Here is a 1,153,433-nt window from a genome sequence, read left to right as displayed (position 1 = left end):
AACTTCAAGCAGGAGAAAAATAGAAGGATTGATTTGTGATATTAGGTTAGACAAAAGAAAAATATTTGCAAATTAAATTTCATTAAAGTGAAAAATATTTGTTCTTCAAAGGACCCTCTTCAGAAAACAAAATTGGAAAAAAAAATTTGTAAAACACGTATCCAACAAAGGCCTTGTGTCCTGCATATACAAAAAGCTTACTAATAAGAAGACAAACAATTCAATCAAAAAATCGACAAAAGATTTAAACAGACACTTCACAAAAGAATATATGTAAATAGCCAATAAGTCATTTAAAAGATGCTCAACATCACTGTCAAAGAAACCAAAGAAATGCAAACCAAAACAACAAGGAGAGACCAGTATACAAGGAGAGACACGGGGATGGCAGAAATTTGAAAAGCCTGACAACACCAAGCATTGATTGGTATCCACACGAAGGTGCAACAATTGGAACACTCATAATTGCTAGTGGTTAGTTACACTGTTTTCCATATCCATTTTGAAAAAGAAGTTGCAAGTTTCTTATCACATGAAACACACACCACATGTGACTCAGCAATTCCACTTCTAGTTATATAACCAAGAATACATACATACATATATATATCTCCACGCAAAGACATTGGAGGCCAAAGTTAATAGCAACATTATTCTTCATGGCTCCAAACTGGAAATAACCCAAATATTTATAAACTAGTGAAAAGATCAACCAGTTGTTGTATATCCGGACAATGGAATACTGCTCAGCAAAAAGACAAAATGAACTGTTGATACCTGCAACATGGGTGAAACTAAAATATCACACAAAGTGAAAGAAGCCAGACATAGAAGACAACATATTATTCTATTTACACGCAATTCTGGAAAAGGCAAAATTATAGTGAAAAAAAGAAGATCAGTTGTCTTAGGCCTGAGTTGGAGAGAAAAGATTGGCTACAGGGGAGCACAGAGGAATTTTGATGTTGGTGGGGCCTTGCATATTTGTATGTATTTGCCAAACTTACTGTACTATACTCTTTTTCTTTTCCTTTTTTTTTTTGAGACGGAATCTTGCTCTGTTGCCCAGGCTGGAGTGCAGTGGCACAGTCTCGGCTCACTGCAAGCTCCGCCTCCCAGGTTCACGCCATTCTCCTGCCTCAGCCACCCAAGTAGCTGGGACTACAGGTGCCTGCCACCACACCTGGCTAATTTTTTGTATTTGTAGTAGAGACAGGGTTTCACCGTGTTAGCCAGGATGGTCTTGATCTCCTGACCTCGTGATCTGCCTGCCTCGGCCTCCCAAAGTGCTGGGATTACAGGCGTGAGCCACCGTGCCAGGCCAATTGTACTATACTATTAAAATCTGTGAATTTAATTGAATGCAAATTGTGCCTCAAAAATGCAAAAAAAAAAAAAAAAAAAAAACAGTAAAAATCAGTATCTTACGAATATAAAAAATAACGGCCAGTAGAAGTTTCAGTGGGAAAAAGGACACAGCATTCGGTATCCTCTGTTGGCCCTCCAGATTCACTCTCACCGTACTCCCTCCTGCTCTCCCCCCAGCAAGGCTTGACAGTGTTGGTTTTATCAACGGACCCTCTTGCCCTCTTGCCTCTGGTTGACTTTGGCCACTGGGAATTTCTAGCAGGAGATCTAAGGAATGGAGGAGAGTTGGGGAGCATACTTATTTCCTCTTTTACTCCTATTCTGTCTGGAGGGATCACAGTGGGCTAGGACAAGGTTATAGCTCCTGTCAGATGGCCTCTCCAATAAGAGTGCTGTCTCTGGATTTCAGCAACTACTCCTTCAAACCCTTCATGCCTATGTGTGAAAATGAGCGACCTAGGACTTCTATTAGTAGCCCAAAGGTACCACTCCATCCCTTTGGTTTTTCTGTACTTTGTTCACATTTTTGCTAATATCCCCTTTATCTCCTCTAGTTAACCAATTTAAATAGAGTCATTTGTTTCCTATTTTAACTCCTACTGATACAGAGCCCGCTTACCACAATAGTAGCAACAAAAAAATTCGTTGGAATTAATAAGCAAGAAATCACAGGAGCTATATAAAGAACATCAAAATCAACATAAAAAGACATAAACAAATGCAAAGACATTCATGTACTTGTATAGGAAGTTCCAACATCCAAAGATGGCAATTCTTCCTTAGCTCATTCACAGATCAAATACCAACAGATATTTTATTGTTTTGTTGCTGTTGTTGTTCTTGCATTATTAAACAAACTACTTTTAACATTCATGTTGAAAATGAAACAAACAAGAATAGTTAGAACAATTCTGAAAAAGAAGAGTAAATATTAAAACAAAATTGCAATAATTATGAATTGAAGGAAAGACATATTATCAAACAAAAAGCCTGGAAATATATCCAAATACTCACAAAAATTTACAACAAAAATTACATCTGAAATCAGCGAGGGAAAAGATAGACTAATAAATGGTTTAAGGACAACAGGTAGCATTCTGGAAATAAAAATACAATTGAATTTGTATCTTATTCAACAGGAAAACCTCAAAACAAATCAAAGATTTAAATGTCAAAAATGGAATCAAAAGTATTAGAAGTAAACACAAGATAATTTGTTGTAATTTTAGAGTGGTATCTTTGTTTTGTGCTGTTATAACAGAATGCCTGAGACTGAGTAATTTATAATAGACAGAAATGTGTTTGGCTCATGCTTCTGAAAGCTGAGAAGTCCAGGATCAGGGAGCTGCATCTGGCTAGGGCCTTCTTACTGTGTCATCCCATGGTGGAAGGACAGAAGGGCCCAAGAGCACACATGAGAGAGCAAGAGGAGAAGGAGGCTGAACTCATCTATTTATCAACAACTCAATCCCCAAAACAGCATTAATTCATTCATGAGGGCAGAGTCATCATGGCCTAATCACCTCTTAAAGGTCCCACCTCTCAACACTGTTGCATTGGGGATTAAGTTTCCAACACATAAACTTGGAGGGATACATTCAAACTATAGCAAGCGGTAAAAGCCTTTCTAATTACAGTTGTCCCTCTGTATACTTGGGGGATTTATTCCAAGACCTCCCTCAGATATCAAAGCCCATGAATCATGAATGCTCAAGTCTGTTATATAAAATGGTGTATTATTTGCATATAACCTATGCACATTCTCTTGTATACTTTAAATCATCTCTATGCTTATAAGGATTACTTATAACACCTAATACAATGTAAATACTATGTAAATGGTCATATTTTTTGAAATTTGCATTATATTTATTACTGTATTTTTATTTTTTATTCTTTTTTTCTTAACATTTTCAATCCATGGTTTAGTTGCAGAACTCACGATACTGATAGCCAACTGCATAACACAAAATCCAGAAGTTATTTAAAAAAATTTTTTTAAACCTGTATGACAAAAATAACATTATAAATAATGTTCATCAAAAGATGAACTGTGAATAAAATAATGTGCTCCTAGAAATCCATAGGAAAAAAACCAACAATCCAATAGAAAAATGACCAGAACAGACAATTAACAGAAAAGGAAATACAAAAGAATTTAAGCATAAGAAAAGATGCTCAACTTTTCTCATAATAAAAGAAAAGCAAATTAAAACAACACTGAGAAATTACTCCTCATTTCTCAAGCAGGAAAACTGAAAAATATGATAAAGTATTTCTGGCGAGGCTGTGGGAAACTAGGTTCTGTCATACACAGGTCTTAGAAGTGTAAATTAGTACCAGCTCTAAGGAGGGCTGTTGACAACACTTATTAGAATTTCAGATGTGTTTACTTTTTGATCTAGCTTTCTCTTCCTAGATATTTACTCTGCAGAAATATTTGCACAGTTGCAAAACTACGTCTATACAAGCTGTGAGAATTGCAGATACCAGGATGAAATCACTCTTGTCAGACCCTGACAAACTAGGGCTGGGAATGCAGAAAGGAGGGGGTCTTATCTCAGATAAGACATGCTAACATGTCTGAGATAAGAACTGTTTCAAAGGACTTTCTAAAAATCTGACAAGAAATCCTTTCACATCCTTTGCACATCTTCTGCCTTGCAAAGCTTGCACATTTCACCCGTATACATGTATTTCTATGATAAGGTGCATCACCAGATATTCTTTAGGCTGCAGCAATCCATATAAGATGCTCTGAAAAGAACACTTGCCCAGTAACAGCATCTCCACCAATAAACTGATGACAATTCTGACTTTGAGCCACTGGAACCAATGAATTCTGCTTCTACATAGCTTATGTTGAACCTCTCTTTTTGCCAGTAAAAGCTTTCCTTTACCCTTCTCTCACTTGTGGTTTGCCATTCCATGAATTCCAGATTATAATTCCCTTTTTCCATTCCCGAATAAATTCAATATATTTCAGGATAGTTTTCTCTAATGTCTTTTCTTTAGGTTGACATAATCTGGTGTTAGAAGTGGGATGAAACAATTACCTTTGGAAGGGATCAGCGACCTTTGGGACAAGGCGAGGTACACGCAATTGGGCCTTTTGTGCACTCCATTTCCACAGATTGCCTTTTTTTTCCCTACCCAGATACAGCTTCTCTCAGGTCAAGCTCCCTTCCTTTGGTAGCAGTTGTCTGTTGACCTTATTCAGGATCTGGTTTGGTTAAGGGACCTTAGTAAAGGCTCCTGCTTCTGGGAATATAAAAGACTTTTTGTCTTTTCTGCCAAATCTTTTCTGGTACAAAGACAGTTTGTTTTTCTGGTTCTAGTAATGTACTTTTGGTTTTTGAGTACTTGCATACATTTACAGTTTTGTTTGCTGCTTGATTTTTTCCTTCTGTTTCCAAACATCTTTTGAGAACAAAATTTACTTTCTAAAAAGGTGGGCACAGTTGACCCCTTAAAAGCCATTAGGGCATTTGCCACCATTCTGCCAGGGATATCAGTCTCCAAAGAGAAGTCTCTCCCGTCAGGATAAACCGGGACACAGACAGAGAAGATTACCACTAGGGGGCCTGCCAGTTTCAAGAAAAGATTTATGTATCTAGCGCAAACTTGGTCACAGGTGGGGTGATTAGTGCACAGGCTCCAGCCATGTCAAACAAAACCCTGGGCCAGGCACACTAAAACAAACCCCTAAAACTCCCTGACAAGGCTTATAGATTTTTTTTTTTTGTTTTCAAGAGATTAATAAGAAGCAAAATGGGATCCCAAAATTCCAAAGGAGGCAATAACGGTTCCCCTTCTGAGAACGCTGCAGGCTATATGACAAAAAATTATCCTCCTAATGGAAAGAGTACACCAAAACTAACTTGGAGCTTCAATAACCATGGTGAGGGTCTTCTGAGTTCCTCAAAACTTGTCTTTCTTAGGACAAAATTAGAAGACTCTAGTCCTAAAATTAAACAATCCAAATGGGAGGCCTACTTCAACTGGCACCTAAAATTTAGGCTCTAAGCACATTCAGGATTCTAACATTGTCTCCCTACAAGATACTGTCCCCAAATTAACTGAGACAAACAGGGAAAGATGACAAAGCCTTGGAGGCTCAGACTCTTTCATCCCTGAAGGGGACCTCCCTTCTCTCTCCTCCGTCCCCTCTCTCCAGCCTCCTTTGGCTGAAATGTCTTTCCCTCTACATTCCTCAGCTCTTACTACCCTGAACCTGATCCTGTTAAAACCTGTCCTTCTAAAGTTAAGCTCACTAATGATTCCTCTAACCCCCATGTTTCTCGTGTTCCTTGGTGCAAGGCTGAACTACAAGTTGCTGCAAGGAATTCCTAAAGTCGCTGAGGACCTTCACCAGCTTGCTCATGAATTCAACGTGGTAATTCAAGTGGATTAACCAGGGCTTCTCATCTATGCCAGTGGTTCACATGCCTTTTGGTGAAGGTCAGGCCCAATGCTGGATGGCCTAGGCTTGTTGACATGGCCCTGAGAAGGATTTAGATAAATATACATCCACAGACTGTGAAAAAGCCCAAGACATGGCAAAAAAAAGGAACCTTCACAAAGCTATTCTGGGGCCTTTTCCTAAAACCTTAGACTGAAATAAAATCCAGGACTGTACCCAAGATCACAATAAGCCAGTTTAAAATTACTATAGTCAGCCTCAGGTTGCATTTTTTAAAAATTCTGAATTACCTGTAGATGTAGATTCTACTCAAGGAGTCTTTCATTTTATGTTTGTGAAGGCCTTTTCTCAAGAACTTCCCCAGCTTGTTGAAAAAGCCCATGTAGGACTGGGCACAGTGGCTCATGCCTGTAATTCCAGCACTTTGAGAGGCTAAGATGAGAGGATTGCTTGAGGCCAGGAGTTTGAAACCAGCCTGGGCAACATAGTGAGACCCCATCTCTACAAAAAATTTTTAAAATTAGCTGGATATGGTGGTGCACACCTGTAGTCCCAGCAACTCAGGAGTCTGAAGTAAGAGGGTCACTTGAGTCTGGGAGTTGGAGGCTCCAGTAAGCTATGATCAGGCCACTGTAATCCAGCCTGAGCAACAGAGTGAGACCCTGACACACACACACACACACACACACATACACACACACACGAAAGGGGAGAGAGCCCACATAAAATAGAAAACTATACCCACTTCTGGTGGAGCTAATTTGACAAACCAGCTTGCCCACACACTTCAGGACATTAATAAAAAAATAACCACTAAAGTTCTTTTTTTTTTTTTAATTTGAGACGGAGTTTCGCTCTTTTTGCACAAGCTGGAGTGCAATGGTGCGATCTCAGCTCACCGCAACCCCCACCTCCCAGGTTCAAGCGATTCTCCAGCCTCAGCCTCCCGAGTAGCTGGGGTTACAGGCAAGTGCCACCACCACACCCAGCTAATTTTGTGTTTTTAGTAGAGACAGGGTTTCTCCATGTTGGTCAGGCTGGTTTCGAACTCCTGACCTCAGGTGATCCACTCGCCTTGGCCTCCAAAAGTGCTGGGATTACAGGCGTGAGCCACCAGGCCCGGCCCATTTCTTCTGTTATAAAACTTTTAATTTTAGGTTCAGGGGTACATGTGCAGGTTTGTCATATAGTAAACTCATGTCACAGGGATTGGTTGTACAGATTATTTTGTCACCAGGTACTAAGCCTAGTATCCAACAGTTATTTTTTCTGATCCTCTCCCTCTAGCACCCTCCACCCTCAAGGAGGCTCCAGTATCTGTCGTTCCCCTCTTGTGTTCATGTGTTCTCATCATTTATCTCCCACTTACAAGTGAGAATATGTGGTATTTGGTTTTTTGTTCCTGCATTAGTTTGCTAAGGATGATGGCACCCAGCTCCATCCATGTTCCTGCAAAAGATATGATCTTGTTCTTTTTTATGGTTACATGATATTTCATGGTGTATATGTGCTACATTTTCTTTATCCAATCGGCCACTGACAGACATTTAGCTTGATTCCATGCCTTTGCTATTGTGAATAGTGCTGCAGTGAACATATGCACGCATGTGTCTTTATGGTAGAACGACTTATATTCCTTTGGGTATATACCCAGTAGTGAGATTGCTGGGTTGAATGGTAGTTCTGTTTTTAGCTCTTTGAGGAATCTTCAAACTGCTTTCCACAATGCTTGAACTAATTTATACTCCCACCAACAGTGTATAAGCATTCCCTTTTCTCCACAACCTTGCCAGCACCTGTTATTTTTTTTTACGTTTTAGTAATAGCCATTCTGACTGGTGTGAGATGATATCTCACTGTGGTTTTGATTTGCATTTCTTTAATGATCAAAATGACTAAAATTCCTAATCTTCAATTACAACAGGTGGAGGCTCCCAGAGGTAACCCTAGGTGGAGACCCCTTGAGCTGGGCCATTTCTGTAAGAAGCCAGGCCACTGGAAAAAAGATTGGTGCAAAAGAAAAATGGAATCTCTTTCTCAACTCCTCCTCCTCCACCACCTACACTTAGAGACCACTCTCAATGAAGGGGCTTCAAGAACTCATAGGGACTTTTTCCAGTTCTTACTTCCTCATCTGGGTGAAATGACCCTTTAAGGTGGGAATGAGATACAGGACTAACACTATCAGTCCTTCACCCCACCAGCCTCAGTCAGCTCCTGCCTGGGAGTAATAGGAAGACAAACGGTGGGGCTTTCCCGGGAGGCTTTACCTGCTTTGTTTAGCAGCCCATTCCATCCTGCCTTGGCCCTCTCCAGGAAACCCATCCCTCTCCAGGACACCCATCCCATTTTGCTTGTTCATTCTGCCCCTGTCCACCTATTTCGATGTGATTTTCTGAAAAGATTACCACGCTATTTTTTTTTTTCCTGAAAGGGGAAAACTGTTTTAGAATTTGACACACCAAACTGTGCTGACTCAGCCTGGCAGTCTTCTGCCTCCCTGACTTCTCTCATGTGTTATATTGTTCAGAAAACAAAACTAATGTCACCCCTTCACTGCTGGACCAAATACCAGGCTCTTTATGGGCAAAATAACTGACGTTGGCATAATTCATAGCGCACTTCCTCTGAAAATCCAGATTGATCCATCCAAACCCCTGCCTAACATTAAACAATATCCACTCAACCAGATGGTTCCAAACCTATTATAGAAGAATACAAAAAAAGGGGCTCGTTTTTCTATGAACTGGTCCTGGTAATACCCCAGTTCTACCTAATAAAAAATCCTACCTAATAAAAAAACCAAACAACTGTGGGTAGAGGTTTGCTCAGGGCCTCTGAGGAACAAATCCATTGTTGTTCCAAGGCATACAGTGGTTTCAGCCACCACACTGTACTAAACCCAGCACTCACTGACAGCACAACTTTCACCATCGTTGATCCGTGAAGTGCATGTGCAGTATTATGCTGGATCCAGCCAGTTGAGAGCTTTTTCCCTTTACCTGGGAAGGCCAACAATTCACCAGGACAGGAAGGCCCCAGGATTTTACTGAAAGCCCTTCCTATTTTTCTCAAATATTAAAGGCGGACTTGGAGGATCTGGGTTTTCCCCAAGGCTCCACTTTACCACCATATGCAGACGACATCCTTCTTTGCTTGCCTTCAGAGGTAGCCTGTGAGAAAGACTGCACATCTGTCAAAGCATCTGGCTGCCAAAGGTCAAAAAGCCTCTCAAGAAACCTGAAGCTTGGCCAGGCGTGGTGGCTCATGCCTGCAACCCGAGCACTTTGGGAGGCCAAGGTGGGAGGACTGCTTGAGGCCAGAAGTTCAAAAACATAGCGAGAGCCTGTCTCTATAATTTAACAATTTAAAAATTAGCCAGGTGTGGTGGTGCACATGTAGTCCCAGCTACTTGAGAGGCTGAGGTGGGAGAATCACTTGAGCTCAGGGGGGCTGAGGCTGCAGTGAGCAGTGATTGCACCTCTGCCCTCCAGCCTGGGTGACAGAGGGAGATCCTTTTTTAAAACAAACAAAAACTTCAGTTAGTAAAAACTTGGGTGAAATATTTGGGCTGTTCAATTTCAGAGAATGGATTGCATTTAGATTCATTTAGATCCTGAGTTCAAGATGTTTTGCAATTTCCTCAGCAAAAGCCAAATGCCAACTCTGTGGTTTCTCAGACTTGCTGGTTACTGTCATAGCTGAGTCCCTGGCTTTTCTTTTCTGGTCCAATCGCTGTATGCTTTACGTAAGTTACCAAACCTGCCCCCATTACTGGGACAGGATCTGAACAGCAAGTTTCCAACAAACTAAAGGAAAAGTTGGCAAATCTTCCAGCTCTGGTTCATCCTAATTATAAATTCCCCTTTTCCCTCTTTGTGTATGAAAAGGAAGGCAGTGCTTTGGGGGCCTTAAGCCACAAGCATGGAGGCCAATGCCACTCTCTGGGACGCTGTAGTCAACACCTGGATCCCGTTGCTGGTGGAGTCCCTTCTGCCTGAGAGCAGTCCCCGCTGCAGCCCTGTTATTCAAGGCAACTGAGGGATAGCTATGGGACCCCCAAGTGTATGTGAGCCTCGAGCTGTGGATGCTCTCACACCTGCACCAGGCCTGGCAGCTTCCTGCCTACTCCTTCACTCCCGGCGGCCCCTGCGGCTCCTGCTCCTCCCACTCTCTCACTTGTAGTAACCTTGCTCCTGCAACTGTCCTGCCCTCTCCTTCAGGCCAAACTCCGCACACCTGCCTGACTCTGAGACCTCTTATCCCCTTGGTAGGGTCTGCAAGAGGCATCTCTGGACAATGCTGAGCTGTCCTGGTTTACAGATGGCTCGCATTTAAAGATCAGCTCTGGTCGGTATTACGCAGGCCATGCAATCACTACTGCCTTTGAAGTCGTGCAAGTGACTGGTTTGTCTGTAGCCACTTCAGCCCAGCAGGCAAAGCTCTTTGACCTCCCCAAGCCTGTCTCCTTGCTGAGGAAAGACTGCTAAGGCTTGTACAGACAGCAGGGATGCTCTTGGAGTTGCTTGTGATTTTAGAATGCTGTGGAAGCAAAGAGACTTCCTCACTTCCAACGGAGACAAAATAAAGAATGGGTCTTATGTACAAGAATTATTAAATACAAAACAGCTACCTGCTGCCCTAGCCATTATCAAATCTCAGGGCCGGGATTTGATAATTCAAAAGTAGACTCTGGGCCGGGCGCAGTGACTCATGCCTGTAATCCCAGCACTTCAGGAGGCCGAGGCTGGGTGGATCACCTGAGGTCAGGAGTTCGAGACCAGCCTGGCCAACATAGTGAAACCCTGTCTCTACTAAAAAATACAAAAATTAGCTGGGCATGGTGGTGGATGCCTGTAATCCCAGGTATTCAGGAGGCTGAGGCAGGAGAATCACTTGAACCTGGGAGGCAGAGGTTGCAGTGAGCTGAGATCGTGCCACTGTACTCCAGCTTGGGTGACTGAGTGAGATTTGGTCTCAAAACAAAACAAAACAATACAAAACTAGACTCTGTGGGAATAATGGACACTGGAGACTACAAAAGGTGGACGGGTGGGAGAGAGGTCAAGGTCGAAAAATTACCTATTGGGTACAATGTTCACCATTCTGGTGATGGGTATACTTAAAGGTCCAGACTTTACCACTACACAATACATGCATGTAAGAAACCTGCACTTGTACCTCCTGAATATGTTGAAATAAAAATTAATTTTTTAGAAAAGAAACTAGACTCCATGGAAGCTAGAGGAAATCACATTGCTGGTTATGCAGCAAAGGATGCTGCCCTTAAAGGTCCCATTGACAAATCTCTGTCATGGCCCAGCTAAAAAGGTTCCTGAAAGATAATCTTGAAACAATTACTAAAGATGCACAGAATCAGGCACCAGAGGTCAAAAAATAAAACTGAGAAAATAATGTCTGCTGGTTCAAAAATCAAGATGAACTCTGGTTTTGGACAAATGAAAACCCTGTCCCACACAACACTCAATGAGGTTTCCATTATTAACTACTGTACATGATTTAAGTCATTGGCTACAGAAAAGATGATGACCTTTATGAGACAGTACTGGTAGAGTAACATCAATGAAGTGGCCAAGGCCGAGTGCGGTGGCTCACACTTGTAATGCCAACACTTTGGGAGGCTGAGGCGGGCAGATCACCTGAGGGCAGGAGTTTGAGACCAGCCAGCCAACATGGCGAAACCCCGTCTCTGCTAAAAATACAAAAATTAGCTGGGCATGGTGGGTGCCTGTGATCCCAGCTACTCAGGAGGCTGAGGCAGGAGAATCGCTTGAACCCAGGAGGTGGAGGTTGCAGTGAGCTGAGATCATGCCATCGCACTTCAGCCTGGGCGACAGAGCGAAAAAAAAAAAAAAATGAAGTGGCCAAAAATGCTTAGTTGGCCTGCCCCACTCATCCTAAACTCAACCCTGGAAAGCCAGTGCACACAACCCCCGCCATTTTCACCACCCTCAGAGCTCCACAGAGCTCCACAGCCACCAAGAAACTGTAACTGTATCCCCTGTTCAAAGATTTAAAAACATAAAAATACATGAAAAACAAGAAAAAATACATGTTTGAAACAAAAACCCAGAGTGGTGAATATTAGTCCGTTACCTGAGAAATACTCCCTGTCTTAGAATGAATTCCTCACACCCGTTAACACCCATGTCATAAGGTGAACATTTGCTAGCCTCGTCCAGACAGAATGGACCAAGAGCAGGCGTGTGCCTTTGTTGGCCAGCTTGGTTAATGAGATTAGACACGCTCCTTCTTCAGCTCTTCACCAGACTCACAGACTCCGACCAATGAAAATGGTTTTAATTATGATTTTCTTTCTATTCGTTGTCTTTTGGGTTCCTGCCTATGCTGATTTTCATAGTCTTGAAAGTGTGTGCTTTTTTCCAAAACACTTTTTTTAATTTCCAACTTTTATTTTAAGTTCAGGGGTACATGTGCAGGATGTGCAGGCTTGTTACATAGGTAAATGTGTGTCATAGTAGTTTGCTGCAAAGATCATCCCATCACCCGGGTATTAAGCCAGCATCCATTAGCAGTTCTTCCTGATGCTCTCCCTCCTCCCCCTGCACCCTCCAGCAGAACCCAGTGTGCATTGTTCTCCCACTTTGTGTTCATGTGTTCTCGTCATTTAGCTCCCACTTACAAGAGAGAGCATATGGTATTTGGTTTTCTGTTCCTGCATTAGTTTGCTAAGGATAATGGTCTCCACCTTCATCCATGTCCCTGTAAAGAACATGATCTCGTTTCTTTCTATGGCTGTATAGTATTCCATGGTATATATGTATCACATTTTCTTTATCCAGTCTATCATTGATGGGAATTTATGTTGATTCCATGTCTTTGCTATTGTGAACAGTGCTGCAATGAACATACGCATGCATGTATCTTTTAATAGAATGGTTATATTCCTTTGGGTATATACCCAGTAATGGGATTGCTGGGTCAAATGGTATTTCTGCCTCTAGATCTTTGAGGAATCACCACACTGTCTTCCACAATGGTTGAACTAATTTACACTCCCACCAACAGTGTAAAAGTGTTCGTTTTGCTCCACAACCTCGCCAGCATCTGCTGTTTTTTGACTTTTTAGTAATAGTCATTCTGACTGGTGTGAGATGGTACCTCATTCTGGTTTTGATTTGCATTTCTGTAGTGACCAGTGATGTTGAGCTTTTTTTCATGTTCGTTGGTCACATGTATGTCTTCTTTTGAGAAGTGTCTATTCATGTTCTTTGCCCAAAAGTGTGTATTTTTGTACTTCTCTATTTGGACAAGTACACAAGTGTCATTTTGTATGTTTCTATTTGGACAATATGTGTAGGTGCAACATTTACAACCCCACTGTACAATCTGACACCATCATCCACAATAATATGTCAACAGGGTAGCCTGACAGCCCATATTTGAGGCTTTCCATTTTTAATTCTTTTTTAAACATAAGAACCGACTTTATTCTGCCTTATTTGTGCATAAGACTACCTTCAGTTTTATCTGACAACAAACCAAAGACTAGATGTTTTCTACAGACTACCAACTCTCCAGAAGAGAAGCAGTCAAACTTATAATTGCTAAAAATCATGAAATGAAAAGAAGCTCCACAAAAGGGAAGAGGGAAAGTGTAGGAATTAGACGTGGGGATTTCCATTCCCTGTTACTCTGGAAACCATGGTGACTAAGAGCTGTGATTAAACCATATAATATGCCGATATAAACTTAGAAGGATCTGGGAAAGAATAAATTTCTCTGGCCAGGTGTGGTGGCTCACGCCTGCAATCCCAGCACTTTGGGAGGCCGAGGTGGGCGGATTGCTTGAGCTCAGGAGTTGGAGAGCTCAGGAGTTCCAGACCAGCTTGGGCAATATGGCAAAACCCCATCTCTACAAAAAATACAAAAATTAGCTGGGTGTGGTGGCACGTGCCTCTAGTCCCAGCTACTTGGGAGGCTGAGGTGGGAGGATCTCTTAAGCCTGGGAAGTGGAGGCTGCAGTGAGCTGCGGCCACTGCACTCCAGCCTAGGCAACAGAGTGAGGCCCTGTCTTCAAAATAATAATAATAATAATAATAAATCCCTTCTATCTATTCAGTTCGTTTTCCTTCCAGACAAAAGTTTTCCACACAAATCAATTTGTTTGCTAACTGCATCAGGATTTTCTCTAAACCATAATACAATCGGCAGATTAGTTGTCCAGTGGAAATGACCTTCTCCTGTATGGTCTAGGTTTATTTTAAATGCTCTGCCATCACTGGGCTTGGGATTGCAATCTTCAAAACTTCTGGGAAATCTGAAAATGAAGTTACAAATTAAATCATAGGTCTCCAAGAAGCCTGGAATTTTGATACATTCATCCTGGTTTTCTTCCACCCAAGTGTATATTCTGTGGGCTGCATCTGTCAGGAATAAGAGCAAGTCCATTCTCACATCTTTGTGAATCTGCTTTCCTGCCCATAAACACACTGAAATGGTTCTGCAAAGCTGCCTTTCTCTGGAAGAGCATTTTGCTTTTGTTAATGAGGCAGAAAATCGATCTCATATTGTTGAGTAATCACACCCTTCCTAGCACTTGGTTTTTACAAGCCTACATTGTTGAAATGATGGATGTGCTCCTAAAAAACTGTGTATCAACTTAATTTTTAAACTTTTAATTGAATTTTATATTAGTGGCAACCACTATTTAAAGAAACGCTCTAGGCCAGGCGCGGTGGCTCACGCCTGTAATCCCAGAGCTTTGGGAGGCGGAGGTGGGCAGATCACCTAAGGTCAGGAATTCTAGACCAGCCTAGCCAACATGAGGAAACCCCGTTTCTACTAAAAACAATACAAAAATTAGCCGGGCATGGTAGTGTTTGCCTGTAATCCCAGCTATTCAGGAGGCTGAGGCGCAAGAATCCCTTGAACCTGGGAGGTGGAGGTTGCAGTGAGCCAAGATTGCACCACTGCACTACAGCCTGGGTGACAGAACGAGACTTTATCTAAAAAAAAAAAACAAAAAACCCTATAATAAATTATTTGTAACATGAACAAAATGAACAGATCCTCCCCCCAACTGATATTTTTTGTGGGACTGGACCTTTCTTAAAGGATTTTCTTAAATAGAATTATTTCAGATCATCAGTTACTTAGATATGTAGCTATATTAGGTCACAAGATTGTGTACTTATGATTATAAAACGTATACTTAACAGTGAATCCCAACCTGACCTCAAGAGACTATATCATATATAATACCATATTAACATTACATGTTTATTGGTCGGGCACGGTGGCTCACACCTGTAATCCCAGCACTTTGGGAGGCCGAGGTGGGTGGGTCACGAGGTCAGGAGTTCAAGATCAGCCTGGCCAAGATGGTGAAACCCTGTCTCTACTAAAAACACAAAAAATTAGCCAGGCTTGGTGGTGGGTGCCTGTAATCCCAGCTACTTGGGAGGCCGAGGCAGGAGAATCGCTTGAACCTGGGAGGTGGAGGTTGCAGTGAGCCGAGATTGCACCACTGCACTCCAGCCTGGGCAACAGAGTGAAACTCCGTCTCATAAATAAATAAAATTAAAATAAATAAATGAAAAATAAAATTACATATTATGTTTTATATTGTTATATAATATAAAAAGTCGGTTTCTCGTTTTTGTTTGTTTGTTTGTTTTGAGACAGAGTCTCGCTCTGTCACCCAGACTAGAGGGCAGTGGCACGATCTCTGCTTACTGCAACCTCCACCTCCCGGGTTCAAGCGATTCTCGCGCCTAGGCCTCCCGAGTAGCTGGGATTACAGGTGAGCACACCAGGCCCAGCTAATTTTTTGTATTTTTAGTAGAGACGAGGTAAAAAGTAGAAAATATTTTATAAAAATATATTTGTGTAAAGTAGAACATATATAAAAACATGCTAAAGGAGAAAGGAGAAAAAAATTCATTTTTTTTTCCTAGGCATTTTAAATTTGGATTATAAAAATCATCTTAGAAAAATCATGAATGCTCTTTTACAAAATAACCCGGTGAAGCAGTTGAGCCTGAGCCTCCCGCCAGCGGCCCCGCAGCAGCTCCAAGAAGGAACCAAGAGACCAAGGCCTTCCCGCTGCCCGGACCCCGCACCGCCACCCTGGCTCCCCGTCGGCAGCCGGCAGCAAGTGGCAGCGGATCGACCACGTTCTGTGGCGGTTGAGTACGTTTCGATTTCGGGTGATTTTTGTCCCTCTGCGCTTGCCCCCGCTCCCCTCTCCTCGGCTCCGGCCCCCGGCCCCGGCACTCGCTCTACTCCTCCAACGGAAAGGTCGCGGCCTGTGTCCCTGCGGGCAGCCGTGCCGAGAATGAACCCCAGCACCCCCAGCTACCCAACGGCCTCGCTCTACGTGGGGGACCTCCACCCCGACGTGACTGAGGCGATGCTCTACGAGAAGTTCAGCCGGGCGGGGCCCATCCTCTCCATCCGGGTTTGCAGGGACGTGATCACCCCCCACTCCTCCAACTACGCCTATGTGAACTTCCAGCACCCGAAGGACGCGGAGCATGCTCTGGACACCATGAATTTTGATGTTATAAAGGGCAAGCCATTACGCATCATGTGGTCTCAGCGTGATCCATCACTTCGCAAAAGTGGAGTGGGCAACATATTCGTTAAAAATCTGGATAAATCCATTAATAATAAAGCGCTGTATGATACAGTTTCTGCTTTTGGTAACGTCCTTTCATGTAAGGTGGTTTGTGATGAAAATGGTTCCAAGGGTTATGGATTTGTACACTTTGAGACACGTGAAGCAGCTGAAAGAGCTATTGAAAAAATGAATGGAATTCCCCTAAATGATCGCAAAGTATTTGTTGGACGATTTAAGTCTCGTAAAGAACGAGAAGCTGAACTTGGAGCTAGGGCAAAAGAGTTCCCCAATGTTTACATCAAGAATTTTGGAGAAGACATGGACGATGAGCGCCTTAAGGATCTGTTTGGCAAGTTCGGGCCCACCTTAAGTGTGAAAGTGATGACTGATCAAAGTGGAAAATCCAAAGGATTTGGATTTGTAAGCTTTGAAAAGCATGAAGATGCACAGAAAGCTGTAGATGAGATGAATGGAAAGGAGCTCAATGGAAAACAAATTTACGTTGGTCGAGCTCAGAAAAAAGTGGAACGGCAGACGGAACTTAAGTGCAAATTTGAACAGATGAAGCAAGATAGGATCACCAGATACCAGGTTGTTAATCTTTATGTGAAAAATCTTGATGATGCTATTGATGATGAACGTCTCCGGAAAGCGTTTTCTCCATTTGGTACAATCACTAGTGCAAAGGTTATGATGGAAGGTGGTCGCAGCAAAGGATTTGGTTTCGTATGTTTCTCCTCCCCAGAAGAAGCCACTAAAGCAGTTACAGAAATGAACGGTAGAATTGTGGCCACAAAGCCATTGTATGTAGCTTTAGCTCAGCGCAAAGAAGAGCGCCAGGCTTACCTCACTAACGAGTATATGCAGAGAAAGGCAAGTGTACCAGCTGTGCCCAACCCTGTAATCAACCCCTACCAGCCAGCACCTCCTTCAGGTTACTTCATGGCAGCTGTCCCACAGACTCAGAACCATGCTGCCTACTATCCTCCTAGCCAAACTGCTCAACTAAGACCAAGTCCTTGCTGGACTGCTCAGGGTGCCAGACCTCATCCATTCCAAAATAAGCCCGGTGCTATCCGCCCAGCTGCTCCTAGAGTACCATTTAATACTATGAGACCAGCTTCTTCACAGGTTCCACGAGTCATGTCACCGCAGCGTGTTGCTAACAAATCAACAAAGACAGTGGGTCCACGTCCTGCAGCTGCTGCTGCTGCAGCTACCCCTGCTGTGCACACGGTCCCACGGTATAAATATGCTGCGGGAGTTCGCAATCCTCAGCAACATCTTAATGCACAGCCACAAGTTAAAATGCAACAGCCTGCTGTTCATGTACAAGGTCAGGAAACTTTGACTGCCGCCATGTTGGCATCTGCCCCTCCTAAAGAGCAAAAGCAAATGTTGGGTGAACGGCTCTTTCCTCTTATACAAGCCATGCACCCTACTCTTGCTGGTAAAATCACTGGCATGTTGTTGGAGACGGATAATTCAGAACTTCTTCATATGCTCGAGTCTCCAGAGTCACTCTGTTCTAAGGTTGATGAAGCTGTAGTCGTACTACAGGCCCACCAAGCTAAAGAGGCTGCCCAGAAAGCAGTTAACAGTGCCACCGGTGTTCCAACTGTTTACAATTGATCAGAGACCACTAAAAGAAATTTGTGCTTCACCGAAGAAAAACATGTAAACATCGAGAAACTTAAATACTATGGGAAAAAAATTGCAAAATCTAAAATAAATAAAAAATGGAAAGGAAACTTTGAACCTTATGTACCGAGCAAATGCCAGGTCTAGCAAATATAATGCTAGTCCTAGATTACTTATTGATTTAAAAACAAAAAAAAAATTACTTAATTGATTTAAAAACAAAAAAATAGTAAAATATAAAAACATACATACCCTGGGGAAAAGAATTTTCAGCAAAGTACAAAAATTTAAAGCATTCCTTTCTTTAATTTTTTAATTCTTTATTGTGGAATAGCTCAAAATGTTACTTAAAACAATGGATAACTGAGCAAGGAAACATGGTTTGGATTATAAAATTCTTGCTTTAATAAAAATTTCTTAAACAGTAAAAAAAGAAAAAGCATTAATTTTACTAATAGTCTTTCTTTACATTTTCTATTATTGTATCTCCCACTATATTTCAAATATGAAAATCACTTTTTCACCAAAATTTTAGGTCTTTACATAATAGTGTTTTTTTAATATTCATAAATGAAAACATGCAATGACAAAATAGTGATTATCAATTCAGTGACATTTGTTCAAAATTGTAAGACAATTATTAATTTATACTGCATTATTTTAAAATAAAAAATACATAGTTTTAAAAATCTAATTGAACAGGAGGCTAAACTTGGTTCTGATCACAGAGATTATCGCTTTTAATCATTTGGTTTTAGTGTTTCTGGTAGTTGATTTTCTTCAATAATAATTGTACATAGTTATTTCTTGGTTTATCAATTTTGTAATTTAACTATTGACTTCCTGCTGTAACAAATAAGGATATGCTTCATCTACCCCTTCCCATCATCCCTCCTCCTCCTCCTCCCAATATAATTTATCACTACTTGTAGCTCCTTTATTGGTAATATTAATTAATATAAATATTTATAATTAATGTTACACCTAGTGAATTGTATAAAAGGACAGCCCATTTGAGCATTCTCCTTTAAGATGAGTAGAGGCTGTGACATTGCACTACATAGAAATATAATTATACCATATTACTTTGCAATAGACTATGTGTATATAGAGAGATGGTCACTATATAATGTGGGTATAGCTATGCACACACATACACAAAAACATATAAATAATATGTGTTCATATATATAATATATATTCACACATATACGTTATACACACACACATATATGTGTATAAAAAATACATGCTATTTATTCATCCCGATTTTGGGGGCCTGTAGGTAAATTATGGAGAAATCCATTATGGTTAAAGTTAAATGATTTTCATAACTCATAAAATTAGAATGTTCATATTTGAAAAAATATGAAGATGTTTTGGGGTATCTTATTTACTCACTGACAATGTCTGATGTATACGTGGTGCATACAGCAGGGCTTCAGTCCTCAGATGTTGCCTTTTTCCAGGTTGTTAAATACAAGTTTGCTGAAGGTCTTGTCATAAGTACCCCAATAGTTTAAACAGTTTCTTCTTCTTTTTTGTATTATTTATTTTACTTAGTGATAGGTCTCAGTCACCCACACTGGAGTGCAGAGGTGCGATCTTGGATCACTGCAATCTCTGCCTCCTGGGCTCAAGCAATTCTCCCACCTCAGCCTCACAAGTAGCTGGGACTACAGGCGTGCGTCACCACACCAGGCTAATTTTTTGTATTTTTTGTAGAGACAGGGTTTTGCCATGTTGCCCAGGCTGGTTTTGAACTCCTGAGCTCAAGGGATCCGCCCACCTTTGCCTTCCAAAGTGCTGGGATTACAGGTGTGAGCCACCATGCCCGGCCTTCTTTTTAAAAACGGGTTATTCTTGGTTTAGCAATCTTTTTTTTTTTTTTTTTTTTTTTGAGACAGAATTTCTCCCTGTCGCCCAGGCTGGAGTGCGGTGGTGCGATCTCGTCTCACTACAAGCTCCACCTCCTGGGCTCACGCCATTCTCCTGCCTCAGCCTCCCGAGTAGCTGGGACTACAGGCGCCTGCCACCACACCTGGCTAATTTTTTTTTTTTTTTTTTTTTGTATTTTTAGTAGAGATGGGGTTTCACCGTGTTAGCCAAGATGGTCTCGATCTCCTGACCTTGTGATCTGCCTGCCTCGGCCTCCCAAAGTGCTGGGATTACAGGCGTGAGCCACCGTGCCCAGCCAGCAATCTTACAATTTAGCCTTCTATTGACTTCCTGCCAAATTAGATTTTAAGCTTCCTAAATACAGAAACCGGGTTTGCATAGCAGACAATTAAATGCTTGTTGATTGGCCAACATCATATGTCCTGAGGAATTTCATATACTTAAAAATCAAGTGCTTAAATTCTCATAACACTTCTCAGAATAGCTGAGGGAATATTGGTGTGAGTGTGCAGTGCTATTCTAGATGATGTGGGACAAACAGAAAGAAATGCTCTCCAGTCCACACTCTTGAGAAGTGCCCCCTATCCTGGAGGACACACATGTCCACAAGTAGCTCCCAGCCATGTGGAGGGATGAGCAAAATATAGGGGGATGCACAATGTACCCCAGCAGAGAGATCTGGGAAGACCTTGTGCATAAGATGGCTTGTAAGTCGAGCTTTCAAAGATGAGTGGGATTATGATGGATAGTCAAGAAGAGAAGAGGAGTCTGAGGCCAAGGGAATTTGACTAAAGGCAGATGTTTCACCAGATTTGACAACGCATTCCATGGAGTAGTGTTGTCTCTGAGAAGCAGCTGCTTGTTTAGAGGCTGTGTGTCCCAGCTCCTTTCTGCATCAGGACAGGGCATGTCACTAGCCCTTACCCAGGGGATGTTAGTGGGAGTGATGTGTGTCTTTCAAGGCAAGGCAGTTAAGAAACTGATGGGCTCTCCAATGTCACTTTCCCCATCCACTGGGTGAAGAACATTGCAATTCCTTGAGAGAGGAGCCACAGGACAGAGGGAGTGTGTGTGTGTGTGTGTGTGTGTTTATACATATATATATATATATAAATACACACACATATATATATATAGAGAGAGAGAGAGAGAGACATAGGGTCTTGTTTTGTCTCCCATATTGGAGTACAGAGGTGGGATCATAGCTCACTATAGTCTTGAACTCCTAGGCTCAAGCAATCTTCCCACCTCAGCCTCCCAAGTAGCTAGGACTGAAAGCACACACCACCATGCTTGGCTAATTTATTTTATTTATTTAGTTTGTAGAGACAGGAGCCTTGCTATGTTGCCCAGGCTGTTCTTGAACTCCTGGCCTTAAGCAATCCTTCTGCCCCAAGCCTCCCAAAGCACTAGGATTATAGGTGTGAGTCACCACACCCAGCCTAGATATATTTTATTTTACATAAAATTACCATGTTTTATATAAAATATGTACATTACTGTATTTGACTTGAATATTATTACAGTCAATTATTCAAACTTGAATTAAGTCCAACTGCCTGATCAGTGATACATTAAAATATCATAATATTTACTTATCCAGCAATCTCAACTCTTTTAGTCCCTTCAGGCTGTTATAACAAAATACCATAAACTGGGTGGCTTGTAAACAACAGAAATTTATTTCTCACTGTTCTGGAGACCGGAAAGTCCAAGATCAAGGTGCCAGTGGATTTAGCATCTGGTGCCTGGTAAGGGTCTGCTTTCTGGTTCATAGAGTCTGTCTTTTCACTGTATCCCCACATAGGAGGAATCAGCTCTACTGGGCTTCTTCTATAAGGGTATGAATCTTTTCCCCGAGGGTTTCACTCTCATGACCTGATGACTACCCAAAGACCCCACCTCTTATCATCGTACTAGGGGTTAGGACTCAGCATAGGAGCTTCTAGGGAACATAAAGATTCAGTCCGCTGCATCGACTACCTAATACAGAATGGAAAACATATAAGCAAACAGGGCCTTTAGCCAGCCGCAATTGGTAATACAAAGAGCACACATTTTCTTCTTCCTGGGAACATCCAACATGCCCTCACTCACAAACAAGTTACCCTTATTTTATATATATAGATATAAATTTAAATGTGTATATATATATATGTTAATATATATAAATCTAACACGGATAGTTATTTCCTTCTTATCAGAAAATCGAACTGAGAGAGAACAGAAATAAATGCACTAAAAGCAGCAAGAAGTAATACTTGGTACTCAAATATCAAGAAACAGGAAAAAAGCAATGTAAGTACTCAACAATAATAGCATCAGCAGGCCAGGCGAGGTGGCTCACGCCAGTAATCCTAGCACTTTGAGAGGCTGAGGCGGGCAGATCCCTTGAGCCCAGGAGTTCAAGATCAACCTGGCCATCATGGCAAAACCTTGTCTCTACCAAAAAATATATATATACAAAAAAGGAACAAATGTCAGTGACAATGGCAACTCTGAGTCCACAGGAGAAAGCGAGATTGTCCTCAGTTTATTGTCACTAAAAAGGCATGCAAGCAGGCGAAACCATGTAGACATATCCTTCCCCAAAGAAAAGTTTTAAAGAAGAGTTTTCTCCTTAAGATGATAATAAACTTTCTTGGCCGGGCGCAGTGGCTCACGCCTGTAATCCCAGCACTCTGGAAGGCCAAGGCGGGCGGATCACCTGAGGTCAGAAGTTCAAGACCAGCCTGGCCATAGTGAAACCCTGTCTCTACTAAAAATACAAAAAATGACCCGGGCGTGGTGGTGCGTACTTGTAATCCCAGCTACTCAGGAAGCTGAGGCAGGAGAATCGCTTGAACCCGAGAGGCAGAGGTTGCAGTGAGCCGAGATCGCACCATTGCACTCCAGCCTGGGCAACAAGAGTGAAACTTCATCTCAAAGAAAAAAAAAAAAGATGATAATAAACTTTATGTGGAAACCTTCTTTTCCTAGGAATGCTGTCAACATGAAACATTACTGGGGTTTATTCCAGAAATGCAAAGTTAGTTAACATTTAAAAATCAATCAATGTAATTCATCATATTAATCGAATAAAAGAGAAAACCTATATGGTCATCTCAGTAATATTAAAAAACTATTTTATAAAATTTGAGGTCTAGTCATAAAATGCAGAAACTCAGTAAACTAGGAATAGATAAGTTCAGTAAACTAGGAATAAAGTATATTTACAAAACATCTAGAAAAACATCATGTTGTTCTAATGGTGAAATATGTTCCCTGTCAAGGAATAAGAAAAGAAAATCCATGATCAACATTTCTATTCAACATTGGACTAAAAAACCTAACCAGTACAATAGGCAAGAAAGACAAATTAAAGCATAAAGATAGGAAAGAAAAAGTAAGCTGTCATTATTCATAAATGACATGAGTGCATACATAGAAAAGCCCAAAGAATCTATTAATAAATTGAGAGGATGAGTAAACTTAGTAGGTCACTGGATTCAAGGTCAATATGCTAGAAATCAATTGTATTTCTACATACTCACACAAACCAATTTAAATATAAAATTTAAAAACCAATATCAATACAATCCCCTTGGAAAATAGTTTAGCACTTTCTTAAAAAGTTAAACCTATACCTACCAGAAGATCCAGCTATTTTGCTCTTGGTATTTTACCCAAGAGAAAAAAAACCATATGTTTTTATAAAGACTTGTACAAATGTTCATAGCAGCTTCATTTGTAATATCCCCAAACTGAAAACAACCCAAGGGCCCATTGAAAGGCTAAACAAATTGTGATATAGTCATACAATAGAACACTACCAGGCAATGAAAAGACTGAACTAGTGGTATATACAAAAACACAGAGAGATCTCAGAATAATTATGCTGAGTGGGAAAAAAAAACCAAGCCAAAGAAAAGAATACATAAAAATTCTAGAAAAGTTCAAACTAATCTATAATGTTAGAAAGGAGAATCAGTGGTTGCTGGAGAGTGGGAAGGTCAGGTCAGGCAGAGAGCAGCCACAAAGGAGGATTCCACAGGAGCAGGAGAAAACTTTTGAAAGTGATATGTTTGTTTGTTTATTTATTTATTTTGAGACAGAGTCTCGCTCTGTCGCCCAGGCTGGAATGCAGTGGCGTAATCTCAGCTCACTGCAACCTCCACCTCCCGGGTTCAAGAGATTCTCCTGCCTCAGCCTCCTGAGTGGCTGGGGCTACAGGTGCCTGCCACCATGGGTGGTTAATTTTTCTATTTTTAGTAGAGATGGGATTTCATCATGTTGGCCAAGCTGGTCTCGAACTGACCTCAGGTGATCTGCCCACCTCGGCCTCTCAAAGTGATATGTTTGTTATCTTAATTGTGGTGATGGTTTGATGGTGTATACATTTGTCAAAACCTATCAAATTTTACACTTAAACAAGTTCAGTATATAACATATCAATAAAGCTCTTTAATTTTTTTAAAATAAAGAAATGAATGGATTGTGAGAAAAAAAAATATAATTTCTGACAGCATAAACAACCTCCATTTCATCAAGTATCTAGGAATGCATCTAACAAGAGATGTGCAAAAATGCTACATTGAAAGCTACAAAACATTGTAGCAAGAAATCTTAACCTAAATTAATGGAGGGATACGCCATGTTCATGGACTGGAAAACTCACTATGACAAGATGGCAGTTCCTTTCAAATTTTTCTAAAGATTCAATGAAATCCCAAATAAAATCTCAGCAGGATTTTTAATGAACAAACCAAATCTAAAATTTATATGAAAATACAAAGAACTGGCTGGGCACAGTGGCTCATGCCTGTAATCCCAGCATTTTGGAAGGCTGAGGCGGGCAGATCACCTGAGGTCAGGAGTTTGAGACCAGCCTGGTCAACCTGGTGAAACCCAGTCTCTAGTAAAAATACAAAAATTAGCTGGGCATGGTGGTGGGTGCCTGTAGTCCCAGCTACACAGGAGGCTGAGGCAGGAGAATCGCTTGAACCCGGGAGGTGGAGGTTGCAGTGAGCAGAGATAGAGCCACTGTACTCCAGCCTGGGCAGCATAGCAAGAATCCATCTCAAAAAAATAAAATAAAAGAAAAGAAAAAAGAAAAAAAGAAAAGAAAAAAATACAAAGAACCTAAAATAGCCAAACAATCTTGAAAAAGAACAGAATTGGAGATTGACACTGCTAGATATCAAGACCTACTGTGAAGCTACAGCAATAATTAAGACTATGGTATTTGTGCAAGGATAAACAAATAGAATAATGAGCAAATTAGAGTATCCAGAACAGACACACACAGAGTCACTTGATTTACAATAAAGTAAGACACTGGCTCAATTGGACATCCAATGACCTTGACCTCCACCTCACAGCATACACAAAACATAATCTGAGATAGACCATTGACTCAGAAGTGTAAGATAAGACAATAAACTTCTAGAAAAAATATGGAATACTTTAAAGACCATGTGTAGGCACACATTTTTTAAACAGGACACAAAAGCAGTAGCCATAATAGAAAAGATTGATAAATCGGTCTTTATTAAAATTAAGAACTTTTGTTCAATAAAAGACAACATTGAAAGTAAAAAAGCAAGCCACGGACTGGGAGAAGACATTTGCCATCCCCATGTCTGGCAAAAGGGGGACTCATTCTGAATATTCAAAGAACTCCGACAAAACACCACCACCCAGTGCAACTTGGATTTATCTATTATTTTTTACTAAACGAGAAAAAGACTCAAATGGACAATGAACAAATGAAAATACCCAAGTAGCCAGTAAGTATTTAAAAAGATGTTCAGCAGGATTCACTACCTGTACAGTACAAGTTAAAACCACAATGAGGCCGGGCCCAGTCGGAGTTCAAGACCAGCCTGACCAATATGGCGAAACCCCGTCTCTACTAAAAATACAAAAATTAGCTGGGTGTGGTACTGGGTGCCTGTAATCCCAGCTACTCAGGACGCTGAGGCAGGAGAATCACTTGAACCTGGGAGGTGGAGGTTGCAATGAGCAGAGATCACACCACTGCACTCCAGCTTGAGTGACAGAGCGAGACTCCATCTCAAAAAAAAGAAAAAAAGAAAAGAAAAAAAAACCACAGTGAGCTATTACTACACCCCCACCAGGATGGCTAAAATTAAGACTAACAATATCAAGTGATGGAGAGGACATGAAACAACCGAAAGTTGCATATATTGCCCGTGGGATGTAAATGGTTCCTTTGGAAAACTGGCATTCTACAAAAACGGAATGTACATACATCCTAAGATTTTCACTCATAGGTATATATTCAACAGAAATGAGATCTTAACAGAAAAACATGTAGAAGAATGCTCACAGCACCTTTATTCATAATACCCCCAAACTAGAAAATCTAAGTGTCTATCAACTAAAGAACAGAAAAATAAATACATATGGAAATATTAAAGAACGGAATACTACACTGCAACAAGAAAGAGCAAACTACTGAAGAACGCGCTGCATGGATGACTCGCAGACATTATGATAAACAAAAGGAATTGGACCTGACAGGGCACATGCTGACTGACCCATTTTATATGAAGATCAAGGACAGACAACGCTAATCGTGAAGGTAGAAAAAGAACAGGTGCTCGACTTTGCTGGTGGTGGGGGCATTGACTGGAAAGAGGCAAGAAGGAACCATTTGGGGTGCTGATAACTTTCTATAATGTCACCTGGGTGGTTGGTAAATGAGTTTATTCACGTGTGAAAACTCACCAACCTGCACAGTTATAGATCAACTTTTAAAAATTAAAGAAGGTGGAAGAGAAGCTGAAGCAACACATTCCCCTGAGAGTTGCTAAACAAAGTTCCTGCCCTAGTGTCAGATTGGTATTGAGGTAAACACACGAAACTTTCTTAGTAAGGAGAAAGTCACACTCCGTAGACAGCATTCCTAATCAATTGCCTCCATGGGTGAGGACACACTGCTAATTAAGCTTTTGATTGAAATTTTCAGAAAATCCAACTCAAACTGGTTTAAAGAAATGTATGACTACGCTAAAGGGAAGTCTAGAGATTCGTGGTTGGTTGACCCAACTGCTCAGTCCCAGCTCTGACAGCTCTGCTGTCTGTCTCACTCCTCTACTGTACACAGTGTGGGATTCAGTGTCAGCTGGATCCCTTTGTTGGGGGACCAGGGAGACCATTGCAGTCCAGGCTACATCCTTCTTCATTTTCGCCTGGAGAATTACTACTAGATCTCCTCGGAGAGTGAGGAAGGATGTCCCCAGAACCTCTAGCAAACCACTTCTTATGTGTCATTGGCCCAAATTTAGTCACAGTTCTGTCTAAACCTATCACTGGCAGTGAGAACACAAAGATTGGTTTAGTCTAATGAGGGCGACCCTAGGGCTGATAATAGGGTGCATACTGGAACAAAATCAGGGTTCTGTTTAGAACGAGGAAGCAGGGGCTGGGAAATTGATGCTGGGTTGGCAACCAACGATATCCAATACAATTTCCTCAAGAAGATTGTAAGTACCTGGGTGGCAGGGACTGTGTTTTAGACCTCTCCCTTATCTTCACAACCTATTACTGTCTGGGAGCTATGAGAGTAGGGGGTCCTGCTAGGGACTGGGGAATGTGTAGGACCCCAGAGTCACATACATTAGAGGAATAGTGGCTGATGCCACTAAGTGGTTAACCACCCAAAAATGTGGCTAAGCTTCTCAAGGACCCTCAATGTTTAGAAAACTTTGGAAGAGATGAACTCCTACTTGGTAGAAACTTTTGTGGCCACTACCTGTCTATATTAAGCCTGTATAGACGATGAGCTAGAACAAAAGTCACGGCCAATCAAGGAGCACACGGCCACCTGCAAGGGACAGTCAAAGGAGAAGGCAGCAGTCTTTTTTTCCCTCTCTTCTCCCTCCCCTCACAGCAAAGAACATGGAACAGGGTAGAAGGAGAGAACATAAGTCTAGTGGGGGTATTGGAGTAGAGATAGGAATTGAACATGAAGTTGAAGCTTAGAAATGAACAAATCGATTGATTACATAGGTGTATACATTTTTATAACAGCTCTATTGAGATATAATCACATACTGTGCCATAAACTCACTCTTTTCAAAAAGTATGCAATTCAGTAATTTGTAATCGATTCCAAGAGTTGTGCAACCACCATCACAATCTAATTCCAGAACCCTTTTGTCACTGCAGAAAGAAACCCCATACTCATTAGCTGCCACTCCTCCCCCGCCCCTCAGGCCCTGGCAATCACTCATCTACTTTCTGTCTCTATAGATTTGCCTATTCTAGACCATTTGTAAATGGAATCAAAATATGAGGCCTTTGTTTGTTTGCTTGGGTTTTTAATTTTTTTATTTTTGTGGGTACATAGTAGGTGTATATATGTATGGGGTACATAAGGTATTTTGATACAGAAGTAAATGCATAATATTACATTGGAGTAAATGGGGTATCCATCACTTCAAGCATCTATCTGTTCTTTGTTTTACAAACAATCCCATTATACTTTTTTAGTTATTTTTAAATATACAATAAATTACTGCTGACTGTAGTCACCCTGTTATGCTATCAAATACTAGGTTTTATTCATTCTATCTTATTATATTTTTGTACTGATTAACAATCACCACTCTCCGCTCCACTACCCTTCCCAGCCTCTGCTATCCATCATTCTACTGTCTATGTCCATGAGTTCAATTGTTTTAATTTTTAGCTCCCGCAATAAATGAGAACATGTGAAGTTTGTCTTTCTGTGCCTGGCTTATTTCACTTAACATAATGACCTCCAGTTCCATCCATGTTTTTGCAAATGACAAAATCTCATTCTTTTTTATGGCGGAATAGCACTCCATTGTGTATATATACCACATTTTCTTTATCCATTTGTCTGTTGATGGACACTTAGGTTGCTTCCAAATCTTGGCTACTGTGTATAGTGCTGGGGTAAACATGGGAGTGCAGGTACTTCTTCAATATACTAATCTTTTGGGTATATACCCAGCAATGGGATTGCTGGATAAGGTGGCTCTACTTTTAGTTTTTTGAGAAACCTCCATATTGTTCTCCATAGTGGCTGTATTAATTTACATTCCCGCAAACAGTGTACGAAGATTCCCTTTACTCCACATACTTGCAAGCATTTGTTACTGCCTGTCTTTTGGATAAAAGCCATTTTAACTGGGGTGAGATGATATCTCATTGCAGTTTTCACCTGCATTTCTCTGATGATCAACGACGTTGTATAACTTTTTGTATACCTATTTGCCATTTGTATGTCTCTTTTGAGAAATGCTTACTCAGATCTTTTGCCCATTTAAAAAATCAGATTATGACTTTTTTCATATAGAGTTGTTTGAACTCCTTACATAGTCTGGTTATGAATCTCTTATCAGATGGATAGTTTGCAAATATTTTCTCCCATTATGTGGGTTTTCTCTTCACTTTGTTGAGGACTTTTGTGACTGGCCTCTTTCACCTAGCATGGTGTTTTCAAGATTTATGCAAGTTGTAGCATGAATCAGTACTTCAGTCCTCTTTAGGCTGAAGAATATTCCATTGTGTAGATATACCGCATTTTAAAAACCCATTCATCAGTTGATGAGCAATTGGGTTGTTTCCACTTTTTGACCATTTGGAACAATGCTGCTATGAATATTTATGTACAGGTTATTGTATAGATATATGTTTTCAACCCTCTAGGAGTAGAATGGCTGGGTTACATGGTAACTACATGTTTAGCTATTTGAGGAACTGACAAATGGCTGCACCATTTGAAAATACCACTAGCAATGTACAGGGACTGTAGTTTCTCCATATTCTCATCAACACTTGTTATTGTCTCTTTTTTATATTAATTACTCCAGTGTGTGAGAAGTGGTCCTTTGTTATGATTTTGATTTGGATTTCCTTAATGACTTAATGATGTTGAGTATCTTTTCATGTATTTATTGTTCATTTGTATTTTTTTAGAAATGTCTACTCAAATTTTATTGTTGAGTTGTAAAAGAGTCTATATATTTTGGCACAAGTCTCTTATCAGATATAATTTGCAAATATTTTTACCATTCTATGAATTATCTTTTCATTTTTTTGATGGTATTCTTTAAAGCACAAACATTTTTGCTTTTGATGAAACCCAATTCATCTATTTTTCTCTTTTGAAGTTTGTGCTTTTTTGTCATATCTAAGAAATCATTGCCTAATTCAATGTAGATATTATTTTATTTTGAATTAAGCAATGGTTGCTTAGATATGGCAAAAAAAAGCAAAAAAGTTTTCTTGTAAGAGTTTTCTTCTAAGACTTCTAGTTCTTATATGTAGGTCTGTGACCCATTTTGAGTTGATTTTTGTATATGGTGTGAGGTAAAGATCAAACTTTATTTTTTCATGTGTGTGGATATCCAATTGTCCCACTACCATTTGTTGAAAAGACTATTCTTTCCACATTGACTGGTGTTGGCAACCTTGTCAAAAGTCAGCTGAATGAATGTAAGGCTTCATTTCCAGACTCTGAATTCAATTCCATTAATCTATGTCTATTCTCATGTCAACCCTATAGTACCTTGATTTCTGGAGCTTTGACATACATTTTAAAATTGGGAGGTAAATGTCCTCCATCTTTATTCTTCTTTTTCAAGATTATTTGGCTATTCTTAGTTCTATAAATTTCCATATGAATTTTAGAACAGCTTGTCAAGTTCTGCAAAAGAAAGGCAGCTGGGATTTTAACAAAGGTCATGTTAAATCTGTAGATCGATTTGGGGAATATTACTATCTTAACAATATTAAACCTTCCAATCCATGAACATGAATGTATTTCCTTTTATTTATGTCTTTATATTCTTTCAACAAGGTTTTATAGTTTTGAATGTATACCTCAATTAAAAAAATGAATGTCTTTCTTTAAAAAAATGAACAGGAGTAGTTATTTTTAGAATGAGAATGTTCTAATAACTGAAAATACTAAGGTTTACATGATTGGACTGATAAGTCATTAAGCAAGATTCCTCTCTGAGAGAATGGAGTGGTGGTGTTTAACAGAGTGCAGCTAATTGTTGTTAATGGGAAAATAAAGCCCTTCAATGTTGATGCTCTGAAGAGTTAAGATGACTCACTAAAAGTAACTATGGTGATAGAGAATAGAATAGGCTGTAACTTGCATTACACTGACATTTACTTTGTCAGAGCAATCTTACAAATGAAAAGGCATTTGTTTTTCTTTAAAAAAAAATACTGTGCTTTTGTCAAATGTTTATTGAATTTGCATCTGTCATAATCAATGAGCACTCATCTTAGGATCCTGGTGCTCAGCACTGCTCCCTGTCTGGTTCACATCTGCAGGCACCTGAGAATGAATAGAGCTCCTCTGCTCTCTCGTTAGCCCCATCCCAAAGGCTGAGCCTCTACTGTTTGGGAACTATCAAGAGAAGACACAGCTATCAAGCCAGGAGATAAGGCTCTGTTTGTGCAGAGCTTCTTGTGAAACTGTAGCAACCACTAAAAAGTTTTCCCAACTACCAAGACAGGTGGGCCCATCCCTTGCAGGAGTAAAACACATTCTACTTCTTCTAGAGAGAAGAGATTTTGTACCTGAACTTAAGGGAAAACAGACCAAAAAGGATGCATTGGGCTACCTGAGCCAAGTTTATTTTCTTACTAACAGGATGATTCATCTTCAAAGGTATTAGGTCTCAGCAGACCCTAGTCTAAGAAAACCCTGAGTGAAACAAGCCAACAATCTGCTTATCATAATCTCTTCATATGAGCTGTTATCATGCAAATAATCTAGATGTTCCTGAGATGATTACAAATAATCACCCTTCAAGCACATGTTGTAAAAAATGGTATTAACATTCGATGAGTGACTGTGCCCCATGCATTGATCTGGTGCTTTTATATGTAATTCTCAGTTTAATGAAATTTGATAAATATGATTTAAAAATCACTACCTCCCAAATCAATTCAACAAACTTGTGTTCACTAAACAGACAAGTAAAACATCATCCGTGTGTATATATATACACGGATGATGCATATATATCCATGTGTGGATATATATATTCCACTATTGTTTTCTTAATATTGTTTTGATCATTCTCTTTCCAAAAATTTGATCTTTCGCTTTCCAAAATTACTATAAGACCAGCAAAAAAAAAAAAAAAAAACAAAGCGTCAGAGTTCTGTCTTTCTGATTTTCCCACTGAAGTGTGAGAGAAAAGAAAGGTCCTATCTATCACCTAAAATCTATTAGTAAGTACTTTAGCTAAGTCTGGAAACTAAGATGTCACATATCAATTATACAGGAATGAGCTGACATTTGCTTCCTGCCAGGAGCAATACACAGATTCAGAGAAATGCTACTCTGAACATAGTTAGAGAAAATAAAATATTTACCTTTGCAGGGATCTGGGACTTATGAAGCTAGTATTAAAAGCTGTATGTTAAAAATGAGGACTTAGATTTCAGGGAGTCTGTGGAAGTTCTAGGCTTCTTCAGTGTGGAGTCTCATTAGCCAGCCTGTGTGAATGTGCTGAAACAAAGAGAGGATGCTTTCCCTTACTTCTAGCAGAGTTAGAAGTAATGAAGCAGGTGGTGATAAATCATTAATTCTCTCCTAATACCTCCAGAATAAGACTGAAATGTTAATACTGAAAGGGCTTGTAGATGCCGTGTGTCTCCAGTTCTTATTTTACAAACAAGGAAACTGAGGAAAGGCAGACTGTGACTTTGGTGAGAGCTTCGAGACCCTTTGTCATCCCTCCTGTATGCCATTTGGAGATGCTGTCTGCCTAGAGAAGTTTTGCTGGTGGGGCTGTGATTTCGATTCTCTGCAGCTGAGTCAAAGCAAATGTAAAAACGACAGAGGATTACTGGGAGTAAGAGTGTTTCCCACTCTCAGAGAGCAGCTGATCCTTTCCACCATGGCCTCTAAGGAATTTCAGGTAATCCAGATGAACTGGCATTCATCCCAAGTGCAATTTCCATCACTCAGGATAATCTGCTAACATAAGGTGCCCTGTGCTTCAGAATTAGCTTCAGGCTTTGCCAGCTAGAAACAGCCAGCCATAGACTGGCTTGCTTTTAAAAATATCACTTGGCTACGATACAGACCTCTAATATAACAGTTGTCTACAGTCTTAATATAAAATGAAATTAAGTTGAAAGAACTTTCCTACTATGTGAGATCTGTGATCCATATTTATATATCAGATGTTTATAGTATATATATATATATAATTTATTCTTAAAGTATAAACAATATATTAAACTATAAATATATACATTTACATATGTAGACATTCTAACATAGGCATTTATTTAATAAGCTTTGCATTTTTGTATAGTAATTAGTAATTACTATACAAAATATACTTCTCATTAATATGAACAGACTTCAGTCTGTTCATATTAATGAGAAGAGCATATGCAATCCTACTGAATGACATCTTTCTAGGAATAAAATTAACTCTTAAATTATCACTAAAACAGCTGAGTTAAAGCTTCCCTCGTCTAAGAAAAAGACAAGTGTCAGCCAGGCGCAGGGTCTCACGCCTGTAATCCCAGCACTTTGGGAGGCCAAGGCAGGCAGATCACGAGGTCAGGAGTTTGAGACCATCCTGGGCAACATGGTGAAACCGTGTCTCTACTAAAAATACAAAAATTAGCCGGGCATGGTGTTGCGCACCTGTAATCCCAGCTACTTGGGAGGCTGAGGCAGGAGAATTGCTTGAACTTGGGAGGCCGAGGTTTCAGTGAGCTGAGATCATGCCACTGCACTCCAGCCTGGGTGACAGAGCGAGGCGCTGCAAAACAACAACAACAACAACAACAAACGAGTGTCCTTTCTGAGACAAAATATTACGAACTTTTCCTCCTTACTGAGAGTTTACAGTAGACATGAGAAAACCCAAATTGCAGTTTTGCAGCTCTTGTAGCAAAAGCAAGTTTTCAAGCAGCAGATCTTATTCATTATTGAAGCAAAGATTTCCAACAGCATATGCAAGATGCATTTTCTGGAAATTGGGACATAACACCCAGCACTTGAATTACAGACCACAGGAAAAGTGTTTTTTTCTGTTTCTCCGCCATACGATTCAATCATATTGAACAAAAGACTCATCCTGTTGTTACTGTTCTACATACAGTGAATATTTTTACTGGTAGTGCAAAGTAATACAGGCTCCAATAAGAGGAATTAGTCCCACCAAAGCCTGACTCCTGGGTGACAGTGTCCCACTGCTGCCATCTTCTGGAGAGTCCAGGCTCAGTGGCAGTGAGCAGATGGTTTTAAAATTCAGATCACCTCCAGCTGATTCACCTCACTGACTGACAAAGCCAGCCCTGCTGTATTTGCGGGTGTGGATGTGGTCACAGGAGGAAAAGGCTTCCTGAAATGGGCTGAAATAATGAAGGCTTGATCTAGGAGGCAAGGCATCCTTCCTGATCTGTATTACAAGTGACTACAATAGCTGAGTGGAACCCGTCTTAGATATGAAAACCCTGACTTGTCTCCCTCTTTCCTTCCGCCATTGAAAACAGAAATAGGTGCGGACCCCACAGTATCTTCTCCTGGGGCCCCAGGCCTGCCTCTGCGTGTTTTCAAGCACAGTGGCAGAAGCACGAGGCCACCTGCCACCCGCAGCTAGAGGGAGCCGGCTGGGGCCCCAGGACCCCAACCAGGATGGCGTCTGATCACCAGAGGGCTGGATGTCTTCCCTGTCCAGTCTCATGATGTCAGGGTGCTTGATAGGGTTGTTGTCCAAAAATAAATTAATAATAATCAGCGCTGCTTCCTCTTCCTCCCTCTGTGCAGTTTCAGAGCCCACTTCCTGAGAGCTCTCTGGGCAAAGGCTCCATGCCCTCTCCAAGGGTTGGCCCTGATCAGCCCTCTCTTCTGTTTGGGCTCTCTCAACTCTAACCCCATAGGAGATGGTGTCCTCAGAGGCCCAGGAAGTAGTCCCAACCCGCTTTGTAAACCCTGGGCAGTTGCTGAAGGCAGATCTTCCGCCACAGGTAAATACTGGGTGTAATTCCCAACACAGGAGGTCGCCCGGGTGCAAACTTGCCCTGGAAATACGTGGAAATGCTCCCTGATCTATCAAGTCACCCTTCTCAAGATTCAGAAAGCTTCAGTGACCCAGAGGAACACCAAGGGGGAAATGGTGAGATGGCGGGGCTGTTTGCTGTCCTCCTGCATCTCCTCACAGTGTAGTCTCATTTTCTCTCTAAGCACCCACCACAGGTACACGCATGCGCGCACACACACACGAACTCAGAGACACTCCCCCCCCCGCCCCACACACACACCGCCCTCTCTTCTGCCTTGCAGTCAAATACGTGAATCCCTGGATGACACAGAAAGGATTTATTTAACAGGAGACTGAACATTTTGAACATGGAAATCTGTGAGCATTGAATAGGCTAGATTAGTAAGAGCAGAGACTGGAAGAAAGGCCAGGTGGGTGTCTTCCCCTGTCTTTCCTTCTAATTAGCATTCAGTCAGCCTGTATAGAGGACCTGCTACATCCTGGGGATGATTCACACATTGTCCCTGCCTCCCAGTTACTCCTCCTCTGATGAGGGTTTGCAAACGAACTTTCTTCCATCATTTCTCCCCCAAAACGTGTATCAATTTACTTGCCAAACATGAAATAACCTAAGGACATGAATTTTAGAGGAATTTTGTTTTGAGAAATGAAAATATAGATTTCAGAAGCCACTGGGAAAGGAAGATTTACAGGATCAAATAACTGACAAAAATGTTAACTTGCCAGAGAAGAAAGACTCAAAAATGTTCTATTGGCATAAACCTAGATAACTAGGAGAATGAGGGTGCCTGTGTAGGGGAGTGAAAATAATTTTCTCCTCCACCCTTCAGAGGTTTCTAGCTGGGTGTCCCTGTTAGGGGCGTTCAAACCAGAGCGACTCCATCTTGAGTGAGGGCTAGGAAAAATGAGGCTGGGACCTGCTGGGCTGCATTCCCAGAAAGTTAGGTATTCTTAGCCTCTAGGTGTTTATGATAATGTTTACTAAACAGACCCAGACTTGGGAGTGTCCTGATATCCCAATATCTTGAGAACAGAAGCATTCTGAATTTTGCTTTAAAGATAACATCAATTCTTGCAAAATAAAGTAATTAAGAAAATCAACCCTTTATCATAAACCCTTATAGCAGAGTACATCTCCTCACGATCTTTTTTTTTTATCCTATATATAAACAGGATTTATCCTGTATATACCTAGGGAGGACGTGTTTCCCCTCTTACTTTCGAGAACGCCCTGCTCTGTCTATGAGTAGCTATTCTTTCACCACTTTACTTCCTTAATAAACTTACTTTTGCTTTGCACTGTGGACTTGCCCTGAATTCTTTCTTGCGTGAGATCCAAGAACCCTCTCTTGGTGTCTGGATCGGGACTCCTTTCTGGTAACATCGCTATGTCGCCCAGGCTGGTCTTGAACTCCTGGCCTCAAACCGTCCTATAGATTCGACCTCCGAAAGTGCTGGGGTTACAGGCATGAGCCACTGTGCCCAGCTGGAGCAATCTTTATGAAGGTGAATTAAAGCTGTGAGACATGAGACCAGAAAAGAGGCACCAGGATTAATGGATTTTGGTGGAGAATGTTAGCCACAGAAACGTGATCATGAGGCAAATGGTGGGGCCTAACCCTGCCTTCTCAGTCCTCGGGGTGGGAGACTGGGCTAGAGAAGAGAAGGCTGGTGTGAAAACGCCGGGAGGGTGAGTTTTTGCAAAAATGGGGGCATCTTCAGTTTCACTTGGCACCAAAAGGAAAATTCAATGCACATTCTTTCCTGGATGTCCAAAAGCCTAATGAGGTTTTGCTTTCTTTGTTTTTCTCTTTCCGGAGCCCTCATCCAGCCTCATTCTCAGCCACATCATAAGGATTTAGAGGCCCTAAGCACTAAGGACGCTGTGGTGCCACAAAAATAGACAAGCAGGGCATGTGCGCTGAAGCTGGAAGAGCCTTCTTCTATATTTTCATTGCAAAATCAGAACTTTGGTGAGTTTTTTAAAAATGTTTTTAAATGTTTGTGCCCCTGTTTTGCTGATGCCCCTGGGAATCCCAGCACGGCCTTTTCACCGAGCGCTGCTTCTCAGGCTTCATGAGAGCCCGGAGCTCTGTGCTCGGCTCTTTCCTGTCCTCCCGGGCTGGCCTTGTGCTCTCGTGACTGAGTCAGGCTCCTGGGCTCTGTGTCTGATGCAATCAGTGCCACCTGAATGCCTGAGCAGCCTCAGCATATGGGACTAGACACCGGGCCAGGCCCTCGCGTGTGACACCATGGCTGTTTCAAATCCGCCGCAAACCCCCGGCCCCAGTGCTGCCCCCGGTCCCCTCACACTCTGGAAAGATTTGCCGGAGCCACTCTGTCCTTTTCTTTAGTGCAGCTGCTGGCTGATAAGCCTGCTCCTGCTCTCTCTAAGGCAAGGCCAAGCACAGCTCTTGTCCCCCCAGGGCACGTGCCTTTGCACTGCCCGAGGCTGCTGCTTGGTCCCAAGTCCACAGTGCTTTGCTTCTCAGGACAATTTTCCATTCTCAGGTAAGCACTCAGAGGAGCTCTCCCAGTGGCACAGTTCCAGGTCCACCTGAATCCTTTCAGGAAGGACCTCGTCCCTCTGAATGCTGGTGATCACATTTCAACACAATTTATGAAGTGCACCTCACAGGAAAAACTTAGAAAGCTTTTCCAGAACCACCAGGCTTAGGCACCCTTCTTTCTTTGCTTCAAAGAAACAAAGATGGTATTTAAGCATGACGTTTAAACTCTGGGGTCTACTCTAGAGAATTCCTCATTGTTCTGCGTCATCACCCAGGTATCCAGGAGATACACAAATTGTTAAACTTCTGTTTGTTTTTCTCTTGTTAATTTGCCATTTGTTACAGAGAGACTCCCAGCTAGGAACCCATGAAGTTGGAGGTTTATGGGAATGTCTAGATATATTTAGAAATTATAAAATTGTTATTTTGCTACTCAACTTGTTCAAGAGAAGCAACAGTGTCACAGAAAGAGGCCCAGACTGGGGACAGCAATCCCAATTCTGCAACCAATGGGCTCTGTCACTGTGGGGCCTTTCCATGCCTCTGCTTCCTCATCTGAAAATGAGAGGGTTGAACTAGATTTTTCACTACAATTCCTTTAAGTTCTACCATGCGGAGGTTTTTTAATTGCTACCTTCTTACATGACATAGTTTTGCAATTAAGAACTCCCAAGTTCCTCTTTGCCGTTGGTATTTGAGATGTTAAGAATGGAAACGCTGATCCCCTCAGACCCGCTTTGCAGATAACCCTGCATTTTACAGAGATGTCAAAGCAGGAAGTGCTTGGCTGGAACATCTGCCGACAGCCTCATCTCTTTTTGCAAGATCATGATGTTCTGCACGCTCATGTGGCCCCTTATTTCACGTTGGTAAGAATTTTATGTTTATTTATTAACCTAAGGTAATGTGGTAAATTCCATGGCGGCTCACGTAACTTCTGAGTAAGCTTTATTTTATTTTATTTATTTTATTTTATTTTATTTTATTTTATTTTTTGAGACAGAGTCTCGCTCTGTCGCCCAGGCTAGAGTGCAGTGGCGCAATCTCGGCTCACTGCAAGCTCCGCCTCCCGGGTTCACGCCATTCTCCTGCCTCAGCCTCTCCGAGTAGCTGGGACTACAGGCGCCCGCCACCACGCCCGGCTAATTTTTTTTTTTTTTTTTTTTGTATTTTTAGTAGAGACGGGGTTTCACCGTGGTCTCGATCTCCTGACCTTGTGATCCGCCGGCCTTGGCCTCCCAAAGTGCTGGGATTACAAGCGTGAGCCACCGTGCCCGGCGTAAGCTTTATTTTAATTTTTTTTTCCATGTTTCCTCCTGGCAAGCTCTCCTTGCAAATTTTGAAACAACTTTAAAGATGAATAAAAAGCATCTCAGCAAGTGAATCCCAGACCCCGGTAAGAGAGTGTCTCCCCTAATTCACATAGTGAGGGGCCAGTAGTGCACATCGTCCCCAGAACCACCGTGAGAGTGAGCCTGGTAGTGGGTAGCACCCTGCCTGTGACGAAGCCAGCGCACTATGACGAGCAGCAGCTTCTAGACCCGTGGACCACGGGCACTGCCAACGCTCTCCCTCCGGAGACTCCTCCTGCCTCCCATGCAGGGCCAAACTCTGATGCCCACAAGCTCGCTCAGAATTGGCTCAGGCTGCAATCACTTCTCTTCTCCCATCTCCACACCATTCCCTGATGGTGGACAGCTTCCCCTCTGAGAACCACACCTGCCTTTTCAGACAAAAGGAGACACCACCCACCCTCCTACTGAAGGCTGCTCCCCTGGGGCCTTCTCAGCACACCTCTTTCTCTAGGTCAAAAAACAAACTTCACATGCTGAATTTTTACCTTTCTTAAAGTGACTCCGAATTTTGGCACCAGCAATTCAACACTTGAATAAGATTTGAAAACCTCACAACAAATCACAACTATATTATTGGTCCTGTTGAGGGTGGTATTGTGGTTAATGTATTTCTCTCTCACTCTCTCTCTCTCTCTCTCTCTCTGTGTGTGTGTGTGTGTGTGTGTGTGTGTGTCTGGCTGGCTGTCTCTTCTGAAACAGGATCTTGCTCTGTCACCCAGGCTGGAGAACAGTGGTGCAATCACAGCTCACTGTGCCCCTGAACTCCTGGGCTCAAGCAATCCTCCCACCTCTGCCTCCCAAAGTGCTGGAATTACGGGTGTGCACCACCTTTCCCAGGACCTTTCTATCTTTCTTTTCATATTCATTTATTCATCCAACAAGTATTTACTGAATCATTACTGTGTGTTACACACTGAGATTTCAAAGCCAGAGAAGAGTTGATTTTGGTGGGAGAAATAGGAATATAAATAAATTACACCACAAACAAAGTACTGGCTGTACCCCTGGCACTATCAGGCCAAAATACAAAAATTCTTACTGACAAGAAATAAGAGGCCATAGTCCCAGCGCACTGGCTTATTGTACTCCTCCCCATACTCTACAATTATAAAGGAATTACTGTCCCATTTTACAGAGGAGCAAGCTGAGGCTCAATGGGACTAATTCACTCAGTGAATTCTTCCTCCTGAAAGAAGAAAGTGGTAAAGTTGGTCTTGGCCTTTTGGCTGCAGCTAGCACCCTGTCTCTCCTGACTCTCTCCAAAATGGGAAAGGGTTGCTTGACCGTTGAAGCCTTGTCCCAAGGTTCCTTCTGGTATGCTCCTAATGACCTCATGACAGCTGAATCTCCTGATCCTGCCCAGGGTCAACACAGAGAAAGGAGAGAAACCTGGGGTGTCTAGGCTGGAACTCAGGGACCTGTGGCTCCTGCGCCAAGCATGTGAAGCACCCCTTGGGCAATGGTTTACTAAGAAAATCTGCCCTGTTCGTGCATTATTTAAAAAACAAAGGAAAGGAAACAAAGAAACCCCTTAAAGCTCTTGTAATAAATTCACCATTCCCTTATTCTGTGAACTTTCATTTATTGAACACAGGCTTTGGGAATAGAGGGATCAATATAACTCAGCTGAAATCCAAGGCAGAGCAAGATGTCTGAATAGAACCATGCAGTGATCATGCCCCCAGCCTCCCCTGCAGGATATTGAATTGAGTGCAAACACACATAAGAAAACACCTTCACAAGAGCTAAAATATCAGGTGAGAGATCACAGGACCCGGTTTTAGCATAGTAACAAGAGAAGAGGCATTGAAGAGAGTAGGAAGGACAATCCCGCATTGCACGCACTGTTCCTCCCGCAGGACCAGGCAGTTCAGTGTGGAGAGAGAATGTTTGTGCTTGGGAAAGGGAGAGGGAGGTGAGTGCAGCACTTTGCTTCAGAACTCACTGCCAGCCCCACCACAGTGGAACACAGCACTGGGAAGACTTCTATGCCCTTGATTCCAGGCCAGTGCTCACAAATGGAACATTTAGATTGGCCCCAGGCCAGAGAGGAATCCACCACCCCAGTGGGAGGAACCCAATTTCCAGCCTGCTTCATCACTGGCCGATTAAAGTGGCTGCTAGGCCTCAGTGACCGTGGTCCTTTGGTAAGCCCTAGTGCTGAACTAGTCTGAGAGGTCGTAGGCTTGGGGTGCAACCCAGCCTGACACCAGCTGCAGCAGCCATGGGAGTGCTCACATCACACCTCTCTCAACTCCAAGCAGAACAGTGTGGAAAGAGACTTCTGCTCAGAAGAAGGAGAGAGAAGGGTACAGAAGATTTTGCCTTGGAACTTACTACCAGCCCTGCCGCAATAAAAGACAGCATTGGGGAAAATCCTGAAGCCCCCAATTTTAAGCTGTTGCTCCTGGGCAATGTGTCTAAAGCCTCGTTGGGCCAGTAGGGAATCTGCTACAACAGTGAGACAGATCTCAGTCCTGGCCAACTTCATTCCTGGCTGACTAAAGTTCAAGTGTGATCCAGCATGGTGCCAGCTGCGGTGACCATGGGAGTGCTCTTGTCATCCCACCCCCAACTCCAGACTTACAGAATGGAGAGAGAATCCTTCTGCTTGGGAGAAAGAGAGGGAAGTGAATGAGGGACTTTGCCTGGAAACCCAGGGAATTCTCCCTAATCTTACCCAGGTACATCAGAGCTAGGTGTTTAGCAGTCTACAAGAAAAAGTAGAGCATACCTGAGCTTAGGGTGTCTTCTTGGATTAAATAAGGCACCAGTGACCAACCCTGGAGAGATGAAGATGTGTGACCTCTCAGGGAATTCAAAACAGTTTTTATGAGGAAGCTCAATGAATTTCAAATAACACAGAGAAGCAATCAAAAAATGTATGAGTATTTAACAAGGAGATTGAAATAATTTTAAAAAATCAAACAGAAGCCCTGGAGCTGAGAAATTCAATCGATGAGCTGAAAAGTGCAATAGCATCTTAACAGTAAAATTGATCAAAAAGAAGAAAAAATCCATGAGCTCAAAGATAGGCTATTTGAAAATACACAGTCAGAGGAGGGAAAAGGGAACTAATTTTTAAAAGAAACAGAACACTTATAAGATCTAGAGAACAATCTCAAAAGAGCAAATCTAAGAGTCATTGGCCCTTAAAGAGGGGTAGAAATTTGATTCAAAGAAAGAATAACAGAGAACTTTCCAAACCTAGACAAACATATGAATATCCAGGTACAAGAAGGTCAAAGGTCACCAAGCAGGATTAACCAAAATAAGACTACCCCAAAGCACATAATAATCAAACTCCCAACGGTCAAAGACAAAGAGAGGATCCTAAAAGCAACAAGGGAAAAGAAGCAAATAACATCTACAGGAGCTCCAGTACATCTGGCCACAGACTTCACAGTGAGAGCATTACAGGCCAGCAGGAAGTAAGATAACATATTCAAAGTGCTGAAGGAAAAAACTGCTAACCAAGAACTGTAACCAGCAAAGCTATCCTTCAAACATAAAGCAGAGTTAAAGACTTTCCTGGACAACAAAAGCTAATGGAATTCATCACCACCAGACATGTCTTACAAGAATGCTAAGGAAGTTCTTCAATCTGAAAGAAAAAGATACTAATTTGCAACAGGCAGACATGTATAAAACTCACTGGTAAAAGTAAGTACACAGACAAATTCAGAATACTCTAATACTGTGATTGTGATGTAGAAATTAATATCTTTAGTATAAAAACTAAAAAAATCCATTAAACATAATGGTAACTACCACAATGTGTTGAGAATTAGGCAAAATAAAAAGATGTAAATTAAGACAATAAAAGCTTAAATGTAGGAGGAAAGATGGAGTTAAAGTGCAGAGTTTTTCAGTTTTTCCTTACTTGTTTGTTTCTTTTCTCTTCTTTGCAGTCAAAGTTAAGTCGTCATCAGTTCAAAATAACTTGTTATAACTATAAGATGTTTTGAGTAAGCTTTATGGTAATCACAAAGCAAAACCTATAATAGTATGATAAAAATAAAAGGCAAAGAATTAAAACATACTACCAGAAAAAAAAATCACTCTCCACAAAGGAAGATATTAAGAATAGAAGGAAAAAGAGGCATTATAAAACAGTCAGAGAATAAATAATAAAAAGGCAGTAGTAAGTCTTTATCAATAATAACATTAAATGTAAATAAACTAAATTCTCCAACTAAAAGACATTGAGTGGCTGAATTTTTTTTAAACTCAACTATATGCTGCCTACAAGAAATGCACTTCACCTATAAAGACACACATAGACTGACAGTGAAGAGATGGGAAAAGATATGTCCTGCAAATGGAAACCACGAAAAAGAAGGAGTAGCTACGCTTTTATCAGATAAAATAGACTTCAAGTCAAAAACTGTAAAAAGAGACAAAAAAGGTAATTATGTAATAACAAAAGGGTTAATTCAGCAAGATGATATGACAATTATATCATATCACCCACCCAACGCTGGGTCACCAAAGTATGTAATGCAAGTATTAATAGATCTAAAAGAAAGACAGACCTCAATACAATAAGAGTTGGATACTTCAACATGCCACTTTAGATCATTCAGACAGAAAATCAAAAAAGAAATATTAGAATTAACTGACACTCTAAACCAATGGGCCTGACATTTACACAATATTTCACCCAACTTCTGCAAAATACACATTCTTTTCATCACACGGAATATTCTCCAGGATGGACCATATGTTAGGCCACAAAACAAATTCTCAACAAATTCAAAAAAATCAAAATCATATCAAGTATCTTTTTGATCACAATGGAATAAAACTAGAAATTAATAACAAGACAAACTTTGGAAATTTTACAAATACATGGAAATTGGCTGGGCACTAATCCTAGTTCTTTGTGAGGCTGAGGCAAAAGAGTTGCTTGAGCTAAGGAGTTTCAGACCAGCCTGAGCAACATGACAAAATCCCATCTCTACAAAAAATACAAAAATTAGCTGGGTGTGGTGGCACCTGCCTCTAGTCCCAGCTACACAGGAGGCTGAGGTTGGAGGGTTGCTTGAGCTCAGGAGGTCAAAGCTGCAGTGAGCCATGATCACACCATCACACTCTAGGCTGGGTGACAGAGTGAGGCCCTGTTTCAATAAATGAATAAATAAATAAATAAGTAAATGGAAATTAAACAATATGCTCCTGAATGACCATTAGGTCAATTAAGAAGTCAAGAAGAAAATGTTAAAATTTCTTAAAACAAATGAAAATGGAATTACAACATACCAAAACCTATGAGATACAGCAAAAGCAATATTAAAAGAGAAGTTTATAGCAATAAATGCCTACATCAAAAAAGTAGAAAGACTTCAAATACACCTAATGATGCACCTCAAGGAATTAGGAAAGCAAGAACAAAACAAACATAAAATTAGAAAGAAAGAAAAAATAAAGATTAGAGCATAAATAAATGAACTTGAGACTAAAAAATACAAAAGATCAAGAAAACAAAAACTTAGATTTTTGTAAAAACAAAAATCAATAAATGTTTAGCTATACTAAGAAAAAAAGAGAGAAAATCCAAATAAATAAAGTCGGAGACAAACAAGGAGTCATTACAACAGATACCAAAGAAATACAAATCCTCACAAGAGACTCGTATGAACAACTTTATACCAAAAAATTGAAAAACCTAGAAGAAATGGATAAATTTCTAGACACATACAGCCTACCAAGATTGAACCATGAAGAAATAGAAACCTGAACAGAACAATAATGAGTAATGAGAGTTGAAGCTGTAACAAATAGTCTCGCATCAAAGCCCAGGACCTGATGTCTTCATTGCTAAATTCTACCAAACATTCAAAGAAGAATTAATGCCAATTCTACTCAAACCATTCCTAAAATTGTAGAGGAGGGACTACCTCTGAACTCATTCAATGAAGCCAACATTACTAATACCAAAACCAGACAAGAATGCAAAAACAACAACAACAAAAAAACTACAGGCCAGTATCACTGATGAACATAGAAGCAAAAATCCTCAACAAAATACTAGCAAACAAAATTCAACAACACACTAAAAAGATTATTCACCATAATTAAGTGGGATTCATCTCAGGAATGCAAGGATGATTCAACATATACAAATCAATGAATGCGATACAATACAGTAACAGAATCAAGGACAAAACTATATGATTATTTTAATAGGTACTGGAAAATCATTTGATAAAATTCAACTTGCTTCATGATGAAAATCCTCAACAAACTGGATATAGAAGGAACATGTCTCAAAACAATAAAGGCCATATGTGACAAACACACAGCTAACATCATAGTAAACAGGGAATAATTAACACTTTTCCTCTAAGATCTAGAACAAGACAAGAATGCTTATTTTCACCATTTTCTTTCAACATAGTACTGAAATTCCTAGCCAGAACAATTAGGCAAGAGAAAGAAATAAAAGGCGTCCAAATTGGAAAGGAACAAGTCAAATTGTTCTTGTTTGCTGGTGACATGATTTTATATTTAGAAAACCCTAAAGACTCTACCAAAAAACTGTTAAAACTGACAAAGTCAATAAAGTTGCAGCATACAAAATCAACATGTAAAAACCAGTAGCATTTCTATATGCCAACAGCACAAAGACTGAAAAATAAATCAAGAAAGCAATCCCATTTATAATAGCTACAAAAATTAAAATACCTGAGAATAAATAGTGAAATTTCCAAAGAAATTTCAATTTTAATTCTAGAGATATTTCCCAAGAAGTATAATATCTCTACAATTAGAACTGTGAAACACTGGTGAAAGAAGTTGAAGAGGACACACATAAAAAGGAAAGATATTTCATGTTCATGGATTGGAAGAACCAATATTGTTAAAATGTCCATACTATCCAAAGCGATCTACAGATTCAATACAATGTCTATGAAAATAGCAATAATTGGCCAGGCGCAGTGGCTTATGCCTGTAATCCCAGCACTTTGGGAGGCCAAGGCAGGCAGATCACCTGAGGTCAGGAGTTCAAGACCAGCCTGGCCAACATGGTGAAACCGTGTCTCTACTAAAAATACAAAAAGTGGCCAGGTGTGGTGGCACATGCCTGTAGTCCCAGCTACTCAGGAGGCAGGAGAATCGCTTGAACCCAGGAGGCGGAGGTTGCAGTGAGCTGAGATGGTGCTGCTGCACTCCAGCCTAGGTGACAAAGTAAGACTCTGTCTCAAAAAAACAAAAAACAAAACAAAAAATCCAAGAACATTCTTTGCAGAAATAGAAAAAAGAATCCTAGAATTAATGTGGAACCACGAAAGACTCCAAACAGCCAAAGCAATCCTGAGCAAAAAGAACAAAGCTGGTGGCATCACAATATCTGACTTCAAATTGTACTACTAAGCTATAGTAACCAGAACAGCATGGTACTGGCATAAAACAGACACCTAGACTAATGGAGCAGGATAGAGAACCCAGAAATAAGTCCACGTATTTACAGCCCACTCATTTTTGACAAAGGTGCCAAGAATGTACATTAGGGAAAGGACAGTCTCAGTAATAAATAGTAATGGGAAAACTGGATATTGATATCCATATGCAGAAAAATGAAACTAGACCCCATCTCTTGCCATATACAAAAATCAAATCAAAATGAATTAAAGACTTAAATGTTAAGACTTAAAATTATGAAACTACTGCAGGAAAACATTGGGGAAACACTCCAGGACATTGGTCTGGGCAAAGATTTTTTGAGTAAGACCTCAAAAGCACAGGCAACAAAAGCAAAATAGACAAATGGAAGTAAGCTAAAAAGCTTCTGCACACCAAAGGAAACAATCAACAGAGTGAAAAGACAACCCACAGAGTGGGAGAAAATATTTCCAAACTATCCATCTGACAGAATCTATGAGGAAATCAGGCGACTCAACAGAAAATAAAAACCCAAATAATACAATGAAAAGAGGCAAATGATCTAAATAGACATTTCTCAAAAGAAAATATGCAAATGACCAACAGGTATATGAAAATATGCTCAACATCACTAGTCATAAGGGATATGTAAATCAAAACCACAATGAGATACCATCTCACCCCAGTAAAAATGGCTGTAATCAAAAAGACAAAAAATAACAGATACTGGCAAACAAGCCAAGGAAGGCGAACTCTCATGCAATGATGGGAATGTAAATTAGTACAGCCATTGTGGAAAACAGTACGGAGTCTTCTTTAAAAACTAAAAATAGAACTACCCTATAATCCAGCAATCCCACTACTGGATATGTATCCAAAAGAAAGGAAATCCACATATCGAAGAGATATGTGCCCTCCCATGTTTATGGCAGCACCATTCTCAATAGTCAAAATACGGACTCAACCCAATATTCACGAACAGGTGAATGGGTAAGGAAAATGTGGTATATATACACACAATGGAATATTATTCTGCCAAGAAAAGAATGAAATCCTGTCATTTGCAGCAACATGGATGGAACTGGAGGACATTATGTGAAGCGAAATAAGCCGGGCACAGAAAGACGAATATCATATGTTCTCACTTGTGGGAGCTAAAAAAACAGCTAATCTCATGGAGGTAGAGAATAGAATGACAGGTACCAGAAGCTGGGAAGGGGAGGGGAGTGGGGGGATGAAGAGAGGTTGGTGTATGGATACAAATATATAGTTAGATAAAAGAAATAAGTTTTAATGTTTGATAGCACAGTTAGGTGAATATAGTAAACAATAATTTATTGTATATTTTTAACTAGCTAGAAAATAATATTCGGAATGTTCCCAACAGAAAGCAATGATAAATGTTTGAGGTGAAGGCTATCTCAGTTTCCTTGATTTGATCATTATATACTGTATGAACATACATATTTTGATACATAGTGTATCAAGATATTACATATGCTCCATAAATATGTAAAATCATTATATATCAATAAGGAAAATAAATAAAATAATAATAAAAGTTAAGTCTGAACATGTTTCTTCAGAAAAACAAATTTAAAACTTGGCCACCATTAGATAGAAGACAGTTGCAATCACCTGTGAAGATACCTTCAAAGCCGAGTCAGACTCCTGGAACTCAGTTCACACGATAGATGTCTCTTGTTCTGCATCCGAAGGTGAGAGCCTGGCCTGCTCTCTAAGCCCTGAGGTGTTCTTCCAGGGAACTGTTTAGGATTGGAGTTCTCTGACAGCAACCCTGAATCCTCCATATCTTTCAAAGCCTTGGTCCCAGCATTCCTGGCTGACCAAGGAAACAGCCCCTTGAATCCTCCACGTCACCAGCACCCATCTGAGGCAGCACTCAGAGGATGTGTTCAGAAGGTGGGGAGGCGGCCGGGCATGGTGGCTCACGCCTGTAATCCCAGCACTTTGGGAGGCCGAGGTGGGCGGATCATGAGGTCAGGAGTTCGAAACCAGCCTGACCAACATGGCGAAACCCCATCTCTACTAAAAATACAAAAATTAGCCTGGCGTGGTGGTGTGCGCCTGTAATCTCAGCTACTTGGGAGGCTGAGGCAGGAGCATTGCTTGAACCAAGGAGGCGGAGGTTGTGGTGAGCTGAGATTGTGCCATTGCACTCCAGCCTGGGCAATAAGAGCAAAACTCCATCTCAAAAAAAAAAAAAAAAAAAAAAAAAGATGGGGAGGCAAGGGGCCAGGGGTCCTCTGAAGGTATCTGCCATCTAAAAGCACTGTCATCACGCCAGCCAATGCATATCAAGAATACTATCTCAGAGATAATATTCTTTTTTTTTTTTTTTTTTTTGAGACAGTCTCACTCTGTCTCCCAGGCTGGAGTGCAGTGGCTCACTCAGCTCACTGCAAGCTCCGCCATCCGGGTTCATGCCATTCTCCTGCCTCAGCCTCCCAAGTAGCTGGGACTACAGGTGCCCGCCACCACGCCAGACTAATTTTTTTTTTTTTAGTATCTTTTAGTAGAGATGGGGTTTCACTGTGTTAGCTAGGATGGTCTCGATCTCCTGACCTCATGATCTGCCCACCTCGGCCTCCCAAAGTGCTGGGATTATAGGCGTGAGCCACCATGCCTGACCAGAGATAATATTTTCAAGAATATCAAGAAGATAAGCAGGAGATAGAACAGGACCTATGTTCCCTGGGTCCTGGGTCAACTTTCCCCAATTCCCTGAGCTGAAAAATAAAGGTGATGGTCAGGCAGGGGTTGGCAAGGAAGAGAAAGAGGGAGAAAGACCAGCAGGATCAGAGAAGTGCACCTGGAATCCTGTTTCCACACCACTGTGGGTGACTGCAGACTATTCTGCATTTGTGGAGTTGAGGCAATGCCCGGTTTTATTAATATTTTCATGGAAGGGATTGTAATCAAAACACAGGCACTGCTTGCACACTGTAGATTCTGAATAAGTATCTGTGAATAAAAGATTAAATGAGCATGTATCACAGATTAAAAGCATTGGCAAATTAACCAAGTAGAATTTACATGCTCGGGGTCCAAGAGGTTGGAGAGATGATTTGCAATCTAGTTCAGGAAGGCTTCCTGGAAGAGAGATGGCAGCTGAATAACGGCAGGACAGGCATTTCCAGGTCACACAAATAGCATGTGCAGGGCTGTGAGGCGCTGTGAGGGCTAGTTTATACCTTGGTGAGAAGTTTGCTATAATGAGACATAAAATATGAGATGGGGAGAAGTGGAAAGTGATATTTAAAAGGTTAAGATTTTAGTGAGAAATGTGGACTTGTTCTATAAAAGCTAGACATCAACTACAGTTTTTAAAGAAAATGGCGCAATTAGGATTTATTTTTAGAAAAACTGTTTGGATAGCAATGTAAAGGAGCAGAAATTCGAGAAATTTCTAGAGCAGAAATTCTAGAAATTCTGGTGGTGGTGAGTCTAGCTAAAAGGCTACTGTCCTTGTGAGAGGTGGTCAAGTAATTACGTGGAATAAAAAGTTGGGGTTGGCCAGGTGGCATGGTGGCTCACATCTGTAATCCCAGAGCTTTGGGAGGCTGAAGTGGGGAGATCACAAGGTCAGGAGTTCGAGACCAGCCTGGCCAACTTGGTGAAACCCTGTCTCTACAAAAATACAAAAATTAGCCAGGCATGGTGGCACACACCTGTAATCCCAGCTACTCAGGAGACAGAGGCAGAAGAATCACTTGAACCAGGGAGGTGGAGGTTGCTGTGAGCCAAGATCGCACCACTGCACTCCAGCCTTGGCAACAGAGCGAGACTCTGTCTCAAAAAAAAAAAAAGTTGGGGTCAATTTGGGGAACAAATCTGAGGTACACAGGCACTACTGACATAATAATTTGGAACAAGTTGGATAAGGGGAGAGAGAAGGCTAGGCTGCTGCTTCCTAAGTCACCTATTAGGAATCCGGGGAGCTATGGGGCTTGCATTATGGTGCTTCTTCCACAAAAACATGGAACATCCCCAGTGAGACGGACCCTCCTCTCAACTTATAATAAATACACAGGTTTCATAAGGAAAACAAGAGTTTCACCACAAACTTATAGTTTAACATCTATGTTAGGCCAGGCCCTTTCACTCTGAGGTGAAAGACAACAGGTGAGCAGGTTCTGAGGCATCAAATGACAAAGACCACAAGGAGCATCCCGAATAAACAGATTTGTCTTAGGAGAAACTCACCTTTTACATATGAGTAAAAAAAATCATCTGAATCCTGCTCCCCAAAGAAAATGAGAGAATTTAGGCCAGGTGTGGTGTCTCACGCCTATAATCCCAACAATTTGGGAGGCTGAGGCTGGAGGATCACTTCAGATCAGGAGTTTCAGACCACCCTGGGCAACATGGCAAGATCCCATCTCTACAGAAAATACAAAAGTTAGCCAGGTGTAGTGGTGCACATCTGTGATCCCAGCTACTCAGGAGGCGGAGGCATTCGAGGTTGCAGGGAGCTATGATCTTGACACTGCACTCCAGTCTGGGTGAAAGCACAAGACCCTGTCTCAAGAAAGAAAGAAAGAAAAGAAGGACAGAAAGAGAGAAAGAGGCCGGGCGCGGTGGCTCACACTTGTAATGCCAGCACTTTGGGAAGCTGAAGCGGGCGGATCACGATGTCAGGAGATCGAGACCACGGTGAAACCCCGTCTCTACTAAAAGTACAAAAAAATTAGCCGGGCGTGGTGGCGGGCGCCTGTAGTCCCAGCTACTCGGAGAGGCTGAGGCAGGAGAATGGTGTGAACCCGGGAGGCGGAGCTTGCAGCGAGCCGAGATCGCGCCACTGCACTCCAGCCTGGGCGACAGAGCGAGACTCCGTCTCAAAAAAAAAAAAAACAAAGAGAGAGAGAGGGAGGGAAGGGAGGAAGGAAGGAAGGAAGAAGGAAGGAAAAAAAGAAAAGAAAATGGTAGAATTTGAGTTCCTGATAAGCATCTTAGAAACTCCGTGGTGCAGACTGGTTGGTGATGGGTAACCATGTCAGCCTAGTGGGACAGGGGTTTCGTGGGAAGGACACGAGACTAGAAGAGCGAATTCCAGTCTTAGCTCCACACGTGAGTGTGAGTAAGTGTGAGAGTGAGTGGGGGAGGGTGTGATTCTGGGCAATTTCCTTAATCTCTGGGGCCCACATTCTCAAACTTGAATGTCTTTATAAGTCTCCTGAGGAGTTCGTTAAAAATGCAAGTTTCTTTGTGGTGATTATTTCACCATGTAGATGTATATCAAAACATTACATTGTGCACCTTAAGATATACTTTTTGTTTGTTAATTATACCTCAGTAGAGATGAAAATAAAGAGTAAGATTTTTTAAAAAGCAAATTTCTGAGCTTAATCCTTGAAGTTCTTATTTCCTGTGCTGGGAGCAGAGATCAGAAACCCAATTTTTAAATAAATGCTCCTGATATGGATGATCTATGTATTATAATGTGAGAAAAACTTTGATGTCTCGTGAGTTAACTTAGAATAATTTTTTTCCTGTGTTTCTCCTGAGGTCTCAGTGAGCAGAAAAAAAGACAATCTATATAAAATAGTGTTGTAAACTTAAGATACTATACAACTGCAGAATGTTCTGTGAATAAAACTTCCATTATTCCCCATAAAACCTTTTGTATTCCCCACTAAAATAGTCCAGATTCTTTGCTGGGCATGTGGTATATTGGGCACAGAGTCTTTTATGATTTCTGTGTCACACTCTGCATTCTAACCTTCACCATCTTTATGTGTTTTTTTTTCCTCTCCATTTTCGCCCCAAAGTCCAAGGCCTCCTCGAGTTTTGGGTTTTATACGATCTTTGTCAGTCAGTCTTAATCCAGTTGCATTTCATTTGCACAGATTCTCTTCGAGCCCCTGCACTGTCAATCTTGTCATGAAAATCACCCGCAGATGCAGAGCTGTCAGTAGCATAGGTCTGTGACAGATTTGGGACGTCATAGCCATACTGAGTCCCGTGAGACTTTACCCAGGCCCTGGGACTTGGTCCAACTTTGGTTGGCGATGCTTTTATTCCTGGCTTCACTGCTCCTGCACTCCCTGTCCAAAGCTTTCTCTGACCCTTTGCTGATACCATCCGTTAACAGTCCCTCAATACATGACAAAGGGCTACACCTCCACACTGGTCTTTCAGAGGCACCGGCCCCAAGGGTTGGCTGGGGAGTGGGGTTTATACGGACCTCAGTTCTGTCCTTCCCAAACTCCCCGACACCCAACACACACACATCATCTGTGCTTTATCGAATTCTCATCCTTTCCTCTTGTTCTAACTCAAATAAGCTGTACTGTTCCTTCTGTTCTGGCCTGTCAGCCAGTGAGCAGGATGAAATGAATGTGAATCAATGAATAAATAAGTGATACAGATACAAGAGAGTCAGTGGTGTGACAGCTAACTCTTGGGGCTGTGTGGGCCAGGGTAAGGACAGAGCAAAACTCCACTGAGGGTGGCCTCTAAGGGTGGCCAAATACAAAGTATAAATGGCACCAGGGACTACTTACATGGCAACTTGGAAAGACTCTGTAACTCTATCATGCTTCCAGCTATTGTCCTTTCTCCAGCTTATGTTATTCTTTCTTTTAAGAATACTTTCTTCTGCTACTCTGCAGCTGGGTTGCTTATAAGCCGGTTAATTGGTGCCAACATAAAGAAAGCCCTTTGGTTCCATTTTACCAGGGTTTGGGGGACATCTGAGCCAAGAGAACTGTGCCATCCTCATACGTTAATGAGCTATCTGTGACTTGGGCATTTTGGAACAAAAGTGTGGTGTGGAATGTGGCCAAATCACTCACACAGTGTGTAAATGCATTCACTTCCTCCTCATATATTATAGACTACATGCAGGGGTCTAGCAGAGAGGGGTGGCGGGAGTCCAACAGTGAACAAGACATCCTGGCCTTTCCGAGATCATTTTCTCAAAAGAAAGACAGAGGAGTCAACAGGCAAGTAAAATAGGCTGCAACAGAATGTTCTGTTTGTTGTGTTTATTCTGGGGAAAAACTGCTCCCCTCACAGTGTATCTATGGTGTTGTGAAATTAGAAAACAATTTTGAAAACTCTGTTCATATTAGATGCTTACCAGAACACTCTCATGGGAGGAGGTGTGTTCCTGAGCCATAGAGAAGCTGAGCAGGCAGATGGAGCTGATATCATGAGCCAGAATATCTTGTAGGTGCAGGGTCCATCTTTCGTCACTGCCATGCGAGTGAGCTGTGAAGTGGGAGGGGACCGTATATGGACTGGACCTCAGGTGCTAAAGTAGAATGAAGACTCTAGAAAGAAATATTTGGTGTAAAACTTGCTTTGGAAGAAGACGTCGAGGCAGCCGGTTCTTTGGCTCCTGGTTCCTCAAAGTTGGCAAGAACTAGGTGCTTGTTAGAAGTGTTGAATCTCAGGTTACACCCCAGATTTCCAGAATTAGGATATGCATTCAGTAAAATCTCCAGATGGTTCCTAAGCACATAACAGTTTCAGAAGTGCTGATCTACAACTGGAAAGAAGGTACACCTTACAGCCTATCTCAGAAGTCTAGACCTGGAAAAAAGATACAGCTTAGGATGGAGACAAGATTTGGAGGAGACAGAGTAGGCACAATGCAAAGAAGCTCAAGAGGGTGCTGCTACAGAGGACTGCCCAGGGAATGAGCACATCTTGTACTGAATAAACTGCTCACTGCTTTTTCTGGGACCTCTCCTTACAACCTGAAATCATCTGCCTTAATAAAACCAATAGTAGCTAAGACTTTGATGGTGCCAGACACTCTTCCAAGCACTTTACCTGTATCAACTCATTCAATCTTCACAACCCATAAGGGGTTATGAATAATCTCTTCATTCCACAGATGAGAAAATTGAGGCACTGAGGTGAAGTGGCTTCCCCTAAAAGCCCACAGAGCTACCAAGTACCAGACCAAGATTCAAACCCAGGCAGTGCCATCCTTTACCACCATGCTCTTGTGCCTTGCAGGATCTTAAGCTGTTTGTATTTGCATTTTGTTCTTTTTGTTTTCCTTGGTGCTATGGTTTGAATATGTCCCCCAAGAAAGCATGTGTTAGAAGCTTAATCCCCAATGCAACAGTGTTGGGAGGTGGGGCCTAATGGGAGGTGTTTAGGGTGTAAGGGCTACACTCTCATGGATGGATTCATGCCAATTACAATGGGACTTGAGGCTACAAGTTCAGTCTCTCACTTGCTCTCTTGTCATGTGATTCCTTCTGCCATGTTATGAAAATGCAAAGAAGGCCCTCACCAGATGCTGAGCAGATGTCAGCACCATGCCCTTGGACTTCCCAGTCTCCAGAATTATAAGCCAAATGTCTTAGTCCATTTTGTGTTGCTATAACAAAATACCAGAGACTGGATACGTTCTAAACAAAAGAGGTTTATTTCTTATAGATCTGGAGGCTGGGAAGTCCAAGTTCAAGTGTCTCACATCTGGCAAAAGCCCTCATGCTATGTGTCAACCCATGGTGGAAGGTGAGAGGGTAAGTGAAGGCAAAAGACAGCGGAGAGGAGGTCAAACTTACCCTTTTTTCAGAAGCTCACTTCCACAATAACAACATTAATCCATTCATGAAGGTGGAGCCCTCATTACCTAATCACCTCTTAGAGGTCTCACCTCTCAACACTGTTGCATTGGCAATTAGGTTTCCAACACATCAACTTTAACGGATACATTAAAACCAAAGCACAAAATAAATTTCTCACTCCAGCCTGGGGGACAGAGCAAGACCCTGTCTTAAAAAATAATAATAATAATAATTTAAAAATTGACTAATTAATTTCTTTTTTATATAAATTACCCAGTCCATGCAGCACAAAGGAACTAAGATGCTTAGAGTGTCTGCTTGAGTTTGTTTATTTGATTTTATTTTCCTAACTCTACAGTCCTAAAGAGAAATAAGAGGCAGAGACAGGTGTGTCCTAGGCTGTCCCTTCCTCTGGTCTCCTGTCCTGTCACCTTTCACCAGAGCATGCAAACTGGCAGCCCAGGGGCTGAATTCAGCCTACGGTGTGTTTTGCTTCGCTGCAGGTGTTTTAAAAATCAGAAATTTTTACACAAAAATCTATATAATCACATTTGCTCTCTCTGGCTTGCCACAGTACCCACCACATTCTGAGGTCTTATTTCTGGCAGCTACGTTTGTTCACACTCTGCTTCCATCACAAAATGATGTCTTTCTCCCATTTGTCTCCTCCTATAAACTATCAGCTCCACAGGAATGCATGTCTTTGGCCAGGCATGGTGGCTCATGTCTGTAATTCCAGCACTTTGGGAGGCTAAGGCGAGCGGATCACCTGAGGTCAAGAGTTCGAGACCAGCCTGACCAACATGAAGAAACTCTGTCTCTACTAAAAACACAAAATTAGCCAGGCGTGATGGAGCATGTCTGTAATCCCAGCTACTCAGAAGGTGGAGGCAGGAGAATCGCTTGAACCCAGGAGGCGGAGGTTGTGGTGAGCCAAGATCAAACCGTTGGGCTCCAGCCTGGGAAACAAGAGTGAAACTCCATCTCAAAGGAAAAAAACACAAAAAAGAAAGAATGCATGCCTTCTAGTCATGAGTGTCCCCCTGAACCCAGCATTGTGCCTGGAATAATCAGCTGGATTGCTGATCCATGCTTATCACATTTTGTATTCTTGAGGAGGAGCAAAACGCAGAGCAGGTGGGAAGCAATGCCCCCGAGGAATGACTGTGGAAGTGAGAACGGGAGTTAGCCTGAGTATCCTAGACTTGATGAAGAAGGCTTTTGTACAATCATTGTGGTTCATGGTGATCCAAGGACAAATCTTTCCTTCAAAGCAAGCTGTCGGGAAATCCCATTTCTCATTGAAAATTGTAGTATTCCGTGGAAACTTGCCATGTTATATCAAGTAGCTGATTTCTTAATAAGTGAATTCATCTCCTTTTCTATAGTAGCATTCTCTCGCCTTCATCCACCATCTGTCCTTTTGAATTTATATTAATGGATCCCTTCCAAGACATTTGCAGGTTCTGATGTGGGATAAATGTGTGCAAAAATGCTCCATTGCCAGGAAGGCTGTTCTGTTCCCCACCCTCACTGGTGCCAATAAAGATGTTCTTCCCTGTGCTCTGCTCCTCAGAAGTGCAAGCATTTGTGACTCATCAACGCAACACTAAAATTCATTTTTTAAGAGCATATAGTTGTGCTCTCTTAAAGGACAGTATCAATAAGGCCGCTGACTGTGACTGACTGTTGAAAAAACCAAAGCCTCCATATTTTCCACTTGTCAATTCAACTCTGGAATACAGCTGTGACAATGAAAGATTTACCATTTTTGGCTACAAGTAACTAGGTTCAAAAAACAAATCTCCATTTAATGGAAGTGATTATTTTAGTCCACTTGAGAGAATCATGTAAGTATATTTTATATTCTTGTGATCCTTTTATCTACTGAGAAATATTCAAGGGGAAAATCAGACTCAGGTTATCATTTCTGGGAGGAGAAAAATGAATCTCTTTACTCAGCCCTCCTGGATATGAATGCTGGCCCCGAATTTACCACCTAGGTAGCCTTGGGCCAGTTACCTAACCTTTCTGGATCTTAGTTTTCTCATCTGTAAAATGGAAATAATAATAGCAACATCACAGAGTCATTATAAGAATAAGGTAAGTGAACACACGTGAAGTGTGTAAGCCTGCACAGAAAGCACCATACATTTGCCTTGTTGTGAGTGTCACAATGTTGTGAATGCCCTGATGACCTGTGACTGCCAGTCAGTGTTTGGCACAAAAGTCAGTGGCCACACCAGAAAGTCATACGATCTGGGGTCCATATCAAAACGACTAGGAAAAAAGAAAACTCAGCAGTGATTCTGGATATCAGTTTCCCCTCACTCTCTTTTAAATGCCACCCAGGCTGGAAGTAGCAGTGGTTTGGGATTCAAATGTTTAAAAAGCGGCGGAGGGTCTTCTGCCAATTGTTTGTGGAAATAGCGCACAGCTGGAAAGAGCATCCGTCACTGCAGGATCTTATCTCCTGCGAGGGTAAGGAGACCTCTGTCTCTCCTGGTCTCATCATTAGCAAGGGATAAAGGGCAGCAGTGCGTTACATTTCCACTTCAGCCTTCCCACACAAAAAAATTAAATCTGATAAGGCAAAATGCTAACATATTTCAAAGCTCCCATTACATAATTCAAAGAGAGTTTAGAAGCTTTCTTTATTTCTCTTAAATTATTCATACCATAAATCTTTAAAATATTGAAACTCCTTTCCCTAGCAGTCAAAGGAGAATGCTGATGGCAAGCTCTCTGTGCGTGACTGAAAGAGACAAGATCGATCCTGGGGGCATAGGAAAGGGACCGTGGCAGGCAGGGGAATGGCCTCCCCATAGAATCTTCAAAGGATTTCATTCAGCCTGCTCTGCTTTCTGGAACTAGGTATGTTTTTCTTTTGAGATCAAGATTTTACCAAATGGCATTTATTTTTTCAAATGTTGGTCTCAAGGAAGAGCCTTTAACAAGACACAAGCAAAGATGTGAAGAAGTAGAAATGTCCTCCTACAGCAAATGAAAAGTCGCTCATTAGCAAAACACCAGGGTGCTACTATCTAGACACTAGTGCAGCTGGCACCAATTCGGAGAAGAGAATGATTCATTACCATGGTTACTGATGCCAGAAATATTACCTTCTGCAATCAGCATACACAAAGATCCCTTAGAGTGTAAAAATTAGAGCACTGTAAACAATTTGTGAAAATTGCCAACAGCACAGGGGCTGAACTTAACACAATGCTGCTTTTTGGGCATAAAAACAGGGGATGCACCATTGCTGCACCAGCAAATTTTGCTGAGGGCAAAAAACAACACTCAAGCCCAGGGAGCTTGTGAAGCCCCCCCAGCAGACATTTCCATACAAGTTTATTACCTGTCCCACTGGCAATTTCAGAGCAAGATCTGGCTGATTGGCAATATCTGCACGATCAAGTTCTGGTTCATTAAACCCGTTAGTGAGATTTGCAAAGGGTCTTGAAAAATGCAGTATATTATAGGAATGGATTAATATAGCCCAGCGCTATTGCTTCTTGGAAACAAGATAGGAATAAAAGCCGGGCGTGGTGGCTCACGCCTGTAATCCCAACACTTTGAGAGGCCGAAGCTGGTGGATCACTTGAGGTCAGGAGTTAGAGACCAGTCCGGTCAACATGGTGAAACCCTGCCTCTACTAAAAATACAAAAATTAGCCAGGCGTGGTGGTGCATGCCTGTAACCTCAGCTACTTGGGAGGCTGAGGCAGGAGAATCGCTTGAATCTGGAAGGTGGAGGTTTCAGTGAGTCGAGATTGCGCCACTGCGTTGCAGCCTGGGTGACAGAGAGAGACTCCAAGTCAAAAACAACAACAACAACAACAAAAACCAAAATAGGAATAAAGAAGTTTTGCTGTCAAATGACACACAGTTTTTATTTTCAACTGCAGTGGATGATTTCTCAAGCCTTGAAATAGGAAAATAGATTAACACCCATGAGAAAGTTCTGCCTCAGTGGATGGGTCGTTTCCATACATATTTTATTCTGTTTAAAGACTGTCAATACCTTAAGGTAATCCATGGTACTTTCTTTGTTTTTATTTTTATTTTTGAGACAGGGTCTTGCCCTGTTGCCCTGGCTGTAGTGCAACAGCAAGATGTTGGTTCACTGCAACCTCTGCCTCCCAGGTTCAAGCAACTCTTTCACCTCAGCCTCCCAGGCAGCTGGGATTACAGGTGCCCACCACCACACCGGGCCAATCTCTGTGTTTTTAGTACAGATGGGGTTTCACTATGTCGGCCAAGCTAGTCTTGAACTCCTGACCTCAAGTGATCCACCTGCCTTGCCATGGTACTTTCAATAAACTCTAGTTCGAACTTGGAGAATTCTGCTGAAAATGACTATAGTAAAACTTTGTATTCAAAACTAATGTCTAAGTCATGAGCATTTGAGCAGATAATGAACTGACATTTACCTTCCCCAGCATAAGCTCTTCATAAAAAGGTTGTTAAATCAATTAGTGGTATAAACAAAATAATAGTAGGGAATATCTGATCTAATTACAAGAATAAAGTGTTTTTGTGTTTTGCGACACAACTTGCAAAGCTAATAAAAATGTTCTAGATTTCATGTTTGTCATCTATTCTTTAAAGAAATAATAGCAGTTTATTAATACTTTTTTAGCCACAGTGTGGGTTCAGGTAGACATGATTTGACAAATACATACATATGCATATTCATACACATACATATACTTGTAGATGTAACATAGATCTGTAGATGTAATGGAATCTCCATATGAGTAGGGTGTTTTCTTTACATTATTCATTGTTCTATCCAAGCACCTAGAAAAGTGATAGGCATATGTAAGATTATATACAGGTATAGCCTTCTTTTTTTTTTTTTTTGAGACAGAGTCTCACTCTTGTCACCCAGGCTGGAGTGCAATGGTGCGATCTCGGCTCACCGCAAACTCCACCTCCCGGGCCCAAGAAATTCTCCTGCCTCAGCCTCCTGAGTAGCTGGGACCACAGGTACTCACCACCATGCCCGGCTAATTTTTGTATTTTTAGTAGAGACGGGGTTTCACCATGTTTGCCAGGCTGGTCTCAACCTCCTGACCTCGGTGATCCGCCTGCCTTGGCCTCCCAAAGGGCTGGGATTACAGGCGTGAGCCACTGTGCCTGGCCTAGCTACCACAGCAGGCCTAGTCTTCCAATATCTATATAGTCTGCAGATACACACATACACACATACACACACACACACACACACACACACACACACACGGATGAATACGAAGACTCTCTCCCTCTTAGAATTCAAAAAGGTTTTCATTGATCTTCTTTGTGAGCTTTCTATGTTGGAGTTCACATGTCACCAGTGCTCCAGTTAGGTGGTGACCGTGGGTCACAGTTCTGTGGGCTCTGAGACTCCTGACATTCGACAAGTGCTCCCCAGCTTGCTGCACTTGGCTTCTCCAGTTTGACTCTGGTCTACTAGGTTCATGGCCCGGCCCTATGCGCTGCTTCTGTCCCTGATCCTGTGTCCCCAAGCTCAACTAGGAAAGAGCGCCTGATTCTTCTTTGCTTCACCTCAATATATTCCTTTCAGCCTCCAAATAGTAGCTGACAGGGACGTCACTGTCTTCTGGTTTCTTCCAAGCATGGCAGCATCCTTACTAGCTTTTCCTTGGTGCCAATGGTTGATATTCAACCATATGCCACCCACAGCTCTCAGAGAACAAAATCAGCTGCTGGAGAAGTCCCTTTGCACACCAAGGCATGGGCAGCAAAGGCAAGACTGGCCACAAGGCTGGGGATGGGCTAAAGTGATGGGCTTGCAGACGTGGTAGCTCCCAGACAGGTGCCCCCTGGAGGCAGTTATTAACCCTGCTTTTTTCTCTCTGTAAGAATTACATACCTCCCTGAGATTATCAGGCTGGAGCAGAATTATGTGTTTGCTGGGACCTTGGAGTAGAGAGGCTGAGAAGGCACTACAGAAATTGCAACAAGGCGCCTGTGATCCCAGCACTTTGGGAGGCCGAGGTGGGTGGATCACGAGGTCAGGAGATCAAGACCATCCTGGCTAACACGGTGAAACCACATCTCTACTGAAAATACAAAAAATTATCCGGGTGTGGTGGTGGGTGCCTGTAGTCCCAGCTACTCAGGAGGCTGAGGCCGGAGAATGGCATGAACCCGGGAGGCAGAGCTTGCAGTGAGCCGAGATCGCGCCACTGCACTCCAGCCTGGGCAACAGAGCGAGACTCCGTCTCAAAAAAAAAAAAAAAGAAATTGCAATAAGAAACTCCACAAGATGTGGGTGGATGGCGATGCCTGTCTCTCCCAAAACCTGCCCTATCTCCCACAAAGTGAGGCTGATAGGACCCGGCTGGTGTGGACCCCCTGTGAGGACCGTCGCTCCTCTACCTCAATAGAGTATTCACTTCTGTCCAGCAAAGAAACCTAAGAACGGAAATATTTGAGAGTCTGCTCTTTCTCAGTAGGCAGTTTGATGGAGTAGGTCAGAGCCCCAGCTTAGAGCCCATCACAGATGGACTTCAATCTCTGCTCTACTACTTACTACCTGCTTGATCTTGGGAAAGTTGCATAACTTCTCTAAGCTTCAATTCCCGTAACTGTAACATGGCAGAAGCAGTCAGCTACCTCATAAGTTGTGATGAGGACTGGTTGCCGGTGAGCATGGAGTGTCTGGTGCTTAGGAAGACCCTGGTGACTCTGTTCCCACTCTTGTGATCATCAAAACAACCTGGATGGACCAGCCCCACATGCGTAGCCTCTGTTTTCTCCTGTGCCCACCCTGAGCAGGCTTAGCATTTGGACCCAACTCCCATCTGTGGCTAACCAACTCCATGATGCAATGATGGGAAATCCATACTTTATTCAAGATTTCATGAGGATTCCATAGAGAGGACTCACAATACCTAACCCACAGTGGAAACAATATAATTCCCCATTAAAGACCCACTTCTCTCTTCCAACATGTTCCTTGCCTGTCAACCCCACGCCTTCTCCTTATCTCCCCACAAGACGGAATCTAAATATCTTGCTTGATGCTCTGAGCAGTGCAGTCCACACCTTCAGCTTCAAACCCCATACTGAAAAACACAGGGCTGGGGTCAGCAAATGCCTGCCTGGCCTGACAGCTGGTGTGGTTCTGAAGCTCCACAACTTTGGCCGAATCATCTCTCTCAGGGGTTCTCCTCTCCCCGGTCCTTGGGGAAGGAAACAAGACAAGTCAACCCCGGTGTGAATAACGTCAAGTTTCATTCCTTTACTGTTTCTCTGGGATGCTCCAGTTTGCACAGCCGGGAGGATTTAAGAACCTCTGACTCCAAGGCTTCATCCTTCTCCATCCTCCACATGTGTTTCTCCTGGGCCTTATGCAGATGAAAGGTGTTACTGTCTCATCCTACCTTGGTGCAGTTTAACAAGAATATCGGAGATGCCCACCTCCACTCCTTCACCAGCCATGAAATTAAGCGAACCAGAGTACAAAGTCCTTGACATCCTTTCAGGAATTGAACAAAAGGCACGGTTTCCTGGCACAACAGAAACCTTCTAGCCTTCTTCCTTCCCAGAAATGGGTGAGCAGCTTACTTCCGCAGGGCCCTACCCTGCTTCCACCCGGAGGCCTGGATCACACGTCACCCCTCTCTGTGTAGTGACAGGAGGTAGAATGTAAGCTTTACCATCCCACAGCTCGGAGTTTGAATCTTGGATTTCCCCCACTTAATGGTGCATAAGTCACTTACCCTCTCTGGGCCTCAGTTTCCCCATCTACAGAACACAGATAATATTATCTTCCTCGGAAGATTATGGTTAAGACCCAGAGCCTGGCATGACACATATTCCCAGCAGAGAGCTGTGATTTGTTTCTAACATTGGCAGAGCTGGGTCTGGCGTTTCTGTGCCCACGTGGCTGGCTTCATGGTAAGCATCGGCCCAAGGAGGCTGGGATGCTGACCTCAGGGGCCGGCTGCCTTGCCACTTGGACCCACATTCTGCCTTCTTGCCTAGACCATGGGATTTCATTCTCATCATTTATTTTCCTCAGATAAGAAAAAATAGACCAGTGGTCCTCAACTGGGGCAATTTTGCCACGTCTCCCACCCCCAGGAGACATTTGGCAACCTTTGTAGACGTTTTTGGCCATCATAACCGGAGTAAGGATGCTACTGGCATGGGTGGGCAAAGGCCAGGAGTGCCGCAGATCATCCTGCGATGAACAGGACAGCCCCACAGCAAAAACCATGCAGTCCCACAGGCTGACAGTGCTGAGGTGGAAAACCCTGAACTAGACCAAACAGGTCATTTGGTTTCATCTGTGTCCAGAATGTATATAATACGAGGACTTTTTTTTCTTAAGTAGGGGAATAAGTGGTTCTCAGATAAGATCTCAGATGATTTTTCTTGTATTTTAAATCTTCCTTTAATGTTATTCGGGCAACAAACAAAGAAAAAAAAATCATTCTAGGATGTGGCACAAGATTCAGCTGGTAATTTAAACAAGCAAACCAGCACTTAAAGACTCAACAACCTTCAAACCCTATTCACCCAATAAGCCAATTTGTCCACACCCAGTGCACATTGAAAACACCTAAGATAGAATCAAACTGAGCAAAATCAGCCTTGGGAGGGGTGAGAAAACCATCCACGTTAAAATAATTTAAGTAGGGCTTTTACATTCATTTAATTTTTACTTCACTCTTCATTAAACCAGAAAATGACAGCAATTGTCATGACTGGTTAGGTCAGTCGAGACAAAAAATTTCTGGTATGACTGGTTGTTTCTTTAAATTATTATTATTTTTTTGCCAGAAACTATTTTGACCTGCCAAGTCATTAACAACTTCCAAGCCAATCTGTGTGTACAAATAGAGCCAAAGCAGAACAGTGGGGCACAGAGAAAAAAGCAGGCACTTAAAATACCTTTTACATTATTACAGGATCTATAGCTTCCATCATAATGAAGGAAAAAATATGACATTTATAATGAAATGAAGTGGCCAAACATCAGAAGATGTAATTAAAATGAGGAGGAAAAAGACCCCAATACATAACCCTAAAGGTTCATCACGGCAAAATGCGTAAAGTCCTATTTATTTGAGGCCAGAGAGTGGCTTAGATCCCAAAATACTGTACTATTAAAGAATGAGTTACTCACCATACTTCTTGTGAGCCGAACATGTGAGATACAATAAATGCTTTTAGTCACTGTCAGCACAGTGGAGATAATTTGCATATGATTTACATCTAATCTTTTTGCAGGCAGATTACGGCGTTCACAAGTCTGATCTTTTTTTTTTTTTTTTTTAAAGAGAAGGAGCCATTGACTAATGGATTTCTTTTAGATAATGTTAGAGTTTTCCAGCTTTTGTTGTTCCTGCCTCTAACCACTGAATATTAGCAAGCTCATAAATTGTCCTTTTGATTTACATATTAACACTCTGATCAAGACAAGAAAGCATGACAATCTAACCATTGAAGTGGTTATATAGTATGGGGTTGGGCTTAGTTCCCTGGGAGAAATGCCAAAGTTATAAAATTATAAACTACATTATTTATGAAAGAGAAATGTGTCCTGACAGAAATTAGTTTAAAGGCAGAATTCTGTAATGGGTACAGCTTATTTGATCTGCCCGTTCTACCCTGTGTAGTCTTGCTGTACTAATCTGTTTATTTACTCACTGATACATTTATGCTGCACTCCACAAATGATTCTAGGAAGCACACACACATACATAAAATACACACACATAGAGAATAGTTGAGATGACAAAGAATTAAGCCAGGGAGAGACTATCACACAAAATTCAAGCCATGCAGAGCTACAGTTCCCAGACTGAGCTACAAATTTGGTGCCAAGCTTCTTAGCAGCGAAAGCAAAAAGTGCACCCCAATTATTGCAAGGTTCACAGAAAACAAAATTTTTCAGAAGTAGAGCATTTCTTGACTGTGAGACTTGGAAAATTTTCTATTGTGTCTCATGACAGCAAGTTCTCAAAGGATTTGTTAAATAACAGTAAATTTTGTTTTCTGTTTCATTACTTTCTGCGCTTATCTATATCATTTTTGAAATATGTTAATAGAACACAATTTTGAAAAAACACTACCCTAAAGAAACTCATATTACGGGCATAAGGAAACATGCATAAAGACATTTGTACAGCATTGTTTTATTACAGACTAAATTTTCATCAGTAGAAGAATGGCTCCCAGCATGCACAATATGACAAAACCCCATCTCTAATTTAAAAATATATAAAAATTAGCTGAGCATGGTGGTGCATCCCTATAGTCCCAGCTACTAGCGGGGCTGAGGCAGGAGCATCACCTGAGCCTTGGGAGGTCGAGGCTGCAGTGAGCCGTGATAATGCCACTGCACTCCAGCCTGGGCAGTAGAGCAAGATCCTGGCTCAAAAAAAAAAAATAGAGCAACAATAGCTCTATAAATTTTGATATATCCATACATTGGGATATAATACGGCAGGTTAAAATAAATAAGTTAGACCTGTATAGATAAATCTCAAAAACATTAAATAAAAAGTGAAACCACCTTTGCAAAAATTACAACAGTAAGAAAATAAGTCAGTGAAGGAGATTATATAGCAAAAATATATACATTTTACATATGTATACATCCACATATGATTAACAAATATATATAAACATGGATAAAAATGATACATAACTTCAGGATAGCGATTCTCTCCAGGGCAGCAAAGAGAGGCATCTGGTGGCAGCCACACTGTGAATGCCAGATGGGGATGCAGAGCCACAGAGACCCTCCACCAGATCTGTGATATTATGAAATATATACTTGGTCCCTATTTCCTGATAAAACCTCCTAAAACCCTTGGAATTTCCAGTGATAAGAGTGGCTTTTGGCCGGGCGTGGTGGCTCATACGGGTAATCCCAGCAGTTTGGGAGGCCAAGACAGGCTGATCACTTGAGGTCAGGAGTTCAAGACCAACCTGACCAACACGGAGAAACCCCGTCTCTACTAAAAATACAAAATTAGCTGGGTGTGGTGGCGCATGCCTGTAATCTCAGCTACTCGGGAGGCTGAGGTGGGAGAATCACTTGAACCTGGGAGGCGGAGGTTGCAGTGAGCTAAGATCGTGCCCTTGCACTCCAGCCTTGGCAACAAAAGTGATAACTCCGTCTCAAAAAAAAAAAAAAAAGAATGTCTTTTGTACACTAATGAGATGACTGGTAGCTGGGGGCCTGTAAAGCTTCGGGGTGGGGACTGGTCACTGGAAAGACCAAGGCATGATTAGAGGGTTGAGACTTTCAGCCCCATCCCCCAACCTCCAGGGAGGGGAGAGGGGCTAAAGGTTAAGTTGATCACCAATGGCCAATGATTGAATCAGTCATGTTCACATAATGACAGCTCCATAAAAACCCCTAAAGGACTGGGTTTGGACAGCTTCTGGGTTGCTGAACACATGGAGATTCCTGGAGGATGGTGCCCCAAGAAAGGGCATGGTAACTTCAGGGCCCTCCTCCCATACTTTACCCTATGCATCTCTCCATCTGGCTGTTCATGTATATCCTTTGTAATAGCCTTCATAATAAATAGGCAATGGTAAGTAAAGTATTTCCTAAGTTCTGTGAGCCACTTTACCAAATTAGTCAAATATGAGGAGGAGCCATGGGAACCCCAATTTATAGCTGCTTGTACAGAAGCACGGGTCACAGATGAGCCTTATGATTGGCATCTGAAATGGGGGCAGGGAGGGCGGGGGCAGTCTTGTGGAACTGAACCTTTAACCTGTGGCATCTGAGGCTATCTCCAAGGAGATAGTGTCAGAACTGAATTGAATTGAATTACAGGATACCCAGCTGGTGTCCACTCTAGAATTGTTTGGTGTGTGGGAAAAAAAACCCTACGCATCTTATATCAGGAGTATTGTGCTGAGTGGTGTGTGAGATTAGGAAAACTATCAAATATTTTAATATGAAACTCCACCAAACATCTTGGTTGGGATTTTCTCCCCATCTCTAAGATTATCTGTAAGACTTTCTTTAAACAAAAATAGGAAACAAATATGGCAAACCAATTAACAGTCTAATCTTGGTCGTGGGCACTTGGATGTCTCTTATTCTTTCTGTCAACTTTTCAGTGTATTGAAACATTTAATATTTAAACACAAAAATTAAAATAATAAAAGGGAAGTTTGAGGACAGATTTTAAAGGATCTAGAAGACCATAAAGATGCAACCTTTATTTTCAAAGCAATGAGGCTGTTTGATCAAAGCAAAGCCTTGTCAGAGCTGTTCTGGAGAAAGATGACTCTCCCAGCCTCGTAGAATAGATATACAGAAGAGTTGGAAGCAAAGAGGTGTATTAGGAAGTTGTTGTGAAATTTCTGTTATAAGAAATATGGTGCAACCTATATTACTTGGAAAATATACAAATATTTGCTTAAAATATATAAGCAAATCTCTTGCTTTTAAATTCCTGTAATACATAATTAACTCCATCTCTGTACTTGAAGGTCATAGTCTCAAAAGTTGTCCTATAGGGATTATTGGAGCCCTCGCTGTCCCATCTCACCATCAGGCTCAACGTTTTTTCTGACTCAACTGTAGATTTGTGGAAAATATTTTGATTACTATGAAGAGTGAATGAGAAAAACTGAGACTGGGGGTGGGGAGGGAATCAGGAATCAAAAAAGATTATTGCTTCTATTAAGAATACCCTAAGGGGAGCAACATAAAATTAAAACTGAAAGCAGATTTTGTGCAAATCACATGCTAATTCACTGGTGGCCCATCTATTTTAAGTACTGGCTTAGTTACATGTGATTAACATGAGCACATCAAATCCAAGAAGGCACACAACTCACAGTCCTCACAGCAATGCACCGTGTTTATCCCGCTGTGGGATCATTCCAAAGCATGTAGTTACATTTTTCCCAAGAGTAAATTCACCTATAGGAGAAGCCGAAGACCCACACTTGCTCCCTAGCCATAACTTGTCAACTTGTTGCATGATCTGTGCATGCTCCAGGAATTTCCCACAAACCGGTACATTGTGACTGATTTAGAGCACTTTCCATTCTAGTTATAACTCTGTCTACGTTGGGTATATGTCTATGGACATTTCTGCTTTCACACTGTGGGGTTGGCTACCAAGTGCTGCTTAAAAACAAAACAAAACAAAACACTCTCAGAATTGTGCTGAATGATTCATCTATGTATTTGTGCTATCTAACCTGGGGGTGGAGTGCTGCTTATAATCTTGTATTCATGTGTAAACTATCTCTTCTCAGTCCCCACGGTGCTGTTTCAGACTTTGGCAGTCACCTTAAGTCCCTCCCACTTTCTGGCTTCCCTTTCTACCTTAAGAACTTGAGCCCTCCTGGACCTGAAGCAATGCCTGTGGTTCATATTGATCACCCTTGCTTGTCCTATGTGGATTTCCTCATCTTCTTTCCACTTGGGGGAAATTTAGTTTGAGTGTGGCTCCTGCCCTGTGCTAAGGGATGGAACACGTGACCCACATGTGGCTCTTCAGCACCCAGCAATGATTGGATCAGAGGTGATCACATGTCCCAGGGGCTGACCAATCACAGTAAGACAAATCCCTGGCCACGATGATTGGTTTAAAGATGAGATTAAGACCCCAATCAGTGGAATCCAGGTCAATGCCAAAATTTGCACTTGACCTCCAGGAGAAAACCTCCTTTCTCTTTCCTTGTGCTGGATCCTAAGAGGATGAGCCTGGGACTAAGCAGTGGCCCCTGAGAATTGGAACCAATGAAACAGAGAGGAAAAGAAACCAAGATCTGATGGCACTTTTTGAACTCCTAGATACATACCTCCCTGAAACCAGCCGTGCCCTTGGCCTTTTCATGAACCAGTGACTGCCCTCTTTGTTTCAGTCAGTCTGAGCAGGGTTTTCTGTCACCTGCTATTGGGAAATCCTGACTAACCCAGTGCCCTGTTCCGTTCTCCAAAGCAGCCTCTGCATTCCTTCTCCAGGCTACAGGCAGACCTTGTCCTCACACCCTCCACTGATGGCCTGCCTCTTATGCCACTGAGAAAAGAGAAGCCATCAGGGACAGAGCCCCCAGCTTCTCTCTTCTGACTTCTCCTCTATCTGCACCTCCGCCACTGTTGCAATATCAGAAAAGGCGTCCTGTCCAAGGAAAGCCTGCCACCTCTGCTCCTGCCCCGCCTGCCTGCCCTCCTCTTCCACCTAGCTTTATCAGTTACTCCCTTTTCTTTGTGTAGCTTCAGTCTCTCCTGCCGCATGGCTCTTGATCTTCAGCACATGAACTTACATATGTCTCTCACTGTCAGAAGAAGAAAAAGGCCCAGCACGGTGGTTCACACCCATAATCTCAGCACTTTGGGAGGCCGAGGCAGGCAGATTCCTTTGAGCCCAGGAGTTCTAGACCAGGCTGGGAAACATAGTGAGACCATGCCTCTAAAAAATAAAAACAAAAATTTGCTGGGCATGATGGCACACGCCTGTAGTCCTAGCTATTCAGGAGGCTGAAGTGGGAGGGTCTCGAGCCCAGGAAGCTGAGGCTGCAGTGAGCTCTGTTTGTGCCACTACATTCCAGCCTGGATGACAGAGTGAGATCCTTTCTCTAAAATAAATAAAAATAAAATAGAAGAAAGAAAGGGAGGAAGGGAGGGCGGAAAAAACAACTTTTCTTCTTCCAGAAAATCAATCTCTCATTCTTTTATTTTCTTTGCTTCAGAACATGTTTTGTTCAAACATCTCCTGTCCTCGCTCTACTCTCCCATCATTCACGGCAATTAGGATGCTGCCCCTCCGCATCCTAATTGGAGAGCTCCGAATCTGCCAAGTGCAGTGGCCTACTTTCAGCATTTCACTCCTCTTTCACAATTGGTTCTGCTGATTTATCCTCCTCAGCATCCGTGAGGGCTCCCTCATGGATCTTATGCTCCTTTACAGTGGCCCTTCCACCCCTTTCCATCCCTGAACCCAACCAGTTTTTTTGGATGACAAAACTTGTTGAAAATGTGACAAAGTCCACAGTTTGTTTCCTTAGAAACATGTACTTTGCATATCACTGTTCAAGGCTCTTAGTAACAAACTGCACAATACAGTACAGCAGTTTAACCAGAAGGGGCTTTGCTCAGAGGACAGATCGCTCACACAACGGTGGGGAGCCTGCAGCCCTACAGTAGAACTGCTCTGCCTCTGCCCAGCGAGGAAGCTTCCAAATCAAAAGCCACCACCAGCCACTGGCACAGAAGCGATCCGCCTCCACCAGGATCTGTGCCAGCAAAATGGGAGCCCCACACCCCACTCTTCTCTCCTCCTGTGTAACTCCATCCCAGATCAAATCTCGCCTGAGGTTCACTGTCTCCAGGTGACCCTGTTTCTAATCAAGGTCTCGCACAAGCTCATCTTACTGGCAGAATCTAAACCTTGTCCAGAGTCCCAGCTTCAAAGGGGGGTGGGAATGTAGTTTCCAACTTTCCAACTTCTGCACTCTAGGAAGGGCTGGAATAGGAGCTACTAACCCATCTACTGTATCACCACCTACCCGCAAACACAGAATCCAGGGACTGAAGTTCAAGAATCACATTTTAAAGGTTAATGCTCCTAAGTGCTTTAGTGAGGATTTCTGTTGTTACAAGTGTTGGAAATTACACTTCAAATCACCTATAGTAGGAAAGGGAATTAATTGGCTCAGATAGTCAAAAAGTTCAAGAGCAGAGCTTGGTCACATTCATGTCAGGTGAGCGTGGGATCAGGATCTGCTTCCCACTCCCTGGCTCTCTTTCCATCTCTCCACTCTGTTTGCCACCACTTTTCTCTCAGGCGGGATCTCCCTGCAGGGACTGGGGGCCAAGAGCCACCAAAAGGCGGAGGCTGAATGCTGTGAAGGCAAATCAAGACTATCTGTTATAGGCCGGGTGCGGTGGCTCACACCGTCATCTCAGTACTTCGGGAGGCCGAGGCAGAAAGTTCACTTGAGGCCAGGAGTTCAAGAGCAGCCTGGGCAACACAGGGAGATCCTGTTTCTACCAAAAAGAAAAGAAAAGACCATCCATTATACCAGGATACTCTCAACAAGTAGTGTGATTTCAGCTACTGCCTTGACTTACCCCGTGACTTATTGGAGGTAAATCTTACTTTGATTATTTCCATTCAGTGAAACAGAAATGTAAGGTCACCTGAAGACATGATCCAGCTGAAAGGAAATTTCTAGAAGGAGAGGCACTCTCTTTTTATTCCTCATCCATTCCTTCAGAGTGGTAAACAATATTCTGAAGTGACTCACATTCCTTCTGTTTTTCCACTGAAAATGGAATTGTTTACTGTCGAATAATCCAGCTCACTTTGTCAGAATGATGGGCATAGACATTTCTGTCCACAGAAGATTTTTTAAAACATATATACATATTATTGCTTCCCCAGGAACAGAACTGTGAATCCTTGTGACCTCCAAATCAGATGATTCAATTACTCTTTCATCTCATGTAAGGAAGGCTCACAACCCAACACGCCCTAGTTAACTAATTTTCCTTCCAATATTTGCTTTTCATTCAAAATTTTTCCTGTTTCAATTAATCACCTTCTACCCTTTACCCAAATTAGAAACTTCAGAGTCATCTGCCATTTCTCTCTCTCTCTCCTTTCATACAAAGTTCTTCGTCAAGTACTGTTACCAGCTTCTAAATCTCTCTCAAATCTGTATCTTCCCCTCCTCCTCTCTACCTGCCTTAATTCACAAGGCCTGGAGGTACAGCAAAAGCTTGAGAACAGGTTTCTCCCCTCCAGTCTGGCCCTTCTGCATTCCACCCATTGCTGGAAAAGAGAAGCAGACACATATCTGACTTTAGAACCGCCCCTCACTCCCATGGAATCTTGAGAAAAGTCATTTCTCCTCTTTGGACTTGAGTTTCTTCATTTGTAAAATAAAAGCGTTAGGAGACATAATGTCTGAGGCCCTTTTCAGCTCAAAACTCCTGGAATTCTAGTTCCAACAATTCCGCCCTACCCATCTCACTGGGTTATTGTGAAAATCAAGAGGTAATATGCATGAGCCTGCTGGAAACCTCCGACTTATTAGGTTTTAAATCTCTAGGCGTGTGATTAATTACCCTTAATTCATCACTGTCATCTCCACCTGGTGCTAAAGGTATGATAATAGCTAACATGTATTGAGCACTTACTGTGTGCCTGGTGTTTTGTGAAGCCTTTTGCACTCATTATCTTATTCAATTAACTCACATAAAAAGGGAACTCTGTCATCACTTACCAGGTCTTAGAATGTGGTCTACCTGTTATCAGATAAGCTTTATTCACTGCACTAGATCCCTAGGTGAGCAGAGCTAGGAAGTCAGAGCAGATGAAACAAAAACTGCCAGGAGAATGTCCGTACAGCAGCAGGACCACAGACTGTCAGGGACAAGTGGAGCAGGCACCCTACCTGGTGTGCAGCCTTCAGAAACCAGGTCCCCAGGGGTTGAAACTAGTGCCCCACCCACAAATGACCAAGGACATAGCCACAAACGCCTCAGGCTCCATCAGAGGTCTTTCCGGCCACCTCCTTGGGCTCGGGAAACCACAGTTTCTTGGCAATTTTATTCCTCCCCGTAAGAGACACAGAATGTGTGCCTCTCCTAATTTCCTTTTTGCTCCCCTTTCTCAGCCCACATTGCTGCTTTCCAGCTACACTGCCTCTCTCACATTCACGTGTACTCATACTGCTTCCCTTGTCCTCACCACTCCCTCTCTCTGTGTCCTCCAATTCCAAATCTTACTCGGGAAATCTCAGCCTCAGGAAAAATCCATCTTCCCCCTCCATGTCAGGCTGGGTTCCCCAAAAGCATGGCCAGGTGGGACCCCTGGCCTGTGTTTTATTCCAGGAGGGCTCCTAGGAGCATCCTGAAAGGGTGGGGAAAGGCTAGAGGAAGGGCTAGCAAGGATGCGGTTTCTGGGGAGATCTACCCTCTGCCAGACCCCACGGGGGCCCAGAGCAGAGATTTCACCTGAGAGCCTGACCTGCTTTCAGTCCAGGGAGCAGGGCCTCTGTCTCCCCTTTCCAAGCACGAGGTGGGATGAGGGCGGCTTGCAGACACACCTGGAGGGGGAGTTACAGCCAAGAGAAGGTCGCAGAGATGAGTCTGTAGGGGCCAAAGGAAAGCTTCCCCTTCACCCTCTGAAGGTTCACTGAAAAATCAACTCACAAAGGAACACACATTTATTAAATACACACAGGGGAGAACCAGAGAGCCATTGCCCCATCTCCAATGGGGTTCAGAAGCTTATATACCATCTTGAGGTTACAGAAAGAATGGGGGCTTGAATTGTGGCAAAACAGGTTATGGGAGCAGGCAGAAGAGGAGGCCTGGCAGCAAAGGTGGTCTTGTTTATATAGGTGAAAGCAGCCTTCAGAGAGAACAAATGGTAAATGTTTTTTTTTAGACCTCTATTTTTATTTCTTTAGATTCACCTTTTATTTATTTCTTATTTTTTAAATTGACAACCAATAATTATATTCACGGGGCACACAGTGATGTATATATATATATACATATAATGTATGGCAATCAGAAAAGGGCAATTAGCACATCCATCATCTCAGACATTAATCGTTTCTTTGTGTTGGAAACATTCAGCATCATCCTTCTAGCTATTTGAAGCTATCTGATGTATTATTGTGAACTATAGTAACCCTACAGTGCTACAGAACACTGGAGCTATTCCTCCTGTTTGGCTATAATTTTGTATCCTTTAACAAATCTTTTCCTGTCCCCCCTTCCCCCTAGGCTGCCCAGCCTCTAGTGTCCTCTGTTCTACTTCTTACTTCTATGAGATGGACTTTTTTGGCTTCTACACATGAGTGAGAACATGCAGTGTTCAACTGTCAGCCTCTCAGTTCATTGTTCTTAGATGCCGACAAGGAAAGGCCTCAGAGAAACCAGGATGGCCTCAAGCCGGGTTTTCTCTACAGATGCAAATCTCCCTCACAAAAGGCAGATTTGCAAGGCTAGTTCTGTTCACCGGTCCTCTGAACGGCCACCTCAAAATATGCCAAAGGATATTTTGGGTGAAACGTTTTTGTTTACTTCAAGTTATTATTAGCACCAGCACCTGAGCCTCCCTGGAGACCTGGGCAGGGCTCCCCTATTGTCTGCAGCAGAATTCCTCCTTCCTTCCATTCCATTTGCCTTCACTGTTTTCTCTTTTATGTAATTACCTAGGTAGAAAGGGTGGAGAAATTATTTTTAAAGCTGGCATCAGACTTGCTACTAGGGAAACACCTGTTTAGGGAAACACTTGTATTGTCCTGTTATCTGGGCAGGTTGAGAGCAGAGGCTTTAGGGAGATGAGGAAACAAAGTGTAAACTATGAGCAGGTGGTGCTCCGAAAAAGAAACCCAAACGGCCAATAGTATAGAAAAAGATGCTCAGTCTAAAAGCTAAAAGCTGGCTGGCACAGAGAAGAAAAGGCCCACTCACTTGTGTCAAGGTGGTTCGGGGTTTGTTGTGAAATATATGCTCCAGAGCTCCTCTGAACCCACAGTTTTGCTCAACTGAATTGCCCACTCCTGTGGTTTGAATATTTGTCCCCTCCAAAACTCATGTTGAAACTTCATCCCCAATGTCGCAGCATTCAGAGGTGATTGGCAGAGCCCTCGTGATGGCTTAGTCCATTCATGGACTCATGGATTGATGGGTTAATGGATAGATGGGTTATCGTGGGAGTGGGACTGATGGCTTTATAAGAAGAGGAAGAGAGACCTGAGCTAGGACGTGGGCACAATCAGCCCCCTGGCCATGTGAGGCCCTGTGCCACCTCAGGACTCCGCAGAGAATCCCCACCAGCAAGGCCCTCACCAGATGTGTCCCCTTGACCTTTGACTTCTCAGCCTCCATAACTGTAGGAAATAAATTTCTTTTCTTTATAAATGACCCAGTTTCTGATATTCTGTTTTAAGCAACAGAAAATGGACACAGACATCCACCATTTGAAGGACTGCATTTAAATTCAAAGGACCAGGTTGTCATTTCTATTGCTTTCTGACTTTTTAAAATGAAAAATTTATTAAACCTGTGTACTTATGTTTGTAATTGAATTTCATACTAGAATCCACTGAGATTCATTATGTTATTCATTGGTGCTATTGCTGCTATTATTATTTTAACAGCTCTGGACTGGGGAGGCAATGAGAGCTCCCCCCCCCCCCCCCCCCCCCCCCCCCCCCCCCCCCCCCCCCCCCCCCCCCCCCCCCCCCCCCCCCCCCCCCCCCCCAGCATAGAGAGTCATTTTCTTCTGATGTAAAACGGGGAGAATAACTGAAATGACTGACTGCAGTCTGGAGTTTCCCTAAAAGGTGAGTGACTCTCACATGAGCTTGGAGACCTCACGACATTGAGAAGGGCAGGGTCCTCCCAAGCTTTTCCTGTCATGGTGCTCATAGAAAATGACAATATTTATACAGCACAGTGGGGATCTGGGGACAACCATATGGGACTTGGTAAACCGCATTACATTTTCTTCATATTATATCATAATTATGTCAAGAAAAATAAGTATCCAGGGAAATATTTAATATTAACTTTCTTAAAATTTTTCAATAAAATCTTTTTGAGAACTTTACTGAGAAATGTGGGCTTGCTGTCTTGGGCATAGCTTGTGCCTTGGGTTTTGAGCCAAAAGTGGCTCTGCATGTTTTTTCTAACTCTCCATAGCCGCCATCCAGGAGAAAACGCGTTCACGCGAACGGGTGATAAGTTGGGAACCATTTTGCAAATCTTCCAAACATTTACAGCACTTGAAATTAGATTTAAAGAATCTAACAACACTTTCTTTTCTTTCATGATGAAAGGTCTTACGATAGTGGCAAATAGATTTTGACTCCAATTTGACTTTTTGGCATCAAACATTTTGCAATGAAAAAGCTCTCCCTTTTTCATGTTTATCTTACTTGCTTTAGAGCAGTTATCTGAGGACAGGGACTCCACTTAAAGTGCCCATCAGCCAGAAACAGGCAAGCCTGGTGAATGGGAAGGCAGAGATTGGGGCCTGGCCCACCTGGCACTCCCACCCCTAAAAAGGCTACACACTGAGCCATGGAGATCTGCTCCTTGGACATTTCCAACATAAACTCCACCAGCAGCTCCACCTGCTTGTTCACTAAATAAGGGGCAGGCGGCTGAAGTCCATCTCCAGGTGCTGGGTCACCTTGGTTGCCCCTCCTAATGCTGCAGGGAGTCCCAGTGTTCCTCATCCATGCTCAGTCCTGGGGGTGCCATGGGACAGTGTTGGGTCCTCCATCTCCTTTCCAGCCAATCTCAGAGGAACACCAAGCCAGCATGCTGGCCAGCCCATCCAGGCCCCGCCAGGCTGCCCTGAAGGCTGAGATCAGTTCCTCAAAGCACGCCTCTGAGGAGTATCCAGTGAAAGCCATAAGCTGGGAGGGGAAAAGGATCTCTTCAGAAAGACAAAGTTTCATGAAATAGCTGGGAAACAAGTGTAGCTGGCAGAGCAATTGGACATACAAGCTATAAGAACATACTATCAATTTTTACTTCTTTATTTATAGAAAATATAATAAAAATGATTTTTTAAAATACTTTATGTGGACCTGATAAAGTTAAGCCTTTCTTTTCACTGTATTCTGCAATACTGCAATTCGTTTCTGATGTTGGCCACTCAGGTTAGCATAGATTCCATGAGGTGAAGGGAACAAGAATGTCCTCATTTCAGATGGCAGCCACATATTCAGGGGTCCCAGGTCACTTGCACAATTTGGGGGTTCCCATGACCCCCTTAGGTTTGATAATTCATTATAACCACGCGGAAAACTTAGGAAAGTGCTAAACTTACTGTTACAATTATTATAAAGGATACAACTCAGGGCCAGTCAAATGCAGAAACACATGGGGCAAGGTCTGGGAGGGTCCTGAACATAGAGCTTCATGCTCTCTGTCCTTGCAATTGGGACATGTCACCCTCTTGGCACATCAATGTGTTCACCAACCCAGAAGCTCATCCAAGAAGCCCCAGCGTCCAGAGATTCTATTAGGGTTTAATTCTATGAAATCACTGGCCATGTACTTGAACTCAATCTCCAGCCCTCTTCCCCATTCTGGAATCCAGGAGTCAGGAAGCCATGGCTCAGAGCCCCAACCCTTTAATCACAGGGTTGGTATTTCTGGTGTGACTAGCCCCAATCTTAAGTCATCTCATTAGCATAAACTCAGGTGTGGTCCAGGAGCCCCCCGTGAATAATGAAGACAAGTTTATCACTCAGGAATTTCCAAGGATTTAGAGGTTATCTCCCAGGAAGAGGAACAAAGGCCAGACAAATTACTTATTCTACAAAAATCCCAAAGAACACCAGTTCATCACAACATGATTCTCAGAACAAATTTCCCCCAAAAGCAAAAATTGTATGGATTTTCCCCCAAGGAAAAATAAGTGAATTATTGGGAAGATAATGTTGGACTAAAGGTCAGTATGAAGAAAGGCAGTTAAGAGAATAAAAAATAATGATGTTAATGAGAAGGAAAGATTACAACCAAAAGTCTGAAAAAAAATGATCAATTAAAAAATGCAAGTCCTTGGGCGGGTGGCACCATAGACCATCTGCAAGAGTGCAGCCAAGTACAGTGTCATCTTTTATTGCTATTTAAAGACCTACAGGTTGGGAAATCAATCTTGGTGGACCATCACTCCTTGAACCAAATGTTGGGCTTAGACTTACCAATGGATGGGGCACTCCACTTAGGAGAGAAGAAATCCACCTGACATCTACCAGGCAGCCACTATTATTGGTTGTAGGCAGGCATCAGACCTGGTGGTGCATTTCTGAAAGAACTGAGAAAACAAGATGTGATGCGAGTCTTCTGAAATGCAGTCCCATGGGCAGAAGAAAGAATTAGAAGCTTGTTAAGAAACACATTACCATCTGGAAAGAAGTACCAGACATATATCTGTGAGAAATTGGTGTCTTCTGGGAAACACTGAGGTGCCAGCAGCTGACAGGGAAAGATAAAATAATGATCACTGTATTCTTCCTGCCAACTTGGGAGATCTTCTTGATGAAGAAAGATAAGAGGTAAAAATGTCAGGCAGGCAGTCCTTCACTTTCTTCAAAGTGAGAAGTTTGTAAAATAACCCTGAGTACAAGTGAGTTTTTTCCGTGCTCATTTCACAAAAAGTATGTAAAATTCTATACAAAAAGCAATATACAATTTTCCTAAAGTCTGAGATCTTGATTGTGTCTGCCTCATACATTCTTCACTAAATATTAATTGCGTCCAAATGTCTGGACATTTGGTATCTGTAGATAACTGTCTTTTTCAAAAAGAAATAAAAAACAGAAAACCTTCCTTTCTCTAAGGGAAAAGGAAAAATATTATTGTTAAAACTTTTAACAAATACATCAATATTTCATCCATTCTAAGATGCACATTTTCACAATTTTACATCTCTGAAATTGGGTGCATCTTATAATTGGCAGACTTTTTCTGTGACACATGAAAGAAGAGCGCATCTATAGTACCTTAAATTGAATGAAATGTGAGCAATTGCTTAAAATAATGTTGCTAGACAAAGTGTTTAAAGTTTAAAGAAACCTACTGTCCTGAAGAACTTAAGTATCCTTCAGGAATATGACAGGAATTAGGTATCCAACTTCTGGAATTGTTAGAGGACACTAAGAACTGCTTCAGTCATGTGAATCTATCACTTTGAGATATCATATGTTTCTCCTTCAATCTCTTAAAGTAGTAAATAATATTTATAGGGGTTTCATTTTTTTTTTTTTTTTTGAGACAGTGTCTCACTCTGTTGCCCTGGCTAGAGTACAGTGGTGCGATCTCGGCTCACTGCAACCTCCGCCTCCCGGGTTAAAGCGATTCTCCTGCTTCAGCCTCCTGAGTAGCTGGGACTACAGGCACGCGCCACCACGCCTGGCTAATTTTTTTTTGTATTTATAGTAGAGATGGGGTTTCACCATATTGGCCAGGCTGGTCTTGAACCCCTGACCTCATGATCCACCCACCTCAGCCTCCCAAAGTGCTGGGATTACAGGCGTGAGCCACCGCGCCCGGCTTATAGGGATTTCATTTTAACAGGAAGCCATATTTGTATTCCTGGAATAAACCCAACTTAATCATGATGTATGGTTGATTTTACAGACTACTAGATTCAGTTTTTTCTAATAGTTTATATAGAAATGTTGAATTTCACAATAGAGATGTGTCTATAATTTTTAATAATTATATAAATTTCTATAAATTCTATTAATTTCTATAAATTTCTATAAATTTGGAATTGCCTGATCACTAGATTTTGCTGAAACATTGGTTCTGCTACCTGGTTTTACTGCTTTGCTTTGTTTTGTTTTGTCTGGAGGGGGAGAGAAAGAGTTTAACCACCAATTCACTGTCTCTCATAGTTCTAGGACTCTTTAGGTTATCTATTTCTTCTCAAGTCACTTTTGGTTATATATATATATATATAAAACATATATATTCTCGTATATATAATATATATATTCTCATACATAATATATAATATATATATTCTCATATATATAATATATAATATATTCTTATATATAATATATATTTTCTCGTATATAATATATATTCTCATATATAATATATATAACATGTATATTCTCATATATAATATATATAACATGTATATTCTCATATATAATATATATAACATGTATATTCTCATATATAATATATATATTCTCATATATAATATAATATATAATATATATTCTCATATATAATATATATATACTCATATATTCCTATGTTTTATACACACACACACACACACACACACACACGAATTTGTATATTCTACCTTAGTTTTAAAAATCTATTGTCATAATAAGCCAGACGTGGTGGTTCATACCTGTAATCCTAGCACTTTTGGGAGGCCGAGGCAGTAAATTGCTTGATCCCAGGAATTTGAGACCAGCCTGGACAACATGGTGAAAACCCATCTCTACAAAAAATAAAATAATTAGCTGGGCATGGTGGTGTGGGCCTGTAGTCCCAGCTAATTGGGAGGCTGAGGCAGGAGACTCGCTTAAGCCCAAGGTGTCCAGGCTGCAGTGAGCCATGATCATGCCACTGTGCTCCAGACTAGGCAACAGAGCTAGATCCTGTCTCAAAAAAAAATTATTGCCATAATATTTATAACATTCTTTCATTATACTTTTTATCTCTACTGCAACTGTAGTTATGCCCATCTAATTCTGAACGATACTTTTTATCTTTTCTTTTTTTCTTTAAAAATATTGTTAGATGGTTTTCAAAAAATTTTTATCTTTGTTGATCTACTTTAGGGTATCTTTGTTTTCTGTATTATTGCTTTCTGCTCTTATTAATATTAATTCTCTTTTCTTTTCTTTTTTTTTTTTTTGAGATGGAGTTTCACTCTTGTTGCCCAGGCTGGAGTGCAATGGCCCGATCTCAGCCCAATGCAACCTCCACCTCCTGGGTTCAAGCAAATCTCTTGCCTCAGCCTCCCAAGTAGCTGGGATTTACAGGCCTCAGCCACCATGCCCAGCTAATTTTGGATTTTTAGTAGAGATGGGGTTTCACCATGTGGGTCAGGTTGGTCTCGAAATCCTGACCTCAAGTGATCCACCCACCTCAGCCTCCCAAAATGATGGGATTACAGGCATGAGCCACCACACCTGGCCAGTTCTTAATTAAAATTCCTATGTGTTTATTCTTTTATTCTTTTCTTAACTTCTTACATTTAATTAAAATGGATTCTCAGCTTGTTAATCCTCAGTTCCTTATCTTTTATAACCTATTTGAAGCTATTTGAAGCTATAAAATTTCTCCCAAGTACAGATTTGGTAATATTTCATGTCTTAATATAGATCCTTTTCGTAATTATGCACATCTAATTGTTTTTTAATATCCTTACTCATTTATTCTCTGATCCATGAGCTATTGAAAGATGCATTTTTCAAATGTCCAAATGTATGGAGTGATTTTAATTATCTTTTTAATACTAATTTCTACCGCAGACGTGTTGTGGTAAGAGAACACGTTCTGTGAGGAACTAGTTTTTGAAATGTGTCATGACTTACTTCATGGTCTAGGATGTAATCAATATTCACAAATGTTTCATTTGCTTTTGAAAAGAACATGGATTCTCTAACTGTTTGGTCCAGGTTTATAATATGTGGCCAAAGGTGTTGCTCAAATCTCTTTATCCTGACTGATTTTCTGTGCTTGACTATCAGCTACCAAAAAAGGTCTAAGAAACAGTCCTCGCCACCCTACTGTGGATGCGTCCACCTCCCCTTATGGTTCTCAGCTCATTCTTGGACCACGGAATGGAAAGCTGTCGGCCTCCAGGGATCAGTAGCTACATCTTGTGGTTTCCGGCTTCCTTTCCTTGAGAGGCTTCCCTACCTGTTACACATAGAAAATGAAAACATACCACCAAAAACAAAATAAACAAAAACCAGAAAGCAACTCTTTAGAAAGACTCCAGTGGCCCGAATGTTGCCGCTACCTGACAGTCAGCGCGGATTAGCCAGCCTCATGAGAGATGATAAGGAATGGAGATTTTCTGAGTAAAAGGCTCAGAATTCAGATCAGGGTCAGAATAACAAATGAGCTTTTCAAAAAGCAGCTGCCCAAACCAAACAAGGAATTTTTCACTTCTTTACAAAGTGTGGAGAGAAATATGGGCCTCCCATTGGTCTTTCCGCGAGACAGTCACACACACATCACTTCCTCATCATCACCACCATTAGCATAATTTATAAAAGTTGAAAAGACTGGAAATAAAATTGATCCTGGAGAAATAGCAACCAACAGAATTCACTTTAAATGCGAAGGAGCAACAAAATTTATTGACTGAATTAAACACAACAGTTAAAATGGCAGTGTTGTAGTTTCATTTTCAGATGTTCGAATGGAACAAGAAAAGTGCTATTAGCCCAAGCTTCTTACATTCATTAAAAGAGTGACTATCAAAAACAGCAACATGCACAATGGTACATATGCACAAAATGGAATTATATCAACAAATATACAAAATACCCAAAATAAAATATTTACAGGTTTAAAAATATAAACATTGATTCCTCTATCCCATTAAACCATTGGAGTAAAGAAAGGAGAAAAGACCCTATTGCTATTTAGAATCCCTTTTTAAAACAAGTTTTTAAAACATAGAATTAGTTCTAGGAGACAATTTTTGATGTTTTTCAGGGGTTTAACATTCTATTATAAAAATAATATCTATAAACCTACTAACAATTTTCCTCCTGTGCACAAAAATAATACTGCCAAAAGCCTGTCCTCAAAGACATGCCTGACTTTCAGGAAAACTAATTATAGAAATGGAGTTTCTCGTTTGGGTTATCTTTGTTACTATTTTCAAATAACCTGCAATTCCCTATATTACACTGAGATACTTTATATAAATAACGTGGGCGAAACCTGAAGTTCACAATGAACCTGCTAGGTAGCTGGTGTCAAGTACAAATGATAGGAATTGACTTTGCCTTCATCAAAAGCATTTTCCCTGATATTCCTGATACACCTACCACTATCAGATCCTCCATATTCAGTAAGATTTATTCTGGAAGCAATGAAAATGTTAAATATTATTTTGCTAGAATTTCTCCTCCTTTATTTAGAAATAAATGTGTAGTGGGGACCAATGGTTGTAATGTAGATATTTGAGAAATTTCATTGATTCCTTCAGGCCACCTGGAGCCATTTCAAGGCAAGTGAACAAGCATTTTTTGCATGTCTACTCCGTGCCCCTATGCTATTGAACCAGATATTTTTAGTATTTCTGCTTTAGTTTATTAAATGATTCAGGTCTGAGAGTATCTTAGAAGGTATAGTATGTCTCAAGTAACCAGAAACCTAAGCCATATCTTATTTAAAACGTATCTTCTCACATAGAGCAGAAAGTTATTCTACTCAATTACTGAAGCATTTCCAAAATTACCCCATTTTACCAATACCTACCTTACATGGTTCTTGTGAATAGTAAAGATAACAACGTAAAAAAAGCACACAGCATCCTCTCTGGCACCATAGTAAACATACAGGATATGTTAGTAGAATTCAATATAAAATACTCATCTTCGTGGTGGCTGACTTACTGAAGGTGTTCAATAGCTATTAGTTGAATGAGTTAATGAATCAGAAAATGTAGGACAGGATTCAGTGGCTGTAGACACAACATAGGATGGACAGCTATTAAAGGAGCCAAGTGCTTATTTCTGAAGTTCAGAATTGTATCGAGGCAAGGGACAACTCATACAGCTGTCATTTAAACAAACAGACAACAAGTTGGCAAAGATGTGGAGAAATTGGAACCCTTGTGCACCATTGGTAAGTATGTAAACAGATGCAACCACTGCGGAAAGCAGCACAGAAGTTTCTCAAAAAATTAAAAATAATTCTATGTTTAATTAGAATTACCATATGAATGACCCAGTAATTCCACTTCTGGGTATTTACTCAAAAAAACTGAAATCAGGATCTTAAAGAGATATTTTCACTCCCTTGTTCATTGTAGCATTACTCACAATAGTTAAGTTGTGGAAATAATCTAAATGTCTGTCAGTGGATGAAAGGGTTTTTAAAAATGCAGCATATACATATAAGGAAATATTATTCAGCCTGAAAAAAGAAGGAAATCCTGCCATAAGCAACAACATGGCTAAACTTGGGGCACGTTATGCTCAACGAAATAAGCCAGTCACAGAAGGACAAATACTGCGCGTTTCCACTTCTATAAGGGATCTAAAATAGCCAGACTCATAGAAGCAGAGAGTAGAATGACGGTTGCCAGGGGCTGAGGGGGAGGAAATGAGGAGCTGCTGTTCAATGGGCACAGAGTTTCAATTACGCAGGATGCATAGGTTAGAGAGATTTGCTGTACAACACTGTGGCTATAGTTAACAATACTGTATTGTGTACTTAAAAATTAAAGAAGGTAACCAGGGCATGGTGGCTCATGCCTGTAATCCCAACACTTCAGAGGTGGAGGTGGGCAGATCACTTGAGGTCAGGAGTTTGAGACCAGCCTGGCCAACATGGTGAAACCCTGTCTCTACTAAAAATACAAAAACTAACGGGCATGGTGGTGCATGCCTATAGTCTCAGCTACTTGGGAGGCTGAGGCAGGAGAATCGCTTGAACCTGGGAGTTGGAGGTTATAGTGAGCTGAGATCATGCCACTGCACTCCAGCCTGGGTGACAGAGTAAGACTCTGTCTCAAAAAAAAAAAAAAAATTAAAGAGGGTAGATCTCATATTCAATATTCTTACTGCAATTAAAACACACACACATATGCATAGACCACCCAGAATCCACCAAAATGGCTTAAGGTAGGAATAAAAACAAATGAAACAAACATGCTTGGAATGAATGATACCCTATCAGGGAAGAAGTATCGCCATGACAACAGAAGAGATTTCTGCCTGTACTTCCCACGTTAATCCTAAGAGAAGAGGATCCCTCCAAGGGAAGGCCAATGTTTGCCTACTCAGCGTAGCACAGTGACAGGGTTCCCTCTATATGATTGTGGGCACCATCATCTCAGACACAAAACTAATTTTCAGCTGCATGGATATGGGTTAGCTCTTTCTATTACAAGTGAGCTGACAATGACACTAAACAGTACTTAGCTCTTCCATTACTGAAAATCACTAAAGAGTTTATATCCCTGTCCTAGAGACTAGGGGAAAAGAGAGAGAGAGATAGAGACAGAGATGGAGAGGGATAGAAACAAAAAGGATGAATTAAAGCTGTCATACTGGGGAGATAATATTACCTACCCCATATGGCTGTTAAGAGGACTAAGTAATTATTTCTAAATCTCCTTGCAGCGCCTGACACATAGTAAGTATTCAACGAATGTTAACCATTGTTATATTTACTATTTTTTTAGAGGCATTTGTGTGGCTTAATTCATAGTGCCCTTCCTCAACTTCACACCACTCTACTTCACCCCACAGACTATAAGCAACAAATGCAAATACCAAAAAAATGTAAAATAATATTGTTTTGTGTTTTTAATGAATATTAAGAAAATCCAATTACAGCACAGCTTAGGTGTGAGCTCCGAACTGAATGAGTTTTATTAAGTATTAGATACAGTCTATGCCCCATAAATATGTGTTGCATTGAATTAAAGTAAGTATCAGTCATAAAAGGTGCCCAATTTCAGTTCTGGAGCCTTCATGACTATTTTCATCTTTCCTTTTGCAGTTTGAGAATGAACTCCTTTCTGTAATCATGGAACTATCATTCTGAATCACCTCTTAAAAACATCATCTGCAGTGACATAATAACATTCCTTAGAAGTGGCTATTGCTGCAACAATCTGTCGCCTTCAAACCCTTATCACAGTGCAAGGCTTTTGAGAAGCAATGCATGACAGCCACCGGGAAATCTTCAGAGCAAGATGAGGTCTCACAATCAATGGCTGCCTGTGAGGAGCCCCACTTACACGCTGCACTGACAATGTCACAGCTCGCTTCTGCCTGTGAACTACACCCTTGCCTTTTGCTTCCCCACACAGGCTCTGTAAGACACTCGTCTACCATACTACCCCTTTGGTCCCAAACTGTTTCATAAATATTTTTGTGTGTAATGAATTGAAATTTTCTAAGGCTGAGTTTACACAAATTAGAACTGTTCTTTTCCTTGCTCTGCCTGGAGGAGGGGAAAGGGAAACTGGATTAGGTGAGGTATTTGGGGTTTTCCTCTTATTTCACTCAGATACTTTAAACTGGCTTTCCTCAGTGATGAGACGAGGCAATTGTGATGCTTTTTCCTTATGTTTAACAGCAAAAATTTCTTGAATTAATTTCTTAACAATGAAGGGAAGCAAAGCACATGTGAATGTACTGGAACAGATCTCAGTAGAAGCCCAGCATCAGGGGAGCCAAATCCATATATTTGTAATTCAGGAGAAAAATTCAGATAGCTAACAGCAGGGAATGCATTCCACCATGCGGGCGGAGCCAACATGCTAGCGTCATGTGAAGTGTCCCGTCACTGCTGTCTGAGGGCACTTAGGAGACATGAGCTGCCTGAGTGGATCTCTTCACACCAAGCTAACAGTCAAGAGTCACCTTTAAAATTAATCTGACAAAGGCATAAATAATGAAAACTCTTAGAAAATTCAAAGAAATCTCAACACCTGACATAGTCTTTTTACCCGGATAATTGTGTAAGCAAAGGGCTATTTGCATACTGTTTAACTGCGAATTCTTGAAGACTACCTCTGAGATGAAGAAATAAATCCTTTAAACACAGTGAGTTATTACCTTCATAGATATTAAACCCTTTGTATTTAAATAAGCAGATAATTTGTGGAACATGTATCTATCTAAAGGAAGTCCTTTGTATTCTATATTCCATTTTTGTTATTAGATAAAATAAAATGTATCTAGAGGAAGTCCTTTGTATTCTATATTCTATTGTTGTTATTAGATAAAATAATAAAAATCTATTTCCTCTTGTGATTATTTAAAATGCTGTAGTAAAATTTCTCCCAATTGGTGCTAATGGCAGGATAAACGCATCAACCACCATCTGTACTAAAGCAGAGTGTTTCAAATAACAGTGTATGTGTAATATAGACATTAAAGTCAGGCTGTCTTTGTGCAGAGCTATTAAACCAACTGATAAATTTTTGCCCAACAATTGATTTGACTTTTTCCTGTCTAATTTGGGCAGCTTTTCAACTAAAGGAAGTCAATCAACCCAGTATCTTAGAATATACATACATGGGAAAGATATAATTAGCTTCTATCCAATCCTTCCCTTAAAAAGTCAGCAAATATGGGCCTGAATAATCTTCACAAGGTCATTAGATATAATGTATTAATAAAAATTGGAATATAAATCTAGGAAACTTCTTGAAAAAACAATCTCCACGAACACAAATGAGAGAAAGTAGCCCTTGGCACAAGAAAGCAACTATGATCCCTTTTCTATGGTTGGAAAAAGTTGAGAATCGACTCTTCCTGCCACTCCAGGGATTTCCCATTAAGTGATTGAGGCTGTTTAATTCATTGCCCAAATCCTTTATTTGATTGGTGTGGGTGCAATTCTTAAAAATATAAGGTAAAAAAAGTGGAAAATATAAACTTAAAAAGAAAATATTTTATATCTTTTATAACTGGTTAATTGACAGGCCAGTGGAAATTAAGATAAACTTTGCTCACGTGCTCCTTTTCTTATAAAGAGGAGACACAGCATAACGGTGTAAATGGAGGAATAAGTCCTAAAATTATGAAAGCAAAAACTTTTCTTCTACTGCTTAAGAAATAGATTGCCTTTACTATTACAATATTCTCATAAGTTTTTCAGGTATTCTTAACTTTCCTGTACAACTGAACAAATGAACCAATAAAACTTTGCCATGGATTCATGCAAAGGAGAATATAACCCTTGCAGGAAAATGTACAACAAGGAAATCAAGATCCTTTGTTTTACAGCTAGGAAGAAAATTTATATTTTCTCCATTCACTAGGGGAAGATGAATGTATTTTGAGCCCAAATAGTACTACAGGCATGAAATCAAATGTAAATCTCTTGTTTAATACAGAAATAATTTCAAAAATAATTTCCAAATCTAGAGTAGATGTCTTTTGTCTGTTAGTCTGTACACAGTTGAGTGCATGAGCACGTGAGTATGAGATGCTTATATGAATTCTTGGTAGTGTGTTCGGAATGCTTAAGGCTATGACTGCATATAGGGCCTCATTTACACACATAAAGAAATTAAATATTAAAAGATTACTTTGAAATAACATTATGGATCTGAGACAATGCAATAAAAGCCAGTCATATGACTAATGAAGAAATTCAGCAAACCTCTCCTAATTGAATCACTGCAAATTTAAAATGGGGAATGGCCTACTTTCTGCTACTGGCTCAATTTGCTTTCCTTTGATGCCCATTTACTTTTTTACTTTCTTCGTATTATTAAAATAGGTTATCATATATTTAACTTGCCTTATTCGTTCATTTATGAAACAGAAAACAAACTTAAAAAGTATGTAATAACAGTTCATTACTAATGCAATCTCTCTGGAAATGAGACTTATACAGAAGTGTTCATGTCATTTACATATGTGTAGTTTCACTTGAATATGCATAATCTTCCTGGTATGATGAATCACCTCCTAGTAGAAGCTCTGGTCTTTTGATTAAATACACTGAAGTGTATTTCAAAAAGGATATTAATTTCATCATTAGACACTAATAGCATTCTAGGAACTGCTTCAGTTTATCATTCAAACTATCTAGGCATATAATAACCCTTTCTGAAATAAATGTTTCATCTGAAATATTAGAAAACATACATAGAAGCAAACCACTTTCCAAAAAAAATCTTGGCATAAAGTGTTTACAATACATAAGGTTGCCAGTGTCATATTCTGAACACACTTGTCTTCATCATAAGTCTTTAAAGCAAAAGGCAAATGATGTGAAAAACTGTATCTTTCTATTGTTTTTCTTTATGTGTTCCTCATTTTGCACTCACTATATTGAGGAATGGTTGGATCCAAAATTTTATAATCAAGGTAAAAAAAAATCTGAAAACAGGGTTTGGGGTGAAAAACAGACTGTTACCCAAAACAAGGCAGAGCCATTCCTCTGGGACACCAGCACAATAGATTTTTTTTTTTTTTTTTTTTTGAGAACCAGAGAACCCATATAAAACAAAACCAGAATCGCTTCCCATTACAGTACATAACAGAACATCAATGGTTTGGGGACCGTCATCATGTCTAGCTATAAGACCAGATTTTATATTCTAGATATACAATTATCTAGAATAAGTCTATTGAATTGACTGATTAAATGTTAACAGCTGGATAAACCGTAAAGTATGCATTATTTTCACATGAAAAGGTTTCAGCTTATAAATGCTTAAATACTGTATCTATGGGCATTTAGTAAAATCTTTCCCTGATCCTGATTTCTGCACTGGGTGGGGGAAGAAACAAACAAAAGCAAAAGCAAAAGCCTGCTCTCCTGAGCCTTTTATATCTCCCCAAACAAATGATTGAAACCAACCAAACCAAAACTCGCCTTTATTTTCCTAGTGTTAGATCCTTATCAATTTGCATATCTAACAACTGAACGTAGGGAAGTTTTCTGCCAATCAGTGGTCCCCTCTGCTCATCAGGTAAATACCTGGCTCTTTCAGCTTTGGAGGTATTTTCCACACAGTGATACAGCAAAGGGTCTTTTTTTTTTTTTTTTTTTTTTTTTTTTTAACTGGAAAGGAAAGAGGAAAGAAGGGAAGGAAGGAAATGTGTCTTGGAAGAGGAGATCTCCTCTGGTTCTTCAGCGGTTCCTTCAGGCCTCTGGACACTGGCTCATCCCAATATCCAGGCGTGACTCTTACTTAGGTTTGGCTAAGTTCTGTTTTCTGCAAAGGCAAGTAAAGGTGACTTCCAAGTGTTCAGTATATTAAAGAAAAAAGAATAAAAACTTAAAGGTAAAAAAGAAAAAAGTGCTTGAAAATAATTCTCAGGGACTTATTTTGAGAGGAGAATCCCCAGTGTAGCATCCCTCTTTCTGGTGTTATCCTGTCCCTGCTCAGGGCACAAAGACCTCCTCGGTCCACGCTCTGGAGCAGGGTGGGGGACGGGTGGTGTCCTAAAAGAGTTTCTTTAGGAAAAGCAAAACTTACTTTAGTGGTTTCCAGGGAAAAGTTGTATTCCTTGACATGTGGCCCATCTACCTTGGCCTGGAAGACCTCACAACTTTTTGGCACTGTCGTGGCAGGCCGTTGCCCTGATGGTGGTCCCAGCCAAGCCCCGGTTGCTGACTCTGCGGACCAGCACTTTGGAAACCGGGATTTTTGTTCTGGGCATCTCACTCCTGGAGGGTTGCTGGTGCACCACGGGATGGCTAGATGGAAGGTTGGTCAGGTGCTTGATGCTAATAGGGATCTTAGAGTCCTTCAGCAAGCTGCCTGGTGTTCGCAGTGGACAGGTGATGGTGCCTGGAGATACGGGCTTTAACCGGGACAGGCAGGACGTCTCCTCGTTGTCCTTCCCTCCAGGAAGGGTTGCTGGACTTCCGTCCGGGTCAGCATAGAGATCATAGAGCGCGTCCCCGCTGTAGCTATCCCGGGGGATGCCCGCCTTCTTCCCGCTGCTCGAGCTGTCTTCCTCTGGGCCTGGCGTGGTGGAGTCCCAGTAGCCCTCATCGCTGTTGGGGACGCCTTCCTGCTGCTCCTTCTCCGGGTGCTTGGGCTCCTCCTTCAGATGGGGCTCGATGGGAATCCGGTTGAGCCTCCTGCGCTTGACCGAGGACGCGTCCTTGGCCGCTTCCACACACCTGGTGTCTTTGGGGGTCTCGGGCACCACCTTGGTTTCCAGCGCAGCTGCCACCTTAGCCGCGCCCTCCTGGGGCTTGGGTCCCTGCTCCTCGGTCTGGGAGAGCATGTCCCAGAACTCCTGTAGATAGGTGTCGTCCACCTCGTCCGGGCTGGCCATCTCTTCCCCGCCTCCTTGGTAGGCCACCACGCCGGGGTTCTTTTTAGAGACAGCCGGCTTGCCTGGCCCGGGGACATGCTTGTCACAGCTGGGACCTGCCTCTTCCTCTTGGTCTGCAATAATATCTCCACAGCCTGTAAGAGAGTCAAAGCTTTTCAGTGAAGTCACGTCAGAAAACATCAAACAAATACGATCTGCCGACGGGTCTGAGGGTGGATCGACAGAGGCAGGGTCCGGGGCGGCGGGCGCCCGGCCGCTGCCGCCTTCGGAGTCGACAAGGGGGACCGTCTTTACGGGAACGGCCCCCGTCCTGGAAGCGTCCTCTGCCGTGCGGACCTCCCCGGGCCCCGGCTCGGGGGGTGCCCGGGGCTTCTCGGCGCGCCGATGCCCCGCGGCGTCCTCTCCCCGGGCGCCGGTGTCGCCGGGGTGCGCGGGGCCCTCGGCCTCTCGGCAGCTCCGCGCTGGGGCGCGGTCGGCGGGGGCGGGCACCTCCTCTCCCCCTGCGGGCTCACCTGCTGGGTCTCGCGGGGCGTCCTGGCTGGGCTCCTCCGGCTCGCGCGCGGCTCTGGGCGTCTCCTCCTTGACGCACTCCAGGCTGGCGGTGAGCGAGCCGGGCAGGATCAGGCCGCCCCCGGGCGCGCGCCCCTCCGCGGCCTCCGCCTTGGCCCGCTTGTCTTTCCTGTGCCAGCGCATGCCGCTGAACAGCCCCCGCAGCCCCCGCTTTTGTTTGCCGCCGGCCTTGCTCGCGTCCGCAGGCTCTCCCTTGCCGTTTTCCGAGCGCCCGTTCTTCTTCAGCAGCGAGAAGAAGCTGTGCGACTTGGCCACCGAGCTGCTGGCGAGGGAGCCCCCGCCGGGCCCTGCGGCTCTGGGGGGCCCCGGGTTCGGCCGCCCCCCGCCGCCCCCGCCGCTGTCGCCCCCGCCGCGCGGCTCCTCCTTCCTGCCGCTCTCCAGCACCAGCACCTCGGCAAGTCCGTCGTGGGTCCTGCTCCTCACCAGCCCCGTCGGACCCGAGCTTTTCCCGTCCCCTTTGTTTTTGACCCCAAAAATGCTGGGCATGGTGCCACCCGATTTCCTCTTCTTGAATAATTTGAAGGCAGCTTTATTAATCTTCCCCGACGGCGGCTCGGCGGCCGGCGTTTCGGCGGCACAGTCACAATGCAAGTCCATGTCTGCCGCGAGGGTCCCGGCCCCGGCCTCCGCCTTCCTCCTGCAGACCCCCACGGACGCGCCAGCTCTGCCGAGCTCGCTGACAGCCCCGCCGCCGCCGCGGCTCCGGCTCGTCTCCATGGAAACCGCGCGGGATAAGCCGCTTTCGTCAGCAGTGGGCTCGCGCCAGGCCACTGTCACCCGTATTCTAAATCAACCTGAGCCGCGCTCGCCGCCGCCGCTGCAAAAGAAACACACATAAAAGACCATCTTCCCTCCCGCAAGGGCTTATATAATACCCTAACCCACTTCCATCCGACTTGGCTCGGCGCTGCATGGCGTTTTTGTGGCAGGAGCAGGCAACACAGCCGCGAGCTGATTGCAGAAATTCGAGTCGTAATTATGGAATTCAAATTCCCTCAACTCTCACCCACCTTCCGATTCCTTCTCTAGACTCGCTCTTCACGGGAGCGCAACCATGGATCACGAAATGCCTCTAAAAACGACAACGCAATTCAACCCACCACAAAATGCTTGTTTTTCTTATCCTCTCTCCTAGACTCCATGTATCTTCATGCCTTTCTCAAGCCTTTCATGTCTGTCCTTAGCATTAGTGCACTAAGCCCAGCAGGCAGGAAGCATGTCTGCCTACATCCACGTCTTGTCCAGAGCTGAGCACACGCTAGGTCCATGCTGTGTGGCTGTCATTGTGGTTATGGTTCTTGTGACAAAAGTACACACCACCACTCAATCAGTCTATCAGCAGCCCAGCAATGCAAGCACAACAGCTCCCCGGGGTGGAGTTTGCCTGCACCTTTGGGACAACCATGACTTTTATCCCAGACTCCAGCCATCACGGGATGAAGTCACAGATGCCGCGGCCCAGCCCACATTTGATAACAATAGACAAGCTGACTGAGAACACAGGCTGGGAATCTCAGACCCACTCCACAGGTGGGCCTTCAAGTCCGGGTTCTGCCCTCTCCTTTCCCACTCAGCAGGACAGTGGCATTATTCCTGTCACTGCTGTACCACTCCCCTCCCCCATACCACCAGGGCTGACTTGTGGCCCCCTTCCCCAATCTACAGAGCAGGAAAAGCTTGCTGGGGTCCCTGTGTGTCCGGGGGTCTCTGCAGACATTCCTACCTGCCTGGTCTGGGGAGAGGGAAAACCTTTTTTCTGGGAACAGTTCAGTCTAGGGTTCTCTTCTGTGTTCTGATTTAAAAAGTGACTGCTCATATTCTAATCTTGACATCTGATTTCATAATCCCAGCTGAGTGCTTTTTAGCAAAAAGAAGAAATTTGAAGAAGCATATACATATATTAATATAACTTGTATATATACTATATATGATTTAATCAGTTGATTATTTATTAAAGATCATTTAAGAATATATGTAATAATTACATAGATACACAAATAGCAGTCTTTTCCCTACTCATTTTTTATGTGCTCTTTGCATTATGCCAAGAAATCCCAATCCCCAACCACATAAGTTGGCGTTTTATTAATGACGTATGTTGGCCATTGCAGCTTCTGTTGTTATGAGATACAGCTGGTTTAAATTTAGACCCTGGAGTTATTAGTTGTATTATTTCCTTTTTTTGTTTATTTTTCTCAAGAACACCGTTTTGTAAAACGAAGAAATCAATGAATTTGGGTTCAGGAGAGGTTGTCGCTTCCAGACTCTAATCCCATCAACTCTCTCACACTTTAATGAGCATCTCTCCTGGTACAGGAAGTAAGGTGAGGCCAGAAAGAGGCTTTCCCAGATTCTAATTGACCGCTTGACATGATGAATCAGAGTCCTCAGTGCTTTCTGGGGAGACCAGGTGTAAGGAACTGTAAAGAGAAACCCATTTGTTACATCTTTACAACCTTTTGAAGAACAATAGAAAGTCTCTCAATTTTACACACACACACACACACACACACAAATACACACACACCCATACAGTTGCTTAGATTTGTGGGTTACTATGTAGCTCTGTCAGTTTGGAAGAGTTTGTGACTGGGATCAAGGAAAAGTAAGTTGCCTATTAAAAAATCTCCCTTTCTCCATTGGGAGAAAGTGGTCTGCTTATTCACCCATCAGGACAGGTCAAATGTGACTCTAATTCACATGAGAATCTTTGGGCCTCCTGGGAGAAATCTGATAGAGGACTTTGGGATGGATATCATTCCTTTGGGACATCAACACTCAAACAAACAGAAAGAGACAAAACTGTCTTCAGCCTGGGGAAGGTGCCCAGGCCCTGTGAGTTACTGGCCCTGAGACAGAAGAAAGCAGGGATCCCTGGAACCATCTGAAGGCACTGGGCATGGAAGCTGTAGAGGCTGTGGTGTGAGTGAGGACCCTCCAACGTCCTACTCGATGTCCTTGTTACAGAGACAGTGGGAAAAAGGAGGGTGAGGCCAGTGAAAGGAACTTACCCCAAAAGCCAGACAGGTAAGGAGAGAGTCTGTAGAGGAGAGAGATGAGGCACAGGATGGTCCAATGGTTTGATGGTTAGAGCCAGGTTATGAACCATCACAAAGACTGAGCCATACCTTATATTGAACTTCACAGTCAAGAGTGGAGAAAGCAAAATGGTGATTTTTTTTCCCTGAGAGAACATGACAGTGAAGATAATTTTACCATAAGCACTTTCATTTTTGTTTATAGTTTCTTCTTTCATTCTTTTCCCCCATCCTGCCCCACCTTGGGAGTGAACAGAAAATTAGAGTAGAAAGGAATGCAGAACAGGACCGAGGGGAAACATTTCAGGGAAAGGCCATTCCAAAACAATAAGACGTGTCACAAATGCAAACAGCAAGTGGATTTTGCTGGAAGACATGTGTGGGCTTTTCTTTGTTGGCACCAGGAAGTATTTGTCGTTTTGTTGAGGCTTTTTTCTCTAGGTAGTGAGCTTCTCTGGAGGATGGTACTCAAAACGAGGAAAAAAAAAACAGAAGAGAAACACAAGAAGAACCATTTGAGAACTTAACATCATCACATCATCATCATCATCATCATCACATCATCATTTCCTTTTTTAGGGTGCCTTCAAAGCAGTCCAGCCCTTTGCCCAAAGCTTACTAGGTGGAATTTCTTTCTCTTTTCTTTTCTTTTCTTTCCTTTCCTTTCTCTCTCTCTCTCTCTCCCTCTCTCTCTTTCTTTCCTTCTTTCTTTCTTTCTTTTTTTTTTTTTTTGAGACGGAGTCTTTCTTTGTCACCCAGGCTGGAGTGCAGTGGCGCGATCTCTGCTCACTGCAGGCTCCGCCCCCGGGGTTCATGCCATTCTCCTGCCTCAGCCTCCTGAGTAGCTGGGACTACAGGCGCCCGCCACCTCGCCCGGCTAATTTTTTGTATTTTTAGTAGAGACGGGGTTTCACTGTGTTAGCCAGGATGGTCTCGATCTCCCGACCTCGTGATCCACCCGCCTCGGCCTCCCAAAGTGCTGGGATTACAGGCGTGAGCCACCGCGCCCGGCCTCTTTCTTTCTTTCTTTCTTTCTTTCTTTCTTTCTTTCTTTCTTTCTTTCTTTCTTTCTTTCTTCTTTCTTTCTTTCTTTTTTCTTTCTTTCTTTCTTTTTTCTTTCTTTCTTTCTTTCTTTCTTTCTTTCTTCTTTCTTCTTTCTTTCTTTCTTTCTTTCTTTCTTTCTTTCTTTCTTTTTTTCTTTCGTCTTCCTCTCCTCTCCTCTCCTTTCTTCTTTCCTTTCCTTCCTTTCCTTCCCTTCCCTTCTCCCTCCCTCCTTCCTTCCTTCTTTTTCTTTCTTTCTTTTTTTTTTTTTCTCAGAGTCTTGCTGTGTCACCCAGACTGGAGTGCAATGATGTGATCTCGGGGCTCACTGCAGCCTCCACCTGCCAGGCTTAAGCAATTCTCCTGCTTCTGCCTCAGCTGTAACTGGGATCACAGGTGTGCACCAACAAACCCAGCTAATTTTTTTTTTTTTTTGTAGAGACAGAGTTTCACCATGTTTGCCAGGCTGGTCTCAAATTCCTGACCTCAAGTGATCTGCCCATCTCGGCCTCCTGAAGTGCTGGGATTACAAGCATAAGCCACCACAACCAGCACTGAGTGGAATTTTTTATCCTAGGTGAGCCACCGAGGAGCTTCCCTTTGAGCCGCTGTGTGGCTGCTGCTAAGGGACTTCTCATGTGTCATAGCATTTCTGCTCAAGGAAGCTGCTAGCTTTACCTTAAACTTGCTGTGGATCTTTAAAGGGATAATGGTTCATCAATACGGTTTGGAAATAATACCTGAATTGAGACTACCACCTCCCATCTGCAGACCACTTGGCCGGCTCCTGACCTCACCCCAGGCTGCAATGTCTACCTCCCAACTCATGTCCATTTCCACCTGGGATTATCCTCCACAGTGGACTTGAGAAGCTGTGCTGCCAGTGAGAACCCCCAAATGTCCAACCCAAGTTCCTCTTTATGAGATGAACAGAAAGAAGCTCAGAGACAGTGGTCTTAAAGTCCCCTGCTGTCCACTCTCTTCCTGTATCTGAGGCCTGTCCTTGCCTTCCGTGGGCCTCATGGAAGCTGAGACCACAGTGTGAAGTGCACAGGTGCCAAGAGAGAAATGTGTGGATGTTCCTTGCAGAAAGCCTGGCCCCAGGTGCAATGCTGCTGGCATGTTCCCGTGCCCCCCTTGCCTGGGAAGATGAGGCTGGAGGCTAGGACGAGCAGCATGAGGGCTACAGGTCTGAGAACACTAGGCCCGGAGCTAAATTGAAGTTCTTGTGTTTTCTTTAGCATATTTTGATTTCTGATTTCCCCAAACATCAGCTTTCACTATGAGTTAATAGCTGTTCTGGATATGTGCTTATTAAGAGGATAAATTTATTTCTAATTAGTAATATGCGATCGAAAAGCCCACTGCAACTCATGATTTTCCACATTAACCCTGGTGCACAGTCAAGGCTGCTAGGGGAAACAGCCCATCCCAGGAGGAGCTACAACCCCATGTAGCCTGCAGAGTAAAGGAGCAGCTCAGAGGGGAGGTGTTCCGGGTTCATAGGACATTACCTTGGCCCACCTCCCATGGGTTTGTACCTGGATTCTAGGCAAGGGGAGTGCCACAGAAGACCAAAAAAGGCAAAATGAGCTTTTCCCTGTAATGGTGGTAGGCACCAAGGGGGCACAGGCCATGCGGCAGCTGACAGCACTGGTATTTGGGCAGTTTCCATGTCTCCCCCCAGGCTTCCGGTTGTTTCATCTTTGGAGTCCATTAGCTTCGAGACATATTTTTCCAATCTCTGCCTTGGTCTGAGGCAGAGATGTTATGTTCCCTCTGCGTGCCTGTCTGTGTCTCTTCCCCTCTTCTTAGAGTGACACTAGTCACATTGATTAAAGGCCCACCCTACTCCAGTACGACCTCATCTTAACTTACACCTTGGTTACATTTGCAAAGACCCCATTTCCAAATAAGGTCACATTCACAGGGACCCAGGGTTACGACTCCAGCAGATCTTTTGGCAGACACAATTCAACCCACAACAAACGACATCACCAGCAATGGTGACAGCATCCGCCTCACCTTCAGTCCCTCAACGCAGCCGCCAGGACGCTTAGCACAGACAAGACTGTCCTTGGGCTCAGTCATGAGTGGGTTCAAACTGGGCATGAGCTTCTTCAGCAGGTGTAGGCCTTCAGCAGAGTTCGGGGTCACTGATGGCACTTCTGGGGTTGCCAGCAGTGTGGGACAGTACCACTGCCAGCCAGAGGAAGCAAGAAGGAAAACAGTGTTGACCAAGAAGGGTAGATCTTGGCGTACACACGTGACACTCTGAGGTCTCTCAGGATTTTCTAGGAGGAAATTAAGACGGGTATCAAAGTTCCCATGTAGTGGATAGGGTAGAACAAGAGGACTACTGTTGCTCTTCCTGTTCTCTAGCCCCTGCATGGAAGCCAGAATGGCCTGAGAAACATGTCACACCATAACTGCTCCTCCCAATAATTCCCTTTTCTCTGGCTCTGCCATTTAGCTAGAGCTACTCTTAGAAAACATTGTATCTCAGATTGCACAGGGGGTGGGATTTCTTCAGCTTTTGGCACCAAGGTGGGTGCAGTGCAGCCAAAAACAGGGCAGAATGAGGTCAGATAGCAGAGGGTGCATGGACCGGATGCCAGGGCTTTGGGCATGGATAGATGCCCTGTTAGAGAGCAGCCAAATGAACAGTGGGAATCATCTAACCCCAGCAGGGATGCAAACCAGAACCAGAGCCCAAGATGAGGGCCCTCTGTTGTTAATGAGGAGGCCAGGCTCAGAGATTCGAGATTGGGAAGCTGCAGGGGGGCTGCAGAAATGATCTGCACCACAGTGGGACACCGATAGGAAGCCCAAGCCCCTGCCCCTTGGGTGTACTTTTGCTCATCTTAAAGAAACTCTACTCTGCATCTGCTTCTTGACACAAAGCTGGCCTCACACTCAGGCATTGGTCCAGCCCACCCAGCACGTACACACAGCATGAACCACCCTGTGTAGCTAAGGTAGGCCTTCTGCCTGGGTTTCTCATTGCCCCCAGTGTCCAGCCATATGAGCAAGCTGCTTTCTGCCGTGGCATCCCCACATCACAACCATGCGACCCTTCTGAATCATGGCCCCTTTTCCCAGCTACTTCCACTTCTATCAAAAAGACATGGGAACGTTCTCTTGCTTCCTCATGCCACTCCAGGTCTGCCCCTGTCCCTTGTATTAAGATCCCCTCCACTGGCCCTGCCGTGGCAGCACTGAGGACATACATAAGCGTTTCAGACAATAGCAGGGTCCTCTCTACTCTCAGGTCCCTAAGCTCATTAGGGGAGGGGTGTCTTATCCCCACTCCTTAGGAGCTAATCTGGATGGAGGGTGCAGGGAGCAGAGCCCCTTCCTAAAGACCCTCAGCAGGCTCTTGCATTCTTTCTGTGGAGCACTTTCACAGTTCACAGGTATCAATCCCAGGGGAGGACTCTAAACACTTCACCAATAACCATGCACCAGTAGCAATCCACTTGCACAAGTGCAGTGAGACAGAGAACTCACACAGCAAGTTAAGTGAAGCAATCCTCCAAGGCTCAGTAGTTCTGCCCAGGCCCCATGGAGTCCCATTTGCATGTGCCCTATGTTGCACCACAGCTGAGGGACCGTGAAAGCACACTCTGCCTTAGGTTTTATGGCCAGGGGACCCATGGATCGCTGGGATAAAGTATTGCAGGACATCCTGTTCTCAGGGTGATGGGAACAGAGCCCAGGCTATCCCAGCCAGTTCCTCCTTTTCTCAGGATGTTGTATTCCCAGCACATTCTGCAGTTATTCTGAGAACTACAGGGAAGTAATGGGGGAAGAGCTGGTTATCCAAGGCCATCTGGGGACTTGTCCTGCACTTTCCTGCTCTGCAACTTCTTTTCTTCCATTTCCTAACATCTTGGGATCTTAACTCGTCTAGATAGCAGACAAAACCACATTCAGAGCAATTACGTATTTCTTTAAACCTATCGCTTAGGTCAAGATCTCAGCTCCTGAAGTTCAAATGATCGTAGCTTTGGCAAACAAAAAAACCTTTTTTTCCCCAAAGATGTAATGGACTTCAAAAGTATATTTTGAACTCTGAAAGCTGAGTCTTACCATTTTTTCTGTATCTTTTTGCCTACCTATTCCAGTTTAATTGCCCAGCCCTGCCCCATCCCTAACCTCCTACAAACAATACACAAACATACTTGCTCTCACAGTCTATGCTCCAACAATTTTGAGCATATTTCCTGAACATGTTATTGTCCTCTTGCTTTTCTAAACATTGCAACTATCATCTGGGATGCTGTTACCCCCTCTGTGCAGCTAATGAATTCCTATGCATTTCTCATGTAATGGCTGGGACCCTAGATCCTCTGTTTCTGTCAGAGGCCCAGCATATTCCCATGATACATCACAGAAATGCTCAGGCCAATTTCTATACAGTGTCAATCATCATGGTGCTCCAGGGCTGACTTCCCATAAGTTGGCTCTGACTTTTACCAAAAGAGGGTTGTGATGAGAGTGAGAAGTATAGTTCTTCCCCTCTGTGACAGGCACATCAGCCAACCAGCAGAGCTGCACTTGAGTGGCTCAATCATCTCTATCAGAGGTGGATGACTCCTTTTCTTGGGCCATGACCTCCTTTCCCCCTTTGAGTCACATGGCAGGGTGGGTTACTTCCCTTGGTAGTCAAATATGTTACTTAAGATTGTGCTAGTTTGTGTAGCAAATAGATCCCAAAATAAAACAGGTCAACTCCATAGAGGTCTATTCTTACTCACTGTTTTGGTCCAATTTGGCATCCATAACAAAATACCATAGAATGAATGGCTTATAAAGAATAGAAATTTATTTCTTACTGTTCTGGAGGCTGAAAAGTCCAAGGTCAAGGGCACCAGCAGATTGGCTATCTGGCGAAGGCTTGCTTTATCGTTCACAGATGTTGCCTTCTACCTGTGTCTTCACATAGTAGAAGGGGGAATGAGCTCCCTTGGCCCTATTTTATAAAAGCACTAATCCCATTCATGAAGGCATCACCCTTGTGACTTAATCCTCTCCCCCAAAACCTCACCTCCTGATACCATCACCTGGGAGGTTAGGATTTCAACATATGAATTTGGGGAGGGCACAAACATTCAGATCATAGCACTCACCTATAAGTCAAACATTGAAACCAGAAGGGTGAGTCTCTTCCACGTGACCATTCAGGGTCCCAGGCTTCACTTCTCTGTGTCCCCATTGTGGTGTTGTTACTATCTGCATTTAGCTGGTGGAAGGAGAAAGAGATCCCGGAAGAAGCACATTCATTTCTAAGAAGCTTGACTCCGACATGGAACAAATCACTTCCTGTCACTTCTGTTGGTGACATCTAGTCACATGGCCACATCTGGCTACTAGAGAGTGGGAAATATGGTCTAACCACGTGCCTGGCCACATTCCTGTTACTACAGAAGGAGAGAACAGATTAGAGCAGGCAGCTGGCAGAATGTGCTACAAATCAACCTACTCGGTAGCTGTGCTGGGGAAAGGAAGCATTCCGTCTCCCTGGTGGGTTCACTTTCCTCCACGCTTCCCCCTCCCACAAGACTGTGCATTCCCTCTCAAGACCTTCCTGTACCAATCTCTATCACCTGCTCCCAGCTCTCTTCCTACCCTTCAGCCTTCCCTTAGGGGAATCTATTTTTTGGTTAAAGCAAACACGTCTAGTAAATGTTTGAAATACACTAGATTAAAAACCTGATTGTGGTTATTCCCACCTCCAGAGTAGCTTAGGAAGGACCTCCATGGTGTCCATTCCATTCCATGAGCATTTATAGAGTCTCTTCCGTGTGCTGGGTGCTACCATGAATAAACCATAATGCCTGCCCTGCACGGTGACCAGGAGGCTCATCAGTCTGAGACTTGGTTCAGTGTGAACTCTCCAGCTCATCAGGCCGACAGTACCATTGTTCCATCCCAGGTTGTAGGTCAGTGTGATCAGTCCTCAGCAGCTTGGGTGTTAGTTTTTTCTTCTCCTTCTTAAAAAAAAAAAAAAAAAAAAAAAAAAAAAAAATCTATGTTTTCCTCCATAATGGTTAATCCTCAAATAGTCAGACTTACTCTGTCCTGGATCCTAACCTCCTACCAGGTTTTCTTCGTGGGTTTTAGGTTAAGTCCCTGATCCGGTTTCATGCAGCTTTCATTGATGTTTCATTTGCTATCCACCACAGCAAGGTTACTTTTTTCAAAAGACAGAAATCTCAGCAGATGTATTCATTCTGGGATGTTTCCTGGACTCACACCAGTGAGCTCATTAGCCCAGGCTAACTATGGGCCTTTGGGGGCTTTTTCTTTTCTTTCCTTTTTTTTTTTCAGTTTGTAGCAAAAAGCGGGATCATGTGATTTGCACATAGCAGCTCTCCTTCCTGTATGTTCAGTGAGTAGTAACCGAAATTCCCCCCAAGAATGAGGGCTGTGCTTTCTAAACATGCATCCTTCTTAGCAGTGTCTGCTTTTGTTTAGTGGAAGACTGAAGCTGAAACAGGAAATTTCTAGGTCAGCTATACTTCACTCTAATAAAAGAAAAGTCTAGCCAAAAAGAACAGCAAAACTATGGCCTGGGCTTTTTGGAGTGTCTTGTCTGATTACCCAATTATTACAGCTCAGATTAGGAAGGGATTAACCCCTGAGGTTGGACAGATGGAGAACACTATTAAAATACCCCATGTGGGGTTTCGGAGTGAGTAGCAAAGTAACCACCTGTCCCTGTTTCTTGGGTCAGTCTGCCCTCGTTTAGAGTCTGAAGATCACTATCTTTGATGTCTGAGTGTGGAGAAACTGAATAGCACAGGCAGCAAAGCTGGGGCCCCACCCCTGTCTGGCCCAGAAGCACTGCTTTCCTGAGTCTCTGTCCCTATCTGGAGCCCTGCCCTAGACTGACCTGGTAAGAAATATTCAGCTGAATTCCAAGTGATTTTAGGGTTGTTATTGCCCAGGGCCCTTGGGAACAGTCTGGGGACACTTTATGAGACTGTCACAGACAGAAAGATTTCCATTTCAGACCTCCCTATTCCTTTGTTAACTATTGAAGAAATCGGTACCTCTCCTTTCTTGAACCTCTGCATTTCAGGGGCTACACTGGGGCTGTTTTCTTTTCAGTGTTCTCAGAAGCTGCAGAAGAGTGAAGTGAGATCTGTGTCTTTGTGCCTTTGTGCCTTTGTGCCTTTGTGCATTGGGGAGGTTGGGACAGTCCCTCTCTGGGCAGGGAGGCGGAGTGACTTTGCCTCATGTTCCAGCCTTGAATTCGCAGGCAGGAAGGTACTATAAGAAGTCCATTCAATAATTAATAAGCCACTTAGTTCTGCTTCAAGTCCTTTATCTTACAGATAAAGGATGTGTTCAGCAACATTAATGGTTGATGAGAAAACATTATGCCAAATAAAATATGTTGGGTAATCTTGAAATTGTCATGATTTAGCTGGGTGAGTACTTCTTTCTTGTATATCTAACTTAAGTCAATTCGAGAAAAGCCTATTGAGCACACTGAACACCTACCTCATCCGCAGCACCACGGAAACACAGAATCTCAAGGTCAGCAGGGTCCTCAATCCCAAAATTGTATAAGCAGCCAGCCATTCACAATTGGAATGCTTCCAGGGAAAGCACTTCACTGCATCCAGAGGCAGTTTACTCCATGTCTTGACAATCCCTCTAGAGATTTCTTTTTAGAGCTGATTTTTTTTTTGAATCTTCACAGCTTCTTCCCTTAGTTCTAGTTATACTCCTGTATTGAGCAACTTTTATGGGCCAGACGCAGTGTCAGGTGATTTTCATGCATTCAGTCATCTAACCCCACAGTCATCACATGAGGTGGGGGTCTCCCGTTTTACAGATCAGGCAACTGGCACAAAGAAATTAAATGATTTGCTCAAGATCAGTAACTAGTGAGTGGCAAAGCACTCTGGCTCCATTAGTATACCTTCTTCTTTTCTTTTCTTTTTTTTTTTTTTTTTTTTTGAGATGGTGTCTCACTCTGTTGCCCCGGCTGGAGTGCAGTGGTATGATCTCAGTTCACTGTAGCCTCTGCCTCCCAGGTTCAAGTGATTCTCACACCTCAGCCTCCTGAGTAGCTGGGATTACAGATGCATGTCACCACACCTGGCTAATTTTTTAATTTTTAGTAGAGATGGGGTTTCACCATATTGGCCAAGCTGGTCTTGAACCCCTGGCCTCAAGTGATCCACACTCCTCAGCCTCCCAAAGTGCTGAGATTACAGGTGTGAGCCATTGCACCCAGCCTCATAATATATCTTCTTAATCACTGTTTTGATTGTCTACTACTGAGTAACATACTACTCCAAAACTTAATGGCTTTAAATGGTAATCATTTTATTCGCTCACAGTTCTGTGGGTCAGATATTTTGGCAGGGCTAAGCTAGGTGAATCTTCTGCTCCACATGGCATCAACTGAGGTCTTTCATGGATTGCAGTATGATGGCCACTAGGACCAGGATGTCCAGGATGGTGTCATTCACACATCTGGCAAGGACAGTTGGGAGGTTCCATGTGGCTCACACCAAAGAACTAGCTTGGGCTTCTTTTCATGACAGCTGGACCCCAAAAGCAAGCATTTTAATCAGAAAAGGTGAATACTGCATATCTGTTCAGACCCAGCCTCAGAAGTTATACACATTACATTCACATATTCTGTCAGTCAAAATAAGTCACAGAGCCAGACCAGATTCAAGCAGAGGGTAATTAAGTCTGCCTCTTTATTGGAGAACGAAAAAGAGCATGTCAGATGGCATATATTATTGCATCCATGTGCAGAAACTCCAAGAACCAGAAAATTCAACACCATACTGCCCCTCTAGAAAACTAATTCATGCATACACAGAATGGCATCTCTCTAGGTATTTGAAAAGCTATCTATCAAGTATCTCCAAGTCTCCTGCTCTTCAAGCTTCTTCTTTCTTCAAGTGTTTCTTATAAAATGTGGAATGGTACTGTCCCTCTCTTCTGATGTGTTCCAGAACTAAATGTCATACTCCAAGGTATGCCCGGCCTGGTGAGAACAGAAGGCCCATCATCTCCTGTCTTTAAATATGGAGACTGAATCAACAGGAATTCTTGACCAACATACAGAAATTCTGTTACTTGAAGCTCTGATGCCCCCCCACTCTGTAATCGTGTGATTGCTTTGAAAGACCAAAGTTAAATTATATTTTATAAAATTTGGCCTAGCACTCTTATTCGTTGATTTTGTCTTTCACTGCAGTCATGGTCCACTCAGCTTTCAGTTAAACCTGCATTTGACTCATGACTTCCCTCCTCCTTCCACAACTTCTTCGAAGTCATCGATAGAACTATTGGCCTGTTCAGATACAAGAAGGAGCTCTGAGGAACATCATGGAAAACCTCCCTCCGTATTAAAATCCAGACACTGATCTACAACCTATGCAAACTGATAAGGCAGAGTTGTTCAGGCAATTCTGGATCCACCAACTTGTGTGGGCACACATTTTTACTTCTTGACTCAGGAGCCAAAAGAACCATCACCAGCACTGTGCTCACCCATGATCTTGGCAGTAAAAGAAATTAGGATGTCTGGATGTGTCTTGGTTTGTTTTAGAGACAGGGTCTCACTCTGTCACCCAGGCTGAAGTGCAATGGCAAGATCATCGTTCACTGCAGCCTTCAACTCCTGAAGTCAAGTGATCCTCCTGCCTCAGCTTCCCAGGTAGCAGTATAGGCATGCAATACCATGCCTAGCTAATTTTTTAATTTGTGTTTTTTACAGACAGTCTCGCTATGTTGCCCAGGCTGACCTCAAACTCCTGGGCTCAAGTCATCTTCCCACCTCAGCCTCCCAAAGTGTTGCGATTACAGACGTGAGCCACTGTGTCTGGCCAGGATGTTCTTACTGAGGCCCTGCTGACTCCTGGTAACCACAACTTCCCTTCTTAAACAATTTCTTTAACACTCCATGCTGGAATCTAACCCCACCTCATGCCCTTTCTGCCTCAACACTGCTCACCCATTTGCAGCTTTCTGTTCTCCAGAGTTCTCCAGAGATAACCTCAGTAATGCAGGCACCAAATCAGTTATAACAGCAGGATCTTAGAACCTGATCCTTTTATGAATCTGGGTCAGGAGACATGAAATCAGAGCAGCAAGGGCTGCCCACTCTTTAAGAAACATGCGCTTCTGCTCCCCTTCACTATTTATTTTACAATAAGCAAAAGAAGCCTCAAGAGTCTACCTTCAAGCTGCTTACAGCATAGCTCAAGGAGGAGGTATACATGTTAATAGTCAGAATATGAAACAAAATAGAATTACTGCCTGGGTGCAGGGAACATGAGACATTCTAGGGTTTATAAGACACATTATTTACACCTGGGCAGGTCACAAAAGGCTTCATGGAGGCAGTGGCGTATGGAGTAGATTCTAAATAGCAGGTAGGTGATGGCGAGGATGCAGAGAAATGGCTCTCATACCGCTCGCTGCCTGTAGATCTGGAAATTCGTAGACATTCTTCAAAATGACCAGGTATTAATTTAAAATGCTTGTGCCATTCAACCTTGTGATTTCAAAGTTCAAGTAAATAATCTGAACATAAACTTATTCAAAGTGTTAGTTAAACGATACTGCTGTTTAATGGAACACAGAGCAACCGCCAAGACTCTGTGAACATCAACCTGACGCCAGCTGAGGGACCAGAGGGGTCCTCCCTGTGGTCTCTCAGATGTCTGATAAATATGCCCTGAATCTCCCTTCCACAGTTTATGAAATGCAAATCTTTCCCATTAACTTTGTAGATTACCAAGAGCTTCTTTTCAAGTGCTTTTTTCTGGCTATGCCCTGCCCAGGGCTGCTTTAATTCAGCTCCTATTTCCCTCGAGTATTTCATGATTTGGGTGATTGGCTGTGGTTGTGCGGCTCCTGGACGGGGCTGAGATTGCGCGGTCCGGCTCTGTCTCTCACTCACTCTTGCTTCCTTTACTCCCTGGAGCAACTGACAAATGATTCCCCCAAGCTCCTCCTCAGAGCTTTTTTTCTTTAAAAAAGGCAAGTTTTCCCCTAAAAGGAATTCTCATATCAGTTGCTAATAATATACATTTCCCCTCGCATTATTGTATGAAGAATTTTTTCATGACATGGGAAAATGCTTATGATAACATTTCTCCCCACTCCCGTCTGAGCAAGGAAAAAGCAACACACAGTCTTGAAACTATACCCAGGATAGTGTCAACCACGTAAAACAATATGCGTCAAGGGAAATTTAATCAACAGTAGCAGTGGCCACCTCTGGAATAGGACGCTGGGTGATTTGTATTCTTCTACATGAATTTGCCGTCTTTACCAAGTCTTCAGAGATTACGCAAAGATAATGCATATTTGGAGCCCAGGTGCCTGGGAAAATGGAAATTTTACTATTCGGAAAAATAAAAAAAAAATCAAAAAGCAGGGAGCAGCCAGTGTGGGAAAGGCAGCTGCAGTTTCCTTTTCCCTCCAGGCACAGGTGGCGCACCTGCCAATGGGTGCTCCTGCCCTCCCTGCCCTGCGCTGGTAACTACCACCTCAAAGTGGAAGCTGGACGGTTCAAACATTTGTAAAAGGCAGATCTCGGTGTTCTGACTTCTCCTCGTCCTGTTGGTAGACTGCCTCTGTGACACGCGGGCAGGATTTCTATAAGGGCGCAGAAGGCACCAGGAGGATGGGTGAGGACCCTGTGGCCTGCGAGTGCGCGTGGGGCGCACATGCTGGTTTCTGGCACCCTACAGATCCCTAACTCACCTTCAGCAAGGACCTGCACTGGGAACTGCACTTTCCAACACAGATGGTTCCCCTTTTGGCAGACTAGCAAAACTCGGGGGGCTACCCACAGAAAGTGCTCATCTTGCCACCTCTGTTAAACATTTAGCTTCTGACTAATCAATCCGAAACCATCACCCCACTGCAGCCTTTCTGCAGCTGACACGTGAATTCATGAGGACTGGGAAGGGCTCCTAATATTTCCATCTGAAGCGGTATCTCTGAAATTTCATAGACATGCGGTCACGCACACATCTTTCCAAGGTCTCAGAAGCACAACAGCTATTCACAGCTCCTCTGAGAACAGACATGGAGCTTGAAGGTGGGTTGTACTTGAATAAGCTTCTTTCTTCCCTTCCTTCCTCCAGCAACCTGAAGCACCAGAATAACTCCCTGTTACTAATGTGCAAGAAGTTTCTTGTAGGTGGTCCACGCGACACTATTCTTTCATTGCAATTCCTTCCTTCCTTCCTTCCTTCCTTGCTCCCTCCCTCCCTCCCTCTTTTCTTTCTTTTTTTTTTTTTTGGACAGAGTCTTGCTCTGTCGCCCAGGCTGGAGTGCAGTGGCGTGATCTCGGCTCACTGCAAGCTCCACCTCCGGGGTTCACGCCATTCTCCTGCCTCAGCCTCCAGAGTAGCTGGGAATACAGGCGCCCACCGTCACACCCGGCTAATTCTTTTTTTTTTTTTTTTTTTTGTATTTTTAGTAGAGACGGGGTTTCATTGTGTTAGCCAGGATGGCCTTGATCTCCTGACCTCGTGATCCGCCCACCTCGGCCTCCCAAAGTGCTGGGATTACAGGCGTGAGCCACTGCACCCGGCCCCCTCTTTTCTATCTCTCTCTTTCTTTTCTTTTTTTTTTTTTTAACGGGGTCTTGCTCTGTTGCCCAGACTGGAGTGCAATGGTGCGATCTCATCTCACTGCAACCTCCACCTCCCTAGTTCAAGTGGTTCTCCTGCCTCAGCCTCCCGAGTAGCTGGGATTACAGGCACCTGCCACCACACCCAGTTAATTTTTGTATTTTTAGTAGAGATGGGGTTTTGCCATGTTGGCCATGCTGGTCTCAAACTCTTGAGCTCAGGTGATCGGCCTGCCTTGGCCTCCCAAAGCGCTGGGATTACAGGTGTGAGCCACGGCGCCCGGCCTGTATGCTGACAATTTCTTCTTACACGTGTGAAAATGGTGTTTGTCATTCTAACTAAACAGAATTTTTCTCATGCCCTTGTGAAGCATTGTATTCACATTGAGTACAAGCCTCTGGTCCTCTCACTTCATACACAGATGGCTGGAGACAACAGACACCCCAGTGCATGTTTCCGTGTCTCCCACTCTCTGCTCTCAGGCAGGAACGAAGCCCGAGGAAAGCAGGCAAGAATTCTCTTCCTTACAGAGACAGGAAAGTTCTCCTGGAAGGAGAGGGCCATGGCTCCATTTAGACCTGCAGCCTGCCCTGCGGGGAAGTGGGGAGATGGCAGGACCGGAGAGTGTGGAAGGGATTAGTGGCTAGGGTGGAAGAGGGTGTGAGAGAAAGAACTGGCTGTCTAGTAGATTCCAAACCAAGGCAGGCCCCAGACATGCAGGGATCCCCATCTCCTTTCTGATTCTTCCCACATGAACATGCTCCAGCCGGAACCCAGGTGCCAGCAGCTTAGGTGGTTTGGGAAATGCTTGAGCTTCTCCACCAGCATCCCAAAGCAGCCCTGACTTTTATGCCCTCTAAATGTATAATGACATTGTGCATTTGGTGTACAAACACAGCACCGAAACAATTCTAGTTATCTTTTCTTATGAGGTTAGGACTCTGAGCCTTTTCTCTACAGAAATTCTAGAAGGTTCTAAACATGGGCTGGTGAGAATCTCACCTGGCTGCCATGTGGAGTTTGGATCTAGGGGCAAGGTGGCATGGAGAGGCCAATTCGGAAGGTTCCTGGTGGTTTGGGCTAAGGTGGTAGCAACAGAGACAGCAAGAGGTGGTGATGGTGTTAACAGACCACATTCTCAGACCTCATTGTCAGTGACATTAAACATGATGTTAACATTCAACACGATGTTGATAGAGCCACTTATACAGCTGGATGTGACAGCTGTGATAACTACATCTGCATCTAGTCAATAATATTCAAAGCTATTTACTGAGCTCAGGAAAGCAACATAAGACACAAGCCCTATCCTAAAGTAGCTTACAGAATCTAGGACAGAAATTTTGCCTATGACCAGGTGGAACAAGTGCCATTTGAAAGGCACAATTCAGTGGGATTCAGACCCTCCTAATGAGGACAATGACTCCTGACAGGGGTAACCAGGAGTGCTTCCCTGGTGTGGGTGAGAAAATGTGGAGGGGAGGCCTTCCTAACACAGCAGAGGCCTATGGGGCAGGACAGGAATGGCTGGGGATAGGGAAGTGTGCAGTGTCCTCAAAAGGTGTGAATGCTGATTCGGGCTGGAGGGTACGATTCACAAAGGAGTAGTTATTGGGAGGGGAAGCTTGAAGGTAGATTAAAATTAGTTTAAGGAAGGCTGTAAGTGCTAAATTAAAGCGTTTATTCTGTGGGCAGAGGGAAATATTGAAGTTTTGGGGCAGGAGAGAGTTTATCATTATCTGTAGGAAGGCAGATTACTGGGGGCAAACCAGGACATGAGCATGGAGCTCAGTCGCCCATCTGCTGCTAGACAGGAAGAAAGAGTAGATTCTAGAAACGCTGTGGGCATAGAGCCACATTGTAATTACCTGGCTGAACGTGAAGGGTGAACAGAGGAGAGAAAAGAGAACTAAAGGATGCTGAAGTTTAATGACTAGGGGAGTTGGGGGTTGCTGTTCAGTTCTCTCCAGCTGAATTTCAGGTACATCTGGCATAGGAGGGTTGAGGTGGCCAGCAGGCACATGGAGACGCACAGCTAACACTGGGGAAAACCAACTGGAATAATTCTCTGAGCCTTCTTCTTAGCGGCAGCAGTCAAAGCAATGGGAGTGCATGCAATTGTCGAGAAAAAATAATGAAGAACCAGAGAGGAGGAAAGAAAAGGGGGTAAAGGAATCGTCTTGTAGAAAACCCACAGCTAAGGGTCAAGAAGGAGAAGGTTAAGCAGGGGAGTGATCAAGAGGTTGGTTGATAGCTCTGCTCTGTAGACCTTTAATTTGTTTGGAACTTGGTGCCACCCTGACATCGTAGCTGGCTTGCTAGTGTTCCAAATGACCTCCAGCTTGCTTGTCTCTACTTTTCTGGACATTATGATGCCCAAGTAACAGAATACTGTTGCTGAGAAAGATCTTTTACAAAATCTCTGTTGTACAATTAGAGCTTGTTCCTTTTCAGGTTTTTTTTTTTTAATCAGACCATAGTTCTGCATTGTGAGTCTTTCAGATCTCTATAAATAGTATTTGTCTTCCTGACTGAGGATCTCAGACATTCAACAATATTTGAATCTTAGGCTGGAGGACATTTTGGTATTCTTTAGTCAGGAATAGCACATTTCCTTTCATGAATAGCAGCTTTTAGGGATTATATCATGATGTACAAATAAAGAGGCCCTCACCTGGTAAATAATCCACCATGTATGCATTGTGTATAGAACACAATGACTCTTGACCTCAGCCTGGCTTCCTGTGTAGAAGAGTATGGTAGAACCTGAGAGGATAGAGGGATGGAGAGAAAGAACCCCAGCTCAGATCATATGCATGATTCAGACTGCAAAGCAGGGCGGCTTCATGGCATGTGGCATCAGTTGCACCAGGCCCATGCTGGGCTAATGCCCCGCTGGTGAGTTTTGAAATTCTTAATACTTTTTGAACAAGGAGCCCTGAATTTTTATTTTCACTGGGCACTGCATATGATCCTGCTGCAGAGCTTAACATATGTCTGAATAATAACAGAAGAGGTCAATGGGGTCTGTCTTGGAAATAATGTTTGAAGTAGCTCTATAGGTCCTGCAAGCTGAGACTGCAGGACATGGCCCCATGGGCTTCCCCGACGGTGGCTAACCGAGGCCAGCCTGGGAAGAGCAAGCGCTCTGCAGACCGTGGGGTTGGGAGCGCTACCTTTGAGGCTAGTGTCTGGGCAACAGCTGTTCACCCTGCATGGCCAAAGAATTTAGCTGCAAAAATCTAATTTGGAACTCCCTAATTAAACTAATGAAGTCAGAGCATTTTAATCTGTTCTTGGTGCAGCCCTATGTCTAATCCCAGAATAAATAGATAATTGTGACTTTGTGGCATATGTGTGCTGAGAAAAAATAATGTGTGCTGGTTGTTTTTTGTTTTTCGTTTTGTTTGTTTTTTTTTTTTTTTGGTGATATGTAAGCCAGGCAACATCTTTATATCCTTTTTTAAAAGCTTGGGAAAGGAACTGATTTTCCTTAGCCAAATGCAATGTTTAAAATGAAGCGAAATTGTAGTGCTTTTACAATCAATCACACTTCTATTTCACCATCCTTTACTGACTGCCATAAACAAGTCATGCCCAATAGTTCCTACCCTTGAAAGATCCTATTTGATCCTCCAATTTTTCTTGCTTTAAAGAACACTCATGAATAATAAATGTTAGCACACAGATGTCGCCTAGAGAGGCTAAGGTTGGGTAAGTGCAGAGCGAGTCTCGTCTCCCTCCTTTAGCCTCGCATTCTACAAACGAGGAAACTTCACTGGTTGGCCTTCAAACTATACCATGTTATTTCCGTGAGACACATACATCTTCATGATGTTGGAAAAGCCTATAAAATCCAGAAGCTAAAGGGTCATTCTGTTTAATCCATCCATTTTTCTTCCCATCAGGAGTGTTCTTTATTAAATATTTCTATCTCCTTTTCAAATAACTGAAATGAAGTCACTCTTACCCCCTTTGGAGTTTATTGATTTATTTACCAAATCTTTTACGTATTAATCCAACTATTAGGCTACTTTTTTTTTTTTGACGGAGTCTCACCCTGTCACCCAGCCTGGAGATTGTGCTCAATCTCTGCTCACTGCAACCTCTGTCCTCCAGGTTCAAACAATTCTCATGCCTCACCCTCCCGAGTAGCTGGGTTACAGGCATTCACCACCATACCCGGCAGTTTTTTGTGATTTTAGTAGAGACGGGGTTCCACCATGTTGGCCAGGCTGGTCTTGAACTCCTGACCTCAGGTGATCCGCTGCCCTTGGCCTCTCAAAGTGCTGGGATTACAGGTGTGAGCCACCGCACCTGGCCCTCAGATTCTTTTATGCAGGAGAAATCTCTGTCCTACAGCCTCTCACTTTACCTCTACCTCAGCTAAGTACTAAATGCAAGGTTTTCATTTCAGAGCGACCACCGAGAGTGCATGGACAGTCAGCACACTCCACCTCTACTAGCGGAGAGGAGTAACTTCTCAAGTGAATGGTGAACACCTATTTATCATGCCCAAGGCTGGCTGCTCCAGCCAGGGGACACAAAAATCAGCAAAATACAGACCCTACTTTAAGAGGACACATAGACATTTTACAAGTTTTCTTGATAGTAAATTTGTAATTTACACATTTCCTTAATAAGATGTGACCAACCATCTCAATTTGCTGAAACGGAGGGATTTCCCAAGATATGGGACTTTCAGCTTCAAAATCAGGAAAGTTCTTGGCAAACCGGGAAGAGTTGGTTATTCTACTAATTAAAAAGTAAATAGTATTACTGTGTATGTGGAAAAGAAGTTACAGTACACAGGGCCAGGCATGGTGGCTCACACCTGTAATATTGGTGCTTTGGGAGGCTGAGGCAGGAGGGTCACTTGAGTGAGACTCTGTCTCTAAACAAAGAAAGAAAGAAAATACAGCACACACAGTCCTGTTTGTGCGGCCTCTGTCTGAGCAAACACATGGCTTTTGTGGACCTTTCTGTGTGCACCCCACGAACACGGAGGCAGAATGAGTTACATGGTTCAGTAACATGCTCAAGATGCATACCTTGAGCTCTGGGTCCCTAAGACTCAGGTGAATAAGGACCAACTCAGGGAAAGGTAGGCTCTGCAGGAGACCTTCCAGAAGCCCTGTGGGTGGGGAGGAGAAGAGAGCTGCCCACATGAGAGGCAGTGCTTTGGGAGGAGCCCCCGGGAGCACCCTTTGACTCTTCTCCCTTCTCTCTCTTGCTGGACTCCCCACCACCATCCCGTAACACTTGATTCCCAAGCGTCACCCCACAACACTTGACTCCCCCAACAGCAGGCAGCAGGGGCCACAGCTCTGCTTGGACCCCACTCCAGCCTCCCCTGCCACTCTGGGCTCCTCCTGCTGGTGACCCCAGCAGCAATGTCCTCCCTATACGCTGCTGTCTCTTGCCCAGGCCATTGGATAAAGCTCAACAGGACAGACATGCTGGAGAAAGCAAATTTTATCCCAAGACAAACACTACAGTCGCTCTTCAGAGAAGCCTTTGAAGGTGGAAAACATTACAGTGGATGGAACTGGAGGTTTTCATGACCTGTGAAGAAATGCTGGGAAACTGGAAGAGGATGGAACTGGAGGTTTTCATGACCTGTGAAGAAATGCTGGGAAACTGGAAGAACAGAGAGACAAACAGCTCCTCTTTCCTTTTGTCTTTATTTTGATATTTGTTCTTGAACAGTCCCTTGTTTATTATCCTGTGGTGTGTATTCTGTCCCCATGATGATGTCTACCGCAGAGCCAAAATGTGAAATGAGACTCATTGTCCACCGCAGATGTGCTGCTAGAGGCTGGCGGGGCAGTGGTGAGGGAGGGAGACGCGTCAGCTGAGCCCGTGACAAAGAGATGCTCTGTGTGTTGTTTACCACAACCTTCACGAGAGTCCAGATGGGGAGCTGTACACTCAAGGTCTGAAATCCACAACAAGGGAGATTCTAGGCAGAGAAGAGGAGAACGCAATTGAGCTTGGAGAGATGAACTGGGTTGGAGTTCAAAGAGAGACATAGTACTTCACCGTGGGCAGAGTCATTTGCTGAGCTGAGAACAAGTGCTTGTTCTTGGGCAGTTAACACATAACAATGTCTTCTGGAGACAACAGATGCTTGAATCTTATTACTACTTAAGCTGATTTAAGATTTATATTAGCTTGGTTTAAGTGTGTCACTAGAATAACATTTTTTACTTCCATATTAATTTTGAGGTTGAACTGGGAACAATTGTGAAAACAAGCATGAAATTAATTTCTTTATAAGCTCTCAGTAGTAATATGACATCAACATCAGTAGAGCTCATATTGAAGAACTATCTGACTCAAAAACAATTGTCTGTCAGGCACTATGTTAATCTTAGAGAATTAACATAGAGATCTCCTAGTAAAATAAGCACTCTATTTAATTTTATTCCTTATTTAGTTGTCTGCATTCCTGACTGAGCTGAAAATTTCACAGGAATAGGGATCAAATCTATCTGTATCCTTTATGCCTTGCACAGTGCCCAGCAAAGTATATAGTAGTCACTCAATAAATACTTGTTCAATGTATGAATATATGAATGGACATAGTTCATATGAGGCATGATCTCTGCCTTTAAATTGTGCAATCTCATAAAGAAAACAAATATAATCTTTAAAAAATCCATACAAAACAGAGTGAATTAATTGACAAAGAGATAACCACATTCATTAATTTATTTGGTCAACAAATATTTATGGCCAGGTGAGTTGGCTCATGCCTGTAATCCCAGGACTTTGGGAGGCCAAGATGGGCAGAGCGCTTGAGCTCAGGATTTCAAGACCAGCCTGGGAAACATGGCAAAACCCCATCTCTACAAAAACATACAAAAATTGGCCAGGCATGATGATGCACGCCTGTAGTCCCAGCTACTCTAGAGGCATATGAAAAGATACTCCACATCGTATGTCATCAAGGAAATGCAAATTAAAACAATGGTGAGATGCCACTACCTATTTATTAGAATGGCTAAAATCCAGAATACTGACAACACTAAATGCTGACAAGGATGTGGAGCAATAGGAACTCTCATTCATTGCCGGTGGGAATGAAAAATGGTACAGCCAGGTTGGGAGACAATTGGACAGTTTATTACAAGACTAAACATATTCTTACCATACAATCCAGCAATTGTAGTTCTTAGTATTTATCCAATGAATTAAAAGCAATGCATTTTATTTATATATTTATATATTTATTTATTTATTTATTTAGAGATGGAGCGTTGCTCTGTTACCCAGGCTAAAGTGCAGTGGTGCAATCTCAGCTCACTGCAAGCTCTGCTTCCCGGGTTCACACCATTCTCCTTCCTCAGCCTCCCTAGTAGCTGGGACTACAGGCACCTGCCATGGTGCCTGGCTAATTTTTTGCATTTTAGTAGAGGCGGGGTTTCACTGTGTTAGCCAGGATGGTCTTGATCTCCTGACCTCTTGATCCACCCGCCTTGGCCTCCCAAAGTGCTGGGATTCAGGCATGAGCCACTGCGCCCAGCCAAAAGCAATACATTTATGTCCACACAAAAATTTGCACACAAATGTTTATGGCAGCTCTATTCATAACTGCTAAAACTTGGAAGCAACCAAAGTGTCCTTCAGTAAGTGAATGGACAAATAAATTGTGGTCCCTCCAGACAATGGAATATTATTCAGGATTAAAAAAAATGAACTAAACTATCAAGCCATGAAAAAACGTGGAGGAACCTTAAATGCATATTACTAAGTGAAAGAAGCCAATCTGAAAAAGCTGCATAATGTATGATTTCCAGCTATATGACACTCTGGAACAGTCACAACTATGAAACAATAAAAAAATGGGAGGAGGAAGGAATGAATAGGTAGAGCCCAGGATTGGTAGGACAGTGAAACTACTCTGTATGGTACTATTATGGTGGGTACATGTCACTGTACATTTGTCCAGCCCCATAGAATGTTCAATACCAAGGTTGAGCTAATGTCAACTATGGACTCTAGGGGATAATGATGTGTCCATGTAGGCTCATTGGTGGTAACAAATGTACCATTTTCTTGTGGGATATTGACAGTAAGGGGAGGTTTTGGGGGGGTAGGGCAGCAGGAGGTATATGGGAACTCTCTGTACCTTCAACTCAATTTTGCTGTCACCCTAAAGCTACTCTAAAAAAATAGTCTACTAAAAATGTATAGTGAGGAAAGGAAAAGATTAATAAGTCTGATTATATAAAAATTAATAATTTCTATTCAGTAAATATTACCATAAATAAAATGAAATGAAAAGTATAACACTTTAAAATACGTTTATGTTTTAAACATTTAAAAATGGAAACACATTAAAACATAATATGTTGAAATTATAATATTATAACATTTATTTTCACTGTTCCAAATGTAATCTCCCCAACCCCACAATATTTGCTTCAACACAAACAACTTTTCCCTGAAACCATCAACATCAACTGGTCTTCATGTCCCCATAGAGAGGGCAGCTAAGAAACTCAGCAGGATTCAGATCTCATTCATGTTGTTCTCTGGATCCTGAAGGAAGAGCACCTCTCCGCTGTCATAGTCCGAGCATCTGTTGGTTTTCCTGTCCTGGCTGGAAGGGCCTGCTACAAAGTGCTTCCTTTGGTTATGGCATTAGTGAGCTTTCTGGGCATTTTTTGTTTTTGATTCAGGGCAGGTATAGCTTCTCACTGTAGGCGGCTAATAACTTCACTTGTTTCCCATCTACCTTCATCGCTCTGAGTTTAACCTCTTACTGATGGGAAGAAAGTAGCTGGTCAGGAAGCCCAGGCTGCCCGTGAGGAGGGCACATCACTGGCTGTGGTTTCATGTGGCTCTGACAATAACCAGACCTGGGTTTACTTTCCTCCTATTTTTTTGTTTTTGTTGTTGTTTGTTTGTTTGTTTTTAAGATAGAATCTCGCTCTCTCTCCCAGGCTGGGGTGCAGTGGTGTGATCTCTGCAGATCACTGCAACTTCCGCCTCCCAGATTCAAGCGATTCTCCTAACTCAGCCTCCTGAGTAGCTGAGATTACAGGCGTGCACCACCACACCCAGCTAATTTTTGTATTTTTAGTAGAGATGGGGTTTTGCCATGTTGGCCAGGCTGGTCTTGAACTCCTGACCCCAGGTGATCCACCTCGGCCTCCCAAAGTGCTGGGATTACAGGCGTGAGCCACCACGCCTTGCTCTGAGTTCTTTATACCTGGGCTCCAGGTTGCTAAAGTCATCACACTAGGAGCATGAAGTTCAATCAGAACACCTTTGTTTTCATCCTTTCCTAGTTCATCAAAACTTCCTGCTGCCACTACTCGGAGGCCCACAAGGATCGAGGGGCTGGGCTCTCATTTCAGATGTTCTTCCAGGTTTCTACCAACACCATTCCTCCAGGTTTCCACCAACGCCATTCCTCCTGCATGTCCCCCACATGGCAAACTGTCCTCCATCAGAGCTCTGAGAGCCACACCTCCAGGGGTGCCTTCCAAGCCCCAAGTCAGAAAAGTTATAGCCCAAAGTCTGCAGCCAGCTATGACAAAGATGGGATTCTCTCCAGCACCCAGAAACTTTGTGTCACCAAATTGTTCTGTTTCTCTAATCATTAGACTCTTTTGCATTCTTTGCACAGTTCCCATCAAAGTAAGTCATGAGTTGGTCACTTCTTTGTATCAAATCTTGATTCTCCTTTGTCTCCTGAGAGCAGAATGTTTTCCTGGATAAATTGCTTTCATCTTGCCACTCTATGTGTATGTGTTTCAGTGACTTATTGCTGAATAACAAATCACCATGAAACAGTGACTCAAAATAACACTTCATGATTTCCCATGGTTCTGTGACCTGCATGGGTGGCTCTTCATGGGTGCCCCATGGATTGCTCACACCAATGTGTCTGTCTTGGGGCTGGGCTGGCCAGAAGGACCATGAAGGTGTCTCGCACATCTGAGGGCTGGGTGCTGGCTGTACACTGAAGATCATGGGTTCGCTCCCCACCCCAGGTCCCTCTGTCTCCGTGTAGTGTCTCATCCTCCAGGGTCCCCCATGTCGCTGCTGTCTCCAGGAGAAGAGTCTGGGCTTCCTTACACCATGGCGGCTGGGTTCCACAAGCACGAAGCTTCCAGGCTTTCCCAAGAACTGGCACAGCGATTCTACATTCTATCAGCCAAGCGAGTCACGAGGCCAGTGCAGATTCAAGGGGAGGGGAAGTCGCCTGTACCTCTCAGTGATAGAAGTGGCAAAGAATCCTTAATTCACCACAGTGTGCCACATTTCTGCCTTCAAACTCACTCACCCAAGGCGAAGAGTAAACAAACAATCGCCTTTGTGGTGTCATGTGCTTCTTCACCAGATGTTCCTTGTGTCTCCTCACATGCTTGTGTTCAGGCTGGGGGCAGTTTTCAGGAGCCCTGAGTGAAGTTCACCAAACAAACCTTTGCAGAGCCCAACACAGAAGCATGTTAGTTAGCAGTGAACAAACACCTCGACTTCTTCCTGCCTCCACTGCTTCTTCAGGTGACTGGCAAATCCACCTGACTTAGGCACCAGGTTTGTTTCCAGCTCAGAATGCCTTTGAGTCACAGAAGCACTGCTGCGGTGTTTGTCACCTGTGTTCCAGCTGCTTCAGTAGACCTGTGCGATGGAGATCAACTCTGGTGGCTGCCTCCTCTCATGCTGAGGAAGGCCTTGGGATGGTGCATTTTATGCGTCAATGTGGCCAGGACACCAGATATTTAGTCAAACACCAGTCTTGATGTTGCTATGAAGGCATTTTTAGATGTGATTTACAGTTAATCAGTAGACTTGAGTAAAGCAGATGCCCCTCCCTAATGGGGTTGGGCCTCATTCAATCTGTTAAAGGAGTAAAAAATGGAGGCCTCCTGAAGAAGAGGGAATGCTGCCTCCAGACTGCCCCTGGACTTGAGCTACATCAACTCTTGCCTGGGTCTCCTGCCCCACGAAATTTGGACTTCCCAACCCCCACAATCACATGAGCCAATTTCTTTTTGTGTGGGTGGGGATGGGGGTTGTGGAAAAGGGTCTTGCTCTGTCTCCCAAGCTGGAATGCAGTGGTGCGATCTCAGCTGGAGTGCATTGTCACAATCACAGCTCAGTGCAGCCTCGACCTCCCAGGTTCAAGCAATTCTCCCTCCTCAGCCTTCTGAGTAGCTGGGACTACAGACATGTGCCAACACACCCAGTGAATTTTTGTATTTTTTTCATAGAGATAGGGTTTTGTCATGTTTCCCAGGCTGGTCTCAAACTCCTGCACTCAAGCAATCCACCTGCCTCAGCCTCTTGAAATCCTAGAATTACAAGCATGAGCCACTGCACCCAGCCCAATTTCTTCAAATATATCCCTCTCTCTATTTACACCCATCCTGTCAGTGTAGGGTGTTTCAGATATGTGTGGCTCTGTTTCTCTGGAGAACCCTAATTAATGCGGACCTTGCAGTGCCCTCCAGGTGGGAGAACTGGGTGGGCGGGAGGCTCACGGAGCTGAAGTTGGAGACACGGCCCAAGTGGTCCTCCCTAAGCTCCACCAGAGGCAGGAGTGAAAACAGACCTGGCAAGAAACAGCACTGATCTAGACAAAGGTCCAATGCACATCCTGAGTGAGGGGCTGAGGGAGCTGGAGGGACAGAGGGCCTGGACCCCGCTGAGACTTCTGCATCCCAGGGCTCCTGCCCTGAGCATGCACCCTCCGCCTCCCCTCCAGTGTTCTCAGAGGATCTGTTCAGCAGAGAAAAATTGTGTGAGTAGAGAGAGCATAGTTTGTTTGGCATCTAGGCTCTTTTTTTATTAATAATATTTATTCACCACGAAGTGCCAGGCGTTCTGAAAGACTACCATGTATCAGTGAGCTTCTGCTGCAGTAGTGATTCATAACCAACAACCCCAAATCTCAGTGGGCAGGAACCAAAAACAGTTCTCCTCACAGACACACACCTTCCCTCATGGCCACGCTCCTTTCTATTTCATTCTCTACATGGAAATATTCCTGGCGCTCATAACTACTTTGCATACCAGATGTGCTCTCCTAGGCAAGGCTGGGAATTTGGCTTCATCTTGTCATCTGAAGCCCTGTGTCCCCTCAGTTGTAGGTCACTTGACCAGCTATGTTCAGCAGCACCACATGAAGAAGTGGGTAAAATCACCACCAAACCTCTGAGTGAGGCCAGACACGTGCCGTTTCTCCCTTTTCTTTCATTGCCGGGTGCAATCATGTGTTCAGTATTCCAAAGAGTTGGCTGCTAACTCACACATTTTCACGGCAATAGTAGCAGTTCCTATGCTGGGTTCATAGTGATTACTGCAATTACTATTAATAATAACCTACACATCATCAGAATGCCTGACATGCTCTCAGTATGACCCCCAGCCTGCAGTGAGGGGTATGCTGCTTCAGAGCGGTGTTTGTGCCCATGCATGTGTATCTACACATCCGCACATGTGCACAGTGAATCCTTGTTCAGCTGTGAGATGGCTTGTGCCAGTCCCCATCTGGCCATCCTTTTTGAACCCTCCATCCTCTGGGTAATTTCCGGTACCCAGGCATTCCCTGGTGTTCTGGCAGGGTGGGTCTCTGCTCTGGGCTTCAGAGATGACAACTATCATGACTACCACTGCTGGGTGAATATGTATTAGACGAAGATCCTTACACATGAACTCTCTTACTTCATTCTCATCATAGCCCACTGAGGTAGGTGTTGCTATTCCCATTTACAAATGAGAAAACCTGAGGCTAGAAATGGTAATTCACTTGCCCAGAGCTAGACGTGAGTTAGGGCAGGTCCCAAGACTCTCATCAGCCTCAGAAAATAGAAGTCTTTCCATCCACTTTAGTACAGTATCATTTCTGTAATTAAAAATGTCCAATTTCATGTAATAGTTGAATCTCCAACTTAATTTAAAGGGAGATGCTTCTCCAGACAGATTTGGTCTGTAAGTACCAATTTCCACTAAAAGGAACCAGGGCTCCTTGGAGAAATGATTGGTGTCAGAGTTGGAGCAGAAAATGTACAAGATGAGCCTAAGATTTCTTGATCCTGAAGGCAAGGACATAATCAGACCACGTCTACAAAATGACACAGGACCCAACCTGAAGGTGCACCAGCTCACCAAAGAGGAAAATCTGACCATCGTAGAAAGAAAGATGATGGCAATCAAATATAGGAAAAACTCGTGGGCTTATAGTAACACTAAATCAATCGAACAAACAAAAATACCAAACTTATCAGCTCCCTTTGGAGGCTGCTAGGACACATGACTCTGAAAATGGGTATATAACAGAGAAGAATCCAGCATTATTCTGATGTTTTGTTTGTTTGTTTGTTTTTGAGACAGTCTTGCTCTGTCGCCCAGGCTGGAGTGCAGTGGCACCATCTGGGCTCACTGCAACCTCCGCCTCCCGGGTTCAAGTGATTCTCCTGCCTCAGGCTCCCGAGCAGCTGGGACTACAGGCACGTGCCACCACACCTGGCTAATTTTTGTATTTTTAGTAAAGACGGGTTTTCAACATATTGGCCAGGCTGGTCTGGAACTCCTGACCTCAAGTGATCTGCCTGCCTCGGCCTCCCAAAGTGCTGGGATTACATGTATGAAACACCACGTCCGGCCCTATTCTGCTTTTCATATACAGACTGCATTTCAGAGTAACCAAACAGTCAATAGGGGAAAATTCTGCTTAATAGAAGAACCCACTTAATTGATAGCAAAGTAATTATATTGCTAGAAAATCACAATTTTGCAACCCCCGAAAGAAATAGTGGAGCTTCATGGCGATCATTAGTGGCTGCTAAAATCCATCGGGAGAAAAGCGATGTGCTAAGAGGCCTATCCCATGAATGAAAGGCAAGGGTCCTGTTTAGACCCTGATTGGAATAAACCTGCTGAAAAATTCATTTGAGTCCAGTGGGGAAATTGAACATGGACTGCCTATTAGATATTAGATACTACAGGAATAGTATTAGTTCAGTTGGGTGTGATAATGTTATTGTGGTTATGTTTTGTTTTTTTTCATATCCTTAACTGTTAGAGACATATACTGAAGTGCATACCAGTAAAGTGATGCAATGTCTGGGATTTGCTTTAAAATACTGTAGGAAAAACAGTGTCAGGGCAGAATAGATAAAACATAAAAGGCGGAATACTGATAATCGTTGAGAGCAGGGGATGAGTGAATGGGGGTTCATTCCTGTAGTCTTTTTGTATATATGTGAAAATTTTCATAATAATTTAAAAAACTTTTTATAATGTTAAAGCTTCTCCCAGCTTGCTTCTTCTTTGGGCTGGAAGGTGTAGAGGGAAAAGAGGGGTTCCCATTTCTCCATAAGTTTTCCATCTCTTCCTTGCCCAGTGTTCCAAAGGAAAAGTAAGGACAGATACTTCCTCACCCAACAGGTGCCTTTGTGATCAAAGGTTGGTGTTTTCTGGGCCTGGGAGAGGTCATAGCTCCTTTTCCTTCAGGGTTGGGTGGATTTTACTTTATTTTGTGGATACTCTCCTTTGTTGGGGCTCTCCCACCCACAGGTCTCTTAGCACGGGCATCAGCTCCTCTGGCTGGCCGCTGGTTATCTCCCCCTCCCACACCACAGCCCCATGCATTTGGGTTTCCAGCCTGGCCTTCTCAGACGATGGCCGTTTACGATGGCTTTGGGTGGGTTCCCTCTTCCATGGAGACCACACGTCATCCTAGCCCAATGGCTCAGCAACGGGATTGACTTCTGTGTCTCCTCATTTGTTTCCTTTCCAAATCAGCTCCTGAGAGACACAAATAGGGACACTTGACTGGGGTGGCATCTGGGGTCATGAGTGGGGACAACAGCAGATCCTGTCACCTTCTGGGGACTGGTGCCATTTCTTGGCTAAGGTTGTCAGTAGAGGAATCCATCCACCCTCCTATCCACCGTTCCTCTCAGTCTTGTGTGCAGCAGGCTTCCTCAGGCTAAATCCATCACTGTGGGCCTGTCCCAGGAGGTCCAGTGGTGTGTTGGTGTCTGCTACATCAGTCAGGGAGCTTTTGGCAGCAAGTAAAAGAACACATGACTAAGAGCGGCTAAAGCAAGGGGGGTTGTTATTACATATACTAAGCATAGAAGAAGACAGTTCCATATTGATCCAGTGATCTGATGGTATCGAGGCTCTGTGTCAGCTTCTCTGCTGTCTCTGTATTTTTCCCTCTTGGTCACAAGGTGGCTGCCACAGTTCCAAGCATCACATCCTCACATGACAATATGCCAAGGCAAGAAGGAAAGGGTGAATCCTCTTCATGGAACTCTATTTTCAACAGAATGGAAAACCTTTCACCAAATTCCCCAACAGACTTTACATCTCATTGGCCAAAATGGGGCCCCATATCCCCACTCCCCACTGCTCCAACCCAATCCCTCTGTAAGAGGACGGGGATTCTCATGGAGGGTTTAGACTCATCATGATTTTTCATGTGGAACTGCTTCCATCTTCCCTCAGTCAACCTATTCCTGGACAAAATCGGGAGTTTGTTGGGAAGGGAAAGCGAGGGACTGGCTGTTGGTGAGCCACCACACTGTCACCACAGGCACCAAAGACAAAACACCACCTACTTCCACTCGTAGCCCTGCCCAAGGCAAGTTCTAAGACTGCATTCACCAGTCCTTCTGAGCCGAAATCAGTCACGCACATGATTGAGGTGACAGGAACGAAGCGAGTTCTCCAGCGTGAGGAGGTTTATTCTTGCCTCCTGTGCCCTGATGTGTCGAACAAGCTGAATGAAGAGTGAGACACAGGCCTGGTGCTACCCAAGGACACGAGCTCTGGAGCTGCAGGGCGGGGCTCCAGCAGTGCCCCCTCACTGGGCAACACTGCCAGCCTGGCTTTGCTTGTGCCTCAACTTCCCCAGATCAAAGCCTGAATCTGCTGAGCCAGGGAGGTGGGAATGGATGGAGTCGGGGTAGGGGAAAGCATAGGGGGTTGTGGCACTCAGCTAAGGACCAACATGGCTGTGACACAACAACAAAATACAAACAGCCTTTAGCGTATGTACAGGGAGCAGTGGGGAGGTAAGGTGAAAATCCCCCAGAACAGTGCAAGCGAGGGGTGTAGGAGTCTACAGCCCCTGCAGATGCGGCTGCCAGGACGCCCTGAGGAGCAGACTCAGAGGGCAATGAGATGAGAGTTGAATCCAGAAGGAAGGGAGAGAAAACGGTGAGTGGAGGTAGAGAGGGTGGCGAGAGACGGCAGAATGGGGAGGGGAAAAGGGTCCTAAGGTTCAGTCTTAGAGGCTGGACTTCTCTTTGTTTTCTCCTGAAAGGAAGTTAGTTAGGGGGAGCTGATGACCACGTTAAGAGGCCTGTGGTAGGAGAGCCCCAATGAAGGAGCATCTCTAAACTAGTTAGTTTCTGATGATCACTGAAGCAGATTATAGTGTGGCTTGTTTTCCTTAGTTTGAATATCCATGCTCTGGGCTCGGGGGTGAATTTAACTTTCACCACTGTCATACACAGATCAGATCCTCCTCTTGGGGAGTTTGAATGTGAAATACACAGAGTTAGAAAATAGGGGCAGTAAAGTGGAAGGGAAGGCAGGCGCAGAGCCCTGGAGGCCCCGCAGCTTGGGAAAACATTGAGGTGAAGAAGCGGCGGCCACAGGATCCCTGGAGAAATAAGTCATGCCTGGGTGGAGAGGGAGTGCCAGCACGAGGGAGGGGAGCGGTGCTGAGACAGAGAAGGGACATCAGTGCTCCTGCTGCCCCGGGAGCCACACAGCCCCGTCCCTAGAGCTGCCGTGCACTCAGAATGAGAAAGCTTCCCCTCTATCCTCCTGACCCCTGCCAGGTGACACATTCCTCATTTCTTTATTTCCTCACATGTCCCTTTAATAAACCCTCCTTACTTAAAGTAACCAGATAAAGCACCTTTCTTTGGCTCTAAAAGAGCTTGTTAAGATCGTCATCCTGTACTTGCTTCTCCATTTTGATCCTGAATCAATAAGAACATTTTTCCCATGGTGAAATATATTCCAGCTTTCTATTCATGAATGTCGTAATTGCTGCGGCTTTAGTATGCATGGATAGTGTGTGTGTGTGTGGACAAAAAACAAATTCAGTACTTTATTCACTCGCCACGCATGTTTTTAACATGCACACCAGGTGCCAGGTGATGAGGCTCCGGAGGTGAAGAAGATGGTATTAAAGCATTATGATTCTATCTAGAATATTTTACACCTCAGAAAAGAGTGTAGAAAAACTGAAACCAAAGACAAAGGAATTATGGAGGAAGAAAGATTTAAAAGACATTCACTGGCTTAAGGAAGAAGAGAAGAGAAAGGACCACAAGCCCATCCGTCTCTGGGGGGGACAGGAAAGCAATGAAGGTCCATCCATATGTGCACAGCACATGTCCCTCAGTGCCACTTGGTCCTCTCCATGGTGGTGGCTGTCCTCGGGGGCAACGTGAAAAGTCTCCTGCCAGCACCCCTGATGCAGAGCCCCATCCACCCTGGTGCTTCCATCATCAGAGTCTCTGTCTACCTGGGGGTCTAAGGCAACAGCGGCAAGTGCAGTGCCGGCAACAGGGATGCTGCCTGCATGCTGGGCAACGGCAGCTAGATGTGTGGCTTTTAAGATTGAAAAGATAGGCCAGGCACGGTGGCTCACGCCTATAATTCCAGCACTTTGGGAGACTGAGGCAGGTGGATCACCTGAGGCCAGGAGTTCGAGACCAGCCTGGCCAACATGGTGAAACCCTGTCTCTACTAAAAATACAAAAATTAGCTGAGTATGGTGGCATGCAGCTGTAATCCTCAGGAGGATGAGGAAGGAGAATCACTTGAACCTGGGAGGTGGAGGTTGCAGTGAGCTGAGATTGCACCACTGCACTCCAGCCTGGACAATAAGAGTGAAACTCTGTTTCCAAAAAAAAAAAATTGAGAAACAATAAAGGTGTATGTGTCCAAGTGTGACTATTAACAGCGCTGTAAATGATGTGTCTGAAAGAACCACCTAGACATGTGTGCTTTTGCATGCCAGGGTTTCAAAGGCCATCCAAGGAAAGGAAAGGAATGAGACTTCTGTGTCAGACGCCAGGTCTGTGCTAGATGAGAGAGTGCGGAAGCACCTGCGGCTTACATTTAGAACAACAGAAGAGTTGGGCGGGGTCGGGGGGGGGCGGTGGGCGGCGGTGCAGCAGCTCATTGGCTGCCTGATTCAAGGCCAAAATCAAAGGCTGGATGCCTTTGCACTTCACTTACATGGTTTTCTTTTTAGAAAGTGGCATCACATGGAAATCCAGTGATTCGTGCACTCTCTCAGAATCCTTCCAACCTGCTGTGAGAAATGTGTGCTAAGTGCACTTTTAAAAAGGAGTCAAGAATGACTTTTCTTACTGCAGTAGTTTGACTTCACACTTGAATAATGATTTTATGCTCACCTTGACTGTTTTCATGTCATCACTGCCTGGACTCACACACCTCATGGGAACTGCTCAAAGACAGTGGCAGCCACTGAGTAGTTTGTGGAATGCTTCATTTCACATCGCCCTCAACGACCCTGCCCTTACTTAGTACAAGTGAGAACCATCACCGCCTGCTTGAACCCACCCATGAAGAAACACGGGCTCAGGAGGGGAAGCACCTGGTAAGAAACAGAGCCTTGACTTTCAACTGACAGGCCATGGGCCTTCAAAGAAATTAACCTAATAATCTGAATAAAATATAAAAAAGCAAAAAAGTAAAGTTTTTGGATAAAGACTGTGGATTTTTTTGACTCTTCATACTAACACAATTCTCATCCCTCTGGCTGAGTTCACTTGACCCAAGACTGCACAGCTTTGCTTCACTTGTTCCAGAAGCGTACAACACCTGTGAGGCTGAGTGTCTCGAGGAGTGACTAGGAAATTGGCCCAGTCCTGTTTGCTCATGTATGTTGTGTATTGACACCGAGGACACTTCTTTCTGTCAGATGGAAAGAGTCGTTCATCTGCAGGAACAAGAGCCCCCTTCTCCTCCCTGGTCATGCTACCTGATGCCCATGAGTACTCCACAGTCTCCAGCCAGAGGCACGTCTCAGTCGGGGGTTGTCCAATTATCTGGATAGCAAATGGAGAAAAAAAACCACCCATCACCCACTAAACAGATCTTCCAACTGCTGCTTTTAGAAAAGCTCTTTGGCCCCTTTTCACAAGATGGCGCTGAGGGTGAAGAAGGAAGCTCCTGTCCCTCCTAAAGCCAAAGCAAAGGCTGTGAAGGCCAAGAAGGCAGTGCAGAAAGGCATCCACAGCCAGAAGAGGAAGGAGAAGGAGTAGGAGAAGAACCACACACTGGTCCAAGACACTGTAACTCTGGAGGCAGCCAAAATATCCTTGGAAGAGCGCCCCCAGGAGAAACAAGCCTGACTACTATGCCATCACCAAGTTTCTGCTGACCACTGAGTCCACCATGAAGATAGAAGACAAGACACTGGTGTTCATTGTGGATGTTAAAGCCAACAAGCACCAGATCAAAGAGACTGTGAAGAAGCTCTATGACATTGATGTGGCCAAGGTCAACACCCTGATTCAGCCTGATGGAGAGAAGAAGACATATGTTCCATTGGCTCCTGAGGACCATGCTTTGGATGGTCAACAAAATTTGGATCATCTCAACTGAGTCCTGCTGGCTAACTACATATATATATATTATATATCTTTTCACCAGAAAAAAATTTTTTACATAAAAATTTAAAAAAATTTTAAAAAAAGCTCTTACAGGCCGGCCGTGGTGGCTCATGCAGTTTGGGAGGCCAAGGTGGGTGGATCACCTGAGGTCAGGAGTTTGAGACCAGCCTCACTAACATGGTGAAACCCCGTCTCTACTAAAAATACAAAGATTAGCCTGGTGTGGTGGTGTGTGCCTGTAATCCCAGCTACTCAGGAGGCTGAGGCAGGAGAATCACTTGAACCAGGGAGTTGGAGGTTGCAGTGAGCCAAGATGGCACCACTACACTCCAGCCTGGGTGACAGAGTGTGACTCCATCTCAATTAATCAATCAATCAATCAATTAGTAAATCAGCTCTTACATTTGCCTGCTTGAAGCTGTGGCTACATCACCACCTGCTATGCCTGGCACAGTGCTTTGCCCCCAGGAGGGACTCAGTAAGTATTTGTTGAGTGAGCAATTCACACTGCACAGCCTTTGTCCATCTGCACATGGTTGTCCCAGCTCACTTTACCTGCATTGCCCCTCTAAGTGAGACCCCTTGTGCAGGACCCATGGAGGATAGATGTCTCAGCACCTGGGGCCGGAACAGCAGGGAGCATGAAGGATGGGCCAAGCTTCCAGAGCTGATGTGGATAGCAGGGGCTCCATAGAGACCACATCAGCATCTTCGCTTCTATTTCTACTTTCCGAATAAATGAAGTCACTCTCCTGCTTAAAACCTTCCAGGAATTTCCCCTTTTTCTTAGGGTGATCAAGTCTGAACTCCTTAACCCAGTCTGCCTACCCCTGGTGACATGGCTCTTTTCGCTCTGTCCTAACCCACCTCCCGCCACTGTCCCCTTCGTCCACTGGGCTCTGGCCACCTGGCTCCCAAGTGCCACCGGCTCGCTTGCTGCCTCAGGCTCAGCCTACTCCAGCTCTGCTCCCACCTCACCTGTCCTTCACAGCACTCTCTCCATTAGAAACAGATGCTCACCGATGTAAGCCTCTCCCTTCAGACCATGAGCTCCACGAGGCAGAACCTCATCCATCTTGCTCATCAACATCCCCATGAGAGGCAAAGTAGCAAAAGCCAAGCCAAGCTTGCTGATTCCAGCAGAACTTCACAAAGCCCCTGACTCTGTGACGACATACAGCAGCTCTCCAAAAAGACGCTTTGAAGACAAAATAGGATGGAGAACGTGGCTCCCTATGTCTCTTGCCACAGTCACTATATTCCTTAAAAGATAAATGACCATAGTCCTTGCCTTTTCCTACACAAAATGTCTGATGGGGTTAGGGATTATTCCTCTGTAATCTATAACCAGATGCTCTCTTACACCCAAACCTTGAAGTGATTCTGTGTCAGTGTAACATCTGTGCAAGTTTGATGCGATTTTTGCACATGCAAAAGGTGAGCTGGGACCTGTATATAAGCTGTAGGCTGAAATATTGTGGTGGAGCAGTCTGACAGAACCTCTCTAAAGGGCTGCTTCTGGGCTCTAGACTCCAGTCAGTAAGATTTTTTGTGTATGTTTTATTTTTTAAAATATTTTGTAGAGGTGGGGTCTTGCTATGTTGTCCAGGCTAGTCTTGAGCTCCTGGGCTCAAGTGGTCCTCCTGCCTCAGCCTCCCAAAGTGCTGGGATTGCAGATGTAAGCCACCATGCTTGGCCTAAGACCTTTGTTTTTTGGTTTTGGGTTTTTTTGGGGGGTGGTTTTGACACAGGGTTTCACTCTGTCACCCAGGCTGGAATGCAGTGGCACAATCACAGCTCACTGCACCCTTGAACTCCTGGGCTCAAGCAATCCTCCCACCTCAGCCTCCTGAGTAGCTGGTACTACAGGCATGCACCACCATGCCCATATAATTTTTGTATTTTTTGTAGAATTGGGGTTTCAGCATATTGCCCAGGCTGGTTTCCATCTCCTGGCCTCAAAGGATCCATCTGCTTTGGCCTCCCAAAGTGTTGCAATTACAGGCTTGAGCCACCATGCCTGGCCTCAGCCTAAGATCTTTGAATAACACCAACTTTAATTCTTTAAAAGCTTGACTTTTTTTCATTAATTGGCCCCCAGTAACATTACCTGTCACAGCACAGATAAGCAATGAGTATTGGAAGGAAGGGAAGGAAGAAGGTGGCAGGGTGGGGGGCAAGGAAGTGGGGAAGAGGAAAAGGGATGGGAGGCGAAGACAGGGGGAGATGCTCCTTACTTTAAGAAGGCCCGTCCTTTCTACCCACGGACTTACAGGTATCACAGGGACATGCAGGGAGGAATTAATGAATAGCCTCCAACAGATGATTCATTTCATTACATCCCATGCTTTGCAAAGAAACAGTCATTTTAGGAACTTTTCTCGCGAAATTATATTGGTTTTACGGTATTAACTGCATTTTAATATTAGTCTGTTTCATTAAAGGTAAATGCTCTCAAAAGCTTCCCACGGGAAAAATGCCCTGGCCCAGATAGCATTGTGTTAAGCCTCTTAAATAAGCCATTTCTATAAAATCACCAATTCTCTCATTCTGAGCATAATGATGTAGGCTTTCTGACAGAAACTAAAAATCAGGCCTGTTGTCACTGGGTTTTTCTAGGCTTCATTAAGAGGCCACCCCTCACGTGGACTGGTAAGGGGCATTTTCCAGAACTCCTGGTTTCGTGGAGAAGGTGAGGTCTAACACCAGTGCTTAGTGCTCAAGGAGCCCTCGCCCTGTGCCAGCACTGGGAGAAGCAAGACATGACTGGGTGAAGCTCTGGTTTGATCCACGTTCTGTTGTCCAATGGGTGGCCTCTGTAAAGTGAGGATGATGATACTACCCATCTCGGGCAGTGACAAGGATCAAGGGTCAGGATGCATGCTGAGTGGCCCATGAAAAAGCCTCTGAAGGCCGGGCGCGGTGATTCACACCTGTAATCCCAGCACTCTGGGAGGCTGAGGTGGGCGGATCACTTGAGGTCAGGAGTTTGAGACCAGCCTGGCCAACAGGGTGAAACCCTGTCTCTAGTTAAAAAAAAAAATAAAAAAAAAAAAATACAAAAAATTAGCTGTGTGTGGTGGCGGGTGCCTGTAATCCCAGCTACTGGGGAGGCTGAGGCAGGAGAATCCCTTGAACCCGGGAGGCGGAGGTTGTAGTGAGCCAAGGTCATGCCACTGCACTTCAGCCTGGTTGACAGAGCGAGACTCTGTCCCAGAAAAAAAAAAAAAAGAAAGAAAAAAAAAAAGCCTTTGATACAAGTTGACTGTCATCGTTCAACAAACCACCCAAGTGCATCCTCACAAGATATGGACAATGGATGTGCAGGTGTGAGTGCCGCATGCATGTGTTTATTTGCTGCTGTACGATTCTCATTGTGCAGAGAAAGAGACTGAGGTTTAGGGGAGCAATGCTAAAAGACAACTGTGGGAAGTCACCCTGACAATGTCAGGTCCTGGGATAAAGGCAGGATTTTCACCCATGGGCCTGTCCTTCCAGCCCATGCTGTCCATCAGGTCTGGGTCTGGAAGGAGAAGAGAAGACAGCCACAGCTGTGTGTCCCTGCACCAGGATTATCTTAACCCATGCAGAGACAGGTGAGATGCCAGAAGCTGCCACCGGCCAGTCTCCCCCATGACCCAGCAGTGCTTTTCTCTCTCCAGAAACGGGCACCAGACAAGGCAGTGGGGTCCACATTTTTGCACTGGCTCGAGGGCTGTGCGACTTGGGGAATGTCACCTCATCTTTTTCATCTTCAGATTCCTTAACTGTGAAATGAGAAAAACACATCCTGCTACACATAATCCAAAGGCTTATGATGAAAATAGAATGGGATGATAAATGGTCCCATTCCTTATACATTTTGAAGGATTCCACACATTAAGTCTTTGGGCTTTGGGGTTTTTGGTCCAGCAGTCTCTCTGTGGTAACAGAAGCACAGGCAGCCCTGGCTCCTGTGTAGTGGCCCCAGGACTTTGGTCCAAGTCCTTGGATCCTCTCAGACTCTCCTTCCCCCTTTGTAACTGGACAGTAAGCATGACCCCTCCCTGGGGTATTGCAAGGGTTAAATGAGAAGGATTGCGAAGAGCTCTGTAAACTGTAAAACTCTACCCAAAGGTGAGATGTTATTACTCCCTCTTTAGGGGCAAGGTCTGTTTTTCTCCCCCGTATGGCACTGTCGTTGCCTTACTGTGTGACCCTAGGGCAGGAGGGAAAATTAGACCTATCCAAAGGTTTTTCATGTCATTTCCTTTCTTTTTTTTTTTTTTTTGTTTTTTGTTTTTTGTTTTTTGTTTTTAGGGACAGGATCTGACCCTGTCTTTCAAGCTGGAGTGCAATGGCATGATTATAGCTCACTGTAGCCTTGAACTCCTGGGCTCAAGCAATCCTCCCGCCTCAGCCTCCCAATGTGCTGGGATTACAGGCCTGAGCCACAGCACCCAGCCTCATGTCATTTTTAAATTCCATTTCAGACTCCTTCTCTTCTGTGCACACTACTGATGCCGATGAATGCAGAGTGGAAGCCAGTGTTCCTGACCACAGCCGCTCCCAATAGAGCCTGCCCAGCGCTGCTCTTAGGCTTTCCAAACGCACGGGCACCATGTGATCACAGTCACAGAGCTCTGACTTCCTGAGAGCAATTTCAGAAGGAAAATGTATGACTGATAAAATATTTCTGGAATACAGATTCTGCAAATCTCGATTAAAAATAATATTTAGGAAATATTCCAGGCTTTTGGTTGAAAGTGAAACATGAGGGTCATAAATATCTCATCAAGCTCATTAGGCAGGCGGCGGTCCTCGTGCCACATCAAGTAGGTCTCAAGCTCTGGGCTTCATTCATCACATGACTCTGTGATTATCCTGAAACCAGCAGTGAGTCCCTTTGTGGGAGTGCTGATTAAAGAGACATTTATAACTAGGAAGTTTAAAAGTCCATCTATGCTGCTGACATGTGAAGAAATGCTGGGTGTGTGCAAACTTAGAAAGCAGTGTTTGGACTCCGCCAGTAGCTGTGGCATGGGGTAAAAACTATATTTGGAAAATGGACGGTGTCGTAGCAGGGTGGGTCCCACACTTAGCCCTTCCCCCAAATAAGCAGAGAGACAGGCCTCCGCCTTCGCCACACCTGAGCTGCTGCTTCTCAAGAACCGTTCACACTGCAGGGAGAGAGGTGAGGGCAAAATTTAGCTGGACTCAGTGAATTCAGCCTGACAGAATCATGTTGGCGTCACCTTTAGGATATGCTCAGTCTTGTAAGGTAAAATGCTGGGTCTTTCAGAAATGTCTCCCCTCTTCCTGCTCTTCTCCGAGACAGAGGTTGATAGTGGCTGATGACACCCTGTGGCGTTGGGGGACTCATCTCTCCTGGTGTCTTCCGGAGAGCCCCTGGTGGTGACTGCAGAGTGGCTGATTGATCGGGGCCAATCCCAGATTTGCTGAGGAACGATGGGGACTGTCTGGATTGGGGGGGGAGAGAACGTGCTAGCACCCTCCACGGAGGCCTTGTTATGCCCCCGAACTAGGTTTCTGCCATCTGTGGGTTCTCCCCAGGTTATGAGTGCATGCTGGGTTCCCCGCACACCACCACCGAGGGACCAGCCCTGGCAAAGGAGCTGCCAGGCAGTGGCCTCACCCCACACCATAAGGGATCACATTGGGACTATGGATAACTACAAAGATACCTTCAAAGAAGATGCATCTGTTTCTCAGCAACCACCGTGGGGAGGCTGACATTAGAACAGGTGGCATCTATGGCAGTGCCACAGGGAGACAAGCAATGGGTGTGGGGTAGCCCCGGCCCTGACCCCTTTCACTCACAGAGGTAAGCAATGGATTTACTGTCAAAAGGACACACTAAAGTGAAGATCTCAGATCCCCGCTCCTATACTGTCAGCAGGCAGCGTAAAGACTCGTAACCTTCACTCAAGTCCTCACAGGGTCAGAGAGCCAGGGGCCAGCTCCTGCAGCAATTCTTGCATCAGGGACAGCAGCAGTCAAGGAAAGCTCATGCCTCCTCTGCCACACTTGCTGGCCACCTCCCTCCTAGCCTCTGGTCATCTATTGCTGCATAATGACAAGGACTCCTTCCTTGACCAAACTTCAATCAGCTCCTCTGAGCCCTCTTTCATCTAGCCCTCACCCTGGGTCCCCGTCTTTGGCCTGTGAGCCTAGTTGTAGCAAAGAATCCTACCATGTTCCTCTTCATAATTTTCTGTCTACCCTGCTGTTGGCTATAAATCCCCACTTGTCCCTGTTGGGTTTGGAGCCGAGTTCAATCTCCCTCCCCTATTGCAGTAGTCTTGACTCCTTGCTATAGTTTGGATGTTTGTCCCCCAGACTTCATGTTGCAATTTGATTCCCAATGTTGGAGATGGGGCCTAATGGGAGGAGTCGGGGTCATGGGGACAGATCCCTCCTGAACGTCTTGGTACCGTCCTCAAGGTGATGAGTGAGTTCTCATTCTATGAGCTCCCATGAGAGCTGTTATTTAAAAAAAGCCTGGCACCTCCCTCCCTCACCCCCTCCCTTGCCATGTGATCTCTGTACACACCACTGCCCTTCATCTTCCGCCATGAGTGGAAGCCACTGAAAGCACTCAACAGATGCCCAATCTTCCAGCCAGCAGGACCATGGGCCGAAAAAAAAAAACCTTTTTTTTTTTTTAAATAAATTACTCAGTCTCAGGTATTCCTTTATAGCAAGTTTGTCCAACCTGCAGCCTGCAGGCTGCATGAGGCCCAGGGCGGCTTTCAATGTGACCCAACACAAATTCGTAAACTTTCTTAAAACGTAATGAGATTTATGCACAGATTTTTTTTTTTTTTAGCTCATCAGCTATCGTTAGTGTTAGTGTATTTTATGTGTGGCCCAAGACAATTTTTCTTCTTCCACTATGGCCCAGGGAAAGCCAAAAGATTGGGCACCCCTGCTTTATAGCAACACAAAACAGACTAAGACACCCCTGTTCCAATAGTCTTGAATAAAATCTTCCTTACCATTTTCAACAAGTTCAGAATAATTCCTCTTTAACAGTTCTAATACTACCCCAAAACTTAGTTGCTAGAAACCACCATTTGGTTTTGCTCACAGTGTGGGAGGGGCATGGGAGAAGTCTGTCTGGGACCCATGAGGAGTCAGCTGGGAGCTGGGGCTGAGCAGCCACTTCCACGATGGCATTTTCACTCCCATGTCTGGCACCTTGGGCCTTCCTGGCCTCTCCCTCTCTTCCTGGCAGCTCATCCTCCAGGGCTTCACACTGTGGCCTCTCCAGCATGGTGAGTGCAGGCATTCCTGAGACATCTTGCATGGGGTGGCAGCTGACATTCCTGAATGAGTGTCCTAGCAGGGCCTGGAGAAGCTGCAGAGCTGGAAATCCCATATGTCATTTCTGCCACATGCTAGTGGCCAACCAAGTTTCTGAGGATGGCTCAGAGTCAGGGGGAGGGAGGAACAGACTCCGCTCTCAAAGGGGAGGTGGCTTGCATGTCCAGGGAGGGGAGGAATTGATGGTGGTATCTTAGAGACAAGCTACCCATCTACTGTCACCTGTTCTGGGTTTTGCTACTCTCAAAATAGGACACCCAGCTGGTCACGGTGGCTCACACCTGTAATCCCAGCACTTTGGGAGGCCAAGGCGGGTGAGTTCAGGAGTTCGACACCAGCCTGGCCAATATGGTGAAACCCCAACTCTACTAAAAATACAAAAATTAGCCAGGCGTGGTGGCATGCACCTATAGTCCCAGCTACTCAGGAGGTTGAGACAAGAGAATCACTTGAACCCAAGAGGTGGAGGTTGCAGTGAGCCACAGATCACGCCACTGCACTCCAGCCTGGGTGACAGAGTGAGACTCCTTCTCAAAATAAATAAATAAATAAAAATTAAAATAAAATTAAAACAAGACACCCCAAGGAACGAACCCTGGGGCCACTGGCTTCTCTCTGACATTCCAAACTTCACAGTCACTTTATATTTTTAATAGTAGATGAGTTTCCAACCTGAAATAGTTCCAGTGATCAAGGCTCAAACAATTTGAGCAACAAAGTAAATAACATTGTATTCATTTATAATCCAAACTATAAAATAAAAATCCGTGAGTAGGGAATTCAAAAGCAAAAGAACAGCAGGCACAGCCAGTTCTAGGCAAGATTAGTCAGCATCCGGGCCACATCCTCACTCCTGGGATAACAAGACAGAAATTTCCACTTCAGCTTCTGATTGACCGTGGGTCATCTCCACTTCAGCCTCTGATTGGTTGCAGGCCAATCCTCCACAGGGTGTAACCGATTGGAGGCCTCTAAAGGGCACCGAGGAGTGTTACCAAATTCTTTTAGCCTAATAAAAACCCTAAACATTGCAATTGGTGGGGGAGCTCTTGAGCTGCTTTCTCAAGCTCACTCCTACTCTGTAGAGTAAACTTTCCCTTCAATAAATCTGTGCTTTCACTACTCCGTTCTTTTGTTGCTTTGTTTGTGCTTTTTGTTCAATTCTTTGTTCAACACGCCAAGAACCTGGACGACTCACAGTCAAGACCTTCCATCTGGTAACACTGACAGATAAAATGAATGAACGAATAAGTGGAGGAGATGAGACAACCATCCCATATAAAAGAATTCCAAATAATGTATATGGATACTCCCCCATCAAGAAAGTAGACTTTAACTCCCCACCCCCTTAAGTGTGGGCTGCACTTACTTTTGCTTCCAAAGACTAGAGGATGGAAGGAGGGAATAAGTAACTCAACAATAGAAAAACCTGACAAACACTATTCAGCCGGGTGATCAAGTTCAACAACAGTGATATGTCATTTTGATACTATGTGCCCTTGATATGATGTGATGAGAACGGCACTTTACCTCTGTGGTCTTCCTGCCAAGAACACATAGCCCCAGTCCAGTTGTGGGAAAACCATTAGACACATCCCAAAAGAGGGACGGTCTACAAAATACCTGACCAGGACTCCCCAAAACTGTCAAGGTCATGAAAAGCAAGGAAAACCTGAGAAATTGTCACAGACCAAAGGAAGTTAAGGAAACATGATGCCTGGAGGGGATCCTGGAACAGAAAAAAATGGTAAGGAAAAACTGATGAAATCTGAATAAAGCATACAGTTCAGTCACTAAGAATGGACGAATATCTGGCCGGGCACGGTGGCTCACACCTGTAATCCCAGCACTTTGGGAGGCCGAGGTGGGCGGATCACGAGGTCGGGAGATTGAGACCATCCTGGCCAACACGGTGAAACCCCATCTCTACTAAAAATACAAAAAATTAGCCCGGCATGGTGGCAGGCGCCTGTAGTCCCAGCTACTCGGGAGGCTGAGGCAGGAGAATGGCGTGAACCTGGGAGGTGGAGCTTGCAGTGAGCAGAGATCGTGCCTCTGCACTCCAGCCTGGCCGACAGAGTGAGACTCTGTCTCAAAAAAAAAAAAAAAAAAAAAACGAATGGACAAATGTCAGTTCTTTAGTTGTGACAAATGTGCCATAGTAACAGCAGGGAAAACGGCATGGAGTACAGTCAGCCCTGTATATCTGCAGGTTCTGCATCCACAAGTTTAACCAGCTGCCAATTAAAACACTCTGAAAAAATTAAGAAGTAATGATATAACAACATAAAATAGTACAAAATTTTAAAAATACAGTAAAACAACTATTTACATAACACTTACATTGTATAAGATTTTATAAGTAATCCAGAGATGATTTAAAGTATATGGAAGGATGGCTCACGCCTGTAATCCTAGCACTTTGGGAGGCCAAGGCAAGTGGATCACCTGAGGACAAGAGTTTGAGACAAGCCTGACCAACATGGTGAAACCTCATTTCTACTAAAAATACAAAAATTAGCTGGGCATGGTGGCAGGCGCCTGTAATCCCAGCTACTCGGGAAGCTGAGGCAGGAGAAGCACTTGAACCCAGGACGCAGAGGTTGCAGTGAGCCAAGATGACGCCACTGCGCTCCAGCCAGGGCAACAGCAAAAAAACCTCTGTCTCAAAATAATAATAATAATAAAATAAAATAAAGTACACAGAAGGATGCGTGTAGATCATATGCAAGTTCTATGCCATTTTGTATCAGAGACTTGAGCATCCACAGATTTCGTATTGGTTGGGTGTCCTGGAACCAGTCCCCTGTGGATACTGAGGGGTGACTGTATGTGGAATTCTCTGAGCTTTTGAAACTCTTTTGTAAATGTAAGACTATTCTAAAACAAAAGAGCTCATCCTAAAGGTCAGATAAGTCTAAGTCAAAACAATCTTAAGTCATTAATATGAGACTAAGGAATAGAAAACCAGGGGAAAAAGGTTTAAGCCTCACAACACCTGGAGCCTTACCTAAAACAGCAGTTAAGATGACACAAATGAAATGAAAAGAGATAATGACTTCACTGAATTGTAATTACCTCAGATTTGGGATTTAGAATTTTGAAATTATCAGTGACGGTACATGGAGTCATTAATTATAAAAAATAAACTAGACTGTGATTCAATTTAAATTTGGAATTTCAAATTTTGCTCTCCTTTCTTCTGCGTCTTCCCGATTGGATACATCTCTGAACTGTAAATTGCATGTGCAATGACAGCAAAGACGTTTGAGTCAGAATGTCCTCCTCCTGCGTGATGACTATGTTCATGAAAGGGTGATGAAGCAACGCAGTCATCTCTGTGCATTCTAGCTGCCTGATGACGCTTAACCAACCACCAGAAGCAACTTCTCCTAGGTGAGGGGAGCCCGCAGGGATTTAAAGTTTTAGAGTGTTAACTCCAAAAGTGCTGGTACGGATGCCCGTGACACCAGGGCAGCAGCAGCATTCTCCCACAGCTGTTTCTCAGTGGAGATGCTACTTGGACACTCACTTGGCCATGGCAACGGGCTGTCAGCTTCCAATCAAACTGCCATTTGAGTGGCAGCTCAGTGGGAAACCCAGATGAGCACAATGAGGCCCCGCTCTTCAAGGCCGACTCCGTAATAAACGTAGCTCTTTTCCCAGGCTAAGGGTGCTGTGAAAATGCCCCTTATTTCCTGCATCCCACTGTGTCAGTTCCCATCGCTGTCTTTTTCAATGAGCCAGCATTCATACACGAGAAGTGGTAATAGCATGGTTTTGAGAGTGCATTTGATTTTGTCTTCCTAAGAAAGGACTCACGCTGAGGACAAAGTCTCCCTTCATCACATTCTAGTGCAGTGCTTGAGAGGGAGGCAGGCAGAGAGAAGGTTACATATGTGGTGAGGGGGTTTGCTTTTATTCCAAGTGCACTGGGAAGGCATTGCAAGGTGCAACCATTCAAGAAAAGTGTGTGCTGGGGAATTTAAGAGATCTGCCTGGAACTGGGGGCAAGTTTAGTGGCTCTGCCATGGCCCTCATTCATTTTAATGACATGGTAGAAAATTGGGATCGAAAGAAAGAATTCCCTGAAGTTTCTGTCTCTTGGAAGGATTTCCCCTACCAGCAGCTGTTTTCAGGGGATCCCACAATAAGATGGAATCAGGTTTTAATTTGAAAAGGAGCTCCTGGAACCCTAAGCCATCAGGTAGCATTTTTTAATTCATACACTAATGAATATTTCTTCACCACTAGCAATGTGCCAGGCACTGTGCTGGGTACCTGCGCTGGGTACCAGGATTCATAGTAAGCAAGACTTGGCCCCTGCCCTTAAGTCAGGTAACAGCCCAGGGATAGAGAGAGGCAGTAAAGGGGAACTGGCCTAGGAAAGACCAGCTATGGTTTCGTCAGGCTTTTGTAAGTTTGCCCAACTCATGCCAAGTTTAAACATCTGAAAGAATGATTCCCAGATTGTCTCTGGGATTGAGACCCAGCAGCTCTTTATGTTTGACACCTCCTTCAGTCATCTGTAACGTGTGCATGTGATTTAAGAACAACTTTTTCTGTTGACATTAATGAAATTACCAAGGTCAACAGCCATCCATTCAGATGCCTGAAAAGCTGGGACATTGACAAGGTTGAATTTAGGGGCCTCACGTTCATCTTTCCATATCCTTCCCACTCTCCTTAGAATTCTAAAATCTTTCATTCTCTCTCCTCATTCCATCCTCTCAGGAAAGAATCTAAAACTTACCCATATTGAGATTTAAGGAACTGATAAAGCTCAAAGCATGTTTTAGGGGGACAAAGTTGCTTTCTTTGCTCTTGGCGTAAGCTTCACTAAATTCCACTGTAGATGGTTACTATATATTGAACAAAAGAATAAATGAATACACTTAAGCAAAGAAATTAAAATAAAAAATAAAATAGGCTGGGCACAGTGGCTCATATCTGTAATCCCAGCACTTTCAGAGGCAAAGGCAGGAGCATCACTTGAGCCCAGGAGATCAGCCTGAGCAACACAGTCAGACCTCGTCTCTACAAGCAAATTAAAAAATTAGCCAGACTTGGTGGTGTACACCTACAGTCCTAGCTACCCAGGAAGCTGAGGAAGGAGGATCAGTTGGGTGCAGGAGGTCAAGGCTGTAGTGAGCTATAATTGTGCCACTGCACTCCAGCCCAGGCAACAGAACAAGACCCTGTCTCACAAAAAAGCAAAAGACAAACAACAAACAAACAAATAAGATATGTTGGCCAGAGCAAAAGGGGAAGTAGAGTTAGGCAGTAGCATTCCACTATGCCAAATGAATTCATTAAGCAATCAACAAACAAAAACAAAGAAAGGATACTATAACAGAAAAAAATGTAGAGATGATGTGCCCCCAGAAACAGGAATCATCTGCCCCAAATGAAGATAGTTAGCAACTGATCCCCACACACACATACTATACTGTCAACCCCTCACTCATTTTGCCAAGACTAGAAAGGTGTATCATGGCCTGAAACCAGTAGCAGCCCTCAGGCTATCTGATGTCTAAAGCTGCTGGGCCAGAAGCTGACCCCACTGACAGAAGCGCTCTCTTTTTAACTGGGAGGGATGGAAAGTGTGATGTGAAGCAACAGAATTTTGCATCCTATGTGTGTGTTGCTCTTTCCTGGGAAGCGGAGGCCTCTGATCTGTAAGGTCCACTACCGTAAAGGTAAGGACTATTAAACTCAGTCTCCCTGATAACTTTGCTCAGAGAGAGGGCGCCACCTCACTCCACTTTCTTCTTCCATTCCAATTCCACTGCCTCGTGTACGCATTTCCTTCCAGTAATCAATAAATTGTTGATTTCTTTTTCTAAAAGGAACACTTAAAGGTCTTAAATTATTCAACTTGTACCAATTGATATTGACTCTGTAGGTAATTCTTTTTTCAAGCCACCCTTTAAACAGTACAAAGACTCTGTGTTGTATGTTTGTTATTCCCCTACACACACACACACACACACACACCCCTACCTTATCTAAGCGACTCTTTTACCTTTAAGATGAATTTTAAGTGGAGTTGCTTCCTCAGCCCTCCCAACTTCTCTGTGGGTTGTATTGTGTGATAAACCTTCCAGAGGAAGGAAGAAGACAAAACCACAATCTTTTCTTAATGAAGGAGGCTGTGATTATACTTCTGAATTATGACAGACTGTTTTAAACCAAGGAAAGAATGCGGCAGGTTGCTGGGACAGAAGCAAGCTAACAATTTTTAGGTATTTATCTTGCATTCAGGCCAGACACAGTGTCTCACGCCTGTAATCCCAGCACTTTGGGAAGCCAAGGCGGGTGGATCACCTAAGGTCAGGAGTTCAAGACCAGCCTGGCCAACGCGGTGAAACTCCGTCTCTACTAAAAATTAGCCAAGTGTGGTGGTGCGCCTATAATCCCAGCTACTCTGGAGGCTGAGACAGGAGAATCTCTTGAACCCGGGAGGCAGAGGTTGCAGTGTGACAAGATTGCACCGCTGCACTCCAGCCTGGGCAACAAGAGCGAAACTTGGTCTCAAAAAAAAAAAAAAAAATCTTGCATTCAGCCACTTTACTGATTCTGTATCAGACGAAATGCTTTCCCAGTAGATTATCTGGTGCTTTTTAGGTAGACAACAATATTGCCTGTGACTTTTTTCTCCTTTTAAATAATTAGACCTCTTATTTCTGTTTGATATCTAATTGCATTGCCCAGAAAATCCCGGAAATGATAAGTACTAATAGTGATGGCAGATATTCTTGGGTTTTCTTTTCAATTTTATAGGAAATGTTTCTGAGTTTCACATTTATTACTTTAGCTATTGTTTCATAAAGTCACATATTTTATCCCAAAAGTGCATCCTCATCATTCCTCATCATCACACACTTTCCTACTTATACTGTCAAAAATGTGTAAATGTAGAATACACTTTAGATTTCTCTGCAGTACAGGAAGCCAGAAAACAGAGCAAATCAAGGCAAGAGAAATTTCCTAATCTTTCAGCATCTCTGTTAAATTGATAAACTATCCTACATGTTGTTCTGGATTTGAAAAGGTTTTCAAGTAAATTACTTCTTTTTCTTGGTCCCTTTAAGCCTCAATTCCAGTTTTCAAATGTGAAATGTCTTTCAAACATAAAAGGGCAAAAAGGGATAATATAAAATGATATATTCAAGGAATAGTTTTTTATTTTATTTTAATTTATTTGAGATAGGATCTCACTCTGTCACTCAGGCTGGAGTGCAGTGGCATGATCATAGCTCACTGTAGCCTCAAGTCCTGGATCCTCCTGCCACTGCCTCCGGAGTAACTAAAACCACAAGTGTGAGCCACCATGCCTGGCTTGTTTTTTTTCTTTGTAGAGATGGGGTCTCATTATGTTGCCCGGGCTGGTCTCAAATTCCTGCTTTAAGCGATCCTCCCATCTTGGCCTCCCAAAGTGCTGGGATTACAGGTGTGAGCCACCACACCTGGCCACAAGGAACAAGTTTTAAAGAATTAGATTGCTTTATCACCTCACAGCAGACAGTTTAAAATGACAATTGCTAGGACTTCCGGTGGTATTAGCAGAATAGTAACTATAACATATATGTCATTTTTATTCTAGACAGGAAGCATAGAGGTAGTTACTAGTGAATGACAGTAAATTATACCAGATGCAAAGTAAATTTTAACAGCCTTGTAGCTGCACATCTCATATTCACATATTCATCAATATGTTAATCTTTAGCTATATAACTCAAGGTTTGAATACAACGACACATAAAAAGAAAATTACAAAGGTATCTACAAAACAACATTCGGCTCTTGAGACAAAAATTCAGTTTGATCAATAAATTATTCTCTATCTACCCAAGAGAAATAAACCATATATCCACACAAATACTTCTATGTGAATGTTCGCTGCAGCATTATTCATAACCCAAAACTAGAAATGATCCAAATGCACTTGACCTGGTGAATGGCTAAAATGTGGTCCATTCAGACAATGGAATATTATTCAGCAACAGAAAGAAATGAACTACTGATAGACGTACAACAAGGAGGAATCTTAAAAATATGCTGAATAAGCCAGATGCGAAAGGTCACACTTCGCATTACCCTCCTTATATGAAATGTCCAGACAATAAAAATTTATATATAGAGAAAACAGATCGGTGATTACCTGGAGCTGGGGCTGGTAGGAGGGAGTGACTGCAAAAGAGCATGAGGGATCTTTTTGGGGTGATGGAAAGGCTCTGGGTGTGAATTTTGGTGATGGTTGCACGACTTGTGGATTTGCTAAAAAACATTGAACTGTACACTTAAGTGAATTTTTTTTTTTTTTTTTTTTTTTTTGAGACGGAGTCTCGCTCTGTCCCCCAGGCTGGAGTGCAGTGGCGCAATCTCGGCTCACTGCAAGCTCCGCCTCCCGGGTTCACGCCATTCTCCTGCCTCAGCCTTTCCGCGTAGCTGGGACTACAGGCGCCCGCCACCGCGCCCGGCTAATTTTTTGTATTTTTTTGTAGAGACGGGGTTTCACCGTGGTCTCGATCTCCTGACCTCGTGATCCGCCCGCCTCGGCCTCCCAAAGTGCTGGGATTACAAGCGTGAGCCACCGCGCCCGGCCCACTTAAGTGAATTTTATAATATGTAAACAATAACTCAGCCAAGTATGGTGGCTCATGCCTGTAATCTCAACACTTTGGGAAGCCAAGGTGGGAAGATCAGACCTTTGAGCCCAAGAATTCGAGACCAGCCTGGGCAACATAGCAAGACCCCATCTCTATAGGAAACTTTAAAAAATTAATTAGCTGGGCATGGTGGCACATGCCTGTGGTAATTTGCTACTGTTTTATGTAAGACTTCACATCTATGTTAAAAGGTGAGTCTGGTCTACAGTTTTCTGTTTTGGAATTTTGTGGAAATAAATCTTTATTGAAATTTTTAAGTTTATTTTTATGGGTCTATTCAAGTTCCTATTTTGTCCAGTTAATAAAGATTTTTCTATTTATAAGCACTTAAAAGCATTTTCTGTGAGATATAATCTTTTAAAACTGCATACTTATTGATCCCTTCCTTCATTCGACAAATATTGATTGCTTGCATTTGACTTTATAGATTTAATTCATAGTAAGGTGTCTGCCACATCACATTTTAAGGATTTAAGCATTGTGACTGGCACTGATTTTGCTGCTGGTAACACAGTTGTGAACACGACTGGAAAAATCCTGGAAACCATAGACGAAGTCAACAAATGGATTACAGATGGTGGAGGTGGGCGGGTGTGGCCGCCTAGCATGAGCTGGTCAGAGACAGGGTCTCCAGGAAGACGAGGAGCTGCGATTTCAAGGGCGGGAGGCTTGCCAAGCCCAGGGGCCGGCACACCTTGGCTGGGAGAGTAACAAGTACAAGGCTCTGAAGCCAGAACAAGCTTGGTAAGTTAAGGAACAGAAACAAGGGCAGAAAGAAAAGGTAGGCAGGCAATGATAAAGGAGGCCAGAGAGGTAGGCACAGGTGAAATCAGACGCCTCTAGGCCATCGTGAGGAGGTTACATGTACTCTAAGGGCAACGGCCATATACTGCAGGATTTTATGTGGACGGTGACATGATCCAGTGTATGCTATATGGTCAGTCGGGCTGTTACATGGAGTTGGGGCAGTGTCTTAATCTGTTTTTTTTTTTCACTGCTAAAAAATACCTTAGACTGGGTCATTGGCAAACAACAGAAATTTATTGTTTACAGTTCTGGAGGCTGAGAAATCAAAATCAAAGCACCAGGAGATTCAGGGTGTGGTGAGGGTTCATTCCTCCTAGATGGTGCCTTCTGGTCCTCACATGGGAAGGGGCAAGGGAGCTCCCCTGAACCCCGTGGTGTTATGAGACGTATATGCATAGGGTATATGTGTAGGCATTCCTCCACGGTTCCTTGCTTCTAACTCCCAGAGCCCTTATGTATTAGTCTGTTCTCCTGCTGCTAATAAAGACATACCTGAGAGTGTGTAATTTATAAAGGAAAGAGGTTTAATGGACTCACAGTTCCACATGGCTGGGGAGGCCTCACAATCATGGAGGAAGGCAAATGAGGAGCAAAGTCACATCTTCACATCTTACGTGGTGGCAGGCAAGAGAACGTGTGCAGGAGAACTCCCATTTATAAAACCATCAGATCCATAAAACCTATTCGCTATCACAAGACCAGCAGGGGAAAGACACTCGCTCCCACGATTCAATTATCTCTACCTGGCCCCACCCTTGACACGTGGGGATTATTACAATTCAAGGTGAGATTTGGGTGGGGACACAGCCAAACCATTATCATCTTGTTTATAGTCTTTTGTTATAATACTGGGTGTGTTGGGCCTCAGGACAGCCTCTGGTCTTATGGCCTCCTGTCACCCGACCCAAGAGGGAACACCAGTCTTTTCCTGCCTTTCTGATTGTGGGTTTTAAGACCTTCCCCTGAATGGGTCACATCTCATGTCCTCAGGGAAAGGAATGCTTTCATAAAAACCCAGTAGGTCTGGGCTCAGGGTGCTTCCAGATGACTGAAAATGTGGAGGTTCATGGAAGCTGAGCACCCCTTCCCCAATACCTCACCCTATGCATCTCTTCATCTGTATCCTGTGTACTATCCTTTATAATAAACCAACAAGTAAGTGTTTCCCTGAGTTGTGTGAGCTGCTGCAGCAAATTAATCAAACCCAAACAGGGGGTTGTAGGAACTCTAACTTGAAGATGTCCAGTCAGAAGTTCTGGAGGTCCTGGCCGGGCGCGGTGGCTCACGCTTGTAATCCCAGCACTTTGGGAGGCCGAGGCGGGCGGATCACGAGGTCAGGAAATCGAGACCACGGTGAAACCCCGTCTCTACTAAAAATACGAAAAAAATTAGCCGGGCGTGGTGGCGGGCGCCTGTAGTCCCAGCTACTCGGAGAGGCTGAGGCAGGAGAATGGCGTGAACCCGGGAGGCGGAGCTTGCAGTGAGCCGAGATTGCGCCACTGCACTCCAGCCTGGGCGACAGAGCGAGACTCCGTCTCAAAAAAAAAAAAAAAAAAAAAGACGTTCTGGAGGTCCAGACTTGCAGCTGGTGTCAGGGGATATGAGGGGAATCTTGGGGACTGAGCCCCCAATCTGCAGGATTGACACTGTTTCCAGGTAGCGTTGGAATTGAACTGGAGGACACCCAGCTGGTGTTTGCTGCTTGGTGTGTGGGGAAAAAAACCTACGCATCTGGTTACAGAAGTCTTCTGTGTTGACTGTTGTGGTGATGGGAGAGTAGAGGAAAAATGAGGTCGGAGAACTTTTTACCTAAACAAGCCTCTTTTATAAGTACCCTAATCCCACGCATTTGGATAGAGCCCTCATGACTTAATAACTTCCCAAAGGCCTCATCTCTTGGTACTACCATAACAGGTATTAGTTTCCAAGATATGAATTTGGGGGAACAGCAACATTCAGGCTGGGAAGAAGAGTAGTTAGCAGCTGGGAGACTAGTTGGGGGTTCTGTGGATGCCCAGTAGAGAGTTGAAGGTGTTGCCACATTATTTTTCTCTTTTGTTTCATTTGTCTTTTTCACCCTTAAGTAGATATTCTGAAAGTCTGCCTACTTGATTTCTTTTTGTCTAAGAAACCACTCTCGGGTTTCTTGACTTTTTTGATGGTCTCTTTTTAATAATTTATTAACAGTGTTTTATCTTTGCTTTTTATCTTCTTTCTTTTTGTTGTTTTTACTCATTTCTGCTTCTTAAGCTTAGTTCATCTATTTGTTGCTTTCTTTAAAAACAAAAACAGGCCGAGTGCGGCACCTGTAATCCCAGCACTTTGGGAGGCCGAGGTGGGTCAGGAGTTCGAGACCAGCCTGGCCAACATGGTGAAACCACACACAAAAAATTAGCTGGGCATCGTGGCACATGCCTGTAATCCCAGCTATTCAGGAGGCTGAGGCAGGAGAACTGTTTGAACCCCAGAATTGGAGGTTGCAGTGAGCCGAGATCGTGCCACTGCACTCCAGCCTAGGCGACAGAGTGAGACTCTGTCTAAAAAAAGAAAACACACACACACACACACATTTGTTGATTTCAATATATCCTATAAATCTGATAGGTAGCAAAACCTTGGTTTCACCAGACATTGCCAGTTTGGGCACTAATGGCCTTGCATCAATGACCAAGATTTCACTGGGTCAAGGTCCCATGTGGACAGTTGTCATCTTTTTTAACCCTCTTAAGTTTGAGGAACTCCCCACCATATAAAGCAGAACCTACCTACCATATTTGAAATGAATAGCCCCGATACTTTCCCAGATCCTTTTGTGCTAAGACATGGGTCCCAGACCCTAAATTAGAATCCAAGGACAAGAAGAGCTGGTGGCTGTGCAGAGCCCTCCTGGGATGCAGGTAGCTAGGGCCACAGCCACCCTATGATGGAGGAGCTTGTGGCATCTGGGAGCCAACAGCATAAAATGTTCCATGAAAGAAGGATGACCAAACACATCAAATGTCTTAAACGAACCAGAGAAAGGGAGCAATGAAAACTGGCCATTGGCTGTGGAGACCACGGGCAGTGGAATCAGGGGCCGCTCTTTCTGATGGTATCTGTGTTCTCTGTGAACAGGGAAGTAAGTGGCGCCAGGGGATGTTGGAGGCTGGAGGAGAGAAGGTGTGTGGGCATCCACAAAAGGGGATCAGTACTGAGAAAGGTTGGCACTTTTTTGAGATTTCTTGAACATATGCAAATTTCCAAACATTGAAAAATTTCTGTAGCAGCAAGTCCCCATAACGTGTGTATTTGTTTCAGAGGACGCAAGAGTAAAAGCCAGATCAACTGTATTCTACAGCCAATGCTAGGGGTAGAACCTCCAGGCAGCTGGAAAGATGTACCAGGTCCCCAGAGTCTGTGGAGGGAATTACAGGATTGCTCCTGAAGACCCTGAGTGGGCAACAAGGACCGAGTGGCTGGTGGCACAGCGGGAACCTTGTGCTCCTCACAGTCCTACGCCCTCTTGTATGTGGTCTTTCTTCCATGAGGAAAATTGGACTTAAAGTGTTTGGATTTCACTGATGTAGATCTCCAATAAATGTTCTTTTTTTCCACTTTAATAGATCCCGGTAATTGCAAAAATCTAGTGGAGGTTATTTCTTGCACTCACTTCTGCTTTGACTGAATAATGTCTCCTTCCCCAGATGAGGACACGTTTTAAATGTGCTCCATCAGAGGCCTCTACTTTCCGCTTGGTTTAAATGCTTATCTTTGTGCTCCTAGTCTATGAGTGAATTGGAAGAAGTATATAAATATTTGAAATAGCTAAAAGCAGACTTCCCCTGTCAAAACAACTGCAGTTTACCTCGAAAAGTGAATCCCAAAGAACTTAAGAGGCTTCCCTTTCAGGCTTATACCCCAGATAACACTTCCAGCCTAATCTTTGGGCTTTCTAATTACTGACTTTCACTTGTTTTTTAATTTTAATTTTATTTTTTATTTTTTTATTTTTTTGAGATGTAGTCTCGCTCTGTCACCCAGGCTGGAGTGCAGTGGCATGATCTCGTCTCACTGCAACCTCTGCCTCCCGTTCTCAAGCAATTCTTGTGCTTCAGCCTCCTGAGTAGCTGGGATTACAGGTACACACCATCACACCAACTAATTTTTTGTAGAAACGGGGTTTCACTGTGTTCGAGACCAGGCTGGTCTCGAACTCCCGAGCTCAAGCAATCTGCCCATCTTGGCCCAAAGTGCTGGGATTACAGGCACGATCCATGACTTTCAATTTTAAATGAGTAAGAGATTCTCCACACGTGTTCCCTACAATGTTAAGTCTCTGTGGCAGACAGGGAGTTGTAAATGGAACTTACAAAGATGCAATCAAAATTATAAATTGTAAATTTAATTATATGTATATAATCTTATAAAATTATAAAACTAAATTATGCATTAAATTATAAATTGAGTCCATATATTTAATGCTACAAAAATTATAAATTGAATGTCAAGTATTACAATCCTATATTAAAGGGTTTTTACCCTATTCCTATTTACAAAAGGATATTTGACTACCTGACTTTCACTTATTTTCATGCCAATGTTAAACATAAATCTTACACCTGTGAAGATATAGACACAAGCAGTCCATATTCTAAGAGTGAAATACTGATTTGATTGTAGATGTGATGCTACACCACCGAGCGAGGAGGTTTTCATTGGCTGCAGTTACACTCTGGAATAGGACCGTAAGAGAATCCTCTAAATAGCTCATTCCTATTTTCCAAGCACACTAGTAAAAGCACTGTGGAGAACAACCGAACATCCTATAGGTCAGCCTTTGACCATAAATAAATAGGAGGTGATAAAAACAGGTAAATAAATAAGAACAAAGTCCAAGGTTCTTTGGGTGCTTATTATCTTTCACTACGTGTTGCATTTCTCACGACACATCCGCTGCTTTCCAAACCCTTCCCCTCTTGACTTTCTGTATCCCTTCATTTGTTCAACAGATCTTCACTGAGCGTCCACTATGCCCTCGGGTGTTGAGTTACATCCCACACATGAAGGTCCCTGTCCTCGTGAAGCATACGCTTGACGTTTGCTGTTTAAAAGTCTCCTTCTGCAGTAGTGCTGAAATTGACGAGAACGGTGGGCAGGAGCGGGCACGCTGAAGCCAGCGTCTGCTCGGCCTGCCTGGTCCTCGCCTGCCTGGCAACACCTGCCCTAGAGCCTTCCATCTGATGGCTGACCCTCATCGTTCCATCTTTGCCTCCTTAGTGAGGCTCCCCATTGCTACCCCAGGCACCCACAGTCTTCCCCTCCTCCTAAGCCCTATTGCCCTTACTGTTTTTCACAGCACACATAGGTTTGCACTGTACAATAGAAATCACTTTGACTGAGGAGAGTTTATTGACTGTCTCTCCGTCGAAGCTTCCATGGAGACTCCTCAGTCTTCCTTGTCCTACCTCCACCTCATCTGTTCCCTTGGGTGTCATGCTCAGTTCTTTTCAGTAATGACTTAGGCCTGCTATTGGTCAGACGCTGAGGATACAATGATGAAATAAGCCTTGGTCCCCGTCCTCAGGGAGCTTATAATGTGTCAGAGGAGGCAGGCATGTAAGCATTTTCACAGCTCAGTCCTCTGCTATGAGCTATGTTCAAGAAGTACATGGATTTATTCGAATTCCTAGGAGATCACAGGCAGACCACTCAGCCCTGACTTCAGCCTACAGAAGACCTCTTGTTGACCACAAATTCAAGGATTCATTGGCCTAAGATGATATTGAAGGATGAGTAAGAGGTTAGCTAAAAAGAGGGACAAGGGGGATAGTAGAACATGGGTTACAATGGCAGAGCCAGTCAACCCTCCCCACTCCCAGGTAGGTGTCCTCTTGACCCAAGCATATATGGTCCTTGGTGGCTGCACCTCTTGATGACTACCCAGAGCCCCTGGAACAAAATCCGAGCCCCTGACCTGCACACCTGCCCCTCCTTCCTGTGTGTCCTGCTCTCCGGGGTGATGGAGACATTTCTGTCTTTACCATGAACCCTTTTCTCAGGAAGACAAAATTAAATCATAAAGCTATGATAATATGATTTGTAATGAGCAAATGCTCTAATGTTTAAACGGGAAGAAGATGGTGATAGGCAACTAAACAGTGAGGCAGGGAAAAGAGGGGTACTGCCATGGCGCTCTCATTGCACCTGACCCTTTCCCCAAAGGTCTGGGAAAAGAGCTCCATGCAACTGGCATGAGATAATATTTGTATTTTCATGAGTCACAAAACTGCCAGACACAGACCTGTTTTCTGAGCTACAGACTCCTGAACCCAGCTTCCTACTAACCATCTCACCCTGCCTTTCCACAGTGCCTTTAATCCTTCCCATGAAAAGCAGAACCCATAATCTCCCACACATATACCCGACCCCTGCAGCTTTATTTCTCAGCTTGGTTAATGACACTGTGGTCCCAGCTGGCAATCCAAGAGATATCAGAAATGCCTATTTCTGCTGCACCCTCACATTGAACTGTTCCTTAAGACCTTTTGATTCTCCCCACTACAACCGTCTCTACTCCTTCCCCTACTTGACATCCCAGCATGAAATGTTTGCTGTTTTATCACTGCCTGAGCAATTGCAAAAGCTTCGTCATTGGAACCTGCTGTCTCATGCTGGATCCTCGCTCTCCTCCTTTCCCTAAAGCAGAGCTTTGCTAGAACCTGTGAGCAGGTAGCCGACCTGGGAACAACTCAAAGCGGCAGGAATGAAGGAGCCCAATGAATAATGGGAGGAGCAAAACCAACATAAACATGAATTACTGAGATCACCTCTGTAGGCAACTGGGGCTCGGTGCCACCACTTGGGCACATGCAGATTGCCTCTCTGAATGGACCAGGAGAAGCGTGTGGCCACTGGCTCCATCCCTCCCTATGTGAGGGAATCCCCTGAAAGGGTTAAATCTCCTGCACTTTGGAGCTGGGTGGTTCTGAGCTGGGCACAACCAACCTGGAGTCAGCGGCTCTGGAGAATACCTAGAGCAGGGTGCAGAAGGTGTGAGGCGTACTCTTGGGAAAAAAGCTTTAGTGCCAGGTGCATCCAAGCCACAGGAAAGTGCTCACTGCCCTGAGTGAGGTGAGGGGGTGTGGCGCAAGGCTCCAGAGGCATCTGACACCCGATAACCCAAATCTGCCCTCATTCCAAAAGGTCTTTCTAAAGTATGTCTGATTATGTAACCTCCTGCTTAAAATCCTCCAGCTCCCGGAGGCTTACAGTGCAGCACCTGCTCCCAGTAGAATACAGTCTGCACCATCTGGCCACCACCACCTTCTTACAGTGCAGCACCTGCTCCCAGTAGAATACAGTCTGCACCATCTGGCCACCACCACCTTCTGACCTCGTCTCCCATCTACCTATCCCCACCAACACATCAGAGCGCCTGCAGCAACCTGGACTAGTCATGATTTTGTCATTCACTTGTTATTTTTTATTTTGAGATGGAGTCTTGCCCTTGTTGCCCAGGCTGGAGTGTCGTGGCGCGATCTCAGCTCACTGCAACCTCTGCCTCCTGGGTTTAAGTGATTCCCCTGCCTCAGCCTCCCAAGTAGCTGGGACTACAGGCACCCACCACCACACCCAGCTAATTTTTGTATTTTTAGTAGAGACCGGGGTTTCACCATATTGGCCAGGCTGGTCTCGAACTCCTGACCTCTGGTGATCCACCCACCTTGGCCTCCCAAAGTGCTGGGATTACAGGCATGAGCCACAGCCTGGCCTCATTCCTTTGCTTTTGTTAATCTCTTTATCTTGAATGTGCCTCCCCTTCCACCTGGTGAATTCTTACTTATCACCTAAAACTCAACCCAACTACCATTTCTCCTGTAGAGCCCTCCTGACTCCTACCACATGCCCCCATCTGGCCTACAGAAGGGGAGAGCAAAAGCACCCCTCTCTTGTTCCTAAACCCAGTCATCACAGGCCATGTCATGGGTGGAATGGTGTAGCCGGCCTGTCCATTTTCTTGTATTACATGCCGCCTCTCTCCCCACTATCTTATGAGACCCTTCAGGGCAGAAACTCTTCTGTCTTATTTTCGCATTTTCAGCACCTTAAACAATGTTTGACCCATAAGTCACTCACAAAATGTTTCTTGAAGAGCAACTTGAATTAGTCACGTATAATGATCTAGCCACTTTGCTAAGCATTTAATGCATGTGTCACTTAACGGCATGGAGGAACCAAAAATTTGTCCTAATAAAGTACACCTGAAACACTTACCAACACGTGGTTAGGCAAAGGGGTTAAACGAACAGGGTCAGATGTAAACAGCTGAGGGTTCCATTCCTTTACCACTTACTCATCTTCACCATACGGAGAAGCTTCCTCTCTTTTATTTTTATATTTATCCTTTAAAATATAGTCCTGGGGCTGGGCGCAGTGGCTCACACCTGTAATCCCAGCACTCTGGGAGGCCGAGGCGGGCAGATCACGAGGTCAGGAGATCGAGACCATCCTGGCTAACACGGTGAAACCCCGTCTCTACTAATAATACAAAAAATTAGCCGGGCGTGGTGGCGGGCGCCTGTGGTCCCAGCTACTTGGGAGGCTGAGGCAGGAGAATGGCGTGAACCCGGGAGGCAGAGCTTGCAGTGAGCCGAGACCGCACCACTGCACTGCAGCCTGGGCGACAGAGCGAGACGCCATCTCAAAAAAATAAAATAAAATAAAGTCCTGGAAGAGCAACTGCTATACATTTATTAGTTCAAGTAAAAATCCCCAGGGACTTGAAAATGGACACTAAATCAGAGGCTCTGGAGTGAAATGCCTTGAGAAAGCGTAAGTGGAGAAATGAATGGCCCTTGCGGAGTGAGGAACTGGGTTAAAGCAGTGGGAATGGTCAGAGAAAACAGCCACAAACACTACATCTCCCAAAGATGAAAGCACTTCCCTAGCAGCTGCACAGGAAGGAGGAGCATGAAACATTTATTACTATTGCACTTTTTCAGAAAGCATTTGGCAAAGAGCCACCTGGCCTGACTCCTGCAGGTGCGGCCCTAGTCCCCCCATCCCAGCCCACTGCCAGGAGGTGCTGCAGAGCACAGACGCCCTCTAAGTGGGGTCTCTCCAGTGGCAGAAGGCTCTTATCTGTATTGAATGCATCCCATTATGATCTTGCATTCTATCTAGTATTAACATTCAAATTGTAAAATCCTAACTCGCTTCTAACTCTGCAATGCACTCAGATATTTAGAATAAATATTTGCCTCAAATTAGGAGGAAGGAAAGAGAAAGCCTATTAAAAGAAAAAAAGGGCCAGGTGCAGTGGCTCACACCTGTAATCCCAGCACTTTGGGAGGCAGAGGCAGGCAGATCACCTGAGGTTGGGAGTTCGAGACCAGCCCGGCCAGCATCACAAAACCCCATCTCTACTAAAAATACAAAATTAGCCAGGCATGTAATCCCAGCTACTTGGGAGGCTGAGGCAGGAGAATCGCTTGAACCCGGGAGGTGGAGGTTGCAGTTAGCCGAGATCGCACTACTGCACTCCAGCCTGGGCAACAAGAGTGAAACTCTGTCTCAAAATAAAATAAAGAAAAAGAAAAAAAAAAAAGAAATTCTAGCAAATGGAAAAGTCACAGGCTATTTGAAATTTAAAAGTATAGTTCTTGGTATGTAGCAATATTTTAACATGGTTCCTTTAAATTTCCTCTCAACTCAATCTGAAATTTGAAAAAAATAACCCTCAAAAGTTTGGACCTGTATATCCATCCATCCACCCATCTATTCAATCAGTAAGGACTTCCTGAGCACCAGCGGGATGGCAAGCACTGTGCTTAAGTGTGAGGATAAAAAGAGGACAACTCTTTCCTGCCACTAAAAGAAAGCCGCATAGTCAAGAACAAGAAATGAGACATTTTTCCTTTTCCACGTCCAGTCCCTAGGGTATCTTTAAAATATTCTCTTTTTCCAATTCTTCTTTTTTTTTTTTTTGAGACAGGGTCTTGCTGTTTCACCCAGGCTGGAGTGCAGTGGAGAGATCATGGCTCACTGTAGCCTTGACCTCCTAGGCTCAAACGATCCTCCCAATTTAGCCTCCCGAGTAGCTGGAACTACAAATGCATGGCACTGCACCTAAATTTTTGTAGAGACGGAATCTCATTATGTTGCTGAGGCTGGTGTTGAACTCCTGGGCTCAAGCCATCCTCCCACCTGGGCTTCCCAAAGTGCTGGGATTACAGGCTTGAGCCACCATGCCCAGCCCTACTTCAGTTATTTTATTAGAAAAGTTATAAAGATAAAAATGGGGTCTGCATTCATGATCTCTACTTACTCATGTCCCCCATTAAACTATAAAGCCTCTACTGCCTAATGTCGGCCTCTACTCCCTACTGAAACTGCTCTTGCCAAATGAAAATGACAGGGACAATTTCTGCTCTTTAAATGACCTCTAGGTGACACTGGACATAGTTAATAATTTTCTCAATCAAACTTCCTCCCTGGATCCTGTCTCGCTTTGGTTTTCCAGTGCTCTCTCTTTTGCTGTTTTTTCTTAACGTCTGCCCAGTTTTGAGGGATTCCTTCTCCGATCTCTTATCTTATTCTAAGAACTGAAAAATTTTATGCATGCCCATGGCTTAATTCTGCACTGTAACCTGGTGGCTTCCAGATTTCCCTAATTGACATCTCTTCCCTAAACACCAGCCCCATATTCCAATTTGTATAAATAGCTCCACTTGGATGTCTCAGAGACATCTCCATGTAATACACCTAAAACCTAAGCCTCTTTCCCACATACCTGATCCTTCTCTTCCCTTCCTAGATGAATGGCAGCCCCATCCATCCCAGTCAGCCTGTGAAAAACCTGGAAGTCACCACTGCTTTATACCCACGCTCATACCTAGGCCCTCTAAATTCAATTTGACCTTATATCACTCTTGCTTAAAACCAACGCTCCAAACTGCCTCTCCGTCTTCCTCAATATGACATCCAATACAGCTCTTACTACTTACTCTCTAGTCACATTTTCATTATGATCATATTTTAAAATATGTTGCTCCCCACCAAAAGCCATGACGTCCCTTATTTGCCTCTGTATATATTCTAACTGGATAACTTTTCCCTCCCTACCTGGCTAAAGCCTACACATTCATCCAAAGCCTACTCCTATATGCAAACAGGTCAAAAGGAAGTCTTTGATGACCCCTCCCCAGGCTAGACTTCTCTATGCTATAAGATCAGTAATTTACAGCAGCAAAACTTGTAAACTTGCAGCAAAACTAAGTAAACTTGTTTACTAAGGGCTAACCTTTCACACTGGTTCTTAAATGTGCATAAGCATCCCCTGGGATCCTATGAAAATGCTGGTCTCCAGGGCCCAGTCTGATGCTCAGATCATCCGATCTGGGACTGAGCTCAAGAGTCTACATTTTTAACAAGGTACTCTAAGTGATGCTGACACAGTTGCTCAGGGAACCAGATTCTGAGAAACACTGAACTACTGGCTCTCCTCCAATCCACTCACTATATTGCTACCAAATTAATATTCATAAAATAGCTTTTGTATTAAAACATCAAGTACTTGGCACCAAGCCTGATTGTGTGCTTTACACATACCTGTCAACTAACTTCAGTTCAGTGAGGTTGATATTCTCTACAAAGAAACAGAAGATTATAGGGGTTAATGTTCTCAAACTCTCATTCCTAGTGATAGGATTTAAACTTGAGCCTCATTTCAGCCTACCATACCTTGGGTCATTCTCTGTTATAAAAAAGGAATGACCAAAAGTTTCACTGGTACCTCCCTGACAGTCGATAGACTCAAATCCTTGGGTTGGATTCGAAGGCCCTGAGTCTTCCCCTCCTTACTTAAGTCCCCATACTCCCCACATGAATGCCTCTGATAATTTTCTTAGCAACACTCCGTTTCCTCTTATATTTTAAATCTCTCTTCACCATTACATCCCTCTCTAACTGCCAGATACTTGGATCTTCCTTAAATTAAATCACAACATCTTAGAACTGTAAGGGAACATGGCAAACAATGCCTTCACGTAATGGGTGAGGGAATGAGACCCTGTGGGGAGGCGCCTTTCCTGGAGCCCAGTGCAGAGCTGGAACTAGGTCCTGGTTCTCCTGGTCCTTGGGCCAGCACTCCACAAAAACCACCACCACCCTCATTTATTCCAAAAACTACACCTTCCTTTTGTGTGAAAGAGCTTTATAGAGTGATGGAAATGTTCTAAAATGGGATTGAAGTGACAGTTGCAAAACTCTATATTTACTAAAAATCACTGAATTGTACACTTAAAATGGGTGAATATTAAAGTATGTAAATTATATCTCAATAAAGCTGTTAGAAAATAAAATCTTGCCCTTGGAGAATGAACTATACAATTAGTCAGAAGCAGGCTCCAGCACACAGCGGACAGTGGTGCATCACAGTTATCAGCCTACTGCTTGTCCTCAAGTAAAGGTCCCTGTCCTTCCTTAATATTTTTTTGAGATGGAGTTTCGCTCTTGTCGCCCAGGCTGGAATGCAATGGTGCAATCTTGGCTCACGGCAACCTCCGCCTCTGCCTCTCGGATTAAGCGATTCTCCTGCCTCAACCTCCCGAGTAGCTGGGACTATAAGCGCCCACCACCACACCCGGCCAATTTTTGTATTTTTAGTAGAGACGGGGTTTCACCATGTTGGCCAGGCTGGTCTTGAACTCGTGGCCCCAGGTGATCCACCTACCTCAGCCTCCCAAAGTGCTGGGATTACAGGTGTGAGCCACCGCACCCGGCCCCTGTCCTTCCTTTCATAGCAGCCATCTTACCTGCTAACACTGGAAGGTAAGCTTCCCAGGGACACGGGCTTTTGTATTTGGTCCTCTTCTATGTCCCCAGTTTCTATAATAATACCTGGCATGCGGTAGGCATATCAAATATTTGTCAAGTGAATGAATTTAAAAACATGCAAACCTCTTTTTCATCACTCGACCACATTGAACCTGGCTTGTTTTTCAAGGGAGGGGATGGCCAACCTGTCCAAAGTTGAAAGATGCTTGGGGCAGAGCAGGGACTGGCCAGGCTCCAGAGTCTGTGTTCTAACCACTGCCCTGTGCTGCCTCCCATGAGCATTGAACACACGTTAGCTGGGAGTGCCAGCAAATCTGCAAGTAGTGAGATTACCTAGGTCCTAAGAGATGGTCACGTTGGTCAGTATCACTTCTTCATTTAAGAGAGAGCTGGGTGAATTGTTTTTAATGAAGATTAAGAAGGGTTTTGGAATAGCAAGGCTAAGTGTGAATACCGATTGCTGGCTGTGTAATTGTGAGCACGTTACCTAACTGCTGAGTTGGCTTCTTCACAAAAATGAGAAAGACCACTGTCCTTGCAGGGTTACCATGAATCTTGAACCAAATAATGTCTGTAATGTACCCAGCACCCTGCTTGGCATGCACTAGGCACTCAATAAATGCCAAATGACTGAAAGAAATTGGGGGGAGTGGGGGGCAAAGTGGAAAAATAATCGTGGGAAAGGAGAGAAAGGAGATAATATGAATAAGACAAGGTGGTTCACGCCTGTAATCCCAGCACTTTGGGAGGCTGAGGCAGGCGGATCATGAGGTCAGGAGATTGAGACCATCCTGGCTAACACGATGAAATCCCATCTCTACTAAAAATACAAAAAATTAGCCAGGTGTGGTGACACACGTCTGTAGTCCCAGCTACTCAGGAGGCTGAGGCAGGAGAATCGCTTGAACCCGGAAGACGGAAGTTGCAGTGAGTAGAGATCGCGCCACTGCACTCCAGCCTGGGTGACACAGCGAGACTCCATCTCAAAAAATACCAAACAAAAACAAACAAACAAAAAACAGACGAGGCAGAAAGAGGCACTCAGTAATATCTATGTAAATTTCAAACACACACACACACACACACACACACACACACACACACACACACTTGCAGGACAAGCATCTCGAAGGGCATATATTCAATATGTTAAATAAATGTTCTGCGGAGAGAGGAATTCGAGTGAGCTGAAGGAGAATACAGAACGAAGCTGGGGCTTGTATGAGCAGGCGGGGCTGATGCTGAGCCCTGAGCCCTGAGACACCCAGTCCCACAGGCCTCTCTGCTTCTCTGTCACACACACACACCTCCCCCAGACTTACGCAAGGACAAGCAAAGAAGGAAAAGGCCACCCTCTCTGCCCACTCAACTTTTATTCCCAAACTTTCTGATGTTTTGTTTTGCTATCTACCAGCTGCTCAAAAAATCTACTTTCTGCTGGCTCCAGTGAGCCACAAATCGTCCACGATTCCCCTAGGCCCTCCCTTGCCACAACGCCTTTGCCGCCAGTCCTCCTTCCCCTCCTCAAATGCCAAGATTGCTTGTCAAGGCCTTATTTCTTCACAATCTGCCCAGTGTCTGCTATTTCTAGTGAATACATTATTAGATAAAGACTTCGGAATTTACATCTTCCTGGAGGAACTGTCTTGTATACAAGCATGCAGTTGGATCAGTTAAAAACAGAGGGCAGAGAAGCTGACAATTTCTTCTGTCAAGCTTTTGAAACTAAGTTGAGGAACAGCAACATCCTCTGATAATAATGTCTGGTGATCTGGTAATTTGGATAAGAGCTTCTCACTCACCCAGTTTCACACACATGTGTTCTATTCAACATCTCCAACTTCATTTCTTTTCTGATATTCTATGTTTACTTTCAGATAGCTTGGCTAGAGTGCACCTAAAATTTCTCATATATTGTATATGATCCTTGTGTGTTTAATTTTCATATTTTTGACAACCATATCAACAGAGCGATTTAAGATGAGCAAAAGGATGATGGTTCAGTTAATAAAGCTGAGAAATGTTTTTCTTCCTTCTTCCTTGCCGAAGTGGTCAGCTTTTCATGGTGGCCACCCTTCCTCTGGTTTACAAACCTATATTCTGCCAACGTTAAGGCATAGCTGAATGAAAGCCAGAAAAGACATTTCAAGAAAAGAAGGATACTGATGCAAAAATCCTCAACGGGGATACTAGCAAACTGAATTCAACAGCACATTAAAAGGATTATATACCATGACCAAGTGGCATTTATTCCTGAAACGCAAGAGTGGTTCACATACGAAAGTCAATCAGTGTAATACACCACATCAAAAGAAAGAAAGAAAAAGCCTCACATGATCATCTTGGTGCAGAAAAAGCACATGACCAAATTCACACATTTTCACAATAAAATAACACTCAACAAACTAGGAATAGAAGAAAAGTACCTCAACAGAACAGAGGCCATACGGCATGTGAAAACCCCGCAGCTAACACCACACTCAAGGGTGCGAGACTAAAACCTTTTCCTCTAAGATCAAGAAGAAGATAAGGATGCCAGCTTTCACCACTTTTATTCAATACAGTACTTGAAGTTCTAGTCAGAACAATTAGCCCAGGCACAATGGCTCACGCCTAGAATCCCAGTACTTTGGGAGGTCAAGGCGGGAGGGTTAGTTGAGTCCAGGAGTTTGAGACCAGCCTGGGCAACATAGTGAGACAAATTAAAAAAAAAAAATTAGCTGAGCATGGTGGCGCATGCCTATAGTCCCAGCTACTCAGGAGGCTGAGGTGGGAGAATCACCTGAGCCTTGGAGGTCAAGGCTGCAGTGAGCTGAGGTCACGCCACTGCACTCCAGCCTGGGCACTGGAGTGAGATTCTGTCTCAATAATAATAATAATTCCATTAAGATAGTATCAAAAAGAATACTTATAAATAAACAACCCATGTTCACAGACTGGAAGATAATATCGTTAATTTGTCAATACTACCCCAAGCAATTTACGGATTCCACGTAATAACTATCAAAATCCCATGGTATTTTTTGCAGAAATAGAAAAACCTATGGAAGAATACATATTCACCATCTCATAGGACCCTGAATAGCCAAAATGATCTTGAAAAAGAATAAAATTAGAAGACTTACACTTTGATTTCAAAACTTACTACAAATCTACAATAATCAAACAGTGTCGGCTGGCAAGGTAAATCATGCCTATAATCCCAGCACTTTGGGTAGCTGAGACTGGAGGATTGCTTGAAGCCAGGAGTTAGAGATCAGCCTTGGCAACATAGTGAGACCCTGTCTCTACTAAATAAATAAATAAGCTTATTTATTTATTTAAATACAGTGTAGTATTGGCATAAGGGTAGACATATAGACCAATGGAATAACATAAAGAGCTCAGAAATAAACCCTCACATATGTGGTCAACTGAGTTTCAACAAAGGTGCCAAGACCATTCAATGGAGGAAAGGATGGTCTTTTCAACAAATGTCACCAGGAAAACTGGCTCTCTATAAGCAAAAGAATAAAGTTTGACCCTTACCTAACACTATATACAAAAATTAACTCAAAGTGAATCAAAGACCTAAATGTAAGACATAAAAATATAAAATTCTTAGAATATAGGGCAAAAGCTCTGCAAAATTGGATTTGGTAGTGATTTCTTGAAATGACACCAAAAGCACATGCAACAAAAGAAAAAATAGGACTTTATCAAAAGTAAAAACTTCTGTGCATCAAATGATGCTGTAAATAGAGTGAAAAAACAACCCACAGACTGGGAGAAAATATTTGCAAGTCGTATATCTAAAGGGATTAATATCCAGAATATATAAAGTATTTCTATAACTCAACAAAAAGCCCAATTAAAAAATGAGCAAATGACTTGAGTAGACATTTCTCTAAAGAAGATATATACAGGCTGGGCATGGTGGCTCACGCCTGTAATCCCAGCATTTTGGGAGGCTGAGGCAGGTGGATCACCTGAGGTCAGGAGTTTGGGACGAGCCTGGCCAACATGATGAAACCCTGTCTCTACTAAAAATACAAACATTAGCCAGGCATGGTGGTGTACATCTGTAATCCCAGCTACTCAGGAGGCTGAGGCAGGAGAATCATCTGAACCCAGGACGTGGAGGTTGCAGTGATCCGAGATCGCATTGCTGCACTCCAGCCTGGGCAACAAGAGCAAGACTCCATCTCAAAAGAAAAAAAAAAAAGAAGATATATACAAATGGCCAATAAGCACATGAAAGGATGCTCAATGTCACTAATCATTACAGAAATGCAAATAACAGGCTGGGCGCGGTGGCTCACGCTTGTAATCCCAGCACTTTGGGAGGCTGAGGCGGGTGGATCACGAGGTCAGGAGATCGAGACCACGGTGAAACCCCGTCTCTACTAAAAATACAAAAAAATCAGCCGGGCGTGGTGGCGGGCACCTGTAGTCCCAGCTACTTGGAGAGGCTGAGGCAGGAGAATGGTGTGAACCCGGGACGCGGAGCTTAAAGTGAGCCGAGATCGCGCCACTGCACTCCAGCCTGGGCGACAGAGCGAGACTCCATCTCAAAAAAAAAAAAAAAAAAAAAAAAAAAGAAATGCAAATAATCACAATGAGATACCACTTTATACCCTAATAATCATTAGGATGGTTATCATAAAGTAGAAAATAACAAGTGTTGGCAAGGTTGTGAGAAACTGGAACCCTTTGGCATTGTTGGTAAGAATGTAAAACAGCCGCTATGGAAAAGTTTGTTCTTCAAAAAATTAAACATAGAATTATCATAGAATCTAGTAATTCACTTCTGAGTATATATAAAAAAGAATTAAAATTCTTATTCAGTTCTTGTTGAGACTTGAAGACTTATACACCAATGTCCACACCAGCATTATTCACAATGGCTAAAAAGTGGAAATAATCCAAGTGTCCATTAACTGATGACAGGATAAATGAAACATGGTCTATACATAGAGTGGAATATTATTCAGCCAGAAAAAAAGTACGAAATTTGGATACATGCTAATCCACGGATAAATCCTGAAAACATGCTAAGTGAAACACACCAGACAGAAATGGACATATACTGTATTCTACTTATATGAAGCAACTAGAATAGTCGAATTCATAGAGACAGACAGTAGAATGATGGTACCAGGGGCTGGATTAAGGGTGGGGTGATGAGGAATTACTGTTTCATGGGTACACAGTTTTTGTTTGGGATGATGAAAAGTGGATGAAGTAATAGTTGTACAACATTGTGAGTGTACTTAATGCCACTGAATTATACATTTAAAAATTGTTAAAATGTTAAGTTGGTGTTACGTATATTTTACCACAATAGTAATGAACAAAAGAATACTTGAGGGGATTGGGTTCCCACAGGATAAATGGCAGCTACCCAAATTAGAATTTCCACATCCACCAAAACAATCATACAGATCAACAGGGAGGACAAACAAGGTTGCCCCTGGCATACACTTGCAACATTGTTAAGGGTCAGAGAATTTTATAAATTTCAATTTAAATATGACTGAAGAAATAAAGGCCTGAGACCAGTAGATCCACCGTCTATACCAGAGTGGACAATCAGGTAAAGAATGCACAGAAGAGAGTACAGTGAGGTTTTGCTGGTGATGGATCAGTAAATGTCAACTAGAGCTCAGTCCCAGAAAGAAACGATCCCTCTCTCAGTAAAAACATTGACTGAAAACTGGGGAGTCAAAGGAAGGGGCAGTCTTGAGAAAACATTAGTTCTAAAAGGATACCTTTGAAAAGAATATATTGGAAGGGTAGAGGTAACAGAAGAGAAGAAAACAGCTAAAGATAAACATCCTCCTGAAACAAGATGATATAAACAAGCTGAGACAGACAACAAAGGCACCCTTTATTAAGGACACTGTACTTCACTGTAGCAACGAAAGAGGAAGCTCTTGAACTAAGAAAACTGTTAAGACATGCAAACTCTTCCATTCTTCTACATAGGATTGTCTGTTATCACTGGTCCAGGCAAATCCAACACAAATACTCATGAACAGAAAATGAAAAACAAACAACAAACAAGCATTCATGTGAAGTTATTAATTAAAAAAATTATACATAAAACTTTTCAATAGATGAAACCCAAAAGAGAAAGATTACAGGCACAGGCAAATGGTAACAAAACTAAAAGATGGATTAAAATATAAGTAAAAATGCAAGTACTGATATGATAAACCACCACTTATCATAAATACAAAAACTCAGAATAAAAATGGAGGGAAAAAGTGAAACAAGAACTACTGAACTTAAATAACCTAAAACAAAAGGAAAATATTTCAGAAATAAAAATTAAATTTTGTTTGCAAAGGGAAATATGAATAACTGAACATACAATAAGAAACATAAAGGAAAGAAATTAAAAGTGCCAAAAAATTTAATAGAAATTAACAAAAGATGGTAACAGGATCAGAAAGTAACACATATAGAAGATAAACAAGATCTAATACGCATACAATTTGAGTTCCTAAAAAGGGAAAGAAAAACAATGTTTAAAACTCATTCAAGAAAACTGCCTAAATACAAGCAGACTTGAATCTACATGATGGTATGCCTGGAAAACTGACTTAGAGGAGTCAAGACATAATCTTGCACAACTATTGACTTTAAAAAGAAAAAAAAAACCCACTGGACTTTCAGGCAAAAAACCAAGTCACTTACAAGGGAAAAAAATCAGATTGGCTTCAGACTTCTTGACAATATACAAAACAAGAAAATAATGGAACAACGTTTTCAAGAAAACCTAAGAAAGAAGTGTGAGCATGGTCATATGAAAATGGCTTTGTTCTTACAGGACACACACTTTAAATATTTAAGGAACATAGGGCATCATATCATAGCATCTTACTCTCAGAGGGATACAGGAAAAAATGTCCCTTCTGTACTTGCCAATTTTTCAGTGTGGCTGGATTGTTTCAAAATAAAAAGAATAGCAAAGAAAACCCTGAGAAAGAAGAGTGATGAGGCAGAGCTAGCTCTACTATGTAGCCTAGATAAATACAACTGGATGGGTTTGGCACATTAATACAGATACACATGCTACAGAACAGAATCAAGAACTACATAAAAGTGACATCTCAAATCACTGACAAGATGAACTTACTAATAAATGATTCAAACAACCAGGTAGGCATTTGGGAAACAGATAAATTTGGATCCATACATCTTTCTATATATCAGAATGAATTCCAAATGGATCAATCAAATGTAAAAACATAGAACCCTTTAAATATTGAGAACATGAGTGAATCCTTTATAACCTAGTATTAGAGCAGTCTAATTATGATTCAAAACAAGGTAATATAAGACTAATACAATTCTATCTCCTAAATGTCAAACTCTTCTACAAGGCAAAAAACATAAGCAGCAAATGACAAATTGGGAGAATATTATTTGCAGGTCTGTTTTCCGATATCTCAGGCTCACCTTGTACTTTCCCTTCAGTTGTGGAATCAACCATTTGTCCAAGAAAACTTTTGTTCCTTTGCACATTATATCACAAAATATAAAAAACTCCCTAAAATATAAAAAGCTCTTAATAGCTACCTTTTTTTTTTTTAGAAAAAATGGGCAAAAGACACGAACAGACAATTCACAGAAAAAGTGCAAATGAACTTAATGACATGAAAAAAATGAAAAAAAAATTGATGCCTTATCCATCAATGCTATCTTTACCATGCTCAAAACTTACAGACTATAATCTTATGTAGAAGAATGGAAGAGTCTGCATGTCTTAACAGTTTTCTTAGTTCAAGAGTTTCCTCTTTCGTTGCTATAATGAAATACAGTATCTTTAATAAAGGGTGCCTTTGTTGTCTGTCTCCCGGCTTGTTTATATCGACTTGTCTCAGGAGGGTGTTTACTTACATATGGTGGCTCATGCCTGTTATCCCAGCACTTTGGGAGGCTGAGGACAGATCACTTAAGGTCAGGAGTTCAAGACCAGCCTGGCCAACATGGTGAGACCTCATCTCTACAAAAAATACAAAAATCGCTGGGCATGGTGGCGTGTCCCTGTGGTCCCAGCTATTCAGGAGGCTGAGGCATGAATCGCTTGAACCCTGGAGGTGGGGATTGCAGTGAGCCGAGATTGTGCCACTGCACTCCAGCCTGGGCAACAGAGCGAGACTTTATCTCTAAGTAAATAAACAAATAAGAATTCCCCACTTTGGGAGGCCGAGGCAGGTGGATCACTTGAGATTAGGAGTTCAAGACCGGCCTAATCAACATGGTGAAACCCCGTCTTTACTAAAAATATAAAAAATTAGCCAGGCGTGGTGGCAGGTGCCTGTAATCCCAGCTACTTGGGAGGCTGAGGCAGGAGAATCGCTTGAACCAGGGAGGGGGAGGTTGCAGTGAGCCGAGATGGCACCACTGCACTCCAGCCTGGGTGATCCAGCGAGACTTGTCTCAAAAAATAAAAATTAAAAAAAAAAATCCCTTAATCTTTACTCCATTCCCTGAGCTACTTCTACTCTAGCTGACCTGTTTAAAACATCAACAAAAATACCCTCTTCTCAGCCAGTCACTTTCTTCCTCATATTTACAACCAGATCTGTCTTTGGAGAGACATTTCACCTTGTATGTTTGTACTCACTGGACCCTGCTGTTTCCAGAGGTTGTTCCTTCTGGTGGGTTCATGGTCTCACTGACTTCATGAAGGAAGCTGACGACCTTTGCAGTGAGTGTTACAGCTCTTAAAGGTGGCAGGAACACAAAGAGTGAGCAGCAGCAAGATTTATTGTGAAGAGCAGAAGAACAAAACTTCCACAGAGTTGAACGGAACCAGAGTGGGTTACTGCTACTGGCTGGGGGGGTTTGGGGTGGGGGGTGATCAGCTTTTAATCCCTAATTTGTCCGTGCCCATGTCCTGGTGACTGGCCCATTTTACAGAGTGCTGATTGGTCCATTTTACAGAGTTCTGATTGGTGCATTTTACAAACCTCTAGCTAGCCACAGAGTGCTGACTGGTGCATTTTTACACAGCACTGATAGGTGCATTTTACAAACCTTTAGCTAGCTACAGAGTGCTAATTGGTGCGTTTTACAATCCTCTTCAAGACAGAAAAGTTCTCCAAGTCCCCACTTGACCCAGAAGTCCAGCTGGCTTCACCTCTCACTGCCTTCCAGTGTATGTGTACTCACTGGACCCAGCACTTCTTTTAAAAATGCCAGCAAGGCCAGGCGTGGTGGCTCACACCTGTAATCCTGGCACGTTGGGAGGCTGAGGTGGGGGATCATGAGGTCAGGAGATCGAGACCATCCTGGCCAACATGATGGTGAAACCCCATCTCTACTAAAATACAAAAAATTAGCCAGGCATGGTGGCACGTGCCTGTAGTCCCAGCTACTCAGGAGGCTGAGACAGGGGAATTACTTGATCCCGGGAGGCGGAGGTTGCAGTGAGCCAAGATTGCGCCACTGCACTTCAGCCTGGCAACACAGCAAGACTCTGTCTCAAACAAACAAACAAATGCAGGCAAATAAGTGTAAAAAGTTAAAACAAAATTAGAGAATCAGCATTTTGTAACACCAAAGAAATAACTGATTTGGGCGAGTATAATTAATGGATAGGTTGTTAAGGGATATTCAATCTGATGCCAAAATATCACCCCATAGAGCATTTGCTGAGTTCAAAGGAAAAAAATGTATCTTTACAATGAAAGGATAACCAAGTGATTAAATTTAGCATCACTAACAGTGGAACCACCTGGCATTATATCCGCCTGCAGTAATTCAATATGAAGTACACAGCATCTTTCCTGAAATGCTAACTCTGAATTTCATCTAGTACCTACTTGACAGCAGGTACAGTAGACAGAGGAACAAGTTAAATTACACCACGAAGAAACAATCAGACAAAAGCAGAAAGTGAGAAAACTACAACTGGTCTGGTGCAAAAGGTCAATGCAGAGGGGAAGAGGTGACTGGCTGTTCAACACAGAGACTGATAAGCTATAACCAAATGCAATGCACAAACCTCAGCTGGATACTGACGCAAAATAGCAGGACAAAGGCCATTTGGGAACTAATGGAAAAACAGAACTTTGTACAAATGGTTTCATCCCTCAGGAGGGGCACGGTTACACCACAGTAACAAAGAGCCCCAAATCTCAGTGGCTTAAAACAAAGGTTTATTTCTCACTCCCACTTGTATCACAATGTTTCAGAAGTGTGATGCTCCCTAGCCTGTTGCTCTTTATACAAGAGTAATTCTGAGGCGGGGCGTGGTGGCTCACGCCTGTAATCCCAGCACTTTGGGAGGCCAAAGCGGGTGAATCACCTGAGGTCAGGAGTTTGAGACCACGCTAACATGGAGAAACCCCGTCTCTACTAAAACAACAAAATTAGCTGGGTGTGGTGGTGCATGCCTGTAATCCCAGCTACTCCGGAGGCTGAGGCAGGAGAATCACTTGAACCCACAGGCAGAAGTTGTGGTGAGACAAGATTGTGCCACTTTAACTCTATCCTGGGAAACAAGAGCGAAACTCCATCTCAAAAAAAAAAAAAAAAAAAAAAAAGGATAATCTGTATCCCTTTAAGAACAAACGAGATGTTTACTGACCATGATGGGTGGTTTACAGCAGTGTTTCTCAAAGTATGATTCCCCAACCATTTGCATCACAATATCCAAAATATTGCTAAGTGCAAACAATTTATTGGTATGCAAATGATTTTAACTCCAGAGTCCCAACCCCTAACTACTGAATCAGAAACTGAACACCAGGGCTATAGAGTCTACTACTAGCTTCTGAAAGTTCCTTTCAGTTATGCAGGCCACTATTTTATAAAAGTTGCCATTTAAATGGATATTTTACTTTCCTAGAAATAACTAGAGTAGCACAAATACTGTTTATTAAAATGTCAAGGTTTCATGTTTACATTTTCTTATATCAAGTACAATGGTATATATACTCTTTTTTGAGATAATTATTCTAGATTCCAGGCTTTCTTCTAGATGTAAGTTCCTAAAGCTTATAGTTTACATTGATATCTAGACATATATCTTAAACAGTCTCCAAATTTTCCTTAATTAAAGTATGTTAATGTCACTTGGAATTCTATATGGAAAGCCAACAAAATAACTAAAACTTGACCAATGAAGATCAGTGTCACTAATAAAAGTCTGCAACTGTAATATTAGGTTGGTGCAAAAGTAATTGCGGTTTTTGTCATCACTTTCAATGGCAAAAGCCCCAATTACTTTTGCAGCAACTATATAGTTTTATAAATGATCAGCATTTAATCCAACTTAGCATGTCAACTGGAAATTTTTCAATATTTTAAAGCTGACCTTCTGCAAAAAATGTTTCAAAACAGGCTTGACTGACACCACCTCCCTGCTCTGCTACCTGACCAAATAAATTGAATTTGCTTTAAAAGAGTTCCCTTCATCTTTACTCAAGATTCCCTGAGCTACTTCTAGCTAGCTAGACCTTTTCAAAACACCCTCGATAAAATTATCCTCTTCTCAGCCAGTCATTTTCTTCCTCATATTTACATCCAGATCTGCCTTTGGAGAGACATTTCACCTTGAATGTTTGTACTCACTGGACCCTGCCTTCCATCAAGTTGGCAAGGGCACAACAAAATAGTGATTGTAACATAAGCAAGTGACAGGAACAAAAGGAAAACTTAATGACATTATTACCTACATCTGATGGGCCTTTTAGCCCACTATACCTATTTTAAATATTCTGGAAATTATTTTTGTATGAAACAGGTATTATTTATCAACAAACTTTTGGAAAATAAACTCCTCAAACCTTATGCTGTTATGTTCATGTAATGGGCAAGTCTACTCGCCTAGGTGGGAAGAGAAAAACAACAACTACAACTTGATTCCATTTGTTTTATCCAGAAGAAAAACATTCAAAGTAAAATGTGAACATTTAATTACCTTTAAATAATATATTAAATAATTTACATGCTATACACTTCCAAACACACTGAACATAAATCCAACTTTGTAAGACATATACACAGTCTGCTTTTGCCAACATATACCCTGTAGGCCACTTAAGATGTAACTGATTTCTCAGTCCACCTGTGAGCATATAAACACACAAATATATGTCTAAAGTTGAAGATTAAGATAATAAACCAGAGTTGAATACAAGAAGTCAGCCACAGAAGATTCTAAAACCAAAATCAGTGACTGCAACACCAAGGCACAAAAACTTCCCTTTGTAGTCACAGAGATTAAGTTTCCATTCCCAGTGCTTAAATATGGAAGCAGGATTGGTTAATCACATACTATATTTTATAGTGCATTTCTGTTGCTGTTTAAAAAGGAATATTTTTAAAATTACATAATGTATTACAGAAAAGCATTGGAAAAATAAACAGGATAATATAAGCTCTCATACAATAAAGCTTTTTTTTTTGTCTGAAAAAGATGTTTATGTTCAAAACTAATATAATAGAGGTGTAACAGAAAGCAGCATGAGGGACCCTATGCAAATTGCCTAATACTCGAACTGTACTTCATGCCACCATGTTATTTAAATTTTCAATTTTAAAGCCAGTTGGGTGATATTGCTAATTCCAAGTGATAGTTTAGGGTTTTTATGTTTTGTTTCTTGTTTTTTGGTAATTTAAATATATGTACTAGTACACAGAATAAACAGTAAATATAACATGGCAAAATGAAATCTTTCCCAGAGTTTAAGTTGCTTTTGTTAAACAATAACTTTGTACTAGAATCTCTTTTTTTCTATATTTAACAAGAAGAAAAATAATGCTCCACATAGAAATGACTTCAAAATTCATGCAACCATGCACAACCTAAACTATCTGTACTTCCCTTTTTTATTTACCCAAAAGTTTTTGAGTAAACTGAAAGTTAGGTATTCCAGGAACAGCAACTCATTGAGCAATAAGGCAGTTTAAAAATATACATATACATGTACTATTCATTGTTTCTAAGAACAGTTTTAGAGCTTTAGCTCTTTAAACTTACACAGTTGTGAAAGAAATAAAGCCAACCACAAAATAAGAATCAATAGAATGCAGTAATCCATATATAAAAGACAGTCAAATGTGCTTATACGTATTCAACAAATCAATAATCTGTCTAAGCTGTAAATAATAATCAAATGTAGCACTAAACAAATTATTATCAGAATAAACCTTCAGTTTCATTAATTTTGAATACGAAAGTGGGGCAGGCTAAACGTGAACAGTGTACTTCTACAAGTGTTTATATAGAAGTATTGTAGCATGCAACCCCAGCAGTAATGAGAGCACAATTCTTTACAAACAAAACAAGGCTGACCAAAAGAAAAACAAAACAAAAAATCTTGTTGTATGCTGTAAAACTTAAGGGTAAAGAAACCACTGGGAATTTAAGGCTTTCTTAGAAATATTTTTCATGGCACTTTAACATTAAATATCACTAAAAGGCAAAATATGTAAATATTAATAGTTACAAAGCTACATAATTGAAAGTACATGCCATATCATTTATTAAGAAACTATGTTGTCAAATTTTGTTTTCTTGAAGTTAAATTGTACTTAAGGAAGGTTATTTATGTTTGGCTGAATTAACATAAATCATAAATGTCAATTCACTAGTGTACAGTCCAAATTGTGTTTTGTGAGTAAATACATCAAATACCACTCATTTCTTACAGAACTGAATGTCATTCCTTGCTGGAAATGCAATTAAAATGACTTATTTCTCTCACAAGGGCAGTTATTATCCTTCCTTCAACTATTAGCCTACTGTTAAACCCTAAAATTGTTATTAGACAAGTTCCTTTTGGTTATGCTTACAGACCATCCTCACAATAATCCTTTTCTTGTACTGCAATCATTGCAGAAAAAAACTCTATGAGTCTAACAAGTCATTCTTGCCACACCATACTCTAAGCTGACCACAGCAGGTTCTGATTTAGAAAACTCTTCTGCATATTCACTATAACGATTATCTGCCGGGCTGCTGCCCTCTATAGTTCGAAGAGCATCATTTACGGGTAGCAGAGTCTGCTCTTTAAAACACAGGGAAGTTTTGAGGGTAGGTGACTCAGGATGAACTGAATGCAACAATTCCTTGGTGAGGATGCCATCTGTTTGCTTATTTTTGCGTTGTTTAATTTTCTAGAACAAACACAAATTTGAAAAGAAAATTACTAATTGCATATACCACAATATGCTACACGAAAAAAGAAAACATGCTTTTGCAAAATATGTTCTCTGTATCTATAATGCAAAACTAAATCTCAAAAAATTAGAAACATTTAATGCATATGACATGGTTGAAAATCCTAATTGTGTACAATTTTTTGCTGTGGAAAATTGTTAGTTTTTATATTTATTAAACAAACAATCCAGCAAGACTTGACTGCAGGCAATCACTAGGCTTCCACACTTGAAATGGACATATATTACCTAGAAAGCATAACAGGTAAACATTTATAATAAAAGAAATATATATGAAACATTAACCCTGAGAACACAACAAACAAACTTGTGTAGCTAAAGGGCTGACTATAAAGAGTTTTTCTTACATGGCTTTCCTACAGTGGTTTGTTAGGTAAAAATAACAGACTTCAAACACAACAGAACTTTACTTTTTTAACAGAAGATTTTTAAAATGTCCTGTGGCAGAGTATCATGCTCTCCAAATTCTTGGACTGTCCCAATAATCTTGTATTACCTATTATCCTGGACTTGCCTCTCTTGACCATACCCTTCTACAATTTACTCAAGCAGTCATTACCTCCTTATCTAAAAGATGATTAAGGGAGACTCCTGCCTGAGAGGTAGATAAGACAGTCTTACTGTTATAACTGTCTAGGATTTAAAAAATATATATATACTTACTGATCCTTTTTGCTTATATAGGATGGCAGAAAAAAGATTATAGGAAAGTCTTAGGGTAGAGAGGGATTTGTTAAACAAGACACACACGGAAAGCATAAAACATTGACCAATTTGACATGAAAATTCAAAACATCTATATATAGCATACCATAAATAAAGTGGAAAAGACAATAGGCTGGACAAAGCCATTTGTAATATATATAACTAACAAAGAATTAGTGCCTGGCATATAAACAACTCTTACAAATCAGTAAGAAAAAGGCAAATATGCCAACAGAAAAATAAGCAAAGGTTTGAACAGTCCATTCACAGAAAAGGAAAACCAAATGGCCAACAAATATGGAAAGTCATTTAACTTCATTTGTAATCATGGAAATCCAAAACTGAAAACAATTTAAATATTCATCCATAGCTGAATGGATAGACTGTGATATATTCATACAATAGAAAGTTATACAGTAGTTACTAATAAAACAGATGAATAAAAGCTACATGTATCAACATGGATAAATGTCAAAACAATGTTGAGCAAAATGAAGCACATCAACAGTAGGGCAACTTTTACGTAGTTTTGAAACATCAGTTTCTTAAGCAGAGTGAAGGGCATATTGGCATATACATTGTCTGTTTCTCTTTACAACTCATACAAACATTATAGATAGTCTTTGGTATTTTTTCAATACACAATAAAAATATTTTAAGGCAAGAAAAACAGTATTATAAATTGTGATACATGGGTGAAAACTGGGAAAGAGTATAGAGGGTCTTCCAATAGATCTATGTTTTATTTCTTTTTTTGTTTGTTTGTTTTTGTTTTGAGATGGAGTCTTGCTCTGTCACCCAGGCTGGAGTGCAGTGGCATGATCTTGGCTCACTGCAACCTCCGCCTCCCAGGTTCAAGCAATTCTCCTGCTTCAGCCACCCAAGTAGCTGGGATTACAGGCATGCGCCACCAGGCCTGGCTACATTTTTGTTATTTTTTTAGTAGAGACGGGGTTTCACTGTGCTGGCCAGGCTGGTCTCGAACTCCTGACCTCATGATCCGCCCGCCTCGGCCTCCCAAAGTGCTGGGATTACAGGCGCGAGCCAACGCGCCTGGCCTATGTTTTATTTCTTAAAACAAGAACAAGAAAGATCTGAGGCATATATAATAAATGTTAAAATCCCACAAAAGCTAGCTAGTGGGTACACAGAGAGTTATTGTGTTTATCTATACATTATGCTATATACTTCCGGTATTTTAACGTATTTTAAAATACAAAGAAAGTGATTCGAACTAACATATTCAATCAAAGTAGGGTTGACCTGATTTTGAAGCAACTGCTTACTTCAGAAGTTTATGTGCTGATTTACACCAACAATACAAATATTAGTCTAATCGTAAACTAATTTCACATTCCAAATATATTAAATTAGATACTTCAGAATACTTACAGATTCTAGGTCTTTAATGTCTTTCTCTAATTGTTTATTTTGCTCATTCATATTCATAATTATATTAAATACAGACTGCCTAGGATGCAGTGTTCGATCAAATTGGTGGTACATGTTCCTCCAAAACCTTTATGACAAAAAAAAGTTTCAATAAATTGTGTTTGAGAAAATTCAAATATAAATACTTCAATGATGTCAACTTACTTAAAATGGAAAGATACTGTATTTGGCTCCAAAACTGTAAATCTGTGAGACTTGGAACTGTAGAGAGGATTTAAGTACTTCTTTTGGTCTTCCAAAAGAAATGGCCACAGGGAATAAGTCTTCTCCTTCAACCTTAATGTAATGAGAAAAACACAGAGGTCTTTCCTATAGATGCAAAGTAGTAATGGTAACATTCATTTTTATAAATCAGGCGATGGCTTCCAAAGCAGATTTAAATTTTAGTTTTTTCTTCTATTGACAGTCTAACCTTGTCTCAGAATTCCATATTCTCTCTATTCTCCTTTTTCATTCATAATTAGGTAATAAAGTCATGTTTCTTGAACACAACATAGGTATAACATTTTCTCTCATGACCATGTATTTTAAGGGATTCCTCTCAACTCACACTATTTCAAAAACATGGTCTCTGTTCCACCTACTTCAAATCACCACAAACATACACACAGAACAAGACACTAATGCATCTTTCTGTCTGGCCTTCTTCTCTTAACCCCACATCTGGGCTGTAGTGGCAAGTATCATAGGGCAGGAACACATGTAAGTGTGAGTGGGTACAAAAAGGGAAACAGGCAAAATAGGATGTTATGCAAGAATTTTAAAAGCCAATTATTTTGCAAATCTAAGAGTAGCTGGGCAAAGGTAAGAATGGTTTTAAATTGGACATTTACCAAGTAAACATAATGTAGGTATCCAGGGAGAAAGTGGAAAATCTCATTTTTCCATAACTCCTAAGATGACCCATAGGTGTGTCTTGGAGAAAAACTACTAGGAAATATCTACTCTTATTTCCATCTTTCCATTTTTGAGAATGTTTGGCACTAATTAAGAATAGTTTTTCATAAAATAGCTCTGTACTCCAGGAAAAGAGTCACCTCTGTGCTCCAAATTATAATAAACTATTTTGAATCACTGTAGCATAGAGCTAAAGTCTCAATGTTCTTTGATTGTTCATCTCCGCCATTTTCTATTCACTTTTTATTCCCTTTACACATTTTTAGAATTTTCCACATGCTCTCAGTTCTGCTGTTAACTCTGTTGGGAGTGTGAGCATGTGGCTATCTTCAAATACTACCAGATTTAGCTTCCTTAATATGTCCCTTGGATGTTCAAAAGTCTGTTAAGTGCTCTTTATTGCCTACTGTAAGAGACAATAAAGAAATCGAAACTCAGAAGCCCAACCTAAAACAATATACATAGGACCTCTAAGACTTATTCCAGAGATCTTCCTTGCAGCAAAATTTAGGCAAAAACCCCTATCCCAAAGACTGGTCAGGAAATAACATGAACTAGGGTCAAGTAGTGTCTCAGAGCTTTTCTGAGACCCTACTCAAGGACGGACACACTGCAGCCAACATAGCTAGATGTATTTTCCCCAAAGAACTGTCTGTTTAGAAATCTGGAGAGAGCTATAAGGCTCCATCTTATCTTAAAACAAACCGACAGTTTAAAATATTTTACACTTTAAAACTAGCAACTGATACATTCTGGGAAATTAAACAGCATAAGGATTTCTCTGTTCTAAAATATATAAATGCAGACTGAAAAGAAGCATGAGGGGACTTTCCAGGGTGTTGGCAACATTTCATATTCTGGGTGCTGGTTACATAGGTGTGTGAGTTTGGTAAGATTTACTGAGCTTCACACTTAACGCTCTACGTACTTTTCTGTATGTATGCTACACTTCAAAACACATTTTATAATGTGCTTTTACTATTACCTGAAAGGTGGGGGAATATTAGAAGGGTACTCAGCTTTAGAAATACAAAAAATAAAATCTTTACAATAAAATTTCAAATTGTCAAGATATTTTATTAAGTTTCAAACATGATTTTTGTTAGACCTCGGCTAAGCAGGGGGAAAAGGAGACCCTTTTAATTGAATCATCTTACTTGAGCTCTTCTCTTTCCTTTTGACAATTTCCAAGGAAGTTTCCAAACTGGCATGAATGAATATGTTCATGGATCTGAAGAAGAAATGCTTCACTGAATTCAAAGGCTTGTGGAAACTGTTCGGTCAAATGCCACACACATTCCAAGAACTGAGTGAACACTGGTGAGACTTCCTTTGGGTCACCATCCAATTGGCCACACCTAACCCCACAGAAAGTACAAGCTTTTAAAAACACCTCTGAAAGAGTTCATTGTTCAGGTATTGTTAATCTTAAACCTACAAAAATATTCCTAAAGCACTGTTACATTAGCACAAAAAACTAGAATTTTTATTGAAACCATTTATGAGTTTTTAAACCACAGCTTTAAAGAATCTGTTACCATCTCTAAATAAAATGCAGCCCAAAAGCAAGGTAATAAATAGTCATGAAAATTAATAAGGTACTAGAATTGAAAGAAATTACAGAAAAAAATTAAATGTCTTCATGTAAAATACAGTAAAAACCACAACACTCTTACCTCCCATCACGCATGTGAGTTCATAAGGAACAGAAACATTTTGGCATTCTAAACTTGGTTTACTAATTTTATAAAATATATGACTGTGTAACTGTGACTCACCTCTCTGAAAATTTATGTCCAAAAGAGATCCAATCCTTTTCTATTAAAACCTTAATGAGAAAAAGTAAAATTCACTTTCTGACTACTTTCAATTATTTTGTTTAGGCTGGATTAAATCTTATTAGTTTAAAAACAGTATTTACTGTACACTTTTAACTTATAAACAAAACAGCACAAAAAACCACAGGCAAAAGAATGCCAAAACCTTGATTCGAGGTGGGGTTAAAGAAGAATAAAAATGCATAAAAAGAAATAGAGTAGTTTTGTGACTTAAATTATTTCCGTTGAATTTATTACATTTTAAGTGAAAAGTACATGTTATAAAGCAGTACTACATTTAAGTTTTTGTATGTATGAAGATGATATATCATAGGAAAAAGGCTAGAAAAATGTAAACCAAAACTGCTAACAAAGGTTAACTCTAGGTGGTAGACTGAGGTACCACCTTTTGGCTTACTTGTATATTTTTAATATTATTTATATACTACTTTTTTGAAGAAAAAAACTAATTATAAAAAGACCAATTATTTTAATCAAATCATCTTACTTGAGTTCATGTTCAAATCCAAGTGTTAACATCTATCCTCTTGAATGGACTATGTTTTCCTTGCCATAGCTTCTCTACTTACCCACTCCACTGTAAAAACAGATTTCTAACTTTTTCGGTCTAATCTAAACACATATTTGTAGTATTTAGTATACTTTATCACTTCACTATATAGTCACCAAGCACGTTCTTTTCACAGTGTCAAAACTGCTGGTTTTAGCTTCTCTGATTTTGTCTCAAGCCTCTGCTTTCGGCAGAAGGCTATATACACTGATATGGCTGAGGATGTAGTCGCTGGAGCTCAGGCACAGGCTCCAATCCCAGCTTCACCACTTTGTGTGACCTTGGCCAAGTGATCTTTTGGCTGGAGCCACAGATTTTATCCTGGTCTCTCTGCCATTCTTCTACACAACCATGTTTAAAGCATAACTCAATATCTTTCTCACTAAATGTATTCTTTGGCTTATCTCAGTGAAAAGCCAGAGAGCAGCACCATCCATCCTGGCACCTAATTCAGAAACTTGGAAATCATCCCAGAGGAAGACTCCTCTCTTCTATCCCACATCCAATCCATGATCAATTCTTACTGACTCTACTTTCTTTTTTTTTGAGACAGAGTCTCACTCTGTTGCCCAGGCTGGAGTGCAGTGGTGCAATCTTGGCTCACTGTAACCTCCGCCTCCTGGGTTCAAGTGATTCTTCTGCCTCAGCCTCCTGAGTAGCTGGGACTACAGGTGCACACCACCATGCCCGGCTAATTTTTGTATTTTTAGCAGAGACAGGGTTTCACCACATTGGCCAGGCTGGTCTTGAACTCCTGACCTCATGATCCACCCGCCTTGGCCTCCCAAAGTGCTGGGATTACAGGCGTGAGCCACTGCACCCAGCCACTGACTCTACTCTAAACATCCCTGGAACCCATCACCTCCCCCTTCACTTGTGTGTTACTATTTTAGTTTGGTAAAATTGAAAACTTTTGTCTCATAAGTTATCATAACAGTGTCTACACTGGCCTCCTAGCCTCCATTCCCACTCCCTTTGGCCTTCAAGACACCAAGCCACCTTTTTAAAAAGCACATCTAATCAAGTTACTGTTTGCTTGTTTAAAACTCTTTAATAGCTCCCGTTATCCAAAGAGGGGAAAGCCCCATTCCAGCCTTCTCTTCCTCAGGCCCTGACCCCACTCTATTCCTCTGCCTCCATGCCCCCTATTCTAATACTCACTCTGAACTCCATCCATCACACATTACCTGCAGTCACCCAAAGAGGTTATGCTTTGGTTTACACTGTTCCTATTGCCTGGGAAGCTCTCACATCATCCCCACTTATTACATGATTTCATTTGGATGCCTAACAAATAATTAAAGCCAAACACGGCAAAGAAAATATTCCTTATCGGATACTCTCAAGGTAAGCTGAGCATTATTTTCTTATTAACAGCACTCCCGCTTGGCCTGTCCCAGAGTCAGTATGCTAGCAGCACAAAATAGTGGTGCTGAAAAGGGACTGGTGATTTTAAATCTTCCTTTGTTTTAAGATGGCACTGTAATAATTCTAAACTAATGAAAATTTTCTAATATCTCTTCATTTAATTTACCATGAGTTAAGAAGTAAATTTTGAAAACATAAGTTAATCTGCTCACACGTTTAAAAGCAAGCAAATAAAAATCTGATCATACCTTTAAAAGCAAAGAAACAAAAAACAGGAACTAAGGCTTTATCTTCCAAAGGAGAAAATCTATTCAACTAGAAATTTTATCTTCAGATATAAAAATGCATAACATGTTATTACACTTACGAATGCAGGTGTTTTAAATAGAAGGTTTCCTTCAGAATTTAATTTTAAGTACTCTGTGAATTGTTTTATTAGATTATTTACATTTGTTAGATAAAAATGAGGGAGAAAATACTGAATATTCCCATTGCAACATTTTAGGAAAAAAAATTATTTAAATCTAAGGTTTATTGTCAGTGTTAGCACAAATGGAAATAAGTCTAATTCAAGGTTTCTCAACCTAGACAGTACTGACATTACAGGCCAGATCACTCTTTGCTGTGAGGCTGACCCCCCAGCAAAAATTTTGTGCATTGTAAAATGTTTAGTTAGCAATATCCCTGGCCACTCCCATGGATGCCGGTCTCATCATTTCCTTTAGTGCAAAATTGTCTCCAACACTGCCAAATGTCCTCTGGAGGGACATAAAATTACTCCTACTTAAGGACCATTGGTCTAACCAAATAAATCCTTACCATGAATCCTCTGATTGTCCTGTAGTAGGAATCCAGTAAAAGAGAACCCAGGGAACAAACCTGGGAAGTCCTATCCCAGCCATCGGAACAATGCACCAACACACTTGCATTTTCAACTGTTATTGCCTGAAAAGAAAGATCACATACATTCTAGCGTACTTTACGGTAAACCAGTAAGTTCTACCTGAAAACCATACTAGCAGGTATTGTGTTACAAAGAAGTGCTATGCCTGCAATGATAATGTCACAGCATAATTTCCAAAATACACAACAAAATATGATAACAACAAAAACACAAACAAACAAGAAAAGAAAAAATGCCGCTTCAAAGTATTTAGGAGTATCTTTTTAAGTTTCTACATTAAGTGCTACGTGATATTTTTAAGGCTGAAAATAAAGTGAAGCTTATAACAGAGGTAAAAAATAATAAAAGTTATCTGATGAATAGATACCAGCCCCCAACAGAATAAATCTACTCCTTCCCAATCATTATAGACCCCAAGATCAAATATGAAAGATAAAGTGTTACTTTGGCCAAGAAGATTGCAGCATCCATAACAGCTTTGATATGGCGAAGCCATCCTGAGCTCTCCAAACCGGAGTAGAAATCATTGACAGAAAGCCCTTTAGTACCATTGACTAAAAGAGGTATAAAAATATTTCAATTAGAATATGGCTAGAGTTTCTGCGTTTCTTTTTTCAAGATCTCTCTACATAACTGAATTAAGAAGACAAAATAAATAGGCAAGACTCTATAAATGAAAAGATGCTATTAAAAGCTCAATAACTGATTCTTGGATATATTTTTCTATTATTCCTGTGCTTACAAAAATGCTCCAATCTCTTTAAAAACATGTAGCACAAGCACCTAACTAAAAATAATCTTATATTTTAATTTTTTAAATTCTATACTATGACTGGAATATTTAAATGAATATTACTATAAATTAGTATTCACTGTACTGACCACTCAAGAATATCTATCTAATAACAATTTTTTTGCAAAACCATTAGAATTGTACTAATACAGCAGCCACTAACCAAATATGGCTACTAAACATTTGAAATATGGCTTGTCCAAACTCAGAATATAGTAAGTGTAAAATACACGCCTGATTTCTAAGAGTTGATGAAAAGAAAAATATCTCATTACTGATTTTTTTATATTGACTACATGTTAAAATAATGTTTTTAATATATTAAGTAAGGATATTATTAAAATTAATTTCACTTGTTTCTTTTTACTTTTTAAAATGTGACCACTGGAAAATTCTAAATTACATGTGACTACCATTAGATTTCTTTTGGACAAGGGTGCCTAAAAAAGTAAGCAATAATATACCTTCCAATAATTTCTGAAGGCTGGACCTCATGACATGAATATTTTCAATTCCAACAAACTGAAATCTAATATTGGAATAGTTGTCTTCATTTTCATAACCTTTTCCAGCTGCTCTGTTGGCCATTGCATTCAGCTAAAATTAAAAGTTTTATAAATTTAGAGATAAATTACTTTTCTCTTTTAATTTACCAAAATGTCATGAAAATACTAAATAAGCAGTATTTTAGCTAGGAGACAGTTTAAAGGAACTCATCAAAACTGAATAAGCTACCATTCATCTTTTAATAAGTAAAAATGCCACATTATTAAATAGTAATGAAGGAGATAATAAAGTAATATGATTGCTATATAATGGAAAGGTCAAAGTTCCCATAAGTTCATGAAACCAATTCATTTATGTTTTTAATCAGTTTTCCATATGTTTGTAATATTTTAAAATTAAAAAGAAAGAAATGTCTCCTATCTAATTTCTAAATGATTCATTTGAGCAGAGCTGGCTGGGGGACTTGTCTTTTGCAGAATGAACCTATGAGTTTACTTCAGAACATGCCTAGAGCACTGATCATTCTGAGAGCCATAGGGACCTGAAAATCAGATCTGAAATATGCTTCAGATTACTTGAGGGAGATTATATGAGAGATTATTGGAGGCCCATACACCATATAATATGGCATATAATCAGCTATCCTGATACATCTCTGAGAATTGGGCCAAAAATAAACCGGTCTCCAGGAAAAAACAGATTGCTCATAGGCCCATAGTCTTTAGCTATTAGATCAAAACGTTGTCAGCGGTCCCCTTAGGATTTGTCATGCTTAATTCTTCCAGGCTAGGATTTCATATAGTATGTTAACACAATTTATTAAAAATTCTTATGAACGTGGATAAAACGGAGCCTAAATTAGAAGAAAAGGAGCTCTTCATTTTGTGGATTGGACCTCAGTTTGGTAACAAGTACAGTTAAATTGTATCCTACTGACTCACTAGTTATTCGGTACCTAAAGTAAAATCTACAGTTAGATGTCAAAAAATGCTTCCACATTATTACTACTTGATTTACATTTAACTAGTAAAACAATCAAAGAATGATATATTTTCTGTGAAGAAGGTAATTATACAAATAAGAGCTATGAGGTCCTGAAAAACAAATCACTGTATCAGACCTCATCTTCAAAAAGTCTCATATTACAATCGCCTTTTATATCTAATTTTATCGAAAAAGTGTTCTAGAATTTTTCTTATAAGAGATATCACCAACACTCTCAACTCCTAATAAAGTCTTTTATTTTTAATAAAAGGTTATCAAGTTATCAATTTCTATTTTTTTTTTTTTGTCGCCCAGTCTGGAGTGCAATGGCACAATCTCGGCTCACTGCAACCTCTGCCTCCCGGGTTCAAGCAATTCTCCTGCCTCAGCCTCCCAAGTAGCTGGGATTACAGGCGCCTGCCATCACGCCCAGCTAATTTGTTCTATTTTTAGTAGAGACGGGGTTTCGCCATGTTGGCCAGGCTGGTCTCAAACTCCTGACTTCAGGTGATCCACCCATCTTAGCCTTCCAAAGTGCAAGGTGTGAGCCACCGTGAACAGCCAAATAATTTTTTTTTTTTTTTTTTGAGACAGAGTTTCACTCTTGTTGCCCAGGCTGGAGTACCATGCCGTGATCTCGGCTCACCACAACCTCTGCCTCCCAGGTTCAAGCGATTCTCCTGCCTCAGCCTCCCAAGTAGCTGGGATTACAGGCATTCGCCACCACGCCCGGCTAATTGTGTATTTTTAGTACAGACAGAGTTTCTCCATGTTGGTCAGGCTGGTCTCAAACTCCTGACCTCAGGTGATCCACCTGCCGTGGCCTCCCAAAGTGTAATTTACTCAAATTAATCTCTTCTGTTTTCTAAATTATCTTTTGTGAAATTGCATAATGATGAGAATCACTTCTAAAACAGTGACCATTCCTTTCACAAAGCTGCCTAAAAAGCACTTGTGTTCTATATTGCTCACTCGCTTTTTCTCATTGCTTTCTCTTATTTTCTCATCATTCCGGATTTTTGAAGAAATCCTCACTATAATTCTGCCAATGTCCTTTTGGGCAGCCCACCAGCTCTGCATGCGACGCTATAACAAAAATTAAAAGTAATGTTAGCTATTACCACTGAGGATTTTAATTATTTTAGTTTCAGGATCCTATATGAATTGGTTGTTTAATTATGTTAATAAAAAGAAGAAGGGACTCTGACATTTGTCCCAATGATAAAAATTTGGCCCCATAGCACAGATGCCTAAGAGAACCCAAATTCCTGTTCACTATTTACAATTCTCTAGTTCAATGTTTCCTAAGTTAACTGTTTTCCTTACTTTCTTGAAAATTTCAAGCTAAAATCCATTATTTTAGCATAAAAATGTTTTGCCAATTGAAAATTCTGCAAAAAAGAATAATAAGAATTTAGGCTGGGAGCAGTGGTTCATGCTTATAATCCCAACACTTTGGGAGGCCGACTGAGGTGGGCGGATCACTTGAGGCCTGGAGTTCGAGACCAGCCTGGCCAACATGGTGAAACCCCGTCTCTACTAAAAATACAAAAAATTAGCCAGGCATGGTGGTGCATGCCTGTAATACCAGCTACTCAGGAGGCTGAAGCATAAGAATTGCTTGAACCGGGGAGGCAGAGGTTGCAGTGAGCCGAGATCACACCACTGCACTCCAGGGTGACAGAGTGCAACTGTCTTAAAAAAAAAAAAAAAAGAATAGTAACAATTTATTTTTCATAACACACATTTTATTATTTCTTCACAATAACATAAGACTTATATACTAGCAAGAGTTCTCAATATACAATTCAGCTTTCCTGAATTTATATCTATCAGAAGACATAAGAAATCACCACGAGTTACTCAGAAATTGATCTTCTAAATTGGTATCCTTTAAATAAAGGATTGATTTCCTTAGTATCATTAGCCTTAGTTAATTTAAAACTAGGAATCAGATATTTTAATTATGGGCAAGTTTATTAACTCTCATTAAGTAATAAAAATAATTAAACTAGCAGACTGTACTGTATTTAAAATACATACTTTTGGCCTGGTATCCATGACATACATATAGCGATTGACTGGATTGGCTTTACTAATGGCTTGAAGCAAATGTTCATCCTCCAGGCACCTGGCACTGAATCCAGAGAGTGGTTGACTACATCGACAAATGGCAGCCTATTTTTTAAAGGACAGAAAAGAGATTATGCAAACATCTCTAAAACGTGTCTTTAAAAATGCTTACAAGAAAAAAAGCCAAAAGTGTTAAAATCAAATATGACAATTAGGAGGCATTAACTTTAAGATCCTCTTTGAATTAAATACTATTTCAAAATTTTGACATTCCCTAAGTTTTCCCAATATTCTCTTCTCATAAGAAAACTAAATATCTCCTTATCTAGTTTGATGAAAAAAACCTAGGTCCTAAGAAATAACACCCAGTCAATTCTCTGTAGTAACCTACTGTTAAGATATCTGCATTCTGCACTCCATTTAGATTACAGGATACTTCCAAGTAAAAGATTAGTCAATAAAAATAGAACAAGAATTTTTAAGTAGCAACATTGGAACTTTTACTTTCTAAAGGCTTTAAGATCTCTAATTAGAAATCAGCAATCTTAATATAAAATGAGAAAAATGACCTTCAATTCAAATTTGGGTTAAAATACAGTCAATCGAATAGAGCAAGAATATCTATAAGCAGTGAATGGTTGGATTCATTATTTACTGTTTTTTGTTTGGTTGGTTGGTTTTTGAGACAAGGTCTTGCTCTGTCGCCCAGATTGGAATGCTATGGTGCGATCACAGCTCACTGCAGCCTTCATCTCCTGGGCTCAAGCAATCCTTCCAACTCAGCCTCCAGATTAGCTGGGACTAGAGGAACACACTACTGTGCTTGACTAATTTTTGTATTTTTTGTTAAGATGGGTTTTTGCCATGTTGCCCAGGCTGGTTGTCAACTCCTGGGCTCAAGCGATCTGCCCACCTCAGCCTCCCAGCATGCTCCCAGGGATTACAGGCATAAGCCATCATGCCCAGCCTACTATTATTTAAAGTCCTAAAAAAAAGATTTAAAAGACTTAGACCCATATACTTTTTCTCCAGTTGAAAACAAAAATACATACAAATTCACACAATTGCATATTTTAAACTCACAAAATAAAACCATGAAAATATGATAAAATAGTAGAAAATGGGCACTGCCTTATCAAATTCTTTTCAGACCTACTTTCGGATTTGTTAAGTTGTTCACTGAATAACTATTTTCGGCCCAACTTTCCAATAAACAATGTTTACACATATGGCTGTGTCAAGACAGGCCATAACCATTTAGCCTCTCGATGATGTAGTTGTGAAAAGTAGATTAGAAACTTCTGTCTAAACTCTTACCCCTTTGCCTCTGCTCCTTCCCAAAATCCAAGTCAGGTTCTAATAAAGAAAGTTAAAATGTATAAAACCACAGGGACAAAGAGAATGGGAAAAAAGACATAGAGATGTCAATAAAATTCGGGGAGATGATAGCTGACTAGCAAGTGATAACAAATTTTACAGGACAAAGAAAGCTGCTAACTCCCTTAAGTCAGTAAGAAGCAAGGTATTTTGTGCAGCAAAATCCCAAAAGGCTCAAAACCTCTGAAGGCTTGAGCAGGGATGTAACTGAAGAAAAGGAGAACTGGTTGAATGCCTGTACGAGAACTAGCTAAGACCACCAGATTCTCCCTTGCCTTGAAGACAAAGTTTATTCTATGATAAGGATGAACCTGAAGACTCTACAGACAATAGACACAGCTGTGGGCAGGGGTACAGCCCTATACTCACAAAAACTAGGAGCATTAAATAAAGTCTACATAACAAAATGTGAGATCCTGCCATCATTCTTCTCACCCTTGGATCATGGCCAGACTTACTATACACATTGGGACCAAAATTAGAGGTTTCTTCTTTAAGGAAACCAACTTATACAACAGAAAGAATCCCAAAGCCAGGCATGGTGGCTCACACCTGCAATCCCAGCACTTTGGGAGGCCGAGACCGGTGGATCACCTGAGGTCAGGAGTTCGAGACCATCCTGGCCAAATGGTGAAACCTAATCTCTACTAAAAATACAAAAATTAGCCAGGCGTGGTGGCACATGCCTGTAATCCCAGCTACTTGGGAGTCTGAGGCAGGAGAATCACTCGAACCCAGGAGATGGAGGTTGCAGTGAGCCGAGATTGTGCCACTGCACTCCAGCCTGGGAGACAAAGCAAGACCTTGTCTCAAAAAAAAAAAAAAAAGAAAGAAAGAATCCCAAGATACAAACCATTCCTGCAAACAAACTTCAAAACAGCTTGAATATGAGAACTCAGCCAAGAAACAGGTATTTGAAAGACATGAAAGACAAAAACACTAAATAAACAGAAAAAAATGGAACTCTGAGCAAAACAATAATAACTAATGTGGGAAGCATGAGAATTATTTTTTTAAATCTTTAACATCCTCAAAGAACTAAAACATCACATCCAAGAATAGAAAACTATCTTAAAAATTCAGAAAATAGGAAAAGCTCTCAGATATTAAAAACATCACAGCAAAAAAAGGGATCTAAGACACAGACTGGAGATAAGGTTGAGGAAATCTTCCAGAAAATACAAAAAAAAATGAAAAATAAAGGAGAAAGTTTTTTAAAAAAGTAGAAGTTTATTCTACAAAGCCCAGTTGTCAACTAATACATAAAAAGTACAAAGAAAATTGATAGAACAGAGGACAAAGCCCAGTTGTCAACTAATAAATAAAAAGTACAAAGAAAATTGATACAACAGAGGAAATTATCAAAGAAATAGAGAAGCAAATTCCCAAAATTGAGACCTGAGTTTCTGGATGAGATTTAAAAAGACATTACTGTGAAATTTCAGAACAGGCACGTGGTGGCTCACGCCTGTAATCTTAGCACTTTGGGAGGCTGTGGCGGGTGGATCACTTGACGTCAGGAGTTCAAGACCAGACTGGCCAACATGGTAAAACCCTGTCTCTACTAGAAATACAGAAATTGGCTGGGCATGGTGGCAGGCGCCTGTAGTCCCAGCTACTCAGGAGGCTGAGGCAGGAGAATCGCTTGAACCCGGGAGGTGGAGGTTGCAGTGAGCCGAGATCACACCACTGCACTCCAGCCTGGGCAACAAGCGAAACTCCATTTCAAAAAAAAAAAAAAAAAAAAAAAAAAATTTCAGCACACTGGGGAAAAAGAAGATTCTAAAAGTTCTCAGAGTAAACAAAATCAGGTCCCAAAGGATTGGGAGTCAGAAATGGCATAGAATTCCTCAACTTACTTGCTGTGAGACAAGGAAGTAATTTACTCTCTTTGAACTTCAGTTTCCCCACTTGAAAGTTACAGGTAATTAGTAAAGCCTACCTTACAAAGTTAGGAAGACATACATATAAAACATTTAACATACAGTACCTCCTGGCCTTCTATTAGTAGGCTACAAAGGTAAGTTTTACTAATATAAGCAACCCTTATTACAGCATCTCACTATAAAGATGCCTCCTCCACTGTTTCATGTTGCAAAATACTTTTGATTTGAGCTTACTATTAAAATGGGATCCTGAAATGCCCTTGGTTCTCTCCCTTGTCTCAGTGGTTGTCTTATCAAAACTATCTGGTTTTCCCAAATATGAGCAGAATCAAGAGAACCACAGGAAAGAAAGAGGATCCTATCTGTTAACTAATTCTATTATTTTCAAGTTACTGCTGGAAGGAAGGGAGGGTCAAGAAAAGATGACAAGGAGTATGAAAATTTCTGTATTTGAGTAGTATTGTTTTAAATTTGAAAAATGTAATTAAACAAAAAGCCAGTGCTTCTCCATTAGCAATCTTTTCATGTAAAAAATAGTGTTCTTGATCCAGGCACAGTGGCTCACACCTGTAATCCCAGTACTTTGGGAGGCTAAGGCAGGTGGATCACATGAGGTCAGGAGTTCAAGACCAGCCTGGTCAATGTGGCAAAATCTCATCTTTGCTAAAATTAGCCAGGCATGGTGGCACGCGCCTGTAGTCCCAGGTGCTCGGGAGGCTGAGGCACAAGAATTGCTTGAACCGAGAGGTGGAGGTTGCGGTGAGCCAAGATCGTGCCACTGCACTCCAGCCTTGGCAACGGAGTGAGACTCTGTCTCAAAAAAAAAAAAAAAAAAAAGTTATTTTAGATACTTAAACCTAAAGATGAGTTATACTTTATTTCTAAAATCAAAAGAAAAGCATCCTACCTCCTTATCTTGATGATAGTAGGAAAGAACTGGGAACCTTCCCTTGCTCCGGAACTTGGAACTACCAACAATTATTGGTTTGCTTGCTATCCGGGGAACATAAAGTTCTCTGGGGTAAGTTTCACAGATCTGTAAATATCAAACAAAACATAACCATTCTACTCTTAGTTCAAAACCCCTTTAAAAACCTTTAATATTAAATGCAAGAACAGCACATTTCAGTACATAGACAACTTGCTATGCTGACACTCCCTGACCCTCTGGTACTAACATTTTCTGAATTTCTCCAAAACATTGTTAAGGTACCTTGTAGTCCCGGTTGGCATCAGACAACTGCCAGTGTGAATTTGGCACTCCCATCCTCTTATATTCCTCAGCGAGATCAATGAGCTGCCAGCCTTGTAGTCGTTCTGAATCATTTTGTTTGGGATTATAAGAAAATGCATAGAGATCTTCATATTTTGCTATAGAATACAAAATTTTAAATGTTAAGTACAATTTATAAGACTTATACACTACCAATAAATGTAATTTTTCAGTTTTCTTCCTTCATTTTTCTCTTTACAATCTTCAAAGAGATGGCTAATACCTGAATATATTTGATGTTCAGTATGCAAATGATTATACCTAAAAAGCACACATATCAATCTGAGATTGGATTTGTCATCAGCAAAAGTAAAGCTAATAAATACAGTTAGACTTTCATGTTAAATCCTCTATTGCAATGTTTCTTTCTCTTAAAAGTAAAATTATAAAGACACTAATAGATATTTCCTACTAATCACTTTCCCAAATGAGATGTAAAATAGACTAATGTTATAATGAGAAGCTAGAGATAGCATACAGAACATGAAACTGCATTATACATCCCTATAGGGACACTGTTGACTAAAAATGGCAACTGTTGCACAGAGCTCTTGGGGCGCTTCAGAATCATCTTTACTATAAACTCTGGCTTAATTTGAGACAATAGGATGCTACAGGCTGATGTCCTCAGAGAGAAGAATGAACAAAGACCTGCTCTGAGACCACTCTTGCAGGCAGCAATCCAGATTGCTCAACCAAAATCCAGTCCGACATATAATTCAAGTCATGTTGGGGGAAGGAAATCACCAGATCCACAGGGCATAAGTAGTGATAAGATTCTTCTTTAGTGGCTCATGCCTGCAATCCCAACACTTTGGGAGGCCAAGGAGGGTGGATCACAAGGTCAGGAGTTCAAGACCAGCCTGGTCAAGATGGTGAAACCCCGTCTCTACTAAAAATACAAAAATTAGCTGGGCGTGGTGGTGGCTGCCTTGTAATCCCAGCTACTCAGGAAGCTGAGGCAGGGAACTGCTTGAACCTGGGAGGCAGAGGTTGCAGTGAGCTGAGATTGTGCCACTGCACTCCAGTCTGGGCGAGAGAGTGAGATTCCGCCTCAAAAAAAAAAAAAACAAGAAAAAGGTTCTTCTTTAGGACTGATATCCATCTCAACCTTATCTCAGCCTTACTTCTACTAAAATAGAATTCACCCTCTCTTGTTTCTCTGCTCATCTTCTGTATCTCCCACTCAAATCTATTAAATATTTTAGTCTCACTGCTACCAAAGGACCTTGACCTTCCTTAACTTTTCATTCCATAATATCAACTTCCAAGTCATTCTCTTTGATTGTGAAATACCCACTTAAAAAATATGTTTTGCTACTTGCCATCAATAGACTTAAAAGATTAATATAAACCTGTGGTTTTTTAAGTCTCTACTATAAATGCTTTACTTTTTCCTTACCATTACCCCTTCTGATTACACCATTCTTATATCAGATCAATAGTTTCTAATTACTTTCAGGCCAATTTGGGGGAGATAGAGTACACAAGAACCTGACTGTCAGAGTAAAAAAGGATAAAATAACAATAATAAAACATTAAATAAAGTATCTTAGATAACCCATCTCAAATTGAGCATGTAAGCTTTGGTCTCTAAGAACAATACCTTGTTTTGACAGTTGTAGCAAAGAGTTGTAAATATCATGGCAATCTCTTTCTCTGGGAACAATGAAATGCACAGTTCTGAAGTTCTTGCACTGAATCACAAGGGGGCATCCAGAAGTAGTCAAAGCAAGTTTCTCTACTGAGGCAATATGGTGGTGTAATATCTACAGCATGAAAAAACATTCAGGTCATCAACATGGAAAGCACTAAATATTCTCTTCTAGAATGCATAAATTTAAGACTGTCCTCCTCAAAAAAAGTTGCAAATGTTACATACTCACTCAAACTTCACGTTTTTAAATGACTGAATGCCCAAGTCAGAAATATGGGTGTCACTCTGATCCCTCCTCCATCACTCCACATACTCAATCCATTATCAGACCCTGGGAACGGCATCTCCTACATGTTTTTGTAACCCATCCACTTCTCTGTATCCCTACTGTCACATCCCTAGTTGTAATGTCCCCACTGTTTCTCACCTGAACTACTATAAACAGCCTCCTAAATGCTCTCTCCATGTCTACCCTTGACCCTCTGATCCGTTTTCTACAACACAGTAGTGAACATTGAAAAGCAGACTAAAAAAAGGAAGGCAATCTAGTCATTTCAAGTCCCTCTCCCCATCACTATGTTCTAGTGACAACAGCCTTCTTTTGGCTCCTCAAATGCACCAAGCTCCTTTACACATGGTCAGATGCTCCCACTAACTGGAATACTGTAACACTACCTCTTCATTTAAGAACTTCTAGACACATTTCTGGCCTTTGCTCAAAACTCATAATATCACCAAAAGTGTAGCCTGACATGCCCCACAACCCTTCCGAAGTAAGTTAGGCCCCCTCCCTTTTCTTTCTGCAGATCAAGCTATACTTTTCCTTCATAGTGATGGCAGCAGCGGCCTGTGTGGAGTGGCCACTGTGAGGATGCCAGCTGCAGTGGGGGAGGTGCAGCCAGGGTTGCACGCTCTGCAGAGCAGCCAAGACCTGGGAACAGTGATCCCAGCGGAAGCCCCATGCCCTACCGAGTTGGCAGGGCAGGAGCCACACTCCCGGGCACAGCTGCAGCTGCCCAGCCATGGCTCTGGACCCAGGTATCCCTGCGCTCTTGGGGGCCTAGGAAACCCCCTCCCCCTGTAGGTTCAGAAGTGCCTGCTCCCATTCCTTGGCCTCTCCGCACTCTCATTGCCTATCCTGTGGTAGAGCAAAGTTGTGGACATGTCCCAATAGCTGAGCCCAGGTACTGTCGTGATCTGGCTGGGTGTGCATGTGCTTGGGGTGGCACTGACACACCAGCCCCTGGCTGCCTTGGCCCCTCTAGAAACTGCTTCTGAGGCTAAAACTTTGGGTGCCCATGAGCACAGGAGGGAGGCCAAGGACCTGAGGGTGGCATGGTGAGGAGTTGATCAACATTACATCTCCAGCACTTAACACAGTACCTGGAACATTATAATAGCCCTCCTCAAATCAAAAAGCTTGCACATGTTATATATCACACACTTCAATTTTTTAAATGTGAATGCCCAAGCCAGAAATATGGATGTCATCCCTGATCCCTCCTTTATCACAATAAGAGTTTACTAAATGGATGAATAAAAAGTCCTACTATAAACTCAATACTTGATGGTATTTTAAACATATGCTTATCATTCTCACCTACTACCAATAATATTTTGTTTGCTACTAAAAATGCCTACTTTTTCTTAATACCACTCCTATTAAAATATTTATAGAAAACTTTTCTGGAGAACTAAAGATCATAGGCTCCTAATCATGCAAGAGACCCATTAATCCCAAATTAATCTAAAAATTCAACATAAATTTCAGTTTAAAAATTCCAATCTGCTTTGTTTTGTAGTGAAGGATGATTATTTATATAATACACATATATTATATAATTATTATATGTTAATATTAATTACACATATTAAATCTAAAGTTCACCTGCAAAATTAAATGCATATAAATAATCAAGAAAAGCTTGAAAAACAATGAGAGAAGCAGTTGTCAATGGAAATTAAAACTACATAGAGAACAAATAATTAACACACAGACACACACACACATACACATATAGCCCTTACTTATGGCTAAGATTTAGCACCATTATCACTTATATTAATGGGCCTGTGACAAGTTACTAAAAATGATCTAATAATAACATTTAAACAGAGAATAAGGAATAAAAGCCAACTGTAATATTACAAGTTGAGAACCCTTTATCCAAAATGTTTGGGACTAGAAGTATTTCAAATTTTGGATTTTTAAAGATTTTGGTATATTTGCATTATACTTATCAATTGACATCCCTAATCTGAAACTCTGATATCTGAAATGCTCCAATGAGCATTTCCTTTGAACATCATGTCAGTGCTGAATTTTTGGATTGGGGATATTCAACCTGTATATCACTGTTCTGATTTTAATTATAAAGACTCAAAAGTAATTGCAGGAAGAAAATGATGAAGAAACCTGGTCCTACTACTAACTAGTTATGTGATTTGAAAACATAATCAACTGTAAAGTGAGAAAAAGGATATAGGGTTGATAAGGCCCCTTCTGGATCTAAGATGTTCATTTCTATGGCTCTAGTATACTAAACAAACTTCATTTAGGGGAAACATAAGGGAAAATACTGGTAAGAAAGCACTGAAAAAACAACAATAGGAGAGTAGAGAATAACACAGATATCTTTTTGCTGCCCCTCAAACTACATTCCCAGCAGCTGAAGGAATAGCTATATGGGAAGCCTTCATTTATATCTCCACGAGATGGATAATAGAGAAAATACTGAAGCAAGTAGACAAAGGAGGGGTAGATGGAGTGGATGATAATATGACTAATTATTTCAGAAGGTACTGCTGGGTAAAATTCCTGGCAATTCTTGCACAAACACTGGATGGAGAAGGGATCCAGTGCCTCTAGGGAATACAACTTCTCCAAGATCAGTATCTCAAGTGAGTTTCCTTAACAGCTGATATAGAATCACATATCAATTGGTTAGCCTTCTTGGGGAAATCAGAAGAGTACAATCAAAGAGAGAAAGAGAAGAGTACAGCATGTGCCGTACAGGGGTGTACCACAGAGCAACATGAATCTCTGGACTGGGAGGCATAACTGACCTCTAATCTTTTTTTTTTTTTTTAATTTATTTTTTTATTATACTTTAGGTTTTAGGGTACATGTGCACAATGTGCAGGTTTGTTACATATGTATCCATGTGCCATGTTGATTTCCTGCACCCATTAACTCGTCATTTAGCATTAGGTATATCTCCTAATGCTGTCCCTCCCCCCTCCCCCCACCCCACAACAGTCCCCGGAGTGTGATGTTCCCCTTCCTGTGTCCATGAGTTCTCATTGTTCAATTCCCACCTATGAGTGAGAACATGGGGTGTTTGGTTTTTTGTCCTTGCGATAGTTTACTGAGAATGATGTTTTCCAGTTTCATCCATGTCCCTACAAAGGACATGAACTCATCATTTTTTATGGCTGCATAGTATTCCATGGTGTATATGTGCCACATTTTCTTAATCCAGTCTATTGTTGTTGGACATTTGGGTTGGTTCCAAGTCTTTGCTATTGTGAATAGTGCCGCAATAAACATACGTGTGCATGTGTCTTTATAGCAGCATGATTTATAGTCCTTTGGGTATATACCCAGTAATGGGATGGCTGGGTCAAATGGTATTTCTAGTTCTAGATCCCTGAGGAATCGCCACACTGACTTCCACAATGGTTGAACTAGTTTACAGTCCCACCAACAGTGTAAAAGTGTTCCTGTTTCTCCACATCCTCTCCAGCACCTGTTGCTTCCTGCTTTTTTAATGATGGCCATTCTAACTGGTGTGAGATGGTATCTCACTGTGGTTTTGATTTGCATTTCTCTGATGGCCAGTGATGATGAGCATTTCTTCATGTGTTTTTTGGCTGCATAAATGTCTTCTTTTGAGAAGTGTCTGTTCATGTCCTTTGCCCACTTTTTGATGGGGTTGTTTGTTTTTTTCTTGTAAATTTGTTTGAGTTCATTGTAGATTCTGGATATTAGCCCTTTGACCTCTAATCTTGATTCAACTGCTTAGAAAAATATGAGTGGCTATGATTTACTGCCACTACTATGTTTTAGGCACAGATGTTTTTCATATTTTCTCTCATCTAAGACTCACAAAAGCCCTACATGATGACTGATGCTATATACCCATTTTATGTGGGTGCTAAGCTCGAAAGTTACATACTTTTTGGCAGACACTGTTGGTCTGCCATTCCCCCCACCTTCCTTACTTGCAACATCCTTTTCCCTCAAGAGATCAAAAATACTAGGATCTGCATTCTCTGCCTCCTTTTCAGGTAGAAGTAGCCAAGTGTCCAGATTTTCAAACAATCAGATGTTAGGGAAAGTTGGCTGGGGGCCTTCTGAGAGAGCTTCTCCTTCCTGATAAAAGGAGAGGGGGCTACTGAGGAAAGCCTACCCACCTCTCCTGCTTTGCAAGGTTTGGCACCATGTTCAGTCAGGTATTCTTTTACTTACAGCCAAAAGCACCCTGACATAGTCACCCAAGCAGTGAACAGCAGAGCTGACATTTGAACCCAAAGCTACCTGACAACACAGTCTACATGAGCTCCTTTTACTACTCTGCACTGCCTGTTTAACAATGAATGAATTACTACTTCCCTGAGCTTCAGCTTCTTCATCTATAAAGTGGAGGTTCTAAAATCTGGCAGTTAGTGGCACAGAAATATGCCCAAGTCTCTTCCTCTCAGGCACAGAGACACAAGCCCCATATTCTAACCCCCTTTCCTACTTCTTTTTCTGCTTAGCACTTATCACTATGTATTTTACTTATTTACCTATTTATTGGTGATGTTATCCATATCTCTCAGCACTAGAATGTTGGCTCCATAAGGGTAGAATCTGTACCTGTTATTATTGGCAATAGTTTCCAAAATATCTAGAATAGTGATATGAAACACACCGTAGATGCTCAATAAATGTGTGCTAAATGAATGAGTGAATGAATTCTAAAACAGAAAAGGAAGAACAAAGAGTCCAAAATAGCCATGGCAATTTTGAATAACAAGTTGGGAGGGTATGCTCTACTTGATATCAAAATTTACTTAAAAGCTATAGTCAATAAAACAGTGTGGTACAGTGTAGTCAGTATACCAAACGAATAGAAGACTCAAAAGCAGAGCCTCACATACATGGAAGATGTTTTTATGACAGAGCTGGTACTAAAGACGAATGGAATGAAACAGTCAATAAATGGTGCCAGTCGTCTATATGAAAAAATAAAAATGAATCCCTATTCACATCATACACCAAAATATTTCCCAGATGTATTAACAACTTACAGGATCAAACTTAAGATTTTAGAAGAAAATACAGAAGAACCTTTATGACTTTGACATAGGAAAGGATTTCTTAAGTCACAACAGAGCACAAACAATAAAAGAAAAAAATGAAAAATCTATAACATTAAAAATATAAACTTTAATTGAGAGACATAAAATAAAAAACACAGAACACAAGCCACACACTGGGAAAAACTATCTATGACACACACATCTGACAAAGCATTATAACCTAGAACTCTTTATTTCTTTTCTTGAATAATACTTTTTTTTTAATTCAGTGGGTACACGTGCAGGTTTGTAATATGAATATAATGAATGATGCTGAGGTTTGAGCTTCGACTGAACCCACAGCCCCAGATAGTGAACACAGTACTCAAGAGGTAGTTTTTCAACCCTTGTTCCTCTACTTCCCTTCCTCCTACCTCTATTAGTCTATTAATGTCTATTGTTCCCATCTTTATGCTCATATGTACCCAATGTTAAGTTCCCACTTATAAGTGAGAACATGCAGTATATGGTTTTTTGTTTGTGCTAATTCACTTAGAATAATGGCTTCCACCTGCATCCATGTTGCTATAAAGGCCATGATTTTGTTCTCTTTTTATGGCTGCATAGTATTCTGTGGTGTGTATGCACCACATTTTCTTTAACCAGTCCATTGCTAATGGGCACCTAGGTTGATTCCGTGTCTTTGCTATTGTGAACAGTGCTGCAACAAACGTGCAAATGCCAGTGTCTTTTTGGTCGGATGATTTATTTTCCTTTGAGTATATATCCAGTAACAGGATTGCTGGGTTGAATGGTAATTCTATTTGTAGCTGAGAACTCATAAAATCAATAAAAGACAAATAACCCAATAAAAAAAGAAAAGGAAACTCTTTCCTTTTTTTTAATCTGAAAAGGGTAAATTCTTTGTAATCAGCTCACTAACATTACAATTGGACATCTACTAGATAGGCAAAAAATTTTAAATTGACAATATCAATGTTGTTGAGGATGTACAACATTGTGTAATACACTACTGAGAATAAATTGGAACAAACATTTTGAAGAGGTGACATACTTAGTAAGGTTATATATGTGCTTATTCAAGACCCAATAATTTTACTCCCAGGCAAATATCCCAAAGAAACTCTGGCAAATATACAGAAAGAAACATATACATATGTCTCATATAAATACACAAAATGTTGTTTACATGTATATGTATACTGCAACATTTACTAGCAAAAAAAAAAATACCCTAATTAAAATTTGTATAAAAACACTGTGGAATATACCAAACAATCCATTTGATCTGTTAACATGTACATATTTTTTAGATTTTTAAAAATTAAAAGGAACAATAGTTTTTTTTTTTTTTGAGACAGTCTCACACTGTTGTCCAGGCTGGAGTGCAATGGTGCGATCTTGGCTCACTGCAACCTCCACCTCTTGAGTTCAAGCAATTCTCCTGCCTCACCCTCCTGAGTAGCTGGGATTACAGGCACCCACCACCACGCTCCGCTAAATTTTTGTATTTTTAGTAGAGATGAGGTTTCACTATGTTGGCCAGGCTGGTCTTGAACTCCTGACCTCGTGTTCCACCCACCTCGGCCTCCCAACGTGCTGGGAATACAGGTGTGAGCCACCATGTCCGGCCTAGGAACAACAGGTATTTCATAATTATTTATGGAGACAACAGTGTGGTATTTTATAGAATTCCATGTTACATATTTTGTAACTGATTTATCAGAAGGGAGGGCAGGAGTGATCTGGAGACCAAAAAATATTTTGGTTGAGACAGGTAACCAATGATTAAAAATTCTGTTATACACATTCAAAATAAAACATGACAGACCAAGTCCATTATTATTATGATAAACAGTACAGCTGCGGTCCTCCTTACCCAGGTTTCTTTTTGATGAGAGTCTATAAATAATAGATGTGTAGCCGTAAGATAGAGTGTTCCTGTTAATGACTTGTTGCTGGTACTGAATCGGTCAAGTAATTTTACTTGTTCAACCTAAAAGAAAAAAAGATGTTATTTCTCATTTCAAAAGTAGTATAAATTATTTTTCTGTTAGCCCAGGACTTACACGCACCATTCTCAATTGTTTCTTCCTTCTGTCTAAAATCATAAGAGCTTATTTAATACTTACTGTTAAATTCCATATATCTTTTTGGGGATGTATAAGCCACAAACAACCTAGAGATTATTTACAGTTATAAATGTAACCAACAGAGAACCACACTGTAAAAAACAGTAACACTTATATTGAGGGTAGCAAGAAAGAGGGGTACAGTACAAATAAGCAAAAACATTTTTCATACCCAAGAGTCAACATTTTTATCTAAAGTTGGAAAATCAAAAAATAAATATATTATTATCTAGAGTTTTAGAGTAAACTACCAGAAAATTAAATCAGGAAACATTTAAATGGCTGCCAACTCCAACTTAAAGTCTCTATATTGTCCTCACTATCCCACACCAGGGCAATGATTGTTTTTTGTCCACCTCTGGGCTTTTACTCACACTGTTCTCTGTTTCTAAAATGGTCTCTTCTGCTTAGCTAAGTGGCAAGCATTCTTCAAGACTCACTAACATCCTGCCTCCTAACATTAATCCTTATTAGAAAATTAGTTCATTACTTATGTCTTGGCTTTGTATTCCTCTGTAGCTCTGAATTCCCTGGCATAGATTATGTCCTGTGCTGCTTTGGCCTCCTCTAGTGCCTGAGCTGATAAGGCACATAGTATGTCTTTATGAATACTAGTAGACACACACACACACACACACACACACGATGTTGTTGCTGGAGTGGAGAGTGGGACTAGGGCTAACCAGGAATGTGCAGGAGACTACTGCTGGGAATCTTTGTGTTATTCATCCTTATGAAAAAAAGTAAAATAATCACTGCCAACCTAAAAAAAATGTTAATTTGGGCCAGGCACGGTGGCTTACGCCTGTAATCCCAGCACTTTGGGAGGCCAACGTGGGTGGATCACCTAAGGTCAGGAGTTCAAGACCAGCCTGGCCAACATTGTGAAACCTCTACTAAAAATACAAAAATCAGCTGGGCATGGTGGCACACATCTGTAATCCCAGCTACTTGGGAGGCTGAGGCAGGAGAATTGCTTGAACTCGGAAGGTGGAGATTGCAATGAGCCAAGACTGTGCCACTGCACTCCGGCCTGGGCAACAGAGTGAGACTCCGTCTCAAACAAACAAACAAACAAACAAAAGTTAATTTATGTGTACCAGCCGGTTGTAGACAGTTTTTAAAATTGTTTATGTCTTCCAAATCATCTAGATAGCTAACCACTAGCTTATTAATTCTACAATTTTCTCCCATATATTAATATATTTCATTACTGCTGGGCGCAGTGGCTCACGCCTGTAATCCCAGCACTTTGGGAGCCAAGGCGGGCGAATCACGAGGTCAGGAGTTCAAGACCAGCCTGCCCAACATGGTGAAACCCCGTCTCTATTAAAAATACAAAAAATTAGCTGGGTGTAGTGGCAGGCGCCTATAATCCCAGCTACTCGGGAGACTGAGGCAGGAGAATCACTTGAACTTGGGAGGCAGAGGTTGTGGTGAGCCAAGATTGCACCACTGCAATCCTGCCTGGGCAACAAGAGCGAAACTCTGTCTCAAAAAAGAAAAGAAAACAAAAAAGAGAAGAGAAGAGGAAGCCTTTCTACTTATAAACCTGAATAAAGATTTCTCTTAGAGGTCAACATTTATTTCATTGTTTAGGACCATTTCTTCCTTAAATAAAAATCTAGCTTCATTTTACAACACATTGCAAATCCAAACTTAAACACCTTTTAAGACAAATGGGATCAACTACTGTTTACTCCTCTTCATGGTGCGTGACTTGGCTAGAAAGGGCACTGTGGTCAGCCAGCACTGAGCAATTATTGCAATATAGATCTCACCTATCTTTTTGGGTGGAGACACAGAGCCAAACCATATCATTTCCTAAGCTATTAAAACAAAGTTTTTAAGGCTCTAACAAGAAGACAATTGATGAATATATATGGAAATAAAGGTTACCATAAAGTATCAACACTACTCAAGCAAATAATTTGTATCCACATCATTCAGTAGAGTTTCACCTAGCTTCTCAGAAAAAATTAATAAGTCTATTGGCAAGTAGTCTAAAAGTGGGGAAGGGCTGATTTTATTACTATTTAATTAAATAGGAAGTTTGCTTTAAAAAGAAATCCATGTGAAATTTTAAATTTGTGGATTTTTTGAATATCATAAATATTCCTGGCTGTGCTCCAATTACAAACCTTAAATTGTAACTTCTCTATGAGGCACAAGTATCTACAAAGCTTCTATACATGGAAAACAATCACACCACTTTTCATTTGGATTTTATTCCTCTCTGTCCATCCCGTTTACTATTACTCTTCCTCAGGGGTCCATTCTCTATAGGAATCTTACCTACTATCATTATGTTAGCCTGTAAGTTAATGGCTCCCAAAATTGTATGTCCAGCTCTGCTCTCTCCTGAGTTCACACTGTTTGCTACACAGATAATATTTCCTGACATACTAGTGAGGTCTCATTATGTGCCTAGTGCTGTGATAAGTGCTACCATACATTATTTCTTTTAATTTTCACAACTCCTGTGTAGTATGTACTAGTACCATCCCCACAGAAACTGGGACTTGGTGAGGTTGGTTAGTCATCTCAAAGTCATACAGCTAGAAGCGGCTAGTGGTATAGCTTAGTCATAAACCTATGTGATCTGATTCCCAAGCCAAAACACTTTCCTTCCCACTATGCTATACTGCCTCCACTTAGATGTGTTTGAGCCATGTTATACATACTGAAAGCAAAACTGATTTCCCCTCTCACCCCTCACAAATATGTTTCTAATTCTGTATTTTGGATGTGAGTTAATGTTACTCCTCCATCCTTATCAAGTCACCCACACTGGAAATCCATGAATCATCCTATGACTTCTTCTCAACCCTCAGCATACAATCAATCACCAATTCCTACCATTTTTATCACCTAAATATTTTTAAATCTGCCCCTTCCACCACTATTAAAGTAATTCCTAAATTATAATGAAAGCCTCTGTTCATGTATCTGTCTTTTCCACTAAAGACTAACATAGCCCAGGGCAAAGAATTTCATTTATGCATGAATATCTCCTAACGGCTAGGAGAGTGTCTGACACAATAAATGTTTGTTGAACTAAGATGAACTGCCACAGAAAAATTATTCCCCCAGGTGAAAACCAGAAGGTGTGCCCAATTTACCAGTGATTCCTTTTGTTGAAATCATTTGATTTATTAAATAAGATTCTTCTTTATCCCATTACACTTTTCCTCATCTCTCTGCTATCTTTTCCCTACACAGTGGGTGAACAGTAGGTATTCATTCAGTAATTCTTGAATAAACCAGCAACAAACTAAAAGCAAACAGAAAACTACTAGTAGAATACATAGGTATAGTTCAGTTTTTGGTTTTGGGTTTTTTTCTGTGTGTAGTACATGTCTGGACTTTCAATCTTCTATCCCCACTCCATCATTCAATTAGAATAAAATCACTCCTCTAGAACTGTATAGTTCTTTCTGGCTGGGTCTCTTATCAAGGCGGGAAATTTGTGGTGAAAATGCTCTTTCCAACACTCTAAGCCTATTTCCTGACTCCCCCTAGTTTTATATGCAAAATAATCTGAAATTCTCTTTGTTAGATCTTTAATTTTGGTCAGCTATACACGATTCAAATCCTAGCTGTTCATATGAATCACCTCTAAAACTTTGCAAAAGTATAAATCCAAAGCCTCACCCCAACTTCACTCAGTTATCTGAGGAGATGGAGACTAAGAATCCATATTTTTCATAAGTTCACCTGCTCATTCTCATGCAACTGATATTTCTTCTAACTTTAACTCCAAATTAATTCCTCTGACTCTTAACACACATGAGGCTAGCTTCCTTCTCTACCTTTAGGCTCTTTTCCCAAATATTTACGGCCTCAGCTTACCTACTTCTCCCACTTTCTAAAGGAGCTTATTACAACTTTGATCCTTTAAAATGCACAACTGCTACTGGGTGTGGTGGCTCACACCTGTAATCTCAGCACTTTGGGAGGCAGAGGTAGGCAATCACTTGAGCCCAAGAGTTTGAGATCAGCCTGGCCAACATGGCGAAACCCTTCTTTACTAAAAATATAAAAATTAGCGGCCAGGCGCAGCCTGTAATCCCAGCACTTTGGGAGGCCAAGGTGGGTGGATCACCTGAGGTCAGGAGTTTGAAACCAGCCTGGCCAACATGGTGAAACCCTGTCTCTAACAAAAACACAAAAATTAGCTGGGCAGGCACCTGTAATCCCAGCTACTCAGGAGGCTGTGGCAGGAGAATCGCTTGAACCCAGGAGGCGGAGGTTGCAGTGAGCTGAAATTGCATCACTGCACTCCAGCCTGGGCACAAGAGCAAGACTCTGTCACAAACAAACAAACCAAACAAACAAACAAAAAAAATTAGCCGGGCATGGTGGCGCACACCTGTAATCCCAGCTACTCAGGGGGCTGAGGCATGAGAATCACTTGAACCCTGGAGGCAGAGGTTGCAGTGAGCAGAGGCCAAGTCATTGCACTCCAGCTTGAGTGACAAAGCAAGACTCTGTCATAAAATAAAATAAACAAGATGCACAACTCCATTACGTGCACGCACACACTCAAACACACATATATCTTTGAAGAACATGTAGATAAATATATACTATTAGGAAAGAGTTTACTAATTCACTCAACAAAAATGTACTGGCTATCAACTAAAGGCCAATCTATCTGTATCTCATTTCTTTATCTCTAAAATAAGGACAATAATCTCTCTTCAGAAAGCTACTGAAAGGTTGGATAACAAATGTCAGGTACTGATATGGGTTGGCTCTGTGTCCCCGTCCAAATTTCATCTTGGATTGTAATCCCCATGTGTGGAGGAAGTGACCTGGTGGGAGGTGATTGGATCAAGGGGGTGGTTTCCCCCATGCTGTTCTCGCTTCACAGTGAGTCCTCATGAGTTCTAACGGTTTTAAAGTGGGGCACTTTCCCCCTTTGCTCTCTCTCTCTCTCTCTCTCCTGCCACCATGAGAAGACGTGTCTTGCTTCCCTTCACCTTCCACCAAGATTGTAAGTTTCCTGAGGCCTCTCCAGCCATGTGGAACTTGAGTCAATTAAACCTCTTTCCTTTATAAATTACTCAGTCTTGAGTTGTTCTTTATAGCACTGTGAAAATGGACTAATACAGGTACTTTATTTGCCTAATAAATATAAGCAATAAAGTGCTCAATTAAATATTTGCAAAACTACTGTAGTTAGTAATCTGGTCAAGTAGGTAGAGCCCTGACAGTCCTCTATGTCAAGCTACTGTCCAGTTAAGTTCAAATGGAGAAAGGAAGAAGGACGCCTATGGAGTTTAAAAAGCAAATTCCACATTGTAAGGTGCTCCATAGTTGGAAAAAACTACTGTAAATGATGAAAGCAAAGATCAGCAAAATGTTCTTCACTAATGAGAATAGAGAAAATACGAAATTCTCAAGAGGAAACACAACATTTATGTCTCAATAGCAGAGGCATAACATTTTATCTGATGAAAAAAAAATATGTTAAGGTACAAAATCTGTGCTGTAGATTAAAAAAGATCCAGAGGTTTTTAAGCACAGTAGTCCATTAGGAAATACGGCTTCTAAGATCATTCCAGTGTCAATGTGGAGAAAATGCTGAGTTGATTAAGGGCAACCAGGTAAGAAGCTAATGAAGCCAGCTAAGTGACTGGTTGATATTAGGGCCTGGAGTAAGCTATGATAGAGAGGAAGTCCATCTTGAGATAATAACAAAACTGATAAGGGAAGGAAGAGAGGAGGAAAAACAGAGATTCCTTAAGGGTTTTAAGCTTGTCACACTGGTTGCCATTCACTAAGATAAAGTAGTACAGAGAAGAAAATGTCTGAAAGAAAGGAATGTCTTTAATATAATAAACTGAGAACTATCTTAGCATATACCAACTTATATTCAAATCTATATAACAGAAAATCATTACATACAACTGCTTCAATAGGGTAATCTCCATATGAATGTGACAGATAGTGAAATTAATCTGAAATTATTCCAAAACATTTATTTAGTATTTACACTAAAGTTGTCAAGAAAATAAGAGAATTTCTGAGAAAATACACTGATTATTTTGCTCTTTGTGGCAAATCCCACCCCTCACCCCTAAGGAGGGGAAATCAAATATTTTTCTTTGCTAAAATCATTGGCATACAAATTTCAAACCACAGACTTAGTCAACTTCTAAAAACCAACTGCTTCTTTGTATTTCTCCCTTTCAGCAAGGAACTAAAAGTATTTTACAGATGTTGCTACAGATTTTCCCCAGTCTGTTCTTGGAAATGTGTTAAGTCAGATGTTTAGGAAGCAACTACAGTTCTTTTAGCTCACTATCACTGAAGTACTACAGAAACTATTAGGATCCTTAAATTATAGGTATCATCACAGCCAAAAAGTACATGAAAAAAAAAAAGAAAAAAAGACTTTGGGAAAAGAAAGAACAAATGAAAAATGAAAATGTGGCAAGGAGAAAGGAATTGGAAGATGTCACTTTGGTGAGGAATGGTAAATGCCAACATATATTACTTTAAGGACTATTTAGTTGAATTGCTGCCAACTATGGGCCTGCACTAAAGGTACCCTAATGGTCTACGCAGAAAGTTCAAATTTCAGCCAATTATAAAGTTAGAATTGGAAAACACAGAGAACCCCACACATACAGGATCACATTCAGAAAATGTTGGGGCCACTACAGGTGTAGTAGCTTAAGCTTGTAATCCCAACACTTTGGGAGGCTGAGGCAGGAGGACTGCTTGAGACCAGGAGTCTGAGAACCAGTCTGGGCAACATAGTAACACCCTCATCTCTACAGAAAAAAAAAATTATTTTTTAATTAGCCAGGCATGGTGGCATGTGCCTGTAGACCCAGCTACTTGGGAGGTGGAGGCAGGAGGATCGTTTGAGCCCAGGAGGTAGAGGCTGCAATGAGTTATGATCATACCACTGCACTCCAGCCTAGGTGACAGAGCAAGATCTTATTGGAAAGGAACAGGAGAAAGGACAAAGAAGAAAGGAGAAAGGAAAGGGGAAAGAGAAAAGAGGAAAGGAAAAGAAAAGGAAAAGGAAGGAAAGGAAGAGAAAAGAAAAGAAGAAAAGGTTGGAAATGAAAAACACAGGGAGTCACACAAACTCACATTCAGAAAATTCAGACACTTCTTTATCCCTGAGGAAAAAGTGGCCTCTGGGACAGGAAGGGATCAATGGCCTTCTTAAGACTTCTGTGACCAACAGTTGTACTTTACTTATTCTACGACTACATAACAACAGACACTGTGGCTACTGAAGCAGAAAGTGCACCATCACTGCTCCTCTGGCTTGTCACACTCCTTCCCTATAGCCAGGCACTCATCTGGGACTCTCAGAATCATTCCACACTGACATCCTGCCAAGAATTAGCTTTCAAAAAGAAAGCACATCAAGTTGTGTGCAGGAAGTGGAGGGCAGAGATTATGTTTTCTGTTCATGTATCCCAATTTCTAGAACAGTGTCTGGCTGCATAAATTATCAAATGAAACAGTCATGGACCTCAAGAGGGGAGAGAGTAACCTCAGATCGTAAATCCAGTGGGCACTTTTCAGTTTTATCTTACTGTGCTTATTCCATCAGTGGCTTCCTATCTCACTCAAAAAAAAGCAAAGATTTTACAGTGGCCTTCAAGACTACAGTAACTTGCCCCTGTCCCCCAACTTTAATCTTCTACTATGCTCTCCTTCACTCACCCTGCTTTAGCTGTCTTGCTTGTTCTTAGCAACCAGGCATGCCCTCAAAGGGTTTTTGCCCCTGTTGTTCCCTTTGTTGGGACTCTCCCCCGCATCCCCCATGTGGGGATGGCTTACTCCCTCACCAGTTTCAGGTTTGTACTCAAGAGTCACCTTCTCTATAAGAGCTTCCCTAACCACTCAATTTATAGCAGTCCTCCCTTAAACTCCCTCTTCAACTCTCATACTCTCCAGAGCCCTGGCTTGATTTATTTTTATCCATAGCATTTACCACCATCTAACATACTATACATTGAACTTAATTTTGTTTATTGTTACCTCTTCTCCAACTAGGTAAGTTATAAGGGCAGGAGTTTTTGTCTGAACCTAGAACAGTGCCTGGCCCAAGGAGGAGGAAGCAGCCAGAGGATGGAGCAGAGAAAGAAATTAGAACAGGGAAGACTGTCCCCTTCCCATCTGTGTTTCACCTCTTCCAGATGCATCCAGCTTCTCCTCCTCTGCTTGCCCGCCCCCTTCTTTTCTTTTTTCTTTTTTTAGATAGAGTGTCGCTCTGTCACCCAGGCTGGAGTGCAGTGGCGCGATCTCAGCTCACTGCAATCACCATCTCCTGGGTTCAACTGATTCTCATGCCTCAGCCACCCAAGTAGCTGGGATTACAGGTGCCCGCCTCCATGCCCAGCTAATTTTTTGTATTTTTAGTAAGACAGGGTTTCACCATGTTGGCCAGGCTGGTCTCAAACTCCTGACCTCAAGTGATCCTCCTGCCTTGACCTCCCAAAGTGCTAGGATTACAGGCGTGAACCACCATGCCTGGCCTGCTTGCCCCTTTTTAAGTGTTTAGACTTTTCTCCACAGTCTCAATATACTCTCCTTGCATAAACTCATTTACAATAGAAATTTCAATGATCTACCTAAACACAAACAACTCCCTCCCAAATCTACTCAAGGCCAGACCTTTTCCCTCACACTAGATCCTCACAATCAGCTAGCTACTAGAAAAAATCTGACCACCTAAGCTTCTCCTATCCACCTCTCCTCTCTGTTCTTACTCACACTGCCCCAACTGACTAATCAAATCTCTTGATTAGATCATTATTCTGTGAGCAAGAGGGTGTGGTCAAGAGAATAGGCTTGCTATCAGAAAGACCTAAATTCAAGTTCCCTCCTCCACCTCTTCTTTGGTAGAGCTAACTGTGCGAGCCAGGACAAGTTATTTTATTTATTCTCTCAGGGTTTCAGTTTCCTCATCTGTAAAATGGGATAATATCTGTGAAAATCAAAACAGCACTTTACTTGGAAAAAGCATTCAGGTGCTCCTCAAAACCTATTGGCTCTTATTTCAAAGACAATTTAAATAATATCAGTTTCTCCTTATTCTTGATCCATTCTTATTTTTATATCTCCTTCCTTCTTTCAGAGGGAAGGTATATTTGTATACATACATGGATGATCTCACATTCTAATGACAAAAAGAGGGAGCAAGCTAAAGAACAAGTTAGGCATAATTTTTGGAATAACTCAATTTGGGCCTAAGTAGGATCAGATTTTTATGGGACATTCCATTTGATTACAAACTCTAGCAATCAGTCTTTCATTTATAGCTTCAAAAAAGTTCTTCCATTCCATTCAGTAAAGTTCCATTCACAGATAAGACAATATCATTTGACATCAATATATAATGTCAGCCAAAGTACTGGCAGGGAAAGGAGAAAGATTGCATAAAGAACTGTCTCTGCATATTTCTCACTGTTTCTTGGCAGGACGGTGTCATTATGGCAAAATTAGAGCTCAAAGAGATAAGCAGTAGCTACATGATTCATAAGTGTAGCTTGGAAATGCTCTTTCAGAAATCCAGATTTGGCATTTTTGATGCTATACAGTTAGTAAACCAAATGTGACCAAAACAGAATGATATACATGTTCATTAGTATTCAGCTAAAATACTTAATCTGATAAATCTCTGGTTAGCAAGCAATAATGATCCTAAATATTATTTAAAAACAATACCACATAAATATTATTTATTTATGACAAAAAGAGGTTTGGGGGGGAAGCTCTTAGAATTATTATCAGCATTTACTTCTGAATCAATACTAATGCACATTTAACAATTAGATTAAAACTAGAGAGGCACTGGAAAGAGCATACATAGTCTTTGGAGTTAAACACACCTTAAATACTAATTCTATCTCTCATGAGCTAATTGAGCAGGTTACTTAAGTTCTCTAAGCCTATTTCCTCCTCACCTATAAATGGAGATAACATTACCCAGCTGACAGGGTTATTTAAGAGATCAGTGACGATACTGTATAAGTTAACATATTTATACAATTGTACATATTATAAAGTAATAATATTATATAATTGGCTATATTTACATATAGTTGCTCAATAAATGGTAATTATTACTTTTCAAATAGAGCTGACTGAACAACAAAAATCACTTAATAGTCATAAAGGACACTCTACAGTCAATTTTGATCCTAATGACTAAACTACATAGAGGTCAAAACAGCTAATAAATCTAAAACAATCCACTTTTGGTTTTTAAATACTTACACTTATTTTTGCAGCAAACTAACTAAATCCAGGTGAAGGCTATGCATAATGGAAACAGAAGTTTAGCTATGTTCAATCTTTTAAGAATAAGTTATTTTCCCAATACATTAATAATTTAAGAAAATGTTACGGTCCCCACAACAATTAACAGAATGTACCGAGGTCCACCTCTATCTTGCTGTTATGTACCCAGTGTCAACACAGTGTCTGGCACATACTAGGTACCTAGCAAATATTTACTTGCGGTCTACATACACTCACTTAATGTTACTCCAGAGTAATGATCCAATACTAGAAAAACAACCCAAAGTAATAAAGGAGCATATTTGAAAAGTAGTTTTAATAGAAAATTCATCAGAAATTTCTTAGTCTCTAAAAAGACCTTATTGAACCACTAGCATGGGACTACTGTGTAAAGATAAGTCAAAATCAGAACATTACTTGAAGAAAAGTTCATCAGTTGGTAGATAAGGAGGAATATCAGACAAAATGAAGGTCACCAGTGACAACTTTCAAAGAGCTAATAAGAGGGGCTACAACTCTACAAATAAAAACAAAGATATATATTCATAATAAATTGAAGGAGGAAAGATTTAAAATAACCAAAGGATCCTAAATATTTTCCAAGTCTGTTCACTCTTATCATCCACCCAAGAACAGGATTTGCTCTAGTTGATGAGATTCAGTTTACTTTTACTGATTTTTTATTCTTTTCCGCCACCCCGCCCCCCATTTATGTCACCCAGACTGGAGTGCAATGACGCAATCTTGGCTCACTGCAATCCTCCAATTCGTGGGCTCAAGCCATCCTCCCATCTCAGCCTCCCGAATAGCTGGGACTACATGTACACACCACCCCACCCGGCTTTTTTTTTTTTTTTTTTTTGAGACTGAGTCTCGCTCTATTGCCCAGGCTGGAGTGCAGTGGCGCGCCATCTTGGCTCACTGCAACCTCCATCTCCCCGGTTGAAGCAATTCTCCTGCCTCAGCCTCTGAGTAGCTGGGATTACAGGCGCCTGCCACCACGCCTAGCTAATTTTTGTATTTTTAGTAGAGATGGGGTTTTGCCAGGTTGTCCAGGCTGGTCTCGAACTCCTGACCTCAAGTGATCCGCCCACCTCTGCCTCCCAAAGTGCTGGAATTACAGGCATGAGCCACCGTGCCCAGCCAATTATTTGTTTGTTTGTTTTTGTAGAAACTGGGTTTCACCATGTTGCCCAGGCTGGTCTCGAATTCCTAGGCTCAAGCCATCTGCCCGCCAGGGCCTCCCAAAGCGCTGGGATTACAGGCGTGAGTGAGCCACCGTGCCCAGCCTTTTACTGGTTTTCAATTGTGTGCTATGCACCGTAGAAAGCTTATGAAAAATAGAGGAGGTTCGAACTGATGCAGAAGGAAGTCACGTGCACTTAGCTACTACATAATACACATCTGGAACCAATGCAAGAACCTGATCCAATGTCCACTCTAGTCCTCTTTTCCATCTGTGCACCTTCTACTAGTCTGGTTATAGACTTAAGCACCCTTCCATTTTCAAAATTTAAGTACCCACAACTTGAATTCTCAAATTATTTTTTCTTGTCTTAAAAAAAAATTTTAAGGGGTTAGTTTTCAGCATCTTCAATTTTACTAGATACGGTATGCACAATGTTAAAGACAAGCTCCAATAAAAATTAATGTGCACTTTTAAAAGGTTTTTGAAACATTTAAAAAATTTTAAAAACACAAATTCTTCTTGGAACAATGAAGATAACGAACATCTGCTGGTTCCCTAAATGAGCCGTAACTTTAAGATGGGCAGCAACTAAAGGGCTTCAGCCCAAAACGTGGAGAGGCTGCCTTGCAGTGGGCTCGCAGTGATTTTAAAATGTTATTCTTCTCGTCTCGATTTATATTTTTCTCCCTCTCAAAGTTAAACTTAAATGTTGTTGGAAACGTAATTTGGTAATATTCTGATGTCATTTCCTTTCGTTTTTAAATTTGTAACGAAATAAAAATATTTATTCGTTCTCAAAGGTCTTCCACACACAAAAATTAAGCATGGAGTGTAATAAGGTCAATCGAATAAAGCTGCATCCGACCTTTTAAAATATGGAATAACATTTTTCCCTTCTCCAGAACTCCTGTTACACTGACTACTGACACAGGACAATGCCTTAAGTTTGAAGCACAGACACGGAAACACCGGATCCGAAAGACTGGAGACCGAGACAGCAAAGGGAGGTGGGAGCGGAGTGCTGATCTCGGCTCCTCCAAAACTCGTATTGTCAATCTGTGACACGGGACAATGAAATGCCAGCAAGGACAAGCTTACACAGCATCATAATGTTAATTTGAAGACGGTTTTCCGGTTGATGAGGCAACGAAAGGCTAAAAGACCCCAAAGTTAAAGGAGCCCCAATTTTGCCCGAGAAAACGTAGAGCGAGGAGGGCGGTGACCAGTTTTCCCAGACTTATCCCTACGCACTCCGAGATGCTGAAACTGGGACCCCTGCTCCTGTAGGTACAGGAGGCCTCTGCACCCCACTTGGCCCAAGCTGACCCTGCCCTCCAAGGCCAGGCCTGGCCAGACCCTCCCGCCCCGGGCCGGGTCTCCGCCGGGCCGGCCCCAAGCCCCGGTCAGGCCAGCCGAGCCTTCCTCTCCTCCTGCCTCAGCCAGGTCAGAGCAGGGCTCCTGAAGACTGGCGGTCCCGCGCCCGACTACCTTGGTCGTCCGGATATGCTCCATCGCAAGGAGACGTCAGCCGGCAGCCGGTGTCACAGGCGTACCATACGGCTAGAGAAACAGGGCGGTGACAGCGACAGAGAGCAAGCGGAAACTCCCTCCGCCAGCCACCGCCGCGGGTCCGTCTGCCGGCCCCGGTAGCGTTAACGGCGCAGGCGCAGCCGGTGAGCGCCGACTCCTAGAAACACTTCCCCAAACCCCGCGGCCTCCCGGGGGACTCGAGGAAGGCAGGCAGAGCGCCTGCGGACCGAGAGCGGCTTACTGGTTCGTCCCGGACAGCGGCGGATCCCACAGCGCCCCCTGCTGGAGGAGGCCGACACTGCTCACCACCCCACCCGAGGCAGTCTTTGTCATCCTGCCGAGCGGACGCGCGGGGCGGTCGGGGAGGAAGACTGCGTGAGAACGGATCCCGAGTAAAGGGCTCTTGTGGGGTGAGGGCAAGACTGGAGGATGTTCTGAAGTCCATCGCCATACCAATGGAGAGTACCAAATTTGGTTTGAGCTGCAGTTCTACTCATAAGAATGTATTCTAAGGAAATAATCAGATTTGGAGTTAATCTAAGGAAATAACCAAATAAGAAAACCAGCCTTATTTGAAACAATCAATTCTCCAATACTACGGATTCCTTATGTAAAGTATGATGATTAGCTAGTCCTCAATCTGGTCTGGTGTCAGAGTCCCACCCCCTACCTCAATTTCATACGATGTTAGCACCAGCATCCATTAAAACTCATCCTGTAGAGGGATATCACATAACGAAAATGTTAATGCTGCATTACCGAGTGAAGAAAAAACTGACTATGGAACAATAAGTTCAATGTAGCTGTGTTCTGTAATTTTTATTTATATAAACAAAAAGTTTACATTTCTAGGTGAGGGTTACAGGTAATTTTTGTTAGAACACGTCTAAGGTGGTACTTCTCAGCCTGAAGTGAGTTTCCTCCCCAGGGGACATTTGGTAACATCTGGAGATATTTTTGGTTGTCTCAAATGGTGGTGGTGGGGGGCTGGCGGCGGGGGGCAACTGGTGGGTGGAGGCCAAGTCGCATGTCGGCTGCTGAACACCCTACTAGGCACCAGACCAACCCCCCAATAACAAGGAATTATCCGGCCCAGAGATGACAACAGTGCAGAGGTTGAGAAACCCAGCTCTATGCCAGGCGCGGTGGTTCATGCCTGTAATCCCAGCACTTTGGGAGGCTGAGGCGGGCGGATCACTTGAGGTCAGGAGTTCGAGTCAGAGAAACTCTGCTCTACGTTTTGTAAGTATTCTGTACTAAGCGGATTAAGGTTTGTAATCTTCATCTTTCTTACTGTGATTGGTGTTAGAAAAGCCTAACCTCTAAATTTTCTCTTATAATTAAAAATTTTGTTTCACTTATTTGTTTCATTTTGTTCAGGTTGTCTTGGCTTGTTTTGTTTTGAGTGCCTACTATGTTTCAGACAGATTGCCAAAGCAATGGAGATGGTTATTAAACACAACAGCCTTTGCAGTGGAGTTGCTGACTCCTCTAAGGTAAATATGTAATAAGAGTTATATTAAACCACCTAGAAACCAACCTTAGTACAGTATCACATCCACCCCCTCCCCCCCAAAAAAAACCCACAAATCCTGCTCAGAAAAAAACATATATATATATATATCTATATATATATAGAAAGAGAGAGACAGAGAGAGAGAGAGAAAAGTAATGTAGGTCTTTACTGAGGATTGCTTTTTGAGAAAACAGAAAGAGGTGAATTGTATAGCATACAGCACGACTTTCTTAATAAAACCTCTTTTTATATCATTTTCCTCCCAATTTACATCTTCCTCCTTCCCCATTCCCCTACAGATTATCCTCCCTCTTCTCATCTCCTCACTTCTTGTGTCCTCTCTTTACCAATTCTCACAGAGAGGCAATCATAATGATGTCAGGTGAGGTTTTAAGGAAGAAGGAAGGAAAGAATAAATATTGGTGGCCAGAAGATAGCGTCCATCATTTATCTTATGTTGACATTGCTTAGTTTCTCTTCTCAGTCTTCCTTATCCACTAAAGTTGTCAAGTCATAAAAGCAACTTTTTCAGGTCCCATCTCTGCCAATAGGAAAGGTGTATTTCAAAGTAAATGACCATAGTTTGAATTAAATACATTTAGTTTTATGGATAACTCCTTACATTTATTTTTCTCATTTATTGGGTGATGAGTGAAAAAATTCATCAGGAAATAGACAATTACTGTTCTGACTTGTGATTGGGAACTTTTGTTTTAGCTTTAAGCTTTTCCCCCTTAACTTTTTAGTTTGAAAATTTCAAACCTACAGAAAAGTTATAAAATTATTACAATGAACACCCATATACCATGTTTTGACAGTCATCCTATAACTTGCATTATTGATTTATCTCTCTATATACATTTGGTGGTGGTTGTTGTTGAATCACTTGAGAACTTAATGAATTTTTAAAGTGGAAGGACACTACTTAAATACTTAAAACCCTGAAATATTTAAGACCTTTTCTGAGAATAATTTTCAAGATAAAGACTGTGATTGAAGGCAAATGGTTATATGTAATTTCTAAAAGATAATCTCTCTTCTGGATATTTCAGAGGACCAGAACTGGAGATATTACAGACTCCTTTCAATAGACTTCAGATTCCCACTTTCTTTCTGTCTTAGCACCTCTGCTGAAAGAGGTTCTCAAATGGTTATCCTGATCTGAACACCCCCACCAAAGCAAACCTATTTTAGATATATTAAGGCAAACACAAATTAGAAGTTTTAGCCTGGGCAACACGGCGAAAACCCATCTTTACAAATAAACAAATTAGCTGGGCATGGTGGTGGACACCTTTATGTAGTCCTAGCTACTTGGGTGGCTGAGGTGGGAGGATCGCTTGAGCCAGACAGGCAGAGGTTGCAGTGAGCCAAGATGGCGCCACTGCACTCCAGTCTGGGCACAGAGCCAGACCCTGTCTCAAAAAGGAAGAAAAAAAAATGAAAATTTTTTACAGTGCTATTTCTGTTTGGATAATTCAGTTTGATTATGACATTAACAATGTCATCATCCTGCTGGCAAATCAGCAAAAGATGGAGTTCTCTAAGAGAATGCTTACAATATAAGAAGCAAGGAAAGACAAAATGGCCTACTCTAGAATTTAGAATCTGAAGCACTTGCTTCATCCTCGGAAGCAGCAATTCACATAGAACTGACACATAGGTTCAAGTCCTCTAATGCTAAGAAGAGTAATATTTGGAAGATCATTTGGGATAGGATTTGTTACTCTACCTAGACTAGGTCAGGAAGGTTAAGCCAGATTCCGGGGCTCCATGGTTCTGCTCGGTTGCAGATAGGATTCAGGCTTATGTATGCATAATGCTCAGTTACTATTTTACTGTTTTCAATTCACTAACCAAACCATTGAGCTTACTGAAAACTGCTTTCTTTGGAGTTTCATTTCTGTAGAAGGTAAGGATGTAATTTCTTTCTTCACTAATAGGACAAGCGGCACAAGGTATGAGATGAGAAGAGGTCTCTGAGATCTAGTCTTATAGTTGGTGCATCTAGTGGTAGATTGCAATACTGCTCATCAAATATTCCAGATTTTGTCTCTGCAGTGCTCCTCCTTGAGTGATTTGGGGGTTTATTACTGTAGCATAACTTATTCTGCCAGATACAAGGCAAGAAATGCTACATTAAAATTTTGATAAAATAAAGTTGAAAGGATAGTTTGCTTGTTAATTGGAATGGCTTCCCCCAAAACCCAAACTTTAAGTCAGATTTCCTTTATTTCTTTTATAAACGTTTAGCTTTAAAACAGTTATAGATTTGGCTGGGCGCAGTGGCTCACGCTTGTAATCCCAGTACTTTGGGAGGCCGAGGCAGGCAGATCACAAGATCAGGAGATTGAGACCATCCTGGCCAACATGGTGAAACTCTGTCTCTACTAAAAATACAAAAATTAGCTGGGCATGGTGGCGCATGCCTGTAATCTCAGCTACTTAGGAGGCTGAGGCAGGAGACTCGCCTGAACCAGGGAGTGGGAGGTTGCAGTGAGCCAGGATCTAGCCAGTGCACTCCAGCCTGGTGACAGAGTGAGACTCCATGCAAAAAAAAAAAAAAAAAAAAAGTTATACATTTACAGAATTATTACAAAGTGTGCTCATATTCCTCACACCCAGTTTCCCCATTATTAGTCCCTATGATATTTTTACATGCTTTTTCCTTCCTGTGAATATTACAAGTCTTGTTCACTAATATATATTTCTTAAGTGCCAGCCATTTTGTTATTACTAATTGTAGGTTGGTATTCTTCAATAGTTTTGGAAAGAATACACGAGAAAATCAAAAGACATAGGGAGTGCCTTTCTGTCTTCCCATAAAATCATGTGGATCTTTTTTTTTTTTCAGTCAAAAGGAAGTCTCCTAGACTTTATGTGAACAATCCTCTTACTGACCACCCTATAGCCATCACTGAAAATAGCTTTCTCTATATCACCGAAGCTTTAAAACTCACAATAATCTTTTATTTTTGCCTCCTGTTCGATAACTATGAAGTTTTTATTTATATCTTAATCCAAATATATCCTTTTTTCTTTTTTATCATTCCCATTATGACCTCCATGACTTTTAAAATGTTATGGCCGGGCACGGTGGCTCACGCCTGTAATCCCAGCACTTTGGGAGGCCGAGGTGGGCAGATCGCTTGAGGCCAGGAGTTCGAGACCAGCCTGGCCAACATGGTGAAACCCCATCTCTACTAAAAAATACAGAAATTAACCGGGCGTGGTGGCATGCACCTGTGATCCCAGTTACTTGGGAGGCTGAGGCAGGAGAATCGCTTGAACTCAGGAGATGGAGGTTGCAGTGAGCCAAGATCGCGCCACTGTATTCCAGCCTGGGCAACAGAGAGAGACTCTGTCTCAAAATAAAGTAAAATATAAATTAAATTAAAAAAATAAAATAAAATGTACGTTTCTTTTTAATTATACAAACACAGAGGTTGTGTATTAATCTGCTTGGCTGATATAACAAAATAGCATAGACTGAGGTGGCTATAACAACAGACATTTACTTCTCTCAATTCTGGAGGCTAAATCCCAGATAAAGATGGGGCAGTTTGGGTTCTAGGTGAAAGCCCCTTCTTGCTCTGTCCTCACATGGCACACAGAGGAGAACAAACTCTTTGTTGTTTTTTTCTCATAAGGGCACTAATCTCGCCATGGGGGACCCACCCAGGTGACCTCATCTAAATTGAATTACCTCCCAAAGGCTCCATCTCCAAATACCAACATATTGGGGTGGGGTAGGGCTTTAACATGGATTGGGGGAGGAGGGAAATAGTTCAGTCCACAGCTGCTGGCAATGCCCAAGCTCAACACAAGATTAAAGTACTGAATTACGGAGAGCTGTGAGATAAGGTTAGAAAGACTAATCATACGGAGGTCATCAAATGCCAGACTAAAGAGCCACTGCGCTTTTTAGATCATAAATCCGGGGGTTGCTTATGGGATGGATTTTGTTAGAGATCACGAGTAGGAAAACCATTTGGAGGAGTAATATAACAATCTCTGAGGGAAAAATAAAAACTAACACTATGATGACAACCCTCGAATGCACCCCCACCAGGAAGCCTTTCCTGATGCTTCGCCAGAGAGGTTCTCTTTAAACGCGAATTTTTCTTGAGTTACCCTAGAAATGTAAGTTACACCTTACATTTCGCCTTCTGTCGTACATGTTCTTGTGCGTTTCCTAATCCTCCCTCTTTGCAGTTCCTCCAGCACAGGGTGTGTCCCAGCGCCCTTCTGGCGGAGCCACACGCGCTCGTCTCAAAGTCCCGCCCTCCCGCATCAGAATGCGCAGACAGTATTTGTGGACTTGACCGCATGCCAGGAAATCCAGCGGGCCTGGCCACTTCTGGGTGCCAGGACCACAGCCGGCCACCCCACGGACGCCTGGGACGCTCTTCTGGGCCCCCTTCGGGGCTGGGCGTCGGGCTCGCAACAACTGCGTCCAACTGGCTCCGCGCGGCCTGGGGCGCAGGGGTGGGGCTCACGTCGTGAGCCGGTTGCATGGATTATTTTCGATTGATTTCCGAACCTTCAGGAAGCAGACACGCTCCCCTTCCTTCTTAGGGATGGGGCGGCAGCCAACGAAAGCCCGAAGCCGCCTCCTTTTCTGTGTGGGGAGCTTGGAGATGCTCAGGAGGGACCTCCCCGATTCTGCGCATCATTTTTGGCAGGAGGCTAGATAGAAGCAGCAATTGACATTCATCACCCTAAAGTGCGGATTATGTCAGTACAGATGCTACGATAGAAGAACTAAAAAATGACAGAAATAGTGTTACTTTTTTAAACTCTGGGAGCCTACTCCTTTAAGAGATTAGGCTGTGCGCCGATTCCCGCCTGGTCCCAGGGTGCCTTCCGCGGCTGCCGATCGCCCACTCACGTCCCAGGTCTCCCTGCGCGGCGGTTTCACTTCCGGCGGGCTAAGTGCGCGCGGCGAGCGTCGGGCGTACTTTTACGTGGTTGCTCCACCCCCTCAGCCTTGCTTTCACCGCTGTTGGGGCTGGAAGTTCCCGCCAGGTCAGTGCCGGGTGAGAGAGATGCTGCCCGGCCCGCCTCGACTTTGAGGCGAGAGAAGTGTCCCAGACTCCTTTCGCCTTGCTGACCGCGTCGAGCCCCGGCCAGACATGTCCACAGGGTTCTCCTTCGGGTCCGGGACTCTGGGCTCCACCACCGTGGCCGCCGGCGGGACCGGCGCAGGCGGCGGTTTCTCCTTCGGAACGGGAGCGTCTAGGTAACCGCACTTTCTCGCCTTCCCGGGCCGGATTCTCCCCCACCCCTGCCCACGCAAAGCTCCCTTGGTGTCCCCATCCTCTCTCTTCCCGCTGGCTTCCTTCCCAGTGGGGCTGGAGAGAAGCACTTAATCTAGCCGCCCAGCGTCGTAGGCCTCTCGCCGCGGTACCCGGGCCCAGCGCGGCCTGGTGAAGTGGAGGGCGGGATGGGTTCTGTGCTGTGAGGTTTCCAGAATCCATGTATAGTTCAGGCATTGTTTGGACCTAGTGGGGTCTTGCCTGCATGGAAGGGCCTGGGGGTCTACCTCGGAGCTTTAGCGATGTGTCAGTCTTAGGTATAGAATGAACATTGAGTCAATGAATGAAATTATAGCATATTGTGGGGTTTTATGTTAGATAAGTCCGATTTCATTGCAGCATTTGCGGTTTTGGATATTACGGTGTTTTAATAACTGGTTTTTAACCAGCTTTTCAAGCTTTTGTGCCACATGGGACCTTATCTGTTTTTGTTAAAAAAACAAAAACAAAAACACTTTTTTACAGTGTTTATTAGTGGCAATTTTCTGCAGTATGTGCAGATTAGTATATCTGATGCAAGAATGTTGTGTTGTAATAACTCAGTATTGTCTTTTACTTAAATTACAAAACGTAGGTAGCATGTTCCTCGTTTTTGTGCAACCCATTAGTTCAGGTGGCGACAAAAACATAACTGTCCAGAAAGAGACTAAGTGGTGAGACATTTTAATGAGAGATTTAAGCTTTAGAACTCAATTTTTTTTTTTAAGATAAAGGTGGAAGGGTTCATAAAGTTAAGGAGTGTGCACACTGTCAACAAGATACTTCCTGAAGCTTAAAAGATGTGGCTGTAGATTTAAAAGGCAAATACTTAAGCATGACCTGCAGTTTAAAAAGGGAAGGAGGAGGAACCACGGACTACACAGTCAATTCAGAAATTTGAATTTTCATCCATACCTCCGTTATTCTTACTCTACTCGCTCAACAACAGGTCCTAATAATGTTACTTCTGCCATATCTGTTTGTCTTTATTTCCAGTTCCACAATCCTGCTCAGGCTGTTGTCATTCATGGAACAAATATTTATTGGACAGATTCCCATGTGCAAGGCTCTGTTTTAGGTATTAAGAGTCTTGCTCTCTTGATCCTTACATTCTTATGAAAATAATTCTGATTCTTGTCAGATTTTTAACCAGTTGTCTTTCTTGTTTTAGATGAAAAGTACTCCAATCAACTTCTTCAATCTGTTCTGCCACATTGTAGCCAGAGTAATTTTTTAAAAAAATTCCCATTGCTCCCCCTTTAATCATTACCCGCTATCATTAGAATGAAGTTTAAAAAAGAAAAAAAAACTTACCATAGTCTGCAAGGTCCACTTCTGCTGGAACCTCTGGGGACTCTTCTTGAGCCCGTCTTTTTATTTTAGCTATCCAGACCCACTGTTAAAAACAAACACACAACTACCACCCGGTACACCAGTACCTGCACACAAATAACTGAAATAAAGTTTCAGAGAAAGATACTCTTACTTCATGGGATGCACTTCGATATTTTCTATTTCTTTTTTTTTTAATGTTGCTTATGACTTGATGAATTAATTTTTATATTTCTCTCATGGTCCTGATCTTAGTGTGAGAAAGCCTGTCCTAGCAACATGGCCTTTTTCTCTTTTCAAGTGGGCTTTGCCAGCCCCTTCCTTGCAAATATCAAATGGTCTCTTCCCCAGAGAGGCCTTTTCTGACCTGTCAGTCTAGGGGAGATTTCCATTCTCCTAGTACTCTTAGAGTGCTGATCACAATTGTAATCAGTTTGTTATATTTATTGTTAACTTGTTTGTTGTTAGATCTCAGCACTAGAATAATTAATATCTGTGTCTCTCACTGACTAGAAACTGCCTGAGGGCAGGGTCTGAGTCTTAACTTACCACCTCATCGTCAGTCCCAAGGACAGTGCCTGGCATAGAAAAAGGGCTTTAATAACAATTTGAGCAAATGAGTTATTAGTAATAAGCTATAAAAAATTACCCAAGTTCTGGAGAGGCTTGGATAAATTAATGAAAGAGGAGACTGTCCGACATAAATTTGTTAGAGTGCTGGTTGGGAGGCCTGACAGCCCCTAGTGCTACCTGGTGATTTGATGTCTTGAGGTTGGTCATTTTAGGGGAGTTCTCACATCTGGAAAAGGAGTGTAATATATTACCTGAGTTGATGAGTGAGATGAAGTATTTAAATATTTAGCATCAAGTCTGGCACTTGCTAAGTGCTCAGTAAATGTTAACTATTATGTTAGCTACCAAGTCTGCATTAGGGCAAGCTGGGCAAGTTAAAATAACATTCCGGATGTGACTGAGTCAAGTTGGCTTTTCTACAGCACGTCCTATCAAGTCCTTGGCATATAACATTGGTTTGAGGCAATAATTGGTCAAGTCTAGGGTAGCCTTTGTTTTTCTTGAATTTAGTAAATTTTCACTGCCACCAAAATTTCTCTTTTGCTTTTGTGGTAGAGAAAAATTTCATTTTGATGTGTTTCTTTGGCAGTATTTTCAATTTTCATTATGTAATACTTCATAATGTCTTCAGTTATGTTGTCAAGACATTATATATATATATGTGTGTGTGTGTGTGTGTATTTTTTTTTTTTTTTTTTTTTTTTTTTTTTTTTTTGAGACAGAGTCTTGCTCTTGTTACCCAGCCTGGAGTGCAATGGCACGATCTCGGCTCATTGCAACCTCCCCCTTATGGGTTCAAGCGATTCTCCTGCCTCAGCCTCCTGAATAGCTGGGATTACAGGCACGCCACCACACCTGGCTAAATTTTTTTTTTTTTTTTTTTTGGTATTTTTAGTAGAGATGGGGTTTCACCATGTTGGCCAGGCTGGTCTCAAACTCCTGACTTCAGGTGATCCATCCACATCAGCATCCCAAGGTGCTGGAATTACAGGTGTGAGCCACCACACCTGGCCGCCAATAATGTTTTAGTATCCCCCAAATACTCATTTACTCTACTCCACATTATACACACAACAGTGTCAAAATAACAATATGATCAGACTACCACCAGCTAAGCTAAATGTTTTGGCATATATGTCCCTTTTATGGTTGTACTACCTATGTTGTCTGGATATAGCCGTTACATACTATATTCTTTTGCTTGTAGCGCTCACTTAGGTTTCTGTGTGTGTGATATCTCACTTAGTTTTGATTGTAGCAATATGTTATTAAAAATACCTTTTAAATTAAGACTAAATGTTTAAAGATCTGTGGGGGTTTGTTTTTGTTTTTGTTTTTGTTTTTTGGAGACAGGGCCTCACTCTGTCTCCCAGGCTGGAGTGCAGTGGCGCAATCTCAGCCCGCTACAACCTCCACCTCCTGGGCTAAAGTTATCTTTCCACCTCAGCTTCCTGAGTAGCTGGGATTACGTTCAGGTGTGCATCGGCACGCCTGACTAATTTTTGTTTTTTTGGAAGTTTTTTGTTGTTGTTTTTTTTGGTAGAGACAGTTTCACCATGTCGCCCAGGCTGGTCTCAAGCTGCTGGGCTCAAGCTTCTGGGCTCAAGCAGTCTGCCTACTTCAACCTCCCAAAGTGCTGGGATTACAGGCGTGAGCCACCCGGCCTGGTCAAGATCTGTGTTTTAATTGTTAGTGAGAGCTTACCCCCCTGCTTTGTCTCCTGCCTCGCCTTCATACGCCCAAGGTGCACACAAACACATTTTAAAAATCAGTAGTAAACTAAGTGCGTCCTCTCCTTTTACCTGCTCAGTATGGATGGCACATCTCAAGGTCTACCCCTTAATAAGCTCCTCCACCTCCGTTCCCCTCACAGTGATTAGCTCTTTGCCTCAAACTTCTGCAGTATCTCTTTGCCATCGTTTGGTACTTGATTATAATCTGCCGTATAGTAATTCTAAACTTACTGAAGGTGTGTACGTTTCTACTGCTTGCATTATCTACTGCTTGAGTATTTCTTTTCCTCCTTGTCCCCCAATGTTTGCAAAAATCTGAGTGGCTTCTTAAGCTGATTATGAAATTGAAGACACCCAGATCCAAGAAACTTGGAGAACTCTTCTGGCTTGGAGTACAGTTATTTGTGTTGTTTAACCCCCCTGGTAAATGGCATGTTCCTTGGCTAGGGGACATCTTTCTGCTCCCTTGCTATTCCTGGCATAACGCCTTGTACATAATATGTTTAGTTGAATTTATAAGTATCCCTAATGATAACAGTCGTAACAACATTTATTGAAGTTAATTCATCCTGTGCTCCGAACCCTTATATTTAAAAAAAAAAAATTCTGCTGGCCGGGCGCAGTGGCTCACACCTGTAATCCCAGCACTTTGGGAGGCCAAGGCAGGTGGATCACGAGGTCAGGAGATTGAGACCATCCTGGCTAACATGGTGAAACCCTGTCTGTACTAAAAATACAAAAAATTAGCTGGGCGTGGTGGCGGGTGCCTATAGTCTGAGCTGCTCGGGAGGCTGAGGCAGGAGAATGGTGTGAACCTGGGAGGCAGAGCTTGCAGAGTGCCATTGCACTCCAGCCTGGGCGACAGAGTGAGACTCCGTCTCAAAAAAAAAAAAAAAAATTCTGCCGAGTGGGTACTGTTAATTCCTATTTTGCAGGTGAGGAAATAGAGGCTCAGAAAGGTTAAGTGATGGCACACAAGTACCAGAACATGGGGGGATTGGTACTGGAACCGAGTCACACTACTGCTGCCAGGGCTTTTGAGACTTTAAAAATGACATTGGGTTCTCCCATGGTGATTATTCTTTATGGAAGGGCAGCAAGGGAAATAATAAAGATAAATATGTAGGATAAAGAGAATTCCCCATTATGCTGTATAGTCTCCCTTAACTCTCCTACATAATTTTTGAAGTGTCAACTTGTCAAAATTTGCTTATTTTCACAATTTGTCTTCCCACCTTTTCATAGCAAATCTGAACCTCTGAGTCTTGATAAGAGTAGTTGAAAAGTTGTGAACTTTGTTCACATTCACTTGTTTTTATCAGCTGTTCTTTTTTTTAAGCTTTCCAAGGTGCTCTGAAGAGTTTCTGTTAATGAATACATGATCCTGAGACAGGGTGATTTTGCTTTGCGTTTAACTTTTGCCAGGAAATGTCCCCACTAGTTTTTCTATCCTTTTTTTGGTGATAAAATACCTAACTCTGTGCTCTCCCCAACCCCACATTGCCCCATGAATGTGGTAATGTAGCAACGGAGAGCTAGTGAAGATAACTTAAAATAACTTTTCTATGGCCATTTAAAAATATGCTAGGTTGCAAAAATTGGTGAAAGCAGAATAATTGTGATCCCTACTTATGATTACCTTGAGATCTGGAATCCTTATTGCTGTAGACTGTTTTTCTTGAAATCTGGTATTGTATTTTTTTTTTTTTTTTTTTTTTGAGAGGAAGTTTCGCTCTGTCACTCAGACTGGAGTGCAGTGACACTGTCTCGGCTCACTGCAACCTGCCCCCTGGGTTCAAGCAATTCTCCTGCCTCAGCCTCCTGAGTAGCTGGAATTACAGGCACGCGCCACCACCACGCCTGGCTAATTTTTGTATTTTTAGTAGAGACGAGGTTTCACCCTGTTGGTCAGGCTGGTTTCGAACTCCTGACCTTGTGATCCACCCGCCTCAGCCTCCCAAAGTGCTGGGATTACAGGTGTGAGCCACCACACCCAGCCTGAAATCTGGTATTGTGTTTTTTAAGATTACTTTTACATGTGGATTTATTTTTAAGGAGGAACGGAAACATATTTGAACTTGGTGGGTTAAAGGTAAATTTATTTTTCTTTTTGGGTCCTATGACAATGTATTAGATATGTTACGTGAATGAAATTATCTTAAAGAGTTAATTTTTATTTTTCTTAAGTAAATATTGGCTCTAGTAGACTTCCTTTTGTGCATGTGATCTTTGTTTTGTTTTTGTTTCTTTAAATAAGCAACCCTTCTGTGGGGCTCAATTTTGGAAATCTTGGAAGTACTTCAACTCCAGCAACTACATCTGCTCCTTCAAGTGGTTTTGGAACCGGGCTCTTTGGATCTAAACCTGCCACTGGGTTCACTCTAGGAGGAACAAATACAGGTGAGGAGGATCTGATCACATTGTCAGAGAGTAGGCTTGGGATATTCTTTCCTAAATTCTGTCCTGTATCTCCCTTTACAAGGATCATCACTGGTAGTAGACCTTAAAAAATGGTAAATGCTAAGATGAAAAGAAATGCAAGGAATTGGAATTAAGTGCTAGTGATAGGCCCAATCATTGACTGTCATCTACTCTGATGTAAGGAAGGAAAACATACAAACATTAATTTAAATTTTTGGATTATATAATGTAGTGTTTTTCCTTAGTGGAGATTGTTGTTTAAGCCAGCTTTATCAATTTGGAACATGAACATACATGAGATGATCAGCACCCTTACTGTAACATAATTTCTATTTTTTTTCTTTTTATAGAGACACAGTCTTGCCCTGTTGTCTAGGCTGGTGTGCAGTGGCATGATCATGGCTCACTGTAGCCTTGCAACCTCTCGGGTCCAAGTGATCCTCCCACCTCAGCCTCCTGAGTAGATGGGACCACACGGGTGCACCACCATGCCTAGCTAATTTTTTTTTTTTTTTTTTACTTTTTTACTTTCTATAGAGAAGAGGTCTCCTCCTGGTCTTAAATTCCTGAGGTCAAGTGATCCTCCTGCCTTGGCCTCTCAGAGTGCTGGGATTATAGGCCTGAGTTACCATGCCTGGTCTATAATTTACATTCCTAAGAGATGTTTTACATTTTTGTATTATTAAAACAAGTGGGAAAAGGGCAATAGGTAAAGGACTTGAAGATTTCAAAACAATTGAAAGTTTTTGTTTTTAGTACAGCTGGAAAAATAATGTTTCACTGGAGCTGACCATTTAAAAAGTTGCTTCTTTATTTACCCTTCATTTTCTACCCTTAGAGCCTCTTGGTCATTCTTACTACTTTTTGCACTGATCTTCCAGCTTTGGGTGCAGCACATTTCACAGCCACATCTAGAAAATGGAAGAACTACAGAGATAGCTCAGTGTAGCATTTTGTTTGGAGTTGCTTTTTTTGGTCTTGCTTGATTTTGTTATAAGCAATAGTTATTTGCATTTTATAAATTTTATTCCTTAATCAAATTGTGTATGGCTTGTAATATGAAAACCAGTGCTATGGGAAAAATGCATGATTAGTGGTTATGGTGGCAGATACTATGATATGTATTTGTTCTAATTAGAAGTGTTGTCACTCCCTGAGGGTGATTTTAAGTCTTTCCCTTATGACAAGTAAACCAAAAGAATGTCATCTTCATTGATGATTAAATTTTATTTCTCTTTTTGTCCCCAGGAATAGCAACAACTATAACTACAGGATTAACTCTGGGTAAGAATTTTTGAGGAAAGATCCCAGCTCTGTGGTCTTCTAATAATTTTAATAAATTGAGTGATCTTTCTAGTCTTCTCTCTTATATCTCACAGAGCTGGGGTATAGAAAAAAGTGTATATCACAGATGGTGACTTATCGGAGAACCTTTCAGTATTTGAGTATGAAAAAAAGGAATGACTTCGTAGAGTACTTTTATAATTCAGAAAAGTATTTTAAATGCAGAAATTGTTTTTAATGTGGAAGTTTATTTCATATTACTTTTTTAGTCATTTGACTCCAGTTAGTGGAAAAAACACCAAACTTTAAGCCAGAAATTTTGGAATTAAGCCTCTAAAATACTTGTGAGGCCTTAGGTAATATTTGGGGGCTTTTAGTTATCTATAAAATTGAGGGTATTGAACTAATATCCAAACGCATAATACCTTCTGTAGTGTTACGCTAAAGGGAATGTGAATAACTACGGTTTCAGCCAGCTTTCATTCTGGATGGCAGCAAACAATGTGAAAGGAAAGGAAAAGGAAATGAAAGAACATTCAGAAGCTCTTATATTGAGTTTTAAGTTAAGGATTGGCAGACTTTCTTCATTTGGATGCTACACCTGTTATTAACAGAAAACAACACATCTGTTTATCACCAAAGTTTTGGACTGGATTAGCTACAAAGACAAGCAAGTGAATCTTCTTGTTTTCTTTTTTGCTTTTTTTTTTCCCCCATCAGACAGGTTCTTCCCCTGTTGCCCAGGCTGGAGTGCAGTGGCACCATCACAGCTCATGGCAACCTCAAACTCTTGGGCCCAAGCGATCTTCTCTGGGGTTCCGAAGTAGCTAGGACTGCAGGCACATACCACAACCCCTGGCTAATTTTTTTTTTTTTTTTAGAGATGGAATTTCGCTCTTGTTGCCCAGGCTGGAGTGCAATGGTGCAATCTCGGCTCACCACAACCTCTGCCTCCTGGGTTCAAGTGATTGTCCTGCCTCAGCCTCCCGAGTAGCTGGGATTACAGGCATGTGCCACCACGCCTGGCTAATTTTGTGTTTTTAGTAGAGATGGGGTTTCTCCATGTTGGTCAGGCTGGTCTCGAACTCCCAACCTCAGGTGATCCACCCGCCTTGGCCTCCCGAAGTGCTGGGATTACAGGCGTGAGCCACTGTGCCCGGCCTTTTTTTTTTTTTTTTTTTTGGTAGAGACAAAGTCTCACTGTGTTGCCTAGGCTGGTCATGGACTTCTAGCCTCAAGCCACGTGCCCTCTTTGGCCTCCCAAAGTGCTGGGATTACAGGCTTGAGCCACACCAAGCCTGAGTCTTGTTTTCTGAGGTTGTAACCCCATACATGATTTTAAAGCACTGCATTCTGGCAGGAACTTCTAGTTGTGATCAGGGCAATCCAGAAGCATAGTTTCTGGCTTCTTTTCTCTCAGTGATTTCAGGTTGAGTCATGCAGGTCATTCATACATTTCTTTATTTAATATTGTTTGAGCAGTTACTACTTCCTAACCACGCGGCCTTGTGTATACATAATGCCTTGAACGTTGAATATTATCTTGTGGCACTGGTGGTGAGGATGGTCCTTGATGATGACATTGGGAACTGCTAAGGGTTGGAGCAAGACAGTCAGTCTGTTGTGAGGTGAAAGGGATAGGCAGGTATATTAACATGTTCTTGTATAATCTGATAAATGTCCTAAAAGATGTAGGAGAGGCACCATGGAAGGCAGAGGAAGAAAACAGTATGGTTTACTTTATGGGCAGGAAGCATTTCGGACGGAGGAGTGGCAAGTGCAAAGGCCCAGTCATAAAAGCTTTCTGGGAAGTATGAAATATTTTGGTTTTGGAGCTTAGAAATCAGAGGTGGAAATAGTGGGCAGAGTTGAGATTTGAGGAGCAGGTTGGGACCAGATAGGAAAGGGAGGTATACGTCATGCCTTTAGACTCTATTTTAGAGCTAATAGGAACCTTAAATTGGGCAGAAACACCAGGATATTTGTGGGGGTTTTTGGTTTGTGTTTTGTTTTTGTTTTTGTTTTTTATGAGATGGAGTTTCGGTCTTGTTGCCCAGGCTGGAGTGCAATGGCGTGATCTCAGCTCACCACAACCTCTGCCTCCCAGGTTCAAACAATTCTCCTGTCTCAGCCTCCCGAGTAGCTAGGATTACAGGCATGTGCCACCACGCCCAGCTAATTTTGTATTTTTAGTAGAAACGGGGTTTCACCATGTCGGCCAGGCTGGTCTCAAACTCCTGACCTAAGGCGATCTGCCCACCTCAGCCTCCCAAAGTGCTGGGATTACAGACGTGAGCCATCGCACCTGGCTTTTTTTTTTTTTTTTTTTTAAGGTAACCGAGATAATTTTAGGAATAGATTAGAGGTTAGAAGAGGCTGATACCAGAGAAGTAAATGCCGTTGTAGTAGTTCTTAAGAGAGATACAGCCTAAGCTAAGGTTTTTAAGGATGCTTGTGGTACAGGATATTTCTGAAGTAGGATCGACAGGATTTGTAACTAATGGAGTACAGGAGAAGGAAAGGATGTCAAGGATGACTGGTTTCTGGCTTGAGCAATTCAACTGAGCAAGGTTGGAGATGTAGCAAAAACTGTTTGTGGTGAGATATGTAGGAGGCCAAAGGGACATCAAGATAGAACTAGACAATGAGGACTTAGGTGAATGTCGGTTTAGACGTAATCACCTGTAGTTGAAATGGTGAAAGTGGGTGAGTCATTGGAGAACTAAGGAAGTAGGAGTGGAACCGTAGGAAGTGTCAGTTGAGACATGAACAGAAGAAAGAGAGCTACAGAAAAAAAGGACTGAAAAGGAATAGGGAGACAGCTGGGGGCTGACAGAGACACAAGGGCCAGAAGAAAGGAATAGAGAATGGTTATTGATAGAGTATTAGAGAGGAGGGACCATTTTTCTGCTGAGAGGGAAAGGAGGAGGATAAATGCTACATTAGAGGTCAATCTAGGAGTAGAATTAAAATTGATGTATCACATCGATTGGATTTTCTCTTCTGTTTTTTCTTTTTTTTTTTGAGACAGAGTCTCACTTGTCTCCCAGGCTGGAGTGCAGTGGCGCGATTTCAGCTCACTGCAACCTCCCCCTCCCAGGTTCAAGTGACTCTCATACCTCAGCCTCCCGAGTAGCTGGGGTTGCAAGTGTGTGCCGCCACACTCAACTAGTTTTTGTATTTTAGCTAGAGGCAGGGTTTCACCATGTTGGCCAGGCTGGATTTGAACTCCTGACCTCAAGCGATCTGCCCATCTTGGCCTCCCAAAGTTTTGGGATCACAGGCGTGAACCACTGTACCTGGCCATTCTTTTGTTTTTCTTAAAGAGCCATCTTTTTTGTGTTCACCATGGTTTAGTCTCAACTTTTACATATTTTCTCTCACAGATACACCCTTCTTCTATTGGCAAAAGGTAGTATCACAAACTTTTAGGGATCCTTATTGAAACCAGTATAATAGAACACTTACAAGTAAAGTAGGATTTTGTTTGTTTATTTATTTATTTATTTATTTAAATAGGAATGCCAGCCACTACATCTGCAGCTACAACAGGCTTCAGTTTAGGATTCAATAAACCTGCAGCATCTGCCACACCATTTGCTCTTCCTATTACCTCTACCTCAGCTAGCGGTCTGACTCTTTCGTCTGCTCTGACATCAACTCCAGCAGGTGAGGCAGAATGAAAAACCGTTGCATTTAATGGTTAAATTTCAATTTTATCTGGTTAGAGAACATAGATAGTCACCTTACTACAGAAATTATTGATTTATAAGGAAGAAAATTCAGCTTTGAGCATTGAAGCAGGAGAGGCTGTCTTGGGAGATAGTCCTTATTTAGAGAGCAAAGCAGGGGAGAGGGCTAGAGAGGTAAAATGTAAAGCTGTTAATATTGACTTTGTTTTGAAGGAGCCATTTAGTGACAGGGAAAGACAAAGACTTGGCATAAACCTTGCCTGGCTAATGATTCATTTAATATGAAGGTGAAGTTGGTGGCCTGGGTTGAAGACAATATTGCTATCTAGAATCAGTTACCTGGTACCATTCTAATACTCCTCAAAACCCTTCTTTCTGTCACAGATTTTTGCTTTAAAGCTGCTATTTCTCTTTATTCTTAAGTATGTAATTTTTAGCAAGTAGTTCTTCCAAAGAGCCAATTTTATCATGGATGTCAGTTTTTAAAAACATTGTATTTGTATTTTTCTATGGTGCTGTTAAATAAGTTGCCTTTTGAAAGCTTACTATCTCTTTTTTTATAGCATCCACAGGATTTACTCTAAATAATTTGGGTGGAACAACAGCCACAACTACAACTGCATCAACAGGCCTCTCTTTAGGGGGAGCCTTAGCTGGTTTGGGAGGTTCACTTTTCCAGAGTACAAACACAGGAACATCAGGTAATATTGATGGTACTTATTCTCCAGAATAGTAAATATTTATATTTAAATGTACTTATTTTTATTTTAGTACTTTGAGCAGGTGACTTTTTCTCTTTAATCTGCATATTTTCCTTTAAATATGAAAACTAAATTATAAAATGATGGTTTTCATACATAATTGGATGTATTAGCCGTATTTTATTTATTTATTTATTTATTTTGAGATGGAGTCTTGGCTCTGTCATCTGGGCTGGAGTGCAGTGGCGTGATCTTGGTTCACTGTAACCTCCACCTCCAGGGTTCAAGAGAGATTCTCCTGCCTCAGCCTCCTGAGTAGCTGGGATTACAGGTGTGTGCCAGCACACCTGGCTAATTTTTGTATTTTTAGTAGAGATGAGGGGTTCACCATGTTGGCCAAGCTGATCTCAAACTCCTGACCTCAAGTGATCCGGCTGCCTCGGCCTCCCAAAGTGCTGAGATTACAGGCGTAAGCCACCGCACCCAGCCCATTAGCCATATTTTAGAAATACATTTTCCGCTTTCTCAATATTGACTAACCAGATAAGGAAACAAAGAAGAGCCTGTTTAAGGAGTCAGTAAACTGATCTAGAGATAACATTTCTTCTAAAAAGAACAAAAATTGTATCAGCTCAGGAATGCATGGTCTTATAGAAGTATAGATTTATTAGGCTAGGCATGGTGGCTCACACCTGTAATCCCAGCACTTTGGGAGGCCAAGGCAGGTGGATCATCTGAGGTCAGGAGTTCAAGACCAGCCTGACCAACATAGTGAAACCCCGTCTCTACTAAAAATACAAAATTAGCTGGGCATGGTGATGCATGCCTGTAATCCAAGCTGTTTGGGAGGCTGAGCCAGGAGAATCACTTGAACCTGGGAGGCGGAGGTTGCAGTGAGCCGAGATCATGCTGTTGCACTCCAGCCTGGGCAACAAGAGCGACACTCCATCTTAAAAACAATAATAACAATAAAAAAGAAGTACAGCTTTATCAACACAAGATTCTTGAAATTTTGCTACTTGACTCACAAGTATACATTAATGACTTATGATTAACCATAGTCTGGTCCTTTTTATTCCTTTTGTCAGTGAGGGAAGATTTAAATAAACAAATGAATTCTAATAGTTTTTTATAAGTTTTGTGAAAAGAACTTGGGAGTATGAAATTATATTCAATACATGTTATATTCAAATCTTATAAATTCACACTAGATTATCTTAAAAGTATGTAGTTCCAAAGTGTTTGGAAGACAAGATGTATTCACCTGAAAATACACCAACTGAAACTGCTTTTGTAGAGAGGGTTTAAAAGCCCTCTGTAACAAAACCCCTTTATAGCAAATAAAGATTGAGTGCCTACATACTGAATTGATATACGTTCTGGCCCTTGTAATAATGAAAAATCGCATCATCCAAACTACGTATGCCATTGAATTCAAGAAAGGTTATCAGTCTTTGGCCAAGACATGCTCCAGCCTTGTTTCTTGTTATTTGCCTAAATCAAATATGAAGAAAATCTAGGATCCAACTTTAAAAGCGTTAGAGCCCTTTGATCAGTAAGGGGAAATTGTTGTAGTCTTCCGATGGAATTTATAAGTTATGTTTTATTTATAGGACTTGGACAGAATGCTTTAGGGTTGACTTTGGGAACTACAGCAGCTACTTCAACTGCAGGCAATGAAGGCCTTGGTGGTATAGATTTCAGTAGCTCCTCAGATAAAAAGAGTAAGTAATGCTGTTGTAACTTTATGTTTTAACAGTACTGTTGAGGGAAAGTCTAGGTTGCTCAAAATTCCTTTGTGTGGAAGATTAGTAGTTGTATATTTAGTAGTAACAGTTTTTACTTTTAAATTTGTTTGTATTAATATTTCACAAATTTTGTGTGTGTTGTTCATTTAAGGTTTTATTTTTGTAGATAACAGATTTGTATGTGCATATGTCTTACGTAGCTATCTTAATGTGTATACGAATATGTATTTTTTAATAGGGATCATGATACATATGCAGTATTGTTTTGTAGTCTGTTCTTATCTAACATATCAGAAGCATTTGTTGGTAATTCTTTTTAAATATTTTAATGCTGCTTAATATCAGTTTTATGGATGGATAATTTAGTCAACCATTGTTCTCTTGTTAGATGTTTATTTCCAGATGTTTTACTCTGGGAAGTAAAACACTGGGCATCTTTATCTAAAAAGGCAACCTAATATAGTAAGTTTATGAATGTCTACTCTGGAGTGGAATTGCCTGGGTTCAGATCCTGGCTTAACTGCTTATAAGCTCTCTGACCTTATTGAAGTTACTTATATAATGTGCTTTAGTTTTTCCTTATCTGTTAAATGGTTTGAGGGTTACTATTTGTAAAACCTTAGCAGAGCCAGACATGTAGGTGTCTCCTTTTATTATCAATGTTTGTTTATATTTTTGGTTATTTCTTAGGGAAAATACCTGGAAATTGGATCATTGGCTTAAAGAGAGGGATATTTTGGAGACTTTTAGTGTATGGATTGTGAAATCGCTTTCCTAGAAAGATTTTACCAGTTTACCCCCTAACCAGTATGAAAATACCTTTCTTGCTGTGCCCTTGCCACATTGAATCTTGGTTTTAAAAATTTGCTAATCCAAATTCATTTTGAAAATGTTTTTATTGTTTTTTGTGTTACTTTGTTTTGCACCATCTCTTCTGCTTCTGATGAAAGCATGTTTCACTAGAATATATACCATATATACGAGGGTGTATACATACATATTGAACTTCTCTGAAGAAAGATAAATGGATGAAGGTGTGAAATAGTATCTGTGTATCTATATGACTTTTTTTTAAAAGACACAGGTTTTATTATAAGGAGATACTATTCTAGGGTGAATTACTATTTTAAAGTTGGTAAAACCTTTTTAAACTTTTACAAAGCTTAGATTTTTCTTTCAATGAAAATTGACTAATTTCTAAACAAAGTTTGTTTTTACTTAGTTTTCTCTGTAGCAACTCCATAATTAGGAAAGCAGCCTTAGTAGCTTATTTGTTTACTCAAATGGAATAGCTTGGTACCACTTTTGTTACTTTTATTTTAAGCATGAGAGTACTTCTCTATTATAATTGTTTTTAGGCTTGAAGAGCAGGCTAAGGCAGAAGAGTAAGGTAAATAAATGTATGAAATTAATCTCCCCTCCTCTGCCCCTCCCCACATCTTCCTGCTTTCATAGTGTACCTAAGATAGAGTTGGGCACGGAGAATACATAGAATAAATGCAATAAATATCTTAGATATGACATTAAATTTTATAAATATTTATGTATACACAAACATGTATATAAAAAACGTGGGTGTGTTTCTGCTGTGGATCTCTGATTACTACATCCCAGTTCCCTTTTATCTGTTGCTCATATCAAGGGATTGTTTTTTTAATCCAAATGATTTCTCTTTTTCTAGTAGCTGTATCAGTTAGCTTGGGCCCTGCAGTACCAATGTGGGATTTAACCAGATGGAGAGGAGCAATAAACAGCATTCAGTGAAGAGGGGACAGTGTAAAGTGAGACTAGAGATGAGAAGGACCTTGACCCTTTTGAAGAAATGATAGAAGGCCAGATTAGCTATAGAGCAGAAAGATGAGGTTCCAGAAGTCATGGAGTCCTTATTTGCCATGTCGAGTTTTGTCATTATATTAATACCTCAGGCAATTTGGGTCTATTAAAGGGATTTTATGAGATTTGCATTTTAAGATTAAGAGCATTCCGACAGCCATATGGAAAATAGCATTCAGGAAGGCAAGAATAGACGTGGAGAACTGTTAGGAAGCTTTTGTAGTGCTCCACGTGTATTACTGAGGCAAAGCTAGGTAGATTAATTGGAGGTCCATGATAATCAGGGATCCATGGTAGAAACAGGCTCAAGTTTTTTTATATACATGTTTGTGTGTACGTATTTACAAAATATAATAAAATGTCATATCAAAGAAATAATATGCCAGTCAATTTAAAAGTTGGTGAATTATTTGGAAAAACATTAAATCCCTATTTTTATTTCCATGTCTCATAAAATCTAGGACATCTGTAGAAGATAGGTGGCAATTTTAGAGATACTAAATATGAAAGAAAAAAATCTTTAATAAAATACAAAACACGGAAACATAAATTACAGTTGGATGAAAGAGGTAAAAAAGTAAAACCCCATGTGCAGAGGTAAAAGGTAAATGAGGAAAGTAAAATGCTTGATTTTTTTTTTTTTTTTTTTTTTTTTTGGATACAGAGTCTTGCTCTGTCACACAGGCTGGAATGCAGTGGTGTGATCGCACCTCACTGCAACCTCCACCTCCCTGGCTCCAAGTGATTCTTCTACCTTAGCCTCCTAAGTAGCTTGGACCACAAGTACACAGATGGTAAAACCCCGTCTCTACTAAAAATACGAAAACTAGCCAGGCACAGTGGCAGGCACCTGTAATCCCAGCTACTCGGGAAGCTGAGGCAGGAGAATCGCTTGAACCTGGGCAGCAGAGGTTGCAGTGAGCTGAGATCACGCCACTGCACTCCAGCCTGGGCACTAGAGTGAGACTCCGTCTCAGAAATTAAAAAAACATTTGTAGGCACAGGGTTTTGCCCTGTTGCCCAGGCTGGTCTCCAATTCCTGGGTTCAAGCAGTCTGCCCAAAATGCTTGATTTTTAGGTGCTTATTTTTTCACATCTTAACATCTCTGAAATTGAGATACATCTTACAAGAGTCTAATATTAGAAATACATATGAAATTATGTAAATGAGACAAATAATATACTTAATGTTGAAATAGCTCTTAGAAATATATAAGAAAAACACCTCAAGAAAAGTGTGCAAATCACAAGCAGTTCACGAAAGGAGAAATATACTTGTCTCATGAGCATTTGAAGAAAATGGTTTTCTTCACCAAATACAAACTAAGAATTATTGTGAAGTGGCATTTTTCACCTACATAACTGGCAAGGTTTTTTAAAAAATACGTCGATTGTTGTGAGGGTGTGATAAAGAAGGTATTCATGGCAGATGGGAAGATAAATTGTGATAATTGTTTTAAGGGATTGTCAGATTGGAGAAGTTCAGGTAATCTGACATAGTATTCTGTAATGATAGGGCCTTAAAAAGTGTCAGGTAAAGTTATCAGGAGTTAAACTGGTAGGCAAGAACATAAATTTTCCATACAGGATATTTTTCACGGAAGATGGTTGAGAAAGGAAGATTCTTGCCCTTGAAAGTAGATGTACATCTGCCATATATCTACTTATGTGTACTGATGTCTTTATAAAATGCTGTGCTTCTGAGTTCATGACGAGTCATGACGTCACATGATGTTCAAGAGGCAAGCAAAGAAATGCTTAACAGTTTATATTTATACTTTAATTTGTGTTAATTTAAAACTTGTATTTGGAGTATGTTGTTCAATTACCAATTTTTTTTACGTGAAGCTTCTTGAATTTTCTAGGTGATAAAACGGGAACAAGACCAGAGTAAGTTTACAAATTTACCCTTAAGACATTTTAATTGAAGAGTTTAACTTAATTAAATTGTAGGCAGATGGTATAATTGAAAGTAAATATCATATACATTTAGGAGAAAAAACTTTTTTGTAATGGTATTTGTTAAAAGTAAAATAATAGACATATGTTCTGGTAAGATAATGAAAGGTCAAATCTTTAGTTTTTAGTCATTAAGAAAATTTAAAACTATTTCTAGAAAGGTGTTTGGTATTTCTCTAAATAATATAAATAAATACAAATATGTGTGTTTTATTTCTTTAGTCTATGAACAACTCATGGAACTTTACTTTTGAAGCATTTAAAAAATATATGAATTATTGTGCCAGTCCCATTTTATGTCCTGGTGTTTTCAGTGAAAAGAATAGCCTCCATATACATCATCTGTATGTTTGAAGATGGTCATTCTTTTTATTACCAATTATATTTTCTCACATGATTTGTACTATATTAAATAAAGCATTCATAAATAAATGACAAATTCACTCCTTACAAACATCCTGTGTATATTTTAGCTTACTATTTAAATGAAGAAGATTAGAGAAACTTAAGATCTGCATAAGGGTTATGAAATCTAACTCATGATTCCATGCGGCATGCCAAATTTCACTTGTTCTTGTTCTCATTAAATATTTATTATTCCGGTAAGTTCTGCCTAGGTCTTATTTTTTCATTCTAATGCATGCTGAAGAACTAACTGAAGTTATTTTTCAAAAGTATTTTGAGCATCTCGTTGTGAGAAGTTTTGTAGACTTTCTTTAATGAATACGTTAATATTTTGGAACGGAATAAATTGTCAGTCAGAATCTTTAAGCCAGAGGGAACTTAGTTTAACATCTCACCCAATTTGCAGTATTCTCTGATTTTTTTGTTAAACATTTAGTCAAATGCTTTTAAGTATGTTTTTAATAGATGCCAGTCTTCTTAGATAAGAAATCTTCATGTCAGATGAATTGTTAAAATTATTTTATAGATCCTATTTACAATAAATTTATGTTTTTTATAAAGAACTTTGAAATCATCCAGAGAAGCCACACGTGCTTTTTTGCTATATTTTCTGGTGTCTTAATACTCTAATACACTATTAAAACTCAGCTGTCAACTATTTAAAATCTCAGTGATCTTAATACATGTTTTGCGTTTTTCTTAGGGATAGTAAAGCTCTGAAGGATGAAAATCTACCTCCTGTCATCTGCCAGGATGTTGAAAATCTCCAGTAAGTGTCAAATATAATTAGATAAATTAACACTTGAAGAATTCTAGAATACTTCTTAAGGGGGAGCATCTCTTCCTCCTAAAATCGCATCCTAGAGGAGCATCTCTTAACTAGGGTTAAAATGTTAATGCTTTTAGAAATCAGAAAAAAAGCAGAACAACAGGAATTAAAATTGTATAACTGCCATTCTGTAAAAAAGTGTGAACTATAGATGAATTTTTAGTTTTGTATTTTAAAACACTTGGACTGTTTTAAGTAGGAAACCAAAGATATATTTTTTAAAACTCAATTTTAAATATATATTTTTTAGGAAATTTGTGAAGGAGCAGAAACAAGTTCAAGAAGAAATCAGTAGAATGTCTTCAAAAGCAATGCTTAAGGTACAAGAAGATATTAAAGCTCTGAAGCAGCTCCTGTCATTGGCTGCCAATGGAATACAGAGAAACACTCTCAACATTGACAAATTGAAAATAGAAACTGCTCAGGTATACCAACTTATTGCCATTTTACCATAGGGTTTTTTTGTTTTGTTTTTCTTCCAAAATGGAAATAAGGTATTTTGTTTTGTTTTGTTTGTTTTTAATTATAAAATTTGATACAGACATACCGGTAGAAAACCAGATAACTCATATACTTTAATAATGAGTTTTTATTAAGCGTTTTCTGTATATAAGACAGTATCCTAAGCGATTTATATCTGTTAAAACAATTAAGTGTTTCTGAAAAGACCCAACGAGGTAGGAATTATTATCCCCATTGTATAAATAAGAAAAAAAGCACAGAGCTTTGTTAGTAAATTGAAGGGCCTGGATTCAGACCCTGGTAATCCAACTCCACAGCTTATGCTGTTAACTAACTAGGTTTCATAAGCATGGTTGCTGGCTAAATTGGCCTATTATATAGGAGGAAACATAGCTAGTCAGAAAATAATGTTTTTTAACTCTGTCAGTTATTAAATAAAAATTATATCATGCTGTGTGGATATTAAATTTGAGTGATGACTTGCAAGTTGTGGTTAAATCTTAGTTAATAAAAATAGTAGGCCAGCCCTGGTGGCTCACGCCTATAATCCCCAGCACTTTGGGAAGCCGGGGCAGGTAAATCACCTGATGTCAGGAATTCGAGACCAGCCTGACCAACATGGTGAAATCCCATCTCTACTAAAAATACAATAATGAGCCAGGTGTGGTGGCACATGCCTGTAATCCCAGCTATTCCGGAGGCTGAGGCAGGAGAATCGCTTGAACCCGGGAGGCGGAGGTTGCAGTGAGCCAAGATTGCACCGTTGTACTCCAGCCTGGGCAACAGGAGCAAAACTCCATCTTAAAAAAATACAAATAAAAATAAATAGTAATGTGGCTAATGTTGTCTGTCACTAATGTCTACTTGTTTTTCCTCCTTATGGTGTAATATACAATACATATTAAATATATGTAGTTCTTTTCTACCTCAGTGGGAAAGGATGACGATAGGTGATTTATTTGTGTTGTACTTACCGTAATTACGGAATATACTTGATCTCATCATAGCAGTCTAGAAATCTTTCCGTGAAGTTGTCCCTGATCTGTTAATGAACTTCATGTGAGATACGCCTTTTTGCTGTGGATTTATCAGAGGGCTGTAATCTTCACAAATGAAGTGGTAGTATTTTAAGTAAAATTTTTAAAGGTGCTTTTGGGTCTTTAAGTCTACTATTGGAGAATATCTTGTAATCTTTTTAATAATGATGTGTTACTAAAAGAGCTACTCTAAACTGTAATGGCTAAAGGGATTTCAAAGAGTTTATTGTCTGTCCTCAGATTTCCTGGTCTCTTAACACATTTATTTGGTTAAATATGAATGTAATACAGGTTGAGCATCCCTAATCCAAAATCTGAAATGTTGCAAAATCCAAAACTTTTTGAGTGCTAACATGATGCCACAGGTGGAAAATTCCACACCTGAACTCATGGGATAGGTTACAGTTAAAACTTCGTTTCATGTACAAAATTATTAAAATTGTATACAGTTACTTTCAGGCTATGTGTATAAGAAACACAAATGAATTTTGTGTTTAAATTTGGATTCTATCCCCAAGGTGCCTGATTTTATGTATGCAAATATTCCACAATCAGAAAAATTCTGAAATCCAAAACACTTCTGTTCCCAAGCTTTTTGAATATGGGATACTCAACCTGTATTGCCCCATGTTTCCTCTCCACTTATTCTTCTTAATCATCACGTATGTCCTTTCTAGGGAATAGAAAGAGTTAATTATGTTTTTATACTGGAGAATGTTTAGACTGTGATTAAACATCACATGAAATTATGTGAAATATTTGAAATTATATATATGTTATATAGAAAACATCATTAGAACAAAATAATGGAGGAGGCAAACTTGAAAGAAAGAAGTGAATGCTGTAATGGGACCCATTTTAACTCTAAAACTGAATGATTGCATTCACCGCTGTTTGTGGAGTAGTTGTCATATAGTGGGCACATTAATAGTCTTTTAGAGATAAAAAGACAACTCCAAAGGTACTAAAAGTCTAGTAGGGTGAATGAAATAATAAAAGATTGGGAAGAGCATAAAGGTGGCAAAGGAATAAGAGGTTGGGAGTCAAAGTATTCTTAAGGAAAAATCATCTGAGCTGAATTTCCAGAATTTTGTAGTTAATGCATGCTAGGCTTAATACCTAGGTGATGGGTTGATAGGCGCAGCAAACCACCATGGCACACATTTACCTATGTAACAAACCTGCACATCCTGCACATCTACCCTGGAATTAAAAAGTAAAATAAAAAAAAAAAAGATTTTTATTTCATGCTCACCAGGTCAAAGGGGAAGAAGAAAAAGAGAAAATAAAAAAAAATTTTTAAAGAAATTTGATCTGAGATTACTCTAATTTCTGGTAGCTAGAAACTAATACTCTACTAAGGGTCTAGTGAATTACCAATTGAAAAAAAATGTTCTGAATCCTCTATAAAGTATCAATCTTATTTAACCCTAAAACCTTTTCTTCAAAGAAAGCCTTTCTGGGAAATAAAAGCAGTTCTGCAGTTAGAACTGATGTAGACCAGATTCTTATGGAAGACAAAGTGTTTTATATACTTCATTTTTAGTAAGTAACTTGAGTTTAAATTAAAATAGGATGGTTCTTCTTTTGGAGTGAGTGGGGGCCGCATGGTTTATTGAAGTTAAATTACTGAGTTCATCTCTCCAGTCATTCAACTAACATTTTTAAAAGATCTGTTATGTGCCAGGTGCTTCAGCAGGCATTAGGGATCAAGACTTAGACTAGGGAGAGAGTTAAATCCATCAAGTGATATGATCCAGGTACAAGGGTTTTGTAGGGGCACAGAGGCCTCAAGTGGGCATTTTTATCATCTGTCCAGTGTAGAATACCTTTACATTGAGTCTTGAAAAAGAGGAAAGTATCATGAACGAGAGTATGGGCATGTCTGAAGATCTACAAGCAGTTTAGTGTTATAAGAGTCTGGGCCTGGCTAGAGTCAGTGCTTAGAGAGGTAGCAGGGGTTAGAGTCTTGAATCATCTACACATGTATTTGTACTGGAGTGGGGTGGGATGGAAGCCTCAGTTGAGTGAAAAGGATGTAGAAAAAACAGTCATCAACTTAGCAGCTTGGCAGTTTAATGAGGGAGAGATGCTGCTACAGGGAATATAAAGTTAAAGTAACTCTTTGTGAAATAAAGAATACTTAAATAGAGATCAAAATATAGTGAAATGATAGGAATGTGGAATGTAAGGGGGTAAACAGGATACTAATCTTGAAAAAACATTGGCTGGAATTGCAGAAAGCAGTATAAGAATGGATGAGTGTGTAAGCTTTAAAAGATCTAGTTCTCCGGTCTTCTAGCAACATGATATTGGGCAAGTTACTTAATGGCTTTGTAAATCAATTTCATCATCTATAAAAAGGGAAACATTCCCTACATTGTAATGTTGTCCTTGAGAAGTAACTTTTAGCATAGTGTTTGGTACATAGCAAGCACCCAAATGTTAATTGTGCCTGTCTGAGCCTCAACATTATTATTACTACCTGCCTTTAAAAAAAAGTATTTTCTGCATTTATATTAAAGATTTTAAGTAGTAATATAATCTTTACACTGTAAATGAATTCACTTCATGAATCCTACAGAAATCCATAGTTTTAAAAATAGATCTACAGCTCTTTATAAGTTTGTTAAAACTGTAATTTGTCTGCTCTTGAAAGGTTTTAGCAACTTGTGAAGCAGCTTCATCCATAATATGTTCTTATAGCATGAACCTCCAAGGAATTGTTTGAAGTTTCAGTCCAGAGACTGAATATTTTTTTTAGTATGGTATTTTTAACATAACTCTTAACTGGCTTTTTTTTTTTTTTTCTTTTTTTAATCTTCTGGTATATTAGGAGTTAAAGAATGCTGAAATAGCTTTAAGAACCCAGAAGACACCACCTGGACTTCAACATGAATATGCAGCTCCTGCTGAGTAAGTTGCTGGATTTTTAAAAACAAGTGTTTCTCACTTTCAGAAAGAACAGTAATAATAGCATACAAACTAAATATTTTTAGTATACTATGTGGAAAGGCTGAGCCAGTAAGCACTTTACATGGATTTTAAATTTCATAATAACCCTAAAAAGGTTTATCTCCATTAACACCATTTGACTGCAGGGTAAGTGAAGGCTAAGATCTGAGCTTTTCACCACTATTATGCATTTATACTTCATGTACATATTACAGAGTCTGCTCCATTTTATTAAATTTTGCTGGTAATGGAAAATTACCATTATTCATTTACATAGGTAATACATGTTCTGGAAGAAAAATTAGAAAATATAGCTGGGCGCGGTGGCTCACGCTTGTAATCCCAGCACTTTGGGAGGCCGAGGCGGGCGGATCACGAGGTCAGGAGATCGAGACCACGGTGAAACCCCGTCTCTACTAAAAAAATACAAAAAATTAGCCGGGCGTGGTGGCGGGCGCGGTGGCGGGCGCCTGTAGTCCCAGCTACTCGGAGAGGCTGAGGCAGGAGAATGGCGTGAACCCGGGAGGTGGAGCGTGCAGTAAGCCGAGATTGCGCCACTGCACTCCAGCCTGGGCGACAGAGCGAGACTCCGTCTCAAAAAAAAAAAAAAAATGCAAATTAAAAAAAATAAAGAAAAAATAGAAAATATAGATAAGTAGAAGAAAAAACCAACCTGTAATCACATCACTCAGCTTGTGTATACATTTGGTTTCCATACATGTAAATTATATCTTGTCTCTCTTTTTATGTCCTTCCATGTTGATGAAGATAATAATAACTGATGTTTACCAAATGCTTACTATTTCCCATGCAGTGTGCTTAGGACTACACATGCTTTACCTTCATATTTCACAAGATCTCTGTAGCTGTTGTTATTCCAGTTTTAGCGATAAAGAGACTGAGGTATGCAAAAGTGAGTTGAATGGTGGGGGTCTGTTTGATTCCTGGTCTTTCACAATTAATTAATTAACTTGTAGAGATGACATTTCACAGTGTTGCCTAGGCTGGTCCTAGGCTAAAGTGATTCTCCTGCTTCAGACTCCCGAAGTGCTGGGATTACAGATGTGAGCCACCATGCCTGGCCCCTTACTTATTTTATTCTTTTAGTTTTTTATTACAATTTTGGTCTACAGAAAAGTTTCAAGATGAGAACTAAAAATTCCTGTATGCCTTTCATTCCAATTTCCTACACTAACATTTTTACCATATTTTTGTTCCTCACATTCTATATGTATGTATACATTTCTCCCCCAAACAGTTTGGGTTATTTGCAGAGATAATGTTCACTATGCTAAAGTACTTCAGTGGGTATTTCTTAAAAATAAGGATATTCTCATACTTAACAGTTCTCAAATTCAGGAAATTCATAATGCCCATGATATTCGTCTTACTCAGATTGGCATTGGATGTGCTTCCTCACTGGACTTCCTCTACTATTTTATCCCTCTGTCTTGTACTTAATACTGCCATCAGAACTAATTTTGCAAAATGCATTCATGGTTGCCCATTTTTTACTGAAAAACATTCAGATTCATTTGTATACTATTCAAGATACTTTCTTTTTTTTAATCTATCTAGCACTCGCTGTGGGTAAATTTATTAGAAAAGTAGCAATAATTACATGTGCTTTCTGTAGTATACTATGGTGTTCTCAGATTATAAATTTTATTGATAACTATAAATTCTTAATTCTGAAATCTGGTTGATAGACGTTTCTACTTTATTTTAAATTTATTTTAACCTTACAGAAAACTTCCAAAATAGTAGTACAGAGAATTTATTTATATCACTTCCCTTACTTCCCCTTATGTTAATTTATAACTATAGTATAGTTACCAAGAACAGGTAACTAAAATTGTTACAATATTATTAACTAAACTACTAAACTTACTGCAATTCAACCAGTTTTTCCACTAATGTACTTCTGTTTCAGCATCCTATTTGGGATTCACAGTGCATTTGTAATTTCTCCTTAATCTCTTCTGGTCACAGTTATTCAGTCCTTCCTTTCCCTGGATAACCTTGATACTTTTGAAGACTATTAAATTATTGCAGAATGTTCCTTAATTTGGATTTGTCACTCCAAATTAAAAAAACATTTGATCTGACTTTTTAAATGTTTTTTAAAGCTACTTCAGAATCTTGGTTCAGCAATTTGAGGTACAGCTTCAGCAGTACAGGCAGCAGATTGAAGAACTAGAAAACCATCTTGCCACTCAAGCAAATAATTCACATATAACCCCTCAAGGTAACATGCTTACTGTGGTAATTTTTTTTGAACTTTTGTTTGTAGGAGATAGATGTGGTTATATAATAGGTATTCTGGATAACTACTGGTAGCCCCTTTAAGAAAATTTCCTTAAAAGTCATTTACTACTCCTTTATTCCCTATAAATATAATATGCTTTATTATATGAATTGTTACTGTGGTAACAAGGGCAGAAATCTTAGGGCCTTCCCCCCAGATTTCTTTTGTAGACCTTCTCTCAGTCTGCTACTCTGTATGTTCTCTAGCCATGAGAACGTTGATAGAGTTTTTTCTCCTACACGTTAACTATGCCAAAAATTGGACTCAAATAGAAAAATAAAATGGATTGTGCTATATATATGTATATATTTGGGTGATAATGTAATTTTCTTTTATAGATTTGTCAATGGCTATGCAGAAAATTTATCAAACATTTGTAGCTTTAGCGGCACAACTTCAGTCTATTCATGAAAACGTAAAGGTAAGTTTTCATTGCCCATTTATCTACCTGGATATGTAGACCCAAGTATTTGTTTATCTGGGGACAAATGTGTCCCTGCTTGATACAGAAATAGCTAAAATTACATATAAGTGAAAAGATGAAAACTACTCTAATCCATAACATACCCAGACATAACGATTGATACCTGTTCTTTTAAAAAAGATCCAAGTACCCTGTACAGTCTGTTGTTATAACTTTTTTTAAGCAGTGCATTGTGAATAACTTTCTATGTTAATACATGTTTCTTGAATATCATTTTTAATAGTTAACGCAGGAGTTTGTTGTATGTTTGTACATTGTTTAACCCATTTTCTGTTGGATATTTAGGTGGTTTCTATTTCTTTACCACTATAAATAGCACTGTAGAAAATAGGCATTCTTAGCCGGGCACGGTGGCTCACACCTGTAATCCCAGCACTTTGGGAGGCCGAGGTGGGCGAATCACAAGGTCAGGAGTTTGAGACTAGCCTGGCCAATATGGTGAAACCCCGTCTCTACTAAAAATACAAAAATTAGCCGGGTGTGGTGGCGGGCACTTGTAGTCCCAGCTACCTGGGAGGCTGAGGCAGGAGAATTGCTTGAACCCAGGAGGTGGAGGTTGCAGTGAGCCGAGATCACACCACTGCACTCCAGCCTGGGCAACAGAGCAAGATTCTGTCTCAAAAAAAAAAAAAAACAAAAACAAAAGTAAAAGGAAAAATAAGCATTCTTAGTAGCAAATGATTTTGAACTACCTTAATTTTATCTTGTGTTTTAAGTGTTTATTGGCCACTGCATTAAAAACCTGCTTACAACGTTTCTCCCTTCTAAACACAGGGAACTGTTTTGTGTTTATTAAATAATGTAAATAAAATGATATATCACTGAATATTTAGACTGACTCTCGCTTTTTTTTTTTTTTTTTTTTTTTTGACAGACTCTTGCTCTGTCGCCCAGGCTGGAGTTCAGTGGCATGATCTTGGTTCACTGCAACCTCCACCTCCTGGGTTCAAGTGATTCTCATGCTTCAGCCTCCTGAGTAGCTGGGACTACAGGCACGTGTCACTACGCCTGGCTAATTTTTTGTATTTTTGTAGAGACAGGGTTTTGCTATGTTGCACAGGCTGGTCTCAACCTACTAAATTCAGGCAATCCTCCCTCCTCGGCCTCCCAAAGTGCTAGGATTTACAGGCATGAGCCACTGCACCCAGCCTGAATATTTTGACTCTCATATAATAACGTTAGTTTTAAAAATGTATTTAAGTGAAATGTTCAAGGTAAGTACATCTTTTCTAACTGAGCAAATGTAACTAAACTCTTTAATCTTAGAGTGTATGTGGTCCAAAATACCTTTAAAATTCAAGCGGCAGAACCTGAGTCTAGATAAATTATCAACTGTGTAGAAGAGAGTTTAATTGGAATTATCAACATTTTCATTTTTATTTTGATCTCATGCATAGTAACAGAATTTTTTTAAGTTAACCATTTAAATTACACCATTTTTGAAATGGTAGTGCACTTTAGACCTTTTGCTTTAGTAGATTTAAAACTGTAACCCAAATCTTTAAATTTAGTTCCAAAAGAGGAATTTTATCAGATTAAAAAAAAATTTTATTAGTCTATAATAAATGTTACTTTAATTTTTTAATAAAATTAATATATGGCACTTGGAAGTCCGTTGCGCAGAATTTTTTTCCTTAATTTTTATTATGAAATCTTTCAAATATACACAAAAGTAGGCTATCATTATAATGAATGCCCAGGTATGACTACCTAACTTCAACCATTATCAAAACCCTGCTGAACTTGTTTTATCAATGCTCCACAGAAGATGCTTTTTCCCCCCCCGGCAGTATTTCAGAGCAAATGCCAGGTGTAAATGTACATTTTTTTTAATAGCACTTTCTCCTCTCTGGTTTGGAAAATATATCATTTTTGGTAATATGACCATAAAACAGTGAGACCAAGACCACATAAAACTGCCCTAGATCACTTCAGATAAACGTTGTAGACGTGAAATTTTGACCTACTCTTTAAGCAACCCAAGAACAAAAGGATATTCCCAAGAACCAAAGATTATTTTATAATCAAATTTGGTATGTTGCCATTACTTTTAGCTTATTTAGTGAGCAAACTAAGCTCTAGGTTTCTTTATTTCTTGTAGAAATCTCACGAGACATTTTTTTGTTCGTTTTGTTTTTCATTAGGTAATCTGTTGAAACAGGCGTTAGCTATCTTATCCAGCCAGGCCTCAGGAACATTAACATATTTGGAAGTTTTAGCAATTTGTTTTATAAATCATGGCTGATGCCAAGGTTTTTGTTTGTTTTATTATTTTCTTTTGTTTTGTTTTGTTTTGTTGAGACAGGGGCTTGCTCTGTTGACCATGCTAGAGTGCAGTGGCGTAATCATGACTCATTGCAGTCTCAATCTCCTGGGCCCAAGTGATCCTCCCGCCTCAGCCTCAGCCTCTTGAGTAGCTAGGACTACAGACATGCACCACCACACCTAGCTATTTTTTTAACTTTTTGTAGAGAGGGGGACTTGCTGTGTTGCCCAGGCTTATCTTAACTCCTGGCCTCAAGGAGTCCTCCTGCCTAGACCTCCCAAAGGGCTGGGATTATAGGTGGGAGCCACCGCAGCCAGCCTGTTTCTTTTAACTAATGGTCTTAAGTTTCTAAAGGGTATCATTATTTTCCATTATCTGAAGTAGAACTAAAATTTATGGGATACTGATGCTTGCCCAGGAAAAGGAAGGGTGTGGATTTGCAAGAGATCGGTAGTGCTTGTTTTTCTTACATCATATATCTTGATTCTGGCTTTGTATCTTCCCCAATATCCAGTTCTTGGCAGGCCCCCTTTTTTAATACATCATAAATGTAGCAAAGTTTGGAATTGGAACATCAAACACTGACATCCACACAAAAAGGGCGATGATAGCTTTTAAATACTGTAAACAACAGTAAGATTTTTAAGTGCTGTACTTGTTATGATCAGAACCTAATGTTTACTAATTTCCGCTAGAAATGTAAGAAATATGAAAAATCTGTGTCTCTTCAAAAAGTGGTTAAAAACCTATCTAAATTAGGCTAAATCTTCAATGAAAGCATTAAATAATTTTAAGTGAAACAGAATTGTTGCTGTTAATGGCCTTAATCAAGGCAGATGCTGCATTGGGTAAAAGCAGCTCACTTTATGAACTTGGGAATTTTTCTTACTCTGGAGTTATAAACTCACTTTTTTTTTTGAGGCGGGTGGTTGGGTTCATAACTTTAACATGAATCAAGTCTCATTGTACGATGGTCAAATAATAGCAATAAAGTAGAAGCCCTCATCATACCCTCCAAGCACTGCTGAGGTGCAACACCTTATTTTAGCATGTGTTACCCAGGCCTTCTAAAAAATGTATTTGAAAGTATATATATTTAGTGCTGACTTTTTTTTCTTTTTTTTTTTTAAACTGTTTTATTAATCAGAAGGCTGTGAAAAGGTTGGACATTTGAGGGGAAAGTTTCTTGAAAAACTGGAATATTTATTTTCAAATTCTTTTCATCCATCCATCTGCACATTGATGGAGTATTTAAATATTACTCTGTCTAAAAGCTTAGCTGATTTATTTTAAACAAGGCCTCACAAAGACAATATTTTAGGAAGCATATTGTAAAGATAGGGAGTAAACTATTCAAGGGAGCAGTAGAACTCTTGAACTCATCACTTCCTACACCAAAGTGCATTATTAGCACTCTAATTTGCAGTTTGGATTGAATGTATAATATTGGGAGTGTCTTTGGTAACTTATGGTTATATTAATCCACGTATTACCGTAGTCAATGTGGAACTTCATTTAGCCATTTTGTTTGTTTATTTTTTATTCTTTTAGGTTCTGAAAGAACAGTACCTTGGCTACAGGAAAATGTTCTTGGGAGATGCTGTTGATGTGTTTGAAACAAGGCGAGCAGAAGCCAAGAAGTGGCAGAACACACCCAGAGTTACTACTGGACCCACCCCTTTCAGCACCATGCCAAACGCAGCAGCCGTTGCCATGGCTGCAACACTTACACAGCAGCAACAGCCTGCTACAGGTCTGAACGCATTCAAGTTATAGCTTCTTACTGTTCCAATGCAGAACATTTATGTGCGTTTTTATAAGTCTTCCATTTGTGTGAGCACTGAAATTTCTATGAGTAGCTGTTCCAATACAATCTAAAATTGTGATGGACACAATTATAAACATACCTGATAAAAAAGGCAGGGTAGTCTTAGCAATAATTATACATCAATTAGATATTGAATATTGTGAATCTACTTAATGTTATTTGCTGTATTGCTATAAATGCCCTTTAGAACATGGTGTTTCACTAGTGAATTACATTTAAGAATAACATTAGATTCTGAAATCATGATTGTACCATTTATTGTTTTAAAGTCAGAGATCATCCATCCATTCGTTGAATTTTTCATATATGATACTGATAGATGGTGCATTCTCATTTTCCTCATACATAGTGATTACAAAGTACCCACATTCAGGATGAAGTATGCTTTTATTGACTGAAGGTATGTTGAAGATCAGTAGGCTCGTTTGTATGTATGTTGACTGTAAACAGAATACAAGCTCTCTAAACCAAATTTTGAAGAAGATACATGCTAGAATTATACCTCTTCAAGGTGAACAGAACAGCAAGAGCAGGAAAAAGGTGTTTTGAGATGTGGATTGCACATTAAGGAGCAACTGGGAAGTTGAACAGATGAAAATAATTGATGACATGGAAAGCATATTATTTTATTCCTTGGTTTAGTTACACTTCTAATTAGAGAAACATTTTCTGTGGTCATTCTACAGTGTTTTATTTGGTCCTGTGTCTTTCGGAGGTTAATAATTATCTTAATCCTGCATCCCTTTTGTCCTGTTTAAAGCTTGACATGGAAAAATAGTCTTAATTGATACTGATTTTTTTATTTTAATCATTCATAAATTTCTTAGTAATGCTTATTATTCGATAGCATGTGTCTTTCTGAGAGTTCCATATAGTCCAGTAGTACATTATAATGCAAAAAAAAATTAATACATATTTAGATTGCATTCAAGCTACCTAAACTAGGGAAGCATTCTCTGGTTTTCACTATTGGCAGTTTAAAAAATTGTTCTTCACATTTGGAGATGACAGAATTGACTTGCCATAAGTAAAGGGTTGATAATAGATTTATGCCAAATCCTCCATATCCCTTGGCTGGACCCATGTGAATAGTGGCTTGCATGAGCACTGTCTGGTAGCTCTCTAGCTGGCTGGAGTGTAGGATTGCATTTTCAAGTTATGGAGGGACAAAGTCATTATGGGATTGATTCCTTTGAGGATTGATATTTCTTCTTAAAAGGAATCAATCGCATAATTATGACCATCAGCTCTCGTGATTACTTAACCAGTTAATCAAACCAACCATAGTACTAGTTTACTTTTTAGAGCCAGTATTAATCCTAAAGTAGATAAGTGTAGATTTGGTTAAGTGTTCTTTAAACATAGTGAATTTCCATTCTATTAAATAAAACTTGAGAAATATCAGTTATATAAAAAGTTATGTTGTAAGTGAATATATTCTATGATAAATATCTAAACTTGAAGCAAAACCTCCTGTCAAGGGTTTGTGTGTGTGTGTGTGTGTGTGTGTGTAACTTTCTTATCTATAGACTATTATTTTGAGAAATTCATAGGTTTTCACTCATACATTTTGAGCTCGTGGACTTACGGAGATGTGTGTTCATTCTCTAAATGAGTGCCTACTATGTGCTGGGCTCGAGGAATACAAAGGTAGACAATATAAATTTGGTCTTTGCCCTCTGTGGTGGTTGAGAATATTAGCTTAATCTGGAGTATTCTTGAGGAGCCTTTTGCACATAGACTTTAATTTTGTCTGTGACTTTTCCCAGACTTTGGGGAAATTGACTGCCTTCACTCTTCCCTGAAACTTTGAAGTCCACATAAGGGCTTTCTAATCAGATGGCAGAAATTATAATTTATTAACCTAAACAACCTTACAGTGTTTTCACTTTGAATTGTATGAATTCTTAGAACTGAGAAGCTAAACAACAGTGATAACAATTTTACATTATCTTTTCTTTCTCCTTTTGTTTCTCTAAAGGTCTCCCAGGCCTTCCCAGTCAAGATTTTCGTTATTTTAGTCATGTCACCATGATGTGAGATTTATGAGCTCTGTTAGATACATTTAGAAATGTCCCTATTTATTGAATGGTGTTTTGTACCCCGTAAGTTATCCCTTATGCCCTGTGACTTCTGTGAAATCTTTGTTTTTAAGTGCCAGTAACAAATTTTAGACCATCTAGATGAAGGTAGAGAGAGCTTATGCATTGTTTTTATACATCACTGTTGATCTATACAAGATTTGAGTTATCAGAAGGGTTTTGCTTTTATTTGCATATAAAATTTTTATTAACATGAATATGGGCACAGAGCAAATAGTTTCTTAGACTGCTGCCTTCTGAAGGTGGCTTCTGTATCTTTCTCAGAGGAGGAGGAATAGACTTAAACGACTTCTTTGTCCTTCTTCAATTTTTTTTAATGAAAAAATATACTAGGGTTTAGGCATGTGTGATGTACAGTTATTTGTTCTGAAGGCTGCAGAGAACTGAAAATCCAGCAGGCTATTTGTGTATGAAATCATGAGCATCAATACGTGGATAACGTAGTTTCATGTTGGCAGAACTTGACACTTGTCTATAAGTGCTTCTCAAGCCTCCTGAAAAACTGAAGACATTTACATTAGGCTTTTCAGTATAATTTTAATTTAGGATAGGTTTTTTAGCAATGTACCTGGGATTGAGTTTTGCTATTGTGTTTTGACACTTTTAAGAGTTCTTGATGTTTACATAATAAGACTTTCTTATGTGACTTAGCTGCTGTTTTAAGGAGAGCCAAGACGTTTTGTTAGGAATTCCTACTTTTTAGCTTAGTGTAGGTTTGGACATTTAAGGTGTAGTGTTAAATAGGAAACATTAAGTATTTCATCTTAGTTTCTTGTGGTTTTGTGATTTTGTTGTATTTAATAACCAAAGGAACATTCCCCATTAAATCAGTAAGAGTAAAATTTTTCAAACTGGGGAAAACGCATTTTAGGTTTTTTAAAGAAAAATAATTTTAAAATGTGACTTAGAAATAACCATACTAATTACATTAGGCGTTTGGGGTGATCATGGAAAATTATAAAATATTTTTAGCACTTTAGTCCTTTTTCTGTTAATGCAGTTTTACTTTTAAGAAAGTAGAATTTATTCTGGAAAATATAAATTACAGTGCTAAACCTGGTTTTGTTGTGTGTGAATATATTCTATGGTAACTTTTGTAAAATGTTACTCTACATGAAGATTTCACTTTGGTCAGTCATTGGTATATATCACTACAAACTTAATTTTATTTATGGAAATAAGAACCTCTCATTGAATGACTATTCAAATTTCAAAGCAGACTTCTTGAATTGTTTACGTAACTTTTGCCTGAAAGATTTAGACTGCTTTCTAATAGTGAAACTAATATATATGGTGGCCAGAGTGTAATATATGCTAATACTTTGGCATGGGAGATATTTATCATGAGTTTTTACTATTAAAAAATGTTATACATTTGCCTACGAGTTTTATAAATGATGTTGCCTTCAGAATTTGTGTGAAGGTACAAAACTAAAAATATCATGTATCTGATGTGCAATGGAAAGTCTTGTCATCATTAGATATGAGTTCTTGATTATATTCTTGAATATTGATTATTAGAAAAACCTTATGTTCTGTTGCTCTTAACAACAGACCCACACACAACAAAAAGCATGCTATTTGAGTAACTCTTATGACTTACAAGGCTGAGGGCTGTGGTGTGCATTATTCTTTAGGGTCTTCCACCAGCAGTGCCTCCTGTTAACCTGTGACACACAAGTCTCTCGATGTTAAAGAAACTGGACATGTGTTTTTTATGTTTTTTGTTAGGAATCAGAAAGTATAATAATATGCTTGGTTTCTTTTTCCTATAGTAACATTTTACAAAAGAGCTGCTAGGCAGGTATTTTATTCTCAAATTGATCTCAAACTGGATGTAAAATTTTAAATTATTTTTTTAATAGTAGTATAAGAATTCTGGCTGCTATTAGTTATTGTTTATTTTCTGGGTAGAAGCTATTTGAAAAGTCCAGTTTCTGTCCCAGTGTAGCGAAATGTAGTTCCTCGGTTGTTTTTCTTTAAATGCTTTATAATTTTACACTACCTTTTCAATATACAAACCTCATTCTTCATTGGATAACTTGAAGGCTTTGATTTCTTTAAAAATTTAAATTTTAGTGTGTATATTACTTTGACAGTTCCCTCATCTTCGAGATGCACTGATCACTGTGCTTGAAAAAGACAATACTGAAGATTGTACTATGAAGTTTATTGAATAATTTTCATAAATTATTTATCCAAATGAGAGATTTTTAGATTTTTGTATTCTGCTTAGTTTAAAAAAAAAATAGTAGTTTAAAAGAGAGGCTAGTAAGTTTGATGCTATTCTTGCCAAACAAACTCAGCCAAAATCTTTAAAGTAACAAGTGGGAAAAGGATGACTAATCGTTCTGCTTCTGAGTACATTTTCCAAAACGTTGGAAAGAAACTTCTGAATTGAAATCTTGAATGTATTGAATCTGTCAAGGTACACAGCGGTGCCTTTGTAAATGTTCATTACTTTATTTAATCAGGTGATAAGTGGTGTAATGTAGCAGAGCTTAAGAATAGAACTCAATTATCACTTTTTGTGAACAAGTTGGAATTGTCATGTTACTGTGTAATTGATTTGCTTTACAATGAACAATAAATTTAATAAAATAAAACATTGTCTTGTTTTTTATCTACTTATTGTATATCATTTATATTTCATATGAGAAATCATGCCTAGTTTTTTGGGTACTTACTCTTATGAAATAACATGATAGTTTTGCCATGTTAGTGTCAGTCTCTCTTGATCAGTTGAGACTTGACTCTAACACTAAGGAGCTTGATTAAAAAAAGTAAAAACCGCTTACTGATTATGCCAACTAGTTTTACCAGAAAACAAGTGAGGAGATCTAAAATAATTCTAGAAGTAAATCTAAAGGAACGATAATTTATGATACATTAAAGATTTCAAATTATTTAGTAGATTAAACTAACATTTATCTTTCATTGCGGTAAGCCTCTTTTAATTGTCTAGTTCTGAACAGGTTAATTTTTTTAAAATCTTTTTTTAATTTTTAGATAGATAAATCAGTTTGGATAGATAAGTTAGACTGGAGAGACATCCTGAAAACTAAGTTTTAACAAATGGAATCAGTTAAAAGTAATCACTGTTCATTTAAAAAATAATTTCATAAAGAATCTTTAATCTTGAAAGAGTAAGGCAAATTTGTTTTTTTTTCCCCCCCATTTTTTTTTTTTTTTTTTATACCAGGGCCACAGCCATCTCTGGGAGTTAGTTTTGGAACGCCATTCGGCTCAGGTATTGGCACTGGCTTGCAATCAAGTGGCTTAGGTTCTTCAAACCTTGGAGGTACACTTTAACTTTTCTAATATTTCATTGAACTATTATATATTTGAATTGATACTAGCCTGTAAAAAAAAAATTTCTAAGAGAATCTGCTGCTATTTTGGAAGTTAAGGTTCCATCTGGCAAAAACGATTCTCAAACATAATTATTGCTTTCTAATATTAGATTTAGAACTTAAAGAATCCTTCCATCTTCTGTGAATAGCAAATATAAAGTATTAAAATTAAGTGGTAGGCATGTTCATGTTTTCAAAGCAATATGCTGACACATGAACTTGAGAATTCTTTAGTTTTAATCATCTTAATTAAAAATCTTAAAATTAATAGTCTTAGTTTGGAGTCTGAACTACTTCTGGATGATATACATTCTCTTAATCAGTATCTTCTTTTTTCTAAAAATGAGTACTTAGGGAAATTATTATGAATTGAACAGCTCAACTCATGTCCATTTCTAAGCACATTTGGCAAATTTGCCTATATACATACTTGTTTACATAAGCAATTAAGCTTATTTTAATACTTTCATAAGTTTAGTAAGGTAAGTCCTCTGCAAAAACATAATGCTAAATAAAAATGCATTCACAATTCTTTGATATGGATAACTGAAAGTTGGTTATGTTTTCATAGGCACATTATAATGTAATGAATAAGTTGCCCTTATTTCCACTAAAATATAAGATGGGAGACCTATAAGCTATTATGGTTGTTTAATATAGACTCTGTTCTAAATTAGGAATTATTAGAATCATGGCAGATAGCATAATTCCTATAATCTATAATTAATTTGCCATCACATTTCTTACTGTTACAGGCAATGATACTGTCACACTCAGTATTTTAGATAAGCTATTGCAAAGTAACCGAAAAAGAATTTGAACTTTATTTGTAGAGCACCTGTCTCTTAGGAGAGTGGAAACTAGTCTTCAAGTACTTAGAATGTCATGACCTTTGTGTGATAAAAAATACTTCTTTTTTTAAATGATGAAGATAGTATTGTTAAGAGAAAAACCATGATCTTCTCACCACCAATTTTTCACTGTTAAACTGGCTGGTAGTATGGCAGGAATCTACTGTTACTGAGTAGATTTAAAGTGCTTGATTATGTAGTTATGCAGAGTTTTTCAGCGGTTCAGATTCTTAGTTAAAAATGTTTTGGGAAAGAGCAGAGTAAAATAACCTTGTAGTATTTAGTGTTTACATTGTAGTGCATGTCATGCTTATTAATGTATTTAGTCCTTTTTTTGTGAAATGAAATACCCCTGAAGTGGAAATGTTTATAACTGACTAAAATTATACTTGAATGATGGGTAAAATTTTCTAGCACATTTAAAAGAGAAAATACTAATTTCTTTTTTATGGCCTTGTTCTTTAAAAATTGATGGGTCACAAACTTAGTCTAAATAGATACAAATGTTTTATTTCGGAATTAGTCTAGTTCTTCTAAAAGTCTCATGCAAAGGAGTAAGCAGATTTCCTTAATAAGGCCATGTTTTTCAGCACTGTATCTATTAGACCTCTGATGATTTTCGGTTGTACTTGTCCGTATCCTTTAACCTGTGTTTTATGTGCCATTGTATATTTTTCTATTACCCTTCCACTAGGATTTGGAACTAGCTCTGGTTTTGGATGCAGCACCACAGGGGCCTCCACATTTGGATTTGGAACAACAAATAAACCCTCAGGAAGTCTTAGTGCAGGTTTGTGTGTTTCTGCCTGGATTTCAGGCAAATTTAAAGGTGTAAATTATTTAATTTAAAAGTATGTGTTGTTATTTCCAGTAACCCAAAAAGTTCCCTCCCTGATTCAGTTTTTACTCCCTGATTGAAGTGTGCAAGCCTAACTAATCATTTTACTTTATCTCTTTCATAAACTAAAGGGCAGGTTTGTAAAATACTTCTAACAAGACTTCTTAGTTTGATTTAATAATTAATTACATCTTCTAACTCAGTAGAGATTCATTTGAACTCTCGTTACTAACTTCATGGTTAAATAATTTTCTTCATTATTGCAAAAGGAACCCATCATTGTGAAAGTTTAAGTTTTTTGTCATAATTCATCCTGGAGAATGATTTCTATTCCAGGGTCCCTCTGGTTTAAGAATACCACAGTCTTACAAATATTATTAATTTAGTTTCTTGTTCATTTTTGAAATAGGTATAATTTTTTGACTCTTACGAAAAATTCCAAATTTCATCTACTTTTGCATTTACTCTATATTGGTAAATATGGCTTGTTTTAATGTGCAGTGCTTAGGGACAAATACCATATCTAATATAATGACATAATACTGTGAAAGATGTGTTTAAATTTAGAGAATTTGAAGGAAGTTCCACTTAATATAAGTAGCATTTAAAATCAGTTCCAGTGGAGGAAGATAATAATAGGATTCCATGTTATCAGGATTGTAATTGAAATATTGTATTAGTTAACTAGGCAGTAGTAGTACTAGATCTTAATTTTGCAAAAGATCTTATAAAATCAAAACAGTAAGTACTGCTCTTCTGTTTGTTCATTGTCTTGAACATTGTGGGTTGAAGCTTTCATGGAGGACTTGGAATTGCAAGGGTAGGTCCAGATATGTGAATGTCCCTCTTCTACGTGTTGATAAAATGTTTTTGGTGGGTCTAAGGAGGAAGGCACCTTGACATATTTAATTAACAGGAAAGTTTCTGGCAACTTGAAGTTTCTATAGATTTTAGTAATTTGTGCTAAGGTTTCTCTTTTGGCCTGCATCACTAAACTCTCTTTCAGGGTGCCACTTAGTTGTTAGCTAAATTATTTTCCTGTTAAAATTTCATGTTAGAAATTTAGGGCTTTAATATATTTGCTATTCTTACAGATTATGTATTCTTTTAGATAGAAATTTACTGCTCTTCCCTGTCTTTATATTTGTTTTTGGAATTCAACTTCTGATATGAATATTTTTTTCCCTAAACATAAGGCTTTGGCAGCTCAAGTACATCTGGGTTTAACTTCAGCAATCCTGGCATCACGGCATCAGCTGGTTTGACTTTTGGGGTGTCCAATCCTGCCTCTGCAGGTTTTGGAACAGGAGGACAACTCCTTCAGTTGAAGAAACCTCCAGCTGGAAACAAAAGAGGAAAAAGATAAACATGGGTTGATGTGTTGAGAGAATCCTTAGCAGCACCGTTCATTCTATGAGTCTATTTTTCTAATGATGCAGTAATTAAATTGCATCCCAGGAGATTTATAAAGTTTTGATATTTTTCCCTACTCTGGAATTTGAACTTTCTTCGTGTTTGCCATACTGAACATCTTTTTTCTTGTGAATTTAAAGTCCAGTTGTGTTTTCTTTTTAATTTGATTCTCAGTGTAAGAAATGTTCTGATTACATCACTGATTGATAATGGTTAGAAGCCATTAACCTAAAACTTACTATTTAACCTAGCGTTTTTGTTGATGAGGTTTACATTATGCACATTTGTTTCTTATACAGATGGTGTGAACTCTAGGGCCTATACTAGAATCAATTTGTTCTTGATAAAGGCCTTTTGAATTATACTGCAGGGCATCTTGTGAATATGTATGTAAATATATACAGAATAATACACACAGTTGTGTGTGCATATAAAATACATATTTATGCCAGGCGTGGTGGCTCACGCCTGTAATCCCAGCACTTTGGGAGGCCGAGGCAGGCGGATCACCTGAGGTCAGGAGTTCAAGACCAGACTGACTAACATGGTGAAACCCCATCTCTACGAAAAATAAAAAAATTAGCTGGGTATAGTGACGGGTGCCTATAATCCCAGCTACTCGGGAGGCTGAGGCACAAGAATCGCTTGAAGCCAGGAGGTGGAGGTTGCACTGAGCTGAGATCGCACCACTGCACTCCAGCCTGGGCAACAAGAGCAAAACTCCGTCTCAAAAAAGATGAAAATAAAATAAAATATATATTTACAGGCCTACAACTTTTGCCTCAGACTGTTCCCCTTTTCTAAAGGTATTCAAGTTTTCACCTTTTAAGCTTCATATCATCAGTGCTTGTAGAATGATGAGCTAGAGGTACCAGGTCATTGCAGTTGTTTGCTTAAAGACTTATTGAAATGGTTACTGGCGTAAATACTTGGCCAACTCAACTTTATTGCCCCTGATCTTTTCCATTTTTGTTTCCACCTTAACCTATAGCAGCTCCTCCAAATGAGGAATGCTGTAAGACTCATCAAACAGATTTTAACCATTTTATTATCCTGTGTGTCCTTATATTGCTTCTGTGAGATGTTTTTTTCTTATCTGAGATGAACTTTCAGGAGCCTATTTGAACTCCAGACTGGTGTTCTGGGGCAAAGAGCTATTAGCCAAACTGATTCTATGCAGGTGAAGGATGCACTAAAGTTCTCACTTTAGTGAGAACTTTTCTAGCTATTCCAATACAGAGTTCTTTCTTATAGGGCTATTGATAATGACACCAAATGGAGTGGCTTCTCAGCCTCTTAATGTCTTAAGTAAGTGCTTAATTTGGAATAGAGAAACCAGTATATTTTAAAAAAGAAAAATATTCTTTGTAGCAACTGTAAATTCTCCCATTATAACAGTGAACAGAGCTCCAGGTAATAACGCATAGGCATGTCAGGTTGCATCTGTATATTTGACTACATTAGTATTAGTAACATCAGGTGGATATAAAAGAAAACCCTTGGAAAGAGAACTGCCTTAGCCATGATTTCATTAGTAGACCTATTTATGATTCAATTACAGTTTTCAGATAGGATGTGAACATGGAATTTCACTGAAAATAGTTTAATTTTTTATATAAAAGGTTTTGTATATAATGTGTGTCAGTGACTATTTTCAAAATCATTTTCATCAAGACACCTTTTTTCTAAAATAGGCATTGCATACACATGCACACGTACGTGCGCACGCACACATTTTTTGTATAATGTTGGGTTTGATTATAAAAATGTTGTCAAATCTGTTTTATTTATCTGCATATAGCAGTGGTTGGCTTTTTTGAATTGAAATTTTTGCGCATTGATGCATTGAAATAAGGAAAATTATTTATCTCTGAGCACTAAACTTATTTTTGCGTATTTCTGAAATACTGCAGTCCCCAGATCCAGATCATGGGAAGTTAGGGAAAATGTGTGATTTTGTGTTTTGAATTACTGTCAGAATTACATACACAATTACAACAAACTTTTTTTAGAAGACATTTCATTGTACTGCAAAAATCTGAATATATTTCTTGTTTTTTTCTTTATATATTTTGCATTTTAATATGTTGAGCCACTGGAAATTTGTAACAGATTAATTTGTTATAGGAGTTTAAATGTGTTGTCATTGTCTCCATTGTCTTTGTCCAGAGCCTATTATTATGGAAACAATAAAATTTATTGTGTCAGTTGCTTTGATTCTTTGTAGGTGTCAGTAGCTGTTCTTAATATGTAATTTTCTTATTATTGCTCTTTTAGTCTCTGGTTGGGTTTTAGTGTATTCCCTTCATTGCTCTTTTTTAAACAGAAGAGTGAACATAAGATAGTAAATTATTTCTCACTTGCTTTTGTCTTCTCAAAATGACAAAAACAGCATTTTTATTTATAAAGAAGAATATTGAGTAAAAAGGAAAAATCCCCTTGAACTTTTGGGCTCTAATTCCCTTCCATTTCCTACTGTGCACTCTAATGGTTTGATATGTATCCTTGTAGACCCTTTTAAATATGTCTTAAAAGAATATATAAATGTTACTTCTCTTTTCTTTTTCTTTTATATTCTCTCTGATTTTTTATCACATTTTATTCTCTTGGATCCCTCTTTTTACTTTTTTAACAAATAGGTTAAAAAGTCGGTATTCTGGACTTGTTCTTTTTCTCTTCTATTGGTCTATCATCAGCATCTTTCTGTGTCTATATAGATTTACTTTTTACATACTGTCCCATAGAATGGGTGTACAATGATCTGTTCCAACTATTCTGTTTTGTGTTTTTTTTAGGAAATGTAATTCTTTTAAAAAATTTTTTTATTTCCATAGGTTATTGGTGAACAGGTGGTATCTGGTTGCATGAGTAAGTTCTTTAGTGGTGATTTGTGAGATTTTGGTGCACCCATCACCTGAGCAGTATGCACTGAACCCAGTTTGTAACCTTTTATCCCTCACCCTCTTCCCACCCCTTCCTAAGTTCCCATAGTCCATTGTATCATTCTTAATGCCTTTGTATCCTCATAGCTTAGCTCCCACTTAGAGAACATAGGATGTTTGATTTTCCATTCCTGAGTTTCTTCTCTTAGAGTAATAGTCTCCAATCCCATCCACGCTGCAAATACCAATTAATTCATTCCTTTTTTTTTTTGAGATGGAGTTTCACTCTTGTCACCCAGGCTGATGCCATCTTGGCTCACTGCAGCCTCTGCCTCCTGGGTTCAAGCAGTTCTCCCTCAGCCTCCCGAGTAGCTGGGATTGCAGGCATGATTACGCCTGGCTAATTTTTGTATTTTTAGTAGAGATGGGGTTTTACCATGTTGGCTAGCCTGGTCTCGAACTCCTGACCTCAGGTGATCTGCTGCCTCAGCCTCCCAAAGTGCTGAGATTACAGGTGTGAGCTACCATGCCCAGCCAATTCATTCATTCCTTTTTAGTGGCTGTGTAGTATTTCATACACACACACACACACACACACACCCCACACACCAACTATTCTCTGTTATGGATGGTTAGGTTCATTTGACTATTTCAGTTTCTTTGGGGTTGATTCTGAAAATAAATTGCTGAAAAGTCATATAAATTGTGTGTTTTAATGTCACATTGCTTTCCCAAAATGCTGTACAAATATATACTCCTACCAGCATGTATATCCATTTCCTAGTATTCTTTGTGATCCTAGTTAATTGTAATCCTAAGTCTTTGTGAGGTCAAACTTTTTAATATGTATCAGTTATTTGTATATTAGTGTAATTGCTTATTATATCCTTTGACAATTTTTATACTAAATTAGGGTTTTTTCTTAATGATTTGTAGAACCTCTGTAGATAATAGGTATTAATATTTTTCCTGAGAGATATGTCTAGTCAGCTGTGTTCAGAATCCTGCCTTGACCATGTGTGATCTTAAGCAAGTTATGTAACTTTTCTAGACTTCAGCTTTATCCTCTAGAAAATGAGGATAATATACATGGGTGGTTATATTAATAATATAATCTAAAGCATTTGGATAGTGTAACCCCTGACACTTGAGAAGCATTAGGTTTTCCTGCACCAGTACCCCACTGCCTTAATCATTGTAGCCAGATGCTTTATTTGTATACCTGATATGAAGTTGCTTTATCTTAGCCTTTTTGTTTTTGTGTGGGGAGGCTATTCTAGGACACTTAGTCTTTAAGATGAACTTTAGTCTATTTTATTTTATTGAGTTTGATTTTTCTTTAAAAAATTCTGAGATTTTTATTGGATTTACACAAAATATGTCCTGGGGGAAATTGACAACAATAAGCACAGCATGATATATGCATCTGTTGGGTCTTTTGTTCTTTTAGCAAAGTTTTTGTTAGATTCTTGTTTGATTATTTTTACTAACCATCTTGATTTGAATTCTGAGTGCAAATTTTTATCCTGTAGTAGGTATGAGGTCATTTACATTATTACAACCAGTTAATTTACCTGTCCTTTCTGATGATAATATAGTAAATCTGAGTTAATGTCCTACCTTTTCTGTGAATAAGGCTGACTTTGCCACACTTTTTTGAAGCACACACCAAGACAGGCTTATTCAGTCACAGGATTCTGGGCTTTGCTAACATGAGCCAGTGTCCTGGGAAGTCTGAGTTGGCATACCTAACTTAAATCTCATGCACAAAGTCCTCTTTGCCTCTTACATCACATCCCCATTTATTGGGTGCATAGTCTGTCCTGGGTACCACTCGGCATTTTATGTACTTGACCATGTTTAGTCTGAATATTACCGTGTAAAGCAGAAATACCCAATTTATAGATGAAGGAACTGAGGCTAAGGTTAAGCAACTTACTTGAGGTCACATAGCTAAGTCATAGGGCTGGGTTTTAAACCCAGATCTGTTTAATTCCAAAGCACAATATTTTACTGCCTGTCTCTGATCCAGGAATAGCGTGCTGATTTTCATGACTAACTGAAAGGCACTGAAGGTAATGTGATTACACAGTTCATATGGGGGAAACTACAAGTATGTAATAGACTAGATCAGGGCAAAGTAAGGTGAGTACCTAGGTCTATGATTTAAAAGGAGAGGGAATAATATCTGTGGTGTAAAGAGCGTTATGAAGAAACAAGAGCTGGACTTGTGCAGTCCATCTTTGACCTTTTCCTGCTGGTTCCCTATGAAGAGGTTTGTGGAGAAAAGCATCATCCCAGCAACCGGGTGATGGGGGCGGTGGGGGGGGTCTGTCCACCTTGGAAAAGGTAAGCAGAGCAATTTTGACTATTTGAATTTTAGAAATTGTCAAAGAGAAGTTTAACAAGAAAACCTTTCCTGGGAGGCTTGTATGACTCCCCTGTGACTCAAAAGAGCACCACATGCTCAGACCAAGTGAGACTTGCTGGTACAGATAAACTTCAACTGGCCCTTTAAAAAGCTCAAGAGAACCAGGGAGACAGGCAAGAATGAGAGGCCGCAACATACATAGGAGAGAGTAGGGATTAATGGAAAAATTGATTGTGGCCCAGAATGGTTTTTGCCTTTTTCCCATTCATTCAGTAGAATGCATTTGTTTTTTCTACCTAGTCTATTTGTCAGCTAATAGAAACAAAAAACCTACCAGGCTCACAAAGGTTTCATTGCTGACAAGTGTGCTGCAGAATTAACTTGGGGAAAGCTCCTTTCTTGTCATCACCACCCCTCTTTTAATCCCCCGGGAGGCAAGTCAGTTTAATTCAGTAAACATTCCTTAATAATTTGTGTGATCCACTGCTGGAAATTTAGGAATATAAATAAATATGGGTAGGATATTGTCTGTACTCAATAGCTAACAGTGCTAAGCAGAGGCCAGGATCTACTCTCATGAGCTGCCATACGTTAACTCATTTAGTCCTCAATCGTGTGAGCTGGGTACTGTTGTTCCTTTTTTTCACAGGTGAGAAAACAGGCACAGTTGTTAAATAATAGTCACCACTGAACTAGCAAGTGAATGGGCCAGAATTCAAACCCAGGCAGTATATGTAGAGTCTGTGTAGGCTTTTAACTTTACGTAAATTAATGATATAAAGTGGGCTTTCTTAAGTTATAAGGATACAAGAAGGCCAGGCGCGGTGCTCACGCCTGTAATCCCAGCACTTTGGGAGGCTGAGGTGGGCAGATCACCTGAGGTCAGGAGTTCAAGACCAACCTGACCAACATGGAGAAACCCTGTCTCTACTAAAAATACAAAAATTAGCCGGGCGTGGTGGCACATGCCTATAATCTCAGCTATTTGGGAAGCTGAGGCAGGGGAATCGCTTGTACCCAGGAGGCGGAGGTTGCAATGAGCAGAGATCGCGCCATTGCACTCCAGCCTGGGCAATGAGAGCACAACTCCATCTCAAAAAAAAAAGATACAAGAAAAATTCTGGAGTATATGAGGAGATTAATTTGGCCTGAGGGAATCAAGAAAATAGGTGGCTTTGAGGAATAAATATGAATATGGTTTATATTTTATGAAGTATTTACAAGTTTAAAGAACCAGGTATTTAATTTAAAATGTTAAATTTGAACAACATAAAGGGGTTCAAAATAAAAAGCAACTAATACTTTACCCTCCAGAGGAGGTTTGTATCCCTTATCTCAAATGCTTGGGACAAGAAGTATTTCAGATTTTAGAATATTTTCATACACGTAATGACATCTTGGGGATGGGACCCAAGTTTAAACATGAAATTCATTTATGTTTTTTATACACATAGCTTGGGGGTAATATTATACAATATTTTAAATAATTTTTTGTATGAAATATAGTATTGACTGACCCTTCACATGAGGTCAGATGTGGAATTTTCCATTTGTGGCTTCATGTTGGCACTCAAGTTTCAGATTTTGGAGCATTTCAAGTTAGGGATTCTCAACCTATATTTGCATTCCAGCTCATGGGAAGAAGGAATGAGTGAAGAGAATACCTTTCCTTTCAGGAGTATGAGCCAGCAGTTGCATACTTCGCTCATACCACATTGGCCAGCACCTAGTCACATAGCTGCAAGTAGGTCTGGGGAATGTCTTTTGCTAGGTGTCCCGCACTCAGCTAAAACCAGCACTGGTAAGGAAGAAGGGGAGAATTTACCTAGGGTACAATAAGTAAATCTCCACAGGCTGCTGGGCCTCGGCTTGCCTCCTGAGCAGGGTTATAACCTCGATGTCTTTGTTAGCAACCACAAGTCTCAGTGCTCCATTGTTCTCACACTTTCACTTCATTTTTGGCTTCCAAGGATTTACTTTTTGGCTAATTCAGCTATGCATTTAAAAGATGTTTTTAAAAATTGCCCTCATTATTTTCAGGTGTTTTGTAGTGGGGCTGTGTTTTAGGAGTCTACTCCACATACAACTAACAGAAGGCCATAATGGAGCTTGTTTTTGTAGATGTTTTTATAGGTGCATTAATAAAAATTCTTTCAAATCATTGTTTACATCTTCTCTATTAGCCAAACAAGGATTGATCTAAAGAATAATACTCTTGTTTTAGTAACTTAGCCAAAAACAATAATGTGCTGAGCATTAACTCCTTCTGGTGTCAAGAATTTCTCCTTCTCTATACCGTGTTTTACTTGCAGTTGGTTTAGAACGAGAAATTCTTCCTTTTTAAATCCTGATAATAAACATATTTTGTGGACATCTATTACAGTCCAACAAGGGAGTGTCTGGCAGTTGTTCTCCCTTGGTTGAGAAGCAGTGCAGTCTGCACTGTCCACAGTGGTAACTACTGGCCATGTCTGGTGGGCGTGATTGAGGAACTGAACTTTTAACTTTAATTTTTATCAATTTAAATTTAAAAACTGACACACCATTCAAATATTGGGCAACATTTAAGTGTGTTTGGAAAAACTTGAGTATATGAGTCTACATTGTCAATTGTAAAATTTATAAAATCTAAATGCAAATTAAGTTTCAAAGGAAATTTAGCATTCAAATTGAAAATATTTAGGTATAAAATTCACACCGGATTTTGAAGACAGTATGAAAAATGCAAAATATTTTGGTAATGATTTTGTGTTGATGACATGTCGAAATATATTAAGTATATTTCAAAATGTTTCCTTGTTTTAATGTGGTTAGTATAAAATGTATTATTATTAGTATTTTGAGACAGGAGGGTCTTGTTACATTGCCCAGGCTGGTCTTGAACTCCTGGGATAAGTAATCTTTCCACCTTAGGCTCCCAAGTAGCTAGGGTTACAGGCACACACCATCACACCTGGCTAGTATAAAATTTAAAGTTATATATGTGGCTCGTATTATATTTCTGTTAGACTATGCTGCTTTAGACGGTGCAGACCATGGTTCTGGGACCAAATATGGCTTATATGTCTAAAAGAGAAATAAATTACAGATAATTTAATTTGCTTCTTTTTGCTTCTTATGTCGATTGTTAAAGCACTTTCCTACGTGGTATCCCTGCTTTCTTTGTCTACCCTTGTTCATCATCAGAGCTCCTACAGTTATCTTCACAAACAGGGTCATGTCAAGCCGATACTCATTGGTGCTCTTTATTTCAAACTCTTTTTCGTAACATACAAAGCCCCTCATAGTCCGGCCTCTACTTTTACCAGTCCCTTCTGACACTTTCCCACACCAAGACCATTCCCAAACACTATGCTCTTTCACACCAGGGGCTGTTTCTTTTGTCTGGAGTAACTTAGCCCTTCGGCATCATCTTTCCTCATCCTTCTCTAACTCCCCCCGACAAAGTTAGTTTGTATCTCTTCACTTTGGTTGGACTTTGGACCTTCCAATACAGGCTTACCAAGTTATATTTGTATTACTTGGTGGTATCTTTGTCTCCCATATTAGGCTCCTCCCAGGACAGGAGCCCTGTCTTCTTTTAGTTTGGGTTTATTTTTTGCTTACAGTCTAACTGGATTCTATTAATGTTTATTAATTAAATAATGCAGTGGAAAAAGGGTTACTTCAGTGACCCTCCCTGCTGATCTTTCCCTATATAGGCCTTAGAACCATGCTACTAGGGTTAGAATCTCAGCTTTATCACTTGGTAGCTCTAGTTAGGCAAGTTATTTAACAACTTTATGCCTCATTAGTAAAATGAAGATAAGAATCCATCTTATAGGTTGACTGTGAAGATTAAAATGGGTTAGCTTAGGTGAGGTGCTTAAATATGTTCCTGGTGTAAGCTAAGATGCAACAAATATTAACTATTGTCATAATACAGTCTAAACGATTTTTCTCTTTCTCTCAGGCAACAAATCACAGATTTTAACTGAATTTCGAAAACCCAGTGTTACAGAAACCAATGAAGTAGGAAGAAAAATCCAGTTCTGAGCAGTCCTTGAATCAACAAATATCTACCTTTAAGGAACTTCTAATTCTCATTTTGTAAATCCCATTATTCAAGAAAAGCACATTAAGCTTAGAGTAGGTTTGGTCAAGATGTTTAGAATTAAGGAAATAAAACTTGCCTTTGGTGTTTAAGGACAATCTAGTGGCTCATACACCAGATCCTCTGAGTATTTAGAGGAACTGGGAAGCAGACCACTAATTCAATGTATAGAAGGCACTGGTGGAAAACTCACGGAGTAGGAAAAGATGGTGCAAAATAAAATTTACCAAGTATAGTGAATTAAATACTTCTAAGTTCCAATTATGCAACTCACTCTTTAAAAAAAAAAAAAAGAAAACACATTTTATTGAGATATAATTCACATACCATTACAGTCCACCCATTTGAAGCAAAATTCAGTAGTTTTTAGTGTATTCACAAAGTTGTACAATATTATCACAGTCTAGTTTTAATTAAAAAATTTTTTTTTCCAGATTGCCTGAGCTCAGAAGTTCGAAACCAGCCTGGGCAACACGAGAACCCCGTCTCTACTAAAAATACAAAAATTCGCCGGGCGTGGTGGCAGGCGCCTGTAATCCCAGCTATGAGGGAGGCTGAGGCACAAGAATCGCTTGAACTTGGAGGCGGAGGTTGCAGTGAGTCGAGATTGCACCACTGCACTCGAGCTTAGGTGATAGAGTGAGACTCTGTCTCAAAAAAAAAAAAATTTTTTTTAGAGATAGTCTCTGTCACCCAGGCTGGAGTGCAGTAGGGTGATCATAGCTCACTGCAGCCTCCATCTCCTGGGCTCAAGCAGTCCTCCTGCATCTGCCTCCCAAGTAGCTGGAACTATAGGCACGTGCCACCATACCTGGTTAATTTTTTTTTTTTTTTTGAGATAGGGTCTCTCTATGTTGCCCAGGCTGGTCTCGAACTCCTGGCCTCTAATGATCCTCCCACTTTGGCCTCTCAAGGGGCTGGCATTACAGGCATGAGCCACCATGCCCGGCCACAGTCTAGTTTCAGAACTTTTTTTTCACCACCCACCCCACCCAAAAAAAAAAAAAAACCAGTAAGAACATTTTGTCACTGCTTATTCCACCCTAAGTCCTAGGTAATCATTACTCTCTGCCTCTCTAGCCTGTTCTGGATTAGTTTATATAAAATGTGACCATCTTCTTTCACTTCACATAATGTTTTCAAGGGCCATCCATGTTGTAGCACATATGAGTAGTACTTCATTCCTTTCTATTGTCAAATAATTTTGTTTTGTTTCGTTTTTTTTTTTTTTTTGAGATGGAGTCTCACTCTGTCACCCAGGCTGGAGTGCAACAGCATGATCTCGGCTCACTGCAATCTCCACCTCCCAGGCTTATGCCATTCTCCTGCCTCAGCCTGCCAAGTAGCTGGGACTACAGGCGCCCACCACCACGCTTGGCTAATTGTTCGTATTTTAGTAGAGACGGGGTTTCACCATGTTGCCCAGGCTGGTCTCAAACTCCTGAGCTCAGGCAATCCCCCCGCCTCAGCCTCCCAAAGTGCTAGGATTACAGGCATGAGTCACCGCGCCTGTCAAATAATATTTGATTGTGTGGGTATAACACATTTTATTTATCCATGCATCAGCTGATGAATATCTGTTTCCATTTTTTGGCTATTGAGTATTACTGCTGTGAATACGCATGGACAGATTTTTGTGTCAATGCATGATTCCAATTATCTTAGGGTATATACCTAGAAGCAGAGGTGCTAGGTCATATGGTAACTCTATATTTAATATTTTGAGGAACTGCCAAACTTTTCCAAAGTTGCTGCACCATTTTACATTCTTACCCGCAATGTATGAGGGTTCCATATCCTTTATTGTCTGTCTTTTTTACTAATAGCCATCCCAGTGAGCGTGAAGTATCTCATTGTGCTTTTGATTTTCATTTCCCTAATGATTAACGTTGAACATCTTTATTCACATACTTACTGTCCATTTGCATATTATGCAACTCATTCTTACGTATATACCATTCTATGTTCATCCAATTAGCCAACAAATATTTGTGAGCAACTATTATGTGTCAGACATTTTTTAAAGTGTTGGAATAGGTAAGTGCACACATCAAACAAAAATTCCAGGCCAGGTGCAGTGGCTCACGCCTGTAATCCCTGCACTTTGGGAGGCCCAGGCTGGTGGATCACTTGAACTCAGGAGTTAAAGACCAGCCTGGGCAACATGGTGAAAGCCTGTCTCTACAAAAAATACAAAAATAAGCCAGGAGTGTTGGTGTCCACCTGTAGTCCCAGCTACTCGGGAAGGTGATGTGGGAAGATCGCTTAAGTCTAGGAATTCGAGGCTGCAGTGAGTCAAGATCACACCCCTACACTTCAGCCTGGGTGACAAAGTGAGACCTTGACTAAAACAAAACACAACAAAACAAAAAAATCCAGCCCTCTAGTTGGGGGACATTCAACTAGAACATATATTCTAGTTGGGGGACATAGGCAATATGTAAGATAAATAAGTTAAATATGTAGGCTGTTAGGGGGTGATAGTACTATGGAAAGAAAAAAAGTAGAGGATAGAGACTGCTGGGGGTGAAGCTTGAAATTTTAAATAAAGCAGCTAGAGAAAGTCTTGCTGAGAAGATGGTGACTGAGTAAAGACAGATGGCCGTAAGGGAGGAAGCCATGCAGAGATAAGGAGAAAAGAGGCCCAGAAAATAGCAGATGAGAACAGAGAGATGAAATGTCATCAGATTGCATAGAGCCTTGTGGGCTTTGATAAGGACTTTGGCTTTCACTGTGAGATCCTGTTTTTGGAGGTTTTGTATGGAGAGGTAACATCTGGCCCCATCTTAACAGGATGTTGGAGATGAATGTATGTGCATGTGTGTGAGGGGTACTGGTTGCCACAATGACTGGGGACCAGGGATGCTAAACATTTTGCAGCAGAGAACGATCTTCCACCAACCGTGAATTTAGAAACCAAGCTGGAAACACCACAGCAAGAAAGAATGAGGACATGAGTTGAGAGGCTATTCCTGCAATTCAGGTGAGAAGTGAGGGTGATTTTGTTGCCAGAAAAGGGGTCTTGATCCAGACCCCAAGAAAGGATTCTTGGATCTCGTGTAGGAAAGAATTCAAGGTGAGTTGCAGAGTGCAGTGAGGAGATAGTTCATTGAAAGCTACTCAGATACAGAGTAGGGTATCCTCAGAAGGCAAGAGGAGTAACCTGCCATCTTTGTATTAAACTTTTCTTATATAAGGGTCTTATCTACGTAAAAGCTAAGCTAAGTTATGTCTGTGTGGGTGGACTGACAGCATGACAAAATTTAGTACTTTGTTGATTTAAAGAAAGTTATTTTTGGCATTTTAGTGCATGAGTACATCAACACATGGCTGTATCTTAAAAGCATATATTCTTATGCAATATTGGGACATCTTCTGCTGTCATGGTCGTTTGTCCTTGCAGGCATTCCTAGATTGCTTCCTTAGCTGTAAACATCTTTTTTTCTTTCTTTCTTTCTTTTTTTTTTTGAGACGGAGTTTCGCTCCGTCACCCAGGCTGGAGTGCAGTGGCATGATCTCAGCTCACTGCAACTTTCGCCTCCTGGGTTCAAGCAATTCTCCTGCCTCAGCCTCCTGAGCAGCTGGGATTACAGGTACTTGCCACCACACCCAGCTAATTTTTGTATTTTTAGTAGAGACAGGGTTTCACCATGTTGGCCAGGCTGGTCTCAAACTCCTGACCTCTGGTGATCGACCTGCCTGGGCCTTCCAAAGTGCTGGGATTACAGGCATGACCCACCGTGCCCAGCCTTTAGCTGTAAACATCTTATGATCATGGGTCGTCACTGGCAAAGGAGTGTGCCTTGCTGGCTTTAAGATGGAGTTGAGTTTAAAATGGTGTCATCCTGGCTCTCCTATGCTCCTGTTTCCCTAACGATTTGGAGCAGGCTGGGGCAGTGTGGAGGATGACTCTGGATATATTCTGAAGTTGGAGTTGAGAGTACTAGCTGACAGATGGAATGTAGGGTGAGAATAAGAATCAGAGAAGACTTTGAGGATTTTGGTCTGAGTGTTGGGAAAAGTGGAGTTGGCATTAACTGAAAAGGGTAAGACTGAAGGAGAAATAGGTGGGGAAAGGGCTGCAGAATTGCACGTGCAGTCTGAGACATTTGAAGTTTGAGATGTCTTTAGACATACAAGTGGGCATGAGGAGCAGACAGGAGAAAACACAAGTCCAGTTTGGAAGAGAGGCCTGAGGGGTGATATGAATGCGGGAATCTCATCAGGTCAGATGATCAACAGATGAGTGACTTAGAAAAGAGATAAGGTCTGGGGCTTCCCAACATGAAGAAGTTGGAGTAGTGAGCAGGAAGCAGCGAGGAGGCTCTGCATGTCCATGAGATAGGAGAAAGGTGTGAACTGTCAAGGATGGGAATCTCTGCTTGTCTTGAGAAGTGTGGGTGAGTGGAGCGCTAAGGAGGACAGCCTGACTGGAGTGGGGTCCTAGGAGCATGGGGAGAGTCCCGATCTGGCTATTATGGTCTATTCCTCCAGTAGCCAATCCCTTCTGCTGATTTCAGATATTTACTCTGGATAAAACACAAAAACAGCTACTTAAGGGTTTTGAATACTATGTAACAGAAGGCAGATTGTGGAAGGGAGTTAAAACTTAGAGAACTTCATGGGGCTGTTTCCCATTATCTTTTTTTGTTCTTTGGGTTGTTTTTTTTTTTTTTAAATATTTTGTGTTTTATTTTTTGTTTTTGCTTTTTTTTTCCCCCTCAATGCTTTGCCCCAGGGGCAGGCCTCAGTGGCTGATCAGTGCAATTCAGGTGGCTAAAACTCCAGTAGAAACTTCTCAGTCAGGGCCAGGCACGGTGGCTCATGGCTGTAATCCCAGCACTTGGTACTTTGGGAGGCTGAGGTGGGAGGATGGCTGGAGCCTAGGAGGCCAAGACCAGCCTGGGCAAAATGGCGAAACCCTGTCTCTATAAAAAAATTAAAAATTAACCGGGCGTGGTGGTACATGCCTGTAGTCCCAGCTACTTGCGAGGTTGGGATGAAAGGATTCCTTGAAACCAGGAGGTCGAGGCTGCAGTGAGCCATGATCGTGCCACTGCACACCAGCCTGGAAGACAGAGGGATACCTTGCCTCACACACACACACAAAATAAAATAAAATAAATTCAGTCTTTCTGACTACAGGAAGTCGGGCAAAAGAGCCCCTGTAGACTGGAGAGAGTGTACATGTAGTAGGGGAGACCTGAGACAGGAAAAAGCCAGAGAAGGGAATTCCATAATCTGTATAAGTCTCAGATTAACCCCAAACCACCCATGTGCAGGGCAGACCCAAACCAGGTTAGCAAATGCTTAAAGAATTGAACTGAGACTTGAATCACTGAAGGCAAAACAGAACTTATGATCTGAATTTAACCAGGGTGATTGTATAATAGAACAAAATATCAGCATTCTCTAAGGGATTAGAATCGAATCCAGAGTTTATATGACATAACATGGACAATGTTCCCAGGACATTGTACAAACTTTTACCACCTATAGAGAACCAAAAAAAGTGACCCATCCCCAAGAGAAAAGACAATCCTGAGATGCTCAATGAAGTGAGAACACACACACACACCACACACACACACACCACACACACACACACACACACACACACAAAACCAACTCAGGAAATCTCAGTGGAGAAATAAAAACTACAATAAAGAACCAAGTGAATATCTTAGAACTGAAAACTGTGGTGTCTGTAATAAAAATTTACTGTAGAGGCCAGGCACGGTGGCTCACACCTGTAATCCCAGCACTTTGGGAGACCGAGGCGGGTGGATCACCTGAGGTCAGGAGTTCAATACCAGCCTGGCCAACATGGTGAAACCCTGTCTCTACTAAAAATACAAACATTAGCTGGGTGTGGTAGCGGGCACCTGTAATCCCAGCTACTCAGGAGGCTGAGGCAGGACAATCGCTTGAACCAGGGAGGCAGAGGTTGCAGTGAGCCAAGATCAAGCCACTGCACTCAAGGCTGGGTGACAAGAGTGAGACTCCATCTGAAAATAAATAAATAAATAATAAATAAAAATTACTGTAGAAATTAATAAAAATGAAAATGATGGAAGAGTCAGTGAACTTGAAGATCGATAAAAATGATCAAATCTGAACTGAGAGAAAAATGATTGAAAGAATGAACATGAGCGCTCCTGCTGCAGAGCTAGCCGCGCCAAATAATGTCTCTATGATACTCGAGAACTTTCATTTTTTTCCAGGCTCGTTCGGATTTGGGGTGGATTTTGGTTTTGTTCCCCTCCCTCACTCTTCCCCTCGGCTTTTTTTTTTCTTTTAGATTTTTTTACTGGTGTTTTATCTTTGATTCTCCTTCAGCCCTCACTCCCCGTTCTCATTTTTCTTGATCAACATCTTTTCTTGCCTCTGTCCCCTTCTCTCACCATATCTCTTAGCTCCCCTCCAACCTGGTGGGCAGTGGTGTGGAGAAGCCGCAGGCATGAGATTCCATCTGCTCTCCTTCCTGGAGCCCAGAGGGGGGCAGGAGAAGGGGGTGGCATCTCCAGCCCCCCAGCCTGAGAAGAATGGGGCTCCTCATTTCACCCCTCCGTTTCTCCCCTGCCCCCAGGACTGGGCCACTTCTGGGTGGGGCAGTGGGTAGCAGATCGGTTCACACTGAGAATGTAAGAACTACAAACAAAATTTCTATTAAATCAAGTTTTGTGTCTCCAAAAAAAAAAAAAAATGAATGAATGAATATAGTTTTAGGGACCTGTGGTATAATATCAAAAAATCTAACATCTGTGTAATAAGAACACCAGTGTTAGAATTAAAGATTGGGCCAAAGACAACATTTAAAGACAAACTAGCCAGAAACTGTCTAAATTTGGTGAAAGGCATACATGTACAGATTCAAAAGGATCACCAAACTCCAAGCAGAACAAGTTTAAAGACATCATGCCCAGACATAATCAAACTGCGTAAGACCAAAGATAAAGAAAAATTCTAACTCACTGTAGAAAAAGGACCAATTGCACGTGAAGGAAAACTATTTGAATAATCATGGATTTCACATCAGAAACCATGAAAGACAGTGGATCAACATCTTTAAAGTGCTAAAAGAAAAAAACTGTCAATCCAGGATTCTATATCTAGTGAAAATACACTTTTAGGAATGAAAATGAATAGAAACATTGTCAGATAAAGGAAAACAAATCATTTGTCTCTAGGAGACCTCTATAAAAAATGCTAAAGGGATTTCTTGAGGTTGAAAGAAAATGATACAAGATGGAAATTTGGATCCTATTAAGTCCTTTAAAACACATATGACTATTTAAAACCTAAATTATGACATTGTTAGGCAGGGTTTTCAAGATACGTTGATATGATACTTATGATAACTCCTGACATAAAGAGTATTTGGCAGGGAGGAAAGGGACCTCCACGGTTGCACGGTTTTTTTGTTTGTTTTTTTGAGACGGAGTCTCGCTCTGTCACCCAGGCTGGAGTGCAGTGGCGAAAGCTCTGCTCACTGCAAGCTCCGCCTCCCAGGTTCATGCCATTCTCCTGCCTCAGCCTCCCGAGTAGCTGGGACTACAGGCGCCCGCCACCATGCCCGGCTAATTTTCTTTTTTGTATTTTTTTAGTAGAGATGGGGTTTCACTGTGTTAGCCAGGATGGTCTCGCTCTCCTGACCTCGTGATCTGCCCACTTCGGCCTCCCAAAGTGCTGGGATTATAGGCATAATCCACTATGCCCTGCCGGTTGCAAGGTTTGAATGGTTTATGAACCCCAAATAGATTTGAAAGTTTAGGTGTACATATTGTAATGCCTGGAGCAATTACCACCACCAATAAATATACAAAGAGAGACAGCCAAAAGGTCAATAGAGGCCGGGCATGGTGGCTCTCACCTGTAATCCCAACACTTTAGGAGGCCAAGGCAGGCGGATCACTTGAGGTCAGGAGTTTGAGATCAGCCCGGCCAACATCGTGAAACCCCGTCTCTACTAAAAATACAAAATTAGCTGCATCTGTGGCACACACCTGTAATCCCAGCTACTCAGGAGCCTGAGGCAGGAGAATCGCTTGAACCCAAGAGGCAGAGGTTGCAGTGAGCCAAGATTGTACCACTGCACTCCAGCCTGGGTGACAGATTGAGACTCTGTCTCAAAAAAAAAAAAAGGAGGGGGGGGGAGTGGGGACGAGTCTGAAGTAAGAGGAGAGACGTAATAACAAAAGAAGGTGCAGAGTTCATGGGCACAGATGCTGGAAGGTGGGAGATGGGCGGGTGGAAGCTTGTGAAAGCTAATAGTGGTGATGCAAGTGGAGATAGGGAAGTCTGAAGAGAGAGAAGATATAAAATAGTTACCCCGACACAGCAGTAGAGTGAAGAAGTTAGCTTGCCAAGCAATGCCCAGACATGTTCTTGAGGTTGGCAGTCATGAATTCAATGAGCTGGGCATTTTTTTTTTTTTCTTTTTGAGACGGAATCTCGCTCAGTCGCCCAGGCTGGAGTGCAGTGGCGCGATTTCGGCTCACTGCAAGCTCCGCCTCCCGGGTTCACGCCATTCTCCTGCCTCAGCCTCCCAATTAGCTGGGACTACAGGTGCCTGCCACTACGCCCGGCTAATTTTTTTATATTTTTAGTAGAGACGGGGTTTCACCGTGTTAGCCAGGATGGTCTCCATCTCCTGACCTCGTGATCCGCCCGTCTTGGCCTCCCAAAGTGCTGGGATTATAGGCATGAGCCACCGCGCCTGGCCGAGCTGGGCATTTTTCTTCTCCACATTGAGATGTGAAGATTTCAGCATGTAGATGAAAAAGACTCAGATTAAATCAGGTTTCAGTTTTTGCCAAACAGAAACAATGAAGCCGGAGAAGGACAAGTGTTTGGGAGATGATGGCATTCAAACTGGGCGAGGGGGGAAATGCAGAATTGAGGGACAATGAACTAGTTGTAGAATCAGTGGGTTTTAGGTCTCACAGGGTTGGAAGGATCAGTGGATTTGATATTAGAAAAAATATGCTGGAAAAATAGATGCTGTTAGTAGAATGTGACGATCAGTAGAGTGTGATGATTGAAAATGAGGTTGGGAGGGAGGCTTTCCAGTTACTGATCATGACAACGTCCAGAACTGTGTTTTCCAAAACAATAGCCACTGGCCTTGGGTGACTATCTGAATTTAGATTAATGAAAAGTAAATCAAATGAAAATTTCAGTTCCTCAGTCACACTAGTCACATTTTTTGTTTTTGTTGTTTTTTTAGACAGAGTTTTGCTCTTGTTGCCCAGGTTGGAGTGCAATGGAGTAATCTCGGTTCACCAAAACCTCCTCCTCCCGGGTTCAAGTGATTCTCCTGCCTCAGCCTCCTGAGTATCTGGGATTACAGGCATGCGCCACCAAGCCCAGCTAATTTTTATATTTTTGGTAGAGATAGGGCTTCGCCATGTTGGCCAGGCTGGTCTCAAACTCCTGACTTCAGGTGATCCACCTGCCTCAGCCTCCCAAAGTGCTGGGATTACAGGCATGAGCCACCATGCCTGGCAGAGCTGTTCCCTTTACTGCATGTGTAGGAATCTCCCCGAAAGTTGTAGACATGAAGGGAATGGGTACTATTCTAAGAGGAAGATCCCACAAATGTTACCATAACAAAACTGGAAAGAAATACCACGTGGCGGAAATTGTTGGATCAAAGAAGATATTTGTCAGGAGAATTAATGTGCAATTTAAGTATATTAAGTCCTGTAATTAACTGAGGTAACTTCCAGGAACGTGAAGAGAAACAATGGGAAAAAAAACGAAAGTGAAAAAAGAGAAACACCAGGGTTCATCCTACTTCACTCCAGAAAAATCTATTAATGAAGGCCCAAGGTGAGGAGTCTAAACTGCCAGAATTGACTCTATAAATTTATGTAGGACTGGTACAAAAGACATGAAAACTGTTATATGAAAAAATATAAAATATCAGAGCATACCACATATAGTAAGAGCAAGTATTGTTTCGCTAAACTGATTTTACTTGTAAGCATGTTCGCGCACTGGGTTGGGATATAAAATGTGTTTCTTATTATGGTGATGGTCAAAAGGTTTACAGCCACTCCTCCAGAATATGTGAGTATGCAAATGTTCAAAGTCTTTTACATTGTGAATTTACGCTCCCACCTGCAGTGTTTGAGAAGCCCCATTCTACATCTCTACTAGCCTTAGTGAAGAGAAATTCCTTAATTTTTGCTAGTCTAATTGGTATTAAATGGAATCTCCTGGTGGTTTAAATTTTTAGCTCCTAAAAAATAAGGTTTAAGGGAGGAGACCACCCCTTATATTGTCTTATGTCCAATTTCTGCCTCTAAAGAAAGAAGAAGTAAAAACTAAAAGGCAGAAGTGAAATCCACAAGCAGACAGCCTGGTGCCACACCCTGGGCCTAGTAGTTAAAGATCGACCCCTGATCTAATTGGTTATATTATCTATAGATGACAGACATTGTATAGAAAAGCACTGTGAAAATCCCTGTCCTGTTCTGTTCCAATCTAATTTCCAGTGCATGCAGCCCCCAGTCACGTACCCCCTGCTTGCTCAATCAATCACGACCCTCTCACGTGGACCCCCATAGAGTTGTGAGCCCTTAAAAGGGACAGGAATTGTTCACTCGGGGAGCTTGGTTGTTGGAAGCGTGAGTCTTGTGGAAGCTCCTGGATGAATAAAGCCCTTCCTTCTTTAACTTGGTGTCTGAGGGGTTTTGTCTGCGGCTTGTCCTGCTATGGCTTGAGAATATTTTCATATGCTTATGGACCCATTCACGTTTCTTTTCTGTTAACTACCTGTGATATCTTTTGCCCGTTTTTTTATTGCATTATCTGTTTCTTATTAACTCAAAAATGCCAACTGTTCAACTTCTGTTGGTTAACTATGTTACGCATATTTAATCCCAGTTTGTGGCTTGTTTTTTCTATCTTTCATGTTTTTTGATGAGCAGAAATTCTTAGTTTTAATGCTGTTGAACTTATTCATTTTTTTCTTTATGGCTTGTGTTATGTTTGTTTATTAAGAAAATATTTCTTTACTTAGAAGTTATAAAGGTATTATTCTCAAAAAAGAAAAAAGAAAGAAAATAAACAAGCCAATTCTTGGGAGATGAGGAGTGAAACAAAAGTTATTTTCCATATGACACTATGATAGTTTTACTCTTTCCAACTGAAATTGACTCAGTTGGAAACTGACTCGTGTGTATGATGTCAGAAATCCAGTTTTATTTTATTTTTATTTATTTATTTTTTGAGACAAAGTTTCACTCCTGTTGCCCAGGCTGGAGTGCAATGGCACGATCTCGGCTCACTGCAACCTCTGCCTCCTGGGTTCAAGCGATTCTCCTGCCTCAGCCTCCCAAGTAGCTGGGCATACAGGCATGGGCCACCATGCCTGGCTGATTTTGTATTTTTAGTAGAGATGGGGTTTTGCCATGTTAGTCAGGCTGGTCTTGAACTCCTGACCTCAAGTGACCCACCCACCACGGCCTCCCAAAGCGCTGGGATTACAGGTGCCAGCCACTGCGCCAGGACAATTTTATTTTTTTTCACATGGAAACTGAACACTATTTGTTGAAAAATCTGTTTTTTCCATACTGCTCTAAGTATGACCTGTGTTATAGACCAAGTTTCATGTATGTGTGCATCCTTTTCTGTCTATTCTGCTCTATTGGTCTGTTTCTCTCAGCACTGAAACCACACTTAATTACTATAGAGTCTTAATTACCAACTTCTCTAACTTTATAATGAATCTAGTAGGTTAAGTTCTTCTACTCTGTTCATTTTAAGAGTGTCTTGTCTATTCTTGGCCTTTGGCTTTGCTATACAAAGTTGAGAATTTGCTTTTTAAGTACATGGAAATTCCCATTAAAGTAGTTTTCAATTTCATTATGTAATCCAAAAAGTGACTGAGGCAGATCTCAATTGATTAGAGGTTTATTTAGCAAAGGGTGAGGCCATGCCTAGGAGAAAGAAACACAAGTTACAGTGGGATCTGAGTGACCTGTGCTTTTTCCAAAGAGCATTTTGGGAACTTATTCCAGTCAATAGAAAAAGAGGGAATCCTCTCTAACTCATTTTGTGAGGCAGCATCTTCCTGATACTAAAGCCTGGCAGAGATACAACAAAAAAAGAGAATTTTAGACCAATAACCCTGATGAACATCAATGCAAAAATCCTCAATAAAATACTGGCAAACCGAATCCAGCAACACATCAAAAAGCTTATCCACCACGATCAAGTGGGCTTCATCCCTGGAATGCAAGGCTGGTTCAACATACGCAAATCAATAAATGTAATCCAGCATATAAACAGAACCAATGACAAAAACTACATGATTATCTCAATAGATGCAGGAAAAGGCCTTTGACAAAATTCAACAGCCCTTCATGATAAAAACTTTCAATAAATTAGGTATTGATGGGACGTATCTCAAAATAGTAAGAGCTATTTATGACAAACCCACAGCCAATATCATACTGAATGGGCAAAAACTGGAAGCATTCCCTTTGAAAACTGGCACAAGACAGGGATGCCCTCTCTCACCACTCCTATTCAACATAGTGTTGGAAGTTCTGGCCAGGGCAACCAGGCAGGAGAAAGAAAGAAAGGGTATTCAATTAGGAAAAGAAGAAGTCAAATTGTCCCTGTTTGCAGATGACATGATTGTATATTTAGAAAACCCCATCGTCTCAGCCCAAAATCTCCTTAAGCTGATAAGCAACTTCAGCAAAGTCTCAGGATACAAAATCAATGTGCAAAAATCACAAGCATTCCTATACACCAATAACAGACAAACAGAGAGCCAAATCATGAGTGAACTCCCATTCACAATTGCTTCAAAGAGAATAAAATACCTAGGAATCCAACTTACAAGGATGTGAAGGACCTCTTCAAAGAGAACTACAAATATATATATATTTGTTGTTGTTGTTGTTGAGACACAGTCTCGCTCTCTTGCCAGGCTGGAGTGCAGTGGCGTCATCTCAACTCACTGCAACCTCCACCTCCCAGAAGTGATTCCCCCGTCTCAGCCTCTGGAGTAGCTGGGACTACAGGCGTGCGCCACCCCGCCTGGCTAATTTTATTTTTTTTTGTATTTTAGTAGAGACAGGGTTTCGCCATGTTGGCCAGGATGGTCTTGAACTCCTGACCTCGTGATCCACCTGCCTCACCCTCCTAAAGTGCTGGGATTACAGGTCTGAGCCACCACGCCTGGTCAGTAAGGGTTATATTTTTAAATATTCTCCTTATGTAGTTGAGGAAGTTTGCTTGTATTCCTAGTTTGCCAAATAGATTTTTCTAAACATGAAAATGTTGTGACTTTCTTGCTTCTCAAGCAACCATTGAGATAAGTTTCTCCTTTAATCCATTAACATGGTAAATTGCATGAATTTATTTTCTGTGAAACTACCCTTGCATTCTTAGGACAAGCCCAAATTGGTCATAATGTATTTCCTTTTTTATAAGCTACCTTCTTTCATTCTCTCTTTCTCCCCAAGTCCCACCAGTGTTTTATCTATTCTATTAAACTTTAGACCTTGTTGATTCTCTGTATTGTCTTTTCTTCCTATTTCATTGATTTCTGTTCTTATATTTAGTATCTTCTGTCTGCTTTGGGTTTAATCTATTGCCCTTTTTCTAATTTCTAAGAAGGCACATTTAGCTAATAATTGTGTTAAATTTCTTTTTTTCTAATATAAAGATGAGGTTTTAAAATTTACCTCCGTTTATCAATTGAGCATTATGCCACAAGTTTGATATCTTATTTTTATAAATGCTTACTTCTAAGTATTTCTTAATTTTTAGCCTGATTTTTTTGATTCGTGAGTTATTTAGAAGGGGTTATTTAGAGTTATTTCCCAACCATGTTCTTTAAAATACAAGTGTTAATTTTGTTATTGATTTCTTTCACCCCCAAGTCTCTTTTATTGGGGGGAATGGGCCTCTCGGGGGTCCTCACTGCACGGCTTGTTCATTGGCACAGCTTCCCGAGTCCTGGGGCTTCATCACGTCAGGCAGCTCGGGCGGGCTGGAAAACGGCTTGATGCACAGGGCCTCAAAGCTGTCGTCTGCCCGGAAGGCCAGCCCCACTGTGGCTGGGGCTTGTGGCTGTGTTATTTGGCTGGTGAAGCCACACTCGCCCAGTGTCTTGCCATCATCCAGGAGTTGGTCGTCCTAGCACAGCCACTGCTTGTCAGGCAGCCGCTTGAGGATGGCCTCAACGATGCGCTTCAGCTCGAACACCGCGCTGGACTCCTTGGTGTCCGTGAACATGGTGGTCTTGTGGCGCCGGATCGTGAGGAACACGTCCATCCCCGCGGCTGCCTCTCCACTTGATGAGCTCGTGCGGCCATGCTTGTTACTGATTTCTAACTTAAATTGTTCTAGAATGTTTCAAATATTACTTTAATGTTTTTGAGACTTATTTTATGATCTAGCACTTGTTCCTTTTTTTTTTTTCCTGAGACGGAGTCTTGCTCTGTCGCCCATGCTGGAGTGCAGTGGTGCCATCTTAGCTCACTGTAACCTCCGCCTCCTGGTTTCAAGTGATTCTCGTCTCAGCCTCCCAAGTAGCTGGGATTACAGATGCCTGCCACCACACCCGGCTAATTTTTGTATTTTTAGTAGAGACGGGGTTTTGCCGTGTTGGCCAGGCTGGTTTTGAACTTCTGACCTCAGGTGATCCAACTGCCTCAGCCTCTGAAAGTGCTGGGATTTCAGGCGTGAGCCACCTCGCCTGGCCTCCTTCTAGAAGCTTTAGGTGCTTAGCTTTTTACATTTAAGTTTATGATTGATTTTTAGTTAATTATTGTGTATGGTTAAGGGATCAAAGCTTATTTTTTTTCCTACATGGATATCAACTGTTATGGCACCATTTATTGAAAAGACTAGGGACTTTTCTCTATTGAATGGCCTTAGTGCCTTTGTCAAAATTAGTTAACCATACATGTGTGGATCTATTTTTGGACTCTATTCTGTTTCAATGATCTGTTTGTCCATTCATATGCCTACAACACAGTGTTCGATTGGTAATGGTATCATAGGAAGGCTAGAAACCAAGTAGCATTAAGTCCTTCAGTGTTGTTCTTTGAGAATCCAAATGCCTTGTTTTCAGTGTGGGGGTCTTATACCTCTTTCATTAATTTTTCCATAAATAGTATGTGATTATGGTAAATTATAAATAAATTTTATCAAAATTGAAATGCTCCTTGCCAGCTTTGATAACTCGTATTTCTAGAAATGGCTACAATGTTTCCAGCTCTCACATTCTTCTAGAATCTTGTCGTTGTCCCATCAAGAGATGGAGTCTATTTCCTTTCCCCTTGGCCTGACCAGGCCTTTGTGACAGCCTTAACAAACAGGTGATGGGGGTGATGCTGTGTGATTTCCAAGCTAGGTTAGACTATGTGATACAGCTTCCACCTGGCACTGTCTCTTGGGATGTCCATCCTTGGGATGTGAGGCAGCCCAGCCAGAAAGGCCACAGGTAGGTATACCAGCTGACCACCTGACAGGCCCAGCTAAGATTCCAGCTGCCAGTGAGCATCAAATGCCAGACATGATGTTAATGAATTAGTGAAATAATTTTGGGGGAGGGGGTCTGGGGCAACTGCCTCTTTTGTTATTAGGAAGACAGAGATTCAGAGTTCTAAATAGTTCTTCCAAGTCTCGTTTGGGACACTGCTCTCTAAAAACAATGTGTAAAATGAGAAGAATTATGAGAAGAGTTAAGAGTCATCAAAATGCATTTACAGAATGCCTAATAAGAACCTCATAAAAGAATAAAGATTTCTGGCCGGGCGCAGTGGCTCATGCCTGTAATCCCAGCACTTTGGGAGGCCGAGGTGGGTGGATCACGAGGTCAAGAGATTGAGACCATCCTGGCCAACATGGTGAAACCCTGTCTCTACTAAAAATACAAAAATTAGCTGGGCATGGTGGCGCATGCCTGTAGTCCCAGCTACTCAGGAGGCTGAGGCAGGAGAATTGCTTGAACGCAGGAGGCGGAGATTGCAGTGAGCCGAGATCGCGCCACTACACTCCAGCCTGGGTGACAGAGCGAGACTCCATCTCAAAAAAAAAAAGAAGATGAAGAAGAAAGATTTCCATTAAATCATCTCCCTTCCCGGATCCTTTGCCCAGTGCCGTCGGGGTGTCTCTTTTAGTTGTTAGTTGTTAAATAATAATCAAGAGAGAGGAAAGAGATCCTATGAAGATACTGATCTGCGGACAGAGGGAAAGGAAAGGGATTAGGGGTGAGTACACAAGTGGCTTTCAGCAGGCCTATATTGCTTTGTTTCCTAAACAGCAGAACAGGTACAGGAATGATTGGTACATGCTTATGTATATTTTTTAACATGCTACTTGTATGCCATTTTCTTTTTAAAGTGTTTATGTAGACAGATGCGGTAGCTTATGTCTGTAATCCCAGCACTTGGGGAAGGTGAGGCAGGAGGATGGTTTGAGTTCAGGAATTTGAGACCAGCCTGGGCAACATGGTGAAATCCTGTCTCTACAAAAAATACAAAAAGTAGCTGGGTGTGGTGGCACGTGCCTGTGGTCCCAGCTATTTGGGAGGCTAATGGAGGAGAATTGCTTGAGCCTAGGAGGTTGAGGCTTCAGTGAGCCGTGTTCACACCACTATACTCCATCCTGGGCAAAAGGGTGAGACTCTGTCTCAAATAAAAAAGAAGTGATAAAATGTTTACACATATATACATATATGTATACAGATATAAAAGATATAGACACACACATAAGCATTTTAAAAAGGAAATGGGGCTTTTTTAGTTTGAGGAAAAGAAGGGCTTAAGGGATGGCTTGAAGTCTTCTTTTGTATAAAAGAACTTCTTGAGAAGGATGCCAACTGACTGTTTTCTAGGACCATGACGAGTAAAAAGGAAGGATAGGCTTAAGTTAAAATAAGAGAAATTTAAGATGTTCAGAGGACAAACTACTTCAAAACACTAGTTCTTCAACACTGGAGTGGGCTGCCAAGAGAAGCGATCTGGCCTCCTTCCTTGGGAATCACCGGGAAAGGCAGAGGCAGCCTCTGTGCCGTCACAGCATTGGAGGGCTTGGGTCCTCTCCTGGGAGATCGGTCTGTCTTGGCTCAACTTACTGCATAAGGAGAGGGGCACACAGAATAGTGAGAGGATGACGACAGCTGCCTTTCAGGGAAAGAAAAAGAATTCTCCCTTTCCCTTCACTTCCTCCTCCAGGAGGAAAGGGTTGCTCTGGCTTAGTTAAGTTCAATGACACTCATCGACCCACAGTGCTAGGGACTTGGCTCCTACTGGGGGCTGCAGGCTGCCTTTCTACCTGTCTTGTGAACGTGTAGGGTCATGGCTCTAAGAATTGAGGCAAACTCTCTTTGTTGAGGAGTTCTTGCTTTCACAGACAGAGCACATTTCCCTGACTGTCCTGGTTGTGGTGCCTTTTGCATTTGCTCTTTCTCCTCACAGGCTTCTTTATCTCCTTTGGTTCTAACCTAGGCTGCCTCTGGCAAGGGTGAAAGAATGTCTCCAAGCCAAGCCTGGGTCACAGGGTGATCCACATCGGCACTGGATTCTAAGCATAATAATAAATACTGTCCATTTGCTAGCTTTTGTGCTTTGTGCATATATTTCCCTTGAAGACCTCAGAGATGGGATTTAGGTCTGGACTCTGGCCAATGCCAACCTACTAATCTCCCCAACATCCCAAGAGGCAGTCAGATCAGGGGAATTAACCAAGACATCAAGGAGACAACACAAGTTGCAGTGAAATATTCACCTACTGCTCCTTGCAGTCTAGGCTGTGATCTTCAAGGTGGCCAACCCAGCTATCTTTCACACACCTACAAAGTTGTCAGGGCAGTTTGGTTATTGGAAGATAAACATAGAAAGGGAAGCAACAACTCCATTTCATGATGGGGCTGCACAAAGTCAGGGTGGGACATTTGGTCACTTTTCAGTGATCAAGGCAAATATTCTATATGTAACATACTCTGCTTCTTAAAAATTAAAAATAACCTTTATCTACTCTTTCTATTCCCATCAAAGTTACAGAAAAAAAAAAAAAAAAGTTTTCTATTTATCCTGAAGTTTGGGGATTGAAAAAAAAACACATTTTCCTTTTAAGTTCCTTTCAATTCTGGTTAGATCATCAAGGTGTTACCACAGACAGAAAATTTACTGAATCATTAGTGACAAGTTTTTGACAAATCCAGTCCTAGGATTAACCCCAGCTTTAAGATTTATCTTCAGCAGCAGTGAAGAGCCACTGAGAAAACCTCTCCCACTCTGAAGCTTAGCTCAACAATTTAGAAAATTTTATTTTCCTTTATCTTCCTGATAAAGATTCATTTCTTATCAGAAAAATTTTTTGAGGGCCCAGAAGAGACAGGTAAATAATCCTACCTGAAGTTACATTTAATGTAGATTCTTGCCAGCCTGCAGTTTTCAATGTAAGTTGCCTGTCCCTTTTGGACGTTGTTTTTTGTTTTGTTTTGTTTTTGGCGGAGTCTTACTCTGTCACCCAGGCTGGAGTGCAGTGGCACGATTTCCGCTCACTGCAACCTCCACCTCCTGGGTTCAAGCGATTCTCCTGCCTCAGCCTCCTGAGTTGCTGGGACTACAGGTGCCCGCCACCACACCCGGTGAATTCTTTTTGTATTTTTAGTAGAGACGGGATTTCACCGCATTAGCCAGGATGGTCTCCATCTACTGACCTCATGGTCTGACCACCTTGGCCTCCCAAAGTGCTGGGATTACAGGTGTGAGCCACCGCTCGAGGCCTGGATGTTTGTTCTTAAGAAAATTAGAAGCAGAGGCCGGGCGTGGTGGCTCATGCCTGTAATCCCGGCACTTTGGGAGGCTGAGGCAGGTGGATCGCCTGAGATCTGGAGTTCGAGACCAGCCTGGCCAACATAGTGAAACCCTGTCTCTACTAAAAATACAAAAATTAGCTGGGCATGGTGGTGGCGCCTGTAATCCCAGCTACTCGGGAGGGTGAGGCAGGAGAATCACTTGAATCCAGGCGATGGAGGTTGCAGTGGGCCAAATCGCGCCATTGCACTCCAGCCTGGGCAACAAGAGCAAAACTCTGTTAAAAAAAAAAAAAAGTAAACAAGTAAAAGAAAATAAAATCAGAAGCAGAGGCCAGGCAGGAGGAGCTCAGGCCGCACTGCTGTCTTTGCTAGCACAGATTCTTTCTGCTGGACTCTGTACTCCTTCTTGTCAGTCCCTAATGTTAATTTAGGTTAAAAGAAATGTAATGATCGCATCAGTAAATGCAAGGTCAGACTTTCACCTGAACAGTTTTATTTTTGTTTTGTTCCGTTTTTACTCCGAGGTCAGAATGTCATCAGGCACAATAAAGATTTAGCTTTTTATCTTCATGGGATTGTGCCCAGAAAGACCAAGCACAGTCTAAACATTACGCGATAAGAAAAAACAAAAAATAGATCAAATGACCTTGGACAAGTCACCTTACCTCTCGATGGTTTTGTTTTATGCAAGAAGGTGTGAGTGTGTGTCGATGGGTCTGTGTGTGTGTGTGTGTGTGCGCGCGCGCGTGCAGGGGGGTTGCTGCTAAGGTTCCCTGGGGCTACCTGCAGCTTTAATATGCGTGGTTAGAATGCCAGGCAGGCTGTGGAGAGTGGGGGGCTGGAGACCCCCGACTTCTCTGAGTGCCAAGTCACACATCAGACACTTTGGAAATAACCCTTCCACGAAGAGCATACACAGATCCCACCAGGCTGGGCACGGAAGAACAGAAACTGCGAAAAGAAAGGGACAGGATGAGTCCTGGGGGATCACAGCGCCTCCACTTGCACAGGAAAAGTGACAGGCAGGTAAACAGGTAGCAGACAGGCAGAGACTCCGAGTCCCCCAGGTGCGCCGCTCTCCTGGAAGAGCCCCCGAAAGCACAGGCCCAATCTCCCACCCCACCAAGCCTTCCCCATCGCCTTCCCCGACACCTAAAAGCCCCCGGTCCTGCGTAATATTGCGGATCCCTCCCAGCCTCCAGTCCGCTCCTCCTCCCGCGGGGCTCCGCTCAGGGCCGGTCCCCCGCCCCCACGCCGCAGCCCGGGCCAGCGGGGCCCGCCGCGGTGGCGTTCGCGGGCGCTGCCGCATTGGCCGCTGCGGCACGGACGGCGCAGCCTCGGGCGCGGCCCGGCACAGGCGCCGGCGGTCCCCGCCAGCTAGCAGCCCGACGAGGCGCTGGCCCACCCATGGCCCTCGGGCCGCGGCCCCTGCGCCCAGCCCTGCGCGTAGCCTCAGTCGCTCGCCCAGGGCCGCCGAGCCCCCGACACGGGCGAGATGCTGAACGGCGCAGGCCTGGACAAGGCTCTTAAGATGTCTCTGCCGCGGAGGTCGAGGATCCGCTCGTCCGTAGGTGAGCTGGGAGGGGCGCGGCAGGGGAGGGTGGGCCCGGGGCGGGGGCGGCGCGGGGCGCGCCTGCGGTTATGCGACACTGCCCCGCCCGCGCCCCTCTCCCCTCCCTGGGCTCCCTGGGTTCCCTGGGCTCCCTGGGCTCTCTGGGCTGCAGGATCCGCCGACGCCGCGCGCTGGCCGCACGGGGGCTGGGCGTCGCTGCACCTGCGGGGCCAAAAGGCCCCAGGCCGGGGCGAGGGGAGCGGCGGGCGTCAGAGACCCCCGGCTCGTCCCTGTACAGATGTGTGTGTGTGCGGGCGCGCGTGTGTGTGCGCGCGCCCTGTGCGCGTGCCCGTTTGCCCCTACGCGCGGCTGCGGCTCAGGGATGCGACTTAGGCGGCAGTCCCCGCGGTGGTGGGCACGGTTTGGCGGCGCAGAGAAGATGCAGCCTTCCCCGCCTGCGGCCGGCACCGCGCTGCTGCAAAGCTCAAAGGCAGACGGGGAAAAAGGCATCCGAAGGGTCCCTCGAGTGATTCTCACCACTTGGAGCCCCAGGTCCTCGCGCGCTCACAGCGGCGACGTACTGGCTCATAACCATCCGTGCATACAGCCATCTGGAGACGAACACATATACGCACACGCTCGCGCGCACACACAGGTACACACACACACGTACACACGCACGCGTGCACACACACCCTGCCTGCAGGCGCCTGGGTGTTGGAACTGGAAACCTAAAGCCAAAAACGCACGTACCATACCCGACCACCCACGCTGTTAGAGGCCTGCATTCTATGATTATAGAACACATTTAGAAACTATGATGTCGTGGAGCCGGATGTTATGTGGCGATGACACTTGATAAGGTTACCTAGACCATTAGTTAATGCAGACGTAAAGAGGAGCCCCCAAAATGATTTCTTACCGTTTCAGGACTGCGCCAAGTTTGCAGGTAGATCTTTGACACGAGGAAGGTAGAGGGTGTACAGTTTGGAGCTGGGCTCACTTGTCTTCGTGCTTTTTTGTTTTGAGAAAATAGGCGCATAAAAATAAGCGACTTTTGTATTTCCGTAGTTGAGTAACGTGAGAGGGAAGCAAGCTTATCAGGTAATTTAAGCCAATGTTTGTTAAACTTGGGTAAAGTCAGGACACTTTCACATTCATTTTGAGGAGAATCCCCGCCTGAAGGGGTCACGGGGTGCAGGGTCAAGACTAAATAGCGGGGAAGAGCTGCGGCAGAGAGACAGTGGGAGGGCGCAGTCATACAGGCGTGAGAATTTATTTCCCAAGGTGGAGGCAGCCTGAGGAGACCTGGGGACACCCTCTGTACCTTTGCAGGTGGGGCCAAAGGCTTTTGCTTATGATTTGGATGTGGGGCTTCAGTATGAGAAAAGAATCAAAGATGGCCCCAAGGGTGTTGGTCTGAGACACGGGAAGAATGCACCCCTTGCTGAGATGGGGAAACTGCGGAGGACCAGGGTTCTCTTTTGCGGAGAGGGAGGGTGTGAAGAATTTGGTCTGAAATGCCTACCATAGAGCCAAGTGGAGATGATTAGTAGAGAGCTGGATTTATGAGTCTGGGGCTCCGGGGAGTGTGCAAGGCCAGACAGAGATTCAAGAGTCGTCGGCAGGACCGGCTCCAAGAGTGTATGCCCTGCAGCTGCTCAGAGTCTGGCTCTTACAAGAGTAAGCACTTGCTTGGATGTCTTAATTTTTGAACAAGAGGCTCACATTTTCATTTTACACCGGCCCCTAAGAATTATGTGATCAGCTGTCAATGTGTATAGATGTGACCTAGAAAAGAGGGGTCCTTGGATAGAGTCCTGGGCACTCTAATATTTTGAGGTTGGGGAGATGAAGGACAAAGAAGGCGCCTGAGAGGATGGCCAGGGAGGTCCCTGGAAACCCGGAGGGAGTGCTCTGAAACTCAGTGTGGAGATGTTCAGGAAGGGGTGGGGTGTACCTGTGCCCAGTGCTGCTGAGCTCAATAAAGATGAGGCTGGAGAACTGTTGTGTAAGTGGAGGGCACTGGTGATCTTGAAAAGAGCTGTTAGCATATCATTGTGGGGAAGAATGCCTAATAGAGCAGGTGTAAGAGAGCAACAGGACAGGAACTGGAAACAGCAAGTCCGGAAAACTCTTTTGAGTGAATATTGCAGAAAAGGGAGGGGGAGAAGCAGATCGAGTGGTAGCTGGAGGAAAATGTGAGTTCAAGAGAGGTCACTTTGTTTTGAGACTGTCCTACAGTCTGATGGCATGAACATCAACGCAGGGAGCTTTTAGGGAGCAGGGGGGAAGGCAGTGATCTGAGAGTAACCATGAGAAGCAGTTAAGGCAAGAAGTTTCAGGAATAGTCACAGGGGTCGGGTTGTGAGGGATCTTGCTGATGATAGGACGAGTTCCAGGAGACAGAGTGGAGGCTCTGAGATGGGGTCTGTTTAGAGTATTTGCATAATGTATGGAGAAGAAAGAGGATCTGCATAGTGTGGGCTCCTGGGGACACTGATGGAAACAGGGGCAAAGGGCCTGACAATCATGTACTCCCATAAAAATACTAAACAAAGATGTGTGATTTTTAATGAAGTCTGCTACTTCTCATTTTTTAAAAATAAACTAATGATGAAAGGATTGCAGATCACAGTCAGCTTCAAGATTATATGCTGAGCTATATACTATTTTAAAAAATAATTCTGGAATATTTTCTTGTCTGAGCCATCTTTGACTCTTATCTTATTCTGCACATTTAGTTGCACCTTGATCAGTTTTACCTTTCCCCAAGTATCTACTTGGTGCCAATGTGTCTCATTTTACCAAATGATGAAAATCCAAAGATTTGTGACCATGGGGATCCTCCTGCCCTTATAGTGCTTACAGTCTGCTCAGGGAGGAGCCCCTTGGAATGGAAACAAAGTCAGTGACAAATATGTATCAGTGCCTTCTATGTGCCAGGCATGGCTCTAGGTGCCAGAGACAGAGCAGTGAACACAGCAGTGTGGCTCACAGAGCTTATGGTCTAGGCAGTGACTACAATGCACGTGGGAAGAGCTCTCAACTCTCTTCTCTCACCTTGACCCAGATGAGTAAGGAAATTAAGGGTGTGCATGTGAATATGGGTGTCGGGGGTTGTGGGAGGGGAGGAGTGGGGACAGAAAGGAAGGAAGTTGTTTTCTATGGATGACAGCATCAGTGCTGTCTAGGGCAGAAGCTCTTCCCTATCTTACTTCATTTCTGGACTTAGTGAAAGAACAAGCAGGCAGGAAGTGCACAGACCAAATGCAGAACCCAGAAGACTACAAATATTCTTTTTTTTTTTTTTTTTTGAGGCTGTCGCCAGGCTGGAGTGCAGTGGTGTGATCTCGGCTCACTGCAACCTCCGCCTCCCGGGTTCAAGCAATTCTGCTGCCTCAGCCTCCCAAGTAGCTGGGATTACAGGCTCCTGCCACCACACCCAGCTCATTTTTGTATTTTTAGTAGAGACGGGGTTTCACCATGTTGGCCAGGATGGTCTCGATCTCTTGACCTCGTGATCCACCCACCTCGGCCTCCCAAAGTGCTGGGATTACGGGCGTGAACCACTGTTTGGACCAGGACTACAAACCTTCTAGAAACTGCCCCTGGAACCCTCCTCTAAATTTCACACCCAACTTACCCTGCCCTCTGCTGGTCATCAAAGGTGTTTTTTAATGTGTGTTTTCTGTTTTTGCCAGAACAACCTGCCCCAAGTTTCAAGGAGGAGAATCAGGGCAGCTGAAAATACAAGCTGTGCTAATGTGAGAATGTAATAGCTGGAGGATATCTCAGAGATGGTCTGATCCCTTCACTTTACAAATGAAAAAAAAAAATTCAGAGAAATTCCTTACTTGCTGCGCAATTTCTGTCAGGACAAGCTAATTAGCAAGTCCAGTGTGGTTCTTATCATTGCCCACCTGCCTAGTTCAATATCAGATCTAAATGAAACAGAATACGCTCATTGATTCTATATTGTTTTCTCTTCCTTGATAAGAAATAAAGATAATAATCTAATTTCTCCTGCTTCCATTTCCTATGCTACCCTGCGTGTGCTCAGTAATTACAGATTTTACTGAACTCTGTCTTAGGCAGCTTTTGGACTTGGTCTAATGGTCTAGATTCTGTTTGGAAGTTTCTTAAGGGCAGTATATCTAGGGGTTAAAACCCCAGAATTTAGGGTTAAAGAGAATTGAATTCAGGTTTTAACACTGTCATTTCTACCTATATGACATTCAAAAGATTCATTTACTTCTGTTACAGATAAAGATAAAAATAAGAGTTTGCACTTCATGGGTGGTTGGTAGTGGTCTGTGGGTATGTGCATATAAGTGCATGCATTAACTGACACATTATCAAGATGATATCGACAACATGTTAGATTTCTCCCATGCTGCCCATCGTCATCTAAGGCAAAGTCCTCCATCTAGGTATTTATCCTATATAATAGAAGAATTGGCAAAAATTTTTGTTATTATTTTCCCTTCTAAATCTAATGATGGAGGCCTAACTAGGAGAGGACCGCATAGTCATCACAGGAGAATTTAAATGTTTTTACTGTCATTATCCAGGTGTAAATGGTTGCAGAAATAAGCGCTTACTCACCAGGAGCTCTGAATCAGAGTGTTCATCCTCTAGTGGCTCTGAAGGTCATCACCTTCTGTTGAAACGAGTCCTGACTACAAGACCGTCTTCTACCCCACAGGTGGCCAATAAGCACCTCTGTGAACACCTTCCGTTGTCCAGTAATTGATTTTACATTTACAACGGATGTGTTATCTTAAACCCTCCTCAGAGGTGCCAGCTAGACAAATGGAATATTTTACAGCTATTTTCGAAAAAGTTTTTAAGCATTTATGAGAGGAAGTGTACACAGTGCCTCTAAAGAAGGGTCTCTATTCTTCCTCCTTGGATCTTTACATTTACTAAATATAACTTCTGGTCAATACCACACTGGATACAAGATGTTATTTACATCCACTTAGGCTGGGAAAAGTGCTCAGCACAAATGTTAACAACCATTAAGAAGGGCTAAAAATAAAAGTGATCTCACCTCCATGCCTTGGGAGTTTCTCCCCATCATCATCAAGGGCAAACACAGAAACAGGACCTACTCCAGGACAGGAGAGAGCCCTTCCAGGAATAGAGTAAGGAGTGGGGACTTGTCACACCCCAGTGGCTGCCTGGGTCTGCCTGCATAGATCTGTCGTAAAAGTACCTGGATGGGCTGGGCACAGTGGCTCATGTCTGCAATCCCAGTACTTTGGGAGGCCGAGACGGGTGGATCATTTGAGGTAAGGAGTTCAAGACCAACCTGGCCAACATGGTGAAACCCTAAAAGTACAAAAATTAGCCAAGTGGTAGTGGTGCACGCCTGTAATCCCTGTAACTCAGCAGGCTGAGGCAGGAGAATCACTTGAGTCTGTGACGGGGAGGTTGTGGTGAGCCAAGATTGCACCACTGCACTCCAGTCTGGGTGGCAGGGTGAGACCCTATCTCTAAGAAAACAAAACAAAGCAAAACAAAACAAAACAGTACTTGAATGGCCAAGCCTGGTGGCTCACGTGTGTAACCTCAGCACTTTGGGAGGCCCAGGTGGGAGGTTCACTTGAGGCCAGGAGTTTGAGACCAGCCTGTACAACATAGTGAGACCCCATCTCTACAAAAAAATTATAAATAGCCAGGCATTGTGGCACATGCCTGTAGTCCCAGCTACTTGAGAGGCTGAGGCAGAAGGATTGCTTGAGCCCAGGAATTTGAGGCTGCAATGAACTACTGCACCAGTGCATTCCAGCCTGGACAGCAGAGCGAGACCCTTCCTCTAAAGAAAAAAAAAAGAGCACATGAATGATGCTGGTCACTCCCCAGCTGTGATGGGACAGGGTTACTGGGCCCAGTATTACCATAGATACATGTGTGCTTGTTTATGTGAATAGGTCTCTTACTCTGACGGTTGATTTATTCCCTCCCTTACTGCCCCTGTAAAGCTTATCATATAATATTTCATGCTAAAAAGTGATCTAATCCTCATTAATTCTGTTTTTTTTCCAGAGTTTTGCATTTCTTTTTGTAATCATTAGTTTATAAATACTGCCCATTTTGCTTTCCATCACAATCATTCCCAGGTCAGTGTAGAAAAAGCTGCATTCAGGAATATGGTAAAATATTACAGGAAGATTTATGCCATTTTGATTGGTAAGTTTCAGGTTGCCTGAATTTTTAATACCCCTTTCTTGTCACAGAGAAGAGAACTTTGTTATTTTTGGCTTTCACTGGAGTTCTCACTTCAGAGTTGGTTAGTATGAGTTTCTGCTTTCCAAGCTGACAAGTTTTTTTCTTTTTAGCATCTGTTCCATATACAGGGTGAATAGCTACAGGGTTCCAAAATTGTGAGTGAAGCAGCTTCTCCACATATTCCTCACTAGCCCGCATAACTGACAGCACTTGGCTGTCTCCGTCCCTGCTGTCCTAGCTCCGTCCCTGCTGTCTTAGCTACTCTGTAGCTCTGCCCACCTGATATTGCGCCACTGATGGCAGGCAGTGCTGTTGGGAAGAGAGCAAAGGAAGTGAGTCTGGTGGTGTGAGAATAAAGATAATAAAGGTAATTACTAATACGCCTTTAGTGTTTTTTGCATATTTTTCTTACTGATCCTCACACCATCCCTCTGAGAAATATATTATTATTGCCTCCCATTTAAAAATTCTATATACATATTTGTATACTTTTCTTTTTAAATAAAGGCAGGAGAGAAGAAATACTCCAGATAGGAGAAGTATTTTTTTCTTTTCTCCTCTTTTGCAGAGAATGTTAAGGCAGGCTCATTAATTTTGATTCAGAGGTTTTGCATTCAAAAGTAAGTGTTCCTGTCTTGTGTAATCTTTTGCCAAATCATCAGCAATGTACATTTCACACATTGCAGGGAAGCATTTGGGTGCTCCTCCTCCCTTTTCTATCTCTAGAGATACTGTGTAAGCCAAATGCAGCACCGAGGATCCCAGGATTACTGTAAATATTTTAAGCACATTATGGAGACTGATTATATAGGAAACTAGGGTAAGCAAACTACTCCATGGAGTGAGTGAGTACTTCTCTATACTGACATTTGGAATCTCATTCCAGATATTTAGTTCAAAGACAGTTGCTTTTTTCACGGTCATGATATGTTAATATTGGGGAGCAGTTCATTCATATTCAAAGGAGAGAACCGTGGCCTGGCTGATAATATATTCAGTTACTGCACCATGGGATCAGGCCTCTTATCAGCTATTTTTAGTCACATAATGATTATCCTTGTTTAAGTCTCTTCCATTTTCTTTTTGTTGTCTTTATTCTAATGCATTGAGGAAACATAACATTGGTTTTAAAACTGAAGAATTTTTGTTTTTAACCCTCAGTAGTTACTGTATATGTAGCAAACTAAGTGGTCTTCTGGGACTCGGCGGAGCGGGCCCTGCTAAGCGTGTAAGATAGTGTGCCGTTTCTGCTGCGTCCCCTGCCCCAGCGTGCCGTGTCCCCAAGTTACTCTGCTGTCCATTTGTGCTGGAGAGAATAATAGAAATAAACAGTCTTCCTGGGTCCACTCTAAGTTCATTTTCCTGTTGCCCCTTCCTGAAGCTTGGAAATACATTTATTCAATTCGATTGAACTCTTCTACTGTCTGATTTTCTGGTGTTAGAATTTGGGCAAATTTTCTGGAAGGGAAGACACCAGTGTGGGCAGGCAACTGAGAAGGGTTCTCGGGTAAGAATAAACTGGGCTGGATGCAAACACAGGGATGAGTGAAGATTGTAAACGAAATGCACAGTTAGGGCCTGTTGTAATACTCCAGGTGTCAAATAATGAGGCCTGAACCCATGCAGCATCGGAGAGAAGTGCAAGTGATGAGGGAAAACAGCTGGGTTGCAATCAAGCCATACAAATGGAAACCAGGGAGATGAGAGATGAGGGAGGAGCTCTCCCTGGTCTTGGGCAAGTAGAATTGTTGAGCTTGTAGCTTGCTTGTCTAATATTTGTCCTTTAGAGAGCCCAAGATACTTTGTACAGAGCAGGCAATACTTTGTGGAGTCAGATTATTAAAGTTGAAGGTGACTTTACAGATCTTTGCTGTGCAGTAGAGTGGCCACTAGCTGCATGTGGCTGAAGAAATGGTGAGTCATGATTGAGCTGGGCTGCAACGGCAAAATATGCACTGGATTTCTGAGACTTAGTATGACAAAGGAAAATAAAACAGTTCATTCATAATGTTTTCTGTTTATTATATATCGAAATAATATTTTGGATATGTGAGATTAAATAAAATATATTATTAAAATTATATGTATTACTTTTTACTTTTTTAGTGCAGCTGCTAGAAAGTTTAAAATTGTATATGTGGTCTGCATCATACTTCTATTGGTGAACAAATTATAGATCATCTAGTCCAAATATTTTAATTGATTATTTATGGAATTGCAGACTTTCAGAAATAAAATTATCTGACAGTCAACACCCCCATTGCTACACAGGGAAACCAAGGTCATGAAAGGTGAAGTTCCAGGGACTTGTCTGGTCTTCCAAGGATAGTACCAGTGTGAAAGAACTAAAGCCACGTCTTTGGATTCCCCAGGTATTAAACAAAAATTGTTTTTCTTCCCTGCCCCCTCCCTCCAGCATTTTTTTTCAGGGTTATTTATCTTCCTCTTGAGTCAATATCTCCCCCGGGCACACTCTAAGATATCCACCTTAAGTTAATTCTGAAAATGAACTGGGTCATGGCACTAGGAAATACTATAATATTTCTTTGAACCTAATCTCTAATAGAATCTGGTTGCTTGCGTCTTTTAGTATGGTCTGATATTATCAGTCAGTATTTATGGAGAGGATCTTCAACACACTCACAATTTATGATTAATCTCACTTTTGACTGCATGACAAATCTTAGTGTCCTACACAACAACCTTCTTTAAGACCAGTGGGCATCTCAGCAGCAATGTTTTTCTTCTCAGAGACCAGTCATTGATGGGAGTTGAGCACCTTTTAAAGCAATACATTTAAAAATGTGTTCCTGCTAGTGCACGTTTTCTCCATAACATATTACTTTCTCAAATAAGTATGTCGGAAAAATGGAGGAAGTGAATACAAAAGAGAAAAAGTCTGAATAGATAATGTTCAAATACCATTAGGTTGTGAGTGGCTCTGAGTCCTGCTAGGAAGACAAAGGTAGGTTTTATTACCAGGGGATGCTGCCGGACTTTTAAAATTGTTCAAGACTTTGAGTTTTTAGGCATTTCTTTTAAACTACATTGATGAAATTATGGACTGTGATGATAAACACAGTGGTGGCAACCAAGATAATACTATGTGATGATTAGTTGTCTGATAACCAGTGTGTGGTTACTTTGATTTCACTCATAATTTGTGAGTCCATATGATGAGAGCTGTGTTGTCTGCAGTCTGTGGTATTTTTCAGTGGAGATCTCGGCCTTCTGAGCGTGGGTATACAGTGTGGCTGAAGAGCCCCAGGGTAGGAGAGCTAGTCCAGAGTTCTGAGACCACTCACCAGGCTCTTCTATGCAGGGTGATATGTTGACAAGATATTACAAGGCAATGTCGCAGTGTTGTGCAGAGGAAGTGGGGATGCTGCCTGTGTAAACACTGTGATGATGTCTGCGTTAACACTATGAATTCAGCACCATAGTGTCACACCATGATGTCACACTGTGTCACACCGTGACAATGTATAATGGCATGTATCCCCCATTGTGGTATCATACAGAGGAGTTTCACTGCCCTAAAAATCCCCTGTGCTCCAGCTGTTCATCCCAACCTTCCTCTCTAACCTCTGGCAACCACTAATCTTTTTACTGTCTCCATAGTTACAGTTTTGCTCTTTACACAGTGCCATGTAGTTAGTATTGTATAGCATGAAGCCTTTTCAGATTGGCTTCTTTTACTTAGCAATATGCATTTAACATTCCCCCATGTCATTTCATGGCTTGAGAGCTCATTTCTTTTTATCCTTGAATAATACTCCATTGCCTAGCTGTACCACAGTTTATCAATTCACCTACTGAAGAATATCTTGGGTGCTTCCACTTTTTTGAAATTACAAATAAAGCTCCTATAAATACTCCTGTGCAGGTTTTTGTGTGGACATAAGTTTTCATGTCTTCTGGGAAAATTCCAAGGAGTGTGATTGCTGGTTCTTATGCTAAGAGTATGTTTAGTTTTGGAAGAAACTGCCAGATTGTCTTCCAAAGTGGCTGTACCATTTTGCATCCCCACCAGCAATGAATGAGATTTCCTATTGCTCCACATCCTCACCAGCATTTGGTGCTTTCAGTGTTTTGAATTTTAGCCATTTGATAGATGTGTAATTGTGTCTCATTATTTAAATTTGTAATTTTCTCATGACATATGACATTGAGCATCTTTCCATATTTAATTGACATCTGCATATCTTCTTTGGTGAACATCTGTTTAGATCTTTTGTCCTTTTTTTTTTTTTTTTTTTTTTTGAGATGGAGTCTCGCTCTGTCACCCAGGCTGGAGTGCAGTGGTGCAATCTTGGCTCACTGCAAGCTCCGCCTCCCGGGTTCACGCTATTCTCCTGCCTCAGCCTCCTGAGTAGCTGGGACTACAGGCACCCGCCACCACGCCCGGCTAATTTTTTGTATTTTTAGTAGAGACAAGGTTTCATCGTGTTAGCTAGGATGGTCTCGATCTCCTGACTTCATGATCTGCCCACCTCAGCCTCCCAAAGTGCTGGGATTACAGGCATGAGCCACCGCGTCCGGCCTTTTCTTTTTGAGACAGAGTCTCGCTCTGTTGCCAGGCTGGAGCTCAGTGGCACGATCTCAGCTCACTACAACCTCCTCCTCCCGGGTTCAAGAGACTCTCCTGCCTCAGCCTCCCAAGTAGCTGGGACTACAGGCATGCACCACCATGTCCAGCTAATATTTGTATTTTTAGTAGAGACAGGGTTTCACCATGTTGGCCAGGATGGTCTCAATCTCCTGACCTTGTGATCCACCCACCTCGGCCTCCCAAAGTGCTGGGATTACAGGCGTGTGCCTTTTGTCCATTTTTTAAATTGGGTTGTTTGTTTTCCTAGTTTTCAGTTTGAAGAGTTCTTTGTGTATTTTGGATGCCAGTCCTTTATAAAAAAATCAGAAACATGTTTTCCAAATATCCTCTCCCAGTCCATGGCTTGTTTTTCATTCTCTTAACAGTGTCTTTTGTGGGGTGAAGTTTTAACTTTAGCGAAATCCAACTTATCAATATGTTCTTTCATGAATTATACTTCTGGAGTTTCAAGGTTTTTTGATAATATTTTTGCTTACCTTTTTGAAATTATACATTCAAATTTATTCTTTTAGAGGGTATACTTAAATTACAAATATAGTATTTACTTACTTTGTCCCTAACAATGGCTAGAGTTAATTAGTATATATATCCTTTTCCTCGCCATAGTGACCCTCTCTAAACAAAAAGAAGGCAAAAACTTTGGCACAGTTTTACTCCCTACCCCTGACTCTCCCCTACTTTCTTTCTTGTCACAGTCACCTGAGTTGGTTCCAGAGAGTAATTATTTTTCTCTGGGTAACAGGTATGTGTGACTTTCTTTACTCAGCTGCGCTTCCTTGGGTTTTATTCCCGTTGCTGGAGTAGATCCCCGGGGATCTTTTAGGGAGCATCTGTGAGTGGCCATCTGTCTTATTTTTTTCATGTCCCTAAAAATGCTTTCATGTCATCCTCACAAGTAAGTGACAGTTTTGCTGTCTAAGGAATTCTAGATTCAAAATTCTTTTCCTCTGGCACACTGCTTTATTATCTTACTCCTACCCGGATTTGCTGATGAGCATAGACATCAGTCTGGTTCTTGTTCCTTTGCAGCTTAGCTATTTTTTTGTTTTGATTAGTTTTTAATGATATATCTATCTTTGATGTTCTGAAATTTCAATATGATGATTTAAGTATTTCTTTTATTCCATTAGTTGTCTGGTCAACACTGGAAAGATCTTGCAATCTGACACTGAGTCTTTCTTTTTTGGGGAGAAGTCCTCTTGTCTCATGTCTTCAAGTGTGGCCTTCCGTGCATTCTCCCTTTTCTGTTGGCAACTCTAGAATTAGACTGCTCTTGCCACTTCTGTCTTTGCTCCCAGCTTTCTTAATTTTCCTTAAATCTCTTTGTGCCCCATTTTTGAAGAATTCTTGTCTTTGTCTTCTTGTTCGGTAATTCGCTCTTCAGCTTTGTTTTGCGTTGTTTTGTTTTTATCCTCTCCAGTTTGTAGTATCTATCAAGTTTTTATTTCAATAATTATATTTTTTCTTGGAAAGATCTCTGACTCTTTTTTCATAACAGCCTAGTATTGCTTCATGATTGAATATGCATCCATTTCCTGGAGTTTATGAATTACACTTATTTAAAAATCTTTTTCTGAGTGTTTTATTATTTAAATTCTGTTTGCCTCCTCTTTTTCTTGGTGTTCATGAATCTTAAATGCCTTATGATTCCAGAACCCCCACCCCCGTTTTTTGGCAGTCAGGAGCCCCAGGAGGAGGCAGTGAAAAGCTGCAGGGCTGTGTGACATTGCCTTGAGCAAGTGCAGGGATGGGTGGGACATGCCCTGGGTTGGGCTGCACCAGTGGCTGCTTTGCTGAGCTATGTTGCCCAATGTTTCTTCCACATAAGCAGCTCCAAGTTCCATAAACAGCGGGGAAGCCCTCTCCAAAGGGCTTTAGTTAGTCTTTTGATTTTCAGAGGGCCAGTATTTTAGTGGTTTAACCCTTAACCTGGTGTTGTTAGGGACCACATTAGCCATGCAAGGAGTTTATTTTGCTCTTCCCTTTCTTTTGCTGAAACGCCTGCATGCTGGTGGAGGAGGGAAGCCAACTGAGCTGTGCTATTTCATGTGACTTGTGCTGCAGTTTGTGCTGAATTCAGCCCTTTCTTTAGGCAAGGATATAGTCCAGATGACGCCAGTCAGACCTGCTTTTACGTTTTGATCCTGGCACTTACTAGTTGGGTATCTTTGGGGAAGTTACCTAATTCCCTCAGCCTCACTTTCCTCCTCTATAAAATATCAGTAGTAATACCTCCCTCACTGAATTACTGAGACTTAAACAAGATAACGTATATAAAGCACTTCACACTACCTGAAATAGTGTGAAGGATTACCTATTCATATAAAATTAATAATTAAAAAAGATCTTATTATTTCTAGAATAATATACCAGGGGCATAGAGAGCTGAACCTCTTCCATTTTATTTTGTCTATAACTGGATTGGTAAATTCTCTTCATATAATTCGAATTTCATGTGGATACAATGCCTTTGGAAAGTTTAATGATCCCCCTGGTGGGCTTAAGTTTTTTTGTTTTTATTTGAGATGAAGTCTTGCTCTGTTTCCAGGCTGGAGTGCAGTGGTGCAGTTATGGCTTGCTGCAGCCTTGACATCCCAGGCTCAAGCCATCCTCTCACCTTAGCCTCCTGAGTAGCTGGGTCTACAGGTACACACCACTATGCCCAGCTAATTTTTAACATTTTTGGTAGAGATGAGGTCGCCCTGTGTTGCCCAGGCTTGGGCTTAATTTTTTTTTTTTTTTTTTTTTTAGACAATTTTGCTCTGTTACCCAGGCTGGAGTGCAGTGGTTCGACCTCAGCGGTTCACTGCAACCTCTGCCTCCCGGGTTCTAGCGATTCTCCTGCCTCAGGCTCCCAAGTAGCTGCGATTACAGGCGTGAGCCATCACACCTGGCTAATTTTTGTATTTTTAGTAGAGACAGGGTTTCATCATGTTGGCCAAGCTGGTCTCGAACTCCTGGCCTCAAGTAATCCACCCACCTCGGCCTCCCAAAGTGCTGGGATTACAGGTGTGAGTCACCTCTCCTGGCTGGGCTTAATTTTCAAAGAGCATTATAAAGGTCTGCTCACATCAGTGAGTGCATGGGAGAATTCAGTTGTTCCTGAGAAACAAAACCAGTTTTCTTTGTGATAATGGTGCTTCGTTAAACTTAGAGGAACTCAGTCATTATATAGAGTCCTATTAACCAACCTCCCCACCCCTGCCCTGGTCACTGATGGGAATATCAAGGCAGGCTGAGGTGGCACCCATTCAAACTTGCACGTCAGCAAACTATGCTAAGCCATGTGGTAGTCTGAAGATTAATAGGGATGAATGGTTCTTCCCTTGGAATCCAAATAGCCATTTCCTCTTCTCTCTAAGAATGAAAGCTATGACCCCCACATTAATTCCAGATTCTGAAACAATTTATTGGTGGCGTTTTTTTCTCTGCCTTGATTTCCCTACAGAACACATTTTCTGGGGACCTCTTGTCAGTGGATCCTGTCAATACAGGATTCTTGGTGTTCAACTACTTATTAAAAAAACACAGGCCGGGCACGGAGGCTCATGCCTGTAATCCCAGCACCTCTGGGAGGCTGAGGCGGGTGGATCACAAGGTCAGGAGATCGAGACCAACCTGGCTTGTTAGAGAAACCCCTTCTCTACTAAAAATACAAAAAATTAGCCGGGCGTGGTGGCGGGTGCCTGTAGTCCCAGCTACTCGGGAGGCTGAGGCAGGAGAATGGCGTGAACCCGGGAGGTGGAGCTTGCAGTGAGCTGAGATCGTGCCACTGCACTCCAGCCTGGGCGACAGAGCGAGACTCCATCTCAAAAAGAAGAAGAAAAAAAAACAAAACAGGATTCAGTCACTTCTCTCTGGACTTTTCTGAAGATAATTTTCCCACTTCCTTAGCTTTGTTAATATAGAGAACTGGCTCATTCCGTGCTTGGGACTAAGACAGTGAATAACCGGAGAAACATTGCCAAGGTGGTTCTGCCTAGAAAGCAATCAAGGATTTCCAGGGCAGCGGTGAGCAGCCATGAGCCTCAAGCTGGATGCTTTAGCAGGAGTTTAAATAGCACAAATGGGTCTGCGCTGCAGGGTCTAAATGGACCCGTCTTTTCCAGACCTGAAACGTGTCTTTCTGCCTGTTTGTACACATTCGTCTCTAAGCACTTGCTTCTGCTTTTGTGGGTCACTTTGAGGTGGGCTCAGTCCTAGTCATGTCCTAGGTTATCGTAGCACATTCTAACTATTTCGGGTGTTGGGCTGAGCTCTTGGTGGGGTTCACCTGCTAGAGCCTCGGTTTAATGGTGGTCCACTTCGGTTGTTGGGACGTGCACAGCTTCACTGCCTTAGTGACCTCACCAGTCTCTGAAACGGGCATAAACGACAAACCCATTTATCAACTTACTTCGAGGTGCACCTAGAGAAATAGGAGAACAATTGGAGTGACTGAAACATTATTTAGAGCTGTAATTTTCTAAAACTTGAATAATTTTAGAATTTTCAGAGTTTTTGATAAGTCTTTAAACTTAAAAGTTTAAAGACAGGGGTTTCGTTCTTTAATCTATAAATGTTTCTATATATTGATTAAAATCTCTTTACTAGGCTGGACGTGGTGGCTCATGCCTGTAATCCCAGCACTTTGGGAGGGCAGGGTGGGTGGATCACCTGAGGTCAGGAGTTTGAGACCAGCCTGGACAACATGGTGAAACCCTGTCTCTACTAAAAATATAAAATTAGCCAGACATGGTGGCGCATGCCTGTAATCCCAGCTACTTAGGAGGCTGAGGCAGGAGATTCGCTTGAGCCCGGGAGGCAGAGGCTGTGGTGAGCCAAGATTGCGCCACTGCACTTCAGCCTGGGCAACAGAACGAGATGCCATCTCAAAAAAAAAAAAAAAATCTCTTTACTAGTGTTTTCAGTTATTTTTATGTTGAGGGCTGTTTTGGTTGAGATATTGTTGTGTTACCTTATTTAGTGTCAGAATTAAGAAAGGAAGGGAGGGAAGGAGAGAAAGAAGGAGGAAGGAAAGAAGGAAGGAAGGGATAAAGGAAGTGAAAAGAAGAAAGCTGGCTCCAGGGGGACAAGTCAAGGACACTTCAGCACAGTTCCCAGTTCCTGTGGTCAGGAGAGCTTGTCTCAGTGTAGCAGGACAAGCTGCAGACAAAACCCCTCAGACACCGAGTTAAAGAAGGAAGGGCTTTATTCAGCCAGGAGCTTCCGCAAGACTCACGTCTCCAACAGCCGAGCTCCCTGAGTGAGCAATTCCTGTCCCTTTTAAGGGCTCACAACTCTAAGGGGGTCCGTGTGAGAGGATCGTGATTGATTGAGCAAGCAGGGGGTTTGTGACTAGGGGCTGCATGCACTGGTAATTAGAATGGAACAGAAGAGGACAGGGATTGTCACAGTGCTTTTCTGTACAATGTCTGTAATCTATAGATAACATAACCGATTAGGTCAGGGGTTGATCTTTAACTACCAGGCCCAGGTGTGGTGCCGGGCTGTCTGCTTGTGGATTTCATTTCTGCCTTTTAGTTTTTACTTCTTTCTTTGGAGGCAGAAATTGGGCATAAGACAATATGAGGGGTGGTCTCCTCCCTTATCAGGAGGGAGCTGAACACAGGAGCAGTGACATGGCCAGCAATGGGTAGGAGGGGAAGTAGGGGTGAGGGCAGTTGTGTATAAAACACATGCTGAAGGAAATGATGTCTCCACCTGTTTGATGGAAAATAGATTCACCAGGGAAGAAAAAGCCAATGGGAATCCAATGAAAGGGTCTTGGGCAAAGCTCTGTGATGTGGAAGAAATGCAGCTCTGCAGCAGGGGGATTCAGTGAGCACAGGACCATCTGCCCGCACCCAATAGGAGACTCGTCACAATTAAATTACCTGTTATAAGGTTGTGATAAGACAAACAAGAACTTGGTCAAGATGGTGGCACTCAATGAAGTTTGGGGGAAGCCAAGGCTGGAAGTAGCCACTGTTTTACTTGCAGGAATTGAAAATAGGCAAGTTTGGAAATAGGAAACCCTAGCATTTTGGATGTAAGGAGAATCAAATAGAAATTGTTGGGTTTTTGTAATATTAAAGTAGAACATGACTTTGTTGAGTATAATAATTATTTCTGTCATATTTTCGCCCCTAAAATACTAAAACTCTGGGCTTAATGAGGCCAGTAATTGTCAGCCAAGGAAATAAGACAATAGGCTGAAAAAGGCGGCGTCAGCACTGGCACAGTCCAAGCACTTTCTGGGAGGTGTGCTAAACTGGTCTAGGGTTACTTGGAAATCTTCAGCCTCTTCTTTTAGTCAGGGACAAATGAACTAGAGCACCGAGGGTGAAATATACGAGTGATTGACTTAGACACCCTGAGAGGCGCTGAGAAAAGTTGTGCTTGGTAATTAATGGAGAAATGCATTTGTGAGCCTGTTTATCAAATTCAACTTTGGATTGAAGAAGTACACCGAGTAGCTTCACTTAGCTGCTTTTTACTCAAATCAACAAATATTTGTTGAACATCTTTTGTGTCTAATGTGTCAGTCAGTGACCTGGATTCATAGTTGTGGATGAAGGATGCATAATACTGCATAGTTCCCATTTCCAAGGCATTTACCATCTGGCTGGGGAGAGAAGACCTGGACATGTAAAAAGGAAACGGTAAAAAGTAAGCAATGTCCAAGGCAATACTAGAAGAGATGCTCACAAGGCGTAATTAACTGCTGAAGGAGTTGTGAGGATAAATGAACACTTGAAGCAAAGAGTGGTCATGGTCAACTTTTGAGAAGAGGACACAAGTTAGGTTTCAATTTTTTGCCTTTTGTTTTGTTTTGTTTTGAGACAGAGTCTTGCTTTGTCACCCAGGCTGGAGTGCAGTGGTGCAATCTCAGCTGACTGCAACATCCACCTCCCAGGTTCAAGCAATTCTCCTGCCTCAGCCCTCTGAGTAGCTGGGATTATAGGCATGTGCCGTAACGCCCAGCTAATTTTTGTATTTTTAGTACAGATGAGGTTTCACCATCTTGGCCAGGCTGGTCTTGAACTCCTGACCTCAAGTGATCCACCCACCTCGGCCTCCCAAAGTGCTGGGATTACAGGCGTGAGCTACCGTGCCCAGCCCATTTTTTGGCTTTTTAAAAGTCAAGGTTATTAAGATATAATTTACACACAGTGAAATGTGCCCTTTTGAGGTGTATAGTATGCATAGTGTATGGGTGTATAATGTGGCTTGATGACTTTGACAAATACACAGCTGTGTACAGTCAAGATAGGGATTTTCCATCACCCCTAAAGTTCTCCCCTGTCCCTTTGTACTCAGTTCTCTTCCCCTCTCCTAGCCCCTATTAACCACTGATCTGATTTCTGACTCTGTAGTTTTGTCTTTCCCAGAATGTCATACAAATGGAATTAAACAGTGTGCAGTCTTCTTTGTCTGGCTTCTTTCACTTACATACTGCTTTTAAGATTCATCCGGCCAGGTGCTCACCCCTGTAATCCCAGCATTTTGGGAGGCCAAGCCGGGTGGATCATTTGAGGTCAGGAGTTCGAGACCAGCCAGGCCATCATGGTGAAACCCTGTCTCTACTAAAAATACAAAACTTAGCTGGGTGTGGTGGCACACACCTGTAATCCCAGCTACTCAGGGAGGCAGGAGAATTGCTTGAACCCGGGAGGCAGAGGTTGCAGTGATCCGAGATCACGCCATTACACTCCAGCCTGGGCGACAGAGCGAGACTCCGTCTCAAAAAAAAAAAAAATTCATCTATGTTGCCACATGTTTCAGTGATTTCATTCCTTAGGATTACTGAGTCGTGTTCTATTATTATAGGGATGGACTACAGTTTGTTCATTAGTTCCACTGCTTCTTTGAGCTAAGTTTCAAAGGACAGTAGATTTAAATGGTCAGGAGAGAGGGGAAATGGTATAATTGGAGGTAAAATGGCATAAGGCAGAATAGAATGAGTCACTGAGATGTATCCTGCTTCTGGGAAGAACGAGTAAGTCAGAGAAGATGACTCCTGGATATGAGGCTTCATCTGCATTTTTATTATAAATGAATCCAGCTCAAGCCTTATCTCCTCCTTTATACTTCAACCTGCAGTAATTTCTCCCTACTCTGAATTTCTATTCATGTGTCCATTCTTCACCCATCTATTCATCTGTCCATCCATCCATCATTGATCCCCCCATTCTTTCATCATCTATTTTATTTGTCCTTCATTTAACGACCTTTGTTTCAGGTCACCAACATGCCAGGCACTGACTCACGAACAGGTTAAACAAGTTAAAAATCATAATCCCTTTCCCCAAGGAGTTCTTAGGAATCTACTGGGGGAAACAGCAAGAAAGGTGAAGCTAATAACAGTAACTGTATACTGCTTTACATCATTGTTTTACTCTCCATGTGTATCCTTGGGGGCAGGAAGCTCACCTTGCCATCTACTTCAGTGCCTTGAATATCATAAGAGTTCAACAAGTACAAAAAGTAGCTAAAGCTGCAGCACTGTAGCTTAGTTTTGGCCTTTGGAAAAGAAAGAAACTTACGTGTATGGATGCTGACGTTTTTGCCCTTACAGGAGGCCATACAGAGGCCGTACAGAAGGAAGGCCACAGTGGGAACTCTTGAACAGGCTGTCTTGAGTGGATGGAGGGTTCAGGGAAAATCATAGCATGCAACAGTTACATTTTCCTCATCAAGAATATGCGGTTGAGGCCGGGCGCAGTGGCTCAAGCTTGTAATCCCAGCACTTTGGGAGGCCGAGGTGGGCAGATCACGAGGTCAAGAGATCGAGACCACGGTGAAACCCCGTCTCTACTAAAAAATACAAAAAATTTAACCGGACGTGGTGGCGGGCGTCTGTAGTCCCAGCTACTCGGAGAGGCTGAGGCAGGAGAATGGCGTGAACCCGGGAGGCGGAGCTTGCAGTGAGCCGAGATTGCGCCACTGCACTCCAGCCTGGGCGACAGAGCGAGACTCCGTCTCAAAAAAAAAAAAAAAAAAAAAAGAATATGCGGTTGAAAAAAATGATTTGGAAAATGCCAACAGGCATCTATCACACTTTGATATGAATGCATGCATATAAAAGTCAAACTATGAGATTCCATGCACAGGTTGCAAAGGCAGCCAGTTTGTCGCTGAGTCTGCTCGTTTAGTGCTGTGCTGGTGCAATGTGACAGTGCAGTGAGCTCAGCCCTCCCTGGTCAACAGAAGCTCTCCGGGGCTGACGTCACACGCAGCAATAGATAGCGAGCACCACCCCTCAAGTGCCTGATACACTAGTCAGAAGAACGTTCTGTTTCTTTGGTGCATACTGTACCTTTCCTTTGCACATCAGCACCTGTCTGCGAAAATAATTTAAAATCTAAGCTGTTGAAACTTTAAATTATTTTGAGCCTTAAGGGAATGTGATTATGGGACCCGAGTCATGTGACAGGCAGTTGTAACCTAGGAGCTGTAACCTTAGTTTCTCTGATTATAGATTGGCCTTTTTCCTTACCTACATTGTTTTGTAAAATGTTGTAAATGACTAAACAGTCCCATGGAAGACCTCTTCCCTCTCCACTGTTGATCTTCATTGTGAAATTAACTTCCTTCTTTGCTCCCTCACACAGACTTCATGAGTGTCACACAGTCTAAGATGGAATGGTAAATATATTCTTTTAAATTAGAAAAGAAATAAAAAGGCTTTCAGAAAGGAAAACAAACTGTAACTAATTAAATTATTGCAACTCATAAACTAGCCTTTTATTAAAAAAAGTTGTAATCCCGTTAAATTTCTTTGTTTTCTTCTTACAAAAACAAGACTTTAACTTTGAACTTCAGAGCAGTGACCCCATTTCTCTGGAGCATGTGTTTCTAGGATGCCAATTTACAGCTTTTTGCTTGAATAAACTTTTAAAAACTGGATTCTAAGCTGGGCGTGGTGGCTCATACCTATAGTTCCAGTGACTTGGGAGGCTGACGCAGGAGGATTGTTTCAGGCCAGGAGTTTGAGACCAGACTGGGCAAAACAATGAAGCCTCATCTCTACAAAACAAGCAAAAAAAATGAACTGGATTCTGATCCTTTTGATTATTTCAGGTTGACATGTCCCTCCAAACCCAAATGTCCCCTTTTCCCTGGGACCCTTCATGGCTGATAAAGATTGATAAGTTTTTCTTTCCCTGAGCCATATTGACACTTTATCTGTACCACTTTTTAGTTCATGGATACTTTTTTTTAACCTTCTCAAATTTATTTACATACTTTTTTTTTTTTTTAAAGACAGAATCTTGCTCTGTCACCCAGGCTGTAGCACAGAGGCATGATCATAACTCACTGCAGCCTCAACTTCCTAAGCTCAAAAAATCCTCTTGCTTCAGCCTCCTGAGTATCTGGGGGTACAGGTGCATGCCACCATGCTTGGCTAATTATCTTTTTTTTTTGTAGAGATGGGATCTCACTATGTTGCCCAGGCTAATTTCAAACTCCTGGCTAAGTACTGGGATTACAGGTGTGAGCCACCTCACCCAACCTATTTACATACTTTTTTTGTTGTTGTTGTTTTAGACAGGGTCTCACTCTGTTGCCCAGGCTGGAGTGCAGTGATGCAATCTCAGCTCACTGCAACCTCTGCCTCCTGGGTTCAAGTGATTCTCCTGCCTCAGCCTCCTGAGTAGCTGGGATTACAGGCATGTACGACCATGCCCAGCTAACTTTTGTATTTTTAGTAGAGATGGGGTTTTACCATGTTGGCCAGGCTGGTCTTGAACTCCTGACCTCAGGTGATCTGCCTGCCTCGGCCTCCTAAAGTGCTGGGATTACAGGCATGAGCCACTGTGCCCAGCCCCTATTTACATACTTTTTGACTCCTCTATATAACTTTCAGCATCTTAAGAATCTGAGGTTCATTTTATGTTGTGCACGCCTTGACTATAACACATGCTCAGTACACATTTATTGACAATCTGACATAAGACAGTGGGGTTAGCTGGGAAGGGTCCAGAATTCTGCATCAGGTAGACTGAGGTTGAATCTTGAACACTGATCACGGGATCTTGGGAAAACTATGAAACTTATCCAAGACTCAGTGTAGTAACCTATAAAACAGGAATATTATCTTAGGATCAATGAGAGGAACTGCAAACTGCCTAGCTTTTGATAGTTATTCTATGAGTACTGTTTTATTGTCCTGGTTGTTTTAAAAAAATGAAGTGAATGATCACTGTAACTGTCATCACCTTGTAAGTGCATCTTTAAAACAGGTTGTAAAGATTCTGATGGATGGTTTCAGTATTTTAGGTGGCATTTACAGGCTGTAGATGAGCTTGGCTTGTTCTCTATAGTGTGATTAGACATGTCTGCCTGTTCTGGCCATTGGTAGGCTGAGAGTCTAGTGGAAGGAGAGCTCATTACTGGCTAGCGATGATGCAGGGAAGTTGGATTCAGGCAGGCATCAACAAAGATGTTGCTCAGGATAATTCATTAAGACATAAACTTGCTTTGTGTAATTTTTGGTATCTGTGTTTTACTTAACAATAGAAAACAAAATAAAAGAAGCAAACTGAAAACCAAGACAACATAAAACTCCAAGTCTAACTAGGATGTGGCAGGCTGAATCCAGGCTGTGCCCGGGAGCCTGAGAGGCAACCAATCAGAAGAGGAAGATAAAGACAAAGCAGGAGGTGGCAGAGACCAATTGCTGGCCAGGTTGATGACATAGGTCAGATCTAGGCTTGCCAGGCCTGTGAAGGGGACCATAATATGTTACCCTGAAATATGCCTTTTGGACTAAGGGTTATTTTGAGCTGAAGGCAATTAAGAAACATCAGATGCAGAAAGAAAAAAAAAAAAAAGGCTTACTGTCCTTCCCCTATCTGGCTAAAAACAGGACATAAATTTCCATTTGTAAAAGTGTCTCCCTCTCCCATACCAGAAAAAGCAAAATAACTCTTCGTCACCTGAGATGACTAGAGTCTTATCAGCCCAGAGCACTGAGTGGAGCCTGCATGACAAGCCTTACTAAAGCAGCCTTATCTTCCATTAATTTCCCCACATATTTACCCTCCCACAATTTACTGCCCTTAGAAGCCTTCCCTTTTCCTTTGTCTTGTCACAGCTTCACAATTTATCATTCTTTGTTGAAGTAGTATGTAAGCTCTCTAGCCTATGTACTTCTTTGGGTCTCTCTATATATACATACAAAGACTCTATGTCTTCCTAAAACTATGACCGTCAAATAAAATTTGCATGCCTTTTCTTCTCTTCATTTGTCTTTTGTCAGTTTGATTAGCAGGGCCCTCGCTGCTGAACCTAGGATGGTAGAGAGCAGGGTTTTTCACCCACTATTGGCATTCTTCTGGTCATCCCTCAGTAGGCTGCTGGTCCATCTGCAATGTGTCCACTTAGTTACCAAAGCCAGAGATCTTGTCTTGGGCCTGAGGGGGCTTCTGTCTTTTTTAAAAAGGCCTTGAGACTCTGCTTGTCATCCTCACCTTCAGTTCTGTGGCTTCTAGGGGTCAAGGGAAAGCTTTCCCTTCACCCTCTGAAAGTTTGCTGAAAAAATCTACTCAAAAAAGGCAGATTACTTAGAGAAAAGGCATACACATTTATTAACGTATACATGGGAGCCTTCAGAATAAAGACCAAAAGATAAAGGAAAATTGTCCATTTTTGTGCTTAGGTTTAACAAAGTATAGAGAGCCAGAAAGAGAGATGATTGGACAGAAAAGGTGCAATCATAGCTCACTGCAGCCTTGAACTCCTGGGCTCAAACGATCCTCCCAGCTCAGCCTATTGAGTAGCTAGAACTACAGGCATGTGCCACCATGCTTGGCTAATTTTTGAATTTTTTTGTAGAGATGGGGTCTTGCTATGTTGCTCAGGGGTGTCTCAAACCCCTGGCCTCAAGTGGTCGCCCTGCCTCAGTCTTCAAAAGTGCTAGAATTACAGGCACGAGCCACTGTGTCTGGCTGATCCAATTTTTCTTTCTTTTTTTTTTTGACGGAGTCTCACTCTGTCCCCAGGCTGGAGTGCAGTGGCGTAATCTCAGCTCACTGCTACCTCCGTCTCCTGGGTTCAAGAGATTTTCCTGCCTCAGCTTCCTGAGTAGCTGGGACTACAGGTGTGCATCACCATGCCCAGCTAATTTTTTTATTTTTAGTAGAGAGGGGGTTTCACCACTTTGGCCGGGATGGTCTTGATCTCCTGACCTCATGGTCCGCCCACCTTGGCCTCCCAAAGTGCTGAGATTACAGGCGTGAGCCACCGCGCCCAGCCCTGATCCAATGTTAATAGACTGAGTGGGGAAACCCAGCAAGGCCTGTCTGTCTGGATTCTTCTCTGCCTCGTGGAGCAGCCTATCTTCCTTCTTGGTGTGGACTGGGATCCTCTCTGCAATGAGGAACTTAGGGCCTACAGTCAAACAACGGAGGTCAGACAACTTTTTTATGGCCAGTTTTTACACAGAAAGAGGAAAAGTTAGAGTGCTTTTTTTAGGTTTTATGGCTGGCCTTGGGGAAAAGGGGTTCTGGTTTCTATGACTTGCCTTGAGGAAGAGGGATTCTAGTTTTTATGGCTAGCCTGGGGATAATGGGACTGACAGACAATAGGGCAAAAGAAGGTCAGAGAGAAACTTTTGCTTCTGAGGCCTTGATTTTAGGGTATTGTTTTCTCAGTCCCAGCCGGCTTCTGTTCTGGCTCTTGCCTCTAGGAACATGGCCTAATTTGCCCTTGACCCCGGGTAGCCTGCAATCATGAGGGTGCTCTTGGGTGCATTATTATCTTCGTGTTCCCAATCTTTGCTCTCACGAACTCTATTTTGGGGCTGGAAATTTCATGTTTTTAACACTGACTCTTAGTTGTGGGCGAGTGCCTGCCACTAGCAAGTATGCATTTCCTTTCCTTTCTACTTTCAGGCTTTTCAGACACATCTATCGCGGGGAGGACTCTAAAAACTTTGCCAATATATGCAATGTTATCAATCCACTGGCATGACTGTGGTGAGACAGAACACTCACACGGCAAGCTTTCAGCAAAGCGGCTTTATTACTCACAGATAGGCAGCAAGAGATGGTAGAAGCCTGGGCCCATGGTGGGCCAGTTCCTCACGGTTCACGAAAGCTGCCCAAGGCAGATGGAGTCTTGTCTTTGACACCAAAGGCGTGCCCCTTGGTGGGGGTGGGGGTGGCTGGTTTCACTGGGTTAAATAAAGCCTTGCTGGACATCCTGCTCTAGGAAGATGGGAACAGAGCCTAGGCTGTTCTGGTCAGTGCCTCCTTATCTCAGGTTGTCGCATTCCCAGCACATTCTCCAGTTGTCCTTAGGAACTACCAGTGAGAAGGAGGGGAAGAGCTGGGTCTCCAAGGCCATCCAGACAGTTGTCCTATAGCACCTTAGAAAAAGGCTTGTCTCCTTCTTATAGGACCTTGTGAAAGTCCACTTGAATTATCAAAACCATCAATATACTAATATTTTTCTATCAAGTCATAAAACACCAGCCTCTGTGAACAAGTGGTTGAAATCCTGTGATGCTCAGTTCCCTTTCAGCCTGCCTACTCTGCTGCTGCTGGCCCATGACCACAACTTCCTAATAAGGCGTGGAGGGGTCCTCTCTGCTCCTCACCCAACTTGACTCAGTGCACAGTCACACTCCAGGACGGGCCTCTTGCAATATGGGTCCATTTCTGGGGATCCATTTTTCTCTTCATTGGGAAACTCTGAGAATTTTCCTTTATTATTAGTCATTATTGAAAGGGTGACTCTGTAGGCTCAGACTCAGACCACGCCACACCGGTTGCAGTCAAGAGATCTTTATTGGAGGAGTCCGAGGGAGAGCCGAAGCGGGAGAAGAAAGAGAGCGAGGGCTCTGCAGCCTCCATCTTTTATGCCTAGGGACGTTACAGGGGAGGTCGCTGGTTGGCTGAGGGGCTGGGTCTAGGCTGAGGCGGGAAGGCGTGACCTCTGATTGGCTCCTTTTGGCGGATCTGTGTTGGGGAGGAAGAAGAACCCGGAACCAGCGCCATTAGGGTGCTCCTGTTACCTAACATTCCTCCCTTTTTTGTTTTTTAAGAAGTGGGGAGGTGGGCGTCGCTGTTTGTCTGGCTACTTCCTGCTGAATGGGGGCATCGTAGGGAAGGGATATTGGAGGACTGTAGGGGCAGAGCAACAGCAGGAGGCCAAAGAAGACGGCGCTGAAGGTGAACACTTCCCGGGGTGTGAAGTCTAAAAAGGTCCCTTGTAAGTAGAGGTCATCTATGGACGTGAGCCATCCATATGGCAGGGAAGGATCTGCTATGAGCCACCTATCTTCTTGGAGGGCCTGGAGGAAATCTAAGAAATTAAAGGTCCTGGAGGTGGAGGCCATGGGTACGGGAGTCCTGGTAGTCTTCCTCGGTTGCTAGGAGTTGGTAGTGCCTAATGAGAGGCTGGTTAAAAGTCTGGTTAGATAAGGAGGAGATTCGTTGTTGTATGAACTTTATTAGGCAAGGGAGGAGAATACACAAGGCCGCTATGCCTAAGAGGGGGCCGAGAAACGGCAAGACATAAGCTAAAAGAGGCATTTTTAGAGTGTCCCAGAAGAAGGAACGAGAATCTGAGATGCGTTGTCTGATCTCAGAAGCCTTGTCCTGTATACGCTGGGCAGCATCTCGCACTATCCCTGACTGATTAGTGTAAAAACAACACTCTTCCCCTAAGAAGATGCAGAGTCCTCCTTTTTCAGCAGTGAGGAGGTCTAGGGCTCTGCGGTTCTGGAGAGTCACTGCTGCTAAAGAATCTATTTGAGATTGTAAAGTAAGGATAGATTTTGTTATTTCCTGTAAACTGTCTGAGAAATCTTTTGAGAGGGTGTCGTAGTAGGACAATGACGTGGACAAGCCGGCTATTCCAGTCCCTGTGGCAGTGGCTATTTCTAATCCTATAAGTAGGGGTATTAGTTGCACGGCTCTTCGCTGACGGACTTGAGCTTTGAGGGGTACTGACAAGGTCTGATTCCCTGGGGCAATGTCAATGTGGGGGCTTAGAAAGACTAAGGTGCAGGTGCCTGTCCAGTTAGTGGAGAAGCAGATATAGGTTGACATTCCACATAAGAAGAATATGCCTTGGCTGGGTAGACAGAACTCGTTATGTATGTTAAAAAGGTGTGTGAGTTTGTTGTTTTCATTCTCCCATACTCCTAGAGTACTTGCTAAGGTGGCTCCAGTGAGCGGCTGGAAAGGGGTGTTGGGAGTAAACTGAGTGGCTCCTTGTGTTTTATTTTCCCATTGGAGAAAAAAACGTTTTGCATCTACTAGGAGCCATTTGAGAGAGCGATTGAAAGCATTCACTAGTGGTGGGGGCGCTGCTGCAGGGAGTCCAGGGGTGAATGGTCACGCGAGTATGTCTGCCATCACAGAACCTGGACTGTTTGTTGAGCAGGGAGGAGGTGAGGATTTTGGGGGGCCCAGAGAAGCGGACAAGCTGTTTGAATGGAGCTGTTTGGGTGACTTGAAAGTTACTATGATCAACTGGGGCTTGAAGTTGTAGGGTGTAATTACACTGATGCGGTGGTAGGTGCCCTAGAGGCAGGCCAGATGACAGGTTGCGTTGTATGCATAAAGGGGCTTGGAAAGTTAAAATAGTATTTGTGGTTACAGGGCCGTGTATGGGCTTTTCATTGCTTGTGTAATAGGTGAGGTTGGAAATGTAAGAACGTAAAAGTTGGGTTGCACGTCCTGTTATGGTATCTTTGGTCCTATCAGATATGGGGAAGTCGGCTAATGACTGCATGTTTAGAAGTTGGAAAGGGTCTTTTCCTTCATAACGAGGGCGGTAGGTCAAGTTGGTGAAGACCCAGTTTTTTGCGGGAATGGGAGTGGCAACATAGCCAGAGGTTGATAGAGAGATACACAGCCAACAGTCATTTGCCAGGGAAGGATTGGACTGGTTTAACAGAGTGTGAGTTAAGTTGAGAGTCTTGTAGAGGTAATTAGGAGCTAGTGGAAGAGGAGAGGTGGTTGTATAAGGTGTTGAAGGAAGTAGGAGGGACACATAGGCAAAGAGTAAAAAGGAAGGTAAAGAGGGTGTTCTGGAAAACGAGATCATTTAATCTAGTATGAGTTCTTTCACTTATCTTTTTAAGGAGGAAACGGTTGTTCCTCAGGATTAGTGGTAGGAGCCTTTTAGTCTGGGATGTTTCTTTCTGAAATAGGAGGTGCAAGTCCTCTAATTGTTCACGGGTGTCTTGGGATTCCTGAGCTGATGATCCCCGACTATGGGAGGGCCAGAGGTGGAGACAGCGCCCCAATACTCCTGCAGAACTGCGAAAGTAGCTCCGGTATTAAGGAGGAAAATGACGAGACGCCCATCCACTGTAAGAGGCACCCTGGGCTCCTGCGTGGTGATGGTGTGTGTCGGGGAAGAGGTCCCAGGGCCCCGTCAGTCATAGGCCGCTAACCTAATGAGATCGGCTTCAGGACAGGGGTCTGGCCCAGCTCCCCCGAGGGAGCTGGGGCAGTCGGTCGCCCAGTGGCCGGATTGTTGGCACTTGGGGCACGGTCTTTTGGTTGGCCTGGGATTAGGACACTCACGAGCCCAATGACCTTTGTTCCCACATTTAAAGCAGGGTCCAGGGGGTTGGTGGTGAGTGGTGGACATAGAGGCATGGCGTCTGATAGGCTGGGTTGAGGCCTTGAAGGCCTGAGCCAACATCTGGCACTCTTGCCTCCTTGCCTGCTCGTCACGGTTGTGGTAGACTTTGAATGTGGTGGCGAGGATCTCGCTCTGTGGGGTAAAGGGACCTCTGTCTAGCTAAAAAGCTAAAAATAGTTTGGCCCGAATGTCTGGGAAGCTTTGTGCGAAGAAATGGGACATGAGAAGTTACCTGCCGTCGGGGGCTTCGGGGTCTATGTTGGTGTATTGTTGGAGTGCCTGTGTAAGGCGGGCGAGGAAGGCAGACGGGTTTTCATGTTTTTCCTGAATGATTTCGTGAAGTTTTTCAAAATTGACTGCCTTTTGGGCTGCCTTGCGGAGACCTGTTATTAAATAGGTGGCGAAGTGGTCTCGGGCCAAGACACTGTTCTGGGAGTTATAGTCCCAGCCAGGGTCGTGTTCGGGGACTGCCTGCACCCCGATGGGTAGGGCTGGGGTTGTTTGGTGAACCTGATCTGCATAAGTACGGGCCTGCTCCTAGACCTGCCTGCACTTCTTGAGAAGGAACGTGTTAGAGAAAATTTGATATAAGAGGTGGAGTTAGAAGTGTAAGAGCCTAAGCGTTTATAAGTTAGCCATAGAGAAGGGAACATGGACACGAAGAATGCCTTCTGCCCCTGCAACTTCTGTAAGAGGGGCGAGGACGGAGAGGTGTGATCTGGAACGAGTGGTGGGAGGGCTGAGCGGCGGAGGTTGCGGAGGAAGGGGAAAGAAAAGAGAGGTTGGGGGGAAGTGGTAAGGGGCGGCGGCCGGAGGGTGGGGCTGAGGGTGGTGATACAGAGTTAAGATTGGGGGAAGGTGGGGGCAGCGATAAGATGTTGAGGGTTATGCGGGGGCTGTGGGCATAGGGGATCTCTTCCCATTCTCCTGTTCGCTCACGATATTTAGAGGCCTATAAATGGGCCTTTATTTTGGTTGTTTAAGGGGTTGTGAATTTGATTAAGTGTTTAGGTTTGAGGTCGGCGGCAAGGCCTAGGGTAGCCAGATTGTCTAGAAGGCATTTTAGGGGAGAGTCGGCCGGCAGGGATGCGGAGCCTCCCATAGTGGGAGAAGGGGCAGTGATGGCTAAGAGGGCGTCCCCTAATTAGCCGAACACTGTAACCAGGTTCAGAGCCTTCAGTTGGTCGTCACCAAGGCGAAGGGACTGAAGGGCCAACAGGATGGCCGAGGGACCGTGAGCCACCTGGTACCAGCATTTTGTATGTAGCCAACAGTATGGCGCGGGGCGGAGGCTCAGGCCGGAGGGGCAAGGAGGAGAGAATGAAAACTCCGTTCCCTGTGGGTCGAGGAGGGGAAGTGAATGATAGGGGCCTACCACTGCCGTAGGGGCGTCGGGCGAAATGTGTTTGTCACGGGAGTGGCTACGGTCTGGCAATTTGCCCAAGAGGTAGGCCCAGGAGGGGAAAACTTACCGAGATGAGGTCGGTGGTGGGCGAAGAGCATGGCGAACAGGAAAATGGGTGAAGACTGACTGGGGCCTGGTCTGAGCCTGAGAGGGATTGGGGTCCCACCAAAGGCGGGGAGTCCCAATCTGAGTCACGGCACCAATGAAAGGGTGACTCTGTAGGCTCAGACTCAGACCACACCACACCGGTTGCAGTCAAGAGATCTTTATTGGAGGAGTCCGAGGGAGAGCCGAAGCAAGAGAAGAAAGAGAGCGAGGGCTCTGCAGCCTCCGTCTTTTATGCCTAGGGACGTTACCGGGGCGGGGAGGTCACTGGTTGGCTGAGGGGCTGGGTCTAGGCTGAGGCGGGAAGGCGTGACCTCTGATTGGCTCCTTTTGGCGGGCCTGTGTTGGGGAGGAAGAAGAACCCGGAACCAGTGCCATTAGGGTGCTCCTGTTACCTAACAATTACGCTTTGTTGAGGAAAAAAGCCAGACTCTGTAAAATATTTGAAAAGCTTTATTCTGAGCCAATTGTGAGGATCATGACCTGTGACAGCCTCATCAGGTCTTGAGAACATGTGCCCAAGGTGGCTGGGTTACTGCTTGATTTTATGCATTTTAGGGAGCTAGAAGTTATAGGCAAAGGCATAAACTAATACATATAAGGTGTACATTGGTTTGGCCAAGAAAGCTGGGACATCTCAAAGTGGGGGCTTCCGAGTCATAGGTGGATTCAAAGATTTCCTGATTGGCAATTGGTTGAAAGAGTTAAGCTTTGCCTGAATTGTTGAAAGCAGCAGGAAGAAATGCATGGGTTAAGATAAGGGGGATTGTGGAAGCCAAGGTCCTGTTATGTAGATGAAGCCTCCAGGTAGCAGCCTTCAGGGAGAATAGATGGTAAATGCCTCTTATCAGAACTTAAAAGGTGTCAGACTCTTAGTTAATCTCTCCTGGATCAGGAAAAGACCTGGAAATGGAAGGAGATTCCTTATAGAATGTAAATTTTCCCCACGTGAGATGGCTTTGCAGGGCCTTTTCAAAATATGTCAAAGAAATATATTTTGGGGTAAATACTTTGATTTCCTTTAGAGCCTGTTATCTGTCATGTGATGCTACACCAGAGCAGACTGGAGTTGGGGTCTTATTGCTGCAAAGAGTCTATTTTCTCAGTCTTCAGATCTCTACTTTAATGTTAATGATGGTCAATTGCGCCTAAACATCAAAAGAGAGAATGTATAATGAGGTATGTCTGACCCCCCTCCTTCCTATCATGGCCTAAGCTAGTTTTTCAGGACTTCTTTGGAATCCCCTTGGCTGGAAGGGGATCCATTCAGTCGGTTGGGGAGCTTATAATTTTATTTTGGGGTTGCAGCTTTCATATGTACAATTACCCAGTTGTCGTCACTGTGGGCCGTCTGGTGCGTGGGGGCAGCCCTTGCCCCCTCTGGCTCACTGCTGTGTCCCTAGTGCTAGACATACAGTAGATGCTAATAAACATTGTTGACTACATGCCCTGTGCTAAAACTTCTGGAAACACAAATTTGAATGAGACTTAGTCCCTGTCCTTGAGGAACTCAGGAGAGGGGGAAGGTGTCTGCAGAATTATTTCCAATACAACATGATAAGCTCTGTTAAGAGCTATCAGTGAGGTCGAGAAGTGGCAGGAAAGAGAAGAGCATCCTTCTCACCAGGTACGACGGTGACCAAGAAAGACTTCATGAGAGAAAAGGGTGCTGTCTGCCATAAAATGTTCATCCATAACTGAAGTAATGCATATCAAAAAAATAAGACAGGTGGCAGACATTATAAATTTCAGGCTCTGTACATATGTATAATAAGATATTTTTACTACTATTACTCTTTTCCTCTACTTGAAAATTTGCTGCAGTTTATAACAGTGATCACCAAATGCCAATTTGTGGACTGGCAGAGGCACGATCCCAGAAGGCAGGACCTGGCTATCTAATCTGCATGTGTAACCAGCTCTCAGGAGGATGTTATATACCACCCAGTGTGGGGACTGCTGGGCATGGCAGTGGTTCTTACACTGAAGCATGCACTGGAGTCACTTGGAGGCTTATTAACATGCAGGTGGCTATTTCCCACCCTCAGAAGTTCTGATTCAGGAAGTCTGGGATGGGACCAAGAATTTGCATTTCTCACAAATTCTCAGGGGATGCTGCTGCTACTGTTGCTGGTCTGTGGCACACTTTGAGAATCACTGGTGTGTAGTAAGATCCTGATTTCTTAGTGGTTCTTCTTTTTCTTCTCCTTCCTCTTCCTCCTTCTCCTCTTCCTCCTCCTCCTCTTCCTCCTCCTCTTCCTCCTCCTCGTCTTTTTCTTCTCCTTTTCCTTCTTCTTCTTCTTCTTCCTCTTCCTCCCTCCTCCCCCTCCTCTTCCTCCCTCCTCTTCCTTCTTCTTTTCTCCTTCTCCTTCTTCTTCTTTCTTCTTCTTACTCTTCCTCTTCTTCTCTTTCTTCCCTTTCTTCTCCCTCCTCCTTCGTCTTCTTCTTCCTCCTCCTCCTCCTCTTATTCTTCTCCTCCTTCTTCTTCTCCTTTTTCTTCTTTCTTTTCTCCTTGTTCTCTTTCTCCTTTTTCCTTTTCTTCTTTCTTCTTCCTTTTTTGAGACAAGATCTTGCTCTATCAGCCAGGCTGGAGTGCAGTGGTGCCATCACAGCTCACTGCAGCCTTGAACTCTTGAGCTTAAGCCATCCTCCCACCTCAGCCTCCCAAGTAGCTGGGTCTACAGGCACACTGCCTACTGCCACACCCAGCTAATTTTTAATTTTTCTGTAGAGATAGGGTCTTCCTATGTTGCCCAGGATAGTGTGTGAACTTCTGGGCTCAAGAGATCCTCCCACATCAGCCTCCCAAAGTGGCTGGGATGAGAGGTGTGAGCCACCACATCTGGTTTCTTAGTGCTTCTGGGGAACACAGCATTCCACATAAATGACTTATCTGGATAACTAAAGTTTATCTCTCCAAATGCCAAATCTTTGTTTCTTCAGGTCATATTAAAAGAACACTTACTGAAATAAATTTTCCACTTCTTTGCTTTCTTTTTTTCTTTTATTGATACATAATATTTTACATATTTATGGGGTACATGGGAGTGTTTGTTACCTGCATAGAATGTGTGATGATCAAGTCAGGGCATTTGGGTTCTTCAACACCTTGAATGTTTGTCATTTCTATTTGTTAGTATCATTTCAAGTCCTCTCTAATTATTTTGAAATATACACAATATTGTTGTTAACACTTCTTTGCTTTCTTAACCAGAGGATTCTGAACACCACTGAATCCTTTCCCGATGACTCCGGATTATTCTAATGCACATCCATTATGGTTCTGCACAGTAATACATAGGGTGGGTATTTAAACCATTTAATACCAGACAGCATGAGGTCACACCAGTGAACACAGACTCTTGCTGTAATGGTGCAGAAAGGTTCTTGGGCCTCCTATGCTGTGGCAGTTACTGGCTTACAGGAAGGCTTTGAGGGTTGTGGGAAAGGGTCTGAGAAGGCCGGCATTGTGGGACCACAGAAGGCCTTGGGACAGTGGCTATTTATCACTATGTGGAAGCATTTTGATATTTCAACAACAGGAAGGATGTATTATGCATATCAGCCCTGAATACACATCGGTTCCGTGACTGCCCACTTAACAGGAAGTTTTCGTCTAGTGTTTCTTTATTACCAAGTCCTGGGGAATCATTTATAGTTAACTTCTTCTTTTCATTCATAGAATAACTGCCAGGCACTCTGGGTTTAGAGGAAAATGAACCAAATGTGCAGTGAGTGTGTGGCACAGCTTGGAAATGAGACACGGTCCTTAACTCCTCCGAGACGCAGCACTCTCAGTAAAATTTGAATACATTCTTGTCCTTCCAATATTGCAGAATAGTGAGGATAAAAGTGAAAGAGGATGCAAAAGCCCTCTAAAATGTGCCATTTAAAATGAGTATTGGGCAAATGAAAAGGATTGTTATGATTTTTACTGTAAGTGTTAAAAAGAAGTGGCATTTCTTAAATATTTTCAACCTGAAATAGTATACTGTAGCAAATGCTGATATCAATCAAGTTATAAATTGAATCTGAAAAAAGAGCTAGCAGCAAGATTACTAATAAATGTTTGTTCTTGGGCTGTGGTAAGAAGGCTCTAGTTTCCTTTAAGTGGCAGACAAAAGCTTTTCTTCCCTGAAAATAACCATTTTCATTATTATTGTCCTGCTTCAAGCTGTTCTTTTTTTAGCAATGAATACAATCAGCCTAGGTTGTGAGTGACAGAAATAGTGTTTGTCGGTTCAGGAGGGAAAAAGCAGTAGATGTGTCCAGTATTCATGGGGTGCACATTCCAAGACACCCAGTAGGTACCAGAAACCTCGGATGGTACTGAAATCTATATACACTATGCTTTTTCCTGTACATACATACCTATGATAAGGTTTAATTTATAAATTAGGCACAGTAAGAGATTAATAACAACAATAATAAAATAGAACAATGATAATAATATACCAACATACTACTGTTGTGCTTTGGGGCTATTATTATTATTTAGAGAAAAGGTTTCACTCTGCCGCCCAGGCTGGAGTGCAGTGGCATGATCTAGCTCTCTGTAGCCTTGAACTCCTGGGCCCAAATGATCCTCCCTCCTCAGCCTCCCAAAATACAGAATACAGACATGAGCCACTGTATTGCACCCAGCCTGGGGCCATTAGTAAGTCAAATAAGGGCTACTTGAATCTGAGCACTGTGATACCACGATAGTCGATCCACCAAGAAGACTCCTAAGTGACTAAATGGGCTGGCTGGGAGCATCCTTATCGTGAATTTGCTGGATAAAGGGATGATTCACACCCTAGGTGGGAAGGAGCAGGATGGTGCGAGATTTCATTATGCCACTCAGAACAGCATGCAGTTTAAAACTTATGAGTTGTTTATTTCTGGAATTCTTCATTTAATATTTTCAGACCACGGTTGACTGCAAGGAACTGAAACTGCAGAAAGCAAAACGGTGGGTCAAAGCGGCTCTTGTATATGAGAGCAAGGTGTCAGACACAAACAGGCTTCATGGACACCTGGCCCTGCGTGTGTCAGGGTGTGAGTGTCTTTCTGCATGGATAAAAGGACAGGATGATTTTAAAGGTCCTTTAAAAATAGCATCGTTTCTTTTCTTCTGTGCTGGTGTGCCCTGGCACTGGCTCCTGGGTCAGCACCGAATCAAGCATATGATTTATTGGTTCAATCTAATTCTTTCTTTGCCTGTTCAGCAGGGTATAGCTGAGTCAGGCAGTGGAAAAGACCCTCATGGAAATATGGTTGCTATAGTTTGAATGTTTGTGTCCCCAGTGCAACAGTATTAAGAGGTGGAGTATTTAGGAGATGATTTGGCCCTGAGGGCTCCACCTTTGAGAATGGGATTCGTGCCCTTATGAAATGGCTTGAGGGAGCAAGTTTGCCCTGTCTTAGTCTGGTTGGGCTGCTATAATGAAATACCTTAGACTAAGTAGATAATAAGTAATAGAAATTTATTTCCCACAGTTCTGGAAGCTAGGAAGTCCCAGATCAAGGCACAGCCAGATTCAGTTTCCAATGAGGTCCCTGTGTCTGCTTCAAAGATGGTGCCTCGTTGCCATGTCATCACATGCAAGAGATAGAAAGGAAAAGAGGATGGACTCATTCCCTGAATCCCTATGATAGGGGCACCAATCCTCTCCGTGAGAGCAGAGACCTCATGACCTAACCATCCCTACAGGTCCCACCTTTTAATACTGCTGCATTGGGGATTACATTTCAATATGAATTGTGGAGGGGACTCAAACATTCCAACCACAGCACCTCCTTTTGCCTTTCCACCATGAGGGGACGTGGCAAACAAGGCACCATCTTGGAAGAGCAGCCCTCACCAGACACTGAATCTGCAGGTACCTTGATCTTGATCTTCCCTGCCTCCATTACTGTGAGACATAGGTTTCTATTTATAAATTACCCAGCCTGTGGTATTTTGTTACAGCAGGAGGAAGACACTAAGACAAAGGTCCCAGATGGGTTTGCCTGGGAAAATGGTTGTTCCCAGGCCAGCCCAGCTTAGTTTATAATATTGAGTTAAATTAGGCTTGGAAAGTACAGCAATGTACTGTGCTAGAGAAAAGTACAGAAAATTCTTTAAAAAGAGAATTCAAGTTGAGTTGTGGATCCTATCTCCAGCTTCACTGGGACCTCACTGAATGACCTCGAATACGTTTTCAACTCCTCTGCATCCAGACTTTTCATTCTAGGCCAGCCTTCTAGATCAGGAGATTAGGTGATTGCCTCTATCTGTGTGGCAACCATACTTTTTCCAGAACACAATAGGAACATATGGTCTTGAAATATTTTTTCTAACATATATTTATTTTGAATGGAGTGTTGCCTGCCAACTCAATTCCTTGGTCCCTCGTTGCAGCTATGGCACTTGGAGATCAGTGGTTTCAAAGAGTAGATGACTTGAAGTTGGGACTGTCCATGAAAATCCAATGCAGATAGTTGCTATAATCAATACAAAAGTTATCAGTTTGCTTTATTTATCCCAGGTAAGATAAATCCTAGAAGTATGAAGGAGGGAGAGGGCTGCAGGAAAGGATCCATGCATTCATTTACCCATCCATCCATTTGAATGTTTATTGAATACCTGTTGTATGCCAGGCACCATGTTAAGTGCTGAGGATGTACCGGTGCATTAGGTATAATCCTTGCTCTCACGGAACTTATGGCTCAGTGGGAGACATAAGCTGATTGGTAAGTGCTTCAGCAGGGAAAGTAGAGGAAGCACATAGGAAAATCACCCAGACTCAGAGGCCAGAGCAGGCTTCCTGAGGGGAGTGGTCTTAAGACTGAAGCCTCAGTTAGGCAGATAAGGAAGCTGGGGGTGGCAAGCATGACCAAAGCCAAGGTGACCAGAAGCCTGGAGATGTGTGAGAGCTGGGGAGGAGAGCTGGAAGCATCCACCTGGCTGGCATTTGTGGAGCGGGGCAGAATTGACTGAAAAGCTCAGCCTGGTTAAAGGATTTGAACTTCATCTGCAGGGTGGTGGAGATCCTTTGGACGATGTGACCATGCCACAGTGAGATTCACACTTGAGGATTTTGGCCCTGGTTCACTGTGGAGAGTGGCTTGGAGAGTGGTCACAGTGAGGAAAGCATTCGAGGAGAGGAATAAGCAGGGGAACACCCAGGGGAGTGGCAGTGAGGATGGTGGGCAGTGGATGTGCATCTGAGAAACTTGATCCATGTGGAAAGGAGGGAGAAAGAGGAGGCGAGTGTGCTGCTCAGATTTCTGGTTTGCGCAACTGGGTGCGTGCAGAATGCGGGAGGAAGAGCAGGGTTGTGTAGGGATAATCATTTTTCTTTTTTGGCTGTGCTGATTGAGGTGTCTGTGTGGGGGAGGGCAGGTGTCCAGCAGGAAGCTGGATCTGAGGGTGTGGTGCTGGAAGGTGAGAGACTGGAGAGGCATCAATGGGCACTCATGGGAACTGATGTTCTAGTGATGGAGGAGTAGCCCTGGGAACAGGGGAGGTGAGGAAAAAGTGCCCTGACCAGAATTCGGAGAAACGTCAACATCTAAGGGACAAGCAGAGAGAGGAAGAGAAAGCTAGAAATTCCACTGAGAAGTGGCCAGAGCGCTGGGGGAAAGCAGAGGGTGGTCTCTCGGAAGCACAGGGATGGCTGAATTTCAACTTGAATGTGCTCAGCAGGGCCAAATGCTGCCGGGCTGGTCAGATGAAGGCTGGCAAAGGGTGTTTGGGTTCAGCAGCAAGAGGCTGTTGGAGACCTTGATGAGAGCAGCTCCATGGAAGGCTCAGGACAGAGGCCTGATTGCAGTGCAGAAGGAGAAGAGGAGGGAAGGCGCAGACGCGAAAGTGTAGACAGCACTTCCCAAAAGGTCAGCTTCAAGGGGAGGGGTGGGAAAAGGCTGCTGAAAAGTTGATCCGAGTCCAGCAAATGGAGTCCTGAAGAGAAATGGGATCTACCGCATATGATAAGTCATGGATGCCCTTATGTATCCGGTTAAATTAGAATGCACAGACATTTAGCATTAAAGCCCATCTGCCTTCATTCATTTTCTTCTGGGAGTCCCCCAGGTCTTCTTTCTGAGTATGGCCCACATATCTTAGCTTCCCAGCAGGTGTATCCTCCTTTGCTTCGGACCTCTCTCCTTGGGGCACTCCCAGAGTGCTCTCTTGAGACCCTAAAGAGCTTATGCAGGACCGGCTCCCTGGGCAGTGAGGTACTGCCCAAACTTGTAACCTGCCGCTCCAGGAGAGTTTGACAAACCAACAAATAAAGCTCATTCAGGGCCACACCTTCTGAATCATGAGTTTTGAAAAAATGGACAAAATCCTAGATATCATGTATTAGAAACGAAGCCTTAAGATACAGCATTATATACACTATTGTGCTATGTTTTTAGGCGAGACAGTGCCTTGCACTTCGAAGTGCACGTCCTAGGCAGGAACATTCTGGGGGAAATGGAAAAAGCGATTTATCCACAGGCACACAGACTTCTCTGCTTCCCCTTTCACTCTTTTTTTATTCTCCTGCCCCTGTCTTCTCTCAACCTAGCTTCTGGCATGTTGGGTCATTCGTCCATTCACTCATTCATTTATTCATTCATCAAAAATATTTTGAGGACCCACCTTCCAGGACACGATTGGCACTAAGAACTCAAAGATGGGTAAACCAAGAGTTTTGCCTGATAGGGGCGGTATGACCTGTTCCAGTGGTCAGGTCTATGCAAACCTACCCCCAAATTCTGAGGAAGCAGAGAGGCTGAAGAAAGAGGCTGATATATACAGTTTCTCAGAAAGAAACATTTAATAGGGACTTACGAACAGGAGCCATGCCTCTGTCTCAGGTGGCAGAGAGATGGTGGAATCCCGGTGCTATTAACCTTCAAATCCAGGGCTTACACACTATAGGGGGGTGGTGTTTCAGAAGGGAGGTGTAGACAATTAAAGTATGATAATATAAGGTTGCTTTGACCTAAGGGTAAGATTTATGGTAAGTACCTGCTCTTACAGAAGAAACAATAGGTAAACTGGAAATCTTAGACGCCTTCCCTGAACAGGAGTTAATCACAAGCCAACATGGTAGATTAGCTCTGAAGGTGGAGTTGGAGTTGCTTTTGCTTCCACATGGCCAATGCTCTCACAGGACTGTGCATACACGGCAGTGAGAGCCCAACAGAGGGCACTCATATATCTGCCTGGGAATGCAGAAAGGACAAGGAGGGCTCACAGAGGAGGTGGCATCTGAGTCTAGCCTGGAGTTGGCTCTCTCCAGGTGGCTGGCATTGAGACCATGTTTGGGGTTGGAATCTCCTGCCTCATCTCCCTCCTGGGGACCCACCTGACTTCTGGAAGGCCAGTTCTTGGGTAGGGATTGCTGAACCAGTTTTGTTATTCTTCCCAGAAAATATGTTATCTCTTCCAGGTCAGATGTTTTTATTTCACAAACCGTTGTATAGCTAATGCCTCACCCCAAGTGGTGGCTTTCATGTGGGCCACGTTCTTAGGCTGGCAGATGGCCATGTCTCTCAGATCATCAGGCCACCAAGATAGCGTCTCCTCTCTATTGGCTCCAGCCTGTTACTGCTGCTTCCAGATTCTGGACACAGCAACAGCATTGCTGAGAAAGGACACTTACCTGGCAGTGGTGATTTTAAGGGCCACTTAAAGATACCATGACTGGGTTGAATTAAGAACCGCCGAAGAGACTGCCTAGATCTCAGATGTTGTGATGATATTCTCAGTGTCCACCCAAGGTTTCATGAAAGAAAAGATTATATCATTAAATGTAATCAAACTAGGAAAACTGCTGGCTTCAGAAGAGAATGGATGTCCTATCATCCTGAATATATATTTTTCCTTACAGGGTAATTTAAAGAGAAAACAAAACTTAGGCATTCTTTCTGGATGGTATATTTCAGATAAAAGGAAGAATGTCTTTGAATTCTGATATAGGGGCTTGTTTCTAGACTATATTTTGCGTGTTTGTTTCAATGAGGAGAGAAATGGATTTTTGCAAAAGGTGATTTGTAAGCCGTGGCATTGCCCACACCTGTACAGATTTCAGGACTTAACAGGTGCGTGATAAATATTTGTTATACAAATACATGAGAGAAAGAATGAATAGAAGTTTCCCTCTGATTGCAGTGACCACATTACTGTGAAAGTTTAAGGTTACTGTAGCAGTCGCAGTTTTCTGCTTTTGAATTAAGGCTGGAGACTGTCTCTCCCAATTAGTACTTACAAAAGTACAATAAATAAACTGAGCAGCAGCTGCTGATGTCCCCTCTTCTTCAATTTTAACTATTCTTCTCATCTTAGGACTTAGTGAAATCTGTCTTTGTAGACAGGATTGATTATTTTCTCTACTCAGATTTCTGAGTAGAGAAATCTACTAGAAATCTAGAAATCGTACATCCTCAAGTAACCGAAGGAAACCCCCCAGTGAGAAATCTAGGCTCTTTTCCTGTCCATTTAGATGCAACTCTGGCTTCTTCTTTCAGGCCGTATTTGTCTGGTATGCACCCTGATAGTTAAGGAACTGGTCCCCATGAAGAGAGGAAACACCCTGTTTCACAAGAAGCTTTGGGGGACCCTGATATCCAGACAGGCCAATGTTCTAATCAAGCGTTGGTGTGGCCAGAGTACAGGCTGGGCTTCTTCTTGGCATTCTTTTAGATCCAGGGTTTCTTATGGAAATGCAAGCACTTCTGAGAGAATCAGTCCCACTTCAGCACAGATCAGTTGGTTGTAACTCAGAGGACTCTCTGGGAATGTGTCGTGCTGATAAGTATCAAGGCCTTCAAGCCAAGGAGGAAAGCTGTGCTGTTTGGGAAAGGCAAGACAGACGAATTCTTAAATCTTCATCATTTGGCTTCTTTCCCAGCCTGTACCCAGAATCTTGCAGAAGAAAAAGGCTAATTGAATTTTTGCTCCTTATGAAGACCCTTCCTCACTGGTAAGAGTTAAAACCCAGCAGACAAGGAAGCAATTTTAAAAAACCAAACTCTTCCAACTGTATGTATTTTGGAAAGTGCAATTTGCATCAGTTATGGTAATACTGAAATGTAATCTAAATGAGAAACTCATATCCCAAATATTCAGTGAAGTCAGTAAAGAGTAAGAAAAAACACTATCTTCCTACTGCCTAGAATTTCCCTCCATATTGAGGCCTAGGGAAGTGGTTATGAGCTTGACAAGTAGGGATTACTTGATTTTGAGGAGGATTATAAAAAAGCTTTATGAGGAAAATGATGAGCAGCTATTAAGAGACTGCACATGAGGAAACAATGGAAAGACCTAGAAGAAAGTGGGTTAAAACTGAAGAGGATATTTGAGGGGTTAAGAAAGACTTCCTCCCTGTATTTTGCTGGGGAGATCTATATGGGTTTCCAAAGGCGATTGCACTCTGTCCTCCTGTAAGTTGAATAAACTAGCAAACGTGCCTTCGATGGCATCACATCAGTTCTGTGGGAAATACCAGGGAGCATAAGGCATGAACTCCCACCTACAGGAGGCAAGGGGAGGGACAGCATTAGGATAAATGCATAATGCTTGCGGGGCTTAAAACCTAGATGATGGGTTGGTCAGTGCCGCAAACCACCACAGCACATGTATACCTATGTAACAAACCTGCACATTCTGCACATATATCCTGGAACTTAAAGTAAAAAAAAAAGTATATTTGACATTAAAAAAAAATGTGGCTGGGCGCAGTGGCTCATGCCTGTAATCCCAGCACTTTGGGAGGACAAGGCAGGCAGATGATGAGGTCAGGAGACCAAGACAATCCTGGCCAACGTGGTGAAACCCTGTCTCTACTAAAATACAAAAAATTAACTGGGCGTGGTGGCTTGCACCTGTAGTCCTAGCTACTTGGGAGGCTGAGGCAGGGGGTTCGCTTGAACCCAGGAGGCAGAGGTTGCAGTGAGCCGAGATCATGCCACTGCACTCCATCCTGGCAACAGAGCAAGACTCCATCTCAAAAAAAAAAGCTTGTGCAGGATCCCAGGTGAGTTGGCCCTGCCCTTCTGGGTTCCCACAGACAGGATGGTGAGCAGTGAAGACTCATACAGACAGGATGGTGAGCAGTGAAGACTCATACACAGTTCACTGTGGCAGGTTCATGCACACTGATGTGTTAATCTTGTTGAAAGATACTTTTCTTCTGTCTTCTGTCAGTGGGTTTTTATTCGGTAACTAGGTTTTAATATAATGAGGTAAAGATTTGCAAAGTATTGTAGTAATGTCTTATTAATGAGTTCTATTTATAGGTGATCTACACTAAGCCCTTACCTTAAACTCTTTACTTTCCCAAAATAATCTTGGCCTTATTTTAAAAGACTGTTTATAGTTAGAGACTCCTCAGATCTCTTACGCTTTGGGACCACTTTCTTGGTTCCTTGCTCAGCTAGTTCAAGGAAACTAATTTTACATCCAATAATTTTAATTTCTGATTGTAGATGCAGAACAATATTATGATCCTCTTGGAATGCTGCAAAAGGAGCAGCTTAAATATGGAAATAATGAGCTTTCTGCAAACATGCAAAGAATTACAATAATACTTAGAGAAATAAAGCATTGTTGTGATGCTTGATTTTAGTATCTTCAATTATAGTTTGCAAATTCATAGGTTATTTCATGGAATTGTTATTTGAGTATCTTTCTTCTTTATTTTTCTGTACTAGTGTATGCCCTTTTCTATTTTGATCTTTCTGTAAAGCCCTCTTTTTCTGCAAACAACAATTTCTGAAAATAACACTATTGGCAAGATCAGCAGGCCTGCTTTCATCTCTTCTCAGCCCTGGTACATGCTGTCTACTGAAGTATTGACTTAAAGTCTGCAGGCTCAGTAATAATGTCTATTGTGTCTATTTACGGAAAATGAATTTTCTGGACCTCATTTCCTTTCAGGGAGAAAGGGAATAATTATGGACATTTATATATCACCCTGAGCATAATTGTGTTGAAGCAGGAAAAATAAAAAACAAAAAGACAAGATCCTGGACACCCAGGGCTCAAGATCTAAGATGTAATATTCCAAATATCACAGCAAATAGCCAAGCCGAAATACGAAAGACATGGCAAAACAGGTAACTTGGAAGAGTACATGGAAAAAGTGATTCAAGAGAATGATAATACCTTCTTTCAGATTCTTGTATGGATTGTCATGAGCTTCAGACAGAGCAAAAACACTGTATCAGGCACCGTGAAGCTTAGTCAGGTGTGGTACCTCCCCAGAGAGGATAACTAGGGAAAATATTGAGAATTTTTAAAAAGTTGATCTACATCAATGAAACAGGAGATACCGCCTTGCAATCAGGAAGGATCACCTGCCTTTCAAGTTTTGCCAGTAGAGGTAATAGAATTTTTGAATTGCAATGACACCTAATTTTGTACTGCAATGACACCATAATTACTTTTATGGCAGGTAGTCATGGTTAGGGTATAGTCTGACTCCAGTCAGCCATTAGAGAAATGTAGATATCAGAAGTGAGATGAAATGATATTAACTCTCCAATCACATTGCACTCACAGTTATGTGTGCTGCCTTCCAGTATCGGCCACTTTTTAATGTGTGTGTATATATATATATATATATAAATATGTATGTGTATGTATATGTATGCACAAATATACATATTTGTGTATGTCATGTATTCAGAAAATCATTAGGAGAATGATTTTCTGAAAATCTCCCATTAGGAGAATGGTTTTCTGAATACATGACATACAACGTGAGCTCAGCCTTCTGCACGGCTCTTGCTGTAGTGGTTTGGTTTACCACATAAACCCCATCAGCTTCTCCCATCAGCCATGGCACTTACAAGTGTAAATGAATTTATGTAGATAGTCCTTAGTGGTTTTTTTTTTCCCTTATGGTAAAATGTTCTCCCTCCAGTTTCTGATTATTGAATTCATGTTTGTCTTCAAGACCTTCATCAAATGCTATTTGTTCTGGGAAGCTTTTCACCTTTTGTTCTGTCAGAATGAATTTAACATTTCCTCAAAGCCCCAGTGGCGTCTATTCCTACATAGAAGTTAATTCACTTTCTTCTGCTGTCATTACATACCTGCTTCTTCCACTGAATTTTAAGTTATTTGAGCTCAATAACCATATCTTATTCTTATTTGTAATCTCAGTGCACAACACTGTGCATGGTGCATGTCAATTCATTCTAAACAAAGTAAAAGGATTAGTACCTTGTACAGCAGATCTCATTAAATCAACACAGTTTTTCAGTACTCCTGTGAGCAAGGCCCTGCATAAGGGTCAGGTGTTCTGCTAAGCTTTGCAGTAAGGGCTGGAAGAATGTGCACAGAAAGCTTCCTCATCCATAAATGGGATGGTCTGAAGATCAAGTCCCTTGTATGTTCAGTGTCTAATGTGAGATAGGTGCTCAGTCTACAGTAACCATAGCTGTCACTTGGGAATTTCTCTGTTGGCTGTTGACTGAGCTAACATCACCCCTGGAATTTCACTTTGGGAGTTTCTCTGAACTGGTTCTACTCCCTTCTAGGCCTGCAGCCTGCTTCCAAGTTTTCACAACCACTCCTTTAACCATTTTCCTTTGTTCTTGATATCAAAGCCTTCATATAACCAATCCTGTTATGTTCATCCAGTTTTTCTGCTCTGTTTTTAACATCTCTGTTCTCTTACTGACTGTACTCCAGGAGTTCTGGGCTCTTAATCTCTCAGGTAGATCCTTCCCTTTTCCTTTCTCCTGGAAGCAATTCATTATGACAATATTAGCAAAAGATGAGGTTTATTAATGATGTTGTCAAACTTATAAAATTTTTACAATCTTCTTTTAAAACTAGCTCTATACTAGGGATATACCATACTATTCATAAGTTTTAAGGAGGGTAATCTCTTTTGCAAAGACTAAAGGTTTTTCCCCTGCTGCAGTTCATGCTTTGTCCTACTCAGCCAGAAGGAGAATATCAGGTGTGTTTCCACATGGTTGCTTGTTCCTGAGAGGTGGCTAGTACTGTGAGAGGAGACCTGGATGAAGAGGGAGAATCTGATGTTTGCTTCTTGGCTCCCCACTTATCAGATTACACGAGTTTTCACAAATCACTTAGCTTTCTCAGAGCCTTAATTTTCTGATAAATAAAGCAGGAATAATAGTCCCTGCCAATCTCAGAGAGTTGTCTATCTTGTCAGCAAAAATGTTTTATACTGTTATTAGGAGACTGAGAAGACTGGCTTAACAAATTAAGTGTAGCCGTATAATGAGGTGGCATAGCTCTGTAGTTCACTGCTCTGGGAAGATGCTCAGAATGTATTGTTTTAAAAAAATACTGCATAATTCCATTTTATGTTAAAAAGTGCATGTTTATTTGTGTATACACATACATACACATACATATTTATATATACATACATGCATTAAAAAGCGGCTGATACTGGAAGGCGGCACACACAACTGTGAGTGCAATGTGATTGGAGAGTTAATGTCATTTCATCTCATTTCTGATATCTACATTTCTCTAAGTGGTGGGATTCTGGGTGACTTTTACCTTTTCTTTTGCAGTATTGAAAACAAATTAATAAAAAGAACTTGAAATCTTCCTGCCCAAACTCTTCTCCTCCTAAAACTGTCTAAATAAAAATGCAGTTTTTGTCTGCCTGTAATTCTGTCTCTTCCTGCATCAGACCTGTACAGATTTCTTTTTAGCTGTAAAGATTTGTAGGGAATGTTGACAATAGTCTGGATGAAAATACAGACTACTTTGTAAACATAAAGTTCCTTTGGCAGGGGGTAGTGGGTGCCCCTCTCAGAGACAGGCAGGCATCCTCCAGGAGGGGGACAGGTATAGGCTGGGTTGAGCCATAGAGTTGGATCATGTAAATGAACAACTCTATATAGGGATGCTTCAGGGGCAGAAGTACCAGGGAGTTATTTAATGATGGGCAGCAGTTTATCTAATGATTCCTGCAGGACACCTAGGATGCCATAAAGCAGTATTCAAGAGTGAGAAATTGCTTATTTTATAAGGTCTATAGCTTAAGCCACCATATTTGGGGACTGGAGGCTAAAGGGATTTATCTTCCAAGCAATAACTTTGTTTCTGATGGAGGGCATGCGTCTGATTGTTTGGAGATCATCTGTTTTCTATAGCCACAGGCTGTGCTCAAACTATATTAGATGCTAAAATAATCCAGTTAAGGAAAGCAGAGCTCAAGACACCTACCATCCACAGAACCACTGGCCAGGTGGCTGCCAAGGACTTATAGGAAGGGCCTTCAGGCTTCTTGGAAGACTTCTTTGGGAGCAAAAGGTAGAGAACATCTCCCCTTAGGCCTCGTGCATCTAGTTATAATGATAAGAAGGAGGTAGGGGCCTAGGAAATGGGGGAATCATAGATTCATCACAGAGCAGCAAAGCCAACTGGTCACCCACCAGCCTGTTCCCTCTCTGACCCCACAGCGTCCAGGTAGGACCTACATGAGCATACCCCAGTAATACCAAATGGATCAATTTTTTTTTTTTTTTGAGATGGAGTCTTGCTCTGTTGCCCAGGCTAGAGTGCAGTGGCATGATCTTGGCTCACTGTAACCTCTGCCTCCCAGGTTCAAGCAATTCTGCCTCAGCCTCCTGAGTAGCTGGGAATACAGGTGTGTGCCACCATACCTGGATAATTTTTGTATTTTTAGTGGAGACGGGGTTTCACCATGTTGGCCAGGCTGGTCTTGAACTTATTACCTCAAGTGATCCACCCACCTTGATCTCCCAAAGTGCTGGGATTACAGGCATGAACCACCGTGCTGGCCCCAAACGGATCAGTTTGTAAACTCAGTAAAACAAAACAAAAATCTGGCTTTGTGCTTGATTTTTTGGTGCAGTACTGCAATAGAAGTAATTCTTCTAGTAGTTTTGGTTAGAATATCTTTTATACTTGTAGTCAGACTTCTTTTTCTTTTTCTTTCTCTTTGTTTTTTTTTGTTTTTTTTTTTGAGATGGGGTTTCACTCTTGTCGCCTTGGCTGGAGTGCATTGGCACGGTCTTGACTCACTGCAACCTCCACCTCCCAGGTTCAAGTGATTCTCCTGCCTCAGCCTCCTGGGTAGCTGGGATTACAGGTGCCCGCCCCCACACCTGGCTAATTTTTGTATTTCTAGTAGAGATGGGGTTTTGCCATGTTGGCCAGGCTGGTCTCGAACTCCTGACCTCAGGTGATCTGCCTGCCTCGGCCTCCCAAAGTGTTATTTTTCCAAAGACTTACAACCTTAATTGATAATATGATAATTTAAGTTAAAATCTAAGTGAGCCTAGTTGCTATTTCTAATTCTAATTTATCCTTAAGTGTAGTGTGGAGTTCAAGCCATTCTGTTTTTTTCCTTTTTAATGGGAATCTAGAGGCCAGAAGGATAAGTTACCAGCGATTTAGAGGCCAAGCAGGTGCGGGGCAAAGGTCTTCTCTGGAGTCTGTCTTCCATCGCTGGCCAAAGACCTTGTCATCATTTCAGGAGGGCTCTTTATTCCCTTAAAAGCTGCTCTACTTTATTCTTTAACAATCCCCTGTTTTAATTTTTATTTCTTTGATGACTAATGAGGTTTATCATTTTTCCATGGATTGACCGAAAATCTTTAATAGTTGGTGGCTCTTTTCTTGCCTTCATGAGGGCAGTGGAGTGAGCGTGAGGCATGGTCAGTATCTGCCATGTGGGGTGATGATGATCAGAGAGTAGAACCATGGAGGAACCTTGGTGATCACTAAGCCTGACTTTCACTCCCAGATTAGGAAACCGGGACCCATAGAGACCAGATGACTTGTCAATAACTAGAACCATGATTACAACCTGACACTTGACTCTGTGACTATCTTATCACAAGGGCTGTGGTTTTGTTTGTTTTTTGTTTGCTTTTTTTTTTTGAGGCAGAGTCTCACTCTGTCACCCAGGCTGGAGTGCAATGATGCAATCTCAGCTTACTGCAATCTCTGCCTCCCGGGTTCAAGTGATTTTCCTGCCCCAGCCTCCTGAGCAGCTGGGATTACAAGCATGTGCCACCACACCCGGCTAATTTTTTGTATTCTTAGTAGAGATAGGGTTTCACCATGTTGGCCAGGCTGGTCTTGAACTCCTGACCTCAGGTGATCCACCCACCTTGGCCTCCCAAAGTGCTGGGATTACAGGTCTGAGCCACTGTGCCCAGCCAGGCTGTTTCTTAAACAGAAGTACCCATCATAATAAACTATATAAGTAAATGTAATAAATTTTAGGAGATTAAGTTGGCTGTTCTCAACTACAGGACCTAGTCTGGAACATCATACTAACCAGTCCCCGCATGTACTTTATGTGTATGTCACTTTCCCACAAGTTGAGTGCCTTCATCTATTCAACTGAGGCTTCTTACATATTAATAATCCCACTCATAGTATTAATTCCAAGCTTCAAAGTCTCAGAAGCACACATGGTGCTGAATTTCATTGCCCAAGTTGTGGTTAATTACCTAATGTATACTTTGTTCTGAGAGAATTGCCCTTCATTGCTATTTGCTTGTTTTCCCTTCTTTTGTGCTCTCCCCATAACCCAGCTATCATTCATCTCTTCATTAGTTCCTGTCCCATGCTTGTGGCACAGGGTCATGCAGAGCAGATGCTGGGTAAATACTTTACCAGGGGAGCACACACATTGCCCATTTGCCAGAGAAGGAGCAAAAGAGCATGGTGCTTTTGCTCAGGGAGATGGTATAGAGAGATGGTTTCAGAGAAAAGTGGCGCTGAAAGCCAACTGAGACTGTGACAGCTATGAGAATTTCTAAGCTTTTGCATTAGAATAACATTTTCACCACTACAGATCCAATAGCACAGAATGTTATTCACTGTCATGTTTGCCTATGAACATGGTTGGATGTCTTGTGGGTATATTACAGTTAGCATATCCTCCTCCCCATGCCCTCTCCATGCATCCAGTATGTGGCCCCAAATCTTGGGGCAATGCTTGACTGCCCTTTCTCTCACCTAGTCCTTCAGCGAATCCTGCTGCCTCTGCCTTTGAAACAGGTTCCCAATAGAACCACTTCCCACCATCTGCACAGCTAAGGCCCTGGGCCAAGCCACTGTCATCACTCAACTGGAGTCTGCACTGATCCTCTACCCTGCTACATTCCTCAACCGTTTATTCTCTAGCCTACAGCAGATTGAGCCTTTGAAGATTTCATCCGATCAAATGACACTCCCACTTGAATTGCAAAGTGGCTTTTTTAGTTCTATGTAGACATAAACCGGAGCTCAACAGGGTAAATGCTCTATGTGGTCCAGCTCTCGAGCCCTGACATCCTGAGTCTCTTCCTCTTGACTTGCACGCACGCACACTGGCTTCCTGCTGTTCTTCAAAAGCAGTGGCACATCCCTGTCTCGGCCTGTGCTCTTCTGTCTGTCTTGAGTGCTCTTCTCTCATTGGGTTTGTTTCCTCATCTCAATCAATTATCTGATCAAATGTCACCTCTTCAGAAATGCCTACTTGGCCTCCACATCTAAAGGTGATCTTCTTAGTCACTTGGTCCCTCTCTACCCCCTATCCTCTTTTTTCTGAGACAGGATCTTGCTCTGCCACCCAGGCTGGATGTAGAGGCCCAATTGTAGCTCACTGCAGCCTCAAACTCCTGGGCTCAAGGGATCCTCCTGCTTCAGCCTCTCAAGTAGTTGAGACCACAGGTGTTCACCACCACTCTGGCTATTTTTAAAATTTCACTCTCACTATGTTGCCTGGGCTCGTCTCAAACTTCCAGCCTCAAGCAGTCCTCCTGCCTTGGACTCCCAAAGTGTTGGGATAGTAAGCATGAGCCACTACACCTGGCCTTTTTTTCTTTGTTGAATACATTATACATTCGTTCATTTATCATGTGCCCACCCCCACCCACCCCCGAGATTGCAGCCTCCATGAGACAAGCATTGGGTTTGGTTCACTGTTTCTACTATAGAAAATAAACATTTATTGAATGAATTACTGGGATTATCTGAGAACTGTATGTCAGTGATTAAAATTCCTGTTAAAACCCATAAAACTGAAAGGGCATTGGCAGCCTGCAGATGGTAAGACACTAGGGCTTGTCCTGTCATTGCCATTGGACTTGTTTGTGCTGCTGTTCCCATGCTCCCACCCCTACCCCCATTTAAAATAAAATGTTATCAATAGATTTCACTTGAAAGTCTCTTGGAAGACTCCAGGGTTAGTCCTGGCACCAGGGTTAGAAGATGAGGGCCCTAGATGATGTGTTTTCAGAGCAAGTGCAGACAGTGTGCATTGATTCTGGACAGCATTAATGTCTGCATATTTATCTCCTTTACAGAAATTCAAGAACCTGTATTACTCTCCCACCCAGTCCTCTCAAAATGGACAAATTCCAAAGCCCTCAGGAAACATTAGCTGTAATTTTTTGTATCACATGACTTACAAATTGCCCAGGAGAAGCATAAATTGTCAATACTACTTCCAGAAGAATTAATTTTATTAATATTTATGATTAGCCTCTGAATGGTATCGTTCAGCTTTTTGACTTTCTTTTATTCGTGGGAGATACACAAAACAACTTCTTTTCAGGTTGAAAATACTGAGGCATATACAAAGTAAAGATATTTGAATGGAGCAATAAGCCAAACCATATTTTGTGCTCGTGACTTGTGTTTCTTGATGAGTGATGTACAGTCTTGAGCACTTTTGCTGCTTGGAATTGCCATGTGGTTGAAAACTTGGGCTATCTTGGGGGGTGGTTTAGAGCACTGGATTCCAGATCAAGTAAAGCCATTTATCAGAACTTTAATTATGTATTATTGAGGTATTGAGTTTCTTTTCACTTGCTTGTCATCTTTGCATCTTGAGACCTTCTTTTGTCCCCAGTTTCCCATTAATTCTTGGCCATTTATGGAGACACGTGTGGTTTAGTTTCCCCCAGTTTTGGCTGAGCCAGGTGTTTCATTCATCTTCAGCCTGCTGGTGTAACTGAGTCCCCATCTTCTACAAAGCTGGGTCCTAACTACCCAGGAACGTTTGCTCTTATTTGACTTCATTTCTCCCATTTCCCCAAATGCCTGGCTTCTAAGTCCTGCCTTTTTGGTCTGGGCTTGACACTGGCCAGTTTCTTTACCATTTTGGCTTCCATCTTCTTCATCCATAGATGAGATAGTTGTATTGGACAACCTGTAAGTCTATTCATTTATGAGCTGATATTTATGGACTGTCGTCTCAGATGCTGGATAAGTTTTCATTGATTCATGGACCCATACTCTAATTTGTTTCAGAAAGAATTTAAGACAGCTGGACAATTTTTTACTTCGTTAGCTTACAAAGCACTTTAAGATGTATTATACCATTTGATTATCCTAATAGTCCTGTGAGGCAGATGAAAGTCTGATGTTATTAACTTCATGGTACAGATGGGATTAAAGCCTCTTTAACACTCCAAATTTGATAATTCTATAGCCCAATTGTTCAATTTAGACTTGTTAGGATAATTATTCTAGCTCAGTGATTCTGAAACTTCGGTGCGTAGGACTGGAAGTTTGTTTACAGTAGAGATTTCTGACTCACTATATTTGGGGTGGAGCCCAGGAATCTGCATTTCTCATAAGCAATAGCACGATTCTGATCAGGAGGCTGCTGTCTGCGCCTCTGTGCTTACACAGTGCCTGCCTCAGCAGGGATGTTCACCAAATGTTCATTGACTTAACTTATGCATAGCAAATCTCAGGTCAGTATTAAAACCTTTAAGCATAAACAGATATACAATGGACACAATATGCAGTCAGTTTTACTGTAGAATCAGTTGATTGGCACTCAAGTGTCTGAAAGTAAAATTAACTGGTGCTCTGTGTACCATGCTCCCAGGTCTCCTTGCTAATGCCATAGGCTTCAGATTTTACCTCTTACACTTCTCATACCCATATGTCCAATAAACTCCCATTTCCCCCTGTTAACAGACTCTCTCAACCCGCCTTTTCCTTCAGTGGCTTGCTTCAGGAAGCCCATTAATTCTCCCATTAGCAATTAGGCAGCCAAGGTCTCCCTGACCAGGACATAGCTCCCAATGAATACATACCCTCAGATGCGGAATAACGGGACCCTGTGTCAAAAGATCCCCACTGTCCTGTAATAATGCCCCTAACATTTGCATGGAACTAGGAAAGGCTCTGTGTTAAAGCGGCATCAGCTGACATTTTCTTGCAGTCTTTTAAAGTCTATGGATAAATGGCAGTACCTTATAGAAGGTAACAAATAGGGTTTTAAGCCTTGCAGTGGCAGACCTTCACTGAGAAACTGTGGTCTCCTTGGGGACAACGCTACTCTGCCTCCTCTAGATCTAGTACCGTACCATGTTAAAGGATTTTTTTTTCCAAAAAGTTAAATCATAACTCTGATAGACACAATGTTAAAGAGAGAACTGGGAAGATGTTACAATTGATTCCAGGCAGAATGCAAAGAGCAGATGCATTTGTAGATCAAAAAGAATGAAATGAATGTGCAAATAGAGGCCAAACTGGCGTCTTCCACAGTATGGTGGGAGCAATGAGCTGAGCTGTCACCTGACAGCATTTCCACGTCTACAGAAAAGGATGATTTTGTATCGTCTTCCGAGATCCACAATTCACAGAGCTCAGACAATGAAATGCTAGAATCAAATATCTCAGAAGGCTGTGAGTTCAACAGTTCATCATTTTCTATTGAAGCACCAATTTTCCTTGCCTTTACCATATGTACTTGTGTTTAACAGTCAGTTTGTAAGAGGGAATTCATCCTAAGTTGGGCTGCTCTGAGATTTCTCGTCTGGGTCTTTGTGTCAAAAACAGAACCACGTTCTCTAATGAAGGGATTCTTAAGGTAGTGGGCTGGAAGAGGGGGAAAAAAGGAAGAGAAGGGAGGGGGAAGAAGGATGTGTCAGTATCATCTTAGAACCAGGGCCATGTATGTGCTTGCATGTGTGTGTGTCTGTGTGCATGTGTGTGCACATGTGTGTTTAGGAAAAGCTCTACATCCCCTTGCTGAGATATATGACTGCTCTGAAGTTTTAGGTTCCCATCGTCATCATTCAGTGCAGTGACTCCAGCACTTGGCCCTGGAAACCTTAGTTCTAGTCTTGGTCAGTGACTTGCACCCTTCGGGCTTCGGTCCAATCACTTAACTCCAAATACCCTCATCTAAAACATGGAGAAATACTGATGTTGCTATTGTAGGGCAGTAGAATCTACTTTCTTTTCCTCCCCCATCACCAGGCTCATGGCTGAGGCCCCTATCTGTAGCAAAAGGCAGATTAATAAGAGAAAAGCATACACCTTTAATGTAAGTTTTCTGTGACCTGGGAACTTTCAGGAGTGAAGACCCAAAGAAACAAGGAAATATATTTTTATGCTGTTTTAGCATTTTTATGCTATTTTTAGGCCATTTTGACTAATGCCCAACACACTCACTCACTGGGCAGCTGGAGTTTCCAGGAACAAAAGAAGTGCCATGATGCAAACAGGGAAGAGCCCCTGAGAACCAGCAGTGAGCTTTTCATTTGTTCTCATCAACCGTTATGTTTTAGTACAAGTGTTGATTCTGTGCAGGCCTCTAAAGAATTGATATAATATCTTGCTTTAGGGAATTTATATTAAATTGAAATATAAGATTAATGATCAGGAAACAGCAAGTGTGAGAGTGAAATATGATCAAGGGCTATTAAGTGGTGCAATGTGAATAGATGATCATTGCTCTAGGTGGTCAGGAAACAGTGCTCTGCAAAGAACCCTGGCCCTTAATTTATATTTTCTGACAATGCACATGCAGGCAGTTGTGGCTCCGATTCTGCTGACAATTGAAAGGAACAGAGAATTGAGGCAGGTGGATGAATAGTTCTAGGAAGGAATACGATACGTAGGTCATGGAAAAATGTATATACTGATGGTGGGTACATTACCTTCCCAGAACTCTAGGCGCTTTTATTGAAGGGTTTCTGTGTAAAATCAGTCACAGACTCAGCGTTCAGACTTCAGATTGGGAGCATCTCAGATTTTGATTTCATTTGGAAAGATAGGGAGAGGGCCCAAAGGGAGTCCTCCTTGTCCTTTCAGGCTTATTTTTTTCTGTAATTTACAAATTCTTCATTTGTATTTTTTTAGAAAACCACTTGAAAAGAACCACTTTAGAATGAATTGGCCAGAAGAAGGTTAATACAGACAGGAAGGTGGCACAGCGGGGCTCTGTTGCCATCAAAGACAAGGATGAAGTGGGACCAGGTGGCTAGGAGTGGTTTTGGCTAGAGCAGACTCAAGGCTTTGGAAGAGGCTGTGCCTCCCTGGTTAGCATGTTAAAAACTGTTCTCTGGGAAATGTGACATCCTTGAGCTTATTACATTGAACGATAGATAGGCTTTTAGATGCAATTTGGTGACTACAAAATAAAATTTTTGGTGATAATTGAAATGAGCTTCACATTTGATTTGTAAAATTCAATGCTCTCAATAGCTAATGCATGCAGGGCTTAATACCTAGGTGATGGGTTGATCTGTGCAGCAAAACATCATGGCACATGTTTACCTGTGTAAGAAACCTGCACATCCTGCACATGTATCACAGAACTTAAAAAAGAAAAGAGTTCAATACTCTCATTCACATGGTCACAGATAGTTACCTATAAATATTTCCGGAATATTGATGGTAGGAATGGATATCCAAGCAGGCAACTTGAACACAAGAAGCTCAGTTTCATCTGAAGACTCTGTTCTGTTCTTAGTAAGCTCAAGCATTAAATGACAAATTTAAGGTTTAACTGGTGTAGCTATAAACAGCTCTGTACAAACCTCTACCTACTTTAAAAAATTACTTCCATGGGGTGTCTTTCTGAGGTTATTTTATTTCAACCATGCCTTCCCTTTATTTCTAAAGCTTTGATTGAGGTTCTAAGACTGCACATGAAATATTTAGGATTTTGTCTGTTGTGTAAAGTGTGATATAATTCTAGATCGACAGAGAGCTCACATTCTTTAGAAATATTGCTAATCACTTTGACATAGAGAGCACAGATTAAAAATCATTTCGCATAGAGTATTCCTGTAGTGGTCCTAGCATTGCAGTGGATAATCAGATACTTACTTAGGAGTACATTTTGTTTTCTAGGTCCTTCCAGAGCCCCATTCTTTACTATGTGTGAGACACAGAAACTGTCCTTTTCACATTTTTAAACATGTTTCTCTAAAACTTATAGTCTCTCCTCCTTTAATTTTTTTTTAGAGTCAGGGTCTTTCTCTGTTGCCCAGGCTCAAGTGCAGTGGCATGATCATAGCTCACTGTAGCCTCGAACTTCTGGACTCAAATCATCCTTCCACCTCAGCCCCCCGAGTAGCTAGGACTACAGGCCCATGCCACTGCACCTGGGTATTTTTAAAATTTTTTGTAGAGACAGGGTCTCGTTGTGTTGCCCAGGCTGGTCTTGAGCTCCAGGGCTCAAGTGATTCTCCTGCCTCAGCCTCCCAAGGACTGGGATTACAGGGGTGAACCACCGTGCCTGTCCCTTTTCTCCTTTTAAAAGAGAAGTAAACTATATGGAAACTTGAAAATTACACAAGCAACTATTAGTTTTTACTTGTACAGGACTGGAAGTAGACACTAGAGAAAAGAAAACAAACATGGAGTTTGATCTATATAGCCTGCAGCGGCTCTACGTGGCGCCATGCAAGCTGCTGCAGATGAAGCAACTGTGTGTATGTATTTGATGCCAAATTCTGCAGCTTGGCAGGACTGATAAAGGCAACATCTGATAAAAGTTCCCTTTGAGGATATTTCCATTTCTTTCTTTTTTTTGCTTCTCTTAAATTCATCAGCATTTTTCCATATCATGCAGTACCTAGAACAGATCTGCTCCCCACCTCAGTCCCACCAGTTATGAAATGATGATAAGAAACAACACTTGAAAGTGATGAAAAGAGGTGTAGGGCTCAAACCCTGAGCTCTGGTTTTCAGAAAAGACAAAGCGGTATCATTGCCCCCTCTCTTTTTTCTGGCTTGTTCCTATAGTATTGTTTAAACAGACAAAAACACTTACGAATCAAGAGTAATAATATAAATAATTTCTTAAGGACTTAGTAAATACATACAGAGGCATTTTTGAAAGCAAGTATGATTGATCTTAGTAATATATTTTGGCACAAGCATTTGCTTAATAGACTAAGACGTGTTTATTTTTAAAGCATTGACCTGTTTGTAAGGCTTCATGTCAGGCCAAAGGTCAGGTTTGAGAGCACACACTTGGAAGGCTCTACTGGCTCTATTTAGAAGATTTTTAAAAAGTCCCTATTAGACCAATGAGTTAAAATCCCCATTGTCATTGTAGTCTTCTGTCAATAAACATCCTTGCCTTCCCTGTTTTGCTTACAGCCTTTTAAAAAAATTACCAAAAGATACTTGCATATATTGTCATAAGAAACTCCCATTACTATTCATGATTTTAAGAAAACAATGAACTTGACCTTCGCACGCGTCAACCTACATAACACACACAGAGAGGCTCTTTACAAGGAAGAATGTTTATCTGGAAATAGGCATTGCAATGGGAATGTACATGCCATAGTGAAAACGGTGGTGTATTCAGAGAGGTAAAGGGAAACCAAAGCTTTTAAAGGAAAAAATGAGGAGGATTACGTAATGTTTGAAATAGTTATCCTTGGCTACAAAGATCAGTAACAAGAGTGCTACCAGTCTGAGGTTGCACAGGCTGTCGCTGGGGCAAATGTCCTTACAAAAGTATTTTTTTGTGTCAGGTTTTGATAGACTTTGTGCGTGGTTGTGGTTTTTGCAGTTTTTGGTAATCATTTTCGTTATCAGGCGTACATGAAGGACAGCCCTCTCTTCATGGCCTTCCTTGGCTCTATTTTTCAGGGTTATCTTAACATTAGTGACTCCATTTTGGTTCTGACAACTTTCACGTGTTTCCTTTCACTGCTCTACCCCCACCAAGGCATTGTGACAGAAGGCATCAACTTCCACCCTCTGACTCTTGGACAGATGGGCACTGGCATCACTTGAGCTTCACTTTCAGTGCTCTTTCCAGGCCTTTTTACCTACACATAGCCTTCCCTCTTCTTTAAAAAAAATTAATTAGATCAGATTATACATTATTAGCAACTTTCTTTTTCTCAATGTATCTTCGATAGCTTTCCTTATTTGTATATGTCTACCCTATCTTAAAGCAGTATAATATATCTCATAGTATGTGTGTACCAAGGTAATGAAATGAATCTGCATTAATAAACTTTTAGGATGTCTGGCTTTTACAAAGCTTGCTGAGTGATCCTTGGCCATGTGCATTTTTGTGTACATTTTCGAATATTTTTGTATGATAGAATCTAAGGGTGGAATCGGGTTTTGAATTTTGTAGTACACTTCCATGTGATTTTTTTCTAAAAGCTGTACCAGTCTATATTTATATGACAATCTACGAGAGTACCCATTTCCACTTAGACAGAGCAGCAATGAATATCATCAGTCTTTTTAGGTTGTGCAATCTAAAGGATGTCAAATGTGTTTTTAATTCTTATAATTTGTGTATTACTGACTACTATGAAGTTGTGCATCTTTTTATAAGTTCTTGGTCAATTTTATCAGTTGGAGATCAGATGTTTGGCATAGATCTTTCCTTACAACAATATAATTTAAGGTCTACTAGGGACTAGTAAGCACTTGGGATTTAGAGATTAAGGAGGTTAAATGTCTCCCTTTAAGGAATCTACAAGCTAGTGAGCGGCAGTGAGGTGTGCACAAATAATTCTAACAATGTGAGTTGTGTCCGTTGACAGAGTGGGCAAAGTTTAAAAAGGGATGTGAGGATGAGGATTTCAGAGGGTCAGGTTTGAGCCAGGTTTGAAGGTTTCTCCAGGTGGCAGATGGGGAGGGCCATCAATAATGTGAAATTGTCGGCACATGGTGTCTTAGAAAGGCAAGTTGTCACGCAGGGCTTGGTGTGGGAAATGGAGCTGGGAAGGGGATCGTGGACCTTCTGTGACATGCTCAGGAGAAGAAACCTCTTCCATGGGCCCAGCAGAGGGTCCGGGAATCCTGTTCTCACTGCATAAAATGCTTACTATTATCTGTTATAAATATGTGTTGACTGAAGGTGATGATTCCATGTTTTCACTCACCTGCTTGGTCCAATATCCATTCTTCCCATTCTTGTGTCCTTTCTTCTATAGCAGATCATTCTAACACATGGCAGTGTTGTTTCAGCCTTAGATTCTCTGTAATCACATCATCAACACAGGTAGGTTGGCGTTCCAGACACCTTCCAATATAGGAGGAAGTTAATTGGTTTTTGTTATCAGGCGTACATGAATGACAGCCTTCCCTTCTTCTCTCCTGTGAGTACTGCTCATGATCGCTGCAGGGACCTCTGAGCAGGATATCTCAGTCATAGGCATATATTTAAGTCTAACTGCTGTTACGCTTAATAGAAAGTGGCTTGTAAAACACATTAAAATATTTACAGGGTTCCTTTGAAACAGTGATAAAACACTCAGCCAAACTTCTTTTTGGAAACAAGTTCACTTAAGCCATTCAATAAAGATGGCTTGGCCAGGCGCGGTGGCTCATGCCTATAATCCCAGCATTTTGGGAAGCCCAGGTGGGCAGATCACCTGACGTCAGGAGTTCAAGACCAACCTGGCCAACGTGGTGAAACCCCGTCTCTACTAAAAATACAAAAATTAGCCAGGCGTGGTGGTGGGCGCCTGTAGTCCCACCTACTTGGGAGGCTGAGGCAGGAGAACTGCTTGAAACCGGGAGGCAGAGGTTGTAGTGAGCCAAGATTACACCATTACACTCCAGCCTGGGTGACAAGAGCAAAACTTGGTCTCAAATAAATAAAGATGGCTTGATTTATGTCATTAAAGATGTTTCCTGCAAGTTTTCCTGATAGATCATGTGCATTTCCGTGATGACAGTGGAGATTCATTTTGTTTTCTAGCTACTAGCGGTTTTTAAAGAGGTGACGACATGGCACATCACTTAAAAATGAAGAAATTGACTGAAGTACACACCCTGAAATATATACTCTGTGTGTAAGTCTCAGCACATAGGCTACCCTCTTTTCTTATACTATCATTAGAGCACTTGGGCTCCATTACTGCTGTGTTTTGTATATACATTTTGCTTTTTACAGTGCCTCCAACTGCTGCTCAAGATCAATTTGCTCCTATTTTTAATGCTAGAATCCCCCTAGCACCCCCCAAAGCCTGAAAAAAATTAACTAGGAAAAAACATCAGCTTCTAGTACTAGATCTCTAGTACTTGCAAGATGTCATAAATTTGAAATCATACAGTATGCAGCCCTTTCAGATTGGCTTCTTTCTTTTTTTTTGTTTTTGAGATGGAGTCTCGCTTTGTCGCCCAGACTGGAGTGCAGTGGTGCAATCTCGGCTCACTGCAACCTCCACCTCCCGGGTTCACGCCATTCTCCTGCCTCAGCCTCCCAAGTAGCTGGGACTACAGGCGCCCACCACCATGCCTGGCTAATTTTTTGTATTTTTTTAGTAGAGACGGGGTTTCACCGTGTTAGCCAGGATGGTCTCGATCTCCTGACCTTGTGATCCGCCCGCCTCGGCCTTCCAGAGTGTTGGGATTACAGGCGTGAGCCACCGCGCCCAGCCCAGATTGGCTTCTTTCACTTAGCACTATGCATTTAAGTTTCCCCTATGTCTTTTCATAGCTTGATAGCTCAGTCTTTTTATTGTGGACTAGTACTTCCTTGTCTGAATGGATGACAGTTTGTTTATCCATTCACCTATTGAAGGACATTTTGCAAGAAGCAACACCGTGAAGACTGTAGAAAGATCAGTGGTTGCCAGGGGTTGGGGGAGGGAGAGCTGACTGAGTGGAGCATTGTGTTAGGCTGTTCTGGTGTTGCTATAAAGAAACACCTGAGACTGGGTAATTTATAGATAAAAGAGGTTTAACTGGCTCACAGATCTGCACACAGTACTAGAAGCATGGTGCCAGCATCTGCTTCTGGTGAGGCCTCAGGGAGCTGTGACTCATGGCAGAAGGAGGAGCAGGAGCTTGCGCATCACATGACAAGAGTAGGAGCCAAGAGACAGAGTGGTGGGGGAGGTGCCACTCACTTTTAAACGACTAGTTTCACATGAACTCACTCATACGCATGAGGGCAGCACCAAGCTATGAGGGATCCGCACCCCCAGACCCAAAGACTTCCCACCAGGCCCCACCTCCAACACTGGGGATTGTATTTCAGCATGAGATTTGAGGGGACAAATATCCAAACTGTATCAAGCATGGAGGATTTTGAGAGCAGTAGAACTACTCTGTGTGATACCATTATGGTGGCTACATATCATTATACACTTGTCCAGACCATAGCCCGTACAACATAGAGTGAACCCTAATGCCAACTGTGGACTTTAGTTAATAATAATGTATCAGGGCCGGGCACGGTGGCTCATGCCTGTAATCCCAGTACTTTGGGAGGCTGACATGGGTGGATCACCTGAGGTCAGGAGTTTGAGACCAGCCTGGCCAACATGGTGAAGCCCTGTCTCTACCAAAAAACCTGCACGTTGTGCACATGTACCCTAAAACTTAAAGTACAATAAAAAAAAAATTAGCTGGGCACGATAGCACATGCCTGTAATCCCAGCTACTCAGGAGGCTGAGAGAGGAGAATCGGCAGAGGTTGCAATGAGCTGAGATCACTCCACCGCACTCCAGCCTGGGTGACACAGCCAGACTCCCTCTAGGAAAATAATAATAATAACAATAATAATATATCAGTATCAGTTCATTACTTGTAACAAATGTAAAACACCAGCGCAAGATGTTAATAAAGGGGGAAAGCCAGAGGGGGTGTGAGGGAGTATGTGGGAACTCTCTACACAAGGGGTTCCCCCAATATAGGAACCAGGCTGCAGAGCAGGAGGTGAGCAGTGGGTGAGCTAGCAAGTGAAGCTTTATCTGTATTTACAGCTGCTCCCCGTAGCTCCCCATTACTGCCTGAGCTCCGCCTCCTGTCAGATCAGCAGCAGCATTAGACTGTGCATGTGAGGGATCTAGGTCGTGTGCACCTTATGAAAATCTAATGCTTGATGATCTGTCACTGTCTCCTACCACCCCCAGATGGGACCATCTAGTTGCAGGAAAACAAGCTCAAGGCTCCCACTGATTCTACATTATGGTGATTTGTATAATTAATTCATTATATATCACAATGTAATAATAATAGTATAAGGTGCACAATAAATGTAATGTGCTTGAATCATCCTCAAACTATCCCTCCACCCCTGAGTCATGGGAAAATTGTCTTCCATGAAACCGGTCCCTGGTGCCAAAAAGGTTGGCAACCACGGCTCTACACTAACTGCTCATTTTCCTGGGAGCCTAAAACTTCTCTAAAAAAAAAAAAACCAAACAGCTGAGCGCAGTGGCTCACGCCTGTAATCCCAGCACTTTGGGAGGCCGGGGCAGGTGGAACATGAGGTCAAGAGATTGAGACTATGCTGGCCAACATGGTGAAACCCCATCTCTGCTAAAAATACGAAAATTAGTTGGGCGTGGTTGCGGGCACCTGTTGTCCCAGCTACTTGGGAGACTGAGGCAGGAGAATCGTTTGAACCTGAGAGACAGAGGTTGCAGTGAGCTGAGATCGAGCCACTGCACTCCAGCCTGGTGACAGAGTGAGGCTCTGTCTCAAAAAAAAAAAAAAAAGAGAAAGCAAGTTGGCTGGGTGCGGTGGCTCATGCCTGTAATCCCAGCACTTGAGGGGCGGAGGAGAGCAGATCACTTCAGCCTAGTCCTTGGCAGCATGGCAAAACCCCATCTCTACAAAAATTACAAAAATTAGCCAGGCATGATGATGTGCACCTGTAGTCCCAGCTACTCAGCAGGCTTAGGTGGAAGGATCGCCTGAACCTGGGAGGTTGAGCCTGCAGTCAGCTGTGATGGTACCACTGCACTTCAGCCTGGGTGACACAGTAAGACCCTGTCTCAAAAAAAAGTCTGTTAATTAACAAAATTAAAACTTAAAAGAAGTGGGCACATTTAACTGGTCCTGTGACAAAAATATTTATGAAGCATGCCTCAGTTTCCAATCTTTACTTCCTACAGAGTTCTGCACACTTGGTGCCACCATTACAACAACGACCACTACTTCTTGGTGTTAACTTGTTCTTTCAGTAAATGCAAATGGAGCACCGAATGCTAGATGTGCTGGGTTCGAGGATGAGCCATAGTGTCTATTCCTTGAGATCTTAGTCTATTGTGGGAAACAGACATATGAACAGATGAATGGCACCCCTGGGTGTGATATTTAAAGATATGAACAAAGTGCTGTAGGACCACAGGGAATACTGTCTCACCCTCCCTGCAGGAGTCAAGAGGAGCCTCTGAGAGGAGGGCATGTCTGACCAAGGTGTGTTTTAAGTGTGAGGAGGTGGCAAGTTGTGTGTTTGTTAGGGCAAAGCTCACAAGTACAACAAACCCCCAAATATATAATGGCTCAAACACGGCAGCCTTACGTGTTGCTCGTAGAATGGCTCAGCAGGCAGCCCACTCGCAAGCAGGATTTGGGGCCCCAGGGTCCTTCCAATGTTGCCTCATTTCTATGCATCAGCTGGAGAAAAAGGGGGAGAAGTGGAGGCAGCATGGAGGCTTGATGGCCTCTGTCCAGCCTGGATACGTGTCACTTCTGCTCAAGTCCCCTTAGCAAGAGCTCATAGCATGACACCAGAACAGGTCTGGGAAATGCCCCCCACCTAGGCAGCTGGTGACACTGCTCCAGGCCATGGAAAGGGAGGCTGAAGGTTCTTAAGAGATAGTGAGTGCTCCCTGCCATACCAGGGGAAGTAGAGAGTTAAGTCTAAAGAAATAATCTAGTGGCCGGGCACCATGGCTCATGCCTGTAATCCCAGCATTTTGGGAGGCCCAGGCGGTTGGATCACCTGAGGTCACGTGTTTGAGACCAGGCTGGCCAACATAGTGAAATCTCATCTCTACTAAAAATACAAAAAAATTAGCCAGGTGTGGTGGCGGGTATCTGTAATCTTAGCAACTCGGGAGGCTGAGGCAGGAGAATTACTGGAACCTAGGAGGCGGAGCTTGCAGTGAGCCGAGATTGAGCCATTGCACTCCAGCCTGAGCCCATAACAGTGTGACTCCCTCTTAAAAAAAAAAAAAAAAAGTAATCTTGCATGTTCACTCTTTGGAAGGACTCTCCCAAATCTGGGGGATTCACCCCATTCTCCCCAAGGAGGAAAATGGGCAGCTGCATGGCTCGGTGAGTGGAGTGGGATAGTTCTTTATGTTGCAGTCATTTGTACCCTTGAAAGTTTCCCTTTCAAGTGTATTAATTGTTAAAGAAATGAGTCACCTTAATAGACTGCCACATAACGTGTGGGAAACCTGGTGGTTCCACAGGTACTAGGTACCAGTGGGGAGGTACACATTCCTCACAAGCTTGGGTGAAATTGTTATTTCAGGAGGCAGGAGATGTCCCTTTGAGCCTGGCTGGGAAAGGCCTTGTCTGATGCGCTGAGGCATTTAGGCTTCCTCGTGTGGGCCAGGAGGAGGCCACAGCATTGGGCAGGGAGTGCTCTCCAGGGCTTAGAGCCAGGGGTAAGGCATTGGTGACAGGGAGGTGGCCTGGGCAGGAGTCAGCAGGGTGCAGTGGTCCAGGCTGGGAGGATGAGGCTCTGGAGGAGAGGGATGGCTGTGGGGATTTTGAGAAGGGTTTGGGCTTTTAGACAGTTTGGCAGTGAAACAAGGAAGGTTTAGGAGCCAGTTATCACAGAGGGAGAAAATTAGTCATGGCTCTGATGTTTGGGTTTTGAGCCCTTAGATAAATAGTAGATTTGCAGAAAGGTAAACAATTCCATTCCAGTTTTAGAGAGCTGGAGAAGCAGTCAGGACCTCCAGGTGGAGATACCTAGTAAACAGCTATAAATGTGGGCTCGGGTCCATGAGAGAGGTCCAGGCCCCAGCCTACCTCAGAAAAGGAGGCTGTGACCTTGGGCGAATGTGCATCCTGAGTGGGGGGCTGAAATGCAACTGTGGGGGGTCTCCGGTAAGGGATGGACATGGGGGAGCCTGTGTGGAGGGAAGGAGGAAGGAAACAACCACAGCGCGAATTCCTAGAAGCCCAAATAGGGATTGCTGCAAGAATGGGGGATGCCAGGTGCTGCAGGAGTTTTGTAGGAGCAAGAGTGGTTGCGAGTGGCTGGATTTGGCGAAGACTTTTCATTGACCTTGGCAGAGCAATTTCAGAAGATGGTAGCAGAACGCCAGTGTAGTCGACTGAGGAATGAATCATGATCAGACTAGAGGACAGTTTGAGATGTTTTGAGAGGCAAATGAGGGGATAGGTTTTTGTTGTTGTTGTTGTTTGTTTGTTTGTTTGTTTTTTGTTTTTTGAGACATAGTCTCGCTCTGTTGCCCAGACTGGAGTGAAGCGGTGAAATCTCGGCTCACTGTAGCCTCTGCCTCCCGGGTTCAAGCGATTCTCCTACCTCAGCCTCCTGAGTAGCTGGGATTACAGGTGCCCACCACCATGCCCAGCAAATTTTTGTATTTTTAGTAGAGACAGGGTTTCACCATGTTGGTAAGGCTGGTCTCGAACTCCTGACCTCAGATGATCCACCCGCCTCGGCCTCCCAAAGTGCTGGGATTACAGGCGTGAGCCACTACACCCTGCCAAGGTAGTTTGTAGTGGTCTCTTAAGCATGATTATAAGTCAAGGGAAGAAACTGCTTAATATTGTCACTCGTTGTTTAAGTGGCTATTCCTTCCTAACACACACACACACACACACACACATAATGAGTGTGTGGATATGGTCTGTCTTCTGGTGATTTTGATAACATAGCCTTTGAATGGATTAGAAAACCTCAACATTAAGTACATATGCTCTCTCTAAACAGATTTTATTTTATTTATTTATTTATTTTTTTGAGACTGAGTTTCACTCTTGTTGCCCCGGCTAGAGTGCAATGGCGCGATCTCGGCTCACCGCAACCTCCGCCTCCCAGGTTCAAGTGATTCTCCTGCCTCAGCCTCCCGAGTAGCTGGGATTAGAGGCATGTGCCACCACGCCTGGCTAATTTTATATTTTTTAGTAGAGACAGGGTTTCTTCATGTTGGTCAGGCTGGTCTCGAACTCCCAACCTCAAGTGATCCGCTCGCCTTGGCCTCCCAAAGTGCTGGGATTACAGGCGTGAGCCACCGCACCCAGCTTCTCTAAACAGATTTTAATTGATGAATTCTAACAGTAACTTTTACTTCGGGTGGGGGGGAAATCTCATACAATTATGATGGAACGGGGATTGATTTTCTTTCCCGTGAGCTCTCCAAACGATTTGAGATTATCCAGTTCCAGTACTAGCTTGATTTCTTCTAACTAAGCAAGCCTTTTTTTTAATGTGAAAAAATTAATATGAATTGCTTCTCTGTAAAGTGTGGGCTTATATTACTTTTTAAAGATTACCTCTTGATTAAAATATAAGCTACATACAGAAAATTACAGGAATTAATTTTTTTGTTTACTGAGATATAAATTACATACATTAAATTCATTTTAATATATTCACAAAGTCATGCAGCCATCACAATTATCTAATTCCAGAACATTTTCCTCATCCCTCAAAATAACCCCATACCTGTTCACAGTCACTCCCCTTCTCCCTGTCTCCCAGCTCCTGAAAATCACTAATCAACTGTCTGTCTCTAAGGACGTACCTATTCTGGGCATTTCCTTTAAATTCAGTCATATGGTGTGTGGCCTTTGTGTTTGGTTTCTTTTACTTAGTACAATATTTTCAGGGATCATCTGTGTAGTAGCTTGAATTAGAACCTTATTCTTTTATTTACTTCTGAATAATATTCCATTTTACAGATATCCCACATTTTGTTTATCCATGCATCAATTAATAACCATAATGGCTTTTTAATGTTTTCATTTTAAAGATCTGGGGCTTGATTTGTGCATGAAGAACACTATGGTAGCCAGTATGAGCCCACCTCACTCAGCACAGGAGCCAGGGCAGAGACGGCACTGGGGATTTTGCCAGTTTCCCTCGGAAGTCCTTGTGTGTCCGCGTGTTTGGGTGCTCATGGCCAGAAGACAACTTTTGTGCCTCATCTACAGTGCTCCCCTAGGGAATAGGATGTCTCTGGGGACCCTGGCATAGAACAGAAACCTCAGCCACTGCAGGTCAGGTGACATTCTGTCCTTGGGGATCTTTAGATTTGCATAAACACGGAGTGAGCGTTTTCTTCTGGTGTGAACCCTGACTTCTTTAGTTTGGGGGCTTTGATGGTTTCTACCAAAATCCTAGGGACGTGCTTGTGGGCTGGTGAGAGGGCTCAGAGCTCCTAGGCAGGGGCACCCCAGTTTTGTGATGTTCCATGAATTGCTGCAAGCATCTAGCCTGCTCATTTTCTTCCTGTCATTTTTTTTTCTACAGATGATACAACCATGTTTACACTTCTCAAAGGGAAGCAGTCCCAGAAAAAACTCCCTTAGGATGCATAACTAGATGAACTCCTGGATGTTTACATGTTCTTAAGTGGTAGATGTTCTTTCATGGAGCCTGGCTGTTTTTTTCAATGTATGCGTTTTATTTCTACTAGAACAGAGTTCATGAGAGGGTCAGTTTGTGACTCGTACTTTCCGGCACATGTGTTGTCTAAAGAGACACAGGCACACATGGGGTTTTCTTGTCTCTGTGTGGAATGGGGAGTAGTTAGCTTCAGTGAGGCTCCTTATGTACTTTTCCACAGTTTGGAGAAATCTGAGTTAGTCTGCAGAATGGCTTCTATTTCTTTTAAATCTGATCTGTGGGAGTTGAGTCGTTGCAAGGTCTGTCTGTGTTCCTAAGCCTTGGCACTCTGTCTTTCGACGATCACAGGTCAAAGGCATTTTCCCATAGGTTTCTTCCTGGGTGAGTAGGGGATGGGAAAGGAGAGAAGGAAGTGTTATGGACTATCTCTGAAAATCGCAGTTGTGTCCTGAAATTCATTTCAGGTCTGTTTTTCTTTTCCTTTTGTTTTGTTTTGTTTTTGAGACAGGCTCTCTTTCTGTCTCCTGGGCTGGAGTGCAGTGGTGTGATCATAGCTCACTGCAGCCTTGAATTCCCGGGCTCAACTGATCTTCTCACCTCAGCTTCCCAAGTAGCTGGGACTACAGGTGTGTGCCACCACTCCTGGCTAATTTTTGTATTTTCTGTAGAGATGGGGGTCTTGCTTTGTTGCTGAGGCTGATCTTGAACTTCTGGGCTCAAGCAGTCCTCCTGCCTCAGCCTCCCAAGGTGTTGGGATTACAGGTGTGAGCCATGGATCCTGACCTCAGGTCTGTTTTTCAAGTGTTGCTTGTATACACAGAAGTGAGGGCTCATACTTCATTCTTGTGTTTCAGATGAAATGCTTGGTTCCACACACAACTATCCTGCATTAGAAATTACATGCTTCTGTTCACAGTAGCAAAGTCGTAGAACTAACCTAAGTGCCCATCAACAGTTGACTGGAAAAGGAAATGTGGTATTTACACATCATGGAATACTACACAGCCATAAAACAGAATGAAATCATGTCTTTTGCAGCAACATGGATGGAGCTGGAAACCATTATCCTAAGCAAACTAACTCAGAAACAGAAAATATTGCGTGTTCTCACTGACAAGCGGGAGCTAAACAGTGGGTACACATGGACATAAAGATGGAAATTCTAGATTCTGGGGGCTCCAAAAGAGTGGGAGTGCTGAGGCTTGAGAGATTTTCTGTCAAGTACAATGTTTACTATTTGGGTAATGGGTATACTAGGAACCCAGTCCCCACCAGGATGCAATATACCCATGTAACAGACAAGCACATGTACCCCCGAATCTAAAAAAGAAGAAATCTCATGCTTGTTGGGAGCAGAAGGGGAATATTGGTCATCCCTTCTGTGGTGCAAGGAATTTTTCAGAGATGGTTAGCCCTGAGGCTCTTGGTGCCTGTAGGTTGCATTCAGGACACTGACCCACAGTTTGTCATTTATTCAGGACTCATACCTGGGCTCCCTGCCTAAGGTGTGATGAGAAGCATAAGCCTCTTTTTCTTATCCACTTTTTTCTTTTCTCTCTTTTTTTTTTTTTTTTTGAGACAGTGTCTCTCTGTGTTGCCCAGGTTGGAGTGCAAAGGCGTTATCTTGGCTCACTGCAACCTCTGCCTCCCGGGTTCAAGTGTTTCTCGTGCCTCAGCCATCCGAGTAGCTGGGATTACAGGCATGTGTCAACACACCTGGCTAATTTTTGTATTTTTAGTAGAGGTAGGGTTTTGCCATGTTGGCCAGTCTGGTCTCGAACTCCTGGCCTCAAGTGATCCACCTGCCTCAGCCTTCCAAAGTGCTGGGATTACAGGCATGAGCCACTGTGCCTGGCCCCACTTTCTTTTCAAGCACAGTAGCTGCCCCATCACAGAATTAAAATACGATTCTTTTTTATTTTCCCCTATGTTCCTCAGCACCCAGCCCCGTGCATTTTATTGATGACTTGTCTCTCACTCTTTTTTCATTTTTGCACCACATGCTATAAGAGGTATGAAGTGCAAATAGGCTTGCTGCATACTTGGTGTTTTCTCCAGCATGCACGTGTTCCACTGGTATGGACATATCACTGCATTGCTGACGCAAGTATGGCTTGTGTAGCATTTCACATCTCATCTTGTCTCATCCCTGGGTGATGATGGTGTTAATGAGAAAGAAACCACAGAAGTGCTTCTTGCCCTCTGCTCTTCTTGGGATCTATGCATCCGTTCTGTGCTGGGGCACCTTGAGTTCTTACGTGTTCCTTTGCTGAAGCCTGATAGAAAACAGCAGAAGCCTTCTGAACTCTAGGAGTTCCTGGGCATAGGAAACCTTTTTTTTTTTTTTTTTTTTTGAGATGGAGTTTTGCTCTTTTGCCCAGGCTGGAGTGCAGTGGTGTGATCTCGGCTCACTGCAACCTCCACCTCCTGGTTTCAAGTGATTCTGCTGCCTCAACCTCCCAAGTAGCTGGGATTACAGGCATCCGCCACCATACCTGGCTAATTTTTGTATTTTTAGTAGAGACGGGGTTTCACCATTTTGATCAGGCTGGTCTCGAACTCCTAACTTCGTGATCTGCCTGCCTTAGCCTCCCAAAGTCCTGAGATTACAGGCGTTAGCCACCACGCCCGGCTGGAAATCTTTAATTATACAATCAATTAAATGATGTGGGCTATATCTGCAGGGAGAGAAAGCCAGTAAAGCTTAAGTTTTGTTTTTATCAGCATAATCTTCGTAGGTTCTTTCTTCTGGAATCATCTAGCCTCAAGTGCAACGTAGTACTTCTCGGGTGTAAATGTCACTGGAATTGATGGCATAAGTTACTTCTTGTTTTTTGTTGGGTTTTACTTGCTGTTCTTTTTCTTTTCTTTTTTTTTGCCTTATTTGCACAGTTAATGGATCTTGTGGGTTTTTTTTCTCCACTGAGATGTACACTTATTGTATTATATTGATTTATGCCCCTGCTCTTCTTCAAGAGGCCTGCATAAGGAAAATATAATGTAGACTATTAATTTTAGAAGCAATCATGGAACAATCTTATTTATGCTTCCCCTAAATTTTATTTTAAACTGTAGACTAAAATGATCTTATGAAAAATGTTACATAGTTAAGAAAAAGCAGCGTGTGTGTGTGTGTGTGTGTGTGTGTGTCTTTTGGACTACATTTAAGCCACCGGCAATCTTTTTATTGGGTTATAGCCATAAAGCTTCATCTTTTTTTTTTTTGGCTTGTTAATAGATTTTACTTTTATTTTTTATTTTAAAAAATAATTTCAACTTTTATTTTAGACTCAGGGGGTACATGTGCAGGTCTGTCACATGGGAACACTGTGTGAAGCTGAGGTTTGGGGTATGGATGATCCTTTTACCCAGACAGTGAGCACAGAACCCAGTAGGCAGTCCCTCAGCCCCTACCCTATCCCCCATCCAGCAGTCCCAGTATCCATTGCTCCCATTTTTATGTCCACGTGTACTCAATGTTTAGCTCTCCCTTATGAATGAGAAGGTATGGTAATTGGTTTTCTGTTCCTGGTTAATTCACTTCAGATAAGAGCCACCAGCTGCATCCATGTTGCTGCAAAGGACATTATCTCATTCTTTTTTATGGCTACGTAGTATTCCATGGTGTATATGTATCACATTTTCTTTATCCAGGCCACCATTGATGGGCATTTAGGCTGATTCCATGTCTTTGCTGTTGTAAACAGTACTGTGATGAACATAAGCGTGTATGTGTCCGTTTGGTAGAATGATTTATTTTCCTTGTGGTATATACTCACTAATGGGATTGTTGGGTTGAATGGTAGTTCTGTTTGAAGCTCTTTGAGAAATCTCCAAACTGCTTTCCATAGTGGCTGAACTAATTTACATCCCCACCAGCAGTGTGTAAGCACCCCCCTTTTTCTGCAGCCTTGCCAACATCTGTTGTTTTATGACTTTTTTTTTTTCTTTTTTTTAAACAGAGTCTCATTCTGTCACCTACGTTGGAGTCCAGTGGCACAATCACAGTTCCACTGCAGCCTCGGCCTGCCAGGGTTAGGTGATCTTCCCACCTCAGCCTCCTGAGTAGCTGGGACTACAGGTGCCCACCACCACGCCCAGCTAATTTTTGTATTTTTTGTAGAGATGAGGTTTCACCAGGTTGCCCAGGCTGGTCTTTAATTCCTAAGCTCAAGTGACCCACCAGCCTCGGCTTCCCAAAGTGCTGGAATTATAGGAGTGAGCCACCGTGCCCAGCTGTTTTTTAACTCTTTAGTAATAGCCATTATGACTGGTGTGAGATGGTATCTTATTGTGGTTTTGATTTGCATTTCTCTGATGATTAGTGATAATGAGTATTTTTTCGTATGCTTGTTGGCTGCTTATATGTCTTCTTTTTAGAAGTTTCTGTTCATGTTCTTTGCCCATTTTTTAATGAGGTTATTTGGAATACTTCATCTTAGCACCAGAGCTTTCAAAGATGCCTTAAGTCAAATTCCAAGAAGACTTGGAAGGTGTGCCCATAACCTTCTCAATCAGATTCAGAATTAATCAATTGATGGATTCGGAACAAGGTTTCCATGGTCTTGACATTGCTACTTTAATAGAAACCCTAATGTTTACATATTTTGCTCCCTCCTCCTCCAGGGATATGTTCTTGCTAGGAAATCTGATGACTTTTCAACAGATCAAAGCTCTTATATAAAGTCAGTTTTCAAGCTTTTGAAGCTGCATTAGGTTCAGGAAATCAGTGTAATAAAATCAATACGACTACTTTAAAATAAAGTTTTTCCTTGTATTGCCGGAGATTGTATTTAGCATTTCTAAAAGATTCTTGATGGTAACACCTTACCATCAAACAGAATTAAAGAGTCATGTATCTTTTAGAGTCAGTATTACAAATGGATTTTAAAGAAAATATGTTAAGGGAAGCTCCTGCTTTATCTGAAGTCTAAAGAATAGGTAGGGAGAAAGGGTGAGAGCATGTATACGTTGCTTTGGAGAAGGAGTCAGACAAGTTTTAAACAAATTGATATCCTGGAATCTTTATAATACCCAAAAGGATTCTTTGCCACTGGACAACCTCCAATTTAGATATAATACTATATGTTGATGGTTAGATAAGGCAGCCTTATTTATTAAGGCTTTAGGAAACAACCTTTAGAAAACAACCCTTTCCCTTTTAGTCTTTTTCTAATTACGAACTATGTTCATAATTATTTTTATTGTGTTTGTATTGTTTTAAAGTCTTAAATCAGTGAATGTCCTTAGGGCATTCTGTGACCTTTAGTAGATTTTTAATTGTGAGATAGTTCAACTATGAGGGCAGATGAGAAATGAGGAAGGGTCTGGGTAGGAGGTTGACAAGCCAGAGATGTCCAGTGGATGTCAGAGAGGAGCCTACCTCTAAAAACTGCCTTCTCTTATTTTCAAAAAAGCTTTAAAATATATTATCAACCATTCATGATGATTTCCATAGAAAGATTTTCACTTTCTACAAATGATCAAAGACAGTAAGAGATGAATTAGAAAATGTAATCTTTGCTGGGCACCGTGGCTCACTCTTGCAATCCCAGCACTTTGAGATGCCAAGGAGGGAGGATTGCTTAAGGCCAGGAGTTTAGATGACCCTGAGCAACAGAGACCTGCATCTCTACAAAAATTACAAAAATTAGCTTGGCATGGTGGTGTGCACCTGTAGTCCTAGCTACTCTGGAGGCTGAGGTGGGCGGTTCACTTGAGCCCAGGATTTGGAGGCTACAACGAGCTATGGTTGCACCAGTGCACTCCAGCCTGGGTAACAGAGCAAGATCCTGTCTCTAAAAGAAAAGAAAAAAAACAAAAAAAGAAAGATAAAAAAAAAAAAAAAAAGAGAGAGATAAGGAAAAGAAAGAAAAGAAAAAAAAAAAAAAAAAAAAAAAAAAAAAAAAAAAAAAAAAAAAAAAAAAAAAAAAAAAAAAAAAAAAAAAAGAAAAGAGAAAGAAAAGAACATACAATCCCCATCTCCCAGCTTTGAACCAAGTTTGTTAGTAAATTCAGCCTAGTTGGCTGGGTTTTTATTTCTATGTTACTTGTTTTATTTTATTTCACTCGACCTTTTTATGGAAGAATTTTTTTACCCCATATACCTATGTGACACAGTATGTCATAAATGAAAATAAATGAGAAAACAAAGGATAAGAGAAAATAGGAGTAAAGGACAGGAAGACAAAATCAGAGGTCAGAGAGAATATATTTGGCTCAGACCCTTTAAGAATTCAAAGTGGAAAGGAGGCATGATCCCTCACGAGAATTAGTGTCCATTAGAGGAGATAAATTCTGCTCCAGAGACATCGAGCTATTTCTGATACTGAGCCCAGTATTGAACTTCTCCCTTAGGAATCCAAAAAGGTGCTGTGATACAGAACCACATCTCCCACAACATCCCTGAAGAAAACCTAGCGACAGCCTGCCTGGGGTGTGCCACAGGACCTGGCAAGGGCAGTTCGGGGCAATTCCTGCCAGTGTTTCAACTCAGGGGCTGTCAGCCAGGCTGGTGGCCTTGGTGCCTGCAGGGTCTCCCTAATAGGGAGGCGCCTGAAATCTTCCCGGGAGGCAGGAAATGCTTCAGGATGAAAAAAAGGACATCATGGAGCTTTGCTCACCCTCCTGTAGATCCCCATAAATGTCTTTGTATGGGGGCTCCAGACTCTATTAGGGCATTTTCAATGAAAAAACGTCTGTTATATTGCCATCACGTTCAAGGATAATGTGTGTCGTTGCCTTTGCACACCTGCTTGCTGCTTGTCAGACTTTTAAAGCTTTTTACCACTTGTTTTGTTCATTGTAACTAGACACATTTGCCACATATGGTTTTGTTAAACATACTGAGTTTGGGGACTTATATATGTTTTCTATGTAAATGTTAACCAAGGCCAGGCACAGCAGCTCATGCCTGTAATCCCAGTGCTCTGAGAGGCCAAGGGCAGGAGGATCGCTTGAGCCCAGAAGTTTGAGATCAGCCTGGGAAACACTGTGATACTTTGTCTAATTTTTTCAAAAATTAGCCAGTCATGATGGTGTGCACCTGTAGTCCCCAGCTACTTGGGAAGCTGAGGCAAGAGGATTGCTTGGGCCCAGGAGTTTGTGGTTATGGTAAGCTGTGATTGTGCCACTGTACTCCAGCCTGGGCAGTAGAGCAAAACCCTGTCTCTAAAAAAAAAAAAATTAAAAGTTAACCAAAAGTTATCATATTGAGAGGTCATTGCAGTCTGGAGTTTGAGTATTAAAATCCAAAGGTCATTTTGTGAGAGAAGGTTAACAAGGGAGAAGTTCTGTGGGGTGCACGTGCCACCCATCTGTCCTTCTTCTTATATGATCTGGAGGGGGTGCTAGTGTTGGCGTAACTTAATTCTGCATGAAGATGCAGGTCAGCAGAAAGAGCTCTACACAGATGCTGGGGAAGCCTGGCTCTCGGAGGTGGTTCTCCCCAGTAATTTTCTCACAGGCTCTAGGAATGAATCATCTGGTGTTACTGGGAAAGTAAGCAAGCCAAGGAGAGGTCCCATTAGTTTAGAAATTGTGCTGTCAGGATATACCACTGAGTGTTTCTTCCTTCCCCTTTTTCCTTTGCGAATTTGGTAGGTGAAAGTCCCTCCCTGCCATTAGACATTGCTCCCCCTTGTCCTGTATAACTCTCTACCATCCATCCTACGTTGCTTGTACTCAAGAACTATGCCAGGTGAACTAGAACAGGACAGTCGCAGGGCATAATATAATTCCCCCAGATTATTACAGGATCAGCCTTCAGATCTCCTAATACTTAGAAACGTCACTGCTGCTTTGTCTTCATGTAAAGGGTGTAAAGGACCGAACACCATGCCTCTCACCCGCGGCTGGAGAAGATATTGCTCCATAGGTAATAGACACGTCTACAAAGTTTTAAAAAATATATTGATGCAGTCTACACGAGGCATGGGTGAAAGAGGACAATGTGACAAGCAGTGATTTTTTTGAGCGGATGGTTACCTATAGCTAACAATTTTTCAATCCAATGCCTTCTAGATATGGATTATAGGTCATATAGCTTAGAATAAAGCAAAAACAGCCTAGATGATTATTTATGGAGTTCTTTTTCAGTTTGTAAATGTTAGCCAGATATATTTTCAATATGTTGAGACCCTTGACGTAGCTTTTTGCATTAAAATTATTTAGATGAATACCTAAAAGGATTAAATGATATGTAGACAGCAGGAAATCCAGCAATTACATGTGAAAATGGTCTAATAGTATTCTGTGGTCTTGGAATAGGTTCTGTGCCTCAGGAGTCCTCAAAAGGAAAACTATAAGCTCCTGATTGGGGATCAGGATGTTTCTGTTACTTTAAAATTATTTTTCTCTCCCCCAATTTGTTTGCAGGCTATTTATTTCAGTTTAAATACCACGCTTAATTTTTGTTAAGTATTTAATTTGCTCTTGTAGCTTAGAACAGTGATAAAATGGCTGCTAAAGTATAGAAATCGAAAGAACATAAATGGAATTCTGAATTTCTGGACAACTTCTTGTACTTGGTGAAAGTCATAACTGATGAAAATTCTAGTTAGGAGAAAAATCTAAAGCACTGTGCGTCAAGAGGTATTGCTTTTGGCAATTGAATGCTTTTGTCCCAACCTTACCGTTGGAACAACAATGTCACAGACTTGAGCACAGAACTGACAGTGATTTATATCAAATCCATGTCATGAGAGGAAGGCTTGAGGAAGTCAGTGCGGCGTGGACTGTGAAATACTTGACCGTTCTGGGCTTCTCCTGGCCTCTCAGTTCATTCATCAACCTACCTATAACTTGAGGCTCAGGTTTTTGCAATCTAGATACAAATTATGATTCTTTTAGATATACTTTTTATAAACATTGTTGTATTTCCAGGAAAATTGCCATAGTAAACAAACACCCAACCCTACAACATCCTTCTTTGCATATATACTTTAACAATTGGACTGTTTGCTTTTTCCTCAAATCTTATTGCAGTAAAATACACATAACATAGAATTTACTCTCTCATCATTTTTAGCTATACAGTTCAGTGGACTGAAGTACATTCCCATTGTTGTGTAACTATCACCACCATCCACCTCCAGGACATTTTTCATCTGTAAAACTAAAACTCTGTGCCCATTTAACACCAGCTCTCCATTCCTGTCTTCTCCCAGCCCTTGCCAGCCAGAATTCCACTTTCTGTCTCTAAGATTTTGACTACTCTAAGTACCTCTTATAAGTGGAATCACTTTTTGCTTATTTCACTTGGCACAATGTCCTCCAGCTTCATCCATGTGGAAGCATGTGTCAGAATTTCCTTTCCTTTAAGGCCGAATAATGTTTCATTGTATGTATAGACCACATTTTGCTTATCCATTTATCCATGGATAAGCAAACCAACTTGGATTGCTTCCACGTTGTAGCTGCTGTGAATAGTGCTGCTATAAACATGGGTGTACAAATATATCTTTGAATCCTGCTTTCAATTCTTTTGGGTACATATATACTCAGAAGTGAAATTGCTGGATCAGATGATAACTCTGCTTTTAATTTTTTAAGGAACTGCCATACTGTTTTCCACAGCAGCTGCACCATTTTATATTCCCACCAACAGTGCCCAAAGGTTCCACTCTCACCACATCCTACACAACACTTGTTATTTTCTGTTTGTTTTTTCTTTTTGACAGAGTCTTGCTCTATAACCCACGTTGAAGTGCAGCAGTGCAATTATAACTCGCTGCAGCCTCAAACTCCTGGGCTCATGTGATCTCCCTGCCTCAGCCTCCTGAGTAGCTGGGACTATGAGTGCACACCACCATACCTGCCTGATTAAAATAATTTTTTTGTAGAGATGGGAGGAGTCTTGCTATGTTGTCCAGGCTGTTCTTGAACTCCTAGGCTCAAGTGATCCTCCAGCCTCGGCGTCCCAAAGTGCTGCGGGTGTGAGGTGGTATCTCTTTGTAGTTTTGACTTCCATTTCCCTGATTATTAGTTCATGTTGGGCATCTTTTCATGTGCTTTTTGGCCATTTACTTGCATATCTTCTTTGGAAAAACATCTATGCAAGTCCTTTGCCCATTTTATTTTTATTTTATTTTATTTTATTTTATTTTATTTTTTTTTTTTTTGAGACGGAGCCTTGCTCTGTCGCCCAGGCTGGAGTGCAGTGGCGCAATCTCGGCTCACTGCAAGCTCCGCCTCCCGGGTTCACGCCATTCTCCTGCCTCAGCCTCTCCGAGTAGCTGGGACTACAGGCGCCTGCCACCACGCCCGGCGTTTTTTTTTTTTTTTTGTATTTTTAGTAGAGACAGGGTTTCACCGTGGTCTCGATCTCCTGACCTTGTGATCCGCCCACCTCGGCCTCCCAAAGTGCTGGGATTACAAGCGTGAGCCACCGCGCCCAGCCACCTTTGCCCATTTTAAAATCTACTGTGAAATATTTGACCATTCAAGTATTGTGACAGAGCAAGACTCTGTCAATTTGTTGTTGTTGTTGTTACTTTTTAGGAGTTCTCTGTATAGTCTAGATACTAATCCTTTATCAGACGTGGGATTTGCAAATATTTTCTCTCATTCTGTGGTTGCCTTTTTCCTCTGTTAATAGTATTAATAGATGCACAATTTTTTCAACTTTGATGAAGTCCAATTTGTCTATTTTTCTTTTGTTGACTGTGCCTTTTGTATCATATCTAAGAAATCATTGCCAAATTCAATAGACTGTTTTGTACGGTTTAATTTCATCCTTATAACTATGAGATGGATTACTTTTCTTGTCGTGCCATTATGTATAGCAAATGAAACCTACTGAATAAAAGTTGAGTTTGAAGTGATAGCAACCTATAGTGATTAATCTTAACTTCAGATGGAATTTTATATTTACTTTAACATGAAAATTTTCCTAGGAAGAAGTATTGCCATCTCCTTGAGATATGGTGAAGGGTAAACATGAGCTTTGTTGGATTTTTCCTCCCTTGAGTGCCTCATAAATAATAGAAACTCTGTCTTACAAAGTAAAAAAGAAAGGATAGTAAGTTAATTTTAGATAAAGGCAATATGGAAGGTGAGACAACTGCTGTTCTAAGTATGTAATGTGAGTGGATCATACTTCACAATGATCAAATAGAAATGCAATTTTAAAAAACAAACTACACATGGAATTTGTTGTACGCGCCTATCATGATTCAATTTAAACAGCCATTTATGTGGGCAATGCTGAGACTTTAGTCTACATTCCCTATCCCCATTCTCTTTTGGGATTTTTTGTTCTTTACTTTTCTCTTGATAAAATACTGCATAAATTATTTGTTTATTTTGTTTATTGTCTCTCTTTCCTCCCTAAAACATAAGCTACATGAGGGCAGGGAATTATATCTGTTTTGTTTCTTGCTGTAGCTCTCATGCCTAGAAGGGTGCCTGGCACCCAGTAGGTGATCAGCAAATATCCATTGAGTGATAGAATATTATAAGTAAAATAAGCCACTTAAATGACAAATGCATTTGGCATATTTTATTTTTAAATGTCTTTTATTTTTGAGATTTAGCATAAAATAAGGTATATAAATGTAAGGTACATACTTGAATGAATTTTCATATACCTGTGACTAACACCCAAATAAAAATATAGCCTAGTTCCATTTACCCCTTCTAGGTTAGATCTAGATCTCTCTTGCTCCTTCTCAGACAGTCCCCTTCCTGCCCAGTTCAGTCACTGTTCCGATTTTTCTCATCCAGAGATTAGTTTGCCTTTGAACGTCATATAAATGGAATTGTACAATATGCACTTTTTTGGTCTGACTTCTTTTGGTCAGCAGACTCAGTCTGTGAGATCTGTGGTGTGTGGTATTCTGCTGCGTGATTGATCCCCACCTGTTTATCCATTCCCCTGCTGATGGACATGTAGGTTGCTTCCTTTTTTTTCTTTCTTTGCTAATGTGAATAAAGTTCCTGTATGAATTTTTGTGGATATAACTTTTAATTTACCTTGGATAAAATACCTAGAAGTAGAATTAACTCAATCATAAGGTAGATGTTATACTTAACTCTTAGAAACTGCCAAAGAGTTTTCTAAAGTGGCTGAACTAATTTACATTCTCTCCAGCATCTGTTGCACATTCTGGAGAACGCGAGGAGTTGCTCTTCTTTTTAAGCCATACTTATGGGTATGCAGTGGTATCTCCTTATAGTTTCAATTTGCTTTTTTTTTGAAACAGAGTCTCGCTCTGTCACCCAGGCTGGAGTGCAATGGTGGGATCACAGCTCACTGCAACATCTGCCTCCTGGGTTCAAGCAATTCTCCTGTCTCAGCCTCCAGAGTAGCTTGGATTACAGGCACCCACCGCCACAACTGGCTAATTTTTGTGTTTTTAGTAAAGATGGGGTTTCACCATATTGGTCAGGCTGGTCTCAAACTCCTGACGTCAGATGATCCACTCGTCTCGGCCTCCCAAAGTGCTGGGATTATAGGTGTGAGCCACCACGCCCGGCCCCGAGCATCTTTTCATGTGTTTATTGGCCATTTGGGTATCTTCTTGTGAAGAACATGTTGAAGCCTTTTGCACATTTGCTTTTCACATTCTTTATTGTTTTACATGCATTCTTTATTGTGGATGCAAGCAACAGATACACGTATTGCAAGTATCTTTTTCCAGCCTGTGATTTCCCTATTCCTCTTCCTAATACTTTTCAACAAACGAAGTTTTTGATTTTAATGAAGTCAAACGTGTCAAATTTTCTTTCTTTATTGCTTTTGCGTTCTGTTTAAGAAAACTTTGCCTCCCTTGGAATGATTTTAAAGGCATTAATACAGTTAGCTCAATTCAAATAGGTTGAATTAGATGCTTTTATTTGAAAGAATAAAAGCATTAAGTTTAAACAACTTTGAAATCTAAACCCCTCCTGTGGTACCTAAGCTCCTGGTAGCACCTGGCGTTCTCTTTGGAAATTACTTGCAGCCTTGTCTCCTTTATCCCTGCCCTGGAGGATCGGTGAAGGACAGCAGCTGTCTCATTCATCTTTGTCTTCAGGCACTACACTATTCCTAGCACAAAGTAGCCAGTGGTTTTATTGACTGAATTCAGGAATGCTGACTTTACTCAAATATTGATTTTTAAAAAAATTTTTAGCCAAAATATACCTCTTTATGTCCTGATGTAAACTCTTACTATGCTTCTTAAATAGAGACTATGTGAGAAAAATACCATTTGAATTTTACAGAGGGGAACTCATTGGCGTCAAATAATGATTAAGATTTCTGTAGATGGTGGCTGGGTGTGGGGAGGAGACTTTGGGCAGAATAGGAGTAAGTGCATGCACGGGCTTGGTGGATTAGCGAAGACCAAGAAGTGCGATGGGGTGAGATTGATGCCTGCAGATGAGAATCCAGTGGTGGTCATCCAATGAGGGTACAAGACAGGCAGTGATGAGGAGCTTGAAGGCTGACCTCCTTCCCAGCGCTACTACTTATTGGGAACCTGGACCAGTTAATCAACTTACAAGATTCCTATCTATGAAATGAAGTTTATGTGTACACCATGGGATTGCTGTAAATGATAGCATGTGTGGAGTGTGCATGAGAGAAACAGAGAGACAGAGAGAGATATGGGATGTGAAATTATCCATAGAGTGCCGTAAGTGCTCTGAATGTCAGTGATGGTCTTCCTGAGACTTCAGTTTCACCCTTTGAGGCTGTCCTATCAGTCTCTGCTCCCCTGGCTCCGTCCAGGCCTGCCATCATTGTCTCCTGCCCACCCCCAGTTCAGAGAAAGACCAGCTGTGCTATTTCTGAATGCATGGCTCATAACTCTAATGGTGCTTGGAATGCCACAAAGAATGTATATTTATGTATACCACTTATCTTTCTTCTAGCCCCCTCTTCCCCAAATGAGTGCAGAATTTGTTTTAAATCTCTTTATGTAACTGCTCCTGAGACTGCTGCCTGCCCCTCCCTCACCCTCAAATGACAGGATTAGTTTACTGTCATAGGCATTCAAATATGCTGAGTAAGTTAATTTATAACTTGTGTAACTGATCAGGACAAATGCTTCTGCCTAGGGTTCCAAAGCCTGGAACCACGCCCACAGTACATTGAGTTTTTTGTTCATTCCATTATCTTTTTTGGAACTATATCACTTTGCCAACCCCAGATCTTCTTCTAATGAGACTGCGGTACTGAATCATTTGGTATTTTTATGAAGTTTCTCGTTGAATGAAATATTTATTGTGAGAAGAACATTACAAATCCAAAGTTTATCTAAAATAAATCTGGCTACAGCTGAACAAAATATTTTTTGCTAAGTAGAAAAGAATAATAAAAATTTCCCCTAAATGTCATACAGAAGTCTTAGAGGTTTATATAAGAGCACTTTGATTTTTATAAACCTAGAATTTTGTTTTGTTTTGTTTTGTTGAGGCAAGGTCTTGCTCTGTCACCCAGGCTGGAGTGCAATGGCACAATCATGGCTCACTGCACCCTTGACCTCCCATGCTCAAGCAATCCTCCCACCTCAGCCTCCCAAAGTGTTGGGATTACAGGTGTGAACCACCACACCTGGCCTTAAACCTAGTTCTAAAGAACAATAAAACAATTAGAACATTCCTAATTGTGTTAAATGTTAACTTCAAATTGCTTTTTAGACTAAGCAAACAAACTAACATTTTCATCTTTGTTCTAAATAATCTTTCCTTCTCAGTTAAATAGCAGAGATATTTAGCTTTTGACAAATAAATAATTTTTGGGGGGTTAACCTAGAGTTTGCACACTAGATCATCTCACCTTAATTGTTAAGTAAAAATTTTTTTTCTTTTTTTAATTGATACATAATTGTACATATTTATGGGGTACATGTTATTTTGATATATGCACACAATGGGTAATGAACAAATCAGGGTGATTAACATATCTATCACCTCAAACATTTATCATTTCTCTGTGTTGGTGAGATGGGAGAGTTCCCTTGACCCCCTCATGGGACTTGTGATGGGGGTGGCTCATTTACTTGGCTGCCATGCTGAAGCCCCTTGTGGAATGGGAAGCACACAGAGAGCAGGTGCAGGAGCTGGGGTGAATGCCTTTAGGCACCAGTAGGAACAAATCCAGTACCAGCCATGGCAGTGTCTAGGGGTTGCCTGCAACCTCTGGAGCACCAGAGGGCGTGTGTTCCAATCAGTGCTCTTTTAGCATTTGCTGTCCACAGATGGCTAAGTGTTAAATCAGCTCAGTGGAGGGTCAGGGTGACAGCCTTTTATACCCTGCCATTTCAGTACATGGGTTCTTGTCCAGTGTCCAGGAAGAATCAGGTCACATGGACTCAAAGGATGGTGAATGTGGAGATTTTACTGAGCAGTGGAAGTGGCTCTCAGTGGGATGGGGAGCTGGAGAGGGGATGGAGTGGGAAGATAATTTTCCCCTGAAGAAGGAAGAAGTCGGCTGGGCGCGGTGGCTCACGCCTGTAATCCCAGCACTTTGGGAGGCCAAGGCGGGCAGATCACGAGGTCAGGAGATTGAGACCACGGTGAAACCCCGTCTCTACTAAAAATGCAAAAAATTAGCTGGGCACAGTGGCGGGCGCCTGTAGTCCCAGCTACTCGGGAGGCTGAGGCAGGAGAATGGCGGGAACCTGGGAGGCGGAGCTTGCAGTGAGCTGAGATCGCGCCACTGCACTCCAGCCTGGGCGACAGAGCGAGACTCCGTCTCAAAAAAAAAAAAAAAAAAGAAGGAAGAAGTCCTCTCAGACTATCCCTAGCCAAACTCCTCTCCAACCGTAGTCTTTGGTGTCCAGCTGCCTCTCAACGTTCAGATGCTTCTTTTCTTGCCTTCTCTGCCATGCTGCTTTGTTCCTCTACCAGTGGATCTCGGGGACTTTATGGGCACAGGATGGGGTGTGGTGTGCCAAAAGGTGACATTTGGGCTGCAAAACGGGGATGTGAAGCCCTCATTTAGGGCCACGGGTCCAGGCTTGAGGGTGGAACCCTTGCCAGGGACTCTGTCCTTTTCTACCTAGTATTCCCCTGCTTCCTGTCCGTACTATTGGAAACCTTCAAAATCTGCTCTTCTAGCTATTTTGAAATATACAATAAATTATTGTTAACTATAGTCACCGTATTGTGCTGTCAAACACTACAGCTCATTTTAATGGAACATTTTAGAGGGAAACTTAAAGCTTAGTTTTTGTTTGAAGAGTTTTGACTAATATTTAGAGTAAAATTAATTTTGTAATTTAAAAATACACATAAAGTCAACAAAAAAACTGAGTTTTGACTAATATTTAGAGTAAAATTAATTTTGTAATTTAAAAATACACATAAAGTCAACAAAAAAACTGAGGGAGATACACATAAGGAAAATAAATCACTCTGAATAAGCCTAGATCATTCCGACATTTAAACTGCCCAAATAACCTTTTTGTAAAAGTGGGGGAAATGGTGTCATATTTTATAACCTGTTTTATTTGTCTACAGTCTCATGAATATTTTCCAAGTTTATTACATATTCTTTTGTAACATTTTAAATAGCTGCATAGTAGTCTCGTGAAGACAGAGGATAATTTAATAAAGTTCTTTTTATTTTATTTATTTTTTTGAGACAGAGTCTCACTCTGTTACTGAGGCGGGAGTGCGGCGGCATGATCTTGGCTCACTGCCACCTCTGCCTCCCAGGTTCAAGCGATTGTCCTTCCTCAGCCTCCTGAGTAGCTGGGAATACAGGCACCTGCCACCACCCCTGGCTAATTTTTGTATTTTTTTTTATTTTTATTTTTAGTAGAGAAGGGATTTCACCATGTTGATCAGGCTGGTCTCAGATTCCTGACCTCAGGTGATCCACCTGCTTTGGCCTCCCAAAGTGCTGGGATTACAGGCATGAGCCACTGTGCCCAGCCAATAAAGTTCTTAAAGTTCTTAGTAATTTCTGACTTTTTGCTGTTATAAACAATACTGCCAAAAAAAATCCTCATGATTCCCCTAAGATAAATCTGTTTAGAAAGATCTTTTCACAGAACCAATTCTGACTTTAATTTTCTTGTTTGCTCCTTTTCTTATTGGCTTCCCTTCTCATCTTTCTCTCTTTTTGCTCTACTTTGAGTTTATAATTTGTTCTTCTTTTTCTAGTTTGTAAAGAAAGCATCTTTATTTTAGACCTTTCTATTTTTCTAATGTAAGCAGTTAAGCTATAGATTTCTAAGTTATGTCACACAAATTTTGATATTTATTTTTGTTCAGTTTGAAATATTTCCTGATTTTTAAAAATCCTCTTTGTTTACACCACAGTTTAGAAATGTGTTGTTTAATTTTCAAAGTATGGAGATTCCCCAGAAAGCCTTCTACTATCGATTTGTAATTGTGGTTAGAGGCCATATGTTACTTCAGTTCCTTTAAATGTGCTGAGATTTGTTGTATGCTATAGATTGTGGTGTATCTTGTGGAGGGGTCCACGTGCATCTTCACTTGTGGGATGGAGTGTTCCCTAAGTGTCAGCTGTGTCCAGGGGCTTCAGAGTCTTGCTCACATCTTGTATATCACTATTTATTTTCTTTCTCCGTGTTGTATCAATTACTGAGAAAGAAGTATTAAAGTCTCCGAATATAATTGCGGGTTTTTCTATTTCAACTTGCAGATCTATTAGTTTTCCATTATATATCTGTTATTAAATGCATAAATGCTTAGGGTTATCAATTCCTGTTAGTGAGTTGACCCCTTTATCATTATGAAATGTGCTTTTTTACCCTTGTAATATTTCTGTTTTTTTAAACTTTTATTTTAAATTCAGGTTTGTTACATCGGTAAACTTGTGTCATGGGAGTTTGTTGTACAGATTATTTTATCACGCAGGTATTAAGCCTAGTACCCATTAGCTATTTTTCCTGATCCTGTCTCTCCTCCCACCCCCCACCCTCCTAAAGGCCCCAGTGTGTGTTGTTCCTGTCTGTGTCCATGTGTTCTCATCATTTAGCTCCCACGTATAAGTGAGAACACGTGGTATTTGGTTTTCTGTTCCTGTGTTAGTTTGCTAAGGATAATGGCCTCAAGCTCTGTCCATGTTCCTGCAAAAGACATGGTCTAATTTTTTTGTGGTGCGTGGTATTTCATGGTATATATGTACCACATTTTCTTTTTTTTTTTTTTTTTAGAAGGAGTCTTGCTGTGTCGCCCAGGCTGGAGTGCAGTGGCACAATCTTGGCTCACTGCAGGCTCCGCCCCCCGGGGTTCACGCCATTCTCCTGCCTCAGCCTCCCGCGTAGCTGGGACTACAGGCGCCAGCCACCTCGCCTGGCTAATTTTTTGTATTTTTAGTAGAGACAGGGTTTCACCGTGTTAGCCAGGATGGTCTCGATCTCCCGACCTCGTGATCCACCCGCCTCGGCCTCCCAAAGTGCTGGGATTACAGGCGTGAGCCACCACGCCCGGCCTGTACCACATTTTCTTTATCCATTCTACTATTGATGAGCATTTAGGTTGATTCCATATCTTTACTATTGTGAATAATGCTGCAATGAACATGCGTGCATGTGTCTTTATAATAAAATGATATAAATTCCTTTGGGTATATACCCAGTAATGGGATTTCTGGGTTGAATGATATTTCTGTCTTTAGATCTTTGAGGAATCACCACACTGGCTTCCACAATGGCTGAACTAATTCACACTTCAACCAAAAGTGTATACGTGTTCCTTTTTCTCCATAACTTCGCAAGGATCTGTTATTTTTTTACTTTTTACCAAGAGCCATTCTGACTGTTTTTTTTTCTGAGACAGAGTCTCGCTCTGTTGCCCAGGCTGGAGTGCAGTGGCATGATCTCAGCTCACTGCAAGCTCCTCCTCCCAGGTTCAAGTCATTCTTCTGCCTCAGCCTCCCGAGTAGCTGGGACTACAGGCGCCTGCCACCATGCCCGGCTAATTTTTTGTATTTTTAGTAGAGATGGGGTTTCACCGTGTTAGCCAGGATGGTCTTAATCTCCTGACCTCGTAATCCGCCCACCTCAGCCTCCCAAAGTGCTGGGATTACAGGCTTGAGCCACTGCGCCTGGCCCTGACTGGTCTTAAACCCCTGGGCTCAAGTGATCCTCCTGCCTCAACCTCCCAAAGTGCTGAGATTATAGGTTTGAGCCACTGTGCTGGGCCTTGATGTGTTTTTAAAAAATATTTTGTTTGGTGATCATTGAGCTTCTGGGCCTTTGGGTTTATGGTTTTCAGCAAATTTGGAAATATTTTTCCTCATTGCTTCCTCAGATATTTATGTCCTTTTCCTCTCTAACCCATTTTTCCCTTGGGACTCCAATTATATAATGCCTTAGACCCCCATGAGGTTGTCTCATAGGTCACCAATGCTCTGTTACTATTTTTCTTCTTATGCTTCTTTTTGGAGAGTTTCTATTGCTGTCTTCAAATTCGTGCATCCTTCCCTTTGCAGTGCCTAATCTGCTATTAATCCCACCTAGTGTCTTCATTTCAGGTATTCTCGTTTCCATTACAAATTCAATTCAGCAAGACTGCGAGGCTTTTGTTTGAGTTCTCTGCTGACTGTACTTTGGCTCAGAAATCATTTTCAGCTAGAAAGAGAGTGCGATCCTAGTGCTCATTTTGTTTCTCTTCTCTCGGGGATTGCTTTTCTATCGTGCCTATTGTTTGATATCAGAAAATAGTTGTTTCCTATCCCTTTTCCTGTTTTCTAGTTGTTAGAGTGGAGTGGCTAGTCTATATACCTCCTTACACCCTCATGGTCAGAAACAGAAATCCGATTAGTATTTACTTTGTCGATTTGTGTGGTAAGATCATGTCATTTTAATTTCTATTTCCTTCGTAATTGATGTGCAATTTTTTTTGTCTTTTAAGTTAGCTTAGACTTTGTAGGTTCACCACAGTACAGGTTGAGGGATTCAGTTGCTTGGATATCACCTAACATGGAGTTTTGTTTTGTTTTGTTTTGTTTTACAATAGTGAAAAGTCACCCCAGACCAAAACCACAGGTGTCCCACCGGGTTCAGTTTTCAGAATCTCAATGTAGAGTTTAAAAAGGGAAAAGGTATCCTTTCCTAAAAGCAAATATAACTTCATGAGGTTTTTTTTTTTTTTTTTTTTTTTTGAGACAGAGTCTCACTCTGTCACCGAGGCTGGAGTGCAGTGGCACGATCTCGGCTCACTGCAACCTCTGCCTCCTGGGTTCACGCCATTCTCCTGCCTCAGCCTCCCGAGTAGCTGGGATTACAGGTGCCCGCCACCATGCTAATTTTTGTGTTTTTAGTAGAGACAGGATTTCACCTTGTTAGCCAGGATGGTCTCGATCTCCTGACCTCGTGATCTGCCCGTCTTAGCCTCCCAAAGTGCTGGGATCACAGGCGTCAGCCACCACGCCCGGCCTAATCTTCATGAGTTTAAAAAAGTCCACAGGTTTGAGTGAGAGAACTTGGAGAGCAGGAAGGTCACAACCCAGCTCAGATGGTGGACGCAGGGAATGGAAAAGCGGGTGACCACCCACATTCCCCTCTGGCATCGTCCCACCACCACGGGCCGAGCGCACACCGATAGGAGGTCATGTTCTGTTCCTTAGGTGCAACAGGGTTGAAGGATTCTCAATCCCTTCTTCACCAAAATACTTCTTTTTCTATTTAGATGCTTTCCTCTCCTTGTAACATTATGACTAGTTTTTATTTCCACTTGGCTGTGATATTTTTGTGTAAGTCAAATATCAATATAGTGTTCTTGAGAAAAGTGCTGTTAAAGATTGACACCCTGTTTCAGGCTGTATTAAGTCTACATTAGTAATTCACTGGCTATAAAAGCACTTATAGACACAGATGTATTTAAGATACATCATTGTATGTTATATTAGACATTTTATATTTCTGGGAAGATCTCAAATATTTAAAACAGTAAATATATTTTTTAGCTTCATCAATAGGTACTGAATTAAGTAGGTAAGGTTGAGGCTTGAAAATGCAACTTTAAACTTTTGAAATTAAATGTTTAATTTTTAAAAACATAATAGGAAACTTTTGAATTAAAAATAACTTAGGGTAGGCTGGGAGGATCGCTCACATCTGTAATCCCAGCACTTTGGGAGGCTGAGGCAGGAGGATCACTTGAGGCCAGGGGTTTGAGACCAGCCTGGGCAACATGGGGAAACCTTGTCTCTACTAAAAATACAAAAATTAGCCGTGCATGGTGGTGGGTGCTGGTAATTCCAGCTACTCCGGAGGCTGAGGCAGGAGAATCGCTTGAACCCAGGAGGTGGAGGTTGCAGTAGCAGAGATCATGCCACTGTACTCCAGCCTGGGTGACAGAGTGAGACTCTGTCTTTAAAAAACAAAAAATAGTGTTATATGAACTTTTCTTTTCTTTTCTTTTTGAGACGGAGTTTTTGCTCTTGTTGCCCAGGCTGGAGTGCAATGGTGTGATATCAGCTCACTGCAACCTCCACCTCCTGGGTTCAAATGATTCTCCTGCCTCAGCCTCCCGAGTAGCTGGGATTACAGGCGCGTGCCACCACGCCCAGCTAATTTTCGTATTTTTAGTAGAGAGGGGTTTCCTTACGTTGGCCAGACTGGTCTCGAACTCCTGACCTCAAGCTATCCATCCGCCTCGGCCTCCCAAAGTACTGGGAGAACTTTTCTTAATGACTCAAGATGGTAAATGTGAATGCCAGGGATTACATTGTGTCTAAGCAGGGCTGTCTTCATGGCTGGGGTTTTAGGGCTTATGGCCCTGGGATTTGCTTGTGCGTTTTTATTCTTCTGTACTAGTTCTTGCCTGAGTTGTCATTTCTGACTAGTGACCTAGTGTGCCTGTCTGTAGCCATTTAATTTCCTCTATTCGTCCCTAATCTGAGGTGGGGTTGTATCTAGCCTATTAATCTTATTAGAAACAAATGTAAACTGAATATGTGCTTTGCTTCTAAAGAAAGACTAATGTTCTATAAGAAAAGTGTTTTGATTTTGTGAAGAACTTTCTGAAATGAACTAAATTTCTCAACAGGGTTTTTGATTCCTAAGTCCCAGGAGGTTGGGGAGAGTTTGCCAGAGGGCTAAGAAATAGGCAGATGAGGTGTTAATACTTAGCTTTAGGGTACAGTGAATTTGGGTACAGATCTGTGTTTTTTGATAGATTTTCCTGAAGCTGGTATTGAAATTCTGTTTCCTTGTTTAGATACAAGCTATGGGTTTCACTGATGAGTGGGGAGGGCTGTGGCGGGAGGAAAGGAACTGGTTTGGTAGTTGGCAGCAAAGAAAGAGATGAGCGGTAGGATGGTTAGTCATAATGAGGTTGCGACTGCTAAACTGGCACTGTGGAATGTGTCACTCAGGGGTGAACTGCATGGTCTCCTGGCACCGTGGAGCATGTCACTCAGGGGTGAACTGCATGGTCTCTTTGCGTCTGGCTCCCTGTGTTGTTTGTGGCTGGGCTCTCTCTTGGCAGATGTGATGTGTACTTTACTTGCTTTGCCATCAGCATGCCTGTCATCAACCCACCATGTAGCAGTTGCTCAAGTGCTGTTGTCATTATTCAAATCAAACTAGAAACTGTCTTTTCATGAGTGTGAACATATCAGCTGGAGCTAGAGGAGAAGCATCAACCCAGGTTCTCTGCTGAGCAGACAGAGTTGGAGTTAGGAGTAAGAGAGGTTTACTGGGGACAACCTCTCTGAACGATGAAGATGGGGAGGGGGTGGGATTGGGCCCAGAAAGCCTTCATGTGGCGATGTTGATCTGATGGCTGTGACAGAAACGAGAGAAGCAAGCAGAGCTGGGCAGGGCAGGTCTCAGACCACACTGCCCATCTGATGGGACCCTCTCATACTGGGTTGGCAACGTACAGCCAGTGGCCCAGTTGCCTTCTTAACAATGGCTTTGGCTGGTCACGGTGTCTCACGCCTGTAATCCCAGCACTTTGGGAGTCCGAGGTGGGCGAATCATGAGGTCACGAGATCGAGACCAGCCCGGCCAACATGGTGAAACCCTGTCTCTACTAAAAATACAAAAATTAGCTGGGTGTGGTGGCACCTACCTGTAATCCCAGCTACTCAGGAGGCTGAGGCAGGAGAATTGCTTGAACCCAGGAGGTGGAGGTTGCAGTGAGCCGAGATCACACCACTGTACTCCAGCCTGGCCGACAGAGTGAGACTCCATCTCAAAAAACAAAACAGCCGGGCACGGTGGCTCACGCCTGTAATCCCAGCACTTTGGGAGGCCGAGGCGGGTGGATCACGAGGTCAGGATATCGAGACCATCCTGGCTAACATGGTGAAACCCGGTCTCTACTAAAAATACAAAAAAAAATTAGCTGGGCGAGGTGGCGGGCGCCTGTAGTCCCAGCTACGTGGGAGGCTGAGGCAGGAGAATGGTGTGAACCCTGGGGGGCGGAGCCTGCAGTGAGCCGAGATCGCGCCACTGCACTCCAGCCTGGGCGACAGAGCGAGACTCCGTCTCAAAAAACAAAACAAAACAAAACAAAACAAAACAAAACAAAACACAATGGCTTTAACTACTTGTAGAATTTTAAGAGATACTCTGGTCTTAGGAGCATCATATTTACTGATGCTCTGTTAAGAGTGGCTGGTGTTTCGCATTTTATAAGTAAATCCATTTTGTCTGTGTTTGCATGGAGTTCAGTTTCAGAGGGTGTTCCTAAACTCTGGAGGAATATAATCCCTTGATTACTGCTTCTCCCCCTCACTGTACCCCGCAGTAATGTCTCCTGATACAGGGGTGTGGCCCAGCATCTGACTGTCAGCACGGAAAAAGGGAGCTCTGGACCTAATACGAGACTCCTTGATTGTGGCCCTCCTTGCTGCTAGTGCGTTGGCAGCATGTGTGGAGTCGAGTATGCCATAGACACTCAGCTATGATTCAAGATTGTATATCAGACATTACTGAGAGCTTGGCACAGTTCCATCAGGGTTCTGTAATACTTGGCTCATTGGTAAGTAGTGCCTTTGGCAGAATGGTGAGCTCTGCCCAGGAGCAGCACAGTGCTTTTATTACTTAGGCCTATAATTCCTTATCTTCATGGAATTATGGGTCATCAGGATATCATACTGTGCAGGCAGTATGTTTGGTTGTATTAGCTTATACATTTCATTTCATAGCTCATTGATATTAAAAGCCTTTCATTCAAGGGGGGAGCTAATAATTTATACAGCTAAAATTGAATAAATTCAGGAAGAGTGCCAAGAATGCCAGGCCTCTTGTCTTTCCTATCCCTGCCAAGCAGTTACTTGCCAGACTCCGTTCGTTCATTCCTTTGATCTGCTTCTGAGGTCAGTTGCTGCCCCCTTGGCATCCCAGACCCTCTGACTCATAATTAGAGACCCTTCCTTTGTGGGAACACCTTACCTGTATCTGTTATAACACATCTTATTCTACTTTCTTGTAATTTTGTACAAGTTTCCACTACTAGGTCATTTCGGCTTGTTATAGTTGGTCTATCAATATAGTTTTTCCGTTCTCCACTCTTTGCCCTCCTCTTCAGAGAAGTGTCATGCAGGGAAGCAGAGCTAGGAGGGTTTGTCTTTCTTGTGTGTCTATCTGGCTGTGGGGGGGAGGAGAGCACAAACTCAAAGGAGGGGGCACTCTGGGAAGTCCAGACCATAGCTGTTCATGTTGCAGCATACGTGCTCACAGCTTTGTCCCACTGCACGGGATGTTCTTCTCCATCGTTACCATTTGCTTTGGAAGCTTTTAGATGAATCCCAGCTGCTGACTTTACAGTGAAAGGCATCTTAAATCTCTCCAACCAATCACCTGTTTCCCCAGCTGGAAGTACTGGTCTTTCTCTTAGACTCTGAACATCCATAGCTCTCACTGTCTCTGCTTCTTCCACTCTCACAGGTGCTGAGAATGGTAATGGTAAGGCACAGTCCACACTTATACAAGTGGACATCTTGTTAACTGGGAAGGCAGACACATAAGCAGAATAATTCTAATGTGGAAAATGCACAGACTGGACCGCTGCACATGGTTATGTTGGTCGTGTGAGACTGAGAAATGTGCTTTCTGGAATTACTGTCTGCCCCACCTGTGCCTGGGGGCCCCATGCATAGAGGAGAGGGATCTAACCCAACCCGAGGGTGTGCGACGGGGGAAGACATCTCAGAGGAGAGAAAGCCTGGGCTGTGTCTTAAGGGGTGAGTAGTAGGCAGGCAGAGAACCGGAGGATAGGAAGGAAGTCCAGGTGAAAGGAAACACCCCACATACGAAGCCGTCTTAGTTATTTCCGCATGGGTCAGTTTCCTCTCCAGACTACAAGTGCTTTGAAGGCAGGGAGAGGGTTTTTTAACTTCTGCATTATGCACACAGAATGCCCAGAATTTATGGTGACGGAATGACTTATTGTCTGCTTTAGCCTTTTTGCCTGCCTCCTTGACTTACTGAATTCTTATACCTGTTCCTATCTTAAACAGGGGTGTCCAATCTTTTGGCTTCCCTGGGCCACATTGGAAGGAGAAGGACCGTCTTGGGCCACCCATAAAATACACTAATGCTAACGGTAGCTGATGAGCTAAAAAAAGAAAACAATCCCCCAAAAACTCATCATGTTTTAAGAAAGTTTACAAATTTGTGTTGGGCCACGTTCAAAGCCGTTCTGGGCTGCATGTGGCTTGTGGGCCACGAGTTGGACAAGCTTGCTCTAGAATACGTTAATCTTTAGTATTTGGGACTTGGCTTTTGCTGGCTGAAGCACCCAGTACCATCACTGCTACCACCACTAAAGCCTGTGAGTCTGGAATGGCTATTGGGATTTCTTTTTAATGCATAGACTCTAAGAGTATACTTTTATTTTTAACCACCCCACAAAACCTAATAAAAATAAAAGATTCAGTTAGTCAACAGATATTTTATTGTCTATTTCAGGAAACTCTTTGAAATGCCACCTTCATTTATATAAAGGTCAGATAGATGATTTATGTAGGTAAAAGGTCATATCGATGATCATATAGATAAGGGTCATATTAATGATTCTTATAGTAACAAACAAAAAAAAATGCACCTGTGGACATTGAGCTGGTTGCTTAATTACTCCTTGCCCCATTTTTATTATCTCTAAAAAATTATCTCTAAAAATAAGCATGCTCCTCATATGATTGTTATGAGGATTGGATGGATTTACACATACAGAATGCTTAGAACAGTGGTAGGCTCAACAATAGTTGTGCTTTTTATCACACTTGTCTATGGCACCTTAGTGACATGGCAAAGACAACAAATCGACCTGGCAACCCTGAGTCGGTTGTGGAGGCCTTGGATTCAGATGATTGCATATGCATCTCTTTGGCAGTGCTCTTGCTTTTTAAAGATTTTCTCACATTTTAAACTTTCTCACTTCTGTGTCTGAGAAGAAAACGTGATATACAAAATGTCAACTCAACAAGAGAGTCGGGAAAAGCCATCCTACTGGGGAAGTCTATTTTGTGTCAGTGGAGTTGGGACAAAGGTGAATGAGCTGGCCTCCGTAGAGACTTGCTCAAATCTGACTGCATGTATTTAGTGGGTTAAGACTGCTGATGGAAGTAGAGCATTGGGTTCATATGACCAGTGATTGTAAGCAAACAGGACAGGCTGATTGGCATGAGAAACTGGGGCGATAGTTGAAGCAAATGAATATGTTTTTCTCTTGTACTTGACTGCTGACTTCCATCTGCTTGGAGCCTCCACCTCCCCAAGAAAGATTAGAAGGAATGTCAAGAGAAACATCAAGACGTTTTCATCGTATGTCTTTCAAAAATAGCAGGATTAGGCAAGCCAGCCTTTTGTTTACGAGGAGACTTTGTAGACTAATTCTTCTTTGTAATACATACAAAACTTAATTGTATATATTAGTCTGCATTATATAGTTATATTATAAACATCTCATACTTACAAGAGTTGGATGGCTTGACTCTCAACATTTTCCACATTAAAGAAGAGATACCTGAGCAGGGTTTTTGTTTTTGAGATGAGGGTCTTGCTATGTTGCCCATGCTGGCCTTAAACTCTTGGGCTCAAGCAATCCTCCCGCCTCAGCCTCCTGAGTAGCTGGAATTTACAGGTGCACTCATCATGCCCTGCAGAAACCGCATGTGCTGGGGCGCACCTGCAATTCCAGCCACTGTACTTTTAAGGAGTGTTTGGAATCCAGAAGGATGGCGTGAGGGAAGTGCATTAAAACACTTGCCTGTTTTTGATTTTCACAAGGTGGAATGGAAGGTGGGAGGAGGAAAGAAGGCAATGTAATGAGATACACCTTGATGTTTCTCTCCCTGGGGAAAGTTTTCCCAGTCGGAGAGATGAGGTGTGTGGAATAAGTGAGGATAATACTGAGGAGCAACAGGGAGGTCCCGTTTTCTTGAACTGCCCACTTGTGCTTCCCATGTGGTCTGGGAGCTGATCTGAAAGCTCCTGGGGCCTCTCTGGGGCCTGGCTTCGCAGGGTTGTGGAATGAGGCTGACAGAAGGTGGCTGAGAGAGCACAGAAGATGCTGTAGTCTCTGCAGAGGGAGCCCAGGTGAGGCAGAGCCATCTAGGGAACACAGATGCCCTTTGACAAAGCCAAGCCAGACCAGTCACAGACATAACCCAAATGCCAGCAAGGAGACCAGGGATGTCATTCTTCAGACCAGAGGAGGCAGAAGGCATTTGTGTGTAAGGATCCCAACTATTCCCCATGGCCCCATTTCTACCCTCCATGGATCCAGCACCATTTTCAAGAGAGAAGCCAGAGGAGGATTAAGTGATTTGGGAGCTAAAGCGTCCTTATGCAAGGAAGAGTGAATACCACTTACTTAAACTTTTCACATTGGACTGAGCTACAAACAAAACTGGACATTTCCATTTTTTCCCAGCTATCTATACAGGATGATGCCTTAGGAGGTGGGTCAGATTAGTTGCAGACTAAATTTAAAGAATTGCATTTTTCTCTGTCCACTTAAGACAGAATGTGAAATTTTGTGTTCACTTGATTCACTCGTCAAACATGTTTACTGAATGCCTTCTGCATCCCATTTCCTGGGGATGCAGAGGTGATGAAGATGAGCATGGGCCCTGCCCTCCTGGAGCTCCTAGAGAATGTTGGAAGAAAGAAAATGAACACACACATTTTATGGAATGGTATGTGCCATGCAAGAAATATTGTGTGGTGTTAGGGAATAAGTGAGAAGGGGAATACTGTAGCTAGGGCGTGGTCACAAAGTGCTTCTGTGGGGAAGTGACATTTAAGCTGATGCCTGAGTGACGGGAAGAAGTTAGTTAGCAAAGACTAGGGAATGACATTCTAGGTGAAGGAAAAGCAAGTACCAGGTCTCTGGAGAAGGAACAGAGCTGATGTCTTGAGGAAAGAAGGTCATCATGGGTGGGGTTCAGGAGCAGCAGGAGAGGGGTCACTGATGTCGCTGGGGAGGTGGGCTGGCTATGGGGTTGGTTGCAGTGAAGCCATGTGCCTTTGGCCAAGCTGTGTGGGTCTTCAAAATGCTTAGGACAAGTCTGGATGCAGTGGCTCACGCCTGTAATCCTAGCACTTTGGGAGGCCGAGGTGGGCAGATCACCTGAGGTCAGGAGTTCAAGACCAGCCTGGCCAATATGGTGAAACTCCATCTCTACAAAAATACAAAAATTAGCCGGGCATGATGGTGGGTGCCTATAATCCCAGCTACTTGGGAGGCTGAGGTGGGAGAATTGCTTGAATCTGGGAGGCAGAGGTTGCAGTGAGCCAAGATTGCGCCATTGCACTCCAGCCTGGGCAACAGGGCGAGACTCCGTCTCAAACAAACAAAAACAAACAAAAAAACAAACAAAATATGCTTAGGACAGGCAAACCACAACTTCAAAGGAAGTCGCACCTCTCCTAGATTAGCTGTTCAAAGATGGTGTTCATGCATATTGAATCAGCAATGAGATTTTAAAGCTGGTGTCCCTAACTTGGGCCAGTGTTGGGGTCCTAGGAGCAGTGGAGAATGTCTATCCTAGCAACAGAGGAAGTTGCTAAGGAGAAGTAACTGGACTTGTATTTTTAAACCTTGGCCAGTCCAACCATATGAAAAATTACTCTGAGTTGAGTGTTTGAAACATGGCTTTTCTTTTTTTTGTTGTTCTTTTTGGTTTTAGATATGAAATACATTTCCTTAAAAGCACATTTGTCTTCATTTAATTTACAGGATAAATTTAATACATCTAAGGTATAAAATGGGTTTCGAGGAACAGAAGCCCAGTGTATATTGCTGTACTTATTGGAAACGAGTCTTCAAATTACAGTGGCTCAACTTTCACCCACTGTGCTGGAGCCAACTAGGTTGTAAATAAAGTATCACCAGCATGTGTCCCTGCTCACGTGCAATTACACCTGCAATGCTCTGCTCTTTCTCTGCACAGCCAAATCATAATCATTCTTATAAGCCTACTTCAAATGGCTTCCTGAATGAAATCGCCCTGTTTCTTTGGCCCCCCATTGAGACTGGCAGCCATCTTTGTGCTTTGAATTTCCACATTTCTTGCTCTCTGTTGCTGTAAAAATGGAAGCTTATGTCCCTCTCCCTACCCACTACTTCACAAAATGCCTTCTATCTAGGAGGTGCTCAATAACTGAATGCATTCCACACCCAACAATATTTTAAATCATAAAGAATCCATGGCCTGTTACTTCTCTTTTCATCTTCTCTGATCTGAAAAAAAGAAAGAAACCAACAAGTATTTGCAGTAATAAGAAATCCTGACCCATCAGTGTCGCTTTCCCTTCGTGTTTATTTCTTTTGAATTCTTGGGTAGAAGTGGATTGCAAATGCTATATTTGGAGAGGTGCGGTTTGTGCAAAGGAGGGTCTTGAAAAGGCCTTCGAAATGTGTCTGCCAAGGCTAAAATAATCACATTTTGCATTTGCACAGCATTTTCACTGTGTCTGTTTGATTAGGAGAAATAATCAGCCCAGTGCTTCCCCAGTGGCTGAACTGCATTTGATGTGCCTGTGTTCTGAAGGATTATAAAACATCTTTGTAAATATGGGGTAAAGGCCATAGTTGAACTTGAAACTCTTTTGAGGAGCGGAATGTATGTGTACATGCATGCACACCTGCCTCATGTTATGAAGGCTTTGCAATGACTGCACTCTTTTCCTAGAGATTTTTCTGGGGGCAAAGAGAAAACTACCTTTACATACTTTTCAAGTACCTAAAACATTAGAAAAAAGACATAACCAACTTCTTAACTCATGTAATAACAGTTTGAATACCTATGTTTACCAGGAAATTTCAGCTAATAGAAATTTAAGTGATTATTTCCTTGAGATGGGAGTTGGGATATAATCAGGCTGTGAACTGCAAAAGAACTTCGTTTACATAAGGACTCAGCAAACCATGGCCTGTAAAGTAAGACTGGGTTTTACGTTTTTAAAGATGTGTGAGGAAGAACAAGAAGGAGGAGGAGGAGGAGAAGAAGAAGAAGAAGAGGAAGAAGAAGAAGAAGAGGAGGAGGAGGAGGAGGAGGAGGGGAAGGAAGAAGGAGACTATGAGACAGAGACCATATGTGGCCCACAAAGCCTAAAATATTCACCAACTGACACTTTACAGAAAAATTTGCCAACCCTTGATTTATGGCCAACCCTTGATTTATGTAATCAATTTCTATTTTGCAGATGAAGAAACCAAGGCTCAGATGATAGCCTGCTTACCTAAGCTCACAAGAAGCAGCCTGTTCTATTAAAGGAGAATCGGATTCAAGTTTCTGCAGATCTGGCTTCTAATCATATCTTTCATTTGAGCTAATATGGTTTTGTGACTGATAATAAGGTTTCCCTTTTGGCTCTATCGTTCTAGAGTTCACAGAGAAATGTGTGCAATGCAGTTCTAACACCAACTACCTGGAGTGAGGTCAGACTTTACAGGTTAAGGGCATAGTCCTCTAGAAGATTGTCCATGCTTCAATGATCAGCTGCAGGCTGTGGGGTTCCCAGACCACCTGCACATCTGACCAACTGGCTACACATTCAAGGGTTCCTACTACTCCTCAAAGAACTCAGAAAAAATGCTACATTTATGGTTACAGTTTTATTGCAAAGGACACAAGTCAGGACCAGCCAATTGGAGACACAGAGGTTGAGATCTGGGAGAGTCCTGAACATGAAACTTCTGTGTCTTCAAGATGTGTCACTTCCTGGCATATTGATGTGAATCACCAACCTGGGAGCCTCCCCTGAGTTTCAGTGTCCACAAGTTTTTATTGGGGTTTCATTATGTAGGCATTATTAATTGGATTATTGGTCACATGAATTCAACCTCCATCCCCCTTTCCCCTCCCCAGAGGTTGGAAGATCAGGCTGAATCACCCAGCTGAAACCCCCAACCCTCTAACCACATGATTGGCCTTTCTGGGATGGCTGGACCCCGTTCTTAAACCATCTAGCAACCCACCATGAGTCATCATCTTAGCAGGAACTCAGGTGTGCACAGAGGGGCCCACCATGAATAGCAAAGATGCTCCTATCACTGCAAAATTCCAGGGATTTAGAGGCTCCCTTACAGGAACTGAAGACAAAGACCAGACATTATTGCACAACAGTGTCCAAGCAGGGTCTGACTCCACCTTGACTTTTCATTCTGTGCGTAAGGAGCACAGTTACAGACTGACTGATGTGGGACGGCCTGTGTGACTGGCATTGGGAGGAAGACGAGGGTGGCCTGTGTGACTGGCATTGGGAGGAAGACGAGGGTGGCCTGTGTGACTGGCATTGGGAGGATGATGAGGGTGGCCTGTGTGGCTGGTGTAGGAAGGAAGATGAAGGTATTTCTTTCCGAAGTTGTTTTTTTTTTTTAATTTTTTTATTTTTGGAGATAATGAAACCTCTTTGCCAGGGAAATGGACTAGATGTGTCTCAAGCATCTTTTGGATTTTTAAACATTTCGAATTAAGTTAGGGTGAAAATACTGCAGTTTGGAGTGAAGGATTTTGTTTCTGTGTTACTTAAGGCAATGAAACAGTAATAATTTGCCCTTATGTTAACTCTTCTTTTGTGTTTAATCCCTTATTTGAAGTTCTTAACTCCCTGACCTATTTAGTTTATGCTTTTATTTATGTATGTTACATAAACTAATACATACATATTATAATATTTAATATATTGGAACAAATTTCAAAAACCTGTCAGCATTTTTCATTTTCTTCCCCAAAACCATCTCCATGGAATTTGTTTATGTAATGGATAGAAATTAGGTGTTGTCCTCACTTTTACCTGCTCCCCTGACAATGTGAGGTCCATCATTGTCCTTGCTTCCTCAGCAGTGACTTCCACATTCTTATTGCCACACACACATTCCAAGTGAGTGAAACGATGAGGAATTTGAGTCATTCAGTAAAATGAAAAACATGACCAATCATGTGGTTAGAGGGTTGAAAATATGAAAATATACATTTTGTACAATGAAGTGAACAAAGTGCATGGAGGAGACATCAACCAGAGAGCTAGAGCTGGCAGAAGGTGAGCTGCTGAGTGAGTGTCCCTCCCCTTCCATCCCCTCATGCTTCTGTGGGTCACTGGTGTATCTACTGTAACTGATCTGCTCTCCTCTGCCCTTCCCTGTTCTTCACCTGTCCTCTTATTGCTGGTCTCTGGTGGGCATTCTCCACCATCTCTCTTGATTTCCTAACATTCTGTTCTTTCTCCAACCCCAGGCAGAAACTCTGAAGGCAGGAGGAGGAGGACAGGGGTGCTTATCTCATTAGTCTTGCACTTCCCACCCACTTTGGGGCTTCATCAAAACCTACTGGCCCAGATGTTGCTGTGAAGACTTTCCTCTGCCAGATTCAGCCTCCTGGGTCTGGGTTGTAGCATTTAACAGCATCTGTGCTAGATTATCTAAAATCCTGGACACCTGGTGGTGATCTACAGGTGAATAGGAATTTGTCCCTCCTCTTTAACCCTTCTTGCTTTTCCATCTTATAGGGAAAAACAGGTTCTCTGCATACTGCTTTACCATACTAGTTAAGATATGTGGTTATGAGAAGTTTATAGAATGATCCAGTGCTGGCTCATGGAACCCAAACCCCCTAATGCAGCTGGGATCTCGGAGAGGACTGGACCTAGGACCCAAAAAACTGCTGCTTCATCTCTATCTAAAAAAAAAAAAATCCTTTCTCTGCCTCCTGGTCCACTCAGAGGGTAGAAGATGGCCATCTAGAGACCTGGTGTGTATATGTTAATAGGTCAGCCACATGCAGAAATGGTTCCTACTAGTTCCCATGTCAAAGTTCCCAGAAGAGAGACCCTTGGTGGCCCAATTTAGACCAAGTAACCATCCCTGGTCCAAAGAGCTGTAACAAGTAGATGGGATTGCATGATATGACCCAGCTGATGGGCTCCCTGGCTTGTATGAGGAAAGAGGTCTGATTCAAGGAAGACAGAGAAGGGAGCAGCTGGTTCAGCGGCTGGGTAGGTACCTTTAAAAGGCACCTACTACATTAGCCTCTTATGTATTCATTTGACATATTCTTTCAGACTGTCTACTGTGTGCTAGGCATGATCCAGGGCACTCTATCCGCGGATAGAGCTGTGAAAAAGATGAAGTCTCTGTCCTCATGGCCTTGACCTTCCACTGTCTTGTCTGCATTTCCACTTTGCAGGGTGGGGACAAATTTAGTGCTTTTCTCTTTGCTTACTCTTGTTCTCTCAGTTCTTTCCCTTCCCTTTGGTTTCCTTCTCAACTAATAGATATTTATTGAACTCCCACTCTCTGCTGACACAGCACCTGTTTAAATGGTGGAGGTGTAAGCATATACTCATTTTATGTGGTAGTATTTGCAAAATGCATTAACTCAGAATTATCTCATGAAACCTTAGTCATAATGTGCTTTGCTGTAGATGGTATAATGTTTCCTTAGGCAATATGTTTTCCACATATTTTTTTTTTTGAAAATATTTTTTTTTCTAATACAGGGTTAGGTTGAGATGAGGCCACTGAGGTAGAAAAAATTTATCTGAATCTTAGGGACAAGTGCGGGGTGGTGTAACTGTTTCTACCTAGGAAAAAATCCCAAGGTTTTCCCTGTTGTGGTACAGAAAGCTGTGTTGGCCTGAAGCATGCTAGGTAGGTAATTAGAAGATATTATTCCACTTCATTCTGTCATCACTATTTACTCGTGTCAATAATTTTTTTCACTACAATATTTGTTATCCAACATCTACATTCTTGTTTGGAAAAGTTATTGTTCCTGTTATTATTTCTATCAGTGATTTTTTTTTGCCCCAGTCTTCTTCAAAGCTCAGTGGTCTCGTGTTTCTTCCTTTTCTGATGCACACATTTAAACCTTACCTCCCCAGAAATCTTGCAGAGTTTTCTTTCTTTCTTTTTTTTTTTTTTTGGTAGAGATGAGGTCTTGCTATGTTGCCTAGGCTGGACTCGAACTCCTGGGCTCAAGGCCTCCTCCCAACTTGGCCTCCCAAAGTGTTGGGATTACAGGCATAAGCCACCGTGCCCAGCTCAGGGTTTTCTTTTGAGATGTTTCTCATGTCCATCCTTTTATCCCAACCTCCATTTAATTCATGCTTTTATCATCTTGCTTCTAGATTGTAGAATTAATTTCCTACTTGGTCCCCTTATCTAAAAATTCTCCTCTCCTGCTGTTCCCCCTTTGCCATCACTGCCAGATGCTCTTCTCTCCTGCTCAGAAACTTCCTGTGGCCTCCTGTAACCTTCAGGATGAAGTTCAAGCTTCTTTGCTTGGCATTGAGTCATCCACAGTCTGGCCACAGGCTATTTTTTTGGTGAACTTTTTTTCTACTTTTTCCCAATTTGGACCCTCAGGGTTGATCTGTTTTTTTAGTTGGCCCCGATACAATTTTGTCTGCTTGGGCCTTTGCTTAGGCTCTTTTTGCCCTTGCCCACAATGCCCTTCCCTTCCCTACAATGCCCTTCCCTTTCCTAATCCACACCTCACCCACATTGCCAGGCTCTTCTGTCTGTACTCAGAATCTATTGACCACCTGCCCTCCCAGCACAAAGAGGCTGCTGACCTCTGAGTCTCCTTAGCACCTTTGGGCCCACTCTTAGTCACACACTGGTAAGTAACCATGGTTACACCTTCATGTCTTAATTGAGGGAACATTTTCAAGGGCAGGAACCTGATCTTTTGTTTTTGTGTTCTCAGCGGCATCTAACAAGTGATCCTGACAGGGTGCTCATCAGCATCACTTAGTGAGCTTTAGAAACAAAACACAGTGACCACAGAATCTGAGCGGGCAGGGCCCAGGAACTAATACATTGTGAAAGCTGCATTGGTAATACTAATGCACAGGGGAACTGAGAGCCGCTAGGTGAGCAATGAACCACTTTGACCACGCACTGTTCAGTGAACCCAGCCTGTCCCTACTGTCCTGGAGCTTGGGCTCCTGGGTGCAGTGAGACAGAGCATCCATAAATAAAATCAGGTAATGATGATATCTAGGACTGCGGAGGAAGATAAGGCAGAGTAAGTGGGCAGAGAGAAAAGCAGTACTTTCATATAGGCTAGCTTCAAAAATATTCTCCATTTGTCTTACATCAGCAAATGCTCCAACACCTGGCCTTCCCTGATTGAAGTCTGGGAGCCCCAGCTGGTGGGCCAGACAGTCTGGAAGAAGGGATTCTTGCTCTCTGCTGCCGCTTGTTGATGAGTAGAGGACCAAGCAGTGTCCCATGGAGCCAGAAAGACCCCAGAGAGTGGGAGGTTGGAGGGAAGGAGGTGAGGGATCGTGTCTGAGTGAGGAATAGCCAGGGCGCTGTGGGCACACGCGAAAAGCAAGAGGAAAACTGGAGTGTGCCTGGCCTGTGACCAGGGACCTGGCTTGAGTTCCGGAGCCTGCACCCACTAGGCGTCCCCATCTAGGTGAAGGGAGAAGCCTTAGCCCACTTCAGACTTAACTGTTACTTAATATTCAGAATAATATGTCAGCTTTCAGTAAACGAGTTTACATTTCACTTGTCCCTTTCTTAGGATAAGGATTATCATCCTTCTAATCACTTTAAAAAGATGATGTAGCCAAAAGTTTCTCTTTCAAAGTGTTTCTCTATGACAGTGAAAAGTATTCTTTGTAACAGGGAAGTGAAGGTTTACCTGCGTAAGATGTCAGGTTTTTTTTTTTTTTTTTTTTTTTTTTTTTTTTTTTTTTTGAGACGGAGTCTCGCTGTCGCCCAGGCTGGAGTGCAGTGGCGTGATCTCAGCTCACTGCAGGCTTCGCCCCCCAGGGTTCACGCCATTCTCCTGCCTCAGCCTCCCGCGTAGCTGGCCCTACAGGCGCCCTCCACCTTGCCCGGCTAATTTCTTGTATTTTTAGTAGAGACGGGATTTCACCGTGTTAGCCAGGATGGTGGATGGTCTCGATCTCCTGACCTCGTGATCCACCCGCCTCGGCCTCCCAAAGTGCTGGGATTACAGGCAGGAGCCACCTTGCCCGGCCAAGATGTCAGTTTTTTAATAATGTGCAACGTCCGTTTCTTTGATAGTCGGAAAGCGTGGCAGGTATTAGAGGGCGAATGTATATTTAAGAAAAACAAGATAAGGCTTCATCTGTAGAGTATTAATTTTTCTGTGATCCTTTACCTCAGACGCCTCTCCTCTGAAGGTCACTTCTCAAGCTGGGCAGCCCCTTCTAACAAGGGATGCTGCCTTGGAGTTGGAGATGAGGTTAAGATCTACATGCGTGTACCAGTTTCAGTAATAACTGGATCCTTCTCTAGGTCTAGGCTGGAAAGTCTCAAGTGAAGGTTATTGCGGGGCGGGGGTTTGGGTCCACCCAAAAAGGCTTGACCCATAGGACTGAAATCAAATCTTGAGATAGGCTGGCTTGCCACGTAACCACAGAAACAGTAATTTAAGCAATAAAATGAAAGCTCGCGCGCTGGCCCAGAGCTGGGATTGGGACAGCTATTGCACTCAGGTCTCCAGGTGCATGTAGGGAGAAGAGCAGCGGATTCCTTGCAGACAATGGTGGGAGCGAGCTCTTCACCCTGGGGTCTGGGAAGCCCATTTTTAGCGCCCAGAGTTGTGTTTTCACCATCTCCTTCTGCGGTGGCTGCTTGTAGGGCGCATTCCCGTTGCTGCTGTCTCTGTTCCTAAGGAAGATCAAAGGATCCCAGAAAACCCAGTTCCAGACCTCAGTCCCCGGGACTAGAGGGTACGCTCGGCCAGATGGCTGGGGATGCCGCTGGCCTTGGCGCCCCCGCCGTCCCCGCGCGGTCGCCCTCCCCGGCCCGGCAAGCAGCTTGGGCGTCCAGCCCGGCCCGGTCCCTGCAGGGAGGGAGCGCAGGAGCTGGGGGCGGCTCTCCCGGGGCGGCGCTCGCTCCACAAGCGCCGGGGGCCGCGCGGAGCGTGGGCGTGGGCGGGGCCGGGGGCGGGGCCGGCCGTGGCTGCGGCGGCGGCGGCGGCGTCTCCAGGGGGAGCCAAGGTACATAGGCGGCGCCCGCCTCACCCCAGCATCCTTCCCCGCCGGTGGCCGCCCGCCCGCGGCCCGCGCTCGCAGCCTCCCGCCTGGCGGTTGACTTCTTTGTGTCGTATTCTCTGCCTGCGCCCTGTCTCTGCAGGACCTGTTCGTTCTTCTTTGGGATATAAGAAGGCAGAGGATGAGATGTCCCGGGCCACGTCTGTTGGAGACCAGCTGGAGGCACCCGCCCGCACAATTTACCTCAACCAACCGCATCTCAACAAATTCCGCGACAACCAGATCAGGTAGGAGAAGGCGGCCGGCTCGCGCGGAAGGCGGTGGAGTCACAGCTAGGAAGGGGCTCGCCCTCCTGCGCGGGGCTTGGCCGCGCACCTGGCCGGCCCCCATCGGTCTCCCCCAGAGCCTTCCCCTGCCCCCTCCCCACCCCACTAGCCCGCGGTGCAGCCCCGCGCTTCCAATAGGGTCATGCGAATGCAGCCCTCACCGTCGTCTCCTGCGCATCCTTTCTGCGCCCAGCCTGCCTCTGAGCCCTGAGAAGTTTTCACTCCAATGTCACCGACAAAAATGAGATCTCTGCTCTTTTCATCCCTGGGCTTCCTTCCCGGAACCCCCTTCTAGCCTTGTTTTAAACCAGTTGATAGCCCTCTTTAGCAATTTTTAGACCATACTATGGGGGACGTGCTTCATAAGGGAATCCCACAAGTCACAAGGACTCACATTCAGTTCTCAGTGGTCCACGACAGTTGTTAAGAGGCCTTCATTTGCTGGGAAACTTTGCCCAGAGTTAGCAGAAGGATGGATAGAAGCTAGCGTTTAAATGTCCACTTTTGCTGGCCGCTATGTCACACACTCTGACTATAGCAGCTTAGTGAATCTTCATAACCTCTTGAAGCAGGCCAGGAGACTGGAATATAAAGATGCTAAATAATGTACCTATAGTCATACAGCACCTAAATGGCAGGGCTGGAAGTTGAACCCAGCCTATCTGACTACTAAGGATAAAATTTTTTTCTGCTGTGCAAAGCTAGTTCTTTAGCACGGGTGTTCGTACATTTTCAAATTTCATTAAACTTTCAGGCTTCAACAACTTTGCATCTGGGAGAGACTTCAGAGGATGTAGTTCTGTGAGCTGCTCAGAACACCATGCTTGGATGTAGAGAAGTTCAGTGATTTATCAGGTTGCACATAGATTATTGACAAACCTTAGTTCCAATCCAGTGTTCTTTTTTGCTAGACAAAAACTTTGTTGTTATATGTTTAAGTATTCCACTACTGCACTGACTTGTACAAACGACTTAGCCTGACATCTTTATTTAAAAAGGTCAGGCTGTTGGACATTATTGGGGTAGAATAATGGTGCATATTATATGGAGGTGGAATGTACACTTCTGAAAGGAGTGTTAGATTATGCAGCTTTATTTTGGGTTTTAAGAATGGAATGACAGTTGGGCATATTTTGTACTTAAAAGTGTAACTTAGAAGAATAGCTGAGTCCCCATTTCAGAATGTGTGGGCTTCGTTTAAGATACAGAGCATCAGCCACAGTGAGTTACCACTTCACAAACTCCAATCAAAAAGACAAATAACAAGTATTGGCAATGATTTAGAGAACTTGGTACCCTCACATTGCTGCTGGGGATGAAAAACGATGGAGCTGCTTTGGAAAACAGTAAAAATGATGGAGCTGCTTTGGAAAACAGTTTGGTAGTTCTTCAAAAGGTTCAATGTAAAGTTACCATATGACCTAGCCATTCTACTCCTGGGTATGTCTGCCCAAGAGAAATGAAAACCTATGTCCACACAAAAACTCGTACACATATATTTCACAGCAGCATTATTATGAATAGCCCAAAAGTGAAATAATCTAAATGTCCATCAGCTGATGAATGAATAAATAAGATGAAGTATATCCATACAGTGGAATATTATTGGGCCATAAAAAGGAATGAAATATTGACACATTCTACAACATGGATGAGGCTTGAAAGCATTATGCTGAGTGGAAGAAGCCAGTCACAAAAGGCCTCATAGTACATGATTCCATTTATATGAAGTATCCAGAAGAGGCAAATTTACAGAGTTATGAGGTAGATTAGTGGTTCCTGGGGCTGGGGAAGACAGAAAAGGTTGGGGGGAAATGGGGAATGACTGTGAATGTGGATGGGGTTTCATTTTGGGGTGATGGTTGCACAACTCTGTGAATTTACCTAAACCATTTGGAATCCTGCACTGCTCGTGTAGTTCCATTTCTTCACACCTTCTCATATGTGTTTCTATTGAATTGCTTTCAAAAAGATGATTTTCTAAAAGATATATACCATATAAGGATATGGGATTTGAAGAGCTACTTTTCTTTTTAAACTTTAGTGTGTTTTCAAGTTGTATTTTTGCTTAATTTCTATTAATTCCTTTAATTTTGTTATCCATTTGTGCATGCTTAAGGCTGGGAGAAAAAAATAGAGGCCTTTGTTTTTCTCTAAATTATTTTGTTTTAATGGAAGGTAAAGTTGTTTTTTCTGGAGATGGAGTCTTGCTCTGTCCCCCAGGCTGGAGTGCAGTGGTATGATCTTGGTTCACTGCAACCTCCGCCTCCTGGGTTCAAGTGATTCTCCTGCTTCAGCCTCCCAGGTAGCTGGGATTACAGGCGCCTGCCCAGCTAATTTTTGTATTTTTAGTAGAGACGGGGCTTCACCATGTTGGCCAGGCTGGTCTCAAACTACTGACCTCAGGCGATCCACCTGCCTCAGCCTCCCAAAGTGCTGGAATTACAGGCGTGAGCCACCATGCCCAGCTGGAAGGTAAAGATTTTTAAGAGCACTGATAATGGAGCTTCACTACCTGTTCTGTAATCAAGACTGAAAGCTGACCCAGACTGATTGTATTATTAGTCAGAGGGATTCCGAGTAGTTGCCTGCTGTGCAGTTTCATCTGTACTGTTTTGAGAGAGGCAGAGTAAGATGGGGATGTACAGTGGGTTGGTGAGGAATAAAGTAGGCAGTTACCAACTATTGTATTTAAAGCTTTATATAAGTATATAATTGAATTAGTTGAAGTATATTAAAATTCATATAATTTCTGAGTTCATGGCTTATACTGTGAGTGTAAGTTTCTGCATGCACTGGATAGGGTCTAAGAAATTAAAATGTGGTCCTTGATGTTCTTTAAAATGGCCTTTGAGTATTTGGTTCGCCTTGACTCTGTGTTTAAATAGGAATTGCTAATGGTTATCAGTGACTTGTAGTTCATTAAAAAATTGATTATAGGCCAGATACAGTGGCTAACACCTGTAATCCCAGCACTTTGGGAGGCCAAGGTGGGTGGATCACTTGAGGCCAGGAGTTTGAGACCAGCCTGGCCAACATGGCAAAACCCCATCTCTACCAAAAATACAAAAATTAGCCGGGCGTGGTGGTGCTTGCCTGCAGTCCCAGCTACTCGAGAGACTGAGGCACAAGAATCGCTTGAATCCAGGAGGCAGAGATTGCAATGAGCCCAAATCAAACCACTGCACTCTAGCCTGGGCGACAGAGCAAGACTCCGTCTCAAAAAAAAAAAAAAAAAAAATTGATTATAAAGCTTCTTAGTATTATGGTTTAAGGATTTTAGAAAACTTCAAGCCATGTTATTTTAGCACTTTAATGTTACTGAACTCAAGTTTTATGATAATATTGATTTTTAAAAATAAGACCTTTTATCTTGGCCATGAATGTTTGCTAAAAGTTAGTGAAGCTATTCAAAGGAATATTTTTATAAAAGGAAAAATAATTTGTTTTTTAATATAATTTTTCTGGAGAAAAGGTTAATGGTTTTTTTAGAGGCAGGGGCATGGAGCGTTTATCCCAGTTCCTTTGCCCCTAAATTGAGCTTTTTGAAAAGAAGGGACCACATGGGATAGATGAGGCTCAGGCTAGTCTGCTGACTCAGGGCTGTCTGACTTACCTTATTGTACTCCTTGACAGGCCTGTCCTCTCTGGAACAGAGTTGTCTCCCCTACTTTCCTCAACCCTAAGCCGGTTTTGGTTTGAAACCCTCTGGATCATAGCAGTTGCTCTGCACTTGCCTTTCTGGGCAGCTGGCGTTTGACTAGGAATGGGAGTTTGATGCAGAGGAAGGGAGGGCAGTGAGGGGCGGCATGCTATCATTCAGGACAGGAGTTCTATGGGCCAAGGTTACTGGAATGGAATTGACGTGACTGAAGAAAGAGGGTGGGTCTGGGGAAATGCCTAGAAAGCAGGAGTGAGGTCCCATCTGGGGTCCACTGTGGCCTTAGCAGCCCCAGGGGAATGCACTACATGAGAACTCCAAATTCTGGCCAATTCCTTGAATTTTTGGGAGGGACTGTGCTATGTATATAGATGTCTCACCAAACCTTGTTCTTGTTCTTGACACTGAAAATACCACCAGTGTTTGATCTGAAGTCTGTGGTAGGTTTATTTTCATTATTGAAGCCAATGAATTCAGATTATCATAATGATGGAGAATTATGAAGTAGTCTTTTTTTTACTAGGGATTGATTTTCTAGGACCTTAACTAGGAGAACAATAACTTTCTTCATCCTCTAGAAATGAATAGTAATTAATGGGATTCAATGTTTATATACATATGTAAGATTATGTATGTGTCCACCTAACAAGATCTCCTTTTCCCGAAGTGTACAATCATATCTCCTTTCAAATGTTTTAAAGGTTTTAGTGCATAATTCAGCCATCTAAAGTATACAATTCAGTGATTTTTAATATATTCATAGAGTTGTGCAATTATCATCACAGTCAATTTTGGAACATTTTCATCACCTCCAAAGGAAATATTATACTCTAGTTGTCATCTCCCATCCCTTCCTCTCCCCACCTCTAAGGAACCACAAATTTACTTTATATTTCTATAGATTTCCTTGTACTGGACATTTTGTATAAATAGCCTCATATCCTTTTAAGTTAAATATTAATGCTTACAAAAGCTCACTATTTAGAGGAAACTGGTGGTGAATTTTTAATTTTATATATCTAAATTTTCAAAACTGTTTAAAGTTAAAATGTTTTTTTACCCAGAAAAATCTTGAAATAATGTGCTGATCAAAGGTATGAGCAATACTTATGTCATCACTATCAGACATATGTAATCTTTCTATGTGATTATCAGCATGCCATTTGAAATAGTGAATTTCAAAGCCATAAGGCAGTTTTCTTCAATATTTGAAATGAGGTCTTCAAAGCTAGTTAGGAATGTTTACAGTTACTCAGTTTTGAATGACTCATTCATTTCAGGTGGGCGTTTTAGCTAGCAAAAACTTCATTACAGTGATAACTCGAGCTTTGTCAAGTTACTGCATTTCTTCAGGTTGTTTTGCCTTAAAGGAAAATTACCTCATATAAATTTTTGATAAATTTTTGTTGGCCTTGCCAAGGTAAATTTTAAATAGAATATTACCTTTACAGGGCTGGGCACGGTGGCTCACGCCTGTAATCCCAGCACTTTGGGAGGCCAAGGTGGGCAGATCACGAGGTCAGGAGATCGAGACCGTCCTGGCTAACATGGTGAAACCCCATGTCTACTAAAAATACAAAAAATTAGCTGGGCGTGGTGGTGGGCGCCTGTAGTCCCAGCTACTCGGGAGGCTGAGGCAGGAGAATGGCATGAACCCAGGAGGCAGAGCTTGCAGTGAGCAGAGATCACACCGCTGCACTCCAGCCTGGGTGACAGAGCGAGACTCTGTCTCAAAAAAAAAAGAGTATTACCTTTACAGAAAAAGGAATTGAGCACTGTATACTAGGTTGGTACAGTATCATTGTTTATAATATTAATGCTGAGATCCTAATTTTTTTTTTAACCTTGTTTTTTGATTGTTTTGTTTTAACTTATATTTTAGGTTCGGGGTATGTGTGCAGGTTTGTTATGTAGGTAAACTCATGTCATAGGGTTGTACAAATCTTGCTGTACAGATTATTTCATCACCCAGATACTAAGCCTAGTACTCAATAGTTATTATTATTATTATTATTATCTGAGACGGAGTCTCACTCTGTCACCCAGGCTGGAGTGCAGTGGTGCAGTCTCGGCTCACTGCAACCTCTGCCTCCTGGGTTCGAGCCTCAGCCTCCTGAGTAGCTAGGGTTACAGGCATGTGCCACCATGCCTGGCTAATTTTTGTATTTTTAGTAGAGATGGGGTTTCGCCATGTTCACCAGGGTGGTCTCAAACTCCTGACCTCAGGTGATCCACCCCCCTTGGCCTCCCAAAGTGCTGGGATTATAGGTGTGAGCCACTGTGCCCGGCCTCAATAATTATTTTTTCTGCACCTCTTCCTTCTCCCACCCTCCACCCTCTAGTAGGCCTCAGTGTCTGTTGTTTCCTTCTTTGTGTCCATGAGTTCTCATTATTTGGCTCCCTCTTGTAAATGAGAATGTGCGGTATTTGATTTTCCGTTCCTGTGTTAGTTTGCTAAGGATAATGGTCTCCCCCTCAATCCACGTTCCAGCAAAAGACATTATCTCATTCTTTTTTATGGCTGCATAGTATTCCATAGTGTATATGTACATTTTCTTTATCCAGTCTGTTGTTGATGGACATTTAGGTTGATTCCATGTCATTGCTATTGTGAATAGTGCTTCAGTGAGCATTTGAGTGCATGTGCCTTTATGGTAGTAGGACTTATGTTCCTCTTGGTATATACCCAGTAATGGGATTGCTGAGTTGAATGGTAGTTTGGTTATTAGCTCCTTGAAAAACTTCCAAACTGCTTTTCACAATAGTTGAACTAATTTACACTCTCACCAACAGTGTATAAGTGTTCCCTTTTCTCTGCAACCTCACCAGCATATGTTATATTTTGGCTTTTTAAATACCATTCTGGTGGTGTGAGATGGTATCTCATTGTGGTTTTGATTTGTGTTTCTCTAATGATTGGTGATAGTGAGCATTTTTTTCATATGTTTGTTGGCGGCATGTGTGTCTTCTCTAGAAAAGTCTGTGTTCATATCTTTTGTCCACTTTTTAATGCGGTTGTTAGTATTTTGTTCTTATAAATTTGTTTCAGTTCCTTATAGGTGCTGGATATTAGACCTTTGTCAGATGCATAGTTTGCATATATTTTCTCCCATTCTGCAGGTTGTCTGTTCACTCTGTTGATAGTTTATTTTGCTGTGCAGAAGCCCTTAAGTTTAATTAGATGGGATCATAATTCTAAAAGAATATTTTTGTCTTAAGGAACAAAAAGAACAAAATAATCTTCAATAACCGATTTGTCCATGAATAGTGGGGACAGATTATATATGTGGTACTAGATCCAATGTCATTGAGTACTGTGAGGATGAAGAATTCTCCTCTAAATGTTTTAATACTACAGAATTTATGTAGGATCTGGTCTTAATGCACAAGCTGCTTACAGTTTAGCAAAGAAGCAACACCAGCATCCTAGTTGGAATCATAACTTTTTTTTTTTTTTTTTTGAGATGGAGTCTCACTCTATTGGCCAGGCTAGAGTGCAGTGGCGTGAACTCCAGTCACTGCAAACCTCTGCCTCCTGGGTTCAAGCGATTCTCCTGCCCCTCAGACTCTCGAGTAGCTGGGATTATAGGCACCCGCCACCATGGCCAGCTAATTTTTGAATTTTTGGTAGAGAACGGGGTTTCACCACGTGGGCCAGGCTGGTCTTGAACTCCTGACCTCAAGTGATCCATCTGCTCTGGCCTCCCAAAGTGCTGGGATTACAGGCATGAGCCATGACGCCTGGCAGAATCATAACATTTTTTGGTTTATGTAAAGATCATTATCTTAAAAACCAAGGTTACATAATCTCTGATTTGAGACGGCTGTCTTTATCAAGTTTGGCAAAGGTAAAAGTATTCCTTATCAAGAGTAATTGCTGATGTTGAAAACAGTCTCAAGATTTTCCTTCTGGGTATGCTGCTTTTTGTTAGAAGCAGATATACTTGGTTAATTTCCAAGCCAGGCACTGTATTTTCTGAACGTGAATGGCACAACAATCCTGAGTTCTTATTTTCGATGTACCAGCAGCAATTAATGCCATAGAAGAGTCTTGTAATGAGAACTGTTATCAGCTTTACACCCCTGGACAAGTCTTTTGAGGAATCCTGCAGATGAAAATATTGGAATTGGGGGAGCTTTGGCATAGTACATTCCAGGTAACCATTCATTGAATGTGTGAGCTTTCTTGAAGAGTATTTTTAGAAACAGAAAAGCCTGTCAGCATTGGGCCAGTTTTATATTTGGTGTTTCTAAGGAAACAGCAAATGTCTAAGAGGACAGACTTTCATGGTGATTTCTTTATCAAGTTGACCCCTGTGTGGGTGGATAATGGAGCCCAGTTTGAATTTGACCAAAAAAACATCTGTGCCATTCCCACTGTTTAAAATAGGTAAAGGCATTTGGTTTGAGAATTTTGGTCAGTAATTTATTTCCCCTCGCTCCTCTTCCCAAATTCTGTTAACACTTATTGTCTGCTGTGAACTTGGAAGCATTTATGATTCTTTGATTAAAAAGAATTAAGCATCAGGATTTGTGAGACAAATTAAAATTCACCCAGAATTGGAAGAGACCCAAGACGTGACAAGTAAGTTCTGTGTGGGTCCCTGAATTGGATTCTGGAACAGAAAAGATACATTGGTGGAAAAACTGGTGAATTTTGAATAAAGTCTGTAATTGGATTAGCATTATGCCAGTGTTACTTTCTTAGTTTTGATAATTGTGCTATGGTGATGTAAGATGCTAACGTTGTGGGGAAACTGGGTGAAGGATAGATGTCAACTCTATTATTTTTGCAACTCTTCTATAAGTATACAATTTTTGGCCAGGTGTGGTGGCTCACACCTGTAATCCCAGCACTTTGGGAGGCTGAGGCAGGCAGATCACCTGAGGTCAGGAGTTCAAGACCAGCCTGGCGAACATGGTGAAACCCCATCTCTACTAAAAATACAAAAATTAGCCAGGCGCGGTGGTGGGTGCCTGTAATCCCAGCTATTCAGGGTTTAGAATCAGGCTGGAGAATCGCTTGAACCAGGAGGCGGAGGTTGCAGTCAGCAGAGATTGCACCATTGCACTCCAGCCTGGGTGACGAGAGTGAAACTCCATCTCAAAAAAGAAAAAAGTATACTATTTTCTCAAAATTAAACAAATCTTAAAATCAACTAGAAATGTCTGAGAGAATAGGAACGAAATGCCAAACTCTTGTTTTTCTGTTGAATACTTTAGTAAATGTTTGGGTCTTTAATTGGACACAGACATGATTTTGAAGGGAGGATGGTCAGAGGAAAAAAGGATCAGTATCTTCATGTGTTTGTTGTGATGAGTAGATGGGAAAACCCTTGCTCTCGGGGCATCAAAGAACATTCCCTATGCTCACAAACAGCACCAAGGGTTTGTTTGCGTAATGTCTGATCTAGTTGCTTAAGTTGAAAAAGTAGGTAGCAAAGTAGACTGCTGTTTCTGCTCAGTTTAGTCATGTGAGCTTCTGTGTCGTTATCTAGAAAGTTGCATCTAAGTGTTTGTTCTACTACTTATAGCTGAGTCACTCAACAGACAGCAAAAGCTTACTCAGAAATGCTAATCAGCAACCCTTTCAAGAGGGACAATGCTTAGAGAGAACAAAAGGAGAGGTCTGACCATTGTGGGGATGTAGGGATGTTTAACAAAGAAATTTCCTGAAATCCATGAGGTTGGGTTTGGTCATTCAAATGCTGACCCATTCTTTTCTCTTAAATGAAAGCCAGCTCTTCAAAACTGAAACCATAGGTTTTTAGCCTTTACTATTTTATATTAGATGTCATTAAAAATTATTTGGGGTTGAGTTTGGGATGGTGTTAGTCACTCTGACGGATTATTCTATGTATCTTCAGTCTACGTATAACATATACCATACGTAAGGCTTTTGGAGAGTGTTGGCAGATTTCAGCTTAGAAAAGACTTCAGCTTGAGAGTGGACTTAACTCTCATGTATGTTCTCTGTCTATATCCGTGGTCTCCAAAACTTTTTCATTGGATGTCCCATTTGTAACACTTTTTTTTTTTACTTTTTGGAGTCTTGCTCTGTTGCCAGGCTGGAGTGCAGTGGTGCGATCTTGGCTCACTGCAACCTCCGCCTCCTGGGTTCAAGTGATTCCCCTGCCTTCGCCTCCCAAGTAGCTGGCACTACAGGCACGCGCCACCATGCCCGGGTAATTTTTTGTATTTTAGTAGAGACGGGGTTTCACCATTTTGGCCAGGATGGTCTCGATCTCCTGACCCCATGATCTGCCCTCCTCGGCCTCCCAAAGTGCTGGGATTACAGGCATGAGCCACCGCGCCCGGCCGGTAAAATTTTTTAGCATGAACCTTTGATATGTATATTTAAAACATTCGTATACATGTGCTGTCCTTGTTAGTTATTATCTGAAGACCCAGTACGTATTTACCAAGATTCTCCTTTAAGAATTGTGGATGTAAGTACATATTGTTCACAGTCTTCTCTGTTATTTTGAGTGCTTTTGGCTGATTTGTCAGATTTGATTAAATTACCCTAATGTTTAACCTAGTAAAATGGTTTTAAAGAGCTTTTGCTAGGAATGTAAGTGTCAATTCTGCTGCTTTTTATTTTCTTGTAATTGCATTATTAATAAGTATAATTTCCAATTTGTGGTTTTGTTGTATGATTCTTAAGCCATTTGTTCTTTTGAGAGGGTTAATTTAGTTTAAATTAGATAAAGTGATCCATGACTCCAGCTAGCTGGGACATGGAAATTGAAATGTGTAGTAGTAAGGAGAGAGACAGACAGGGAGGGTACCACTGTTATCCCTGTATCAGCTCAGGCTGCCACAGCAAAATACGTAGACTGGGGGGCATAGGCAGGTGTTCGTCTTCTCATAGTTCTAGAGGCTGGAAGTCCAAGATCAGGGTGCCAGCATGACCCGGTTCTGGTGCGGGCTCTCCCCTGGCTTGCAGATAGCTGTCTTCTTGCTATGTCCTCCCAGAACAGAGAGAGTGAGTAAGAGCAAGAGCGAGAGTGAGGGAGTGACAGAGTGAGAGCTCTCTGTCTCTAATAAGGGCACTAATCCCATCTTGAGGGTCCCACCCTCATGATCTCATCTAATCCTAATTATCTCCAAAAGGGCCCAACAGTGGCATCCCATAACATTGGGGGTTAGGGCTTCAACATATGAATTTTAGGAAGGACACAGTTCAGTCCATAGCACCACCCACCCTTCCCATTTAAGGAGGTTCCTCTCCAGCCACATTGCGTAGAATTACGTTGGGACGCCAGTGTCAGTGCATTTAATAAATGTTCCTGAAGCTTATTTTTTGGAGATATGTATAAATATAAGCTCTGATAGCATCTTCCCAAACCCCACTTGGGAGCCACCTGCTTTAAATTCAGTTGATTAGAGCCCTACTTCCTTAGAGGAAAGCTATCTGGTCAGACCCAGTCTGACTTTTACTTTAGGCCCTAGGAACTCTGAGACTGATCATGAGTCTTGTTCCTTAAGTACCATTCGTAATCCTATATTTGGTATATGTGAGGTAAGCATTGCAGTCCCTCTCTGTCAAGAATTGGGGGTGCGTGGTTAGTGGCAACACTGCAGGGAAAGTAGAAGGATGGCGCAAAGCTGCTGGTAGAGACCAGTGAGCTGGGCCTGAAAGATGAGTAGGAGTCAGCCTGGAAACTCGGGTGGGGCTTGGTGGGGAGGGCAGGCCAGACATGGGGAACCCCATGTGCAGAGGTGCAGAAGAGTGTAACGGCCAGGTGTGTGTCTTTCCAGAAAAGATGTGGAAGAAGAAGGTGATGTGGTTTGGCTCTGGGTCCCTACCCAAATCTCATCTTGAATGGTAGCTCCCATAATTCCCATGTGTTGTGGGAGGGACCTGGTGGGAGATGATTGAATCATGGGGGCGGTTTCCCCCATACTGTTCTCGTGGTAGTGAATAAATCTTATGAGAGCTGATGGTTTTATCAGGGGTTCCAGTTTTGCATCTTCCTCATTCTCTCTTTGCCTGCTGCCATCCATGTAAGATGGGACTTGCTCCTCCTTGCCTTCCACCATGATTGTGAGGCTTCCTCAGCCATGTGGAACTGTAATTCCAATTAAACCTCTTTCTTTTGTAAATTGCCCAGTCTGGGGTATGTCTTTATCAGCAGCATGAAAACGGACTAATACAGAAGGGGGATGATGGACAAAGGGCTGTGAAAGGCCAGGCTACTGGAGACGGGCTGCTGTAGCCAGGAAAAGCTTTTATGTGCCAAGTGACAAAGTGATAGTACTTGGGTTTGATGTGCACAGCCACCTGCTCTGCATTTAGGGTAAGCACATGAGGCTGCCGTCATTGCCCAGGAAGAGGTGCAGGGCTGTACTGCTGCAAGAGAAGAGAAGCACTTGAGATGGTTAGCAGTGGGACTGTAAGTGGACAGAGCACTAGGCAAGTGTGATTCCCAGGTTCCAATGTTAGTGACGGAGAAGGTGTTGATGCTGTTTCTTGTGTTTCTGAGTTTTGTTTTGAACTATTTTGAACTGTGGATTGGGGCAAGGTGATTGACCTCAGAATAGCAGAAAGCCCCTTTCACCCCAGTATGAGACCACCCCAGGGGAGAAGAGATAAACATATAGGGGGCGACCTCCGTTGGCTGCGTCATGAAGGAGCTCCTTCCTCCAGCAAGGTGGGGGCAGCGCTGGCTCTCATGGAGAGACACCAAACTTTTGACAGATCTTTCCCTACCTCTAGATCTGTTTGGTTTCAAGATACTCCAATTAGTAAACTGGAAGTAGAATAATGTCATAGCTTGTAGCATGGTGAGAATTAGGTGAGAACGGCTGGGCATAGTGGCTCACCCTGTAATCCCAGCACTTTGGGAGGCCAAGGCAGGAAGATTGTTTGAGGCCAGGAGTTTGAAACCAGCTTGGGCAACATAGTGAGACCCTATCTCTACAAGAAAAAAATAATTAGATGAGAATGTACTTGTTTAAGGCCGCACTGTGTAAGAGCTCACAGACTCACACAGAGTTGCTCATTGACACCAGTTATCTGGTTATTATGGATGTTGTTCTTCTTTGCCACTCATTTTGCTCTCTGTCTAATTCTTTGATAACCAAAACAATCAATTATAAGCTGTAACTCAGGGAAAAGGGAAGTGGACTTACGTATTACTCTGCCCAAGAGTTACACGTTGCCAAGGGGAGAAATATGCAGGCTGAAGAATCACAAGGTAGGTTTTAGGCATTAGGGTCTTTTGTACATATATGTTTTCTAGCCTGTAACTGCTAAGAACAAGCAGGCTGGACTGCGAGCATAAGACGAGTCTAAAATGTGTTTGAGAGTGTGTATGTGTGGATTGGTGTTAAATCAAGAAACTGGCTTCTCCTTTTGGTGTCATGAAAGAACGCAGTTGCATATAAATTCACATTAAATTCACTGACACCTCCTCCTGCAAACAAACACCAGGATTCTTTATCATAGAATGGTTAAAACCTTAAACTTGGTCCACATGTGTGACTAGAGTTGTACTGAATTGTGACTATAAAGTCTGCATCTGTATCTTTCTACCCTCCCTCCTTTTTTCCCTTCCATCTTGTTTGGGACCATCAACTTTTTGGCTCTGTGGGGCTCTGCTTTGAATATCTCTGAGGAACTTGGCACTGTGCATAATACGAAAACTGAATACTTAATTGTAGATTCAGTGATATAAAGGAATATTATTTATTTATTTAGTTTTTAAAAATTTTTTCTTTTTTTGAGACAGAGTCTCGCCGTTGCCCAGGCTGGAGTGCAGTGGCGTAATCTTGGCTTACTGCAACCTCCCACTCCTGGTTCAGGTGATTCTCCTGCCTCAGCTTCCTGTGTAGCTGGGACTACAGGTGCCCACCAGCAGGCCCAGCTAATCTTTTTGTATTTTTGGTAGAGATGGGATTTCACTATGTTGGCCAGGCTAGTCTCGAACTCCTGACCTCAAGTGATCCGCCTGCCTCAGCCTCCCAAAGTGTTGGGATTACAGGCGTGAGCCACCGCAACCGGCAGGAATATTCTTTAAATTATTGAATAAAAAATATGACTCTTTTGTTTTTATGCCAGTGAAAGGTGGAAGTTTTGAAAGTATTGCTGTCTAGCATGTGAAACATGTTACCAAGCTCTGACAGTTTAAAAATAGAGCTCTTTATTTTAAAACAGTAAGGCCATTTGCTGAATAGTATCACAATTATTTCTCTAGTACTCAGCTTTGTTAAAACTGCCTCATAGTCATTTTTTAATGTTACCTTTACAAATTAGAATTCATTAACCATTCTAACATCGATGTACCAGAGTAAATTGAATAATTTCACATAATGACGATGCTGTGGTAAGGCAGAAACATGAACTTCTCTCAGTATCACTGTTTTGACTGTCAGCTGTCATGCAGTTTCAACACTACACCTATTTCAACAAAGTTTTGTTCACTGTATAAGATTAGACATAGCAGAGGAAGTAATTTTAAGTACAGGATAGTGCATGTGTGTGTGTATGTTGGGGAGGTACCACCATTATTCTCTGTACATGGGTCAGTCATATTTGTAAGCCAAACAATGTGGACAGTGGAAAGTCAAAAAACTCCAAGACAGAAAATAACATAAGGGAAGATTTCTTTTTATACTTTTACCAACCTCCTTCCACTGCTTTATCTAAATGTGTACACACATAGGCGCATGCCATATCTTTTAATGCTTGTAATTCACTGGGCCTACACGTGAACATCTGTCTTCCTGGGGGACACACCATTTCACCTGGAAAACCATTCTAGTCCACAGTGAGCTGGTGTTGAAAGTTCTTCCTCTGCATCAAAGCTTCCTGTGAGTCCCAGACAATGGTTCTAGACTGTGGCCGATGCATAAGTGGCAGTTGACCCATAACAACTGCAAACATGTTTAATTACTATAACAAAACGTTAATTCTCACATTATATTTGAGTTAGTATTGGACTGTCAGGAATTTAGTAGTTCTCTTAATGTTTAGTTTGATAGTCACAGACCCGTTTATAGAGATGACTCTTCAGGGCTGTCCCAGGGAGCATATGTGGCCTCTCCATGTGTTGTTGGGTGTTCTATCACATCGTTGGGAAAGAGTGAGTTTTCTTATTTCACCAATTGACAACATTGCTCCTATACGCAACAAAAATTTAAATCAAGGTTGGAAAAGCTTTCAATTTTTTGCCCCTAAAATTGTACCCCCAAACTCCAATACTCCATGTTAGTATGTACGAACTCTGAGGAAATGCTGAGAAAACTGGAGACTGTTACCTGCTGACAGTCTTTTCCTGTGTCTAGTTCACTTTCTGAGGTCCTTCTATGTCTAGTTTTATGGTCCCTTTGCTAGTATTTTGTATGGATGGTTGATGGGTGCAATGTGCAATGCAGTATTCCAAACATTTTTTTTTTTTATCATGTGTCATGCACTTAAGTAGACAAGAAGCTATTTTCAATTCAGTGCTGGTGTTTGCCATAGAGTTAAATACGTTTTTTATAGAAATCAACCTGTGATATTTATAAAGATTTTAGAAGAGTAGATTATAAGAAAGTTAACTGACTTGGATTTTAAACCATAGTACTTTTTATATAAATAGTTTAAAGATACTGATTTAGCATTCTTCACAGCCAAGTATGTTTTCTTGTATATCCTGAAGATAAATTTATTATGTGCCATTTTTTTGAACTATTGTGTTAAGGGACATGATGAATTTTGATATTTTGAGATACTACCATTAGAAAAAAATGAAGGCAGTCTGAATATGTAGCCCTTTAAAAGAAACTTACGTGCTGCTTACTGTTTGAAATACATTGAATATTTTAAAATTAGGACAGCATCAACATGGCTCCACATATACCCGTGGAATAATTGTTACAACAAATAGAGGCTGGGCGTGGTAGCTCACACCTGTAATCCCAGCACTTTGGGAGGCTGAGGCAGGTGGTTCGCCTGAGCTCAGGAGTTTGAGACCAGCGTGGGGCAACATGGTGAAACCCCATCTCTATCAAAAGTACAAAAAATTAGCTGAGCATGGTGATGCACGCCTGTGGTCCCAGCTACTTGGGAAGCTGAGGTGGAGGATCGCTTGAGCCTGGGAGGTGGAGGTTAAAGTGAGCTGAGATTGCACCACTGCACTCCAGCCTGTGTGATGGAGCAAAACCCTTTCTCAATTAAAAATATGAATAGTAATAATATAACGAATAGAGCTGTGGTTGAGTTCTGCAGAAGTGATGAGCTAAGATGTATTATCTGATTAGTAAGACTTGAAAGACAGTCTCTAACTAAAAAGGTCAATTGTTTTGTAAAACCTTTTTGCCAAGGTTTATGTTCTCCATAAAATTCTCAAATACAATTTTGCGGAGTCTTTGCAGAATGATGTCAGTGCTAGTATTTACTTTTGCTTTCCAGTTCTCGTTCTTGGCATGTTTGTATTCCACAGGCTGTCATGTATCTCTCATTTCCTGTTTTGTGCATATAAAGGTAACTTGGTTGGCAAATCCATGATATATAGATCGGTATTTTATTTTTAGCCTTACATTGCATAAGAAAAATCTAGGTTCATTTCGTCTGGGGCAGGCTCTGATTTCTGTTTGCAGCCAGCACTCCTAGTGATTTTGTTGAAGGTGGTCCTCATTTGTTGTCACCCTCATGTAACAAGATATAGTTCATAGGAATTTTTTGAAGATTAAGTGAGTTAATATGCTTGAGGCACTTTAAACAGCACCTCACTGAGTGCTTTATAAATTTTGCTATTGCTGGGCTGGGCGCGGTGGCTCACGCCTGTAATCCCAGCACTTTGGGAGGCCGAGGCAGGTGGATCATGAGGTCAGGAGATCGAGACCATCCTGGCTAACGTGGTGAAACCCCGTCTCTACTAAAAATACAAAAAATTAGCTGAGCGTGGTGGTGGGCGCCTGTAGTCCCAGCTACTAGAGAGGATGAGGCAGGAGAATGGCGTGAACCCGGGAGGCGGAGCTTGCAGTGAGCCGAGATTGTGCCACTGCACTCCAGCCTGGGCAACAGAGTGAGACTCCATCTCAAAACAAAAACAAAAACAAACAAACAAAAAACTGATAAATTTTGCTATTGCTGTCGTTGCATTTTAGACAGTGTGTTTGACATAACTCTCCCATCACTTTTGGAATGTACCACTTGAGTTTTACAAAAAAAAACAGGTTTTGACTTGCATTAGTAGAGATTAGAAGGTAAGGTGCATATCGAATAGGATGAATGTGTTTCAGGACCAAACTAGAAATGTTTTCTTTTTGCACTAACCTGATTTTGAAGATTAATTCTGGTTTGCCTGAGGTTATCATGGAGAACTTTAAATTATTAAACAGGTAATGGAAAAAACTTGCAGTGTAATCTTTCTCTCTTTCTTTTTTGTTTTTGTTTTTGTTTTTGTAATAGCCTGAGTGGGAGGGTAATTAGCTATAGTATAAGGAACAAAACATAACAAGTATGTGAGTCTTGGCTCTACCAGGGACCAACTGAATGACCTGAGGTCAAGTCCATGATTTCACTGAGCCTGACTTTCCTTGTTTGTTTGATGGAAACACACTTCCCTAGAAAGCATGTTGGGAAGCTAAATGAGATTTCAGATGCAAAAATGCCTAGGGCACAGTACAGTGGCCGTAGATATCATATATCCCGTCCTGTTTGACAGGTTGGGTAGGCTTGTTGCTCTTTTTTCTCTCTTTTTTCTCTTTATTGTGGTAAAATACACATAACATGAAATTTATCTTCTTTATTATATTTAAGTATATGATTCAGTAGTGTTAAGGATATTCACACTGGTGTGCAACCAATCTCCAGACAGCTTTTCATCTTGCAAAACTGAAACTCTGTCCCTGTTAAACAACTCCCTGTTCCTCCTCCTCCTGCCCCTGACAATCACCGTTCTACTTTCTGTCACTGTGTATTTGACTTCTCCAGGTCCCTCATGTAATAGTCTTATTGCTCGTTGATATAGTAATTACAACTTTACCATTACAAAGAGTCTTGGCTGGGCATGGTGGCTCATGCCTGTAATCCCAGCACTTTGGGAGGCTGAGGTGGGAGGATTGCTTGAGCTCAGAAGTTTGAGACTAGCCTGGGCAACATGGCAAAACTCCGTCTCTGTGAAGAGTGCAAAGATTAGCCAGGTGTGGTGGCATGTGCCTGTAGTCCCAGCTACTTGGGAGGTGGAGGTTGCAGTGAGCCAAAATCATGCCACTGCACTCCAGCCTGGGCATCAGCGTCAAACCTGTCTCAAGAAGAAAAAAACCAAAAGGAGTCTTAGTACTCTATCACATGGTCATTTTTGGTGGTGTTTTTGTCCTTTTTCTATGCTTTATCTCATGTCTTGCTGTGTATCACAGTAAGCACCACTTTTTAAAAATAGGTATAAACGTTTAAAGGAAATTCAATGACTCCCCCACCCCCCACCCCCCATTTTTGCTGTCTGGTTGACTTTACCATTTGCATCTTTCCCTGACGACCCTGGCTAGGTTGGGATACACCAGGACCAGGGTACAGAGTCATAGTGCCCAGGAGGACGCTTGGTGGGGTGGGTATAGATTTTAAACCAGATCTGCTTTTTTGTCGAGTGGATCATTTTCATGGCACTGGTGCTGGTTCAGTCTCTTGTGTCTCCGCCTGTGACAGTGTTTCCCTTTCACCTTCCCGATTGCTGGTGGTTATTGTTCTAAAACAGCCAAGGCACTGTGATTCTCCCTGTTGAGGGACCATCGCTACTTCTTTTTGGTCTCCAGTAAGATACACAAGACCACTCTCATTCTATTCCCGGCTTACCTCACCATCTTCCCAGGCTCCTCTTCCTGTGTGTGGCTGCAGCCTTTAATCACGGCACTTTCCCTGGAACACTGTCTCCTAACCTACTCAAGTTCGTCCTCCTGGAGGGCCCTGTTTTTCAGGCTCAGGTCACATCTCTGTAAGCAAGCATTTTCTTCCTCGTCCTGCATCTCCACTGTTTGCAGGCGGAGGCGGCCCCTCTGTGCCGCAGCATTTCTCAGACTCTTTTGCTCTAGAACTTAGCATGCTGCACCACATCTATTTTTATCCATCTCTGACTCTCCTGCTCTGCTGTGTCATCCTTGATGACAAAGTCTGTCTGTTTCCCCTCGCATCCTCCCCAGCACGGCGCACAGTTCCTGCCAATGGGAAGTGGAAAACCTTTGCTGAAGGACTGCGCTCTGCAAGCGAAGGTCAGAATTGAACAGAAAATGAGAATTGGCTTAATGTATTGTTCTCAGATATCCCTTCACACTTAATTGCTTATTGAACAAAGTAGAACCCCCATGGTGATGTGCAGTTACTTATCCCTTGGAAATTCATGTATTGCGTAGTGTTGATGTTGTACTTTCATATATAAACTACTCCTAAAAGGGGGCTGCCGAATTAAATGCTTTTAATGCCAGTTTCTTCAGACTTGGCAGATGGATGTCTACCCTCAAATGGAGGTACATTTGGGATTTAATGTGACAGCTGGCATCCTTAGTCATTTATGTCGGTCAAAGTTTAAAACTTGTGTGTTCAACAGATTTATTTGTAGTAGCTCGTGTATACTGTCTTGGTGCTTGGTGTTGCAGCGCAGTGGTGGAAAATCGAGGGCTCTGCCTGCAAGGTTACTCCTTAGCTTTTCGGGTATATTTGAGTAAGGGAAGTGTAGTAGAGAACACACATGTTGAATGATCCATTTCCATGGCTAAGTTTGTGGCCCCTTTTTCCTCCCTGCTCTCTGGCTCTTGCCCTCAGCCTCTTAAAGAAGAATTACGGGAGAGAAACTCCAAGCAGCCTCCTGGCCTGTTTTTCCTGAGCCGTAAGTTGGGTGCTTCACTCTTCACAGGGCTGGCCCCCGTATAGCTTTAATTCCCACAGCACTTTCCTTAGAAGCTCTCCTTGCGGAGCACAGCACGGACGGGCCAGAAGCCGCGGCTCCCACGCCTGAGGCTGCAGTCCTCCCGGAACCTCAGATGTGAGGCAGAGCCAGTCCTAGCTGGCATCTCCATGGCACAGAAGAGGAAACACACCAGAAAGAGTTACGTAACTTGCCTGAGTTCCTACAGTCGGTGAGCATCACAGGCTGTGTGGGATGCACTGGCGAGTGATCTGCCTGAGGTGCAGGCAATAAGAAGGTCCACACAATAAAACCCACTAAAAAAAAGTCCATCTGCTTTTAATCATCCCCATGTACCAGCAGTAACATTCTCCTCCCTGCAAAAGCCTTCATTTGGACTAAATTCTAAATAATTGCCGTGACTACTAATTAGTTTTTTTTTTTTTTTTTTGGAGAGGAGGTCTTACTCTGTGGGCCAGGCTGGAGTGCAGTGGTACAATCATAGTTCATTACAGCCTCAAATTCTCCCACCTCAGCCTCGCAAGTAGCTGGGAATATAGGCACACATCACCATGCGTGACTAATTAAAAAAAAATTTAGAGACAGGGTCTTGCTGTGTTGCTGTGTTGCCCAGGCTGATCTCAAACTCCTGCTCCTAAGTGATCCTCTCACCTCAGCCTCCCAAGTTGCTGGGATTACAGTCACAAGCCTGGCTACTTTTAAAGATTTCACATATGTATATAGCAGATATAGTGTGTATATATATAAAATATACACACATATATTCTTCAATGTAGCACATATTTATTTTATTTACTTTTTCTTTTTTCTAAAGTGCTGTTGGACTTGACTTATTTCTTTTAAGTGACCATTATGTTCTATATGGAAATTCATTAGGAGCACTCCCAGTTAACCCTCTGTCTCCAGTGCCCACAACCAACTAAACTGTACGTGTGCATTTTGAGGGCAAGGTCCTAAGAGTTAGGACAGGTCAGGAGTTCCCTTTGGACACAGTGCTCTCCAGGAGCCCCATGGAGCTACATATTCTGGAGTTAGTTTATGTACTTATTTATGATTATTTTGTAGAGATGGGGTCTCGCTATGTTGCCCAGGCTGGTCTTGAACTCCTGGCCTCAAGTGATCCTTCCAGCAGAGACTCTCAAAGTGCCAGGATTGCAAGTGTGAGCCACCATGCCCAGTGCCTGAGTTTAAATAGTAGCTATGAAATAGTGACAGTACAGCGTTTATAAACACTAAGAAAGTAGAACTTGAGTTACTTCGATTCCGTCATTTTATGTGACCACCTGGGGGTTTTTACATCTAACATTTAAGACAGCAAAACAGAATATGAACTGCAGGGTATGATATTTTGTTTGGTAAGCTCACGTTTTAGTTTGGTAAATTTTTCCTAGATTCTCACAATTGAAATTCATTCATAATTATTCATTGTTTTAAAATTGAAGACCAAGTCAAGAAAAGAAAACGTGACATTAGTGGTGTGATTTAGTAGGTGTTTATACCTTTGACAGAGCATTGGTTTTGTTAAATTTCACTTATTAGTTACTTGCCAATTAATGACATAGATATTGTATCAGTCTGTAGCCAAAGGATCAAAGTTCAAGTTGTTACATAGATAGATATAACAATCATTGAATAAATACTTGTGCTTTTTTCTCTTTTTTTTTTGGACTATAAAAATTTTTATTATTTTATTTACTGGCATGATTAGATGCAGTTTTATTTTTTTGTTTTTGAGACAGAGTCTCACTCTGTTGCCCAGGCTGGAGTGCCATGGTGCGATTTTGGCTCACTGCAACCTCTGCCTCCCGGGTTCAAGCGATTCTCCTGCCTCAGCCTCCCGAGTAACTGGGATTACAGGCACCTGCCACCATGCTCGGCTAATTTTTGTATTTTTGTAGAGATGGGGTTTCACCACGTTGGCCAGGCTGGTCTTGAACTCCTGACTTCGGGTGATCCACCCGCCTCAGCCTCCCAGAGTGCTGGGATTATAGGTATGAGCCACCGTGCCTGGCCTAGATGCAAGTTTAATAAGGACTATTTTTGCTGTTTGTTTCTTTGTTGGTCAATTTTATGTTCTTTATAGTTATCACTGAAAGAAATTTTGCCACATAGAGAAGGGGGCTGCTTACAAAAAAAATTATCTTGGTGTCAAACACACTGGCAATATCACCGCCCTCAGCTATCATCACAAGATGCCCAGCCTTGACCCAGTCTGGACCCTCCCACTGTTTCTAACTTTTGAGTGCAGCTCCTCCCACCCTAGGTAGTCGTGTTTCTGTAGATGTAGCACTGCGTCTTACAAGCTCTCAGTTTCCTACTGTGTGAAGGGAAGGGCTTGAATGAGAGTTTTCAAGGTCTCCCCCAATTCTGAAATCCTGTGGTTGAATGGACCCTAAGCTGTGCTCTGATCATGGTGGGGAAAGTGTTTCCATTACCTGTTGGCTCATTATTACAGTGACCGCAGCCCCTGCCGTTAGGAGTGTCTGAGGCAGGTAGGGCCCAGTTTCCTTTGGCAAAAGAAGAAACTGGCAAGACATGGAGGTGGTCCAAGGATGTGGGGTCCATTCCCTGTTGTTTCGGTGCCTGCACGAGGAGCGAGGGACTTATTCCGGTTTCCCTTTGTGCTTGGAAGGAAGATGTATTCTCCATAGGCTCCAAAATTCATTTGTTTAGACATTTTAATTACATTTTTTGAATCTGTATTTTTAGCCTGTCCAATTAGTCAGTTTGATAATAGCATCAATCTCCTGTTACAGCTTTCTCGGTCCATTGGCTTGTGAATTTTGTTTTACATGTTTTCATATAAAACATAATTTACATTTTGAGTAAAATTTAATTTTATGTAAAATAAAGTGTACCACACTGGTGGTAATGTGGCTGTAATTTTTACTCTGGCCTTATGCTCATTAATTATTTCTGTCTTAAACTTGGTGGTGATGTTACTATTTTAGCCTTTCCTTTCTTTTTGCTAAGTTTTTGTTATATGACTACTCATAACTTTGTTTTTAATTTTTTGAAGTTACATAAGAAAATCCCCACAGAGATCCTTTTTCATTTGATGGGGGCACATTTGTTGTTGTAACTTTTGATAAGGTATTTTTTATTTTATGCTTCTTATTTTTGCTTCCTTTGTGTTTTTTCAACTCTTTGGTCTGGTTGAGAAAGCTCATTGTGGGATTACTAAACATATGCAGGAACCGGAAGTGAAGACATCAGTTGTCATCACGTTGATCTTGCAGAGTCTGTGGACATTCAGGTAGGTGTATCCAGAGAAGTTAAATATGCTGGTCTAGACAGAGCTTGTGGTAGACATCCAAGCTGGGGGTGAATTTGATAACCATTTGATGAGTACACTGGTGCTAATTTCAGCCATACATGGAAAAGGTGGTTCAGTGCATTGAATAAAGACCAAAGGCAGAAAACCTCAGGGATGATCTCTGTTTCAGGGTCAGGAAAAGGAGTGTGGAGGGGAGGTTGCACAGGAGCCCTGGGAGGTGTAGGGGCTCACCAGGAAAGGAGGGCTGCCAGTAGGTGAGCTCAGGTGCAATGTTTATTGACTTGGGCAAGAAGAAGAGAGACTTCTTTATCAATAGGGTGGAAAGAGCTTAGGGAGTCGGTTTGTGTGTGTGGGTGTCAAGGTGAATCACGTCCACTGTAAAGCTTCAGTTTACCCCATGAAATGGGGAGGAGGCAGAGTGCTCAAAGTGAAGGGGCTGGGGTAGGGTGGAGAGTTTGAGGAGAGAGAAGGGTTGGAACAGCCAGGGTGGTGCATGGGAGAGGGAGCTGTCCAAGGTCTGTGGCACGGAGAACCTAGGTGACATCAGAAAACACATGTGGGTCAATGTCTGTTAAGGGACCCACTTAGAATTGCTGTGTTGAATAATGTACTTCCGTTTCTTAATCCTTTGGTGATTAAAAAAATTATAAGGAAAAGATCAGTCTGGGTCTGCTGCATTTAATTGTGTGTATAGTAGATGTAATCTCCAAGGCGGGCGGTGGGGGTAGTTGGAGGGATCACTTTGACCTTTCTGCCACTGCAGAGACTCCTGCTGCCAATATTGAAACGTTCATAAATATCTTATTAGGTTTCCTGGGAACAAAGCCATGCTGCAAAGGGTATGAAAGCCTGTTTGGCAGGGATGAATGTGGGAAGGATTATATGAAAAGAGAGGAGACTGTGGGGACACAGCCCGCTTTTCTGTTTGTTTGCCTGCTTGTTTGTTTTTATGAGGGGCAGGCTTTGTGGTATCTGCATCTATATTTTAGAAGCGCTTTGCTGTTGTTCTGATATTCACAGGGCCTTCATCTGTGTTTAAAAAACTGAAAACATAAGGATAAAAACTGATGTGAAGCTTCTGACATTTTTATAATTGTTTTCAAACACAGTTAACAGCATCTTCCCTTTTACTGTTTTGGACACCTTCTGTCCGAATCCTTCTAGCTGTGAGTGAATTCGACTTTGTAATGATTTCTTTTTTCACAGTGATGTCAGCAAAATCACACAGACCTAGGGGTCTAGCCTGGAGCTTTGCAATGTCTTTCTAGTTCCCTGGAGGCCCTCTGCTGGCTAGCAGCCCTTGGGTGACAGCTTGCTTTCTTTTCACATCTCTTGCCTCTCAAATCTGTTTAAGATTCTGTTTCTTAAACTGTCTGAATTAGGTGTCTCCGCAGATTTCCCTGTGGCCAACTACCTCCCAAACCAAACACCTATGTGAGCCCACCTTGGGTGGTGTTCCTGAGCACATTGAGGACATTTGGGCAAACACAACAAGAACAGGAAGTCAACAACGTTCCAGTTATAACCTCCTGCTGCTGCCCTTCCAGGGTGGGGCTGGGCTTCTTCCAACCCACTTTACCACCTGTCTTTGTTGAGGAAAGGCCAGAGTGTGCCATTGCCTTGGAAATGGCCTGTGTAAGAGGTTGGGAAGGGGTTTGAATGAGTCCAAGAAGCAGCAGGATTGGATCTGGAAGGGTTGATGAGAACTGGGTAAGGTGTTGTGGGGTTGTGAGTCTCATGTGGAGAAGAGCTGGAAAGCACAGATGGAGGTGGAAGGACCTTTCCTTACCTTTTCTCTGCTCTCTCTTCCCACCTATCTGGTTTTTTGGTTGTATTTTTGCTTTTTAAGAGACAGAGTCTTGCTCTGTTACCCAGGCTGGAGTGCAGTGGCACGATCATAGCTCATTGCAGGCTCCAACTCCAGACTTCAAGCCCTCCTCCTGCTTCAGCCTCTCAAGAAGCTGGGACCACAGGCATGCACCACCATGCATACCTTCCTTTTTTTTTTTTTTTTTAAGAGATGGGGGTCTCACTATGTTGCCCGGTCTGGTCTTGAACTCCTGACTTCAGGAGATCCTCTTGCCTTGGCCTCTGAAAATGCTGGGATTACAGACATGAGCCACTGCTCTAGACCCCTGTGTGTTTTTATAGCTTACAGTCACTTTTGTACTTCCCGTGGCTGTGTTCTGACAGTTTCATACTGTGTATACCTTGATCTGAGCTGTACACCTCAAGCTGCTTGGTTTGAATATATTTCACCTTTCTGGATTAAAACCCTTTGAACAAAGAGAACGGGATTCTTGTTCATCTTTATACAGGCAGCACTAACTGAGCAGTTTATCCACCAGAACTCTCATCACCCGGCTCATGCACATTCAGGCTGGATGCTCCAGCACTAGATGTTCCCCGTGAATCACCCGAAGGTAACCTGGCTGTATCGTCTGACTTCTTTGAAAGGTGCTGTCCTGTGGAAGGAGTGAGGGTGTGGGCTGTCTTTGCTTGACTATTTTATCAAGTTTAATTGTAGGAAGCCGTTCCTACAATTGATGACTTTATGTAACTATGTAATTAAAATGAATCATTGTTGAAGACGAGACTGGGTGGGAAAAAAAGGATTGGGAGCGTCTTGGCACATGGAAGCAGCTCTGGGGAAACTGAGAGTCTCACACCCCTGGCTCATGTGCCGCCTCCAGCTTGGATGTTAGACCACCTGATCATTTTCCAATTGCGTCTGGCTTATTTTGAACCCCTGCGTGAAATCTACGTTGAAGAGGAGAGAATACTTTTTTTCTTTTCACATTATAGTTAATTGCTGAAAGAAACAGTTTAGTTAGGAAATTTGAAAAAAATAAATAGTGACTTAATCTAAATGGGCCTCGATTTCCTCACTGGCAAAAAGGAGTGGATATTTGAAGGCTAAATAAATGATGCAAAAAAAAAAAATACATGTGAACAAACACACAATGAGTATAGTGCCCAGAACACTTTGGGTTTTCAGGAAATGTTGTCTTCCTTATCCTCAGTAAACTGGAAGGTAACAGGGCTTGATGATTATCAGGTGCTCTGATCTCTAATAGCCCAGGATTTTAAAAAAAGTCCTATTTACTTAGAGGAACAATTTGTTCTCTTAGAGAGGCACAGGTGGAGTTGACCTTTGTATGCAGGTCACATTTTGGATTAATGCATTGCTGTGCTTTTGTACTAGAGTATTTAATATTCTTATTCAAATATCAGGAGGAAATGAGAAATCTCAGTATTATAATCTGCTTGCATGGGTTGATGTGTTAATTCAGTCCTTTGGATCTAAAGCTGCTCCAGGCATGGCTTATGTTTGGCTGGCACAGTGCTGAAGTGTTGAGACCATGGTGCTAATGAGACCAAAGTGCAGGGTCTGAGTCCCTCGGCAGGCTGTGGGGCCCCCAGAGGACCAGTCACCTCCTGCAGGTGCGTGTTCTTCATGTGAGCAGGTGGTGGGGCATCCACAATATGTGATGTATCATGATCAACACAGGTTAATCACCTGATTTGAGAAATTCTTTGAAGTTTGAGGTGGGCCATTAGTAGTATCAAAAACAGAAGGAATATTATGTGTGATTAAAATTGTGAAACGAGCTATTATTTCTGTGAAATTTGTAGGCTTCATATTTTACTCGAACACATTTTAGACTGAGTTAAACACAGAGTACTTTTTAGGTTTAATTTAACCATTCAAAAGAATGGTTAGTTTTAGGACTCATTGCCTATTAAATTCCTGACTATTAAAGGAAATAAAAAGTTTAATAGCTGAATGAAAATTGAGTTTGCACTATCTAATTTGGTTTAGATAATACTTTTTCAGATTTCAGGGGAAAATAAAGGCTGTTTTAATGTATGAATGCGCATGAATGTTTATTTGATTCTGCAATGTTAGTTTATTTTTCCGTTAATGGGAGAATTTGAAGGTGTGTTAAGCCAACCTAAGCAAATATCTGTCATTTAGACCACTGCTTTTTCCTAGTCTATCTCCCCTCTTGAAGATAACTATTTAAAAATAAGATTTTCAGCCGGGTGCAGTGGCTCACGCCTGTAATACCAGCACTTTGGGAGGCCAAGGAGGGCGGATCACCAGGTCAGGAGATCGAGACCATCTGGCTAACATGGTGAAACCCTGTCTGTACTAAAAATACAAAAAAAAAAAAAAATTAGCCGGGTGTGGTGGTGGGCGCCTGTAGTCCCAGCTGCTTGGGAGGCTGAGGCAGGAGAATGGCATGAACACGGGAGGCGGAGGTTGCACTGAGCTGAGATCGTGCAACTGCACTCCAGCCTGGGCAACAGAGAAAGACTGTCTCAAAAAAAAAAAAAATAATAATAAAAGTAAGATTTTCATTGTCTAGCACTTGTTCACTATAATTGTTGCCCGTTTCACCTGATCTGTATGCTGTATACCCACACGTGGACACACGTGCTCTGAATATGAGTTGAAAATTTTGGGCACCCAATACAGGGCAGGTGTCATGCTCATTGTTAGGATTTAACGGTCAATAGGGTGAGACTTGCAGTGCCGGAGAGATAAACAGGTGCTTATACTATGAATGATGCATATTTGTGAGGAAAACATCAATATCAAGGCAGCAAATACAGCAGTAATATTTGTGTGCCTGCTTGGATTTTCAGATAGTGGATTCTCACTAATAGAATTTGATGTTTCACCTTTAAAATTTCTCATTATAGAAATAAATCAGTAAGCTCTGTGTTATAAAGGGACTCGAGTCCTTCCATGATCACCCATTCCACAGAATGCTTGTTGTACACGTGCACATCTATTTCTGGTTATCACAAATTCTCCAGTGATACTGCAGATTCAGTCTCTCAGACGTGGAGTCTACCTTTGACTTGTTACTGATGATGTGCTTAACAGGTAAGCTGGTCTTTTTGGTCATAGAATTGGCCAATGTGGATAATCCTGTTAATACCCTACCTCAGCCAAGCTCAAAAGATGATATTAGATAGCATGAATCTAGTCTGAAAAGTTTTTTTTAACACCCTGCAGATGTATTCAAGTAAAAATTGAAGGTAGGGGTTTAAATAATATTAGGAAGAGCTAACATTTGTTGAGAACATACTATGTCCCCGATGCCATTATAAACATTTTATTTCTATTAACTCAATGTTTGACTTCCGTTTTGCAGATGATGAAAGTGAGACATGGACTGATTAGATAACAAGCCTGGGGCTCATGGCAGACCCAGGAGTGCAGTGGCAGAGCTCATGCTTTTAGCCACTGTGCTTCATCTTCGGTGGCAGGATACTGAGTCCTGTACCCAGAAACTGTTTATACACAGAGTAGTGCTAATGTGTTGTTCTAATCAGTACATAGGAGGAAATGGACACTTTGGTTAAGGAAAGTAAAACTGAGATTCCTTGTATTTGACAATAAAATAGAATCTCCATGTGGCAGGGGATAACTGCCCCCAAGATCCGTTCTCTATCCTGCGCCAATTGTTGCCCTATATTCTGACCTAATTACCTGTTAGTACTCCCTCAGGCCAACGATGGGCCCAGACTCTAGTGTATAGTAACCCTCACTAAAATGAGTGCAGCATTTAAGGAAGACTTGGCAAAGGTGAATGTGTTACTCACAGAAACAAACCTAGAGGGAGGTGAGTCTTGAGTGTGACTTGCAGGTAGAGCTATATATAAGACCCTACTTCACAAATAATGCCTAGTTCTGAATCTGTATCCGGTGGAATGTTGCAGAACATGAGATTTGGAGCCAGACACACTTGGCCCTGATGACACAGACACCTTGGTGAACCATGTGTTGTCATGTTTGGGGGGTTGAATCTTGGTTTAGCTATTGCCTAGCTACGTGATCCTGGGCCAGTCAGCACCTTCTTCGAGAGCGTTCCCACCTCTGTAAGTTGGTGCTCATCTAGCAGATTTGTTTAAAGGTCAATTGCCTGACATATATTAATTACCAGGTTGGATGCCAATAATTTCTTGTTGGGGACATCATGTTCTATTCATTCAGGAGTGGTGTGGCTATTATCTCAAACCCTGCTAAGACACCTACCGGTTCTCCTCTCCAGTGTACTCTTTCATTTAATATTTGTGGAGTACTTACCTGAGCTGGTTCAGTTAGGAAAACAGACAGTAAACAAAAGAACTAGATAACTTCAGGTTATAATAAGGGCCGTTAAGAAAATAAACAGGAGACATAAGGAAAAGTTGGGATAGGGTGGGGTAAGACCAACGGGCAACACACTGTGGAAGCGATGATTGTGTTAAGGTGTGGGAAAGAGGAGGTAGAGCAGGGTGGGAGGAAGATACCAGGCAGGGAAGACAGCAAGGGCAGAGGACAGCTATGCTACCCCCTAGTCCTAGGATAGCACAGCTGAAACTCCCTGAACGTGACAACCCCACGGTTTACCAAGGCGTGTGTGTCATGGGGGAAGAGTAGATTATTTCCTCATAAATCTTTCATTTTATAGTTATCAAAGTGCCCTCCAAAAATGTATTGCCTGCTCCCTTCTTATCTTAAAGTATGGTACAGATCACTAAGATTCCTGTTTCCTTGGACTTGGAAGGAAGGCACAATAGGGTGAGCAAGGTGCCACACAAGTTATTAGAAACTGCCAGGGAGAGAGTGCTCTTGTTTGCCCTAGAGAATTCAAGTGAACTCAATTATGTTATTGTAGAGCTTTTCTGAAGGTGTAATTGAAATATTCAGGTGTAACATCATAGGATATGCTGGTAAGATTTGTCTCATTAAAATAACACCTTTAAACTTACCAAAGGTTTTAAATGTCTTAGTCAATTAAAACTGCATTAGTGTTACATTGCAGGCGTGGATTAGCTCATAATATTGTGTGGAGTGCTCATACAGTGTTAGAGAAATGAACTAAAGTGAAATGAAATTCAAGCAGAATATAAAGACCATGAGAGTAATAACAGTGGTAACTTGAGGCCCAATATATAATTTTTTTTTTGAGACAGGGTCTCACTCTGTTGCCCAGTCTGGAGTGCAGTGGTGTGATCTTGGTTCACCGCAACCTCTACGGCTCAGGTGATCCTCCCACCTCAGCCTCCCGAGTAGCTGGGACCACAGGCATGCATCGCCACACTCGACTAATTTTTTTGTCCTTTTTGTAGAGGTGGGGTTTTGCCACATTGCACCAGCCGGTCTCAAACTCCTGGACTCAAGCGATCCACCTGCCCCAGCCTCTCAAAGTGCTGGGATTACAGGCGTGAGCCACCTGGCACCAATATATATAATTTTAAGTTAAAACTTTTTTGTGTATTTTTACATTTTTGAGGCATGTAAATATATTCCCTGTGCATTTTTTTATTTGTACGCCTTATGTATTTTTTCACTTTTGAAAAACGAAACTTGAACGCCTATCTTATTCAACCCATGTCTGTATTTCTTTGACATAGTTGACTCCTACTCGATGATGTGATACTATTTTAGAAGTGTGGTTGGGCAGAAAGGGGGAGGCATGAAAGAGATGCAGAAGTCATGTGTTTAAAAATGTACCTGGGATTCGTTTTAATCAAGTATGGTAAGACCTGCAGACACAGAAAGGAGCATCATCAAAGAGTTTGTACTCACAGTTCCCTAGAAACAGGAGACTGGCACACCACGCAGGGCCACACATGGAAGCTCCGGTGCCTTAGGAAGTGTGGACAGTGGCCTTTCCTGTGGTTTTCATGAGAAGGGCAAGGCGGGATGAGCAGGTTTAGAATTGGCTGGTATGGATAATTTCAGTGAGCTCTGGACATAAGGGCTGCTCTGGTTGTCTGGCATCTGGCTCTGGAATGATCAGGGCAGGCTTGATGAGTGAGAGTTTCTTAAGGGAGGCAGCTGGGAGGCACAGCACAGACTGGATTGGTTGGTTTGCATGTGAAAGACATATTCCCTGGCAAGTTGTTTGCTATTTCTAGGAATTAGCCCTAGAAGGGGCAATCCCCTCCCAGGGTCAGTGAGGCCCCAGGGGCCAGAGCGTTAGGGTACAGAAAATAAGAAAACATAGTTATTACACTATAATATGTTATGGGAAGCCTTTTGTTATTTATAATCAAATGGAGACAAGGCACACATCCATGGTTAACTTGTAATGGAAGGTAGCATAAAGCTCAATGCTGAAGGGCGAGGTAATTTTCCTAGACTTCAGGGAAGGGAGCGTTTGTCCCCTGGAGCTCTGAGGAGATGTCTTAGTGGATGGTAGAACAGCCCAGGGTTTTCCAGAAAGGAGTAGGACTAGAAGAAAGAAGGGTGAATTCAGGACACAGAAAGACATGCGTGTCTGAAGCAGAGGTTTGCACTGGAGGGGGGCAACCATCGGAAAGACATGCGTGGAAGCAAATGTTGCACCCTTTAATTACAGGCTGGGGAGCTCAAGAGAAGCATTGTGAATTTATTAACAATGCAAGTTCAGATCCCATACTGTGGCTTCACTTCCTAACTCTGTTAGTTAGAAAGCAACCCTCTGAAGTAATGTCAAGTGCCTCAAAAATAAATTCTCAAATGCTGGCTATGATTTGGATCACGGGGTGGGTGTTTTTAAACATGCTGTCTGGCATGTCAGACAGCAGTCATGTGTCATTGTGGATAGATTTAGGCAATTAGGAGGTGTCATGTGGTGAGGATTTCCAATAGGCCATGATGGCACTGGCAATGAAAAAGGAGAAATAAACGGAAGCTATTTGGCTACATAGTTTAATTCAGATAAATCCTCATTGAGCCTCATTATAACCTCATCATCATGTCATTGGGAAAATGAATTTACTGTCAAATATTGAAGCTTAGAATGCTGCCAGTGGGCGTATGTTCATTTCTTCTGTGGAGGGTGTCCGTTATTGTCATCTGATTCCCACAGGGTGCTAGAACCCAATGGAAGTGATTCAGAGTCTGGGGTAGGGCAGACAGGAGTGTGAAGCATGCCTCTGTCACTTGCTTTTTGGGTGATACAGGGCATGTTAACTTTTTAAGCTGCTAATAGTAAGCTACAAATAGTAACTGCTATGATAATATTCGAAGAACAGTGGTAGCAGGTGGATCCTCTACCTAGAAGACTGACAAATTCACTCCTTCTTGTCCTTTGGACTCAGATGTGACTGTGTGCACGTGTCGTATCACCTGCTTGTTATGGCTGTTGTACTTGGCATTGCACGGTGTCATGGCCTGTGTGCCATGCTCTAGACTCACACACCTGGAGGCTGGCATTGTGTGGGTTCTGGTTTCTAGTACAATCGTGTGTAGGTATAGTGGGTGTTTCATGGATGTTGTTTTGCTATGCATTTTAAGAGGCATTGTCAAACCCGAGTGGTGGTTTTGTTTATTAGCTTGAGAAGAGACTACTTGGGGAAGACTTGAACGAGCTTTTGGGCATTGAGAGCTGTCCAGGGGAGAGTGCTGTCATGGAGGTGTCCAAGTGGGGGCAGAATGTCCAGGACTAGGCGGGTGGGATCAGTGTGATGCCTGGTTGGAAGCGTGTCTCTGATATTGGGTCTAGAAGAGACACGAGCTGCCACCTGGCTTCACTCCTCACCCCTCACTGTATAGTTCAAAAAGGGACTTACGCAAAGTTGTGTGATGAGTTGGTGACTGCTGGTTGCCCTGTGCAGCATCGAGACCGAGTCCGAGTCTCCTTCTGTGGAAATGGGTACTGGTTGAGAAGGAATCAATGACATACCCAAGCAGAGAGGCCTATTAGAGAGCTGAATGAAAAGGGAAGTAGCCCTACTGTTCGTGAGGCTGGAAAGGGTGGTCGGCATGCTGACAAGGAATGAAGCCATGAAGCAGCATTGATACAGAACTTTCCAGCTGCAGGAGTTGGGCTGAGATGGGAATTTGCGTCTGGGTGAGACGCTCGGCACTGGTGCTACCCTTGGGCATTTGGAGGATCCAAATCCACAAGAACTCAGCCTCCATTTGCACATGGGGCCAGGACAAGACCTCATGTGCTCAGTAGAAAGACATAACTCCCTCTTGGAAGGAGTAAGATGTTGGAAAAATAATTAAACACTCTGTATATTTTCTCTTGTGGATCTTTCAGAGTTTGATTAGGTGCCGTACACTCTGATGCTGAAAAGGATAGTCATACAGTCAATTGTGAAGAAAATTAAGGTCCTCGGGTTAAAAAAACAAGCCACAGGATAAAGCTTGAATCCTTAATGGCAAGTTTGGTGTGGCATGTGACTCTGAGCCTGTTGCCGGCATTCGGTAGGTAGAGGCATAAAGATGTGCATGCACACACATTGGGTGCAAGATGGCAGCTCAGAGCCAAACAAGGTATGTAGATCTTTAAACAAAACTTCTCCAGTGGGATTTGGGGATTGTCCTTTGCTAATGGTTATCCAAATGTTTACAAGCACTGTGAAGTAACATTCTACGTCTGAACTCCTCGAACTGCAAGAGATGATTCTGTCATGTACACGGGTATAAAATGCACTGGAGAGCATGTTGGAAGGAATCCAGTGGGGGTTTGCAGTCCACTTCCCTCTGCCTCATTCCAATGGAAAGTTGCTCATTGGTATTTTTGTACCCCACTACCCTGCTACCCCAGTCCAGTTTTGCATTAAATACCGTCAGTATTCAGTATTGTCTATATAAATGGTATGAGGATTAGATATTATATTGATACAATTATTTGTGGATTGGTAATTGGTATAGGATTTTGAAGAGATAGAACTGATTGGAACCCTATTATTTTAAAATCCTTTTTCATCTAACATCTATTTTGTATGTTTTTTTCAGAAGTTGTAGTTAGAAGATTATTTATTGAGAACAATTTTTAAAAATCTTTCCTTTCCTTTTTTTTTTTTTTTTTAAAAATATACAGTGCTCAGAGACAGTCACTTTATAGTATGATGGGAAAGGTCACATATAATGATCTATGGTCCTCTTGCTAGTAAGTGCATGACCCTAAACCAGGCTATTGTTCTCATTACTTCTAAATCTTTGCTTGGGTCTGTGGGCTTGAGGCCATCGGACACTATTAACTTTGGTTTGTATTCTCAGAATTGTATTTTTTTTAGTGAGAATTTACAGTTATTGTTTAGTTGTTGGGGAAATTACTGCCCTTACCCATCTTCCTCTTTCTTATGAGAGATATCTTGATAGTAGTCACTTTACCAAAAATAGTGTTGGTTTTAGAATTATTGGATTGAATGGGTCTGAAATTGCTTTGACTCCAGTCTCAAGTTTGCTGATGATAAACCTTCTATTAGATTTGTTAAGTAGGATTTGTTTTTTCTGGAGGGTGGTGGTGGTCACAGCTCATTGGAAATGCCTGTTAATCAGTCTCTGTCTCTCTCTCAAGAGATCTATTGACATATACCCTTTATTCTTCCAGTTTCTTTTCTCAAAACCACGTAAACCCCCCTTGATTTATTTTTCCTTTTATAAGACCATCATTTTCTTTCTTGCTTTTCATATAACCTTAATGTCTGATATTAGTTTTAAAGTCTGATTAGTAAAATCATTTTGTGTTTTATAACTGTTATATGTGTTAAAGTCACCTTCACACATATAATTTAACTTCAGAGACTTCTTAAAACACAACCTAATATAAGTGCCTTTACTTTTTATCACATCCTCAACCCTTTATATTTTTTGTCCTCAGTGTGTCTGACCTAGAGACTCTATCTCTCTAGAGATACTATAGCTCTGAATCTGTATCCAGAAAGATGTACACATCCCTGTTTCGCTCCGCAGGTCTGGTGGACATTACCAGGAGAGCCTGCTCACTTATTTCCCTTTCAAAACTGTTGCCAGCTGGCTACCATATTGATAGCTCTACATGACTTAACATTATTATTATATACAATATATGCTATATCATATTCTATGATAATATTAAATATCATTAACAAGGTATTATTAATATCCGACATATTCTTGCCTTCCTTTATATTCTCCTATACAGGCATTCTTTCTTGCTCTAGAATTATAAATTAACTGCAACTTCACAAGACCTGTGATAGAGAAAGGAAAATGATGGCCTTCACTGCTGAGTGTAGAGCTAGAGATGTGGAAAGGTCAAGCAGCTTCTCTAAGCTGATGCTGGGATTACAAACCAGCTTTCTGTGTCCCCGACCAGGCTTTCGTTTTTCTGAGGAAATTGGATCTAACAAGTGTTTGGTTACAGCTTCCTATAAAGGACAGTTACGTTTAGCTTTGTTGAAAATCCAATTTTATGTTTCTCCTAGATAATACCGAATGATGAGAGAGCTCTTCCGCTCTCCCTGCTGAAAGTTGCTGATTTTCTAGTTGAGCAGGGCTCATTTGAGGGGAGCTGACAGATTTTTAGCTCCTGATTCTAGGTCATTCATTTCTATGGATGCTATAATGGGTACATGCTTTTTTTGTCATGCCTCAAACACAAACCATTAATATTTCTGCTCTTTCCTATTTATGCAAGGTATAGAATAGTCCCAGTTTGACTCCCTTACAGGGGTGGATTGGGGCCAAATGTACCATCTGGCCGACCTCCCATATGGAAACCAGGAGTCCATGTCTTGGACATTTTTTTATTTCAGAAAAAGTCATCAAGGCAGATATTGCCCACCAATTTTGTTCCAGATGTGCCCAGTTGGAAACCCTTGAAACTAGAAACATTCATGAGACAGAGTTCTGGCCAATGAGACGGGAGCTGAGGGCATCTGAGGAAGCCCCACTTCCCGGATCGAGGTGCCCAGTTCTCTGTTTCTCCTCATGTGGAACACGGCTGTGGATCTGAAGGGGAGCAGCATCTGTGACATTGTGACCCTATAATCCCAAAGTGCTGGGATTGTAGGTGTGAGCCACCATGCCTGGCCTGGCCTGAAGGTTATTTTATGCAATATTTTAAATAATTTTGTACATGAAATAAAGTTTGTGTACATTGAACCATCAGAAAGCAGAGGTGTCATGTCAGTGCTCAAAAAGGTTTGGATTTTAGAGCATTTCAAATTTCAGATTTTCGGATTAGGGATATTTAACCTGTGTGTGTATATATACAGTACAGTACAGTATATATATATATATATATATATATATCTTATTTTATATATAAAACATATAAATAGGAAACTAAATATGTGTGTGTATATCTGTATATCTATATATCTCTATATAAATTTTGGTAAGGAATAATACTGTGTAGAGGGAGATATTACCTTACCAAGAGTCAGAACGTGTATAAAACTACTGTAAATCAATTGGTTGGGAATTGACATAGAACTAAATACATGCCAATATATTGAAGAGTGGTATCTCAGTTAAGTGGAGTGGATAATTGTGCTGGTGCCATTCTTTGTGTGTGTGTCTGTGTGTGTGTGTGTTTTGTTGTTTTTGTTGTTGTTGTTTTTTTTTTTTTTTTGAGACAGAGTCTCGCTCTGTTGCCCAGGCTGGAGTGCAGTGGCGTAATCTCGGCTCACTGCAAGCTCCGCCTCCCGGGTTCACGCCATTCTCCTGCCTCAGCCTCCCAAGTAGCTGGGACTACAGGCACCCATCACCACGCCCAGCTAATTTTTTGTATTTTTAGTAGAGACGGGGTTTCACTGTGTTAGCCAGGATGGTCTCGATCTCCTGACCTCGTGATCCGCCTGCCTCGGCCTCCCAAAGTGCTGGGATTACAGGCATGAGCCACCGCGCCCGGCCGTTGTTGTTTTTTTGAGAAGGAGTTTTGTTCTGTCACCCAGGTTGGAGTGTAGTGGTACGATCTCGGCTCACGGCAGCCTCCGCCTCCCAGGTTCCAGCGATTCTCCTGCTCCAGCCTCCTGGGTAGCTGGGATTACAGGCATGTGCCACCATGTCCGGCTAATTTTTGTATTTTTAGTACAGACAGGGTTTCACCATGTTGGCCAGGCTGGTCATGAACTCCTGACCTCAGGTGATCCTCCCTCCTTGGCCTCCCAAAGTGCTAGGATTACAGTGTCAGCCACTGCACCCGGCTGTGCTGGTACCATTTTTAAATAAGTGGCTGTGTGTCAGGATGAAGACAGAACTGAACTCTATCCTTTATCATATGTGAAAATAAATTCCGATTGCAGAAATTAAAGACTGACATAAAAAAGTCAGTAAAGACAGTCTTAGCCATTACATATATAATGAGGTTGGGGAAGAACTTCTTAATACTAAACCAAGGTGCTATAAATATTTTGGAACATTTCCAGTGTCCAGTACCTCTTTGTATGTCAAAGGTGCCATTAAAAACTTGATATACAAATGAGCAGTCTAGAAAACTACTAAATGTAAACTACATAATATAAAATAGAGTTAACAGACAATTCCAAGAGGCTTTGCAAGGGGACACTGGAAAGATCAACAAACCAGTAGGAAAATGGGCAAAGTATATGAGGAGATGATATGGCTCACAAATGTATGAAAATATATTTAACTTGATTAGCAGTCAAGGAAATGCAAATTAATGTGACAGTGATGTCTTACTGGACATAAGACTGAGTACTGTAAAAAAAAAAACTGTTAATATCTGTTGCTGGCAGGAATATGCATGCAAATAATACTCCAACACATTGCTGGTAGGAATGTGAAGTTTTAAAATCCTTTTAGCATGTTGTCTACTATGTATTAAAATTTATGCTCCTCTAGGTACAGAAACAAGACATTAGGTAGGAACTTAGGAAATCTGAATGCAGTGCGGACTGTAGTTTAATTTTTAACAACCATGTGACCCTTAGACTCATTAATTCCACTTCAGGCAATTGATCTCCTAGAATTAAACTCACCAGTATTCATGGACATATGAACATGGGTCTTTATTGTGACATATCTCATAGCATACAAAGCCTGAAAATAAAGTAAATGCTCATCATAGAAGAATGGCTGAATAAATTATGGAATATTATATCACCATTAAAAAGGATGAATTAGAATTATACAATTGGCTTGCAAGGATTTTGCAATATTGTTGAGAAAGAAAAAAATTTCAGAAAATGGCATAATGTCTCATACTTGTGGAACTTCGGCAACCCTCTGATTATGTGTGAATATGTGTGTTGAGACATCTATGTAAGATTGTATAAACTTGGAGAAAAGTATGGAAACGTATATAGGTTGTTATTAAAATAACCGTGTGTAAATCACTTACATATTTGTATTAGATGATGCATATATCCACAGAAGCAGATTTTCTGGGAGCTAATGGTATTTACACTTCAGAACGTCTGCCCCAGGGCCCCAGGGGGGACCCTACCAATGTAGACATGGCCAATTATTTTTGCATAATTTAATAGACTTGAGCCTTGCTTGGGGTAAGAACACAGTGTCTTTTCACCCAAACTTCCCCCCTCTCACCCTTCTTCTGTTAGGAGGCATGTTTTGGGGACCTGGGTAAGGGAAAGTTGAGTTGGAAATAACATTTCGTTGGGTTTAGAGATGTATTTACATGGTGTGCAGTCACTTTTGTGAACAGGTAAATTTTTAGCTCTCCCAGCATAGAAATAAGGACCAGAAATATTCTTCCTGGCCACCTCTGCACCTGAGGTTGTGATATGGTGTAGCATTTCTAGAAGTATCAAAATATCAGTGTGGTATATTATGCTTGAAGTATGTGAGTCATATTGGAGAGACAGTGTTTGAAATGTGTGGAGCCAGAAACTAGATTTTAAGTTTCACTTACGAAGGAAATTTCATAGCAATTCCTCTAAATTTGACAACGATCATAAAAATTTACCTGACATATATTGATAAGTTGTGGAGTTGCAAGAAGCTTTACCAAAAGATCAATTAAAAATAATTGATCAATTATAGCTAGAGGAAAGAATGAATTATCTGTTCTTTCTATACAAACTATTTACAAAATTTTCTAAGAAAGTATCCACACAAATAAAATTAAAAATATGGAGGGGGAAGTATTATAGACTATTAATATTAATATTATGGTATTTAATAAAATAGTATGTTTTCTGGATAATGTGATGTATTTTTCAGGCTTCATGAATTTGTAATATGTTGTGTTTTTTTCATTATAAGTAAACTTCACTTCTGTGCCCAATTTTGTTTTCATAATACTGTATTTTTCTTAAAGCAAGTTTCCCAAATTGTATACATGTTGTATACAAATTGCATCCAGTCCCCACAAAATTTAATATTCTCCTTCTCTGATTTCTGGGTAAACTAATGAGTAAATTAAATGAAAATATGAGTAAATATTTTAGAATTACTTAGGAATGAATTCTAGCACTTTGTGTTTTTATATTAAATGGCTATAAGTGAATATGCAAGAACCAAATGCAATAAGGCTATTACAGTTCTTCCTTAAACATCGCCTCTCTGAGAATTCTTTTTTTTTTTTTTTTTTCTGAGGCAGAGTCTCGCTCTGTCGTCCAGGCTGGAGTGCAGTGGCGCGATCTCGGCTCACTGCAAGCTCCGCCTCCCGGGTTCACGCCATTCTCCTGCCTCAGCCTCCCAAGTAGCTGGGACTATAGGCGCCCGCCACCACGCCCGGCTAATTTTTGGCATTTTTAGTAGAGACGGGGTTTCACCGTGTTAGCCAGGCTGGTCTCGATCTTCTGACCTCGTGATCCGCCCGCCTCGGCCTCCCAAAGTGCTGGGATTACAGGCGTGAGCCACTGCGCCTGGCCTGAGGATTCTTATTAGATAATTGATGAAGAACTTGAACTTCATCTGGCGCAGGCCCCAAATGTTGTTTACTTTGCAGAAAACACTATTATGCTGGCTGGCCAGTAGAGGGCACTGTGCTGTTGGTCTGAGTTGTACAGTGAGCGTTCAACCTGCAAGGCGTGGAGAGGTGGTTAAGATAATAAATATTTTATGTGACCAGCCTAGAGCTCACAGTACAAGACGAGAAATTTCTTTCTCTCTCTGACTCCCTGCCTTTGTCTGTCCCCACCTTTCTGTCTCTAACACTCTCTCTCTTACACACACACACACACACACACAGAATGTTGAAATAAATGGATGGATTACAGATTGTGCACTTTGGGTAGATATGAATAGAGAAAAGCTTGTTAGAGAAGATGACCCCTTGGGCTATTGGCTCAGAAAAGGAGAAGGATGTGGTTTGATGAAAAGAAGAAAGAAAGATGTTCTAGGAATTTGGCAGAGGATGAAAGGAAGCAAGATAACTTAATAAGAGCAAATACTTTTTAGAATAAAGTGATTTCCATTTAAAGGGGAAGAACTGGACTCTTCGATTTCCCTGTGAGGTGAGTTTTAGGGTAAAGACTCCTGGTGCTGAAAGCCAGCCTGCTCATCTCAAAGGAATACATACAAATGTTGCACTCTGAGTGCTGTACGCGTGTTTGTTTCTTGTTAGACTCTTCTGGGACAGATGACAGTTTCCCCTTCTTTTATCCATGATCTAGGTGTCAATTGCTGCTGGCAAAAGGAAGTGATTGTGGGGAGTGATATCAGATATGAGTAGTTACTAGCTCTTTTGTGGTGGAAGCAGTATAGAAACAAATTGGGTCTTTAGTCTGATTTCATGTTCTAAAAAAAAGCTTCTTATGTATGACCAGTCCTAAACTTAGCTAAAATAATCAGCTGTCACTTGACAGTTATATCTGGATACTACTTTTTTATATTAAAGTATTATTAAAATAACACATGTAGGTAGTTAAAAGTTCAAATAGTTTAGAAGTGCTTATCATGAAAATCAATAATCTCCTGCCCCTCTCTCCCATCCCAGTCCTGTTCCACCAAAGGCAACCACTTTGAACTCTTTGTGCTTTTAATTCTTTGGAGGTTTCTACCATATTTCAAAATTAAGTTTAGAAATGTGGTTTTCTCTACGTTGTAAAATACAATTTAGAAATGATCTCTCTGAACTCTCTTATAGATGCAGATTTCAGTTATTTACTTCAGGTCTAAGTAGTGAGGCAGTATATCATGTTTGCCTCTTTTCTAGTATAACTTGCTTTTCCTGCCTTGTTCTTCTCCTTTTTTTTTTTTTTTTTTTTGAGACAGAGTCTTGCTCTGTCGCCCAGGCTGGAGTGCAGTGGCGCGATCTCGGCTCACTGCAACCTCCACCTCCCAGGTTCATGCCATTCTCCTGCCTCAGCCTCCCGGGTAGCTGGGACTACAGGCGCCCGCCACCACGCCTGGCTAATTTTTTCTATTTTTAGTAGAGACGGGGTTTCACCATGTTAGCTAGGATGGTCTCGATCTCCTGACCTCGTGATCCACCCGCCTCGGCCTCCCAAAGTGCTGGGATTATAGGCGTGAGCCACCGCACCTGGCTGTTCTTCTTAAACAATTTTTTTTGCATATTAATTTTTATCTTTTCCATCAGATCAATACACATTTATATTATATAACCTGGCTATATATTTTAAAATAAATATCCCAGAATAATCTCTTGATTTTACCCCTTCCCCTCCACACCCCGCCATCTTCTTGCCAGATAAACTGGCTGCCCTGTAGATGTGTTGCTGTAAAGTGCTCATCCCAGAACTTTCTCACTGCTTTCTTGAGTTGTATTCCCTGATATTTAGACACTGTCGGGGAGTGGGGTGGGGAGTTGCTTTCTTGATTACTGTTTTGTATTGTTGAAGAATATCTTGCAGTAAGAGGCTTCCTAGAAAAGCTTATGTGAAAAGTTGATTTGAGTGTCTGATAGCTTGGCTGGGTATAGAAATCTAAAGTGTCACTTTAGCGGTCTGTGTTGCTATTAAGAGGCTCAATTTCATCTTGATTTTTTTTCTCTTTATAAATAGGCTCTTTTTAATATCTTTATGTTTTAGAAATAGTATTCTATAATGAAAAATATTTAGTATTCTATAATGAAAAATTTTGGTATGTGTCTCATTGTTTTGGGTACTTGGTGTACCCTTTCAATCAGAAATCTTTGTTCTTAGAGTTCCAGCAACTTTTTCTGTATAACTTGTTAATATTATCTTTCTCTGGTTTCTGTAGAACTCTTAATAGTTGGATATTGGTCTTGTATTTGTACTATTAAGTCTATTATTTTGCATCTTGTTTTTTTGGTTTTACTTTTTGGGAAATTTGTTTAGCTTTATTTTTCACTTCCTTCTTTTGCAATGTTTTAGTTAGGCTAGCATACTTCCAATTGCCAATAGCTATTTTATTCTGTTTCCTTTTTAGAAATACCATCTTACTCTTGCTTCATGTGAATGTGTTATCATCTTATGACTCTGAGGATATTAGCATTAGCATTACTCCAAACTCTAAAAGATTCTTTTAAAGTTTGCCGTACTGTTTCCTCAGGTCTCCCCTTTCTTCTGTATTCATTTAAAATCTCTTTTTCGTGGTGGAGGCTTTCTACACATATCTGGTAATTTTTCAAAGAGGAAGTGTAGCAGGATGATAGGGTGCTCTGTGAGTGCAGGCCAGATAGCAAGACTCACTTTTCGGTGAAGGACTCTTAGACATGAGTGTATGAGGTTTGTGTGGGTGCCCTCGGAATTCTCCTTGGCTGTGGGTGTAGCAGCCTGGCTGTGTAAGATTTTGGTGTAACCAGAAGAAGGGGGCTTGTGAGAGAGGAACCATATTTCTTTTATGAAGCCTTTTGCTTTGAACTCTTTATAGTGTATCTTGTGCGGTTCCTCCAGACTCCTAGCCCTGATTTCCTGTGTGAGCTCCTCTGTGTGTGGACTTCAAATACCTCCCTTTGCTTTCTATGCTTGCCGCAGACCCTTTTCCATCATTGGTGTCTCATGAGTCTCCTGAGCTCTGCAGGCTGAAACTGTTCCCCTCCTGTCCACAGGCTCCCCTGTCTCCAACCCACTGGGCTTGTGCCTGCCTCTGCCCTGCCTAATATATGATTGTGATAGTCAAGTTGATGTGTCAACTTGACAGGGCTATGGGGTGCCCAGGCATCTGGTTGAACATTATTCTGTGTGTCTGCGAGGGCATTTCTGGATGAGGTTAGCATCTGTATCAGTAGAGTGAGGAAAGCAGGTGGCCTCCCTAGTGTGGGCGGCCCCATCAAACAGTTGAAGGCCTGACCAGAACAACCCTCTGCCTAGTAAGAGGGAGCTCCTCCTGCTCAACAATCTTCAAACTGGCACATTAGCTTTTCCCACCTTCGGAGCTACTGAAACAATGGTTCTTCCTGAGTTTCCAACCTGCCGGCCTTTGGACTGGAACCATACCATTGGCCCCCTTGCCCATTCCCACTGCTGGTGTTGGGGTTTGCCAGACTCCATAGTTGTGTGAGCCAATTCCTTATCATAAATCTCTATATGTCACCTAGTGGCTCTGTTTCTTTGACGCAATGACACTCTTATTACAACTGCATTATTATTTTAAAAATGGATTGACATATCTTCTGAGATATGACTTGTGAAGGTAGAGCCCGTTCTTCCTGCCTCGCAGGCCAGGGCCCTTGCTTAGGTGGCAGCCCCTCTTGTGTGCTTCTCTCTCGCTGCAGCTCATACTCAGAAGGCGTCTTGGAGGCACGTTCAACTTGTCTGGCGAAAGCGGAAAGAAGTCTATTTTAGAAAAAAGACAACCCCACATCTTAGCTAATGATTCCATTCCTAGTCGTGTGTGTGTGTTTTAAACTGACTGCATATTTTTACATTCCTTTCTAGTATGGTAGTGCTGTCCCTGTAGGCAGAAGTGGTAAATGTGTTTCCATTTTACAATTGTCAGTCTGAAGCTAGGCAGCCTTTAGATCGGGTCTTTACTGCTGTTAGAATCCTGTTTAGGATAGACAGTTAAATAGACAGACCTATTTAACTCATGTCTCTATGTTGGATTTCAGTTAGACACCTACAGGGATGGGTCCACTTTATGAAAATGTGAGCTGTACACTTTGGTTTTGTGCACTTTGCAATACATGCGTGACAAACATAAAAATGTCAGTTAGAATTAAACACTTGAATAAAGTTTGATAATTATGTGAGAAATCCAGAATGATAGAATAATATAGCTCACCCCAGATTTTTAAGTCTACAGCATGAGGGACGGATAGATATGGCTTTCTACCCAGACCTAAATTAAACATTTGTGCTTTCCATACTAGAAATCTCTGTGTACCAATCATCTCAGCTCCCGATGTTCTCCCAGCTTGACCACTTTGGTTTAGCTTTCCCTCCAGATCTTGTTTGATGTTGTAGTTCCTGAACGCTCTCTCCTTGGGAAGTGTCTTTTCTGACAAGGTATGTCCTCCCCGAGAACCAGTGCCCCCTTGACTGAGGGCAGAGGCATTTGGGACCTGAACAGGATGGGTTTAGGCCCTTGCATTTGGATAACTTGATCTTAGAGTGGCTACTGCGCCTTACTTGGTTTGTAGCATGCCAACACTTAGGACAGCCTTAAACCTTTCCTTGTAGTAGGGATTATTTCCCTCTGTTTGGAAAGAATATACTGAATTCTGAATGAAAGGCCAAATGTGGTATACTTAAATGCAATAGGTTTTAGTGGTAGAGTTTCACACACTGACCTGTTGCGTTTCTTTTGGGGCAGTGACTGCATGGGGCCTGAATTGTAATGATTCCTGTACATGTTGAGGCCAGATATTTTTATAACAAATGTTGTTTCTTTTAATTGAAAATTGAGAAGGATCTCATTAAAAATGATCCTTCCCTTGCAGTGCAATATTAAATAAATCTCATAACTCATTTTTTTTTGTTTTTATACCATAAAGTTCACATTTTTTCTTTCTTTTTTTCTTTTCTTTTCTTTTTTTTTTTTTTGAGACGGAGTTTCACTCTCTTGCCCAGGCTGGAGTGCAGTGGAGCAATCTCAGCTCACTGCAACCTCCGATTTCTGGGTTCAAGCGATTTTCCTGCCTCAGCATTCCAGGTAGCTGGGATTACAGGTGCCTGCCACCATGCTCGGCTAATTTTTGTATTTTTAATAGAGACAGGGTTTCACCATGTTGGTCAGGCTGGCCTCGAACTCCTGACCTCAAGCAATCCACCCACCTCGCCCTCCCAAAGTGCTGGGATTACAGGCATGAGCCACCGTGCCTGGCCACATTTTTTTTTTTTTTTTTTTAATAAAGCACCTGGGCATGCTCACTTTGGCAGCACATAGACTACAATTGGAATGATACAGAGAAAATTAGGATGATCCCTGCACAAGGATGACACACACATTCATGAAGTGTTTTGTGTTTTTAAAGTTAAAAAAAAAAAAGAAAGAATAAATCACTTGGGTAAAACCTGCTTTTCAATAATGTCACATTTAATGATATTAGCCATAAATATCTGACGTCTTGCATTTGGAATTGGTTATCTAAGGGTTGTTCTCACTAGAAGATCTTCCTGGCAGCATGCTCAGTGGTCAAAATGTTATCTTCTTCTCAGCTCATGTTTCCATGCAGGTGTTGAGATAAAGTGTTTCATGTCCATAGTTATTTATTGAATAATGCATTGAGTAATAGAACAGATTTGGAAATCTGATAGGAGCAGGACAGTCACACTATTTAATAGGAATTACAGGTAGACTCTAATTTATGAACTTACCTTCAAAGGTGTATTGTAAGTTGATTGGTCAGCAGTTAACTTCCATTTCACTCCTTGGATGTGTTTTGTGACAGATAGTCTAAAAGAGCCTATGTGAGCCATAATAAAGGACTGTATAGAGTTATAGCACTAATACCTCTCCTGGTCCAATTACTGCATTCTGGGAACAGGCTATGAGATAAAGCAGTATCTGACACCCATTTTTCCTGCTGTAGACTAAGAATTAGGAACATGTTGAAAATATAAATGGCAGTGTTTTAAAATGAACTTATTGACCTTTTATTTGTAACTGGTGAGATTTCAGTAGTTTAGCATTAATAAAATGAAGTAAAAATTTCTTGTAAGGTGCTCATATGTTACTATTGACAGGCTCTATTTATCAGTGGGAATTCTTGTATTTAAGGTTATTTCTAGAATACAATTTGGGAGGGATAGTTGGCAAAGCCTAAGGAATTGATGCCAGATGTGGAAGGCCATGGGCTTTGCCATCCATTGGAATGTCCTCTGGGGTGGCTCCCGGGTATGCAATGATGTCCATCAAGAGAAATGGCAGAGGGCCACTGGGGAGGGCTTTTGCATTTGGTGGTGTTGCTCTTGTTCTTCCCCTTGATTGGTTGAATGCACTGCTAAGGAATCAGTGAATTAAACTGCTTAATGTTTAGTGTTATCATCTTGTCCTCAACTTCCAATCATCTAGAGCTCCTTGCTGAGTGATTATTTGGGAGGGGGAAGGTGAATGACATTCTATGAGGAGCCTGCTAGGATGGAAGGCTTCCAGAACATGGTCATGGAATGCTGGCCCTGTTCACAAAGTCAGCTTCCGGTGGGGAGGCTTAAAGTCTCCTTTATTCTTTCAGTTAATATTGAATGCTTACTGTATGTTGGGAAGATATAAGAAATTTGTTTTTCCATGGAATGCAGTAGAATAAGGCAATTGTTTTTGACTGTCTTTACACCTTAACATGGATTTACTGTTTCCATTTTGGTGAGGAGTGTTAAGCTTTAGCTTAATTTCTGTGTTTCTGGAGGCTTGCTTGAAGGGGAAGTTACACTTTGAGCAGCTACTGAACTTTGCCTCTTTTAGATCGGTCTCTGGAGAACAGCTGTCCACTTCAATTTTTCTCGTAGCTGGAAAATCAGACTCTTGCATTGTCTGTGGGTTCTTGCTTTCTGCCGCATTTCTGGAGGTCAGACTCCTGTGGTGCCTTGTGGTTTGTGAGGATCAGGTAGACCCAGACCCATATTTTGCCAGACCCTATTTTCTAATGGATTGTTTCCCGTATGCGCCTAATTATGAGTTATGGAGTGGAGTGTGTCCAACATACATGTAACAAGATCCACCCCATGAGTCAGATCTTCCCATCTCCCGAAAGGAAAAAGGCCAGTGTGTCAACATGAGTGACAAGGCCAATGCGCTGGCCCTTTGCCATGTTCCTTTCAGTTCTCTTCATACTTCTCCACCTCCGTTTGCCCGAATTGGGCTCTTTACTGTCCCTCCTACAGGTGGAGCAACGGGAGCTCTCCCACCTTGGCGTTTCTGCACTTGCTGTCCCCTCCCTCTGCAAAGCTCTTCCCCTGTGTGTCCATGAGACTTGCTCCTGCTCCTTCACCTCCTTTAGGGCCTAGTTCACAGGTCACCTTCTCAGTGAAACCTTCCCTCGCCACTCTGTTGAAAATAATCCTTCTCCCAGCCCCAGCCAGTGTACCCTTCTGTATCCTCCTTCCCTGATCTGTTTTTCTCTGCAGTATTCATCACCATTTATAGCTGGTATGTGTTCTATTTTTTTTTTTTTAATCTCGTTTCTCCTCTAGAGTGCAATTTCCTTGAGGGTGTGCGTTTTTGACCACCTGGTTCCCTTCAGTATCTCCAGGGCCTGGCACACTGCCCTAGTGCATAATTAGGGCTGAGGAAGTATCTATTGCACATGATGGATGGATGGATGGATGGATGGATTTTTGATAAATCCCGGTCATCTTCATGTCAACCAGTTTCAGGAAACACTGGCCTCATGTTTAGAGGGAGACTGAGTGAATCATAGATAAATGTTCCTGTTTGCTCCTGGTCACTTATCTCCAGCACCCAAGCTCTAAGATCTTGGGTTTCCATGCAGCTAAAGCCCCTCCTTGCTGTGACTAGCCAGGAGGACAGTGACGCTGGCACATGCATTTCATCCCACGAGTGGGAATGTCTTTAGGGGAGGGGTGGCTTATTTACTTGGGTGAATGAACTATCCTGTTGGGAAGTTCTGTCATTCACCCATTTACCCCTGGAGATGTTTTTACCCTGGCAGAGTGAATGGTAAAACATCTCCCATCTTATTACATTTTTAAAAAGTTGCTACATAATGGTTGTATTAACACATATTTTAAAGGTACATGTGATAATTTGATACATTCATATAATGTGTAAAGATCAAATCAAGGTAATTGGGATATCCAATGCCTTAAATCTCTTCTAGATATTTTGAAGTGTACAACAGATTATTGTAAACTATAGTCACCCTGCTGATCTTTCAAATGCCAGCTCTTATTTTCTCTACCTGACTGTGTATTTGTATCCATTAATCAACCTCTCTTCATCTCTTCCTCCGTGCTACCCCTCCTGGCCTCTGGTAACCACCAGTCTGCCCTCTCTCTTCATGAGATCCACTTTTCTGGCTCTCACATATGAGTGAGAACATGTGATATTTGTCTTTTTATGCCTGGCTTATTTCACTTAACATAGTGACCTCCAGTTCCATTTATGTTGCTGCAAATGACAGGATCTCATTCATTTTTTTGTGGCTGAGTAAGTACTCCATTGTGTATATATGCCACATTTTCTTTATCCATTCATTCACTGGTGGCCACTTAGGTTGATTCTATATTTTGGCTATTGTAAATATTCTGAATAGTGCTGCAATAAATATGACAGTGCAGACAGATATCTCTTTGACATATTGATTTTCTTTCTTTTGGATCTATAGCCAGCAGTGAAATTGCTGGATTATATGGCATTCCTATTTTTAGTTTTTTTTTTTTTTGAGACGGAGTCTTGCTCTGTCTCCCAGGCTGGAGTGCAGTGGCATGATCTCGGCTCACTGCAGGCTCCTCCTCTCAGGTTCACGCCATTCTCCTGCCTCAACCTCCCAAGTAGCTGGGACTACAGGCGCCCGCCACCATGCCTGGCTAATTTTTTGTATATATATATATATATTTTTTTTTTTTTTTTTTTAGTAGAGATGAGGTTTCACCATGTTAGCCAGGATGGTCTCGATCTCCTGACCTCGTGATCCACCCACCTCGGCCTCGCAAAGTGTTGGGATTACAGGCATGAGCCACCGTGCCGGCCCTATTTTTAATTTTTTGAGGAACCTCCATGCTGTTTTCTATACTGGCTGTACTAATTTACTTTCCCGCCATCAGTGTACAAGGGTTCTGCTTTTTGCATATCCTTGCCAGCATTCAATCTTCCCTGTCTTTTTTATAATAGCCATTTACACTGCAGTGAGATGATATCTCATTATGGTTTTGATTTGCATTTTTCTGATAATTAGTTATGTTGAGCATTTTCCTGTTGGCCATTTGTATGTCTCTTTTGAGAAATGTCTATTCAGATCTTTTATGCGTTTTTAAAACATATTATTTTATTTATTTATTTATTTTTGCTGTTGAGTTGTTTGAGCTCCTTATTATATTCTGGTTATATTCTCCTTGTATCCCTTGTCAGATGGATAGCTTGTAAGTATTTTCTCCCATTCTCCGGGTTGTCTCTGTTGATGTTTTCTTCATTCTGCAGAAGGTTTTTAGCTTGATGTAACCTTATTTGTCTATTCTTGCTTTGGTTGCCTATGCTTTTGAGGTCTTATACAAAAAAATCTTTGTCTAGACCAATGTCCTGGAGTATTTCCCTAATGTTTTATTTTAGTAATTCCCAGTTTCAGGTCTTAGATTTGAGCCTTTAATCTATTTTTATTTGATTTTTGTATAATGAGAGATAGGGGTCTAGATTTATTCTTTGATATGTAATTACCAGTTTTCCCAGCATCATTTATTGAAGAAACTGTCCTTTCCCCACTGTATGTTCTTAGCACCTTTGTTAAAACGAATTGACTATAAATGCATGGCTTTATATCTGGGTTCTCTCTATTTCTCTTTTTTTAAGAGATGGGGTCTCACAATGTTGCTGATCTCAAACTCCAGGCTTCAAGTGGTTCTCCCACCTTGGCCTCCCAATGGCTTCTCTATGCTGTTCCATTGGTCTGTGTGTCTATTTTTATGCCAGTACCATGCTGATTTGGTTACTACAGCTTTGTAGTATGTTTTGAAGTCAGGTAGTGTAATGCCTCCAGTTTTGTTCTTTTTGCTCAGGATTGTTTTGGCTATACAAAATTTGTGGTTCCATATAAACTTTAGAATTGTGTTTTTCTGTTTCTGTGAAGAATATCATTGGTATTTTTATAGGGATTATATTGAATCTGTAATTTGCTTTGGGTAGTGTTGTCACTTGAATAATATTAATTCTAATCCATGAGCATGGAATATCTTTCCATTCTTTGGTGTCCTCTTCAATTTATTTCATCAGTGTATTAATAGTTTTTCTTATATAGATCTTTCACTTCTCTGGTGAAATTGATTCCTAGGTATTTTATGTTCTTTGTAGCTATTGTAAATGAGATTGTTTTCTTGATTTCTTTTTTCAGATTGTTTGCTCTTGGCATATAGAAATGCTACTGATTTTTATATGTTGATTTTGTATCCTGCAACTTACAATCATGTCCTTTGTGAACAAGGCTAATTTGACTTTTTCCTTTCCGGTTTGGATGCCCTTTATTTATTTCTCTTGCCTAATTTCTCTGTCCAGGACTTCCAATACTATGTTTAATAACAGTGGTGAAAGTGGGCATCCTTATCATGTTCCAGATCTTAGAGGAAAGGCTTTCAGTTTTTCCCAATTGAGTATGATGTTGGTTGTGGGTTTGTCATGTATGGCCATTATTATTTTGAAGTATGTTCCTTCTATATCTAGTTTGTTGAGGATCTTTATCATAAAGAGATATTGAATTTTGTCAAATACTTTTTTCAGCATCTACTAAAATGATCACATGGTTTTTGTTCTTGGTTCTGTTAATGTCATATATCACATTTATAGATTCGTATACGTTGAACCATCTTTACATCCCTGAGAAGAATTCCATTTGATCATGGTGAATGATCTTTTTAATATGTTGGTAAATTCATTTTGCTAGTATTTGGTTAAGAATTTTTGCATCTACTGGCTGGGCATGGTGGCTCATGCCTGTAATCCCAGCACTTTGGGAGGCCAAGGTGGGTGAATCACTTGAGGTCAGGAGTTCAAGACCAGCTTGGCCAACATGGTAAAACCCCATCTCTACTAAAAATACAAAAAGATAGCCAGGCGTAGTGGCGTATGCCTGTAAACCCAGTTACTCTGGAGGCTGAGGCTACCTTGAACCCAGGAGGCACAGGTTGTGGTGAGCTGAGATCACACTACTGCCCTCCAGCCTGGGCAACAGGGCTAGACTCTGTCTCAAAAAAAAAAAGAATTTTTTTATCTATGTTCATCAGTGATATTGGCCTACAATTTTCTTGCCTGGTTTTATTATCAGGGTAATGCTGGCCTTATAGAATGAGTTTGGAAGTATTCCGTGGTCTTCAATTTTTTTTCAAGGCTTTAGGAGAACTTTTTTTTTTTTTTTTTTTTTGAGTCAGAGTTTCACTCTCATTGCCCAGGCTGGAGTGCAGTGCTGCAATCTTGGCTCACTGCAGCCTTGACTTCTGGGGCTTAGATCCTCCCACCTCAGTGACGTCCTGAGTAGCTAAGACTTCAGGCACGCACCACCTTGCCTGGCTAGGTATTAGTTTTTCTTTAAATGTTTCATAGAAATCAGCAGTGAAACCGTCTGGTCCTGGACTTTTCTTTAATGGGAGGCTTCTTATTATGGCTTTGATTTAGTTACTTGTTATTGATTGGTTGAGGTTTTCTGTCTCTTTATGGTTCAGTCTTGGTAGGTTTTATGTGCCTGAGAATTTATTCATTTCTTCTTGGTTTCCAATTTGTTGGTGCATAATTGTTCATAGTAATCTCTATTTTTTTTTTTTTTTGCATTTCTGTGGTCTCAGTTTTTATGTTGCATTTTTATTTCTGTTTTTATTTGAGTCTTCTCTTTTCTTCCTAGTCTAGCTAAGGGTTTGTCAATTTTGCTTATCTTTTCAAAAATTCAAGTTTTTGTTATATTGATCTTTTGTCCTTTTTTTGGTCTCAATTTTATTTATGCTCTTACCTTTATTATTTCTTTTCTTCTACTAAGTTGGGGTTTCATTTGTTCTTGTTTTTCTAATCTCTTAAGGTGCTTTATTAAATTGTTTATTTGAAGTCTTTCTACTTTTTTGATGTAGGTGTTTATTACTATAAACTTACCCTCTTACCATTGCTTTTGCTGTATCCCATAGATTTTGGTATGTTATATTTCCATATCCATTTGTTTCAAGAAATTTAAAATTTTCCTTCTTAATTTCTTCATTGACCTATCAGTTGTTGAGGAACATGTTATTTAATTTCCATGGGTTTGTGTAGTTTCCAGGGTTCTTATTGTTATTGATTTCTAGTTTATTTCATTGTGGTCAGAAAAAAATAGTTGATGTGATTTCTACCTTTTTGAATGTGCTAGGACTTGATTTATAGCCTAAGATATGGTCTGTTCTAAAGAATGTTCTGTATACCAATGAAAAGAAAATGCATTCTGCAGCATTTGGGTGAAATATTCTGTAAATGTGAGTTAGTCTTGTTTTGTCTAGTATACAGTTTAACTCTGGTGTTCCTTTGCTGATTTTCTGTCTAGATGATCTGTCCATTACTGACAATGGGAAGCTGAGGTCCCCTACTACTATTGTATTGCAGTCTATCTCTTGCTCTAGATATATTAATGTTTGCTTTACATTTTTGGGTGCTCTAGTGTTGAGTGCATAGATATTTATAATTGCCTTTATCATTATAAAATGACCTTCTTTATCTTTGACTTGTAGTCTGTTTTGTGTAGTATAAGAATAGGTAATCCTACTATTTTTTTTTGTTTTCACTTGCATGGAATATCTTTTTCCATCTCTTTCATTCTATGTGTGTCTGTATAGGTGATATCAGTTTGTTGTAGGCAGCATATAGCAGAGTCTTGTTTCTTTATCCATTCAGCTATATATATCTTTTAATTAGATAATTAAGTTCATTTACATGCAGTGTTATCATTGATAAGTAAGGACTTACTACTGCTATTTTTCTGCTTGTTTTCTCATTGTTTGGTAACTTCTTTCTTTCCTTCCTTCCTTCCTTCCTTCCTTCCTTCCTTCTTTCCTTCCTTCTTTCAGTCTTTCTATTCTTTTTTCCATCTTCCTTTGTGGTTAAGTGATTTTCTCAGGTAATAGGTTTTAATTTGTTGCTTTTTATTTTTAGTGTATCTATTACAGGTTTTTGCATTGTGGTCATCACAAGACTTGCAAAAACAACTTGTAGATATAACAAGTTATTTTAAAAGAGATGACAGCTTATCTTACATCACAGAAAGGAATAGAAACAATAAACTAAAAAAAACCTCTGTGTTTTAACTCCATCTCCCCTACATATTGATTTTTTTGTTACCTCAGTTTGGATATATTTATACTGCCTATTTCTTAGCAGATTGCTGTATGTGTTTTTGTTTTTGATAGATTTGTCTTTGGGGCTTCATACTAGAGTTATGAGTGGATTGCACACCACAATTACAGTATTAGAGTATTCTGGGTATGTCTATATGCTTAATTTTACTAGTGGGTTTTTTGCCTTCAAATGTTTTCTATTTGCATGTGAGTGTTTTTTTTTTCTTTCAAATTGAAGAACCTCCTTTAGTATTTCTTGTAAGATGGATCTGGTGATGGTAAATTCTCTCAGCTTTTGTTTTTCTGGGAAGGCCTTTATTTCTCCTTCATAGGTGAAGGACAGCTTTGCTGGATACAGTATTCTTGGATGGAAATTTTTTTTCTTTTAGCACTTTGAAAATTTTATTCCACTCCCTTCTGGCCTGTTTCGTTTCCATTGATAAGTCTATTCTATTTTGCTGAATTTGAGGTTCTTTATACATTATTTGCTTCTTTTCTTTTGCTGCTTTTAGGATCCTCTTTGTCCTTGATCTTTGAGAATGTGATTATTACATGCCTTGGGGAAGTCTTATTTGGGTCAGATCTGTTTGTTGTTCTCTGACATTCCTGTACCTGGATGTTTATCTCTTTCTCAAGTTTTGGAAAGTTTTCTGTTATTTTTTTGAGGAAGCTTTCTACTCCTTGCTCTTGTTTAACTCCCTCTTGAACACCAGTGATTCTTAGACTTTGTCTTTTGAGGTAATTTCCTTTATCTTGTTGACAATCTTTGTTCCTTTTTATTCTTTTTTCTTCTCTGTGTATTTTCAAATTGCTTGTCTTTGAGCTCATTTATTCTTACTTCTGCTTGATTCATTCTCCTACTGAAAGCCTCTAATGAGTTTTTCAGTTAACTCTAATGAGTTTTTCAGTTAATTAGTTTCTCAAACTGAGAAAAATACATTTCTCAGTTTGAAGATTTCTGTTTGTTTTTATTATTATTTCAATCTCTTCATGAAATTTCTCTGATACATTTTTGAGTTGCTTTTCTGTGTTATCTTGAAAATCACTGAGTTCCCTTAAAACTGCTATTTTGAATTCTTGTTCAGAGAGCTCACATATCACCATCTTGTTAGGGTTAGTCACTGGATCCTTGCTTCATTTGTTCAGGGAAGTCATGGTTCCCTGTTTGCTGCTGTCACTTATGAATGTATGTATATATGTTTGCATTGGAGAATTAGTTATTTCAGTCTTCTCTGTCTGGATTCTTTTGTTTTTTATTGGATATATTTGCTTAGAGATTCATTGTAATTTACCTGTTGAATTTCTTTCTTTTCCCATTAGGTCACTGCCTCCTTTTCAGCATTAGATGGTGCCTTAAGCTCAGGTTTGTCTCCGCTCTAATAAACAATTGGAGCACTGCCCATCCCAAATGGAAATGGTGCCAAAGGGGATAGCCTAGCAGTGTGGGAAGGTGAATTAAGGGTTTGTGCTCAGGGGACCTGTGGGATGAACCAACTACAGCATGGTGCTGCTAAGCAGACACTCCAATTTGGTATCTCTTTTGGCCAACTTATAGAGCAAAGTTTCCAGAGTTGGGGATAGTAGTCCTGCCTCCTCACTTTGTGTCTGGCTGTCCCCAGGGATATTTCTTCCTTCAGGCACTCCCCATGCTTCCTGTGAGTTGAGGTAGGAACAGGTATCCTGCCAGGGAACTCAAGATGATGGGGAAGCTGCCTGTCACCTTGATTTTCCGTTTTCCAGTGTTAAACTGAGAGTCGGGGGAGATTTTTCCACGTGCTTGGTGCCAGCAGATTGGGAAGAGAGGTGTCTTGGCTGTGGATGTCCCCTTGTCTTACCGTCTACTTGGAGCTTTTTTACTTCTCTGTGGCACTGAGAACTGTCTCATCCTCATATTTTAGTTTTGGGATATTTGTGGTGATAACCTTAGTGCTGTAAATTTGGTTTTTGTTTTCTGTGTGGGGAATGAAGCCAGCTTGCTTCCATGCCACCATTTTGGAACCAGAAACCTCATTGTATTACATCTTATAGTGCTCTGCTGAATTAAATTCACATAGGAAGTTTGAACAAATTTACCTCCTCAGCGATTATCCTAAATCCCTGCTACTCAAAGTGTGGTCACTGTACCAGTAGCATTGAACTCACCTGGGAACTTGTTAGAAATGTGGAATCTCAGGCCCACCCCAGACCTACTGAATCAGAATCTGCATTTTAATAAGCTCTCCAGGAGACTGGTGTGTTCAAGTAGTACTGTCCTGCAATATTCTGGTAGACTCATTTTGATAGGTGCTGCCTTTAGCTGTTTGTAGTGTTATATCTTTAATTCTGTAACATGACAGCTAATGGCTGTATATTTTGGCAATTATTTTAATGCCACACAATAACCTTTTCCTGGATGAGTGTTAATTTCTCTGAATTATTGATCATGCTTATTCTATCTCAGGATGCAAGCATTTGGGCTCATTTTTCTAGTTCTAGTAGAGTAAAAGTTAGTATGCATTTCCCTTTCCACTTCTACCCTCTTATATTTCATTTCTTGCCACAAGCAAGATTCCTTTCCTCCTCAACTCTCCATCTTCATGGTTCTCAGGGATATGTAGGTCCTTAAGCACAGTCAGCATTTTGCTCAAGTGGAAAATGTTCATATATAGCTGGGGTAATGTGCCAACTGTGTGCATGTGTATCTGGTTTATACAGATGGAATCTCAGGTTCAGATGTTATAATCAAGCTATCTTGCAGGATAGTTTCTACACTCTTATTTTACAGTATGTGAACTTTCTTTTTGTTTTTTGCTGACAAATGTTGATTGCTTTATTTCAGTTGTCAGGATTGCTGTAGAGGTATGCATGATATTCCATTTGATTTTGTCCTCTAAGCCATAGTTAAGAAGACTTTGTATTGTGAGCTATCACATACATGAGTTTTGTGTATTTTCCCTACTTTTTAATGAGCTTAATGTCAGCTGTTGATTCTGGCCAAATTTCACAGTGACATCCTGTTATGCCACAGGGCCACGTAAACAAGGAGGAGACCCATGTCAGCAAATTTCTAGCTAATTCAGGGATAGTCTTTCAAGTTGCATATTGTTTAAGTTTTGACTCTTTAAAAAGTGGTCTTCATATAACATCACATACATTTTTAGCACCTTAGGTAGAAGGTGCTAAAAATGATTTTGTCTTTAAGGATAACTCTGATCACTGTATTGTGAAATGCGAGGCCATTGTACCATGGGGCATGATTTTCTCTGAGGCAGTGGCAGATGGGACTATTGGCAGTGGGACTATTTCTTGTTCCATCAAATGACCTCCGGCTGCTATATTTTTGAGTAGTCCACTTTGGTTTTACTCTGTTGTTCCAGGCTTGGTTGCTGTCCAGTCTCACAGTAGTGTACCTTGCCTCTGGTGTATTCTGTCTCCTGAGCCCTTTGCCCTCCTATTGGGGTGCTTCTAATTTGTTGTAAATTAAAAACCTGCTAGATAATCTTTTTTTTATTTACTATACTTTAAGTTCTAGGGTACATGTGCACAACGTGCAGGTTTGTTACATATGTATACGTGTGCCATGTTGGTGTGCTGCACCCATTAACTCATCATTTCTATTAGGTATATCTCCTAATGCTATCCCTCCCCCACCGCCACCCCACAACAGGCCCCAGTGTGTGATGTTCCCCTTCCTGTGTCCATGTGTTCTCATTGTTCAATTCCCACCTATGAGTAAGAACATGTGGTGTTTGGTTTTCTGTCCTTGCGATAGTTTGCTCAGAATGATGAAAACCTGCTGGATAATCTTGCTAGAATATATTATAATTAAGAATAGGCTCAGAGTGATGTCTTCAGAGGGTGAGCTAGGAATCATATAGGTGCTTTTATGGTGCAAACTTGAATAAAATGTGTGAGCAGCCACAGCTGGTTTGGTTCATTTTGCCTTTGGGTTATTTCACTATTCACTCACTATCTGCTATGTGCTAGGAACATATGGAATTGAAGTAAACATTTTTGTCATTCCCATAATCTGCTCTGGGAATAGATAAAATACTAAGCAAAGCGTTATACCTATATGATATAGGTGTAAACACTATACTGTAGGCTTGCATGAGGAGTGTCATTATAAATTTGACCAGACTTACTGGAAGATGTAAGATTGGGTGGAAGGAAGGACACTTTAGTCATGGAGAGACAGGTAGAGTGTAAGAGAGAGGATGTCCTAGGTGGAAGCAAAAGTGTGAGCAAAGGTGGTCAAATAAAGGGTGTGTGGAAGGAATGGAATTTATTTGGGTGTGGTTGAAGCATGAAACATCTGTGGTGGGTACCCAGAGGGAACATCGAATTGTTATTCACACGCCTGCTGTTCATAGCATATAGCTCCTAGAAGGTGGGTGGATGTCTGTGCTTATGTTGTGTGAAAATTAAAGAAGCACATGTATATCTTCCAATGTGGAAAACAAAGGCCGCATTGGAAGATTTTCTCATCGGGGCGCCATTTTTCAAACTAAAGCTCTTAGGAGAAGATACACAGCAATTTCCTTGTCTTGAGTTTTGAAACATTTTTTTTTAAACCATTTGTAAAACTTTCGAAACTTCTTGTCTTGTTCTTGTATTTTAGAGTTTACGTCTATAACCGATAGTATTATTTTTCTTTGCACTTACAGTACGGCCAAGTACAGCGTGTTGACATTTCTACCTCGATTCTTGTATGAGCAGATTAGAAGAGCTGCTAATGCCTTCTTTCTCTTCATTGCCTTATTACAGGTAATGGTTTTTTAACAGTTCCTTGGAATTCACTTAATTACATGTAAAATGAGATTTTGCTAAAGGTTCCTTAACTGCTAAAGTGTTATAATCTTGGAATATCGTTTGTTTCCCTCCTCCAGTCATTGTTTGATAGAGTGAACAAGCCTGACTTTGTATATAGGGAGATTTCTTTTGGTATGGCCTTAAGGATGATTGCAGTGACTGAAAGAGGCATTGAAAAGTGGACTTAGGGCCATACTTTTAAGCCTTTTTCTGTTCCAAACACATAACCAATGTTGGACAAAATTTTAAAAAATATGTAAAATACATAGCTAGTTTTTAAAGTAAGGTAATTATTTTTGAGTAACAGAAATGGAACAGAACTGCAAAAGTGTGAACCGTGCATGACTGCCATAATTTTCTGTTCATGGAGAGGATTTTTAATGTGCCAACTTCCTACTTGTGGTCTCTTATCTTCCAGCAAATTCCAGATGTATCTCCAACCGGAAGATATACCACCCTGGTGCCATTGATCATTATTTTAACAATTGCAGGCATCAAAGAGATTGTAGAAGATTTTGTAAGTTTTTGCTTTTGGATAATAAAATCATTGTATGCAGTAGATAATAACTTATGTGTTGCCTCGGGTGATATATTTAAGGCAGGAAATTGGGCTATAGCTTAACCAGCCTCTTTAGATGCCTGATGGTATTTTTGGGGGAGGGAATGTATACTCAGAGTGTCCTAAATACCTGTACAGTGACACTAAACAGTTCAAACTTTGATTTCAAATATTAGGTCTCTGGAGCCCCATTGATTTTTATCACTGATGTTTCTTATAGCCTGCTTTAGAGCTTGCTAATTTGGGCAGCAAATGAAGGATTGCTGTGTTGTCTAGGATGGCAGCGTTGTCTCGCTCTGCCTGAGGCAACTTTACAAGAATCTTCTCCCCTCACAATCATCCTAGTGTATCTCCAAGTTCACGGGCTTCAACAACTATATTCCTTTTCCCTCTCTTTCTTGCTCTGTCTCCCCCTATATATTTGTGTGTGTGTGTGTGTATATATATATATGTTTGCATGTGCTGTCTATCTCTGGATCTTCCTCTCCTCCCTTACATACACACACACACCTTGCTTTCACAAACATATATGCATCTTTCTGGGAATAGGTATGTAAATAAATATAATACAGCTTAAGCATCCCTAAATCCAAAAACCCCAAATCTGAAATGCTTCAAAATCCAAAACTTTGTGCGTGCCGACATGATGCCACAAGTGGAAAACTCCACAGCTGACCTCATGTAATGGCTGCACAAAATTATTATAAACACTGTATGAAGTTACCTTCAGGTTATGTGCATAAAGTGAACATGAAACATAAATAAATTTCATGCTTAGACTTGGGTCCCATCCCGGAGATACCTCATTGGGTATACGCAAATACTCCAAGATCTGAAACAATCTGAAACATGAAACACTTCTGGTCCCGAGCATGTCAGATAAGGGATCTTCAACCTGTACACACCAAAGCAAAGTTACTTTATCAATAAAATGAAGTTGGCTGTTTGTTGCTGGGTTTATTACACTGAATAATCATTTCCGTCTGATCTAAAGCAAGGAGTGAAAAGTTTTGTACTTCCAAGTGCTAGAGCCAAAATAGAATACTTGAAACTAGAGGAGACCACTTCTAAACTTAGGGAGTGCTGATAGATCACAACACTGTCTAACTGAATTTTACAGCATGAGCATTATTGGCAGTTAGTTTCCTTGTCCCCTGTAATTTCCTGATTGTTTTGTTTGCTATTTCAATTATTCATGTGGAACTTTTGAATGTTAGAACTACTTTTTTTTCTTTCTGTAACAGAAGCGACACAAGGCAGACAATGCAGTTAACAAAAAGAAAACAATAGGTAAGATCCCAGGCTGAATCACTTTTTCCACTGGAAAACTTAAGAATAAGGCCTGCATTTAAGGAGTTTTAAATAAGTAGTGAATGGTATTGAGATAAATTGGGAAGATAACCTATAAAATACTTTAAAGAAATAGTAAAATAACAAATTGAACATAATTTTAGTCCTGATAATGAAGTTTGAGCAGCATTTGTTAACAGAATGTTAGAAAAGGTTGTAATTTTCAGGAACTAGACATTTTTTATGTCCATAAAAAGTCTAAGCATTCACATCCTTCATTTATAATCTCTCCTTACTTCCCTCTTCTACTTTTTATTGTTTTATTTCTACAACATCAATTTTTTGTTTGTTTGTTTAATTTTTTGAGACAGGGTCTCACTCCTGTTGCCCAGGCTGGAGTTCAGTGACATGATCATGGCTCACTGTAGCTTTGACCTCCCAGGCTCAGGTGATCCTCCCGCGTCAGCCTCTTGAGTAGCTGGGACTACAGTCACACACCACCACCCCTGACTAATTTTTGTATTTTTGGTAGAGATGGGTTTCACCATGCTGCCCAGGCTAGTCTCAAACTTCTGGGCTCAAGCAATCTGCTTGCCTTGGCTTCCCAAAGTGTAAGGATTACAGGTATGAGCCACTGCACCCAGCTGTTTAGTTTTTTTTAAATTGTGGAAGAGCAGGCTTTTTTTTCCTTCTGGGCTGAAAATAAGTAGATTTAACTTACATACATACATAAACATTTATGTATATGCATTAATGTATATATGTTACAGAGGTACATACCATACATTAGTGTTCCATTTTGAGGGGGCGGTGCTGATGTTATGCCATCATGGCTAAAGATAGGGTATGTCAGAATTAATAAATGGAATTCTAAAAGAAAGCTTTTGGATTTTAGGAAGCTGATTCAATTTATCACCAGTATTAACCAATATTTTATTTTTCTCTTTTTCAGTGTTAAGAAATGGTATGTGGCATACCATTATGTGGAAAGAGGTAAAAACTAATTTTAAAGATGTACCAGTACTATTGGTTTGAAGATGTGTAATGAATTGCTGGTCTTGATTGCAGTATAAAGTTTGTGTTCGACATAGTAGAGTTTTCCATGAGGTCTGCTGAGACCTGATGCATGTTTACTCTGTCCCTTGCCCCTTCTAGTAGAGTTTTCCATGAGGTCTGCTGAGACCTGATGCATGTTTACTCTGTCCCTTGCCCAATGTGTCACTTCAAGCTATGAACTTCATCGCTCCTGATTGACATTTCTGAAATCTCAAAGTATTTTCTAGTTTCTAAATCCAATTTGAGAAACATTTTCCCTGGTCCTCTGTTGTCTTAACCTAAGTTAAAGTTTATTTTTGTTTTTAGCATTTGTGATTCTCACTTCTAACATTTTTGGGTGGAAAGGTCATTAACTACAGAGTGGTGGAAAGGGGGTAAGAAACCACCCCGTTTCCATTCTAGCACAGCAGTTAGCTGCGCTTAATAATAGCAAGGAAAGCTTTGCCTCCACGTCCCTGGAAGTATGAGGTTTAGAAGTTTGAAGAATGGTGTGGTTTTTTGGTTGTTTATGGTGATGAGTAGAAAATTTAGAAGAAATCTGCCATACCATCTAGGTATTTTATATCTGATAAAATTAGCTTTTTAAATGAGAGTGTTTTACCTGGACCTTCTTAATGGACACAAGATGTGTTGGGGGATGACTCTCATTAGTCCAGCATTCAAAGCCGAGTAACATGATTTTAAAAGAAAACAGCTTTTTAGAAGGGTAACTTGAAATAGCTTTTCTTGCTAAACATTTAGTAAACAATGTTTTAAAATGCCTCTTACAGTCTTTTATACCTGAAAAATGCCTGTGATATGGTAACTGCAGCATTTGCTTTAGTTTTCATTTTACTTTACTTTGTTTTAGGAGAATCCGCCACCCTTTAAAGAAATTTCTCCTTTATAGTGTTTTACAGTAACGCCTTAACCTTTGCTGCAATCTTGAAGTCCTATGCTGCAAACGTTCATCATCCTCACGTTTGGAAATGTCGTGATTTTGGTCAGGAGGTTGGGAATTCTTGACTCAGTGGGAGAGATGCTCCCAATGCTGAAGGAATTCAGGGGTTCTCCCAGCACTGGGAAATTGCCCCTCTATTTCTCTAGGGTTCCTCTTGTTACTCCCTCCCCAGAAAGGTATCAGTATCAGCTAGAGTGAAGAATGATTTGGATTCAGAGGGCCTGACATTTCTTGAAACAGCAGAAAATGGAGTGATGGTCTCTGATTGATGGTCTTCTGTGGTTCAGGAGCTGACGGCTTTGCAGACTCCCAAAACTCATAACAGTTTCCATTGTTCATTTGGGAGAAAAACAACAATAACAAAGAAACACCGGTTATATACTGTGCCACATGCATTTTTATTTCCATTTAAAATGTATTTACTTGGTTTATTTCAGTGAAGCTCCTGGCGTGTGCCAGACATTGTACTAGGCATGGGAAGAATGAAGCACAGCGCTTCCCTTAAGGAGTTTCAAACTTCAGTGGGCATCCCAGTCACCGTCCACAGGGCTGCTAGAACCCAGATGGCTGGGCCCACTCGCAGGCTATCTGATTCACTGGGTCTCGGGTGGGGCCCTAGAATTTGCATGTAAGCAAATTATTAGTTGAGGCTGATGCTGATGGTGTAGGGAGCACACTCAAGAACGACTGGTGTCCTGGGAGAGAGAGGCAACTAACCTAACACAGTGCAGTTGCTGAGCTCTGGGAGAAAGCTTCCACTTTGGGAAGAGCTGGGAGGGGACACCTACCTAGACCCTGTGGTTCAGATCAGGAAAGTCTGCCCTCCAGAGATGCACTAGTGCTCTCTTGAAGGGTGAATCGGGGGTAACTAGCTGCGGAACTGTGAGTAGTTCAGTGTGAGGATGAGGATACAGAAGAGGGCAGAGATGTCAGGCAAGGGGAAGCTGGCTGTCCCTAAGGTCCCCAAAATGATAATAACCTAATCTGAAGTGCCGAAGCTCAGGTCTGCCGTCCTCTGGGCTGTAGCTGAGTCACTGGTGAGTGCTGAGAGGCAGCTCTCGGGTGGATCTCAGTGGCTTTGATTGACTTCGAGAGGATCTTTCAGCTACTTCCTCAAAATTAAGAGACTTGAGGAACTCTCCGAGGCTAGAGTGGATTCAGGGATCTGGAGGGTTTCTGTTCCCACTGTACTAATTCTTTGAGGGAGTATTACACACGCAAGGAACAATCATGTAAGAACATTAAAACCATTTCCAGGCCGGGCATGCTCACGCCTGCAATCCCAGCACTTTGGGAGGCTGAGGCTGCTGGATCACTTTAGCTCAGGAGCTCAAGATCAGCCTGGGCAACATGGCCAAACCCCATCTCTACAAAAAAAATACAAAAATCAGCTGGGCGTGGTGGTGCGTGTTTGTAATCCCAGCTACTCAGGAGGATGAGGTGGGAGGATCACTTGAGAGTGGCAGGTGGAGGTTGCAGTGAGCCTTGATCGTGCCACTGCACTCCAGCCTGAGTGACAGAGTGAGACCCTGTCTCAAAAACAGAAAACAAACAACCAAAAAAAAATATTTTTTTTTTCAAGCAAAATCCAAGTAAGTCATTTCTTATGTACACAAAACTTCTTAGTACTTGGTTACTGGGATATGAATGTTTCTTTATTTAGAGAGTAAAGATGAGAGAAAGCCATAATTTCTCTTGTCCTCCCACTTTGAATTTAAAAAAATCCACTGCCTTTTTTCATTTGAAAACATGACAAATTTTCTTGTCTAGTCGTTTTTTCTTTACTAATTACTTCTTCTGATTTTTATATGTAATTAAACTATTCATATGAAATAGTTTTAATTTTATTTTATTCTTTTTAGATGGAGCCTTGCTCTGTTGCCCAGGCTGGAGTTCAGTGGTGCCGTCTCGGCTCACTGCAACCTCTGCCTCCTGGGTTCAAGCGATTCTCCTGCCTCAGCTTCCCAAGTAGCTGGGACTACAGGTGCCCACCACCACGCCCGGTTAATTTTTTTTTTTTTTAGTGAGATGGGGGTTTCACCATGTTAGCCAGGTTGGTCTTGAACTCCTGACCTCAAGTGATCTGCCTGCTTCGGCCTCCCAAAGTGTTGGGATTATAGGTGTGAGCCACTGCGCCTGGCCAAAACACTTTCAATTCACATAACATCGATTGCTTTTGTACTGGTGGTTGTTAAAACAGCTTTGTGGCATTTTCCCCAGACACTTTAATAAACAACTTAAAGCACCAATAGGATACCTTTCAGTAAATCTGCCTTTTTCCCAACAGAAAATTAAACGTGGGCACCTGCTAGCTTATAAGATCTGGCAGTTTTTCACAAGTATCGTATCACTTGAAATTCCTGGTTTCTAAGAGAATAGTAACGTGGCTAGAATAGGAAATAGAAAGCATAAATGCCCATTTTGAGCTTTGCAAATATTACTGTGCTGGGAATGGTCTTCTGGTATCATCGGATAATTCTAATGTCCTTGACCTTCACACTCATGATGTCCTTTCAGTTATGCTCCCGCTGATGTAGACTGACATACATATGGACCTGTTTTATGCCAGGTGCCGTGTATACTTTCTTAGTCACTGCATTCACCTTACAAGGCCGGTGGCACTGTTTTCCTGTTTCAGACATGAGACGCGGGGGCGCTGAGAGGTGAAGCAGCTTGCTGAGGTCACAAAGCTAGCACACGGCTATAAAGCTAGGATTGGAGTTAGGCTTGCCTGATTTGAAAGCCCCCGTTCTCTCCATCCTAGTGCTTTCTGCGATGTTACTGAAAGGATTTGTAGACACTTGGCCATGGTGCCGTTTTGGAGACTACAACCTTTTTCCTTCGCTTGAGATCTTCTGTCTAGTGGAGTCTGTTCCCCAAGGTGGTCTCTGACTTTGGCCGTGATCCTTTTTCTGGGAATTTCTTGAGGCTGTACAAATCTTCTCCATTTTATGTGGTATATTTCCAGGGGGACTTTTAGGTGCACTTTTCATGGGTGTATTTACTGTTGCCTTTTAATCAGAGCATTGGCCTTCCATGAAGCTTGCCCAGTTTTGAATCCTGGTTCTAACACTCAGTGGCTATATTACTGTGATCAAGTTATTTTGTTTTCTGCACCTCAATTTGTAAAACAGAGAAAAATTTATAAAACAGAAAAATTTATGTGTGTTAACTTAGTTGATCCTTGTAGTCACTCTATGAAATATGTGCCTTTATCCTCATTATATAGATGAGGAAACTGAGGCACACAGAGTTTACATAACTTGTTCATCGTTACACAGCTCGTCAGGGGATGCAGTGGGGATTGAGCCCAGGCATTAGGCTGGCTCTGGTGGTGTGTGCGTGACCATTCTACCCTACTGTGTACAGCTATGGAAATGCTCAAGTGTTTGTGAATGGATGGATAATCGTAAGAAAATGAGATCTTTATAGCTGTTCTGAGTTAGCCCTTTTCTCCCTCTCCCTTTCCTTTTTTATTAAACATCATTGCAAAAAAAGGCAACATTACCAGTGTCTGCATGGAAGCATTTTCCTTTTGTTCTTGTCAAGAAAAATAATTTGGGCTTCTCCATCTTAAACTTCATGGTTTAGTTATATAATAATTTTTTCTTCAAATATTTAAGCACCTTTTTCACCATGTGTGTTTTGTTTCTTTTCTTTCATGCCTCTCTGTCCTCGTCCCTGTCTCTCTAGGTGGCAGTGGGAGACATTGTGAAGGTCGTCAATGGGCAGTATCTTCCAGCAGATGTGGTCCTGCTGTCCTCCAGGTTAGCTGTGCTAGTGGGCACCTTTTTTGCAATAAATGTTAAGAACAATAAAATATTAAGCAGCGACTGGGGCAATCTTGAGCCACCTGTTGCCTTCTACCATCCTCTCTCCGTCCCATTCTTCCATTTCTTGTCATTTGCCTTCTCCTGCCGTGACCCTTGGTTTCTTTCTCACATTCATTCCTTTGTGCTTTTTCTGAACTCTCTTATGTGTGCTGACTTCACTTACTCTCCTGGCTGTTTGGGGGGTTTTTCTTATTTATAGGGACACTGAGTCAAGAGCAGTGGAGTGGTCCATTCATTAATGTGAGGTTGCAGCGTATCTGAGATTTCAGAATCTGTTTCGTGATGGGTCCTGCCAACAGTCTGTCCTGCAGAACCCAGTGCTGCACGTTGATAGCTGTTCAAGAACCACGGGTGTTTGCTCAGCATAATCATGACCAGCAGATGGTGTTTGCTCTTCATCCGTCCATGTTTTGCCCCTTTTCTGTCCAAGTATCATTTTCACGTTCTCTAGGTAGTTTTATTCTAGGAAGGAATCATCACTCAGTGCAGTTCTTGACTTTTTTGGGGCTTGATGCATGAAAGTACATAGCTAGGAAAGAAAGCCAAAATTAGGGCAAGAATTGACATCTATTCTTGAATTCAAGATTAAATCGTGTGACGTTAGGACTATAACTTCCTATATTTATACACTGTTGGGAATCATAGATACGCATGCTGTTTGCATTTTCTTTGATTGCAGACAGCGTTTCTTGTATTGAAGTTAATCACTCATTGGATTTTAAGCCTAAGCATTAATTTTCTGCTTGAGATAATAGATTTAAAAATAGAGCTCCAGGCCTATGGAGGGGGAAAAAGAACCAATAACACAAGGCAGGATTTATGTTTGTCTATATTGACTGACAACCAAGAAACTCTTAGAAATATTAAAATATTGATCACTTGATAGTTCGGGCTTTAAGTCTTGGCTGTGACCCTAGAAAATTTAGTGTGTGTGTGTGTGTGTGTGTGTGTGTGTGTTTTGTTTTGGAGACAAGGTCTTACTCCGTCACCCAGGCTGGAGTGCAGTGGCTCAATCATAGCTCACTGTAAGTTCCAACTCCTGGGCTCAAGTGATCCTCCCATCTCAGCCTCCTGAGTAGCTGGGACCACAGGTGCATGCCACCACGCCTGGCTAATTTTTAAAATTTTTTATAGAGGCTAATTTTTAAAATTTTTTTGTAGATGTTGCCCAAGCTGGTTCTGGAACTCCTGACCTCAAGCAATCCTCCCGCCTCGGCGTCTCAAAGTGCTGGGGTTACAAGCGTGAGCCACAGTGCCCAGCCAGTTTTGTTTTTTTGTTTAAACTTGGTCTTAATACCGGATTGCTTTAGCTGACATCATGTTTCCAGCGTGCTCATTATTAGTGTCTGAGTGTGTGCTGTGTGCTGAACAACCTGTTGAGGAGGTTGTCCTACTTAATCTTCCCAATAACCCTGGATAGCCTTCCTTTGTACATGATAAGATTGAGATATGGAGAGACTAAACAATTTGCCAAGGCCACATAGCCCATAAAGGTAGAGCTAGGGGATTTTTGCCTTAACTAGTGTTTTTTTAGTTGGAAGAGTCAGGGGGCGGTTAATCACTAACTGTGTGAACTTAGCTAAACTCAAAGATTAGAAATAGGATTATAATATCTGTTATGGTTATTTTTATTCTTTGAGTTTTCTGTCTTTAATTAGGTGTTTTGATTAAAAAGTTGGCCTTGAGATTGTAAAAATGGCAGAGAATTAAAGCCTTGCCAAGCCTGTGCCTCGATCCTTCAACTCCTCTGGCTGTTGTTTTCTTCAAAAAATGTGTGTTTCTACTGGCCATGCCTTGGGCAGCCTTTTTGGTCAGGCCCAGCCCCAGACTTGAAGGATTGCCTGAACCCAGTGGTTGGGTCTGAGTGGGGACATCACATGTTTCCCCTTCTCTTTCATCTTCAGTTCATTCCTGTCTTCTTGAGGCTCAGCAGTCATTATGTGGGGCTTACAAAGGCAGATCATCTGGGCAAATGACTCTGTACTGGTGCTGAGTCCCAAAGATGAGTGTGTGTTTCCTTTTTCATCCATTACTCCTACTATAGTGGTTATTTATAACAATTTATTTTGAAGGGCCAATCAGCAGACACAGATTCCATAATAGAGATTTTCTAAGCTGTGAATTTGTGGAAGGGACCTTACGAAACTTGGCTCTTTTTTTCTCTCTCCTTAGTGAACCTCAGGCAATGTGTTATGTTGAAACAGCTAATCTGGATGGGGAGACGAACCTTAAAATACGTCAGGTAAAGTCACCTCTGATGACTTGTGTTGTTATGGTAGACACAACTGCAAATGTGGTCCCCACATATCTCTTTCTAGAGAAATAAAATATTCAGCCACAATGGAATCTATGGGAAGAATATGCCATTTATGATGAGGGAGAATGTGTTTGGAAAAAGCAGGCTGCATCAAACTCTAGGTCACGCAGGGTGCCAGGCCTTCATATAGTGTCTTATTGAGCTCTCTGCCTGTGATGCTGGAGAGAGGGGACATCTTGGTGTAGCTGAGTGGCTGGGAAGGACACAGCTTAGTGGACAAATGGAGCAGAAAAGCTCCAGGTACCCCAGTTTACATCATTGTTGTAATAAAGATTCTAATCTTAGAGGGTGATATAATTAGATACAAAACTTCCATGGCTTAAAGAAAAGTATTCTTACCATGTATTTTAATTCTAGGATGAAGAATAGTCTTTTTTTTTTTTTCTTTTTTTTTTTGAGTTGGAGCCTTGCTCTGTTGCCCAGGCTGGAGTGCAATGATGCGACCTCGGCTCTCTACAACCTCTGCCTCCCGGGTTCAAGCGATTCTCCCACCTTAGCCTCCCTAGTATCTGGGACTACAGGTGCATGCTACTACACCTGGCGTAATTTTTATATTTTTTTAGTAGAGATGGGGTTTCACCATGTTGGCCAGGCTGGTCTCGAACTCCTGAACTCAAGTAATCCACTTGCTTTGGCCTCCCAAAGTGCTGGGATTACAGGCGTGAGCCACTGCACCCGGCCAAGAACGAAGAATGGTCTTTAACATATACAAATTTTAAGCATTTTGACACTTAAAAAATTTTTGCTGCTTAAAGTTGAATTCAGCAATTCTGTCCATATATCTTTCTTTTCTACTGTAGGTATTTGCTTTAGACTTTTTTTTCCATTTAAAGAACAGTTACAGCCTGGGCAACATAGCAAGACCCTATCTCTACAAAAAACTTAAAAAATAGCTGGGCGTGATGGCACATACCTGTAGTCCCAGCTACTTAGGAGGCTGAGGTGGGAGGATCACTTGAGCTCAGGATTTTGAGGCTTTAGTGAACCATGATTGCACCACTGCACTCCAGCCTGGAGGACAGAGTGAGACCCTGTCTCTTGAAGAAAAAGTGAAGAGTGCTAGATAATGTAAAATATTGAAGGGCTACTCTATTCTATCTTTATGACCGGTGTTAGAATACAGCTAGTAGATTATGCTTGCTGTAAGGTGCTGGGGTATGTTAATTATTACTTATGCACGGATGTTTCCAGCACAGTGGTGGAATCTTAACTTTCACCTTCATTACGTTCTTTTGCCACTTTCACATTAGATCGTTGTGGCAAAAGCTACTGGAAAAGTCTGCCTTGAGGGGCTGACAGTTTGACTTGTTAGCCCCCCAAATTATTGCACTGGAGATGCCTTATTTTTCCTTTTGATTAACCATAGGGATGCCGAATGGTGTCCCTAAGCACAGAAGATTGTGTTTGACTTCCTCTTTTGGTTTAATCTTTTAGGGTTTGAGTCACACTGCTGACATGCAAACACGTGAAGTTCTGATGAAGTTATCTGGAACTATAGAGTGTGAAGGGCCCAACCGCCACCTCTATGACTTCACTGGAAACTTGAACTTAGATGGGAAAAGGTATTATATGCCTTTTCTTCGCTGTCTTTTAAACTATGTGACTAAGAATTACTGGAGCTTTGGAAAATATGTTTGTTTCCTAGTTTTGCAATATTTTAAAACAGTGAAATTTCATACCCTTTCAATTAATTTAAAGCCTTCCTTAGATTTAAGAAAAAAACCCTGAGCCCAAGGGCCTCTGATGAGGCTCAAAGCATGTGGCGTATTCTTTCTGTGCCTACTCTCTGCCAGGCGGGAGAAATGGTTTTAGCTGCATAAAATTGTCCAGCAAAGCAGAGGAGAATTATCTGAGGTGTATACAAGCTAATACACTTGTTACAGAAATGTGTGTGTGTGTGTGTGTGTATATGTTTTTCTTTTTTTTTTTTTTTTTTTGCTAACCTTCTTCTAGGGAGCATTTGTTTGTTTTTAGAAAGTTGAGTGAAATGAACACTTATTCTTCCTTTAGAATATTCAGTGCCCTCCTGTCTATATTCTGTTATCTTTGTTCTTCTGGCATTTGTTATGTTGTTCTGGAGTTGTCTTTTGTTCTGATGTTGGAGAGCAGTTTCTACCTTCTGGCCATGTTTGTCTTGAACCTCTTGCCAATGCCCCCTCCAACCCTGTAACCCAGCCTCTTGCAATGTCCTTTATATTTTGACGACCCAAGGCTTGGAAGGACCTGATCATAGGAATCAACCCAAATTATTATAAATATGACAAACTAAGTGTGACTGCTTCTTGGTTTCATTTAGCATACATAGCTACACTACGGGCTCCCCATTTTGAATTTCTAAATTGTCACTCAGGTCTTTATTTACTCATTAAGTCATCCTTAAAAAAATTGATATGATAGGTTGCTGCTTTTTAAAATTTTACTCCTTTCTAATAGTCCGTGAAATACACTAGGTTTATTTTACAAATAACAATAATAATAATACTTCCAATAATAATACTTACTACAAATGAGTAAGCTTCGGTTGTTATTTTAGCAACTTCCTTTCTGGGTATTGAGTTTCATAACAGGATCATGAGAGATATAATTCCCTGTAACATTTTATAGAGAAAGCATTTTTTTCTGTAGTGATGAATGTAAAATAAAGCTTTCTGTGGGTCCTTTTGGGGGTAGATTAAGACAATGGTAACCTTTGTTGTCTGTGTTTCTCAGTGAAGTAGTTCAAATTGGAGGAAAGGGAACATTTGATTTATTGTGGGTTCATGTTTAAGGGAAAAACTCATGCTTATTCTCCAGACTATCATTAAATATCATTTTTTTTTTTTATTTTTAGCCTTGTTGCCCTTGGGCCTGACCAGACCTTATTAAGAGGCACACAGCTTAGAAATACTCAGTGGGTCTTTGGCATAGTTGTTTATACTGGACACGACACCAAACTCATGCAGGTAAAACATTTCTATGCTGATTTGTCTTTTTTTTTTAATTTCTGCTTTTATTGACTAGAAGGTGGAAAATGCAGATGTTACATTTAGGAAGTTCAAGTTTGTCTATGAACCTAAATTTGGAACGAACTGCCTTTATTTTAGTTCCTCAGATAGCTTTTTCTAGATTTCTGTTCTCTTATCTGATATTTGTTACCGTATGCCTGAACTACAAATGGCCTTTGTTTTCTGGATTAGGGGAACAATAAATTCTAACTTATTTTATCTTCTGGACTTAAGCGAGAATTAGTTCTAACTTTTAAATTTCTCTTTCTACTTCTCCTCTTTATCCCATTAATTAGGATTTTATAGCAAATTGTCTTATTTAAAATCAGTTATTTTTGAACTTAGTTTTCATAGACCGAAGAAAAAAATGAAGTTAAAATGATTTTGCTCTTTTTCTCTGTTAATGTTTTTAAAAAAATTGTTTGTGAATTTATAGGTCATATTGCTATTATGATGTATTTTGCCAGACAGCTTTTGAAATTCTACAGAAATCAGTGTCCCTGTATGTCATTTCTTACATTTGTTTGGTATCACTTGGCATCTTATTTTTGCTAATGGTGGCTATTAATGAGAATTGGCTTTTCAGCTTGTCTGTCTATAACTTCTAAAATGCACATTTGGCTGTATTTCTTGATTTAAAAATATTTAGTGACCACGTACCAAGTCTAGTGCTAGACCATATGGGTGCAATAGTGAAAGGCCCAGGCTTATCCTTGGGGAGCCAGTCGGGCTAAGGAGTAATATAGAATGACAAAGTAGAGAGAGAGATACTGGAATGTGTGTCATTACTAAGTGCTGTCAGTGTGTATAGGAGGGTCATTCAACCTAGGCTGGAAACCAGTTGACTACATGCTAAGAATGATTCCCCTGGCAGAAGCACATTTTAGATATCGAGCTAGGGAAGGGAGACTATTGTGTTGTTCTCCTCTTTCAGGTCAAATGATAGGCAGATGAAAGAGGTAAGTATTAGAGAAGATGAAGCAGTAGACCTTGGTGGCCACCCCAGCTAGAAACACATTGGAGACGGGGAGGAGAGATGGGATTAGAAGGGTTGAGAGACTCCCTGAAGTTGAAGAGGATTGTTGGAGTTGCTGAGTGACAGGCTGATCAGTGGGTAGAATCTTGTCTGTGTATTTCTGGGGTAGAGAGTTTCTAGCATGGGAGACCTGGGAGTGGCCCGTGCAAGTAGGAAGACAAAGGCAGAGCTGTTGAAGGCCATTTGATGTTGACAAGTAAGGAACTGAGAGACTAAGGCATTTGATGGGCCAGCGCTGTGATTTTGAAGATGTGATAATGGTGAGGCTGGGCCGGAGAGGAATGCCATGAGCCAGTTGTCAAGTCTTCAGTGAGTGACAGGGAGCAACCGAGAGGTCGGTGGCCTGGCTACGGGGGAGGGGCAGAAGGTAGTGTAGCCAAATGGCGTGAATTTTATGAGTGAGTTTTTTTTTTTTTTAACATGGCATCCAAGGAATAAAGGTCCAGAAGTATTACCAGGTCTTGAATATACATCCAGTAATGCTACCTTCAGAGGCCAAAGGATGCAGATGTCTACTGGCGCACCCTCTGCTTGGGGGTACTCAAGGGAGGCATGTCCTTGACTGTGTGAGGCAAGGAGGAGAGAGCTCTTGAGGGAGTGGGAGTACAGAGGGAAGTTCAGGAGCTGGAAGGGTAGGGGCCCAGGTGCAGTGGCCTGTTGCAGAGCTTGTTTGTTGAAGCAAGGTGGGAGGGCTCCACGGCAGCTAGAAAAATGAAGAGTTGGTGAATGCTGAGAGGCAGCTCTTGGGTGGATCAGGATTATTTAGTGTATTTGAGGTTTGCCTGATCCATCCCCCCTGCTAGGTCCTTATCCATTCACAAGGGCTGACTGGAATGCTTTAAGTTTATTGTTTCTGAGCGGCCTGTATATGAAGACTTTATCTTGATGAATAGTTTAGTGCTCTAGCCATGCAAGAACTCAGGAGGCTGAGATGGGTGGATCATTTGGGACCAGGAGTTTGAGACCAGCCTGGTTGACATAGTGAGACCCCATTTCAAAAAAAAAAAATAGTTTAGTACCCTGCCACCTAGAAAGTATCCTTTAACTCCCTTAGTGCAGTGTCAGTAACCCTTGCTGAATGCTTTGGGAGCTCCACTAACCACAAATCACTACTTCTGGCATTTGTTTGTTTGTTTTTTGAGACAGGGTCTGGCTTTGTTGCCCAGGCTGGAGTGTGGTGGTGCGATCTTGGCTCACTGCAACCTCAGCCTCCCAGGCTCAAGCCATCCTCCCACCTCAGCCTCCTGAGTAGCTGGGACTGTAGGCACACGCCACTATGCCCGGCTAATTTTTGTATTTTTTGTAGAGACGAGGTTTCACCATGTTGCCCAGGCTAGTCTTGAACTTCTGAACTCAAGCAATCCACCCACCTTGGCTTCCCAAAGTGTTGGGATTACAGGCATGAGCCACAGTTCCCAGCCTACTTCTGTTTTTTATGATGAAGTGGCAGACACATCATGGGTAGCTAGCTCACATTTGGTCAAGCCCCCAAAACTAGTTTTAAGATTGTGCATATTATAAATTTAAGCACTTTCCAAAATTTCTTATACACTGGGTGTTTGTTTGTTTTTTTTTTACAGATTGTAATATTGTTTTTCTAGAGCATACATTGGTAATATAGCTTTTGCTCTAGAAAACCAATATTACGTGAGTTAATTAAACTATCCTTTAAAACACTCCAGTCTTCTCTTCAATGAGTAAGGCATGCACTGAGTTTGCATTCTGTGAGTGTGAGAGGCACTTTTCCTTGCCCCTAGGTGTGAGAAACCTCTTTGCAAGGCTTCTTGCATGTTGACTGCTCATGTATAGAATGATGGAAAAACCCAGAAACATCTGTGCTAGACCTGCTGTGCCTTTAGGGCTGAAACAACGGTAAAAATAATGAGCTTTCAAAAGGAATATAATATAACACACATAGCTGGAAGCCGTCCTGTTTGTGAAATAACATTGTTTGTCTGTGCTTGTGCTACTTGACCACAGAGAGGAAACTCAATTGCTGTCGGGTTCTTCTACCTTTTTTTTCATTAAAGTCTTTCACCTCAATGCCTTTTGCCCTTCAAGTTTCCTTCAGTTCATGTTTAGTTTACTTACATGTAGAAATATTTATGTCTATAATTTCTATTGGTTGATTTAATGGGAAAAAGAGCGATTATCACACTAATTACAGCAAACATAATTACAACAAATCATGCACTATTCTGAGTGATGTACATATATCAACTCATTTATTCCTCACAATGGCTAGGTAGTATTGTGCTCATTTTATAGATGAGGAGGCTTGAGGCATAGTGTGTCCTAGTAACCTAAGCTTACAAAACTAGTAGGATTCAAAACACAGGCAGTCCAGCCAGGTGCAGTGGCTCACGCCTGTAATCCCAGCACTTTGGGAGGCCGAGGCGGGTGGATAACTTGAGGTCAGGACTTCAAGACCAGCCTGGCCAACATGGTGAAACCCCATCTCTACTAAAAATACAAAAATTAGCTGGGCATGGTGGTGCATGCCTGTAATCCCAGCTACTCAGGAGGCTGAGGTAGGAGAATTGCCTGAACGCAGGAGGCAGAGGTTGCAGTGAGCCAAGATTGCACTGCTGCCCTCCAGCCTGGGCGACAGAGCCAGACTCAGTCTCAAAAATAAATAAATAAAGAAATAAAAAATAAAAAAAATCAATGAAAGAAAACACAGGCAGTCAAACTCCAAAGTCAGTGTAACCCAGGGGTCCCCAAGCCCCAAGCCACAGACTGGTACCAGGCCCCACAGCAAGAGGGGAGTGGCAAGCAAGCTAGTGAAGCTTCATCTGTTCATCTGTATTTACAGCAGCTCCCCATCTCTCACATTACTGCCTGAGCTCTGCCTCCTGTCAATCAGCAGTGGCATTAGATTCTCATAGGAGCGTGAACTCGGTTGTGAACTGCTCATACAAAGGATCTAGGTTGCTCATTCCTAATGAGAATCTAATGTCCAGTGATCTGTCACTGTCTCCCATCACCTGCAGATGGGACTGTCTAGTTGCAGGAAAACAAGCTCAGGGCTCCCACTGATTCTACATTATGGTGAGTTGTATAATTATTTCATTACACATTACAATGTAAGCGTAATGGAATTAAAGTGCACAATAAATGTAATGCACTTGAGTCACCCCAAAACCATCTCCACCCAAGTCTGCGGAAAAATTGTTTTCCACGAAACCAGTACCTGGTGCCAAAAAGGTTGGGGACAGCTGTTCTAACTAGAATTCAATGGCCTGTTTTCTCAGGAGGGAATAAAATATCTAAGATACAGGTCTGATTTCAGCTTTTTCAAAATCTGACATTTTGACCTGTTTCTATTTATAAGTCCGTTACACTGAAGTAGCTGGGTTTTGTAAGAATTTTATGGAAGAATTTATAATGCCTCTAGGAATTCAACATTAAAAGCTCATCATTGGGCCAGGTGCGGTGGCTCACACCCGTAATCCTAGCACATTGGGAGGCTGAGGTGGGTAGATTGCCTGACCTCAGGAGTTCAAGACCACCCTGGGCAACATGGTGAGACCCCTGTCTCTACTAAAAATACAAAAAATTAACTGGGCGTGGTGGTATGCACCTGTGGTTCCAGCTACTATGGAGGCTGAGGCACAAGAATCGCTTGAAGCTGGGAGACGGAGGTTGCAGTGAGCCAAGATCGCACCACTGCACTCCAGCCCAGATGACAGAGTGAGACTCTGTCTCCAAAAAACAAACAAACAAACAAAAAAACAAACAAAAAACCCTCATCATTGATCATTCCAAGTAAAAATGTTCAGGGGATGGGAGTCAGTAGGCCAAGGTTGGCTTTCCACAAAGTGCACTGTTGAAGCTGGAAGTTTTGGGATTGTTCCTCTTCTGTTAGATGAAAGATAAAGTTTTCTAATCCTCCTAATTGGCCAGAATTCAGCCACTGAAAAAGATCAGAAGTCAATAACAAATGGGGTATAGAAATGAGGTTTATGATAATTTTTTTCTGCCTGTACATTTAGTGAAAGTTTATTAAGAATGATGAGATCATGCTTAGTATTTAAGAGTTAGGATGACCAGTCCTGGACCTGGCCTGCTGGCCCTTACCATGAGGCCAGACCTGGATGTGTCATCTCAGTTGACCTTGATATAGTATTTGATTGATGATAAGTTGGCCTTTGCTAATGGATTTCCATTTAGACTCCCGAGGAATTTTTTTTAAAAGTCCGTAAAGGATGAATAATTTAGAGAAATAAAGTAAAAGGGGAAAAAATAGAAATAAAGGAAAAAGCTGCTGTGTTGTTTAGATATTGAAAGGACTTAGCTTTTCAGAATCACCAGTACAATCCCCCAACTCCTCTGCCCCCAAAGAAAACTATGGGGAAATAGTATTTTGGTTTGCCAATATAATTCAAATAACAATTTCAGTGATGTGGTATAAATTTTTCTTGGAGCTTAGGAGTGAATTGTCTCATGTTTTCATCTCAGTTTTATTTTCACATTGTGACTTTGTTTGTATTCTTATCTTTGGAGACATTTTCATCCTAGGTCTTTTAATGATCAGATCAATGGAGACTAGTGAAGGAGAATGCTGACTTAAGTTTGGCACAAGTTACCATTTTTATGGTTAGTGCCTTACAAACTCTCAGATTATCCAAACTTGGCAAATTGGTGTTGTCTCTTAAAAGTCCGGGCCTGGCTGGGTGCGGTGGCTCAACGCCTGTAATCCCAGCACTTCGGGAGGCCGAGGTGGGTGGATCACGAGGTCAGGAGATTGAGACCATCCTGGCTAACACGGTGAAACCCCATCTCTACTAAAAATACAGAAAAATTAGTCGGGCGTGGTGGCACTTGCCTGTAATCCCAGCTACTCGGGAGGCTGAGGCAGGAAAATCACTTGAACCCGGGAGGCAGAGGTTGCAGTGAGCCGAGATCGCACCACTGCACTCCAGCCTGGGCAACAGAGTGGGACTCATCTCAAAAAAAAAAAAAAAAAAAAGCCTGGGCCCATGATTCATGGAAAGAGACCTGCAGGCTGACGCTCCTGTGTGAGCCTCTCCCTGTCCAATTCCTGGCTTCTGATTTAAGTCAGGAATTATTTCACCTCCGGTAATGGATTATAAATAATTCCCCTGTGGCTTTCCTCTCTTCAGTGTCTCCTTCCCCAACCTGCTGTATTACTGTACTGGTTTCCTCTGGCTGCTGTGACACATTTCCATAGTTTTAGTGACTTAAAAACACACGAATTATTATGCTGCAGTTCTATAAGTCAGAAGTGTCCTATGAGTAGTAGACTCCCTATGCTAAAACTTGAGATGTTGGCTGCTCTTTTCTGCAGGCTTCAGAGGGGAATCTCTCTGATCATTTCTCTGTCACTGCCTCTCCCTCTGAGCACAATTCGGAAAGGTTCTCCCTTTTGATGACCCTTGTAGTTAGACTGGGTCCACTTGGATAATCCAGTATAATCTCTCCCTGTCTCACAGTTGTTAATTTAATTTAATCCCATCTGCAAAGTCCCTTTTGCTGTATAAAATAACATACTCAGGCCAGGCATGGTGGCTCACGCCTGTAATCCCAGCACTTTGGGAGGCCGAGGAGGGCGGATCACCTGAGGTCAGGATTTCAAGACCAGCCTTGCCAACATGGTGAAACCCTACTACAAATACATGGTGAAACCCTCTACTAAAAATACAAAGAATTAGCCAGGCATGATGGTGGGCGCCTGTAATCCCAGCTACTTGGGAGGCGAGGTGCAAGAATCGCTTGAACCCGGGAGGTGGAGGTTGCAGTGAGCCGAGATCACACCACTGGACTCCAGCCTGGGAGACAGAGTGAGACTCCATCTCAAAAAATAAAATAAAATAAAATAAAATAAAATAAAATAAAATAAAATAAAATAAAATAACATACTCGCAGTGCCCCACAAGTAGGATGTGGGCATCACTGGCAGGGGTGGGGGGGTCATTAGTTTGCCCTCCACAACTACCTTCAGATATTTTTTAATAAAATGACCTCAGGTGCATAACTGTCTTGTTCAAACAGTTCTATTGACTTTCCCATGGCTGAGAGGATCTAGTCCCAAATGTTCCACCTGAACTGGAGTGATTCTTGAATCCAGCTTTAATGAATCTTTCTATACTCTCCTGCCAACACTGGCCTCAGCTCCAGCTGGGCTAGTTTCCCCCCAACAGTGAGAAGGCAGGTGCTAAGCCTGTGATCAGGTTGCCATTCTCCTTCCATTTCTCCTTTGCTGTCTCCATCATTCAGGATGCCACTCAGCTTTCTCCTGCCCAGGCTGTTCCTGACTCTTCCTGCTCCTGCCTCTTGTTCACAGTTCTCCAAGTGAACTTTTTGTCCATCCACTTATTTTGAAACCCACTAATGTTCTGTTTTGCATTATTGATATGTATGTGTTTGTGTATGTCTTTTTTATTCCTCAAATTCTGAGCTCCAGGAGGGAAAATGTGTGCTTTAGAAATATCTCTGTATATTTATTGTAGAGCTTGTGCTATTACCGTGAAGGTCTTCTCTAGATTTTTATGGTATGGAATGTCTAAGTTTCTCTTGAATTACCGGTGTTCTGATTTCTTTGAATCTGAACTATATTTAGAACCTGTTGTGTTCTAAGATAAGGAGAGTGACAATTTTATGCTAAGATATAATCATAAGAAGTACAGAATGAATCATGTAATGTTAGAATGTGTTCTTTAAACTGGTAGAGTGTGTTGTCTTTCTTCATTACTTAAAACTAGCTATTGATTCAGGAGCATGGTACACCTTTGAATTACATTGAGTATTTGGCAAAAAAATAGTCTTTTATTTGTTGGTTGTTAAATATCATTGTTTTACCTCCTTTCCCCCAACCCCTTGCCCCAAATCTGTTCTGTGACCCTTACTGACTTTCAATACTGTTGTGTAGAATTCAACCAAAGCGCCTCTCAAGAGATCAAACGTTGAGAAGGTGACTAACGTGCAGATCCTGGTGTTGTTTGGCATCCTCTTGGTCATGGCCTTGGTGAGCTCGGCGGGGGCCTTGTACTGGAACAGGTCTCATGGCGAAAAGAACTGGTACATCAAGAAGATGGGTAAGTGTCGGGGTGGGTTGCTTGTTCCAGTGGAAGAAAACCATTCTTGAGACGTTCTTGCAGGCATGGTTGATGTGTGGTGTCCCTGCCGTCCTTCTGTACCCTTTGGTTACTGTACATAATGCCAGCCTTTCAAGGAGAATTGAGATTAGGATCATGTGATGAAGCAAAGATGGGCACATTTGGGAATTGTTTTAAACTCAAATAGTTATTTTTAAACTCTGTGTTTAAGTATTTTCTTAGTGGTTGCCCTAGGAATTACAATGTATTTCCTAATTTATCCAAATCTACTTTTGATTAATACTAACTTAATTCTAGTCAAACACAGAAATGTCACTCCAGTGTACCTCCATTTCCTCTCCTGCTTGGTGCTGTCATTGTTATATTCCATTTATCTGTGTTATCAACTCCAAAATACAGTGTTATAATAATCTGTGTCTCTTAAAGAAGCTAAAGGAAAAAAGAAAAAGAGTATATTGATAGTGCTTTTTTGTTGTTGTTGTTTTGAGATGGAATCTTGCTCTGTTGCCCAGGCTGGAGTGCAGTGGTGTGATCTCGGCTCACTGCACCCTCCGCCTCCTGGGTTCAAGCAGTTCTCCTGCCTCAGCCTCCTGAGTAGCTGGGACTACAGGTATGTGCTAACATGCCTGGATAATTTTTGTATTTTTAGTAGAGACGGGGTTTCACCATGTTGGACAGGCTAGTCTTGAACTCCTGACCTCAGGCAATCCACCCGCCTCGGCCTCCCGAAGTGCTGGGATTACAAGCATGAGTCACCATGCCCGGCCAGGGTTGTTTTATATTAACATATTTACTTACCATTTCCAGGTCTCTCTCTTCATTTCTTCCTTTGGATTTAACAGCTGGTGTCATTTCTCTGCTTCATGTATCTTCATTCTCTCCTCACTCCTTTGCACTGTCATATATATTACATCTGTATGTAAGTTCAACAATGCAATTTTATGATGCTTTTAGCAATTGCTTTTTTAAAATTGAGAATATATAATTATACTATCTTTTATAAATCCTATAGAATTATCATTACTAGTGTCCTTTGTTTATGTGGATTTTAATTACTGTCAGGTATCTCTTTCATCCTGGAGAACTTCTTTAGTATTTCTTGTATTTGTAATTGTCAGGTAGATATTTGTTTATACCTTAGAGATATTTGTAACTACTGGAACTTAGAGATCCTATTTAGAAACTCCTTAATTCTACAGGAGAACAGGAGAGCAAAGTAGTATGTCAGGAAGAAAAGGAACCAGCAGGAAAAGTGGAAGGCTTGGTAGTGAGTAGGGAGTGAAGGGATTGTGGAAAGGTAAAATTACTGGCCAGCTCCCCCTGTACCTTCCCAGCTCCTTGTCTTTCCATCACAGCCACCCTTCAGAACTCTAAATCGGAATCAGACTACCACCATTTGATGTAATTTCTTGGGAAAAAACCTAATAACTATGATTTGGAGCCATTAAAAATTCTCAATCTCCCTGCAATCCTAGCCTTCTGCCATCTTTATTCTCATTCTAGTTCCCTTCACAGACAGCTTTAATATCAGTTAAACCCTGTTGCAATCCTCTCCTTAAGCCTCTTGCTAAGTTAAGAAGATCTCACTACTTTACCGTTCAAGCAGAAGATGATGGCTGTCAAGGAAAGAACCTCCCCTTTGATACCCTCAGACCTTGTCCCCCTCTCCCTCCCCGATTCTCTGTTCCTCCTGCAGCTGATGCTGACTCTGCTGTGGACTCCATCCCCTAGGGTCCTGTTCCATCCTTAGGGATCTTGTTCCCTCCAGATATCCCTTCTCTTATCTTTAGTTGGGCTCAAGCCTTCTCTCTCTTTGTCTGCTTCTCTTGTTCACACTTTTGTCCATCTTTCCAGCTCTTTGAAGTATCCCCAATATACATTACCTTAGTGAGCTTGTAGGTATTCCTTACAACCATTTCAAAGGCCTGTCTTCTTTTCTACATTCTTTCAAGTTTGCTTCTTTTCTCTGTTCTTCAAAACTTGACACCAGCATTTCTTCTTCTGGATGGCCTTCAGTGACCACGCCTTCCCATTAGAAAGCCTTCTGTGTTGGTTCCCGCTATGTCCTGTGAGCCTCTCTTTAGTAGATGCATCCTGCTGTGCAGTCGCATTGTGGGGCCTGTGTGCCTCCTACAGAAAGCAGCCTTTGAACTCACAGTTCCTGACATACAGGAGGTGCTCAATAACTATTTTAACATGAATCTCTAAATGAGCCAATAGACTTTGGTTGTGAATACCTTTCAGATACTCTGGTTTCCTTCCACAGACACCACCTCAGATAATTTTGGATACAACCTGCTGACATTCATCATCTTATACAACAATCTTATTCCCATCAGTCTGTTGGTGACTCTTGAGGTTGTGAAGTATACTCAAGCCCTTTTCATCAACTGGGTGAGTATTAAAGCAGAGTTGAATCACTATTTTCCAATGCTATTTCAGAGCCTTTGGCGTTTAATTGAGCGCTCAAAAAAGAAGAACTATATTCATTTACCATTAGGTCCAGGGACTTAAACTGGCCATACAAAGAACTGCCCAGGGATCACCAGTGAGGGTGTTTTTGGGGAATGGAAGGGCAGTGGTACCTATTCAAGGGGTTGTTGTGAGGATTGGTCAGAGAATGGGTTGGAATGCTGAGCCTGTGCCTGTCATCTGGCTGCACCTGCTATTCATGCTTTTAACATCTAATTAGGGCTGAAGAAAAGGCCTCTTGGGTATGTTTACTATGGTGGTCACTTGCATATCAAAATTCATTGTGACAGTCAACTTGGATATGATTGTAAGGGTGGAGATAGGATTTTTAAAGGACTGCCATGGCTCTTAAGCAGTGGACTTCAGCAGCCAGTATTTGTAGACCAGGCACTTTGATGGGCATTTTTATTTGATCTTCACAGCAATCCCGTCAGCAAGGTCAGAATCATGAGTTAGTCTAGGTTGTGAAATGATTATCTTGAAATCAAATCATATATATATATATATATAAATATAAATCGTGTGTGTGTGTATATATATGTGTGTGTGTGTATATGTGTGTGTGTGTGTGTGTGTCTGTTTCTTTTTTGAGATGAAGTCTTGTGCTGTCACCCAGGCTAGAGTGAATTGGTGTGATCTCAGCTCACTGCAACCTCCATCTCTTGGGTTCAAGCGATTCTCATGCGCCAGCCTCCTGAGTAGCTGGGATTACAGACATGCACCACCATGCCTGGCTAATTTTTGTATTTTGAGTAAAGACAGGGTTTCACCAGGTTGGCCAGGCTGGTCTCGAACTCCTGACTTCAAGTGATCTGCCCACCTTGGCCTCCCAAAATGCTGGGATTACAGGTGTGAGCCACTGTGCCCGGCCAATTTTCTGTATATTAATTCTATGCTTCCTCTCAAATCACAGGGCTTCTCTATCCTAGTTGCCACTGTTTTTCACTCCAAAATTTAAAATTAGCATTTCTTTTCTTTTCCTTTTTCTTTTTTTTTTTCAAAATTGTAAACGTTTTATTGTTTTTTCTCATACTCATTTTTTGAAAGTCTATCTCCAAACTTTCTACAACATACTATACCAAAAAAGTTGTCTTTTATATTTTATAATGTGTTGACACAACCAGACAATTTTAAATTGGCATTATTCCCTTTATTTTCTTTCATACACATGCTCCCATAGTCAGGCATGACTTTTCAGATATGCCTTAAAGTGTTAAATATGAAAATGATACTAATGCATCCCAAATCCTACATATTCTTTTCCATGTATTAAATGATGGCCAGTTTATATTCTATGTAATAAAAGAAGTCCATGTATATATTAAACCTATACTTGATGACTGAGCATTTTGTCATATGTAGATATGGTATTTAAATGTTTTTCCAAGTAGTGTAAGTAGAATTATTAAATTTTCATCATAATCAGCATTATAAGAAGTAAATATGTTTATAAGAGAAAATACTTGTTAGAAGTAACCAGATATTATACTTTGCTTCAGTTGAGCTTTTAGTTGATATAATTATAAATTCCTGCTTATTATATCATTTTTGTGAAAGTGAGAACTTACTTATTATAAAATCTAGTAAAGGTAATTTAGGAAATTTAAATTGATTAGACTTTGTGTGAGAAAATAAACCTATGTAACAAACCTGCACATTGTGCACATGTACCCTAAAACCTAAAGTATAATAATAAAAAATAAAAAATAAAAATAAAACAATAAAAATAAAAATAAAAAAAAACAAAAAAATAATAATGTGAAAATAATAATTTCATTTATACAAGATTTAGGTTTATTTTCTTTTTTTTTTTTTGAGATGGAGTCTTGTTATGTTGCCCAGGCTGGGGTGCAGTGGAGCTATCTTGGCTCACTGCAAGTTCCGCCCCCCAGGTTCACGCCATTCTCTTGTCTCAGCCTCCCAAGTAGCTGGGACTACAGGTGCCCGCCACCATGCCTGGCTAATTTTTTTGTATTTTTTTAGTAGAGACGGGTTTCACCATGTTAGCCAATATGGTCTCGATCTCCCGACCTTGTGATCCACCCGCCTCGGCCTCCCAAAGTGGTGGGATTACAGGCGTGAGCCACTGCACCCAGCCAAAATTAGCATTTCTATTGTTTTAAATTACCCATTCTTAGCTTCTTTTCTGTGTTAATCTGAATGAAGGATTAATGGTATATATTTTCTGAAATCCTGTCTCTTGTTCTCTCTTTCTCAGGACACAGATATGTATTATATAGGAAATGACACTCCTGCCATGGCCAGGACATCAAACCTTAATGAAGAGCTTGGGCAGGTGAAAAAGCCTCTTTGGGAACTTTGGGAATGGTGACATGAGCATGAGGGGACATGAGTGTTAGCAGAAGAACCATGGAAAGATTTTGCAAAAATACTTCTCCATGAACATGGCTAGAACATCTGAAGACCTATATAATACTTTTGAATGTGCCAGTAAATATAAGTGTTACTCAGTTTTGTCTTGCTTTTTGAGACACGGCTATATCGTATCACCCAGAAGTAACCTGAAAAAAAGAAAAAAGAAGTAATATAAAAAATCATCATTTGGGACCCTTAAAAAAGTATTATCAGAAGCAAATGACAGGGAAAACGATCACTAAGATACTCAGATATTGAGTAACCCTACAAAACGTGTGGGGGCCAATTTAAAGGACATGCATTTCTCATATGTTCCGGATTTTGTCTCTGGAATATTCTAGGGAACCGTATCTTTTCCACCTTTACCCCTGAACTCCTCTTGCCTTTACTAAGTTGTGCTTTGCATTATGTCTGTGTCTGACATTGAAATTCCTGTAAGGAATAACTTCTTTTTAAATGTTTTATTGAATTTAATTTATTTTTTCAACTTTTACTTTAGATTCAGAGGGTACATGTGCAGGTCTGTTATGTGGGTATATTATGTGATGCTGAGGTTTGGAGTATGAATGATCCCATCACTCATGTACCTGAGCATAGTACCCAACAGTTTTTCAACGCTTTCCCCCAACCCCATCTAGTAGTCTCCAGTGTCTCTTGTTCCCATATTTATGTCCTTGAGTATGCAATGTTTAGCTTCCACTTAATAAGTGAGAACAAGCGGTATTTGGCTTTCTGTTCTTGCATTAATTCTCTTAAGATAATGGCCTCCAGCTCCATGCGTGTTGATGCAAAGAACATGATTTCATTTTTTTCCTGGCTGTGTATTCCATGGTGTATATGTACCACATTTTCTTTATCCAATCCACTGTTGATGGGCATCTAGGTTGAGTCCATGTCTTTGCTATTGTGAATAGTGCTGTGATAAACATGCTGCATGTGTCTTTTTGTTAGAACCATTTGTGTTCTTTGGGATATATACCCAGTAATGGGATTGCTAGGTCAAATGGTAGTCCTGTATTAAGTTCTTTGAGAAATCTTCACACTGCTTTCTACAGTGGCTGAACGAATGTACACTCCCATCAATAGTGGATAAATGTTCCCTTTTCTGTGCAGCATTGCCAGCATCTGTTGTTTTTTGACTTTTTAATGATAACCATTCTGACTGGTGTGAGATGGTATCTCATTGTGGTTTTGATTTGCACTCCTCTGATGATTAGTGATGTGGAGCATTGTTTCATATGTTTTTTGGCCACTTGTATGTTTCTTTGGAGAATGTCTGTTCATGTCTTTTGCTCGTTTTTTTAATGGGGTTGTTTGATTTTTGCTTGTTCAATTGTTTAAGTTGCTTATAGATTCTGGATATTAGACCTTTGTCGGATGTATAATTTGCAAATATTTTCTCCCATTCTGTAGTTTGTCTGTTTACTCTGTTGGTAGTTTCTTTTGTTGTCCAGGAGCTCTTTAGTTTAATTAGGTCCTACTTGTTGATTTTTGAGGGCTAACCTCTTTTAAATGCCTTTTGCCATTAAAGATTTTGATTTCATTTCATACACCCTATTCATACCCACCAGGAACCCTAAGGGGAGGGTGCTGTACCTTCATTTTATAGAGAAGGAAAGGAGTAACTTATCGAAGGACACCTGGTTATTCAGTGTCAGACTGGGGACTTCGGGTTGTCTGTCGAGATCTGGCCTTCCCAAGTTTCCCTGCCTGGTGAAGGCATGATACCATGTTGCATCTCCCCTGCTCCTCATTGTCCTTCTGTGAAAATGCAGGCGACATGGCTCATTGATCTGAGGGTTAGAAAAACTCCCTTATGGAGGTAGGCTTGCTTTCTTTGTTTTTCTTTCCTCGAGGATAGAGTGAATTCTGTGATGGTTTGTGTATCATTTTTGAGTTTATTGCCAGAAAACTGAGGCTCAAATTTGTAGACTAAAATAGACCTTTGTAGACAAAAAAAAAGCAAGTGATTGTGTTTCTTTGATATGATTTTCCAAACCTACTTAGAGTTATTTTTTGTCTTTATCTTTCCTTAAATTGTGTATATTCATATAAGTGCTCTAAATTCTTAGTATAACAGGATGGATTGTTATTACAGAGAATGTCCTTGGCACAGAGCACAAATCCTCCCACTGCCTTTGGGGCTCTGGTCACAAAGGGCTGGATACAGCACCCAGAACAGGCCTTGGACCTTGGGCTGTCAATCCTCATTTTTTTTTTTCACTTATGTTCTCTCATTCCAGAATGGCTTTGTCTTTTCCTTTATCTGTTGCTAAAATCCTTCTCCTGTAAGAATCAGTGAGTTCTTGGTGCATATCACGCTAAATTTGCCTCCTCTTTGAACTCTTCTTCAGTTTTCCGGGCTTGGTTAGTCTTGTCTTCTATGTTCCCATAACAGTCTTCCAAACATAAATACAGTAAAATAAGGGGTATAAGCGATGTAGTGTCCATTTCTCTCTGGAGACTTTGTGAGGGCGTGGGTGTGCCCTATACAGGTCTTTGGTTGCCTTTGTTAGTTTAGCACGGTGTGCAGTATATAACTGTTTGCAGGTGTCATTGAACTGGACCCGAATAATTCAAGGATTGAAAGTGTTCAAGAAGTACCCATGGATGCTTCAATAGTTCATCCTAATTGAGGATGTGGGAAAAGTTTGCATGGGGAAGAAATTTTGAGTTGGAGCTTTAAGGATAAGTTAAAATTTAGTAGGCAAAGTGATAGCAAATTTTAATAAGCCCTTATTATAAAATGTTCATTTAAAATTTTTTTTCGAGATGAAGTTTTGCTCTTGTCACCCAGGTTGGATTGCAATGGCGCGATCTCGGCTCATTGCAACCTCTCCCTCCTGGGTTCAAGCGATTCTTCTGCCTCAGTCTCCTGAGTAGCTGGGATTGCAGGCACCTGCCACCATGCCTGGCTAATTTCTTTTGTATTTTTAGTAGAGATGATGTTTTGCCATGTTGGCCAGGCTGGTCTCAAACTCCTGACCTCAGGTGATCCACCCACCTTGGCCTTCCAAAGTGCTGGGATTACAGGTATAAGCCACCGCACCTGGCCTTTGGTTTTTTTATACGATATTTTAATTTTCTTAAAAATGCAGAAAGAATCCTGCTTACTTAAAGGCAGATTCTACTAAATTTTCCATACCCCTAGACTTACTGCATGTAAAAACTTGTTTAAAGTATAAATTACCCCTAGGGTACTAATATTATATTTAGATGTAGTGTTTGACTTCTTTAGGAGCTTTAATAACTTGAAGTCGCTTTGATTGTTTTCAAAAAAACTTCCCAGTGTATGTTTATATTGTATCATTAAGAAAAATTACTGAGTAAGCAATTCATATAATCAGTCCTTCTTCTATACAACAGTAAAACACTGCTTCCCTAGACCAGTTCTCTGGGATCTCTGGAAGGTATCTAGCACTCAGCAAGTCCTGACGCCTCTTTGGAAGACCACTGAGAAACTGGAGTCTGCCCTCGAGGCAATTCTGTTAATTACTCTCCCTCGCTAATCCATGACATAATTTCTCAAATGTTAGGTGTAGAATGATGGTGCATATCATTCAGTAGCGCATCATTCAGTCAGAGCTCTTATTGCCGCTCCCTCTGCATATTTCACTACACTTTGACTATATAATTAGTTATGGAAGGTTTGTAAGTGGTCTAAACATTAAAGTATTAATATGTTTTTTGTTACTAATTTGCTCGCTTTAAGGAAATCTACCCGTTTCATACAGGTTTTGAAAAATATAGAAAGAAAGACTTCATTTGTTGATCTTTGTATCTCAATACTTCCTTATGTATATTTCTTTTATTCTTTGATTTAGGTGAAATATCTCTTTTCTGACAAGACTGGAACGCTTACATGCAATATCATGAACTTTAAGAAGTGCAGCATTGCCGGAGTAACCTATGGGTCAGTGTGTTTATCATTTACTGAAAATTTGCTTCTTTCTTTCAAGAAAAAAGTTTATTTTTAGCTACTTAGTCAAATATCTTGACTTTCTGATGTTTTGAAAGGATAAAGATCCTTTCAAAATAAAAAAAAAATCTAAATCCTTTACAATGGATTTAGATATGTAGTTACTATGGAATGTGTTTGTAACTGAATGGATCCCAAATTAAACTCTGAACAGTTAAAACATGGTTTATTTCAGATTGGGCACAGTGGCTCACATCTGTAATCCCAGCACTTTGGGAGGCTGAGGCAGGTGGAGTGCCTGAGGTTGGGAGTATGAGATCAGCCTGGCTAACATGATGAAACCCTGTCACTACTAAAAATACAAAATTAGCTGGGCATCGTGGCATGTGCCTGTAATCCCAGCTACTTGGGAGGCTGAGGCAGGAGAATTGCTTGAACTCGGGAGGCAGGAGTTGCACTGAGCTGGAATTGCGCCACTGCACTTCAGCCTGGGTGACAGAGTGAGACTTTGTCTCAAAAAAATAAAAAAAAATAAAAAACAGACAACAGCAACAAAAAAGGTGGTTTATTTCTGCAAATATTAACTTGGTAAGAAGTCCCTGAGAATCTGTAAGTTTGTATATCTAAGCTAAGAATTAGATCAGTTTTGATCAGAACGTCTGTCTTTTGATCACAGTTTTGTGACCACTCTGTTTTCCCTTTCTCTGGCAGTCACTTCCCAGAATTGGCAAGAGAGCCATCCTCAGATGACTTCTGGTAAGTAGATTCTAGCACTTCTTGACACTTTAATGGAAAAGCCTTTGGAATTATTTTTATTTATTTATTTACATTTTTAGAGACAGTCTCACTCTATTGCACAGGATGGAGTGCAGTGATACAGTCATAGCTCACCGTAGTCACAAACTCCTGGATTCAAGCGATCCTCCTGCCTCAGCCTCCTGAGTAACTAAAACTACAGGCATGCACCACCATGCCTGACTAATTTTGTAATTTTTTTGTAGAGATGAGGTCTCACTATGTTGCCCAGGCTGGTCTTAAACTCCTGGCCTCAAGCTATCCTCCCGCTGTGTCTTCCCAATGTGCTGGGATTACAGGTGTGAGAAACCAGGCTCGCCCTGGAATAATTTTATTAGCATTTCTCACCTGCCTATTTTTGTATGTAAATAAAAGTTTCATATATGTTGTTTTGAAAGAAAACCAGATAAAATTTAAGGATGAACATGGCTTTAAAAGTCCAGGGATACTATAGGACTTTTAACAAAAAAATTGACTGCCCTTGGTTCAGTATTTCCCACTCACTCCCTATTCTCCGGAGGCAGCCAACCTCAGTGCTTGTGCTTTTTTAAAAATTTTATTTTTATATTTCAAAATAATGTTTATAGTAATTTTTAAATTAAAAACATTTAGGCCGGGTGTGGTGGCTTACACTTGTAATCCCAGCACTTTGGGAGGCCAAGGCAGGCAGATCACTGGAGGTCAGGAGTTCAAGACCAGCCTGGCCAACATGGTGAAATCCTGTCTCTACTAAAAATACAAAAATTAGCTGGGTGTGGTGGCAGGCGCCTGTAATCCCAGCTACTCGGTAGGCTGAGGCAGGAGAATCAGTTGAACCTGGCGGGGGGGCAGAGGTTGCAGTGAGCCGAGATGGCATGACTGCATTCCAGCCTGAGTGACAGAGTGAGACTCTGTCTCAAAAAAAAAAAAAAAAAAAAAAAAAGACAATTAAAACAAAAAAAGAAATTAAAAACATTTAGACATTGTTTGACTTTTTACCATGGAAAGTGAGAGTTTATCTCCTACTCTTGCTCCACCCCCTTTGGAAGCATTTCAGATTTTCTGTACCTCCTTAGGCATATGCCATTTCAACCATGAAGCTTCGGGCAGGTTTTTAAATTTTTTCCTTTTTTTTTTTTTTTTTTTTGAGATGGAGTCTCGCTCTGTTGCCCAGGCTGGTGTGCAGTGGCATCATCTTGGCTCACTGCAAGCTCTGCCTCCCGGGTTCACGCCACTCTCCTGCCTCAGCCTCCCGAGTAGCTGGGACTACAGGCGCCCGCCACCACGCCCGGCTAATTTTTTGTATTTTTAGTAGAGACGGGGTTTCACCATGTTAGCCAGGATGGTCTTGATCTCCTGACCTTGTGATCTGCCCACCTCGGCCTACCAAAGTGAATTTTTTCCATTATTTTGGACATTCAGTGGACCACTAGTGGGCCATTTCTGTCTCTGAATTTCCTCTTCTTGATTCTCAGAAGTGTCTTTGTATTATTTCTATGATAATTTTCCTCCTCTCCAGCTTCCCTGTTCCCTGTGCATCTCTTGATAGTCAGATATTGAATGTCTTGGGTTGATCCTCCAATTTTGTTATCGCTCTGTCCATTTTCCATAGTTTTTTTGTTTTACTTCCTGGTATTTTTTTTTCACCTTGATCTTCTATCCTTCGTCATGAGTTTTCCGTATGATCTCACTTTCAGTTTTCGAAAGCGTTCCCCTAACCTTGCTTTTGCATTCCGTGTTTTCTCTGCTCTCCTCTCCCACCCTCCCTAACGCCCACCCCTGGTGTTTTGATTTATTTTCTATAGGCTTTCTTCAAAAACCTGGTGGTCATTAGCTGTGTGCTCATATATTTTTATTTCTTTTTGTGTAAAATACGTGTAACATATTTATCATTTGACTCTTTTAAATGTACAATTCAGTTGCACTAAATATATTCATAATGTTTTGCAGCCATCCGCACCATTCATTTCTAGAACTTTTTCATCTGAAACCCTTATCTATTAAACAAAAATTCTTTGTTGCTGCCTGCCTCCAGACCCTAGTAACCACCATTCTGTTTTCTGTCTCTATGATTTTGTCTGTTCTAGGTACCTCACGCAAGTGAAATTGTACAGTATTTGTGTTTTTGTGTTTGGCATATTTCCCTTAGCATGTCTTCAGGGTTCATCCATGTTGTAGAATGTGTCAGAATCTTCTCCCTTTGGAAGGCTGAGTAATATTCGATTGCATGTATATGCCACATTTTGTTTATCCCGTCATCTGTTCATGGGCATTTGTGTTGCTTCCACCTTTTGGCTACTGTGAATAACGCTGCTGTGAACATTGACATACAGGTATCTGTTTCAGTTCCCACTTTCCATTCTTGGGGGTATATTCCTAAATATGGAATTACTGGGTCATATGGTAATTCTGTGTTTGGCTTTTTGAGGAAAAACCATGCTATTTTCCATAGCAGAGCCACCATTTGACATTCCTGCCAGCAATGCACAAGGGTTTCACTTTCTCCACATCCTTGCCAACACTTGGGATTTTTCAGGTTTTGTTTGTTTTATAATAGGCATCCTAATGGGTATGAAGTGGTACCTTATCGTAGTTTTGATTTGTGTTTCTCTTATAAATGGTGATGCTGTCTGTCTGCACGTGTTTTAAAGCTTATACACAAGAAACCTGACTGCTAGGGCTGTGTGTGGAGTGGGGCCACTGTGGTTGATGACTGGTTGCCTGCCTGGAGAATGGTCAGCCAGGACCCACTATTGTATTAAGGGATCACTAGATGTCAGTGTCTGTGGGTCTTTCTTGTCAGCTGGTCAGCTTTCTTTTCATAAAAAGAACTTTCTAGTTTCCTGCCAAGGGCTATAAATTTGGTCCAACTGTTTTGGAAGCTGTGTGGAGGCAGTGGGCCAGTGATTGTACCTTTCAGCATATATAGAATTTTACTTAAAACTCTGTTTTGGGAGGATGCCCTAGCCTGTCCACATGTGTGCCTGTGTGCCCAGTGCGCCTGGGCTCAGGACTACTCTGGTTTAATTTCTGTAAAAGATAAGCATTTTTTTTTTTTTTCTGGCTGTGGAAGGTTCAGTTGTCTGGCTGCCTGGGATGTGAGGATTCTTGAAGGCTGAGTGTTCCTCAAGCAGATGTGGAAGCTGTGCTGTCTTCCTCCTTCCCTGTACCTCACAGGTGCCTTGTGCTGCCATTTGTTCCACCTTCCCAGCACTCTGTTGAGGGCATCAGCTTGCATTTTAGGTGCTCCCCCTTGCAAGCTGTTGGTTGCTGTTTTCTGTGCTGATACGTATTTCAAGTTAAGACTGACATATACTCTGCTGTCGTGTCTTCTTTCATTGTCTTTGTCTTGACAACGTTGAAGTTTCAGGAGGAGACCAGGTGCGGTGGCTCACGCCTGTAATCCCAGCACTTTGGGAGGCCGAGGCAGGTGGATCACCTGAGGTCAGGAGTTTGAGACCAGCCTGATCGACATGGCAAAAACCTGTCTCTACTAAAAATACAAAATTAGCCAGGTGTGATGGTGGCCATCTGTAATCCCAGCTACTTGGGAGGCTGAGGCAGGAGAATTGCTTGAACTTGTGAGGCAGAGGTTGCAGTGAGCCGAGATCACACCATCGCACTCCAGCCTGGGCAACAAGGGTGAAATTTCATTTCAAAAAAAAAAAATTTCAGGAGGGAGTGGAGATAAATGAATATATAGTTGATTCTTCACATTTTCTTCAGTGTGATAGCTCACAGTCATCATATTGTTTCCTTTCTTGTAATTATTTGTTGTCTTCCTTCTCCTACATATGAGCTCTGGCCATAAATGATTGCATGTATACAGTGCAATATTTACTCTTGTTTTATTTGCTGTGAGCAGACACTCTTGGAAGTTTTCTCTGGTAGAAATGACTCAGGGGCCAACTGAAATGACAGTCATAGTCTTGATCCCTGGCTTCTGTTTTTTCTCCTTGTAACTATTGTTCCTTGTAACTGTTGTTCTTGTAAAATATTTTGATTATAGTAAACTCCAGGATTAATTGTTTTGAGGTTTGAAATAATAATACAGAATTCCAAGTCTTTAATTTAATGTGAATCCCTGTAGGACTTTAGGTATGGTTCTTCTTGAAGGAAGATTCTTTCCAGGTTTGGGTTAACTTAACAGAAACTTTTGAATTGAATAAATTTTCTCTGTTCTCTCTTACAGTCGGATGCCTCCTCCCTGTAGTGATTCCTGTGACTTTGATGACCCCAGGCTGTTGAAGAACATTGAGGATCGCCATGTAAGTGCTCTGTTTTACTTTGAAGACAGCAAACAGCTTACGGTGCAACTTTCTTTTATATATGCGTGTAGTATTTTGCAAGTTGCAATTTTAGAGCCTGGGAAAAGTCTCGACTTGATGATGTGAGTCCTTCTGAGAAGTGATCTTAGACAAATGCTTTGTGGTGAACACTGTGCATAAATTAGTGTATTTAAATACTTGGTGATTTTGTAAAGTAGCACACCAAGATCAAGACGAGTTTTACCACATAATTCTGTAACAGTTCCAATTGCTGTTGCTTTGTAAGATTTCTGCAGTACTATTTTGTCACAGTTGTGAATCTAAGAGGCCAAGTGTAATTGCATATCCTTTGACTAGGATACTTTAGGAAACAAAAGTAAGATATATATGATAACAGGTAGCATTTATTGCATTCTACTGTGTGCCAGGCAACTAACATATATTTCTTTCAACACTCTAGTCAACATTTGAATCACATCTGGGAGGTGACAAGGCAGTTAAATAAAAGATTAAATTGGTGAATAGTTACCCAGCACATAAATGTAGAAATGAGCCTTAAACCTCAGTCTGCTAGATTTTTTTTTTTTTTTTTTTGAGACAGAGTCTTGCTCTGCTGCCCAGGCTGGAGTGCTGTGGCGTGATCTCGGCTAACTGCAAGCTCCACCTCCTGGGTTCATGCCATTCTCCTGCCTTAGCCTCCAGAGTAGCTGGGACTACAGGTGCCCACCACTACGCCCGGCTAATTTTTTGTATTGTTTTTTAGTAGAAATGGGGTTTCACTGTGTTAGCCAGGATGGTCTTGATCTTCTGACCTCGTGATCTTCCCACCTTGGCCTCCCAAAGTGCTGGGATTACAGGCGTGAGCCACCGCGCCCAGCCCTGTTAGATTTTTAACTATGACATCACACCACTTCAAATCAGTATTAACTGCAGAATCACATCAATTCACTTTTGTTATTTTGTTATTTATTTATTTTTAATTTTTCTATAAGGGAAAAATTGTATTGAGGAACAGGTGGTATTTGGTTACATGAGTAAGTTCTTTAGTGGTGATTTGTGAGATTTTGGTGCACCCATCACCTGAGCAGTATACACTGTACCATATTTGTAGTATTTTATCCCTTGCCTCCCTCCCACCCTTCCCCCAAAGTCCCCAAAGTCCATTGTATCATTCTTATGCCTTTGCGTCCTCATAGTTTAGCTCCCACATTTCAGTGAGAACATACGATGTTTGGTTTTCCATTCCTGAGTTACTTCACTTAGAATAATAGTCTCCAATCTCATCCAGGTCACTGCAAATGCTGTTCATTCATTTTTATGGCTAAGTGGTATTCCGTCATCTCTATATACGTATGTATATATCCACTCATTGATTGATGGGCATTTGGGTTGGTTCCACAATTCACAGTTGTGAATTGTACTGCTATAAACATGTGTGTGCAAGTATTTTTTCCTCTGGGTAGATACCTAGTAGTGGGATTACTGGATCAAATTGTAGTTCTACTTTTAGTTCTGTAAAGAATCTCTGCACTGTTTTCCATAGTGGCTGTTCTAGTTTACACTCCCACCAGCAGTGTAGAAGTGTTTCCTGATCACCGCATCCATGCCAACATCTACTGTTTTTGATTTTTTGATTATGGCCATTCTGCAGGAGTAAGGTGGTGTTGCATTGTGGTTTTGATTCGCATTTCCCTGGTCATCAGTGATGTTGAGCCTTTTGTCATATGTTTGTTGGCCATTTGTATATCTTCTTTTAAGAATTGTCTTTTCATTTTCTTAGCCCACTTTTTGATGAGATTGTTTGTTTTTTCTTACTGATTTGTTTGAGTTCGTTGTAGTTTCTGGATATTAGTCCTTTGTCAGATGTATAGATTGTGAAGCTTTTCTCCCACTCTGTGGGTTGTCTGTTTACTCTGCTGACTCTTCCTTTTGCTGTGCAAAAGCTCTTTAGTTTAATTAGGTCCCAGCTGTTTATCGTTGGTTTTTATTGCATTTGTTTTTGGGTTCTTGGTCATGAAATCCTTGCCTAAGCCAATGTCTAGAAGGGTAATTCACTGTTATTTTAAAGGCTACTCTGAAAAATGCCAACTTAGAAAATTACTCAATGATCAAAGCATTTCACAACTAGTTAACTCAGTATAAGTTAGATGTAATATGATTAATTTTTTTCTGAAAAAATTTCTAGATTTAAAATTAGGTAAACATGAGCAAAATTAAAACTTTATCTTTCCAAATTTCCAAAATTTTAAGAGACAGATATATTTAAAACTTTTTCTAAGTTTTCATGAGGAAATCCTACTTTCCTCTATTGCAGTTAGTGCCCATTTGTTGCTAGCACTTCTGAAATGTGAGTGTATAAGGCTCGCACACCCACGGGCTGTGATGCTGCTATTCCGACTCAGTTCTTGGTGAGGCTGGTGAAGTGGTCCAAGCCCACAGAGGATGCTGCTGGATTCTATGTTCTGTTTCAGTCACAGACAGCTACAGAATCCTTTCTTGGATTCTGATCTTAGAGGTAGATCCGGCTACTAGGCTAAAGGTTCTCCAAGCAGAAAAGTGGCGCCTCTGAAGAATCTCTCTGCAGGAAGGTGGTTTTAATCAAAGATGTCAAAGAAACAAGTGTACTTTGAGCACTTGAGAGGAAACAAGTGTTTTCAAATAGTATTCAGGTCGAGGGTAACCACAAAAGTGGACAACTGAATATGTCTGTTCAAGTTGGGATGGTGAATGGAAAAGGAGAAAGTGGCAGGGTGACATAGGAGCTCCGGAGACTGCTCTTGGTCCAGTTTCCCGAGTTTGCTTTCCTAGATCAACAAGGAGAAAGTAGCAAAGGAAATAAGATGAGCACCATGTATGGAACATCACAGAATTCCATTAATGGGTTAGGAATAGCAGCAAACTATTGGATCCCCATTTACATCAGAGACTCATTTATTTATTCACTCATTTTGTAAGCAGTTTAAGGACCTCATTTATATGAAATACCTTGCTGTTGGTACTAGGGGAAGAGATGAATAAAAAACACTCAAGGGATTCCTGTTCACAGGGGAAGCAGACGTGTGAAATTCTTAGAAGCCATTGTATGCTTCTGCAGGATACGTAAGGTGCAACTCCCTGAGGAGGTGATTTTGGTTTGTGTAGACAGAGAGGAATCCCATTCTCTTTGGTGACTGTCATGGCTACCATAACTGTTGACGTGCGAGCAGTGTATTTGCACTGACATAAAGGTGGGATGCCATAGAAACCCAGTGGCTTGGGGCAAATCCTTACTTGGAGAAGAGCTTCTCTGGGGACCCCTACATGCTACTGGGATCCTAGTGTTTGAAAGATTTCAAAGCTTGGTTCAGTTAATTTCTGACTCTCACAGGTGTTCTTTCCAAAGCTGGCCCGGGACTGGTGTTTTGGGTTCCTGTGAGGTTTTGGGGTTTTGACTGTTCATCCCACACTGTTCTTGAGCCTGTCCTCTGTTGACGTTTGAATGGAGATCTGAGCACAGCTAATACCTCTCCCATTGCCTTCCCCTACCCACTGCTTTTTTCTGACTCCTCCTTGGTGTCCATGGTGAGTGGAAAGAACTTTAGGAAGAAATCCCACTGTTTATATAAGTTAGTGATCTTTCTTCTTCTTTCCTTTCCTCCTCATCGTCTGCCCTCCTGCGCCAAATTTCTTTTTAGTTTAGTGGGAAAGGCATTGAGAGTAGGGACAGGTGCAACCCCTGTGAAAAGGAGGCCCTGCTGTGGGGACATTGTGATGACCATCCAAACACAGAGACTTCAAGGGCATTTTAATAATCTGGATACTCATAGTTTCAGTACAAGCATAATGAGGAATTGATCGATTGGTTTGGGTATTTATTTTCTAAATTTTATTAAAGCCTCCTAGCCTATGTGTACCCTTTTTAAGCTTTCTTAGATCCTTGAGGCCTTCTGAGGTACTCTTCATCTTAGCTACTATGTTAACTAAACTCTTTGACATTTAACAACTAGCTGCACTACAATAATGAAGACCATAGAATAGGCTCCAATATTTTTCTTTGGGGAGATGTGGGATTGAATTAAATGTACCCATTGGAGGTTTTTAAGCAGTTTAAACACAGGGCCTATTAGATTACTTGTTCGTTTTGCCAAAATATATTTGTGGAGAGGGAAGAAGTATTTGAGGATTTGCAGCTGCACATGCCCCACATTCTCATCTAAATTGTCTTGGGACTATTGACTAAAATTAAACCATTTAGTCCAAGAAAACCCTTACTTTCCTCCCAAGGGAATACTTCCATTTGCTACAGAATTTTCTTTTTTCCTATGTCATCATTTCAAATTTTCTGGGTCCTTTAGGACTGTGTTAAGCTTTGTATGGGCTGATAGCCAAGATGGAATTTGGCTCTTAGAGAACCAACCTATGAGAAATTTCGGAGGACAATTTATGCAACCCCCTGCTTACATTGCTAACCAGTGTGTGGAATAAATTTTCAAAGGTTCACCAAGGAAGAAGATATAACTTTCTTTTGAATCATTATGCCTAAGATTTCTGAGCTTGAGTCTTCAAGAAGAAATCACTTATATATGTATATGATTTGGATAATTTGTAGCTGCAATTTTGCTTGAAAAACAATTTTAGACATGTATCATTTTCTGCTGTTTTAAATTCACCGAATAAATAGAAAATATTCATTTCTAGATATATGGCATTTTGTACACATTACAAGCTGTTAACTGAAGGAAAAATATTGTATCATTCTGTTTCTATGAGGTACATATAATAGGCAAATTCATAGATACAGAAAACAAAATAGAGGTTACTGGGGGATAGAGAGAAGAGAGAATGGAGAGTTATTGTTTAATGGGTATAGAGTTTCTGCTGGGGAAGATGAAGTTTTGTGTATAGATAGTGGTGATGGCTGTGTAACATTGTTGAATGTATTTAAAATGCCACTGAATTTTATACTTACAAATGGTTAAATGATAAATATTACATGTATAGTTTACCACAATACAAATTTTTAACATCTAAGAAGATACACACACACACACACATACATATACACACATGAATATAAGCATCCATAGGCTTCAGATTAATTTTGTCTCTTCTCCCTAATTTATTATAGAATGCAATAGGAAGAAAACCAATGATAGGTTAATTTTATTTTAGGATTTAAAAAAAATCTTCATGGATTTTGTCTGGCTTACCATTTGAGGTAGAAGGCTCTATTTGTGTGTGCAATTCTTTATAACTCTTAGAAAATATCTCACTACTAGGTTTACTTATTTGTAAAATCTAAGACACTTTTTATGTTGTTTCATTATGGGACAAGGTTATGTTCAGGATTGGAAAGTTCTCAGGTACAGGGGAAGGCAATCTTGAATTGAAGCTAAATTCCCACTTAAAGTGCTTTTGGGGAAAATTTCTTACCATTTTTGCAATGCAGGCCTTGAGGAATGTGTAAATTCCTTAAGCTCATGACTTTACTGAACTATAATATAAGGTGCCTTTTCTTTTCATGATAAGAAGTAGCCATGTGAATACTTGTGATTGGCTTCCATAAAATTCTGCTTAAGTCACATTCACAAGACAGAGAAGAAACTAAAAATATTCTTGTGGAAGTTGTCATTCATTTATGACTAAAAAAACAGAAAACTCCATAAAAAGAGGAAACACATAGCTGCTTCCTTCATATGAAGATATAAATATATCTCAGTTTTATAGCCAGTTGCCTATTTAAAAGGGACACATTAGAACACTGACATTAAAATAACCCCAGGACAAGGAAGCTTGGTTATCACCCCTGCCTTGAATGTAATTCTGGAAGCGCTAGCTCATGCAGACAGGTGAACAGTGAAAGTTTATATATTGGGAGGAAAAGGGAAAACTTCTCATTTGTGGGTGATATAATTGTCTACATTGAAAACCTAGGATAGTCAACTGCAATTCAGAGAACCAGTAGGAGCTCAGTGACAATTGGATATTAACTTACAAAAATCAATGTTTCTACTTACATCCCAACAAGAAACTACTGTAAAATGTAATGGAAGTAAGATTCCATTCATAATATAAAAGGCAATAGATAAAATGCCTTACACAGTACTTCATGTACAGTGGTCACTGAAATAATTTTTGAGCAAATAAAATAATTAATAGACATATGCTAGGTCCTATATTTAGAATATTTAGAAGCTTTTAATACATAGGAAGACACTGTTTTCTTAGATGGGAAGACAGCATTATTTTCCCACTAGTTATAAATGTGCTCTAATCTCAATAAAAAATTATATGTTTTTTTCCCAGAGAGAATAAGAGAATTTTATTAAATACATATCCAGGGCAATTCTGGTTTTTGTTGCTGTTCAATATTAATGAGCGAGAGATGCACTGCGTTACAGGTGTTGAGAGATTATAAACTTAAAGAATAGACACTGTATAGAACAGATGTCGGGGCGGGGAATGGGAGCCTGGAGATGGGAGCATCTTTTGTTTATGGGGCCTGAGGTACAGCAGTGAGGGGGGCAGAACAAACGCTTCCGGAGGATCTTGCTAGAGTGAGGCAGCAGCACGTGGGTGAAGCAGAAGCACAGGGGAGGCGGAAGCAGAGGGCAAGTGGATGCACTCGGTGAAGTGCAAGCACGTGGGGAGGCGGAAGCACGTGGGCAAATGGAAGCACGTGGGCAAGGCCGAGGCTCCTGGAGAGGCAGGGTGTGCAGAGGTAAAGGAAGGCTCTTTCCTCTTTTCTCTCCCCATCTCTGGAACTAAAGCGCCGGAGCCGCCTTCCGAGAGAAACCCAGGGATTAGTGCGCCTCGGGAGAACCGGCTTGGGGACTCCAGACCAGAGCGGTAGGAGGGGGATTTGAGGTCCATATTAAGGACCTCTACCCTGTCCTACAGGGAGCAGTAGGATGACTGGATGTCAGTTGGGGATCTGCTTGTGTGAGCCCTGGTGCCTGTTGAAGGTGTTGTATCTGACACTAATCCCACCTCACGTTTGCAGCCCACAGCCGCTTGCATTCAGGAGTTCCTCACCCTTCTGGCCGTGTGCCACACGGTTGTTCCTGAGAAGGATGGAGATAACATCATCTACCAGGCCTCCTCCCCAGGTGAGGGCTCTGGCCGGATGCGCCCTGCTGGCCCCTTCTCAGGAGACCTGGGTGTTGCAGTTATTCTTGGAGATGCTGCCGTGTAGTCCGCCCCATAGACCCGGCTGTCTGCTGTTGGCCTCACCCTGTGGCCAGGCTGTGGCTACAGGTGCAAAGCCGTAGAGAGCCCGGGATGGGCTCTCCTGACTCTCATAACCCTTTTTTTAACAGCAAAGGGAGGACCCCGGTTATGTTGCATCTCCCAGCAGAGGTGATTGGGCTTGACAGAGCTCTGAAGAAAGAACAGAGCTGGCTTCTTCCTCATCCTCTCCACCTCATAGATTTTCCACCTGCTGGGGAAGCTGTGCATGGGTTACTCTTTACCCGCTTCCTGGGGCTTGGGAATCCCACAGCACAACTAAAATACTGCCTTGCTCAGAGGAGATGTTTGGTGGGAGTCATGGGACTATTACTTAGGTTTATTGGAGAGAATTTGCTCCCAAGTGAGAATAGCAGGAATAGAAATCATTCTTGTCCTGGTGAATTAGCATGGATCCAAGCCTCCCATCTAACAGGAGTGCTCATTTCAGAACCCTGGTGGTAGGAAAAGCAAGTGCTTCTTTATCCCGAGTCTTTACTACTGTGCAGATAACACCAGGCCTCCTTCAGTAGAGCGGATTTTGTTAATTTGAAAAGTGACACTAAACAGAATTCTGTCATTACCAGTGATATGTCAATGTTTCACCAACTCCCACTTGACAGATGAAGCTGCTTTGGTGAAAGGAGCTAAAAAGCTGGGCTTTGTCTTTACAGCCAGAACACCATTCTCAGTCATCATAGAAGCGGTGAGTAACACGCATGTGCACATTTCAGATCACTTGCTTTTGTGAAGATTGTGCGTGTGAAATGGCATGTCTATTGTAAATATGATAGCTAAATTTCTCTTTCGGTGAAAAATTAGACCTGTGAAAAACTGGAGTTAATATGATTATATTAGCTTGTTCGAGTTGTTTTGCATTGCAGTATTGTTTTGCCCTTAAAGATGCTTTTCCACGTCTTTCATACACTGATGTGAAATTATTTGTAGCAAAGAACTTCGCAAATCTACTCTTTGTTCTATAATAATTGGGAAAATAACTTAGCGGCCCACTTGTCTTTGAGGGCAGGTTCTACATCTCTTTGTAGCCTCAGAGCCTAAGAGTTCTTACTCAGTGAAGCCTCACAGTCCACTGGGCTTCAGTCTCTTCAGCTGGGAGAGGAGTCAGAGTTAAGATCTCTCTCTCTCCTTTTTTTTTTGAGACAGGTTCTCACTCTGTTGCCCAGGCTAGAGTGCAGTGGTGTAATCTCGGCTCACTGCAACCTCTGCCTTCCAGGTTCAAGCAATTCTCCTGCCTCAGCCTCCCGAGTAGCTGGGACTGACTACAGGCACGTGCCACCACGCCTGACTAATTTTTGTATTTTTAGTAGAGATGAGGTTTTGCCATGTTGGCCAGGCTGGTCTCAAATTCCTGACCTCAAGTGATCCACCCGCCTTGGCCTCCCAAAGTGCTGGGATTACAGGTGTGAACCACTGTGCCCAGCTTTGATCTCTTTTATCTATATGAGGGATACCCCCCTGTAACTGGAGTCAAGGGGTTTACACATTTTCTGATTTTTTTCTGAGTTTCCCTACCTACAGACCAAAGGGAGAAATTTGGTGATAGGAAAACAATTATATCAAATAGGAGATCAAATACAGACCCTTGGAATGGGCAACAGGGGAAAATCATGGTTACGACTGGTGAAGCAGTGGTGTTTTTCATGATGACCAGTTAGAAGGGCTGTCTTATTGTTGTCTGGATTGATGATAAGGGTCTGGGGCTAGTCCCTGCCATCCTTTGCCTTTCCCTACTCCTCCATTTGGGGAAGACTCAGGGATTATAGTTTTTGGCTTTATGGATGCATCCTTAAATCCATAGACCTTTAATGGATTTGAAATTCACTTCCAAATGGTATAATAACTTCATATTGTTCCTGACTTGGGAGTACTTTAGTACGTTTTTTCTTTTAGTTACATGCAAAACCTATAAAATATCATATCTTATACAAAGTTCCATTTATTGGCATTTTCAGTTTCTTATGAAGTACAGAGATGAGATCATGTGATCATGTTTACTTTTACTATGCTTATTTTAGTCAACAGAGGGAATTTAGCTTAGGGAAATGTACCATCATTAAAAGTGGAGTGAAGTACTGATTGAATATAGAATTTCCCGTACAGAAGCTTTTTTAAAAATGAGATCTTTTTCCCCTCTTCAGCTGGAGAAGAATTTTAATCTGAACTATAGGTTTTTCAGTTGTGTGGGTGCTGCCGCATGTCTCTGCATTGCAAAAATGGAGGTTGGGGGTTGGGGGGCTTGGATCATATGTGGGAGAGACAGAAGAGAACAGGTGCTTCCACTTCACTCACGATGCTAGATAAATATGGAACCTAGAGAGCCTATTGGTGTTGTCCTCCTGGTGTTATATGCTGCATTGACACCTCTTTGTTACCTCATTAAAGTTTTAAGGTCATATTTCTGGGGGTCACAAAAGACTGCCTGATTAGTTAGGACTCATAAATAACAATAATAAAAAGAATCCTCTTCAACCATTCATCAAACCACCAATTCTCAAATTATAGGTTTTGCATATAAGTAAAAGAAAAAACTTACTGCAGTACTACCAAGTCAGGAACAAATTCTCAAATTCCTACATATTTACATGAAGTGTCCTTGCCAATAGTCAGAACAGCCACATCCATGGGCTGCATGTGGACGTGGTTGATATAACTGTGAGAGAGGGGGTGGCTCCTGGGAGTGGCAGCGCTGGTGCTGGGTGGTGGCAGTAGCACTGGGTGTCTTCTGAATGGGGATATGATGGAAAGTTAGGACAGGCTGTGGAGAAAGGGAACTCAGAACTCGTGGATCCAGAGAGGTGAATAAAGATTGATGAAGACTGGATGAAGTGGATCATTAGTTGTTTTGTAGGATGCAAAGAGAAGGAGTGGAGAGTTGTGGGTGTGAATAAAGATAATGATTCTGTCATATACTTGGTAATTTGAATGTGTTACTTCATTGATTACTTCTCTGAGCCCTAAGAGATGAGTGCTTTTGCCATGCACAAGAAAGTCACACACTTAGAGGCAGAAACTGGATTCAAACTCACATGTATTGGATGCCAAAGGCCACGTTCTTTCCACTGTGAAGTGTTGGGGAAATGGAAAGATTAGATTAAAAATCTGAAAATAGCATGCGCACCATCTGGAATTTTTAGATGGAAAAAATTGTGAATATTGACATTCTAACTTGAAAGAACCCAAAGAAAAAGAGCGTTTGATTGATTGCTCTGAGACCAGGTACAGATTCACCATCTCTTATCTGCAAATTCGAAACCCAAATGCCTTTGAATTCCAAAAGATTTTTCCTAAATTTGGTGAATAGTTATTTGGCAGCAAAACCTAATCAGAACTGACATGAAGCTGTTTATGATCTTTATGAATCTCATTTCCTGATATGCATACATTTTGCTGTAGAAAGTGGATGTGTTGTGTACCAGCATGTTACCCCAGACCCTGCTGGGGACATTATGGTAGATGGTCTAGAATATGTGTATATAATTTGTAAAATCCTGAATTCAGAAACATAACTGGGCCAAAGGTTTCTGACGGACCTGTGCAGCTGGTGTCCTTTATCTCCATCTCTTGGAAGTGCCTACACCAGCCGTTAGCACTGAAGAAACATGAGAAGCTTCCACCAGAAGAGGGAGCTCCGACCCCACCAGACTTGTCGGAAAACAGTACATGTTGCAAAGGGTTAGAAGGTGGGAAGAGAGAGAGAGAGCATATGTCTGTTTATGCTTGGGAGACAATTGCTTTGAGATTTTAATACTTTGCACCTCGGGTAAGAACCTATTTTTCTTCCTTTAGATGGGACAGGAACAAACATTCGGAATCCTTAATGTCCTGGAATTTTCTAGGTATGTTTCTCTTTCATACATTTGAAATAAAATAATTATATTTATTTACCAACTTCATCAGAGTGTTTACATGATTATATGGTATGATTCAATATATTACTTAAGTATTAAATATAATAAATGTATCTCCATAAACTCTCCTCTCCTTGAAATTTGTGACTTTCATTAAAGAAAGTGAAGTAGGTTATTTTTCTTTGTTTTATTCAAGAGAAATGCTCTACTTCCATGTCCTCCTTTTTCTTTAGATTTCCAGAGCCTGATGTTCTTGCATCAGCAGCTGTAGACATGTCTGAATAGTTTGGAGCATGTGATGAGGGCATTATTTTCATTGGTGTTTCCCAAGTCCCATGAGGTCATTCCTCTTGCTCCATCTGAGCACTCCTCTGGAGATCTGAGAAACTGACAAATGATGACAGATGAGATCAGTTCATCCCATTAGAGGCTGGGTCCATGTAGGGAAGTTTTCCTGGACTTACTCGGAAGCATTCTTCCCCAGTACAATTTTAAAAAGTAAGACCCAGGAATATTCGTTGGACTTTTTTGTTCACATAGAACATTCATAGTTTGTTATAAGGAAACATATCTTAATTTTTTGTTTCTTTACCTCTTTTTAACATGGAATTGTCAGTACTAAAGCAAAGTTCTGTTGCTATCTCAAAGGCATCTTTTCCTATTATTAAAATTAGGTGGATTTTTTAATAACCTTTGTTAAACAGTTCACAAATTGTTTGCTCTGTCTGCTTTATAAACTATTTTTAATAAGAATTAGTTTTTTATCTTTGTGTAGGAAATACTTTCCAGCCCTAGTCTTTAGTTTTAGGATTGCAGGCTTTGACTTGGAACCATGGGGAGGGGAGGAGGGATGGCTGATGACGGTGGTGGCTCATGTAGGAAGTGGTGACAGTGTCCCTGCGTGTGGAGGTGAGCGACGTGCTAGGCATCTCTCCAAACTGTGTGCCTCATCTTTTATTGGAAACTGTGCAGTGCCCTGTGATTACATTAACTGGGACCAGCAGTTATTGGACAGGCAAGGAGGAGGAGAAAAGGGAGTTAGATAAAAACAGGTGAATATGGATAGAGACACAAGGATGTATTAAAATGTATATATGGGAGAATAAGAAGGAACAGAAAGATAATTTGTGGTTATAGTGGTGAGTCTATTTCTTTTTCATGGACTCATCTCGTTCCCAGTGACACTTAATCTTGATAATACTCCCTCGAAGTAGTTGCTTTACACATTGAGAAACTGAAACACGGATTTCAAGAACCGCTAGGAGTGCCCACCTCTAAGGCAGTTGAGAGAGAATGCAAATCCAGGTCAGCTAGAGCACTATGGGTTAGGATGTGGGAAATCAGCTCTCTCCCAGAGCTGAAGAGAGACTCTCCCCCACTCTTAGAGACTTACAATCCATTGGGAACCACCACACTGAAAGGCCACAGAGATGGGTGGTCTAGGGCCCTCTGTAGTTGGAGTAAGCTTCAGGAGGATGAAATGTTGGCAAAGGAGGATCAGAATGTGTAGAAGAGGAGAATGGTGAGTCCCGTGTGTGCTCGAAGCCTGGTGGTGGTGCATGGGAGGGTTGGTGGGAGATGAGGTGAGGCTGCACAGGTGGATGGACAGCAGTAAGAAGAATTCAGAGGTGGTGGAGACTCACTGAGAGCTCGGTGGGTGAGGATGGGCCATGAGGAAAGACGTGTGAGGAAGTGTAGATGCTGCGGTGAGGGGAGAGAGAGTTCCTTGGTGCTGAATTGGGAGTGTTCTGTGGATTTCTGATTTCTTTCTACTCCAGTTAAAAGATGACACAGGGAGGAGCTTCCGAGTTAAGTGGATCGATACGGAGTCTCCCACTTTCTTTTTTTTTTTTTTTGAGACGGATTCTCGCTCTGTCGCCCAGGCTGGAGTGCAGTGGTGCAATCTCGGCTCACCGCAAGCTCCGCCTCCCGGGTTCACGCCATTCTCCTGCCTCAGCCTCTCCGAGTAGCTGGGACTACAGGCGCCCGCCACCATGCCCGGCTAATTTTTTTGTATTTTTAGTAGAGACGGGGTTTCACCGTGGTCTCGATCTCCTGACCTCGTGATCCGCCCGCCTCGGCCTCCCACAGTGCTGGGATTACAAGCGTGAGCCACCGCGCCCGGCCCCCACCTTCTTACCTACTGGGCAAGTTACTTGATAGCTTAGAGGTGGAAAATAAAGAATATTTTTAGAGAGTAGAGTCAGAAGTCAATCAGATGTGGACTGTCAGTGCTGGAATTTTCCTTTTCTGTTTTTCCTACTGCAAATAGCGGTGCTAGTCCATTTTCATGGCAGGGAAAGAAATAGGCTTATGTTCATTAGATGTAAATAAAAAGAGTGGGAGATACACAGTTAGGTCCTACTTTGAAGAAAAAGGCAGGGAAAGATAGACCTTGGTCATTTTTAGGAGCCCAGACCACCTTTTGTTTTGACTGGTGTTCAGCTGTGGGACATGCATCCTGTAAACAGACCAATGATGACTTTTTTCTTTTCCGCTCTCCCAGTGACAGAAAAAGAATGTCTGTGATTGTTCGAACTCCTTCAGGGCGACTTCGGCTCTACTGTAAAGGGGCTGTAAGTACCAGAGAAGCGTTGTGCATAGCAGAGTTCTTGGCAGCTTTGTTAATCTGCTGCTTTTCCTAACTGCTTTCCTCATCATTCGCTGATTGTTTGTCCAGAGTTGAAAGACTCTTTCAGGTAGGCTGTGAAGTTGACTTAGTAGTAAAAGTCCACTGAAGATAATGGTGGTTCAGGGCAGTGTGGCAAAGATGGTCAGTGAAAACTTACTTTTAGCTGATCGTTGGTTTCAGAAACAGTGACTCCATGTGTCATGCAAAATCCTTGAATGTGAATTCTTATTCCAGTTTTACCAGCATTTTGTTTTGACTTTGGGAAGATAAAGTAATTTGTGTTGACCTATGATAATCTTAAGTACTCTGATATATATTTGTTCTCTAGCACCTCTTCTTCTCAATTGTTACTTTTTTTTCCCATGCATTATAGAGAGACATGTTGTAGGTACAAAGGCAATGTCCATGTGTAGCTGCATTATTACTGCCCCTTTTAGTCAGTTTCCTAGGTCAGGCTTTTTGTCATGTATACCTTCTAGTAACCAAATCTAAATGGTTTATCTCAAAGGAAAGATGTTATTGCTTATGAGTCTTACTTATAAAACTAGATCCTGTTAAATTGTAGTCTTATGTATTGAGGGAAATAATTATTAAACTTATTTTATTTGACTATGTCAAGAATACAGAGCTCTCCTAGGATTAATTAGTGGTTGACAATATTACTAATCTTTACCAGTTGTGGCAAGAAGGGTGGTTTTATTTGAGTACACGATGACTAGAGCTTTTTACAAATGAAGGAATGCATGGGAATTCTAAAGGCATTATATTTGGACCCGCTAAATAATTCTGTGTTTATGGTAAAATGACTTGAATTAAGCTCATCTAGGTTTTGTTCTCATGTGATATATTTTTAAAACTTTTTGTTTATTCATTTACCATTGTGTTCTAAGTACCACATCGAGTACAACAGGTGTCAGTGTGAGGCGGTAGAGAGAGGAGGGCTGTCAGTATAGAAGAGGTACATACGAAAATGCTGCAAAGGTGTATTGTATTTTTATAGGATTTAATTCTCTCCAAAACCAAACTCAGTTTAAAAAAATTTTTGTAGCAGCCTAAAACTATGCAATTTGTAAAATATTTCATGGATTATCTGTGGGATCTGGTCCCCCAACCCTTCTTGTCAGTCATGGAAATAGTCATAGGCAGATGAGCTGTGCACCTGTGTGTTTCTCGGCAGAACTGAGTTCAGCGCCCAGTGGGTTGTGCCCTCTGTGCTTAGGAGCTCCTCCCGTGTTGGGAAGCAGGGTTGTACTTGAGTAATTTGGGATGTGCATTTTACCCTTTCCCCTTCTGCGCAAATGCCTGATAAACTTTGGGATATGAGTTTTGCAAATTTTGGTGAATACAGGCCCCCATGTGTTCCAGTGATTCTCCTGTATTTCTGGTTCTCCCCAGCATATTTTTGTTTGGCTTTTAAGATACAGATTTTGGTTTTGTTGGACACATTCGTACCCAATTTGTTTTCCAAAGCTCATGCCTGAGCCCGGCCAAATGCTAAATTCCTACTTACCCACTTGGGTATTCTCATGCATGTTAGATAAACAGAAACAAAGCCGTGCTTAGCATGCTGGCTGGAAGGTTTACTGAAGGCTTTGCCAGTCACAATGTTTCCCTATTTTATAGGATAATGTGATTTTTGAGAGACTTTCAAAAGACTCAAAATATATGGAGGAAACATTATGCCATCTGGAATACTTTGCCACGGAAGGTAAGTGGAATTTGGAAATGCTGTTTTTGGCCATTGGAGCTGTACTTTCAAGCATGTTGTCTTGATTTCCAGGAGCACATTCTTCCAGTGCCTGCCCCATCCCCTCCTGTGCCCATGGCAGTGACAAGATGCATAGCCAAATCCAAACTCAGTTACCTGTAGATGCCTCTGTCACTCATCAGCAGTGGTGCAGAGGGAGAGGCAGGCCAACGCATAACGTGTAGAATCACCTTTAGTTACTAGTCCCCTTTTCAGAAAACTCATATGGTTATTTTCCTGTCCCTCTCTTGGTGTCCTTATGTCACTGGCTTATCCATGGCTTAAGGAAATAATCATTCATGGAACCCGTAGTGAGCAGGAAAGGAGTTCTCTGGAAGACTGTAAACAACACTGATGTCAGGTGTTCCTGCTAGCGAATGTCATGATAGCTGGAGCCACACTCAAGTGCTGACTGCTGCTTTCGGGCCCCTGGCTCTGCATGCATGCACATATGAGCACACGCTCACAACACGCATGGGTGTGGCTGCCTGAAAGCCTGGATCTTTCATGGGATAGCACATGGGGCCTTTCCTTGCTGTCTTGAAACACACTTCCCACCTCCTCTGCTTGCTGAAACCTGCCTTCTGCGCATGGATCATGCACAGCTCCTGAACCTCTCTGCCATGGAGAATTCACTCTTCTGACTTCTTGCGCACTCTCAGACTTACAGAAGAGGTAGTTTATGTTAGAATACAGGAGAGCAGTTTTTAAATGTCCCTTGGTAGATGTAGGAGTGTTGAATTAGAGTGACCTAAAGCACAGAGTCTCTTCATTTTATGGGGGCATCCTGATGGAAAAGGGAGCACAGGCTGTCCCCTAGGAGGTCACGCGTTCTGCCTGCCTCCATTCACCAGTGGCTGTCTTGCAGGCTTGCGGACTCTCTGTGTGGCTTATGCTGATCTCTCTGAGAATGAGTATGAGGAGTGGCTGAAAGTCTATCAGGAAGCCAGCACCATATTGAAGGACAGAGCTCAACGGTTGGAAGAGTGTTACGAGATCATTGAGAAGGTAACCGCACACAATACAATCTGTACAGCTCCATGAAGGACTTAACCACCTATTTCACAAAGTCTTTGAACAGGAATCCTTTTACTATGTAGGGATGTTCTCTTTTCTTGTGTCTTAATGAACCATTAGCTCTGAATCATTTTCTTTGCTTTAAGAAGCACTTAATTTTCATGGTCTTTCTGAAAGCTCTAGCCACCCTCAGCTAAGCATTGATGACAGCTTAAGAAATATCAGGTCAAAAACAGCATCAGCGACTTTCTGGGTTTGCTTAAGATTAGGCTTAATGAGATTAGCTCATGCTGTTGAGTTACAGGAGCAATGAGAATGCTGTGGAGGCTGGTTAGATGTTGTACATGCTAAGCTTTCTTGCACTAACTTATTCTAAAGATATTTAAGCTTTGCCATGGCTACTCCACATTGCCTACTTTGATGTTGTTGTTGCTGTTCTTTTCAGTTTATCCTAAGGCGTTAGCTCACTTTCAATTTATTGGTTTCCTTCAAGTGTGGGAGCTGGGTTTCAGCTTTTTCTGTCTCACGTTGGCAGCCATAGGGCCATCCAATTTCCAGTTTCTATAACTTTTTTTTTTTTTTAATACAGAGACAGGGTTTCCCTCTGTTACCCAGCACCCACGCTAGAATGTAATGGTGCAGTCTTAGCTCACTGCAGCCTCAAACGCCTGGGTTCAAGCTAACCTCCTACTTCAGCCTTCCGAGTAGCTGGGACTACAGGCTCATGCTACCATGACTGGCTAAGTTTCATATTTTTTGTAGAGATAGGGTCTTGCTATGTTGCCCAGGCTGGTCTCAAACTTCTGGGCTCAAGCAGTACTCATGCCTTGGCCTCCCAAATCCCAAAGTACTGGGATTACAGGTGTGAGCCACCATGTCTGGCCCAGTTTCCATAACTTTGAAACCATCACTTATTTACTTTTTTCATTCCTTTGTTGGTTTAAAAAAATTCTCCTCTGCTTTTTTATACTCAGTTTTTTTAAGTTTTATATTCAGTTATTTATATTCAGTCATTTTAATGTACTGAATTAAAATGAACTGAATAAAACTGAATTCAGGTGTTTATTTGCCCTGTTTTACTTGAAATAGCCAAAATTATTTTTAAAATTAGAAAAAGATGATTAAATAGGTGATGTGCCTGTGGTGGATGCTCAAGAGGTAGTTGGATCTTCCCATAGTCTGTGACCAAGTAGAGGTGCTATGTCCTGGAGAGACTTGGGATGTGAGTATATGGAGCAGGCCCTTTGTACGGTCTCTGGACTTTGCCAGACCAGCAGGCACAGCACGGGCAGCTGGAGGGAACCACACATCTATACCCATCCTCAGAGTGAGCTGATCTGCCCTGGGCCTTTAAGAGGACCAAAAGGGGCAACATTTTATAGCTACCCTCAATCTTAAGATACTTGGATGTTTTTTTTCTCCCACTGTTAAATCCTTGGCACCACAGGTCTCTTACTCCTATTTTGCCAGGTAAGCATATCATCTAGAATTAGTTTTCCTCCTTTGTTAAATGTGATATAATGTGCTACTCATTAGTGGACTGAGACGGAGGGCTAAGGTACTGTCAGTGTCCTCGGGATAACCTGCCCATCTGCTCTGCTGCCAGATGGCTTCTATTCTAACAAGCCCTCTGTATCAAGAAATCAGTGATGAGTACTGGGCTGCCTGTGTGTGTAGAGTGAGTCCACCATTGCAAGGCATTTGGAAATGCCACCCATCCAGATGCCATCTGCAGACACAGGTATAAAATAGAGGAAATAGAACAACTGTCTCAGAACAGTTTGATTGCCTTTCTTTGTCAGAATTTGTTAGTGCTGTTCTTAAGTATGTGCCAATCTTTAACTGAGGATATTTTTTCAATCTAGAATTTACTGCTACTTGGAGCCACAGCCATAGAAGATCGCCTTCAAGCAGGAGTTCCAGAAACCATTGCAACTCTGTTGAAGGCAGAAATTAAAATATGGGTGTTGACAGGAGACAAACAAGAAACTGCGATTAATATAGGTAATTATTTTTACAAATAATTTCCTGATGCTGGCTTTTGTATTTGTTTTTCAAGTATCTTGTATGTGTGTCTAAATGTTTCTCAAATTCATTGACAGATAGTGTTTTATAGGACTCTTCATTCACAAAGCTAAGAAAAATTGACCCAAATCAAATGAAGATGCCCTCATTCCTGTTACAAACATTAAAACTATCACAGTTCCTGGAAAATAATTAGACACACTTACGTAGGGCATAGAATTCAAGATTTAACAGCTTTGATTTTCTTGTTGCTTTCTTCACAAAATTTTAGTCTGAGACTAAGAGAGCATGTTTTCACTAGGTTTAAATATGCGTTATTATTTTATGTAATTATAACAATTTTAATGGTTTTGCCCATTAATGGCTTTTCTAAGAGCCTTGCGTCTTTCCCTTCCCAGCTTGGTTGACAACTTCCTTGCTTGTAGAGCATCACAGAGATGAAAATTGAAGAAAAGGAATTTAAGTCAGGATAACTCTGCCATTGTTAAAGGAGCATGTTTTAAGTTTGAAAAGGAGTTGAAGCTACTCATTTTTAAAAAATCTAATCTTGATTATTTGAAATATTTGAACATTATCTGGTACTTTGATCAGCATTATGGTGTAACAGCAACCTATGCATGTTGCTGGCCCTAGACTGAACTACCTTCAGTGTGTTCTTGGATGTGCGCTGGCTGGAAAAGCACCACAGCTCCCTCTCACTGCCTCTCATCCACACTGCCCAGCCCCTGGGAGCACACGCAGCCCTTTTTTTTGCGTGTTCATTAGGTGATATGCTTTCCACCCTATTAGAGCGTATGTGGTAAAATGAACACATCAGGACTGCATAACTTAGAATAGCTTCCTAGAAGTAGACTCTATTTCTATATCTGTTTCTATGTCTGTGCTCTGTGTTTTAGGAAGAAACCTACTAGAGCCTCTGTATTTAAGTGACTGTAGTCCTCTTCAGAGTAGTCTTCTTGGAATATTCTCAACATAATCCAGTGGTGTCCCTTTCCTGAAAACCTTATCTTTGAATCAGCTTTGCCACTCATATAACCTCAGTTGTAAATAATACCTGCCTTCTTGGATAATTTTGATTTAAAAAAATAGACAAAAGCCATGTAATCATTTCTTGTCACGGATATAGCTAATTAAATGGAAGTTGGGCTCCCAGACAACTGAAGTTAAGCTCACAAGAGAGTGACATAGGATTCATAAACAGTACCTGAAGAATCAGCCACAGGCTTTGTCCCTGGATTTGTGCTGGTTTTCACTCAGATGCATGGTTTTGGACAACAGTGTGATGGTATTTTAGTGCAGAATCATCACTCCTACTAGAAAATACAAACCCAAGCTTATAGCCCTTTGATGATGTGTCAGTAGCATTTTTACAAATGAAGAATAACACATTTGCTTTTTGGATACTATATTTCTGTATAAGTATATACATTGATCCTTTATGTGTTATTTTTCATATAAATTTGGCCTAAAACACCTGCTGTGGATCTGTGGCCCCTGTTGTTTGCATGCTAAGTTGACTGTTACCCTGAAATACTTACCTAAAATTTAGGTGATATGCTTTCCACCCTATTAGGGCAATGTGAAAAAAGTGGATAACCCCTCAAGTTAAAATTGAGCTGTAAAGTGGTAACCTTTCTTAGTTTTCCAGATCTCGAGCATTCCTGCTGGCCTGATAACCTATGCATGTTGCTGGCCCCAGACTGAACTACCTTCAGTGTGTTCTTGGATGTGCCCTGGCTGGAAAAGCACCACAGCTCCCTCTCACTGCCTCTCATCCACACCGCCCAGCCCCTGGGAGCACACGCAGCCCTTTTTTTTGCGTGTTCATTTTGTTATACCTGAGCCTATCTAGCTAAGTTTGTGATAAACACAAGAGAAAGCAAAGCACTGAAAATCAACCCAGAAAACACAAATGGATTATTACTCAAAAATGAAAGTTTTACTTGTATGCGATGAGGCTGCTCTGAGCCTTATGAGATAATTGATACATGTCCAAACAATTTTTTAAAAATAACGATTGTATTGTTTTGTACTTTTTTTCTAAGAGGGTGTAGTAACGTGTAGTGCTCGTGCCAGAACCGCTCATGTCATTTGCTATCTCTTAACTGATCTTTCTTAGCAAGCACTCTCCAAGACTACTAGAAGATGATGCTTTATAAGCTGAGGACTTTTTGTCAAAGTCCTATGTTTATCCTGGAGGCTTTCTCTATTCACATTTTATCTAGTGTATCAGTCAGATTCAAACACATCTTGGATGTTACTAAGTAAGCTTCTAACAGCTAGAGAATTGATTTCTTTGAGAGAGCCGTGTCTGAATTGTTTCTTCACTTCACCTTTGGAACTCAAGCTTGTAGCCCTGGGTGACGCCGAGAATTTAAATGTCGTTTTATGATTTAATGTATCTGTCGAGCCTACAAATGATGTAGAAGGCTCAGGAAAGCATATACATCGGGACATTTTATTAGACTTATCAGTGTCAGACCACAGGTGACAGCTGTCAGCAGCATGAGGTCATGCTCTAGATACAGAGTGGGTTTCTAAGCCTGTTTTCTAGTCATATAGCCCTCATACCCCTGGTAGTATGAACCATTATTGACTTGTCTCCCATAATACTTTACATTTTCATGCATCCTGTGTGGGTTTTAAGGTATCCAGAAGATATTTGGGAAGATCAGGTAGCTAGCAGTTCTCCTTCTAGATGAAAAAAGGGAAACAGAGCAAGTTAATGGAGTGTCTGGCAAGTGCCAGGCACTATACTAGGAGTGTCTTCTGAAAACTCTGTTTTTAATCTTTATATATGAACATTCTTATGGCTCGAGGAGGAAATTCTACATTTCCTAAGGCTATACCCTACTTAATGACCAAACTGGTACTGGGTCTCAGGGCTCTTGACTTCTGGTGTGGGGCTTATTTAGAGGGATTCACATAGCTTTTGCAAAAAATGCTTTCCGAAATTTGATTTAGAGGACCACGGAGAATGGTACTATATTTCCTCCATTCTAAGGCGCACATTGTTTTTACATTTTAATGTCTCTGAAATGGGAATGTCTTATGGTTGTTGATTCTTAGCTTTTAATTGGCAGCATTATCTTAGTGGTATATACCATAAGAGTTCATCTTTAGATTTGGTGACATTAATTATCTTTGGTGTTTGGGGGTGTTGGCTCTTTTTAGAGTTTGGCTTTTTAAAATATATCTATCTATCTCATAGTTTGAGAATTTATTTTTAAATAACTTTTTGTTCATACCTTGGAAAAAAAATACACTTAGTCAAATCAAGTTCCAGGACATATGTGTCTCTGTGAGCCAGTGAATTTTATGTAGATAGACGGTCATCTTGTGTATAGGTTTTAGTAGTTTGAAATTGGCATGTTGACAGAATCCTGCAACACTGTGCTTGAATTTTTGCTAACTAGCTGTGTTTTGAGGAGTTGGAGATTTTCTCTTTTAGCTTAAAAATTTGGCATCAGCTGGTCTAAAGTGAAATTTCAGATGTAGCCCTTGTGAATTTCGTGGTGGTCATTTCCGTATTACCACTGGATAAAACATCTATTAAATAGTTATGCAATAGATGTGGAGTTTTCAGAGTCTGTAAATTTTTTTTAATGGATGTAGGATGAGTGAGAACAAAATCCTAGTGTGTATTCCATTTTAAAGTAATTAAGTTCGCATTAGCTTTCCTCTTAAACCATTTCTGAATTGAAATTTCAAGTCTTTCCCCCACCCTCCCTGCATTTTGTTACCCATCATTTGATACTTTTTAAACCATTTCTTATGGTCTTAGAGGTTTATTTTTTAAATTTTAATAAATTTTATTGTGTATATTTAAGGCAAACAATATGACGTTATGAGATACATATAGATTATCTTTGAAGTTTAATTTTAGGAAGTGACTCAATATGTCACTTGCCCCTCCTGTAATTGCCTGTACATTTTCTTGTTCATTAAAAGGAAGGCGAGTTGCCATTCTCAGGTGAAGCTGGACTGTGAGAGTGACAACACCGGTAATGCTCTCAATCTTACTGCTGCTTTTCATGGAAGATTCAGTCCTGTATTTCTTGATTACCCACAGCTAACATTGCCAGGTGCTCCACTGTAAGCTTGGGGAACTTACATTCCACACTTGGGGCACAAGTTAATTATGAGACAAATCAGAGAATGAAATAGATGAGGAAGTACCAATTGTGCAGTGTAGATGTTAATCATGACTGGCTTTTGTCATAGTTACTAGCAAATGTTATCTGTTATGTGCCAGATACTGCACTAAGTCCTTTACATATGTTTTATACTTAATTCCCTTGGAGAATTTAAAAGGCATTATCCCCCTTTAAAGATAAAACTGAGGCACAGAGAGATGAAGTAACTTAGCCTAGGTCACACAGATGTGAGAAAGCTGAAAATCTGAGCACTTAACCACAACACACAATGTTCATTTCTCAGAAGGAACAATATGAGTTGTAAAGGACCAGGGAAGTCTTCCTGGATGAGATGGGTTTAAAACTTGAGCCTTCAGAATTTGTTTAAAACAAAAATGACTGAGAATAGAATGGGTCAGAATGTCCCAACTTGGGGAGAAGCCGTGAGGTGAGGCTGAGGCAGCACGTTCTTCTGTGTGGCGAGGGTTCCTGAGAAGGGCCTGAAGGGTCTCAAGGGAGAGGTGCCCAGGTGTGTGTGCCACGGACAAGGCCTCAGCTCCCTGGTTCTCTGGATGATGAGGGACTCTGGATGGGTTCTCTTTCATCCCACCTGGAATAGCCTGAAAGACCATGCTTTGTCATGCATTCTCGTTGTTTGCCAGTGTTTTTCATACAGGCAAACACTGACTGACCAGATTCTCTGTAAAGCTATTGAGAACCAGTAACATGCTCACTGCGGGTTGGTACCATGTTGAATCCTGTGACGGGTAGCTTGGGGGATGTGATCTCAGGATATATGGTTTGGAATGATACATTGTTCCTGACTTTTTCAAAAATGTCTCCAGAGAAATCTGGATTTGATATCAAAACCAGTGTTCTCCTTTTTTAAGGAGGAAACAGGTTGAGAGAGCTGAGAGATTTGGTTTGGTAATATTTTCTAGCGTGAAGCATCATCTTGTTGTATTAAAATCAAGTCCTGCCGTAAGTACCATAGACTCTGTAATATTTTGGTTTCTTTGAATGTTGATTATACTCAGGTAGTAGAAAGACTAAACCCTTTTGTAGTATACTGTTAATTTCAACTATAGTAAAAAATGAAATCCCAGAGGTTCTCCTCTCAGTCATTTTATGGCCGTCTTGTTAGATTGCGAGATTAAAGAAGTAGACCTCAATTTACAAGTGTGGATTGACATTCTATACCTGGCTCTTCTCCAAGAGTTGATCTCATTTTATCCAAAAACATTAGAAATCAAGCACACCAAATGTGGATTGACACAATTTAATTTGCTATATTAGTTAAGCCACAGTTAACTGGGTTAAACTTCCCTGGTCTGTCTAGTGCGAGTGCTCTGACTGATAATTCTCTAAGCAAAATCTCACTTCCATATCCAAGCTAAAAACAGCAACAACAAAACCCTTAACCTGTTTCTTCTCAGAAGCCTTTAGTTTTGTATATTTAAATTTATGAAAGTGTCAGTATTTTTTTTTTTTTCTCTCCCCCTGCCATGGCTAGAAAAAAAAAAGACTTAGAGTTTTTCCATAATGTCTTTGTGTAGCTTCAGTTGTCAAATGGCATTTTGCTTAAATTGAAAAATATAAAATAAAGCAGCAAGCGAGGGCTTAAAAATTACAACAGCTTCTGCAGCTGTTGTTCAAATAAAAAACTACCAGTAAATCCTTTTGCATTAGTTACACTAAATTTGTAACAGTCTGTATTGCATGAAGTTGCTGGAAGTCTCTGGGGATGAAGAAAGAATAAATTTAACATGGAGGGAAATGATTAAAGTTGCAATATCCCTCTTTGCAAGTGAAAAGAAAATGTAGACCTCCCTTCTGGACCTAATCTAAGAACTTATAGGAAGGAAGAATGCATTTATAAAATTTTAATGGGAAACAAAGAGTTTGATTATTCTAGTCCTACCAGGCAGAGCTTTTAATGGCATTTTGAGAGGGTCTCACTTTTATCCATCACTGTTGTTAAAATACAGACTTGAACTAGTTTGTGAATGTATAGAAAATTGCTTCTTGTTCCCCCCTCCTTTTTTTTTGTTTTAGAGATTTAACAGCTATTTGCCCATGTGGTATTGTGATTTAAAATTATTCAGTTTGTTTTGGCTTTAAAAACAATATGTGTTTGTTTTAACGAGAAATAATCTGATTCCCTTGAGAGAACTGTTGTTAACAGCCTTGCCTATGTCTTTTTCATATTGCCTTAAAAAATTAACATTTGAATGAAAAGCCATAATTTTGCACTTTAAAATTTGATCTCGGAGGTGCTTTACAAAATGTTCTACATGGCAGTCCTTAGGAAGGATGTACTTTCTGAAATAAACAAACAAAATTGTTTTACTCTTTCCTTCAACTCCTTCATTCCCCCAAAAACCCACAACATGGTTTTTCTTGGTCTTAATTTTTGTCTGTCTTGAATTTCATTTTGTACCTGTTATGAGGGTTTCTCAGGGATGAAAAGAGAACCTGCCAGTAGGTCTGAGCACATAAATGCAGCAGTTCTGCTCCTTGTCCCTCAGGTAAATGCCGTCTTCTTTGCTAGCCACCTGTAGCATCTGTGAGAAGGATGTCTTCTTCCCAGTCCTGTGAGGAGAATCCTTGCTCCCCCTGGCTGTAGGAACAGTACTGGCCAAGCCCTTCCTTGAGATTGTCACATGCTTGCTTGAAGGCTGTTGATTGATTTCCCTTTTCTATAATCCTTAATCCATTATCTTAAGGTGCTGAGACAAAACTAGTTGTGGGGGCTGATTTTCTGTGGAGAAGGATTTTTTTTCTTGCCTTTTCTCAATGAGAGAGATTGAGTTGGGGGTTGGTGGAAAGCACAAGCTGTTGCTAACCCCCCAAGGCACTGAGAGGATGGCAGGGTAATCTGAGAGACAGGCCAGTGCCCTGGTGGACACCTCTGGTCTTGGAGTTGCTAGAGCCCTCTCCTCGCCACTGAGGGTGTGGATTGGAGGGGAGGCATCCTGAGAGGTGCTCGGCTTGGTCCATGACTGCTCACCTAGGGCAAAGTGTGAGTAGGAAAGAGCACAGGGCTTCCTAGAAAATATGTTCTCCTGCTGGGAGGGAAAGCAGAAAATACTATCTCGCTTAACCCATAGAGATAGCTTTACTGAGGAAATGAGAAGGAAATTGTTAAGAATTAGGAGTACTTTTGTTCCAAATAAGCCTTTAAAAAAAAAAAAAAGCCTTTTTAAAATAACAACCAAAAAAGGATTTTTTTGAAATGTGGATTACTTTAAATTTTTCACAGGAAAAGTGACTCCCTCAGTGTATTCCTTTGAGACCTGTTGTGAGAATCAGCTGCTGTCTTAAAGGAAGGGAGGGAGCTGGCTATCCCAGTGAGTGTGTGTGTGCTGATTCAGGGGCACCATTGGGGTCCACTGCCTTCCTAAAGTGTTCTCTGTTACTTTAGACAATCCAAGGCTTATCTTAATGTTATACGAGGATAACAGAGTTAAAGAAAAATCCACTAAAAATTGGGAAGTATTTATTTTAGCCTTTAGTTATAAAGACATTCCCAACTAGTTCTATTCAATCTGTCTGCAAGAATCCAAAATCAACTTACTTTTCCTACTCCTCACTGTTACCCTATTCCTCTGTGTGAGCCAATAGGCTTAAAGTGGCAGATATAATCAAGGAGGTTGAATTTAAGGAGCTCACAGAAGGAAAGAGAAATTCACATGTTGTCTCTTCCTCCACTTCAGGGTATTCCTGCCGACTGGTATCGCAGAATATGGCCCTCATCCTATTGAAGGAGGACTCTTTGGATGTAAGTAGTTTTTCAAAGTTGTATTTGCTTCGCTATAACAGTATTAAACTCTCTGTTTCTACTATCATTGATAATCGGGGATCATGTTTTGCTAAAAAACAATTATGAAAAACTGTGCTTATTTTCTGTTTATATTAATATTTAAGAATGGATGTTGGGCCGGGTGAGGTGGCTCACGCTTGTAATCCCAGCACTTTGGGAGGCCGAGGCGGGTGGATCATGAGGTCAGGAGATCGAGACCACGGTGAAACCCCGTCTCTACTAAAAATACAAAAAAATTAGCCAGGGGTGGTGGCGGGCGCCTGTAGTCCCAGCTACTCGGAGAGGCTGAGGCAGGAGAATGGCGTGAACCCAGGAGGCGGAGCTTGCAGTGAGCCGAGATTGCGCCACTGCACTCCAGCCTGGGCGACAGAGCGAGACTCTGTCTCAAAAAAAAAAAAAAAAAAAAAGAGAAAAAAAAGAATGGATGTCAGAAAGCCTTATCTTTAAACATCAAAACAGTAAGCTTAGAATATTGCCTCATGATAATACTTTTATTCATCTAGAATTGTGCATTTAAAATGGGATAGTTTTAATCTGATTTAGCTTTAATCATTAAATATGAAATATTAGTGGAAACTATTATGACCTACATTAAATGGTGATGGTTAATTTCAGTATAAGTTACTAAAGAGACGTGTATGATTTTCTTTCTAGCACAAACTTTAGAATAAAACTAATATTCAAGTGTTAAGCATCGTTTACATTTATATAGTGAGGCCAGGTGCAATGGCTCATGCCTGTAATCCCAGCATTTTGGGAGGCGGAGGCAGAAGGATCGCTTCAACCAAGAAGTTCCAGACCAACCTAAGCAACATAGCAGGACCTCATCTCTACAAAAAATGGAAAAATGGGCCAGGCGTGGTGGCATATGCCTGTAGTCCCAGCTACTTGGGAGGCTGAGGTTGGCGAATTGATTGAGCCTGGGATGTGGATGCTGCAGTGAGCCATGATCGTGCCACTGCTTTTCAACCTGGGTGACAGAGTGAGACTCTGTCTTGAAATAATAATAATACATTCATATAGAAATAGCATACATGCACACTTAATTCTCTGATGTCCCAATGCTGCCGCATGAACCCACCCCATCATGGCATAAAGCCACTGAACAGACCAGCAGTGGGAGCTGATTTGAGGGTCACCAGCAACCTGTGAAGTGGTTTGATATGAAAATATGAGCTGAACAATGAGATTCCATTTGTCAGAACTTTTAACAAGGGCTTTGTTACTGGCAGGCACCCATAGTACCCTTCCAGGCAGTATATTTAATATTTATACTTAGCCAATGCCAGGGGCAGATGGCACAGTTAATTAAGCTTTTAAAGGGAGGTGATAAAGTACAGAGGTTTCTATACTTGCAAATTGAGAGGGCCATAACTCCTACCGTGAACACCAGGATACTCTCTACCCCTTCATGAGACCAAGGGCAGGAGGCAGGGGGAGAGTCCGTAGTTCTGTGTGTTTCCAAGGCACCACTGGCAAGAGACCACCCTCTGGTGTGAGTGCTTCAGAATTCATCTTGGTACACCTCCTATCCTTGTTCATGTCACTGCCTGCAGGCAGCCCAGAGTCCCAGGTCATACCTCATCTCCTGGAGTCTAATTCTCACATGCTCTGAGGAAATCTCTCCTCTACCCAAGTGTTTCAGTCTTCCCAGCACTCCCTCTCACACATGTCTTTACTTTTCTCCATGGAACCTCTCATCATTGGAAATACTGTGTGTGTGTGTGTGTGTGTGTAAATTGTTGTGAAATACATCATTTAAGTGTACAGTTCAGTGGCATTAAGTATATTCATATTGTTGTGTAACCATCACCACCATCCATCCACAGAACTCTTTTCATCTTCCCAAACTAAAATTCTGTGCCCCTTTAAACAACTACTCTCCATTCCCACACCTACCTCATTCCCTGGCAGTCATTCTACTTTGTGTCTCTATGAATTTCACAACTGTAAGTACCTTGTATAAGCTCAATCATATAGTATTTGTGATTTTTATGACTAGCTCATTTCATGTAACATAATGTCTTCAAGGTTCATCCATATTGTACCATGTGTCAGAATTTCCCTCCTTTTTAAGGCTGATTAATATTCCATCGCATGCCTATGCTACATTTTGTTGATTCATTAATCCATCAGTGGACAGTTGAGTAGCTTATAACTTTTTTTTTTTTTTTTTGTGAAGAAGTCTCGCTCTGTCGCCAGGCTGGAGTGCTGTGGCAAACTAGGCTCACTGCAACCTCCAATTCCCTGGTTCAAGCGACTCTTCTGCCTCAGCCTCCTGAGTAGCTGGGATTACAGGCATGCGCCACCACGCCTGGCTAATTTTTGTATTTTTAGTAGAGACGGAGTTTCACCATGTTGGCCAGGATGGTCTCAATCCAACTTTTGACTATTGTGAATAGTGCTGCTATAAATGTGGATATACAAATATCCTTTTGAGATCCTGCTTCTAATTTTTGGGGACATATACCCAGAAGTGGAGTTGCTGGATCATATGGTAATTTTACATTTCACTTTTTGAGGAACTGCCATACTGTTTTTTTTTACAGCAGCTGCATCATTTTATATGGTTTGTGATTTTTCCACATTCTTGCCAACACTTGTTTTTTTTTTTTTTAATAGTAGCCACTCTAATGGGTTTGAGAGTGGTATCTCATTGGGGTTTTGATTTGCATTTCCCTAATTATTAGTGACAGTGGACATCTTTACATGTGCCTTTTGGTCATTTGTATATCTTCTATGGAGAAATGTCTATTCAATCCTTTGCCCATTTTTTAATCAGCTTTTTTTTTCGGTGTTATGAAATAATTTATATTTTTTCTACCTCCCTTTAGTCCCTTAGATTGTAAGGTCCATGGTTAAAAACCTGATTTAAAAAAAAACCTGGGCATTTCCACCTTCAAGACCGTGCTTTGCACATATTATGCGCTCAGTAAATGTTTGAATGAATGAACAAGCTTAAGATAATTTTCTAGTCATCAATAAGGATTTCTATTTAAAAGTCATGCTGATGAGATAGTGGCTACAGTAGCCATGAGGGGCTGAGTACAAGTTGATGTTACTAAGAAATAGAAAATGAGTAAGCCGAAACAGCACATCGGTGGACAGGAGAGCAGAGGGCTCCTGCAGAAAGGCTCCCAGAACCCTTGGATGTGTGCACATACCTTATGAACACACCCACAGTGTCTACTGGAGGCCTCCTTTTTTTCTGATGATTTTCTGGTTCAAAGGTATCTCTAACCTTGAAAAAAGCCTCCTTTTTCTGGAGGTAACTCAGAAATGAGCCTCTGTTTTCCCCTTATATCAGATGTTCTCTGGAGTCCAAGAGATGGACTTTACATACACATTGAGACTTCTGGTTTACCTAGACCAAAGAGTGGTTTGTGACGCCAAACTGAGAAGGGTTTTATGGGTGTGTACCTGACTTGCCTTGGTTTAACCTCCTAAGAATGATTCTTCCTTAACTAATTTTGAACTTCATCTTTTAGTATAATGACTGTAATGTATTCAGTATCTACTGAGCAGAGATGCACTTTCTATGTACTGTTTTTGTTCATTATTCAAAAGGACACTCCATATTTCTGACTAGTGTCTACTGAGGAAGGTTCTACTCCTTCCTTGCCTTCTCCTCCCTCTCATGCTTTAGTTGGGTTAAAACCATTCCTATTCTCATTAAAATCGTATTTGGTGGTGGTGAGGGGGATAAAAGTAGCATCCTAGCGCAATAAATTAGATATACAGTAGAGCTTTGGTGGAGCTCCCAGGTTGAGTTTTTAAGTCTCAGGGCTCCAATAATAATGCAGACATGACAGGGACACAGAAAATGGCCCCCAAATTAGAAGCATTTGGCTTGGCTTCTCCTTATTTCATCTCTCATGTAAGTGTGAGGGGATCCACACCTGGCCCCGATCAGTTTCATCAGACCAGTAAGTATGGCCAGGTTCGGACTCCAAATGCTGTAAACAATTAGGATTTATCTCTGTGTTTTGAGTTTGTCATATGCTGCCAAAATAACATCTAAGCTCCATAATATAGATGAGATCAGTGGTCTTTGAACAAGGCGGAGTGATGGTGTGCACCCCAGGGGGACACTAGATGATACATTAAAATGCTGGAAAAAAGTTGTGATTTCCTATTTTTTCAGTTAAAAAAGTATTGAGAGATTAGCTTTATTGATAATACATAAGGATTGCCACTGGCATCCTCAATTTTTTTTCCTGGCACACTGACCAGAAATCGGTCTGAGAGGAATGGGTAGGAGGAGGGAGGCATGGCGTTTCAAGTGAGAAAGGTTGTTGCTGAGACTCTCACTCTTTTGTTTGCTTTTAGCCAATTGTGAAATATTGCCATTCATGTGTATTGGTTAAATGGACTTGTGGACTAGAGTTAATTTTCGTTAAAATGACTCTCACAGATGCTGACTTAATAGAATTCCTGTTAAAAAAAAAAAAGTGAATTCAGGATAACAATACTGTAAGCAGAAGCTGCAATGATTTGCTTTGCTCAGTGTGTGTGCTAGTTCCAGCTCTTCTCAGCTACTTCATAGTTAAAACAGTGATCTGATCTGACACATTAAGCAAATTTCAAAATTATTCACAAGATTGTTATAATTAACCATGAACTTTGTCCTAAATGTGTATGGTGTCTTGAAATATTAGCTGTGGTAACATGAAATTGTAGGAATTAATGAGATTTTAAAAACTAAGAATCTTGAGTAAGAGTAAAAATCTACAACTTTACCAGCAATGTATTTTTGAAAGAATGTAGTAATCTAATCATTTACTCTAAAATTTCACAAAATCTACTGCAAATTCGTGAATGATAAATGTCTTTGATATTTGTTAGTAAAGGACAAAAAGTGCTGAGTCGCTTGGAGAGCATTTGGTTTTCCTGCTGCAATAATATAGAGAACACAGTGAGGCAATAATTAAGTTGAATATGGGTGGAAGACCTATACAAAACCTTGCCAGGATTTCTGTGTGCGTGTGTGTTTTTAAAATTTTTTTTTATTTCTGTAGGTTATTGGAGAACAGGTGGTATTTGTTTACACGAGTAAGTTCTTTAGTGGTGATTTGTGAGATTTTGGTGCACCCATCATCCGAGCAGTATACACTGAACCCAATTTGTGGCCTTTTATCCCTTCCCACTCTTTCCCCCAAGTCCCCAAAGTCCATCGTGTCATTCTTATGCCTTCGCATCCTCATAGCTTAGCTCTCACTTATGAGTGAGCACATACGATGTTTGGTTTTCCATTCCTGAGTTACTTCACTTGAAATAATAGTCTCCAATCTCATCCAGGTCACTGTGGGAATGTAAACTAGTATAACCACTATGGAAAACAGTGTGGAGTGTCCTTAAAGAACTAAAAGTAGAACTACCATTTGATCCGGGAATCCCAGTACTGGGTATCTACCCAGAGGAAAAGAAGCCATTATACAAAAAAGATACTTGCACACACATGTTTATAGCAGCACAATTCACAGTTGCAAAAACCTGGAACCAACTCAAATGCCCATCAGACAACGAACAGATAAAGAAACTGTGGTGTGTGTGTGTGTGTGTGTGTGTGTGTGTGTATATATATATATATATATATATATATATATACACTACTCAGCCATAAAAAGGAATGAATTAATGGCACTTGCCAGAGTTTCTAAGAAACAAGTAATTGAACAAATTGTGAAACATAAGAGATTTACTACGTATTTGGATAAAAGTGCTGTTTCTAACGTGTTTCAACTTATGGAATAAACCAAAGGTTATTGTTTTTGAGAGGCCATCAAAAGAAAGAGGTACTGGCAAAGATGTGTTTGCTCAGAGCAAAGCATTAATTCTTTAACACAAAAGGTTTTCTGAAATAAGTATGTACAGTCACTGATGGAATGGCTACTGAGGAATGAAAATGGAATCAGATAAAATTCATTAATGACGCCTGTGGCAGAGACTACATTTTCCAGCCTCTCTATGGATGGGTGTGGCCATAAGATTAAATTCTCACTGGTGGAATGTGAGCAGAAGTGAGGTGCGACCCTTGTGCATTACCCATCGAGAAGGAAATCTCTTGCCCTGGTTCCTCAGCTCTTCCCATTTTGCTGGCTGGAAATGGTATAAGGCTGGAGCTACTTTGGGGGCTATTTATTGGCAACATCAGAGTTGCTCCCCTAGATTGGGCCCCTGGATGACTTTGGGAAACAGAATCTGCAGATTCCCTCTGGAATGTTTTTCTGAGAAAAGGTTATATAGTTTGAACTGTTGCATAGGTGGTAGTCTCTTTGTTTATCCTCACCCTACTAATCATACAGAACCTGATATTAAAAGTAGGGTCAATATGTGCTGCCCCAGCATGACACAGTGCAGGGCTGTCCTCAGAGAGAGAGGAGGAGGGTCTGATGCTGCTGGCCAAGGAGAGCTAATGGGGTTTGAAGGTCAAGGGATTTGGATTCATTCAAACCAATACATGTGTCCTCATTCAGGTTCTTAAGGTCCCACTCTTTCCCATCAGTGCCCTAACTTTCATGGAAGAGACCTGGTTAGTCTGTGACTACAACATTCATTGAGTTCTACAACCCACAGAATTAACTTTTTAGGCGCATACGTCGGGCTGCTATGAGAGAAGAGGTTCTCTTACTTTGTCACAGAGACTCTCTTGTCTTCTGACTTTGTCTTGACCTCTGATTTTGTAATTTTCATTCTTTAAGCTTCCCAGGGCAGTGAGAAGTGGCTGACCTATCCTTAATCTTGTATTCTTTCTGCCCTAATGGTATATTTCAGTAGCTGCTTGATCTGCCACAGACTTGGCTTTAATAGGCAGTTGTTACAAATTGATCACAGGTAATGATTTTAAATCAGCTCTATTGAGATATAGTTTACATACCTACAATTAAATGTACCAATTTTAAGTGTACATGGTGATATATTTTGACAAATGTATATACGCATGTAATCACCACTCCATTTAAAATATTGAGCATTTACATGATCTCAAAAAGTTCCAGCCCTCCATATCCCCAGGCAACCATGCGGACCTTCTTTCTAACACAATGGATTAATTGTGCTTGCTTAGAATTTCGTATGAAGACTGTCTTTTTGTCTGGCTTCTTTCATTCAACACAATTATTTTGATATTCATCCATGTTGCTGTGTGTATCATCTGTTCATTCCTTTTTTTGCTGGGTATTTCATTTTATGGATATTCCACAATTTGTTTATTCGTTCACCTGTTGCAGGACATTTTCATTATTTTCAGTTTGAGGTTATTATGAATAAAGCTGCTATGAGGGTTTTGTTCTGTGCACGTTTTGGTGAACATCTGTTTTTGTTTCTCCTGGGTAAATACCTAGGAATAAAATTCTTAGATTAGAGGGAAGATATATGTTTAGCTTTATAAGAAATTGCCAAACAATTTCCATTTTACACTCCTGGTAGTATTACCTGCGAGTTCTCATTTTTGCATATCTTCACCAATATTTGGTACTGTCAGTCATTTTAATTTTAGCCATTCTAGTGGGTGTGTATTATTGATAATATCTCATTGTGACTTTAAGTTATATTTCCCTGATGACTAATCATGTTGATTTTCTTGTGCTTATTGGTCATTTAAAAATCTTCCTTTGTTGAAGTCTCTGTCAAACTTTTGCCCATTTAAAAAAATGTGTTTTATGCTTTTTAAATTACTGAATTGTAAGAGTTTTCTGAATATATAATTTGGATATAAACCCTGTTTCATAGACGTCTGTTGCAAATATTTTTTTTTTACCAAACTTTGTCTTGCCTATCCATTTTCTTACCGGTGTTAGGGAAAATAGACCCTAGGGTGACCTCCAATAATTCCTGCCTCCTGGTGTCCACACCTTTGCCCTAATTCCCTCCCCTTGAGTGTGTGTGGAACCTGTGACTGAATTTTAATCAGTAGAATATGGCAAAGGTGATGGAATGTCACTCCCTTGCATGATATAAGAGTCCATCCTAGCAGACTGGAGTGAGAGACTTTTCTCCACTGATGGCTTAATAAGTAAGTGGCTATGGTGTGAGAAGGCCTATGGAGAAGGCCATGTGGCAAGAAATTGCAGACAGCCTCTGGTAGCTGACAGTGGCCAAGCCTACAGCCAGCAAGAAAATGGAGACCTCAGTCCGACAATCACAAAGAGATGAATCCTGCCAACAACCCGAGGAAGGCTGGAAACAGGTACTTCTCCAGTCAGGCCTTAAAGTGAGACTCCAGCTTAGCCAACACCTTGATTACAGCCTCATGAGGTCCTAAGCAGCAGATTTAGCTAAGCTGTGCATGGATTTCTTATGAGAAATTGAGATGATAAATGTGTGTGGTATTCTACATTGCTAAATTTCTGTTAATATGTTTCATAACAGTAGAAAAGCAGTATAAACACCTTTTGAAGAGCCAGAAGTTTTTTTTTTTTTTTAAATTTTGTTGAATTCCAAATTTCTTTCTCATTTTCTTCTTCTTTTGCTATGATTAAAGCTTCGGTGCTCTCTAAGAAATATGTACTTACTCTAGGACTGGGAAGAGTGCCTCCTGTGTTTACTTCCGGGAGTTTTGTAGTTTTAGCTTTTAAGTTTGAGTCTGTGATCCATTATTGTGCATGGTATGAGGTAAGGATTGAGGTCCAGTTTATATCCCATATAGTTATCTAGTGTTTACAGCATCATTTGTGAAAAATACTATTATTTCGTCATTGAAATACCTGTGCTTTTGTTGGAAACCGATTAAGCGTATATGTGACTCTTTTCCTCGACCCTCTAATTTATTCCATTTGTGTATGTATCCCTCTTTGTGCCCAATTCCACATTGTCTTCAATATGATAACTTTGTAACAAGTCTTGAGATCCTCCAACTTTATTTTTTTAAAAGACTGTTTTGGTCGTTTCAGGACCTTTGCATTTCTGCATACATTTTAGAATCAGGCTGTAAATTCCTCCAGAAAGCCTGTTGGGATTTTTATGGAGATTCCCCCAAATTTATGTATGGATTTAATGCAATTTGACACTTTAATGGGATTGTTATTTGCATTCTATGAATGTAGGATATCTCTCATTTACTTAGGTCTTTAAAATTACTCTCAGCAGTATTTTGTAGTTTTTTTTTTTTTTTTTTTTTTTTTTTGCAGTGTCAGGATTGTGACTTCAAAAAAAAAAATATGTGTCTGTAGCTTGTGCAGTGTACAGGACTTGTGCATGTCAAATTTGCTTTTTCTGATTGTAATGGCTCCTTTTGATTCTTCCATTTCTCTTCATTATATTTATACATTCCTTTTAATCCTTCAATATTGTTATGATAGCTCATTTAAATTCCTCCTCTGCTAATTCCACTTCTTTGTCATTTATGGGTCTGTTTCTATTTGCTTACTTCTTCTGTTTGTTATAGGTCACATTTTTCTGTTATTTTGCATGTCTAATAATATTTTATTGTATGATGGTTGTTAATATTTTGTGATTGAGTGTCTAGATTCTGTTGTTTTCTTTTAAAGAATATTGGGTTTTGGCAGGCAGTTACTTGTGAGTGTATAGTTTTCTCTAGAACTACTGCAGCTTTCCTACCAAGTTACAACCCGTTGGTGCTGCTGCCTAAGGCCCTAGGTGTTCCCTATGGTTTTTCCACTGTCAATGTTGGAACTTAAGTATCTTCCAGTCATGCATGAGCCCTGGGATTGTTTTTTTTTTTTTTTTATCTTACAGCACTGATAGTTGTTCTTTTTTCATATATATGAGAAAAAATATATGTATCTATTTTAGGGTTTTCTTTCCCCAAATCTCATGTCATGTCCCCGTATGTGTGCATAAATTAGCATTTGCTTAAAGACCCAAGGGGACCCTTACAGATGCTTGAGCTCTTTCTCTGTGCAGTTCCTTCTCTCCCATATGCTGCGTTGCAGCTCCTAGCCACCCAGCATTCTCTAGCATTCTTTGTCTCCTCATAGCAGTGAGAACATCACCCTCTGGGTTCCTCTTCCCTGAATCACAATTTGGGAAGTACCTCCGGTTAGAAAGCTTCAGCTGTCATTGGCTCACCTCATGAACTTCTCTTCTTCTGAGGATTGTCTTCCTGTGTTGCCTGTTATCCAGTGTCTGAAAACAGTGTGTTTCAAAGACTGTCCCAGTTTTCTGGCTGTTTATAAGTCTTGTATACTAGTTACTTTATCACGCCTAGAAGCAAAATGTGAGTAATCACTCTGCCTCTGTCTTTGATAAATATTAATTTCCAGTTTAAAGACCTGTCTCACTTGGGTTTTTCTTTTGTAATAATTTGTTGCCCCTAGCGTGTGGCCAGTTATCTCTGATTTTGAGAATTCCAGGGAAACTTAGCTGGATCAGGAGAAAAGAATACCAGAATAGTGCATCTGTTTCACCTCTGGCTTCCAGGGTCGAGGCAGGATGATGACTGCAATGGCAAGGAAAGCCATTGAATTATCATTTCAGTAGCTATTTTGGTCCTACTTGCCATGGACAGCTAATATCTTTTTTCCACTGATGATTAGGTCATCAGTGCCTTCAAACCCAAGCAAAAGAAATAATTAATACCAGTTTTTCACCTTTGGAATATTTCTTAGAACCACTTCTGATACCAACTATAGGAACAGTCAGAGTTCCATGCAGGAAATGGTGACCGTCAAGCTCTGCTCAGAAAATAAAAACCACATCTGGTATCTGAACAGAGTGGTTTCAATGTTAAGAATTGTTAATTAAGTTATAGAGTTTGCTAACTAGGTAATTAAGAGTACAGTAAGAAAACTCTAGGGCAGGGATTGGCAAAGTACAACCCTCAGGAGAAATCTGACCCAACATCTCTTCCTGCAAATAAAGTTTCATTGAACACAGACATCCCCAAGACTAGGTTGAAGAAGTGATTGTCAAGGGAATTGCGAGCAGACAAGAGGCAAACAAGAAGGAGCACATTTCTTTCTTTGTCTCCAGACTTGGAGTCTCTCATTCCCTCTCTGCCCCTCTCCTGCTGACAGGGCCTAGAGCCACCTGTGAGTGAGGAGTATGGTTGGTAGTTCCCACTCCAGTAGCACAGGCTGAACACAGAAGGGATCCTGGACACTGACAGATGTTAACAGCTGGCACAGAAATGAATTTCAAGTGTAAAGACTTAAAATAGGAAATTAGGTGCTTGTGAAATTATTGGGAAAGCGGAAGGAGCAGAAGTCAGCGAGCCCTAGAGAGGCTTCAGGTCCATGTCCCAGCAGCTTTGTTCCCAGAGTCAGAGCACTATTGCTGCTACCCAGGAGACCTCAGGGAGCCACTGCTGACGTCCCGGCATCCTTACACCCTTGAAGCCAGGTCAAGATGGTAGAATGTGGTCTCTTCATGCTCTGTCTCCTCTCTGTCTTCCCAATCTTAAGCAAATGCATCTTGTTGATGGAATTCATGTAGTATCTTGGTAATAAAGGAGTCTAAGAAATATGGCTTTAAGCCTTCCAGTCCCTGTAATACAGGGAAGAACATGGAAGAAGACAGAAATAAATACTGAAGCCAGCAAATAATATCTAGCACCAGCTCACCTGTAGGCAGGAAGTAGGCATCAGGAGGACGCGGGATACTACAAGATCGCACGGATGTGGTCAATTCCATGAAATTCAGACCTTTAACATTCAGTCAATTCTTTATAGTACTTTGCAATGACAGGTAGAGTGAACATGAACGTCTCGTGGACCACACAGAAGTTGACTATTTTGCTTCTGTTGTTATTCTCATGACAAAGAACAGTTGTCCAGGTTAAAGGTGATGAAGGATGGCATAAGGGTCAAGAGAACATCTGGGGTGCTAACAGGGTGAAACTCCTGCTCTCTGTACTTAGAAAAGTCTTTGCCCTATGGTAAATTCTCATAGTAAGTCATAGTTAACTATTTTCAACTTTTCTTTTACAAAAGTCCAGTTTTCCAGTTTGATCTTTTCTCTGATGACAGGTGGTTCGTGGTAAGTGATTTCCACATGTATAATATGCACAGGCATAATGTCATCATTTGTTGCTTTAAGATGAATATGATGTTTTCATGTGGGATATGATGAAGGCTTTTTTGGGTTTAGAGAGACCACTTTGAAAAGATATGTTTAGAAATACTTAAATTGTTTGTTTTGTTTTGTTGTTTGTGTTGTTTTTTGAGACGGAGTCTCGTTCTGTCGCCCATGCTGGCGCCATCTCAGCTCACTACAACCTCCGCCTCCTGGGTTCACATGATTCTCCTGCCTCAGCCTCTCAAGTAGGTGGGACTACAGGTGCGCTACAGGCACGCGCCACCAGGCCCGGCTAATTTTTGTGTTTTTAGTAGAGACAGAGTTTCACCATGTTGGCCAGTTGCTCTCGAACTGAACTCAAGTAATCCACCCACCTTGGCCTCCCAAAGTGCTAGGATTACAGGCATGAGCCACTGCGCTGGGCCAGAAATGCTTGTATTGTTAACATGATTTTTTATTACACAAAATGTGGGTCACATATTTTATCCAGAATACTAAGCAGCCTCTCCAGTAACAAAAGCTCATGGTCCATTGAGTGCTTTTTCATGAGTGCCTATCACTTTATATAAATTATCTCTCTTAACCCTCTTAGCAACTCTGTAAGGTCATGAAATATTCTGTTTTCAAGGTTATTGCTAAAATTTTTGATAGAAACTTTCTATTTTTTTTTCCTACCATCTGCTAAAAAATTCCTGATACTATTGCCTGCTTGGTAAGATCACTTTGTAATTAAACTTGCTTATCAACATTTTGTGTGTGTGTGAAGGTAGTAAGATTGTGGTATACTAGAAATGTTGCTTGAACAATTCTTTTCTAATTTATTTTTAGGCATGTTCAATTAATAATTCTTTTAATCCTTTGAAGGCACTTGCATTTAAAGGTCAGAGAGACTATTGTAAAACATTTTTTTCTTAGGGTTCTGTAGTAAGTATTATTGAGGAATGTCAGCAGGAGGAGGAAACAGGGCTGGCGGGGAGGGGAGAAGCTGCTGTGTTGTGTAGGTTGTTAAGGAAATGCTCTCTAATGAGATGACTTTGGAGCCAACTTGCCAGGAGGGAGCCATGGGACTGTCTGGATAGGAGATGGCACCTCCCACTTTGCCTGGAGCAGTCTCAGTTTGCGTCTGTTTTCCTGGCATAGATTTAAGACTCCCCCATTTTACTCCCCAAAGTGCCTTGGTTTGGAGGGTAAAATTATATGATCACCCTATCTGGAGGAATTGTGCTTCACGTGGATGGTCCAGCAAATGCAGAGGCAAAGGCCAAAGCTCCCCACTGCATTTGAGCAGCATGTGGCTGGAGGGGAGAGTGAAGAGGGAGCCAGAGAGACAGCATGGACTCTTCCTGTAGCCGTGTAGAGCATTGTTAGGAGATTCTGAATGAAATGGGGTCACTGGTGGAATCTGAGAAGAGTGACATGATCTGATTTACCTTTTAAAAGGGTATCTGGGCCAGGCACAGTGACTCACGCCTATAATCCCAGCACTTTGGGAGGCAGAGGCGGGCAGATCACGAGGTCAGGAGTTCAAGACCAGCCTGGCCAATATGGTGAAACCGCGTCTCAACTAAAAATACAAAAAAATTAGCCGGGCGTGTAGGTGTGCGCCTGTAGTCCCAATTACTTGGGAGGCTGAGGCAAAAGAATCACTTGAACATGGGAGGTGAAGGTTGCAGTGAGCCAAGATTGCGCCACTGCACTCCAGCCTGGGCAACAGAGGGAGACTCTGTCTCAAAATAAATAAATATATAAGTAAATAAATAAATAAAAGGGTATCCGTTCTTCTTTGTGTCTCTGTGTATTTGACTCCTCTAGGTCCCTCATGTAATAGTCTTATGCTCTTTGACTTAGTAATTAATACTCTGCCATTAAAAGGAATCTTGGCCAGACATGGTGGCTCACACCTGTAATCCCAGCAGTTTGGGAGGCCAGAGTGGGTGGGTTGCTTGAGCCCAGGAGTTCAAGACCAGCTTGGGCAACATGGTGAAACCCCATATCTACAAAAAATACAAAAAAAAATTTAGCCGGTTGTGGTGGTCTCAGCTACTTGGGAGGCTGAGGTGGGAGGATGGCTTGAGCCCAGGTGGCAGAGGCTGCAGTGAGTCCAGCCTGAGTGACAGAGTGAGACCCTGTCTTAAAAAAAATAAAAAAATAAAAAAGGGTATCTGGCTGCTGGAGTAAGCAAGAGACTAAAGCTGAAGGGAGGCAAAGGCATGGAGGCAGGAGCCCACCTAGTAGCTGGGGGTGCTGATCCAGGCAAAAGATAATGGGGGTGTTGGAGTGGAGGTTGCTGTATTGGTGATGGGAGATGGTGAGATTCTGGGCACATAGTATTTTGATAGTAAAGCTGACAGGGTTTGCTGATGTATTCGATGTGGGACAGAAGAAGGATAAGACCCCAGGGATTTGGATCTGAGCAATTGGAAGGATCAGGTTGCCATTTCTGAGATGAGGAAGACCGTAGGAGGAGCAGGTATGGTGGGGGAATAAGGAATCTTTTTTGGGCATTTTAGGGTTGAGATAACTTTTAGATATCCTTAGGGCAGTTGAATATGTGTGTCTGGGAAATCAGGGGAAAGGTCTATTATGGAGAAAAATATTTAGGAGTAGTCTGTGTAGTGTTTTCAACTCTGTGAGGCTGAATCAGGACACCAAGATTGATAAGAGATAGCAAAGTGGTCTCAAGAATTCAGCTCTGGTGGATGGGGGTGGGGGGCGGGGGGCGGGGTACTTCATTGTTTAAAAGTTTGAGAGAGGAGAGGCAGCAAAGGAGACCAAGAAAATATGACCATTGAAGTAAGTAGAGAAGCAAGAGAGTTTGAGAAAATATGGACATTGAGGTAACCAGAGAAGCAAGAGAGTTTGGCATTTTGGAAACCAACTAGAACAAAGTCTTTCAAGAAGAAGAGAAGGAACTGCTGTATTAAATGCTGCTAATGGGTTCAGTGAAATGAGGTCCGAGAAATAATTATTGGATTTAGCAGTATGGAGGTCATGGGTGACCTTGTCAGAAGCTGTCTGGGGCATTATGGAGATGAATGCTTGATTGGAGTGAGTGCAAGGAATTGGGTGGAGAACAACTGGAGAAAACAAAGGAAGTTTACAGTGAGTTTTGCTAAAACTTCTTGTAGGTCTTAGGTTAGCATTGATTTCCCTATCATGATGAGCAATTTATTGGGTAACTTTATTCTTCCAAAATATGTAGTAAACCATGATTTTTAAAGTAATTCAACCAATAAAATGAATATTCTTTCTTTTAACATTTCCTCTGTTTAATTGAAAGTGGTAGATATTTGTTATTAATGGTCTTGAAATAATTATTTGAATCAGTCAGAACTTTAAACTTGGTGTATCAAGCTCTTTATAATCTAAGAATCTTACTTTTGTTTATGCTTTTCACAAAACAGAGGTGGATAGTATTAGTATTCCTATATTCTACTGTAGCTACCTAACAAATCATTCCCATCCAATGGGTTTGTTTCTGATAGATAGTCCATGTTTGTGAAATCTAGCTTTTGGAAGGGGTGGAACTCAAAAGTCCTTGTCCATCTTTTGCGTTAATGGTACTCTTGAAAGCCCCAACTCACAGAGAGAGATAGGCATGCATCATCTGTCAGGGAGCCTGACAACTCTTGACTTACCACTGTTGGCTTTCTAAGTGAAGAAAATCAGTAATTACATGGTGCATCACAAAGGTATATCATGAAAAATGTTTAATGTCAACAGCGATGATGGTTCTTAGGCTGAGATAACAACCTACCTTGTTGTGACAATGGAGTCTCAGGGTATTGTAAGAGAAAAATTATTATATGACAGGCTAACATCTGTCAAGTTTCTTCATCAGTGAACTTTATTCTGTGGTCAAGTTTCTAAGCATTGTTCTTCCTATATAAGGTAACTTATGTAGACCTGGACATGTTTTATTTGGAATGACTTCCATGATGTGTCTAAGACAGAACCTTTGATGTAGTTCACTTGATTAATGGGATTATAGCCATCAAGCTTTGTTCTGAGGATAATTTAGGTTTTCTGGCAATCTAATAGTTTTAAACCTCATTTGCCCCCATTTAAAATTACTCAGTTCATTTAATGTTGAAAAATATATATTGATGAGGAAAAAGAAAAACAAAAAATGTTCTCTGGGTAGACTTCCATTACCCAGAGAACTGGAATAAGTAGAAGTATCTAGTTTATATAAATTTTTGGCTCTTTTAATTCACTAATAATACAATAACCTTGTGTGTATGTAGTATATATGCATATATGCCTGTGTGTGTATTGGTAGCCATTTTTTAAAAATGCAACTACACACAATAGATATTCATGTTAACCTAGTTTTTTCTCTTGTAGCTGAGATTGTATCTCTAGATCAACTAATATGTGGCTGCAGCCCAGTTTTAGAGAACGATGTAGATAACATTTTGTATATTTCTGTGATTTATTTAACCCTTATCTTACTTTTGGACATTGAGATTGTTTCTAACCTTTAATGTCTAGAAAAAGATCTCATTTTGTTTTCTGCTGTTTATTTTGTTAGAATAAATTCCTAGAAGGCTCCTAGGTCAAGAGAAATATGCCTTCTTGAATAGAGGTGATCTATATTCACACACACTTACACATGTATGTACATATAAATCCATATACTCCTTCTTGCCCTCCAAGTAAATTCTGCCAATTTAATTGTAATTTATTTATTAGGGAATGAAAAGAGCTTACCACAGTTCTGTACAGGTAATATAAATGTTGGGAAATGTGGGTATTTTCTCAGTGTTGTTTGTGGAATTAAAATCCTCTGAAATGAGGTTGTATTTAATATGTTCTAAATTTGAGGCTATCATAGCAAAAATGATATCTTAATAGATGGCTGCATAGCTCATAACCTGAAACACTGATGAACTTTCCGTTTACATTGCTCTCTCCTGCCTTTCCTATTTGATGTGCCGTAGGAGGTGAACCATGAAAGGTAGTAGCTGTTGCTGATGCTGCTTCTGTTTGAATAATTATTTTCTTTTAAATTTTCCAATGTTAATCGTACGATTTAAGAACATGTTGAAGAAGAATAATTCATTGGCAGATAAAAACTAAAGCCTATTCTATAAGTTGGAATATGGTTATTATTCCTTAGAGATTAGCTCTCTACTCTGCTTTCAGTAGAGAAGTTCTTCACTTATTAAATTGCCACAGTCTCCTTCATCCAGCTGAATGGTCTAGTTCTTCTACTTAAATTTAAATTATAAGCCTACTGGAATGTATTTTTGCCCAACTGACCATATTCATTTCTTTATTCAGGTACCTTTGCCCCTTATTACCAGGAAATTAAATGTAAAAATAGTGTGAAACAAAATGATGGGTATACTTAAACACCCCCACACACCCATCCACCCACACATTTTCTATAGAGTGTTGATGAGAGGTGAAAATGTTTTTCTGTGCTATCCATTGTAATAGTTGCTAGTCACATGTGGTTATTAATCACTTGAAACATAACTAGTTTGGTTAAGGAACTATCAATTTTAAGTAATTTAAATTTTAATAGCCACGTGTGACTAGTGGCTACTGTACAAGGCAGCAGAGTGTAGATAATTTTAAAGGGTCCCCAACCCCCAGGCCATGGACCAGTACTGGTCCATGGCCTGTTAGGAACTGGGCTGCACAGCAAGAGGTGAGTGGCAGGCGAGATCCCATTACCACCTGAGCTCCACCTCCTGTCATATCAGCGGTGGCATTAGATTCTCACAGGAATGGGAACCCTACTGTAAACTGGGCATGTGAGGGATCTAGGTTACATGCTCCTTATGAAAATTTAACTAATGCCTGATGATCTGAGGTGGAACAGTTTCATCTTGAAATCATCCCCCACAACCTGTGTTAAAATTATCTTCCACAAAACCGGCCCCTGGTGCCAAAACGGTTGGAGACTGCTGCCCTAGGACAAGGGCTGGCCAGCTCTGGCCAGTGCGACAAATCTAGCTCACCACTTGTTTTTATAAATAAAGTCTTATTGAAACACAGCCATGCACACTTACTGATGTACTGTCAATGATCACTTTAATGCTAAAATGGCAGAGTTGAGTACAGATGCCCCTTGACTCATATTGGGTTTACTTCATTGTAAGTTATAAGTCAAAAATAACATTTAATACTCTGATAAACCGATTGTTAAGTCAAAAAATCGTAAGTTGAACCGTTGAAGTCAGTGACCATCTGTAGTTGCAACACAAACCGCATGGCCCACAAATCATAAGATATTTACTATCTGGTTCTTTACCAGAAGTTTAGTGACCCCCTGCCCTGTGTAATCAGATGGAAACTGACCCAATTCCAGTTCCATTGTCTACTGTAGCTACATTTCTGAAACATTGTTTTTAAAAATATTAAGAAGCATTTTGAGAGAATTGGGATCTATGGCTAATTTGAGAAGATGCAGAGTTGTAAATAATTAAGTAGATTGATCTACTACACTTTTTACACAATCATTAATCCTCTTATTTCACTATAAATCATGCAGAGGTTTATTATATAGAATATTTTGTTAACCAAATTTATTTGACCAGTGATTTTCTTTTTTGGTAACTCTTGTTATAAGGGACACAGACTTAGAAATGCTGCTTTTTAAAAATAGCGAGTTTTCCTCTTAATAGATGATAGTAAAATAAGAAGCATGTGAAAGAGAATCCTCAGTAGGACAAAGGAGAAACAGATTGAATTAGCCTATTTTGTGTTGCTATAAAGGGAAAACCTGTGCTTGGGTAATTTATAAGCCAAAGAGGCTTATTTGGCTTATGGTTCTGGGACTATACAAGAAGCATGGCACCAGCATCAACTCAGCTTTTGGTGAAGGCTTTTGTGCTGTGTAATAACCTGTGGATAAGGTCAAAGAGGGAACAGGTATGCAAAGAGGGCCTGAACCCCACAATGGGGAGCAAATCTCCACATGAGATTTGGGGTGACAAAGCATATCCAAACCATAGTGTGCATATTTAATTTCTGGGTTTCCATTAGAGCAATAGATATTTGAGCACTTTTAATAGGTCAGGCAGTTTGCCCAGGTTGTAGACACAGGATTACATTACAGTATGTTCTCTACTCTCAAGTTTCTGTTTGTGCTGTTATAAATTTGAGCAGTCATCATTAAATCTCAGCTATACATTTAAGCTCTGTTTGTGACAGTTGCCACAAAGGAAACGTCTAAGGTGCTAAGTATATATGGTTAGGAAAAAGGTTGCAAACTTTTTCTGTAAAGGACTAGATAGTAAATATTTTAGGCTTTGTGTGCCATGTGCTCTAGGTGTCACCTACTCAATTCTCCCATTGTAATTAGAAACAGCTGCAGATGACACGCAAACACACATCACACAGACAAATATGTCAGTGTGATTATGCCATACATACATCTATATCTGTCTGCATTTGCACACTTCTCAAGCACTTTCCAAAAATGACCATACAAATCCTAAAGTATTAACAGAATTTTGGAGAACTGGTTTTCATGCAGCTCATGTTCTGTGAGTACTATGCCTTTGCCCAAGACCTTCAAAAAGGTCATCATACAAATCTTATATTCTTGGAAAATTAAAAACCTATACTTAAAAATCAGGTGTCAAAGAGGAAATCACATTGGAAATTAGAAAATACTTAGAACTGAATGATTAAAAAATACTTTTGCATCAAATTCATGGGATATGAATATCCCAAAGAGGGAAATTTCTGTAGCCTTACTGATTAGATTACAAAATAAAAAAGACTTAAAATTAACAACCTATAGATACAATTTAAAATGTTAATAAAAGAGCAAGAGAAGATCAACAAAACCAATAGTAGTTTCTTCAAAAAAAACTAATGAGATAGGCAACAAGCAAGTTGATCAACGAAAAAAAGCAAAAAGATAAAAATAAACAATTTTAGGAATGAGAAAAGAGAAGTCACAGGTAGAGCAGTGACTAGAATAATATGAGAGTACAATGAAGGACTAATTTGAAGCCAAGATGGAATGGCCAATTACCTAGGAAAAATCCATAACATTCAAAATCAGGCTTGAATAAATAGACAATGTGAATAGATTTGCAACTATTAAAAGAGTGGCTTCATTACGTACAATTTCTCTTAAAGAGAGAACGCCAGAAACCCATGTGATGCTTAGAGTGTAGTTTTGACAAGCATTAAGAGAATAAAGGATTCCAGTTTTATAGAGTTTTTCAGAAAATGGGAAAACAGTCAACACTTTTCAGTGTAGTTTGATGCTAGTAAAACCTTTAAACTAAAACCAGTAGAGTCAGAATGTTAAAGGAAAATTACAGGCCAATGTCAGTTGTGAACCAGACAAAAAATTTTAATAAAAGATTGCAAACTAAATCCAATAATGTAAAAAAAAAAAGCATACATTATGATTAAATTGGATTTAATTCCAGGAACATAGCACACATTTTCTTTAGAAAAATCTGTTTTTCCTATACTTCACGTCGTTAACAGATAAAAGAAAAACATTCTTTTTATGTTTTGCAGATTTATTGAGATATAATGAACATATATAAAATTTACCCATTTGAGGTGTACAATATATTCAGAGAGTTGTACAAACATTATAGTAATCAATTTGGAACATTTTCATCACTGATAAGTTTGTACCACAATATTCACTTATTTTTATTTCAATAGGTTTTTGGGGAGCAGGTGGTGTTTGGTTACATGAATAAGTTATTTAGTGGTGATTTCTGAGATTTTGGTTGACCCATCACCCAAGCAGTGTACACTGTACCTAATGTGTAATCTTTTATCCCTCACCCCCCCCACCCTTTCCCCCTTGTCCCCAAAGTCCATTGTATCATTCTTATGCCTTTGTATCCTCATAACTTAGCTCCCATTTATGAGTGAGAACATAGGAGGTATGGTTTTCTATTCCTGAGTTACTTCACCTAGACTAATGGTCTCTACATCCATACAGTTTGCTGTGAAGGCCATTATTTCTTTCCTTTCTATGAGTGAAAGAAATATATGTATTATATATATATATTTGAATAATGACTTATTTTCCTCTGGTAGATACCCAGTAGTGGGATTCCTGGATCAAATGGTAGATCTCCTTTTAGTTCTTTAAGGAATCTCCACACTGCTTTCCATAGTAGTTGTACCAGTTTACATTCTCACCAGCAGTGTAAAAGTATTCTCTTCACTGCATCCACACCAACACCTATTTTTTTTTTATTATGGCTATTCTTGCAGGAGTAAGGTGGTATCCCATTGTGGTTTTGATTTGCATTTCCCTGATCATTAGTGATGTTGAGCATTTTTTCATATGTTTGTTGGACATTTGTATTTCTTCTTTTGAGAATTGTCTATCCATGTCCTTAGCCCACTTTTTGATAGGATTGTTTGTTTTTTTATTGCTGATTTGTTTGAGTTCCTTGCAGATTCTGGATATTAGTCCTTTATTAGATGTATAGATTGCAAAGATTTTCTCCCATTCTGTGGGTTGTGCGTTTACTCTGCTAGTTGTTTCTTCTGCTGTGCAGAAGCTTTTTTGTTTAATTAAATCCCATCTATTTATCTTTGTTTTTGTTGCATTTGCTTTTGGGTTCTTGGTTACGGAGTCTTTGCCTAAGGCAATGTCTACAGGGGTTTTTCCAATGTTATATTCTGGAATTTTTATGGTTTCAGGTCTTACATTTAAGTCTTTGATCCATCTTGAGGTGATTTTTGTATAAGGTGAGAGATAAGGATCTGGTTTCATTCTTCTACATGTGGCTTGCCAATTATCCCAGCATCATTTGTTGCAAAGGGTGTCCTTTTCCCACTTTATGTTTTTCTTTGCTTTGTCAAAGATCAGTTGGCTGTAAGTATTTGGCTTTATTTCTGGGTTCTCTTTTCTGCTTCATTGGTCTATGTGCCTGTTTTTATACCAGTACCATGCTGTTTTGGTGACTATGGCCTTATAGTATAGTTTGAAGTCAGGTAAAGTGATGCCTCCAGATTTGTTCTTTTTGCTTAGTCTTGCTTTGGCTATGCGGGCTCTCTTTTGGTTCCATGTGAATTTTAGAACTTTTTTTTCTAGTTCTGTAAGAAATGATGGTGCATTTTCATGGGAATTGCATTGAATTTGTAGATTGCTTTTGGCAGGGTGGTCATTTCCATTTGTGGGAAGTATTTCCATTTGTTTGTGTTGTTTACGGTTTCTTTCAGCAGTGTTTTGTATTTGGGATGTATTTCCATTTGTTTGTGTTGTTTACGATTTCTTTTAGGAGTGTTTTGTATTTTTCCTTGTAGAGGTCTTTCACTTCCTTGGTTAGGTATATTCCTTTTTTTTTTTTTTTGCAGCTATTGTAGAAGGGGTTGAGTTCTTGATTTGATTCTCACTTTAGTTGCTGTTGGTGTATAGAAGAGGTACTGATTTCTGTACATTAATTTTGTATCCTGAAACTTTGCTGAAATCATTTGTCAGTTCTAGGGGTTTTTTGGATGAGTCTTTAGGATTTTCTAGGTATATGATCATATCATCAGCAAACAGCGACAATTTGACTTCCTCTTTACTGATTTGGATGCCTTTTATTTCTTTCTCTTGTCTGATTGCTCTGGCTAGGACTTCCAGTATGATGTTGAATAGAAGTGGTGAAAGTGGGCATTCTTGTTCCAGTTCTCAGGGGTAATGCTTTCAACTTTTCTCCATTTGGTGTAATATTTTTGACTGTAGGTTTGTCATAGACAACTTTTATTACATTGAGGTATGTCCCTTGTATGCTGATTTTGCTGAGGGTTTTAATCATAAAGGGATGGTGGATTTTGTCAAAGGCTCTTTCTACATCTATTTAGATGGTCATGTGATTTTTGTTTTTAATTCTGTTTATGTGGTAGATCACATTTATTAACTTGCATATGTAAAATCATCCCTGCATTCCTGGTATGAAACCCACTTGATCAAGCTGTGTAAACTTTTTGATATGCTGTTGGATTTGGTTAGCTAGCGTTTTGTTAAGAATTTTTGCATCTGTGTTCATCGGGGATATTGTTCTGTAGTTTTTTCTTTTTGTTATGTCCTTTCCTGGTTTTGGTATTAGGGTGATACTGGCTTTATAGAATGATTTAGGGAGGATTCTCTCTTTATCTTGTGGAATTGTGTCAACAGGATTGGTACCAATTCCTTGAATGTCTGATAGAATTCAGCTGTGAATATGTCTGGTCCTGGGCTTATTTTTTGTTGGCAATTTTTAAAATTACCATTTTAATCTCACTGCTTGTTATTGGTCTTTTCAGAGTTTCTATTTATTCCTGGTTTAATCTAGGAGGGTTGTATTTTTCCAGTAATTTATCCATCTCCTCTAAGTTTTCTAGTTTATACATGTAAAGGTGTTCATAGTAGCCTTGAATGATCTTTTGTATTTCTATGGTATCAGTTGTAATAACTTCCATTTCATTTCTAATTGAACTTATTTGGAAATTCTGTCTTCTTGGTTAGTCTTGCCAATGGTCTATCAATTTTATTTATCTTTTCAAAGAACCAGCTTTTCATTTCATTTATCTTTTGTATTTTTTTGTTTCAATTTTATTTAGTTATGCTCTGATCTTGGTTATTTCTTTTCTTCTGCTGGGTTTGGGTTTGGTTTGTTCTTGTTTCTCTAGTTCCTTGGGTTGTGAGCTTAGATGGTCTATTTGTGCTCTTTCATACATTTTGATGTAGGCATTTAATGCTGTGAACTTGCCTCTTAGCACTGCCTTTGTCATATCCCAGAGGTTTTGATAGGTTGTACCAGTGTTATTATTCAGTTCAAATAATTTTTAAATTTTTCTCTTGATTTCATTGTTGACCCAATGATCATTCAGTAGCAGGTTAGTTTCCTTGTAATTGTGTTTTTTTATTATTATTATTATTATACTTTAGGTTTTAGGGTACATGTGCACAATGTGCAGGTTTGTTACATATGTATGCATGTGCCATGTTGTTTTGCTGCACCCATTAACTCGTCATTTATCATTAGGTATATCTCCTAATGCTGTCCCTCCCCCCTCCCCCACCCCACAACAGTCCCCGCAGTGTGATGTTCCCCTTCCTGTGTCCATGAGTTCTCATTGTTCAATTCCCACCTATGAGTGAGAACATGCGGTGTTTGGTTTTTTGTCCTTGTGATAGTTTACTGAGAATGATGTTTTCCGGTTTCATCCATGTCCCTACAAAGGACATGAACTCATCATTTTTTATGGCTGCATAGTATTCCATGGTGTATATGTGCCACATTTTCTTAATCCAGTCTATCGTTGTTGGACATTTGGGTGGGTTCCAAGTCTTTGCTATTGTGAATAGTGCCGCAATAAACATACGTGTGCATGTGTCTTTATAGCAGCATGATTTATAGTCCTTTAGGTATATACCCAGTAATGGGATGGCTGGGTCAAATGGTATTTCTAGTTCTAGATCCCTGAGGAATCACCACACTGACTTCCACAATGGTTGAACTAGTTTACAGTCCCATCAACAGTGTAAAAGTGTTCCTATTTCTCCACATCCTCTCCAGCACCTGTTGTTTCCTGACTTTTTAATGATGGCCATTCTAACTGGTGTGAGATGGTATCTCACTGTGGTTTTGATTTGCATTTCTCTGATGGCCAGTGATGATGAGCATTCTGTCATGTGTTTTTTGGCTGCATAAATGTCTTCTTTTGAGAAGTGTCTGTTCATGTCCTTTGCCCACTTTTTGATGGGGTTGTTTTTTTTTTCTTGTAAATTTGTTTGAGTTCATTGTAGATTCTGGATACTAGCCCTTTGTCAGATGAGTAGGTTGCAAAAATTTTCTCCCATTCTGTAGGTTGCCTGTTCACTCTGATGGTAGTTTCTTATGCTGTGCAGAAGCTCTTTAGTTTAATTAGATCCCATTTGTCAGTTTTGGCTTTTGTTGCCATTGCTTTTGGTGTTTTAGACATGAAGTCCTTGCCCACGCCTATGTACTGAATGGTATTGCCTAGGTTTTCTTGTAGGATTTTAATGGTTTTAGGTCTAACATGTAAATCTTTAATTCATCTCGAATTAATTTTTGTATAAGGTGTAAGGAAGGGATCCAGTTTCAGCTTTCTACATATGGCTAGTCAGTTTTCCCAGCACCATTTATTAAATAGGGAATCCTTTCCCCATTTCTTGTTTTTGTCAAGTTTGTCAAAGATCAGATAGTTGTAGATATGCAGCATCCTTTCTGAGGGCTCTGTTCTGTTCCATTGATCTATGTCTCTGTTGTGGTACCAGTACCATGCTGTTTTGGTTACTGTAGCCTTGTAGTATAGTTTGAAGTCAGCTAGCGTGATGCCTCCAGCTTTGTTCTTTTGGCTTAGGATTGACATGGAGATGCAAGCTCTTTTTGGGTTCCATATGAACTTTAAAGTAGTTTTTTCCAGTTCTGTGAAGAAAGTCATTGGTAGCTTGATGGGGATGACATTGAATCTATAAATTACCTTGGGCAGAATGGCCATTTTCATGATATTGATTCTTCCAACCCATGAGCATGGAATGTTCTTCCATTTGTTTGTATCCTCCTTTATTTCATTGAGCAGTGGTTTGTAGTTCTCCTTGAAGAGGTCCTTCACATCCCTTGTAAGTTGGATTCCTAGGTATTTTATTCTCTTTGAAGCAATTGTGAATGGGAGTTCACTCATGATTTGGTTCTCTGTTTGTCTGTTATTGGTGTACAAGAATGCTTGTGATTTTTGTACATTGATTTTGTATCCTGAGACTTTGCTGAAGTTGCTAATCAGCTGAAGGAGATTTTTGGCTGAGACAATGGGGTTTTCTAGATATACAATCATGTCATCTGCAAACAGGGACAATTTGACTTCCTCTTTTCCTAATTGAATATCCTTTATTTCCTTCTCCTGCCTGATTGCCCTGGCCAGAACTTCCAGCACTATGTTGAATAGTAGTGGTGAGAGAGGGCATCCCTGTCTTGTGCCAGTTTTCAAAGGGAATGCTTCCAGTTTTTGCCCATTCAGTATGATATTGGCTGTGGGTTTGTCATAGATAGCTCTTATTATTTGGATATACGTCCCATCAATACCTAATTTATTGAGAGTTTTTAGCATGAAGGGTTGTTGAATTTTGTCAAAGGCCTTTTCTGCATCTATTGAGATAATCATGTGGTTTTTGTCTTTGGTTCTGTTTATATGCTGGATTACATTTATTGATTTGTGTATGTTGAACCAGCCTTGCATCCCAGAGATGAAGCCCACTTGATCATGGTGTATAAGCTTTTTGATGTGCTGCTGGATTTGGTTTGCCAGTATTTTATTGAGGATTTTTGCATCAATGTTCATCAAGGATATTGGTCTGAAATCCTCTTTTTTGGTTGTATCTCTGCCGGGCTTTGGTATCAGGATGATGCTGGCCTCATAAAATGTGTTAGGGAGGATTCCCTCTTTTTCTTTTGATTGGAATAGTTTCAGAAGGAATGGTACCAGTTCCTCCTTGTACCTCTGATAGAATTCGGCTGTGAATCCATCAGGTCCTGGACTTTTTGGTTGCTAAGCTATTGATTATTGCCACAATTTCAGAGCCTGTTATTGGTCTATTCAGAGATTCAACATCTTCCTGGTTTAGTCTTGGGAGGGTGTATTTGTTGAGGAATTTATCCATTTCTTCTAGATTTTCTAGTTTATTTGCATAGAGGCATTTGTAGTATTCCCTGATGGTAGATTGTATTTCTGTGGGATCGGTGGTGATATCCCCATTTTCATTTTTTATTGCATCTGTTTGATTCTTCTCTCTTTTCTTCTTTATTAGTCTTGCTAGCGGTCTATCAATTTTGTTGATTTTTTCAAAAAAACAGCTCCTGGATTCATTAATTTTTTGAAGGGTTTTTTGTGTCTCTATTTCCTTCAGTTCTGCTCTGATTTTAGTTATTTCTAGCCTTCTGCTAGCTTTTGAATGTGTTTCCTCTTGCTTTTCTAGTTCTTTTAATTGTGATGTTAGGGTGTCAATTTTGGATCTTTCCTGCTTTCTCTTGTGGGCGTTTAGTGCTATAAATTTCCCTCTACACACTGCTTTGAATGCGTCCCAGAGATTCTGGTATGTTGTGTCTTTGTTCTTGTTGGTTTCAAAGAACATCTTTATTTTTGCCTTCATTTCATCATGTACCCAGTAGTCATTCAGGAGCAGGTTGTTCAGTTTCCATGTAGTAGAGCGGTTTTGAGTGAGTTTCTTAATCCTGAGTTCTAGTTTGATTGCACTGTGGTCTGAGAGCCAGTTTGTTATAATTTCTGTTCTTTTACATTTGCTGAGGAGAGCTTTACTTCCAACTACCTGGTCGATTTTTGGATAGGTGTGGTGTGGTGCTGAAAAAAATGTATATTCTGTTGATTTGGGGTGGAGAGTTCTGTAGATGTCTATTAGGTCCACTTTGTGCAGAGCTGAGTTCAATTCCTGGATATCCTTGTTAACTTTCTGTCTCGTTGATCTGTCTAATGTTGACAGTGGGGTGTTAAAATCTCCCATTATTATTGTGTGGTAGTTTAAGTCCCTTTGTAGGTCACTCAGGACTTGCTTTATGAATCTGGGTGCTCCTGTGTTGGGTGCATATATATTTAGGATAGTTAGCTCTTCTTGTTGAATTGATCCCTTTACCATTATGTAATGGCCTTCTTTGTCTCTTTTGATCTTTGTTGGTTTAAAGTCTATTTTATCAGAGACTAGGATTGCAACCCCTGCCTTTTTTTGTTTTGCATTTGTGTGATAGATCTTCCTCCATCCCTTTATTTTGAGTCTATGTGTGTCTCTGCACGTGAGATGGGTTTCCTGAATACAGCACACTGATGGGTCTTGACTCCTTATCCAGTTTGCCAGTCTGTGTCTTTTATTTGGAGCATTTAGCCCATTTACATTTAAAGTTAATATTGTTATGTGTGAATCTGATCCTGTCATTATGATATTAGTTGGTTATTTTGCTTGTTAGTTGATGCAGTTTCTTCCTAGCCTCAATGGTCTTTACAATTTGGCATGTTTTTGCAGGGGTTGGTACCAGTTGTTCCTTTCCATGTTTAGTGCTTCCTTCAGGAGCTCTTGTAGGGCAGGCCTAGTGGTGACAAAATCTCTCAGCATTTGCTTGTCTGTAAGGTATTTTATTTCTGCTTCACTTATGAAGCTTAGTTCGGCTGGATATGAAATTCTGGGTTGAAAATTCTTTTCTTTAAGGATGTTGAATATCGGCCCCCACTCTCTTCTGGCTTGTAGAGTTTCTGCCGAGACATCAGCTGTTAGTCTGATGAGCTTCCCTTTGTGTGTAACCCGACCTTTCTCTCTGGCTGGCCTTAACATTTTTTCCTTCATTTCAACTTTGGTGAATCTGACAATTATGTGTCTTGGAGTTGCTCTTCTCGAGGAGTATCTTTCTGGCATTTTCTATATTTCCTGTATCTGAATGTTGGCCTGCCTTGCTAGATTGGGGAAGTTCTCCTGGATGATATCTTGCAGAGTGTTTTCCAACTTGGTTCCATTCTCCCCGCCACTTTCAGGTACACCAATCAGATGTAGGTTTGGTCTTTTCACATAGTCCCAAATTTCTTGGAGGCTTTGTTCGTTTCTTTTTATTCTTTTTTCTCTGAACTTCCCTTCTTGCTTCATTTCATTCATTTCATCTTCCATCATCGATACCCTTTCTTCCAGTTGATTGCATCAGCTACCGAGGCTTCTGCAATCTTCGCATAGTTCTCGATACTTGGCTTTCAGCTCCATCAGCTCCTTTAAGCCCTTCTCTCCATTGGTTATTCTAGTTATCCATTCGTCTAATTTTTTTCAAAGTTTTTAACTTCTTTGCTATTGTTTTGAATTTCCTCCCGTAGCTCGGAGTAGTTTGATTGTCTGAAGCCTTCTTCTCTCAACTCGTCAAAGTCAGCCTCCATCCAGCTTTGTTCCGTTGCTGGTGAGGAACTGCGTTCCTTTGGAGGAGGAGGGGTGCTCTGCTTTTTAGAGTTTCCAGTTTTCCTGCTCCGTTTTTTCCCCATCTTTGTGGTTTTTTCTACTTTTGGTCTTTGATGATGGTGATGTACAGATGGGTTTTTGGTGTGGATGTCCTTTCTGTTTGTTAGTTTTCCTTCTACCAGACAGGACCCTCAGCTGCAGGTCTGTTGGAGTTTGCTAGAGGTCCACTCCAGACCCTGTTTGGCTGGGTGTCAGCAGCGGTGGCTGCAGAACAGCGGATTTTTGTGAGACCACAAATTCAGCTGTCTGACAGTTCCTCTGGAAGTTTTGTCTCAGAGGAGTACCCGGCTGAGTGAGGTGTCAGTCTGTCCCTACTGGGGGGTGCCTCCCAGTTAGGCTGCTCAGGGGTCAGGGACCCACTTTAGGAGGCAGTCTGTCCATTCTCAGATCTCCAGCTGCATGCTGGGAGAACCACTACTCTGTTCAAAGCTGTCAGTCAGACAGGGACATTTAAGTCTGCAGAGGTTCCTGCTGAATTTTTGTTTTTCTGTGCCCTGCCCCCAGAGGTGGAGCCTACAGAGGCAGACAGGCCTCCTTGAGCTGTGGTGGGCTCCACCCAGTTTGAGCTTCCTGGCTGCTTTGTTTACCTAAGCAAGCCTGGGCAATGGCGGGCACCCCTCCCCCAGCCTCGCTGCCACCTTGCAGTTTGATCTCAGACTGCTGTGCTAGCAATCAGCGAGACTCCGTCGGCATAGGACCCTCTGAGCCAGGTGCGGGACACAATCTCCTGGTGTGCCGTTTTCCAGGCCCGTTGGAAAAGCGCAGTATTAGGGTGGGACTAACCCGATTTTCCAGATGCTGTCTGTTACCCCTTTCTTTGACTAGGAAAGGGAACTCCCTGAACCCTTGTGCTTCCCGAGTGAGGCAATGCCTCGCCCTGCTTCGGCTCACGCACAGTGCGCTTCACCGACTGTCCTGCACCCACTGTTTGGCACTCCCTAGTGAGATGAACCTGGTACCTCAAATGGAAATGCAGAAATCACCCATCTTCTGTGTCGCTCAGGCTGGGAGCTGTAGACGGGAGCTGTTCCTATTCGGCCATCTTGGCTCCACCCCCTTTGTGTGGTTTTGAGGGTTCCTTTTGAAGTTGATTTCCAATTTTATTCCAGTGTGGTCTGAGAGAGTACTTGATGTAGTTTCAGTTTTCTTAAATTTATGGATACTTGTTTTGTGGCCTATCATATGGTCTAGCTTGGAGAATGTTCCACGTGCTGATGTATAGAATTTATATCCTGCAGTTCTTGGGTAGAATGTTTTGTAAATAACTGTTAAGTCCATTTGTTCTAGGGTATAGTTTAAGTTCATTGTTTCTTTGTTGAATTTCTGTCTTGATGATCTGTCTAATGCTGTCAGTGGAGTATTGAAGTCCCCACTATTATTGTGTCACCATCTATCTCATTTCTTAGGTCTAGCAGTAATTGTTTTATAAATTTGGGAGTTCCAGTGTTAGGTGCATATATATTTAGGATTGTGATATTTTCCTGTTGTACAATCCCTTTTATCATTATATAATGTTTCTCTTTATCTTTTTAAACTGCGATTGCTTCAAAGTTTGTTTTGTCTGATGTAAGAATAGCTACTTCTGCATGCTTTTGGTATCTATTTTTTTCCACCCCTTTACCTTAAGTTCATGTGAGTCCTTGCATGCTAGGGGAGTCTCTTACAGACAGCAGATACTTGGTTGGTGAATTCTTATCCATTCTGCCATTCTGTATATTTTAGGTGGAGCATATATGCCATTTACATTCAACGTTAGCATTGAGGTGTAAGGTACTATTCTATTCATCATGCTATTTGTTACCTGAATACCTTATTTTATCGTGTTACTGTTTGATAGGTCCTATGAGATTCATGCTTTAAGGAGGTTCTATTTTGTTGTATTTTGAGGATTTTTTTTTTAAGATTTAGAGCTTCTTTCAGAAGTTCTTGGCTGGGCACGGTGGCTCACTCCTGTAATCCCAGCACTTTGGAAGGCCGAGGCGGGTAGATCACGAGGTCAAGAGATGAAGACCATCCTGGCCAACATGGTGAAACCTCGTCTCTACTAAAAATACAAAAATTAGCTTGGTGTGGTGGTGTGCACCTGTAGTCCCAGCTACTTGAGAGGCTGATGCAGGAGAATTGCTTGAACCTGGGAGGCGGAGGTTGCCATGAGCTGAGATTGTGCCACTGCACTCCAGCCTGGCAACAGAGCAAGACTCCATCTCAAAAAAAACAAAACAAAAAAACAAACACAAAAAAAGAAGTTCTTGTAGCGCTGGATTGGTAGTGGCAAATTCTCTCAGCATTTTTTTTGTTTGAAAAGGACTATCTTTCCTTCATTTATGAAGCTTACTTTCTCTGGATACAAATTATTGACTGATAATTGTCTTGTTTAAGGAGCTAAAGATAGGACCCCAATCTCTTTTAGAGGTTGAAGTTCTTTTGTCTACTTGTTCAGTTCTGTTGCTGAGACATTCCAGTGTGTTTTGTATTTCTTTAAGTGTGTCTTTCAATTCCAGAGGTTGTGATTGTAGAGTTTCTGCTGAGAAATCTGCTGTTAATCTGATAGGGTTTCCTTCATAGGTTACCTGATGCTTTTGCCTCACAGCTCTTAAGATTCTTTTCTTTGTCTTGACTTTAGATAACCTGATGACTGTGTACCTAGGCGATGATCTTTTTGCAATGAATTTCCCAGGTGTTCTTTGAGCTTCCTGTAGTCTAGATCTCTAGCAAGGCCCGAGAAGTTTTCCTCAATTATTCCCTCAAATACGTTTCCTAAGTTTCAGATTTTTCTTCTTCTTTGGGTACACTGATTATTCTTAGATTTGGTCGTTTAACATAATACACAACTTCTTGGAGGCTTTGTTCATTTTTTTGTATTGTTGGATTGTGTTAATTTGAAAGCTTTGTCTTCAAGCTCTGAAGTTCTTTTGTCTACTTGTTCAATTTTGTTGCTGAGATGTTCCGGTGTATTTTGTATTTCTTTAAGTGTGTCCTTCATTTTTAGAGGTTGTGATTTTTTTAATTTATGTTGTCTATTTCTCTGGGGATTTTTCTGTCCATATCCTGTAACATTTTCAAAATTCCTTTAAGTTGGTATTCACCTTTCTCTGATGCCTCCTTGAGTAGCTTAATAAGCAACCTTCTGAAGGTTGAGAGATTTTTTCTTGGTTTGGATCTATTGCTATGAGCTAGGGTGATCTTTTGGAGGTGTTAAAGGACATTATTTTGTCATATTACCCAAACTGTTTTTCTGGTTCATTCTCATGTGGGCACATTATGTCAGAGGGAGGATCTGGGGCTCAAGGGCTGCTGTTCAGATTCTTTTGTCCCATGGGGTATTCTCTTGATGTGGTGCTCTCCCCCTTTTCCTAGGGATGGGGCTTCCTGAGAGCTGAACTGCAGTTATTGTTATTTGTCTTCTGGATCTAGCCACCCAGCAGAGCTGCCTGGCTCCAGGCTGCCACTGGGGAGTGTCTGCAAAGAGTCCTGTGATGTGGACCATCTACAGGTCTCTTAGCCATGGATACCAGCACCTGTTTTGTTGGAGGTAGCAAGGGAGTGAAGTGGACTCTGTGAGGGTACTTGGTTGTATTTTTGTTTAGTGCACTGGTTGGCCTCCAGCCAGGAGGTGGCACTTTCAAGAGAGCGTTGGCTTTGGTAGTATAGGACGATACAAGCTTGCCCTAGGGTCACCTGGATAAGTATGGGGGGTTTCTCAGGCAGTGGGCAGGGCCATAGAGCTCTGAAGAGATTATGTCCTTTGTCTTCGGCTACCAGGGTGGGTAAAGAAAGACCATCAGGTGAGGGCAGGGTTAGGTGTGTCTGAGCTCAGACTCTCCTTGGGCAGGGCTTGCTTCGGCTGCTGTGATGGATGGAGATGTGGTTTTCAGGCCAGTGGAGTTATCTTCCCAGGGGGATTATGGCTGCCTCTGCTATGTCATGCAGGTCACCAGGGAAGTTGGGGAATGCTGGCAGTTACAGGCTTCACCGAGCTCAGCTCCCATGAAGCCCGAAAGGCTAGTCTTATTCCTACCATATGTCCCCCAAATGGCACTAAGTTTATTTCCAGGCAGTGGGTGAGCAGGGCTGAGAACTTGCCCCAGGCTACCAGCCTCCCGCTGAGAAAACCAGCAGGGTTTTCAGGTTTCACACCTCCCCACCTGCCATGGCTTCTGTGCTCCTGTCTGCACTCCTGATTCAATCCTTCCTCCGGGTTCTGTCCAGGAAACTTCCGGTTCACTTGAAATTATTACAAAGTTCAGCTGGAGGTCTTTTCCCTGTGGTCTTTCCCTGATTCCACTGGCAGCCCTCCCCAAGGATTCCTGAGACAAAACCAGAAAGGCGTTCTCTGGGGACTGAGAGATCCCACAGGACTCTTCCCACTTCTTCCTGTACCTGTGTCTTTCACTCAGCTCTCTACATTTGTCTCAGTTCCAGGTAAGGTCAAATCCTCTTCTCATAATCTGGACCTTCAAGTTCCCTTGTGGTTCAGGGGCAGACAATTCCCCTTTCACATTTTCACACTTTGGGCACTCACAGTTTTTTAGCTGTCTCCTGGAGCCTGCAGTAGTAATCCACTCCCTTCAAAGGGTCTGTGGATTCTCTCGACTTTCCTGGTATGTTCCTGTGGTAGTTCTTGGAGCAAAAGTTCACAATATGAGTCTCCACATGCTGCTTTGTTTGTCCAAGTGGGAACTGCAAGTTAGTCCTGCCTCCTGTCTGCGATTTTCTCCTGTACCCCAGTTATCTTATTAGATGCAGACCAAAAAACCCCCAAATAATTAGCATTCATTTATCATTGACCACCCCCAACAACACACTTTCAATGCTGGAATTGAACTTTCTGAAACTGATAAGGTACATCTACCAAACCCATGCCACCCAAAATTCTTCCAGTCCTTCTTCCTAGATGCATAAATACGAATCTTTTCCTTATTTCTATCCTTTAGTGACCACTTAATTTTCTTTTCTTTCTTTCTTTTTTTTTTGAGACAGAGTGTCGCTGTTGTCACCCAGTCTGGAGTGCAGTGGCACCATCTTGGCTCACTGCAACCTCTGCCTCCTGAGTTCAAGTGATTCTCCTGCCTCAGCCTCCCAAGTAGCTGGGATTATAGGCACCCGCCACCATGCACAGATAATTTTGTTATTTTTAGTAGAAATGGGGTTTAACCATGTTGGCCAGGCAGGTCTCGAACTCCTGACCTCAGGTGATCCACCCGCCTCGGCCTCCCAAAGTGCTGGGATTATAGGCATGAACCATGACCACTTAATTTTCAAGAGTAGTATGTGGTACCTCTTAGCTCATCAGATTCTCCAAGTCCCTAATAATTTCCTATTTGGGAGCTGGAGAGATGATACTTCTAGGATGCTTCAATTTCAGGAACATTCATTTTCTTTTCTGAGTCATGAACACCAGGGTTCACCCTAAAATATTAGCCAGATCTCATAGGCTGAATTAGGTCACAGGGTACAAAGTGTTGTGCAGACTGGTGCATGTGGCTCCCATTGAATATAATAACAGCCCTTTGACACCTGTGGCAGCTGTTGCCGGAGCCTCCAGCCAGCATCTGGGCTAGAGGGTGGTACATGTATAATTTAAGTAATAACATAAAGATTAAATATGTAATTGGAAATGATTTCATAGAATAAAACTGAAGCCTGGTTTATCTTGAAAAGGAAATTATTGCAGACATGTAAATAGCTTACTGTAAAGTTTAATTACAGTTTTAGTAGCAGACAAGACTCAATTGATAAATCTCCACAAGGAGAGTCAAGTAGGACTGAAAATCTCACTGCATTTGCATGAAAACAACAAAAGCTAAAATGCCAAACCGAATGCAAGCTTTGTTCCTTTCCTCAAAGTTAACTGTTTTGACTGTAATCATACAGTTATTATTTAATGGCCATACACAATTTCTTTATCATTTTCTTTCTCTTTTTTTTTTGAGACGGAGTCTCACTCTGTTGCCCAGGCTGGAGTGCAGTGGCGCGATCTCGGCTCACTGCAAGCTCCGCCTCCCGGGTTCACACCATTCTCCTGCCTCAGCCTCCCAAGTGGCTGGGACTACAGGCACCCACCACCACGCCCGGCTATTTTTTTTGTACTTTTAGTAGAGACAGGGTTTCACCGTGTTATCCAGGATGGTCTCGATCTCCTGACCTCATGATCCGCCTGCCTTGGCCTCCCAAAGTGCTGGGATTACAGGCGTGAGCCACCGCGCCCGGCCTCTTTATCATTTTCTAAGAGATTAATTTGAAGTTCTTTTTCTTGTTATTTATGTGGGATTTACAGGAAAGTCAGATATTAGATTGTAATTTTAGGGGGTGATTATTTTTATAACTCAATTTATTTAAATGTTAGGTTTTGTCATTTCATTGAATCCATGAGTTATCATCAGTATTCATTATTTCAGTTCCCTCTGAGAAATGAGAGGATAGTTTTGTAAGTAGAAAATGATTTGAAGAGTTTGGCAGAATAAAACTGAAAACTGATTCATCTGACAAAACTCTTTTAAGTTCGGTACAGAAACAAGGACTAGATACTTGCCTTACTAACTCCATTCTTCATGTTCCCTTGACTTTGCTGTTTATTGTGGTTTTTTGTTAGAATTTCTTGAATTTATTAATTTTTGTTACAGTTCCATCGTGAAATTTACTGAATTATGTAGATTTAAATTGTTTTCCATGGTATTTCTTTATTAATGTAGAATTTGAAAAATTCACGCAGTTCTGGGGAGACTATTTTAACTTACACCCTCTCCTCCTTCCTTTTTCATCTGAGCTTCCTCTCATCAATCTTAATATTTACACCTAAAATCTTATGAGTTGAGACAATATAGAAATTGATTATTGATCTGTAAATTATGTGAAAGTTCCCAACATAGAAGCATTTTATATATATTAAATCAGTGATAGAATTCATGGCTAGGTACCCATAGTGTAAAATTGTATTTAGGAGCTGAAAGACCGTGAGTGTGAATGGATGTTTAGGTGGCAATTGGAAAGATTTCCCAGTATTCTCAAGAACATAAGCTATTTGACCTATTTGACATAAGTCTTATGCTTCCTTTACTTAGATTTCTGGTTTTGCTTTTGTTTGGTACATGTTATACCTGATACTGTTCTACAGTGGTCTCCAGTAATTTTTTTAATCTTGAAATAGGATGGAAAGATTGAGAGTGACCTTCTGAGGTAACCGGACCAGAACTGGTTAGGAGCACGTGTTTATAAACATGAGGGAGGGTCTGAGTAGGAGGACCTGAGGAATATGTAGGGCAGTGTGGAAAGGGAAGACATGGAAATGATATTGATACAGATGGTCGTTCATGCTGGGTGTTGTCACTGCCCCGAGACTGCCTCATTGCCATGAGGAAAGATTTGTCATTTTCAGGAAGAAGGTGTGGAGTGGCGGGGAGGCAGCACACAATAGCCCTCCTGTGGGTAGGATGTTGGCTAGCCTTGGGTTTACCTTAGTGAAGACCCATGTTTAGGATGCTTGAAAACATCTCATTAGCAACTTTGTCTGTTTTAAGCTCTGGAGCAGTGAAGAATTCTATTAATGGCAGTAAACTTTTTTTTTTTTCTTAAGAAGGAAACCCAATTATGTCCCTCCATTAAAGTTCTAATAGTTAGATTTTTTTTTTTTTTTCTAGCAAGATCCCTATGTAGGGTAGGGAGATTTCATGCTACTGGGAGCAAGATGATGCTTAGTAGTAGTTGATGCCTTAAGACTTTGCAGGGTCACCTAGAACAGCATAGTCCTGGGCTACATCCAACATGCATTTCAATCAGTTCTTGGAAGATGGAAAAGGGCTTGCTCAATCCGCTTCTTAGCATCGAAATGAAAGAACTCCCAATTCTCAGAGTGGCAACGATGTGATTAAAAACTTGAACCTGGGTTTCTGTTTTCCAGTCATGGTAGGCTAGGTTACCTTGACCACTTCTCCTGCTGAAAATAAGTAAGATTGTTGAATAAAATAGTTAAAAATACATTTTTTCAAGCATTGAAGAACGGAGAGTAAGGGATTCTCAGGTAAACTGAAGGAGAGCAGGAACCCAGAGAGGCGAGAAGGGCCTTGGATGCAGAAGCACCTTGTGTGGAGGATTTTCAGGGAGCAGAGGACAGGATCTACAGTCTAGGGAGCTTCCTTCCATTAAGCTGGGGGCCTTGTAGGGCCACACCTGCTGGGTAAGGTGACAGAAGACAGGCAGGTTTCCTGAGGATTTGAATTCTGGGTTCTCCTTACTCATATCCTCATGTCCTGAGAGTCTCAGGACCCTCAGACTCTACATTTCTCAAAGCCAATGCAGCTCCTCTTCATAGGAGGGCACTTTTTTTCTGTATGCTGTTAATTCACTTTCAAAAAATCATAAAGCACAAGAAAGAAGACATCTCCAGCTATTAGCACAAAAAGACACTATAAATAAACTACAAAAATTGAAGATACTCGAATAACCAGATATAGAATATAAAACAACCATGCTATGTTAAAAAAACAGACAGTAACCCTAGGGATATCTGTGGAGACCAGCAAACTATAAAATGTAGCACAGCAGATGTGAGAAATGAGTACATAGAACTTCTGGAAATGAAAAATATCACAACAAATTAAAAATTCTAAGGAAGGTTGAATAGTATATTAGGTAATACTCTAAGAAGAATTAGGAAAGTAGTAGGTAAATAAGAAATTATCTAGAACAGAGGTCAACAAACTTTTTTCTGTAAAGGATCTGCTAGTGAATATTTTTGGTTTTGTGGACCACATATGGTCTCTATTGCATAGCCTTTCCTATTTTAATTTTGTTTTTACAGACCTTTAAAAATGTGAAAAATGTTCTTAGATTACAGGCCATGGGATATATTTGGCTCACAGGCCATAGTTTACTGACCCCAATCTATATATACAAAGAAGAGAGGAGTCACGAGAAAACCCAGATGGGCAGTTGAGGCATACAGAGTAGAATGAGGAAGTTTACCATGCTTGATCAGCCTAAAGGCAAGAGAAAAAATAGGGCAGAGTAAATATTTGAGGAAATAATAGCTAGGGATTTTCTGAAGGTGCTAAAAAGATACTAATCTATAGATTCAGGAAGTCCAGTAAATCCTAACAAGGATCAGTAAATACATTCATTCCACGGTTCATCATGGTGAAACTTCAGGACAGCAGACACTAAGAGAAGGTGGGGAGTAGGGGATGGGTACAGCATTGCTTCCTCAGAGAGAGAGGTGACCTCTCACTAGCAACAGAGGGACCAGAACACAGCAGAATGCCATTTTCAATGCTGAAAGAAAATATCTGCCAACCCAGAGGTTTATAGGCAGAAAAATCTTTGAAGAATGGGGTTAAAATCAAAACACTCACAAAAGTAACGAGCTGAGAGTTTGCTACCAGCCAACCCATACTAAAGGAAATTTTAAAGGTTGCATGTTGTACAGAAAAAAATATTCTTGGGTGGAAGATCTAAGCTGTTCAAAGTATAAAAAGCAAAGAAAGTGGGAAATCAGTGATAAAACTTAGATTAATATTGAATATATGTAACAACATCTTGAGGGGTTTTAAAAATATTGACTTGAAATATAATACAATTGCCTGTAAGCTGAGAAGAATGTGAAATAGATATGTTTAAAAATCCTCATGTCACCTTGGAAAATAATTTTCAAGCACAGTTTTATAGTTGATAGAAATATGAAATTAAGACAAAATTCTTTACTATATTTTAACTCGAATAATTGAACAAAGTGTTAGAAATAGGCACAATGAAGCATGTTGCTTGATTGCTGTAATCAAGGGGGAAGTGAAGATCAATGAACCAAAGGTGACATTTCACTGCTTTTTAGTAAAATTGTATGAAGCCATAGAGAAAGGGAAGGAGAGACTTAAATAATAAAAACCTCAACAGATCTGTGATGCTTATGATGGGCAGTTCTTTTGAGAGAAGTGGAGAAGTGGTTGGTTGGGCCTAGGAGTGGGAATGGAAGGATTATTGATGTTGCCATTGGGCCTCCATGGTATCACTCCCCTGCTGTTGGATTTATTGGTCTAAGTGTCTTGCTCACTAGACTCTGTGTTCCCAGGGAAGTCATCTTATCCTAGGTACCTTTGTATCTGGCTCTTCACCAGTGCAGAAGAAGGTACCTTGAAATGTGTTAAAAAAATGTTTACTTAATAACCAGGAAAGATGCTACTAATGTAACTTGTTTTGTGAACTAATATGTATGAAATCTACATAAGCGTGTTAAGTGTCAGATTTCATCATCTCTGAGCTGAGTGTTGGTGGAAACATTAGAGGATAAATTAACTATGAGATACGTTCTGTTCCTGATTTAATCTTTTCATTTTTCTCTTTTTGTTTTTCTCAACCTTTTCTGCTACTTAGTGCTTTCTTGCCTCTGTCTCAGATTTTTAAGAACCAAATATTCTTTATTATTATTATTATTATACTTTAAGTTTTAGGGTACATGTGCACAATGTGCAGGTTTGTTACATATGTATGCATGTGCCATGTTGGTGTGCTGCACCCATTAACTCGTTATTTAGCATTAGGTGTATCTCCTAATGCTATCCCTCCCCCCTCTCCCCACCCCACAACAGTCCCCAGAGTGTGATGTTCCCCTTCCTGCGTCCATGTATTCTCATTGCTCAATTCCCACCTATGAGTGAGAACATGTGGTGTTTGGTTTTTTGTCCTTGCGATAGTTTACTGAAAATGATGGTTTCCGGTTTCATCCATGTCCCTACAAAGGACGTGAACTCATCCTTTTTTATGGCTGCATAGTACTCCATGGTGTATATGTGCCACATTTTCTTAATCCAGTCTATCGTTGTTGGACATTTGGGTGGGTTCCAACTCTTTGCTATTGTGAATAGTGCCGCAGTAAACATACGTGTGCATGTGTCTTTATAGCAGCATGATTTATAGTCCTTTGGGTATATACCCAGTAATGGGATGGCTGGGTCAAATGGTATTTCTAGTTCTAGATCCCTGAGGAATCGCCACACTGACTTCTACAATGGTTGAACTAGTTTACAGTCCCACCAACAGTGTAAAAGTGTTCCTATTTCTCCACATCCTCTCCAGCACCTGTTGTTTCCTGACTTTTTAATGATCGCCATTCTAACTGGTGTGAGATGGTATCTCATTGTGGTTTTGATTTGCATTTCTCTGATGGCCAGTGATGATGAGCATTTTGTCATGTGTTTTTTGGCTGCATAAATGTCTTCTTTTGAGAAGTGTCTGTTCATGTCCTTTGCCCACTTTTTGATGGGGTTGTTTGTTTTTTTCTTGTAAATTTGTTTGAGTTCATTGTAGATTCTGGATATTAGCCCTTTGTCAGATGAGTAGGTTGCAAAAATTTTCTCCCATCTTGTAGGTTGCCTGTTCACTCTGATGGTAGTTTCTTTTGCTGTGCAGAAGCTCTTTAATTTAATTAGATCCCATTAGTCAATTTTGGCTTTTGTTGCCATTGCTTTTGGTGTTTTACACATGAAGTCCTTGCCCATGCCTATGTCTGGAATGGTAATGCCTAGGTTTTCTTCTAGGGTTTTTATGGTTTTAGGTCTAACATGTAAGTCTTTAATCCATCTTGAATTAATTTTTGTATAAGGTGTAAGGAAGGGATCCAGTTTCAGCTTTCTACATATGGCTAGTCAGTTTTCCCAGCACCATTTATTAAACAGGGAATCCTTTTCCCATTGCTTGTTTTAGTCAGATTTGTCAAAGATCAGATAGTTGTAGATATGCGGCATTATTTCTGAGGCCTCTGTTCTGTTCCATTGATCTATGTCTCTGTTGTGGTACCAGTACCATGCTGTTTTGGTTACTGTAGCCTTGTAGTATAGTTTGAAGTCAGGTAGCGTGATGCCTCCAGCTTTGTTCTTTTGGCTTAGGATTGACTTGGCTATGCGGGCTCTTTTTTGGTTCCATATGAACTTTAAAGTAGTTTTTTCCAATTCTGTGAAGAAAGTCATTGGTAGCTTGATGGGGATGGCATTGAATCTATAAATTACCTTGGGCAGTATGGCCATTTTCACGATATTGATTCTTCCTACCCATGAACATGGAATGTTCTTCCATTTGTTTGTATCCTCTTTTATTTTATTGAGCAGTGGTTTGTAGTTCTCCTTGAAGAGGTCCTTCATGTCCCTTGTAAGTTGGATTCCTAGGTATTTTATTCTCTTTGAAGCAATTATGAATGGGAGTTCACTCATGATTTGGTTCTCTGTTTGTCTGTTATTGGTGTACAAGAATGCTTGGGATTTTTGTACATTGATTTTGTATCCTGAGACTTTGCTGAAGTTGCTTATCAGCTTAAGGAGATTTTTGGCTGAGACAATGGGGTTTTCTAGATATACAATCATGTCATCTGCAAACAGGGACAATTTGACTTCCTCTTTTCCTAATTGAATACCCTTTATTTCCTTCTCCTCCCTGACTGCCCTGGCCAGAACTTCCAACACTATTTTGAATAGGAGTGGTGAGAGAGGGCATCCCTGTCTTGTGCCAGTTTTCAAGGGAATGCTTCCAGTTTTTGCCCATTCAGTATGATATTGGCTGTGGGTTTGTCATAGATAGCTCTTATTATTTTGAGATATGTCCCATCAATACCTAATTTATTGAGAGTTTTTAGCATGAAGGGTTGTTGAATTTTGTCAAAGGCTTTTTCTGCATCTATTGAGATAATCATGTGGTTTTTGTCTTTGGTTCTGTTTATATGCTGGATTACATTTATTGATTTGTGTATGTTGAACCAGCCTTGCATCCCAGGGATGAAGCCCACTTGATCATGGTGGATAAGCTTTTTGATGTGCTGCTGGATTTGGTTTGCCAGTATTTTATTGAGGATTTTTGCATCAATGTTCATCAAGGATATTGGTCTGAAATCCTCTTTTTTGGTTGTATCTCTGCCGGGCTTTGGTATCAGGACGATGCTGGCCTCATAAAATGTGTTAGGGAGGATTCCCACTTTTTCTATTGATTGGAATAGTTTCAGAAGGAATGGTACCAGTTCCTCCTTGTACCTCTGGTAGAATTCGGCTGTGAATCCATCAGGTCCTGGACTCTTTTTGGTTGGTAAGCTATTGATTATTGCCACAATTTCAGAGCCTGTTATTGGTCTATTCAGAGATTCAACATCTTCCTGGTTTAGTCTTGGGAGGGTGTATGTGTCGAGGAATTTATCCATGTCTTCTAGATTTTTTAGTTTATTTGCGTAGAGGTATTTGTAGTATTCTCTGATGGTAGTTTGTATTTCTGTGGGATTGGTGGTGATATCCCCTTTATCATTTTTTATTGCGTCTATTTGATTCTTCTCTCTTTTCTTCTTTATTAGTCTTGCTAGTGGTCTATCAATTTTGTTGATGTTTTCAAAAAACCAGCTCCTGGATTCATTAATTTTTTGAAGGGTTTTTTGTGTGTCTATTTCCTTCAGTTCTGCTCTGATTTTAGTTATTTCTTGCCTTCTGCTAGCTTTTGAATGTGTTTGCTCTTGCTTTTCTAGTTCTTTTAATTGTGATGTTAGGGTGTCAATTTTGGATCTTTCCTGCTTTCTCTTGTGGGCATTTAGTGCTATAAATTTCCCTGTAAACACTGCTTTGAATGTGTCCCAGAGATTCTCGTATGTTGTGTCTTTGTTCTCGTTAGTTTCAAAGAACATTTTTATTTTTGCCTTCATTTCGTTATGTACCCAGTAGTCATTCAGGAGCAGGTTGTTCAGTTTCCATGTAGTTGAGTGGTTTTGAGTGAGTTTCTTAATCCTGAGTTCTAGTTTGATTGCACTGTGGTCTGAGAGACAGTTTGTTGTAATTTCTGTTCTTTTACATTTGCTGAGGAGAGCTTTACTTCCAACTATGTGGTCAATTTTGGAATAGGTGTGGTGTGGTGCTGAAAAAAATGTATATTCTGTTGATTTGGGGTGGAGAGTTCTGTAGATGTCTATTAGGTCCACTTTGTGCAGAGCTGAGTTCAATTCCTGGGTAACCTTGTTAACTTTCTGTCTCATTGATCTGTCTAATGTTGACAATGGGGTGTTAAAGTCTCCCATTATTATTGTGTGGGAGTCTAAGTCTCTTTGTAGGTCACTCAGGACTTGCTTTATCAATCTGGGTACGCCTGTATTGGGTGCATATATATTTAGGATAGTTAGCTCTTCTTGTTGAATTGATCCCTTTACCATTATGTAATGGCCTTCCTTGTCTCTTTTGATCTTTGTTGGTTTAAAGTCTGTTTTATCAGAGACTAGGATTGCAACCCCTGCCTTTTTCTGTTTTCCATTTGCTTGGTAGATCTTCCTCCATCCCTTTATTTTGAGTCTATGTGTGTCTCTGCACGTGAGATGGGTTTCCTGAATACAGAACACTGATGGGTCTTGACTCCTTATCCAATTTGCCAGTCTGTGTCTTTTAATTGGAGCATTTAGCCCATTTACGTTTAAAGGTAATATTTTTATGTGTGAATTTGATCCTGTCATTATGATGTTAGCTGGTTATTTTGCTCGTTAGTTGATGCACTTTCTTCCTAGCCTCAATGGTCTTTACAATTTGGCATGTTTTTGCAGTAGCTGGTACCAGCTGTTCCGTTCCATGTTTAGTGCTTCCTTCAGGAGCTCTTGTAGGGCAGGCCTAGTTGTGACAAAATCTCTCAGCATTTGCTTGTCTGTAAAGTATTTTATTTCTCCTTCACTTATGAAGCTTAGTTTGGTTGGATATGAAATTCTGGGTTGAAAATTCTTTTGTTTAAGAATGTTGAATATTGGCCCCCACTCTGTTCTGGCTTGTAGAGTTTCTGCTGAGAGATCAGCTGTTAGTTTGATGGGCTTCCCTTTGTGGGTAACACGACCTTTCTCTCTGGCTGCCCTTAACATTTTTTCCTTCATTTCAACTTTGGTGAATCTGACAATTATGTGTCTTGGAGTTGCTCTTCTCAAGGCGTATCTTTCTGGCGTTCTCTGTATTTCCTGAATCTGAATGTTGGCCCGCCTTGCTAGATTGGGGAAGTTCTCCTGGATAATATCCTGCAGTGTTTTCCAACTTGGTTCCATTCTCCCCGTCACTTTCAGGTACACCAATCAATGTAGATTTGGTCTTTTCACATAGTCCCATATTTCTTGGAGGCTTTGTTCATTTCTTTTTATTCTTTTTTCCCTTAACTTCCCTTCTCGCTTCATTTCATTCATTTCATCTTCCATCACTGATACCCTTTCTTCCAGTTGATCGCAACGGCTACTGAGGCTTCTGCATTCTTCACGTAGTTCTCGAAATTTGGCTTTCAGCTCCATCAACTCCTTCAAGCACTTCTGTGCATTGGTTATTTTAGTTATACATTCATCTAATTTTTTTTCAAATTTTTTAACTTCTTTGCCATTGGTTTGAATTTCCTCCTGTAGCTCAGAGTACTTTGATCATCTGAAGCCTTCTTCTCTCAACTCGTCAAAGTCATTCTCCGTCCAGCTTTGTTCCGTTGCTGGTGAGGAACTGCATTCCTCTGGAGGAGAAGAGGCGCTCTGCTTTTTAGAGTTTCCAGTTGTTCTGCTCTGTTTTCTCCCCATCTTTGTGGTTTTTTCTACTTTTGGTCTTTGATGATGGTGATGTACAGATGGGTTTTTGGTGTGGGTGTCCTTTCTGTTTGTTAGTTTTCCTTCTACCAGACAGGACCCTCAGCTGCAGGTGTGTTGGAGTTTGCTAGAGGTCCACTCCAGACCCTGTTTGGCTGGGTGTCAGCAGCGGTGGCTGCAGAACAGCGGATTTTCGTGAACCGCCAATTCAGCTGTCTGATTGTTCCTCTGGAAGTTTTGTCTCAGAGGAGTACCCGGCCGAGTGAGGTGTCAGTCTGTCCCTACTGAGGGGGTGCCTCCCAGTTAGGCTGCTCAGGGTTCAGGGACCCACTTTAGGAGGCAGTCTGTCCGTTCTCAGATCTCCAGCTGCATGCTGGGAGAACCACTACTCTCTTCAAAGCTGTCAGACAGGGACATTTAAGTCTGCAGAGGTTACTGCTGACTTTTTGTTTGTCTGTGCCCTGCCCCTTGAGGTGGAGCCTACAGAGGCAGGCAGGCCTCCTTGAGCTGTGGTGGGCTCCACCCAGTTCGAGCTTCCTGGCTGCTTTGTTTACCTAAGCAAGCCTGGGCAATGGTGGGTGCCCCTCCCCCAGCCTCACTGCTGCCTTGCAGTTTGATCTCAGACTGCTGTGCTAGCAATCAGCGAGACTCCGTTGGCGTAGGACCCTCTGAGCCGGGTGCGGGACATACAATCTCCTGGTGTGCCGTTTTCCAAGCCCATTGGAGAAGTGCAGTATTAGGGTGGGAGTGATCCAATTTTCCAGGTGCCATCTGTCTCCCCTTTCTTTGACTAGGAAAGGGAACTCCCTGACCCCTTGCGCTTCCTGAGTGAGGCAATGCCTCGCCCTGCTTCGGCTCGTGCACGGTGGGCTGCACAGACTATCCTGCACCCACTGTCTGGCACTCCCTAGTGAGATGAACCCGGTACCTCAGATGGAAATGCAGAAATCACCCATCTTCTGCGTCGCTCATGCTGGGAGCTGTAGACCGGAGCTGTTCCTATTCGGCCATCTTGGCTCCACTGTCGAACCAAATATTCTTATATTCTATAATCTGTGTTCTTCCCAACCAGAGGTGTTATTTGCAGAGATTTTTTTTTTTTTTTATCAGACTGAAATCCGTCCTGCCTTTTTAGAATGAGCTCATTTTTCTTCACTCCAGCTAATGCTGACATTTACCAAATCCAGTCCTGATTAAGTAAGCTTCCATCGCCAAGACAACTGGAAAAAAGGTAGGATTCATAAGACAGTAGGTTCCTATCCAGTGCTTGTAGCTCTGTTATCCTCTTTAGAAGTATCTGAGGGTTAACAAAATTGGAAATTGTAGAGGAAACAAATTTGCACTGAATTTAGACCTAATTTACCTGAAAATGGGATTCCTTTAAAATCCACAGTAAGCCCACAGTTTTGTCCTGTGACTGAGATTCAGTCACACCTTGACCATGTGTTTATTTCATAAATTAAGCCTTCAGGCCAGGCATAGTGGCTCACACCTATAGTCCCAGCACTTTGGGAAGCTGAGGTGGGTGGATCACCTGAGGTCAGGAGTTTGAGACCAGCCTGGCCAACATGGCGAAACCCTGTCTCTACTGAAAAACAGGCAGTACGAAAAAAGGTCTCTACTAAAAACATAAAACACTACCCAGGCATGGTGGTGCACACCTTTAATCCCAGCTACTTGGGAGGCTGAGGCAGGAGAATTGCTTGAACCTGGGAGATGGAGGTTGCAGTGAGCTGAGATGGCACCATTGAACTCCAGCCTAGGCGACAGAGCAAGACTCTGTCTGAAAAAAGAAAAAAAAAATTAAGCCTTCAAGGAATGTATATGCCAAGTTGGAGATGTGTCAATAGAGCTAAGCAGATTTTTGGTAACTGCCGAATTAGTTTCTTATGGAGAGGGGAAATAAAGAAGTGGAAATAGTAACAATAAGATAAGCAACAGTGAGAGGAATGATGAGGAGCAGAAGGAAGGAGAAGGCTACCACATGAAAGTGGGAAAGTTGAGATCTGAAATTATTATATTTTGAAACCTAGAAAAGTAATGAATCTCATTCTGTCCTCTCTTCTCTGCCCTCCCATACTTTGGGAAATGGTGAAATAATCTGAAACAGAAATGTTTATACAGGGTGAGCATCCCCAATCCAAAATCCGAAATGCACCAAAATCTGAAACTTTTGAAGTGCTGACAGGAGGCCACAAATAGAAAATTCCATATCTGACCTCATGTGACAGGTCACAGTCAAAATGCAGGCACACAACACATAGTTTCTTCAGCATCTCCAGGGGAATAAAAGACCCTCTTAGCTCCCTTTAGCTGAGACTTGGGTCCTATCCCCAAGATATCTCATAATGTATATGCAAATATTCCAAAATTCAGAAAAATCCCAAATCTGCAACCCTTTGGTCCCAAGCATTTCAGATAAGGGATACTCAACATGTAGTACTTACTGTAGGGTTATTTCAGATGTGCTGTCATATTGAAGTGAAAAATTGATTTGCAAAGTTCTGATCATTTTAGAATTGGTGTTTAAGTCCAGTAGAAATCTTCATAGTTAAATATATTTAATATTTTGTTATAAATTAAGTAATGAGCAACTGAATTTTAAAGAATATATTCTTAGAGGCACCCTCACTTCAAAAGAAATTGAAAAAAAAAAACAAAAACAAAAACAAACAAACAAACAAAAAACAAAAAACAAAAGAAATTGAATTTCAACAAAATGCCAGGACTGGCCAGTCACAGTAGCTCATGCCTGTAATCCCAGCACTTTGGGAGGCCAAGGCAGGAGGATCACTTGAGCCCAAGAGTTCAAGACCACCTGGGCAACATAGGGAGACTTTGTCATTACTAAAAATAAAATAAAAATTTAAAAAAACTAGCTGGGTATGGTGATGTGAGCCTGTAGTACCAGCTACTTGGGAGACTGAGGTGGAAGGATCACTTGAGCCCAGGAGTTTGAGGTTGTAGTGAGCTATGATCATGCTGTTGCATTCCAGCCTGGGCAGTAGAGTGAGACTTAGTCTCTACAATAGCAACAACAAAAAGCCAGGACCATGATTTTTTTTTTTCAAAAATTCTTCTCAGTGTCAGCTCAGAAGCGATAAAAGGTTCCCCACCTTTCTTTGTGTGTTTTTTATTAAGAAGAAAAGATTTGAAAGGTAAATAGAAAAATCTTTTAAATTCACCAAATACTTATTTTGCAACATAGTAGTTTTTCTAATTTATCAGTCTCATTTTCTAATTCTATCCTTATGACCAATATCTGTGCCTTTGCTTTGGATTTATCACCTTCATGGACTTTTGGACATGGGAGAATTTTATCCTGATGGAAGTAAAACTGCACGGACTTTTCTTGTGTTATAGAAATATGTGTGTGTGTGTATACGTATATATATACACACGCATATAGAGATATATATGCATATCTAGATATGCATAGATTATAAATGCATAAATTATGCATAGATATATATGCATATACCTATATATGCGTATATCTATAATGCATGTATGTATGTGTGTGTGTATATATACATGCATAGATATAGATATACGTATATCTATATTGTATGTGTGTGTGTGTGTGTGTGTGTGTGTGAGAATGGAGTGCCATCTTTCCCCTTCCTGGGCTGTAAGCTTGTTTGTTAGTTAAGACTCATGGTAGAAACTGCTGTATTCATCTTTAAAATATTTTGCACATTGGTGGTGCTTAAACGGCTTACTGAATTGGACTCTCCAAGAAGGGTATTTCTTAATAGAAAACTGTCTTGCTTTATTTGTTTTCATTTACTCTTAACTAGTTGACATAACCCTCAGGACAAGGACTGTGGGCATTTCTTTCCTTGCTGGTCTTACAAGCTACTGATATATGGCATTTATGACTTTGGAAGAGACTGTGGGTTAAATCAAGGGGCCAGGGTTCCTTCATCACCTAAGGACTTGTGGTTTATAAATACAGAAGAGGAAAAGGAGACAAATGAAATTACAGAAATGGCCTCAGCTTGATTGAGTTATAACCTTAACTGTCTAATTTTTATAACTCTAGGCAAGTACTCTACCTTTTTTATTTCACTTCAATGTAATTTATATTTTGCTAAGTTGTTAGGTGGCCCAGTTAACCTTAACAAGATACTTAATGTTAACTAGTTTTCCGAATATTTTCAATGGTGCCTCTATTAGAGAGTATTGTATATAGGTGAACAATATACTTCCCAAGCACAAATTACAATATTTCCTCAAATTATGTGTTCTAAAGGCAATTGAGGTATGTATGTAATTATGTGTTAATCAAGTTAGTGATTTGCTATTAATTGGGTAAGTACAAGTTGTGTGAATTACACTTGCACAGGGGTGGTCTTGTCTCTGAGCTGCTTTCAGAAAAATAGTTCACCCAAGTAAAGTGATTAGTACAATTTTCCTGATGACCAATCCTCTTAAGTTTTTCATTTCTATTTCAGCTCCTGTAAGTTTAACAAGATTATCATTTTAAGAGAAATTCCTTCCATCTGCAGCTGTGTGTTGCTTCTGATATATTTGAATCAGCTGAAATCTGAAAGTTTTTTACATAGGAATTATCTCTAAAGATATAAAATGGTCTTATTTTTCCTTAATGGTGTTAGGAAAACCTAATAGCAACAATGGATTGTGCATGATCAATTTTATGTAGTCACATTTTGGGGGAGCTTTAAGCAAGAATAGGCAACAAGAAAATGTGCATTTAGTGTTGGAAGGGATGAGAGATTAGTTGTGGATCTGAGGATTATTCTTGCCTCAACAAGTGGAGAATTGGAGATACTCTTCATGAGGAGTGACACTCAAGTTTGAGCCCCATAATCAAGAGACAGGAGAAATGTTAATAAGAGAAAACCTTTTATTTTGTCAGATCCCTTTTCGAGGAAGAACAAATGCAGTTTTTGAAAACATTAAGCATTTAGAAAAGGGTGCAGAAATGTAGTAGGACAAAATGTGCTTTAAAACATACAGCCTCTTTATGTCCAAAGCTTCCACACAACATGAAGTAATTGTCTGAAATTACAAGTGCTACTATAGTGATTGAACTCTAGCTGCTAATTGAGCCGTCAGGTTTAAAAATACACAGGCCTCAGCAATTCAAAGATTATTAAATTACACCTTCTTGTGGGAACCAACATCAATGTGTTTGAGCAGCGAGTAGTGAAGGTCTTTGGGGAGGCAGGGGCAGTGGGTGTCTCATTACAGCGTTTGCCACTGCAGATCTCTTGAGGGTTGTTGCTTTTTCTCAAGATGAAAGATTTTGCTAACACTTCATTCCATAGAATGTTGAAAAAAGTGGAGCTCTCTTGCATCACATGACTGTTACTGCAAGTTTTGTGTTGATCTCTGAATAACTAGGAATTTCAAAAATTTACTTATGAACCAAAAGGCATAATTGGTGTATAACTCAATTATTTTTATTTAATCCTCATAACAGCCTATGATGTGAATGGCTGTGTCTCCATTTTATGGATGAATATGTTAGGCTCAGAAGTGACCTGTCAAAGAACACACAACTAAGTAGAATTGCTGAGACTGCATCTACTGGCTCTGAAGTTTTTTTTTTTTTTTTTTTTTTTTTTTTTTTTATTAAACTGTGTCTTAGCTGTCTGATGTTTCAAAGGTTTTACAGTCAAAATTGAATCAATGTGATTGTAATGTGCCTTTCCAAAGAAAGAAAATGAATACTGGATACTCACTGAACACAAGTGGTTCATTCTTTCATTCAGCAAATTTATTGCGCACCTTTTGGGTGCTAACCACAATTTTAGGCAGCTGGGAATACACGATTAGAAAGTATCTAGAAGATTCCTTCCTGTCTTGGTCCATTTTCTGTTGCTATAACAAAATGCCACAGATTGGGGTAACTTACAAAGAAAAGTTTATTTAGCTAATGGTTCTGGAGGCTGGGAAGTCCAAGAGCATGGTGCTGACATCTAGTGAGGTCCTTCTTGCTGCATCAGAACACAGGAGAGGGCACCATATTGCAAGAGCACAAGAGCATATGTGTCAGCTCAGGTTTCTGTACATCTTCTTTTAAAGTCACCAGTCCCATCATAGGGTTCCCACCCTGATGGCCTTGTCTAATCCTAATTACCTCCTGAAGCCTCCATGTCCAATCAGCATATGAATTTTGGGGTTAAGTTTTCAATGAATGAAATTTGGGGAACATATTTACATGACAGAAGTTCCTTAAATAGAACTCAGACCTCAACTGTGGGAAGGTAGATGAATGAATGAATAAGATAGCGTAAGTACATTGAAAGATAAGTAAGAGGATGGTGTGTTAAGGAGTGGTTTGGGGAGTAAAGAAGTCACCCTTAGTGTATTAGTCTGTTTTCACACTGTGGATGAAGACATACCTGAGACTCAGTAATTTATAAAGAAAAAGAGGTTTAATGGACTCACAGTCCCATATGGCTGGGGAGGCTTCACAGTCAAGGCAGAGGGTGAAGGAAGAACAAAGGCGAACAAAGGCAAACAAAGGCATGTCTTACATGGCAGCAGGCAAAGAGAGAATGACAGCCAAGCAAAAGGGGTTTCCCCTTAGAAAACCATCAGATCTCGTGATACTTACTCACTACCACAAGAGCAGTATGGGGAAAACTGCCCCTATGGTTTAATTATCTCCCACCAGTCCCTCCCACAACACATGGGAATTATGGGAGCCACAGTTCGAGATGAGATCTCGGTGGGAACACAGCCAAACCCTATCACTTAGATAGGGTGGTAAAGAGAGTCCTCAGTGAGGAGCTATTTCTGGCCTGAGACTCCAGGAGAATGAGATGGGACCAGGGGTGGATATGCCAGACAGAGGAAATAGCAAATGCAAATCTGCCAAGGTGGTACAGTGGCAGAATACATAGGAGGTGGTGTGGCAGAGCCTCAGGAGCAAAATTAGCCCAGTGAGGTCAAGAAGCAGACAAAGAAAGACCATGCCATGCAGGGCCCTGTAGAACATGGAAGGAAGCAGGATTATTCTAGATGCAATGTGACCCCATTGACAGGGCTATGGATTGAATTATGTTCCCCCAAAATTTATATGCTGAAGCGCTAACCCCTAGTGTGGCTGTATTTGGAGTAAGGAAGCAATTATGGTTAAATGAAATCATAAGGGTAGAGCCCTAATCTGATAAGATTAGTGTCCTTAGAAGAGAAACACCCGATCTCTCTCTCCACCATCTCAACACCATGTGAGAACACGGTGAGAAGGTGGCTGTCTATGAGCCAGGAGGAGAGCTTTTATCAGTAACAGAATTGGCTGACACCTTGATCTTTGACTTCTAGCCTCCATAACTTTGAGAAATAAATGCCTGTTGTTTAAGCCACCCAGTCTGTGGCATTTTGTTATGGCAGCCCGAGCAGACTGAGATGGAACTGAAAGTATTGTCATTAACTGAGATGGAGCCATCTGGAGGAAATGCTTCATTTGGTGAGGCCACTCTGGCTGGGTATTAGACCTCAGTGTTCTGAAACACATTCTTCCCTGTTGGATTCTGACATGAATGTAGTTGATGACGCCAACTCTCGCCATCAAGGCTCATAAGTGCGATAAGCCAGGATGCAAGGGTTTTACTTGACAATAAAAATTTTACCTGTCAGGTGAACTGAGTCTATGGCTTGGGCAGACATAAAGAAGCCAAGATCACATTGAGAAGCCATGTTATCCATATTGCATGGTGAACTGGGACTCCGGATAGAAGGGCATTTCATTCTCCCACTTCACTGTTTAATGGTGTCAGATGTGTGGCTATGGTTCCACAAAGCCTGACTGGACACTCCTAGGCCACCCTCCCTCTTGCTGACTTAGAAACCCATGCTGTCTGCCTCTAACCATCTTTATAAGTCTTTCATTTTAGACCTTTTTCTGACCCACATTTTTTTCTTTAATGTTAATTCCTTCAGTCAAGTTACAGTTGAGGTCCACTGGGTCTGGGAGCCATTTATTCTCTTTAAGATAACATCACACAGCTTTGCTTTACCCTTTATGTTAATTAATCCTGCTGTATGTCCCGGTTGTGGAATGTCTCTCCAAGCCCACAGCCATTACTCTGAGCTTCTCTTTCTGTAGTCCACACCTGTAAATGCACTTATGTTTTCATACTTCCCTGCCTTTTTTCATTCTCATCCCTTTGCCTGAGTACTCTTTCTCTTTTCCTAACTCAGGACAACATTGCCTGTATTAGTCTTCTAGGCTGCTATGACAAAATACCACAAACTGGGTGGTTTAAATAGCAGAAACTTGTCATCTCACAGTCTGGAGGCTAAAAGTCCAAAATCAAGGTTTCTGCAGGATCAGTCTCCTCTGACGGTTGAGGGGAGTCTGCTCCAGGCTTCTCCTCCAGCTTCTGAGTGCTCAGGCGTCACCTTCCCTCTGTATATGACTGTGTACACATTGTCACTTTATAGGACACCAGTCATGATAGATTAGGGCCCACCTGATGATTTCATTTTAACTTGATTACCAGTGCAAAGACTGTCTCCAGGTAAGGTCACAGGCTGAGAGTACTGGGGGTTAGGACTCCAACATACGTTTTATTCTGGGACGTTATTTAACCCATAACATTGCCCCTTCTTTCCTCCATGAGGGGGAACATCACATCACCAGCATCCTAAGCCCTTGTTTGATTACTTGGTGATCATCACTCTTCCAGGGGAGCATAATTGGTCACCTGTGAGACTAATAGGTCTGTTGGCCACTGTCCTTGTAACTCTTCTGTCATGTTTATTCTCTGACTTGCCTATCACCCTCACTAGACCATAGTCTTCTTGAGGACAGGGATCAAACCAGCATTGTACCCTGCTCCTGGGCACATAGAAAGTGTTTGTAGACAGAACACATGGGCAGTCTCAAGTAAACATATTGACTGTTGATTGTTGTAACCTCTTCAGTCTAAGAATAATTTGGCTCAATAAAAAAATTTTTAGAAGAAGCAATAGAATAGCAAATCATATCATTGAAAAGCATAGAGGTTTAAAATATTTTTAAAATTAAGACTAGTTAATACACTATAATGAAGGCACAGTTACATTAAGTCTATTTTCTTGGTATGAAAGATGAAAAAATTAATGATTTTCCTTTTAATCAGCCATTTAATCTTGTAGGTAGTCTTCATGAATTTCTTCCAATCACCATTAGTAATACTCTTTCCTTTTCGAAATAATATTTCAAAATATGAATATCTTTATTTTATTTGCTATTTAAAGAGCTGCCAAGTATTTGCATTAGGTGAGATGGTGCATATGATCTGTAGCAGTTTGCCGTAGCTTTCGGGAGGCTATTTGAAGGAATAGCTTAAGCTATGTGGCAAGGCCCATCAGAATGTCATCTTTCATTCTTTCTCTTTGCTCTGTGGTCACCTGCCCCCTTCCACCCTCTGCCTTTTTACTGTGTTAGATCAGCATCGCTTCTGTTTTCCAGCATAAAACCCCTGACCTCAAGTGAAGAAATACTGGTTTAACATATATGGTGTAAATTGTTCTGCTTTCTATAAACTTTATACTAATATTTTTATTATTTTGATATTTGAGAGGGAAAGAGTAATATAATATTGCAGTTCATATGGCAGCCACAGTTTAATTTTATGGCAAAGTCAACGACTTTGGAGATGCTGAAGTATTTATAGTACTGAAAGCTTTGTGTTGGCAATTTCTTTAAAGAAAGCAATTATTATTATTATATCATAGACATGCACACCACCCTCACGCTGTTTAAGACACCTTTTTATTCAGCCCCCACCACCAAACAGGGAACTGGGAGGGAAAACCAGGCCTCAAATTTTGTGTGCTTGCTTCTAATGTTTTATTTCTAAGTGAATTGAGACCATATGGTCACATAAACCCAAAGCTAGGTGCTACAGGGATTTAAGTTTGTGGCCTTGAAGTGAGTCTAGTTTTGCTTTCAATTAGTGGAAAATAATGCATTCATAGAACAATTTATAACTCACACAGACCCATTCGTGAAAAGCCCACTCCAGATACTGTTGCGTGTGTCCAGGAGAAGTGGCAGCGTTGATCTCCACAGAGATTACTAATCAGTTGAGACTGAGCCCTTTCCCTTTTCCATGCTACAGCATTTATTTGTTGTGACACTAATTTCACCATGTCAATTTTCCCTGCCAGTGTGCCCCAGCCCTAATCCTCATTTCACATGCATCACTGTTCTCCCCTCATTGAAACTTGGCTTGAGGCTAACAAAATTAAGTGGCGGAACTGTGGTTTGCTAAACACAACTAGCTGATGCTCATGTACTCCTATGAATAGAAAGATCTTCCGAATATTTTCTTGAGGGAATGGTTCTACAGGAAACCTTGAGACAGCCCTTATGTTGATACATGTAAAATATGCTTCTTAATAATACATGTTGGTGATAATCAGATAAATGGAGTGTCGACTGCGGACCTGAGCAATGTGCCTGGCTAATGAATAGGATATTTATTTTCTGTTACTACTCTGGACATACCAAAGGCAACTGCATCATCTATTGAAAAAAAAAAATCCTTAGGGTCCGCTTTCTCATCCTTCATTTTAATTTATAAGAGCAGTAACTGCTTCTGGGACTGACTGGAGTATTTTCTGGGGATTAAGTCTGGTTCAAAGGCCTTTGGCTGTGCCGGAGGCCATAGGCTTCAGTGTGAAATAACTGCCAGGGTGTCTATTGTCATAGCTTAATTACAGTATTTGCATCTTGAGTTGTTGACTGTGGGTTTTCTAAGACTTTGAGAGTGCTAAGTGTGATTTGCTTTTCAGTTTCTGACCCAGCAAGCAAATATCGTTTCCCAGGCAATGTTAAATAAGAAAAAACATACCTGTGGTTTTTGCAGGGAGAAAAACTCATCTTCAAAATTGACAGCAGCACTGTCCCACAGGACTTTCAGCAGTGATGGTGAGGCTCATCTGTGCTCTGTTCAGCACCTCCACTCACGTGTGGCTAGTGCAACCGAGGAATTGAATTTTAAATTTTATTTCATTTTAATTTATATGTCATTAGGCACATGCAGCCAGTAGCTACCATACTGGATGGTGTAGATGGAGAATATCTTTGAAGACCAAATACAGTTCTTCCTGATGATTTATAGTAAATTTAATGTACTTAGGTCTACTCCAGGTATTTTTGATATTTTTGGTCCTAAGTTGATTTGAGGAGTTTTTGAAGTCATGTAAACTTTATGAAACATCATTTTGTCAAGTGCTGGATAATATTTACTCTAAAAGAAAATGCTTGCTGCTTATGTGTGAAGAGAGTAATTTGGTGAGCCCCTACTTCATTCACAAGCTGGAGGGGACAAATACGATACCTATACTAGGCACTGTACTTTCTCAGTGGGTGCTCATTTACCTTTAGTGACCCATGGAATATCATTACAATGTTTTGCAGGGGTGTTTTCAAAATGCTGCCACCACCAACATAGAGGCATGATGCCCTCCACTTCTTGCAGCTTTACATAGACTGAGATACAGGAAAAGCTGAAGTGTTTTGCCTACTCTCACTCAGTACAATACTTCTGACACCAGAAATGTGGGGAGTTTTCCCCACATACCAAACCAAGCAGTTTTCTAGCAGCAAACACCAACTGGGTGTCCTACAATTTAACTCAGTTGGAGTTGGATCCCACAGATTAAGGGCTCAGCCCCACAGGCTCTCCCCCACCTTAGATTCTAATCGCAAGCCCCACCCCCTGACACCCCCTCATGGTTCGATTAATTTACTAGAGTAGCTCACAAAACTCAGGGAAACACTTTACTTACATTTTCATATTTATCATAAAGGATGTTATGGATGAACAGCCAGATAGAGAGATGCATAGGTCAAGTATGGGAAGAGGCTCAGAGCCTCCCTGCCCTCCTCAGGAACCTGCATGTGTTCAGCAACCTGAAAGCTCCTGTACCCCGATTTTTGGGGCTTTTATGGAGGCTTCATCATGCAGGCATGACTGATTAACTCACTGGCCATTGGTGATTCACTCAGCCTTCAGCCCCTCCCCTCCCTGGAGGTTGAGGGGTGGGGCTGGAAGTCCCAACTCTCTAATCCTGCCTCGGTCTTTCCTGTTTCACCCTGAAGCTACCTAGGGAAACCAAGGGGGTAGGGTGACCTAGGGGTCACTGGTAGTCATCTCATTAACATGCAAAAGACATCACTCTTGAGATTCCAAAGGTGTTTGGGGCTCTGTGCCAGGTAACAGGGATGAAGAGCAAATACATATTTCACAATATCACGCACATTACAGACCCCCCTGACTTTTGCTCTAATGCTTCTGTCCTTCACCTCATGCTACCTTTCACCTGATTCGCTTCTGCTGGCCTTGCGTTAAATCCCTGCAGGTGTAGCTCACTGGGTAGGGTGGGCCTTAGGTAAAGACAGAATCCTGAGCTGCTCTGTGGGCCAGTCCCCTGGGAGTACCTTTAATTTGGTAGAGATTCAGAGGAAGATTGATAATCTGTGTCTTCTGTGATGAGGGTGCCTTTTACTCCTCCAACTTAGTCGGGAAGCTGCCCTCTTCCGTGGGAGAAGTTGTGCTCTGCTCACCCCTCTGAGCTTTTCCTCACTTTCCCAGCGAGGAGACTCTAGAAGTTAATCTCAGAGTCACAGTCTGTTTGCCACCGATAGTTTGGTTATGCTTTTATGCCTAAGTGACAAACTGTAAGTTTTTACTTTTAAGTAAAACTCCTGAGTCACGGAAGCATGTTTAGTATCTAAGAATGTTTGATTCTCAAAGTATTGAAAAAGAAGATTCTGCTCACTTGTTCAGCTTCTACTTGATCCCTGTTAGCAAAGAAAGATGCGGTTAGATTTCTCTTGAGCTTGGTGATATCCTTTATACTAACCTTTAGAGATCCATTCTATTAATGAGGCATGACATTGTTACTCCAATTGTGCACACCAGCTGGGGAACCTTCCTTTCAGAATGGCGTGTAAAGAAATTCCTTCCCTCCTGGAGGCTTCATTATACACTCTACACGCAGTGCTCGGCAGTCCGCTTTTAAGGTGAGTCATCGTATAGTATGATTTCTCAGACTTCAAGGACAGATAATACACATCATGAGCCTCAGAACAGCTTACTTTTCAGCCTTACCTTCCTTTACAGAGAGAGAGAGAGAAAGAGAGAGAGCAAGAGAGTGCATGGGAATACAAAGATCACCTCTTGTCTTTTTAGAAATCCTGTATGTGGGCACTAAAATTAATTTAGAGTTTCTTATTATGTCCTTTCAATAATAGCAACAAAATAATTATAATGACAACAATGAAGTAGCCACCTTGTGTCATTTTGTCTTTGGCTAAGTCTTGAAGTCCAGTAATTTAGGTGTGAGATAAGTTGAATGTAAAGTAACATTATTTAAATCGAGATCATAGGGAGGCTGGACGTGGTCGCTCACGCTTATAATCTAGCACTTTGAAAGGCTGAGGTGGGTGGATCACTTGAGCCCAGGAGTTCAAGACCAGCCTGGGCAACATGATGAAACCTTGTCTCTACAAACATTGTAAAAATTAGCCAGGCATGGTGGAATGTGCCTGTAGTTTCAGATACTCTGGAGGCTGAGGTGGGAGCATGGCTTGAGCCTAGAAGGTTGAGGCTGCAGTGAGGCAAGATCGTGACGCTGTACTCCAGCCTGAGCAACAGAGTGAGATCCTGTCTCCAAAAAAAAAAAAAAAAAGATCATACGGAAATCAGACTGCTTCACAAACATTCTTTTGTTGTTGATGGAAAAACCAATTGACTATTAAGAGTGATAGAGACAAACAAACTTTAATGCTGTATCTAAAAATCTGAAAACTTCATCAGGAAATGTATGAATTTAAAGCAGATAAACTCAGTCAAGCTTGACACAGACACTAGCAGTCTCTACTTCTGGTTAACAGCTGTTTCAGGAGACAGCATCTCAAAATGAGTTGTCAGAAAATCTGCCTGACTTTCTCGAGGGACCGAAGCTACAATTGGGAATTGAGCTCCTGATGGAGTAGGCATCAAATAAATTGGACCCATGAATATTAATAATTTCTTAAAAGTAAATACTCAGTAATTCTAAATACTAGCCTTTAAAATGGTGACATTATGCTCTAACTGCAGTAAGTCCCGTTAGGGCGCTGTTATTCGTCCCATAAAGTGCTCATTCAGAAATAAAATTCTAACATGTCAAAAATTGAACCCAAAACTAAGCTATAAAAATTTTTTAAGTTTAATGAGTAACAGTTTGTCTTAAGCCTTTTAAATTATGACTTACATGATCTCTTAAGGCCCCCTTGGAAGTTTGAACTGATGAAGTTTTCTTTTAAATGGATCATCACCAAAGAGTGGAATTGAAAATAAGTCCATGTATCTTGGTTTGGCTCTGCCATTGTCTCATGCAGTTGTGTTTTGTTTATTTTAGTTTTTGAAATTAAAAATGACTGAAAAACCTGTACCAAGCATTTCTTTCACTTGCCTTCTCTAAATCTGTTCAAGTTTAGTCAGAATTATAACTTTAACTCTTTGATCTCTGAACAAGCATAGGCCTCCCACATTAGGGAGTTAAGGACTGTGAAGGCTTAAACTTATGGACACTTGCCATAGTGTTTAGCAATTGTTTAGAAACCATGAGAACAATTACTAGATCATTAGCAAGCACTTTTTTTTTTTGGATGGGGCAGAAGCTGCAAAATTATCTCCTGAAATTGCTCTTAGGGATGCTCCCTCTAATTTTAAAAAGTAAAGGGGAAAAATGAATTTGCATTCACTGGTGTGTGCTGTTTCTGTGTCAGCACCATGAGTTAGGATTGTATTGTGTGTCAGAGCTTTGCTCTGTGCTGGGGAAGTAAGACCAAAGTCACCATGCTCATGGCTTCAGTCTCATGAAGCATGACCCGTGTAACATTTTAAAAGAGACAATTCATAAACACACTTAGAGAGCATTGTAGAAATAAAGGAGAATGTGGGAAGGAGTGTGCTAAGATTGGGGAAGGTTTAACTTGAACAGTGACTTGGGGAGAAAGCACTTGGGGAAAATGAGGTATGTGAAGCCATTCCTTAACAGAAATAGCCATAGTTTGGGGAGTGTTCTACTAAATATTTGTACTGCAGGCTGTGTAAATGAATGTCCCATGTGAAGAGGTAATTTGGCTGAGATCGAGGATGTGATGTCTCAAGACTCCCCTTTTGGAGATTCTCAAATCACAGAACCATATTAACATCTCTGAGACATCCTCCTGCCAGGAAACCTGTTTAAATCCATTTATTGCAGGATTTTCCAAACTCAATTGAGCATGGAGTCCTTGTAATACTCCATGGAATGATTTCTGTTAAATGGTTTCAGGGAATGCTGTCTGTTGGAGGCATGAGACAGACTGGAAAGCCTGGCTGAGGTCAGGCATAGGAGGCCCTATAGGCCATGCTCAAGTTTTGAAGATTTCCTCTGTGCAAAAATTTTAGTGTCCTCACATCCCCTATCAGAAATGAAACTGCTATAATTATACTGAGCTTCTCTGCTTTGGAGAGACATAAAAGGAAAACCTGGACCTTTATCCTCAAGGGGCTCAGAGATTAATGAGAAGACAGAAATGCAAACTATTGTGATACATAACATAATTATTTTAAATGCAGCTTTTGCAAAATGCTTTCTACAAGGACAGTGCACCCCCTCCTGTTCTGCAGGGATTCACTAAAGCTTCAAGTCCAGATTTGCATGCCTGGAGGATGGATGAGGAAAGATGGATGAGTATGGGGGGAAGAGGTGGGGGACATAGTGGTGCCAGGATCAAGGACTGATGGAAGTCCATAGTGAAGGCCATGGGAGTCAGTGAGAAAGAGGTAGAAGGTGAAACTGGCAGATTTGGGGAGTGGATTTTGAGGATAGGAAGGAATATCTCAGAATTATGAAAGCTTTTGTCTCAAACAACTTAGTGTCAAATACATTCCCTGTAGCAGGGCCTTTTTTTTCTAACCCCCTGCTGTGTTTCTGTCTAGATTCTTGCTCAGCAGAGTAGACATTAAGAAATATGAGTTGACAGATTGTTATATTTTATAATGTACAAAATCCTATGCTATGAAGTTTTAACAACTACTTTTAGTTAAGTGTTTTATATGCATGGGGTATCCTCGAAATAGAATCCTAATCCTGTGTGAGGATTGTCATTGATTCCATCAAATCACATATAGGTTTGTATATTCTTGCTTTAGGAATTGCTGTCTTTAATCTGCCCAGCATTCTTAGTGTTCCCGAAAATATCATCTTATTATTATTATTTTTCTAAATCTAATATCAATGGACACAAAACAGATATGACAATCCATGAAGGATAAACAAACATGAACCTGACATCCAACTAGTAGATTTTTTTTGGTTCCACCTGATCTTCCCCTACCACAGTCTCACCTTCACTCCTGTTCTGAATTTTGTGTTTATTATTCCCTAGTTTTTAGAAGCAGTTTCTCCCCATATATGTATGTTTTTCTAAACAACTTTTGGTTTAGTTTTGCTTGTTTTTGAACTTTAAAGAATATTGTGGCTGAGTGTGGTAACTCATGCCTGTGATCCCAATACTTTAGGAGACCAAGGCAGGATGATTGCTGGAGCCCAGGAGTTTGAGACCAGCCTGGGCAACATAGTGAGCCATAATCTCTACGAAAAATAAATGTATTTTTTACAGACATGGTGGTGCATACCTGTAGTCTCAGCTACTCAAGAGGTTGAGGCTGGAGGATTGCTTAAGATTGGGAGATTGACACTGCAATGAGCTGAGATTGCACCACTATTGCACTCTAGCCTGGGTGACAGAGCAAGACCCTGTCTCAAAAAAAAAAAAAAAAAAGATTAGAAACAAATGGCTGCACTTGAAAGCACAGATTGAGTCTACAGCTTCCAGCGTGAGCGATGCAGAAGATGGGTGATATCTGCATTTCCATCAGAGGTACTGGGTTCATCTCACTGGGGCTTGTTGGACAGTGGGTGCAGGACAGTGGGTGCAGCCCAGTGAGCGTGTGCTGAAGCACAAGGGGTCAGGGAATTCCCTTTCCTAGCCAAGGGAAGCTGTGACAGATGGCACCTGGAAAATTGGGTCACTCCCATCCTAATACTGTGCTTTTCCAATGGTCTTAGAAAATGGCACATCAGGAGATTATATCCCATGCCTGGCTCAGAGGGTCCCACGCCCATGGAGCCTCGCTCATTGCTAGCACAGCAGTCTGAGATTGAATTGCAAGGTGGCAGCAAGCTTGGCGGGGGGGTCGCCTGCCATTGCTGAGGCTTGAGTAGGTAAACAAAGCAGCTGGGAAGCTCGGACTGGGTGGAGCCCATCGCAGCTCAAGGAGGCCTGCCTGCCTCTGTAAACTCCACCTCTGAGGGCAGGGCACAGCCGAACAAAAGGCAGCAGAAACCTCTGCAGACTTAAATTAAATGTCCCTGTCTGACAGCTTTGAAGAAAGTAGTGGTTCTCCAGGCACGGAGTTCGAGATCTGAGAATGGACAGACTACCTCCTCAAGTGGGTCCCTGAACCCCGAGTAGCCTAACTAGGAGGCATCCCCTAGTAGGGGCAGACTGACACCTCACATGGCCGAGTACCCCTCTGAGACGAAGCTTCCAGAGGAATGATCAGACAGCAACATTTGCTGTTCAGCAATATTCACTGTTCTACAGCCTCTGCTGCTGATACGCAGGCAAACAGGGTCTGGAGTGGACCTCCAGCAAACTCCAACAGACCTGCAGCTGAGTGTCCTGACTGTTAGAAGGAAAACTAACAAACAGAAAGGACATCCACACCAAAACCCCATCTGTACGTCACCATCATCAAAGACCAAAGGTAGATAAAACCACAAAGATGGGGAAAAAACAGAGCAGAAAAGCTGAAAATTCTAAAAATCAGAGCACCTCTCCCCCTCCAAAGGAACGCAGCTCCTCGCCAGCAATGGAACAAAGCTGGATGGAGAATGACTTTGATGAGTTGAGAGAAGAAGACTTCAGACAATCAAACTTCTCCAAGCTAAAGGAGGAAGTTTGAACCCATCGCAGAGAAGCTAAAAACTTTGAAAAAAGATTAGATGAATGGCTAAGTAGAATAACCAGCGTAGAGAAGTCCTTAAATGACCTGATGGAGCTGAAAACTATGGCATGAGAACTACGTGACTAATGCACAAGCTTCAGTAGCCGATTCAATCAACTGGAAGAAAGGTTATCAGTGACTGAAGATCAAATAAATGAAATGAAGCAAGAAGAGAAGTTTAGAGAAAAATGAGTAAAAAGAAATGATCAAAGCCTCCAAGAAATATGGGACTATGTGAAAAGACCAAATCTACATTGATTGGTGTACCTGAAAGTGATGGGGAGAATGGAGCCAAGTTGGAAAACACTCTGCAGGATGTTATCCAGGAGAACTTCCCCAGCCTAGCAAGGCAGGTCAGCATTCAAATTCAGGAAATACAGAGAATGCTACAAAGATACTCCTCGAGAAGAGTAACCCCAAGACACATAATTGTCAGATTCACCAAAGTTGAAATGAAGGAAAAAATGTTAAGGGCAGCCAGAGAGAATGGTCAGGTTACCCACAAAGGGAAGCCCATCAGACTAACAGCAGATCTCTTGGCAGAAATTCTTCAAGCCAGAAGAGAGTGGGGGCCGATATTCAACATTCTTAAAGAAGAGAATTTTCAACCCAGAATTTCATATCCAGCCAAACCAACCTTCATAAGTGAAAGAGGAATAAAATACTTTACAGACAAGCAAATGCTGAGAGATTTTGTCACCACCAAGCCTGCCCTACAAGAGCTCCTGAAGGAAGCACTAAACATGGAAAGGAACAACCAGTACCAGCCACTGCAAAACCATGCCAAATTATAAAGACCATTGAGGCTAGGAAGAAACTGCATCAACTAACGAGCAAAATAACCAGCTAACGTCATAATGACAGGAACAAATTCATACATAACAATATTAACTTTAAATGTAAATGGACTAAATGCTCCAATTAAAAGACACAGACTGGCAAATTGGATAAACAGTCAAGACCCATCAGTGTTCTGTATTCAGGAAACCCATCTCACGTGCAGAGACACACATAGACTCAAAATAAAAGGATGGAGGAAGATCTACTAAGCAAATGGAAAACAAAAAAGGCAGGGGTTGCAATCCTAGTCTCTGATAAAATAGACTTTAAACCAACAAAGATCAAAAGAGACAAAGAAGGCCATTACATAATGGTAAAGGGATCAATTCAACAAGAAGAGCTAACTATCCTAAATATATATGCACCCAATACAGGAGCACCCAGATTCATAAAGCAAGTCCTGAGTGACCTACAAAGAGACTTAGACTCCCCCACAATAATAATGGGAGACTTTAACACCCCACTGTCAACATTAGACAGATCAATGAGACAGAAAGTTAACAAGGATACCCAGGAATTGAACTCAGCTCTGCACCAAGCAGACCTAATAGACATCTACAGAATTGTCCACCACAAATCAACAGAATATACATTTTTTTCAGCACCACACCACACCTATTCCAAAATTGACCACATCGTTGGAAGTAAAGCTCTCCTCAGCAAATGTAAAAGAACAGAAATTATAACAAACTGTCTCTCAGACAACAGTGAAATCAAACTAGAACTCAGGGTTAAGAAACTCACTCAAAACCGCTCAACTACATGGAAACTGAACAACCTGCTCCTGAATGACTACTGGACACATAACGAAATGAAGGCAGAAATAAAGATGTTCTTTGAAACCAACGAGAACAAAGACACAACATACCAGAATCTCTGGGACACATTCAAAGCCATGTGTAGAGGGAAATTTATAGCACTAAATGCCCACAAGAGAAAGCAGGAAAGATCCAAAATTGACACCCTAACATCACAATTAAAAGAACTAGAAAAGCAAGAGCAAACACATTCAAAAGCTAGCAGAAGGCAAGAAATAACTAAAATCAGAGCAGAACTGAAGGAAATAGAGACACAAAAAACCCTTCAAAAAATTAATGAATCCAGGAGCTGGTTTTTTGAAAGGATCAACAAAATTGATAGACCGCTAGCAAGACTAATAAAGGAGAAAAGAGAGAAGAATCAAATAGACACAATAAAAATTGATAAATCAAATAGACACAATAAAAATTGATCACCACCGATCCCACAGAAATACAAACTACCATCAGAGAATACTACAAACATCTCTACGCAAATAAACTAGAAAATCTAGAAGAAATGGATAAATTCCTGGACACATACACCCTCCCAAGACTAAACCAGGATGAAGTTGAATCCCTGAATAGACCAATAACAGGCTCTGAAATTGTGGCGATAATCAATAACTTACCAACCAAAAAGAGTCCAGGACCAGATGGATTCACAGCCGAATTCTACCAGAGGTACAAGGAGGAGCTGGTACCATTCCTTCTGAAACGATTACAATCAATAGAAAAAGAGAGAATCCTCCCTAATTCATTTTATGAGGCCAGCATCATCCTGATACCAAAGCCTGGCAGAGACACAACAAAAAAAGAGAATTTTAGACCGATATCCCTGATGAGCATCAATGCAGAAATCCTCAATAAAATACTGGCAAACCAAATCCAGCAGCACATCAAAAAGCTTATCCACCATGATCAAGTGGGCTTCATCCCTGGGATGCAAGGCTAGTTCAACATATGCAAATCAATAAATGTAATCCAGCATATAAACAGAACCAAAGACAAAAACCACATAATTATCTCAATAGATGCTGAAAAGGCCTTTGACAAAATTCAACAGCCCTTCATGCTAACAACTCTCAATAAATTAGGTATTGATGGGACGTATCTCAAAATAATAAGAGCTATCTATGACAAACCCACCGCCAATATCATACTGAATGGGCAAAAACTGGAAGCATTCCCTTTGAAAACTGGCACAAGATAGGGATGCCCTCTCGCCCCACTCCTATTCAACATAGTGTTGGAAGTTCTGGCCAGGGCAGTCAGGCAGGAGAAAGAAATAAAGGATATTCAATTAGGAAAAGAGGAAGTCAAATTGCCCCTGTTTGCAGATGACGTGATTGTGTGTTTAGAAAACCCCATCGTCTCAGCCCAAAATGTCCTTAAGCTGATAAGCAACTTCAGCAAAGTCTCAGGATACAAAATTGATGTGCAAAAATCACAAGCATTCTTATACACCAATAACAGACAAACAGCCAAATCATGAATGAACTCCCATTCACAATTGCTTCAGGAGAATAAAATACCTAGGAATCCAACTTACAAGGATGTGAAGGAACTCTTCAAGGAGAACTACAAACCACTGCTCAATGAAATAAAAGAGGACACAAACAAATGGAATAACATTCCATGCTCATGGATGGGAAGAATCAATATCATGAAAATGGCCATACTGCCCAAGGTAATTTATAGATTCAATGTCATGCCCATCAAGCTACCAATGACTTTCTTCACAGAATTTGAAAAAACTACTTTAAAGTTCATATGGAACCAAAAAGAGCCTGCGTTGCCAAGTCAATCCTAAGCCAAAAGAACAAAGCTGGAGGCATCACGCTACCTCACTTCAAACTATTCGACAAGGCTACAGTAACCAAAACAGCATGGTACTTGTACCAAAACAGAGATATAGACCAATGGAACAGAACAGAGCCCTGAGAAATAATACCACACCTCTACAACCATCTGATCTTTGACAAACCTGACAAAAACAAGAAATGGGGAAAGGTTTCCCTATTTAATAAATGGTGCTGGGAAAACTGGCTAGCCATATGTAGAAAGCTGAAACTGGATCCTTTCCTTACACCTTATAGAAAAATTAATTCAAGATGGATTAAAGACTTAAATGTTAGACCTAAAATCTTAAAAACCCTAGAAGAATACCTAGGCAATACCATTCAGGACATAGGCATGGGCAAGGACTTCATGTCTAAAACACCAAAAGCAATGGCAACAAAAGCCAAGTTGACTAATGGGATCTAATTAAACTAAAGAGCTTCTGCCAGCAAAAGAAACTACCATCAGAGTGAGCAGGCAGCCTACAGAATGGGAGAAAATTTTTGCAATCTACTCATCTGACAAAGGGCTAATATCCAGAATCTACAAAGAACTCAAACAAATTTACAAGAAAAAAACAACCCCATCATAAAGTGGGCGAAGGATATGAACAGACACTTCTCAAAAGAAGACATTTATGCAGTCAACAGACACATGAAAAAATGCTCATAATTACTGGGCATCAGAGACATGCAAATCAAAACCACAATGAGATACCATCTCACACCAGTTAGAATGGCAATCGTTAAAAAGTCAGGAAACAACAGGTGCTGGAGAGGATGTGGAGAAACAGGAACACTTGTACGCTGTTGTTGGTACTGTAAACTAGTTCAACCATTGTGGAAGACCATTTGACTATTTAACTCAGCCATCCCATTACTGGGTATATACCCAAAGGACTATAAATCATGCTGCTATAGAGACACATGCACATGTATGTTTATTGTGGCACTATTCACAATAGCAAATACTTGGGAGCAACCCAAATGTCCATCAACGATAGACTGGATTAAGAAAATGTGGCACATACACACCATGGAATACTATGCAGCCATAAAAAAGGGTGAGTTCATGTCCTTTGTAGGGACATGGATGAAGCTGGAAACCATTATTCTCAGCAAACTACTGCAAGGTCAAAAAACCAAACACCGCATGTTCTCACTCATAGGTGGGAATTGAACAATGAGAACACTTGGACACAGGAAGGGGAACATCACACACCGGGGCCTGTTGTGGGATGGGGGGAGGGGGGAGGGATAGCATTAGGAGATATACCGAGTGTAAATGACGAGTTAATGGGCACAGCACACCAACATGGGACTTGTGTACATACGTAACAAACCTGCATGTTGTGCACATGTACCCTAGAACTTAAAGTATAATAATAATAATAAAAAAATTGTGATCATCTGGTTTTTCCTGAAAAAATGTATCCGTGTTTTAATACAGGTATAGTTCCTCTTCACTGCTGCATATTGTTACCTCATAGCATCATGTTTCCATCCTTTCTCCTGTTGATAGACATTTGGGTTGCTTGCAGTTTTTTGTTGTTATGACCGTGTCTTCGTGAACATTCTTGTATATAACCCCTGCTGTGTGAAGCTTTTTCTACCATTTATATATGGTAAGAGATAGGGTCCAGTTTCATCCTTCTGTGTATGGACATCCAGTTTTCACGGCATTATTTATTAAAGAGACTGTCCTTTTCCCAATGTGTATTCTTGGCGCCGGTGTTGAAATCAATTGACTGTATATGTGAGTTCATTTTTGGGCCTTCTGTTGGTGAGTCTTTTTTTGTGTGAGTACCATGTTGTTTTAATTACTATCACTTTATAATATCGTTTGACGTTAGGTAGTGTGGTAACTCCCACTTTGTTCTTTTTGTTCATGATTGCTTTGGGTTTTTTTTTTTTTCTCAGTTCCAGATGAATTTTAGGATTGTTTTTTCTATTTTTATGAAAAATGACATTGAAATCTTGATAGGTATTATATTGACTCTTTAGCATGCCTTGTGTAGCATGGACAATTTAACAATATTAATTCTTCCTGTCTATGAACATTGTTTATCTTTTCATTTATTTGCATCTATTTCCATTTCTTTAACATTTTGTAGTTTTCAGTGTACATGTCTTTCACCTCCTTAGTTCAATTTATTCCTATTTTATTTTATTTGTAGCTATTGTAAATCGGATTTTTCTCTTGATTTCTTTTTCAGAATGTTCATTGTTAGTGTATAGAAATGTTCCTGATTTTTGTTAGTTGACTTTAGATTTTGCAACTTTATTGTATTTATTAGTTCTGACAGTTTTTTGGTGGAATCTTTAGGGTTTTCTCTATATAAGATCATGTTGTCAGCAGTGATTGTTTCATTTTGTACTTTCCAATTTGGATGCCTTTTATTTCTTTCTCATGCCTTTTATTTCTTTCTCTTGCAGAATTGCTCTGGCAAGAACTTCCAATGCTTTATTCAATAGACATGTTGGATTTTTGTCAGATGCTTTTCCTGTGTCTAATGAGATCATATAGTTTTTGTCCTTCATTCTGTTAATATAATGTATCACATTTATTGATATCCATATGTTGAGCCATCCTTGCATCCCAGGGATAAATGCCACTTCATCTTGGTGAATGATTCTTTTGATGTGGTGGCAAATTCAATTTGCTGTTTTATTGAAGATTTTTGCATCTATGTTCATCAAGGATATTGGCTTGCAGTTTTTTTTTTCTTGTGATGTCCATGTTTGGTTTTTGCATCAGAGTAATACTGGCTTCATAAAAGGATCCCTTCCTCTTTTATTTTTTTTGAAGGAGTGTCTAAAAAATTCGTGTCAGTTCTTCATTATAGCGTTTGGTACAATTAAACAGTGGAGCCATCTAGCCTTGGGATTTTCTTTAATAGAAGACTTCTTATTACTGATTCAATCTCCTCACTTGTTAGTGGTCTATTTAGATTTTCTATTTTTCATGATTCAGTCCTAATAAATTGTATATATCTAGAAATTTATCCACTTATTCTAGGTTATCAATTTTTGGGGAATATAATTTGTTCATAGTGTTCTCTTATGGTCCTTTGGATTTCTGTGCTGTCAGTTGTAATATTGCCTCTTTCATTGCTGGTTTTATTTATTTTGAGTCTTATTTTGGGTTATCTCTCTTTCTAGTCTAGCTAAAGTTTTGTCAATTTTGTTTATCTTTTAAAAAATCCAACTCTTAGTTTTGTTGATCTTTTGTACTATTTTTCCAGTCTTTATTTTATTTATTTCTGCTCCGTATTAGTCCGTTTTCATGCTGTTAATAAAGCACACCCAAGATTGGGAAGTAAAAAAGGCTTATTTGGACTTACAGTTCCTCATGGCTGGGGAGGCCTCAGAATCATTGTGGGATGTGAAGGGCACCTCTTACATGGCTGCAGCAAGAAAAAAAATGAGGAAGAAGCAAAAGCAGAAACCCTCAGTAAACCCATCAGATCTCGTGAGACTATTCGCTATCACCAGAATAGCAGAGGAAAGACTGGCCCCCATGATTCAATTACCTCCCCTTGGGTCCCTCCCACAACATGTGGGAATTCTGGGAGATACAATTCAAGATGAGATTTGGGTGGGGACACAACCAAACCATATCATGCTCTGATCTTTATTATTTCTTTCCTTTCACTCACAGTGAGCTTAGTTTGTTCTTCTTTTTCTATTTCCTTGAGGCATAATATTAAGTTGTTTCTTTGAGATCATTCTTCTTTCTTAGTATAGGTATTTATTGCTGTAAACTTTCCTCATACAACTGTTTTTGCTGCATCCCATGAGCTTTGGTATGTTGTGTTTCCTTTTTTGTTTGTTTCAATATATTTTTAAATTTTTCTGTAATTTATTTATTGATCCATTGGTTGTTCAGAAGGATGTTGTTTAATTTTTATGTATTTGTGAATTTTTGTTCTGAAATTTCTCCTGTTACTGAATTCTAGTTTCATACCATTGTAGTCAGAAAAGGTGCTTGGTATGATTTCAGTTTTACTAAATTTTCTAAGACTTGTCTTGTGGCCTGTCATATGATGTGTCTTGGTGAATGCTTCATGTGTGCTTGAGAAGAATGTGTACTCTGTTGTTGTTGGATGGAATGTTCCATATCTGTCTGTTAAGCCCATTAGGTTTAAAGTGTTGTTTAAGTCCAATGTTCCCATATTAATTTTCTGTCTTGATGACCTATTATTGAAAGTGGAGTATTGAAGTCCCCTGCTATTATTGTATTGGAATCTATCTCTCCCTTCAGATTCTTTAATATTTGTTTTGTATATTTAGGGGCTCCAAAGCTGGGTGCATGTATATTTACAATTGCTATATCCTCTTGATGAATTGAACTCATTGTTATTATATAATGTCCTTCTTTGTCTCTTTTTCTAGTTTTTTACTTATAAAGTCTGTTTTGTCTGATTTAAATATAGCTACCTCTGCTCTTCTTTGCTTTCCATTTGAGTGAAATATCTTTTTCTATCTCTTCACTTTCAGCCTATGTGCACCCTTGAAAATGAGATGAATGTTTTGTAGGCATTATATAGTTTAGCCTTTAAAAAAAGCATTTAGGGCCGGGCGCGGTGGCTCACACCTGTAATCCCAGCACTTTGGAAGGCTGAGGCAGGTGGATCGTGAGGTGAGGTCAGGAGTTCAAGATGAGGCTGGCCAAGATGGTGAAACCCCATCTCTACTAAAAATACAAAAAAATTAGCCAGGTGTGGTGGCGGGCACCTGTAATCCCAGCTACTTGGGAGGCTGAGGCAGAGAATTGCCTGAACCCAGAAGGTGGAGGTTGCAGTGAGCCAAGATCATGCCACTGTACTCCAGCCTGGGCAACAGAGTGAGACTCCATCTAAAAAAAAAAAAACACACACACACACACGCATAGAAGAATCATTTAGTCACTCTGCCTTTTTATTAGTGAATTTAATCAATTTACATTCAAGATAATTATTGATAGCTAGGCAAGGACTTAGTATTTTGTCAGTTTTATTCTGGTTGTTTTAAGATACTTTGTTCCTTTTTTCCATTCTTACAGCCTTCCTTTGTGTTTTGATCATTTTCTGTAATGATGTGCTTCGAATCCGTTCATTTTTCTTTGTCTACTATAGATTTTTGCTTTTTAGTTACTATAAGGTTCACATGGAGCATATTATACTTCCAGCAGTCTATTTCAAGCTGATGAAAACTTAATTTTGATTACATGCAACAACACTACACTTCTCTTTCCCCCATTTTATGTTTTTGATGTCAGAATTTGTCATTTTGTAATATGTATTCCTTCATAATTTATTTTAGCTATAGTTATTATTAATAGTTTTGTCTTTTAACCCTTGTACAAGGAATAAAGTTGCCTTATGCACTGCCATTACAGTCTTAGAGTATTCTGAATGTAGCTCTATATTACTTATACCATTTACTATTATGTTATTAATTCACAGCCTTTTGTTTCAGCTTAAAAAATTCCCTTTAGCAATTTCTGTAAAGCAGACCTAATGATGATAAACTTCCTTAGCTTTTGTTTGTCTGGAAAAGTTTCTGTTTCTGCCTCATTTTGGAAAGACAGCTTTGCTATGTAAAATATTTTTGGTTGGCAGGTTTTTCCCCCCTTCACCACTTTGAATATATCATCCCACTCTTAGCCTGTTGGATTTCTGCTAATAAATTTGCCAAAATAGTCATATTGGGACCCCTTTGTTGTAATGTATTTCTTATCTCTTGCTGCTCTTAGAATTTCTTCTTTGTCTTTGATTTAGATAGTTTGATTATTATGTGTGTTAGTGAATGCCTCTTTGGGTTGGAGTTGATTAGAGACCTCTCTGTTTCCTGTACTTGGATATTGGCACTTTCCCCCTAGTAAGAAAAGTGTTCAGCCATTCTTTCTTTTTTCTTTTTTTCTTTTTTAGATGGAGTTTTGCTCTTGTTGCCCAGGCTAGAGTGCAATGGCGTGGTCTCGGTGCACTGCAACCTCTGCCTTCTGGGTTCAAGTGATTCTCCTACCTCAGCCTCCCAAGTAGCTGGGATTACAAGTGTGCACCACCATGCCCAACTACTTTTTTTGTATTTTTAGTAGAGATGGGGTTTCACCATGTTGGCCAGGCTGGTCTCAAACTCCTGACCTCAGGTGGTCTGCCCACCTTGGCCTCCCAAAGTGCTGGGATTACAGACACGAGCCACTGCACCCGGCCCATTATTTCTTTAAATATGCTTTCTGGCCCTTTTTATCTTTCTTCTCCTTTTGACTTGCTATTATGCATAGGCCAGGTGTCTTGATGATATCCCATAATTTTCATAGTCTTTCTTTATTCTTTTTTCTTTTTATTTATCTAATTGGATAATTTCAAAATTCTGTCTTTGAGCTCGTTTATTCTTTTCTCAGATTAATTGAGCCTGGTGTTGAAACTTTCTATTGCATTTTCCAGTTCAGATATTGCTTCTTCATCTCTATGATTTCTTTCTTTTACAAAAAAATTGTTTCCATTTCTTTGTCAGTCTTGCCATTTGGATTGGTTCCAGGACCCTCCTCTCCCCCATGTATACCAAAAATCTGCAGATGCTTAAGTGTCTTATATAAAATGGTGTAGTAGGCTGGGTGCGGGAGCTCACGCCAGTAGTCCTAGAACTTTGGGAGGTCGACGCAGGTGGGTCACAAGGTCAAGAGATCAAGACTATCCTGGCCAACATAGTGAAACCCTGTCTCTACTAAAAATACAAAGATTAGCTGGGCGTGGTGGTGTGCACCTGTAGTCTCAACTACTTGGGAGGCTGAGGCAGGAGAATTGCTTGAACCTGGGAGGCAGAGGTTGCAGTGAGCCTAGATCACGTCACTGCACTCCAGCCTGGCAACAGAGCAATATGCCATCTCAAAAACAAAACAAAACAAAAATGGTGTGGTTTTCGTATAAAGCCTATGCACATCCTCCCATAGACTTTAAATAATCTCTAGATTACATGTAATACGTAATGCAATGAAAATGCTATGTAAACACTTGTTATATTGTATTTTTAAGTTTGTATCATTTTTTATTGTTGTGGGTTTTGTATTGTTTCTTTCTGAATATTTTTGATCTGCTGTTGGTTGAATCCGCAGATGTGGAACCCATAGATATGGCGGGCTGACTGTATTATGACTGTATTCTTGCAGTTCATGGAATTTCTTTAAGAGGATTTTTCTAAATTTTTTGTCATCATTTTATAGATCTCCCTTTCATTAGGGTCAATTTTTGGAGCTTTGTCAGTTTCTTTTGGAGATGTCATGATTTCTTCCTGAGTCCATGTAATCCTTATGTCCTTGCATTGGTGTTTGTGTGTTTGAGATAACAACCTTTTCCAGCTTTCACAGGCATTCTTTGGAACAGACCTTTATTATGTAGTCTAACCTGCAATTCTGGCTGGGCTAGCTGGTAACAGCCTTGGGCAGGCAGAGCTTATTTGGAGTTCTCTAAATGTCTGGGGTGCTGCCTTTACCTTGAATTCACATGGGGCAGCTGGTTGGGCTGAGCTTCACAATCAAGCTGAGCTGCTGGATGGGCACTACAGTAGCCTCAGATCAGGCCAGGGTGTGTTCTCTGTTCAAGTGGTACCACTATTTGAGTTCTGCAGTTGGACAGGGTTGTGGGAGGGGCCTCAAAGTTAAGTGGAGACACTGAGATGGACAAGACCAGATGCTATGCACAATAGAAATGCATGGTTGAAGTTTTCCTTCTTGCCTTGTGGGGCCTTAGGGTGAGTTAAGTGTTGAGGTAAAGTGCTGTGTAAACTTTCCCTCTGCTGTCCCTGCTCTTCAATGAAGTTTGCTGCATTGGTTGTGTCCCTGCCTGGATAGGGTCTGGGGGTAAGCTTTGAGGCCACACCAGGTGTTATTAGACTCCCAGGTGTGGCACAACTAGCTTTCCATTTTGCTGCAATTCCCTGTGGTTGTTGTTGTCCTCCATGGGCAGGGCCCTCAGGTAGAGTCCAAGGCTGGTCCTAGATTGTGCCTATCTAGGAATTCAAGCCAGGTAGCACTTTCCACCTCTTCCAGGAGTGATCAGCTCAGCTTTGCCTGTGAGCTACACTGTTAGCTGGTACCTCTAATCAGGTACCTCTGCTGCCAGGTACACAAAGCTACCACCAAGATCTGTACACTCATTGCTTTGTTTCCACCTGACCCCAGGTGGTCTAGTTGTGCTGTATGCCACTGTGTTCCCTTCGAGGTGAGACCAGAGTGGACTTCCTAAGAAGCATCTTGGAATGCTAGGGAAGCTGGATATTTGCTTTCGGGTTCTCTTTTCCCTCTGTAGAAACCATGGTTTTTGGGAAATCCCCTCTGTGTGGCCCTGGGCCAACTTGAGGGATAGGGTGGGGCAATGATGTCAAAGTGAGATAGTTTCTCTCACCCTTTCCATGTGGCTTTTATTCCATGCTGTGGACCACACAAGTGACTCTGACTTATTTCTAACTTGGGGGGTTTTCACCAAGGCATTCTTGTCTGTGGATAGTTGCTAGTTGAACTTTTTGTGGGGTAGGGGACTAGTGAAACCTGTGACCTCCTATCCCACCATCTTGCTGATGTCTTCTGAATTCTCTTTGTATATTATTTTTGTAATCTAGGAACTCTGAACTCCTATTAATTCTGATATGTAGATTATTCTGGATTTTTAAATGTAAACAAAAATACCACTTCTGAATAACAGTTTTGATATACCCTTCCAGTTTTTATGGTCTATTTCTTTTTCTTGATCTATCTAGCTTACTAGAACCTCCACTGCAAAACAGAAGTAGTGTTGGGGCCAAATAGAAGTAGCGTTAAGGGTACTTTAGCTTTTATTCCAGTTTGAATTCTATTAATGTTTTACATTTAAGGATGATGCTTATTGTAGATTTTCTGTAAGTACTGTTTATCAGGTTATTATGAACACAGTTGCAAGTGTATCAACTAATTTTCCTGTATTTATTGAGATGATCTTACGGTTTTTCTTTTTTAATCTTTGAACTGCATTTAATTATTGAACTACATTCAATAATTTCCCAATGTTAAACCAATCTAGCTTTCCTAGAAATAGCCAACTTGGTCATGATGTGTTACTTTTTAAAATACATTATTTGATTTTAAGTATTTGTTTAAAATTTTATATCCATATTTGAATGTAATTTGCCTATAGTGTTCATTTTTCTACATTGTCCTTATTGGATTATGGTACCACAGTTACATTGTCCATAATAATGAGTTAGGGAAGCATTCCTTCTTTATCTCCTTTGACTTAGTTTATGTAAAGCTGAAATTATTTCTTCCTCGAATGCTTGATAGAACTCACCTGAAATTTTCTTTGTGAGAAAATTTAAACTACTAAGTCAACTTCTTTAATTATTATAAGATTATTCGGGGTGGAGCCAAGATGGCCGAATAGGAACAGCTCCGGTCTACAGCTCCCAGCCTGAGTGACACAGAAGATGGGTGATTTCTGCATTTCTATTTGAGGTACTGGTTTCATCTCACTAGGGAGTGCCAAACAGTGGGTGCAGGACAGTCGGTGAAGCGCACTGTGTGCGAGCTGAAGCAGAGTGAGGCATTGCCTTACTCGGGAAGTGCAAGGGGTCAGGGAGTTCCCTTTCCTAGTCAAAGAAAGGGGTAACAGACGGCACCTGGAAAATTGGGTCAGTCCCACCCTAATACTGCGCTTTTCCAAGGGGCCTGGAAAATGGCACACTAGGAGATTGTGTCCCACACCTGGCTTGGAGGGTCCTATGCCCACGGAGTCTCACTGATTGCTAGCACAGCAGTCTGAGATCAAACTGCAAGGCGGCAGCCAGGCTGGGGGAGGGGCGCCCGCCATTGCCCAGGCTTGCTTAGGTAAACAAAGCAGCCAGGAAGCTCGAACTGGGTGGAGCTCACCACAGCTCAAGGAGGCCTGCCTGCCTCTGTAGGCTCCATCTCTGGGGGCAGGGCACAGACAAATAAAAATTCACCAGGAACCTCTGCAGACTTAAATGTCCCTGTCTGACTGACAGCTTTGAAGAGAGCAGTGGTTCTCCCAGCAGGCAGCTGGAGATCTGAGAATGGACAGACTGCCTCCTAAAGTGGGCCCCTCACCCCTGAGCAGCCTAACTGGGAGGCACCCCCCCAGTAGGGACAGACTGACACCTCACTCGGCCGGGTACTCCTCTGAGACAAAACTTCCAGAGGAACTATCAGACAACTGAATTTGTGGTCTCACAAAAATCTGCTGTTCTGCAGCCACTGCTGCTGACACCCAGCCAAACAGGGTCTGGTGGACCTCTAGTAAACTCCAACAGACCTGCAGCTGAGGGTCCTGTCTGGTAGAAGGAAAACTAACAAACAGAAAGGACATCCACACCAAAAACCCATCTGTACATCACCATCATCAAAGACCAAAAGTAGATAAAACCACAAAGATGGGGAAAAAATGGAGCAGAAAAACTGGAAACTCTAAAAAGCAGAGCACCCCTCCTCCTCCAAAGGAACGCAGTTCCTCACCAGCAACGGAACAAAGCTGGACGGAGGATGACTTTGATGAGTTGAGAGAAGAAGGCTTCAGACGATCAAACTACTCTGAGCTACGGGAGGAAATTCAAAACAATAGCAAAGAAGTTAAAAACTTTGAAAAAAAATTAGATGAATGGATAACTAGAATAACCAATGGAGAGAAGGGCTTAAAGGAGTTGATGGAGCTGAAAGCCAAGTTTCGAGAACTACGCAAAGATTGCAGAAGCCTCGGTAGCAGATGTGATCAACTGGAAGAAAGGGTATCGCTGATGGAAGATGAAATGAATGAAATGAAGCAAGAAGGGAAGTTTAGAGAAAAAAGAATAAAAAGAAATGAACAAAACCTCCAAGAAATTTAGGACTATGTGAAAAGACCAAACTTACGTCTCATTGGTGTACCTGAAAGTGACAGTGAGAATGGAACCAAGCTGGAAAACACGCTGCAAGATATTATCCAGGAGAACTTCCCCAATCTAGCAAGGCAGGCCAAGATTCAGATTCAGGAAATACAGAGAATGCCACAAAGATACTCCTCGAGAAGAGCAACTCCAAGACACATAATTGTCAGATTCACCAAAGTTGAAATGAAGGAAAAAATGTTAAGGGCAGCCAGAGAGAAAGGTTGGGTTACCCACAAAGGGAAGCCCATCAGACTAACAGCGGATCTCTCGGCAGAAACTCTACAAGCCAGAAGAGAGTGGGGGCTGCAATTCAACATTCTTAAAGAAAAGAATTTTCAACCCAGAATTTCATATCCAGCCAAACTAAGCTTCATAAGTGAAGAAGAAATAAAATACTTTACAGACAAGCAAACGCTGAGAGATTTTGTCACCACCAGGCGTGCCCTAAAAGAGCTCCTGAAGGAAGCACTAAACATGGAAAGGAACAACTGGTACCAGCCCCTGCAAAAACATGCCAAATTATAAAGACCATTGAGGCTAGGAAGAAAGTGCATCAACTAACGAGCAAAATAACAAACTAACATCATAATGACAGGATCAGATTCACACATAACAATATTAACTTTAAATGTAAATGGGCTAAATGCTCCAATTAAAAGACACAGACTGGCAAACTGGATAAGGAGTCAGGACCCATCAGTGTGCTGTATTCAGGAAACCCATCTCACGTGCAGAGACACACATAGACTCAAAATAAAGGGATGGAGGAAGATCTATCAAGCAAATGGAAAACAAAAAAAGGCAGGGGTTGCAATCCTAGTCTCTGATAAAATAGACTTTAAACCAACAAAGATCAAAAGAGACAAAGAAGGCCATTACATAATGGTAAAGGGATCAATTCAACAAGAAGAGCTAACTATCCTAAATATATATGCACCCAACACAGGAGCACCCAGATTCATAAAGCAAGTCCTGAGTGACCTACAAAGGGACTTAAACTCCCACACAATAATAATGGGAGATTTTAACACCCCACTGTCATCATTAGACAGATCAACCAGACAGAAAGTTAACAAGGATATCCAGGAGTTGAACTCAGCTCTGCACAAAGTGGACCTAATAGACATCTACAGAACTCTCCACCCCAAATCAACAGAATATACATTTTTTTCAGCACCACACCACACCTATTCCAAAATTGACCACATAGTTGGAAGTAAAGCTCTCCTCAGCAAATGTAAAAGAACAGAAATTATAACAAACTGTCTCTCAGACCACAGTGCAATCAAACTAGAACTCAGGGTTAAGAAACTCCCTCAAAACCGCTCAACTACATGGAAACTGAACAACCTGCTCCTGAATGACTATTGGGTGCATAATGAAATGAAGGCAGAAATAAAGATGTTCTTTGAAACCAACGAGAACAAAGACATCACATACCAGAATCTCTGGGACACATTCAAAGCAGTGTGTAGAGGGAAATTTATAGCACTAAATGCCCACAAGAGAAAGCAGGAAAGACCCAAAATTGACACCCTAACATCACAATTAAAAGAACTAGAAAAGCAAGAGCAAACACATTCAAAAGCTAGCAGAAGGCTAGAAATAACTAAAATCAGAGCAGAACTGAAGGAAATAGAGACACAAAAAAACCCTTCAAAAAATTAATGAATCCAGCAGCTGGTTTTTTGAAAATATCAGCAAAATTGATACACCGTTAGGGAGACTAATAAAGAAGAAAAGAGAGAAGAATCAAATAGATGCAATAAAAAATGAAAAAGGGGATATAACCACCGATCCCACAGAAATACAATCTACCATCAGAGAACACTACAAACACCTCTATGCAAATAAACTAGAAAATCTAGAAGAAATGGATAAATTCCTTGACAAACACACCCTCCCAAGACTAAACCAGGAAGAAGTTGAATCTCTGAATAGACCAATAACAGGTTCTGAAATTGTGGCAATAATCAACACCTTACCAACCAAAAAGAGTCCCGGACCTGATGGATTTACAGCCGAATTCTACTAGAGGTACAAGGAGGAACTGGTACCATTCCTTCTGAAACTATTCCAATTAATAGAAAAAGAGGAAATCCTCCCTAACACATTTTATGAAGCCAGCATCATCCTGATACCAAAGCCTGGCAGAGACATAACCAAAAAAGAGAATTTCAGACCAATATCCTTGATGAACATTGATGCAAAAATCCTCAATAAAATACTGGCAAACCGAATCCAGCAGTGCATCAAAAAGCTTATACACCATGATCAAGTGGGCTTCATCCCTGGGATGCAAGGCTGGTTCAACATACACAAATCAATAAATGTAATCCAGCATATAAACAGAACCAAAGACAAAAACCACATGATTATCTCAATAGATGCAGAAAAGGCCCTTGACAAAATCCAACAACCCTTCATGCTAAAAACCCTCAATAAATTAGGTATTGATGGGACGTATCTCAAAATAATAAGAGCTATCTATGACAAACCCACGGCCAATATCCTACTGAATGGGCAAAAACTGGAAGCATTCCCTTTGAAAACTGGCACAAAACAGGGATGCCCTCTCTCACCACTCCTATTCAACATAGTGCTGGAAGTTCTGGCCAGAGCAATCAGGCAGGAGAAGGAAATAAAGGGTATTCAATTAGGAAAAGAGGAAGTCAAATTGTCCCTGTTTGCAGATGACATGATTGTATATCTAGAAATCCCCATCGTCTCAGCCCAAAATCTCCTTAAGCTGATTAGCAACTTCAGCAAAGTCTCAGGATACAAAATCAGTGTACAAAAATCACAAGCATTCTTGTACACCAATCACAGACAAACAGAGAGCCAAATCATGAGTGAACTCCCATTCACAATTGATTCAAAGAGAATAAAATACCTAGGAATCCAACTTACAAGGGATGTGAAGGACCTCTTCAAGGAGAACTACAAACCACTGCTCAATGAAATAAAGGAGGATACAAACAAATGGAAGAACATTCCATGCTCATGGGTTGGAAGAATCAATATCGTGAAAATGGCCATACTGCCCAAGGTAATTTATAGATTCAATGCCATCCCCATCAAGCTACCAATGACTTTCTTCACAGAATTGGAAAAAACTACTTTAAAGTTCATATGGAACCAAAAAAGAGCCCGCATCGCCAAGTCAATCCTAAGCCAAAAGAACAAAGCTGGAGGCATCACGCTACCTGACTTCAAACTATACTACAAGGCTACAGTAACCAAAACAGCATGGTACTGGTACCGCAACAGAGACATAGATCAATGGAACAGAATGGAGCCCTCAGAAATGATGTCACATATCTACAACTATCTGATCTTTGACAAACCTGACAAAAACAAGAAATGGGGAAAGGATTCCCTATTTAATAAATGGTGCTGGGAAAACTGGCTAGCCATATGTAGAAAGCTGAAACTGGATCCCTTCCTTACACCTTATACAAAAATTAATTCAAGATGGATTAAAGACTTAAATGTTAGACCTAAAACCATTAAAATCCTACAAGAAAACCTAGGCAATACCATTCAGTACATAGGCGTGGGCAAGGACTTCATGTCTAAAACACCAAAAGCAATGGCAACAAAAGCCAAAATTGACAAATGGGATCTAATTAAACTAAAGAGCTTCTGCACAGCAAAAGAAACTACCGTCAGAGTGAACAGGCAACCTACAAAATGGGAGAAAATTTTTGCAACCTACTCATCTGACAAAGGGCTAATATCCAGAATCTATGATGAACTCAAACAAATTTACAAGAAAAAAACAAACAACGCCATCAAAAGTGGGCAAAGGACATGAACAAACACTTCTCAAAAGAAGACATTTATGCAGCCAAAAAACACATGACAAAATGCTCATCATCACTGGCCATCAGAGAAATGCAAATCAAAACCACAGTGAGATACCATCTCACACCAGTTAGAATGGCGATCATTAAAAAGTCAGGAAACAACAGGTGCTGGAGAGGATGTGGAGAAATAGGAACACTTTTACACTGTTGGTGGGACTGTAAACTAGTTCAACCATTGTGGAAGTCAGTGTGGCGATTCCTCAAGGATCTAGAACTAGAAATACCATTTGACCCAGCCATCCCATTACTGGGTATATACCCAAAGGACTATAAATCATGCTGCTATAAAGACACATGCACACGTATGTTTATTGCGGCACTATTCACAATAGCAAAGACTTGGAACCCACCCAAATGTCCAACAACAATAGACTGGATTAAGAAAATGTGGCACATATACACAATGGAATACTATGCAGCCATAAAAAATGATTAGTTCATGTCCTTTGTAGGGACATGGATGAAACCGGAAAACATCATTCTTAGTAAACTATCACAAGGACAAAAAACCAAACACCACATGTTCTCACTCATAGGTGGGAATTGAACTATGAGAACTCATGGACACAGGAAGGGGAACATCACACTCCGGGGACTGTTGTGGGGTGGGGGGAGGGGGGAGGGACAGCATTAGAAGATATACCTAATGCTAAATGATGAGTTAATGGGTGCAGCAAAACAACATGGCACATGGATACATATGTAACAAACCTGCACATTGTGCACATGTATCCTAAAACATAAGTATAATAATAAAATAAAATAAAAAGTTTATTTGGCCAGGCGTGGTTGCTCAAACCTGTAATCCCAGCATTTTGGGAGGCCAAGATGGGTGGATCATGAGGTCAAGAGGTCAAGACCATCCTGGCCAACATGGTGAAACCCCGACTCTACTAAAAATACAACAATTAGCTGGTCATGCCTGTAGTCCCAGCTACTCAGGAGGCTGAGGCAGGAGAATCACTTGAACTCGGGAGGGCAGAGGTTTCAGTGAATCAAGATGGCACCACTGCACTCCAGCCTGGCGACAGAGTGAGACTCTGTCTCAAAAAAAAAAAAAAAAAGATTATTCATGCATTCTCATTTCTTAGAAGTCAGGCTGTTATAGTAAACTTTTTTTCCTGCAGATTTATTTTATTAAATTTTCAAATTTATTGACCTAAAGTTGTTCACACCTATCATCCTTTTTTATTTATGACTATAGTATCTCTCAGTTTTATTCAAGTTATATATTTCAGATTTTATTTATTAGAGAAATGTGATCAGGGTAGTTTATTAGATTTTTCAAAGGACAACCTTTTGGCTTTGTTCAGTAGACATTTTAGGTATGTGAATTATACCTGTTAATTTCTCTCTTACCTATTATGGTATTAATATTTTTCTTGTCAGTGTTTTCTAAAGTATGTCTTTATATATTTAAGGTATTCATTATTTAATTGATATCTTGGTTATAAATAATTATCTGTTTTTCTTTAATTTTGATTTTAGTCAATTTTTTGTTTATAATTTTGTTTATTACTTTTATACTTAGAGAATCATCCTTTATTTAGAAATGAAAGATTAAAAAAATTTTTTAACATTAGTTTTTTTTTGTATCTCTAACTGTAATCAAACTATGTCTCTGATCTGGAATTTTATTCTGACCTATGATGTTAAGACTTCAAATCTATGGTTGAAAATTCCAGCTTTATGGTAGAATCACCTGAAGTTCTTTTTAGAGACATTTGCCCAGTTCCCTTCCACACTCACTAAATGTTGGGGTGGGATGGGGTGGTAAAATCTCAGAATATTTAAAATATATATATCACAGATAGTTCTTGATGCACAGTCAGGTTTGGAAACCACTGATTTAAATGTAAATATTTTCCAAATAGCTACCTGATTGTTCCAGCGCCATTCATTGAGCAAGCTTTTTCCTTATTACTGGTTTGGGATTCCTCCTTTACTGTGTGTGTTAAACTCCAGAGTATGCTGGGGATTGTTCTGTGGCTCATTGGTTCTATTAGCAGTCTTGTACCAGCGTCACCGACTTAGTGATTCAAACTTTGCGGCGTATTTTAAGGTTTATTAATGCTAGACCTCCCTCTTCCTTATTCTTATTTTTTAAAACGTATCTCATCTTTCTCCTTAAAAAATTTAGGATATTTTTCATTTAAACGTGTTATTCAGAACAAGGTTGGTTGTATGCGATCATCTTTTCCATGTCGTTTCCACTGCTTCGTTGTTAAGATTATTCTTCTGTGTGTAAACTTGCGTTGTTACATAATTATTTTCTTTGAGTTTGTGAGAAATACGTAATTTCCTTGATTTTCTAACTGGCTATTATTGGTGCATAGGAAAGTTCCTGATTTTCTTTCAGTAGAGTTTTTAAAGCACACTCTGCCTTTTGGCTCTGCCGAGGTTCTTTCAGTTCCTGGATTGTGTCTCTTGTCCTTCCACTGACTGTGCCATTCTTCCTTTTATTTGGAATGTTCTCCATCACTGCCCACACTCCCACCTGTACCTAATGATTTCTTAAGCTTTAGATTTCTGCTGAATCATCCCTTCCCCAGGATGTTCCTTCAGACTTTTCACTAGGTCATGACCTCCTGCTGTGTACTTCATCACAATCTACATCTTCTGTTACAGTGCTCTGTTTCAGTGCAATCACTCTTCCCTGCTGGATTGTAAATGTCTTCAGGTTCAGGAAGGTTTTTGGTTTTGTTTAAGTCTTTAAACCATCTGAGTTAATTTTTGTATATGGTGTAAGGAAGGGATCCAGTTTCAATCTTTTGCATATGGCTAGCCAGTTATCCCAGCACCATTTATTGAATAGGGAGTCTTTTCCAGACTGGATAAAGGTGGTACATATACACCATGGGATACTATACAGTCATAAAGAAGAATGAGATCATGTCCTTTGCAGGAACATGGGTGTAGCTGGAGTCATTAGCCTTAGCAAACTAATGTAGGAACAGAAAACCAAATACCACATGTTCTCATTTATAAGGGGAAGCTAAAGAATGAGAACACATGGACACATAGAGGGGAACAACAGACACTGGGGCTTATTGGAGGGTGGAGAGTGAGAGGAAGGACAGGATCATAAAATATAACTAATGGGTACTAGGCTTAATACCTAGGTGATTAAATAATATGTATAACAAACTCCCATGACTCAAGTTTACCTATATATCAAATCTGCCCATGTAATCCTGAACTTTAAAATAAAAGTTAAATTAAAAACAAGATTTGTTTTTGTTTTTGCTGTTGTCTCCTTAATCAGGAGAGTAGACCGCACACAATGGGTGTTTAATAAATTGCTTAAATGAATGCATGAATGCTTGCTTCAGCAACATAACTTTGGCAATGTGGAGATTGTGGTGGAATAGGAGAGAAGATGTAGAGAAGCCAAATGAAATCTGTTCCAACTTTTCAGGCAGAGGAGGATAAGCGTATGAGCTAAGGTAGACTTACTCAGGATAGAGGGTAAGGGTTAGCTATCAGAGTGAAGGGGTGTGATTGGCATCAATTGGGTGCTGACTGGATGCTGGTGAGAGAGAGAACCGGGTGAGTGGGATACCTCTGGAGGAGCTGGCCTTGGGAAGAAAGGTGAGGGAAAGGTGGGGACGTTTGCTTTCCTCCCTGTACACCGTGAAGGTAAGGCATGAGGGAGAATGCCCCTCAGAAACTGTTGTTTGCCTCAAAATCCAACAAAGTTCTTTTTAGGTTTGAAAAGAGAGCAGTTCTTTTTTGCTCATTCATAGAATACCTTTCAGTGAGTTGCTTCTAAGGATGGTAGCAGAGTTGTTGTTGTTGTTGTTTTGTTTTGTTTTTTGTTTTTTAGACAGGGTCTCACTCTGTTACCCAGGCTGGAGTGCAGTGGCACAGTAAGGGCTCAGTGCAGCCTAGACCTCCTGGGCTCAGGTGATCCTTCCACCTCAGCCTCCCAAGTGGCTGGGACCACAGATATGTGCCATATGCCTGACTAATATTTGTATTTTTTATGGAGATGGGATTTCATCATGTTGCCCAGATAGTCTTAAACTCCTGGGCTCAAATGATCAGCCCCCCTTGGCCTCCTCCCAAAGTGCTAGGATTGCAGACATGAGCCACTGTGCCCTGCCCTTGATAGAGTTTTGAAGACAGTTGTTATGATGTTAAGCCATTTCACTGAGTCACTAGGCCATCCTTTGGCTTTACAGGACATAAAATATGGGAGTTTCATCACCAGACAGTGGGTGGTACTGGGTTTCCTATTGGGTCGACAGTCCTGCTGATGGGAGAGTTCTGTCCTTAGTCTGTGCCCTTGGATTGTAGACATAGACATAGAAGGTCATCTCCCTTTATTTCGCCTTTCTGCCTTCATTGTCACTGGGGAGACAGTCCCCCCAAGTCTTACTGTGTGTGACAATGTGCAGGTGGTTCATAGAAATGCCCAACAGCGATATTTGTTTTGATGCTGCTGTGATCCTGAGAATTTTCCCACTTATAGGTACTCTCTTTGGGATATCTTTTGGCACTCAACAGAAGTCTCCAAAACTGGTACTCATCCAGGGTTATGTTATGTTAACTGCCCAGTGTACTGAAGGGTGATGTGGACAGGTGGAAAAAGACTGGGTTAATCTCTTAGTGAGCCTAAGTGTTTTTTACAAGTGGTTGGTTGTCTGAGGGTTAGAAGACTTAGAAGAGTTTTACATTCTACATTGAGGAAGTAGGCACTCACCCATGGTGGGTGGTCTGATGTCCTTGTTTCTTCAGTGGAGTTCTTTTTTCTTTCTTTTTTTTTTTTCAAGACAGAGTCTCTCTCTGTCACCCAGGCTGGAGTGCAGTGGCACAATCTCAGCTCACTGCAACCTCCGCCTCCTGGGTTCAAGCAATCCTCCTGCCTCAGCTTCCCGAGTACCTGGGATTACAGGCATCCGCCACCACGCCTGGCTAATTTTTGTATTTTTAGTAGAGACAGGGTTTTTCCATGTTGGGCAGGCTGGTCTCGAACTCCGACCTCAGGTGATCCACCCACCTCGGCCTCCCAAAGTGTTGGGATTACAGGCGTGAGCCACCACACCCAGCCATCAGTGGAGTTCTTAATGTCATTTAGAACATTATTATTGTTGCAGTTGAACTGGAGATGGTAGGAAATAGTGAAGTTCTGCAGTTGTTGAAACAAGATGCTTCCTCAACTGTGCTGTTCCCCACGGTAGAGAGGTAAGACACTCCAGAGGAGTTGATGGTCGAGCAGCTATCAGTTGCCTCTAACTGGGAACGGGTCTCACAGATTCCTTACTGACCTTAAGCATCAGTAGTTTGCTTTCCAAGCTTGTGGCCCCAAACTAAATCTCTTTAAAAAAAAAAAAGCAAAAAAACCCAAAGTACATGATTAGATCTTGCAATACAATTATTGACAATGTATTTTCTGTAGTTTAAATGAACTATTTATAAAACTTTAGTGAATGTGATACGTACCTTATGTGGTTTTAGAAATATTTGTGTGCAAATGGGCAGAATGAATTGGAGTTCAGGTCACTTTGCCAGCTTGTGAGATGTCACTAGTTTCAATGCATGTAAATAAACAGTCTCTTCTTTCCAAATACAACTGCACTTGTTATTTCCAAGAGTCTTTCAACAAATGGGATAGGAATTCACAGGCAGGGTCCCAGTGCCTGGTTGAATCTGACTCCCCCTGTGTAACCTTGGACCCATTGCTGAAACCCTATGCCTTTGTGTCCTTTTTGTAAAATATGGACACCATCAGTACTCAGGAACACCGTGAGGACCAAATAGGTTTACACACGTAAATGCATGGAGAACAGTAGCTGACAGTGCTCAAATGCTCACATTAGCAAAATTAAGTGATTCCCTAGTGAATCACACTATTACTTAAAGTTGGATTTTTTTTTTTTTTTTGAAATGGAGTCTTACTCTGTCGCCCAGGCTGGAGTGCAGTGGCATGATCTCAGCTCACTGCAACCTCCACCTCTTGGTTCAAGTGATTCTTCTGCCTCAGCCTCCCGAGTAGCTGGGATTACAGGCGTGTGCCGGGATGCCCGGCTAATTTTTGTATTTTTAGTAGAGACAAAGTTTGACCATGTTGGCCAGGCTGGTCTTGAACTCCTGACCTCAGATCTGCCCACCTCGGCCTCCCAAAGTGCTAGGATTACAGGCATGAGCCATCACACCCAGCCGAAGTTTGATTTTTTTAAAACTTTTAAGTCCCAATGGATTCAGATCATTGAGATTTATAACCTATTATTAAGATATATTTTCTGGCTGGGCATGGGAGGCAGAGGTTGCAGTGAGCTGAGATCATGCCACTGCACTCCAGCCTGAGCAACAGATTGAGACTGTCTCAAAAAAAAAAGAAAAAGATATATTTTCTTCAGCTGGGTGTGGTGGCTCACACCTGTAATTCCAGCATTTTGGGAGTCCGAGGTGGGTGGATCACTTGAGGCCAGGAGTTTAAAAACTAGTCTGGGCAACGTGGTGAAACCCTGTTTCTACTAAAATTACAAAAATTAGCTGGGCATGGTGGTGCGTGCCTGTAATCCTAGCTACTCCAGAGGCTGAGGAAGGACAATCGCTTGAACCCAGGAGATGAAGGTTGCTGTGAGCCAAGATTGCACCACTGCACTCCAGCCTGGGTGACAGGGCGAGACTCTGTCTCAAAAAAAAAAAGATAGTTTTCTTCATTAATTCGAGATATATATTGTCCAGGGGAGTTGGGAAAAAGCCTAGACTTAAGACCTAACACATTGACTTTATAACTCCAGAAAGCCACCTGAAATGAGTTTGGTGTTCAGGTCAGGAAAACAAACTGCGAAGCAAGAGGAGGAGCTGTCTGTGTCCTCTTATGCCTTGTCTGGAGGTGTGTAGGAGGCTGAGAATGGTTTAGTGAGCACATTGCTATACATCAATGATCTCTTCCCTCCCGTCTCAGTAACTGACTCTGTGCCCCAGGGTCCCTCTCCGTGAAGCAGGAGTTACATGCTCAGATGCCTGGAGGGGTGAGACAGCAACATAAATGTCTTTCATGGGCCAGATGGGGACTGTCACCAGCGGCAGAGCATGTTCAGCCACTACTCATTGCCAAGCAGTTGTTTCCTGTAGGAATTCAGGCCCAGTGTTCCAGAACTCCTGATTTTTCAAGAAGAGACAGAAATCTGTACTGCGTAGCCCAAATAAATCTTGGATTAGATGCTGACTGCAACCACACCAGTTTGAAATCTTTGTAATGGGAAGAAAATATTTATGATCTATGTAACACACACAAATGTTGGTGTTAAACAGATACTTTTACTCTAGAATCTTTGGGTAAAATGAAGTCTGATGACCTTGTTAAAACATATTATGTAGTGCTTGACTTTGGTCATTCAGGAAATACCTACTGTGTGCACTAACACATAATTTAGTACATATTTTCTCTTTAAAATGAGCAGTTGCTACAAATGAAACCTGGCCCAGAAGTAGCAGATTGTTATTCTGCAAAATATTTGGGAGACCTGTCTTTTGCCTTTTAGGTTTTATTTGTTTGATGGAGGTAACGTTACTTTTGGTTCTTCCGTTGTATTTAATTGACAGTATCATCTTCTAAAGAATTTCAGTTTTACAGATTGGAGTACTGAACTCAGGGAAGCATTAAGAACTAGTAGAAAGATTTGAGTAGATTGGGCAACTTGGCACCAAGGCCACTGGTAGGGACGTGCACACACTCTTCTTAATAACTTAGAGGTGATAAACTCCTGATTGATTGCCTCAGCTAACAGTTATTTGGCTGTCACTAAAAATTATCTAAGTTGTATTACGTGAAAACTTAGAATTTAAAAGTGTTACCGTAGAGACAGATGTGCATCTAGAATTACCTGTGTCCAGACCACCAAAAATGACCAGACATTCCCCTTGCTTCATATGAGTGACTGCTACTTCTTGACTTTTTAAAGAGTTAGCTTTGGCCAGGCACGGTGGCTCACACCAGTAATCCCAGCACTTTGGGAGGCCGAGGCAGGCAGATCACCTGAGATCAGGAGTTCAAGACCAGCCTGGCCAATATGGTGAAACCCCCGTCTCTACTAAAAATATACAAATTAGCTGGGGGTGGTGGTGCACACCTGTAATCCCAGCTACTTGGGAGGCTGAGGCAGGAGAATCACTTGAACCTGAGAGGCAGAGGTTGCAGGGAGCTGAGATCGCACAATTGCACTCCAGCCTGGATGACAAGAATGAAACTCCGTCTCAAAAAATAAAAAAAGAGTTAGCTTCACTTTGTTTGCTCTTCCTATCTTCCAGATAAAATTATCAAGAGATTCAGTCACAGATTTGCCTCTGCTTTCAGACACTGCCAAATCCAGAGCAAAACCATACTTCTCTGAACTTTCCCCAAAATCATCTAACAAGAGCCCAGATTCCCTCCTACAGCTCTTTTGCTCAGAGCCACCCCATAGTTTCCCACAGACTGCTGGCTCCCTGATTACAAAGGGCCAATAAACTCAACCTGGTACTACTGTAGTCTGCTCCTGGTGAGCTGTGGGTGAAGGGTATTGCTACCTAGGTAAGATTTGATGATATTATTACACCATTATTTACTTGTTGGCATTTGTGAAATATTAAAGGTAGCAGGGCCTATCATAGGAGGAAAGGAAGGTTGATGGTAAAAATGGAATGATCTATTTCAGTGAAAGCTGCCTAACAAATCGTCTCCCTCAGAAGGTTATATATGTGCAAGCTCTTCACTGCCTGGAAGAGCCAGTGAGTCACTCCAGGCAGGCTTGCAGACCGTCGTTTGATTCGAGTTACAGATAGTAGGAGGTGACCCTTTGAAACCTATTTAGAAAAAGTTCTTTCTAAAAGCTATCGATTGTGCTGATTATGATCATAGCAGGTTTCAACCTGCTGTCCAAGTCTGGAACTTTAGACAAGTTAAGATCAACAAGCACTGTGCGATCGAGTTTCGTTTAATTAGAGTTTGCTGCCAAGTCAGGTTTTGAGGCCAACTGCATGCCAGGCGCCTTTCAAAGGTTGTCTGTCTGAGCTGGGGGAACCTTGGAGGATGCTCTGCCCTTTCTCCAGTATTAACCTTAGACCAAATCCCAGGGGCTTGCCCTGAGATAAGCTATCTCTACACCACTGGAAAGAGAATGCTTTGCTGCTAATGCATGAAGGCAGAGCAAAGATGTAAGGCAAATAAGTGGGAAATCCAGTTCGGTAGGCTTTTCTCAAAAGCAAGAGAAAAGCATTTGTAGTCCTTTATCAGGATGGTGGGGGAAAAAGAAAAAGTAAGCTGACTTTTATTTTTTCAAGTCACTTTCCTAAGAAATTTGTAAGGACCTCTCTAAGGCACTGCTATCTGTCTTTGTAGGGCAAGCGTGAAGCTTTCCCTTGCCAGCTTTATGATGTCATTGAATTAATAATACTGTAAAGGCTAGATCAGAAGTCACTTTGGCAGCTGTGCCTTTAGGGAAATTTTTGGGAGAGTGACCTTCCATTTCTAATAAGCGTGTTATTACATTTAGAATTAAATTACTAAGAGCCAAGCTACCCTCTTGAATTTGCTATTAGCCATTTTTTCCCTTTTATTTTTAATGAACTAGAACAACTTGAAGCCAGTTGTTTCTATTAGTAATAGTACACGGTAAGAAAGGAACAAAAAATCTTTTACTCTCAGGCCCTTTATGTTGGACAAGTTTAACTTTTCTAAATGTCAGAACTTGTGAAAGACTTCTACAAAGTCTGTTTCTTTTTTCTTAATTTGGGTAGAGTGGGAGAAGCCAGTGGGTTCCTTTCACCAATTTTATATTTGAATGCCTCCTTATGTGTGAGTTTTCTTCCTTAAGGTGAGAAAGATCATCTTCACTTAAACGTTTGTGCGATTCTGAAATTCATGTGGAATATAAATGGGCCCCAAAGTCCAATGGTGTATTCTGTAACAATGCACCTACACAGTATTTAACCCATCAACCACTAGAGCCCAATTTAAAACACCAGTCCTTAAGGCAGGGTGGTACCCGGGCTGATGTAAATGAATAGACACCCAGAAGGCAGTTGAGAAATAGCTAGCAAGCAAGTTGGATCAATTTTAATATCGAATAACACTCTCAAATAAGACAGAAGAACTTTTTACGAATGATGTTGGCAGAGAGAGATGGCAGTTTGGAGCCAAAATTTAAATCCCACACTGTAAACCTAAAACAAACATAAAAGGGTGCTCCAGGTTAACTAAAGATGACAACTTATTGAATTGTGGAAAACATAGAAGGAAAAAAAAAGAGAGTATTTTCAGGTATGAAGCAATAAACCAAGTCACAAAGCTGGAAATACTCCCTCATTAAACAAGACCTCTTTAAGAGCAGGGGCTGTCACAACAACTTGGTAATATTCCACACATTTGCTAAGGTAAGTTCAACAATACTATACATGGAAATGCTGCTACTGGGGATCCCGGTTACCCCAAAAGGCACTCTTTCCTGTTTGGCTTCATGAAGACAATACATAAAACCAAAAGTGAGTGCCAAGCAGTGCAGACTTTATTCGATGGTCGTGGAATGGAGAAGTGGGAACGTAGCTTGCATATCAACATCTCAGCTCTTGAGAACTGGGAAGTTACAGATATAGGGGATTCTTCATTTTAATAAGCCTGTAATGATGGCCCATTTGTGTCTGTGTTCACACGTGAGTCTCTGAGAGACAGAGACAGAGTTCACTACATATGGGTATGGTATTTAGATTCCTCTACTGGAATGCAGGTTCCTTGAAGTTCAAGGATATTGTGATTCTCAGGTGCTCTGACCCAGGAACACAGCCTGGCCTGCCTATCAGATACGGACCACAGGAACCATCTGTTCTACTACTCTTCCACATCCAAAAAATCTGCCACTGCCTAGGCTACCCCTACCAAGTCTACGTGTGTACATTAGCGTAAAATAATTCGTGGTATTAAAGGTCAAAATTATTTTTCTATTTGTACGTTTATTGATTCCGTGGATATTCATCCATTTGCTTATTGACTGGTGTTTTCATTGTGGTAGAGCCACACAATTTTTGTTTTTGATTGTCATTACTTATATAGACTTTTGAGAGGAACCTAAGATTGTCTTTTTCTTTCTTGCTCATTAACTTGTAATATCTGAAATATCTACTTGATAAAGTAAAAATTGACTTAAGTAAAGGGTGAAAAAATGATTATGAACTTAAAAAGGATTAAAACCAATTTGCATACCTCTGGAGAGACTGTCTTTCCTTGTGTTACTTGGGTAAAGCAAAAATTAAAAGAGATGAGATCTATTATCTGAATCATGGATAGTGTGACCTACCCACAGTACCTATTTTTTAACCTCCCAGTGGGCGTTGAAATCTGATTCAGCACATTCATGGAGAGTGATGAGTAAATTTGTTGTTATATAAAGATTTTTCAAAAATAAGCATCAGATTCAAACATGAGAAGAAAGGATGAGATGTTAATTTAAGTGATTATGGGAAGCTGTGATTTATACACATGAAATCATTCATTTGGAGATGGGTAGTAAGAGCAATGAGGATCTTAGGGACTGAGTATCTGTTTCCCAGGACACTAGAGACAGCATTAGGTAGTGATTAACTTAAGAATTCTGAAGTCCGATTGCCTGGATTTGAATACTGGTTCTAGTCCTTTCTAGCTCTCTGACCATGAGCAAATTACCTAAGCTGTCTCTGCCTGGACCTTCCCATCTGTAAAATGGTGTTAATAACATCTACCTCATAGCATTATTGTGAGGATAAAAGTGAGTTAATATATGCAGATTTCTAGAAGAGTACATAGCATACTGTAAGTGCTGTTATACACATTTACTCTCATTACTTGCTGTGCTGAGTGTGCAGAGGTTAACCAGGAGACAAAGGAAGCTCACATCCCAGTTGTTTTGGGGGCTACATTCTTGGCGATGTTTTATTGTTGCCCCGATAGTTTCCCCATTTTTAAGAAAAAAGAATTCATAGGCTTAGCATGTGGTTGATTTAAGCCTAACTTTTGACTGATTCTATATGGGATTCTAGTTCTCTGATTAACTTTGATGTTCTAACTTTACCTAGTGAATATTTTTTTTCTTTATTTTATCAAACAGGGAAGAGGTCTTTTGATTTTTGGATTATTTGGTATAATATTATATTCTTGAAATCATCTTGTGGCTGTCAAAAACCTGACTGGAAATGAGCAGTGAGCCACTGCAGACTGAAACAATTATTCAGGGAAACATAAATTCATAATCACTGGGCCTAAAATGAATTAGTGAGTAATCCAATCTGGGGGCGAGAAATGAGCCCTTGGCAACATTGTCTTTAGGCTGCAGATGGTCCTTGAAACACTGTTAGCTGGTGGATCTGAGCACCTGAAAGGTTTAAGGAAGCCTGGGTCTGTGCTGAAGGTGTCTTTGGGTAAACTGTCATATTTGCATGCAGCATCCTTTTAGAATATCAATGAGATCTTTATATGCATGTATTATCTCATTTCCAAGCACCCTGTCAGTAAATGGATGGGTGGCATCAGCCCGAATGCAAAAGAAAGGGGTTCATCTGGAACTGAATTAGCAGGAAGGGAGCAGGAGATGGATATTTGATGGCTGTCCTTCCCTGTGCATTGTGCGAATGCCACTAGGCGATCATCTCAGGGCACCTGCACAGGCATCTGAAATGCAGTGTAGAGGCTCTGCTTGGCAGATTTGAGGACATTAAGGCTCAGAGAAGGTAACTATCTTGGCCAAGATCACATACGTGGGACATGGCAGAGCCAGGATTCAAATTCAATTTTGAATAATTCCAAAGCCAGTGCAGCACCTGAATACGTAGGTTTAATAAAATTCAGCCTAATCCTTCTGAAAGTTAATTCAAAGCAGGAGTGACTTTAGCATCAATATTAATTTAATTTTCTTTCTTATAAGTTATTTCAAGTTCGCTGTTTCCCTACAGTTTGAATTGAACTTCGATTGCTGGGCAAATCTCATTTATGAGTTTGCAGATGGGAGAGGTATTCTTTAAGTCGGCTTTGCAATTAAAATGAACTAGAGCACAAATGTCTCAATTTAACCTTGATATCTGATGTACTATTCACATGGCCTCATCATCCATCATCTTTTATGTGCCACTGAGGTGCATTGGGCCACTGGCTTTTATCCCATGGTCTGTAGAGTTGCATCCCAGATTATCTGTTTCAAGGATCGCAGACCAGCTACTTTTTCTGAACTAGAATTCTCTTTGTTCTAGACCTGTTATTTGGGTGATATATAGAGATGAAGCAATCTTTGACCTGATTACTATCTGGCTATAGAACTTTATTGTATCCCATAGTATACAGGACTGCTTTGAATTTTGCCTCTATTCTAGCCATTTGCTGAGAAGAAAGACAATTGTGGAGGTTTTATTAACCGTAAGTGATTTAAAACCACTGTCAAACCTGTAACTTTTAAGAGTTACTGTGGCAGAATGAGGGGAAAATATTCTGAAGTTTAATTAGAAACTATAGAAATTAGAGGGCCAGGCACGGTGGCTCACGCCTGTAATCCCAGCACTTTGGGAGGCCGAGGTGGGTGGATTGCTTGAACTCAGGAGTTTGAGACCAACCTGGGCAACATGACGGAACCCCGTCTCTACAAAAAATACAAAAGCTAGGCTAGTGTGGTGGCAGGCGCCTGTAATCCCAGCTCCTCTGGAGCCTGAGGTGGGAGGATGGCCTGAGTCTGGGAGGGCAACAGAGCCAGACCTTGTGTCACAAAAACAAACAAACAAAAACTGAAGAAATTAGAAGATGAATAATGGCTGTGGTAATTTACTTTCTTCTAAGTAAAGATCTTTACCTACTTTCCAAGAAAGATCTTTACTTACAATAAAACAAGTTACCCGTAAATGGCCTTAAATATTGATTAGGTTGTAAGAGAGAATATGAAATTAGATAAAATGTAGCAATATTTGATTTCATCATTTCCTTCCTCACCCACGCCTCTTCTGGAGTGGGCAGTCGGTCACATGATCTTGCCCCTCTTCAGCATTTGGACTGTGGCTATTACTGTCAGGAGATGCCCGTTTGTAGGTCTGCTAGTAGAAGTCTGAGATAGACTGGCTCAGAGGCAAGCTGTGCCAGTAAGAACGCCCTAAGAAACTGTTCCAGCCATAGAGAGCAGTTGCCAGCGGGCAGTGGTTACTTCAGCTGGAATGCCAGATGAAGTCTGATGGGTTTGGCTCTGATGGGTCTTGTGCATCCAAAACCAGGTAGCCAGAAGGAGGCAGTTGATCAAGCAGATATAGAAAGATCCCCAGAGAGAAGCAGAGGTATCGTCCAAGAGATGTGAAAGATCTTTCCACATCCCAATTGCTACCTGGATTCCTGAGACTTGGTTTTCATTTGCTCCTGGGAATCTAGTGACCATATACCTTTTTCCTTGCGGTAACATGGGACATAACTGACTTTCTTCAATGCGAGAGAGCTTTAACTAAAAGAAGATTGACACTTAAGACAAAATGAAATATTGCAAATAGTCAAGAAGATCTACACTTGGGTCCAGAATGTTATAGAATTAAGAAAATAATTTTCTGTGGCATCAGCGATTAAAAAAAAAAGCCGTCGAGACCAGGAGCAGTGTGGCTGTGAATCCTTCCAGAGCCCAGATGTACAAGGCAGCAGAAGCAACAAAGGCTGTGGCCAGCAGCCAAGGCAGAGTCCCCGGTAGGCAGAGGTCCCCGTGCACAGTGGTGCAGCAGTGAACCCAAGATTTTCCTTCACAGGGCAGGGGAACTATTTCCTAATAAGCATTGGCATTCAGGTTAGTAACCAGTTGATAGGATTATATCAACCTGTCTCTAAGTCAAAAGAGATTATTCAACTTTTTTGAATGGTATTTTAGAATACATAGGTCAAAGGTGGGCATGGTGGCACACACCTGTAGTCCAAGCTACTTGGGAAGCTGAGGAGGGAGGCGTGCTTGAGCTCAGGAGTTCAAGTCAGCCTGGGTAACATAGGGAGACCCTGTCTCTAAAAATAAATATTAAAGAAGAACATGTAGATCAGAATTTGGATGACTTTTTTTCCTCAGGTGCAGAGATGGTAGGGGCATACTTTCAATCCCTGGTACATGACTTTCTTTCTGGTCTGCTCAGCAATATGTGTGAAATGTGGCCAAGGATATGGGGCTTATGTGGAAGAGTACTAATATGTGTTTGTACAGTTGTGCCTGTGCCATGTAACAGCCTCATCCAAATAAGTCTGTACCTCTGTCTTAAATTCCAGAAACCATGGATGCATACAATAAGTATATTGGATAGGTTCTCTAATCCAGAACTTATTAGTTTTTATTATTATTATTATTTTAGAGATGAGGGTCTTACTATGTTGCTCAGGCTGGACTTGAACTCCTGGGCTCAAGGAATCCTCCTGCCTCAGCCTCCTGGGTAGCTGGGACTACAGATGCACACCACCACTCCTGTCTCAGAGCTTGATTTTTAAGCCTTATATATATTTATAAAATATATTCATAATATATTTTATAAAATGAATATATAAATATATATTTATAAAATATATATAAGGCTTAAAATTTTAACGTTAAGAATGCTGTTTCTCTTTTTTAGTTTCTATTGGCCAGTGAAAAGAACATCAAGGGATTGTAGGCCAAATTTATAAAATGTTTACCCAGGACAAGGCTGGTTTACTTTCATGTATTCAAGTATTGTCATTGTATAATTCAGGTATTTATACTCCCTGGGAAGGTGTTTCTTGGAAAATTTTAATTATTGGCCGGGCGCGGTGGCTCACGCTTGTAATCCCAGCACTTTGGGAGGCCGAGGCGGGCAGATCACGAGGTCAGGAGATCGAGACCACAGTGAAACCCCGTCTCTACTAAAAATACAAAAAATTAGCCGGGCGTGGTGGCGGGTGCCTGTAGTCCCAGCTACTCGGAGAGGCTGAGGCAGGAGAATGGCGTGAACCTGCGAGGCGGAGCTTGCAGTGAGCCGAGATTGCGCCACTGCACTCCAGCCTGGGCGACAGAACGAGACTCCGTCTCAAAAAAAAAAAAAAAAGAAAATTTTAATTATTGAATCTTAAGAATATTAGTTTTTATTAATTCATCATTTATTTGTTTATTTTTATTCTTTATTTTTTTGAGACCTAGTCTTGCTCTGTCACCTAGGCTGGATTGCAGTGGCACAATCTTGGCTCACTGCAACCTATACTTCCCAGTTCAAGTGATTCTTCTGCCTCAGCCTCCCAAGTGGCTGGGACTATAGGCACCTGCCACCATGCCTGGCTAATTTTTGTGTGTGTGTGTGTGTGTATGTATGTGTGTATTAGTAGACATGATGTTTCACGAAGTTGGCCAGGCTGGTCTTAAACTCCTGACTTCAGGTGATCCACCCACCTCAGCCTCCTAAAGTGCTGCGATAACAGGCGTGAGCCACCACGCCTGGCCAGAATATTAGTTTTTAAATGAATGATTCCAAGCTAAGTTTTGCTATTGGAAATATAGGAGTTAATTATGACAATTGTCATTTGATGTTGTGGGGGCTAAATGTGGGTATTTTTGGTGTTTTTCATTTTTTTGTCATATATGTTAAACTCTGAGTCTTTTGACAACACCAAAAGGCATTATGACAACTGTATATACATTTAACTTTGCTTTCAGGGAGACTAGTTCAAGGTAGTAAAACCTCAAAATGGATTTGCAACTGAATTAAGGTTTTCTGAGTAGAGGTAAGGCTGAGATAGCCAAAACTAATTCTGCTATCTCTTTAGAAAAAGTACTTTTATTCAGTCTGTTCTTATAAGAAATAAGTGTGGTTGTTTTCTTTTTTACCATAAGCAGAATGAAAACAAAATTAGAAGTCATTACTTTTTTTTCCCCAGCTTACTTTTTGTTACTGAGGTAGAAATTACGTAACATAAAACTAACCATTAAAAGTGAACAATTCAGTATATTTAGTACATTCATGTTTTGCAACCACTACCTCTATCTAGTTCCAAAACATTTTCATTACCCCAAAATTAAAATCCTGTACCCATTAAACAGTAACTCAACTCTTTCCCCTCAAAATCACCAGTCTGTTTTCTGTCTCTATGGATTTACCCACTCTGATTATTTCACGTAAATGGAATCATACAGTGTGTGCTATGGTTTAGATATGGTTTGTTTGCCTCCACCAACACACATGTTGACATTTGATCCCCAGCATGGCAGTATTGGGAAGTGGAGCCTACTGGAAGGTGTTTGGGTTATGGGAGTGGATCCTTCATGAATGTCTTGGTACTGTTCTGCCAGTAGTGAGTGAGTTCTCATTTTTAGGAGAATGGATTAATTTTCATGATAAAGGATTAGTTCTCACGGGAGTCCGTTGTTAACTTCCTTAAGACATCCTTTGCGTTTCCCTCTTTTTGCACATATCTGTTTCCACTTTGACCTTCTCTCCCACTCTCCGTCTCATGTTGTGATGCAGCATGAAAGCCCTTGTCAGATGCCAGGGACATGTCCTTGAACTCCTCAGTCTGTGGAACTGTGGCCTAAATAAGCCTCTTTTTTTTTTTTTATGAATTACCCAGTCTTAGATGTTCTTTTTTTTTTTTTTTTTTTTCTGAGACGGAATCTCGCTCTGTCACCCAGGCTGGAGTGCAGTGGCGCAATCTCGGCTCACTGCAAGCTCTGCCTCCCGGGTTCACGCCATTCTTCTGCCTCAGCCTCTCCGAGTAGCTGGGACTACAGGCGCCCGCCACCACGCCGGCTATTTTTTTTTTAGAGACAGGTCCCGTGTCTGATCTCTGACTCATATCCCCCCTCCCCATCTGGTTACAGCTACCCGGCCCAGATATTCTTTAATAGCAATACAAAATGGACTAAGACAGTATGTGTAACCTTTTATGCCTGGCTGCTTTCACTTAACGTCTAATACTGCTTTCTTTTGTGTTTGATTTTTTTTTCTAGTGTACCTTTTTGATTCCCTTCTCACTGCTTTTTCTGTATACTTTTTAGCTATTTTCTTACTGATTTACCGTGAGTATTACAATTAATATTGTAAGTTGATAGCATTCTAGTTTGAAATGATGCCAGTGTAGCTTCAATAGCATATAAGAACTCTGCTGCTATATAGCCTCTGTTCCCCCTTTATGTTATTTTCACTAATTTTATCTTTGTATATTGTATTAATATAGATTTATAGTTATTGTTTTATGCACAAGTCTTTTAAATCACCTGGGAAAAAGAAGTGGTACAACCCCAAAATACATAAATAATGAATTTTATGTTTACCTGTGGTTACCTTTACCTGTGATTGTTTTCTTCATATAGCTTTGAGTTCCTGTGAAATGTCCTTTCTTTTCAGCCTGAAGTATTTCTCTTTAGCATGTCTTGTAGGGCAGGCCTAGCTCCTTTAGCTACTGTATATCTGGGAATGTCTTCATTTCTCCTTTATTTTAGTAATTTTGCCAAGCATAGAATTTTTGGTTAAGTTTTTTTTTCTTTCAGCTTTTTAAATATTTTACCCCATTGAGTTCTGGCCTCCATGGTTTCTGATGAGAAATTGGCAGTTGATTTTATTAAGGATTGCTTGTATATAATAAGTTGCCTCTTTCTTGCTGTTTTCAAGATTTGCTCTCCTGTTATTGGCTTTTGACGGTTTGAGTATAATATGTCTCAACATAGATCTCTTTGAGTTTATCCTACTTGGAGTTTGTTGAGCTTTGTGGATATGTAGATTCATGTCTTTCATCAAATTTGGGAGTTTTCAGTTATAATTTGTTCAGATATTCTTTCTGCCTCTTTATCTCTCTGTTTTTCTTTTGGAACTTCCATTTGCATGTGTTGGTATGCTTGATAGTATACCACAGGTCTCTAAGGCTCTGCTTATTTTTCTTCTTTTTTCTTTCCACTTCTCAGTATAATTTAACAGTATATAAAATATGCATAGGAGTATCTTCACATTTGCTGAGTCTTTCTTCTGTCTGCTCATTTCTGCTATTGAACCCCTTTAGTGAATTTTTTACTTCAGTTACACTTTTCAGTTTAAGGATTTGTTTGATTCCTTTTTATAATTTCTGTCTCTTTACTGATATTAGCTATTTGCTTATACATTGCTTTTGTTATTTCCTCTATGTTTTTTGTCCATGTTTCCATTTCCATTTAAGACAGTTAATTTAAAGTCATTGTCTAGTAAGCCCAGTGTTTGAGCTTCTTGGGGAATAGCTTCTGTCAGTTTATTTTTTTGCTATGAATGGGACATACTTTCTTGTGTTTTGGTATGCCTTGTAATTTTTTTTTTTTTGAAAACTAGTTGTTTTGAATATCGTTATGTGGTATCCCTGGAAATCAGATTCTCTCCCCTAACCAGGGTCTATTATTGTTGACTCTTGAGGGCTGCCATCTGTTTAGTGATTTTTCCAAAGACTGCATTCTTTACTGTGTATCATTACTGAAGCCTCTGTTCTGTTAACATATGGTTACTGACGTTTCCATTTTGTTATCTCACTGGTTAGCCAGTTAGTGAGAGGATTTCCTTAAATGTCTGGAGCCAAAAAGAAAAAAAAAAAAAAAAACACCAAACTTTTTTCTAGTCTTTGCAGCTTAGTTCTGACCTAAGTCATTCCTTCAATGCTAAACCAGGTCACCCATGATTCTGCCTTAGCCTTCACCTCCTGCTGTGCAGAACCCACAGATCCACCAGTGGGGCAAACCTATGGTCCTCTCAGGTCTTCTCTGAGCATGTGGCAGTCCTAGGCATGTATTTTTCACCCTAGCTTCCACAGCATATACATTTTTTATTCCCTCTAGAAACTTCCTTCTTAGCCTCTGCCTTCCCTGCTTTTTGGTCTGTCCCTTACCAGTTTTTGTTCCCTCTAGAAACTTCTTTCTTAGCCTCCGCCTTCCCTGCTTTTTGGTCTGTCTGTTGCTTCCCCATCCATTGTCCCAGGCATAGGTACTGTGTGTCTTTAAATCTTTCAACAGATGCCACTGCTACCTGGAATGCCACTGCAGCCCAAGGGAGCGGGAATGAAACAAGCATCAGCCTCTGTGCAGCCCCTCAGGGAACTGCCAGGCAGGTCAAAATACATACCTGCAGTATTTTAAGAATAAGGTTTACTTTAGCTCCCTGATACCAGCAAGCCACACTAGGAGGGCAGGCCACCATCCCCATGGCTACCCCATAGTGCTGGGGTTACAGCATGGTGGGCAAGTGAGAGAAAAGACCCAGTGCTTTCTTACTCAAATCCAGCTGCCTTTTTCTTCATTCAGCATATTCCTTACTATCATAGGTTTTTAATTAACTCCTAGAGTTGTGAAAAAGCTGGTTGTGTCAGTATTTGTTAGCTTACTCATTATTTTAGTTCAGGGACCACTTGTTTGAGTGCCCTACTCCACCATTTTGTATGATGTGATTTGGTAGTTCCTTCTGAAGGAAGATAGTCCCATTGCATAGAAATCTAAGTATGAATATTTTCAATGAAACATGCTGTTATTCAGGCAGCCTTTTCTGCCTGAGGTTATTGAATCAGACGTTCTGCAGTCTCTTGCCCTGGTGTTGAGCCCTGGGAGCTGGATGGAGTCTGAGGTGAGTTGTTCTCATCCTCTTTCCTCTTGCTGCAGGTTCCCTCTCTGAATTTCCTGGCACAATGCCCTGTTGTCTTAAATGTTTACTAATATTTGCTAAAAAAAAAAAAAGATTATTTCAGTTTAGCTATATAAGGTGAAAATGGTTTCCCATTTTCAGAAGAATGGTTTACCACCTTTTGGCTGGCACACCTGTATAGCTATCACAAATGTGATTTAAAATTTAAATGAATTTGCAGAGCCTGAAAGAGCCTCTTCTTTGACTACCCAGGAGAAAAACAGGTAGCAACACTTTATGTCTTAGAGGATGTTCCTCCTGATGCCTTAATTAGAAACTTGTACATTTACTTGCAGTCCAGCTATGTGCTCATTTGCATAGTTTAGTCTAAAGGCTTTACCTAGAGTCACAACTCGATTGTTGTCCAACTCACACTGGGTCACTCACACTGCAAGCTTGACCTATATGTGAAATCATGGTGCTGGTTCCTCGTCAACTGCATGACTGAAAAGTTTGTTTACTTCATTTCTTCTTGTTGGCAGTTCTGTTAAGTGTGTCTTCAGCTGTGTCTGCAGCCTCTGGACAGGTATAGTGGAGCAGTGTTGCGGGAAGTCAGGGACCCCAAATGGAGGGACTGGCTGAAGCCATGACAGAAGAACGTGGATTGTGAAAATTTCATGGACATTTATTAGTTCCCCAAATTAATACTTTTATAATTTCTTATGCCTGTCTTTACTGTAATCTCTAAACATAAATTGTAAAGATTTCATAGACACTTATCACTTCCCCAATCAATACCCTTGTGATTTCCTATGCCTGTCTTTAATCTCTCAATCCTGTCAGCTGAGGAGGATGTATATTGCCTCAGGACCCTGTAATAATTGCATTAACTGCACAAATTGTACAGCATGTGTGTTTGAGCAATATGAAATGTGGGCACCTTAAAAAAAAGAACAGGATAACAGCAATTGTTCAGGGAATAGGAGAGATAACCTTAAACTCTGACCGCCAGTGAGCCAGGTGGAACAGAGGCATATTTCTCTTCTTTCAAAAGCAAATGGGAGAAATATCGCTGAATTCTTTTTCTTAGCATGGAACATCCCTGAGAAAGAGAATGCACACCTGGCGGTAGGTCTCTAAACTGGCCCCCTGGGCATGGTCGTCTCTTATGGTCGAGACTGCAGAGGTGAGATAGACTCCAGTCTCCCATAGCACTCCAGGCTTATTAGGAAGAGGAAATTCCCACCTAATAAATTTTGGTCAGACTGGTTGATCTCAAAACCCTTTCTCCTGATAAGATGTTATCAATGACAATGGTGCCCGAAACTTCATTAGCAATTTTAATTTTGCCTCGGTCCTGTGGTCCTGTGATCTCACCCTGCCTCCACTTGCCTTGTGATATTCTATTACCCTGTAAAGTACTTGATGTCTGTGACCCACACCTATTCGCACACTCCCTCCCCTTTTGAAACTCCCTAATAAAAACTTGCTGGTTTCTGTGGCTTGTGGGGCATCACGGAACCTACCGCCATGTGATGTCTACCCCGGACACCCGGCTTTACAATTTCTCACTTTTGTACTCTGTCCCTTCATTTCTCAAGCTGGCCGACACTTAAGGAAAATAGAAAAGAACCTACGTGAATATCAGGGCAGGTTCCCCGATAGAGCAGCGTACTATTTTGCTCAGTGGGGGACACTGTAGGTCACAGAGTCCATCTTGGACAGGTATCAACTTGAAGTTAGTGTCTGCCTGCTTGCCTGTCTCTCATATGTTTGTTTGGGGGGCCTATCTGTATATATACTTTCGTCTTATTTGAAGATTCCAGTTTTTTTCGTAGAGAGGCAATAAAAGATGCCCAAGGATGTTCTGACTCCCTTTCAACTTATCCTTGTAAGGCACCGTAGAGAAGGTATCTTAGGTCTTTTGTTTTTTCAGACTGTGGCATCATCAGCTTTTCTCCAAAGTGCTGGCTGCCTCTCACAGTGTCACTGCAGTGTGTTGTCATGCTGGCAGAGTTTTTCCATTTCTCTTTGGGGTGGGAATGGAGGCGGGAAGATATTCTTTTCTAGCACATTTGGCAAGGGGAGTTCAATTCAAAACTCCAAGGAATTGGTTTTTGAAATCTGTGCCACCTTTTTTCTTTTTTTTAAAAAAGGACATTTAATATTTCTCAAGTCCAAACTTCTCATTCTGGCTGCTATTTATTTTCTTCATTCTCCAAATTTATTCTGTCAGTGTTTCTGAAGTTGCCTCTGCTGGTTGCCAGGCAGTGGCTTTACTCCTTTTGGAGCAAAGATGAATCTGACCCCAGGGTAGGATCAAAATCTGTACCAGTAGGTCCCAGTTCTGGCTTTTTGAGCTAATATAGTCAATCTAATTTCCCTTGCATGTGATAGCTATTAAAACATTTTAAGACTGTGAACATGCTTATTTAAGACCGGAAGAGACTGGGTCACAGAGGAAGAAGGAGGCAATTACAGAGTGGGAGTGGGCAGGCTTCGGTGGTTTGGAGACTTTGGGAGACATGAATAATATAAGGGATTGGTGGAAAAGAGAAGGGGAGCAGGATAGAGACAAGAACCTTTGGTCAGCTTGTATTTTTCAGGTTCAGTATTCTCTGGCAATAATCTCTCCAGCTTCTTTGGAATGAAAACATGAATAGTGTATTAGATTAAAAATCACAGGATTCCCAGGCTAGCACTGATTCTCCATTCAACCCTGCCTCTTTCCTGCCATGATGGACAAGGCAAGGAGAGGAGGGACAGAATGCTTTCTCCTCCGCCTTTCACTGTTCCTGTGATTTTCAGATTGTACTATTAGCAGAGTTCTGCAGATACTATAACAGTGAATACTGATGATCTTCTATAAATGTATGTGGAATTCTATTTGATGATTCTTGTTTAACGCCACAGAGATTTTGGATAGGATACAAGAAGATTACCCATGATGGGGCAAATGAGACCAGTTGGGATAGCTACAAAGCAGAGACTCTGACTTCTGTATACTGCACAGGAAATTGATTCTCCTTACTCTCCTCCCGTCATGTATGATACCAATGTAATTACGGAAATAGAAGTCAAACATATTTTAACAAATGTGGTACTGGAAAGTCATACAGCCCTACTGGCTAATTTTCCTTAATTTCATGATGTTTTACAAATTGGCATTTATTGCTCCCTGTCTACCCTGACTTGTTTCTCTACTAAGCTTGCTTTTTCCTACCCCAGACACAGATCTGATCATAATCTTCCATATATCCCACCCAAACAGCTATGGTGAGTAGGAAAAATGGTTTAGGCTGATAAAGAATGATTCACAGCAATGGAAAGAGCCAGCCACTGAAGTAACTTATAAAATGAATCCAGTAATTCAGATGTATTTATAATTTTATTTGCCTGTGTGGTCCTAGTTAGAGTTGGCTCTGCGCAGGGAAAGGAGGGGAAAAAGAAACAATTTTAGAGGAAAAAGTGAAAGATGGTACAAAAATTTGGTGAAAATTACATAGTCCATATGCCGCTTTGTCATCATTAAGCTAATGTTTTCAACAAGCTGTTTTTTGTGGTTCAGCAGAGGAAACTCGGCAGTGTGACTGCAGTCATGGAATCCTACCTGGCTTTGGTTCCACCATGGCTACATCCTGCCACAAACGGAGTCTTCGGGAAGGTCTAGGAAATATTGTGGTGTTAGTGTCTTTAGTTAAAAGCCAACCATTCAAGGTTGTCTGGCCCAAAGTAACGTTTCCACACTTAGAGAAGCCACCCAACCTCTGTCCCTGTTTAGGCTAGTGTGAACAAATTCATCCTGGCCATGTTGTCTTCCCAGAACTCCTATGAGGGTCCAGATGTGTCCCCCCTGAAAACTAAATCTATTCTATAAGGACCTTTGGCTCTCTTAGCTGCTTTATTTTTTGTCTTCAACCATGTATGAGAGTGAGTGTGCAAAATAGGCTTTTTAACAAGTTATGCATCCTTAAATAATATATCGTTTCCATTCCAGTTAGCTTTAGGCCCCCAAACCAGATCATCAGGTCTCTGGAATTGGCTGAGACAAGCTGGCTTTTATGTCTCTGATGCCTCTTGGCCCATCCTTTTCACCAAGAGAGGATTAGAATGGATTCACTGCAAGGGCTGCAGGGAAGTGGTGTATTTAGTGCTTTGCAGTGCCTGCCACAGACTTCAGTGTCAAATTCCTCCTTTCTCTAAAGAGCATAAAATTCCCATCAGACTTGGAGAGCTAAATGCAATTGAAACACTGAGGGGAAGAGTGTTCCTTGGCACATTTTCCCCACCCGCAGATCCTCAACAGTGCATTTCCTCCCATGTAGTGACTATTAGGAGTGCAAAACCTGAATACTTTTTCAAAATTAGAATGACCACAATAGTAAGTAGGACAGAATGGGAGTGGTATTGAAGTAAGAATTTGCTTATAGGATTAAACCAAGTCCAAATTATTTCTCACTCGCCTTCAAAAGATAATTTTGAGCTTCTGAACATACCAGATTTGCTGGTCATGCTACTGAGTAGTTTGAAAGCAAATTTCAGTCACCAAATGGACGTAAGTCTAGAAGGACCCTTTACTTCTTTCTGTTGTCTGTTTTAATGGGTGCATTCTGGAACCAAATGCGAGTCATCCTGTTTTATCTTTTTCCCTTTGCCCCTAAGTTTCAGTTGCTTCTCTGAGTGTACAGCTAGATTGTTTGCTTTTTGTAAAGGTGAGCATATGAAGCAGACATGGTGGAGCCTTGGGGCCCTAGTAGTGCAGAATTTTTGGAATGGCAGCAATGTTACCTCTATAGTGTCAGCTTTGTTCTTTGGATTTGCATTGCATGACCCGTAATACCAGGTGGAGGAAACCATGTTGAATTTCTCTGGGGGCCACTGCTCAGCAGTTGTCAATCTTTAAGTGCTTAAAAATGTCTAGCATTCTTCCTTTCCAGAGGGCATCCTGTGTTTACACATTTATGCCGTCAAAATCAAGCCTAGTGGATAGAGGAGTTGTAGAACAGGACAGACAGAATCAAATCAGCCCTGGTGTAGAGGTGTACCTTGGGAAATACCTCCAGTTGTTTTCAGATACTTGCAAATATGTGTAAGTAATACGTTTTATCAGATAGCTTTGTATTTTAATATTTTGGGAAATGGGATAACACAACCTTTTCTTGTGAATATCTTTTGTTCTTTTAATAGAATGTGAAATCATTACACTCTAAGTAGCAAGAAAAGAATATCATATAAACATGTTCTGGAAGATCTGGGCTTAAATTTTGTTGTGATTAGTGTATTTCATAGAGTGAACATGTTTAGAAGAGTATTGAAAATACTCTCCTGGGTTGTGCTGGTGTTCATGGGTTGGACAAGCTCACTTTTGACAGGCAGGCTTGGATGCTGCTGATGGAGTTATGGAGAGGGCTTTGCATGTGAAAAAAATAACATTTTAAGTTGAAATGCCGTAATTAATCATTTCCCCCTTCGATTCATGTTATAGAAACCAAATTAACATAATTAAATTATGTATATTTTTACAATCGTATATTAATAGAAATGAAAAATACTCAAGGTGTTGGAGACCCCAAATATCCTGACTTGATCATTATTCTATGCATGTCAAAAATACTTACATGTAACCCATAAGTGTGTAAAATATTGTATCTTAATAAAAGAAAAACAAATTATATATGTATATTTTAAGAATCAGTAGTGCCTTGAAGGATAAATATTCTGATAGGTAGGCAGTGGTTAACTGCAAATGATCTGATTGGTGGTCTGGATCAGAAAATTGGAATTTCAAATCAGAGAATATGTTTCTGACTTGACATCATAAGCATAGATGTCTTTAAAATGCTTTTAGTATTCACAGGCATTTGGGGGAAGAATGAGCTAGATTCTTTTTTCCCTCATCTAGCTTAGATATTTCTACATTTGCTATCCTCAGTACATCATATCTCAGTAGCTCTTCCCCCGGCTTGAGTTGTCCTGGAAAGGTGCATACCTTGTGAGAGGTGGAGGATGGCAGGGAAATAACCAGGTCATCTCAGGGGTCTGCAGAAGGGTGACATCTAATTGAGTTCTGAGACCACACGTGAACTCTGCCTCAGGACATTGCAGTCCTTGTCCTGGCCACACACTTTATTGCATGTGAGCGCCCTACACACTACCCAACCAGCTCAACCAGCTTCACTCTGCCTCACGAGAAAGCTCTTATTTTACCTGTGCCAAAGTAAAAAAGGTTGAAGTTTGCCAAGTGGAAAGGAAAAGACAGACAACATATTAAGTGATTTTTAAAAAAAATTTTTATATATTCCTTCTGGAAACTGTTTTTGTGTTTGACTTGATGAAAGTATACATGTATACTTGTATGCATGTTGTAGAAAACTATAACAGAGAATACAGGCCAGTATTCTCTGTAGTTGATTAAAATCTCTTGTTGGTAGAGTTATTCAATAGGGAGCTCCCAGTTTGACAAGTTAAAACTCCTAAACAAAAAGGTGTCTTATGTTTTGTAGTCTTGTTCTTTTGAAGGGATTTAGGAAACCTCCAACTTCTTTTTTTGTTTTTCTTTTCCTAGTGCCTTTGTTATTGGGAAGAGGAATTTTTATTTTCTTTTCCAGAGGAAGGGAAATCTGTGGGCCAGATCATTGCCTGGGACAGGATTCTCTTGCTAAATGCCCTGCACATCATCTTCCATCCTACTGCAGCAGACTCACCTTTTAAAAACCCTTCTATTGTGGCATCAGCTTAGTCTAGAAGTCTGCTGCCCACTATGGTCTCTGCTAGCCACATGGGGCTGTTTAAATTCAAATTAATTAATGTTAAATAAAATCAAGGTTTTAGTTCCTCAGATGCACTCACCACATTTCAAGTGTTCAGTAGCCACCTGTGGACAGTCCAGAACATTTCGAGCATCGTAGAAAGTTTTATTGGACAACACTGATCTAGACCCATAATGGTTTTCAATTTCTTTAAGACTTTAAATGTGAGCTCTTTAGCCTGGCCTCTAAACCTGCCCAAATTTTGCCACAGAAGGTAGTCAAGAAAATCCACGTTGGTATAACTCATGTGAGACTCGGGTGGTGGTGGAGAGACATTTAATTTCCTTCTGAAGAAGGCATGGCACTTGGACAGACAGGAGGTAGTCCAGGTAGCTCTGGGACAGTGTGTGACCATGAAGATCAATCTGAGGAGTATAGAAGATCTTGGTCTTGGTGAAGGGTAAGGTGAATAGAGGACAGTGGGAGAGAGATAGGTGGCCTGTATTCTCTGTTATGGTTTTCTATAGGGGACTGTCTTCTCATGGTCTTCAGCCTGTGTTTGAATTCAAACATTTCAGTCTCCTTTGTCCTCAAAAAGAGAACATGAAGGAGTGGATTCACTCGTGGCAAAGCAGATGGGAACAGGGATGTTAGTGAATAGTGTGGACTTCGGACTTTAAGGAATAATGATGAGAGTTAGTGGTCCACAGATTCTGGAAGGAGCACTGTGGTGATCTGGTGCAAATGAGAGGGGGTGGGGGATATTACAGAGGGTTATGAGGCAAGTAATACCTTTACAGAAAGTCAAATTTTAATGATGGAAAGAATGCAGGAATGTAAGAACTTTAAGATGAACAGAATATGACTCATGATAGCTCAGGCGACCCACAAGATAGAGTGGAAAAGTAATAGAGGTGCAGGTCGTTCTTGATGACAAGAACTTGGCCTTCAACTCTGTGTCCCTAGCACCTGTCAAGGCACTTGATGATTAATGGATTCTGTTAAACATTTGTTGCCTCTGTGGGGAAGGCTGGGCTCACCAAGCTAGTTGTTGTGGAGTATGGGGGAAAACAGAGTTCTGTGTCTCAGGTGGTAATTTCAGCAACAAATGAAGAAGGCAGATAATAGGCTGGGGAGAAGGGTAGAGGCACTTAGTGACAGGCTGGTAGCAGGTGGAGGATGTGGCCAGGAGTATTGCTGAATTTATAGGATTAAAAGGCCCCACTGGGGAGCTGCTGAGTTGATTGAATTCCCTAGACCCCAGATGCCAAGGTAAATGCTGCTGAGGCAGCTCTGGCACTTTTCAATAGTGCTGCCTGTGGCCCTGAGAGCATGCCAGCAGGTGGGGTTCTTCTGAGGCAGGAGGGCAGGACTGGTGGAGTCAAGCAGAGGGAGCCAGCTCTGTAAGACAGCTCCTGGGTGGCAGCTTGCCTTCCAGCACACGTGTTATGCAGCAGAGACCTGGTAAAGCCTTGTTGTTTGGAAAGACAACTTTTGCAGCAGGATAGCTGGGAAGCCCTCCCTTGGAAATTAGTCCTGGGGTTGAATTGTAGCTGTGCCACTCACTTGCTCTGTGACCTTGGGCAAGTCAGTTCACCTTTAAGGCTGCTGGCTTCCTCGTAAAATGAGGAGACTAATTCTTAATCTCCCTATCACTGGAGGCTGCTGTGTGGAGGAAAGTGATGTATGTGCAAGCATGCAGTAAGCTGTAACATGCTACAAAAATGCAAGTTATTTATAAGTTGGGTTTCAGGGGCAAAGAAAGACAGACCAGTGAAGATGTCTTTACAGTAATCACTGTGAGTTAATGACAACATGAATCAAGAATATGATAATGGAAAAATTAGGGAGACAACAGAAATAAAGGCTTCTAGTTATAATTTTAAAATCACACTTGGAAACCAGGTAAGCAATGGGAGGAAGGCAATAGGATGAAGGAGAATGAAGGCTTGTAAAAGATAGTAGGATTCTGGGTTTGAATGGTTGAGAGAATGGTGGCAACATTAACCTAGAGGCAGAAAGAGGGAAATACTGGAAATCAAGATGATAGGCTTTGTTTTGGACTTATTAAATTCTCTATACTACTGGAACATCCTGATAAAAAATGGTAACAGGACATTCTGGTTGTAAGCACAGAGGAAAAATTGAGACTGGGTTTGGAAGCCAGCCACCAGAAGTAGTGTTTGAGGTTTTGCAATAGAATGTTATCACCCAGGCAGCCATGTAGCATTAGAAGAAGGCCAGGGATAAACTTTGGGGCAGATAATGCGATTTGACTTCCTTGGGTGTTAGGTCTTCCTCAAGGTAAGCGTAGTTTTCTTACTGTTTGTATGGTGGCCATGACACTTATGACTGTCAGCACTGCATGTTTATGTGTTCATATTTTTCACATAGTTTCAATTCTTGGAGTTTAGGGATTATATTAATCTTGTATACCATAGACACCTGAACATAAGCTAAATGTCTACTAGCACACAGTAAAGATTTGAATATGTTATTTCGAAATAATGAATCAGTGCCCTGAAACAAAGGTGGTCATTGTTAAGGATGATCTGGACAGGCCTGGGTGAAGGATACCACCCTGGGCCCATTCCAGGTTAGTGACATGAAGAGACCAGTTGATATTGTCAGTGTCTTTCTCCTTTGATGCTCTGTAGATTGAGTTGAGAACATAGATTGTTGATTGTGGATTAGGAAAAATAGGAGGTCAAGGGGATTAAGACAGCATCAGTCTTCATGAGGTTCAAGGTGGTTGGAGAGGTGGGTTAAGCTGAGGAATACCAGTCTAGAGTGATTCACAGTAGCTTCTAGAACAAAACACTTTTGCAAAACAAGACAGGTGGAATTAAAGTGTGGGCAGAAATTGAACAGGAGAGAAATTTCATGCTCTATGTTCTTGGGTGTGACTGTGCTAATTGTGTGGCTTTTGTGGGTTGGATCGCATCCTTGAAAAGATATGTTGAGCTGTTGAGTCCTAAACCCCCCTCCACAGTATCTTAGAATGTGACCTGATTTGGAAATAGAATCATGGCAGATTAGTTAAGATGAGTTCGTAAGTTGAGGCTTTCATGCACTGATTGATGTTCTTCTAAGAAGAGGGAAGAGATGCACACATATAGGGAGATCACCATGAGATGATGGAGGCTGAGATGGAAGTTAGCTGCAGCTGTGTACTAAGGAATTGGCAGCCAGTCACCAGAAGTGGGGAAGGGGCTAGGAAAAGATCCTCCCTACAGGTTTCAGAGGGAGTGTGGCTACCTTGAATTCAGATTTCTAGCCCCAGGAGCTGTGAGAGAGTACTTTTCTGTTGTTTTAAGCCACCCAGTTCATGGTACTTGGTTGTTGCAGCCCTGGGAAACTGACACCACGGCTCAAGGGAAGCAGAAACGAAGATCATGGAGACCAGGGTGGTAGAATCATGGATGCAATGCTGAAAATTTGGAGAACAACATGGAGAGATAGAGTGAAGAAAACAGAAGGAATGTTCTGGAGTGTTCTGTAGCCTTCATAGCTAACTGCTCATGTCATCCTAAGGCTCCTTGTACATCAGTCTCTTTGAAAGCAAAGTGAGAGGCTTTTGCCATTGCCATCAAGGTGCCCTCTATAACCATGTTTGTATTTATCTCAGCGGCCCAGGCCTGCCAGTTCCTGGCATTTGGGTTTAGGTTGTACTTGGTGTGGATGCTTGGTTTCTTTTAGAGATATTATAAAAGGGACACTGTATATTTAAATAGCATGGAGGACTTCAGGTTGAATTGGGTCAAGGTGCTTCCCACTCCCTGCCCAAAAGAATTCTAATTGCAGACAACTCAATCAAACAGTGTAGCTCAGTATATTTTTCTGAAGAGAGGGAAACAATTGGAATTGAAGTGACTAATTCTTTTTAGAAGGTCCTCTAGGAAAACTAGAAATTCTAGAATGGCTTTCTGGAGAAAAGTCTTTGAAGGGGTTGGGGAACTGTTTAGAAAAAAGAAAGCTAAGAAAAATCAGGGTTCAAGGAAACAGACTTGACAATATTGAGGATGTAGGGAGTGTCCAGACACCTGGCATGCTTGACTGTCTCTCCCTCTCCCATGACTCCAGTTTGGATATGATGAAAATGAATGTCTTTAATTTGTTAGCCTGGAGCTTCTCCTGCACTGGAAAGTGATTTTGGGATTAATGTTAACATTTTAGAAGATGTTTCCCATATTGAGTGTAAAATTAAATGTTTGCATACCCCTTAGTGTTTACTTTAATTTTTCCACACTCTTCAGGAGTTGGCAGGTATATAATTCCGGATGATGGCACGTGCTGTGTGTACTCTCCAGTCCTGACGCTGTGGGGTTAGGGCATTGGTGCCTCTTGTTCAGTCCACGCAGGGAAATGGGCAGGCAGGGAGCTGGGCTGAGACGTCTCCAGGCAGATTACAGGAATGGCTGCCGCCACAACAACAAAAAATGGCTCCTGGTGGGAAAAGAAAAATAGAGGTAGTCTGAACTTGTGGACAGGTTTGTTTCCTCCTTCTTAGATATGAATATTTAATTTTTCTCTTTTTAGCTCCCTCTCTCTACCAAAACAAAACAGACAACTCTTTGAAAACACCTCCAAATGGTTTATATGTCAAAGATGTGTGAAAATGATCATCTTAGATGTTGTTGGGGGTGGGAAACAACCCTCAGTGGTTTGTTCCATTCTTATCTGTCCTTGAAAATAGTTGAGAACAAAGGAAGGCTTGGGACTGACTGCCTTGGATGTGGTCTGGTTTGCCCTGTAACTGATAGAGTGGTGGGTCCCCGTCGGGTGACGGTGTGGGACTAGAACCCAGGCTGAGAGAGCACCGTGGTCCTTGGCTGATGCACTGAAGAAAAACGTGTCAGATAGAAACAAAATTACTGTGTATCCATTTCTGTGCATAACTATAGTGGAAGAAAAGCAAAATTTAAAAAAAAAACAACAAACCCAAAACCCCGAGATCACCATTCTCTGTAATTCAGACTCTTTTTTGTAGTAAGAAGTGCTATGTAGCTTTCATGAAGTTGCTGGTATCTGTTAGCTGCACTCCATTGCTATGGCCCATCTTCTTGACCCTCCACTCTTATTGTGGGTTTCCCTGTTAATCGGATCCTGCCTCCCCCCTCCTCTGCAAACACCTTATGGTTTTGAGAGATGATAATCAGGCATAAAATCCTTCCCCCGAGTCTGAGTCTGGGACTTCAGTCACCCTCCAGCATGAGAGGCTGGAGCAGCCTGGCACGCTCCCCAGCAGTTGTTTTTCTTAGTTGGTGCACTGCTTTAATTGGCCACAGTTCTCCTCATCTGTCATGAAGACTCTTAAAGCTCATACGAGAGTAATTTTCCTCACCTCCTTTATTGCGAGTTATTTTCTCTTGATGGGGCACACCACTGACTCTCTGGAAGGCTTCTCTGCTCGCTTTCTCCAGAAAGCCGTTATTTGCTGAGTTTCTGCAGGCTGGCCGATTGAGTTACAGCCCGAAGAATGTTGAACCTGGTTCTCAGCTGCAGGATGTCTTTCCCCAAAGTTCTTGTATGGCTAGGCCCTACCCTGAGGATTCACATATGTGTATTGGTTTACAACAACATTAAAGCGTCCGCTGAACTCCCCACCCCGCCTGCCCCCAGGTGGGTAGATTACTTTTAGGACTATGAGGTAGTGCTCTCACAGGGGTTGGAGCTCAGGGTTGGCCTGCAGTATAAGCCAGTTCCCTTCTGGCTGGTTTCACATACATTTATGGCTTTCTTTTACACCTAATACGCTTGCTTTGGGTTTTCAGGAAAAAATTCTTCATGCAATTAGGGAGAGATTCTGTGGTCATTTACCATAAAAGGTTGAAAGCTTTAATAATGTAAAACATAAAACAAACCCAGAAAGTAAGCATTAATTGGATCTCAAAGTATTGCATTTGATAAGATATACAGAGAGAGTGAAAGATCATAAACAGAAGAATGACTTGCTGATATTACAATTTGAGGTTATTTTAGTAATGGTGTATAGGATGAAATAGACCAGGAAACAACCTGGAAGGAGGGGCCTCACGTTAGCACATTGCCCTTAGACATTAAGCCTGTAGCAGCTGCAACATCCAAGGTGAGGTTGTGATTGAGACTGTAGTGAGCGATTTGTATGCAGTTCCTACATCACCACTGTCCCTATGGACTGCAGTTGGTCCTCTTGCTTGTTAGTGTTCTAGACACGTAAGTTTCTTAAAATGCGTGATTTCGTAGTAGAGTCATATAATTCTACTAGATTTTCTGTGTAGTTTTATGTGTGTGGACTAATACTTCTGTGGGTTTCAGTCTACACATTTGTATTTTATTCTTGTCATTAGAGTTCTGAAATGATGGTTGGCAGGAATGAATTCTCATCTCAACTGAAGTGCCAGGATGCCCTTGCTTTCCTCTAACCAGTAGGGGGAGGTAGGAGCCATGTGGAATTACAAATGGTGGCTTCTGTGAAAGCCTGTTCAAGTGTCGTTCAGAGTTTCAACAACAACAACAAAATGCTATCCAAACCATCATTTCCTTTTTTTTTTTTTTTTTTTTATGAGTCTCTAGTCATTCTTGATTTTGTGGCAAATTGATGGTCAAGAAGGCCAAGTTTAGCCTGCAGTGGTGTTTTGTTTGGACAGCACTGTGAATATCGTTAGGTGGGGGCAGGCACTTTCCAACTGGCCAAAGTCCTCACTACTCCTAATGTCCTGGCATATCTTTTTTACCTGCCTGGTGCCCTTGGGTCATTTATTTGCATGGTACACAAACACAAAGTACGTTTTCATATTTCTTCCTTAAAGAGAATCAAATAGTAAAGCAGATTTCTATTTGATTTCTATTTTTATTTGTTTCTCCAACTGTCTTATGACTGTGATATAAAATGAACAATGAGATGCTTAAAAGGTTTGAGAGGAAACAAAATTGCTAACGAAAAAGATATAATAAAAAGGCGTCCGCCCAGGATAATATTATTAACCAGCCTGTTAGCCCTTGAGTGTGTGATATTGATCTTATTGACTGTGCTTAGCAGAGTGGGAAGTTTGTATGTTTCAGGTTTATTTACTGTGTGAACAGTCCTAGTGGTGAATGATTCTGGTTTAACCTTTTTCAGTCTTACTGGAAATATTTTTGCTCCTGCGTTTCCTTTATTCCTCAAATGTTGCTAAATTAACTCAGGCCTTGGAAAGCCCTGAATAGTCATCTCCATTTCACATACTTCTCTTATTTTTTCAATTGGAAGTGTTGATCTCAAGACAAGCTGAAGTCTGAGCCTGGTTGCATTGATCTGATTGATTCTGCCGTGTGCTCTGCTTGGCCTCCATGGAAAGACCATATCGAGTTCGTCCGCTGTTGTGAATGAAAATAATCAGTTGGTGAAAGCACAAAATTAGAAACCTCTTGGTATATTTATTTCTGTGTCTCAAGAATTCTGATTTAAAGCAGACTTTATTCCAAGTAATATGAACAGTAGGTCGTTCAGGAGTCTCGGATGAATCAATGTTTTCTTCCCTCCTCTCCAAGAAAATCTATTTAAAGCAAAGGTCAAATCTGTGCTGGATTTAGAACCTATTAAATGTAAGTCTGGAAAACAGAGCCACTTCTCTTTTTTTTTGTTCTCCACATAGTTTCAAGCACTGGGGACACTCTGGTCTTCTGCAAATCATCATTTCCCACATATTCCTGGTGTTTGTAACTTTTCTTTTGTTCTGGAGGATGGAGTGTAACCTGTAGTGTATATACTGAGAGAATTTGAGCTCTTTTGAGTCTTGGGCTTATTACATTTAGAAATAATTTAAACCTTGAAAGTTGTCTTGGAACAGTTTATTAGGCTTTGAATTATACCTGAGAAGAATGTATTAATGTATAGATTAATCAACTCATTTAATTAACCTGCTTAAAAATTGACTCCTCCTGCTTGTGGTTCCTCCCCAACCCCTCCTATCCTGTCCCCCCCTGGCCTCCTCCATCTCCGTGAAGGCTGATAAGCTGTAGTTGGATGTGACAGCCTTAGACACAGCCCCTGCCCAGGCCTCACACTCAGTTATCAAGCCCAGTCCCCTTTGCTTCTGTAAAGGCTTCAGTCCTGCTGCTCCCTCCGTCCAGGCCTATTAGATATATGGGTGTTGGCATAGTCTCTGAACTGGACTCCCTGTTTCCCATCTTTACCTTTTTTATGTCATTCTTTCATTCAGTAAAGATTTGAATATACTCTGCAAGCCAGGCTGTGCCCTCGGCCCTGAAGATACAATCGTGAAAGAGTCAGCCAGGAAATCCTGGCCCCTGCAGCTGATTCTCTAGTGGGGAGGGTGGACAGTGAGCAAAATGTGTCAGTAAAAGATGTAGAAGACAGACATGGTACATGCTCCGAGGGAAATAAAGGAGGAAAGGGAAATAAGGAGTTTGCATGGGGAAGTGTAATTTTAAATGGGGGCATTCAGGAGGGCCTCCCTAAGAAGCCACACTGGGGTGGGGTGAGCCGCATGGAAATCTGGGAGAATGGATGCAAGGGAGCAGCAGGTCAGCCGATTAGAGGAAAAGCAGAAAGTTAGTTGGGGCCCTGGCACGAGACGAGGTTAGAGGGGTGCTGGGCCTCGCCGGCCATCAGAAGGCACTTGGTTCTTATTCAGATAGAGACCAGAAGCTTTGGAGGACTTTGCATGCAGTGACAGGACCTGCCTTCCATGGTAGCAGGGTTTCTCTGCTGGGTGGAGGCCCAGGGACAGTTCAGGAGGCTGCTCTGATGGTCCAGGTGAGGGAGGGTGACCCTAGCAGTGGCCTGGTGAGATATGGTCAGGGTCTAGATGCATTTCAGAGGCACAGGTGGCATTATTTGCTGATTGATTGAATATATGGGGTATGACAGAAAGGAAGAAGAATGATTCTGATATTCTTGGTGTGAATACCTGGAATCATGGAGCTGTCCTGGACTGAAAGAGACAGAAGTGTTCACTGCTGTGTTTCTCTGGGTGGTGTTCCATAACTATTCCATGCAGGGCCGTGCAGGCTTGGGAGGGAGGGGACCAGGACCTCAGTTTGGGGCACGCTATATTTGGGATGCCTGATTGGACTACTATTTGGGATGAGTTTTGTCCTGTTGGAAATCACAGAGAATAGGGCTCATGAGGAGCGGATGCGGCACGGGCCTGTGAGGCAGGAACATGATGCAGTGCTCCAAGGAGACCTCTGTCTCCAAACCAGAAACTTATAGCTGCCTTGGTCATCTTTATTCTAACTCTTAATGCGGAGGTGGGTCCAGAGGAAAAAAACAAGCAGTACATGCTAAATGACAGTGACACTCAGTATCCCAGTATCAGGGAGGCAGTAGACACTGGGAAGCACCTGGCCAAGAGCATGTGTGTTTATTTCTCAGGGGTAACAAGTTCAGTGGGAACATGGGCTCAGAACTCCCAGACACTGTAATGTTTCAAGAGAAGCTAGATAACAGAGTTTTCTTGTGGAATCTCTTGGCTTTTAAATTTTGGCTTAAAAATATTTCTTTTAATGGGATGAACAGTTAACCTCTTGTCAACCTACTGGTTGTATTTCCTGGCCACTCAAATTCACCATCAGGACCTTTTGTGCACTGAAGTACAAACTGTTCTACTTCCGCCCTCAGGTAGGTCTCAGTCTTCTTGACTGCGGCTCTGAATGCCCAGGATTCTGACGGAATCCTGCTTCCTAAACTCTGCTTGGTTTTCATCCACGGCTCTTAACAGCTCATGACACCGTGTTCTGTTTTTATTTGTGTAGCATCTGTCCCCTCACTAATGTGTAAGCCCATGGAGAGCTGGGCCTTTGGAGTTTTGTGCACAGCTGTGTTCCTATAGTCGATGTTTCATGACTGCTTATTGACTGTATGAATGGCCCACAAAGCTAACGTCTCAAATACTTTCCAAAATGTCATCAGAAGTCCCTTGTCACGGCCCCAATGAAGAAGGGAGTCGCGGAGCAGAGGAGAGCACATGGCCCACAGCGGCCGTGAGCAGAGTGCTCTGGCTGGGGTCAGGAGTTCAGGAGGCAGCAGATAGTCCCCAAACAAGGGGTGGCAAGCATTTCTTCAGCACCTGCTGTTTGCTAGGTGATTTGTTTGTTTGCTTTTCTCACCCAGTGGGAGTGGTAAGGAAATGACCCAGGTGATCTCTTTTTCCATTCTTCAGCCAATGTTGATTGAAAGGCTATATGATCCACAAAGAGTAAGTGACAGCTGCCGGATGTTCATTTGAAATTTACAGACGCTAACGGGGGCATAGTGGTGGAAGTGACTCTCATCAGGCTGTCCAGGCACAGCAGTGTCCCTAGAGAGCAGCTCTGGGTGTTCCAGGGCCTAGAGAAGCTTCCTGATCCCCCACCATCCCAGCAGGCCTTCCCACTGCCATCGCGGGGAGCAGTAGGCGGCTCTTAAACCAAAGAGCCAGCTCTCTCTCCATGGCATTGATACTCAGCGACTTCTGATCTGCGGTCACTTGGTCCCCACCCCTCCCCAGTTCCTTGCTTGTTGCTTTCTTAGAGATTGGCTCCTTTTTCTGCTGGCCACACGCCTATTACTTATCCCCATTTCCTCTCTGCTCCTCTCACCATTCACCGAGCACTGTTTATTCTGTTTAGTAAAGACACTTCTTGGTTTTGTCTGTTATCGCAGGCAGAGGTGATACCACGGGCAGAGCTTAGGCTCCCAGCATTCTAAGCCTCCTTAACTGGCTGGGTCCTTGTTCTAATCCATCTTCCATATGTTGGTGGGTGATCTACAAATAAAAATTCAAGTATGCTATTTCTATCCATACAAACCTTCACAAGCTCCCTGTAGACTCTGGGATGAAGTCCAAGTGCTTCTTCCCAGCCTGCCAGAGTCCCCACCCTCCAGCACCTTCCTGACATGAGCCTGTGGCTCACCATACTTTACAGGCCTGGAATACTCACTGCCCCAACAGCCAGACGTGCGGTGATCTTTGGCTGTTTTGTGCTGCTGTGTCACTGTTTCATTCTGAAACTCTTGGACCTCTAGGATCCTGTGCACATTATAGGCCCTTCCTGCCTAAGAGTTAATTACAGGATTTTGTTTCTTGCTCTGTATTTCAGTGTTAACATCTATCTCCATGACCTTCACTCCTTGCCATTCTGTGTAGAATAAAGAATGGTGAGGAGAGCCCCAGCCTGCCCCAAAGCCCACCCTCACCCACCCTAGTTGGTTACGGGTTCTACACAGCCGGAAGCCTTTCGGCCAGGTGTGTGTGTCAGGGAGAAGATGAGACTTCTTCCTCACTGTATCTTCAGTGCTGAGGCCACCGTGGAAATGAGATGTTTTCTACATTTTTTGCTTATTTTTTTCATTTACTGATTTTTTAAGTTTGTGTATAATAGAGTGCGCCACTGCCATTACCAACTGGAGACTCTCATGTAGAAAGTATTTCCAATTTTAAATGTGGTAACAGTGTCCTATGTAAGCATGAGATATTTTCCTGATGTAGCAGAGGATTTGTAGACAGCTGTTCTTTTCTCTCATATAACTCTCTCTGTACTCCCCAGTGCCTGCTGATTCAGGGAGCACTGAGGAGGTCCTGCTGGCAGGGCTTTCCAGAACCACGCCCTGTGGGCTAACCTGCAGCCTGGGAGCCTGTGGGGGACAGCTCAGCTTCAGCCCTTTCTGTCTGGCGCCTTTGCTTCAGCAGGTTCCAAATGTGAGCCTGTGCTCCCATTTTGGTCCTGTGGCTATGATCTTCATTGCCAGTTTGCACAGACTGCAGCTGCCACACATGCATTTAGAATGTTTTTAAATGATCTTCCTTCACTATTTCTCTTTCAGAAATTTGTCACTGTTTTCATTTGCTGTTTGCACAAGACTAAATACAGCCTGGGCACATCATAATTTTTCTAAGAGTCAAAGGGACTTTAGAGACAGTAAGTGCGGTGGCTGTGTCTTCAAAATATTAAAGTTTTAAGTTTAAATCTCCAAGAGTCAGGAAGTTAAATAATTAAGTTGAGATTACCATGTTCATTTTCTTATACAGCATCTGTGAGGTTTGCTTTAAAAGTTTTAGCACGTCTTTTAAGAAACTGGTTTTATCTTAAAGCAGATAAGTAGTTCAAGAATTGTAATGACTGTACCAGTTATGTGCTGCTTATGCTGACAGAACATATATTAACATTTGTCACTGTGAGCCAAATAAAGATCTTAATGAGATTAATAACCCTTTATCTTCCTTTGGTAAAATTTACCTGATATACTTAAACACATAGTTCATTAAAAATGCTCTTTGTAAACTTAAGTTGTCTAGAAAATAATTTATCCAGTAGTTTCATTTTTCATTTGTAAATGTAATCTCCATTGTGCTCAGTTTGGGCCCTTTATAATTTTTCCAATTATCAAGGAGACTTTAGAAATAGTAAGCAGAATAGCTATATCATTAATATGTTAAAGTTGAAAATGTTAATCCCCAAAGGTCAGGCAATTAAGCTAAGGTTATTGTGTTCATAGTAAAACTATTCCTAGTTAGAGTGATGATATTAAATGTGGCAGTGATTCATTGTGTCCCTGAAGTACACAGTGACTTCTAGAGATCCACTCTGGGCAAATGGTGTGACAAGCAACTGTTCCGTGGGACTATGGAGGTCATTTTATACATAGCTGAGTGGTGGCTTGCAAATGCTGATTTCACATTCTTCTTGTAGGAAGATCACACTTTGAAATAATTTTCTTATGGAAAATTCAACATCTATTTTGAGGAGAATTCCATGTTTTAAAAAATTACAAAAAGGATCCACAGTCAAGTAGTAAATGCTTCTTAAAACATACACATTATTTTTGAGAAATTTAACAGCTATTCAAGAATTTGTTTGTTTAGCATATAAGAGGATTCCTGGTTCTAAAATAAAAATCTAGTTTGGGGGAAAAATAAATTAACTGTATTAGGGTTGCTATTTAATATCTTTCGAGAAATGAAAACAGTAAATATTTTCAGAGTTTTTTTTTTTTTCTAACCTCAATGATTTGAGCCCTGTCACAACTGTTAGTCAAATTTTCTTTCAGTAAATACTAGTAATTAATAGTGTTCAGACTTTCTAGGCTCTGGAACCTGAGTGCATAAATAGTCTCTTTCTTATAAATGATACTTGATCATTGACAGCATGGCCAGTTTTCTCTTATGCATCTCACTTCCTAAATCTGTCCTCTACCACTGCCTGGGATGCTTCTTCAGGAGAATGTGGGTTTTTAAGAAATTTGTGACTTTTTTTTTTAAAGGAAGAAACTAAAATTAGAGTATCTTGGCTACCCTGCAAGAGAGCTTCTTAGACAAGGCAAGCCCATGCACACAGTATGTCCCTGGTGTTCTGGAATGATCCCACGGTGTGTGTCTTGAAATCTCAGCAAACAGAAATTCAGTTCATTGATTAAGCATTAAAAGGTCTTCAACACACCACTGGTTATTTGGGAAATGCAAATTAAAACTACTAAATCTAATACTACGCACCCACTGGAAGGCTAAAATTAAGGAGACTGAGCATGCAGGTGTTTGTGAGCATGAAGAATAGTGGCAGAGCTCACCTGTGAGCTCACCTGGGCACCCACAGTGACTCAGGCACTTTGGAAAACAGTCTTACAGTTTCTGGGAGGTTAAACGTGCACTTGCTCTGTGTGTGTCTGTATGTGTGGTATGACTGGGTAACTCCAATCTTGGGTTTTCTACCCAAGAGAAATACAAACATAAGTCTACACAGAGACCAGTCACAGATTCATAGAAGAATTATTCATAATATCCTCAAAGTGGAAACAATCCAAATGTCCAATAATGGGTGAACACCTAAACAAATTGTGCTATGTTCATACATTGAATACTGCTTGGCAACAGAAATAATAAACTATTGACATGTGCGTTAATATTGGATGAATCTGAAAGCATCAAGCTAAGTGAATAGGCCACACAGAAAAGACTGCAAACTATGATTCTGTTTATATAACATTCTAGAAGAGGCCAAACTGTAGTAAAAAGAGGTAGACAAAAGGTCAGCAGGGCCAGCAGGGCCAGCAGGGCCTGGGGTGAGGGAAGGGACTTGTCTGCAGCATGGAAGGAGGGAACTTTGGGGATGATGAAAGTGTTCTGTATCTTGATTGTGTCCGGGGTTACCTGACTCTTACCTTTGGCAAAACTTGTTGAATTGTACGCTTAAAATGGGTCAGCTTTATTGTATGTCAGTTAATAAAGATGATTAACAAAAGAGTATTTCTGTAGAGGCTTACATGCTAGTGTGAATTCAATAAATTGGGTTGGCTTATTCTGAGAAGGATAAAAGTTTTTTTTTGGGGGGGGAATAGAAACATTTTGTGGGAGGTAGGGATGGCCAGTGTAGAGAAATATGTCATGGGGTAAGTGGGAAAAGATAACCTGAGGGTACCGGACTGGCACCTGGGTGCTTGCAGGTGAGAAGCCAAACATCTCTTGAAAATGTTTGCTTCATGCCTGTGAGATATCATCCTGTCTTCCTTTGAATTATTAGTATTATAGGTAGTACTTGAAATGTTATACATTTAACAGAAATTTCTCTTATCTACTTATGGACTTTAAATTTAGGGATATTCCTAGATTGGAACAAAGCAATATTCAGAGCAAAAAGGTACAAGCTTTACCTGCCGCCAGCAGCTGCCAGAGTGGAGGCCTTATGTAATTACTTCGGCTTCAGCCTTGGCAGCTTTTGTTAGCCCAAAGTGGATTTGCTATATTTGTGCTTTGAATTTTACCATTTACACTCATTAAGTTCTATAAATACAAAAGCATGGAGAGCATTAGTGCTGTCAAGAAAGAGGTGTGATTATGTTGGAAATGAACATGATAGTAAAAAGAATATGAAAGTGGCAGGGAAATGGTGACTGCAGCTGCACTGGGTGTGGGAGGCTGGGCAGGGAACGATCTGAAGAATGGGGGAGGGCGATGGTGAAAAAAGACACACCTGATGGTTGACAGGGGACAGGAGAAAGAGATTCACGGAGGGGAAGAAAAAGCATTGAATGTGTGGGATAAAGAAAGAGCATTATCATTAGATACTCACTAGCCCAGTTAATTCAGGAGAAGGGACTCTGCTCTGGAACTGGAAGGCTAAGCATGGTGTGGTTGAAGTGCTGCTAATGAAACTTGAACCATCTGCTTTGGGCATGGTCAGCTCTGAGCCCATTGGAATTTGCAGGACATCAAAGTGAGGGCTGCAGCAGCTGCTGCTCCATGGCGTCTAGGAAGTCCCTCATGGCCCTGCCAAGCTGACGGAGGAAGACGGCTCCTGCCTGTGCAGATTTCAGTGGTGCTGGAACCATTCAGTTTTGAAGAGAGACTCGTGCCATCTGCAAATTGTTAGAAATGCATCCAGGTTCTAGAAATTTTCATCTCTCCTGGCTTGTTTATTAAATCCAAAGTGATTAACAGTGGAACCACCTTTCGGATCCTATGTACTCCTAGGTTGAGCAGGGCTGCACTTCCACCGTCTTTCAGGGCTCACCAGATGAACCTCTGAGGATCCTCTATGAATCAGCAGATATACAACATCTCCTGAGATTATAAGGTGGTACTGCATGTGGTGATTACATAATTTTAATTTATAAACTGGGAATGCAAAGGCCATGCTGACCTTGCTAAGAAATGTGAAGTTCACAGGAGAACAAAACTGGGGAAAAAGGTAGGGGACAGTCGTCAGTAGCAATCACTCACTTTCGACATTAAATTGTGCGTTTGTTTAATTGTGAAGGAAAATACAATTGTAGAACATGCACCAAAAGCTAGAAATATACAGTTTAATATTAACACCTAAAAGCAAAATACTAATTAAAGATTTTGGAATATTTTTTATCTTTCTGGGTATGAAACCTCCAGCCCCGACTTTTTATGCCCCTTATAACAGCTAAGTCCATTGTAACTTTCAGTAATTGGCTTTTTATTAAAATAAGAGACTGTAGTATAAATTTTAGCAACTGGACTAAATAGGCATTAACAGGCCCTGGGATCCAACCATAATTTGTAACATCGTTCCTCTGGGAAAATGGATTCTAAGTGCCCAATAACTACCTTACAAATAGACTCTTGAATCATAGTCCATTTGAGAATAAGGAACTGTTTGTGATAGTAATACCTTCGATTGGCTCGCTTGAGAACTGCACAGAAGGGACCTATATTCCACCACATGTGTGTGGTGAACCCAGCTTGTCTGGGTTTGATCAAAGATTATTGCCGAGTGGGCATGGAAAGTGCAGGAATTAAACTCAAAGTAGAGGCTGGAGACACGTCAAGGGTGGCGTTAGAAGGATGGACCTGGAGAGCTCTTAGTGGTAGGAAAAGGTTTTCAATCCCAGAGGCAAAGGAGTGTATCTGAGCAGATGAAGGGCAGGGAGAAGAGAATGGAAGAGTAAGCAGGATTGAGATCGAGAACCAGTCATTTTCAAGCAAAATATAACTCAAAGTGTACCAGTAAGGCTGAATAGCCCACCAAGAGGTCAGAGAGAGACATCCCTCAGATCTCTCTGTCTCTCTGTCTCTCTCATTTATTTATTTATTTTTATTTTATTTATTTATTTTGTCTGTCACCCAGGTTGAAGTGCAGTGGCACGATCTTGGCTCACTGCAACCTCTGCTTCCCAGGTTCAAGTGATTCTCCCACCTCAGCCTCCTGAGTAGTTGGAAATACAAGGGTGTGCCACCACACTTTTCTAATTTTTGGGTTTTTTGTTGTTGTTGTTTGGAGATGGAGCCTTGCTCTGTTGCCCAGTTGGAATGCAGTGGCACAATCTTGACTCACTGCAACCTACACCTCCTGGGTTCAAGTAATTCTCCTGCCTCAGCCTCCCAAGTGGCTGGGATTACAGGCGTGCACCACCATGCACATCTAATTTTTTTGTATTTTTTGTATTTTTAGTAGAGACTGGGTTTTACCACATTGGCCAGGCTAGTCCCTCTCCTCCTGCCAAGGAAGAAGAACCATGTATTGGCATCCAGTCTATCCTCATGTGTGCTGCAGAAATAACCCTAACTGGAGAAAGCTGCCTTCCTAAGATGAGCATCTATGTCTCCATTTATGCTGTGCCCTCTTACAAAAAGCCACAGGCAATGGGCTCCACATTTCAGAGATTTTTATTCCTCAGTCTTTCCCTCTTTGGATCCACACGTAAGTCCAGTGGGGAGGCCCATGGGGCTAAAAGGCACTGAGCTAGACTGGGCCTCTACTGTTGCACCTGGATGCTCTCCCTGGGCCAAATCTGTGTACCTTGTCTCATCTCTTTGGTGACGTGCTTCTGAGGAGGTTTTTCTGTCCTTCAGACACTGACCCCCGGCAGGCACCCCCTCTAGAATTTCCCAGACTTACCTGAATTTCCTGGTGAACACACCCAGGCTGCCAAGCTGGCATTTCCCCAGGTCAGGGTAATTTTTTTCTCTCTACCCAAATTCTAAAGGGCAGCCTGTTGTTTTAGATAAGGAAGGCATAGATGTTTTCAGGATGCTTGTCTGAGATTCAGAATTACAAAGCTAATTGACAGTAAAAAGTATAAAGTTTTCTTTATTTATTTTAGAGACAAGCTGTTGCTGGACTGCAGTGGCATGATTATAGCTCACCACAGCCTCCAATTCCTGGGCTCAAGCAATCTTTGCACCTCACCCTTCTGAGTAGCTGGGACTACAGGCATGCACCATCATGCCTGGCCAATTTTGTGCCTGTATGTCCCTTTTTTTTGTAGTGACAGAGTCTCACTCTGTTGCCCAGGCTGGGCTTGAACTCCTGGCCTCAGGTGATCCTCCCTCTTTGGCAAAAGTGCTGGGATTACAGGCGTGAGCCGCCATGCCTGGCTTCTTTGTTTTTAATAAAAGTCCATTTAACTTTTATGCATAGAATATTATTCTATTAATGTTTTGTCTATTGCAGGCATACCTCAGAGATATTGCAGATTTGGGACCAGTCCATAGCAGTAAAGCAAATACTGCAATAAAGCAAGTCGCACTATCTTTTTTTTTTTTTTGGTTTTCCAGTGCATATAAAAGTTATGTTTACACTGTACTGTAGTCTATTAAGTGTGCAACAGCACTATGTCTTTAAAAAACCCAATGTGTGTGCCTTAATTTAAAAATACTTTTTACTAAAATATGCTAACAATCACCTAAGCCTTCAGCAAGTCATAATCTTTTTGTTGGTGGAGGGTCTTGCCATGACGTTGATGGCTGCTGGCTGATCAAGGTGGTGGTTGCTGAAGGTTGGGGTGGTTTTGGCAATTTCTCAAAATAAGACAACAATAAAGTTTGCTGCATCTGTTGACTCTACTTTCACAAAAGATTTATCCGTGGCATGTGATGCTGTTTGATAGCATTTACCCACAGTAGAACTTCCTTCAAAATTGGCATCAATTATCCCAAACACTGCTGCTGCTTTATCAACTAAGTTTATGTAATGTTCTAAATCCTTTGTTGTCATTTCAAGAATGTTCACAGCATGTTCACCAGGAGTAGATTCCACCTCAAGAAACCACTTTCTTTGCCCATCCATAAGAAGCAACTCCTCATTTATTCAAGTTTGATCACGAGGTTGCAGCACATTGTCGCATCTTCAGGCTCCACTTCTAATTCTAGTTCCCCTGTTGTTTCTACCAAATCTTCAGTTACTTCCTCCACTGAAGTCTCAAACTTTTCAAAGTTTTGCATGAGGGTTGAAATCAACCTCTTCCAAACTCCTGTTCCTGTTGATCTTTTGACCTCCTCCCGTGAATCATAGGTGTTCTTAGTGACATCTAAAATGGTGAATCCTTGCTGAAAGATTTTCAATTTACTTTGCCCAGACCCATCAGAGGAATTACTATCTATGGTAGTAAGAAATCTATTTCTTAAATAATAAGACTTAAATTCTAAATGACTCCTTGATCCATGGGCTGCAGAATGGATATTAGATAAACATGCATGAAAACAGCATTCATTCATCAATGATGTCTCCATCAGAGCTTTGGGTGGCCCAGTGCATTGTTAGTGAGCAGTAATATTTTGAAAGGAGTCTTTTGTTCTGAGCAGTAGGTCTTAACAGTGGGCTTAATGTTCGGTAAACCATTCTATAAACAGATGTGGTGTTAGCCAGGCTTTGTTTTTCCATTTCTAAGAATTGATTTAGCATAAATTTTCAGAACGGTAAATGAGCATTGGCTTCAACTTCAAGTCACCGACTTCATTAGCCTCTAACAAGAGTCAGCCTATCCTTTGACACTTTAAAGCTTGGGATTGACTTCTCCTCTCTAGCTATGAAAATCCTGGATGGCATCTTCTTCCAATTGAAGGCTGTTTCATCTACATTGAAAATCTGTTATTTAGTGAAGCCACCTTCATCAATTATCTTAGCTAGATCTTCTGGCGAACTTGCTGCAGATTCCTTGTCAGCACTTACTGCCTCACCTTGCACTTTTATGTTGTGGAGATAGCTCCTTTTTTAAACCTCATAAACCAATCTCTGCTAAGCCTCAGACTTAACACAGCTTCCTCACCTCTCTCAGCCTTCATAGAATTGAAAAGAGTTAGGGTCTTGCTCTGGATTAGGCTTTGGCTTAAGGGAATGTTGTGGTTCCAGACCACTTTCTCCATGTCAGCAATAAGGCTGTTTTGCTTTCTTATCATTCGTGTGTTCACTGGAGTAGCTCTTTTAATTTCCTTCAAGAACTTTTCCTATGCATTCACAACTTGGCTAACTGGTGCAAGAGGCCTAGCTTTTGGCCTATCTTCTTTTGACATGGTGCACCATGCTTTTGACGTGGTGTACCAAAACAATTTCAATAGTAACATCAAAGGTCACTGACGACAGACTACCGTAACAGATATAATCATGAGAAAGAAGTTTAAAATATTGCAAGAATTACCAAAATGTGACACAGAGGCACAAAGTGAGCCTATGCTGTTGGATAAATGGTGCTGATCGACTTGCTTGACTCAGGGTTGCTACAAATCTTCAATTTGTAAGAAATGCAATTGTCTTCGAAGCACAATAAAGTGAAGCACAATAAAATGAGGTGTGCCTGTATTACATCAACAAAGAAGGCATTGCTAATGATGGCATGTGTTCACTGCCTGAAGTAGAAGAGATGTGTATTTTCCTTGATAGGGAAAATTCTTTTGTTGTTGTTGTTGTTTTTGAGACGGAGCCTCACTCTGTCACCCAAGCTGGAATGCAGTGGTGCAATCTCAGCTCACTGCAACCTCCACCTCCCAGGTTCAATTGATTCTCCTGCCTCAGCCTCCTGAGTAGCTGGGATTACAGGTGTGTGCCACCACAGCCCGACTAATTTTTGTATTTTTAGTACAGATGGGTTTTCGTCATGTTGGCCAGGCTAGTCTTGAATTCTTGACCTCAAGTGATCCACCTGCCTCGGCCTCCCAGAGTGCTGGGATTATAGGCATGAGCCACTGCACCTAGCTCAGATAGGGGAAATTCTTGATGAATAAATAGTAAGAGGAAGAAGAATGGGTTTTACTGAGTATTTGCTGTATGCCAAGCCCCGTGCTAAATAATTTACGTTGATTAGTTTATTTGTTCAGAAGAAAAGTGCTATGAAGTTTTTAGCTCCCTTTTACACATGAGAAAATGGCAATTTAAAGAGGCTAAGTGTCTTTGCTGAAGGTCAGAGGTAGCAAGTAGAGAGCTTGGACTAGAACCCCGGCCATCTGACCACAGTGCAGGGCTCTAGACTACATCTTTCTTAAATAAATCTTTATTAAATTGTCAAAAGTCACTTGTTGAGAATAAACACTGAACAATAAGATAGTTTTCTGGAACCTGTTTCTCACTTTTTAATAGTAGCTGATCCTCAATTTTACTAGAGGTAGAAGGATTCTTGTTCATTAAACATATTTCTTTAAGATTGTAATTTACCTTATCATATAATAAATTGCATATGAATGTTACTTAATAGTCGTCTTCCAGACAGAATAATTTCAGCAGAATTCTGTGCTTCCCGATTAACTTAAACCATATTTTTTATGAGCCCAAAATTACATTCTTATATTTGAGTGAGATATCCTGTTCATAGTCATAAATTCACTGTGAAAACAAGAACGTCTGTTTTTTTTTTTTTTTAAAGAGACAGGGTCTCACTGTGTTGTCCATTCTGGAGTGGTGTGTTCAGTGTTCACTACAGCCTCAACTTTCCAGGATCAAGCGATCCTCCCACCTTAGCCTCCAGAGTAGCTGGGACTACAGACATGCAGCAGACATGCACCACCATGCCTGGATAATTTTTAAATTTTTTCGTAGAGATGGGGTTTCTCTATGTTGCTGAGGCTGGTCTTGAACTCCTGGGCTCAAGCAGTCCCTCCTGTCTCGGCCTCCTAAAGTGCTGGGATTACAGGCACGAACCACTGTGCCCAGCCCATTTTTTTTTTAATCTAAAAAATGTTATTGTGCTTTAATTCCATGTGATAACGGACATTACACCAAGATGCTTTTAAGGCTGGTAGTAGTGTTTTGGTAGGTGTTGGCAGTTTAACTTGATTAGATACTTTCTATAACATGAGAAAAATGATGAGCTTATTTCTTATGCTGGCAATGCATGGAGAGAATGGTTTAATCTGAAGATCTCAGCAGGATTCAAAATTAATATTTTGTTGTATTTTTATGTCCCTTGATATCTTTTGGATGCTTTAAAGATTATCTTGTACAAACTGAGAAATGTTAATATTTGCCATTCAAGTTCCAATAATGCTGTCTTTCCCCAAAAAGCACATTTGTTTATATGGGGTTTTCTATTCTAGGGGCACCAAGAATTATGTGTATGTAGTGTAAAGAAGTGGATTATTGTAAATTTCAAACAGATCTCACTATGAAGATGTTTGCACCCATAAAACAGACCCAGAGGGCATTCCATTGAAATCTTAATGTATAAATGTGCAAACCTGAACTGTTAGTATATTTATATTAGAATGGGTGTGTTCTCATTTCAAGAAACTTAATTTTGAATTCTATTTTGTTTTTGGTATTAAACACACAAAAAATGTGATTTTCCCCTGTACTCTTGTTTCAGGCCACAAGGGCAGCCATTACTCAGCACTGCACTGACCTTGGGAATTTGCTGGGCAAGGAAAATGACGTGGCCCTCATCATCGATGGCCACACCCTGAAGTACGCGCTCTCCTTCGAAGTCCGGAGGAGTTTCCTGGATTTGGCACTCTCATGCAAAGCGGTCATATGCTGCAGGTAGGAAAGTGCAGGCTGTGCACAGTTCACGCTCTGCTGTGTCTGTATCCCGTGTTTATGCAAAAGAAATGGATGCATGGGAATTCTAGGTTTAAAGTTTTGTATCTTAAAAAGGCAAAACAAAAATACAAATTTATTTTTAACTATTGGTGCACAGATTTTGCAGAGGCAGTTAGTGGTTTTTACATTTTCGTTTTGTTTATTTCTTTTGAGAAGATAAAAAGAGTAAGAACCAGGGCTTCCAGTCACATTCACCATGGGAGATAAATTGGAAAGACACTGCCTCAAGCCCCTTTGAGAAATTACTGGGGTCCAACCTACTGCACACGTCTGAGCTCAACTTCCAAGACGTGTGGGGCTTCAATGCTTCTTTTCTGGCGTTTGTTGGGGTATTTCTTTTCAGTTAAGGAGGAGCTTTGGTCGGGTTCATGTGATAGCAATTTTTGTGGTAAGATCTAACCAGGAATCTTTGTAGGTTCTTCCCTTCCTGGGAAGGTTTTTTTTCAATTGGCAGTGGTGGGGGATTGTTACATTCCATTGGCTGCTGGCTACGTGGAGGTCTAGTTCTGATAGAAATTTGAAAGTCAGACAGAATTATAAAGACAATAAACCACTAGAAAGATGAGTGGTCACCAAGGGTCACAGAGAGCTGGAGGGGCCGGCTAGTGGAGCATTGGTAGTGGAAATGCGTGTCAGTTTTATGCCTATGGTCACAGGATATTCAGGGACCATGGGGATGAGGACAAATTCAAATGTGTTTGAAACAATGAATGACAAGTCTGTTGTACCTTTAAGTCAGGAAACCTGGTGTAGCTGTGAGGGACCTGGTGCAGGGAGCAATGGCCAGAGCACCTGAAAGTGAAATACACTGCTTCTGGGTTGATGGCCTCCTTCTCTTTTCCTCGAATAGCTTGATTGTGATACAATTCACGTACCATACAGTTCACCTACTGAAAGCAATTCATTGCCTTTGAGTATATTCACAAAATTATATAACCATCATCACAACCAATTTTAGAATATTTTCATCACTCCGTAAAGAAACTCCTGTATCCATTATCAGTTAATCCCATCTTCCTGCATGCCTTCACCCCCACCCCAAACAACCAATCATCTACTCACTTGTCTTTCTAATTAGCCTGTTCTTTTTCTGACTTCTCTCCATCCCTGTTGTTGCATGTGTCAGTACTTCCTTCTTTTTATGGCTGAGTAATATTCCATTGTTTAGACGTACCACATGTTTATCCATTTCTCAGTGTATGAGAATTTGGGTTTTTCACACTTTTTGACTGTTATGTGTAATGCTACTGTGAAGATTGATGTACAAGCTTCTGTTTGGACATAGGTTTTCGATTCCCCTGGATATGTACCTAGAAATGGAGTGGCTGGGTCATGCAGTAACTCCATGTTTAACCTTTTGAGGAACTGTGAGATGGTTTTCCAAAGTGGCTGCACCCTTTCTGTTCCCACTGGCAATATGTGATTGTTTCAATTCCTCCATACGCATGCTAACACTTGTCACTAGCTATCTTTTTGATTAGTTAGCCTAGTGGATGTGAAGTGGTATCGCATTGTAGTTTTGGTTTGAATTTTTCTGTTGATTAATGATGTTGATCTTTTTTTATGTGTTTATTGGCCATCTGTATATCTTCTTTGGAGAAATGCCTATTCAAATCCTTTGCCCATTTTTAAGTTGGATTATCTTTTTATTATTGAGGTATAAGGGTTCTTTAGCTACTCTGGATACAAGTATCTCATCAGATGGATGATTTGCAGTTTTTCCCCCTTTAGGTTACCTTTTCACTTTCCTGATAGTATTACTTGCAGCAAAATTATTTTGACAGAGTCCAGTTTATCTGTCTTTTTCCTTTGTGCTTTTGGTGTCATAGCTAATGAGCTCTCGTTTTAAAGTAGCTGATCCTGTGCTTTCTTTCCTGGATTCTATCTGAGCAGTTTAGATTAGGGCTATGCAAATGGAAAGAAGGATGGAAAGAATGGTGGGGAAATACTTTTATTCGTAAATTTCCCTTTGTTTCTACATTGTAAAGCTGCTGAGTAGGTGGGTACCTGATTTTATGAATTTCTCCACACTGGAGGTTGTTACTGCTCTACCTCAGAGCCGTGAGTCATGGAAGTCAGCCACTTCTGCCTGCCACTGCCCTGTTGATCAAGGGGTCATCCCCCTGACTCGCTGGTGGACAAAAACAAATAACAATGTGGAAAAGTCTGGTAAACTGTAACCCAATGCAAACACGCTAAAACCTTATAAGTTTTTAAGAGGGAAATCAAAATGAGTCCGTTGGATTCTCAGGGGAGATCCAGGAATGCCTGTAAGGGTTTACAGGAAAATGTTCTTTTCTTGCCAGGTGCTTGATACTAAAACACACACACACACACACACACACACACACACACACACACCTTTTTCCCCTTCTTGCTGTGACTGCTTCACAGTGCTTTGTGTGTCTCATAGGCCGTATGCTTGAAGACTTCTCAGGGGAGTTCAAACTGGAATTGGCACAGAAAGAGGAAATTTCAAATTAAATACTGTTAGTCTACAAAATGGAAGCATTAATTGAAAAAGGGAATTTAGGATACTGCATCATTTTCCTGCTCTTGGAGACATTTCTTGGCTGATCTCATACTTCAGATTTTAAAAAAATCAACATGTACTTAAAAAAAAGAAAAAAAAAACACTTGTACACTTCAAATGTACTTACTATTCATTGAAAATTTAAACTTAAGCTAAATTTAATTTGTGGCTTCAAACATAAAGTTGACCTTAATTTTCACTTTTCATCTTCAAAATATAATAGTTATGAGAGTTACCTATTTCTCTAATAATGAAAAAAGTAATTTTTTTTTCAGAAAATAACTGGTCTATGAAATCATGAAGCATGTTTCTATCAATATTGATTCAGAGATTGGTGATGTTGTATAGAAATAAATACCTTTAAACTAAAACAGTATTTTAGGCAGCAAAAAGAAGGGAATGCAAGAATTTATTAAATATTTTGCTCAAATTAGAATCAAACAATTTTCTAATTATGCATTTCTGTACCCAAATATTTTCCATATGGTTAAAATCCTAGAGAGGTCGTATATAGTCAGTACTCCAGTACAATTTACTTTGTATCTGGCAGGGGTGTTGCCACGTAATTTGTTGAAGTGTAAACTGGTCCAGCCAGTCCAAGGTTTTTATTGTGGGCTTACAAGTATTGTGACATTTACATTGCAAATTCCTAGTGTCATGGATGAATAAAGAGAGGAGACACGGTCTTTGGTGTATAAGTGCAAATAGCGAATAAGAGACTATGTTATTGTATTTGCCTCTGTTCCTTTGCATCGCACATACATCCCAATTCCTTGAAACCCGGCACTTAGTGAAGAAAGCATAGCCGGGTCTCCATCTGGCCACATGCAGCAGACTCCCTTTTGTTCTTGATTTTCAGATCCTTTCAGCATCTGGTGTTGAGGGCTCTTCCCTTGAGGGGTTCTCTTTTTCTTCTGTGGCACCTTCCTCTTCTCCTTAGTTATCTGTCTCCTTTATGGGCTTTCTGGCTGCCTGTGAAATGTTGTTTTCCCAAGGTTTTACCTCTGGTCCTATCGTGTTCCCACTCCATATCTCCCCATGTGCCTTCCATCTAATGTGTCAGATGGCCTCATTCATCTTATACATTAGTAACTTCTCACAACACCAGCTTCATATGGAATCATCTGGAAAACTTTTTTGTTGTTGTTTTTTGTTTGTTTGTTTTTTTGTTTTGAGACAGAGACTTGCTCTGTCGCCAGGCCAGAGTGTAGTGGGGCTATCTCGGCCCACTGCAACCTCTACCTCCCAGGTTCAAGCAATTCTCCTGCCTCGGCCTCCCAAATAGCTGGGACTGCAGGCGCGCACCACTACGCCCAACTAATTTTTGTATTTTTAGTAGAGACAGGTTTTCACCATGTTGGCCAGAATGGTCTCGATCTCTTGACCTCGTGATCTGCCCACCTCGGCCTCTCAAAGTGCTGGGATTACAGGCATGAGCCACTGCACCCGGCTGAGAACTTTTTAAAAACATATTTTCCTCAAAAAGCTAAATCTGGAAAGTACCATACGACCCAGAAATTGCACTCTTAGGTAGGTATACACTCAAAAGAATTAAAAACAGGCACTCAGACAAATACTTGTATGTTCATGTCCATAATGTTCATAGCAGCACTGCCCACAGTAGCCTCAAATTGGAAAAAAACCCATATATGAATCCATATGGTGGAATATTATTGAGCCACAAAAAAAAAAATAGTGACATGTGCTACAATGTGCATGCAGCTTGAAAACAGGCTGAGTGAAAGAAGCCAGTCACAAAAGACCACGTATTATATGATTCCATTCCTATGATATACTCAGAATAGGCAAATCCACAGAGCCAGGAAGCAGGCTGGTGGTTGCCAGGGGTTGGGAGGAGGAAGAACGGCGAGTGACTGCTCAGCGGGTATGGGATTTCCTTTTGAGGATGACGAAGTGCTTTGGAACAGGCTACAGGGGATAATTGTACAACATTGTGACCATACTAAATTCCACTCAATTGAAAATGGTCAATTTTATCTTATGTGATTTCTACCTCAGTAAAATATAAATAAATGAATAAAAGAATTCATCCATTTAAATGAAATGTTTGTTGAATTAAAAAACTGAAATGTTTGAATGAAAGTTCACTCATTTGAATGAAATGTTTGTTGATTACAAAAAATGAATCCTTTGAGCAGAAGTTTTGTTATTTTAAATGAAATGTTTTTGGAAACAAAAACAGAGTCTGATTCCCAGGCCCTTCCTCAGAGCAATAAAATCAGAACTCTAGAAATTCTACAAACTCCCTGTGCCACCTCTCTTCTCCTTAGTTACCTGTTGATTCTAAAGAGCAGTCAGGGTTGGGAAGACAACTTCTGCCATCTGCTTGTCCAGCATGGCCCCTCACTTCAGCTCCAGATCTGTACATCCAACCGCATCTAGGACATTCTTTTTTTTTTTTTTTTTTGAGACAGTCTTGCGCTGTCACCCAGTCTGGAGTGCAGTGCCATGAACACAAACACAGCTCACTGCAGCCTTGACCTCCTGGATTCAAGCGATCCTCCTGCATCAGTCTCCCAAATAGCTGGGACTAGCATACCACTATGCCTGGCTAATTTTTAAAAATTTTTTGTAGAGATGGAGGCTTGCTATGTTGCTCAGGCTGCTCTCAAACTCCTGGGCTCAAGTGATCCTCCTGCTTCCTCCTTCCAAAGTGCTGAGATTACAGGCATGAGCCACAGTGCCAGGGCCTTTTGACAGCATTAGCAAGCATGGTTTTATATCTAGAGGACCTTTAGAGAGATTAAACCATATAAGCTCATTATTAAATTGAGGTCAGACATTAAAATCTCTTAATTTGTTTATCCTTTTCAGTATTGCATTTAGTTTTATAAATAAGGAAATAAAGGCCTCAGAAAAATTATATCATGTCTGTGGTCTCAGCTAGGAGTGGAAGAGATAGCATTTTATGTTCTATCTGAATAATATCAGGGCCTATGCTCTTAAGTCAGACAGTTGGCTGTGTCAGCTAATTCACTGTCACACATTTATTACTGATAATACAGTTTTGCACAAAAGTTTTGCTTTTCACATATTTTTCAACTGTCTTATATGTTTAGACTTATTCAAGAAATCATAAAGTCTTGAGGATTTGTCATTCTCCAAAGGGGTAAAAGTTATGTGGAAAATGTGTAAACCATTTTCAATATGTTCAAGAAAGAGTTCTCTGTTCTTTCTTCCTCCTTTCTCATTTTCCCTTTTTCTTTGAAGGTCTTTATTTTTGTCCAAATGGAGATAAATTCTCTAGCACAGACTACCAGGGGAGAGGACTTTGACCTCTTGAGAACACTCAGAAATCTTAAAAGTGACTGTCTCGTCAGGAAAAGAGTCATGAAAGAATCATCAGTGACCCCCTGTGAGGACGTTAGTGATGGCCCCATCAGAGTCCCCAGCAAATACAGGTGACACGGGGGCTGCTGGGCACTGCCTCATTAGCAGATGTGATTTACGGCTTCACGTCTCTGGGCAAGAGACGGAGTGGAAGGAAAACACTGCGGCAGGGATTTCCACGGGATGTGCAAATTAAGGGTTTCCAAAGGCATCATTTATTTTCTCTGATATGTTTAGACTTCTGTCTTTCAGGATAGATTTAAAGATAAACATGTATAAGCCTGCTGTGATATCATAGATATGAAAACAGGAGACAGAAAAAGGCAGAGTGGACACCCTGAATGTTTAAAAAGACTTCTTGGATTTATTTTTCTAACTGTAAGAGTGATTTATATTTTTTGTAAAAAATTAGAAAATACAGATAAACAAGAAGGAAGAAAATGGCATTCACAATCCCCCCAACTAGAGATTAGCACTGTTGACAATTGGTTGTGAAGTCTTGATCTCCTTCTGTGAAAATACTTTTCATTGGATGAAAGGTTACACCTTTTACAATGAGCAAAGTTAAAGGTTATACACAGTTTCTCCGTCAAATTTGTTTTTTAAAAGCATAATGGTGTTCTGTTATATGAAAACACAGTAATTAGTTTATTCCTAATTAATGGATAGTCAGGTTAACAATGTTTTTTACATGAATAGTTGCAAAGACACTTGATGATTTCCATAAAACAATAACGGATTCAAGGATAAGCAACATAGAAATTTGCAAAAGGGCTTGTAGCCTTAGACTCAGAAAGTAAGATGAATTGGCTTAGAGTCAGAGAGAGATGACTAGTAGCTTAGTCCCTGCTGGGACAAACATATTCTCCTCTGTTTTGTAAGCATAATATGGATTCCGAGCCTCAGTTTGGGGTTTGTTAGCCTCACTAAGAAAGGGGAGCAGTTTAGAGGTTATTTTGTGAAAGTATATATACGTATACATGTATATATATATATGTGTGTGTGTATATATATATATATATATATACTGTCCAGCATTTTAACACACTGGCAGTGTATCATTCCCAACGTCAGGTCAGTCTTCCAGCCTATCCTAAGCTTATCACTCACTTAGCCTGCATTAAAAAACCTGGTGGACATCTGTCTTAACTTTAGACTACTTAATGTAGAAAAGGACTGGCTCTTCTGATTTGGTTCCTTCCCCAGCTTAGCTTTTTTACCTTAATGAAGCATGATGGATAATAGGAAATCAGAACGTTATGCATTTTGTGTATAGTATCTTTCAGCCTGTGAACTACACACAGAATTATGTCAAAACAGAGTTCAGATGCAGTAATTAGAATTGTACCACCAATTGTGTTTTAGTTGGCCTCCATATTGGTAGGGATCCAATTATACACTTGCACAAATAAAACTTTTCTTTAGTTTCATTCATGATGTGATTTCTCAGCATCATGAACGTTTAGTTATAAGCCAGCTTCCTATTTTGACATCCTATTCCAGAGAGCATTATTAACTTGTCGAGGCTGTAAGTCTATCCTTGGGCTGTTTGATTGTGGCTTAGTATATATTTGCCCATTTGTTGATTGCGTGCAATTAAGGTAGAATTCACTTTTAGATAGGTTTTTTTAAATTTAGCTCTAAAATGCATGCTATTATTTGAATGATTACAGCAATTTTATTTGGTTCTAAATGGCTTCATTGTTATTTTGTTAAGGATGAGTGTGCTCAGATGTAATAGTTCTTCAGCACCATCTTGAAAAAAAAATTTCTCAAAGCCCAAAGCTTAAACACGTTTTTCCACCCACAGATCTTACCATAATTTCTCTAGAATAAAACTAGACTGATGCAGATTTTGTAGTATATTAAAAATAGCTCACTTGAATCACTGTAGAGGCCAGAATATGTAGAGACTTGAGTATTAATCTAAAGTAGGAAAAGGAAACCATTTTTAAATAATTATTTACAGCTTAGGAAAAAAAAACTTTTTGAAATTAAAGCTAATTTTGATGATAGCACGTTTAGAAATGGAGGGCAATTCTCATCTTAAATACCTATTGTAGCAAATAATTTATATGAATTACTCTATAAGATCAGCTTCTAACTATTAAGGATTTTTGATGTTTTGATTCCCCTCTAACTAAAAGTTATATATCATCACTATCTGGGTGTTACTATTTCAGGTGAGAAATTTTTTAAAAAGTAGCATGTCAACTTTGTTTCTTATGTCCTGGACTAATAAAACAATTTGGTGGGGAGCAATATAGTACATGTGATAAAAATGTGGACAAATATTTAGTATAAGATTGAAAATACAGGAAGCTCTTCTGTATGTCAGCTATGAGCAACTGAGTGAATAGACATGGATAACATGTTGGGAATACTTGCCAAGGGGCATTTAATAATGAGGGTTGATCTATAATAATATGCTGTATAATTGGGAACACGTCTCTTCAGAGATTTTTTTTTGGCTTATAAAATTATTACCATATCATTTTGCTTATATAGTAGACCCACTTTTCCTAATGGTTCTGAAACCTGATTTACATGGCACAAGTTCCCCTCCACTGACTACCTTCACGCTAGTGTTTGTTTGCAGAAGCTCAGATGCAAACTGCACAGTGGGAGTAATGAAGCCCTTTCCCCTTTTGGCAGTGGTCTAAGAATTACGGTAATAGGGCCTGTGTGATCTCCCATCCATCCGCTCTGCAGCTTTCAACACGTGGGGACCCTTGTGAGGCACCAGAAGAGCTCACAGATACATGACTTTTCAAGACTGTTCCTGTGTTTTTTTTTTCCTTTCCTCTTTTTCATGAATGATTACTTCGTCAGTGCATGTCATTTTTGACAACACTGCTTGCCAAATGAAACAGGGTGATACGAGGTCACACTGTGGCCTAAAATTCTGAAGTAGAAGCTCATAATATTTGGCATCTTTCCTACTAGAAAAACAAACCAGAAAAAAAAAATCAAGAACAGAGCTTAATTAAACATGTGGAATATGTCATGAATATTTATGTCCCCAAGTCTTGCCTTGTGATGGTATTTGTACTTAGTGCTTTTTCTCCTCTGTCCTGTGAAATCATTCAGAATGTGTTTCATTAATACAAGAACGTGTCATGTTAACTTTCATTAGGAAAAAATTTCACTTCTGACAACATTGACACCTTTCTGATTGAAAGTATGCAAAATAGCTCTTACGTTAATTGGTCCCAAAGAAAATTATGTTATCCATTTTCCTGTCTATACATCTGACACTTTCCCTCATCTATCACCTCCTGAATTATCAATGCTTTCCCTTGCCTGATTTTGACAGCCAGTATTCTGCCTATGACTTTAAAAACCATAAAAAAAAACTCCATGCTGGGAACTTTACTGTCCTCCAGTTTGAATAGGAAGCACCAAGATTACAGTCAGCAAGGTGTAGCCACATCTACTACTACGCCACATCTAGACTGCCATTTCTCTATTTTAAGCCTCTCCCATTGTTTCTTACTCGTTGAACGTTAGAGAGGAAACAAATGACAAAGAGGAATGTTTATAGTTTTTTAGTATTTAGTCTTATTTAGGGTGACAAGTAAATTTTGTCAGCAGGAGCTAGGTCAGACTGACAGAGCTAACTAAAGTTGCCAAATTTGGGGAGCCTGTGCTTGGTTTAAGTTTTATGATTGGTGATGTCTGCGCCTTATGACCATTGTCATCTGCAGAGCTTCGCTGGGTCAGCAGAGTCTGAGAGGGTCTGTTGAATGATTTGGTTTCTGTTGTTTCTTGTTAACCAGTTACTGAGCTCTGTGAGAGTCCCAGGGCTGAATTGTCGCCAGTGGTTTAGTTTCTGACAGGCCTGTAAGTGAGAGAGGCAGACAGACAGAGAGGCAGACAGACAGAGAGACAGACAGACACCCCCTCCCCAACTGTCCCATCAAATTCTTGACACCTGGGTTATCTGAGCAAAACAGAGCATGCATTTTTTTCTCTTACTAAGCAAGTATTCATAGTGGCGTCCTTTCACCACTTGGACACACCAATCATTAAAGACCAAAGTAAATACACCAAGTTGAAGATAATCCTTTCACAAATATACAAGTGCCAGGTTAAAACTGCCTGTCAATCATTTGTGCATTTTTCCTTACTCTTGTTTGTTTTAATGGATGGGTGTTGTATGAAGATATTAGAGCTTGAGAAATTAGGAGTCCTGTGTTATCACAATTGTTTTGCCTCTTTACAGATAATTGAACCTTAAGTTCTTAATTTCTCTTTATAAAATCGTGATGAATAGATACTGAGTTTTTTTTCTGAAACAGAATAACAGTAGTAGGGAATATATGTTTCTATGCAGATACATGAACACATGACTATGCATTTAAGCTCAATGTTTTCAAACCATGATGCTTCACATTGAGAAATGAATTTTGAATTATCAAATATAGGAACAAGTTTAACAATAATATAGAAGCAGATTCAGTCTTTTTTTAAGGGAAAAAAGTAAATGTTGAATGATATTAGTTTAATGCCACTTAGATCTGAATTTATAATCCTGTGTACCTGTAACTGTAGTATTAGCCTATGCCGGTATAAACCTAGTTATACTACTTAAAAATAATGCATAATGAATGCAATTAAGGGCTGATACCAACATTTCATGAAGTTTTGAAATAACTATAATTAGAGAGGTTAAAGAAATAAGGTAGGATCTTTCTTTGGTCATATTTATGTTCCCTTTATTTGAAATCTGCTGCCAAGAGTCTTCAGGATAACTCATCACTGGGTGTCTTTCTACATTTCTACTTCAGAATGTCTCAAGCTCAAGATTTCTTTGGTTTAGTGTCACATGTGTTTAGATAATGTTGCAGAGAAGGAGACTTTTATTTTTTTTAATTTTTAATTTTAAAGTATGGATACGTACTAATTGTACATATTTATGGGATAAATGCAATGTTTTGATACAGGCGTACAATGTGTAATGATCAGATCAGGGTAATTGGGGTGTTATCGCCTCCAGCATTTGTCTTTTCTTGTGTGTTAGGAACATTCCAACTCCACCATTTTAATTATTTTGAAATATACAATGAATTATTGTTAACTATAGGTGCCCTGTTGTGCTACTGAGCATTAGATCTTATTCCTTTTATCTTACTGTATGTTTGTACCCATTAGCCAACCCCTCTGTATCTCCCCTCCTCACCACTGTTCGCAGCCTCTGGTACCCAGCATTCTACTTAGGAGAGGACTTTTAAACATCTTATAGGTCTCCGTAAGATCTATTTTGTATTTGATCCTAATCTTTTTTCGAAACAGGCTTTTATTAGTGTGGTTGAACAGGTAACCACACTGCTTGTCAGGCCAGCTCCCAGGACTGGCCAGGCTGTTCACTGTGACCCAACTTGAGGGAGTACCTATTGTTTAAGGTTGTTGGGTGAACACAAATGGCACAACCTTTGTCTGCCTAGAGGGCTCAATCTGGTGGGAAGGCCAGTCTGGTTATGATGAATGGTAACACAGTCACAGCATGAGGTGCTATGAAAGCTGAATCTTGGAAGATGACACAGCCTAGTAAACTCCAAGGGATGAGTGTGTGGTGGGAAATCCTAATGCCATCACGATGCTAGCACTCAAGCTATCGTGATGTCCAGACCCTCTGCAAACACTAGCATCTACTACTCCTAAGAATCCTGAAAATGAAGAGGAAAGTTATTGCTGTTATTTTATAGGTTAGCGAACTGAGGCATAGATGAACAAAGATATATCCTGAGGTCCTGTAGGTATTTTTTTTTTTCTGAGTCAGAGTCTCACTCTGTCGCCCAGGCTGGAGTGCTGTGGTACGAACTCAGCTCACTGCAACCTCTGCCTCCCAGGTCAAGTAATTCTCCTGCCTCAGCCTCCCTAGTAGTTGGGATTACAGGGGCGTGCCACCACACCCAGCTAATTTTTGTATTTTTAATAAAAACAGGGATTCACCATGTTGACGAGGCTGGTCACGAACTCCTGACCTCAAGAGACCAGCCCTCCTCATCCTCCCAGCGTGCTGGGATTACAGGCTTGAGCCACTGCACCTGGCTGGTCCTGTAGGTATTAATGAACAGTTCCAGGGTTTGAACTCTGGATTCCATGCTGAAAGACTATTCTAAAGATAATGGTGTGGAATTAAAGTATTTTGAGGAGAGTAACAGAGCTAGATCACAGGCTGGGCATGGTGGCTCATTTCTGTAATCCCAGCACGCTGGGAGGCTGAGGCGAAAAGGTTGTGTGAGGCCAGGAATTCTAAACCAGCCTGGGCAACATGGTGAGACCACATCTCTATATTAAAAAAAAATTTTTTTTAAGCAAGCAGAGCCTTAGGAGAAGGCAACCCTATGGAGGTCAAGTTAGAGTTCATATGCAAGGTAGAGGCCCTTGTAGTACTTCAATTTAGGACAGGGCAGACTTCCACTAGGGTCCCAAGTCTCTGGCACATAGTAGGTGTTAAGAAGAAAAGTTGGACTGAATTTCCAGATTCTCTGGAATGGACTATGATCCAGATTTATAGTCATTTAAGAGTTAGAATCTGTAATTCTTAGTGACTGACTGAATGTACTTGGGGATGGTGAGATAGGGGTAAAGGTGAAGCACTGCTGTAAGACAGCCCATGTCAGAGGGGGTCCTGGAGGAGGAGTTCATTTCCAGCATTGTGAGATGTTTAGAATTGCCACCAGCTGCTGGGTGTTCAGTTCTGGTTCAGATAGGATTCTGCCAAGCCCATATTCTCCCAGTTACAGGCTATCAATCTATCTGAAGCTAGAAAAAAAAATGCCTGCTTATGTATTTGTTTTGTATCTAGCATTTACAGAATGCCCATTTCTGGTTAGTCGCCATAGTGTACAGGGCTATAGGATGAAAAGGAGAGAGAAACCACGAGTCAAGGATACCGTCTCACTCCTGTATCAAGTTACTTTGCTTCAACCAGATGTATTTATTAGACTGCTCTTTGACTTTTGGCTTATGAGTGAGGAGTGTCCACAGAGTTCCACATTAGAAAGGAATTCTTCTACCTATCTCTCAGTCTGCACAGGACCATGAAGGTCTTCATCTTCCAGGTGCGGAGGTGGCTTATGTCAGCTAGTGCTGCTGCCCCCTAGCAACCCTGGAGCCTGGAAGATGAGCCTTGTAGGAAATCCCTCTTTCTAGGTGCACACTCAGGACTAGGAAAAATGTTGAGGAAGGTGAAGGATACTCACATAACTCAGTCCTCCTGGGCAGGTGACTGACGGGGCCAGACTTTGAGCATCCTTGCTGAATAATAAGCCTGTTCGGTATGGAATCCATGTGCTACTGATAGCAGGCTAATCCTGTGGATTTGCTGAAACCGTAAGGGACTAGATGATACACAAAAAGGATATCAGTGATTCCACGAGTGTGTAACACAAGACAAAAGACATAATAAAAGCCAACCTAATACTAAGCTTAGACTTCCATACTGCTCAGGCTATGTAATAAAAATTCTTATTGTAGAATTTTTAATCAACTGGAGTTTTCTAGTAAACTCAATTTGTGTATGTTAAAAGGGTCAGAAAGTCCGGTGGGGACTATGGGTGGGGAGAATTGCTTGAGTAAGAGATAATAGCCTTAAGAATATTTCCTTGCAAAATATACCTTGGAATTCTTCATGTTTAAAACTATGTGATTCCAGCAAAGTTATTTCATTTGATAAAAGCAAAAGTAAGAATTATCCTCATGGAATTAAAACCTGTTATATTTAGTTTACTATACCATGTCTTCCATTAAAACTATCCTGAGATTAACTTGATTTATCTTGTCTCAGTTTAAGATTAGCAATTTAATCCCTAAAAATGTAGATAGTGCTCATTGTATAAAATTTTCCCCTTTCCCCAAATGATGTATGCTTCTCTTTTACTAAATTCTCAACTTTGTTAGCGCACTCCATATTTCAGTCTTGCTGTAAGTTTTAGAAAGCAGAAATCACATTTTCTGTTTCCAGCTTGAAAGACATTTTTACAACTCTGTGTAACAAATGTCATCATTCCCACTACATCTGTTTTTTTCTGATAGGGCTAAGAGGCAAGTTTTATTGATTTAGAATTTTTCACCAGTTTATATGCATTATGCTCTTCAAACTTGCTTTTATGTTTGCATGAAAGGATATTGATTTAGAACAAATTTATATTAGCCCACTTTTCAAAACCCCGCAGCTAATCAGCATTATTTTTGGTGCTACAGCTTGCATGTAGACGTTCTGCAGGAAAAAAACAGAAAGCTCTCATTGCCATGTACTGAGATTCTCAGTCAGGATTCTAGAAAAGTCTGTCTTGAATCTAGTAGTTAGTGATTCATAAGTTTTCATTGTTTAGTACTTTTTTCTAAGGTGATTCCAGCCAATTCACAAGTCTCCTAAGGATTATTTCAAATTCAGGTCACTTTGTGTTTCTTGAGATGACTTTGAAATCCATCTGTGTGTGTGCTGAATGAATATTGAGCATATGTGCCCCAAATATGTTTCCTGACAAACAACGTGCCATGTTCTGGGTCCTGGGGATCTAGCAGCTACCACGGTGGACAAGATGAGCACAGCCCAGCACAACCCCTGCCTCTGTGAGACTCAGGGCCTGGGAGAAGAGCTGGCCAGTAAAAATTATGTAGACTGTACAATTATGAATTAGATGCTTGGTCTCTTGTGTTTCAGCAATTAGATGCCTTTGATCTTAGGTACGTTGAATCTTAAATTTAATAGCTTCTCTAATGCTGTAGGCTGATGTAGATTTCTGTGGCTATCCTTAACTATCAGCTTTGATTAACCCAGAGTTTGGTGTTAAAAGAGAAGTTGTATCCCTCTGCTAAAAGAAGAAAGAAAGAAAGAAGGAAAGGAAGGAAGGAAGGAAGGAAGGAAGGAAGGAAGGAAGGAAGGAAGGAAGGAAGGAAGGAAGGAAAGAACCTTCTGGTAACTTCCTGTCTTTCTCAGAATTAAATTTAAAAACCTAGTGGGATGCTGCTTCTCCCTTGCTTTCTGTGTCCCGGCCACATTGGACTCCTTTCTGTTCCAAGCAGGCTTTGCCCCAGGACTACAACAGGATTTTGCCCCAGTGACACATGGCAAACTCACCTGATTCAGGTCTTTGCTCAGATGCCACCCTCTCAGCTCAAGGCAGGGTACCTTGAGTACTCTGGCTCTGTTAGTGCCACTTTCCATAGCTTTATTTTGCTTGATACCATTTACCACTACCTGACATACTATTATACTTTTGCCTAATTATTGATAATCTGTCTCCACCCAACAGAATGTTTGTTTCTTTAGAGCAGAGATTGTGTCTCCTTAGCTTTCTCTTCCATTGTCAGCACTGGAAATGACATGAGACACGTAATGAACACTCAATAAATATTTGTGAATGAATGAATGATGTGATAGGCTACCCAAACCTTCACTTTCTTGGAGGCAGCCTACTCCCTTCTCATGACAGTTGCTGAACTTATGCTGAGAACAGTGGTGATTGTAACTATGGAAAATGTTTAGAGTGTTAGGGTCAACTTTTTTCTCCTTTGGTTATTTTTCCAATGCAGGTCATCTGCTTAGCTACTTTTGTCTCCATGTTCTTGGCTATCTACTTGTAGGAAATTGACATCCATGTAAGAGAATGCAAAAGTCTCTTGGAGGAACCAAGGAACCTTATGTATCCAAGTTAGCATGTACTTCTGAGTCCAGGGTGCTCTTAAGATCTCTGCTTGGACACTAGAAATAGAAAAAAAAAGTATGAAGAAGTTTGGATAAATGCTTCATTTGAAAGTTTTATACCTCAGTATTTGCTTTCCCATTCTGATGCCACTTATGAAGGGTGAAGTCGGCTTCATTGACAGCTAATACTGTTGAATTCTATTGTAAAATCAGTTCATTAGGTTAGTGGTTATTGAGCAACTACTATGTGTATGTGTTGGCTTGGGAGTAGTGCAAGATGAGGCTGGAGGAGAAAACTGGGGCTGAATCACCCAGGTCTGCAAATCTCATTGGAACTTGGACTTGCTCCTCAGTGCGGTGTGAAACCTTTGAAACATTTTAGCAAAGGAATGATGTGGTCAGATTTGTATTTTTAAAATAACAGCTTTATTGAAATATTAGCATACCATATAATTCACACATTTGAAGTATACAATTCAGTAAAATTAGTATACTCATACAGCAGTATACCAATCACTACTACATTCCATTTTAGAACATTTCATCATCCCCAAAAAGAAACCCTGTACCCATTAGTCATTCCCAATATCTCTCCAGTTCCCCAGCCCAAGGCAACCACTTATTTACTTTCTGTCTCTATAGATTTACCTATTCTGGACATTTCTTTGCAACTGGCTTTTCCCACTTACTGTAAAGTCTTCAAAAGGTCATTCATATCGTAGCATTTCAATTCTTTTTATTGCCAAAAAATATTTCATTGTATAGATATATCACATGTAGTTTATTCATCACTTGGCGGATAGTTAGGTTGTTTTTACTTCTTGGCTACTATGAATTATACTTCTATAAACATTTCATCTGCAAGTTTTTGTGTGGGCATATGTTTTCATTTCTCTTGGGTATATACCTAGGAGTGGTCACTCTATGGTTAACCTTCTAAAACAGAACTGCCAGACTGTTTTTCAAAGTGGCTACACCACTTTACATTTCATACATTACACCTCATACATTTCCACTAGCAATGTGTGAGGGTCCCACTTCCACCACACCCTTACCAAAACTTACCTTTTTTAAGTCATAGCCATCCTAGTGGTACAAAGTGGTATTTCATTGTGGTTTTGTTGCATTTCCCTGATGATTAAAGATGTTGGACAACTTTTCATGTGTTTGTTAGCTACAAATAGCCAGAATATCTTCCCTGGGAAATATCTGTTCAAATCCTTTGCCTATTTTTAAATTGCATTGCTTGTCTTTTATCACTGAGTTGTAGCAATTCTTTATATAGTCTTAATGTCAGTATCTTATCAGATACATGATTTGCAAAAATTTTTTTCCAATTCATTGGGCTGTCTTTTCATTTGATGGTATTGTTTGTAGCACAAAAGTTTTAAAATTTTGATGAAGCCCGGTTTATCTACTTTTTCTTTTGTTGCTTATGGGGTCATATCTAAGAAGCCGTTGTCTAATCTGAGGTCATGAAGATTTACTCCTGTGTTTTCCCTTACAAGTTTTATGGCTTGGCTCTTACCTGTAAGTCTTTCATCTCCTTTTAGTGAGTTTTTGTATATGTTACAAGGTAAGGGTCCAGTTTCATGCTTTTGCACATGGATATTCAGTTTTTCCAGCACCATTTGTTGAGGAGACAGTCTTTTCCTTTTTGAGTGGTCTTGGCCAGATGTATATTTTTTGAAGATCACTTTCAGCAGGGTGTGAAGGGTTTAAAGGAGGAGCGATGAGAATAGAAGTGGGGAGATCAATTTGAAAAATATTTATGTAGCTCTTATTGCGTGTCAAACATTGTTCCAGGCACTGGAACTATGATCATAAACAAGTCAGACATAGCCCCAGCCTCATGGAGCTTACACTCTGGCACTGAGGATGAGGGATACAAACCTAACAGGAAAGAGAAAAAAAAAGCAAATGCAGTGATGACAAGTTGTGAGAGAAGAAACAGTATTGTGCAGTGTAAGTTATATGACTATTGAATATATAAAGCATGAATTGCTTATTTAGTTTTTTCCTTTAATTTTAAAGGGCCAAATATGCTGACTCAGAGGCAGGTTGGCTACAGTGGAGTTAGGAAAATACTGTTTCTGGAAAGAAAGGCGACTTTAATCATTGCTGCCTATACATGCCACTATCACCAGTGAGTCTTCACTTAATATGCATATCCACCTGCTGGCAGCATTGCCAGAGAGTGGCAGTCTGAAAGAATGGCCGCTTGTTCATTCGTTCATTCATCCATCAGATTATGGTAGCATGGACTACAGAGGTGAAGAGAAATGAAGAGATTTGAGGATGGTCTAGATGTAAAATGGGGAGGATTTGTAGTCACATATGAAAGGTAAGAGTGAGGAAGAGGAAGCTATCGAGAATGGGATCAGGGATTTGGGATTTTGGTAGTAATGATAGCCATTGAGTGCTGAGAATGGGCTAGGCTCTCTATTGACCTCTGTCCAGGCATTATTCCATATGATCCTGAAAAAATTAAAAAAAAAAAAAACCACCAAGGTAGGCACCACCACCACTAGCAGCAGCAGACAAAACCAAAACTTAGGGGAGGTCAAGTCACTTACCCTAGATCACAAAACTATGAAACTGGGTAAGTGATGGTGCCATGTGCTACTTTAATGAACTACTTTTACTTTGTTGAGCTCTTCTTTTTAAAAAGTATCTAAAGATTGAATGAAGAAATATACAACAATTCTAACTAAATGTTTAATGAGGAAATTTTGAAGGGAAAAAATAGACCAAAGCCACTTTCTTGTAATCTCACCGACTGTGTATAATGAATGGCTGTCCTTTGGTGGATATGTTTCCTTTTCGAGAGTTCAACCCTCATCTGAATGCCTCCCTCAGTATAGCTGCTGCTGGTCTTGTAGTATGTGCTTGGCTGTGCAGTTCCTGTGGTCTGGCATGTACCTAATGCACACAGGTTGGATTGAAGATCGAAGTTAACCTTGCTTATCGATGGCATTTTAATTTCCTTCCTCTTACTACATTATGTGTTTTTTATGATAGTGCTTTAAAGTCCAGGCTTACAAGGAAAAGGAAACAATCTCCTGTGCAAGTCCCCAGGGTTTCGGCGGAGCAGATGGCAGGAGGGGTCTGGGCATGGTGTGTGTTGCCTGTTTCGAAGTTATGTCCCATGCAACCCAGCATTTATTCCCTTGATGTCGGCACTGGGCAGGTGATCAGATTTTAATTTATGTGGCGTGGTGCCTTTTAGAGTAGGATAATAACACTGGGAAAATTGGGTTGAGGTCAATTTGTCATTTATTTTGTCATAATAAAATAGAGTACATCTTTCAAAACATATTTACATAAGTTCCTTGAATTGGAGGAAGCCTCAAATTTAAAACTTTGTTAAGGAACATCTTAATATCACAGAGACTCGGGGTCAGAAAAAATTGAGATGACATATAAATTAGTAGAGTTTTTCATTTGTTATTCATTTTTTTCCCTTTTTATTGCCCTGGTATTCTGAGTCTCTTGGTTCATTCTTACGTGCGTATCATTTTGGTTTGTGTTATGAGTGCTCACTGGCATACTGGATACAACACTGATAGCCAGTAGGCTGTTATTTTGCTGCCATTCTGTTGTGTCTAGAGAAATATCCAGTGAGGGGGTTGTTTGTTTTTACTTGATGAGGTGCAGAAGTCGGGACTGTACTGAAAAACAGAATGCTAAAGAGCCAGCACCAATCTAGGAAACATTCACCAAGAGCAGCACCCCCTGAGACAGAGTGCGAATCACAGAAAGGAAATCAGATTTTCTAGCCCCGAATAAGAAAGATTAAAACACCAGTAAATTGTTTTACATTGATTTTACTAAGGTTAGTTAGAAGTAAAGGCTTACAAACATGTACTGTTTATTTAGTGACAGATGAAGCTTAGAAGTGTTTCTTCTGTTGTAATTGGTTGACTCTTTGCATTGAATAGAGCTAGATAGACAAGTTGGTACAAAAATGGCAGGAGTGAAAGGGAATGGGCCCCTGTTGATGTGTAAGAACATATGTGTGCGTGTGGGGACACCAGTGGTGTTTTCTGCGTGTTTCAGGGTTTCAGAAGACTTGCCTTGTTCTGCCCCTTTAAGTTAGACTTACTGTGAAAAGCTTAGAGGTCAGTTTCTGGGAGTGGTTTTTCTCCTTGGACTTTTTCAGCTGAGCACTTAGATCCCGTGAATCCATCTCAGTGTCGGAGACTTCCGTGATCCGGCTCTACACTTTAATTTTGAATGTCTTGCCATTTCATTTCTTTGAAAATAAAACAGTTCCACAACATTACAGCCCTGTGCTGTCTGGGCATCTACTTATTCTCCTTTGGGGATTGCTCGTTTTAATTGATTGATCCACAGAGGAGAAAGAAAAACAGTCAATTTGTTGCTTTGGCAAAATTGGTTTTTCTAAGGCTGCTACAGCCTTGCTGGGTCTATGTGGCAGTTAGTAAGAGAAGCTGGCTTAGCAGCTCTGAGGTTGACATGAGCAATGCTTCTTAAATTGAAAGGTTGGGTGGGTGGATGGGTGGGTGGATGGGTGGATGGATGGATGGATGGATGGATGGATGGATGATGGAGACAGATAAGATAGATAGATACTTGAAGCAAGCATTCCCAGAACATTTGTTACTCACCTCATTAAAATTAAGCCATTGTTATTTTGAGATGATGTGGCAGATAATGTAGATTGAATCACTTAACATCCATTCCAATCTACAGTCTGTATCTTTTCCTGTCCTGTAGACACTAGAAAGCTGAAAATCATCCTCTGGCAGCAAGGGTTCTGAAAATGACTAGTTAGCCTGTCAGAGTCACTTATGTAAGACTTCAACACAGAGCAGAATTAAGTGGGTAGTGGGATGGTGTGGTCCAGACATCAGCTTGCTGGCCTGACTGACAGGTGAGCTGTGCCCAGAGCTGGCACCACTGTGGGGCCCCTATGGTGGCCCCTGTAGCCCATGCTTGGAGGCGATGTAAGGATGGGGCTCTGGTGGGGCCTCTGGTGGCTCGTGTGTCCTGTGCTTGGAGACAGTGGTATGAGGACAGGTTTCCTCATGTGGCATCCCCTCTGTGCTGGTGTCTGGGTCTTGGGGGTCATCCTGGAGGCACAGCTCAGAGGCTGTTCTTCTAGTCTCTCTCCTGATTTTATAAGCTCTGAATTCTTGTATAAAGTTAGCTTCTAGTTAAAATACCCAGCATGATTTCTGTTATCTGCACATGACCTCCGATAAATGTATACTTCTATGGCACAAGTTTTCAGAGTTGGCAAAGAAAATAGGTTCATCTTTATGGACCTTGGGATCTTCGTGTGAAACTCTCACCTTCCCTCAGGTCGTCCGCTCATCTCACACGTGGCCTCTTCCCTTACACAGGAAGGCAACTCTGGGATGTCTGTTGATGATGGCTCATCTTGCCCACCCCTCAGGTGTAAAACCTCAGAACCACGTGCATTTCTCCTCATCCTCGTCCCCTTTAACCATTCTCCAGTTCTTACTTCCTGATGTTTGCTTCTTTTGAGTCTAACTTTTCATTCAGCCTTCAGCAATCCTTGTGCTGCAACAGACTCTGCTAAGAACTTCATGCAACTTCTCTTATTATAGCCTCATAAAAACCCTGTGGAGGCAGGTTAGATGCCATTTCCCAAGGCTGAACGTAGTGCTGGACTGGGCAGAGAGGCCTCAGCTCTGACTGGTCTGAGCTGTGGGAGCTTTAGGAGCTTTTTTTTTTTTTTTCCTGAGACAGAGTCTTACTCCGTCATCCAGGTTGGAGTGCAGTGATGCAATCTGTACCTCGAACTCCTAGGCTCAAGTGATCCTCCCACCTTAGCCTCCTGAATAGCTGGGGCTACAGGCTCGTGCCACCACAAATGGCTCGTTATTATTATTATTATTTTTTGGTAGGGATAGGGGTCTTGCTGTGTTTCTCAGGTTGGTCTCAAACTCCTGACTTCAAGTGAGCTTTTTTTTTTTAATAACAGTTTTGTTGAGATACAGTCCAAATACTAAATAATTCAGCCACTTAGATGTACAGTTCAGTGGTTGTTAATGTAGTTACAGATATGTACAGCCATCATCACGCTAAATTAAGGAACATTTTCATCACCTTTAGGAGAAAGCTTGTGTTTGTCTGTTTTTGCTTTGGTTGCCTGACTCTGAGGTCTTACTCAAAAATCTTTGCCCAGACCAGTGTCCTGAAGCATTTCCCCAAAGTTTTCTTCCAGCAGTTTCACAATTTCAGGTTTAGCATTTACATCTTTAATCCATTTTGACTTGAATGCTGAGAGATAGGTCCAAATATGTACAGCTTTTACGTATCAGGGTTTTAAGACAGGAAACCCTAGCCCCCAGCCCTAAGCAGCCACTTATCTACTTCCCATTTCTATAGATTTGCTTTTTCTTCCCATTTCATGTAAATGGAATCATACATCATGCAGTCTTGCATGTGTCTGTCTTCTTCCACTTACAACAGTGTTTTCAAGGTTCATCCACATCCATGTATGTGTGCTTCATTCCTTTTATGGCTGAATAATATTCCATTGTATGGATATAACACATTTTGTTTATCCATTCATCAGTCGATGGGCATTTAGGCTGTTTCCACCTTTTATTGGCTATGATAAATAATGCTGCTATCAACATGCATGTACAAGTTTTTGCAAGGATATGTGTTTTCATTTTTTCCTGGGTATATGCCCAGGAGTGAAATCGCTGGCTGAATGGTAACTGTATGTTTAACCTCTTGAGGAACCATGAAACTGTTTTCCCCAGTGGCTGCCTTATTTTACACTCTCACCAGCAGTGTGGAAAGGTTCTAATTCCTCTACATCCTTGCCAATGCTGGTATGTGACTTTTTAATATTATGTGATGTCGTGTGACTTCTTGCTTATAGCCATCCTAGTGGGCACGCAGTGGTAACTCAGTGTGGGAGCCGTGGCTCTGAACCCCCTTGCAGTAATACCCTCTGCTCCTGAGTGGCCTCCTCAGTTCAATTTCCCCTTCTTCCTTGATGGCAGTAGCTGATCTCTTTTGTTTCCAGGGCCTTCGTCAATAGATTGCTACCTAAGAGGGTTACTAAAGTACCGTTTGGTCCCAAGACTTCCCTGAACAAGGCCATCAGGAGGTTCCCCATTCCCTATAGGGTGCTGCCTGCATTTTGCTGGGGTTACAGGTACCCCATTATTGGCCTCAGCCTTGCGTTCTGCTTTTCTCTCAGGCAGACTTTCTGACCATTGAGACTGTTACATGTTTTGCATCCTGTACATGCCATGTATTTTGACACTTCTCTTTCTTGATCCCCTTTCTACCCATATCAGCCAGAAGGGACTTTTGTGCTGCTACAGAATTTATTATTAGTAACACACACTTGGCACTAATTCATTGCCTTATGTTAGTTGGCTATTTTGACTTTTGTCTGTATGTACCAAAAATGCATATAACTTATAAAAGCCACAATAAAATAAGTATTTTTTTCTAATTCTCTGGTTAAGACACTCAGTCTTTTCAAGATCCATGTGTACCTAAGATCATATCCTCCTTTCTGTCCCACAAAGGTAACTAATTTTATTAATTTTATCATTCACTTGCCTTTCTTCATAGTTTCTATAATGAATCAAATTGCTTCTTTGCTCCATAATCAAATATATGAAATTTGAATGGAATTGTTGTCTATTATTTTCTGCATTATGGGTTATTTTGTTCAAGGTTACTTGAGTTTACTCCGTGTTAATTCCTGTAGCTGGGGTGTATTCATTCTCACTGCTACATAAAGTTCCATTGTATGAATTTTACCTCAACTTACTTTATTATTCTCCTGGTGATAGACATTTGGCTTCTTGCCAGATTTTGACTGTTACATATGATGTGGCTACAAAAATAGTAAATGTCTTGGGCAAATCTTTTTTAGGACATAATACTTGGGAGTAGAATTGCTTAGTAGTGGGGAGTGTGCATTTTTAACTTCACTAAATAATGCAAACTTATATTCTTAAGTGAATTGCCAGGAGTTTATAAAAGTTTCCTCAGATCTACATTCTTGCCAAGACTTGTATTTTCAATTTATTTTAATATTTACCAGCCTCATGAATATTAAATGCTATCTCCTTTCTCTAATTTCATACTTTTCTTCTTATTAAGGAGATGACATTCTTTATCTTTAGCAATGTGTTTTTGCCTTAGAGGCTCTTACTTGATATTAAGTTGGCGACAGTGAGTTTCTTGTAGTTAAAATTTGCCTGGCACATCTTTTACATCCTTTTACTTTTGGCTTTTCTGTATTGATTTTAAACATCATCTAGCCAGATTTTGTTTGTTTTCTGTTTTTAACTGCATTGAAGTTGGATAATTGGGTTCATTTGCACAGAGGCCGTAGTGATTGTTCGCTGTTTTTTGGGGTAGGTGAAAAATGGGAGAGAGGAGTTTGCTTGCAGCCATTGTTCTGGGCAGCATTCCAGTCCAAGATGGCACCAGGATTTCTCAGCCTCTGGGGCACTCCCTCCACATAACCCCCGAGACTGCAACTGGAATGAGTTTTACTTCCATGACGAGCTGACTTTAGGAAGGGGAGATTATCCGAGCAGGCCTGACCTATCACATGAGCTGTTTAAATCTGGGTGGAGAGAACAAAGGTAGGGGAAGTCAGGGAGATTTCAAATAGGAGTAGGATTTGATGGGCCGTGGCTGGTTTGAAGATGGAGGAGAATGCGTGGCCAAGAAGTAGGTGACCTGTAGGTGCTGGGAGTAGCCCCCAAATGGCATCCAGCATGAAAATGGGGCCCTCAGTCCTGCAGCTCTAAGGAACTGAATTCTTCACAGCCTTGTGAATTTGGAAGAGGATCTTGAGCTCCAGATGAGAACACAGCCTGGCTGATACCTTGATTTTACACTTGGGAGACCCTGAGAAGAAAACCAGTTATAATTTGTCATGCAGCAACAGAAAACTAATGCATTCATGTTGCATCTGGGAGGGCTCTACACCCATGATCAGGAACTTCCAGAAGGTATTTGGACATAAATACCCAGCACTCCAGGGAAAGATTCAGCTTGGGGATGGATTCACCATGGCTGTCACTAACAAGCGGTAGAATTGGGACGTGTGGGTGAGGTCAGTCAGAGAGAGAGTGAACAAGCAGGGAGAGGTTGAACAGGGAAGCTTGGGCAACATTTCCCAATGTTGAATTGTGAATGATGGCCTGAGGGCCTGAAAATTGATAGCTCAAGACACTATGAGTTATAAAAAGGGTAAGTTTTATCTCCTTGATGAGTTATAACTCCCTTATGAGCTGAGAGCCCATTATATACTGACTGTTTTAAAAAATACCCAGTGGCCTCATCTGCTATTATTTCTCCATTTTAAAAATTCACATTGACTTCTTTGGGCTCCATAGCATGTACAGGCTGCTGTCTAGTCCTTGGGTCATTTCCTGGGAGTAAGGAAGAGAAATAAATCCCTTCCAGTAGGAACATCTTATGGTAGGCATGGAAAAGTAGAAGAAAATGAGGTCTCTTTTTATGATGTCTTAGGCCCATTGACCACAGCTTGGGCCCACAAAGGGTGTAGACAATTGAGTGAGGACAATCAGTATAAAATCTAGATTAATTTTATCCTATGCCAGTTCAGGAAACCATTGCCTCTGCCGGTTTCTAGGTGTCTTCAATAAAAAAGAGTTCTCAGAGTAAACAAGTGATTGAAATACTGTGTGTCAGACCTTCTGCTAGGACCTGTAGAGTAAATGTCACCCTAGATAGGCAGATTTCCTGTCCTCCCAGAGTCTGTCATCTATCAGGGAGTGTAGCCTTTAAACAAGCACTCTGAAGAAGCTGTGATAAATGCTGGGTTCTCCATTATTGTCATCTCTGAAGGCCATTGGTAACCTGGAGGAATATTCTCCCACTAACAGGAGAAAGCACAGGATCAAAAAGAAAAACTTCCCTTCATTCTTCCAGTTTCTTTTAATCGTTTTGCCTTTTATTTCCTGTCCTCTGTGAGCATGTGTCTGTACTGTTAAGTACAAATGGATCCAGAGGTTTCAGACAAAGCCTGAGTGAGGCGCTGCATGCCTGTCTTGCAGGTCAGGGCTAGGAATGGTGACAGGGCTAGGAATTGACCATTGCTCCATTAAAGTGGACCAAAGTGGGATCTGAGTCCTTTTCAGGCCCTAGATTCCGTCTGTGCTGACTCTGACCCTCCGAGACGACTATTCCCAAACCTGAGGGACTGAAGACCAGCATCAAGGACAATAGAGAACGCTCTCTGACAGGGGTGCTGGGATGCAGGTGTAAGTGAGCTGGGTCTTCTGGAGCGCTGGTCACTGTGTAGGCAGCCAGGCCACTGGGAATGACTTCAGGTAGACCAGCCACGTGATTCTCCTGTGCCTTCAACCCGATGCTGTTGAGTGGCGTGCCTTAGCTGTGGACATTCTGACCCTGCCTTGTTGAATGCTTTTTGTACTTTTGCTCAGAGAGAGAAATCAGAGTGATTTCTTTTTTGTCTTGTAGATCAATCTTGTGGCTTTTGAGGCAGCTCTCTATAAGGACCACAAAAGATCAGTCTGATAGCTAGATGTCACATGCCGTGGCAGAACCACTCCTACCAGCATACACTCATTCTGTACTAGGGAGTATACTAGGAGTTTTATTTGTGTTATTTATTTCATTCACATGGCAACACCATTTTCCTGGTAAGATGACTGAAGCTCAGAAAGGATAGGTAACTCAAATACCATTGCTAAATATGTTTACCTTTAGTATGTAGATAGACACGCATTCAGAAGAGAAAGAAGGTGAAGCATTTTGGACCCATTTGTTTCAAATGCATCAGTGGTGTTTATTATTTAAAGAAATTCTTTTTTTTTTTTTTTTTTTTTTTTTTTTTGAGACGGAGTCTCCCTCTGTCGCCCAGGCTGGATGGAGTGCAGTGGCGCGATCTCGGCTCACTGCAAGCTCCGCCTCCCGGGTTCACGCCATCCTCCTGCCTCAGCCTCTCCGAGTAGCTGGGACTGCAGGCGCCCACCACCACGCCCGGCTAATTTTTTTGTATTTTTTAGTAGAGACGGGGTTTCACCATGGTCTCGATCTCCTGACCTCTTGATCCGCCCGCCTCGGCCTCCCAAAGTGCTGGGATTACAAGTGTGAGCCACCGCGCCCGGCCAAGAAATTCTTTAAAGAGAATTATTTTGTAAAGAGGATAATTTTTTAATTTGTGTAAAGCAGGTTGTAATGTTTTGTACAAGTACCTGAACTAGGGTACCCTTGTTGAGTAGGTAGTAAAATGTGGCTATAACTACATGTAAATGTAACTAAACATGTCAGGTGTCCCTGCAACTAAAGGCGTGAAAGTGTGAAGAGAATGGCAGGCGAAGGGCACCTGGACGGTGGGCATGTTCATTTCCTGTGGCCACTGCAACAGATTACCACAAATGTAGTGGCTTAAAACAACAGTAAGTTATTCTCTTAGGTTCTGTGGGCTCCGGGGAGAATGTGTCCTTGCTTTTTCAGCTCCTAGCAGATGCTGGATTCTGATGGCTTTTTAAAAATGATAAATTCTTTGGTTTGTGGCCCCTTTGAGTCTCATTTTCAAAATGTATCTCTTCATTCTCTGCTTCTGTTGTCACATTGCTTTCTCCAATCCTGTAGTGAAATCTCTCTCTCTGTGGACACTTGGAATTCCATTTAGTGCCCACCCAATCTCAGATCATCTCCCCACTTCAAGATCCTTTACTATACCTGCACATTTCCTTTTTGCCACCTAAAGTAACGTTTATAGGTTTCAGGGATTAGGGTGTGAACATCTGTGGGGGCTGTTATTCAGCCTACTACAGTTGCCTTGAAAGGATATAGGAATGATCAATTCCAGGGAGTCCTTTTCATAGGAAGAGTGCTAGATTTTTGAGGGTCTGGAGGAAAAATACCCTGCAATAGGGCAGGAATTCTGGGAGAAAGGCTCCATGGGGAAAAGAGAACCACCTCAAGGAGAAGGAGGTGCAGTGGGCGGATACATACGCGTGTACATTTCAGCCTCATTTTTCCTTGTCTTGATTTTCTGCGTGTACATTTCAGCCTCATTTTTCCTTGTCTTGATTTTCTGTGTAGTACCTGGTGTCTTTAATATCATATCCCCGTCCTTCTCCATCAGGGGTACATGCATGCACGTGATGTAGAGCTGGGGTAAGCGAGCCGCAGAGCAAACCTGGCACATCTCAGGGTGTGTTTTTCTCTCAGATCTCAAAAAATAGCATTTATATGTAAATTAACCTAACTATGGTGTGATGGAGAAACCATGAAACAATAAATAATCAAGCTTAACCTTTATGTGACAAACTTTGGTAGTCTTGGAAATATTTTTGAATATATTGGAACATTACAGAAAGAAGTATAGAGAGTTTTTTGGGGGTGTTTGGTTTCACAAAACATTAGGTACCACAAAATGCTGTGGCCAACCAGGAAAGTGATTTTGGCAACGTTACTGTTTGTGTTCTCTTTTGTCAACGCCAAGGGAGCCGCCCCATGCCAGAGCTGTATTTGCATTATTGAAAAGCAAATATCGCAGGCCTTTGGACAACATGATACACTCTCACATGCCCTGGAGACTCTGCGTGTGAGATGATTGGAAATGCTCATGGCTAAAGTCAGCCGTTATCCGGAATAAACTTCCCCAGAGGGAGTTTTTCAGAAACACACCAGGGACCAGTAATAAAACATAAACTATAAAATGTCCTCTAGCAACAAAAACACATGGGATGTTTTTCTATATAATATTTCACATTAAATGTAATTGTAGATTAACTTTATAGAGAAAATATTTTTTCAAGCCAGATATGTTTAAATCCTTTCATTTCCTCAAGTATGACAAGGCACTGGGAATATACTCCCCTTTGTAATTTCCTACCGATTTGCCCTAGTTATGAACAGAACATTAACTCTGCGAAATCTACATATGGAAAACGACCCCGGATGAAAATCTTAAACTGGCCAGAACCCTAACTCTGGAGTCCAAGCCCTGTGCTCTGGTCCTGGCACTGTGGCTCACCAGGTAGTCATGTGACCCTACTCACCTATGCGAATGCCCCCACGCTTCTCAGATCCCAAGCTCAAGGGGGCATTGAGGATCAGGTCACCCACAAGTTCCCTTTCTGCCCTCAGCTTGCACGTGGCTCATCTGTCAAGGAACCACCTACTGTGTCAGATTTTGTTAAAGCAAAAACTGGTTTTTATAGTCTTTATAAAATGCAAAAACTTGGAATAAATGTAACAATATCTAAATTCCTGTTGTGAATGAACAGCAGCTATAGTGACAAAGGGAACAGATTTTGAAGTGAAACCTGCCTGGCTTGGAATTCTGCCTCCGCCACTTACCAGCTGCAGTCCTTGATGAAGGAATTGGCTGGAATCAGGAGTTTTCTCTGGGTGAAGTGAGGATACCTCATGGAGAAGTCCATACAAAAGTAAGGTTCTCAGCACAATACCTGGCTAATAATATTACCTGCTTAGAGAGTGGGGGTAACAGCAGCTGCAATGTCATGTCTGCTGTTTTAGCTACACCAAGCTCCATCCACATCTTGAGTTGATGCTGTGAATAAAGGTCATATTACTTTTCAATATTACTGGGGATATTTGATCCATGTGATGGGCAGATAAAATGTCTCTGTCTTAGAGAAAAAATGGACTTTTTAGGTAGCCAGGATTGCAGCGCGCTATTGTTAGGAGACATTTGAGATGGCGTCTAAAAACCGTGCAAGTGAAACACCCCAGGTTTTGAGAAGTGGGGAGCACTGTGTCCCAGGTCACAGGGCTATCTGTGAACAGAATTCGCCTGTATCCCCCACCTCATTCTGTTTCACCGCTATGGACTTTTGATTAGACATCTTCATTGCATCCTGAGTGATGGGAAAATTTGTAATTAGCAAATGCATCTGCATACAGAAGTGTGTGCCTGAAACTGCTGTGCTTTTAGTTCTCATATGCCTGCTCCTTGGAAAGTGACTGTTAGTAACATTAACTCTGAAAACCCTGTTTTCCAGATTGCAAACGTAACTTCTTTCCAGGTCCTATTAAATGGAGATTTTCCTCTTGCATTCTTAAAAACTCAGAGCTAACCTTGGAGTAGTGTCTCTCTCCGCCTCTCTCCCTTTCTCCTTCTCTCCTTTCTCCTCCACTGTTTTTCCCACCCTCCCCCTCTCTCCTTGCTTGTGCAAGATTTCAGTCAGTTTATTGAATTGCCTTTACATGGCTATGACCTTGAATTTCTTCTGTTAGTTCCCCTGTGCTCTTCCACATTTTTTCATTTTAGGACTACAAGCTAAGCATACTTAGTTATTACCTTGTAATACACAATCACGATGACCTGGCTTTGGTTTCTGTGACTGTATCTCAGCCTCCCTGTCCTCTGTCTCGCAGAGAACTAGGGAAGGATGGAAAGTGACTAAAGGTATGGAATGCCTGAGGCATGGCCAGGCCAGGTACTGTGGCAGGTACTGTCGTATGTTGTCTCATTTAACCCTGATTCATACCTTTTAGGACATGATATTCCCATTTAACTGCGCTTTAAAGGAGTTGAATGTCCACTGGGTCACACTTGCAGGGTTTAAGATCTGGATTTGAGTCTGAGTCCAACCATGATGTCATTTATGTGGACTGTCACGACACGTGTGTCTTTTTCCTGGTTTGGTGTTGTTATTCCCCTGGCGAGGTGTGCATGAAGTCGGTCCTGCCTACACCTGTTGGCTTGTTTTGTTTGACTTGTGTTTACACTCCTTTTTAAGATGACTTTGTTAAACTGAAAAAAAAGCTGAAATGTTGATCAGGTAGCAGATTTGCAGGAGACCTAGGTACTCATCACTCTAGCACTTCCTAAACTATAGTTAAAGAAACATTGTTCAGGATGCTAAGGGTAATGTGGGGGAAAAAAATAGCTCTCTGTGCAAATAAATTTGTACAGTTGTTAAATGTGATTGCTTTCCCTCTGAGTCTTTAATCTGATAATGTGCATTCTGCCAGAAGGGAACATAGTATACTGCACCTCCCCAGCTTTTGTTCACATCTAACTTAATTTATTAGAAAGCAGCCTGGCGCAGTCGTGCATGGCTGTAATCCCAGGACTTTGATGGCCGAGGTGGGCAGCTTGCTTGAACCCCGGAGTCTGAGACCGGCGTGAACAATATGGTGTAACCCCATCTCTACAAAAAATACAAAAAATTAACAGGGCGTGGTGCCATGTGCCTGTGGTTCCAGCTACTCTGGAGGCTGAGTTGGGAGGATTGCCTGAACTCAGGAGGTTGAGGCTGCAAGTGAGCCATGATCATGCCACTGCAGTCCCGCCTGAGTGACAGAGTGAGACCCTGTCTCAACAACAACAACAAAATTATTAGAAAGCAAAAGTCTCTTTAAGACAGGTGTGTCTTCAACTCTATCAAGTTGGCTTTTGTTTTGAAGAACAAAAGGGAATCATGGCTTGGCAGTTTCAGCTATGTGTGGGGACTACCTTCTATTACACTGGTCCTGCTTTTACCTCTGGTGTCTAAAATGTAATAAATATGTGAACTAGGGCTCATAGGGTAGCTTCAACTCTGCTTAGAGTTTATAGCTTCAAGTGGCATGTTATCTGTCACACTCAGAAGTGGTATCCATTGCTGATTTCTCTTGTGGTTGAGCTTCTTTATTTTATTCTGTATTCTTACTTTATAATTTTTCATGTTTAATAGACCAAATGTGATTGCCATAAAGAAGGCCAAATGTAGAATCCATGCCCAGTTTGCTTATTCTGGAAAAGCTTACTATGTAAGCTGGGATTTGAGGAGTTCTTGGATTTTTATTATTGTTTGACTTTTTTAAAGGAAGGGATAGGCCAGGCATGAGTGGCTCACACCTGTAATCCCAGCACTTTGGGAGGCCAAGGCAGGAGGATTACTTGAGACCAGGAGTTGGAGACCAGCCTGGGAAACAAAGTGAGACCTATCTCTACAAAAACTCAAAAAGTTCGCCAGGTTGGTGGCACATACCTGTGGCCCCAGCCGCATGAGAGACTGAGACAGGAGGATCACTTGAACCTGGGTTGGTGAAGCTCTAGTGAGCCATGTTCCTCCCACTACACTCCAGCCAGGTGGCAAAAAAAAAGAGAGGGGAAGAAAAGAAAAAGAAAGAGAGAGAGAGGGAAAGGGAAAAGAAAAGACAGAGAGAGAGAAAAAGAAAGAAAGAACCAGAAGGAGAGAGAGAAAGAGAGAAAGGGAAAGAAGAAAGAAGGAAAGAGAGAGAGGAAGGAAGGAAGAGGGAGGAAGAAAAAGAAAGAGAAAGAAAGAAAGAAAAAAAGAAAGAAAGAGAAAGAGAGAGGTAGGAATAAAGATAAGGATTAAAGCCATAATAATTAAAATATTGACCAATTGAACTCTCATGCCTGCTATTTTTTCAATTCTCTTCCCAAACACTTTTGGCCAAAGAATGCTTTTTATTTGGGGTAAATGTTGTCCAGCCTTAAATTTTCATTTTTCTGGGTAAGGGTACTAAATCCTAGAGTGCTGATATATGATATTTAGGCCTCACCCCATTGGTAAGTGGAATGTGCCTGTTGATGTAATCAAATTCACAGAATGTAGAATATAACACCCTCTTGGTTAAAAAAATAAGCAAAGGGATTTCTGGCAGAATCCAACTAACACTCGCAGAAATGAAGCACATGAGGTGACGACTACAAATGGGTCACTTAGAACTGGGAAAATCCATTGTCACAGGGCACAGCACTTGTTCTTTTTAAGCAAGAGTCTTGCGAACATCCACATTTATTTCATTCATATTGAAGGTCTTCAAAAGCTTAAGCTCTGAAAATGGAAGTGGTTGATCTGAAGATGATAAATGGAAACTGGGAAATTAGACTGCTTCCATAGGTGGGCAGCGTGTCCTCTTTTTCAGGACTCCATCGTCCCTGAATTGCGAGTTTTCCCTCACAGCCTTTCCACATTCTCTTGTGCTGTTCGCCTCCCACCCACTGCTCTGTCTTCCCTGTGTTAGTGAAAAATCAAGCTTTTCTCTCCCTAGCCCAGAGAGCTGAGCTTTTCCCTACTTCACTACTGTGTTTAGGAAAAGGAGGCAGCTCTTTCCTAAAAAGCAGTGTTTGGAAGTTGGAGGCACGTATGATGCTTTCCGGGCTGTTATCTCCAATATCCTTGCTAGATGAGCAGCCTTGCGTGTTAGGAAAGAATCTGTACCAGAATTCGGAATATGGGGCTTGTGGCCACGTAGCAATGAGGTCACTGACCAGCTACAGTCCCTGGAGCAAACCATTCACACTGCAGGCCTCCTTTTCCTGTTGGTGAAATTCGAGGCAGGGGCCATGTGAGCTCCAAGCTATGGTTTGTTGTTGTTCTGAAATTCTATATATTATTTAAATTATAATACCTCAGATAAATAAATGAAACATCTCCTGAATTTATTTTTAATATGTAATTCATGGCCAAGAATATTAACCGATGAAGTGAATCATTTAAAGAAGGACTTTGTAATTTTTCTGTGGGATTGTATTTCACCAGAAGTGCTTCACTTCCATTGAGTCCTGTGCGATGTACTTCAGCTTGTCTGTGAGCCGAGCTGGTCTAACACACTAAGTGATAACAGAATGGATTCTGTGTTTTATGAATCAATCAGCCAGATCTCAAAGGGATAACAATTATGAAAAAATATATAATTTATCCCAGTAAAAGAACTAGCCTATTGCTGTACCCTGTATTATTGCTTTTTTTTTTTATCCCACAGGTGTGAATAAACCTGGAAAGCATAAACATTTGGAAGTTATTGAAATTTATTGAAAATATAGTACAAAACTCCCACCCTTCCTTTGTTTCCACCCAAACTATAGAATTATTGTAGTTGGCTGCAGTTTTTCTCATATCTCAGTGGTGTAATTTTCCCACAAGTAAGAAAACTGAATGGGTAGTATCTAAGAATAAGAAGCTATTAAACAGCAATTTTACATGCCTTTATGATGAAATACTACAGAAGCTGGAAACTGTGTGTCGTGAAGACATGGAAGTCTTCAATGACTAATAAGGAAATAATCTGGCTGACAGCAGGTGTTCTGATTAACAGAGAAGTTAGTTCATAGCATAATAAAGAATGGCATGAAGAATTATATTGTCAAAAAATCCTAGCCAGATTTTTTTTGAGCAAAGAGGGATATTTCCACCCCCGACCGCCCACTGTAAGAATGAGAGACGCTTATTGTAGAATTGGAAAACAATGAAGGAAATAGAAACCGCTAATGGTATCACTCTCCTAAGGGGACTACTGTTATTTCCTCATAGGCACTTTGTGTTCGCGTATACATACGCAGGCATGCCCATACCTGTGTGTGCATGCGTGCTTCGTTTTTCATGGTGTGCTCTGTGTACATTTTTTGCAAGGTCCAATAGGCCATAAATGACAAAAAGACACTGGGAACCTCTGTCATTAGCACTCTAAAGTTGTATTCTTTCCACCAGGAACCTTTGTCTTTTAATTGTAGTCATTTATAATTTATTCTGCTCTTCATGCTTTGTTGGCCCTCTCACATACTGGATTTTAATAGTTTTTCCTAAGCAGATGGTATACAGAAGTTGAAAACATTGAATCACTTAATCTATTTTATACATGAGCCCATATTAAAAAGCAAAAAAGTCATTCATGGTCTCAAGAAGTATCTTGAGAATTCATCAGTTCCATCTCCTTTCCTCAAATAGAACTGCTCAGATCCTCTGAAACTAAGGACCTCCTGAACACAAAATTATAAACCACAAATAGTGTTTAACACCCTTTGATGTCAGCAACTTTTTTCTTCTGCCTAACTTCAGTACCTTATGGCACAGCTTAACCCCATTTCCTTTTGATTTTTTTTCATTGGCGATGAGGAACAGCTGGTTACCTCTTTTGTAAAAATGACCTTTTCCCAATATACAAACAAGATCAAATTACCCTTTAACTTTCTCTTCATGTTACATTTCTTCTTTTCATCCTTCTTTTTTACCATGAAAAGCTTGCTATGCACACCACATAGTGCCCAGCATATGGTCTGCATTCAGTAAATGCCCGTTTGACTGAATAAACTTCAGTATGCATTGTTAATTGCTGTGTAAATAAAGCATCACCTTCCTTCCTAATTACCTTCTCCCATTCCACCTGCATTCCTGTACTGGTCAGTGCTACTGGAAAGGCCCTGTGTCCAGCTGGGAGTAGGAGCTAGGCCATTACTGAGACAGCAGTTGCAAAGGCCATTTGCAAGGACCTGATCACATCCTTACTTTTCCCATCTTCAGTTTATGTCTGGAGGATAGGAAGTGAGTAGTGAACTGAACACAGAACAGTAGGTAGCATAGGTTTATCTCCTTTCAACGGATATAGTACTTTATAGTTTACAGTGCATTTAGTGTCTTAGCAAGCATTTACTGAGTGCCTACTGTGTGCTACCCAGTGGGCAAGTGCTAGAGCTTCAAGGTTGGTTAAAGCAACCCTTGCCTTTAGGGAGCTACAGCCTAGTAGAGGGCCTGGAATGTAACAAAAAATCATGACACACTGTGATAAGGTTCCTTCCTTCCTTCCTTCCTTCCTTCCTTCCTTCCTTCCTTCCTTCCTTCCTTCCTTCTTCTCTCTTCTCTTCTTTCTTTCTTTCTTTCTTTCTTTTTCTTTCTTTCTTTCTTTTTGCCATGGAGTTTGGCTCTTGTTGCCCAGGCTGGAGTGCAGTGATGTGATCTCAGCTCACTGCAACCCCCGCCCCCCAGATTCAAGCTATTCTCCTGCCTTAGCCTCCTAAGTAGCTAAGATTACAGGTGCGCATCACCAAACCCGGCTAATTTTTATATTTTTACTAGAGAAGGGGTTTCACCATGTTGGTCAGGCTGGTCTTGAACTCTTGACCCCTAGTGATCCGCCTGCCTCAGGCTCCCAAAGTGCTGGGATTACAGGCGTGAGCCACCATGCCCAGCCGTGATAAGGTTTCTAATAGAGAGGTGAGATCAAGGCACAATGGTGGCAGAAAGGAGCAAGCGAACAGTTCTATCTGATGGTCAGGTGAGACTCCAGAAAAGGTGGTTGACTTGGGCTGTAGCACAGTACCTAAAATGTAATTTATTTAATATGGTTCCATTCCCCTGTCTTGAAGGTGGATACTGGTCTTCTGTTTTGGAAATCTTATTGCAGGTCGCTGGCTGGCTAAAGTATTGGATGGCAAGGAAGAAATGATTTTAGATGTAGCTGAAGAGTTAGGGGTCATATCTTCGAGGACACTGAAGGAGAAATAAGGGTTGGAAGTTTTTTGTTTTCGTTTTGAGACAGGGTCTTGCTTTGTTACCCAGGCTGGAGTGCAGTGGTTTGATCATAGCTCACTGCAGCCTTGACCTCCTGGGCTCATGCGATTGTTCCACTTCAGCCTCCCAATTAGCTGGGACCACAGGTGAGCACCACCATGCCTGGCTACTTTTTTAAACTTTTCGTAGAGACAGGGTCTCACCATATTGCCCAGACTGGTCTCGAACTCATGAGCTCTAGTGATCTTCCTACCTCGGCCTCCCAAAGTGCTGGGATTATAGGCATGAACCTCCACACCAGCAAGGGTTGGAAGTTCTTATGTTAGAAAAAAAAACTGACAGCAGGAGGAGGATGAATGAGAGGAAGGTAAGACAGGAGGATAAGGGAAACAAGAGGCTTTTTGTATAGTCCTGCACCATATGATGACATTTTGGTCAATAACAGACCATATCTACCATGGTGGTCCCATACAACTATAATGGAGCTAGAAAATTCTTTTCACTTGATGACATCGTAGCTGTTGTAATGTCGTAGTGCAAATACTTTATTTTTTATAAATTTAGGGTAGCCTAAGTGTATAGTATTTATAAAGTCTGCAGTAGGTGCGGTAATATCCTAGGCCTTCACATTCACTCATCACTCACAGACTCACCCAGAGCAACGTCTAGTCTTGCAAGCTCTGTTTATGGTAAATGCTCTATACGGGACTACTATTTTTATCTTTTATACCATATTTTTACCATACATTTTCTATGTTGAAATGTGTTTAGATACACAAATACTTATCATTGTGTTACAATTGCCTACCATATTCAGTACAGTAGCATGTTGTACACATTTGTAGCCTAGGAGCAATAGGCTATACCATATAGCCTAGATGTGTAGTAGGTTATACCATCTGGATTTGTGTAAGTGCATTCTGTGATGTTTGCACAATGACAGATTTCTCAGATTGCATCCCCTTCGTTACGTGATGCATTCCAAGGGTGAAAAGATGGCAGCTCGAGAAAAGGCTGGAGAGGCAGTGGGTTAAGATAAGGAAAAATTTAGAAAGTAGGAGGAAGATTGAACTTATTTTGTCACAAATTTATGTGGTCACAGAAGGCACTGCTGCAATGAACCCTGTGTTCCAGGGTAGGAATCATGTATTAACTGAACGCGACGTGAGGTTGAAATGATTATTTGTAAACTGTTGACTGTCAGATGTTTCAGAGGGGCCTGTGAGGTACAGACGTTGGCATGATTCGTTGGAGACATAAATACAAGTGTGACTTTGGACACAAATCTGAATGAAGCATCAGAGTAACTTTTCTGTAAAGGATCATTTAGTAAATATTTTAGGCTTTGTTGTCTCTCTGCATCTGAATTCTGCTATTACTGAACAGAAGTTCCCATGGACAGTACATGAATGAGTGAATGTGGCTGTGTTCCAATAAAACTTTATTTACAGAAATGGACAGTGGGCTGGATCTGACCCGGGGCAATAGTTTTTTGAACCCTGGTCTAGATGATTATCAACAAGTAGGCTCTAGTTGATCATGGGAGTGTGTGAGGGGGTGTCCTGTGTGAATATGCTCAGACAGGCACTCCAGGGAATATAACCAGTGATTGTAGAGTACAACAAACCAGCAAAGAAACATGAGATAACTATCGATTGGGGAAAGACTAAAGTGGGAGAGTTTTCAGTGTTAGGGAGGGTGCATCTGTTGAAGTCAACTGTCACAGAGATAATCTGAGTGCAGAGATAATAACCCACAGTTCCTGTAGGATTTGTGTGTTAGGAGGGAAGTTTTAGTGGAGAGTGGGGCAGAAGGAATTTTAAGAGTGAACAGGAGGCAAGAAGTGAAGACAGGAGTTCTAGGCTGTGTTTCCTGTGTGTTGTCCCATTCAGAGATCATAACTCTGCAAGGGAAGAAGGCAGCTATATTTACTCCACTTTTAAATATGAGGAAACGGGTCCTCAGGAAGTAAAGTGAATAGCTCAAGCCTGAGCCAAAACGCACACTCAGGTGTTTGCACCTTATGTTTGTGTTATTTTATTTTATTTTACTTTTTACTATAGCCACCTGGACCCCAGTTAATTCTCTTGGTGATTCTGTAAAATTTCAAGTTAAGTGAACCCTTTGTGGTTTGACCAAGAAGAGTCACCTGTTGGTTTACTGATCCCCAGTTGAGTTCACAGGTAAAAGCCACCCTTATGGAAGAATCCAAAACAGACTCTGTTTTTGCAAATTATTGCTTCCTTTTCTGTGTGTGTGAGACAGGGTCACACTCTATCACCCAGGCTGGAATGCAGTGGCACGATCATGGCTCACTGGAGCCTTGACCTCCAGGCTCAAGCAGTCCTCCTACCTCAGCCTCCCGAGTAGCTGGGACCACAGGCAAATGCCACCACACCTGGCTAACTTTTTTATTTTTATTTTTATTTTATTTTATTTTTTTGAGATGGAGTCTCACTCTGTCGCCCAGGCTGGAGTGCAGTGGCCCAATCTCAGCTTACTGCAAGCTCCACCTCCCGGGTTCACGCTATTCTCCTGCCTCAGCCTCCCGAGTAGCTGGGACTTCAGGCACCCGCCACCACGCCTGACTAAGTTTTTTGTATTTTTAGTAAAGACGGGGTTTCACCGTGTTAGCCAGGATGGTCTTGATTTCCTGACCTCATGATCCGCCCGCCTCGCCCTCCCAAAGTGCTGGGATTACAGGCATGAGCCACTGCACCCGGCCAAACTATCACTTTCAGTTACAGAGATCAGACAACATTTTGTGTAAATATAATGCCTCTTTCTGAGTCTGAAGACTGTGTCGTACATTAGGCACACTGGCTTGGTTAATCTCTGCATCACTTCCTGGTTGCAGAAGTGCTATTTTCATCTTATCAGTGAGAAACTCTTTTTAGAGTGCAAGATGCTGTCCAGAGTAAGTAGGGGGCTGGGATTTAAACTCCAATGTCCCAGAGGCTTCTCACAGGTAGAGTAACTGTAACATAAACTGATGGCAAATTCTGGAACGCAGGTATGACACTCCATCTTGTCTCTTGCTTTGATCACATTGTCTCTGCTTTTTCTCTTTTTGTGCCCCCCTCCCCCTCCCACACACACTTCTTCTGGTAGTTGCTGTAGTTTAATCTTTAAGAAGGTTGCAGGGGTGTGGAATTTTGTTACATCCTGTCTTCTCATTCTGAGGTCTACCACCATGGCTGGGCATGTGAACCCAGCCAGTGGTAAATGATAAAAATATGCTGTGATTGGAAGGAGGTGGAGAGCGAGCAGGGAACACAGGAAGCAGAGAGGGATTTGTGGTGAAGGGTGGGAAGGGGCCTGGGCCTGGAGGGCCCCACCGATGTGTCTGTGTACCCTAAACACTTCTGTTTTCAGCTGGCTTGCTTCTGCTCACAGTTTCTCAATTTACATATGTAAGAACTGCAGGCAAAATGACTGGAATCAAGGGCACATGCCACTTGGATCCTTGCCAGCTTTTATTTCAGGCTGACAACTCTTTGGATGTAATACAAGATTTATAGTTGTTTGTTTCTTCTAATGAGGTGGCAAGGTAAGTCTGCATCTGTTACAGCTGTTTGGCACAGGATATATTGATTTATTTTCTAAAAGAAACATGAAAACATAAAAATTTCAAGGTCTAAAAATAGTGTACATTATTGAGATGGTAACTGAACTTACCATGAGTCAACTTACCCTATCTTGTTGATGAGTGTGGGTGGGAGGCACGACTGAAAGATATATTGACAGTGAAGTTGAGTAAAAGCTCTTCCATTTCTCTTGAACTTCTGGAGCAGGAGAGTCACATCATGGGATTTGAACAGGGGAAGAAAATCTTCTGGCGTTTCTCTCAAGTGTCTGCACAACCCGACCTCATCCAGAACCTGAATGCTGGAATGTTAGCCTTCCATGGCACTTACTAACACCGGGCCCAGGGCACCTTGGTGATGCTTTTAGGGAGGTTCCGGGAGGAGCTGCTGTCTGTTCATCAGGGGCTTTGAGTGTATCTCACATATCCTAAGTGGAGCTTGTTCACCTCATGCTCTTCTTTGAATGAGAAATTCTGTTCTCCATCATTAAACTATACTGGAATAGAACAGTGTGGAGCAGAAAGGTTTAAAGAAGGAAACCTATGGATTTTTAACTTGCTTATGTATAACTAAGTCAACTTAGAGAAGAGAGCAGTCTTAATATAGTGTAGAGGGAGGTTTTCGCTTTTTATTTTTTTAGCAGAAATTTTTTAGCCTGTTCTATTGCAAAATAAATTCAACTTGTCTTGGAGAAGAGCCACACAGATGGAAAATAGTGGAAAGACAGTTAAAAAAAAAACAACATAAATGGCAGGGTAACCACTTGTAGCCTTATTGTATGAGGATTAGTATGATGTATCCTATTTTATTTAAAGAGGAATAAACTTAAACTTCATGTTGATGAAGTTGGCAGATGATTCTGAATCAGGGGAGATATCAAAAATCTGGAAGGACAGAAATATTATAATTATGCCTTCAGGAGATTAAAAATATAGGCAGGAAATAACAAAATGAGATACAGCTTGGAAAATGCACACTAATGCAGCTGGGAAAAAATAATGTAAAATGCAGAACCTAAGTGAACAGAAGAAATGTGCACCAAAATGCCAAAGGCAAACAATAGTTGGACGCATACATTGGACTACAGTCCACCACAGTGGGCTGACCATTAGGGGCCACCTACATTGCTCATCCTCAATAGAGAAAGAGAAAGAGGGCCGGGCGCGGTGGCTCACGCCTGTAATCCCAGCACTTTGGGAGGCCGAGACGGGCGGATCACGAGGTCAGGAGATCGAGACCATCCTGGCTAACACGGTGAAACCCCATCTCTACTCCAAATACAAAAAATTAGCCGGGCATGGTGGCAGGTGCCTGAGGTCCCAGCTACTCGGGAGGCTGAGGCAGGAGAATGGCGTGAAGCTGGGAGGCAGAGCTTGCAGTGAGCTGAGATCGCGCCACTGAACTCCAGCATGGGGGACAAAGCGAGACTCCGTCTCAAAAAAAAAAAAAAAAAAAAAAAGAGAGAAAGAGGTGATTATTTTTGCAGAATGATGAACAGCAGTGTTTATTTTTCATTTCCATAATTTCACCGTTTAAGAGATGAGGAGATGGTAAGTCAGTCATTGGCGGAAAGCGATATAGCAATAGGGAGTGTGGGACTCTATGACAATAGGAATGATGAATGTCCGAACTGAAACAGTGTAGCAGGGTAAGTGGAAATAGTGGACTGAAATGAAATTCAGGAGGGAAAATCAACAGAGTGAAGATCCAACAAGGAGGAAGGAGAAGTTAAAGATGATTCTCTGTAGCTTCATGGCTTTATGGAGTGCATGGCCATTGTCACTACCCACGAGAGGGATTATAGGTGGAAATGCAGATTTGGCATGAAACATAATGAATTCCTTATTGGTTGAGTTGCTTAAATTGGTTGGAGCTTAAAGGATGTTCAGCTCTAGGAGTTCCTAGCATGTAAATGAATATTAAGGTCTGACTGGGTTAGTGTGTCAGCTAATTTGAAGTGTTGATGAGTGATAGGAAATTTCACATAATTATGCCATAGAGACCTTTAGCATGTTATCCCAAAAGGCTGAAAAATGTGAGAGCCTCAGACACCTTGGTGAGCCAACAGAAGCCAATCATTTAAACAGGCGTCTTTACATAAGACTCTGCTTATTCAACTTTCTTAAATATGACTACGGTATTATAGATAAAGCTATGTGAGCAACCAGACATTTAAAAACACATATTGTTTTTAAGAACTACAGAAGAAAATAAGTATTTTTCAGGAAGCGTATGAGTTCTCAAATTTAGTTTTATTGGAAAAATCTTTGTTTGAGAAAATTAATTAAAAAATCATCACCAATTCTCAAAAATCATGGAAATTTTGATGAGCACTGGATATGAGTCCTGCATTCTAAGGAAGCTAAGTTGGAAGCCAGATTGTTGCCTCATTTCTTAAGACATTGGGACTGATGATCTCACTGGATAGTAATTAGCTGTTAATGAGCACAGTACCCAGACTAGAAGTGTCCCTAAAATAGCTGAAACATACACTCAAGCAAAATTTTAGTTGTTTGTTTGTTTGTGTTTAGACAGGGTCTTGCTCTGCTGCCCAGGCTGGAGTGCAATGGCACAATTATGGCTCACTGCAGCCCCAACCTCCCTGGGCTCAAGTAACCCTCCCACCTCAGCCTCCTGAATAGCTGGGTATATAGGTGCACACCACCACGCCCAGCTAATTTTTAATTTTTTTTTTGTAGAGACAGGGTCTCACTGTGTTGTCCAGGCTGATCTGGACAAGCAGTCCTCCCACCTCAGCCTCCCAAGGTGCTGAGATTACAGGCATGAGCCACCATATCTGGCCAACATTTTAGATCTCAATTGAAAACTTAGGAAAGTTGAATTATTGATCTTCAACTAAAATACAACCTTCACAAAATGAGGGCTCAACGTCACAGAATTTGGGGGAAGGGTGCTGGACCCAGAAAATTGGGTCCTGAGGCAGTATCTGCCCCTTTTAGATGCATGAACTTTACAAGGCTCTTGAGACACCTGAGCCTGAGTCTATACTGCCTGAGGGCAGGTGCCACTCCTTCCTTTGACATCTTCGTTATAGAGTTTCAGGAGGTGCAAATGTTCATTGATGAAAATTCCAGCAACCTTCCTTACAGGTACAGTCATGCATTACTTAATGATGGGGATGCATTCTGAGATATTCGTCATCAGGCAATTTTATCACTGTGTGAACATCATAAAGTATACACACACAAACCTAGATGAGATAGCCTACTACACGCCTGGGCTGTATGGAATAGCCTGTTGCTCCTAGGCTACAAACCTATACCACGTTACTGTTCTGAATACTGTAGGTGATTGCAACACAGTGGTAAGTATTTGTGTACTAAACACATCCTAAACATAGAAAAGGCACGGTAAAAATATGGCATTATAATCTTATAGGGCCACTGTCGTATATGCAAAAACATCATTATGGGGCACAGGACTGTATTTGTAAAAGTCAAATGCCTTCATGTGCATGTGAGGCATATGAGATGATATACATATATAAACTAAATTGTTAATGTAGGCAAAGACCATGTGTCTCAAACAGACAACAAATGAGGGGTACACATGTGCTTCATCATAAAGAAGTTATACTACAGGTTAGGGGCTACCTAGAAACTGAGACTGTGTGCTTCTCAAAATGTTTTCTACTTCCCCCTCATCATTAAAGCGTCTCAGTTATTGACATTGTTTATATTTAATTTTCAGAAGGGAGATAAATAGTATTCAGTCATTCCTAAACATATTTGACCTAATTAATCCCCCTGACACACCCCGCTCCACTTTTCTTTCTCTCTCTCTCTTTTTTTTTTTTTGGTAGTGAATCTTTTGGATCACTTTTCTGAAGGATATGAGCTGGGAACTCATGACCAGAGATTCTAGAAAAGATGGAGGAAGCAGTGTTTGGGAAATGACCTTTGGCAGTGTAAGAGAAATTTGTCACCCCTTCAAGTCTGGAGCATATGGGATGTGGGAGGATGTATAGAACAGACAAGTTTGGTGGAGGTGCTCTTATAGCACAGCCCTTTCTGGAGGAGCCAGCTTCCAATTTGGAAGGGAGGGGATTTATTGAAGAGGTGAAAGCTATATGGGTGTTATAAGTTGTATTGTGTCCACCCAAAATTCTTATGTCAAAGTCCTAACCTGCTAGTACCTCAGTATGTGAGCTTGTTTAAAACTAGGGTCATTTCAGATGTATTGAGATGAGGTCATTAGGGTGGACCTCATCTTAATACACCTTTATAAGGACTGGTGTGTCCTTATAAAGAGGAGAAATTTGGACACAGGCACACAGAAGAACGTCATGTGAAGATGAAGGCAGAGGTTGGGCGGGGCTTCTTCCAAGGAACGCCATGGAATACTGAAGATGGCAGCAACCACCAGAGGCTGAGAGATGTCTGGAGCAGATTCTTTTTCTCAGCCTTCAGAAGGAGTCTACTCTGCCAACACCTTGATCTACACCTCCAGCTTTCAAAGCTATGACAATAAATTTCTGGTGTGGAAGCCATCCAGTTTATGGTGCTCAGTTACAGAAGCCCCAGGAAACTAATACAAGGGGAGATATTAGCATGGAGAATTCCAGCAGAATTCTAGCAGAGTGGTGGACGGTCCAGTCAAGGGAAAGCGAGGAAATCATGAGAATTGTTCCCTTTGTGGGTGATCACAAAAGTATGGGAGCAGAGCTGCACTTTTGCATGTGGATTTGCCAGCCACATTTTTCATTTGTAATGGCAGATGTAGCATCAGCTTCTGGCATGTGTGGGACAGGAAACGCCTGAAGAAATTTTAGACAAATGTGTCCTGAGATGTCCAGCAGCACCGCTGAAAGAGTACCACAGTGATTTGTTCTAGAGCTTTCAACAAGTTGATCAGTTTCATCCACGCCACCTGTTGCTGGGTTTTTCTTAACCTTAGCAAGAACACTAATTAGTTATGAAAACCTATATTGATGGATGAGGTGAAGGCTGTGAGGAACATGCATACTCTCCGTTAGTCATTGATTCATTCATTAGTGGACTGCCCTGGGAAAGAGTATTTCAGATTATAAGAAAAGCTCCAAAATGCTGTAGGATGTCAGTTAATCCTATGACTACATCTACTACTTATGAAAGAAGTATGTACTGTCATTTGGAACAGTATAAATGTTTTGTCATTAACTATCTTATATTGTGCATCTGGTTTAGTAATTTTTACAAACTAACATCTTCCAGTGTGTGCCTTGATCTTGTAGGGGGGAAGATACTGAAATTCAGCGTGAATTTTCTTAGGCAATTGCCCGATTCTTTTTCGTTTTTCTGTTTATAAACCAATTTGAGTGCAGTGGACTTTACTTAATCCTGAAACTGTATGCAGCATATCTTTTCTTCTTTGGCGGCTGCTTCACTGCTATTGAAATCAGCTCTCATGCCTGCACATGGCATCTGGCTCACTCACCACCCGCCGTGTGTATGTGTGCCCCTCTCTGTGAGCCGGTGGCTCAGCCGCCCACAAATGCAAGTCTGTGGGTCAGAGATGGTACCGAGAAGTGGAAAACTATGCCTGTGTTTGCACATTTCATTTAGACTGTACTTCCCTTAGTCCTTTCAAAAGAACTAAAACGGGGGGAGGGGAGAACTTAATTTTTATACAGATTGTTGTGTATTTTCACAATGAGATCATTTCAGTTACATCAGTGATAAAAATAATTAGGAAGTAATAGTGGGCTGATAATTAGATTGGGAGCAACAAGATGGTGTTATTGATCCTAGCCGAGCTGTGTCCTTATTATGAGATGTTGGTTAGAATTCTCAATAGCCACTGGGGTGATAGGAACCTGCCTCAGACAGGGTTTATAATAAAAACTCGCTACAAGGCATGTTGTGAAATTAAAATGCATTCATCTAGCGAGAAATCCTGGAGTTTCTTATCTTTGCTAATTAGAAACAGGTTGTATTTTCAGAGGAAAAGACCTTAAATGTATTTTCCGAGAATGTTTTTACGGTTGCATGACATGACTTGGGGAGTACGTAGGGGAGCACTAGAGCAGGGGCCCAGTTTTTCTTTTCTTTTCTTTTTTTTTCAAGATGGAGTCTCTTGCTCTGTCGCCCAGGCTGGAGTGCAGTGGCATGATCTTGGCTCACTACAACCTCCGCCTCCCAGGTTCAAGCCATTCTCCTGCCTCAGCCTCCCGAGTAGCTGAGACTACAGGCGCCTGCCACCACGCCCAGCTAATTTTTTTGTATTTTTAGTAGAGATGGGGTTTTGCCATGTTGGCCAGGCTAGTCTCAAACTCCTGACCTCAAGTGATCTGCCTGCCTTGGCCTCCCAAAGTGCTGGGATTACAGGTGTGAGCTACTGAGTGGGACCAGGCTTTTCTGACTCGGCTTAGGAATTTGGAGGATGTGGCTGGAGTGCTCATGGCATAGAACTCAGTTTGCTACTTGTTTTCCTGAAGCTGACATGACAAGCCCCATGCATTATGCCGCGAGCGTTTGATGTCAATGGGAAGTGGCGTGCTCAGTGACAGGAGCCAGCCTAGACTATAAAGTCAACTTACGATGAACTTATCTTTATTTATGTCCTGTTTTGGTTCCAACAACTGGACATGGACATTTGATTTGGCATCATTTTCAGTGTTATCTCATGAGGACTCTTGGAATATTTCATTTGCTTGGTCTACATCTATCTAGGCTCTGGACTATGTATCTGCTCTGTGATCAAACATGGAATTTTCCTGATGCCTGGGGATGGGCTGGAGTGTTTACAAGTGGAGTAAATATGAATTCAGCCAAGATATAATTGATACAAAAAGAGGGTAGTATTTAAGGAATGAGATGATACTTGTATGAATGAAATAAGGGCCAGGATTGGTTGCTAATGCCAATAGAACTTTGATTGCTTATTCTTTAAGTAAGATTACTTTTAAGCAAGCAAACAAAAACCACCTGAGTTTTTTGAATCATCCTCTAGTTCAGTTTCTTAGGAATGCAGTATTTTTTTGTGCCAAAAAGGGTATTTTAGTAAAAGAGAAACTGTGTCAGGATACATCACCCTGAATGTAACAGCATGCCAGGCAGGAGGCTGACTACATCCTATCATGTTGATGGTTTATATTGTTTTCACCACACGCCAGATGCCTGTTGGGGCTGACTTCTCGTTCATCTGCAGTGAGCCTCTGTAAAAATGTTCTTTAATACCCAAGAGATACCCTGTTGCAAATAATACTTTTTCAGAAAAGTCTTTAAGATTCAGGTAAAGGCAATTCATTCATATGAGTTGTTTCTCCAGCTGAAATTGGCATTCTCAATGATGTTCTCAATAAACTGATGATACAGGGTGGAGCCAAGATGGCCGAATAGGAACAGCTCCGGTCTATAGCTCCCAGTGTCAGCAGCACAGAAGACGGGTGATTTCTGCATTTCCGTTTGAGGTACCAGGTTCATCTCACTAGGGAGTGCCAAACAGTGGGTGCAGGACAGTTGGTGCAGCGCACCGTGCACAAGCTGAAGCAGGGCGAGGCATTGCCTCACTCGGGAAGCACAAGGGGTCAGGGAGTTCCCTTTCCTAGTCAAAGAAAGGGGTAACAGATGGCACCTGGAAAATTGGGTCAGTCCCACCCTAATACTGCACTTTTCCAACGGGCTTGGAAAACGGCACACCAGGAGATTGCGTCCCACACCTGGCTCAGAGGGTCCTATGCCCACGGAGTCTCGCTGATTGCTAGCACAGCAGTCTGAGATCAAACTGCAAGGTGGCAGCGAGGCTGGGGGAGGGGCACCCGTCATTGCCCAGGCTTGCTTAGGTAAACAAAGAAGCCAGGAAGCTCAAACTGGGTGGAGCCCACCACAGCTCAAGGAGGCCTGCCTGCCTCTGTAGGCTCCACCTCTGGGGGCAGGGCACAGACAAACAAAAGTTCAGCAGGAACCTCTGCAGACTTAAATGTCCCTGTCTGACAGGTTTGAAGAGAGTAGTGGTTCTCCCAGCACGCAGCTGGAGATCTGAGAATGGACAGACTGCCTCCTAAAGTGGGTCCCTGACCCCCGAGCAGCCTAACTGGGAGGCACCCCCCAGTAGGGACAGACTGACACCTCACTCGGCCAGGTACTCCTCTGAGACAAAACTTCCAGAGGAACTATCAGCTGAATTTGTGGTCTCACGAAAATCCGCTGTTCTGCAGCCACCGCTGCTGACACTCAGCAAAACAGGGTCTGTAGTGGACCTCTAGCAAACTCCAACAGACCTGCAGCTGAGGGTCCTGTCTGGTAGAAGGAAAACTAACAAACAGAAAGGACATCCACACCAAAAACCCATCTGTATATCACCATCATCAAAGACCAAAAGCAGATAAAACCACAAAGATGGGGAAAAAACAGAGCAGAAAAACTGGAAACTCTAAAAAGCAGAGCACCTCTCCTCCTCCAAAGGAACGCAGTTCCTCACCAGCAACGGAACAAAGCTAGATGGAGAATGACTTTGACGAGTTGAGAGAAGAAGGCTTCAGACGATCAAACTACTCCAAGCTATGGGAGGAAGTTCAAAACAATAGCAAAGAAGTTAAAAACTTTGAAAAAACATTAAATGAATGGATAACTAGAATAACCAATGGAGAGAAGGGCTTAAAGGAGCTGATGGAGCTGAAAGCCAAATTTCGAGAACTACGCGAAGATTGCAGAAGCCTCAGGAGCCGATGCAATCAACGGGAAGAAAGGGTATCAGTGATGGAAGATGAAATGAATGAAATGAAGTGAGAAGGGAAGTTTAGAGAAAAAAGAATAAAAAGAAACAAACAAAGCCTCCAAGAAATTTGGGACTATGTGAAAAGACCAAATCTACGTCTGACTGGTGTACCTGAAAATGACGGGGAGAATGGAACCAAGTTGGAAAACACTCTGCAAGATATTATCCAGGAGAACTTCCCCAATCTAGCAAGGCAGGCCAACATTCAGATTCAGGAAATACAGAGAACGCCACAAAGATACTCCTCGAGAAGAGCAACTCCAAGACACATAATTGTCAGATTCACCAAAGTTGAAATGAAGGAAAAAATGTTAAGGGCAGCCAGAGAGAAAGGTTGGGTTACCCACAAAGGGAAGCCCATCAGACTAACAGCGGATCTCTTGGCAGAAACTCTACAAGCCAGAAGAGAGTGGGGGCTGCAATTCAACATTCTTAAAGAAAAGAATTTTCAACCCAGAATTTCATATCCAGCCAAACTAAGCTTCATAAGTGAAGGAGAAATAAAATACTTTACAGACAAGCAAACGCTGAGTGATTTTGTCACCACCAGGCCTGCCCTAAAAGAGCTCCTGAAGGAAGCACTAAACATGGAAAGGAACAACTGGTACCAGCCACTGCAAAAACATGCCAAATTGTAAAGACCATCGAGGCTAGGAAGAAACTGCATCAACTAACGAGCAAAATAACCAGCTAACATCATAATGACAGGATCAAATTCACACATAACAATATTAACTTTAAATGTAAATGGGATAAATGCTTCAATTAAAAGACACAGACTGGCAAACTGGATAAGAAGTCAAGACCCATCAGTGTGCTGTATTCAGGAAACCCATCTCACGTGCAGAGACACACATAGACTCAAAATAAAGGGATGGAGGAAGATCTATCAAGCAAATGGAAAACAAAAAAGGCAGGGGCTGCAATCCTAGTCTCTGATAAAATAGACTTTAAACCAACAAAGATCAAAAGAGACAAAGAAGGCCATTACATAATGGTAAAGGGATCAATTCAACAAGAAGAGCTAACTATCCTAAATATATATGCACCCAACACAGGAGCACCCAGATTCATAAAGCAAGTCCTCAGTGACCTACAAAGGGACTTAAACTCCCACACAATAATAATGGGAGATTTTAACACCCCACTGTCAACATTAGACAGATCAACGAGACAGAAAGTTAACAATGATATTCAGGAATTGAACTCAGCTCTGCACAAAGTGGACCTAATAGACATCTACAGAATTCTCCACCCCAAATTAACAGAATATACATTTTTTTCAGCACCACACCACACCTATTCCAAAATCGACCATGTAGTTGGAAGTAAAGCTCTCCTCAGCAAATGTAAAAGAACAGAAATTATAACAAACTGTCTCTCAGACCACAGTGCAATCAAACTAGAACTCAGGATTAAGAAACTCACTCAAAACCACTCAACTCCATGGAAACTGACCAACCTGCTCCTGAATGACTACTGGGTACATAATGAAATGAAGGCAGAAATAAAGATGTTCTTTGAAACCAACGAGAACAAAGACACAACATACCAGAATCTCTGGGACACATTCAAAGCAGTGTGTAGAGGGAAATTTATAGCACTAAATGCCCACAAGAGAAAGCAGGAGAGATCCAAAATTGACACCCTAACATCACAATTAAAAGAACTAGAAAAGCAAGAGCAAACACATTCAAAAGCTAGCAGAAGGCTAGAAATAACTAAAATCAGAGCAGAACTGAAGGAAATAGAGACACAAAAAACCCTTCAAAAAATTAATGAATCCAAGAGCTGTTTTTTTGAAAAGATCAACAAAATTGATAGACCGCTAGCAAGACTAACAAAGAAGAAAAGAGAGAAGAATCAAATAGATGCAATAAAAAATGAAAAAGGGGTTATCACCACCGATCTCACAGAAATACAATCTACCATCAGAGAATACTACAAGTACCTCTATGCAAATAAACTAGAAAATCTAGAAGAAATGGATAGATTCCTCGACAAATACACCCTCCCAAGACTAAACCAGGAAGAAGTTGAATCTCTGAATAGACCAATAACAGGCTCTGAAATTGTGGCAATAATCAATAGCGTACCAACCAAAAAGAGTCCAGGACCTGATGGATTCACAGCTGAATTCTACCAGAGGTACAAGGAGGAACTGGTACCATTCCTTCTGAAACTATTCCAATCGATAGAAAAAGAGGGAATCCTCCCTAACACATTTTATGAGGCCGGCATCATCCTGATACCAAAGCCTGGCAGAGACATAACCAAAAAAGAGAATTTCAGACCAATATCCTTGATGAACATTGATGCAAAAATCCTCAATAAAATACTGGCAAACCGAATCCAGCAGCACATCAAAAAGCTTATACACCATGATCAAGTGGGCTTCATCCCTGGGATGCAAGGCTGGTTCAACATACACAAATCAATAAATGTAATCCAGCATATAAACAGAACCAAAGACAAAAACCACGTGATTATCTCAATAGATGCAGAAAAGGCCTTTGACAAAATTCAACAACCCTTCATGCTAAAAACTTTCAGTAAATTAGGTATTGATGAGACATATCTCAAAATAAGAAGAGCTATCTATGACAAACCCACAGCCAATATCATATTGAATGGGCAAAAACTGGAAGCATTCCCTTTGAAAACTGGCTCAAGACAGGGATGCCCTCTCTCACCACTCCTATTCAACATAGTGCTGGAAGTTCTGGCCAGAGCAATCAGGCAGGAAAAGGAAATAAAGGATATTCAATTAGGAAAAGAGGAAGTCAAATTGTCCCTGTTTGCAGATGACATGATTGTATATCTAGAAAACCCCATTGTCTCAGCCCAAAATCTCCTTAAGCTGATTAGGAACGTCAGCAAAGTCTCAGGATACAAAATCAATGTATAAAAATCACAAGCATTCTTGTACACCAATCACAGACAAACAGAGAGCCAAATCATGAGTGAACTCCCATTCACAATTGCTTCAAAGAGAATAAAATACCTAGGAATCCAACTTACAAGGGATGTGAAGGGCCTCTTCAAGGAGAACTACAAACCACTGCTCAATGAAGTAAAAGAGGATACAAACAAATGGAAGAACATTCCATGCTCATGGGTTGGAAGAATCAATATCATGAAAATGGCCATACTGCCCAAGGTAATTTATAGATTCATTGCCATCCCCATCAAGCTACCAATGACTTTCTTCACAGAATTGGAAAAAACTACTTTAAAGTTCATATAGAACCAAAAAAGAGCCCGCATCGCCAAGTCAATCCTAAGCCAAAAGAACAAAGCTGGAGGCATCACGCTACCTGACTTCAAAGTATACTACAAGGCTACAGTAACCAAAGCAGCATGGTACTGGTACCACAACAGAGACATAGATCAATGGAACAGAACAGAGCCCTCAGAAATAATGCTGCATATCTACAACTATCTGATCTTTGACAAACCTGACAAAAACAAGCAATGGGGAAAGGATTCCCTATTTAATAAATGGTGCTGGGAAAACTGGCTAGCCATATGTAGAAAGCTGAAACTGGATCCCTTCCTTACACCTTATACAAAAATTAATTCAAGATGGATTAAAGACTTACATGTTAGACCTAAAACCATAAAAACCCTAGAAGAAAGCCTAGGCAATACCATTCAGGACATAGGCATGGGCAAGGACTTCATGTCTAAAACACCAAAAGCAATGGCAACAAAAGCCAAAATTGACAAATGGGATCTAATTAAATTAAAGAGCTTCTGCATAGCAAAAGAAACTACCATCAGAGTGAACAGGCAACCTACAGAATGGGAGAAAATTTTTGCAACCTACTCATCTGACAAAGGGCTAATATCCAGAATCTACAATGAACTCAAACAAATTTACAAGAAAAAAACAAACAACCCCATCAAAAAGTGGGCGAAGGACATGAACAGACACTTCTCAAAAGAAGACATTTATGCAGCCAAAAAACACATGACAAAATGCTCATCATCACTGGCCATCAGAGAAATGCAAATCAAAACCACAATGAGATACCATCTCACACCAGTTAGAATGGTGATCTTTAAAAAGTCAGGAAACAACAGGTGCTGGAGAGGATGTGGAGAAATAGGAACACTTTTACACTGTTGGTGGGACTGTAAACTAGTTCAACCATTGTGGAAGTCAGTGTGGTGATTCCTCAGGGATCTAGAACTAGAAATACCATTTGACCCAGCCATCCCATTACTGGGTATATACCCAAAGGACTATAAATCATGCTGCTATAAAGACACATGCACACGTATGTTTATTGCGGCACTATTCACAATAGCAAAGACTTGGAACCAACCCAAATGTCCAACAACGATAGACTGGATTAAGAAAATGTGGCACATATACACTATGGAATACTATGCAGCCATAAAAAATGATGAGTTCATGTCCTTTGTAGGGACATGGATGAAGCTGGAAACCATCATTCTCAGTAAACTATCGCAAGGACAAAAAACCAAACACCACATGTTCTCACTCATAGGTGGGAATTGAACAATGAGAACTCATGGACACAGGAAGGGGAACATCACACTCTGGGGACTGTTGTGGGTTGGGGGGAGGGGGGAGGGACAGCATTAGGAGATACACCTAATGCTAAATGACGAGTTAATGGGTGCAGCAAATCAACATGGCACCTGGATTCATATGTAAGAAACCTGCACATTGTGCACATGTACCCTAAAACCTAAAGTATAATAATAATAAAAAAAATAAACTGATGATAAAGCCAACTCAAGACGTCCCACCCCCAAAAAACTCCCAAACCCCCAAAACTGTCGTGAAAAGAAGGAAGTCTTGTTCATGGCTCTCAGGATGTCTTTAGGAATTTGCACACTGACATGAACTTAAAGCAGGATAGATGGATGGCAAGGGCTGTGCATCTCACTGGATATTTAACTTGGGAAATGAGAACAGGGAGTCTAGCACGTAGGCAAATAAAGTTCTGCCGAATGAAGCTGATTAAAGAATTTGAATTTGAATGTGGAAGGACTTCTGTGGTCCTTTCTATGTATGTAATGGTGTTTTTGTAGGTAAATATTTGAGGTTACTCTGTATAGTAGGTTCAAATATTTGTGAAATTGCCTTATAGTTAGGAAACAATTAACCCAGGTTGAGTCTATTATGTTTCCTGCTCATTTGTGGGAAAGCTGGTGATCCCACACTAAAAGGAAACTGGACCAGCACCTTCTCTTCCCTGGATGGACGTTATTCATGCCCCAACAGCAACAACAATGCCTTGGCTCAAGACCTAAAAATCTGTCGATTCTAGCTGAAGTGTTTAGAGAAAAGTGCGTTGAAGACTGAGCCATATAAACAGGTCAGTGTGAAAGCCAATTTTTATAACCAGAGTCAAAATCAGTGTGGAATAATTCATAGGTCATTCTTAATTTTATATGTTGAACATTGTGGTAGATTATCTCCAGCTTTTTGGCCCGTGCTTTCAAAAGGCCCCCGCGATCAAAGCTTCTTCGATAGGATATGTTTCACTGCGCTGCGGGGAAACACAGAACCTGTGGTCATTCTGTCCTGCGAGCCTCTGCTTCCTCTGCAAAGTGAGAGCTCCTTTTCCTTGTGTTTCCTGACCTCATCCAAGGGTTTTTAAATTATTTTCTAAGGGAGGGTGTCACTGTCTTTGGAAAGATCTAAAATAGCAAATTTTTGTTTTCCTGTATACATATAAGAAAACTGGAAGTAGGGATCAGTGGAAAGTTAGGTCTATCTCAGCTACAATTCATTTATTTATTCAATAGCAGTAATAGAGGATTCGTATCTATTAGAGCCATAGCACTTGAGCAGGCAAACAGGCCTCATCTGCCGTGCTCCTTGGGCTCACGTCTTCATAAGTATTGTGAGAAGGTTAGTAGAGAAGTCAGTTTGCAGTGTTCCATTTCCAAATTTTTGTGGTCTTTCCACATAAGAGTTTGAAAATATAAAGGGCTTCAATTCGAACTGTTTGGCAGATGTAGCAAATGGTATCCTGTGGGTCCTTTTATTCATGTTTGTTTCATGTCTTCCACATACCTGATAACTCTTTTTTTTTTTATTATACTTTAGGTTTTAGGGTACATGTGCACAATGTGCAGGTTTGTTACATATGTATACGTGTGCCATGTTGATTTCCCGCACCCATTAACTCGTCATTTAGCATTAGGTATATCTCCTAATGCTGTCCCTCCCCTCTCCCCCAACCCCACAACAGTCCCCGGAGTGTGATGTTCCCCTTCCTGTGTCCATGAGTTCTCATTGTTCAATTCCCACCTATGAGTGAGAACATGCAGTGTTTGGTTTTTTGTCCTTGCGATAGTTTACTGAGAATGATGGTTTCCAGTTTCATCCATGTCCCTACAAAGGACATGAACTCATCATTTTTTATGGCTGCATAGTATTCCATAGTGTATATGTGCCACATTTTCTTAATCCAGTCTATCGTTGTTGGACGTTTGGGTTGGTTCCAAGTCTTTGCTATTGTGAATAGTGCCGCAATAAACATACGTGTGCATATGTCTTTACAGCAGCATGATTTATAGTCCTTTGGGTATATACCCAGCAATGGGATGGCTGGGTCAAATGGTATTTCTAGTTCTAGATCCCTGAGGAACCGCCACACTGCCTTCCACAATGGTTGAACTAGTTTACAGTCCCACCAACAGTGTAAAAGTGTTCCTATTTCTCCACATCCTCTCCAGCACCTGTTGTTTCCTGATTTTTTAATGATGGCCATTCTAACTGGTGTGAGATGGTATCTCACTGTGGTTTTGATTTGCATTTCTCTGATGGCCAGTGATGATGAGCACCTGATAACTCTTACAGAACAGTATGTGCTGGAGTGGAGGAGGTAAGCTCAGTCATGGAAGAGGAGTTATACATGTGGAGGTGCGCTAAGTAGACCAAAAGCTCTGCAAGGGGTTTAGCATCGCCTGGGGATACAATGCATGGAGAGGGGTTTGTTTAGGGAAGAGTTTCAGGATGTCAGGATGTGTGCTTTATAGATACAATTTCATTTAATCTTTAAAATCCCCCAAAGTGTGGATCAGCTCCATTTTACCGATTAGGACAGAGTTGCAGTGAGTAGCCCAAAGACATGCCAACACATTGACTAAAATAACATTGAATTACCAAGAAATGTTCTTCAGGGATGTAAAATGCACCAAGTTTGACTTTCCAATAAGCTGACGTTTTTAGCTGGCTTTGTTCAGATATTTTTCTACAAGTATATAAGTTTTGTTTTATTACAAAGACATTTATTGGTTTTTAGAAAATTCATTCAGCCAATCATTCAGAAAATCTATAGGGGTTAAGTACTAACATTTGTAGTTCATTCTGATTTAGGAATCACAGTATGGTTTAAATTCCAATTTGAGAAAAAAATTACTAAGTAGAGATATATTTGTATCATCATATTTGTTTAAGCTCTGGGTTTCCAAAACAGTGTGTATAGATAGTATTGGACATTGTGAATGGGCTAGTTTAAATTAAGAACAATTTCACTCATAGCAGAAAAAATATTTTTCGATGAAAGGAGATGATAGGATTTTTCCCCTATGCTGTTTCATGTTGAAAATATTTCAGCAAATTGGTCAGTGCTGCCAAAGTATTTTGAATGTTCTTTAGAACTGTTTGGAATGACCTGATTTTTCTCCTCAGGACACATCTGAATTTTCTTAGGCTTTTGGAACTCTTTTTTTGTTTTAAATGTTACATAAGCTCTTTGGTTTGAGCATTGAATGAAATGTTATGACATTTAAGGGGAAAAAAATTGTATAAGCATTAATCAATGTAAGATATTTGTTGCTTTTTCATTCGACCCCATCCAGCTTTCATCCTGACGCACACCATACTGGAGGCATGGCTGCTTGTTTAATTGTTTAGTGCAGAATGCGGTTTGATCTCTTTCTTGTGCTTTCAGTACTGGTAAATTAATCAAAAGAAGTTACTGCTCTGCTGGGCATTAGCATGGGTTTAGATGTTTCTGCTTCAGGGCCTGTTCATCAACTAAAATGCTTTTAAGCCCCAAATGGAGAGTAAACAGTGTTGCTGCGGCCACTTTGAGGTGAGCCATTACTTGTGACCCACTTACATTTGGGAAGGGGCCTGTTTGTATTAGCAGTTATTCTGGTTTGGGTTATAGCATTTTCAAAATGTTTTTTTCTCCTTTTTATTTTAGTGTTTTTAGTATTTGTAAAGAGTGCCCCCCATCACCACCATGTATATACACATAGGCATTTCAATAACAGTATGTGGAGATTAAAATCAGTGGACATTTCTATGAAGTTGGAGAGGCGAAATGTGTATCTTCACCATGGCTTGTAGTGAGAGGACAGTGAAATTATAATGGCAATTGAGATCGCAGATAGCAGAATAGTTTTGACTAACATGAAATTGTGGATCCTTAGGTTGTTTTTCTGTCTTCCGTGAAATAAGAGTTGACACATTTCTAACTATCGGCAGCAGGTGGGCCAGGCATTTGGGAGGCACTGCCGATGCTGAAGAGAACAGATCTTTGCCTTGCAGGAATTAGTCCTTCCAGGAAGACAGGCCTGGAAATGGTGATTTCTGGGCATGGGCTGAGTATTCTGATGGGAAGAGAGTGGAGGAGGGGCAAGTGAAGCTGGCAGAGGGGAAGGAGGGCCTGACGGAGATGGGAGAAGCATCAGAGGACCCCGCCAGGAAGGAGGCGACACTGGAGGTGGTCTTCAGGATAGAGCCGAAGTTAGCTGAGGGGAGTCCAGATGCGAGGGAGTTTGCGGTGCAGATTTTGTCTGGAGAAAAGCAGAGCAGTGGGAATGTGGGTGAGGAGGGGGTGTAGGCAGCAGGGAATCATGACGCAGGCATTGTCACTTCGATGTCAGAGCAGGAGGCTGTGCTAGGTGGGGGCAGTCAGGAAGCCCCTTGAGTGAGCAGCTACAGAGCTTAGGCTGTTCCTGGGGCCAGGGGGATGGGAGGAATTTAAGAAAGAGTGGGGCCGCTTTACCTTAGGAGCAGACCAAGGCTGCAGTGTAGACAGGCAGCAGCCAACTTGTGTTCCTTCCGATTTTCTTTAAAACTGGAAAGGAAGTTAAAATGGGACATTCTGGTCACTATAGAGTAGAACGAATGACTGATGATAACTGTCACGTTGTCTCTTTAGTTTCTAATTGTTGACATCTAAGTTTGTTTTTAAAATAATTACTTGGCCAGGCATGGTGGCACGTACCACTCACTAGTCCTGGCTACTTAGGAGGCTGAGATGGGGGATTGCTTCAGCCCAGGAGTTTGAGTCCAGCCTGGGCAACATAGCAAGACCACATCTCTAAAAAACAAAACGAAACAAAACAAAAAAACAAAGAAGGAGAATTATTTGCATGTATATGAGCTCCTGTTTGCATATGAAACAAAGAAGTTCATCTTCAGAAATCATCTGATTGTCTCAATATTTATTTACTTATTTGTGTCCCTCTAAAGCCACAGTAAGGAGAACTTTGGTGAAGTCCTCCCTGAAGGGTCACCAGTCCAGTTCGTGTGGAAGACAGGCCAGTGTCCAGACAGCAGCTCCTGACCCAGGCAGAGCAGGCTGCATTTCTCAGAGTAGTCGCTAGACTTTTCAGGAGACCAAATAAAATAGTACACACCTGTGTGTAGAGTGACCAAAGCCAGGAACATGGGCCCTAACTGTGGGCAGTTTCCCTCTGCTAGTGCTCCCTCTTCCTTGGTTACTCTCATCTGTCTCTAGTTTTGGGCTATACACTGTGCCCACCCCCACACTGAAGCAGCCTCCCTCTCCACAGCCATCCCCCGGACTCTGACTCCCACCTGCTTCCATGTTGCTCTGCCCAGCTCCCATTCCAAAGGCCGGTGGTTTCAGCCCAGCTTTGGGAGCACCATAGATACTTTCAGTTCAGCAGGGCCTTTCTCCCCACCACGTGATGGGATTCTAGAAATGAGTGTGTTCGAGTAATAGGGAGGAAGTGTGGGGAGCCTGGGGGCCCTGTCGGTGGGTACCTCATATGTGTAGTTTTGGCATCGAGTTTATACGAGCACATAGGCATCAAAAAGCTTGCAAAGAAAAGTCTTCTGCTCGATGTATACAAAACTTCTATTTTGAAAGAGTTGCTTGGGGAAAAAAATAGAAATCTTTTTGGAATTACACGTACAGTTCACTAAAGTATTCCTAGTGACAACATAGCCATGTTTAAAGCCGGAGATTGTGTTGTTCTCTGTCCAGGGTCCAACAGGGAGCTGCAATCTTGGAGGTTTTAAGCACCACAGTGTATGAGAGCACTCACAGAGAGCTTGGGAGCCTCAATGACAAAGGTGCCCGTGGGCTCACAGCTAGTACTGCTGTCTTTGGTGGACAAAGGCTCCATTTTCCTGATAAAATTTAGCTTGTTGTGCAAACGTGATTTATTTGGTGGGTTTCCTGAGTCTCCTACAAGGAGATTCTCTGTGGTTATTTGAAAGTAACTAAGTCAACCTCCCATACCTTGGCTTACTTTGAATTCAACCTCGTCAACAGATGCCCTGAGGGCCCCAGACTGTAATAAGCAGCTTGGCTGCAGTGCCTACCAGAAGGGTAAAGGCGCAGTGCAAAGAAATGGCAACATCTTGTTTTCTAGGACTTCTTCAAATACCTTGTACTTGGAAAGTTATGACGGAAATATCCTGTAATGTAGCATCACTGAAATGGCTACATTTTAGGCAAGGATTGTAAAGCTTTAAAATTGAGTGAAACCTTGAAGTGTATTTATTTTTTATTTATTTTATTTTATGATTTTTTTTTTTCTTTTAAGAGACAGGGTCTCACTCTATCACCCGAGCACAGTCATGGCTCACTACAGCCTCCAACTCCTGGATTCAAGCGATCTTCCTGCCTCAGCCTCCTGAGTAGCTGGGACTACAGGTGTGATTGCCATGACTGGCTAATTTTAAAATTTTCTGTAGAGACAAGGTCTCGCTATGTTGCCCAGGCTGGTCTTGAACTTTTGGGCTCAAGCAGTCCTCCCACCTAAGCCCAGGAGTTTGGCCTCCCACAGTGCTGGGATTAAGCCTGGCCTGAATTGTATTTACACTGCTTTTAATAACTTACTTTCTTTTTCTTTACAAAAGTAATTTATATTAATAATATAAGCAGAAAGAATAAAATGAAGGAATAATACACCCAAATCAGAGATAACCACTTTCTAAATCATTTTCTCCTGAAGTTTTATTGCTGCATGTATATGTATGTATACATCTCGTATGTGTCTAAAATTGGATGCTACTGTTACATGTACTGTTGTAATTTGCTTTCTTCATTCAACGATAGGTAGTGAGGGCCAGGCGCAGTGGTTCAGGCTCATGCCTATAATCCCAGCACTTTGGGGGGCCAAGGCAAGAGAGTACCAATGGGCATATATATTGGTGCAATCCTACATAAAGGCAATCTGAATACAAATTTTACATGTGCATAACTTCTAAATAGGCAGCTTGGTTATTTATCCTAAGGAATTTATCCTAAGAGCCCAGGCGCAGTGGCTCACGCCTGTAATCCCAACACTTTGGGAGGTTGAGGCAGGCGGATCACTTGGGGTCAGGAGTTCAAGACCAGCCTGGCCAACATGGTGAAACCCCATCTCTACTACAAATACAAAAATTAGCCAGGAGTGGTGGCATGCCGCTGTAGTCCTAGCTACTTGGGGGACTGAGGCAGGAGAATTGCTTGAACCCGGGAAAAGGTTGCAGTGAGCCGAGATCATACTCTTGCACTCCAGCCTGGGCGACAGAGTGAGACTCTAAAAAAAAAGAAATTTATCTTAAGAAAGTAAATGGATAAATAGACAAGGTCATAGGCACAGTCACTAGCTTATTGTTCATCAGCAGGTCCTTGAGAGTGCAGTAGATGTAAAATGTATTGTTCTGGAAGAATGGACATGTGCTGACTGCATGGTTTTTTGTTTTGTTTTGTGTTTAGAGACAGGGTCTCACTATGTTGCCCAGGCTGGAGTGCAGTGGCGGTGCAAGCATAGCTCAATGCAGCCCCTAAATCCTGGCCAGTGCTTGTTTGCCCACACATCAGCATTATGTAATATTAGTCTACTTTGTTGTTGCCAAACTCTGTTCAAAGTGTTTCCTCCACCTCAGATTCTTTTTGGCTGGTTTTGGTTCAGCATCTCTATCCATGGTCTTAGAACTAGCTCATGGCAAGTCTCCTCTGATTTTTCTTTCTAACTCTCCTCCTTACCTTTCCTCACCACCCTCTAGTGTGTCTTTGAGCTACGTGTGATAGCAGTTTTTACTGGGGTGATTTATAAATAGGTCATCTCTCCCCTCTTGGAGTGTGGAGTACTGGGGGGCACCACCAGCGCTGGCTGCTGTGGGGTCTTTGTGCCCTCCCTCAGTCTCCTTCAGCAAGCTGGGCCCTTAAGCTCTTGTGCCAAGAGGAGGGACAGACAGGGCAGAGTGGAGGAATGGGCATGGGGCACTGCTGATCAGAGAAAGGGTAGCCTGGTGGCCAACAGCATGTCCAAGAACACTGTATGAGCAAAAGTAGCAGGGGAATCCGGGAAGTGGGAGCTCACAAACCAAGCGCCAACACTTACAGGGTGTGGTCCCACAGCTGCCCTTTGGCTCGACCCACAATCCTTTATAAAGCCATTTCTAGCTTATTTCCAGCTCCCAGCTCAGTGCTGACTCATGTGAATGTTGGCCAGACGCTCTGGCTTGTGTGGTTATTGGCTTCCCCTCCCTTTGTTGCATACAGTCCTCTGTTTGCCTTTCTACAGAGTACAGCAATGCATAGCTGCAAATTTGAGAATCTCATTCTAGTGCGGTAGGTCAGTCCACAAATACTCTCTGAGTGCCAGCTCCATGCCAGCTATTGAGATGAACACCACCAGGGCTATGCTGGGAAAACAGCAAACATGGTGCTGGTATTGCAGGGCGATCACAGAGGGAAAATTATCCTCAACCTGGAGGGATGGCTCCTCAGCTCAATGATGTCCTTCCCAGCTTCTCTTTTGGAGATATTTTGTCTTTGGAACTGGCAGCCACGTGAGAGCCATGTGTTGCTCCCTGATTGTGGAAGGGTCTCAGTATCCTGAGTGCTTGGGGTGCACACAAAAGACAAACACCACTTGTGTCAAAACGCAGCCCCCAGAGTTAAGGAAAAGTCTGTTTCTGTCACTAACATAGCATCTGGAAGAAATAGAAAATGGCTATTTCCTAATTACTGTTAAAGTGTATTAAGCCAACATCCATGTATGCTTTTCCTCTCCTTCATTCACTGAAGGACTTTCAAAGAAATTGCAGCCCTTGCACTTAGCATGGTGTCTGTGTGACTTAGTGTCTGTGTGACTTAATGAGCCGTTAGGCACTGCAGATACCGTTTGCTCAGTCAAGATGGATAGCCCTGCCTTATCACTGCGTAACGCCTTGGAGGCCATAGGCTATCTCTGCACATCTCCCTTAATTGCCTGGTGTATTTATGTGGGTTGACTAGTTTGTTGCCATCTGCATAGCTGGGTTGTTTAATATATTTTTCTTTGTTCTGCTAATGACCTGAGCTTCATTACATGCTGATAAAGAATCCTAAAATGTACAAAGAAAACTGACAAAGAATGAACTGGCCCTGGCCCTGGCCCTGAACAGAGCAGGCATGCCACTATGCCGGCTGCCCAGACTTAGCAGTTGTCGTTACAGGAAGGAATGGCTTTCTGTTTGCATTTTAGGAAAACTTCACCTTTTAAACATTTTAGATGGAAAAAAAAATATGTGATTTTTTTTTTTTTTGAGGTTTTACTGATATGAGCTACAAATAGCTTCTTGGAAGCCAGTCAAAACTCTCTTTTCAATAATGTTGAAACATTTTCCTTTGACTGGAAATTAATACCTTCAATTTAGAAGAACTCTAGTTAGAAGTTTATAGGGCAAATATAGCCCCATGTAACTAAGGGAATCTTGGAGAATTATCTGATGTCGAAAAACAGAGTGGTGTTAGCTCATTTTAAGAAATTGTTCTAGTCAAATATAAAGCAAAAAATCCCATTTTTAATTTAATTTTTATAATATTTAAGAATCATTTCAGAGAAAAAGTACTTCTGTTTTTTAACGTAGCAAAAGACAGATTATTATGGTAGAGAATAATTATATAAATTAGGATTTTAGGCTAAGAAAAATGGTCTTCTATTGGAGTGGATGGTTCTGTTTTCCACTTGTTAATTGTCTGGTGTTATTTTACATAGGCTTTTTCAAAATTTATTTTATGTCAATTTCTGTCAATTTTCTTAATGAAAAACTGTTTCTAGACTTCCACTTATACTAATTGCACCTTGATTGGATTATTTGCTGATTTGTTTTTTGGGCTTTTTGTTGTTGTTGGAGATAAGAGTAAGAGGAAAAACTACTTCCAGCACATGAATGGAAAAGAATCACTTTGCTGTGTTGGACATTGCTTGGGGAGACAATGTTTGTGACAGTTGCACATATTCATATGTTTGTAATTTATTCTTGTGAACAGCTGATACTGTTTTAGGGCATCAGGTCAGGTTGAGCTAAATGTACAGTTCTAATCAATCAAGACAAATGATGGTACTATCACAATTCCACCTCCAGAGGCAGGCCCTCTCCACTGTAGCTCCCAGCTTCACCCAGGGACAAAGCTACAGAAAGGGAGGTGTACTGACCCTGCCAAAGTTCCTTCTTCATTCCTGATTCATTCCATCTCCAAACCCGCCTGTGTCCTGCGGCCCTCATACTGCTTATCAAAACTGTTCCCATTATTGCTGCAATCTCATTCACATAGGCAAAATTGGCGGTAGCCATTGTGTGCAAAGCATTCTGTTGGATGTAGGGGCAGTTTAAAAATGAAGACATAATCTTTTTCCTGTAGGAACTTACAATCTTATTTGTGTTATTTATATTCAGTGAGTGATAATTTTAGTGTGAATATGTAATATAATATAATAGGTTGATATATAAAGAAACCCCAGGCCGAGCACGGTGGCCCATTCCTGTAATCCCAGCACTTTGAGAGGCTGAGGTGGGCAAATCATGAGGTCAGGAGTTTGAGACCAGCCTGGCCAACATGATGAAACCCCGTCTCTACTAAAAATACGAAAAAATTAGCTGGGCGTGGTGGTGGGCGCGTATAATCCCAGCCACTTGGTAGGCTGAGGTAGGAGAATTGCTTGAACCTGGGAGGCGGAGATTGCGGGCAGCCGAGATCACACCACTGCACTCCAACCCCAGATGACAGACCATACAGAATTTGACACGTAGACAGTGGACTTGAAGGGAAGAGAGATAAATTCAAACAGGGACACGTCAGCCAAGACTTTCTTCTTTTCTTGTTTCTCTTCCCACCTCTGTCCTGAAGACCTTGAGAGGCCTTAAAGCCAGGAGCTGAGAGGGGAAGGGCACTCCCAGCCAGCACTAGCTCTCAGCCTGGATGGTGTCCTCACAGAGGCGGGGGGATGGTGCTCCAGGATAGCATGCAGCAGCGGCACCTACTCCAGGTAGCAGCCAGGATAGGTTTTTTCACCTTTCATCCATCTTTATCATTTATTCAGTTTTCATGGTTATCTTGTGAAGCAGATGGCAATGGCGGTGTCCCCATATTATAAGCAGAAAACTGTGAATTGGAGGATTAGGTAACTGTTGGATTCTTTTTTTTTTTTTGAGACAGTGTCTTGCTCTGTCGTCCAGGCTGGAGTGAAGTGGTGTGGTCGTGGCTCCTCTGCTGGATTCTTACCGTGTTGGGAGTGGAAGCTGTGGTACCTGTGTTCTGTCTCCCACCCACGGCCCAGTTGCTCAGCAGAACTATGTGAAAGCTTCCAGATGTGTGTTTTGAAGAAATCAAAGAATGTAATAGAGTGGGTGAGGGTGTGGAGCCTGGAGCAAGAAGACACTTGCTTGTGTTTAGTCTTGTCTTGGCCACTTGTTAGGTTGTGACTTCTGGCACACTCTGTCAATCTTTCTGAGCTGGGTTTTCTCACCTGTAAAATGGAGAGAATAACAGCACCAATTTTGCAGAGTTGTGCTTAGGATTAAAGCAGCCAGTGCGTGGAAAGCACTTAGCCCAGTTACTGATGATCAAATGGTATGTGCCAAATCAGCACTTGCTGCTGCCCCTATCATTATCATTACTGAATCCCTTATTTTTGTTTTCAACTTAAAAGCATAGACTTTGGCTTAAGGCACATTAGAAATCCTCCTCATTGGTCTCTTCACAGAGGAGGAAAAAGAGGACAAGGGAGGGGGTCCGTCTGGTTAAGAAGAGGCAGGGAGCCCCTGTGCATCTCATCCCGTGAATCCTGCTCGCTCAGCGCGTTCGTTCCCCACCCTTCCCCCTCGTTAATTTGTTAATGGCCATCGCCTGAGTTCTTTTCTCCTTCCCCACAGCATACACTAAACCTCTAGGGGAGACAATACACCTACTCTCCAGGGGATGGGGTGCTGGAGGAGGGTGGAATTTTCCAAGTAGCCCACAGGATCATAAAGGCTTTTCCTCACATGTTGGTTTTTATCACCTCGGACCATTGGTCACAGAATCTGGTCTGGACCTTGTGCCATGTGAGAGGATGGCCATAGGAGAAAAAGAAAAAGCATCGCTCCCTGTGGCTCCGGTGGACACACGCGTGCTTTCCTCACCTTTCTATCACCAGAGCCCCAAGACCTAGCATGCACTTGCCACTGTGCCCTGGAAGCTGAGTCACTCTCATCTAAGTGGATGGCAGGTCATTTTGTTACATGGTTTGGGGAAAAGATTACAACACCAAAGTTGTCACTGCTTTAAATTCTATCCATGTGCCAGTTCAATGTAACGATATACTATGTGTGTGTGTGTGTGTGTGCGCGTGCACGCACGCTTAGAAGAGAGGGTGTTCTCTGCCAGGCTGCTTGCTACTCCACTGCCTTAACCTCTCTGTCACACTCAGTCGCAGTTGGGTTGATGACTCCCGTATTCGGCTGAGAAGTGAGTGTAATTGTAAGGCACAGGCATGATATTTCAAGACCTTTACAGCATGAGAAGTAAAACCCTTTTCTCAGTCAGCTGAGAGCCCCTGTTATATGTGTTCCTGACCCCCAAACTCCTCATTTCTCAAGTTTCATGGCTGGAACTTTCTTCATTCTCAACTCCCGCTTTGTACCCCCCCAATCCAGGCGGTTGTGTGTCTGGTTCACTCTGGCCTTTATCTCCTTTCTGAGCTCAGTGACTAGCTCTGCTCTGAAGGCACAGGGTCCTGCTGGCTCCATGCTGCAGCTTCCAGCCCAGGTGAGTGAGGCAGGTGTTGGCAGTATTGACCCCACCCATGAAGCCACCACAATGCCATACTTGATGTTTAGGTTGCCACTGTTAACCTCCAAAATGAGGTAACCTGATAAACACGGCTGTCCTCGTGTTAATTTGCTCTGTACTGAATAGCTACCAGGTAGAGTCAAAAGTTAGGATTTGGCTTCTCTGAACAGGGGATGTAATAAACTCATAGCCTTAATCTTTCACCTCTTTTGATCAAAAACTACACGATGATCATTACTCATTTCATATGATAAGTGTGTCCTCGAACATGAAATGGAAACAATTGAGGAGGAGAAAGAAAAAAGAGCTGTGTTTTAAGTCCAAAAAACCATTGCAAAAACATGGGCAATTCAACAAATATTTGTTTGTTACCTATTGTGTATGATGCTAAAGGTCTAAAGATGAGTGAAACAAGTCCCTAACACCAAGTACCTCGTAGCCTAATTATGGAGACAGAAGCACATAGCCAACCACATTTCAGATCAGACTTTGTCCAAGGAAGTGCTATTATGATGGTATTAATCAATTAGAAAAACAAGTTGCAAAATAACCTTTACATTAGATTATGTCAACTACTATTATAATTAGCTATAAAAAATGTGTTTCTTCTATGGATACACAATGTCTTGGGGCTCATGTCCTGTCTATAGGCAGGCCCCCATGTGTTTGACCATTGTACCTATATTCATCCACCTGCCACCACCACCACATCTATCTGAAATCTGTTTGTCCATCTTTTCTCTGCCATCCCCCAGGACATTAGCAGACATATAGAATCACTAGAAGTCGTTTTCATGTTCCATTTTTGGAATGGTAGAATGCCACTCCTGTTTTTTTTAAAACAGTTTTACACATATAATCATGAAAAAGAAAAGCGGTATTATTTCCCGCTATTGCGATCTAGAATAAGTGGCTTGTTAAACAGTCTTTAGGTTTTAGAAGGTGTGTATGCTACTTGGAAGAAAGAGCTTTGTGTAAATTACCTCCTTTCCCACCCAAGAAATTCCACTTCCAAATTAAGAAAGAAAGAGAGAGAGAAAGAAAGGAAGGAAGGAAGGGGGGAGAGAGAGAGAGAGAAAGAGAAAGAAGGAGAGAGAGGTATTAATCTGCAAACTACCTGCCTGAGTGTGAAGCACACATGGTGTTGGCCATTGCTGTCCCTGTGGCTCTGGGGTCTCTTAATTGCTTGGATTAGGACTGAGGTGAAGGTCAGAACTGGATAGCCTACCCACTATTTCCAGAGTGCAGGAAGTTACAGTTTGGTGCAGATATGGGATTGGTAATCAGATGACCTTTTGTTCTGTGCACAGGTGATGGGTGAAGGGCAGACCTGATTAAAACCATCCAATATATTAAACATCTCCATTGTCATTAATTTTCAGCTGTGCATGAGCTCATGATGCCTGGTCCTGCAGGAGTCACAAGTTTGCTCTGAAATGTCAAAACTAAAACTCAAACACTTCTCAGCTTTCCTCTCAGTTCTGATTCCTATTCCCACCTTCCCCACAGCAGAGGTCAGGCACACTGTTTTGAAATACTAGTAAAATTTGCAGTGGGGAACAATACATGTATGTTAACTTTGAGGAAGCCAGACCCTCCTGAGAGGGTCTTGGGGGCCTTAATAAAGCATTTCAAGGAAGCAGAGTATCAAATTAATGCTTTTTGTGCTAAAAACATTAAGGTATTTAGATGTGTTATTCTAATCCCTGTTTCAGCCTGGGAACAGAAGGATCTAATATCTTTTATTTAAATCCCAGCCTTCCTAGACTGCTCCATTCTTTTCAGTCTAGTACAGGAAGAGACAGACTATAACCGGTTGATTTCAGTGACTATAAAACTATATATAATTCACAACATACAACCCATTCAACTTTTACATAAAATGCGCTTGCCCAGATCTTAATACATTCCACATCATTTAGTAGAGATGTCAGGTTTTCAGAAGCTAGACTCCTGTCAGAATGCCACTTTAATTGTTCTGTTTTTGTGGACATGCGATAAAATTGTCACAGACTCAAGTACTGATGCATAAATTCTGAACCCCCAAGCAACGTATCCTTATTTCAAAGTGAGCCCTTTCTCAGTTGTGGAGTAAATCGATCTTGAGCAGACAGGGTGTCCTCCTGTTTTTCTGAGAGCCCCTCTGCAAGTCTCAGCTGCAGAGGCAGCATTTACGGCTCGAGCACAGGATCGAGTTTTAAGGGTTTTGTTCAGTTAATAAAGAATATCAGGTTGCCGTCACCACTAACAACTGTAGGATGGCTGATCTGTAACTCCTGTTTCAAAGAAGACGATGCTTATAGGATGTTGAAGCAGTCACAAGTCCTCATGTAGTAATTAAGATCAGTAAAATATATGTAGAGAGAGATGGCCATATATATGCCTCATGTCTAAATCAATTATTACGGCTTCTTCTCTTTAAAAATTTTTGGTTTTCAAGGACATGATTAGAGCCTGAAATCAGAATTTAGACGCCATATAAAGGTATCTTCAGGTAAATAGAATAGCTAGTCTTAAAATTCTTCATATTTAAGGACTCACATCCAACGTAAGAGGTGCAGTACACTTTAAGACACTAGCAAGATTTTTTTCAAGCTCTTTTAAAAGGATTTGTAGAAGAGCCAAGACTATATTTTGTGTGTATATGTTGGGAGGTGTATATAACACTGAAATAATTAAAATTAAACTTCCTATCGTTATTAAATATTGAAAATGAGTTAAATGAACCCTTTACACAACAAGGAAATTATTAGTAAATGTTAATGTATTTTTGCAGTAGCATATTAACATACATAATATTTTCTAAAATCTCTCTCTTTATTTGTGGAGTGTGAAGAAGAGCCCAAATTCTGTTTTTGAAAGTTGAGTTATAAAGAATCTCTTTTGGAATATGGAAACATTTAACCTTAGTATTTTTGAAAAATGATACTTATACCATGTTAAATAATTTTTGTACTTATACAATGCTGTGGAAATTTCAAGCTTTCCACAATTTAATATATGCTCAAATATATGTGTTAAATTCCTAAAATTACCATGGAATTGCAGCACTAAGATAAAAAGCAAGATCTTGCACAGCTGCCTGCCTCTCCCCTCCCCTTTGCAGAGACTCCTGGTGTTGTGACCTTAGCACCTGTTCAATTGCAGTGTCACTGAAAGGAAAGGACCTATGCCTGGTATTGCCAAAATATGGTGGATGTTATCAAAACATACATGTTTCAGCCATATCAAAATAATACCATCGGTACATCTGGGCTCTTACATTACTTGTTCAACAAATCCTGGAGCATGTTGACCTGTATTTCTCAAGAGTGGCTGGATAGCATCAGGGTTTGTCATTATGTCATGCATGTTTTATCACCAATAATGAGATATACGTTTGTCATATTAGTCAGTCAGTAAGTTAAATCCTTATTCTACTGGGCACTGTGTTAAATAGTCATTTGTAGTGCAAAGATATTACAGAGGCATTCTATTGTGGTAGAATCTGATTCTAGGCTTAAATCATTGCACAAAGAGCAAATAGGTGGTTGAGCTAAGCTGGGCAAAATGATGCACACCTGTGGCCTCAGCTGCTTGGGAGGCTGAGGCAGGAGGATCGCCTGAGACCAGGAGTTCAAGACCAGCACGGGCAACATAAAGAGATCCTGTCTCAAAAAAAGTATATGTATATAAAATATAATATATATTAGTACAGTATATATATATACACACACATATGATAAGGTATATATATATATATATACACCTTATATATTACTTATTAAATATAAATAATTTGTTTGGATGATTTGCATCATGCAGCAGCCCCAAGACTACTTGTAAATGTTTGGTAAGCTGGTATTTATTAAGCCCTCAAAGTGCTTTTGTGAGGTGTTATGCAGGGGCTGGGGGTGAGCTTATAATAGTCAAAGCATCATGATCTAAAGAGGCCAGGAAAAAAAACTAAGCTTAGGTGTTAGCTTTTCCCAGGAGAGCCCTTTGTAAGGACAAAGATTGTTGTCAGCCATGTGTCATTAAAAGAGTCACAAGACTGGGTGTGGTGGCTGATGCCTGTAATCTCAGCACTTTGCGAAGTCGAGGCAGGTGGATCACCTGAGGGCAGAAGTTCAAGACCAGGCTGGCCAACATGGCAAAACCCTGTCTCTATGAAAAATACAAAAGAAAAAAATTAGCTGGGTGTGGAGGTGCATGCATGTAATCCCAGCTACTTGGGAGGCTGAGGCAAGAGAATTGCTTGAACCTGGGAGGCGGAGGTTGCAGTGAGCCAAGATCGTTCCATTGCACTCCAGCCTGGGTGATGGAGTGAGACTCTGTCTCAAAAAAAAAAAAAAAAAAAAAAAAAGGCTGTCCTAGAAGGCCTAGAATGTTTTTAAGGGTATTTGTAGAAAATAGAATGAAGACCACTAGCATGTTGGTCAGGAAGTTTGCAAACGATATCTGTCTCTTGCATCACAGGACAAGTGGGATGTTTTTATCTGCTTTCCATGAGTGACAAATTTAGATCTCACAGAGGTGGCCCGTCATTTATGTATTCCTTTCATCCTCTCCATCTGTGAGTAGGCTTTCGGAATTGCACACTAATAGCATGTTCCTAGGTCTGTTGTTTATATGGAAGTTAAGATAGTTTTGTTTAAATAGAACTGTATTTTTTTCTATTACACTTAATTATGGGTGGAGATGTAACTAGTCTTGGAATCATGATTTTGGTAGTTAGTCACCATTTATTGAATGTCTGCTGTACAAATCTTAAATTAGACATTTGGAGAAGGGTGAGGAAAGGGAGGGATAGAAAAGGAATGAAAGATGTCATCTCTGTCCTCGTGAAGGTTAGAGAGAAAAACATATTCCCCCAGGATGGATATAACCAATTACATTGAATACTTTATGGAAAGAAGTGTACTGATTAAATAATTTGGGGCCAGTTCTTGAAACTTTTATGTCACCTGTCTGTTCTTTCATGATGCAGCTGATGGCGTTAGGGAAAGAATGGTAACTCAAGTCACATGGCATTTTGTAGGAAATCCCCTCTTTTATATTCAGATGTGGTTTTGAAATGTTTAAGGATTCCGAGAAAAGCTTCCATGGGAGGGGCTCCATAACACCTTCATCTCTAGAGGAAATACTGGCATAGAATTTCCAGAATTTTTTGCTGCAAAAGCAACCAAAGCTAGAAACGCTCATCCCTGAAAGTCCATGCATGTGGCTCATTGAACAATGAGATGCACGTAGTCACTCTGAAACCCATTCGCTCATGGATTGTTCTTTTCTCTGTTAGCACTCACCTTGCTTTTCAAACTACGTCCTACCTTAGACCCAACCCTTGTGAGGCTGCCTCTTGGTCAAACACTGCATTCTTTGAAATAAAAACTGAACTGCTCTCACCTTTCCTTAGTTGTTGTGTCTCTCTAAGGCACACTGTCTTGCAGCTTCCTTAGTTACAGCTCCTCGCCGTGTGTAAGTTTTTATAGTGAGGGAGCACTTACATCTACCTTAGAACTATTGAGTGATTGAGTTGAAATTTTCTTTCTTCGTGCCTCTAGATAAGCTAACCCACAGGTACCTATTGGGCTCGCCTGAATGCACCCCCATTCCTGCCACTATCCTTTCCCACTACTGCCCTCCCAACCCCAAATTCTACATCTGCCACTGTGCTCCAGGGGCCATTCCAAGCTGCCCAAATTATCTACTTTTAGAATTTAGGGCTACAATGAAATACACCAAAATCTAGGCCATGAGATTAAGTTTTGAGGGATCCGTACAGCTTGGGTCCGAGCACAGATGCTCCAGAAGGGAACAACTGTCCAGAAGGCCTGGACACATGGGTTGCGTCCTGCACAAATGTACTAAACGCAACTGAAGAAAGAACCCAGTGGACAGAAGGGATGTGGTCAGCCATGGAGGAATTTAATAAATAGGATGGGTTAATTAATTTTAGGTTTTAGACTCAAATATCAAGTGTTTGTATATCTATCTACTTAAGCTATGAGATTTTTAAAGGTACTGAAGTTTTTGACTGACTGCCATGAAAAAGAAGATGTTATATTTTATTTAAATAACTATTTTAATAAGAAAATCCTTTTCATAGGATAGTATCTTCAACAGGAAAATGAACACTTTTCCAAATGAAATCTTCTGATATATTGGAGCACTTTATTTTATAGTTAAATATTATGCATTTTAGGCTTGGTATTGATAAGTTGGTTTCTGTGTCATTACGAAAAACAACTTATGAAGTCTTGTATGTTGTATTTCAGTTAGTTTTTGCCCCTACCACCTTCTTATTTGAGACACTCAGATTAAAAGAATATTTTTAATGAAGTACCAACAAAATGTATACTTTCTGGGTTTCTGTTTAAAAGCAAAGAAGAAAAACCTACATATGCAAAACTTTAAGAAAGGGGATAAGATTCAGTGTTTCTTGTAATTGTTAACTGTCACTATGGAAATTTTGTATGTATCTTATGCTATGGAAATTCAAGCTTAGCTAGAAAACATTTTTACTAGAAAGAACTCGTGGTATTGTCTAGGCCAGTGCTGGTGACCTGAGTATGGTCCAGAGACAAGCAGCAGCGGCAGCAGCTGGGAGCTTGTTAGAAATGCACATTCACAGGCCCAGCCCAGACTTTCTGATCAGAGGCTGTACTTGACAATCCCTCTGGGTGATTCTGATGCTCACTTAAAGTTGGAAACTCATTGATCTAGGACAGTGGTTTTCAAACTTCCTTTTAGTCATAAGGACTGCTATATGTAATAAAGATGTTTTCAAATCCAGATAGTGAAAGAATTTTGTGAGTCTGGTTAATTAATAAGTGTTTTGGGTCTCTAGGGGGTTCCTGGGTAGAGTTCCTTGTAACCCCTCTGGCTCAAGTGAGCTCAGTGTACAAATCTACAATTGAGATCCAGCCCCTCTTTGATAACCGGGCAGGTAAGATCGGAGGAGGTAAAGAATCTGCTTAGGTTTGCGCAGATGATATTGCAAGATCAGAATCGGAAACTCTGAGAGCAGGGTTTATGTATATCAGATAAATTAGTGGATGATCATTAGTTCTATAAAAGCAGTTACCCAAGGTTTCACTAAAGTGTTATATTTGAAATAACTCGGAGAGCTAGTTTTTAAATTTCAGGGACATGTGTCCCACAAAATGAGATACTCCAGGAACTGATTTTTGTAAGTCTCAAAAGAAAAACTTATTTTTCATTTTAGAATCTATTATATTATCCAAAAAAGCAGATAGAATACTTCTCCAGTCAACTGAATGCTTCTGGTTTATATTTCTATTCATAATACACCAGAATAGGATTAAAGAAGTGCCCCAAGCACCTAGCTTGGCTCAGCTGTGGTCTGGAGTTTTTATTTTATGGGTTGAATTATTATATGTTGGGAATACTTATTAAGTGTGGCATGTGATTCCAGATCACAAGTTAAGATTAAGAAAGATCCCGCTTGTGCTTCCTGGCAACTTGGTATTCTAAAATACTGCATATGGCTAAAGCGGAGTGGTGCCTCCTCATTTCTGTAGAAATTAGCTGTTGGACATCTGTTTTGAACCCCTAGTGTGTGCTAGAGCTATGTTTTCTCAAGGCATTACAGCTGAGGACATAATAAATCCTTGATGAGAATTTCATGTTCCTAAAATACTGCCGTATGACTTGCTTTATATACCCTGGTCAGGTTTTCTCCTTATTTTTGCTTTTTGGGAAAGGCAGCTGTTGGATGTTCATAGATTGTACTTTAAGCCATTGGAATCCTGACTTGACTTACTTGAGATCCAAATCCCAGAGTGGCAAGCCCAGTGAGTCTATTTGACTTGCTCCTCATTTCCCATTGGTTGGCCTATTGCTAACCTCCCTAATAGAAAACCAACAACTTTAACCTCAAAGAAAACCCGGGTCTGTTTAGGTCCTTTCCTGTTCCACTCCTGAGATTTTCCAACCCCTGCAGTGTGAAATGGCCAAGCCTTCTGCCTATGGGCTTCCTTTCTCTCCAGACCACCTCGAATTTGCTGATGAATAGGCCAGCTTTCTTGATCACTTGGATGACATATAGACTTAAGGAGGAGTTGCAGCCTCAGGCCTGCTGAGTCCTGTTTAAGTTCCTGTTTTATGCTCTCTGGCGATACTTTCATGGATGCATAAGAGGAGTTGCAGATTAAGTGATAGCCTCCTTAGTGAGGTTCCACCTCAGTGAGTGAATGATTTTAATTAAAGAGTGATTAATGCAATCATAAGAATCCAGACTCTGGATCCACTATGTCCTCAGTGTCTCAGCAATTCCTTTGCACAGCCCTTAGACCAAAAGGAAAACTTAAGTTTCTAATTATTAAGTAGGTAAAGTCAAATAATTTAAGAAGTATTTATGACCCAACAACTTAGCAGACATTTGAAACAATAATGTCATTGAAAGACATACATTGAAAGAAATAATCCTTATTTCCTCCATCATTAAATAATCATTACTGTTGACAATGGCATGTGGTGATATGCCTGTTTGCCTGTTGAGTGCTGCATGACTTCTCGAACTTTAGGGTAAGCATAGCTGCTGCCTTGCTCATTTCCTATTCCACATTCATTTTCACAAGGCATTTGCTTTTTATCATCACTGCCATGAGAGCTCAGCTTCGCAAAGACATATCATGAAAAGGGATGCAGTGTGGTTTATTGTTGAAACTGTGAGCTACTTCCAGCTAGTATTTTGCACTGTTACCTGAGAGACATTGCTGCATTTCCCTCAAAAATTAAAAAAACTTCTGCTGCAGCATCCCCAGGGCACCTGCACACCCAGTTGGAAGACACAAGTCTGATGGCAGGCAGTTCTCAGAGGTGTCCAGTCTTGTTTTGTTTTTCCAACAGTTAAGATGTTTCACATAATCCTATGCTAGGTGGAGTATGAGATGCAATTGTTTTATACTTGCTAGTCAACACAGTGGTTTCACATTAACACATCACAACCATCCCATGAGGTGGCTGGTTCTCATTTTCCCAATCCCACTCATGAAAAGCAGGGGCTCATGGACTTCCTTTCCCTGCTTAAATGGTTAATGTGTGGTGCACAGGAAAAGGTCATACTCGGGCCTTTAACTGTGGCCCGCAGGTTGTTTTCTCCAACCATATTTGATCTGTGGTTCTGTGGAGTTTCAAAACAAAATGGGAAATCACTTTTGTGTAGCCAGTTACAGTTGTGGACTGCCTCTGCCAAAAAGATCAGCCCTTGGCTTTAAGGAGCAGTTGCACAAACTAGGAGGGAGTAGATACAGCTTAATATCCCTTCATGTTAAAATTGCTTATGTGGCGTTGACTGGAGGCTTCATTGATAAGCAGTGGTAAAGCTCAAGTAACTTTCTTTTAGGCCACATTAAAGTGAATCTGGCATCTGCTACCAGGGAGATGGTGATTCTGTTCTATTCTGCTCTCAATTGTCTGAAAGATTATACTTGGAGGTAACCAAGTATATATTTTATATATTTTTTAAGTTCTGAAGCATGCCTATTACATAATGGTTGAAGAACCTGAGAATATTTAGCAAGCAGCAACAGAGCTTTGGGAGGAAGGATGTGATAGCTGTTTTTATATTTCAGCCTTCCAAATATTTGCAAGAGAAGTTAGACTTTTCCTGTTTAGCCCCAAATGACAGAGTTAGTACTCTTAAGTATGCTCAGTAACAACAAAAAAGTAATAATAATTTGCAGTGGTTGCACCTACTCCAGGAAGCATCGAATTGCTGCCATTGCAAACCCTTGTGGAAATGCTAAAAGGGATATCAGATTGTGCAACCCAGCTCCTAAAGTCCTTTCATTATGTTTTTCTAACTTTCTAATTTTTATCTTTGTCACTGAGCAAAGGCTTTTTACATGGTTCTACATTCAGTTTGCTGTCTCACCAAATGCATTTCTTTCTCAAGTTGGTAGAATGAGATGCCAGGTAGCACTTCAGTTTTCTGTTTGGAACAGGTATCTTTGTGGGTAGAGACCATCTAGGAGCCGTTGAAGTTCCTACTGGGCAAATCTTTTTTTTTTTGAGGCGGAATCTGGCTCTGTTGCCAAGGCTGGAGTGCAGTGGCGCAATCTTGGCTCACTGCAAGCTCCGCCTCCAGGGTTCACACCATTCTCCCGCCTCAGCCTCCTGAGTAGCTGGGACTACAGGTGCCCGCCACCACACCCAGCTAATTTTTTTTGTATTTTTAGTAGAGACGGGTTTTCACCGTGTTAGCCAGGATGGTCTCAATCTCCTGACTTTGTGATCCACCCACCTCGGCCTCCCAAAGTGCTGGGATTACAGGTGTGAGCCACCACGCCTGGCCCTTACTGGGCAAATCTTTGAGTCTCCATTCTAGCTGATGCGTGAAGTCCATATGTGGGCGTGGCCAGTAGACCTCTGGGAAATCCAGAAAAATCTTTTACTTTGTGTTTATTCTGTGTATGTGGTGGGGGGGTGGGGGGTGCGGGCAAGTGCTGTTTAAGTGATCCGAGAGCTCACCTGTAAATTCCCCAAATCAAGCGTCAGCTTACCAATTCAGAATGTAGAGTCACTCAGTCCTGAGATGCTAGTCTTTGCTTGATGTTGCTGTGTTTTCTGGTCTACACTCTGAATAAGCACTTCATTTTCATGAATACCCCTCTGCTTTACACCCCGCAGATTTATACTGGCTCCTCTTCCCAGACAACTTGAGGACTTAGGAAAGCTTGGCCGCCATCTTGGATTCCTTGTGGAAAGAACCCTTCCTATGCAGGGGCTGAGCTTCTCTCCCCCTTTAGGGCTGTGCTTCTGCACGGCTCAGCAAGGGGAGACTTCCACTCCCTGACTCCCATCCTAGATCCTCTGCCTTGGCTGCCCTTCAAACACAGCTTGCTTTTCTGGGGTGGATGTAGAGAAGTCTTTTTTCTTTCCTCTTACCCCAGCCTTCTTTCTGCACTTTCTCATGCCCTGCCAATTTCCTTTCCCTTCTGTAAAAGCAGATTTTACAGAAAATTCCTTGCCAGCCCTAGGTTGTATATGATGTACCATAAAGCAAAAGGAGGTCTGTGCTCGTTTTCTGATTTATTGGAAAGACATTTCCGAAGACCCCTGTAGCTAGACTGACTTCCTTTATCATTCAGCAGGGCACACGTACCCCCGAGGAGTTTGTACAGATGCCTCCCACTGAGCAGAGTGATTACAAATAGGCTGTGTTTTAAGTTAGTTTTCTATTGTATATTTCATCTGAGAAGTTGGCAAATACTTGAAAGCCACAAGCTACTGTTTTCTGAAAGCTTCTTTGCACATGAGCATAAAATGTATGTATTGAATTTGGAGATCGTCCAGTAACTGTCCTTTTAATGCAGCGGAATGTAGATTACAGCTGTTTCCTCTGGAAAGACGTGCATAGTTCTGATTTCCCTCTCTTTTTCTCACAGAGTGTCTCCTCTGCAGAAGTCTGAGATAGTAGATGTGGTGAAGAAGCGGGTGAAGGCCATCACCCTCGCCATCGGAGACGGCGCCAACGATGTCGGGATGATCCAGACAGCCCACGTGGGTGTGGGAATCAGTGGGAATGAAGGCATGCAGGCCACCAACAACTCGGATTACGCCATCGCACAGGTCAGCAGCTTGGGTGTCCAGCTGCCCCATCCTGTTGAGAGATGATAGCTGGGCATGAGGACCTGGCGTTTAACCTTCAGTGCAGCCCCAAACCTCTGCCACCCCTCTTGAGGTTGCTGTCTAGATGAAACCCAGGGGATATTTGGATTTCTCTGTAGTTGTGATCTTGTGCAGTTTGGAGGCCCTGTCGTGCTGGTTGGATTTCTTTGGCCAGCTATGGGGTTGGCCAAACTGCTCTGTGATCCAGGCAAGTTGCTGCTCCTGGCAGATAGGTCTCTGATCTTGTACTAACCTCTCACCCTCAGCTTCTGCATCTGCTGCATTGCTTTTCCTGCTGCATCGCCTGCTGAAGCACAGCTGTGCTCATGACAGCCTTTCTCTGTAATCCCGTTCCGGTCTCACTCCTCCCAAAGGTGCTGGGACACCCCCTGGCTAGGCGCTTAACTTCAGGGAGAAGCAGTGATTTATAGCTGTCGCCTTCTCTGTAGTTATGACAGGGGTGCTGCCCAGGACCACCCCTGTGAGGTGAATTGCTGAGAGCATGAGCTGGGTTTGGGCCATAATGACCGCATGGTCAGTAGCAAACAGCCTCCTGCAGTTAGGCCAAGTTCAGTCCATTCCTCTCTGATCCAAGCCTCGCATGCCAGGGCTTCTGATGTGCTGTACTGCACTGGTGGCCTGAGGATGAAAGAAGGGTCCACTCCGTAATGACAGCCCAAAGGTAAAGGAACATAGCCAATTTCCTAACCCGTAGGGTGCATATCTGAGACCACCTTTGCAAAATTATGACTGAGACAGTGGAAGAGATCTAATTTAACCGACTCCATCTTGCTTCTAACCTCCGAGCTGTCCTTGTTCATTCCTGGACGTAAGCTGAACTAACTTTGAGAGAAACTCAGTTTATAGTTTATAGTTTAAATAAAGACAGTAACAGCCCTTTCCCAAAGCAGACCTCCTTGCCTGGGGACTAGACTAACATTAGCCACAAGATTTGAAATATGGCTTAGGAGTCATGGAGCTGGAGGCTACAAGATTCTGACCCTCTTAAACTGCTCCTAAGATCAGTGCTTGAGATATTTTGCAGACCCTGCACTTGATGAATCAACTGGCACCACTCAGATCAATAAACTGGCTCATCTAATCTTGTGGCTCCCACCACCCAGGAACTGACTGAGCTAAAGAAGACAGCTTTGACTCCCTATGATTTCTTCTCTGACTAATCAACATTCCTGGCTCACTGGCTACCCCCACCCACCAGGTTATCCTTAAAAACTCTGCTCCCCGAATGCTTGGGGAGACTGATTTGAGTAATAATAAAACTCCAGTCTCCCTCACAGCCGGCTCTGCATGAATTACTCTTTCTCTATTGCAGTTCTTCTGTCTTGATGAATTGGCTCTGCCTAGGCAGCAGGCAAGGTGAACCCCTTGGGCGGTTACATATCTAGATGATTTGGCCTGCTGGATCATCCAGAAAACCTAGACATCACAGTGAATGCAGGGCATGTCCCTCTGTCTCCAGATTGCGATACATCATGAATAGATGCCTGCTCATTGGCCGGGTAGCAGGAATTCCCTTGTGTTTCTACGGTGTTGAGGTGTTTGAAGGTATTCACCTTAATCACACGAACACAAGGAAAAATGCCTATACACCCCTTCAAGCCGAAATCAGGGGCTGCATATAAAATGTGAACAAGCTTCCTATAGCCCCCGGGCTTCAGGCCAGTCCTTTGCAGTTCTGGGGCTCCACCTCCCCAAAGCGGGGGCTCTGTGTTAGATCACCTCTCAGGTTTCTTCTCAGCTCACAGTTCTGCAGATGCAGGGAGGAATTACAAAATCCTCCTGGCTCTGAAAAGTGCATGCAATCAATCTTCTTCCTTTGCTGATTTCAGATAAATCCCCAAGATAATTTCTGAAGTAGGTAAGAGAAGGAATCTTGACTTTATAGGTGGGAAAACTGGGGTTCCTTCGTATCAGGTGACTTACATCAGGTCCAAGCAAGCAAGCATCTTGGGGTCAGAAAACAACGGACCTGAGTGTGAACTTGGGGGCCGGCCCCACACACACCTGCCTGTTTACTTTCCTGAGTCAAATGCTTTGAGGCCTGTGGGACTTGCACTTCCTGTAGTCTGTCAGCAACTATAGATGTTATACACCCCGGCATTATTAAATACTTGAGTTATAACATCATATGGCTGGAAGGGATCTTAAGAGGTTTCCTAGGAGTTCCAGGCAAATATTTGTCTGTCTTTTTCTTTAAAATGTCTAGGGAAGGGAGATCCCATGGCCTGCTTTATTGAAACTACATACGAATAGGATGTGTTATCCAGAGCAATTGCTGTCTTCAAATTAAAAGTGTCAAAGAAGGGTGGAGCAGGGAGCAAGGCTTTAAAACGCCATTGGGGGTTTTCTTGCCCCTCCAGCATCATAGTCACCTCTGCCAAAGGAACTGACGCAGCCCACATGTGTCTGTGCACCCTCATTTCTCCTGTCCGTGGTCCTATTGCTGATTCCAGGTTCCTGCTAACCTCACACCCTTTCCACCAACCAACATGCTGCCTCTACCTTAATCACCATGCCAGAAAAGCCACAGCTTGATGAGTTTCTTTGCCACTCTTGAAATCATAAAAATCTCTGGTTGTTTATCACCTTGGGCTTTATCTGTTCATTTTAATGTGGATGCATTTTTTTTTATTACGCTTCGGAGGAAGTACCCTCAGGGTTGTTATACTCAGAAAGAAAAAAATTTTAACTCAAAGACTTACCTTGGGAAAGTTATGACGCGGGCAAAGCTCTGGTTCTATTTCTCCCCTGCCTGCCTCGTGCTTTTATGCACATGGGCAGCCTGAGACCGAGCGCCGTCCTTTTTCGGCTGCCTTGTCCTGAGCAACCTCGCTGCCATCGCTGCGTCATGGTGCTCCCCTAGCCCTCGGCTTTCCATTCTCCTCGGGAGAATCATTCCTGCCCCCTGCTCTCCTAATGTTTTCAGAACGATCTCATGAAGACAGCATTTTGATTTAGAATATACATTTTTTTTCCTGAAAACAAATCACTGTAGCGCTCAAGTTGAGGCATTCAGGATGACTCAAGCAGATGTTTGCTCTGCCCATTGAAGTTTAACATCAGGGGGTCCCGGTCAAATACAAACTTCCTTTTTATTTGTTTAGCTAGTTATTTTATGATTTCCCATTCCCCTTTGGAATCCTTAATGAGCCTTTATGGGGAGTTTTATTTTTCCATGTGCACCTACTTCTGCTGCTTCGAAGCGACGATTTAGATTCCAAGTGCATGGTGAGCCCCGCGCCTTCCCCTCACCTCCTGGAAGGACACGCTGAGCTGTGACTCCGCCTAGGATGGAGTCCTTTCTTTAGTGCTAATGGAGATTATTATGCAGTTTCTTCCTGAAAATTTTTTGTTTAAGTCTTGTATTTTCAGTCTGGTCATTTCTTTCCTATTGAGAGTTACATTTCATTAATTAATTAATTAATTAATTTATTTTTTCAGAGTTTCACTCTTGTTGCCCAGGCTGGAGTGCAGTGGCTGGATCTCGGCTCACTTCAGCCTCCGCCTCCTGGGTTCAAGTGATTCTCCTGCCTCAGCCTCCCGAGTAGCTGGGATTATAGGCACCCACCACCACGTCTGACTACTTTTTGGATTTTTAGCAGAGACGGCGTTTCACCACGTTGGCCAGACTGGTCTTGAACTCCTGGCCTCAGGTGATCTGCCCGCCTTGGCCTCCCAAAGTGCTGGGATTACAGATGTGAGCCACTGCGCCCAGCAGAGAGTTACATTTAATTTCAAAAGTCATCTGAAATTAATAAGAAGTGTATAACTGCAAAAGAATTCTAATGTTCTGGGGCATTCTCAATACATCCTGCTTGTCTCTCCTAGTAGTGTAATAGGGTTCAAGCTTGTGGACTTCCTGACACTCTGACTTAGAACAGGAGGCATTAAGGCTTTCATGCAAGGGAATCAAGAGGGAACTCAAATCCAGGGTAAGGCATATCAAATGTGTAGAAACATGGTGTAAACAGGATTGCCCCTAACGGTGCATTTGTGCCAGAGCAGGACACCATGCACCAGACCCGAGAAACTCGTTTCCCTCCCTCCAGTGCAAGGTTTACACTTTTTGGGACCTTTATGAAATGGCACACAGAAGGCAAAGCCAGGCTAAGGGGTGGCTGAGGAGATACGATCCGAGTGGTGTCCAGAGACCACCTCCCACAATGAGAATTCCTGGATGTTACTGGAATATCTGTGGCTCCAACTGAAACCACAGGAGCCATCACATCACTCCCAGCTTGGGACCCACCAGCAGCCCCTGACTGCATAGCACTCTGGCCAGAGGGGCTCTGTACTGGTTGGAGGCAAAAAAGGAGAAGACAAAATGGGTCGAGAAGTGGAGGCAAAGTGTGTGCGTGTCTTAGTATATCTATGTGTACATGTGTATTTGTATGAGTATCTATGTATGTGTGTCTGTGTGTCTCTGTGTATCTCTGTCCTGTGTGCCACTATCTCTGTGTCTAGATGTGTGTGTCTGCCTGTATGTGTCTGTTTATCTGTGCCTGTTATGTGTCTCTGTGTATCTATGTATGTACATCCGTGTGTGTCTATATGTGCGTGTAACTTTTTAACCTACGCAGTTTTAGTGGAAGTAGTGTATGTGCACCCGTGTGTACCTTTCTTTTAAACAAGACTCTATTGTGTGAGTGTCCCTGTCCCTTGCTCTTTTTGTCACTGAAAAAATCTGTGTTCACTTAGAGATGTCTGACTTCCGCTGTACTTTTCTCTCAGTTTAGTAATTCACCTTTGTTAAATAATTAATCCCTATTGCAGCACTATTCACAATAGCAAAGACATGGAATCAACCCAAATGTCCATCAGTGCTAGACTGGATAAAGAAAATGCAATACACATACACCATGGAATACTATGCAGCCATAAAAAGGAATGAGATCATGTCCTTTGCAGAGACTTGGATGGAGCTGGAAACCACTATCCTCAGCAAACTAACACAGGAACAGAAAACCAAACACCACATGTCCTCACTTATAAGTGGGAGCTGAACAACGAGAACACATGGACACAGGGAGGGGAACACCACACACTGGGGCCTGTTGGGGAGGCAGGAGGAGGGAGGGCATCAGAATAAATACTAATGCATCCAGACCTTGAAACCTAGGTGACGGGTTGATAACTGCAGCAAACCATCATGGCACATGTTTACCTATATAATAAACCTACACATCCTGCACATGTATCCTCGAACTTAAAATTAAATTACAAAACAGCATTTATTTAAATAGAATTTCATAAGAATAACAATTAGAAGTCCAGCAGTATGTTTAGGGAAAATAATAATAATGTAGATTTAAGAAGGATTTTAGTTGTTCTCACTGGGCCTGAAAGCTCTGTCTTCGGAGAATGGTTTTCTGAGATTCCTGCAGAATCTGGTTTCCTCTACCTACATTATCTGACTTCTGTTCATAAGGACATTCTGTTTGTGACTTTTATTCCTCAATGATGGGCTCTTCTGAACTTTGTAATTTTCCTTTTGCAGTTTTCCTACTTAGAGAAGCTTCTGTTGGTTCATGGAGCCTGGAGCTACAACCGGGTGACCAAGTGCATCTTGTACTGCTTCTATAAGAATGTGGTCCTGTATATTATTGAGGTAAGAAGGGGTATTTTTTTTTTTCCTTGAAGAGAAAGTTCTTTTCAGAGGATATCTTGAGGTATTTAAAGTCATTTCAAGGCAAGATTTTGTCCATGTAAAATTAAAAGATGCTGCTGTGACTTTCTACAGCCTGGGTCACATGTAAGCTCCTGTGAAGCTGGGCTCGCCATTCTGGTCTAGATCCTCATGCTGGATGACCAAAGCGGGCACCTGCAGCCTTTCTTCCTTACCCAGACATGCCTTCCTCCATAGCTCTCCTCCTGTGTTCCTCTTTGCCATGCCTCTTCCTCTGTGTCCTTGGCTGGGGTAGAATCTTGCTGATACTCACACCCCCTCCAGAGGGGTCAGATCCTAGCAGCAGAGGCCTACACCTTGCCAGGTGAACACTCAGGTATTGCTGGAATGAATGGGGGGGCCTAATTTCTGCCTTACTTCTCACAGACTGCAAGTTTCCTAGCATCCATTCACTGCTTCTGGGATACTTGGACACTGGTACTTACGTGGGAAGGGTGTGGGAGTGAGGGGATAGTGGGGAGTAAAACAGCAAGCTCATTGACAATATTGCAGTGCGTTCATATTCTGTTGTCAGAGAATTTTCCAAGATGCCGATTCAGTTACCAGTAAAACAAACATGCTTGCTAGAGGGGTGGGCCCAGGAAGAAGTGGAAAAGTCACATTATATTTGCTATTAGTGGGATTACAGCCATGCTATGAAGGGGGTGGCTTTTGAGACCATCATGACTAATCGTTTCCAAATATGTTTGTCTATGGAGGAAGATAATGTTAATTATGGTGCTTTAATGCTTCATTCTACTATGGGTTATTTTATGTCTGATTTCTTGACTTTTAGGAAAAATAATAACCAAGGAGGAAATCAACTTTTTCTGATGTAAGCTCTGACAATACTCGGTGCAAATAACTATTAATAACAATTTCCTTGCTAAGGTAGCTGTAACTAACTACTTCCTTACCGGGTTGTCTAATCTTTCCTACTCAATCATTCAGGTCAAACATATACGTTTATGTCACACATCTGGTAACTAAACTACCAAAGAGTGATTTCCCCAAGTTGTGCAGGTTGTTCACAGCCCAAGACAACTGGGCCAAAAGAGTAAGTGAAGCAGAAACATAACCTGTGCTGCTTCATTCATCTTTTCAGCTGCCCAGAGCCCAACTGGAAACAGCAATGCGTTTTTCTAAGTTGCACAAGGGCCAGCCTATTCGCCAAGATGTGTGCATTTGCAGAGAGGATGCCTCTTCTAGTTCACACAAAAGCCCCTTTTGGGCTGGGGAGCAGCCTTGATTCTTAAAGAATGTTCCAAGCAATCAAAAGGGATCTGGTTGAAGTCCTGAAACTGACCCGTTCTTCCTAATTTGAATCTTTTGTGGGAGGTGCCCTGTCTGCTTAAGTGTATTTCCCTAGGAAGAAAATATACAGCAGAGGCTCGAGAGATTTGGTGATATAATTGACGTTTTATTCAGTATAGTGAGGTTAAAATCAATAATTTAAAAAATTATTCATAATTTGTCTGCTGGTCTTGTGCTGTAATATTCAACTCAGTTCACTCTGGGTGAGAACTTGTAGATGTTGGTGTAAGAGCTTTAGTGGTTTCTCTCTTCTCTTATTTTTACAATTCCCTTTTGGCACTTAAAGGTGTTTGTCCCCCTCCTACTCCTACATATTTTTGTGTCTGTGGTAGGAGTCACTCCTCAACATCACTCAGGGTCATGGACGATAGTGTAAAGAGGTATTGTAGGGTCATGGACCATCGTGTAAAGGGGTATTAGAATCTCCGTTTCTTTGTGCTATCCCAGGCTTCCCAGCATTTTGTGCTCCTATAGCTGCTGGCTTTCACAGTTTCTTAATAATCTGGTTTTCTTCACAATCAGCAAATTACAGATAGTCTAGACTTCTTATCAAGACATTCTGCATGGAGCTCCCAACTCTTTCACTTTTCAGATCGTCCCCTAGGGCCCCTTCTTAGTCATTTACACCTACTATCTTGCTGGTGGGTTTTTTTTTTTTTTTTTGACTTCAAGTGGGCTGAGTCTGAGAAGAGTGCAATTTTAGTCTGCCTGAAAAATTCTGTTTGGAAGGAAGCCCTGAAAGTGCCACATGCGTGCCTCAAATTAATATATTTCAATTGTAGCTGAGCAGCAGTTGTTAAATGGTCTTTTGTAAACAGCCTTTTAAACATTCTTTATAAAGTTAAAGAAAATGTTAAAGTCTCCACCACTCCATGCCCAATTTTCTATTTAGTATTTCTCGGGGATATTAATTTGAAAACCAAGAAAGCAACATCCTTGACTGAGCCCGTATGGTTAGAGCACTGACTCAGCAGGCGGAGCCTACCTACCACTGCCAAATTACTTCTTTGGCATCAACATGCACTTCAAATATAGTTTTAAAAATTGGAAAGTACTACTAACTTACATGCCATTTTAGTGTGTTGTGAACTGTAAGATCAAAGATTATTGTAAGTTGATTTGCTTATTTGCAAAGAATACTTTTTTGTTCTAAAGGTAACCCTTATAATTAATTACTTAAGTGAGAATAAATTAAACACATTACTTATTTATCTTAAATGGTTTTCTTGTAACTCAAGGAGATTCTTTACAATAGCCAATATGTTGTCATCTCAGATGCCCTCTAAGACACATAACTACTAATCACTTAAAAATATAGTCTAAAGGCAATTTGGCAAATTAAAAAAAAGCATACACATGTGTCCATGCACACACACATTTTATGGCCTTAGCCATTATTATGAGGATTGTTATAGGACTTGAATTGCCAATAAATATTGTAGGGAAGAACTGTAAGCCTGTGATGTAATGCAGTCTACTCACTTGGCATACTAACCTATAAAAGTAGATTTTTCTGTATAAGGAACACATGGATGTATTCACGTTGCTATATGGAACACAAACTGAAAGTTCCCTCTACTCTCACCCCCCAAACCTCCTTCCATATTATCTGTCCTGACCTTTTTCTCTGTAGGTATGGAGATATTTATGTATACAAACAAATCAAGGATTTTAGATAAATGTCATCATGCTGTGCAGAGCCTTCTGCAACTCATTTCACCTGACAGTGTATTCTGGAGACCATTCTCAGTTACTATGTATAGACCCAGGGCATGCCATTTCGCAGGGGTGTTTCCTGCAATCTAGTCAGCCATTCCTTGCACTGATAAACATTCCACTGCTCTCCACTTTCAACCCCCGAAAGCCTTGTGGAATAACAGCTTTCTTACTAGCCCATAAATATTCCACCCAAATGATATTGATCTAATTAGACCATTTTTACCACAGTGCCCTGAACTTAACATATGCTTATGTATTTTTATTTGTACAACAAGATATTTGTTGCTGACAAATCTTATTTAATGCTTGTTGAGTGTGCCACATAAAATTCAAGCCAAAATAACTATTGGTTCGACTGATTTAAAAAATAGGAAGAAAATTATGCAATACATGGTTTCATGTTAGCCCTATTAATAGGTAAAACTGAAAATACTACAACCTGTGCTTCCATCCTCCCTGCAGCTGCCTTAATTTAGTACTGTTTTCCTGGTTGATTACAAAAACCGCTAGTTTCACTTCCTTGACCATCTCCACTGTAGCTAGGATACGATTTCTGAAACATACATCTGATCAATTCCAGCGTCTGGCACAATGTCTGAAATGGAGGTGCTTGAAAATGCTGGCAATGAAGGAGTGATGAATGCTGCTGCTTCCTGCAGCCCCTCCCAGGATCCCTGTGCCTTCTGATGAAATGCCCATCTCAGTCCCGTCACCAGGACTGGGTTCCAAATGTCACCAGCCTCCTCTGCCACTGTATCCTCCTTACTTTATTTGTAATCAGTGTTACTGAAGTATGACTGATGTACAGCAAGATACACACTTTTTAAGTGTTCCGTTCTATGAATTAAAACTGGGTTTTTATCATTAGAAACACTGAGGATTTTGTCTGTCTCCCATAGACAGTGACAAGAATGTCTCAGAGAGCTCTGGAGACAGACAGATGGTGGTGATGGTTGCACAAGGCTGGGCACTGGAACTGCAGTGCAAGTGTGAACATGGGACCATACACTTAAAAATGGCCACAGTGGCAGACTGTGTTATCTATATTTTACAACCATTTTCAGATGCTAAAAAAAAAAAAAAGAGAGAAAAATGTCACAAACACTTGGCTGCTTTCATCACCTTGAGAGAGACAAAAATTTGTATGTATAAGGACAGATTGTATGCTTTGGCGAGCTTATTGAAGGTTTGAAAAACAAATTTTACACGTAGTTTTGTTTTGCATTAAACTAATTAAATGCTATGTTTCATGGTCGTGACCAGATGGACCATATTTCTCAGAAGGTAAAATCCTGTTGTTGTCTAGAGTGCTCAGAGCTTCAGAGCCTTGCAGGGCAGCCAGCTGGGAGTGGAGTTGGGGTGGGCGGGGCAGGGGGGCGGTGTGTATTCCCTCTGTGTCTGCACTGGGGGTGGGAATGGGATGAAATTAGCAAAAGCAAGGAGATAGAGCCGGGTAAAGCTGTGTGAGTGACCAGGGAAGGGCATCTGCATGGCTCAGTCGGACTAGTATTGCCATTAGAAGCTGGGATTCCTTTTTTTTCTTCTCCTTTTGCACCTGTCAAATTACATAGTAAATGAGATTTAGGAAAATTTGTCTATCAATATGTAGGGCAGATGGCAAGCAGAGAACTTACGTGTAAGTTTGTAGTTTGTAGTTTTAAGCCTGGGGCATAAATCATGCCATTATGTAACTATCTCTCCATGTAATTTATAAGCAGAAAGGAAAGACTGATTTTTAAAACTCTTTGATTTTGACAATGGGAGGAATTTGCCTTAAATGTAAAGATTGGGGTAAAGAGGTTAGGAAAGGATTCCTATAAATTTTTGAAGTCTTGATTGACCTCTGTGTGGTATCTCCTAAGAAGAGGGATTGAGTAAATTCTTTAAAGCTCCTACACTATTTAACAAACTATGAGTTAGTTACTCGGAGTTTTCTTAATAGAGTACAGTTTCAAAGCACAGCAGCATCAGCATTTTAAGCATGTATTAGGTGGCATATGCATTAGTTTGTGGACTTTCTGAACCCCTGGGAAAAGGTTATTCGGAATAGATAACATTTTTAGTGGCCATAAAATTCAAATAGAAAAATAATAGGGACATTATTTGAACTTAACCTATATTTCAAAAAATTATCCTAGGGATCTCTTATAAACTTTGGTATAACATAAGGAAGATATGCCAAATTATTTTTGAAATAGGATGAGTCTGAAATCATAATGGTGATTAGTTGGTGGTTCCTAATACAAAGAATAACCATAACATATGTATATTGATGTGAAAAAGTGGATATTATATACAGCTTGGAGTCTACTTATTTTTGGCAACACATATAAGAAATTTTAGTGTTTTCTTGGGGGTGATTAAACTGATAGGGGATAAAGGCCAGGAAATGAGATGCATATTTAGCATGAAGGTCTGGAAATACTATCACTGAAATAGAAATAGATTCTAAGACCACAGCAATTTGGGGACCAAATGAAACTGAACCGCAGAATTTAGTTGACAGCTATTTAAAAATTTGCCAATAACTGACAAGCCTAAACCAAGCAAACAAACCTTTATTATACTGCAGCAGAGGTTCCCAACCTTTCTGGCACCAGACACTGGTTTCAGGGAAGACAATTTTTCCACAGAGGGGATGGCTTTGGGATGATTCAAGCACAGTACATTTATCATTAGATCCTCAAGGAGCATGCAAACTAGATCCCTTGCATGCACGGTTTGCAATAGGGTTCATGCTCCTATGAGAATGTAATGCTGCCACTGATCTGACAGGAGGCGGAGCTTAGGCAGTAATGCCCGCTAGCCCTCCGCTCACCTCCTGCTATGTGGCCGGGTTTGCAACAGCCATCGACCAGCACTAGTCCAGTCCGTGGCCCAGGGGCTGGGGACCCCTGTACTACAGGATATGAGAAAAGGCTTTACTGGCATTTTGTTTTCTGTGTCTTCTAATTCTCACACCTGTACTCCCAGCGCTTTGGGAGGCCGAGGTGGGCGGATCACGAGGTCAGGAGATGGAGACCATCCTGGCTAGCATGGTGAAACCCCGTCTCTACTAAAAAAGTACAAAAAATTAGCCGGGCGTGGTGGCGGGCGCCTGTAGTCCCAGCTACTCGGGAGGCTGAGGCAGGAGAATGACGTAAACCTGGGAGGCAGAGCTTGCAGTGAGCCAAAGCCGAGATCGTGCCACTGCACTCCAGCCTGGGCGACAGAGTGAGACTCAGTCTCAAAAAAAAAAAAAAAAAAAGAAAGTGAAATGAATTATGGTTCATGTATAAATTGCCATTCTAATCCAAAATGTTTTCAGTAGATGAATACTTTGATTTTTCAAAATTGTTTTGCAAACATATATTTCCTTTTGCTGTTTTACAGCTTTTTTTTTTTCTGTTGGACCTGTGAGAGATTTTGTTTATCATGAATTTTTTATTATTGTTTGAAAATAATCATTATTTTTCAAACTTTTTTTTGTTTGTTTTTTGAGATGGAGTCTCACTCTGTCACCCAGGCTGGAATGCAGTAGTGCAGTGTTGGCTCACTGCAACCTCTGCCTTCTGGGTTCAAGCGATTCTTCTACCTCAGTCTCCCGAGTAACTGGGATTACAGGAGTGCACCACCACACTCAGCTAATATTTTTGTGTTTTTAGTAGAGACAAGATTTCACCGTGTTGGACAGGCTGGTCTGAAACTCCTGACCTCAAATGATCCACCAGCCTTGGCCTCCTGAGCTGTTGAGATTACAGGCGTGACCCCTTTGCCCGACCTTCAAACATTGTTAGAAAAAAATCATATCTAAATTGCCCTTCTTTCCATTATTATGTGATTAGCTTCTTGTTTGGGGAACCTTAAATAAATATGTTAATGCACGGGGATGCTATGTACTTGGTCAACCCTATTACAAATTGGTATCTATGTCCTGCTAGTAACCCATGCTTCATTATAAATGATGAAAGAAGTCACTGGCTTTGGGCTGGATTTCATTTTAAATGTTAGAATCAACAGAGAGTAGGTGTTTTAAACCATGATCAAAACTTCATCCAGTGACTTTTCCTCTCTTGGATATAATGTATGACTTCACTATACCTCAAAACAATGTGTTTCATTCGGGGGACACAAGAAATTTCATTACAAGGTAATAGATAAAATTCTAATAGCCAAGCTTTCCTCTTCTGTCCTGTGCATCTGCCTTGGCGGAGGTAGCCTTATATTTCCTGTTACAGCTTTTATTTGAAGGAATAGATTGGCAGCTATGAGTGTGGTGTTAAAATGTTAATAAGTAAAAGGCAAACTGAAAAATATCATTGACATATGGACCTTTCTGTAAAGGCTGTGGCTTCATGAAGTGTGGAACCATCCATTTTCGATTAAAAGCTTTAATAAGTGTTGACCACCTACTCTAAGGCAGGCAGAATGCTGAGACTGAGGTACTGGGACATGCCGCACAGAGTTCCCCATCTAATAAGGGTTGGAGAAGAGGTGAGTACAGTCATCCCTTAGTATCCACAGGGTAGTGGTTCCAGGATACACCCTCCCCACCTTCAGATGCCAAAATTTGTGGATACTCAAGTCCCTTATATAAAATGGTGTAGTATTTGCATATTATCTATGCACATCCTCTTGTATACTTTACATCATCTATAAATTATTTAAATACCTAACGCATTGTAAATGCTATGTAAATAGTTGTTACACTGTATCAGTTTTGTTTTGTTTTTTTTTGAGATGGAGTTTCACTCTTGTTGCCCAGGCTGGAGTGCAATGGCACAATCTCAACTCACTGCAACCTCCGCCTCCTGGGGTCACGTGATTCTCTTGCCTCAGCCTCACAAGTAGCTGGGATTACAAGCACGTGCCACCACACCTGGCTAATTTTTTGTATCGTTAGGAGAGACGGGGTTTCACCATGTCGGCCAGGCTGGTCTCGAACTCCTGACCTCAGGTGATCCACGTGCCTTGGCCCCCCAAAGTGCTGGGATTACAGGTGTGAGCCACCTTGCCTGGCCCAAGTTTTTAAATATGTACTATTTTTTATTCTTGTATTGATATTTTTACTGTTTTTCTTTCCTGAATAATTTTTTTTTTTTCTGTGGTTGGTTGAATCTGTGGAGACAGAGAGCCTGGCTGTACAGCATAAGTGCTCTGATGGCTGTGTGCACAAAGACCTCTGCATGCACAGGCCTGGTGCCAACCCCATCCCAAGAGCATCTGGGCTTACGGTCCATGATTACCTGGGTGGTCCCTATCTTGTGCTGATAATTGTTGAGTAATAACTGCAACTGTAATATGTTGGTGGGAAAACTACTTAGAGAAATTTCCCATTGGACAATTGAAAAATGGGAATTAACTAGAAATGTAAACATTCGAATTCTGCTTTCCTTGCCTCATGCATGTTCATTCTCCAAGTCAAGAACTCTTGGGTCATGGGGACAAGAGGAATAAGACAGTCCCTCCTCTTGGAATCAAATAGAGATTGCAGATAAGAATTCCCACAATTATAATATGGCATGGTGGGGCTGGCTTAGAGGAAGACAGCTTGCAATGAGAACTGTTAGAAGTGGTGCTTTACAGGCGTGGTGGGGTAAGGGCCTCAGGATCCCAGGATGAAATGAGTTAAGACCTGAAGGATGAGTAGCAGCTGATCAAGTGAAGGGGTGGGAGGAGAGGGTCAGGGAATATGCCAAAGAGAGCCCAGCACCTGCCTTTCCCATCCATGTTCTCTGTTCCAGCTCTGTGATAAATGTCAGCAATTAGCCCAGCCTTTAGTACCTAATAGCGAAGAAATGCATTATGCTGCAGTTTTATATTTCAGTCAGAAGATGGCTGGAGAACTAGTTAAACACGTGCCTAGGAATGTTCTCTAAAAGACCAGCTGGTTGCTGCTGGTTGATAGAGCTGGGAGTTTATTGGCAAAAAGTGGAGAGGGGGTGAGAGGACAGGGAGGAGGTAGGTATTAAGCCAGAGAAATACTAGCAGTCTGGAGGGATTCCCTACAAGATACACAATCACTTTGAACTTTATAAAAATAGACTCTTACTGCCCTTTCCATGTGACAATCTATGCTTTTTTATGATGTTTTTGCAGCTGCCTTACCTAAAAGGATCGTTACAAAGATCCAGCACTAAAAAAATGTTTTTAGGAATTGATGGTTTAAAAATGGAGTCTTTGGAACTCTATAAAATGTTTAAATCTCCTTGGAATAAAAAAAAAATGCAAGTCCAGAAACAGAGCCCATGCAAAGAACTTCCAGGGCTCACGTGAACTTTGAGAGGTCAGCCCTGTGCTGGAGCTGTGCTTCATAGCCTGGGTGCACTCTCCCACCCTACCTGTTACTATGGCAGAAGTGATGGGAATCCAGCCCACTTCACCTCACGGATTCCAACTTGCTTTCCTTCCTTAAAGGCCTCTTGCATTCAGAGACAGCACCCACGTGGTTTAGTACTGATTGCTTAAAAGGGGTGAATGTTACTTTTATTTTTCCAAATTGGTTATGACTTCCCTAAGGGCAAATAGTCGGTTGCCTACATTTCAATAGAGGCACACACGTAAGAATCTTTTGGACATTTTGGTTTTGGGGTTTTGTTTGGTTTTTTAGAATATGAGAGAAGATTACATAAGTAGCATATTATTTGTATTTCCTTTTAGGAAATGCTTTTCTTATCCAACTGAAATCTTTCCTGGTGTAATTTTCATGCAGAGAACTATGCCCTTCAAGTACTAGAAGATACATTTCTTTTTTTTTCTTTTTTTCTTTTTTTTTTTTTTTGTTTGAGAAGGAGCCTTGCTCTGTCACCCAGGCTAGAGTGCAACGGCGTGATCTCAGCTCACTGCAACCTCTGCCTGGGTTCAAGCGATTCTCCTGCCTCAGCCTCCTGAGTGGCTGGGATTACAGGTGCACGCCACCATGCCCAGCTAATTTTTGTTTTTAAGTAGAGATGGGGTTTCACCATGTTGGTCAGGCTGGTCTCAAACTCCTAACCTCATGATCTGCCCGCCTTGGCCTTCCAAAGTGCTGGGATTACAGGCATGAGCCACACATGGCCTACATTTCTATTATATTGTGGTGAACCCTATCTTTTAAGAGAATAAAGAATAATTTTGGCTGGGTGTGGTGGCTTATGCCTGTAATCCCAGCACTTTGGGAGACTGAGGTGGGCAGATCACCTGAGGTCAGGAGTTCTTGACCAGCCTGGCCAACATGGTGAAACCCTGTCTGTACTAAAAATGCAAAAAATTAACCGGACGTGGCGGCACACACCTGTAATCTCAGCTACTCGGGAGGCTGAGGCAGGAGAATCGCTTGAACCCATGAGGCAGAGGCTGCAATGAGCTGAGAGTGAGACTCCTTCTCAAAAAAAAAAATAATAATTTAGACTGAATTCTTTAAACACATTTCTACCTTAATGGAACTTCTATTTTGGCTGAAATTCTCAAAGAGATTTTAATTCTTATGTAGTTGACTTTACCAATTAGGTTTTTCCTTGCTAAGTTTTCTTGCCATTTTAGTTTGTGTTGCTCTCATTTTTTTCTTTCTGTTCTTTCTTTTGCCAGTAGAGACATGGTTGTCTAAAACTTTTGAAATCAGATTTCGTTTAAGTTTTAAAACTACTTCTGTGGCAATGTCTGAGCACAGAGCCACTGATCATGCCTTCCTATTCATTTTTCTCTCTGTATACCCAAATAGCACCATTCTAACTGGATGTCAGTAATAACTGGTTCAGGGTGGTAGAAAGCCCAAGATCAAGAATGGAGACTTCATGTATAGGCTGTAGAAAAGTCAGTGGGCCAACAGAAAGAGCACCTTCTGTAGCAAATGAGGGAGAAGATAAAGGAAGGAGGCCACAGGAATTCGTGTCGTATCACTACCGTGATGGAAAATGATCCTCATGTTTGACAATCATACATTTGCTTGTAGAGGATCAAGAGCAGGATATGTTCCCTTCTGCTCCTTTTCTCTAAGCTGGTCAGCCTTAGGCGTGAGATGTAGATTTTGACCCTCAGTTTTAAAACACCCTTATGTATGCAAGTAAAATGTAATTATTTATGAGAATGCAATTCGTTCTTTTTCTTGGACTTGGGAGTTTGTTGCCTTTTACCTTTAGTTAAAATAGCTTCTATTTAAAGTATCACATCAGGAAACTCATCTCTCTTCTAGTAAAGGTCTGTACTTTTAAGTGGTAAATAATCTCCCTTGCATTCTAACGATACATCTGAGCTGCGATATTGGTTTTCCAGCAGATGTCCTAAGAGTTTAGAATGCCCTTGACTTCTCAGTTCCAATGTCCTGGCAGATCAAGTGAACTATTTAAAGATGGATCAAGAATAGGAGTGATATACATGCCTTCTTGCCTGGTTTTTCAAACAGAGAGAAGGCAAAGTAGATTCATCCTGTTAAATACTATATGTGCCTCCAGAGCATGTCAGTGAAATATTGATCAAAATATTGTCCTCTTTTACCCAGGAATTATAGGATGAAGTTTATTTTTATTCCTTTAATTAAACTGCATGTTGTTTTGATAATCTTTTTTGTCAGTCCCTTGCCCATTTGAAAGTTGCTTTTTCTTAACATAAACTGTTAACTAGAAGCTTTTACTTCCCTGTTACTTCCACCTTAGAGGTTGCCTTTATTCTACTGAAAGTGCTTATTAGTATAGTATATTACTTTATTTTTTAAAAATAAGGTATAATTTACATGGAGTAAAATTAACCCTTTTTAATGCACAATTCTATGATTTTTTTTTTTTTTGAGACAGAGTTTCACTCTGGTTGCCCAGGCTGGAGTGCAGTGGCGGATCTCAGCTCACTGCAACCTCTGCCTCCGGGTTGAAGCAATTCTCTTGCCTCAGCCTCCCTGGTAGCTGGGATTACAGGTGCTCACCACCACACCTGGCTAATTTTTTAAAAAATTATCTTTAATAGAGACAGGGTTTTGCCATTTTGGCTGGGCTCATCTCGAACTCTTGGCCTCAAGTGATCCACCTGCCTCGGCCTCCCAAAGTGCTGGGATTACAGGCATGAGCCACCGTGCCCAGCCATAGTTTTGTGACTCTTGACAAACACATAAACCAGTGCCATCACCAGGAAGTGGGCTTGCTTCCTACTACACCCAGATAAGAACAGTGTGACACTGGCTCCAAAAATTCCCCAGTCTCCTCTGTAGTTAGCCCCTGTCCCCCTCAGGGGACTCAGTGCCAGGCAACAGCTGGTCTGTTTTCTGACCTATAGTTTTGCATTTCTCAGAATGCCGTATGAATGGAATTGTACAGTATTATGACCCTCTGATTCCAATTTCTTTCACTCAGTATAATGCATCTGAGATTCATCCATGTCGTTGGAGCAGTAATATATTGCTTTTATTGCTAAGTGGTATTCCATTGTGTGGGTGTTTCACAGTTTATTCATTCACCTGTTGAAGGACATTTGGGCCATTTCCTGATTTTGGTGATTATGAATAATGCCTCTGTACACACTCATTTTAGGTTTTAGTGTAAAGGTAGTTTCCATTTTACTTGGTAAATACCTTAAAAAATGGGGATCAGTTTCATTTCCTTATTCAGCATCGCTGCATGGACTTATTTGCCCCTCCCCCTCACTTTGGTTACATGTGGGAAAAGTCAAGCAAGAACTTGGCCCAGGAGCCTCTGGTTCCATAACACCATTGGCTGGGCCTGTCTGCCTCAGGCCCTCTCCGGCATAGGTTTCCCATGGTTGAGGAGTCCTGGAAGCCCAGCTTCGGGGTCTGGGAACCAGGGAACCAGGAGTCAGGAAGTCACTGGACTCCAGGGACTATATCATAGTATAAGGAAGGGCTTGAGTAAAATGTGACCAGAGTAGCATTGACAATAATCAAGCAAGATGATGGTAGAAGGTGGAGGAGTTAGCCTGGTGACCAGTACCTGCCAGCCCTTTCTGCACAGAAGAAATGCCAGGACCCACAGACATGGCTTTCCCTGGAACCACTCCTCTATTGGTGGTCTCACTGGTGCCTGCCACTAGCAGAGAGCAGCATGGTTACAGGTGAGGCCCTGCACCCAGGCCAACTGTGGGACAGAGTTTCTAGCTCAAGCCGTGCAAACTTGGCTGCACCTCCTGACCCATCTCAGCCTCATTATCCTTTTCTGTAAAGAGAGGAAAATAGAAGTACATACATCATAAAGTTTATGAGGGTGAAGTAAAATCATACAGGACAACCTTTAGCAAAGTGCCGACCACAGAGTGAGCCTTCATCTTTGCCATTTGCAGTATTTTAAGGTATTTAACATCTGATAGACCATACAACTATGGCATTGTTAAGAGCTGGAAGCTCTTCTAGTCTGTTGTCCCTCAACCATAGGGTTTTCCTATATGAGCTTACTTCATCCCCACAAACCTTTTGTTTTCCTCACTTTATAGAGGAGGACACTGAGGCCGAGAGGGGTTAGAAGGTGTGCCCACATTTGCATGGCTTGAGCTAGAAGCCCTGTCTTCCAGGTGGCCTGGCTGCAACCCTCCTAATCCATAATCTTCCCCACAACAGCATGGCAGCCATTGATGCTGTCCTGGAAACCTTCTGGGGAAGGGGCTAAGTCTTTCTTGCTCTACCTTAAAGATAGCTCTACCTTAAACATGGCTCTTATGTACTGCAACTATATATCATTACCATAGAGCAAAATCACCATGATTACATCTGTTAGATTAACTCTTGAGTGGGCTTGCTTCCTGGATGTGCATTCAGAATAATTGGTGCACTAAGAAGCAATTGTATTTCAGCAGTGTGGTCACCAGTTTACAACTGAGAAATCATTCTCCGCACATCATCTGTGGCCTCATCTTCTCCCCTGACCCAAATTGGTATTTATAGATTTCATTAGTTAGCCTAGAATCTCAGAAGCTCAGACACTTTGCTTGAGTTACATGAAGAGCAGGTAAATGAAACATGAAAACTGATGTACTTGTTTCTTTAAAACTCATGTCCCAAAGTGTTGAGAAACTCAGATTCTAAACAGAAATAGTGAACACTGGTTGAATTGAGAATGGATATGTGTTCCATGGTATTTCAAAATCATAGACATATAGATCTTTTAAATGACAATAATGTTAACTGTGTCAATGCTTGGAAATAATGGAATTATGCTTGGAATTAAGTTAAAATTCAGTATAAAATAATAGCATGTGCAATCACTACAATTTGTAAAATATTAAGGATCAGAAGACAAAACACAATAATGTAATTAACTTGTTTCAAATTTTGTAAAATGATTTTATTGCAAAGTTAGTTAAAAATAAATATCTAGTGTTTAAACAAAACAAAACCAAAAAAACCCACTACTGATAAACAACCTCGGCAAAGTCTCAGGATATAAATTCATTGTACAAAAATCACTAGCATTCCTATACACCAACAACAGTCAAGTCAAGAGTCAAATCAGGAAAACAATCTCATTCACAAATGCCACAAAAATAATTAAGTACTTAGGTAACTAGGGAGGTGAAAGGCCTCTACAGTGAGAACTACAAAACACTGCTCAAAAAAATCAGAGATGACACAAACAAATGGAAAAACATTCCCTGTTCATGGATAGGAAGAATCAGTAAAACAGCCATAGTGCCCAAAGCAATTTATAGATTCTATGCTATTCCTGTCAAATGACAAGTGACATTCTTCATAGAACTAGAAAAAACTTTTAAAATTCATATGAAACAAAAAGAAATGAGCCCCAATAGCCAAGGCAATCCTAAGCAAAAAGAACAAAGCTGGATGCTTCAGTGTTACCTGACTTCAAACTGTACTGCGGGGCTACAGTAACCCAAACAGCAAGGTACTGGTACAAAAACAGGCACAAAGACCAAGGGAACAGAATAGAGAGCCCAGAAATAAGACCACATACCTACAACCATTTGATCTTCAACAAAGCTGACAAAAGAAATGGGGAAAGGACTCCCTGTTCAATAAATGGTGCTGCGATAACTGGTTAGTCATATGCAGAAGATTGAAACTGTACCATTCCTTACATCATATTCAAAAATCAACTCAAGATGGATTAAAGATTTAAATGTAAAACCCAAAGCTATAAAAACCCTGAAAGATAACCTAGGCAATACCATTCTGGACATAGGAACAGGTAAAGATTTCATGATGAAGATGGCAAAAGCAATTGCAACAAAAGCAAAAATTGACAAATGGGATCTAACTAAACTAAAGACCTCTGCACAGCAAAAGAACCTATCTACAGAGTAAATAGACAACCTACAAGACAGGAGAAAATGTTTGCAAACTATGTATCTCCAAAGTTCTAATATCCAGCATCTATAAGGAACTTAGACAAATTTACAGGAAAAAAGGAACAACTCCATTAAAAAGTGGGTAGGCTGGGCACAGTGGCTCATGCTTGTAATTCCAGCACTTTGGGAGGCAGGCAGATTGCTTGAGCCCAGGAGTTTGAGACCAGCCTGGGAAACATGGCAAAACCCTGTCTCTATAGAAAAAAAAAGTACAAAAATTAGCTGGGCATGGTGGTGCGTACCCATAGTCCCAGCTACTTGGGAGACTGAGGTAGGAGGATCGCTTGAGCCGGAGAGGTTGAGGTGTGGTGAGCTGTGATTGCAACATTGTACTCCAGCCTGGACAACAAAGTGAGACCTTGTCTCAAAAAAAAAAAAAAAAAAAAAGTAAGCAAAGAACATAAACAGACACTTTTCAAAAGAAGACATACACAGTGGCCAATAAGCATATAAAATAAAGCTCAACATCACAGATCATTAGAGAAATGAAAAATCAAAATGACAGTGAAATACTGATACCAGTCAGAACGGCTACTATTAAAAAGTCAAAAAATAACAGGTGTTGGTGAGGTGGTGGAGAAAAAGGAATGCTTATACACTGTTGGTGGGAGTGTAAATTAGTTCAACCATTGTGGGAAAACAGTGTGATGATTTCCCAAAGACCTAAAAACAGGACCACCATTTGGCCCACCAATCCCATTACTGGGTATATATCCAAAGGAATATAAATCATTCTGTTATAAAGACATATGCATGCATATGTTCATTGCAGCACAATTCACAATAGCAAAGGCATGGAATCAACCCAAATGCCCATCAATGATAGACTGGATAAAGAAAATGTGGTACATATATACCATGGGATACTATGCAGCCGTAAAAAAGAACAAGATCATGTCCTTTGCAAGACCATGGATGGAGCTGGAGGCCATTATTGTTGGCAAACTAACATAGGAACAGAAAGCCAAATACCACATGTTCTCAGTTAGTGGGAGCTAAATGATAAAAACATACAGACACAAAGAAGGGAATAACACACACTGGGGCCTATTGGAGGGTGGAGGATGGGAGTAGGGAGAGGATCAGGAAAAATAACTAATGGGTACTAGGCTTAATACCTGGGTGATGACATAATCTGTACAACAAACCACCATGACACAAGTTTACCTATGTAACAAACCTGCATATGTACCCCCGAACTTAAAAGTTAAAAACACATACACACAAAAAAAAACTCCAGCTACTCCTACTAAGCAGTCCGCTCTGCCTGGAAGTTGCTGGAAGGACTCCATGTGAAAGTGGTTTCTCTCCTCCCAGAACATGATTTTGCTGGTTTCTTTCAAAGCCTATTCATCGTCCTCCCTTCAGGACACTCTTAAAATTTGCCTTCTGTGGAGCTCTTTACCGTAAGAACAAGCAACAATGACATATTCCAGCCTATTAGTGTTAATATTTGTTGATCTGAAGATGGAAAATACATTTTACTAGACCCTTGTTTTCTTCTTGTTGCTGAGTATATTTTAAATCTATAAAGCTTAGATAAATTTCGTATATGCTCACCTTTTTTGTGGGAGACTTGCAAGAGAAACCTACCCTAAAAGCTAACCTAGCCACCTTCTATTTGCAGAAATAAAGCAAAAATCATTTTAGTGTTGATTTTGATGTACCAGAACCTAAATTGCTTAAATTAAAAATTTTTTAGAGCTGTGTGTAGAGTTCTATCTGTGCCCATGAGTATGGCTAATAACTCCATTTTAAGAACCAGAAAAGGAAATAAAATAAATTAACCATCTCCCTTGAGCTATAAAAGTTGCTAATCAAAAACCAATATCAGACTCTGGTTATGATCTGTATACATTTAGTGTACAATTCAAGTATAAAGCTTTCGTTTTTTGGCAGCCCAGATGCGAACAATAAAATAATCCTGCTTATTTCCTCTCGGCAGCAGGTTTTGTCATCCGTATGTAACTGACCTAACAGTGTTTAGCCACAAACAGAAAACACTTTCTACAGGTGGTTAATTGTCTTTAATATGTCTCATCAAGCCTATGTGTGTGCTTCTGTGTGGGCTGCTGTCCTCTTCAAGGCCTAGGTCAAGTGCCTTGGCCAGTTAGTGGTTAGATAATTAATAGAGACTCACTAAGTATGTATTATTTACCGACTACCACTTTCCTGATTGCTTTGAAACTAATGAAATGAACAAAAAAATGTAATTATGGTCCTTGAGGGAATTTATGGTCTAGTTAGACGGATTAGGAAATACTTTGGGCCCAGACACAGTGGCTAACACCTGTAATCCCAGCTCTTTGGGAGGCTGAGGCAGGAGGATTGCTTCAGCCTTGGAGTTCAAGAGCAGTGTTGGCAACAAAGTGAGACCTCATCTCTACAAAAACTAAAAGAAAGAAAAAAAATAGCTGGGGGTGGTGGTATGGGCCTGTAGTCCTAGCTAGCTCCTTGGGAGGCTGAGGCAGGATTAAGCTCGTGAGATCAAGGCTGCAGTGAGCTATGATCACACCGCAACAATGAGACCCTGTCTCAAAAAAAAGAAAAGAAAGAGAGAGAAAGAAGAAGGAAGGAAAGAAGGAAGGAAGGAGAGGAGAGGAGAGATAGGAGAGGGGAAGAGAGGGGAGGGGAGGAGAGAAGAGAGGAGAATAGAGGAGAGGAGAAGAGAAAAGAGAAGAGAGGAGAGGAGAGGAGAGAAGAGAAGAGAGAGAGCAGAGCAGAGCAGAGCAGAGAGAGAGAGAAGAGAAGAGAAGAGAAGAGAAGAGAAGAGAAGAGAAGAGAAGGGAAGGGAAGAGCAGAGCAGAGCAGAGCAGAGCTTTGGAATTGTTTCATAGGAGTGGTACCTTTTCCCATACTGACTGTAAAAAGTTCAGAGAAACAAAGGGATTTTCACAGCAGTGCTTGTAATTCCAACATCTGGCCTATGACTTTCAATTTTGAGTTAATATTTGAAACCGTCCTTGTTGCCTGCATAAAGTGATCAAGTGACCATCAATACAAAGACTTTTTCACATACCTGTTTTAATTGCTCTGGAGAATGCCTGATTCTCTGAGTTATTCCCTAGAGGTTTACAGGGTAAATTACAAGAGTACTACATAGACTTTATATTAAGTCAGGTCACCCCAAATATTTTATGAAAACCTGCCCAGCCATTTCTACATGACATGGTAACAAGCATAGAGATGAAAATTTTATTTACCTAGATTAGGCAAAATTCTCCTATACGCTATGTTTAATGCCATGGGTTGTCTGTATTTTATCTTTGTATTGTGCAAATGTGTGTATGTGTATTATACACACATGTATGTAGAAGTACATATGTGTGCACATATATGTATATAATTGTCTGTACACAAGTACATACATACAAATACTACATGTGCTATCAGGCTTTCTCAGGGGAGACTTAGTGTTTTTTTTATCTTTACTGGAAAAAAGTGTTGTTGGTAATAGCAAAGACATTTTGTGTTAGCCATTCATGAGGCAATGCTGTGAAAAATCCTTTGCATCTAATATGTCACGGTGAAGGCTACTGGTATGAGCTTATGTTGAAATTCAGGATTTTTCTGATGTCATGAGTGTACTCAAGTGACCACATTTTGAATCTTTTTACTTTTAAAAACAATTCCTCACCCCAGTTCTTTAGCTGAGATTGTCATTTGAAGACATGCGCCTTGTACATCCAGTTGCACATGACCAGAAGGCCCTGGAGAATGGTTTAAGCCATTTTGAAGAGCACAGACATGGGGGAGAAGGAGGTAATCATCATCGATACATCATCCCTACCTCTTTCAAACTTCTGTATATATTTCGTACTTGGTTGGTTGTTTTTGAGATGGGGAGAAGACAGAGGGAGGACAGAGGCTCTCAAGGAGTTTGTGAGTTTAGAGCTGGCCTGATGGCCATGAGCAGCATGTTTTCCATCTTGAAGAAAGGAGAGGTGGGAATTCAGAATGGTGCAGCTGCCTTGGTAAAACCTTATGGTGACTTTATTTCTACTTACCAAATACTAGAAACAACCTATATGTCCCTTGACTGAGAAGTGGATAACTGTGCAGTACACCTATGCAGTGGAATATTACTCAGCAACAAAAAGGAGCAATACACAGAATACAGTGCTTTGCTGTGCAAATGCATTGTGCTACATGAAAGAACCCAGACTCAAAAAAATGACACTCTTTTGTATAATTTTGTATAAATGCATGATTCCTCTTATTTGACATTCTGAAAAAGACAAAAACTGTGGGGACCAAAATTAGATCTGTGGTTTCCAGGGTCTTTGGGTGGAGGAAAAGGGTGACTACAAAGGAGCACAAAGGGTTTCGGAGAGTGACAGAAATACTTGGTGTCTTGATTATGGTGGTTACGCAAGGGTGCGCAGTTATCAAAACTCAACTGTACATTAAAAAGGATGAATAATTACTGTATGTAAATTATATCTAAAAATAAATAAGAAACAGATATGTATATTCCAGTAATTGCTTCTTGGTATTTGAATCAGGCCAAGGATAACATCTATCAGAAAGGTCTTTTATTGATATTGAAATTCTGCCCCAACGCATTCCCTCTCCTACACACACACACACACACAAACACACACACACACACACACACACACACACACACACCTTCTCTCTGTCTCTCTCTGTCTCTCTCTCTGCCTGCCCCCGCCATCTCATATTTTCTTGTAATCATTTTTATGGGATTTATAGGCTGTCCAGCTCATGCACAAGTGTCAGCCTCTTGTTTGTAATCTCGGTAGCTCAGCCTCCCGAGAGTGATCCATCCATCCATGACTGAGTTTTGATTCAAGAAACAGGACTGTGATCAAGATATTGATTCTATACCTTATAAACCAGGGAACAGTTGAAAAAAACTAAAGCTTAGTCTCCTTTAAGACTGGAAAAGTTGTACTTTATATATGCATATGTGAATGGTAGCAGGGAATTTTCTTGCGTTCAATTTTCTCATTCCTGAGAGGTTAGATAGTTCAAATGTGCTGGGGCAGGGAGGGATTTTCACTGGGCTGTCAGAGTTTCATATCCCTCATTATTTTTGAGTTTTAAGAAGATATTTAAAATGCTTATGTTTCTATACATTACATTAACTTTTAAATATGAATATTGTAGTAAATAATAAATCATAATTCACAAATGCAAAGACCTTCTGTGCCCATGTTTAGCATATTTGGTCGATTTCTTTTCCATGGCACTCAATGACAGCTGAAGAAATTTCTTTAGGATGACAGATTGTCAGCACATTGACATAGATTGTTTTAGATGTATATTTTTAGTGGGAATGAACGAAATTTAAGTGAGCTTTTCTCAGAAATATAATAATAAGGAGAAGAGTTGCTATTTCATGTGTCAAGCTTACAAGACTTCTTCCCCCCTCTTTGGGTTATAGTCAACCTAATTAGCAATTATTAACAAGTATCTTACAAAATAAAAAGAAAATTTGGAATTTGCTGAAAGCATCCTAACATCTACTAGAATAGTGCTATTGATAAGTAGTAAAGAAATTTATCTCAAATCTCCCTTGCCCAAGATAGAGAAAAATTAATTAAGAATACTCTAGAATTTTTTTCTGGTCCTTTATTGCACTTCATTACTTAATTAGTCCTTAGAGAGAGGAACCATCAAAACTTGGTAGGTGGTGATAGCATTTTTTTACATTTATCTGTGAGATGGAACTGGAATATGGAGTTCACAGGACAGCATTTCCCTTAGATATCTTTTTTTTTTTTTTTTAAAGACAGTCTTCCTCTGTCACCCAGGCTGGAGTGCAGTGGCGCGATCTCGGCTCACTGCAACCTCCGTCTCCCAGGTTCAAGCAATTCTCCGCCTCTGCCTCCCTAGTAGCTGGGATTACAAGCACCTGCCACCATACCCAGCTAATTTTTGTATTTTTTAGTAGAGACAGGGTTTCTCCATGTTGGCCAGGATGGTCTCAAACTCTGACCTCAGGTGATCTGCCTACTTTGGCTTCCCAAAGTGCTGGGATTACAGGCATGAGCCACCGCGCCCAGCCCATATCTAGTTTTAAAACTATGATTACTTCATAGAATCCTAGTTTCTTCAGAAAAAATACTTTATCAGGATGAAGGGCTAATTGTGTGGTTATGACCTAGTTACTACTGGAAGTGCTGGAAATCATTCAGTAAGAAGGCAGGTGTGTGTTGTTTACTCTACCTCCAAACATTTGGGACCCTCTCTTCACTGCATAGGGGCCGTGAGGACTGGAGTTCCGAAAGGATAGTGAGACACACATGAAACCCATTTTAATGAAGGAATGTCCAAGCTGGTTCCCCAGAGGATGAAATTAGATGGGGACCTACTGGGGAAGAGCCATTTCCAAACAGGAGAGAACAGGCCTAGCTTCCTGAAAGACTGTCTCAGATCTTCAGCACTGGCCCACAGGGAAGTATTTCTCCACACTCACTTGAAATGGCCACTGTGCTACACACAGCCCTTATCTGGATTCCTTTTAAACTGCAAAGATTTGAAAGGAAAGATCTTTATACTTTTTTTAATTCCGGGTGTATTACTCATTAAATATGGACATTGTAGCTAAGAACGATGTAGTTCCCATGGTAGTGGGTCATATTGTATTTTATTTAGTTCTTCTATATTACTTGTTTTTTTCATCTGTGTTTGGCTATTTGAAAGTTTATACTTTGATTAAATGAATCATATCTAGTATTTGATAGCACAACCAGGTGACTATAGTCAACAGTAATTTATTGTACATTTAAAAATAACTGAAACAGCCAGGTGCCGTGGCTCACGCCTGTAATCCCAACACTTTGGGAGGCCGAGGCGGGCAGATCACCTGAGGTCAGGAGTTTGAGACCAGCCTGGCCAACATGGTGAAACCCCGTCTCTACTAAAAATACAAAAATTAGCTGGGCATGGTGGCACACACCTGTAATCCCAGCTACTCGGGAGGCTGAGGCAGGAGAATCGCTTGAACCCAGGAGACAGAGGTTGCAGTGAGCCAAGTTCGCACCATTGCACTCCAGCCTGGGTGACAAGAGCGAAACTCCATCTCAAAAAATAAATAAATAACTAAAGCAGTAGAATTGGATTGTGTATAACACAAAGAAAGGATACATTCTTGAGGTGATGGATATGCTATTTACCCTGAGGTAAAATGCCTATTTCAAAATATCTCATGTACGCCATAAATATATACACCTAATACGAATCCACAAAAACTAAAAATTTAAAATTTTATTAAAAAATAAAATAATAATTTACATTTTGGTAATTGGTTATAGTACGTTCTTAAGGGAAACAAATAAAACTTCGCATTAACTATTCGGACTTGAAGGAAACAATTTCATCTGCAACTATATAGAATGTTAAGGCACGTGTTCCCACTCTTTTAGGAATTTGATGGAGAGGTTGTCTTACCACCATAGGTTTTATTTGGTTTAGGGTTTTCTTTTCTATAGTATTTTTACATTTTAAAGGACCCAAATTGTTCATTTAATGGCAAGACTGTTCATGGGTGGAGTGTCCCAGGGCCAATTAGCTGTTCGAATGCAAGTTTATTACTCATGATGGCACTTTTTTTAAGTGTTAAAGTTTTGGTAAACATTTCATCTGAATTCATAAAATTAAAAGTGTTGATATTTCATTATAACTGAAGGAAGAAATTGTATAGAATTAGCAGTTGATTCTGTTTAGACTGTGAATAATTATCTATGGGAAGGGTACCCTGATTAAATCTGACCTATTTAAGAGATAAGTGAATCTTAAATGCTTAATTTACAAAAGTTTGATCTATATCCGGTGGGAATGAATCTCTTTTTGTATTCTATGATTAATTTTTTTTTTCAAGAATTCCTAACTCCCATGTTATTTTCCCTGTTTACTTTTGCAGAGGTTATGACTTCCTCAATTCAAGGTTCCTTCACCCTTGAGAATCTCCTAGTTACTAATGGCCACCATGTGTCGCATAATGAGCTTCCAGACTGAAATCAGACCCAGTTTGTTTCATTTGCACTCTAAGAAATGGTAGTTGTTCTTCCGTGAAGACATATATAAAATGATCAGTGATGCATATAACTGAAAATCCCTCAGGGAAGCATTTATTATTTGTGAAAAGTGTCATCTCCTTCTCTAAGAACTTCCTCAGCTTTGTTTGTTTGTTTAGGGGAGGGCACAGGAACATAGTGGCATGGTGTTACATTTGGTGATTTGGTGCACACAACTGTCTGTGGTCATGCACTTTGATGTAACTGTTGTCCAACTGGCCTATCCAAAGTACAGATGTATCTTCTTATAGATGGCTTTTTAAAAAAAGTGAAAAGCCCATCCTCAATGGAGAAGAACTATTGCAAACAATTTTAAATCCTTAATAAGAAAATAATTCCAAATTGCTGTGCATTGACAGTATTTGAAGGAGGTGGGGGTGTTATAAGGGATGGTTTTTAGAAAGAAAGAGCTGAGAGACATGAATTTTGCAGTGCAGAGAACATGAGCTTTAGATTCAAGCTCCAGTTGAATGATCTTTCTGTACTTCAGAGTCAGAATTATCAAATAAGATTTAATTGACCTCTCCAGGTAGTTATGGCAGTTAAATGATGCAGGGGAGGCAAAGCTTTACCTCTATCCTCTTAGGGTCCTGGCTGGGCCTGAGAATTAAATGGACATGACAAATTAAGCTAAGCACAGTAATCCCAGCTACTAGGGAGGCTGAGGCAGGAGGATTGCTTGAGGCCAGGAGTTTGAGACCAGCCTGGGCAACATAGTGAGACGCCCATCTCTAAGAAAAAAAAATTGACAGAACAAATTAACAGGAGAAAAGCATACCAATTTATTTAACATAAGTTTTATGTGGCATGGGAGCCCTCAAAGGAAAATAAAAATTAAAAAAAAAAAAACACAGAGTCAGTTATTTTTATATATTGAATTGGACAAACAAAGATAAGTTTTAAAATGCGATAAGGCCAGCAGGCTTGGCCTAGGGTAGGTAATTACTGGAGAAGGAACTAGGATGATAAAGGTTAGTTAACAACCTTTGCGCAGATTTCCCTTGGATTCAACCTTCTATCCTTGATGATAAGAACGCTACTTTCCTTTGGGTTAGGAAGGACATCTTTCACATGGGAGTTTCACCTCCTGCCTTTAAGAAACAGAATGAAGGTCACAGTGACCTTCTTGTGCCTGCTGTTTTTTAAGTTCCCTTAAATCAAAGCAGTCAATATGCCAGAACATCGTATTTTTAACTCCTTTGGTGGCATGAATATAGGAGCTCCTACCTGAGTCTAAACACATGCAGCCCCTTCCCGGACACAGAGTCATTGCCATGGATGATTATGTGGGATCTGACAGAAGTTTGTCACTTGAAAATAATTTCACACAAGTCGGCCACGTTGGAGGGCAGCTGTGGGCTGCAGAAGAGCCTGGAGAGCGTAGTCCCTGTGGCCTTGCCTCCGTCCCTGAGTGTATTTAGATGAACAAGGACCTTTCCCCTGAACATTTATCTGCATGGATTTTTAAGGACTCCCTTCTCTGGAAGCTGCCCTCAAAGCAGTTCAGGTGCTCTTGCTGATGGCAGATGAAGCTGCCGTAAAGCAGGGGGATGTGATTAAGCAAAAAATCTTTTCTCTTTCAACCCAGGAGAGCAAAATAGTAACTCTACTTCATGAAAACAAAATAGGCTATTTCCAATAGAGCACTCAGATCTTCAGGAAAATGTAACCTATTTCCTAAAGGAGGTTAAAGATGAATGAAACCTTTGCTGGTGGCTCCATGTATTCTACCATAATCATAATAACAGCAGCAGCTCACATTTATTGGGCCTTTTAATGTACCGTCCATTGCTTTAAGTGTTTTACACATACTGTATTCACTTATTTAATGTCCACCAACTCCTAGGCCCTTGTTAGATTATCTTCATTTTACGTGAGGAAGCCAAGGCATCCAGAGGTGCGATGTAACTTGTCCACACTCAAACAGCGGCAAAGCTGGCATTTAAACCAGACATGCTGATTTTAGAACACTAACTGCATATGCTGCATCTATAATGAGTAAATATCTATAACAGGTAAAAATGTACAATGGAGAATGGTGGGAACTAGTACCAGGAGCCTGTGCAGACCTGGTCAGAGCAGGAAAGGAAATAAACACAGTTACATGATTAGAAAACAACAAGTGGGATAATAAGGTCAGCACTGAAAAGTCAACCAAAAGATGCTCACGCCAGACATTATTGCACAGTATCTTGAATCAGGCCCAGATATCTAAAATAAGCCTCTTTCCAGTGATTTTTCAAGAACCTTGCATATTATATAGGGTGCAGCAACTCATTTTGACTTTAAAGGAGTTGTGTGGCAGGCTCCTGGACACCTGGAGGCACTATATGAATTTCTGCCTAAAAATTCATCCATAGGAGGGAGATTTGCTGAACTGAGAAAGTGAACATTTCACACGAAGTACGTATGTCTCCATGCTAAGAAGTAACTCCCTGAGCGATCGCTGTCATGCTGAGCGTTTCCATCTCCAAGCCCTGCTGCAGCCTGCCTCCTTGTCTCCACCCATGCCTGGAAAACCTAACCCTCATAAAAGTCTCAGTAAGCAACAGTGAGAATAACTGTAAGGTGTTACAGGAGAGATGGTTTTGGCAGCCCAAAAGGGCTTATGATCCTAAGATCCACCTTAAAAGTGTTCTGTTGCCCAGTTCTGTATTAATTCTGAGCAGAGGCAGCAGAAAGCATCTTTCAGGGTCGAGAATTTCTGAGATCTTGACCGTCAGGAAAACGACGCTTCCAGGCAGCCATGGAAACTGAAATCTGAGCCCTAATCTTGCTCAGAGCTGCTGAGGTCTGTTTGTAGGAAAACATCGGGTTATTGTCTGAATAACATACATCCAAGTTACAACGGGAAGAGAAATCTGCCTTATGGAAAGAGAATGAACATTTGCTGGGTAGAGTTTGTGCCTGCCTAGATGTTCCACCTCCAGGCTCTAGGTACTCTACTAGGGACTGCAGTCTGCGCTCCGCCTTCTGGGATGGCTGTGGAGCCCAGGGCATCTCTCTCTAAGGCTTTCAACAAGTCTTATGGGCTGTCTAGACTCTCTCTCTTGGAATGAGTTAGTGCTCTGACCTGAGGAAAATTCCCCATGTTTCTCAGTGTCAAGCCAAAATCTCTAGGGCTTCAGTATTGCCCCATAGTTCTGGCCCGCTGGCCAAACACACAACTCTTTTTGCAGCTCGTACAGGTAAACGTGAGCCAGTGCTGCTCTTACAACCTGGCCCCCACATCCCTATCTGTGGGTGGCTCTCTCCTGAAAATGGTACTTCTCCAGAAGTTTCCAAATGATCAGAGAGGAACTGCTTCTGGGTACTCCTCCTCCTCTTTCTTCTTCTTGCCAGAGGCCTTGAATTTGCTATTGAGAGATTTGGCAATATACTTTGAAACGTGAAGATAATGAAGTTGTTGGGTGTGAACAAATGTTACTTGACTATTTAAATATTAAAAATATGATATACATGATGTATTAGTCCATTCTCACACTGCTAATAAAGAACTGCCTGAGACTGGGTAACTTATAAAGGAAAGAGGTTTAATTGATTCATAGTTCTGCATGTCTGGGGAGGCCTCAGGAAACTTACAATCATGGTGGAAGGGGAAGCAAACATGTCCTTCTTCACATGGCAGCATCAAGGAGAAGTACAGAGCAAAGTGGGGGCAGAAAGCCACTTATAAAACCATCAGATCTCATGAGAACTCCCTCATTATCACAAGAATAGCATGTAGGTATTTGCCCCCGTGATTCAATTACCTCCCACTGGGTCCCTCCCATGACATGTGAGGATTATGGGAACTACAATTCAAGATGAGATTTGGGTGAGGACACAGCCAAACCATATCACATGGCAACCGACATTAGAGATTCGTTGTATGAATAGCAGAACTTTAAAAAGTTTTGCCTTGCAGAAAACAGTTCCTATTATTGTTACAAATAAGTATACGTCATCTTAGAACTTGTCTTTACAAATATGAACAATGAGTAATGGCAGCGAAACAAGTGGTTAAGATTCAGTGATTGAGGCTCAGTTTCTATACTGGCAACTCCATGGAGAGCTTGAGGACCAGCAGCTACATTCCCTGTCTTGATCATCCGGGGGTAGGAAAAGTATTGAAAGATGGGATGACTAATGCCTGCTAAATGCTGGCCAACTTTAAAAATATTGACTTTAGTATTATGAGATACGAATGGTATGTTTTAATTAGGAAATACAGTAATCCTAAGTGAGCTTCATTTCTTACACAAAATATAGGAAGATGATACATGTTCACTGTGCTTGAGAACTTTTTCTTAAATTCAGTGCAGAAAGGCAGTCTGTGAGGCAGTAGGAAATGCAGCTGCTAGAATTCTGTTATCACTATGTGTATCAGTTCTGATTGAATAGTAAAATAGAAGCCTGAGGTGCTGGATATTAATTTAGCAATAGGTAAGTCTGAAAATAGACTTACCTTCAATTTCATCATAAAAGTCAACCTCCCACCTAACACGTTGAAACTCCTGTGGTTGTGAAAGAAGAAAAATGAAGTTCCACTTCCCTTTCATTCCATGAGCCCCTTCAGTGGTTACTGCCTCACTAGAGGTGCAAGTTACTAGAACCACAGAATATAAACTGTTACATAAAATGATGAAATATGCGCACGGAAAATAAGGGAGCTTTTTAAAATAAAAACTAATTTGTATGCTTTGGAAAGACTCAAAGGTGAGTTTGTTATTTTTTTAAGCTAATTAGATATGGGTAAGACAATTGTAAAAAACTGGAGAATTTTTTTTTTTTAAGTCATGAAGGATGTACACTCAAATTGCCTTGTGATTTTTCCTTTACTTAAAACCCTGAAAGCAGACATTTTCTAACTGAAATCACATTGACACACTGTAGTATCTATGTGTGATGGAGAATATGGAGCCGGGAGAGCAGTTCTTGGATGCAGAACCACATTTTGGTTGAATGACTTTATATTTATGTATTTGTAGTTAAATGCAATATGTATGTGGTCAGGTTTCATGGCTTTTTCAGGTGACTGACTGCAGGTCTTAAGTAAGTCAGATGACAGGATTGTACCAGATGTAAAAAACGAGTTTAATATAAACTCATCAATTTGTTGAAACTGAATATCAAAATGAGAACCTCAGTGTTTGGGGAACAGTTAAATCTACAACATAGTAATTTAGTAGAGGTTCATGGAGTCAATTTAAGGAATATCCCATGATATATAAAAATATATATGTATATTATTAAATTGTATATTTGTAAAGATGTGGCCCAGATATGAACTTTATTTACCTCCAGCCATATAGTAAGTAAATATCACACAGATTAGTTGTGCAGTCCAACTCTCGTGCTTGTGCACAGATCAGCCTCTGGACCAAAATGCCACATCCCTCTTCCCCATATGTTGGTATTGAAGTTCTGCCAATCCTTTAAAAACGGACTCAGATGTTACCATTACCTGAAGGCTTTCCTAGGTTCTCCACATCAAACTGTGGTTCACTTAGCCAAACCTGTTTGTCGTTAATACGTTGGAATATTACCTGCTGTTTCCTGTAGCTAGAAGTGGTGCTTAGTACTATGGTTTTCGGAATCACAGTACTGAAGAGGCATCTGAGAACTGTGTATGTGTTTGCACACAGTACTCAATCTCTAGCTTTTCTAAAACGCCATCTCTGGCACATTTGCTTAACTTATTTTAAAGAGCACACACTGAAGTAGTATGACAAGCAGCACAAGAACTTCTGTTCTCTGTGTCAGAAGAAATAACAAACGATTATACACAGCAAGGATAAAAAGATGAGTTTTTAGAGAAAAAAGCACATTAGCAATAATATTCCACTGGCAAAGTCACTACCTATGCATATCATGTATTGTATACATTGGCAAAGCATTTTGTTTCAACTTTGCCTTTTAGTTTTTTCCAGTATGTATAAAATGCTTGTCTTAATTTATAGTCATTTTCTGCTGGGGGTGGGGTAAGGAATGGCCATTTTAATGATATTAGTGTACAGTGGATTCTTGGCTGTGAAGGAGTGTTACCAAATATTACAGCTTGTATTAAAAGTGTGAAGATAGAAATAAGTGGTGCCTGTTTAGAAAGCTATAAGATTTAGAAGCCTCTCTGCTCTGACAGGGATGGTAAAGCTAATTTTAATTCTGAAATGTAACTTCCATGTGTTTTACAGTTTAATTTTCTATAATTTTAACCAATTTTATATAATGAGTTTTGTAGCTTTATAAGTATATAATCTAACAATTAAATAGAGAAAAACAATTGTTTCTACAGGTATAGGACTAGAATGTGTGGCTAGTTTCTCTCTTACTGGTGCCCCCACACAGTGGAGCTTTCTGTAAACACATTCTAAATATAGAAGTGTCTTTAAAAATGAGCTTTTCCTCTTTTTCTGTTAAGACAGAGCTTCCTTTGGGTGGCATTTTGTTTACTCTGAAGGGGCTCCTCCAGGAGAGACACTCTGAACCCCGTGCACTGTGGGTGCCGAGCTGCCGCAGGCTGGTTTGGGGACCCTGCTGAGTGACTTCTCAACTTAGTGCACAGAAAAATGAATTCTGTGAATTTAAAATCAGAGTCTCTGCCCAAGGGGACTTCTAGCATCAAGAAAAGGTAGAAGCTAGCTGAGGTTTAAGAGGTTTGTGTAGGAGAAAAATGAGGCGTTAAACAGTTAAACACTGCCAGCAGATTTTTAGCATTGTTTAATGGTTTTAAATTATGGATGCCTTAGGTCCAAAATGTAACAGTTTTCCAACTCACTGACATTAAACATTCAGTTGCCAGCTTCTGTTTTCTTGGTCATTAATTTTCGGTCTATGTATTTTAGGTGCTTTGCTAAGGATTTTGTTAAAATAACTTTTCTTGTCTGCATTCACATTTCCTACAAATTCAGACTTTGCTTTAGAATCCAACAGATAGATACTTGGAGTTAGCTTATTTTTTCCTTCTACCCTGATTTTTTTCCTTCTACCTTTTATTTAATGAAGAGGCCAGGTGTGGTGGCTCACACCTGTAATCCCAGCACTTTGGGAGGCTGGGGTGGACATATCACTTGAGCCTAGGAGTTCGATACCAGCCTGCGCAACATGGCAAAAATCTGTCTCTATAAAAAATACAAAAATACAAAATTAGCCAGGCATGGTCATGCACACCTGTATTCCCAGCTACTTGGGAAGCTAAGATGAGAGGATCACCTGAGCCCAAGGTGGTCGAGGCTACTGTGAGCCAAGATCATGCCATTGTACTCTAGCCTGGGCAACAGAGTAAGACCCTGTCTCGAAAAAAAGAGTAACGAGGTAAGACATCTTTTGTCTGGTTATAATGAAAGCTGTAATATGTATAATTTACTCAAAAGCAGAGCTTGCTTTGGAAATCTCTACATGCTTGAAATTTAAAGCAGTGCATATATAGTCTCCATATGTATTCCATACTATAAACCATGCTGGTGTTCCAGGGATTGAGTCTGAGTGTTTATAAAATGGCACATGGCGCTTAATTTTGAAACCGTGGAAATATTTAAATTACTGACTTGATGAAGGCTGTAGATCAATGTGAGAACTTACTGGTTCTCACATTGATTTGAAGGCATTCAGAAATGCTAAATGATTGCCAATATAGCTATTTTTTTCTGGACTGTTTAATTCATGTTAGGTATATCCAGTTTGTATAAGAAAGTAAAAAAAATGCAAATACTTTAATCTCAAATAACAGTATGCAGTGCTCTAATATAATATCTGCTACTCTGAAGGGCAGGTCATAAGAGCAGGCTCCTGGTGATGAGATGGGAGATCATTCTTCATTTGTTGGAAGATCAACTTTATTTCATGCCCTGGAAATGCTTGCTTTACAAAGAAACATACGTAGGGCAGCATGTATCCTGAGGTTTCCAAAAGATAAAAGATTTGTTCACAGGGGTAAGTTGAGGAGGCGGGAGAACAGCTCTCAAATCCACCTCCCTGCAGATAAGGCTTACGAATATTTTTGGGTTAGGAAGTAACAGGTTCGTTTGTGCAAGCGTAGTTGGGGTTCATGGCACTTCATATGACATATACAGAAGATGGCAGCTTTAGCATGATCTGTGGGTGGAGGTTTTTGGCCCTCTGGCTTCAAAAGTTCACCTCTCAGGCATTTGCACAGGCCCACTTGAAGGGTTGGTGGTCTCAACTGGTTTGAACTGAACAGCAGCTGGTCCAAGTTCCTGAAAAACAGCTGAAGCCAACATTACCAGGAATGTCAGCTGTAATGCAGCCAGTGATGGTTAAGTTTCAGTGCTCTGAAGTTGAAGGCATGGCCTTCAACTTCATGGAAAAGGGACAAAAATAACCTAAAGCAAGTGGCCAAAAGCAAGCAGAGCAGGCAGTTGTGATCAGATTAACCTCTTGGTTTCACTGCTATGAACATCTGTATATAGGTTTTTTGTATAGAAATATTTATTCAGTTCTCTTCAATACCTAGAAGTGGAATTGATGAGTCATAATGATACCTCTATCTTTAACATTTTGAGGAACTGTCGAACTGTTTTCTGAAGTGGCTTCATCATTTTACATTCTTACCAGCAATGTGCTAGGTTCCAGTTTCTCCATATCCTCACCAGCACTTGTTATTGTCTATCTTTTTTTACTATAACCATGCTGATGGATTTGAAGTGGTATGCCATTGTGGTCTTGGTTTCCATTTCCATGATGAGTAAGGATGTTAAACATCTTTTCATGTGATTATTAGCCATTTATGTATCATCTTTGGAGCAATGTCTATTCAGATTTTTTGCCCATTTTTAGAGTGGGTTGTCTTTTTATTGTTGAGCTATAAGTGTTCTTTATATATTCTATATACAAATCCCAAATCCTATATCAGATATATGATTTGTAAATATTTTATCCCATTCTGTAGGTTGTCTTTTCACCTTCTTTATAGTTTTTTTTTTTTTTGCAGTTTTGTTTGTAATTTTGATAAAGTCTAATTTATCTGTTTTTTCTTTTGCCCCTTATGCTTTTGGTGTCTTATCTAAAAAACTACTGCCTAGCCCAACGTCAGAAAACTTTACTCTGTTTTCTTGTAGGAATTCTATAGATTCAGCTCTTAAACTTAGGACTATTTATTTTGAGTTATTGTTTGTTATTGGTGTGAGGTAGTTGTCCAGCTTCATTCTTTTGCATGTTGCTACATAGTTGTACCAGTACCATTTACTGAAAAGACTATTCTTTTTCCTATTGAATTGTCTTGGTGACTTCTTGAAAATCAATTGACTAAAACAGGGAGGATTTATTCCTGGACTTTCAATTCTATCCCATTTATTTATACGTCTATCCTCAAAATTATTTTAATAAAAACAAATAGCACATTAATCCAGTGTGAGTAATTCATGGATCCATTACTAAATCTTCGTGAAAAATAGAGAATGGAAAAGTATCTTTAATCCTGTTACTGTAAATGTTTTGCTGTATTTCCCTTGAGTGAGGCTTAGACCATTTAATTCCTTTACAACAGCTATTCCTACCTGTTTCTTTTTTTAACTCACTCTGCTCATGTTACTTCTTTTCCTGTGCACTCGAGAAGCCAGAAGTAACACTGCAAAGAAGCATAACCCCTAAAATCACTTGTCTGTCTCACACACACAGGAAGAAAGGAATAAAGGATAAATTTCCTTTTAACATTTTATGTTTTATTGTTCTCTTTTTCTACAGCAAGCTACTCATTTACTGCATCTGATACTGAGGCTCTACAGCAGCCATGAACTTTAGTCTGTCTCTTAGGACACTTTTGGAGATATTTTCATCAATGGTTTAAATCACAAGTTGCCTTAATTTAAAGACAAGAAAGAGAGCATTCTGAACAAAACATAAACATTTTTTAGCCCAAGTTCAAACTGGCTTTTTTGCTCCCCAAAAGTTTTTTTTTTTTTGAGACAGGGTCTTGCTGTGTCACCCAGGCTGGAGTGCAGTGCCACAGTCATAGCTCACTGAAGCTTTGACCTCTAGGGCCCAAGTGATTCTCCCACTTCAACTTTCTAGGTAACTGGGACTACAGGCATGCACTGCCATGTCCAGCTAAATGTTTAAATTTTTTGTAGAGGCTGGGCACAGTGGCTTACTCTTGTAATCCCAGCACTTTGGGAGGCCAAGGCAGGCAGATCACTTGAGGTCAGGAGTCTGAGACCAGCCTGGGCAACATGGTGAAATCCCATCTCTACTAAAAATATAAAAATTTGCTGGGCATGGTGGTGCATGCCTGTAATCCCAGCTATTCAAGAGGCTGAGGCAGGAGAATCACTTGAACTGGGGAGGCAGAGGTTGCAGTGAGCCGAGATCATGCCGCTGCACTCCAGCCTGGGTGACAGAGCAAGACTCCATCTCAAAAAAAAAATTTTTTTTTTTTATAGAAATGTGATCTCACTATGTCGCCCAAGCTGTTCTCAAACTCCTGGGCTCAACCTCCCACCTCAGCCTCCCAAAGTGCTGGGATTACAGGCTTGAGGTACTGTGCCTGGCCCCCACAAATACCTGAAATATCTATTTAAAGTATATTTCTACTTAAAATGTTTTTTAATCTTTCAGACACTTAACACTTTAATACCCATGTCTTAACTTTTACAAACCTCTGTAACTTTATAAACAGAGATTACTTGAGAAGCAAACTGGCAATCCATATTTTCAGAGAGCTGAGAGGTTTTCCACAGAGCTGAAACAGAACTAAGTAATGCAAATCTCAGAAGGAAGAGTTGTGTCCTTACCTAAGAGGTAGGCATGAAGAACACATGCACTTTTTGCAAACTGTGCTGTTGAAATTTACGTGCTACATCTTCAGTTGTCTGACTTGGACAATGACACTGCTTGTATATGAAATAATATTAGCTTAAAATTATTAAACAGTGAAATACTGCTTTTAAAAATGAGGTGTCTTCAAAGATAGGAACAACAGACACAGGGACCTCCGAAATGGGAGAGGGAGAGGCCACAGGTTAGAAAAGCTACCTATTAGGTACTTGTGCTCACTATTTGGGTGACATGATCAATGGAAGCCCAAACCTCAGCATCTCACAATATACCCATGTAACAAACCTGTACATGTACCCCCTGAATCTAAAATAAAACAAAGAATAAAAATGAAGTGTCTTATCTAAAATGAAAATCTATACTGCTTTGCCCTCTCAAACTTAACATGTCCAAAAGAGAGCTGTTGATTCTTTCATCTGAACACTCGTTCTTCCTGCTCTGTCTTCCCCTGCCCTGTTCATTCCCCTCCCTTTGTGATCCTCCTCTGCCCTGTCCTTTCCCCTCCCTTTGTGATCCATCCCTGCTGAGCTTCCCACCTTTTGGCACCACGCTTATAATTCCTTATTATGTTCCAGCTGTATAGCCCTCTTTACTGATCTGAACAGGTGACACTCTTCTTCCTCTAGCTGCTTTGCTCCCCAAATGTTCTGTCCCCTTTTGAAAGGTTGGTGGGTCTCTCCTCTAGCTCACACCACCCTATGTTCTTCAGAGCTCTGATGTTCTTATTTGTGCATTTCCTTCCGTATTGCTTGTGTCCTCACTGGTCCATAGGTGCCTTGGAGACAAGGATCCTATCTGTCTTTCCCCATCAATCTCCAGTGCCTGGAGTAGAGCCTAGTCCATAGTTGGTGCTCCATAAATATGTGTTCAATAAATGATCAAGCAGGAGTGAGTTATAACCAAAGGTCAAAACCGGGGGGCATCAGAGAAGACATGCATATGTGTCAAGCCATAATTAATGCGTTGCCCCAGAGAGGACCATGTCAACTGTTTACTTCCTGGGGAGTTGGCTTCTGGCAGCTTCAACCATCTAAATACAGTCAAGGAGAAAGTTGTATCAGTTCCATTTGTTTTTGTTTTTCCGCTGGGTTTTGAACCCCAGGAGAATAGTTGCCATAGCAGCTTTCCTCCATCTTTTGGTAGTCTCTAACCTCCATTCAACATTGACTAACGTGGGAAAAGCACTCTCTCTGAACGAGGCTTCTTACTGTTTCTGAATTTACCCATACTTCTAATTTTATTGCTAACTAATTTGTACAGAAGTCTGTTTCTTTAGATAGTAAGTTAAAGATGAGAATTTGAATGGAGATTGCTGATCTTGCTATAGGCCCATGCAGCCGGCTCCTGGCCACCTCTCAAGGCTCAGCTGAAGTGGCCTTTCCTCAGGGAACCCTCTTTCAGGTCCTTGGCGCATTTTACTGTCTTTAATAAATAGCACTGACATTTGGGATGAAAAAAGCGAATATGCAGTCTGTTATTGGACCCAGCCCCAATTTAAAAATCTTGAGGGCAGAGAACATCTGTCTTTTTTTTTTTAAGGGGGAAAAAAAAAAACTATCTGCAAAACCTGATATATACTCAATATTTAATAAAAATAAATTGAATTAATTAATCCTTTCCAACTTTACAGATATTTCTGATTGATAGATCCATTTTCCAGCAACAATAATATATGACTGTGTCTATCTTAGTAAATAAATTTCTAAAAAGCTCAAATACTGGGACATGAATGGCTCACTGAGAGCAATAGGGTGTGGAGAAAGAGAGAGAGGGAGTGAGCAGAGGGAGCTGGATGTACACTGCAGTTGCAGTCAGTCACTTGTTTCCTGAGTACACTATTTGAGTTTTTGAACGGTTATTGGTGTGATTATGTCTATCCCATCCAATTGTTGATGAACTTTGACAGTTTTTTTTTGGAAAATAAATATTAAAGGATACAATTCTGATTATGTTGATATTTCATTTCATTTTGTTTTCAGCTTGCCCTGTGAATTTCGTCCATGATGTTATGGTATCTTAAGGGATGAATCTAATACAGAATTATGCACAATTTTTGTCATTTGCCTCCCTTAAAAGAAAACAAAATGTCCATGACTGTAATAAAAGATCCTGTCATCTTAACTAAGAGGCAGCTATTTCCCTGGAGTTTTTTCCCTCTTAACTATATCAGCTATACTGAGTGGGATGTAATCACATGATTTAAAATTGATAATTAGTGTGTGAAAGGCACTTGGCAATGAAATACATAGCAATATCAGTGACATAATTTTGGCAGCAGAAAAATGCTAAATATAATCCAAATGTCAATGTAGAAATGAAAACAGTACTAGCTAGTCAATGATTTATATAATGTCTTGGGAAAATGAAGTCAATTGCATTAAATTTTAAATAAAAATAAAATGTAGTTTAAAAGTTATAGAAGCTGGAGGCATAGTATACTTGTGTGTTACGTGTATGTATATACAGTGTATGAATATATTTAATATCATTAAAAATGATTATCCTTGCCCCCATTGTACTTCTCTTCTAGTCATAAACCCTAAAGAAAACCTCTTTAGGTTTTTCTTCTAGGGCAAGGAGCAGTGGCTCACACCTTTAATCATAGCACTTTGGGAGGCTGAAGTGGGTGGATTGTCTGAGCCCAGGAATTTGAGACCAGCCTAGAAACATGATGCAACTCCATCTCTACAAAAAAAAAAAAAAAAAAAAAAAAAACACAAAAATTAGCCAGGCCCACATGGTGGCATGTTCTTATAGTCCCAGCTACTTGGATAGCTGTAGCAGGAGGATCACTTGAGCCCAGGAAGTTGAAGTTGCAGTAAGCAATAATTGTGCCACTGCACTCCAGCCTGGGTGACAGAGTGAGATCCTGTCTCAAAGAAAGCCCAATTGTTTCTTCTGGAAGTTGTCTTCATATCTCTGAATATGTGTGCCTATTTTGCAATATGCTAAATTTGGTTCATTTTAGACATTATCTTTTGACTTCCTGTTTCAACAGGTGAGGATTTCCTTCTTTACATTACAGTCTTGCCTCCTCTCCTTCTCCCTTCCCACATAGTTACATCTCTAATTTTAATTAATTCAGGGATTCATGATAACCTCTCTAAATTATGTAAATAATGTTCATTGTAGGGCTAAGAAGTATGGTTATTTTTTCTTTCTTGTTCAGGTTTCAATTTTCTCTGTAGTTTCTAATGGCCTTTCTTTTTGTCTTTTACTCTAACCGCATCCCACATTTGTTTAACACTCTCCAGATGTTCCATTATAGTATGTTTTCCTGAGTCTCTTGTCCCCCTTCCCCTTCCTTCTGAAGCACCCTCTCCTCCAATTCCCATCTGGACTGCTTGCTGTCTAGGCTCTGCTTGCTGCTGGACTTCACTTCTCTTTGATGCTCTCCAGGAGGGCACCATTTCCTGGATTCCTTGTTTTCCTTATTCTTAGTTTCCTCACTCACATTCCTGAAGCATATGTATCAATAGATTCTTACTGTTACATCAGCAGTATATTTCTGAGACATTGGATAGCCAGAATATCTTTATCCTTTGATTATATTTGTTTGGTAGATTAGCTGGGTATAAAATTCTAGGCTGAAATTCTTTTTCTGTCAGAATGCTATGTGTTGTTTAGCTTAATTCTGGTTGATTGGAAACTCAATGCAATTTTGATTCTCCATCTTTGGCATTTAGATTCTATTTTCTCTTTATGTTTAGTGTTCTGAAATTTACAAACATATGTGTTTTTGTGGATATCCTTTTCTTAATGTGCTTTCAATCTAAAGACTGGTTTCCTTTAGTCTGGGAAATTTTTCTTCTATTATTTTTTGGTAATATCCTCCTTTGCATTTTCTACATTCTGTCTCTCTACAACTTAGTCATATATTTAACCTTCTGGGTTTACATTCTAATCTTATCCTTTTACTGTCTTGGATATTTCCGTGACTTATCTTCTAGGTCCTCTATTGAGGATTGGGTTTTTATAAGCCACGTTTTTCTCTCTTTTTAATTTTCAAGTGCTTTTTTATGTCTTTTTTTTCCCTGCAAGCATTCTGATCTTAGTTTACAGATGTAATATCTTCTCCTATCTCTTTGAGGATATGGAATAAAATTTATTTAATGTTTTCTTTTGTTCTCTCACTCATCTCTGTTTTCTCTATGTTCTTTCTTGTGAAAACTTCTCTTAAAAGCCCCAATGGGTGTGTTCAGTCTTTCTTTAATTAGCTCTTTTATTTCTTAATGACATCATTTAACATCCATCTAATAATGCAAATATTGAAATACTGAATGACTAATACATTTCAGATGCTAGTAAAATTAACATATGTTCACAGTAATTTGACCCTGTGATAAAATGTGAGAGTTTTTTTCATGGCTTATCTCTTTTATTTTCCTTTCCTGGAAGAATTTCCAGAAAACAATAGAATTTCTGTTGTTATGAAAACAATAGAGAACAAACTTGTTAGCAAATGTAGATAATGAAAAGCACTATCCATCTCCTTTAAATTCTGTTGTGGAAAGGGATTTTACACTGTGCAAATACAAAGAATATTGTATTTTAACTATTATATTTATTCATACTTGGATGATAATTAAGAGGACCTTCCATGGAATTAGCTGTGGATTTCTTTTCCAGGTGTTCATGATTGTGTCATATGTTCAGGTTAAATCAGGCATTAGCCTATTTAGTGAAAGTCTAATGTATACAAGCATCTGCAGCAATAAAATATATTTTGAGGATTTTACTCCTCATAAAACACATTCCATCCTGTAATTATTGCCTTCAGCAGTTGCTGATTCCCTATCTATATTAGTATTCTTAGGCTTTTCAGCAGGATTGAAAAATATTTCTCTTGATTGTTCAGCTACTGTTCTGAAGTCATAAAAGTACACTTACAATAGACAATTTTTCAATAAATTATGGTATTTTCTGAATATTAATAATGCCATAATTAAGCATAAACAATAAAATGACCATGATAGTAGCTTGATTACTAGGAATTTTTAAAGGCAATATTGCTTGTTCCTTCTGAAAATAAAAGTTGAGAGCAAAGAGAAAGGGGAAGGAGAAAGGAACAAGTATTCGAGAATGGTTTTCCATGTGAAACTGTGAGCTGAACGCACCAGCATCATCCACCTGCAGCTTTCTGAGGCCTGGGAGGGACACATGGTGCTGACTGAGAGGTGGCGCTCCTGGTGCTGTCTCCCATTCCTGTCCTTGCAGGGGTCTTAGTGCTAAGCCTTTTGCAGCAGCTCCTAGTGTGGGGCCCTTGAGGAAGCTGCCACTTCTGAGTGCCAGAAACTGATAGCTAGGATCGTGGGGTCCAACAGCTAGGACAAAGGGACAAGGAGGAGAGTGCTTTTACCATGGGCAGCACAGGTTGGGCTTTGTTTGTCTCATGTCATTTTTGATCTGTTGGACAGACAGGACTATTGAGCCAGCTTGACCTCTTCTGTAACCTCTTCCCCACTGCCATTCTCAGCAATGGCTCTGGAGGAGGTCATGCTTCCTGATTGTGGCCAGTCATGTCTGATGAAGTCTCTGTCCCAGAATAAATACTTACTTAGGGTTAAGATAGGGGAGCCATAAACTTCAGGTACCATTTATGAAATGTATAGCAAAGTGCCTTTTCTTTGCTTCTGTCCTTGCCCTTGACCTTTAAGTGATGCTATCACCCAGAGGCCCACCACGGATTTCCTCTTGCCTCCTTACATAGGTTCCCTTGCCAGAGACTTCTACTGCTGTGGTTATAGCATATTCGCCAATTTTATAAACATTTTTCTTATCAGAAACTCTCCCCTGAGCATCAGCCTTGTGCTCTGGATTTTTCCCTGGAGAGCCCACAGGTACTGTGCCTTAAACATGCCCCCAAAATACATTCATCTACCACTTGGCACTCTCCCTCCTGAGCTTCACCTTTGGTTGTGTTTGTTGCCATCTCTCCTGTCTCCTATCAGAAAATGCCTGGAGTCATTCTTTGCTGCCACCCTATATCAGGTCCATCAACCGGGACCTCTCAGGATCTTTCTTCAAGATTAATCCCAACTGGTCTCAAACTCCTGGCCTCAAGTGATCTTCCTGTCTCAGCCTCCCAAGTAGCTGGGATTAAAGGCATGTACCACTGTTCCTGGCCCATCTGGGATTCCTGCCTCTCCTGATGCTCCAGCCTGCTCCTAAACATTTCTGTAGGTAATTAACAATTACCTAACAAGTAATTAACAAATACTTTCACAAGTCAGTGGTTAGGTTAGACTTACAAAAACTGTCAGTGAATCATGCTACCCCCCGCCCCACTACCTTGATGTAGTTGCCCTGTGTTTCCAGTTCTGCTCTCCAGATTGGAGAGCAGAAAGTATTCCTAAGGACAGATGAACTTTCCACGAGAGTCCATTCATAGTGGTCCACTTCCTTGGTACTCTGGGCCCTCCCTCCCCACATCCCTCTCCAGAGCCCACATTTCCCAGTTTACAAAAGGAAGGAATACATCTCACCTCTTCAAGTCTTACTGTGGTGTATGCACCATCATACAAAAAATCTTAGGGATACAAACCAATGAGACAACACTTAGTGGAAAAAAAAAAGAAAAGACTGCCTATGTTTATTATATCTGGACCCTGATAGGACATTTATCTTCTGTCACGGAGTTGAGACAGTATCTATTCAGCTGTACAACCCACCCTCTCACCATACACAGTGGTCAGCGATACCTTGCTCCTGAGCCAAAGTCCAAAGAAACTGCCAGTGAGAAGCGTGGGAGGCAGCTGCACCTGATATCGTGGAGACACCAAGGTCATGGCCAGACTGTTCATCAGATCCATCTGTGTCTATGAGTGGAAGCTCAGAAGCAAAAGAGTCATCATAGCATGTTTATTAACATGTGCATTGTAGTTGAAATATGAAATCAGAGTCTTTTTTTCTGATTTAACTGATTGGTTAGAAAGTGAAGACAGGCCGGGCGCAGTGGCTCACACTTGTAATCCCAGCACTTTGGGAGGCCGAGGCGGGCGGATCACGAGGTCAGGAGATCAAGACCACGGTGAAACCCCGTCTCTATTAAAAACACAAAAAAATTAGCCGGGCGTGGTGGCGGGCGCCTGTAGTCCCAGCTACTCGGAGAGGCTGAGGCAGGAGAATGGCGTGAGCCCAGGAGGCGGAGCTTGCAGTGAGCCGAGATGGCGCCACTGCACTCCAGCCTGGGCGACAGAGCGAGACTCCGTCTCAAAAAAAAAAAAGAAAAGAAAAAGAAAAGAAAGAAAGTGAAGACAGAGGTGTCAGAGTGTGGCAAAAATTTTCCAAAACTTGAATGAGCTAAATCTGCAACTTTAGGGTTTGAAAGAGCACTTAAGGCATGTGACACAGTGACTGTGATATGTTGGAGAGAACCTTTTTCACAAAGAATACAATGTGAGCAAGCTTAGCCGTGTGTGATAAGAGAAAACTATTTTATCAAATGGCAATGAAGTAGCAAGAGGCTATTACAAATGAAACATTTTTACTTTCCTCAAACTTTGCTGAGTATATTGAGTGAAAAAGATAAATCTAAATGAGACCATAGCAGGGATAATTCAAGGTCATTTGAAACTTCTTGGTATACCTCTAGATATACTTCTCAGAAGTTAAGAAAGTAAATGATTCTTGTGACTAATTAACAACTATTTTCACAAGTCAGAGGTTTCTGTTTCTTTGCTTCATAGAAAATTTAGGAAATGACCTAATCACAATGTCAGCAGATAGAAGATTTCAAATAACTTTGCAATAGAGCACCATATTATTTTTGGCATGTGATTCAGAAGAAATCTAAAGTATTGATGGCTCTTGCTGTAATGAAGCCTTACATTCTTTTAAATATGTGAACTATTAATAGATTTCTCAGGACTGAGATCTATAGAAATCAGCAATAGGAATAGAAATTAAAACAAAATTAAGTTTGATTTCCATTTACCATTTCTGTAAAGTATAACAAGTGATCAATAAAGTAAACAAAACTACATTAAATTATCTTAAAACTGTATGTGTCAAGTGGAATGGAAAACGAGTTCAAGGTAGAAGGAATGATACAAAATTTTTGACTGTTCAAGAAATGCTTCTTTCTATTCACACTAGCAAAGACACGGAATCAACCCAAATGCCCATCAATGATAGAATGCTAAAGAAAATGTGGTACATATACACCATAGAATACTGTGCAGCCATAGAAAGGAATGCAATCATGTCCTTTGCGGGGACATGGATGGAGCTGGAAGCCATTATCCTCAGCAAACTAACTCAGAAACAGAAGACCAAACACCACATGGGGAGCTGAACAATGTGAACACGTAGACATAGGGAGGGGAACACCACACACTGGGGCCTGTGGGGGCTGGGGAGGGAGAGCATCAGGAAAAATAGCTAAGGCACGCTGGACTTAATGCCTAGGTAATGGGTTGACAGGTGCAGCAAACCACCATAGCACGTGTTTACCTATGTAACAAACCTGCACATCCTGCACATGTACCCCAGAACTTAAAATAATAAAAAAGAAAGTTGCTTAAGTATACAGCTAAGAGTAGGAGAGCCAGGATGTTAGCCAGTTGGTCTGACTCCAGAGTAATGTCTTAAGGGCACTGCAAAGACATCAGGGAGTTCACAGTCCAGTGGGAGAGACAGGCAAGCCAGCCAGGATTATGATATATGATATGATATGATATGATATGATATGATATATGATATATGATGGTATGATATGATATGGTGATATGGTGATATGATATGGTGATATGATCTGATGATATGATATATGATATTGTATGATATATGATATGGTATGATATATGATATGGTATGATATATGACGATATGGTATATGATATGATGATATGATATAATATGGCCTGTGATGAGGCTGTGGGAACAGAGAAAGGACACTGAATGGAATCTTGTGGAGGTGGGGAGATCATGGAAGCATTTCCAGAATTGAGGTTCTAGCTATGTGTCCCCCAGTACCCTGTGATGGTTAATGTTATATGAACTTTATTGAGCCATGGGATGCCCAGATATTTGGTCAACATTATTCTGGGTGTTTCTGTGAGGATGCTTTTGGATGAGCTTAACATCTAAATAGGGAGACTGAGGACAGCAGATTGCCCTCTCTAATGTGGGTGGGCCTCATCCCACCAGCTGAGGGCCTGAAGAGAGCAGAAGACTGACCCTCCTGTGAGTAAAAGTCCTCCTTCCTGGCTGCCTTCAAACTGGTACATCAGCTTTTTTCCCTGCCTTCAGACTGGAACTGAAACATCAGCTTTTCCTGGGTCTCCAGCTTACAGACTCCCTCTGCAGATCTTGGGACCTGCCCACCTTTCTAATTGCGTGAATCAATTCCTTATAATGAATCTCTTCATATGCTCACACACACACACACACATATTAAGTGCTTGTTAATGTCTTTTTAAAAGTGGGTTGTGATGAATGTCTGTGGTATTTAGAATCCATTAGCCACATTAAAAAGTGATGTAAACTTATTTTATAGTTTTAATATTTATCATATGCCAGAAATTATCTTTTACAACTATTTATCCTTATCATTAAAAATTTTAGATGTTACCTAAACACAAATATGTAGAGATTGCATTGAGTCTGTAGACTCAAAATCCCAGTGACATTTTTTGCAAAAACAGGAAAACCTATTCTAAACTTCATATGGAATCCCAGTGGATCCCCAAATAGCCAGAACAATCTATTTGGAGGACTTAACATTTCCTGATTTCAGAACTTACTACAGAGCTACAGTAGTCAAAACAGTGTGTGTTACCATAAAGACAGATCTGTAGACCCAATGGAATAGAATAGAGAGCCCAGAAGTAAACCCTGGAATATGTAATTAAATGATTTTCAACAAGAGTGCTGAGAGTATTCAATTAAAAAAAAAAAGTCCTTTCAACAAATGAGGCTAGAAAAACTGGATATCCAGATGCAAAATAATGAAGTTGGACCCTTACTTAACACCATATGAAAAAGATAATTCAGGATAGACGCAGTGGCTCACACTTGTAATTCCAGCACTTTGGGAGGTCAGGGCAGGTGGATCACTTCAGCCAAGGAATTTGCGACCAGCCTGGGCAACGTGGTGAAATCCCATCTCTACCAAATAAAAATACAAAAATTAGCCAGTTGTAGTGGCACATTCCTGTAGTCCCAGCTACTCATGGGGATGAGTGGGGTGCTGAGGTGGGAGGATCACCTAAGTCCTGGGGAGGTTGAGGCTGCAGCAGGCCATGAATACACCACTGCATTCCAGCCTGGACGGCAGAGTGAGACGTTGTTTCAAAAAAAAAAAAAAAAAATAACTCCAAATGAATCAAAGACCTAAATGTAAGACCTAAAACAATAAAACTCTTAGAAGAAGACATAAGGGGACAGTTTCATGACATTGAATTTGGCAACGTTTACTTGAACACCAAAAATATAGGCAACAACAACAAAAAATAGATAAATTGGACTTCATCAAAATTAAACATTTTTGCCCTTCAAAAGATTCTATCAACAGAGTGAAAAGGCAACCTATGGAATGGGAGAAAATATTTGCAAATCATATATCCGATAAGAGATTAATATCCAAAATATCTAAAGAACTCCTAAACACAACAGCAAAAAACCAATCAAAAATGGGCCAAAGACTTGAGTAGACATTTCTCCAAAGAAGATATACAAATATCCAATAAGCATATGAAAAGGTGCTCAACATCACTAATGATTAAGGAAATGTAATTCAAAGCTACATTGAGATACCGCTTCATACCCATTAGGATGTCTATTATCAATAGAAAACAAAAAAGAATTACTGAGGATGTAGGTAAGTTGAAACTCTTGTGCATTGCTGGTGGGAAAGTAAAATGGTTTAGCCACTTGAAAGATAGTATGGCTGTACCTCCAAGATGTTAAACATAGAATTACTATATGATCCAACAATTCTACTTCTGTGTATATATCCCAAAGAATCGAAAGCAAGGAGTGAACGCATGTTTTTATACCACTGTTCATAGCAGCATTATTCACAGTAGCCAAAAAGTGGAAACAACCCAAATGTCCATGTATGGGTGAATGAATAAACAAAGTGTTCTATATACATACAATGGCATGCTATTTAGCTTTAAAAATAATGAAGTCCTGATACATGCTACAACATGGATGAATAAAACTTTATGTTAAGGGATACAAGCTACACAGACAAGGACAAATATTGTATAATTTCATAGAGGCAGAATAGGGACTGTGGGGAGAAGAGAGTTGTGTAATACCCATTAATACAGAGTTTAATGGTTTAATTAATACCATTAATACAGAATTTCAGTTTGGAGTGATGAAAAAGTCCTGGAGATGGATGATGGTGATGGGTACACATCAAGGTAAATGTTTTTAATACCACTGAACTACGCACTTGAAAATGGTTAAAATGGTAAATTGTATGTGTTCTGTATATTTTACCATACCAAAAAGGACATAAAACATATTGAGATAGTTTTTGAGATTTGTAGATACATGGATCTTTAGATTTCTCTTAGGGAATGTGTGTACAGCTGCTCATGTATTTGGAGAATTCCTGTCTAGTGTCCTTCACGGTCTGAATCCAGCCCTCTTCTCTCACTTCATTTTCCTTGTTCCAGCCACCTGGCAGTTCACACCTGCTAGGCTTTTCTACAAGTTGTGCTCTCTACTTTCACTGCCCCTTCTCCCCGCACCCAGTTGGTGAATGGAATCTGATACTTCAAGACCCAGCCCAAGTGGCCCCCACATTTTGAAAAGCTGTGCTCACTCCTCCAGACAGAACCTGTTTCTCCCTCTCCTGTGTTCCCAAAGAACTTTTCTGCACCTCAGATACATCCCATGCCTGTCCGCAAACAGAGTGAATTGTTGGACAGAGATGGTGTCTCACCTTTGCAACTCCTACCCATAGCACAGAGCAAAACTTGAAGCAGGACCTTAGTAAACAGTTCAGTAACTGAATTTTTAAAATATATATATATGTGATTCTTTCCTTATAACCCTCCTCTGGGAGAGTAGACAGACCTTTCACACTACTTTCCAGAACCGGAAAATAAGACACAAAGCAAGTTCACACCTTGCCCAGGCCACAGGCTCACTGTGGCTGATGGGAATGGAGGGATAGCGTTAGATTTCTCTTCTGATGATCCTAGTCTGTGCAGCCAGGCACTAAATCTTACTGTCAGTAAGTTAAGAGTGTGACTTTATTGGTTATAAAACACATGTTCTCAAATATTTGCCATAGATCCTGTCTATAAATGAAGTGATCTTATACATATTTCTGCTACCCCTTCCATAATAAACCCCCTGCCACTGTTCTAACACCAGGAGGTTGGAAAACAGCTGTGTCATTAATGAACGATAGCAGATCCTAACCAGTGACCTCCAGATGAAAGGCTCATTATTTCCTTACTGGTCTCGAGAGCTATTCGGTCCCCTAGCAAGCCAGCTCAGGATTTGGACGGAAGAGTCTAAGCCTTGAACTATAAAAAAAATTTACGAAGTCCTTGACACAATTTGGAGCGATTATGTTCTATTGTGCCAAGAATTTCTTATTAAAAATCAATTTAATTGTGCATACCCCATCTGGTCGGTATTACGGTCTTTTATGGGGGAAAACACGATTTTGTGTTTACCTGATGTTCCATAGAGTAAGCATGTAGTTTTGCAGAAGCAGAGACATTTTATAACGCTGAGAAATGAGTAATTAAAGAAAATTTTTAAACGTTTACCAGACTTCTTTTTACTAACTTTTGTGACTTTGAGCTCTAAGATTCAACTTTCTTGCATTAGTTGGGATTTTAATGGAAAAGAAAATGCCAGACTAAAGTAAAAAAGGTATGTGTGTACATCATCTGCTACACTTATTTCCATGTAATAATTTCTATTTTATACTCTCAAGATTAAAATTCAAGTCCTTTTATTCTTTTTTCTTTTTCTTGTTTTGTTTTTTGTTTTTGAGCTATGATGTCATGGAGTCTGTGCACGATCATGGCTCGCTGCAGCCTCAACCTGTCTGGCTCAAGCAACCTTCCCACCTCAGGCTCCTAGGTAACTGGGACTACAGGCATGTGCCACCATGTCCAGCTAATTTTTGAAAAAATTTTTGTAGAGACGGGGTCTCACTCTGTTGCCCAGGCTGATCTCAAACTCCTGGGCTCAAGCAGTCCTGCTGCTTCAGCCTCCCAAAGTGCTGGGATTATAGGCGGGAGCCACTGTACCCAGCCTCAAGTCCTTTTAAACATAACCTAGATTTCCCATTAGTATTTAATTTGTGTTATTTTCTATTCAAGGAATTTGGATAATGAAAGATGAGAAGATTACTTCTGATTGTCTGCTAGGTCAGTCTTAACCATATTAGCAAAAGATTGCAATATTTTCACTCAAAATATTGCCAAATAATATTTCAAACTGGAGTGGTTGCATTTTGTTGTACAAAATGGGGAAGATTTTTAAAGCTTGCTTTTCAAACAGCTTATACCCTAATCTTAAAAGGATCTCTTGTCATTCAAGGAAAAAGATCTGGATAATTCATAAATTTTTTGGTGTGCTTATGTGCTTATAGTTGTTAAGTGTTTTGTTCAAGTGACAATCTTAAAGTATCAGTAATATAATAAGTTAGTAGCCATAAATACTGATTTGATTCTGAATTGCCTTAACTTAAATGTTTTAAAAATTACTTACTTTTAAATAAGTAGAACTGACTGCTAGTCACTGCAGTCTACTAAACGCCTATTTGATATGAGCCATAATATCTTTAATCTTCTCCATGCCCCGATTTCCTCATTTGTGAAATGGAATAACACCTTTTGTTAGGATTGTTAAGATATTTAAATTAGATAATTCATTTAGAGTATTGCAAGGTTCTTGGAACAGAGTAAGCAATAAATACACGTTAGCCTGTATCATCATCAAAAACAGAAACGACAGTTCTGCAGTGTGTGGTTTTCTTATTTAAAATGCTCTTTTAGATGAGCTTTCCTCTTTAACATTAAGTATCAATATTCTGCATATATCCATTTATTGAGCACCTACTGTGTGCCCACCCGTGTGCTAGATCCTAGGTGTACCATATTGAGTGGAATCAATATAATCTCTGAGCACATGGAGTGGTCAGATAACAATACAATAAGAATTACAGAATGTGACAAATTCTAAGAGAAAAATGAGCGTGGTGTGGTGATAAAGATGAGCAAGTTCTCTTCTCCTACATAATTCTCTGAAGTTGAAGTAATGCTTATTTGTTATACTGATAATAAAAATGTATAAGGAAAAAATAAGTTCCCCTCTTCTGGCTCCATGTCTGCTCAGGAATCAATAGAAACAGTTTGGTCAACTTTCCGTACTTTTCTTTGTGCTCATACAAATGTATGTAAACATATGGCATTTTTGTTGTGGTTTTACAGAAAAATGGATCCTATGCATTATTTTGTAACTTTGTTGGTTTGCCTTGAAAAGTCCGTAGAAGTGTTATTAGTATGTGGTGTTTGCTGCTGGCATTTTATCTGCCCAAGACTCAGTCAGCAACAGAAAATTCTCCAAAGATTTTATAGACGAGGCCCTGTCATTATCACAATATCCTCTCTGGTCTCCATTTAATTCTGGCCACTCCATCCCATAATTTATTGAACAGAAAAAGATACTCTAGGGTGTCTTACTACTGTTACTGTTATTATTATTCCTGACAACCTCTGCTCTATAATAGCGTTTCTGATGTTTTTCCCTTGATTTCCCACCTATTTACCCACTTATTTATTTTGCCTTTTCCTTTGTCAATCTCATGCTATTTCTTGGGCATTCCTTCATTTCCATACTTATAAATTTAACGTTTTAAAAGATAGTTGTTTCTAGTTCATAGATTTGCTACAATCACCCCCTACTAAAGAACTTTAGGGTTTTTTTTTTGTGTGTCTGTGCTTTCTATTTTGTTTTCTGCTACCAACAATACTGCAAAACAAGATGGGTTTTTATATACTGGTGCTTTCATTTATGAGAAGTGGATTTCCAGAAATAGAATTTCTAGACAAAGTATATGTTTATATTTTATCTTACTACATATGGCCAGATCAAATTTCAAAAAAAAAACTGAAGCATTTTGACATTTAAACAGATATCTTTGGTGCCAGTTTATCAGCCTAGACCTGATATGCAAATTAGTAGATCGTGATCTTATTGCTACTTCAGTGAGAAATCATGTGTTAATTTACCTCATTATTCTCCATAGGGTACTTTTTCACTTCAGTCCTCTACCAGGGATCCTGAAAGAGCAGAGTAAATAGAGGAACGGGTCATCCCTTTTCCGCATTAAGTAGTCGTCTGTTAAGTGTCGGCTGTTAGCTGAGAGCCTGAGAGTGGCGGCAGGTACAACCCGCCAAGGTTGGATGATGGCAGCGGGACGTCCAGACAGGAGCCTGTGCAATTAGCTAAGACGGTTACTGCGTTTTTGGCAGTCAGGCAGCAGTTAAAGCAAAGAAGGGTCTTTTTTCCAAGAAGGAAAAGCCATTTAATAAGTTTGGGTCAGTTTGCTCATAACAACACTACATTTGAGGACCAAAAACCCCAGGAGCTTGGCAAGCCAGCAGTGCTTGGCAAGTCTTCCTACCAGCTCACCAAGTCTGAGGCCATCCTGCCGGGATCTGGCTCTCTGGGCTTTGACTGTATTCATTTAACAGCATTCCTAGTTAACAAGAAACTAAAGGCAGAGGAATCTTTTTTCCCGTTAATCCAAGAGTAAAATTTAGTGGCTATAAGCAAGCCACCATCCAAGTAACTGCATGTCAGATGGGGGACGGACTGTCTGTTTGTATTGAGGGCGCTGCGTTTGGTGTACACAGCTGGGAACTTGTGGCCCACCAAAAATGACATTTATGTTTAGGAATTGGGTGGTGCTGTCTTTTTTGTGTATGAATTAACATTTGTATATGACTTACTAGTGTGAAAGTCTGATTTTATAATGTGTCAGAGAGCCATCGTTTACCTGTCTCATGAATAAATAAAATAAAAACTAAGTACGTTTGTATAAATATTTAAAAATACACTGCGTTCTCATACTTTTCCCATTTCACCTATGGAAATCTTGCCAAAATGAAATCAAGTTTGAGCGTTTCAACGTAAGAGAAAACCAACTCATAGATTTTAAAATGAAGAAGTGGATTTTTTTTTCTGTTTGTTTTGTTTATGTTGGCATTGGGTTTTTTTTCTCTACCAAGTAAATAGTTTCGATGAAATAAACAGGTCCAATCATCTAATGATGGATTATTTGAATGCAGATTGAAATTGAGTTGAAAATTTTGAGAATGAGCTTGTTTATGCTTCTCAAAAAGCTGCAGCACCTGCAACTGATAAAAATTAGTACAAACATATCAAAAGTCTTTGAAGAAACATGTGGCCAATCCAGTGCCAACCTGGACAGAATCAGAACACTGGCTGCTTAGAGGAAATACCCCAAAATTCAGCTAATCAACAATGTTAAAGGAAATGAAGAATGAAACTTTTTACATGACTCGGTATTGCTTGGAACAATGTTAATGTCAACATGGTCAGTTCAGGGAAGGAGATGCTAGATTTCTTAAGATTTTTACCCCCTCATATGTTTCCAACAGCTTGGGTGTCTTGATTATACCGAATTCACTCAGTCTTTGAAATAATTTCTCATTAATAATTTACAAAGTTATGTGTTTGTTTTCAGGATCCAAATTTGTGAAGGTAACAGATTCATATCCAGAATGAATACTCATTAGAGTGAAGCTTTCTAAACCCAAGCCCCCATACATACAAGCAGAATCATGGCTTCATGCAACCAGCCACATGTTATTATTTTGTTGGTAACAAACATCTGTTAGAAACAACATTTCTAAGTTTTGTATCAGGTTGACCAAATAAACTTATTTCTTTAGGGTTTCTCAACAGTGGCATTATTGACATTTTGGACTATATAATTTTTTGCTGTAGAGAGCTCTTCTGGGCCTTGTAGGATGTTTAGCAGCCAGCATCTTTGGTCCACTCAATGCCAGTAGGCTCCTCCCCCAAGGTGTGACAATAAAAAAAATTTCCAGATACAGTCAAATGTCTCCTCAGAGGCAGAATCACCCCGAGCTGAGAATTACTGCTAGAAACAGCTATATAAATAAAACATGAATGTGTTAAGCAAGTCTCCCTCTTTCCCCCAGAGAACACTTCTACCACCTAAAGATGATGAATATTAATGATCTCTTATGTTTCCCAGAAAGCTGCCATGCATATATGAGTATGTGCATCTGTTCTGCACAGTCATGGCCATTCAATACTACCCTTATTTTTTCATTTTTAATGGATCGGTGAGATTCTTGTATTGCAGTGCATGGGGACTTATATTTAAAATTAAATCTTTTTAAAATTACATAGAGTTCATTACAGGATGAGCCATAATTTCTTTAACCAGCTATCAATATACATGCAGGCTCTAATTCTTTATTTTCCATATATAAGGGTGTGGCATTGTTTTCCAAATAATGCCATACCATTATATTTTTGTGTTGAATATTACGTGATTACAGCTATAAGGTATAATTTAGAGTATATCCTTACAAGTAGAATCACTTGTTCAAACGAAAACTAAATTAAACATATTTATAGACAATGCTATCTCACCAGCTGGGTATTACAGTGTTGTTTCCCCAGTTTACCAAACTTTTATATTTTTACCCATCTGATAAGAAAAAAAGTTATATCCATTTGTGTACATGTTTAATAAAAATGAGATTTCCTGTGTTTCTAAGCCTTTTTTTCCCCCGGTGATCACACTCCGTATGCTCTTTGCCCATTTTTCTAGCAGCCTGTAGGGTGTTTTCTTTCTGATTTGTAAGAACTCTTTATATATTGAAGAAATTGGGCCTTTGTTTTCATAGATATTCCAAATATGTGTGTACTATTTAATATCAGTTTTCTTTCAACTTTGTTAGTATTTTTATTTATAGAATTAATTAGTTTCAAATTTGTCCCTCATTTCTAAGTTTAATGTCTTACAGGAGTCATTTTTCATATACAGCAAAATAATGGTTTTCATGTTTTCTTCCAATGCTTTCAGAGTTTTGTTTTTTGTGCTTAAATATTCAAGGCATCTGAAATTCATTTGAGTATATAGAGACTGGAATACCACATATTCTTTTCCAAATACTATGGTAATTTATCATGTGATAAGGGACATTTCAAACAAGTGGGATAAAGATGACTTATTAAACAAATGCTGTTGACATAATTGCTGATATTTAGGTGCAAAATAATAAAACTGGGTCTGTACTTGGTGCTTGCAAGGAACCAACTGAAGGCCATTGTAGCTGACTGGAGGAGATGCAGTGTTGTCAGAAAGATAGGTGGGGGCCTGATTGTGTTGGGCTTTGTAAATCCAAGCTAAAAATTTGATCTTTTTTGAATAGAGTGTCTTTTTCACGTTCATTTGGCATGTTTCTCTTATATGTAGCATATATTTTGGATTTTATTTTTTTATCCATCTTAAATTTTATTGTGTGTTGGGCTTTGTAAATCCAAGCTAAGAAATTGATCTTTTTTGAATAGAGTGTCTTTTTCATGTTCATTTGACATGTTTCTCTTATATGTAGCATATATTTTGGATTTTATTTTTTTACCCACCTGAGCTTTTATTTTTTATTGTTAATATAACACACATGTTTAATATTACTTCTGTCATCACATTTTATGTTAGTTTTCAGCTTTTGATGTTTCCTTGGTTTCTATCTTTTACTAAATTTCCTATGACACTTCATTTCCCTAAGGACTTGTAAACATCTTTTACTCTCTTTTGGTATTGTGTACTGCTACAGAGAAGTAGGAAGACTCCTTGATTTTTTTCTCTTTGTTACTTTTTCTGTCTGAATATACTGAAGAATTGGTCCTATAAAATCTTAAAACTCATTAATTTGTATAGCAGGACATGTGTGGGTATTGATCTTTCTGTGTCTGTTGCTTTTTTTGTTTCCTAGGATGAAGGATCCCCTCTCTACTGGCTGATTAGAGTATTTCAGAAAATTTTCTTCTGTTACATCTTTGAACATTTTTTTAACTTCTATTTTCCTCTTTTTTTTAAGTACATCTTTTTCAGAATTTTTTGCTTATCTTTAAAGTCTTCTGACCTTTGCTGAGAATTGTTTTCTCAAGCTTTACTACCTATCTCTACATGTGGTTTCAGCAGTGTCAATTCTTTTTTTTGAGTCAGAGTCTCACTCTGTCATCCAGGCTGGGGTGCAGTGGCACAATCTCGGCTCTCTGCAACCTCCCCCTCCCAGGTTCAAGTGATTCTCCTGCCTCAGCCTTTTGAGGAGCTGGGATTACAAGTGTGCACCACCACGCCTGGCTAATGTTTGTATTTTTAGTAGAGATGGGATTTCACCATGTTGGACCAGGCTGGTCTCAAACTCCTGACCTTAGGTGATCCACCCTCCTTGGCCTCCCAAAGTGCTGGGATTACAGATGTGAGTCACTGTGCCCTGCTAGCAGTGTCAATTCTGGCTTTCATTTCTCTTTAGGGTAGCTTCAGTCTGTAACATTGACCTCTTCCTATTTGTCTCTTTCTTTGCTATGTTAGACATCTTATTGTAACTTTCATTGCAAAGAAAATTCACTTTTTCATTAGCTCTCTTAGTCTCACCAAGAATGTTTGAGATTTTCTTCTGCTGTGTGGCCTTGTTCTCCTGGAAAGATTATTTCATATGTGTTTGTCATAGCCTCTTTTCTATAATATTTTTGGAAGATGTCTGGGGGGAAAGGGGATTCCAAGTTGTCTTGGAGCACTTCCTGCTCTGGTCTCCTATCACTTTGCAATCATAAGCACCTCCCTTGCTGTTTTTTCTTTCCCTTGGGAGAGGAGGCCTGTATGCCCTACAGAAAATTTCCATGTGTTATAGGTTTCTCTTGGAAGATTCTGCATGTTTTTTCTTTTCAGTTCACCTTGAAACTTGATCAGTGTCTGCCAAGTTGATTGTCATTTATATTTTCTATGGTGCCCTGCTGTCCTCTCTGCTTGATTCCTGAAAAAAAGGAGGGAAAGAGCATATTGCCCTTTAGCTTTAATTTGCCTGCTGTGTTGAATCCATCCAGGATTCAACCTCTGCCACTGTTTGCCCTGACCTCTATATTTTATCTATTTTATCCTCTAAATTAGAGTTGGTTTGGCTATTTCTTGCGTTGTTTCACCTATTTCTTTGAAAACTTTTTTTACTTGGTTTAATCTGTAGATTCTGTCTGCTGTGGGCATTCTCCCTTGATTTGGTCTAATCTGATCATATTTGTTTGCATCTATTGTATATCATTTGTAGTTTTAATTAAAGCTACTCATAGTTTCATTGTGCATGTGTTTGCTATTTATTTATTTATTTATTTATTTTGAGACAGGGTCTCACTCCAGAGCCCAGGTTGGAGTGCAGTGGCACAATCAGAGCTCACTGCAGCTGCCCACCTTTTAGGCTCAAGAGATCCTCCTGCCTTAGCCTCCCGAGTAGCTGGGACTACAGAGGCGTGCATCACCACACCCAGCTAACTTTTTATTTTTTGTAGAGATAGGGTCTCACTATGTTGCCCAGGCTGGTAATGCACTCCTGGGCTCAAGCAATTCTCCCCGCTTGGCCGCCCAAAGTGCTGGGATGACAGGCATAAGTCACTATGCCCAGGCTCTATTCCATCTTTATTTATTTTTGCTATTTTTAGTTGATAACAAGACAACACATTAACTGTATTTTGCAATAAAATAAAATACTCACTAGATATCTTTTTGGTCAATTGTTTGAATACGAGAACTCAGAATTATAGCACAGCCGTGGGAAAATTAACTTAAAACCCTTGAAACAGTTTACTAATGTGTTTGAATCGATGTGGATCTAGGCTCTCATTGCACTAAAAGTGTGGTTGAAGTATTGATTGCCAAGACCTCCAGTGGTAGGGAGAGAGTGGGGTTGAAATTGTGGTTTTAGGGCTGGCTAATATTTGAATAAATGTTGTAGGAATTTTCCAAGCACAGAACACAGCATGAATCTCTGGTTCTTAGTTCTTCACCAATATTTCTTCACTGAGAATAGCCAGACCTCTTGGAAGGGTAGTTGAAATTGAGTGACTAGGAGAGAGAGCACCAGATCCTACATAGAATGGTGATGACAGAGGATAGAAGGAATTGGGGTGATGGTCAAAGGGTACAAGGTCTCAGACAGGAGGAATAAGTTGTATGGGGTTTTTTGAGATCTGTTGTGCAGTGTGGTGAATGTAATAGTGCATTGTACATTTTGAAGTTGCTAAGAGTAAATTTCAAGTATTCTCACCCCCTCAAAATAAGTATTTGAGGTGATCGATATGTTAGTTAGCATGACTTGATTAGTCTACACTGAATTTGGAAACTTTAATATCACTTTATACCCCATAAATACATACAGTTATAAAGGGTCAATTTACAATAAAATAAAAAGTTTTAAAGGAAAAGAAATTAAGAGTGAATAGAAGTGTGGAAGGATTTTTGAAAGTCAGCAAGTTTATCTTGGATTTAGGAGGGAGCCCTAGTAGTTTTTTGAACAGGGTAATGAAAAGGTGAAAGCTGTATTTAAGGAAAACTTCATCTAGCACTTGAATTGGCATTTAATTTGATCTCACGGGGACTTGGTGAGTCCCTGTTTGTACCAAGTATCATACTGGATATAGTAGTGCACAGAGCAACATGGGGAACAATTCCTGCTTCAAGAAACGTAGTCTGATGGAGTCAAGAAACTGATTTTGAAAAATATGCCTCAGTAAAATTTCAGTACCAGAGCTGACCTCAACTCTGGTTGTCGTGGTGTCTGTTCTGTGTTGCCAGTTAGGTTCCACCACAGCAGCGGTCTCTGTCTGTATGATGTGACATAGCTAACCTTGATTCTGTGATTTGTATGGGACACTCTAAAGTCTGCCCTCAATCATTGGAATCACATCTCATATAAGTGTAGATGAATATTCAGCAGCAACTTTTTGAATTCCATATTTTCATGTTTGCTTCCTTCTAAGTCAGGTTTCTGTCCTCCCGGTGACTCGGCCCTCTTCCACCCCAGTCCTGCTGCCTCTGTGTATTCAGATTACATCTGGGTGATCTTTCTTTCTCTGACAGTGTTTTTTGGTTGTTGTTGTTTTTTTTTTTTTTTTGGTTTTTATGTTTTTGAGATGAAATCTTGCTCTTGTCACCCATGCTGGAGTACAGTGGTGCGATCTTGGCTCACTGCAACCTCCACCTCCCGGGTTCAAGCGATTCTCCTGCCTCAGCCCCCCCGAGTAGCTGGGATTACAGGCACGTGCCACCACACACCCCGCTAATTTTTGTATTTTCAGTAGAAATGGGGTTTCACCATGTTGGCCAGGCTGGTCTCGAACTCCTGTGCTCAGGTGATCCGCCAACCTCGGCTTCCCGGAGTGCTGGGATTACAGGCATGAGCCACTGTGCCCGGCCTCTGACAGTGTTTTATCCCTTGTCGTGCACACTAATTATATCCTGGCACTTGGCTCTGTAGTTGTTTTTATATCAGTCTTGCCTAACCAGTTAGAATCATAGACTACTTGAAGGCATGAATAACAGTCCACATTTTATCTATTTATTTATACATCTCTCATTACTTCAAAAAATGATTTGAGCATATTTCTTTTATATGATTGTGTTTTGACCTTGGTCAAGGTGGTAGACATCTGATTAAGGAGGGTCAATAATTTATGAACTCAGAACACACAGAACAGGGGACTTTTTGTTGTTGTTTTTAATTTATGATTTATATCTATTTGAAAGTCCAGCAAAGACACGTCATATTTCTCAGATCAACTTTAGAGAAAAACAAGAATGTGAAGCTGAGACTCCTCCAGTCAATGAGAAAGTTTTGATACCAAACCTATTAAATACAAATTAAATCTCTTTTTCTATGAACATGTGCATATTATCTCTGAAAGTAGATGTATGCCTTAAATATAAATTTTCCTTACAATATGGATTTCTGTGATATTGGGAATCTATGTTTTATAAAGGAACAACTGCTGCAGTCCTGTGGCTCATGATTCCTTAGCAGCTGTGTCCAGCTGGTGGTCCACATTCCCGCTACTTCTTCAGTGAATGGAAACATTTAGGTCAATATTGATATAAAACTTCATGAACTTTCTTCTCTTTCAGCTTTGGTTCGCCTTTGTTAATGGATTTTCTGGGCAGATTTTATTTGAACGTTGGTGCATCGGCCTGTACAATGTGGTAAGCATTCTTCATCTCTATCTGATAGCATGCAGAACTTAGAACTTCAGTGACATTCCTTCACTGTTTATGTCTGGGAAGTGTATCTAAGTCAATCATCTGTATACTTAGCAGGCAGCACAAATACATCTTTGGGCCCTTTGTTGCTGTGAAACATCCTGCAGAAGCCCAAACTCTCCACACATGGTTTCAATCATAGCAGATCATTCTTGAATAACCCCATGAAATTATTAACCCATATATCTTGATAATAGACCCTTGTTACCCCCTTACTAAATGCCTGTGCAACACTTTCGTGTTTTTAGCTCAAGTACAAATTTCTGAACTACATCTAAACTCATTCCACTTCATTATTTTTGTTCTGAATTCTTAAACATAGATACAAATATACAGTGCGTGATCTGGTGTCCGTTCTGTCCTTCCTGAAAGGGTATCTGACCTTGTGGAAGAACACTTTCTCCTGCAGTTAGAGCTAAAATAATGAATTCTGACTTCCAGCTACTGTGGAGGATGGTAATCAGCTCATCTGGTATTTTTTATGATTTTCAAGTTCCTTTTTTATTACTTTTTATAACTATGATGAATTCAGAAGCTAGAAATAAATATAAACTGTAGCTAAAATGGCTCAGTAGCTGCTTAGCTTTCTTGCTTTTTGTTTCACTGGCAGGAAGAACTAAGGGGCTTGTAGCTGAGCACTCTAGAGACCCTAGAATGGCCCATTGTTTTAGTTGTTCTCTCACTTGCCTTCAATCCTAACTCTGCTCCGTGGGAATTTACATTCTGAAGCAGCCATCATAAATAAATGTAGATGGAAGTTACCAGACATACAATAATAAAACCTATGGTGCTATAAATCCGTTGGTGGCTACATATTTAAGTCTTCCATGCTTTCACCCCCCTTTATTGAATAACCTCAGTGCTGGGTGCTGATGTAAAATGCTGCATGCAGTAGTTTGCCCTGGCCCTGTGTAGCTTGCAGGTTAAGAGGCTCAAATGTGTGGATTCAGACACCTCCAAGGAGGACTGGGTCCAGATCTTGAGTTGAAATTGTGTTGGTGAGTCAGTAACTGTGTTAACTTGCTGCAAAGTACACTAGCACATTTCTTGCTGATACTGATGCCCTAAAAGACAAAGATTAGGAGTGGTAAGAACAGGACAGAATTGATGTCCATTCCTCTTCTGTGCTAAAAAAAGCTACTCTGACTACCTACCCATGGATGGGGGCTCCAGGGCCTCCCCTTTGTGTACTAAGGGGAGATCACAGATTGCTAACTCTGTACCTCCTGAAACTATTTTGAATAGGTTAAAGCTATGCAACCATTTGGGGAAAATACGCAGAATGCTCCATGATTATTCAGTGCTTGAAAGGGTCAGGTATCAATGGAGTTGACACTTCACACAAACACATGCCACATCCCTATTTTAGAAACAAAATACTGAGACCTAGGAGAGATTTTGTGGCAGAGCCAAGGACAGGTATAGATATAGATATATAGATATATAGATATCACCTGCTTATAGCATGAGTGGATTTTAGCCTGATTTTTATGCTCAGGGCACGAGGGCTGGATTCTTTTCCTAGCTCCATGCAGTCTTGGCCAATTCAAGTGAATCCAACAGATTTTATTGAGTGCCTACTACACATAAGATGCTGACAGGCTAGAGGGCAGTGTTGGTCAAAATAAAGCCCACAGACCATTTGCAGGAGAATAACTAGGGTTTATTTGAAAAATGCAGATTCGTGGGCCCCACCCCAGATTAACAGAGAGTATCTCAGACATATTGCAGTTTTTGCCTTTTTTTTTTTTTTTTTTTTTGTGAGACTGGATCTTGTTCTGTCACCTAGGCTGGAGTGCAGTGGCGCCATCACTACTCACTGTATCCTTGACCTCCCTGGCTCAAGCAATCCTCCCACCTCAGTCTCCTTAGTAGCTGGGACCACGGGCAAGTGCCACCACAGCCAGCTAATTTAAAAAAAAATTTTGTGGAAACGAGGTCTCACGATGTTGCCCAGATTGGTCTCAAACTCCTGGGCTCAAGCAATCCTCCCACCTCGGCCTCCCAAAGTGGCAGGATTACAGTCATGAGCCGCAAACTTTTCTAGTTATTGTTATGCACAACCCTAGGGTTGGGATTATATTTTATGCAGTTTTTCTGTCCCCTAAACTATAGGGAGAGTACACTGTGATAGAAAAGTGTATTTCAAGGTGAAAGGGCCTAGGTTACCGCAGAGTCCACAGTGCAGGCATTGAAGTGGGCTGCCAGTGAGTGCTGGCAGTTGGGATGGAATGGTCAAGGATCTGCCAAGTGAACTCAAAGTCGCCACTGGACTCTGGACTTGCTCATACTGGAGGGGCCAAACCTTTTGGGAACATGGAGATTTCCCCCCATGAAAATTGTTTTGGTGACATTTGTATAAAATAAATAGAAATTTAGAGAAAAGTTACAAAAAAGATACAAAGAACTGCTATTTACCCTTCACCCAGATTGAACAGTAATTTGCATTTCCCCCAGTTGCGTTATCTTTCTCCATACTTGTACACATGCACACATGCCTACACTCATGCACACACTAGTGAATGCGTTTATTTCTGACCCAGTGGAGTATTACAAACATCATGTCCCTTTCCTGCTTAACACTTTAGTCAACAGTAGCAAGAGCTTCCTCTTATACAACCAAAGTATAATGATCAAATCTGAAACATTTAACATGGATTTAATACTATTATCTAATTCATCTTAATCCGTATTCCAGTTTTGCCATTCTTGCTCCAAAAATGCCCTATTTAGCAGTTTTTCCAGTCCAGGATCATTCTAGAGACTGCCTGCAAGAGAACATTTGTGATGTGGAAGGCATTTGCTAGTGACCCTCCTCCTCTGGGCTGGGTTCTCCCATCATTTTCTTCATGCAGTATTTCTCTCCTGCTTTTTCTTCTAAATGGACTCTTTGTTTGATTCTGCAAGTCAGCTAAAGTAGCAAGTCATTGTTTCTCAAACTGATTTTCTCTTTTTTTTTTTGAGACGGAGTCTCGCTCTGTCACCCAGGCTGGAGTGCAGTGGCGCAATCTCAGCTCACTGCAAGCTCCACCTCCCAGGTTCATGCCATTCTCCTGCCCCAGCCTCCCAAGTAGCTGGGACTACAGACGCCCGCCACCGTGCCCGGCTAATTTTTTGTATTTTTAGTAGAGATGAGGTTTCACTGTGTTAGCCAGGATGGTCTCAATCTCCCGACCTTGTGTTCCACCTGCCTCGGCCTCCCAAAGTGCTGGGATTACAAGCATGAGCCACCACATTTGGCCTCTCAAACTAATTTTCATAACAAATTAATAGCATTAAAACAGACTTGAGGCCAGGTGCATTGGCTCACACCTATAATCCCAGCACTTTGGGAGGCCAAAGCAGGTGGATCACCTGAGGTCAAGAGTTCAAGACCAGCCTGGCCAACATGGTGAAACCTCATCCCTACTAAAAGTACAAACATTAGCTGGGCGTGACAGTGTGCACCTGTAATCCCAGCTACTTGGGAGGCTGAGACAGGACAATTGCTTGAACCAGGGAGGCGGAAGTTGCAGTGAGCTGAGATCACACCACTGCACTCTAGCCTGGCCAACAGAGCAAGACTCTGTCTCAAAAACAACAATAACAACAACAAACCGGCTTCTTCCTAAGTAATGAATGAATGCTGTCCCAGAAGATTTTCATTATATCCATAGTCAAATTTCTTGTTTTTTCTTTTTTCCTTTTTTTTTGAGATGGAGTTTCACTCTTGTTGCCCAGGCTGGAGTGCAGTGGCACAATCTTGGCTCACTGCAACCTCCGCCTCCTGGGTTCAAGTGATTCTCCTGCCTCAGCCTCCCGAGTAGCCAGGATTACAGGCGTGCACCACCACGCCTGGCTAATTTTTTGTATTTTTAATAGAGACCGGGTTTCACCATGGCCAGGCTGGTCTTGAACTCCTGACCTCAGGTGATCTGCCCGCCTTGGCCTCCCAGAGTGCTGGGATTACAGGCGTGAGCCACTGTACCCAGCTCATTTTGTTTTGTGGGTAGAATGAGACTAAAAATACCACGAAGGACCAATGCTACTAGGATCAAATGAATTTCAGCTAAATTTTATGTCTTTTATAATGCAGAGAACACTCTAGTATTATTTAACCTCTTGCAGAAAATGAGTCCTGTTGTTAAGCCAGCATCATTTGAGGAAGAAAACTGTAGGCCAGTCTCACTTATAAACATAAATACAAAAATTCTACATACAATATTGGCAAATGGAGTTCAATAATATATTAAAAGAAAAATTTCGTAACAAAGAGATTTATTTTAGGAATACAGGAGGCTTGAAATTAAACATCTTTCTAAATATCACTATATCAATAAAATAAGAAAAACATGATCCCATCAGCAGATGCTACAAAAATGTTTGAAGCAATTCAGCTGCCATTCCCAAAATAAGAACTCTAAATAAAATAGGAATAGAAAAAAGCCATTTAACCAGAATTCAGACCATTTACAAAAACCAGTAGCATGCTGCCCAAAATGGTAAAATTCTGAAATGGTTTCATTTAAAATAAGAAATTAATCAAGATGCCTGCCATCACTGTATAATTCATTGTTTTCGTATTTTCAGCAACTGCAAAGAAGATTACAAATATTGGGAAAACAATGAACAATTTCTGTACTTATACACATATGCTCACAGAAATATGGTAATGTAAATATGTCCATATATGATTGTTTATCTAGAAAACAAAAAATACCAGTAGAGAAATACTCGAATTATAAGATAATTTGATAAAGTGACCGGATAAATGATAAATATATTTTAAAAATCAATAGCCTTTTTCTAGCCTAGCAATAAGTAGCTTTTTTTTTTTTTTGCTCTAGCAATGGACACTAGAAATGCAAAGGAAGTAAGAATTCTTTCAAAAAAGCAATTAAAATTATACATTGCATAGGAAAAATGTTTACAGTACCTACGTTTTTAAAAGTCTTATTGAACAAATGGAAAAGCATACTATTTTCTTGTATGGGAAGACTTAGTATCATAAAAGATTCAACTCTTCTAAAATTAATATAAATATATATGATTCCACATAGACTCAATCCCAATAGGTGAATGTTTTGGGAGGAAAGGGGAAGTTGCATAAAGTTATATTAAAATATAAATAGAATTTACATGTATCTGAGAATAAATATGTAAAGCATGCTCAAAAAAATCATAAAAGTAGACTTATTTTTACTAAATATCAGACTATACTATGAAGCCACCATAGCCAAATCACTGTTATTCACAAATAAGTTGGAGATTCTAGAACTACATTCCCGTTCTAGAGTCTAGATGTGTAATACATGAGAATTTGATTAGCCCTAAAGGTGATCTTTCAATGTAGTGGGGAAAGTTTGGCCTCATTAATTATATTGTCACAACTGGCTCTTTATCTGGAAAAAAATGGACTCCTATATAGAAAAATTAATTCCAGATATATTAAAGACTTAAATGTGGAAAATAAAATAGTAAAATCCTACAAGACACTCCTGGAAACATGTACTTTTCATGGAAGAGTAACTTCTGTAGCCACAATTGGACATGCAGAAGCATTTCTTGACCATTTAAATATTAAAAGCTTTTATATGGCAAAAGAACCCATTTAAAAAACCAATAGACAAAGAGTGCATTTGCATGAAATTTCATAATATAAAGACAGAGTTGATATCTGTTCTACTCAAAGAACTCTTTAAAAAGAGGATAAGCCATGGATAGAAAGTAGACAAAAGACGTGAGTAGACATTTCACAGAACTGCAAATGCAGATAGCCAGCAAATGTATGAAAACATGCTCCAACTCACTGGTAGTTGGGGAAATGCAGCTTTTTAAAGTAAGAAGTAGACAAAAGACATGAGTAGACATTTCACAGAACTGCAAATCCAGATAACCAACAAATGTATGAAAACATGCCCCAACTCACTGGTAGTTGGGGAAATGCAGCTTTTTAAAGTAAGAAGTAACATCTTTAATTTTTAAGACTGGAGAACATGAAAAGATCAATGTAACAACCATTGCTGATAGGGAAATAGCGAAATATCTGATTGTCTTTTGCAATGGGAGAGGAAAATGCTTTCAAAATCCTTTGAAAGGCAGAATCTAGTAAAATTAAAAATGCGTGTATCCTTTTAACTCTCCGGCTGGGCCTTCTTCCCATAGAGATAAAAGAAAAAGCCTGTATGTTATAATATAATATAGATATGTATTACATAATGTTTGTGGTAACAAAGAACTGGAAAGAAAATGAATGTCTGTCAGTGGGTGAATGGCTAAAAAAAATGGCACATCCATACTATGAATTATTATGTGACCATTAAAAGACTGCATTAGCATCAAACCCAAGGGACTTGGGGGGCTTTCTGTAATGTATTGTTTAGCAAGAAAAGCATGATGAAGAAAAATGTGTATAATGTATAATGTCTACTTTTTTGGTTGGCAGGAGACGGGGTCTCATTCTGTGGCCCAGGCTGGAATGCAATGGTAGAATCATAGCTCACTGCAGCCTCAACCTCCTGGGCTGGAGCAGCCCTTTCGCCTCAACTTCCCAAGTAGCTGGGACTACAGGCACACACTGTCTTGGTGTGTTCTGTGAAATTGAGACAGGGTCTTGGTGTGTTGCACAAGCTGGTCTCGAACTCCTGTCTTGGCCTCCCAAAGTGCTAGGATTGCAGGCAGGAGCCACCATGACTGGCCAGTGTCAACGTTTTATGAAACAAATTATGATCCCTAACGTGTGTGTGTGTGTGTGTGTGTGTGTGTGTGTGTGTGTGTAGTATGCTATAGGCAGAGTGGAAAATATGTAGGCATGCTGGGCTTCATTATAGCTTGGTGATGAAGGGCAGGGGAGAATTTGAAGATGGGTAGAAGGAGAAGCTCAAGTTTAAAAAAAGAAAAAGACTGCCACATAAACAGTAGGCATGACATCATATGTACACATGGATGCAGGGCAATGGAGGTGAGGGTATGTACTAAGGAAGTGTGCATGGCTCCTGGCTTCTGGTAGAAGCTCTGTCCAGCTATAAAACAGACAATTTTTGTTGTTGTGAGGAAAGTGAGTGCAACAAGTCTCGTGTGGATTTGTCCTTGAAGTCTTTGTAGCACATTGAAATCCCAGGGCTGCTTTCCATTCTGCCGTGGACTGAAGGAAGAGTGTGAGAGTTTTACTGACTCTATTCACCACACATCTGATTGCCTGCTCCCAGTGGACTTGGGAACAGCTTTCTCTGGCCATATACTCCATCTCCAAATAGCTAGTGTGAGTTCAGAATTATCTTCCAGACACACGTCCAATTCCCATAGGCCTGAGAGCTTGCTGGGTTTATGGGTGGGAATTTGAGGGACGCTAAGCAGCAAGTGACCCAGGCTCTGTGAACCATTCCCAGAACCAAGCAGGAGAAGGACCCTCAGGGACAACACATCCTGAGTTAAAATGACATGTTTCTTCCAAGCACCTTCTTCAGCTCCTGCTTGATCTTTCTAAAACACAAATGTGAGTACAGGTGAAAGTCAAAAGTCTTGCAAGGCACCATCTGCCCAAGAACTCATTGTCACTGGAGATTGTTTGGTCTGGTCTCCTTCCTATCCTTGCCTTACACTGCACCCTCAGCCAGTGACCATCCTGTGTATCTTAGAAGGTTCCTCATCCAAAGACAAAATTACAACAATTTAAAGATCGAATTGGCTTTTATTAGCCATTCTGGAATTGGGTAACATCTCATTCCATGAAACAGAATGAGTGCTCTGATGAGCTGAGCAGAGGAGGCCAGCTTTATAGGCAGAAAGGGGCTAAGGAACCAGAAGCAGAACAAAAAGTGATTGGTTGTTTCAAAGTGACTTTCTTTACAGAGTTCAAACAGGGGGCTTCCGTATCATGCTGCCTCAGGTAAACTGGGCCCTTTCTGGTGCCCAGGTAAACCGGTTGCTGTGAATCTCCTGTTTTTTGTTTGCTTGTTTGTTTGTTTGTTTGTTTTTGGAAAATTGGCCTGTTTCAAAGTTTAGTTTGATGACACAGCTCTTAGCACAAGTAACTCCATTTTGGTTTGGTCAGGTCTGCTGGGGCCAGTGCAGGAGCTCAGTCCAAACAGTGGCCTCCTGTAAACGTTGTTCAACACCTCCAAACAGGCATGCTGATGTCTCAGAGCTTTATAAGGGGTGCATCTCTCATGGGACTCCTTCCTCACCCACATCCCTGTCATCTTGCCAAATCATGTTGGTCCAATACCTTGCAGGTCAGATATTCTTTGGTGCAAGAATCCTTTAGTGACTCTCCCTTCTCTTTCTGTGTCCTCCCCCAACAGGTATTAATAGTTTTGCAGAGCTCTGCGTTTTGTATATTTATCTCTATGCCTGTTGCCCCACTCCCCCACCCCCACTTGTGCAGTAGATGGCTTTCCTGGAGGTCCTAATTCCTTTCCTTCTTTCTTCTGTTTGTAAATCTCTCCATGGCTGGTGCTTATCACAGTATCTAGCCCATAATTCATTTATAGTAAATGTCTGTTGAATGAATAAATGGATGAAGTACATTATGCTTCCTGAAATTTGAGTATAACGTCAGGATGGAAAGTTGTAAATTTTACCTCAGCTAGCGCGAACAGAAAACAAAGCAACACGTCACACAGCTAACTGTGGCATGATTCCACATCAGTCCTCATTTTATAAAGGAAGGTAGTTGCTAATTTAACAAGAAATCTTGGCTAATCAGATAATGTATGATGTTTTTAGTGTTCAGTGTATTCATTTGATAGTGATTAACGTAAAAATGGTCTTTCATTTATTTCCTTTGTTTGGAGGGTGTCTGGGGATCTGTGAATCAGGGAGTCTCAGGTTTGGACTTGACTGGAAATGAAGTCATCATTTGGTAGAAGGGAACACTGAAGCCGTGTGGATCGGAAGGGCTGCTCTTAATGGCTCATTGTTCTCCCTGCAGATTTTCACCGCTTTGCCGCCCTTCACTCTGGGAATCTTCGAGAGGTCTTGCACTCAGGAGAGCATGCTCAGGTTTCCCCAGCTCTACAAAATCACCCAGAACGGCGAAGGCTTCAACACAAAGGTAAACAGGGTGTGATCTCAGAACTGTCACCTCAGAAAGGCGTGGCTGTTTGATTCTAGTCATCTGCCTAGGAGATAGTTGAAGCTTGAGAAAGAACATTTGAGAAGTGCTGAGAACACGATCCACTCACCCCACACACACACACACACACACACACACACACACACACACACACACGCCACAAGCCCAGTGAATTCAAGACGCCTTCTCAGGTGATGGGTCCATGCTGCGTGGGCTGCAACCTCTGGTCCCAGTGTGTTGACTCCTTCCCGCTTCTCCCCGTCAGCCCCTGACATCAGTGTGGGCAGCAGCTCCCATAGCCCAGGTTCAGGATCCGCTGTCAGAGACCTCCCTTGCACAGTCCTGCAGCCCCATGTGGAGGCCTGATGGCAGCTTACCTAGCTGTTGCTGGGTTTGTCATTTGAAATAAAATGTGTCTTTAGCTAGTGCGTAAAATTGGCCAGATACGAACTCAGGGATCATATGAGTTGCGGGGGTTTCGTTTGGTTTTGTTTTTCTGGACCAGAGAATCAGAAAGGAAACAAACAAACAAACAAACAAAAGATATAGGTGATCCTGACAAACCCACGCCAAAGCTGGGTGGGCTGTTAAAGGAGTCGTGCAGTCTCAGACAGCAGAGGGGTCTGCCACACAGATGCCATTTGCAGGTGAAAGTGGCAGAGTGCTTGGGTGACCCCATCCAAAGAAAAGAGAGATGTGTGCCTGGGCACAGAGGGGCAAAATGTGAGCATGGCTGCATGGCCTTGTTTCTGCCTCAGGTCTTTGTGCAGGGGGGATTCAGAAGTTTAGACAGAGGTCCGTTGCACAGTTCACCTCCAGTACTGTGTGCTGGTGGTGGTCACGATTTGTGTGCGTGGTTTCTGGGTCGTCAGTGAGGACACGGGGAGTCACCTCGCCAGGCCTCAAGGAGAGAACAGTCTCCCAGGGCCTTACTTCTGAGCCAGATGTTCCTGACGTCCCTTACAGCTGCTTTTTTCTGGGGAGGCTCACTAGTCACATCCGAGGCAAGGAAGAAACAGAAGGGCTCCTTATTGGTTCTACCGTCTCCCACATCCAAAGAAACTTGAGGGACTCGTTTTACCAATCCTTGTTGACTGTGATTCCGTTAATGGGAAAATATGATCCATTTTCACTGCATTATTTACATAAATCCATTTTCTATAGAATTTGAATTCAAAGGCCACTTGAGATGGGAAGTAAGAGCTGAGAATGCACGGAAACTTATCTGCAGGCACTTTAAAGAATTTTTTTTTTTTTTTAGGTAGAGAGGTCAGAGTTCGTGCAAAATGAACATTTAAAGCAAGGGGAAATTCCATTGTCTTATAATAACATTTTTCACTATTTTCTGTTGTCTTACCACTACTTAGGCTCAAACTATATGATAATTCCCAGGGACAACTTGTAGATGTTTAAATAAATTTAAGCTGGCTTTAATAGTTAATAACTCTGTCATCACAGTGGTTAAAACAATGATTGCGATGTATTAGTGAAACTAAAGTTTAGAATAAACTAAACCTTGTGTTCTTTTTTCTGACCTTTAAACATTAAAATAAAGAGAATTTTCAAATATGCATATTATCTAAAATCCCAAAAATAAAAGAAAAAGTTGAATGAGAGGGATTTGAAGTAGTAAAAGAGTGAGAATGCCATGTAAAAATTTACAAGTGGAATGTTTTCAGTGCTTTTTTTTTTTTTTTGAGACGGAGTCTCGCTCTGTCGCCCAGGCTGGAGTGCAGTGGCGCAATCTCGGCTCACTGCAAGCTCCGCCTCCCGGGTTCACGCCATTCTCCTGCCTCAGCCTCTCCGAGTAGCTGGGACTACAGGCGCCCGCCACTACGCCCAGCTAATTTTTTTTGTATTTTTAGTAGAGACGGGGTTTCACCGTGGTCTCGATCTCCTGACCTCGTGATCCGCCCGCCTCGGCCTCCCAAAGTGCTGGGATTACAAGTGTGAGCCACCGTGCCCGGCCTTCAGTACTTTTAAGACATCCCATCTGCCCCGATACAGTTTAATTGTTAAGAAGAGACACAGTTTTAGCCTCTTCTTAACAATTTTGACCTAGTACCCTTTTTCTGGATGTTTGTAAAATGTTGTTGTCTCTCTTACAATGCTAAAGAAAACTGATCAGAGTGAATTTTTCACATGTGGATAGATTGTGTTGGTCTGCATATGTGTGAGTAGATATTTAGGTCTTTGTAACTAAAGTAATATGATCTGGAGATAATCCAGTTATTTGTATGTAAAAATTAAATAATTGATTTGGGTGGGCCTTTTTTTTTTTTTTTTTTCCAAATTCAAGAATAATACGCTACTCCTGGAACCGTGCAGCGCACGGCCAGGATCCTTCACAATGTGGCATTTGTTGAGAGTTTCACAGAGGTCAAGCGTTTTGGTCAGCCCCTGACTCCCTTGGTTTGTTTTTCCTTAGGTTTTCTGGGGTCACTGCATCAACGCCTTGGTCCACTCCCTCATCCTCTTCTGGTTTCCCATGAAAGCTCTGGAGCATGGTAAGGGCTGTGTGATTTCACCTGTCAGCAAGGAGCTTTGCAGCCGCTCTGCTGCCTGTGTGTTCACAATTTTCTTTTTCCAGTTCTGCAGAACAAGAGATCACAGGAACACATTTTAGAGGAAAAACATATCTAAAGCATAATGAGAGCTAGTCCCAGGTTTATAGCTGTTAGGTTTCATCAGTTCTGGCTTTGAGAACCCATTTTCTTTCCAGTTGACTGGATAGTTTGAGTACTAGGAATTCTCAACTCAGTTTGTAAAAACTATTTGAGCCAGAGATCTTCAAGGAAAGCCCTGTACTATAATGAAATGTTGACACTTTTTGTCCGTGGTTTGAAATTCTCTGTTAATTACTTGGACTTTTATTTCCAAGCCTCCCCTACCCATACGCAGAATAACTCAAATCTTATAAGAGATGAATCTTATTCCTAGCTTTCTGAAAGAGTGTCCTGTCCTTGATGTATGCCTTTTGAAATTAGAGTTTGAGAACTAATTCTCCAGATTGGTGTTTGTCTTTACAGCTAGAAGAGGATGTCTGAGAACTGTGGCAGACTCCGTGTTTTTTCACACTTCTTCATACATCCAGAACGTGGCCTCCTAAAGAGACATATTTTTATTCTCAGAAAATAAAAATGTATCATGAGAATGCTACTCTTTCATCCCTCTCAAATAGTAATAATCCCCCTGGGAAAAATTACTCCAAATGTTGACTAGACAAGGCCCTTTATTGTTCAAAGAACTAAAGAATATAAAGTTTCCAAGCGTCTTTGTTTCTTTGTCAGTGAGTTTTATGCTTCAAACAGAAAATGACTCATCCTTACTGATATTCTTTAACCTATTAAATACTGACAGACAAAATGCATGCACTGCCATTTTCTTATGCCACGTGACATATTCTTTCAATTTCATCAGAACTCTTTTTCCTTTGAGGGTTCCTAAGTCTTTAAATCAGAGAATACAATTTTATGCTTTCTAGCCCGACCCCAAAAAAGAGCATTCTAGTGAAATCGTTTTCTTTTAACTTGAAACCCTTCTTGTGATTCATCTTTACTCGGTGGATTTAATTTATTTTAAAATGGTTTTGTAAATAAGAGTGTGTACATATAAGAGTTTGGGATGTGATTTTGTTTCAGAGGCTGTGATATTTTGGTGACACACTCAGCCATCATTGTAGCAGGAAGGATTAGTGATGGGAAATGGTATGTCTGATGAGCATAAGAGAAATTTGAGCAATTATCCTCCGTACCTGAGCCCAGGCTTTGGTACTTAAGAGTCTGCAAATAGCATGAACTAGCCACAAATACTCTCTGAAGACCCCTTACTACTTCTTATCTAGACATCCTACTGTGTTCCTAACTCAGAATTGCTTGCCTTTTGACTCTCAGAAGCTTTACAAGATGGTCATTTATTTACCTGCTTCAAAAGGAACTAATGTGGCCATTCTGCAGTGGAGACGATGGTTTTCTAATCCTGGAATTATGATCATATACTCTCAGTTGGTGCCTTGTAGTTTATGGTGAAATTGCTATAGTTTACCCAGATTCCATTATGTAAGTCCATTCATTCACCTAACAGGGTCAGTGTTTAAAAGGAGGTAGACTCCCAGCAGTTGCTAACTTACCTAAGAGACAGCACTAAGTGAGTTTTAAATTAGTTCTGCTGTAGTTACCTAATTCTTCCAGATTTGGCAAATTACCTGGCAGCCAGCCAATAGAATGCTTTCTTCCTCTTTTTATTGTCACCGTCATCATCAGTGTCATTATTTCCTTGTATTTATTGAGCCTCCAGCATAGGGGTTTTCTTTGAGTTGTGTTGCAAACAATAATCTATTGAGTGAAACTGTGTAAAGTGAAGTAAATTGCAAATATTAAGTGTATCAGAACAACAGAGGGACATTGGTGTTCTTGGTCATTAGTTGACTTCCCCTAACAAATTGAATATTTTAGAATTAATTTCTAAATTCTCACTGTTAGTACAGAGAAAAAAATCATTATATTATTGCTCATTAACCTTATTCCTGTTATGTTCAAGGCACTGTGGTAGATTCTAAGGGTGACAGTAGATGTATCAATGTCGGTCTCACCTTCAAAGAGTTTGTAGTATGGAAAGGGAGAATAGATTTTTGTCTTAGTCCATTTTGTGCTGCTGTAAGAGTACCATAGACTGGGTAATTTATAGTGAACAGAAATGTATTTGGCGCATGGTTCTGCAGGCTGGGAAGTCCCAGGTCAGGGAGCTGGCTTCTTGTTAGGACCTGCTTGATGTGTCATCCCATGGTGGAAGGATATAGGGTAGAGAGAGAAGGAAGGAACCCATGCCAGCGGCAACAGCATTAATGCATTCATGAGGGTGGTGCCCCCATGACCCAAATGCCTCCTATCAGGCCACAGCTCCCAGCACCACTGTGTTGGAGATCAGACTTTCAACACATGAGCTTTGCGGGCTACATTCAAACCAGAGCAGATTTGCAAATGAATAACTCCAGTACAAGCTAAAAAATAGCTGTTTCAAGTAAACCATAGATAAAATGCTATTGGACATCAGAGGACTGAGAGATGCCTTTCATTTGGAGTTATTAGTAGCTTCCTAGAGGAGGTAATATTTAAGTTTAGCCATGAAATCCAGCAGAAGGAAGAATCAAGCAAAGTGGGGAAATCAGGACAGGTGTGGAAAACTGAGCAGCTAAAGGATGGAAGATGGGGAAGTTTAGGAAGGCAGATAAAAGCTGAATTACGATGGGCTTCAAGTATGAGGTTAAGAAACTGGGACATGGCCGGGCATGGTGTCTTACGCCTATAATCCCAAAACTTTGGGAGGCCGAGGTGGGTGGATCCCCTGACATCAGTTCGAGACCAGCCTGGCCAACATGGTGAAACCCCGTCTCTACTAAAAATACTAAAATTAGCTGGCTGTAGTGGCAGGCACCTATAATCCCAGCTACATGGGAGGTTGAGGCAGCAGAATCGCTTGAACCCGGGAGGTGGAGGTTGCAGTGAGCCAAGATTGTGCCACTGCACTCCAGCTTGGGCAAAAAAGCAAAACTCTGTCAAAAAAAAAAAGAAATAAAGAAAAAGAAAAGAAAAGGAAAGAAGGAAGGAAGGAAGGAAGCAGGGGGAAGAAAGAAGGAAAGAAGCTGGGACTTAACTGTTTAGGCATTGAAGGGTCAGTGTAGAATTTAGATCTAGAATTTTATGATCAGGGCAATTTGGGAAAAGAAACCTGTCACGTCTTGTAAGGTGAGTGGTAGAAAAAAAACTACTGGCAAAGATTCCAGGGGACAGCTTAGGGAGGGTTAAACCCAGGAATGGGATTGTGTTTGGAGAGGGTGTTTTGAAAGGAGCTTCTTTGTTTGCTGAGATTGTGGCATATCTGTGAGGTAAGAGGCTCTCTGAGGGCACAGTGAATATAGATATCAGCAAGCCAGGCACTGCCTCTCCTGCCCTCTGGAGGCTTCCCTAAGGTCAGAGTTGATGGTCAGGAATTTCGTACATGTTGCTTAATTACCAGTGCACTGAGTCCTAGGGTCTGTGAGTGGAGCTTTTATAATAAAGGGACACAACCTAGTCTAATGAGTCCAGGAGCATCTTCTTCCAGGAAGTGATATTGAAGTTCTTGAAAGAGGAGTAGGAGGTTGTCACGAGGGACAAGGGAGATGTGGGGCATGGTTGGGAGAAGGAACATTCCTGGCCAGGACCATGCAGGTGCACAGGACCTGAGCTGCTGAGGCCATGGGAAGTATTTTAGTGGGACTGGGGGTGCCTGGACTCTGGACTCTGTCAGCCTCTGGTGAGAGGCTCAGGAATCTGGGCATTCCTGCCCTGGACTGGAAAAAACTGTAACCTCTGACTGTGATCTGACTGCTCATGCCCCCGCACCCCCCCCCCAGCCCCCGCAATTCATATGTCAAAACCTCCAACTGTAAGGTGATGGTATACAACATAGGGCCTCTGGGAGGTGATTAGATCATGAGGGAGGATCTCTCAGGAATGGGATTAGTGTACCTATAAAAGGGACCCTGGAGAGCTCATTTGCCCCTTCCACTATGTGAGAATGTAGCTAGAAGACATCACCTATGAGGAATGGGCCCTCACCTGACACCACAACTGCCACTTCCTTGATCTTGGACTTCGCAGGCTCCAGAACTATAAGAAATGAATTTCAGGCCGGGCGCGGTGGCTCACGCTTGTAATCCCAGCACTTTGGGAGGCCGAGGCAGGCAGATCACGAGGTCAGGAGATCGAGACCACGGTGAAACCGTCTCTACTAAAAATACAAAAAATTAGCCAGGCGTGGTGGCGGGCGCCTGTAGTCCCAGCTACTTGGGAGGCTGAGGCAAGAGAATGGCGTGAACCCGGGAGGCGGAGCTTGCAGTGAGCCGAGATTGCGCCACTGCACTCCAGCCTGGGCGACAGAGCGAGACTCCGTCTCAAGAAAAAAAAAAAAAAAAAGAAATGAATTTCCAGGGGTTATAATCCATGCAGTTTATAGTATTTTGTTATAGTCAGCTGAAAGAACTAAGACATTCCCTCTCCTCCTTTCCCTATCCTTCTGGAACTATCAATCAAAACACATCTCTACATATTTCTAGCATCCCCCGTGTAGTGGACAACCACCCCTAGTCAAGACAGCTAAAGCATAGGGAGGAGGTAGGGGCTGGAAAAGGGGGCAAAGAAGTGAGGGAGGATCTGATCACTAACACCTGGTGGGGGGGGGGGCACTTTTTCTCAGGGCAGGGTTGGAGGTAGGAGAGTTATGTGATGGGATTTGCCTGTAAAGAAGATTAAGACTGCTCTGTAGAGAAACATAGGATCTGGCAAGAGTATGCCAGTACCATGCAGTTGCACAGGACCTGAGCTGCTGAGGCCATGGGAAGTATTTTAGTGGGACTGGGGGTGGCAGGGATTTTTTTGGTAGGGATGGGAGTGGCAGGGATAAAGACTGTAAGCTCCAGAGGACCAGGATATGTCAGCTGACTGGAGGACTTGTTTATGTGTGCTGATTTGCTGTCCTGAGTACAAGTGAATTCTTATTACACTTTTTTTTTTTTTTTGAGACGGAGTCCCATTCTGTCTTCCAGGCTGGAGTGCAGGGGCGCTATCTCGGCTCACTGCAATCTCCGCCTCCCATGTTCAAGTGATTCTCCTGCTTCAGCCTCCTGAGTAGCTGGGATTACAGGCTCTGGCCACCACACCCAGCTAATTGTTGTATTTTTAGTAGAGATGGGGTTTCACCCTGTTGGCCAGGCTGGTCTCGAACTCCTGACCTCATGATCTGCCCACCTCGGCTTCCCAAAGTGCTGGGATTACAGGCGTGAGCCACTGCGCCTGGCCTTATTACACTCTATTTACACTCTTATTACACTCTTATTTGTCTACTCTTATTACACTCTCCTAATTGTCATTTAGGAGAGTGTATAGCCTCCCCACCCCCAAAGAGGCATAGGAACATGGCACCAATTTGAGACAAACTAGGGCACTGTCAAAGCTGGGGGTGGGGGCCCTTGGTGTAACAGAGGGGCGCCTTCAGGCCTCTCCCCTCCGCCAAGAGCTGCCTGAAGCTGTCCCTCAGATGCCCACCCACACCCAGAGCCCCAGAGGAGTTTTGTTTGACCAGGGGCTGAAGTCCCTAGAGTAGTTTCATTTCCCCCTTGATACCGTATGGATGATGTCACAAAGACAGGAGGTTTTACTAGAAAATTCTGCCTCCACCATCTATGGAGAGAACCTCAGGTATATATCCATGGTGTTCACTGTGGGCAAGGCAACAGAAGCACACTTCTTTTTTTTTTTTTTTTTTGAGACGGAGTCTCGCTCTGTCGCCCAGGCTGGAGTGCAGTGGCACAATCTTGGCTCACTGCAAGCTCCGTCTCCCGGGTTCACGCCATTCTCCTGCCTCAGCCTCTCCAAGTAGCTGGGACTACAGGCGCCCGCCACCACGCCCAGCTAATTTTTTGTATTTTTAGTAGAGACGGGGTTTCACCGTGGTCTTGATCTCCTGACCTCGTGATCTGTCCGTCTCGGCCTCCCAAAGTGCTGGGATTACAAGCGTGAGCCACCGCTCCCGGCCAGAAGCACACTTCTTATTGGGAAGAAATATTTTCGAGAAGGTATATCGTTCATTCCCTAGAATGCTTCCAAGAATTTTGCTTTGCTTATTTTCATGTGGTTTTGGAGAGACTTTTCAAAGCGCTCCTTTGCTGATGGAGTTTGTGATGATTCATTTCAAATTTCAAAATAAGTTTTTCCACTCAAGCAATTCAGTAAATCAGATTTCTTCCAACCATCACAGCCATACACTTACTGCCATGGTCTGCCTGCAGCTCCTCGCCTTTGATCTGGAAAGCGATGCTAGGTTAGACCTAGCATGTCACCTTCACAGGGACCCAAGTCCGTCAGGAGCCCTGGTGTCAGCCCACACCCGGGTTTCCTGTTGGCGTGTCCGGTCGGCAGAGTTGAGCAACCCTCCTTCAAGTGTAATGTGGTTATTGGCAAAATAATACAAAATCGGTCTTGATTTTAAAAAAGGAAGTATTCAGATTTTTCTTGATGAAATTTAAGAGGGAGGTGATGGGGAAAAAGACTACACTTAACAGAAGAAAAGAGCTCCTAAAAACATTTGTTCTTGATTCCCCAGAGTCCACACCGTAGAAACTGTTCCCTCACTGTTTAAGGAGAATACCATACGGACTCTTATGTATAGGCACTAATTAAGTAACTGGGCCTTTTGACATTTTTGGAGAAGGCTATTTTATAATTTTTAATAAATGTGCTCCTGTAAGATCAGGCATGTTTTGTATACTGAAATAGTAGTGCACGTGTACAAAATAAGACTTAGTGTGACTCTCTTTGCCCCTGGCATTGTTGGGTCATATTAGTTTAAACTATTTCTGACCCTTACTTTATTACTGAAAACTTGAGTGTTTCATACCATATAAATCCTGAGACCTGCATTGTTTCACATTAAGCTAAATTTGGGCAAGATTGCCAGTGTTCTCTGAGACTGCAACTTCTTAACCTCAATTATTCACTCATTTTTGTAAAAAGATAAAAGAGTGGCTGGGCACGGTGGCTCATGCCTGTAATCCCAGCACTTTGGGAGGCCGAGGCAGGCAGATCACCTGAGGTCAGGAGTTCAAGACCAGCCTGACCAACATGGTGAAACCCCATCTCTACTGAAAATACAAAAATTAGCTGGGCTTGGTGGCACATACCTGTAACCCCAGCTACTTGGGAGGCTGAGGCAGGAGAGTTGCTTGAACCGGGAGGCGGAGGTTGCAGTGAGCCGAGATCGTGCCATTGCACTCCAGCCTGGGTGACAAGAGCAAAACTCAGTCTCAAAACAAACAAACAAAAAGATAAAAGAATATGTTCTCTCTGCCAGGCTCCTCCTGGGTTCTGGGGACACAGTAGTGCATATAACAGAGGAGTTCCCGCCCTCATGGAGCTGACACCTAGAGAAGGCAGGATTTGAACAGAAAATGTTAGCAAAGCAGAAGGTCAAGTTCAGATGGAATGTCTTCCAGGGAAAACTAACCTGGGCTGAGCTTTAAGGACTGCTTCCTGGAGAATGTGGCAGCAGAGTTGAAGGATGAGTAGGAATGAGGTAGGAGAAGAGGAGAGAGGAAAGAGTTTCAGGTTGCAGGAATAGAATAGTTCCAAGAGAAAGATGGCATGAAGCAGTTGGGGAGAGATATTGCAGGGCGGATTGTGAGACACAGATTGCCTTGGGATGGTGAGAGTGGAGACAGAGAAGTCAGACCTCCAGGCCTTTTGGAATAAATGAGCCTTTTGGAGTATAAGTGTAATAAGGCCATTGGCAGGTTTTAAGCAGGGAGCTGTGCAGTCTGATTTATTGTAATATAATCACACAGGCCAGGATAATGATTGGAGTCCAGTTCCTGGGCTGTTGCTGATCTAATGTAGCAATAATGGCACTTGAGAAAAGTGGATGGGTTGGAGGCAAAGCTAGAAGGACTTAGTATTGCATTAATTAACAATCCCCTTCTCCACCTGGTTGCACAATGTCCGAAACCCGCCAGGAGAATGTGCTAATGCAGTCATAAAGGGCAACAAAATGCTTTATTTTACAGTACGGTATGTGAAACAATACACTCACATTTCGTTCCCCCGTAAAAGTCACCAACAATGCTATGTGCGGCATAGAAAAGATCTAAAATAAATTTAAAAGATTCAGAGACAAACATTAAATGCTAAATGGGAGAGGAAAAGAGGGTAGTAACTCCATGTGGCCTCTGCCATCTGGGAAGACCTGCGGAGAGGACAGAGTGTGGTGGAAGTTCATAAAATCCTGAAGTTAGTGGAACCTGCTCCCTAAGACCTAGAAACACAGAACATTCTGGGAGTCTTTCAGATTTGTACAAATGAAACTACAGCTCATGAATCTGCATAACTGGTTACTAACCCGATCATAGTACATTGAAAATATAAACAGGTTTCCAAATTCAAATGCAAGATTTTTGTTTCTGTTTTGTCTTAAATGCAATTATGAACTGCGGTAAAGCTCTGACTTTAGCTGTTTCTCTGTATTGTGACAGTGTACCTCACACATCCTGAAACCCAGAATTGGGCTGGAAGGGCCATTGTTTTCATTCAGTTAAATATTTCTTATGTTTCAATGTCTCTTTTAACAAACTCTGTGTTGTGCGTATTTTAGACAGATGGGTTTGGTGTAATGTTGTAAGAAGTGTGAGCCAGAGTTCCTAGATTTTACCCTTAGCAGGAAGTTGAATCAAGATGGATTAGCCAAGGAATCTCAGGGGCTTAACCTAGTAAAGATTTATTTCTCACCCATGTCCCTATCCAGTGGAGGAGTGCATTGTTCGTGGGTGTGTTGAGTATATTTTTCTTATTTTCCATATTCCCGATGCACTGGCATTAGGGGCCCTGATTCCGGAAAGACTGTCCTCCCAGGGCTAGCTAGTTCCTGAAGATAGCAAATGCCTCCCCTGCCTGCATGCCTTTGACATACAAAACAACCAAGCCCAAGCCCATGCCCCCAGCCACCTCCTTTATCAAACTCTCACACACTGAGCTGGTGTTCCCTCTGCCCAACAGCACCCCAGAGCCAGGTACCCAACAACTAGCGACCATCCTTACAGCCCCGAGCCTGCTAGAATTACTCCCATTATACAATCCTAAGTGTCCTCAGTCAGCATACCTACCCTGCCTCACCCGTTCCTCCCTGTGAGAACACCAGTAGAGGCCTGGGCCATGCTCAGCGTCTCTCCAACCTCCTGAGATCCGTGGCTCTACCTGGCATGGCCTTGCCTGGCATGCTGTGCCTCCTGCTTCTAGCATCTGTGAGTATGAACTTCTGCCTCCATGACAATCATTCCATGTCTGACTGTCTTACCGTATCTGTTAAAACTAAGCCTGCTTCATTTCAACACAGTGAGGCTCCATGGAGTACACCCTCAGCTCAACACTGGGAGGGGAGAGACAAGATGGTTTGCAGGGCAAGGATCGTTTGCTCTTACCCACGTGTGGCAGGAAGAGATCCATCAGTTCTCCCCATATCTGATTGGCAAGAACTAGTCACAGGGCCTAGCACGGCATGGGATGCTGGGGGGATATCACTTAGCTGTGTACCCAGGAGTAAGAAACACGTGTGGCCTCACTGGGTGACTGCCTGGGCATTGGCAATCAAGTTTACTTTGTGTCATTTTTACTTCCTTTTTCAGATTTATTTTTAGTAAACAAATGTGAAAAAAGAGAAAGATTGAAATTTGAGTTTCACATCCTTAACTTTATCCAGCAGAAATGGCAACAGAGGAGAAAATCCAGCAATAGGCTTATATAACCAGGAGCTTCACCCGGCAGCGCTGGTTGTGAATGTAATCGTAATCACTAACACTTGTGTAAACCCTGCTTTTTATAAAGCAACCTCCAATGCTTTATACTACTCTTTACGGGGAGGAAAAAATAAATTTTCTCTCCATGCATTCATAGTGTTGGTGGCAGAAAGCGTAATTTTAATTCTAGTTCAGGCACTATAGGTATAAGCAGGTTAACTTCTAAAAGTTTGTAATTTAGTGTCCTGAGAGTTGGAATATATCTTCACTCTTGATGTAAATCTAGAAGTTGCTAGTTGGGGTGCGCTTTCTCTGAGCCACTGGAGTCTTGAGAGGCCCAGAGAGTAAGGTGGGGGTGTGGGCTGGCTCAGTTAATGTTCTGGAATCCCAGCTGCTCTGAAACAGTGCTGCTGGAAGCTCCTGAAGGGAAAGGAGGAGAGAGGAAAAGCAGGAGAAACTTGGTATCTGCTCTTGGACCAGCATGTCTTGGCAGATGTCTTGGTGTTGAGGGAATGGTGCCACCTCTACCTCAGTTCTCCGTCCTGAGCCCTGCGTGAGTGTGATGCCTGCATTGTTCAGTTCAGGTGTTCCACTGATTCTGACTACATCAAAAGTATACATGTAAATTCAGCCCATCTGTTTTCATAATTGTTAAACGCTGTCTCTTCTGACCACTATGTTATAACATTGTCTTGAAATTTTGCCTTTGTCAGAGCCATGTCTGAATACATTTTGTGGTTTAGCTGGATGATGATGTAATGTTTTTAATGAGCATTTAATTGAAATGGCATCTTTATAAAATGGCATCAACCTAGCTCTTTGGAATATTCTAAAATAAGTTCCTTGATCATTTTGTCTGTTTAGAAAATGAGACATGCTTTTCTTATAAATTGTGGCTTTTCCCACAAGTATTTTCAAAGAGGTTTTTGCAGACAACATTTTTGAGCTGTTACTACTAATGTTGGAGGGCCCATGTGGTTTTGTCCCAATTGTTCACAGTAGGCTGGTTTAGTGACTACGTTTTCAGACCTAATTTGGCTAATCCTATGTTAATTATGTCTCTTCCTGAACCCCAACAAGATTTGATGACTGATAGGAGTCTGGAAGAACAGGCTCACCTGCTGCCCTGGGTCAGGGGATCCTGGAGCCGTACATAACACTGAATTGTCTCTAAGAGAGCATCTGGGACTATGTTTCTGTCTCTCTCGTTTTATGACACTTTTCATGCGTGCCATAAGCACCATCATTATATTAGGTTTATATCACATGCAATCACGGATCATTCTAAATGTGACTTAGTATTTTATCAAACCAAGCACATGGGGAACTTGTGTTACCTTTTCTGTTGTTGTTGTTGTTTACCCTGTAGAAATTGTCCCCTGGATTTCCGAGATGGGTAATGCCCTCCTCTCTCATCTCAGCCCTCACCATGGGTGGACCTGATCCTGAATTTGCAAAAGACTAACTGATCTTAGTCTCGTTCCGGTAAATGCCAGCCCTTCTGATGCAATGGGGAGGCAAAGCCTTCTTAGCTTTCTCCTTGCTCTTTAGGCCTTTGTGTACCAATGATGGGTGTCTGCAAGGAAGAGCTTGGCTCTTGGAGAACACAGGTTTGGTGAGATCACATCTCTCCATATGCACTTTGGATGAATTTCTTTTATAGAGACCTTTTTTGGAGCCTATACATTTGACCCCTGCTGACCTCACCACTGTAGCCCCACCCCCACCTCATCAGCTCACCTTTCCACCTCCATGCCCAGTACGGGCTGGTTTTCTTTCTCTTTTTTTTGTCTTTTTTTATTAATTTTTTTTTGCACACAAAACAATAAACATTTTCTAAAAATATATACAAACAAAAAGATGCATATCAAACATATTAGGAAGGTTGCACATGGGAAGATGGGGAATAGAAATGGGGGGTGGGAATTAAAGAAAATAAATGAGAGAGGGACTTTGTATGGATCAATCATAATAACTCAATCCTCTATTTGACAAAGAAGAAGGAGAAGGAAGAGGAAGAAAAAGCAAGTGGGATAAAGGATCAGAAAGGGAGGAAAATAGAAAAAATTAGAGTATGACTCCAGGGTAGACCTGCTTTGTTGTCGCTGGGTTGTTGGTTGGTTGGTTTGTCTGTTGTATTTTTCCTATGTTTCGCCATGTTGGCCAGGCTGGTCTCGAACTCCTTGCCTCAAGTGATCAACCCGCCTCGGCCTCCCAGAGTGCTGGGATTACAGGCGTGAGCCACCACGTCCAGCCGCCACATTGCGTCTGGCCTGTGTGGTAGACCTCCCAGACGGGGCAGCCGGGCAGAGGCACTCCCCACTTCCCAGATGATGGGCAGCCAGGCAGAGGCGCTCCTCCCTTCCCAGACGGGGCAGCCGGGCAGAGGCGCTCCTCACATCCCAGACGATGGGCGGCTGGGCAGAGGCGCTCCTCAGTTCCCAGACGATGGGCAGCCGGGCAGAGGCGCTCCTCACTTCCCAGACGATGGGCGGCCGGGCAGAGGCGCTCCTCACTTCCCAGACGATGGGCGGCCGGGCAGAGGTGCTCCTCACTTCCCAGACGGGGCGGCCGGGCAGAGACGCTCCTCATTTCTTCCCAGACGGGGCGGCGGGGCAGAGACGCTCCTCATTTCTTCACAGACGGGGCGGCCGGGCAGAGGCGCTCCTCACTTCCCAGACGGGGTGGCCGGGCAGAGGCGCTCCTCACATCCCAGAGGATGGGCGGCTGGGCAGAGGCGTCCTCACATCCCAGACGATGGGCGGCCGGGCAGAGACGCTCCTCACTTCCTAGATGGGGTGGCGGCCGGGAAGAGGCTCTCCTCACCTCCCAGACAGGGCGGCCGGGCAGAGGCGCTCCTAACATCCCAGACTTTGGGCGGCCAGGCAGAGACGCTCCGCACCTCCCAGAGGGGGCGGCGGCCGGGCAGAGGCTGCAATCCCAGCACCCTGGGAGGCCAAGCAGGCGGCTGGGAGGCGGAGGCTGCAGCCAGCCAAGACCACGCCACCGCACTCCAGCCCGGGTAACACCGAGCACCGAGTGAGCGAGACTCCGTCTGCAGTCCCAGCACCTCAGGAGGCTGAGGCGGGCAGACCACTCGACGTCAGGAGCTGGAAACCAGCCTGGCCAACATGGCGAAACCGCGCCTCCAGCCAAAGGACAAAAAGCAGGCAGGGGTGGTGGCGCGCGCCCGCAATCCCAGGCAGCCCGCAGGCCGAGGCAGGAGAATCACCGGAGCCGGAGGCAGGGAGTCTGCAGCGTGCCGACTATACTCCAGCCCGGGCAACAGAGGGAAGTAAGGAAAGAAAAGAAAGAAAGAAGGGAAGAAAGAAGGGAAGAAGGAAGGAAGGAAGGAAGGAAGGAAGGAAGGAAGGAAGGAAGGAAGGAAGGAAGGAGGAAGGAAGGACGGGGCTGGTTTTCTTTTTGCCTGAAATGTCCTTTGCCCTGTCAACTGACCCTCACCCCAAATATCCATCTCTGCCCCCCATACTACTTTCTCTGAAATTATGCTCTTACCATGGTTTGAACAGAAGGTGGATAAATACTGTTCCGAAGGCTGGCTTGGGGAACCCAACTATTCCACGTTTGGGATTTTGTCCCCCTTTGAAAAAATTCACTGGGGATTTTAAATGCCTGACTAAAATAAAGACAGGAAAGACTCTCAGAGTGGTAGAATTGTAACAGAGCTGTTACGATTTCAGCTGTGGGAAGGAATATTTTGTCAGCAGCCTGCTTTAGGAATAAACTGGACAATCGAATGGAGCTTTTCCAGCCTGCATTATCAGCAAGCTGTAGCTTGGGAACACCTGCATGACAAACACTTTCTTAGGACTTCTTTTCTCCAGGAGTAGCTTATTGGCAGGTTTTAACAAGAAACGACACCCACAGGTGTTTGCCTCTAAAACAGTTGAAACAGAACCCCTACCGGGTGTGCAGGGTGATGACTGTGGCTTGTTTGAAGGATGCTATCTTTTCAGAGGCTCTTGGCAAGTCCCAGAACCTCACCTTGGTCTGGGAGTTTCTCCTCCAAGGGAATAAACTATTTCCAGATGGTGTTAGCATTGCCTAGGGAAGGAGATACTCTTTCCTAGGCTGAAAACTACAGTGCAATACTGAGTTACCTTTCCAAAACAAGGAACTGAAATATTAGGCTTAGCCCATCTTCATTAAAGTTTAATGCTCAAATTACCTTATGTGTTAACATTTTATTGAATGCCAGTAGCATTCACTATCATGACAAGTTAGAAATTAATGCATTGTCGGCCGGGCGCCGTGGCTCACGCCTGTAATCTCAGCACTTTGGGAGGCCGAGGCGGGTGGACCACCTGAGGTCAGGAGTTCGAGACCAGCCTGGCCAACATGGTGAAACCCCGTCTCTGCTAAAAATACAAAAGTTAGCCAGGCATGGTGGTGGGCACCTGTAATCCCAGCTACCCGGGAGGCTGAGGCAGGAGAATCACTTGAACCCAGGAGGCAGAGTTTGTAGCAAGCTGAGATCACACCACTGCACTCTAGCCTGGGTGACATAGTGTGACTCTGTCTCAAAAAAAAAAAAAAAAAAGGAAAGAAATTAATGCATTGTCAAACCCTAGAAGCTACATTTAGAAAACATCCTTTAGATTTCTCTGTTTCTGCTGTTCTGCCAAATTGCCAGCCTTCTGTACATAGTCTTAAGGGTCCCCCTCCATGCAGGTGTTCTCTTTATGGGTTAACATTCAGTCCTGAATGATCCAAGAGTTTGTCTCTTGTAAAGGCCATCCAGCTTCATGAATTGCATTGCTCCATGCGAATGCCTCATGCTATTTATTTTATTTTCTTTAAAAATTTTTTTTTCTTTTTTAGAGACAAGGTCTCACTCTGTCACCCAGGCTGGAGTGCAGTGGCACAATCATAACCTCAAACTCTTGGGCTCAAGCAACCGTCCTTCCTCAGTTTCCTGAGTAGCTGGGGTCACAGGCACATGCCACCATGCCTGGCTTCTTCACATTGGTTCTCTCTCCTGATTGCGTAGAGGACTGTATCCAACCCTGTTGTCCCCTCCTCAGGCTGACGGGAGAGATGAGAACTCTCTGTTAGACATTCTCTCTTCAGTGTATGTTCTCTGTATTTACTCCACCTCCTACTTTTTCTTCCCTCTGAGGCAGTGGTTCTCAGCCAGGGTTGATTTTTGCCTCCCAGGGGACATTTGGCAATGTCTGCAGATATATTTGGTTGTCACAACTAGGATGGGTGCTACTGGCATCTAGCGGGTGGAAGCCAGAGATGCTACCAAGCAGTCTGCAATGGACAGGTCGGCCCCCAGACCAAGAATTATCTGGCCCAAAATGTCCGTAGTGCCAGATTTAAGAAACTCTGGGCTAATGAAATGTCCACACCAACTCAGAATAAAAAGTCAGGTCTCCAGGCGTTCCTGGCACTCCCAGAGTTGTTCACTTTCTGTGCTTCCTTATGTGGTATAAAATTTCTGTCATATGAGTCTAATTTTCTGTCTACCACAATTCTCTCCTGGATATTTCCTTTCCGTTAGGTGTCAGTATTTCAGATGAGTACTTCTGAGTCTAATTATTTTTTTCTTTGAAATTATCTCCTGTCATTCTTAGGAGTCCATTTTTCTAACTCAGTTAATTAGTACAAACTCTCGTTTACAAAATTTACAGTTTCTTGGCCAGGTGCAGTGGTGCATGCCTATAATCCCAGCACTTTGGGAGGCCAAGGCAGGTGGATCACCTGAGGTCAGGAGTTCATGGCCAGCCTGATTAACATGGTAAAGGCTGAGACAGGAGAATCGCTTGTACCTGGGAGGTGGAAGTTGCAGTGAGCCAAGATCATGCCATTGTACTCCAGCCTGGGCAACAAGAGAGAAACTCTGTCTCAGAAAAAAAAAAAAAAAAATTTACAGTTTCTTACTAACCATGTGACCTTGGACATATTTGACTTCTCTTTGCTGCATCAGGTTCCTCATGTGAAATATGCACATAATTATACTATTTCATATAGTTGCTAAAGTATTAAAGGAGCTAGTATGTGTAAAGTGCTTAGAACTGTGCCTGTCATATAGTAAAGTGCTTATATAAGATATTTTTTAAACATAGAATTTCTTGGTCAGGTGAGGTGGCTGTAATTCCAGCACTTTGGGAGGCCGAGACAGGTGGGTCACTTGAGGTCAGGAGTTCGAGACCAGCCTGACCAATAAGGTGAAACCCCGCCTCTACTAAAAATACCTCAAAAATTAACCGGGTATAGTGATGCGCACCTGTAGTCCCAGCTACTCGGGAGGCTGAGGAAGGAGAATTGCTTGAACCCAGAAGGTTGAGGCTACAGTGAGCTGAGATTGCACCACTGCACTCCAGCCTGGTGACAGACTGGAGACTCTATCTAAAAAAAAATAAACAGAATTTCTTATAATGTCTAAAAATTTTGTTTATTGTATATATATCCATAAAATATGAAACATGTTCTATGTCCTCCCTATTAAACAAATGCTTTGTATGTTTTAGTCCCTGACTCAACCAGATTGGAAATATTGGTATTAAAAGAAAATTCAAAAAATTGTCAAACCATAGCTACAAATTTTGATTTTCAGCTTAGTCTCCCATGCCTGCTAACCCTTCTGTCTGATCAGAGTTTTCTCTAGGGCCCCTCAGGGCTAATGTAGGTGGGATTTCGAGCACATAGATCATTGCTCTTCTCAATTCAGATGCATTCATGAGCAGGTGGGTTGAGATGGAGATGAGGAAAGACATCCTAAGCTATGTTGAGGAGGGAGAAAATCTGAGACTCTCAAGTTTCTGCTGTTAAATCCATGGGGCTGATTTAGCAGCTAAGAATACGGGCCTTAGCCTTTTCGAGTTCCCTATCTGAAAGGAGCCCTAGAGATAACTCAGTTGTCATCATTTGCATCTGATATAAAAATCTCCATTTTATGGGTGGGGAATTGAGACTCAAAACCTAAAATTTTAAAAACCGAAATAATGGCAGAGCTGGAACAGAGAGCAGGGCTGCAATAGGGTCTTGTAACACTCATTACTGGGACTGTCTCCACTAACACTAGTTCCCTTCTCTCCACCTCATGTTTTCTTTGTTTTGTAATATGGTCATGTTTCATTGCTGTCTGTTCTTCCTCTTGTGAACTTAAAATATGAATCATTTGATACCAAGTTTTCATGTCTTCCTGTATTCATATGACCAGAACCAGTCTTCTCCATCCCAAACACCACTGTTTACCTACATACTCCAGCCAAAAACTTTCTCGATTCCTCACATTCTTTTCTACCGTACATCCAAATCATAAGAAAATGTTTGTTTGTTTGTTTGTTTGTTTTTATAAGAGATAGGGTCTTGCTCTGTCACCCAGGCTGGAGTGCAGTGGTGTGATCATAGCTCACCGCAGCTTCAACTTCCTGGGCTTAAGGAATCGTCCCACACAGCTGGAACTACAGACATGCACCAGCATACCTGGCTAGTTTTAAAAAAATTTGTTCATAGAGATAGGGTTACCCAGGCTGGTCTCGAACTCCTGGGCTCAAGCAGTCCTCCTGCCTCAGCCTCCTAAGTGCTGGGATTGCAGGTGTGGGCCACTGTGCCTGGCCAAATGCTGTCATTTCCACCTTCAAAATATTTCCAAGTGGCTTCTGTCCAAGCCAGTCTGGGCCTGCATTGTTCAATAGAACTTTCTATGAGGATGGAAATGTTCTGTATCTGTACTGCCCAATACAGTAGCCATTAGCTGCATGTGGCTATTGTGAATTTAAGATGACTGAGGAACTGAAGTTTTTATAGCAGCTTTATTGAGCTATAACTTATATACCATTTAATCCATTTAAAGTATGCAATTCTATGGTTTTTAACATATTCACGGAGTTGTACAGCCATCATCACAATACATTATAGAACATTTTTATCACCCCCAAAAGAAACCTTATATTCATAAAGAGTCACTCCTGGCCGGGCACGGTGGCTCACGCCTGTAGTCCCAGCACTTTGGGAGGCTAAGGCAGGTGGATCACCTGAGGTCAGGAGTTCGAGACCAGCCTGACCAACATGTGAAACCCCGTCTCTACTAAAAATACAAAAATTAGCTGGGCGTGGTGGCGCACGCCTCTAATCCCAGCTATTGGGAGGCTGAGGCAAGAGAATTGCTTGAACCCAGGAGGTGGAGATTGCAGTGAGCCCAGATCAAGCCATTGCACTCCAGCCTGGGCGACAGGGTGAGACTCCATCTCAAAAAAAAAAAAAAAAAAGAGTCACTCAGTCACTCCCCATTTTTCCCAAACACCTCCACCTCCAGTACCTGGAAACCACTGATCTGCTGTTTGTCTCTGTAGAGGTGCCCATTTCTGGACATTTCATAGAGATGGAATATGTGGCCTTTGGTGTCTGGCTTCTTCACTTAGCATAAGGTTTTATGTTGTAGCATGTATCAGTACTTCATTCCTTTTTATTGCCTGATAATAGAGTTCTATCATATTGATATACCACATTTTACTTACCAGTTCACAGTTGATGGACATTTGGGTTATAAATAGGCTATTGTGAATAATGAATAATGCTATTCATTATTTTAAGCTATTATGAATAATTATAATGATGGTGCTATAGCTTTTAGGTACAAGGCTTTGTGGGTTTCATTCATATGTTTTCATTTTTCTTGGGTATGTACCTAGGAGTAGAATGGCTAGGTCACATGCATAACTCTTTGAGGAACTGCCTCACAGTTTTCCAGGGTTTGCACCATTTTGCTTTCCCACCAGCAATGTGTGAAAGATCTAATTTCTCCCCATCTTGTTATTGTCTGTTTTTTTGTAGGCACCCCAATGGGTGTTAAGTGGTATCGCATTGTGGTTTTGATTTTATATTTCTTTGATGGCTGATGATGTTGTGCTGTTCTTCACGCACTTACTGGCCATTTTGATATCTTCTTTGCAAAACTGTCTATTCAGATCCTTTGCCTATTTTTAAATTTTTTGGGTGCCCTTTTTACTGTTGAGTTATAAGAGCGCTTTGTGTATTTTGGATACAGGTTTCAGATACATAATTTGCAAGTACTTTTTTCAATTTTTCAGGTTGTCTTTTTACTTTCCTGGTGTTGTCCTTTGAAGCACAAGAGTTTCTAATTTTGAAGAAGTCCAGTTCATCTACACTTTTCTTTCCTCACTGTGCTTTTGGTGCCATATCTAAGAAACCATTGCCAGATCCAAGGTCATAAAGATTCACTGCTATGTTTTATCATAAGAGTTTTATAGTTTTACAACTCAAAAAAAAAGTCAAATATTGCATGGTCTCACTTATAAGTGGTAGCTAAGTAACGTGTACACATGGACGTGGAGTGTGGTGTGATAGACACTGGAGACTCAGAAGGGTGAGAGGGTGGGAAGGGACAGGGTGATGAGAAATTCTTGAATAGATACAATGCACATTGTTCAGGTGATGGAGACACTAAAAGCCTAGACTTCACTCCCATACTTGCACCCCTTAAATTTACATCAATTAAAAATGATTGTATAGTTTTGTTTCTGTGATCCATTTTTTAAATTTTTTATTGTGTTAAAAACATCATCTTTTCCATTTTAACATTTTAAGCATACAATTCAGAGACATTAATTACAGAATGTTATGCAACCATCACCACTATGTTTTTCCAAAAATTTTCATCACCCCAAACTGAAACTCTGTGCTCATTAAGCAATAACTCCTCATTCTCCCTTTCCTCCCCAGCCCCAGGTAGGATTGAAGTTTTTATTGTATTTTATTTTAATTAATTTAAATGTAAACAACTAAATGCAGCTGGTGATTACCATATTGGGCTGCACAGTTATAACACGACTAGTATCATCCTCTTAGATAGACTGCTACAATCATTTTTTTTTTTTTTTTTTTTTTTGAGACAGAGTCTCGCCCTGTTGCCCAGGCTGGAGTGCAGTGGCGCAATCTCGGCTCACTGCAAGCTCCGCCTCCCGGGTTCACGCCATTCTCCTGCCTCAGCCTCTCCGAGTAGCTGGGACTACAGGCGCCTGCCACCATGCCCGGCTAATTTTTTTTGTATTTTTAGTAGAGACGGGGTTTCACCGTGGTCTCGATCTCCTGACCTCATGATCCGCCCGCCTCGGCTTCTCAAAGTGCTGGGATTACAAGCGTGAGCCACCACGCCCGGCCTGCTACAATCATTTCTAAGCTGGCTTTGCATTTATTATTATCCCATTTATGGTTATCTATGGTCCATTCTCCCATAAAAACTGGACTGTTCCTTTAAGAATGTAACTTATTCCATTTCATTCCCAGCTCTGAATCTTCCAGTGGTTACCTATTAAAATTAACAAAGAAATCCAAGCTCTTTGCTGTGGTCCACATTTGTCTGCCCCTCTGACTGTCTGCATTCTCCTTTTCCTTCTCCCAGTGCCTGCAGCCCCGCTGGTCTTCGTAATGATCCTCGAGTTCATCAAGTGCTGTCTGCATTCAGACTGCACAGTTTCTCTTCTCTGTCTGGAACACTCACCCTGTAGATCCCCATTTAACTCTCTCCCTCATACGATTCAGATCTGCTCAAATGTCACCTCCTCAGAAAGATTGTTCCAGAGCTCCCTATCTAAAATAGCAATGCTATTACTCTACCTTATAGCTCCTGTGTTTTATTCTTATTTTTTAGTAAGACAGGGTCTTACACTGTCACCCAGGCTGGAGTGCACTGTTGCAGTCATGGCTCACTGCAGCCTCAAACTCCAGAGCTCAAGCAATCCTCCCACCTCAAGCCTCCCAAGAAGCTGGGACCACAGGCAAGCACCACCATACTTGGCTAATATATTTCTTTCCTTTTCTTTTTTTTTTTTTTTTTTTTTTTTTTTTTTGAGGCAGAGTCTCGCTCTGTTGCCCAGGCTGGAGTGCAGTGGCATGATCACTCACTGCAAACTTCACCTCCCAGGTTCAAGTGATTCTCCTGCCTCAGCCTCCTGAGTAGCTGGCAGTTCAGGCAGGTGCCACCACACCCAGTTAATTTTTGTATTTTTAGTAGAGACAGGGTTTCACCACATTAGCCAGGCTGGTCTTGAACTCCTGACCTCAGGTGATCCACCCGCCTCGGCCTTCCAAAGTGCTGGGATTACAGGTGTGAGCCACCGCACCCAGCAGCTAATGTATTTCTTCATAGCACTTATTACACCTGACATTTTATTGTGTATCTGTTTAAGGATTTATGTCCTGTCTCCTCACTAGACCGCAAGCTGTATAAAAACAGGGACCTTCTCTTCCCAGTTTTCATAATAGTGCCTGGCATAAAATAGGCTGTAAATAGATATTTGTTGAGTACATAAAAGAAGAATCTTATTCGTTTCAAGGCTATAATCTATGTTAGAATCAAAGAGATGGTCTCCATACTAAACTGAATTATTTCTTCATTGAGGCAGGCATTTAAAAGTGTTGCACCTGTTAGTAAAATAGTCTTAAGGCCAGTTCCTGAAAAGTGAACTCCTACAGTTTTGAGTAACTATTTGCTAATACATCAGCATGTTGCCTTCTTGGGATTAATTCAGCCTTTCTTTTACTTTTTTAACTTGCTTGCTCCCTTCCCTTTTAATGAAGTCATGCCTAAGCTCCAGTCTGTCCTTGTCCCCTCTCCCCTAAGCTTTGAGACCGTTCCTTTTTAAGTCAGTGGCCATGTCTCACCCCGTTCTCCTGGTATAACTCTTACTTTACCCAGCAGCAGGGCCTCCGTTTAGTGCAGCCCATGATGTTGCTTTCCTGGTTCATCTTCCCTTATCCACAGATTAACCTGGCTGGAATCAGGAGACTGTGTGTGCCCAGGGGCTGGATTCAGGGACCCATGCTTCCCCAGTTCCACTTATGACTCCATCATTATGCTGTTTTAGGAAGATAAATGGATATTGGTTCTCTAATAAGAGTGGGATTGTTCAACAAGCATTGGGGAAATCTGCGAGCCCAGATATGTATGTATAGCAGCTACTGGTTGGAAATTTGAACACAAACATCCTTATTTGCCCAGCCTGTGGGCCACAGACCAGGACTGAGTATAAAAAAGGAATAAAACCAAATGCCACATGTTGTCTCTTATAAGTCAGAACTCAACATTGAGTACACATGAACATAAAGAAGAGTACAATAGACGCCGGAGAACTTGACAAGAGAGGGAGAGAGGAAAGGCTTGAAAAACTACCCATTGGGAGGCCAGGCGCAGTGGCTCACGCCTGTAATCCCAGCACTTTGGGAGGCTGAGGCAGGTGGATCATGAGGTCAGGAGTTCGAGACCAGCCTGGTTAAGATGGTGAAACCCTGTCTCTACTAAAAATACAAAAATTAGCCAGGCATGGTGGCGGGCGCCTGTAATCCCAGCTACTTGGGAAGGGGAGGCAGAGAATTGCTTGAACTGAACCTGGGAGGCGGAGGTTGCAGTGACCCGAGATTGTGCCACTGCACTCCAGCCTGGGCGACAGACCAAGACTCTGTCTCAAAAAAAAAACAAACACAAAAAAACACTATCTATTGGGTACTATGCTCACTACATGGGTGTCGGAGTCATTTGTACTCCAGACCTCAGCATCACACAGTATACCTTTGTAACAAACCTGCGCACATACCCCCAAATCTAAAACAAAGGTTGAAAGAAGTTGAAAGAAATAAGAATAAAGGAAGATTGGCAGTGTCCCCAAGGAAACTAAGCCTGATGTTAAAATATGCTCTGACCACTCAGGATAAAAACAGACCTCTCTGTGCAGGTGCAGTGGAGACGATGAAACAACTCCATTAGCATTCTGCCTTAATGGTTGTTATCGACATGGTCATAACCATCCTTGAAAAGGAAAATATAGGAAAACTGAGGCTTCAAATCGTTCTTGTATTCTAAACTTCTGTCCTTGGAGTGCTTGTGTTCCCCCAGGTGATAGACTCCGGAAGCTCAATACAGTTGCAAATGAGAACATGGGTAGTAAATACCCCCAAAATTCTTTCCAAGTTCAGTCATTATGAATTGATTTAATATGCATGTAGTTACCTTTTTATTGGTCCATAATTCCAACTTAGCAAAAATTAAAGATGAATCATAAAGGAACACCTGGAAAAAGCCTCAACATTGGTGGCATTTAATAAAGATAGATGAATATGTTCTTATTCCTTTTTTTAAAACAAACTGGACAAAGATAAATTTTAATGTTTATAAAAATGTAAATTTATGCAGCCAAAAAACACATGAAAAAATGCTCATCATCACTGGCCATCAGAGAAATGCAAATCAAAACCACAATGAGATACCACCTCACACCAGTTAGAATGGCGATCATTAAAAAGTCAGGAAACAACAGGTGCTGGAGAGGATGTGGAGAAATAGGAACACTTTTACACTGTTGGTGAGACTGTAAACTAGTTCAACCATTGTGGAAGTCAGTGTGGCGATTCCTCAGGGATCTAGAACTAGAAATACCATTTGACCCAGCCATCCCATTACTGGGTATATACCCAAAGGACTATAAATCATGCTGCTATAAAGACACATGCACACATATGTTTATTGCGGCACTATTCACAATAGCAAAGACTTGGAACCAACCCAAATGTCCAACAAAGATAGACTGGATTAAGAAAATGTGGCACATATACACCATGGAATACTATGCAGCCATAAAGAAGGATGAGTTCATGTCCTTTTTAGGGACATGGATGAAACTGGAAACCATCATTCTCAGTAAACTGTCCCAAGGACAAAAAACCAAACACCGCATGTTCTCACTCATAGGTGGGAATTGAACAATGAGAACTCATGGACACAGGAAGGGGAACATCACACTCCGGGGACTGTTGTGGGTTGGGGGGACGGGGGAGGGACAGCATTAGGAGATATACCTAATGCTAAATGATGAGTTAATGGGTGCAGCAAACCAACACGGCACATGTATACATACGTAACAAACCTGCACATTGTGCACATGTACCCTAAAACCTAAAGTATAATAATAAAAAAAAATGTAAATTGCAATGCAGATCAAGCGTTTGGTTGGTTGGTTTGTTGGAAGCTTGACTTTATTTGCTTCATTTGGAGAGAATATAAGATGAAAAAGTTCATCATTAGAAAGAGAAGTAAGCATTAGAGTCCCAGGATGGGATTTTGAAATACTCTGTGAGTTGATAGATGTTCCTAAAGTTCCCTGTTTAATGCTCCGAATTAAATAGGTGGCCATGCTCAGCTCCTTGGATGTTAATAGTAACTTCTTTGTTTTTCAGATACTGTGTTGACAAGTGGTCATGCTACCGACTATTTATTCGTTGGAAATATTGTTTACACAGTAAGTTTATCTCTGTTTATTAAGCCATTCTTAAACAGCTTATGTGTGGCTTGCACTTCCCTAAACCCTTAAAAAGGGCCTTCCTCATTATTATTATTTATTTCAAATCTTCAAAATTTATTTTATATATCCTTCAAAGTTCAGAATGGTTGTGAAATGCTTACATCGTCGTTTCTGAAGGTTATGCCAAGTCAAGGTTTCTGGACAGGTGGTTAACAGATTTCCCCATTCTTCAAACGACCATTTTACACCTACCTGCAAAGGAAAACAACACTCAGGAAGGTGGTATCTCCCAAGCTAAGAAAAGGGCAAAACTATTATTCATGAGAAAGACTGTTACTAGAATGAAAGCTCTTCTGGAAGTGAATCTGCCTGTATGTCCCCTGAAAATAACCCTTAGAGAATTAGCTACTGACATGGCTCATACTTTCAAACCGGAGCTGCCTTGGGGAAGCTAGCTCTGGAGTGGAGAGATGGGATTTCTCATGGAAAGTGAAAATAACTCATTGAGAATAATGTGTTTCCAAACTGTTTTTTATTTTCACAGTATGTCGTTGTTACTGTTTGTCTGAAAGCTGGTTTGGAGACCACAGCTTGGACTAAAGTAAGTTTTCTCTAGAATTGTTTCTCTGTTCAGTATAGATATTTTTCATGCTAGGATTTCTTTTTAAGCCTTGGGGAAATAATAAGCAATTTCTGGCTATCTTCTTTCAGATTTTCTATGTAAAAATTGTGGTTTGATCTTGATCAGGGTAAATTTGCAATCCAAAGTCTCTTGGTGATTCATTTGCTTGGCACATAATACAGCTCTAAGCTATTAACAGTCATCTCACTTCAAATGTATTTTCTCATTGTAAAAACAAAAACCATATATACACACACATATACGGAAAATATAGAAGGAGAAAAAACATTTAATGTCCGTAATTTTACCACCAAGAGACAGTCACTGTTAATGCTTTCCTATGGAACCTTCCAGACTTCGTTCTATGTCTGCATGTGTGTGTATTTTTTAATAAGGTGATGCATTATAAAACATAATACTTTCTAATCTCTTTTAATTTAAATATATTTTAGGCACATTTTCTGTGACTTAAAATACAATTCAACAAAGTTATTGTTCTTGATTAAAGAGTATTACGTTTTATAGATGTCCCACCATTTATTTCATCACTCTCTTATTTTAGACATTTTGGTTATTTCCAGCATTTAAAGATTATAACTAAAGCTTCATGTGTGTCTCTCACAGTGTCATGACCTGGCTGCTGTTTAAATGCTCTGCTAAGAAAAATGGGGATGGGGTGGAAGGTCAGTGAGGAATCAGGGAATCCCCTAAGAGACAGTGGCAATTAATCCAGGTCAGAGGTGATGATGACTTCTCTTAGGATGTTAGAGGAGGAGGTAGTGAGAAGTGGTCAGAGTCTGGATTCATTTTATCTTTCTAAAAGCTAACAGAGCTTGCACATGGATTAGATTGTGGGGTGTGAAGAGAGAAAGAAGTCAAGGATCATCACATTAAGAGGACAAAGAGGAAAAAATGAACAACTCAGTAGATGCTTAAAGGGGCGTTGTTAAGAGGCAATATCCATTTCAGATTTAAAAATAAAAAAACTCTTGGCTAAAGGAATGGAACAATCAAAGTCTTGAAATGATAAATAAAAATATCTTATTTATTTTGTCTGTTCAGCCACTCTGTTACCAGATTAATGAGTCCTTGTTGTATACAGCTGCAGGTTGGAGCAAACACTTGCTATGAACTGAGAGGGGCCCGCTGTTACAATGGGAGAAATCTTAGAGTAAGGTCACCTGTGACAGCAAAAGCACCTTCATCTTCAGGGTACTTTGGGGCCATTCATTACTTGAATTCATTGTTAAAAATTCTGAGACACGGGAATTAGAAAGATTGAACTTCCCATTAACTGGTGAATCATCAAAGTCTTTCCATAAGGAAAGGTAGCTGGGATGCAAGGATTCTGCAGCAAGTGGAGTTGGGGTCAATCTCCCAGGCTGGTCGAGAAGCCTGTCTGAGTGTCTATTTCCCTCCGCAGTTCAGTCATCTGGCTGTCTGGGGAAGCATGCTGACCTGGCTGGTGTTTTTTGGCATCTACTCGACCATCTGGCCCACCATTCCCATTGCTCCAGATATGAGAGGACAGGTAAGTACTCCTGATTGGGAGTGTGTCTTCTGTGTCTTGTGAAAGCAATGTGTCTCCGTGGGTGGGTGAGCAGGCACTGTGTGTCTTTACAACCACGACGAGCTTCAGGAGAGGCTGGTCCTACCTGCTTCCATCAGAATCTATCAGGAGATAAACCAAACCAAAGCCCCTGGAAGAGGTCATACAGTCCACAGAAAAGGCATTTGAAGTTTCAAGTATTATGAAAACTGTCAGCTTAAATCCTCTGGCTTATTGGCATGCCCACATTTCCATAATAAATTATGTGTTAATTACACACTGTATCAATATGTACAGTTGGAAAACTGGAGCTATTTTGAATGGTTCCTAATCCATTGATTATGTCGATTACAGTTTTGATGTTGTACTCTGGTTTGTTGTTATACTCTGCTGGGTCAGCTGTGACAGCTGAATCTAACAGCTCTATGAACCAGATCATTGATAAACTAGAATCTCTCATTGTTCATCTCTTTGAACTGGAGAGGCTGAGATTAAAGACCTTTACACTCATTTGAATGTTTTTTTATTTTTTCCTTCGTATTGTCTTTGTCCAGTGCATAAGATTGAGCCATCAACAGTGACAAACTGTATCCTAGAATCCCACAGTATCGGATGTGGAGAGGAATGAGCTGACAATCCTCTGGTCCACACCTCCTCAGTTTACCAAGGAAGCTGTGCAGGCCCAGGCCTCCAAGCCCACCCCACAGACCCCACCCTGGGGTTGCCCACCTCCAGCACTGCCCTTAAACCCCAAGAGGCTGCTGGGCCCTGCACTTTAGGGGCCTCTGCTCTGGCCTTCTGTGGCTGGGTGTGTTCCTCGGCACGAAGTGAAAAGCTATGATGCACAGAGTCCGTCTTCCCACTTGTAATCTATTCTCTGGGCTCCCAGGACCCCTTGTTTCCTTCCCAAACAGCCAAAGGCCTACTGCCCAGGCCTGCCTGGTCCTCTGTCCATATCCAGGCCAGTGTGTACACTGGGCCAAAGGGGCAGCTGTTTGCAAGGGTGTGCACTGAGTAGATGATGTTTGCACCGATGTTCCCGCCCACATTTGCAGGATGCTCGTGCAGGGGCACAGAACCCAGGGTGGGAAGGGAGCTGTGGGTCAGGCTTCCATTGGTGTTCCTGCCCCAGGATACATACTTCAGGGCCAGGCCTGTTCATGGCACACCTGGCTGATATCTCTGCCTTACTTATTCTGTAGAAATGAACAAAACCTCCTGGGTCCATCCAAGTCTGGACCATGTCTAGCAGCTGTTTCTCGTGAGATAGCCCAGGGTAGCATTACTTGCCATTTCACCTGGTAGCTCTGTCAGCTAATAGCCCAGGTCACCCGAGACCTCCACTGAGTGTGGGTGCTGAGCAGGACGGACCTGTCCTATAGGAGTGGGCTTGCATGTCCTCTAGTGCATCTTTGCTTTCTGTAAGGAAAGAGGACAAACATATAACATGCTTTTCAGTTTTTTTCCAAATCCAGACAGTAGAGGAAATTAGAGGGCATTCAGTGAACCCAGAAGATTGTTGTGTAACAAAATGAGCATTTTCCAACAAAGGCATTTTGTGTTTAAATAAATCAGTTCTATTTTAAAGCAATGTGATTGATCCCCACAAAAAGCAAACCAAGAAAAGTATCCACTACAAGACAACGATCCTTTGGTAAGGCATTGGTGCTTAGAATATCTGCTTTGTGCTCTCTTCCTTCTGGTTCAGGATGGATCTACTGTGATGAATATTTCATTTGGGGAATTTTGTGGTGATGGACAATAAATGGGGCCTCAGCCGATGGCCATAGACAGTGTTCTAAATTAGAGAGTGACAGCTGACAGGATGGGGTTGCTTGGCGTGTGACTGACAGACAAAGCCCATTCCTTTGAAAGCCCCTCCTGTGTCCTAGACAGAGAGCTGTGCCAGGGAACCACATGTGCTTCAGTAACTCCAAATGTGCGTGAATTAGGCTGCTTGCCAACTCTCACTCCCGTCGAGATACCGACTTTCCAACTGCAGAAGAACCAGGCTGATCATGCAGCTACTAAGGTGCCGACATTTTCACTGTACCAGTCACGTGAGCATGATGGTCTGTATGGTTATAAGGCTCAGATTAATGGTGACATTCACATATTTAAGGACTCCTCCAGCAGAAATTTAGTGAGCTGTTTCTACCATCCGAAAGCAAAGAAGTGATCATATTCAACCACATTGCACTTTTCTGTGCTTATTTTTCTTTAAAAGCTTATTTTTCTTTAAAACATGCCATTTTAATCACTTTATTGGTTGATTCCCATGAAGCAAATGATAATGATGTGAACTAGATGACAGCTGGGTGAAACTGAGGTTTTCATTAGGTGGCACATGAGAGGATTAGTGTGGTTCTGTAGTGGCCGGACTTCCGAGTAGGTACTCTGCTGTCTGAGTCTAAAGAACTGTGTATCATCTCTAGTCTTCCTCCAGGGCAGGGGGCTCCTGGGTGGGTAAAGGGGGCCAGGAAATGTGTAACTTTAGTGTCACAGCCAACTTTTACACTGTTTCACCTGCAGTCTGCCACTCTGTATTTTGACTCAACGCTTTGTTCATTCTTTGAAAAATGGCAGGGAAGTATTACAAAACATTTTTTTAAACACTTTTGAAGGATTGCTTGGGTAGATAGTGGCTTACACTAGCCTGAAGTCTCAGAAAGGCTTATATGCTGTCATGAAAAAGAGATAGGAACTGGGTTCAGGTGTAGTCAGTAAAAGGAATTGGCTCTTTTGGGGAATTACTAAAAACATGCCCACACCTGTTCATTCCTGGGGGTCTAGGTTGGTAACTGCTTAGGAGGAAAGGGTATTCTAGGAAAAGGCCACTTTTTAAAATGACTGTTTGAAGAATGCTTCTAGTGATTTTTATAAACCACTTTTTATCGTTCACTAAACAGTAGGTTTTTGGCAAGTGAACCTGGTTATGTGAAGTTCTAGAATTAAGCTACTGCCTAATAGCAAACGGCATTTCTCACTCAGAAGCCAGAAAGAGATTTGACACACAAAACATTCTGTCTATTCATAACATCTTCAGCCATTGAAAAGATGCATTGTTTCTGCCGGGGGTTTCCTAAACTAATTTGATTAAATATTTCTTTGTCTTGTCCATTATATTTGGAGTTTTTCTCACGGGGGAGAATACGGGTTTTCCCTTGAGGGCAAAGGAAAGGAAGGGCTATAGAATTGAATTATTCTACACTATCAAAGAGTCTTTATCTTCCCTAAATCACCTCATGATATGGCATGTGAAACCCAGCCAGACAACATGTCAGGAAGTCCCAGTGGAAGTTTCTGAAATCAGAGAAGTCATCTGCATCCTTCCCCTCCTGAAAATACACCACATTTGTGGGATTTTAAGGGGCATCCTGTTTTTCCGTTTTTCTCTTTTGAAGCTTGGATGTATAGTAATAAAAACTTAGGTTGTGTCTATCCTGGGGAATGCCAGTCCTCAGCTGTGGAAAATACATGATGATGTTTTTTCCGTAGGGGACCAGGTTTTTTTCTTTTCCCCAGTAGCATAACCATGAGATAGAATGGGTCCCCAAAGCAAATACTTGAAGGTGGAAAATGACAAAATCCCTTAGCTCACCGCCTTCCCCAAAGTTGCCTGCTGAAGTAGAGCTTTGCATTGGAAAGATGAGGGAAACTTGATCCTAGACCAGGTCAGGAAATGTGTTTCTGTTTTCTTTGTGCATTTCCCAGCACTTCTGACTTTAGTAGTGCTGGGGGGAATGCCATCTTACTTGATCTCTGTTCAAAAGTCCAGAGACCTGGCTCTGTTCATGCCCCAGCTATGATAGTTATGTAACCATTGGCAAATCATTTTACTTGCATTAATCTCCTAATCAGCAAAGTCAGAATAATGCCACCCACCCTAATTACTTTAGAGGATTGTGATGAAGACATAATAGGCTAACCTGTGGGAAATCTAAAACATGGATGCTCTTCTTTTTTCCTGGAGTGATGAATTGTTTTTGAACCTTCATCAATAAGAATATTGCTGTGATTTAAACTCCAAATTCTTTTAGCCAAAGAATTTGAACATTTTATAGGTTCTAAATGGGATGTTTAAGGTCTGTGGTGTGGGGCATGTTCGGCTGTCCCACATCCATCCTCCTTCACCCTTTCCTAAGGGTGCCCAGTGTGTATTCACTGATGTGCTGTGACTTCCACCCCTAAGTCCAGGGGAAAGCTTCATCCCATTCCCCCTGCCATAGGAGTGGGTCAGGAAGTGTGAAGGAGACACAGGGAGACACTTGCTGGGGGCTTCCAGGATAGCAGCGAGTTTGCTCCTAAAACAAATCCATGAAAGAGCTGGGTTTCCCATCTGAGCCATGTGGTTGCTGCTGTGATCCTGGGAATGGTTTGGCCACAGGAAGAAAACCACTCTCAGAATCCTACTAAGGCCTGAAAGATAGACTAGGAGGACAAAAAGACAAACGAAAACAAAAGTCTCTTTTTTATTGTTTTATTATTTTTTATTTGACAAGCAAAGGACTCCAAAAGTCTCTATGCAATTGTTGAGACACTGTATGAAGCCAGCCTCGAAGCCCATCCTGGGTGGGGCACTCAGTGAGAATTTCCTGTGTGCTGCCCGGCCTTGTGGGTAGCCCCTGCCAAGGAAGCCCCTCTTCACCCAAGTGCGGGTGTTGGGATCTTCCCTTAGCTTCCTCAGCCAAGGAAATAAATGCTTTTTAAAAAAAAGCTTAGGACTTTAGCATATTTAAACTGTTTTATTATACTCAAAGTTACAGATTGGTTTAAGGAGCTGGTAAAAATTACTTTAGCATTGCAATTATTAGTTTTTTAGATAACATTCCAGAAAACACCAAATGAGCATACCTTAAGCTTACTGGAATTAATCTTTGATGCAATATTGAATAGACTCGGTCCAGTTTTCCTCAAGTATCGTATTTCAGAAGCCCGTGGTATGGCTGGTGAGGAGCGGTCAGCCTCGTCAACGAGGAAATCCCATCAGCAGGGACTCGCCTTTCTGGAATAACATCATGACATCTTTCTGTACAGTTTTCTTGAGTATTGAAATTGGCCCAATTATTTGCTGAAGTCCAATTCACATTCTGGCTTTTAAACTTGTACATTTTGTGGAATAGTGAGACTCATTTGCAAGAAGTAACACACTGTGTTTCTGGATGACATTCTGATCTGAATGCAAAGCACGATGAGCGAAGTTAAGACAGTACCGACTTCCTGGCTTCTGCTGCACCTGTGACTGTTGTCGCCTGTACCCCAGGGTCCCCCGTCTGTGTGCATTTCCTTCCTAGAAGGCTCCCAACACCAGTCCCTTTCTGAGGCAATCCCTAGAACCAAAAACAAAACTATAACAACAACAACAACAAAAGCACTTTGGGAGGCCCAGGTGGGCGGATCACAAGGTCAAGAGATCGAGACCATCCTGGCTAACACGGTGAAACCCCATCTCTACTAAAAATAGAAAAAATTAGCTGGGCGTGGTGGCGGGTGCCTGTAGTCCCAGCTACTCTGGAGGCTGAGGCAGGAGAATGGCGTGAACCCGGGAGGCGGAGCTTGCAGTGAGCTGAGATGCACCACTGCCTTCCAGCCTGGGGGACAGAGCCAGACTCCGTCTCAAAACAAAAAACAAAACAAAAAAAAAACCTTTTCATTGGTAATAAAGAAAAATCAGAAACATTCAGTTGAGCAGTGCTGGCTAGGTGAGTTCTCACATCCTGTAAATATTTGGGTTCTAAAATCAGAAAACTCAGGCATCCATCAGACAACAGTTCTGTCAGAATTGGCTTTTGTTGTGGTTACACATAACGCCAACTTGTTTTTGTTTTTCTCCTCCTGGTTAAAAACAAAGGAGAAAGTATGTTTTTTTTAAGTTGGAAGCTCCTTAAAGTGGTTTCAGATTCTTTCTACGGCAGTGATGGGAACAGAACTCCCATTATCCTGATTGCCTCTGGATTCTCTGGAATCCTCCTGGATTAAGGTGACCTGAATCCGATTTCTTTCCTATTTAGTGCAAATTGTAACTGTGAAAGTAGGATTTGAACTAAATTAAGCTAATGCCTAAGACATTTATGAAGCTAATTCTGTTGTCTGTAATATCCATACTTGCATTATTTCTAAGCTCGTTTTTCAGTTATATGAAGGAGATGATATCTATCTTAGGATTTAATAGGGAAATTAAAGAAAATAAGACATGTCAGTAACAGTAGGTAACGTTTATTGAACAACTGAAATGAGAAAAGTTCCCTTGTCCCCCTGGCAGGGCGTGTAACAGGGGTGTGGCTCATTTCTTCAGTGACCTGCTGCTCAGAGGGGCAGGCTGTGGGGCTCTGACCCCACTGCAGTGTCTAGTGGTGAATGTTTACAGCTCCTGAACCCCAGTGGGCATGTGTTACAGGGTACTCTTTCAGTTTAGCTGTCCGTAGGTAGTTTGTGTTAACCAGCTCAATTAGACCCTCTACATTGTCACAAGGACAGTGGGCTTTATGTATCCCGGGTTCTTGCCTTGGTGTACTGGAAGAATCGGATCACACGTGGGCTTGGAGAATGAGTGCAAGGTGTTATTGAGTGGAAGTAGCTCTCAGCAGATGGGGGAGCCAGAAGGGAGATGGCTTTTCCCTGGAGTTGAGCCACTTGGCAGCCCAGCTGTCCTCCAATTGTTCCGGCCAAACTCTGTGTCATTCTGGCGATAGGTGGCCTGACGGCGCCCTGGTGCCTGTCTGTGTGCATTCCTCTAGACATCCGGCTGCCCAGTGTTCCTTTGCTGATGTATTCCTCTCAACGTCCAGCCACCTCTGTGTCTGCCTGCTAGGGTCTCGGTTTTTTTATAGGCACAGGATGGGGGCGTGGCAGGTCAGGGTGGTCTTGGGAAATGCAACATTTGGGCAGGAAAATAAAAATGCCTGTCCTCACCTAGGTCCCTGGACACAGGCCTGGGGGTGGAGTCCTAGCCAGGGACCATGCCCTTCCCCCATTCTGTATCATTTAAAGGGACCGCTCCCTTCCCGTCCCAGCACTTCCCTTCCATATCACAATTACTACATATCAGACAAAACATATTCATGAAAATATGTTTAATATATGCAATTACATGTGTAATGAAATAAGCGTCAGCTCATTCGGTAATCTGCAACCACATGAGGAAACTGAGGCTTAGAGAGAAAGGATCAGTCTCTTGGCCAGGCAGGGAGTGGAGTGGCTGGGATTCTTCTGCAGTCGGTTGGACTCCAGGCTGGGTCTTCTCACTTTGCAACTATGGAAAGCAGCTACAGTGACGATGAACCAGGTGTTTGAGAAATGTTGCTCAATTCTCCTTAACGTTTTGCTTTTAATAAATTTTATCTGAAGTGGCTTACCCCACAATGCAATAGAATTTTTAAAATATGAATGTTGAGTTAGAAGGAATAAGCAGACTTTGTGTTTGAGCTGCAGTCTTCTGTCCACGAGCCCAATCTTTTTTAAAGTAAAGCAGGTTTCAAACAACAGGATTTATTCTTTACGTTCATTATAGAAAGCCCTCATTTTTTTAGTCCTTGTCCTCCCTTCCCCCGTATACAATTTCCTCCATTTTGGCAGTTTATTTTCTTTTTGGCCTCTCATTTCAAGGATGCTATGTGTTAATTAGAGGCCAGGCGGCTTTGATTGTGAGTGGGTTTTTTTTTTCTTCAGAGGTTTTGTTGTGGTGTTGGCATTTGTCATTCATTCTGATGTTAATTTTTAAAATATCTGTCAGCAAATTAAAGTACACATTACATGCTGATTTTGTTTGTTTGTAATATTTATGCTCAGTGGTCTCAGTGTACGTCTGATGTGGTTTGAACTTTTCCTTTCTTGAAACATGTGGAAATGTGTATGTGGCCACTCTTGTTAAGAGTCTACACAGGGGTCTTCTTTTCCAACATCTGCAGAGGGAGGTGGCCTTGTCTGATGACTGGAGATCATCATCATCACAGTTCCCCCACCCAGAGATGGCAGGGATCTTCAGGTTTATCCTATTTAAGAGGTATAAAAGTGCCAGAGAAAGGCCACCAGAGAAAGGTTATGCAAGAAAACATGACCACGGTAGGTTAGAGAAGAGAGAAAAGAGAAGCATAGCATGCTATTAGGCATGTACCAAGATGTTTCTGTTTCGTATAAATGACGATGCAAAAGCTATTGTGGACAGCATCCGAGAGGCCCAAAATATTGAACAGACTTAAGGTAGGGGAGATTTTCAGTGACTATTGCTTACAGCGTCAGTATAACACATCGAAGCATCCACTGAGTAAACTGGATGCTTTCTGAACTTTGATTAGCCAGCTGTCATAAGTGTTGGCATTCCTTTGGCTAAAGACAGGAAAGAGAAATCTAGGTTGCTTGTGTCTGTGCTCATACGTATACTTCGATTCGCAATACATTTTTAGTGATTGAAGCCTGATTTCAATGCAGGATGGAAACTGAAAGACGGACATGTTTAAATGTGCAGAATGCTTTCCACTGTGCTCTGAAGACAAACCCTATCCATTTTGCTCAGCAGGAGCAAAGACATCTCTCATGCAGTGTACAGTGACATCTTGTCATCTTCCGCCTGCCCTGCGTCCATTCCCCTCACCCCTTGCCCTCTTTCGGAATGCGCATTCAAATGGTGCTGCTTCTGCCTATTTGCCACCTCTAGGGTCTGGATCTGTGACCCAAACTGGTCAGCCGGGTCCTCTGCCTCACTGACCATGGCAATTGATTGAGGAATGCACATGGTGCCCCAGGCTGGACTATCACTTAGAGACAGTTCAAGGATTTTTTACAGAAACTAATTGGGGGATGGAGCTCTTTTGCTGCTGGGTCTCTTATAGAAGGATGGTGTCAGCCTGGAGCGGCTAGGACCCCCTGCAGAAGGTGGCTGGCTGAGGATGAATTGAGCACAGAGGAAAGGTGCACTAAGAGTCATCAGCATTGAGCACACTCCTGAATCCAGCTCTGCCTGAAGCTAGAGCCATCTCTGACCTGTTAGATATTGTCGTTCTATAGCAGAAACACAGTTGGTTCCATTTTCCTACCATGCATCTACCAAGTTGGAGTAGGAAGGGACTTTGTCTACTTTTTGTAGACTTCAGTATGTCCTTCCCCCAGCTTCTTTACCCACGGAAAAGAAGACAGCGTTGGGTAGAAGTGAATTGTTTGAAATAGAGAGGGAAGGAAATAGGAGCTTTTCTAAGCGAAGCCTCTTTCTCTTGGCAGCCAACAATCCTAACTGGCTTAGAGTCAAATAGTCCTGAGCAGTGCTGTCCAACAGAAATATAATGGGAGACTTGTGTATAATTTTACATTTTCTAGTGGCCCCATTAAAAGACCAAAAAGAAATTCATTTTATTGATATATTTTATTTAGCTCAACATTTCCAAAATATTATCACTTTGAGATGTAGCCAACGTAAAAAGAAGCTGTTAGTGAAATAGTTTGTGTTCCTTTTTTTTTTTTTTTGTACTAAATCTCTGAAGTCCAGTGTGTGTGTTGTAACTACTGCACATCTTAAGCCAGGCTAGACGTATTTCAAATACTCAATAGCATCTGGCCAGTGGCTGCTGTGTTGGACGGCACAGCTCTTGACCAACAGAGATCTGGAAATGCAGATCCACTCCCCAAAGCTAAATTTAGTGCAGGCAAGATCAAGAGGTAGGAAACTCAGCCTCAGCCCAGATCCTCCAGGTTCCTCCCACACACTTGGGGTGTGCACTGCCTGACTTCTGTTTTAGTCACTCATCATTGAAAGGGTTTTGGCTCTTACACAAGACTTTCCCTAAAAATAAAACCTGGGGACAACTGAGCTCTTAATCTATGGGCTTATTAATTGCTTTAAGTGGAGTTTATAAATCAAGATTTATAAAGTGTGGATCTGACTCAAGTCATTTTTCCACAATGTTGGCTAATCATTTTCTCCTGAATGTTGGAAGGAAGAGGTCACGACCTAGGACTTGGGTCATATTTATGTCACACTGCAACTAGCTGAGCAAAAGAATCTGTGCCACTGAAAATAGGTTAGGTCTGTTCCTTCTAAATGGTTCCTTTATTATGTAAGTGACAATTTCTAAGCAAGATTATTATTTAATGTCTAAGATTGTGGGAACCTCTCATCTTTGTGTCCTTTTTGAGTTTCAGCCCTCTCCCCTCTTTTTTTTTTTTTTGAGACTGAGTCTCGTTCTTTCACCCAGGCTGGAGTGCAGTGGCGCAATCTCGGCTCACTGCAGGCTCCGCCCCCTGGGGTTCATGCCATTCTCCTGCCTCAGCCTCCCGTGTAGCTGGGACTACAGGCGCCCGCCACCTCGCCCGGCTAATTTTTTGTTTTTTTAGTAGAGACGGGGTTTCACCATGTTAGCCAGGATGGTCTCAATCTCCTGACCTCGTGATCTGCCCGCCTCCGCCTCCCAAAGTGCTGGGATTACAGGCGTGAGCCACCGCACCTGGCCCTCTCCCCTCTTACTATGATGAATCCAGGCCCTGTTATTTTTACCCCCTAAGTATCTCTCTTTTTTTTTTTTTTTTTTTTGAGTTGGAGTCTCGCTCTGTTACCCAGGCTGGAGTGCAGTGGCGCAATCTCAGCTCACTGCAAGCTCCACCTTCCAGGTTCATGCTATTCTCCTGCCTCGGCCTCCTGAGTAGCTGGGACTACAGGCGCCCGCCACCACGCCCGGCTAATTTTTTGTATATTTAGTTTCACCATGTTAGCCAGGATGGTCTTGATCTCCTGACCTCGTGATCCACCCCCATCCGCCTCCCAAAGTGCTGGGATTACAGGCGTGAGCCACCGCACCTGTCCTTTACCCCATAAGTATCTCTTAAATATATCCGTTTCCACCCAGTTTCATCCCATCTAATTAGTTTGCGCAGCGTCATTTCTTGCGTGGACGATTGCAGTAGCCTCATGACTAGTTCTTAGCATCTGATCTGCCTGGACCCACTCCTCTACCAGAGCCAGAGTGATCTTGCCAAATGTAAGTCTGATGTCATTGTTCCCTGGTTTCCTGTTGCCCTCAGGGTAAAGCTTGGGGACATTTACCTGGCCCCTGAGGCCCTGCGAGGCCTACCACTGCTCCCTTTGTGCTCTCCCTCACCTCATCCACACTGGTGGCTTCCCACTTCCTGGTGTGAGAAGCGAGCTCCCACAGGGCGTTTGTGCCTGCTCCTCCCACTTCCTGACTGCACTGGTCTCTGCCTGCTACTAAGTTAATGCACACGGTGTTTAGATCTCAGATGCTTGATCACTTCCCAAGGGAAGCCTTTCCTCACATCCTGGACCTACGTGCTCCTATTGTATGTTCTCTTAACACAGTTTACCTTTCGCTTGTTGTGTAATACTTACCACAACTAAAACTCTGCATACTAATGTATGAGGTGTCATCTCACACCCATTGGGATGGCCACTCTCAGAAACACAAGAACAGAAAACAGAAAATAAGTAGTTGGTGAGGATGTGGAGAGATCGAAATGCTTGTGACCTGTTGATGGGAGTGCAAAATGGTGCAGCTAATATGGAAAACAGCATGGAGGTGGCTCAAGAAATTAAAAATAGAACTACCATATAATTTGGTTACCCCACTTCTGGGTATATACCCAAAAGGATTGAAAACAGGGCCTCAAAAAGATAATTGCACACTCATAACAGCGTTATTCAAAACAGGAGGTAGACACAATTCAAATGCCCTTTAGAAGATAAATGGATGAACAAAATACGATATATACACACAATGGGATGTTATTCAACCTCACAAAAGAAGGAAATCCTGTCACCATTCTACAACATGGTTAAAGTTGAGGACATTATGTAAAGTGAAATATTCTAACATGGTTAATTAAGAATTGAGGACATTATGCAAAGTGAATAAGCCAGTCACAAAAGGCAAATACTCTATGGTTCCACTTCTGTATAGTGAGTACTGGTAGAGACAGGAAGTGCCATGGCAGTTGCCGGGGCTGGGGGAGGGGAAATGAAGAGCTGCTGTTTAATAGACACAGAGTTTCAGTTTTGCCAGATGAAAACGTTTTAGAGAGCTATTGCACAAGTGTGACTTCAGTTAACCATACTGAACTTTCCTTAAAATGGCTAAGATAGTAAATCTTATGTTTTTATCACAATTTTTAAAATGTACGTTTGTGTGATTTACTGATTCCTATCAGCTTCTCTCTGTAAACTGGAAGCTCTGTGAGCGAAGTGAGTATTCTCAAATATATCCTTAGTACCTAGTACCCATCTTTTTTTGCTATTCAGTAAATATTTAAATGAAGGAATTAATAACATTGAACAACCTCTTGTGTACAATTGGGGGGGGTCTGTAGTTGGCTCTGTGCAGTTAGTGCCTGGTATCTGTTTGCTGCATTAACACAAACAGATGCCAAATATTTCAGCATTTATACAATTATAATTGTATAAATTACATACGGGATCTGCACGTAAGAAGTGATAGTAGATTAATGAATTTAGCATTTTTCTTAAGAGAAGTGTGTGCAAAAAGTCAGTACCACAAACCATATTTTTTTTTTCACCCAGAGAATGATAGACACTTCCATTTAAAATTTCAGCCCAACTGTTTTAGCCACATGGGTGATGTCTGTGGCATGATATTCATTGATATTGGCGTTTGGAAACAGTTAATAGTCACGCTTAATTACTTCATGGAAAATGTTTGTTTTGGAGATGACATTAAAGGAGAGGCAAAAATGAAATTAAGATGGATATTTTTGAGCACCTAATTCCAGGAAGTACCATGCTAATCATTCTCCGATGGTTTTATGGTAAGAGATTAAAACTGAGGAAGACAGTGGGCCACAGATGGCACTAGCAGAAGTTTATGTACCCTAAACCAACACATTGTTGGGCAGCGTTGTCATTATGATGTTCAAGGGACTGCCATTTCCAAAGTCATAAATATAAGCATGTAGTTGGAGACAGGTTTTGGTTGAGAAAAATGTGACACATAGATAGCAGCCGGCCTCCAATAAATCTGGGATGATTTCATGGAAGAAATGGAACTTCTCTGGGGCGTTGTTCCTCAGCAGATCAGGGGGTGGGTGTTCCAAGGCCCGCTGCCTTGGAAGAGGCTGAAAGGGAAGGGTGGGTCTGGCCCTGCCGGCTCATTTGGGGCGTAGGATTTCAGTGTCAAGTAAAGCTGTATTACAAGAGAAGAAAAAGTTTAGGATTTGGAAAGTCTATCCCCAGCACGGCATCTTAATTAAAGGAAAGAGTAAGGAAAAGCAGCGAGTAAAGTGGCTGTGAGTGCAGTAAAGAAGCAGAACCGGGGAAAGGAGAGGGAGGGAGGAAACAGTGATTGATAACGGGAGGACGAGGAGCCTGACTGTGATGGGGAAGGCCAGGTGGAGCCATGAAACCTGGAAGGAGAGGCTTTAAAAATTTCACTGCAGGAAATTACAGGCCTGTTGAGAAACTTTACTACATATGGCATCAAAACAGAGTAAGACTGACCATGAGAAAAGATCCTTTAACGTCGGAATTTTGCCTTTTTATGATTAATGTGGGAAAAGTAATTCTTAGAAATAAAAGGAAATGGAGGGAATATCAGCATATGAATTTTATTTTGTGCTCTTTTTCTGAAGGCTAAATCGTTTAAAATGAATCCTTAATAAGAAAAAAGAAAAAGCCTTTGTCTGGAATATAAAGAAAGAAAGAATTTTTCCACTATTTAAATAGAATTAAATATTGCATTAGGGCATTATAATAGTTTTCTATAATATAAACTAATTGATTCTAAGTGAGATTTTAAAATCTAAGATGAGCATGATTTTGGAAAATAGCTCATTATTGCTGAAATTGTTTTGAACAGCAAATATAAAATCAAGAAGCAACTTTAAATAATTAACAAAGTTGTCTACTTGAGGATTTATTTTTATTAAAAAAAAAAAAATCTAATCCTTTTTTCCCCCCAATGTTTTCAGTGATTCAAACTTAGTGGAATAAACCTGATGAAGTAATATTCTCATACATGATGTGAAAGTAAATTTGATTCAAGCTTTTATGTAGTTCTTCTGACACAGGTCATCTTAGTGACAGATTGCCACCTACCAGATGCCATTTTAGGCCACTTTCTCTCCCAAAAACTTTTTTTAAAGAGGAAAGTAATTCTCTTTATTCTTCAGTATCACTATGCTAGAGTTAGGAGTTGTCCAGAAAGTTACAGTTTGGGTCCAGATGGTCTACAGAGCTCACCTCTTTGTTTTTAAAAATTCGATAGGGTGAAATGAGCTTCCAACACTTAAAGCTCCAATCATGGAACATCTGACTCATAAAGCGATGTTTGAAGCTGTATTTTTTGTGACTTCTCCATGTCGTTTTACTTTGTTTCATTGAGTTGTTTATATTCATTTGTGTTGTATGTCTCTTGCCTTCTTTAAGTTAGTTCTTAGTTGTCTTTCCTTTTGATGTCCTTGGCATCCACCTGGTCCTCCCCGGCACCCTGCAATTCTGTTTCCAGTTCAGTAGTAGTTACTTAAGGGTGTCTCCTCCCATGTTCCTTAGAGCAAGTGCCTTTCTAAACTTTCGTACTAGCCATGTGGCATAAGTTTCTGTTTAGTTTATCTTTCCCAATTTTTGCCTAGAGACCCCTCTTAAGCTGTTTACTGCCAAAATCACCATTGCAGTGAATTCTAAAGCCATTGTATAGGCCCCCAAGCCCTTCAGACATGTCAAGGAAAGTAGCTGTGTTCATTAAGGATAATACTTAGTGCTTTCCATTGCTGACAAAGGGAAAATGCTGCATTTCCAGCGACTTCCTATCAGCATCACCTGTGTATACAGAGAACCCTCAAAGACCTGATATGTATATGTCAGACTCAGAAGATTGCCCAAGAAAATAACTCGTTTGCTAAATGGATTGTAAACAACATGTTATCAGTTTAACCACTCACTTCCACTCAGCTCTGGAGAAGAATGTGGGGGTTCACTTACGCCCTTTAGATGAGAAACTTTTTGAGGACAGCATATTCTATAGCGTGAAGAAGACAACTTGGGAAATGTTTAAGGAATGGATGACAAGAAGGAGGGGAGGGCCAGAAGAGAAACCACAGGAGCCACCTCCTCAGTCACTGCCAGTTAGGCTCCTTCAGACAACCCTGTGACTTGCTGTATAAGGTATATCGAAACAAATGAACCTAAATCATTTTGAGTAATTCCATGTCATCCACACGCATGGCCTCCCAGTGTTACAGGAAAGAGGTCCCGATCCAGACCCAAGAGAGGATACTTGGATCTTGCACAAGAAAGAATTCAGGGCTAGTCCATAGAGTAAAGTGAAAGCAAGTTTATTAAGAAAGTAGAGGAATAAAAGAATGACTATTCCATAGGCAAAGCAGCCCCAAGGGCTGCTGGTTGCCCATTTTTATGGTTATTTCTTAGTATATGCTAAACAAGGGGTGGATTATTCATGCCTCCCCTTTTTAGACCACATAGAGTAACTTCCTGATGTTGCCATGGCATTTGTAAACTATCATGGTGCTGGTGGGAGTGTAGCAGTGAGAATGACCAGAGGTCGCACCTGTCACCATCTTGGTTTGGTGGGTTTTGGCTGGCTTCTTTATTGCAACCTGTTTTATCAGCAAGGTCTTTATGACCTGTATTTTGTGCCAACCTTGTATCTCATCCTGTGACTTAGAATGCCTTAATTGTCTGGGAACACAGCCCAGTAGGTCTTAGCTTCATTTTACCCAACCCCTATTCAAGATGGAGTTGCTGTGGTTCAAATGCCTCTGACACCAGTACCTCAGGCTCTCAACTCTCTGAAGCACAATTCCTGCCTTCCCATCGCCCCAGCATCTTCCACTCACTCTGTCTCCACTCACGTCCATCATCACTTCCCCAGGCACAGGAGCTTAAAACCGTCAGCCGCCTTCCCACTCTCTCTCCCTCATCCCTCACATCCAGAGCAGCGTCATGAGTGTTCACTCCTGCAGCTGTGTCGTTTGTGTGTCCCAGCATTTATAGCATTCTACCACCGGTCTCCTCGCAGATCACCATGCGATTTGCTCCCAGAGGGCACAAGCCATGTGCACACGTACTTGGTCTATGGGGCGTGTGGACGGGGCAGGAGAGCAGAGGGCATTTGGCTCTGAGGACAAGAATTTAAGTCAACTCAAAGAATCAGGACTTTGGGTATCTTCTTTTGTTGTGGATTATTCCCACAAAAGCGTATCTTAAACTCTCATTCTCTGCTAGTATCTCTTTTTGAGAAATGCTTTATTGAGCACCTGGGACAGTATCTCCAGTGGTGTCACTAATTGAAGGTGGCTACTGAGAGGGAGAGCAGGAGGCTCTCTTGGCCACTGGCTTTGACCTTATAAGTTCGGGGCTATAACCTAAACATGCTAAACTTTATTAAATATGCCAGTCAGGATCTTTGGTTACAATGAAGGAAAAAAAATGGACTTTACTTAATAAACAGAAAAAGAATGCATAGACGGTTATCATGCAATCCATAGAATATATGAAAAAGCTGAAGAACCAGGCTCAGAAAGCTGGTAGAAGCCAAGGAGGCTACTTCGGACCACCTGATCAAGACCCAACCCTAGCACCGCCACCACTGGATGTGCACCTTTGCTGGCGATGGATTCTGGACTCCACCCTCCAAGTAATCTTTGAGGTGCCCAGTGCTGGCAGGCGCATCTGGTGGACAAGTCCCGGTCTCCCACTGAGCACCAGCTATTTCCTTTCTGCAGTGGTTCTTCAAGCAGATTTAAGCAAACAGCCCCAAATGTGTTCTAGGACAGTCCTGGCGATACCCACATTCTTCTGCAAATAATAGGTGGGAAAATGTCTTTTTCATTTGGCTTCCATAGGGGAAAGAGTTAGGAGGAAAATCCTAGACCTTTTCTTGAATATCTTCTCCCAATGAGAAGACACATTTGCCTAACTCAATGGATAATTTAATAAGTTTAAGAAATTAAACTTTTTTAAAATTTCAGTAATGCACACAGACAAAGCAAGAGTTTTCCCCATGAGAAAACTTAAATAAGGCAGACCTGAGCTTGATACACTTTAAAAAGGTAGATGGTGAAGGAGAGGTGGCCTCCTAGACAAAGCCACAGTGGCGTAGGCCTGTCCATGGAGTGGCCTGTCCGTGGGGTACTGTTTTGGGCACAGTGACGGCAAGGAATAATCAGTTATCAGATAATCCTAAAATCAGAAATTGACTACATGTAATCATACATAATTTGTCAGTGTCTAAAGCAATTTGAATAACAATTTTCCTTTCCCTCATGCTTCCAAGAAAATCCAGTGGCTAATCCATACATGGCTATCTCTTGGCAAACTTTGCTTTTTGTGAAGTAGCCACGTGTCCCATCAGATTAAAAAGTGTAATTTCTTTGTTTTCACAGGATGCTGTCTAGTCAGGAACAACCAAAAAAAAAAAAAAAAAAGGAAGGGGGAAAAATGTGATCAGTATTATGTTATTTTATTAACGAAGGCACTGGTAGTTTCACAGTTAAGTAAATCAGTTATTACAAGCAAGGAAAGTTGCTCTCCAGCCATAATCCAGACAGGCCTCAGGGGTATTGAAAGGTTCCAGATGACTTTTGTTTTTGCAGCAGAATTTAGGCATTGTGAACTTCTTTCTAGAACACAGGTGAGTTCATATAAATCTGCTGGAAGAACCTTTACAATAAGGAAATGGTATTGATAAGCTACCATTTTTCCATTCCCAGGAGCTGCTATTTATTGTTACAAGTTATGTTCCCCTAAATGAAAAAGGCAACCTCACCTATCCCTTCATGCCCCCAAAGCTATTCAGCATAAGTTAATCTTTTCAACAGAAACAGCCAACTTTTCTAGCAAAGGAATTTGCAGTCTTTGTGGTTTGGGTAAAAAGGTGGCTCATTTTACCAGTTTCTTGATGAAATATGTTTCATGATAAATTCAATCTTTCCTCAGAAAAATTCCCCAAATCGACTTTTCTGTGCAAAATTCAGCATGAAAGCCTTTCTCTGTTGAAGCAGCCAAAGATTGAGTTTGTGTAGACCTGGGCAAACAGTTTCGGGTCCAAGGTTAAGGATATTTATTGCTGGAGGTATTACATGTATTCGTATCCAGGAAGAACAAAATTCAACACCTTGACACAAATATATTTTCAAATATATTAATTTACTTTCTTTTGTTTGGGAGGCATTTTTTTTTTCTCCCTGCCCTCTTTTTAATCCTTTTCCACACTTAGTAGAATGTGGAAGGATTTTTGCCAGGGATAACTAGCAAAGCTATACAATGTGTTAATACACAGGAGATCTGCTGGTTTCTTGCACAGACTTCAGAGAAAGCTGCTTGCACTCTGACTTTGGCATAACATGCAGGAAATTCCTCATTGGTCTGCCCAATGCAATAAACAGACCTCCTGCATCTAACCACATCCATGCTGAAGTTTCTCATGTGGGGTTACTTTTGCTTTTTCTGTAAAAGTTAAGGGTCCCAGCATTCCCATTCCACACTTTCTTTAGCTCCTTGGCCTTGGAATTTGTGTAGGACTGTGCTTGAGGGTTAATAGGACTTGTGGTTTTATTTTTTAATCTTCTTTATGCATACAAAAAGGATAGACTGGGTAAACACGTCCTCCATGGAGAGAGAGAGAGAGAGAGAAAGACAGAGAGAGAGAATAGATGCTCTTGATATACCTTACAGCTTGATCAGAAAGCCAGAAGTCACCATTTGCCTGTGGGTACTCTTTAAGGACATTGCTTGCTCTATTCACTGCAGGTGAGTCCCTCAGTAACTCCTGCTACTCAAAGTGTGGTCCTCAAGGCAGCAACATCGGCCTCATCAGAGGGCTTGTAGAAATGCTGAGTCTCAGGCCTCAGCCCAGAACTGCTGGACTAGAATCTACGTTTTAACTAAGCCCCAGGTAATTCATAGAACCTAAAAGGCAGAGAGGTCCTGGGTGACATGCCATGCCACCAGAGTGCCTGAGTCCATTTCACTTAAGGACGCCACGGGAGGGTGTGAGGGGGAAAGCAGGCTGACCACTGGGGCAAAGAGAAAAAAGAGCCTGGAAGGACATCGCCTGAGTTAAATTATGCTCATTAATTCAATTTGAGGCAGGAATGTGTGTAAATAAACGCTGGCAGCTGCAGCGGCTCTGTTTCCTACAGGGCTCAGGCAGGAATGCAGGGGCCACTGGACGTAAAAACCTGACTCGGCATTGGGTGGATATTTCTGCAACCATGAGATAATGACGGAAAAGATGGTATTATCATTATCGTATTAGGAAAGTCTTAAATGCAGAGTTAAGTGCCAAACCAAGTGGAACTGGAGAGGCTGTGTTAGCATAGATAAAATCTTCTTTATTTGAAAAGATTAAGCTTACTTGACTGCTCCCTCTTCTATTTTTTTAAGTCAATACAGATCGGATTTCCAGGGGGTTACAATGAGTAGGACAGCGCCATGGTCAGACGCAGCCTGTCAGTGTTTCCAAGTAAATAACCTGTTCGCATCCACTTTTTCTCATACAAAAAAGACTTAAGTTCATGAGAAACAGGAAAGAGATAATTGAATTATGTAGGTTAAGAACAACTGCATTGTACCATAAACCTGTAATATGTTTATTTGTTTAATTTTTGGCTCACTGTGTGTTCATTCATTGGTTTGAGGGCTGGGCAGTGATCACCAGTTAGGCAGTTAATGTTTATTAAACCCCATGCAGCATGCTGGGCAAAGACACTTGCTCACTTAACCATTGGAAGATGGCTCTTGTTTGTTCTGTCATTTTTAGAAGCTCATTGAATATTATGAATTCTAAAGAGATGTCTGTTTTGCAGCTTAAAAATTAGCCACAAATCCCATGTGTCTACTCACTGTTGGAGTGGCGCTATAAATGAAGAGAGTCGTGTTCTTCTTAAACTGAGCATGTTGTCCTTAAAGCCCCTGTGCCTGAGATGATGATGATGATGATGATGGTGATGATGATGATGATGGTGATGATGATCATGATGATGATGATGATGATGATGGTGATGATGATGATGATGATGGTGATGATGATCATGATGATGGTGATGATGATGATGGTGATGGTGATGATGATGGCAGCAGCTACCCACGTGCTGGGCACTTTATTCAAGCTATATATATTTAATCCACACTGTACCTATTCTCTATAAGAAACCGAAACCAAGTCCTAGTGAAGTTAACAGCCCTGCTCACGATCACATAGCCAGGAGTGAGGCTGGGCTCTGACCTCAGGCTGTCTCCAGGGCTTCTAACAGCAGCCATTCACCCTCAGCTCCCCCGCTGTCTCACTCTCTAGCTCTCCCTCTCCAGTGTGTGGCCTTCTCTGCACTCTCAGAGCTTGCTGCATACTCTTATGAAAAAATACAAATTAGCCGGGCATGGCGGTGGGCACCTATAATTCCAGTACTTAGGAGGTTGAGGCAGGAGAATCGCTTGAACCTGGGAGGTGGAGGTTGCATTAAACCGAAATCGTGCCATTGCACTCCAGCCTGGGCAACAAGAGTGAAACTCCACCTCAAAAAACAGAAAAAAAAGAGAAAATACTTGTGTTATGATTACAAACTGATGTGTGTGCAAGTCTCTCACCCACTGGACTGTCAGGAGTTTTAGAGATGGGACTGGCATGGAATAAGCCATTCCTTCCTCCTGCATGCGGTTAGGGTCTGCATTCACAGCGATTCCTCCTGCGTGCGGACAGGCCCGTGTCTTCACTCCTGTGCCTTGCACTGGTCCTGTGGGAGGACTAGAGAGACAGTCTGGCATTGCCAACATGTAGTGGACATCTGGGGAAGAGTGGAGAACGCTCGTCCCCTGGCTTCTCCCAGCTTCTTCTCACAGCCAGAGAAATCCCTCCCCTATCAGCCACTGCAGGTAAAACCAGAGAAAACCTCACCACCTCCCAGTCTGCTGCACTGCCTGAAGCATGTGTGGATGGTGATGTGGCCTGCGTGTGCAAGTCAGGGTCATGCAGAAAAACCTTGCAAGTTCCTGAGACCTCGAGCAACCTTCTTGGTGGAGACACTGCTTTTACCTTAGGAGAGGCGATTTAAAATCTGGCTGAGAATGACAGGAAGCAGAGCAAGGAGTGTGGGTCTCTGGTTATTTTATGCCTTTTGTGCACACGGCCTTTTCCCTTCAGGAGAAATGGAGTTCAGGGGGCCAGAAAGATGAGAAATGGGGTTCTTCAGACTTATCTGTCTAGGCCACCCTCAGTGTTACTCCCTTGTACCGACATGGCGGGAGAATTGGTTAATGGAAGGACAGTGGGGCCTTTCACTCCTGCCTCCTGAACATCCACCTTCGGGAGGGTCAGTGGCCCTTAGCAAACCAGGACAAGTTGAAATTACATGGGTCTCTGTTCCCTTCTCCATCACAGCAGCTTTGGGAAGGATTCAACAAGTTTATGTCAGTCCTTGGGGGTTGGGGATGGCGGCTGCACAGTGTTGGGGGAAAGAAATCATGTCGGGACCTCATTCCCTGCCACTCACCACCCACACACCCCACTCCCAAATATTCAAGGGCCAATTTATTTGTGGATAAAGCAGATCCCCCGCTTCTGCTCCCACTTTCTGCTCTCGCGGGCGCCTTCTAGCTTCCTTTGCTCATTAGCAGGCTCTTAGAAGGCAGGCTGCAGAAGGAGGCAAGAGATCACTCCAAAATCAGAAGTGCTTTGGCTGGCACTTCCCAGCAGCTTCCTTGGGAAGATAGAGGATGTTGTGATCGCCTGGGCTGGGACGGTGATGAGCTTTCTGCTTCCTGATCCTCTGTCAGATGCAGGCAGTCCCAGCTACTCTGAGCTCTTCAGCTGTTACTCTAACCTTGGCCTCTCGTAAGCATGCTTTGAAAAGTAAAATTCGTGAGAATGGGGTCCAAACGTGAGAGCACCTGGGTGAACAGAATTTGATTTCATTGCCCCTGCGGCTTCTCCTACCCCACTCAGGCACCTGCCCTCCTCCCACAAGCCATCCCAGATCCCTGGGGCCCTTCTGCATCACCTCTGATGAGTCCACTCTTGTCCGCTCTCCTGGCCTCTGCCGACTGTTGACTGCAGGGAACACGGGAACTCTCTACAGAGATTTAAGGGTCTTGACGCTGTGCCCTCACCTGCATGGCCTTCCTGTCACTTTGTGGCAGGGCCCACTATCCTGAGCTGGCCTACGTGTCCTGGTCTGCCCAGGGCTCGCTTCCTCTCCCCAGCCTGAGAGTCAGTCTCCTTTCTCCGCTTGCTTTTTTTTTTTTTCTTTTTTTTGAGTTGGAGTCTCGCTCTTGTCACCCAGGCTGGAGTGCAGTGGCGCGATCTTAGCTCACTGTAACCTCCGCCTCCTGGGTTCAAGCAATTCTCTTGCCTCAGCACCCCAAGTAGCTGGGACTACAGGTGCCCGCCAGCATGCCCAGCTAATTTTTGTATCATTAGTAGAGACAGGGTTTCACCATGTTGGCCAGGCTGGTCTCGAACTCCTGACCTCAGGTGATCCACCTGCTTCGGCCTCCCAAAGTGCTGGGATTACAGGCATGAGCCACCGCACCAAGCCCACTTGTCTCTTTTCTCCGGTGTCTCTTTTCCTGACCCTGGCCCTCTCTCCTTCTGTTGGGGTGACTAGCATGCTCCTTACAGAGGCCATCGTAAAGGCTGGGGAGGAGGGCTGGAGCTTGCTGGGGTAATAGTGCCTGTCCTGCCCAGCTCGTTTTCAGAGCCCCCGGGGTTGGAGACCCCAGCAGTCTCAGCACATCAGTCCCGAACCAGAGAAATCACAGTGTCCTGCTGTTTCTCATTATGCTGTTTTCTTCCTATTTATTCTATGGTCTTGTTTCTCTTAGAATTAAACAATCAGAAACTGATATGAGGGGAATTCAATCAGAGCAGGGTATTTGTGGAGCCAGGGCATTTCTCCTCTTTGACGCAGCCACATGGCTTGTTTTCATGCATTACTCCTTAATAATGTGTTTATTTATCTAGACTCACACAATTCTCTCTTGCCCTGGGTAATCCACTATTAACTGTTAATAACCAGGATCCCTAGTGAAGGAAGGGATTTTTCAAAGAAAAGCAAAGGGAATTGCAGGTTTGAAATTCTAGAGAGAATTTCGGTGGGGGTCAGAATACACCCCTACTGAAGAGGATGTGGGAAAATAACTGAGAGTGCTCTTCAAGAGGCAGATGTTGTACTTCTGCTGATGCTCCACTGTATTCAAGTTGCATTTTGTTTGAAAGAAGCTTTTCCTCCAAGAATATTACAGTAGTTAGTTCTGAAATTGGCAGGCAATGTTATATCACGTCTTGGATAAAGTATATCTATTTATGTATCTGTAACTAATCAATAATGACATTAAGCTTTCCAAATTACTTAATAGGGCACCTGTCCCTCCCAAAAGAAAAGTTGGAATGTTGGGGTGGCGATGGTGTAATAGCGTATTTGTTGCTGGGATGAGGTTATAAAGCTAACTTAGCTCTTGTTCTGAAAGAGTCTCAGTGTGCAAACGGTGGCACTTGCCCTGGCTGGGTTTGACTGTGTGAGTTTTGTGTTTTTGTAATTAGAAGGGAGGTGTGCCTCTGCTTTATGGACAATGCCTGGCAAATGCTGCCCTCCCTGTTTTTGTCACATCTGCAAGTGTGGTATGCATCTTGTAAACAGGTCACTAATTCCAGGCTAGGGGCTGGAAGGCAGCTACAATCTTGCTTGTGTGGTTTTCACCCGCTCCACGTGCGCTGGATGCCGACGGTGCGAGGGGAAGCCTCTGAAAGCTCGGCTTCATGGGGCAGAGCGTCACCCAGGGCCACTCCATGGAAATCTCTTCCAAGTGGCAGCCCAGAGCCTCTTTGTGCCATCTGATAGCTGTTCCATAGCGTATAGAAAAAACAGCTGAGACTCAGGGCCTTCTCCAGAGGGACCGCCAGAGATTTACTGCCAGGAGAGTGGAAAATGGTGAGAAAAACATGAGGTGGCTTCCAATCTGCAAGCCCTTAGTACTACATAAGCTTTACTTACATGGTATTGCTGGTTGCTCATTGTAGGGTCAAATTTATGAAGAAAGGGGTAATCAGCTCAGGCACATTGACAACAGCTGGTCTGCTAGCCGACCCAGAACAGTTTTCCATATACCAGCCAATGATGCATGATGTCTAAGTAGGCTCTATAAACATCCATCCTGTGTGACTCATTTGTGTAAAGTTCCAGAGCTTGCAAAATTAATTTATGGTGTTGGAGGTCAGGAGAGTGGGTATGCCTGGGTGGAGGGGAGGATGAGTAAGAAATGGAAGAGGTATGAGGAGGCTCCTGCTAAGTGTCTGGGATTTTTTTCAAATCTAAGTTCTGTCCATGGGTATTCATTTTGTGAAAATGGGAAGTCACTTGAGAGGCACACATGTGATCTGTGCACTTTATGTATGAATATTCTACTTCTATAAAAAGTTTACACTAAAGGTATGACATAAAATCATAAGGAAAAACTTCCTTCCTCAGTCCAACTCTTTTTTTTTTTTTTTTAAAGACAGAGTTTCGCTCTTGTTGCCCAGGCTGAAGTGCAGTGACGTGATCTTGGCTCACTGCAACCTCTGCCTCCTGGGTTCAAGCGATTCTCTTGCCTCAGCTTCTCAAGTAGCTGGGATTACAGGCATCGGCCACCATGCGCAGCTAATTTTTGTATTTTTAGTAGAGACGGGGTTTCACCATCTTGGCCAGGCTGGTCTTGAACTCCTGACCTCGTGATCTACCTGCCTCGGCCTCCCAACGCGCTGGGATTATAGGCATGAGCCACAGCGCCAGGCCCCTCAGTCCAACTTTTATTATTAATAAATTCAGACAAGAGAGGAAGGGAAGACAACAAATGTTAATATTATGTGTCTTCTACATGCAGGCCCTGAGCCAGGAGCTTTCTTTACATCCACCCTGTGAGCTGTTTAGCTTTTAATCGCTTCTTATTAAGTTTTGATTTGTCTATTGAGGATTCCCAGTTTGTTTGTGTTTTTTTTTTAGTTTGATTCTTTTAACAGACCAATAATCATATCAATATGTTTTTGAATTTCAATGGAATACCTTTGCATAAATGCTTCCGTGGGCTGCTTATCCAATGAATAATCTAGAAATTCATTTCAACACACTAACGTGGATATTACCACCATTTGAGTGACATTTGAGGTCGTGGAAGTTGATGGCACTGCCCATGGAGAGTAGGCAAGGAGGCAGAAAGGAAGGAACCCTGACCCTCCCCCCCGCTCTGCCCCCAGAGAACACTGGCATTTGCCTGACAAATAAACAGCCTTCTGCTTAACAAGGGTAGCACAGCACAGGCCAGCTAGACAGAGGTTCGTGATCGCTCTGTAAAGATGCTTGAATAATTCACTTTATAAAAGAGAAATAAGTTCAGAAAAAGCTAAAAGCAAAAGAGGAAGCAACCAAATATGGGCAGTATGCAGTAACTAATGAAGAGAGTGATGTGGCTTGAAGTATACAATGTGCTCAAACATTTTACAGCTGGGTTTAACCCAGTTAGTATATAGAAGTTTGTAGAGTTCAGCCAGGTGTGGTGGCTCACACCTGTAATCCCAGCATTTTGGGAGGCCAAGGTGGGCTATCACCTGAGGTCAGGAGTTAGAGACCAGCCTGACCAACATGGAGAAACCCCATCTCTACTAAAAATTCAAAATTAGCCGGGCGTGGTGGCGCATGCCTGTAATTCCAGCTACTCCGGAGGCTGAGGCGGGAGAATCGTTTGAACCTGGGAGCAGAGGTTGCGATGAGCCAAGATCACACCATTGCACTCCAGCCTGGGTGACGAGACGGAAACTCTGTCTCAAAAATAAAACCGTAGAGTTGATGGGGTCATTTGTATAGAAGGAAATTTTATTGAAATCACTAAGTTTTTTTCTTTTATGTATGTGAAAATACTATTTCTGAAATTCTCTTCTCTTCTTCACCTAAATATGGCATTTTTTTTCCCTACAATCTGTCAACGACTATGCCAAGAAGCAAACAGTGTGAGTTCTACCACATAAGATAAACTTCCTTTATACATTCTCCACAAAAGATTTCAGTGTTACTTCGTATACCATCTTCAGACAGTAATTTATTTGTTTTACTATTTTTGCTGTTGTTGCTTCAGGCCTGATGGTTTTCCCCATTTCCTAACAGGAACCAATGTCTATTAATTGCTATTAAATTTGTTTGCTCATCCTTTGTCATATATATATATATAATTTAAATGATTTTTAAAAAATATAATATATGGTCAAAAATCCTTGTATTGAAAGGATTGAAAATCCCCTAGGTGAAGGACTGTATGAATACTTTTTGTTTAAATCACCTTCTTTTTTATCTATTTCTGAGCTATAGAACTCTTGAAGAAATGATTTCACTGTTCTTAAGAAAAACTCAGAGATGTGGTTTGGTCATAACCCTATTCACACTTGCTTGAGGCCCATTGGTGGATTAATGCTCTCCTTAAGAAGGATGATTATCTGAGGCTTGGTATAGGTTTTCAGGCACCTTAGCTCTTTTCCTGTTAGATGTCAGTGTCACGGCTGCATCCTCCTTCCCCGGTGCATGACCTCTCCTTGGCCTTCACGGTGGTCAGTCTTGGGCAGCACTTACCTCCTGCCCATTTGTTCCTTCTAGAAATTCTTTCTGTTTTTTGCTTCTGGAGCATAATTCTTTCCTAGCTCCCTTGACTGTGACTTTGCCACTAGTTCATTGCTTCATTCTCCTCCATGGCCCATTCCTTAAATGTAATTGGTCTGAAGGTTTTTTTTCCTCAGGTACTTTTTAAAATTTTTTAACACTTTTTAAACTTTAAAAACAAATTTGGCCGGGCATAGTGGCTCATGCCTGTAATCCCAGCACTTTGGGAGACCAAGGCAGGCAGATCACGAGGTCAGGAGATCGAGACCATCCTGGCTAACATGGTGAAACCCTGTCTCTACTAAAAATACAAAAAATTAGCCGGGCATGGTGGCACGTGCCTGTAGTCCCAGCTACTCGGGAGGCTGAGGTAGGAGAATCACTTGAACCTGGGAGGTGGAGGTTGCAGTGAGCCGAGATTGCTCCACTGCACTCCAGCCTGGGCGACAGAGCGAGACTCTGTCTCAAAAAAAAAAAGAAAAAAAAATTTTTACCTTCTCTCTAGGTTACATTATATATATACACCAAGGTTTCAATTCCAGCTGAAAACTAACAGCTTCCAAATATATATCTTTAGCACAACACTTTATAGTTGCTTACAACTCAGTTTCCTTTGAAAGTAGAGACAGATCTTTTTCATCTTTTGTATCTCTTTAAATACCTAACAGAATGCCTGGTACACAAATACTAGATAGAAGACAAATGTACATCAGTTAAAAGTTCTTACTTTCTATATCAATTTTAGGATTGTATTCTAATGAAATAAATTGTACTAGAAGATGCACTGGAAGCATGAATGTAGATATTTCCTTCCCTGATACGTATTTGTACTTCTGTCTTAATGACCAGCAGACCAGCCTCACAATTGGCCCGTTTGTAACTAAGTCTCTATCAGACAGAAGTGCATACTGGGGTTTTAGATGACAGTTTACACAATAATTGTTTTCTTCATTTTTCTTGGGACAGACTGATTTTGAGCATTAGTCTGTGTAGTAGAAATACAAAAATATTTGGGAATTCTTTTTTCTTTAGTGAGAGCCTTTTATTGCTAGAAATGAGTATCCCATAGAGCTAAAGAAAGACCTATGAAATTTAGCTTTTAAAAACAAAGCCGTGTTTAAGTTCTGTGGAAACAGAAGGTATTGCTTAAAAATGACACGGCAGATGTTATGAAATTTGTTTTAAAGCATTACTCTCAGGTTAAGTCATGTTTGCCAAGTTACAACCTGAAACATATTTTTACAACTCAGCAGAGCTCTGAAATTGAGGGTCTGTGATGATAAAAGGGTACTCATGTTGTGTGGTGGACCACGAGTGCTCTGTCAAGCTGTGGGTGAGGAAATGAACCTCGCATCACCTTAAAAGAGTCCAGCATCTCTTCCTGAGTTGACTGAGTGAAGCCAGAGTAAAGTTGAAAATGCAGGCTACATTGTCCCTGAGATTTACTTTTGTTTTAATAGATGCTGTGTGCTGTTCTCACTCAGTTTTGGAGTTATCTGTGGGTTTTCTTCAATGTGTATTTGATGTTTCTTTAGGGCAAAGTTATGCCACTCGAAAACGATCGTGTTGAAAGTGTGTCGTATTCAGAATGGGATAGAAATCAGGTTGCTTGTTAGATCTGAGCCTTTTTTTTTGTTTTGTTTTGTTTTGAGACAGAGTCTTGCTCTGTCGCCTAGGCTGGAGCACAATGGCGTGATCTCGGCTCACTGCAACCTCCTGTGTTCAAGCAATTCTCCCACCTCAGCCTCCCAAGCAGCTGGGATTACAGGCACCCACCATCATGCCTGACTAATTTTTGTATTTTTGGTAGAGACGGGGTTTCACCAGGCTGGCCAGGCTGGTCTCGAACTCCCTGACCTCAGGTGATCTGCCCACCTTGGCCTCCCAAAGTGCTGAGATTACAGGTGCGAGCCACTGTGCCCGGCCACATCTGAGCCATTTGATCCCTGCCTTCATCCCTATTAATTGATAATTTATCTATTCATTAGGGGACTCTGTGAGGTGGGTTCTGACTGATGTTGGAGAGGATGTGCTATAATTCCTGCCTCTGCATTTAAGTGTATGAGTGTTTCACCAGGGATGTCCAAACTGTCACACTTTGGGTAAAGGACAAAAAGCAGGCCAAACAAGATTTTCTTTTGTCTGACACATTTTTAAAAAATATTGCAAGGTAAAATATTTAACAGAATGATTGTACTGAGTTAGTAGCGTATGTGTGTGTGTGTGTGTGCATGCGTGTGTGTGTGGTTTGCTTGATTTTGAGGCTTCATGGTCTTTTAAAAAGATGGAGATATACGACCTTCAAAGCCTTTTTCTCATTTTTTTTTTTTTGGAGATGGAGTCTGGCTCTGTTGCCCAGGCTGGAGTGCAATGGCATGATCTCAGCTCACTGCAGGCTCCACCTCCCATTCTTCTGCCTCAGCCTCCCGAGTAGCTGGGACTACAGGCACCTGCCACCAGGTTAGCAGGTGTTTGTACTTTTTGTACTTTTGTACAAATCTTTTGTACTTTTTTAGTAGAGGTCGGGTTTCACTGTGTTAGCCAGGATGGTCTCGATCTCCTTACCTCATGATCCGCCCGCCTCAGCCTCCCAAAGTGCTGGGATTACAGGCGTGAGCCACGCGCCTGGCACCTTTTTCTCATTTTTATTAGTAGGTAGTGTCAGCTTGGGTTCTTACTGTGCACAGCCTATCTTGGCACAGGGTGGCATCTCTTTAGTTATGAGACATTCAATTTGGCTTTATGGGTGGAATTTATTTGATGCCTATGAAAAATAAGTTAAAAGGCAATGGAAACAACAAATGGAAACATTTCTCTCTGTCTCTCTCTCTCCTTCCACCTGTGTTATGCAGATATACTGGGAATGAAAAATAAGTCAAAAGGCAATGGAAACAACAAATGGAAACACCTCTCTCTCTCTCTCTCTCTCTCTCTCTCTCTCTCTCTCTCTCTCTCCCTCTCTCCTTCCCCTATCTTCCACCTGTGTCATGCAGGTGTACTGGGACACAGCATAGAGTGCAATGCTCTCTTTTGTGCCTGGGAGCTGCTCCCTCCATCCCCCTCCTCTGCCATGGCCTATTTGATGACGTCTGTGACTGTATGGGGCCACAGGTTGGGTCTCAACTTTGTGTGAAGCACAGACGTTTTGTTTAGTGTGTTTGTTTTTTTTTTTTTTGCGTCAAAATGGGGACCAAATATTGGGAGACTCCTGATAGAAAATATTCTTCAAAGAATACCCAGGGCTGAAAACATTAAAAGTTAGCACAAAGTGTTAAGTGGTTGGTAATATTGATATTAGATAGGTTCAGGTTTGGGACTGTTTCTATCAAACATAGGACATATCAATCAAATGCTGTTGAAGCATAAGTCCAGAGAAGGTTATTGCTGGCGAGCCTGGATACATGCATGCATGGGTTCCCGTCTGAGTGCTGGAGCTCTGTAGAGCCAGGATAGCTTGGGATGGCTTGCCAGTGTGCCCTGGCAATTCTGTGTTAGAGGTGCTGTCCTTCCTGCTCCTTGTGGTGTGACATGCCACAACTCATTTAACCCCCTGCCTGGCTATGTCTGACAAATTGAGGATATAGAACCTGATTTATCTAGAGTTTTGCCAGATAATGCATACAGATGTCTGGTATACTCTCCTGAAAATATACTATGGTTATACAGAGAATTACAATAGCAAGTGACTGGGTACTTCCTGCAGATGGCAGGGATAATGGAGGCCTCCCAGGCACCATCTCGGCTGAGATCTGAGTGAGGAGCAGAGCCGGTGGTGTCCGCACCAGGGGAGGCCAAGCCGAGCCAAGGACACAGAGCATGGTGTGTTCTGAGGACAGGGCCACAGTCAGACAGGCAGGAAGGAAGGGGCGGTTCAGGGGAGGGTGCAGAAAGAAGAGCAGAGGGGTGCACAGTAGCCAGACCTCGGAGGTCTTTGTAAAGGACAGAGCAAGAAACTTGATTTTCCTGCAGATGGCATGGAGAGTCTTTGGAGAGCTTTAACAGGAAAATGACATGCTCTGATGTCCATTTCCAAAGCTGACCCTGCCTCTCTATGGGGAAAAAATAGATGGTACAGGGGAAAGAGTGGAGGCAGGGAGTCCAGCTGGGTGATAGGGACTTGGAGTTGGGAGTCAGGTGGACATGAGGCACACAGCTGTGTTCGAGGATGCTGGGACCTGCACAGGGACTGGAGTAGAAGCTGTCAACTGAAGAATAACCAGGATCATACATTTGGAAGAGCTTTATTTCTCATAAAGTGTTATAGCCTGCAGGCTGGCCATTCCTCCTGCTGGGAGGCAGAGCTGAGAGGGAGGGAGGGTAAGACAGGAATTTATGCTGAAGTTTCTGGGTGGCTGGAAATACATGTTTGTTGAGCTATAGGAGGATCCATGAATATTTATGAGAGGAGAAACATGCACAGGCACAATTGAGTTCCATGACTCTTCATGGATCACATGTTCAAAAAATGGCGGCATTAGCATGATCTGAGGTGGAGTTTTCAGCCCTCTGACATGAAAAGGCGCAGTGGAGGACACCAGAACCTCACTGCCTCCTCCGAGAGTCAGCCAACACATGTCCCAAGGTGGTGGTCAGTGTTTACGAAGGGATGTGTTGTGAGACAGGTGAGCTGTGAAGAGGGAGGGGCATCTGGTCGCAGCCTCAGATGATTGGCTAAGGTGATAAAGGAATGAGTTGTCCATTTCTTGTTTTCCAGAGCTGGTTTCTGCTTACTCCTTAGGAAAGAGTTTTGGCTAAAGGTTAATAAAGAAGGGGCACACTGAGGCATGTTCAAGCTTATGTCTGATGTGGTCAAGAACTCCATTTTTAAGGTTTCTCCATCATCTCCTTGGCCAAGAGGGGGTCTATTCAGGTTGCTTGGGGGCTTAAGATTTTATTTTTATTTCTCAAAGGCCAGGGAGAGAGAAGCGTCCAAGGCATCTGCTAGAGTTTTACCTAAGCAAGGGGGCGGGAAGGTATTAGAGCTGTTGACCAAGATGGAAAACACTGGGAGAGGAGGGGCTTGTGGGGAAACCACACCTCCATTCTAGCCATGTCCATTGCGAATGCAGGTGACACATGGAAGCAGCAGGAACACCCCTGAGCATCTTCTTGGAGTTTGGATCGAGATGGAAGAAAGGCCCATGCGTTGTCTAAGGCTGCCTCATCTCAGAAGCCAGTGGGCGGTGTAATTAGTGCTGAGAGGTGGGCTGGGGGATGACTGCATTGCTCTAGCGAGGAAGGAGGATCACGGAGCTGAAGGGAGACAGGTGGAGGAGGCCAAGCAACTGGCTAAGCCCATGAGGGCTAAGGGAGGCCCAAAATGCGGGACATTGGAGAGGAAATGTTCTGGAAGCTTCTGCAGGCAGACTGCGTTGTACTGGAAGGGGCCGATGAATAGTTCTGGGTCAAGGGTTTTTAAGTAGAATTGAGAGTAAGGGAAGCAGAAAGTTGGTTTGAAGAGGCGAAAAAAGGAAAATGGACTGAACCAAAAGGGTCCTGGGAGTGTTACGGGATTGGAGAACTTTTCTTGAATAATTTAGGAGCTCCGGTAGAATTTATGTTTATGTGAAAGAAAAAAAAAAACACGCATGTTACTTAGAATTGGGAAGTTTTATGCACCCATGTCTAGGAATTAAATTTTATATGAATTCATAACTATATTATATATACGTAATTTAAATTGTGATTTTTAAGAAGAAATCAAATCAATTAGTAAGGACAAAATAAAATTTTCAATTATCTATTTGTTTTTCCATTATTTTTATACACAAATCTTAGAAGCAGGAACAGAGTAGTTTCAAAGGCCAGTTTCTGAGAGGAGTAAATAGACATCCTTAAAATTGGCGCTGATAACAAAGAAACTACTATGAATGGCTGAGGTTTCAAAGTTAGATTAGATTTCACTCTAGATCGTATTTGCTAAGCTAATAAAGCCGTGTAGGCTTGTTCTAGCCTGTTGGCTGGGAAACTATCTCTAAACAGGATATGGTGATTATTTGTGAATGATCATTACTCATTCTGACAATAGATCCTCACTGCATGCCCAAGGGAACATCCCCTTTTAAACATGCATATAAAGATGACTCAAGTAAGAATATCATATGTACAGTGTATCAATATTAGCTGACCTACCAAATCTGAAAATGCTTAAGTAAAGATAATACACAATAATTTAGTTATATTAAGCTATATTCGGGATCCATTAAGTAGCCTCATAGTTATAGAAAAGGATAACAGAAAAATTTTTTTGGCAATCTAGTGGAATAGGGGTATGGGGTTTAAAAGGGACAATGAAAAAGTTCACTGAGCAGGAAAGGAATGGAAGATTGCTCAACAGATCTACAGGAAACCATTCCCCGACCATCACCTCTGCATTTCAAAGAGCGAATGCAATTCCGGTCCGAAGACATTATCTGACTTCGGAGTGATATGCTTATAATCTATCTGTGTGTGTTTTTTAACTCCCACAGTGAAGCTTCAATTATATCTTCTTAACCCCTTCCCAAAGCCTTGGGAAACACTGGACATTTTTCTATATAAGCACATTGGGTTATTTGTCCAAATGATGGGTGTTTTTGAACTAGGACATCTAGCTTCTATCCATAGGAAACCCCATATCTGGTGGGCAAAGAATAGAGTATAAATAGTATGTATCTGATATTTACACTTTGGGCCATGAGTGTTTGAAACAGTTATATCTATTCATGTGAAATTTCTGGTCACATTATAGCAACAACATCAGTTTAAAAAAAAAAAAAAAACAAAAAGAATTCCCCAAGACTGTCCACTCTGCATGTGTGTATGCACGTGTGTGTGCATGTGCAGGCATTTTGCACCATGCTGCAAAACAGCTGCTTTTCCTCCATTTGCCCTTGACTGTTGATCTCCCAAGACTCAGGTCTTCATTCTCCTCTGCACATTCCTGTGCTTTCAACCCCTGTCTTATGGTGACCCCAAGTCTATGCGTTCAGCCCAGACCTCTTCCTGAACCTCAGGCCCATGCTGGTTGAGTGAATTTCCAGAGTTTTCAGTAGAACATTTCCTCCTAAATGTCTGTGGTCTTTCGGTCCCTGAAAATCAACTGTCAAAATATTAACTGACTTTATAGGTCCTCAGCATGCACACACACACACATATATATAAATGCACATGTCAGGGGTTGGGGCACAACGTAGATAAAAACTCCTGTCTCGAATCGCTTGAACCCGGGAGGCGGAGGTTGCAGTGAGCCAAGACCATGCCATTGCACTCCAGCCTGGGCAAGAAGAACGAAACTCCGCCTCCAAAACAAAACGAAACAAAACAAAACAAACAACTTGGGTCTCCTGCCATAGCTCCTGTCTTGGTTTCAGGTTACTCATACCAGGAACGCAGAGCCTTATTCTTGACTTTTCTCTCTCCCGCAGTCTCCATATGCAAATAGCCCCCAGATATGGCTGCTTTAACCCTGCCGTTGCATTTGAATCTTTCCTTCCTGCTGCCCCTCCTCCACAGCAATAGTGGCCTGCTAGGTCTGACTGCCATGGCTCTCTTCTTTCCCTTCACCTCAATCTCACATGTCACTTCCCACTAACCCCACCTGGTCTCCCATCCTCCATCCTGTCCCCTCTAAGTCTGTTCTTCATTGGAATGATCCTTTCGGAACCTGAATCACTCATGTCATTCATTCCTCTGTTCAGAAACTTGCAGTGGCTTCTGGCCTCATTAAGTGAGTAAGTCTAAGTCCTTGCAATGATCCAGACCATTGGTGATTATCCCTGCCACTGCTGTCCTCGCTTATTGCTCTCTGCCACGGCGGTCTCGTTATTCAACGTCCCTGGGTAGATTTTGTCTTTAGGTTCTGAACTTGCTGTTCCCTTTGCAGCACTGCCCTCCTCAGTGGACCTTACCCTGTTTCCAAGTCACTTTTCACCTCTGGACACACTGTGGGATTTACTTATTTCTTTGGCTTGTTTTCCCACACACATTCACACAGTGTATAAGCTCTATGAGGCTGCAGTTTTTGTCTGTTCTGCTGTTGATTTCTCAGCTTCTAACAGGAAGTAAATAAGTAGTTTTGAAGTAAATGAATGTGAATCTTCTGGGGAGCATTTAAAAAAAAAACAAAAAACACTGTCGTACAAACTCCGCAGATTGAGGATCCCTTATCCACAGTACTTCGAATCAGAGGTGTTTCGGATTTTGACTTTTTCAGATATTTGAATATTTGCGTTGGACTTACCAGTTGAGCATCCCTGGTCTGAAAACCTGAGATGCAAAGTGCTCTAGCGAGCATTTCCTCTGAGCGTCATAGGACACTCAAAAAGTTTTGGATTTTGAAGCATTTCAGATTTCACATTTTTGGATTTGTGATGCTCAACCTATATCTTGCACCTGTCAAATCAGAAACCTTGGGGAGTTTGATCCAAGAGATGATACTTTTTCAAGGTTCCCCGGTAATCCACTGCCCAGCTCAAGCTGAGCGCCATTGCTGCCGGACAGATTTCCTAAGCCGTGGACATCATCCCACCTTCCTGCCCTTCGACATTCTCCATTTCCTTATAGAATCATGCCCAGACTCAAAGTGGCAGTCACAAACCCGCACCCATTGGGCCCCAGGGGCCTTTTGGCCTCGTGTCCTGCCACTCACCATGTGCCTCTTCCTGCCTGCTGGAAGCGCTGGTGTCTTCCCTTGGGTGTGATGCTGCCTCGTGCCCTCCCTTGCCTTTGCCTGTGCTGTTGCTCTGCTGAAAATACTTTATTTCCATTATCTGATGGGTGAGTTGCTCATGAATAAAGTTTGGATTCAAACGTCAGTGTTATAGTTTTCCCTAATGCTCTGTCTTTTTCCTCACACCTACCCCCCATAATTAATGGTTGCTTATATAACACATTGTGTGTCATATCCATATCCTACACCATTAGAGTTCCTCATTCTCTCATCAGACTCTAAGCACCTAAAGGATAAGAACATTTCATCGGTTTATCCTCAACATTCAGCGAATTATCACATATAGTTCTTTTACCCTCAGTGTCTGCCAAATTGCCAAATATCGTTGTTTAGTGTGCCAAAACAAAAATTATGTTATTGATGTGAGGTGTCTCTTTATCAAGTTTTCCCGAGTATTCAGTAGTCAGATACCAGCATGCGCATGTCTGTAAGCATGTGTACCCCGCCCCCCGCCACCGACCCACTGCCCCGAGGAGAAGAGCATGTGCCCAGCCTGGTCCCTTGGTCCTGAAGGGAGAGCACATGTCACCCATTGTCATGTTATTATCCATTAACGTGACATTGTATCTTCTCTCTACCCAGAGACATCACCCATCTTCTCCTCATTCCTGAAGACCTAACTTTAGCCTCTACTACTCTCTCTTTCCGCAGATAACCTCCTTAGGTACTTTACTTTAAAAAAAAATTTTTTTAAGGGAGGCTTTCTAAGTGACGTCTCTTATACACTCATTTCTAAAACGATAAGTTTTTCTCTTCCTCTCCAAATTTAGCTTCCTATTGTCCTGAACTATCACTTCTTAACGGACGCTGATTCTGCTCCAAGCCTCATTCACTTATTTTTATATGCTCTCTCTCTCTCTCTCTCTCTCTCTGTTACTTCCCTGTTGGTCTTTCAATTTTCTGGTTTCTCCTAGCATTAAATAAAAACAAGAGCAGTAGCCGCCCTGCCCGGTATCCCCTGCTATCCCTGTGCTCCCTCCTCCACAGTTTCGCCATCAGCGGTTGGTGCTTGTTGAGTTTCTGTTCACACCCCTGGCTCCTCTACATGCCCTCCGCAGGCCACTGCCATCTGGGTTTCTCTGGAAGCGCAGAGGCCACAGGTTGCAATCTATACTCCAGCCTCGGTGCCTGTCGCTGCCCTGGTTCTCCTCTGCCAGCTGACCTCTTGCCTTCTGATTCCCGGAAGGACAGGGCGTTGGTTCCTGTGATTTTCCACTCTCCTGGGGCCCCTTCCTGCCTCTAGAGTGGCCATGCCCATCTCAGCCCTTCCTCGCCCCGAGGGCTATCAAACCATAAATGAGAGAACTTGCCAGAAAGCCTGAGGCCACAGAAGCATATTCCACACACTGTGTTTTCCTTCCCAAGTCTCGGCTACTTCCTCTTTGCTGTTTGTCTGTACTCCTCAAGCAAACCTCTTTCTTGAAATATTACACTTCTCCCAACTCTCTCTGCAGTTTTTATTCTAGCACCAGTCTATATTTGCCTACATGATGAGGCCTTACCTTAAACTTTACATGTCTAAAACACATCTTTTCTCTTCCTCATCCTTTTTAAAGTAAGTCTTTCCAGATTTCTCTCTTTTCGTCTTACATCATCTGACTCTAGTACCCCAAGTCTCTGATCATCTCTGTATTCCTCCCCCTTTATTTGCCCTTCATGGCCAGCCAGTCTTTGCATCCTGTTCACTACCCGCCCCCCCCCACCCAATCTAGCATAAACTTTCATGTCCTGTATTACTTCCTGTCTTCAATCTCTTCTTTTGTATTACAGCTACAAACTTGACCTTTCTGAAAGCCTGTTTTCATTGTGTCACTCTGCTCAGAATCTGCAGTGATGCCCTTATTTCTCTTCCAGGATTACGTAACTCTACCCAGTCTTCAAGGGTTTCCACAGCGTGCCCCACCTTAGCAATTCCCAGCACCCCGAGGCCTGAGCATGGGTGGAGTCTCCTTTCTCCTCTCCTCTCTGCCTTTTGATGAATGCTCTTGTTCTTCCTGTATGAAACGCTCCCCCGCCTTCTCTCTCCCCTTCTTGCTGTATATCCCCTTTCTTCCTCTTCTTGTTCCTCTGTGAGTACATCCGTCACAGGCCCTTGGTTTTCTGTCACTGCTTCTAGTTAACTATTGAGATGACAGAATGAGAGCCTTCAGATAGGAAATCCTGGTTTCTAATGTTGCTTAAAGTCTTACCGCTTTATTAAGCAAGCCTAAAGCTCAGTGGTGGAGTCGCTGAGTAAGCCATGTCTTCGTCTTTTTCTCCCTGGTGATCAACTCTGTGCTTGGGGCATGGGTCCTTAATAAATATATTTTGTTAATGAACAGTCAAACACAGAGAAAAGACTCACGTAACTGTTTATTGTATTCCAACAAATGATGGCTTTGAAAAGGAGCTAAGCTGGCCAGGCACAGTAGCTCATGCCTGTAATCCCAGCACTTTGGGAGGCTGAGGCGGGTGGATCACCTGAAGTCAGGAGTTTGAGACCAGCCTGGTCAACATGGTGAAACCCTGTCTCTACCAAAAATGCAAAAAACTAGGCAGTGTGGTAGTGCATGCCTGTAGTCCCGGCTACTCCGGAGGCTGAGGCAGGAGAATCCCTTGAACCTGGGAGGCAGAGGCTGCGGTGAGTAACCACTGTGCTACCCATGTGGAGATCACGCCACTGCACTCCAGCCTGGGCAGGAGAGCGAGACTCCATCTCAAAAATAAATAATAAAATAAAAGGAGCTAAGTTAAAGTCGAACACCCAGTTTCATAATCATTTACTAACAATTGATAGGAGCTTGGCCTCTGGTGAGTTTCTAGATGACAGTGGTCTTAGACCTGTCTCTATCTCTTGCTGTTTTCATTCATACAGTAAAGAGGTTTATTGACTCAGCCACTCAACAACCATTTCGTAATATCTATGATGGGGACACGCTGATCTTTAAGGGCCTTTCAACTGTAAAACAGCGTTGACAACATTTTCTGAAGACAGACAAACACTCAAAAGCCTTACTTATTAACAGGCCTGTCGAAGATTTTCTTTTTCCTATCTTTGCCATCACAGGCTTTCTTTACACTCCCTCCACTCCACCCCTGCTTTTTCTTGTCCTAACTTTATGTCTACACCAAGGCTAGGCCCTGTGCTTTCAGCTGCCAAACACCATATACTCTTAAATAAACACAGTAGAATTCGATAAAAAGAGATTTTCTTAGAGTTCTGTGATGGACCAAAGCATGAAATGATAGAGCCAGCTCTACGAGGAAATAGGAAATAGGACCTCGAAGGTTCTTTTTAGAGTTAAACTGCCCTGTTGGATTGCTTGTTCGTTTTAAGACTTTGACTTATTTCAGATATTTTTTTCAGATAAAAGTTCAGTGATGACAAATGAACTCTACAGTCTGGCATCTCCCCTAGCAGACTATTAAAATTGAAATAATTAATATAACATTCGTCATTTGCGATAAATACCTTAGAAATCTCATTTAAAGATAGTCACATAACGCCCCATGGTTTTCTACCGAGGCATGCTTTCTTTGCTCCTGTGTCTGTGGGGCAGTTTTCTAATGCAGTGGTGTCAGTAGTTTCTGTAAGTCAGCAGTAATTGTGTGCAGCTCTAGTCCGAGCACTTTAGGTCTGTGGTAACAGTGACTTAGGTGTGTTGAACATAGTTTCACCCTTCAAGTTGTCTTGTCCACCTGGGATTACAGAGGACATGAGAATTTCCTAATTAGTCAGTTAGACTGATCTTGGATACTTTCATCTTAGCAACGTCTTGTCTTGAAAGAAAGTCATGAAGCCGTGATTGTTCTTCCTATTTAGAATACACCAGGGTGTCCATAAGGCCTCAGGTCCTTCTGAGGTGTCTTGTAACAGCATTCCACAACAGCTGTTATGTTTTAAGGCTCAGTGCACTCCACAAATTCCAGACACCCCATGGCTGCTACAGTTGCTGAATGGTGACTTCAGGCTTCACTTGGTTCAAGCCTCAAGGGGGCTGAGCCAAAGCTGGCATGACTTACTGTTGAGGCAACAAGTTCCAAATAGAGAAAACATTTCAAATACCAACTGACTGCTGCTTTCCTCAAAAGAAACTGCCTTCAGAGGAGAAGCTCTTCCCTGTGCTCATGATCCTGGTTCAGTGACTTCCACAGCATTTTCATTTCCCAGCCCTTCTGTGGTGGGGACAGTTGATCTAGTGATTGTGAATAATTGTAGTGTGCAATGCTTAACTTTTGCAAAACAAGCCAACAAAGCTGAAAATATTATTTGGATGATAAGAGGAGCAAACAACCTTAAGGAATATTTTTAAAGTGTGGATTTAAATTGAATCCTAATATTAAATTTTTAGGTTTGGTACCATGTACCTTGAACTTCAAGGATTGTTATTTACCAGTAATATCTACATATTAAATCTTTATTTAAACCTGATATCAGGAGGAGGAAGGTGGGGAGAGGATGGTCAATGGGTACAGAATTCCAGTTAGAAAGGAACAGTAAATGCTGGTGTTCTATTGCAAAGTAGAGTGACATACTAGTCCCCCAAAATGATCTTAGTACCTGCTACTCTAGTCAACAAGGTATTATATATCTCAAAATACCTAGAGGAAAGGATTTTGTACGTTCCCACCTCAAATAAATGATAAAATATTTGCAGTGATGAATGTGCTCATTAGACTTATTTGATAACTACACAGTGTAAATATGTATCAAAACATCACATCGTACTCCATAAATATGTATAATTATGTTTCAGTTAAAAATAACTTTTTTGAAAGCTGATATATTTTAGCTGAGTGTGAAAGCTCTGCAAATACAGTAGAGTTGTTGATTAATTTTTCGTATTATCATGCATTTTAGGTTGGTGCAAAAGTCAACTGCAATTACTTTTATACCAACCTAAAATACATAATACAATATTTACTTCCTTGAAAAGAAAATCCTGAATGCACATTTAAATTATGAGTTCCCAGAATAGTGTGGCTGGTAAAATAATACATTTTAACCATTTTTAAGTGTACAATTCAATGGCATTAAGAACAATCATAATGTTTTGCAACCATCACCACCATCCATTTCCAGAACCTTTTCATCTTCGCAAACAGATCCCGTTAAACAGTAATTCCCCACAGGAATTCCCGCCGCCCCCCCACCCCCCGCCCCAACCCAGCCAGTTATATCCACTGTTCTACTTCCTGTCTCTATGAATTTACCTATTCTAGGAACCCCATACAGGTGCAATCATACAGTATTTTCCTTTGCATCTGGCTTATTTCACTGACTGTGTTTTCTAGGTTCATTATGTTGTAGCAGGTGTGCAATTTCCATTCCTTTTTCAAGCTGAATAATGCTCCGTCTTCTATTGGCCTATTTTGCCTGTTCCATCATCTGCTGTGGGATGGTGGTGGTGTTCGTGCCTGTGGCTTTTGTGAAGAATACCGCAGTGAAAAGGGATGCACGAGTTTCTGTTTTTGTGTTGATTCATTTTGAAATGTGCCTCACTCTTTTTCCTATAATAGGTAATACTTTTTGACAAGAAATATTAAATATTTTTCCAACAGTGGTGCAGGATTGGCTTTTTTGCTGTTTTCTTAATGGAATAATACTTTAATGGATATAGGCCCTTATTGGAAGTTCTGGGTTGTAGGTTGGCTGGTTAGAGATTCGTGTAAGTCCTCATGCCTCACTGTAAATACCATCTTCACACAGTAGCAAGCCCATTCACGGCACCTATAAATGATTAAGTCAATGTAAAGAGAAGACTCATTATCCCTCTATAGATAAGGCCAGGAGACTTGTGAGAGAGGTTTTTGCGAGTTCCGTGCAGAACTGCAGTATGGTTGAAGCTGAGCTGTTACCTTATCAGCCCTGCGTGTGAGCCCTGCAGGTGTTATGTGGACAGTAGTAGAGAGAGTCAACAGACTGTTTTTTTTTCTTAATTTCTGTATTGGAAAAACACGGGACAACGGGTGTCTTCTATATTTAGTTTGTGCCTAGATGTGTACTAGAACTTGATGAAAGTGTTTTTGTTTTCCAGTTAGGAAAACATGCTGTTTCGCTCACAAGGTTGAATGAAGATGGTGGTCTTTGTGCAATATCCACGTATTAATACATTAATAACAATTGAGCTTATAATAAAGAATTGTGCCCTTTCAAATTATCTGAACTGTCTGCTGTATGTCACATTTTACCTTTTTAGAGAAGTGCTAATTCATGTTAAGTCCGCCTGAGAGATTTGTTTAATGAGCAGATTAAATGGATGATTATCCCTCTCTTAATTTTTTTTTTTTTTTAAGGAAGGGCTTCTTGTGATGCTCCTCTGTTATTTGGCACAGGAACACAGAGGGGTCTTTTTAAAATTACCCCTGCAGGGTCACCGGGACCCAAGCTGTTTGCTTCATTAAACCCTGGTGGCTTCTTTAGAGCCAGCCCCTCCAAACAGCCCTGACACAATTGTATCTAAATTAGCATCTGACTGACCCCCTTTCTCTCCTCTTTTCAAGCCCCTGCTGACAGGGATTGGCAAAAGATGTTAATTGGTTGGGCCTGGCTTGGAACAATAGACTCGCCAAGATGACAAAAGAACTAATGTTTCTTTCAGTATGCATCCAGATTCACATAAGTACCTCTTTTAATTCCTGGGAATTATTGTAATGCCTGGTCAATGGGATAATTGACCCTCAGCAGCTAGCTCTTACTCCATAATACATCATGGCACAGGCCTATCAGAGTAGCAGGTACTAGGGTGATTTGCGGGGGACTAAAAAGAGATTTTCTCAGCCAGCATTCTGTGATGTACGAAGGCAGCCCAGTGGGAGTCCCAGAGAGGGGACTAATTTGAGCTTAACAGGGGGAAAATGTGCTAAGAGCCACTAAAACTTATCCTCGGAATCATAAAGGAGTTGCATAAAGGAATGAGTTAGGAGTTTGAAAGAAGTGAGTTAGTAGCTTGGCAGCTTAGAACTCATATGGTCAAGGATAGGACATGGGTCCAACAACTCTAGACAGGTAGAAACATTGCAAAATGTTGACTTCCACACATGAAAACACAAGGTTTATTTCCAGCACATACCTTCGATGCTCGTTTTATAGAAGAGGCATTTCCAGTTCAGATGTTAGGCTAAATGAGCCCCCAAACCTTTTCTTATCTCACTGTTTATTATCCCAACTTGCTAGAAATCTTACAGATCGTTTTGCCTGGTACTGAGGCTCTAGGAGAATTTGTTTTAAAAAATTAACTGTGGAGAAAAGGGAACCCTTGTACACTGTAGTTTGGAATGTGAATTAATGCAACCATTATGGAAAACTATATGGCGGCTCCTTAAAAAAAAAAACTACAATTGTCATATGATCCAACAATCCCACTTCTGGTCATTTACAAAAGATTTCAAATCAGTATGTTAAAAAGATGTTTACACTCCCAAATTAATTGCAACACTATTCACAATAGCAGAGTTATGGAATCAACCTAAGTGTCAATCAATGGATGAATGGATAGAGAAAATGTGAGACACACACACACACACGCACACATACACACTGGAATACTCTTCAGCCTTAAAAAAGAGATTTTGTCATTTGCAAAAATATGGATGGAATTGGAAAACATTATGCTAAGTGAAATAAGCCAAGTACAGAAAGACAGGTGCTGCATGTTGTCACTTACATGTGAAATCTAAAATAATCAAACTGAAAGATGCAGGGAGTAGGATGGAGGTTATCAGAGGCTGGGGCTGGGGGATGGAGAGATGATGGTCAGAGGATACAGAGCCTCAGTGAGATAGGAGGAATATGGTTTTTTCTTTGAGATATATTATACAGAGTAGTGAATACAGTAAATAATAATGTATCATACACTTAAAAATCACTAAAAGTAAATTTCAAAAGTTCTCTCCACAAAAAGATACATATTTGATGTGAGGGATATATTAATTTGCTTGATTTAATTATTCCACATTGTATTCGTGAATCATGACATCACTTTGCACCCCATAAATACATATAACTCGAATCTGTGAATTTACAACCTACATTTTTTTTTTTTGATTAGCTGTGTAAGTACGGTATAGTATGCACTACCCACTAGTCTTACTTTGAAGTTTGGTTGTAATTCCAATCAAGGTTAATGTTTAAAACTAGCTGTCTCCGACCTCCATTACGGTAACAATTGGCACTATATGGTGCTTAGTGGGAGCTTCATTTTGTGGCTATGACAGCCCAATCTGAGAAGGAGGTGTTTGTGAAAGCACTAAACACAGCAGTGCATTGGTTAACTGAGTAGTCTTTGAGGTCAGACAGCCCTGCGTCTCCCTCCCAACTTGTCATCTGTGTGACTTTTAGCAAGTTACTATGATCCCTAAGTGTAGGTTCCTGCTTTCAAAAAGGGATAAAGAGTTAAAAATAGCAATTGTCTAAAGAAATCGCAGAGCAAAGTGGGCTGATCTCATGTTATTCCATACAGTGCCAGATGTAGAGTAGTACTGGATAGGCCATCTGTTGTCATTATTGCCCCAAGATCGCATAGCCAGGAAGGAATAGAGAGGCAATTCACACTGACCGCTGTTTGACTCTGAAGCCTACACTGTTTCAGGATGCTGCATTGGCAGTTCATTCCTAAAATTTAAGGGAAAATATCCAAACACCTCAAAAATGGTGAAAAAATAGAAATGCTTGTTTCCATCATTTAAAAGAGCAGGTGAGAAAAAATTATATCAATTAAATATAACAAAATTCAGATACATCATTCTGACCTTCTTTGTCAGAAAATTATTTTCCTTTCATAAAACTATAATTTACTTTTTTCTAGTGAATGTCTGCCACAGAAGGAGAGCATTTAAGCAAGATATTGATTGTTTGTTCTCAAGTTTATTGGTTTCTCACAAAGGAAAAGGTCTGATTTATACACCAGAGCGTGGGGTGCATGCCACTGCCTGAAGCTGGGGTAGAGCATCCTTTAGGTTTAAAGTGTCTCAATTACAAATCATGTTGAGTTTGTTCAGATGCTTGATCTGGCGAATAAGTTCAGTCTTTAGAAATTAAGTTCTTTTAGGTTAATGTGAATCAAATTTCAAAAATGGTGAAAAGCAGCATTTTTTGAAGTGATTTGAGTTAGGAAATTAATGTGGAGTACAAAGTCTTTCTGAGCTTCTCTGTGAGCAGCTCTGGTTTTTATCCCAGAAAGTGGATCCTTTAGCGGGAAGGCTTCCGGCTGACCACGGAAGTCAAAGTTCTAGTCCAGCTTCATTACTAAGCAGCTCTGAGCCCTTGGGTGGTTTTGTCCATCACTCCAGGATGTTTGTCCCCTGGGCAGTAAAATGAAGGGACAGAACCAGGTGACCTCATATGACTCCTCAGCATCAGACCAAAAGACACTCTCGTCATCATCTCACTTGATGTTTGTGCCATTAGATACTTACGGCTACCTCTGCTTCCTGAAACTCTTCTTTGTGGACATCCAAATTATTTCTTACCTAGTTCCCTCTTATCTATCTCTTTCCATCTCATTTGCCAGTTCTTCCTTCCCTGGCTTCCATTTAAGTGTGTTTTTCCTTAGAGTGCAGCCCTTCCTGGATTTCCTGTGTTTTCCTGTGGTATCACTTCCATTCCTATGACAATCTGCAATGTGTAGGTGTGTATTAAATATTAATATAAATATCAGATATAAATATCCAGCCCTTACCTCTTTCTTGAGTGCCAGACTTGGCTTTTCTAGGAACCTCTCCCACTTTACACCTGTGTGTTTGCTTGGCCACCTAAACATCAACATACTTGAAAATAAAACCTATTGTCTACAACCTGTGTACTGATGAGCACCCTCATCCATCTCAATGCTCAGATGTGGAATGTGGAAGGTTTTTTATGCTCTTACTATTCCGTAACCTACACATCCACCTGTTTCTATCCCTCCTCTCCTTCACCAGTATGTCTTCAAATCCACATTCTCAATGCTGATGTACTGATGTGGCCCTGTCATCTTCTGCTCAACTACAGCAGTTACTCCAAACCATAATCCCCTTCACGCCATGCTTTACCTTATGGTACACCCCTGTCACTGCACAGACACTTGTTAAGGGTCACAGCTACCTACAGAGCAAACTCCAGTCTCCTTAGAGGAGCTTTGCTTCGCAGTGCTCCCCCATGGGGCTTCTGTCTGCCCGCCTCAGCCACCCTTTCTTTAACTCCACCTTTTGACTCCAAGGCTGGAACCAAGCCATGGCTTACACATGCCGTGCATCCCTCTGTGGAACACCCTTCTTCCCCCTTCCCGACCTGTTAGGATTTGGCTCACCTTTCAAGCACCAAACTCTCATCATTTGTTAAGGTTTCGCCATGAAAGGTGTTACTGCCTTTGTGGAATCTTCTCCAAACTTCCCAGCAGAATTCATCTCTTTCTGTGCTGACCCACAGCTCTTAAGCATTTCTGTTCTAAAGTGATTCTGTTCTAAAATTATGTTGCACTCTACCAGTACATTGGTCCATTTATCATAATGTTGAAACAAAAACATGAAGCATTTCTGTGAAATTCTTCTTTATAGAAATCATAGATTTTGTGTAATTATTTACTTAAACCCACGCTAGAGGAGCATCTGTCATACTGTGTTACCATCAATGGGTTGTGTATCAGTCAGGGTCTCACTGGGGACAGAGAAGCCAGGCTAATTATTTAAAAGATTGTCATTTAATTAAAGGAATTCGTTGCAGATGTCATAGAGGGGGCTGAGAGAGAACCTGGGGGTGAACAGCAACAGAAAATCGCCACCACCCTGTGATGAAAGGACCAAGACAAGAAGCAATAAATATACCAGAGCTCAGTAGCTGGGTTCCTGGGCTCAATAGCTCAGGAGCTGGAGTCCTACTGGGCCGGTCCAGCAGGGGCGGGAGCAAAAAGTGAATCATGGCCAATTTTGGAAACTTTCAGGCACAGGGGGAGAAGTCCTGGCTTCTCCCTTCTTCTCTAATCTCTTGCCAGCGCTTCCCACTGGGAGGACCCAGTTGGAAGGTGCTAGAAAATGCAGCCTGCATGAGTTGGCCCCTGCAGGGGTGAGGCAGAACCGACTCCAGTCCTAGAGACCCAGCACAGACCCAGGCTATATCTGTCTTCCTCATGTGTTTTCTTAAACACAAGAACCTCATCTTACTTGCTTTTGCAACTGCGGTGCCTAGCATCAAGTAAGGTTTAAGAAGTATTTAGTGAATTGCAATGAACTCTAAGGTTTCCTTCCAAGACTAAAGTTATGTTATTCTCTAACAGTGCGTTGGTCCATTTATCATAATGTTGAAACAAAAACATGAAACATTTACCACGAAATTTTTCTTTTTTTCTATCATAGAGTTTGTGTAATTATTTACTTAAACCCATGCGTTACTTCAATCTCAACCTTATTCCTTTATTAACATGAAGCCAGTGCTATTTATCGCTCTTGGTTTGTTTTGAAAACATTTTCCACCAACTGCGCATCAGATTAAATACAGGAAGGGAAATGGAGACGTTGATTTAATAAACACTAACAATGTGACAGAAAGGGAAAAAATTATGTTGCGGACAATTTTCACATAACTCATCCTAAATATGCCTTTGAACAGGCTCCTCCTGGCCTGTGGCCAGTCCCCCTGCACCACTCAGCACAAACCTTCTGCAGTACAGCCTGCAAGGCCGTGGGCACAGCACACCGGGTCTGAGTCAGAGAACTATGTCGACGGTACCAGCCTTCCTTTTTAAATTGTCTTGCATTCCCTTGGTGGGGACATTCCAAAGAAGACAGTCCCCGCAGCAGGTGCACGTGGCGCTGGTGTTCAGCTGCATGCATTTTCACAGGTTGCTGTCTTGCAGGCGAGTCAACCTTCAGCCTCACCCTTCTGTCACCTGCCCGCTGCAGAATCCTGTAGATTGCACTGATCAGACATAAAGTTATCACGTCAGCCATGCCATGGGATCCAATGTTTGATGCATGTGGTCCAGCGAGTTTGGAGGAAATCTTAGAGAACACCCCAAGTTCTTTGTTTCCAAATGAGGAAATCGAAGCCCAGAAAAGGGTGACTTTTTGTAGCTTTTGGCCCATAACTCATGTCACTCCTAACCCATCATCATTTTTGTTTTGCTGCGCAAGCTCTGGAAGTTGTTTTAAACCTTAACTCTGAACAGAGTATTGCACTGTGGTTGTTGTATTTGTGAATTAGTTTGCTTCTCTTCTTTCTGCCTCCTCTTATCTCTATTTATTTTTTTCTATATACCTCTCCTTATTACCTTGAGACTTGAACTCAAAAATCACATGTTGGGCACTTGCTGAGTCCTAGATAATATCCAGGGTCCATATAACTTGGGGTTTTTTTCTGGCACCAACATCCTTATCATTAGTCCAATTGCTCTCCACTACAAAGTCCTTAAATCTTGCACTTATTTTCACTTCTTAGTGTGTTAACAGATTGTACACAACTCAGAAGGATTGACTGTAGCCACCCATGCCTGGTAGTAACCTCTCTTCATGCCGGTAGAATTTTAGAGTCTTTGTCTTTGAAGTCATCCTCCAATTCAGCTCCTGGCCAGGGCAGGGGTCTCTTCTCTCCTAGATATCCTCATGGATACAGTTAGCAAAGTTGACGCCAAATGTTAAGCATAATGAGATTAGCCTGGTTTTCTTCCTTCCCTTGTCTTCCCTTCCCTTCCTTCTGTTTCTCCCCCCGTTTAAAGACTTTCTAAATCTTCAGAGAACCAGTTTTAACTTACTCCGCAGCTGAAATTACCAGGTGCAAAGTCAAGGCAAATACGATACAGTAGTAGTTGTTTTGCATTGATTATATCTGCTCCTCATAGTAACCCTGAAGGGGTTTTGATAGTCTGCATCTTATGAAGAAATTGAGAAAGAGAGAGAAGAGGTAATCTACACAGTGTCACAGAGATGTTAAGCTGCAAAGCTGGGCTATAGTCCTAGGGCCTCATGGATTTCACACCTGCCCATTACACTGTGTAACTCACTCTACTGTGTTAGGAAGTACAGCATCAGCTGGTGGCTATAACAATTACAATTCATACAAATAAGTGTACTTTCAAGACCAATCACTCATTAATGTTGACATAAATAATTTACTAGAAAATTCTATTTTGGTGAAGTTTTAAAATAGCATGGCTTTCACTGTGCTAATAAATATTTAAAGAAAGATGTATTTGTTTTTTCCCAGCAAGTATAAAAATAATTTCTTCAAAATTTGATGTATTATTTTAAAAGTTAATGGATGTATCACAACCATGGACTGCAGAAGTTTTAAAACCTTATTTAATTCTAAAATTTCTTAAATATCAGAGAATACATTTTTGTTCTTTGAATATTGGAGGCCCCAAAAGATGGTTGACCGTGAAGAAGATGATGAGGGAAATATGAGAAGGCAGATGTTTGAAGAGAATAATTGTCTGTAGAGGGACATATGTTTTTAGATTCAATGAATTCATCTCTTGTAAAGTGGAAATCCTGGCCAAACCACATAAACGGACTTGAGCTGACTGCCAGATAAGGAGCATTTCAGAAATAGAAGGGCAATGGTGCAGCTTGAAGGATAGGCTTCCAAAAGCATTCTGATAAAAATAAAATGCTTCAAGATGCTCAAGGTTCCTAGGTGATAGATAGGAGCTTTTCCTGGGAAAAGCATCAGTTATTAAAATAGGAAGGAGGGAAATTTGTAACAAGAAATGAAGAGGCCGAAGTGTGATAGTTGTTGATTGGGCTGCATATGCTTTCAACTGTGCGATATTCCAGTTACAAGGTTACTTGTTGATGGTGGCTGCGTTGTTGCCCAAAGAGCCAGATCCATGGTTAAACAAGAAAAAACCAATGTGGTATATTAACATCCAACAGTGAAAAACCAATGTCTGTTACCCAGGACACCAAAGGGAACCCCTCAGTCCAAAGGGGCTCTTAATTTGGAAGGGAATAAGCAGCAGTTTATGTTATAATATATTACAATTGCTTATTTTAAAGATAATTTGCCCTAGTTTGTGAAAGCCCCCCCCCAATAATAAATTTTCTGTGTATTGCACAAGTCAACACATAGAAAATTTGGATGCAGTGAAACCAAGGATAAGATGATTTGGTGTTTGATTGGCACTTGTCTCCCATCCCTCCCAGCAGCCGATCCTGGTTATTTCGTTTCATTTTGGACCCCACTTGTAACATGATGTTAGAGGACTGCTGTATTGGCTACTGTGATTATTTTAAATAACTTATTAGGTATTCCTCATACAAATTATTAAAGAATGCAAATGGCACCCTGGGGTTTGGTATTCAAATGGGAGCTAAACAGCAAGAAAAGGTAGTTTAAAATACTCTTCCTCATAGGCAGAGATACTAACACATGTGATCCCCAAAAGTAGATATGAGCAACTGTGTTGCATGAAAACCATAGATAATGAATTCTTTTTTTTAAACTTGAACTAAGTAATACCTGGAAAGTAAGTGAAATTCACATGTAAAGGAATGTATATTTTTCCAGATGTGAAGCTACCCATCCTTTCATATGTTCTTTTCCAAAAGTATACATTGTCCTTTTTACTCAAAATGTTCAGGTAAGCCCACAGTTAAGACTCAGACCTGAGGGAAGACAACATCAGTTCATCTGGGGAAAACACAGACAAGGCCTCCACTAAAGCATCCAGCATATGGCAGATGATGTCAGCCAGGGATAGCCACTTCTAACATTTAGGATTGGTGTGATTCTCATCTGAGTGTACCCTCTCCTTTATAACTGTATTCAGATCTCCACATCTGAGAGATTGGAGGGATTTGGGTTTTGCATTTCTGGTTTTGGGATGTGAAAGCATGTATATCTTTCTGCTGAGGAGGGCTGCCTGAGCTCTGAGTTTGTAGAAGGTGCTGCGAGGTGGGCTGCAGGAGCCTCAGGATTCTCTACCCCTCCTCCAGCTCCTGCCCTTAGAGACTACAGTCTCACTTTAAGGGACGTTTACCCTCCCTCAACCCACTTCCCTACTTCCAGGTCAGCCCTTACCTGTCAGAGCCCATCACTGCCCCTCATACTCTGAAACTAGTCTCACCTGAGTCGGCACCTGGCTTTTAATTCCAATTCCAAAGATTTTCTGTCTCTTTCTTACAGACCTCTCTGTACTTTTGTCTGTTTGGGGGGATTTTCTTGAGACAGAGTCTTGCTCTGTTGCTCAGGCTGGAGTGCAGTGGTGCCGTCATAGCTCACTATAACCTCGATCATAGCTCCCATAACCTTGAACTCCCACGCTCAAGCAGTGCTGCCACCTCAGCCTCCCAAGTAGCTGGGACCACAGGCATGTACTACAATGGCTGGCTAATTTTTAAACTGTTTATAGAAACAGGGGTCTCGATATGTCGCCCAGGCTGGTCTCAAACTTCTGGGCTCAAGCAATCCTCCCACCTCAGCCTCCCAGAGTGCCAGGACTACAGGTATAAACCACGGCGACCAGCCTTGTTTTGTCTTGAACTCACTTCCTTTGGTTCTTTAAAACCCTTCTTCAGATTCTTTTTGTGCTCCAGCTAGCCCATCTCCTTCTCAGCCCTTTCCCTCTTCTGTAACTTAGAGGTTCGGGTTCTACACCCCAGCATTCAGCCTGTAGATACTGGCTCATTCTTCCTGAATGGTCCTTGTACTCTTCTGGCTTCCATTCATACCTGCATGTGTATGACCTCCAAATCTAAATCTCTGAAAAGTTAGGTCATCCTTCCTAGTGCTGGACTCAGTGACCCAGTGCCCTCCAGATGTATCAACCTACACACATTATTAACACACACACACACATCCTAAGCTCGGCACATGTGAAAAAGATGTCTTTGTTTTCCCCTGCCCACTTCCTCCTCTGTCTACGTCTCTGCCTTAGTAAATGGCTCCACCATCTACCAGCTCACAGAGCCAAAAGCCAAATCCCCTCTCACCAGACTCATCAGCCACCAGGCCTGGTAATTTGCCAAGTCTCCTTGCAGGCTACCCTGCCCAGCCTCGCAAGAACCTCATGGTCTCTGGCCAGGATGCCCATGGAGGCCCATCCTGCAGCTTCCAGTGCTCTTAGGCTCCCACGCCCTTCCTCTACCTTTGACAGACTCCTTTTCCTAAATACTCTCAACATTTTTTTATTTTCCTTTTACTTATTTATGCTCTGAGAAAAACTGTTCGCATCCAGAGGGGAGGCTGGGTGTGGTGGCTCACGCCTGTAATCCCAGCACTTGGGAGGCTGAGGCAGGTGGATCACTTGAGCCCAGGAGTTCGAGACCAGCCTGGTGAAAACCTGTCTCTACTAAAAATACAAACAAATTAGCCGGATGTGGTGGTGCATGCCTATAGTTCTGGCTACTCAGGAGGCTGAGGTGGGAGAATCTCCTGAGCCCGGGAGGTCGAGGCTGCAGTGAGCCAAGATCATGCCACTGCACTCCAGCTTGGGCAACAGGGTGAGACTCTGTCTCAAAACAAAAACAGAGGGCAGAAACTGTATCTTCCTTCCTCGTAGCCTGAGAAGCCATACAGTCCTCTTTTCCTCATAACCGTTGTGTTGTAAAAGCAATGACTCAGGAATGAGATCTTAGCAAAATTTAACAGTGAGGCTAAAAGACTTTTCCTACAAAACAGTATGCTAATATTAGAGTACATATCATGGACTCTTTTTCCTCAAATTATCTGAAAAATTATCAGACATCAGAAAAACTGAGTTGAGGCCAGGTGCGGTGGCTCACACCTGTAATCCCAGCAATTTGGGAGGCTGAGGTGGGTGGATCACGAGGTCAGGAGTTCAAGACCAGCCTGGCCAGGTTGGTGAAACCCTGTCTCTACTAAAAATACAAAAAAAATTAGCCAGGCATGGTGGCGGGCACCTGTAGTCCCAGCTACTTTGGAGGCTGAGGCAGGAAAATTGTCTGAACCTGGGAGGCAGAGGTTGCAGTGAGCCAAGACCATGCCATTGCACTCCAGCCTGGCAACAGAGCTAGACCCTGTCTCAAAAAAAAAAAAAAAAAAGAAAAACTGAGTTGAAGTTCATATTTTGTTCTATGTTTAATTTATTTACTTGTGAAATCTTGTACTGGCATGAAAGACTTAGGTCTAAAGCTGCATATGCTATTTTGATTGATTAGGTGATATGTTATAGATCCATACAATATTTATGGTTTGAAGTATAGTTTATAGTATTTATTTGATCAAATGTGTATTAAAGTGAAAAGTATTTTGAAATATTAATATAGTTCTAAACCAGATTAAGTAAATAACTTATTGAGGTAGTGAATCTTTTTCCTTCTATAGTTTATTTGTTAGATTTTTGTAAAACCATTGTTAGATTTTGTAAAACCATTTGTTAGATTTTGTAAAACCGTTGGCGCTTTTGTTTTGTGAAGTTTGGGGAATAAGAATTAACTGCATTTTTTTGGGTTTTAGAATAGAGCAGGAAAATTCCGGTGTTAATGATTGCCTATAACCTCAATATAGAAGATTAAGGAGGTGTAATTGTACCACGTCATCAATAAAAGTTCTCTTTACCCTAAAATTCTACAGGTGGGTCCATCATCCTAATCAGTAACACGCAATTTCAAAAAATCTCTGTGGTCAGTTTATTATGCTTGTTAAGAGTTTTTCTTCTAAAGTAACATTCAGAATTTGGATGATCTGAGTGAGTCTAAGCAGGGCCCCAGGTGGATTTATAGGTGTTTAGAATAAAATGATGCTTTTACATACAGTACAATTAGTTTTATTATTGCAACCTTGTTTTAGGCATTTATGTTAGCTGGTGACAAGATATTGAAATCTTCAGATCCTGATGTTTCAGTGAACCACAAATAGAAGGAAGTTGACAACTATCACAGTATGGAATTGCAACTATTTGCAGAGATGACAGAAAGGGACATCTGTTTCCAGTCAGTGGGCAGGGAGTTGGTTTCCCCTAGGCAGCTGCCTGCACCTTCCGTGGAAGGCCACCAAATGCTCAGAGGTTATACATACGCATTCCCGGAGCTCTTCGGAGACCACAAAGCAGGAGGGTCAGTGACGTTCTCGCATTCTTTTTCTGGCCGGCCATTAGAATTAGTAGGCCACATCTAATACGTCCGCACATGTCCAGATATCCTGCACAGGGGTGTGGGTTCCCAAAGAAGGGGGGATCGGTAGGCCCTACACATTTGTTGCTCATCTGTTTGCATCTCAGGCAACTGTGAGCTGGCTGGGCTTCCTGACTGTGACAGACACAAATTCTAATCCTCGTAGCCTCATTCCTGCAATTGTACCCAGACCCTTGCCTGCTAGGAAGCCCAGGAGATGCCTTGTCTTACCGGGAACCAGTCTTGGACCCTGTGCCATGTTGATCCAGAACTGATGTGGACTCTTTTCTGTTGATTTTCAGCGTGAAGGGAAAGGGACAAATGGGGTTAAATAGAGCCAGACCTGGCCACCCTGTTTACTTTAGAAAGCAAAGGAACAACCTAGAAACACATGTCTTAGTAGGAGCACAAATTAAGAAATAGTGGCCCTCCTCACACCAGAGAAGGATCTCAATTATCATATTTGGCCTAACAATACAAGTCAAGTTTCCCATTCCCAGATCCACCAGTGTAGCCCTGCCAAGAGCAGCAGCAATTTACCTGCCAGTTCATGAAGTCTTTCTAAAACTGTATTTTATTAAAGTCTTTTATTTCATTTTCAGCAAACATTTATTATTTGCCTCCTACAAGCCAGCACACCACAAAACATTCGGGACAGAAAGGGTAAGCTGCAGTCCACAGCCGTAGAGGGCCAGTCTAAGTGCTAAGAGCATGAAACACACAAGTTGTGAAATCCTTATCTGCTTTTTCCTACCACCTTTTACAACTTAAGGAAAATGACACTATTAATATTGATGTCCAGCCAGCCAACATTTCTTTTTGTAAATTGTCAAGACTGAAGTTAACAGTGAACAAGTCCAGATCCCATCCTGCCATGTAGATCCAGTGTAGACTGGGGATAATTCAACCCTTAGCCTCCATTTTTTTTCTGTAAAATAGGCATGATCATAAGTCCCTCTGTCCCCTAGAAGACATCAAAATAATAAAAAAATGGACATGAAAGATGTCCATTATTCTCATAAAAGATGCTACCTAGATCCAGGGTAGGAGTATTTTATGATGGCTTTGATCTTCATCTTTCTGTAGACATGGGGTTGAACAATTTAAATTCTTTCTGGCTTTATTTTTCTAAGATTGCCACATAGGTAGATTATGTAATCCTAGCATTTTCTGTGTGGTTGTTCTCTGGCTGCATAAAACATTACAGGAAAATGATAGTATAGTTACAGTGTCCGGTTTGTTAAATGATGGACTTTCATCATTATCAAAGGATAATTCTTTTCCAAATAGCTGAGATGGATGGGGAAACCAGTACTAGCCAGGAAGCTACCCTTCAGCCTGCTTCCCCCCTCTGTGCAAGAACTGAATGGATGGATGATGTCCTACAACACAGTCCCTCCTCCTTCCGCGTTGTCTGCTGTGCCTCTCCCACTCAGAACAGAGTCACTGAAAGCTTAACAAGAACGATTAACGCGGTGGACACAGACCTGACCCCCTGTAGATATCTGGATTCATTTCCTAGGGCTGCTGGTAGAAAATGCCACAGACCGGGCTGCTTTAACCACAGAAATGATTGCCTCACAGTTCTGGAGGCTGGAAGTCCAAGATCAAGGTGTTGACAGGGTTGGTTCCCTCTCAAAGCAGTGAGAGAAAATCTGTTCCAGGTCTCTCCTAACTTCTGTTTTTTCGACAATCTTCTGCATTCCTTGGCTTATAGAAGCATCACCCTGATTTTTCCTTTCCTCTTCACACACGGGTCTTCCTGTGTGCGTGTCTGTGTACAAATTTGCCTTTTTTATAAGGACATGAGTCATACTGGATTAGGGCTCACCCTTTTTACTTCATTTCAACCTAATTGTATCTGCAATGACCCTATTTCCAAATAAGATCATATTCAGAGATACTACGGGCTAGGGCTTCAACATTTCATTTGGGGGCAGGGGAATACTTAATGTATAATGATATTTTTTTCATTGAGGTATGATATGGTTTGGCTGTGTCCCCACCCAAATCTCATCTTGAATTGTAGCTCCCATAATCCCCATGTGTCATGGGAGGACCCGGTGGGAGGTAATTGAATCATGAGGGCAGGTTTTTCCCGTGCTGTTCTCATAATAGTAAGTCTCGCAATATCTGACGGTTTTATAAAGGGCAGCTCCCTTGCACATGCTCTCTTGCCTGCTGCCACGTAAGACATGCCTTTGCTCCTCCTTTGCCTTCTGCCATGATTGTGAGGCTCCCCAGCCACGCGTAACTGCGAGTCCATTAAACCTCTTTTTCTTTATAAATTACCCAGTCTGGGATATGTATTTATTAGCAGCATGAGAACAGACTAATACTAGGTGTTCTGGGTTCCTTCTGTATAAAATTCTCAGTAAGAACTAACCAGATAAAAGACTGAATTGCCTTTTTCTTTTTTTTAATAAGTGATGTGGTACTTTTATTCCCTGAAAAAAATCATCTCTCAGCTGGGTTTGCGAAGTCACAATGACTTTCAGGTGCTTGCTGTTTTTATTCAGATTAAAAAAATTATTAGGTGGGGGCTGGGTGCGGTGGCTCACACCTGTAATCCCAGCACTTTGGGAGGCAGAGGCGGGCGGATCACGAGGTCAGGAGATTGAGACCATCCTGGCTAACACGGTGAAACCCCATCTCTACTAAAAATACAAAAAATTAGCCGGGCGTGGTGGCAGGAGCCTGTAGTCCCAGCTACTCAGGAGGCTGAGGCAGGAGAATGGCGTGAACCCAGGAGGCGGAGCTTGCAGTGAGCCGAGATTGTGCCACTGCACTCCAGCCTGGGGACAGAGCGAGACTCCATGGCAAAAAAAAAAAAAAAAAAAAAAAAAAATTTTAGATGGGTCACCTTCTTGACAGGCATTGAACTAGTTGCTGAGAATGTAATGAAATGCTTGGCCATTGTCCTCAAAGAGCTAGTACAGGGAACAAACATGTAGTACAATATATTTTATGTAATGATTGAAATATGTACACAGGACAAAAAAATTAACTTGGCTAAAGTTCTCAATCCTTTTTTTTTTTTTTTTTGAGATGAAGTTTTGCTCTTGTTGCCCAGGCTGGAGTGCAATGGCGTGAACTCAGCTCACTGCAACTTCCGCCTCTCAGGTTCAAGCGATTCTCCTGTCTCAGTCTCCCAAGTAGCTGGGACTACAGGCGTGCCGCCGTGCCTGGCTAATTTTTGTATTTTTAGTAGAGATGGGGTTTCTCCGTATTGGCCAGGCTGGTCTTGAACTCCTGACCTCAGGTCATTCACCTGCCTTGGCCTCCCAAAGTGCCAGGATTACAGGCATGAACCACTGCACCTGGTCAGTTCTCAATTTTCATAGGAAATTTCCATAATTAAATTGTCTTAAATGTGAATCTGAGTGTATAGTTATGCTGTTTAAAACCCTTCAATAAGCTTCAACTTGACATTATGAAATAGTCCAGGATTCCTAACAAGACTTAAAGACTCTCCACACTCTAACTCGTTTCCATGGCAACTTTCCCTTGCACTCTGTGCTCTACCATGGTAGCTCCTGGAATGTTCCAGGCCCTCTCCAGCATCTGGGGCCTTGCCTATACCTAGAGCAGGGTCACCTATTTTTCCCATTCCATGGTCCCTCCCCTCTCACCAAATCAACTCCTACACATCTTTCAGGCATCCAGGGTCTTTCCCTATCACTCTCCACCCCTCCCCTACCTACCATCAACTCCCAGAGCACTGACTGTAACTTTTATGCCATTTATCATTCATTTAATATCTTTGTTTTCCAATACATGGACGGGGACTCTGGGGAGCAGGAACTGGGTCTCCCTTACAGTCCATGGTATCTGCTGCATGGAGTACTGTGTCTGGCATGTAATAGGTGTTCAATGGCTGTTTTGCTAAATGAATGAATGAAACATGCAACAGATCATGGGGATTTGGGGATCATGTCCCCAAAATAAACTTAAAATTTGAAAATAAAAATAAATGACTTATTACCGGTCACAAAAAAACCTTAAATTTTAAATTATCGTAGGCTAGGCACAGTGATTCATGCCTGTAATCTTAGCACTTTGGGAGGCCAAGGCTGGAGGATCATGTGAGGCCAGGAGTTTGAGACCAGCCTGGGTAATATAGCAAGAGCCCGTCTCTACAGAAATTTTACAAGTTTTTAAAATTTTAAATTATTGCAGAGCTCTCAGAAATGTTTGAAAGCATGAACAAATGGATTGAAAATGACTTGGTAGTGACTTGTCTTGGTGCCCAGAGAGCCCTGGGAGGGCCACAGGCAGATAAACAAGGCACTTTCCCTGCATCCCACCGTGCCTCCCGCTCCTCCTTCTTGCCACTCTCTTCCGTGTGATTGTTTTGTGTTTGATTTGCCTCCTACCCAGTCTTCATTCATTCACCTTCTTCCCTTTCCTGTGGCTCACAGGCATGGTTTGTCCTGATACGAGCACACAAACGCTAGCTGGATATTGCCCTCCGAGCTGCACGGGGGGTCCCTGTGCCCCAGAGCCCCACTCCACCTCGGCTGCTCCACACACTGGAAACTGTGTCTGACAGAAAGATTAAACATCTGCATTTTATCACCTTTGTTGAACAAAAGTCCATGGCTTCTTCATTTCAGGAGTGAGTTCAGTGTTTGTTTTTTTTATTTGAAAATAAATCAAGTTTGACTTTTGGGAGCCCCCAAATGATTCCCAATCTCAAAATAGGCTGGTAGCTGCCTGTATCAGAATTCTGAGCTTTTCTGGGTCATAATGCCAGTTAGCATTTCTCAAACCATGGCGCTGCTTTTGGGCCAGCAGAGTCCGAAAAGAAATAGTAGGATGTATGTTGTAGTTAGATGAGTTCATGCTGAGAAATACATGTCTCCACACACAGAGATTTAAAAGGCTGAATATTCATATGGTCTTATCAAAGCCACTCACTGGTTATTAGTTCTTCATAGCAAGTGAAAGATATGTAAATCCTCAGAGGTTCATGGTATATCCAGGCTGAATAAATCTGAACCTTAAAAAAGAATTGACGCATTGAATTTTTCGTAGATGTTCATCCATCTCTGCCATTCACTCATATAACAAGGTGTTTCTTTCTCAGGCTGCCGTCCTGCCTAGAGTATGGCAAAAGCCCAGATGAAATTGCGATCGCTTTGTCTCCAAACTGTATTTGATTTAGCTTTATGTTGATACCATTTATCTTCTTTTGCTTCAAACATTTTACATTGACGAAGATGGCTTTGAAAGCAGAACACCCACATTTGGTATCACTGCATTCATTTCTCTTATGTTTTGGCTTCAATTCAGTGCTTTTAATATTCATGAAGGTTGAAAAAATAAACATCCTAGACTATTTCCTCTGAATGGAAATGTTATGGTTTCAAACCCCAGAGAAAACAACTGGTAAGATCTACAAACCCGCATCTTCTCCCCATCAGTTGGAAAGTGGCCCCAGCTTGGCAGAAGTCACAGCCCCCTTGACACTCTGGAGCTTTCCAGAGCAGATGGCCAGGGGGCCTGTGTTAGGGAAGAGGAGAGAGTCAGCAGACGTGCATATTTAAAGACTCCCTTTGGAATCGTAGATACTAGAATCTTTTCAGTTGATTCGGAATTATATTATTTCTGTCACGAAGAATATAGAAGAATCATTCTGTTGACTTCTCTGCGTTCAAATGAACATCACTGAAATTTTTTCTTAGTCATCTCTCCTTTGCTTACATTGAGCCTGTATTGATTTTCATCCTCTCTAAAATTAGCTCAGCCAGTCCCTTCTATATAGAGAAGAACTCCTATGGAATATCAGAGCAGGGAATAGAGAGCAAGAACTCCACGCAAATTTGAAAGCCAACCTTTAAAGAGAAAGAAAATGATTACTCTAAATAATTAAAAGAAAACTGATACTCAGAAGTGGTGTTTCAATAATACAACAGTTCTAGATTCCTGTGCCATGGTAACTCCGTGGATTACCCATCTTGTCGACTTTCTGTCACTATTGTCCAAGGTGATGTTCCCAGACTCACCAGCTCTCTTCTTCCCTCCCTTGCGTTCAGAGGGCAGTCCCATGCCTCAGGCTGATGGCTGCACTGTTTCATAAATGGCAATGAAAGTTCTCCCTTATTCTTCCACAGTACCAGGTGAGCCTCCCTAATGTGAAAATCCCAAATCTAAAGTGCCCCCAAATTAGAAATGTTCTGAGACCTGACAGGATGCCACGGGTGGACAATTCAACACCTGAGCTCATGTGCTGAGTCACAGTCAAAACACAGATGCCTCTCTTTTTCAAAACTTCTCTGTATCATCTATCTTCTCTGTCTTTTTTGGGAATCCCTGCAATTTTTCTATGTGCTTAAGGCTAACAACCTCTTCCCAAGGTTATGTTCTGCATCTCTGTGGCTGACTCACAAGCGGCTAACAACCTCTTTCATTCCTACCACTTCCCACTGAGGATGCTGAAGAGACAAATATGGGCATCCCCAGCCTCCGTCATAAATGTGCGTGGCCATGTGAGCCAGAGTGGGCCGGAGAGCACCAGGGAAGTCACCGGGCATCCAGCAAGCAGGCAGAGCTGGTGGGGGCTGCCTTCTCTCCCTTCCCTGAAGGCAGATGGGATGCCTGTTGCCATAGTGACCATCCTGGAACGGTGAGGCTGCAAGCAAGAGGAAACGTGGCCCACATGAGGGTGGCGGTGCTAAAGGACTGAAAGTCCTGGGCACTTGAGAGCACCAAGAAGGCAGATACATCCTTCAGAATTACATTGGGTCACAAATCAACCACTGCCTGTTTGAGCCACTGTTTGCTGAATTTTTTGTTACATACAAACACAACCTGATACTCCCCTCCATGCTACCCCTGAACAAAATGAAGATTTTAAAAAAACCTTGCCAGGGGCCGGGTTCAGTGGCTCATGCCAGTAATCCCAGTGCTTTGGGAAGCTGAGGAGGGAGGATCCCTTGAGCCCGGGAGTTTGAGACCAGCCTGGCGACATAGTGAGACCTTGTCTCTACAAAAAATAAAAAATTAGATGTGGTGGCGCTGCACCTGGACAATGGCTGGAGCCCATGAGTTTGAGGTTGCAGTGAACTGTGATCGTGCCAGTGCACTCAAACCTGGGCAACAGAGCGAGACCCTGTCTCTAAAAAAACCCCAAATCCAAACCTTGCCTAATCCTGTGACTACTTGTACATTTCTAATTCCCCTATCCCCATGGGCTTTTCCCTAATATCACTGATCTTCCCTAACGTGAACTGCCAAAATGCTTTAAATGACTGTGCTCTGTTGCTCCGGGGTTCTCTCCAGCTTGTAGGTAGCGCAGCCCCACGTGCTCCAGTGCCGCCGTATGTGCCTTTGCTCCTTGCACAACACCGGGCTTTTCTCTCACGGGTCATGAGGGTCTTTCTAGTCTCTGAGGCCCATAGGTCTCTGCCAGTCTGCCCCTTAGCCTGCCTGCAGCATTTAAAACTGTTCTCCTCTCCCTCCACGCTGACACTTTCCCCTCACTTCTGCACTACACCTGGAATGATCTCACAATGTGAATCAAACTATGTTCCTTCTCTCTTTCAAATGCTTTAATGATGTAGAATTATACTTAGAACCCAGATCCTTTACCTGCTAACAAGTCTCAGCCTGGCCCGGCCCTATCCTGTTAGCTTCCCCGTAAAGCACTGTCTGCCCACCTCCGCCCCCGTCCCCCACCCCGCCCAGTTCCTCCTGTGCATTAGGCCTTGCACTCAGGGCCTTTGCATGGGCTGCTGCCTCTGGGTGCAGCTCCCCAAACTGTCTTGCCAATTTCTGCACCTTTTAGGGGACTCAGCTCAGATACTACCTCTTGAGGGAATCCCTAAGCCCTCTCTGCAATGGCACCAAAATGCTTTCTTTCATTGCCATTTATGACAAGAATGTTAATTATGTTATTTGTTTCATGTTAACATGTTTCCCCTTCCCCAGAATGTGAGCACCTTGAGATGAGGAACCTTATGTGTTTTTTTTTTCTTCACTGTGTGCCCAGAAACTGGCTCAGTGTCTCACACATAACATGGGCTCAAAAGTATTTTTTGGTTAGATAACAAATGAAGGCTCAGTGCCATCTCACTGTCTGTCAGAGAGAATCTCAGGCACCCAGCTGCTGTGCATGGGCCTTAGGGTCTGGCTGCAGCCGACCTGTCACGCCTCCTCCGCATCCCCCACATGGGAGGACCTACTCAGCCTTGCTGCTGGCGTTCCTTTCATCCTGCTGGTCCTGCCTCTCCAGCTCCCTCCTGTTGCCATTTTAATATGAAAACCGCACCCACTTTGACAAGACCAGTTCATGATGCATTTTGGATTTGTCCCCAACCAGAAGTGACCTCTGCCTCCCTTGTTCTTCCACAGTACAGGGTGAGCCTCCCTAATGTGAAAATCCAAAATCTGAAGTGCCCCCAAATCGGAAACTTTCTGAGACCTGACAGGACGCCACGGGTGGACAATTCTACACCTGAGCTCATGTGCTGAGTCGCAGCCAAAACACAGATGCGTAAGACACAATTCATTTCACATCCCCAAGGGAAAAAGAAAATCACCTTCGGGTTATGTCTATGAGGTATATATGAAATGTAAATGAATTTCATGTTTAGACCTGGGTCCTATCTCCAGGATACCTCATGATGTATATGCAATTATTCCAAAATTCAAGAAAATCTGAGCTCCAAAACAGTTCTGTCCCCAAGTGTTTTGATTAAGGGATACTCAACTTGTATATTTGCTTTATCTTCATTATGGCTCCTGTCCTATGCTGTGCAGTTCGAATGTAAGATGCCACAGAAGTGACTGTGCCCCATGGGCCCTGGTGTCCTCCCCCATCCCCCTTGACTGACGAGTGCAGAACCTTGTTTGACAGGCACGTTGGATAAGCAGTGGGCTGTGGTGGTGGGTGCTCTGCCTGTTGTGAGGTTCAGAGCACTGAACCGTCTGCAATACCTGAACCAAATGGAAGTAAATTAGAAGCAGCTTGAGTTGAGGGAAGAATCTTGAAGCCTGTGGCCAACCTTGAAAAGAGCCTTCATCAGAGTGTGAAGTGGCATCCAAAACAGGGAAAAGCCAGGGCCGGGTGCGGTGGCTCATGCCTGTAATCCCAGCACTTTGGGAGGCCGAGGCGGGCGTTTCACCTGAGGTCAGGAGTTCGAGACCAGGCTGGCCAACATGGAGAAACCCTGTCTCTACTAAAAATACAAAAATTAGCTGGGTGTGTTGGCGGGTGCCTGTAATCTCAGCTACTTGGGAGGCTGAGGCAGGATAATCACTTGAACCCGGGGGGTGTAGGTTGCAGTGAGCCGAGATCACGCCATTGGACTCCAGCCTGGGTGACAAGAGTGAAACTCTATCTCAAAAAAAAAAAGGAAAGAAAGGGGAGAGTTGAGGTTTGGGGACCTATTATAAACTTACCCACACAGTGATGGATGCTCCCCATAAAGTAGAAAAAACGTAGCACGGAAGCACGTCAGCTTAGCTGGCTGAGCAGATGTTGTGCTGAATGTGGATCTCAGAGGGGAACAGAAAGGAAAAAGGCCTCTGGTGTGGTCCTCAGAAAACAGCGCCTACCTCCAGTCTCTTGGGATTGGCCAGAGAAGAAACGCCAGGGAGCATTTTGCTTGGGGATTCCCTGGTGTCTGTTTTGTCACAGCTTCCCACAAGAAAGAACCCTTTTCATCACTTGAGTAACCATTGCCCCCTCCCCACAAAGGAAAATAAACAGGAAAATTTCCCTCTGGGGCAGCTCTCGAGCATCAGCTGTGGCTGCTGTAGCAAAAGATCAAACCCAAATACTTGCACCTTGTGGTCATTGGCATCAAAGGCTGCAGGTTTTCTTTCCACCTAATTTTAATATGCTTGTGAGCCTTGGGAGGCTTAATTAAAACTGCAGGGGAGCCAAAGTAAGCACACAAAGGAACTGTTTTGATGCTTCCAAAACCCAAGCAAACAGAATCTGGATTATTCAATTAGGTATGCTTATGGGATTTGTCCTGGGTGTTTTGATTGCTCAAAGCCTGCTGGGGAAGTCAGTTATGAGGTTTAGACCTGAAAGGAACCATAGTTAATGCCCCCCAAATTTCACTTTTCATCTTCTTAGTTAGGCTTCCCGTTACCAGTGCATTGTTGTGAGCTGTGCATGAACTTTTTTTTTTTTTTTTTTTTTGAGACACAGTCTCACTCTGTCACCCAGGCTGGAGTGCAGTGGCGTGATCTCAGCTCACTGCAACCTCCGCCTCCCAGGTTCAAGTAATTCTCCCACCTCAGCCTCCCCAGTAGCTGGGAGTACAGGTGCATGCCACCACACCTCGCTAATTTTTGTATATTTTGGTAGGGACGGGGCTTTGCCATGTTGGCCAGGCTGGTCTCAAACTCCTGATCTCAGGTGATCCGTCCACCTTGGCCTCCCAAAGTAATCCCCAAAGGAATTACAGGCATGAGCCACTGCACCTGCCCTGTGTGTAGACTTTTACTCCAACTTCTGTTTCCTCAGCTTCTCCTTCCACAGATGCCAGATAACATGGCAGGGCCAGCCCAGTTTCCCATCTTAATTTTCTGCCTCGCTTGGCAGGGATGTTCTTGGATTCCCTTCCTATTTTCCCTAATGGTTTTGGCTACGCAGGATAGCCTGGCAGTTCTGAGCACAGGATCTCTAAGCTAGACCACTTCTGTCTGCTTGGCCCCAGACATGTCACCTAATTTCTTTATGCCTCTTAATACCATCTGCAAAATGAAACTCAAGATCACAGGGTTTCCTCTGTTAATTCAGTTTTTTTTTTTTTCTTTTTAAATTCATGTTAAAGTGCTTAGCACAATGCCTGGCTCAGGATGAGTGATGAGTAAATGACAGCACTGATCGTGATTACACTGGGACGTAGGTAGGTGCTTATCTGTCAGGTGTAGCCAGTGGATATGGGAAGACTGGGAGGGTGGGCACCTAGGCCTTCCCAAGGGCATGGGGGCAGACCCAGCTTCAGTGCTGCACTCAAACCCATTCTAAGGCAGCCTCAAAGGCCACATGACAGATACTCACACAAGCTGAAGTTGGTGGAGTGTCTATCCACAGGACTGGCTTACCCAGAGTACATTTCAAGTGACAAGGACTCTTGTCACTTGGCACATTCTTGCCAACTTTAGCAAGAATGTGCCAAGCAGTGAGCTTGGCTGCAGCTAGTTTGTCATTACGTCATGAAACTCTCCCTCTAAAAATGGAACTCAGAGTCCAATCCACAGAGGAATTTATTGCCAAGATCACAGCCACAGCAAGACCTGGAGGCAGGCAGCTCTGTCTGCTGGCGCTGAGTCAGTCTGGGCTGACGGTGAGTACCATGCAGGCCCCTCCTAGAGTGTATACTTGTAGCCAAACAGCTCAAAATAAACTCATTTGCAAAGGCCTATGAGGAAAACTACCCAAGAGAAAAGGTTTACCTGATGCTAACTTAAGAATCCAAATGAAAATACTTAATGTCAGTTGCTAACAGTTTATGAAGTGGTGTTACCTGTGCTGGGCCTTAACTTCTTTTCCAGATGTTTCTACCCCAACACAGCAGCCTGTATAGGATTTGTAGTATGTATGGGTAGGCTGTGTAGAAAACAGCTTCCCTTTCATTGTCTCTAGTGAATCCATTAGGTAAGTGTCTGCCTGTGACAGAGCAGCCCCTGAGAATACAGGGATGTAGAGAACATGTACCTCGCACTAGGAGGCTGTCAGTCTGGTGATGAAGTGAGTACACATAGGCGTGGCACTGAGCTGATACAGATCACAAGGCACAGTGGCAGGAACACACTCTGCAGGGTCTGCAGCCTTGATCCCGATGGTGGCTTTTACCTCCAGTCAGCAGTGTGACCTTAGGAAGATTATTTGACCTTTCTGAACAAACCATCCTCATCTACCAAATGAAGGATAACGCTCTTGTGGTAAGGTCACCATATGTATTAAATGAAGGGAAGGCCAGTGACCAGCACAGTGCCTGACAAATGATCGTCATGCAACAAATGGTGGCTATAGAACTGTTACCATCATAGAGATACACGGGAGGGAGCAGACCGTTCTGCCTGGAGAAGCTCAGGCAGTGTTCTTTCAGCTGTGTCTTGAAGGAGGAAGAGGAATTCTCAAGGCCAGAACAGTGGTGGAGGGGCACTGCCAGCTGAGTGAAGATGGGAAAAGACAAAGAAAAAAAAGAATGTTGAGGATTTGAAGAAATTCAGACAGTTCGGTGCGGCTGAAATGCAGGCTGCTGGTGACTAAGGGCCGGGAGCTGGGTCCTGAATGAAGGGGGCAAGACCAGGAGTGGACTCAGATACCATTCTGGAGAGTTCGATTTGCCAACTTTAGCAAGAATGTGCCAAAAATCCCAGCTACTGTTACTAAGTGCTAAGGATGCTACTAAGCTAAGCTATATATATATGTAAGACATTGGATGTCCAGAAAACACCCTGCAAGGATGATACCCTGTTTTACAGATGAATAAACTCAGGCTTATGGAAATTAAGTTACTTAATCATTAAACTCACACTATTAAATTATGGTGGATTAGGGCAGCTGCCTCCCTGAAGGACACGTTGTCTCAGTTGATATTTCATGTAAATTCTGTTGTCTTGTTTTTCAGATTCATAATCACTCATTGTTATTCTACCTTGGTACAGCAAGAAATTAAACTCTCTCCACCATTGTCAGACTTGAATGAGTTTAGTCAACTTCCCCTGCTGGGCAGTTGATTAGATAGAAGGAGAAGTGGCTCACTATTATAGTGTAATTTTCTGATACAAAGATTCATTTTTACTTTGTGTCAGTCCATTTGCATTGCTGTAAAGGAATACCTGAGGCTGGGTAGTTTATAAAGAAAAGAGGTATTTTGGCTCACAGTTGTGCACTCTGAACAAGAAGCATGGTACCAGCATCTGCTCCTGGTGAGGGCCTCAGAAAGCTTCCAGTAATGGTTGAAGGCAAAGGGGGAGCTGGTATATCACATGCGAGAGAGAGAACAAGGGGTAGGGGAAGTGCCACACTCTTTTAAGCAACGAGATCTCATGCAAACTCCTTATCATGGAGAGGGCACCAAGCCATTAATGAGGGATCTGCCCCCATGGCCCAAACACCTCCCATGAGGCCCCACCTTCAACATGGGGGATCACATCTCAACGTGAGATATGGCGGAGGCAAACATCCAAACTATGTTACTCCCCAAATCAAGCATTATATTAAAAACTGCACACTATATTTTAATTTTTCATGATAGATATTAGGCTTGAGTTGCAGGTAATATGAGACATTTGGTGGAGGTTAAGCCTAAGGATTTCATAAAATTTTGAATGTCACCAAAAACAAGATTCAAACTAACTTTAGATGAATCATCCTTAGTCAAAAGATGGGAAAGTAGGTGTTAGCATCACCCTTAGAAATGGGGTATGTCATACATCGAGTACCCAGAGTCCTATAATCTGAATTCCTGCTATCACTCCCACCCCTCAAAGTACCCAACTCACATTGATTTGGGATGAGTTCTAAACAGGTGTTTCCTCTGTGTTGCAAATGCTTGGAACTGGAGCCTCGCATACCTCTGGCGTGTTCATCCAGACCCAGCTGATGCTCATGAGCATGTTTGCTCATCTGACAGCCAGTCCTTGGTGATTCCCACGTTGGTCAGCACTGGACACAGAACAGATGTTGGGGATTATAGGGAAAGATTCGGGAGGCGGTGGGCCTGAGTGTCTGCGGAAGTCATTCATTGTGGAGACGCAGACAGGCCCTGCAGAGCCTTCAATTAGAAGTTCGATTAAATAAGCCTCAATGGGCCTGCGTATCAGGACGCAAAACAAATGTTTTCTAGGTATCCCTTAATTGAAAGAAAAATATCATCTTCAAGTCAGGCTGAATGAGGAAGGGAAATAATCGCAATCCCACAAGTTTTCATCTGACTTCTAATCTAGGAGTTTATTAGTGGGATCATGGCACGTAAGCATCCGAGTAGAATCCTCTGATTAATTCCACAATGAATCATCGGGAGACAGTTTGCAGAGCACAGGAAGGCTGACTACCCCCATGGGAAAACTCTTTGAAGGCTAGGCCCAATTTTCCCCAATACGACACAGGACTCTTTCTTCCTGGTCTGTTCTGGTTGTCCTGGAGTTTCTTTGTCAAGCTGCTCCACTGATGGTATTGTCTACACCGTGTCAGCTCGCTGTCCAAGACACTCTCAGAGGTCTGAGGCGTGGAACTCTGTGGGCTATGACAGGGTTTTACTGTTTGCTGAACCACCCACCTACAGCCCTCCGCTTATGGAAGCAACAGAAAGCTCACCAGAGTTGGCTTCTTGTTTCCTTCAGTGTTTCCAAGTCACTCTGTAGACTTAGTGAACCTAAGCTTTGCACTCCTCATAGCCGTGTATGAGTCTTTTTCTGCGATAAGCATAGAAATGTTTCATCTGAGGAGAAAGCAAGTTGGTAATAAGGAAAACAAAGCAACTGACAGTAGTTGATTAATATCTTTTAGAGAAAAGGGGATAAAGGACACATACAACTGTATGTCATTGGCATTAAATGCCATACAAAAACACAAGTAATACTATAAGGGAAAACAAAATGTACCCTTGCAGTAAATATTCTGTGAACCAAAATCTCAAGTGCTGTCATAGAAGTCATTCACTCAACTTGTGTGGCATTTTATTTCTTTTGCTTTGTCTTTCTTTTCTTTCTTTCTTTCTTTCTTTTTCTTTCTTTTCTTTCTTTCTATTTTTTTTTTTTTTGAACAGCAGCCCAAAGTAACTTCACTGGTTGTGTTTTTGGAAAAATGAAAGAAAAGGCTAATTATTGTCCTTTGCTTTTCTTGCTCTGAAAACAGCTTCCATTCTCCACAATTAATGGAGAAATATAAGAAGACAGTTCTATATAAGCAAAAGAAATACCTCGGGGCCTTTAACAATTAAAAGGAACAAAGACAGCCGGGAGCGGTGGCTCACGCCTGCAATCCCAGCACTTTGGGAGGCTGAGGCTGGCGGATCACAAGGTCAGGAGATCAAGACCATCCTGGCTAACACGGTGAAACCCTGTCTCTACTAAAAATACAAAAAATTAGCCAGACATGGTGGTGGGCGCCTGTAGTCCTAGCTACTTGGGAGGCTGAGGCAGGAGAATGGTGTGAACCTGGGAGGTGGAGCTTGTAGTGAGCTGAGATGGCACCACTGCACTCCAGCCTGGGGGACAGAGCGAGACTCCATCTCAAAAAAAAAAAAAAAAAAAGGAACAAAGACATAGGAAAGGAGGTCTATTTTTATGAAGAGTATATGATATCAAATATTATTTATATGTTAATCCAGCTTTAAGATGGGAAAATGCCATAAACGTAGGAAGTTCTCCATAGAAGAATCAGTCAAAAGTATTCCTGTTTGCTCATGTCTAAGAATTCTGAAACTAGGGAAACTGTATTGAAAAAATAAATTGAGGCCGGGCACAGTGGCTCACGCTTGTAATCCCAGCACTTTGGGAGGCCGAGACAGGCGGATCACGAGATCAGGAGATCGAGACCACAGTGAAACCCTGTCTCTACTAAAAATACAAAAAAAATTAGCCGGGCGTGGTGGCGGGCGCCTGTAGTCCCAGCTACTCGGAGAGGCTGAGGCAGGAGAATGGCGTGAACCCGGGAGGCGGAGCTTACAGTGAGCCGAGATCGCGCCACTGCACTCCAGCCTGGGCGACAGAGCGAGACTCTATCTCAAAAAAAAAAAAGCAAAGATAAATTGAAATATATTGGAACGGGAAATGTAGCTGAAGTGTTTCCATTAGGGTACAATGAGAAAAACTGGATCTGTTTTATGTAAATTTTCAACAGTGACCTGGTTAAAAAAAAAAAAAAAGTGAAGTACATTAATTAAATTTACGAGCCAGAAAAGGTGAAGACCCAGGAGGTTAAACATAGAAAATACAGATGGACTGAAAGAGATGAGAGGAAACGGACGGACTTTTACAGCATGATATTCAGCTTGGAAATATGCAGGAGAATACGATGGGGAATACCAGCCAAAAGTCAGATAGCTAGTTTAAAGAAAAAGTTAATAAAACGTTGAAGTCTGAAAAACTGAACAGACCAAAGCCAGGAAATTACAAAGTTATGGATCCCGCAGTAACTGTAAATTAACCCCATTGCACATATGTGGTATTTCACATTACTGTCTGTGGTGTTAACTTTCACGCCTAAACATGCATGTGTGTGTTTGTTTCACCTGAATTATGGTTGTAAAGGGAACAAAGGTGCTAATAGGACACGGAATGGATTGCCAGCTCCTTTCACGGGTCACCCAGGAGCCTCCAGGCCCAAGCTGCTCGTCCACCGTGGAATAGAGCAAGCAGAGAGACAGGCTATGATTCAAAGAGTGTTCTCCAGAGGGGCTAGGAAGAGACGCCTGTTTCTTGACAATTATTAAGGAAGTCGTGAGTGTTGTGGGTAGATGGAAGGACGTCTGCAATACGTTCCAGAGACAATGCATTGGATTTCTATCATCCCTTCTCCTTTCCTTTTTTTTTCTTTTTTTTTTTTGAGACGAAGTCTTACTCTATCCCCCAGGCTGGAATGCAATAGCGCGATCTTGGCTCACTGCAACCTCTGTCTGCCTGGTTCAAGTGATTCTCTTGCCTCAGCCTCCCTAGTAGCTGGGATTGCAGGCACGCACCACCACGCCTGGCTAATTTTTGTATTTTTAGTAGAGACAGGGTTTCGCCATGTTGGCCAGGCTGGTCTTGAACTCCTGACCTCAGGTGATCCACCCGCCTTGGCCTCCCAAAGTGCTGGGATTATAGGCATGAGCCACCACGCCAGGCCTTCTCTTTTCCTTTGATTGCCTCATGGGAACTACTCTGTTTCACCAGCGTGCTCCTTTTACCCCCATGTTTTGCCTCCATACCACACTGTTTTTCCTCTCTGCATACCCCTTTGTCTTGGAGGGCTCATTCCAGGTGCTAAGAGGCAGTGCTTTCCTTTTAAAGCTTCCAATCTATGGATCTGGTTATTTGTTTGCCCGTTTTGGTTGATTTTTGTAAACATTTTTTAGTCAACTTACATGGTGTGCTTTCCAACGCATCTCTCCCTTCAGGCACAGGACCAGGATGGAGGAGTCCACAGCCTCCCTGAATCATTGCTCAGGCCTCTCTTCTGGTTCATGTGTCTGCTTCTAGCGTCTTCCACCTTTCCTCATCACAGCAACGTGGTGGTTTTCCACTCTTCTTCCTGACTTTCGCCACATTGGGGATGTTTGTGCCAATGTGGAGACTCCTCTGTTACCGTGTCTTCATACTCTTTTGACTTCCCTGGCTCCTGGGAGGTCCCTGTCCACAATTCGTTCCCATCCCTTGGCAGGGCTGCCCCCTCCACAACCTGGAATCTGTGTCACCCTCAAGATCTTAGCATCTGATTCCCTGACTCACAGCCATCCCTTGTTCGGCTGCCTCCTGCCGCCGTCCCCACGGAAACTGCTCTGCACTTTCACTGCCATTGCCAACCTCTCTGCCTTGCAGTAGACGTCCACTCCTACCGGTTCTCCCAGCCTTTGCCTTTCTTCTTCCAGTGGGGCTCCAAAACCACTTATGTAGGTGGGACGTTCCTTTTTGTCCTTAACTGCCCTGCCCTTCTTGGTTCTGGGTTTCTGCCCTGTTGTCACCACCATCTGCTTGACTCCGTGCGCTCAGGCTGCTCCACGTTTGGCGAAACGTGAAAGGATGTGGATCCTGCCCTCAGTCCTCGAGTGGCGCTGGCAGGTGGGCTCTCCTTTGCTGACTTCCCGTGCCTGTCATGGGAGCTTCCAAGGGTGGGACTCCTCTGCTCCTCACGCCGAACTTGATTCCGCCTTCTGCTCACCACAGAGAGTGAGGCCCCTTCCCGGCGGCTCTTCAGCGTCCTCCTCACCACCCTGGAAGCCTCTTCCCAGAGTCCCCTGCTGATGCTGATGCCTCCCATCTCCGAGTTAAGACCTGGCCTTGGCCTTCAGAGCTGCCGCTTTCAACTCCACTCCTGAAGCCATTCCTCTCCTCACCCTAGGGCCTCCCTGCACCACTTTCCCTCTTGAGGTTTTACATTTCAAGACTTTCTCCCTCCTGCCCGCTTCCTGCTGCCTTCCCATCCTCTGGCCAGGCCCCACCGGCCTTTCCTCCACACTGACTCATGCATATTACCGCCCCCGCTTCCCCTCCCTCACTGTCCTTCCAGAATTTCCTTCACCTTCACAGCACAGCTCCCACTGACGAGAACTTCATGGAGGGCTGGCTGTTTTTCTTCCTCCACCTCCTAGCATAGCTGTCACCCAGGTTCTGGTCACAAGCCTTTGCCCACCGTGTGCTCCTTTCCTCTGTGATCACATGCATCTCCGTGGGTTCACCCATCAGCAGGTGCAGGCAGCCCCGCCCCACAGAGGACTAGCCTGGCTTCTGAGAGAGGCTGAGAGCTTGGGCTCTAGGGTCTTGTTGGATGTTGGCTCTGCCACAACCCTGGCCAAGCTCTGTGACCCATCGTGCCTGAGTGACTTCACCTTTGAGAAGAGAATTAACAGCAACGTGGGTTGTCAGGAGGGTGAGCTGAGCTGATTCAGAGAGGTCTGGGAACGTGCCATGGTGTGCGGTAGCAGAGTCCACGTGGCTCTTTCCTCACCGTCACAGCCGCCCTCATCCGGCCACATGGATCCATCTTTGTGGAGCACTCCACACCCACAATTCCTCTGCCTCTCTCCAGATTGAGAACTTTCTGACTCCCTCAGGAAGGGAGATCCACGGAGCCTCAGAGCCGCTAGTTCCACCTCCCCCGAGTACTGCTCCTGCTTCCCTGGGGGACACTTCCCCTTCCCATCTGGCTCTTGCTTGACTTGTCCCCTCTACTACTTCAGGGGCCTCCTCCTATGCCTCCCAGATCCTGTCTGCACTTCAGTTGTTCTCATAGCTGGTGCCTTGGTGACTGTTCCCTGTTTGAAATGATCTTGTGGCTTTCTGTTGTGTCCTGAAGGAAATCTGAGCTCCCCAGTTCAGCAGCCCTCCTTCCTCACAGGCTTCCCTCCCCGTGTGTGCCCTAAACCCAAGGACACTGTTCTCCTGCAGGAAGCACCTCTGTAGGAGGCAGGGTGTCTGGCCATCTTCTGGCTGTAGTGCTCTTCTTACCTGCACCAAAATGGATGCTCAGTGAACCCCACACAGGCGTCTCTTCCAGAACCTGTGTGACTCTGCTTTGCCCTAGAAGTATCTCCTCGCCCGTCCCATCCTGACCAATTGCTGCTTGAGGACAACCACTGTCCCTCTTGTTCCCCATACAGTCCTGGCAGCAGCACACTGAATCCAAGCGTGGTGACTTCATGCCTGTGTCCATTCTTTAAACCAGCATCTCAGGCCTCACACCAAGCACCAGGGCAAAGAGTGGAATGTATCAAAATTGTGGCAAATTTTGCACCAAGAGACAAAAGCCCAGGAATTAAATAAGTGGCCTATTCAAATATTAACATGCCATTTGCTTCATATCTTTTTGAAAATAAATAAAATGCTGACCACATTATATGAGTCTCCTTCGTTGTCCTCCCAGTCTCACTCCCCTTGAGATAGAAATACTCTCATTACTTTACTGTTGACTGTTTTCATGTATGTATTCTGCACGCATAAACCTATAGAAAATATTGACAATACACAGTGCTAATCATGCAGGGTTTTGAAACTTGAAATGAATTGTCTTATATGTACTCTTCCTCAACACTGGGTTTTTAAAAAAAAACAGCTGTTTTTGAAGTTTATCATAGTGATATAATTGTAGAACATTCCTTTTAATGCTGTTTTCCATTATATAAATTTGCCAAAAGTTTTTTTATTCTCCCATTGATAAACATTTGAGTTTCCTTTTTTTCCCTGCAATTGCTGGAAATGCTGTAGTGAACACTCCTGAACCTATCTATTTGTGGACATGAATGAATTTCCCAAGAGGGCATAATCTGGAATGGAATGCACATTGCAAATTTCTCAGTCTGTGGCTTTTCTTTAACTTTGTTTATGGTGTCTTATAGTACAAAAGTTTTCCATTGTTAATGTAGGCAAGCTTATTGATTTTCTTTTTTTGTTGTTGTTGAGATGAAGTCTCGCTCTTGTCGCCTAGGCTGGAGTGCAGTGGCACGATCTCAGCTCACTGCAACATCCACCTTCTGGGCTCAAGCGATTCTCCTGCCTCAGCCTCTCGAGTAGCTGGGATTACAGGTGCATACCACCACACCCAGCTAATTTTTTGTGTTTTAAGTAGAGACGGGGTTTCACCATGTTGGCCAGGCTGGTCTCGAATTCATGACCTCAGGCCTCCCAAAGTGCTGGGATTACAGGCGTGAGCCACCACGCCCGGCCAACTTATCGATTTTCTTTCATGGTTTCTGCTGTTTGTATGTTCTCTAAAAACTAATCAAGGTCATAAAGATATTCTCCTATGTTTTCTTCTAAAAATGTTGAATGCTTTTCACTGTGAGCTCTGTGCTCTACCTGGAAGTAACATCTGCCTGTGGTACAAAGTAGGTCCTGATGTTTTCCATCTGGACGAGTAGTATTGCCTTTTTGCCAGAACTCCCTCCCCTGTCCATGGACAGGGCATTTGCTAGATTTCAAGCATTGTCCAGTGAGGTTTTTCACGTCCCTGCTGAGAGTCTTGGGCATTGCAGAAGGGAGGGGTCTGAGCTGCAGCCCTTGTGCTGCTCTGTGTGCTCCATTAGAGGAATGAGAGCATGCGCCTCCAGGGTTTGAACCTAGGGAGCATCTGAGATGGTCCAGAGTGGGCCATCTGGAGAGGCGTCCTCTCTCCAGAGATTCTCAGAACAATAATAATACCTCCAGGATAGTTCAGCTGTTGCAAGCTTGAAATCCCTGGAGAACTGCTATGCTGTCAACTGGAGGCTTCCTCTCCTCATTCAAATTACTTCCCTTTTATAAAAATGATTCTAATCACGCACCATGAAACAATGTTTCAGTCAACAGCAGACCACACATACGACCAGGATGGTCCCCTAAGATGATAATGCCACATTTATACTGTACCTTTTATGTGTTCAGATGCACAGATACTAGCATTGTGTTACAGTTGCCTACAAAATTCAGTACAGGAACATGCTGTACAGCTTGTAGTCTACAAGCAACGGGCTATAAAAGATAGCCTAGGTGTCTAGTGTGTAATCCCACCTAGGTTTGTGTCAGTACACTCCAGGATGCTCCCACAAGGACTCACTCACCTAACTGTGTATTTCCCAAAATGTATCTCTATTGTTAAGCAATATGCATCTGTATTTTGTAACCTGTCGATCTCCTCTGGTATGATTTGAAGACTAATGTTATTTTTGCTTCATAGATCCCAACTTTAATCAGACTTGTACTACTAAGGAATAGTGAGGAACCATGAAATCCAATCAAACCTGGCTGCCTGTGTAGACTCCCAGCCTTCTATTCATGGATAAGCTGCATGTTGCTTATTAACTGAGCACCAAGACATAGCAGCTTTGCTTTATTGTGTAATGATGCATGACTGCTTGCTCAGTTAGCACAACTGCAGTGTGCTGGAGGAATAGAGAAATCCTGTGGAAACAGTCCAGTTATTACATTTATCATTTTAAACTGTTACATTTTAAGCAAAATAGGAAAAGATAAGGGTCAGAAATATAGTAAAAGAATTAATTTATGTATGGTAAAGCCAGACTAGGATGACTGGGCTAAAAATTGAAGCTGGACTATACAAATTTAAAGGCTTGCAGTCGATTAAAATGAAAGTTATTTAAATACTAGCAAATCATGATATAGAAAATATTAGTAAATGATGAAATATTCAGTAAAGCCATTGTCTGTTAAGCATATAGGCCTGTAAGGGTTGGGCGGGTGGCTCACGCCCATAATCCCAGCACTTTGGGAGGCTGAGGTGGGCGGATCACCTGAGGTCAGGAGTTTGAGACCAGCCTGGCAACATGGTGAAACCCCGTCTCTACTAAAAATACAAAACATAGCCAGATGTGGTGGCATATGCCTGTAACCCCAGCTACTTGGGAAGCCGAGGCAGGAGAATCGCTTGAAGCCGGGAGGCAGAAGTTGCAGTGAGCTGAGATCGCGCCACTGCACTCCAGCCTGGGCAACATTCGTCTCAAAAAAAAAAGAAAAGAATATAGGCCTGTAGAAGGATTGCTTGAGCCCAGGAGTTCTGTAGTGTGTCATACCAATAGGGTATCTGCACTAATTTGGCATCAATATGGTGACCTCCTGGGAGCAGGGGACCACCAGGTTGCCTAAGGAGTGATGAACAACCCAGGTCAGAAACACAGCAGGTCAAAGCTACTCTACTGATCAGTAGTGGGCTCACAACTGTGACTAGCCACTGCCCTCCAGCCTGGGCAGCATAACGAGAGGGTGTCTATGGCTAATAAAAAAATTATTTAAAAATATGTATCTCTGACACCATGGGACAGGCACTGACTCTTGAATTGGAGAGACCTAGATTCAAATCCTGAGGTGGTCTCTTACTGTATGACCTTGGACTGTCCATTCAACTCCTGAGCTTTATTTCCTTTATCTGTAAAATGGGAATAATTAGTATCTCCCCTACAAGGGTGTTTGAAATAATGTATGTAGGCATACCCAGGAAAGAAGTGTTTGATAGAAGAGAGGGGAGCCTGAAACCAAGACCTGCCTCTCACTTATGCCTGAGGCCAGTGTGTCATTGATGAAAATAGGAAATACTAAGGATGGGGGGAGGAAGTGAGGGTTGGTTTTAGGCAAAAGATATACATGTTTATGATTTGGGATACCCTTGTTGGAAGTCAGAATGATTGCAGGGTGTGCTGGTGAATCTGCCTGTGCCCCCAGCAGTGTGTATGTATGTGTGTGAATCGTTAGCCTGCAATGTGCACCTCATTCTGTCAAATGCGTGGCTGCCTATTGATGAGGTCTGGGGGAGTGTGCTTTCTTCATCTTTGTGTCTCTCAGAAGTAACTAAATAAGTTCTCAAAAACTGCTGGCAGAAGGAAGGCACGTTAATGGTGGATGTAACATTATTCATTTCATGAAAGAAAGAAATCAACATTAAAATTAGAAAGCATTATTTTAATTTCTGAATTGGGTACTTGGAATGGACATTTTTCACGATTTTCACTGGGTTATCATAAAATCTTTATTAATTGAAGTCTTTTCTCCCCCAAGAACGTTTTTCTATTAAAAAATAACAACCACCACCATGAACTTTGGTGTGGAGGGGCAGTAAAAAGAGTAACAGTGAGAGGAAGAGAGAGAGAAGGAAGAATCCCTTGTGGGGGTGCGACAAGCTGCTGCTAAATTTCAGTTGCAGTTGTCAGAGTTAAAGAAAACATTGGAGAAAATGTCTCATCAAGGGGTCCCCGGATTTTTCTGCTCTGGGAAGGCTGCCTGAGGGATGGATCGCGGCCAGCTGGCAGGGGCTCAGACGCCTGGTACCGTGCTCCAGCCACTGAGCTCATTGGCTCCACCTAAGTCATTTTACAGTCAGAGCTGTTTCAAGATCAGCACAAGGCACTGTACAGATGTTTGGGGTCGGGGAGGAGTAGAATTTGTGGAAGGAAGAAGTATATGCTTCGTTTTAAAGGTTTCATTCTAGGACCTCTTAGGGTTCTGGTGAAATGGATCGTGTGAGAGTGGGAGCACAGCTGAACAGGCTAGGCAGGACAGCCCTGTGAGGTGGTCTTGATTTTACAGAGAAGGAAAATGAGGCACAGAGGGGTTAATTAACCTTTTGAGTGTCGCAGTCTAAGGCTCAGAGGCACAGTTCCATCCCAGGTCCGTCTGAATCCCGAGTCCTCACTCCCGATTCACCACCTTACTCCACTGCTGAGACCATCCCTGTGAGTCTGGCCACTCAGTGAGGTCAAGGAGGCCAATGGCCATGTCCCCAAGGGGACATCTCCTCCTTCTGAGAGTCTCTCTCATACATCTCAAATCTGAGATACAGATTGAGAAGCACCCCAGGAAATCCACTGCATGGAAGGCAAAACAACCTTGAGCCACGGCAGAGACCACAAACAAGAGAAGCCTGGCTATGAGCACAGTCATGATGTAGTTCAATGTTGGGGAATTCGAGGCCTCCATGTCCATCCCACATCTTCAGCTCCTCCTCACGTCGCCAGTGGATGTCCTCTGCAAGCTGATATAAATTATTTGCAAACCCAGATATACATTCCTGACTTAATTCCACTCTCCTCAAACTCGCCCATGGAATGCCTCTAGCAGAGGAGAGCGAGGGCGCACCCTGGGAGGCCTGAGTGTGTATCCTGTGGCATTACATCTCAAAAATGATATTTACTCGAAGACGCTAGTTTTAGGTAAAAATAAATTATTCAAATGTATTGCGAAAATGTTATTGGTTTTTTGTTTGTTTGTTTTGTTTTTTTGAGACAGAGTCTCACTCTATTGCCCAGGCTGGAGTGCAGTGGCACGGTCTTGGCTCACTGCAATCTCTGCCTCCTGGGTTGGAGCGATTCTCCTGCCTCAGCCTCCCGAGTAGCTGGGATTACAGCCATGCGCCACCACGCCCAGTCAGTTTTTGTATTTTTAGTGGAGACGGGGTTTCGCCATGTTGGCCAGGCTGGTCTTGAACTTCTGACCTCAGGTGATCCACCCACCTTGGCCTCCTAGAGTGCTGGGATTACAGGCGTGAGCCACCGCACCCGGCCATGTTATTGGTTTTAATATGAAAGGATCTGTTTTCCAAATCTTTGGAAATTGAAGATCCAAGAGGATATATCTTGTTGATCATGTGGCTTGACGTAACTACCCATACACTACTCTTATTTAGGATCCAGGCGTCTTCCAGGTCGAATTAGCATTTTCAAGGGTATTCTGAATGCCCAAAGGAGCGACTGACAGGGACTTTTCGGTAAGATGAAATATCTCATATTCAGGGTATGTTCGTGCATATACACTTTCTGTTATGTGATTTCCATTCTCTACATCTTCATTAATTCCAAGTAGGAAAATAGAGGCTGGGGACCGTGTCATTCCTGGCGTCACTCTTGTCAGGCCCGGTGGGTGACTGCTTGCCTTTAGCACCAGTGAGGGCTGCTGTGGGTTGGGAGAAGTCTTTACCGTCATCAGTGACAATGACTAGAGTCTTCAGTGTATGGTTCCTGCCATCTGGGAGTCTCCATAAAAGCCTCAAGGCCAAGAGGGTCTCCAGGACTTCCAGCTCGGAAATCCCCTTTCATTCAGTGATAAGGATAAGATAAAGATAAACACGTGGCCTGGGCAGTTCTACTCTGTGTGATGGAGGCAGCTTCGCTCCTTCCCCATCCCTGTGGAAGCAGCTGAGGCTCTGGAGCACAACTTGGGCTAAGAATCACCCTCTTCTTCCTGGGGCCGTGACTCAGGCAGACACCCTGGTCAGCCTTTTGATGTGCAGCTATGTGGACAACACTTTTCATGAGCAATCATCCCCTCTTTTCTCGTCTGTTTGGGCACAGAATTGTTGGTGAACATCCTTCATCATCAAAGAGCGACATCTGAGTGCGTCTTTAGTGGTGTTCTCTGGAGATAAGAGCAGATAAGAGAACATCTTGCTTGCCACTGCCTGATAAGGGGACGTTCACCTGCACCTATTAATTAAAATAGAAGTCAGCCAGTGGGCATTGGGCACCAGGGGCTGATGTTTGTGTTGGAGTATAAAAAAGAGACTTAGCTTTCTCTTGGCACCAGCGTCACTATTAACACTTACTGTCTGTCACCAATCAGCAACGTATTCCCAGTTTAATCTGGGACTTCTATAGCACAGTTCAACCCTTCCACCTCTCTGAGAGGAGTTGCGGGGTAGCCCTTCTCCTGACAGCAGGAGCAGATCGTACTCCCTGGGACCCAGTTCCCCCTCAAAACTCATTCAGGAATCATCACACATCACCGTTGGCCACATCTAGGATGTATGAATAAGAATTGTGGTTATAATCAATAGTGTAAAAAATCATTAGTTATAGTAACATGTATGGCACTTACCATGTGCCAAGCACCTTTTGTAGTACTTAACACTTAGTAATTCACTTAAGCCTCACAGTAGTCCTACAAGGTATATTTTCCCCATTTTACAGAGGACAAAACTGAGCCACAGTAGTTATGTAACCAGTCAATGGCAGAGCTGGGATTGGAGCCCCGGCAGCCTGCGCATGCTTGCTATGGACTGAATGTGTCTTGCTTCAAATCCCAGAGTTGCAGCCCTAACCTCCAATGTGATGGCTGCATCATGGGGCCTTGAGCAGACAACTAGGGTTAGCTGTGGTCAGTAGGGTGGGCCCCTTGTGTTGGGATTATCACCCTTTTAAGGGACAGCAGAGAGCTTGATCACACTGTCTATTCATGCACAAAAAGGAGCACACAGTGAGATGGGAGGTCTCTGCAAGCCCGGAAGAGGTGCTTGCCAGAAACCAACCATGCTGGCTCCCTGATCACAGACTTCCAACCTCCAGGACTGCAAGCAGATACGTATCTGTGGTTTAAGTCACCTGGCCTGTGGTGTTTTGTTATGGCAGCCTGAGGGGATGCAGATGATGCTTTTCAAGACTGTGCAGCCCCTCCTGGAAGCTTCAGCTCCTCGGCCTTGCAAGAAACACCTGCTGGTCACTGTCTTTAGTCCTTTCAGAAGCCCTTCCTCAGCGGTGCCTCCACCAGGCTCCTGACTTCATCCCCCTCTGCGGTAGGAGGGGCGAGCAAAGTACCTTCTCCCTCTGCTGTGGGAAGCATAACTCACGGATGGTGCCAGAGGGCATGTGTTCAGGTTGTGCAGCCAGCAGTGAGTGATTGAAATGAAACGGTATCCATCTGTTCCAAGGCGGGGCTCTGCAGGGGCAGGAGAACAGCTTTAGTCTTTGCATCCCTGCACCTTCCACCTGCAGATGCCAGCAGGCCATTGCAGATGGGAGGGGACCCATGTCAGGGCTCCTCATTCAGGTGGTGACAAGGTGGGGTGGCTGTCTACCCTATCTTTATCAGTATCTGTCCTAAATGCTGCATTTTGACATTGACCCTGATAGTCTGAATTATCAGGGGTGTGGTGATCGTCAGGCATCCAATTTTTCTCTTCTGGATGGAGATACCTTTGCTGTGTCAGCACAGTGCCTCTCTTGGCTTTCTATATAACCACAGGAAGACTGTAATCTAGAAGTAGTGATTGTTAAAATTGCCTGTAAGCACACAATATAAACAATATGCCAGAGACACACAGGCCCCCAGCATAATTCCTGGAAGCTGCAGTCTCACCTCTGCCAGAGGAGAGCCCCAACAAGGATTGAGGCTGGGCATCCAGGTGCCTCTGCAGCCCCTCCCGTGGCTCCAGCTGGACAATTGCCCCGAGACACGGAAGATAGAGACTGCACGTGTGTCTTCAGTGAACGTTGCTTTATTTATGTTGTTCTTGAAAGTAAAAGAGAGTATAGACTGCCTTTTTTTTTCTGAGACAGAGTCTCACTCTGTCACCCAGGCTGGAGTGCAGTGGCAAGATCATAGCTCACTGCTGCCTCCGCCTCCCAGATTCAAGCGATTCTCCTGCTTCAGCCCCCCGAATAGCTGAGACTATAGGCACACGCCACCACGCCTGGCTAATTTTTGTACTTTTAGTAGGGACAGGGTTTCACCATGTTGGCCAGGCTGATCTCAAACTCTTGACCTCAGGTGATCCACCTGCCTCTGCCTCCCAAAGTGCAGGGGTTACAGGTGTGAGCCACCGCTCCCAGCCCAGACTGCTTATTTTTAAACCACACAGTACTCGTTTTAAACCTGTCCCATTTTTACCTTGGAAATAAACGTTGCGTATCTCAGGGGCGATATGCTGTTTCTGTGCCTGGTTTCCCACGTCACGCCCTGTGGAGAATGGCCTAGGAACCACCTGTCTTTACATCCAGATAACAGCTTCAGGACGATACAGCAGAGTAGGGCAGGGATCGTTCTGGGGAATGTAGAATAGCTATTTGGTTAGACCAACATTTTGGTCTCTAAAATTGGGTCCTAAGGAGCAAAATAGGAAATTAAAATGATCACTACCTGAAAAAGAAAAATCAGCTGATAATTTGAGGGAGTGGAGGGCCTCACCTTTCTCTCAAATAAGTAGGCAAAGAACAGTAACAGCACTCCCCCTCCTCACACCCTGTTTGGGAAAATTGGGAAATGTCTTCTCCTCACAGCCTGCCTGTTTATTTAACAATGAACAAGAGTTTAAATGTTACCACCAATTCAAACTAAACACACCCCATTCTGTATGTGCTGAATGGAGAGGGAGTCTAGAGTTCTTGTTTGCTTCAGGGTTTCCTTTCTGGAGCTTTATTTATTTATTTTTTATTTTGTTTAACTAGTCAAGGGCAAGGGCAGTGGTGAGAAGTGGGGAAAGAGAAGAAGGGGGAGTTGGATCTGTACCTGACTGTGAATAAACAGTGGAGGTAACTCGCTGCCTCCAGACCAGCCTCCTCTCTAGAGCTTGTAACCTTGGGCCATCCTGCGAGTCAGTGGAGAGCAGTTGCTTCGGTCCTGAATAGCTCACAGGGTTGTGGGAAGGTTTGCCAGAGTTGTCCCACCTCATGCACACTCCATTTCCCCCTGGAGTGAGGGGGGAAACAGCCACTGGAGTGGAAACAGACACCATACCAAGTGCTACTGAGGATGTGGAGCAACCAGAATGCACGTGCACTTGCTTTATTCAGATAGCCACTTTGGAGAGCTCTTTGGCTGTGTCTGATAAAGCTAATCACACTCTTCCCGTATGATAGAGCAACCCCACTCCCAGGTGTTGACCCAAAAGAATTAGAAACATATGTCCACACACACAAAAAGACTTGTAGAAGCTTGTAAATAGCAGCCTTATTCTTAATAATAGGCCCAAACTGGAAATAACCCAAACATCCATCAACAAGAGACCGGATAAACAAATTGTGCTCTATTCGTGCAATGGAATACGATTCCAAAACTAAAAAGAATGAATTACAGATACGTGCAACAGCATGGATCTATCTCAAAGACATCATGTTGAGTGAAAGAAGCTAGATTCAACAGAACTGTACTCTCATTTCATTCATACAAAGTTTGAGAACAGGCAAAACTTAGCTATAGTGACAGCAGGCAGGGCAGGAACTGCCTACTGAGGGTGGAGATTGACTGAAAAAGGCACAGGAGGACTTTCTGGGATAATGGAAATGGTCTATATTTTGTTTTGGGTGGTAGTTAGACAGGTGTAGACAGTTGTTTTAATTGCTGACGATCTGTGCATTTTAGCATATTTAAATTATAACCCCCAGGAAGCATTGCCTCATCCTCCTGGGGGGTGTATATTCTTGTTAAGAGCATACTGGGGGTGCGTTTGAGAACCCCTTACCATGTTATTATGTTAATGAACCACCACTAATTTTTGTGGTTTCAAAATAGCAAGGTTCATTGATAAAACTCCCTTGTGCCTTGGTGACAAAAAACACTGATACAGCCCACTGTCAAAGTAAGTGTGTTTGTTATTTTTGTTTTTAATGACACTAAGTTTGTAGGAATGATATTTTTAGGTGGTTGCTCAATCTCACCCGCCATCAGTTGCAGGTGACAGGGATGTTAAGTTGGCAGATTTTTGTGCTAGAAGCTGTGGGTTTACATCTCCTTTGTGCAGGTGTCCTAGACATACCAGTGGCTTGTTATTTAAACATCGGGATCAGGTGTTTGGGTGGTTTTTAAGTTATAGTAGGGATGCAGGTGCTGTGGGATCGCTTCATTGTTCATCTAAGAATTCCTTTGCATTCACACAGGGCTTCTGAAATGAATGCTAGTAGAATCATCTTCAGAGGATGTCCCAATATATTGAACTGAGATACCTTCCTGTTTGCTGTAAAATTAAGCTTAAAATTGACACCAAGCTCTAGGCATTTCATACAGGGAGAGAGTGGGCATGAATGATTTCGGGAAATGAAGAACTAGATTTCAGCCTGGAATTTGCTTCCTCCCTCCTGTGGCAAATTAGCGTGGGCTCGCTAAGCACTTCATCTGGCCATGGTATTTTCTCTTTCTTCTTTTTTTTTTTGCTCCCAGATAGGGTCTCACTCTGTCACCTAAACTGGAGTGCAGTGGCACAATCATAGCTCACTTCAGCCTTGAACTCTTGAGCCCAAGCGATCCCCCCACCTTAGCCTCCCACATTTCTGGGACTACAAGTGCACTACCACACCCAGCTATTTTTATTTTTTGTAGAAACAGGGTCTCACGATGTTGTCCTGACTGATCTCAAACTCCTGACCTGAAGCCATCCTTCACCTCAGCATCCCAAAGCGCTGGAATTACACGCATGAGCCACCACGGCTAGCCAGTTTTCTTTTCTGTTGCATTGCAGAGTTAGGGCCAATTTCATTCATCCTGCACTGATATTTGCCTTCCCAGCAGATGATGGGTGAGCTCAGCACACCTGCATCTCAGCCAAGCCTTTAGAGGGGAGCACAGCTCTTTATTGTGTCAGCGCCGCACAGCCACCCTGAGCAAATAGGTTTGGAATGTACATTGCCATCCTTCCTAAAAAGGTTCATAGTAAAAAGAGAAGGAGATTTAACTTTTGACACGCACACTCATGAAAACCAAGGTTTCAGAAAGGCAAACCTCAAAAACAGTACAAAGAGGCTCCCTTGACGTTTGAATGGAACAAAATTTTAGGAGGCAACATTGAGGGGCAAGGAGGGCTGAGAAGCGAAGGTGGCAATGGCAACTGCAAGGATTCTTCCAAATCCGATTGTCCTGACAGGTTTTGTTTTATTTTGTTGTTGTGCTGTTGATGCTGGGTGGGGATGGATTGGAAAAATTGTCCCCTCCTGTGTTTCTTTTTGTCTTGTAACTTTACAAGTGCTCCTCATTTTCTTTTACTTACAATTTGAAGTTGGCACTGGTGTTTCTGGTGTGAAATAGAAAGGAAGCTTCTGCCATGAGTATTGTGCAGGTAGAAGTTCTGTCTGTCCAGGGAGGTGCAGGTGCAGAGAGCGCATCTTATCCTCCTCTTAGGGAGGGAGCAGCATGCAGGGGCCGACCAGCATCTTGAGGACTCAACTCTCTGGCTGCAGGTGCTGTGGGGAAGGTGCAGACTTAAATTTTCTTCTGTAAAATGGGGACGGGAGGATTAAATAAGATGCTTTATGGGAAGTCCTGGCACAGAGTGATGCACGAAGAAATTTGAGCTTCCTTCTCCTCACAGGTGAACTGTTGCTGCTCCACCTTTATTACATCTTTTCAAATCCACACCACACTGGGGAACACAGACTGACCTTATGTAGCCCTGGTTACTCCAGCCTTTAAAAAAAAAAAAACACAAGGGAAATAGGCAAGATGGCCAAGTAGGAACAGCTCCAGTCTGTAGCTCCCAGGGAGATCAAGGCAGACAGCAAGTGATTTCTGCATTTCCAGCTGAGAAATGGTTCATCTCATTGGGACTGGTTAGATCGTGGGTGCAGCCCACGGAGGGCGAGCAGAAGCAGAGTGGGGCGTTGCCTCACCTGGGAAGTGCAAGGGATTGAGGAACTCCCTCCCCTAGCCAAGGGAAGCCGTGAGGGACTGTGCTGTAAGGAACCATGCATTCCATCCCAGATACTATGCTTTTCCCATGGTCTTCGCAAACCGCAGACCAGGAGATTCCCTCGGGTGCCTACATCACCAGGGCCCTGGGTTTCAAGCACAAAACTGTGTGGCTGTTTCAGCAGACACCGAGCTAGCTGCAGGAGTTTTTTTTTTCAGACCCCAGTGGCACCTGGAACGCCAGAAAGACAGAACCGTTCACTTCCCTGGAAAGGGGGCTGAAGCCAGGGAGCCAAGTAGTCTAGCTCACCCCCACAGAGCCCAACAAGCTAAGATCCACCGGCTTGAAATTCTCGTGGCCAGCACAGCTGTCTGAAGTTGACCTGGGACACTCAATCTTGGTGAGGGGAGGGGCATCTACCATTACTAAGGCTTGTGTAGGTGGTTTTCCCCTCACAGTGTAAACAAAGCCACCGGGGAGTTTGAACTGGGTGGAGCCCACCACAGCTCGGCAAAGCCACTGACTGTAGCCAGACTGCCTCTCTAGATTCCTCCTCTCTGGACAGGGCATCTCTGAAAGAAAGGCAGCTTATAGATAGGGGCTTATAGATAAAACTCCCATCTCCCTGGGACAGAGCACCTGGGGGAAGGGGCAGCTGTGAGCACAGCTTCAGCAGACTTAAACATTCCTGCCTGCTGGCTCCGAACAGAGCAGCGGACCTCCCAGCAGAGCACTAGAGCTCTGCTAAGGGACAGACTGCCTCCTCAAGTGGATTCCTGACCCCTATGCCTCCTGACTGGGAGACACCACCTCTCAACAGGGGTCGACAGACACCTCATACAAGAGAGCTCTGACTGGCATCTGGCGGGTGCCCCTCTGGGATAAAGCTTCCAGAGGAAGGAACAGGCAGCAATTCTTGCTGTTTTGTAGCCTCTGCTGTTGATACCCAGGCAAACACCTCCAGCAAACTCCAGCAGACCTGCAGCAGAGGGACCTGACTGTTAGAAGGACAACTAACGAACAGAAAGGAATTTCATCAACATCAACAAAAAGGATGTCCACTCAAAAACCCCATCCAAAGGTCACCAACATCAAAGACCAAAGGTAGATAAATCCACAAAGATGAGGAAAAACCAGCACAAAAAGGCTGAAAATTCCAAAAACCAGAATGCCTCTGCTCCTCCAAAGGATCACAACTCCTCACCAGCAAGGGAACAAAATTGGATAGAGAATGAGTTTGACGAATGGACAGAAGTAGGTTTCAGAAGGTGGGTAATAACAAACTCTTCCGAGCTAAAGGAGCATGTTCTAACCCAATGCAAGGAAGCCAAGAACCTTGAAAAAAGGTTAGAGGAATTGCTAACTAGAATAACCAGTTTGGAGAACAACGTAAAGCAGGAAAGATCCAAAATCGACCCCAAACATCACAATAAAAGCTCACATTAAAAGATCTAGAGAAGCAAGAGCAAACAAATTCAAATACTAGGAGAAGACAAGAAATAACTAAGATCAGAGCAGAATTGAAGGAAATAGAGACATGAAAAACCCTTCAAAAAAATCAATTAATCCAGGAGCTGGTATTTTGAAAAGATTAACAAAATAGACTGCTAGCCAGACTATTAAAGAAGAAAAGAGAGAAGAATCAAATAGACACAATGAAAAATGATCAAGGGGATATCACCACTGATCCCACAGAAATGCAAACTACCGTCAGAGAATACTGTAAACACCTCTATGGAAATAAACTAGAAAATCTAGAAGAAATGGATAAATTCCTGGACACATACACCCTCCCAAGACTAAACCAGGAAGAAGTCAAATCCCTGAATAGGCCAATAACAAGTTCTGAAATTGAGGCAATAATTAATAGCCTACCACCCAAAAAAAGCCCAGGACCAGATGGATTCACAGCCGAATTCTACCAGAGGTACACAGAGGAGCTGATACCATTCCTTCTGGAACTATTCCAAACAATAGAAAAAGAGGGACGCCTCCCTAAATCATTTCATGAGGCCAGCATCATCCTGATACCAAAACCTGGCAGAGACACAACAAAACAAAAAATTTCAGGCCAACATCCCTGATGAACATCAGTGTGAAAATCCTCAGTAAAATACTGGCAAACCGAATCCAGCAGCATATCAAAAAACTTATCTATTACCATCAAGTCAGCTTCATCCCTGGATGCAAGGCTGGTTTAACATATGCAAATCGATGAACATAATCCATCACATAACTAGGACCAATGACAAAAACCACATGATTATCTCACTAGATGCAGAAAAGGCCTTCAATAAAATTCAACACCCCTTCTTGCTAAAAACTCTCAATAAACTAGGTATTGATGGAACGTATCTCAATAAGAGCTATTTATGACAGTCCCACAGCCAATATCATACTGAATGGACAAGAGCTGGAAGCATTCCCTTTGAAAACTGGCACAAGACAAGGATGCCCTCTGTCACCACTCCTATGCGACATAGTATTGGAAGTTCTGGCCAGGGCAATCAGGCAAGAGAAAGAAATAAAGGGTATTCGCATAGGCAGAGAAGAAGTCAAATTGTCCCTGTTTGCATATGACATGATTTTATATCTAGAAAACCCCATTGTCTCAGCCCAAAATCTCCTTAAGCTGATAAGCAACTTCAGCAAAGTCTCAGGATACAAAATCAATGTTCAAAAATCACAAGCATTCCTAAACACCAATAACAGACAAACAGAGAGCCAAATCATAAGTGGACTTCCATTCACAGTTGCTACAAAGAGAATAAAATACCTAGGAATCCAACTTACAAGGGACGTGAAGGACCTCTTCAAGGAGAACTACAAACCACTGCTCAAGGAAAAAAGAGAGGACACAAACAAATGGAAAAACATTCCATGCTCATGGATAGGAAGAATCAATATGAAAATGGCCATGCTGCCCAAAGTAATTTATAGATTCAATGCTATCTCCATCAAGCTACCATTGACTTTCTTCACAGAATTAGAAAAAACTACTTTAAATTTCATATGGAATCAAAAAAGAGCCGATATAGCCAAGACAATCCTAAGCAAAAAGAACAAAGCTGGAGGCATCACGCTACCTGAATTCAAACTATACTACAAGGCTAGAGTAACCAAAACAGCATGGTACTGGTACCAAAACAGATGTATAGACCGATGGAACAGAACAGAGGCCTCAGAAATAATGCCACACATCTACAACTGTCTGATCTTTGACAAACCTGACAAAAGCAAGTAACGTGAAAAGGATTCCCTATTTAATAAATGGTGTTGGGAAAACTGGCTAACCATATGCAGAAAACTGAAAGTGGACCCCTTCCTCACACCTTATACAAAAAATTAACTTAAGATGGATTACAGACTTAAACGTAAGACCTAAAATCATAAAAAGCCTAGAAGACAACCTAGGCAATGTCATTCAAGACATAGACATGGGTAAAGACTTTATGACTAAAACACCAAAAGCAATGGCAACAAAAGCCAAAATTGACAAATGGATCTAATTAAACTAAAGAGCATCAGCAAAAGAAACTATCATCAGAGTGACCAGGCGACCTACAGAATGGGAGAAAATTTTTGCAATCTATCCATCTGACAAAGGACCAATATCCAGTATCTACAAGGAACTTAAACAAATTTACAAGGAAAAAACAACCCCATCAAAAAGTGGCTGAAGGATATGAACAAACATTTCTCAAAAGAAGACATTTATGCGGCCAATAAACATATGAAACAAAGTTTCTCATCATCGCTGGTCATTAGAGAAATGCAAGTCAAAACCACAATGAGATACCATTTGATGCCAGTTAGAATCGTGATTATTAAAAAGTCAGGAAACAAAAGATGCTGGAGAGGATGTGGAGAAATAGGAACGCTTTTACACTGTTGGTGGGAGTGTAAATGAGTTCAGCCATTGTGAAAGACAGTGTGGTGATTCCTCAAGGATCTAGAACCAGAAATACCATATGACCCAGCAATCCCATTCCTGGGTATATACCCAAAGGATTATAAATCATTCTACTATAAAGACACATGTACATGTATGTTTATTGCAGCACCATTCACAATAGAAAAGACTTGGAACCAACCCAAATGCCCATCAATGATAGACTGGATAAAGAAAATATGGCACATATAAACCATGGAGTACTATGCAGCCATAAAAAAGGATGAGTTCATGTCCTTTGCAGGGACATGGTTGAAGCTGGAAACCATCATTCTCAGGAATGATGGTTAGTTAGCAAACCAACACAGGAACAGAAAACCAAACACCACATGTTCTCACTCCTTAGTGAGAGTTGAACAATGAGAACACATGGACACAGGGAGGGGAACATCACACACCAGGACCTGTTGTGGGGTGGGGGGCTAGGGGAGGGATAGCAGTAGGAGAAATACCTAATGTAGGTGATGGGTTGATGGGTGCAGCAAACGACCATGGCACGTGTATACCTATGTAACAAACCTGAATGTGTTCTGCACATGTATCCCAGAACTTAAAGTATAATAAAAAAATAAAAATAAAAGTAACCTTTTCTAGTTTGTCACCACATTCATGGACAGCTGGTCCTGGGGCACTGGGGTGCATACGATTAGTGGCATGGCTGAAGCTAATGCATTCACGAATCCTGATCCGCAGGTGCATGGGTGTCCCTTGTTAATGCTCCTAGTCTGACCCCGGGCAGTGCTGCACAGCTCATTGGCTTTACAGTCAGACAAGCCTCCAGTCCTGTGTCTGGCTCTCACCAGCTTGTGTCCTAATGAATCAATAATTCTACCCACCTGACACTCACTTTCCTGTAATTTACTGCAGTGAGTTCCTAGGCATATGGCATGTAAGTGGTCAGTAGATCACCTTAGAAGGATTTCGGGACTCTGGGTCTCAGTCCATCTGTGAAAATTAGGATGGTAGGAACCTTTCTGAGATACACCTTTAAAATTAGTTATACTTGTCACATTCACAGCTCCTAGTTTTGAAGACCAGCAACAGAACAATACTTTCAAGTCTTCATATAACCTTTATTAGTTTAGGACAGGCTTCATATTTTCAACAAGAGAATTCAAAGTTCATTTTCCTTTTTTCCCTCAGCAACTAAAGTTCTGAGTTTCATAATCTATTTCTTATTGATACATAATATTTTACGTATTTACAGGGTACATTTGAGTTACAATCTATTTTAAATGATACATTATTGTAAAGTCACTGTTTTCTTAAATAAATACACATAGTGAATGATCCTGCAATGTATCCCCACAAGTACAGCTTGAACAAGTCCATCTTCCAGGGGCCAAGCACCACCTCGGGCATCTGTAGCATGAGCAAAACCCAAGGTTCCCTCTGGAGACCCTGTTTACCCTGGAGGCAGGACAACAGAAGCTGGAAGGAGCAGGCTGATCCAATCCCTTTCTTGTGGTTTTCTTGGTTGGGGAGAGAGAGTTGAGTTTTGCCAAAATACATGTGTTCTGTAGAAGAAACAGGAAATGGAGATACACAAAGAGATATGACAATACAAATCACCAGTTGTGCCACCCGGATCCTGGTTTCCATATACCGTTCCGTGCATTGTTCCTGAGTGTGTAAGCATGCCCACACTAGAAGGAGGCACTCTCAAGTCCATCGGGGCCTGGGACACCCACTGTTTTTGAAGTCCTGGAATGTTTTTGTAAAGGTAAGGAAATACCAAAACGGGACTACAAAAATGATGGTATCTATTGATATGTATTGACAAATGTGCAATAAAGATGTAATAAAGATGTGTACGTGTGGGCGTACCTCATCTAGGGGTGACACCTTCAAGTTTACTTTTGAAGCTTGGGCCAGTGGTGCTTCCTTTCCCACAACCGCCATGATAGGTCCTCTGTGAGATGTTATCACAGAACCCATGTTTCTCAGTGGCAGTAGAATACGACATCTCTGTCAACAAATATAATTCTACATTACTTTATTTGCTTGCATGGAAATCCATTGTATGTGAGTGCCATGGTACATTTAGTAGATCTTCTCCTGGGACATCGACTTCTGGTTTCTTTGATAGAATAGCACTCTTGTGAATATCATTGTACTTGCTTCTTTGCATGTTTTCTTCCTTCCTTAGGAAGAATTCTGAGAGATGTAATTGATGGGGCAAAATGTACTCACACATTTTTAAGGTTGTAAACTTTTCTGTCAAAAGCTGGTACTCTTGGTTGTTTGAAAAGGAAAGCAAGTCCTCCCATTCCAGGGTTGGATTTCGACTCTTTTCCTGTAAACCTCACTGCTTTTTGGTTTAATTGTCATAAAATGCCAAGCACCACCAACAGGGCTATGTGAAGGGGCCCAGAGGCAGGAGGGCTGTGGTTAGGCATGGCCTTGGCCACATGGGGAAGCTGGGTGCTTGGGATCAGGGTAAGCTGGTGGGGATGCTGTGAGTATAGACACTGGGCAGGGAAGCCCTGCAGGGCAGAGGGAGCGGCAGGGCTGCAGTGCATGTGGCCGTCCAGCTGGAGCAGAGGATGGAGACCAAAGAGTGGGTTGACTCTTGGATGCCAGGCTTGAGTCAGGTGAATCCTGCCCTCATTTTACTGTATAAAGGGAGCTACTCCAGGCCTCCGGGATTCTTAGACCCTCCCCGTCCCTGTGGGGGTCCAAGAGGTGGTTAATTGTGCCTCAGGCCCTCTGCTCTCCCTCCCTCTGTAAGTCTCACTCTCCTTTGCAGTGAGCTGTAGCGAAACTTCTATTCCAGTAGGACCAAATGTTTGAGGCCTCCAGAAAAGAAATCCGGTGAACACGAAGGGTTTGTCACACTAACTCGAGTCCCTTTCTCAGGTGGCCCACCCTTGTAAGCCAGCCTCCCAATTCCTAGCCAGCTCCAGGCTCCAGGCTTTTGCTCATTCAAAACCAAAATTGAAGGCATCTGCCCTACTCAGGCCTCCATCTCTGTTCAGAGTAAACTCCTTCCTCCCTCTGCTTTTGCCCTAAGTTCTCTTTTCAACTCACCTAACATCTAACTTGGCCCTGCAGCTCTGATCCCCAAAACTCTCTCTACCTGTTCCCTCCCAAGCTATCCCTGACCAGCATGCCAGGAACAAGGAAGTCTTGAAAGTTGCACTCCTTGCTGCTCTCCCCTGTCCTTCATCCTTCCACTTGGAATCTCTGTCCTTCTACCCATCTCTAGCTACAGAAATCCTGTTCATGTTTCCAGGCATATCTCATACTCTGTCATCTTTAAGAAGTCTTCCCAGAGACCCCATTGGATATTTTCGTGATATATACCATATTCCACTGGGTAATGTAGATTGCACCAGAGGGTATTTAATCCCCTGAAGGCAAGGACTATAACCTATTCATCTTCCTTTCCTGGGTGGGGAGAACCACCATGCCTTGTACCAAGTAGCAGTGATATGGGTCCTGGCTCCATGAATGAATGGACATTGAGAGAAAAGGAGCTGATGATGAGTGAATGGAGGAGCCTAGTGAGGCAACGTTTACTCCTCAGTGAAGCAGTGTTGGTGACTCCAACAGCTCTCTTTAGGAAGGATTTAGGACAACATCTTGTTCGGAAGGGGCTTGAAGCACTTTATAAAAGAGAGGCAAGGACACACGTCGAACTAGAAGAATGAAAGTGAGAGGAGAGAAGGCTGCGGAGAGGAGCAAGCTCCTTCCGTCCCCCTGATGGTCCTGCCAGTGCATGGGTTACCTCTCATTGCATTTAATGCAATTTGTTGTTTTTCTATTGTGAACTATTATCCTTGATTACATTATGTTCCTCTGTTTTTGAAAGAGAAAGTATTCGAGCAAGTGTCACTTTTATTTCTTGCAGGCAACTATGGTCCTGAGCTCCGCACACTTCTGGTTGGGATTATTTCTCGTTCCTACCGCCTGCTTGATTGAAGATGTCGCATGGAGAGCGTAAGTTTAACAGTGAAGCGGGGACCCCAAGTCTGGCTCATCTGTCCCTGGAATTGTCTTTCCCATGAGCCCTGCTACAGGGTATGAGAATGACAGGCATTCGGAAGAAATGGGTCTCCTGCCACCTGCCAGAATTGAAAAAAAATTTTTTTAGTTTAACTTGTGCTTCATCTTGGTATGAAAATATAGACAACCATAACAATAGAAAAATCAGCTGGGCATGGCAGCACATACCTCTAGTCTTAGCTACTTAGGAGGCCAAGGTGGGAAGATCACTCGAGCCCAGGTGTTTGAGGCTGCAGTGAGCTATGGTCATGCCACTATACTCCAGCCTGGGCAACAGAGCAAGACCCTGTTTCTAAATAAGAAGAAACAAAAAGAAAAGAAAAAATACAGACACAAAGGAGCCCTGAGAGAAACTGGGATGTTGTCTTATAAGGCAGAGTTTCTAAGTACACACCCATTCCATCAAACTGAGAAAGTATAACTCAAAACTCATCTCTCTTTATGTCATAAACTCAGTGCTAAGTGGTCACAAATATGGCCTGGCTTCACTTCCCATGCTTAGAGAGAAGCTATGTATAGGTAAGTCATTTAAAATTACAAGAATGAAGTATTCTTCATTTTTCCAAACAACTCAAGAGTAGGAATACTTTCAATAAAATTCTTCTAGAGGGTTAGTTCACAGGTCTATGAGAAAACCAGTCATGAAGATGGCATTATCATGTAGGTTAAATAGGAAATCATTCATATTCAATTTTGCTTTTACGTTTTAACATATATCATTTTCAAGATACCTTGTTACAATATAAAAGAAGTGACTAAGTTCCAAGGTCATGTAAACTTTAATTTTATCCATGAGCAAAAGGAGGGGCTGCTCCAAATAAAATATGACTGAATTTGTTTTGGGTCGACCCAATTTCTCCTACAAATAGGTGCCAACTTCTCTGAAAATTGAGACTCTGAGCTCAGCTTTACTTTGGGCAAAACACAATTATTTTGGGGCTCTGAGATAGAGAAGTGAGACTTCAATCCAAACCCTCCCGGAAAAAACATCAGATTTCATTTTTAGCCCTCCGTTCCTCCCACACTCAATGAGAATTTTTCTTGCCTGACAGTTACGGATGTCTTTTGAAAAAGTCCTCATTTTGGCATTATCTTGACAACCGATGATACCTCATGCAAATCTAGATAGAGGGGGAAAGAATATTATTACATGGATTTTCTTTTTTTTTTTTTCCTGTTCACTAAGTTTTTTAACTGTTAAAGAATTAAATAATTCTCATTTCTTAAATTATTTGATTTACCATTACTTCCATTTTATTTGGTAAAACCGTGTTCTGCAAATAACAGAATCAGAATCCTCGGAAATGGAAAGATTACAGCCAGAAAAAAATATTTTCTTAATCTAATATATGTACCATAAGAACATATTAGTTCTGGCCAGGCGCAGTGGCTCACACCTGTAATCCCAACACTTTGGGAGGCCGAGGTGGGTGGATCACAAGGTCAAGTGGTCGAGACCATTCTGGCCAACATTGAGAAACTCCGTCTCTACTAAAAATACAAAAATTAGCCGGGTGTGGTGGCGGGCGCCTGTAGTCCCAGCTACTCGGGAGGCTGAGGCAGGAGAATCGCTAGAACCCGGGAGGCGGAGGTTGCAGTGAGCTGAGATCATGCCACTGCACTCCAGCCTGGGCGACAGAGCGAGACTCAGTCTCAAAAAAAAAAAAAAAAAAGAAAGAAAGAAAAAGAAAAGAGGCCAGGCGTAGTGGCTCACGCCTGTAATCCCAGCACTTTGGGAGGCCGAGGCAGGTGGATCACAAGGTCAGGAGATCAAGACCATCCTGTGAATGGTGAAACCCCATCTCTACTAAAAATACAAAAAATTAGCCGGGCATGGTGGCGGGCGCCTGTAGTCCCAGCTACTTGGGAGGCTGAGGCAGGAGAATGGCGTGAACCCAGGAGGCGGAGCTTGCAGTGAGCTGAGATTGTGCCACTGCACTCCAGCCTGGGCGACGGAGCCAGACTCCGTCTCAAAAAAGAAAAAGAAAAAGAAAAGAAAGAAAATATTAGTTCTGTTATTTGCCCTTTCAGCCAATAGGCCCAATTGTGACACAATCTAGTTCCTTGCTGAATTTGTTCAAAATCTTTGTTTTGCAAAGGTAAGTCAGTTTTAGATAAGTAGAGAATAGTCTTGGCCACATCAGCTGGCCTTTTCCATTTATAGTGATTGAAAACTAGTAACATGATTATAAATTAGTTTATTTTAATTCAGCTATCTCAACTTAGTGTCATTAAAAAAATTCTGTTGAGACTGTATATTTGCAGAAGACTTTAGCAATAGTGTCTTTCTTCCATCTGAAAGAGAATGTTTATAGACTACGAAGTGTCTGTGCCTCTTTGTCCATTTTCTCGCTCTTTTCAAGTGCGTTCTGAGTAATCATTCCCTGTCACCGCAAAGCAAATTATCTATTCCCTCAAATAGGACTTGTTTTTGGTTTCCCCTGGCACTATAAAATTAGCACCATTTACATTTTAACGAGGATAAATCAAATGACACTACTCCCAGCTTCACCACATGGAAAGAGTAAAAGTCACTTCCTTTCCAAGGAGCCTGCCAACTGGGTCAGAGCATAAACCCGGGCTCTGCAGCGGAGGTGCCGGCGGGGAAGCAGGGAAGGCTGAGGGTCCTCACTCTGCAGCAGGAGCACTCGGCCACCCAGCACCTGGCACCACGGGCCCAGAACTCAGCTTTTCCTGGGCGCCAACAGCATCTCAGCTCTGGGCTGAGCCAGAAAGGCCCCTGCTGAATTCCAGAGGTGCTTTCTAAAATGGATTTTTGTCTTGTTTTATTTAGGGGAGGAGGGAAAATAGCATATATTGGCTGTCAGCTGGAATATTTGCCCAAAGCACATATATGCTCAATTTGTAATATCTATTTAATATCTAAACTACCCTCACCCCTCTGCTCAAAAACAAGACATTTTTCAGTTTATTGGCACATTTTCCCTTTGATCGTGAGGCCCGTATTATGTCACATACTCCAAACCCGAAGTATTTGTTTTTGAGGCAAGTAAATTCAGAGGCTTCTCGCAAAAAGAGAAGGCCTATTGTGAATCACTTACCTCTGAGAAGGCTACAGTGCTTCGCTGAGATTTCTCTTTCTGAATTGCAGCTTTAGAAAATGCTGTTGGCTTCTTCCTGCCATGCACTGAACAAAAATATTAATCCTGCTTGTCCCCAACCACCCATCATTGGATTTGAGTTGTCAAGTATCTACTGAGGCATGCTATCTGTGATGCACCTTGGGGTTCCCAGAAGGGGTGTGCATTCGAGAGTGGGCACAGGGGCAGCTGAAGACCCTGCCCTGTGATGGCAGCATATGGTGATGCTGGGAGAGCTTCCACAGGGGTGCTGCAGGCCTCTCATCTTGCCTTGGGCCCATCTTAGGGATGTTTTGTTTTGTTCTGAACTTTGGTGGTTATCACTCTCTTTTGAAAGGGCTTTTAGGCCAGGCGCGGTGGCTCACACCTGTAATCCCAGCACTTTGGGAGGCCAAGGTGGGCGGATCACCTGGGGTCAGGAGTTCAAGACCAGCCCAGCCAACATGGTGAAACCCTGTCTCTACAAAAATACAAAAATTAGCTGGGCATGATGGCGAGTGCCTGTAATCCCAGCTACTCAGGAGGCTGAGATGGGAGAATGGCTTGAACCTGGGAGGCGGAGGTTGCAGTGAGCCAAGATCATGCCAATTGTACTCCAGCCTGGGCGACAGAGTGAGACTCCATCTCAAAGAAAAAAAGGCTTTTAAATTCCAGCTCAAGGCGGGCCTGCCTTTTCACGTATATTTCTGTGAGCACTGAAGAAAGTGAGTTGCTCCATCTTTCTACATTTTCCCCATTTATTTGCCCAGTTTCTCGCTTCCATTTCAGGACCTGAGCTGTTAAGAGTAAGAAAAGAGAACCAGAATGAGGTAATTCAATCACTTTTTCCATGAAGTCTGTCAGCTTTCTGGATGAAGATCCATTATTAGACTATCTTAAGTCAGATTTGGCGCGCCGTAAAATGCCTATGCTATTATCCTGCTAACCAAAATTTTCATATGGGACAAAACTAACCTACCTTTTATTAAAATAATTGATTGATTACATGTGATACCTGGCTAATGAGTAATTTTATTAGACACATGAAGTTTAAATTGCCCAGAACTATTTTAATATCCCTGCACTTATATTCATCCAAAATGTTTATTGATGACAGCATGCTTGGGTAAGCTGCCACTTACCCACTCTCATCTAGGTGAAATTTGTTAGTACTGCTTTATAAAAATAATACAAGCTCGAGGCCACTGAACACAGAGGAACCCATTTGCTTTTATCTAGCTGTATCTCCTGTATTTTACTGTACATCAACAATACAGTCCCCCATTCCAGAATGACTTCATTTCCTTATTATAATCCCAGATAGGCAGTTAAATGGAAAGAAGAGGTTATGAGCAATTTCTGTATACAAATGGTCCTTGATTTCTTTTAACTTTCTAACTAAACTAATTTCTTTTTGCAGCACGTTATATTTACACTTCCATCCACGTTTAGAATTAAACGTTTCCTTTTGACTTGTTGTTCTTGCATACAAAAGAAGAGTCCAGGGAAAGAGTTTCAGAAAAAAAAAAAAAAAAAAAAGGGATGGAAAGTTCAAGATCCTAAAACAGTCTGTTTCTTTTAAAAGTCTCTGAGAACCTGGAGACACCCTTAGGTATATCTGAAGACTCACAGATAACTCTCACACTCATGAGTCAGTAGCCAGCACCCCAACTCTGTCCCTTCTGTGGTCATCCAGCCTCTCGATGTGGGGTTAGATGAAGCAAGCCCTGGACCACTGGGCAGTAAGCCATTTACAGATGAGGGACTTACTCTGTCAAAGCTGTGACTCAGAACACGCCAAACCCCAGCTCCTGGTAAGACCTAAGTGACATGCTAGTGGCTAATGCTTAACAACTGATTTATAACCTATAAATATTAATTTTAGACCACTCACATGTAGCCTTTAGACGGGAGATTTTAGAAGCAGTTTTTCTAATTCAGGCATTATTAGATAAAGGTGCTTGAGAACAGGGTTTTAAATTGCCAGCCTCCCTTTACTCAGGTGCTATTAAATACATGCAGAAAGAGAAGTTGAATCATCCCCAGCATTGCAATTCAGTGTTTTCCAATAGCAACAAAGTTCCCAGGCTAGCTCACAGGGGCTAGCCTAGTGGAAATAGTATCAAATTGCTGAGTAACTCTTGAATATGGGCGCAGTTTCATCCCCTGAGAGCACGCACAGTTCCTGGGAGCACTGACATGCTCAGACCATTGCCCTCTGAGGCCGTGTTGTGACTGAATGAAAACCGGCAGCTTCCACAGTGGGTTGAATTCTGACGTAAGCTGTAGGTTCCCAGTGCCCAACCTTCCCATTCCAGCCCCCCACTTAGGAACCCCCTTTCCTCCCAGCCCAGGAAATAACAATGGGGTCTATTCTACCGCTGTGCAGGGGAAAGGGGAGAGGGAAAGAGAGGGAGGATGACGGTGGAGAGAGGGATCCTGGAAGAACCAGCGATGCTGCTCATCCTTCAGAAGTAACCAGGCTGTTCTAGGACCCATGCAGGCCCGTGGCTCAGGGCAGGCGGGGCAGCCACTCGGTGGCCTTGTTGTCAGTCTAACCCCAGAAGCCCAGGAGATAAAAGACCACTTTTGGGGCCCCACATATTACATAATAACGAACAGGGTACGTTTTAGCATCATTTTTGACTCTCCTTTCCAGCAAACTGTTAGATATTTGCTCATTTATTGTTTAAATTAAAATTCCACAGGCTCTGCTTTGAACTGCAGTATTTTATCAATCCTGAGTCTCAGGACACTGTCTGATGGAATTAAGGTATTATGTGTTAAAGCCTGTGTGGCTTTCCCTTGTTTACTCTGGGGGAAAGGATGACAGGGGCATATACAGTGTCTCAGTGCTAATACTCCATTATAGATTAACTCGGAGTGTTGGGAGATGGCTCACATTATCTTAACAGGCTTTCTTTCCTTGAAGGTGGAGGGTGGGTGAGGTGGTACAGGATTCTGCAGGAAGAGCCCACATCTTCAGAATGTTCCCATGACACTGTTTTCATTTCTGGGCAAAGGTGCTCAGTTTTTGTTCTCATTCTATCTTTGGGTCCTGGTACCTAGCAGGATCCTCATATGTATTTATGTTGAAATTAAACCCATGCACAGCTCTTCAGTCTGGTGTGTTGCTAATTTATGAGCCTTTTCCCTTTTCAGTTTTTTTTCTCTTATATAACCTATATCTGGTTAAGTGTCTTTTCACCTAGACTGTTTCCAGCTAGTAGCTAGATTGTTTCCAACTAGCAGCTCACTTTTAGCTTTGTTTAGTTTCCATTTTATAAAGACTGAGATCGGCCAATTGTTTGAGCATTGTGAGGTATTCATCTTAGTTTCCTCAGTAAAAGGGTACGGGAACTCTTCCTACCATTCAAGAAGAGTGAGCTGTCCAGGCTGCGGGTTCTTTCATAAGTTGTATTAATGCCACTGAGGCCTGCGTGTGTGGACTGCAATGGTGAGTTGTTGCCAGAGGAAGATGGGAAACCTGCACTCGAGATTTGTGTTCACTCCACGTTTCGAGCCGATGGCTTTGCATCCAGACCGTGTACTCTAGCATCCTAAGCCCCGTGGCTGCTGTGGCAGTGGCTCTTTTCACACTAAAGAGGGAGGGAGGAAACTTGCTAACCCCTGGGCTCTCTGACTGCAGTTGGGGTCCTTGGACCAGGAAACCAGTGCCTGTTCACTAAGGTGAGGGTTTAAAGTGTCTTCTTGATTTTCAGTTCCTGCCAAGAAATGCTTTAGAAGCAGACCCTGGGTCTTCGTGAACTCCACCCAGTCTTTGAGTGACTGGACGCCTCAGCAGACTTCCAGTTCTTTGCAGGGTGGGGGTGACTCTTGACATGCATGATCCGGGTCTGGTCTGCAGCACTCAGGATGCCTCCGGGCTGTGGAGATGGAACCTGGGTCATGCATGGAGACTGTGAATGCTCCACCACTTCCCAAGCCTCGGCCTCCACCAAAGGGCATTTGGCTGTGGCCTGAGAGGGGAGCGGCCTGTCCTTCCCAGCTATGTCAAGTCTGTATGCCATGTTCTTTTTGTCTTTTCTTCATAATACAGAGCCAAGCACACCTGCAAAAAGACATTGCTGGAGGAGGTGCAAGAGCTGGAAACCAAGTCTCGAGTCCTGGGAAAAGCAGTGCTGCGGGATAGCAATGGAAAGAGGTGGGGAACTCCGTCCCGGTCCGCACAGAACACAGGTTGTCCCGGCCCTTTTCCTTTCTTCCTTCCTGTATTTCTTTTTCTCATCTTGGTTTTAGATGGGAGCACAGTATGCTCAGGCTTAAGAATTTTGGTTATTCTCAGATTTAAATCACACTCTCTCAGTGACCACATGAAACCTAAATCTCTGGAAGTCTCCAGGTAAGACTGGGGGTTTTATTGGGTTTAGAGGTGAGCAAAACAACTCATGTGCAGAAAATCGACGTTGTGGCAGTATTAGCTTAAGGTGGAAGAGTCCAGGGTTAGCAGTATTACCACAGAGGAGTTAAAGCTAGGCCTTTGAGTTTCAAACCCGAGTACTGTACCCAAGGATGAGTATCTACGGTGAAGGTTTGCATGTGAAATAATGCATGTTGTTATTCATGTAAACCTTGTTACATTCCACTTCAGCAGATCTAAATGGGGGAGTAGTTTTTAATGTTAACATTTTCTGCTGGGAGTGAAAGGAATCGTGTGAACTCCTGGAACAGACACTGCTGCTTGCTCTCCTAATTCCTCCTGAACATGAGCCTGCACTTCCCCACAAAGAACAGCTGGGCCTGTGTGCAGTTTTTGTTTCATCACACAAGATGTTAAAATGTTGTTAGAGTGCACTCTGTTAAAATCTATGTACCATCAAGGGAAATTTCTTTGGGCCTGAGAACAATTTGCAGGGTACTAGAAAGCCACTGCTCTATTAAGGACATGGAATATCTATAATATTCTGAGTACAACTCTCCTATAAATGCTTAGAAGGAAATCAGTAACTAACTGCTAATGAAACAAACATCAAGAAATCAAATACTGATAGAGATCCCCACTTTGTGTTTTGCTTTATATTGTGTTTATTTGTACCGTCTTTTAAAGCAATGAAGACAAAGTAATTTTTTTGTTAAAGAAAGAGAATGCAAACATTTCGAGAGGCTTTCAAAATACAACTTCAAACAGATTTTAGAAAAGGGATGATGGCATAGAGTTGAAGTTGTGGTTTTGTATTTATTTGCGAGTTATTTTTTAGTAAGTTTATTAAGCATTCATTTTATAGCAGCTATGCTAGTCACTGTAAAAAATCATCAGTCAACAAGACAAAAAGCACTGTCTTCCATAAGCTTAAGTTCGTGAATACATGGGGATAGGGACTGATTTTACTGCAGATGTACATATAACCACTACACGTGGTTGAGGCTTGTTCAGGGCTGTTCTATCCGTCAGACAGCTGAGGCACAGGGCTCAGGACCTGTTAGAGTTTCAGGGACCTACCGTGCTCTTTGAGACCTGAAAAAAATATATTCATAAGCTCCAAAAATTAGGGAGCAGGAAACCTCTGCATAATGAAATTAATAAATGTTTAAAACCCTATAAAATGCATATCACTCTTAACCGTTAAGTTTAGTAAGGACAATAAGTTTATTATACTTAGAAACAACTTACAGGCTCTCTTATATCTCAGGTATACACAATGATTGCTGAGGGTACATAAGTAATTTCTAAGTAAAATGAGAATTTCAGAGCAAAACTCTCAAACTCCTTTCAAACATTTTACAGGAAAACATCACATATAATGTGGTATGAGAACATGCTTTAGCGTGTTTGTTCTGATGTGGGGAGGGGTCATCTGGCTTGAGCAATCAAGAAAGGCTTCATGTTGGAGATGGATGAACAACAGGCTTTTGAGGACAGGAGGGTCTTGCATGGACAGAACTGCTGAGAGTCTGATTTGGGCAGAGGGAGTGGCACATGCCAAGGCTCAGGTCCAACAGTGTGTGCAGGGACCAACCACCCAGTTTGGAGGGCCACATGCATTTTGCAGAGATACGGAACCTGCGTTTGAATTCTGGCTTTGCAACCAACCGGTGAGGCCTTGTGCAGGATATTTCATATGATCAGATTGTCTCTTCATCTGTCATAGAAGAAGTCTAATATGTTCTTTGGGGGATTAGGGTTCGTGAAACATGTGCAACGCAGCATATTGCCTGACCCATCTCGGGTGCGTAAAAGGTCAGCTGCTCATCTTCACTTTGGCAGGAGAGTCATGAGCTATCGGCCTTGAATTGTATTGAAGGGAGTTGTGGGCTGACAGCCTTGAAAGAGTGTGTGAGCCCATTTTTGCTTGTTGTTGATAAATGAATGTTATTTTTAAAATTCACTTATCCTGTTCAAAAGTCACTTTTAAATGTTCAAATGGATATCAGAAAATAAGAGCTTAAATGCGGTTTCCTACCTTCTACATTTGAAAGTCTTATTTTCTGGTTCCTTGTAAATTTTACTTTGTAGTTCGTATGATGCTGTGTGTGTGTGCTTCTGTGCGTGTGTGCGCGCACACATGCGTGGGTGGGCCTGCATACTCCCATTTGATTGCACCATTTTCCTTTTCTTCTAGTCCCAGCATCTTGCTTCACTTTGGAATTCCCAGCCAGAACACAGTTTGGGGGCTCTGCCGCTCATCCTCCTCAGTGACCCCCTCCCATTTGTTTTTCTCACTCCTAATTACTCACAGATTTTCTGGGTGGTCCATCTGCAAACTGGATAATGGTGGCGTGCTGCTGTCTGCACAGAGACTGTGCTGTCCTGCTTGGCCTCCTGAGCTGCCTGACAATTGTTCTTTTACAACCTTTGTTTTCTTCATTCACACCTGCTTAGATTCCTGAGGGGTGGAGGGTAGAGACTAAGAAGTCTGTCTTCAGCTCTGTCCTCGCTTCTAAAGATCTTATAGACCCCTGCCTCTTTGAGGGGTCCTGAGTGTTTTTGTCTCTTCTCACCCCTCCCTGTTCCTTCTTTCCTACCCTCATCTGATCTTTCAGCTGATTTGTGTATCTCTCTAGCTGTTAACTGCACAGGAAACTCTGTCAATATTTGCTGACTGACTGGCTGGCAATACCAAAGTCTAGTGAGGTGGTAGTGAGGAAAGGACGGTGACTTCAGCGCCAGATGAGCTGACACACTGGTGCCTGTGTGTCAGCTCGTGTGTCGGATGTGCACAGAGTGGCCACAGAGAGATGCTGACAGTCACCCGGCCTCCAGGGAGGGGGCAGTTTATCTCATTGCTTAAGAGTACAGCTAACATACTCACACACGGAGAGGCATTTGTGATGTAAGATTAGCAAATCTTACCCTTGCAAAGATGCACAGGCCAGGAACCCGTCCTCCCTGAAGCCCACTGCCTCTCCTGCCTTCCTGTGCCAGCCAAGCCAGGGCACCCCCAGGGGTCCTCAGCATCCCTAACCCCAGGGGCTTACTAGCTCAGTCCTGACAGCATTGCTTAGGGCCCCTTAAAGGACATTCTGCCAGGTCATAAAACCCAGGTCCAAGTCACTGGCAAATATTCTAGCAGTTTTTCTTAGGAGTGTAATCACAGGAAGTAGAACAAAAAAATCTGTGTGCGTTAATCTTTTTAGAAAACCCTCTTGTACCAGATTTACAATTACAATTTTGAAATTGTAGCCAGGGATTCTAAGTTTCTCTCTGTGCCTTTTATTCATTCAATAAAATATTTTCATCTAACATTTTATTGAACTTGTCTAAGCCCCATACTTTTATACTATTTTGATAAAGTTAAATTTTCATGAACATGCTTCTGCACTTTCTCATTAGTAAATCTTGTCTTCCAAAATCAACCTGTGGAATTGATACTTTAATAACCCTGTTCTCATGAAGAAGCAGATAATAAGAAAGGGTGAGATCAGGGAATTAGATATCCAGAAAGCAAAGTGAAGAAAGTGCTTTAAGGAGTGAATAAAAATGTTTGTCTTGATTTTAGTTTGTTCTTCTTGAAGGAGTGTTTTTCACAATGTGCTGTTTGTGCACCTTATAGACACTGGACACATGTGACTGTTTGGGTTGATCAGAATACCTTTTCCCAAACTGTCTTCCCAGTAATCCCTACCCGGGGAAGCAGGAAGCCCCCCGCACCGCACATGAAATAGTCTACCCTGCATGTCGTTATTTTGAGTGTCTAAACAATGAGGAGCTAAACGGAAGAAAATTCTCTGTTTTTTAATGTCTTGGTAATATCTTTCCTTTCTTTATTCCTGAAGTGTAAGCCATGCAAATTTCTTTCCTGGTGAAAGAAAATCTATCTGTGGCCACTCACCTTTACAGATACAATATAAGCCAATGACAGCATGTAAGATGACAGACTTTTGTTCCTTAATTTTTTTTGGAATGAGATAAGCGGTTGCCCTGTAATATTTTAGGTACAATGGCAAGCAAGAAAAAAAGGGGGAAATATATTTGTTGAAAACATCTAGTTTTTGAGTTATGCGTAGCCTGAATAAACAAGGAGAGCTTGTTCTCTTTCTAGATCACCTTTCACTCTGTTCATCCCAGTTGGCGGGAGTGCGGTGGGGTGGGGTGGGGTGAGCCCAGGGCTGATGTTCTTCATTGTCAAGGGCAAACAGACCTGGTTGCTGCCCCTGCCTTTGCCAGGAAGGCGGTGGATTATCTTCCCCTTAAGTGCTTTCCCTGGGTGTAGCTTACACTGTGACTTTGGTGAAGGTAGCTGTGTGGCTGGTCTTAAACCTTCTGGCGAGCCGTCGCCTTGTCTCCCTTCGGTTTTGTGTTCTGTGAACATCTGTGCGTGGCCCTGTGACCCAGGATAATCTGGACGGCCCATCACCGCCAGGGAATTCAGGAGGGAAACCTGACTCTCTCCTCGGCCTGGGCACCGCGGCCGCTTGCTCTGCAGCTTCCATTTCATCCAGGCTGCCTCTCAACAGGCAGGGCCCTGGTCACAGCCTTGGACAGGTGGCCTGGGATCCTAATGGAGCTCTCTCTGCCGAAAAATAGGAACAGAGCCTGAAGCACAGTAGCAAGATTTCAAACAAACCAAAGATTGTTCCTCCACTCCAGGCAGTGCTCTCGAGTGTTCCTTTGAAAACCAGTTGTATTAAAGAAATGAAACAACACAAACTCCCCAAAGCATTCTTAGTGAGTACTCAACTCAAAAATACCTGTCATGCTTTGATCTTTAACGGAAATCCTTTGATCTTTAAAACAGTGTTGAAAAAGCTGTTTGGTATCCTCACACCTCTAAGTCAAAATCAGTCCCACTGCCAGGCTGAACGTGACGCTGAGCCAGCCTGAGGCAGGAGGGATGCAGGCCTTTTGCACCGGACCCCAACAATGACTGTGTCACTTCAGGAGATGGGTGTTTTCACAGTACTGGCCATGGGCAGTGCACGTGTGGTGCGTCTCCCTTTTGCTTTCGTCCCACCTCTCCCACACTTTCCTCCTAAAATACCTATTATTGGCTTTTTTCCAGCCAAAAGGATAGGAAATTAGGGCATCCTTTCAGCAAACCTCTCCAGGCCAGGTGGCAAATGTCTGCTTCCAGCACCTGGTTGAGATTTATTTTCCTTCCAGCTGCATTTTTTTCCACGGCTCTGTCATGAAGCAGAGAAACGAGTGCAGACGGTGGAGACAGATGACCTGAGCTGGGCTCTAGCTTAGCTGTGTGGCCTTGGCTGGGTTATTAACTTCTCTGAACTTCAGTTTTCTCATCATTTATTCGCTTTGAGGTTTAAATAAATAATGCAGGTTAAATCTATAGCCTATGTAGATGTTCAGGAAGCGTCCCCTAACTGAAAAGCTGCATAACAAGTACATTTCACTGGCCGTGTTTACCATCTAACATGTATGCCTGGGGAAGATGTGAATGCAGCAGGCTGTCCGAGTTGCATCGTCAGGGTGTGCCCCCTAGTCTGAGGTAAAAGGGAGAAATCTCACAGAATCCCAGGCACACGGGAGTAGTGTGGACGAACGGCCATAGTGAATGTTGAATGGGGGTGTGGTGGGGACTGTAGTGAGTTCTGAATCTTGGTGGTCTCCTCAAGACAGCCTTTGGATTACGGCTTCAAGGAGCTCCTCTTTGTGAAGAGGACAGTGTACCCAGTCTGGGCTGTCCCTTCTGCCCCAGGGTCTCTCGCCAGCTTGCCCCTGTCCATCTGAGCTGCAGTCTGTCTGTAATGTCTATGCCAGTCCTTACCACTCCTCCCCAGAACCAGCCCTTCCTTCGGAGTCTCTTGCTCCATCGGGATGAATTTTTCCCACACTGCAGACTCCCTCTCAGTGTCCACACTGTCCCCTCGTGTCCTGCGCATCCCTGGGTGCCAGGTCTCGGCGTCTTCCCAGCATCTGCGCAGTCATCCCCCCTGGTCCCTTGGGGTGGTGCCTGTCCCTCTTCACCCACTGTCCCACAGCTGAAGACATCCTTTGTGAAGTGCAGCCTCATCATGCCACCTTCTGCCCTCAGCCCACCACCTGCTGAGCCAGTGCAGACCACAGCCACAGCGATTTCTGCCTCGGCTTCTCTTCTCACGTGTACGACCCTCAGCCTCCACCTCCCCTGTCCTCCCCATGCTGTGCCCTTCTGTGGTTGACGCTACCCTTGGCCCTTCTTGATTGACTGGTTTTATACGACGGTGTCACACTGTGTCTCAAGCACTGGGCCACGCGTGGGCTACTCAGGGGCAGCAGGACAGGCCTTGTCCTGGGAACAAATGCTGTCCACCTCAGGACACACTCTCTGATGTCATCAACTTCCCTGCTGTGCTGATGGCAGCCTGGGCTTCCCTTAAAACACTCATTTTAAAAGTTTTATTTTCGGCTGGGTGCGGCGGCTCACGCCTGTAATCCCAGCACTTTGGGAGGCCAAGGCAGGCGGGTCACGAGGTCAGGAGATCGAGATCATCCTGGCTAACACAGTGAAACCCCGTCTCTACTAAAAATACAAAAAAAATTAGCCAGGTGTGGTGGCGGGCACCTGTAGTCCCAGCTACTCGGGAGGCTGAGGCAGGAAAATGGCGTGAACCTGGGAGGCGGAGCTTGCAGTGAGCCGAGATCACGCCACGGCACTCCAGCCTTGGGGACAGAGTGAGACTCCATCTCAAAAAAAAAAAAAAAAGTTTTATATTCAAATATTCAAGCATACACAGTAGCAGGGAGATGAGCACAATAAGCTCTTATGAAATCATTGCCCAAATCCAATCATTGTCAAGATTCGGCCAGAACTGCTTCATCTCACCCCTTCTGCTCAGAGTCTTTCTTTCCTGAAACATAAAGCAAATCCCAGGCATCACGACAGTCCACCTACGCTTTAGGAGGCATCTCTAAATATTCCATGAGACTTTATAACATCTGTGATACACAGCATGCTTGTTTATGTTATTAAATGTAGAACTCCAGTCCCCATGATCACATCTAACAAGTTAATAATAATTTCTTGGTATCAGTCAAACTCCCAGTCCATAAAAAGACTCTCTGGATGCCTCAGCCCTGCCTTTTAGGGTTGATTGATTTGTGTTAGGATCTGGGCAAGGTTCACACATAGCATTTGGTTTCTGTGTTCCTCAAGTTCCTCTGAATCTGGAGAACTTTCTCTTGTTTTTTTGTTTTGTGTTTTGTTTTGTTTTGCTTTTAAGATACAGAGTCCCATTATGTTGCCCAGGTTGGGCTTGAATTCCTGGGCTCACTCCATCTTCCTGCCTCAGCCTCCTAAGTAGCTGGGATTACAGGGATGTGCCGCCATGCTGAGACCTGTCTTCCTGGTTTTTAATGCCATAGACTTATTCATTATGCTCCACTTTATTTTTTTTATCATAACACTGATCCCCACATGCAGCAAATGAAAGTTTCCTCATGTGCAGAAAAGGCGATGAGGCCTCAGAGAGATGGAGTCACATCTGCTCAGTGTCACCCAACTAAAGAGAGGCAAACCTGCATCTTCTTACTTCAGGCCTCTTTCCACCAAGCCAAGATGTGCAGAGCCACCCAAATGCTTGCATTTGCAATTACATCTTTATTAGAGAGAATGGAAAGCCACGGATCCCCCAGAGAGACCAGGAGGGGTGCTTACCTTCTAGCATGGTCTGATGAGAAGGGTCACTGTCTGCTGTCTGGTGAAGCTGCGTGCAGAATCCAAGGAAGCTAGAGAATTGTAGTTGCATGTTGTTGTCTTTTAGATCCCTACATGTAGGAAGAACTTGGACCAAGCAGAGAAATCATACCCTCCCCCCAAGAAATGCTGAAGCCTAAACCAGCAGACAAATTCAGAGCAAATAAAGGGAAAAGAGTGTGTGAAAGCGGCTCATTTTGTTCGTTTGTTTGTTTTTTGAGACAGAATCTCGCTCTATCGCCCAGGCTGGAGTGCAGTGGTGCGATCTCAGCTCGCTGCAACCTCTGCCTCCCAGGTTCAAGCAATTTTCTGCCTCGGCCTCCTGAGTAGCTGGGATTACAGGCACCTGCCACCACGCCCGACTAATTTTTGTATTTTTAGTAGAGACGAGGTTTCACCATCTTGGCCAGGCTGGTCTTGAACTCCTGACCTTGTGATCCACCCTCCCCACCGCCCCGGCCTCCCAAAGTGCTAGGATTACAGGCATGAACCACCACGCCCAGCCGCAGCTCACGTATTGATATGGCTCAGGAAAGAGAAGCCTTGCTAAAGAAGCCAATTTCCACCCACAGTCACCTTCATGGAGCCTAGTATGGTCTATGAAAAAATTAATTGAATGCATTTAATCTTGTAGAACGAAGAACCTTGGGCAAAGCCTAATGCTGGCAAACATTTTAGTTGAGACAACGGGGAGAGTTCTTAGGAGAACAGCTGGAGAGCCAACGACGCTCCCAGGCAAGGCCAGTTAAAGCTCTCGCCTTGCTGACAAATACTCGCGACAGGTGAGGAAATGCATTAGTGGAAACAAAGGGAGTGAATGTGGCAGGAAATTACCAAAAGGCTGCCCGCATGACCCAGCCGGCTTCTGGGGACTGTTTGCATCCTGGGCACAGGAAGGAGAGGAGGAGGAAAATAAACTCTTCAGGAAGTAAAACACCTCATTAGCATTTAGTTAATGCCTAAGCTGCCTGTGTCAACTAAAAATAATTGATTCTCTGTTACTTTAGGAATGTTAAATTCCAAGAGCCTGTTGTTTTCGTTAGTGTTCTTATGGACGGATGTTTAATAATTAGAAATTTTTTAAATTAAATACCAGATGTCATTTATTATTAAGCATCTCGTTCACCTTTAAAACGGTGCTGTAGCGGTATCAGAAATCTAATCAGGAGCTTAGCTACTTGCCCAGTGCTGTGATGAAGAAGTGCAGCATCTTTAGAAAATGCCTGGAGAGAAAATGGGAAGAAGCATCCTGTTGATGGAGGGAGGTAAGTGTGGAGAAACCATCAGTGTTAGTGGTTTGCTAGTAACACGGCCTCAGGCTGTATTTCCAGGATGACTTGAGTACATTTCCTTTTTTGAATTATGACTTAAATTAGTTCCATGTCAACTTTCTCTATTTGCCAACAAGACTTTTTCTCAAGAACCATTTTTACTGATGAATTTATTGTCAGTTCCAAACAAAACTAGTGTGGACAGCTAGCTCACTGTATCCCTTTTTAAGCAGTAATGAAATATTTTAATCCGTTTTTGGGGAGGATAGTTTTATTTAACCCACTTGAGCAGCAATAGAAACATTTAAAGGTAGATTTGCCAAAAAAAATTGCCATTGTATAGGTCACATAATTTGAATAGTGATATTATACATTCCAGGCAGGGATTAGTTCTTCAGGAGGTTCTGGGATCTCTTTGCTAATCGCTTTTCTCCTGCGTTATCAGTGAGTTGTTTGCTTTTCCCTTCGGCTTCCCGTTTTGCCTACCTCCAACTGTGACTGATCTCCGAGAGTAAGACATTCCAGCCTGAAAACAAACAGGCAGGTACACCCATCCTGAAATCCGAGTTACAATTTAGATGTTATCTGGGAATAACCGGATTCTACTGTTCATTTCTCAATGAGCCTCTCCCTAAGTTCTTACAAAGGCGTAGAGAGGAAGTGTAGACTCCTAGGCCCCTCAGCATTCAGGGTTAAAGTGACTTTGTAGTGCATCTGAGAGAACTGCTGGATCCCTGGGATGTCCTGGACTGTTAGAGACGAAAAGAAGCCTCAGGAGAGGCCGGGCGCGGTGGCCCACGCCTGTAATCCCAGCACTTTGGGAGGCTGAGGTGAGCGGATCACGAGCTCAGGAATTCGAGACCATCCTGGCTAACACGGTGAAACCCCATCTCTACTAAAAATACAAAAAATTAGCCGGGCGTGGTGGCGGGCGCCTGTAGTCCCAGCTACTCGGGAGGCTGAGGCAGGAGAATGGCGTGAACCCGGGAGGCGGAGCTTGCAGTGAGCCGAGATCGCGCCACTGCACTCCAGCGTGGGTGGCAGAGCGAGACTCTGGCTCAAAAAAAAAAAAAAAAAGCCTCTGGAGAAATGCTGGATGTTTTTTATTCATATTTGATGGCTGCTTTTGCACACTACAGCACAGAGCATGTCCTCCCAGGCCCCTGACCTGGTGTCTGTCGTAAGGTACACTAGTTCTGTATCTCTAGCCAGCACTTGGAAAGCCAGTCAAGGTCCAGTTAGATCACAGGTGAATGACATCATTGACCTTGTGGTTGAGAGGAACTTGGAGAATATGTAAAAGTTATCACCAAGGGATGGTCATTGTAGCAGGAATCACTGCATTTAGCAATAGATTTATTGGATTTTTGGAGACATTTCTGTGTTAACAGGAGCAGAAAAAAAATTATTCTTGGGTTTAAAAAAACCTGGCATGGGTCTCATGCTGGTATATCTACGAGTAAATTCTTCTGTAGACCAGGACACGTGAATGACTGTCACAGAGCCTGGATTGTTAGTGATTCAGTGAGTCCCAGTTAAGTCTTCCTTTTCTAATAGGGCAGTGATAATATGATCGTTCAGTGTTTATTCTCTTTCTCTGGCAATTAGGATTGGCTCAAGGCCCCTTAGGTGGTGGTAATTGGGACTTCACAGTTACTAATGAGTAAACATGTTGGCCTCATAGCAAATAGAACCAGTGATTGGCCTAATGTGGGGCGAGTCATTTATGTATCCATGCAACAGACATTTATTAAAAACAGAGGAAGTGCCAGGCCAGACTCCGGCCTAGAATAAGAGAGGGAATTCCTACTGTGTTAGAGTTCGCCTGGTAGTGGGAGACAGTGAGTGGTGTCTCTTAGGAGGAAAATGAGGCAGAGGACATAATGGGGAGTGAATGGCTGGGCTGGAGCAGTCAGGGAAGCCTCCTAAGATGACAGTGTTGGGGAAGAAAAACGTAATGTCCTTTCCTCATCCATTACAAGGCTCATGGCTGACACTCCGGTAACAACAGTCAGAGTAATCAGAGAAGAGCATAACAGACTTATTTGTCAAAGTTTTATGTGACATAGGAGCCTTTAGAAATGAAGATCCAAAGACCCGGGGAAAACGTATGTATTTTTATGCCAGTGAAGAACGGACAGTCATGCAAAAATGTGATTGGGAAAAAAGGGGGTAATTTATCATGGGGAATTCAGCAAGACCTGTCTGTTGTGACTCTGGGCCTCTCTATGCAGCCTTCCTTCCCGCTGGGTGTGGGGCAGGACTGCTCTGGAACACAGGTCTTACAGCCTCCTCTCAGGGAAGGAAGGTCAGTGAGCGCCTTCATGACTGTGCTTCCCACTAAAAGGTAGGGAGGATCAGAGCAACCCTCTTGCTTCTGAGGCCTTCTCAATCTCCTTCAGTTCACAGTGCTCAGGGTCATATTTTCTGAGCCACGACAACATTTAAACTGAGACCTAAACAGGCAGTCAACCAAGAGGAGATCTGGGGGAGGAACTTTCCAGGCACCAGAATTTGATAGGAAGGCCTGCAGGGGGAGTGGGAGGGATGCTTGGTGTGACCAGTGCCTGGGAAATGCATGATAAAGTCATCTAAGAGATCTAAGAGGCAGCAGGAGCCAGATCACACAGGCCTTTGTGAGCAAGGTCCTAGGGCATCGGATTGTAGCCACCAGGAAACATTTCCATGGGAGGAGTTTACGCAAGGGACACACATGACACAAATTTTTAGAATGTGTGATTATCATACTACTTAAAAGCCATAGAATCCCATTCTCAAAGTTAAAAATTGAGTAAAATCTCTAGCCAGGCACAGTGGCATGCACCTGTATTCCCAGCTACTCAAGAGGCTGAGGCAGGAGGATCACCTGAGTCCAGGAGTTTGAGGCTGCAGTGAGCTGTGATTATAGCCTGTGAACAGACACTGCACTCCAGCCTGGGCAACATAGCAACACCTGGTTTCTAAAAATAAAGAAAAAGTTAGGTAAAACCTCAATACTGTATATAAAACATGCACAAAATATTTATTAGTATGAATTTATGATATGTGTTCAAATTAAGACATTTATTGTTCTAAAGTCAATTAGCGTTAGAAATGAGGTGATTTTTCAAAATGACAAAAATTAGAAGTGAGTGTTATGGAAGACAGTTTTCCTTATATCATCTCTATATCTAGTTTACTTTTGTTTTGTTTTGGGTTGTGTTGAGAAAAGCCTTGAGGGATAAAGATTAGTTGCCAAGTTTGTGTTTTCATAGTTTGCCTTGTGACCTCAGACTTTCTCATTTTTGTTCTTGATTATATTTAACTGTTGCTTAAGTATACAAGACATATAAAGAAGGAACTAACAGTTTGTGTACACACTGTCTCTGAAATCAAAATAGCATCATGTGATAATTGATCTCTTGTTATGTGACTGGCTAACACAACAGTCACATGTTCCATGCAGACAGGAACATGGATCAGGTAACGCACTTTGTGGGAACAGGCTAGTTGCCAGTATTATTTTATGTGAATGGACATGTAAGAATGCTTGTTTGAAAAATAGCAATATGTAATTACAATTACTAATTACGAATCAGTGACCCATTTGTAAGATCAAAAATAAGAACCTTTATTTAATCTGAGATCCTGACAGAAGCAAGTTAACTTGAAAACATCTCTGGATTTCAATATATTAAGATTTTATATGTGTTATATGAAACAATTCATATGTTCTTATACTAATTAAATATTTTTTAAATATTCGGTGTATAAAAAATGTAATTTAAAAACAAGTGCCTGAAAGAATAGTAAACAGCACTATAATCCTAAAAGCTTGTATTAACTTACATTTCAATTTAGTCACAAAATCCAGATGGATACATTCCTGAAAAAATGTGAAGTCTTTAGTAAGAATAGACATTTTTGAGAGAGTAAGGCACATTTAATTCTTTAATATTGTACATTTAGTTTAGGAACATAAAATGAATAATTTAAAATTTTAATGATTTTAAAGGTATAATTCAAGAGTTTTACATGTGCTCACTGAATTTACTGATAAATACAACTTTTCATTACTAGTGGAATCAAAAATTTTTAGTTCTCCCGTATCTATTTTTTTGGCCAGTTCATCAGAAATACTCAAAGATTTTAGATGGGAGAAATTTTAGATTCTTAAGCTATTTCTAGAATGATGGTGGTTTTGTTTCTCAAAGCATTGATCTGTCGCCCAGACCTTTTGCCCTTCTTGCTCTGTCTCACCTATTCAGAAAGCACTTGGTTTTTAAAAAAGAACGGAGGACAGGAACTGGCTGAATACACTTTTGTCGTATGGAACGTTAGGCTTATTGTCTAAGCTTTCATCTTTTCACCGTCCTCACAAATCTGTTGAAAACTGAAGACTCGTCCAAGTTGTCACAGACTGGAGACAAATTCCTTTTGCATGTTCCCAATTTATGCACAGTGCCTTTCACATGATGCAGAAGATTGCAGACATGAAAGCACTCAAAAGCAAAGAGACACCGGGGCTGGGTGGGGCACAAGCTTGCTGCCATGTTGCTGGACAAATTGGTTGTATTCTGTGATCAAACATCTAAAGATATTCTGTACACTGGAGCATTTGAGACACAATGACATTTCAAAGTGAAATCCAAGTGAGCTTTTTTATTTGATAACCCAGAGAAATGCAGTGGCCACACATTTCTGCTCCATTTTGGCCTCTGCTTCTTGGACCCGTAAGCTATGTGATTGCAATGCAGCCAGCTGGAGATAACATTTCTGCTGTGGCCTCAAGGTTTTTCACTTTAGTTTCTTTGATATTTGGAAATGAAAATACACCTATGCCCCCCAAAACAACTTATTAATCTTTGTAACTGTACTGTTTTGCAAAGAATGTCTACAAAGTGCACCATTTGATTCCAGATAAATAAATTTCTTTATATGGATCTTCAGGCAATTCTTCCATTAGGCACAGCAGACATCCTCATCTATGTGCCTCAGATTCTCTCTTCTTTTTGTTCCATATAGGATGTCTTTTTCTTCTTCCTTTTTATGTAATATTCTCAAAGGATATAACCACATCATTCCATCAAGTTTACTTCATGGTTTGTGTCAATACATTATTCTTGCATTTGCTTCTTTCTGGAACACAGCAGTTTATACCATGCGTAGGTTTTATGTTTTCTGACTTTTGTTCTTTCATAGCTCTGTTGGAGTTACAACTTATGACATCATTAGCAATGTTGTGTAGGCTCTGGGATGCACCTTCTGTGTGTCTGCTTTGATTTTCTGTGCTGCCTTCATGATAGTGTCCACGGAAAATAATTTTACATTCCTAAAAGCTGATATATATTCAGCAACATTTTTCATTTACTTACACCATGAAGAACAACAACAAAAGAAAATGAAGTAACAATAGCAAATGAAAAATCAGATCATAGAGCTAGCAGTAAAGTCTGTAATTTGTTCTCCCAAAACTGTGTTCACCCAACTGAGAGCAGCACAGAACATAATGCACCTGGTTTTGTCTTCTACAAACCATTAACCATTGACATTCTAATCCTTAAAAAAAAATCGCACATAATACCTGTTGAGCAAGTAGCATTATAAGTTTTTAAAAATGCCTGTGAGTAGGCATATCCTGTTGTAGAGAATCGTGTTCTAAAAGTAGATTTCCTTTATAGAACCTTGGTGAGTTTTCTTCCTAATCTTCAGGGGTCAACTTGGATAAAACTAGAGCTTCTGAGAATTTTCCAGGCATGGTTCCTCTCTTGTAGTTTTTAACTTAAAGGTGTTCACATCCTTTATGGAGATGTGAATCCAGGCAAAAGTATGTATCAAACCCTTGCGATTTGCCAGAGGTCAAGCTGAGCAGTGAAGAAACAGAGAAACAGTAAGGTAATGATGACAAATAGTAGACAGAGAATGGGAACACAATGTGAAAAGCATTTTAATAAAGTGATCAGTGACGTTCCAGAGTGCCCAGGGAAAATTAGAATTCCCAAACAGGTAGTGAAGCAGGGGACGAGAATGACACAGCTGATGTAAAGAGTTATCTGGAGCTGGGGTGCAGTGGCTCACACCTGTCATCCAAGCACTTTGGGAGGCCGAGGCAGGAGAAAGACTTGAGGCCAGGAGTTCAAGATCAGCCTAGGCAACATAATGAGACCCCTGTCACTACAAAAGTTTTTAAAAAATTAGCCAGGTATGGTGGTACGTGCATGTGGTCCCAGCTACTTAAGAGGCTGAGGCATGGAAATCGTTTGAGCCCAGGAGTTCCAGGCTGCAGTGAGCTGTGATCGCACCACTGCACTCCAGCCTGGGTGACAGAGCAAGAAACCATCTCAAAAAAAAAAAGCAAAGTTATCCGGATAATAATGAAAAGTTTAGTATGATGGGGCTGAGAGTCCAGAAAGGTACTAAAAGGGAAGGTTGGGGCTGGGCCCGGTGGCTCATGCCTGTAATCCCAGCACTTTGGAAGACGAAGGCAGGCGGATCACTTGAGGTCAGGAGTTCGAGACCAGCCTGGCCAACATGGTGAAACCCCACCTCTACTAAAAATACAAAAATTAGCCAAGTGTGATGGTGCACACCTGTAATCCCAGTTACTTGGGAGGCTAAGGCACGAGAATCGTTTGATCCCAGGAGGTGGAGGTTGCAGTAAGCCAAGATTGTGCCACTGTACTCCAGCCTGGACGACAGAGTGAGACTCTGTCTCAAAAAAAAACAAAGAGGTTAGGTTGGATAAGTAAGTGAAGGCCAAATCATAAGACCTGTGATGAAGTTGGGGCTGTATTCTGTAAGCCACGAAGAGTCATCAGAAGCCTCACTTGTAAGAACTAGTTATTGAATGAGATCCTATGAGTAGAGAACATTTGCCACTTGGCCTTTGCTTTATCAAGATCTCAGCAGCATAACCATGCAGAAACAAAGGGATGTGTCACCAGGATTCCTCTCTCAAGCAGGGCTGTGTTAGGACACACATATTTCATTTGAGATTGTTTGGAAAGTCACCTCTCACCCTCACTCTAGAACAATTTACATTAGAGAAAGGTTTTCTTACAGTAGCCTCACACACACCCTTTTGAGGAGAAATGAAAAGCTGTAGTTTAACAACCGCCTTACACGTAAGAACGAAGGAACCAAATGTGCAAATTTAGAATGACGTTGCATTGGGCTGACCATAAAGTACCCTCCATCCCCAGTGCACTGCTAATGCGGAGAATGTGTTTTGTCATACAAGACCTACTGGGTAGCTGTTTATTTAGTAGAAATAGTGCATGCTGTTTACAAGAATGGAAAAGAGAATAAAACTAAAATTACTATTATCAATTACATCCAAAAAGCACACAAAAAAATAACCACTAGGTGTATATCTCAATGTCAGAAGGCCAAAAACAAATAGCCAAGTTCTTTCTTTCTTCTTCATATCCTTTCAGTTCATTCTCCCTGCCGTCACCCCACGCATATACTCATGGTTCCTTAAAGTCTGTCCTTGGGCCAGTGGTTCTTAAAGAACTCTTATGTCAATAGAGGATGCTTTCAGTTGCCAATACCAGAGACCTCACTTCAAACTGGTCTTCAGGATTGGAGAAGCACCTAGCTTGTTTAATTTGAACGTCCCACTGGGAGGCAGTCATGGTCGATCGATCCCCAGCCAGAATGTCATCAGAGACCTACCAGTCTCTTTCCATCTTTTCACTTTGCCCCCAGTGCTTTATACTGATTCTGGCCCATGGTCCCTGTGGAAATAACAGGGAGGTGACCCAAAGTAATGGGGACTATGGGCATCCTTGTTCACCAGTGGAGAGGGGGTGTTTGCCCCTGACAACCAATTGACCGAAGTTGCTGTTCGCCGTGCCGGGACCAACCTGAGCCAATCCCTACAGTCCGGGAAATACCACAGTGGGTTGGTTTAGACTTGGATTACCAAAACCCGTCCGTGTAGGAAGATTGGGTTGGGGGTATCACTGTGACTATACATGCTCTTCAACAGGGAGGGAAGAAATGAATGTTGGAGAGAATATTCACATATCTCCTTCAGGCCTCTGAGAATTTCATGAAAGCCATGTGGTATCTCCCTGTGTGTTAATTTTGCATTCAATTTTTGGAGGATTCACTAACCCACTGAGGACTGTCATTCTTTTTTTTTTCTCTTCAGCTTCATTGAGGTATAATTGACAAATAAAAATTGTATGTATTCAAGGTGTACAACAGATGGTTTGAGATATATATATATATATATATATATATATATATATATATATACACACACACACATACATTGGGAGATGATTGCCACAATCAAGCTAAATAACATATCCATCACTTCACAGTTACCCTTGCGTGTATGGTGAGAACACTTAAGATCTACTCTCAGCACATTTCAAGTATACAATACATTATTATTAACTATAATCATCATGCTGTATATTAGCTCTCCAGAACTTACTCATCTTAAAACTGAAAGGTTCTACCTTTGGCTAACTTCTTACTATTTTTCTCACTACTTGACCCCTGGTAACCACCCTTCTTCTCTTTGTTTCTGAGTTTGACTTTTTATGGATTTCACATACAAGTCATATCATGCAGTGTTTGTCTTTCTGTGCCTGGCTTATTTCACCTAATGTGAAGTCTTCCAGGTTCGCCCATGTTGTCACCAATGGCAAGATTTCCTGTTTTATGGCTGAATAGTATTCCATTGTGTATATGTACCACATTTTCTTTATCCATTCCTCCGTCGATGGACACATAGGTTGATTCCGTATCTTGGTTATTGTAAATAATGCTGCAGTGAACATGGCAATGCAGATGTCTCTTCAACATACTGATGTTGTCTCCACTCGATGTATATACCCAGGATTGGGATTGCTGGGTCATATGATCATTCTCTATTTTTGAATTTTTTGAGGAACCTCCATATTGTTTTCCATAATGGCTACACCATTTTACATTTCCACCAATACTGTAAAGAATAAGGATCATTCTCTACCTTAGAAAAATAGCATTGCTTCCCAGAGGCAGAGGTTCACCTTATTCCTAGATTTCAGCACTCTCCTATACTGTTTATCCATTCAGGAGGAACTACAGTGATCAAACACTGGAGATAAATCGTGGTTTTAAGCTTTTATTTCATAATTTTTACAGATGATCTAGAGATAGGCCAAGTAATAATATGTAAATAATTAATTTTAAACATTCAGCTCATTCTTTAAAAAACTCGTAGCTCAAATGTTTGTTGATTGTTTTTTTCCATTGGGCAAGGACAGAGAAATGTAGTTTCCCGCTCCTGCGCCCTGTGTGTTGTTATATTTTACCATGTCTTTCCCAGCAGCTTCCCATCATTGGTTGCCGTAAATCTTTTCACTGACCGCGAGGTACCAAGAGTAAGGTAATTTAGCCAAATTAGTCAGGACAGCCTCACTTTGTGGAGCCCAGGTGAGGCTTTTCAATAAGAGCTGTTCTTCCAACTGGAAAATACCAACAAGCAACAATGCAGCCAGTCATCTTATTTTGAAGTTTTAAAAGAAAAGGTTTGCCAGAAATATTGGGCAGGTTTAGCAGCTGTTCCACCTGGAAGATGGCAAGGTTCTTGACCTGTGAAGGACCGTTTAGCATTGTCTGTCCATGTGCTGATCAGTTTTAAGTAAACCCTGCACTGAAGCAATGAAGAAAGACACTGGCAAAGTCAGCATGCTGTTGCCTCACTCCCCATCACCACTGTGAAGCCTCCTCTTTTAACATAAGGCCCAGAGAGGATCCAAGATGTTGCCAAGACCACCTGTAGCCACCAGCCACGCAGGGGTGGGATCATGTTTCTTAACCCACAGCAACACAGGTGATAGGCCTGGTTCTTGATCTGGACAGCCTTCGCACGGCACCAGATAACTGAATGCTAATTTTCCTTTCCATTTACCCTAAATCTCAACAGTAACACAACTAACAATAAAAAAGGCACCGTAGGATGTGTCCTGCTTGTTCCACAAAGAACTTTTTCCCAGGTGTGGCCTCCCTTGAAAAACGGCTGCACCCTTGGCTTTCTTCGTGTGGCTGATTTGCAAATCCATTAGTTACATTCACCTTTGGCTAAAGACTATGGGATAGTTGATTTACTTTGGATGATGCAGGATTTTTCAAGAGAAGTTTTCATATATTTAGCCCAACTGCTCGGCCACAAGAAACAAAGTTGTAAGTATCTATACAGGATTACAGAAAATGAAATTTTAGCTCCAGCTACAAAGCGGCTCAGCCAGTTCATGGAGACTTGTCACAGGTTGGTGACTGAGAAGGGTCCATCTGAAACACTTGCATGTCCAGGTCCAGCTGAGCATGCATGTCAGCCTCAGCCTCTGGGGTCCCTGCCTGGTCCTGCAGCATCACGTGGCTCAGATGGCATCTTCGCTGTGAGTGCGAAGACACTGGGCACCAGCACCTGCACAGGCAGATGGTGAAAGGCCCCAGCTCTCTGGTAATGAGGATGGCAGCCATATGCTTTCTCATGCATCCGGCTCAGCCTCCAACCTACAATACCATAATGATGACACGTGGGAAAGTCTAGGTCCCATGCCACATCCCAGTTAAAATACATGCACTGGAAAAGGGAGGGGAACTCAGCTGCACACACATTACTTTTTTTCTATGGCCTTTTCTGCATCTACCCAGGACTTAATTGCTAATACTGCCTCCCTCCATGTGGGATGAGGTGGGAGAAGGATCATAGGAAAATACTTCCACCCGTTTGCTGTGGCAGCGCTAGACTCCAAAGTGCCCAGGACTGCTAATTCATTCACCCCTTCATGACAGCTTATTTACCCACACCCCACCTTATTTCCAAAAGGACTCCAAGTAGCTCAAGAAAGGAATAAAGAGCTATAGTTACAAAATAATTTCTCAAAGTCCTCTGGCTGTCTCCATGGGGCTAGGCTGAACTTTGAGTGACTCACCCATGGTCTGAAGTCCAAGAAACAAATACCCTAGGCTGAGATCTGGAGATTGTTCTATTTGCATTTCTTATGGAGGGAGTTATTGTATTCTCCACTGATTGGGCAGTGTGTTTTCCCAGAGAGACAGCATGAAGCAGGCACCTGCATCCACTTTATTCTTTTCCTCTTTATGAGTCTTGCACGGGCCGTCAGCCTGTTTGTGAACTCTGGCAGGACATGGAGGTCAGCCTGTGCCAAGCACCTTGAACCCTCATTATCTTTAATTAGTGTTTAGGAGGTTAATCGGTGGTGAAGCTCATCTTTCTTTAATTACTTCAACAATTCAGTCAGGGTGTCCCTGCAGCCAGCTTTGAATTATTCTGTTTGTTTGGATGCTTATTTGAATTTGTAAAGTTGGATGTTTATTGTCCAGACCTAGACCCTGTGTGCATTGAAGAAAGTGTTAGGAAAAGAGGAGAGACAAGTATGGGGAAGGTTATTGTTATTGCAATTAATTTGCAGCTGAATGAGCCCAGAAAGTTTGCAGTTTTAAAAGTGCACCACAGTCATATCTGAGACATCAATGATTCAAACTGGATCCAAATCTTCCTAAGCTCCAATTAGCACATTTATTTTATTTTTCATACAAGGATAAGTTCACATTCAAATAATTAGTTGATTAAAACATATTATTAGGTCTCTGCTCCATGTCTTGACATCTTAGGTGCTTTGTCCAGTCACATTTAATTTTCAGTGTTGTACATGATAAAGCTACCAACCTTGGGAAATTATATTCCAGCACAAAGCCTTTCTTCAGAAACTCCCCTTAATGCCTGCCTGACATTTCGTTTTCTTTTTTTCTAGCACCTTATGCTCATTCTCTCCTCTATTTATTTTCAGGGACCACCAGACACTTTAAAGATGATCTATATTTACCTTTTTATAAAGATCCTTCCCACCCTCCATTTCTTTCCTTCCTCCTCACTTCCACCTACTTGTTCCTTCAACGCGGCCATTGTTCTCATGCTTCCCAGAAGGGTGAACTTTGGCTAAAGTCATGATTTCCACTTAACAGGACAGTAACTCTCGGCCACATTGTGCCTCTGTCTGCAAAGTGTCCACTGTTCTTTGGCAAAGTTAGGATGTAGCCTTGGTAATCCTTTGGCCCTGGAGATTGTGTTTTTAACAAAGCACCTCCCTTAGAGCGGGTTTTAGAAGGTCAGCAGGCCAGCGCCTCCCTTCCCCTTCCAGGAAGAAGCAGAATCTCAGAGATGGTTTCAGGGAGGTGCTCCCAGGAGCCTCTGGCAGGAGAAAGGCCTCATGGCCTTGCCATTTCCATCTTTGCGTTTGTTTGTTGGCCCAGCCCACATTGACTCTTTCATCTCTTCACTTCTTCAGTCCTTCAACAAATAGTTTTTGAGCATCCACTGTGTACCAGGCACTGTTTTGGGTGCCAAGCATGTAACCGTAAAAAAAAAAAAAAAAAAAGCAAAATTTCTGCCCTCATAGAACTTACATTCTAATGAGGAACACAGACAGTACACACAAACTATGTCGTAAAAAGTGTGGCATGGAAAACCAAGCTAGGTGTGGGTGCAGACAGTGATGAGGGGAGGGTTTCTGGGAAGCTGGTCTGGGGAGTCTGGTCTGAGTGAACTGAGGGAGAGAGACTTGGCCATGGGAAGAACATCCCAGGCCGAGGGAAAGCATATGCAAAGGCCCTGAGGCGGGAAACTGGAGTGATTCAGGAACTTGCAAGGACGGCTATGTGCCTGGGGCAGAGGGAGGGAGGGAAGCACAGTAGGAAATAGCGTTGAGAGGAAGCTAGGGTCCTTGCGTTTATTGTATGATTCTGAGTAGGTAAGCAGCATGGTCCTCTTTGTGGATGTAGAATTTTAACAGAACTTTCTGCTTATAAAGCTGCATCTTTGTGATTAACTTAGTGCTTCACTGCTATAGTATGTTTTCTCCATTTCCCAAATGCCCCTATTTGTAAATGCACAGAGCCTAGACTATTCTTCACTTGCTTGGTGACACCTAGGCCTTTTCAACCCGTGGCACAGCATTTCGCTTGGGGCCTCTCCAGGTCAGCCAGGTGCCCTGCTAATTTATCTGTTCCTAGCAGCCCCGTGACTCCAACCTGACCTTTTCATAGGCTTGCCGACAGGACCACGTTGCTCAGCCTTGCAAGTCGTGGAATGAGGTAATGGTTTCCATATGTGCCGGGGCTGTCATTCAAATTCTTTGCCTGCTCAGCTAATGAGGTCAGAACGGCTCTGCCTGAGGTGGACAGCCTCTCCCTCGGGTAGTGTGTCTGCAGGAGATACAGGAGGAAGTCTCCCCACACGCTTTAAAGGAAGCTAGGTGAGATAGCATTGCTTAGCACTGCTCACAAAAGGATAACTGCAGAAAAACATGAAATAAAAGGGAATAGAAGGGAAGAGACAGACTGACTTTTTTTATTTAAACTTTTTATTTGGAGATAATTGTGGCTTCATGGGCAGTTGTAAAAAATAATAGAAAGCTCCCATGTACCCTTTACTCAGTTTCCTTAAATGGTAACATCTTACAAAACTGTGTTACAGTATCACAACCAGGAAACTGACATTGACACAGTCAACACAAAACATACCCATCACCACAAGGACCGCTTCCCCCCTACCCTTTCCACCCCGCCATTGTGCTTTTATAGCTACCCTACTTTCTACTCATTCCTTAACTCGTGACAACCATTAATCTGTTCTCCATTTCTATGATTTTGTCATTTCAAGAATGGCATATACACGGAATTGTATAACGTGTAACCTTTTGTCAGTGACATTTTCTCTCAGCATAATTCTCTGGAGCTTCATCCAGGTTGTTACATGTGTCCATAGTTTCTTCCTGTTTACTGCTGAGTAATATTCCACCTAACGCATGTACCACACGTTGCTTAACCGTTAGTTCATCCGTTGAAGGAGATCTGGATTTCCAGTTTTTGCTCTTATACATAAAACTCTTACAAACATTTGTTTACTGGCTTTTATGTCAATATTAGGTCTTAATTTTTCTGGGATAAATGTCCAGGAGTACAATAGCTGGGTTTATGGTAGATGCATATTTAGTTTTAGTTTTAGGTTGTTTTTTTGTTTTTCGATAACAACCATGTATTTAGCTCATGATTCTGTGGGTTGACGGTTTGGGCTGCACATTAGTGGAGGGTTACCTGATTTGTGTGTGTGTGTGAGACATAATTCAAACACATAAACTTCACCATTTTAAAGTGTATAGTTCAGTGGTTTTTAGTATTTTCACCAGGTTGTGGTATGTTTGGTTTTTAAACAAACTGCCAAGCTGTTTTTCAGAGTGGGCATACCATTTTACATTTTCATCATGATGCATGAGTGATCTAGTTTTTCTATATCCTTGCCAGCATTCAGTGCCGTCCTTTTTTTTTTTTTTAATTTTAGCCATTGGGATTGCTGTTTAGTGATCTCTCTTTGTGGTTTTAGTCTGTGTTTTCCTAATGGTTAATGATGTTGAACATCTTTTCATGTGTTTATTTGCCAACTATAGTCTCTGTGGTGAAACGTCTTTTCATGGCCTTTGACCATTTTCCAATGGGATTCTTTGTTTTGTTTTGTTTTATATTGAGTTTTGAGAGTTATTTATATGTTCTAGATGTTAGTTCTTTGTGAGACATATGGCTTACAAATATTTTCTCCCATTCTGTACCTTGTTCTTTCAGCCTCCTAATAGGGTCTTTCATAGAAGAAAAGTTAATTTTAGTGAAGTCCAAATATCAATTTTTCTTTGTGAATTATGCTTTTGGTGTCAAGTCTAAGAGAACTCTGCTTAGCCCTAGATTTCAAATATACTCTCCTATTTTTTTCCTAAAAGTTGTATAGTTTTATATTTTACTTTCAAGTATGTATGTTGAGTTAATTTTTGTGTAAGGTATGAGATTTAGATCAAAGTTCTCTTTTTTCTGTGCATATATAGTTGCTCCAGCACCATTTGTCAAAAAGGCTTTCTTCCACTGAATTGCTTTTGCACCTTTGTCAAAAATCAGATGGGTAAGTTTACGTGGGCCTGTTTCTGGGTTCTGTCTTCTAGTCTATTCGTCTGTTTATTCCTTTATGAATGCCGCACTGTCTTGATTATTGTAATTATATCATAAGTCTTGAAATCAGATACACTGATTTCTTCCATTTCATTCTTCTTCTCCAAAATTTTAACAATTGTTCTTTTACCATTCCATATATACTTTTTGGAATGGTCTCATCTGTAACTACAAAAATGGTTGAGATTTTGACAGGAATTGCTTTAAATCTGTATATCAATTTGGGGAGAATTAACATCTTTACTATGCTGTGTTTTCCAATCCATGAAAATGGTCTCTCCATTTGTTTAGATTTTCTTTGATTTCTTTCATCAGCATTGTGTAGCTTTTAGCACACAAGTTTTGTAAATGTTTTGCTCTGTTTACACCTCAGTATTTCATATATTTTTGAACAATCACAAATTGCATTGTATTTTAAATTTTAGCATCTGTGTGTTCATTGATAATACATAGAAATACAACTGATTTTTGTATGTTGATCTTACATCATGTACTTTGATGAACTGACTTATTAGTACTAGGAGTTTTAGATCTATACATAAATATATATATTTATATATCTATCTATATATATCTATACATAAGTATATATGTATATTTATATATATGTATATGTATATTTATGTATAAATATATATGTATATTTATATATATGTATATATATATTTATGTATAAATATATATGTATATATATATATTTATGTATAAATATATATGTATATATATATTTATGTATAAATATATATGTATATATATATTTATGTATAAATATATATGTATATATATATTTATGTATAAATATATATGTATATATATATTTATGTATAAATATATATGTATATATATATTTATGTATAAATGTATATGTATATATATATATATTTATGTATAAATGTATATGTATATATATATATTTATGTATAAATGTATATGTGTATATATATATTTATGTATAAATATATATGTATTTCTTGGGATTTTCCAGACAATTATGTCATCTGCAAATAGCTACAATTTTATTACTTCCTTTCTGGTCCCTGTATTTTTAATTTCCTTTTCTTGTGTTATTGCACTAGCTAGAACTTCTAGCATAGGGTTGAATAAAAGTGGTGAAATGGTCATCCTTGCCTTGTTCCCAATATTTGGGAGAAAGCATTCAACTTTTTATCATAAAGTGTGGTGCTAGCTGCAGGTGTTTTTGTAGATGCTCTTTGTCAAGTTGGGGGAGTTCTTTTCTTAATTTGCTAAGAGATTTTTTGTTTGTTTTTAACTCATGAATGGGTGTTGAATTTTGTAAAATGCTTTATCTGCGTGAACTGATATGATTGTGCTTTTTTTTCTCTTTAGCCTGTTAACATGGTAGATTACATTGATTTCTGAATATTGAACCATCCTTGTATCTCTGTAATCTCCACTTGATTGTGTTGTGTAATTCTTGTTATATGTTGATGATTTGCACTTACTAATGTCAGGTTTTTTGCATCGATGTTTGTAAGGTACATTGAACTGGGGCTTTCTTTTTTGTAATGTCTTTGTATGGACTGGTATAGTATAATAGTAGCTTCATAAATAAATTGGGAAGTGTCTTTTCCTTTTCTGTTTTCTGGAAGAGATTATGTAGAACTGGTGGCAAGTCTTCTTTAAACTTTTGGTAAAATTCTCCAGTGAGGCCATATAAAATCAATTTCCTTAATATTCAGAGAGCTATTAAAATTATTTCAAATTGTGTGAATTTTGGTAGTCTTTGTTTTTCTTTGTTTTTCTTTTTTTACTATTATTATACTTTAAGTTTTAGGGTACATGTGCACAATGTGCAGGTTAGTTACATACGTATACATGTGCCATGTTGGTGTGCTGCACCCATTAACTCGTCATTTAGCATTAGGTATATCACCTAATGCTATCCTTCTCACCTCCCCCTACCCCACAACAGTCCCCAGAGTGTGATGTTCCCCTTTCTGTGTCCACATGTTCTCATTGTTCAATTCCCACCTATGAGTGAGAACATGTGGTGTTTGGTTTTTGGTCCTTGCGATAGTTTGTCGAAAATGATGGTTTCCAGTTTCATCCATGTCCCTACAAAGGACATGAACTCATCATTTTTTATGGCTGCATAGTATTCCATGGTGTATATGTGCCACATTTTCTTAATCCAGCCTATCGTTGGTGGACATTTGGGTTGCTTCCAAGTCTTTGCTATTGTGAATAGTGCCACAGTAAACATACGTGTGCATGTGTCTTTATAACAGCATGATTTATAGTCCTTTGGGTATATACCCAGTAATGGGATGGCTGGGTCAAATGGTATTTCTAGTTCTACATCCCTGAGGAATCGCCACACTGACTTCCACAATGGTTGAACTAGTTTACAGTCCCACCAACAGTGTAAAAGTGTTCCTATTTCTCCACATCCTCTCCAGCACCTGTTGTTTCCTGACTTTTTAATGATCACCATTCTAACTGGTGTGAGATGGTATCTCATTGTGGTTTTGATTTGCATTTCTCTGATGGCCAGTGATGATGAGCATTTTGTCATGTGTTTTTTGGCTGCATAAATGTCTTCTTTTGAGAAGTGTCTGTTCATGTCCTTCGCCCACTTGTTGATGGGGTTGTTTGTTTTTTTCTTGTAAATTTGTTTGAGTTCATTGTAGATTCTGGATATTACCCCTTTGTCAGATGAGTAGGTTGCGAAAATTTTCTCCCATTTTGTAGGTTGCCTGTTCACTCTGATGGTAGTTTCTTTTGCTGTGCAGAAGCTCTTTAGTTTAATTAGATCCCATTTGTCAATTTTGGCTTTTGTTGCGATTGCTTTTGGTGTTTTAGACATGAAGTCCTTGCCCATGCCTATGTCCTGAATGGTAGTGCCTAGGTTTTCTTCTAGGGTTTTTATGGTTTTAGGTCTAACATATAAGTCTTTAATCCATCTTGAATTAATTTTTGTATAAGGTGTAAGGAAGGGATCCAGTTTCAGCTTTCTACATATGGCTAGCCAGTTTTTCCAGCACCATTTATTAAATAGGGAATCCTTTCCCCATTTCTTGTTTTTGTCAGGTTTGTCAAAGATCAGATAGTTGTAGATATGCGGCGTTATTTCTGAGGGCTCTGTTCTGTTCCATTGGTCTATATCTCTGTTTTGGTACCAGTACCATGCTGTTTTGGTTACTGTAGCCTTGTAGTATAGTTTGAAGTCAGGTAGCATGATGCCCCCAGCTTTGTTCTTTTGGCTTAGGATTGACTTGGTGATGTGGGCTCTTTTTTGGTTCCATATGAACTTTAAAGTAGTTTTTTCCAATTCTGTGAAGAAAGTCATTGGTAGCTTGATGGGGATGGCATTGAATCTATAAATTACCTTGGGCAGTATGGCCATTTTCACATTATTGATTCTTCCTACCCGTGAGCATGGAATGTTCTTCCATTTGTTTGTATCCTCTTCTATTTCATTGAGCAGTGGTTTGTAGTTCTCCTTGAAGAGGTCCTTCACATCCTTGTAAGTTGGATTCCTAGGTATTTTATTCTCTTTGAAGCAATTGTGAATGGGAGTTCACTCATGATTTGGCTCTCTGTTTGTCTGTTATTGGTGTACAAGAATGCTTGTGATTTTTGTACATTGATTTTGTATCCTGAGACTTTGCTGACATTCCTAATCAGTTTAAGGAGATTTTGGGCTGAGACAATGGGGTTTTCTAGTTATACAATCATGTCATCTGCAAACAGAGACAATTTGACTTCCTCTTTTCCTAATTGAATACCCTTTATTTCCTTCTCCTGCCTAATTGCCCTGGCCAGAACTTCAAACACTATGTTGAATAGGAGTGGTGAGAGAGGGCATCCCTGTCTTGTGCCAGTTTTCAAAGGGAATGCTTCCAGTTTTTGCCCATTTGGTATGATATTGGCTGTGGGTTTGTCATAGATAGCTCTTATTATTTTGAGATACATCCCATCAATACCTAATTTATTGAGAGTTTTTAGCATGAAGCGTTGTTGAATTTTGTCAAAGGCCTTTTCTGCATCTATTGAGATAATCATGTGGTTTTTGTGTTTGGTTCGGTTTATATGCTGGATTACACTTATTGATTTGCATATGTTGAACCAGCCTTGCATCCCAGGGATGAAGCCCAGTTGATCATAGTGGACAAGCTTTTTGTTGTGCTGCTGGATTCGGTTGCTAGTATTTTATTGAGGACTTTTGCATCAATGTTCATCAAGGATATTGGTCTGAAATTCTCTTTTTTGGTTGTGTCTCTGCCAGGCTTTGGTATCACGATGATGCTGGCCTCATAAAATGTGTTAGGGAGGATTCCCTCTTTTTCTATTGATTGGAATAGTTTCAGAAGGAATGGTACCAGTTCCTCCTTGTACCTCTGGTAGAATTCGGCTGTGAATCCATCTGGTCCTGGACTCTTTTTAGTTGGTATGCTATTGATTATTGCCACAATTTCAGAGCCTGTTATTGGTCTATTCAGAGATTCAACTTCTTCCTGGTTTAGTCTTGGGAGGGTGTATGTGTTGAGGAATTTATCCATTTCTTCTAGATTTTCTAGTTTATTTGCACAGAGGTGTTTGTAGTATTCTCTGATGGTAGTTTGTATTTCTGTGGGATTGGTGGTGATATCCCCTTTATCATTTTTTATTGCGCCTATTTGATTCTTCTTTCTTTTCTTCTGTATTAGTCTTGCTAACAGTCTATCAATTTTGTTGATCCTTTCAGAAAACCAGCTCCTGGATTCATTAACTTTTTGAAGGGTTTTTTGTGTCTCTATTTCCTTCAGTTCTGCTCTGATTTTAGTTATTTCTTGCCTTCTGCTAGCTTTTGAATGTGTTTGCGCTTGCTTTTCTAGTTCTTTTCATTGTGATGTTAGTGTGTCAGTTTTGGATCTTTCCTGCTTTCTCTTGTGGGCATTTAGTGCTATAAATTTCCCTCTACACACTGCTTTGAATGTGTCCCAGAGATTCTGGTATGTTGTGTCTTTGTTCTCGTTGGTTTCAAAGAACATCTTTACTTCTGCCTTCATTTCGTTATGTACCCAGTAGTCATTCAGGAGCAGGTTGCTCAGTTTCCATGTAGTTGAGCAGTTTTGAATGAGTTTCTTAACCCTGAGCTCTAGTTTGATTGCACTGTGGCCTGAGAGTTTGTTATAATTTCTGTTCTTTTACATTTGCTGAGGAGAGCTTTACTTCCAACTATGTGGTCAATTTTGGAATAGGTGTGGTGTGGTGCTGAAAAAAATGTATATTCTGTTGATTTGGGGTGGAGAGTTCTGTATATGTCTATTAGGTCCGCTTGGTGCAGAGCTGAGTTCAATTCCTGGGTATCCTTGTTAACTTTCTGTCTCGTTGATCTGTCTAATGTTGACAGTGGGGTGTTAAAGTCTCCCATTATTATTGTGTGGGAGTCTAAGTCTCTTTGTAGGTCACTCAGGACTTGCTTTATGAATCTGGGTACTCCTGTATTGGGTGCATATATATTTAGGATAGTTAGCTCTTCTTGTTGAATTGATCCCTTTACCATTATGTAATGGCCTTCTTTGTCTCTTTTGATCTTTGTTGGTTTAAAGTCTGTTTTATCAGAGACTAGGATTGCAACCCCTGCCTTTTTTTGTTTTCCATTTGCTTGGTAGATCTTCCTCCATCCTTTTATTTTGAGTCTATGTGTGTCTCTGCACGTGAGTTGGGTTTCCTGAATACAGCACACTGATAGGTCTTGACTGTTTATCCAATTTGCCAGTCTGTGTCTTTTAATTGGAGCATTTAGTCCATTTACATTTAAAGCTAATATTGTTATGTGTGAATTTGATCCTGTCATTATGATGTTAGCTGGTTATTTTGCTCGTTAGTTGATGCAGTTTCTTCCTAGCCTCGATGGTCTTTACAATTTGGCATGATTTTGCAGTGGCTGGTACCGGTTGTTCCTTTCCATGTTTAGTGCTTCCTTGAGGAGCTCTTTTAGGGCAGGCCTGGTGGTGACAAAATCTCTCAACATTTGCTTGTCTGTAAAGGATTTTATTTCTCCTTCACTTATGAAGCTTAGTTCGGCTGGATATGAAATTCTGGGTTGAAAATTCTTTTCTTTAAGGATTTTGAATATTGGCCCCCACTCTCTTCTGGCCTGTAGAGTGTCTGCTGAGAGATCCGCTGTTAGTCTGATGGGCTTCCCTTTGTGGGTAACCCGACCTTTCTCTCTGGCTGCCCTTAACATTTTTTCCTTCATTTCAACTTTGGTGAATCTGACAATTATGTGTCTTGGAGTTGCTCTTCTCGAGGAGTATCTTTGTGGCGTTCTCTGTATTTCCTGAATCTGAATGTTGGCCTGCCTTGCTAGATTGGGGAAGTTCTCCTGGATAATACCCTGCAGAGTGTTTTCCAACTTGGTTCCATTCTCCCCGTCACTTTCAGGTACACCAATCAGATGTAGATTTGGTCTTTTCACATAGTCCCATATTTCTTGGAGGCTTTGTTCATTTCTTTTTATTCTTTTTTCTGTAAACTTCCCTTCTCACTTCATTTCATTCATTTCATCTTCCATCACTGATACCATTTCTTCCAGTTGATCACATCGGCTCCCGAGGCTTCTGCATTCTTCACGTAGTTCTCGAGCCTTGACTTTCAGCTCCATCAGCTCCTTTAAGCACTTTTCTATATTGGTTATTCTAGTTATACATTCATCTAAATTTATTTCAAAGTTTCTAACTTCTTTGCCTTTGGTTTGAATTTCCTCCTGTAGTTTGGAGTAGTTTGATCGTCTGAAGCCTTCTTCTCTCAACTCATCAAAGTCATTCTCCGTCCAGCTTTGTTCCGTTGGTGGTGAGGAACTGCGTTCCTTTGGAGGAGGAGAGGCACTCTGCTTTTTAGAGTTTCCAGTTTTTCTGCTCTGTTTTTTCCCCATCTTTGTGGTTTTATCTACTTTTGGTCTTTGATGATGGTGATGTACAGATGGGTTTTTGGTGTGGATGTCCTTTCTGTTTGTTAGTTTTCCTTCTACCAGACAGGACCCTCAGCTGCAGGTCTGTTGGAGTTTGCTAGAGGTCCACTCCAGACCCTGTTTGCCTGGGTATCAGCAGCGGTGGCTGCAGAACAGTGGATTTTCATGAACCGCGAATGCTGCTGTCTGATCGTTCCTCTGGAAGTTTTGTCTCAGAGGAGTACCCGGCCGTGTGAGGTATCAGTCTGCCCCTACTGGGGTGTGCCTCCCAGTTAGGCTGCTTGGGGGTCAGGGGTCAGGGACCCACTTGAGGAGGCAGTCTGCCCTTTCTCAGATCTCCAGCTGCATGCTGGGAGAACCACTACTCTCTTCAAACCTGTCAGACAGGGACATTTAAGTCTGCAGAGGTTACTGCTGTCTTTTAGTTTGTCTGTGCCCTGCCCCCAGAGGTGGAGCCTACAGAGTCAGGCAGGCCTCCTTGAGCTGTGGTGGGCTCCACCCAGTTCAAGCTTCCAGGCTGCTTTGCTTACCTAAGCAAGCCTGGGCAATGGCAGGCGCCCCTCCCCAGCCTCGCTGCCGCCTTGCAGTTTGATCTCAGACTGCTGTGCTAGCAATCAGCGAGACTCCGTGGGCATAGGACCCTCCAAGCCAGGTGCAGGATATAATCTCCTGGTGTGCCGTTTTTTAAGCCCGTTGGAAAAGCTCAATATTAGGGTGGGAGTGACCCGATTTTCCAGGTACCGTCTGTCACCCCTTTCTTTGACTAGGAAAGGGAACTCCCTGACCCCTTGTGCTTCCCGAGTGAGGCAATGCCTCACCCTGCTTCGGCTCGCACACAGCGCGCTGCACCCACTGTCCTGCACCCACTGTCTGGCACTCCCTAGTGAGATGAACCTGGTACCTCAGATGGAAATGCAGAAATCACCCGTCTTCTGCGTCTCTCACGCTGGTAGACCAGAACTGTTCCTATTCGGCCATCTTGGCTCCACCCCTCAGTCTTTGTTTTTCAAGGAATTGGTCCATTTCATCTGGTTTGTCAAATACATGTGTAGGATTGTTTCTGGTATCCCACAATTATCTTTTTGATATTTGCAAGGTTTGAGTAATATCTCACTTAATTCCTAATATTAGTAATGTGTGATATTCTCTTTTTTTTCTTTGTAAGTATTGCTAGAAGTTTTTTAATTTTATTGTTCTTTTCAAATAAGAAGCTCTTTATTGACTTTTTTATTGTTTCTCTGTTTTTAACCTATCAGTTTTTATTCTTTATGATTTCCTTCCTTCTGCTTGCTTTGTGTTTATTTTGCTCTTCCTTTCTAGTTTCTACATGTGAGAACTTGGAATTTTTAAATTTTTTTTAATATATAGATTAACTGCTGTGAATTTCCCTCTCAGCACTGTTTTAACTGTGTACCACAAATTGTAATGTATTTTCTTTTTCATTTAATTCAGTAATTTTTTATTTGTCTTAAGGCTTTTTCTTTATCCTTTATTATTTGGAAGTGTGTTATTAATTTCCAAGTGTTTGAAGATTTTTCTGTTATCTTTTTTATTTATTTCTAGTTTGATTCCATTGTGTTTGTAGCATGTATTGTGTATAACTTTTAAGTGTGTTGAAGTTTGTTTTATGGCCCAGAATATTCTATTTCTTGTTATATATTCCATGTGCACATGGAAAGAATGTGCATTCTGTTGTTATTAGGTAGAGTGTGGCATGAATATATCCTGTTGGTTGATGGTGTTTGGCAGTTCTTTAAATTTTATTGATGATTTTCCATTTGTACTATCCATTGTTGAATGAGGGATATTGAAAAATTCAACTATAATTGTGAATTTGTCTATTTCTTCTTTCAGTTCTATCAGTTTTAGCTTCACATATTTTGCAGCTCTGTTATTTGGTGCATAGACATTCAGGATTACTATGTATTCTGAATGGATTGATCCTTTTGTCCTTATATAATGTCCTTCATTTTCTCTAGTAAGTTACTTTGCTCTAAAGACCACTTTATCTAATATTAATATAGTTACTTAGGCTTTATTTTGATTAATGTTTGCATGATGTATCTTTTCCGTCATTTTCTATCTGCCTTTATCTTTATATTTGAAGCTAGTTTCTAAAAGGCAGTATGTAATTGGCTCATGTTTTTAAATTCACTATGTCATTCTGTATCTTTTAATTGGCATATTTATACCATTTATATTTAATTTATTGCTGATATGTTGGGGCATAAGTCTGCCATTTTACCTTTTTGAGCCATCACACCCAGCTCTACATACATTTGAAACCATATCAGACAATGTATAATTTTTGCTTTAACTCATCAAACATAATTTGCAGAAATCAAGAGCAAAAGAAGGCTGGGTGCAGTGGCTCACGCCTGTAATCCCAGCACTTTGGGAGGCCGAGGCGGGTGGATCACGAGGTCAGGAGATCGAGACCATCCTGGCTAACACAGTGAAACCCCGTCTCTACTAAATATACAAAAAAATTAGCCAGGCGTGGTGGCGGGCGCCTGTATTCCCAGCTACTCGGGAGGCTGAGGCAGGAGAATGGTGTGAACCCCAGGGGGCGGAGCCTACAGTGAGCCAAGATCGCACCACTGCACTCCAGCCTGGGCGACAGTGAGACTCTGTCTCAAAAACAAAACAACAAAAACAAACAAACAAAAAACAAACAAACAAAAAAGGGCAAAAGAAAAGCTTTTTGTATTTACTCATATTTTTGCTTACTATATTCTTTCTTTTTTATGTTCCAAGATTTCTTCTTTTATCATTTCCTTTTTGTTTATAGAACTTTCTTTATTATTTTTTTTTATTTTTTGAGATGCAGTCTTACTCTGTCGCCCAGGCTAGAGTGTGGTGGTGTGGTCTCAGCTCACCGCAACGTCTGCACTCTGGCGTTCAAGCGATTCTCCTGCCTCAGCCTCCTAAGTAGCTGGTATTACAGGTGTGCACCACCATGCCCAGCTAATTTTTTTTTTGAGACGGAGTCTCACTCTGTTGCCCAGGCTGGAGTGCAGTGGCGCAATCTCGGCTCACCGCAACCTCTACCTCCCAGGTTCAAGCATTTCTTCTGCCTCAGCCTCCCGAGTAGCTGGGATTACAGGCACCTGCCAACACACCTGGCTAATTTTTGTATTTTTAGTAGAGACAAGGTTTCACCACATTAGCCAGGCTGGTCTCGAACTCCTGACCTCAGATGATCCTCCCACCTTGGCCTCCCAAAGTGCTGGGATTACAGGCGTGAGCCACCATGCCCAGCCAATCTTTGTATTTTTAGTAGAGACAGGGTTTCACCATGATGGCCAGACTGTTCTTGAACTCCTGACCTCAAGTGATCCTCCTGCCTTGGCCTCCCAAAGTGCTGCGATTACAGGTGTGAGCCACCATGCCCCACATTATAGAACTTTCTTTAGGTATTCTTGTAAGATAGTTCTGGTGGTGACAAATTTTCTTAGTTTTCCTTCCATTCACGAGATGTCTTTTTCATTCCTGAAAGATATTTTCACTGGGTTGACAGTTCTGTGCTTTCAGCACCTGAAAAATGCTGTGCCAGTTGCTCTGGCCTCCGTGTTTCTGATGAGAAATCCACTGTCAACCTACGCGGTTTTTCTCTATTGGTGTCATTTCTCTTTGGCTGCCTTTGGAATCTTTGTTGTTAGCTTTTGGCAGTGTAATTAGAATCTGTCTTGGTGTGGATTTCTTTGAGTTTATCCTCTTTAGAATTGCTCTGTAAGTTTATATTGTTCATCAAAATTGGGACATTTTCAGCCATTATTTCTGAGTGCTCTTTTAGCCCTGCCGTATTTCTCCTCTTTTTCTGAGACTCTGAAGACATGAATGTTAGATCTTCTATTATATTCTTACAGGCTCCCGAGGCTTTGTTAATTTTCATAGTCTATTTTGTCTATTACTCAGACTGGGTGATTTCTACTGTTCTATTTTTCAGTTCACTAACTATTCCCTCTGTCCCCTGCATTCTGCTGTTGAGCCCATCCACTGAGGTTTTATTTCAGTTGTTATATTTTTCTGTTCTGAAATTTCACATTTGTTCTTTAAGTCTTATATTTCTTTGCTGCGGCTTTCTATTTTTTTTTCTTTTAAGTGTGTTCATAATTACTTATTGAAGCATTTTTACCATGGCTACTTTAAAATCTTTGTCAGACAATTCCACTGTTTCTGACATCTTGGTATTAGCATCTATTGATCATTTTTATTTTTCTCTCTGTTTGAGATCTTCCTGGTTTATGGTAAAATAAGTGATTTTCAAATGAAACCTGGACATTTTGGCTGTTATGCTATGGACTCTGGATTTCACGGCAGCCTGGCTCCTGCCAGGTAGAGGTAATCCTGATTCACTAATGGCCTCTGTTTATGTCTTCAGGGTAGAGATGAGAGCTCCTGCTCTCCAGGTACAGGGGTCCTGATTCTCCCTAAAACTTTTTCTGACATCACCCAGTGAGGAGGGAGAAGGATCCCTTCACATTTCACTGGGTTGGGGATGGAAGTCTAGTCATCCGAAGTGATCTCTGCTGACACCCCAGGAGGGAGGGGGCCTTATTGGCTGGCAGGGATGAAAGTCCAGGCTTCTTGCTTGGTCTTCTTTGTCACCTCCCCATAAGGGTGTTGGAGAGCCTCATAACAGTCTCCCAAGGGAAGAAGTCTAAGAGCATCACTGGGTCTTTGCTGGCATGGGTGGGAGGGGGCCACCCTTTTCTCTGGGGTATCTGGCTGCAGATGAGTAGTTCAGGCCTAAAAGTTTTCTGTCTTGCTAGGGCTGCCCCTTTCCTGTTCCTTTGTCTAGAGAGAAAAGGCATTTGCTAGGTAGGCTTTTTTATTCATGCCTGTGGACATCCAGAATCGTCCCCTGCCTCCACTAGGAAAACCTTGTCTGGGACAGAGGAGATCAAGCACTGTGTGGCTACAAGCCTCTCTTCTCTCCAGTGCCCAATTTTTATTACTAGAGGAAAGTTGGGTCCAGGGAGGACTGGAGGAATCTGTTGTTTATTTTTGGAACGGAATTTGTATTAGGGTTAGTTAACCTTGAACCCTATGGTGTCTTCAGCCAGAATGTCCCCCAAACTGTTCCATGTAACCAGAATTCTTAAAAAATTACAATGTTTCATCTCCATAAATCCACAAACACTGCTCACAATATCTTCTGGAGTTTGGAGTGAGCTTTTCTCTCTGGAAGAGAATAGGGACAATGTCCATATTCTGGCATTTTAAAAGAATAATACAGAGGAATTTATCTTGGCCACTGTTGAAAACCTACCTACTGTGTCCTGAGCTCAATGCTGGGCATTATGGATAGACACAGAGACAAATGATGAAGGATTGGGTTGTGGAGACACAACATAAGAAAAGAGTCACACCACAAATCAGTTAATACAAAGCACAAATGCAATTTTACATATTGAAACATGTCCTCTGTTTTCAGCCCAGGATAGGTACCGTGAAAAACGTACAAAAAGTGTAAGACTTGGTTCCGGCTGAATGAACCCTCTAGTTGAACACGCAGATGGTGTGCTGGTGTTTTCCAGGAATCACTAGGCACAGTGCTGCTTCTCAGTCTGCTGACTCTCCATGGGTTTCTACAAGCTGAGTCCAAAGTTGCATCTCAGCTTTGACCTCTCTGTGGTCCCTTGTCTTCTGAACACCTCAGAGGCGCTCACAGGCCCCACATCTGAAACTGGATTCATTGTTGTCCCTGCTGAACCTTTTCCTCCTCCTGTGTTTGCATCTGGATGGTCAGCCAACAGCCATCCACTGTTCAGGACCCAGCTTGAGTGCTGATTCTCTCCCTGCCCTGCTCCAAGTTCTTCACTCCTCCACGTCATCTCTCCTGAGCCTAGCACAATCTCTGTAAGGGCATCATCACCTTATAGCATGATAAGTGTCTGCACGGCGAGGTCACCTTGAGGACTCTGAGTTCATGAGGGCAGCGGCTATGTCTTGGGTAACTTTGTTTCCAGCATTGGGTCTCACACACAGTAGGTGCAGTACAAATGCTGAATTAATGAGAGGTCAAGAAGTCATGTTTTTAAAAAGAAGATGCATATGGATTGGCAGAAAGGGGGAAGGAGAATCATTTACTACCATCTAATAGAATGGAATTTCTGGAGGGCTCCTAGTTCCATGGTATATAAAATAAATATAACTCTTATTGAAGTTTTAGGCTGGAAAACCGATTTTGTTTTTGTTTTATTGTTGTGATTTTCCTTCATTACATAAGTGTCTTTAACTAATGTAAAGTTTTAGATAAAACAAAGGCCTAGGTAGGTCTGGAATCCACTTGAGCCCCAAAGGTTTTCATTTCCTAATGATAATGAGTAAAATAAGTTGCCAATTGAGGCTATGAAATATCATTCTCTAGTAAAACAGGTTAGAATGTTAACAGCCCGGTGGATTGGTAGATGTTTGGCCTTCCCTGAAGGACAGGAAACTGGGGACCAGCTTTTTTTCTTGAGGGCCTGTCACATCTGTGTTTTGCAGACTGCCCAGCAGCTAATTTAAAAATAAGTTTCTAAAATTACCTACTTGTTTTTGGCTTTGTTGTAGTGTCAGCTGTGATTCCGATCAGCTGTAACTATTGACAAGATCTAAAATTCAGATTTGGAGTTATTTGCTGCGTACTCCACGCTCCCGCTCTTTGGCAGTTATGCATGTGTGATTTTTGCAGGAATAGCTTTCTAACAGAAATGTGGACACAAGAGTTTATTTTTCTCCATCATAACTCAGCTCTCCACTTCTTCCTGAGACTGATCATTTTTCGAGGCAGGAGCATAACACCTTCTCTAGGATTTGTCAGCTTCTAAAAAGAGCCTTTTTAAGGACTTGTATGAGCTTGGGTTTCACCATCATTACTGGGGAGGCACCAAGACTGCACATATCTCTGGTGAAGTAATGTCTACACAACACCTTTCATAGCAATAGTTCCCAGCTAGCATACCTGCTTCTGCCAGTACAGAGCCAAAAAAAAAAAAGAAATTAAGTACTTTAATGCCAATATCCCCCCACCATGGGAAAAATAAACTGTAAAAATGGCATCGTTACCAACAGCTCATGTGATAGGAGGGAATTGACCTTGATTTGGGACCCAATCCATGTTTTTTTATTCAATTTTCTTTCTCAAAAAAATGTGATAAAATGCACATAGCATGACATTTACTATTTTATAGTTTGCCATACATGGCAGTTGGTAGATTCACAGTGTTGTATAACCACTACCACTGTCTAGTTCCAGAATATTTTCATCTCCCCAAAAGGGAACCCCATATATGTGAAGCAGTCCTTCCCGCTACCTTTCCCCCACCTCTCTGCCCTACAGCCCCTGGCAAACACTAGCCTGTTTTCAGTCTTTACATATTTGCCTATTTTGGACATTTCATGTAATCATGTAATACACAGCCTTTGAGGTTGGGCTTCTTTCACTTAGCATAATATTTTCAGTCTTTATCCCTGAAGTATGTAACCCTGAAGTATGTATCTGTACTATATTTCTTTATATGGCTGAATAATTCTCCATTGTATGCATAGACCACATTTGCTTACACATTTGTCAGTTGGTGGACATTTGGGTCGTTTCTACTTTTGGCTTTTGTGAATAACACAGCTATGGATATTGTACTGGTATCTGTCTGAGTCCATTTTCCATTCATTTGGGTATATTCTTAGGAGTGGAATTGGTGGGTGATGAGATAATTCTGTGTCTAACTTACCAAGGAACAGTGGCTGCACCATTTTACATCTCACCAAGTAATGTGCAAGAGTTCCAGTTTCTCCATATCCTCTCCAACACTTATTTTCTGAGTTATTTTGGTTTTGGGGTTTTTTAAATGGCCATCCTAGTATGTGTGAAGTGCTATCCCATGGTAGTTTTGATTTGCATTTCCCTGATGACTAATGATACTGATTATCTTCATGTGCTTGTTGGCTATTGTGTATTTTCTTTGAATAAGGGTCTATTGAAGTCCTTTGCCCATTTTTTAATCAAGTTGTTTTTTTTTTTGCTTTTGAGTTGTAGGTGTTCTTTATATATTCTGGATACTAGACCTTTATCAGATATGACTTGCAAATATTTTCTCCCATTTTGTAGTTATCTTTTCATTTCCTTGATAATGACCTTTGATGCACAAGTTTTTAATTTCCATGAAGTCCCATTTATTTGTCTTTTATTTTGTTACTTGCATTTTGTTACTTGCATTTGGCCATTGCCAAAGCCAAGGTCATAAAGATTTGCCCCTGTATTTTCCTCTAAGATTTATATTGTTCTAGCTCTTATATTTATGCTTTTTATTAATATTAATTAACAAATTGTAATTTAGAAGCCTCTGGGGTACAAAGTTATGTTTTGATATAGCTATACAATGTGAAATGATTAAATCAAGCTAATTAACATAGTCATCACCTCACCAACTTATCATTTTTTGTGATGAGACATTTGAAATTTACTCTTAGTTATTCTGAAGTATATAACACATTATTATTGACTATAGTTACCCTGTTGTGCAATAGATCTTAAAACTTACTCCTTTTGATGAGTTCATGTCCTTCGTAGCAACATGGATGAAGCTGGAAACCATCGTTCTGAGCAAACTATTGCAAGGACAGAAAACCAAACATCACATGTTCTCACTCATAGGTGGGAACTGAACAGTGAGAACACTTGGATGCAGGGTGGGGAACATCACACACCAGGGCCTGTCGTAGGGTGGGGGGATGGGGGAGGGATAGCATTAGGAAAAATACCTAATGTAAATGACAGGTTAATGGGTGCAGCAAACCAACAGGGCACATGTATACATGTGTAACAAACTTGCAGGCTGTGCACATGTACCCTAGAACTTAAAGTATTAAAAATAAAAACTTACTCCTTTTGTCTAATTGAAATCTTGTACCCTTTGACCAACAGCTCCCCATTCCCTCACTCCTGCACTCTCAACCCCAGCCTCTGGTAACCATCACTGTACTTTCTACTTCTATGAGTTCCACTTTTTAAGATTCCGTATATAAATGAGATCATGCAGCACTTGTCTTACTGTGCCCGGCTTATTTCACTTAACATAGTGTCCTCTTGGTTTATCCATGTTATAGCAAATGACAGGATGTCCTTTTTAAGGCTGAATAGTATTCCATTGTGTTTGTGTGTATGTGTGTGTGTGTGTGTGTATATCTATATATACACCACAGTTTCTTCATCCACTCATTCATTGATGGACACCTAGGTTGATTTCCTATCATGGCTATTATGAATAATGCTGCAGTGAACAGAGGAGTGCAGATATCCCTTCAGCATACTGATTTCCACTACTTTGGATTATATAGCCAGAAGTGAGATTGCTGGATCATATGATAGTTCTATTTTTAATCTTTTGGAGGAACTTCCACTGTTCTCCATAGTAGCTATACTAATTTATATTCCCATCAGCAGTGTACAGGGGTTCCTTTTTCTCTGCATTCTCACCAATACTTGTTAGCTTTCTCTTTTTTTTAATAATAGCCATTCTAACAGATGTGAGGTAATAGCTCATTGTGATTTTAATTGGCCTTTCTCTGAGGGTTAGTTGTTTGAGCATTCTTCGTATACCTGTTGGTCATTTGTATATACCTGATGGTCTTGGCCTTTTCTTTGATGGGAGATTTTTTACTACAGATCCAATCTCCTTGTTATTGGTCAGTTGTGATAGGTTGTAAGTGTCTAGGAACTTATCATTTCTTCTAGATTTTCCAATTTGTTGCCATATGATTGTTTGTAGTAATGTCTAATGACCCTTTACATTTCTGTGGTATCTGTTATAGTGTCTCAACTTTCAATTCTCACTTTATTTGAGTCTCTCCTTTTTTTCCTAACCAGTCTTGCTAGGAGTTTGTAGATTTTATCTTTGGAAAAAAACAACTTTTAGTTTCACTGATATTTTTCCATTGTTTTTGTAGTCTCTGTTTCATTTATTTCTGCCCTGATCTTTTTTGTTTTCTTCCTTCTGCCAACTTTAGGCTTAGTTTGTTCTTCCTTTTGTAGTTCCTCAAAGTGTAACATTAGGTTGTTTATTTCAAACCTTTCTTCTCTTTTGATGTAGACATTTATTTCTATAAGTTCCCTTCTTAGGATTGCTTTTGCTGCAACCCATAAGTTTAGATATACTGTGTTTCTATTTTCATTTGTTTCAAATATATTTGTACCTTTGATCCATTTTAAGTTAATTTTTGTGTGTGGTGGGAAGGGCCCAATTCCATTGTTTGGCATGTAGAAATCCAGTTGTCCCAGCACCATTTGCTGGAGAGATTATTCCTTTATTATTGAATGGTCTTCACATCCTTGTCAAAAATTAAGTGACCATTGATGTATGGGTTTATTTCTGGGCTCTCAATTATATTCTCTTGAAATGTAAGTCTATGTCAGTACCATGCTATTTTTATTACTGTAGTTTAGTAATAAGTTTTGAAATAGGTATATGTGAGTTTTATGACTTTGTTCTTTTTTCAAGATTATTTTGGTTATTTTGGGTCCCTTATAAGTCCATGTGAATCTTAAGATCAACTTTTCTATCTTTGCAAACAAACAAACAAAAACCATTGGGATTTTGATAGGAGTTACACTGAATCTGTAAAACACTTTGACTAGTATTGCTGTCTTAACAGTATCATCTTTCGATCTGTGAACACAAGGTTTATTTGGGATGTCTTTAATGTTTTCAGCAGTGTTTTATAGTTTTTTATGTATAAGTGTGGCACCTCTTTGGTTAAAATTATTCCCGAATATTTTATTCCTTTTGATTATAAATTGGATTGTTTTTCTTAATTTTCTTATCAGAGTGTACATTGCTATTATATTTGTATACTACTGATTTTTATTGGTTCACCTGCTATCCTGCAACTTTACTGAGTTTATTAACTCCCATTATTTGAATGTGTGTGTTTGTGTATATTCTTCATCATATAAGATCGTGTCATGTACAAATAGAGATAGTTTTACTTCTTTCTTTCATATTTGGATGTGTTTTATTTCTTTTTCTTGCCAAACTGCTTTGGTTAGAACTTCAGTAAGTTTGCTGAATAGAAGTGCTGAAAGTTGGCATCCTTGTCTTGTTCCTGAACATGGAAACATGGCTTTCAGTCTTTTACCATTAAGTATGATGTTAGCTTTGGAGTTTTTTTTTTAATTAATGCTCTTTTCATAATAAGGAATTTCCCTTATATCTTTAGCATTTTCCACAATAAAAATATCATGAAAGAGTACTGAATTTTGTCAGGTGCTTTTTCTGCATCAGTTGAAATGATCATGTGATATTTCTTCCTTCATTCTATTAATGTGGTATATTATATTGCTTGATTTTTATATGTTGAACCACCCTTGCATTCCAGGGATCAATCTCATTTGGTCACAGTATATACTTTTTTAAATATACTAAACTTACTTTGCTAGTATTTTGTTAATTTAGTATTCATATACTGAATTTAGTTTGCTAGAATTTAGTATTTTAAAGAGATTCTCTCTTTAAAAAAAAAGGAAAACATAGATCTAAATTGTTTTTTCTGTGCCAATTTGTACTCCACTTTTCTTCTCATTATTTCAGAATTAACCAAAGTAAATATTTTGTTGTGTTTTGTTCACCTTTTTTACTTTGTTTTTGTGAACAGATAGCTTCCAAACCATATATAGATGATATAATATTGTAAATGGTAAATGTTATCCTTTCTTACCCATTTCAATCTTGAGTTTTTCCAACATTATTGTTCATGAGAAATTTTAGTTATAACTATTCACAGTGGTCTCCTTTCCTCCAAAGAACAGAAGGGTAAATTGGAAGAATAATGTTCCTTGACATTTCAACATTGGAGTGCATGGAGAAATCAGTGCTTCCTACACCTCCAGTAGAGTGTTTTTATAAGCTCTGGTTCCTGTTTTATGACCTCTAAAGCTTTGTCACATCCTTTGCTGTTTTAAAAGTTTCAGAAAAGCTTGTTCCTAAGGATAGCAAGACTCTGCAAAGAATAGTTCTGTGATCTTGTTCTGTAGACATGGTGTTTTCCAGTAGTTGGTTCAGTGAAATAACAGATTATTTATAAAAACCAGGTGGAGTCAATATGGGGGACTGAGCTAACTCAGAAAAGATCCTTCCAAACACACATACATGTTAGGTGAAATATAAACAAAGGCAGGCTCTCAAAAACATAACTAAGCTCAAAAGAATGAGAAGTAAATCCAGATACCAAAAATAGAGGCATCAAAGCCAGCAGGGTTAGAGAAGGTGAAGCCAAGGAGGCTGCATGGGAGTATCAGACCACGCAAAGGGCTCAGAGGCAGAGGTTTCAGGGGTTAATGCAGGGAGAGAACACCTTAGTCCCATGTGAGATATAACAGGGATGCCATTTTAGTAAAACAGAAACTAGAAAAATTTTTCTCCTTAGATTGACAGAGAAGCAATGAGTCATACTGTGTGCCCAGGGAAATAGATGAAAGAAAGAATTACCCACTAGAAACTGGAAGCCCATGCTTATATGTGAGGTCCAATTTCAGGCTTGCCAATGCTACATACTAATATATCAATATACAAATTGATGTAACCCATAGGGCCCTAGCAGAGGCAAAAGAAAACTCATTCTGAAGAACTAGAGCACACACAGGAAATGAACCACAATGAAGGAGAGAGTCCTTCTGTACTAAGGATAGGAAAATTAGCTTCCCAATAGCTGGAATTGCACGGAAAGTCTGAAAGATTCTATAAAATAGTGATGAAAGAAGATACAGATATCAAAAAGCAAGAGAAGGGCAGTATGTAAGAACAGGTGGATTTGGAAGAAAAATAAAACATATAGACATGAAAAGTATGTGATTTAAATTAAAACATATTAGAAAATTTTAAAGTAGTTTAGATAAAGCTGAAGGGAGAAGGGGAACGAGAAACATGGAAGAGATTGAGGGATGTGGAAGATAGAATGAGATCAATATGGAGATATTGTAGATAGAAGCTCCAGGAGAAGGTAAAATAGAGAACGGAGGGGATGTTTTCTGTAAGTGAAGATCCACAAACGTTCAAGCTGTTGTAGCTTTCCAGACCTGAGCAGCTGAACAGGATATAAAAACAAACGTATAACCAGTCATACTGAATATTGTCATGAAACTACAGCCCATCAAAGACAAAGGGAATTATTGTAAAAGCAACCAGAAGGAAAAGACAGATTCCCTGCAAAAAATGGCAAACTGAGTAAGCTTCAGTGCTGAAGACAAGAAGAGATGGGAAAATCAGAGTTTTGTGTTCTGAAGTGTGTATTATTCAAGAAAGGGATTAAATTATTTTCTAATTTTTGACCTCGTCAAATATGAAGGCTAGAAATGTAAGGGTGACCACTGAAAAAAATAATAAAGTATTCCTCTAAACCAAAAAAAGAAAAAAAGCAAGAAACATGATAAACAGGAAGCATAAAATAAATGACACCATTTATACATATTTTTAAATATAATTAGATATTAATTATCCATACATATTATGAAGCAACAGTATAAAATGTAGACTGGAAAGTTGTTTCTTTTTTATAGAAGGGAGAAGAATGGGGAGTATAAGGAATTTATATTTGAGACTTTATTATTTTATTAAAATCTGAAGTAGTTATCATAGGCTGCTCCTGACATTTGCAGGACTTGGTATAACAGTACCAATGGAGACCTTGAACCACGCATAAATATGTTAAAGTTATAAATCAAGCTAGCAAAGAATTATGTCCCTTCATGATGACACCTTCGTAAAGCCTGGTGCGCTTCCTGATTCCTGGCTTATTTGAAGGCCTTAGCCAGAGCAAGGCAGCGTGGGAAAGAGCTCACTCCCTGGACACCCTCTCTATGCTTCAGAACCCCAGCTCTGCCCTGCACTGAGGACATCTGTGCACGTGTGGTGTGGTGAATATCCCAGCCCACACACCCAGGTTCTGTTCCCATCCCCATGCAAAAAGCATCCCTTGGCCACCCCCACAGGCCTGGGGTATGCACATTGGCTATATGGTCTACTTTTAGGGGGATGGAGCTCAGGATGAAGTCAAGTTAGCCTTGGATGCAGGCCTGGGTGGTCACTGAGCAGGGACTTCTAGGGTCCCAAATAACTGAGGTGGTGGATGGCAGGCCTGGGCCGTGGGAGGGTGTACCTCCTTGGCTGTGGACCCCTCACAGTATGTGGAGGAAGGGCTGTGGCACAGAGTGGGTCCCTCTGAAGCAAGAAGTCACATTTTTACATAGTATTTCATTATAGGCTGAGCACAGTGGCTCATGCCTGTAATCCCAGCACTTTTGGAGGCTGAGGTGGGCAGATCACCTGAGGTCAGGAGTTCAAGACCAGCCTGGCCAACATGGCAAAACCCCATCTCTACTGAAAATACAAAAATTAGCCATGCATGGTGGCAAGTGCCTGTAATCCCAGCTACTCAGGAGGCTGAGGCAGGAGAATTGCTTGAACCTGGTAGGTGGAGGCTGCAGTGAGCCACTGCACTCCAGCCTGGGCAACAGATCAAGACTGTCTCAAAAACAAAAAGAAAAAAAAATTCATTATAAAAAAAGAAGAGAGAGAAGAGTGTTCACCACTCTAGGCGGTGTCTAGGCGGCGTCTGCCAGCACAGGAACCCTGCCAGCGAAGCCGCATCTGACCTTTGTCAAGTTATTTGACACAGCTGAGTCTGTTTTCTCACCTGCCTGGTGAGAGACCAACATGTATAATTTCAATGATCCCTCCCATTTCTGAGGATCTGTGACATTTTCATAAGCCCCATCATGAGGAGGAGCTCCTGGGATGGCCAGGGTGGTTCAGGAGGCATGTCCCTGTGGTCCAGGGGCATGGGGGCAGAGCCTAGTCCTGCATGGTCCCCAGCTTCTGAGAAAATAATGTATCAGGTGCCCATTATGTCCCCATGTGGGGCCTGGCTGGTGAGGCTACCCTGAGGCCAGGCAGGGTGAGGGGCCTCCTCCGCACACAGTGCCCTTTATTTTGTGCAGGAGTCGTGGCCAGTGCTGGGCACGTGTTGGACAGGGAGGACAGGCCCTTCTTTATACCTGCCACATTCTGAAACCAGGCAGTACAGGGAGCTGCGGACAGTCGGTGATAGCAGCTACACAGAGGGACAGGTGCCACGGGCTCACTCCTCCTGTGTCTGCACAACCATGCCTTCCAGGGCAATTGCTCAGCCAGACCCGGTGAGATTAATTTGGCCCATGGAAGAAAGAGGAGACGGGAGGGAGGACCAGTGTGAAAGGATGGAGAAAGTATTTTTCTTCCTCAGCCATGAGACATTTTGCCAAGCTTAGCTAGCTGAGGCTTACCCTTAATTGGTAATGAATTAAACATTGTTATTTCAACCAAGGCACTCAGAAATGCCCTCTCCTGGAAATTCAAAATGAACTTCAACTCAAAGAACTGTGAACAAGAGCCAGGGCCCCACTCCTCTTTCGATGGCCCTGAGGGAGCTAGGCGGGTCTGCAGTCACTGGAGGGGCCTCCTCAGGCTCCAGGCTCACTGATCGATGGGCGGGCGGGGGCGGGGTACATGGGATTCAAGCACCTGCAGCTTCTTCTACAACTTCGTATCCCCTCACGTTCCCACAAACGCGATGGGGGCTGTATTTGTCTGCCTGGGCTGCCACAATAAAGTGCCATAGGCTGTGTGGTTTAAAAAGCAGAAATTGAGTTTGTCACAGTCTGGAGGCTGGAAGTCCAAACTCGAGCTATCTACAGATTGGTTTCTCATGCGAGCACTCTCCTTGACTTACAGGTGGCTGTGTGCTCTGTGGTCTCCCCTCCATGCATGCCTGTGTCCTCGTCTCCTCTTCGTATTAGGACAGCACCCATGCTGGATTAGGGCCCGCCCTGATGACCTCATTTCACCTTAATTACCACTTTAAAGGCCCTGTTTCCAAATACAGTCCCATTCTGAGGTACTAGGGGTAAGGACTTCAACATGTGAATTTAGAGGGGACACGATTCAGCCCATAATCTATTATGCCTCTAGGTCACTGGCAAACTCCTGTAATGACAAGTGAAATGAGAGCCTGATAGTAAAAATCAAAGCACTTTGACCTGCCTGGGCAGTTTTCAAGCACTCCCTTTGGGTTTATAGAAATAAACAGACGGGGCATGGTGGCTCACACCTGTAATCCTAGCACTTTGGGAGGCCGAGGCGGGAGGATCACTTGAAGCCAGGAGTTTGAGGCCAGCTTGGGCAGCAAAGCAAGGCCCTGTCTCTACAAAAAAATGTTTAAAATTAGCCAGGTGTGGTGACGCACATCTGGACTCCCAGCTACTCAGGAGGCTGAGGTGGGAGAATTGCTTGAGCCCAGGAGTTCGAGGCTGCAGTGAGCTATGATTGTGCCACTGCACTCAAGTCTGGACGACAGTGAGACCCCATCTTTTTAAAAAAATAAAATAGTATAGAAATAGCCAAGCTCCAGAATAGTTCCACATGTCTTCACAGCAGTGGCAACCTTGAAGGGAATAGGTTCAGGAAAGGCAGGGACTGCTCTTTAGCCGTCTGTTTTAGAAGAAAACTCGCCTTGATTTTCATTGGGGTTCAAAATAATCAAGTTCTGCAGAACGAAGCTGGGCTGTGGCTGGGATCCTGAGGCCTCCGCGGGGCTCTCACCCCGTGCAGGCAGGGGGCTGCAGGCAGGAGTGAGGCGCCGAGACGTTTACCAGGAAACAGGCCTCTCTTGCAGAAGTGTCCTGAAAAGCCCAGGGTCCCGCGGGTATGGACCGGGCACATGCACACTTGAGCGAGGAGGAGGCACTGGCTGAGGGAGGGACTGGAAACTGCGTTTTCCACAATAGGGAGCCAGCACTGAGGCGCCCAGATGGCATCTGCTGGAAATCACTGGCAGCTGGTGAAGTACCACGCCTCACCCGACGTGGGGAGGTTATCCCCCACCTCACCCCACCCCCTTCTGTCTGTCTCCTTGTGCAACCCGAGTGTTCAGGTGACTCGAGACTGACGCGCTTGCTTTATCCGCAGGCTGAACGAGCGCGACCGCCTGATCAAGAGGCTGGGCCGGAAGACGCCCCCGACGCTGTTCCGGGGCAGCTCCCTGCAGCAGGGCGTCCCGCGTGAGTACGGCGGGCGGGGGCTGATGGAGGAGTGGGTGTCGGTGGAGGGCCGGGGGCTGATGGAGGAGTGGGTGTCGGTGGGGGGCGGGGGTTGATGAGGAGTTGGGGGAGCGGGTGCTGATGGGGGGCCGGGTGAGTGCTGATGGGGGTGGGGGCGGGGCGTGCGTTTGGAAGTGGAACTGAAAAATGTGTATTTGGCCCCAGGAACGTGCAGCTTGACTGTAGGTAATTCCCTGGGACCACAAAATCCGTAAACTTAAAATCCTGATGTGGTTATGATCCTTCCGTCCGCCTCCCAAGAGGACTTTTTTAAGGTTGAAGCAGTATGACCTTTAAACTGTTGCCCCTAAAGATAGCAATATGAACTGTTTTGTGTAGTATTACCATATTGATTGAAACAATGACCATCATTGGGGAAAAACATCATGCTTCTCCCAGGAAGGCTGCCCCACGTCTAAGGCTGGCGTCCCCCTGCCACCCCCGCCCCCATCTCCAGATTCCAGAGGAGAGTGGGAGGCTGTGAAACATCCCCTCTCCCCTGCCCCCGACTTTGGAGCTCAGGGGGAGCTCATGGGCTTGTTTTTAGCAATCCAGTCATCAGATCCCAGCGCAGGCAGATCCAGGTCACCTTCCCCAGGGCCAAGGCCAACCCAGCCCTGCTTCTCTGGGTCCCGCGGCCTTCCCCAGCCACCTCTCCACCCCCATCACGTGCACACGCCAGCTTTTCCTCCCATACCTACTCCCTGCCTCCCTTTCCCTTCCGGAGGAGTTTAGAGGGAAATGACTGGTAGAAAGAGATGAGTTGGGCCGGACGCAGTGGCTCACGCCTGTAATCCTAGCACTTTCGGAGGCTGAGGTGGTTGGATCACTTGAGGTCAGGGGCTGGAGACCAGCCTGACCAACATGGTCTCTACTACAAATACAAAATTAGCCGGGCGTGGTGGCGCATGCCTGTAATCCCAGCTACTTGGGAGGCTGAGGCAGGAGAATCACTTGAACCCAGAAAGCGGAGGTTGTGGCGAGCCGAGATCGTGCCATTGCACTCCAGCCTGGGCAAGAAGAGCGAAACTTGAAAGAAAGAAAGAAAGAAAGAAAGAGAGAGAGGAAGAAGAAGAAGAAGAAGAAGGAAGGAAGGAAGGAAGGAGAAGAAAAGAAAGAGAGAGAGAGAGACAGAAAGAAAGAAAAAGAAAGAAAGAAAGAAGAAAGAAAGAAAGAAAGAAAGAAAGAAAGAAAGAAAGAAAGAAAGAAAGATTGATTTACGAACGTGAAGAATCATTGTTCACACAATACGGGCAATGAAGGATCTGTGTTCAGTTGAGCTCTGCCTGTCAACAGGTATTTGCAGACTTTCTCAATGGAGAGAGAAGGAGGGAGACAGAATATCATTGCTTTTCAGTAATCTACCCCCTGTCCTCACTTTCCCATGTGGAATATCGTATGGGAAGAAGGGGACTGACATGCTTCTGTCCTTTAATGCTCCACTGCCCCGGGAGGTGGGTAATGCCACCCCAAGGACAAAAAGCAGAGGCTCGGGTCAGAAAGTGGCTGGCCCAGCATTGCTCAGTGGCATGCCATGAGGTCTGGATTGCAGCCTCAGACTCTGGCCCAAAAGAGAGGTCAAGTCAAGAGGTTTGATGGGACAGGAGTGCTAACTGTAGGGCAGCCCTCTGGAGATGGGCTGCCTGGGTTCCTGTCCCTGCTCCCCTGCTTTTTTGTGACCTTGGGCAAGTTACTTAATGTCTGCTTCTGCATCTGTAAAGTTGGGTAATATGATAACTTACTGGATGCCAGAGGTTCAGTGTAGGTCCTGCCACCCGCAGCTGCACAGAAAGCCAATCACTGAGACAACAATTATTGCCAAGGAAGAAGGCTTTATCTGGTGCTATAGCCAAGGAGGTGGCAGATTAGTCTCAAATCCATCTCCCTGACTGACTAAAATTAGGGGTTTATATAGCAGGGAAGAAATGTTAACAATGTGTAAGAAAACAGGAATCAAGAGGGGTAAGGAAGCAATCAAGATGAATGAGGGGCTTAGCATCTCATTGTCTGGATGAGATCATTGGGTGAGTTTCAGATCTTTGCTACTTTTTGAGAGACCTGTGGGTCCCTACCTAAGGAAGGAACTCAGATAAAACAAATATAAATGTCAAGCTTTAAGACCAGAAGGGTCATTTCTATGTTAAAAAAAAACAAACAAACAAAACTGTCTATGGGACTATTGGGTTGGTTTCAATTAGGAGGATTAAATGAGATCATAAAGATAAAGTGCCTAGAACGGTATAGGCAATATAGAGTACAATAAATGTTGGGTGTTATTATTCTGCCATTAGCTGAATAATTTTGGGAAACTTAATTTCTCTAAATTTTTATTTTCTCCCATGGAGAAAAAAGAATTTTAATGATATACATCTTACACAGCCCTGTGAGTCTTCATGACAGTATGTGTAAAGCACCTTCTGTATGCCAGACACAGAGAAAACACGTACAGGTTCCCAGAACTCTACAGGGTCTGTTCTGTTGAGCCGTGTTGCCTCTCTGATGAATGTTTCAAAATAACCATAGACAGAATATACACGATATATATGTTGTGATCAAAGACCGAATGAGAATTTTTATGAGAGAGTCATAAATGTCTTAAGACAACTACTAAATGCTTTTCTTAAATCAATATTTTGAAGGCCAAAAAAAATCTACTGAATGAATATAAGAAATAAGAAGGCTTCTAAAATCACACCACATTTTTTAAACACTCAGTGACTAGTACCAGAACCTGATGGATAACTTAGGACATTACTGTCGCTAACAGCCAGAGAAGATCATCAGGTGGTCAGAGCTGGTCCTGGGGTGCAGGACGGGCATATAGCAGGTCTCAGCCTTTGATGTTCCCCCTGAGTCTGTCCAGGAAACTGGCAGGAAAAACTCTAATCTTGGTAGTATTTTAGTTCCTGTGAGCCACCAACATACAATATTTGTGATCAGCATTTCCTACACAGTCTGATTTCCTCTTTGTCCCCATGGTCTTCTCATTTCTATGGCTATTAGGAATCTTTCCAGACAGGAAACTGCTATTTTCATTAAGATGCTATCAGAGCGCAGATTCAAAGGAGTGCTACTTAAAGGGAGTTTTATTCCAAAATAATGAAAAAAATGACATAATTTTATGGATTTCACCAAATGTTCTACCCGGAGAAGAAAAAACAACTAAGAAATCCATCTATCCTCCTACCTCCTTTCACCTACACGATTCTGCCCTCCATTCTGGCTGTGGCTATTTAGAAAGCAGATGCTTTAGGAAGCCAGCCAGGGAAAGTTCACAGTTAGTTGGGTCCATGAGAGCTCCCTCCGGGCCCCCATCAGAACTTTTCTGGCTGTTAGGACTTCCTGAAAGATGAGTGAAAGTGGGGAATGCAAAGAGCTGGAGGCTTCCTCTGAGCTCCCCGTTTGCATGCAAATGACAGTTAAAGGTTCATTAGGCAGAGCTGGGGAGCAGGTCTGTATCTTCATCAGGTGGGACAGAGGCTGGGCAGGCAGGACTGGTTGAGGGGTGATGGTGTCTGGTTTTCCAGTAAAACTCCTCCCATGACAGCTCTAACTCCCACCAGGCCTGGTTTCTAAGAGGAAAATGTTTAATCTGAAATTTTATCTGAACCTGGGAGGACTCCCTTTCCCAAGATAAACCTATCAGGCCATCCTCCTTTTACTTTTGAATTGTAGAGTCCACTTTCATTCTCAATTAAGGTTAAGAAAGTCTTAGTGTACAACATGATGGAAATGTGGTGGTAGGTGCAGCCAATGGGAACTAGAGATGATGGTGGGAGACATTTATCACAGACCTCAGGGTGCTCTATGACAGGAGGGGAACTCTTTTCTGCCTGTCTCTTCAAAGCGAAACCTGGAAACCCTTCACCGGGGGGCCGAATCATCCCGCTGCAATCCCGTGGGAGGCCCTTGTGGCCATGGCACTAATGCACACAGAAGAAGTGACAGAGTTGTGAGCTGAAGAAACCCCCAGAGTTGGGTTTCCAGTAGACACAGGCATGTTATGGAAAACAAGATAAATAAAAGAAAAAGCTTTTGCACCTTCCATCTGAACAGGGAGTAGACTATTCCAAAGGCTAAGATACCTTTCCCGAAAGGACACTCCCAAATTTATTTTTATGTCTCCATGAGTTCCTCCCAATCAGGAAGAAAAAGCAGTCCAAGAGAGAAAATAGGCAGTTAATTGTTCTTTTTGGACAGACTGTTGACACAGACCCTTTCTTTTCTGGCATGGATGCGGAGGCCTCCATGTTGGTGCAGTGTGAACTAGCAGTGACAGAGGGAGAGGATCCTGCAGCCTGGGTGTGACTGGCCATGAGCATGTCCTGGAGCCCATAGAGAAGACTGGAGCTTGAGAGAACTTGGGCCTTGCCTGGTCCAGGCCATTTAACTTACAGAAAAGTACACCAAGATCCAGGAAGCTTAAAGAGCCCAAAGTCACATGGATAAGTAGCAGCAAGCAAGGACTGGAACCACCTTTTGTTTCCTGGCCACCACCCCAACCCCATGCTGCAGCCACGTGGGGCCCCCAGAATCTAAGATAAAAACAAGCAAGTGGAGAAAGACGTCTTCAGGGTGGAGAGAGCTCAGTAGTCCTCAGGCTGCCACCAGAAGAGTTTATAAAGAGTATGTCCAATTCTTTGGGGTGACTGTTCCTTACTCAGAACCATTTCTGTAGGACTGAGGAGCAGCCCCCAGGGGTGGTGCAGCAGCTGTGGAGCCAGTGGCAACCCTGCCATTGCAGCTGCTGTTCTGCCGGGCCCCCTCAGGAAGACATCAGATGTGTACTAGAAACGTTCCTTATTAAAGGACTGGAGAATGGAAATTATCCAAGTTGACCACAGTACATAGCCTTGTTACTAGAGCAGACAAGGCAGTGTTATTTGCTAGATTTTGCTTTGAAACATCCCAAGGAAAGACGTCTCCTCTTGGACTGCAGTAAAAATGCTTCACAAAGAGCAGCTTGTACAGGATTTGGGATGAGAGTGTGTGTGCCACGTGGTGCCAGAGGGAGGCAGGAGGCTGGGGCAGCTCCTCCAAAGCCAGGCAACGGAGATTTCCTTGTGCCTGCTGCTGATCTCTGATTAAGCAACTTGGTGAAAATCCAAAAGCTCTTAGGAGAACAGGAGTGGTGGCACTTGCTCTTCAGTGCTTGGAAGCAGATCATGTGAAGACTCTAAAGCCCTGAGAATCAAAGCACAGCCACCTACCTGGTCAGGAAGTTCAAGCGCACTAGGTGTGGGCCCAAGGCCTGAACAAGCATGTCTGCCCCCAAGGGAGCTCCCCTCCAGGTTGGTGCTGCCTTCAGGCTCAGACACCCACCTGCTCCTGTACCCAGCTATCTGGGGGCTCACAGTGGTCTGGGAGCTGCTTCACTGTGGCTACCACGTGGTGGAAATTTTTGGTTTGTAGGTTTTGTTTTGCTAGAAATGGAGGTGAGCAAGTAGACAAAAGCCCCCTGTGGAAGATTCCTCTCTGTTCTGTTCACCCTGGCTCAGCTTGCATCACCTTCTCTCCCGCCCATTGTCTCTTCCTCCCATGGCCTCACTGGTCTGGGCCCTCCTCCCTGCTGCTCAGCCCATGTCCTCAGTCAACTCTCAGGCCACCTCTGCAGAAAAGCCCTTGCCTCCCACGATAACCCCCCTGAGCCTTTGAGATTTTCAGGCAGTGGCCAGAAGGCATGTTCTCTGGAAGAGTCGGGAAGCCAGCCCGGGACCGGGACTCTCAGTTATGGGAACACAGAGAGTGAGAAAACAGCCTGAGTGTCTCCTGTTAAAGTCTCCTCCTCTTCTCCATCCCGGGAGGACTCTTCCATCTTGTTACTGTATGTCTTGATACTCTAGAAATTTCCTTTTTAAGCCAGATGCCTCAGGAAATTAATAGGCAGTCTAGAAACTGATTCATGGGCACACTTTTTGACTTCTCCTTTTAAAAAGTATGACAGTGAACTCACAGCTCCCCTGATAAGTTGTAAGCATGCATAGATGGAAGTCAAGATTGTCAGGTTTTTTTATTGTGTTGTCTTTTGGCCAGAATATCTAATTGAGCTGTGGGACTTTTCCAGACCCCTGACACAGAAGGGTTAGCCAATGGAGAGCGGGCCTTACAAATGTCTTTCTGTGGGAAAGGCCATTTGGAAGAAAAGCCCCACTCTGGGCTTGTGAACACTAAAGCTGTTTCTCAGCTCTAGAGTGTGGACCCTGGGTTTGCTTCCCAGCTCTGCCACTCACGAGGCCTGTGACCTTGGGCAGGTCACAAAAATCTCTGTGCCTCAGTTTTCCCATCTGTGAAGTGGGAGGAATATAATCACCTATCTCATAGGGTTTCTGGGAGGATTAAATGAGCTATATTTTATAGAACAGTGTCTTAGACACATGGCATTAAATGAGTCTTGGCTATTATTTATTTTATTAGTAGTATATGAACTGATTGTGTAAGAACCAGTCTTCATGTGGCCACAGGTCCAATCAATCGCTAAATTCCTTTTGACTTTATTGTGTAACCTTTTTCTTTATTTACACGGAAACAACCCTACTTTGATTACTTATTACCAGTCCAGATCAGTCTGATTTAAAAACAGGGCTGGGTGCGGTGGCTCACACCTGTAATCCCAGCACTTTGGGAGGCCAAGGTGGACCGATTGCTTGAGGTCAGGAGTTCGAGACCAGCCTGGCCAACGTGGTGAAACCCCGTCACTACTAAAAATACAAAAAAATAGCTGGGCATGGTGGCGCATGCCTGTAGCCCTAGCTACTCAAGAGGCTGAAGCAGAGCACAGTTGAACCTTGAACGCTTGAACCCTGGAGGCAGAGGTTGCAGTGAGCCGGGATCGCGCCACTGCACTCCAGCGCAGGCGACAGAGCAACACTCTGTCTCAGATAAATAAATAAACAGGAAGGCTCCAGGCATCACGTGCATTTTGCCAGCTTGCACTATCAGTGTTGTGTGTGTTTTCCCTGGCATGTTTACAGCTTCATAAATTAGCTGGCTGTCCTACAGCATCAGGCAGACAGGAGTGTTTTTTCTTCATTGGCAGTGGGAAAGTGGAGACGGGGACCAGTGACCCACTGTGTATGATTCCCACACTGAGCTCAGCCGCAGCCCCCTAGAAATAGGAAACCTACCCTCAGAGCCATTCCCATTCCAGCATCGGCAGCTAGAACCATGGGACCCCGGTTAGCCTGCACGCGGCCGCCACGGCCCCTCTATAGCCACGGGTTTCTTCATCTCAAGCCTCCACCTATCCAAGGCTAAGGAGGCCAGGTGTCGCACTCACCTGCACGCTGCCAAAAAAAGCAGCTTATTTTAAACCTAGTGTGCTCCCCCAGTTCTCCTGTTAACCAGCTTCTCCTGTGTGCTTCACTTTCAGATGGGTATGCTTTTTCTCAAGAAGAACACGGAGCTGTTAGTCAGGAAGAAGTCATCCGTGCTTATGACACCACCAAAAAGAAATCCAGGAAGAAATAAGACATGAATTTTCCTGACTGATCTTAGGAAAGAGATTCAGTTTGTTGCACCCAGTGTTAACACATCTTTGTCAGAAAAGACTGGCGTCAGCAGCCAAAACACCAGGAAACACATTTCTGTGGCCTTAGCCAAGCAGTTTGTTAGTTACATATTCCCTCGCAAACCTGGAGTGCAGACCGCAAGGGAAGCTATCTTTGCCCTCCCAACTCGTCTGCAGTGCTTAGCCTAACTTTTGTTTACGTCGTTATGAAGCATTCAGCTGTGCTCTGTGAGGTGTGAAATTAAAAACGTTATGTTTCACCAATATTTAAACATCAGTACTAGTTGTCCTGGGAGAAAGGGAAAGGAGTTTTATGTTGCGTGAGAGGCCCATCCTGTGTAATTGGAGCAGGGCACACTTGCTTCCTGTTTGGTTAACTCACAGATTAAGTCCAACGGGCCACATGCAGACTTCACTGTAGGCAGGTTGCTCTCCTGCTTTGATTCCTGTTTTGTTTATAAAATTGGCATAAACTTCTTGATTGCAGTGAAATCCCAAAATTCTATATCGGGGTGGTCAACCTGAGAACATTTATTTGAACCTCTTAGCCACATTTCCAGCAGGGCAAACCAACTGATGCCCTGGCAGAGTCTTCCAAACCCTCTCCAGGTGCACTCGGCCCAGTCCCGCCGCCGTGTCCAGGCGCCCCTCACCCCCACACCTGCTGCATGGCTGGCCACGGCACTCAGTGCATGGTGGCTGGTGGGCAGCCAACCCAAACCCGCGCCTTTCCTTGTTCCACTCCAGACTCAGATACAGATGCGAAAAATTCCTTCTTCCACCGCCCTTTTCGTTCTGTAAAGAAAGAAAACAAACATAGCCTTTCTGCATATATTCTAAACGTCTCTCTGCCTCTGTCTGACATGGGGCCACCCCACAGGTCAGGGTGGTGGTAGAACCCCTTCAGGACTCCCAGCCGTGGTCAGGCTCTGAATACTCCCTTCCCAACATCCAGACTGCTGGGCCTTTGGCATCCACTTACATTAGAACCCACGCTTGTTTCAGAGCACATGTTGGACTTTCACTGTTGGGAAATGGATGAATTTATAACATGCCTGCACAACGAAGGAACACACCTGTCGCTCTTAGCTCTAGAGTCAGAGGATGAGTAAACCCAGACGCAAGAGTATAGGACATTGAGTGGGGAGAACAAGACGACCACAGAAGTCCTCAGAAGGAGAAGGAAGGACACGGAGACACTGAGAGGAGGACACAGAGGAATCGCCACCAGATCTCTGCAGTAGAAACTCTGAAATAAGCCCTGAGACCCAGACAATTGTCATGATCAGCCCAGTGTGTATGAGAGCTTAAACAAGACCTTCACACACAGTTTTAATTGAAAAGAATTCCAAACATTTCAGGGAAACACCTTTTTAAAAATATACTGACATGGTTTCCTTTCTGTATCCCATCAGTGTTAGACACAGGTACCTATCAGAATACGGCATAGCCTGAATTATCTAAGACAAGGAAGCGAAAAGCGGAATCACTGACTTTCCCAACTGCAGAGTCCCACACTCTAAATCTCAATAGAACCTAGATGTCTTCAGGCATGAATGTGAGCATCTGGAGTCCTTACTAAACAACCTGCCTGGAGCCCTGTTCTCTGCTCTGGTTGCCAAATCAGATTTTTGGATGGCCTAAATACTTCTGGGCAACTGTTACTGGTGAAAATGGGAGTTCAGAGCATGTTTTGAATTTTCATTGTGGGGAAATGAATGAATTTATAACATGACTGTGCAGCGAAGGAGCACACCTGTCACTCTTAGCTCTAGAGTCAGAGGATGAGTAAACCCTATGGGGATGATTGTGCTAAATTAGGAAATAATGTATTAGTGCACTTTGCTTCCTAACCCTTTTTCGTCAGAAATCTACAACTTATTGGGCATGGAAATAATTTAAAATATGATTTGCATTGACTAAGAAAACTAATCCTTACCTATGAGGTGACCAGGATGCAGAGAGGGCCTGAGGGGCAGCAGAACAAAGCAATTCACAGGTGAGGCTCCAAAAAGGGCCATTTCTTTCTCCCCAAGGTGCATGGAACATTTTTAAATACTAGAGTACCCAGCAATACGGAAGGACTGTCATGCAGGAACTATAACAAAATGTGCCTATGACTAACACGACAAACCAAGGTGTATGGTTTTTTTGCACACCCAGAAAGGTGATGGCCAAAATACAGAGGAGAAATGAAAACTGGAATTGAATGGGCATTAGGCATCTTAACTATTCATATATTGTTTCATTTGGGAACTAAGCCTATTTGGAAAGAGTGGATTAGAAATTCAATTCTTTGTCAAACAGTTGGCTCTGTCTTGAGCTTGAAGCCTTCCAAATCAGAATTATGAATTTAAGTGTGAGTTTGTGTTTGTTTGGGGTTTTTGTTTTTATTTCTTACATTAGAGTTCATGTTTTCCGGGATTTAAGTATACAGGTGTATTTCCTATTCTCTTGAGAAGTAGACTAAACAATCTTTGCAATGATGACAGATGCACACAGAAGAAAACCTTAGAAGAGATGCCTTTCTGTCCTCTCATGTGGTTGAGCATTCTCACAGCCAGATGACTCAATTGGGCTTCTAGGAGGAGCAGCTGTCACTACGTGTGATGTATACTATTTAGCCAGGGCCAACTCAGGGGCTGTGTCATTTGTCCTATCTTTAAATTGAGGTCAGAGTGTCACACACAACTTCTCCCCCGGGGCAGGGTGGACTGGACTAGGTTGCATACGCTGGCTGTCAGCTCAGCGAAAATGCCACATGGGGCTTGTCACTCTGCCACACACTAACTGACTCACGGGCTGGCAGGTCACGCTCAGTTAGCGCTCCAGGGCCTGATTCTGGATTGAGCTAAACTGGCAGAATCCACCCAGGCCAACCCTTGGTCTACTGCTGTACACAGACAGCCCAGTCTTGTGTTGAGTCTCTTCTCCTGGATGACCCTGCAAAAGGAAGAGACCAGTTATACTCTGGGCTTAGTTCTGGGTTTCTACTGCACACTGACACATGCCAGCAAGGGTAGCTGTGGAAAACACCTATCAGGAGAGCAGAGTAGTCTGGATTAATACTCTGTGCTGATCAGAACGGGCTCGGTCATAATTTAGGAGTGGAGCTGATGTGTCTGTCCTGCCTCAGTGCAGAATATTACAGGTTTCTTGACCAGGGTTATGTTCACCCATCTCCCAACACACACATGCACACATGAAAACAAAAACATGGTAACTCTTTTGGTTCAGCACACCATACAAAACGTGCTTTGGAGCAAGGAGTGCTGTTTCTTTAACACTTGTAGAGGAATATCCTGAGAAGTGAACCTGGGCATTGGGAGAGCTCAGCTGAGAATTCTGTTGACATTTTCTTTCCCTTGACAAGGCTTCAGGTCTGTCTCACTATAGGGAGCTGGCTGTGAAAATCAGTAATAACTTGTCAAGAAGCAGTGAAAAATGGGGGGAAAAGTGAGTCTAGGTAACGAATGTCTTATAATGCATATGTATGTAAATATTACAGGCTTTAAGGTTGAATTTTTTTAGAAGAAAGTTATAGTCTATAATTTCCATTTGTTATAATAACGACCTTTAATCTTGTCATTTGGAACCATAAAGCATTTTTATCAGGTACTTCTGTTCCAAGGGATTTATGTCTTAGACCATAGCTGAATTGAATGTTTGCAAAACGCTGCTATAGGATAAGGTGGTCTTTAGTTTTGAACGTGTGAAAGGACTGCACACTTTTCAACCAGGGTTTGAGTTACTGCCCAGGGTCATCGTCTCAAAGTAATTCAAGGAGTGATTTAGCTTCAGCATTTGAAATGTAGTCTTCATCTCCTGGGATCCATAAAAAAATGTGAACAGGGAGATGGTGGCTAAGCAGAGCCTGAAATAATAACTTGGCAAAGAAATGAGTTTATCAGGTCAAGTCAAAACATGGCGTCCCCTGTTAAACTCAAGAAATGCTTTCTTCATGTAAATGTTTATACGGGCATACATAATAACGATGGGGACAGTTAAAAACCCCTCCCTTCAAAAAATGAAAATCTATATCAGTTGGGTTTGTTGCTGGTTCTTCATTGGCTCAAGGCAGTTAACTGTCTCAGTATAGCCTTGGGGGAGATTTAACCTCATTCTAGCCATTTTTCCATCCTGAAGGCCAAGAAGGACTATTAGAAGGGTTTTTGAGGAGTTTCAGAGGTGAGGGCCCAAGACCCCCATAATGACATCATTAGGTATTCTTGAAAGGTGTTAACAGACCAGCACGCTCGATGTGTTGTACCCTTCATTTACTTTTTTTCTCAGCATCTCAAGTTGTCCATCAGTACCTTCCCCTTCACCTTACCTGATCTTCATTTAATGCCCAGTCTGTAACTAATGTTCTGTTTAAAGCTCTTTTAATTTGTTGGCTGTGAGTGATTTGTGAATCTCCCTGAGTGAGGAGAAAAGGGAATTGAGCCAGTGTAAATCTTAATGGGCAGAAGCCACAAACAAATGGGAGCAGAAAAGAAGGGCGAGCTCCCCCGCACCGCACCCTGTGTATAATCCAGTGTTAACCTCTGAGGAACACCTCGGCTCTCCCGACTGAGGAGAGACAAAAGAGGGATTCTTTTTACACCCAGGCTGGCGCATTTTCAAGTGACAATCTCGGGCTCTAGTTGCCTTTGAGATATCCACTCTGCTCTTTCTCCCAGGCCTCAGACCAAGAAAAACATGCTCTCAAGATTAGCCCGTAGGCAGTTCTTGTGACCTGGCTGAAGAAAGAAAGGAGACCTGTTTGTTTTAAAAGTCAGGCGCAAAGTGTCAGGTGGCTTTGATTTATGACGGAAAGAGGAAGAAGAAAGTTGGAGTAATAGCACTATCCAAATAACCCTGCCCAGGAAATTTGGGGGTCAAGAGAGCTTATCAAGAGCCTTTTATAGGTAAGCTCTTCCGTGTGAAAGAGAAAAGGCCGGAAAGAGGGAGAGAGCCCAGAGAGCAGGCTGCGAACTCACTTCCAATGGGATTGGAGTCTGTTGTATTCTTATAGATAGCCTGATATGTGGTTTATAGGTGAATCAATAAACACCACCAACAACAACAAAAAGAGAAAAAGAAAAAGAAAGGAAAAGAAAAAGGAAACCAGCCCTGTCATGGAGTTTCTCTCCTTCCCTGAACAGTAAATACTTTTGGGTTTCATGGATAAAATCAATGTCAGTACTGAAACTCCTCTCCCCTCCCGCCCCACTCTCCCCCGTTGCCCGAGATGGCCAAGTTCAGGCCTGTGCAATGCTGCTTCCCTCTGAGCCTCCCTCTCAAGGGCCATGCAGGCAGCTGCAGCAGGGCCGCTGCAGGATGGGGCTGCCGGTCACTGAATTGTCGTTCAAATGCATCATCTTTGTGGTGTCTTTCTCATGCGAGCGAAGCCATGTGCTCTCCTGTCTGCTGTCACTTCTGTGCCTGGATTGCTTAAATATTGTTTGCGATGGGGAGGTTTTAATCTGGTGATGCAGAGGGAAGCAGGGCTGTGGGGGCACGTTTAATTGGATCCCAGCAGAGTGGTGAGCGCTTCTATGGTGTGTGGGGTTTTTTGTTGCCTCCTTCTAGAAGTGTTACCGTTTTCACGTCCTATTAATGTCCTCTGGTTGTTAAATTACAGCAGCACATTATAGTGCACTGGGTTCCCTCCTGGAGTGAATACAAATGAAGGGCATCTACTTGTATTTTTAGAAGTTTTGGGAGAATTTAGTGATTTGTGGCTTTGATCAATCCTGTTGACTGGTGTATGTCTGCGCAAACCTGTTTCAAATAAATCTTTTGTTAAAGTAAGTGACTGGACTGTTTTATTTTGGAATTTTCTTTTCCACTAATAAGCATTTACTGCCACAGGGACTGCGGCCTGTAACACAGGGGTTTGTCAGCAGGTGCAGGCTCAAGGACACATACACTGCCTGGAGAGCCGAGGCCCAGGCAACGGTGTTCACTGGCAGGAGCGCAGGAGAGTCTGAGTTGAAGATGAACACATGTTCCTTGCTCTGAGGCAAGGCCCCCTTTTCTAGAAGAGAGTCCAGGGGGCCACACTGAGTTTGGATTCAGTCACTCAAAGGAAAGAATGGTGCTTACAAGACCTCCTTCCTCCATTACTTCCCTCCCTCTAGTTCATCTCAGTTGGCTACAAACTGAGAAAGAGGCAGCTCAAATTCAACTGGGAAGCAGGAAATCATGACATTGTTACTTTAAAAAGAGGAAAGACACCCCTGCCCTTTCTCTCTAGGTACAAGGCGTTGCATTCAGGTAAACATGCATTGCCTCCAGGTCCTCTGTGATGCCTCAGCCAAGGCAGCCTTCTCGCACCTGGGGTAAGGTGGGAGGAAGCTGGGGGGCCCAGATGTTGGCCCCTTGCCTGGCTTTGTTTAGGTAGCTCTCTACTTCCCCAGCAGGGTGTGACCTGGGGATGAAAGACAGCCTGTTAGATGACAGTTCTCTATAGAGGCTTGAGCCTGGTTCCCAAAAGACTTCTTAATTGCACTCCGAATTTGTTGCAATTTTCCATAGCAGACTTTGATGCCTGCCAGATGGTCCAGTTCCTATCAGGCCTGGATTTGACCAGCCCAGGGCAGTCCTGACCTCAGTGACTGTGTCCCAGGCATGGCAAGAACACGGGAGGCCTCACTTGCAGGCAGAGAGTTCTACAGTTTAGAGCTCACCAGGGAAGGGCTTTCATCTCCTGCTCTACGTTGGCCAGGCCTTTTCTTCCCCAATGGTGAGAAAATAAAAATGATTTAATACAATCAACAGCGAAGTGTTAAATTCCAACCTTTGTCATTTCTTGTTCTATCTTTACAAAATCTGCCTTTGCCACTGCAATGGTTTTCTTGAAATGTCATTCTTCACTGATGCTCAGCAGAATAAACTCAAACCATTGAGGGGCCCTTATCAGCTGAAAACAGTTTGCAGACCCTAACCTCTCTGCCTAAAGCAGTGTTCTTTGTAATGATGTCCTGTGGAAAAGTCTCAGGATACTTTGAAAAATCATTCAGCTTCTGCTACTATTTTCAAAATGTTTATTATGGAAGAGACATATGTAATGTGAGGGGTTAAAGTGTATAGCAAACTTGTCCAACCTGCAGCCCAGGACAGCTTTGAATGCAGTCCAACACAAATTCATAAACTTTGTTAAAATATTATGAATTTTTTTTAATACGGAGTTTCACTCTTGTCGCCCAGGCTGGAGTGCAGTGGCACGATCTTGGCTCACTGCAACCTCTGCCTCTCGGGTTCAAGTGATTCTCCTGCCTCAGCCTCCCGAGTAGCTGGGATTACAGGCACCTGCCACCACACCTGGCTAATTTTTTGTATTTTAGTAGAGACAGGATTTCACCATGTTGGCCAGGCTGGTCTTGAACTCCTGGCCTCAAGTAATCCAACCACCTCAGCCTCCCAAAGTGCTGGGATTACAGGCGCGAGCCACCACACCTGGCCAGTGTTACTGTATTTTATGTGTAGCCCACGACAGTTCTTCCAATGTGGCCCAGGGAAGCCAAAAGATCAGACACCCCTGGGTGTATGGCAGAGCAACAGGGCATGTGACGTGGGGCTGCTCTGCCTCTGATATCTTCCACCTCTTTCTGTCCCACACGTGAGTATTTTGCGGGAACTCTCCAGCACTGGTTGGAATGCCAAGCAGTTAATGTTAACTGGGGCTATAGGTGAGGCTCTGAGACTTGATTACCAGAGGGGGACAAAAATAAAACCCTTCCACCTAGTAAAGCTACAAGGACCAAACACATCCAGTCCAGCTCAAAAGCATTAAGCTTTCATTTATTAAAAGTAGGCCATGCACGTAAATAAGATGATTTAAAATTCTTGAGGGTTGGTCGCAAAGCTCCATCTTCAGCTGTTTGTCCCTCTCTACAATGAACTGCTGTTGGCTTAAGATTCCAGAGCAATGGATATTTGAAGAAAGGGTGCGCAGGTGACCCCTAAAGCAACAGCATTGACCTGAACCTTGGATTTGAATGGTCTGCCCCAGGAGTTTCTATATCACTGTTACTAGATACTTGACAAAATTTAATGCTACTGGTACTCTCTCCTCTACTCTAAAAAAATGGGCTTTGATTTGAAATATCTTAAATTGCTGAGAAACCCTTCCTGATTTTCCCCCCAATTTTTGTTGTTGTTGTTGTTGAGATGGAGTCTCACTCTGTCACCCAGGCTGGAGTGCAGTGGCGCCATCTCTGCTCACTGCAGCCTCTGCCTCTTGAGTTCAAGCAATTCTCTTGCCTCAGCCTCCTGAGTAGCTGGGACTACAGGCACCACCACTGTGCCCAGCTAATTTTTGTATATTTAGTAGAGACGGGGTTTCACCATGTTGGCCAGGCTGGTCTGGAACTCCTGACCTCATGATCCGCCCACCTCAGCCTCCCAAACTGCTGGGATTATAGGCATGAGGCACCGCACCCGACCTTCCCCCAACTTTTAAAGCTGTGGCATATGATTAAAAGCTCTTACGCCTGGCAGGGCACAGTGGCTCACGCCTGTAATCCCAGCACTTTGGGAGGCCAAGGCAGGCGGATGGATCACAAGGTCATGAGTTCGAGACCAGCCTGGCCAATATGGTGAAACCCCGTCTCTACTAAAAATACAAAAATTAGCCTGGTGTGGTGGCACTTGCCTGTAGTCCCAACTACTCAGGAGGCTGAGGCAGAAGAATCGCTTGAACCCGGGAGGTGGAGGTTGCAGTGAGCTGAGATCGCACCACTGCCCTGCAGCCTGGGTGACAGAGGAAGACTCCATCTCAAAAAAAAACAAAAACAAAAACAAAACAAAACAAAAACGTTGGGAGGGCCCTTATGCCAAACTAACACATCTTGCCCTGTAGCTGGGAGGCCAGGTGGTTGTTGCTTGTCGTTGTTGCTTCCCGAGTGGCCTTGAATGGAGGGTATGACTAGCTGTTAGGAGCTGAAAGAGAACAGCCCACTAGCCACAAACAAAGCTGTTAAGCTCACTTTTTTTCCCTTCCCAGTGTCCTTAAGAGGTGCTGCCTGCAAATTACTTACAAAGATGGCTACAGGAAAAGCCCTTGAATGTGTTTCAATATTACATATAAATTGCATGTGGTTGCATGAGATTGGGAGGCCCTTATTCAAGAAACTGCCTCCAAGCAATGTATTTAATACTTTAGCTGGAAAATGTCTTCATTCAATCCCACTTCCCGATTTATATGATGAAAACCCCGGCTGTAATGCAGAGCGGAGAGCTAAGGGGTGCTCCACAGAAGCACCTGTCCTTGTGAGTGAGGGAAAACTATTCAGACAGGATGCTTTTGCATTTGTGTGCACGAGTACACACATGCATACGTACCTAATAGTTCTATGGGAAAAAATGAAGTAAACAACTGTACAGAAATGCAAAAGAAAAAAATTCACTTTTAACTTTGAGAATTTGGCAAAGCAGCTCCGACAGTGCCACGGAAGGTATGTAAGGGCTTAACCCAAGTCTTGTTTTAGGAGACAAGAGATAACCCATTCTCTGGAAACTGTGTGTGCTAAAAGGAAAATGCTTTGGGCCCTTTCAGTCCCAGCTGAGAACCAGGGGGCTTTCTTCTAAAATTGCTGAGGCTGCTGCTCCCAAGGAGAGGCCTCAACTGGTGGGCAGAGGCAGGGGAGCACGGAGCCTTGCAGTTAGAGCATGGGAGGCAGGACTTGCTAGCGATCTGGAATCTCACCATCCTAGAGAGCTTCAGCTTTGGGGCCTCTGCCATGCTCTTACATGCTGCTCTTGTGAATACAAGCTGACTTCCAGACACTGGGGAGGTAGTGGCCAGCCACCACAGTCCCTGCCCTCATGGAGCTTACATTCTAGTGGGAGAGACAGACAGTAAAGGAAAATGTAATGTGATATCATGTCCTACAGTGTAGGTGGTAATGTAAGCACAGGGCTAGATCCTGTGGGTCCCAGTGGATAGTTTAGTCTTAACAAATGCCATCATCTTTTTCTTTTCAAAAGAACCTCTTAAAACTCTGACTTGACTTGTCCGTGTTGGCCACACACATAAGTGCCTGGGAGGGAGAGCAGTATAGCATGTCCTCTGTTCTTTCCCACCTAATGGCAATCTCTCTGCTCACCGAAGAGAACCTCGGCCTCAGCCAGACCCCAGGGTCTATGAATGTCTCAAGCTTATCCTCCCCACTTAAACTCTGCTGCTGACTCTTCCTTCTCCTCCCTCATGGCTTAAATCCTTCCTGCCCTTGGAGGCTTTGTTCTCATCAACCTCCTCCATGAATCCTTCTCAAACAACAGTGCTCCCTTCTCTCCCGACAGATAGCTTTACCTGCAGTATCTGGGCACCTAGTCTTGTAGTTTTTTCTATTATGCATCTTACATGTGTCAGCCTTATCTCTCCAAGAAGATTATAAACTTTCCCACAAGGACCTCTTACCGCAAGTACATGGTGTGGTTTGTGCAGCAAGATGAACATTGGACTTGGAATTGGAATGCTTGTGTTCAAGTATTTATTTGCCCAGTTATTAGCCTCATGACCTTGAAGAAATCATTTCACTTCTCTGCACTTCATTTTCCTCACCTACAGGACTGGGACGCTACCTTCCTACCTACCTCCTCACAAGGTGATATAAACAGGGCTGACCTGCTGCATCCACACTGCAGTGGTACTATTACTGTTTGATCAACAGCCATTTCTCATCAGTTAAGTAGTTGGAGCACCCACCACTAGCTCCGGACCTTCCCACAGTCCAGCAACGAAGAGGTAATGCTGGCCATGGGGGCCTCCTTACCATACAACACTCTTACTCTAGGTCCTGTTGCTGTCCACACAGGAAGCTAGTCGCTGAGACAAGTACTGCCAGGGAGGGCTGCAGCGAGGAGAATGGGAGATGAGTCTCAAATCCATCTCCTCTATAACTGAAATGTGGGGTTTATTAGCAAGGAGGAAATGTAACTACGTGTGGGGAAACAGGAATTAAGGAGCAGTAACGAAGGGGAGCTGGTCAACAGGTGGTCTGAGGCAATCATGACAGTGAGGGGTCTGGCATCTCATTGTCCAGATGCAGCGATCCAATAAATTTCAGTTCCTTGCTCCTGTCTGGGAGAACTGATGGTCAATTTCCTGAGAAAGGAACTCAGATATGACAAACATAAGTTTCTCAGGTGTTAAGACTTGGGGGATCAATTTCTATGTTTATTCAAAAGAACCACAAACTTCGTTCTGTGGGGAAATTAGGCCAGTTCTAACATGATATCCTTGGTCATTATGACTGGTCAGTGCCTACTGCCCTTCAGATTGAAAAGTGTTTTTTTTTTTTGAGATGGAGTTTTGCTCTTGTTGCCCTGGCTGGAGTGCAATGATGCAACCTCAGCTCACTACAACCTCCACCTCTGGGGTTCAAGCGATTCTCCTGCCTCAGCCTCCCAAGTAGCTGGGATTACAGGCACCGACCACCAAGCCTGGCTAATTTTTATTAGAAACAGGGTTATGCCATGTTGGCCAGGCTGGTCTTGACCTCCTGACCTCAGGTGAACCACCCACCTTGGCCTCCCAAAGTGCTGGGATTACAGGCTTGAGCCACTGCACCCAGCCTGAAAAGTGTTTTTGTAATAACACCCCAGGTTGTGACATGTCCGGAGTTTGTTCCTTCCAGTGGGTTCGTGGTCTCGCTGACTTCAAGAATGAAGCTGCGGACCTTCGCAGTGAGTGTTACAGCCCTTAAAGATGGCACGGACCCAAAGAGTGAGCAGTAGCAAGGTTTATTGTGAAGTGCAAAAGAACAAAGTTTCCACAGCTTAGAAGGGGACCTGAGTAGGTTGCTGCTGCTGGCTGGGGTAGCCAGCTTTTATCCCCTTATTGGCCCCTTCCATGTTCCATTTCTGTCCTATCAGAGTGCCCTTTTTTCAATTTTCCCTGTGATTGGCTACTTTTAGGATCCTGCTGATTAGTGCATTTTATAATCCTCTTGCTAGCTACAGAGCGCTGATTGGTGCATTTTACAATCCTTTTGTAAGACAGAAAAGTTCTCCAAGTCCCCACTTGACCCAGGAAGTCCAGCTGGCTTCAACTCTCAGTGAGACTCTCCATTCACTCCTCCCATGACTATGCCATTTCATAACTATTCCAGGCACTCTGCTCTATGCTAACGATACAGAGAAATAAGGCGCCCAAAGACCTCAGCTCAGGAGGGGAGACAGACATGTAAATATACGGGGTACAGCCAAAAAGTTATCTATTATTAGGCAACAAACCACCTCAGCACTTAGTGGCTTAAAATAGCAACAGGTTCTATTAAAAATTGAATAGCTGGGTATAATGGCAGGCACCTGTAGTCCTAGCTACTCAGGAGGCTGAGACAGGAAGGTAGCTCTAGTCTGGGAGTTCCAGACCAGCCTGGGCAACATGGTGAGACCCCATCTCAAAAAAAAAAAACCAACCAACAAAATTAGACATAAAATTATCACATGATCCAGCAGTCACACTTCTGGGTATATACCGAAAAGAATTAAAACCAGGATCTTAAAGAGATATTTGTACACCCACACACAGCAGCAGTCTTCACAATAGCCAGATGAAAACAACCCAAATGCACATCGATGCATGAATGGGTAAACAAAGTGTGGTCTATAGAGACAATGGAATATTAGCCTCTCAAAGGAATGAAATTCTGACACTTGCTACAACAAGTGTATGAATAAACCTTGGATGAACCTTGAAGACATTATGCTAAGTGAAATAAACAAGATACAAAAAGATAAATATTATACATTTCCCCTATATGAGATGCCTAGAGTAGTCAAATTCATAGAGACAGAAAGTAGAATGGGGCTTGGGGGAGGGAGAATTGGAAGTTCGTGTGTAACCAGTACAGTTTCAGTTTGGGAAGCTGAAAGATTGCTGGAGGTGGTGGTGGCGGTGGTTGCTCAGTGCTGTGAAGGTGCGTCAGTGGACTGAACTGTCTGTCCACTTCAAAATGGTTAAAATTTTATTATGCACATGTTACCACAATTTTTACAAAATCAAACTTTTTTTTTTTTTCTAATCTGCAGTTTGGAGAGTGCCCAGCAGGAATGACCTATCTCTGATCCATGAGGTTTGGAATCTCAATTGGGATGATTGAAATGGCTGGGGCTGTGCTGTGAACTGAGTGTTCTGTCCCTCCACCCAGATTCATATGTTAAAACCCTAACCCTCAAGATGATGATATTAGGAGGTGGGGCCTTTGGGAGGTGATTAGGGTGACACCCTTGTGATGGGATTAGTGCCCTGAGAAGAAGAGAGTAGCCAGCCATCTACAAACCAGCCATCTACAAGCCAGCCATCTACAAACCAGGAAGAGGGTTCTCACCAAACCCCAACCACGCTGGCACCCCAATCTCAGACTTCCAGCCTTTAAAACTGTGAGAAAGAAATGCTTGCTATTTAAGGTCCCCGGTCTGTAGAACTCTATTACAGCAGCTGGAGCAGACCAAAGTAGGTTGTCTGGGCATCTCCATCTCTTTCTGACATCTCAGGGCCTCTCCCTGTGGCCTCGCCATGTGGTTTCTCCACTATGATAGCCTCAGAATAGTCAGACTTCTTACGCAGCAGCTCAGGGCTCCACGACTGAGTGTCCCAGGAGCCAGGAAATAGAAGCTGCCAGGCTCCAAGGCCTGGACCAGGAGACAGGCTCAGCATTCCTTCATGAAATTCTTTTGGTACAGAACCACAGTACCCACCCAGGTTCAAGGGCAGGGGCTTGCACTCCCACTTCTCCATGGAAGGAGTTTGAAAGAATCTGTGGTCATTTCTGTTCTACCGCAATGTGATAAGTGAAGTGCATTCAAGGTACCAAGACAGTGTGGAGACAGGATAACTCTGGGGATTCAAAGAGACTAATAGGGAAAAGGAGAAGATTGCCTCTAGGATGAGTTCATTCCTGTGAAAAGATCTTGTAAAGTCATAAAATATTCCACTGATGCATTATCAATGATGGCTACAGTAAATATTGAATTAAGACAAGGTTTTACAGCTGTTTCCCAATCAATAAGATGTGAGATGTCATAAAATATAGACCTGACCTGCACTCCCATTAAATTCATGAAAGACACTCTGTGCTACTGATCTGGCAGTGCCTGCAGCAGGCCCGCCAAACAGAAATATGTGCGTACTTCAGGAACCGAGCAGCCTGTGGGTGATGTCCAACTAGAGCCTCTCACTCTGAATTCCTCTCTCTGGCAAATCAAGGCCACAAGCAGGCATTGAACACTATATGCCATGTATGGAAAGGTGAACTGTGGTCATATCAACATAGCCAATTCATTTTCTGTTAATCATAAAGATGCATAGGGGCTCAAAGGCCATCTGGCAAGCACAGTTCTTAATAACCACATTGCAAAAATGTCACTGAATCAAATCAGCCTCTTTAATGTTTCTTTTTTCTTTTTCTTTGTTTTTTTTTTTTTTTTCTGAGATGGAGTTTCACTCTTTTTGCCCAGGCTGGAGTGCGGTGGAGTGATCTTGGCTCATTGCAACCTCTGCCTCCCAGGTTCAAGCAATTCTCCTGTCTCAGCCTCCCACTTGCAGCTCAGCTCAGCACCTGCAGCTGGGATTACAGGTGCACACCACCATGCCCAGCTAATTTTTGTATTTTCAGTAGAGACGAGGTTTCACCACATTGGTCAGGCTGGTCTCGAACTCCTGACCTCAGGTGATCCAACCACCTCGACCTCCCCAAGTGTTGGGATTACAGGTGTGAGCCACTGCACCCGGCCTCTTTTATGTTTCAATAAATGGTTGCTGGATGAATACTGATCCTTAGACAAAAAGAAGTCTTTCTGTTCCAATGTGCCTTTCATTAGATACGAAGTTCCTTAAAACTAAAACTAATATAGAAATATTACCCTGGTCAAAAAATTGAAAATTCATTAAGAATAAAAGCTAGAAAAAATCCACTCTGGGTCGGCCGGGCGCGGTGGCTCACGCCTGTAATCCCAGCACTTTGGGAGGCCGAGGCGGGCGGATCACAAGGTCAGGAGATCGAGACCATCCTGGCTAACATGGTGAAACCCCGTCTCTGCTAAAAATACAAAAAATTAGCCGGGCGAGGTGGCAGACGCCTGTAGTCCCAGCTATGCGGGAGGCTGAGGCACGAGAATGGCGTGAACCCCGGGGGGGCGGAGCCTGCAGTGAGCCGAGATCGCGCCACTGCACTCCAGCCTGGGTGAAAGAGCGAGACTCCGTCTCAAAAAAAAAAAAAAAAAAAAATCCACTCTGGGTCATGCTTAGCTTTACAATTTACTAGTGAAAGAAATTGCTTTAGGATAGCTCTGGTGGTTTTAAACCTTTGCCATCCTCACTTGGTTCTGTTAGACCAAATGTTTGTTGCTAAACAGCAACTAAAATCTAGAAAGAAGCAGCAAGTATCATCTGCACGAAAGTCACCAAACAAAAGGTCCTGGAACAAAGGAAAAGGGACTAATGTTCCTATTCTATCTCAGGCATTGTGAACTCACTGGCTACTTTAAAATTTTCATAATCAAAGAAAAGCCTGTAGCTAGTCCATATAACACCTAGTTATATAGTCCATATAATGCTTAGTTTAAATAAATATGGTATTGTCTTAGCCTAAGGCTATCTCTTAACTTCCTTTTGAAATACTTAAAATCCTTATGTACACATTTTTTTACCTCTACAAATATTAATTTAAAATGTGCAGATGCTTTTCAAGTTACAATGAGGCTACATCCTGATAAACCCACGCCAAGTTGAAAATGTTGGAAATTGAAAATGCATTTAATACACCTAACCTATGAAACACCTTAAATGTGCTCAGAGCATTTACATTAGCCTGAAATTTGGAAAAACCATTTAGCACAAAACCTATTTTATAATAAAGTGTCGAACATCTCATGTAATTTATTGATTACCATATGAAAATGAAAAATAGAATGGTGGTATGGGTTCTTGAAGTGCAGTTTCCACTAAGTATGTATCGCTTTGACACCATGGCAAAGTTGAAAAATAAGTCAAGCCATCGTAAGTCAGGGACCCTCTTACTGTGTGCAGGCATTGTGCTAGCAAGGACTGCTTTATTGTGTGCAGGCATTGTACCAGGTGCTGGGATCCCTCTATAGATGAAGAAATCTTGGTTTCTACCTTCAGGAACTCACCATCTAAGAGGACATGTACACATTTAGATGCAATGCCAGGCAGAATGAAATCAGAATACAGCAAGTGCTACAGAAATGAGGAATAAAGAGGAACTAACTATACCAAGTGTATGTGAGAGGAGCAGACAGCAGGACTATCTTCTACCCATTGCTACTGCTTTTTGTTCCCGTCGCCTGATTTCTAAGGATTGTGGGATAACATGAAAACAGAGGAACTATAAAAGGACCCAGGCCAGGTGTGGCTCACACCTGTAATCCCATCACTTTGGGAGGCCGAGGTGGGTGGATCGCTTGAGATCAGGAGTTCGAGACCAGCCTGGCCAACATGGCAAAACTCTGTCTCTACTAAAAATACAAAATTAGCCAATGTGGTGGTGCATGCTTGTAATCCCAGCTACTTGGGAGGCTGAGGCAGGAGAATCACTTGGATCCAGGAGGCGGAGGTTGCAGTGAGCCAAGATCATGCCATTGAACTCCAGCCTAGGCAACCAAAGCGACGCTCCATCTAAAAAAAAAAAAAAAAAAAGGATCGAATTAGAATGTGGCGAGGTGAGGTTTTAAAGATGGTTTAAAACTTAACCAAGGAAACCCCACCACTTACCTAAAACCAGAGCTCTTGCCTACAAAAGCAATACCATGTTAGCAGAAAGCTGTGCTGGTAGGCACTGCTGTACTGTCTCACTTAATCCATACAACTTCCCTGTGAGAAGATGTGACTGTGAGTTCCATTTCAACCAGCCAAAGCTCAGAGAGGTCTCCTGATTGTCACACACTTGTCAGAGGTGAAATAGGGACCTAAATCTAACTCTCATGTCCTCCAGCACCTGTGCTTCAGCTCAACAGAGTGACTTCTAGGCTAGGCACAGCAGCTCACACCTGTAATCCCAGCACTTTGGGAGGCTGAGGCCAAGGGATTACTTGAGCCCAGGAGTTTGAGACCAGCCTGAGCAGTATAGGGAAGCTCCGTCTCTACAAAAAAAAAAAAAAAATTTAATTAGCTAGGTGTGGTGGCAGTCCACTGAGTAGCCTGCAGTCCCAGCTACTCAGCACGTTTAGGTGGGAGGATTACATAAGCCCAGGAGTTCAAAGCTGCAGTGATCCATGCTCATTCCACTGAATTCAAGCCCAGCAACAAAGTTGAGATCCTGTCTCAAAAACCAAAAAAGAATGTCCATCTACAAACAGGCCCTGAAAAAGATGCCTGCAAAATCCTCAGCAATACAACTGCCCAGGGAATGCTATTAAACTCGGTTTTAATGGAGTATCCAATTTTTATTTTTGCATTAAAATGAGATGTATGATTATTTTAAGTATCACTGACTTTATAAATGCTTATAATAAGTAGATTAATACAATTGGAACACACACATCAGAAAGATGAAGAATGTCATAAGAACTATTCATGTTGCAAGGCATAGTCTCTCCTTGAGGTGTGCCAGTTACTGACTTCCAACCTGATCCTTCACTACATACAAGGCTCTGCCATGCAAGAGGTGTGCTAGGCTCTGCCAATAGGGGGCAGTAGAGGTAGACTGCAAGCCTGAAGGAGAGAGAGGAACTGGCTTTCCCTCTGTCCTGCCAGTATCTTCTGTAGTCTCAGCCATCACCCTGGCAGCAGCTGGTACCAGTCTCCAGGGTTTTCTCTGCACTCTCAGAACCAGCCTCAATGTGTCCCCATGGGGCACTGGGACCAGCTGCCAGAGGCCCCTCCCTGAGCATGGCAGGGCCTCTCTTTCAAGCTTTTAGATTCCAATACCCTCAACCTCTTCCTTCCTTTGTGCCCTCAGCCCTATTAATATTTATTATTAAAATAATATTAATATAATAATAATAATTATTAATATTATTATTAAAATAATAATTAACATTATTAAAATAATAATTAATATTATTAAAATAATAATATTATTAAAATAATATTATTATTAAAATAATAATATTATTAAAATAATATTATTATTAAAATAATAATTAATATTATTAAAATAATATTATTAAAATAACAATTAATATTCTTAAAATAATAATAATTAATATTATTAAAATAATAATAATTAATATTATTATTATTTGAGATGGAATTTCACTCTTTTTGCCCAGGCTGGAGTGCAGTGGCATGATCTTGACTCACTGCAACCTCTGCCTCCCAGGTTCAAGCAATTCTCCTGTCTCAGCCTCCCAGGTTGCTGGGATTACAGGTGCACACCACCACGCCCAGCTAATTTTTGTATTTTCAGTAGAGACGGGGTTTCACCATGTTGGCCAGGCTGGTCTTGAACTCCTGACCCCAGGTGATCCATCCACCTTGGTCTCCCAAAGTGCTGGGATTACAGGTGTGAGCCACTGCGCCCAGGCTGATGTTTAAATGTTTTTAATTGTTCCTGCCAGCATTCTTCCTAATAGCACAAAACTGAAAAGAACCTAAATGTTAATCAATAGTAGAATGGATGTAAAAATTATGGTACAGACACAGAATGGAATACCAGACAGCAATGGAAAGGAACAACAACAAGCTGGACACCAAAGAGTACTTACGGTGTGATTCCATTTATATGATGTTCAAAGCCAAGCAGAGCTCATCCATAGAGATGGAGATCAGAGGAGCATTTGTCTTTGAAGGGGACTATTAACGGGATTTTTTCTGTCTCCTGATCTGGGTGATGGCTTACTGAGCTATACATTTAAGATTTGTGTACTTTACTGTGTGTAGGTTATAAATAATTCAGTAGAAAATTAAAATAGGTCAATGTGGGCAGATCACCTCAGGTCAGGAGTTCAAGACCAGCCTGGCCAACATGGCGAAACCCCGTCTCTACTGAAAATACAAAAATTAGCTGGGTGTGGAGGTGGGTGCCTGTAATCCCAGCTACTCCAGAGGCCGAGGTTGCAGTGAACCGAGATTGTGCCATTGCACTCTAGCCTGGGTGCCAGAGCGAGACTCAGTCTCAAAAAAAATAAGAAGAAGAAAAATAAAATAAAATAGGCCAGGCTCAGTGGTTCATGCCTATAATCCCAGCACTCTGAGAGGCCAAGGCCAGCTGATCGCTTGAGCCCAGGAGTTCAAGACAGCCTGGGCAACATAGAAAGACTCTGTCTCTACCAAAAATAAAAAAATTAGCCTGGTGTGGTGGTGACCCTGTAGCTACTTGGGCGACTGAGGCAGGAGGATTGCTTGAGCCTAGGAGGTCGAGGCTGCAGTAAGCCATGATCGCGCCACTACACTCCAGCTTGGGGGACAGTGAGACCCTATCTCAAAATAAATCAATAAGTAATAAATGATTGTAAAATAAAATGATTTGGTCTATATTCCTGACTGAACCTTGATCGGTTCAGAGAGATGCCCAGAGGCAGGCTAGAAAGGCTCACGGGGAGGAGCCAAGCCCAGCAGAGATAGAAGAATGAGATGTCCTGTGACTACAAAGCAACAGTGCAGAGAAGTAAGACAAGACCACTTAGGGCATTCCAAAGCATAGTACTGACTCAAGGGACAGAGAAAGTCAACTCTGTACAAGTCACTTAGTCAATCTAAAAATACAATAAATTTAGGCCTTCCTCGGTAAAACACTATGGATTTGTTACTGGAACCAAAATAAGAAAAATATCTTAAACCGGTTCTAAGGATCTATATCTATTTGACATATTTTGTCAATATAAATGTATATATTTTTCTATATTGGAAAGATTTAAAATGTCTGGAAAGAAGTTAAATTATACGCTTATTACAAAAATCTATTGGATACCACTAGCACGGCGCAATATTATATGCTTCTGTCCCCACACCAATCCCCTTTTACAGAGAATGCTCCAAGGTTCAAAGACATAAAGTGCACACCAAATGCCACGGCACAAGTGGTAGAACTAGGTTCTAACTCAGGTCCATCCCATTCCAGAGGAGGTTTGATAGAATCAACTACAGCTGAGACAAGCAGAGCTGAGCACTGTAAACTCCTCTTTTAACAATCAGCCAAGAATTGAGAACAGAGTCTTGGATAAGATAGCCTCATATAATAAGTTCTTTCTGTTTCAAATTTTCCTATGATCCTTCTGTACACATGTGTATACACACATGTGGCAATTTTATATACACGTTACGGATGGCAATCAATCTTCTCCAGCTGTGAAGTCTGCTGAGTAAATAATGTAGTGTAACCTATGATTTTTCTAAATGGAAAGACCTACATTTCAAGATGGTTAAAATTAAGATGCAAGTTGTCATGCTTAAAATTCGTCTTAAGGCTCCATTACCAACTTTTTTTTTACTGTTATTATTTATAATTTAGAAGTTTTAAAAAGCATTAATTTTAAACTTATTGTTCTTGATTTGCATCTAGGTCCTTCAATTCTCAGTATAAATGGTGAAGATATTATGAAGATTTAACTGGGAATGGCAAAATGACCCTCACAGCCAAATCTCCATTCAAAGCTGTAATTTTATCTCCAAGTTATTCTGTCATGGTGACACAGGGTTATAGTTGATATCCAAAAACACATAACATCTTTGAGAAGAGTAACTGAGTGTTTTCCTAGGGTTTTATTTTTCCATTTTTCACTGATAAATGATTCTATACAGAAAAAAAAAAAGAGAGAGCAAAGGAGAGAAAATGCAAATTAGTGCCCTAAAAAACATATCTATCTAGTACACTGCAGTGATTTTCAAGAAGAGTTAGTAATTTCCTTTTTCTTTTTTTTTTTTTTTTTTTTGAGATGGAGTCTCGCTCTGTTGCCCAGGCTGGAGTGCAGTGGCACAATCTTGGCTCACTGCAACCTCCACCGCCCGGGTCCAAGCGATTCTCTTGCCTCAGCCTCCTGAGTAGCTGGGATTACAGGCACCCACCACCATGCCCAGCTAATTTTTGTATTTTTAGTAGAGTTGGGGTTTCACCATGTTGGCCAGGCTGGTCTTGAACTCGTAACCTCAGGTGATCCACCCACCTGGGTCTCCCAAAGTGCTGGGATTACAGGCATGAGCCACCATGCCCGGCCAGAGTTCGTAATTTCTAATTCTTTGTTATCTCTCACTTAATCTCTGATAGGCACTTGAATCACAAAAACATTAGTGTTTTCAGTTAAGAAAACATTTCAGAAGGCAAAGAAATATTTGATATAGGTATTTTTGAATGAATGGGCTGAATGAAAATAGCTGATCTCCAGCTCTGAGACAGACAGAGAGAGAGAGAGAGAGAGAAAACATGTCCTCAAAGCTCTACAATCTAAGCAAGTAGAATAAAAGGAGGATTAAGTTTGAGTGATGAGGAAGGGTGTTGTCTTTTGTATGCATGCTTCATTCCTCATTGCAGTATTTCAGCTGCCCCCTTTTAAACATAAAAGGTGCACAAAACTTGAGCACAAAAGGTGTGGTTTCCTTAGTGGCCAGGCCCAGACCCAGACCCAGGTCTTCCCCGTCCCTTCTCTGGCAGGCCGCAGAGTCGACATACTTTCTGGTGAGTTTAAAGCCTCTGTACTCCCCATCCCATGCCTTGAGATTGCTCTGTTTGAGAGCAGTGCCGCTGTAAGATCATGCAGCTTCCTCAGAGGGTTTGGTTGTTCCCTTAAGAGGCAAGAGAAATAAGCAAAATGGGAAGTGACCACATTTTTTAAAATCCTAGAAAGTTCATTGAGCCATTACTGCTGATGCATTATTTACTTAGCAGTAACTCAGTCCAGTAGGGCTGGCAAGTGCCTGGGATGCTTATTTTCTATCCTCACGACTGACAGGGTCAGTCTGGTCTCTCTGTCTGCCCAGCATCACTTCTCTCCCCAGATTCCCATGAGCTCCCCCCAACTTCTATGAGTGGAAGTCAGCCCCAGACATGGGTGAAGTGCACACTGTGTATTTTCATGAGACCATTCTGATTGACTGGAGGAAGACCAGGCTAAGTGAATGAGAAGTCTCCATTCTGAAATCCACTAAAAAGAAACAAACTTACTCCCTTTAAGCATTTAGGAAGCTCAAGCAACTAAAAGCAAGCTTGCTGTTTATTAATTTCAACTGCTGACCCACTTGAAAAACTCATTGAGAATATATATGGTAGGGAACTTGCACTTTTAGCAAAAGACCACTGTGAGTTTGCAGGAAACAGAGACAAAGCCCCTGAGAGAAAAAAGGACTAGTCTTGACTGCGACTACAAGGTAAGGGCCAAACAGAAGAGAATGTGTTATTCTAAACTCTTTACGATCTCAACTTTTAGCACCATTCAAACTTTCTCTCTGGGATTCAGTCCATTTCTGAACATTTGCCCTGACTTTCATCACCAACTTTGTTCTAACCTTCATGGTTTCTTCAGGCAAGGCTTCTGAAAGGAACTTAAATCTTATTTGTCATTTTGGGAGGCCAAGGCAGGAGGATCCCTAGAGCCCAGGAGTTCAAGACTGTGGTGAGCTATGATGGCACCACTGCACTCCAGCCTGGGTGACACAGTGAGACCCTGTCTCGAAAAAAAAAAAAAATCAGCATTTGTAACAAAACAAGAAGAAAATATGGGTTACAGAGCTTGTGAAATAAAACTGGGCAATCTTAAAAGAATGAGCTCAAGGTAAATTTAATAGCTGAAATATTTCATTAGTCAAGCTTATGAGAACGTAATCAGAAATGGAAAGCTACATGAAAGTGTGTGTTGCAGAGGAAATATGCGAAACCAAAGCACACTTGTCTTAATGGTATTTTTGCCACCTTGGATGTTGATCTTATTGCTAAATCTTAACTTCTCCAGTGGCAGCAGAAATGACAGATGAGTAGTTTTCACGCTCTTCATAGAAACAACGAGCTGGTTAATTTCTTCTTTCTTGCAGTCAGAGTCTGAGTCTCTGTCCTATAAGCAGGGATATAGAATCCCCTGGAACTATCATAAACCTACACTAGAGGTTTAGATACAGCAGAAAATGTACAGCAGCAAACTATTTTTCTATCTATAAATGACAGAATTTAGAATATTTCTACAGGGTGCAAATTACCCTTTATAGGTTCTGATTCATATTTCATGACAAGGAAGGTGTCCTTAAACCAGGTAGTGGAACATTTTTGCTTTGTCAGCTAAATTTTTCCAGCTCTTACCAAAACTGAAAAGATCTGAGAGGTTGCTTCTAATAATGTTATACTTTTGGAAAACCAAGTAGCAGTCACTAAATGAAAAATTCATTCATTAAGGTGTGTTTTTTTTTTTGTTTTAATCATGGTATTTAATTACCACATAGAAGAACTATACAATCTCATGCTAAGAAAAGCAAGCATTTTCCATCCCTCTGTTTAAAAAAGAGTGCCAAAAATGTCACAGAGGTGACTCCTGCATAGGGGAAGGGAGGATTCGATGAGGGACTGACAAACTATACCCTGCCAGGGAAATCCTGCTCACTGCCTGCTTCTGTACAGCACTGGAGCTTACAATTACATTTTGAAATGTTTTGGGGAAAACATTGAAGATTATTTTATGACATGTCAAAATCATGTGAAATTTGAATTTCAGTGCATATAAAGAAGGTTTTGGCCAGGCGTGGTGGCTCATGCCTATAATCCCAGCACTTTGGGAGGCCGAGGCGGGCGATTCACGAGGTCAGGAGATCGAGACCATCCTAGCTAACAAGGTGAAACCCCATCTCTACTAAAAATGCAAAAAATTAGCCGGGCGTGGTGGCAGGTGCCTGTGGTCCCAGCTACTCAGGAGGCTGAGTGAGGCAGGAGAATGGTGTGAACCCAGGAGGCGGAGCTTGCAGTGAGCCGAGATCGCACCACTGCACTCCAGCCTGGGCGACAGAGTGAGACTCTGTCCCCCCCCCAAAAAAAAAGGTGTTATGAGCATACAGACTTGCTCATTTGTTTATGTATATCTATGGCTGCTTTTGTGCTGCTACTGCAGAGCTGAATGGCTGCTAGATACCATATGGCTGGCAAAACCTAAAATATTTACTCTCAGGATCTTTGTTTCTTATTTTTTTGGAGACAGGTTTTCACTCTGTCACCCAGGCTGGAATGTAGTAGTGAAATCATAACTCACTGCTGCCTCAAACTCCTGAGCTTCCAAGTGACCCTCATGCCTCAACCTCCCAAATCACTGATACTACCAAGTACGCCACCATGCCCAGCTAATTTTTATTTATTTTTTCTTTTTTTTGTAGAGATGGAGTCTCACTATGTTGCCCAGGCTTGTCTGGAACTCCTGGTCTCCAGTGATCCTCCCGCCTTGGCCTCCCAAAGTGCTGCCATTACAGGGGTGAGCCACTGAGCCCAGCCAGTCTCTGGATTTTTACTGAAAAAAAAAAAAAATAAAAAGCTTGCCAATCTTTAGGCTGGGTGACATCTGAGATCCCTTTAAATTCCAAAGCTCTAGGAATTCCACTTCCAGAGGTAAGCAGGAATCCACCATCAAAGACAATACAGGGAACACCCATTAGCCTCATAATATAATGATTCCAAAAGAACTGTTTCTTTTGTGCGGTCAACATTTCCCATGAAACCTGTAAAATAATACTCACTGACTCATAGAACATTCACGTAAGTTTCCCAGATATTGATTACTTTGAAAAGTAGGCCCTTGTTTCTAGAAAGCAATATTCATAATTTTTAGAAATTTTATTCTATTAACAGGGTTCACTAGGCCATCTGAAAAATTACCAAGTACGATGAAAATGAAAACAGAAACCCAACTCCCCTAGGAATTCACATCATAAAATATTTATTAATAAGTAAAATGATTTTCCCCAGCCTTTGGTTATTAAAAAATGAGTATCTTTGATGATACCAATTGCCAACAATGGTTTTACATTATTCAGTCATGAAACAGACAGAATAGAAAGATGATCGATATCTATAGATATAAATGTGTAGAAGACAATACCATACAACGATTTGTTTAATTACAAAATACTGGTTGTGCTAGCAGTTGGAAATTTACTTGGACATCCTTAAAGTTATCTTTTTTTTATAAGTAACCAACACACAAATAAATTCACTTGAATTTGATAATTTGGAACATTGGCAATGAATACAGTGCCTGTTGAGGCCTGAAAGAGAGAGGAAATCAAGAACTGTGTGGGAGAAGAAAGGCAATACTTCTTTGAAAAGCTTTTCTCTTGACTTAACAGTCCCTATTGCCTGAAAAATAAGCCATTTTGATAACAGGAGTATAAAAAGCCTTATGATCTGCAGAGTAAATCATATCTGGTTTAAATTTCATCCCAAGTCTTAGGTTATGGCTGAGGAGCTATACCAAGTATCTTTGTAACACATTTCTTTGAATTTTTATAACTAAGACAAGAAAATGTTTTATCAGATCTAGGCAGAAATACTGATCTTCATTTATAAGTATAGTAATTACTTGCACTCAGGACTATACAGACATGGGGATCTGAAAACCAAACAGAAGGAAATGCCAAACCACAACTGCAAGGCAAAATCAAAAGTAACTCAGAGAAGCAGCAGGTGATAGTTAATGATTTCAGTATAAAAAAGAATGCATTACCTCTCAGATGTCACCTTAAAGCCAGAAAATTAAGATACAATCAAGAAGGGGATGAATGGTTTTATGACTACACCACCTACTACTTCAAGATTAAAATCATCACAGAGTTCTGAAATGTCTTCATTAGTTAAGTAACTATACAATTTATTTCAGTCTCTTTTTAATGTAGAAAATCACTTTGTAATAAGATCTCTACACAAGGTAAAAAAGCACAAAATAGGCCCCCAAAAGCACAAAAATAGACAAAATATATATATCTTTTTACAATGAAATTAAGGTGTGCCTATGGAATACTGAGACTGATGACTGATCTCAGAGTTCGAACAGGTTTCCTTTTAGAATAGTCCTGTTATTTGTGTCTTCCCCTTAACCTTGGATGCATTAAAAAAAAAAAAAAAAAAAAAAAAAAACGCTCAGGCTGGGCGCGGTGGCTTACGCCTGTAATCCCAGAAGTTTGGGAGGCTGAGACAGGCAGATTGCTTGAGGTCAGCAGTGTGAGACCAGCCTAGCCAACATGGTGAAACGCCATCTCTACAAAAAATACAAAAAATTAGCCGTGGGGGCAGGCACCTTTAATCCCAGCCACTTGAGAAGCTGAGGCAGGAGTGTTGCTTGAATCCAGGAGGCTGAAGTTGCAGTGAGCCGAGATCACACCACTGCACTCCAGCCTGGGCAACAGAGCAAGACCTTGTTGGACTAAAAAAAAAAAAAAAAAGGCCCAGGTAAAAGGGAGATAACAGGCATTTTGATCTTGTGCAGTCAACAACAAAAAAGAAATAATAATAACAACATAATAAAAACCCTTAATTTATCAGTTTATAAAATTCTTTCGCCAACCAGATCTCAAGGGCACTTGGGACTCAAGCATCTGTTACACACCCATCAGCAACATCACAGTCATCTCCAGCTGAGGCCGGTTTTCCATCATAAATCAATGGTACCCTGGGTGAAACATATCCAGAAATGCTAATTCGGAGATGTTTTCATACAGTCTGGGGGCAAATGAAGCCATCCAAAGGAATCGTGCCATAAATACCACCGACATGTGCGGACTTCCACCTCGAGAATCCACCCCTGCCTTCCTCTCCCTTCAGTAAAGGAACCCGCCAGTGACTCTTGGTTATACAGTTACCGCTGGGTACATCTTCTGTTCACTGTTGGTGTGAGGGAAGGGGGACTGAATCTGCCTGTAGCCAGGCTGCAGGCCGTCCATGAAAGGTGGCACAGCTGTCATGGGCACAGAGTCATGCTGCACCGTGTACCCCACGTATGGGGGATGCAGATACTGCCCTTGATGTGGCACAATCTGGGTGGCCTGCTGACAGTTCAGCACAGAGAAATTCGTTGGCATGTTGACATACACGTTGTTCATGGTCCCTTCCGGCAAGCAACAGTTGGTCTGTGACCTTGTTGGGGGCGCCCGGGCCCCTGAGTTGGCGCTGGAGCTGGAACTGGCAGCTGTGCTGGACTGGCGTGAGGACGACCCCCGGGAGGTGCTGGCACTGGGGATCATGGGGATGGTCTCCATCAAGCGGTTACCCCCTGGGGCTCGGCTCTGCTGGGGATCCTGCTTAGGCCGGAGACATCTGCAGCAACAGGCTGCCACCAGGGACCCCAGGATGATAAAGGCGACAAACACGGAGCCAACGATGAGGAACGGCACGTAGATGGGCACTGAAGCAAAGGACAGAAACACAACATTATGATTTACTCTAGGAACACAGTACCAATCGCCGACTGGCAATGGCAATGAATGAATGAGCAACACTGATACCCACAGCTGAAAGACCTACACTGGGCTAATTTGTTCACATATTAGGAGTCCGTAAGATGCACCGTTCTTTATCAAGTGCTTAGAAAGGTCCTAAGACCCTACAGGCATGGAAGGTCAGCCCCTAGAAGCAAACTGTTAATATTTAGTTCAACTCATCAACTGCAAGACTGATTGAGCCAGATATCCAATTTAGCAAAAATATGGGTTTAATAGGTTAAGACGGTTAGGGTTCTAAACTTCCTACCATAATTGAACTGTCCAAACTTAAGTCTGCCCTACCATATTGTTGTAGGACCTTCATAGTAATAATGACTTTAACTTATTTAAAAGTCTTTTTTCCCCCCAGAAAGTTATTTAAGTTCCTTGCAAATTTCTTTTTTTTTTTTTTTTTTTTTTTTTTTTTTGAGACGGAGTCTCGCTCTGTCGCCCAGGCTGGAGTGCAGTGGCACAATCTCGGCTCACTGCAAGCTCCGCCTCCCGGGTTCACGCCATTCTCCTGCCTCAGCCTCTCCGAGTAGCTGGGACTACAGGCGCCCGCCACCACGCCTGGCTAATTTTTTGTATTTTTTAGTAGAGACGGGGTTTCACCGTGGTCTCGATCTCCTGACCTCGTGATCCGCCCGCCTCGGCCTCCCAAAGTGCTGGGATTACAAGCGTGAGCCACCGCGCCCGGCCGCAAATTTCTTTTTACCATTCTTTAGCAAGTTCTTTTTTCATAAGCAGTTAAGTCAAAAATTTAGGCCAGACTCTAAGTCACTACCATTTCCAAAAGGCATCTGTAAGGCACAAGAGGGTCAAGGAGGGGTTTTAAAAAGACCCTCTTCACTCTTCCCTAGCAAAAGCCAGGGTCCTTGGGTGGCATTGGGTCCAGGTGACGGGGTCTGTGTGGAGGTGGAGGGAAGTTATTCCAGGCATCGGGCCATCCTGAAACAATGTCCAAGAGCAAACATCAGGAGCAACGAGACGTGTTCCAGGAAGAAGAGTCACCCACAGCAAGCCAAGAAGGCAAGAGTGCACAGCGACAGCCCTCAGAGCATACAGCAGCGGCCGTCGCACTTCACCCGGGTAGCTGATTTTAAAATAGAAAACCATAAAAAGTAAAAATAAAAACCTTTTGATAAAACCACTAGCAAACTCCATTTTAAAATTAGTTCCTGGCAGGACACGGTGGCTCACGCCTGTAATCCCAGCACTTTGGGAGGCTGAGGTGGGTGGATCACCTGAGGTCAGGAGTTCAAGACCAGCCCGGCCAACATGGTGAAACCCGGTCTCTACTAAAACCACAAAATTTAGCTGGGCGTGGTGACACGCACCTGTAATCCCAGCTACTCTGGAGGCTGAGGCAGGAGAATCACTTGAACCCAGGAGGCAGAAGTTGCAGTAAGCCGAAATTGTGCCACTGAACTCCAGCCTGGGCAACAGACTGAGATTCCATCTCAAATAAGTAAATAAGTAAATAAATAAATAAATACCATCTCAAATAAATAAATAAATAAATAAAATTAGTTTCTTAAAAAAATCTTTTAGGAGCCATAGAGATGGCACTACAAGGCTTTAGAAACGAGATGCAGATTGATAGGGACAGAATCAGATGGGAGGTGCCTGCAGAATGCTTCTGAGCCACTTTTGTGGAATTCTACCCTATGTTACCAAGGGCCTGCATTTTCTGATGTGTTCCTGCCCCATCCCCTGACTATATTTTTGGGAAATACACAAGCACAGGGGCAGATTGTGTATTACTGGTCTTGGCAAAGCATAATGCCAGCCCAGAGTCGGATGGGGAAGCATTTTAGGAAGGAGCCCACGCCTTTGAGGTCAGCTCTATGAATACCCTTTCATCATCCATTAGGGCAGCCGGGCTTTCTAATTATGCTCCTTTTCACTGTTCTGGTATTCCTGGAGTCAGTGTTTTTAAAGTATAATACCAGGTGGAATTATGGACAAATAATGCCGTGTAAGTAAGACAATACTTTGTAGGTATTTAACCAAAGGCTGACTGTGGAAGATTTCCTGGAGTTTCAATGCTGAACAGAGCAATTTCTATATATAGCGCCCCTTTAGCAGGTAGAAACACTTGCTACAGTGTCTGCAGCACAGCTGGTGCCCGGCAGTAGAACTGTTCTAATTACACTATCACTTCAGGCTAACTATGGATCACTGGAGAAGTGGATTCAGGGCTTTTTCCTTGGCGTGTTGCAAATATCTCATTCTCTAAATTAAGACACCAGCCCTAAATATGTTACCAAAAAATAAATTAATAGTAGTAAAGCAGGAAAAAAAAAATGTACCCCAATCATAGCAGAAACTAGCTGAAACCAGCCTCAGTCCACATAATGAGTTTTGGGGAGAAATAACTGTTCTCTTTCCAGGATTTTTAATTGGAAATGTAAATAACTACACAGGGGTAAGGAATGTAACGCTACTATAAGCCCCCCGGCAGGCTTAATTAGGCATGTTGCCCTTCACTGCAGAAGAGAAGTGAAAGAAATACAATTTTTAGGAAAAAAACGTTTAAAAGTAGCATGAAGAAAGCATCCACGCATAACACAGGGCGTCCTGAGAAGTCTCGTCCTGAGAAGTCTCGTCCTGAGAAGTCCCGACTAATCCAAAGCCATCCCAACTTTTTGGAGACCATTAATGAGCCCAGTTTAGCAGACATCTCACTGTAGCAGTTCGGGGTCTGGCTCGCTTCGCTGGGCTTTCTTCCATGGCCACACAGTCTGCGAGACTGAGCTTGCGTTTTAAGACTGCGCTGGTTCTGGAATTACGCTCTCTTCAGATTCAAGACAGCAGAACAATAGGAGTAGCATGCTAATAAAATGCTTGACTGCGAAAGGGAACGGCACTGAAAAGAGCTGTCTCTCACGAGGTCCTGGGAGGCAGCTCTGTAAACACAAACCACGCTGTGCCTTTAAGCTCAGGCAGCCCGAACCCAGGCTCCGGGTGCTAGCGAAAAGTCTCCCAGGTAAACAAAACGGACCCACAAAAAGGAGGAGCCGCCCCCTCAGGGACACGTTTGCCATTTTACCTCTACACCTCCCCTCCCCCGAACTAAATAACACACACACACATACACACACACACACACACACACACACACACACACACACACACACACGGAGTGACTGGTGTAGACACCCCAGGGAGGCATTCCGGAAGGTTTCTGAAGAGTGAAGTGCAACCTACCAAATTCTTTCACGGGTTTACTTTCCAACTCTGGCTTCGGCAATTTGAAAGAAAAAAGAAAATCAAAGCCACAAAGAGCAAGGCTGGGCACTGCTCCGATGTTACACCTACTAAGTCTGACGTGGTAAGGAAAACAGTCCAGAAGCCCCACAGGCGGGCCGCTGCAGGGGAGAGGGGCCGCCGCGTGGAGAAGATGGGAATCCGCGGCGTCTGGCACAGGGCAGCAGCCCCGGGAAAGCACTGAGGAGCTGCCTTCCTTTCGGGGAACCTTCAGGGAAGCACCCCTGCCAGGCCCTCACGGACGGGGGCGCACCCTCGCCGTCTTTTCGGGTACCCCTAAGACATGAAGCCCTATGGAGGCAGGAGACGCCAGAGGGGCCCGGAGGACCCTGGTCGGAAGGAATATGGGGGCTGTCTGTGGCCTACACTGCCTTAGGAGTGTGATTTTGTTCGGAAAATTAACTCTAAGCCACCCTTTGGCTGACAGATGGAGAAACAGAGGCCCGTGGGTGTGAATTAGGGACCCACATCAACCAAATAATAAGCCAGAAGGCAGACTCCGCCTCCTGGTCCTAGGCCCTTTCCTGAATCTCCCCTCTCCAAGCTCCCAGGTCCCTGACGTCCAGGCAACGCCAACCGTCTTCCCTTTCGCGCTGGGCACAGGCCGCCCTACCTGCCGAGCCGTCGGGGCCGTCTTTGTCCGCCCGGCCAGGCTCGCCAGCGCCCTGCTGGCGGTCGTTGTCGCAGCCGCCCTGGTCCAGGCGCGCCTCGGCGCTGGCGCAGCAGTAGCGCAACGCGCAGCTGCCGCAGCAGATGGTGGCGTCGCCGCCGTCGAAGCGCTCGGGACACTGGAAGCCGATGCGCCAGACGCCCTGCGCGTCCAGCCAGCCGTGGCAGTACTCGCCGCTGGCCCTGGCCCCCGCCGCCAGCAGCGCGGCCAGCAGCAGCTGCAGGAGCGAAGCGGCGTTCCGGGAGGAGGAGACGGACGAGCGGCGACCGCCCCACATGGCACCACCCTGGGCGCGGGCGGCGCGTCTCCAGAGAGCGCAGGGCGGTCTCCGAGAAGTCGTGGCCCCGGCGATCCCCGGGCTTCGTCACTGACTGTCCCGCGGCGCTTTCCGCGCGGGCCACTCCCCTCTGCCGCGACGCCCAGGAGGCGACGACGCCGGGCCCTAGGTCCAGGAGCTCCTAAGCCATCCCCGTCCTCAGCCGGTGGCCCCGTCCCCTTAGGGACTGCCTTATGAGTTGCACTCGCTGATGGAAATCTCGGGATGCAGTCAGAAGGCCCCCGGGGCTGTTGTCCCGAAGCCTCTGGAGGCTTCACCGGCAACCGGACCCTCCCTGAGCATACCCGAAGGGACGCTCACTCGAGCCGGATGACCGCTGGGCGCGCCGCCGCGGACCTGGAGCCAGGGCTTTGCCGCAGGGTTTAAGCCTCAGGGTCCCGCGCGCGAATCGGGGCCCGTCTCCCCTCCTTTATTCCCCCCTCAGGCGGGTAGAAGGGGCGAAGGCGGGCAGTGCACGCAAGGCTCTGGGCAGCAAGTGAGGCAGCCGGCCGCGCTCAGCCTCCTCTGCCCCGAACTTGGTCCGCATGGCTCCGGCCGGGCCGCCCGGGCAGCCCACGGGGGTGCAGCCCCGACGCTCCACTCCGCGGGGCCGACGGCCAATCCTCCCAGCACGTCGCAGAGGGAGCGCTCCTGACCCCGGGAACGTCCAGGACGCAGGCGAGGGTCCTGCGCTCCCCCAGCCGCAGTCCCGGGAGCCTGCCCGGCTGGCGGCGGCCGCGGCTGCTGCTGGGCGCGGATCCAGGCGGGCGGCTCGCCCCGGTTCCCCTTCTCCGCCTCCCCGGCTGCAGCGCGGTCTCACAGGAGCCCGGCAGCCTCCGGCCGGCTCTCCCTCTCCCAGTCGCTGCTTCGCCCTCGGGAGGTGCGCACCGATGGAAGCCTCCCACGAAAGTTTCGTTCCTCCGGGCTACGGCAGAAGCCGAGCGCTGCAGCCTCCCGCAACCTCTCCTCGCCCGGCGCCAGGCCAGCTCTGACTCCACTCGCTGCCGCGCTGAGCCGCGCTCTTATAGAGGCCAGCGGCTCCCCGGAGCGCATGCGCGCTGCGCGGCTCCCCCACCCGCCCACCCCAGGGACGCCCGCGGGCGCCGAGCGGCCCCTCACTTTCCTACCCTGGGCAAGGAGAAAGGTGTGGCCAAGGGCGGGGTCTGCCTGCTGGAATAGGCGCGGGAGGAAACCCAATCTAAGCAATCCAGGCCTCGCTAACACAAATAACAATAATAATGGAAGAAACTCAACTTGCTTTGTGAAGATCTTTGGTATTCAACATTCGGTTCGATTCTGCAAACTTCTCAAAGGATTATGATTACTTTCCACTCTGCAGATCATAAAATCGCCACTCAGATGAACTCTCTCGGCTTGCAGGAGCTGATGTCCTGGCCACGGATGGTCCCAGGCCCTGTGCAGGAAGAGCACCGATGTTTGTGGCAGGGTTGACACGCTTAGGGCTGTGTCTGGTGGACTGGAGGCCTCCACCACAAGGTGGAACGGAGAGAGTTCAGCAAAGATGTCCCACATTCGACCACGGTCAAGATGATCTGTGTCCCTTTTTCTTTCTATATTTGGTGTGGTGATTTATCGGATTCCAGCAGGAAAGTGCCTCCGTCCAACATGTGGCTTTAGTGGTTTAGACAGCTGCAGTCAGGAAGAAAACAAGGTTCAGACAGACCAGAAATTCAGCTTTGATGAAGGAGAAATTAATAGCTTCTCTCTTGCAGAAGCTGGAACAACAGGTGCTGATGTTATTAAAGCAGCAGTGCTTATTTTTAAGGGAACGAATGCCCCTTCTCACACCGTCTGGGAGTCAGCAGACCTGAATTCTAGACCCAGCCCTACTAGTAGAGAATCACTGCGTTTTTCTGGTCTCAGTTTCTTCATCTATAAAGTGGAGCACCGGATGTGACGATCACTAAGGTCCCTTCCAAGTCCATGACTTCAGAACACAGGCAGTTTTATTTACAGCAAAGACACTCAGGTTCAAGCAGCCATTGGATGCTTGTGTATGCCTGGTTAATGTGAAGATTCAGACATTGTTGATTATTCTTCCACTTGTCCCAACAATGTCAAATCCAAGAAAAAAAACCCTACCCTATGTCCCCACTCTCCAACACACACCTTATTCTTTTCACTAAACCTCTTCCCAAGCATTGCACTTTGTTTTCTTGCAGTTTTTTGGTTGTGTATCGTTTTTAGCTACACAAAATTATATATTTTACATGCACTATTCACCAAATTTCTTAAGCTAGTAAGCTAAAAAAATTTCAATGTCAAGAAATCATTCAGTCAAGAAATACACGCCATGCACTTACAGTGTACTGTGTTCTGTGCTGGGTACTGGGACTCATCAAGAAGCCGGACAGCATGGCCATTTCCTTCAAATAGGGCCTAAAGTCTCCAGGGTAAAACATAGAAATCAGACAAAAAGACAAAGAACTGAATAAGCAAAGAGAATGCAAGTATGATCAAAGCTCTTATCCACAATGAACAGCGTCAATTGAAGCACATAATCTAGGTTAGGGTGGGGAAGGAGGTCAGAAAAATCATCAAAGGAATAACACTTAAAAAGAGACCAGAAGAAGCCAAGGGAAGACTGAGTTTTTCAGAATGAGTCATTTTCTTAGAAGATACCATTAGCCAACATTTATTGAGAGCTTACTATGTGCCAGGCACCATGCTAAGAATTTCATGTGCATGGTTTCATTTAATCCTCACATCAGCCCTATAAATAAGACAGTATTACTATCCTCATTTTACTGGTGAGGATACTTGCTCAATCCCTAAAGAAGAGCGTGTCGGTTTGCCTGGACTGTACCCAATTCTTCCTGACTCCAAAGCCCACCCACCACACTGCTGGTCACCACAGCCTCCACTACAGAAAGCCCAGGATTGATTAACTGGGAGTCCTGTACAGATCATGAGATGCTCCTATGGCAGCACGAGTTGATTTGGGTGGTGTTCAGAGGGTGAATACTTTCAATTTTGCCATTTGGAAAAACAATTAATGCAAGAGAATTGTATTTATTGTACTATTTAGAATTGTATTATTTCAGACAGTACCTATGCCACAACCTCCTTCCACGATCCACTTATCCTACTCACCAAAACATCCACGATTTGTCAGAGTTTATTTATGAAGAAAAAAATTGTTTAACATTTCATATTGGAATTGATTTGGTGACTGGATAGTGCCACCTTTAAAACACAATGTTTTTCCCAAATAGTCTACAATTTAATCTATAATTGGTGAACTTAGAAGTATGGTGCTCTGAGCAAATTCGTCTTCTGTTTTTTTAAATTACTGTGTTTCTTTTCTTCCTTAAACGTTAAGGAGAGACCCTTTCATAGTTACTTTACGTAGTGGTTGACTGTCTTCAATGCTGAAAGGTCCTTTATGTCACTTTGTCTCTCTTGTATTATCGTTTCTTTGTGTATCTGGAATGTTGAACTGAAATTTTATAAAATAACTTGCCAAGTATTTAGTGAGGTTCTGCATGGGAGGTGCCACTGGGAAATATTAAAATAGTCTTGTTCCTTCCGTAGGAAAAAAAAAGAAATTCCCTCATTGGTCTTAACAGACAACCAAAACTATTTCACTCATTTCTTCTGAGAAGCTGTAACTAGTAATTACAACATATAGGTAGTAATAATCATAATTTATGATAATCAAAACGAAATGTTAGGCAGTCTGCCAAAATATATTGAAAAACATATGAAAGAGTGCCGCCCCCCTTTTTAAAAAGTTAAATTCTATAGTCACTAACTGAAAAAGTATATTTTCAAGTTATTTTGCCTTTCAGTATGTGCCTGTGCATATATATAAAAATATATATATGAATAAAATTCAATTGATTTAAAAGCAAACTTCTGACATATCTTCACTAGTACAAATAGCAAGCCATATAACTAAAGAAATGATTTCTTACAGCTTTACTAACTGGAGTTGATACAAATCAGATGGAGGTAATCATATTTCATTTGGCTGGCAGTTCTAAAAGCAGCAAGATCTACAGTGTTTTTCTGCAAGTTTCAGCAAGAGCAGAAGGTTCTTACCATCTGCACACCCGTCAGCAGTCTGTTTAGGGAGAATGGCTTTCACTAGGTTCATTCATTTTTTTCTCCTCTTCTCTCATAAATAGAAATAGTACTGAAAATTGGCATTTGGTTTACCAAAAGTTCTTTTAAGTCAGAGTGTTTTTGTTAAAACCCAAACAAATATGTTAATTTACATTTATTTTAATTGTCTTCTGATTACCTAACCTTATGTTCAAAAATGTTCATGAATTTATGAAAAAATTGTTTCTGCTTTAAGATTTTTAATTTTTCACCCTCCTTATTTTTCTTGTAATTGACGTAGTGACTTCCAGAGAAGTAATTTCCATATTTTCAATTATATTTCTTCTCATTTGTCATTATAAACTATTGACATAGTTCTCTCTCATCCCCCCTCCTTACTCCATTGTTTTACTGAACCCCCTTTAATTTTGATTTTGATGTTTACTATGGATATATTTTCATTCTGAAGATATGGAGTTTCACAGAGGGCTTATTTCACGAATGCCTTCATATCTAAAAGAATGGCATAAACAAAAGCAAAATGTGCGAAGATTTGCAGATCATATATATGAAAAGAATCTAGTATCCAGAATATAAGAGAACTCTTACAACCCAGAACAAAAAGACAACCCAACCAAAAAACTGGCTTGAATAAACATTTCTCCAAATAAGATCTACAAAAGGCCAATAAGCACATGAAAACACCTTGGACATCATTAGACATTAGAGAAATGCAAATCAAAACCACAAGATACCACTTGACTTTCACTAGGATGACAATAATAGTAATGATGCTGATAATGGGAATGTTGGTAAGGTTGTGGGGAAATCAGATCCCTTGAATGCTGTCGTTGATGGGAATGTAGAATGGTTAAGCCACTGTGCAAAACAGCTTGGCAGTTCCTCAAAAAGTCAGGCATAGAATAACCATATGACCCTGCAGGTCCACTCCTAGGTAACCCCAAAGAGATGAAAACATATGTAGATACAAAAACTTCTATATAAATGTTCATAGCAGCGCTACTTACAATAGCCAAAGGGTGGAAATAACTAAAATATCTGCTAACTAATGAACGGATATACAACATGTGTTATAGTCATACAATTGGAATATTATTTGGACATAAAAAGAAATGAAGTATGAATACATGCTACAACACAGATGAACTTTGAAAACACTGGGCAAGTGAAAGAAACCAGACACAAAAGGAACATATTGTTTGAGCTCTTTTATATAAAATGTCCAGAATAGGCAAATCCATAGAGACAGAAAGTAGCTCAGAGCTGGGCCTGGTGGTTCACACCTGTGATCCTAACACTTTGTAGGAGTTGAGGCAGGTGGATCGCTTCAGCCCAGGAATTTAAGACTGGCCTGGGTAACATAGTGAGACCCTGTCTCTACAAATTTTTTCTTTCAAAGTAGATCAGAGCCTGTCAGGGGCTGGGAGGAAGGAAGAAGGGGAAGTGACTGCTTAATGGATACAGGGTTTCCTTTTGGGGTGAAAATGTTCTGGAACCAGACAGTGGTGATGGTTGCACACATTACAAATATAATAAATGTCACCAATGGTATTTTCATGTTGTGGGTATTTTACCATAATAAAAAAGAATCTAGAACAAACAAATAAAAGTCTGCAGCTGTGAAAGTAGTTATCTGCCCATGATGTCACTTGAAGGTTCTGAAGCAGGTGCACCAATTTTGAGAGGATCTATTCTTTTAACAGTGAATGGCCCAGAAAGAGAATCATTTAGGAAGTCTGAAACACAGCCAGATACCTCTGAGCATAATTCCAAGTCCCTAAGCTAAATGTTGCAAACCTTGTTACGGACTGAATTATATCTCCCCCAAATTCACATGTTAAAGCGCCTAATCCCTAACGTGACTTTACTAGGAAGTAGTGCCTCTAAAGAGGTGATTAAGGTTAAATCAGTGGGGCCCAATCCAAAAGGACTGGTGTCCTTATGAGAAGAAGAGACACCAGCCATGTGCTGGCACAGAGCAAAGGTGGTGGCCTCACACAGTGAGAAGGCAGCTGTCTGAAAGCCATGGAGAGAGGTCTCAGGAGAAACCCAAACTTGCAGGCAACTTGATCTTAAACTTCCAGCCTCCAGAACTGTGAGAAATAAATGTCGGTTGTTTAAGCGCCAGTCTGTGGCATTTATTATGGCAGCCCGAGTTGACGAATAGACTCTCCCTCCCCTTTCTCCTCTCCACTAACATCAGGAATGCCATGAGATGCAAGCATGAGGTCTTCCTTCACCATGGTCCTCAAATGTAAGGCAGCTTAGGCCTTAGCGCTATCTATGGATCATACAGGGATGAGGTGAAGTGACAGGAGCTACGTATGCCCTAGAAACAGTTTGAGAAAACTAGATCTCAGTCTAGAATAAGAGACAGTAAATTTGTGCTGATGCGAAAGGGTTGGAGAATGGAGTGAGGCCAACTGGCTGCTAAGATCTGAATATTGTACATATCCAGGTTCAATTTCCTCCAGAACATTTTATTCTGGTCTCTATGGAATTATGATTTCTTTTATTCCCTTGACTCTTCTTCTAGGCGATCAACTCCTTGAAGGCGGAAACTAAACCTTGCTCATTATTTTTTGCTGTTGTTGTTTGTTTGTTTGTTTGTTTGTTTTGAAACAAGATCTCACTATCACACAGGCTGGAGTGCAGTGGTGCAATCACGGTTCACTGCAGTCTCGACCTTCTGGGCTCAAAAGATCCTCCTGCCTCAGCCTCAGCTGGGTCTACAGGTGTGTGCTACTGTGCCTGGCTAATTTTTTATTTTTGTGGGGATGGGGCCTTGCTATGTTGCCCAGGCTGCCCTCGAACTCCTAGGCTCAAGCAATCCTCCCATCTTGACCTCCCAAAGTGCTGGGATCACAGATGTGAGTCACTACACCCAGACCTTGCTTATCTCTGAGTCCTCTGAGTGCTGGACATAGAGTAGGCTCAGTTTATCCATTCAATAAGTATTTATTAAGCATGTACTATATGCCAGGCACAAAAATCCTGAGTATCGACTTATCAGTTTCAAGGAATTTGAAATCAATGAAATTACCTAAATGTGAAAAACACTCTGAGTACTGTACAGCAGCTTGGATATAGGCTATCTGATAAGACTAGGGGAAAAACAAATAACCGACGCTTGGTTGCACCCAGTGGCTCACGCCTGTAATCCTAGCATTTTGGGAGGCCAAGGCAGGGGGATCACTTGAGCTCAGGAACCAGCCTGGCCAATATGGTGAAACCCTGTCTCTACTAAAAATACAAAAACTAGCCAGGTGTGGTGGTGCACACCTGTAATCCCAGCTACTAGGGAGGCTGAGGGATGAGAATCACCTGAACCCAGGAGGTGGATGTTGCAGTGAGCTGAAATTGTACCACTGCACTCCAGCCTGGGCAACAGAGCTAGATTCCATCTCAAAAATAAATAAATAAACATAACTGATGCTTGGGAATAAATCCTTGGACAGTGGTTTCAGAGGGGAAGGTGATTGCTAGTACATAGCCTCCCATGGTCCTGCCCCCACAGATTTGAGGCTCAAAATAAGAGTTTTGCAATGAAAGAAGATGAAAAAAAGGAACAAGTTGTTTCCTCTCCATTACCATGTGAAAGAAAAATGTAAGCTATCCACAGATGGACGGTAGGACGTGGCAGCTATGTGCTGTCATTAGCAGTCTTCACTTTGGTTGTAGCTGCCTCATGTTCAGTATTGGTGGACAATGGCAGTACCAGTGCCTTCAGCAGGCACTAGCTGTATCTCCCGGACTTCTGCTCTCAGAATAGAAGGCATGGCTGAGCGCTAGAGGAGGGACAAGAAACTGTGCTAACTTCCTGCTTACCAGGAATATGAGTTCGAGAAGCACGTGGAGACACTTTTCAGGGATTCCCACAGTGGAGAAACATTTCTGAGTGGGATGGAGCAAGAGGAGGTAGAGAAATGTTTTGTATGAAATTATATTGTTTTACATTCAGGCTGAGAAACTAGATTGCTTGAATATAATTTCACATTTTTAATTAAAATAATTCAGAAGGCATTTTTGGATTACAGTTTCCTTGGGATTTCTCATTATTAAAATCATTGTTTTTATATGATCAGGTCATAGGGAAAAAAGTCCCATTGATCCTGGGTGTTTAGATTTGGTATAAATAGGAACTCCCTTTATCAAAGCTGCCTTAGCAGCCTCCTGGTAAAAACATGAAAAGATAAAAGAATCATTGTGCTGCTTATTTTAACAGAAGCAGAATTATGGCCTTCACAGCACAGCCTCACAGTGGTCATAATTATCCCTGTCCAAATACGTTAACTTTTTCAAACCAAGCCCTTCTCGTTCTATGGTTTCAACTTCATTTTTGTACCTTTTGGATTAGTAAGAGATTTTCTTTGGCTTTTGGAAGAAGTCAACCTCTCAGGAAACAATTGAATTAAACTTCATGTTTGTTTAAAGAGTCCTTGGATAGTACCCCACATCTGCCTTTCCTCAAAATGTCTCCGATGAAAGAATAAACAGAGAATGTTCTGCATTGTGTGGTATCCAAAAGGGCAGGAAAATGTTTAACAAGTTCCATATTCTGAAAATGTTATCATCCCAATAACACCTTAAGACTCATTAAGTATTTCAGACCATTTCGCAGCTTTACAGCATTCAGTACACTTCTGGCTTCATATTGTTAATTCTTATGTAATATAATAGTTATCTGGAAACTCTCCAACTAACTAGCCTTCATTACTGAATTAGAAGGAAGGGTTTTTTTGTTTTTTAATGTTTTTACGTTAGAAAATATACTTGAACAGATGAAGTTCAATCAGCTAATAGCCACTATTTATTGAGCATCTGGTATGTGCCAGGCATTGTGCTAAATTTTTTGACATCATTATAGTGTCTCATCTAATAAATACATTATTAAGTAAGGTAAAAAAAAAAAAAAAGATTTCACTTCATCTGCTTTTCTAAAATTTCCTAAAAAGAAATTTCCAGTCTATGCACAATGTTATCCAAGTATTTTAACACAAAGCCTTTTCCAGTTTTTCTTTTCAATGAACTGTTTTCTAATGCTACACAAATGAGATGCGATGTCTTATCAGAAAAAAATCCACAAAGCACTGGCATTCTTAATTTCTATTACTAATTTCCTTTTTGGTGCACAGTGGTTTGGTTTTATTAGGTGTACATATTTTTAGTTACTTTATTCCTGGAAGTGGAACAATTTATTTTGGAGACATGAGGCCCAGAAGAAAATATTAGAAAAATGCAAAGCAGAAAGTATAGAAAAGTTTAAGATGATTATTATTATGCATAAAGAAAGTAAAGGGGGAAGTTGCTCGAAAACTATCTTCAACAACTTGAAGGAATATTTTAGGAGTGCCCTGGGTACAGAGAAGACAGACCAGAGGAAGTGGAGTTGAATTACAGAAAAGTGACATTTAAAGAACACTCTCCAACCAGCATAGATGCAGAAGCAGTCATGCAGATGACTCGAGAGGTCAAGAGATCTCCCAATCCCTCTGTTTCTTAAAGACTCGTGAAATCACCTCTAGCTTTAGAAGGAGAGGGGGAGTCTTTGGATATTACTATGCCAGTGGACAGGACCAGCACTGGTTAAAATCCTGGAGACTTCTTACTAGAATTTCTTTCTACCTTACTATACAGTGAAACATTTTTAGGCTTGTCATAAAGAAAACAGCAAACATGGTTGATATTTGTTCTTTTGACATGGGTCAAGCTTCCTGACTTCCTCAAACAAATAAAAAGATGATGATGATGATGATGATGATTATTTGAGACAGAGTCTTGCTCTGTCACCCAGGCTGGAGTGCAGTGGTGAGGTCTCGGCTCACTGCAACCTGTGCCTCCCAGATTCAAGCAATTCTGCCTCAGCCTCCTGAGTAGCTGGGATTACAGGCATGTGCCACCACAGCTGGCTAATTTTTGTATTTTTAGTAGAGATGGGGTTTTACCGTGTTGGCCAGGCTAGTCTCGAGCTCCTGACCTCAGGTGATCCACTTGCCTCTGCCTCCCAAAGTGCTGAGATTACAGGCATGAGCCACTGTGCCCGGCCTAAAAAGATTTTTAAACAAGACGAAATTGCTACTGCTATTAAATGTATCTGGTAACTGATTCCAATAGTATTTCAATTAATGCTTTGGAACAATAAGCATTTTCAGTGCTTTTGAGAGTGTGAAGAAAGGGAGAGTGGAGAGTGACTTGCCGCAGGGCTGCTGCCTGGAGACCCAGTGATCTGTGGGAGTAACACAGTTCCGACTTCTGCACTCTGGAAAGCAGGAGACAGTTTCAGATGTAGGCAATTTACATTTATAGACTGGGTCAAGCAAATTGGACAGTTTAAGTGAGCACTGAATGAATGGGAACATAAATATGTTGGGACCTATAAATGGTCATATTTATGGAGTGCAGTAAAATCCGTATCTCTCCCCACTTGGAGAAATCTTGCCAACTGAATTGAAAGCAGTGGTCATGATACTGAGTGCTGAAACCACAGGAGAGGCAAACTCTGTTCTTGATATTGAACTTCCAAAGTCTGTTGTACTATTTCAGATGCACTTGAATATTCACTATCCCATGGTAGAGAACGGTAATAGGTGCGAAGAAACACCACCAACAACAAAACACAAATAAACAAAGAAACAAAACATCCCAAACCAAAAAGCAAACCACTTCCTTTTGAACTCATTCATAAATCTCCAAAATCTGTACCAGACTGCCAAACTCAGCCTAATTTTTGAGAAAATATACTCCATATGTCATCTGATAGGAAGAGAAAGATTAAGCCAACTCCAAGTAATAAAAAATGGGTAACCAGTCCCACGGCACAGCACTCACTACTGTTTTATTCATTATGGTGGGTCCTGTTTGATAGTCTTAGAAGCGAAGCTGAAGATTGGAGCTTGGTTTACTTTACAATCCGAGTGTTGGAATACATTTAGCCTTCCAAATACAGGAAGCACAGTCCTCCAGTTGTTGAACTCTAGTGTGAGCTAGCATTGTGGTGTCTGAGTCATGAGTAGGGAGCAAGCTCACTGAGCCAGAAGTCTTTCTAAAAGATGACTAGAGAAATCCAAGAACAGATCTTCTCCGCCCCTTTGTGTGTCACGGTGAGAAAACACCACCTCCCTATGGAAATATTCTGACATTGTTGCTTTGTCTCCAACTCACTGGAGATTCCAAGATTCCAAGAATAAAGAAAACTTGGCATTCTGATCATTGACGTGTATCAAATTTTCACACTCCCTTAATTAATTTTGCCATGAGCTATTGATTTCAGCAAACTTCAACATTGATTGTTTTATCCCCCAACTAAGAAGTAGGTTAAGGGCAGTTTAAGTGCTCTAGTTTTTACTGATTGATAAAATCATGCTGTGTCTAATTGACTAAAATGAATTAGAAACTCTGTTTTTCGTTTGCTTTTACTTTTTATTTGCAAGTAATTTCAAAATAGAGAAAAAGTTGCAAAAATTAAGAATAGTACAAAGGAACCACTGATTGTTAAGATTCTGGGCAATCCACTTTATGTCCACATGGTGACTCATAAAATTGAATTAACCCTGCTCCTTCTGATTTGGGGCTGTCATATAGACTTGTAGACAAAAGCACCATCATTACTAGTTTTATATTGTTTGGTATGACAGAACCCAAACCATTCTCTGGAACAGGTCATTGATTTTTCCCTGTTTTCAACAAATTATTAAATCTAAATCCTATGCTTAGTGAAATACTATTTGGGCAGCCCACTGCTAGCAGCTTGGCTAACTTCACACATATTATGAGGCTGAACTTTGGGCCTAAGTGCTAAACTGAATACAATTCTAGGTCTTTCCATTCAGAGAAAAATCTATGAACACCATAATGGGCCTAAGATTTCCTAGCTTTGGCTCTTGCACTCCATCTTCTGGCTAAAAGTTGGTCTTCAGATGTTTAAATTGAATACACCAATCATTACGATCAGTTACATAACATAGAGCCTTTGGAGCATTAGATTGATTTTAGCAAAAGGAACGCATGAATGTTATACCCATGAAAATGTACTACCTCCATAGAAAAAAGCAATTTACAGGATCAGAAGGAAGATGACTACAAAGGGAAAATGACGTCCTGTGCTTTCCTGGAATGCCGATCTGTGATGCCCACATCAGGAGTATGCAGGCCAAGGTTTTATGGCCAGGTGACACAAGCAGAGAAGAAAGAGGTGGGGAGAACGGTGGGGGGCGGGTGAGGGCGGGGTTAGGCACAGGGAGCCACGGTCTGATTACTGTGATTTTACTTTACATCTTAGGTAACTTTTCTCCAAGACACCAGCTCTGAGATCTACGCTGCTTGAAGGCAAGAACTGAGTTCAGTTCATCTTCGTATCATCCACAGACCACACAGTTTCTTGCTGAATGAGTGAATTAAGAATGAGCCACTAATGTATTCACTTTTTTAAAAAAAATGTGCAGCCATGCTATTTAAACTAATCTGACACACAAATATTAAATTTAGAAATATATCTAGAAATATGTCTATGTAGCCACATTTTTCAATTTGCTCCTGAGATGGAACCTGTTTGTGGAAACAAATGATCTGTTTAGAGTTCTAATTATTCTAGAACTGAAGTGAGCTAGAATGAGTATATAGTTTACATTCAAAATTAACAGTTATCTTTTTGGTTTGTAAAAATCATCATAACAATTCTACAGATCCTATCTATAGATTCCATATACTTTGGCCTCTTCTGGGTTTAACAATATTTGCAACATACTCTTAAAAGAGGTGAAATAATTGTCATGATGCCATGGTAGTGACTGTCCCAACAGTGAGAAACATGAAGGTTTTGGATAACTGAAGCAACAAGGCATGGAAACAGCTTTCTACACAGCATCAAGTTTAAATCTCCCAGGGCCTGGGATCCTTTTTCCATAGCTATTCCCTGTCCTTAACTTCATCTGTACTTTGACTCAAGAAGCTTTGCTGATAAGTTTCACTGAGGGTTAAAATACAATGCAGGGCCAGGCATGGGGCTCACACCTGTAATCCCAGCGCTTTGGGAGGCGGGCTCTTGAGCTCAGGAGTTTGAGACCAGCCTGGCCAACATGGTGAAACCCCATCTCTACTAAAAATACAAAAATTAGCTGGGTATGGTGGCTTATGCCTGTAATCCTAGCTACTTGGGAGGCTGAGCCAGGAGAGTTACTTGAACCTGGGAGGCAGAGGTTGCTGTGAGTGGAGATTGTGCCATTGGACTCCAGCCTGGGCAACAGAGCGAGACTCCATCTCAAAAAAAGAAAAAAAAATACAGTGCAGTATTATAACTAATTCTGACCAAAGGGAAAAATAGTGAAAAAGAAGACCTGCCATTTATCAAAGACCTACTGTGCACCCAATATTCTCTAAATACATTGCCTCATTTCATCTTCTAAGCACCATTTGGGGTCACAGAGACACCCAGAGCTCAGCTTTGGCCTTGTGTGCAGATGAAATCCTGCTGTCTGCCTTTGCTTCCTCTCTAGAAGCCTGCTTTATGTCACCCCTGAACTTGCATCTGATCAAAGGTCATCTACTTGCATAGGTTACCATTGTATCTAATCATTATAAGAACATCAGTGATACAAAGATGGTGTGACATTTTAATTTGTGTTAACATTATAATACAGTTTTCACTTTTAAATATAGATAAACATTCAACATGAAACTTGGAGTGAAAAACCTCCTTTAAGTGTTTAGAGATTGGAATTCTATCAGTCAGTCAAAGTATGAATTCATACGTCTTCTTCTTCTTCTTCTTCTTCTTCTTCTTATTATTATTATTACTATTTTGAGACGGAGTCTCACCCTGTTGCCCAGGCTGGAGTGCGTTGGTGTGATCTCAGCTCACTGCAACCTCCACCTCCCGGGTTCAAGCCATTGTCCTGCCTCAGCCTCCCGAGGAGCTGGAATTACAGGTGCCCACCACCACGCCCGGCTAATTTTTTCTAGCTTTAGCAGAGATGAGATTTCGCCATGTTCGCCAGGCTGATCTTGAGCTCCCGACCTCAGGTGCCTTGGCCTCCCAAAGTGCTGTGATTACAGGCTTGAGCCACCACGCCTGGATAATACAGTGTTCACTTTTAAATATAGGTGAACATTCTACATGAAACTTGGAGTGAAAAACCTCCTTTAAGTGTTTAGAGATTGGAATTCTATCAGTCCAAGTAGGAATTCATACTTTTTTTTTTTTTTTTGAGATGGAGTCTTTCTCTGTCGCTCAGCCTGGAGTACAGTGGCGCGATCTCAGCTCACTGCAAGCTCCACCTCCTGGGTTCACACCATTCTCCTGCCTCAGCCTTCCGAGTAGCTGGGACTACAGGCACCCACCACCACGCCCAGCTAATTTTTTGTATTTTTAGTGGAGACAGGGTTTCACCGTGTTAGCCAGGATGGTCTCAATCTCCTGACTTCGTGATCCACCTGCCTGAGCTTCCCAAAGTGCTGGGATTACAGGCGTGAGCTACCGTGCCCAGCCGAATTCATATTTCTTATTGCAAGACTGTGGTGAGCCAAAAGTCATTAATCTTAGGTAAAAGAATGCATGTTTTAGGATACATATTCTTTTTTGAGTCCACAAACATACATGGAAATTTAGATGATAATACATGGCAGAATAAAAAAGACTAATAGGCCAGGCATGGTGGCTCATGCCTGTAATCCCAGCACTTTGGGAGGCCAAGACAGGAGGATCACTTGAAGCCAGGAGTTCGAGACCAGCCTGGGCAACATATAAGACCGCTGTCTCTACGAAAAAAACATAATGTAGCTAGGTGTGGTGGTATGAGCCTGTAGTCATAGCTACTAGGGGAGCTGAAGAAGGAGGATCACTTGAGTTTAGGAGGTTGAAGCTTCAGTGAGCTGTGATTGCACCACCACACTCCAGCGTCTGTGACAATGTGAGATTCTGTCTCAAAAAAGAAAAAATCACAAGGAGGAAAAACTCCCAAGTCATTCTACAAAAAGGTAAGTTATACATCATCTTTGATTCAAATATAATAAAGACTAAAGGGAGAAACATTGCATATATTAAAATGAGCCACTCAAACACCTTGCTTCTCTAACAATCACAGGTGAAAGTGGGCTCTATTTATATGTTCGGTAGGCAGCTGACAGAGAAGAAATCTTGCTGACAGTGGAGAAATTATTGTATCTTCCCCATCATGTCAAACTTATAACATTTAACTGATACAACTTTAATGATAAAAACATGTTAATGTGGCAGGTTGAATGCAAGAATGGCTCAAATTCTCTACCCCTGCACATATTCAGACTCTTGAAATGTGACTTTGGAGCCTCTCCCACCGAGAGGTGAAGTCTATTTCCCCACACTTAGAATCTGGGCAGCTTTGTGATTTACTTTACCTAACAGAATGCAGCAGAAGTGACCGTCCTGAACTCAGTTATCAGGAGGCCTTGCAAGCTTCCATTCCCACCCTTAGAACCTTCTCATGCCATGAGGGCAAGCTCAGTTCTCTACTGGAAGATGAGAGACCGCATGGAGCAGAGACAGGTGGCAGGCAGCCCTCCACCCACCTGGCAAGTGGCTGCAGCCACAGGAGCTGAGTCAGTCCAGCTGAGACCCTATAGGTCTGGCCCAGGTCAGTAGAACCACCCAACTAACCAACAGAATGGTGAAGAATAGATGTTTATTGTTAAATACAACTGAAGTTTTATGGTTACTGGTTGCATAGCGTTGTTATGACAAAAATAATGATATAGTTAATGATTACTTTTTTTTTTTGAGATGGAATTTCACTCTTGTTGCCCAGGCTGGAGTGCAATGGTGTGGTCTCGGCTCACTGCAACCTCTGCCTTCCAGTTTCAAGTGATTCTTCTGCCTCAGCCTCCCAAGTAGCTGGGATTACAGGTGCCCGACACCACACGCGGCTGATTTTTGTATTTTTAGTAGAGACTGGGTTTTACCGTGTTGGTCAGGCTAGTCTCGAACTCCTGACCTTAGGTGGCCCACCAGTCTTGGCCTCTCAAAGTGCTGGGATTATAGGTGTGAGCCGCCATGCCCAGCCAATTATTACATTTTAATAAGAATATCAGGTTTATCCTTTTACTCCAGAAACCCATGTTATGATGGTAATGTTTGGCTTTGTCCTCAGTAACTTTTCCACTTGGCCATTTAGAATTCAGCCAAAGTATGGATTTGGTGCATCTCTAAGAGGTAAGAATTATTATTTTCAACTTAAAAATAATTTTTAAAAAGTACACGTACAACTGAGGCTCATGAGGATTTCTCAGACCCAAGTTCTAGTGTATCTCACTCCAGAGCTGTGTTCTTAACCACTAAGCTGTATCCTTCTGAGGCAGCTCATATCTGTAATCCCAGCACTTTAAGAGGCTGAAAAGGGAGGATCACTTGAACCCAGAAGTTCAAGACCAGCCTGAGCAACATGGTGAGGCCTGGTCTCTACAGAAAATTTAAAAATTAGCCGGGCAGGGTGTTGCATACTTGTAGTCCCAGCTACTCAGGAGGCTAAGGTGGGAGGATCACTTGAGCCCAGGAGTTTGAGGTTGCAATGAGCTGTGATCACGCTATACACTTCAGCCTGGATGACCGAGCAAGATGCTATCTTTAAACAAACAAACAAAACAACCCCTAGCTACGTCAGGAATGAGCTCCAGCGAGAATGGAGAAGTCACTCTATGGCATGAGAGATGATTTACTCTGGGTAGAAAATGAAGAAAGCTGCTTCCATTTGAAAACTGATACCTGTGTACACTATCAAAAATAACTTGGGCCAGGCGTGGTGGTTCATGACTGTAATCCCAGCACTTTGGGAGGCCAAAATGGGTGGATCACTTGATGTGAGGAGTTTGAGACCAGCGTGGCCAACATGATAAAACCCCGTCTCTACTAAAAATACAAAAATCAGCTGGGTGTGGTGGCTCACACCTGTAATCCCAGCTACCCAGGAGGCTGAGGCAGGAGAATCACTTGAACCTGGGAAGCAGAGGTGGCAGTGAGCCAAGATCATGCCACTGTACTCCAGCCTGGGCAACAGAGTGAGACTCCATCTCAAAAAAATAGTATTAATTTGATTATTTTCTGGGAAAAGGGTCTGATAGCAGAAGTAGTATAATCCCATCACATACTGGCACACAGACACTCATTAAAAGCTTATTGAGTTGATGAAACATGTTTCAGTGAAGTATATTTTGCAGCTTAAAGAAAAATCTCTTACTTTTTCTTTTTTTTGAGACAGAGACTTGCTCTGTCACCCTGAGTGGAGTGCAGTGGCACAATCATGGCTCACTGCAACCTTGAACTCCTAAATTCAAGTGATTTTCCCACCTCAGCCTCCCAAGTAGCTGGGACTACAGGTGTGAGCCACCACACCCAGCTGACTTTTACTTATTTATTTATTTATTTTGTAGAGACAGGATCTTGTTATGTTGCCCAGGTTGGTCTGGAACTCCTGGGCTCAAGTGATTCTCCCTTGGCCTTCCGAAGTGCTGGGATTACAGGCGTGAGCCACTATGCCCAGCCTCTTAAAATTATGATTTTACAATACAATCCTTTCTGTTACTCTCCTGACGTAGTTACTCTAAAATTAGAGCAATAATGTGACCACATGGGTCTAAGTGTGCACCCTCCTCAGATTCAACTAAACTGCCATTTGAGGGGAAGTTGTTGGGGAATCAAGCAGTGTGTTTGTAAGATTGGCACAAAGGAAGCCAACTGGCCTGTGAGTAAGGATGCCAGTGATAGACAGCAAGTGGACGAGGTAGATAAGACCAGTGGTTCCCAAGGTCCTTTTAGGACCAGCAACATCAGCATCACCTGGGAACTTGTTAAAGGCAGATTCTCGGGCCTCGCTCTGGCCTGTGGAATCAGAACTCGAGTCAGGCTCAGCAATCTGGGCTCTAACATACAGATTTTTGTTTTTTGTTTTTTTTGAGACAGAGTCTTGCTCTGCTGCCCAGGATGGAGTGCAGTGATGTGATCTCGGTTCACTGCAGCCTCCATCTTCTGGGCTCAAGTGATCTTCCCGCCTCAGCCTCCTAAGTAGCTAGGACTACAGGGGCATGCCTCCACGCCCAGCTAATTTTTGTATTTTTTGTAGAGACGAGGTATCGCCGTGTTGCCCAGGCTGGTCTTGAACCCCTGAGCTCAAGTGATCTGCCCACTTTTGCCTTTCAAAGTGCTGGGATTATAGGCATGAGCCACCGTGTATGGCCTCTAACACACCCTCTCTGATTCTGATGCTGCTGAAGCCTGAGCACCACCAGGCGAGAGAGCAGGGTCATTCCAAAGGAGGGTTTCCTTCTTCCTACACTTTAAGTTTGGGTCTTACTCTCAGTCCAGAAAGGTGGAACCAGGTAGCTCTTACCTTCCTAGTTCTCTGCTCCCAGAGGTTCCTGCAGAAGTTGGAATTTCCTTGTTCTGTGGCTCAGTTTGTTAAAAATGAAAATGTGTGGGAGAAAAAGGTTAGGAGAAGGTAGCTAGTGATTGCCCTTGGCCTGCCCGTGGCCGTGGCCTCCTGCCACCACCTCACTTTCCTCTGGTTTCCAGGGCGAGTCAGCAGCCTCCCCTCTCCTTCAGCGGAATCCTCTGGCTGCTCTGTGGAGGTCGAAGCACCTTGTATGTCATGTGAAAAATATTTCCAAGCAAAGTGCTTTGCCTCCAGCTGCGAAATTGATTAGTGGCTTAAAATCCCCAAAGAGTGTCTACCACCAGCTGGAGTTGCTAGTTTAAACCTGGACAAAAAAGAGTGTGTGAGAGGGGAAGGGATTGTGTATTATGTACAGGAAAAAAAAAACAGTTTTAAAATATTTTTTTCCTCCGAATTGGGAAATGGCACACACAGGGGAAGAAATGTATGAGGAAATGCAATATTTTATACTTCCTATATTAGAATTTTTTTGTCCAATAGCCTAAAATTTAGTTAATTGTAATAAAACTCCTGAAATTGGAATCAAGAAAATTAGCTTTTGGGGATTTAAGGGATTGTGGAATTAGATGAAAAAGAAGATGAAATGCAGACTCTGGGGAAGATGCGTTCCTTGTTGACCGCTTGCCTGGGTGAACTGTCTGGTTATATTCAGGAACGCTCCATGCAATACCACATGGAAATCAAAAGTGCCTTTTACCACAGACATGGCAGATTCAAATTATTCCACCGATCGGGATATTTTTCCCCTCCAAGATCATTGTTCTCCATAAAAATGAGTTTCAAATGTCCAGTTAAAACCTGCCAATCATTCACTGCCTGAGGACACTAAGCCTGCAGAAAAGTTTATCCATGGCTCATCCCATTAATGTTCCCATAACTTGTATGTTTTATTGATACCTAATATGCATATTTATGGGGTATGTGTGATGTTTTGATACATACATACAATGTGTAGAGCAAATCAGGGCAATTGGGGTATCCATCACCTCAAACATTTATCATTTCTTTGTTTTTTGTTTGTTTGCTTTTTGAGATGGAGTCTTGCTGTGTCACCAAGACTGGAGTGCAGTGGCGTGATCTGGGCTCACCGCAACCTCTGCCTCCCGGGTTCAAGCAATTCTCCTACTTCAGCCTCCCGAGTAGCTGAGACTACAGGCACTTGCCACCATGCCTAGCTAATTTTTGTATTTTTAGTAGAGACGGGGTTTCACCATGTTGGCCAGGCTGGTCTCGAACTCCTGACCTCGTGATCTGCCCGCTTCAGCCTCCCAAAGTGCTGGGATTACAGGCATGAGCCACGACACCCGGCCTATTCATCATTTATTTGTGTTGAGAACATTCCAAATCTTCTCTTCTAGCTATTTTGAAATACGCAATATTGATAACTATAGTCATCCTACTGTACTAACAAACACTAGACCTTATTTCTTCTAACTGTATGTTTGAACCCATTAACCAACTTCGCTTCATCCCTCCTCTCCCCCTACCCTTCCCAGCCCCTGGTAACCACCACTCTAACTTCATAGCTCTATGAGATCAATGTTTTTAGCTCTCCAGTATGAGTGAGAACATGCAATTATTTGTCTGTGCCTGGCTTATTTCACTTCACACAATGACCTCCAGCTCCATTCATGTTGCTGCAAATGACATAATTTCCTTCTTTTTATGGCTGACTAGTATTCCACTGTGTATATATCTCACATTTTCTTTATCTATTCATTCACTGATGGATACTTACCCTGGTTCCACATTTTGGCTGTGGTGAATAGGACTGTGATAGACATGGGAGTGCAGATATCTTGATAAACTTATTGCTTTTTGGGGGGTATATATGCTTAGAAGTAGGATTGCTGGATCAAATTAGCCATAATTTTATTTACTCTGCAAACATTTATTGAACCCTTACTAGGTAGTAAACTAACACAGAATATAAAAGTAAGAAGATACTTAACCTATAGGAAGGAAACAAATGTGATAAATAATGAATTGAATAAGACGTAGTGAGTGCTTTGGTGAATCTTGCTCAACCTGGGCATAGAGGAGGGGGCAGTGAAGAAACCCCCCTGAAGAGGAGACTCCCAAGCTAGGTGAAGAAGAGGGAGAGGGGGTTTAAAGCAGGAGGAGGGGACTCTGCAAAGACAGACCAGTCTGAAAACCCAAAGTACTGAGAAGTCCTCCTGACTGGCAGGGCCACACCTAGACAGCGGCTGCAGAATGGAGCTGGGAAGAGCATTCAGCTGTTGCTAGCATCGTCTGCCAAGGTCAAACTCTAGAAGATAACTCCATTGGGAGTTTGCAGATGGCCTGGATAGGTTGGATGGAGGGCAGACGGACCAGACAGAGAATACAGGAGAAGCAAACTGAATATTTTCATTTGTCTCCAATTAGCTACATCGTAAACTCTCATCCTCCCAAACCATAGCTGACACTTTCCCAACCAAAATAGGCCAGAATTCCTGCAGGATAAAATTCACTGTTATAAGATAAATGACTATTTGCAAAATGGAACAAACAAATCAACAAAAGACTTCTTTTGAAATTTCCAATGTTATTAAAGAAAAAACAGAAATAATGTTTTAAGTTGTTATGTGTGTTTAAAAAATGTTAAAAAGGTTAAAAATGTTATATGTTATATGCGTTTTTAAAATGTTGAATGCTACTGAAGCACCTTTTCAACGCACCCTAATATTCTGAAGTAGAAGGATGCTTGGCCACTGCTTTGGGAGCAAGTTATGTGGAACAGAAAACTACAAGTCTTTTGGACCAGATGTTTTATTTTCGGCTAATGCATAGATTCTTACACAGTGGAGGGGGGAAAAATCAAAGTTCGTGATAGAAAAATACATAAAAATTGAAAAAACAAATACAGATGTCATGGGTGGAAAAGCTGCAAGGATCGCATTGGAAGCAAGTGTGTGCTGCCTTCACAAGCTCGGGGACGGGGCTGAGAACGGGAGAAATGTTTCTCATGCCCCCTGCTGTCTACTGGCCTGACCTGCAGCATCCAAAGATTTTTCAATAATTTTAGAGAAAACCCTGTCGATTTTTCCTTAACCCAGAACAATTTACATCACGGTGAATTTTAATTCAACATCCTTATTTATAAAAGCTTCCTCCTCCTTTTTTATTATTATAAAAATAATTTAAATATTTAAGTGCGGTAGGCAGAGGCCTGGTGTTTGCTGATGGCTGTGTGCATGGAATTTACTCTGGCTGCAATATGGGGCTAATAAAGGATGCCAAGAGGAGTTCAAGGACATGATGAGGTGCCTGCTACCTATGAATAAATGTGGGAGATCTTCTGAAATTATTACCGAGCGGACAGGGACCAGGGCTGCTTGCCTATAAACTGCAGTAGAGTGTGGGAAAGAGAAGACCAGTGCTGAGCAGAGACCATGGCCCAAGAGGAAAACCGTGAGGACAGGAGGGGAACCAGAGATGGGCACTTGGCGGGAAGCCCGTGTGTGCACTGGACCATGGCAGGAAGAAGAACCTGACTAGACCCGGAATTCAGTTTTGCTCCAATGTAGTTTAGATGTAAGACACACAGTAGAATAAGCATCTCTCAGTAAACAAACAAACAAGAGGCCATTAAGAAAAGAAAAGAAATCCCATTTTAGAGAAGCAATCAAATAATATGGTCAAACTAGTGAAGAAAATGGGTTACCTGTATCTGCTCTTCCAGTTGTACCAGAAGCTGCTAAAATTTGATGTTTAAAATTCTTTAAAATCTAAGAACGTGAACAAAACTAAAACACACACCACAGACATTGAGGAAATATGTTTCCCGCATGTGGTTTTGGTGGGAAGAGGAAATAGAACCACCACAACTCAATGAATCTATTTATTCACCTGTTCCTTGGAAGCCCAATCTCCTCCACCTCCTTAAGCCTTGAGACCAAGCCCCCAGCACCGTGCCTGCTGCACATGAGATCTCAGTAAATGTTTGTTTATAGGATTTGAAGTGACCAAGGCAAAATGACTCAAGGAGGTCTCACAGACACAGAACAATGACCACTATTGTATCATGAGATACTCCACAATTCATTTGTCAGTAGGTTGGATATTTTTGTGAAACAACTTCTCATGTGCTGACATTTACCCATCCTTCTATATTTCCTCAAGAGTATCTTATGTCAGTCTCTACCCACTCCCTCTTCCCCTCAATGAAAAAGTATTCCTGGGCCAGGTGCAGTTGGTCACGCCTGTAATCCTAGCACTTTAGAGGCTGAAGTGGGTAGATCACCTGAAGTCAGGAGTTCAAGACAAGCCTTGTCAACATAGTGAAGCGTCATCTCTACTAAAAATACAAAAATTAGCAGGGCGTGGTGGTGCACGCCTATAGTCCCAGCTACTCAGGAGGCTGAGGCAGGAGAATCTCTTGAACCCGGGAGGCAGAGGTTGCAGTGAGCTGAGATTGCACCACTGCACTTCAGCCTGGGTGAAGAATGAAACTCCATCTAAAAAAATAAGAAGAAAAAGTAAATAAAAAGTATTTCCATCAGAAAGCCACCTGTTCATTCTTTCCTATACTGATTTATTATAATTACAAAGGCACTGCTTTTCAGAGCACAATTTGTGTGGCTGCTCAAAAACGTCATAAGGCATAACAGCTAACAAAACTTATCTTACTAATAAAATTGCAAGATAGTTAAATTGTATTCAAAGGAAATAGAAACACTTTTTATTGACTAACACCCCTGGTTTGACTTAAGTGAACCCAAAGCAGTGGGAAGAATGGAAGTAGGTTTAAGTCCACAGCTTCCCGTGCTTCATGCTTTCATGGTCCAGGGATAATATTTTCAAAACACAGTGTCTCTGCCCTTTTGAGATGCAGCAGATGAACATGACAGTCACGCCTTACTTTTTCCTAAGAATTAAAAGAATGTGAACTATGCCTGATAAAACAATCTTCGGCTATACCCACTGAATGAACCCAGGAACACGGTACATCATTGGGAGAGGGCAGCACACTCCCCCTGGCTACGTCCAGAAGCTGGTTTCCCTTTGAGCCGGCTGAAGAGCATCCCAAGTCCTCACTCTGCCCTAAAAAGCCCAGGGTTACGAGCGTGGGCGGCCACACAATGCAACTGGGTGGTTCCCCAAAAATCAAGGCTGATCCTCACGCAAATTTCAGGACCACCATGGACATTAAAACAAACAAACAAAAACCATATAGCGAGTTCTCTTTTCTGGGACCTGGAGTGGTCCCGGCTCCCACCCGCATAGAAATGATGATTCCTCAATGTGAAAACTCCAAGAAGCATTACGGGCAGGTGGCTTTCTTGGTTCTGCAGAAGTAACATCCTTGAAGTAACTTATCCAGGGCTATCTTAATTTTTGTTTTTATTTTTCTAAGTATTAGATGTGGCTGGTCTTTCTGGGCATAGTTCCATAAACGTCGTCTTTAGGATAACTTGACAAATCCTGACTTGGGCATGTGTGGTGCACACGCCTACAGTCCCAGCTACTCAGTAGGCAGGAGGCTGAGGCAGAATATCTCTTAAGCCCCGGGTTCAAAACAGCCTGGGCAACATAGTGACACCTTATCTGAGATTAATTAATTTTAAAAAGTACTGACATGAGGGGTAAAAAGCCACATTCAGGAAAAGCCTGATCTTGTAGTTGGTGCATAATCGCATATTTCCTAGTGAAGATGCATTTTATTCTGCCTAAGCTGGGGATCAGCAGTGGACCACGTGCAGAAGTCAGCAGAGTGGAGGAAACACCCAAAGCTGCACGTGGCCGGTGGCTGGCCTGTATTGAGAGGAAAATGACGGACCATGGGTTCCATCTAGTGTTGTTGGTTTTCTTGGGAAAACCAAACAAAGAGCAAACAGAAAGTCTAAGCAAATAGCCTTGAGAAATGCAGGCTGGCAAGAGACTACAGACATGTTACCTTTAGAAAGTTCCATCCCAAGAGGGAGCCTTAAAAAATAAAAGTCTTCCTGAGCAGAAAAGACACTTTGGCAGGGAGTTTTGGAGCAGGAAGTTTTCCCACACGATTTGCCTAGGGTGGTCCACAGTTGGGTTAGTTTTTGTGTTAGGAAATCTTTTCTCAAGGAGCCTCCTGGCTGGGGACAGGGAATTTTTCTGGGAATTGACAAGACTCTGTAAAAACAAATTATGTATCTATTCTCTGACCTGACCGTAAACTATATGAGCTCAGACAACAGATTTTTTTTTTCAGACGGAGTCTCACTTTGTCACCCAGGCTGGAGTGCAGTGGCACAATCTCGGCTCGTTGCATGACTGTAACCTATATGAGCTCAGGCAACAGGTCCCAGCAAAATGTGTGGCAGAGTGACTGCACAGGAAACATTTATTACAATACATATACACATGCAGATTAAAGTATTGACAAATCATATCATACACTTGACATGACTGAAAATTGCCCAAGTGAGCCACGTGTCAGCTGAAGGCACTCTATGTGCTGACATTTAATTCACATTAACCGGCCAGGCAAAGTGGCTCACCTCACACCTGTAATCCCAGCACTTTGGGGGGCTGAGGTGGGTGATCACTTGAGCTCAGGAGTTGAAGACCAGCCTGGCCAGCGTGATGAAACCCCATCTCTACTAAAAGTACAAAAAAATTAGCCAAGCGTGGTGGCGTGTGCCTGTAGTCCCAGCCACTCGGGAGGCTGGAGAATCGCTTGAACCTGGGAGGCAGAGGTTGCAGTGAGCCGAGATCTCACCACTGCACTCCACCCTGGGCCACAGAGCAAAACTCTGTCTCAAAAAAACAAAATAAAACAAACAACAGCAAAAAAACATATTAACTCAACCTCCTCCCATTCTCCCACTCCCCACACATCCTGCTGGGAGCTCAGCCCCTTTAGAGATTTCAGTGCTCTTAGTGACCCTGCAGACGTTCCCTTTTCACTTACATTCTGTGTGTGCTGACCCCAGAATATAACCCAGGCATTTCCCCCAGATTTCCCAAACACTACTAAGGTGGTGGCATGTTTTAGACATTAACTGAAGACTTGGGGGTTGAGACTGGGGTTGTGTTATCATACAAATAGCAAGTACCCTAAGACCCCTGCAGGTTTAGTCCTTGGTTTCCTTCTCTTCTTACTCTCAGCTGTCTCCTGAGCCAGCTCATGCAGCCCCCGGTAGACCAATGACTGAGAGCTCTGCCTGCAGCCCCTTCTCCGTGCTCTCCATCTGTGCGCTCAGCTGCTCCCCTTACATCTCCATGTGGATGTTGCACAGGCTCCTCAGTCTTACTTACTTGACAAAACCTGAAACGGTAGAAAGGAAGCTCCTGCTGCAGCGTGCTCAGACCCCAGGAGGCTGCTGCACTGCAAGATGTTGCAGTAAGACAAGCATTTTACTAAGCAGTGATGAGGGGCGACTCTCTTTTCAATGTATTCTGCCATTTCTTGGCTTCTGCTTGGTTCACTTCACATACGTCGTTTCACAGCATTTCCCAAGCATATTTCTCTACTGCCAAACTATTCTTCTCTGAACTTATAGAGCAGTGATAATGTTGGTTAAGTTTCTTGTTGTCTTTGTTAATACGTAAACACAATTCGCGTACTGGAGGGGCTGCCAATAATGATCATGGCCACTAGTGCATGGGACACCTTCTCCTTAACCTGCAGATAATTCTTGTGCTGAGTACACTGGCATGGTGGACCCATGAGGGTTCTGTATTCTCTTCCAGGCTTTTCTTCTCTATTTTTTTCGTGCAATTTTATGATGCTGTGTACACATTTCAAGTGCGTCTTAGGCACCTTTTGAAAGTGCTACCAGCTTCTGCCCCTTTCTCTGAGAGAGGCAACTACTCTGCTGCTGACAGCCATTTATCACCTGATCTGGAGTTCTCCAGAGGTGTTTAAACATGTGATGTGACCTACAGTAAATGCATATTATCCGGTTCATATTACCAATGGCTTATGTGTTCATGTTAGAATTAGGTCTTGGGCAAAAACTAGAAATAAACTGTAAAAACGCACTGCTCAGATGTTTTTTTACAGCGCCAGTGTAGATCAACCTGTGATCTTTCAAAATATGAACTGACTTAAAGAACTGCCTAACATTGATGGTGAAATTACTTCTCCCTCAAAGTTTAGGTGGTTTTCTGTTTGCATGTTTGCTTTTTGCATGCTCTAATATTTAAGGTTTATGAGGGCAAAAGTTTTAAAGGTTTGAAAATAATAAATGCTAGTATTTCAAATATGGTAATCTGGTACTTTTTTTTTTTTTTTTTTGAGACGGAGTCTTGCTCTGTCGCCCAGGCTGGAGTGCAGTGGCGCAATCTCGGCTCACTGCAAGCTCCGCCTCCTGGGTTCACGCCATTCTCCTGCCTCAGCCTCTCCGAGTAGCTGGGACTACAGGCGCCAGCCACCACGCCCGGCTAATTTTTTGTATTTTTAGTAGAGACGGGGTTTCACTGTGGTCTTGATCTCCTGACCTCGTGATCTGCCCGCCTCGGCCTCCCAAAGTGCTGGGATTACAAGCGTGAGCCACCGGGCCCGGCATCTGGTACTATTTTTAAAGTAATTTATGTTAGGTAAATTGGGATGACTTCAGCTGCAATGAACAGAAGCCCCTGACTTAAGTGGCTTAAATAATAAGGCAACTTATTATTAAGTGTGGCCCAATTGCTGATTGAGACAGCCGCTCAAAGACATCACTGCAGGGACCCAGTTTTTTCCCCATTGCTCTGTTTCACCATTCTGAGTGTTGGCCTTGTCTCCACCCAGGCTGGCTCCTCTTGTGCTCACGTGATTGCTGCAGCGGTTCCAGGTATCACATCCAGGTACAGAAACATCCAGAAGCAGAAAGAGGCCACGGCTCCTGGTCTCCTTCATGGGAAAACAATCTCTCCTGTAAGCTTTTCTGCAGGACTCCCCTCTAATCTCATTGGCCAGAATGAAGTCACATGCCCACTTCTAAGCTAATCACAGATGCAGAAAGAGAACCGTCATAATTGGCTTAAACCAAAAAAGGGACTTACTTTGAGTTGACTAATGTGAAGAAAGTATGGCTACCTGAACCAAGTCTTTCTGTTAACAAGCAAGTAGAGAAGAATTGTTGGTAGTGAACCAACAATGCTTGCTATGTTATAGAAATATATTAAATGTACAGTAATATATTAAATATTAAATATATTACTGTAATGTAATATGTTAAAAACAGTAATATATTAAATATACTGTAATGTAATGTGTTACAATATAGTTATATATATATATAAAACCATGTGTGTCATGAAATAAGCATTGCAACACTGATGGAATATATTAAAAAATGTTTTAAATAATGTTTGTTTTTCCTCATTTTATTTGATTAATAATTTCCTGAGCTTCAAGTTTAGGTGCTTTAAAATTTATTGTTGGCTGGGTGCAGTGGCTCGTGTCTGTACTCCCAGCACTATGCGAGGCCGAGGTGGGCGGGTCATTTGAGGTCAGGAATTTGTGACCAGCTTGGACAACATGGTGAATCCCCGTCTCTACTAAAAATATAAAAATTAGCCTGGCATGGTGGTGTGCGCCTATAATCCTAGCTACTCCGGAGGCTGAGACAGAAGAATCGTTTGAACCTGGGAGGCAGAGGTTGCAGTGAGCTGAGATCCTGCCACTGCACTCCAACCTGGGCAACAGGCTGGAGTTAGCCAGGCTGGTCTGGAACTTCTGACCTCAGGTGATCCACTTGCCTCAGCCTTTCAAAATGCTGGGATTACAGGCCTGAGCCACGGTGCCCAGCAGAAAACAATCTTATCATTAAGATACTTCAATTTGGGATTATACAAGGATGCACTTAAAGGATATTCAAAGTAGTATTGCTTTGATAAAGATCTTCACTGTAAACAAACCGAGTGCCCAAGACATGGGGTTGGGTTAATAAATTGTGATATATCCATACTATGAAATAATATGCACTGCCTTTTCTTCTGAAATACACCCATGTGCTTATAGTTTTCGTTTACATAATTAGGAAAAGCACGTAGAGATTGCCACATTAAACTACTTACCTTAGGATCAATGTAACAATAGCTGTGAGCCTACCTAGAAAAGTAAGGTGGGGTCAACTTGTGAAAGACCTTAAATACCATCTGGAAGAGACTTACTTAGCATTTCTGAGAAAGAGAGGAGGACATGATACATTTACTACCATCGTCGAAATGCGGCAAAGGGAGGTATAGGTAAATATATCTTTTAACTACATCAGACTATGTCAACAGGGCAGATGAGGAGAATGCATGTAGGGTAGACCAATGACAGTCTCTACCACACCCAGATCTGAGGGAGAGTGTGACTTTGGTCACAAGCGTGAAAAAAGTAAATCAAAATTTAGGTCTTTTTGTAGTTATTTTTCTTAGGATCTTTTGCTGTGTAACAATTTATTCCAAATATTAGACTTAAAAGCTCCAAACATTTCTTATCTCACAGATTCTCTGGGGAAGGAATCCAACTGTGTGCTAGCCGGGCCCTCTGAATCAGGGTGTCTCACAGACTGGGATCAAGGTGGGAGTTGGCCAGGGCTGGAGTCCCATCCACAGGCTCAGCGGGCGCCAGGTCTGGCTCCAAGCTTACTCAAGCGGTTGTCATCAGGATTCAGTTCCTCACAAGCCCTTGGTCTAAGGGCCTTAGTTCGTTGCTGGCAGTTGCCTGGAGGACTCCCTCCATTTCTTTCCATGTGATCTTTTTCATGCAGTAGCTCACGACATAGCATCTGCCCTTAATCACAGCAGGCAAGTGAGAGAGCCAGAAAGATGGCAAGATGGAATCCTGGGTCTTTTTATAACTTCATCTCACAAGTGACAACCCATCCCTTTGGTCCTGTTCTGTTCATTAGGAGCAAGTTGCTAGATGCAGCCTGCACTCAGTGAATGAGATTACACAGGGGTACGAATCCCAGGAAGCGGGGTCATTGGATGCCATCTTAGAAGCTACTTACCACAATGTCAGTCACAAATTGTGCTCTTTCTAGGATGAGTGGCTCCATCTCCTTACAGAGTTCAGAGGGAGTTGCCCAAGAGTAAGGACAGTTTGGGCTCATCTTTCCTAATGCATTCCCTTCTGCCTGCTTGAGTTATGTAATTCTTTTGAAAACACACAGACACACACACACACACAGCACACTTTCTTCTCTCAATATTGGTAATTGTATTGTTTTTAAATTTTCTCTGTTACCTTCCTAACTTTAAATTATTTTTAAACCTCTATTTTTGTTTCATCAGCTTTACTCTTGCCTATCACTATATAAAATGAATTCTTACTTACTTTCCTCCTTCTATATCTCCTCTCCTATTAACTCTATCTTTATGTTTCCAAGGCTGTCAATGTTTTTATTCTGAGTCTCTTGTGCTTTCTCATGAGTTGAATTCACACACTGATAATCAATGAATGATATTTACATGATTTTTATCATATGTGTTCCCTGCTGAGCAACCTAGTGTCTGAAAATTACATTTTCTTCTCTACAGTTTCCTATGTTCAATTTTATCGAGCTTTTGTCTTCCTTAGTCAAACTATAGTAGACTTTGGGAACAAATGTATCATCTCTCTCACTTTCTCCCCCTCTCTCTCCATACCATGAATATCATAAAACTTTTTATTTTCTACTAATTCAGAACACAATTTTCTTCTCCAGTTTTTGGGGTTTTCCTGTCATTTCTAACCGATGAAATTTATGACTTTTTCACATCTTTAATGTATTCCCGAGTCTCAATCATGTTACCTACTGTAAGTCATCTTCTTCATTCTTTAAGACATTATTTTCAGAACATTAAGACCTTCTGTTCCAATCTGGATCAGTTTTCTGTAGAAAAGCCAAAGTTGGATGTTCACCAAACTGCTTAAGTTTTTCCTTGGCACACACAAAGATGGTCTCTCCCAGATCATCTAGGCGATATCATGTGATTAATTTTGGCCAGTGGAATGAAGTCAGATGTGATGCCCATCACTCTCACCTCTAGACTATGAGAAATCTCCCACCATCTCCCCTTTCATAACAGTCTTGGGCTGACGATGTTGATCAACATCAACACCTGTGTAGATGATCGCGTTGATGATGGTGGCATCACAGTATAGAAGACATCCCTATATTTGAGAAACCACTTGGTGAAAAGCCACCCAGGACCATGTATTTTAGACCGTGTGAGTAAAAATGAATGTTACGGTTTTTGGAAGTTTTTGGATTCAGCAGTTAGCGAATTCTGATTAGTTCGGAAATTAGTGCTGCACATAGTGCCACAAACTCCGGCATGTAGCACTGGCTCAGTGGTCAAGTGGTGGGCAGCAAGAAAATTGATATCAGACTATAAAAAAAAAGGTCCATGTTATGCATGTCTGACAAAAGTGTCACCCGCAATAACTTTGCAAGCATCACCTGCTCAATGACCAGTGGATTTAGAATACCATTGTTAGTGACTATTTAGCAAGTTATTGCAAGAAAAAGAAGAACTCAGAGAGAACTGGCTGATTTGCAAGCAGAAAGGCAAGAGAAGAGAGAATCCAAAGATTCTAAGTCTTAAAGGACTGAAAATATTAACTTCAAGTGGTGAGAAATGGGATTTAAAAGGGTTTGATGGAATGGCTTAGTGAGATGTCTTGGTTGTATGGCATGATTCAGCCTTGTGGCCAAGATCAGATTAACAATGTGGTTTGCCCACTTAAACAGATAACTTCAGGTTAGCTGTCATTAAGAGAGGCATGTCCAGCACTTTGGGAGGCCGAAGTGGGTGGATCACCTGAGGTCAGGAGTTCAAGACCAACCTGGCCAACATGGTGAAACCCCATCTCTACTAAAAATAAAAAAAATTAGCTGGGTGTGATGGCGCGCTCCTGTAATTCCAGCTACTTGAGACGCTGAAGCAGGAGAATCAGTTGAACTCGGAAGGTGGAGGTTGCAATGAGCTGAGATTGCACCAGTGCACTCCAGCCTGGGCTACGGGAGTGAAACTCTGTCAAAAGAAGAAAAGAAGAAGAAGAAGAAGAAGAAGAAGAAGAAGAAGAAGAAGAAGAAGAAGAAGAAGAAGAAGAAGAAGAAGAAGAAGAAGAAGAAGAAGAAGAGAGTCATGAGGGCTAGGATGAAAAAAACTGAAGCCAACTTGAGAACTATGTCTAGGATGAAAAAATTGGGGTGTTTTTAAAAAACTTGAAGTAAAAGAGAAATTGCAAAATAAACGTGAAGAATTTTTAGTTTATGCAGCATTCTGAGAAGTAGCATGAAAGGGGCCTAAGGAAAATAGAAAGCTGGGTTAGAAATAAGACATGAGAGAGAAAGTGGGCTGTTTGCTGTTAGAAGGCTGGAGCACAGGCAGAGAGCTAAATGGAAGCTTCTGTTGGCAGGAAAAGCCAAAGGACTTATAACAAAAAAACATGTACCATTCTATTTTATTTTTATTTATTTACTTATTTATTTTGAGACAGGATCTCACTTTGTTGTCCAGGCTGGAGTGCAATGGTGCAATCACAGCTCACAGTAGCCTTGATCTCCCAGGCTCAAGGGATACTCCTACCTCAGCCTCCCCAGTAGCTGGGACTACAGGTGATCACCACCGTGCCTGGCTAATTTTTAAATTTTTTGTAGAGATGGGGTTTCACTACATTGCCCAGGCTCTTCTCAAACTCCTGAGCCCAAGCAATCCTTCTGCCTCAGCCTCCCAAAAGTGCTAGGATTACAGGCATGAGCCGCTGTGCCTGGCCTCTATTTTAAATGTCTTGTATTTGCTGGATGTCATATTGGCTGTGAAGTTGAGTCCAGCTGACCTGGAATTGACTTGAGTAGTTTTACTAAAGTACTTGCAGGACCCTCACCCCTGGTCAAGGCATGAAAGATACTAACTCCTAGTGTTTCTTTATAACAGTGGGTCTGACAATTTTGAATGAGTCTGTCAGGATTGTTTATGGATAATAGCAAGAAGAATGGTTCAAACCTTGTCTCAGTGAGACTCTCCCAGAGTGCTCTGCCATTGGGATTGGTTAAGTAACAAGAAGATGCCTATGTGACCAGTGGGGTGTGGGAAACAGCTGAGATTACATTTTGGACTCCTGGGTTCTAAGGTGTTCCATGCACCAGCCAGTGGCTCCTGATCTGAGAGAGAAAGTGTGTCTATGCAGCCCTTACAGAGGGAGCACTACTGGAGTTTGAGGCAGCCCTTGGCTATGAAGCACAACTTTACTTTAATGCAGTTGCTATAGTGTATTCCTTTCCTGCAATAAACTACATTTGTGGCCATTGTCATTTTGAGTCCTGTGTCTTGGGCAATTGAACTCTAACTGCCGCCTTTAGTGAAGATGGCCAACTCATCCCACTTTGTCCACGACCTTCCTGGTTTTAGCACTGAAAGTCCCGCATCTCAAGAATACCCTCAGTTCTACGCAAACTGGGACAAGTGGTCATCCTACTGTTAGTGCAAATATAATTCCCCTTCATCTTACTTCCCCATTACTTTCAAATATTCAGTAGAAGTCTACTACTATTAATATAACGGTTTTGTGTTAGTGGTGTTTAAGGAAATCTAAGACAAAAAGGGCCAGGCACAGTGACTCTGGCCTGTGATTCCAGCACTTTGGGAGGCTGAGGTGGGAGGATCAATTGAGACCAGGGGTTCAAGACCAGCCTGGGCAACATAGCAAGACCGTATCTCTACAAAAAAAATACAAAAACTAGCTGGGTATGGTGGCACACATTTGTAGTGCCAGCTACTCAGGAGGCTGAGGTGGGAGGATCGATCACTTGAGCCTGGGAGGCTACAGTGAGCTGTGATCACACCACTGCACTCCAGCCTGGGCAATGGATCAAGACCTTGTCTCAGAGAAAGAAAAAAAAGGTGGTGTTCCCAGTTTAGGTTGAGGGAGAATAGAGAAAAGAAAATAGCTGCAAAAGATGAGATGAAAAAGAAATCAATGATTTGATTAAGGTAGGAAATTGGAGCCAAGATGAATAGGAGAAATAGAATATCTAAGAATCCTGAAAATAAGTGCAGATGGAGGCTGGATTTCCCATGGTATTTTGGCTGTGGGTTCTAACACTTTTTATAGACTATCAGAGGAGGAAATGATCTGAGCAGCTGGAGGAGATAGAAACACCCAGGATCACAGCTGGGAGCAGCGAGGATAAGGAAATGCAGCAGAGCCCCTTTGTTCCTGCACCACTCTCAGGTCCGAGCGTAAAATACACTCATGGCCAAGGCCACAGATGTGCGGGCCTCCAGTGAGCAGAAGAAGTTGCTGTATGAGGGACTTTCCCCTTGCGAGGAATCACAGATGCTGGGCCTCACACAGACCCTGCTACTTGTGTCCAGGACAGGTTCAGAAGGGCTGGACCAGGAAAACTGGCATCTGGGGTGGCTTCATTGTCTGGTTTCATGTGGGGGTTATATTCCAGTTATTTGTCTTTAATGAGAAATATTACAGCTCTTTAAATATAAATGGCATGTACAAAAGGGGAAGGACTCATTTTTCTAAGAAGATTTGGGTATTGTTTTACTTAAAGGCAAACAAACAAACAAAAATAGGGATTGAGTTGACTTTTCAAGGTCCTTTCTGGGTCTAAGTTTCTGATTCTATTCTAGAGACATAAACTTGTTGGGGTATGATTCGTCTTATTTTCAATTTGAAAATCCAGTAAATGGTGCTGTCCATGATGGACAAATTATAAACACTCAAATAACTGGAAACTCCTTAATGCTGATCTTTTATTCAATATGTTTTGACTAAAATACTCAGCTATTTTTCAAAAGTGATTTGCAGAAATAGAAAATGGACTGACAATTATTTTATTTATTTATTTATTTATTTAGAGACAGAGTCTAGCTCTGCTGCCCAGGCTGGAGTGCAGTGGCATGATCTCAGCTCACTGCAATCTCTACCTCCCGGGTACACGCCATTCTCCTGCCTCAGCCTCCCGAGTAGCTGGGACTATAGGCGCCCACCACCACGCCCGGCTAATTTTTTGTATTTTTAGTAGAGATGGGGTTTCTCCATGTTGGCCAGGATGGTCTCGATCTCCTGACCTTGTGAATCGCCCACCTCGGCCTCCCAAAGTGCTGGGATTACAGGCATGAGCCACCACGCCCAGCCTGGACTGACAACTAAACAAAGCTGCTATTAGTATAAAAATAACACAAGTCAAGATGGTGAACATGATAGTTGAGCATTTCTTAGAATGACCACTACTTAAAATACCATTTGACGCGATGTCATGCAATGTACAGTGGGTGGAGAGTAAATACTCCACTCCGAAAAACAATTTTTTTTCAATTAAAAATAAGCCGTCTGGGTACACTGCACTCTTTCTTGGCTATTCTTTAGATCAACTTGTGACAATTTACACTGAGGTCCTAGAATGGAAGCATCATTTATGCCTCTCAGAATATTTCATAGCAGAAAGTTTTCAATAGCAGAAAATACTACAGTCTACAGATGTTTTGGTGGCTAGCAAAAGTTTCAACTTGAACTTCGAAAGGGAGTTGCAGGTCAGAACAAACACCTAATATTGAAATGCCCATTCTCAAGCATCTTAGCAATGTGGTAAATCATATTTAACATGTAGGAAGTATGAACAGTAGAAAAAAATGCTTGAATTTTCATCATCCCAAGATAATCATTGTTAACATCTCAGGACATAGGATTCTGGTCTTGTCTGATGCGCATAGGTACCACATACACAGAAACAGAATCACACAACACATGCTATTTTGAAGCCCATTGTCTTCTCCTATTTTATAAAATCTGAACATTGTCTCACGCTGATAAATCCTTTTATAACATGATTTTCAATGGCTTTTGGATATTTAAAAAGATGTATATAACACAACATATTTAACCAGTGACCTACTATAGGACATTTAGATCTTTCTCCAATTTTTGCTTCTTTACAGTATTTTCAACTGAACCTTCTTGTACTTAGAGTTTTACCAGCAATTTTGATTATATGCTTAAAGTAAACTTCTAAAATCAAACTGTGTTCAGGTAAAAGGGAGGCACATTTATGAAACTTTTGGCACACTTTGACATTTTGCCCAACAGAGAATGAGAGGGTTTAGTTTACCATACTCTCATAAATGCTGGCTTTATTTGTCAAGCATTTCCAGTAAGGCAAAATGTGGTAGCTCACTGTGTTTTTCACTAATTTTACTACTGATTACAAGGGAAGTTAATTTTCTGGACACTTGTATTCCCCTGTATCTGTAAATTGTTTATTCTCTTTGCCTTCTTTTAAAAAAATCTACTGATGTAATGCCTTTTCTAATTGTTCATCATAGCTGTCATAAATCCTTTACCCAACTTTTAACTTGTATTTTAACTTAATCTGTGGTCTCCCAGAAATTTGTTTTTATTTTGAATAAACAGGAAACAGAACCCTGTCAAAAAAGAAAACTAAATCAGTCAAATACTGTGGAGGAAAAAACCTGCACAAAATCAGCTTCTAGATTATCTTTGAGTGAAATGACTGTGGAATTCCATCACAGTGAGAACTGGATCTCACCCTAACAGGTGGCTATAAATCCCTGAAAATAAGAAAGGAAAAAAGGAAATGTGATAAGGAGTATAAAAAGTCTGATTAATGGATTTATCTTGATCAGAATCAAGTTCAGGAAATAGCTTAGCATTTCAAAAAGAATTGAATTTTGGCTCATTCTTCAAATGAGTTAGATTCACAAGTGAAATAAAATATTCACAATGTTAAAGTTATTTTAAATGTTGGCTTTTAAGATCATTGTTACAATTTGCTTTCTCCTGCAAATATCCTCATATCTGGGTCCAGAATATGGATACAAACATACACCTTGATTTGTGGTTGACTATAAATACATTTATTGTAATTTTGCTGTGAGACTACTGCAGATTTTCCTAAACGATCAGCACTTTGCTGAACCTAACTGGCATTGAAACTTTAGCATTAAAACCAACCAAAGGAACAAACTCTCTCTTTTCTAGGATAGGGTGAAAAGGAGGTAAAATTTCTTTAGTCTTACTCATCAGTTTCATTTCTTTACTTTCCTTTAGTCTCTTTTCAAATCCAATATCTCTGATGAGCTAAAATTTATTTTCCTTGGTAAGTACAAATATTATTATAAGCATGGGTCCTTCCTTCCTCCTTAAAAATTTCTCCTAGAAATTTTATAGCATCAGCTGTTACCTTTAGGCCTATCATCCCTTTCAAATTGATTTTTCATATGGTGTGAGGTAGAGGTTGAAGTTCAATTTTAAAAACATGTGTATTATTCCAGCATGGTTATTCAGTTATTCCAGCATGGTTTGTTGAAAAAAGATGATCATTTTGTGGATTAAGTTACCTTAGATCTTCTGTAAAATATCAATTGACCATATATATGTATGCTCTCTATTCCATTCCATTAATATACATGTCTTACCATACACACTATCTTGAATACTATACCTGGCCTTACAATAAATCTTAGAATTAGAAAATATATGTTCTCCAAATTTAAACTTTTTCCCCCCGAATTATTTTGGCTATTCTTGGTCTTTGATATCTCAATAAGTTTTAGATCCAGCCATCAACTTCTACCAAAAAAAAAAAAAAAAAAAAAAAAAGCCTGCTAAGGTATTATTTAGAATTACTTTGAATCTGAAGATAAATTTGGAAAGAACTGGTATCTTATCAATTTTTAGTCAGAATTACCCAATTCATGAACATGGTATGTATCTTCATTTATTTAGATCATCCTTAATTTCTCTCAGCAATATTTTGTAATGTTCAGTGTTTGGTAATATTTTGTTAAATTTATCACTAAGTGTAAATCCTATTATAAATGGTATTGTTATTTATTATTTTAATTAAGACTGTGTTGATTAGGATTGTGGAGAACTGACATCTTAACAATAATGAGTCTTCTAGAGGCCGGGCACGGTGGCTCACGCTTGTAATCCCAGCACTTTGGGAGGCCGAGGCGGGCAGATCACGAGGTCAGGAGATCGAGACCATGGTGAAACCCCGTCTCTACTAAAAATACAAAAAAATTAGCAGGGCTTGGTGGCAGGCGCCTGTAGTCCCAGCTACTCAGAGAGGCTGAGGCAGGAGAATGGCGTGAACCCGGGAGGCGGAGCTTGCAGTGAGCCGAGATTGCGCCACTGCACTCCAGCCTGGGCGACAGAGCGAGACTCCGTCTCAAAAAAAAAAAAACAACAATAATGAGTCTTCCAATCCATGGTATATCTCTCCATTTATTAAGTCTTCCTAATTCTTTTGAACAATGTTTATTATTTTTTAGTTCACATATCTTGCAGATACGTATATATTTTAGACTTATTCTTACTTCCTATCTTTTTGTACTATTGTAAATGTTATCTTAAATTTCATTTTCCAATAATTGCTAGGACATAGAAATGCAAACGTTTTTGCATTTGATTTTTTTTTTTTTTTTTTTTTTTTTTGAGACGGAGTCTCGCTCTGTCACCCAGGCTGGGGTCCAGTGGCGCAATCTCAGCTCACTGTGAGCTCTGCCTCCCGGGTTCACGTCATTCTCCTGCCTCAGCCTCTCCAAGTAGCTGGGACTACAGGCGCCCGCCACCACACCTGGCTAATTTTTTTGTATTTTTAGTAGAGACGGGGTTTCACCGTGGTCTCGATCTCCTGACCTCGTGATCCGCCCGCCTTGGCCTCCCAACATTTGATTTTTTATATGGATGTCATAGCTTCAGATTTTCTGAATTCACTTAATAATTCTAGTAGGTTTTTAAAAATGTAACAGCTTTAATGAGATGTAATTCACATATCACAAAATTTACCCTTCTAAAGTGTACATTTCAATGCATTTTAATTGGTTAGAACTGTGTAACTATCACCACTCTCTAAATTTAGGACATTTTCATCATCTTTAAAAGAAACACTAAAGCTGTTAGCAGTGTCGCCTCGTCATTCCCCAACCCTTCCCTCTCCAGACTCGAGCAATCACAAATCTACCTTATGTCTCTGTGGATTTGCCTATTCCAGATATTTCATATAAGTGGCATCAGAAAAGATGTGGCTTTTTCTGTCTGGCTTCTTTCACTTACCCTGACATTTTCAAAATTAATCCATGTTGTGGCATATATCAATATTGCATTCTTTTTTTGGTCTAGTAGCTTTTTGTAAGACACTTTAGGAGTTTATCAATAAACTAAAATTATCTGAAAATAAAAAGTTTTATTTCCTCTTCAATCTGTATTTTTTTTCCTCTCATGGTACTTGCTAGAACATTCAAAACAATGTTGGTTAGAAGTTGTGAGAGCAGACATTTTTGTTTTGTTGCTGATCTTAAGGGAAAAAAATTCTGTTTTTCCCTATTTAATGTTAGCTGTGGGATTTTTATAGATGCCCTTAATTAGTTTTTTATTTTTTTGAGACAGAGTCTCACTCTTTCGCCCAGGCTAGAGTGCAGTGGTGCAAGCTCCACCTCCCGGGTTCAAGTGATTCTCCTGCCACAGCCTCCCGAGTAGCTGGGACTACAGGTGCATGCCACCACACCTGGCTGATTTTTTGTATTTTTAGTAGAGACGAGTTTTCACCATGTTAGCCAGGATGGTCTCCATATCCTGACCTTGTGATCTGCCTGCCTCGACCTCCCAAAGTGCTGGGATTACAGGCATGAGCCACTGTTCCCAGCCAATGGCCCTAATTAGTTTGAGAAGTTTCTTTCTTTTGCCTGTTTGCTGAGAGTTTTTGCCATTAATAGTTGTTGAATTTTGTCAAATGCCTTTTCTGCATTTTTGGAGATGATTATATAGTTTTTCTCCTTCATGCTGTTAAAATGGTCAATTACACTGATAAATTTTCAAATGCTAAACCAATTTTCCTTCCTGAATTGAATTACAATTGGTTATTATGTGTTATCTTTTTTATATATTTTTGAATTCAATATGTAAATATTTTATTAAGAATGTTTATATTTATGATCATGAAGAATATTAGTATATAGCTTTATTTTCTTGCAATATCTTTGTGTGGTTTTGGTATCAGGTAAACACTATCCTCATAAAATAAGTTGGGAGGTGTTCCTTTCTATTTTTTGGAAGGGTTTGTATGGAACTGATATTGTTTCTCTCTAAACTATTTGAACTATTTCATCAATAAAACTATTTGGATCTGGAGTTTTCTTTACGGGAAGTTTTCAAACTAAAAATTCATTTTCTTTAATAGATAAAAGACTATTTGGATTTTTAATTTTTTATGTGTGAGTTTTGGTAATGTTTCACTCACAGAATTTGTCCTTTTCATCCAGGTTTCAAATTTACCAGAATAATATTGTTCATAATATTCTTTTATTATCATTGTAAAGTTTGTAATATCTCTGTGGATGTCCCCCTTTTTATTCCTGAGATTGATCATTAGTGTCTTATATCTTTTCTTGATTAATCAATCTAGTTGAGGCTTATCAATTTAATTGATGCTTTCAAGGATCTTTTTTTAGTTTCATTTATTTTTTTCAATTGGTTTCCCATTTTTATTTAATTAAGTTAAATGTTCCATTTTTTATTTAAATTTACATTTAATTTGCTCTTCTTCTTCTAGAAAACTTAGTTCATTGTTTTGGGTTTTTCTTCTTTTCTAATATAACATTTAAACTATACATTTCCTTCTAAGCACTACCTTGCAGCATCCTACAAAATTTTGATATGTTACCTTTTTTACTATCATTCAGTTAAGAATATTTAGTATTTTTTCTCTTTATTTTTTATTTAAGTCATGGGTTCATTATATTTGTGTTTTTCAAATTCCAAATAGCTAGGGGTTTTCGAACTAGCTTGTTACCTTTAAACTGTAGTTGTTAATTTAATTTTATTATGGTCAGAGACTATAGTCTATATGATTTCAAGCTTTTAAATTTATCAAACCTGTATTTTACATTGATGAATGCTCCATATGCGCTTGGAAAAAAAAGTGTATCCTATTGTTGGTGTGAGTAATGCATTATAAATATTAATTCAATTAACTTAGTCAATGGTATTGTTGTTCAAATCCTCCATGCACTTACTGATTTTCTACTTGTTCTATCAATTACTAAGAGAGGACTTTTGAAGTTTCCAACTATAATTGTGAATTTATCTTTTTCTCCTTTAAGTTGTATAATTTTTTTACTTTATGTGTTTTGAAGGCTTGTAATTATGTGCATATACTCTTAGGATTGTTATACATTATTGATTAAAATGGTCCTTTTATCATTATAAAATGTACTTTGTTATCTCTAGTAATATTAGTTGACCTGAACTCTACTTTTTCTGATATTAATATAGGAAACCCACATTCAGTGTTTTTGCGAGTTATCTGCTTCTCCATCCTTTAAAAATTATCTACATATTTAAATATTTTTAATGTGGTAAAAATCACATGGCATTAAATTTACCATTTAACCATATTTAAGTGTACATTTCAGTAGTGTTAAGTATATTTACTTGGTTGTGCAATAGATCTCTAAAACTTTTAAATCTTATGTATTTATATTTAAAGTTTATTTCTTGTCACTACCACATACTTGGATCTTGCTTTTTTTCAGTCTGTCTCTGACTTTTGAGTAGTTAAGCCATTTACATTTAGTGTACTTATCAGTATAGCTGGGTTTAAATCTACCAGGTTTCTATTTATGTATTTATATTTTGAGACAGAGCCTCTCTCTGTGTCACCCATGCTGCAGTGCAGTGGTGAGATCTCGGCTCCCTGCAACCTCCACCTCCCAGGTTCAAGTGATTCTCTTGCCTCAGCCTCCCAAGTAGCTGAGATTACAGGTGTGCATCACCACGCTCAGCTAGTTTTTGTACTTTTAGTAGACGGTGTTTCACCATGTTGGCCAGGCTGGTTTTGAACTCCTGGCATCAAGTGATTAGCCAGCCTCAACCTCCCAAAGTGCTGGGATTACAGGCATGAGCCACTGTGCCTGGCCAACTTTCTATTTATTTTTAATTTGTTCATTTTCTGTCTTTTTCTCTTTTCCTGCCTTCTTTTTAATTATTTTGTGGTATTCCACTTTGTCTCATCTACAGGTTTATTAGGCAGAAAGGTTTTAACGGTTGATCTAGGATTTACAGTGTATATCTTTAATTTATAACAACTTACTTTTAAATAATAAACCATATAATGTAAAGTGTAAAAACTGTATGATGGTATACTTTCATTTTCTCCCTCCCTTCCTTTGTGCTGTTTTTAATATATATTTTCACTTCCAGGCATTATAAACTTTACAACACATTTTTATTTGTTTTGCTTTAAATATAAATAAGATATTTATTCAAATGAGAACATAAGATTATTTTATAATTGTACTAGAATTACTATTTCTGGAGTTCTTTATTCTTTTGTGTACATCAGATTATCCATGTCTTATGCTCCTTCTGCCTCAACAATTTCCTTTACCATTTCTTTTAGTTCAGGTTCATTAATGATAAAATCTCTATGTTCATCTGAAAATATCTTTTCTTTCCCCTTCATTTGGGAAAATGTTTTTACTAGCTACACAATTTAGGATGACCATGATTTTTCTTTCAGCAAATTGTCTTTTGGCTTTTCTGAGAAGTCAAGGTCGTCCTCTATTTGGTTTCCCTTTGATAACTTTATAACATGTTTTTCACTTTTAGCTGGTTTCAATATTTTTGTTTTTATTCTTGAAATTCAGCAAATTGATTATGATGTATTTTGAGGGTGTGTGTGTTTTGTGCGCGTGTGCGCGTGTGCGTGTGTATGTGTATGTGTGTGTGTTTATCCTGCTTTCAGTTGGTTGTGCTTCTTGGATCTTGATGTTTGGAAAATGTTCTGCCTTTATTTATTCAACCACTTTTTCTGTTCCTTTCTCTATTTACAACTCCAAAGCAACTTATAATGCATGTAAGACTGCCTGATATTGTCTCATAGGTAACTGAGGCTCTCTTCACTTTTTGTTCAACCTTCTTTCTCTTTGTGCTTCAGTTTGGATAGTTTCCATTACTGTGTCTTCTTTTTATTTTTCATTCTGCAGTGTCTAATTTAATCTACTGCTAAGCTTATTCAGTGGTTTTCAGTTTATGTATTGCACGATTAAGCTCCAGAAGTTTTATTTGGTTCTTTTATTATGGTTTCTATTTCTCTCCCTATCATACTATCCTTAAGACCTTAAACATGTTTATAACAGCTGTTTTAAAGTTCTCACACGCTAATTCCATCATCCCTGTCATTTCTCGGTCTGTTTCCATTGACTTACTTTTATCTTGATTATGGATCATAGTTTCCTGCTTTGAACAGCATTTTTGACTGGATGTTGGACATTGTGATTATTACATTCTTAAGTGTCTGGATTTTGTTTTCCATTAGTTTTTGTTTTATTTTGTTTTTTGAAGGCAGTTATATTAGTTGTGGAGCCTCTTGATGCTTTAGGGGCTTGTTTTTTAAGATTTAAGGTAAGCTTTGTTAAAATAAGATTAAAAGTATGGAATAGTTCTTGCTTTAGTGCTAGTTTTGCTCTATTTTCAAGGTATGGCCCTTGTGGGGTCTCCGTGGAATATTTCAAGTATTCCTCAAGTCTTTCCACTCTGATTGGTTAGAACTAGAATCTGGTGGGAGTTCTAAGAATTGTTCAGCACAACCAACCCGAAGTAGGCTAAACACACACACACACACACACACACACACACACACACACTACATCATAATCAATTTGCTGAGTTTCTCTGGTAGTTTGTCTTTGCTCAACTTCATTGAGTTTTACTCTATACATGTATAGCTTAGCATCTAGCTATTCACTTTATGATATCCCTATGAAAATTTTTAGAGCTCTTTCTGTGTACAGCTTCTTTTTCAACAGTACTCTATGCAGCAAATTCCAGCTGCCTTAGCCTCCCCAGGTGAGAGTATTAAGCTTTGCATAGATACTACTTCCTTGCACCGTGGTCCAAAAACTGCCTCTAGGCAGAAGGGCTGGCAAAGGTTTGGCTCATCTAGTTTATTTCCTTTTCCTTAAGAATTATAGTTTTGTGCTGCCCTTTGTCCAATGTCCGAAGATAATAATTTCACTTATTGTTTTCTCAGTTTTCTAATAGTTTTAAGCAGGATGGCAATTTCAGTACTAGTTACTACATCATTACAAGTAAGTTCAATTCCCCAGGATTATTTATTTATTATTTCTTTGTGGAGATGGGGTCTTGCTGTGTCACCAGGGCTAGAGTACAGTGGCATGATCGTGGCTCACTTCAGCCTCCAAATCTTGAGCTCAAGCGATTCTCCCACCTCAGCCTCTGGAGTAGCTGGGACTACAGGTGTGTATCCTCATGCCTGGCTGGATGATTTTTTAAAACAGCTTTATTAAGATTTTAATCACCAGTTCATCTGTTTAAAGTGTATAATTTAATGGTTTTTCATATATTCATAAATATGTGCAACCATCACTGTAGTCAGTCTTAGAAAATTTTTCTCACCTCAAAAAGAAACCCTATACACTTAAAATATTAATTCTTTACTCCCTCATCTTCCCTACTGACCTAAGCAAGCACTAATCTACTTTATATTTCTCTAGGTTTGCTTATTATGGACATTTCATATGAATGGAATCATATTGTACATGGGCTTTTGTGACTGGTTTTTTAATTAACACAATATGAGGCTGAGGTGGGTGGATCACTTGAGGCCAGGAGTTCGAGATGAGCCTGGCCAACATGGTGAAACCCTGTCTCTACTAAAAATGCAAAAATTAGCCAGACGTGATGGCATGTGCCTGTAATCCCAGCTGCTCAGGAGGCTGAGGAAGGAGAATCGCTTGAACCCGGGAAGGGGAAGTTGCAGAGAGCTGAGATGGCACCACTGCACTCCAGCCTGGGTGACAGAGAGAGACTCTGTCTCAAAAAAAAAAAAAAAAATTAGTATAGGCCGGGCGCCGTGGCTCACGCCTGTAATCTCAGCACTTTGGGAGGCCGAGGCGGGCGGATCATGAGGTCAGGAGATCAAGACCATCCTGGCTAACACGGTGAAACCCCGTCTCTACTAAAAATACAAAAAAATTAGCCAGGCATGCTGGCGGGCACCTGTAGTCCCAGCTACTGGGGAGGCTGAGACAGGAGAATGGCGTGAACCTGGGAGGCGGAGCTTGCAGTGAGCTGAGATCGCGCCACTGCACTGCAGCCTGGGTGAGAGAGCGGGACTCCATCTCAAAAAAAAAAAAAAAGAAAATTAGTATAGTATTTTCAAAGTTCATCCATGTTGGAGCATGTATCAGTACTTCAGTCCTTTTTGTGGCTGACTAATATTCCATTGTGTGGATATGCAACATATTGATAATCCATTCATGGGTAACTTTTTGAAAATTTAATTGCGTTTTACTTCCAATATTTTCCATCTTCCTTCAAACTAGTATCAGGATTTTGGGTTCATTTCCTCAGAGGTGTCATTTTTGGCAAGAGAGAAAATAGAACTGGCCTTCAAGAATTTCTGGTCTTTGTTTCTAAGAACCACTAAATAGAATAGGGTCTGAAAAACAGGATTTGTCCCTGAACTAGAGGAGAGAGTTGAAAGGCATCTCTTTGTTCCTGGGCAAAGCCCCAGGAAGACAATGGGCTCCAGGAGTGGCATATGGGGGTTTTCCTGGGGATGGGAGACATGGGTATGGGGGTTTCCAACCTCCCCAAAGGTTCCAGCTCCCCACACCTGGCACAGAAGCCTCATCGAGCTGCCAGACCAAAAAGGACCATGTGTCTTGCTGGTGACTGTGTGGGCAGATGACAGGAGAATGAAGTGTTCCAGTGCTTTGCACTGTTTAAGACCCTGGAAAGTTGGTACTTCTTGAGGCACAGCCGCAAGAATGATTGAGGTCAAATTTCCTACTAGTCCTGTTGGATGGGAAAATCAGAACGGAAATTAAACTGACTTATAGAAAATAATGAGATATATTCATTCTTGTACACCTGACTTTAAGGCCTGAGATGATACTCACTATGTGAGTTCATTGAAATCAAGAATATGGTACAAATTTCACACAAACAAAAGGTGATTCAAAGTGACAGAACATCCTGCTTAGAAAAATGTTTTCTATACCGCCTCTTGCCTTTAATTTGTGAGTTTTCTTCATGACCTCTTTCCTATTAGGCAAGATAGCTTTATTATGCAACATGACATCTTTTATCATGCTTCACAAAACAACTTGTACCAAAGTTTAAATTTTGGTGAAACATAATGCTCTTAATTTTATACTTTAGGCTGAGCTGATGAACAAATCATTTTACAGACAAAGAAACAGAAATACATGTGGTAAAACGTTGAAGACAAATTAAGAAAAAGCAAATCGGGGTCCCCCGTTATTTATATCCAAGAATCTTGAGTGTTTGGGAGTGCCAGTGCATTCTACCAGTCTCAATGAAGGGCGTGAGTACACACTACAGTAATCAGAATCTTAGTCTTAGGTGAAATCAGGAAAAGCAACTCTTCTTGCATTTATTTTCAGCAGTGTCATAAGAACAAACTAATTCTTTCTGCGTAGCCACAGATGCTTCTGTTTGAGAAGAGCAAAGTACAGGGAAATCTGTTAGGAGCACTAACACCCAGTGAACATTCTGGTGACAGAGATGGAGACTCCAGCTGGACTGAATATGTTGGATACATCAGCCAGGAAAGCAACTTGGGCAGGGAAAATGGCAGATATGATGAGGGTGTGGTGATGGAGTGGTCTGCAAACCCGGCCATATTAGAACTACTTAGGGATACAATTAAATATATCCATTTCTGGGTCCACAGTTGCTTTGTGGGGAGCTGGATGTCGGTGTGTGTTTTTAAAAGCTCTCCCAAGGATCCTAAGGTACATCATGTCCTACATAGAAAACTGCTATCCTACAGATAATATTAAATTTGGTAAAGAATCCATCATGCTGGAAACATTCCTGTCTTAAAACCTGGATGATTTAAGTAGGTTTTCAAAGTGGTTTACACACGTTTAAATAAATAATAAGACATTCCCAGAGGCATCAATTCATTGATAAGCACAGTGCCCTCTGGAGGAGCAATCTTATAATCATTTCTGAAAGTAGTTCAGGCACTCAGTGTTCCTGTCCTTCTCTAACTCTTGATCTTGATAAGTTGAACAATAGAGTGGCCACCCTTGAATAATACATTCTCATTAAAACACAACACATCAGGCTAGACAAACACTATTTCCACCGACATGTATCTAAGGTTTATAGCTTAGCTCATTAATGACAATGGATTTACTAGTAAGCAATTAATGCTCTTTGAAAGAAGAAAAATAAATTATACATGGAACTTGTATCCACATGTTATCTACCAAATTATTAATTAAATGAAATGCTTTTGTGTGGAAGGAAGGCCGAGTGGTCCTCAACCTTCTCTGTACATTAGAATCCCCTGAGGATTTAGAAAAACTCGGAGTAACCTACCCAAGCAACTCCTCACCTCTGAGTGAGCACCAGGAATTCACCTGGTGATGGCCGGGCCCCAGCTCGAATTTCTGAGTTAGTGAGTTGGAGGGTGGGCCAACAACTGGCATTTCTAACAACTTCCCAGGAGATGCATCTGTCAGAGGTGTTCAAACCAGAGCGACTCCATCTTGAATAAGGGCTAGGAAAATAGGGCTGAGACCTACTGGGCTGCATTCCCAGGAGGTTAGGCATTCTAAGTGACAGCATGAGATGGGAGGTCGGCACAGGACACAGGTCATAAAGACCTTGCTGACAAAACAGGTTGCAGTAAAGAAGCCGCTAAAACCCACCAAAACCAAGATGTCAACGAAAGTGGCCTCTGGTTGTTCTCACTGCTCATTATACGCTAATCATAATGCACTAGCATGCTACAAGACACTTCCGCCAGCACCAGGACAGTTTACAGATGCCATGGCAATGTCAGGAAGTTGCCCTCTGTGATCTAAATGGGGAGGAACCCTCAGTTCCAGGAGTTGCCCACCCCTTTTCAAGAAAACTCATGAATAATCCACCCCTTGTTTAGCATATAATCAAGAAATAACTATAAGTATCCTTAGTTGAGTAGCCCATGCTGCTGCTCTGCCTATGGAGTAGTCATTCTTTATTCCTTTCTTGCTTTCACTTTATGAATTCACCTCTAATTCCTTCTTGCATGAGAGCCAAGAACCCTCTCTTGGGGCCTGGATTGGGACCCCTTTCAGGTAACACATTTGCTGCTGCCTAGGACTGTGCATGGAGAGCCACTGTTTTAGGTCACGGTCATCACAGTCTCTGGATGGACGCTGGTATCAGTATTTCCCAACCCTTTGGGATTTCCTCCCTTCTTTTCCTCCTTCCTTCCCACTTCAGGAACATTTCACTTAGAATCTCAAGGTGGAACTTTAGAGTTTTACAAAAGCACTCAGGTGTTTCTTGGAATAGCCACGGATGAATGACCAGTGGTTTGGAGGCAGCACGAAGGAGGAGGAGGGAATGCCCTTGGGGAGAGGGGATTCCCTGGGGGAGAGGGGATGGCACACTTCCTGGGTGAGGTGGGAAATCCATGAGGAAGGTGCCCTGAGCTTCCCGTGTAAGGGGGGGCCCATGCTGTCAGCTATGCAAACAATCACAGTGGGAAAAGCCCTATATTTAATTTAATTTAGCTGATTAATTAATTACTTTTTTTTTTTAAGACAGAGTTGCTCTGCTGCCCAGGCTGGAGTGCAGTGGTGCAATCTGGGCTCACTGCAACCTCTGCCTCCCGGGTTCAAGAGATTCTTCTGCCTGCACCTCCTGAGTAGCTGGGATTACAGGCGCCCGCCATCACACCCAGCTAATTATTGTATTTTTAGTAGAGACAGGGTTTCACCATGTTGGTCAGGCTGGTCTCGAACTCCTGACCTGAAGTGATCCACCCACCTCAGCCTCTCAAAGTGGTGGGACTACAGGCATGAGCCACTCGCCAGGCCCCCTTCTATTTTATTTTTGATGTTCTAATCATAAAAACATTTAGGACTATAAAAATGAGCAGATAAAAAATATTCCCACTCCCTCTTAATGGAAGACGTGTTCGCATTTTAAATAGTCTCTTCCCCAAAGGAAGAAACCAAAGTTCTCTTTTTGCCAGGCCCATTTCCCTGCTTTTCATTCTTGACCTGATACCTGCAGGGAGCAGGATGGCCGGATTTGGCCTAGAGGGAATGTTTCTCCTCCTTGCGCACCAAGATGCAGGTGCACAGCAGGCTTTCCGGAGCTCATTGTTTCCACTGCATCACCCCATCCAAGGCTCTGGGCGATGTTTTGGAATTTGTCAGCTTTTGTACGTTAGTGAAATATGACGATTTCTTTCTCATTCTAAATAAATATTTGCTTTTGAACCTAATTTTGCACTTGTAGTTTTGTATTATTTTCCTAAAGAGGGTCCCCCAACTGTATAAAGTTTTGGCCTCACAAAACCTGGTTCTGACATTTATTCAGAGGCAATATATATCATTTGGAAACCTGAGCTGTTTTTCCTTTTCACAGTCTCCCAGGGAAGAAGAGTAAGAGCTGAAGTTAAGTGGGAGAACAGAAATCCAGGCCACCAGCCTCCATGGCAACTGATGAGGATGCAGACCTGCTCCCAGCTCTGCCTACTGAACTTTTAAATGCCATTTGCATCCAAACAGGGAGCTCAGAGGAAGCCTCCAGCTCTTTGCATTCCCCACTTTCATTCATCTTTCAGGAAGTCCTAACAGACAGAGAGTCCTGATGGGGGCCTGGAGGGAGCCCTCCATGGACCCAACTAACTGTGAACTTTCCCTGGCTGGCTTCATAACGAATCTGCTTCCTCAATCCTCAGCCACAGCCAAGCATATGAGAAAGAACCGGCATCTTGAAATTAACAGAGAATTTTCCCCTTTTGTTTCTTATCTGAATTGCTTAGAGTGCTTTACAAATTAAAGTCAATATCGTGGTATACAACAGAATCATACAGGAGAGCTCCAGATGGCATCTGGCAGGTATCCCTCTGGGACAAAGCTTCCAGAGGAAGGAAGAGGCAGCAATCCTTGCTGTTCTGCTGGTGACACCCAGGCAAACAGGGTCTGGAGTGGACCCCCAGCAAACTCCAACAGACCTGCAGAAGAGGGGCCTGACTGTTAGAAGGAAAACTAACAAATCGAAAGCAATAGCATCAATATCCAAAACAAGGATGACCAAGCAAAAACTCCATCTGAAGGTCACCAACAGAAGACCAAAGGTAGATAAATCCACGAAGGTAAGGAAAAACCAGTGAAAAAAGGCTGAAAATGCCAAAAACCAGAATGCCTCTTCTCTCCTCCAAAGGATCACAACTCCTCGCCAGCAAGGGAACAAAACTGGATGGAGAATGAGTTTGACAAATTGACAGAAGTAGGCTTCAGAAGGTGGGTAGTAAGAAACTCCTCCGAGCTGAAGGAGCATGTTCTAACCCAATGCAAGGAAGCTAACAACCTTGATAAAAGGTTAGAGGAATTGATAACTGGAATAACCAATTTACAGAAGAAACATAAATGACCTGATGAAGCTGAAAAACACAGCATGAGAACTTCGTGAAGCACACACAAGTATCAATAGCCGAATCAATCAAGCGGAAGAAAGGCTATCAGAGACTAAAGATCAACTTAATGAAATAAAGCGTGAAGAGAAGATTAGAGACAAAAGAGTGAAAAGGAATGAACAAAGCCTCCAAGAAATATGGGACTATATGAAAAGACCAAACCGATGTCTGATTGGTGTACCTGAAAGTGACAGGGAGAATGGAATCAAGTTGGAAAACATTCTTCAGGATATTATCCAGGAGAGCTTCCGCAACCTAGCAAGGCAGGCCAACATTCAAATTCAGGAAATACAGAGACCACCACAAAGATACTCCTCGAGAAGAGCAACCCCAAAAGAATTTTTAACCCAGAATTTCATATCCAGACAAACTAAGCTTCACAAGTGAAAGAGAAATAAAATACTTTACAGACAAGCAAATGCTGAGAGATTTTGTCACCACCAGGCCTGCCTGACAAAAGCTCCTGAAGGAAGCACTAAACATGGAAAGGAAAAACCGGTACCAGCCACTGCAAAAACATACCAAATTGTAAATACCATCGACACCACGAAGAAATGCATTAACTAATGGGCAAAATAACCAGCTAGCATCATAATGACAGGATCAAATTCACATATAGTAATATTAACCTTAAATGTGAATGGGCTAAATGCCCCAATACAAAGACACAGACTGGCAAATTGAATAGAGTCAAGACCCATCAGTGTGCTGTATTCAGGAGGCTCATCTCACGTGCAAAGACACACATACGCTCAAAATAAAGGGACTGAGGAATATTTACCAAGCAAATGGAAAGCAAAAAAAAAAAAAAAGCAGGGGTTGCAATCCTAGTCTCTGATAAAACAGACTTTAAACCAACAAAGATCAAAAGAGACAAAGAAGAGCATTACATAATGGTAAAGGGATCAATTCAACAAGAAGAGCTAACTATCCTAAATATATATGCACCCAATACAGGAGCACCCAGATTCATAAAGCAAGTTCTTAGAGACATACAAAGAGACTTAGACTCCTACACAGTAATAGTTGGAGACATTAATACCCCACTGTCAATATTAGACAGATCAATGAGACAGACAATTAATAAGGATATTTAGGACTTGAACTCAGCTCTGGACCAAGCAGACCTAATAGACATCTATAGAACTCTCCATCCGAAGTCAACAGAGTATACATTCTTCTCAGCACCGCATCGCAGTTATTCTAACATTGACCACATAATTGGAAGTAAAACACTCCTCAGCAAATGCAAAGGAACGGAAATCATAACAAACAGTCTCTCAGACCACAGTGCAATCAAATTAGAACTCAGGATTAAGAAACTCACTCAAAATCATGTTGGCCAGGCTGGTCTCGAAATCCTTACCTCAGGTGATCTGCCCACCCCAGCCTCCCAAAGTGCTGGAATTACTGGCGTGAGCCACCATGCCCAGCCAGCATGTTTCTTTAATTGCTGTTCTTTGCTATTTTTCTTCACCACATCCCCTAAACTTGGCTTCTATTATAAATCTCCACATCTTTCTACTACTACTGTTTCTCAGTTACTATCCTTTTCTTCCATGGAAATTTACTAGCACAACTATATGTAATATATATTATAGTATTGTATATATAATACATGATTATTATAAATAATCACATGGCAACAGCAGATAAACAACATTATTATATATTATACACATATATACATTATACACATATGATTATCATATATATGTATATGTACATATGTAATATATATCATACATTATATATCATAATAGAATCACTTTAAAAAACTAGTGAGGAAAGAAGAAAGCTGCCCTGACCTCTGTGTATTTTTAAGTCCTCACAACATTTCTATCAAGTAGGCCTTCCTGTCCCTATTTTGCCATACAAAGATGTTAAATAAACTGCTTGCTTGATAGTTCCCAGAGAGTTTTTAATGTATAGTTCTGCCTCAAAGTCCTCTGGATTTTTTTCTTCTGGTTACTACTATAGACAGAATTTAAGCTCATTCCTATTATTCCTGATTTAGCAGTCCAAATAGGCTTGAAGATCTCTTCTCTCTACCTTAATCCCACACTCTGTCAAAGCAAACTGCCCAAGACAGTACTTCTTTCTCATCATGTGACTTCCCTACTCTCAACCACGGATGGCTCTGTGTGTCCTATAGAGAGACTCCTATAAATAAACTTCAAATCCCCACGACTTCTTAGCTCCTTCTCAAATCCCACACCCCTACGTCTTACACAATCAGAGATTCGATCACACCAGAACATCCTCTACTCCCCAAATAGCTTATGTTCTCCTCTGTGATCACTGCCTCCATATCCTCTTCCTAAAGTATGTGTGCTGCTCCCAACTCCCATATCTACCTGTTAAAATCCTACCTGTCCTTCCACAAAGATACAACCTTTTCCACAAAGCCTTCCAAAAACTCTTTAATCAGAAATAACCTCTTCTATGTTTACCAAGAACGTAATATGCTCATCTGCTTAGATCTGTCTAGTACTTTTTTTTTTTTTTTTGCAGATAACTGTGACTTCAAATAGACTGCGAGCTCCTCTGGGCCAGGGCAATGCATTCATCTTTGTACAAATCTCCACTCCTTGGCACAGTTCTTAATACAAGGTAAATACTTGGATGTGCTATGAAATGATTAGTAAAAAGAACAACTTCTTCAATAGCAAGAACGTCTCCCTTAATAGCAAGAACTTCTCCCAGTGAAAAGTTTTATACACAACTTTCAAATATGGTGGAACACAGAGGTACCCAGGTAAATAAAAGATATATTAAATTCTAAACTGCATTAGAATTGCTAATCTTAAACTTAGTAACGTAACATTCTCTTTTGAAAGTAAATCTACGAAGTGACTTAAGTAGATACCATGCCTTCTCCTTTTTCCTAACATGCTTTAGAAAAAGACTTAAAGGAGTGAAAACTAGAAGTAAAAGGTGTAGATAATCACATAATTACACCCAAGTGGCCAGTTGGAAAATGAATAAAAATATTACAAATTGAAGAATGAAAAGATCTTTTGTTCTTTACTTTAATATGTGGTAGCAGTACAGCAAGTAAACATGGAATAAATACACCCGCAAAGTGGCGATGTAAGCCAAGAGCAGTGGCTCATACCTATAATCCCAGCACTTTGGGAGGCTGAGGTGAGAGCATCACTTGAGGACGGAGTTTGAGAAAACAGTGATCTCTTTAAAACGCAAATCGGATAACACTGCCCTGCTTAAAACCCTCTACTGATTTTTTTGACACACTTGGAGAAATATCAAATTCCTTACCCTAGACTACAAAGACCCTGCACATCCTGCTATGAGCACTACCAAGCCCGGCTCCTGCTCTGCCTGCCCCTGCCCCTTCATTCCGGTTCTACTACACTGGTGCCAAGGCCTTTCTCTCGCAGGGTCTTGGCTCTTGCTGTTGCCTGTGCTTGGAATGATCTTCCTCCGTATCTTCTCATGGCTGCCTCCTTCCATCCTTCAATTACTCGCTCAAATCCCACCTCCTCAGAAAGGCTTCCATGACCACCCAACTAAAGGCAAATCTCCACCACCAACAGCACCACAGCCTGTCTCTGCTGGATCATACTGTTTAATTTTCTTTATAACACTCATCATGACCTGAAATTATCTGGGTTTGTTGTTGTTGTCGTTGTTTGTTTGTTTGTTTTTTGAGATGGAGTTTCACTCTTGTTGCCCAGGCTGGAGTGCAATGGCACGATCTTGGCTCACTGCAACCTTTGCCTCCCAGTTTCAGGAAATTCTCCTGCCTCAGCCTCCTGAGTAGCTGAGATTACAGGCCCACACCACCATGCCTGGCTAATTTTTTATATTTTTAGTAGAGATGGGGTTTCATCATGTTGGTCAGGCTGGTCTCGCACTCCTGACTTCAAGTGATCCACACGCCTCAGCTTCCCAAAGTGCTGGGATTACAGGCGTGAGCCACCGCACCCAGCCGACCTGAAATTATCTGTTTACTTGCTTGTTTAGTATCTGCCTCCTTCCACTAGACCATAAGGCCTGCATACAGGCAGTGATCATGGCCACTGTGGTTCTAGAAAAGTGGCTGACATGTGGAAGGTGCTCGAAACTATTTGTAGCAGCATAAACTGCATTTTACCCCACGAGGACGAAGGTATATTTTTCGCGTCTCTAGCTTATCTTTCACCTCGGGAAGCACAGATTAGTTGAAAGCATCAGGGGATTCGGAATCAGATAGACTTGGATCTAAATCCCGATTCTGCCACTTATTTTCCCAGTGATGTTGGCAGGGTCATTTAAATGGAGCTATAGCTACAAATTTTTCAATGTGATTAAAAACTAAATGGATGAACCAACTCTAAGGTCTGTCTGCCTTAGAGGACTGCTTTGCACATGTAAGTGACTGATTTGGCTCTCAGCCACCAGCTCTTTCCTGGACTCATGCTCTTTCAACAAAAAGAATTTTATTTCTCCTCAGGAATAATGTTGCTTAAGAAAAGAATGTTCAACAGGCAACCTACAGAATGGGAGAAAATTTTTACAATTTACCCATCTGACAAAGGGCTAATATCCATAATCTACAAAGAACTTAAACAAATTTACAAGAAAAAACCAAACAACCCCATCAAAAAGTGGGAGAAGGATATGAACAGACACTTCTCAAAAGAAGACATTTATGCAGCCAGCAGACACATGAAAAAATGCTCATCATCACTGGCCATCAGAGAAATGCAAATCAAAACCACAATGAGATACCATCTCACGCCAGTTAAAATGGCGATCATTAAAAAGTCAGGAAACAACAGGTGCTGGAGAGGATGTGGAGACATAGGAACACTTTTACACTGTTGATAGGATGGTAAACTAGTTCAACCATTGTGAAAGACAGTGTGGCAATTCCTCAAGGATCTAAAACTAGAAATACCATTTGACCCAGCCATCCCATTACTGGGTATATACCCAAAGGATTATAAATCATGCTGCTATAGAGACACATGCACACGTATGTTTATTGCAGCACTATTCACAATAGCAAAGACTTGGAACTAACCCAAATGTCCAACAACGATAGACTGGATTAAGAAAATGTGGCACATATACAGCATGGAATACTATGCAGCCATAAAAAAGGATGAGTTCATGTCTTTTGTAGGGACATGGATGAAGCTGAAAACCACCATTCTCAGCAAACTATTGCAAGGCCAGAAAACCAAACACTGCATGTTCTCACTCATAGGTAGGAATTGAACAATGAGAACACTTGGACACAGGGTGGGGAACATCACACACTGGGGACTGTCATGGGGTGGAGGGAGCGGGGAGGGATAGCATTAGGAGATATACCTAATGTTAAATGACAAGTTAATGAGTGCAGCACACCAACATGGCATATGCATACATATGTAACAAACCTGCACATTGTGCACATGTACCCTAGAACTTAAAGTATAATAATGATAAAAAAAGAATGTTCAAGCTTAACATTCAAGAGGTAAGAAATTCACAGAAATAATTCCTGAAGAAGAGAAAACACAGCTCCTTTCATTAGTAGGAGGAGGAAAATTCAAACACGAGCATCAGAAAACAGTGCTCCAATTAAAATAATGGTAATAATAAATAAATACAGTGAGTGCTACATACGTGTTTACGATGTGCCAGGTATTGTTGTTTATCTCCACAATAATGCTTGAGGTCAATACCATTGTTATTCTCGTATTACTTTTTTCTTTTCCTTCTTTTAGAGATAGGGTCTCACTCTGTTGCCCGGGCTAGAGTATAGTGGTGCAATCATAGCTCACTGCAGCCCCAGCCTCCTGGGCTCAAGTGATCATCCTGCCTCAGCCTCCCGAGTAGCTGTGACTACAGGCATGCATCACTGTGCCTGGCTAATGTTTAATTTTTTTGTGGAGTGCTATGTTTCCCAGGCTGGTCTAGAACTCCTGGGCTCAAGTGATCCTCCCACCTTGGCCTCCCAAAGTACTGGAATTAAAGGTGAGAGCATTGTTCCCATCAAGAAACCGATGCACAGGGAGGTTCAGTAACTAGGAAAGTCATGAGCTAGTCAGTAACAGAATGACAACAGTGACCACAGACGATGCTTGTCCCTCACTCAATCTCCCATGCTCTTTCCACCCCCGGCACCCTTCCTCTCCACATGGATCTGTGCTTCTGTGTCTTCTCCCTCTTCCTCCTTCCTCCTCTAGCACTGGCCCCAGTCAATAGCCACAATGTAGCATATTCTGCCACCAAGATGGCAGCTCTGCTAGGCTGCCCATAAGCAGTGTGCCAGCAAGACTGGCTAAAAGAGACGGGAGAAATATCTAGGCATCTTCAGCCTCCCTGAGAGCCCCCTCAGCCTCAGTCTTCCTCTGCTCCCATCTGACTTAGGAGAGTCCAAGCGAAAGCCCCTGTCCTCCAAGGATGGCCCAAGTGTGTACCGTCTTCATACTGAAGAACACCCAAGCTACAGAGTGCTTCCCAATGGGGATAAAGGATCAGCAGTTGCTTTAAGTGCTTGCAAAGCTGTTAGAACACTACTCAAGGCAATGTAGCTCTTTCAGTGGCACCTACTTATGAGCACACATTTTAATAACAGACAATGATTGATTTAGTAGTAACAGTCAAAAACCAAGGAAGGGGAAAGCTACATGAACATTAAAGTACCTTTTCTTGTAATAAAGGTTTTAGAAAAAGATTTCCTAGACATGGGGGATGTCGGTAACAACTTTTCCCAGGCCTTAAAAGCTTTTTTTTTTTTAAGTCATTAAGAAATAAGGCTTTGAAAAGATGATTTTTTAAAAAATCATCTAGCTTTGGGAAGAATGATCTAGTTCGTCGTTTCCTTTCCAAATGTTTCAGATTCAACATTAGAAGCGTTCCGATGGTTCCAGAGACAGGAGTGCATGAGTCTTGAGGAAAGGACAATAAAAATAACACCACCATCAATATCCTCCCAGCGTGCTCTGGGGAGAATCAGGCCACAGCTGCTAGAGGCACAGGCCTGCTAAAGTATGAGAAGAGAGGAGGATGTAGGTGGACACGCCTTCCTTTACAAAGAACACAATGAATTAATTCACTATTTTAAAGAGACGGTTTTTGGGTTATCTGTGAAAATAATTCCCAACATCCATCTTTCTGTCAAATATTTATTGAGCACTTACTGGAAACCAGCCCTTGCGGGAGGTAACGGATGCCCTCGGAAGCTTACAGTCTAGTTTGTGGGACAGTCATTAAGTAATAACAGATTCAGAATCACCACCCTGACTTTGACAAGTGCTGTAAAGGAGAGACCCATATGAACTTATCAAAGGGAGTTTGGCCCAGGAGGCCTGAAGAAGTGAGAACTAAGCTGAGATGTCAAGGTAGGGGCTAACTAGAGTTTCATGATTCTGCACATTGCACTTTTCATTTATGTTCCCAAATCTCAATCTGTACAGTCACAGAAACAGCCCTGAGGAATACACGAACTTTATAAAAAGGTAGCCTACCTAGAGAAGTCCAGGACATTACGATTTTCAAAAGTGGGCCAGGCACAGTGGCTCACACTTGTAATCCCAGCACTTTGGGAGGCTGAGGCAGGTGGATCACCTGAGGTCAGGGGTTCAAGACAAGCCTGGCCAACATGGTGAAACCCCATCTCTAATAAAAGTACAAAAATTAGCTCGGCATGGTGGCACATGCCTGTAATCCCAGCTACTTGGGAGACTGAGGCAGGAAAATCGTTTGAACCCTGGAGGCGGAGGTTGCAGTGAGCCAAAACCACACCACTGCACTCCAACATGGGCGACAAAGTGAGACTCCATCTCAAAAGAAAAAAAAAAGATTTCCAAAAGTGTATTTTTCTCCCATCTACAGGAAGCTAAGACAACATATTCTTACCTAAGGAAAAAAGTATTCATTTTGCAACATGATTCTTACCCCCATCACAAATAAGGTTTACCCTCCAAATACACATCTTTTCAAAATATAAATTTTCTTGCAAGTCTGATGGGATGATGGCTCCCTCCCCTGGTAAGAGCAGTGTTTGCAACCTGGGCAATATTGAGAGCACAAATGATTCTAACAGCGCTAATTTGGACAGCGCCGATTTAGGACAGAAGTACCTCCCTTTCCAACCTAAAATCAGCACTATTAGAAACATTTTAAAAATATTCTCAGGTGTCAGGGGTACCTGCAATAAGTGAGACAATCAGCACACAGCAATGGGAGAACAAACCAATCTTTGTGTTACATTGCACAGATCAAATGAAATCCTTAATGCTTAGTTTGAAGAGGTAAATATGGAAAGATGTGGCATGCTATATATAACATTTTACAGCAACAATGCATTCTTTTCTAAATTTTTCCAGTTTCAGTCTCTTGATTTCCTTTAGGCAAGATCAACTTATCTCTGAATCTGCCAGCTCCCAGCAACTCTAATATGGCACTGGGCACTGTAGGATTTTAAATAATTTGAGAGTCATCCATATGCCAGATACTATGGATATAAAGATGAATTAATCAGTCACTTCTACCAAAGACTCAATGTCTAGTAACATCCTTAACCATTGCATTATTACTAGGAAAAGAATCCGTGTGTTGGCCACCATGTTTGCATTGCTTCAACTTTTTTCCTCATAGTATCAAAGGCCTGTGGTGAAAAGTTATCAAGACAGAACAAGGAAATAGTCAGCATAATAACTGAACTCACCTAAAATAGTTTGAAGCGTATTAATTCTTCACTGGAAAAATAGAGTATATATTTCTTTCTTTCTTTCTTTCTTTCTTTCTTTCTTTCTTTCTTTTTTTTTTTTTTTTTTTTTTTTTTTTTTTTTCTTTCTTTCTTTCTTTCTTTCTTTTCTTGTTGCCCAGGCTGGAGTGCAGTGGTGCAATCTCAGCTCACTGCAACCTCCACCTCCCAGGTTTCAGTGATTCTCCTGCCTCAGCCTCCCGAGTAGCTGGGATTACAGGCACCTGCCACCACACCCAGCTGATTTTTGTATTTTTACCAGAGATAGGGTTTCACTGTGTTGACCAGGCTGGTCTTGAATTCCCGACCTAAATTGATTTCCCCGCCTCTGCCTCCCAAAGTGTTGCGATTACAGGCATGAGCCACCGTGCCCGGCCTAAAACACAGTATATTTCTTGAAGCTCTGAGGATTCTAACTCTTTGGAATAGCTTACTTTAATTGTGCACTTTCTAGGTGTCAGGCACTAATTTCAATTACTTTACATAGATTAACTTGTCTTATCCTCACAAGGACCCTATGACGTGCTTGATGATAAAACTGGGGCAAATATAGAGAAGTTAAGGAATGTTCCCAAGAATGATGGCTGGGCAGGTGTGGAGCCAGGTTGAAACCCCAGGCACTGTGACTCCAGGGCTCCTGTTCGGAACCACTGTACCCTTGCAGCTCTCTGGAAAGGCAGGTAAATGTAATGCATTGAAAAGCATTCGGGGTGCTGCTCACAGCGTCTATGGTGACAGAGTATGGTGTTCTGGTAGTGAAAACAAAGCCAAGTTTTTTTGCTGCTTTCACTAAAGCTGCTTCACTGTCAGTAAAAAGTTTGTATTAGTAGAAATTGAGCAAATATAATCACACTGAATTGAATTTAAAACAGATTTCCAGTCTCCAGCACTAACACTGTGTCCATTTTTTAAACTTGGCTTTTTTTGATCCAAATGTACTTATCTGGTAGGAAATTTGGTTAAAGAGGGCCTCTTTCAGTGGGGCTGAGATGAATCTACCAGGCTGAGGGTGGAATACTTCCTTACTGTTCATAATGATCTTGTTTCTTCTCAAAGACATTCATAGTAACTCCATAAAATGTTTCAAGGCCTTAACTTTACCTCTGTTTTGTTACTCATGATAACTAAATGCACTGCTGAGCCCCAAATTCTGAGCGCCCTCACAGCCTCTTTATGGCAGTCTTTGGGGGTGAACCATGAGTGCTATAAGAACTCCAGGGAAGAAGAAAGGCAGAAGCAATTAAGGTGATCAGTGATAGCACCTACCTCTTCTGAGGCCTCCTCACCAGCCAGGCACAAAGAGCTATGCGCACTTAACATCTACCTGGGGGAGGAAGCCTGGTGGATTATATTATTTCCATCTCTCTTGCGAATAACAGAGTGGCACACAGATAACAGGATAAGAAATTCTGTTATATAGTCTTTCGTGGGCTATAAAAAAAGAAAGGCACAAAGTTAGTGTCTTTCAACATCAATAACACAAGAGGTATATATGGTCTAAAATTTGTACCAACTGTATTTTGACCTCAGGTACACACAAAGTCAGGCACCAGCGAAAAACCATATCATGCATTCAAAATGTATTTGTTGGGTGGCTACTGAGGCCAGGATGATATAGGAGGCTGGAGAGACCTCAGGAAACAAGCTGACCCTGCCTTCTTGGAGCTTTATTCTCACTGGAGAGAGAGAATTTCCCCAGACTAGAGAAAACAAATAGGGACTGTGATAGAGAAAAGAAGGGCATATTGTACTGTATCATATTGTGTTGTATCGTATCGTATCGTATTGTATTTTTGAGATGGAGTCTAGCTCTGTTGCCTAGCCTGGAGTGCAATAGTGTGATCTCAGCTCACTACAACCTCCACCTCCCATGTTCAAGCAATTCTCTTGCCTCAGCCTCCCAAGTAGCTAAGATTGCAAGTGCCCACCACCACGCCCAGCTAATTTTTGCATTTTTAGTAGAGACGAGGTTTCACCATGTTGGCCAGGGTGGTCTTGAACTCCTGACCTCAAGTAATCTGCCTGTCTCGGCCTCCCAAAGTGCTGGGATTACAGGCATGAGCCACTGTGCCCAACCTTTTTTTTTTTTTTTTTTTTTTTTTTTTTTACAGGAAAATAGTATTTAATACTTTAACAAAATGCAAAGTAAAATATCCAAGTTTCAAAATATAAATTCCTTTGGTTCAGTCATCACACCACTATTTTTACCTTCCACATAGCTATAGACATCACACCCTCAAAGCAAAGTCAGACTGTTCCCCTTCGTACTGAAAGATGTCATGCCAAAGCCATCACATACCCCACCGTTCAGTGAAATTGTTGGCAACTTACATGGAATAGAGCTGTGAGGTAGGAAAAGGGGGAAAGGGTTGGTCTGAAGAAAAGGGGGAGACTCTCCACACACAGAGCAAGTCAGCAGGAGGGAGATCTCTGCTGGGTCACCACGCCATGAACCATACCCCTTCCATGCTACATGAGGCTGAGTTCTTGGTACAATCGCACATAAATACAGACGATCAAATGAATCTGAGCACCCCCAGGGAAAACAGAAGAAAAATACAGAGAGGCAGAGGAGAGGAAGAATGGCAGCAAGAGGCAGATCACAGAATACCAGAGAACATCTAGTCCAAACACTGTTTTACAGATGGGAGACCTAGAGTAGAAGGTCTTGCCAAAAGACACAGTTTATGGCAGTATTAGAATTCCATGCTGCCTTTTAATATGAGCAAGGAGAAAAAAAAATGGACAAGAAATGGATAGACTTGCTAAGGCAGGGGCGGACCCAGGCATCTCATTCCACTTCTGCTGTCTTTTTGGAAGAGTGCCTGTGAGGTCTTAAGGCCTTTCTGGGTGCTTCCTTGATTCTCAAGAATCAGCAGCCATCAAGGTTTCTTTAAGGTTCCTGTGGCTCTGGACACAGGGATCCAAAGAAACAGAGACCCAGGCCACCTAATCAGGACAGAAGATAATGGCCCCTAATCTGCTCCCAAACAAGACCTGAAGCAGTGACAACAAGGTCAGAATAGAAATTCAGCCACCCCTCAGTCAAACACCATAACCTAAATGGGGGCTGCAGGAAGAGTCGCAGAGCCGGAAATCTGCAATACTTGAATGAATAAGTGAATGAATTAATACATGGAGATGACCAATGCATATTTGGCTCCGTGACAGATACTGGTTCTGTTCACAATCTGTGCTGAGGGCACTTTTGGGGTCTACATTCTTTTTCTCCACTCTGCTGGGATTGTGGGTGTATCATATTGTGCCCCTGGCAAACAAACTGAAAGAAGTGAGTGCAGATTTAAATAATAAAATGTGTCTGATTGGTAGAGATTAAGGGGAGAAAGTGGAAAGCCTTTTTTTTTTTTTGAGACGGAGTCTCGCTCTGTCACCCAGGCTGGAGTGCAGTGGCGCGTTCTTGGCTCACTGCAAGCTCTGCCTCCCGGGTTCACGCCATTCTCCTGCCTCAGTCTCCCGAGTAGCTGGGACTACAGGCGCCCGCCAGCACACCTAGCTAATTTTTTGTATTTTTGGTAGAGACGGGGTTTCACCATGTTAGCCAGGATGGTCTTGATCTCCTGACCTCATGATCCGCCAGCCTTGGCCTCCCTAAGTGCTGGGATTACAGGCGTGAGCCACCGCGCCCGGCCGGAAAGCCATTCTTAAACCAGCTGCTTTTTTTTCTCCTCTCAGTTTTTTTCTCCTCTCAGTTTTATAAGAACACTATACCAGATCCTGAAGCAATGAAGACAGAATTGCTGAATCTCCAAACATCTCAAAACATGCATTTGAGGTGAATCAGGTAGTCTCATCCACTACCCCTTCCCCTCCCAACAGTCATTTCTTGGACAGGGAGGCAGTGGTAGACTGTGACAGTGAGATCTCACCGCACTTCTCAAGGACGGCCTCAGTGGAGAATTTAGGCAGCCCTGTTCCAGAGAACACTCATCCACCAGGCTGTTCATGGACATGGAGGGCAGCAGAGAGTCCTCCTCATCTTGACTCAGTTCAGGAATCAGGGAGTTATTTGCCCTGTCCAATTCCTTATCCACCTGCTCCCTGGACACACCCACTGTCTCAGGCTGTCCTAAAGGGATCTTCATGGAGTCAAAATATGCTGACAGGGCTTCCTGGAGCAGAGGCAGAAGTTTCTTTCAAGAGACCTGGGTGTTGCCTTGAAGATGGGCTTGAAGGTTAGAGAGGTACCTAGGTCAGGGGTCAGCTTCAGGGACGGAGAGTGGGAGCATTCCAGGACTCCACAGACCATTGTTCGGAGCACCACGTGGAGACAAAATAGCCAATCACCGCACTGGCTCATTGTGAGTGTTGGAAAAGATAGTCATGTCAATCAGGACATCATAGCTGCGAGCCTGGCAGAAAGCATGGGGATCTGCAAGGAGGTCAGACCTCGGCAGTAAGGCCTCCAAATCCATATAGATTGCACGAATGGCCACCTTGATGCCTTGTCCAGAAATGGTCTTCTGGTCCTTTCTCAGCATCTGCTCAGTGGTCAGTCCTGATACATTGAACTTTGCCTTTTGTAGAGAATCAAAGATATCATTTCTCTTGGGTAGATCTGGGAAGAGAACCTCTAGCTTCGCCACATATTTGCTATCTTTAAGGGTTGCCTTTCCAATTTTAAGGTCCATGTTGACACAGTCCAGGATGATGGTTCTTAGGTAAGATATGATGGTCAACAAGGATGAGGGTGAGTTAGCCAACCTGGAGCAATGCATGGAGGTCAATTTCATCCCAAAAAACCAAGATAGTCTCTGGAATATGAACCTTATGAAGAAGGAAGATGGTGCCACCTTGCAGAGGTAGCTCAGAAGGTTCTATATTTAAAACTGGCACAAAGACTTCCTTCTGCCTCAGTTGTCTTTGCCAGGTAAAAAGCAGGGCAAGAGCAGACACCATGGAGTCCAAATTACAGGCTTCATTTCCCAGCACAACATGTAGAGGTCGGGACTTGTGCAGGGTAGTTCAACAGCCCTGCAGGTAGTCCTCCATGGTGAAGCCCAAAGTTTGCCATCACCCTAGTCAAGGAACTCAGGGGCTAGAGAAGGACGTATTTTAGATAGATGGTCAGGGAATAATGCTGGAGGAGATGACATTTAAAATTAATATTGAAACAAAAACTTTAGTTAGCTATATAGCTGATAGTGACAGTAGCACATAGCTGACAAAGGGAATAGTATGTCCAAAGTCCCTGAGTCAGGAAACAGCTTGGTGTGTTTGTGGAGCTTCCAGACAAGTGTGACTTTAGCATCTTGAGCAAGGGGAAAAATGACAGAATGAGGTTAGAGAGTAGACCATGGTAATGAGTTCAGATTTTATGTTAAGTGTGGTGCCAGTCCTCAGGAGGTTTCTAAGCAAAGGATGGACATGTATAAACGTATGCTTTAAACGGTCGCTTTAGTTTTTGAGAAGATCAAGATTTCAGATGAAGTAGATCAATGTCTTAAAATAGACAAGTGAAGATATTGGTAGCATGCAATAGAACCAAATAGTTTAAAAGCAAATAAAGTCTTAACAGAGACTGCTACATAGTAAAAGTTCTTGTATAATGTTTAAATTGACTCACTCTCATAAGTTCAGTGCTTAGCTCATAATATCAGTCCAAAATCCCTTGCTTATGATATGAACAGCAAAAAATTTCAAGACCCTCTCCCTCTTCCTGGATTCAGAACATGATACCTTTTAGGAAGCCATATAGATATTTTAAAGTTATGTAGCACCACTGTGTCAACTTAGAATGAAAATAACAGGCTTACATGGCCATTCTCAAAGTTCTCCAATAACTTGGGGTCGTTAAATTCACAGGATGCTGGGATGGAAGAAGGCGTCTAACTATGAGGAAAAATAGAAAAGATTAACAAAAAGTTCCCGGTGGTGACAGTCAGTATTCAAAAGGATCTGAAATAAACACACAGCCCATCTTCTGTTTTTAGGAGGATCACAAAGAGTCTATAGAACTATAATAATACTTACAGTTCTGTCCAGTGATACATCCTCCTGGCCTCAAAGCTGCAAAATGGCATCCAAAGATGCCTAAACCTGTGTTGAGAACTGTACAGTTACAGGGAATTTGAGCCAAAGTGGCTACGAAAGCAATAAATTCATGGTTATATTCTAGGCTCTCTGACTACCGCACAGGGAAGATCTATCCAGAGGAGCTTCTGGAAACTGCTGTTTGAGGTCTGGACAAGAGACAGCTCTGGTATCATATGTCAGTACCCTGGTACTGATAAAAGTTGGTTGCAGGAAAAGGGAGCAAGGGAAAAGTTGAAAAGAATAGGACTTCTGCCTGAATAACTTCTCAGGGGAAATGAGGAGGAAATGTAACTGTTTCAAGACTCTACATATAAAACTCCTTGGGAATTCTAATGTGTATCAAAGCAGATATAAATCATATTTTTAAAATAACTACAAGTTTGCATTTTAAGCTTTACATTTCAGTCTCATTCAGATACAGCTATAGCTTTAGAAATTCAGATAAGTCTTAGAGTAAATAAGAGCTAATTAATTTTAAGAAAAAAAAAAGAATTTCTGGCCGGGCACGGTAGCTCACGCCTATAATCCCAGCACTTTGGGAGGCTGAGGCGGCCAAATCATGAGGTCCGGAGATCAAGACCATCCCGGCTAACAGAGTGAAACCCCGTCTCTACTAAAAATACAAAAAATTTGCCGGATGCAGTGGTGCGCACCTGTAATCCCAGCTACTTGGGACGCTGAGGCAGGAGAATCACTTGAACCTGGGAGGCAGAGGTTGCAGTGAGCCGAGATCATGCCACTGCACTCCAGCCTGGGCAACAGAGTGAGACTCCACCTCAAAAAAATAAATAAATAAATAAAAATAAAAGAATAAAAAATAAAAAAAAGAGAGAGAATTTCTAACAGAGTATGGCAATAAAAACACCCATAAATTACACCTGCAATGGTACACTTCTTAAACGTCATACTATTGCAAGTGAGCATTCCCGTTTTATTAGGAAAATGATACTTTACCTACACAAAATAAAAATGAACACAATAAACCACATGAATTTAAAACAAATTTAGAGAGCAAGACAAAATCAAGTTCTTTCTCCTTTTCTTTTCTTTTTCCCTCTGTCTTTCAGGCTGGAGCTCAGTGGCTTGATCTCGGCTCACTGAAAGCCCCACCTCCCAGGTTCAAGCAATTCTCCTGCCTCAGTTTCCTGAGTAGCTGGGATTACAGGTGCCTGCTACAATGCCCAGCTAATTTTTCTATTTTTAATAGACACAGGGTTTCACCATGTTGGCCAAGCTGGTCTCAAACTCCTGACCTCAAGTGATCCACCCGCCTTGACCTCCCAAAATGTTAGGATTACAGGTGTGAGCCACTGCATCCAGCCAAGTTCTTTCTCTAAATCCTCAAAATGTGTAAATTTTTTAGGAAAAAAAGGAGCTCAGTCTATATGAATTCTATCTTTAATAAGAATTCTATCTTTAATATTTATGCTTTTTTTGAAGGCCATACTCTTCTTTTTTTTTTTTGACACTGTCTCACCCTGTCATTCAGGTTGGAGTGCAGTGGTACAATCATAGCTCACTGCAGCCTTGACCCCCAGGCTCACATGATCCTCCCGCTTCAGCCTCCTGAGTAGCTGGGACTTTACAGGCCAAGGCAGGAGGATTGCTTGAGTTCAGGAGTTCAAGACCAGGCTGGGCAACATAGCGAGACCTCCTCTCTACTAGAAATAAAAAAAATTAACCCGGTGTGGTGGTGCATGCCTGTAGTCCCAGCTGCTTGGGAGGCTGAAGTGGGAGGATCGCTTGAGTCTGGGGGGGCTGAGGCTGCAGTGAGCTTGCCTGACAGAGTGAGACCCTGTCTTTAAAAAAAAAGAAAAAAAACCAGTTGATATTAGGAAAGTGAAAAAAGATCTACTACTGAAAAAGGCAAATGACTCTTCCATATTGTGGAATATGATGAACTAACAACGTGAACCACCCTTCTGACAAGGGTAAAGAAAAAAAGCTCATATTTTAAAATACATCCCAAAGTTGTTCCAGAAGTAAGCAATCCTCCGAGGTCAAACTCAGACCTGTGGAAGGTAGGTGGAAATTCAAATTCAAACCGTGAAAGGTAGGTGAGTATCAAAGTGAGCTCTAAGAGTGCTCTAAGAAAAAGTGCCCTGGAATCCTAAGGTTTTTATTTTGAAGGTTGCACAGGATGTGCAGCCCCTTGAAAGCTGCACGGGGGCTAGAAGTCCATGGCTGCCCTAGGTGGAGAGTGTCATGGAACACCCCTCCCTAAATCTGAACAAGAGGGATACTGCCTAAAAACAAGCATTAAAGAGAAGTAAACTGTTCAGCAGAATGGGATGGCGCACACATTTGCCTGATTGAACCCTGAGACTGGATGGAAGAAAAATATATTTTTCTCGAGAATGCCAATGCAAGCTGGCCTCTCCAGGAGCTTGTGGCCAAATTCACATGACCTGTGGATTCAAACCATCTCAAGTAGAGGATTTAAATTAATGTAGTCTCAAGTAATTGGCAGAAGTAAATGCAAATCTTTCTGCAGAGATGCAACTTCAACCCAGACCTCCAAGAATTCCTACCAAAAAAAGTCCCAAGGATCATGGGGTCATAGTTAAAACAAGGCACCCTAAGTGAAAACCAGCAGATACAAGAGAAAAAGAATCAGATCCACAAATAATTTGGATAGACTGAGAATATGAAATAAATAGGTTTTGTGTGGCTTATAAAAACAGTTTAAAAACATGAACAAGGAACAAGAAAATAAAAATAAACTGTATATTTTTAAAATAAATAAAACTTCTAGAAAGTTAAAATTACAATGGTTGAAAAACATAAAACTTGCTGGGCATGGTGGCTCACTCCTGTAATCGCAGCACTTTGGGAGGCCTAGATGGGTGGATCACTTGAGGTCAGGAGTTCGAGACTAGCCTGGCCAACATAGGGGAACCCCATCTCTACTAAAGAATACAAAAATTAGCCGGGTTTGGTGGTGCGCACCTAGCTACTCAGGAGGCTGAGCCAGGAGAGTCACTTGAACTCAGGAGGCAGAGGTTGCTGTGAGCCGAGATCACACAACTGAACTCCAGCCTGGGTGACAGAGCAAAACTATATATATATAAATATATATATATATATATATATATATATATATATATATACACATATATATATATATGTGTGTTATATATATATATATATATATATATGTCTAACTTAAAACTTAACTGAAAGATTAAACCACAGAGTCAAATGAAGAGACAATTAGAAAGCAGAAAGAGGCCAGGTGCAGTGGCTCACGCCTGTAATCCCAGCATTTTGGACGGCTGAGGAGGGCGAATTACTTAAGGTCAGGAGTTTGAGACCAGGCTGGCCAAAATGGTGAAACCCTGTCTCTACTAAAAATACAAAAATTAGCTGGGCGTGGTAGCACACACCTGTAATCCCAGCTTCTTAGGAGGCTGAGGCAGGAGAATCGCTTGAACCCAGAAGGTGGAGGTTGCAGTGAGCCGAGATCATGCCACACTGCACTTGACCCTGGCCAACAGAGTGAGACTCTGTCTCCAAAAACAAAAAAAAAAAACAGAAAGATAAATGGGAAGAAATTATTCAGTGCAGAGAGATAATGAGATAGGAAATATGACTGGAGGGTAAGAGGCCAGAAGGCAGAGATAAAAGGGCCAACATACATCTAGTTGGAAATCCAAAGGGAAAGAAAATGGAGGCTGGAGATGAGTCAATATTTAAATATAGATCGGAGTTTTCCAAAGTTGCTGAAAGTCAGTGATGCTCATATTCTGGCAGCCCAGTGAATCAGGATAGGATAAATAAAAAGTTACGCAGTAGTGAAACCATAGTGGTCTAAAGAGAAAAATTTCAAAGCAGAAAGCAAAGACCAACCAAAGACCAACCACATGCCCAGCTATCAATGCTAGACTGATGAGTAGCTTCTCAAAACCATCAAAGGTATAAGATGATGGAATAGTTTCAAGATTCTGGGAAAAAGTAACAATATTTCAAGTAGGGAGAAGTAAGGACATTTTCAGACATGTGAAATTTGAGAGATTTGTCCACCAACCCCTCCCTAAAGGAAACTTGAAACACACCATTTAGGTCATCATTGAGGTCAGGAGTTCATTTAGGTGACATATGTGCAAACTCAGATGAAAGTTCTGAGTTATGAGAATTAAAGGTGAGCAAGGACATTGATAAGTATGTGGATAAATCTAAATAAGCACTGCTGCATAAAATAATGATGACAATAGTAGTCTTATTGGCAGGGTTAAAAGATTTTAAAATCAAAATACTAGACAAAAGTAGCGTATAACTGCAAGAGACAAACAGTGTTAAAGTATTTTTATTATTGGCAAAATATACATAAGATAATATTTACCATTTTAACCATTTTTACGTGTCATTAAGTACATGCACATTGTTGTGCAGTCATCACCACCATCATCTAGAGAAATTTTTCATCATGCCAAGCGAAACTCCATATCTATTGAACAATCACTTCCTGTTCTCCTCTCTTCCCCATCCTGGAAACCACTATTCTACTGTCTGTCTCTACGAATATGAGAATTCCAGGTATTTCAGATAGGTGGAATCATACAGTAATTGTCCTTTTGTGTCTGGCATATTTCACCTAGCATAAGGCCTCAAGGTTCATCTATGTTGTAGCATCCATCAGAATTTCACTCCGTTTTAAAACTAAGTATGTTTCATTGTGTAGATAGACCATACTTTGTTTATCCATTCATCCACTTATAGTCATTAGAGATTTTTCTACCTTTTTGCTACTGTAAATAATGATTTTATGAACATTGGTATACAAGATCTCTTTGAGGTTCTGCTTTTAGATTTTTGTGTATAAACCTAAATGTGGAATTACTGGATCATATGGTAATTCTATATTTAATTTGTTGAGGAACCACCATATTATTTTCCACAGGAGCCGCGCCATTTTTTTTTTTGCTTTAAAAAAATAGCCATCCTAATGGGTATGAGGTAATCGCTCATTGTGATTCTGATTTGCATTTTCCTAATGATTAGTGATGCTGAGAAGCTTTTCATGTGCTCCTTGGACATTTGTATATCTTCTCTGAAAAAATGTCTACTCAAATCCTTTGCCGATTTTTGAACTGTGTTTTTTTCTGTAGGGTTGTAGTTATTCATATATGCTGGATGTTAAACTCCCTTTCGTCTTGCTGTTTCAAATGTCATTGATTTCTGATCTTTGTGTTTTACCTACATAAACAATATAATTTATATTCAAAGCTTGAATCCCAAAGGTAACTTTCATTAATATTATATTTAATCGCTTACCTAAAGAGGCTAGGGTCAGTTGACTAGGCAGTGTGAATGAAGTGATCCTTTTCCAACTGTCAATAGAAACCATACATTCTAAAGGATTAGCAAATAATCAAATTTTTATGAGCAGAAAAAGTACTGGAGATTTGGGCCAGGCACGGCAGCTCACGCCTGTAATCCCAGCACTTTGGGAGACCAAGGTGGGCAGATCATTTGAGGTCAGGAGTTCAAGACCAGCCTTGCCAACATGGCAAAACCCTGTCTCTACTAAAAATACAATAATTAGCCAGGAGTGGTGGTGCACACCTGTAATCCCAGCTACTTGGGAGGCTGAGAGAGGAGAATCATTTGAACTTGGGAGGCTGAGGTTTCAGTGAGCTGAAATTGTGCCACTGCACTCCAGCCTGGGTGACAGGGTAAGTCCCTGTTTCAAAAAAAAAAAAAAAAGCGTACTGGAGATTTGATTATTCCACCCTCCTTCATCTTTAGTTCTCCAAGGTCAAAAGGCTGCTGTTGTAATTCTCTGAACAGACATTTCCAGGAGTCAAAATCCTTTTTAAATACTTACTGAAAATTCATTATTCAAATGATGCTATACAAGGTAACTAGAAATTAGAAAGTATATCTACCAATTACTGGTTATAACGACTAGCATTAATTAAGTTGGTACTACACACTAGACACTGTGTTGAATGCCTTGCATATACAGTATTTTATTCAATCCCCATAGCAACCTCATGACATAGATTCTATTGTCATGTGCATTTTAGAGATTAGAGATCAAGACCAGGGAAGTTACATGAGAGGCCCAAGATGACACTACTGATGAATGGTAAAGCCAGGAATCACACCCAGGAAATTTAACTCAAAACTCTGCCTTTTACCACAATTTATATATTGTCCCCAATTCATTGAAAAATAGAAAATTGCAATCCAGTAAAACATATTAAGAACAAAAAGTGGCTAGAAAAGAATAATTAAATGTCTTTCTTTTTCTAGGTACTATACAAGTGTGGGAGTTTTAAAAAATGTAATTTACACCTATAAAGATGTGATTGTAATTTAAAAGGGAAATTAAACAAAGCTATTGTGCTGACTGTCCATTGGTAACCTGACTTTGCTCCCATCTCTTTCTATTGTCCAGCAGGGACCGGCTGGGGTGGTGTGCATTTCTCCTGATCCCTCATCAGCCTGATTCCAAGTCAGGTTCTGCCTTTCAGAGGAATGTTCAGTAAAAAAGTAGAAGCTTTATTATTGTTCTTCTGGCAATGGTGAGCAGACTGTTGAGTTGGGGCAGATGTAAAACTCTGTAGCAGCCTCTGAAATTTCTAGCAGTCTTGGGATGCTTGCTGTGGGTCATCTGCCCCAGGGAGGTAGGGCAAGGGGGCTCCTGCCAGCAGGTTCCTGACTCTGAAAGCTCATTGAGACCTGAGAGCTGAAAATAACCTTCGCTCTCTACCCCTCCAGGCCTTCCTCTCTTTCGTAAGTACATAATAACCTATATTAGATCTGTTCTGCTTGAACCTAACACTGTATTATCAGCTACCCCATGAGGCAATATTATTACCCATGATACAGTATTGTCAATTACCCATGATGCAGTATTACCCATGATGCAGCATTATCAATATTTTTAACAAAGTATGATTTAAATTCCCCCCTGGCTCCATGTATGTCCATTAAAGCTATACTCTGTGGCTGACTTTGGCATATTAATTTGCACAAGTTCTCCCTAGAGCCTTCTTTAAAGCTCCTATCATATTGTCCAGTCCCTAAAGGAGCCCTCACCTGCCCAAGTTCTTCATTGAGATTGAATGTTCTGGCCGTGGCATAGACATTATTGATTTTATAATGCATATCTTCATCCTGCAAGAAATGAAAAAGTCTTTCACGCTACCACTGAGCTCTCTATGTGACTGACATTTAGAAAGACTTCACAATGGAGAATGTAGAATACTTGGATTAAAGATAGAGTGTATCTTTAGTTTCTCACATATTAGGAGAATCAAATCAGGAGAGGCAGTGCCATGTAGAAATAAATTTTGATGTGTTGGTGATCTGAAGTTGGAAAATTTGGCTTGCAAAGCCCTGGCGCTGCCTCAGACAAGCTGTGGCCATTAAGAAAGTTAATTAACATCTCTGTGCCTCAGCTACTACATCTATAAAATGGAAGTAACAATACAGATCTCACAGCACTCTTGGGAAAGAGAATGCATTTGAAAGCACTTGCTTCATGTTGTGGCTATTAAAATAATATTCCTCTTCAAATGTTGGCAAGCCAATGATATATCGAGAGGATATTTTAATATGTGACATTTAGCAATAATTTAATTTTTTTTTAATTTTTTTGAGACTGAGCCTCGCTGTGTTGCCCAGGTTGGAGTGCAGTGGTGCCATCTTGAACCTCTGCCTCTCAGGCTCAAGTGATCATTGTGCCTCAGCCTCCCAAGTAGCTGGGATTACAGGAGTGCGCCACCACACCTGAATAATTTTTGTACTTTTATTAGAGACCAGGTTTCACCGTGTTGCCCAAGCTGGTCTCCAACTCCTGGGCTCAAGTGATCCACCTACTTCAGCCACCCAAAGTGCTGGGATTACAGCCATGAACCACCGCGCCTGGCCCAAAAATAATTTTTAAATATAACTAAATTTTGCAACCCCATGTTCACACTAGAAAATTAGTTCAGTCCCAACTTATTAAGTATTTATGACAGTCAATACCCAGTTGTCCCCTAAGAAATCTTTTCTTGAATGTGAAGTAATTCGGGAATGATTATGTGTCTGTCATTCTTGCCAAGACTTGTAAGTCTCCTGGACTCTCCTCCCCTTCTTTATTGACTGTTTGCAATTTTAATGGATTAACTATCTCTCTACACTTACCACTAAACCACTCTCTCTTACATCTTTCTTATCAGTTAAAACAAATATATTAAAAATGGTGTCCTCAAGATGAACACAAAGAGGACAAGCAGAGCTGAGCCATGTTGATAGCAATGCTTGGCTTAGACTAGCTCTATCATGAGGACGGTTACATTGACTCTTAAAAGGAACACAAAAGCTATGCCTTAAGAGATAATTTTTTTAATTTTCTGATTTTAATACTCACTCAGTTTATAAACTGGGCCTGAATGTATTTCACAATTTCCATAGTGACTGGCATAGGGATGAGGTTCTGGTACAAAATGATAGATCAGGCATGGTGGCTCACGCCTGTAATCCCAGCACTTTAGGAGGTCGAGATGGGTGGATCACCTGAGGTCAGGAGATCGAGACCAGCCTGGCCAACATGGTTAAACCCCGTCTCTACTAAAAATACAAAAATTAGCCGGGCATGGTAGCAGGCACCTGTAATCCCAGCTACTTGGAAGGCTGAGGCAGGAGAATCGCTTGAACCCAGGAGGCGGAGGTTGCAGCCAGCCAAGATCACGCCACTGCACTCCAGCCTGGGTGACAGACTGAGATTCTGTCTAAAAAAAAAAAAAGATGATGAACACCAATATGTCAAACAAAATGACATGCAAGCTGGAACCTCTGGAAAAACATCAGAGACACCACCTCACAGCTTCAGGCAATGCCTTTATTCATCTTTGTTTGCACTATTGCATTTTAAAATTTTGGAATTTTCTCTATGAAAATTATGATTAAAAGTGGACACAAATATGAAATATTTTAAAATGTATATTAGTTCCACACCAGCCACGTAATAGGGAGTATGGGAAGCTTTGAGATTCAAGATCAAAGAAGATACCAACTTTGCCCTCGGGGAGCTTAGCGTGAAGCTTGGGAAAGTTCAGCTGGGTCAGGAAATACAGTATGATGAATTCCAGAGTGGCAGCACAGGGATGACACCACAAAGTAGGGGGCCTAGAGGGGATCTCAGGAAAGGAGATGAACCAAGTGGAAAGAAGAAGTTTGTTGCATGCAGATGAGGGGAAGTGAATGAGGAGGGCATTCTAATTCTAGCTGGAAATAACAGTAGGTGTGAAGTCAAAGAGACCTGAAGCAGCATTGGGGAAATGAAACATGTATATGTATGTATACATATAATGATTTTTTTTTTTTTTTGAGACAGAGTCTTGCTCTGTCACCCAGGCTGGAGTGCAGTGGTGCAATCTCAGCTCAATGCAACCTCTGCCTCTGGGGTTCAAGCGATTCTCCTGCCTCAGCCTCCTGAGTAGCTAGGACTACAGGTACCCACCACCACGCCTGGCTAATTTTTTGTATTTTCAGTAGAGACAGGGTTTTGCCATGTTGGCCAGGCTGGTCTTGAACTCCTGACCTCAGGTGATCCACCGGCCTTGGCCTCCCAGAGCGCTGGAATTACAGGCATGAGCCACCACGCCTGGCCTAAAACACAGTATATTTCTTGAAGCTCTGAGGATTCTAACTCCTTGGGATGACAAAACAAATACAAAGCAAATACAAAGTGGTATGGTCCTGAGCTGGCCATAGTTCTGCAAGAGCATGCACCCAGTTCCTCGGTCACACGGGCCCCAGCGTTCCTTGACAAGTCTCTCACCACTCCATGCCTCCTTCTGCCCTCTACACAGCAGTCACACTGAGCTGCACTTGCCAAATGGCCTTTAGACATGGGCAATATTCTTGGCCTAGAGCTCTGCTATGAGGCTCCCCTTCATTCTTCCCTCCCTACTCCTTTTAATTTCCATCTGTTCTCATCCTTAAGGTTTCAGTTTGTGTGTTACTTCCTGATGGAAGCCTCAGTGTTAGGTTGGAAGGGGCTCCAATGTGGACACGTGGCATCCTATACTTTCCCGTCTTCATTTACTGTCAGTATGCTGTTACTTTGCCTGTCTTCCTCCATACATTATAAATACCTCGGGGACAGGAAACATCCTGTTTCTCACTGTACCCCAAGGTCTCAGCATAACGTCTTGCATTATGTACTAACTGGAAGGAACAGCGAAAGCCAAATGCGTTTTAGAAAATGGAAAAATGGGTAGATTTGCTGTCAATTTACTTTTCATTAATAATAAACATTCAGGAAATTCCTAGTCCAAAACAAGATTTAGTTGAGATTACCTTCAGCTGAAAAAACAAACAACGCAACAAAAAAACAACAACACACACAAAAACAAGATGTCCTGAGGGGTGATCAAAAGAAAGACAGCAACAGAGAGAAATAGTACATGTGAGTGAGTGAGAAGTTGCGCAGAACTTTTTTTTTTTTTGAGATGGAGTCTCGCTCTGTGGCCCAGGCTGGAGTGCAGTGGCATAATCTCCACTCACTGCAAGCTCTGCCTCCCGGGTTCACACCATTCTCCTGCCTCAGCCTCCCAAGTAGGTGGGACTACAGGTGCCCGCCACCAAGCCCGGCTAATTTTTTGTGTTTTTAGTAGAGATGGGGTTTCACCTAAATACAAAAATAAGGCTTTAGATAATGGTGGGCCATCTGATTGGGATCAAACTTCCTGTTGAAACGCCTTAAAATGCTGGATTTTACCCAAAAAAAAGCTTTGAAGAGTCAAGATACTAGCTATTATCAAGCCAAAATTTAATCAAAATCAAAATCCAGATTTAATAGGTGAAGAATTCAAAAGCACTTTGCTACCGAAGAATTTCCCCCGACTTGTCAACGGTCCTGTAGTCCAAGATCGGTGTAAATGTTCAAATCCTTGGGTGAAGGAATTTTCCTGCCATCATTTCTATGTTTTTTGCAGCTATTTCTCTTTAAGCATTTCACTAACTATCCATGTGTGAGGGTGGAGGAACAAAAGATGGGTAACAGTTAGCTAAGTAGCTGCTGCTGAAAATAAATAAAGCCCAAATCATCTTAGTGTGATCTTCAAAATTATCTCATGAAGTCGGCTGACCTCTTGCTCCCAGAGGGAAAGTTGCTGGTAACCAAATGTTCCCAGTTGAAAGGTCTAAACCTAAGCTAATATCCCAGCTCACAGACTAAGGACCTCCCTAGACACTTCTTGGTAAAGTTATTAGATTTTTAAAATAATAAAAAATTGTATGATTCTTAATCACAAACCAACTGAATTCACTTACAAAGGTTGGAGAAAGGGAATATTGGAGCCACACTTGTAAGTAGTAAATTGTATATTCACATGCAAAAGAATACAGTTTGATCCTTACCTTACATCATCTACAAAAAATAACTCATAACAAATCAAAGACCTAAACATAAGAGCAAAGACTATCAAAGTACTGGAAGACATAGGGGAAAATCTTCATGACATTGGGTTTGGCAATGATTTCTTGCACATGACACCAAAAGCACAGGCAACAAAAGAGAAAATAGGTACACTGGCCTTCATCAAAATTAAAAACGTCAGTGCATCAAGGATTCTATCAAGAAAATGGAAAGACAACAGAATGGGAGAAAATATTTGCAAATTATGTATCTGATAAGAGCTTAATTTCTATAATATATTAAAATCTCCTACAGCTAAACAAACAATCCAATTCAAAAGTGGGGAAACGACTTGAATAGACATTTCTCAAAAACATATATACAAATAAATGGTCAATGAGCACATGAAAATATCCTCAACATCAGTAGTCATTAGGGAGGTGCAAATCAAAACCACAGTAAAATAACACTTCACACCTATTAAGGTGGCTATTATAAAAATAATAATAACAGAAAATAGCAAGTGTTGGTTAGGATGTGGAGAAATTGAAGGCATTGTGCATTGGTAGGAGTGTAAAACAGTGCAGCTTCTGTGTAAAAAACAGTATAGTCATTCCTCAAAAAGTTAGACATAGAATTATCATGTTATCCATCAATATATGCATTTCAGCTGTGCTCGTAACAGTGAAGAAGTGGGAAAACCTAAATATTCATCAATAGAGAAACAGTTAAATAAAACCCACATAAATCATATAGTGAAATATTGTAGAGACATTAAAGGAGTGACTATCAATAAATAGATGGAAAGACAGATCAATACATCTCAAAAACCTAAGAGTAATGTGAAAATGATAGATATATGTACTCTATTGAGTCATTTTTGTAAACGTTTAAAAAACCCTACAATTTCATATTTTGCTTATGGATATATAGATATAAATAAAATTTCAGGCCTGAAAAACAGATGAAAATCATGCACAACACATTCATATAACCCAGGGAACCACATGTCACTCTGATCAGAAAGCAGTTGATATAAAAGTCTCTGATCCAATTGTACACAGCCTGTGACTGGTTTAGCCATGAGTTAAGTAGCAGGATAAAGTTGCAGAATCTATGGACCTTGCCATACCATTGCTGATGTTTAAAGTCTGTCTCTGACTTTATGTCTGTATTCTAGACAACCTACATTTAAGGTGTCTTTCCCCGATTAGAATCATTGATGGCTATTGGGACGTCCATCAAATTGGCAATAGGCCACACATGGACTATTGGCATTTGGGAGGAAATGCTCCAAATATCCGGGTTGCAGATCCTGCAAAGCTTCCAATCACCACCTGCTGCCACTGCCGTACCAATATTCACCAATGTGTTGTCAGTCCAGGGCCCACTGGGTATTCTAAAGGAACAAGAAGGGGAGAGGCTAGTTTCCCCAACCCTTGCCTGCTTCCTGAACTTCCTGTAGTTGGAGATGTTCCTGTCTATCACTTGGGGTGCTGGCTGTCCAGGTATTGTAACCCAGTCTATTTGTCCAGTCCTGAGGCTACTACCTCTGCAGCTCCTGCTGCCCTGCTTCTTAACCTAGACCTTCCTACATCAGCCTTCCAGTCTAGGAAGGGGGGTCACATCCTGCACTTGACAAGGCACCGGACTAGATCTAGATACTCCTTGGTTCCATTCCCCACCCCTGTGCACCCAGGAAAAGCAGCACCAGGGAAAGCATGGCTTCCAGATTAGAGTCAGGGGGCTCTGCCTGGGGTACTATAATGGCCTGAACTGCAGAGCACCCCTAGGATGTGCACTGTAAAGGGAAAAAGGAAAAAGAATGGTTGGGAACACCAAGATTGGTATGCCATAGGCAGGCACAGGCCAATCAGGTGTCTGCCTTGTCCTTTAAGAATCTAGTCACTCAATTGCCATTCTCCTGACCAAATGCCTAGGCTGTTGGCAACAGCCCATGAAACCATGAAAATGTAGCAAGATGTGATGTCAGGGGTGGCCTGCACAGCCGTAACCACTGCACATAGTGTAACCCACTGGGTGGAAATGTCCATGTCCAGTCTCAGTCAAAAGATGGTCAACCCACAGAAGGAGGGGAGAAGGTCAAGACCAAGGGGATTCCTCTTGGCATCAAGCAGTGGTTAGAGTGATGCTGCGGGTTAGAGTGATGCTGGGGGTTAGAGTGATGCTGGGGGTTAGAGTTATGCAGATAAAATGCTCCAATGCTTTTCTATGCAACCATCTTCAGTTTTTGTGCTCCAGTGGAATGCTACAGGTTCTTAATTATACTCTGGAGCACTCTCAGAGCTATTTTCATTGGTAGATAAATTGCTGTTTTTGCAGGACAAGAGCTGGTGCCTCCTCATCCACCATCTTGCTGAAGTCATTTCTCTTCAATTCTCAATCACATCTTTTGAGTTGTTTTTATTTCTTGACCCAGGATCTAATCAAGGATCAAACAGCTAGCCTTCTTTAATCTGGAACAAATAGTTCCTCCATATTTTTAAAAAATCTTCATGACATTGACATTTTTTAAGGCTTGTTTTATAAAACTCTTCTGATAATTTAATTGAAAACACGTATCTCCAGAAGTTTTCGAAAATGCTTTAAGCAGGTGTGGAGAGAAGACACACAAAATACTTTAATTATTAACAAATTATCACACTTACAATAAAACATTATTATATAAAGCAAATAGCATGGATTGAAATGTGGTATTTCATGATCATTTTCATGTTTATTTTTATTCTTTTTCTAGACATCTTTGAAGAGTTCAGACCCATTGATTTAAAGAATGTCCCTTATTTAGGTTTGTCTCTTTGCTTCCTCAAATTAAATTTTGATTAAACATTTTTGGCAAAAATGCTACCTAGGACAGAATGCCCTCCTCGATGAATCACATCAGGGACATAAAATATAAAATATCAGTGTGTCCTTTTATTGATGATAAATTGATCATCTAATTAAAACAGTGTTTTCCAAATTTCTTCGTTGTAAATGGTACTTTTTTCCATTTGTAATTAATAAAGAATCTGTGGCTGGGCCCAGCACTTTGGGGGACAGAGGTGGGCCAATCGCTTCAGCCCAGGAGTTCAAGACTAGCCTGGGCAACAGAGAGAAACCACATCTCTACAAAAAATTAGCTGGGCATGGTGGCACACACCTGTAGTCCCAGCTACTCAGGAGGATAAGGCAGGAGGATTGCTTGAGCCTGGGAGGTCAAGGCCACAGTGAGCCATGATCATGCCACCGCAGGCCAGTTTGGGTAATAGAGTGAGACCCTGTCTCAAGAAAAAAAAAAATCTGTTATTTTCAGAAACTCTGATTACCATACACAACTTGGTATCCCACAGAACCTATTAACAGATTTGAAAAAAGAATTTCTTTGGTGACTTTGAGTAGCCACATGGCTGGGAACATTGAGTTAGCATGTGGGCTTTGAGGTAAGAATTCTGGGAGATTTGTACCCTTTGGATACTGTGGTTGGATTTTATGCTGCTGCATAATTTTCTTTCCTGACATTTGTTTTTGAGCCAAGTATAGCCTCTCCCCCAGTTTAGCCTCTGCTGAAAGGCACTTTAAAATGTGTTTGAACACTGAACTATTCAAGTCAAAAAGACATGCTGTTCTATAGAAATCTGTTATATGCTTTTGCTCTAAAAGTCTTTAAGGCTTAAATATCAGCAAAACTACAATAGTATCAGTTTGTCTTCAAACGGGAAAAACTTGTAAAACTTGACACATGAGAACAGATTCACTAATTGTTTTCCCTTTATAGAGTGTTGACCATGACATTACAGAGAAATACAATAAATTGTGAAGGAAGCCTCACCATTTAGAAGCGCCAATGGGAGGAGCTCGAAATCAATGAGACATGTAAAGCAATTCTACTTTTTCTTCCTTCCTTCCTTTCCCCACTCTGCCTAGACACTTTGGGCATCTGTGTATATTTGCTGGTAGGTGTTTTATTTGTGAGATAGGATGGGGGATCAGGACTCTTATTCACTTATGATCATTTGCCTCCCTGCTTATATACATAGTAGACCGTGAGCAACTTGAAAGTAGGAGCAGCTTAAACAGATTCTGAAACATATTACTTTTTGCAGAAGTGGAACTGAGAAGGTAAAATGAAATGTTAGTCATGCAGTAAAAAATAGTTTTGAACTAATACAAAATAGCAACTGAATTATTTATCTATACAATTCACAGCTTAGCAAACAATTTCATGGTTGACTGCATTCTGTGCTATACTTTTCACTCATATTCTCACAGTATAGATTACTTTGCTGGAAAATTCATAAAAAATCTACAATATATTCCTCAGATTATTTATATATATATTTTCTATATATATAAATATATTTTTATAATTATTTATATATTATATATTATAATAATATTTATATATTATATATAATATATAATTTTTATAATTATTTATATATATACACACTGATGGAGCTGCCCTCCACCAGCAGATAAATTATATATATATATATATTTTTTTTTTTTTTTTTTTTTGAGACAGAGTCTCACTCTGTCACCCAGGACAGAGTTCAGTGACGCCATCACGGCTCACTGCAAGCTCCATCTCCCAGGTTCACGGCATTCTCCTGCCTCAGCCTCCCGAGTAGCTGGAACTACAGGCGCCCGCCACCACGCCAGGCTAATGTTTTGTATTTTTAGCAGAGACGAGGTTTCACCTTGTTAGCCAGGATGGGCTTGCTCTCCTGACCTCGTGATCCGCCCATCTCGGCCTCCCAAAGTGCTGGGATTACGGGCGTAAGCCACCGCACACGGCCTCCTGAAATTATATTTTAATCAGTCTCCCTCAGTTTAGCCTCTGCATAAAGGCACTTTAAAAGTTTTCAAACACTGAACTCTTAAGTGAAAAAGACATGTTGTTTTATAAAAATCTGTTTTATGCTTATTGCTCTAAAAGTCTCTAAGGCTTAAAAATCAGCAGGGCATATTCTGCTATCAAAACTACAACAGTATAATTTAGTTGTCTTCAAAGTAAAAAGATTTGTAAGACTTGACATATGAGAACAGATTATTTAATTGTTTCCCCTTTATTGAGTATTGGCCATGATGTTACAGAGACGAACATTCAGTTTTGAGTCACTTCTACTCGCAGATGTTTCAACGTTTCCTGGTCCATAATGACTGCACAATGCGAGTATCTCTGCCTTTTAAAGCTATTCTGGCTTAAAACAATGCCTCACCTTACATTTTCTATGAGTGAAAATAACGTAGACTGAATGCTAAGCGTACACGCTGTGTAGGCCACCAAGTGGACTCCTGCAGAAGGCAGGCGATCCAAAGCAAATGTCCTTAGCTGCCCTCCACCAGTAGAGGGCAGCCCTCTCCCTACAAACTGTCTACCTAGTGGGCTACAAAGTGCGCTGCAGGAAATTATTTTAGAACTTGTAGGTATTGTTATCATTTTATTGATTGATTGATTCATTGACTGATTGAGACAGGATTTCACTCTGCCACCCAAGATGTAGTGAAGTGGCACAAACACGGTTCATTGCAGCCTCAACTTCCCAGGCTCAAGCCATTCTCCCACCTCAGCCTCCCAAGCAGCTGGAACAACAGGCACACACCACCATGCCCGGCAAATTTTTTAAAATTATTTTTTGTAGAGATGGGATCTCACTATGCTGCCCACGCTGGTCTCGAACCAATGAGCTCAAGCTATCTGACCGCCTTGGCCTCCAAAAGTGCTGGAGTTACAAGCATGAGCCATCATCCCCGACCAAGGTATTATTTTTATTTTAGCTTTTTAAAATTTCTATTTGGTGTGCTCTTTGTAATCATACATAAATATATATATGAGCATGCATTACATTTTTATAACTTATAAATAAATATATATACATATACATTTGAAGTGCATTTTTTAAAAAAAGTTGTTACTTGGCCGGGCATGGTGGCTCACGCCTGTAATCCCAGCGCTTTGGGAGGCCAAGGTGGGAGGATCACGAGGTCAAGAGATCGAGACCATCCTGGCCAACATGGTGAAACCCCGTCTCTACTAAAAATACAAAAAATTAGCCGGGTGTGGTGGCAGGCGCCTGTAATCACAGCTACTTGGGAGGCTGAGGCAGGAGAATGGCTTGAACCCGGGAGGCGGAGGTTGCAGTGAGCCAAGATCGCGCCATTGCACTCCAGCCGGGGCAAAAAGAGTGACACTCCGTCTCAAAAAAAAGTTGTTACTTAAAGCAATGCATTGTCAACAAAAGTGTAGAGGCCATGATTCTAAACTTGTGTTCTCTACGCCTAACTACGAACCTTGTGCCTTTCCAAAACCAAAGGTCACACTTCTGGAAAGTTCCTTCCTCCCTCACATTCAATATCTATTCAGAGAACACACACGACGTCCTAGCTTCTGCTAGGTTCTGAAAATACAGTAAGAGGCAAAAGAGCCACAGCCCCTCCCACCCCGTGCCCTTATGAAACTTGCAGTCTATATAAACATAGATATTAAACAAACACAAAATGCACGTTTTAACCCTAAAATGCGATAGGGAAGCCAGTCAGACGATTTACTCGGAAGTAAGAATTCAGGTCATTCACCAAGGCGCCCATGTCAAAACGTCATTACCCGCCTCGCGGCCCTAAAACGTGTCAGCGTTATGATAATACACAATGCAGAGGAAGAGTTCAAAAACAGATCTTAAAAAGAGAAGTGAAAGCAAGCGATCAAAACATTTCTGGAAATCTGACACATCTGGAGTGCTGTGTGGAGACGCCAGGGCGCGTGGAGCTTTGAGCAGTGAAAAACCCAGACCGGGAGGCCAGTGAGTTTGTAAGACCGCGTTTCTCTGCAAGGCTGTCCCGCGGCCGGAACGCGCCCGTTGGGCCGCAGAGCAAGAGCGGGACGCGCCTGGGGGCGTCTGCGTGGCACGTGGGCCCCGCAGCCAGGCGTGCCACCGACGGGCAGTCAGCGGAGACGCTTCGGAGCAGGTCTGTTAGGGCGCGCGCACACACATGCACGTGCACGGGCGCACGTACACGCGCACACCGCCAGCGCGGACCCTGACGGGGCCGAGCCTCGGGATTGGGCCTCCTCGGCCGCCGTCGTCTTCTCAGCTGTCAAGGGGCCCGCAGCGGCGCTATACTTTCGGCCGCAGGTAGCGCGTTCCTTTGCTATGCTGACCGTCGATCCTGGGGGCGCTGGAGCGCCGGCTCTGGGGAGGGCAGGGAAGCCTCAAGGGCGTTTCTTTCTTCTTTTTTTGAGACGGAGTCTCGGTCTGTCGCCCAGGCTGGAGCGCAGTGGCACTCTCGGCTCACTGCAAGCTCCGCCTCCCGGGTTCACGCCATCCTCCTGCCTCAGCCTCCCGAGTAGCTGGGACCACAGGCGCCCGCCACCACGCCCGGATAATTTTGTGTATTTTTAGTAGCGACGGGGTTTCACCGTGTTAGCCAGGATGGTCTCGATCTCCTGACTTCGTGATCCGCCCGCTTCGGCCTCCCAAAGTGCTGAGATTACAGGCGTGAGCCACCGCGCCCGGCCAGCGTCAGGGACCTTTCTAGAGCCTTGCCTAGCCTGAGGTCGGGGGCTGGGGCTATCCCCGCGTCCTGTTTCTGCCATCAGTGGGGCCACAGGCCTGAAGACGGCTTATACTGCCACCTTGGGCGCCTCTGTTCCTGGCTGCGACGTGGGGCGTCCTAGCCTTCGGACTGGAAACCTGATAGGAGACGAATAGAAAGTGGGAAAGCCCTGGAAAATTAAGCCGGCATAAGAAGGGGGAAACGTTTGGAGGTCAGACAAGGCTGATGGCCTTGGGGATTGCGGAGCAGGAGGCTTAGAGGGATGTCCAGTGTGAGAATGTCAGCCCATGAGCTCTGGTGTGCAAGAAAAATGCCTCTTTTCTGGATTTCAGGTGAATTTCTGACTCCTCCAGGCTACATACGACCACCCTTCCCTGGCCCCATCTGGTGAACTGGTTAAAAAAGAAAAATTACCCTAGTTCTTCCTGCGGTCCCCTCCCCAGGGATTAGGCCAAGTTCTGGAAGCTTATTCGGTGACTTGGCGGGTATGTTAATGGTTAAGTAACTTACCCAAGGTTTTATTGCCAATCAGTGGCAAAGTCAGGATTCAAACGCAGCTCTCTTGGACTCCAGAGGCTGGAGTTTATTAAATGTTTAGCTCCAGCTCTATTTGATTTGGGTTTTTTTTTTAAGACAGTCTCGATCTGTTGCCCAGGATGGAGTGCAGTGGTGCAATCATAGCTCACTGCAGCCTTGAACTCGGGCTCAAGCAGTCCTCCTGCCTCAGCCTCCCAACTAGCTGGGACTACAGGCGTGTGCCACCACACCTGGTTCCTAGCTCTATTTGAGACCACAGTGGCCTGAAGTGTAAAGCACACTGGACACTAGGTGTCAAAAAATAGAACTAGAAGTCAGCAAGTGATCTAAAACAAGATTCTGTAGGAGTCTCGGTATCAGTTTCATCATCTGGATGAAATGGGCTTGAACCTATGTTAATATCCAAGGTCCCTTCAGCCCTAATAGTCTAGGAATTCTAGAGAGTGTAACTTCTCATTTGCAGGCTGCCATCCAGACCATCACAACTGTCTTGTGGCTCATGGAGTCTTTCAGATTGATGCAGTGGCTCCAAGGCGAAGTGACCTCAATTGCTGATGCAAAACTAGATTCTATAAGCATAAACTCGTGGTTCACAAGGACAGGTGAGAAGTGCTGATGGTGGCAAGGGAGGCAATTATAACAATATCCCTCCCCTTCTACCCCATCCTCCACCCCACTTGTGACAGACATAGACAAGGACTTAATTGTGGCACAGAGGAAGGGCAACTGACTCTTGAGACCAGTGAATCTGTGGTCAAAACGCTACTGATCACTGTTTCAGAGAGAGCCCTCCCAAACAGCTGGCTGAATAACTACTGGAATTATCAAGAGTCTGGCTGAATTTACATTTTACTTTCCAAAACAAATATAACCAAAAATTCCAGTCACTGTGTAAGCCAGAAGCAGGTGACACACAGAAGTGCAGACTGAGGGGAGTTTAGGTGAAAGCTGCAGCTATTCTCTCCCTTTTAGTGGGGGCCTTAGTTGGACAAGTCAGAAGAGAATTCTTTTTTTTTTTTTTTGAGATGGAGTCTCGCTCTGTTGCCAGGCTGGAGTGGCGTGATCTCAGCTCACCGCAACCTCCGCCTCCTCGGTTCAAGCAATTATCCTGCTTCAGCCTCCCAAGTAGCTGGGACTACAGGCATGTGCCACCATGGCTGGTTAATTTTTGTATTTTTAGTAGAGATGAGGTTTCAACATGTTGGCCAGGATGGTCTCAATCTCTTGACATCGTGATCTGCCCACCTTGGCCTCCCAAAGTGCTGGAATTACAAGCATGAGCCACTGCGCCTGGCCCAGAACAGATTTCTGAAGACGTTGTGTGCAAACTGATTATTGTAGACTCAAAGGCTTACACTCCCATGAAGTAAGAGGGAGCTTTCTTAAATGTAAGATAGAATCAAAATATTCCTAGTAGCCAGGCATGGTGGCTCATGCCTGTAATCCCAGCACTTTGGGAGGCTGAGGCAAGTGGATCACCTGAGGTCAGGAGTTCGAGACCAGCCTGGCCAACATGGTGAAACTATGTCTCTACTAAAATACAAAAATTAGCTGGGTGTGGTGGTGGGCACCTGTAGTCCCAGCTACTGGGGAGGCTAAGGCAGGAGAATCACTTGAACCCAGGAGGTGGAGGTTGCAGTGAGCCGAGGTCATGCCACTGCACTGCAGTCTGGGTGACAGAGCCAGACTCCATCTCAAAAAAAAAAAAAAAAAAAGCTTCCTGTTGTAACAGATCGTTGGATGAAAATATGCCGACTTGCCTCAATTACTCTAAATCAAATAAAAGGCTTAGTGTGAGTTGGAATAAACCTATCAATGGCTACATTTTTTGTTTATGTATATCTGTTCATGCGAAATTTCATATTTCATGCCAAGTAGGAAATGGAAAACTCCTAAAACTTTCAGAAGGGAAACTATTCTCATTTAAAGGAGGTTTGCCCCAATCTTAAGGAAACTCTGCCTGTTTTTGCTTCAGGCTTCCTTTTACAGAATCCAGAGGGGTAGAAAGTTATTTAGCTTCATCCTCAGCACATTGGGTGATGAAACTTCAGACTGAGTTTGAGACAGGTAGCATTCAACCACTCTCATTTTTAAGCTCCTTGGAGATAGAGATTTCACAGTCTGCTTAATAAACCACTTCCATGTTTGTTTATTTATTTACACTGTCTGCTCAATTTTGCTGTGACCACTTCTGTGTTTAATAACCCTTACTGTTGGAATTGTTTTCCTGACCCTAATCCAATCACTCCTCTGACAGTTTAGCATTTTGGATTCTTAGATCTGGAAAATATGGAAAATAGCCCTAAAGATCACTGTATTCATTTTCCACAAATTTGATGGATTAAAACACACAGATTAATTTTCTTACAGTTCTGTGCATTAGAAATCCAACACAGGTCTCACGGGGCTAAAATCAAGGTGTTGGCAGGACTGTGATCCTTAATGGAGCGTGCAGAGGTAAATCTTTTCGTTGCCCTTTCTACCCTTTAGAAACCGATCGAATGTGGTTTGTGGCCCTCTTCCTCCATCTTCAAAGCCAGCAGTGTTACATCTCTGACCATTCTTCACATTTTCCTCTGACTCAACTCAGCAGGGAAAGGTTCTCTGAGGACACGTGAATAGATTGGGCCCGCCCTGATAATCCAGGATCATCTCCCTATTTTAAGGTTTTTAATTTAATCACGTCTACCAGATCTTTTTCCATATAAGGCAACATATTTATAGATTCTAGGCATTAGGATGTAAACATCTTCAGAGGGTGAGGTGGGGGCGTTGTTTTTCTACCTATCATAGTTACCTCTTCCAACTCACTTCTCAAAGCTGGAATCCCTCCTATGTGACTTCTGACAGATGCTTACCTAACTCAGTACTTCCACTAATGTGGAGGTTGCTAATTCATGAAGCTGCCAAGGAGAATGTTGGCCAACTCTAAATGTGAAAAAATTCTTCTGTTCAGTTACAACAATTCACATACCTGGGTTCTTACCTTAAGCACAGGAGAAAACCTCACCTTGTATCCCCATAACACACCCACCACATGAAGTTTTTAAAATATTTCAAGACAGCAAATGTTCTATTCATCAGTTGAACATTTGAACACCTATGATATGTGGGTGCTATTCTAGGCTCCAGCAATAAAATGATTAATCAGCCAGACAAGGTTTACTACTGTTAATGTGACCTAATTCATCATTGTTTGCCACCTCTCTTCCTCAAAGGATGCAATGGCCAGTGGATTCATGGGTTCATCATCATCAATATCAACATTGTGATCTTTTGGTCATTTAGCATGAAACAAAAATCTATAAATCCAAAGATGCTGAGTCATATGAAATGTCAGAATAGAGTGATGATCCATAAATTAGTTCTGAGAATACAGAATCATCATCCAGCTCCAGTGTTCAGTAGGCCAAGTCTCATTAAAAGATGCCATAAAATGAGAATATTAAACCCTAATAAATAGGTGATATTCCATGGAACAGCCTTTCCATTTAGAAAAAAAAAAGACATTTTAAGTTGGAGGGCAGGAGTGGTTTAATAGATTGTTCAATACACAATGTTGAGATAATTGGCCATCTGTTTAGAAGGAAAAAAATGGCTAAGCCACATTCTTATCTGCAACCATTCATAAAAGTTAATTCCAGATGGATTAAATATATCTAAATGCATTCATTCATTCAACAAATAGTTATTAAGCCACTAACTATCCTGCTCAAGTTGCTGTGGATAGAAAAATCACACAAAAATCTCCTTTCTTGTGGAGCCTACATTCTAGTGCAGAGTGCCAGTCAATTAATAAATAAGCAGTTAGGTTATTTATTTGATATGGTTTGGCTCTATGTCCCCAAATCTCATCTCAAATTGTAATCCCCACATGTCAAGGGAGGGGACTTGGTGGGAGGTGATTGGATCATGGGGGCAGTTTCCCTCATGCTGTTTTCATGATAGTGAATGAGTTCTCACAAGATCTGATGGTTTAAAAGTGCTTGGCAGTTCTCACTCTCTTTCTCCTGCTGCCTTGTGAAGAAGGCGCTTGCTTCTCTGTAGAACTCAGTCAATTAAACCTTTTTATAAATCACTCAGTCTCAGGTAGTTATTTATAGAAGTGTAAAAATGGACTAATACAGTTGGTGATATGTGTTATGGAGGAATAAAAGCAGGGAAGAGAAGTAGGGAACAGGAGTTTGCAATTTCATACAGATTATTTAGGGAAAGCATTGCTATAAAGATGACATTTGAGTAAAGACTTAGGTGAAGAAGTTGGTCATGCAGTAATGGAGGGAGGATTTTCTAGGCAGAGGTAATGTGTAATAAAGGGCCCTAGAATGGGAGCATGTTTTTTGAGAAATATCTAGCCTAAATGGCTGAAGTTAAGTGAGCAGAGGAACAATCGTAGGAAACAAGATCAGAGAGATAGCCAGGGAAGAGATCATGTAGAAGCTTGATAGTCATTTTAAGAATTTTGGCTTTTTCAAGTAAGATAGGAAGTTGCATTATATGATTTACTTTTAATGGAATCGATCTTATTTTTGTATTGAAAATGGGCAAAGGCAGAAGCAGGGAGACCAGTTAGGAGGCCACCGCAATAATCCAGTGGAAAGAGAACAATGGCTAGGAAGAGAGTGGTAGTAGTGATGGTGGTTAGAAGTAGTTGTTTCTGAATATATTGGAGGCAAAGCCAATAGAATTTGCTTATGGATTGGTTGTTTAGGCAAAAGAAAAAGAGGAGTCAAGGATGATGTGGCTGGAGACTCTGAGATGGCCCCCAATTATCCCTGCCATCTGGTATTCATGCCCTTGTGTAATAGTCTTCCCTTGAGGGTAGGCTGGACCCAGTGGTCTGCTTCTAATTAAAAGAATATTACAAAGGTGGTGGGATGTCACTTTCATGATTAGATTATGTGATATTGTTACATCTGTCATACTAGCAGACTCTATTGCCTTCTTAGTTTGCATGCTTTGATGAAACAGGCTGCCATTTTGGAGAGGCCCATGTGGTAAGGAACTTAGGTTGGCTGCTGGCCAACAACCAGCTAGGAACAGAGGCCCTCAATCCAACAGCCCTCAAGGAGCTGAATCCTGCCAAAAACAGGTGAACTCTGAAGTAGATCTTTCTCAGTCGAGCCTTCAGATGAGACCCCAGCCTTGGGTGATATCTTGTTTTCAGCCTTATGAGAGACCTTGAAACAGAGAACCTAGCCAAGACATGCTCAGACTCCTGACCCACAGAAACTGTAATATAATAAACGTGGTATATTGTAAGCTGCTAAGTTTGCAGTAATTTGTTACACAGCAATAGATAACTAATGAAAAGACATCTTTTTGGCCTGAGTGACTGGTATGGATTTACCATTTACTGAAATGGGGAAAACTGGGTTAGGGGAACCAGTTTGAGCTGCGGCGAGATCAAGAGATCAGGCAGACGTACTAAGTTTGGGTGCCTATTATACACCCAAGATAAGATACCTGTAAGCAGTTGGATATGCAAGTTTTACATTTGGGGGAGATGTCTATGGATATAACTTTGGGAGGAATCAGCTTATAAAAGGTTTCTAAAGCCATGAAAGTTAATGAAATAATTAAGGCAGTTAATGTACAAGAACAGAGCCTGGAAAAATTCATCATTAAGAGGTTAAAAAAAATGAGGAGCCAGGAGATTGAGAAGAGGTCAGCAATACAGAAGGAAAGCCAGGAGACTGGTATCTTGGAAGCTACAGAAAGAGGATGAGGGAGTTATCAACTGAAATCATGATGGTAGGTCAATTAAGATGAGGACTGATAATTAGCCAAAGGATTTAGAAACCTGATGGACATTGGTGACTTTGATAAGAAAAACTTAAGTAGACTGGTGGGGTCTAAAGCCTGACTGGAATGTGTTCTGGCAAGACCTGGGAGAGAGAGAAGTTGGAAATACAGAATGTAGACAACTCTTCCAAGGAGTTTTGCAGTGAAGGAAAGTGGAGAGAGGATATGGTAGTTGGAAGGGTAAGTGGAATCAAGAGAGAGTTTTTAAAATACCCTTGCATACAAGAATAAAAACTGTTGATGAAGGAGACAGTAGATATTTGTCAAAGCAGTTTTGCTGGATGGTTGAAGAATGGTTGATTGAACAAATGGAAGGGTTGATCTTAATTTGAAGCACAGACAATATGTGAGAAAAGAGCATGCATGGGCAGAGAAGCAGGTGAGTGGTAGATGTAGTAGCACAAGCTTGTAGATATTCTTGTGTAATTATTTCTATTTTCTTAGTGAAATAGAGAGTAGATTATTATCTAGAATAAGAATGGAACAGAAAGTAATGGAATTTTAAATAATAAGATATAAAATAGTTACCTAGGATGACAGGGCACAAATGCACTAAGGAAATACAATATTACTGCTGGGAAGCAATAAGATTCCACATGAGATTGGTAATAATGAATTTAAATGAGACTAGTCGATATAGATGAGAACGGTCAATATAGACAGATGGGTATTTTTCTCAAGCCATATTCAGGTGCTAGAGAGTGTGAGCATCAAATTAAATTTTACCAGTGGTTATGGTTTAGCCAAGTGAGTACAAAAAAGCAGGAGAGAGGCAAGAGAGTTGAGGGTTTAAGCAAGAGACTGGTAAGAAAGATTAACAAATACAAGGATAATATCTAACTCAGGTCCACTGTAGCCATTCTATCCCATCAAAGGGGAGGAGAAGAAAAACTGAAGAACACTTGTGAAGTTTACAGTCCAGAGGCATAGGCTCACTAAAAGACTAATACCTAATAATAGGACAATGTAATGCTTCACCTCACCCTATACCTTATCATCACATCACTAAAGGCCTGTTTACAGCAGTTCCTTTTTACCCAGTTCATCATGTCCAGGTATCAAGAAAAAATTGCAAGGCATACTAAAATATTTGAAGATACAATGGCTGTATTAGTCAGGGTTCTCTAGAGGAACAGAACTAACAGAATATATATATGTATATATATATATATGAGTTTATTAACTCACACGATCACAAGGTCTCACAATAATAGGCCATCTGCAAGCTGAGGAGCAAGGAGAGCCAGTCCAAGTCCCGAAACTGAAGAACTGGGAGTCTGATATTCAAGGGCAGGAAGGGTCCAGCACTGGAGAAAGATGTAGGCTGGGAAGCTAGGCCAGTCTTGTCTTTTCACGTTTTTCTCCCTGCTTTATAGTCTGGCTGTGCTAGCAGTTGATTAGAAGGTGCCCACCCAGATTACGGGTGGGTCTGCCTTTCCCAGCCTGTGGACTCAAATGTTAATCTCCTTTGGCGATACCCTCACAGACGCACCTAGGATCAATACTTTGCATCCTTCAATCCAATCAAGATGACACTCAGTATTAACTATCACAATGGCCAGAAAACAGTAGTTGAAGACAGAGCTGGCCTAAACCCAGATATAGCAGAAATACTAGAAGAAATATCATCAGTCTGGGGACTTAAAACAACTATGATTAATGGATAAAGTAGACGGCATGGAAGAACAGATGGGCAATGTAAGCAGGGATGGAAATCCTAAGAATCAAAATGAAATGCTAGAGATCAAAAATACTAACACAAATCAAGGCTGCCTTTGGTGGGCTTGTTAGTAGACTGGACACAGCTAAGGAAAGAATTCTGAGTTTTAGCGTATCTTAACAGAAACCAAAGCTGAAAAGCAAAGAGGACAAAGACAAAAAAAAAACCAGAATATTCAAGGACTATGAGACAATTATGAAGGTGTAACACACATATAATAGGAATTCCAGAAGAAGAAAAAGAGAAAGGAAAGAAAAGAAATATTTGAAACAATAAAGACTAGGATTATCCCCAAATTAATGTCAGATACCAAACCACAGCACCTGGAAGATCAGAGAACACCAAGCAGGATAAATGCCAAACACAAACAAATTACACCTGGGCATATCATTTTCAAACTACAGAAAATCAAAGATAAATTAAAAATCCTGAAAGAAGTCAAAAGGCTAAGTAACTTGCCTAAGATAATACAATTAGTAAATGGCAGTTATAATTCAAAACAAGTGTATCTGTCTCCAGAGCTAGTGATCCTAACCCCTATATCATCATGGGGTGATAAACAAACCTCAACACCTCCCTTCTTACACACCCACACCCACACACACACACATACAATTTTACACAAGACTGCATATTTTGGTAACTTCTCTCAAGATGACCTTATTATTCATTTGACCCTGATTTTCAACCAGACATTATACATGATTTATTCTATCAGCATCGTAATGAGATAAACCCAAGGTCTAATGGAAAAATTTCAAACAGACTGACATACATATAGTAGGAGACCCAAAAGAAAAACAGAAATAGACCGAGGTATAAAAAACACTTGAAGATAAAATGGCCAAAATTTTCTAAAATTTTATCAAAACTTACAGATCCCAAAAGTTTACTAAATCACAAACAAAATACATTCAAAGAAAACTATAGCTCAGGACATCACAGTCAAGCCGTAGAAAACTGAAGATAAAATCTCTTATAAACAACAAGAGAAAAAAGTTATCACAAACATACACTGCTTCTCATCAGAAACAATGGAGGCCAGAAGTCAAAAGCATAAAAGCATTAAAATGCTGAAAGGGAAAAAACTGTCAACCCAGAATGCTATATCTAACAACAGCAAAAAATCTTTCAAAAATGAGGAAGAAATAAAACATTTTCAGGCTGGGTGTGGTGGCTCATGCCTGTAAACCCAGCACTTTGGGAGGCTGAGGTGGGTGGATCATCTGAGGTTAGGAGTTTCTGACCAGCCTGGCCGACATGGTGAAACCCAGTCTTTCCTAAAAATACAAAAAATTAGCCAGTAATCCCAACTACTTGGGAGGCTGAAGCAGGAGAATCGCTTGAACCTGGGAGGCGGAGGTTGCCGTGAGCAGAGACCACGCCACTGCCCTCTAGCCTGGGCGACAGAGTGAGACTCTGTCTCCAATAAATAAATAAATAAATAAATAAATAAATAAAACACTTTCAGATAACAAAAAGCTGGGAGAATCTGCCACTAGTAGTTCTGCACTATGCTGTCCTTTAAGCTGAAGGGTTAAGTATACCAGATAGAGATGCAAATCTGTAGAAAAGAAAGCAAGCTACCAGAAATGTTAAGTAGGTAGATAAATATACAAGGCTGCGTCCCTCTTCCTGTAATTTCCTTAAATGAAAACTGATTGTGAAAACAAAAACTAGCATTATAAGGTGAGTCTATAATGTAGGTATAGAAATCAAAGATCTGATAACACAAATGATGAATGGGAGAATGGAATTATATTGCTTTGAAGTTTTTATATATATGAAGTGAGAGGTTTGAAATGGAAAGTTAAATATGGGAAGTGGGAAATGGGGCAGGGGAAGAGTGATAAGTTAAGGATGCTGAGAACTGCAGAAACTCTCAGCATGAATGACTACATCCAAACCCCTGCACTAAGAGACTTGGCCAAACTTTAACATGACTTCTGGCTGGCAAAGGCCCCATGCTCCTGGGATGATCCAGCATCCTCTTGAGATCCTGCCTAGAAAAACTCAAGGCTGCCAAAGAATTTACCATCTGTTCCAGCCAACACCTGGGGAAAGGTCCCTGACCTCCCTTTCCTAGAGTAGTTACCTCAAAAAGCTTACAACTACATATCTTTTTTCTGCCCATTTGGGATATACATGTATCTCCTACAACTCAGGAGTGTCTTTCCCAAGGACCTAAAAGCCATTCCTTTGAAATGTAATCATTAGAAAGGATAGAGCCTCTATCTCTCAGTCTCTGTGGGAAGGTAGAAGTCTAACTTTATAAATGGCAGTAAACAAACACAGATGGCCTAATCATATTTACATTGGCCAACTCTTGTACCCACTTTTTGAAATTTTGTCACTTTCCTGACACTGCTCAAGCCCTCTACTTGCTCTCCCTCCCTACTCCTTCTCATGGGTCTTTTAAAACACCCAGTTACCTGTGTAGGAATCAGAATGGAACTCAGCTCTTTTCTCTACTGCAATAGTTACTGAATAAAATCTGTTTTCACCTGTTTAATTAATGTCCAACTTTATCTCTGAAAATACATTAGGCCGGGCGCGGTGGCTCACACCTGTAATCCCAGCACTTTGGGAGGCCGAGGTTGGCAGATCATAAGGTCAGGAGACTGAGACCATCCTGGCTAACACGGTGAAACCCCGTCTGTTCTCTGATCATATGGGAATTGAATTCAAAATCAATAACAATAAGGTATTCAGGAAGCCCCCATAACATCTTGGAAGTAAAACAAATCCTAAATAATTTGTAAGTGAAAGAAGAAATCATAAGATAATTAGAAAATATTTTGAATTGGATAAAATTAAAAATATAAAATGTCAAAATTTGTGGATGTGTGTATATATACATACATACATATGTATATATGTGAGAATATGTATGCGTGTGTAGTATGAAAGTATATGCGTGTATGTGTATGTGTATGTGTATATATATATGAGAGTATATATATATATATATATATATGAACGTATATATATATATGAGAGAGAAATATTCATTTTAAGGAATTGGCCCATATGACTGTGAAGCTTGGTATAGCCAAAACTTGCAGTGTAGGCCAGCAGGATAGAGACCCAGGAAAGAATTACAGTTGTAGTTCAAGGGCAGTCTGCTGGCAAAATTCATTCTTTCTCAGAAGAGGTCAGTGTTTGTTCTACCATCAACTGATTGGATGAAGCCTGCCCACGTTATGGAAAGAAATCTGCTTTACTCAAAAACCACTGATTGAAATGCTAATGTCATCCAAAAAACACCTTCCCAGACACATCCAGAATAATATCTGACCAAATAGCTGGGCACTATGGCCCAGCCAAGTTGTCACATAAAACTAATCATCACAGCATCTATGAAAACCCTAGAGCTTAACATACTTAATAGTGAAAGACTAAATGTTTTCCACTAACAGCAGAAACAAGGCAATGATGTCCACTCTCACCACTTCTACTTAACACTGTAATGAAGGTCCTAGATAGTGTTAAAAAAAAAAAAAAAGCGTATATATTGAAAAGGAAAAAGCAAAAGTATCTTGATTTGCATATGACACTCAATACATAGAATATAATAAGAAATACTTTTAAAAGCTATTAAATAAGTAAATTTAACAAGGTCAGAGAATATAAGCTCAAAATACAAAAATCAGTTGTATAGGTATATGTGAATAATAAATGGTTGGAAATCGAAAGTGTGAAAAAACTACATTTACAATAACTTCAGACAACTTGAAATGCTTAGGCATAAATTTAACAAAATGTACAAAACACAATTAAAAATACAAATCACTGCTTAGAGAAATTTAAAAAGACCTAAACAAATAGAGGTATACACCATGTTGATAGGTTAGAAGATTCAATATTGTTAAGATATCAGTTCACCAAAGTGATCTATAGATTCAGTGCAATCCCACTCAAAATCCCAATGTTCTTTTACATAGACATTAACAAGCTGAGTTTTAAATGTATACGAAAATGCAAAGGACCTAGGGCAGTCAAAATAGTGTAGAATGACATAAGAATTGATATATAGGACAATGGGACAAACTAGGGAGCCTAGAAATAGACCCACACATATATGTTCAACTAATTTTCACTGAAGAAATTCAGTGAAGAGGATAGTCTTTTAACATATGCTGCTGGTACAAATGGATATCCATATGCAAACAAACAAAATTTACCTGGATTCTTGCCTCTTGCCACACTAAAAATTATATCAAAATGGATCATAGATATAAATGTAAAAGCTAAAAAACTAAATGAAAACAACAACAACAAAAACTGAAGAAAGTCTTTTTGATTTTGGGATAGCCAAAGATTCTTAGGTACCACACAAAAAGCATGGACCACAAAAGAAAAACATCGATAAGCTGGACTTCATCAAGATTACAAACTATTTTTTCTTCGAAGATACTATCAAGAAAATAAAAATTCAGAGACTGAGAGGATAAAACATATATCTACAGACATATATTTGTATGTGTATGTAGATATAAATTACGAATGAATAATACTCCTAATACATAAAGAATTCTTACAACTCAATAGTAATACAATAAACCAATGGGGTAAAATGGGCAAGGACACATATGTAGAGAGAGACAGATGAAGATACATTTAAAAATAAGTACAGAAAAAGATAACTCTTACGGGTTAAATGTTTGTGTGTCTCCAAAATTCATATGTTGAAAACCTAACCCACAATGTGATAGTATTAGAAAGTGGGGCCTTTGGGAGTTTATTAGGCCATGAAGGTGGAGCCCCCATGAATTTGGAATTAGTGCCCTTATAAAAGAGATCCCAGCGAGCTCTCACCCCTTCCACCCTGTGGAAGAAGCCACCTATGAAGAAGCCAGAAGCTTATGAAGACAGCCATCTATGAACCAGAAAGTAAGCCCTCACCAGACACCAAATATGCCCGTGCCTTAATCTTGCACTTTCTGACCTCCAAAACTGTGAGAAATAAATACCTGTTGTTTGTAAGATACCCAGTCTATGGTATTCTGTTATAGCAGCCTAAACAGACCAAGGCAATACCTGACATCATCAATCATTATGGACATTCAAATTAAAACCGTAACAAGATACTATTTCATATCCACACAAATAGCTAAAATCAAAAAGCCTGACAATATTGATTGTTACGGAGAATGTAGAACAATTGGAATTCTCATCCCAGGCTTGGCTTCACAGGTGCCATGCTCAGATGAGCCCCACACTTGGTTTAATGTTCTGCTGTCACTGTTTGAAATTCTTTTTTTCTTTTTTTTTTTTTTTTTTTGAGGCGGAGTTTTGCTCTTGTTGTCCAGTCTGGAGTGCAATGGCACAATCTAGGATCACTGCAACCTCCACCTCCCAGGTTCAAGCGATTCTCCTGCCTCAGCCTCCCGTGTAGCTGGGATTACAGGTGCCCAACACCACACCTGGCGAATATTTTGTATTTTTAGTAGAGACAGGTTTCACCATGTTGGCCAGGCTGGTCTTGAACTCTTGACCTCAAGTGATCTACCTGCCTTGGCCTCCCAAAGTGCTGGGATTACAGGTGTGAGCCACCATGCCTGGCCTGAAATTCTTAATAATTTTACCTTTGAACTAGTGTTTTGTAAGCAAAGTCCAATAGGGCAATGGAGGATAGTGTGAGCAGAGGAGATACTCACAATATGTGTGCTGTTTCTCGCTGCCCCATTCAGATATAGTGTTTGCAGTGACCTGTGAGCATGAATTCTGATGGGCATAATGCGTGGGAGTTCAGCAAGACTCAAAGTAAGTAAAAAGTAATCATGTTATTTTTCAAAAAATTAAAAATAGAATTACCATATGATTCAGCAATTCTGTTTCTGAGTATATGCCCAAATAATTAAAAGCAGAGACTCTGGCTTTGCATAACATAAAGATGAAACAGCAGTAAAATTCATGCTGATAATAGCATGAATAGCAAATAAAAAACACCATGACAAGTCAAGAAAAGACTGCAAAAGAAAAAAGCTTTATATTTCCCGTTTTTTTAACAATGGACCCCACATTTTATTTTGCACTGAGTCCAGCATATTATGTAGCCGTCTTATACTTCACTAGCAGGAACCTAAAATGGTCCAACCATTTTGGAAAACAGTTTGGTGATTTCTTGTAAAGTTAGCAACACACTTACCACATGACCCATGGGAGCCAGAAGCTGTTTGAACTAATTTGGTTACATTTGTACACTAGTGAAGACTGTGAAACCGATTTGATGATTGGCAGCCCCACAAGAACCACGTGGAATGGAGGAGGGGTAATTCTCTCAAATGAATGGAGTAAAGGATGCTGAGCAAGCAACAATAACAGAGGCAGAAGATAAATGGTGGGGGATGTTGGGGGAGGGGAGGAAGGAGGTAAGAAAAGTGAGAATATTCCATTTGCAGAAGGCAGAGCTCAAATTTAAGATTCCTGCCAGCCTCAATAAAGCACTTGTTTGATTCAAGTCTACATTAGGACACTATCTAGAGGAATGGCTTATTTATGCAAAGAATTGCTTGTCAATTCCTGAGACAACTGAGCATGGATTAAATGCACACAACTGCGTATGGGACTCTGATCCTGGGAGTATAAAACTATGAATGATTTTGCTTAAGAGTAGCATAATTAAGAGGCAGACATGGGCTCAGATTCCTAAAATAATAACTTATGGTTAAACGAGGCCCATTACATGCCATTATGTTACAACCCAAAAGTTTGGTTTTATCCTTTGAGAGCCAGTTGACTGATACTCAATGTCCCAGCTGTGGATCTGCTTGGAAGCTGCAAGGACTAACTCCTTATTCATTATGGGGACCACAGAGAGAGAGGCTACTTATGAAGGTGTGTGGTTCTAGACCCCAGGATAATGGAAGAAAGAGGTTTGTGCCACTAGGCCCTTATTCTGAGAGCGGAGCCCTATCCTACCATACGTGGCAGTCTGGCCAAAACGAAGCTAGCAGTGGTAAACTTGGAGAACCAAGGCCTGTTTCACGTGCTTCCAGTGGCCTCTCAGATGACTTGGGCAAATAATACATCTCTCTGTATTTCCGTTTGTTCCAAAATAAGCACAAGTAATTCTCACCAACCTACTCCTGAGTTGAATATCAGATGAAAAAATGAGCATGGAATCTCTTCAGATAAAGTGAAATGTGATAGAAAATTAAGATGATGTGCCGGTTATTATTCTTAGCATTTCCAAGGGGGTGCTGACACCCTCCCCTTCCCTTTCAGATTATTGGCAATAGGAGAGGATCAAATTAAGATCATAATTAGATGATTTGATAAATTCACATTACTCTTTAAAATATTGAAGAATTCATTAAACAAAGATCAAAAGTTTTGTGGCTATGCCAGGTTCCTGAAATCCTAAGAACCACTATGAATCCAGAAGAAGAATTAACTGTTAAAGCTCAGAGAGGAAATATTTTAGCAATGACACAAGGCAGCTTCTTATCTCTTGCTTCACAGTATCACTAAAAATAGATTTTAAAAAATACAAAACAAAATGCAAATAAAACTTTTAACTGATCCCCAGAAGAACAGACTCTTCAGAAAAGCTGACAGACAGAGGGTCAATGATCAAGAATAAAAATAGTATGGTACATTTAGAAAGGAAAAACAAATACCCATATCACATGGGCAGTTACTTACTGTGAACAAACCATGAACAAAAGTACCTCAAGGCTAAGGCAAATGGGCCACAAACTGGATATGAGTCAGCAACAAAAGTCCTTTTATTAATTAAGCTCAAGACTGGATACAATGTTAATAATATTTTATGCTGATTTTTATGAAGCCCTTACCACATGCCAAGGACTTTTAGTGTGTACCTGCATTATCTTACTTAACCCCACTAAGTAAGTGTGATTGTTATTTATATTTTACAAATGGAAAAACAGACAACCAGAAAATTAAGGTACTTGCATAAGGCCTCCAAACCATTATGTGGCAATTTGGGCCATGAGCTGACATCTGTCACCAAAGTCTGTGTACCTAATCACTGTTGTAAATTGCCTCTCGAGCGCATCCTGTGCACACAGAGTGCAGGTTGCAGTTCTGGGCTTTGACAAAGAGGCTTGGCAGACCTTAAGAGGATTCAGAGGAGAGCAGTGGAGTAAGGTTATTTAACCTGTAGAAGAGAAAACTAAGATACGATCCCTAGCAGTGTTAGCTTCTCTGATGGCAATTGGGATCAATAAATAGATAATCGATGCAGGTGGTTTGGGAGAGCAAAGGAGGATTTGGGCTAAGCCACAACCAAATTGTGCTAAGGATGTTAAATATTTGTGGTAGCCATGGAGGAGCACCACTTAAGAGAACCTGCTGTGAGAAGCACGACTGACTGAGAACCTCCAGTTGTCACACCACTGGGTGTGCCACGGTGCTCAGGCCCAGGCCATGCTTCCCCCAGGCTGCTCCTAGCAGTGACTATGCATGAAGGCAGTATTAGAACTGGGCCATTTCTGTCCGGTGGTGGCTCCTCTGTGATCCTGGAGAGCTCTCTTAGAACTAAAATGCAGGCCAGGTACAGTGGCTCAAGCCTGTAATCCCAGCACTTTGGGAGGCCAAGGCGGGCAGATCACGAGGTCAGGAGATCAAGACCATCCTGGCTAACACGGTGAAACCCTGTCTCTACTAACAATACAAAAAAATTTTCCGGGAGTGGTGGCGGGCACCTGTAATCCCAGGTACTCGGGAGGCTGAGGCAGGAGAATAGCATGAACCCAGGAGGTGGAGCTTGCAGTGAGCCCAGATTGTGCCACTGCACTCCAGCTTGGGCGACAGAGCGAGACTCGGTCTCAAACAAACAAACAAAACAAAACAACAACAACAACAAACTACAATGCAGTCTGAGGCTTTTCCTGCTCCAGCCTCCTTCCTTCCCTTTCTTCTCTGGAAGATGTCAGACCCACAATGCAGCCTGGAGGGTCTCACCTACTCCTGCTGCCTCCCTCTTTAACGTCAACAAGTGTTTCCCTGATAAATTTCCTGTATGTATAATCCTGTCTTGGTGTTCACTTTTCAGAGACCCAAACTGTCAAAATATTGAGTGTGTAGAAAAGGGAAATAAGGCCGGGCGCAATGGCTCAGGCCTGTAATCCCAGCATTTTGCGAGGCCGAGGCGGGTGGATCAACTGAGGTCAGGAGTTCAAGACCAGCCTGACCAACATGGTGAAACCCCATCTTTACTAAAAATACAAAAAATTAGCTGGGCATGGTGGCAGGCACCTGTAATCCCAGCTACTCATGAGGCTGAGACGGGAGAATCTCTTGAAACTGGGAGGTGGAGATTGCAGTGAGCCAAAATTGCACCACTGCACTTTAGCCTGGGCAACAGAGTGAGACGCCATCTGAGGAAAAAAAAAAAAAGAAAGAAAGAAAAAGAAAAAAGAAAAGGGAAACAGTAACTCCTTTGGTCTTTAAAAGCAGGCTTGGCAATTAACTTTAAGTGCAGGTTCTTGAGAGCCCAAAGAGGATGTGTTTAGAAGATTGTCCATCTTCTCCTAGGCCTGAGAGTCTATGAGTCTGTACTCATCACTTAAATATAACAGGTTAAATGTTCCTAGTTTATTTCCATGTAAGAAGGGCCTAAGAAATATGACGATTCATCTAATTGAATATGAGAAATGCCTGACATGGTATTCATCTAATTGAGAGTTGTTCAGTTCTAATTGAAGGTATTTATCCTCACTTCTCACCTGAACAAACTGTTTAAAGAGCTTCATGTAATATATTGAATAGGAAGGTGTTTGCTAACATCAGTTCCCAAGACACAAACAACTCTACTATCAACCAAACAGGATAAACCCTCTTTAAGATTAAGACTAAATCCTTTCTCTTTGTTAAAAAATAAAATAAAAAGGCCGGGCACAGTGGCTTACACCTGTAATCCCAGCACTTTCGGAGGCCAAGGCAGGAGGATCGCTTGAGTCCAGGAGTTCGAGACCAGCCTGTCACATGTCGAAACCCTGTCTCTACAAAAAATACAAAATTTAGCTGAGTGTGGTGGCACATGCCTGTAATCCCAGCTACTCAGGAGGTGAGGTGAGAGGATCACCTGAGCCCAAGAGGTTGAGGCTGCAGTGAGCTCTGATCGTGTGCCACTGCACTCCAGCCTGAGAGACAGAGTAACCCTGTCTCAAAAAATTTTTTAAAAATCTGAACACAGTTCAGCATTAAGCTTAATGCAGCATTAGAGTGTGAAAGGTTAACCTGCTCCACCATGCTTCTCTCCCGCTTTGCTCTGCCCACAGTCAGAATAGCCACAGCCTGCCAGCCAGCCCTTTGACTGGGGGACCCTTCCCTCCCCCGCCACCCCCCATCCCTGCTGGTTGGGGGAGTAGATGGATGCAGTGAGAGACAAGACAATGAGCATACAGCCCAAGCCACCATCTGCCTGGCAGGATGACACGAGACAGAGTTTGGGACCCTGGTGTAGCCACTGTGGTTAAGCAGACAGTGTCTGCAGCAGGCCGTCGAAGACGGGGCAATTTGAAATTTGAGAAAGGCAGGCTTTGCAGAGTGTCAAACACTTGGGTTCAAGGTAAACTTGAACTGTTGAAGAACTCTTGTTCTCTTTTGTTTGTTAACTTTCAGGACCATTGGATTTTTCTGCTTTTGGCTGCACTTGAATAGTATTTCAGAAACATCGTGGGTTATATGGGTTATATACATTTTCGTGGACTAGCCTGGGAGCCTTTCCTCTCTTGCCTCAAACCACAAACATCTGATATTATCTCTATGGGAAATGTGTTCTGAGTTTCAAGGAAAATCTTACAAACAAGGTTTTAATGTAGAAGCTATTTGTAAGCCAGGATCTAACTATATACTGAAACTTCTATGCGTTTGCTTATTAAATATATACTGAGGGACCTACTATGTACCAGGTATCATGCTAGGTGCTGAGGATAACCAAGTGGTTCACAGTCCTTTGAGAAGAACATAGATGGGGAACGGAGCAGGTCCACATTATGACTCTCATGGGCCCTCAACAGTTTTCCCTTCATGGGCCCCTTCCTCCTTAAAAAAAATAAAAATAAAAATTGTATTTTACAATTGTGTTGGTATAAATACAATCCAGGTTGGATTATATTCTCTCTTGGTACGTGGCTGGTTTTAAAAGAAATTAAAACATTCTCATGGGACCTTGAAAGTATCCTAGACCCTCAGTAGGCATTGTGCCTACCGAGGCTAATGGATAGGTTGGCCCTGGAGAGGAGGAGGGCAAGATTAGGACTTGCAGGAGTGACACCTGAGGTGACAGTTAAAGGACAAGCAGGAATTAACCAGAGAGGCAAGAGGGGAAAGGCCATTTTAGGAAGAGAGAATAGCATGGGCAAAACTTTAGAACTGTGAAAGCAAGATGACACACCCTGCGAGGGATCCTAAATGGTAAAAATGAGATTGGAAAAGATAGGCAGAGGCCAAAATATGAAGAATCTTGTGTGCTATTCTAAGAACAGTAGGAAATTAACAGGGACAGCTGAGGAGTGACAAGTCGAAATGAGGCTTGTAGAAAAATCACACTGGAATAATTGGAAACAGAATATGAGACTACTTGAGAGATGATGGCAAGAATCTATGTGAGAAATAGTGACAACCCTAACTAAGACAATAAAAATGAAAATAACAAATATTTCAAAGGATGCAGGTTGATTCATTGGGTAGGAGGAATGAGGAAGAAGTCTGGGTTCCTATTTGTTCCCTTCTTAGCCCTTTAGTGCTTGACTAGCCATCAAACACACACCACATCAAAACAGCTGGCCAGCTCAGATATGGGAAACTGCTGTCTGACCTTTTGGCCTCATCTCCAAGCCCTCCTGTTCTGACAACATCCTATTTAAACTGAGTTCTCAACCTATAAGGCTTATCAGTGTCTTGGTCACAGTTTCAAACTTGACCCTTGACTACACCAGTGCCGTGAATACGGGGCACTCCTGCTACCCATTCTGGCCCCTTGGACCCATGCCAGCTAAGGCAGTCCCACCTGGCCTCCACACGGATGCAGAGCAGACTCTTCTGCCTTGCTTGAACTGGTGCATAATAGAGGCATTGGCTGTGCTAGGAAAAAGATGATGAGAAACTGTTGTGGGGAAGATGATTACTTCCAGTCCAAATATGCGGAACTTGAGGTTCCAAAGGGACAACCTAGTAGACATCCTAAGGCAATCACAAATGTGGTCCTAGAATTTAGGAGAATGTGCTGGAATGGAGAGGAAGATTTAGGTGTGTGCAGAAAAGAATTTACATGGTAGGCCTCAGGCTGGCCCTAGAAAGGCCTGTTTGCAAGGCTGGCTCTTAGCTGGCAGCTAGGAACTGGATTGGGGGAATATTCTCACTATTCCCTGAGAAGGATGAACCACTGTGCCTAAACTGTTTGTGCAAACAATATAGTTTACGCTGAACACCTGCTTTCCTCCTGGGAGTCTGGAATTTTGGTATGTGCTAGGCAGAGGGTGCCTGCATGACCAGCCCCCAGTAAAACTTTGGGCATTGAGTCTGTCACAAGCTTTTCTGGTAGACAACACTTCTCCCATGTAGCCACAAGTTGATGCTGGAGGAATTAAGTGTGTCTTGTGTAACTGCTGGAGCAGGACTCTTGGAAGCTTACCTGGATTTCTCTGGACTTTGTCCCATGTGCCTTTCTCCTTTGCTGACTGTGCTTATGTCTTTTCCCTGTAATAAATCTTAGCTGTGAACATAACTATATGCAGATTCCTATGAGTTCTTTCAGTGAATCACTAAATTTTGATGTGGTCTTGGAGACCCCCAACACAGAGATTTATCAGGAACACCTCATCATTCAGTGCTGGGAATAAAACCATAAGTGGACCCCCCCAAGCTACACGGTGGCAATGGACTGGTCACATAATCTGATCCCAATTGGTTGGAGTAAAGAGGGTCATGCTGCTCGATCCTACAGACAAAAATGAAGATGCCTTCCTCTATCGTAAAATGCACTGGTCTGAAATGCAATGAAAGGACAAGGGTGACATTCAAGGGAAGATTAAAGAAAGACTCCTAAGTATTCCAGAGGCAAACTCTATGTGGCTAAGAGTTAGAGTCATAGAAAGATCCTCTTGACAAAATGTTAAAAAAGAACAAACAAACAAACAAAAGACCTAAAGGTTTTGAGGACCATGGCTATTCCTTTGCAAATTGAGAACAGTACAAGATTTCTGGCATCATCGGATACAAGATCCTAAATAAAATTGTTAAGAAACTAGGTACAGTTTTAAGGAAAGTATATTGTCAAAAAGTCCCTAGCCTGTGGTACAGAGACCTGTGACCATCCAGCATTATGGTAGACCCTGAACCAAGCCCCAACATTGAAGTGCCAAAATCAAAGCCATTCACTAGCATCTCCTCCAACACCTGCCTGCCATCACCACAAGCACCAGTAGGAAATCCTCCCTCGGTGCCTTTTCTGAAGGTGGTTCCAACAATTTATTCTACATCCAGAGAAGTGAGGCAACAAAGAGAATGCTCATGAGACTCATTGTTTCTATCATTCATCCTGCTAAGCTTGCTCAGTGAGATACGGTGTTATATAATCTGTACCAGTAATCAACGTATGGCACTTCTTTCCCCCTTTTTGGTTTGATTTTTATTCCGTTTCACTGTATCGGGTAGGCAGGAGAAGCTACTTTTATCATTTATGTCATAATCTGCAGAATGGTGAGAAGTCACAAACCTGATCAGATCCAAGCTAATGGAGGAATTGACACTACCTAGAAAACCTGAACTCAGAAGGGCTAAATTGTGTCACTTCACAGTACAGAAGCTATATGTGATTTTGGATTGTCACCCACTGGGGAGAAGGTGAACACATTTGGAATTGCACAGAAGGTGGCTGGATTAGGATTAAGTAGAGCATTTTTACAATTAAATGTGTGAGAAGATGTGAAATATATATATACATACTGGGCAGCAAAGAAGTTACTCCATCTTCAAATGAGACATTAACACAATAGAAGAAAAATATGTCTGGAAGTCATTATTTTCCAGAAGAAATGTGAAGTTATTTTTTAAAAGGAATAAAAAATATATAGGGGCCATCTCAGAGTCTTCAGAGATTTAATACTCAAACAAAACTTGCTGAAATTATGGATCTCCAATGATCAAAAGGGCAAATACATTCGGGGACTAACACACTCATACTCACTGAAAATAACTCACAATCTGTCTCTAGAGACTAAAGAAAAAATCACCACTGACAGCCATCATCATGTCTTTTGAAACGTGGGATGATGTTCTCAATGATAGATGAATCTGGCTTCCTGGGAAATCATCTCTTAATACAGATACGCCAGCTCTGTGATTTCCAGTGTTGCACAGGACTGAGGGAGAGACCCCAAGTGAGCCACCTACTACTGCAAAGGAAATTAACTACCCTGGCTTTCATGTAAAGTGCTGTTTCTAGTTTCTCCTCCCCTGGCCACAGATTATTCCAATGGAGAGATGCAGGAAGATTAAAAGTTCATTAGATGTTCTTGTCTGGGAGTAATATACATGAAAATGCCTCAGACTGAGCTTGTCAACTCTGGCCCTTAATGCAGCATCTTCAGATGCCTCATTCATCTCTTTCCTGGATTCATCTTTATAATACAGATTCTGTTATATCTTTTAGGGGCAACCCTTCTCCTCCATTCATGAGACAGAAGGATGTATTTGCATATGGAAATTAGGGTAATCAGACATATGATAGAACAAAGTTGTAAAATTAGAAAAATATCTTTAGGAGGAATTAAATTAGACTGAAAACTTCCCAAGGCATTTTTACTTCTCCAGAATGCAGCATAGCAGGAAAAGCAGGAGCTTTGGAGGCAAATAGCCATGGGATTGACTCCCTAAACTCTGCCAATTACTAAGTTAGGTAGCAAAAATACTTAAAGGAGAGCTCCAGAGGTTTAAATTATGAATTCATGTTAAATACTGAAAGGAAAATAACCTCATAAGAGTGATAATTAAGTAAGGGTCATAATGCTGGCTGAAACTAAAAAAAATCTAGGAAAGGAGAAAACAGGGTAGAAGGATATAACTATGTGAGAGGGCAGCTGGAAGCTGGCAATCTAGAAGTAAAAGTTTGCCAGACAGCCACACTATAAAGCACAAGCTCTACGGACCTGACATGGAACATAATATTCAAATGAAGAATTTCTAACTATTTGTTCTTCTCTATATTGGAACCACAAAGGGTATAATCATTGCTAAATAGAAGCTACAAATAGATTAATGGGCCTTTGTATTTGTCATCAGCCTTGTTTATTGGGAAATGAATGAAAATATTAAAGAATATCCTTTTTTATTCCCAACTGGGTTATCAGTTTACAAAATTCATTAAGCTGTACTGCTGCTTTCAGGGAATTTTCCATACAAAACACAATCTACTTCTGTTTCAAATGCCTATACAGGATTTCTTTCCATGCTGGTAACATTATCATGTCTTGCAAAGGACCAAGTCAAAGAATCAATATGCCTTTATTTTTTCTGTATCCTTACTTTTTTCATTCCCCCCTTCCTTTGTCCTCCTCCTAATTTTCCTATTGCATCAGGCCCAGGGAGGTAGAACTTCCTGAGGAATATCCCTTATAAGAAATAACCGTGCTGGGCGTGGTGGCTCATGCCTGTAATCCCAGCACTTTGGGAAGCCAAGGTGTGCGGATCATGAGGTCAGGAGTTCCAGACCAGCCTGGCCAACATGGTGAAACCCCGTCTCTACTAAAAAATACAAAAAATGAGCTGGGCGTGGTGGCGCACGTCTGTAATCCCTGCTACTCTGGAGGCTGAGGCAGGAGACTTGCTTGAACCCGGGAGGCGGAGGTTGCAGTGAGCCGAGATCCCGCCACTGCACTCAAGCCTGGGCAACAGAGTGAGACTCTGTCTCAAACAAAATAAAAAAATTTTAAAAAAGCTGGATTTAGTCTCTCCCCATACTGGGGGCAAACTGTAACACTAAAATAAGTGAGATGTATGAATTAAGCTATGTTCAAGATGTTTAAATTGGCATACCTTGTAACTAATTTGTGCTAGCTCTCCCTCCTCCACCTAGGTGATTCTCTCTTCCACCTCTTCATACTGAACTAGAGACCAAACAACGTCTTTTTTAAAAAACCAACATTTTTACGCCCTTCTCTTCCCTTTCAGTTTCATTGCCACCGTTCTAGGTTAGATAAGTGATGACAACTGGTAATAAAAGTAATGATGTCTTTTATCACAATAGTTCTCTTATTGGTTTCTTTGCTTCCCATCTCTCTCCATTCCATTGTGTTCTATATGCTGCAGTAGACCCATCCTCCTGGTCCATGAAAAATGGTCTTACCCTCTGCCACTAAAATCAAGAAACATCTAACATCTCTATAAGGTAAGATAAAAAGTCCTTAGTTTGCTATGAAAAGCCTTCAAATCTGATTGAAATCAACCTTCCCAGTCTTAGATCCTCAAACTGACCTACATAAATAATTTACTCCAAAAAAAGTCACAACTTTTATGAAAACCTTTTACTCCATGTGTTAAATGCACTCCTTAACATTCCTGGGCATGCATCTAACCTAATGAATTGAACATAGTCACCAGTCAGAAAGGAAAATTAAATGTGGAGATATTTCTAAATCTCACAGAATCTGGCCTAAGTACTGTTCTTGTGATTTTGCCCAAGCAGTATCACCACAAGAAAACCCTGTCATATATTAATAAGCAAATATGAAAGTAAGAATAATAATTCACTTTATCAATTGATTTTCAGTTTCTAAGAGCAAATATGTCTTTTCCATGAAGCCAGGGACTTTTGTCTGTCATTTGGGAAATACTCTATCCCATAACACTGCCTGGCATCTAGTATGAAACATTAGTGGGGGGTGAATAAACCACAGTGGAACAACAGAAAAAAATAGTTCACATACAGTCTTTGTTTTAATGTTTATTGGTAGAAACAGATCTTCAATGCATACTTTGTGTTTATATAAACTCTACATTCTCTTAAAGGTTTGTTTTAATCATTGGATATTTTTAGCCTCCAAGTGAACTTATTATCTATGCATCTGATTCTTTATAGACTTTTAGATTTTAAAACTAAATTTGAGAAACCATGCATACTGTATACCTTATTTAATAATCCAAAGAATTGTTTGCACTTTCAAAAAAGTTACAAAAAGGCTGAATACAAGTTAAATAACCTATATGATCTAAATTTTCCATTTCTGAATACCTTTTCAGTATTATATATTGCTTGCTGTCTAATAAGTTAGATTGTCAGAGACGCTTCAGTAAATTATCTCTACTTTAAAATTATATCTGAATCCCCTTTCTCTGAGATGATCTTGCCAATATTAAACATTGTGCCATATGCAGTATTAGCCCAAAAGCTTAAATAAGAACCAAACTTGTAGACTGAATATTTTAACCTTAAAATTATATACCTATATATACACCTATGGTATGCTGCATATTAAATTTAACATTTCAAGTAACATATATATAGCAAACATTCAGCCAAATACTCTTTCATGAAAAGATACTGTCCTTAAAATAAAAAGTTAATGAAAAGCTTATTTAGACACAAATGTCTAGACATAAGTACTAAGCCTATGAAACTTGAAACTAAAGTCTGCTGTACTATTAAGAAAAAGAAGATTGATTCTTAACCTACTGAATTGTGCAGATACAAAAGTGCTTAGCATGACAAAATTACCAAAATAAAAACATTTTAGAGGTTATTTGGTTCTAGCAATATTAACTATTCTGTATTTCTGGATAATTTAACATTTGTATTTTAAATTTTATATAAATTTCTTTTTAACAAGTTTAAAAAAGCACACAAAAAATAGTTCAAACTATATATAATCTGTTACTTTTCATCCTGGTTAGCTAATCACAAATAACTCAGCAAAACAATGCTTGAACATTCAGTTCTACTAAAAAACAGTATTTGAGTAGATCCGATCACTTTACCCATTGTTTGCTATGTTGGACCCTAAAACAGGCTGCCGACAGATCGGACAAGTGCAATTCTCTGAGAGCCATCGGTCAATACAATGAATGTGAAATTCATGCATGCAAGGTAATTGCCTGAGCTTGTTTCCAGTTACGTAGTCACTGATACAAACACTACAGATTTTACCTAGTTCACTATCAATACTGTTATGCTCATAGTGCCGGGTGGAAAGATTGTCAATCTGCTCTTTGGTTAAACCACGTATTTGATCATCATCATCACCTTCATTTAGTAAAAAAAAGTGAGCAAGGCGAAGAATAGGTAGTGTTCCAGTTTCAACTAAATTGTTTGAATTTCGCAACTGCCTGCCACCCCTATTGTCACTGTTTCGAGTATGAGGCTGGGTGGTCTCATTTTCACCACGCATTTCAGTGCTGTCTCCTTGGGCCTGCCTGTCTTGAGAGGAACCTTCCCTGTGCTGGCTCCTGTTGTTAACTGTACCTAAGTTACTCAGTTCTGAGTGCATCTCTGGTAAATGCTGGCCATTTCTCTGAAGCTCTGACTCAGAATCAGCCTCCATTAGAGAACTCAGTTCTCCAAACCCAGTCATGATCTGCCTTAAAATTGACCGAAGAGCCACTGATGATGGCTCAACAAGCTCATTCTCAGAAATCCTACGAAGAGGAACTGTTATGGTACTAATATAGGTTCGAATACCTGACCGCTCTAAACGAGAAATGGTTCGGCGAAAGCCCCCACTATTGCTTTCAATAGTGACTGTATTTTCTGCTAGCCCTACTCTGGATCGAGTTCTATTTGCAATACTATCCCGATCTCTATTTTCTCCAGGACGGATCCTTCTCACTTGAAGGTCCAGTGTGATTGTTGGATGTCGCCGTACAGCAGTTGAGGATCTGCTGGATTCTTCTCCTTCTTCTACTGTTATTCTTGACACAAGCCTTGAATTAGAGAATGGGCTATATGCAGTACCTCTGCGTTCTCGTTCTCTACCTTGCTCTAAAAGGACTCGAGTTCTACCTGTCCTCCTAACAGATCTTCTAGTGGTTTGCTGTACTGGTCTACTTTCCCTTTGGGAATTATGATAAACAGTGCCACTCTGTCTCTGAATTGGTGAACGGCTTCGACTATTGAAAGTAGATTGTAATCTTATTGGCTCTAATCTTTGGTTTGTATTCCTCACTGTAACATTACTTCTAGCCCCATTTTCCCAAACATGTGCTGCTCCAAACCGTTGCCCCTCCCTTTGCCTGAGTTCACTACCACCTGATTGGTTTGTGTGACTACTGAAATTAGTGCGTGAAGCATTAGCTCGAGGAATGCCAGCTGCTCCCCCAATTCCATTTCTTAACCTTCCCAATGTTGAGAAAGATCCTTCAGCTGGATTTTGCCCCCTTGAAGCAAGCCTAGTCCTTGGAATGTTGGAACTACTACCATTGAAATTCACTGAGGTTTGGCTTCTTGTTCGCCTAGCCACAGGACTAGTTGACCTTTGTTGCCTATTTGCAGTATGATCTCTGTTACTATCTGAAAGTGGAATGTCTGTATAATCTTCTCCATGAATTTCAAATCCTCTATTTTCATGATTTACGTGGATTTCCAAACTAAACCGAAACTCTCCACTGTTCGGGTTTGTTCGACTCACAGCTCTCCAAGTTTGGTTCCCATTTTGTCCGCTTCGAGTTGCATTTCCTGTGCGCCGAAAGGTGTTCAACCATTCTAGAAGAGAATCTTCATGTGAACTCTCTCTAGGGACTTCTGAGTCTAGAAAGCAAAGCAAATCAACTTAAGATCAATTCCTAAGACACACCTTACAGCTTTATTGAAAATTTGTAAGAAAAACAAAGTTTGTAATAAATTAAAGAACATCTGTGGATTTTAATGAATGAAAGATGGCAAAAAGACAACTTTCTAAAAGAAAATTATATCTACTATAAGCATATTACAAAAATTAAATTACTATTTACATAGTAAATAATATGTAATAAATAGTAAATACTATTTATGCAACGCTATGGAGAAATCCTCATTCTTACTTTCTATCTGCCCATTACTAGCAAAATACTAAGGCAAATGAGAAATATATCCACTACCAAAATTTTACATTTAAATTGCTTTATCAATATAGTAATATCAATAAAATACAAAGACAAACTTTATGTAAAATTTGTCCTGCATTTGTGGAATCTTTCTGGAAAAGCCAACTCAGTCATTTTTGCAACTAAGTATTTCTGTAATCTTAGAAATTTTTCCTATTTCTCAGGTGCTGCCAAAAATGTACACATCAAGAAATGTGAGTTTCTGAATATAACATTAAAACCACATTACTGTACTTGTCTTTTGTGAAGCTGAGAAACGAGGCAAGTTACTTAAGGTCTCTATGGCTGATCCTTGTCTATAAATTGGAGTTAATAATAGAATCAATCTCATAGGGTTATCCTGAGGATAAAATAAGATGCTATATATAACATAATTAGCATAATATCTGGCACATAAAAAGCCACCCCATAAATGTTAGCTGTTATACATAATAAAATACATTTTCTATTCATTTAGAATGTAAGCTCCAGGAAAACAAAGATTTTTGTAGTTTTAGTCACTGTTACATCTCCAGCCTCTACAGCAGTATCTGATATAAATCAGACTTTCACTTAATATCGCTCAATTAATCAATTTAGAAATAAATGTGTCACCCATAAACTTCTTTGACTAAGATACTGCCACTGTGCCAAGCTTAAATTTTCCATTTATAACCAGTAGAGATTATATAAATTACAAAACTTAATAAAAAGCATCAACACATTAACTACACAAACTTCAACTTTAAAGTTTGTTCTACTCAAAAATAGCTATTATAGGCCGGGCGCGGTGGCTCACACCTGTAATCCCAGCACTTTGGGAGGCCGAGGCAGGTGGATCACGAAGTCAGGAGTTCAAGACCAGCCTGACCAACATGGTAAAAACCCGTCTCTACTAAAAATACAAAGAAATTAGCCAGGCATGGTGGCGTGCACCTGTAATCCCAGCTACTCAGGAGGCTGAGGCAGGAGAGTTGCTTGAACCCGGGAGGCAGAGGTTGCAGTGAGCCAAGATTGTGCCATTGTACTACATCCTGGGTGACACAGCGAGACTCCATCTCAAAAACTAAATAAATAAATAAATAAAATAGCTATTATATGACATCATTCTGATTTCATTTCATTCCTGCGATCTCTCTCATAAGACTTTTTTAAATGCTGAAATTGAAGCTATTAATCAGCTGTTGATGCCAATAAAATAAACAGCAACTGAGCCAAATTCCAGAGATGATGAGCTATTTTATATTTGATGAGTACATTTTCCACTCAAACATATTCAAAACATCAGTATTAATTATTGCATCTATATAGTACAACTTACATATCTAAACACAAAGAATAAAATGTGTTAATGTCTACTTCCCATTTGTTTGGAAAAAGAATGAGTAAAAGGCAGGTGAACATGAATTATTTTAAATGCTACTTCCTTCTTTGATTAACATTTGATTAAGTGTAGTGATGATGGTGCATGTGAAAGAGTTTGCCAAGTACCTACTCAAAGCTACTCTACTCTTCTTCCATTGTAAAAGCATCGGAAATTGGCTCGTGGACAGCCTGGCAGTTAGGTGTGGCCATGAGACTAAGTTCTCATGAATGGAATGGGAGAGTAAGCGATACATCCTACTCTCAGGCTAGTGCGTGGACCTCCTTCCACCAGCTAGAACCTAGACATAGTTGCGACTTACCTTGATCATACAAATGGTACCCTGGAGCAGTGATGCCCCATAAAACTTTCTGAAGTAATGAGTATGTTCTGTATTTGTGCTGTCCAATACAGAAGCCACTAGCTAAATGTGACTATTAAGCACCTGAATGTGGCTAGTATGAATGACGAGCTAAATTTTAAATTTTATTTAATTTTAATTAATTTCCATTTAAATAGTCACATGTGGCTAGCAGCTACTGTACTGAACAGCACAGTTGTAGAACCATTCTGTTAGCTGAGTGGGTTCCAAGAGGATTTCCTTCCCTGGACTGTTAACGTAAGTAAGAAACTTCTAGCTTATTAAGCCATTGCATTTTGAGGTTTTTATATAGACTTCATGGTAACTAATACAATGATTTTGATAGAATATGTGAAACTACTAATAAATACCTCTGAGGAGGGAAGTAGAACTGGTTAAGAGGAACACAAAAGTGGCTTTTCCTTCTAACTCTACATACTTCATTTAGTTTGAAGTTCTTTTACAGTACTTTCTTTATAAGAACTTTTTATATGTAAACCATCAAACAGAACAAAGAAACAAAAACAGGTTTCCTAACTCAGTCTTTCTACACGGTTCTGTATATAAATTTTTAGAAGCTGAGTAATACTACTTTAGAAAAAGTAATGTGTACATTCCAAGATTAAAAAGAAGCATGCTGGGAATTAATTGTATATTATTACATAAAGCTCTCTGAAGGCAATCTGTGTGTTTAAGACATCTTTGCATTCATTCCTCTGTCCTATACTGCTTAACCATACTGCTTTACTACTCATATACATATTATCTGAATGAGTATCACATTAAAACTGGAAAAAATTGAAGACAAACATACTATACAAGGTCTAAGAATTTCATTTCTGCAAGTGCTCCAATCAAGCCTATTCCTTATGGAAAGGACTCCACAGTACCTCTGTAATTCGTTCCATCTCTCAAGTCAGGCTGAGATGCTAGTTGTTCCTTGACGCCATCTAACCGCTGTTGCAGTTCTTCTGATGTTATTTCTCCTAAAACAATGAAAAACTGCTCATTTAAGAATTCTTAATTAAGTTTTACGAGACCTCATGAAGGGTAAGACTAATCTTTAGTAACCTATAGAAGACAAATGTCTTATTACTTTCATATGTTCTGTAAATTGAAGACAGTTAAAAATATTCAACTGGTACAAATGTGCATCAATTCAGTTGTGCTTCATTTATTAATCTTTTATTAAAAATTATTAAAATAAGATTTAATTTGAATAGTTGGTAAAGTGCTGCCAGTTGATACACTTAGGAATCTATAAGCTATAACTGTGGATTTTTGTCAGTTAAAAAGAAATTAAGGGAGCATTTATAGAGAAAACTTCAAATATTTACTTGAATTTTATTCCCAATACTTCATTATATGGGTCATCAATATACAAACACACAATATATAAACATACAAATTTCCATTAGTTCATTTGTAAAAACTTTATGGAACACATTGGGCTTTGGGGGGAGTTATTAATTCAACTGAATAAATAAATTATAATACCCGAAATGAGTTCAAATTGAGTTTTAAGTCATATTTTATTTGTATAAAAATTACAAATAGGACCATATATGTAAATACTTAACACCATTATGTACATTAACCTGTTTCTTAGTTTGGCATTTGTATAATAGTGCTCCATGTCCCCTATTTTCACCTTATAAAATACAGAAGCCAGTGATTTTCTACTTTATTATACTAAAAAGTTCTTAAACTCACAAAAACAATATACTATATTTTCATAAAGAGAAGCAGGGAAAAAGAATACCAATTCTCCTTATCTTGAAATCCTTCCATCTAATGATGAAAAAAGGGTGTTTCCTCTTTTACCCATCTCTTACCAGGGGTGCCTAAAAGATTATGGTCTCTCATAAGCCGATAATCTTCATCATTGAGTTCATTAATAAACTGATAATAGGCCTCTTCTCTGTGGAGACGCTCTTGCTGCCATCTTCTCTCATTTTCATGATGATTATGGTCTTGAGATAAGGTTTCCTCACTGCCACCATCTGATCTCGATCTAGACTGATTCATCCTGAGATTCCTGGCTTTCTGTTCAAACAATATAAACAACATTCAAGGTGTTAAGTCATGGACCACATTTGGCTTTGTATTTTTAACTTGCAGTTTTTCTTAATTTTTAAATGTTGTCCCCTACCCAAATACTGTATTTGCCAAATCTTGCAGTGAGAACCTTACACATAAAATGAAAAACAGCTTCTAGGAAATACAACACAATTGGCGCTACTTCTTTGCCTAAAGCCATTAAGTCAGACTGGATTTGGGTTTACCACACAATGCTCATGCCTGAATACCATAGTGATTATCTCATTTTTGACCATGTTGACGATCTGGAAAAGTTGATCCAGAAGTCCTCATTTATGTTTCAGTATTTGGGTACTTCACATTAAGTACAAATTTTAGGCTTGAATTATGCACATTCTTCACTTAATGAGCAAAGGGATACTGGGATGATATAATTTACATTTGTTTTCAGCAAGGTATTCTTTCCAAAATAAGGCTCATGAATATAATATTATCTCCCACGGCACTTTGTTGAAGTGAAAATCATTTAGCCTAATTAATATCTACTGAACAGACTGGGAGGTCGTCTCTTATTAAAGCCTACCAGGAAGACTTTGAAACCCAACAGGAAACAAGACATCATGTATGGCTCAAGGATTGTGAAAGTGCATCAGAGCACTTTGTATCTCCCCACATCAAGCCTCATCCTTAAGCCTGGAATGGTTAGTCCCAGGAGTTTCAGAATGCCAGTGAAACTTCCTGACTTTGCCTAAGAAAACACTATTTTTGGATTATATTTAAATGCCACTCCTGAGAAGCTCACTTTTAAATTACAAGGAAATCAAGAGAGAAAGATGTTTGTTTCATAAATATTTTAGAATTTCTTAAATACATCTATTCACTAAGTCACACTAATGCAATGGTTCTCAAACTCACTTAAGGATATTTTTAAAAATCCAGATGCCCAAATCTCATCCCCAATCCTTGATTAGAGTTTTCCAGAGTAGGACCAGGTCTGCTGTTAAGAGCTAACTTGGGTGTTCTGCAGACGAAATAAACTATTTCTCGACAATTTCTGGCATGTCACTAAAGGGTATGAGTAATACAGCGCCTGACTCAGTAGAGGCTGGAGGCTCAAATGGCTAGGCTACCAGTGAAGCAACTGTGCAACTCTGCCTCTCGAAATACACTAGGTGTTTAATAAGCAAGCTGCTTTAAATATAAGGTGAAATTAGCCTACAAGTCTAAAATACTGTAGGAGTAAGCAACTATTCAATTTCACATGTAACACTAAATTACAAATTCAAAGATTTTTTTCAGTGTGGTTATTTTATTATGTCATTTTGAACAAATGACCTAGTAACATTATCCACTCAAATACGAATTAACACTACTAAAAACTCATGATTTCTATCTTCAGATTAAGACCATAATTAGCAAAGAGCATATTTCGTAGGTACAGCAATAACAGGATTTTTGTAATAAATAATTTTACAAGTTGAAGCCTATCATAAAATCAAGCTACTCTAATATTATTTAAAACTTAAGAGCTTCTCCTTAAAGGTAATTTTCTTATACAATTAATCACAATGAAAACAAAGCGAATACCTTATTTTCCTTTCAACATGCTTTTAACATATGCCATGGTATCCATCCTTCAATTGTTTGTGCCTTTTTTGAGAGCTGTCCATCTGAAACAATAAAAGAGAGTTGAATAATTCAATAAACTGTCTCTTTGAAGGCCAGGAACGGGTGGTAGTCTCCCCACTCTGCTGCAAAGCCAAAGCAAATTCTCCAGTGGATTTTGTTAGACACATCTAGAAAATTAGATCCCCATACAATTAGGTCACGAAAACCTCCCGCAAGGCCCCTACCTTCCGCAACAAACTTAGGCCTTTAGTCCTACACTGTCACTGCTCCTGGGTTTACACCTCCTCTCTCAAAGGCCTTCCTTCCTATCCCGTTCCCATTCGGATGTTACCAGGGTCAGGCGTCTCCGGCTTACTTCTAAACCTTGACTTTCTTGCCACCCCCGCCCTCCGTCCCGCTACTGGTTTCTTTCCCGGCCGTTGAGACGGAAGCTCGCGCCGGGGGACGATCCCCACTACGATAAACAAAGTGGGCTCAAGGGGCCCAACCAACCTCTTCCCAAACGAGCCTCAAGTAACGCTTCCCTTAGAGACCTAGATTCCCACAAGGAAGCAGGTGATAGACGGTGCATCCCAACCAATCACCAGCCAGCGGAGCGCAATAAGAGGGCAGTTAACCAATCGGAGAAGAGATGGGTGGCTCAAAGGATGGCCGGCTTTCCCCGGCGTCTCCAGGAAGTAGTGGTGGGACCCAGAGCTTTCCCTCGAGCCCACCTCTCCAGGTCCTGGGCCTTCGCCTCCTGCCCGGAAAACGTGTGCCGTGGGCGGCCGTTCTCTCCGGTGCTGGAGGCTGTGGTTGGGAGGCAGGATAGGCTTGCCGCCGCGCCTCCGGAGCCCGCTGTGCCCTCGAATTGGCCACTGAGGAGAGAAGTAGGAAGCCCGTGCTGCAGCGTGGGGTCGTCCAGCTGGAGGGGATACTCCGGAGGAGGAACGGCAGGCCCCAGCCCTTCCTTCCCGACAGCCAGACCGCCCGCTCGGCGGAGGGGAGTCGCTCCGCAGCCGGCCCGGAGCTCGCCCGTGCGACTGAAAACTGCGTCCGTAGGGAGCTAGGGTGCCTGCGTCCCGCGTTCCGCCCTCTTGCGCCGCTCTTACAGTGCCTCCTCCTCGAGGCCAAATGCCCGGCCGCTCAGCCCTTGTGGCAGCCGCATAGTCGCAGAGACACAGTCTGCTTTCCAGGCTTGGGAAGTCCCAGCACTTAACTCTGCGCGTCGGTGTCGCTTGTTTGCCAGCCAGACTATAAAGTGCACCCAACGGTGTATGCGTCTCTTTACTTCCGGGTGTAACGTACTACCCAGCCAGGCCTTTTCCCTTGCTGTGCGTTGGAACCTAGAAATTACAAACCCTAATAAATTCTGAAGTCTGTCTATCTATCTCTATTTGAGACAAGGCCTCACCCTGTCGCCCAGGCTGGAGTGCAGTGGAGCGATCGTAGCTCACTGCAGCCTCCAGCGATCCTCCCTCCTCATCCCAGTAGCTGGAACTACAGGGGCTTGCCACTAATTTCACATTTTTTCTTTTGTAGAGACGGGGGTCTTGCTATGTTGCCCAGGCTGGTTTTGTACTCGGCCTCAAGCAATCCTCTTTCCTCAGCAAAATGGGATTACAGGCATGAGGCACCGCACCCCACTATATTTGTGTTTTTTCACCTTCCCGCTAGGAAAGCAGTTTAAAACTCCCAACATTCCTGTCTGATTTTATTTCTGAGATGTGAGGCTTACTAAACTTACCTCATCATTAGTTAAAATGCTGAGTGGGTCTCTGTCTAACCTGGTATAGTCCCCTTTCCTGACATCCCTGCCATCCAGATGACTTCATCACTGGAGAGTGCTCACAATGCCGTTACTTGTCATTCTTCTGTTTGTTCTTTCATTTCTGCATTAACTTTTGAGGAACTACCATATCCCCATTATTATGCTGGGCAACTGGATAACAAGCAAGATGCAGTCCTTAGCATCAGTGAGCTACCAGTGTAGTAAGGATCTATGGACAAGTGTTTAAAATAAGCATATGGATATGGATACTAAAATGGAAATATATAAAACAGCCTAGAAAGCCCTTCCAGATCTTTCTGCTGCTTACATTTACAGGCTGATGTCTTGGCACTCCGAAGCTGCTTGAAGTTCCGCCACAAGATATGGGAACTCCTAAGCAACCCCCAACTCCACTTTTACCTAATTTCCTCTGTCTCCCAAAACTCAGCTCAGTTCTCATCTTTAAGGAATTTTTCCTGATACCTCTGAAGTAACACCCTTACCTCACCCTCCAGCCCGATATTTACACATAAAACTAGGCAAATGTCCCTTTTGGGGGCTCCCATACTCCCTCTATATATAACCCTATTTTAGCATGTATTCATGTATTTAACAAATACTGAGTGTGACTATGTATTAGGTGCTGGTGATGACAGCCGTGAATCAGACAGTCATGTCCTCATAGAATGAAGTCCTTGCCCTCTTTTCCCATGGAAAAAGAGCCATTGAACAAATACTTCACAATGATTTTCTGTTTTTAGGTCTTTCCTACCTAGAGTCTGAACTCCTTAGGTGTGATCAAATGGTCTAATTCATTTTTGTAATCCCAGAACTTAGCACAGCACTTGGCAGAACATTCTCCTCGGTCTACTGCATAGATGAGCAGAGAAAAGTGCAATCTTTTGGCAAACGGGATTAATGCACATAGTACGACGACTTCTGATATTGTGAACACACATCATAGAAAATAACAAGTAGAAATCATTTTTAATATCTATGTGAATTTTGGAGAGTGCAATCAAATGCAATAATCCAAGTGCAAATACTTTTTACATGTTGAGTGGAAAAGACATATGTGTCTCTTCCTATTTTTCCTATTTCCTATTATATACCCTAAGAATAAAAAAAATTATTATAAAAATGTGCAAATAAAAATCCAATCAAGTGATTTACCAGGTAGGAAGCTGCAGGTTTTTGTGAATAGTCAGGTAATGTATGTAACTTGAATCCAACACCTTGCTTCACCAAGACAAAATGACTACAAGGAGGGGCTTAGATACAACAGCTGGAACAGACAGATGAATCATTCTGGATATCTACTCCAGGTCTCAGAACCTGCCAAGGTCTCTGGTCTAATTAATTTCTGTTTATTGGATTGGTACCTGGCCATTTTAGTGTGTATGCCTCATGTAACTCCTGTACTTTTTACAATTAGGAATAAAAAGGTGTAAAATAATTAAAACCATAACATTAAAAGGATTCTCTGTATATCTGGTAAATATGTACTTGTCATGTTTAAAAGATTTTGGCTTTATAAAACGACAGCCTTAATTACAATTTAAAACAAAATGGAGCACTCGATTTCAAGTTTTAAGTTGAAATCTTACTAAGTTTATGGATGGCATCAGAGCAGCAAAGAGAAATATAGGCGCCCCATATTGTTTTATTATTAGTTTAAAAATTATTATATAAGATTTAAAGAAGGAATTACATTTAACATTTGAAGTACTTGTGAATGAGATAAAATATTAAATTTATAAATACAGTTTAAAATGTTGGTTTGAAGATAATTAAATATGTATATGAATGAGATTGAAAGTTAGTGAAGGGCTAATTCCAAATGACTGTTAAGATTTACTATACTTGGCCAGGCACAGCGGCTCACGCCTGTAATCACAGCACTTTGGGAGGCTAAGGTGGGCAGATCACGAGGTCAAGAGATCGAGACAATCCTGGCCAACATGGTGAAACCCCATCTCTACTAAAAATACAAAAATTAGCTGGGCATGGTGTTGCGCACCTGTAGTCCCAGCTACTTGGGAGGCTGAGGCAGGAGAATCGCTTGAACTTGGGAGGCAGAGGTTGCAGTGAGCTGAGATCACACCACTGCACTCCAGCCTGGTAACAGAGCGAGACTCCGTCTCAAAAAAAACAAAAACAAAAAGATTTACTATGCTTACCACTGGAATAATAAGAGCTGTAAACCAAATGTAAAAATCTAAGTTGTAACTAGGACATTGAATTTGGAACTAATAAGTTGAGTATTAACTGTTTAAGACAAAGATTTTTTAAAGAATATTTTCTTTATTATAGCTCTTTTAACTGGCTTATTGAGATATAATTCACATACCATAAAATTTGCCCATTTAAGGTATATAATCCAGTGGTTTTTAGTATAATCAGACTTGCGCAGCATTCACCACAATCTAATTGTAAAACACGTTCATCTCCCCAAAGGAAACCCTATACCTATTAACAATTACTCTCATTCCTACTCCACCCTATTCCCAGCCCCTGGCAATTACTAATGTACTTTCTGTCTCTGGATTTGCCTATTCTGAGCATTTCAAACAAATGATATTCTACGTCATGTGGTCTTTTGTGTCCGGTTTCTTTCACTTAGCATAATGTTTCAAGGGTCATTATGTTGTAGCATGTCTCAGTATTTCATTCCTCAAGAGAAACTTCGGAATAGTCCTTTTCTGCATATAAAAACAACCCTCAAGGACACTCCTGATAACCAGGGTCTTAGTTAGGCCAGAGATGGTTATCTAGAAACGAAGCCTGAGACAAGGATTGTTATTGAAGTGTTTTATTAGGACGGTGCACTCTGGAGAAGGGGATGGAGGAAGCAGGATTGGCCAGGAGGACAAAGAAACAAGAATGAGCCTCCACTGATCCCATGAAATTCACCACCAAGTGGCCTTGTTGGCCAGCTCTTTGTACGTACATGCCTGTCCCTCATTGGGTGAGATCTTCAGGGGCAGGATTGCAGCAGAACCTCATGCGTGAGGTGGCTCCTGTTTTAGCCAAGGGAAATTCTGTAGAGAAGAAGGCAGCTGAAATTATTATCCAACACTCCCAGCAGCTGGAGTACAGATGCATGAGCTTATAGAGTGGATTTGGGCAGGAAACAAAAAACGTTCACTATGGTCCACGCTTTGTATTGCTGAGATCCTTTGGTTCTCATGTTAAGTTTCTCCGTCTGAGCAATTTCTAATCCCAATTTCTGAGAAATTTTTAAAAGACAAGGGTACTGGGACAAACTACAGCCCCTGTTGCCACAGCTGGTTCCAAGGCCATAACTGATACTCATTATCTCCCTCCTGCACTACCCTTTCTAGATTCCCCTCCAGCTCAGCTAGCACTTCTGCTGGTGCAGGTGGCTTGACTGATGGATTGAACCAGGCACTCATCCATGAGGGGTTTCAGACCCTGGTTATCATGCTTTTACCAGGCTATGGTGGCTGTACTTATTCATTTACAGTTACAACTAGGCACAGGAATACCAAGAAATGCCCCCATTGGATCTCCTGAGTACCCAATGTATTCCTTTCTGGTCTAATTATGTAGCAGCAGCCTCCACCTCGTTCTGATGGTTTGCTTGCAGGTCTTCCAACATTAAGAGCCCACAGTGATCAGAGAGCAACCACAGCTTTCAGTTTAGTGGGACTCTTACTGTGTCCTATGATGAAAGCATCCCACCTCTGAGTATAGGACCTGATTATCCCTTAATCACTGGATCCATGTATTCTATCTACTGTGGACACAGCACCATATACCAGCCATTGGTTTAAGGCGTATGTTTGCATTATCCTGAAGGATAACGCTCCAACATCACAAGGGGTTATTTCCAAGGTGGAATTTCAGTTATGCCTTCAATAGGCCATTGCTCCACTCTATCAATTTGATAGCTTCCAAGTGGTATGGTATGTGGTATGACTAGTGGATCCTCTGGTCAGGTGCCCAACACTATATCTTCTTGCTGGAAAGTGAGACCCTTGGTCTGAGGCAGTATTATGTGAGATCCTATGTCAGACTGTCTGACATTCTGTAAGTCCTTCAGTAGTGGTACTGGCTGAAGCACTGCAGGCAGGAAAAGCAAACCTGTACTGGGAATATATGTCAAACCCAGTCATGATGAAATGGGACTCTTTCCAGGCTGGAAGGACCCAGTGTAATCAACTTGCCACCCGGTAGCTGTTTGGCATTCTTGAGCACTCAGTGTTGGTCTCTGCTGCAAACTGGTCAGACATTCAATAGCAGAAGTAGTTTTATCAGCTTTGGAGAGAGTCCAAGCTGTTGGGCCCATGCATAGCCTCCACCTCTGCTACCATGGCTACTCCCTCTATGGGCCCCTTGTGCGAGAACTGGAGTGGCCACAGACAGAGGCTGCCTAATATCTGCTGGCCTACACATCCTGTCTACACAGTTGGTTGCTGCCTCTTCTGCAGTGGAAACTTTCTAATGGGCATTATGTACTAAAAGGCCTTACGCTATGTGCCCCCTCCCATAAATCTATTTACCTGCCTATTCTCCAGCCTTTCTCAATCTTCCTTCTTCCAGGCCCTTGACCAGCAAGCGAAGCTAACATTTGTCATTGTCCATAAGTATATGGGCAACATACTTCTATGTCCAAAGTTGATAACTAAATGCACTGCTTGAAGCTCTGCCAAATGGGATGCTTTCCCTTTCATGTCTTTCAGAACCACCCCTGAGTGGGGCAGCAGTGCTGCAGCGGTATTTCCAGCTTGCATCCACACCCAGCTGACCATCCATGATCTAAGCTTGGATTTTTTCCTTTGTTGTCAACTGTTCATGGGGAACTCCCCTGAGGCCATAGCTATGAGTTTAGGGAGAGGCATTGGTACAACAGTAGCAGGTGACATGGGGTTCTCAGCCACCTATTTGTGCAGCTCACTCATGCTCTCTGGACTTGCTTGAACCTAATTGCAGACCTACAGGATTCCTTACGGGGGACTGCTGCTGCACCCAGCTGACCTTATAACACAAAGAGTCTGACAGAATCCAACTTATGATCACTTTGTGTCTCATGGTCACTTAGTGTCCCATGGTCAGATGCTCAGTTTCTACCAGGGCCCAATATCATGACAGAGCTGTTTTTCAAATGGAGTATAGTTCTCTGCAGCAGCTGGCATGGCCTTGCTCCAGGATCCTGGGGTCTGTGCTGTGACTCGCCTCTTGGGGCTTGCCAGAAGTATCACGTGGCATCTTTCTTTACCACAGACACCTCTGGTACCATGGGATCTGCGGCCTCACAGAGTCCAAATGGCAGGTCTGCTTGTACCAAGGAATGTACCTACTATACAGCCCTTTATCACCCTGGGCTTCACTAACAGCTAGCAGCTTTCCCAGTTACCTGATAAATATACTGCCAAGTACAGTGAATATGCTGCCTCCAAAACCCAAAGAGGCCTACCAAGTATTTTGCTTTTTCTCTTAGTGGTAGGAATTCAGGCTACAAGAACTTGTCTTGTACTTTGGAGGTAATGTTCCAGCATACCCCAGACCACTGGATCTTTAAAAACTTCACTGATGAGGCAGGCCTCTGAATCTTGTTAGCCTGTATCTTCCACCTTGTGAAGAACATATTTCTTTCCCCCCCCCATTTTAATCATTATTTTTGAGTCAATATGTCCAAAAAAATTTTTAACATTCAATTATCATGAAGAAATACTAAGGAGATACTTTGCAGCCTTTTTTGGGACTAAGCCTCTGAAGTCCGTGTGTCTACAACAGTCATGAAATGTGACAAGGATCTGCTGCTTCTCAATCGCCCAACACCACACGTGGCCACCACGGCACATGGCTGGGTTCAGTGTCTGGCTGCCCTGCTGAAAGGCTGGGGCCTCTGGCCCAGAGCTTGTGGCCCCTCATCTTCTCCACTGTGGTGCCTCTGGCCAGGCTCTACCCTAACCGGGGAACGACTCTACCCCACCTCTGTGAGCCCAGTGCTATCTGTCCAGACCCAGGGCTAAGGGCCCCCCTCCTAGGGCCCTTCCCCGAGACTCCACGGGAAACAGCACAGCTGCCCTCAAAGCTGGGGGACAGGAGGAGTTGCTGTGTACCCACAGGTGCCCATCCCTCTGGAAGCTCTCAGGGGAGGCAGCCAGCAGGGATTCACCGTCCCCTCCCCACCAGCACCTAGCAGGAGGGCAGCTCCCTGGGGGCCACATGTCCAGCAGCCACGTGTTTCAAGGGTCTTGGAGGCAGGCCCAGGCTCCCTGGGGTTGGGCGGAGGCAGAGGAGGTATCTGGGTTGGACTACATGTTGATTTTGGTCCGAGACACATAGTTGCCGACGGTGCCTTGCCCCTGCATGGGGACGCCCCACGAGGTGGGTCCCGTGTGGCTGTAGCTGGGCCCCGTGATGCTCATGGAGGTCGTGGGCAGCCTGCTCTGCGCCGTCTGCTGCATGGACACGTGGCTCAGATCTGGCCCTGCATGAGGGAGGAGGGCAGCAGGCTTGCGCTGATGGCGCTGTTCAGGCTGCCCTGGGAGTGCAGGGATCTGACGCCCAGGTTCATGTTCTGCGTGAGTGGAGCAGGGAGCAGGGACTGCATGTGGAGAACATACTTCTTACCAAGGCATATGGAGAACTTGCCATTTCTTGTTTCTAATATCTAATTAACACGGTGTCATAAATATTGGAGACCAGTGCGATGTTCTGCAGGATGCCCAGTTTGTCCAAGTCCCTTTGGACTACATTATATGACAGAAAGCAGGACAATTAACATTGCCCTGGCAAATGAATATCACGTCCATACCACGTGGATAAAAACTGCTTCTGATCTTTCTTCCTGGTGGATATAGAAAAGAACACATTTACAGATGGATAGCGATTAGGATAGTGCAAAAGTAAAAGTAATGGCAAAAACCGCAATTACTTTTGCACCAACCTAATACATACATGTACCAAGGCTGTAGTAATATGTTCTAGTAAACATACAAGATCTTACAAACCAGCTGCAATGGGGCCAATATTTGGCTAGGTTCTTGGTAGTCCACTTTCGTACACTGTGATCTAACCAGTGTTTCTGAGGTCAGACTGGCTAATTAAATAGGGTTATGACAAAGAGCACCATCTCTGCATTCTTGAAGTCTTTGAGGATGGTGCTAATGTCTGCCATTCTAGGGGCCTGCAATACTCTTCTTGGTGGGAGAGGGTCTGTTTCAAGGACTACTATTAGAGTTCCTACTAAAATAGCTCTAGTTCCACAGCTCAAGGAACCAATGTGAGGATCCTGCCGAGTGCTAGGTATTTCCATTCTCCATGAAGGAACCAGAGAAATAGCCACTGGTGGAGTCCACGGACTCAGTGAACCTGTTTTACATGGACCTGGGCCAGACCTTCAGTTATCACCTGACTGTCAATCGGTCTTTCCTCATAATAATGCAGACTCTTTTAGTCAATTCGTTCTGAGTCTGAGAAATGGCTCAGGTCTGGAAACTGGACAAGAGATCATGACTTTCCATTGGGGTGCCTGACCTCAGCCTTCTGCTAACCTACTATTAATTGCAGGTTATCTTCTATTTATATGCCTTTAGCGCTATTTTTTCTGCTGCACTATTCTCCTACCCATCTTTCTTGTTCCTAGGAACACTATATTCGATTAGTCCTCTCCATAGGTCCCCAGAGGTCAGTCCCCCTGGCTGACATCCTGACCTGGCTGCCCATTACAGTAATTAAGTGGTTTTAATGGTTAAGTGCTTCTGATGGCTAAGTGGTGTCACCTGGCCTCTGCTATTCTGGAACGCTCTAATCTCCTTTGCTATCAGGAAGTCTAGCTCTGTAACAGCAATGCTTATCATCAGCCTCAGCTGCAGAGGGCAGCTTCGCAATGATGCCGGTATCCCTTTCACCAGTGAGTTTCTTCCTCCATTAGTTTCCCTGGAACCTCCCAAGGAAAGTAATCACTGGTAGACTTCCTGGTGTTAGACGGTAGATCTGTTTCAGCATGCCCACTTCCCTGAGCCTTTTGACCTCTTCCTCCACAGCCTGCCATGGCAGTTCTGGCCTCTCCACTTCATTTAACGTAGGCCGCTTTTCCCCCAAGCTTCCAAGAGTCATCCAGCAGCATAATAGAACCATCCCTGAGGCAATTTCCAGGGAGTTATTATTATTATCATTATTATTTACCCTCATGTTCTCTGTGATGGTAACTTTCCAGGAATTAAATCCTGTCTTGTGGGCCCCATATCCCATACAAATTCTCCCTTCCCCCTGCTTGATATCCTATGCCCCTTGGTTCAGCACCTCGTAGTCCCCTCCCAGACATTCTCGCTGTTTTGCTGGTATACATTATCCATGTCCAGTAACACTTTGGCTTGTAGCCCCTTTCCACTCAGCACAGCAAGCATTACCTCAACTGAGTCATGATGAAGCGTGACCCCAGTTTTGGTCTGGTGTCCAAAAGTGAAAGGTGGAAGGAGGGAAAACATTGTCGTATAAGGGTCCGTTTCATTTGAAACTTCTGCATAGCAAGGAAAGGAGGGCATTATCTTTTAGCAATAGGAGCGGATCACTTCTGCAGGCACATTGGTTTGGTGGAATCTGGGGGTCAAATGCTGCATCTATCTACCCAGCAATGAGATATAGCCTTATTCCACGGTTCAGAGTCCCACCCTACCCTTGCAGGGCTCTGCCTTTAATGAAGGAGATCTGCTTTGACTGAACATTAAGCCTTCACTGTAGTTCTTTGTTGCAGAAAAAGGTTGGGCTGTCCTGCAGCTGCAGGTGACGAGAGTCTCTTGCAATGCTGTCTAGCAGGCCTTCTGTCTCTCACACTACACTTTTCATTCATGGTTAGCTGACCTGAGCCTGTTATTTCCTCTCTTAAGCATATAATCGGTGACCAGCAGCAGCCATCCAATTCTACGGTCCCTTCAATTACTATTTTCCAATATCTCCACAATGCCAGGGACATAGCACCAGCCACTGCATTCCCTTTCACCCGCATCATATTCCAGCCCACCACAGGTGAAAGACAGCCTGGGCAGGTAGGCTGGGAACTGATGATACTCCACCAAGGTCCTAATGATCCATTGTCTAGTAGGTGATCCAACTCCAGAAGTCCATCCTGCTTCCTGGAACTCCTCTGGCACCAACTATCTTGGTTGGGACTATCTGGAAATAGGGCCTGAGTCAGTGATTTATGATGAAGTACTCTTCAGGAGAGACCTTTCAGCAGGGAGGGAGGAAGAACAAGGAAGGGGAAAGAGCTGAACAAGAATTTGCCAAAGACTAGCCTGAGCTTAGGCCTTTTATTTGGAAAAACCTACCCTATCTCCCTTTGCCTGGCTAACTCTTTTAGGAGTCATTGCTCTTATAGCTCCTTTCGGACAAGATTCACTGACCTCATCGGCCTTGGCTAGGTCTTCTGTCTATGTGATCTTACAGTAACCTGCAGTAACCTGTGTCTTTCACTTATCAGATGGTATTATAATTTCCTTTCTACTTTCTACTTGTTTAAGGAAAGGAATTTTCCAAAATACATACGGTACTCCCCTCTCTAAGGATCTCAGTATGCCTTAGGGTGAGGGGAGGGATAGGAAAGGATACATATATACCCACACATACATACACACATATACACTTTTTACTTCCCAGGTGATTATATTATATTTGCAGCCCTACCCTAAACCCTTTACTATTTACTAGCCTGGTGGTTTTCAATGTTGGCTACATATTAGGATCCTCTAAGGAGTTGTTAAAACTACTGATGCATGGGCCTGATTCCCAAAACATGCAGAATTGATTGGTCAGGTATAGGGCCTGGGCATCAGTGATTTTTAAATTTTTATTTATTTTTTGAGATGGGGTTTTGCTCTTGTTGCCCAGGCTGGGGTGCAATGGTGTGATCTTGGCTCACTGCAACCTCCACCTCCCAGGTTCAAGGGATTCTCCTGCCTCAGCCTCCCAAGTAGCTGGGATTGCAGGCGCCAGCCACCATACCCGGTTAATTTTTGTATTTTTAGTAGAGATGGGGTTTCACCATGTTGCCCAGGCTGGTCTCGAACTCTTGACCTCAGGTGATCCACCCATCCCGGCCTCTTAAAGTGCTGGGATTACAGGCATAAGCCACTGCGCCCGGCCATCAGTGATTTTTTTTTTTTTTTAAAGCTCCCAGATTATTCTAATATGCAGTTGAGATTGAGAACCACTGGACAAGACTATGATGTCCATGGTGGTAGATTTTTCATCTTCCTCCTCTAGATATTTCCAGGGCCTGCCTCAGTATTTGTAGTAGGCAGATAATAAATATGGAATAAATGAATAAGTGATTGTAAAAGGTAGGGAGATAAGTGCATTTTTCCCTCATGATGTCATAAGCTGACATTTAATATTGAGTCATATTTATAAATACAATTGACCTGAGCTAATTTTTCACTTCAGTGATCACAAACATCCCCGGGAGTATGACCCACAGAGAACACTCCTGTGGTCTCAAATAGCTTCAGGTAAGATCCCAGACACTTCTCAACTTTCCTGGCTTTCAGCTTTCAAAAGTAATTATCTCTGCCTTGTGTACATTAAATGGATGTCAAAAGTTACCAAACTAGGAGCCGGGTAGGGTGTCTCACGCCTGTAATCCCAGCACTTTGGGAGGCCGAGGTGGGTGCATCACCTGAGGCTAGGAGTTCAAGACCAGCCTGGCCAACATGGTGAAATCCTGTCGCTACTAAAAATACAAGAAAATAGCCATAGCCAGGCGTGGTGGTGGGTGCCTGTAATCCCAGCTACTTGGGAAGCTGAGGCAGGAGACTTGCTTGAACTCGGTAGGCAGAGGTTGCAGTGAGCTGAGATTGCGCCACTGAACTCCAGCCTGGGCAACAAAAACGAAACTCCATCTCAAAAAAAAAAAAAAAAAAGTTACCAAACCAGGACCAGGAGCAGTGGTTCACAGCTATAATCCCAGTACTTTGGGAGGCCGAGGCAAGAGGATTACTTCAGCCCAGAAGTTCAAGACCAGCCTGGGCAACACAGTGAGACCACATCTCTATTTATTTAAAAAAAAAAAAAGTTACCAAACTAGTTTTAGCTTCTCTGTTGGTGCACAAGCCCTGCAGAGCTGGCCGTGCTACCTCCCGAGGCAGTGTGGGGCCACAATGCAGAACTTCTGTGGTGTCCCCACCTGTATTCGGAAGAGCACATGGTCCAACTTGGTCTTCTTTAGGTTCCCACAGGATCCATCCAGATGTGCAAAGTAGGTGGAGAAATGTCGGAGAGCAGACCTACAAGATAAAACATCTAATTAATTAAATACACATTCTCAATTAGGTGCCAACCACTTCTGAGTCCTCTACCATCTGTAGAGCTAGTCTTAATAGAAAATCTTTGAGATAATGCAATCCCAGCAATATATGATTTTTTTTTTGAGACAGAGTGTTGCTCTGTCACTCAGGCTGGAATGCAGTGGCACGATCTTGGCTTACTGCAACCTCCACCTCCCGGGTTCAAGCGATTCTCCTGCCTCAGCCTCCTGAGTAGCTTGGATTACAGGAGCATGCCACCACGCCCAGCTAATTTTTGTCTTTTTGGTAGAGACAGGGTCAGCCTGGTCTCGAACTCCTGACCTCATGGTCCGCCTGCCTCAGCCTCCCAAAGTGCTGGGATTACAGGCATGAGCCACTGTGCCTGGCCCAATATTTGATCTTACCAGTCATTTGAACAATCCACATAGTAGACACAGAAAATGAATAAAAGAATTGAGGAAAGATGAAATTAGAACACTGAAACAGAAAAAAGTTGATGAAAGTTCTGAACAGGAATGAAAACAAAGAAACCAACAACAAGTGTTCAGAACCCCAGTGTGGAAGAAGCCAGCCAAGGGAAGGATGTGGACATTTTGCCTCTAACCCCTAAAAAGAAAGAAAATAAAGAGCACCTAAAATCTCTATTTGAAATTTTGATTTTGATGGGAAAACAAAATATATCTCTGGATAGACGTGAGGTTGATGAAATGCCAGAAGGTCTCTTTACTCCCGATAACATCAAAGCACTGCTGGAGTACAGATAAATTCTGGTGAAGAGGATTTTTGTTTTTTTGTTTGTTTGTTTGAGACAGAGTCTTGCTCTGTTGCCCAGGCTGGAGTGCAGTGGCACAATCTCGGCTCACTGCAAGCTCTGCCTCCCGGGTTTGTGCCATTCTCCTGCCTCAGCCTCCCGAGCAGCTGGGACTACAGGCGCCCGCCACCACGCCCGGCTAATTTTGTTTTTGTATTTTTAGTAGAGACAGGGTTTCACCATGTTAGCCAGGATGGTCTCGATCTCCTGACCTCATGATCTGCCTGCCTCGGCCTCCCAAAGTTCTGGGATTACAGGCGTGAGCCACCACGCCCGGCCAAGGTGAAGAGGTCTTGAGAAAGTATTTTGAGACGACAGCCATGAGCACTTTTTATTTTTTCTAAAATACAACAGAATCAGATGCTAGAGTCTGTGAGATTCTAGAGGCTGCTAGAGATCTGTGAGAGCTGCATTTGGGAAGAAACCCTCAGGGACTCGAGAGACTCACACTTCTTTTCCGTTATCACTGACATAGCTGGGGAAGAGCACCTACAGCGTTGGTGAGGTTTGTTGATGAATCTCATGACCTGGGAGTGGAATCTGTGGGCTGGCTTCCCACCTTATGAGGCAGATGCAGAAATTTTGGCTGTGAAATTTCACACTGAAAGTTAGAAGTGGGAACTAAATATGGAATATTGTCATGGCCAGATTTACATTATGTCCGGTGGATTTTCTTCTAAAATGGAAGTTGTTTGCTTCCAGAATTTTGAAGAAAACCCCTCAAGCTATCTACATACTCTACTCTTCCTGTGCCTTAAGTATGTGGTTGGCAAAATCAGTGCCTGTTATGGGAGCAATTGAGGAACAAATGCTATAACTTTTCCTATAACAATTGTTATAGGAACAGTTGAGGAAGTTTGTTCTTTTTTCCATTGTTGGCTGCAACTGCTTTTAGAACTTGGCAATGTAATTTCTGTTCTTTTTCAGAACAGTGAAGAAAAGGGTAAAGGACTGAAGGAAATTTGCCATTCTCAGTGGACAGGCAGGCATGATGCTTTTGAACTGTAGTGGACCTCCTATAAGCACTTGTTTTAGATGGTATAAATAGAGACCTAAACACTAGATGGAATAAATGTATAGCTGGCCAAGCATTTGTACTCTGTAGTATAGTAGCAGATTTTGATTTCGCTGTTGTCATTGTTGTTCTTTAAAATGTCCTATCTGTTACAAGAGCCTCTGGGGAAAATTTCTGGGGGCAAACCTCTGATTTCTTCTTTGCAGCCAATAGCTTGACTGCTGTACTGCATGCACTCAATGAAGTGATGGAAAATATTGAAGTTCATCATGAGTTTTGGTTTGAGGAAGCCACAAATTTGGCAACCAAACTTGATATTCAAATGAAACTCCCTGGGAAATTCCACAGAGCTCAGCAAGGCAACTTGGAATCTCAACTAACCTCAGAGTTACTGTAAAGAAACCCTAAGTGCTCCAACAGTGCAACACGTTCTTCAGGAGCTGAAAGATATATTCTCAGAACAGCCCCTCAGAACTCTTAAATGCATATCTCTGGTACCATCAGTTATGGGATAACTGAAACTCAATATGTCAGAGGAACACCATGTACAGAAGTGACTTACTGGGTCCCGACATGCTCTCAGCTGAGCTTCATTGTTGCAGAGTCAAATGGAAACACAGAGCAAAAGATATAAAGCTTCCATCACCATTTGTGAAGCCCTCAATCTGCCTGACATCAGGCAGATGTGTAGGCATTGATGTGTATTCATCGATGAAGGTCTCATGTATTCTTCCTGTGATAAAGGTTGAGAATGAGTACTATAAAAATGGACAAAAGCATTTCAAAGTATATTTGACGAACACGTTGACTGACTAAAGATCGAGTAACTTGGCTTTGCATAACATAAATTTTGATATAAAACATGATCTGGATTTAATGGTAAACACATATATCAACTCCATAAAACTAAGTCAGAGCTTCCTACAGGTAATTCAGAAACTAGTGAAAATACCCAAAAGACTTTAAAAATAGGGCTTCTCTTATAGGTGATATTTGAAAGAAAAGCTGTAAGGTGTATGTAGGCCACTTAATCACGGAGTATCTTTGTCTATAGGCCTCCCATTGAATACTTTAGCCATTGATAATCTGCCAATTTGAATGGGCCCTGTTTGAACTCTCCTGTTTGGGGACCTATCTGTTCTTCCAGAAATTGACACTGAATTTGCCAGGTTTCACTCTACATGAGCTCTGCTAGTAGCATTCTTGAATTGTTTTAATTGTCATTTTAGACATGACATTTATTATCACCATGGATCCAATTGTCGAGTATTGAGCTATCAATTCTTCCAAGAAATGAATGTTGAAGAGGTGTAGGAGGAAGGAATAAATTTTATAAAATGTTACAATGAAGCTCATGATTGATCTGTGACTAGTAAGAGTTTTAAGTATATAGCTAAAAATCCATAATGGACAGTAAAGGGAACTACCAGACAGAGAAACGTGTGAGTTTGCCAAACAAGAATTTCAGTGTAGATTTTGTTTTTACCAAATGAACTTAAAGGAACAAGTTACAGTGAAAGTTTGAATGGAAGAGCCCACCATTGTTGTTCCACATTTGGTTGCGGCTGTCTGCATTCCTTTGTTGAGGCCACCTCTTCATAAACTTTTTATCAGGTGCATGTTCAACACTTCTGTTTCATGGTCTATACGGAATCAGAGGCCATGGATACTGACAACGGACGTCTCTGTTTTCTTCTGTCTTTTTCAGTGAGTATATCTATAGCCTTGTCTTGATTTTTTTTTTTTTTTTTTTTTTTTTTTTTTGAGAGATAGGGCCTTGCTCTATTACCCAGGCTGGAGCGCAGTGGCGTGATCGAGGCTTACTGCAGCCTTGACCTTGTGGGCTTAAGTGACCTTCCCTCCACAGCCTTCCAAGTAGCTGAGATAACAGGCATATGCTGCCATGCCTGGATAACTTTTTTTTTTTTTGTAGAGACGAGGTCTCACTATGTTGCCCAGGATGATCTCAAACTCCTGGGAATAAGCGATCCTTCTGCCTCAGCCTCCCAAAGTGCTGGGAGTATAGTCATGAGCCACAGTGCCCAGCCCTCATCTTGATTTATAAGCAAAACCCCAAAAATATACAAAAAATAAGTATTTGGTGGTTAGCCTAGAAATAATGCAGAAAATATTGCTATTATTTTCGGTGAAGAAAATCAATCTCGTGTTTTATTGTTTATGTCACTGTAAATAAAATACACATTTTCTCTTTAAAAAAGTTACCAAATTGTACTTAGACTTATAAAACACAGCCCTGGCAAAAGAGTTTAAGATAAAAGCATATCCATTTTACTAAAAGGAGATATTAGAACAGGGATGTACAATTTTGTATGAAGGTCAATGTTAGCGAAAACAGAATAAACATTTATAAGGACCCATCATGTTCCAGACAGCATACCAGCTATTGCATAACAGCCAGTGAGGCACAGTATACAAAAGGAACTCAGCAAGTATCATGGGATAGTCATCTATCTAATGGAATAGGCATGGAGCAGAGGGCAGGTGGGAATAGGAATACCTCCTGTGCAAGTAGTGCACATGTGCCTTGTTAAACCATCTTTTAAAATATGAAAGATAGGCCGGGCGCAGTGGCTCATACCTGTAATCCCAGCACTTTGGGGGGCCGAGGCGGGAGGATCACTTGAGGTCAGGAGTTTGAGACCACCCTGGCAAACATGGTGAAACCCTGTCTCTACTAAGAATACAAAAATTAGCCAGGTATGGTGGCGCGTGCCTGTAGTCCCAGCTACTTGGGAGGCTGAGGCAGGAGAATCGCTTGAACTTGAGAGGTGGAAGTTGCAGTGAGCCAAGACTGTGCCACTGCACTCCAGCCTGGGTGACACAGCGAGTCTCCATCTCAAAAAAAAAAAAAAAGCCAGGTGCGGTGGCTCATGCCTGTAATCCCAGCGCTTTGGAAGGCCAAGGTGAGTGGATCACGTGATGTCAGGAGTTTGAGACCACCCTGGCCAACGTGGTGAAACCCTGTCTCTACTAAAAATACAAAAACTGGCCAGGTATGGTGGTGTGTGCCTGTAGTCCCAGCTATTCGGGAGGCTGAGGCAGGAGAATTGCTTGAACCCGGGAGGTGGAGGTTACAGTGAGCTGAGATCGTGCCACTACACTCCAGCCTTGGTGACAGAGCAAGACCCTATCTTAAAAAAAATTAAATATGAAACATAACATATCTGGAAGAGACACAACTGAACTGGCTGGGAATGGGGAGAATAAGATGCAAAAACATAAAGCTGGAGGCACAAGTTTGGCATGTGTGAGAATAAAGAGAAAAAGAACAAAAAACGAGGCATGAAGCATAGTTCAGAAAGCTCAGTTTGTAACTGGCATTCATCTGTGTCATTTTTTATTAATGCTTATTGTTTATTTCAAGGAAGTCACAGACTTCAAAGGCATTAGGCTAGACTGGCCAAAACTCTTCCAGGGAAGAATTATTATCATTGTCATTAGATACAATTTGCTGAATGTCTACTATATGCCAGGCCCTGCACTGAACCCTTTAAATACAATCTCCCTTACCTGTACAACAATCCTACAATATTGGCAATATTCCTAGTTAACAAATATGAAAACTAAAGCCAAATGAGGTTATATAACTTGCACAGGATCCCACAGATTATAAAAGGAAAAGCTGCTGCGTTACTAAATTTCTGAGAGGGAGACAAATGATTTGAATAATAAAGATATTTTGATCTACTTTTTCCCTATCCCTTTGGGTCACTATATATATGAGTAGATCAGACTACTGTAAAATTCAAACATAAAATTTAAGAAGATGTATGAGTTTATAATGTTATTAAATTAATGGTATTATATAAACATTCTCAATTTATAAATAGTACAGTTTGTAAATTAATTCCAAAATGCATTGTTTGTAATTTAGAATGCATATTCTAGAGACAAAGCATGCATGATAGTTTCCAGGCTAGCCTAAATATACACATTTAATATGTACTAGATCTAAGTTTTGTTTTGTTTTGTTCTGTTCTGAGACAGAGTCTTGCTCTGTCACTCAGGCTGGAGTGCAGTGGCACGATCTTGGCTCACTGCAACTTCCACCTCCCAGGCTCAAGTGATTCTCCTGCCTCAGCCTCCCGAGTAGCTGGGATTACAGGCACGTGCCACCACACCTGGCTAATTTTTGTATTTTTAGTAGAGACAGGGTTTCACCATGTTGGCCAGGCTGGTCTCGAACTCCTGACCTCAAGTGATCGGCCTGCCTTGGCCTCCCAAAGTTCTGGGATTATAGGCATGAGCCACCACGCCCAGCTTAGATCTAAATTATTAATTGTCCAAATATAGGTTTTACTTCCTGGGATCAGGGGTACATACTATTAAGAAAGTATTAAGGGAGGGGTGAGGAAGAAGGAGGAAAGTAGAAGAAGATTTTCTGGCGGTAAACTAGAAACGAAGTTTCTAAACTACAAACTGTTGTGTTTCAAAAGTTTGTAAATTGTTTATTGAAACTCAAAAGTTATTTTGTCAAAAAGAAGTACACATGGTGGTTTAGTTTCTTTTTTTTTTTGTATGTGAATATTCATATTAACTTTATTTGTAGTAGCTCCAAATTGGAAACAACACAAGTCCATCAACAAGTGAATGGACAGTGTCAGATCCATACAAAATACTACTACTAAGCAATTTACAGGAATGTACTGATATCTGCAATAACATAGATACATCTCCAAATAATTATGCTGAGTAAAAGTAAAATGAAAAGTACATATTATATGATTCCATTTATATAAAATCATTAAAAAACTATAAACTAATCTATGGTGACCAGTGCTTGTCTGGAGTTGGTGGGTGGTTGGTGTTTGGGGAGGAAAGGATTACAAAGGAGCATAAGAAATCTTTTGGGAGGGATGAATATGTAGATTATATCTTGTTATAATTTCACAAATAAATATATTTGTCAAACACCAAACTGTACACTTTGAATATGTATAGTTTATTATGTCAAATGTACCTTAAAGCTGTTTAAAAAGTTTAGTAAAGATCTATGAAAAGCTATTTTGTTTTACCAGAGGAATTAATCAAACATGTCTCTCAATTTACCTCTTTGAAATTTCATTTATTTTACACTTTTAGATGTTAATAAGTCACTATATAAGCTCCCATTTTGAAAAAGAAAAATATATTTCACTTAAAACCGTGGCCAAAATTTCCATGTAAAAACCATTGCAAAACAAATCCAGAATATTGTTCTGTTTCTCATAGAGGGCTCATTCTCCTTTCTACAGTCAAGTATGTTGATTCTCATTTACTTATGCAATTAAGCCAGATATAAAAATTTAAGTGCAAGTATAAAAACAGGTTTATAGTTTCTTTTTTTTTTTGAGACGGGGTCTTGCTCTGTCCCCCAGGCTGGAGTGCAGTGGCTCGATCTCAGCTCACTGCAAGCTCCGCCTTCCGGGTTCACGCCATTCTCCTGCCTCAGCCTCCCGAGTAGCTGGGACTACAGGCGCCCGCCAACACGCCTGGCTAATTTTTTGTATTTTTAGTAGAGACGGGGTTTCACCGTGTTAGCCAGGATGGTCTCGATCTCCTGACCTCGCGGTGGCTCAAGCCTGTAATCCCAGCACTTTGGGAGGCCGAGGCGGGTGGTTTAGTTTCTAATCAGCCTGTAAAGCTTATTAAAATGGTCATTTGATTGACATTTACTAATTTTTTATTTGATTTGAGCTTCTACTGTTCTTGTTTTTCCTTTTCCTTTTTTCAGCTGTTCTTTTATTATCTGTGTGACTTTCAGCAAATTACTTAACATCTATAAGCCTCAGTTTCCCCATGTGTAAAATGACGATAACTGTAGTACCTATTGAATTCTGAGAATTAAATTAGTTAATGCCTTGCACCTAGAAAATATTCAATAAATAATAACCACTATTACTATTACTCTTATTATATTACTATCACCTGTCTTAGGTTGGCTACCTGCTCCCACTCCCCCTATAAGCAGAACCTTCAACAATAATTTATGTAAAAATGATTTATTTAGGAAGTGTTCCCCAGGAAAACCAGCAAGGGAGTGGGGAATGGAACTGAGAAGGAAATGAGCCTAAATGAGGTATAATCTAAACTGACTCAAACTCAGAGGCGACACAGGAGACAGTGCAGGTCACCCCAGTGGTGTCCCAACCAGGGGCCAGGAGAGCTGGGGTATTCATAGTCATTAAGTTAAGGTGGGAGTGGCTTAATTCCCAAACACTTCAGCTTTGTCTGTAAAAAGCAGAGTCTGGGTTGGGCGCAGTGGCTCACCCTGAAATCCCAGCACTTTGGGAGGCCGAGGTGGGTGGATCACTTGAGATCAAGAGTTTGAAACCAGCCTGGCAAACATGGTGAAACCCCATCTCTACTAAAAATACAAAAATTAGCCGGGTGTGGTGGTGCACGCATGTAGTCCCAGCTACTCAGGAGGCTGAGTCATGAGAATAGATTGAACCCAGGAAGCAGAGTTTGCAGTGAACCGAGATGACACAACTGCACTTCACCCTGGGCCACCGAGCGAGACGACACAACTGCACTTCACCCTGGGCCACCGAGCGAGACTCTGTCTCAAAAGAAAAGTAGAGTCTGTTCCGGTTGCCTCAGGGCAGCCTCGTTAAGAAATAAGGAAATTTGGTCAGGTGTGGTGGCTCACGCCTGTAATCCCAGCACTTTGGGAGGCTGAGGCAGGCAGATCACGAGGTCAAGAGATCAAGACCATCCTGGCCAACTTGGTGAAATCCTGTCTCTACTAAAAACACAAAAATTAGCTGGGCTTGGTGGCACATGCCTGTAATCCTAGGAGGCCGAGGCAGGAGAATTGCTTGAACCCGGGAGGCGGAGGTTGCAATGAGCAGAGATTGCACCACTGCACTCCAGCCTGGAGACAGAACGAGACTAGGTCTCAAAAAAAAAAAAGAGAGAGAGAGAAAAATAAGGAAATTTAAGAGGCTAGGTCACAGCACTGAATGGGCATCTGCTATATCATCATCACTGTCATCGTCGTCACCTCCCATAAAACACACAAGTGGCACATAGTGTGAAAGGCATTGCGTTAGGTTCTAGGGATTTTTTAAAAGTTGCAAAATATAGTCTCTTTCCTTCTACACCTTCAAATCCTTTTGAAGAGTCAGGAAGAACAAACGAAAGTAAAATAAGTATATGCTAAGAGACAAATAAATGTAAACAAGGTATATGCTATGGGAACGAATTGGCATCGGGTGGTAAAGAAAGATCCCATAGTACTCTTTGAGTTGGATCTATGAGTTTGGGTCACTATATGACATTTTGAGTTGAGATCTGTGACCTATCCTTTTGGTCACTTTGAGCTGGATCTCAAAGAATGGGTAGGGGTTAGACAAGCAAAGAAGAAAAGAGTAATATTAATGGGGAAAGCAGTGAATGCTGTAGGGAGAATTAATAAACTTCTAATGTAGTGCTTCTCAGCTCTGAATTCATGTTAAAATCACCAAGAGCCTTTACAAATCCCAGTGCCCACCTGTAACCAGTTCAATTACATCAGGGTTGCTGTTTTCAGATCTTATATTTAAGTCTCTAATCCATTTCAAGTTAATTTTTGTATGTGGTATAAAACACAAGTCCAACTTCACTCTTTTGCCTGTGGATATCCAGTTTTCCCAACCCCATTTATCAAAGAGATTTTTCTTTCTTCATTATGTATTCTTGGCACCCTTGTCAAAGATTAGTTGACCATATATGTATAAGCTTATTTCTGGGATTCCTATTTTGTTTCATTGACTTATGTGTATGGTTTTATGCCAATACCATACTGTTTTGATTACCATAGCCTTGCAATATAGTTTGAAATCAGGGACTTTGATGCCTTTAGCTTTATTTTTCTTTGTTAAGATTGCTTTGGCTATCTGGCATCTTTTGTGGTTCCATATAAATTTTAGGATAAGAAATATTTCTGTGAAAAATGCCATTGGAATTTTGATACTGATTCCATTGAATCTGTGGATTGCTTTGGGTAGTAGGGACCCTTGACTGATATTAATTCTTCGGATCCATGGACGTGGATATCTTTCCATTTATTTGTGTCTTCAGTTTCTTCCATCAGTGTTTTAGTTTTTAGTGTATAGATCTTTCATCTCCTTTCTTAAATTTATTCTTAAGTATTTTATTCTTTTTGATGTTATTGTAATTTGGGATTGTTTTACTTGATGCCTTTTTCGGATAGTTCATCGTTAGTGTATAGAAACACAACCCATTTTTGTATGTTGGTTTTGGCGATGGAATGAGACTCCATCTCAAAAAAAAGATGAACAAGTTCTGAGGATCTAAGGTACACCATGGGTGGTGATGGATGCATTAATTAATTTGACCATGATAATCATTATACAATATATACATATATGAAATAATCATGTTACATACCTTCAATATATATAATCTTGTCAATTAAATATATTAAAATTTTAAGAATGGAGGAAAAGGGATTGCTGGGGGTATTCCCTAGTTAATTCCCAGGGACAACCAAGGTTGAGAACCACTGTTTCATTGGATAGGAAGCAGCCTATGAGAAACTGTTCAGCAGCTATATTGGAAATACAGAAGAACTCAGATTGTGGAAACCTTAGCTATGTGGAGCTAACTAATTTAATTCTAACATTTCTACTGAAATTATAAAACTCCTAGAAGAAAATATAGGAGAAAAAACTCCTTGACATTGGTTTTGTCAGTAATTTTTTGGCTATGCCCCAAAAGCACAGTTAACAAAGGCAAAAAATAGACAGATGAGATTTTATCAAACCAAAAAGCTTTTGCCCAGCAAAGGAAACAATCAACAAAATGAAAAAGCAACTTATAGAATGGAAGAAAATATTTGCAGACCATATGTCTGATAAGGGCTTAATATCCAAAATATATGAGGAATTCACACAATGCAAAAGAACAAAAACAATCAGATTAAAAGACGAGCACAGGACCTGAATAGACATTTTCCTAAAGAAGACATACAAATGGCCAACAGGTATGTGAAAAAATGCTCAGCGTCACTAATCCTCAGGGAAAGGCAAACTCACACTAAGAGATACTGCATCACACCTGTTAGGATAGCTATTATCAAAAAGATAAGAGATGACAAGGGTTGTCAAGGGTGTAGAGAAAAAGGAATCCTTGAACACTGTTGGTGGGAATGTAAATTGGTACAGCTATTATGGAAAACAGTATGGCAGTTCCTCAAAAAATTAAAAATAGAACTGCCATATGATCCATCTATCCCATTTCTGGGCATATACCCAAAGGAAATGAAATTGGTATCTCAGAGAGATATCTGTATTCCATGTTTATTGCATGATTATTCACAATAGCCAAGATAATGAAGATAACCTAAATGTCCATCAATGGATGAATGGATAAAGAAAAAGTAATGTGTATATGTAAAAGTGGTGTGTACACACACACACACACACACACACACACACACAGAGGAATATTATTCAGCTGTGAAAAAGAAGGGAAGGCTGGGCATGGTAGCTCATGCCTGTAATCCCAGCACTTTGGGAGGCTGAGGCAGGCGGATCACCTGAGGTCAGGAGTTTGAGACCAGCCTGTCCAACATGGTGAAACTCTGTCTCTACCAAAAATACAAAAATTAGCTCGGTGTGGTGGTGGGCACCTGTAATCCCAGCTACTCGAGAGGCTGAGGCAGGAGAACCACTTGAATCCCGGAGGCGGAAGTTGCAGTGAGCCGAGATCACACCACTGCACTCCAGCTTGGGTGACAAGAGCGAAACTCCCTCTCAAAAAAAAAAAAAAAAAAGAAAGAAAAAGAAGGAAATTCTGCCATTTGCAACAACATGGACGGAACTAGAGGCTATTATGTTAAGGGAAATAAGCCAAGAATCAAAAGACAAGTACTGTATGATCTCATATTTATGTATAATCTAAAATAGTCCAATTCATAGAATGGTGGCTGTCAGGGGTTGGGGGTGTGAGGGAAATGGGGAGATCTTGGTCAAAGGATACAAACTTTCAGTTATAAGATGAACAAGTTCTGGCTGGGCACTGTGGCTCGTGCCTGTAATCCCAGCATTTTGGGAGACTGAGGCAGGCGGATCACATGAGGTCAGGAGTTTGAGACCAGCCTGACCAGAGATGGTGAGACCCTGTCTCTGCTCAAAATACAAAAATTAGCCAGGCGTGGTGGTGCGCACCTGTAATACCAGCTACTCCAGAGGCTGAGGCAGGAGAATCGCTTGAACCCAGGAGGCGGAGGTTGCAGTGAGCAGAGATCACGTCACTTCCCTCCAGCCTGGGCGACAGAGCAAGACTCCATCTCAAAAAAAAAAAAAAGATGAACAAGTTCTGAGGATCTAAGGTACACCATGGGTGGTGATGGATGCATCAATTAATTTGACCATGATAATCATTATACAACGTATACATATGTGAAATAATCATGTTACATGCCTTGAATATATATAATCTTTGTCAATTAAATATATTAAAATTTTGCTGGGCACGGTGGCTCACGCCTGTAATCCCAGAACTTTGGGGGGCTGAGGCGGGTGGATCACGAGCTCAGGAGATCGAGACCATTCTGGCTAACACGGTGAAACCTTGTCTCTACTAAAAATCACAAAAAATTAGCCGGGTGTGGTGGCAGGCCCCTGTAGTCCCCAGCTACTCGGGAGGCTGAGGCAGGAGAATGGCGTGAACCAGGGAGGTGGAGCTTGCAGTGAGCCAAGATCACGCCACTGCACTCCAGCCTGGGCGACAGAGGGATACTCCGTCTCCAAATAAATAAATAAATAAATAAATAAATAAATTAAATAAAATAAAATAAAAATAAAATTTTAAGAATGGGGGGAAAGGGATTGCTAGGGGGATTCCCTAAGTAATTTCAATGGACAACCAAGGTTGAGAACCACTGTTTCATTGGGTAGGAAGCAGCCTATGAGAAACTGTTCCTCAGCTATACTGGAAATATAGAAGAGCTCAGATTGTGGGAAACTTAGCTACATGGAACTAACTAATTTAATTCTAGTATTTCTATTGTAAGCTGCCTTAAAGTATTTTCATAAGCCAGGCTAAAGTAAATACGGGACCTGAAATATTAGATGAAGGAGTTTAAATTAAGCTGTAGGCAATGGAAAATCACGTATGGTCTTTAAAGATTTTTAAGCAGAGGAATGATGTAAATAAAACATTAAGAAATTTAAACAGGATGTAGCCTTTCGGGGCGAGAAGGATGATAGCTGATGGAACCTGACCTTGGGTGGTGGAGGCGGGGCAGGGAAAAGGCTGCTAAGGGAGAAAGAGTCCCAGAGGTTCTGGGCATGGGGTTGCGTGGAAACAAATAGCCCTGGGTATCAAATATCAGGTGGTTGCAGAGGTGACCTAGCCATGTTTATGTGTGATAGAAAAAGCTATGTGGCTTACAGGAGAGATACATGTTTGCGCCGGAACCAGCCAGAAAAGACTTGGCTTTCCTGGCAATTGGGCCTGAGTAACACAGTCCAGCTAAATGGAGAGTGAAACATACTGAAACAAGAAGCCAGAGTAATATATTAAGCCTTGAAAAACTTAACACAAAACTAAACTGTGTTCCTATAGATTAGTTGCTACACTCTTGTGTAGCAAAATATATTTTGAACTGAAAAATATAAAGTGATATGCTTATTTTTAAAAAGGTGTCCACTAGGGAAAAAAAGGACAAAATTACAGTACTAAATATCATTTTAAAGAGGTAACTTCTCCTTAATACTTACGGAATGTGAGGATGGAATTCACCAACAACAAATCTGAGAGATTTCAGTCAGGGATGCCCTTAACAGTCAAAGTAATAGGAATCTACTAGTCAAGAAAAGGAGAAATCATTTTAAACCTATCACTCACATTATTACTTCAGCTGTCTTAGTATGTATTTGATGAAAGTGTATTGCTACCAATCTTAAGGAAGCAAGGAATGAGGTTATGTTTTTTTTTTAATTATCTTGCAAAAAGGTAAAAATTTTCAAGCTAGTATTACAAGGTAAAAGGGGAAATCCTGTCCCCATTTCATTCCCTACTCAGCTTCAATGTCATGGTGGTCTGTCATTTTAACTACTCTCCTGCCAATGATCCTAACCTCCCTCGCCCAATTATCTTTTCATCATACCCAGCTGGCAAGGTCCCAACCCTGGATGAATCCAACATCTGTCTTTGCCCAGCCTCCACCTGAGCTGTTGAGTACTAGTGATGAAAATCACACAACAAGGCAAAAGGATATTGATATAAATGCATGGCTGCACCTGCAAATGGGCCGCATACATTGGCTAGAAGTCCTCTGATGATATCCTGCCAGCTATCTCTCCCATTCTGCTCAAGCACTATTTTAAACCTGCAGTCTTTTCAGATATGCAATCATTGCTCTCTCTCTTTCCACTCCTTCCCCTGCTTCACAGCAGGTGAGTTTTTCTTCTACTTTACAGGGAAAACCAAAGCCATTTGAAAAGGAACTGCTTCAACATTTACCAGATCTACAGATTTATATGCATCCATGTTTGGGAGAGAGAGAAAAACATGGCCACAATATTTTGCACTTCTTACTATCAAGAAGTGGAGTCTATTTGCCCATTCCTTGAATCTGGGCTGGTCTTGTGACTTGCTTTAACCAAGATGTGGTGGAAGTGACATGTGAGTTCCAGAGCACAGACCTCAAGAAACCTTATGGCTTTTATCTTTACCATTTTAAAGCATGTCAGTACCAGATAAGAAAGTTTGAGCTTGACTACTGAATGAGGAAAAACCATGTGCAGAGAGAGGCCCAGCCGACAGCCAGAACCAAGGCCACAGATGTGCATATGAGGTCATCTTAGACCCTCCAGCCCCAGTCTAGCAACTACTTACAGCCATGTGAGTAACGTCAGATGAGACCAGCAGAAACACTTGGCTGAGTCCAGCCAACGTACTGAATCATGAGAAATAATAAATTGTTGTTGTTTTATGTCACTGTCTTTGGGAGTTGTTTGTAGGGCAGAAATAGGTATGTGATAAGGATTATTATCCTTTTCTTCTTCCTGCTTGTTAACATGGAAGAGATATGTCTCTTCCTGATCAAGAGCAATGCTTTCACCTACGCCCTGGGACCATTCCCTCTCTCTATTTTAGAGATATAGAACTATTGTTCTCAGTATCTTCTTCCAAGTGGTTCCATTTAATCAGCAGTGAAATACCTCCAGTCTCTCCTGACTAATGTTTCCTTCTACTTCATGTTCACCTCCTGTGACAATCCCCTCTTTGATAAGGGACTGTATAAAGTAGGTCCTATCTTTCATCTCCATTTTACAGCTAATATCGTCATTCTGAAGAATAAGTGCTAACTTAGAACATGTACCGTGTATTGATACCAGGTACAATTCTAAATACTTTACATATATTGCTATTAACTCTCTTAACCCTTCCAACAACCTTATGAGGTAGTTACTATTATTCCACTTTTACAGATAAAGAAGGAAACTGAGACACAAATAAAGCAGCTTGCCTTGTTAGTTAGGGGCAGGTTTGAGTGCAGAGGCCAGATTCCAGAGGCAGTTCTTGCAACCATTCTGCTGTTAATGTATCTACATGTCTGGTTCCATTTCATTACTTCAGATTCACTCTTCAGTCCAATGCAGATTGGCTTCGACTCCTGCTTCACTGCCACAACTACTGTTGTTAGTGTCCAAAATCATTTATGTATCAATGAATCATACATTCTCAGTGGGATAATATCGCTAAGGGGCAAAATCTGATTCTGAAGGGCTCAAAAAAAAAAAAAAGATACTAAAACGGTGTGTGGTCCTCCAATGTGCTACAGTGCACAAACAGATAAACTATATCTGTAAAATTAACATTTCATGGGGGTAGACAGAAAAAAAAATCTGAACATGCTCCTTAGCGGGGAAACCATTTTAAAACAGGTTGAGAAACTATGATACGTTTAACACTAAGATCTTTATCTTACTTGACTTCTTGGCAGCATTCAGTTCTATTGCCCATCCCTCCTTTTCAAAACATGTTCTTCCCTTGGCTTTTGTGATTTCATATTCCCTGATTTTCAAATAACCTTCTGGCCTCCTCTCCTATACTCAGCCCTTGAATGTTGGAGGTCCTCAGGGACTTGTTCTTTCTCACTGTAACGTATTTACTTTGTAGGCAATCTAACCAACTGTTACAGTTGGTGATTTCCAAATTCTTATCTCCAGCCCTGCTTTTTCCTTTGAGCTTCAGACTCCCACATCCACCTGCCCACCAGATATGTTCACTTAGATTTCTGAGGCATCTCATGTTTGACATGTCCAAAATGGAACTTACTTTTTTCACCTAAACTTTTTACTCTCAGTCTTCCGCATCTCAGTAAGTGGCACCATCCTCAGGAGTCATCTTAATTACTTCTTTTTCTTTACTTCCCATCCAACTGATCAGCAAGTTCCATAAATCTCTGTCTCCATCTCTATCTATCTATCTATCTATCTATCTATCTATCTATCTATCTATCTATTATCGATATATTTATCATCTATCTATCTCCCTCCCTCCCTATCCATTCATCCATCCATCCATTTACCCATCATTCATCCATCCATCCATCCACCCATCTGTCTATCCATCCATTCATTCATCCATCCATCATCTATTCACCCATCTATATATCCATTATCCATCTGTTCATTCATCTATTCATCCATCTATCTATCCATTCACTCGCCTAACTATTCATCTATTTATCTATCTATCTATCTATCTATCTATCTATCTATCTATCTATCTAATCTATCTACCTATCTGTCCATCCATCCATCCATTCCTCTATCTATCTTTCTATCCATCAATTCACTCATCTGCCTATCCATCCATTTATCTATCTATCTATCTATCTATCTATCTATCTATCTATCTATCTATCTATCTATCTATCTATTTCACCATCCATCCATCCATCCATCTTGCCTCCTACAATTAATTCTTCACATAGCACCAGGATATTCTTTTTAAAGCATAAATCATATCTGGTCACTCCTCTCCTTATAACCTTCTGAAAGGTTGCCCTAAAAATAAAACCCAAATGCCTTACTATGGTCAAAAAGGCCATATATAATGTGGTCCCTGTCTACCTCTCTGTCTTCACCTCACACAATTTCCCCTTTTACTCATTATATTCTTGTCATTTTTCTGTTCCTTCATTCCCAGATTTGCCTTTTGCACTTGCTGTCTGTTTAATCTGCCTGGACTACTCTGCTCCCTCATCCACAGCAGATTTTGTTTCTCAACATTCAGGTCTCTGCTTAAGCATTGTCTCCTTAGAGAAATCTTGACCATCTACCAATCTAAAGGAATTTCCTCCTGGTCTCACTTTCTATCACATTGTCCTGTCTTATTTCCTTTATAATACTTAGGGCATTCTTCCTCCTGTGAGCTCCCTACCCCCATCTCCCTCATGCCCCCTAATAAAGGAGCTCTCATATTCTTGCATGGTCCTGTCCCTGTGGCTACACTTAGTTGGCCTAGGATGGGCCTGACTCAGCCATACCAGGGCCCTTCTTGGGATTTTTAGAACCAGAATTGAGAAACATTCAATTCTTCACTAATGATAGCCATTGTCTGATGTAAAATTCAGCAACTATTGGTGGTCATGTTTCCCATTGTGTGGAGGAAATGAGTCCACAAAGGCAAATGACACCCACATGGTGAAGGGGAGAAGAGTAAGATATTTTTGAAAGTATTTTTTATATTCTGGTTATTTCTAAGGTCTAAATTATATTCTGGATGCTCGCAGAGTTAGTAAGGAAACTTTTTGCATCTATAGTTTCTTTGAAAATTTTTAAAAAATCAGGCCAGAAAGACAGAGTGAAAAAAATGAAATATTAAAAAAAGGCTCTTGGATTGATTAACCTAACTTGTTCTTCCTTGTGTCGAACACTGTGCTCACATGTAGATGGTTAATATGTGCGGGATGAACGTGCCACCTGTAGAATGAGAGGTTACATGATTTCCACTGAAAGCATGCCTTAATACTGAGTGAGAAAGTGGAATTCAAAGTTGTAGAGACTGCAGTGGTTAACTATGAGAAGAGCCACTTGGGCTTTTACATTAATATATCATGAAGCACTCAGTCCTTTTGCAGCTATAAAAAGCCCTTTTTGGAGGCAAGACTGAGGCAAGATACTAAATGTTTTAAAATGACTGTCCTCCACCTTTATTATTATTAATGTCCACTTCAGCATTTATTGAAATCAATCCAATTAAACACATTGTAATGAAATATAATTAGGCAAACAATATGTGCTTGGCACTATAGGGGATATAGAGATGATTAAGGCAGAAACTCAGTCATTAAATTTATTAAGGGGCAGATTTTTTTAATCACATAAAATAAATGATTAAAATACAAGGCAGCTATAATGAGTTACAAATAAAGTGCAGTGGTGCCAGGGCTAGGGTAGAGGTTCATGATAAAGAAAGGTCATATCTAGTTGCAAGAATTGGGAAAGGCTTCATGACCAAATTAGGCACTTGGGGGATGGGTAGGACTGTGAAGATCAGAGATGGTATGAGGAAGCATCTTAGCCCTTAAGAACCTTAAGAACACACCAAAGGAGACACTTAAAACTGAATATTAGATGCTACTGTTCCTAGCATTAGCCATGCTCTCCTGTAAGGGGCACTTAGTGGCTATCTCTTTCTCAGCTCCCCATCCTGATACCATTTTACAGGGTCAGCTTACCTCCTACCACCATATTCCTCCAACGTAGAGTCTAGGCCTCTAACTCTCACCCTGGCTTCAAAGAGAAAAGCAGATCTTGCTCTTCTCTAGTCCAAGGTTAGCTTCTTTTCCTGCCCCAGGAAAAGACTGACAGTCAGGATTGACATTCAGGATACTCAGTTGACAGTGAGGACACTCAATTCCTTCAGGGAGAGTTCACCTTCACCCAGAGTGAAGCCAGCCAAAACAGTGTACAAAAGTACATTTTTAAAAGTCTGAGGCCAGGTATGTGGCTTATGCCTGTAATCCTAGCACTTTGGGAGGTTGAGACGGGAGGATCACTTGAACCCAGGAGTTAAAGACCAGCCTGGGCAACATAGTGAGACTCCGTCTCTCAAAAAAAAAAAAAAAAAAAATTAGCTGGGTGTAGTGGCACACGCCTATAGTCCCAGCTACTCAGGAGGCTGGGGAGGAGAATTGCTTGAGCCCAGGAGTTCAAGGTTGCAGTAAGCCGTGATCACATCACTGCACTCCAGCCTGGGTGACACAGCCAGACCCTGTCTCAAAATAAAAACACAAAAAGACAAACAAAAAACGTCTGAGACCTTCAGAGTTCCAGAATAGCATGTATAATTGGTACAGGAGGTGGGGAAGGAGGACCCCATACAGCGTAGGGCCAAGCGGAGTCCCATGCCTCTTCACAACTTTTCCTCCAGTGTGGTAGTTTGATTTCTCAAGATCCATGAGTAAATACGTGCAGAAAAGACACATCCCTCAAAAAAGACCAAAATACACTGTCTAAGGAAGAATCTTTTAAATCCATATTTAGAAAATGATGTAATTCTTTAAGGATGCAAATGAGCAGTTCTGCTAGAGAGTTACCCAATTTTCATCACTGAATGGAAACAACTAATATGCCATTAATGAAAGCTTACATTTGTTTTGTGCTTTGCACTTTGCAAAGAAAAATTCTAGGCTCACACTAATAAATGATAATGCAGGATTCAAACCCGGTATACTAAAATACTAAATACTTATATAGTATGCTAGGTAAAAACAATTTAATTTTACACAGTGGTGAAGTCACTAACTTTCTCCAAGGAAAATTATATAAGAGAAAGCCCTTTGGAGGCTTTTTCACAAGATGATATCATCATCATCATCATTTGTATATGGATCTTTTTGAGATAAACATGTTTATTCATTCATTAATTTAACAAGTGTTTACTGTGCATCATTGTCAAGGCATGACACTAGGTTTTACGGAAGATGCAAATATGACTTCCTATAACAACTTAGGATCTAGCAATAGAGAGGAAATAAAAGATGAAACAGAATTTGATAAATACCACAGGAAAGGTGGAAAAAAAGTGTTAAAAAGTTCACTTTAAAAATCCCAAGTTCATATTCCCTTTGGGAAGTGGGGAGCTTTAGTGGAAATGGTAGCAATTGGAAACCAAAAATTAAAAATAGACAAGAGGGATAAGATAAAAATGATAGATTAGTATCAAGATACCAGGACTCCTGAAGCAGGACATACTGCTACATTAAAATTATTAACAAACTGGTTCCCATGGATTTAGATCCTTTATGTAATCATAGCTAGAAACTGGTGTCCTTAGAGGTAGTATCGCAGAAGACTGTACTGT

The 1,153,433-nt window shown here is 41.7% G+C and overlaps 8 protein-coding genes, 2 long non-coding RNA genes, 1 other non-coding gene and 3 pseudogenes across 19 annotated transcripts; 7 read left to right on the top strand and 7 right to left on the bottom strand.

The window, feature by feature from the left end:
* The first annotated feature begins 16,058 nt into the window (after nt 1-16,058).
* Nucleotides 16,059-18,241, top strand: PABPC3 (poly(A) binding protein cytoplasmic 3). The gene has a single exon (XM_030813219.1). The coding sequence runs from the start codon at nt 16,113-16,115 to the stop codon at nt 18,027-18,029; it is 1,917 nt and encodes a 638-aa protein (XP_030669079.1). The 5' UTR covers nt 16,059-16,112; the 3' UTR covers nt 18,030-18,241.
* Nucleotides 18,242-25,712: 7,471 nt separating this feature from the next.
* LOC115835169 lies at nt 25,713-33,534 on the top strand. Its single transcript, XR_004030129.1, has 3 exons — nt 25,713-25,723; nt 26,780-26,783; nt 33,448-33,534. It is a non-coding gene; the product is annotated as an uncharacterized LOC115835169 (long non-coding RNA).
* A 48,051-nt stretch (nt 33,535-81,585) lies between these two features.
* AMER2 (APC membrane recruitment protein 2) lies at nt 81,586-92,468 on the bottom strand. 3 transcript variants are annotated; one of them, XM_012506714.2, is made up of 3 exons: nt 91,845-92,467; nt 90,777-91,651; nt 81,586-90,398 (listed from the first exon to the last, which is right to left on the bottom strand). In XM_012506714.2, exons 2-3 carry the CDS (start codon nt 91,549-91,551, stop codon nt 89,521-89,523), a joined length of 1,653 nt encoding a protein of 550 aa, XP_012362168.2. In that variant the 5' UTR covers nt 91,552-91,651; nt 91,845-92,467; the 3' UTR covers nt 81,586-89,520. The 3 variants fall into 3 exon arrangements, with proteins under 3 accessions (XP_012362168.2, XP_012362166.2, XP_030669077.1); XM_012506712.2 differs by having other exon boundaries at nt 81,591-91,651; nt 91,845-92,468; XM_030813217.1 differs by having other exon boundaries at nt 81,591-91,651; nt 91,935-92,468.
* A 530-nt stretch (nt 92,469-92,998) lies between these two features.
* Nucleotides 92,999-97,304, bottom strand: LOC115835051. The gene is made up of 3 exons (XM_030812450.1): nt 96,939-97,304; nt 93,963-94,018; nt 92,999-93,791 (listed from the first exon to the last, which is right to left on the bottom strand). The coding sequence occupies exons 1-3, from the start codon at nt 97,302-97,304 to the stop codon at nt 93,590-93,592; spliced, it is 624 nt and encodes a 207-aa protein (XP_030668310.1). The 3' UTR covers nt 92,999-93,589.
* Nucleotides 97,305-101,612: 4,308 nt separating this feature from the next.
* LOC101175767 lies at nt 101,613-110,910 on the top strand. Its single transcript, XR_001115724.2, has 3 exons — nt 101,613-101,814; nt 106,834-107,007; nt 109,527-110,910. It is a non-coding gene; the product is annotated as an uncharacterized LOC101175767 (long non-coding RNA).
* Nucleotides 110,911-167,656: 56,746 nt separating this feature from the next.
* Nucleotides 167,657-209,997, bottom strand: MTMR6 (myotubularin related protein 6). The gene is made up of 14 exons (XM_003273129.4): nt 209,649-209,997; nt 196,438-196,554; nt 189,201-189,363; nt 187,535-187,692; nt 187,229-187,357; nt 183,029-183,163; nt 179,959-180,091; nt 179,146-179,255; nt 178,617-178,742; nt 175,820-175,869; nt 175,199-175,399; nt 173,289-173,420; nt 173,085-173,211; nt 167,657-170,924 (listed from the first exon to the last, which is right to left on the bottom strand). Exons 1-14 carry the CDS (start codon nt 209,670-209,672, stop codon nt 170,664-170,666), a joined length of 1,866 nt encoding a protein of 621 aa, XP_003273177.1. The 5' UTR covers nt 209,673-209,997; the 3' UTR covers nt 167,657-170,663.
* Nucleotides 209,998-216,091: 6,094 nt separating this feature from the next.
* NUP58 (nucleoporin 58) lies at nt 216,092-257,127 on the top strand. Of its 4 annotated transcripts, XM_030813214.1 has the most exons (18): nt 216,359-216,448; nt 217,500-217,581; nt 217,675-217,728; nt 222,399-222,541; nt 223,811-223,846; nt 227,366-227,515; nt 228,102-228,239; nt 229,853-229,963; nt 233,686-233,710; nt 234,888-234,953; nt 235,264-235,438; nt 239,349-239,428; nt 241,597-241,715; nt 242,114-242,196; nt 246,077-246,278; nt 251,658-251,756; nt 253,354-253,449; nt 254,694-257,127. In XM_030813214.1, the coding sequence occupies exons 6-18, from the start codon at nt 227,368-227,370 to the stop codon at nt 254,861-254,863; spliced, it is 1,512 nt and encodes a 503-aa protein (XP_030669074.1). In that variant the 5' UTR covers nt 216,359-216,448; nt 217,500-217,581; nt 217,675-217,728; nt 222,399-222,541; nt 223,811-223,846; nt 227,366-227,367; the 3' UTR covers nt 254,864-257,127. The 4 variants fall into 4 exon arrangements, with proteins under 4 accessions (XP_003273180.1, XP_030669074.1, XP_030669076.1 ...); XM_003273132.4 differs by lacking the exons at nt 217,500-217,581; nt 217,675-217,728 and having other exon boundaries at nt 216,092-216,448; nt 254,694-257,122; XM_030813216.1 differs by lacking the exons at nt 216,359-216,448; nt 217,500-217,581 and having other exon boundaries at nt 217,600-217,728.
* A 21,073-nt stretch (nt 257,128-278,200) lies between these two features.
* Nucleotides 278,201-278,557, bottom strand: LOC100585075 (annotated as a pseudogene).
* Nucleotides 278,558-284,314: 5,757 nt separating this feature from the next.
* ATP8A2 (ATPase phospholipid transporting 8A2) lies at nt 284,315-977,382 on the top strand. 2 transcript variants are annotated; one of them, XM_030813212.1, is made up of 37 exons: nt 284,315-284,626; nt 388,566-388,710; nt 446,197-446,296; nt 446,760-446,858; nt 448,145-448,190; nt 449,143-449,183; nt 453,880-453,953; nt 456,192-456,261; nt 457,771-457,898; nt 459,167-459,278; nt 467,249-467,414; nt 469,702-469,829; nt 472,126-472,203; nt 476,108-476,196; nt 476,914-476,958; nt 481,169-481,244; nt 488,227-488,332; nt 489,074-489,156; nt 492,258-492,307; nt 494,826-494,895; nt 496,575-496,659; nt 497,567-497,706; nt 499,581-499,719; nt 507,593-507,657; nt 637,682-637,854; nt 714,698-714,881; nt 720,439-720,549; nt 777,877-777,951; nt 786,920-787,042; nt 789,492-789,570; nt 813,603-813,664; nt 814,212-814,268; nt 815,713-815,820; nt 908,447-908,535; nt 915,742-915,846; nt 963,949-964,040; nt 971,449-977,382. In XM_030813212.1, the coding sequence occupies exons 1-37, from the start codon at nt 284,551-284,553 to the stop codon at nt 971,544-971,546; spliced, it is 3,567 nt and encodes a 1,188-aa protein (XP_030669072.1). In that variant the 5' UTR covers nt 284,315-284,550; the 3' UTR covers nt 971,547-977,382. The 2 variants fall into 2 exon arrangements, with proteins under 2 accessions (XP_030669072.1, XP_030669073.1); XM_030813213.1 differs by lacking the exon at nt 284,315-284,626 and adding an exon at nt 388,205-388,429.
* LOC115835253 lies at nt 433,468-433,574 on the top strand. The gene has a single exon (XR_004030245.1). It is a non-coding gene; the product is annotated as a U6 spliceosomal RNA (small nuclear RNA).
* An 18,979-nt stretch (nt 977,383-996,361) lies between the features above and the next one.
* SHISA2 (shisa family member 2) lies at nt 996,362-1,003,208 on the bottom strand. Its single transcript, XM_003273133.2, has 2 exons — nt 1,002,798-1,003,208; nt 996,362-998,838 (listed from the first exon to the last, which is right to left on the bottom strand). The coding sequence occupies exons 1-2, from the start codon at nt 1,003,129-1,003,131 to the stop codon at nt 998,285-998,287; spliced, it is 888 nt and encodes a 295-aa protein (XP_003273181.2). The 5' UTR covers nt 1,003,132-1,003,208; the 3' UTR covers nt 996,362-998,284.
* Nucleotides 1,003,209-1,065,626: 62,418 nt separating this feature from the next.
* On the bottom strand, nt 1,065,627-1,066,799 carry LOC100585763 (annotated as a pseudogene).
* A 44,923-nt stretch (nt 1,066,800-1,111,722) lies between these two features.
* RNF6 (ring finger protein 6) lies at nt 1,111,723-1,121,507 on the bottom strand. 3 transcript variants are annotated; one of them, XM_003273135.4, is made up of 5 exons: nt 1,120,959-1,121,507; nt 1,120,204-1,120,286; nt 1,118,412-1,118,622; nt 1,117,467-1,117,562; nt 1,111,723-1,114,538 (listed from the first exon to the last, which is right to left on the bottom strand). In XM_003273135.4, exons 3-5 carry the CDS (start codon nt 1,118,602-1,118,604, stop codon nt 1,112,770-1,112,772), a joined length of 2,058 nt encoding a protein of 685 aa, XP_003273183.1. In that variant the 5' UTR covers nt 1,118,605-1,118,622; nt 1,120,204-1,120,286; nt 1,120,959-1,121,507; the 3' UTR covers nt 1,111,723-1,112,769. The 3 variants fall into 3 exon arrangements, with proteins under 3 accessions (XP_003273183.1, XP_003273182.1, XP_003273184.1); XM_003273134.3 differs by lacking the exon at nt 1,120,959-1,121,507 and adding an exon at nt 1,120,738-1,120,847; XM_003273136.3 differs by lacking the exon at nt 1,120,959-1,121,507 and adding an exon at nt 1,120,470-1,120,713.
* Nucleotides 1,121,508-1,133,124: 11,617 nt separating this feature from the next.
* On the top strand, nt 1,133,125-1,135,233 carry LOC100587322 (annotated as a pseudogene).
* The last annotated feature ends 18,200 nt before the right edge of the window (nt 1,135,234-1,153,433 follow it).

Source organism: Nomascus leucogenys, chromosome 5 (assembly GCF_006542625.1).
Source record: "Nomascus leucogenys isolate Asia chromosome 5, Asia_NLE_v1, whole genome shotgun sequence".
NCBI lineage: Eukaryota > Metazoa > Chordata > Mammalia > Primates > Hylobatidae > Nomascus > Nomascus leucogenys.
This window is presented reverse-complemented; position numbering and strand designations above follow the sequence as displayed.

Coding starts and splice junctions, on each gene's coding strand:
- PABPC3 (XM_030813219.1), top strand. CDS start 16,113: ATGAACCCCAGCACCCCCAGCTACCCAACGGCCTCGCTCTACGTGGGG.
- AMER2 (XM_012506712.2), bottom strand. CDS start 91,551: ATGGAGACGAGCCGGAGCCGCGGCGGCGGCGGGGCTGTCAGCGAGCTC.
- LOC115835051 (XM_030812450.1), bottom strand. CDS start 97,304: ATGCAGGGGCTAGAGAACAGGAAGAGCAACAGTAGTCCTCTTGTTCTA. Junction 94,019..96,938: donor GCTGCGTTGAGGGACTGAAG/GTGAGGCGGATG, acceptor ATGTTCTCTCAG/GGAAAAAAAATCACCATTTT. Junction 93,792..93,962: donor ACTGTGAAGTTCAATATAAG/GTATGGCTCAGT, acceptor CTCTGTAACAAG/GACATCGAGTAGGACGTTGG.
- MTMR6 (XM_003273129.4), bottom strand. CDS start 209,672: ATGGAGCATATCCGGACGACCAAG. Junction 189,364..196,437: donor CTCATCAAAAAGAAACCTGG/GTAAGGAGGACC, acceptor TTCATGCTGTAG/ATATTACACCACCATATTGC. Junction 180,092..183,028: donor TCATGGATACCAGGCCAAAA/GTATGTATTTTA, acceptor TTTTAATTTTAG/CTGAATGCAATGGCCAACAG.
- NUP58 (XM_003273132.4), top strand. CDS start 216,342: ATGTCCACAGGGTTCTCCTTCGGGTCCGGGACTCTGGGCTCCACCACC. Junction 234,954..235,263: donor CAGGATGTTGAAAATCTCCA/GTAAGTGTCAAA, acceptor TATATTTTTTAG/GAAATTTGTGAAGGAGCAGA. Junction 251,757..253,353: donor AGGTTCTTCAAACCTTGGAG/GTACACTTTAAC, acceptor CCCTTCCACTAG/GATTTGGAACTAGCTCTGGT.
- ATP8A2 (XM_030813212.1), top strand. CDS start 284,551: ATGCTGAACGGCGCAGGCCTGGACAAGGCTCTTAAGATGTCTCTGCCG. Junction 284,627..388,565: donor GAGGATCCGCTCGTCCGTAG/GTGAGCTGGGAG, acceptor CTGTCTCTGCAG/GACCTGTTCGTTCTTCTTTG. Junction 497,707..499,580: donor GTTACGAGATCATTGAGAAG/GTAACCGCACAC, acceptor TTTTCAATCTAG/AATTTACTGCTACTTGGAGC.
- SHISA2 (XM_003273133.2), bottom strand. CDS start 1,003,131: ATGTGGGGCGGTCGCCGCTCGTCCGTCTCCTCCTCCCGGAACGCCGCT. Junction 998,839..1,002,797: donor CGGCCCCGACGGCTCGGCAG/GTAGGGCGGCCT, acceptor CCTTTGCTTCAG/TGCCCATCTACGTGCCGTTC.
- RNF6 (XM_003273135.4), bottom strand. CDS start 1,118,604: ATGAATCAGTCTAGATCGAGATCAGATGGTGGCAGTGAGGAAACCTTA. Junction 1,117,563..1,118,411: donor TAATCTTTTAGGCACCCCTG/GTAAGAGATGGG, acceptor TCATTGTTTTAG/GAGAAATAACATCAGAAGAA. Junction 1,114,539..1,117,466: donor AGATGGAACGAATTACAGAG/GTACTGTGGAGT, acceptor TTTGCTTTCTAG/ACTCAGAAGTCCCTAGAGAG.